Source organism: Schistocerca piceifrons, chromosome 8, assembly GCF_021461385.2.
Source record: "Schistocerca piceifrons isolate TAMUIC-IGC-003096 chromosome 8, iqSchPice1.1, whole genome shotgun sequence".
Classification (NCBI taxonomy): Eukaryota; Metazoa; Arthropoda; class Insecta; order Orthoptera; family Acrididae; genus Schistocerca; species Schistocerca piceifrons.
The window spans coordinates 266,956,492-268,109,924 of record NC_060145.1 but is presented as its reverse complement, the minus strand read 5'-3'; the positions used below and the strand labels follow the sequence as shown (position 1 = coordinate 268,109,924).

The following is a 1,153,433-nucleotide window of genomic DNA, read 5'->3' as shown; positions in this document are numbered from 1 at the left end:
ACTTGGTCACCGAGAATGATGAAATAAACTCCCTGGTTCATGTTCACGGTAATCTGAATAAGGGCGCCCATGTCATGATACGAAAACGTCGCTAAAGCATCAAGAGAACCAACTCCTATCTGAACTACAATCTCCGCACACAGCGGAATAAGGTATGTCAGTGCACACGACGACTTGTATCATTTGGAAAGAGGCAAAATCACAAGCCATTGGACCATAGTACATGCCTCCAGACAGCTACCATCGATTTACCGTCTTATTCGCCCCATTGGGAACTGTGAAGGTGCAGTAGTAACAGATCGTTATCAAAAATTCTGTCGTCGACTGCAGTTTCAGCTCACACAGCTGCTGGTTGTTAACCACAGATAAAGTCCAAAGCCGTCTTTAGGAGGAGTTATCTCCACTCTCTCTTTTTATTTCCGTGTAGTCCGATTTTCCGCTAACCCTAAAAACTAATTAGTGGGGAGACGGCGGCGTACGCAAAAAATAGAAGATTAAGATAATCGTCCCGTCGATGACGAGATCATTAGAGACTGAGCACAAGTTCACAATGATGGAGCATGGGGAACGAAATCTGTACTCGAAGCGTGAAATCTGTACTCGAAGCGCGGACCTTCCGAATGCGAGGCCATTGTTTTTATCTCTGGACCACTTAACTAAGGGACAACGTCTGTTTCCATCCAGCAGCGGTGCTGTAAACAGTCCACAGTGAGCACAGATCTCACTGAGAAACTGTACCACTTGCCGTGAAGGATTAGTGGTGCTATTCTGCGACATGAACATTTCACATTTCAAACAACTGTACAGGAGCGCTCAAGTAGAATTTGGGAAGCATGAAAGAAGTGGATTGTCAAGGCGAATGATAGTCATAGAATCCAAGAATATGTGTGGTTGCTATTGCAAATATGGGTTACAGAGGATATTCCAGGAGGAATATCCCATGCACCAGTCGGCATGGAAGGCCGTAAGCTAGAAGATATTAAAAAGTAAAGTGTTTAAGGGTGACTGTAGGACAATAGGGGGATAGACTCAATCAGGGACAGACGCAAGCCACAGCTGAAGCACAGACAGATGGCCTAAGCCACCTGCCTGATCTGGAGAAGAGCTACAGCACAAGAGAGCGGGCTCCACAAGCGTCTCTCTGTAGCTGGACACAGGAGGTAATCACGTAACTCCTCTGTTACGGTTCCTGATTGGGTATTCAGAGTATGGTGGACTATTCAGCAAAAACGTTCGTCAAACCAGGAACGTTTTGCACCCACCAAGCAGCGTGTGTAGCTGGTTGGAACGACCGGGTGCTGAGTGTAAAATCTTAGCAAGATGGAAGGCAATAAAAATTATTACAATAATTTCTTGGGGCCCACAGCGCGACTCACAACTACGGCAGTAGATACTGTAGCACCCCTTGAGTCAGAATTTTTAATGGGCGTGGAGGCTGAGCAGGAGAGGTTGTGACGCTACTGGTCCAGGAGGCCAAGCTCGGGAGTAAGCGAGGGTAGCAGTACAGACTGGCATGGTGGAAGGCGGTCTGAACCGCACACTCAGGTACGACAAGGAATATGGAGGTAAGCGCCTTTCCTGCTGCGGCTGTTGTGCAGGTCAGGACCCAGCAGCGTTGTGCAGTTAGCTGGAATAGGAGTCTGTAGACGAAAGCTTTACGTGGCTCACCATGAACTCGTACGGCCCGCCCCAGTGCTCTCAACGGCGGATGTGCGCTTAAGCAGGTGCCAACAGCACATCGTGGATGGAGAGGGCTGTGAAAGTGGAAGCCCAGGATCCAAATCAGCAACAGAACCTGTAACACCCCACCCGTTGCTTGTCCGATTTTTGTGTGTGTTCGCCCCTGACAATCGACTTACAGAGAAATTGGGAGCGGAACTGTACGCAAAAATGGATAACGCTAGATTTAAATGTGACTCTGTCACCCCTAATTAATCTGTGGTGGTAGTGTTGACGATAAATCACACCTATTTTTACTTCCAAACATGAACGATCACGAACACTTAGGGTGTTCAATGACATCAAACAAATACACAAAAATAAAATAAAGCAAAAGGGTGAATTCAGGATCAATTACTGAAAGTAAAGGCTCTACTGGATCACAATAATTTCATTATAACCTTCAGATCAATGCTGAATAAAACACAATGAACAATTTACAAATCATCCTCCTAACAGGCATTGGCAGTAACTGTGTTAAAATCGGTCCAAAACGCGATCTCTTATAACATATATACGAACAACCACTACACTCCAAAGTACTGTGAAAACAGCAATTGCAATTGATCCAACTACACTCCTGGAAATTGAAATAAGAACACCGTGAATTCATTGTCCCAGGAAGGGGAAACTTTATTGACACATTCCTGGGGTCAGATACATCACATGATCACACTGACAGAACCACAGGCACATAGACACAGGCAACAGAGCATGCACAATGTCGGCACTAGTACAGTGTATATCCACCTTTCGCAGCAATGCAGGCTGCTATTCTCCCATGGAGACGATCGTAGAGATGCTGGATGTAGTCCTGTGGAACGGCTTGCCACGCCATTTCCACCTGGCGCCTCAGTTGGACCAGCGTTCGTGCTGGACGTGCAGACCGCGTGAGACGACGCTTCATCCAGTCCCAAACATGCTCAATGGGGGACAGATCCGGAGATCTTGCTGGCCAGGGTAGTTGACTTACACCTTCTAGAGCACGTTGGGTGGCACGGGATACATGCGGACGTGCATTGTCCTGTTGGAACAGCAAGTTCCCTTGCCGGTCTAGGAATGGTAGAACGATGGGTTCGATGACGGTTTGGATGTACCGTGCACTATTCAGTGTCCCCTCGACGATCACCAGTGGTGTACGGCCAGTGTAGGAGATCGCTCCCCACACCATGATACCGGGTGTTGGCCCTGTGTGCCTCGGTCGTATGCAGTCCTGATTGTGGCGCTCACCTGCACGGCGCCAAACACGCATACGACCATCATTGGCACCAAGGCAGAAGCGACTCTCATCGCTGAAGACGACACGTCTCCATTCGTCCCTCCATTCACGCCTGTCGCGACACCACTGGAGGCGGGCTGCACGATGTTGGGGCGTGAGCGGAAGACGGCCTAACGGTGTGCGGGACCGTAGTCCAGCTTCATGGAGACGGTTGCGAATGGTCCTCGCCGATACCCCAGGAGCAACACTGTCCCTAATTTGCTGGGAATTGGCGGTGCGGTCCCCTACGGCACTGTGTAGGATCCTACGGTCTTGGCGTGCATCCGTGCGTCGCTGCGGTCCGGTCCCAGGCCGACGGGCACGTGCACCTTCCGCCGACCACTGGCGACAACATCGATGTACTGTGGAGACCTCACGCCCCACGTGTTGAGCAATTCGGCAGTACGTCCACCCGGCCTCCCGCATGCCCACTATACGCCCTCGCTCAAAGTCCGTCAACTGCACATACGGTTCACGTCCACGCTGTCGCGGCATGCTACCAGTGTTAAAGACTGCGATGGAGCTCCGTATGCCACGGCAAACTGGCTGACACTGACGGCGGCGGTGCACAAATGCTGTGCAGCTAGCGCCATTCGACGGCCAACACCGCGGTTCCTGGTGTGTCCGCTGTGCCGTGCGTGTGATCATTGCTTGTACAGCCCTCTCGCAGTGTCCGGAGCAAGTATGGTGGGTCTGACACACCGGTGTCAATGTGTTCTTTTTTCCATTTCCAGGAGTGTATTTAACGTTACTCCTAACACAGGCCGAAGCGGGAGCGATCTCACCGTAATATTCCAGTTGTAGCGGCGATCTCTGACGGGGACGGCGCGGCCGTGCGGTCGGCGTGGGGGGGGGGGGGGGGGGGGGGGTCTCGGAGAGTACAATCCTACAGTATTCGAACACCAGACTGCTGTCCGTAAACTTCCCTAATTGCGACAATGTTTCCGTCAGCAATGAGCTGGCGCGGCTAACGTCCTCTCAGAACGAAAGACCAAGAGGGGAGACGGCTAACGTCCTTTCAGTACGAGAACCCAGCATGTACGACCTCTACCGAGAGTCCAGCAAGATCGCTCTTCACCTTTGTTTTCTCAACTCAACTTTTACCGAGTGAATCACATCACTAGAAGCTCTCAAAATACCCAGTTTTCCAGTGCCGACCAATATACGACCTGGGAATAGAACTCTTTTCCACAATTCTTTTATTTCTACAAAATGTCACAAGTAAACTCCGCCCTCGCCGGCTGGGAAGAACCACAGCTGTTTGGCAATAACACGTTTACCGGAAGTTTTCTCCCAAGAGACCACTCGATATTTTCCCGGCAAGATTCCCCGTCGGAGCGAACACAGATTCTTGCATTGAAAGTTGGTTATTCGGAACTCCTGGGCTGCCCCACTTCAGTTACTCGAAGGCGTAAAATTAGTGGGACATAGCCAAGAGCACACACGGGAAAGCCCGTCCAGCTATCCACTGCTCTGTTTTGGTAAACACTTGAACACCTGCAGCCGCACGTCCCTCAGAAGTTGGCGGCCGCTGTGGCCTCTCTAAACGGATTACAGAAAACCCCCAGTTCACCATTCATACCGTCAGACTGTGGCCTTCAGCGACTAGGCGGGGACGTAGCCGAGCTCTGTCCCGCGCACTGCCTTTCCGTAAAGTCTTATAATTACAAAATCGCGGAATTCTCGCCTGCCGATGCGTTTCCACATAGATTTACTACACTGTAATTTAGAGTATTACTCCAACAAAATCTAAAGTGTCACGTTAAATGGACTCATGTAAGGTGCAAGGCCGTTGCCACCTTACAAACCTACAGCCAGGGAGGTGGTACTACTTACAGCCAAGCAGACAGAACCCAGGTGCTCTGCCCATCAGATTGTAGGCGGTAGTTAGCAGTCATTTGGTACAGCCCAGGGCTTAACAACTCGCAGTTTTTGAGCGTGTGCACTCCCATGTGCTCATGCCCTTACTCGCGAGCAGAGCAGCTACGGCCCGGTGGGAATCGAGTGAAATGCGCGCTCACTGTGCGGTCGCGACAGTACGAAGAAGCGCCAAATGTGAAATATGGGAGGGTCAGCTTTGAGAGCGGTGCCATCTAATAGCAGCATTGCCAAGTCGGCGTTGCATGACAGTGACAATGTCTTCGCACCTTAATCCACTGTGCGAGGAGTCTTACCTTTTCAGACAAAAGGTAGGAACGCAAAACGGCAGCTGGTAAAAGGAAACCCAGTTGCCCGTGCAAAATGCTATTATTCGCAAAAACCTTCAACGTTACTATATTTACATATTTTAGTATAACTTAAGGAGGAACCTGAGCATCGTTTTCGAGATCTGACGGCATTTGAAAGTGAGTTTTATCTGTTATCCCCATATTCAGCGAATATTCAAGAGATTCGCCTACCCGCCAGGTTAGCCTGGATGTGGTTTTTATGCGGGTTTCCACATTCCCTAGGTGAATACCAGGCTGGTACCCACGTCCCGCCTCAATTACATGAGTCGCAGACATTTGCAACACGTTCGCATTCTTTCATGATTTACACTAGACACAGACAGCTGGGGTACACTGATTCCGTCCTAGCCACCCCTTCAAATTCGCCTTGCCAAATCCGATTGTAACCGCGCCGACTCTGCGAAAACTGCGGCACAAAGGCGTAAGCAAAAGAAGAACAACTAAAGAGATTCGCCCTGAATTCAACTAGAAATTATTAACCAACACTGTGACAGAGAATGCAAAGACATATGTAAATACAATAAAATCACTTTGTAATTGTATAGATGCGTCCCTCAAGATACACTCCTGGAAACTGAAATAAGAACACCGTGAATTCATTGTCCCAGGAAGGGGAAACTTTATTGACACATTCCTGGGGTCAGATATATCACATGATCACACTGACAGAACCACAGGCACATAGACACAGGCAACAGAGCATGCACAATGTCGGCACTAGTACAGTGTATATCCACCTTTCGCAGCAATGCAGGCTGCTATTCTCCCATGGAGACGATCGTAGAGATGCTGGATGTAGTCCTGTGGAACGGCTTGCCATGCCATTTCCACCTGGCGCCTCAGTTGGACCAGCGTTCGTGCTGGACGTGCAGACCGCGTGAGACGACGCTTCATCCAGTCCCAAACATGCTCAATGGGGGACAGATCCGGAGATCTTGCTGGCCAGGGTAGTTGACTTACACCTTCTAGAGCACGTTGGGTGGCACGGGATACATGCGGACGTGCATTGTCCTGTTGGAACAGCAAGTTCCCTTGCCGGTCTAGGAATGGTAGAACGATGGGTTCGATGACGGTTTGGATGTACCGTGCACTATTCAGTGTCCCCTCGACGATCACCAGTGGTGTACGGCCAGTGTAGGAGATCGCTCCCCACACCATGATGCCGGGTGTTGGCCCTGTGTGCCTTGGTCATATGCAGTCCTGATTGTGGCGCTCACCTGCACGGCGCCAAACACGCATACGACCATCATTGGCACCAAGGCAGAAGCGACTCTCATCGCTGAAGACGACACGTCTCCATTCGTCCCTCCATTCACGCCTGTCGCGACACCACTGGAGGCGGGCTGCACGATGTTGGGGCGTGAGCGGAAGACGGCCTAACGGTGTGCGGGACCGTAGCCCAGCTTCATGGAGACGGTTGCGAATGGTCCTCGCCGATACCCCAGGAGCAAGTGTCCCTAATTTGCTGGGAAGTGGCGGTGCGGTCCCCTACGGCACTGTGTAGGATCCTACGGTCTTGGCGTGCATCCGTGCGTCGCTGCGGTCCGGTCCCAGGTCGACGGGCACGTGCACCTTCCGCCGACCACTGGCGACAACATCGATGTACTGTGGAGATCTCACGCCCCACGTGTTGAGCAATTCGGCGGTACGTCCACCCGGCCTCCCGCATGCCCACTATACGCCCTCGCTCAAAGTCCGTCAACTGCACATAAGGTTCACGTCCACACTGTCGCGGCATGCTACCAGTGTTAAAGACTGCGATGGAGCTCCGTATGCCACGGCAAACTGGCTGACACTGACGGCGGCGGTGCACAAATGCTGCGCAGCTAGCGCCATTCGACGGCCAACACCGCGGTTCCTGGTGTGTCCGCTGTGCCGTGTGTGTGATCATTGCTTGTACAGCCCTCTCGCAGTGCCCGGAGCAAGTATGGTGGGTCTGACACACCGGTGTCAATGTGTTCTTTTTTCCATTTCCAGGAGTGTAGATTTCCTCGCTACCGCAACCATGTGGCTACAATAATAACCAGTGTCCAGTTCCACGTATGCTTGTGAACAATTGCTCTCTGCAATGCAAAGTAAGAAGACGCGCCTGAGGAACTCGCTACCTGATCGCAATCTAAATTGCGCGCTGCGTCCACAGTGCACGGGATGCATTACTCCGGACACTCAAGCAATCGTTAAGGAAAAAAAAAAATGTGAGAGAAACAGGAATCTCACACTGTTATTACGTCTTTTTTTTATATCAGATCATAAACTAAATTAAGTAAAAAGTCGAATCAGCCACCACATTATGACCACCGACCTATCGATATAAACCCGTCCAGGTGATAGCAGCGTCACCTGGCGACGACTGATTGCTAGTCAGAAAAACGCACGGTGCATGTAGTATCAGCCAGAGTGTCCTTGTGTAAAATGGGGAGGGAGCGCATTCTATCTGAGTTTGGTCGAGGGCAGGTTGTGATGGCCCGGAGGTTCGGCCCGAGCATTTCGGAAACTGCACGACTTATCAGCTGTTCGAAGAGTGTTGTGGTGACTGTCTTCAACACGTGGCGAAACCGAGGTAAAGCACAACCAGACGACGTGGGGTTGAACAGCCACATCTCATTACAGACGTCCGACGTCGTAGGATGTTCAGGCTGGTAAAACAGGACAGGCGACGAATTGCTGCGGTACTAACATCGGACTTTTATGTTGGGCAGAGTACAAGTGTGTCTGAGCACACAATGCACCGAAAACGCCTAACAATGGACCTAACATCCGACGACCCATGCGTGTGGCGATGTTAACAGCACGACGACGGCAACTACGACTGAAATGGACACGCGACCTTTGGCACTAGAGGCAGGTGCAGTGGCAAAGCGCTGCATGGTCTGATTAATCCCGATACCTTCTTCATTATGCCGATGGGAGGGCGCGAATCCGTTCCAGGGGAACAGCTCCTTGACACTTGTACTGCGGGATGGAGACAAGCTGGTGGCGGCTCCATTATACTCTGGAGAACATTCACGTGGGCATTAATGGGGCCAGTGGAGTTCGTCCATCGCATTATGGTGGCCAAGGAGTATCGTACGCGGGTTTCAGACCACGTACACACTTTCTTGACGATCATATTTCCCGATGGCAGTTCCATTTTTCAACGAGATAATGCACCGTGCCAGAAGGCTAGGAGTGTGATGCAGTGGTTTAAGGAACACCGTATCGAGTTCCAAAATTGTGCTGGCCTCCTAACTAGCCAGATCTGAACCCGATCAGACACATAGGGCGTCGGAGCTCACTGTCCCCTCCACGGAATTTAGGGGAATTAGGTGAGTTGTGATTGCAGATGTGGCGTCAACTCCCTCCAGTGACTTACAATTGCTTCCACGCCATGACACGTGCCACTGTTACCTGTGCGAAATGTGGACATGCCGGCTGTTAGGTAGGTGGTCATAATGTTCTGGCTGATAAGTGTATACATTAATAGCATTGTGTTGCACGTGTGCATTTTTGTTTATTTGATTGATTTCTAGCAACAACATTTCATATTGTGATTTTCATGTAGCTGGTCGCGAATTTAAATTGAGTGACGAACATGCGACGGCAGCTGTTGTGTTCCCCCTCAACTCTCCATTTGGGTCCTCACTCTCCGCCCTGTTCCAGTGGTGGGGCTGGAGTGCTCGCCGTGCTTCGTGCTCGCTCCCTGCTGCTCACAGCTTTTTCTGCGACCACATTTCTTGTGAAGCTCTGGTACAGCCCTTTACCAGAAGCAAGCTCAGGCTCGTCTGCATCTTCTGTCAGTCACGGAGGTGACCCAACAGCCAGTTTGCATCATCTAACAAGGGGAGATCACGATGTTCGGATCACAGATTTGGGCCTATTTAAAACTCTGTACACCTTTAGTAGACCATTAAAAACAAAATAATGTGTAAATAGTAAAGTGCACTACTCGGCAATTCCGAGATAATCGCAAGAGAAATTTTATACATCTATTATGTAACTGATGTATCTGTGCAAAGGTGCCTGTCGTTAGAAGTCGTCGTGGTTAAGCGGTTAGCATCCGCACTTCGCACGAAAGTCGTGGACGAGGCGACAGTGTATATCCCGCTAACATTTACTTTTCAATCTATATTTTTTTCAGAATGGGATTTTCGCTCACTGTCAAGTGCTCTACCATCGAGCTACCCAAGCACTACTCACGGCACAGAGTCTCGGTCCGGCATACAGTTTTAATCTGCCAGGAAGTTTCATATCAGCGCACACTCCGCTGCAGAGTGAAAATCTCATCCTGGAAACATCCCCCAGGCTGTGGCAAACTCATGTCTCCGCTGTATCCTTTCTTTCAGGAGTGCTAGTTCTCCAAGTTTAGCAGGAGAGCTTCTATGAAGTTTGGAAGGTAGGAGAAGAGATACTGACAAAAGTAAAGCTGGAAGGACGTGGCCTGATTCGTGCTTGGGTAGCTCAGATGGTAGAGCACTTGCCCTCGAAAGCAACTGTCCGAAGTTCGAGTCTAGGTCCGACACACAGTTTTAATCTGCCAGGAAGTTTTATATTTTTTTCATGAGTGGTCACGTTATTTAATTTATTTGACATTTGAGACATAATATAATGAAAACATCCACATGTGTTTGCATGAAGTATTTGCAAGAAGTTTCAATTTATGTTTTCCATATTTGTATGACAAATACCATCCTGCAACGTGTGATGTCGTTAGCACATCCGATCAGTAATTTTACATTATCCTTGGGGTCTGTCACATGGTGATTGACTATATTACTGAAGTCATTCGCATCATTATTTATTGAGGTTTGACTTGGGCTTCCCAAGTCTGTCCCTCACCCTTGAAAATTTAATTAAATAGTCAAATAACACATAAAATTCACTACAAATTCATGAAAATACACATTTTTTCATTATATTACTTCTCAAATGTAATATAAATAAAACAATGTCACCAGTGATGAAAAACACTAGATTAAAATTTTTTTGTTCGGTATTGTTCATTGTGTTCTGATGTCACATGACGTCCGTTCAAGTTGATCTTTGCTTCCTTTAGTCAGTTTTTTTTTATCACAGAGCGCAACTAGCTCTCTGACAGAACACACTGAGCTACCGTGCTGGCACCGCCTTACCAATACATAACAGACGTGTAAAACTTCTCTTGCGATTTTCTCGGAATTGCTAGAGTTGTGGCACCTTAATACTCGCACACTAAGTTGTTTTAATTGCCTACTGAAGGTATACAAAGTTTGAAGTAAATCCGTGATCCCAACTTCGTGGCCTCCGCTCAGTTCACCTATAGCTGGCTGGCCGCACGCTCGGAATCTTCATTCAGGCACCGGACAGCGCATTACGATTCACCAACCGACTTACGCTGCAACAAGCAAGATGCATACGGTTGAGCAGACATTGAGACTGAGGCTTCCTAAACGTCATCACGGCCGGCGATGCGATCCTTCGCCTTCATTATCTGGAGGTGTAAGCAGATTTGTTCCCACCGTGGTGTCTGAGTTATTGTCAGTTTACTTTGCCTTTGAACTTGACGTTACTGATAGGACGCTGTGGAGCATCTGACCTCGGGTGTCACACGTTATGACTCCATATTCCTAGGCTCACGGAATGACATATTGGGTTCTGTCGTACTGCGCCATTTGCAGTCCTTGACGGCGGCTCGGCTCGATGTGGCAGTATTACCAGTGGTACTCCGCTTTCTGCAACATTGGCACTCTTTTTTACCCCAGATACTGGTTGTGAGACTTGGTATGAGCGCGGATCTGATTCTCTGACATCAGTGCCAAGTAATAATTTTAAAAATTTATATGCTCACCACGCAATTGGATCTGCTGTGCAACAATACAGTTACTGGATTGTTCACATTTTTGCCTGAATCACATAGATCTCAGACTGGTCATCGATTTTTTTACATTTTAACACGTAGTCTCAAACAGCACTAGAAACTTTATGCAAATAACGTGTTCCTTAAGATTCAAATAGTCATACTTCAAAACCAGTTTTCCTTTATACTGATCCATCGCTTCACTTGTTTACTTCTGCAAACTTTTTTTGTCTTTATTGCAGTTCTTGGTGGAGAGAGTATACAAAGTCATTCGAAAATTTATTACATGAGTATCCCATTCGAAAATAACGTTATATTGATTATTACTAATAGGACAATAACTGTGGAATTAGCATGAACCATTGTGTGTACTTCTGATTAAGCCAATTTCGTTATAACTGGACACTCCTTACACTACTATAGTGCGCATCATTTACGACGGCGGCCGAGTTTAGGTTCGTTCTGCGCATCTGACGTCACAAAACACAGTCAGCCAATGAACAGAGAACGATGTTGCCAGAGCTCGACTGCAGTGCAGAGCACAGACGAGTGTCTTCAGTTTTAGAAACGTTCAGTCATAAATAAAGTAATGGAACAAAAGCAATATCTTGATAGCAGACTTTCTTTTATAGAAAGTTTGGAAAAAGCATTCTTTATAACAATTGCTTCGTATTCTGTTAATTAATTAAACCAGACAAGCAATAAGCCTCCTAATTCAGGCAATAGCAAGGAAAGGTGTTTGTATCATTTTCACAAACCGCTTTTTCGCAATAAAGAACAGCGGTAATTGTTTATTTCCTATTGTATTTCGACGAAACGTGAGTAATTCATAGTCATACCAACAGTGTTTGTCGGTATTTTGCGTGAACTTTTAGATCGTTTAAAGTCCTCCAGGACTTCTGTTAAACGACGAGCTGCATTAACGTAATGGTTAAGGTGTTTGGCTGCAAAGCGAAAGGTTCTTAGTTCAAACCTTGTGCGGTGCTTAATTTCTTTATTTAAAAACAATATCAAAGTGTCTTACTTCATGAATTTTATTCATTTGAATGTAATTTTTTGAAATTTCTAGTGCTTTGTCTCTTCTTTATAATCATAATAAGTTTTCGGTTTTTCTAATTTTGTCCTCCAATATTTCTTTTCACAGCAATTAAAAACAATGAAAAGGTTCACATACAATATTCATGTAATCTGTTTTGTTTGTATATCTTCTCTTCCACAGTCGCTGTTTTACTATTCATATTGAGATATATTCTTTTGCGACAGTATTAAAAGTATTATTTAGAACAGAATTTCGGTTCGTACGTTGCCGAGCTACTTGATTGTTATGATGCAATTCTTTGCTTCGCTGCTTTGGCAACATCATCATATTCAATGTTTTCGTCGAGTGATCTATGTTTTGGCAAGTATTTTCTGTCCGTTGTGAGAAACACAAATTGTTTGCGCATTGCGCCTCACTGACAAGATATTTTAGTTTCTACGTTTTATTAAGTACACATTTCAGTTTTGTGTACTTCGCCAACTTTGTTTTAATCAGAACTTTTTAGAAAAAAGCGAAATGACTCTAGTATAAATAAAACTTTTATTACAGTCGCGAAAGACGGAATATTTCTCAATATTACATACGACACTTATCTGGTACTTAAATAAGATTGTTATACAGTAAATTTTATATGAAATTTAGGTATCTTGTCCACATTTCATTCTCAACATTGTGGCAACTAAAATCGACCATACGGAAATCTATACGCTATGGACTTTTACCTCTGCAAACTCTTCAAAATTTCATGCAATGGTTTACTACATTTAATGCTGCACAATAACTGCGTTGAAAAAATGGTTCAAATGGCTCTGAGCACTGTGGGACTTAACATCTATGGTCATCAGTCCCCTAGAACGCAGAACTACTTAAACCTAACTAACCTAAGGACATCACACAACACCCAGTCATCACGAGGCAGAGAAAATCCCTGACCCCGCCGGGAATCGAACCCGGGAAACCGGGCGCGGGAAGAGAGAACGCTACCGCACGACTACGAGCTACGGACAACTGCATTGAACATCGAAACAAAATTAAGTCACTTATGGGGGGGAAGGTATCAGTCAAGGTGTAAAAATCAAATTTTTGGGCAAAATGGTTTTTGTGAAATCGAATGATAAGTGTATCAAAGCAGTCGGAACACCAGTGTCTGCACAGGCGAGCAGTGCAGTGATAACAAAATCGTGCACAGTGCGGAATGCGGGGAGCACGTGTCTGCAGCAGCGAAAGGGTTAATGCGGCCTTGGTGGCTATACTTCATAAACTGCGCGCTCCCCCCTAAACGTAAGTCTGCGAACTATACTATACCAGGACGCTGCTTCTCTTGGCGCGTGCAACTGGCAACGCAGCAATCTCCCGCGTCTGGGAGGGCATCCGCGAGCCGCCAAGATAAAAGAATTGAACTTTTTTTTATAGCATCCAGTAAAATTACTTTTCTTTATTTGTTAGTTGGATTATCAGTCACAACAAAACAGCAGCGATAAATTGTTAAATACGTGCATTAATGATACGAAAGTTAAAATTTTGCGGCTATAGTAGTCAGAAATGTTTTGAACAATTGCCTTAACAATTAGTAGTATACCCACGGTTGTCACTTACAAACATTACAAAAAGTTATAAGAACAATAATTACTGTCAGTTATGTCACTTTACTAAACTGCGAATAATCTTTTACGTCACACTGCCAATCGAGACCTCATAAAAGCATATCTTTCACCGTAACCTTTTACTTTCACTTATAAAATTTTCAGTCATCAGTTGCAAGTAACACTTCGGTGCTTGTTGGGCGTCTGTGTTCTCTGTTCGTTGATACTTCAGCAGTTCATCTGTTTTTTCCAGCTGATGTTACAATCTATTCTTTCTTCTTCCTAGCGTTTATCCCGCATAGAACCGGCGTCTCTTTTTCAGGACTGGGAAAATTTATTATATTAATTGATTTTGTGGCCGTGTGCCCTGGCCAACACAGTCGTCAAGGTAATCTGTGAGTCAAAATAACCTGTGCGACAGTACTACCAAAATAAACAAAAATATAACTAAATTGAGGGTAATAATTGACTTACCCTCGTATAATTTTTACTTTTTGTGAAGATATCCCATGTAGATTTCTGCTTCTTAAACAAATTAATTACTACGAACACATTTGAGATTTTGTTAAAATATTATATGCTATATTCATGCCAATTTATGTGCAACATTCGGTCTGTTCTTTCATATAGGTAACAGACTAAAAGAAAATAGCAAATAATTAAATAAACCATTTCGAAGCCAGTGATCGGTTCAGTTGGACCAGAGGACCCAGTCAATTCCATGCCCACACAGCCCACACCACCAGCTCGCACAGTACCTTGTTGACGACTTGGGTCCTGGACATCGTGAGGTCTGCGCCACACTCCAACCCTACCATCAGCTCTTACTGCAGACCATGGTTTTCCAGTTGTCTAGAGTCAAACCAACACGGTCACGAGCCCAGGAGAGGCGTTGCAGGCGATGTCGTACTATTAACAAAGGCACTCGCGTCAATCACGTGCTGCCATAACCCATTAACGCCACATTTCGCCGCACTGTCCGAACGGATACGTTCTTCGTACGTCCCACATTGATTTCTGCGGTTATTTAACCCAGCGTTCCTTGTCTTTTAGCACTGACAACTCTACACAAACGCCGCTGTTCTAAGTGAAGGCAATCGACCACTGTGTTGTCCGTGATAGGAGGTAATGCCTGAAATGTGGTATTCTCGGCACACTCTTGATGCTGTCGTCCTCGGAATACTGAATTCCAGAACGACTTCCGAAATGAAATGTCCCATGCGTCTAGCTCCAACTACCGTTCGGCGTTGTCAGTTAAATCCCGTCGTGAGGCCATAATTATGTCGGGCAGCTTTTCACATGAATCACCTGACAACGTATGATGGTTCTGCCAATGCACTGCCCCTTTATATTTTGTGTACGCGACACTGTCACCACCTGTATATATACGTATCGCTATCCCACGACTTTTGTTACTTCACTGTATATGATCTGTGGATATGTGGTGATGCAGTGTATAGTTTCCCAGGCAGTATAAGATGACAGAATGTATCAGTTCTTCCAAGAGAGGTGCCACAATGGTTAAAATACTGGACTCTAATACACAGGACCTATGGTCAAATTCCATTCTCTCATAATGATATAGGTTTTACTTGATTTATTTTCAAAAATACCACCTCACTCAATCTCAATCAACAGTCCGTCTCCAATAACTAAGATACCGACGAGTCGTTAAATTCTGCCCTGTTGTTTGGTCCATGAGGCTGAAATTTTTTTCAGTGGCATCTCAGATACATCTGTGCTCCTTGGCGTTCTTTCCGGAGTCTAAACCCTGTTCACCTACCACCTTTAATTTTGGGCTGTCAGTGACTACCGAGATTAAATGTTGGCTCAGTACCATTGACATCCGACTGGAGGACTCGAAACACTTCTTCCACGATTAGGTGGAAGAACTTTGACGAGGTAGTATTTCCGTTCAGGAGACTTCTGTTAATTGGTATCCATATTTACCAGTTTTGACATGAAGATTAATTCACATATCTATATTACCAAGCACCTAACCCTAAATCGCTTACAGTTGCAGAATGCCTATGTAACACCTTCCAGGTGCAACAAATTTTCAATGTTTTGTTTAATTCTTGGCAGAATTCAAAAGTTTGAAATGCGTCATAATCTACTCATTAAGAGGTCTAATCTTATGTTAAAAGTTCATCACAATAAGACGAGCGCTACAGTTAGAAACTAGGAACTTACAGACTCCCAACAAACTTCACGCATAATTTCAAACCTCTACGAAACTTTTCTCGCTGACGCCCTCCACAAACTGCTGAAAGGAGAAAAGTATATCGCTTACTTCGCTGTTCATGGAGTCAAACTTTAGTATCAAGCATGCCGTTTTAATTTATTACTTCTTAGTACCAACTCCATTTGCAACGCAGTTTGCAGACAGTATCCACATATACCACTGAACGCACCTAGGAAATTATATCATTATATGACGTCGAGTTCGTAAAAAATTAGCTTCTGTTTCAAATGGCGCACAAATTACCCAGACTATATTCATCCACTGTTTCATAAACAGAGCACTTAGCTACTTCCAACACTCTTTGAGCACAATTTGAAATCTTTTCTAAACTTGTTTCTTGCTTACGTGCTTAACGTGGCCGCTCCTTTAGCAGGGTACGAGGAGGCATACAAGGTGAAGGGTTTACTGGGCGCACTTAGAAAAATAGCATCAGGGCTGGAAAGAATTCGAGTGTGGATTCGGTGTGTCTGCAGAGGGGGCGGGGAATAGGGGAGGGGCTTATCCGAGAAGTGGAGGAGAACCTGGCTGCTGCTACAAGTTATTGCTCGAATCAGTACCAATTACGTCTCTCGCTTCTGTTCAGAGACCACCCTCATTTCCTACAGACGGCTGGCGGAAGTGGTGAAGACTGCTGGCCTTGCTCGCGGGGTGCAAGCAGAGCTCACAATTTGCATCAGCGTACCCAGAGTCGATTGCGGTCCTTTGGTTTAGAGCCGAGTGGAGGGTCTCAACCAAAAGCTCCGCTTTTGTGATGGTCATAGCTGCAGATTTCTGGACCCGCGTTATAGGGAAGAGAGTCGTAGACCCTCCTTGATAGGTCAGGGGTGCACTACACGTAGGAAGGAGCTACTCGGCTAGCTGAGTACTTGTGGAGTGCACGTGGTTTTTTTTTAGGCTAGCTGGTAGTTTGAGGTCGTCTGGTGAACCCTCGCCAGTCGATATGTAGAGATCAAAATCAGATTGGTACAAAGTAGAGACACTTCGACTGTCAAAATTTTATCAGTAAATTGTCAAATTATTCGTAACAAAGTTCCTGCACTTACTGCCCTCCAAGAAAATTGTTGCCCTCGAATTATTAACAGAACCGAGACCTGGCTGAAACCTGAAGTAGAAAGCTCCGAAATGTTTTGTGAGGCACGGAACTCATATCGGAAAGACACCATAGGAGGGCGAGTGTTCATTGCTGTTGACTGAAATATTGTGTCTGTCGAGTTCGAAACTGAGTCTGACTGTGAAGTTATCTGGGCACGAGTAGCAGGCCTGGATGAACTCAATTTAACTATAGGATGTTTCTTCCGGCCAAACGATTCCGCCCTAACAATTGTAGGTTTATTCAAAGAAAGCCTATGGTCAGTAGCGTGGAAATACCCAGATCACCCAGTATTAGTTGGAAGCAACTTTAATCTACTGAGACATCTAAGAAATCACAGCAGGTGGTACAGACAGCAATCTCGTGAAGTACGTTCTCCGAAAACTGCCTTGAACAAGTGGTTAGATACCCCACACTCAATGGAACTATTGTAGACCTTATAGCTACAAACAGGCCTGATCTTATCGGCAGTGTCATTATAGAGACAGGGATTAGTGATGACGTCATCAAAGCGACCATGGTCACTAAAGCTAATAAATCCATCAAGAAGGCTAGGAGACTATTTATGCTAGAACAAGTAGATAATCAGTTGTCAGCATCCTACTTAGAAAATGAATGGACTTTATTTAGCTTCAGTATGACGTACGTATAGAAATTATGGGCAAATTTAAACTGATTATTAACCGTGCCCCGGAGACGTATGTGCCAAGTAAGTGGATTAAGGATTGAAACCATCCTCCCTGGTCTAATAGCCAAATTCGGGAAATGCATGGAAAAAGAGGTTGCTGCACTACTGGTTCAAAAAAGAACGCGCAGATGTCGACAGGCAAAACTTAGCAGAAATTCGTGCGTCCGAAAGACGATCATTGTGCGAAGCGTACAACTTCCACCGTCATACCTTAGCAAAAGATCTTGCCGAGAACCCGAGAAAATAGCGGTTACATGTAGAATCGCTAAGCGGTTTGGTGGCTTCTATCCAGTCACTTGTCGACCAGTCTGAGGCGCCAATAAAAGACATTCGCGCCAGAGGATCGTACAAACGTACCGTCGTGTGACTCCCGCATGGAGGACGTGGAAACTGGCACCCGTTGCATAGAGACGTAATTGAAAGAGTTGAAAATAAATAAGACGCCAGGTCCAGATGGAATCCCAATTAGGTTTTATAGAGAGGACTCTGCGGAGTTGGACCATTACTTAGCTTGCATTTATCGTGACTATCTCACCCAGTGCAAAGTCCTAAGTGACTGGAATAAAGCGCAGATGACTTTTTTATATAAAAGAGGCAAGAGAACGGATCCGCTTTATTACCGACCAATATCCTTAACATCGATTTGCTGTAGAATTCTTGAACATATTCTCAGTTAGAATAAAATATCCTTGAGACAGAAAATCTTGGTGTGACAGAGCGGTTCTAGGCGCTACAATCTGGAACCGCGCGACCGCTACGGTCACAGATTCGAATCCTGCCTCGGGCATGGATGTGTGTAATGTCCTTAGGTTAGTTAGGTTTAAGTAGCTCTAAGTTCTAGCGGACTGATGACCTCAGATGTTAAGACCTACAGTGCTCAAAGCCTTCGAACTATTTTTGAACAGAAAATCTTCTGTCCACAAGTCAGAAAGGTTTTAGAAAGCATCGCTCGTCCGAAACTCAGCTTGCACTTTTTTCGTATTACATCCTGCAAATCATGGGGGGAGGGCAAGAGGAAGATTCCATAATTCTAGATTTCCGGGAAGCGTTTGACACGATGCCGCACTGCAGACTGTTAACAAAAGTCCGAGCATATGCTTCGGATTCGCAGATATGAGTGCTTCGAAGACTTTCTAAGTTATATAACCCAGTACACTGGCCTCAACGGTGAGTGTTCGTCACAGATAAGGGTGTCGTTAGGTGTGTTCCAGGGAAATATACGAGGGCTGTCTAGAAAGTAAGTTACGATTGATCGCGAAATGAAAATCACAGTGAAAATCATAAATGTTTCATTTGTAACAGTTAGCTACACCTTTCAGCTACTTCTCTACGTAGTCGCCGTTCTGACTCAGACATTCGTCGTAGCGTTGTACCAACTTTCCAATACGCTCATCATAGAAGGCAGCCGCCAGTGCTTTCCGCCAATTCTCTACGCTGGCCTAAAGCTCGTTGTCTGTGCCAAAATGTTGTCATCATAGCCAGCGGTTCGTTTGAGCAGAGATGAAACTCAGTGGGAGACAATTATGACTGTATTGTGGGTAACCAAACATTTTCAATTGAAACGATGCAGGAACATCTTCATTGCCCCTGCAGAATGAGGCTGAGAATTGTCTTGAAGAAGAAACCGCAAGACAGTTGTGTAATGTTGGTTGCATAGCTTCAGGGGAAAATTCTCACCAGGCCCTCGTACTTGGCGGGAGACACTATTTTCTATAACATCTTTACGCGCTCACTAAGAGTTCAGGAATGAAAAGTGCGACATAATTCTACCTAGAGTCATACTAGAGACACTGCCCAACACATCTTTGCAAAGCTTTATCGGATTTTTCATAGTCGTTTCCATTTCGCGACCGATCTTAACTTACTTTCTGGACAGCTCCCGTAATAGGATCGCTCTTACTCTTTATATCCATAAACGATCTGATGGAAAGGGTAAGCAGCATTGTTCGTCTGTTTGCTGATGACGCTTTGGTGTACGGGGAGAGGTGATCGTTGAGTGACTATACGAGTATACAAGAAGACTTAGACAAAATTTCTAGATGGTGTGATGAATGACAGCTTGCCCTAAATGTACAAAAATGTACGATGATACTGATAATTAGGAAAAACAATACTGTAACTATGTAGCATAAACAGGCTGCTGCTTGACACAGTCACACTGATTAAATATCGAGGCTGAACTCTGCAAAGCGACATGAAATGGAATTACCACGTCAGGTTCGTAGCAAGGAAGACGAATGCTCGACCTCGTTTTACTGGGAGAATTTTGGGGAAGTTTGACTCATCTGTCCACGAGACAGCGTACGGAACTGTAGTGCGACCCATTCTTGAGTACTGTTCGAGTATTTGAGATACTCTCCAGATCGGATTAAAGGAAGACATCGAAGAAATTCAGAGGTATGCTGCTAGATTTGTTACCGGTATGATCGATCAGGACGCAAGTATTACGGAGATGGTTCATGAACTCAAATGGGAACTCCTGGAGGGAAGACAACGGTCTTTTTGCGATGCCTTGTTGCGGAAATTTATCGAACTGGCATCTGAAGTCGACCGCAGAATGAGTCTACTACCGTCAACTTACATTTCGCTTAATGACCACGAAGATAAGATGAGGGGAATTAGGACTCGTACAGAGGCTTTTAGGCAGCCGTTTTCCCTCGCTGTGTGTGCGAGTGGAACAGGATAGGAAATGACTAGCAGTGGTATATAGTACCCTCTGCCATGCACAGTGGGTGGCTTGCGAAGCCGCGCGGAGAGACAGCGTGGTTTGAGGCGCCGTGTTATGGATTGCGCAGCCCCTCCCACCGGAGGTTGGAGTCCTCCCTCGGGAGTGTGTGTGTGTGTGTGTGTGTGTGTGTGTGTGTGTGTGTGTGTGTGTGTGTGTCTGTGTGTGGTGTTCTTAGCGTAAGGTAGTTTAAGTAATGTGTGAGTCTAGCTACCGATGACCTCAGCAGTTTGGTTCCTTAGGAATTCACACACATTTGAAAATTTTTTGCCTTGCGGAATTTGTTTGCAGATTATAATGTCAAATGTTTGGAGCTGTTTTATACATGGGAGTTCGATTTTTTTAAGTAATCGGTGATGTACTGGTAAGATTCCAATGAGACTCATGCGCCAGGTACCGAGTTGGACATTTCTCATTGTTCATATTACGACTTTTTGTTAGTCGATTCGTGGTAGATACAATGAAGTAACGTTGTAGCGTGATCTTGACCGAGTGTTTGTGATGAACTTGTCGTGTGCTGTATCGTATCCTTCTCGAAAACTGGCCACGCTACAGCTTAGTATCAAATCGATTGGTAAGCGCACTGGTATCTAGTTTATGAGAGAGACAGAGACGGAGAGAGAGGCCACATATACGATGTGCCACCAGAAGATATTCTACAGCCGACGGGAAATCGATCTCTGTGCCTCTGAATTAGTAATGAGGTACGTGCGTAAGCAGCTGCTTTGCCCCAGAGTACGAAGACTTCCAGAGATTGATGAAATTATTCAGTTGCTATAATGACTTGTTGCTTACCCACAAGAAGTTACGTGTATGACAATATGCATGCATAACAACGAGCCGTGGTTTTTCATTAGAGGACCACTGATTCTCCTCTCCTTCGATCAGTATGGAAAAACCTCCTTGAAGACTAAAACTGTGCGCCGAACCGTGACTCGAACCAAGGATCTTGCCTTTCGGGGGACAATGCTGTTACCGCCTGAGCTATCTACATCTACATCTACATCTACATCTACATGGTTACTCTGCAATTCACACTTAAGTACCTGGCAGAGGGGTCATTGAACCATTTTCACACTACTTCTCTACGATTCCACTCTCGAATGGCGCGTGGGAAAAAGGAACACCTAAATCTTTCCGTTTGTGCTCTGATTTCTCTTATTTTATCATGATGATCATTTCTCCCAACGTAGGCGGATGTCAACAAATTATTTTCGCCTTCGGAAGAGAATGTTCGTGATTTAAATTTCGTAAATAGATCTCGCCGCAAAGAAAACCGCCTTTGTTTTAGCGACTGCCACCCCAACTCGCGTATCATATCAGTGACACTCCCACCCCTATTGCGCGATAACACGAAACGGGCTGCCCTTCTTTGCACTTTTTCGATGTCCTCCGTCAATCCTACCTGGTAAGGATCCCACACCGCGCAGCAATATTCTAGCAGAGGATGGACAAGTGTAATGTAGGCTGTCTCTTTAGTGGGTTTGTCGCATCTTCTAAGTGTTCTGCCAGCAAAGCGCAGTCTTTGTTTCGCCTTCCCCACAATATTATCTATGTGGTCTTTCAAATTTAAGTTGCTCGTAATTGTAATACCTAGGTATTTAGTCGAATTGACAGCCCTTAGATTAGTGCGATTTATCGCATACCAGAATTTATCGTATTTCTTTTAGTACCCATGTGGATGACCTCATACTTCTCTTTGTTTACTGCCAGTTGCCACTTTTCGCATTAACAACACGCCCCCACATTTTACAAGGCAAACTGGTAAACCAGAGTCATAAATACATAATTATGCCACTCGTGCAAAGAGGAACAACATATAATTGGCGGCGGGATTTCGAGGGAAGCGAAGGAATATGAACATATACAAGTGTAATGGACACCAGGACAACTGTACATCTGCATGTACATAGCCAGAGAAGCGAGGGAAATATGAACATAATACAAATGTACAGGACATCAGACCAGCTGTGTGATTACATTACATCTACGAGGGCTATTCGAAAAGTAAGTTTCGATCGGTTGCGAAATGGAAACCACTATGAAAATAAAAAACTTCTTATCTACAAGAGTTGGCTACACCTCCCAGCCACTTCTCTAGATAGTCATCGCTCCGACAGACATTTGTTGTAGCATTGAATTAACACGGCCAATTCTCCACGTGATCAACAGCTCGTTGCCTGTGCTAAAAGATTGTCTTCATAGCCAGCAGTTCATGTGAGCAAAGATGAAAATCAGTGGGAGCCAGTTACGGCCTGTATTGTGGATAATAAAACCCTTCCTATCGAATTGCCCCAGCAGAGTGCAGCCGAGAATTGCCACGAAGAAGGAAACGTATGACAGTAATGTCATGTGGGCTGCATTACATCTGTCGAAATCTCTCACCAGACCCTCATACTCAGCGGGAGACACTATTTTCTGGGCATCTTTACGTGCTCCCCGTGAGTTCACAACTGAAAAGAGCTACCTCACGCGATCCACTGGGATAGTAGAGGCACTACCCAACACATCTGAGCAAAGCTTCATCGCATTTTCACAGTGGTTTCTATTTCCTGACCGATGGAACTTACTTTCCTAATGCCCCTCGTACATACTCTGCAAGCCACGGTACGGTGCTTGTCGGAGGGTACCCTGTACCACTACTAGTCATTTCCTTTCCTATTCCACTCGTAAAAGGAATGAGGGAAAACCTACTGTATATAAATCTCCGTATTAGCCCTCATTTCGTGCATCCTATCTTCGTGGTCCTTACGGGAAATGGCAGAATAGAATCGTTCTGCAGTCAGCTTCAAATGTCAGTTCTCTAAATTTTCTCGAAACTATTCCTCGAAAACCTCGTAGTGTTCCCTCCGGGCATTCCAATTTGAGTTCTCGAACCATATCCGAAACATTTGCCTGATGTTCGTACCTACCGATAGCTAGTCCAGCAGCCCGCCTTTGAATCGCTTCGATGTCTTCCTTTAACCTGACATGGTACAGATCCCAAATACTCGTGCAGTTCGCAAGAATTGGTCGCACTGGCGTTCTATACGCTGTCTCCTTTACATATACGAATTGTAGCATGTAATATGGCAGTGTGTAACGTAAGTATGTCGGTACGTGAGAAATAGCATGCTGTAATCTAATTTCTAACAACAGGAAACGTGCCTCCGATTGAAAGTCATGGAAGAATGAAAGCTGTGTACGGTGATGATTTGCAGGAACAACATCTGCAAATCTGCAATGCCCTGTTCACAGTTTATAGAGATTGGTAAATGAGCTTTAATTGTTGCCGCGTGCTATGGAAAATTTGTACCAGCTGTTCTACTCACGTGATAGACGGAGTTACGGATTATTACATCTTTTTCTGATACGCGGAGTTCCAAAGACGCTCAGTTCCCGTTCACCAAACTCTTTTCTTGGTTTCTGTTAATAATCTGCATTTTATTTGAATAAGGAGGCTGAATTAGTTCTGTTTTCATATAATATAGGCGCTGTAGAGAAAGCGAGGAAAGAAGAATCAGCAGGAAAGTTGTAAATGATGTTTTTTGTGAAAGTTACTGACTGGTTTTGCATAAATTGGCTTTGAGGAAACACCGTACATCTAGGGTTGTATTGACAGAAATATCTTACCTCCTATTAAAAACACAAATGCAGTTAATAAACAGAGTAGAAAGTTCTAAATTCATAGGAGTGCGTATTGATGAAAGCTTAAATCGGAAAAACTATACAACAGACCCGCTGAGACGTTTAGTTTCCGCGGCTTGTACCATAAGACTAACAGCCAGCTTCGAGAATATAAATATTAGTAAGTTAGTATATTTCCCATATTTTCACTCGTTTATGTGTTTCGGGATAATATTCTGGGGTAATTTCTCAATTAAGCAAAAGGTATTCACTGCACAACAGAAAGTAATTACACTCCTGGAAATTGAAATAAGAACACCGTGAATTCATTGTCCCAGGAAGGGGAAACTTTATTGACACATTCCTGGGGTCAGATACATCACATGATCACACTGACAGAACCACAGGCACATAGACACAGGCAACAGAGCATGCACAATGTCGGCACTAGTACAGTGTATATCCACCTTTCGCAGCAATGCAGGCTGCTATTCTCCCATGGAGACGATCGTAGAGATGCTGGATGTAGTCCTGTGGAACGGCTTGCCATGCCATTTCCACCTGGCGCCTCAGTTGGACCAGCGTTCGTGCTGGACGTGCAGACCGCGTGAGACGACGCTTCATCCAGTCCCAAACATGCTCAATGGGGGACAGATCCGGAGATCTTGCTGGCCAGGGTAGTTGACTTACACCTTCTAGAGCACGTTGGGTGGCACGGGATACATGCGGACGTGCATTGTCCTGTTGGAACAGCAAGTTCCCTTGCCGGTCTAGGAATGGTAGAACGATGGGTTCGATGACGGTTTGGATGTACCGTGCACTATTCAGTGTCCCCTCGACGATCACCAGTGGTGTACGGCCAGTGTAGGAGATCGCTCCCCACACCATGATGCCGGGTGTTGGCCCTGTGTGCCTCGGTCGTATGCAGTCCTGATTGTGGCGCTCACCTGCACGGCGCCAAACACACATACGACCATCATTGGCACCAAGGCAGAAGCGACTCTCATCGCTGAAGACGACACGTCTCCATTCGTCCCTCCATTCACGCCTGTCGCGACACCACTGGAGGCGGGCTGCACGATGTTGGGGCGTGAGCGGAAGACGGCCTAACGGTGTGCGGGACCGTAGCCCAGCTTCATGGAGACGGTTGCGAATGGTCCCCGCCGATACCCCAGGAGCAACACTGTCCCTAATTTGCTGGGAAGTGGCGGTGCGGTCCCCTACGGCACTGCGTAGGATCCTACGGTCTTGGCGTGCATCCGTGCGTCGCTGCGGTCCGGTCCCAGGTCGACGGGCACGTGCACCTTCCGCCGACCACTGGCGACAACATCGATGTACTGTGGAGACCTCACGCCCCACGTGTTGAGCAATTCGGCGGTACGTCCACCCGGCCTCCCGCATGCCCACTATACGCCCTCGCTCAAAGTCCGTCAACTGCACATACGGTTCACGTCCACGCTGTCGCGGCATGCTACCAGTGTTAAAGACTGCGATGGAGCTCCGTATGCCACGGCAAACTGGCTGACACTGACGGCGGCGGTGCACAAATGCTGCGCAGCTAGCGCCATTCGACGGCCAACACCGCGGTTCCTGGTGTGTCCGCTGTGCCGTGTGTGTGATCATTGCTTGTACAGCCCTCTCGCAGTGTCCGTAGCAAGTATGGTGGGTCTGACACACCGGTGTCAATGTGTTCTTTTTTCCATTTCCAGGAGTGTAGATTAATGCATGGAGTTCACACACACAAATCTCTTTAAGTAACTGTGAATATTAGTCACAGCCTGACAGTACATTTTTTCACTTATGAAATTTGTTATCAATAAACAATCTGAGTCTGAAAGTAACAGATATTCACAAATACAAAACTGGGGGGAAAAATGATCTGCATTGCCTTTCAGTGTGGCAAACTTTAGCACATAAAAGGGTAAAACCACCGCCTCCGAATATTACTGTTGGCACTACACAAGATGGCAGATGACGTCCACCAGACATTCACCATACCCACAACTGCCATTGGCTCGCCGCATTGTGTACCGTGATTCGTCGCTCCACACAACGTTTTTCCACTGTTCAGTCGTCCAATGTTTAGGCTCCTTACACCCAGCGAGGCGTCGTTTGGCATTTACCGGCGTGCTGTGTGGCTTGTGAGCAGCCGCTCGACCATTAAATCCAAGTTTTCTCACCTCCCGCCTGTCATAGTACTTGCAGTGGATCCTGATAAAATCTGGAGCTCCTGCGTAATGGTCTGGATAGACGTCTGCCTATTACACATTACGACCCTCTTCAACTGTCGGCGGTCTCTGTCAGTCAACAGACGAGGTCGGCCTGTACATTTTTGTGTTGTAAGTGTCCCTTCACGTTTCCACTTCAGTATCATATTGGAAACAGTGGACTTAGGGATGTGTAGGAGTGTGGAAATCTCGCGTACAGACGTATGACACAAGTGACACCCAATTGCGTGACCACATCGCCGGCCTCGGTGGCCGTCCGGTTCTAGGCGCTGCAGTCCGGAACCGCGGGACTGCTACGGTCGCAGGTTCGAATCCTGCCTCGGGCATGGATGTGTGTGATGTCCTTAGGTTAGTTAGGTTTAAGTAGTTCTAAGTTCTAGGGGACTGATGACCTAAGATGTTAAGTCCCATAGTGCTCAAGGCCATTTGAACCATTTTTGAACCTGACCACATGCGAAGTCCGTGAGTTCCGCAGAGCGCCCCATTCTGCTCTCTCACGATGTCTAACGACTACTGAGGTCACTGATATGGAGTACCTGGCAGTAGGTGGCAGCACAATGCACCTAATATGAAAAACGTATATTTTGGGGGGTGTCCGGGTACTTTTGATCACATAGTGTACGAATTTCTTTCGGTGCTACTTTGACCCTGTTTCGTTATTATGAGAACTGCAGTGCCGGAGAAAACATGCAACAGACAACAGGATATAATATACACCCTAAGGGGTTGAAGTGTTAGTGATTTATTTGTCACTGTCATCGCCAATCAGATGGCGCTCAAGAGGCCTTTCTGTGCACCCTCTTTTTTGACTCTGCAGGCTGTAACTGCGCTTTGGGTAACAGTATTTACAATGAACAGCATTTGCAACATTCATTCTGGGGTACAACCACGCTCCACCGACGAGTCCGTACTCCTGTTTAACACCTTCAGCCATTTGAATGGGATCGCATTTTACCGGCAGTGTGTCCCTGCTTTCAGTAGTCATCTGTGGAACATTCCGTTGCCGGTAGACCTGGTTCGGTGACGTCCGCGTAAAAGAGACTCACGTCAAGACCGATGTATTGTGCGAGTAGCGGTGGCCAACTGAAAATCGTCCAGGGCTGAAATCCGGGCAAATGGCGCACCAGCTGTATCATCAGGATTAAGATCAAATGTGTCCCTGCCCAGTCTACCACTGATACAACGACACCGCCAATCATTGCTTCTATGCTGTTGTGAAAAGGCTGACTGGTGAGTGGAACGGTGCTCTTAGGTCTTGAGCCGTGAGAATGGGTTCTGTCTGAATGAGCGTGATGTACGTTCAAGTATACGGCGTAGTCCTGGTGAGCTGGCTATTCCAGAGTACATTCGACCGCAACACACAGGCCCCATCCCAGGCTTCACGGTGTTGGGAGCCATCTGTTACAACTCGCTGTCACATTTGGTGGTTCTGCAGAATACCAGTAAACTAACCAGTGCAAGCTACACTGCACACTCTGTTATTCGCGTGCTATTGCCATTTCTTCGAAAGGAAGGTGATGTGATTTTTCAGCAGGACAATTCGCTGTTGCGATACAACGTGCTCTTTATGGTGTACAGCAACTGCGCTGGCCAGTAAGGTCACCAGATATCTTGCCAATTGAACACGTATAGGACATGATGCAGGGGGAGCTTACTTATTCTTCACGGTCTACATGAAACATTGTCAAATTGCAACAAAAGGAGTGATATATTTAGAACAGTCTGTCGCAGGATGCCACATACTCCTACAATGGTGAACTACCTGTCACCTCCCTTGTCAATAAAATGAAATGCCCTTCAGGTTGTTGCATTTCTTATCCGGCAATGTATAACATAACTACTTACATGCACGCTTGCTCATTTATATAGACGATGATGGTATATAAAATTTCAAAACGCTGAAGTTTATGACAAATTTCTAAAATTTAATTCATCCGTATTCTGTACACTCTCATGTGTCAGCCAGTCACTTACCATTCATCTGCATTGATGCCCATGTCCAAAATGTTCTGGCGTCGAGAGGAGGTATGGTACATGAAAACATTGTTTGAAAGCAATTTAAAGTTTTTTAAGCAGATGGTTTGTCAGTGAGGTTTATCTACATCAAAATACACCTCTGCTGACTGAGGATGTTTCTAAACAAACTCCCTACCAGGACTCCAGTTTTGTGTTGTGTTGTTTTGTTTGTTTGTAAATTGCAAGTGTTTCATCTGGAGTTCACAGGCCATATATTTTCTATCTACGTTGATTATCTTAGAAATTACGGGATTGCAAATTTAGTGGGATATTGGGGTGATGAAGAATAATAAACTATGATGTATCTTTGTACGTATTTAGGAGCAATACACTAAATGCCTGAACAAAACGCCGACCCACTGCACAGCTTTCTAGATTTCGCTACAATTTCCCGGCATTGTGACTTAACTAGTACAACAGCATCATCCACGAACTCGCTCAAGGAGTCTCGGACGTTATCCAGCATGCCATTGATATCCACCAGATGTGTTCAACAAGTGAAGAAAAATATTGAAATGTCGTGTATTGTGTTAGGTTGGTGCATAAGTTCGTAGCGTTTTTCTTTTGCATCTTGCTATTCCAGTTCCTATGGGTTTATTTATTCACTGTCTTTTTATATATAGTTAACGGTTGCTATTTGAGTTTACATATTGCCGTTTTGTCATTTGGACATAGTGAGTGGTACTGTGGACGCTATAAAATAGTGCCAAGTGGCGGAATCTTAATGTTTTTGCATATTCTTCCGGGTTTTATAGAGGGGTGACAGCAGCGGAGGCAGCCAGAAACATTGGCGCCACGTATGGGGATAACGCCACTGGACACAGCGCGCTGAGGATCCTTCTGACGTTACTGACTCTCCGCGTTCAGGGATTCGGGATTGATGTTTCCCCGAGATGTATCCATCACTGCTGACAATTTATTTACAACAACTGAGACGCTTTGCAGAGGCAATCCGAGAACAACGACCATGAAGACAGAGTGAAGTGATGGTACGCTACGACAACGTCCGCCGCATTCTGCTAGGCTGACAAAAAACACTAAACGGCAGTCGGGTTGCGAATTCATTCCGCACCCACCTTATTCACCTGATCTTTCACCCTCAGATTCTCACCTTCTTCGCTCCCTCTCTAACCATCTTCCAACTACTTCCTTTCCGGGTGAAAATGCGTTACAAACATGGCTCGACGAGTTCTTACCTCAAAACCACGAGATTTCTATAGTCGTGAATCTAAAAGTTACCCCAGCGTTGGCGGACTGTTGTATGTAGTGATGGAGAATATATTATAGATGACGAAAATCTCTGTTATGTGTATCTGCTATGTTTATTAAATTTATGTAAAAATGCTACGTCGTTATGGACCAAGCCAATATTATTCCGATTCGCACGATTTTTTCGTTGTTCTGTTGGTAAGTGTTCCGAGAAACATCTGTACAGTGTTTGCAATGTAGGGTACTTAGCCTGTTGTTCAAATGGCTCTGAGCACTATGGGACTTAATTTTGTGGCGGTGTTCGTAGCGACAAACAATTCGCTGTAGAAACGGATTACGAAGTCACCGCCACACTTTTTATAGCGGGCCGACCGGTCCGCTGGAACAGTGAACAGAAAGATGAAAACCCAAACACTCTGATTAAATAAAAGTCGGTACTTATCTTTATTAAAGAAGATACAGAAACACAGTAGTGACTCCGTGCCTACAGAATCTGTCTAGTTCGAGTCAGAGCGGCTAGGTCAGCGTCGGCTGACGACAAACAACAACTCTGCTGCGATGAACACACAACTGACTAGCAAGTACACAATTCGGTGGCGAGTGTACAACTGAGCGACGAATACAGAACTCCTAGCGCTCGCGACTCCAGCGCTTAAGAAGCCAGAAGCCAGCGGTGGCGCGCGCAGACTTGCGGCGATTTGCTGTCTCGCTGGCGCTGCTTATGCGGACGGCGTCCGGACTTTGATGCTGCCAACCTTTTGGCAGCGGGCTCGGGTGACATTACTGGCTAGGACATAACACTCCTCCCCCCCCCCAAATCGCCGCACCGTCGTTGAATAATGACGGGGCGAGCGTCGACGGCGGGGGAGGGGTCTGGCCGCAGGCGTAGCAGAAGAGACCGGGGCGGAGACTGTTGTCGGTGGCAGTCCCCGGTCCGCACCCCAGCATTGGCTGCGCGGGGCCTCGGGAAACACCGACTGAAAACCGAGGTCAGGGTGCACGCCTGTGACCACGGGCGCAGCTTCTGGTACTGGACACGACGGGGCGTCGGGACCCACGAAGAGAGGCAGCGTCTCCTGACGCTGCGTCGACGGCTGCTGAGTGGGCGCCGGACAGGGCGATGTGGTGTCAGACTCCTTGGGGGTGCCCAAGGAAAGCGGCTGCAGGACAGGCTGCACAGCCACCGCTTGGGAAGGCGGCCCGGCTGAGGGGTCGACGTCCATCAGCTCCGAAGGCGGTGGCGACTGAAGAGGGACCGCAGGCGCCGGAGCGACCACCTGGGGCGCTCCCGGAGGAAGCTGCGCGGGAGGCATCAACGGGACGGGCTGTCGGCGTGGTAGCGGCGACGGCTGCTGCTGCTGCCCCGGGGGCGGCAGCGAAGTCGGAAGGCGCGGCTGGAACCCGCCGCGGACCAAATCTGTGGACAAAGAACCAGCGGCAGAATCCGGGCGGCCAGCGCGGCGCAACTGGTTCTGATGCCTCCTGTGCACCCCAGTAGCACCTTGAACAGTATAAAAACCGCGACCCTGGACACTTATCACGGTACCACATTCCCAACGACGGCGACCGTGATAAACTCTGAAAAAAACGGCGTCGTCGCGCTGAAAACGCGTGCGTTGCTCAGAAGCGGCGGGTCGATCCGGGGGGTGCAACAACCGTAGTAGGGTGCGATGACGACGGCCGTGGAGAAGCTCCGCAGGCGAAGGGCCGTCGCGTGGCGTGGTCCGGTACGACGACAGGAACGTGATGAGGGCCTGCTGACGAGAGAGCGTAGCACGAAGGCGGTCCATATGATCCTTGAATGTGCGTACAAAACGTTCCGCTGCACCATTCGATTGAGGGTGGAACGGCGGAGTAAGAACATGGCGAATGCCATTGGCAGAACAAAAACTTTCAAATTCAGCAGAGGTAAATTGTGGACCATTGTCAGACACTAAAACTTCTGGAAGACCCTCAATACAAAAAATTGAAGTCAACGCCTGTATAGTTTGTGTAGACGTTGTAGACTGCATGGGCACAACAAACGGAAAAGTACTAAATGCATCTATCACGATGAGCGAACGAGAATTCCAATATGGACCAGCGAAATCAATATGTACTCGCTGCCAGGGACCGGCAGGGCGTGCCCACTCAAAATAACGTTGAGGCGGAGCAGCTTGGTGTTCGGCACACGTCGAACAATCTGTAGACATCTGCGTAATGTGCTTATCAATGCCGATCCATGTACAATGACGGCGGGCAAGCTGCTTGGTGCGGACCACTCCCCAATGACCTTGATGCAACAAGGCGAGGACCTTGGATTGGAGCACTTGGGGAACCACGACACGAAGCTGGTCATTCTCGGTGCGTAACAGCAAAACACCGTGCGAAACAGACAACAGATGACGTTGCGGATAATAGCGACGAACCACAGGATCCGATATGTCCTTTGCCTTGGACGGCCAACCACGTTGAACAAAACGTAATAGTAAACTCAGATGAGGATCCGTAGCTGTCTCACGTGCCACCTGACGATAATCAATCGGAAAATCCCGGAGGGATTGATGCTCATCGGCGTCAATCTGATGGCAAGAGTCTTCAGAGGAATCGAAGACATCATCCGCAGCAATCGGCAATCTAGAAAGCGCGTCAGCGTTTGCATGCTGAGCTGTAGGGCGATACAGTATCTCATACTGGTATTGTGATAACAAAAGAGCCCAACGTTGCAGTCTCTGAGCTGTCCGCTGAGGAACTGGTTTAGACGGATGAAACAGTGACGTCAGGGGCTTGTGATCTGTTACTAAATAGAATGGTCTACCATAGAGGTAGTGATGGAATTTTGTGACACCGAACACAATAGCCAACGCTTCCTTGTCCAATTGGCTATAATTACACTGAGCTTTGTTGAGCAATTTAGATGCGAACGCAATAGGACGTTCGGTGTTACCGACTCGGTGAGACAACACAGCACCGAGGCCGAAAGAAGAGGCATCACAAGCTAACACCAGAGGCTTGTTAGGGTCGTAATGCACCAGACAACGATCATTCAATAAAGCCTCTTTAAGCTGCTGAAAGGCTGATTGGCATCAGCTGACCACACAAACGGAACATTCTTACGGCGGAGACGATGCAACGGTGCAGTAATCTGTGATGCATTAGGTATAAACCTAATATAATACGTCAATTTGCCAAGAACTGCTTGCAATTCACGCAGATTGCGAGGGGCGGGCAAATCACGAATAGCTGCTAAATGTGACTGGGAGGGATGAATGCCTTGAGCATTAATAACATGTCCCAGATACTCCATCTCCGTAAGGAAAAATGAATATTTATCGATGTTGCAACGTAGGCCTGCCTGAGACAACACTTTAAACAAACACTCCAAAATACGGAAATGTTCAGCAGGCGTCCGACCGGACACAACAATATCGTCTAAATAGTTGCAACACGATGGCACATTAGCCAGAAGTTGTGACAAAAAACGCTGAAAAACAGCTGGAGCTGACGCACAACCAAAAGGCAAACGCAGAAAACGGAACAACTCCAACGACGTGTTTATGACAAAATACTGTTGTGATTGCTCGTCGAGGGGCAATTGCAAATATGCTTCACGGAGATCAATTTTGGAAAAGAAACGAGCTTCCCCTAACTTATCCATCAGCTCGTCCGGTCTAGGCAAAGGAAAAGAATCAATGACAGTCTGAGGATTAACTGTCGACTTAAAATCAGCACACAAACGTAACTTGCCAGACGGTTTCTTTATAATAACTAAGGGAGAAGCCCACTGGCTCGCTGAAACGGGTTGAATAACACCGTTGTTTTGCCAACGACGAAGTTCATCTTCTACAGGTGCCCGGAGGGCGTGAGGCACTGGACGAGCACGACAAAATCGAGGCTGAGCATTATCTTTTAACGTAATATGAGCGGCAAAGTTCGCAGCACAACCTAGTTCGTCTTTAAATATGTCACTGTATCGTTTACACAAATCGGTTATGCTGTCCTGAGGAACAACAACAGCATTAATTTGCAACACATTGTCTTGGATAGACAGGCCAAACAAGTCAAAACAGTCTAATCCGAAAATGTTTACACTGTCTGTAGCGTGGAGCACTGTGAATGAAACTGTTTTTGTATTGCCACGGAATGTGGCTGGCACGCTACATACACCTAACACAGGAATTTGTTCGCCACTGTAAGTAGCCAAAGAATGTTTTGCCGCTGAAAGTTTAGGGCGGCCGATAGCCGCATACGTAGCACTATTTATGAGAGTCACAGACGCACCAGTGTCTAATTGAAAATTGGTCTTATCCTGGATGCGTAGCTTCACAAATAGTTTATTACACTGTCTCTGGATCGGTGCAGTGGAGGCGGAAGACACAAAATCAGCGCGATTAGCGCGTGTTCGCTGCTTACGACAACTCGTGGGTTGGGCGGGTGGAACAACAACTCCCGCTTCACTTGCAGTCTGTACATTACTTTTCACAGCGTTTGAATTACGCTTGGGTCGCATAGCAGAGGGCTGGGTGGATGGCTTATTGCGAACAAGTTTATTACCCACACGAACCGTGGAAGAGTCTTTAAACGCGACCTTCTGGGCGGGCTGGCTTTGAAGAACATGAATATCCATGGGCTGGGCAGCACTAGAATTGTTCTTGCGTTTACGCAAACAAACAGTCTGGATGTGTCCTTTCCTTTGACAAAAGTGACAAACCGCTTTTCTTAACGGGCAACGTTCACGAGGATGAGCAAGAACACACTTAGGGCAAGACTTAACTCTATCATTTTGCACACGCGGCTGACGAATGTGTTTAACATGACGCGGCCGGCTAGTGTTTACAGTCTGACTCTGCCGGTGGGGCCGCGGGCGTGACGTAACTTGCTTAGCACAGGCAATTTGAGAAATACATGGCTGAGCTAACTCACACTCAGCATAGTCAAAAGTATCTTGGGCTTCAATGATGTTCATCACAGTCTCTAATGACGGGTCAGGTAACTTTAAGATAGCAGCACGAATACGAGAATCTGCAATGTTTTGAGTAATAGCGTCTCGTAGCATGACATCACTGTAGGAAGCTCCACACACACAATTAAATCGGCACTGACGGGTGAGGCCCCGTAAATCTGTTAACCACTGCATATTAGATTGATGTGGCAGTTTCTTTAATCTGAAGAACTTGAATCTGGCTGCTGCCACATGAACTCGCGACTCGAAATACTCAGCAAGCTTGTTAACAACAACGTCATAGTCTAAAGCTTCTGGCTGGGATTCCGGGAACAACTTACAAAGTAGTCGATAGATTTCCACACTTGCAGTGGAAATTAAATAAAGCTGCCGCTCAGTACCTGTGATTTTGTAGACTGTCATGTGCGCCTGCAACTGCGCGAAATATTCTCGCCATTCTTCTCTGGATTCATCAAAAGCCCGGAACTGTGGTGCTGCCTGTGCTTGTTCCTTTTGTGTTGGAGGATTAGCCGCTTGTTTGGCGATTGCTTCCACCAGACTTTGTATTTGCTGACTCTGTAACAAGATCAACTGTTGTAATTCGGCAGACATAGTGAACACGAATTAAACCAGCCCCCAAAAGTTTATCGCTATAATTAGTATAACAAGAACAAGTTGAACCAGCCCTGCACACCAGTTCGGAAGACCTCGTCGCCAGTTTTGTGGCGGTGTTCGTAGCGACAAACAATTCGCTGTAGAAACGGCTTACGAAGTCACCGCCACACTTTTAATAGCGGGCCGACCGGTCCGCTGGAACAGTGAACAGAAAGATGAAAACCCAAACACTCTGATTAAATAAAAGTCGGTACTTATCTTTATTAAAGAAGATACAGAAACACAGTAGTGACTCCGTGCCTACAGAATCTGTCTAGTTCGAGTCAGAGCGGCTAGGTCAGCGTCGGCTGACGACAAACAACAACTCTGCTGCGATGAACACACAACTGACTAGCAAGTACACAATTCGGTGGCGAGTATACAATTGAGCGGCGAATACAGAACTCCTAGCGCTCGCGACTCCAGCGCTTAAGAAGCCAGAAGCCAGCGGTGGCGCGCGCAGACTTGCGGCGATTTGCTGTCTCGCTGGCGCTGCTTATGCGGACGGCGTCCGGACTTTGATGCTGCCAACCTTTTGGCAGCGGGCTCGGGTGGCATTACTGGCTAGGACATAACACTTAACATCTGAGGTCATCAGTCCCCTAGAACTTAGAACTACTTAGACCTAACTAACCTAAGGACATCACACACATCCATGCCAGAGGCAGGATTCGAACCTGCGACCGTAGCGGTCGCGCGGTTCCAGACTGAAACGTCTAGAACCGGCCCGTCACAACGGCCGGCACTTAGCCTGTTGTCAGCTTTCAGAAAGGTTATATGTGTTGTGGTAGTATCGGCAATTATTTATGTTGAGTAAAAACGAATCAGAGAATTTCTGTATAATTTTCCTATAAGAACGGAATAAATTGCAGCAAAGTTTCAAAATGTTAAATACTACTTTTAGAGAGTCTGCAACGAGTGAAACTTGGGTTTTAAATGGCATAAGCGTTTCGGAAAAGTCTGTTGTGACACGTTTTTTAGTGTTGATACTTGACAATAAGAGTAACACTTTGAAGCAGTTCACGCGAGAACTTTGGACCAGTGATGATTGTTTGTTCTTAGTGTGGTATAGGACCTCCTTGAAAGACTATTTAAGACGGAGTCCCCATTTTCATTTTGTCCGTTCTATTCTCGTATACTCTCCGAGTTTCGATCAGATATTCATGTTATCAGATTCAGAGACGCAGATATTCGGATTATCAGATTTCTAGATTACCAGTTTTATTACGTACTGTAATTGCTGGATTATTGGTAGGATGGTTCCGTTGCGTATGTGGAAGGCGGAGAATGTAATGCAGATGTTCACGTTTTTTACTAAATAATAATTAAGTTTCATTTAAATTCAGCGTACGTATTTCAGAAACCTTTTCTCTACCCTAGAGTCAGTAAACAATGCCAGTAGTTGTCCGCGCGTACACTTATGTGGTTTGCTGATTGTTTTTTAATTATTCAGAATTCCATTTTATGTTAAACAGCAACCCTTAATCTCTGAGCCAGCGAGAATTAATTTGTCTTTTACGAAGTCTGATAACAAAAATAATTCACGATCAAATTTTATCTTTGAATTATAGATTAATTTCGTACGTTAAAACCACATTAGCCGCAGCTCGGGTTAATACTGGCTTGAGCAATCCTGGATGTAATATCAAAAAGGATAAACAAAGTGATTTTTATTCTAAATTTACATCAGAATCTACATGAAATTAATTTCTGGTCGAAATAGGAAGGATTCAGTTTTCAGTGCTGTTAAGTTTAAAATACATGTTTGCTCTTTACGGTCAAAATAGAACATTTTTACGTAATTTCATGGGAACATAGAAGGTACCAACTTCATTTGCATAGCAATTGTTGGATTTTGTTAAGTTAAAATACTGGCTTTGATGAACATTATTAGGCTTCAGCTCACTAATTTGCAGAGATGTTTATCTTCCTTAGTCGTAGTGTTTAATCGAACGTCCGATGCAGTAGAAGTGTGTACCGTGACATGATTGAAGAGATTAGGGTTTTCATATATGTGTGTGTATATAAAACGTATATTTATGCAAAAATATGGTTCAAATGGCTCTGAGCACTATGGGACTTAACTTCTAAGGTCATCGGTCCCCTAGAACTTAGAACTACTTAAAGCCAACTAACCTAAGGACATCACACACATCCATGCCCGAGGCAGGATTCGAACCTGCGACCGTAGCGGTCGCGCGGTTCCAGACTGTAGCGCCTTTAACCGCTTGGCCACCACGGCCGGCTGGGACTTAACATCTGAGGTCATCAGTCCCCTAGAACTTAGAACTACTTAAACCTAACTAACCTAAGGATATCACATACATCCATGCCCGAGGCAGAACTCGAACCTGCGACCGTAGTGGTCGCGCGGTTTCAGACTGAAGCGCCTAGAACCGCTAGGCCACACCGGCCGGCTATATTTATGCAAACTGTTGATGACTGTTTCTTTTCATGTAAACTTGTGGAACGAGAGAATATAAAGTGAAACCCAAAATAAAACTGAAAACAAAAAACCATCGGACTTGACGCAGAATTCGACTTAAGATAAGGAGATCGGCGTTGAATTGTAGCACAAGATACCGTATTTGAGAAACTGTAGTGACTCACGATCCTTTTTTTCGTGGGAGTTTTGCTGAAAAAGTGTGTAAAGTACGGGATTTTTGCACTGAAATACGATGTATTCCAAGATGGTGGTGTGCGCCTATAGTTGTTTTCGGAAGTGCTTAGCGATGAATAAACAATTCGACTGCACGAATCATTTCCGTAATTTTTAGCTGTTAGCTTTAAGAGTGTTATTGTGGTTAGATTCAGAAAGAGTGCGTGATTTGACCGTGGTTGGGGTATGGGAAAAGTCGGCAAACGTCCGAAGATGGATGTGGCCGCACAAACCAGAGGACGTTAGCAATAATGAGAATTTAAGTACCTGGGAACAAGAAAGTTTGGATCATATTGAAATTACGCCAAATTTGCCTCCGCCTGATTTCGAAGCGCAGATACAGGCTAAGCCAGCGACTACCTTGCCTACAGATCCTTTCGAAAGGTTGTTCCAGAGAATTCATGAATACTCCAAAATTCGGGACGACAGTGTGAAATCTAGGTTACAAGCTTTTGCAAAGCATCAAGAAGAAGAAATAGAAAAAATATTGTAGGCTCAGGTGCAACAACAGAACGAGAAAATTAACGGTGAGTAAGCCACCTTTTCATACGCGCAAGCTTCGCTAACAGATGATACATTGAGGTCGTTCGCGAAGCAGCCATACAGCAGACGCTAAATCAGTTTTCATCGCAATGCAGAACTAAACTAGTTTACTAACCGAATTGGCTCGAATGAAAAGCGATTATGATAAAGTATCACAAAAAATTAACACGATCGGTAGAGGTCTGCGTAGTGTTCAGACGGCACAACTGAATCTTGACTTAGCCGTAAATAATATCTCAGAGAAAGAACAAAATTTATCGCTGCAAGCTAGCGAGCAGATTAAACCAGAATTTTAGAATCGTGAACAAAACGTCATCACTCAATTTAAGCAATGACTGACACAAAAAGTCGAGCAAACTGTTGCAAAATTAAGTCAAGATTTGTCTGTGGCAATACAGCACGCCGGAGCACAAATCACATCACGTGCAACAGTACGACTTGAAACTCTGGCTCTAGAGTTTCACAGATTACCGAACAAGTAAAGCAACTTAAAAAAGAAACATGGTGTCAAAGCGAAGCTGCCTCTTCAACACGGGAAAGACAGTGTGACAGGAAGGGGGATGCGAGAAATAAGCGGCAAGAAATCACTGGAAATTTTTTCGAGGAAATATAAAAATCCTGTGGTTATCCCATGAGAAGTGGAATTAGCTGACGTTAAAATGGATGTTCTAATGGAAGAGGTTCCCGTAATATTGCAACAGCTACGTGTAAACAACTATTACCTTTTGGATTTGGACGTAACGCAAGACTTTTGCCGAATTTTTAATAACATGGAGATGTGTGACAATTTCAGCATGGTAGGAGATCGTCAGGGGATCAGCAAGGTGATTGAAATTTTTATGTCAGATCACAAGTCCTGGAATGAACAGAGGTTTTGGTAACCACATTATAGATTTTATAAAATGTCCTGAGATGCGACTGCGAGAAACTTTTAGGTTCTCCATGGCTAAGTAGAGTGGCATTACCAGGCCGGAGACTACACTATATAACTACAGAATCGACCGTGAATTCGACCTTGTACGAGAGTGTTTACGTGTATTAGAAGCCAACAGACAGTCTTTCCAGCGTGCTGCACCTTACTCTGTGCCATTTGCTTGCATGTGGCGTCAGTAAACAGGTAACCTACAGAACACCTGGTGTGTTGTGTTTAATAACGTTCTGCAGTTTGTGTACTGGGGTAATAAGAATACCCGGAAATTAACAAGTGGACAAGTAAGTCTTCCAAATGCTCAAGACCGAGAAAAGCTCATCAGCTACGTTCTGTCTGAATACAATTTTAATTATCCACCTATAACCTACATGGAAATTCTTAACTCTGTCTCCAATAAAGACGATATAAGCACTCCCCACTGAGGGAATTACATCTTTGAGTACAATTAATGTGTTATGCACATGGAAAAGGAAACTAGGTATGAAGGACTTCGAAGTAAAGAAAAGAATACTGGAATATATGGAGGAGACAACTGCAGAAACGATGAATTTAAGCTGCAATTGGAAAAGGAAGCAGCTATTGCGGAAGTAAATGCCAGGTTTACATATGGCTTTAAACACACTATATGGAGAAACCTGGCTACGACTGGGGAATGCAAGATTATAGCATTTACTGTAAAGAGTAGTGGTAAGTGGCCATATGTAGGAGCACTGGTCGAAGACGGCGGATTGAAGCAAGTTTACTATGTTAAAGGACACACGAAAAATCTGTTTATCAAACTCCATTCCTCCTTGGATCTCCTTCAAAAGAATAGTTACATTATATCGAAATGTGGTAGGCTTGATTTTATACACTTAGCAACAGAACAGCCACTTGCAGAGCTTAAAACCAACGGAATAACAACCTTTAATGGCAATTCCTTTGCAAAAATTGTAAACTTAATATTCCATACCGAATTCCACAAGAATGTGCAGCAGAAGAACTGGCAGCCTACACTCACGAAGATGTGGAGTGTTATAACAACAGTGCAATGCAGGAAATAAGAAAAAAATTAAAATCCCCGAGCGCTCTCGTCTAGAAGAAATGCCAGAAGGAACAGAACTAACTGATAAAGCCATAAAAGAGGTAGTTTACAGAAAAAGATTAGATACATACTGGAATTCGAGAACACACCTTCTCTATATTTGACAAATTACTGGATGGAGAATGAAACATGATTCAGATGGGGATTTAAATTGTACGCTAAAAATTAAATTGGATATTATTAAAAGTATAGCTAACAAAAATAAGGAAAGATTCGTATTCTGTATGTAAATGTATATGCATAATAAACGTTTTGTACTAGAATATTTGCTTGTCTCATTCACTAACCTACCAAAAATCCTAATATATTTTCATATACAATGATCCATGTGCGTTTATTTCGAATGAGGAAAATGGATAGGCGGCTGACCTTGAAAAGTAGTTGAAACTAGGTAATTGAAAGTACGGTAACCCTCTTTTCTTATGCGAAGAAGAGCTCGGTCATTTCCTAGGACACCAGAATAGTGTAGAAGGAAGTAGTTTTATCATTTGCAAGTTTGTCACCGTAGTGATTGGGGTAGGAGACTTACAGGGTGATTGTATGTCTGACGTTAGATTAATATATCCTGGATTAGAGTATTAAGAGAGTTGCATTCCACATTACTATAATTCGGAAACCATATGGCTTTGACAATATAGCATTTTTAAGTGCATAAAATTGTAGCCATATGAGTGCGTGTTTATGCTCTATGATCATTTCTCTCGTGCTGGTTCCTTCTTGGTACTGACTCCAGACACTGGAATAGCCATTCAGAATTGATAGCCTAGTTGAATTACGTGAAATGAGTCAAACTCCACCCAACTGGAGCTCCATCATGTATAAACCATACATTTCTTCTTCTGTTGTATCACCGCAACTCTTTCATGTCTGGTATACACTGATAAGTGGTGCTACCCTCCTTGACAAGCATGCATCCGAAGAGATTGTGCACTTGTATGGGTGACGTGGGTGAGATTGGTACGGAACAGTCTTCACTGAACAACAGTTAAGGACACAGCTCGTTCTGTTCCTTTAAGAGGCGTGGGATATAGTGGATATAGTGCCCTCAAATTTCAGGTCAGTTGCAGGGAGGATTGGTCAAAGACAATGGGGGGGGGGGGGTGCGGCGGGGGGGGGGGGAGGGGGAGATGTCAATCTCTGACTTTATCCTATGAATGTGAGAATACTCTGAGAGTCCCATTCACACAGGGAAAGGTGACCAATAGTAATCGTAAATTCTGCATTATGATTGAATACTACAAATATGTTGATAACTTGGCAGCATCGGTACAGGGCACTGTCTGATATTCTTTGGCGTATATGACTCAATGGATGTACTGCACAGTCATATATCTGCATTCGCAATCTAGTACATGGTACTTGCAAAGTAGAGGGGGGGGGGGTGATTTAGCGATGATACAGAAACTGGGAAGCATTCTGCAGTGTCATTGGCTGACGTTGAAATTATGGAAGAATTAGTAAAATTGCTAAAATTGATCACACTGTCAATTGTGGTGCTTATTACTGTACGTTGTTCCATACTGATGGTGTCTTTCCCATCCCATCCATCCACGGGTATGCTGTTGATTACCACATAGTGATTGAGACCACTTGCTTTAGATGGAGAGAGCCTTGCTGGAATACCAGATATCTGCTACTTCTTACTATGGTGCATGGATGTAGAGGTCATCACTTTCAGGCAGTTGTTTGGAAGCATTCCTCAATGCTGCAGACTCGTCCTTTTTCAATATGCTGTGATGCCCTCCAAATTTTTTTCACCAATAAAATAACAGTACCTCTTCTTATTTCTGCTACACTGTGTGTGTTGTGACAGCACCATCCAGTGATGGTCAACACCGAAATAGTAATCACGTACATCACTCAAAATGAGGAAACAAGCTCTTCAACATGGAAGACTGAGACATCTGCTACCCCACCATGATGGAAGATGAGATTACCTGTAAAGCTCATCACCTTTGGATAGCTGTTTGGAAACGCTCTACAAAGCCACAAACTCTTCCAGTTTCCATATCTTGAGGTGTATTTCACAATTTATCAATGATAAACATCGGCTCCGTGTTTTATTTCTATTCTGTGTGTAGTGGGAGCTGCATTGTGTACACCACGTGATATTCGTCTTTCTGTGAGAGCAAGTGCACCAAATTGTGTTAATGTCAGCTTAGCAGCTGACATAGACGTTGAAGTCATGGTAGAAAAACAAAGTGTATGGCGGAGTACGAATCTGTAGTCATACACTGGTTGGATGTGTTGCATCTGAAAAACAATATATTAAACTACTTATGAAAGAACAACACAGGCACTCCCCTCTTGTGATTGATAGTCTGTTGGATATTGTCTTCCTCCAGTATAGGTGACAAAACTTTACACAGATCTGTGCAGGCGACTTCGACCACTGGCTACCTGCTCTAATGGAGGGATACGGGTATGTGTCATATGCTCGATGTCAAGACACATACAGTATTTGTTTTCCGACATATCGAAAGAGAGCGATCCATTAAAATCGTATAGGAGATTCTTTTACAAGGAGTGGTATGACTAGTTAAAGTTTGGATGCATATAGTTCGTAGTTTTTTACTTACTCTGGATGTTACAAAATAATGATGAGGAGTACCATTTGACGTACTAAATGGCTGTATAGATGATGATCTGTATCAATATTTCATATGTCTGAAATGAATGTAATGCCCTAGTGCATGGTAGTTTGCAATTTGAAGACACGGAATGCTCTCAGATTACACCAATTTTGCTCATAAAAGTAATACAAATCGACTGTATCTATTCTTACGGAATCATGACTGTTTTTATTATTATCGTCATGATTGCATCTTAAAGTAGAGTTTATCGCAATTCCTGTGTTATTTATTTCATACTTCATAGCCTATAATTATAAAATAGACACCACTTGAATTATAGCTCATTGTGGCACCTAGAAATGATAGTGTTTTTCCTGATATGTTCTGTAATAATATTGCTTATGAAACTATATCACAAGAATCTGGTGCTATTGCGAATGTTTGTCTGATGGATGATAGAGTGGAGTTATGGAACAAAAGTGTCAAATGTAAGCACGAGGAGAGTATTCGTTTTCGATGTAGCAGATAGGGTTTTCTACTAGGTATCGTTAGGAGGTTCTGTTACAAAACATTCTCTTACAATTTGATTTGCAATCGCCAGTGCGATATAGTGCCGCATCGTTAAAATGTGAACTGCCATAGTGTACAAAACAAAACACCCACTTGAATTATAGCTTGTTGTTGTCGAACATAAAATAATTGTGTTCTTTCTGACATGTGAGAAAATGGCTGTATTCTGTAATGTTATTTCAAGTGACTGAAATGTTTATGATACACACATGCTTGACAATTTATTTATAGATACTGATCTAAAAATGAGGGACGCTCTCAAGCCATTTACTTTCATCCATCAAACTGAAAGAAATCACTCCAACCACTGCAATTAGATCATCTGTAATTGGCGCAATGGTGTAGTTTTTTTCCACTTCATTGGATGTCGCAAAATAATGGAAGACTGGGGAAGACAGAGAGATAAAAATTGTACCCTGTAGTCAAACATAAAAACTGTACCGATTTTGCTCAAAAAACGGAAAGAAAATTGACTGCACCAATTTTTGTGAAAAGAGGACATTTATTATGGTCACGAACGTGTTTACTTTTTTTTTAAATCGATGCTCGCCTATAGGAGGTGTGTCGACGTTACATACAAATCTTCTCCATTGCAGAACAGCATGCAGTTGAGGGTGGAGGCCCACTGTGTATGTGGTCACCCGAGGCAGCTGTGGTCTCGCCAGAGCACAGCTACATTTTAGATGAACAAGCAAGTACCACTTGGGGGTGCCCGTCATTTATCTCACTTTGTTTAGGGGCATTACAGCCTTTTGTGCTAGCGCAGAGCGACCGCTTGGACCACTTAGACACTGGCTCCGCTGGTCAAAGACTCTGCTACCTTCTGCCCAACACCAGCATTTCGTAAGTTGAACACAATTCCCGCCAAAAAATAAAGACAGCACCTCCCGCTCCAGCCTCTTTCCTGTCAGCTTATAGGTGAGTGGTAGAGTTTAAGTACGTCTGACACTAGTATTGAGTGGTATTTTGAAATATTTTCGCTGCAGGATAACATCAGTTGTATGGCATGGTCAATTTTTGAGCTATACTGCGATTTTAGGTGCTCCTTGTGAAGCGATATGCATGTAGTAGTATAATTAGGACATGTCTTTATGATTACTTATGTAATTAGGATCAATCTTTACTTCACTTTCCCAACTAAAATACGAGGGTTGTCCAGAAAGAAAGTTCCAATCGGTCGCGAAATAGAAACCACAGTGAAAACCAGAAACTTTTTATTTGCAACAGTTAAGTACAGCTTGCTCCTACTTCTCTACATAGTCGCCATTGCAGCTTCGAGTTCTGTGATAGTGTTATATCAACTTCCCAATATCCTCGTCATAGAAAGCAGCCGCCTGCGCTTTCGGCTCGTTGTCTTCATAGCCAGCGGTTCTTGTGAGCGGAGATGAGTCTCAGGGGGAGCCAACTACGGACTATATTGTGGGTGATCAAACACTTCCAAGTGGAAACGCTGCAGGAGCGTCTTCATTGCCCCTGCAATGTGCGACCGAGAATTGGCATGAAGAAGGAACTGCTCGACAGTTGTGTTATGTGGGCTGCATGACACAGGCGAAATCTATAACCAGGCCTTCAGAATTGGCGGGAGACACTATTCTCTACGCATCTTTACGTGCTCACTGTTCACTCAAAACTGAAAAGAGCAACGCGACACGATCGACGGGCATACTAGAGACACTGCCCAACACATCTGTGCAAAACTTCACCGGATTTGCCAGTGGTTTCCATTTCGTGACCGTTCGGAACTTACTTTTTGGACAATCCTCGTAAATAAAATACACTAACCTAACCTTCCCCTCTGCATCTGGACAGTCTCCATGTCTTGGGGGGTGCACTTAGACTTTCTGTCGGGAAGAACCTGGGTCCAAGTCCCAGAAGGGGCACTGCCTTTATATATTTTCCTGCCAATTCATGGATTGGGGTGGGGTGTGATATCAGCACAGCCCCTGGACAATAACAATCCCTCCAAAATTCGAAATCATCGCCAATAGAATAGGTGGGGTAGAGCGAGGAATGTGGAGGGGGTGAGGACCTACACGTCGGCTGGGGAAAACACATGATGTCAAATGAGCGTGGGGGTGTGGGTGGAGGGGTGGGAGTAATTAATTGATCAATGCAATTACTCCACATATCAGTTTGATATCAAAATTTCCGTCATGCCGTCATCTCCCTACTACTGACATGAATAAAATTTACAGTACTGGTGCAGTTCCTTAACTCCTTCAGAGTGTTCAATAACAGCTGTTTCTGTTGGAAGGTAAGTTGATTTATTATTCACAGTTCTATAAAAAAGTTAAGGAGTAAAATAAAATTGCTTCAATGAGAGAACCGATATTTACAAAACAAAGCAGCTTCATTGTCACCTGAAACTAAAAGCAGTGGCAGTCGACACCTTGTACATATGAACAGTAATTAATTTAAAAGCTCATGTGATAAGTTTTTTAACTAAAGCTTTATTATGTCTAGTTTCATTAACGTTCCCTTTCGTAAAAGTATCCATTTAATCAGTTAGTTTATTTCCATTTTTAAGGACATCCATTTCGTGCCGTAGTAGTAAGCAGCAGTAATTTCGAGTTTCTTCGGTTGCGCTACGGTGTCCAGAACAACGTCTCGCCTTCATACTAATAAAAAGAGCCGTCCTGTATACTCTTATCTTTGTGTACAGGCCGTGGGGGCCAAAGGGGTGTCTACCTTGCGCCATCATGCGGATGCGCTACGGAGGTTGAAAAATGGCTCTGAGTACTATTGGACTTAACTTCTGAGGTCATCAGCCCCCTAGAACTTAGAACTACTTAAACCTAACTAACCTAAGGACATCACACACATCCATGCGCGAGGCAGGATTCGAACCTGCGACCGTAGCGGTCGCGCGGTTCCAGACTGTAGCGACTAGAACCGCTCGGCCACTCCGGCCGGCTCGCTATGGAGGCACAGGTGGTCAACACACCGCTCTCCGGTCGTTCTGCAGAATTTCCAGCGGTGGAGCAGCTACTACTCGGTCAAGCAGCTGCTCAGCTGTCATCACGAAGCTGAGCGCATCCCTTACCAGTCCTCCCACCAAGGAAAATTCCCAGGCAGTACTGGAAATCGAACCCCGATCCTCTGCGTAGCCGCCACCTACGCTGAGCACTCAGCTACAGAGGCGGACACGAAACAAGAATGAAATAACAAAAAACTGTAGTGTAGTAACATTTATATAACACATTTGTTATATATGTAAAACAAATATGCATTACAGCCCAGTGATGATGCTTTACAAGTAAAATGAAGCGAAATGGGTATAGCATAAAAGCAGACAGCCTTTTATTCAGTTGACTGTAATGAGATTACTTGTTCCACACACAGGTATCCAAATTTGTGATTTATTTACTCTAAAAACAACGCAATTTTCGGGAAGACATGATCCTATTATCAAGGATATAATAACGATAATAATAATAACAATAATAAAGATCTCACAGAAGACTCGATCACAAAAAAATGAAGAAATCTAATGGCAAGATGCGGTTCATATACAGAGTGGCCCACTTAAATGTTTCAACACAAATATTTTTGGAACAACAATCGATATTTAAAAACCACTTTCGCAAGTGTGAAAGTAAGGCAGGGCTCATGAAAGTAAATACTATGACACTTTCTAAAACGTAAGAAAATATTATTTACAACATAAACTTACTTTTTTCATAAATGGACACACGTATTATCTCTTATCCATTCAATAACATGAATGATTAAAAGAAGAATGGCGTTGGTTGCATCTGAATACGTGAATTACATCCTGAGAGCTGCAAAGCGTTGCTGACGCTTGCAAAGAACTAAATACCCTGCTTTTGCACATCCCGAGATACAAGCGTGAACCCCACGTTTCCCGTAATGACGATGTGATTGACGTACTTCGATGCGACAAACGCTGTATTTATTGCTATTTATTGGAAATAATAGAGATGCCCAGTCGCACACAATGAAAAATGAGGAAAGGTTTTTCTCGTTCGCGTTTTATTTGTCTTTACTACAGTACTAGAATGGACATAACTGTAACGAAATACCAAATATCACCAGCCAGAGTAACGATAATTAATGGATGATCAAGGATTTAACACAGGTGTAAATGCTAGTTGTAAGTAGCTGTCCATCAATTACATAATGGTATATGACACGTAAAGGTCATGTTACTGAACATTTTTAATAATTACGTTACATTTTAACTGTTGCACATGATTAATCGATTACATAAATGTACAATAGTACCTGCAAAATAAACATACGTCTTCTCAGAAACACACAAACTGTACGCTGGTATGCAATCACATTTCGCACAGCAGACACGCTACAACATATGTTCGAAAGATCGCCATTTACGTGCGAACACTGCTGTGCACGCTCCGATACCGATAGACTCCCTGCTGTCAGTGTTCCTGGTGTTATTACAGCTCATGCAGCGATAATAAAGCTTTCATGTTGCCCATTGTTGTTTGACACTTCTGATACACCACATTTTCACACGTCCTTAGACACAAAAGTTTAATGGGGATGAGGTCCGGCGACTGCGGTGGAAAGCTGTCAGCAGGACTGCCCAGTCCTAATTATCAATTTGGGAACTGAGGGTTTAGTACATTGATCCGTACCGTTCCGTAGTGTGTACGTAAATAAATAGCGCACGCAAGATGGAAACATTACGTTCATATCAATGTTTGAGGCAGGAAACCCTATTTTTACTTTCAGTAAAACACAGACAGTGAAAGTGAGATTACGAACATTAATCACATCGCGATTACGAGAACAATGCCGTTCATGCTCGCACCTCGGAATGTGCAATAGCGGCGCGTTTCATCTATTTCGAGCGTCAGCTTCGCTTTGTAATTTCTCGGGATGTAGCTGACATATTGGGATGCAACCAACTCCAATCTTTCGGTGATTTTTCATGTTATTGATTGCGTAAGAAATGGTGCGGGGTATCCATTTAAAAACATAAGTTTGTGTTGAAAATAATATTTGTTTTTTTTTTGTTTTAGAATGTTTCATAGTGTTTTCTTTCATGAGACCCTGCCTTACATTCATATCCTCGAAAGTCGTTCTTCAATATTTGTTGTTGTGTGAGAAATATCTGCGTTGAAACGTTTAAGTGGACCACCCTGTATAATAAGAAATGCATGTCCATTCACATAAAGTCACATAAGACAGTAATTAGTCTGAAATTCTGTATGCAAAGCATACACTCACATTCCATACGAAAAACGACGTAGAAAGTATACTGAAAAAAGAACACAAAATCGTGTGCAAAATACTCAGTCTTAAGTTGAGAGCAGAGGGATATAGATCACACTCAAGAAAAATCACAGAGAAGATGTCAGTCCTAGCAGCATATGTCAGAAAAAGGAGGTTAAAGTTCTAAGGGCGCATCAGTAGGTTACCACCAGCAAGACTGACGAAAAGAATTTTGACGTACATACAAGCAATTAAGTCAACCATATCACAGATCACACAAGTCAGACTTCGCCTGGAAAAAGCACAGCTCGACACAATAGCAACTCAAGGCAGAAACATATACAGAGAGAAGACGCACATATAAAATTTGAGGTCGGAAAACGAAATCCGGGACAAAATGGGCTGAAGATAGAAAGAGAAGAACATGTGAAAATCGTGGATGATCAGAAAGAATGCTCAAATGAGGCAGAATGCTTTGTGTGATCCTACAGGGTCTCGACGAAAAAATAATGCAGATAATAATAATAATAAATATATTGTCTTCAGTCAGTATTTTAATAACTAAAATCGCTGTTGAAGTTATAAGGAAATGGACTGCACTAGTAGAAAGGGGACGCGATAGACCATAAAAGGACCTGGCGCTTTGTCTACTTATAATAAATTTTATACATTTAACAATTTGCTGAAATCGTGCAAGCATGCAAATTTTTATTTTTGTTAACTGTAGGCAAACTATCCATCGCGCAACTTACTGCGGCATCTGAAATTAATCAACACGAAAGCTCGCATCCCCGCGATTACAGCAAGCATTATGGATACAGAAAATATAATTTTGTACTGGGGCAAATTCTGAGCCTGATAGCAGATAGTCGTGTGAAATCTACATCTACATGGTTACTCTGCAATTCACACTTAAGTGCCTGGCAGAGGGTTCATCGAAATATTTTCATACTACTTCTTTACCATTCCACACTCGAATGGCGCGTGGGTAAAAGGAACACCTAAACCTCTCCGTTCGAGCTCTGATTTCTCTTATTTTATTATGATGATCATTTCTCCCTACGTAGGTGGCCGTCAACAAAATATTTTCGCATTCGGAAGAGAAGTTGGTGATTGAAATTTCGTAAATAGATCTCGCCGCAAAGAAAACCGCCTTTGTTCCAGTGACTGCCATCCCAACTCGCGTATCATATCAGTGAACTCTCACCCCTATTGCGCCATAACACAAAGCGAGCTGTCCTTCTTTGTACTTTTTCGATGTCCTCCGTCAATCCTACCTGGTAAGAATCCCACATCGTGCAGCAATTCCAGCAGAGGACGAACAAGTGTAATGTAGGCTGTCTCTTTAGTGGGTTTGTCGCATCTTCTAAGTGTTCTGCCAACAAAGCGCAGTCTTTGTTTCGTCTTCCCCACAATATTATCTATGTGGCCAAGTTACTCGTAATTGCAATTTATAGGTATTTAGTCTAAGTGACAGCCCTTAGATTTGTGCGATTTATCGTATACCCAAAATTTATCGGATTTCTTTTAGTACCCATGTGGATGACCTCCCACTTTTCTTTGTTTAGTGCCAATTGCCACTTTTCGCACCATTCAGAAATTCTCTCTAGATAATTTTGTAATTGGAATCGATAGTCTGATGATTTTACTAGACGGTAAATTACGGCGTCATCTGCAAACAGTCTAAGGGGGCTGCTCAGATTATCAACTAGATCATTTATGTAAATCAGGAACAGCAGAGGGCCTATGACACTACGTTGCGCAACGCCAAATATCACCTCTAGTCGTACATTTTAGTTGGAAGTGTGGATACTGGTTTAGAGTTAGTGATTTCCACGAGTTAGTGGCGACGGGGATATTTATTTATTTGTGCCTTGAAAGTTGCTACTTGTAGTTATTTGCAGTTGTGGGACCAGTCGGAACTTTTATTTGTGTTAGCCACTGTTTGGGCATGTGTTTGTATCAAGGTACAACATAGTAGGGACTAGTATTTAATTCTTGGTATCCCGAACACTGATTTACTTGGAGCATCGGCACTCAAAATATATAAATATTAGAGCATATCGTACACCGTATAGCAGTTCACTAGCTAATATGCAGACTTCACAATTGGCGCGTGCACTGAAGTGTCATCATTCATGGGATAAGTCCTAATACCTTGTCGGACCTCCTTTTGCCCAGCGTAGTGCAGCAACTTGACATGGCATGGTCTGGACAAGTCGCTAGAAGTCCCCTCAGAAATACTGAGTCCGCCAGAAAAATGTATATACATTTAATAATTTATCACACATGTTGTACAGCCTTCAGTTTAGCACATGGTTACTTTAAATGTTCAAAACGTTCGCCGTTGGCGGCTATACACCTAACAGAACGACGAGCGGTCGCCGCCAACTACGTCAATCAATGTTACAGTGGAGATCGCTGAACATGTCACTGTAATCTCCAGGCGAAGTTCCTCCAGCTTGCGTGGCTTACGTCGATAGGCGTTATCTTTCACAGTTCCCCACATGTAAAAGTCTATAGGTGTTAGATCTGGCGACCGTGGAGGGAACTCAAAGGGCCGTCTTCGTCCAATCCAGTGGCCCGAAAATTGTCATCCAGGAAATCTCGTATGGCTAGGTGGTAGTGTGATAGCGCCCCATCCTGTTGGTTGAAGGCCTCTTCATCAGTTCCATAAAGCGCACCTGTACCTGGCAAAATTGATGTGCATAACATTTCCAGGTACACTTCTCCAGTGACAGTAGCATCAAAGAAAAAGGGTCCTACTAAGCCCCTAGATGATAGTCCACACCACACCTGAACACCTGGTAGACTGACCGCTTAATCATACCGATTTTCCGGTGCCCAGTACACACTGTTGTGCCGATTCACGGCTCCATTAAGTTGAAATTATGCCTCGTCACTCCACACTACCTTCGTCACAAATTGTTCGTCATCAGTTACCATTTGCTGATACATTTCGCAAAATTGCATTCGGCGATCAGGATCGTCATCATTAATCGTGTGCAGTAGTCGTGGCATGTAAACTTTCCACTTTGCAGCTTTCAGAATTCTTCGTACACTTATACTGCTAACCCCCAATTCACGTGCTCATTGCGTGGCAGATTTCTGTCGAGAATTAACAGACAACACGAGATCCGACGAAGCAGGACTTGCAGCTGTACGCTGTCTTCCTGATCCTTCTTTGTGAATATCACAAATCGTTCGATGCAATTCAAACTTGTCAATGATGCGGTTATTTGTTAGGCGGGTTGGCAGTTCTGTTCCAAACTCCCACCACCACTGGCGTTGTACTTCTACGGTATTATCAAACTTGAAAAACCACTTTACAATACATTTTCGTTGCTCGGATGTCGAGCCATCTTATTTTCTCAATACCGAGATGAAAGTACTAACATCGGTTGAGCCAAAGACCATACTACGATACACTCGTAACTCAAATCGAATGACAATATAGATATCTCGATAGAGTCTGACAAAGAGTGTATATATTTTTCTGGTGGACTCTGTATTGAGCCATGTTGCCTCTATAGCCGTCTATAATTGCGAAAGAGTTGCCGGTGCAGGATTTTGTGCACGTACTGATCTCTCGATCATGTCCCATAAATGTTCGATGTGATTCATCTCGGGTGATCAGGGTGGCCAAATAATTCGCTCCAATTCTTCAGAATTTTCCTTAAACCTATCGTGGACAATAGTGCTCGGGTGAAATGGCGCAATGTGATCCATAAAAATTCCATCGTTGTTTGAGAACATGAATGAACCTAAACACAGCCCACGTCATTGTGGAGCCACTACCATCTTGCTCAGTGTGTTGTTGAAAATTTCAGTCCACCGCTTCGTGAGGTCTATGCCACACCCGAACACGCTTACCAGCTGATCGTCTGACCAGTTGTCTAGAGTCCAACCGATATGGTGAGGAGCCGACCGGGATGGCCGAGCGGTTCTAGGCGCTTCAGTCTGGAACCACGCGACCGCTACGGTCGAAGGTTCGAATCCTGCCTCGGGCATATGGATGTGTGTGATGTCCTTAGGTTAGTTAGGTTTAAGTAGTTTCAAGTTCTAGGGGACTGATGACGTCCGATGTTCAGTCCTGTAGTGTTCAGAGCCATTTGAACCTTTTTTTTTTTTTATATGGTGAGGAGCCCAGGAGAGGCGCTGCCGGCGACGTCGTGCTGTTAACAAAGCCACTCGTGTCGGTCGTCTGCTCAAACAATGTGTGTGAAATCTTATGGGACTTAACTGCTAGGGTAATTAGTTCCTAAGCTTACACACTATTTAATCTAAATTATCCTAAGGACAAACGCACACCCATGCCCGAGGGAAGACTCGAAACTCCGCCGGGACCAGCTGCACAGTCCATGACTGCAGCGCCATAGACCGCTCGGCTAATGCCGCGTGGCGGTCGTCTGCTGCCATAGTCTGCTGGCACAGCCCAATAACGCCAAATTTCGCTGCACAGCCCTAATAGATAAGCTCGTCGTACGTCCCACATTGATTTCTACGGTTATTTCACGCAGTGTTGCTTGTCTGTTATCATTGACAACTCTGCTCAAACGTCGCTGCTCTGGGTCATGAAAAGAAGGCCGCTCGCCACTGCGTTTTTCGCGGTGAGAGGTAATGCATGAAACCTGGTATCCTCGATACACTCGACACTGTGGATATAGGAATATTGAATTCACTAATGATTTTCGAAATGGAATATTCTGTGCTTCTAGCTCCAGCTAACATTCCGCTTTCAAAGTCAGTTAATTCCCGTCGTGCGGTCACAATCACGTCGGAAACCTTTTCACGTGAGTAACCTGAGTACAACTGACAGCTCCGCTAATGCACTGGCCTTTTACACCTTGCGTACGCGATACTATCGCCATCTGTCTACGTGCGTATCACTATCCCACGATTTATGTCACCTCAGTGAATACATAAAATGTGATGGTATAAGAAGAAGAGGTTTTAACAAATTCGCATACACGTTTATTCCTATGGTGTATACTGTTGAAATGGTAAAGACAGCAACAGTTAATTTTCGAACTACTTGTTCTGTGTATACCTAGTGTGCATTCGTCTTTAAGAAGATATGTTCTATTTTACTGATAACCTGTCTGTTATGAGAACATAATCAATTAATACTCCGAAAGTCATGTTAGCCGAGTTACTTCTTCTCTTTTCCTTCACCTACGGTTAATCGCATAGACAGTCAGCCTGAAAAGCTGAGTGATCAGTGCGACTGATTACCATCCCGAGGACCCCAGCTCGATTCCCTGTACTGCCAGCAATTTTTTCTTGGTGAGAGTATTGATGTGGGACGTACTCAGCCTCGTGAGGCCAAATGAGGAGCAACTCGATCGATTCGTAGGTGTTCCAAGATAAGGAAACCGCACAACGATCAGGAGAGCGGTGTGCTGATAACGTGCCCTCACTCGCCCGCCCCCCCCCCCCCCACCATTTTACCGCCTCCAATGACGTCATTGTCAAAGTATGAAACGGCGGTCGGTCGGGCCCGATTGGGACGTCTAGGGCCAGAACGCGGAACCTTGCCTTTGCCTAGTCGTATCGACATCATCTTGGTGGCTAGAGGCGTACTTAGCATTAGCCCTCTACGACAAGTGTAGGGACTTAGACAAACATTTTCTGGTATATGTTTGCAGTTTCGGGGTGCACTCAGCCTCGTGGTGCCAGTTAAGGTCCTACTCGACCGAATAGTAGCGGCTCCGGTCAAATAAAACCATCATAACGACTGGGAGAGCTGTGTGCTGACCACACGCCCCTCCTCTCCGCATCCTCAGCCTAGGATGACACGGCGGTCGGATGATGCCGATGGGCCACTTGTGACCTGAAGACGGAGTGCTGCTTTTTTATATGTTTGCAGAGGAAACGAAAATGGGCCTGAATTGCAAAGAAAGAATTTGGAAGAGCATTAAATGATCTGAAAGAAAAGAAGGGTAGTGGTGCTGATGTTATTCCTGGTGAAATTCTTCAAGCGTTAGACCCAGAAACAAAGCATCTGGTATTTGTCTTAATCAATGAGATATATAAAACTAGTATTATCCGAAAAGAATTTAAGAAAAATATCATGATAATGATCCGAAAGAAGAACAAAGTGGCCACATGTGAAGAACACAAAACTTTGTGCTCATTCTTTCAAAATATTAACAACAATAATACACAGATGCATTGTGAACAAAATTTATGCCGATTTAGTTGAAGACCACATTGGCTTCTGAGAAGGTGGAAGCACAAAAGAAGCTATCCTATGCCTTCACGGTATAACTGAATAAATCTTTAGGGTCAACAGAAAAATTTACATACCTTTCGTAAACTTCAGGAAAGCATTCGACATTGTCAACTGGAAGAAACCAATGAAAATTCTAAAAATGAATAAATTAGCTTACAGCGACAGAAGAATAATCAAAGAAATACCCACAGAAAAGACAGCGGTAGTAAAGACAAGAAATTCACAAAAACGAGCTAGAATTCTCAAAAGTGTTAGACAAGGATGCAATCAGTCCCCATCCCCTATTTAACATCGCTGTAGAACACTCAATAAATGAGTGCAAATAATACTGTACAGGTATTGAATAAATGACCTAGCTCTAAATAAAAAAAGTCTGCAAGGAATCTTAGAAGTTATGGATACAGTACTAAGGAATGACTAGAAAATAGAAATTAACTCGAAAAAGACAAAAATACTCATGTGCTCTAAGCAACCTGAAGAAATAAACATCAAAATTAGAGGAATAAAATAAAACAAAAAATGTCATCCAAATATTTAGAAAGTAAGGTGGTAGAAGAAGCGGAGAAGGAAAAAAGCGGAGAATGAGTTGTATGACAACCACGTTAGTAGATAAAATGCTTTGTTGAAAGAACGTAAATACTGAAGCGAAGAAACAGGTGATCAAGAGCTTCAAATCAAAATTAGAGGAAATAAAATAAAACAAAAAATGTCGTACAAATATTTCGGAAGTAGAAGGAAGAAAAAGCGAAGGAGGAAAAAAATTAGATAAATGAAAGCCATGTTCATGAATAAAATGCTTTGTCCAAAAAACGTAAATACTGACGTTAGGAAAAGGGTGATTAAGAGCTGCATCTGAGCATAGTGAAACATGGACAACAGACAAAAACGATGGAGATACCTGTTCAAGTGAATAGATTAAACCATCAACTCGGAATGCCTGCAAAGAATTGGCGAAGAAGACACGAACAGATTGCTCACATACTACGATACAAACAGTTCTTTGTAAATGTTCCAGAAAGATCATTACACGGAAGAAAGCCCGAGGAAGGCCGTGTCGCGGCATTTATAAAAAAAATTATATAGAATGCAAGAGTCTCTAGTTGTACAGATACGAAAAAACTAGCTTAAAACACATGCAGCAGAAAAGCTGCCAATTAATCGAAAGATTGATGATCATGAAGATGTTTGTAATGATTTGGGAATGTTTGAAAACGAGTTAAATACACTGGCTGACAGGTATTTAAAATAGTTTCTTCTAGAATTCTAAGAATTCCTCGAAGCGGTGAGATAGTTCCCAAAGCGGGCCGTATCATTAGCTCGGTGTTCACGTGATAGAGGTTGTAATTGGACACCCTCCTCTGATATTACCGATACCTTTCTTTATAGAAATAGCCGATACTAGGGATACTTTCTAATCTCGTATAGGCGAACATTATGTCGGCTGTTTCACTGAAAGAATTTCATTTGATTTTGTATCCGATGTGCTATATTTCAGGCTAAAATTTATAAAAAGAAATTAATTTGTTACAATCGATATTTACTAGCTGTGTCTCTACAGCTAAAACTATTCTTCTTTTAGAAATATTTGAAATTACGAATTATCTGGCATATTTAAAGTTCATATTATTAATTGCACAATCTAACGCTAATTATTAAATTTATTTCTGGATTCCTTTACAAAATAATGATGTAACTTAGTGAAGATTCTTCTTTTGTCAAGAAAGTTTGTAAATTTTGTTTTGTAAACTCTTTGGAATATTGTTAGTACCGCAAAATCAGTTAGGAGTAGTGGGCATGCCTCTGATGGAAACGGACGTGTTTTTAATTTTGGCAATAATAATGTAATTTTTGGTTTTATGAGAATGGAGACTCTGAAGTCAGTGTGATACAGAAGAATGTGATAAAATTAAAAACATCATAGAAACAGAAAGTATTTCATCAGTTATTGTGTCATCTGGAACCCACAAAGTCAAAATTGAAGCCTCAAGACTCTACCACTAGACGTGCTGCAGCCAACAACGAGAAAATGAAGATAAGTAAAAAAAAATTGTTGTATCTAACGCCTCTCGAAGCTTTTGAAGTTAATGAAGAGACTGAAAATTCACTGGTGATATGTGGGAGGCTATGATTACAAGGTGTTGCTACAATCACCGCATGATGGGATAACTGAGTTCCTCGTACAGTTATCGATCAAAAATGAAATGAAGCATGAAACATGGAAGTGCATACAGCTGGTGGCGTGCGATGAGGGATGAGAATGGCGGTCAGCTGAGAGGTAATTTGCGGCCTGTCCCGGGCACAGGGAGGGGGCTATCGATCGCAGGGGTCAAGGACGCTGCGAGCAGTCTACGTGAAAGTTCACGGCGTCATCACACACAGACACCCCTGTGGGGTTAGACTCGCCGGCCACAGCTTGAGGTCACCGCCGCACATCTATACGGCGTTACGTACTACAGACACCTGCAAATTACCAGAATAATGAAGGCAAGATAGCAAGCATTGCATCACAGTTAATGTGGTTGGCGCCTAAATTTGCATAACGTTCAAGAAGATGCTTAAACAGCCGTAATCAGAGCGATTACTTAAATACAAGTTATTAATTTATTGAATATTCATTTTTACTTACAAATTTTCTCATTAAATGCTGAAAGTCTACCCTGTGTTGTTGAATATACTATTCAATTCGTCTAATAATGTTTCCAAATACAAGCTATAACATTTATTCTGTAACAGAAGCAGTGAAAGTACCGTGAACACCAGTACCGTGAACACCAGCAGGTGTTTATCAGCCAGGCTGGGGATGATGCGATTCTGTAACAAATCGGCGTACCTCTCACCCGTCACGGTAGCAATTTTGCTGTCCAGCGCCATCTGTCGGACATTTTTTGAACGTTTGTATTTTTCTTTTGTTCTGATAAAACCCCATGTCATTCCAAGCATGTGTGTCAATTTGCACCTCTCTATCTACATTTTCAAATTTATACTGACTTTTTGATCACCCTGCAGATATTGCAGTTTTCAATTCATCGATGGTTTTTGGACGGTTTTTATAGACAGTTGCTTTCGCTGCAGGTCAGAAGAAACAGTCAAGTGGTGTTAGGTAAGGCGATCGTGGAGGCCAAAGTCCCTGTGACATTATACGATCACCAAAAACATCAGCAAGCAGTTACATTGAAACGCGAGCTTTATGCGCGGTTGCACCATCTTGTTGAAAATAACCGTTCAGTATTTCACTTAACACAAGTTCTCCTATGAATGAGTACAGAATATCACTGCAGTATCGTTGTGCGTTCATTGTTTCGTTGAAAAATATGGGACCCACAATCCGACGTCCAGAAATTGCAATCCAAACTCGTATTTTCACAGAATGAAGTGGTTCCTCATGAATACACAATGGATTTACAGTACTCCACATACGTGAATTTTGTGAGTTCATGTACCCAGATAAATGAAACTACGCCTCATCAGTGAAAAACGTTTCATTAAAAATATCCCTTTCATTTTGTTGAACGAAATTTTTGAACCATTGTCAATAATGCAGTCTCTTGCCATGATCAATATTTTTCAGTTCTTGCACCACTGTAACTTTGTATGGGAAAAGTTCTAATTGTTTCCTTACAATTGTGTGGGCCGTTTAGACACTAACATCGATTCCAGGGCGAGTTTTCTTACTGACTTGTTCGGACAGATGGACATTTTATCGGAAATATCGAGTGGTTTGTCCTCGGACAAAACGCTAGGACGACCACCTCTCGGCGCATCTGTCACTGAACCCGTACTTCGAAATTTGTTAATCAAATCTCGCACAGTATCGCGATGTGGGAGTGTTGTCTCCGGGAAAACTGAATTAAATATTTGACAAACTGAAACTCTGCATTTACAGCCAGCTTTGAACACTTGCTCGACCAAAAACACACGTTCTTCAATGGTTAGTATTTTACCAGTGACAAAAACGAAATAAAGGAACTAAACTTACACGTTCACGTCAACACGTAACAACACACACCAACGATACTACTGACGCTGGCTGAGATTAACGAAACAGTGGAATGTTGGGAGAGCCCACTTGAAGGGAAGTAACCCAGGCAGGCGAACAATCATATGGCACGCGCGGCTAACAATCATACGGCATTCCGGAGAGACTTTTTGAACACCCCGTATTACTAAATTAAAGTTTGCCACTGCGTGTGTCTGTATGTGAAGGCTAATCTCAAGAACTACTATAGACATTTTGATACCTTTTTCAGTATTAGATTCAAGAGTAAGATTTCTGTGTATCATTTATAATTACAGAATGATGCGTGTGTCATATATAGGAAACAGCTACAGACACCTTCAAATTACCAGAATAATGAACGCAAGATAAGAAGCATTGCATTACAGTTAGCGTGGTTGGCACCGCAATTTGCGTAACGTTCAAGAAAACGTTTAAACAGCCTTAATCAGAGCGATTACTTTTATCTCATAAGCAGTCAAGGTTCGTAGGCTGTCTTCAGATCTTTTCTAAAGTATAGGAAGCTCTAGATTATCCGGTTTCCGGGTTACCTATGCATAACTAAGAGATTTTTGAGAATACTAAAAACTAAGCCCGAAGTTCAAATATCTAATCGTACGGGGTGTTCAGTAAGTCTCTCCGCAGTGCCGTATGATTGTTAGCTGCGCTTGCCCTTTGCCGCAGTGAATATACCGAAATTAAACTCAGTGAAATACAAGTTATTAATTTATTGAATATTCATTTTTACTTACAAATTTTCCCATTAAATGTTGAAAGTGTCCCCCCTGTTGTTGAATACGCAATTCAATTCGTCTAACCATGTTTTCAAACACAAGCTGTAACATTTCTTCTGTAACAGAAGCAATGAAAGTGGATATTGCAGTTTTCAATTCATCGATGATTTTTGGACGGTTTTTATTGACAGTTACTTTCGCTGCACCCCAGAAGAAAAAGTCAGGTGGTGTTAGGTCAGGTGATCGTGGAGGCCAAGGCGATCGTGGAGGCCAAAGTCCCTGTGAAATTAACCGATCACCAAAAACATCAGCAAGCAGTTACATTGAAACGCGAGTTGTATGCGCGGTTGCACCATCTTGTTGAAAATAACTTCAGTATTTCACTTAACACAATTGCAATCTAAACTCCTATTTTCACAGAATGAAGTGGTTCCTCATGAATACACAATGGATTTGCTGTAATCCACATACGAAAATTTTGCGAGTTCATGTACCCAGTTAAGTGAAACCACGCCTCATCAGTGAAAAACGTTTCATTAAGAATGTCCCTTTCATTTCGTTGAACGAAATTTTTGAACCGTTGACAATAATGCAGTCTCTTACCATGATCAGTATTTTTCAGTTCTTGCACGACTATCACTTTGTATGGGAAAAGTTCTAATTTTTTCCTTACAGCTGTGTAGGCCGTTCCGACACTAACATCGATATCCTGGGCGAGTTTTCTTACTGACTTGTTCCGACTCATGGACATTTAATTGGAAATATCGAGTAGTTTATCCTCAGACAAAACGCAAGGACGACCACTTCTCGGTGCATCTGTCACTGAACCCGTACTTCGAAATTTGTTAATCAAATCTCGCACAGTATCGCGATGTGGGAGTGTTTTCTCCGGCAAAACTGAATTAAATGTTTGCCAAATTGAAACTCTGTATTTACAGCCAGCTTTGAACACTTGCTCGACTAAAAACACACGTTCTTCAATGGTTAGTGTTTTAACAGTGACAAAAACGAAACAAACGAACAAAGGAACTAAACTTAAAACGTTCATGTCAACACGTAACGACACACACCAACGACACTGCTGGTGGAAGATAAACGAAACAGTGGAATGTTGGGAGAGTCCACTTGAGGGGAAGTTAACCCAGGCAGGCAAACAATCATACGGCACGTGCGGCTAACAATCATACGGCACTCCGGAGAGACTTTTTGAACACCCCGTAAAATAAATTAAAGTTTCCCACTGCGTGTTTCTGTCTGTATGTGAAGGCTAGTCTCAGGAACTACTACAGACATTTTGATACCTTTTTCAGTAATAGATTCAAGAGTAAGATTTCTGTATGTAATTTAAAATTTCAGAATGATGCATTTGTAATATACAGGGCGGTCCATTGATAGTGACTTGGCCAAATATCTCACGAAATAAGCATCAAACGAAAAAACTACAAAGAACGAAACGCGTCTAGCTTGAAGGGAGAAACCAGAAGGCGCTATGGTGGGCGCGCTAGATGGCGCTACCATAGGTCAAATGGATATAAACTGCGTTTTTTTTACATAGGAACCCCCATTTTTTATTACATATTCGTGTAGTACGTAAAGAAATATGAATGTTTTAGTTGGACCACTTCTTTCCGCTTTGTGATAGATGGCGCTGTAATAGTCAAAAACGTGTAAGTACGTTGTACCACGTAACATTCCGCCAGTGCGGACGGTATTTGCTTCGTAATACATTACCCGTGTTAAAATGGACCGTTTACCAATTGCGGAAAAGGTCGATATCCTGTTGATGTATGGCTATTGTGATCAAAATGCCCAAAGGGCATGTGCTATGTATGTTGCTCGGGATTCTGGACGACATCATGGAAGTGATGGATAGTTACGTTATTTAAGGAAACAGGAAGTGTTCAGCCACATGTGAAACTTCAACCACGACCTGCAACAAATGATGATGCCCAAGTGGGTGTTTTAGCTACTGTCGCGGCTAATCCGCACATCAGTAGCAGACAAATTGCGCTAGAATTGGGAATCTCAAAAACGTTGGTGTTGAGAATGCTACATCAACATCGATTGCACCCGTACCATATTTCTATGCACCAGGAATTGCATGGCGACGACTCTGAACGTCTGTGACTGGGCACAAGAGAAATTACGGGAGGATGACAGATTTTTTGCACGCGTCCTATTTAGCGACGAAGCGTCATTCACCAACAGCGGTAACGTAAACCGGCATAATATGCACTACTGGGCAACGGAAAATCCACGATGGCTGCGACAAGTGGAACATCAGCGACCTTCGCGGGTTAATGTATGGTGCGGCATTATGGGAGGAAGCATAATTGGCCCCCATTTTATCGATGGCAATCTAAATGGTGCAATGTATGCTGATTTCCTACGTAATGTTCTACCGATGTTACTACAAGATGTTTCACTGCATGACAGAATGGCGATGTACTTCCAACATGGTGGATGTCCGGCACATAGCTCGCATGCGGTTGAAACCGTATTGAACAGCATATTTCATGACAGGTGGATTGGTTGTCGAAGAACCATACCATGGCCCGCACATTCATCAGATCTGACGTCCCCGGATTTCTTTCTGTGGAGAAAGTTGAAGGAAATTTGCTATCGTGATCCACCGACAACGCCTGGCAATATGTGTCAGCGCATTCCAATGCATGTGCAAACATTACGGAAGGCGAATTTCTCGCTGTTGAGAGGAATGTCGTTACACGTATTGCCAAACGCATTGAGGTTGACGGACATAATTTTGGGTACTTATTGCATTAATGTGGTATTTACAGGTAATCACGCTATAACAGCATGCGTTCTCAGAAATGATAAGCTCACAAAGGTACATGTATCACATTGGAACAACCGAAATAAAATGTTCAAACGTACCTACGTTCTGTATTTTAATTTAAAAAACCTACCTGTTACCAACTGTTCGTCTAAAATTGTGAGCCATATGTTTGTGACTGTTACAGCGTCATCTATCACAAAGCGAAAAAAGTGGTGCAACTGAAACGTTCATATTTCTTTACGTACAACACGAATATGTAATAAAAATGGGGGTTCCTATTAAAAAAAAAAAAACGCAGTTGATATCAATTTGACCTATGGCAGCGCCATGTAGCGGGCCAACCAAAGCGCCATCTTTATGTTCCCCCTTCAAGATGGACAAGTTTCGTTCTTTGTAATTTTTTCATTTGGCGCTTATTTTGTGAGATATTTGGCCCGATCACGATCAATGGACCACCCTGTATAGGAGACACCGCGGTAAATGCATGTTTGAACATAAATGCAGATGCTAGCCAAGTCTGGAGATTGTGCTTGTTACATTTGATCAATAACGCCTTCTGTGCAATGTTATGGTCAGAATAGTGTTCTGTGTAGTAGTGAGTGCATCATGTCGGACCTAAGTGAACTCGAACGTTAGTGCTTGTATGATGATGGTTTCTGTAACAACAGTAGCCGAAGTGTTTGGCGTTTCAAGAGGTACGTTTTCGAAGATTTACACTACATGCAGGGAAAGTTCAAAAATATCTGCTAAGTCCCAAAACGGATGAAGACGTGTGTTAAGTGATCGTGGCAGATGGTCGTTGCAGAGGATTGTGACGAAAACTAAAGGGTCTACACTGAAAATGTCACTGCAGAACTGAATGTCCCACTAGCGAGCCCTGTTGGCACCAAAGCAACGCGAAGGGAGTCTCATTAGTAGGGAATTGTAGGGCGAGCTTGAATTCCGAAACCACTCGTCAGAGATGCAAATACTTGTGACAGGAAGACATGCTACCAAACCCATAAAACCTGGACTATGGAACAACGAAAGAAAGTAATTTGGTCGGATTAGTCCTGTTTGACACTGTTTCCAACTTCTGGCACAGTTTACGTCCCAAAGATGAATCATGACGGGGGTTCGGTGATGATTTGGGCAGCCATAACGTGCCATTCCATGGGCCCCATGGTTACTCTTGCTGGGTCGTGTTATTCCCAAGCATAATGTGAAAATTTTGGCTGATGAGGTGTATCCCATGGTACAATGTTTGATCTCCAGTAATGATGTTGTGTACCAAAACGTCAGGACCTCTGTGCACACACCTGGCGTCGTCAAGGACTGATTTTTTGAGCACGAGGATGATTTTGCGCATCTCTCCTAGCCACACTGTCACTAGGTCTCAATATTATTGAGCCTTTATGGTCTGCTTTGGAGAGAATGGTGATGGCTATCCACCTCTACGAGGCGTGTCAATAAAGTAATGAGACTGATGTGAAAAAAATGTTGCTTAGCGCTTTAGTCAAGTTTATTGTTGTCTCCTTCAAAGTAGTTCCCTTCTGATTGCACACACTTTTTCCAACGCTTCTGCCATTCTGGAACTCATCTTCCGTAATATTCTCCAAGACACTCGTCACAGCTTTTAGGACATCTTGTGTTGTTTGAAAATGGTGTCCCTTGACCGCCGTAGTGACTCTTTGAAATAGAAAAAAGTCGCATGGAGCGATATCTGGTGATAAAGATGGCTGTGGTAGTACTGAAATTTGTTTTGAGGTTAAAAATTGCTGTACTAACAGAGCAGTATGGGATGGCACATTATCCAATACCAAGATCTTCAGTTATTATTAGATGAACCGTTTCCCGATTGATGTTCAGTTCTTCTGCAATTATTTTCACGGATAATCTTTGGTCAGATTGCACGAGTTCACACATCCTGGCCAAGTTGACATCCATCTGTGAGGTTGATGGCCGTCCACTATTGTCTTCATCTTCAACATTCGTTCTGTCTTCACTAAACATTTTATGCCAATGACAAACTTGAGCTCTTGACATAACCTCCTCTCCAAAAGCCTTCTGAAGCTTACCGTAAGTTGTCATCGCGTTTTCACCCAATTTAACGCAAAATGAAATCGCATACAGTTGCGCAATATTATGCGGTTCCATTTCCGTGACGAGAGACACAAACACGTGTTAACTTATTACAGCACAACCCACGACTGAACAGTTGCATCGATGTGCCGCTTGGACTAGAAGCAGCTAATAGACCAAGGTCAAAGATATTGTGTCTATGTAAGCCTGCAGGGTTGCCACAGCGTTCAAAGAAAATCAGTTTCATTACTTTATTGTCGCACATCGTATTTTGCGGGAAGAATGGTGTAAGATGCTGAAAACTATAGAGGACCTGTATTTATCCATTCCGAGACGACAGGAAGCTGTTTTGAATGCCACCGGTTTTCCTATGCATGGTAATGTGCTAAGTTTTTGGTGTTTCCAAATTTTTGTCCACCCACTGTATCTATCGTTATCCGTTTCATATTTAAATGATGTGTGGGTTGACATCTTCTGACACTGATGAACTGGGCAGCTACTGAGAAGGCGGTATTTGGCGGGAAAAGCAGTAGACATCCACCACTACTCCAGAGAGTAGCGAAAAGTGACCGTACTATAAACCAGCTGTATCCGGCTACGCTTTGCTGCAGCTCAGTCTGCTTAAATGGAAAAGAAATAAAAGAGAAAGCACACGTTTCTAATATGTATGGGAATGGGATGTAAGGCCTAATCTCCATCTCTCCCCTGTCTCTGTCCATCTCCAATCGCCCTTTCTTTGTCCACCACGTTCTCCTCCTCCTCACTCTCTCTCCCTCTTCTGCCTCCTCTCTCTCCCCCTCTCTGCCCATCACTACCTTCCCCCTTTCTGTGCTCATCTTCTTCTCTCCCCCTCTCTCTCTCCATCTCGTGCTACACTTCTCCATCTCTTCCTTCCCGTTTTCTGTGCCCGTTTCCTCCCACCCCTCTGTCCATCTCTTCCTTCCATCCTCTGACCTTCAGACTTATTTATTGTTATTGCAAATTCAGATTCTGTAGTAGTATTCTAATCCTAAACCAATAAGCCATAATTACAGCTTTCCTGTTTGCTAACGTTTCACTATTGAATACGTTCACTGAAGCGCCAAAGAAACTGGTATAGGCATGCGTATTCAAATACAGACATATGTAAAGAGGTAGAATATGGTGATGCGGTCGGAAACGCCTATATAAGACAGCAAGTGCCTGGCGCGCAGTTGTTGGCTCGGTTACTGCTGCTACAATGGCAGGTTATCAAGATTTAAGTGAGTCTGAACGTGGTCTTATAGTCGGCGCACGACGATGGGACACATCATCTCCGAGGTAGCGATGAAGTGGGGATTTTCCCGTACAACTATATCACGAGTGTACCGTGAATATCAGGAATTCGGTAAAACATCAAATCTTCGACATCGCTGAGGCCGGAAAAAGATTATGCAAGAACGGGTTCAACGACGACTGAAGAGAATCGGTGAACATGAGTAAAGTGCAACCCTTCCGCAAATTGCTGCAGATTTCAGTTCTGGACCATCAAAAAGTGTTATCATGCGAACCATTCAACGAAACGTGATCGATATGGTCTTTCGAAGCCGAAGGCTCACTCGTGTACCCTTGATGACTGCACGACAAAAAGCTTCATACCTGGGGCCGTGAAAACTGAAATTGGACTGTTAATACTGAAAACGTTTTTTAGGGTCAATTGCCAATTTGCGCACCATAGAGATATCTTTACTAAATCGTTTGTAATTTTTTTGATCTTCTGATGATTTTAACTGTCGATAAACGACAGCATAACTGCAAACAAGCTAGGACGGCTGCTCAGATTGTCTCCTAAAGCGTTTATATAGATAATAAACGACAGAGCGCCTATAACACTACCTTGGGGAACGCCAGAAATCACTTGTGTTTTACTAGATGTCTTTCCGTCAATAACTACGAAATGTGTCCTCTCTCACAGGAAATCACGAATCCAGTCACATAACTGAGAAGATATTCCATAAACACGCAATTTCGCTTCAAGCCGCTTGCGAGGTACAGCGTCAAAAGCATTCTTGAAATTTAGAATTGCGGAATCCATCTGAAATTCCTTGTCAATAGCACTGAACACTTCGTGTGAGTTAAGAGCTAGTTGTGGTTCACAAGGATGATGTTTTCTAAATCCGGTTTGTCTGTGTATCAATAGACCGTTTTCTTCGAGGTAATTCGTAATGCTGGAACAAAAGTTCCAAAATCTTGCTGCATATCGACGTTAATGATACGGACATGTAATTGAGTGGATTACTCCTACTACCTTTCTTGAATATTGATGTGAGCTGTGCAACTTTCCAGTCTTTGGGAAGAAATCTCGTCGAGCGAACGGTTTCGTACCTTTTTCTTCTGATTGAACCTGCATAGAAAGATCAGTCAATGGTTTCACCGATTTCTTGAAAAGGTTTTCCTTTTCGTAACAACCTCGTATAGATTTTTCTCTTCTCTTGTTGTGTAGTTTCACGATGTTTTCTACTAGTACTACCTAAATGTCACTTGACGACCTTGAAAACGGAGAGGTAACCATCCACTACCGTGGATGAAACATAAGCCCATAAGGAAATGGTGAGGGGTGTGTGTCCGGGTGGTAACATATCTGGGATCTTGTTCCTATACCAGAACTTATTTGACATCTGCTGGGGCATGATTTTAAATAACTGCGATTTGTTCACAAATTAAGCAACATATGAACGCAAATTGCGTTTTTTCTAAATGTAGTTATTAACCGAAGGTAGGAAATACACCAAAGCGCTAAAGGAACTGTCATAGGCACGCGTATTCAAGTACAGAGATATGTAAACAGTCAGAATACGGCACTGCAACCGACAACGCCTATAAAAACAAGTGTCCCATAGTTGTTAGATCAGTTACTGCTGCTACAGTGGTAGGTTCATTTTTGGAACCCAACCTACGACCAGCTTACAGACAAAACTGATGACACTTTCTGCAGGACCTGACCATCATTTTGCAGGACAATGCTCAAGCACGTGCAGTGCAAGCTGTTACTGATTTGTTTGACTGAAGGGGCTGCTAAGTGCTATACCACATACTGCACTCCCCTGACTTAAGCCCTCGTGAGGTCAACTCGGTTTCTTAACTGAAGGAAACACTTCACGGCATTCGCTTCAGAACTGCTACAAATTCATCGGGCAGCAGACCGCGCCGCTCTGTCAACACAACTGGCACTGCCAAGAGCTTCCTACGACTTCGACATCGCTGGCAACAGGTTATACACAATGCTGGTGACTACTTTGAAGGTCAGTAAAACTTTGAATCACGTATCTATTTTGTACGAGCTGTAAATAAATAGTTGCCACTATAAAAGTTCTAATCCTCGTATTTACATGTACGAGAGAAATAGGTACCTAAAACACGCCCGTATTAGAATACGTTTTTAGGTAGATATTCCTTTCAAATATATACAGAAATTAAAGAGTCTCTCTGGTGATTTTATTTCTGGATGTGGAAGGTAATCTCAGAAACTACCATAGAGAATTTGATACGATATTCACAGACAAAGAAACTGATTCTCGAGGAAGGTTGTGTATATAATTTATTACGACTACGTAGGCAAGTTGTCCGACCGCAGATATTTACAAGGGGACCTCACCTATAGGTCATTACCGATGTCGTCCAAAGTATGGTATATGCAGGGCTTGACCAGAAGTTAAAGTGATAGAAGTGGGAACAATAATACAAATTTTCTCCCTCATTGGGAGAGAAAACATCTTTCCAATATCTTTTGACTTCATCAGACATTTTTGCACCAGATTTCGATGCTGTCACACGGAGACTTTGGGCTTAAGGAACAGATTCTCGAATTCTCCGTCCAAACTCAGCATTTTCCTTGAAAACTATGAAAATACGACTATGGAAAACAGTTTTCATACCCGAGGCCAAGGAACTAGTTCACCAGGTGATCCTCAAAAGCTCGACGGCACAGGAACAATCGTGAGGTATACATGGCTTTCATTGCTGGGGAAATTTACATTTTCACATCTAGTTTTGTTGAATGTTTATGACGTCAGTCTCAACTTGAGAAACAATGTAATCAAGCTACAGTTTCGATTACACAATCAGCTCTCTTTGCCAAGGCTTATCTTGTACTGAAATATACGTGATGTAAACCAGGATATTTCGAGGGTGAGCCTCAACAATTTGAAATCCTGCGGAATTTTGTTTTATATTGTGTTCTCTATTGCGTATACTATGTGAAGAAATTTCGTCCATTTTATGTGCGTGATGTGACGGTTCGTTATGTTTCACAATTTATTTACGGATTTTCATTGTTGTAATGATTTTGTGTCATAATAATGAGTAACTTATTATTTTCAGTTAAGAAAATATACGTATGTACAGCGGTGAAAGAAAGAATGTAAAACAACAATTTGAAACATAAAACAAAGTAAAATAAATAACTACACTAATAATGTTTAGATATTTTTATCAGGTATGTTGAAAATATTCTGTCAGCACATTATTTTCCAAAAATGGTATTTGAAAAACCAGCTTTATTACACATGGATGTGTGTAGCTAGGAAGCTTGTTTAATTTATGTTAGCGGGGTAGCTTGCAAAATTATGAATTATTCATATCCGCATCCGGTGACGCCTATGGGCTGAGGATGACACGGCGGCCGGTCGGTGCCATTGGGTCCGCCAGGGCCTGTGGACGGAGTTCACGTTTACGTTTTATATGAGAAAAACTTCTGCATATCACTGTTTCGAGGAATTCCCTCTAAAACTAAAATGCGAAATTACCTTAAGGATGTGTTTTACCCCTTAAAAGTGAAGCTGAGCACAAACGAAAAAATATTTATTGGAATATTTGCCCCTCTACACACCCGTCATGCTTCATGAAGATCGTTTATTGACACTTGGGAGTGTTCCCTTGTGAGTATAGTGTTACCCAGCTGAGAAAAAGATTATGTCGGTATTCCCGCGTAAAGTTAACAGTTTCCACCATGAAACTGCCACGTTAAAGGATCAGACATCATATAAGTAAGTACGTAGTAACCTTCAATATAATCAGGCAGAACAAGTTGACACTACCCCGCTAGGGCACAGTCTTGGTAGATTACGAAGTGCGAGAGAATTAGACGCAGAGCAACGCCCGCAAAACACATTTTTAACTGTAATGAACCGACACAAAATGTCCGACACGATGGTTTCGATTACAATCATTTCTTGTCAGTACGTAAGCTTGAAGTATTCCGCAATAACGAAACAGATCTCCATACCTTAGACTGGGTACAACAGTTTTTACTCTCGTTACTACGTAATTGGCCTATTACACATAAATTGGAATTCATTTGCAGGTTTTTGGACGGCGAGCCCGCCACCAGGATGCGCCCCATTGAAAGACAATGTTACTCATTAGAAGAATTTCAATATGCCTTTTTGTCAAATCGCTGGTCGGAAACAACGTAACGAGGAATTAAAGATCAGTTAATCAATTTGCTGTCCTTTGAAAATTGTAACTTCCCAAACATTACGCAATTTTTTGAACACATCGTTCAACAAAATCAGCACCTCACCGAGCCATATAGTCAATCGGCATTAATAAAGCTATGCGTCTCTAAATTACGAGTCTTCCCGTTAACGGAGAAACAAAATGAAAACATTCTTGCATTTCGCGATCTTTTACATCTTTTGAAAGTACAATATTGTGACTATTCCTTTGTCAATAAAAATTTCTCCCAAAACAGCAACAGTAATAACAAGTATGGATATCAAAACTCATAAGGAAATTTTAATAACTGAGGTTTAGGAATGGCAACAACTTTCAGAATAATTTTCACAGACAACGAATTTTTAATAATCAGTATTCACAAAACCAACAACAGTACCAACAGTTTGGTAGCAACAACCAGAATTTTCAACATCAATTTACCATCAAAACCAGCAAGTTGGAAATTCCGGACAACAATAATCTCAGCTAGATCAACCAAGTTTCAATGGTTCTTCGCAAACTTTCATGAAAATGCGACAGCATAACAATAACGCTGCACCACAAGGCAATAATTTCGTGTATAGACCCCAGACATCGCATTTCAACCCAAATGTTCCGTACCAGACTAATTACAGCAATAAACGAAGAGCTCATAATCAGAATTGTCAGCGTAATTACGGTAATTAGGACAATTTCAAAACAACCTCCACTTATTCTGAATGAACCTGACGTACATTAACACCCACCTCAAAACTCTAATGACCACAACAGCAGAGCTGTACAAATTATTGATATGCCACAAAAAGCTTCGACAAATAATCAAATTCTGAATACTACATGACTAGAGGACAACCCCGTAGCTTTAGCCTGCAACGACGATCAGCAATTAGAACCTCACGAAACAGTAACTGAAAATGTAATCACTATCGACGACATTAGAGAAACGCTTTAGGAGAAAAGAATCCGACAGCTTCTTCTTAAGTCATTCTGACTTCTTTAACATTTTCATATCTATGCTTAGAATAGTACTGTGATCACACATTTTTATTTTGCTGTATTTTGACCGACCAGTTTGGCGACTGTAGACGATAGTGATTTTCTTTTGCAGCAAAAGTGCAGTTTCCATTGCCTTATTCCCACTTTTCCCAGCACGTGCATTCCTTACGTCTGCTATTATTATTTCACTATCACTTCTCTGTATTAGATACATTATTTATGTATATATTTAGGTATATATTTACATTTGCAACAAATACCATTTTCAAATCTCATGTGATATAGAGATATTCTACTATTCTGATCTTTCTTATGAGCTCTGACAGCATACACACTGATTAATTATGAACTACGTATTTTCTCATTTATTACTGTCAATCTTCATGCCATAGTTTATAGAACTATTGCCTGTATACATTAAGTTTTCAAGCCTACTTACTGGCACAGCCACTGTTATTCTATATCTAACCACCTTTGTTCTGCGGACAATCACTACCAGTTAATGTATTTATCACTAGCTTACTACTAGACTAGCTCAACTATGAGTCTAAAACATACTCTACGTACCAAATTGTTACCTAACGAACTATGAACACAATTTCCCACTTATATATTGTTGGCGCTGCCATAAATAATGAGAGCTGTTACCTGCATAAGTTTAGGATTTTGTATTAATATCCGCTACTGTCATACATTACAATCTTAAAATGGTACAAATGGCTCTAAGTACTATGGGACTTAACATCTGAGGTCATCAGTCCCCTAGACTTAGAACTACTTAAACCTAACTAACATAAGGACATCACACACACCCATGCCCGAGGCAGGATTCGAAACTGCGACCGTCGCAGCAGCGCGGTTCCGGATTGAAGCGCTTAGAACCTCTCGGTCACAGCGGCCGGCTACAATCTTAAAAGCATTTAATGTTTCTTTAAGTCCTATTTTCTCTTTGTGCTATTGTCCTTCTCTACCTTATCCACTGAGAGGCTCATGAAACAGACAGTTGTTTACTTGTCTGCAACAACGTAAATGCAAGCTTACTGATGTCGACGATAATACACTACAAATGAGAGAGCTGTAATGACACCATTCATTGCACTCACCACTGTACTAGGCATCACTTAATATACAATTGGCTGAGTTTTCGTTGGGTACCATATCTAATACTGACACGAATGAGTCTTCTCAGTGCCAAATCTCACTACTTTGACATACCTAGTGATGTTCAAAAAGTATTCAAGATAATATGGCTTAAAAATGTAATCCTCTGATGAAGAAATATGAACCAATGTCTATGAATCCTCGATTTGCAGACCATCCAGACTGTAACTTTACCTCAACCATGACATTGTCCTTGCCTTTTTCACTCTTTACTTTATATTTTATACTCATGATATATCTACACTATTCTTTGTGTAACAATGTCTATGATTAGTCACAACTATGGAAAAGAGCTTTAAAATTGACACTTGATCTTACATACTAGTGCACATAAGCACTACATTTCTAAAAAAGTTTGTAAATACTTAGTAATGTCTTACTGTAACTCTGTATTGTATAACTCAGGTTGTTTTAATTCCCACGTACTTTGTAAAGATTGAGATACTACTATAATTGTGTTTTTCTTATATATTAGGCTACATTTTAAAGTTTCATGGTTCACATGAGCACTATCATATCTGACTATATGTACATTCATGATTCCTAACCAAAGATGTTAGATGGTTAAACAAAATGCTTCACAAATTAACCATGATACTTTTATACTATTCAAAGAGCCAGATGCTCACAAAGATTTGTATTTCCTTATTAATCATATGTTTTACGTTACGTTCCCAAATTTTTATCAGCCTATACTCATGTAATGGTAAGAATTTGTTGTCTTATTATGGCCAGTTGCCGTAATAACCCTGCCAAATTCTTCAGAAGGAGGCAGCAGGATTATGAAAGATATATACACAGGGTAAATTAATTCAAGTTTTGTAAGAAAATATTATATTGAATTAGAGATGGTCAATGTAGTATCGATTGTGTAGTAGCGTCGCTGCTCAACAGCGATCGCTGATTCGTGTTATAGGTAATGTGTTATAGTAACTTTAGATCTGGAGATGTGTGGAGAGCTCTGATGTGTATAGACGTATTGTACCTTATGTGTACTGGATATATACTTATCGCTACGGCCAGTAATGATTTTTTTATTTGCAAGATAGTACGAAGTTCGTTGACTGTAAAAGGAATCTCAACAGAAGATGGAAATAACTAAGGTTATGCGTGTATTCATAAGTGATGATTGAGACAATGTATAGCACTCACATCAAGTGATTTTGTAAAGCTAATTGTTAATGTATAATCAGTTTACTGAGTGTTAATTATGAGCATTATTAATTTTCAAAGCGTCAGAATACAAGTTTTAAAGTGAGTGTCATATTGTTACTTACCCCAAGTAAATACCAGTTCCCAGATGCGTGTCATTTTTGATTAACTGTTTTTCTCAAGAACTTATTGCCTCAGTCATACTCGATTTAATTAAAATGTATGCTAAGCAACAGCCTTGCACCATAGCTACTTGGTAACTATGCAGTTTAAAGTCTTAACAGAGAGAAATGCGAAGAGCGTTACCATTGCACAGATAAAAGTGATAAATTTTATTGTTTCATGGGTAGCATTCATTAAGCATAGAGACCATTATTTTCAAATTGATCAAGCTTTGTTTTATTATCAGCGTGAATTTGAAATCAATATTGTTGCATCAGATTCAGTTTTTGTGATACGTAAACTCATGCAGTTTTGGTTTGTTTTAAAGTTATTGACAGTCTACATTCTCGCAGCTAAATTAAATTTATATTCTCGCACTCACAAACGTTCAGTACATGGCAAGCGCGTAAGCAACGAGATAAAATACACGTTCACATACCATTCCCATTCTAACAGTTATGTTTCAGACCACTGTTAGTTACGCAATTTCAATCATATTTAAAACGTTCATGTTACAAAGTGTGCGCGTATTGTGTTTCATTTTACCTTTTGTTGTTACTGTTTTTAACTACCAGTGCATTAAGTTATCTATCGTATACCTAAAAATTTATATTTTATTTTTCATCTTTAAACTCAATGTAAATAACTCCGCAATCTGGTTCTTGTTTTCTCGTTTAATATCATTTTTTCCTGTCATCTGGCGGAAGAGCGGGCTGCCTGTACCGCTGCCCCCCCCCCCCCCGCCCCCCTCTATTAGGGCATGGGAGGATGAAATAGTCATCAAGAAAAAACAGTGGGTTCTCTTCTCTAAATACACTACAAAGAGCTTTCGAAAAGAAACGAGGAGAAAAGGGACACGATATGTTACATACGAATAAGAGGGCGTGTAAATGCTCAGTCAAGGGCGGACTTTAGAGCAGCAGTGAAGCCTGTGGCTGTAGTTTATGGGGCTGCAAGAGTCAAGTTGACGGTGCGCCCCGAGAAGAGGCGAGGGCTGACGTCAGGGTAATTACAGCGTCAACTGTGCGTCAGGCTCGCCGGCGCCCAGACTGCTACCCAGCTATGGGCTGCAGAACACTCTGATACACACCAGGCCGCGACGGACGAACAGCGACGTGACAGCGTGTCCCTGGCGCACCAAAGCGTGTTGTATTTTATTCCGTATCCACTGTACCTAGCAAAAATGTGGTCTAATCACTTCAGTCTGCAACAGGGTTGAACAAATTACACTGAAGAGCCAAAGAATCTGGTACACCTGCTAATATCTTGTAGGGCCCCCGCGTGCATGCAGAAGTGCTGCAACACGACGTGGCATGGACTCCACTAATGTCTGAAGTAGTGCTGGAGGGAACTGACACCACGAATCCTGCAGGGGTGTCCATAAATTCATAAGGGTACGAGGGGATGGAGATATCTTCTGAACGGTACGTTGTAAGGTATCCCAGATCTGCTCAATAATGTTCATATCTGCGGAGTTCGGTGACCAGCGGAACTATTCAAACTCAGAAGAGTGCTCCCGGAGCCGCTCTGTACCAATTCTGCTAGTGTGGGGTGTCGCATTGTCCTGCTGGAATTGCCCAAGTCCGTCGGAACGCACAACGGACATGAATGTATGCAGGTGATCAGACAGGATATGTCACCTGGCAGAGTCGTATCTAGACGTTTCAGGGGTCTCATATCACTCCAACTGCACACGCCCCACACCAGTACTGAGACTCCTCCAGCGTGAACAGTCCTCTGCTGACATACAGGGTCCATGGATTGATGAGGTTGTCTCAGTACCCGCACACGTGCATCCTCTCGAAACAATTTGAAACGAGACTCGTCCGACCAGGCAATATGTTTCCGGTCATCAACAGTCCAGTATCAGTGTTGACGGGCTCAAGAGAGGCGTAAACCTTTGTCTCGTGCAGTCATCAAGGGTACACGAGTGGGCTTTCGCCTCCAAAAGCCTATATCGATAATATTTCGTTGAATGGTTCGCACTCTGACAATTGTTGATGACCCAGCACTGAAATCTGCAGCAATTTGCGGAAGGGTTGCACTTCTCTTCTGTCGTCGTTGGTCTCGTTCTTCCAGAATCTTTTTCTGGCCGCAGCAATGTCGGAGACTTGGTATTTTACCGGATTCCTGATACGGTACATTCGTGAATTGGTCGTATGGGAAAATCCCCACTTCATAGCCACCTCGGAGATGCAGTGTCCCATCGCTCGTGAGCCGACTACAACACCATGCTCAAACTCACTTAAATATTGATAACTTGCCATTGTAGCAGCAGTAACTGCACCAGACACTTGTTGTCTTTCTACATCTACATCTATATACATACTCCGCAATCCATCATACGGTGCGTGGCGGAGGGTACCTCGTACCACATCTAGCATCTTCTCTCCCTGGTCCACTCCCAAACAGAACGAGAGAAAAATGGCTACCTATATGCCTCTGTACGAGCCCTAATCTCTCTTATCTTATCTTTGTGTTCTTTCCGCAAAATATAAGCTGGTGGCAGTAAAATTGTTCTGTAGTCAGCCTCAAATGCTGGTTCTCTAAATCTCCTCAGTAGCGATTCACGAAAAGAACGCCTCCTTTCCTCTAGAGACCCGCACCCGAGTTCCTGAAGCATTTCCGTAACACTCGCGTGATGATCAAATCTACCAGTAACAAATCTAGCAGCCCGCCTCTGAATGTCTTCCCTCAATCCGACCTGATAGGGATCCCAAACGCTCGAGCAGTACTCAAGAATAGGTCGTATTAGTGTTTTATAAGCGGTCTCCTTCACAGATGAACCACATCTTCCCAAAATTCTACCAATGAACCGAAGACGACTATCCGCCTTCCCCACCTTCCCCACAACCGCCATTACATGTTTGTCCCACTTCATATCGCTCTGCAATGTTACGCCCAAATATTTAACCGACGTGGCTGTGTCAAGCGCTACACTACTAATGGAGTATTCAAACATTACGGGATTCTTTTTCCTATTCATCTGCATTAATTTACATTTATCTATATTTAGAGTTAGCTGCCATTCTTTACACCAATCACAAATCCTGTCCAAGTCATCTTGTATCCTCCTACAGTCACTCAACGACGACACATTCCCGTACACCACAGCATCATCAGCAAACAGCAGCATATTGCTATCCACCCTATCCAAAAGATCATTTATGTAGATACAAAACAACAGTGGACCTGAAATCTCCCCTTAGAAAAATTTATGAATGACTGTGCTGATAAACCTCTTACATTATTTGCTTTTCAAACAGCTGAGAAAAACTGAACGTACTCTCTTTACTTATTCTGATCAACACTAATCTGACACACAATATTTTTAGCGCAACGCAATCTGACTTTTAATAATCCCTACAAAAGAATGGCCCTGACTAACAATAACCTATACCTTTCACAAATCACTTACCTCACAAAAATCTTCGTAACTCGAACTACTGCAATACAGCGAGCGCCACCACTGCCAGCTAAATAAAAGATTCTAACTACTGAAGGCACTAACTACTGATAGGCATAGTTAGCAAATGAAAGATTTTGATAGAGAACAAACAATGTATTTACCTTAATAGTGTTCAAAAGTCATAATATATAGAGCAGTTCATGACATCCAGTCTTACAAAAGTACTGTCCCTGAGGGACACACGTCCAGATCATCCGCTATCAAAACTCCGCCATCTCACTCCCCACATCCACCACTGCTGGCGGCTCACCTCCAACAGCACAACGTTACGCGCTGTTCACATTCAGCTGCCCAACACTACAATGGCAGACAACAACGCAAACTAGACACAGACTGCACACAGAACACCCAGTGATTTTCATACAGAGCGCTACGTGGCGTTACCAATAAGAAAACCTAAATAGCCTCCCCACAAAAAATTTTACAAATTGTTTTGGGCACTGGCCAATACATATTTGTTAACATTTTTTCACAATTACAATAACATAGAAATCAAATGCACACACTTATTGATACAATGTTGGACAAAAGCTAAAATTTTCTCACAGTCCATAAAGACAGTGCTGATCATTCATCACAGTAAAATTGCAGTGGTTTTTTTTTTCAAAGTCTGAGCAGTAAAAGAAAATGCACACGGAAGTAGTGGATTTCCATGCAGTCTTGAACAAGTAGTGTTGTCCTTCCAACGGAAAGACAGTGCTGACTCTTGACATGCAGACAGGTAATGGTCCACAACAGAGCAAACCCACCACAGAGTCAGTAGAAGTTTTGAAGAATATTGGTAGGTAGGTCGTCACAGAGCAGACCCACTGTAGTCCTGGTAAAGATTAGGGTAATGTTGGGCCACCAGAGGTGCAGACCCACTGCAGTCCTTGTAGAAATAATGGTATTGGTGGGTCATCAAAGATGCAGACCCACTATAGTCCTTGTAGAAATAATGGTATTGGTGGGCCATCAAAGATGCAGACCCACTGTAGTCCTTGTAGAGATGGCTAGCAGCCATTCGTTGCGACTGTGCAGGTGCAGAATCACCATAGAAGAGTCTTGTGGACAATCTAGCACGTCCATGAATCACCACTTGTGCACTCACAAAAATTTTTTTTTGAAATGTCCTTAGAACCAGCAATGCTGTTAACCAGTCCCTTGCTGAATTATCAACACACGTGCAAGCACTAACAGACCCTATTTCTCACATATTGTCCATATACTATGACCAACAGAAACATGTGCAGTGAAATGTAACTTACAAGTTACTTAATTTGATGAACTGGTGTCAATTACAATTTTATAACATAAGAATACAATAACAAAGGTACAAAATACATCATTAAAGAACATAACAGTACAGATAACATTTGTAGTAACACAGGCTTTACAAAAGAAGAGAAATAAACATATACATCAGTGTTACAGTAATTATGATGTAAGTATATACATAAAAGATCAGAATAGCTTTTGAAACATCAACTTCACACATGAGCATTAAAACAAAACAGAATAAATAATGTCTAAACATCTATACAAAGTAAATAACATATTACCAGAAAAATTCTACAATGTAACTCTCATCAGAGAAACACATAAAGACAGGAAGAACACAAATACCCAAGGGTACACAAATACATAGTGGGATAACAGAAGGAAAGGACAGGGTTTGTTTTACTACAGTATTTTGTAAACAAAATTTTCTTTACTTCTCGGGAGATCTCCCTTCGTTCTTCATTATTTCCAAAAAGTCCTATCTATACCTGCTTTCTGTACTTTTTTCGTATAACTTCTCAATGCATTTCTTCCAATTCATCGCAACTCATTCTCTTATATAGTCTACCCCCTCTTAAGCTAACTTAAATCTTCTGAGCTCACATGCATAAACTAAGGGACGAAACAATGCAACAGCACAAAACAATTAATACAAACAGCAATGACAAAAAAATGCAAATTGGCAAAGCAAGCAGTATGATAGAAATTAGCAAAGCAAATGCAACATTACAACTAATATGAGGCAATGAGCAGCAACAAGAAAAATTAATCAGTAGTAAAACTGGCTTAACAGAGTAATACAAAGTGAAATTTAATAGCACTATGCCTGGCAAGCAGCAGCAGCAAATGCAATAACTTATACTTAAACATGACAAAGCTCAAGCAGAAAAAATATTACAGTAAAAATGGCCATGTTTAATACCTATGTCACATCTTAACACTAGAGTGATGCATCACGAGAACTTACTATAGCAGATAAGTTACCAAATCGTAAAAAAATTATTTATGCAATTCCTGTGAAGGGAAATGTCTATTTATGTGCCGTCGTTTTCTTGGAAGTAGATCATAAAATTATTATTTACTGTATTTGTAGGCATAAAATAACTATATTAGTATAACTATTAAATTTTATTTTAACCAATGCTGCAGTGCAGCTAGAAACTAGATATTAAACAAAATGAGCAATCTCTCAACTAGAAAGACAAGAGATGTAAAATGTTTCTCATCATTTCATTAGGCATTTTAGTAAATATCATAAATTAAGAGCTCCACAGTGTAATCATATGTTTTCAAGTTTGAGCGTGTCGTATTTGCGATGCTTACTACAAAGAAATGTCAATAGCGGGATAATGGCCTCTTTCTTTTTTCTCCGCCTAATGGCTTTTTCTCCAGGCAGGTGGCACAGCTGGCCATCCACAACACATTACGTCAAGGTTACTTAGCTTTCTTACTGAAATATTTACGACAGCAGTTTGCGTTAGAGTGACAGTCTCATATAAAAGTTTTCACAGGTCGAAAATTTGCGTTACAAATGAGTAGAAACAAAATCCCATAAATATAACAGTCTCCAAAAGTTTTCACCGGCATTGTGATACATTCACGCATTTAGACACATTTCATGACTTTTAAAGTACGATTCTTGGTTTCCAAGATCCTTTTTCACAAATCAGAGTCCCTAACCCCTACTCATCATTCCTTACCTTATTACACATATACATATTCGTCGACATGTCAATCTTCTTCAATATTTCGTCATAATAAATACGTAGCATAATCAAATTCCTCATATAGCATGAGCTTATTGATGCTAAACATACCTCAACAGCATAATACATATTGTCATCGTAATAATAACATCATAACACCTCTGTCAAATCTCAAAATCGTCGTAGCTTCCTCCAATAATTTCAAAACCTAAAAAAAATTCTCTTCTCATTTCAATAGTGTCATCTACCTCAAATGTACTTTAAAAATCATGATCCCATACCAAATACATCATTCAGAGCCCTCATAGTATCACAATGGTTCCGAAAAAAATATGAACAGTTCACAAAGTACAGACAAAATACAATTTCATAAGTGTGAAGTTATCCAACTGTGTAATTGCGTAAACATGTGTCACTGACGTAGTAAAAAAAATGTTTGTTTCTCTGTTAAATAATCAGATAGCTGTGTAATTCTGTGTTAGAGAAATATGATAGCGATGTGTAATGTTGTATAAGCAAATACCATATTAGCTAGGGCTCCTTGTGCTTGCCAAACACATGGTACACAAAGTAGGCGTGTACCCCCCTGAGGATTAATGTAATTATACCCTCATTTGTTACAGATTACAGCAATGGAATGAAATATATCACGGAAAACCTTTGTATCCTTGTAATTCAAAAATCTTTAAAAATAAATGTTTTAAGTACAAAATTAATCACTCAAATACGTGCCCTTTAGCGCTAAATGTGCGTCTTGTTGTAACATAATCTCTGTCATTACTTGAGGGTAAAAAATGTGCCAAGTGTCGTAATTATCGTCGTCCATAATCAAAGTTCCGTAGAAGTCAATGTACTTACCTCGTAATAAACTAAGTGAATTGCTATGCGTATAGATATCGTAGTTGTTACGCTTATTGCCGCGATGAAGTAAGTACTGTACTGTAACGTATTGTTGTGCTACAGAAAAGGCTGTCTCATTGTAGCTATACCACAAAAGTTACTACTAAAACATGTTTTCCTTTCCAGAAGAATTCAGAAAAACTGTGCAGATATAAAACAGATACAGCGCAAAAGCAATAATATAAATTGTGTCACTCATTAGTAACGTCGTGATATAATCGTGTAGCTGTCAAATGAACTAACCACTGTGTCACCTGATACCTCTCAGAAAGTACTTCAAATCCAGAATGTATTTTCAAGTAAACCAAAATGTCGCATTAAAATCTCATTAGCAGTACCGGTACATGTTCTATGTGAGCCTTATCGTTGTTACGTAATCGTGCCACTAACAAGCAAGAAAGTACACACACAATAACACTTTGTTGTCTGTTCACTATAACAATGCATTCGTAATTTCTGTTTAAATAAGTTCTCTTGGTTCTTGACTGGATATTTAACTTCAAACATTGTTGCATGTTAACAGTTTTTAAGTCTGACAAAGCATACTAGTAACGTGAAGTGATAAGTTGTATGGCAAAGATAAAGTTAAAGAGCAGATTATCTCTCAATAAACGGTTTTACATGTGAAATGTGGTGCAATCCTTTACTCTTTCTAGTACGCAGAGTTTCAACTTCAACGCAATTATCATGTGGTATACGTAGGATTCTGTAAGGTCCATTGTAAATCAGAAAGAATTTGTGACTCAAGTGTTTCTTCTTATGTGACAATGAATGAGCTTTAATGAGAACTTTCTGACCAATATATAATTTCTTTGCATTTGCTTTACCGTGTAGTTTTCTCCTTTTGTCTGCTGCAGATTTTATATTTTTAATAGCCAAATCAATTATGTCTTTGTGTCGAAGTTTACGTGTATTCGGAAAAGCTAAAAGCTCTCTGATTCTGTTCGGTGGTTCTTTCAGTACAAGAATTGGTGGTAAAGCAGTGGAGTCATGAGGCATTTCATTCAGCACGTTTTGAAATAAGTGTAAATATCTGTCCCAATGCTGATGCTTTCTGTGACAATAAAGTCTGCAAAGCTTATTGATTTCTTTCATAATCCGTTCAGACGGGTTACAATGTGGTGAGTACAATGAAATAAAAACAGGTTTGATTTTATGGTTCCGAAACATGCGTGACCAAACAGCAGATCTGAATTGCGGTCCGTTATCTGAAATGACTTTACTAACGTGTCCAACTTCACGTAAGAAATTTATAGCAAAGGCGTTGGATACAGACCGTCCAGTGGCTTTACGTAACGGAGTGAAAGAAACAAATTTTGAAATAAGCTCAACAGCGACTAGAACGTACGAAAATCCATTAGATGTTCTGACAAGGGGTCCCAAGAGATCAACAGCACCAAATTCTTTTAATTTAGAAGGAATGATAGGAAACAACAGAGCACGATGTGGGATAGTAGATGGTTTCGCCTTTTGACAAAGTTTACAAATAGACAAGACTCTTAGAATTCTTTTTTCCATATTGTTAAAATAACAAGTCGTTCGAAGAATATGATAACATTTTCGTGGACCAAAATGTGAGTAGCTGAAATGAATGTACCAAATGAGCTTATTAACAAAATCGTCTGGAATGCAAAGTACACATAGCTTGTCATCAACAGTGCAGCGTTTGAAGAGTATGTTGTTTCTAACCAGATAATAATAACAACGAATCTGAGTGTGCGTCTTTTCATGCCATTTACTTTTGATGTCTTTCCAAATCGGATCTTTATCTTGTTCATGTGCAATGTCCTTTAAAGATGTGGTGATGAAGTTTTCAAAGGCGACTTCCTGAATGTAAAGAATACTGAAATTTTTTTTCGAGGTTGCCTTCTGTGTTACTCTTCTCAAGCCCAGACGGTGCGCGTGACAGTGCGTCCGCAACAATGTTCTCCTTGCCGGTAATGTAGACTGTTGTGAAGTAGAATTTTTGCAGAAACAATGCCCAACGTTTTAATCTGTCATGATTTAATTTTGAAGACATAAGAAATTGTAATGCACGATGGTCACTGTATACTTTTACGTGCTTGCCAGAAAGAAAGGAACGGAATTTGTTAAATGCCCAAACGATAGCTAAAGCTTCTAATTCAGTAACGGAATAATTTTTTTTTTCAGATTTTGTTAGCATTCGGCTAGCAAAAGCAATGGTTTTCTGAACAGTATTGTCATTTACTATGGCTTCTTGAAATAAATGGGCACCAAGACCAACTTTAGAAGAATCCGTGCTAGGGCAGAAATCTTGTGACAGATCTGGATGAGCTAGTATTGGCGCGTTAAGTAGCGATTCTTTCAAAGAATTGAATTCCAACTGTGCTTCTTCGTCCCAGTTCCAAATAGTATTTTTTCCAGTGAGAGCACAAAGTTTTGGTGTAACTAGAATTTGCATATTCAGAAAACGACGGTAAAAATTTACGAGACCTAGAAAACTGCGGACTTGTTTTTTTGTGGATGGAACTGGAATGGCTCTGATTGCTTCTAACTTTTCAGGATCCGGCTGATTGCCTTCAGAAGAAATAATATGTTCTAAAAACCTCACCTTTGACCTACCGAATTCAGACTTTTCCAAGTTAACTGTAATTCCAGATTCAGCAAAAATACGTAACAAACTGTTGAGGATGCGATTATGTTGTTCCCATGAGGCTTCTGCTATTAGAATATCATCCACATATAAGGTGATGTGACGTTTTAAGAAATCAGGAAATATGGAATTTAGCCCGCGAATGAACGCTGCCGAAGAAATGTTCAAACCAAAAGGAAGTTTCCGAAATTAATAACAAACACCGAAACAAAGAAAAGCTGTATATTTTCTACATTTTGGATGAAGTTCGATCTGACAAAAGCTAGATCTGAGATCAATAGAAGACAACATTTTCACACCATTAAAATTTTGAAGAAGTTCTTCCATCGTTTGCGGCCCGTCTGTTTCAGGAATAATGATAGTATTGATTTGTCTCGAATGTAAGACAAGTCTGATCGATCCATTTTTCTTCTCAAAAACATGTAATGGATTGTTGTATGAGCTTACCGTAGGCTCAATAATGCCCTCGTCAAGCATGGATTGTATTTCTGTTCTAACACGGTCCCTATAATGTGCTGGAATTACGTATGGTCTAACACAAAATTTAGTATGCTCACGAACACGAAATTGGTGTTGAAATCCCTTGATTGTTCCAGTTTTGTGAGTAAAAACTGTGGAATGTGCTTGTAAAATCTCAAAAAGCTCCTGCCTATCAGAGTCATTACAATTCTCAATTGTTTGAATTTTATTCTGAATTAACTCATTAGTTTCAAATATGCCGTCGATATCATCCCTGTCAGTACTTGCAGAGTGATTGTTAGTGTCTAGTTCCGTAGACAATTCCGAACTGTTGTCTAACAGAAGGTAAAGCCGATTAATTTCCTCGTCATAGTTTGAGAGCCAATCTTCAAATTTCAAAGCTATTGACTCACCTTCTTTCTCTAAACTTATTTCAGCATCGTGAAAGTTTAAGATTACTTTGTATTCATTCAAAAAGTCTACTCCCAATACAATTTCCGTCGACAATAATGGAACAATAAGAAAGTTCATAGAGAAGCTGTGGCTTTGACAAATGAATTCTAAGTTGGTTTGTTGACGTACATCTACACTTTTTCCAACGATTGCACCTTGTAATTTAATCTTACATAACGGAAGTGTGGGGCAATCGTTCGATTTGTTGCATTTGCTAAAGGCTGTTTGACTAATTACTGAAATGGGACTGCCAGAGTCAAGTACTGCCGTAAATTTTACGTCATTTTCTGTAATGTGAATCACAGGATATGCAATGTTGTTATGTTTTACGTCGTGTTCCTGGGGTAAGATGTCCCTAATGTCTTCCATTTTTACGTAATTACTAGCCACGGCAGCTGCGTCGCCAGTTTCATAAGTCCGTTTTGTGGCTGCCAGCGGTCTGAGTCATTGCCTATTGTCTCTTTGTTGGCGCGCGTCGTTATTGGGATTTGGAGACCTAACTTCTACAAATTTACCTTGTCGAGAGGGCACTACCCTGTTTGAATCCCGCCAGTTCTGATGCAATTCAGGTCTGTCGTTACGATCATATCGTCTGTCGTGATGTCGGTAGATTCCATAGTTTCTTTCTTGTTGGTCACGTGGTGGAGAATTTCTCCCTGAATTGTAACTGTGTGCTGGACCGTTGCGTCTGAAGTTATTCTGCCTCCCTTGATAATAATAATTTTGGTTCCCATATTGTCTGTTTCTCTGATTGTCTCTGTGATAGTCATTACCGTGGAGAGGTGATCTTTCCCTGTAATTATTACTACTCTGCCAACGGTTGTCATACGGGTGGTGTCTGTTTTGGTCACGATTTACGTTGTAAGAATAGCCTTGTAGTGTCCATTTATTATTTCTGTCATCGCAGAATTGTGACGGATGTGACCTGCAATTGTTGTGCTCCTGTTTCCGCATTCTGCGATTGTCAGTGTCAATTTCCAATTCTTGTAACAGTCCCTGAAAATCTTCAATGTCGTCTTTGCAACGTCCTGCCAAAATAATGTGTCGTAAATGTTCAGGCAATTTGATTACGCAAATGGGGATGAGTTCTGAGGGGCTGTAGGGGTTTGACAGGTACTGATTCTTGTGCAACATGTCTTCAAAATATTTCACAAGACTGGAAAATTCAGATAGTTCGAAATGTTTCATCATTATGATGCTATGTTTTACTCGGTCTTGTGTAGCTTGAGACCAATATGCTGAGAGGAAGACATGATAAAATTCTCCTTCACTGTGACAATCGTGAATGACCGATCGCATTCTTACAGCTGGTTCATTCTCTAAATAGCCACACACAAATTCTAACCTGTGCTCCAATGACCAGTTGGGAGGAAAACAATGAGAGAATTGATGGAGCCACGGTTGTGGATGAATGTCGTTGCCAGAATTCTTAAATGCTTTGAATTTACGTGTAGTAATGAACAACTTATAGTCAAAATCATCGTATCGGCGAGTCGCATGTCGGTCATTGTTCCGTCGTTTCGGCGGTTCCATTTCAAAATTCGGTGCACCTTACCAATTTCTTTCATAATTTCCGAAATGCGCTGTGTTATTATTTTGTGGCTGTTCCGTATTTCTATGTCCCTCTTCCTGTATTGGAGCGCGAGTGTCCTCTGAAATATGTAATTCTTGTATTACTTGTGCCAACTGATCTTGTACTTCCCGGATTTCTCTTTTGTGTTGCGTATTAATTTGATTCTGATTTTGTCTGAATTTCTTAATTTGTTCATACTCTTCTGTGTCAGTGAAGGCTACAGGTCTTGTGTCACTCAGACCCTCATCCACCTTTGTAGATAAGTTAGTGAACTGATCCGAAAGTTCGGCTACTTTCTCCGATAGTGAACTTATTTCCTCAGTGTGTTTTTCTGAACCAAGTTTCAGAGTGTCCAGTTGTGTTGAAATCGTATCTACTGTGTCCTTTAAGTTTTCCTGAGTTTTTGCAAGTTGCGTAACCGAATCGGTAGATGCAACTGAGTCAATTTTAGCTTGCAAGGTGTCGTGATTTTCATGAACAATAGTTTGCAGTTCCTTTATGGCTGCTTCGTGATTCTGTAATGCATTTTCATGACGCGAAAACATAGGTTGGAAATGCTCACAAATTTGTGTTTTTACGTCATTACAGACTTTTTGACATTTCGATTCGATTTAATGTAACTCAGTAGTTAAAGCTTTGCGTGTTTGTTCAAGCGTGGTGTCTAACTTTTGAAGATTTTGTTCCATTGCGTCTAACTGTTGCTGTGTTTGTCTCTGATTTTGTTTCATTTGTTGCATTAATTGCAGTAATAATGTATTAGTGTCTGGAATCTGTTCCTCAATGCTTTTCGGCAGTGCATTTGCACCGGCAACATTCAGATTTTGACGAGCAGAAAATGTGTCTTGACTTATTTGAGAAAACGGTGAAGACGCAAAACCTGAATCTACAGTATTTGCAAGATTGTGTCCTGTCATTGCGGATTCCTGAGGCGAACTGTTGCCGACCGATCGATCGATAATGCTTCCCTGTTCACTAATTGTTTCACTGTCTACACCATTATTTGCAGCCCGCTCCATTTCCCTATGCACAATTACCAAATTACTAGTTTGAACATTAGTTAATTCATTACACAGTGGCGCTAACACACTGCTTTCGTCTTCACTGTCATTTCTCAGTTTACTTTGGAGCCTAGTATTACGTTTTTCACACGCCATTATTGTCACAATATTTCACACGACAACACAGAAAAGCACAATTTGAAGAGCAAAATAAGCAAACACATAACATAGCACTGAAGATAATATCTAGTTAATTGCAAGCGCAGCTGCGAAATACTTGGTGCAAATCTACATGCATGCCACAACTCTTTTAATGTACAACAATGAAAAACTCCAACTACAAGGGAAATTCTCTCTACAATTACGCGCTAGCAATAAGCAATAGCTACACTAATTACACAAACTACAAGAAAAAATCAGAAGATTCCAGTGAGGTATCCTCGGCTAAGGGTCGACATATGAAACGTCCCCTTACAAAAATTTATGAATGACTGTGCTGATAAACCTCTTACATTATTTGCTTTTCAAACAGCTGAGCAAAACTGAACGTACTCAGAGATTACTCTCTTTACTTATTCTGATCAACACTAAACTGACACACAATAATTTTAGCGCAACGCAATCTGACTTTTAATAATCCCTACAAAAGAATGGCTCTGACTAAAAATAACCTATACCTTTCACAAATCACTTACCTCACAAAAATCTTCGTTACTCGAACTACTGCAATACAGCGAGCGCCACTACTGCCAGCTAAATAAAAGATTCTAACTACTGAAGGCACTAACTACTGATAGGCATAGTTAGCAAATAAAAGATTTTGATAGAGAACAAACAATGTATTTACCTTAATAGTGTTCAAAAGTCATAATATATATAGCAGTTCATGACTTCCAGTCTTACAAATGTACTGTCCCTCATGGACACACGTCCAGATCATCAGCTATCAAAACTCCGCCATCTCACTCCCCACATCCACCACTGCTGGCGGCTCACCTCCAACAGCACAACGCTACGCGCTGTTCACATCCAGCTACCCAACACTACAACGGCAGACAACAATGCAAACTAGCCACAGACTGCACACAGTACAGCCAGTGATTTTCATACAGAGCGCTACGTGGCGTTACCAATAATAAAACCTAAATAGCCTACTTACAGACCTACGACACTTCCCTGGGGCATTCCAGATGATACCCTCACCTCCGATGAACACTCACCATCGAGGACAACGTACTGGGTTCTATTAGTTAAGAAGTCTTCGAGCCACTCACATGTTTGGGAACCAATCCCAAAATGCTCGTACCTTAGGAGTCTGCAGTGGGGCACCGAGTCAAACGCTTTCCGGAAGTCAAGGAATATGGCATTCGTCTGATACCCTTCATCCATGGTTCGCAAGATATCATGTGAAAGAAGGGCGAGTTGCGTTTCGCAGGAGCGATGCTTTCTAAAGCCGTGCTGATGCCTGGACAGCAACTTCTCTGTCTCAAGGAAATTCATTATATTCGAACTGAGGATATGTTCGAGAATCCTGCAACAAACCGATGTTAAGGATATTGGTTTGAAATTTTGAGGATCTGTCCTTCTACCCTTCTTATATACGGCCGTCACCTGCGCTTTTTTTCAGTCGCTCGGGACTTTATGTTGGGCAAGAGATTCGCGGTAAATGCAAGGAGCCAATGCAGTAGAGTACTCTCTATAAAACCGAACTGGAATCCCATCAGGACCTGGCGATTTATCTATTATCAGTCCATTCAGCTGCTTCACAACCCCAGGGGTGTCTATCACTATGTCCTCCATACGGGAATCTGTACGAGGCTCGAACGGCGGTATGTTTGTACGATCCTCCTCCGTGTAAGATTTCTCAAATGCTAAATTTAAAATTTCAGCTTTCGTTTTGCTGTCTTCCGTTGCCAGGCCAGACTGATCAGTGAGTGACTGGATGGAAGTCCTCGATCCGCTTACCGATTTTACGTAATACCAGAATTTCCTTGGGTTTTCAGCAAGATCTTTTGCTAAGGTTTGACGATGGTAGTGGTTGTATGCTTCGCGCATCGCTCTTTTTACAGCAGCACGAATCTCTACTAACTTTTGCCTGTCCTCATTCTCCACATCTTTCTTGTGCCGCGAGTGCAACTGTCTTTGCTTCCTGAGCATTCTCCGAATTGCGCTGTTAAACCACGGTGGGTCTTTTCCGTCCGTTACCCACTTTTTCGGCACATACTTGTCCAATGCGTGATTTACAATGTGTTAAAAATTTGCCCATAGTTCTTCCACGTCCATCGTACCAGAAGTAAATGAAGTTGATTCATTTACTATGTGGGATGCTAACAACTGCTTATCTGCTCTTTCTAGTAAGAATACTCTCCTAGTCTTCTTGACCGACTTTTTAATTTTCGTAACCATAGTTGTAAGGACAACATCATGATCACCAGTCCCTGTCTCAACACTGACACCGTCGATGAGGTCTGGTCTGTTCGTGGCTACCAGATCTAAAATATTTCCATTACGCGTTGGCTGTCGATTTAGCTGCTCAAGACAGTTTTGGATAATGTGTTCAAAATTAATTCACACGACGGCTTGTCTGTACCACCTGTAATGAATCCATAGACATCCCAGTCTATACTAGGTAGGTTCAAGTCGCCTCCGACTAATATAGCATGATCCGGGTACTTCTGCGATACAGAGTGTAGACTACCTTTGAACGATTCTAGAACTGTCTCGGTGGAACCTGGTGGCCGGTAATAAGACCCAACAATTAACTTTATTTCTCCTAGCACTGTTAAACGTGTCCAGATAACTTCACAATCACACACTACTTCGAACTCAGTAGACACAATAATTTTGTCAACTGCAGTGAAGACACCACCTCCTACGGCGTCTAATCTGTCTTTCCGAAACACGTTCCAACCCTCACTAAATATTTCAGAACTTCCTATCTCAGGGTTCATCCAGGTCTCAGTCCCGAGAATAATTTGCGTGCCATACGCTTCCTGGAGGGCAGTAAACTCAGGAACTTTATTCCGAACATTCTGAAAATTTGCTGGTAATATATTGATAGCTGAAGTGTCTTTACACTGAGCGCGTCCTGATTTCCCTGCCTGCACGTCGACTGATGAGTGTTCATCAGGACACCTCGCACTACTGCCTAGCCTAAAAAAACCACATGTGCACGCCACAAGTACTCTGCTACCCGAGTAGCCGCTTCCTTTGTGTAGTGCACCCCTGACCTATCTAGGGGCGTCCTACAATTCCCCACCATAGCCCAAGTCTAGAAATCTGCAGCCAAGACCGTCACAGTGTCTTTGTGGGCGTTGCCGACCGCTGTGCCGTATTTTGCCTGTTTACATATCTCCGCATTTGAATACGCATGCCTATAGCAATTCCTTTAGCACTTCAGTATATTTCCTTCCTTTGGTTATTAACTAAATTTAGAAAAAAGGTTATTTGTGTTCATAGGTTCCTTAATTTGTGAACAAATGCAGGTCATTTAAAATCATGCCCCATCAGATATCAAATAAGTACTGGTATAGTAAACAAGATCCCAGATATGGTACCGCACTGAAACACACCCCTCTCGATTTCCTTATGGAGTTATGTTTCATCCACGGAAGCGGATGGTTACTTTTCTGTTTTCAAGCTCGTCAAGTGACATTTAGGTAATATTGGTTGAAAACATCGTGAAACTACACAGCAAGAGAAGAGAAAAATCTGTACTAGATTGATACGGAAAGGAAAATCTATTCAAGAAATCGGAGAAACCATTGACTGATCTATCTATACAACCTCAATCAGAAGAAAAAGGTACGAAACCGTTCGTTCGACGTAAGATTCCTTCCCGAAGACTGGAAAGTTGCACAGCTCACACCAATATTCAAGAAAGGTAGTAGGAGTAATCCACTCAGTTACAGGCTCGTATCATTAACGTCGATATGCAGCAGGATTTTGGAACATATATTGTGTTTCAGCATTATGAATTACCTCGAAGAAAGCGGACTATTGATACACAGAAATCGGATTTAGAAAACATCATTCTTGTGAACTACAAGTAGCTCTTAACTCACACGAAGTGTTCAGTGCTATTGACGAGGAATTTTAGATCGATTCCGTATTTCCAAATCTGCAGCAAGCACTGTACCTTGCAAGCGGCTTGAAGCGAAATTGCGTGTTTATGGAATATCGTCTCAGTTATGTGACTGGATTGGTGTTTCCCTGTCAGGGAGGTCACATTTCGTAGTTATTGGCGGAAAGTCATCTAGTAAAGCAGAAGTTATTTCTGGCGTTCCCTAGGTAATGTTATGGGCCCTTAGCTATTCTTCATCTATATAAACGCTTTAGGAGACAATCTGGGAAACCGCCTGTGGTTTTTTCAGATGATGCTGTTGTTTTTCGACTGGTAAAGTCATCAGAAGATGAAAACAAATTACAAAACGATTTAGAAAAGATATCTGATGGTACAAAAATTGGCAATGGTCCCTAAATAACGAAAAGTTTGATGTCATCCACATGAGAGCTAAAAGGAAACCGTTAAACTTCGATTACACGTTAAGTCAGTCAAATCCAAAGGCCCTAAATTCAATTAAATACCTAGTAATTACAATTACGAACAGCGTAAATTGGAAGGAACACATAGAATATGTTGTGAGGAAGGCTAATCATGGACTACGATTAATTGGTAGATCATTTAAAAGATGCAACATATCTACTAAATAGACTGCCTGCAGTACACTTGTCCGTCCTCTTTCAGTATACTGCTGCGCGGTGTGGCATCCTTACCAGATAGGATTGATGGAGTACATAGAGAAAGTTCAAAGAAGGGCAGCACATTTTGTATTATCATGAGATAGGTGTGAGAGGGTCACTGAAATGATACAGGATTTGGGGTGGACATCATTAAAACAAACGCGTTTTTTGTTGCGGAGGAATCTTCTCACGACAATCCAATCACCAACTTCCTCCTTCGACTGCGAAAAGATTTTGCTGACGCCATCTTACATAGAGAGAAACTGTCACCGTAATAAAACAAGAGAAATCAGATCTCTCACCGAAAGATATAGGTGTTCGTTTTTTCCACGCGCTGTACGAGATTGGAATAATGAGAGAGTTAGTGTGAAGGTGGTTCGACGAACCCTCTGTCAGCCACTTAAATGTGATTTGCAGAGTGAAACCTACCACTAAGTGGTCGTTCTACAGTTCTATCCGACAGCTACTTACACCCAGACCTCCAGAAGTCAATCGTATCGGTACCAAACGTTGTATATGGACAAAGTATCAACCAAAACACCAATATTATTTATGCTATGTGCTGTCGTCCGGGAGAACGTACGTAAACGGTAAGTAATAAGTACCACCTGACCTTTGGAGCACAGGAAAACCATAACTATGAATGTACGTCGTTTGGAGCCCCTGTCGAGAAATCGGAAGACCGTTAAATTGTCATACCGACGGTCCCTGATTCGAGTTTTTCTCATGCTACTTTTTGTAATGTAGTATGTGTGAAACTGTTATCTGAGAACATGCTCCTGACTCGTAAAAGCACTGATAGGAGTTTATAAATATACGACGGTGTTGGCATCTAGCATTCAATTATTATTCTTATTGTCACTATTATTATTATTGTTACTGTGATCACTATTACTATTAACACTTCCGCAAGTGTGATGCAATTGTTTCTTTATTCTTCTGTTCCGAATGATTGTGTTTATCCTGTGAAACTACCACGCGGCTGCTGCGTCGCAGGTTCGAATCCTGCCTCGGGCATGGATGAGTGTGATGTCCTTAGGTTAGTTAGGTTTACGTAGTTCTAAGTCTATGGGACTGATGACGTCAGATGTTTAGTCCCATAGTGCTTAGAGCCATTTGAACCATTTTGTGAAACTACAGATGTACTCTACAGGTTTGCTGCTTTCAAATAAACGAAACGAAAGCGGACTGCCAATAGAAGTTTGCTATAGACTTTAAGCATCCTCTTACATGGTAGGAACATGTCTCATACAACAGTTTCGCACGTACTACAGTACAAGAATTGGCACGACCAGTGCTCGAACGTAAGACACTTGGTACGACAAACTAAGGCAGGACCAACTTCCGCACGGGGGCTTTACACGACTATCCCTCACTGTTATTCTCTTCTTGTGCTATGTAGGTCATGTGCCATCTATTATTCAGCATTTACGCACGTTATCCTGGACGACAGCACATGGCACAAACTATGTCGGAGTTTTTGTTGATACTCTGTCGTTATACGACTTTGGTACCGATATGACTGTCTGACATCTCGAGGTTTGGATGTCAGAGGGGTCAAGAAAAGTCCAAGACAAACCGCTCCAAAACTTGCTTCTGCAATTCAGATGCATACAAAAAAGCTTCTGTAAGTAATGCGCCTTATGAGGCTGGGTATTGGGACCAAACAGCCCGTGGAAAATCATACAATATTAAAATGAACAAAAGGAAGCCAGCTGCGTTTACAAGAGAACATAAATCCGATGGGTCTGATTTCTGGAAGAAGGTTGTATTTATTGATGAGAGTAGATCTGTGCTGTCTAAGTCAAATGGGCGAGTGGCGGTGTGGAGAAAAAAGAATTGTGAACTTGAAACGAGAAATATATTTTAGTACTTGAGCTGCAAGAGTGTTAATGGCGCAGGGGGAATTGTGTTTTATTGGTGGAAATATGGATCACAATATTTACATAAACATCCCAAAAATACATCCGTCCAGAAGTGTGAATAATATGGATCTCTTTGGGGACTATATTTTCACACAAAATAATGATCCAGAAGATACAGCTCTAGATACAAGGTTGTAGCAGTCGTAAAGCACTCCCCACTGAATGCCGACACGATCTCAATCTCCAGTCGCTAATCCAATAAGGGAGTGTGCTCTACGAAAATGTAAGATCTCCTCAGATGTCCAATATAAATAATCTAAAGCAGGGGTCACCAAATTTTTTTCCTAGCGAGCAGGATAAATGACCAAACGTCTAGCGTGAGCCGCGTCATCATTCATTACAGTACCTGCAAGCCAGAACGACAGCTCTGGGAAAAAGACGAAAAACTAGCTTCAGTATTCAGTGTTAACCGTGGGTCAGTGGCACGTATTGCACAAAAAAACAACGACAATCAACAAGAAGGCAACATTAGTAAGATGATGGCTACATCAGACATAGTGAGCACATATCCGAATCTCACAAACTAAGTAGCAAAAAACCTTAGTGACGTTTGGCTTTCAAGATATAATCAATGTTTGGATTAGTGTTGCTGCATCCCTTCGAGAGAATTGCTTTCAAATGTTCATCAGTCAGTTTCGTTCGATATACTGACTTAACATTCAGCATTTCTGGAAATGTGTGCTCACAAACGTAGCTTATTCCAAACACTGATGCTATACCAGAGGCAGATGTGCTGACTTTCTGAAATTCCACTTCAGGTAAGCAAAGGTTTTCCTTCCCTGTGCTTCTCCTTCAACAATTCATTTTGAAACGTCCGCTTAGAAAAATTATGAATGATTGTGCTAGTAAACGTCTACGTTATTTGATACAAAGACAGCTGAGTAAAACTCAGACAGTTCTCCCTTTACTTATTCCGATCATCACTAAACTGACATACAATATTTTTTGGCGCAACGCAATCTGGCATTCAATAATGGCCCTGACTAACAATAATCTATATCTTTCATGAATCACTTACCTCATAAAAATCTTCGTTACTCGAACTACTGCAATACAGCGAGCGCCAATACTGCCAGCTAAATAAAAGATTCTAACTACTGAAGGCACTAACTACTGATAGGCATAGTTAGCAAATGAAAGATTTTGATAGAGAACAAACAATGTATTTACCTTAAAAATGTTCAAAATTCATCATATATATATATATATATATATATATATATATATATATATATATATATGACATACACCTCTACAAATTTCCTTTTTCTGACAGACACACGTCCAGATCGTCCGCTTATAGTAACCTCTCAAAATTCTGGCATCTTTCTCTTCACATCCACCACTGCTGGCGGCTCACCTCCAACTGCGCAACTCTGCGCGCTGTTAACAGCCAACTGCCCAACACGAATATTCCAACAATGAGTCCAACCAGCCACAGACTGCACACAGCACAGTCAGTGATTTTCATACAGAGCGCTACGTGGTGTTACCAACATAAAAACCTAAACAGCCTACTTACAATTTGCTAGCAATGCAGAGAGTTTCAACTGTAGTTCAACTGGCACATTATCAAGGTTACAATACAAAGGATTCTGGCATACAAGAATGTCACTCTCATTTCTGACAAGATCTGAAACATGTCCCCAGAAAATTCTTCTTCTAGCTATGAATGACTTTTTTTTCTCGGAAAATGATGGTTTACATATAATGGGATTGTAGCAAAAAACTCTTTGAAACAGTGAAAATGAGAAAAAGTTTTCTCCTTCCAGTTGTACTACATACAATGTCTGCTTTCTTCGAAAAGATTCTATAATGATTACATACGAGGTTAGCCTTTCCATGAAGTTTAAAGTTCTGTTCATTGATATGGATTGAAATGTCGACCAGTAAATGACAAGTTTGACAGCCAGGTAGGATCTGATCGATGGTTATCGGCTGTATCTTTTTCAGAGAAAAAAACATCTATTGCGTTTCGCAGCTTGTAAAAACCATCTCACTGCTCTGTAATAAGATAAGACACGACTCAGAATCAATTTCTTCAAGAAAATCGTGGAACTGACGGTAGTTGAGTGCCTGCCCCGAATGAAGTTCACAGCATAATAGACTGCCTTCAGTACACAAGAAACATTTAAAGCCTTTCCCACGGAGTGCTTGCTGATGTGTAAATGCAGTTTATGAACAGAGTGTCCGAAATCTGCAAATCTTTCAGCTGAGTCCTGATTACTGAACACAGTAAATTTAAGGCATTTAGTAGTCAAGGGGTGCCCACACGAGTGAAGATGTAATATCCTAAATGTAATATTTATGTTTGAAGTATATCGGATCGTATCGTGTTCCATACGTTTTATGAATCAAATTCAACTGAGGTCGGCGAACTGGATGAACAAACGTCGCGGGGCAGGTAGGGCCCGCAGGCTGTAGTTTGGACACTCCTGATCCAAGGAATGCTCTACTACAGCACTGGCGTAAAATTACAATGCAATCAAAAGAATCTCTGGTGAAATCCATGTCAAGGATAGTATAAGCGATTATAAAGAAGAAACGAGGGTCTAACTAAGTACTAACCATAACATTCTATGTTCAGAGTGTCACTCAGTATTGCAGGCGAATACTTACGTATCCTAAATTGACTATCCTTCCTTTTGAATGTTTAACTATGTTTATGTAAATAGAATTTTTTTCTTTATTGTAATCTCCTTTTCACAGATTAATAAAGGAGCCCATGACCCTGATGTGCCCCGTTTTGAAAATTTTCCACGATCTTTACGGACTTAAACATAAACTCATGTATTAAACGAGCACTTTTAGGAGTAAACGCAAATACCAAATTCGAGAGGACAGTAGTTTAAATCCTGCTACACGTGTGATATCCGCGAACTCACAGTACTGCGGATCACATTCAGAGAAAAGGAAGTGTTTCACAGTTCTTATAACCACTTTTAGTATCTTGAAGCGCTCGAAGTCGCTTTTGCTTGCAACGAAAACACAAAATACAATTAGCATAAGTTTTGCAACCCACGTCACAGTAGCTAATGTTGTCCAGCAAAGCAACAAAAATACGGCCTAATTGCAAATACATTGTCAACTTAGCCTGTAACTTCTTACGAAGCTCACACTACTTGAATGTCAGACACTATCTTCGCACAATATTCATGGCAATATTTGTGCATACAGTATTCGATATTAAAGCGTTCCACAATATTTGGCAAACACTTGGAAGTGGCAGGACACCGGCACAGTAGCGTGTTCGCATTCCAGCGAAGCTCACGCACACTTTCTCTCTTCGAATCTTCGTCTATCGATATATCATTCGCTCTCTCCTTCTCGTATAACAGTTCCATTTACTAGTTATGAAAATAAGTATATGAAACTGAAATATTGCACAGTCAAAATTAAACAAGTTAATAATAAATACGTTATACAACATCTGTATCTGAGTGGTTACCGCTCGTGACTGCCATGCGGATGTAGTGGTTCATAAAAAGGAAAAAAAAAGAAAAGAAAAGATTGAAAATGTGGGAAGAAATTGTGAATAAAAAGGGGTTTTTAAAACCGTTAATGACCGTGAAAAAGGGAAAGAATGAAATGCAAGTCGGACTTCGTATTACAGAAAAGTTGTCAGACTTCATGATTCGGAAAAGCTATTGTTGGGGTGGTCCTTGTGGCGTTTCTGAAGAAAGTCAAACCAATTTCCACTACCAAAATTATTTGAAAGAGAACAGAGAATAACAAAATGTGATTAAAAGGGGGAAATGGCGTAGATAAGAGTTCATTCTTTACCATGTTAACATGTCTTCTCACGTGTGGCGTCCAGCTCTTGTTCTCCAAAAACTTCCTGTTTCATTTCTACGTGAAAAGTCGTAGCTGCTCCGAAATTTTGCAGTCGTCCAGGAATCACTAATTTATACAAATCAAAACCATCTTGGTATTGAATGCAATTTATTTTACGTTGCTACTTCCATCCTCCGAATTTCATACCAACTTCCACAATACGTCTGCACATCAATGAGTTTTTTCGTCTTAATCCGACCACGACTAGCTAATAAGTTTTTACGTCTGGATTAAGCTTCGGCTCTCAAGAGACAAAAGACGGATAGAAAACAAAAAAAGAGTTACAATTTTAGTATTTTCTCTGCCGTCGAGCGCCCATACCGCTGCGACGGTATAATTTATATCTGAGGGAACGAGTGTAGCGCGGTGAAATTCAAAGTCCCGCTACACAGAGGACGCGGGTTCGGTTCCCGGTAATGCCAAGACATTTTTTTGGTGTGAGGACTTGAACGGGTTGCAGTCGCAAGAGGAAGGCGTCAGACACGACCTACCGATTCAGCTCAAATTTTGTAGGTGTATAACCTAAAATGAATGACTAAGATACGAGGGGGGTTCAATAAGTAATGGATCACATGTTTTTTATCGGCCAGTTTCGGTTAAAAAAATACGGAAGTTGTTATGGGATATCGTAGAAGATTTCCGCTTCAGACCATATAGTTTCATGAAGTTCCGATAGCTGGCGGCACTATACGTAGCATTCAAAATGGGTACTGTAACGGAGGTGCATTCCAGGCAGTGAGCTGTCATTGGATTCGTTTGGCTGGAAAACCAGAGCATCGCGGATATTCACAAGTGCTTGCAAACGGAGATCTGGCGCTGACAAAAGCACGGTGAGTCGTTGGGCGCGGCGTCTGCCATCACCGCAACAACGTCGCGCAAGCATTTCCGATTCCCGTGTGCCGGCCGGCCGTACACAGCTGCCAGCCCTGCAATGTTGGAACGTCCGGACACTCTCATTCAAGGTGGTCGATGGATCACAATCAAACACCTCGCGGGACAACTGGACGTCTGTGCTGGTAGTGCTGACACACCCGTCCAGCAACTGGGGTATTTAGACATCTTCTAGCCAAACTGCGTGCCTGTGGAGTATCGCATCAGTTGTGCGACTGGATTCGTGATTTCCTGTCAATAAGGTCACAGTTCGTAGTAATAGACGGAAAGTCATCGAGTAAAACAGAAGTAATATCCGGCGCTCCCCAAGGAACTGTTATAGGCCCTCTATTGTTCCTGATCTATATTGACGACATAGGAGACGATCTGAGTAGCCCTCTTAGATTGTTTGTCATTTACCGTCTTGTAAAGTCATCAGATGATCAAAACGAGTTGCAAAATGAGGTAGTTAAGATGTCTGTATGGTGCGAAAAGTGGCAATTGACCCTGAATAAAGAAAAGTGCGAAGTTATTCACGTGAGTACTAAAAAAAATCAGTTAAATTTCGATTACGCGATAAGTCACACAAATCTGAAGGCCATAAATTCAGCTAAAAACTTAGGTATTACAATTACAAACAACCTAAATGAACGATCACATAGATAACATTGTGGGTAGAGCAAACCAAAGACTGCGATTCATTGGCAGAACACTTAGAAGGTGCAACAGGTCTACTACAGAGACTGCTTACACCACGCTTGTCCGCCCTATTCCGCAGTATTGTTGTGCGGTGTGGGATCCGCATCAGGTGGGACTGACGGATGACATCGAAAAAGTACAAAGAAGGGCAGCTCGTTTTGTATTACAGCGAAATAGGGGAGATAGTGTCACAGGCATGATACGTGAATACGAGAGGCAATCATTAAAACAAAGGCGTTTTTCAATAGGTTCAAATGGCTCTGAGCACTATGGGACTTAACTTCTGAGGTCATCAGTCCCCTACTGTAGTGGGACGAAATTAAGCGTCACCCATCCACCAAAGTCAGCCCAGTTTGCAGGTGACTATAAGTTTAATTTAGTTTTGTTTATGTGTTTTCTTATTATTTGTAATAAATGTGAATTATCTAAAAGTTTTGTATTTTTTTTATGTGTTTCATGTACGGAGAGATCGGCGCAACGAACGGGGACAGCATCTTCGTTGCCGCGACCAGAGAGGAAATTGCTGGCCGCTATACGTCGCGGGTCGACAGCCAAGGAGCAACAGAAGATCCTGGAACCGAGTTGTTGCGTCGTGTTTCTAAAAAATTAAAAATGAATTTTTATACTCTTTTTGTACAACAATGACGTCATAATGATCTTAACCTTATTGAAAAGTTAGTCACTGTCTGTCAACGCTCAAGTTCACATCTGTATGTGTAGGAAGCTAATAAAATAGTGTATGCTACTAAAGTTGAAACACGTGTCTTGAAGATTTATTTATGAAGAGTTATGTGAACGGATTAATAATATATTTGACAAGATTATTGATTCAGACAGCGTTGGCCGAAACTTTGAATCTAAAAAGTTTATTTAATGTGTGATTCTGATATCGATTAGATCAAGATAACGTGTGTCGATATAATTTTCTGAGGAGAAACAAACGAAATTTAAATTCGAAAAAGTTACGAAAACCAATTGGCCCAAGTGATGTAATTCTCTGCACACGACTCAACTGATGTTTTACAGTTTCGTTCAAGAACCATTCTATGACAATTTAAAAAGAATATAAATCATTTTTGAAGTGAGTGTAACTGACGTGGGTGACGAAGTCTGCACATGGTCATACATATATCAAACGAAAAACCTAATACGTCGTTACACCGCACTACACTTAGAACTACTTAAACCTAACTAACCTAAGGACATCACACACATCCATGCCCGAGGCAGGATTCGAACCTGCGACCGTAGCGGCCGCTCGGCCGAACGATCACATAGATAACATTGTGGGTAGAGCAAACCGAAGACTGCGATTCATTGGCAGAACACTTAGAAGGTGCAACAGGTCTACTACAGAGACTGCTTACACCACGCTTGTCCGCCCTATTCCGGAGTGTTGCTGTGCGGTGTGGGATCCGCATCAGGTGGGACTGACGGATGACATCGAAAAAGTACAAAGAAGGGCAGCTCGTTTTGTATTACAGCGAAATAGGGGAGATAGTGTCACAGGCATGATACGTGAATACGAGAGGCAATCATTAAAACAAAGGCGTTTTTCAATACGTTCAAATGGCTCTGAACACTATGGGACTTAACTTCTGAGGTCATCAGTCCCCTACACTTAGAACTACTTAAACCTAACTAACCTAAGGACATCACACACATCCATGCCCGAGGCAGGATTCGAACCTGCGACCGTAGCGGCCGCTCGGCCGAACGATCACATAGATAACATTGTGGGTAGAGCAAACCGAAGACTGCGATTCATTGGCAGAACACTTAGAAGGTGCAACAGGTCTACTACAGAGACTGCTTACACCACGCTTGTCCGCCCTATTCCGGAGTATTGCTGTGCGGTGTGGGATCCGCATCAGGTGGGACTGACGGATGACATCGAAAAAGTACAAAGAAGGGCAGCTCGTTTTGTATTACAGCGAAATAGGGGAGATAGTGTCACAGGCATGATACGTGAATACGAGAGGCAATCATTAAAACAAAGGCGTTTTTCAATACGTTCAAATGGCTCTGAACACTATGGGACTTAACTTCTGAGGTCATCAGTCCCCTACACTTAGAACTACTTAAACCTAACTAACCTAAGGACATCACACACATCCATGCCCGAGGCAGGATTCGAACCTGCGACCGTAGCGGCCGCTCGGCCGAACGATCACATAGATAACATTGTGGGTAGAGCAAACCGAAGACTGCGATTCATTGGCAGAACACTTAGAAGGTGCAACAGGTCTACTACAGAGACTGCTTACACCACGCTTGTCCGCCCTATTCCGGAGTATTGCTGTGCGGTGTGGGATCCGCATCAGGTGGGACTGACGGATGACATCGAAAAAGTACAAAGAAGGGCAGCTCGTTTTGTATTACAGCGAAATAGGGGAGATAGTGTCACAGGCATGATACGTGAATACGAGAGGCAATCATTAAAACAAAGGCGTTTTTCAATAGGTTCAAATGGCTCTGAGCACTATGGGACTTAACTTCTGAGGTCATCAGTCCCCTACACTTAGAACTACTTAAACCTAACTAACCTAAGGACATCACACACATCCATGCCCGAGGCAGGATTCGAACCTGCGACCGTAGCGGCCGCTCGGCCGAACGATCACATAGATAACATTGTGGGTAGAGCAAACCGAAGACTGCGATTCATTGGCAGAACACTTAGAAGGTGCAACAGGTCTACTACAGAGACTGCTTACACCACGCTTGTCCGCCCTATTCCGGAGTATTGCTGTGCGGTGTGGGATCCGCATCAGGTGGGACTGACGGATGACATCGAAAAAGTACAAAGAAGGGCAGCTCGTTTTGTATTACAGCGAAATAGGGGAGATAGTGTCACAGGCATGATACGTGAATACGAGAGGCAATCATTAAAACAAAGGCGTTTTTCAATAGGTTCAAATGGCTCTGAGCACTATGGGACTTAACTTCTGAGGTCATCAGTCCCCTACACTTAGAACTACTTAAACCTAACTAACCTAAGGACATCACACACATCCATGCCCGAGGCAGGATTCGAACCTGCGACCGTAGCGGCCGCTCGGCCGAACGATCACATAGATAACATTGTGGGTAGAGCAAAAGCAAAGACTGCGATTCATTGGCAGAACACTCAGAAGGTGCAACAGGTCTACTACAGAGACTGCTTACACCACGCTTGTCCACCCTATTCCGGAGTATTGCTGTGCGGTGTGGGATCCGCATCAGGTGGGACTGACGGATGACATCGAAAAAGTACAAAGAAGGGCAGCTCGTTTTGTATTACAGCGAAATAGGGGAGATAGTGTCACAGGCATGATACGTGAATACGAGAGGCAATCATTAAAACAAAGGCGTTTTTCAAATGGTTCAAATGGCTCTGAGCACTATGGGACTCAACTTCTGAGGTCATCAGTCCCCTAAACTTAGAACTACTTAAACCTAACTAACCTATGGACATCACACACATCCATGCCCGAGGCAGGATTCGAACCTGCGACCGTAGCGGTCGCTCGGCTTCAGACAAAGGCGTTTTTCGCTGTGACGGTATCTTCTCATGAAATTTCAATCACGTTTTCTCCTCCGATAGCGAAAACATTCTGTTGCCACCCACTTACATAGGAAGAAATGATCATCACGACAAAATAAGAGAAATCAGAGCTCACACAGAAAAATTTAAGTGCTCGTTTTTCCTGCGTGCCGTTCTAGGGTGGAACGGTAGAGAGACAGCTTGAAGGTGGTTCATTGAAGCCTCTGCCAGCCACTTTATTGTGAATAGCAATCACGTAGATGTAGATGTAGATGTGTGCCCGCTGGGTTAGTCGCTGACTAGCAGAATACGATAGAGAGCAACGAAGGACCAACTCCGTTCAACTACTTGCGCGTTACGAGGCTGATAGTGAAAATTTTTTGTCACACATAATCACAGGCGATAAAACGTCGGTTCACCACTTCGAACAGTACACGAAACGACAATCCATGGAGTAGCGCCGCACCACTCCACCTCCGAAAAAAAGTTCAAACCCGCACCCTTAACCAGCAACGGTCTTCTAGGACTCTGGAGGGGTTATTTTGTTTGATTTCCTTCCTCAAAGATCAACGCGGAAGTGTATTGTACTATCTTCAAGAAATTGAAGAAATTACTTTAGCGTGTTCGTCGTCACAAATATGCAAACAAACTTCTAGTTCTCCTCCACGAAAAAAGGCCTCAAACAAGTCTATGCACCCGAGAGGAGCTCACAAAACTTCATTGGACTGTTATTCCCCATCCATCCTACAGCACGGATCTCGCACCTTCCCCTTCCATCTGTTTCGCCCAAGAAAGGACCTTACGGGAAACAGAACATGGATGATGAAGAGGTTACAGATGGAGCAAGACGGCTCCGATGTCGACCAGCAGAGTGGAACCATGCACGCATACCGGAGGTCCCAGTAAGGTGGCTTAAGGCCGTCGCATTGAACGGGGATTGCACTGAAAACTAGAGTTTTTTAGCCAAAAAAATATCGGGAAAGGTATGGTGTGTTGAAATCCTGAATGAAACCAACTAGTTTTCAGAAAAAAATATCTTGCATTACTTACTGAACGCCCCTCGTTTTTGGCTCAACGCACCGCCGCTTTTGAGAAAAGCACCCCCAGATTTGATGACGCTTAACCGTCTCAAAACTGAACACTGATAATTTTTCATCATCATATGTAGGCCGTCCAGAAGCGCATATTTTCCTAGAAATCAGGAAAAGAAACGATTACGACTGTCACTTACAAGTTCATAAGGTATAGGTTATTTGACGAAGGCGCTGCTAGCGTAGCGACGAAGTCATTCCGCTAGGGAGCCGAGAACCTATGCTGGGTTTCCAGATGCATTCACCAGATTTTGATTTTTTATTTTCATTTAGTTTTTTTCTTCTTTTATTCTTTCCACATCAAAGTCAGTAGTAATAGCAGGGTTACTAAAGTACAAAGGGCGCTCAAAAAGTTTTGCACAGTCGTCTCTAATTTATTTATTTTTTGAAGGAGGAGAAAGAAATTTTTTGTGAACATACTTGGAACATTTAGCTATACATAGAGCCTACTCATTGTAGCCACCATCAGCTGTGACTCATCTGGCCCAACGTTCTTTCCCTGATGTAAATGCACTTTGATAAAATTCTGGGGATCGACTTTTACACCATCGCTTGACACAGGAAATAAGGTCTTTCCCACTATCAAATGTTTTATCGTGCAGGTGGGCCTTCAGACGACCAAAGAGGTAAAAATCAGATGGAGCCAAGTCCGGAATGTAGGGAGGATGAAGAACAATTTTCCAATCCATTTTCATGATTTTCTCTTGCGTCATAAGGGTTGTATGGCGTTTGGCAATGTCGTGGTGTAGTCTGATGACCGGACCCTGAATCTGTGGTCTTTGGATCTTGATGGCACGTCGCAGCTTGCCCAATGACAAACAGTAACGGTCCCAGTTAATTGAGGAGCCAGGTTCCAGAAAATCAATGAAAATGACACCATACTGATCCCAGAAGAAGGAGCCCATCACCTTTCGACCTGCTGTTCGTTAACGTCTTGGTTTCTTCTTCCGAGGGCAACCCGGATGACGCCACTCCATGGAGTGGGTTTTGATCTCAGGTTCGGACAAAAACAACCATGTTTCATCCTGGATAATGATGCCGTCAAAACACTGTTTCCACTCTTCAGTAAAGTTCTTCTACATCTACGTCTACATCTACATCTACATCATCTACATATATACTCCGCTAGCCATCAACCGGTGTGTGGCGGAGAGCACAATTCGCACCAAAGTCATATTCCCTCCTCCCGTTACACTAGCGGATCGCACTAGGGAAAAACGACTGTCTGAACGCCTCAGTACGAGTTCTAATTTCCCTTATCTTTGAAAGGTGATCATTACGCGATTTGTAAGGTGGTGGTAATAATATATGCTCTACATCTTCAGCGAAGATCGGATTTCGGAATTTAGTGAGCAGCCCCTTCCGTTTAGCGCGTCGTCTATCTGCAAGTGATCCCACTTCAAGCTTTCTATGAAATTTGTAACGCTCTCGCGATTCCTAAATGTACCAGTCACGAATCTTGCCGCTCTTCTTTGGACCTTTCCAATCTCTTGAATGAGACCCAACTGGTAAGAGTCCCATACAGACGAACAATACTCTAAGATTGGACGAACTAACGTCTTGTAAGCAATTTCCTTTGTTGAAGGACTCTACCAACAAACCGCAATCTAGAGGTCGCCTTGCCCGTTACTTGTGTAATCTGATCATTCGATTTGCGATCATTTCGAATAGTCACACCCAAATACTTGACGGATGTTACCGCTTCCAAAGACTGGGTATTTATTTTGTACTCGTACGTTAATGGGGAGTTTCGCCTTGTTATACGCAGTGCGTTACACTTACTAATATTGAGAGATAACTGCCGCCATTACACCATGCATTTATTTTCTGCAACTCCTCATTGATTTGTTCACAATTTTCGTGTGATACTACTTTCCCATAGACTACAGCATCATCGGCAAACAGTCTAATGCCGCTGTTAATACCATCCCCCTCGCACACATTCTTCCTCATCGTTTTCATTTCTCTTGTCAATAATCTAGGCACCCAACGTGTACAGATTTTTCTGTATCCTAGTGACTGTACCAGTGATACCACACTACCCACTGACAAACGAGTTATTTCAGCAAGCTGTCGTGTCGTCACACATCTGTCATTTTGGATGATTTGATCAATGGTCTCCTTATTCACACCACTCACTGCCGTCGATTGTCTAAACCTCTGCAACCACCGGTGGATACTGCTGAGGTCCATTATGTCCTTCCCATAAACAGGGAGCAACTTCCTGTGAATCGATATTGCAGAGTCATTGCCGGTCTCGAAGAGGAACTCCATTACCGACTGTTGTCGCAACCTGACATCTACTTCACGGTCCATTATGGCTCACCTGTAAATAAAAGAAAATACTTTTGTATACCAACTTATAGCTAAATGTTCCAAGTATGTTCATAAAAAATTTCATTCTCCTCCTGCAAAATATAAACAAATTAGCGACGTCTGTGCAAAACTTTTTGAAAGCCCTTTGTAAGAGAAACCTATTAGGAATAATAAATTAGACAAGTAAGTTTCTGAAAATACTATGATTAGTACAGAACTAAAATTTTAAGCCTCGTTGTATGAAAACAGTTTCGATTAAGAATGCTGCGAAGACGAGCATTCTATGCACGTTATCGCATAAGGGAGAAAAGCGAACTCTCGTCGTTGTAGGTAGTAAGCATAAAACAATGCATTCTTACACGGATCAGTATTCCATGACAGAGCCTGGAAAATTGTTTTCTAAAATTTTCGTGTGCGCATAAGAAAGTAATGATTAATTTGAACCCATGCCCACAGAAGAGGTCAATCGTATAAGAGACTCATATTTACGTCACTTGCTGAAAACTAGGGCAACTGAAAAATTCAGTTTACAGGACGTGTCTTGAGAGCGTTGTAAACCCACACACTTTTCATAACAAGTCCTGTTACTGGATTCCTACAGTGGACAAACTAAAGCTGACATATGTGGTAGCATGTATGTGACGAGGGTCAAGGGACTTGCACGGTAGAAGTAACACCGGCAAACTGCACACTTGTGTGACAGCCACGTGATGTTTATTTTCATCAACAAATTAAACTCTTTATTCGGAGACTTCAAATTGGAAACTGCTTCTGAAAACCCAGCCGGAATTGCACAACCGCTCCAATACAATAACGATTCCACCCATATTTCATGATAAACTTTTAGCAGCGATGTTTCAGGCAATGTTATCGATTGCGTGTTACGCATCAAAACTAATTCACGGAAAAGAAATACTTTTAAATGCAAGCAAAATTTGTTTTCCGTCGAACCTTTGGAAGGAACGATGCAGTTACGGGAAGACTGCAGTCATTAGATGTCGTTGGTGCTGCGAGTGTGTTTGCTTCGAATGTTTGTGAGACAGACAGGGGGTGGTTACAATTAAAGTGCATTACACACGGAGGGCCAGTGTGGGTTGTAATTATCTCATGGCAGCGAAACTTGGTAGCTATGCTAATCCGCTAATACGGAACCGATGTACGATGGAAAAAAATTGGTTCCAATTTTGGCAATAAGGTGAAAATCTGGCGCATTTCGTCGACGTCTCCGTTGCTCAAACTCAACAAATTGCGTAAGCGGCAGCTAATAATGAAATCAACATTATTTCTTTCTTTGTTTGCCCTTTTCTGCCCACATCCCGTCCCTAGTCCATTTGATACGGAAACATTTCTGTATGTCTTTCTGACATTCACAGTGCCAGATTTGAATCTTATGACCAAAATTGGAACTAATTTTTGTCCAACGTAAATCAGTTACGCATTAACGCATTAGAATATCTACGAAGCTCCGCTGCCGTAGGATAATTACAAAATGGTTCAAATGGCTCTGAGCACTATGGGACTTCACATCTGTGGTCATCAGTCCCCTAGAACTTAGAACTACTTAAACCTAACTAACCTAAAGACATCACACACATCCATGCCCGAGGCAGGATTCGAACCTGCGACCGTAGCGGTCACGCGGTTCCAGACTGAAGCGCCTAGAACCGCACGGCCACACCGGCCGGCCGGATAATTACGACCCACACTGGACTTCTGTAAGCAGTTGCACTTTAATCATAACCAAACGGTGCCATCCACCTAGTTGTTCGGAGGAACCTGAGGACATGTAACAGAATGGGTGAAAGAGCCATTGTGAAGCTACCAAGATTAAATTTTTTATTTCTCTAATGCAAGTCGTTTGAGAATGTTTTGGTATACCTGGTTGTTACTCCTCGTTGCTTTACTTGCCTTATTAACCCTCCTTTTGGTACCAGTTAGGAAAAGAAAACAAATACAATAAAAAAACTGCGGAATGCATGTGTGAAACGAAAAGAGATTCTTTGCTCCCCAGCCATATGCCTTGGTCGCTTCGTCAGCGCTGCTCTTGTTGAATGGTGCTTACCTTATAGGTAAGCGGCAGTAGTAAAAGTACGAGATTCACCCAAAGTCAATGTGTTTTGTGCGATATCCCACCAACCTGTTTACGGCCTATTCTTCTTCGTTGGAAACACGGTTAACGGTCAGCAGTATCTTGCTATGTTATCAAACTGGTAGTTCCCGAGGCTGAACGAGGACAACTCCATTTTTCAACAAGACGGGGCACCCCCTCGCTGGAGTCACCAAGTGCGTAAATATCTGAATGAAACTCGGTTGAGCCGTTGGATTGGTCCGTCAAACAGCCGGCAACGTAGCACTTCCCACTTGGCCTTCACGGTCGCCGTATTTGACGCACTGTGACTCCTTCCTGTGGGATTTCATGAACGACAACGTTTATGCACGAACGCTACCACATTACCCGTACTATAATAACATCATTGACGATGGACTGCTTATCGTTGTATGGCAGGAATTCCAGTGTCGACGTGATATTGTTTGCGTCGCTGGTGGAGGACATATTGAACATCTGTAATCTAAACTTGAGAGATTCGTAAATATGTAACGCAAGTCTGATAGTTGTATCTCTTACAGTTTAAAAAATATGTGCGTTCGAAATATGTATATTCTTTTTTGAAACATCTTGTATTATGTTCCAGTTCGCAGTGATGTAAAAACAGGAAAGAAATGAAAATAAAGAATACCCCTCACACAAACGAAATATTTGAAATTTTAAAAAAACTGGAAGAGTTTCAGAAGTGCATCACATTTAGTTTTACAGACTGAGCCAACCCGCAGCAAATATCTGCTGGTGGCTAGAAAATCCATTCAGTATAAATAATGTCCTGAAATTTGCACATGCTTACACCATAGGCAGAAGCAGCTGAGCGGTGTTACTACACTACTGGCCATTAAAATTGCTACACCAAGAAGAAATGCTGATCACAAACGGGTATTCATTGGACAAATATATTACACTAGAACTGACATGTGATTACATTTTCACGCAATTTGGGTGCATAGATCCTGAGAAATCAGTACCCAGAACAGCCACCTCTGGCCGTAATAACGGCCTTGATACGCCTGGGCATTGAATCAAACAGACCTTGGATGGCGTGTACAGGTACAGCTGCCCATGCAGCTTCAACACGATACCACTGTTTATCAATAGTAGTGACTGGCGTATTGTGACGAGCCAGTTGCTCGGTCACCATTGACCAGACGTTTTCAGTTGGTGAGAGATCTGGAGAATGTGCTGGCCACGGCAGCAGTCGAACATTTTCTGTATCCAGAAAGGCCCGAACGGGACCTGCAACATGCGGTCGTGCATTATCCTGCTAAAATGTAGGGTTTCGCAGGGATCGAATGAAGGATAGAGCCACGGGTCGTAACACATCTGAAATGTAACGTCCACTGTTCAAAGTGCCGTCAATGCGAACAAGAGGTGACCGAGACGTGTAACCAATGGCACCCCATACCATCACTCCGGGTGATACGCCAGTGTGGCGATGACGAATACACGCTTCCAATGTGCGTTCACCGCGATGTCGCCAAACACGGATGCGACCATCATGATGCTGTAAACAGAACCTGGATTCATCCGAAAAATGACGTTTTGCCATTCGTGCACCCAGGTTCGCAGTTCAGAACACTATTGCAGGCGCTCCTGTCTGTGATGCAGCGTCAAGGGTAACCGCAGCCACGGTCTCCGAACTGATAGTCCATGCTGCTGCAAACGTCGTCGAACTGTTCGTGCAGATGGCTGTTGTCTTGCAAACGTCCCCATCTGTTGACTCACGGATCGAGACGTGGCTGCACGATCCGTTACAACCATGCGGATAAGATGCCTGTCATCTCGACTGCTAGTGATACGAGGCCGTTGGGATCCAGCACGGCGTTCCGTATTACCCTCCTGAACCCACCGATTCCATATTCTGCTAACAGTAATTGGATCTCGACCAAGGCGAGCAGCAATGTCGCGATATGATAAACGGCAATCGCGATAGGCTACAATCCGACGCTCATCAAAGTCAGAAACGTGATGGTACGCATATCTCCTCCTTACACTAGGCATCACAACAACGTTTCACCATGCAACGCCGGTCAACTGCTGTTTTGGTATGAGAAATCGGTTTGAAACTTTCTTCATGTCAGCACGTTGTAGGTGTCGCCACCGGCGCCAACCTTGTCTGAATGCTCTGAAAAGCTAGTGATTGTCATATCACAGCATCTTCTTCCCGTCGGTTAAATTTCGTGTCTGTAGCACGTCATCTTCATGGTGTAGCAATTTTAATGGCCAGTAGTGTGTTTTATGCCTTCCTGGCACCGCCTGCTCGAAACGTTACAAACTGATACTATCGGCTTGAAAGGAAAATTGTCATCATTCACATCACAGATTCCGGTGTTAAAACTGCTCCAAAAATAATTGGCAACACTATTCCGACAGGAAATTGACTGAACCACAGTAAAAAACTGAAACCGCGATTTCTATTTCATGGAAATGTAACTGTTGAGCTGATGGTAGTAAAGGGAGAACAAACTGGCCACCATCTTGGAAAGTCGTGCAGCAGTAGAGATAAAAAACTAAACAGGGACTCGATAAAACAGTAAAGAAGAGAGAAAAGAAAGTGTGGTGGGCGATTTGCTTAGATATATGGAACGGTCCCCTCGCACCTGGCAGCAGTTTTGGCATTTGTCGTGTGCCTGTGTCGGGACAGCAGTTGTTTCGTTTATTTGCCGTCGTAGCGGCTATAAAACCGATAGGCGGCCCATAACTCTGCCCGGCGTCGCTACCATCACCTGCTGGAGTCTCACGCCAGAGCAGGCGGCTGCAGCTACACGCGAACACTCTCATTCCTCTTGCAACTTTTGAAGTCATGTACAGTGACTGTTCGTTCATAAACTGAAGCAACCTTTTCTTGCTACTGTAACATTATTTACTTGTTATTTATGCGTTCCACCTTTGACACGGTAGATGTATTCAGTGTGTTTTCGAGCAATAGTGTAATAAACTATTCTTGTCTGTAATTGAAGTATTATGATGGGTAAAACGTATTTCTTTGTCCCATATACAGGGTGTAAATTTTAAGCTGACAAACCATAATAACTCTAAAAATAAGCTTCACACGAAAAAATGTGTAGAATCCAAAGTTGATTATTTTCGAGGGGGACTTCTGCCGGTGCTATTCAACTTAACCAATGTACTTCACTGTAGTATAAAAAGCCTCCAAACTCCTCACTCAGTTCCATAAAAAACCGTTGGAACTGGCAAAGTAATAACTCTAGCAACTTAAGAAAATTTACTATTCGCATCACCAATTGCCACCATGTGATGCATGTCTGCAAACTTAACACAAAGCGCTTCTTGATGTACAAACAAATCTGTCCCGTACGAATCGCCCTTTGACTGTTGTTTGGCTCTTTCATCGCCAACTAAATCTTTAAATTCTTTGTGCATGATATTGTAAATCTGTTCTGTAGCAATTTTGTGCTACTAAGCGATTAAGCTGCTGCGTAATAGACAGTGAGAATTCTCATCCTTTTCTTCGAAAGAGAACTGTGAAACCCATTACTTTTGAAAGACATGCGGCGACAGGTCTTTGGATTGTCTATTTTTTAGTGTGTTCCATTTCAACATCCAATGGACATTTGAACTTTCTTTATACCATGAGCGAATAGCGAATGATAAACAGCACTGCCATCACAATTCTGCCGACCGAAAAATACAGCACCAAATGCCAGAAGGAACAATATCGAATAATATCACTAAATTAAATGTCGCATCGTAACGAGTAGTTAAGAGAAGATCCGAAGATGCCGAGAAGTACCTAAGCCAGCCGAAATGTGTCGACTAGTGGCGAGACGTGGTGATCCACGGACAGCATCGATGCAGCACGTTCTGCACGTGTGAACTTTTGCACGCCGTGGCCGCCCCTGATTTCCAAATGCAGTTTAAAATACTATGAGATATAGATACCTGCAGTTTACGGGGTTATCTAAAGAAACTCAAAAAGTTTTCTATAAAAAAGTAATACACTTCCCCATGGGTTCATTTCGTAACCCGTGAAATGTCAAGACAATTATCTTAATGCATCTGTACACAAACATGCTTGGGGTAATGAAGGATATTGCATTCACAATTCTTCTGCGGAGATCGCCAAAGTCACTTGCAGGCGAGCCATACAACAGTGTCTTTCACGCAACGCCACAGGAATAGATCCAGAGGAGCTTCGTCTGGAGATCGTGGTGGTCACTTGGCTTGTGCACCATGTTCTTTCCATCACTTTGGAAATGTTCGAGCCAGTAAATCATGAACGTGTAAACTGTGTGTTGGGGCACCATCCTGCTGGAAGATCACATTCGGTTGAAGGGGAGGAAGCCGAGGGACAGGAAATTGTTGAAGCATCTCCATATAAACAGTTCCTTTTATTCTGTGAGCGAGGGAGAATAATAATTCAGCAATGCTGTCTTTCATCGTTGCACACCACACGTCCGCTTTTTCGCTGTCTCCAACAGGTTCACCAAAAATGTGGCGGTTTACCGAATCCCAGATGCTAATTTGTGCCGATTAATCTTCCCACAAGTGAGGAAGGTCGATTCGTCAGAGAAAACGATCTAACATCTCAATAACAATTTCGTAGCAAAGCTGCAAGTCGTTTCGCGTTAATGCTTGTACAGTTTGAACTTGGTAAACATGCAAGTGAAGTCGTTTATGCAGCATCTTGTGCACTCTTGTATATTCGGCTCTCGTGATATTTGCCGAACCGACGTTGATGGGACTCTTTGGAAGGTACCCTTGGTCTCCTCTACAATATTTACTCTCCCACTCCTAGTGCCTATGAGCTTGCCGTATCGAACCTTAATCATTTTAAAGTCTGATAGGTCCCTTTTAAATGCATGTCGGAAGTTGGACAGCAACGAGTAATTCTGTTTCCGCGTGTCACACCGCGCACTGCCCTGTCTCTTGAACTATAGTCATTTTTGGTAATTATTTAGCACCTGAAACAGACAAAAGAAAGTGCATAATGGACTGTAGGGAAACCGGAACAAAAGAGAACCGAAGTGTATGAGATGTGGTGACATAGAAGAACGCGGAAAATAGGGTGGACTGATTAAATAACAAATAAGGAGGTTCTCCGCAGAATGTCAACAGCGGAGGGCGTTTATCCTTCACAGATCGGAGTACTTGGCTGATTTTCTTTGTTGATCTAAAGACCGGTCTGATGTCATGTTTCTGTAAAATATTACCAATCTGATCCAATACTTTTTTAATAAAAGGGAGAGAAACTGTATTTTTCCGTCGTTGTGGTTCATCCTTGTCTTCGGTCTTCTGTTCCTTGGTCGCAAAATGCTGTTTACCTCTTTCCCTGAGTAGCCATTTTTCTCGAAGGCCTGCTTCAAATGTTTTATTTCAGCGTCCAGATGTTCCGATGTGCATATCCGTTCGGCTCTATCGACAAGACTTTTAATGACACCTCTCTTTCGTTGTAGATAGTGATTGGAGTTTTTATGCAAATACCTGTCGGTATATGTTACTTTCCGAAAAACTTTATGTTCCAAACTTCCATCGGACCGTCTCATAACTAAAACATTCAAGAAAGATATTCTATTATCATTTTCCATTTCCATGGTGAACTTGATTTTTGGATTAATTTTATTTAGATGATCAAATAATTCGTCTAAAGCCTTTCTACCATGGGGAAAAACCACAAATGTGTCATCTACAAACCGATACCAGCGAGATGGTTTCTCATTTACTTTGTCCAAAGCCGATTGTTCAAATTTCTCCATTTAGAAATTAGCGGTCGCAGGACCTAATGGCCTACCCATTGCTACACCGTCAGGTTGCCCATAAAATTCATCGTCCCACTGGAACTGACTCGAAGTAAGGCAATGTCTAAAACGAGCAGTCAAATCTCCTGGAAAAATATCCGTTATGAAAATCATAATTTCGTTAACTGGAATCATAGTGAATAAGGACACTATGTCAAAACTTACAAGAATATCTTCAGGAGCCAGAATTAGTCCTTTAAGTTTCTCAATAAAATGACGCGAGTCTTTTATATATGAGTCAGTTTTCCCAATATATGGTTGTAAACGAGTTGCTAGATATCTTGCTATTTCGTACGTGGGAGAATTTATGTCACTAACCATGGATCTCAAAGGAAAATCTATTTTATAAATTTTGGGTACACCACTCAGTCTGGGACACATAACTTCACTCTTCAACAAAGCTCTTTTATATTCTTTTTGAATAGAGGTAGGTGACTTAATCAGATTATTTGATTTCCTCAGTACACTGGCTGTAGGGTCCTTCGTAAGTTTTTTGTATTGTCCTGACGTTAAAAGGTTCAAAATTTTGCTTCGAAAATCCTCTGTATTCATAACAACAGTACCATTCCCTTTATCAGTAGGAAGAACCACTATCTTTTCATATGAATTTAAATCTCCGAGAACCTTCCTCTCGCCTTTCGTTAAATTACTTTCCTAAGGTTTACTGTGGCATAAAACCCTAGTAGTTTCGATTCGAATTGCATTTGCATTTTCCTTGGGGAGATTTCGTATACCTGCTTCTATATTCGCAATAATATCTTCAACTGGTACTCTGTTAGGTGTTATAGCGTAGTCTCCTCCTTTTTCCAAGGACGGAAATTTCGTCTTGTGATAACACTCCCTCCGACTTGTTAATAACAGTATCAGACATCACCGTATTGCTAGTAGCTACTACATTAGTTTGTAACTTTCAGGGATTTTCTCTGCCTCGTGATGACTGGGTGTTGTGTGATGTCCTTAGGTTAGTTAGGTTTAAGTAGTTCTAAGTTCTAGGGGACTGATGACCATAGATGTTAAGTCCCATAGTGCTCAGAGCCATTTGAACCATTTTTTTTGTAACTTTCCGAACTTATTTCTTATGTCTACTAGTAGTTGTTTCCATCATAGCTTCCAAAGATAATCTATTTTATTCCACAGATGTATCTGTACCTTACTATCAAGTAATAAATACAGTTTCAGTAACTTAAGGTCAACAGAATCCATTTCTCGTCTTGGTAATGTATCCTTCCTCGAAGTAGTGTTCTTTCCGTACAGTCATAAATCTGTTGCACCCGAGCTGTCCGGAACATCCTCTTCAGCTTTAAAAAGTTTGGTATAGACGACGAGTCTCTACAATGTAACAAGAAGGTTAAAGTACAAATTAAATGTGTTCTCTTCTTACGTAAAAATTCCAGAAGTCTGACTGATTTTGAGAAATCCTCCCCGTAGAGTCTTCTGGTCATAGAATGAAGGCTTTCACGACCGGATGACATAGCTGCTGGTAAACCTTTCGGTATGTGAGGTCGTAGCCCAAGAAATTCACGTTTTTTTTTCAAGCCAGGTCACCGGCCAAAACCGCTGCTCAAAACATGCATAGCACCACGGAATGCTGACTGGTGGGGCAGTTTTATGCTATGAGGTCTATTCACCTAGGCTTCCATGGCACTTATGGTTTTCATCGAATACACGATAACAGCTGTGGACTACATGAACATCATTGTATACCATTTACAGCCCTTCACGCTTGATGTCTTCCCCGATGGCGATGGCATCTTCCAGAAGGAAAACTGGCCATGTCACAAGGCCGAAATTGTGTTACAGTGGTTTCAAGGACTTCATAATGAACTTAGTTTTCATCTTGGCTGCCAAATTCACCAGAGGGGAACTTAATGGAACTCAGCTTGGACGCAGTCGGGAGTCAGCTCCTCATCTACAAACCATCGACCCGTAATTTACAAGAATTATATGAACTGTACCACATACCTCTGGAAAGCCACCATGGACTTTTCGAACCCATGACAAGCAGAATCGCTGTTTTATTTCGTTCCAGAAGTGGACCAACTCGATATTAAGCAGATGTTCATAATGATTTGGCTCATCAGTGCAGGTGTAAGTGTGTTGACTGTGACTACCTCCACGATGGGATGGGGTTACCAGACGTTTCGATATTAACGGATTCCTCTGGTTTTTTTAATAAAAGTTTCTTCCTTGTTTTACTTTTTCCCTGGACTGTTTTTGTACTTAAGTCTATTACATCTACCTCTACATCTGCATGAATACTCCGCAAATCACTATTAAGTGCCTGCCAGAGGGTTCATCGAAACACCTTCACAAAAAATCTCTTATATTCCAATCTCGTACAGCGTGCGGAAAAAGCGAACACCTATATCTTTCCGTGCGAGCTCTGATTTCCCTTATATCATTATGGTGATCGTTTCTCCCGATGTATGTCGGCGTGAACGAAATATTTTCTCATGCGGAGGGGAAAGTTGGTGATTGAAATTTCGTGAGAAGATTCCGCCGCAACAAAAAATGCCTTTGTTTTAATTGTATCCACCATTAATCCTGTATCATTTCAGTGAAACTCTCTCCCCTATTTTCCTATAAAACGAAATGTGCTGCTCTTCTTTGAACTTTCTCGATGTACTGCGTCAATCCTATCTGGTTCAAATGGCTCTGAGCACTATGGGACTTAACATCTGAGGTCATCAGTCCCCTAGAACTTAGAACTACTTAAAGCTAAATAACCTAAGGACATCACACACATCCATGACCGAGACAGGATTCGAAACTGCGACCGTAGCAGTCGGGCGGTCCTATCTGGTAAGGATCCCACACCGCACAACAGTATTCTAGAAGAGGACGGACAAGCGTAGTGTAGGCAGTCTCCTTAGTAGATCTGTTACATTTTCTAAGTGTCCTGCCAATAAAACGTTGTCTTTGGTTAGCCTTCCCCACAACATTTTCTATGTGTTCCCTCCAATTTAAGTTGCTCCTAATTGTAATTGCTAGGTATTTACGCCCTTTACGTTTGACTGATTTATCGTGTAACCGAAGTTTAACGAATTCCTTTTAGCACTAATGTGGATGACCTCACACTTTTCGTTATTTAGTGTCAATCGCCAATTTTCGCACCATACAGATATCTTATCTAAATCGTGTTGCAATTTGTTTTGATCTCCTTATGACTTTACTAGTCCATAAACGACAGCGTCATCTGCAAATAACGTAGGACGGCTGCTCAGATTGTCTCCTAAATCGTTCATATAGATAAGAAACGGCAGAAATGACTTCCGTTTTACTCGATGACTTTCCGTCAATTACTACGAACTGTGACCTCTATGTCAGGAAAGCACGAATCCAGTCACATAACTGAGACGGTATTCGATAGGCATGCAATTTCGTTACAAGCCGCTTGTGTGGTATAGTGCCAAAAGCCTTTTGGAAATCTAGAAAACTGAAATCAATTTGAAATCCCTTATCAACAGCACCATTTCGCGTGAGTAAAGAGCTATTTGTGTTTTACAAGAACGATGTTTTGTAAATCCGTGTTGACTGTGTGTCAATAGACAGTTTTCTTCGAGGTAATGCATAATGTTGGAACACAACATATTTTCCAAAATCCTGCTACATATAGACGTTAATGATGTGGACCTGTAATTTAGTGGATTATTCCTATTACCTTTCTTGAATATTGGTGTGAGCTGTACAACTTTCCAGTATGGGTCTTTCATCGAGAGAAGAGTTGTATATGATTGTTAAGCATGGGGCTATTGTATCAGCATACTCTGAAAGGAGCATAACTGGTACACATTCTGGACCGAAAGATTTGCTTTTGATGATGATGTTTGGTTTGTGGGGAGCTCAACTACGCGGTCGTTAGCGCCCGTAAAAAGTCTCATTTGTTACACAGTCCAATTTTTTTCACAGTCCAACCTAGCCACTATCACAAATAATGATGATGATGAAATGATGGCCGGCCGCTGTGGCCGAGCGGCTCTAGGCGCTTCAGTCTGGAACCGCGCAACCGCTACGGTCGCAGGTTTGAATTCTGCCTAGAGTATGGATGTGTGTGATGTCCTTAGGTTAGTTAGGTTTAAGTAGTTCTAAGTTCTAGGGGACTGATGACCTCAGATGTCAAGTCCCATAATGCTCAGAGCCATTTGAACCATGTTTTGATGAAATGTTGAGGACAATACAAACACCAAGTACCCGGGCAGAGAAAATCGCCAACCCGGTCTGGAATCGAACCCGGGATCACGTGATCCAGAGGCAGCAACGCTAGCCACTAGACCACGAGCTGCGGGCAGATGTGTTTTTGTTAAGTGATTTAAGTTGATTCTCTACTCCGAGGATATCTACTCCTACGTTACTCAAGTTGGCAGCTGTTCTTGATTAGAATTCTGGAATGTTTACTTCGTCTTCTTTGGGGAAGGAATTTCGGAAAGCTGTGTTTAGTAACTCTGCTTTGGCAGCACTGTCATCAATAGTATTTCCATTGCTATCGCCCAGAGAAGGCATTGATTGTGTCTTGCCGCTAGAATACTTCACATACGGCCAGAATCTCTTTAGATTTTCTGCCAAGTTTCGAGATAAAGTTTCGTTGTAGAAACTATTATAAGGATTTCGCATTGAACTCAATGCTAAATTTCGAGCTTCTGTAAAAGATCGCCAATCTTGGAGATTCTGCGCCCATTTAAATTCGGCATGTTTTTTTCGTTGTTTCTGCAACAGTATTCTGACCGAGGAGGACCAGCTCGGTCGTTTGTTAATTTATTTGATATAAATCTCTCAATTGCTGCCGATACTATTTCTTTGAATTCAAACCACATCTGGTCTACAGTTGTATTGTCAATTTGGAAGGAGTGGAGCTTGTCTCTCAGAAGGCGTCAAGAGAACTTTTATCTGCTTTTTTGAATAAGTATATTTTTCGTTTATTTTTGGAAGATGTGGGGGTTACAATATTCAATCTCGCTATGACAACCTTGTGTCCACTAATCCCTGTATCCGTTTTGATTCTTGTTATTAGCTCAGGATTATTGGTTGCTAAGAGCCCAAGTGAGTTTTCACAACAGTTTACTATTTCTGAATTATATGTTGTAGAATAAATGTAATCTTAATTCTTAACGTCTTGAAAAATAAGTGTATTATAGTTCGTTTGCCCATCTTGAATTTCGTGAATGGGGGTATGTCGCACGGTGGACAAACCGATGTGAGCCAACATGCACAATACCAGGGACATCAAATTACGGAGAAGTGTAATTCTGTAAGTTCAAATAAACTACCGAGCTATTTTGTTAAACAGTGAAGAGATGTACGAGAAAAGCGCTTTAGGTGAACTTAATTTAATGTACCATACAGTGAAACATATAGCAATTTATTCAAGTGTGCACTGTGGAAACAAACCTGGGTCCCAGATTTTTAGTGATTCTGCAAATTTCTTCCAAACATTCTTTGGATTCACTAAAGCGGAAATTATTGTGAAGAATGTTCTTGTTTTGGAAAATGGCATAAATTCTTTCCTTCAGTACATGAGCAAGGTGTACCAAATATTTCAAAAAGTGGTAGGACTTTTGTTCAGTATCCCTATCTCCAGTGCCTTTGTGGAGCGAGTATTTTCATCCATGAAGAGGAAGTGTTGAACTGGTTTAACCAAGACAGGACTCCTCGTAAGAGTGAACTATGAGATCATGTTTACATTTTTTTTAGTTTACGAAGAGTAACACTCAGTTTTTAAAAAGTGCAAAAATTTGAGTAGAATGCAACTAAAATTAAAGTGAATCTTATTGATTAGCTCTTGAAAATGATTAATATGCACTTTTGTGTCCTTAATGTATGTGCTTCCTCGCACTCTATTTAACAAATGGAAGGGCTATGTAATTTATGTGGGATATAAACTGTGTAATTTAATTTTGAAAATATTGTTGTAAACAAATAACCAGCCTTCACTATTTTTCAAATTTAAATAAATCTGGCAACCCAACTCCAGATGGCTCTGTCGCGGTCACCCCTGCCCGCAGTTGCCATGCTGAGCCGGTAATCAACGATGATTCGCGGGCGGCATACACCACAGGCGTTCCCACTTTGTGGCTCCGCAGTACTACAAGTGATACAACATTGTACTCGCAGTGTTTCAAGATTCGCGGCATTCCGCGCAGTATTGGGAAGAGAAAGTAATTTGAAGTAAAACAGATTCTCTTACACTGGCTTTTCTGATATAGCTATAACTCTAAACTATTATTGTAACACCTACAACTGTTTCGTAAAATACATTTATGTTAACTGGGCACATGCATCTAGAAAAATGCATGTATATTTGGAAGACTTCATATCAAATTAATCTTACTCATGTTGAGCACCACAGCTGACACCAACGTTAATGACTAACAAAAACTACCGCAGCTGCGTTACCTACACATTTCTTGTATTAAAACCGGTTTCGTTCATTGAACGTCTTCAGGTGCTATGCTAAAGGCATGGCACTGTTTGACACGACTTTAGCGCAACTCGACAGCCTGAAAACGTTCAACGAACAAAACCGATCGTAACGCAATAAATGGGTATTATTGCAACTGAGATAACTTTTAATAATCATTAACATCAAATTAAATTGCGTGCCTATGGAGTACCGTCTTAGTTATGTGACTATATTCGCGATTTCCTGTCACAGTTCGTGGTAATTGACGGGAAGTCGTCGAATAAAAGAGAATTGATATCTGGCGTTCCCCAAGCAAGTGTTACACGCACTTAGCTGTTGCTAATGCGTATAATTGATTTAGGGGACACTCAGTAGCCATCTTAGAGTGTCTGAAAATGATGCTGTCATTTACCGTCTACTAAACACACAGAAGAACAAAACCAAGTGCAGAATCATTTAGGCGAAATATCGGTGTGGTGCGACAAGTTCCAATTGACTCTAAATAAAGTGAAGTGTAAGGTTATCCAAAAATTCAACCAAATACCTGCGAATTACAATTACAAGCTACTTAAGTGGAACGATCGCATTGATAATGTTATGAGGAAGGCAAACCAAGGACTGCGTGTTATTGGCAGAACACTTAGAAGACGCAACACGTCTACTCAAGAGACTGCACGCACTACGCTTGTCTGTCTAGAGAATTGCTGGGCGATATGGGATCTTTACCAGATATGATTGACGGAGGACATCGAAAAAGTCGAAAGAAGGACTGCTCATGTTGTATTATCGCGAAATTGGCGAGAGAATGTTATGGATATGACAAGCCACTTGGGGAGGTTATCATTACAATAAAGACATTTTCGAAGTGGCGAGAACTTTTCACAAAATTTCAGTCATGAACTTTCTCCACTGAATGCAAAAATACACTGACGGAAGAAAAAGTCGCGACACAAAAAATAATTAATGTAGAGCAAAAAAATTTCAGGAATACATTTGTCGAGGTAATATACACTACTGGCCATTAAAATTGTTACACCGCGAAGATGACGTGCTACAGACGCGACATTTAACCGACAGGAAGAAGATGCTGTAATATGCAAATGATTAGCTTTTCAGAGCATTCACACGAGGTTGGCGCCGGTGGTGACAACTACAACTTGCTGACATGAGGAAAGTTTCAAACCGATTTCTCGTACACAATCAGCAGTTGACCGGCGTTGAATGGTGAAACGTTGTTGTGATGCCTCGTGTAAGGAGGAGAAATGCGTACCATCACGTTTCCGACTCTGATGAGCGTCGGATTGTAGCCTATCGCGATTGCCGTTTATCATGTCGCGACATTGCTGCTTGCCTTGGTCGAGATCCAATTACTGTTAGCAGAATATGGAATCGGTGGGTTCAGGAGGGTAATACGGAACGCCGTGCTGGATCACTAGCAGTCGAGATGACAGGCATCTTATCCGCATGGCTGTAACGGATCGTGCAGCCACGTCTCGATCCCTGAGTCAACAGATGGGGACGTTTGCAAGACAACAACCACCTGCACGAACAGTTCGACGACGTTTGCAGCAGCATGGACTATCAGCTCGGAGACCATGGCTGCGATTACCCTTGACGCTGCATCACAGACAGGAGCGCCTGTGATGGTGTACTCAACGACGAACCTGGGTGCACGAATGGCAAAACGTCATTTTTTCGGATGAATTCAGGTTCTGTTTACAGCATCATGATGGTCGCATCCGTGTTTGGCGACATCGCGATGAACGCACATTGGAAGCGTGTATTTGTCATCGCCATACTGGCGTATCACCCGGCGTGATGATATGGGATGCCATTGGTTACACGTTTCGGTCACCTCTTGTTCGCATTGACGGTACTTTGAACAGTGGACGTTACATTTCAGATGTGTTACGACCCGTGGCTCTACCCTTCATTCGATCCCTGCGAAACCCTACATTTCAGCAAGATAATGCACGACCGCATGTTGCAGGTCCTGTACGGACCTTTCTCGATACAGAAAATGTTCGACTGCTGCCGTGGCCAGCACATTCTCCAGATCTCTCACCAACTGAAAACGTCTGGTCAATGGTGGCCGAGCAACTGGCTCGTCACAATACGCCAGTCACTACCGTTGATGAACTGTGGTATCGTGTTGAAGCTGCATGGGCATCTGTACCTGTACACGCCGTCCAAGCTCTATTTGACTCAATGCCTAGGCGTATCAAGGCCGTTATCACGGCCAGATGTGGTTGTTCTGGGTACTGATTTATCAGGATCTACGCACCCAAATTGCGTGAAAATGTAATCACATGTCAGTTGTACTATAATATATTTGTCCAATGAATACCCGTTCATCATCTGCATTTGTTCTTGGTGTAGCACTTTTAATGCCCGGTAGTGTGTTTCACTAGTTAACATTGCAAGATCACAGATTAATGTAAGCGCGAGATAATCCATTGCAAATGTGAAATGTTGGTACATGAATAACCAGAGTAACCGCTAGAATGTTGAATACAAGCATGCAGACGTTCATGCATTGTGTTCTACGGGTGCCTGACGTCAGTTTGTGGGATGGAGTTGCACGCCTATGCCCCGGATCGGTCAAATCAGAGCCGGTTAATGCTGTGTATGGAGGACGCTGTAGGTGTGGTCCGATTATGTCCAACATGTGCTCGATTGGAGACAGATCTGATGATCGACCAGGCCAAGACAACATATCGACTATTCGTGAATGGCAGCACAACAGGTCGAATCACCAGAATAATGAACAATTTTGCATTCAGAGCATTTGGGATAACCACGAGAGTCCTCGTCCTATCATACGAGGTCGCACCCCAGACCATAACTCCAGGTGTAGATCTAGTGGATCTAACACGCAGACAAGTTGGTTGTAGGAACTCAACTGGTCCCCTTGTAAAGAAGGCAGAACCAGCTTTCATCAGAAAACACCTCCACCCTGCCCTCCATCGAGTTTTCGATTGACACCACTGAATTCGCAAATGGTGATGGTTTCGGGTTAGTAAAACTCGCGCTACAGGGCGTCTGGCTTAAGGCTGTCCTTGAAGTAACCGATTTATAAAAGTTCGTTGTGTCACTTTGGTGGCAAGTGCTGCTCATACTGCTGCTACAGACGCGGAACGATACGCCACAGCCAAAACCTTACACGTTGGTCTTTCATCTCGTGGCTGTTCGGAACCCGGTCTTCTCGCGATCGCACCTTCTCGTGAACTACTGCCGGCAATCATGTACAGTGACTACATTCCTGCCAACTCTTTCTGCAGTATCAAAGACTGAACATCCAACTCCTCGCAGGCCTATTACACGACCTCGTTCAAACTCAGCGTGGTGCTGATAATGGCGTTTTTTTCGACTGAGAGGCATTGTTGACTTACATCAGCTCACCATGTCCAATGTCAAAGATAGAAAACGCTCAGCACCGTTACAGCGTGCATTTAGAGCAAATGTGATTCGAATTCTCATAGTGGCGCTACTTATGCAACTGGCGCCAAATGTGAATACACGTCACCTTTCAGATGAAGTAACAAGGCTAACTTTTGTTTACGTTACGATTTCTTTTTTCGTCGGTATATTTTATTAATGCCAACTTACACAGGAAGGGATGATCAACGTAAGAAAATTAGAGAAATCAGAGCTCGTACAGTAACCTTTTTTCCCACGCGCTGGTCGAGAATGAAACGTTAGAGAAATAGCTTGAAGGTGGTTCCACGAAACCTCTGCCAGGCACTTAAATGTGAATTTCAGATCAGTCATGAAGATGCAGGTGAAGTACATAACAAACTTGTGACACATGGCTGTCAGAAGCTACATTTAGAAACAGTTGTCGACTCCACAGAGCTGCATCTACTGAAACTTCAGCGACCAACATGGGCACAGTTTGGCTCAAACGCCTCTTTCAATTTTAATGCCTCTCATTATGTTCTTAGTCGATTGTGGCTGTTTTCTCGACTACATGTCATCTGAATTTATATATTTTACCCACAAAATAATTACTGTGGAGATAGTCACCCCTACTCGCAGTACTATACAACTTCAGGGTATGCAACCGCGATTTAGACGCAGTAGGTTAATGTTCTCACAAAGCTGTTTCTTAGCTTTTTAGATGTACAAATTACTAGTATAATTTAAGGTCTCTCGCTTTGAGCACTATTGTCAAACACCATATGTCAGGCTCCCCTGTATTTAGTCATTTACACCAAATCACACGCCTGATCTAAATCTAAAACTCAGTTCACCACTTTCAAATAGGTTCTCTCGGATCATTCACAACAATATTAATGAGAATTGCACTGTTATTAGCTGCTTTAGTATAACTAATCTTTTCAATGTATTTTTACCCTAAGGCGCGCGCGCATGTGTGTGTGTGTGTGTGTGTGTGTGTGTGTGTGTAAACAAAAGGGAGGTGTAAGGATCAGAGATGTAGAGATAGGGAGTGGGAGACAAAGAAAGAAAGAGGAAAAACAGATCAGAGCTGGAAGACGCTTCAAATGTAATTTTTATTAAAGTGAGAAACATGACCACTGTCTCTGTAAACAGAGGCTTTGTACCCGATAGGCTACTTTTGGACGTTTTGAGTCACCAACTGTACCGCCATTACCAACAACGTGCGTAGGACACGCAACGAAAAACTTTATTATCTACACTGCGATGACGGTTTTCCGGGAAACCATTAATTAGCGTGCCGCAAGTATTAAAAACTGCGCAGTGAGGTACCATTAAGTAGATTACTCGGTCACTAGTTGCCATCACGATCAATAGGCTGATAAAGGCAGATGACCAGAAACGGTCATCCATCCAAGGTTAAATAGCTGTATCAGAGTTAAAATATAAGACTCTTTTAAGTGTTTTTAGGGTTCCGCGCCTCACTCGGTAAAAACGGAACCCTTATAGGACCACTGTGTTCTCCATCTTTCTGTCTGCCTGTCCGACTGTTCAAAAATTATTGAGGAACGCGTAGACGTGCCAATTTGAAATGTATGTCGCATATTAAAGTTCACGATGCCTTCGCGATATAAAACAGTGAAGCTTCTTAGTCAATACAATAAAAATATGCGGCCATTTATGTTCACATTTTGATATTCGCAAACTTAGTCATCAAAACCGACAGGGTACTTTCCGTTGACCTAGAATCATGAAATTTGCCAAAAAGCAAGGTGCCACTCTACAACCAAAAGGAAAACATCCGTAAATCGTTAATTTGTGATTATATCAAACGAAAAAATATTTTTTCATGTGTTATTAGACTGTCTGTTCCCATGTCTGTCAAGACCACTTTTTCTCAACTACAAGAAGACGTATCAACTTCAAATTTATGTCACATACTAAGGTCCACAGTCCCTTAATAGAACAATGAAAGTTTGTTTCTAAGTCAATGCGACCAAAAGATGCGGTGATTTATACGTAGAATTAAGTTGACTACACTGTTTTCAATGAAATCGAGAGTTCTGACGCGCTCCTTATAGTATAAATGTCGATAATAGGTAAAAACCGTCAGGATCCTCGATTCTCTGAATGAATGAACTGTCTGTATACACAATTAAGTTTGAACGGAACCCTCAGTGCAGAAGTCGTACTCGCACGTCGCCAATGTTTTTGAGTCCGACTTGTTTGGTGCGGTGCCCACGAATTGCTCTCTTCTGCGAAACTCTTCACATCAGAGTTGCACTTGTACATTCGAGAATCGGTTGGTTCCTTTGACGAATAGAATTGCTGAATTGCAGTAAGAAAATCAAGCACGATTTTCGAATAAAACTTTAACTTAAATTAATTCTTCGATCTTGGATGACATTCCCCATCTGCGAATTACTGTTCGGTGTTCTTCCGACACGCGACAGGAGTATTCAGTACACTTCTCGGCTACCATTCGACAATTCCTCCGACAAACTGTTCATGACCGACCACATCTGTAGACTCGATTTACACGTCTGTAGTGCTTGAGCGTGCTCAAAAACAACCAACCGTATAACTCAGAGTTGAGCACCGAGAACCTTAAGCGCGCATTGCCTCGCTTCGCAGAGGCTGTATTCGACGTCATGTCCATCGAGATGCAGCTATGGGGCCCTCACGATGGTAACAGGTTTTGTGTAGCCTAAAGACGATACATTGGACTTCTCGTAATCCTTCTACACGAGTTGCGGTTGAGGCCTACAAGGATGTCTTATGGGCTTGTGACTTTCCCACATTTATCTATATTTATAGTTAGCTGCCATTCTTTACACCAATCACAAATCTTGTCCAAGTCATCTTGTATCCTCCTTCAGTCACTCAACGACGACACCTTCCCGTAAACCACAGCATCATCAGCAAACAGTCTCACATTGCTATCCAGCCTATCCAAAAGATCATTTATGTAGATAGAAAACAACAGCGGACCTACCACACTTCCCTGGGGCACTCCAGATGATACCCTCACCTCCGATGAACACTCACCATCCAGGACAACGTACTGGGCTCTATTACTTAAGAAGTCTTCGCGCCAACCTCATATTTGGGAACCAATCCCATATGCTCGTACCTTAGTTAGGAGTCTGCAGTGGGGCGCCGAGTCAAACGCTTTCCGGAGGTCAAGGAATATGTTGAAATGAAACGCATTTTGGAGACAAACAAAGCAGTGGTTAATGGCATCGGAAAACGCCATTTAAAAAGAGAAGGGCGAGCTTCAGCGCACAAAGGGATAAGGCCAGAACAACACATTACTGCTTTTTATGTAAATAAGGCCGCGACCGAGGGTAAGTGGCTGCACAGCGTTAACAGGGCTAGGCTGCAACCCAGCAAGAAAAATAAAATTCACCTCTAGCAAGATGGTGATTGGCTGAAGCCATACTGGGCGACACACACACGACACGGTAGGGAGATCCCCATTACATAAAAGCATTTCGAGAACAAAAGCCGGCCGCGGTGGTCTAGCGGTTCTAGGCACTTCAGTCCGGAACCGCGCGACTGCTACGGTCGCAGGTTCGAATCCTGCCTCGGGCATGGATGTGTGTGATGTCCTTAGGTTAGTTAGGTTTAAGTAGTTCTAAGTTCTAGGGGACTGATGACCTCAGATGTTAAGTCCCATAGTGCTCAGAGCCATTTGAACCATTTGAGAACAAAAATGGCAAGCTCTCTCTCTCATCTCGCGGCGGACCGCAAAAGAGTGTGGAAAACAGCGAGGGAGTTGAGAGCTTTACTTTGTGCAAAGTGAGGGCGATACGCTTCACATATCGTGGCGACAGATAGCAAAGTGATAGTTAAATATTCCTGCAGGAAGTTTTGTGGGCAAAGAAATTGTGCATGTCGCTCCAATCCTTAGCAAGTGTGCAATAGTCATTATTTCGACTAGGGAAAGATCAACGTTCTACTGAATGCAGGGAAGTTGAGCCTGAGTGAATACAGTCAACGCCAGAGTAGGGAATTAGCGCTTCGGATCCAGTATGGAGACAACGCCATTGCAGATGCCGCTAGGTAAAGTACCATCGCACATTAGGCCACAGTAAATGTTGAGTCTAGAATTGCTCAATCCTACATGAATACGCTTTCACCATTGAATATTAAGTCAGGGTTCAGTGCCTTCAAAAGCAAAGTTTTGTCAACCAATCTGAGCAAAAATCCTAAGAGGTTTTAGTCTTACATAAAATCAGTAAGTGGTACGAAATCTTCTACTCGCTCACTCAATGACCATCGACACTGGAGATAACAGAGAGATGGCCGAAATACTGAATTCAGTCTTTCGAAATTGTTTCACCACACAAGATGATACCATGGTCGCTGCTTTCATTCACAGCGCGAACATCGAAATGGCAAACATCTAGGTAACTGCTCGCTGACTAGAAAATCAATTACAGTCTCTTTGTAATGGGAAGGCATCAGGAACAGATGAGATACTGTACCTGTAATATCCTACAAAGATTATGCGTAAGCGCTAACTCCCCTTCTAGCAGCAGTTTATCGTAGATCGCTGGAGCAGTCTTGGCGACTGGAAAATAGCGCAGGTCATTACCGTTTTCAAAAAGGTCGCAGAACACCTGCACTTAATTGTAGGCCTATATTGTTGATGTGAGTCTGTTGCAGCACTATGGAATATGTTTTATGCTCAAGAATTACGACGGTTTTGGAGAACGAAAATCTCGTCTATGAAATCAAACGGATTTCCCAAACACAGATCTTGCAAGACTCAGCTCGCCTTCTCCCTCCATGAGATCCACAACGCTCTATACAGCGGCGCTGTGGGTGATGCAGTGTTCCTTGACTTAAGGGAGGCATTTGAAACCGTTCTGCATTGCCGTTTAGTGAAAAAAATACAAGCTAAACGTGTATCGGACCAGATTGCGACTGGATTCAAGACTTCCTTGCAGAGTGAACTCAACACGTCGCTCTTAACGGAACAAAATCGTCACATGTAAAGGTAATTTCCGGAGCACCTGAAGGAAGTGTGACAGGACTGTTACTATTTGCGATGTATATACATGAGCTAGTAGAAAGCGTCGGAAGTTTCATAAGACTGTTCGCAGATGAGGCGGTTGTATATAAAAAGTAGCAGCCCCAGAAAACAGTATCGATATCCAGAACGACGTGCAGAGAATTGATGAATAGTGCAGGCTCTGGCAGTTGGCCATGAACGTAAATAAATGTAACATATTGAGCTTAGAAAGGGAAAGAAATCCACTACTGTACAACTATACTTTTTATGAAAAAATTGTTGGAAACAGCATCTACCATAAAATAAGTAGGGGTTACTATCCAGGGCGACCTAAAGTCGAATGAGCACACACTCCTAGTAGGAAAAGCAGATGCCAGACTGAGAATTATATGAAGAATCTTTAGGAACCATAACTCATCCACGAAGGAAGGGGCTTGCAAGGCGTTTCTTCGACCGATTCTTGAGTTTTGTTCATCAGTCTACGAATCTTACGAGATAGGACTGATAGAAGGGATAGAGAAGATCCAACTAAAAGAGGCACGTTTAGTCACGGGATCATTTAAACGGCCCGACAGCATTACAGAGATGCTCAGTAAACTCCAGTGGGAGCCATTACAAGAAAGGTGTTGTGAATCAGGGAGGGTTTACTATTGAAGTTTCGAGAGAGCACTTGGGGAATGTTGAATCCTGCCTAGTCGTCAAATGTGGGATGTCTAGGAAACGTGCTTTCTCGGATCGCTGGACAGCAATTCAAACAAATCGTATTAATTAAAGTAATTGACAATACCTAACTTTGTGTTACACAGATATGTCGCAAGCAAAGGGCGACAGAAAAAATGAGAAATCTCTTCAGTATAACAATTCCAAGATCGAGCTACATAGAATGTACGAGCAAGGTAATGAGCTTTGACAGTTCTATTCAGGTTGCTGGTCTTGAAACTTCTCGTAGAACTGGGCAGCGACCAGTTGGGTGTGGCGCTTATGACCTCTTCGCATAGAGGCCGCTGCCGTGGCGTTGTTGTCCTGGCGAGGGGTAGTTCAGCGTGCAATTGGATGACGTCTTCTTCACAGCCCTCTTCACTCTCTCGTTCCCGACTGGCGTGCCGGCGCTTCACTTTACGATGTAATACGGAAAGAGTCGGATAACATATTACTTCCTCCCATATAAATCTCGGGAAACGACCACAATAAGAAAATTCGAGAGATTAGAGACAATGCAGAGGCTTACCAAAAGTCATTCTTCCCACGCGCCATTCACGAGTGGAACAAGGAAGGGGGGGATTAGGTAATGGTACCAGAAGTAACCTCCACCAACACCGTTAGGTGGCTTGCGGAGTGTGATGTAGACATAGAAACATGTTTTCAGGGCTGCATTTGGCTGGCCCTGACTTCCTTTTTATGGATGACAATGCTCAACCACAACGAACAGCGCAGATGGAGAAGCTCTTGTAGCGAGAGGATATTCGGCGGATGCACTGTGTAAGGTGGCAGAATAAATGAAGGTCAATTTTCACCTTACATGAGAGCTGTATACGTCGCAATGGGAAGGTGAATATGGCATCTAAGTTAATACAGCGGTTAGGAGCAAATTTGCCTATTAGTATGTAATGCAAAAAGGGATGACACTCAATCGACAGTAATTAACACACTGTTCCTATATAATGCATGTCTATGAGCAGAAGGTGCAACAAGCAGCGAGAAGCATTTTAGTTTGGAATTCAGAGGGATGAGAGCAGAGGCAAGGCCACGCCATGGGAGATACAACGGAAATGACTTAAAGGGGCGTCCCAAGCCGGGTCAACGACCGACCAGGTGACTCAGAAGGGGAGAGCGAGGTAACGGGCCATCTAAGGGAGGACAGGAAAGAAGCTTTTAAAAAACAGCGTTTCAGAATTCCAAATGGATACTAACAACACCAGTGACGCATTTTTGATCACATGTCCAGTGAGTGGTACACACGTGAGAGACAATGTACGCATTTCGACGTCTGGTATGGGCACAAAACTTCCCATTGGCGGAAACGCACTAGGAAGCAGTAAAGAGCCAAAGTTTCGACGCAGTTTAATGGTAGGGCCATTGTGATTGGTAGAGAAAGTTTCCACAAAACAAGAGGAACACACCTATTGGGCGAAAAAAGCTGTGATGTGAAGAACGAAAGAACCCAGGTGGGGAGACAGGTCGGCTATGAGAAAGACAGGATGGAAATTTTGGTGGAGTCTTCTCTGAATTGGCGTCAAGCGCAGAATGGAGTGCATAACGCTCTGTACGACGCAGAGAAGAAATTTGGGTGAACACTGAGTTCACAATGGCTGACATCCAGCTAGAAATTAACTGTAGCATCGTTTATCTCCAACTGTGGAGAAACGAACCAGCCAACTACTTACCTGTTCTTGTGAGAACTGAGAGGGCATTATAATATGCAAGCTGCTCCGGCCATGCACGTGTATATAGCCATATTCTAAGACTAGGGATGAGTACATGTTTTCCCGCATAACGAGAAACATAGGGAGAGTTTCTGCTGGAAAATTCAGGAAAGGTTTTTAATAAGTTTTTATAGAAATTTCAGAGGGAGAGAGTGGCCTAGCAGAAGGCAGCTCATCGCGGCTTAAGGTAAATACCGCGTTGGTTCACCAGCTTGCGTCCATTGTAAACTCGAGCGACCTCGGGTAATCTTTCGCTCAATTTGTCACCTAACTAACCATCCACCATAGACTTGATTCTCATCCTAAAAATATTACCGAACTTTGAACCAGAATCGGATGATTTATCTTAGTACTGACCATCAGCATAACGAAATCGTAAGAATAATCTTGTAAAGAAACTTCTAGTTAAACTTTAATATTGTCATACTTAGTATAATTTAACTTTAATATTTAATATTGTTGTGTTTAGGGTTATGTCACTTTTGATATTGTCGAGATGCGTTATCCTGACAACTGTTTAAAAAAAAATGGTTCAAATGGCTCTGCGCACTATGGGACTTAACTTCTGAGGTCATCAGTCCCCTAGAAATCAGAACTACTTAAAGCTAACTAACCTTAAGGACATCACACACATCCATGCCCGAGGCAGGATTCGAAGCTGCAACCGTAGCGGTTGCTCGGTTCCAGACTGTAGCGCCTAGAACCGCTCGGCCACAGCGGCCGGTGACAACTGTTTTAACATTGCCACATTGTAAACTGTGTAAAAGAGTGTATTTCTATGCTAATATTGCGACATTAAACAAGTCAATACAACTCACACAGATGTGTTCAGTCCTAGAATAAGTAAACCAAATATATCACCTTACAATTGGTCTGTCATTTCCCCGGGCTTAACTCTCTACTGCAACGTATTGCCGTTTAGCAACAAAACATAAATTTACGTATAATGTAAAGGAAACAGCTCGCATATGCACGACGTTGCCGTCTGGCAAGACACGCAGTCTGGCTGCATCGAGTTAGACTGTATTTAGCGTCATTATGTTGGCAGGAACGGTTCAAAATCGATAATCGTCGGGAGTACGTCCGCAAACGTGAAAGCACCTGAAAGAGTGAATTTTTTTCTGCCATTTAGATCACATGTAACTGTGTTTTTAAGGTATGTAAAATGATAATGATAGCTCAGATTATTTTTCCATACCTCTGTAACGGAACGAGTAATAATTAATCAATAGTTTAGGTTTGTTGCCGTATTTCCATGTTCATCCTCTTACATAATATTTTACGTTTCAGGGCCTACTCCCAGCTGTTTTTCGACTAAAACTGGTTTCCTAAAAAGAAATCATACAGTAGAGCCTTAAATTCCATCGAGCACGTGTGGGATGCGTTGGGGTGACGTATTGCAACACGTCAACACACACTAAAGATCAGCAGTTAATCTCGCTGGTGGAGAAGTAGAATTCCCTACCACGAGACCTCCTTTCCAAGCTTGTGGCCAGCTTGGGAGCACGTTGCGTTTGCGTCCGTGGTCATCACACACCCTATTAAGAACCATGCCCCGCCTTTTATAACCTCGCGGGGGACCATCATAAACCGCGGTGACTTTATTGTTATTACTGTCTTTGGATAAATGTGTCATTTCTGTTAGTTTCATTGCCTATTTCGTACGGTGTCCTTCTAGGCTATACTGCACCAGTTCTTTCTATGTATGGCCCGAGGTTTCATCGAACTGTTACTTGAGAGAGAGAAATTATGTAAATATTTTCAACATTTACGGCCCTGTCAGCAGCTGTATAAATATTAATTTTAACTTTTAAAAACCAACAACCTCAGATTCAAAGTTTACCTAGATTTTTTTTATTTACTATTAAAAACAGTCTTGATCACGATTTATTTATCAGGTGACCGGTTTCGACCACTACTGTGGTCATCTTCAGACCATTGAGTAGAAACCTCTTTCTGTTCTCCAGCAGAAAGAGGTTCCTACTCAATGGTCTGAAGATGACCACAGTAGTGGTCTAAACCGGTCACCTGATAAATAAATCGTGATCGAGACTGTTTTTAATAGTAAATATTTGTAAGACATTGATCACTGCCTTTCCCATAATGTATAAAAAGTAATTTGCCTAGATTTACCTAGGTGTCAGTCGGGATAACCCAACCTTCTACAGAATAAAAGTAACTAGCGTTTGTCCATAGTGGACATAGTCAAGCTAAAACTACAAGTCCAAAATATATCATCAGACTGTTAGAACTTATCTGAAACTGCCTCGGCCCCACTTCGCGACCGAGCGAGGTGGCGCAGTGGTTAGCACTCTGGACTCGCATTCGGGAGGACGACGTTTCAATCCCGTCAATCCCCTGATTTAGGTTTTCCGTGATTTCCCTAAATCGTTTCAGGCAAATGCCGGGATGGTTCCTTTGAAAGGGCACGGCCGATTTCCTTCCCAATCCTTCCCTAACGCGAACTTGTGCTCCGTCTCTAATGACCTCGATGTCGACGGGACGTTAAACACTAACCACCACCACCACCACCACTTCGCGACCACTATGAAGTAGCCACGAGTGCTGTACTGGAACTGACCGTAGCGTCATGAGGCCCGCCTAGGCGGACACAATACCTTGCGCCTGTGCATAAACTGTGTGATGGGTACTTGTTGGGACAAGACGCGAACCTAACTCCTGACCTTGAATTTACTAGTAAAGTGAAATAAAGAAAGGTACAGCTGAGGAAAAGGGCGTATATGTTATCCTGAGCAGAACGTACTTACATCGACTGTTTTAACATTTATGAAGTATTCGTTGGTCATGATGTGAGGAAGACATCATGTGCTTACAGTGTATGGCCTGCTCACGAAAATTTTGTGCTTAAGCACGAAGTTTAATCACCTAAAAAGAACTTAGGAGTGGGAAGGATAATATAAAGCCAACATCGTCAATATTATGACTAGGTATAAAATATTTTTTTTTTGTTTTGAGACGTAAATGTTAAGCATTTGCTTAGCTATGGTTACAACGCATGAACATCTTATTGACTTAGCACACAAATGGTCATGAAAGAACTTATGAGCAAGTCTACATTTAATCTGCAAAATCAGGCAATACGGGCCATATAAAATAGATGGCAATTATTCAACATTAGTGTATTTGACCTGAAATGGTTTAGAATCAAGTCAAAATAAACTAATGCACGTGCCTGATTGAGATTCATGACGAAGTTATGGTTATGAGTTACAGAAAACACTAAAGTAGGGGATAATGTGTCGGCAGTGGGTTACTCAATTTGTCTTCATGGAGGTGATCCACGCACATACTGTAAAAACCGTATGTGGAACACTGCCGTCATAATTCGGGCCTGGTGACCATTGCCATTGAACTTAGGGAATGACAGACGAATTATGCTCAAATCTAAAGTGTGACTTGGTGAACATCGCTCCAGTCAACACACTTAAAATAATTGACCGACAAAGGTCAATATGTACTTTAAGAACTAGTATAAACTATGAGAGGATGACAGAAAAATGGTTAAATTATGATGTGATTTGGCGAACAATGCTCCAAAGGACACCTTTAAACGTCATTGAGTAGGATCAATTCAGACTATTCCAGCTAGTCTGAACCAAAACTTCGTCTCCAGTAGATTGTGACGTTACCCTCCCGTGATACTTATGTAGATATGACTGTCAGTAATTAAGTTAATAAAAAGTTGTGTATGCTATCATATACACATAGTATTGATCACTAAGACCGATTGTGGTCTATACTATGTGTATTGTGTCCGCCTAGGCGGGCCTCATGACGCTACGGTCAGTTCCAGTACAGCACTCGTGGCTACCGCATAGCGGTCGCGAAGTGTGGCCGAGGCAGTTTCAGATACGTTTTTATAGTCTGACGATAATTTATGGGTTGGGGTTGTTTTTGGGAAGGAGACCAGACAGCGAGGTCATCGGTCTCATCGTATTAGGGAAGGACGGGGAAGGAAGTCGGCCGTGCCCTTTGAGAGGTACCATCCCGGCATTTGCCTGGAGCGATTTAGGGAAATCACGGAAAACCTAAATCAGGATTGCCGGACGCGGGATTGAACCGTCGTCCTCCCGAATGCGAGTCCAGTGTTTAACCACTGCGTCACCTCGCTCGGTGGATAATTTATGGATTTGTAGTTTTAGCTTGACGATGTTCACTATGGACAAACGGTAGTTACTTTTATTCTGAAGAAGGTTAGGTTATCCCGACTGAAACCTAGGTAAATCTACGTGAACTTTGCAACTGAGGCTGTTGGTTTTTAAAAGTTAAAATTAAATTATGTAAAAGTTACTTTCGTCCTTAAGTTTTGCACACCAGTGTAATTGTCATTTTCGTAGTGGTGTGCGCTATTAATTTTTTTAAAGAAGTTCATAAATGTCAAGGGGTCGAGAGAAGGGGGACACCGACCGCTTTGTCGTAAGCTGTTTACAGTCAGCTGCGTCGTGTCGGATAACCGGCCGTTCTCCACCTGCCGTCAGCTGGCTGGCCGCTTCTCCCGTGTCAGGCAGGCCTACTTGTTGTCTCGAGGCGCGGCGCTGTGTGGCCGTATCGACCGCCGTGTCTGCCTCTATCGTGGCCGCAGGCACTGCCTCCCGCTCACGCTGAGCACACGATAAGCCGCGCCGACTCGGCCTGAATGAGGTGACGTCACCACGCGGCCATTGATCGCCGCCCGCTGGATCCCGCACTTCTCTCTCTCTCTCTCTCTCTCTCTCTCTCTTTCTCTCTTTCTTCCTTCCAGACAACCGAAAGTTTCCCTACTCGGCGAGACATCGCTACGACCCTGATAGCTCTGTTGTTTTTTATTTTCCGCCCTAATAAAGTAAACTCAGACCTCACAGGCTGTTGCCGTTGATAGTTTTATTAGATGGTTCAAATGGCTCTGAGCACTATGGGACTTAACATCTGAGGTCATCAGCCCCCTAGACTTAGAACTACTTAAACCTAACTAACCTAAGGACATCACACACATCCAAGCCCGAGGCAGGATTTCGAACATGTGACCGTAGCGGCCGCGCAGTTCCGGACTGAAGCGCCTAGGACCGCTCGGCCACACCAGCCGGCGAGAGTCAGTAATGAGAAACTTCTCCACGTGGTGTGTGAGATACACTCTAAGACGAAAAAACTAAACCAGAAGGAGTTATCAAATTGTTTGCAGATTGATATTCATACTGGTATCAACGGAAAATACAAAACTGTAGCTTTGACGGCTGATGGATGACTATATGACGCTGCAGCGCAATGTCACCACGCACCTGGCAAGGGTAGTGAACAGGGAAAATGTCAACAAAAGGGCATAAAGTTTTGAGAATTTCATTCCGTGTACTCAGCTGGACATTAAACATCAAAACTGTTCTAATGGCTCTAAGCACTACGGGACAACATCTGAGGTCATCAGTCCCTAGACTTAGAACTACTTAAACCTAACTAACCTAAGACATCACACGCATGCATGCCTGAGGCAGGATTCGAACCGGCGACCGTAGCAGCAGCGCGGTTCCGGACTAGAGCGCCTAGAAACGCTCGGCCCCAGCGGCCGGCTTTTTATTAGACCTGTAGTGTTTGACGGAGTACTGAACCGCCTAAGTAAGCTTCTGAGCTTACATTCTCCTTGATGTTGCCTATCTTGCGCATGGACCACTCAGTTTGTATATTTTGCTCATCCCGCATGGAAAAAGTTATCAGGGCTCATGATGGACCCTGTGCCTATTAGGCTACACGACACATGTTCAACCGAGGTGACTGAAATGCTAATCATCTTTGCAGAACATGTTAATATACAAGTCCTGTGAATATGAAAGTCCTACCTCTAGTTTTTCTGAACATGAGTGTAATTACACCTGATGTGCAATACGTATGAGACACGCGGAATACGCTCAGACTTCTAGAAGAATGTAATGACTCCAGTTCCAAAGAAAGGGGTGCTGTTAGGTGTGAATAGATCAATTAGTCACTTTAATAAGTCATTGTTGCACAATATTGACAAGAATTATTCACAAAAGAATGGAAAACTGGCAGAGGCCGACTTTGGAGAAGATTTGTTTGGGTTCCGAAGTGAAAGTGAAGAATAATTACAGGATCTGTTGAATGGAATGAACAGTTTAATGAATATAGAATACAGATTGAGAGTAAATCAAAGAAAGACGAAAGTAGTGAGAAATAGCAGACATGAGAACCGCGAGAAACTTAACAACAGAACTGAGGATCACGAAGTAAACGAAGTTAAGGAATTCTGCTCCAAAGGCAGCAAAATAACCCATGATGAACGGAGCAAAGAGGACGTAAAAAGCAGACTAGCACTGACAAAAAGGTCATTTTTGTCCAAGAGAAGTCTGCTAGCATCAAACATAGGCAGTAATTTGACGAGGATATTTCTGAGAATATACGTTTGGAGCACAGTATTGTATGGTAGCGAAATGTGGAGTATGGCAAAACCGGAACAGAAGGGACTCGAAGCATTTGAGATATGGTGCTACAGACGAAAGTTGAAAATTAGGTGAATTGATAAGGCACGGAATTAGGAGGTTCTGCGCATTATCGAGGAGGAAAAGAATATATGGGAAAAACGATAAGAATAAGGGCAGGATGATAGGATTTCTATTACGAAATCTGGGAATAACTTCCATGGTACTTGAGGGAGCTGTATACGGAAAGAACTTTAGAGGAAGACAGAGACTGGAATACTTCCAGCAAATAATTGAGGAGGGAGGTTGCAATTGCTGTTCTGGGATTAAAAGTTTGGCACAGGAGAAGAATTCGTGGCTAGCCGCATCAAACCAGCAAGAAGAGACTAATGAACTCAGAAAAAAAGAGGGGCAGAAATCTCAGCAATAACGAAATTTTGAGTTAGGCCTGGAGGTGTGTTCAGGCAGCTAAATGGTGCAGGCGACTTCCGCAGTAAGCAGGAAATACGGATTCGAATCCTAGGCTGGTACAGATTACCGATATTCACTAGGGGTCTGATAAAACTGTTAACATCAACATTTTGTCACATATCAGGCGAAAGTTTCAGTTTCAGTACTGTAATACAACAATATTTCACAATTTTAGTTAATTTAATTGTTTTGCACATTAATAAAGCTTGCTTCCACATCCTCTTTCCGGGATGCGTGGATTACGACTAATGCAACGGAGAAAAATATAATACTATGTACTACAAACACTACAGTACGCATTGCGCACGCAGTACCGCCGAAACAGTGTATTTATTCCATCAGTTGTAACCTCCCCACAAAAATTTACAAGACAGAAATATTATTTAAGAATGCTAATGGACATTGCTCTATGTGTAACCTCTCCACTGAAATTTTAAAGACAGAAATAATAAATGAATAGGAGCCAAACGTAACCTCCCTAGCAATTAAATTTAATGACAATGGGAACAAAAATGTGAAATTCGCAATCTGACTCAAATATAAGTTCTTCACAAAAATTAAAGTCCATTCAGTGATAAGAAAATTCAATTAAACCGAAATATCGGTCTTTGGCCCTGTCTAAAACAATCAGAATTAAATTCTTACCTCATTGTAACAGCTAGTCAAATTTCTGCTCTTATTCTTGCGCACGGCTTGGAGGAACTGCATTGCAAATAATAATATTCCTTTTTTCTGTGATTTTACTGAAAATTTTCTTTAAAAGAAGTGGAATGAAATGGGAAGTGCAACGAAATCTTTAGTTCAATAAAAAATAAAATTTTTGAAAAATGCTTTTGAAATAAAAATTATTATTGGGGCACTTGTTGGAGAATAATTACAATAAATAAATTTTTACATTATCTAATGATTATATTAATTAACAGTATACCTCATTCAGCATCTTGACCAGTGTTGCCGACCGCCTACATCACACAACCGCACTGGGCTGCTACTACTGACCGACCGCTCTGCATGACGACTATTAGCGTACTGCACTACATGACGACTAGTAGCGAACTGCTCGTAACTAAATCGAGCTTCAGACTGCCACGACTACAGACAGAGTACAGCTCTGCATAGCGACAACTAGCGAACTGCTTGCAACACTCGCGCGGTCAAGCGCATACTCTCTGGTCAGAGACGCTGCAATGCCTCGCCATCGCTGCTGCGTTACATACGTGTTTCACAGTCTAAAAAGATTGGATTAATACAAATATACAGAAAAGTTAAGATGGAGGGTTTAATGCTTCATTTGTTCTATATGTTCCGCCCCCACTTGAGTACAACGCACAGAAATATCATACACCCATGTACGACTGTCCGAAACGTCTTTCTTTGCGGTGTTATTCAACTCGTGTGCCACATCGGCTTGAGTGTCGGTCATGTCGTCAAAATGATGACCCTTTATTCGAATTTTATCCTTTTGTGCTAGGCTAATATTGACAACGCCAAGTTTCGTCACCCATGCTGATTTCTTCCTGCAAATAATTATCCGCGTTTTATATTGCAATGGAGTCTTGGCAAGGTCCATACGTCCTTGTTTTTGATCGGAAGTCAAGGTGCGCGCAGATATTTGAACACACTTTTCTCTTCTTGAAAATATTTTGGAGAATGTTTTAAACACTTGATTCATTCTGATTTGTGATACAACAAGCTGATACACAGTGACCGCACGTCCACTACTTAACACTGCTCACAACTCATTAGTCGAATGTACACCTGTTGTCTACATTCGTTAGTTCAAGTTTCCACCGTATTTACTGCGCTGACGTCGCTTACACACTAAGAATTGATGTTAGAATTTTCTCGACTAACGATTTACATCTTTCTGACGTTAATGACACGTGAATCAATACACTAGATTCGGGGCTAAATGGCTTCAAATTCGCCTCCAGTCCTCACAAACTGGTTTTATGAATAGGAAAACAATAACTCGATAAATTATGTGCCGAATATAAAGAAAGACAGCCAGAATGTAGAACGTATAGTATGATATAAATTAAATATGGAAAACATTCCTGACAAATAACTTGTGTTCGAAAATGAAACGTATTTCGAAAGTCGAAGATGCTATTTTTTCTCTTTCAACATATTGACACAGGAGCAGCAACCTTTTTAATATTTCATGAAGCGTTTATTAAAAATCTGTCACAGCTGCAGTACATACGATTCGCGTCTAGTTTCGAACTAGCTGGTTCATTCTCAAGCCTGGCCTAATGGGGCAGCACAAAAAGTACCTGATGTAACTTGGTTGTTTTCGTTTGGTAAGCACTAGTAAAGTCAGTATGGCGTGTGGTTACTCGAGAAATTAACATTGAAGCAGCGTGGCTCGAACGAGAAAACCTTCTTTCAGCAATAAAGTACTGCCTTAAAAGTGAAGGAAAAAGTTACGAAAGCGTTCGGTTAGTGTGTAATTCGTGGCCAGTGAAAAATTTGATAAGAAGCTGAAAGCATTTAAAATGAGTGACTTCGTGTTTCCGAGATATCCAACTAAATAAAATCTTGGAACTAACCCTCGATTTCTACGATATTGTCTTGCTGGATACTCGATAATCACACAGATATTTGAAATGCAGTGCTAAAGGGGGATCTCAATAATGAAACGGAGAGACGGAATATTATACGAAAAGGCAGGGGCGGTTATCTATACAGAACTCTTGCCAGTGGATGGATCACCTGCTATGGGATCCCGCAGTAGTTAGCTTGCCACCGGTAGGGGCACTAATGCAGACAAACTGGATGGACAGAAAAAGATTACAGTTTGTGCGTAAGATGATCATAGATCTGTGATGTAGAATGTACACAAACTTGGAAGTGTAAGTATAGAGCCGGCCGGTGTGGACGAGCGGTTCTACGCGCTTCAGTGTGGAACCACGCGACCGCTACGGTCGCAGGTTCGCATCCTGCCTCGGGCATGGATGTGTGTGATGTCCTTAGATTAGTTACGTTTAAGTAGTTCAAGTTCTGGGGGACTGATGACCACAGATGTTAAGTCCCATAGTGCTCAGAGCCATTTTGTAAGTATAGACTTCCACAGCCGTCGTTTACAGTCAGTAAAATTCTTCAGCTTATGTGACTGTATTCGTAAGATTCTGGGACGTTTTCGGCTACCACAAAATATGACACGAAATAGATCTTATGTCTCTTATTTCTTTTACAGCAGTAAAGCCTAGGTCTATTTATTCCGTGCGCTCTCAAGTAGTTTCAGATTTATAAATTAATCTGCTATATATACAGCTAAGCGCCAAAGAAACTGATATAGGCGTGCGTATTCAAATACAGAGATATGTAAACAGGCAGAATGCGGCTCTACGGTCGGAAACACCTATATGAGACAACGAGTGTCTGGCGCAGTTGTCAGATCGGTTACTGCTGCTACAATGGCAGGTTATCAAGATTAAGTGAGTCGACACACTAGCAGTGGGATACGATTTTCCCATAAGACACTTTCACGAGTGCACCGTGAATATCAGGAATCCGGTAAAACATCAAATCGTCGACATCGCTTCGACCGGATAAATATCCTGTAAGAACGGAACCAATGACGTCTGAAGAGAATCGTTCAACGTTACAGAAGTGCAACCATTCCGCAAATTACTCCAGATTTCAGTGCTGGGCCATATCAACTGTCAGAGTGGAAACCGATCAACGAAACATCATTCATATGGTCTTTCGGAGCCGACAGCCCACTCATGTACTCTTAATGACTGCACGACACGAAGATTTACTCCTCACCTGGGCCCGTCAACACCGACATTGGACTGTTGATGACTGGAAACATGTTGCCTGGTCGGACGAGTCTCTTTTCAAATTGTATCGAGTGGATGGACGTGTACGGGAGTGGAGACAACTTCATGAATTCATGGAAGCTACATGTCAGCAGAGGACTGTTCAAGCTGTGGAGGCTCTGTATTGGTGTGGGGCGTGTGTAGTTGGGGTGATAGCGGACCTCTGATACGTCTAGATACGACTCTGACAGGTGACACGTACGTAAGCATGCCGTCTGATCACCTGCATCCATTCATGTCCATTGTGCAATTCGACGGACTTGGGCAATTCCAGCAGGACAATGCGACACTGCACAAGTCCAGAATTGCTACAGAGTGGCTCCACGAACACTATTCTAAGTTTAAACACTTCCGCTGGCCACCACACTCCCCAGAGATGAACATTATTGAACATATCTGGGATGCCCTGCAACGTGCTGCTGAGAAGAGATCTCCACCCTCTCGTACCCTTACGGATTTACGGACAGCACTGCAGTACTACTTCAGATATTAGTCGAGTCCATGCCACGGCGTGTTGCGGTACTTCTGCGTTCTCGCGGGGGCCGTACACGATATGAGGAGGGTGTATCAGTTTCTTTGGCTCTTCAGTGTAAGATCTAATGTGTACTTACCGTATATGTGTATGGCCGGGATCTCATGTCAAATTCCTGGATCGATTTCGACCAAATTTGGAACATATACAGAGGGCCTCACAGGTATCAACATCGTGGTGTTTATAAGATCCTAGCTACAATGCTAGCGAGATGCCTTCTTTTTCGCATCTCCTATAATGTGATCACTAGGGAGGAAGGGGACGGTGGGGGATGGGGGTGAGGGTGCAACATTAAGATGTACGTGAATAGAACAGCAAACAAGACCGCCAATTCGGTAACATAGTCAGTGCCATTCAAGCACCTTCGTTGAGTACGTTACATATCTAACTGTCAGGAACTTCGACACACATTCAGCCTTCTGACCGCTCTAGCGCCTGAGGCATAGGCTACCCCTTCGGCACCCCTCAGGTTGTGTCCGCTTGCATCAAGCGCTAGAGCAGGCATGCGCGGTCCTGCCGAATTGGGGGGGGGGGGGGGGGGTTGGTCTTTGCCGTTTTATTCATGAACATCTTAATGTTGTGCCCTCCTCCTCTCCTCCCCCCCCCCCCTCCACACCTCACACCCCCCCCTCCCCCTATGATCACGCCACTGGAGGGTGCGAAAAAGGAGGGATGAGAAAGCATAAGAACTAAGAACTCTTTGCTTCTTCGAAACACATTCAGATTTCGTCAGAGACTAGTGATGCCAAGCTGTGCAGTAGAGCAAAAACTGCGATCTTCCTACACTTCAAAGGTCTCAGATCACGTTCAGTGGGGATGAAACCCCACGTTGTCCTTAGAGTAGGATTGAAACGCCCTAGGGTTGGCAAGAAAGTCGTCTTGTTGCTTACTGCACTGAGAACTACCGTTTTCGACTGCGAATTGTGTGGTAATCGACGCCCCAATGGATGGAGTGGTTTCATTGACGCCCTGCTACCCCTGATGCATTTTTGTGTCTATTTTGAGCGGTGGTATGTCTGAAACGTTTTCCTCGTGTGATTTCAACGCTGCATATCGCGATTCTGACCTCGATTGCAGAGGCGTTAAAAACGGGAGTGTACTGTATGTAAGAGGGGATGTGACGATCTTCCTATCATGTGACATGTGCATGGTGGCGTTGGGCAGAATTGACGTGGAATTTGGTGCCAATTTCACACCATTAACACACGTTTCACCTCTTCTGAGCTGTGGTTTTTTTTTATGTGTCGACACCTTACTTTTTGAAGCATCGCCAAAACCCGAGAATGACGCAGGACACAACGCGTTTGCATCGTTACGGAGGAAGGCTGTAGGCGTCTTGGAGCCAAATTTCAAACTTATATGTAGCAATGAGAGGTAGTTACGAGGTTTCGAAAAAGTGATCCTGTGGTTTTGTTGTGCAGTGTATACACAGGGTGACTCAGCTGCCCCTACCAATGGGTCTTTGCAACCCACAATGTATTCAAGTACCACATGTAAGATTTTCATATTATTTCACTCATTTCCTGCAAACTATTAGTACTACAGAAGAAAATGTACAGGACTTTTTTTATAAGAAATTTAATGTAGTTAAATTTTGTACAGGAATATGTTTTCTCTAGAGGCCGTAGTTATCGAATTATTTAAGAAAAACATATAAAAGTGATCTTCAAACGGGTTTTTCTTGAAAATGTTGTAAGTAGGCTGTTTAGGCTTTTATATTGTTAACGCCACGTAGCGCTCTGTATGAAAATCACTGACTGTGCTGTGTGCAGTCTGTGGCTGGTTTGCATTGTTGTTGTAGTGTTGGGCAGTTGGCTGTTAACAGCGCGTAGCGTTGCGCAGTTGGAGGTGAGCCGCCAGCAGTGGTGGATGACGGGAAGTGAGATGGCGGATTTTTGAGAATGGATAATCTGGAGGTGTGTCCATCAGAAACAGTACATTTGTAAGAATGGATGTCATGAACTGCTATATATATTATGACTATTAAGGTAAATACATTGTTTGTTCTGTATTAAAATCTTTCATTTGCTAACTATGCCTATCAGTAGTAAGTGCCTTCCGTAGTTTGCATCTTTTATTTAGCTGTCAGTAGTGGCGCTCGCTGTATTGCAGTAGTTCGAGTAACGAAGATTTTTGTGAGGTAAGTGATCTGTGAAAGGTATAGGTTAATGTTAGTCAGGGCCATTCTTTTGTAGGGATTATTGAAAGTCAGATAGCGTTGCGCTAAAAAAATGTTGTGTGTCAGTTTAAGCATAGTCATGTACAATTTTTCTAAGGGGACGTTTCAATGTCGAAAACGATGGCCTCCAATGAAAATGACTCCCAATATAAAATGTAGTTACATTAAATTTTCTACAGAAGAGGTCCTGTTCATTTTCTCTGTAAGACTAATACACTCCTGGAAATGGAAAAAAGAACACATTGACACCGGTGTGTCAGACCCACCATACTTGCTCCTGACACTGCGAGAGGGCTGTACAAGCAATGATCACACGCACGGCACAGCGGACACACCAGGAACCGCGGTGTTGGCCGTCGAATGGCGCTAGCTGCGCAGCATTTGTGCACCGCCGCCGTCAGTGTCAGCCAGTTTGCCGTGGCATACGGAGCTCCATCGCAGTCTTTAACACTGGTAGCATGCCGCGACAGCGTGGACGTGAACCGTATGTGCAGTTGACGGACTTTGAGTGAGGGCGTATAGTGGGCATGCGGGAGGCCGGGTGGACGTACCGCCGAATTGCTCAACACGTGGGGCGTGAGGTCTCCACAGTACATCGATGTTGTCGCCAGTGGTCCGCGGAAGGTGCACGTGCCCGTCGACCTGGGACCGGACCGCAGCGACGCACGGATGCACGCCAAGACCGTAGGATCCTACGCAGTGCCGTAGGGGACCGTACCGCCACTTCCCAGCAAATTAGGGACACTGTTGCTCCTGGGGTATCGGCGAGGACCATTCGCAACCGTCTCCATGAAGCTGGGCTAAGGTCCCGCACACCGTTAGGCCGTCTTCCGCTCACGCCCCAACATCGTGCAGCCCGCCTCCAGTGGTGTCGCGACAGGCGTGAATGGAGGGACGAATGGAGACGTGTCGTCTTCAGCGATGAGAGTCGCTTCTGCCTTGGTGCCAATGATGGTCGTATGCGTGTTTGGCGCCGTGCAGGTGAGCGCCACAATGAGGACTGCATTCGACCGAGGCACACAGGGCCAACACCCGGCATCATGGTGTGGGGAGCGATCTCCTACACTGGCCGTACACCACTGGTGATCGTCGAGGGGACACTGAATAGTGCACGGTACATCCAAACCGTCATCGAACCCATCGTTCTACCATTCCTAGACCGGCAAGGGAACTTGCTGTTCCAACAGGACAATGCACGTCCGCATGTATCCTGTGCCACCCAACGTGCTCTAGAAGGTGTAAGTCAACTACCCTGGCCAGCAAGATCTCCGGATCTGTCCCCCATTGAGCATGTTTGGGACTGGATGAAGCGTCGTCTCACGCGGTCTGCACGTCCAGCACGAACGCTGGTCCAACTGAGGCGCCAGGTGGAAATGGCATGGCAAGCCGTTCCACAGGACTACATCCAGCATCTCTACGATCGTCTCCATGGGAGAATAGCAGCCTGCATTGCTGCGAAAGGTGGATATACACTGTACTAGTGCCGACATTGTGCATGCTCTGTTGCCTGTATCTATGTGCCTGTGGTTCTGTCAGTGTGATCATGTGATGTATCTGACCCCAGGAATGTGTCAATAAAGTTTCCCCTTCCTGGGACAATGAATTCACGGTGTTCTTATTTCAATTTCCAGCAGTGTAGTTTGCACGTAACGAGTGTCATTTTTGAAGGCGTTACGGGTTGCATAAAACCCATCGGTAGGGAGAGCTGAATCACAATAGTATATTGTGGAAAGAAATGATCCCATAACGCTCCCTTCAAGTATCTCCATGTAACTGTAATGTCTAAAAAAATTTTTCCATTAAGAATGAGATGCTGTGTGTGTTCTGGTTGCTAAAAACTCCTCATTCCACAGTTAGTCCGATATTCTCTACTCTCGTATTTTGTTCATTAGGCGGCAGTGCGGGACTGCATCAAACGCCTTCCGGAAGCCAAGCAACACGGCATCAACGCGGGCGCCGGTGTCAATTGGTTTTTGAGTCTCTTGAACGAACAGAACAAGTTGAGTTTCATACTGTTGTTGCTTTCAGAAGCCGTGTAGGTTTCTGCAGAGGAGATTTTCGGTCTCCATAAATGTCATAATACTCGAGGGTAAAACACGTCCAAAAATTTTATAACAGACCAACGTCAGAAATGTAGGCATATAGTTCTGTGCTTCCGTACTACGACCATTCTTGAAACCATGAATGATCCGTGACTTTTTTCCAATCATTAGTAATGCTTCGCTGCTCTAGAAACCTACGGTACACTGCTTCTAGATTAGGGGGATGTTATTTGATGTTATTTCGCATACTCTGTGTGAAATCGCATTGGTACGCCGTCAGGTACAGTGGTCTTTTCTCTGTATAGCAATTTCAATTGCTTTCCTATTCCGTGGTCACTTATTTCGATATCTTATTTTGACGTTCGTGCGACGATTTAATGGAGAAGCTACGGTGGAATCTCCTTCAGTGAAACGGTTTTAGACGTTTTATTTTCGACCTCCTGTGTGTCATCCTCCGTTTCGATTCCATTACGATGACAGAGATTCTGAACAGATGGCTGCGATCCATTTACTGATTTAACAAGAGTCAAAACTTCTCACAGTTTTCTGTAATGGCGGTAGATAGAACTTCAGACTTCGTTGAGCGCTTCATTCACGGCTCTCTTTGCGCTAATTTTTCAGTTTTTGTTTGTCTGTGAGACTTTGCTTATGATTAAATTTGTACTGAATCTCTCATCTTTTGGGTAACAGTTTTCCAACATGGCTGTCGAACCGTGTCTTTCCCATCTATCACAACTTTTGTCGGTACACACCTGTCTAAGGCGCTGTTGAACTTAGTGCTTCCACGCAAAACACTAACAGTACTGGAGATGAAATTTTCGTGTTGACCGCTCACATAATATGAAAACTGTTTGTTGTCGTTCTTCAGAGTTGCTAACTGGCGAGAGTTCAGGAACGTGGATGGGTGTGATATGTAGCGAATGAGAGCTGAATGTGTGGGTTAGTCTTAGTGAAACCAAGCACGTATATCAATTACTATCTGGAAAAATAGTGGCAGTAAGGCGAGATAGTGGGTGTGGAAATGTGGTGACATCGAAAAATAATCTTGACTGATACAACGTTTACTAGATTGGTGCGAGCCATGGCGGTATTTCTCCCATAGCCATGAAGGTAACGTGCGAAAGGGGACATCCAAAATTAACCCAAAAATTTATTTATTCTTGCACTTTATTATGGTAACAGATCGATGACAGTGCCAAGTTCTTTGGGTAGACGAACATTCGCTGTGCAATGTCTTGACAGAGTGAGTCTTACAACTGAGTGCGCGCCCGCTTTCCACTAGTCAGCACGAGTTAGAAAACAGGAGCCAAGAATCTTAAGGGAAATAAATTATATTGAGGCAGGAACCCCCCCCCCCTCCCCCACTCTCCTCCCCCGCACTTACCGAGCGAGGTGGCGCAGTGGTTAGACACTGGACTCGCATTCGGGAGGACGACGGTTCAATCCCGCGTCCGGCCATCCTGATTTAGGTTTTCCGTGATTTCCCTAAATCGCTCCAGGCAAATGCCGGGATGGTTCCTTTCAAAGGGCACGGCCGACTTCCTTCCCCGTCCTTCCCTAATCCGATGAGACCGATGACCTCGCTGTATGGTCTCCTTCCCCGAAACAACCAACCATCCCTCGCACTTGAATCTTTGAATAATCAAACTTCCACACCTAAAACAGCTTCAAACGTCTGACACTTTACAAGTCAGTCAACGTGATAAATATTTGACGTTAAGCTTAAACTATTTTCATTTAATTATTTTGTGAGACTGTAAGGGACAAAAAATTTCGACAGGATTTGAAAATATGTGTTAAGTTAGTTGCAAGTCGTGAAGTGCTCTCTTTATCAAATACTGGACGGGAATAGTGTGAGTAATTGGTGCACCACGAGTAACACTGCCTCAAGAGACACGGTTACTAACATTTATACTTGACGTATTGTGTTAAAACTTGAACTTAAGATTGTAATTCTTATTGAGAAGATCATGACAGCATTTTAAATATTGTCAATAATGATATGAAATACTGAAATCAAATTTTTTTATCTTGGAGTTGCAGCCTGCAACTAAGATATGGTGAGTGGGTGATCGTTTCAGACGTCCAGTAATGTAGATATACTGTGATTATTGAAAATGAGGTAGATGTCGACGGTAGGTAAGGAGTGGAGGTGCGATAAAAGAAAACAGGTTGACTGAAGAGTTCTGGGAAAGTAATTCTAGGACAATTTAAAAACAAAATAAGTAGAAAGTGTAGTGGTGCATGTGTTTAAGATTAACAATCAGACGAGCACGAATAAAAGCGGCACTTGCGTGACAAGGTATTTTATTTAAGATGTAGAAAATTCTTGGGAAATATCCCATAGTGCATTAACCAGAGTGAGTCTACTGTTCTTAAAACAGTGGCGTGTGTGAGTGTAAAGTAAAGTTCAGTTACAGTCAAATCTTCGAAGGAAGCACTTGAGCTACGAATTCATGACATCCAGAAACATATGGCTCCTGTATGAAAATATCGGTTAGTTTCGATAAGTGCGTGTGGGGCCTGAAGATGACATAATGAATTGCCGAAACTTGTGGTGAGAATAAACATAAAATTAAAAAAAATATTAGAAAAAATAACATCTCATTTGCATGGCTGTTTGGAGGATTTCATTGTTAAATAAACGTTTCGTTAAGTTGAAATTGCTATCTTACAGAGATAATTTTAATTTCAAGTACTTTTTATTAAACACTAGCTATAAGCAAGGACACTACATTATATCATAAATTTCGATGTAAAATGTTGCCAACTACATGTGTAAGTAGGCTGTTTAGGTTTTTATGTTGGTAACGCCACGTAGCGCTCTGTATGAAAATCACTGACTGTGCTGTATGCAGTCTGTGGCTGGTTGGCATTGTTGGAATATTCGCTATTGTAGTGTTGGGCAGTTGGATGTGAACAGCGCGTAGCGTTGGGCAGTTGGAGGTGAGCCGCCAGCAATGGTCGATGTGGAGAGAGAGATGGCAGACTTTTGAGAGGTTGCTATAAGCGGACGACCTGGACGTGTGTCCGTCAGTAAAAGGAAATTTGTAAAGATGAATGTCAAAATTTTTCATTTGCTAACTTTGCCTATCAGTAGTTAATGCCTTCAGTAGTTAGAATCTGTTATTTAGGTGGCAGTATTGGCGCTCGCTGTATTGCAGTAGTTCGAGTAACGAAGATTTTTGTGAGGTAAGTGATTCATGAAAGGTATGGGTTATTGTTAGTCAGGGTCATTCTTTTGTAGGGATTATTGAAAATCAGACTGCATTGCACTAAAAAAAAATGTGTATCAGTTTAGTGATGAGCAGAATAAGTAAAGAGAGAACTGCCTGAGTACTTTCAGTTTTACTCAGCTGTCTCTGTATCAAATAACGTAGAAGTTTACTAACACAGTCATTCATAATTTTTCTAAGGGGACGTTTCACATGGAAAGACTGAACTGGATGCGTGGAATTGGCAAGATATACACGGCCACAGCTCTTAATCTTCCCTGGTCCACATGTATGTATTTAGTTTCGTCGCACTCAACTAAACAGTTCCCATTACTTGATGGAGAAATACATCTATGGTAGAAGCAGGCGACCATTCAGATTTGGCACATCTTACAAATATAGAAAGGTCTTGATCGCACAGTTCTTTATTAAGCGTTACGCATTTCAAAATTTCATCATCAGTCTGAAACTGTGGAATAAAGTGTACAACGATGGTAAGTAAGTACATAATTACATATGTATACATCTTAGTATTCCCTGTACAGAAATTTCGATTAGTATCTTACTTACTTTTAAATCAGACTTCCGAAGAAAAGCTCACGAATGTGAACACATAGAGTGAATCTGATCAGACCTCATCTCGTATAGGCATGTTTGACAGTGTCGCCTATTCGATGAGATACGATCTTTTTTAAAAATTACAAAAATACCTTTTATTCTAATAGTGGCTCCCCTTTTATTTCATGTTGTTGCCACTAATATAGGCTTACCAAAATGATTTGTGGTATTTCATTTATCACTACGTTAAGCGATACTTACGTAACACGTTATTTAGTGCTGGTTGTAAACTTATCAATTTATATTTTATTTCTAACGTATGTCGATTTTATGTTCGTTTTTTACTACACCAGTTATTGGTTGCAAATATGTCTTCCGTTGTGATTACTGATTAACTAATTTCTCTGAAAGTGAGGTGTTTACACCAGAGTCCATATAATTATTTCCCTCTCCTTCTGTAATTACAACAGGACAATGCATAGACAAGTAAAGTAGCATCTGGACAATAACGCATCTGTTCGCTCGTTAAAAAGAGTCATAGAAACTTCATCCCAAAAACCAGTAATGCAATACGACAGTGCCTTGATATGGATGGCTGCAGTGCTGATACGTGCTCTTCAGGCTGCTATCTGCTACTCGTATGATTCTGAAGTTTTTAAGCATGCCCCACTTCCCCTCTCCACCTTCCCATTTCGTCCCTCCCTCCCTCTCTCTCTCCTCCTTCCTCCCCCTCTCTCTCCCTCGCTGTCCCTCCCCTTCTCCCACTCTCCCCATTTCTCTCCCACTCTCACTCCCTCCCTGACACACATACACGCACACGCACACCGTCTATACTGCTGACGTGTCAGAGTAGCCCGGAGCATCTCCGCCGCTATTTGGACTTGTTACAACTTCATCGAAGCAGACGGTCACTGGCTCGTTGACCGCACCAAGTCCTCGATTTGCGGAGGTGCCAACTGAGGCGGGAGCGCTGTTTGTGTCCGCCTAGGCGTGCTCCTTGATTGAGTCAATAGCCGCCTGCGGACGTCAGCCGAGTTAAGCGGACGCTTCCAGAAGGTCGGTCCGCCCTTGCAGGCCGGTCCACAGTGGCCAGCTCGAGGTCAGCCCTTGCGCTGCGTCATGTATTTTGGGTATCGGGACACTTCTCACATAAACACATTCATTTGACGAAAATTACGTAATAACACTGGAGGAAATGAATGTTGAACATCACTGTGGACCTGGCGTGCGAACACCATACCCGCATCAAGCACTGACAGTGTTCAGTGAAGATGATTAAAAGTGCCACGCTGTTAGCGGTGCAGGGACCAAACACCGCTGAGCCTATCACCTTTGCATTTCAACATACTGCAACAGTGATCCGTTAGATTAAATCTGTGAACGAGACCGAAACTTGAACGAGGATCCCTGCCATTCGCTGGTACTCCATACCGATAAACGGCTAACCCGGTACACAATCCCACTTGCAGATTGCCTAACTCACGACCTCCAACGGCAACCATAAATTGATTTTCAATATTTCATATTATTATTGACCGAATTTAAAAACAAAAAACACTGTTACAATTTACTCATTAAGAGCTATAATCTTATGTTAAACATTTAACACTGTAAGACGAACATTATAGTTAGGAACTGTGTAATGTCTTGAGGCAGTCTATCTCACGGCGAGCAGATTACCCATATCATAATCATCCAGTGTTGGAGAATGAAAGCACTCAGCGACTTCCAGCAAAATTTATACATAAATTCAACCTTCACGAAAGTTCTTCCCGTTGACACACCCCATAAAGTGATGAAAGAAGAAAAGTTAATCGCTTGCTACATTTTCGCTGTTCATGCAGTAAAACATCGGCACCCGACATGATGTTCTAATTTGACACTTCTTTAATATTAACTTCTTCCTAATACATTTTACCGACGGTATAAACACACACCAGTGAATGAGCGGGCAAAATTACATCATTGTACGACTCAGTTCAGCAGATATGACGTCATCAAACATTCAGATGCGTGAAAAAATAGCTTTTGCTAAAAACGGAGCGAAAGGTATCCACACTTTATTCAGGTATTAATGAGAGCACTTAGCAACTTCCAACACACTTTTAAAACTTTCCTGTTGTGTTACGAACGTACATTTGAAGCAGATCATTGTACACTACTGGCCATTAAAAATGCTACACCAAGAAGAAATGCAGATGATAAACAGGCGCTACGGTCGCAGGTTCGAATCCTGCCTCGGGCATGGATGTTTGTGATGTCCTTAGGTTAGTTAGGTTTAAATAGTTCTAAGTTCTAGGGGACTAATGACCTCAGCAGTTGAGTCCCATAGTGCTCAGAGCCATTTTGATAAACAGGTATTCATTGGACAAATATATTATACTAGAACTGACATCTGATTACATTTTACGCAAGGCATCGAATGAAGGGTAGAGCCACGGGTCGTAACACATCTGAAATGTAACGTCCACTGTTCAAAGTGCAGTCAATGCGAACAAGAGGTGACCGAGACATGTAACCAATGGCACCCCATTCCATTACGCCGTGTGATACGCCAGTATGGTGATGACGAATACACGCTTCCAATGTGCGTTCAACGCGATGTCGCCAAACACGGATGCGACCATCATGATGCTGTAAACAGAACCTGGATTCATCCGCAAAAAATGACGTTTTGCCGTTCGTGCACCCAAGTTCGTCGTTGAGTACCCCATCGCAGGCGCTCCAGTCTGTGATGCAGCGTCAAGGGTAACCGCAGCCATAGTCTCCGAGCTGATAGTCCATGCTGCTGCAAACGCCGTCGAACTGTTCGTGCAGATGGCTGTTGTCTTGCAAACGTCCCCATCTGTTGATTCACGGATCGAGCCGTGGCTGCAGCCATGCGGATAAGATACCTGTCATCTCGACTGCTAGTGATACGAGGCCGTTGGGATCCAGCACGGCGTTCCGTATTACCCTCCTGAACCCACCGATTCCATATTCTGCTAACAGTCATTGGATCTCGACCAACACGAGCAGCAATGTCGCGATACGATAAACCGCAATCGCGATAGGCTACAATCCGACCTTTATCAAAGTCGGAAACGTCATGGTACACATTTCACCTTCTTGGACGAGGCATCACAACAACGTTTCACCAGGCAGCGCCGGTCGACTGCTGTTTGTGTATGAGAAATCGGTTGGAAACTTTCCTCATGTCAGCACGTTGTAGGTGTCGCCACCGGCGCCGACCTTGTGTGAATGCTCTGAAAAGCTAATCACTTGCATATCACAGCAACTTCTTCCTGTCGGTTAAATTTTGCGTCTGTAGCACGTGATCTTTGTGGTGTAGCCATTTTAACGGCCAGTAGTGTATGTTAGTGAAAAATGGACTGTGGGAAAACCGGAACAAAAGAGAATGGAAGCATCTGAGACGTTATGCTACAGACGAATGTTGAAAGTTAGGTGGACTGATAAGGTAAGGAATGAGGAGGATCTGTGGAAAAGCGGAGAGGAAAGGAATATGTGGAAAACACAGGCAAGGAGAAGGGACAGGATGATAGGACACCTCTTAAGACATCAGGGAATGACTCCCATGGTCTAGAAGGAGCTGTACAGGACAAAAACTGTAGAGGAAGAAAGACATTGGAATACCTCCAGAAAATGATAGAGGACGTAGGTTGCATGTGCTACTCAGATGAAGAGGTGGCCAACGGAGAGGAATTCGTGGCCCGTCCTATCAAACCAGTCAGAAGACTGATGATTTAAAAAAATCATTTGCAACTCAGATGTTTGAAGCTATTACATACATGGGAGTTCAGTTCTTAAAGGAATTGGGCTGGGGGTTTACTGGTGCTTTTCTACAAGATGCGTCTGGAACCTTCACTCTCAGAAAATAAAGGAAACAGGAGCTACAAACAAAATATTTTAATTACTATCCTCCAGAGTAAGCACCAAAAGCTACAACATATTTCTGAGGTCGGCTGTAAACCTGCTGGAAACTGTCAGTAAACACTTCTTGTGGAATCGCTCGAAGGACCATGGTCACGCGTTGTTGGATATCTGTAAGCTGGTTCAAATGGTTCTGAGCACCATGGGACTTAACTTCCGAGGTCATCAGTCCCCTAGAACTTAGATTTACTTAAACCTAACTAACCTAAGGACATCACACACATCCATGCCCGAGGCAGGATTCGAACCTGCGACCGTAGCGGTCGCGCGGTTCCAGCCTGTAGCGCCTAGAGCCGCTCGGCCACCCCGGCCGGCTATCCGTAAGCGTTTCAGGACTTATATAAGGCGAGAAAACAAAAATAAGACTGCTGGCGCGAAATATGAAGAATAAGAAGGGTGTTGAAGAACAGGCGCCTTGCGTCGAACGAGAAAGTTGAGCACGCAGATCGCAGTGTAAGGACGGGCGTCGTCGTGGAGAAAATTCCATTATCTACTACGGTATAGTTCTGGTCGAATCCGCCGGATGCGTTGCAGCAGCCCTTTGAAAACTCCCTCGTAAACTTGTTTGTTTGCTCTCTATGTCACGCAACAACGTCAGATCACACGGCGGAAACGGTGGCTGCGTCGGTCGTGCGAAACAAATCATTATGTACAGAAAGTGTGTATTATTGAACAAAGTTAACCACAGACTGGCAGTAATAGGAGTACATTTGGTCACGTGAATTGAGAGTAGTAAGGATCGTTACCTCGTGACGCAGGCTTGGAAAGTGATCGCGGAAAATAGTTCTGCAGTTAGCAGTGACGGATATGTGGGCTATTTGGAAAGTAAGGTCCGATAGGTCACGAAATGGAAACCACTGTGAAAATCAAAAATATTTTACTTGCAAGAGTCAGCTACGCCTTCCAGCTAATTCTCTACTTAGTCGACTCTGCGATTTAGACGTTTGTCGTAGCGTTGTATCAACTTTTCAATACCCTCGTCATAGTAGGACGCCGCCTGTGCTTTCTGCCAATTCTCTACGCTAGTCTACAGCTCGTTGTCTGAGCCAGAACATTGTCTTCATTGCTGGCTGTTCATGTGAGCAGAGATGAACTTCAGAGGGAGGTAAGTCCGGGGTGTATGGAGGGCGAGCGAAGACTTCCCATCGCAAACGCTGAAGCAATGTCTTCATTGCCCCTCCAGTGTGCTGCCCAGAATTGTCATGAAGAAGGAAGCGCGTGACAGTTATGTTACGTGGGCTGCATGACATCAGGCGAACTCTCTCACCAGGCCCTCATACTTGGCGGGCGACACTATTTTTCTCGGCATCTTTACGTGCTCGCTATGCCCTCAGAACTGAAAAGAGCGACGTAACGCGATCTGTGCAAACCTTCATCGGATTTTCGTCGTGATTTCCATTTCGCACCCCATCGGATCTCACTTTCCATATAGCCCTGGAAATTAAATTTCATCATTTTAGATAACTAATCTTTTGGGGGATATGCGAACATGTTTGACACTAATGAATTGCACTTACGAGAAGTGAAAGGTAAAGGAAAAAATATTAGCGTCCAAGACAAGTGTAATAAATAACTAACTTTATTGATGGTGAGAATGAAAAGGAGTGACAGTGCTGGAACAAAAGGTGACTGAACCCACCATTAAAATTTTAAGGTTGGGTAAGCTGGTAATGTGGAGGCACATGATGTTAACTGGTGAGGAATTGAAGCACCTAGCCAAAAGAAAAAAAGAACTGAAGTCTACGTAATAAAACTATATGAATCAGTGTCGTTCAGAAATTGCTGTGGTGTTATGACCAGTAAAAACAAGCAATTTTGCGTAAACTTCACAGCTTTGGCACCACAGAAAGTACGTCAAGACTAGCAAGGAACTTTCAAAAAGTGCAAGCTTCATTAGATTTCTACAGAGAAATGAAGCATCGGAATTAAAACTGTGAGTAGTTTACTCTGACACATTATACTGAATAAATGGCTCAGGTATATTATGCGAGGAGTATAGTCAAATAATAGCGCCAGTCAGTGTTTAATTGTTGTGCTATGTTTGACATTAGGTGAGTAGCATGTGAAAGCAGACCCATTGTAAGAATACCGGGATATACTCCGCCACTGCCTCCATTCCCTGTTCCCCGAACGTAAACACGGCAGTTCGCCTTGTCGGGTAACAAGCGCCCAAAGAGTGCGACCTGCTGACTGCCTATGACGTGTTCGGCTAGGAGCAAAAGTTTCAGCTTGCTACCGAGAAAGCTGTGCTGTTGGCTTAGTAGGTGCTTTTCTCCACTGAAGTTGAGCCGTTGTTTTGACAACGCACTGGCGTTGGTATACCCAAACACGAAGAACTTTCTGACCTCCAAACTTTCGCTATTTCCGGTAATCGATGCGTTTGGCGTCGATCCGTTGAGCTACTTCCACTACCTCAGCAGGCAATGAATGCAAGCAGACATCTACGAAGAGGGAACACATTCTTTGGTCTATTTACGTTATATACGCTTAATAATTGGTTAATATAACTTTGAATGCTATGGGTTCTTTTGCGATGCTGAGCTACATACAAATGAAAGTAATATTTACGGAATATTCCATCGGTCTTGGAGGAACACAGACATATTAACAACTTCTATACAAAGTATTAATTTTCCACAATAATGTTTATTTGTCCGTTATGAATCGGCTTTCGGATTCTTAGGCCATCATCAGATAACTTAATGCTAAACAGATCGTCCATACAACTTCAGCGAGAATTCTTAGCTGTGCAACGAATACTGTACAGAGAGATGTGATATTTTATGACTATATCGATACAAAACACAAGCATGATGTAAGACGCTGAACAAATGAATCTTGTATTACCGCGTATTCAAATATTAAAATTATGTGAGTATACAAAACAGAAATGTTCTACAAGTGAGTAATTCTGAAGAATTTCAAATTTTAAATAAGGGAATTAAATATGCTCCGAAAGCCAACATTTCCAAAAAACAGCTAGACACACTGACAGTGGATCTTGAATATTCTTTGTCAGATGATGCGTTTACAAAACATTTGGTAGCTCACGAACTAGAAACTGGAAAGACAGATACGTTTAACGCTAGTTGTAGGGAGCTAAAGGTGTTGTGCACATTGAAGAAAAAACTATCTTTTCAAGGTGTGATTGCCACCAAGGGTGACAAGGGGAACAGTCTAGCGTTACTTAATAAGTCAGAATATATCGAAAAAGTGTTTACGTCTCTCAACCGTGTAGAGTTCCCTGAGTTACCTAACGATCCCACAATGTAATATGCTATAGAATTGAAGAAACTTATTAGAACTTGCAAATCCATTTTCCTGATAGCAATGCCACATATCTCGCAAACATGAATCCAACAGCACCCAGGTTATATTGGTTATATAAGTTTCCCAAAGAAAGTGTTCCAGTAAGATTTGTAGTGCCTTCCGTTTCAGGCAACTTGGCATAAATTAGCGGAAGAGTTAGATTCATTAATTAGAACAAAAACAGAATTTCAACCAAAATATAGAGTACCTAATTCACTTGAATTAGTGAAAAAACTAAAGCATATATCCATTGCACCTAGTGAAAAACTAGCCCCATTTGATGTTAGCAGCCTGTTTTCTAATATTCTTGGTGCAGGGGCAATGGATATTTAAGAGAATGGTTACATAAAATCCGTAGACGGAAGATATAAGGATGGCATCTGAAACATGCTTAAAATTAATTTATTTCCAAATCCAACAATCTCTGTACAGTCAGTGAGATGGGTTAGCAATGGGTTCCCCACTGAGTCCTTTATTAGCCGAAATGTTTGTGGATAATTTTGAGCAAACATTTTTAGATGAAGAACCTCTAAGTTCTAAAGTACAACTTTGGACTAGGTATGTGGATGATGTACTGCGCTTGTGGACACCTCCAACTAGAGAATTAAATAAATTTTTTCAACATTTGAATTCACACCATAGTATAATCAAACTTACAGTGGATTTGAGAGGAGATCTCACCATTGACATCGGTAACCAACAGTATTTATTTAACATATACAGGAAAGTAACCTGAACACACACAGTACAACCAGTCAGTTCCCAACATGCCATAACAAATAAACATTCAGCCTTCACTCCGTGGTGCACCGCCTACTATCTGTACCCCAAATCAAACCAGATTTTGAAAATGAATTGAAAATAATTAAAGAAATAGCAAACAGTAATGATTATAGTCTTACACTGGTTCACAATATACTCTGCAGAAAGAAAAGACAGATCGTAACAGTTCTGCTTTATTCACCTCAGACAAAACAAAACTACACTAATAACAAATAGGCCCCCATGCTATATTTGGGTAGGACTTCACAGGTTACTGCCAGGAAACTAAAATCCAGGAAATATACTCCAGCCTTTTACATTAGGAATACTGTTGCAAACCTTCTCTTCAACAGTAAAAATAAGATTTGTAATGCGCCAAACCGTTTTCAGCCCGAAAACAGCGCATCACTGGCTTGTATCGCCTCAGCTTATTATCGATTTTTATGTGCTAGAAGAATGAAGAGATTGTCTATAAAGTTTTCGTAAACTGTGTTAAAATGTTGTAGATAAGTGACACTTGAGGGTCGAGAAAAGCTGTGTCCTGTCAAGTCAGCGAATTTGCAACGCCCAGCCGATTGCTGAATAGCGGCGTGCGGCAAAGGTAACAACTACGGTGCAGCTGGCCACTAGGAATGTTTGCCGGGGACTGCAAAGAAAAAACACTTATTGTTAAAGAGAGAATTAACGTGATATGTTTGTTCGCAGAGAATGGTTCTTGGCTTGTCCTTTGAGAATTCCAGTAGTATTACGCGAGTAGTATCCGAGTATCGTTCGAGTAGTGAGCCTCGAGAGAAATAATCTCAAGAGTGTGATGAGATCGGCTCATGCGTACGATACATGAACTAGTCTGCAATGGGGATGGAAGTAAAAGGACTTCAAAGCAGTTCTGAGTCATTCTTCAGGATTTCCCGGCGAGGCTTTGTCATGTCGATTAATCGGGTTTCTGCCTGTTATTCGAGTCTTTCCTGCACGATATTTCAACTGCGTGACTCGCAGTCTGCTTCAGGTGCTGTCTGATACTGATTCCAGTGCTGCTGCTCTAATCTGTTACTTTCCCCTCTTTGGGGAAGTGTGAGAGGGAGTTTGTAGCCTTTCGGCTTTTACTCCCCTGTGTACTTGTGTGTGTGATTATTTCTGTAGTTTTTTTTTGGTGTCTGTGAAATGTGATGATTGTTCTGTTTGTGTCTGGTACTTGCCTGAGGTTGGCGAGATGATTGGTGTTATATGGGAAGGAGCAGGATTAAGGGATTGGGTACTGGAATTTTCTCTTCGACTTAATCGTCGAAGATCGTCATGGGGCGCTTGTGCTTGTCGCGGGACGTGTCATACCGACCTAGGGAGTGGATGAGGGCATTTCCTGATCTGGAAGAACCTTCGTAGAAGGCCCTTGTCAGATCTTGGAAACGCTCTCTCAGGAGTGGGATTTCAGCTGCGGCGTGCAGATCGTCTATGGGGAATCCAACAGATAAATGCAATGCCCTCCTGAGGGCGCGGTTCTGCAGCCTCTGGAGTTTGTCCAGGTGCTGCTTCGCCGTGTATCCCCAGACAGGGCACCCATATTCCATTACTGGCCGGATCAGGGCCTGGTACACATTTACTGCTACTGGGTAGGGAAGGAAGCTGGTTGAGTTTAGGATTGGGTATAGGATGAACATTCTGGCGCAGACCTTCCTGTGGACCTCGTCTATGTGGGGTTTCCACGTAAGACGAGAGTCCAAGGTTACGCCAAGGTACTTGGCGCTTCTGCGCCAGGGGAGTTGGGTTCCATTTAGGTGAAGATGGAGGGGGAGACGCTGAGGAGGTTCGCGCCTTCTGAGCCTGCAGGTAATCAGCATAGACTGTGTTTTTTCAGAGTTGATGGTGATACGCCAGCGACGGGCCCAGGTTTCTGTGTCATCTAAAACCCTTTGCAGCCTACAGATGACCAGGTCCTTGTTCGCATTTCTCGTGTAGAAGGCTGTGTCGTCTACGTACTGTGCAGTGTGCACCAGGGGGGCCGTTGGTGTGTCCGCAGTGTACAGACTGTTCAAAACGGGCCCCAGGACCGATCCCTGTGGTACCCCAGCACGAATACGCCTTCTGGTGGAGGTGGCAGTTTCTACTTTGACGGAGAAAGTGCTATTCATGAGGTAGATTTTGATCAGCTAAACTATACTCCTGGGAAACCCTTGTGTATACAACTTGTAGAGTAGCCCTGTATGCCATACTGAGTCAAAGGCTTTGGCTGCGTCTAGTAGCACTCCCCCGCAGTAGCCTTTGTGGTTGAAGCCCTCTGTGGCTGCTTCAACCACTCTCATGACCTGTTGTGGGTCAGAGAGGTTCTGTCGGAACCCGAATTGGAAATCCGGCAGATGTTGCTCTCTGGTAATGCGTTCCTGTATGGGTCTTAGCAGGAGGCTCTCATAGATCTTGCTGAGAGTTGGCAAGTGGCTAATCGGCCTGTAGTGCTGCGGGAATAGAGGGTCTTTCCCTGGTTTGTGTATCGCGACCACTTCCGCATGTTTCCAGCAAGCTGGGAACTCGCGGTATCGAGTAATCTCGTTGAGGACGTTCGCGAGGTGTGTGATCGCCGTAGGTGGGAGATTTTTGACTAACTGATTGGTGACACTGTCGTGTCCTGGCGCCTTTTTCGTGGGGAGGGACCTAATTACTTTTGCCACGTCCTCAGGGGCGAAAAGTGTGGGTTCGTTCTCCGGGTCCTCCTCAGCATTGAAGAAGACAGCTAGTTGACGACCGACTACCTCTTCATGCTCTTCATCCTGGGGTTCTGCCGCTTGAAACTGCTTCTCGAAGGACTCGGCGAGGGCGTTGGCCTTCTTAGCATGGCTGTAGACCAGACCCCGCTCGCCGTGCAGTGGCGGCATCCTTGCGCGTCTTTTTCTGAACCGTTTGGTTGCTTGCCATAGTGTATGATCGTCTACTTTGAGAGCTGTGAGGTGGTTTTGCCATTGCTGGTTTCTGTGCTCATTGAGCGCTACCTTCAGTTCTCTCTGTAGACGATTGAGCAGCCTCCTGGTGGCCTCATTTCTGGTGATCTTCCACTCTTTTGCCACTCTGTTCTTATGTCGAATTTGAGCTAGCAAGTGTTCCGGGAGCTGTATTTGCGGCGGTGGGCCATCCCTTTGTGGAGAGGTGGCCTGCAAGATGGTGCCTGTTAAGTCTTGTAGCGCTTGTTCTACTGTTTCGGCAGTAGGTGGCGGAGCGCGAGCGATATCAGAGGCGACAGTTGCTCTATATCGCTCCCAGTCTATACGTTTGTAAGACGTCTGGTACCGTGGGAGTGCTACCCATTCTCCCACATCGACCTCAAGGATCACTGGGTTGCGGTCGGAGGACATTCTGTTGATTGTCCTTGCGTCCACAAACCCTGCGATCCTCCTAGTGAGAGCTATGTCGAACACGTCGGGCCTGCCTCCTTTTTTTGGAAAATGTGTGGGCTCGACCGGACCATATGTTTCGAAGTGGTGGGTGTGCTCTAGTTGTTGCAATTTGGCGCCTGCTCTGGAGGTTACTCTAGAATTCCAAACAGGGTGTTTGGCATTGAAGTCGCCCCCTATTATAAGTTTGCCTTCAATTTGCCCTAGAGCAGCTATGTGTCCCTCATCTATCTGGTCTTGTGGGGGTTGGTAGATTGCAACGATTGTTAGGGGTCCGGTGGCAGTGGTCACTTCCACCGCCACTGCTTCGATTTTGTTGGTAGCTGGTAAGAATACCTGGTGGTGGGGGATCCCTCTTTTACGTATATGGCCACTCCTCCGCCTTGTGTTGGCCTGTCTTTACGTTAGGTAACGTAGTTGGAAACTGTCGCCTTTATTCCCGGTTATAGGTGGGTTTCCCCCATCATGCATATGTCGACAGAGAACTCCTTCATGAGTTCTCTGAACTCGACCTCTTGATTGACAATGCCATCTGCGTTAAAGACGCACATTGTCAGGCCTTGGATATTTGGTCGTCTATTCATGATGGGATTTTGAAACTATTGAGGAAGTCACAGAGGGGAGCGACTGCTGGACTGCTGCCTGAAGGGCACCAAGGATCTTTGTGTTCTGCTTCTGGGCTTCCTTGAATTCCTTTATCTTTTGGATGATGAGGTTCATGGTCTGCACCATTACGCCTAACAACTGATCCACAGGTGAGTGGAGGGGGACTGTGTGTGGGGTTCCCTAGAGCTTTCTCTGTCATGGTGGACCCGATCATTGTTGCTGTGTGTTTCCTGGTGTTGTTCTTGTGATGGTGTCCGGTGCTGTGGTGATTGGGCCACGCTTTCATAGCTTCTCAGAGGAGAAACCACTTCCGCGTAAGTTGCCCTTGGTGTGTCCAGTCTTGGTTTTACCCAGGCCTTGTCCGTGTGTGTTATCGTGTTTTGTTTTCTTGTGTGGCTGGATGGGTTGGTGGTGTTTTGTTTGCGTATGTGGGGGGGGGGGGGGGCGGCCTTTGCGCCCTTTGCCTGCTGTGTGTGTCGCTTATGGACCTCACAACCTTGGTAACCCTCTGTGTGGTTTTTGCCACAAAGCGCACACCTTATTTGTGGGTCCGTGTGTTTGAGTATACATGTCCGTGTGTTGTGGGCATCGGCGCACTTTCTGCATCTTACTGGCATGGTGCAGTAGGTGGCGATGTGGCTTAGGCCCTGACACCTGAAGCACTGCACCGTCTTGTTTTTACGGCGCAGCGGTTCAGTGGTGACAGGCACAGCCAGGACCGTTTTTATCTCCCTTTTGTTTTGGAGGACGTCAGGGAGTGTGACCTGATATAGTGGCCACTTGCTGTTTATGTTGCCCATCTGCTGGACCGCCTTGACGACGTACCCCTGGGCAATCAAGTCTGTTTTGATTGCCTGGGGGGACAGTCGTCTTGGGAGGTCTCTTATTACTATGTTTTTGTTGTGGGGGAACGTGTAGTGGGGTATGTTTTTGTTGTTAAAAAGCGTCTTGACTGTGGTGTAGTTTTCTAGTGTGTGTACTGTAATTTTTATTTTGTCTGGAAGCTGCCTCCCCCAATTTCTGTTTTCAGCAACTTGAAGAGCTCTTCGTAGTTCTGAGAAAACTCAGCGACAATCGGGGGGGGGGGGGGGGAGAGGTGGTGGGTGACTTGTTTCTGTGTTTGTGCTTCTGTTGTGTTGTTTTGTGTTGTCTCTGCCTCATCAGCCACTGCCTGAAATCTGTTTGGCGTGGGTTCTACTCCCCGGGCCGCCGGAAGTCTCGACTGGCGAAAGGTTTTCCTCGCCAGTACGAAACCCTCCGAGTCCTGCCCGGTTACGCAATTCCCGTCCAGGACGATGGTTTCCTGGTTCCCTCCCAGGGCGACAACAGGTGCTGTCGGGGGCGCAGGCTCCTCAGAGGATGTGGGAGTGGTTGGGGTAGGGATGGTGGACGTTTTCTTACTCTTGGACTTGGAGTGCCTATCCTTCCGGTCTTTCCTTGCACGCTGCTGTTTGGAGGAAGTGGATTTGTGTGTGGGGGGGGGGGGGGGATTTTAGGAATTTGGATCGGGTTGAGGGCTGGGTTGAGGCGCTGGGTTTTGGGAGGATTCCGATCGGCAGACGGGACTTCTGCTTGCCTTTACTGAGGGACGCTATGAAATCTGGGAGTCTGTTTTGGGCGTTGGCAAGCAGGAGCGGAGTTAGCACAAGGAGAGGAGGGGCCGGATCGCAAGTACTGACGATGTATTTTGCTGTCGGCGTATTGTGTATTACTGCATTCGGTGTATTTCTCGCCATGTCGGGAGCGGAAAGGGGGGCTGCTGCCAAGGGGGTGCCAGTTACAGCCTTCGTTGACACCGTTAGGCAACTCCACACGTTTTAGGTACCTTGCTCAACTTACGTAGTATTCTTTCACAGATATTTGCACTTTCTAAAGTCTGATGCAGTGTCAGATTGGTTTTCACAGGATGACAAAATATACATGGTGATACACTACTGGCCATTAAAACTGCTACACCAAGAAGAAATGCAGATGATAAACGGGTATTCATTGGACAAATATATTATACTAGAACTGACATGTGATTACATTTTCACGCAATTTGAGTGCATAGATCATGAGAAATCAGTACCCAGAACAACCACCTCGGGTTGTAATAACGGCCTTGATACGCCTGGGCATTGACTCAAACAGAGCTTGGAAGGCGTGTACAGGTACAGCTGCCCATGCAGCTTCAACACCATACCACAGTTCATCACGAGTAGTGACTGGCGTATTGTGACGAGGCAGTTGCTCGGCCACCATTGACCAGACGTTTCCAATTGGTGAGAGATCTGGAGAATGTGCTGGCCAGGGCAGCAGTCGAACGTTTTTTGTATCCAGAAAGGCCCGTACAGGACCTGCAACATACGGTCGTGCATTATCCTGCTGAAATGTAGGGTTCCGCAGGGATCGAATGAACGGTAGAGCCACGGGTCATAAGGCATCTGAAATGTAACGTCCACTGTTCAAAGTGCCGTCAATGCGAACAAAAGTGACCGAGACGTGTAACCAATGGCACCCCATACCATCACGCCGGATGATACGCCAGTATGGCGATGACGAATACACGCTTCCGATGTGCGTTCACCGCGATATCGCCAAACACGGATGTGACCATCATGATGCTGTAAACAGAACCTGGATTCATCCGAAAAAATGACATTTTGCCATCGTGCACCCAGGTTCGTCATTGAGTACACCATCGCAGGCGCTCCTGTCTGTGATGCAGCGTCAAGGGTAACCGCAGCCACGGTCTCCGAGCTGATAGTCCATGCTGCTGCAAACGTCGTCGAACTGTTCGTGCAGATGGTTGTTGTCTTGCAAACGTCCCCATCTGTTGACTCAGGGATCGAGACGTGGCTGCACGATCCGTTACAGCCATGTGGATAAGATGCCTGTCATCTCGACTGCTAGTGATCCAGCACGGCGTTCCGTGTTACCCTCCTGAACCCACCGATTCCATATTCTGCTAACAGTCATTGCATCTCGACCAACGCGAGCAGCAATGTCCTGATACGATAAACCCCAATCGCGATAGGCTACAATCCGTGATGGTACGTATTTCTCCTCCTTACACGAGGCATCACAACAACGTTTCAGCAGGCAACGCCGGTCAACTGCTGTTTGTGTATGAGAAATCGGTTGGAAACTTTACCATGTCAGCACGTTGTAGGTGTCGCCACCGGCGCGAACGTTGTGTGAATGCTCTGAAAAGCTAATCATTTGCATATCACAGCATCTTCTTCCTGTCGGTTAAATTTCGCGTCTGTAGCACGTCATCTTCGTGGTGTAGCAATTTTAATGGCCAGTAGTGTATTTACAAAGACCTGAAACAAAAGTCATACAAGCACGGTTACAAGAAAATCTCATCTATATTCTTATGAAGTTCTTCATAATTAATTTTAGCTGAGACCTCTTTATCTCTTTCCTGAGTGAAGAATTAACTTCTCAAAATGTTTTCATCTCCTTTAACAACCAGAAAACTTATAACCAACGCAATAAAGAGCAGTTTAACAACTACACGAGGAAAGGAAAAGCATAGCAACTACATCAAGCTACTTCTGTATAAAATAAAAATCATGCATCTTCTTATACTAGTATTTGTTTTCACAAACAATGTATGCTACTTGCTACGAGGACAGGTGAAATACTGGTTGTAAATGCATGTTCTGCTCACAGCACAGTGTTTCTTATATTTCTGTTTACGCCCAAAATCCTTTGTTTAATATTTATATTTTTTCACTTTGCTAACCACAGTTATAACCGTGTTTTTGTACTACAAACCACTATGAATGCATAAATGTTTTCACTGCATTTTATGTTTAGGTATACTGGTAACTTCCTTTCCATAAATTCACACACAGTCACTGTTACACATAACTTATCAACTAATATGAGAGACTGGTTCTTTTATTTGGTATCTTCCATCTCCATTTCAGGCCTTCCACCAAGTGGAACGTACTACTTTGCATCATTCCCTACAAAATTCTTATTACCACATAACTTCTTAATTATCTATAACTGCCCGTAGGTCAGTCAACGAGATCATTCACATAGACGCATGCATGAAGTACAGTCGGTACATTTAATATTTTTGCTAATAACGTTTTGCCTTCATACTTCTTAGATATGTTTATCAATATTTCATACTTCCTCATGCGCTCTTTGACACTGAATTAGCTGCTGCAATGTGCTTGTGTAAATAACGTTTATTTGCCGTAATGAATCTTAACTTACCTTAAGGCTTGTAGTTGCTAGCTATCCAAAGCTTTTGCCATTGTAATCAAATGTGCCTAATTTCAATATCTTCTTAATTTTTTTTTAAATTCCTTCCTATACAGTACATTAGTTTTTCGCGTTCACTTTAATGTGGAAGTAGTTTTCAATAGAGTAGTTTAAAACAATGTAGATTCATCATAACTTAATCGGTTTTAGTTTTACATAAACAGATTGGGTCTTTCTTATTTTAAGTAGCTGTAGATAGTGTAATATAAATCGAATTTAATTTTAGTACCATCACTATATTTATTAGCCTGTTCCTCTTCGTAACTTACACGTTAACATTTGTTTTATTTATTACTTTAGTATAATCGTAACCTTTCTGTAAATAGTTCTTCCCTCGCGCATGACTGTAGCTCTTTCTGTATAAACGATTTCTTTTGTATATATATTTTTACTCTGATATATCCTTCTCCTTTTACATAATCCTACGTCTATGTACTGTCATATGATGAAGTTCGTTTTGAAGTTTGTCACGCAATGATATGGCAAAATGGACATATCATTAGATAAAATATTTCATGTTGTGTAGAAAATGCGAAATGTGTAGATGTAAAACTCATTATACATTCCTGTTCTTATGGTTAATGCATTGGCTAATGGCATGGGTAATGAAGTGTACTCTATGTTCCTATAACTAGTTATATAAGTAACATGGAAAAATTGCTACTTCAGTTGTTCAAATTCCCTTAATTTGCCCTTATGTATGTGTCACTGTTTACTTAATGCAGTTTTATGCGTAGTATTTCCTTTGCACAGTTGAGTCTTATTTGTGATTTTCACTATTATTGTCAGCTAATGCAAACACTACTTCCTGACGATGGAGAAGGCGAGATAGATGATCAGCCTAGGTTACGTGAAATGTTATGGGAAGACTATAGGAACAATAAACTTGTGTACCCCTTCGCACAAGACGAAATTAGGCATATAATTTTAAGACTGGAAAAGAAGAAAATCTCCAGGACCGGACAGGATCCCTGACGAACTAATACAAGCCTTATGTGATCAACTAGATAGTTACTTGTGCGATCTGTACAATGAGTGTCTTTTGAAGGAAGGGTCCCTGCACCGAGGAAAAACGTTGAAGTGGTGATAATTAGTAAAGGGCAACATAAAGATCCACTGATACCCAAACCCCTCAGACCAGTCTGTCTTCTGAAGTTCTCGGCAAGATATTTGAAAAACTATTATGCAAAAGATTACAAGATCACAGATTGCTACACGGGATGAGCCCTCATCAGTATGGTTTTAGAAGAGGAAAGTCAACTGAAGACGCAATTAACAAGGAGATTTCGCTAGCGATAGATACTCATTCTACATATGCTCTAGCGACGATGATTGATATTGCTGGCGCTTTTGATAACCTATGGTGGCCGTCTTTCTTTGGTCGCCTTAGGGATTTGGAGTGTCCAGAAGCGCTGTATAATTGCCTGAGAGGTTATTGTCACGGGCGACATGTTTCTTTAACATGCCCAGGATAGAAAATAACAACAATAACAATAGGCTGTCCGCAGAAATCAGTGTGTGGTGCAGAGTTTTGGGATGTAGCACTGGAACCTGTACTACAGAAGTTGCGAATACATTACTGCGGTAACATAAGCGGTAACATAAGCGGTCTGAAAAGGAACTTAATAAGAAACCCTAAAGTAAAATTAAATGATATAACGATTATAAGAAACGCAGTAACGAGATATCTAGGGGTATTTCTGGACGAATGTCGTAACTTTGCACATCGTGTACAGAAAGCAAAAAATGCTTCAAATGGCTCTGAGCACTATGGGACTTAACGTCTGAGGCCATCAGTCCCCTAGAACTAACTGCCAATTTTTATTAAGCTTTTTGTGTTTTGTAAATTGAGAACGTATGCGCAATAGTACATCCTGTCCAATGTGTAAAATTGTTATGCGACATACTGTTTTTTCCTAGTTTGAGCATTTATTTCCAACACTATTACGGCTTGTCTAACATTTCTTTCTAACGGTATCTCTTCCTCAGAAAGTTTAGGTAAGGGGTTAACCTAGTCGCCTAATTTATACTTCTCGTACATTAATTCGATTGATGTAAAGCCTGTACCCGAGTGTGGCAAATTATTTACTATTTGATGAAGTGTGGCGTATTCAATCCAATTAGTGTGTATGTATGGACTATGTGTTCTGATAAACATGTTAAACTCACTAAATACTCGTTTCCATTGGGCTGGCCTCGGGATGAAATTTGGTTCATAAATACGTTTTACGTTATGGGAGTTGACAAATGCTTTACACTTCGACTTGTGAAGATTTTCACTATTAGTCATAATAGCCTTTGGTTTGCCCACTCTCAGAAAATATTCTCTCACGATTCACTCGATTTAAGCATACATCTGCAGATATTTAGAAAACATATTATACAAAGCTGTTACTTATTTTGCTCCTCCTTTTGTTGTTGGAAAAGGTACTGTGGCATCGACTGATATGTGATCAAGGGACTTCGCTGGTATAATAGGATGTAATTCATTGAATCGTGATCTGTTTAAGTGTTTGGTCTTTTCACAGATTACACATTTTTGATGATCTGTTGTACTCGACGTCTAATGTTCGTGAAATACCAGTATGGCATTATTTTCTGAGTACTTTTGGCTGTACCATAATATCCCTATGAGTTCTGTGTGTACCTGATAAAACTATCCACATATGCTTTCGATAAACAAACAGATCAGTTACCAGGTTGAGGTGTTCGACGATAAAACTTCATTGTGTAACTTATAACGTGTTCTCAATTCTACATCGTCAATACTCGTTAGTTGCTGCCTTACCTTGTTCCATCGAGTAGCTTCCTCTTGAAGCTGGCTCATATTTTTACAAATTTTCACACAATAGAGCTTACATGTACCATCGTACCTGAGTATAATTCTAAAGTCAGATGTCCGTTCTCTTAATTCTGCTTATCCATTTAATCATTGAGGAAGGCTAGACGGGGCAGTTGCCAAAATATTCTGTTCACCTTTGACATAAATTAGCTCAAAACCGAATTCTTGAAGAAAAAGATACCATCTCGCCATCTCGCTAATCTTTTGTGCATTAGGTTACATGTCAGTAAGAATGAAGTACTTTGCTATGGTTCCCCCACAGGAAGTACTTGAATTTTCAGAATGCCCATACTGCTGTGAGCGCTTCAAGCTCGATCATGGAATAAGCACTTTCACATTCTGTCAACGATCAACTAACAAAACTGATTATATTTACTTTTTCATTTCCGTTAACGTGTTTAATCTGAAACAACATTGCCCGCAGACACTGGAAGGACGCATCAGTACTGAGGCAAAATTCGTGTCTCATATCAGGAGCCTGTTTTATGGCTACAGAGTCCTTCTGACAGTTTTCTGTCCATAGCCACTTGCGGTTTTTCCTCACAAGACAGAGCAGTGTGTCACTTTTCGTAGCTAGTGAGGCACATACTTACGGAAGAATGACGCTAAGCCCATGAATGCAACTGTTTTCTTTAGTTTGTGGGATAGGAAAGCATCTGATGGCATCTAGTTTGTGTGGATCAGACTGCATGCCTCTTGGTGAAATAATGTGACCTAAGAACTTAACCTCGTTTTTGGCAAATTTTGGCTTCTGTATGTTAACTGTGTCTTCTGAATACGTCAGATTGATACTCACTTTATCTGGTAGCTTATTATCCACTTTGTTTTCATTAAATCAACTGAGATTACGTTATCGCCTGAGTGAAGATAACATGAGCCATCGCATAGTTCAATTTTCACTTGATATTGCCTGAAAAAATCCTTTCCTAGGAGACAGTTAACTATTAGTTTTTCTACCACTAGGAATGTACAAGTGACAGTGGTTCCAGCGAAAGTTATTGGAATATAGATTTGTAACTCGATGCCTTTTGACTTATTTCCTACAGCTGTTAAAATATAGTAATTCTTCACAGGTAAAGCAAGTAGGTTTAGTTCCCTTTTTATTTTATTGAACAAGCTGTACGAAACAAGGTTAGTAGCCGCTCCTGTGTCTAGTATCTCTTGTTCCTATTTTGGCATTAACCATCGCCTATACTTCATCGTTTATTTCTATTATATCATTTGTCTTATCTTTATGTAGATTATTTCGCACATCGATTCTTTTGTTATACTTTAAGAGGTAATTATTTATTAGCGTTATGCCCCCACTTCCGGTAGCGGTCGGTGGCGGGGGTTCTAGGCCGACGAATCGCCGTTTACCATCTGGGGTGACGGCGTGCTGCCGCTCCCCGCCAATCACTTCTACAATTTTTACAACGTTCGGTATTTTGCCACGTTCTATTTTGCACATAATTGAGGGCAGTGTTTCGCTGATTTTGGTTTATGCCGCTCCCGCTTCATAATTTTTATTTATGCGTGGGTGTTCATTCTCATTCCAGTACTTCTATTGTCTACTATCGCCGCGACCGCGCCAATTATTCCAGCCAGTACAGTTATTTCTTGATGGTGAGCCACGGTACACTGAATTATAGTTTCTATTATTTCACTTTTGGAGACAGTTACTTTGAGGATATCCGAATCCTCCATTGCCGTAATATCCATGCGGCGGTGCACGTGGATGGCAATCGCACTGCGCATTGACGTACTGATTTCTGCTATTACTGCCGTTGTTGTTGTTGTTGTTGTTCATATGGTTCATATGGCTCTAAGTACTAAGGGACTTAACATCTGAGGTCATCAGTCCTCTAGAACTTAGAACTACTTAAACCTAACTAACCTAAGGATATCACACACATCCATGCCCGAGGCAGGATTCGAACCTGCGACCGTAGCGGTCGCGCGGTCCCAGACTGAAGCGCCTAGAACTGGATTCCTCGTAGAGAGGGGATGGATTGGGTCACGTTCCCGACCATAACCTCACCTGCAAGTCACACATGAAAAATAAATCGGTAGTACAGCAGATACAAGAGCATGACGGCAAACGTCTGGTGTCTGTTATAAAGGAAGATATTGAACTCCCTAAGGATGCGTTTAGACGGCTGGAACTGACAAAACTAACAAGGCAGTGAAGGATTTTGCGATGTCGCTGTTCGGGACTTCTCTTCTGTCCACGTAATTTACCCTAGAAGGAACACACATCAAGGATTTACTGAATGATTAATTTGGGTCTGGGAAATGATGATGAGGGACCTCAGGCTCCAGAAGAAGAAAATGTGCATGCTGAACTGCCACCTGTTGAAGGTGACAGTGAAGATGCTAAATGTGTGCTACTGCTAAAGACTGAATGATTCCTCATTCTTTGAATACTGTTATTTATGACTGCAATTATCTGTTACCTTATTTATGTCGTTTCATGTAAGCTAGCTATTTTTGTTACCGTCTTTACGGAATAATAATAATAATAATAATAAAGAACCTCTCGGCCACAACGGCCGGCTGTTGTTGTTGTTACCGTTACCACGATTATTAAATCCTTCATTTTTCGGTGAATCAGACTGGTTTCTGTTACACCCATTTGTATTTTGGCAGCGCTCGTAAATGAGGTCAATTGAATCCACAACCTAGAGAAAGAATTCTAGATCATAAATTGACACAGTTACCAGTTTCTCACGAATTTTATTCGGCAAACGACTCTGTACTATTCTCAAAATATGGACGTGAGATGTCGGATTTCTCAAGTATCTCGTCTTGAACATGTATCTTTTGAAATACCGGTGTAGTCCACCGAGTTTTACGTTAAATAGTTGCGGGTCAAAAATTTCCATACCTAGTCTTTCCAGTACTTCCCTAGGAAGGTCTGTTCGAATTCTTCGTATGTTCGACAATGATCTGATTCTTCAGCTGCCGATAACCGCCCGTCACCTTGAATGAAACCCACAACGAACTGAATCCTTTACATTTTGGACTAATGGAGAGGTGAAACATTTCTAAAGGCTCTCACAAAGACAACAGGATGCGTTTTCTCGGGTTCTTGTGAGAAGACTAGGAATTGTCAATGTTTTATTAGACCCTCTTTATGACTGAAGATAGGCCAGGCATTACGTCATCAGACTGCAACGCCATCCTACGCCTTTTCGTAGGCGGCAATTCTGCGTAAGGTGATATCAGCACACACGTTTGATTGTTTGCACACTGTTTTGCTTCGCTTTTGTCATAATCTCTCCTTGGCGAAACAATGGTCGCGTGACTACTGTCTAGTATTGCATTTCTGTTTTGATTAGCTGCGGAAGGCGATTTTGTCCGATCTATCTCCTTAACTGATGAGTTCGGAACGAATTTTACCTTCTATTGCTTTCAAATCACCATCCATTTTAGAGAGAATATTATGTTCTCTTTGGTTTATGGCCTCTTCAACCACGTCAGAATAAGTCTTTTTGTTCCCTGACGCACTTTTCAGCTAGGATAGAATCGCTGTTAAAGGTGCCTGCTTCAGCTTTCTCATTCAGTTCTTTTACATCCTTACTGATGCGGTCGTACTTGATTTTCCAAAAAGTTTGTCCTAAACTCAGACATTCTACATCTTGCGTGAGTTTTTTGCACATCATCCGGTAAATTTTCGCACACGGACCTCTGTTCAGATACGTGTCTTCGAACTGCTGTTACCATTTGAGCTAATCTTTCATATGGGATTTATAAACTACCGTGCGCCGTTGCAAGTTCCTCAAATTGACGTGCACTTCGACCTTGATCTCCACTCATGTTACAAAGTTTTTTATCTAACTGATTGTACATATTAGCAAATTTTGTATCTAATTTATTGCTTGCATTTGTCAACTGCGTGTTTAAGTTAGCACGTAAACTTTCGAAGACGTTTGAAAGTGTAATGACATTTATTATTGAAGCTTTGATCTAAACTGCCGAGACCAGTGGACACGTTTGTGATTTTCGTACTCAAGTCTGTACGTAACTCAATATTCATTTCTATAAATTTCTGTAAGTGCTGTTCTATGGTTGATACTTGCGAATGATGGTTGTCTAATGTGCGTATAGCCTGAGTATGTTTGTATCTGTTCAGTTCACTCAATATGGAGGTAGGAAAATCTCTTGCGTCTGTTGCATTTTTTCTACCCAAATTATTTTTAAAAGAGACATTTCCTATTGAGGGCTGTGAAGTAGCCTCATCGACTGTTAGCTATGCCACATCATTTGGTCTAACATTCTGTCCATTCATTGCAGCTGAGTTTGGTTATATACTGCTTTTGATTGTGAAATTGCCATACTGCTGTGATGCATTCTCATTTTCATTATCTACTACATTAGATTCCGAGTCAATATTTTCATGATCGATACCGTTAGTATTAATTTTCTCATTCATACCTGATTCCGTTTTTAATTATAATAAAATATACACGCTGAAACTGAATCATTGAAATATAACATGAACTCGATAGTTGTGAAGAATTTCACTCGTGATATACGTTCGCGACAAGGTGGCTTCTCATTAACTCACTGTTACGTATATAAAATGGTTTATTATTGCAATGAAAAATCAACTATACTCTGCTTGTAGAATGGTTTTAAGCAAGTCAAGGGTCAGGATATTGTGGTGAAATTCCTTCAGCGCGCTGAGATCAATGGAATATTCTTGATCCTACCTTTGGTTGACGTATTTCTGTTCACGCGTCGTTAAGTTTAATCACTTGTCTTTGGAGAAAATTTTCTTACGTTTTCACAGTTTTATTCCTTTTCTACTGGTAACATCCTCATTTTCTTTTTGTCGAATGTATGGAACAAAGAACACAATTAGTATTTGAACAACCACTGACATTACTTTCTACTTAGGATCCGAAGATTGCATGATCTTGTGTATCTCCGGTTGCCAGTGTATTACATTCTCTCTCTCTTTTTTCTTTTTTTTTTTTTTTTTTTTTTTTACTACTGGCTGGATAATGAATTACAGTTTTTGAATTGGATATGCTTCCTGACTTTTAACTGAGAAGTCGTAGATGAAGTTAATGAAATGCTTTTACTGCAGGCTGCCGAATAGACACCATCATATGAGAAATAAGCATTCTGAGAAATTTAATAGTAAATGTTCTGTTTGTATTGTCTTCACAGTGGGTAACTTAACCTCTTCTTTCTGCTGTGATAGTCGTCTCGAATTCAGACACGGTAGAAGTTGCTAGCTGTTGACTGTGTCGCCTAATGAAAGAAGCTCATATTTCGATGCGGTGAGATGAACTGTTTGCCAAATAAATAGACAGGCACTGTGACTCACTTCACGTTACTTATATTAACCCAAAAACCAATATTATTATTAACACAAATGTTACAATGGGAAGAGCGATAAAAATGTTCGCGTCTTCTCTTCATCAAGACACACCATAGACTTCTCTCTCTCTCTCTTTGCCGACTAACAAAATAGAGGACCGTCGCATCCAACAGCATTTTTACTGCAGTGCCTCGCTTCTCTTGTTATCTTACGTACACCTCTTTGGAAACATCTAGCAAATGTCATTACACATTCTACTGATATATCAGTCACCTGCTTTTTTCTCCGAATGCGAAAATATTTTGTTGGCACCGACATACAGAGGAAGAAATGAACACAGTACCAAAATAAGAGAAACCAGAGCACCCACGGAAGTGATAGTTTTCCCACGCGGTCATCGAGAGTGGAACGGTAGAGAAATAGCTCGAAGGTGGTTCGATGAACCCTCTGTCAGGCACTAAATTGTGAATTGCAGAGTGGTCATTTAGATGATGTGATGTTTGTTATTCACTGTAGTCTTCTGTACTAATGTTCATAAGCCTGCAGATGCACTAGATTTAGGGTGAGTTCTGAATTGCGGCCGTTTAAAAAGATGAGCCTGCTAGTCAGATTATCTAGCTGTGAGGTCATGTGGAGACGGTGTCCTCTAGCGGTGCGTATATGTGGCGCTGTCCTCCGGACAACGGTGAACGAGGAAAGCGATTTCGCCCCACGGGTGCTGACGGGAGGTCGAAAAGTGCCGTCTCTCATGTAGCTGTGTGTGACGCGCGGCGAGTCGGCTGCAGTCGACGGCGATGCTATCGATATAGCACTTGTCGTCACTAGGGTTCTGATAATTTCAGAGCCTCATGGCTAGAGTTGCTTTCTACCAAAACTACAGTTCAGTAGTTTTGGTATACTACATTTATGACGTAGTAAATGGCAGGATTACTGGTAGTACTGGTAGCTTTCGTAGGGAAAGATAGGTAAATGAATGTGTAACAGAGAAACTGGGAGCCAGCAACCTCTTAGATGACCGCGTAACGCCTTTATGCAAATACAGTTTACAAACACAAACATAAAAAAATACATTCATATAATTTTTGTTATTATGTATGCAGTAGAACGTGCTTCATCACGATCAAAGACAAGAGTTTCTTTATGTTATTAATAAATGCGAAAGTTGCTTATGAATGACACAAACCTGTTTTATATAAGTTTGACGAAGTATTGAAGTGATGTTTGATGTATTTTTGTTTTGTGTTTTCTTATTTTTTATTGTTGAGGAGTTTGCGTTTTCAAGTGCTATATGAGAAGATCTGTATTTTTTCTTTATTTTTACTACCACATCCCTTTGATACTGGCTGCACATCAACGATTTTCAAATAAAACATGAATTAAACATTGAAAGTTTCAATTTTGGAATAAATTCTGTTTCTTTTAAGCAACAAAGAGAAGGGCAATCACGCAGAACAAAAATGTGCCATAGGCTACCCAGCCCTTCACACATTCTCAATTGGTTTCTAGACAGCTTCCAATTTTAGACGTATCTAGTGAGACACTGATCGCATACATAAACAATGCGGTCGTTACGAGCCAACGCCTGATAGGCATGCAACACACGTAACATACAGATAACGGATGCGCGACCTTAACTGACCAAAGCTATTAGGAAAGCTTCCGAAGTCTACACTTACGTATGATAGTCTACGGTAGCCTATGGTAGTTGTACAACTCTACTCTTGGAGGATTTGTCTATCTGGTGCGTGCTGTTCTATAATGTCACGATTTATAATGAATCCATACTTGGCTGTAAGGAATGGCAAGGGACATACGAGAAACAGAGTTGTTGCATGCAGAACATGGTATGTGATGTGCTTTATTCTTATTAGTTGAGAGTTCCACGATAAACCGAGAAATGGCAATACTATTTCTAATTTCAGATTCTCACTAACGGCAATTTTGTCAGGATGTGTGCATGTAAGCCGCGGTAAGTGCCAAAAACATGGCTGTTAATAATACTAACGTGTGTAGTGTTAGTGAAGCTTTTCAGGGACGATTTGTACAAATCCGAGGATATTGACGGTAATTATGACCCAGATAAAAATCCTGAGTATGGCCCTGGACGCAACGGTGCGTCAAAAGTTGTTGCTAAACAGGTAAACTTGATTAATTCTTTAAGCAAGTGAACAATGTTAAGTACCGTGCCTTAGCAGTCTTTACATGAATTTACGTGACAGCGTAATGGTAAAAGCGCTAAGGGTCATCCTTATCATTGTTTACGTGCTGTGATAAAGCGAGAATAGAATTAATTTCGTATTGTGCTAAATCGTAGATTCATTTTTGAGGTTGTTATACTTCTTTGTTTCAAAATCTGGTAATGCAAATCTTAGTACCATAAACAGAAACAATTCGGATCTTCTAAATTTGTGTTTTTGAGATGTTTCACAGCAACATATCCTTAAGTTACCCAGCAAGTAAGCTCTGGTAATTCAATGATAAACATGTTAGATGCTCTCAGTTTGTAAGTAAATAATGTTAAGTACCCATCGACGTACTTTTAAGAATAAAAATTTGGATATAATTTACTTTCTATCAAGACTGATGTAAAAGCAACCTACGTGCAACCACTCAGCGAAACGGGGTGTGCTTACTCGATAGCTGAAAGTGTCTGGACTACCCAAACAGAAAAAAATGGTTTCTTGCAATTCATTTCGTTTCTGTTACATGCGGAAATGCGGCAGTGTACTGTTTGAAGTGAGGTTTCCAATCCTCATTCTTATCATTGAACGCTGGAAATGCAGGCAGCAAAACTGCATGCTGTTGACGTAAAAGTGTAATCTACTCGTGTGCGATCGAATGTGCTTTCTGTTGCACAATGCTTTTGCTATCGTTGTTGTTGATCTAATTGTTCCTGATGCTGCGTAAGTTACTGCCGTTGCCACTGAAACTGTTTTTCTTGAAAATTCATTTGTCGTTACCGAGCCCTTAGAAATTCGGAAGCCATTTCACTGGTAGCACGTTCAGATGGAGAGTTTGGCATACCTCCGTGACCATTTTTATGTTTGGTCACAGCAGTATTTTGTTCACTGCACCAAACTGGTTCGAAGCCAACAGTTGTCAATAACACAATTACCAATACTCTAAAGAGTCCGTGAGCGAAGTCCATTAAATTATAGTGAATCAAAGTTTATATTTGAAAGATAGTTTCAGACATTTGTGCTTTTTCAGTGGATATTTACCTTAGATCAATCTCAATAATTCAACAGTTTTAGCGAAAAAAACGGGACAAAACAGTGCCAATAGTAACTGCCACAACCATCTCTCTGTAAATTTTCAACACTGAGAACCATCTATTTGTAGTTAATTGTAATAAGACAGTACACCAGATGGAAGTTGATTCTTTCCGTAAATGTTAGTTTATGTTACATAGTTTTCCTGTGTTTATGTGTGTAAATGTTTCTCATTGCTTATGGATATCTGAATGTGCTAAATAATCGGTTTTTAACTCAAACTGTGTCACATAGCTTCCTAATACTTGTAGCACACTGATAAAACCTGAAAGAGCATATTATCGAACAATGCGTTATTGTATGTTCGTAGGCTTATACGGCCAGTGTCAATTTGAGTAAAAATCATTTTGAATACCGCGCCACGTCAGTTATGTATGTAGGCGGGCCGGATATGTATAAACAAGTTTTTCTCATTTTAGAGTGTTCTGAAGATTAGGCGTGGTCCAAAACGGATCCTGGGTCATGACCTTTGCGTCGATTTTTTCGAAAAAGGGAATGACCTTCGGAGGAATTACGCTATCTGATCAACAGTATCCGAACACGCTTATGTAATGCGAAATTGACTATTAGATGTCACGACAAGTGGATCCGCAAGTACAGGGTGCTTCAAAAAGAACGTACGCATTACAGAGTACTATGTTGTCAAAACTATCGATTCGTGCGTCACGGCTCAGTGACATGAGGAACGAAGACATTGTCTAGTTTATGTTCATTACCACTAGAAGTTAGTAGTCTTCTATTGGTTTGGTTACAGTTATATGTTCCAAAATTGCTACTCCGCCGTAAAAATCATTTTGTATTCTTGAGTTCACGAAGTGTAATTCCGTGATTACAGTGCAGAGACGTTTCAGGTTGAGGTAACAAACTGATTCTACCAATAGATGAAACGTTCACAGATGGTATCGACAGTTTCTGGGCACAGGATGTGTGTGTAAAGGAAAGAGTCTCAGCCGCCCTCTTGTTTCCGACGTAAATGTCACACGAATTGTAACCGCTTTCCAACGTAGTCTTACAAAATCAACTCGTCGTGCCAATAGGGAGTTGCGACTGCCTACAGCAACAATTTGGGGTGTTATGCTATTAACAGTGATAACGCTACCGGACAACGCATCGTAATCAGTGACGAAGCGACTTTGCACCTTAGTAGGAATGTACACAAACGCCTTGTTCGATTTTGGGGCCTACAGAATCTACGTATACACACGGAACATTCACGAGATTCATTCAAAGTCAATGTGTTTTTTGCGATATCACACTCATCTGTTTACTGCCCAGTCTTCTCTGATGGAAAACGCGATTAACGGTTAGCAGTATTTTGTTCTGTTACAAAACTAGTTGTCTCCGAAGCTGAGTGGTGACAACTTCATTTTCCAACTACAAAGGGCGTTCAAAAATTTCACACAGTCGTCTCTAATTTTTTTATTTTATGCAGGAGAAGAGTGACATTTTTTGTGAACATACTTGGAATATTTAGCTATAAGCTGGTGTATAAAAGTATTTTCTTTTATTTACAGGTGAGCCATAATGGAGCGTAAAGTAGTAGATGTCAGGTTGCGACAACGGTCGGTGATGGAGTTCCTTTTCAAGACCGGCGATGACACTGCCACATGGATTCACAGGAAGTTGCTCCCTGTTTATGGGGAGGACACAGTGGATCGCAGCAGCATCCAGCGGTGGTTGCAGAGGTTTAAAGAAGGTGATTACTCGCAACTGGACAATCCACGATGTGGCAGACCATCGACGGCAGTGAGTGATGTGAATCTAACATGACAGATGTGTGACGACACTACAGCTTGCTGAAATGACTCGTTTGTCATTGGGTAGTGTGGTATCACTGGTACAGTCACTAGGGTACAGAAACATCTGTGCGCGTTGGGTGCCTAGATTATTGACAAGAGAAATGAAAACGATGAGGAAGAATGTGTGCGAGGGGGATGGTATTAACAGCAGCATTAGACTGTTTGCCGATGATGCTGTAGTCTATAGGAAAGTAGTATCACACGAAAATTGTGAACAAATCAATGAGGAGTTGCAGAAAATAAAATGCATGGTGTAATGGCGGCAGTTATCTCCCAATATTAGTAAGTGTAACGTACTGCGTATAACAAGGCGAAACTCCCCATTAACTTACGAGTACAAAATAAATACCCAGTCTTTGGAAGCGGTAACATCCGTCAAGTATCTGGGTGTGACTATTCGAAATGATCGCAAATCGAATGATCAGATTACACAAGTAACGGGCAAGGCAACCTCTAGATTGCGGTTTGCGGTTTGTTGGTAGAGTCCTTCAACAAAGGAAATTGCTTACAAGACGTTAGTTCGTCCAATCTTAGAGTATTGTTCGTCTGTATGGGACCCTTACCAGTTGGGTCTCATTCAAGAGATTGGAAAGGTCCAAAGAAGAGCGGCAAGATTCGTGACTGGTACATTTAGGAATCGCGAGAGCGTTACAAATCTCATAGAAAGCTTGAAGTGGGATCACTTGCAGATAGACGACGCGCTAAACGGAAGGGGCTGCTCACTAAATTCCGAAATCCGATCTTCGCTGAGGATGTAGAGCATATATTATTACCACCACCTTACAAACAGACGTTCACGAACAGCAGGTCGAAAGGTGATGGGCTCCTTCTTCTGGGATCAGTATGGTGTCATTTTCATTGACTTTTTGTAACCTGGCTCCACAATTGACTGGGACCGTTACTGTTTGTCATTGGACAAGCTGCGACGTGCCATCAACACCCACAGACCACAGCTTCAGCGTCAGCTCATCAGACTACACAATGACAATGCCAAACCCCATACAGCCCTTATGACGCAGGGGAAAACCAGGAAAATGGGTTGGAAAATTGTTCCTCATCCCCCCTACAGTCCATACTTGGCTCCGTCTGATTTTTAGCTCTTCGGTCGTCTGAAGGCCCACCTGCGCGGTAAAACATTTGATAGGGAGAAAGACCTTATTTCCTGCGTCAAGCGATGGTGTAAAAGTCAATCCCCAGAATTTTACCAAAGTGCATTTACATCATGAAAAGAATGTTGTGCCAGATGCGTCACAGCTCATGGAGGCTACACTGAGTAGGCTCAATATATAGCTAAATGTTCCAAGTATGTTCACAAACTCCTCTGGCAAAAAAAAAAAAAAAAAAAAAAATAGATGCGACTGTGCAAAACTTTTTCAACGCCCTATGTAGACCGGCCATCCACTCACTGGATTCGCCAAGTGCGTGAATATCTGAATGAAACTCTACCGAGCCGTTGCACTGGTCGTCAAACAGCTGGCCTCCACGGTCTCCAGATTTGACGCCCTGTGACTTCCTCCATTAAGAACAATGTTTATGCACCAACACTAGCACAGTAACTAGACGAGATGAAGAACGGGATCCGTACTGCAGTGACGATGGACATGCTTACCCGAATATGGGAGGAGTTTGAGTATTGATGTGGTATTTTTCGTGTCGTTGGTGGAGAACGTATTGCATATCTGTAATCTAAACTTCAGAGATTCGTAAATGTGTGCCCTACGTTTCATAGTTGTATGTCTTACATTTCAACAAATGCATACATTCTAAATAGGTATATTCTTTTTGAAACATTCTGTATAAAAGGAAGAGGGGGTTTTGTGTTGTCGGTAGAGGAGAAGGAAGAGCGGAATGAACGTGGACAGATCATTCGATGTTACCTCAGTAACGAATTCATCATGGACATTTAAACGCTTATAAACGTGCCCACTGCTGGTGACGTCACTGTGAAGTGCAAACGAGAAGAGAGAACGACATCGAAAACAAGAACATGCATTGAAGAACTGGGGTCGGCGAGCGCTGCGGAGAGTGGTTGTAAAAAATCAGAGGAAGGAATCACTCGTGAATTCCAAAGTGCTACCAGCAGTCCAACTAGCCCAAGGATTGTGAGTAGGGAGTGCAAAATAACTGGGTTCAGTGGTTGAGCAATTCCGGATAAACTGTACACTTCTGTAGGCAAGGCCAAGCGACGTTTGAAGTTTTGTAAAGAGTGACACCACTGGACAGTGGATGACTGGAAACGAGTGTTTTGGAGTAATAACTAACCACTTGGAAATCCGATGGAAGAGTCTGCGATTGGCGAATGCCTGGAGGACGTTACCTGCCAACACCTGTAGTGCCTACGGTGAAGTATGGAGGAGATGGTGTTACAATATGGTGGCGTTTTTCGTGCGTGGTTAGGATGTGATCCCATTATTATTGCTCTTAAGAAAATGCTTAATGCGGAAAGATACGGATACATTTTACAGCACTGTGGACTGCGTGCAGTAGAGAAACAGTTAGGAAACAATGATTGTTTGTATCAGCATTACAGTGCACCCTGTGATAAAGCAGCATCGGTGAGGCAATGGTTTGTGGATAATAACATTCCTGATTCCCGACTTGAACCCAGTGGAACACCTTTGGGATGGGTTAGAACGTCGCTACCTTCTCTGATTTCAGATCTTGAAGTTGAACAGGCTGCCATTCCTCCACAGACAGCTCCTTGGAAGTGTCCCCAGCAGAGCTCAAGCCGTAATAAAGATGAAGAGTGGACACACGCCATGTTGATGTCTGGATACTTTTGATCAGATACTGTAGACCTGTACGATTTCTCGTTTTAACAGAAAGAAGCGACATGTGATTGTAGTCAAACAAGTGATTTGCGCCGATCGTGGAACAATTCCGCGGTATATCAAACGCACCCTTTCTCAAAACGGCCGCCTTTCAACCTATGCCGCTACCGGCTGCATGCAATCTGCAAAGGGATTAATACGAGAGTCACTCAGTAATTAAAGAGACAAGTTGCTCTGGAGAAAAAACTGTTAGTAGAGCAAGTTTAGTACTTTCATGGCTTTAAGTTGGCTTCACTGGGATGAGCCCTGATCAGCTTATGTATCAACATTGTTTTGTTTATAACCTCAAAAATACATTTAAAGATGGCGAGTCCGCTTGAAACGCCCACATTAGTTGATCAACGTTCTATTATTCGTTTTCCACTTGCTGCGGGCGAGAAACCAGTTAATATGTACTGCAGAATGTCCAGAGTTTATGATGAAGGTTGTATGAATCGTGTAAATTTTTAGAAGTGGGTAGAGCAGTTCAAAAATGGTCAGGACTCAGTGACTGACGAACATCGTTCTGGCCGACCAGCAGCAGTTTCAACTCCCTCACTTGAAAGTCGAATTGATGACATTATTCGTGCCGACCACCGTGTGACTGTGGAAATGATGGTTGATAAGGTTCAAGTTATTACTGGTACAGTTCATAACATTATCTGTAACAAGGTGAAGTACCGCAAAACATGTGCAAGATTGATTCCAAAGGAGTTGACGCGGCTACAGAAGGAAACAAGGTTGAGAGTGTGCACAGAGCTAAAGGAACGTTATGAAAGAGAAGGCGAGCACTTCTTCAACAAAATTTTAACTTGTGATGAAACTTGAGTTCATTTTATGATCCAGGATCAAAAAGACAAAGCATAGAGTGGAAGCACACCAACTCATCTGTCAAGAAAAAGTTCAAAACCCAATCATTAGCAGGAAAAATCATGTTGACAGTGTTTTGGGATGCTGAAAGTCCGTTTTTTGATATTATCTCGACGAGCAGCGTACAATGAATAGCCAATACTACTCTGATTTGGTTTTAAACAAGGTGAAGCCAGCCATGAGAGAGAGATGTCGTGGATCTCAGAGGAGAAGTGTGATTCTCCAGCAAGACAACGCACGTCCTCATATTGCTTAACTAACCGGTGAAACCATCGGCAGAATGGGCTGGGAAGTACTGCCTCATATCCCTTACAGTCCTCAAATTGCACATAGTGATTTCCATTTGTTTGGTGCACTGAAGGAGTCATTACATGGGAAGAGGTTCCAGGACAACGAGGACGTGAAAAAGTTTGTGGGAAATTGGTTCAAACATCAAGATAAAGAGTTCTTTGCAGCCGGAATAGAAAAGCTTTTAGACCTTCGGAACAAATGCATAAATGTTCAAGAGGATTATGTTGAAAAGTAGAAAAAGTGTTTTTTTGTAAAAACAAACGCTTTTCTCTCCAGACCAATTTGTCTATTTAATTACTGAATGACCCACTTACGTAATACTTATGTAACACAATATAGAGCGCCCTCTGTCTTCACAATGACTTGCAGAATATAGATTGGCTGCGGATTTCGTATCACTATCAGTCTTACGTACTGTCAGATCCATGCTCCTTATTTGCCGTCTTCGAGACGAAGCGCTTGTCTCCGCGCTGCAGTGTGGAACGTTACATAATCAGCTCGTGGATGGAGTTGCCGCTTGAAGCGGTCGACGCTTTTAGAAGACGACAGCGCAGACTGTAGGGCTTCAGTGCGCCGAGCCGGCCTTGAACAAGTGATGACCGAGTTATTAATTGCCAGGCACTGGATTACGTCATATCCGTGCTGCTCTGGAGGGCAAGCCAGCTGGAAATTTCCAGCGCTGATTCACTAATTGGGGTCCATGCGCCGCCGCTCATCTGGCGGAAGTCTATTCCCGGCGTGCGCTGCACACACAGCGGGTGCGCTGCCATCGACCGCTGGAAACGCGGCAAAGAGCCGGCCGAGATACCGTCCTAATCCATATACTGGAGTCGTGCTCAGGAAAGCAGGAGTCACATTCCCCCAAGGTTACACAGCAGCAACTTGCCACGACTGGCATTTGGTTTACTTCACAGAAGCCGGCCCGAGTGGCCGTGGGGTTCTAGGCGCTACAGTCTGGAGCCGAGCGACCGCTACGGTCGCAAGTTCGAATCCTGCCTCGGACATGGATGTGTGTGATGTCCTTAGGTTAGTTAGGTTTAATTAGTTCTAAGTCTAGGTGACTGATGACCTCAGAAGTCGCATAGTGCTCAGAGCCATTTGAACCATTTGAACTTCACAGAAAATACATCGTTACCTGTTTCGAATTTTTCACATTCAATTTTAGGCGCCTTGGAAGCTGTGAGCTCCTTTGACTGCTCACTTATCTGATAATTACTTCTCTTAATTTAAAGTACGCAGTGCTGCAGACTATGTGACAGAAATGAAGACAGTCAAATTTATTGTAGGTAACAGTGGCTACCGTGCATACGAAATAGTTTCACGTTCACGACGTATAACACAAAACAAAAGCAAACAAACTGACAAGGCCAACACCTGCAACATACAAAAACATATGTATATAATTATATCTTGTTTATGGATCATTTCAGAGAAAATACACTGGAGGTATGAATTTACAAACACGTATATGCAAATGTGCCTCTTTAATGAAGTGACATGTACGAAAACGATAGAGGAAAGAATGTTTGCTGGTGCTAAAACGTTAAAAACGCTGTTCTTGGATTATGCGGAATATGCATTTCACCTCTTTCAAGAGAAAAAATAAAGCATGTATTAAGGCAAATTACACCTGATGTTGGACCCACAGGGTCAGAAATGGATCGTATACTTAATAAAACACGAAAAGCTGTGACTGAAGGCGTTTTTTAATTTATACCTCCAATGTACTGAATACAGTCACGTTTGAAGCTGCGAAATAAGGCTAAAATTAAATTTTGAAAAATAGTCAAGCCGTTTACGAATACAGATATTAGAATCATTTTTGGCATCACTATCAATCTCATGACTACCTGAGAAACTGAGCAGACGTGGAATTTGTAAAGAGAGATGCGGTCTTTCCAGCAAATCCTGTACTGGCCGTATGGACAGTGATGTCAAAATTCGTTTTAAAAAATAAAATAAATAATCGCCTACAATAAAGCACAAAAATGAAACCGGACACACTATTACAATAATTGACAATGATCTCAAAAGTGCTGCATACTTGAGAGAAGAGCTGTAAAATGAGCATCTTAGAGAAAATGGAAATATTCATCCGCGACCAAAGGTAGAAAAAACAAGGTCCTAAATATGAAAAAAATGTTCAAATGTGTGTGAAATCTTAGGAGACTTAACTGCTAATGTCATCAGTCCCTAAGCTTACACACTACTTAACCTAAATTATCCTAAGGACAAACACACACACCCATGCCCGAGGGAGAACTCGAACCTCTGCCAGGACCAGCCGCACAGTCCATGACTGCGGCATCTAAGACCGCTCGGGTAATTCCGCGTAGCTCCTAAATATAATTACAGACTTCAGACACTCATATTTCTTCACCAACCTGAATTCAATACTGTTAAAACGGAAAACACCTAACGATAGCAATAACTTCGCAGTTCTTCAAAATAATTTTTATACACCGACGGAAAAAAATCCTAGTACCAATAATGAGTTGTGAGAGGCAAACGAAACTCGGTAGGCTTGTCTCTACATCTAAAAGATTATGCCTATTCAGATTTCTCGCTAGTCGCATTGAGCGGTTCCACGCTGTCTTTTGCATGTCGCCTCTCATTTTCATCAATTTTATTAATGTTTTATATCACTGAACGGTGGTAAAAGGCCGAATAAGGTTATTGTAATGAGAGTATTTGTACTCAGAGCTCAAAGTACTTTTCACTTGATTGCTATGCATGCTGAGAACTGTATGTGGTCTTGGTTTTAGTTTCCTCTGTTACTTCCCTAGGACGCGGCACACAGCGTTTCCAGGGTGTGTGTGTGTGGGGGGGGGGGGGGGCTGCACTTCCGCTAATACCGAGCGGGTCATACACCAATGGGCTTGAGCGCCTACTGGACGACTGACCTCGGCCGAGTTTCGCCTATTCGTGTCCAGGGCGAAACGACATGCGAGACGTCTGAGTGTCGCCGCAGTTTATGTGTTTACCGTTCCGGCGCGTCTGGAGCGATGACTGCTGGCACCGACTGACTGCACTGTCCTCACGATTCTGAGAATACTTGTGGACCGTGCCCTGCTGGGCGCGACTGTCTGGCGCCAGATGGCCGGTGGTCTAGGTATGTTGTTTTTGTAACCGGACAAACGTCAAGTTCAGTGTCCCGAGCTAAATAGCAGAGGCATGATTGGTCAACTTAAACTGAGGCCAGTTGACGTCTTAAAGCTTGCTCGAAATTGGAGGCAACGGTCGCTATTGGCGCGAACGATGTTCTGAGGTAGTGTGAGAGAATTTTGGAATCACCACTGCATGCTGATCTGCGGTTTTTCGAGAGTAGTGGAGAGTTGAGTAACGTTGGATTCGCTCTTGCGTTGCGCGGTCCAGGGCATTTGGGATCTCATTTTCGTCGCAGTCGGACGGTCTTGCGACTTAGTCGCATTTTTTCGGCAGAACTTATAATTCTCGGACAGCCTTCGAAGCCAGGAGTTGAAACAGAGTTGCTGCCCAGCAGACGTCAGCGCCTACATCATCAGAAAGCTGCCTACCGGAGACCTGCTGCAGGATTCAGGACTGGTAAAGTATTTTGTGGCTTCGGCATTGAACGACCCATGAATTTTATACTGAAGTCCTCAGCAGCACACGCTCTCGCTATGCTACAAGTCCACCTTGCTTGTTTCTCCATGTGATCGCATTTGAACTCTCACTACTAATCGTGATACTGCAGTGTAGTCGGGGGAAATGTGATTCATTAGAACCTCCAGTCATTATTTTTGTGGACTGGCAAGACAGCCAATCCACTAGGACGGGAGGCCGAAGGGCACGCGTTTAAGCTCACGCAGGCTGGCGTGAGGTCTGGAACAGTTAGAGGAATAGAGACTAGCAAAAAAGGTACGTAGCTTCTGGAATACTTAACTTTAATCCATAATTGGTGAACATCGGTCTGACAGTACATGCATCACAAGATAAATAGCAAATGATAATGGCGCCTTGCTAGGTCGTAGCAAATGACGTAGCTGAAGGCTATGCTAACTATCGTCTCGGCGAATGAGAGCGTAATTTGTCAGTGAACCATCGCTAGCAAAGTCGGCTGTACAACTGGGGCGAGTGCTAGGAAGTCTCTCTAGACCTGCCGTGTGGCGGCGCTCGGTCTGTAATCACTGATAGTGGCGACACGCTGGTCCGATATATACTAATGGACCGCGGCCGATTTAAAGGCTACCACCTAGCAAGTGTGGTGTCTGGCGGTGACACCACAATTATCATCAATCTATTGCATCACAGAGAGTAGGAGCCCCTTGTTCTCAATCCAACTCTTATTCTGATAATAGTTCACTATGACCTACCCTTTAGCCCACAGTTTGTGTTGACAATCAAATACCTTTGTGTTCTGATTTATCATAATTCACACTGTAATATTTAATCCGCATATCATTTGATAGATAGATGTAGAATCCCATTTCCCGTGGTTCATTATGATAAAATTCCCTTTTTCTTTACTGAGTAGATAATGATTTTTATTAAATTATTGTGAGTGTGTACTCCCTATTTTACCAACTAGCAGGATCCACCATCAATTGCGAATACATAGAAAGAAGGATCCTTTATTGTATGATTATATGATAGCGGAACAAACACTGGTAGCAGTTACTTCTGTAAAATATCTGGGAGTATGCGTGCGGAACGATTTGAAGTGGAATGATCATATAAAATTAATTGATGGTAAGGCGGGTACCAGGTTGAGATTCATTGGGAGAGTGCTTAGAAAATGTAGTCCATCAACAAAGGAGGTGGCTTACAAAACACTCGTTCGACCTATATTTGAGTATTGCTCATCAGTGTGGGATCCGTACCAGATCGGTCTGACGGAGGAGATAGAGAAGATCCAAAGAAGAGCGGCGCGTTTCGTCACAGGGTTATTTGGTAACCGTGATAGCGTTACGGAGATGTTTAATATACTCAAGTGGCAGACTCTGCAAGAGAGGCGCTCTGCATCGCGGTGTAGCTTGCTCGCCAGGTTTCGAGAGGGTGCGTTTTTGGATGAGGTATCGAATATATTGCTTCCCCCTACTTATACCTCCCGAGGAGATCACGAATGTAAAATAAGAGAGATTAGAGCGCGCACGGAGGCTTTCAGACAGTCGTTCTTTCCGCGAACCATACGCGACTGGAACAGGAAAGGGAGGTAATGACAGTGGCATGTGAAGTGCCCTCCGCCACACACCGTTGGGTGGCTTGCGGAGTATAAATGTAGATGTAGATGTAGAATTCCTTTCGTTACTGTTGCGCACATAACCAATTAGGTGGTAGGTGAGGAGGGGATCGAGTGCATGTCCAGTTCTCATGCAAAATTCGCCAAAATTAACGAGGTACAAACTCTTCTTTACCCCGGCACCACACAGCATAAGAGTGGCCCTAGTAGCACCATTAAGAGGATGCAACCCAGGTTTGTTTTAAAAACGTGCTGGAACGGTCGTGTGCATTAGTTGTCTTTGAGACTCGATGTAGTGAGTTGATGTTAGTTAAAATGCCTTTAACACGAAGAAGAAAGACTTGGGAGGAATGTAGCCACTGTGCATGACTGCTGGTTGTGGTGCCTACGAGAATGTACGTTCGCAAGAGACCGGGCTCCAGACGGTTACAGGATCTATCGAGAGGGAAGAGCATCGTATTGGGCATATAACTCTGGCGCATACTTCTGCATCTACATCAGCAATTTGAGCAGCAGTTGGGAGCACAGTGACACAGCGAACGGATACTAATCGATTACTTCAAGGACAGCTCCGATCCAGGCGCCCTGCAGCATGTATTCTATTGACGTTGACGCCACACACCGCCCTTTGCGTGTGTCAAGCGAAGGGTCATTGGAGAGCAGCGTGGAGGCCTGTTGGGTTTTCTGATGAAAGCTGGTTCTACGTCGGTGCCAATGATGGCTGCGTGTTGGTTAGGAGGACGACAGTTGAGGGCCTGCACCCAACCTATCTGCCTGCTAGGCACACAGGATCTGCACCTAATCTTATGGTTTCGGGTGCAATTTCGTATAACAGCAGGAACACTCTCGTGCTTATCCCAGGCACCCTGACCACAAATTTGTATGTCAGACTGCTGATTCGACCTGTTGTGCTGCAATTTAAGAACGGCGTTCCAGGGGGAGTTTTCCAGCAGGTTACCGCTCGCCCACATACCGCTGTTGTGGTCCAACATGCTCTACAGAATGCCAACATTTTGCCATGCCTGCTCGATAACCAAATCTGTCTCCAATCGAGCACATATCGGACAACATTGGATGACAGCTCCAGCGTCCAACACAATCGGCAATAACCGTCCCTGTATTGACCGACCATGTGCGACAGGCATGGATCTCCACTTCAAGGAGACATCTGGCACCTGTACAACACGGTGCGGCCTTAGATTCAACATTCCAGCCGTCACAACTGTTAATAATGTACCAGCATTTCACATTTGCAATGACTTATCTCGTGGTTACATTAGCCTGTGGTCTTGCAATGGTAATCACTGAAATATGTTACTTAGACTAATGCATTCCCGAAATTTAATTAATTTATTTTTTGGTGGTGTCATTTTCTCCATCAGTGTATTACATGTGCAAATGTAATTTATGCATGAGTAGAACCGTTAAATCACTAAGAAGGGCTTTCCCCCACCATTTGGCGTTACGAGTACAGTGCCTTGACAAAATGGAGACAAAAGAAAGACAATAATTATGGATGAAAAAGAATACATAGAGAAAACACTAAATTTCCTCAAAGACAATATCATCATAAAGCTGACCAGTGACCCAACCAGAAAAACATTCAACAGACACTGGAAAACATCAAAAATACATTCTCAAAAGGCCAGGTAAAGAGGATGACACAGAAAAATCCAAAAGCACCCACCCTAAATTCCTTACCATAGGTTCACAAGGATAATGTCCCATTCAGACCCGTAATTAACATCCGAAATGCTCCAGCTTACCACCTAGCCCAGCAAACGCACACAGTACTACAAAAATTGAACACTTTTGATGAGAACAGAAACCTGGAAAACTCAAAGGAGTTAATCGACAGAATCACGAACATACACATACCAGACAGCAACCCTCATATCATTTGACGTCACATCAATGTACACTTATAATCCAATAAATGAAACAATCAGCATCATCACACAAACATTAAAACAACAAGGAAACACACCAGACACACACATCAATAAAATAACAACCACACTCAAGACCATAACATCATAAAATTATTTTGTGTTCAACAAAGAATTTTATTCGCACCATGAAGGATTGCTAAAGGGATCACCAATTAGTGGCCTTCTAGGTAACATATTCATGAAAAACTTGGAGAACATGATCTTCAAACATATAATAAAACCAAAAAACTACAAAGTTATGTACTGGTACCACTATGTCCATGACATAATATGCCTGATTAATGAACCACATGGAACTGGTACACAATGAAACAAACAACTTACACCGAAAAATTAACTTCACATTAGAAACAGAAACTAACAACACACTACATTCTCTAGATCTCACCATACATAAAACAAACATCACACACAACTTCACAATATTCAGGAAACCGACAACCACAAGCACCACCATTCACAACTTATCGAACCACCCGTTGACACATCAGCAAGCAAACATCAGATTCATGCTCCATAGATTAAACGGAACACCCGTGAACAAACAGAACTAAACACAATAAAACAAATAGCAGAAGAAAATGGTTATGATACTCATATGATAGACAAGTTAAATCAAAAAATATGTAAACAGTACAAAAATGAACATACTGCACACACACAGATCCTCACCCAACACAGAACAACACAAAACACAAACAATGACTACACACAAGACAACAGAACAACAACACACACACAAAACGAAATGACACATACTCACCTACAATAATAAGATTGTTCACAGAATATGCAACATATTAAGGAAACAGGGATTCCAAATAGGATACAGGACAGAGAAAACAACACAGAAGAAGATCAAAACGCAAGAAACACCCACGGATAAATTTAACAAATCAGGAATATATGAACTCACATGCAACACTTGCCATTCAGTGTACATAGGACAAATACGCAGAAACTTCAAAACCAGATATTCAGAACATCTCAGAGCTTTAAAAAGCAACAGTTCCCTTAGCACATTTGCTGACCACCTTATACCCCACAATCACCACCAAACTACTATAGAAACAGACTTAAGAATACTAAAAACCAGCCACAGCCTATACATCAAACTGACTATTGAGGAAAAAATCCACATACTGAAGGCAACAGCAGAAGGAAAATAGGTCAGAAATGAATACACTATATTCTGCAAGGGCACAGTATTTAACACATTAAAGGAACTTTACAAAAAAGAAAATACAAACAGATAGAGTCTACCCACACACATAGACAAAGACACACACACATACACAACACACACGCGAAAAATGGATACACTACACTCTGCAAAGACTCATCATTTACACACAAAAGGAACACCATGTAAAGAGACTACACAAACAGCTAAGAAGCTTACAGAAAACACACACACACACACACACACACACACACACACACACACACACACACACACAAAGAAAAAATGTAAACAAAATTCAAATTTGGCGCCGAACTCTCTGGTGAACAAATGAACACTGACTGGGCTGGGACACACAGCAGCCACAATTACCCTGTGTTTTGGTGAAGTGCAAAGTGCTTTTACGACCTTATTTGTGAAAATACGTGTTATATTTACGTGTGCATCACGACGCCTCACCATGACGCTGAGAATAAAAGGGCTTGCCACACGAAAACGTAAGTAAAAACGAATATAGGCGCGAAACATCGTTTAGATGATAGTTTAACTCGCAACGAACTTTCTCATCAACATCGTTTGGTTGCAGATGACAACCTACCTGTAATAAATAACACACAAGGGTCCTGAAAAATCATGCACACCAGTTGTAAAGGTATTAACAAAAAGAAACGAACTATTGTTTGAACTAAATATCCACATAATTTTGTAATCCTTTAGTAAAAATGATCACATTACAGATTAAATAAAACGGAACCCACTGATGATGGCACAGTGCTGCTGCAACATGTTTGGGTGCAGAGAAAAAACGGTGTTTTGCATAACTGGCGGACCTCAAATCCCACAATTTTAACAGCAAACATGGGAAACACAAGGAACTGAAAATCCAAATGATGGATAACAAGAACAGTTTTTTTGTTTTCTGGGATATGCTGAGATGTTTACTGTTTTATTGTTGCAACAGTGAAGTGTGCGTCCAGAAAGAATTACGGAAGAGAACTGCCAAATAAACAGACCATTATGTGTTGTATCGAGAATTTAGGTACGCTCTTTGTAACAGAAAAATACCGGTCGACCAAGTGTGTCACAAGCAACCGTGGAGAGCGTGAGGGTATGTTTCGTACGCAGTCAAAAAAGTAAATAAATAAAAGTAAAAATAAATAAATTAATTAACGGTCCGCGCAAAACACGAGCTCCGAATACCGCAGCAAACAATGTGGAAGATTTTGCGACGGCAGTTACTTTTTAAGTCGTTTCTTCTGCAGCTAGTGCAAGAATTGAAACCGGAAGATTATGAACGGTGCCTTTAGTTTTACACTACAGTACAGGAAGCACTGGAGGACGACCATATCACCTACAAGCTGATTTTCAGCGACAAAGTAACCTTCCTTTTTTTTTTTTTTTTTTTTTTTTTTTTTTTTTTTTTTTTTTTTTTTTTTTTTTTTTGCAAGGTTAATCGGCACTGTGTGACGGCGCGGTCCACTGAAAATTCTTATGAAATTGTGGCGAAGCTGTATGTGCCATATTTCTTTTGTGGAAAGATGTGAGGGGTACGCCTTTCCTTGATATGTCGCAGCTGACGTTGTTACCACAACTGAGTTTGATGACGAGAATTTCACTCTCTCAACAAGACGGTGTACCCTCTCTTTGTCGCATCGATGTTCGTACCTAGCTAAAGGACGATGTTGTGGCTTTGTTCCATTAGACTCCCCAGGCCGCCTGACCTAACGTCTTGTGATTTTTTCCATTGGTGGTTGTGACCCCCACTGCTATGCAAGCTGAAACTGCTGAGGACCGCATCAATGCCGCTGTGATGGCCATTGGCAGGATGTTGCTACGTAAGGCATGGAACTAGCTTCACTACCGCTTAGAGGTATCTTGTTAGCAGAGGGGTAGTCATAGAAAATTTGTAAAGTGCAAAATGTAAACTGGATGAGTTTACGGTTCTATTCAAGCATAAATCATATTTGTGCATGTAATAGTTTGGAAAATATAGGGCTTTGAAAATGAATGAACCTTTTATAGTAGCCCTGTCTAATTACACCTTATTTAGAGATCGTTTCAGACGAAATAGTCAAAATGGTTCAAACGGCTCTGAGCAATATGGGACTTAACTTCTGAGGTCATCAGTCCCCTAGAACTTAGAACTACTTAAACCTAACTAACCTAAGAACATCACACACATCAATGCGCGAGGCAGGATTCGAACCTGCGACCGAAGCAGTCGCGCAGTTCTAGACTGTAGCGTCTAGAACCGTTCGGCCACCCCAGCCGGCACGAAATAGTCAAATTGCTTTAAAATTCAAACATCAGAATCACGTTTATCACCACTAATAACGTAAGGATGGAACTGATGTTGACATCAGCTGAGAAACTGAGCAAATTAGGAATTTATAGAGTGATATACAGTCATTGTAACAAATACTACATTGGCCAGACGAACAGAAATTTTAAAGTCCTTTTTAAAGAACATATGGATTCTTCCGGACTTGATGCAGCTAACAAATCAGCTTTTAGCGAAGTATGCAGACGAAACTGACAGTGCTGCCATAGATAATCATCTTAAAGTACTGCAGAAGCTAACCGGCCAAAAGAGTAATCACCCCTGTGCGCATGGAGAAATGAATCGTTACGCCTTTTATAGATGGCTCAGCGATCGAGACACGTGCTCAACCACTGGACAACTGCCTCTACGTGAGCATAAGGCAGTAGCGATCACTGAGACATTTAAGTTTCACGCGGACATTTCACGTAAAAATGGGTAACTGTAAGGACATGACACAGTGGCAAAAAGGGTCAATCGCGTTTGGATGTGCCAGTGATCATACGTGTTTGACGGCTGACTTTGTTGCTGTTTCGCAGCGGACTGTTAACATGTCTACAAGCAGCGGGAAAATACTCGTGGTCACAAAAGTCGACGTCAGAATTGCGGTTAGAAAAAGGTTCTGACTAATGGGGACGCGTTTCGTTGCTTTTGAAGCAAAATATCGTCCAGACGCGACAGGAATTGCTACAGGCAGCGTATGAAGGTCCATTCCAACCTGTTAACGAGAGAATATTGCGACGTAAACTGGATGCAATGAACATGAGTCGGTCACTTTGCAAGAGGCCATTGCTCCCATTGCTTACACAGCCACAGTAAGATAACAGCTTCATTGGGCGGAAACATTACCTAATTGGGTTTCTGAGCACTATCCCTCCTTATTACGTCCTGACTGGCATGCAAAATCACCTGACTAGTAGCCCATAGAAAATCTGTGGAACATGTTCGAACAGCGGGCAAAACGGCGCCATCAGCTTCTCCGCAATTTGGTGAAACTGCCACATCATATCCTCAGCTTGTGGCTTAATCTGGATGCGACGTACCTGCACAACCACTTTATAACCGAATGTATGCGGTTATCAAGTCGCGGACACGCGCGTTGTTAAACGACGCTTTATTTGCGGGAGACCAATTTTTTCTCCGATTAGCTTACTTTAGAGAAGTGCTAGAGAATGAACATCATGGAGGAAATGGAAATATTCATCCATGACCAAAAGTGGGAAAAATGAAATTTCCGATTTCAAGAAATCATATTTCTTCATCGACTTCAATTCAATACTGTTAAAACGGAAAATACGTAACGATTAAAGATATATTTGAATCTGCGTTCCAATGGCAATAAATTTGCAATCTTTTTAAAGATTTCGTGAGCTGCCATTCTCTTTATTTGATATGCGATTGTACAATTTTGGACTTAGGCCATTTTCAAATATTTTATGGACGTTTCTTTAATTGAATATTGTGCCATGTACGTCCTTGCTTCTACAATTGCATGTAATTATCACAAAATAAGTTAGAAATAATTTTTAGGTATTTTAGGAGCTGCAGACCCCATCGCAATGAAGATTATATAATTTGCAATTCTTTAAAATATTTTTTTACGGTTGTTATTAACATCAAAGTGTCACAGTCTCTCTTCCTGTGGTATGTTTCGTCGACCAACACCAGAGACGTGACAATAAGATGTGCGGAAGACACTGAAAATGACAGATAACAAGAGGATCGATACATCTATAGCTAAATCGTTCAAAAAACGTTCAAATGTGTGTGAAATCTTATGGGACTTAACTACTAAGGTCATCAGTCCCCAAGCTTACACACTACTTAACCTAAATTATCCTAAGGACAAACACACACACCCATGCCCGAGGGAGGACTCGAGCCTCCGCCGGGACCAGCCGCACAGTCCATGACTGCAGCGCCCGAGACCGGTCGGCTAATCCCGCGCGGCAGCTAAATCGTAACAGCTTTGTTTTGATTGCTGTCTTTTTTCTGCTACACAGCTGAGTTGAAGAGAGAAAAAGAAGATCAGCATCGTTTGTAATATCATTTGTACTTTATTGCATATCTAGATTTCAAGTAAGATCGCAGCTATCATCATTGCGTTAAACGTAGTCATGCAGACACAGCATAATTATAACGACGCATATTATGGTAAAACTTGGGCTTGTACAAGAATCAATCAAACTTGTCTGACTGATGCTGACTTTCTTTCGGTCCTGAATTACGTACATCGCGGTGGTGAGGTTCAGTTATTCCCCCGTAATCAAACCTGATAGTTGAGTTGATTGTGATGTAAGTAGCCATTACAGGTTTATGAACAGTGGTTAACAAGATCCAAGGAGCCGTAGTAGTGGAGGCAACTGCAGACACCACAACGAGACAGCCATATCATGAACAAAGCGAGTGATAATGTTTTTTTAATGTGAACAACAGACGTACAAATAAAGTGAATACTCCCTCATTTTAGGCTGACATTCTCTTTTTCCGTAGGAGTACATACCAAGACAGTAGCCGGCCGGGGTGGCCGAGCGGTTCTAGGCGCTACAGTCCGGAACCGCGCGACCGCTACGGTCGCAGGTTAGAATCCTGCCTCGGGAGTGGTTGTGTGTGACGTCCTTAGGTTAGTTAGGTTTAAGTAGTTCTAAGTTCTAGGGGAATGATGACCTCAGCAGTTAAGTCCCATATTTGAACCAACGAAGACAGTAAAGAACAACTTTAAGAACTATGTGTAACCTGAAGATAAGGTTTGTTCATCGAAACAGATTACTTGATTAAATGATTTCAGTACCCAAAAGTCAGTAAAATTTTGTGAAGTGCCGTTCTAAGAAAAATCTTTCCACATTGCTCTTCTTCTTGTCGAATATGGATTATTTCTTAGTTACCACAATTTGAGGATTGGTTGGATGAAATCAATTAAGTGCAAGGGATTGCGATGTTCTATATACTTTTGACAAAACTCGCCTCAAATTGTTTATTTCTAGTTGATTACCTAAGCGCACGACAAACTTGTTTCGGCAGAAGTGGCATTATGAAGTATTCCTTTGACATTACATTTGTACGTCATTTCATTTTACGCCAATGTAGTAACACTATGAGATTTCGTCTTATCTTATACTTACATCTAGATGGAGTGACGTCCATAAACCATCTTGGAATGTAATTTCTTATATGTAGTATGTTGTTAACATGGTTTAGCCTTACTTTCTATAAAAGATTAATAGTGAAATTTCGTATTATTATTTGACAGTTATACAATTATATGTTCATTCCAATGCTAATGTAATAAATAGGACCGTGAGATTTTATCTTAGACTCATACTTTTTACTGCAGTAAGAAACGAAATTACAATACTAAAATACGCGGCACAAAAAACAATTTTGACACAGATATAGTACTCAAACCTACAAAGACCATACTGAACCTAAAGCAGACAAAATACATAAAGACATAACACTGAAAAGAGATGACGAAACCAAAGCCAAATCGACATATGTACCAACACTATATACAGATAACATATCACGCAAAATAAACAAATTGTTAAAAAATACGAAAATATAACAAGCATTTCTGACTGCTAATATCTTAAAAAGAAAGCTGAGACCAGGGAAAAGCGGCGTTCCTATCTTTTCTATTCCAGATGTATTCAAAATTTCCCGCAGCGACTGCAACAGTTTTTAAATCGGACAAACAGCGCGACGTTTTAGCGTGAGAGTGCGAAAGCAACCAGTTAAGTTTTTACGTACTTGTAAAAAATGAGTGAACTCAATCGAAAATGCTTTGAAAATTCTACATGGGATACCAAAAGGTCAAACCATAATTATTCTGGAAGAACTAGAAATTTATGCACAAACTAACAGATATACGAGTGGCATCCTAAACGAACAGACGGACCTCGAACATAAAAGTTATCTGGAAAAATTATTGACATAATAGAAAAAGAAAAGGGTTGAGCACAATGTGATAAACAAAAAATAATATTCACATTAAGATCTCACATCTACATAGTGCACAATATACCTGGCAAAAAATGTCTCTGACTACTTAAGATATAATTTACTTGTAAACATAAAGCATCATGACGACGATAATCATTTTATACCTGTCAAAAAACAACACGAAATATCTACAGGAAAAACAGCATAATACAGCACAGTACCTTAAATAACTTAAGTTCTAAGATGTTATATGAACGTCTCTCCAGCTAGACGTAAGTGTAATATAAGATAAAATCTCATAGTAGGCCTACTATTAAATTAACATTGGAACGATCTATAATTTTATAACTGTCAAATAATAATACGAAATTACAATATTATTCTTGTACAGAAAGCAAATACGTGACCTATGTTAACAACATACTACATAAAAGAAATTACGTTCCAAGATGATAAATGACGTCACTCCATCTAGTATAATATAAAATCTCATAGTAGTATTACATAGACGCAGAATAAAACGATATATAAATGTTATATCAACAGAAATACTTGATAATGGCACATATGCCGAAACAAGCTTGTCGTGAGCTTCCGCAGTCAACTAGAAATAAACAAATTACAGCTAATTTTGTCAGAAGTATAGAGATGTCACATTATGACCTTATATAAGCTGCGTACCCAGCAGAGAAGAAGCGTTGTGATGTTACTATCACTTTATTATAACTTTTTCCAAAAGATATTATTGGGTTATAGTAACAAAACGATGCCATGAGATTCTAATAAAACTTTACTACTTTCATGGATACTGCAATCTTGAACGGTATTGCCTACATGGGCACTATTGTTCCGTTTTCTTATGACACGCGACCAGACTGTTCAGTATACGCTCGGTTACCTTCCGACTGCGTCGTCTGACCGAGTGTTCACGACCGACGACATCGAATACTGTAGACGCCACATAAACGACCGCTTCACTGGCGCTCGCTCAGAAACAAACAACCTTAAAACTCAATGATAAGTCCAGAGATACTTAACCATACATTGTCGCAGCTAAAGCAGGTTTTATCTATCCTTATATCGATCGATATGACGCTATGGTGACCTCAGAAACCTTTGATGTTGTACGGAACATTGATTTACAGGTGAGTTGCTGTGGTCTTTAGTATCCCTCCCTCTTCCTCCAACAAATAGCTTCAGCATTCACGTTGTTATTGACGCTTTCACATTCACTCGTTGCGATCTTCATTATTATTCACGTTCACGGGGTACCGATACGAAGTATCGAGTCTGTGAATTTGTTTTCATTTAATGTAAGTCGATCAAAACACGTAGTGCGTCTCGATAATTTGTAACAACAAAACGAGCTTTCAATGACAGAAGACAAGCTTAGTGGCCAAGTGGTTTAACTTAGAAAAGAAGGAAAAAATTTTCATCTCGAAATTCATGTAGAGTGTGGTTTTGTTTGGCTGTGAACGCTGGCGACTGTTGAATATATAAGCGCTTAAGAGCGATGGAAATGTTGGTTACGTGAAGCTAAGAGTCCCGACTGTTCACACTGAATCGCTTAAGTCTGATGCAACTGCACGAAAATTCTCCTAAGTTCAACGTGACATACCACACGCATAATTCAGACCACATGAATAATTCAGAGTTGTGCGTAACTGCACACTGGTTTTTAGTAAGCCTGAAGCTTGCGCTTCTGGACTGGATTGTACAAAGTTCAAAGCTGTGTGATTACAGCCTCCCAGAATCTATCTCAGTAATTTCCACTAAATTTTCCAACTGCGATAACACGCGAATCTCATTCAGCTAACTGCTGGTTCACACACGCTATCAGTCACTCTGTGGAGCCAGGATGTTGTTTACTTGCATCCTACACTATACCTCCAAATTCCATACATTCACTGCCTACATTGAGGAATACGGTGATAAAAACGACATCTAATAACGTATACAGGATGAGACAGCTGCCCCTACTGGAGTCGCATTTAGCATTTTCTAAAGTGCAATAAGGGGAGAACAAGTTAACGAGGAGGACTGGCACATTGTAACACATGCCTCCTTCGGAAACTGAATCGAGCCATCAGATTGCAATGGAGTATAGAATAATTTGTCACTTCAATCCAAAACCCTAGCTTCCAGTTGTCCACTATCCAGCGGATATTGCTCATTACATGAACTTCAGCATTGCTTAATATTAAGAACAGGAATGTCAGAAGACAAGAAGAATGTGCAGTATCCAGAAGCTGCTCAGGCATTGTAAGCAGGTGTGCTGAGAGTGAGGAGTGGCCATGGAGCGTGATACATGAGTGGACCCTAACTAGAAATATAGCATCCCAATTTTATTGACAATATAACGTACTTGGTCTGGCTCTGGAAGCTTGCATAAGTTAAAATCGATTTTCATTGTATTGTTATACTAACCCAGTTTTGTTGTTATTTTAAAGAAGGATTGACATGAAACATGACAGTTTGAGGAATATTGGAGATAAACAAAATATGCTCATTAAGATAAAATATAGAGTAAATGTAATTTCTTATTAAACACCAACCACATCTTTACAATTGCAATCGGTTTATGCATGACAGTGTGCAGTACCCGTATGTTCGAAAAAGCTGTGTGTAAAAATGCAATTTTTGTGGGTCATATCTCAGGTTATGTTGATCAAAGAACTAAGGGTCCTGAGTTTTGGATAGACCTCACTATAGTGACGATTTGTATACCTGTAGGAAGAATTGTGATACTGCAACTATCCTACAGTACAGGGTAAAAATGCAAATGTTATGCACTTTCTCAAAACCAGGAGATCAAATTGGTTGGTTTTTTTGTCTTAAGGTGTGGTATAGAGAGGACTTATGTTGCTTTCATATGCTATCTTTGGTCCATGTGTGATTCCTGAGAAGCTGCAAAATCCACGAAAATAACAAATTGTGGGGATGGCCACTTTTGCAGTTTCTTTTGATGGGAAATAACGGAAAATTTTACTGCATGTTCTAAAGATGATATTCTCAGGGAACATCAAAACTCATCGGTCATACACGACATTTTCATATTCCCTCACTCGCTATGCACAACCAATTAGACCTACAGAGAAAATTAATCGGATTTTTTTGGCACTAAATTAAACGTAGTGAAATTTTGTACCGGGATACGTTTGCAATAAAGACCATAGTTTTCGAGTTACTTAAGAAAAATGTACAAAAATGACCTTCAAACGCATCCCCACTCCCACTCTCAGCCCACACCAGTCAGGATTTCCAACACGCTGTTAATGGAACTCTGTCCTACCGCTGGACAAATATTTGCGACTTTACGAAGTATTTCTCCATTCGACCTTTTTTGGTCTTCATTGACTGTTATTACGTTACTGGCTTAGTCGATTACTTACAAACTGTGGATCTGACGTTCGTGTAAATTTTGCCTAACAATTTTGTCAGTCTTAAAAACATAAAAGAAAATTACATCGTTGCATTCGTTTAGGCCTTCGGACTAAGAAACTACTGTGCTCTTCGAGAGTGGAACGGTAGAGAAATAACTTGAAAGTGGTTTGATGAACCGTCTGCCAGGCACTTAATTGTAAATTGCAGAATAATCATGTAGATGGAGATGTAGAATATGAACAACATCCAGCGAAGGTTTGATGATGCGATCTGTGTTGATATGGCAAAGAACAAAGGAACAAGAACTATTAGACCTTCACCTTTCATCTACATCTACATCTACGTGGTTACTCAGCAATGCACACTTAAGTGCCTGGCAGAGGGTTCATCGAACCATTTTCATACTACTTCTCTACCATTCCACTCGCGAATTGAGCGTGGGAAAAAGGAACACCTAAAAGTTTCCGTTCGAGCTCTGATTTCTCTTATTTTATTATGATTATCATTTCTCTCTACATAGGTGGGTGTCAACAAAATATTTTGGCATTCGGAAGAGAAAGCTGGTGACTGAAATTTCGCAAATAGATCTCGCCGCCAACTAAACCGCCTTTGTTTCAATGACTGCCATCCCAACTCGCGTATCATATCAGTGACACCCTCACCCCTATTGCACGATAACAAGAAACGAGCTGCCCTTCTTTGCACTTTTTGGACGTCCTCCGTCAATCCAATCTGGTAAGGTTCAAAATGGCTCTGAGCACTATGGGACTTAACTGCTGTGGTCATCAGTCCCCTATAACTTAGAACTACTTAAACCTAACTAACCTAAGGACATCACACACATCCATGCCCGAAGCAGGATTCGAACCTGCGACCGTAGCGGTCGCACGGTACCAGACTGTAGCGCCTAGAACCGCTCGGCCACTTCGGCCGGCTACCTGGTAAGGATCCCAAACCTCGTAGCAATATTCCAACAGAGGACGGACATGTGTAATGTAGGCTGTCTCATTAGTGGGTTCGTCGCATCTTCTAAGTGAACTGCCAACAAAGCGCAGTCTTTGTTTCGCCTTCCCCATAATATTATCTGTGTGGTCTTTCCACTTTAAGTTGCTCGTAATTGTAATTCCTAGGTATTTAGTTGAATTGACGACCCTTAGATTTGTGCGATTTATCGTATACGCAAAATTTATCGGATTTCTTTTAGTACCCATGTGAATGACCTCGCACTTTTCTTTGTTTAGTGCCAATTGCCACTTGTAACGCCGGAAATGCATATCCTCCTATTTCCATCTATTGTACTATAATTTGTTTTCCTTTGTTTTGTTACCTCAAGATATGACATTTCTGTCTCTTTATATATTGTAATTGTTTTACTGTTTGTATATATATATTTATGCACTCATGTCGATGTATAATTGGTTTGTTTCGTAAATACTATTTGTATTTTTACGCTGGGTCTTGCCTAGGGAAAACTGCTATCAAACGATTACGTCGACAGGTCGTGTGAAGAATCAAAGTGTGTAGGATCTTTGGTAGTGTTAACTCAGCCGCGTGGAGCGCGGGCAGAACAGAGGGAGTCTGGCGGGAGTAGCGAGTGGAGCAGGTGTGTTGTGTGACGCTTCCGCGAGTTGCCGCGCTTTCGGGGTTTGGCAGCATGTAATTGCGCTCGACTCGCGATGATAGTTTCTGACATGGTGTCGCGGACGGGAAGCATTAGCTGGCGCACATCAAGAGCCCGTTTCGCCTGGTGACCGTGTCGAGAAGAAGGCGCGCCAACATCCAGCTTCTGCAACAGCGACGGCCGACAATGAGTGACTGTCGCCACCTCCTCGATCGACGGCTTCAAACCTTCAATCAACCAACAAGGAAGACTAAAAGCACGTAAAGTTTCAGAACTGTATGGCAGACCTCAGCTTTTCAAATTGTTCCATTTGCCTCGCAAAATTACAGCAACTTAGCATGAACCTTTGTTGCTCATTGTCCCAATTGCATTGCCAAGCAGGGTCCCTTCCTTTTCCGAAATGAGCCCGAGGGTCGTTGAAATTCAAATGCCAGCATCATTCGATTTCACTGCTTTAATTTCAAAGTTCAGCTGGCTACAATATTTAGATTGCACAGGCACAAATTAAGAGTGCGAGTTTTGTTACCGTATTTTAGTAACCTGTGACTGCAGCTCAGCTTGGTACGTACTAAATTTTACTATTGTTAATTGTTCAGAATCATTTAATTCAAGTTCAAAGTTAATTCTCTTATTTCTAAATGCGTAGATTCAAGTAGCTTTTGAAATGATTGTTGAGGTAGTCCAAGACTAACCTTATTTTACTGAATGTCGATGTGCTTCAGAAAGAAAGCTCACTATTAACTTCAGTCACTAAATTAACTTTCGATTTTCCAGTTTTATTAATTCTTTTGCTAAATTAAGTCAGAGTGTAGCGAAATTTATTACTTCTGACAAACTTTCAGTTTTCACACTACACGTGTCAACCTTCAGTTGCCACGCTTCTAGTGCTAATTATATGTGTAATTACCTTTCTTTTTCAGTTACTATAGTAATTGTCCTTAGGACTGGCGACCGTAATTTCCCCCAAATCTCAAATATCTAATTACCGCTAGTTAATTGTTAACGTAACGGCCGCACATTTACTTTCTTCATTAACTTTACCCCTTTTCAAAATTAATTTCCACCAGTTTCATTTGCATTTTTCCTTTCATTTAGATGTAACCCTTTCCTCCCTCTTTACCGACAGGTTAACTTCGGTGACGATTGCCTTTCCAAAATTCCCATTAGGTACACGCGGTTTCATTTTTCACTGTCATTAAGGTCGATAAGTGAGGGGGGAGGTTACACGTGGCGACCGTGACAGGACAATCTTCAGATTTGAGGTTGTTCTGGACACGAATTTTGTATGGTGCAAATCTCGTAACAAAGTATTGGTTACGAACAGGTCGTTACCTCAGCGAGATTAAGTAGTGGGAGGAATCCTAATGAGATTTGAGATTTGTCATTTATATTGAAAATTATTAAAATGAGTGAAGGCAACAATTACCAAAATTTGGTAGACTTGGATACGCAACAATCGGTCGAACAGTGGGAAACGCGCACCGCGGTACCCATTGTTCAGGGGCAGGCGGCTAGCGTGAAAGACGCGACCGCCGAAACGCAACAAAGAGCAGAAATGGAATTCCAAACTTTAGAAAATGTTTCGGAATCGGAAGTGAAAATCAAATCTGAACCCTTTGATGACGAATACGCGGGGACAATTAAAGAGGAAGCCGCTACGGAAGCAGAACCGGTAGTTTCCGGGAATTTAGCTGATTTATTGAATGTTTTGATTAACGAAATCAAGGCTCAGTCTAGCAAGATAGAAACTCAATCGGCAGAAATTAAAGCTCAGGCTGCCAAGCAAGAAGCTCAGTCTGAAAAAATTGACAGGAAGCTAGACAATCAGAACAAAGCTATTAATGTTGTTAACAACAATGTTGGAGTTGTTAACGCAAAAGTTGATAAAATCAAAGAAGATATTGTTGTGATTAATACCGAAATCGGTAATCTTAAACAGGAAATTGCGAGCATAAATACGCGTTTTAATTCCGAAATTAGCAGAATCGAAAAAAGTGTAGGAGAAGCAGTTGCTCCGATCATCGAGAATAAGGTGACGGAACAAATTCAATTAGTGAAAAAAGAGGATCAAAAGAAGGTGGAAACTTTAAAGGCTTTAGTATCCGAAGTAGATACCAAAGTGACGAAGCAGGCTAATACCTGCGAAGAACAAAAAAAGGAAGTAGAAACGCTTGCGACAACCACTTGCCAAGTAATTACGAGAGTGTCGGAATTAGAAAAGAAACTTGACGAAAAACAGAGCTATGTGCCAATCTGTGCACATAGTTCGGAGTTGTTGACGAAAGAGGAGCGGTTCGACCCCTTGAAAAAAGGCGGTATACACCCGACGGATTTCATTAAAAATTGTGAAAGAGTTTTACCCAGATCATGGACTAATGAGAGAAAAATTAATGCGGTTATTGATGTGTTGGCTGGTGATGCCAAGCGTTGGGGCTTAAACCTTAACATTACGAACCTGACTTTTGACGAGTTTAAAAATTTGTTTCTGGCTGAATACTGGTCAGAGCAAAAACAGCAAAGTGTCTGGCGCGAATTTGTCGTATCGAGGCCTTTCGATGCGAATTCGCGCGGCTCGATGAAGGAGTTTTGTGAGGGCTGGATCCGCAAGTTGGAATATTTGCGTGATCGCCGCTCGGAATCCGAAATAGTCTGGGAACTCTACAAGAAGCTTCCAGATGATACAAAACGATACGTAGGAAGCAATTACAGGACAATAAATGATTTCCTGGAAAGAGTGGAGGACGAAGACAATTGGCGCAATAATCGCGACAGTGGTAGAGGCCGTGGTAACAACAACGGGTACCACAGCAACCACACCAACGATAACCATGGGAATAATGCATACCGCAACCATGGCAGCAATAACAATAATGGTTCGGACCGTAATAACAATCGGTACAATGCAAATAATAACCGGAATGACGGAAACCAGTATCATACTAGCGTGATACGGGCTGCGCAGAATAGTAATAACGCCAGAGGGCGTGACCAGCCGCCTCAGCAGTATCCGGGGAGCGTAACTGCTGGGACGAGACAGGGAAACCATTAGCCGCGCCGGTGAGGGGCCGACCGGGCGTGGAGAAATTTTGGCGGCCCAGTAACAGGAGAAAACCCAGGTGTCGTCGTTATGAAAATTCCGTAGGGAATAATCAACGGCGGGAGAGTGTGCCAGTGTTAGGAGAAAGGAGTGCGCCCACAAGTAGTAGATCAGCTGTAGACACGGCAGTAGGAAGTACATTCACTGTCAGTGAGAACAATTTAAGTAGTGTTCCGGAAATCGATTATAAAGTGGCAGCTGTAATCCCCACAGCGGAACTGGAGATTGAGTTTAAGAATGATTCGCAAGTGTTGAAAGAAGATCAGATGTCGGATAAAACGTCCGTCATCGAGCGAGGAGATGCAGAGAGGGATGAGGTCTGGTTAAGGCAGTTCGGTCGCTTATACGACGAACTAAGAGATTATAGGGGCCTGTACGGGAGAAGTGTTTATGGGGAGCGCGGGCAGGATTTGCCGCGTCTCGTCCCGCAGGAAGATAGTGATTGTGAAGTGATAGAAAGTTCTGGCCCTAACCGGCAGACTTTACTAGAAATAGTTGATGTTAATGGGGAGCACGAGCAAGATGCGTCGTGTTTCGTCCCGCAGGAGTTGAATGTTGAAGTAGTAACGGAAAGTTCTGGCCCTAACCGGCAGACTTTACCGAAAGTTGTAATGGTAGAAATAGCCGACCCATCCGACGCGAACATCCAGTTTAACCATTGCGAGAGTATTAAGGAGAAAGATTACGAAAATTTTCGTGATAGCCGAACACGATTGGTAGAAAAGCACGTAGATTACAGCGTGTATGAGGTTAGAGCTGACATTATACGGTCAGAAGATAACAGTGTGGGTTGCGCAGATCTAGAGGAAGTAATTGCAGATACTACTGGGCACATGTCTCCAGGTAGATTGGCAGATGAGATCAATCTGATTAAAGAGGAATCAACGAAGGTGACAATTAGTAAATTGATAGCAAAGCAACACTCACTAGTTGACGAGTTACAGGAAAAGGTTTCGGTATTGGAGGCGACGCTACAGACTAAGCCTCAGGACAAACGTGTTGAAATTAAAACTGTATGTGAACAGAGGCTGAAAAAGCCGCCAGATAAACCGGATTTATGATCAAAGCCGGATGGTTTGTTCTGGAATGACCTGGATATAGAGGAGGATTTACTGTGGGAAAATAAAGAAACAGTCGAGGACAAGTGTAGACAGATAGTAGTGTCTGTTAATATGCACGACCTACAACTAAACGTGTTGATTGACACCGGTACAGAATTGAGTGCTGTATCTGGGAAAATATTTGAGTTACTGAAAGACAAACCTGGCATCGTAGTTATGCCAGTAACAGGAGTGAAAATTATCGGTGCTACTGGGAAGGCCAGTAAACCGGTCACAAAACAGATTTTTGTCAACTTCGAGATATGTGGGGCACGATTTGAACAAGAGTTTGTCGTCGTGCCAGACTTAACTACGGAAGTAATTATCGGGTTAGATTGGCTATTAAAGTACCGTGCAGTGATTAACTGCGAAAGCAAAACTTTGACATGTACGTCCCAAGATAAAACAATAGTAGTTAGTTTTGACGAGGCAGGAGACGGTGTGCATAGGCAATACCAACCTATACACATTGTTAACTGGCCGAATGGTATTGACGTAGGTATGAATTTGAACTACTGTAATGTGAGGAATCTCGGCATTGACAATAGTGTAGAAAGTGAATTGGAAAGTATTGTAGACGGTGTGTCAAACGTAACACACGAACAAAGACGAGGCCTGTATGAAGTAATAATGAGGAATAAGAGTGTGTTTTCAGACAAACCGGGTCTTGTGGAAGGATATAAATGCAAGTTGCATGTAATTCCGCACGAACCATTCTTCGTGAGACCGTATGCTATACCGCTGTCCAAAAAGGAAGCAGTGCAACGGGAGATAGATAAGATGATCGAATGGGGAGTGATTGAAAGAAGTACAAGTCCATACAATAACGGTTTGGTCATTGTAGCAAAACGGGATGGTAGTGTGCGTATTGTGATTGACGCACGCACGTTGAATAGGGTCGTTCAACGTGAAACAGACAGACCAGAGAGTATGGAGGAGATTTTGCAACGTTTTCATGACTTTAAGTTCATGACTAGCCTCGATCTGACAGCTAGTTACTGGCAAATAGAACTCGAAGAAGAATCTAGGCCATACACCGCCTTCTTGTTTGCGGGCAGGTGTTATCAGTATAGAGTACTGCCGTTTGGACTTAATATATCTGTGTCCGTATTCATCAGGGCCCTAGATAAAGTGCTAAGACCGGCTTTGAGTTCAAGATTAATTGTATATGTTGACGACCTATTGTTGGCCAATGCCACTTGGCATGACCATTGTGACCTGTTAGATGAAGTTTTTAGAGCATTGCGCCGTGGCGGAATGACTCTAAAGCTAAAGAAATGCGAATTTGTGAAGCAGGAACTGAAATTTTTAGGGCATGTAATTACCACTGCTGGTATTACGAAAGACCCAGAGAAACTAGAGGCAATAAGGAATTGTCCTCCACCCAAGTCTAGGAAACAGTTAAAAAGTTTTCTAGGGCTCACAGGATTTTACCGTAAATTTGTAAAAGGACAAGTGTTTAATGATGAAAATTTGAATAACCTCTTACGCAAAAATGTTCCCTTTGTGTGGACTGGCGGGTGTCAGACCGCTTTCGAGAGATTAAAAGACGAGTTGTTAAGATCTAACATACTATTTCATCCTGATTTATCGCTACCCTTCCATCTGGGAACGGATTCGTCGAATTACGGGGTGGGGGTAGAACTGTTCCAAGAAGTTGGTAAGGGAGAGGATAAGGAACACCGGACGATAGCGTTCGCGAGTCGAACTTTATCAAAAAGTGAGCGAAACTACACGATTTCTGAGAAAGAGTGTCTCGCTATCGTGTGGGGATTCAAGAAGTTCAAGGGTTACCTATGGGACCGTAAGGTGATTATTCATACGGACCATAAGGCGCTCACTTATCTGAAGGATTGTAAACTACTTCACGAAAGACTGACTAGGTGGTCGCTGTATTTACAGCAATTTAACTATGACATCTGTTACGTAAAAGGGACCGACAATTGCGTAGCGGATGCGCTGTCGCGGTTGCCCGAGTCTAATCAAGGTCTATTGAAAGATGAGGCAGATGGAGTGGTCAAATTGTACTATTTTAAAGAAGTTGAGGGACGTAAATTAATAATGAACATTTGTAAGAATCTACGTCGTCATCAGAACGAAGATGGTTGTTTAAATATGGTGAAAACCCGATATGATGAAAAGAGTCCAGAAGGAGAGAAATTAAGGAAGTATTACAAGATATACGATCATATCTTGTACATACGTAAGGGTGAAGAAAGTAATATTTGGCGGGTATGCTGGCCCAGCAAATACGTCACGGAAATAATAGACTACTACCATTTGGCGTATGGTCACTGTGGACCAAAGAAATGTACGGAAAAGCTGAGTGAAGTAGTGCATTTCAACAACATGTTAAAACGAGTTACTGACAGAGTGAAAACTTGCGATTTATGTCAGAAGGTGAAGGTTACCAACTGTACGAGTCGTGGTCCTATGCAAAGTATAAGGCCTAACGACACCTTTGAGTTACTGTGCGTGGACTTGTACGGACCTTTGCCCAAGTCATCAGGAAACTTTGCCTACATTTTAGTAGTGCTAGAAGCTTTTTCCAAGTTCATCAAACTATATCCGATTAGGAAAGCTACAGCCAAAGCGGTCTATAGCAAGCTTGTGAACGATTATTTTGTTCATATTGGCAAGCCCAAGGCGATTCTATCAGACAATGGGGCACAATTTACTTCTAAGTTGTGGAATGAAGGCATGGAAAGTAATGGGGTCGAGGTGATCCATATTTCAGCTTATTGTCCGGCTGGGAATCCCGCTGAGAGATATATGCGCGAGCTAGGCCGACTTTGCCGTACCTATTGCCATCACAACCATAGGGCATGGGGCAAATATGTAGCAGTATTTGAGAGAATTATGAACACCTTGAGACATGAATCTACGGGATTTTCTCCAGAGGAAATCCTGTTGGATGACAGAAGTAAAAGTTTAGTGGAAGAGGTAATCAAATTCCCTCCACGGATTGACAGTAGTATTGGTGTGAAAAAAGATCGTTTGCGAGAAGTAATGAAGCTAAAAGCTGATGCTCGCATACGTCGTCATGACGCTAAAGCGCGTTTTGCTAAGTTTGCAATCGGAGACTTGGTACTTGTAAAAGCTTATGAGAAATCGAGCGAGATAGACAATGAAATCTCTAAATTTAAGTTTGTTTATAATGGACCATATAAAGTCATTGGTATACCTCACACAAATGCTTATTGCTTAGAGTATCCAAGCTCTGGAAAACGATTAGGTATACGAAACATTGTAGACCTGAAATTGTACCAACCAAGGATTGATTAGTACCACACATAGGGTAATTTGTACAGTATGTAAATATAGAGTGTAAGATTTAAGGTTTGCTAGATTGCCATGCTTTTGCCTGACCAAGAGGACATTAAAGAAGTTGTAATTAATAAGTAATTTATGTTGATTAAATGATTTAAGAGTTACTGAATATTAATCAATTTAAAAATCCAAGCTGCTAGTTTAAGTTTTCAGCTGAGTCACGGTAGATTAAGCAATGTAAATATGATTTTGTAACTAGCTGTAAGATTCCATGAATATGTGTTTTACTAGTCATTGCCGATGTACTTAGACGCTGTTTTAAGTTTCAGGCTTGTACATGTGTGATGATGGACAGTGTTGAGTTATCCACTGTGATAGTGTTAATGGACTCCTTGAGATTACTCGGGAGTGAGTTTTTCCGAAAGAATTCAGTGAAACGGACGTTCTGGAAATGCCGTTACACAGGCGAGTGAGATCAAGAGTGCCGCACAGGCGGGCGCAACAATACTGGCGAGGCGGTGCCGCTGTCGGCTCTTGTGCCGCTGTCGGCATTCTTTGTACTTGCGAGTACGGAAGGCGGAATTGTTTTTCTTCCCGGACAGATGATGTGAAAGAATTCTGCTGTCAATACTTATGTTTTTTTCGATCTACTGAATATTATTTTTTTGTTTAGCATTAAATAGATTCTCGTGACGAGAATATTAATTATGAAAAGGTTATATAAAATGTGTATTCTATGTAATTAATAATTAATTTGCGTATTTTGATCTACCTGTTTTTATGACCATGTACTCTGATTAATTTTGTAAATAGTATTCCATTTCATGATAGTGTTATGGATTTTGACGATTTTGGAATAGCTAAACCATTTTCTATATTTTCTATGAATTTTAATATGTTGTCAACCTGTTTTATTTTGTGCAAGGTGACAGAGTGGAATAAGATTAGGAGTGTCTCCACTCATTTATTATGGTCTAAAAATTGATTTATGGTTAATTAGACGAATGCTAACTTTTGTTGATGTTTGGAGCATATGCATTTCCGCTGTTTCTTTTTTGGGACATTTTCTGAGTCTGTTTACGTTACACGAACATCCTCAGACAATGTGGGGCACGTGTAACGCCGGAAATGCATATCCTCCTATTTCCATCTATTGTACTATAATTTGTTTTCCTTTGTTTTGTTACCTCAAGATATGACATTTCTGTCTCTTTATATATTGTAATTGTTTTACTGTCTGTATATATATATTTATGCACTCATGTCGATGTATAATTGGTTTGTTTCGTAAATACTATTTGTATTTTTACGCTGGGTCTTGCCTAGGGAAAACTGCTATCAAACGATTACGTCGACAGGTCGTGTGAAGAATCAAAGTGTGTAGGATCTTTGGTAGTGTTAACTCTGCCGCGTGGAGCGCGGGCAGAACAGAGGGAGTCTGGCGGGAGTAGCGAGTGGAGCAGGTGTGTTGTGTGACGCTCCCGCGAGTTGCCGCGCTTTCGGGGTTTGGCAGCATGTAATTGCGCTCGACTCGCGATGATAGTTTCTGACATGGTGTCGCGGACGGGAAGCATTAGCTGGCGCACATCAAGAGCCCGTTTCGCCTGGTGACCGTGTCGAGAAGAAGGCGCGCCAACATCCAGCTTCTGCAACAGCGACGGCCGACAATGAGTGACTGTCGCCACCTCCTCGATCGACGGCTTCAAACCTTCAATCAACCAACAAGGAAGACTAAAAGCACGTAAAGTTTCAGAACTGTATGGCAGACCTCAGCTTTTCAAATTGTTCCATTTGCCTCGCAAAATTACAGCAACTTAGCATGAACCTTTGTTGCTCATTGTCCCAATTGCATTGCCAAGCAAGGTCCCTTCCTTTTCCGAAATGAGCCCGAGGGTCGTTGAAATTCAAACGTCAGCATCATTCGATTTCACTGCTTTAATTTCAAAGTTCAGCTGGCTACAATATTTAGATTGCACAGGCACAAATTAAGAGTGCGAGTTTTGTTACCGTATTTTAGTTACCTGTGACTGCAGCTCAGCTTGGTACGTACTAAATTTTACTATTGTTAATAGTTCAGAATCATTTAATTCAAGTTCAAAGTTAATTCTCTTATTTCTAAATTGCGTAGATTCAAGTAGCTTTTGAAATGATTGTTGAGGTAGTCCAAGACTAACCTTATTTTACTGAATGTCGATGTGCTTCAGAAAGAAAGCTCACTATTAACTTCAGTCACTAAATTAACTTTCGATTTTCCAGTTTTATTAATTCTTTTGCTAAATTAAGTCAGAGTGTAGCGAAATTTATTACTTTTGACAAACTTTCAGTTTTCACACTACACGTGTCAACCTTCAGTTGCCACGCTTCTAGTGCTAATTATATGTGTAATTACCTTTCTTTTTCAGTTACTATAGTAATTGTCCTTAGGACTGGCGACCGTAATTTCCCCCAAATCTCAAATATCTAATTACCGCTAGTTAATTGTTAACGTAACGGCCGCACATTTACTTTCTTCATTAACTTTACCCCTTTTCAAAATTAATTTCCACCAGTTTCATTTGCATTTTTCCTTTCATTTAGATGTAACCCTTTCCTCCCTCTTTACCGACAGGTTAACTTCGGTGACGATTGCCTTTCCAAAATTCCCATTAGGTACACGCGGTTTCATTTTTCACTGTCATTAAGGTCGATAAGTGAGGGGGGAGGTTACACACTTTTCGCACGATAAGAAATTCTCTCTAGATTATTTTGTAATTGGAACTGATCGTCTGATGATTTTACTAGACGGTAAACTACAGTCATCTGCAAACAATGTAAGGGGGCTGCTCAGATTATCACCTAGATCATTTATGTAAATCAGGAACAGCAGAAGGCCTATCACACTACGTTCCGGAAAACCAGATATCACTTCTGTTCTACTCGATAATTTGCCGTCTATCACTACGAACTGTGATCTCTCTCAGAGGAAATCACAAATCCAATCACACAACTGAGACGAAACTCCACATGCACGCAATTTGATTAGTAGTCGCTTGTGAGGAACGGTGTCAAAAGCCTTCTGGAAATCTAGGAATACGGAATCGATCTGAGATCCCTTGTCGACACCACTCATTACTTCCTGGAAATAAAGAGCTAGCTGCGTTGCACAAGAACGATATTTTCTGAATCCGTGTTGGTTATGTATCAATAAGTCATTTTCCTCAAGGTGATTCTTAATGTTCGAGCACAGTATATGCTCCAGAATCCTACTGCAAATTGAGGTCAGTGATATGGGTCTGTAATTCAATGGGTTACTCCTATTTCCTTTCTTGAATATTGGTGCGACCTGTGCTAGTTTCCAGTCTTTAGGAACAGACCTTTCGTCAAGTGAGCGGTTATATATGATTGCTAAAAAAAAAAGCGCTATTTTGTCTGCATATTCTGAAAGGAACCTGGTTGTTATACCATGTGGACCGGTAGACTTACCTTTCTTAAGTGATTTGAGTTGTTTCGCAACACCTAAGATATCTACTTTCATGTCACACGACATTTCCATTTTCCATGTCACTCATGCTAACAGCTGTTCTGGTTTCGAATTCTGGAATATTTACTTCGTCTTCTTTCGCGAAGGAATTACGCAGTAACTCCGCTTTAGTGGCCTCATCATCGGTAACATTTCCATCACTATCTCGCAGTGACGGTATTAACTGTTTGTGTACTTTACATACGACCAGCACCTCTTTGGGATTTCTACCATATTTTGAGACAATATTTCATTGTGGAAACTATTAAAAGCATCTCGCATTGACATCCACACTAAATTTCAAATGTGATGACCCTTCTGCGAACTAAAGCGGCCGTGCTGGCTCTACGTTCGCTTCTCTCTGCGCTGGCTGGATCGCTAAAGTCCCTGACCAGCGACACCGACGTCTGCAGTCCCCTCGCTGGGCACGTCAGAAACGCCATCTTCGCTCAGGCTTGCCTGCCGCTAATTCGGGAAGCACACCGTTATGTCGTAAACTGAGGCGACAAAAGTCGTGGGATAGCGATATGCACATATTCAGATAGCGGCAGTATAGCTTACACAATATGTAAAAGCTCACAAGCTGCGACATGTCGCGAAAAAAACAGTGACCCGTATATACAATAAGTTTCCTTTAGTTTACATCTATGGTCACAAACTTTTTGTTAACAAATTACCGGTTTCGGTCTATAATGACCATCATCAGATCTGTTTTATAAAAACAAAATCCTAATGTACTGCAGCCATAGTGGCATCGTAAAATGTTTAACATTTGACGATGCCACTATGGCTGATGATGGTCATTATAGACCGAAATCGGTAATCTGTTAACAAAAAGTTTGTGACCATAGATGTAAATTAAAGGAAACTTATATATAAACGGGCTGCGCATTGGCGGAGCTGTCATTTGTAATCAGGTGATTCATGTGAAAAGCTTTCCGACGTCATTATGGCCACACGACGGGACTTAATACACTTCGTGCGGGGAATAGTAGTTGGACCTAGACGCGTAGGAAATTTCATTTCGGAAATCGTTATGTAATTCAATTTTCCGAGATCCACAGTGTCAAGAACGTGCCGAGAATATCAAATTTCAAGCTTTATCTCTCGCCACAGACAACGCAGTGGCAAACCAATGTAGGACCCAAGACGAACGTATTCATTAGGGCAATGCGGCTAAATTTGGCGTTAATGGGCTATGTCAGCACACGACTGACGCAAGGACCTTTTCTAATAGCGCGACAGCGCCAGCAGTGCCTCTCCTTGGGTCGTGACCATGTCATTTCGACACTAGGCGACTGGAGAACCGTGGGCTGGTCAAATGAATCCCGAATTCATTTGGTGAGACCTGACGGCTGGGTCCGAAAGCTGGTGGTGGCTCCATACTGTTCGCTGCGTTTACGTGGAATGGAATGGTTCCTGTGGTCCAACGGAACCAATCATTGGCTGGAAACGGTAATGTCTGGCTATTTGGAGACCATTTGCAGCCATTCATGGTCTTCACGTTCCTAAACAACGTTATGCCATGTCACCGGGCAACAACTGTTCGTGATTGGTATGGTTTTGCTTCCCAGATCGCCTGACATGAATTCCACCGAACATTTATTGGACGTAATCGAATAGCCAGTTCGTGCACAAAATCGTGCACCAGCAACACTTTCGCAATTATGGGTGGCTATAGGGGCACTATGGATCAATGTTTCTACAGGGGACTTCCAAAGACTTGTCCAGTCGTTACACTGCGTCGGCCAAAAGGAGCTCCGACATCATAGTAGGAGGTATCCATTTTTGTCACCTCACTGTATCTCAAAGTCGGCCAAACTTTGGCGATGTTTCCTTTGTGACGATCAGAGACGTAACATAGCTTTCCTCAACACACTGCCTCTATCCCACCTGCTGAAAGACCTGTCCAGGGAGGGTAGACCTTCAACAAAGGCATTTATGCGCGACTCACATCTGCACTTCTTGTGTGGAAATTGTAATATTTCTGGCATTGTTAGCCATCATATTAGGCTCCAAGAAGCTGTTCCCAGAGCAGTGGAGATGCAAGAAGTATATAGATGACGAAATGTGGTGTGAGGTACCTGTGATATGTTAGATTCGGTACGATTCCCGTGAGAAAGACCGCCTGCATAACGCTACTGTTCTGTGATTGACTGCTCTGTTCGGAGCAAGGGCGCCAAAATGTTAAAGTATAGTTATTATTATTAGGTAAACTACTCATTGGAATGACTTCACTTTTTAATATAAATGTCTCACAACCGCTATCAGTTAGTCATTTTAGAATTATTAAAAACAATTTCAGTCAAAAGCAAAAGACTGATGAAATTGCAGACGAAGCACTTCGGAAGCGTTCGGGTCACGCCTTTTCTGGTATGGCGCGCGAACTATTTCGGGCTGTTCGTCACTCTGGATTAGGCAGTTGAAAAGAACAGACATGTTGTCTGTCGTAGGATGTGTTTCCAATGTTTATTTAACTTCCTGTTCGTCATTCTAGATTAGGCAATCGAGATGTACAGTCATGTTGTCTGTGGCAGGATGTGTTTGCCAGTATTCAGTATTAAAAGATTCACTCCGGTAGCCATGACGCACAGACACGTGCCACAAATAGTGTAAAGATACATTTTCGTAAACATTGTGTTTGATCATGTGCTTTGCTGTATCAGAAGGTGTTGTATTAAGATCATGTAGTCTTCTCGTGTGGCTATATTAAAATACGCGAGTGGCATCCCAAAGAAGTGATACATTATTTCAGAACAGAACCTCACTAAAAGTCAGTTTCAGCCTCAAGATACAGAACCTACGACCTGCGTGCTGTTTTCTGCGCTGGGGACATCAAAGTGAAGACAGCAGGTTAGTGAACTATAACAGAACCTTCGTATTCCACACAGTACAGTGGAAACAACTAGGCGCCTCACGTGTACTGCATGCATAGAACAAATGTGCTCAGTGACACGTCATCTGCAGTATTGCAGAGGAGGTAAAGGAGAATGATCATTATTAACACCAGCAATCAATTCATTCTTCCTTTCTTGCCGTAAAATTTGAACGCTTCGTCTCAGCCTCCACTGTCGGCGTGACACGCTGCTGCAACAGGTGGAGTTCCCCTGGGGCTGTCTCCAGCGGTGGCTGAGCCATTACTGAAGCCAGCTCTTGCATCATTACAAACTCTGTGTACTCAGTGGACGAGCTAGGAAATTCCAGTCTGTCTGTAAACACTTAACAGACAGCTATCACACACTGCGAGGAAAGGTGTCACAGTGTGAGCAGGAAGAAAATACTTTCCACTTAGGCGCTCTCTCAGCCTACAGTTCGACATGAAACTCTCCTTCTTGCTAACGTACCACGAAGCTAAATGTGATCCACGAATACGCAGTGACGGGTGTCGGTCCCTTCAAAACTGCGAGGCAGCGACACTACCCAGAGACGACGAAAGCCACCTGGCGTCCTCGTGACTACGCCACAGTATGACGAGAAGGCACAAAGTTTTTAATTGTGATGTATGAAAGTAGGCTCAAGCGACGAATGAAAATTTCTAGCAAGGCCGGGATTTGAACCCAGTGTCTCCTCGTCACTAAGCAGATGAGCTAACCACTACCCGAGCCTGCACGGACTATACTAGAGTACAAATTTTCATCCAGTCTGCATACATACATCACAGATGTTTGAGACTTGAAAAGGTCTATGGAACCATATAGTTTCGTTTCTACACTACTTGCCATTAAAATTGTTACACCACGAAGATGACATGCTACAGACGCAAAATTTAACCGACAGGAATAAGATGCTGTGATATGCAAATGATTAGCTTTTCAGAGCATTCACACAAGGTTGGCGCCGGTGGCGACACCTACAACGTGCTGACATGAGGAACGATTCCAACCGATTTCTCATACACAAATAGCAATTGACCAGTGTTGCCTGGTGAAACGTTGTTATGATGCCTCGTGAAAGGAGGAGAAATGCGTACCATCACGTTTCCGACTTTGATAAAGGTCGGATTTTAGCCTATCGCGATTGCAGTTTATCGTATCGCGACATTGCTGCTCCCGTTGGTCGAGATCCAATGACTGTTAGCAGAATATGGAATCGGTGGGTTCAGTAGGGTAATACGGAACGCCGTGCTGGATCCCAACGGCCTCGTATGACTAGCAGTCGAGATGACAGGCATCTTATCCGCATGGCTGTAAAGGTTCGTGCAGCCACGTCTCGATCCCTGAGTCAACAGATGGGGGCGTTTGCAAGACTACAACCAACTGCACAAACAGTTCGACGACATTTGCAGCAGCATGGACGTCTCTTGTTTGCATTGACGGCACTTTGAACAGTGGACGTTACATTTCAGTTGTGTTACGACCCGTGGCTCTACGCTTCATTCGATCCATACGAAACGCTGCATTTCAGCAGGATAATGCACGACTCCATGTTGCAGGTCCTGTACGGGCCTTTGTGGATACAGAAAATGTTCGACTGCTGCACTGGCCAGCACATTCTCCAGATTTCTCACCAATGGAAAACGTCTGGTCAATGGTGGACGAGCAACTGGCTCGTCACAATACGCCAGTCACTACTCTTGATGCACTGAGGTATCGTGTTGAAGCTGCAAACCTGTACACGCCATCCGAGCTCTATTTGACTCAATGCCCAAGCGTATCAAGGCCGTTATTACGGTCAAAGGTAGTTGTTCTGGGTACTGATTTCTCAGGATCTACGCACCCAAATTGCGCGAAAATGTAATCACATGTCAGTTCTAGTATAATATATTTGTCCAATGAATATCCGTTTATCATCTGCATTTCTTCTTTGTGTAGCAATTGTAATGACCGGTAGTGTAAATATCACCTCGAAGAAAACTACGCACTTATTTGTTTGTTTGTAGGTACATGTTTCCACTTGATGCACGCATTCAAATCTTCTAGCCTGAGAACCGTACCATAGCGCTAGTGGAGGCAAAATAAAATGCCGCAGACCGTAGAGAAAATGGAGTGTTGTGCTGTTGGCTGCATTTCAAGTGGAACAACGATGAGTTGCTGGAAGTGTGCATCAACAATATATCATCATATGAACATTGATTAGGTGGCGCATATGCTTGCAAATTGGTCAGACAAATCTGAACGACGAACAGCCAAGTGACACCTCATCTCACTATAGAGACGATAACGGCAAAAATGAAAATTAATGGACTAGTTTCCAATATGATGGCCGCCTTTGCAAACATGATGAAGATCTGGGTTCTACGACTGCACACCCTCGTTCAAAAAGAGCAGCGGACCGAGGCAGCAGGCGAAACGTGATGACTTAGTCATTTAATCAAAGCGGGCGAGTGCTGGCAGTGACCCGGAGACAAAAGGAGCAAAGCAAGTTGGTGCAGTAACAGACATTGCTTGTAAGAGGCACACAGTCATTAGAATTACTACCGAAAGATCCTGGCCAGGTTACGGGAGGCTGTCAAGAGCGAGCGTCACGGGAAGCTGACCAAGGATGTGTTTTTGATCCAGGACAACGTCCGAGTTAATTTCGCACAGGTCGCAGCCAAACATACTTACCCGCGCTATAAAAGTTTGCATCATCTCCGTATTCTGCTCAAGTCACCCAATGACCCCTCCCTCTTTCCTCGGATTAAGAAGCTAACGCGTGTAATACATTTCCACAATGACACCGGGGAGGTTTTCGAGATGGAACGTTCCCTGAACACTAAAAATGCAGATTTCGAAGTATCCACCAAGCCATACATCGCTGAGAAAAATGTGTCGTACTGAATGATGAATTTGCAGAGGAGGAGTAACCCTTGCGAAGTTTCACCGACTCCTTTAGACATTTTATACCTCGTATATGGGCGAACATTGCTTTAAGCCAACACAACATGTTGAATTTCATTATGAATGATCCATCGCAGTTCCATGATCGAAATGTTAGCGGGAAATTGCAGCCGAATCCTGAAACGACCCGTTCAAAACAATGTGCTGCCGTTCCAACGTTAGAATATTATAGAATAGTGGACACAGCCGACTCATATCATTAATATTATGTGCATGAAAGAATTGCGGACAGTATTAGTTCCATGTCGATCACTTAACAATAGGCATTAATTGTTTAAAGCAAACATGTGAAGCCGGCCGAAGTGGCCGTGCGGTTAAAGGCGCTGCAGTCTGGAACCGCAAGACCACTACGGTCGCAGGTTCGAATCCTGCCTCGGGCATGGATGTTTGTGATGTCCTTAGGTTAGTTAGGTTTAACTAGTTCTAAGTTCTAGGGGACTAATGACCTCAGCAGTTGAGTCCCATAGTGCTCAGAGCCATTTGAACCAAACATGTGTGCTGTACCACAGGGTTCTGTTTTAGGTCCTTGTTTCTCTATCACAAAATTTGAACGTTCTCCTCTCATGGCACCCAGTGACTTCTTTCTGTTTCCTCGGATAAAGAAACTATTGCGTGTCAGGTGTTTCAAGAATTACGAGGCGATATTGGAGGTAGAACCTTTCCTGAAGAGCTCAAATGCAAATTTCAACGAACATAATCTTTCGTAATCTCTCATAATCCTATTAGTTCCATGTCGATCACTTAACAATAGGCATTCATTGTTAAAAGCAAACATGTGTGCTGTACCACAGGGTTCTGTTTTAGGTCCTTGTTTCTCTATCACAAATTTTGTACGTTCTCCTCTCATGGCACCCAGTGACTTCTTTCTGTTTCCTCGGATAAATAAACTATTGCGTGTCAGGCGTTTGAAGAATTATGAGGCTATATTGGAGGTGGGACCTTTCCTGAAGGGCTCAAATGTAAATTTCAACGAACATAATCTCTGGCAAGTCATCTATCGTTGCGAAGGAAGTGTCACATTGAAGCTTGAACACGTAGACTAGGACTAACAGCTTCACCAAGTTTCATGGGCACAGCTTGATTTTTCTTTAGATGCTAATAAAGAACCTGGTGACTTCCCCCGTACAATACGTGCACCGTACTGTCCCGAGGCGGGCCCAGTCACGTGTTGGGCGCGTGCCTTGCTGCGGCCTTGTTCACGTCGTCCAATTTAGCGCCAGCTCGCTGTCTGGTGGGCCTTGGACTTCAGAGCTTTGAGCCGCCACGCCGCCAACGCTTGAAAGCAGCACTGCTTAGGCGCTCGCCAAATACACTGACGGAAAAAAAATCGCAACACCAAGAAGGAGTTGTGCGACACAAACGAAAGGTGGCAAGCGTGTTTCTACTTTGAAAGACGATATCGGTTCCAGCTGCGCCAGATGAATCAGAGTGGCGCTAGTAGCGCCACAATGAGGATGGAGGCTTGCTATAAACACACCCTGTAACGGTCGTGAGCGTTAGTTACCTTTGTGATTGGACGTGCTGAGTTGATGTTAGTCAAGAATGCCGTTAAGGCTACAAAGACGCCATGATCGGCACCTCACTGAGTTTGAACGAGGTCGTGGATAGGGACAAGAGAAGCTGGATGTTCCTTCTGCGATATTCCAGTAAAACTTTGTAAGGTGGCTATAATTTCGCACCTTAAAAGAACTCATCCACACACTTTGCCGTAATGAACAAACACAATTAGGTATCATGTGATAGGTTGTACATCGTATATATGAATATACAAAGGAGACAGACATTGTCATGTACGTCCTGTAAATGATTTTTAACGCTTATTCTATTGAGAGGCACCCACATGCCTTGCTCATACTGTGGCATCAAGCAGTCAGGCCTGCAAGATGAGTGGTCTGCCAAGCGAGTGGATTCATTCTTATTTATCGAGTAACATGAACTCTCGTACTCACAATAAAGTTACAAATTACCCTCCTGTATGAATATTACGCAACGGAAACGCATACCTGACTATCAGTAATTTACAGAACTCTGACTGTTCACTACGCACTGGCAATACCACATTTTCTTTCTTATTTAATGGCTTTGATCAACATGTGGCCATCGCACTGAATATGAATGGCGCACACATTATAAATTCTGGATATCATGACAACATACAACTCGAACGAAAAGGCCACCAATCTTTTTCTTTTCACTATTTTATTTATTCCGATAAATTCTATAACCTAAACACACAAATTCCATAACCTACAACAAAAACACATTAGAAATTCCGCCCAGTGGGCATGGCTTTACATTGGTGATTCTCTATCTTATGGTCTCGTAATTATTTAACGCTACAGTGCACTTTCTGGATAGGATGGTGGATCTTTTGCTATATCTCACACTTCGACTCTCACACCCATCATCACGAAAATTTCCTCCAGACCGAGCGGTACAAAAGGAACATGCATAACCCACTACCTCTGAAACTATCTTGCTACTCTCCCATGCAAACCACACATACTTTAATTACATGAAATACACCACACTGGCAACATACAATACAACACTAAGAATAGCCACAACATTATAATCACATCACTTTCAGTTTTCCCACTTCAATTAGTATTCATCCCAGTTTCACACGACACTGCCCCACTTCATAACTTTTCTTTCCTACTACGAACTCTGGACGATATATGCACGTCTTCCTGTGCAATGCAAGCCAAGTGGCGTTGCTGGATAGACGGCTGACTCACCTTGCTTCTCTCTCAGAGTATTATAGTTTGAATCAAGCGTCACACGGAAACATAACACACAAAGTAATATTAAGAACATATTCATCACACACGCGAGTCCTCAACTGATACCATGGACGAGTACTTCTCTTTACCCTTTGTCTCATACACAGATTGAGACTCACACAGTATTCACCACGTGGAAGTACTCGTCTCTAATTTCAAGTCCTGCGCACGCCATTTCTTAAATATTTCCAACTTATAGTACACACGCTAGTAATTCAGCTTAACTTAAGCACACAGAAGTATTTCAACTTATTGCTACACGTGGTTTCATTTTGACCATTGGTCACTTCCGAAGATTACTACGATCCCCTTAATATTACCTGCCTGACATTTACTTCTCCCCACAAAAGTTCCTGAAATAGAGAAATTACTATTCTAAACTACTCTTAAGTATTTCACATGCATACCATGTCTCCACTCTTTTGTCCTTACGGAGCACGCCTAAGACAGGTCTTACCAACACTAGATCCAGCGGCAGAGTGCTGAAACATGGCCGTTCTTCAGGTCCTCTCGCACCTCTGCTGAAGTGGGGGAGCACCTTGCTACCGTATTGGTCAGCCACATTTCAGGCGCTCAAAGCTCCGGTAAATTTCATCTCTTTGGTTCCACCAAAGGTGGCCAAAGGATCGTCTCAAAGATGATCATATATTCACATTCACTATCTACGGTTAGCAGACGACCATACATTCATTCATTTCACAGATCTCACCAAACTGGATGTAGGGATTTATTTTGTGGGAGTGCACATGTAATCAATTAAATAAATAGTCGTTCTTTCCCACACTGGTATCCGGCTTCGCTGTATTAATTGAAATTGAGTTATTATTAGAAAAAAATATGTTGTTCTGACAAGAATAACGAAGAATGTTGTACCTATTTTCAATGTTGGGCGGTACTGTACCCTTTCACTATGAAAGGTGACGGAGTGTCTTTATTATAAAAACGGCGTAGTGAATGATTGCCTATACTAGTAGAGGTTGGAGCGCCAGTGGAGATGAAACGGCAGGCAGAACTCAAGCTCTGGCTGGGAGGCCCGCACAGGTGTTGGTCCTGCTTAAACACAGGAAGTAGCTAGATGGACGTCGTGGCACCTGAGCTATGGAGCACGATAGGGTGACGGCCGGCCGCTATTGTAGTAGGGGCCGGAAGGATAACCGGATAATACTTCCGAACACTGAAAATCTTAGACACAGGTGAGAGGAACGAAGAAGCCGCACCTCCACGCAGGCTGGGTTATTTCCAGGGATTTTTACTCAAAAGCGTACCATTGTACGAGTATAGGTTTGTTTCCTCGCAAACTTTCCGCACCGGACGACAAAAGACTAAAATATGGTTGGTCAGCGTTCAGAAGAAGGGGAGAGAGAGAATATTTCGTAGTTTCGTGAATATGATTCGTTTTCGGAATTTCGATGGTGGAGAGCCGAGCCTTGCTGGGAAGCAAGGGCTGGAGCGACGTGGTCTTCCGTTGTGAGCACCCATGTGTGACGGTCGCTCGATATCAGCTTTGTTGGGACAGACGGACTTGGTGTCTTTGCTCTCAGGAGAGTTTACAGTTAGAACAGTCAGGCACTTTACTGTTGCGAACCTACACGATTCTGGACTTCACCTCCGGGTTGGAAGTCGTCGTTGAATACTCAGCGTTCAGTAATTGAGAGCACTTGCAGTGCCTATAATTACGTTGAGACGTTATCTGAACGCCCTTGTGGCTGGGAGTTCGCGTTTCTGGTCTGTAGAACACAGAGAGGAGAAGACAGTATTAGAGTATATTAGTCAGAGGTCCGCCTTCTGCCGTCCTAGTGTTTGAAAGAGTTTTATCTCTGTGGCTGGAGTTCTTCCATCGACGCAGACGTGTACGAGAACCAGCACGCCGATGCACCAGACGCAGAACATACGGTGATATTGCAAATTGCTTCGCCTTATTAGGGCTATAAAGCTAAACAGCTGTGATCACTTTAGTTTATTTCCACTGAGGTTCCACGCTACCGTAGATCATCTTTGAAAGTAGTGTCTTCTAGTGTTTGGTACATAGAATATGTCAGTCATTTCGCGTTATTGATATTAGATCGCGCAGTCATAATAAGGGGCAGAGTTGGGCAATTGATTAGTAATTTTACTTGGGAAATGTAAACTTCGTAATATAAGGTTTTTTTATCTATAATAAATATATAAGCAGGAACAACGTTTATCATTTACTAGGATTAGTTGCCTTCATCATTCATTTATGTTTAGATTGTACGTAATTTATAGAATTAAGAGATCCTAAGATCTGCTTCAGGGGGTAGTCAGACAGTGCCAAATCTTTATTTTAGCCTTTATTATTCTCAGTTGCGCACGTTCATTTTACACCCGCCTGGAGTAGCATCTTGGAACTTGGCAAAAATGTAGCCACTGTATATGATCGCTGGAAGCAGTGGGTACGAGAGTGTACAGTCACATGAAGACCGGGCTCCGGACGGCCACGTAGTACTACTGCGAGGGAAGACCACCGTGTTTCCGCGTATGGCTCTTTGGAAATTTGTTGTAAGTTCCTAGGGGACCAAAGTGCTGAGGCCATCGATCCCTAGGCTTACACACTACTTAAACTAACTTACGCTAAGGACAACACACACACACACACCCATGCCCGAGGGAGGACTCGAACCTCAGACGGGGGGAGCCGCGCGAACCGTGACAAGACTCCTGACCGCGCGGCTACCCTATGCGGCTCAACGCCAGAAGGCCTTGGTGAAATGCAGGAAGACCTGTAGAGGATTGATTATTGGTGCAGGAACTGGTCAGCTGACACAGAGCATCTAACGTGTTGTTGTTGTTGTGGTCTTCAGTCCTGAGACTGGTTTGATGCAGCTCTCCATGCTACTCTTTCCTGTGCAAGCTTCTTCATCTCCCAGTACTTACTGCAACCTACATCCTTCTGAATCTGCTTAGTGTATTCATCTCTTGGTCTCCCTCTACGATTTTTACCCTCCACACTGCCCTCCAATGTCCCCAATTCTATTCAATACCTCCTCATTAGTTATGTGATCTATCCATCTATCCTAACGCACTGTGCATAAATAGGCGAGGAAATTCACAACTATATGGTTACGCTATTACCGACAATCACTGGAAATAGTAACTGCCATAAGATACCTGGGAGTAGCCACTGTATGCGACATAAATGAGCACATAAAACAAATTGTAGAAAAGGCAGATGCCAGGCTGATATTCTTAAGGAAACGAAATTCATCCAGTAAATCAGTGGCTTGCGAAACATTTGTTCGACAGAATCTTGAGCATTACTCATCGGCCCGAATCCTTTCCCACGTTTCCTGTGTTTCATCGACTTTACTTCGTCTTGGTATTCTAGACAGATTGTGGTTCAGATTATGTGGTATTGACCCCATCAGTCTTCTGGCTGGTTTGGTTTGGCCAACCACAAATTCCTTTCCTGTGCCAACGTTTTTATCTCAGAAGAGGGGAAGCAGCCTTTTCAGTAGTAGCATCAGTCTGGATGATTGACTGATCTGGGCTTGTAACATTAACCGAAACGGTCTTGCTGTGCTGGTACTGCGAACGGCTGAAAGTAGGGGAAACTACAGCCCTAATTTTTCCCGAGGGCATGCAGCTTTTCTGTATGGTTAAATGATGATGGCGTCCTCTTGGGTAAAATATTCCGGAGGTAAAATAGTCCCCCATTCGGATCTCCGGGCGGGGACTACTCAGGAGGACGTCGTTATCAGTAGAAAGAAAACTGGCGTTCTACGGATCGGAGCGTGGAATGTCAGATCCCTTAATCGGGCAGGTAGGTTAGAAAATTTAAAAAGGGAAATGGATAGGTTAAAGTTAGATATAGTGGGAATTAGTGAAATCGGTGGCAGGAGGAACAACACTTTTGGTCAGACGAATACAGGGTTATAAATACAAAATCAAATAGGGGTAATGCAGGAGTAGGTTTAATAATGAATAAAAAATAGGAGTGCGGATAAGCTACCACAAAAAGCATAGTGAACGCATTATTGTGGCCACGATAGACACGAAGCCCACGCCTACCACATTAGTACAAGTTTATATGCCAACTAGCTCTGCAGATGACGAAGAAATTGAAGAAATGTATGATGAAATAAAAGAAATTATTCAGATAGCGAAGGGAGACGAAAATTTAATAGTCATGGGTGACTGGAATTCGAGAGTAGGAAAAGGGACAGAAGGAAACGTAGTAGGTGAATATGGATTGGGGGGAAGAAATGAAAGAGGAAGCCGCCTGGTAGAATTTTGCACAGAGCACAACTTAATCATAGCTAACACTTGGATCAAGAATCATACAAGAAGGTTGTATACATGGAAGAACCCTGGAGATACTAGAAGGTTTCAGATAGATTATATAATGGTAAGACAGAGATTTAGGAACCAGGTTTTAAATTGTAAGACATATCCAGGGGCAGATGTGGACTCTGACCACAATCTATTGGTTATGAACTGTAGATTAAAACTGATGAAACTGCAAAAAGGTGGGAATTTAAGGAGATGGGACCTGGATAAACTGAAAGAACCAGAGGTTGTACAGAGTTTCAAGGAGAGCATAAGGGAACAATTGACAGGAATGGGGGAAAGAAATACAGTAGAAGAAGAATGGGTAGCTTTGAGGGATGAAGTAGTGAAGACAGCAGACGATAAAGTAGGTAAAAAGACGAGGGCTGCTAGAAATCCTTTGGTAACAGAAGAAATATTGAACTTAATTGATGAAAGGAGAAAATATAAAAATGCAGTAAATGAAGCAGGCAAAAAGGAATACAAACGTCTCAAAAATGAGATCGACAGGAAGTGCAAAATGGCTAAGCAGGGATGGCTAGAGGACAAATGTAAGGATGTAGAGGCTTGTCTCACCAGTGGTAAGATAGATACTGCCTACAGGAAAATTAAAGAGATCTTTGGAGAAAAGAGAACCACTTGTATGAATATCAAGAGCTCAGATGGAAACCCAGTTCTAAGCAAAGAAGGGAAAGCAGAAAGGTGGAAGGAGCATATAGAGGGTCTATACAAGGGCGATGTACTTGAGGACAGTATTACGGAAATGGAAGAGGATGTAGATGAAGATGAAATGGGAGATAGGATACTGCGTGCAGAGTTTGACAGAGCACTAAAAGACCTGAGTCGAAACAAGGCCCCGGGAGTAGACAACATTCCATTAGAACTACTGCCAGCCTTGGGAGAGCCAGTCCTGACAAAACTCTACCATCTGGTGAGCAAGATGTATGAGACAGGCGAAATGCCCTCGGACTACAAGAAGAATATAATCATTCCAATCCCAAAGAAAGCAGGTGTTGACAGATGTGAAAATTACCGAACTATCAGTTTAATAAGTCACGGCTGCAAAATACTAACACGAATTCTTTACAGACGAATGGAAAAACTGGTAGAAGCCGACCTCGGGGAAGATCAGTTTGGATTCCGTAGAAATATTGGAACACGTGAGGCAATACTGACCCTACGACTTATCTTAGAAGAAAGATTAAGGAAAGGCAAAACTACGTTTCTAGCATTTGTAGACTTGGAGAAATCTTTTTATAATGTTGACTGGAATACTCTCTTTCAAATTCTGAAGGTGGGAGGGGTAAAATACAGGGAGCGAAAGGCTATTTACAATTTCTACAGAAACCAGATGGCAGTTATAAGAGTCGAGGGACACGAAAGGGAAGCAGTGGTTGGGAAGGGAGTGAGACAGGGTTGTAGCCTCTCCCCGATGTTATTCAATCTGTATATTGAGCAAGCAGTGAAGGAAACAAAAGAAAAATTCGGAGTAGGTATTAAAATCCATGGAGAAGAAATTAAAGCTGTAAGATTCACTTATGACATTGTAATTCTGTCAGAGACAGCAAAGGACTTGGAAGAGCAGTTGAACGGAATGGACAGTGTCTTGAAAGGAAGATATAAGATGAACGTCAACAAAAGCAAAACGAGGATAATGGAACGTAGTCGAATTAAGTCGGGCTATGCTGAGCGAATTAGATTAGGAAATGAGACACTTAAAGTAGTAAAGGAGTTTTGCTATTTGGGGAGCAAAATAACTGATGATGGTCGAAGTAGAGAGGATATAGACTGGCAATGTAAGGAAAGCGTTTTTGAAGAAGAGAAATTTGTTAACATCCAGTGCCGATCTCTGTTTCTGAAAGTATTTGTATGGAGTGTAGCCATGTATGGAAGTGAAACATGGACGATGAATAGTTTGGACAAGAAGAGAATAGAAGCTTTCGAAATGTGGTGCTGCAGAAGAATGCTGAAGATTAGATGGGTAGATCACATAACTAATGAGGAGGTATTGAATAGGATTGGGGAGAAGAGAAATTTGTGGCACAGCTTGACTAGAAGAACGGATCGGTTGGTAGGACGTGTTCTGAGGCATCAAGGGATCACCAATTTAGTATTGGAGGGCAGCGTGGAGGGTAAAAATCGTAGAGGGAGACTAAGAGATGAATACACTAAGCATATTCAGAAGGATGTAGGTTGCAGTAAGTACTGGGAGGTGAAGAAGCTTGCACAGGATAGAGTAGCATGCAGAGCTGCATCAAACCAGTCTCAGGACTGAAAACCACAACAACAACAATACCATTTGCGACCTACGTCCTCAGTTATTTGCTGGATGTATGCAGATCTCTGTTTTTTCACAGTTTTCACCCTCTACACCTCCCTCTAATACCATGGAAGTTACCCGGCCGGCTAGCTGCGATGTCTAATGAGCTGCTTTCCGAGCGGGAAGGCGTGCTGGCCCCCGGCACGAATCCGCCCGGCGGATTGGTGTCGAGGTCTGATGTGCCGGCCAGCCTGTGGATGGTTTTTAAGGCGGTTTTCCATCTGCCTCGGCGAATGCAGGCTGGCTCCCCTTATTCCGCCTCAGATACACTATGTCGGCGCTTGCTGCGCAAACGGTCACCACGCACGCGTATACTATAATTACTTTTACCACGCAAACATTTGGGGCTACACTCGTCTGGGGGCCGGAGCACACGATAACCGTGTGGGGCAGCGGTGGGGTGAGTGGTCTGCTGTGGCCTGTTGTGGGGTTGTGAACCACTAAGGGCTACGGCGGGACGAAACCTCTCTGTCGTTTCTAGGTTCCCGGTTCAATACACTATACACCATGGAAGTTATTCCCTGATGTCTTAACAGGTGCCCTATCATCTTGTCCCTCATTCTTTTCAGTGTTTTCCATATACGAGCATTTCTTTCCTCGCCGATTCTGCAGAGATATCCTCGCTCCTTACCTTATTAGTCAATCTAATTTTCAACATTTTTCTGATTTTTCTGTAGCACCACATCTCAAATGTTTCGATTCACTTCTGTTGCGTTTTTCTCACAGTCTATGTTTCACTACCATACATTGCTGTGCTCTAAACATACATTCTCGGAAATATCTTCCTCAAATTAAGGCCTATGTTTGATACTAGAAGACTTCTCTTGGCCAGGAATGGCCTTTTCGCAAATGCTAGTCCGCTTCTTATGTACTACTTGCTCCGTTCGTCATGGGTTATTTTCCTGCCTCGATAGCAGATTTCCATAACTTCATTTACTTCAACAATCCTGTTTTCTCGCTGTTCTCATTTCTGCTACTTCTTACTACTTTCGTCTTTCTTCGAGTTTCTCTCAAAATATATTCTGTTCTCATTAGACTGTCCATACCATCCAGACGTGGTCTAGGGGTAGCGTCTTTGATTCATAATCCGGGCCAGCCGGCAGGAAACGCAGATAAAAGGCAGATTAGCGACGCCAGCTCGGACGAGGCGGAGCAGCAAGGTCAGCCGATGACCGAGCGCGCGCCACAACAATAGGTGCAGGAGGAACTACGAGAGGAACAGGCCACCGAAAATATGCAAATCGACGCGACGACGCCCGCGGGCGGGAGCGCCGTCCCGACCGTGGAGCAGACGCGCGAGCAGTGGATAAAGGAGAAGAGTAACCACCTGAGAAAAATTTTAAAGCTCAACCAAAACGACGATGTCACCGCAAAGTCCTCCACCAGGGGAAGCAGTGACAAACCGAAAAAACAACACAATACAGACGACGAACAGACACAAAAGACGAAAACGGTAAACAAACCCGCAAAGAAAAACAAGAAAAGACGCAGCTCCAACTCGTCACAGGACCGAAGAGAAAACAGCCAGAGAGATGTCCGCATGGACACAGACTACAGCACCGACTGATAAACTAAATGAGCAGGCAGGCAAATACAATCTATAAAGTTGTCACAGTTAACATAAATAAAATGAGCACATCTTTAAAAATTCGAGCCCTCGCAGATTTCCTACGCCATAGAAGAACAGACGTTGCACTATTGCAAGACGTGGTTACGACTAAAATAAACCAGATACCAGGATATGCGGCAATCACAAATATAGACCCAGAATCCCAATGCGGTACGGCAATAATGGTACGGAACGGGATCGACTTTGGCGGGACTAAAATGTTGTCAAGCGGCCGAGGGATAGCGCTAAGCATAGAAAAGACGCTCTTTATCAACATATACGCACCTTCTGGCACAGACAACAAGCGAGCAAGAAGCACCTTCTATAATGAAGAAGTAGCCGAACTGCTGATGCAGAACAATAACAACATCATCATTGGAGGAGATTTTAACTGTGTCGCCGCAGCTGAAGACCAAATACCTGTAGCAAACATGTGCCCAGAACTGCAAGAACTGATCCGACGACTGAAAATAGAAGATTCGTGGCGCCTTCTCCATCCAACACACACTGAATTTACATACCACCACAAAAATGGTAAAAGCAGACTAGACCGTATATATATCAGCAGAGCAGCAACTAAAAATGTTGCGCACGTCGAAGTATATCCTGTCATCTTTTCGGACCACTGCAGCTACGAATGCAGCCTGCATCTCCAAAAAGGAAAGAACGTCAGCAAAAGAAGCACGTGGAAGCTAAATACGGAACACCTGCAGGACGCGGAACTGCGCAAGCAAATAGTGGAAATGTGGCAAGAATGCCTGGCACAGCGCGCACGCTACAGCAGCACGACCGAGTGGTAGCTGGCACGAGCGAAGCCGACAATGCGCAGCCTGTTGATAAGATACAGCGCGGAAAAGTCATTCTGGAGGCGAACCACGGCCGAGTTCTACCAGCAGTGCCTGAAAGACGCACTCGACGCACCAGCAGGCGACCAGCAATACCTGCCGCGAGTGAGGAGAATCAAGGCAAAACTCCTTCAAATAAAGAAACAGCAAATAAGAGGCGTCCTCACAAGAAGTAAAACATGTGGCGATGTGGATGAAGAGCCACTCACCATGCACCACCTAAATAGGGAAAGGGAGAGAGGCGCAGGAAAGTGCGTAAATGAGCTTCAGGACAAGCAAGGAAAGATGCTCACGACGAAAACGGAGTTAACAAAACACATCGAGGACTATTTCCGAGACATGTTCCGTCGAGAAGCGACAGACGACGCGGCAACTGCTGAAATCCTCCAGCGGACGAGGAGCGTGCTCACAGACGCAGACAGGGCGTTGCTGACAGAAAATGTCGACGTGGATGACATCAAAGAAACGATGAGGACCAGCGCAAGAGGAAGAGCGCCCGGCGCCGACGGCATCCCGCTCGAGTTCTACCTCGCATATTGGGACGTGCTAGGAGAGCAATTCACGGAAATGGTGAACGAGATACTCGATGGGGCGGAAATTCCACCTGGGCTGACCGAAGGGAACATAACACTCATCCCTAAGAAGAGAGCCGCCCGCCGCATTGAAGAGTTTCGTCCGATTACGCTCCTCAACGCCGACTATAAAATAATAGCGAAATGCATCGCAAACAACCTGAAATCGGCGATGAGGAAAGTCATCAGTCCGTGGCAAACATGTGCGGTACCAGGGAAAAATATATTTGATGCCACATGCACCTACAGGGACATAATAGCACAGGCAGCCACCACCAGAAGCGCAGGTGCCATAATTTCGGTGGACTTCAACAAAGCCTTCGACAGGATCGACCACAAATATCTCGTTGAGACACTAAATAGACTCTGGTTTGGGCAAAAATTCATCGCAATCATCCATAAGACACTAAGTACTGCGAGATCGACAGTAATAATCAATAGTTGGGAAACAAAACTGATAAAACTGGACAGATCCGTGAGGCAAGGCTGTCCATTGTCAATGGCTCTATTCGCTATAGCACTGGACCCACTGCTGCGGAAACTCACAAACGACATCAGAGGCTGCTCCGTAGGAGGCAAAGCAGTAGCATGTATAGCCTACGCTGACGACCTAGGCATCTTTATTGAAGACCAGGAAGATATTGGGAGAGTAGAAACCATCATGAATACATTCCAAAAAGCGTCAGGCGCCCAAACCAACCCCAGAAAAACAGTGCTACTGCCGATAGGGAATCAACGACTCAAACCAGACAGCCAATGGTATAAAATAGCAGAAAGCCATAAAGTTCTTGGAATATATATACAGTCTTGTCCACTTAGAATGGCCGCATACAACTGGAGGGACGTGCTACACACCATAAGAGGTCTCTCCAGACAGCACGCGAACCGGAAGCTAACAATCCACCACAAAACAGAACTGATAAACACGACGATCCTGTCGAAAGCTTGGTACCTGGCGCAAATCTTAAGCATCCCGACAGAAATTGCGGGAGCACTAAGGAGCGCAGTGTACTACCTGTTGTGGCGTCGAAATATATTCAAAGTGGCGCAAGCAACGTGCTCGCTGCCAACAAAAGAAGGGGGACTAGGTCTAGTTGATATAAAGACCAAATGTGCAGCCCTTCTACTGAAACGAACGCTCGCCATCCAGGACAAAAACCCTGACAGCGTCACAGCCAAGATAATTTGAAGATACAAGCCCGCATCACAAGAAGCGCCGGTCGACACGAGACACATTCCCTGCAGAATGCGACACGTCAGGCTGCACTACGCCAACAAAAGTTACGTTCTGGACACCGTGGCTAACCCCAGCCACAGAACAGCCAAGAGAATATAATGGGCCCTCAGGGGGAAGCCGGCAAAAAACAAAATTGAACAAAAACTCCCGCAATACAATTGGAAACAAATATGGGGGAACGTCTCAGAAAACGTGTTACCTAAACATGCGAAGGAGACATGGTACAAAATAATTAACAGAACGGTACCAACCAACCAAAGACTGGCGGAGATAAAACTCGTCGCAAGTGACAAGTGTGACGTATGTGGCATGACCGACACCCTCGAACACCGATTCACGTGCGGGAATGCCATCAACATCTGGGAAGCGTGCCAGCAGATGGTGGCCCACATCAACAGAACGGCGCCGGGAAGCATCACAGTGGAAGCAATCACCGCCCCAGACTGCAACCCATTTCCACGACCCAAGCGACTGGCGACCCTCTGGATCCTCGCCATGACGGCTCACGCCATCGTAGCGCGGAGGCAGACCGACCGGCTGGCCTTCCTGATGGACCTCTGGGAGGAGAACAAGACGGCCCAGCAGCACAGGCGATACCACGAGAACTTCAAAAACTTCCTGCAGATTCCACTGCAGACAGCAATCGCCAGAGTCCTCCCCAGCCTGTGACCCTCAGCACCGCCACCAGCCACCTCACCACACTCACCACAAGAATAACGTGTGCAGTGATAGTGAACAAGTGCAACACAAAAGATAAAGAGCTTTCTCTTCCTGCATCAAATAGTGAAGTATAGTAGTATAAAGTGTTTCTTCCTAGTGGAATCAGTGACACAAAGTGCTCCTTAGTGGAAAGTGCCAACTACTCATTATTATTAGATATTTTGATTTCCTTTACTTTGTGCCTATAAAATTCTATTGATTACTCACACTATCCTTTCTGCTTCTCTTATGTAATATGACAAAATTTTCTCTCTTCTTCAATTAGGTATATTCTGTAGTATATGCAAAAAAAAAAAAAAGTCTCTTCCACTTCTGCTCCACCTATCATGGTGACGTTCCTTCACACTGTCCCACTAAACAGTGTAACTAGAGGAAGAGATCAAACCAGAATACACAATGTGCCTGTGTCATCACAAGTGCATCACATACAGAAACATAAACTCAAATCAATGCAACGATGTCAAATATAAACTGTTATGCCTGTCCTGCAATGTCTACCCCCCTCAAAAAAAAGACGACAAATGGCCATGTAAAAGGGTTTAAGGAACAAACAATAAGAGAAAAACGAAAAAGGAAAATATAAAAACGAAAACATATAAAATGACAATAATATTAACCATCACTAGGATAATAGATTAATAGAATAAAATGTCTTTTTTTAAATGTATCGTTGTTAAAATATTTAAATAAATATATATGGTTACAAAAAAAAAATAATCAAAACGTCTTCGGTCCCGGGTTCGATCCCCGCCACTGCCTAAATTTTGATAAATAATCAGCATTGGCGGCCTTGTCAAAGAGGGCGGAGGAGCGGATAGAGGTTCAGGGCACTCTCTTGTCCTAGGGGTGGGAAATTGCCCCCAAAGGCGGAAGAATCATGAGGATGCAGAAGGCAATGGAAACCACTGCATTAAAGACACGTAACGTGTATCCATAGGACATGTGGCCTGTAATTGAAGAAGTGTCATTTTGATCTCCCCATTGGCAAAAGATTCCGGAATAGTCCCCCATTCGGATATCCGGGAGGGGACTACCAAGGGGGAGGTGTATCCATAGGACATGTGGCCTGTAATTGAAGAAGTGTCATTTTGATCTCCCCATTGGCAAAAGATTCCGGAATAGTCCCCCATTCGGATATCCGGGAGGGGACTACCAAGGGGGAGGTTACCATGAGAAAAAGATTGAATAATCAACGAAAGGATAACGTTCTACGAGTCGGGGCGTGGAATGTCAGAAGCTTGAACGTCGTAGGGAAACTAGAAAATCTGAAAAGGGAAATGCAAAGGCTCAATCTAGGTATAGTACGGGTCAGTGAAGTGAAGTGGAAGGAAGACAAGGATTTCTGGTCAGATGAGTATCGGGTAATATCAACAGCAGCAGAAAATGGTATAACAGGTGTAGGATTCGTTATAAACAGGAAGGTAGGGCAGAGGGTGTGTTACTTTGAGCAGTTCAGTGACCGGGTTGTTCTAATCAGAATCGACAGCAGACCAACACCGACAACGATAGTTCAGGTATACATGCCGACGTCGCAAGCTGAAGATGAACAGATAGAGAAAGTGTATGAGGATATTGAAAGGGTAATGCAGTATGTAAAGGGGGACGAAAATCTAATAGTCATGGGCGACTGGAATGCAGTTGTACGGGAAGGAGTAGAAGAAAAAGTTACAGGAGAATATGGGCTTGGGACAAGGAATGGAAGAGGAGAAAGACTACTTGAGTTCTGTAACAAGTTTCAGCTAGTAATAGCGAATACCCTGTTCAAGAATCACAAGAGGAGGAGGTATACTTGGAAAAGGCCGGGAGATACGGGAAGATTTCAATTAGATTACATCATGGTCAAACAGAGATTCCGAAATCAGATACTGGATTGTAAGGCGTGCCCAGGAGCAGATATAGACTCAGATCACAATATAGTAGTGATGAAGAGTAGGCTGAAGTTCAAGACATTGGTCAGGAAGAATCAATACGCAAAGAAGTGGGTTACGGAAGCACTAAGGAATGACGAGATACGTTTGAAGTTCTCTAACGCTATAGATACAGCAATAAGGAATAGCGCAGTAGGCAGTACAGTTGAAGAGGAATGAACATCTCTAAAAAGGGCCATCACAGAAGTTGGGAAGGAAAACATAGGTACAAAGAAGGTAGCTGCGAAGAAACCATGGGTAACAGAAGAAATACTTCAGTTGATTGATGAAAGGAGGAAGTACAAACATGTTCCGGGAAAATCAGGAATACAGAAATACAAGTCGCTGAGGAATGAAATAAATAGGAAGTGCAGGGAAGCTAAGACGAAATGGCTGCAGCAAAAATGTGAAGACATCGAAAAAGATATGATTGTCGGAAGGACAGGCTCAGCATACAGAAAGGTCAAAACAACCTTTGGTGACATTAAAAGCAACGGTGGTAACATTAAGAGTGCAACGGGAATTCCACTGTTAAATGCAGAGGAGAGAGTAGATAGGTGAAAAGAATACATTGAAAGCCTCTATGAGGGTGAAGATTTGTCTGATGTGATAGAAGAAATAGGAGTCGATTTAGATGAGATAGGGGATCCAGTACTAGAATCGGAATTTAAAAGAGCTTTGGAGGACTTGCGGTCAAATAAGGCAGAAGGGATAGATAACATTCCATCAGAATTTCTAAAATCATTGGGGGAAGTGGCAACAAAACGACTATTCACGTTGGTGTTTAGAATATATGAGTCTGGCGATATACCATCTGACTTTCGGAAAAGCATCATCCACACAATTCCGAAGACGACAAGAGCTGACAAGTGCGAGAATTATCGCACAATCAGCTTAACAGCTCATGCATCGAAGCTGCTTACAAGAATAATATACAGAAGAATGGAAAAGAAAATTGAGAATGCGCTAGGGGACGATTAGTTTGGCTTTAGGAAAAGTAAATGAACCAGAGAGGCAATTCTGACGTTACGGCTAATAATGGAAGCAAGGCTAAAGAAAAATTAAGACACTTTCATAGGATTTGTCGACCTGGAAAAATCGTTCGACAATATAAAATGGTGCAAGCTGTTCGAGATTCTGAAAAAAGTAGGGGTAAGCTATAGGGAGAGACGGGTCATATACAATATGTACAAAAACCAAGAGGGAATAATAAGAGTGGACGATCAAGAACGAAGTGCTCGTATTAAGAAGGGTGTAAGACAAGGATGTAGCCTTTCGCCCCTACTCTTCAATCTGTACATCGAGGAAGCAATGATGGAAATAAAAGAAAGGTTCAGGAGTGGAATAAAAATACAAGGTGAAAGGATATCAATGATACGATTCGCTGATGACATTGCTATCCTGAGTGAAAGTGAAGAAGAATTAAATGATCTGCTGAACGGAATGAACAGTCTAATGAGTACACAGTATGGTTTGAGAGTAAATCGGAGAAAGACGAAGGTAATGAGAAGTAGTAGAAATGAGAACAGCGAGAAACTTAACATCAGGATTGATGGTCACGAAGTCAATGAAGTTAAGGAATTCTGCTACCTAGGCAGTAAAATAACCAATGACGGACGGAGCAAGGAGGACATCAAAAGCAGACTCGCTATGGCAAAAAAGGCATTTCTGGCCAAGAGAAGTCTACTAATATCAAATACCGGCCTTAATTTGAGGAAGAAATTTCTGAGGATGTACGTCTGGAGTACAGCATTGTATGGTAGTGAAACATGGACTGTGGGAAAACCGGAACAGAAGAGAATCGAAGCATTTGAGATGTGTTGCTATAGACGAATGTTGAAAATTAGGTGGACTGATAAGGTAAGGAATGAGGAGGTTCTACGCAGAATCGGAGAGGAAAGGAATATGTGGAAAACACTGATAAGGAGAGGGGACAGGATGATAGGACATCTGCTAAGGGAGCTGTAGAGGGCAAAAACTGTAGAGGAAGACAGAGATTGGAATACGTCAAGCAAATAATTGAGGACGTAGGTTGCAAGTGCTACTCTGAGATGAAGAGGTTAGCACAGGAAAGGAATTCGTGGCGGGCCGCATCAAACCAGTCAGTAGACTGATGACAAAAAAAAAAAAATCCAGCAGATCCTGTAATTCTTCTTCACTTTCACTGAGGACAGCAACGTCGTCAGCGAATTCTATCACTGATGTGCTTTCACCTGAATTTTAACGCCGCACTTGAATCTTTCTTTTATTTCCCTCATTGCTTCTTCGATGTTTTGAATGAATAGTAGGGGCGAAAGACTACAGCCCTGTCTTACACCCTTTTTAATCCGAGCACTTCGTTCTTGGTCTTCCACTCTCATTATCCACTCTTGATTCTTGTATATGATGTATATTACACGTCTATCCCTATAACTTACCCCTATTTTCCTCAGTATTTCGAACATCTTGTACCATTTGACATTGTCGAACGCTTTTCCCAGGTTGACAAATCCTATTAATTTGTCTTGATTTTTCTTTATTCTTACTCCCATTATCAACCGCAATGTCAGAACTGCCTCTCTGGTTCATTTACTTTTCCTAAAGGCAAACTTATCGTCAGCTAACAGATCCTCAATTTTTCATTCTTCTGTATATTACTGTTGTCAGCAACTTGGATGTTTGAGCTGTTAAGCTGACTGTGTGACAATTCTGGCACTCGTCAGCTCTTGCTATCTTCGGAATTGTGCGGATGATGTCTTTCCTCAAGTCTGATGGTATATCGCTAGTCTCATACATTCTTCACACCAACGTGCATAGATGTTTTGTTGCCATTTCCCCCCAACGATTTTAGAAATTCCGATGGAGTGTTATCTTTTACCTGCCTTAAATGCAACAATGTCAGGCTTGTTGGCTGCAGCCGTTCTGTCGATACGCATTTCTTGATCGTGCATACTAACTTTAGGTGTGTGGTCGTACCATTTGTTGGAGATATGTGGAATTCCTACAGCTCTATATACGCTGGCCAAGAAAAAAATGAAGCACGCAGAGGACACTGTCGTGTGTGAGTGTGGCTTCACACACATATGTACCATCGGCGGGTAGATACGTATAAATGATTTGTATTACAATTCTCTGTTATGAGTATAAAGGTCAGCAGTGTACATTAGTGTTCTTTATGATTAGTGTAGTTACCTGGCCTAGCATGGTATATAAGTGGCACGAACAACGTCACTACGAGAGACACGAAGATGAAGCATACCCGTGTTAGACAGTGTTAATAGCATTCGGAAGAGTTTCAAAAGGGGCATTCTTGTGAGTATCTATTTGGTCGGCAGGGCGAATCGCACAATATCCAGATTGGTGGAGCTTTCGGATGTTACAGTGACCCAATGTTCGACTGAGCCATGCTGCGGCTCGCGTTGGTACTGTTTGTAGGTTTCCGTCCTCTGTTGGAGGCCAAACCGTTTCATTTAGCTGACATGGTTGCGGTTGTTTGTCTTCTTCTCGTGTAGACTGGCGCCACTTGGTTTCGCAAGTGTTGCCTGCCCGCTAGTAGCAGCAGTGGCGGTTATCGATATGTAGCAACTGTGGCCCTATCTTTGGAGCGACGTCGTGGTTCTTCTGGGTTGTGTCAGTGTGCAGTTCGGTTGGGGACTCAGGAGGAGACAGGTCCGCGCAGAGCCAGAAAACGCTGGGACCGCTGGCGACGCATAGACTGCCGGATCGAAGGCCTGTGGTCACGAGGGTGCACAACCTCGTGGTAAACCGAATCCTGCAAGCTTTAAGTTGAGTGCATTTGGATTCAAGTAGGGAAACCTCCACCATTGCGAGATCTTGCGATTTTCCAGTGACTTGGGTTCGTGTTGCTGCTCATAGTGTTGCCAAGGTGAAGGGCAGCAAGTGGAGGGCTTGGGGAAGGCGGATCTGATTAGCTTTCCTCGACTTGTAATTACTATTTATTGCGTTCAGTTTGTTACTATTTGTTAAGTTCAACCAGTGGTATTTTTCCTGCCTCGTGGCCGCTAACGCCCCAGTTACCTGCCCTGGGGGTTAGTGTATGTAACGGCAGTGTACGTTTCCTCGCCTTGCCGCTGCTGTCCGGTGAGGAGCGTAGGTTTGACAGCTTTCTTGATTGTAGGTTGGTTGGCGATTCTTCTACTCTGGTGGTAGTGATTCCTTTCTCGTTACAGGCGCTCTAACCACAGTATTCTGCGGGCGGAGTTCAGACCGCCGATTCCGGCTTTGGCGTATTTTTACATCATTGGATTTAATTTATTGGACGTCAGGTAGCCTCAGCAAGATTATCATTAGTCATTCGTTGGACTGCCACTAGTCTGAGTTACCATCTTGTGAAGTGAATGCCATTCTTGGCTGCCTATCTCATCGCTCGCAAAAGTGTTTTGTGCCGGACCTACTCAGAGGTCGATTCCTGGTGCACCGTCTGTGACTGGCCCTTGTGTTTTATTGTTGTATTTGTTGTTTTATTGTATGTTTCTAAATTTTTTAAATATAACCGCCATTCTTGGTGTTACAGCAGGTTTAAATGATTGTGCTACCAAGTTTACTATCATTTTGTCTCACCCGTTTGGTGATCAATTGCTTGTCCTTTTAAATTAACCTTTGCTGTTGTATTTGCTGTATTACTGTATGTTTTTTAAATTTTTTTATATAACTGCCATTCTTGGCGTTACAGGAGATTTAAATGGTTTTATACCAAGTTTATCATGATTTTGACTCACCCGTTTGGCGATCAGTTGACTGTCTTTTTAAATTAACCTTGCTGTTATATTGCTATTTTACAGTATGTTTGTTAAAATTTTTTATAATTGCCGTTCTTGGCATTAAGGGCCTTCAGCCGTGACTGTAGTTACTTGCCTTGTAATTTAACTGGGATCACATTGGCTTGTTTTAAAAACATTATTTGCTGTGTCTGTATTTTATGCTCATTTGGTAAATTGTAACGCACTGAAAGCACTATTAATTACACAGTTGTTATTCCTTCATTAATAACGTGTGATGTCTTGATTTATTGCTGAGTCTGGAATTACCGTTCTTAAAATAAATGTGTGTAATTGCAAAATGGAACCAATAGTAACTGATTACAGCCACGTCCACAATCGTAACCGAGTCCTGCCTTCCTTGACTAACAGGTTACACCGACCACACGGAAATGTGAGGGTAGGCATACCCGTCGTGCAGGTTCCGCAGGCCACGCCTAAGGGGAGATCGCCGTATTGTGGACCAAGCGTAGTCTGTCGTTAACACCGCAAGAAAAACTGCTACGGTCGGAGTGGTACTGTGCCCAGGAAGGATGGACTGCTGATGAACGGCGTCGCACTGTGTTTACAGGGTGAAAAGTATTTAAACCGACAAACTCTGGGAGGTTGCAGGGGACATCAAAACAAATATTTTTCCCTAATGTTATTTTTTCCTAGGAGGAATATTTAAACCGGTAGAGGAAGATTTCTCTGGTCGCAAATTAATTAAACCAATAAACACTTTTCCATTTTTTTATGACCAAGAGACAACACATTAGCACAACCCAATTTCAATTACAGTAGATTTTCAAAAATGCCTCCATTGACACGTAAACAAAGGTTACACCGTCGAATCATGTTCTGTCTGACACGGGAAAAAACCCCAGGAGTATCCTGAATTGTTCCTGCTGCTGCTGCTGCTACTAGCCGGGCAACCAGATCCTCTTCTGATGCAACAGGGGTTGCGTAGACAGGGTTGCGCATCTAGCCCCACACAAAAAAATCCAGAGGGGACTTATCTGGGGATCAAGCAGGCCATGGTACAGGACCACCTCTGCCAATCCACGTTTCTGGGAAACGTCGGTCCAGGAATCGACGCACACGACGACTGAAATGTGCCGGCGCCCCGTCATGTTGAAACCACATGCGTTGTCTTGTAGGGAGCGGGACGCCTTCCAGCAATTCTGGCAAAGGTCTGGCGAGAAAATCGTAATAGTGCCTGCCATTTAATGGCCTAGGTAGCAGATAGGGCCCAATTAAACAGTCCCCAACAACACTGACCCACACATTAACGAAGAACCGCACTGATTGAAGGATCCCACTCCACATGCTGCAAGACAGCTTCCTCAAATTGCAGCGTTCTTGCCGTGCGACGGCGTCCCTGTCCAGGTAATGTGCTAAATGACCCGGTCTCACGCAAACGTTGGTACACAGCAGCAAAGGTCGTATGATGCGGGATACGGCGATTAGGATATTGTTGTTGATAAACGTGCTGTGCAGCTCGTCCGTTGTGGTGCGCTACGTAGTTCGCACCAAGCATATCAGTGTACTCACTCCAGATGTATCGCTCCATTATTAAACAGAGACAATGCACAGCAGGTGCCCACAACTGAAGAGCGTAATACGGCCTCTAACAACTGACGAGCGTAGTACGCCCTCCACCGGTTTAAATACTCCTCATAGGAAAAAATTACATTAGGGAAAAATGTTTGTTTTGATGTCCCCTACAACCTCCCGGAGTTTGTCGGTTTAAATACTTTTTACTTTTCACCCTATAGAGATGAATCGCGGCTCTGCTAGTGCCGATGACCATCGTCGGCGGTTTAGGCGACATGGTGGTGACCCGGGGAGAGGCCCCATTCTTCCAGTGTTTTGGAGGGCCATATAGCGTTGTTACGGTTGGCGTCATGGAGTGGGGAGCCATATACTTCAGATCACATCTGGTAGTGATAGAGAAAACTCTTGACTGCACAATGATGCGCCACGGACATCTTGCATCCTCCAGTGTTCTCTCATGCGACGGTATATGGGGACGTTTTATAACAGGGCAGTGTTCGACCACATGTGACTCGTGCCTCTGTGAACTGTCTGCGTGATGTTGAGGTACTCCCGTGACCAGGAATATCCCTCGATCTGTCTGCAATACAACGTGTGAGGCACCAGCTCGGACGTCAGCTCCGTCCGAGAGCCACCATCCAGCATATAAAAGGACCATTTACAACAGCTGTTGGCCACCTTGCCTCAGGAGGGGGTACACTGCCTTTTGGCAACCTTCTCAACCGAATCAGTGTATGCATCCAGGCCAGCAGGAGTGCAACGTCTTACTGATCAGTGGGCTCATACTGCGAACTTCTTTGTAATTTTACTCACTTCGTAATCTCTAAAATGGAGGTATTAACACTCTTTATTATTCCTCTTGAGGTATTCATTCTTCGCCAAGATAGGACAGAACGGTATTACGTGAACCGTCATCTCAGAGTGTACTCGTCCGCAGCTCGTGGTCGTGCGGTAGCGTTCTCGCTTCCCGCGCCCGGGTTCCCGGGTTCGTTTCCCGGCGGGGTCAGGGATGACTGGGTGTTGTGTGATGTCGTTAGGTTAGTTAGGTTTAAGTAGTTCTAAGTAGTAGGGGACTGATGACCATAGATGTTAAGTCCCATAGTGCTCAGAGCCATTTGAACCAATCTGAGTGCACTCCGCGAAACCCACGTCTGGCATCTTGAATTGTTTTCGAAGTTTTCATAGTTTTTGTAGTTCTTCGTCCTTGAAGACCTGATTTTCAACAGCGACTACTCTCATCTTTTAGTAAGCCACACATACCTCTCGTCTCTGACAGTGTTTAAATTGTCCAGTAGCTTTTACTACTGAGCTTGCATAGAGTTCTCTCTGCAGGATTGTTTTAGTTTTACCAGAGTCTCAATTCTGATGTTTCATTGCAGAAGTGAGTCAGAATCAATACCTTCCGCACTCTGTTAGAAATTTATTGCAAACCATTTCAGCCTGGGCGGTAATTCTTCTGTTTACGTTTACCGTATGATTTGACACAGAAGTGGATATTTTATGAGCTGGGTCCCATACCTAATCATTGTTATTATTGTTAGTATTATTTGTTTTAGTTTTACCAGAGTCTCAATTTTGATGTTTCATTGCAGAAGTGAGAATCAATACCTTCCGCACAGTGTTAGAAATTTCTTGCAAAACATTTCAGCCTGGGTAGTAATTCTTCTGTTTACATTTAGCGTATGATTTGACACAGTAGTTGATATTTCATGAGCTGGGTCCCATACCTGCTCATTATTATTATTATTTTTATTAGCGAATTCTCCAAATAAATGGAAGACGTTAAGCAAATAATTCAGTCAACTTTTCGTTAGGTTCTTCTTGTTGTTCCAGTAGTCTTTCATTCTTTCCTAGAAGGCTTGTTTACGTTCTTCCGGTCTCTTTGGTCTGTACTGCTTTTGTTTTGGTTGCTCTGACGTAAGTTCCCCTGGTCTACTTTGTGTTTAAAGGTGTCTATTTCTAAAATGTCGGATAGTTTGATGTTTGCGTTTTTTAGATATTGTCGATTTTCGTTCATCCAAAGTGATGTTTTATTGTCTGCGAATTAGTTTCAGAACAAAAATTTGTTCTAGTAAGGATCTGTTTGATCTGAAGCTTGCTTGATATTCGCCAGTTCTGCGTTTAAGTTGTTGGTGTTCGAGGCACAGGAGACATTCATTTGTATGGGACAGAAAAAACGGAAGTACCTCTATAATTAGTAACATATCGGTCTCACTTCTTATGCAGTGGATGAATCAATGTTTTTTTTTCAGTCGTCCAGAATTTTCTCCGTTTACCATATCTTTCGAATGACCAACGTAGTTTCTTTTGAGGAGTTCTGCAACAATTCTGTGTTCACCAGATGTTTTGTCTAGCAATTTCCTCTTCATCTGGTGCTTGTGAATTTGGATTGCTTTTTTGGGTAATTAATGGTGGAATTTTCTCTATGAGCTTACAGCAATTTAAAAAATTATTATTACTAGTATTGTTGTTGTTGTTATTAATAGTAGAAGTAGTGGTAACAACGATATTATCATTAGTTACTATTCAGTACTGTTGCTCCATACAATGAAAATGTACGCTAATGTGGTTCAAATCATCCTTTATCTTCTGTTACCACCTTTGTTCATTAAGAACATTAAAATAACACTAGTCAACAGCCATTTTGCATCTGGGATTTGATATATCAACTAGTATGTATTTTGGTGAGTAGAATCCGAATATACGTTTCAAAATGTTCTAGCACGTACCAATTTTCAGTTTTTAAAGGTTTTTTATTTTTCGTATTCAGGAGAGCTAGAAGATCTACAAATCGTCAGTAAATGGTTGATGTGGTGATCCCGTGGTGTGAAAGAGATCCTCGGTGAGAGTTTCCTGTGAAAAATATTGCAAACTCTTTTTGTTTAAAACTTACACTAAGAAAAATGGCAACTAGTAAATCCCCTTGCTGTCCAAACCACCCTGACTACTTTTGTTATGTGTGTGGGAAATTCACTCCAAAAGCCCAAAGAAAACCAATCACTGATTTGGTTAAGAAGGCATATCAGTTGTACTTTGACTGGCCGGTTGGCTGTGAAGATAAAAATTTTACACATCATGTTGCCTGCATAGCCTGTACTACAACCTTTCCCGCGTGGTTGAAAGGAAAACGCCGAGCCATTCCATTCGCTGTTCCGATAGTGTGATGTGAGCCTAGCGACCATTATTCAGACTGTCACTTCTGTCTTACAAATATTTCAGGACATTCAAGCAAAACTAGACATAAATTAAAGTATCCAAATGTTTCTTCAGTCAATTTTCAGCGCCCCATGATGAGGAATTGCCTGTTCCTGTCTGTAACTTGAAAGCCACGGAACCAGACACCATGTCAAGTGAATCAGAAAGTATTAAACATATAGAAGAGTACTGCCCTCAATATCATGACACTTCGCCTCAGCTCTTTAATCAAAAGGAACTAAACGATTTGGTTCGCGATCTAAACCTTTCGAAACAGCAAGCTGAACTCTTGGGGTCGAGACTGCAACAACGGAACCTTCTAGCTCCAGGGACAAAAATTTCCTGTTTCAGATCAGAAGTGCTTCCTTCGCTCAATATTTCTATATGCAGAATTCAATTTGTGTATGTAGAGATGTCAATGGTCTGATGATGCAGCTAGGTGTGCAACATAATTCACAATAGTGGCGACTGTTTAGTGACTCCAGTAAAACCAGCTTGAAAGTAGTACTAGTGCATAATGGGAATGCATTTCCTTCGGTACCTTTGGCTTACGCAGTAGACATGAAAGAAACTTATGAAACCATTTCTTTGCTGCTAGAGGCAATCAAATATAAGTATAATGAATGGCAGCTTTCCTGTGATTTAAAAGTTGTTGCACTCCTTACACTGGCTGGGTTCACGAAATACTACTGCTTTTGTGCCTTTGGCACAGCCCTGACACCAATAACCACCATACAGTCAAGGAATGGCCTATAAGGAAGTCATTTTCTCCTGGAAATGTAAATGTGAACAATACCCCATTGGTTGAACCTGATAAAGTCATTTTGTCTCCCCTTCATATCAAGTTGTGCTTTATCAAGAACTTTTTAAAGCTCTGGATAAAGAAGGTGAGGCCTTCATTCACTTAAGAGTTTCTCAAATTAAGCGAGGCAAAGCTGAAAGAGGGTATATTTGTTGGACCACAAATAAGAAAATTGCTCAAAGATCCAACCTTTGATACCAAATTCATAGATATCCAATTAGCTACTTGGTCTTCTTTTAAAGCAATTGTGAAGGGCTTTTTGGGTAAAAGAAAAGACAAAAAACTATGTTACCATTGTGAATGATCTGTTGGACAACTATAGGAACATGGGGTGTAAAATGTCGCTTAAAATTCACTTTTTACATCCTCGCCTTTATTTCTTCCAGGAAAATTTGGGAGCCGTTAGCGATGAGCATGGTGAACGCTTTCGCCAAGACATTCTTAGCATGGAACATCGTTACCAAGGCCATTGGAACCCTTTGATGATGGGTGACTATTGCTGGGGTCTTGTTAGGGAGAGTGATAAAACGGCAAACAAAAGAAGAGATCCGTCGTCGCATTTTTCAAAAACCAAAGACGATTAAAGGTGAAAATATCTTCTGAACTATTTTATTGCCATCATGTCCGTATATACATACAAAATAGTATTTATTTCAAACGTTCTGAATGCGCATTTTTGTTTGAATTAATTGAGTCAGTATTCGCTATTACCATTTTTATTCTGCTGTGTATCTAGGAAATGTGACGTCATAGAGAAAAACTGATTTTACCGGTGTATTCAGCATCCCAAAATTAGGTAAATCCACCCATTTACAAACCAGATGCAGAAAAAAAGTTGAAATTTGTTAACTAGTGTAATTATAATCAATTAAAGGAAACTGTTATGTGATGTAAACCAAGAGTTGATGTAAAAGATGGTTTGAAGGACCTAATCTGTTCAGGTTAAGTCAGTGTGTATAATAAGTGTAGGCGTGGTCTGATGGTGCATACCGCTACTCTGCAAGTCGGCCATTGCGACCCATGGGGGTTGTATGGTATGCTAGCCCCCCATCCCCCATCCATGAGGAAGACTTCGGTTTGGAACTACAAGAATTGTGCTCGAAAATATGGTTGTCAAAAGAAGGCATCACACCAATGGATTTCTTATCGGAAGTCAGTGAAGCAACAGGGAATCAAGTACTGAACTGGCCGGCGCTGGCCAGAATTTTCGAGAATCTTAATGAATGTTGAAGTACGATCATTGTTAGTATTCACAAATGAGCGTTATAAATGTTTGGAAATTTGTTTCATCGGCGAGGAACAAACGGAAGTCGACCAGCGTCATGCAAATACACTACTGGCCATTAAAATTGCTACACCACGAAGATGACGTGCTACAGACGCGAAATTTAACCGACAGGAAGAAGATGTTGTGATATGCAAATGGTTAGCTTTTCAGAGCATTCACACAAGGTTCGCGCCGGTGGCGACACCTACAACGTGCTGACATGAGGAAAGTTTCCAACCGATTTCTCATACACAAACAGCAGTTGACCGGCGTTGCCTGATGAAACGTCGTTGTGATGCCTCGTGTAAGGAGGAGAAATGCGTACCATCACGTTTCCGACTTTATTAAAGTTCGGATTGTAGCCTATCGCAATTGCGGTTTATTGGATCGCGACATTGCTTCTCGCGTTGGTCGAGATCTGACTGTTAGCAGAATATGGAATCGGTGGGTTCAGGAGGGTAATACGGAACGCCTTGCTGGATCCCAACGGCCCCGTATCACTAGCAGTCCAGATGACAGGCATCTTATCCGCATGGCTGTAACGAATCGTGCAGCCAGGTCTCAATCCCTGAGTCAACAGATGGGAACGTTTGCAAGACAACAACCGTCTGCACGAACAGTTCGACGACGTTTTCAGCAGCATGGACTATCAGCTCGGAGACCATGGCTGCGGTTACCCTTGATGCTGCATCACAGACAGGAGCGCCTGTGATGGTGTACCCAACGACGAACCTGGGTGCACGAATGGCAAAACGCCATTTTTTCGGATGAATCCAGGTTCTGTTTACAGCATCATAATGGTCGCATCCGTGTTCGGCGACATCGCGGTGAACGCACATTGGAAGCGTGTATCCGTCATTGCCATACCGGCGTATCACCCGGCGTGATGGTATGGGGTCCCACAGGTTACGCTTCTCGGTCACCTCTTGTTCGCATTGATGACACTTTGAACAGTGGACGTTACATTTCAGATGTGTTACGACCCGTGGCTCTACCCTTCATTCGATCCCTGCGAAACCCTACATTTCAGCAGGATAATGCACGACCGCATGTTGCAGGTCCTGTGCTAGCCTATCTGGATACAGAAAACGTGCGACTGCTGCCCTGGCCAGCACATTCTCCAGATCTCTCACCAATTGAAAACATCTGGTCATTGGTGATCGAGCAACTGGCTCGTCACAATACGCGAGTCACTACTGTTGATGAACTGTGGTATCGTGTTGAAGCTGCACGGGCAGCTGTACCTGTACACGCCATCGAAGCTCTGTTTGACTCAATGCCCAGGCGTGTCAAGGCCGTTATTACGGCCAGAGGTGGTTGTTCTGGGTAGTGATTTCTCAGGATCTATGCACCCAAATGGCGTGAAAATGCAATCACATGTCAGTTCTAGTATAATGTATTTGTCCAATGAATACCCGTTTATCATATGCATTTCTTCTTGGTGTAGCAATTTTAATGGCCAGTAGTGTATAAGAGTACTAGCTTATTTCCCGCTACGCCCGCGTGGACTATTGTGTCTGCTCAGTTTTTTTCGTTTTTCTGTAATCGAATTTTTATGTTGCTCACAAATCGGGACATCATCTAATCTTTTTACGTTAATTCAGGCCATAGAAGCATGGTCTGTCCAGAAAGTACTTTTGACGAAAATGTCATTCTGGTAGCTTGATTTGGAGGACTTTGTTAATCCTGCCTTCTGAGTTCTTGTGGTGGTATTTCCACACAAACTTCCATCCCCTAATACTTATTTCTGTAGAAGCCAAATATCAATTTTCGTATATTTAGCTTTAAATATATTTTGCTATAATGAAATATTTTCATAAAAATTTTGATACCCTATTTCACCCCATTTAGGGCTGAATTTCCAAAAACATTGAAACACGTACTTTTCTATTTGTAATCGAGAAATCAAATGCCAGTTTTGATGGATGCAACCTTAAAAAATGCTGTAGTAGCTCTAATAATGACTCATTTAAAAAATCTTGTCAACTATTATTTCACCCCCATTAGGCTTAAATTTCGAAAAATGTTGAAACACATAGTCCTTTATTTTTGAACGATAAACCATATACCAATTTTCGTAGTTCTAGCTTCAAAATCGCCTTAATAGCAACATATTTTCAAAAAAATCTTTCATACCTTATTTCACCAGCTTAGGGGTGGAATTTCAAAAAATACCTTCTTAAACGGTTGTGGAAAGCTTTGTTTCCATGTTAAAACTCATGGTTATTTCCAAGAATGATTGCCTATCGAAGTCGCTGGGTCCAAACGATACATATCGAACGTGCGATCGGAAATCGATCATGCGACTCTGGTAGCGGGCGTTATGAGTATGTTTACGTTGGTCACTACAGCAACGAAAAAAGAAGAGCGTTACAAAAATATTTGTAATTGCAAAGGAGACGACTTACCTTACTCGTCGTCGGTGTTGTCGTCGTATGAAAGTCCATTACGGTGGTCTGGATGGATAATTTGGAAGAGTCGAAACATGTATTCTTCCTGATACTCGTTCGTTTTCCGCACGGTCCACAATGAAATTGTAACGGTATTTCAGCATCGAAACTTCTTACGAAGTGTTACACACTTCTCTCCACCACAATCTACACAGTCTCTTCTTTCCTCGTCCAGTAGTACTCCATATTTGCTACAAAAAGTCTATCAATTATCTACGCTGGATAAATATGGAATTAGAATCTTCCATGTGAGAGAATCCGCCGAAGAAACATTAAGAACACCAGACATCCCACTCACTAACGACATAAATCGTCTGTGTTTCCCTAGCAACTCACAAATACGCTCCTGGAAATGGAAAAAAAGAACACATTGACACCGGTGTGTCAGACCCACCATACTTGCTCCGGACACTGCGAGAGGGCTGTACAAGCAATGATCACACGCACGGCACAGCGGACACACCAGGAACCGCGGTGTTGGCCGTCGAATGGCGCTAGCTGCGCAGCATTTGTGCACCGCCGCCGTCAGTGTCAGCCAGTTTGCCGTGGCATACGGAGCTCCATCGCAGTCTTTAACACTGGTAGCATGCCGCGACAGCGTGGACGTGAACCGTGTGTGCAGTTGACGGACTTTGAGCGAGGGCGTATAGTGGGCATGCGGGAGGCCGGGTGGACGTACCGCCGAATTGCTCAACACGTGGGGCGTGAGGTCTCCACAGTACATCGATGTTGTCGCCAGTGGTCGGCGGAAGGTGCACGTGCCCGTCGACCTGGGACCGGACCGCAGCGACGCACGGATGCACGCCAAGACCGTAGGATCCTACGCAGTGCCGTAGGGGACCGCACCGCCACTTCCCAGCAAATTAGGGACATTGTTGCTCCTGGGGTATCGGCGAGGACCATTCGCAACCGTCTCCATGAAGCTGGGCTACGGTCCCGCACACCGTTAGGCCGTCTTCCGCTCACGCCCCAACATCGTGCAGCCCGCCTCCAGTGGTGTCGCGACAGGCGCGAATGGAGGGACGAATGGAGACGTGTCGTCTTCAGCGATGAGAGTCGCTTCTGCCTTGGTGCCAATGATGGTCGTATGCGTGTTTGGCGCCGTGCAGGTGAGCGCCACAATCAGGACTGCATACGACCGAGGCACACAGGGCCAACACCCGGCATCATGGTGTGGGGAGCGATCTCCTACACTGGCCGTACACCACTGGTGATCGTCGAGGGGACACTGAATAGTGCACGGTACATCCAAACCGTCATCGAACCCATCGTTCTACCATTCCTAGACCGGCAAGGGAACTTGCTGTTCCAACAGGACAATGCACGTCCGCATGTATCCCGTGCCACCCAACGTGCTCTAGAAGGTGTAAGTCAACTACCCTGGCCAGCAAGATCTCCGGATCTGTCCCCCATTGAGCATGTTTGGGACTGGATGAAGCGTCGTCTCACGCGGTCTGCACGTCCAGCACGAACGCTGGTCCAACTGAGGCGCCAGGTGAAAATGGCATGGCAAGCCGTTCCACAGGACTACATCCAGCATCTCTACGATCGTCTCCATGGGAGAATAGCAGCCTGCATTGCTGCGAAAGGTGGATATACACTGTACTAGTGCCGACATTGTGCATGCTCTGTTGCCTGTGTCTATGTGCCTGTGGTTCTGTCAGTGTGATCATGTGATGTATCTGACCCCAGGAATGTGTCAATAAAGTTTCCCCTTCCTGGGACAATGAATTCACGGTGTTCTTATTTCAATTTCCAGGAGTGTATTTGAAAGGTGGTGCTACAGAGGACAAAAAATGTTTAAATAAAAGACGAGGATTCGTAATATGGTTCTATCCCTCGTCCTCTCTGAACATTATGCGATACTCTTAAAATTCCGTGGCGTCTGTAATTAGGTTCACTTTTTTCAAGTTGAAATATTAACCGTATTCTCCAGTCATAAAATTAACGGTTTTTTATCGTGTGAATGATGTGAGCCGGCCGCTGTGGCCGAGCGGTTCTAGGCGCTTCAGTCCTGAACTGCGCAGCTGCTACGGTCGCAGGTTCGAATCCTGCCTCGGTCATGGATGTGTGGGATGTCCTTAGGTTAGTTAGGTTTAAGTAGTTCCAAGTCTAGGGGACTGATGACCTCAGATGTTAAGTCCCATAATGCTTAGAGCCATTTGAATGATGTGTTTCTGCGAAACGATATAATCCTTCTCCTCTTCGTTGAATTGCGCTGCAGCGTCTTACAGTCTTCCGTCAGCCGTCAAAGTTACAGTTTTGGATTTTCTGTCGATACCTGTATGAATATCAGTATGCAACCAATTTGCACAACTGCTTCTGGTGTGTCTTTTTTCGTCTTAGAGTGTATCTTACACACCAGCTGGAGAAGTTTCTCATGGCTGACTCTCGCCGTCCGCTGTGGTAGAGCGGTTCTAGGTGCTTCAGGCCGGAACCACGCTGCTGCTACTGTTGCAGTTTCGAATCCTGCCTCGGGCATGGATGTGTGTGATGTCCTTAGGTTAGTTAGGTTTAAGTAGTTCTCAGTCTAGGGGACTGATGACCTCAGGTGTTAAGTCCCATAGTGCTTAGAGCCATTGGAACCATTTAACTGACTCTCCCAAGGATCTTAATAAATCTGAGGGAATAGTTGAGCCATGTGCGGCTCGTGTTCATGCCGTTTATTGCTTGGCATCTTGTCCTTGCAGTTATGGCATCTCGTTTCTTATTATATTTACTGGCGTCACTAAGTTGCTGGCTTGCCTGCCCGTGAGTGGCAGCAGCAGCGCTTATCGATACGAGTACTGTGGTACCATCTTTGGAGCGACCGCTACTATTTCCGGGTCGCGTTGTGTGGAGTGGGAGGTTGCGAACGGACATCAGTTCAGTTGGGGCGCAGCAGCGAGCAGGTACGTCCAGTGCGGACGCAAGCTGGGGCCGCTGGCGGCGTGCTGCCACTGCCGGACTGAGGAGGGGTAGCTGCGAGAGCAACGACTTCGTTGCACACCAAACCCTGGACGTTTGAGTGAAGAGTAAATTGCTAATGCAGCCTCGACTATGCTGAGATCTCGCCTTTGGCCCGTGGGTTGTTGCCCCCAGGGCAGCTGAGACTGGCAGCAACGAGTGAAGTGTTTCGAGGCGGTGAAATATTGCAGCCGTCTTTCTCTATTTGTTATTCATCATTGAATTTAGTATTATTGTTATTAGTGAAGTGCAACCAGCAGTATTATCTGCCTTGTGGCTGCTAACGCCCCAGTTACCTGCCATGGAGGTTAGAGTACTTTTCCGGTAGTCTACCTTTCCTCGTCGTGTTGATGCTGTCTGACACGGCGTGCATTGTACTGTGCATTTTTTTTTGGGAGGTCCACCTTGGTTCTAGTGTTTCCTTCGGCCTTTTCTGAAGACGTAGTGGTGTCTGTGTCTCTGCCCTTCCCTAAAAATATTCCATCGTTGTACCTGTGATTGGACGTTACGCGGATTGGTTATCCGGTCGGTCGGCGCATAAGCTGCTCCTACTTAGAGTTGCCACCCTGTTGCTTGAGTACAACTCTTGGCTGCCTGTCTCACCTTACCTTATGTTTCGAGGCCGAGCCTTGGACCACTTGCTGAGAACCTCTTGTCCTGATTCCTTAGATTGTGTTATTTGTTTTAATGATATTTGTAATTTTCTAATTATTGTTGGTGTGGCCTTCAGCCGAGCAATAATTTTACTCCTTTCGTGATAAGGCCTTTAGCCGTGTTACAGTTTGTTTTAAAACGAAGTATTTATCTTAATATGTGCTATTTGGAATTGTTCTTCTTACTTTTAATTCAGGCCTTCAGCCGTCATACAGTCAATTGCGTGTTTTTTTAAGAGATTGTTTTAAAATTTTAATTTCTTTAAATAAAGTTTAAGTGTTTGTTGTGCAACCGAGAGTAACTAACTACGGCCCCGTCCACAATCGTAACCTTATCCTGCCCCATCCCGAGAAACCAGCTCTCAATAGTGTACAGAGCTAAAAAATAAATACAGTAAAAAGAGCCGGCCCGGTTGGCCGAGCGGTTCTAGGCGGTACAGTCTGGAACCGCGCGACAGCTACGGTAGCAGGTTCGAATCCTGCCTCGAGCATGGATGTGTGTGATGTCCTTAGGTTAGTTAGGTTTAAGTAGTTCTAAGTTCTAGGGGACTGATGACCTTAGAGGTTAAGTCCCATAGTGCTCAGAGCCATTTTGAACAGTAAAAAGAAAGAGCATTTTAACTCAATAAAAGGGCTTTCACTACCTTGCATTTCTTTATCTGCTGCATGTAAGTCATTTAGACTAGTATCTCACACGCCCTCGTGGCTAGTCCTCCACAAAACCCTTTTTTATATTTCGAACGTGCTATTCTTATTTTAATAACATTTATCTGTAAACTTCTGAAAGTTTCCCAGCGCCCGCGTACTAAAGTAAACGTAAGACCTCCGCTGCCCACGTTGCTAGCGCAGCGCTAGTGTAGCAGGGACCAGCCACGAGGTTCAGTGGCCTGAGGGGAGCTCGAACCGCGACCTGGGCCCGGCAGAGGCCGGAGCGACGGCTGCGTATTGATCCGCCGCTCTAGCGCGCTACGCAGCGCCCGTGGCACTCTACACCAGGCCCTCGACAGCTCGCCCCGGGCTCGTCAATACTCTTCGCGGCCTTTGTTCTACGTCATGTCACGCCAACGTTCTGTTCCAGATTGTTTAATAGCCATTACTCAAGCTATTCGAGTATCCAGAGCGACTTAATTACGCAGTACTAATTACAGCGGCTAATGAAGCCTCACATACTCCATGGTTACTGGTACACTACGTATCATAGAAGGATGAGACATGTGTTTGAAGCCTCCAGTAGCACGTGTTTTACAGACTCACAGAATTCCTCTAGACATACAGACTGGCTGTTCCTTTTGACTGTCAATTGTCTTAGCCAAAATTAACTCGTGAACACACAGTAAATCCATAACTGTAAAACACTTTCATACTTAAATACAGCTACTCTACCTGTAATTCAGTGCTGTGGGACAATACTCTTACAATGATGTGTCACTCTAGGTCATACGCACACCAACAAAAATTTTATCACTCCTATGAGATGTCAAGCTAATACCGTTGACACCGTCTCTAACCTTGATAACAGTTTCATTTCGGGGAGGAAGTAAGTCTAAAAGTTTCTTCAAGTGTACCATATCCAGCAGAAATCAGTCATTAATGATCAAATCCTCTACGGTCATCAGATTGTGGGGATGTAGATTCCTACGTTTCACCCGCTGTGCCGCATAGTAGCAGACATTTTCTGTAGAACTGAGATCGAGTCATTTAAAGAGCCTGTCGATATGAGACAGGGGCCCTGAGTGTTCGCCAAATTAAAAACATATCTACACAGATACTCCGCAAGCCACCTTACGGTGCATGGCGGATGGTATACCGTACCACTACTAGTCATATCCTTTACTGTTACACTCGCAGTGTAACCTTAATTTCGTTGTTGCCATCATTTCACTCGACACTACATTCAGTTCATATATCGAGGGCATTATACAGTGAATCTTTGTGTAATTTAGACGTTTTGCCGGCAAGAATTGTAGAGTCCCCAAAAGTATGGGAACATCAAAAACTCAACACATTACTGAGACGCCCTGCTAAACCCGCAGGACAGGAAAGGTAGTATGTGTGACGGGACCAAAATAAGCGGCTGTCAGTTACACTCGAACATACAACCTTTTATTTGATCAAATATTACAAGAGCCAAGAAAATTTATTTAAAAAAAAACACACACACAGCTTTAGTTTTGGAACTCAATTAGCGGCTGAATGCGATGTATAATATCATGCCTTAAGGGCAAGGCCACTTTAATTTAAAAACGGCTGAAAGCCAATAACTTAAAGCTCAACCAAAATTAGAAATTTCAAAGTCAAAGCCTCATCTTAAAACAGTTCCTTAATTAGGCTGAAGGCCCAAAGAATCTGACACTTTAAGGGCAAACAACTTAAATTCAAAATCGGCTGAAGGCCCAACACTTAAGATTCAATCACATTAATTTTAAAAATGCCAGAGGCTTTACGCAAAACAGTTCTTAAATGAGGCTGAAGGCTCAAACCATCTAACACCTTAAGAGCAGAAGAACTTTAATTGAAAATCGGCTGAAGTCCCCAAGAATATGACACTTTAAGAGCACAAGAACTTAAATCCAAAATCGGCTGAAGGCCCAGAACTTAAGACTCAATAACATTACTTTTAAAAATGCCAAAGGCTTTACGTAAAACAGTTCTTAAATTAGGCTGAAAGCCCAAACCATCTGACGCCTTAAGGGCAAAACAATCTTAATCTAAAAATCGGCTAGAAGTACAAACAACAAGAACAAACAAGAAAAGGTAGTACACCCAAGGGCGCTCAGAAGTTCCAAGGGTCGGCCTGGAATTCAAACACTAACGGTCGCTTAGGTGAGACAGACAGTCGGCCCAACCATTGTCAATCCGACGACAACCAAACCGACAGACAGTCAATGGAGCCACCGACAAGCTAACCTCCGCTTCACCCGACCAGCACACAATAGGGAGTTCAATGGAACAACATAGAAGGTATGGGCACCCACAACCAATTATACATTGAGATGTCAAACTACACACCGTGCTGGACAGCGACAACGCAATGAGGAAAATACACTGCCTGAATTTATATCAACGGGCAGGGCAGGTAACCAGAACGTTAACGGCCACAAGGCAAAAGGTACCGCTGGTGCACTTCAATTCAAATAACCAAGTACAGTTTAACTCCACCAGAGGGTGGCCAAAATTTGCCAACTTGGAAACACACATTGTTGCTATCCCAACAGCCAACAACGAACTCCTAACGACACAATGTGAACAGTCGTGACTTGCTGTTAGATTAAATCAAAACTCAACTTTCATGTCCAGGGTCGGTGAGCAACAAACCTCGTAGCAATGGGAACAGCACCACACATTCCAGCACCACATACATGCCGCCAGTGGGCCCGGCCATACTACGTGCCACGGAGATTTCCTCGCTGCTCCACGCCAACCGAACAACTCACCAGGCCCGGAAACAATGGAAGGCCCAAATATACGTCCTGCCCCAATCTCCCTCTGTCGTACAGTTCATGTGTGTCACAAGCGGTTGGCGAGCACTGGCTGTCGGCACCTCACCGACACTCCATCCCCGACTTCACTGCTGCTGCATCCTGACTCCACTGCTGGTCCGTCCCAAACTCGCTCCCACACACACGACGACCCGGAAATACTATCGGTCGCTCCAGAGATGGTATGACAGTGTACTTGACGATACGCACTCCTGCTGCCGCTCACGGGCAATTAAGGCAGGAAGTTAGTGACGCCAGTAAATGGAATAAGAAAACGAGGCAGCAGTACCGTAATAGAAGATGACAAACAATAAATGAGATAAACGGGAGCCATGCATGGTTCAATTAGCACGACTATTACAGTGTAGGGAAACCGTCATCATTCAAAACAGCTTCCAGTCATCTCGGAATCGATGAATACTGATTCTGTATGGTTTTCAAGGGATTCTTATACCATTCTTCCTGCAAAATAGTAACAAGTCCACCTAACGATTATGTAGGTGGACAGCGATCACGCACCCTTCTCCCAAAAGTAGACCACAAAGCCGAATAATATTGAGATATGGCGACAGTGGTGACCAGGGGAGGTGTGACAAATCATCCTCGTGCTCATGAAACAAGTCATGGGAGGTGTGACCTCTGTGAAGGGGGTTATGTCGTCTTGGAACACAGTAACACCATTGAGGAACAAATATTGTACCGCTGGATGGACCTCATCTGCCATAATGGCCAACACAGCATCACCGTTGGGGAACAAATATTGTACCGCTGAATGGACCTCATCAGTCATAATGGCCATCTTGGAACACAGCATCACCATTGGGGAACAAATATTGTACCATTGGATGGACCTCATCTGCCAAAATAGCCGTCTTGGAACACAGCATCACCATTGGGGACAAATATTGTACCACTGGATGGACCTCATCAGTCATAATGGCCGGCTTGGAACATAGCATTACCGTTGGGGAACAAATATTGTACCACTGGATGGACCTCATCTGCCATATTGGACGTCTTGGAACACAGCATCACCATTGGGGAACAAATATTGTACCACTGGATGATCTCATCTGCCAAAATAGCCGTCTTGGAACACAGCATCACAACTGGGGAACAAATATTGTACCACTGGATGGACCTCATCAGTCATAACCGCCACCTGCCACATAATCCTTTTGGGGTAATGCGACCTTGGAATGGGGCTCATGTGTCACTCTTGGGACGTAAACTCGAGCAGAAGTTGGAAACAGTGTGAAACAAGACTCATCCGACCAAATGACATTCTTCCACTGCCCCATAGACCAGGTTTTATGATTTCAGCACCTCGCTTTCTCGTCACGGGCATTTGCATCACTGATGAGTACTTCTGGAATTCCACTTCGCCTTGACATTCCCTGCTTCTGGAGCTGCCTTTGTTTAGTTTTGGTGGTGACAGGGTTCACGAGTGCGCATTCAGTTCTTCAGTAACTTTTGCAGCCGTCGTCCCCATATTTTTCATCACAATCCTCTTCAATGACCGTGCCTCACGAACACTCAGCCACACACACTTCCGCCCACATTGTGACTTAGTGTATTATGTTTTTCCGCTTTCCCTGCATGGTGTAAATTTTATACACGGTGCCTCTTGAAATACCACACATTTCAGCTATCTTGGTTACGGAAGCACCCGCCATATGAACACCAACAATTTGCCCTCGTTGAAATCCACTGAGCTCCGACATAATGTGCTCACAGTTACACAGAACACAGCCCCGACCACGAATGACACTTGCAACATATAGAGAACACTGCAGAGGCGTTCGTGGTGAAACACAACAGTTTAACCTCCAAGCTTGGCTAGCACCTGCATTTATGTTCGAGCAGGCATTTCGAGATGTTTCCATATTTTTGTGCAACACCTGTACTTTAGGCTACGTTCCTCAGTTTCCGCGACATCTCACTCGCACGCTCTAAGGCACCTGTCATACATACTACAGAATACAAGGAAAATCTACTCTTTTCTGATTGCGCCATTCTTGTTGCGTACTGGTCTTTGCGTTGGACGACGTGTGTAACTTACTACCTGATATCCCTAGATACACTACTGGCCATTAAAATTGCTAAACCAAGAAGAAACGCAGATGATAAACGGGTATTCGTTGGACAAATATATTATACTGGAACTGACATGTGATTACATTTTCACGCAATTTGGGTCCATAGATCCTGAGAAATCACTACCCAGAACAACCACCTCTGGCCGTAATAACGGCCTTGATACGCCTGGGCATTCAGTCAAACAGAGCTTGGATGGCGTGTACAGGTACAGCTGCCCATGCAGCTTCAACACGATACCACAGTTCATCGAGAGTAGTGACTGGCGTATTGTGACGAGCCAGTTGCTCGGCCACCATTGACCAGACGTTTTCAACTGGTGAGAGATCTGGAAAATGTGCTGGCCAGGGCAGCAGTCGAACATTCTTTGTATCGAGAAAGGCCCGTACAGGACCTGCAACATGCGGTCGTGCATTGCCCCGCTGAAATGTAGGGTTTCGCAGGGATCCAATGAAGGGTAGAGCCACGGGTCGTAACACATCTGAAATGCAACGTCCATCGTTCAAAGTGCCCTCAGTGCGAACAAGAGGTGACCGAGACGTTTAACCAATGGCACCCCATACCACCACGTCGGGTCTTACGCCGGTATGGCGATGACGAATACACGCTTCCAAAGTGCGTACACCGCGATGTCGCCAAACACGGATGCGACCATCATGATGCTGTAAACAAAACCTGGATTCATCCGAAAAATGACGATTTGCCATTCGTTCACTCAGGTTCGTCGTTGAGTACACCATCGCAGGCGCTCCTGTCTGTGACGTAGCGTCAAGGGTAACCGCAGCCATGGTCTCCGAGCTGATAGTTCATGCTGCTGCAAACGTCGTCGAACTGTTGGTACAGATGGTTGTTGTCTTGCAAACATCCCCATCTGTTGACTCACGGATCGAGACGTGGCTGCACGATTCGTTACAACCATGCGGATAAGATGCCTGTCATCTCGACTGCTAGTGATACGAGGCCGTTGGAATCCAGCACGGCGTTCCGCGTTACCCTCCTGAACCCACCGATTCCATATTCTGCCAACAATCATTGGATCTCGACCAACGCGAGCAGCAATATCACGATACGATAAACCGAAATCGCGATAGGCTACAATCCGACCTTTATCAAAGTCGGAAACGTGATGGTACGCATTTCTCCTCCTTACACGAGGCATCACAACAACGTTTTCCCAGGCAACGCCGGTCCACTGCTGTTTGTGTATGAGAAATCGGTTGGAAACTTTCCTCATGTCAGCACGTTGTAGGTGTCGCCACCGGCGCCAACCTTGTGTGGATGCTCTGAAAAGCTAATCATTTGCATATCACATCATCTTCTTCCTGTTGGTTTAATTTCGCGTCTGTAGCACGTCATCTTCGTGGTGTAGCAATTTTAATGGCCAGTAGTGTATGTTCGAAGTATTCACTTACCTTTCTCAAGCGTTCAATGTACCCTCCATCGGACATAGGACAAACATTCAGACGGTAGCCAAATTTGTGCAGTACTTTCGCTAACTTGTCTTGAGTTAAAGTGTTCACTAGTATTGCTATTCGTCGTCCTAGCTCACCGAAAGTTGTTAGAAGAGGAGGCACATGTACGGATCTTTCAAAAATACCCACAAAAAATCAGAGACCTAGAGATCAGGCGGACTTGGAGGCCAATGACGGAATACGAAATGTGTTCGTCCCTTAAGGCCGATCCGTCGCTGAAGACGCTCATTGTTAAGAAATGTTCTTACATGCACGTGCCAGTGTGCTGGTCCTCAATCCTGCTGGAAAATTTTCTCGTAACTGTGAAATAAGCCAACTCTCCAACATATCCAGGCACGTGATTCTTGTAACCATCTTTTCTACCAAAAAGAAGGGACCGCCAAATCTTTTCCCGGGAAACGAAGCAAAGCACGTGATTGCTTAGATAGTCTCTCTCGTGCTCTTGGTATGTGCCCGTTGTATTCTCGGCTTTCTTAGGTTGTAGTGGTTCACTTGTCAACTTAATGAAAAGCAACCCCATCAATGAATTTACAAAATTCTACACATCATTATTTATTACTATCATGAAGTGATTGTAGCAGCTGAAACCTGTATAATTTAAAACACGCCAAACATACAAATACATGATGACAACTATTGAACTATTTGAAAAAAAGGTAAATTACTAACAAACTACGGCGTGCACACGTTTATCCAACATGTAAGCGTCACCACAGATATTTGGATTTAGGTTATGACTTGTTCGAAACGCATGTCATTACTGGCGATGATGTGGCGAAGACGAATAGCGAAGTTCCGAACGACCCGCTGAAGTGCCGGAACATCGATGCTGTCGATGACCTCCTGAATCGATGTTTTCATCTCAGCAATGGTTTTGGGGTTGCTGTACGTCTTGTCTTTAACATAGCCCCATTAAAAGGAATCGCATGTGTTGGATCCGGAGAATATGATGACCAATCGAGGCCCATGCCACTGGCTTCTGGGTACCCCAGAGACAGAATGCGGTCCCCAAAGTGCTCCTCCAGGACATCAAACACTCTCCTGCTTCGATGGGGTCGACTCCGTCTTGCATGGACCACATCTTCTAGAAATCAGGGTCACTTTGGCTAATGGGGATGAAATCATCTTCCAAAACCTTCACGTACCGTTCTGTAATCACCACGTCATCGAGGAATGTCGCACCGATTATTCCGTGACTGGGCACTGCACATCACACAGTCACCCGTTTAGAGCGAAAAGACTTCTCGATGACGAAATGCGAATTCTGAGTCCTCCAAATGCACCAATTTTGCTTATTGACGAACCCATCCAAATGAAAGTGGGCTTCGTCGCTAAATCAAACCATACAGACGCATAGACGTCCACTATTTCCCATCACGTCCAGCGGCCCACCGTGCAGTTTGAACGTCTTAACGCAATCAGTTCAGAATTTATGACGATTTTAGTTCATATAGTTCAATTGTTGTCACATTGTATGACGAAAGGATAACTTTCCGTTGGCACAACGAGTGCACTTCTGTAGACAACGTGCAAAACTTGAATGAGCACACATGGGCAGCCCGTGGATTTTCCCTAACATAAAAATGTAGTGTCTACAACAGCTGTTGCCACCGTCATCTGCTTTCACTTATAAGAGTTGCAGTGCTGTACTCCCGAAGAAACTCACGCCGGCCAGTTGCAACAGAACTGCACCTGCTGACGGGGAGAACACAGAACGCCCTTTTTTTGCTGTGTTTTGGCCATCTTCACTTCACGCACATTCGGTTATGAACGAGCGAGCAAGTGGGCTAGCTCCAACAGGGAGACTCCTATGAATATCCACGTGAACCAATCAGGGATTTTCACCTGCCTCGAGATGACTGGGTGTTTGTGTTGTCCTCAACATTTCATCATCATTCATGAAAGTGTCGAGTTTGGACTGAGCAAAGGTTGGGAATTTGTTCGGGCGCTGATAACCGCACAGTTGAGCGCCCCACAGTCCAAACACCATCACCATCACCATCACCATCACCATCACCATCATCCACATGAACCAGCAACATCTGACTGGCTGGTGTCAACGTAAACTTTATATCTCCATTCATGTAGAAGGTATGGTCCTGGAAAATCGAATGAATCTTTTCGAAACATCGTGTATATCACTTCCATAACAATGCAACCACAGTAAACCAATATCGCCTGTAGGGCAAAATAATTAATATTGTTATGGAAAAGGCCAGTGATAAACTCCCATTGTCTAGTAAATAACCCGATACATACATTTAACTCACTTCGCGATCCAGCAACATTTTTTCCACAATTTCTTTTCTTTTTTTTTACCTTACATCCATGCAGATATCACTATATTATTTACTTATGTACTAACATGAAACGCATTTTAAAAAGTCACTTTCAATGAAATATCGTAATTCTAGAACTGTCATGCTTATTTCGTGCATCCGTGTAACTGAAAGCTATATTATTATTATTGTTCATTATTATCAGTGTTAATATTGAGGATTGAAATAATAATATCGAAAGTAAACTGTAAATGAAATATGTCTGTTATTATCGATACTAACGACACATGATGTCTTTGATCTTTTTCGGCCACTTGCTGGAACTTGTGGTGAGAGATAAATTGCTCTCGTTCATGTTTTGAAGTATTCTGCTGAAGTTTGACTTCGATCCGATTGACATACTTTTAGAAGAGCAATATTGCATCCCTGCAGCATTTAATATAATGACATACAGATACAAATTTAACTATGAAATTTTTTCCATGAGGTGGAGTATCATCCCCTCAGACTAATTGCGCCAACAACGAGAACAAGTAACTCAAAACGAAATAAAAGTTAAGTAGAAAGCAAAATTATAAACATTCAGATTTTAATTCAAAAATTTGTAATTTCCATCTCTCATTGCCTCTCAAGATGTTGGCCAATTTTCGTGCAAACGAGACCTCTGTGGCAGTGAGGTTCGCTGAACATTATTACTTTTATTTAGATTACATCAGTATTGTTCTAATGAGAGATTAAGTTAGAATCTACAGCCGTAACATGACCTGCTTTTTTCGTCTCTCTCATTGTTTGCCGACGGTAAACTCATCTGTGGAATTGAAGCAATAGAATATATTTTAAACCTATGCACACAAATCTTCGATACTTCAACAAAATTCATAATATAAAAAATACAAGTGCACTACCTGCAAAAACCGTTCGTACTCCGATATGTCGTATGATTTTAATTTGCCGTAAAAGGATGAAGTTATTGAGACTCCAAATGATCAGTAGTTATCTCCACATATATGTTTCTCATACCCAGCACCATATGGCGCCGTTATGGTGTGTTTTATTCATAGTCTAGGCAGAAAGAAACAAACACATATCACGGCAGAAGGTTACATCTCTCAGTGGTCTGAAAAGAGATGCGCTGCTGGTGGAATCAATCATTGGCATAGCAATGGCCTGTGTGATGAATGGCTGTCACACACGAACCTGCTGATCGAGACACTTTGTCGTCGTGCATGTATCTCGCTTGTGACTCATACTGCTGCGGAATTTCGAGGTCGCGTCGATACATCTCGGCTGTCAATAAAAGTGTCGTTCCTGCACAAGTAGCCGCGTATGGAATACAGAGAGAGACAAAGCCTTCAGTGTGTCGTCTAGGTCAACCAAACATGACAAATATATCACAGATTTTAATTTTTTTGTTTTATTTTTTCTAAAAGAAATTTTTTCTTGGAGACATAAGGAAAAATAACACGGTATGCTTAAATGAAACTTATCATAATATTAAAATTCGTCTTTTTTCATTATACTGTAATGATGCAACATGAAACTTTACGATCTGCCGATGAAACAGTAATTCTGTCATAGGCCAAGGACCAGACAGACAAATTTAATGCAGTGGATAGCACCTTAAAGAGTTTGTAACATCAATCTATTTAAAAGTTCGTAAAGTAAGAATCCGCTTCAGTTGTAATTAGAATCTTCATTACAATGAACCTGTGAAGGATAAAAAAGCGAATGAAGCATACTCGGACTAAATCAAGTGATGTTAGGGAAATTTGATTAGGAAAGTAGACACTGAAAACAGTCGATATATTTTGCTGTTTAAGTCGCAAAGTAACTGACTATGGCAGCAGAAGAGAGAATATAAAATGCAGACTGTCTATAGCAACAACATTATTTCTGAAACGTAGAATATTCCGCATGCCACCTGACGGTGTGTACTTCTGGTACCATTTACTGATCCCACCTCCCCGCCCCACTCGTGTATGGCGCTTGAGAAGAACGATTGTCGGTAACCCTCTGTATTAGCTCTAATTGCTCGAATGTTTCCGTAGCGGTCATTTCGCGAGGCGTATGTAAGAGGAAGCAATATGTTGTTCACCTCATCCACGAAAGTGCTTTCTCGATATTTCAGTAGTAAACCTCTTCATCTTGCACAATGCCTCTCAGTCTGGAACCGCGCGACCGCTACGGTCGCAGGTTCAAATCCTGCCTCGGGCATGGATGTGTGTGATGTCCTTAGGTTAGTTAGGTTTAAGTAGTTCTAAGTCTAGGGGACTGATGACCTCACAAGTTAAGTCCCATAGTGCTCAGAGCCACAATGCCTCTCTTAAAGCGTCTGCCACTGGAGTTTGTTGAGCATTTCTCTAACGCCGTCGCAATCAACGATCCCGTGATTCAACAGGCCTTGCTTCGTTGGATCTTCTCTGTCTCTTGTATCAGTCCTAACTAGTACGGTTCGCAGACTTGTTCAAAATTGCTCTGAGCACTATGGGACTTAACATCTGAGGTCATCAGTCCCCTAGAACTTAAAACTACTTAAGCCTAACTAACCTAAGGACGTCACACACATCCATGCCCGATGCAGGATTCGAACCTGCGACCGTAGCGGTCGCGCTCGCAGACTGGTGAACAATACTCAAGAATCGGTCGAACAAGCTCCTTCTAAGCCACTTCTTCCTTGGATGAGTTATATTTTCTTAAGATTCTTTCTTCGAATCTCAGTCTGGTGTCTGCTTTCCCTATTATTTGTTTTGTGTGGTCATTCTACTTATGGTGGCTCTGGATTGTTACTCGTAAGTAATTTACGGAAGATAGTGTTTCCACCAATTTTCCAACTACAGTGTAGTTGTACAGTAGTGGATTTCTTTTCCTATGTATACACAATGTTACATTTATTAACTTTCAGGGTCAACTGCCAGAGACTGCACCATTCATCAATCTTCTATAGATCACTTCGCAAATAGATACTGTCTTCGGGCGTTGCTACTTTCTTATAGACAACCGCATCATCTGCGAATAGTCTTAAAAGAGCTTTCGACGCTTTTTACTACATCATTTAGATTGAAGCGCCAAAGAAACCGGTAAACAAATGGTTCAAATGGCTCTGAGCACTATGGGACTCAACTGCTGAGGTCATTAGTCCCCTAGAACTTAGAACTAGTTAAACCTAACTAACGTAAGGACAGCACAAACATCCATGCCCGAGGCAGGATTCGAACCTGCGACCGTAGCGGTCTTGCGGTTCCAGACTGCAGCGCCTTTAACCGCACGGCCAATTCGGCTGGCAAACCGGTAAACACATGCGTACTTAAATACAGAGATATGTAAACAGGCAGCAAACGACGCTGCGGTAGACAACGTTTATATACGACAAGTGTCTGCCGCAGTTGTTACATCGGTTACTGCTGCTACAATTATAGTCGGCGCACGAGCGATGTAACACAGTATCTCCGAGGTTGCGATGAAATGGGGATTTGCCCGTACGAGCATTTCACGAGTGTACCGTGAATATCAGGAATCCCGTGAAACATCAAATCTCTGACATCGCTGCTGCCGGAATAAGATCCTGCAAGAACGGGACCAACGACGACTGAAGAGAATCGTTCAACGTGACAGAAGTGCAACCCTTCCGTAAAATTACTGCATATTTCAATGCTGGGTCATCAACAAGTGTCCGCGTGCGAATCATTCAATGAAACATCATCGATGTGGGCTTTCAGAGCCGAAGGCCCACTCGTGTACCCTTGACTACTGCACGACACAAAGCTTTACGCCTCGCCTGGGCCCGTTGACACCAACACTAGACTGTTGATGACAGGAAACATGTTGACTGGTCGGACGAGTCTCGTTTCGAATTGTATAGAGCGGATAGACGTGCCCGGGTGTAGAGACAACCTCATGAATCTATGGACGCATATCAGCAGGGGACTGTTCAAGCTGGTGGAGGCTCTGTAACGGTGTGGAGCCTGTGCAGCTGGAGAGATGCGGAACACCTGATACGCCTACATACGACTCTGACAAGTGACACGTACGTAAGAATCGTGTCTGATCACCTGCATCCATTCATGCCCATCGTGCATTCCGACTGATTTGGGCAACTCCAGCCGGGCAATGCGACGACCCACACGTCCAGAACTGCTGCAGAGTGGCTCCAGGAACACACTTCTGAGTTTAAACACTTCCACTGGGCACAAAACTCCCCAGACATGAACATTGTTGAGATACCTGGGAAGACTTGCAACGTGCTGTTCAGAAGGGATCTCCACCCCTTAGTACTCTTACGGGTTTATGGACAGCCCTGCAGGATTGATGGTGTTAGTTACCTCCAGCACTACTTCAGATATTAGTCGAGTCCATCCCATGTCGTGTTGCGGTACTTCTGCGAGTTCGTGGGGGTCCTACATGATATTAGTCAAGTGTACCTGTTTCTTTGGCTGTTCAGTATATGTTCTTACCACATGACTCATACTCTATAACCAATGTATAGTATGAGAATTGCGAAGACTACAGAAGGACAACAAACACTTGAATGACCGGACGGAAAATTAGTAATTTTTGTGAAAAAAAAAGAAAAGAATCACGAGGGTGAACTTGGACCTTTCACTGTTCCTATTTTGCTTCTTTTTTCATAGCTGAGTATTACTTCTTCCTGTTTTCATGCTTGGTGTGTGGTCAGTTTTGACGTGCTATCGGGGGCTGGGGGGGGGGGGGGGGGGGGAATGCGATGGGGAGTCCCTTGTTAGCAACGTCGAAGAAAGTGTATAAAGTATAGATTTGTCATGGGGTGTACAGTGGTCAAAATAAATGTTGCATACTGTTTATTGTCAATACTGGAGATAAGAGGAAGCGAAACTGATTTTGTTCTGTCAGGTACAGTGATAAGAAAACAAAAAGCAAAGACAAAACCTTACAAATGATTCCACTGCAAACATTAAGTTTCTTGTCACTATCATCTTGTGTAACACATTGTTTATGAACCAGGTGGTCCTCGTAACTGGAGACACTTTTGAATGCCGCTAAGCATACTGTTTACCAGACTGTCCAGATAAGTTTGTGGGGTATTGTTCCATTCCTCCGCTGCAGGCGGTGATGCCCTGTAAGGTGTCTGGTGAGACAGGACGAAGCAAACAACTGGTTTTACCATGATCCAAGCATTATCAATGCTGTGAGATTCCTCCATCCAACTGATTCTGCGCTCCACTAGGAAGGGGTTCACAAGATTGTGACAATGGGTCGTACCCTGTCGTCCATCAGCGTGAATCCAGCAGCAGTAAGTTCACCAAATGGAGTCATAATGCATACAAGGATGTCATCCCGAAACTTCACACCAATCTTCCTCCCATGTACTGGCACAAGGGGTATTCTGCTACCATGCATCATTCCATCCCAAAACATGACTGAACTACTTTCATAAGGTTGCCGGTCAATATCAGTACTGTCAGCGTGGATTGACTCATCAGAAAAGCGCACTGAGTTCCATAGCTGTCCAATGCAGAAAGAGTGGTTTCGTGCCCAAGTAACATGAGCCCCTCTGCGAACCCGATTAAGAGGAGGCCCCTTGATAGGTATTCCAACACGTAATCCCATCTCATGAAGCCAGTTTCGTGTATTTTGCGTTAACTTAACTGTACTCTTGTAGCTGTTTGGAACTGCCGCTGTAGACGTGTAGCATTGTGTTGAGTGTTTGTGCTTGCTGTTATGAGCAGATATCAGTCCTACACACATGTTTCCCTTCCATGGCCACTTCTCAGAGGATCCTCAACTGATCTTATCGCTATAAACTTGTTCCAGGTTTTGGAGACATCACTTTCACTCACAGCGACCTTCGCTGCGCGGCCCACCTGTCTCATTCCCTGGTGCATTAGAGTGACTATACGGAGCCTCTGAGTGTACGTTGTTGCTGTCCAAACCATACTGAAGCAACACAACTTTCGCAATGCCACACAGCACAAGTACTGAAAAGTTTGCAGTTGCCACAGACTGCACATACTGCCCTTACAGGGTAGAAACACGGAGTGTTTCCTCTAGAGTTACACCACAAATGAACCAGTCTATTGATATCATAACACATTTCTGGATCACAAGGTTCAGTATTAAAGTTTCACCAATATGCAGCATTTATTTTGACCACTGCATTAGTTAAGATGTCAATCATGTTGGGAAATAAATCAGAATTCGTACCACAAGAGAAAGAGAAAGCGAAAACGTTTTCAGTATCCGATATGCGCTGATGTGCAACGTGATGGGGAGTATAAATATACTCTACATTTCTCCGGGCCTTTTCCTCTGAATCTATGTCCTCGTTTCCACAAGTCTGCACACGTCTCCCCGCCCTATTCCCTGTGACGGTGGAGGGGGTACAGCACTTACTGCTTGCATGTTTGCACTCAGCGTATGCTCGCGGAGCACGTTTGGTAGGAAGTCCTACGTTACGTTCTGTCGCTGCGACAGCAGTCAGCTATCGTACATTTGAGAACGACACAACATGTCACTCCGTCTGCTTTGCAATCTTAGGATATGTTCTGCGCTCAAACCTAATGTAATATCCCGAACAGAGTGTCTTCCTCAGTGCTCAACGGCATGGATCCTGCAACGACCGATAATGCCAAATCCAACTTTGCATTTCTCACAATTTTTTTTTTTTTTGCAATGAACAGATAGTGCGTAGTGGAGCGATCACTCTGTTGTAGAAATAATTCAAAAGCCAATATCGCTTAAATACTGTTTACTGGATAACCTGTTTCAACACATTAAAGGTAAATAAATGTAAATATCGTGTGACTATGGCCTCCCGTCGGGTAGACCGCTCGCCGGGTGCAAGTCTTTCGAGTTGACGCCACTTCGGCGACTTGCGCGTCGATGGGGATGAAATGATGACGATTAGGGCAACAGAACATAACACCCAGTCCCAGAGGGGAGAAAATCTCCGACACCCAGCCGGGAATCGAACCCAGGCCCTTAGGATTAACATTCTGTGGCGTTGACCACTCAGATGCCGGGGACGGACACACTAAAGGTGCCATCATCGGATCTGAATGTAGATTAATAATGTTTATAAAAGTTAATCTACATTCAGATCCGATGATGGCACCTTCAGTGTGTTGAAACCGGTTATCCAGTAAACAGTATTTAAGCGATCTTCATATACCAATAGCAAGAAGGCAGCGAGATCTCGGTGCGATCCGCAGCGACGCATGGGAGTCGTTCCTGAAGACTGTGCCTTCCTGTCAGCACAGCAGCCAGCAGCATCCTCTCACGGGAGGTAAATACAGAGCCGAGCACCGGAACGCTCTCCCCCAATTCGTGACCTCATCTGAAGGAGTCAACATCATAGTGTAGGACCAACGAGTTGTTAAAGTTTCTGAGGAAATATACAGAGTGTCTCAAATAGAATCATCCGATTTTTAAAACACTATAACTATTACGTTATCTGAGATATGTGCGTGAATAACGTACTGTTGGAAAGAGTAAACTCTCGAATTTTACATGGTTTCCGCTAGATAGTAGAAGTTTGCGCCCACTTGAGTTATAGTAAAAATTTTGTCGTGACAACAGAAAGAACGTTTGCGCAGTGCCGGGCTGGGCTAGTAGCACTTGGGTGACCATCCGGTCTGCCGAGCGCTGTCGGCAAGCGGGGTGCACTCAGCCCTTGTAAGGCAAACTGAGGAGCTATTTGACTGAGAAGTAGCGGCTCCGGTCTCGTAAACTGTCATACGGCCGGGAGAGCGGTGCGCTGACCACATATCCCTCCATATCCGTATCCAGTGATGCCATTGGGCTGAGGATGACATGGCGGCCGGTAGGTACCCTTCGGCCCTCCAAGGCCTGTTCGGACGAAGCTTAGTTTCAGTGAGTTTCGTACTAGTTACGGTGTGGATCCTCCTACAGCGCAGAGCATTAGACGATCGCTTGAACACTTCCGAGAAACAAATCGCCGGGCCGTCCCCGAGTGTCTGACACAGACGTTGAACGCATCCTCCATAATTTCACAAAAAGTCCGCAGAAATTTGTTCGCCGTGCAGCTCAATAGCTCAGCATGCCCCCGATGTCCGTCTGGCGTGTGTTGCGTCGACGTTTATACATGGAACCATACAAAATTCAGCTACTGCAAGCTCTTCGTGAAAGTGACAAACAACGAAGTGTGGAGTTTTGTAATTTCGGTGTTGGCAAGATGGAAGATGACAGTTTTCTTCCACGCTCAATGTTTATTGACGAGGCAATATTCCATTTAAATGGAAAGGTGAACCGTCAATGTGAGAATATGGGGTACGAAACAACCACATGAAGTTGTACAACATGAGAGGGACTCTCCAAAATTTAATATATTTTGTGCAGTTTCACGGGAAAAGCTGCATGGTCCATTTTCCTTTGCCGAGAACACTGCTACAAAAAGCACGTATCTCGATATGCTTGAGAACTTTCTTTTCGCACAGTTGGAGACTGATTCGAACGACTTCATGTACCAACATGATGGGGCACCGCACACTGGCATCTGAAAGTGCGGGAATTTTTAAATCAAAGGATTACTGAAAGATGGATCGGTCGCACTGGACCAAATGATTCACCCTACATTATTGGCCTCCCACCGGACCGGACTGTATGTGATTATTTCTTGTAGGGGTTCATAAAAGACTGTTTATGTGCCTCCGTTACAAACAACAATGAATGAACCCAGATATCGCATAACAGCAGCTGTGGAAGCTGTTACTCAAGACATGCTCACTGCGGCGTGGGAACAATTTTAATACCGCACTGACATGTGCCTTGCACCTCAGCATGGGCATATTGAACACCTATGAAAAGTTTGGAAAAACTTTTGAGTTTCCCGTTCATCAAAAAACAATATTCGTTGTGTATTTTAATTTTATCAGTTTCTGAAATATAGACGTGCCAAATCGTATGATTCTTTTTGTTACACCATGCACTTTCGTAAATATTGCTTCTCGTACTGCAAGAGAATAATCTGTTAATAAGTGCATCAAGAGATGCTTTGCTAGTCAATGACAGTTGTAAATTAGACAACAGTCGTGTGGCAAAGAAGTTTGTCAAAATTAAGAATATCTTCTACTCATATGTGTAACAAAGTGAACTAATATTTCATGTGTTCTACTTTGATGAGCCTTCTCCCATAGCAATCAAAGAATCTACAGATACGGCCAGTCGAAAGGCGTTTCGTATGGTCACAGCAAAAGACATGTGTCAAGGCAGTGTTTCTTCACTTCCGAAGCGCGTTTGACTCACTAATGAAAATACTATTGTGTTGGATATCAAACGAAATTTGTGACTGAGTTGAGGTTTTGTTGGTAGGGACGGCGCAGAGTGTTGTATTGGATGTATGGTATCGACAAATTATAACGTAGCAAATTATGTTGAGTCTTAACACCTTGCAATGACGTAAGGAATTTTGTCGTGTGTCTCGTTGTTAAGCCGGAAGTAGAGCAGTTTTTATGGCGCTATGACTGCTGGGGCAGCTGATTAGTTACACACACTCACTATGAATCTAATGAACTAAAACCAAATTTTATTCACTCTTTTTCATACTTCGTATACATACTTGTATTGATGTTTAACACAACTGTAAAAATTTTAGTTCAGTATCTTCAATAGTTTAGGAGAAATGGAATTTTACCTAAAAAAACATACTAACTTTTCTCGTACTACTAAACATAGGTAAATCTTACAATGTGCTCGTTTATAATCTCATATGAAATCACAACCAAAAAGATCAGGTCATATAAATTGTTTTTTTCTAGAACTTTCTTTGCTTTCATTACAACGGCTTGCCTACACAAGAAGAACCGCATCAAAAATTTACTTCATTATGTTTCGTTATGTGAGTGTTGTGGAGAGAGTGAGTGAGCGTATGAAGGACATACGCACAGTGTCCATATTTTATTTTATTTAAAAAAAATTGTGTAAGTGTATCCGTGGGAAAGGTCTTGTGCAATCCTAAAAAAATATCACTAATGTGATGTGTGTCCTTTTGTATAAAGGAAGTCAGAATAAATTTTAGGTGTTAAATCAATTAGCATTTCAGTTCTCAAAAGGGGGGAGGGGGTTATTTCGTATTGTCTTTTATCTAAATTTGGATTCGTAAAGTCAGAGTTTCTTCTAGGAATTTACGTTCTATAACTGTGCAACGGTCTATGCCGCAGTGGCAACACCGGTTCTCATCAGACCACGGAAGTTAAGCGCTGTCGAGCTAGACTAGCATTGCATGGGCTCCGGTCACGAAAACGTGGCCCTCCATTCAGTGACACCTATGGACTGGGGATGACACGGCGGTAGGTCGGTACGGTTGGGCCTTCCGATGCCTGTTTGGGATGAGTTCAGTTTTTTCTGTAATTCCATTGGATGAGTTTGGAATTGCCACGAGTATGCGAGGACTCAAGCTCTTCCCATTGGCTGCCTAAATCATCAGCCAATAGGAATTTAAACATTTTACGCGCTTGTGAGGTGCTTTGTGATGCAGTTCCCAGTGGCTGTACGGAACATGTAAATTATTATGGTCGGCCTGGTAAACTTCTGGCTGCTTTCGTTTACAAACTGTAACTAACTTGCACCAGTAATAGTTTTGGAGTAAATACGGACTCAATAGCCGCTTACAACTTGTTTTGGAGGCAATAAAGCTTTAAATCTTGTTACGCTGCCAACGTAGAATCCTGAACGCCCCATATTTTAGGAACTTGCAAATGCTTGCTTCAAGCTTGAGTTATGAGGCCTTTGCTTCGTGGGTATTTAGTCGAATTTTGTTGAACGCAGCTTCTGCCGGCTGAATCAGTATGTACCAAAGCTGAGTGAAGGTGGACAGAACTGTTATAGGTGACGAAGAACGAACCTGCCCCGCCACAAGATGAAGTAACTTCAAGCAAGCGCTAGGAACAGTGTTGGAACGCTTGCTGTTCGTGTTGTATGTTAACGACGATACAGTTATCCACAGTGAAATATCCTCTGAAAAAATCTGCACAATCCGGATCTTGATAAGATTTCGAAGTGGTGCAATGATTGAAAACACGCATTAAACGTCCAGAAATGTAAGATTGTACAGTTCAGTACCTTATAACTAATATATCAATGAGTCACAGTTCAAATCACTCAGCATTTACAAATGCCTGTGTGTAAACGGTTTGTAGGGATACAAATCGGATCGATTCCATAGTCCCAGTCGAAGGTAAAGCTACTGATAGATCGGTTCTTAGTAGCATACTGGGAAAATGTGATGACTTTACAACGGAGATTACTTATAAGACTTTCGTGCGATTGCTTTAGTGTGTGGCCTCCATACCAGACTGGACAGAGAGTATATGGAACGAACAGAAAGGAGGAAAACACGAACACTCAAAAAAAAAAAAAAAATGGTTCAAATGGCTCTGAGCACTATGGGATTTAACACCTGAGGTCATTAGTCCCCTAGAACTCAGAACTACTTAAACCTAACTAACCTAAGGACATCGCACACATCCATGACCGAGGCCGGATTCGAACCTGCGATCGTAGCGGTCGCGCGGTTCCAGACTGAAGTGCCTAGAACCGCTCGGCCACACCGGCCGGCACGAACACTCCCAGGTTTCTTTGACTTTCGAGAGTGCGTCTCGAATTGCTGAAAAAGCTTAACTAGCAAACGCCAACGATCTTTCAGCATCCTACTAACAAAATTTGAAAAACCAGTATCATGCGAGGAATCTAGGAATATACTGTGTGAGTAAAAAAAATTACGTTTTCAAAAACTCGTTAAACTAAACGTGCAACTTACTTCAAAGATCAACCTGTTATTATATTTTTTCTTTAAAGGTTTTTTATGAACGGGAGCGATCTTTTTGCTTCAGGCTGCCGCCGCCAGAGACTGCTAGTGCAGGAAATGGCAACTGCACCACAAGAGAAAAGCTGGTGTGTCATTCAGTTAGCAAAAAGAGAGTCGGCAGCTACTGTCCAACGAGCATTTCGCACACACTAGCAAGAGAAGCCACGCAGCAGAGTGGATCTGCATTTATGCCTGATACAAACATCTCGCTGAACAGGACTACATTTGCAAAAGAAAACTTCCTGGTCGGCCTCCTGTGTCTATACAGAATGCTGTTCGCGTTCGAGCAGCATTCCAGCGAAGCCCACAGAAATCAACGCATCGAGCAGGTGATCTTCAGAATCCACAAACACCCATTCACAAAATCTTGCGTAAGCTTTTGTGCATGTGCCTGTACGGATTGCAGTTGGCCCGTGCATTCACTCCAGAAGATTATGCTACACGAACTGCGCTCTGCACCGAGATGTTGGGAAGAAAGGACAAGGACGACGACACGTCGAAGAGATTAATTTTCAGTGACGAAGCAACGTTTCACAGTAACTGTAAACTCAGTCGGCACAATCTGTTCTTGGGGAACAGGAAACGCTCTTTTTTCCATCGAACATCATCTCTATCTCCATCTACATGACTGTAAATAAGTGCCTGGCATAGCTTTCATCGAACCATCTTCATGCAATTTCTCTACCGTTCCACTCTGAAACAAACATCGCGTAGGAAACACGAACATTTAAATCTTCCCGTGCGAGCTTCGATTTCTCTTACTTCATGTTGTTGTTGTGGTCTTCAGTCCAGAGACTGGTTTGATGCAGCTCTCCATGCTACTCTATCCTCTGCAAGCTTCATCTCCCAGTATCTACTGCAACCTACATCCTTCTGAATCTGTTTAGTGTATCCATCTCTTGGGCTCCCTCTACGATTATTACCCTCCACGCTGCCCTCCAATACTAAATTGGTGATCCCTTGATGTCTCAGAATATGTCCTACCAACCGATCCCTTCTTCTAGTCAATTTGTGCCACAAATTTCTCTTCTCCCCAATTCTATTCAATACCTCCTCATTAGTTATGTGATCTACCCATCTAATATTCGCCGGCCGGAGTGGCCGTGCGGTTCTAGGCGCTACAGTCTGGAACCGCGTGACCGCTACGTTCGCAGGTTCGAATCCTGCCTCGGGCATGGATGTGTGAGGTCCTTAGGTTAGTTAGGTTTAAGTAGTTCTAAGTTCTAGGGGGCTGATGACCACAGCAGTTAAGTCCCATAGTGCTCAGAGCCATTTGAGCCATCTAATATTCAGCATTCTTCTGTAGCACATTTTGAAAGCTTCTATTCTCTTTTTGTCTAAACTATTTATCGTCCACGTTTCGATTCGATACATGGCTACACTCCATACAAATACTTTCAGAAACGACTTCCTGACGCTTAAATCTCTACTCGACGTTAACAAATTTCTCTTCTTCAGAAACGCTTTCCTTGCCATTCCCAGTCTACATTTTATATCCTCTCTATTTCGACCATCATCAATTATTTTTCTCCCCAAATAGCAAAACTCATTTACTGCTTTAAGTGTCTCATTTCCTAATCTAATATCCGCAGCATCACACCATTTAATTCGACTACATTCCATTATAATCGTTTTGTTGATGTTCATCGTATATCCTCCTTTCAAGACACTGTCCATTCCGTTCATCTGCTCTTCCAGGTTCTTTGCTGTCTCTGACAGAATTGCAATGTCATTGACGAACCTCAAAGTTTTTATTTCTTCTCCGTAGATTTTAATTCCTACTCCAGATTTTTCTTTTGTTTCCTTTACTGCTTGCTCAATATACAGATTGAATAAGATCGGGGAGAGGCTACAACCCCGTCTCACTCCCTTCCCAACCACTGATTCCCTTTCATGCCCCGGTAGCTGAGTGGTCAGCGTGACAGACTGTCAATCCTAAGGGCCCGGGTTCGATTCCCGGCTGGGTCGGAGATTTTCTCCGCTCAGGGACTGGGTGTTGTGTTGTCCTAATCATCATCATTTCATCCCCATCGACGCGCAGGTCGCCGAAGTGGCGTCAAATCGAAAGACCTGCACCAGGCGAACGGTCTACCCGACGGGAGGCCCTAGCCACACGACATTTCCATTTCCATGCCCCTCGACTCTTGTAACTGCCATCTAGTTTCTGTACAAATTGTAAACAGCCTTTCGCTCCCTGTATTTTACCCCTGCCACCTTCAGAATTTGAAAGAGAGTATTCCAGTCAACATTGTCAAAAGCTTTTTCTAACTCTACAAATGCTAGAAACGTAGGTTTGCCTTTCCTTAATCTATTTTCTAAGATAAGTCGTAGTGTCAGTATTGCCTCACGTGTTCCAGCATTTCTACGGAATCCAAACTGATCTTCCCCGAGGTCGGCTACTATCAGTTTTTCCATTCGTCTGTAAATAATTCGTGTTAGTATATTGCATCCGTGGCTTATTAAACTGATAGTGCGGTAATTTTCACATCTGCCAACTATGAAGTAAGATCCAATCCCTTTGGAATTGGATCTTACTTCATAGTTACTTCATAATGATGGTCATTTCTCCTTACATAGAAGGGTGCCACAAAAAAAGTATTTTCACACTTAGAGGAGAAAATAAATACACTGTTGTTTTAGCGATCACAGCCACAATTCGCTTATCATTTCGCGACAATACAAAACGACCTGCCCTTCTTTGGACTTTTTCGATGTGCTTCATCAATCCTATGCGACGCGTATCACACACTGCACATTACCACTCCAGAAGAGGGCGGACAAGGGTAGCATAAGCAGTTTCTTTAGTAGTCCTGTTGAATTTTCTAAGTGTTCTGCCAATAAATCGCAGTCTTTAGTTTGCTTTCCCCATAACATTATCTATGTAATCGTTCAAATTTAAGTCATTCGTAACAGTAATCCATAAGTATTTAGCTGAGCGGACATATTTTAGATTTGTGTGATCTATCGTGTAACCGAAATTTAGCATGTTCCTTTGAGTACATATGGAATGACTTCACACTTTTTATTATTTAGGATCAATTGTCGCTTTTCGCAACATACAGGTATCTTACCTAAATCATTTTGCAATTGGTTGTGATGATCTGACGATGTGATTACTTTACAAAATGGTAAATGACAGCATCATCTGCAAACAGTCTAAGAGGGCTGCTCAGACTGTCTCCTGAATCGTTGATGTATATCGGGGACAGAAGTAAGCTTATAACACTTCCTTGGGGAGCGCCAGATATTACTTCTGTTTCACTCGATGAGTTTCTCTCAGTTACTTGTGACCTTTCTGGCAAAAATTCACGAATCCAAATGCAAATAAGGCGATACTCCAGACGCACGGAATTTGGTTAGAAATCGCTCGTCAGAATGGCTTCAAAAGCACTCTGTAAATCTTAAAATACGGATCAGTTTGACATATCCTGCCGATAGCTCTCATTATTTCGTGAGGAAAAACAGTAATTGTGTTTCACAAGGACGATTTATTCTAAATCCGTGTTGCCTGTTGTCAATAAATAGTTTTTTTCGAGATAATTCATAATATTCTGACACAGTATATGTTCCAAAATCCTACTGCAAACCGACGTTAGCGTTGTGGGTCTGTAATTCAGCGGATTACTCCTATCTCATTACTCCTATCTCCTACCTTGAATAATGACGTGACCTGTACAACTTTCCAATCTTTACGTGCGGATCTTTCGACGAGCCAGCGGTTGTGTATCATTGCTAAGTTTGGAGCTATTGTATCAGCATATTCTGAAAGTAATCTGACTGGTATACAATCTGGACCAAAGATCTTTCCGTTATTAAATGACTGAAGGTGTTAAGATATGGTGGGCTCCATGTGGTTCCCAAGTCGTGCAGCGACCGTAAACCATAAAATTACCAAATATGCAGCAACCAGTTGCAAAATCATGTTTTATTTATTCACTTTTGAAAATCGATTTAAACTGATTAACAGCCATCATCGGTGCTACAAATACAAGAATAAAATAATTTAATAACACTAACCAAATGTACACTCTTTGATATAAAGCTCGACCGGCGGCCGGCCGCTTCAGAGGCTAACTCCGCGCCGGTCGCGACATGAGACAAAAAAACTGGCCAACTCGCTAATTCTCTAAGTCCGGTTATCTGCACAATCTGGCAACACTGTAGACTGTGGCACTTCCTGGAGGAAAACTTGTCCCATGATAGAGAAACCCTAAGCTTATTACGCCTGTGGTCTAGCGGTAGCGTGCGTTGTTTCTGTTCATAATGTCTGTGGATCGAGAGCAGCTGGCATAAAATATTTTTATAGCCTCTTCTGTCTGAATGCTGAAGACGTGAATGTAATGGTAGCGCAGATTCAATCTATTTCGCTTTCTGACACACCGATATCAAAATTTTATGCAGTAACGATTTTGCGGCAGATTTCCTGCAGACTGTCCTCCTCTGGACGCCGTATGCGGCAAAGCTCCGGGATCCATTTGCTGGCTACTGGCAGCGGCCGTGGCGACAGCAGCGGCGCTGCACTCCCCCGTTCTTTATCGAAAGCGCCTGCTACCGCTGATCGCTTTTGATGATTTAAAACGCTTTATTATTAAATGTTGCTCCACAGAAAATTTCTACAATTTCCATTCACGCTCAAAAGCAACGGAGACAGACGCCGTGATTAGTAGGCGGGTATTATATTACATTAATAGGCAAGAGCTGAGTATGGCCCGAAATTAATTTTATAGACTGGGACGAAATTAAACCATCTCACTACATTCGATGAATTTATAAATGCTTCATACCTCGTTTCTTTTCCTTTCAAACTCAATTATTTGTTAAACTTTTGGTCAATGTTTGGATGTTTTCGTCAAGCCAGAGTGAGCGTCTGTGGTGTAAAGTGCATTACAGTTCTTGTTTCATTCCTTATGGTAAGTCTATGCGATAAACTGTGTGAATACCTTGCAATGCATGCTCTGTAGCAGTGCAGGAACACTGCACATTTGGAGTTCCATGTATGGGTTCACGAAGTATTTATTGTTGATCGGAAGCGATAGCTAACGCCGGTGTTAGAAAACGTCTACAGTTAAATGCTATTGCAAAAATTTAGAAGAAGGGAACTATATTAATCAACATGTGCACTTCATAAACAACCTTCTCACATGTTAGACCTTTATGACGAACAAAAGCTCAAATTTATATCGTTGACAGTCGGTTTGAATCTTTTCAGGACCTATTTTACAGTGAAGCACCTTGGCATTTGCAAAGCAGACATCCATGATATTAACTTAATTTACTAAGTCGAAATCAGACGAAGATTGATGTTTAAAGGCATTCTTCAGATTTCGCATAAGGAATTTTTACTAGCAGTTTGCAACTCCATTAATTAAAATGGAAAATAAAAGGTTGTAGTCTGCGGCTTCTACCGTGATTCGAACTGCTATGTCATATAGTACGAGCACTGCAACGCACAAGGGAACCTCTGAGCTAACGGCACACTGGCGGTGAGAGGCGGACTATAGTCACTGCGATGTTGCCTGAGCCTCAAAACGCAACCTTAAACACACAAACAGAGGAGGAGGAGATTACTGTTTTAACGTCCCGTCGACAACGATGTCATTAGAGACGGAGCACAAGCTCGGATTAGGGAAGGATGGGGAAGGAAATCGGCCGTGCCCTTCCTAAGGGACCATCCCGGCATTTGCCTGAAGCGATTTAGGGAAATCATTGAAAACCTAAATCAGGATGGCCGGGCGCGGGATTGCACCGTCGTCCTCCCGAATGCACACACAAACAGGTGTTACTTATGTGAAGAACGCAGTTCTTGGAGCCCAGAAATTAAATATACTTTCTAATTGTGTCATCTTACAGTGGATTATATCGTACGAGTCTTCGATGTGGAAAACGAATGTCAAGTGAATTTAGCGAGGTAATGCCGGCCTACACCCGGAAGTAAATGCACTATCAGAGTGTTGACAAATACTTGCTACGACGCTGCCATTTCTCGGCTCTCTGACGAGGCAGCTCTTCAGCGAAATGTTTGCCGTGATTCTCCGATACGGTTCTTCAGAGTGGAGACGCGCGCGCACGTTTGGTTTTTATGCGGCGTTCTCCCCTGATGGTTTCTGACGTCGCCTTGTGGGCTATGTATACATTTGAGACATACAATTATCATTCATCCAGAATGATACAAGTTTCAGCTTCCGCCGTGGAAGAAGGCTGTTGACGCCGACATTATATCATTTCAACGTAGGGAAAGCAAAACGGATCATTCACTGTTTCTCATTCAACAAAGCATGTGAGATAATTTTCCGTAACGTTCATAATCATCTAAAAATACAAACGAAGTAAAAATACATCGGAAGCTTATTCGAATTGAATATAATGTAAGATACCAAACGCTTTGCACCTCGATGTCGAATTTGTCCACGTGCAATCTTTTGCAGCATACGCATAGAATGTAATGATTACCACGAGAATGAAGAAATATGTTGGTAAGGATGGAAGCAAGAAGAGACGCAGTCAACAAATATTCGATTCCTCATGGCATTCATTTCATTTGAGACGTAAGAAGAGGTAAAGCGGGAATTTACTTTCGTTAACACGAAAAATATGCCGCACATATTGATAACGAGGAAGTCTGCGTCTTCATACGTTTCCTCCTTGAAATCTGTATGCTCTATTATATACTAAGTAGCCCGATCATTGTTTCAGTAATGTTACCCTCTTGTTTGACCCCGTAACGATGAACAGATTCCAAATGCATGTCTCTGCATGAAAGTAGCTGTTCGAACCCTTCCTGGGTTTTTTTTGTGTTTTATTGCTTGGAATTCCTGAAGCAGACCACTGTGCCTTCCCCCCTCGTGGGTTAGGTCTCATAACTAAACCGCTTTTTATGGCATAATTTATTCAGACAGCATCAGAACAAGACTATCAAACAAAACCTTCCAGCACTGACCGAAGTGTAATCCACGGTCATGGTCCGAAATTAGCAGCTGTCTGCTACTGTGGCAAAGTCCGTACTACACTTTCGATTCTGCAGCACCATTTTATCTGGTGACACTGTGTAGTTGCAGAGTTGTGCCATCATGTCTGTCCTCACACTGTCAACTTTATGAATCTCACTTCTCCTGTAGCGTAGATCACGAGGAGCCGAAGTAAATGAGTGTAATCTGCATGACGTAACATTCAGTATTGCCTTACTTCATAGCCACTCTTCATGTGCATCGATACCAAATAGGAATGTGAAAACTCTTGCGTGTGAGAGAATGACAATAACAATCGTAATAAGAACAAGCAAATAATGAATGATGTTTATTCCAACGCAGAACGAGAATGGCTTTAAATATGAAAATCTATATCTATATCCATATCTATTGATCTTTGAGTTGGCACAATGCAAATATATTCTTAGCATTTAGTTACTGAATTTAGTTCTGGATGTTTGCAGAGAAAAGGAAAAGTCGGTACTTCTCGCTAGTGTAATATAATGTGAACCAGCAACTACCGTTTCCTTAGAACACGACTCAAGCAGGTCCTCAAGTAGGTACCAAGGCACTGCTGTATTCTGTTCCCTGACATTGCTCTGATGACGGTTAATGCAGATAGTTCCGATTATGAAATACAAAACGTATTGCAGGTTAGTTCCTAGGATCGTAACATTAAATTTGCGTTGTAGACGGCACATGAACGTGACGACTATCCATATTACTCATCAATATAAAAAGACAATATTATGGGAATTTAGCAGGATTACTCAACATGAATTCTGAAATTGGGTGACTGACCGCACAGGTGCTAAACGTCGTCAAGAGTATACGATGTCCTAATCGCATTAGGAATATGAAGATCGTCTTCGACAGCTCGCAACTTTCATATTGCTATCTCCACCCTACTCCAGACAGCCCTCGGTAGAGTTGCACTACGTTGCCGATGTTATGGAAGGCCTTCAAACCGACAACAGACCACATATTGAAAAATACAAGCGAATTCTCTTGCAGCGTAAGCTTATTGTAACTAATCTAAAAATTATTGGAGAGGAACATTGTCCTATTCAAAAAAAGTAAAATGTTACACACTGTGGGCGTCAAACGGACGTCATCTATGTCCTGTCTGCCGGCCGCGGTGGTCTAGCGGTTCTGGCGCTGCAGTCCGGAACCGCGGGACTGCTACGGTCGCAGGTTCGAATCCTGCCTCGGGCATGGGTGTGTGTGATGTCCTTAGGTTAGTTAGGTTTAAGTAGTTCTAAGATCTAGGGGACTTATGACCTGAGATGTTGAGTCCCATAGTGCTCAGAGCCATTTGATTTTTATGTCCTGTCTTGTGTCCTACTCATCTATAATATCAAGTGTACTATCAAAATTATTATATATAATGGATGATAATGTAATGCATTGATACCAGATGGTGGGGGCCGGCCGGTGTGGCCGTGCGGTTCTAGGCGCTTCAGTCTGGAACCGCGTGACCATTACGGTCGCAGGTTCGAATCCTGCCTCGGGCATGGTTAGGTTACGCTAGGTTAGGTTAGTGTTGTTTAACGTCCCGTCGACAACGAGGTCATTAGAGACGGAGCGCAAGCTCGGGTTATGGAAGAATGGGGAAGAAAATCTGCCGTGCCCTTTCAAAGGAACCATCCCGGCATTTGCCTGAAACGATTTAGGGAAATCACGGAAAACCTAAATCAGGATGGCTGGAGACGGGATTGAACCGTCGTCCTCCCGAATGCGAGTCCAGTGTGCTAACCACTGCGCCACCTCGCTCGGTCTCGGGCATGGATGTGGGTGATGTCCTTAGGTTAGTTAGGTTTAAGTAGTTCTAAGTTCTAGGGGACTGATGACCACAGATGTTAAGTCCCATAGTGCTCAGAGCCATTTTAACCATTTGAACCAGATGGTGGGTTCACAACAGTATTGATGCGAAAATAAAACAGAAGTTCGCAAAAGTGCAGTTGTACATTTTCGTACTTTTTCACCTCGATATGTACAGTCGTGCTCAAAAGTATCCGAACGACCTGAATTGCATTTCGCCTGATTCGCATGCAACCGGCATAACGCAGCTGTCTAGCAGGTCCTAATCGCTCCTTGGTACAGTCGTTTGACTATTGAAAATGGTTCCAATGAGTGACCACTAGAAAACACTGCTCTGTATCGCAATAACTCAAGATGTAAAGTAATACCATGATACTACAAATATCAGGGAACACCTTATCACAGATAAGACTGTCCTTAAGGCTTGTAAGCTCACATTTATTACAATAAATGACATACCTGAAATGTTACCACTCTCATTATTACGTCAGATTGGTAATGCACGTAGTAATTTCGTCGTATTCATGATTTCCTCTTCAAAGTAACATACCGTACTTATTATTTAACACAAAATGACAGTAAAAATTTAAGTTATTCACGAGCAGCTAGTTGAGAATATGTATGAACTTCAAATGACACGACAAACCGTCTTGTTCCGCATATGGATTCAAACCCAGCTCATGCAGACTAAGCAAAGATTTCGTGACTGACGGAAAGTAACAGTCATTCCTGATTAGGCATACAGAGAGTGATATACCTCGATTTTAGACAGTATAAGTTAGCAAATATCAACTTTAAATTGCATAACGCAAACATTTTTAACAGACGCGAATTCCTACCCAGCATCTGTTGTCCCTGTTAACGAACTACGAGGGATGTTAAAATATTGCTTCTTCACAAGTAACTTACTTGAGATGCCGTGAGGTAAAGCTTTGTGTTGGACACGGATTCGCACCCAGAACCTAATCGGATTGCTATCGAAGCACAGTCAAATGTGACATATCGCATTTTCGCGGCAGTAGCTAGATGTTTTAACTGAAATGACGAGACGAAACATTAATTTTTTCCTTCCCAGGACTCCAACCCGACACCTATCGCTGTTATATTCTAGAGAAAACGAACGTTAAATATGTTTTTTTTTGCACCAGCAGTGACACGTGAGCATGTTTGAACTAGAAATAACATGACGAAGAGTTCAGCGCTCACTGGGAATAGAACCCCACACATATCGTTGTTGGCTACACACAAAGAGACGTCAGCTACCGAATTTTTCTCCACCAGCTGCTCAGAATAGTATCTTGAACTTACAGTCATCTCGCAAATAGTTCTGTCTCACACTGGGAGTTAAAAACGTCAGATATTGTTAGTGCTGACAACGAATGAAAATACATTAAAAATAAAAATTATTATCCACCAGCAGATAGGTGTTCTCATGCTAGAGCTTGATAATTCATAATTAAATCTTTAGTGCCGGGCCAGGATTCGATCCCATTCACGCGTAATATGTGAAGGTGTTGAGTAATCTGCAGTTTTGAACAAACAACAAATTGTAGCCGAGCTGTATTGCCACGAAGGGATCAAATTCCGCGTTAAGGGCGGTCTGAGTTGCATTCCCAATTCAGAACCAATTTTATCGACATACAGAAGCACGGATAAAAGATGGAATAAGTGTCCTGTGGCAATACATAGCCCTTGTTCCGTCACTTGAAATAAATAACTAGTATAAGAAAGGTTACTGGTGATAGAGTTTCTACATGTCGCCACTCCAGACTTTATTGTGGTTCAACCTACCGTCTACTTGGTAGAGAAGGAAAAAAAAATGGCTCTGAGCACTATGGGACTTAACATCTGTGGTCATCAGTCCCCTAGAACTTAGAACTACTTAAACCTAACTAACCTAAGGACATCACACACATCCATGCCCGAGGCAGGATTCGAACCTGCGACCGTAGCAGTCGCGCGGTTCCGGACTGAGCGCCTTAACCGCGAGACCACCGCGGCCGGCCGGTAGAGAAGGAATATCATCTTTAATGTGAATTTTCAGACCACGCTGCCATTATATCTTCTTCACTTGGTGTAGCCAGGAGAGAATGGAATCTGTCTCTCCCTATCTAAAATCATTAACATAAGTAGGAATGGAACCCAGACCATAGGTATAACAACATACCATCCGTCCAACAGACCACGAAATCCTCTTCTCTGCGACTCATTTTTCTATCGTAACGCCGTTGCGCCACACTGGATGAGAATTTTGACACACAGGCTCCCTGTAGTAATTTGCAGCATGTTCAGTAAATTCATTTACTTGGTTGACCGAATCGCCATGAAGTAGCTGCCTCGGCTACCCAGTGCATACATTCGACTCTATTTTGTAATCACCGAAATAAAATCACGTAACTGCCACCTACACAGAACTGCCAACAGTGTAAGATGCAGAAGTTTAAATAGGAAGTGTTCCTTTCCACTTGAGCTATTCTATTGCGCTATCTGTTACTAGAAAACGTCGTTCAGTCCAAAAGAAAAGCTGTAACTGTTTGTCTCTCAGACGTCATATGCATAATCTCACAGTGCTGTGGAATCCAAAAGTTCTGGAGGAATAGTTGTCGAGCTCTGGAGCTCTGGAGCTGTTGTAGCTACGTGTCAGCTTGTAGCATAGATAAGATACATTCAGTGCTACATTTTTTAAAACGCAATTCTGCTGTCGTGTGAAGTTATCAATCTAATGGAGCTTTGAACATAATTCCCTTCACTTCTCAACCCAAAGTAGCCGCATGTGGAAAAAGGGCTAACTACTGTGACATTTTGTTCTATTCAGGTTTAATAGACAGCAGGCAGCAGATGCATCTCGAAGATGTGTAGGGAGAGCGCATCGTCGTGCCATAATATATCAGAAAAATATTTCCTACATTAGCTGTCGTGTGGTAGTGAGATTTTATTCTTCAAACTTCGTTTGACAGCTTTAACTCAGAACAAGTTTTCTACATGCATGTAATCAATAAACTGCATGTGCATTGTCAGACTGTCATAGGTAACATCAGAGAATTCGCATATATCGTTGATGATTAATTTCTCTCTCATGTTTACTATTGTCTTAACAACACTAAATGAAACCTTACGAAAATTGTGCACTGTATTATAAGAAATGAAATAAAACTAACCATGATAACCTTGCGACGAAAGTCTGTTTTAATAAAACCGAGTATCTGTACACAAGCATGCCTCTATCGACGCGAATTAGTAAAATACTACTCATATAGATTTTGATTGGGTCTGTGTTAATTGGTATGCTGTGTCATACTCAAGAGGTATGCAAATGTGGCATTTCATAAACATAGTTATGTATTCCTAGAAACCCAAAATTCGCTTGTCAGCAGCGGAAAGAGGCGTTACCTGTTGTGCAGCATTGTAAGTTTTTCAACACTGCACTATGAGCTGCAAGCATTTTCTTGCGATTTCCTTATTGATGTTTGATTTGACTGCTTGTAGCTCTTTCACAGAAGGGATAAAAACGTTGCAGTCAGTGAGACTGGAACTGCGAACCATAACAGACGCTTTTTCACAGGTCAGCACGTTACCACAGAGCTGGCGAGGAGGTATGGGTCTCAGATTCCTATTACGAAGGCAATAAAAACTGGAACTCGTAAATCGCTATTTAAAGGTCGAGATTAGTTGCGATTTCCACCTGCAACGACTTTCCTGGGCTGAAAACCGAAAATTTACAATCTTTTGTTACCCTTCAAGCGATAATAACTCAGATTATTCAATGGAAATGACAGGTAAAATCAAGTGAACTTTGAGGCTTAATTCCGTGCACACCAGGAAGTAACTCGTCGATCACAGAGTTGCCAAACATACGTTGCCTTGTTGCCAAATCTCAGTTACAGTGCCAGCAGGAAGAAGACGAACCGATGTGATCTTATAACGGGCTGGGAAGTGACCATAGCTGGTGTCTCCAAGTCGCGGCTGCTACGGCCTGGAATACATAATGCGTCTGATTCGCTTTCTGTAACTAGGTTTAGGGAATGGAGCGTAGTTACTAATAATACTCAGAACTGACTGCAAACTGAGCATCATAAATCAGTAACTTTCATTGTTGTTTTTATATCTCTTTCGTAAGTGTACTCAAAACTAAGAAACTCATTCACGGTCGTTTTCGTGCCTCGCCGATAGTCGAGCACAGCATACAAATAAAAAAAAAAGAATGTGTGTGTGTGTGTGTGTGTGTGTGTGTGTGTGTGAGCGCGAGCGCGAGCGCGACGGAGAGGGATAAAAAGCAATGAGAGAAAGTGTAAAAAATTGTTGTAAAGAAATTGAATCATGGTATTTAAAGAAATCTTTCATTAAAATGACACGTTCCACATCATTACGAAACGTCGTATTCATGATCTATGGAACAAGAGGTAATGTAATGTAATCTGATCTAATCACATCATAATGATGATTAGCCATGAAGAGTCATGAATTACTGAAATTTTTGCCAATACCAGTAACCAAATCTAAACTTGAAAATAAAAGACGACAATTTTTGTAATAGACCGTGACTCCTATCAACACGCTTTCGTCCCTGACCGAGCGAGGTGGCGCAGTGGGTAGCACACTGGACTCGCACTCGGGAGGACGACGGTTCAATCCCGTCTCCGGCGATCCTGATTTAGGTTTTCCGTGATTTCCCTAAATCGCTTCAGGCAAATGCCGGGACGGTTCCTTTGAAAGGGCTCGACCGATTTCCTTCCCCATCCTTCCCTCACCCGAGCTTGCGCTCCGTCTCTAATGACCTCGTTGTCGATGGGACGTTAAACACTAATCTCCTCCTCCTTTCGTCCCTGTTATCTATCCACGAAAGATGTCTGATATACCTCCATTCTGAAGTAACAAAGTGTGCATGCATTTAAAGATGAAGTGCATGATGTGAAGTTCTGTGACGGAGATACGAACCCAACACGTAATCGGATCGTTAACTAAGAAAAATCAAATGTTATGTATCGGTTTTTCTTACGAGCCGCTAGGTGCCTGAATCTAAAATAAAGATACAAACTTTTGTGCCTAAGCGACAATCGAACTGCACACCTACCGTGCATCCACGAATATTGCTTAAGTATCAGTTGCTTCCTCATGAACAGTAAGATGTGTGCGTGTTTGACCAGAAATAACGAAACCTGTTGCGATTGTTGGCAACACATGAACAGACATTGAAAATGCGTGTTAATTTAAACTAGCAGGTGAGTGTGCACTTGATAAATCTTGAAATGAAATTATGAATATTTTTGTATTGGATCAGGTTTCAGACCCACATACTTACCTTTGGAGGAGTCCTAGAGAAGATTGCAGTCTTGGAAAAGGAAAGAAATGACTGAACTATACTGTTCGAAGATATTCAGATCCTCGAAAGAGGTCATACGAATTCGAATCACAGTCCAGCACCAAATTTTTAAACGTCTCTAGTTCAATCAAGTACAAGTAAAATAAGAGCACTGTCCCTTTAAATGGCTATCGGTTCATCAAATAAAATAAAATTTTCTAATGTAAGTAAGCTTACTGGCGACTGTATTTCTGTTTACACATGACTTCCGCTATGTCATTTCCCAACGTAAACCGGCTCTGCCCAGTTGGTAATGAAGGAACGTGATGTTTGATGCAGATTCTGGATTATAACGTCTTTCTCTTGAGGTTACCAGAGGTAAAATAAATCTGTTTGTGCTCTTAAAAGTAAATGCCTCTACCCACGCATTGCACCTACGATAGTTCGTTCCACCAGACCATTGTGGCCACATTACCCAGCCCCAGGAGTGTGCTGAAACGGATGATGTGCTTAGCTTACAAAATTAGTCACGGTGGAAAAAATGCGAGTCTATTAAATGGTCAAGTAGAAGCAAGCTTCTGACGCAGAGATTATGCTATTCTCACGTCAGCGGGATGTAAAGACTCTTCTAGGCATCATAGGCTGGATGTGAAGCCATTTTGATTTTTCACAAATTCAGCAAATTTCTTAGTTCGAGAAATTCCAATGTGAAGTGTGAAGTTGCCGGCTGGCACAACTCTGCAACTACACAGTGTCACCAGATAAAATGGTGCTGCAGAATCGAAAGTGTAGTACGGACTTTGCCACAGTAGCAGACAGCTGCTAATTTCGGACCATGACCGTGGATTACACTTCGGTCAGTGCTGGAAGGTTTTGTTTGATAGTCTTGTTCTGATGCTGTCTGAATAAATTATGCCATAAAAAGCGGTTTAGTTATGAGACCTAACCCACGAGGGGGGAAGGCACAGTGGTCTGCTTCAGGAATTCCAAGCAATAAAACACAAAAAAAACCCAGGAAGGGTTCGAACAGCTACTTTCATGCAGAGACATGCATTTGGAATCTGTTCATCGTTACGGGGTCAAACAAGAGGGTAACATTACTGAAACAATGATCGGGCTACTTAGTATATAATAGAGCATACAGATTTCAAGGAGGAAACGTATGAAGACGCAGACTTCCTCGTTATCAATATGTGCGGCATATTTTTCGTGTTAACGAAAGTAAATTCCCGCTTTACCTCTTCTTACGTCTCAAATGAAATGAATGCCATGAGGAATCGAATATTTGTTGACTGCGTCTCTTCTTGCTTCCATCCTTACCAACATATTTCTTCATTCTCGTGGTAATCATTACATTCTATGCGTATGCTGCAAAAGATTGCACGTGGACAAATTCGACATCGAGGTGCAAAGCGTTTGGTATCTTACATTATATTCAATTCGAATAAGCTTCCGATGTATTTTTACTTCGTTTGTATTTTTAGATGATTATGAACGTTACGGAAAATTATCTCACATGCTTTGTTGAATGAGAAACAGTGAATGATCCGTTTTGCTTTCCCTACGTTGAAATGATATAATGTCGGCGTCAACAGCCTTCTTCCACGGCGGAAGCTGAAACTTGTATCATTCTGGATGAATGATAATTGTATGTCTCAAATGTATACATAGCCCACAAGGCGACGTCAGAAACCATCAGGGGAGAACGCCGCATAAAAACCAAACGTGCGCGCGCGTCTCCACTCTGAAGAACCGTATCGGAGAATCACGGCAAACATTTCGCTGAAGAGCTGCCTCGTCAGAGAGCCGAGAAATGGCAGCGTCGTAGCAAGTATTTGTCAACACTCTGATAGTGCATTTACTTCCGGGTGTAGGCCGGCATTACCTCGCTAAATTCACTTGACATTCGTTTTCCACATCGAAGACTCGTACGATATAATCCACTGTAAGATGACACAATTAGAAAGTATATTTAATTTCTGGGCTCCAAGAACTGCGTTCTTCACATAAGTAACACCTGTTTGTGTGTGCATTCGGGAGGACGACGGTGCAATCCCGCGCCCGGCCATCCTGATTTAGGTTTTCAATGATTTCCCTAAATCGCTTCAGGCAAATGCCGGGATGGTCCCTTAGGAAGGGCACGGCCGATTTCCTTCCCCATCCTTCCCTAATCCGAGCTTGTGCTCCGTCTCTAATGACATCGTTGTCGACGGGACGTTAAAACAGTAATCTCCTCCTCCTCTGTTTGTGTGTTTAAGGTTGCGTTTTGAGGCTCAGGCAACATCGCAGTGACTATAGTCCGCCTCTCACCGCCAGTGTGCCGTTAGCTCAGAGGTTCCCTTGTGCGTTGCAGTGCTCGTACTATATGACATAGCAGTTCGAATCACGGTAGAAGCCGCAGACTACAACCTTTTATTTTCCATTTTAATTAATGGAGTTGCAAACTGCTAGTAAAAATTCCTTATGCGAAATCTGAAGAATGCCTTTAAACATCAATCTTCGTCCGATTTCGACTTAGTAAATTAAGTTAATATCATGGATGTCTGCTTTGCAAATGCCAAGGTGCTTCACTGTAAAATAGGTCCTGAAAAGATTCAAACCGACTGTCAACGATATAAATTTGAGCTTTTGTTCGTCATAAAGGTCTAACATGTGAGAAGGTTGTTTATGAAGTGCACATGTTGATTAATATAGTTCCCTTCTTCTAAATTTTTGCAATAGCATTTAACTGTAGACGTTTTCTAACACCGGCGTTAGCTATCGCTTCCGATCAACAATAAATACTTCGTGAACCCATACATGGAACTCCAAATGTGCAGTGTTCCTGCACTGCTACAGAGCATGCATTGCAAGGTATTCACACAGTTTATCGCATAGACTTACCATAAGGAATGAAACAAGAACTGTAATGCACTTTACACCACAGACGCTCACTCTGGCTTGACGAAAACATCCAAACATTGACCAAAAGTTTAACAAATAATTGAGTTTGAAAGGAAAAGAAACGAGGTATGAAGCATTTATAAATTCATCGAATGTAGTGAGATGGTTTAATTTCGTCCCAGTCTATAAAATTTATTTCGGGCCATACTCAGCTCTTGCCTATTAATGTAATATAATACCCGCCTACTAATCACGGCGTCTGTCTCCGTTGCTTTTGAGCGTGAATAGAAATTGTAGAAATTTTCTGTGGAGCAACATTTAATAATAAAGCGTTTTAAATCATCAAAGCGATCAGCGGTAGCAGGCGCTTTCGATAAAGAACGGGGGAGTGCAGCGCCGCTGCTGTCGCCACGGCCGCTGCCAGTAGCCAGCAAATGGATCCCGGAGCTTTGCCGCATACGGCGTCCAGAGGACAGTCTGCAGGAAATCTGCCGCAAAATCGTTACTGCATAAAATTTTGATATCGGTGTGTCAGAAAGCGAAATAGATTGAATCTGCGCTACCATTACATTCACGTCTTCAGCATTCAGACAGAAGAGGCTATAAAAATATTTTATGCCAGCTGCTCTCGATCCACAGACATTATGAACAGAAACAACGCACGCTACCGCTAGACCACAGGCGTAATCAACCTAGTGTTTATCATGGGACAAGTTTTCCTCCAGGAAGTGCCGCAGTCTACAGTGTTGCCAGATTGTGCAGATAACCGGACTTAGAGAATTAGCGAGTTGGCCAGTTTTTTTGTCCCATGTCGCGATCGGCGCGGACGTAGCCTCTGAAGCGGCCGGCCGCCGGTCGAGTTTTATGTCAAAGAGTGTACATAAAGCAACGTAAACCAATTTAACGTATATAGACGCATTAAACAATTTAAAATGAACATACAAATTTACCTTCCAACCAATATGTGCCCTGAGTAGTAATACCGTCTTAAGCAGAGATCAAACAAAGTGATACATCGAGAATTGACTACGACAACGAGAAACCATAAGGGGGCGCTGCAAAGCAAACCCGCCCTCTATGCGAAAAGACACAGCTAAAATAAAAATGAGAAGAAGAAGGAGGTATGACATACAAAGTGTGGTGAGATATAATGATATAATAGTAAAATATTTACACGAAATGGATATATTGACAAAGATTTTGTCAACCACATAGTACAGTTATATACGACAAAAAGCGATTGCACAAATTAGTAAAAAGGAACAAACATAGATGAGAAGCACACCATCGAAAAAAATATTTTTTTAATTTTTCAAATTTTTTAAATTATTTATCATATTTTTATCCAATAGCAAAAGTTACTCATAATGCCAAAACGTAAAACGGTGTTTGCATCCATCTAGCGTACAGTTAATGACATTCAGGAAGATCGAACTTTTTCTTTTTCCGGCAGATGGCGCCAAATTGCTGAATGCGCATGTAATGTAAACTAAGTTGAGATAAGAAAATTACGGGCACGAACGAAACAATCGTATTATCGAAACAAAGGCCAAATGAAAAATCAAGTGCTAACACACTTCGTCATTAAATGTACGCTAGATGGATGCCAACACCGTTTTGCGTTTTAGCATTACGATTAACTTTTGGTCTTGGATAAAAATATGATAAATAATTAAAAATTTTAAAAAATTATTTTTCGATGGTGTGCTTCTCATCTATGTTTGTTCCTTTTTACTAATTGGTTGCCAGGCGCTCGTATTCCTGGCCAATCAATAGACAGTAAAATATTTAGAATGCCTATTGACATTAAGAAATAAAAGTAGGATGAAATAGAATGTCAGTGGTGTCTGTTGCAGGACTCTAGTACGAGCCGTTTACGAGATGTATTTTGAAAAGTTCCCACACCGACACTTGTACAATACCTGTGGTAGCACACACTAAAAAGGAACATAAATACACACACTAGTTATGTGGATTCTGACCAGTAATGAGATAGTTGACCATCAGAGGTTGTGTTCAAAATCTCCACTGTCAGCGGGAATACACGCTTCCAATCTGGTATAGAACGACCTGTAGCGGAGATGTCCTAGCAGGATGCAGTAATACGTCGTCGCAGATCATCGGGTGTAGTTGTTATTCCTTGTAGACAGCGTCTTTCAGCTTTCCCCACAGTAAAAAGTCTACAGGCATCGGATCTGGCGAACGGGAGGGCCAAGGTACAGGTCCCCCGCGCCCAATCCAGCGACTTGGAAACAATTCGTAAAGACATACTGGAATACTTCGTGCACCAGGGGCTGGACAGACATGTTGGTACCACAGTTACCTCCTAGTCTGCAGAAGAACGTCTTCTAGCATTAATGGAAGATGGTCAGTTAGTAGGCTGCAAAACTTGGGCGCGCTCGGTATTCCCTCTATGAAAAACGGGCCTATGAGCTGATGGTTCACTATTCCACACCACGCGTTTGCACCCTTGGACGCTGACATTCCATCTGACTAAACGAATGGGGATTGTCAACAGACTAATAGTGCTTGTTTCGGCGGTTTACCTGGCCATCATTGGTAATGTGGCTTCATCACCAAACGAAATATCTGATACATATGGATTATCTTGTCTTAATGCTCATGTGCAGAAGTTAGCGCGATTCTCGTCATCGTTTCAGTGGAGCTCTTGATGGAGAGAGATGTGATAGGGATGGAACCTACGTCGAGTCAGTTACCTGACTCGTGCCATTGTGCGGGAGCTAAGGTGCGGATGAACTGTAACAGCAGCAAGAACATTAATTTTCCCCTCTTATTTCGTTACTTGTTCTCTTTTGTTACGTTGTCTAGGTGTTACACTACCATTTTCACGTAACTGGTTGAAGAGGTTGATAAATAATTGCTGAGATATTTGAAGACTATTGGGATACCTTGCCGCCTACACAGAACGAGAACGAACTTCATTCTTCCTACGGTTTCCATACACCATGAGCACGTCGACTTTTTCTGCATTGGTAAATTCCATCGTCCACTCACGACCTACTATTTGGACTGTCACATAATAACTGACTAGCAAGTCCCAGTGCCCTCAAGGAACACACTAGCATACTGCAGGCAAACGTACCATCGTACTTTGCAACTGCGCCGCCTGAATGGCGCAAACAAGTGTCGTCTGGGATGTTTGCACGCTACGGTATATCCTAAGCGACTCGAGTTATACTCCTGCAACAAACACCACTGACATTCTAATTTACCCCAATTTTAGTTTGTTAATGTTAATAGCCATTGCTCCATTTAAAGAAGTATATGTTTGCACAAAAATACACTTCCTAATAATTATTATTACAATCTGTTTATTTGCTAACAGTACGAGCCCCTGACTACTTATCCATTCTGTGAAAACCGGACATCAATAGCACTTTCCCTTCCTTCAATATGTGCGGTTCAGCTAATATGCTCCTTCCCCTGTAATAAACTGTCGACATTGACCTACAACAGAGCGACATGCCAACTGTATTGTTCCTAATGGAGTAGCATCACAGGCTTGCTCAATTTGCTCTTTAAGATTATTCAGTGTTACCGCGTAAACTATGTTCTTGAGAGTTTCCGACAGATAGAAGCCTAGAGGAGTTAAATCAGATCTAGCTGGAAGCTCCACACTCCCTCTTCATCTTGTCCATATGGTAAGGAATGAGAACTGCCCTCACATCAATGTCGGAGTGAGGTGGCGCCCCATCCTGTTGAAAATAATAACCCTCATCTTCAAAAAAAGTCATTAAGATCAGAAGTTATCATATCCAACATTTCTAATTAAGAGTCACCGGTGAAAGTGTTTTCAAAGAAATTCCGCCCGATTAACCCTCTACAAGACAGACCACACCAGACTGATACTCCTGGTAGATTAACGTGCCTTTCCTCGGTTACGTATGGATTCGCACTGGCCCAGTACACGCAGCTATGGCGATTAATTGTTTCGTTAAGATTAAAGGTCGCTTCTCCGACCAAAGAATCAGATCTTGGAAACATTGCTCTTCTTCAAATCTGTTAATGAACTACTCACAAAAATCACTTCACCTATCCGGATCATCCTCGTTAAGAATCTGGAAAGGGCTTGGAAAGTAAGGCTTAAGCTTGAGTGCGAAAAATTCTATGAATACCGCATTTGCATTCGCAGATTTCTTCGGGCATTGTGTGTACGCCTGGATCGCTGCATTGTCTGTTGAATCTCTCTTTCTTGCGCTATGTCCCTTCTTCATATGTTGCACCGCTCCTTCGACGTGAAACTTCTCTCGCAATTTTGTAATTGTTATCCTTGTCGGTGGTGGTGTTCCAAATTCCACCCTTCAACGTCGTCGTACCTCACTCTCATTCTCTGTTTTCCAGTAACACTTCAGCACTCGTTTCCGTTGCTCCAACGACAACGTCATGTTTGTTTGCCATCATGAAACAAAAGAAAGCGTTGTTACGTGTTACACCGCCTTCTGTATTATTCTGCACAAAAATTTTATTTCTGTTTCCTTTAATTAAAAAGATATTCAGATCCGAAGAGTACATACATTTTGGGACATCCTTAGTTTTTTGACATAGATGTCCCTACAGTGATCACACTGCGACGACTAGCTGTTCAACACCGCCTACACTGACGTTTTATTTAGAGGAGTTTTCGATGCGAGATACTGTATCAGAGTAACCACATTTTGACGTCTTTATTGTTCTGTCGGCTAGCTGACGTCATTTGTGCTTCTCGACGTCTATAAGTGCAGAACACGTGACGTCGGCGATGACATTGCGTGGTACGGCCCAGAATAAGACTCGCATTACGTCATGATGTTTCTCCACGCGACCATTGCGCTCAATGGCAAGGTCGCGTGTCGGCACACCATTTCTGCAACGAGTCGAAGTACCCATGTACAATAGCTGCAATCGCAAATGTCGATCGCTTCTGTCTTTAGAATGTCAGTACGAGCTGCAACTGGCGAGTCACTACCTCACAGGGTCTCTATTATTTTGACAGTTTGTGGTGTTACATGAAAGTACCAGGTCCTTTATTTTCTCCACTCTGCCGCACAAGTTTGTAAATTACGGATTAAGTAAGGCCTTTTCTGCTAGTGGGCTGGTACTTCTGAAATGTGATTCACAAAATTAAATCTCTATGTATAAAAGGCTATGTCCTGACTGACTGGAAATTTGTGGTAAGGACTATGGGACGAAACTGCTGAGGTCATGGGTCCCTAGGCTTACACTCTACTTAATCTTACGCTAAGGACAAGTCAGACACCCATGCCCGAGGGAGGACTCGAGCCTCCGACGAGGGCAGAAGCGCGAACCGTGACAAGGCGCCAAGACCGCACGACCACCCCGCGCGGCACTGATTCATCATCGCCCAGCCCAAAGCGCTATGGATAGAATCTTGAAATTTGGAGAAGGTGTGGATCTTATACTATAGGCTTCGTTTCAGAGGGGATTTTTCGCAATTCCAGCTCCAAGGGTACGAAATAGGGATGAAGGGTTTTTTGAAAAACGTCGTTATTAGGGCAGTTTTGAAGCTAGGCCTACGAAAATTGTTATTTGGTTTCTGGGCAGAAATAAAGAAATATGTGTTCCAGCATTTGTGGAAATTTAACCCTATGGCGGTGAAATAGTGGGTGAAGGCTTTTTTTGAAAATATATCATTATTACAGAACAACTAAAGTATTTTTAAAGCTACATCTATGAACATTGGTATTTGACTTCTCGGTAACAAATACCAAAATATGTGCTTTAGTGTTTTTATAAGTTGATACATCGGTGGCTGAAATAGGGGATGAGATCTTCTCTGAAAATATTTCATAATGAAAGCATATTTAAAGCCAAGCGTATGAAAAATTAAATTTCGCTTCTCAGCTAGAAATACAACACCTGCAATTCGTTTCTCAGGTTTGCCGCCGGATCGCATCGTGTAACTCGCACAAAATTTCATAGAAGCAACTGCCCGCCTTGCAGCAGGGACAGCAGCAGCTACCACCACCTGATGATGTCGAGCAGTTGCATTGATGAAATTTTGTGCGAGTTACACAATACGATCCGGCGGCAAACCCGAGAAGCGTATTTGCAACAGATCCGTCGGGAAACCTTGAAAAGTCCCAAAAAAATACCTGTGTCACTGTTTTTGGAAATTCAATCCCTAAAGGGGTGGATCAGAGAGTGAAACGTTTTATGAAAATATTTCAATGCGAAAGCATTTTTTGAGCTAAAGCTTTGAAATTTGGTGTTTGGCTTCTCGGTTTGAGACAAAAACTGCGTGTTTCACTGTTTTTGGAAATTCAACCCCTAAGGAGGTGAAGTAGGTTGAGAGTGATTCACTGACTCGTCGCCCAACCCAAACCGCTAAGGATAGAAATGTGAAATTTTGGAGAGGTTGTGTTTCTTATACAGTAGGCGTCGTTTAAGGAATGATTTTCCGTTATTCCACTCCTAAGGGGGTAAAATATGGGGCGAAAAGATTTTTGAAAGTACGAGTATGTCGCTATTAAGGGAATTTTGAAGCTGGAACTACGAAAACTGGTATTTGGTTTCTCAGTCAAAAAACAAAAAATACGTGTTTCAGCATTTCTAGAAATTCAGTCACTAAGGGGGTACAATATTGGGTGAAAATTTTGTTGAAAATAAATAATTACTGAGGAACTCCTAAAGGATAGAAAGGTTACAGCTATGCTAACTGGTATTTGACCTCTCGGTAAGAAATTTAAGAAAAAAACTGTTTCAGCGCCTCTGGAAATTCAACCCCAAGGGAGTGCAATAGGGGCTGAAAATTTTTTACAGAATATTTCGTTACCTTAAAACAAATGTAAAGCTAAATTTATGAAAGATAAATTAGATATAAAGAAATATTTGTTACGAGATGAAAGTTGATATGGAAATATCTCCACAAGACTGCAAAAGGCTTGATTAACAAAATATTTGTACTCCAGCTACCAGGATCGCTTTTTGATCAGAAACACACTCGGATAAGACAATGCTTACATGGCCTTAAATAGTTCGAAAAGCTTTGGAGGCGTTGCAGTTTGTGAACAACATGAAAATTCGATTAAATAAAAACAAAAAATCTCTGCTGGCCATAGAGCCTGCGCGAGCGTAGCAGCGGGCGCTGAACTAGTATTGTATAAGAGAGTCGCACGACTAGGTTCTATCAGTTACAAAATAAGGTAGTAAGCTCTGCTATTCTTCATGACTAAGTCAAAGGAGCGAATCGGCCCTCGTAACAGCATTATCAACGGGGGGAAGTTCAGCACGGGAGAGTTTCGTAGCTTGGTTCGCTTTTCAGACTTCCGCCTCTAGCCTGCCCTGTAATAGAAGCTCAAAGGTGTATACAGGGTGAATCACCTGAAACTTGCACCGCAAATATTGCGAAAGTGGAAAGTACTATTGATGTGCGATTTTCACGGAATGCATTGGTAGTCAGGGACTCTAATTGTTCACTGGAGTCGGCCGAAGTGGCCGAGCGGCTCTAGGCGTTACAGCCTGGAACCGTGCGACGGGATGGCTATTTTGAAGACACAAGACTGGAAGATTTCCTTCCCAATCCTTGACACAGTCCGAGCTTATGCTCTAATGATATTGATGCCGATGCGACAATAAACGCTATCTTCCCATCTTCGTTTCGAATTGTTAGCCAATCAACGGATTGTAATAATTCTTAGAGCGAGTATTTCTTGTGCAAACATATACTTTTTTTAATGGAACAATGCCTATTGACATTAGCAAATAAAAGTAGGCTAAATCAGAATGTCGCCGGTGTTTGTTGAAGGATTCTTGTAAGTGTCGTTTACGGGATGTATTTTGAAAAGTTCGCACACAGACACTTGTACAATACCTGCAGAAGAAACTTCCTAGCAGATTAAAACCGTGAGCCGAACCGATACTCGAACTCGAGACCTTTCCCTTTCGCGGACAAGTGCTCTACCACCTGAGCTACCCAAGCACGACTCACGACCCGTCCTCACAGCTTCAATTCTGCCAGTACATCGTCTCCTACTTTCCAAACTTCACAGAAGCTCTTCTGCAAACCTTGCAGAACTAGCACTCCTGGAAGAAAGGATATTGCGGAGACATGGCTTAGCCACAGCCTGGGGGATGTTTCCAGAATGAGATTTTCACTCTGCAGCGGAGTGTGCGCTGATATGAAACTTCCTGGCAGATTAAAACTATGGTAGAGCACTTGCCCGCGAAACGGAAAGGTCCCGAGTTCGAGTCTCGGTCCGGCGCAAAGTTTTAATTTGCCAGGAAGTGTCATATCAGTGCACACTCCGCTACAGAGTGAAAATCTCATTCTGAATACCTGTAGAAGCACACACTAAAGAACAACACAAATGCTTCCACTAGTTATGTGGGTTCTGATCAGTAACGAGACAATTGACCATCAGAGGTTTTGTTCAAAATTATCATCGGCAGCGGTAACACAATCTTCCAGTCTGGTATGGAACGACTGCTGCACACGTGCTAACATTTCAGCGGAGATGTCTGAAAAAGCTGCACTAATACGTCATTACTAATACGTCATGGATGTAGCCGGTATGTCCTTGCAGATAGCGTCTTTCAGCTGTCCCCCAGTAAAAAGTCTACAGGCGTCTACAGCGTCCGGGGGACGGGCCGGCCACGGTACAGTCTCTCTGCGTCCAGTACAGCTATTTGGAGACAATTTGTGCAGACATGTTACAGTACTTATACTTCGTGCACTATGGGCTGGACAGCCATCATGCTGGTAAGACAGGCTTCTCCTAGCCTGTAGAGGAATGTCTTCTAACAATGGAAGATGGTCTGTTAGGAGACCGCAATACTTGTGCACGTTCACTGTTCCGTCTATGAAAATCCGGCCTATGAGCTGATGGTTCACTATCCCTCACCCCACCTATACACTACGTGGACGCTCACGTTCCTCCTGACGAAACCAATGCGGATTATCAACAGACTAATAGTGTACGTTTCGCCGGTTTAGCTGGCCATGATTGGTAAATGTGGCTTCATAACTAAACAAAATAATTGATACATACGGAGTATCTTGTCTTAAAGCTCATGTGAGTTTATGTAATCGCTCTAAGCTTGTTGATACCAGTGCCTACCAATTTTAATTGTATATTACAGCACTGAGGATGGTCATTAAGTGACCGAAAATCGATTTTGCGGATAATAAAAAAATACGACCAATGCTGATTCTCCTTCCCATTATATCATGTACAGAAATTAACACTATTCTCATGATTGTTTCAATAAAGCTCCTGATGGAGAGAGCTGGGGCAGGGGTGGAACTTATGTTGATTGTTGATGGAGAATGCGTCGCGAAGTTGCCTGAATCATGCCATTCCTCGTGCGATTGCGCGGGAGCTGCAATGGCAGCAAGAACATTAATTTCCCTTTCTTCTTTCGTCACTTGTTTCCATCTATTACGTTGTCTAGGTGTTACATTACCACTTTCACATAACTGCTTGAAGAAATTTATAAATAATTGTGGAGCTAGCTGAAATCTGTTGCAATGTCTTGCCACATACATCGTACAAGAACGAACTGCTTTCTCCCTACGGTCTCCATATACCATGAGCATGTCGACCTTTTCTGCATTGGTGAATTCCATCGTCCACTCACGATCTGTTGTTTGGACTGTCATACACTGACTCAAGTCTCAGTGCACTCAGGGAACACACAAACACACTGTAAGCAAACAACAACATCGTACATAGGAATTTTACAGTGGCACAAACAAGTGTAGATATTTCGTAAACGACTCACTCTAGAATCCTGCAACAAACGCCACTCACATTATAATTTACCCTACTTTTAGTTTTTTAGCGTCAATAGGCATTGTTCCATTGTAAAAAGTGTGTGTTTGCACAAAAATGCATTTTCTAAGAATTGTTACAATCTGTTTACCGACTAACAGTAGGCGTCCCTGACTGCCAATCCATTCTACGAAAACCGTACATCAATAGCACTTTCTATTTCCCCAATATTTGTGGTCCACGTTTTAGGTGATTCGCTCTGTATATTCAGAGAAATTGTTATTTAAGATGTATATATCATGAGAAACGTCCGTATGCTATGTATATTTGACAGTTTGTTCGGAATGTTTACCACTCTGAGCATCTTTGCATGCTGAATATTCTTTGGCTACGAGAGGTATTATCGAACAGTCGGAGTCGGCAGCAACTCTCGGCCAGAGAGCGAGAGAGGGCGTGTGTCACGGTGGAGCGAGAAGCTTAGATGGTGGATGTGTCGCAGTGTGATTTTTATTTCAAATGTTCCATGGTGCGTAACTGAGGACTGGGGATGATATGACTGTATAGAGAGACGGCTCATTTGAAAAAAGGTAATTTGCATTAATTTTCCATTTGCTGCGAGCGCTAGTTTAGGAATTATTGAAGCGGCCAACTTTACAAAACGTCATTGCTGGACATTTTCTGGATGTGAGTGGGGACTGAGGATAAGAGACTGAGTAGCTTTTGTACGTTCATCCTTTTAGCAGGAGGTCTCTGGGACGACGGCCGTTTACTATCGTGACAAGTAAATAAAAACACCTACAGCCGTCTTCATGATTTTATTTTGTAGCTACCAGTTTCAACGATACAGTGCGTCATCTTCAGGCTGTTTTTGATGCGATACAGGTTGATATGATCCCAATGCATGAAACATCTGTTGCCAGCATTACTGGATACACAGATGAAATGTCAGGATGCCAACCATTAACTGCCAACTCAAATTGATGGTTGGAGTGCTTCAAATTCGTCTTTACTTCCCGGACACCCGTTATTCATATCTCCTACATCAGACATCATTCGCATTACAAATGTAGATTTGTTAATCTCTTCTCCAATTCTGTGGTATGCCAAAGTAAGAATCTATTGTAGGGCTCAACGAACATTTGTTAAAATATTAAAAATTGTTTTCATTTACCAAACTTTCATGTAAATTCAATAGGTGCGTTTTTCTAATAGGGCACTGTTTTTGTTACGCAACGGTTAGTTGTTGTGTGTGGTTATTTCCCGAGAAAACCATTCTGAGTGTCGTTTATAATTATTCTATATACTGTATATTCATTTACCGATAGCCAGATGCAGTTTAGATTAATTGGTATCACATATATTAAAAATAATTTGCACAATTATGTTCGTGCTTAAAAGTAGGATGGCAAAGGCTGTTCTACATCTGTAATGGTAATTTTAGAAGTAACTGCTTTCACATTGACAGCACACACACACACACACACACACACACACACACACACACACACACAACACACACACACACACACACAGCATATTAGTTTCACCTGTTCCAGCTCAGGATACAATATTTTCGTAGTTTTTGATTCCGCAGTTAGATAAAAAGGCTCTGCTCTGCAAATGTATTTACAACGAAATAATACTGAGGCACTTTGACCTTCTGCTTATTTTTTCATATGTTTGTGCGCTGCGTAGGTTTGTATGATTTCTATAATTGTGTTTAGCAATTATTCACTGGTTTTATTTGGATATTACTGAGTTTTATTCGTTGTTGCCTACATTTGTATCAATATGTCAAGAACTACTAGATACAAATCAGTTGTCCGAGGCCTAGGAGAAGCTCCTTCAATGTGCGTGAATTCCTAAGGGACCAAACTGCTATGGCCATCGGTTCCCAGAAACAAACTAACATATGCTAAGAATAACACACACGCCTATGCCCGAGGGAGGACTCGAAACTTCGGCGGGAGGGGCCGCGCAATCCGTGATATGGCACCTCAAACCGCACGGCCACTCCGCGCGGCGAGAAGCTCCTTCTAATGAGTTATTAGATGTAAAAAAGATAAGTGACAGAGAGCTTCTGATGTTAGTGAATTAGGCGTGAAAGTGTCTGAGAGGACCAGAGTAGTAACCTTCCAGTGACTAGAGATAAACATGAGAATACAGCAGCATTTCGTACTTGAAAATAATTCTGTAGGATGTGACTTGTCAACATTCTAGCTCTGGTTGAAGATTCGTATCTTGCCACTATTACATCAATGAAAAATGACGCAGCTTTTCTATCTTTAAGTAGCAGTGAAGGATCTTTCGCAATGTACGCAGACTAATGTAACGCAATTCTCTTTAAACAGCAACCCCAAAACAGGGAACTGGGATGTTATGCACTTCATACTTCCAAGATTAGGAGAAATAGAGGAAAATAATAAAAAAAGGAATATTCTTAAGAATTTAGAAGAAAGCAGCAAAAGACAGGAACAGCTCATTGGCAGGACATTAGAAGAGAATAATAAAAAAGTTATATCTGAAATTTTGATTAACTTGAACGAGTTATCGAAAGAGATTACAGAAGAGGTGTGCGAAGATTTCAAGTCTGAGAAATAGAGCCCAGACTTGGACACATAGGTAATGTTGTAATTTCGCAGCAGTAAGAAGAAGGGAATCAGCACGAAATGCATATTAAACAATTAGAAACAGTCTGTAAAGATTAATCAGCAGTTTAACTCTGTTACAAAATAAGTTGAGGAGCTCATTACGAGTTTAGTACAAGTGTCTACCAGTTCTAACAAAAATCCTGATAATACTCAGTTGTCCCGTATTCAACAAGGTCAAATCACTATTAATCAGCAACGCGAACAATAAGTTAAGAAAATTCCTGGGAAGCTTCCTCGTATCGAGAACAAAACAGATCAGAACAGTAATGATAATAGGTGGGACAGTGTTCAGTTTGGAAATTCTAATGGGCTAGCGAATTCGTGGCAGTGAGAAAGCTTACTTGTGAACATAATACTTCTCGGAGACATGACAGCTGAGATACAGTTTGTGGCCCGAGAGAAAATTCATGCTCGCACAAGAATGATGGTAAAATGCCTGGCTAGCAGGACAGGGCGGATATGGTTGTGGAAAGGGGACAGAATAAGTTGCTGTCAGTTGCACTCAACATACCAACTTTATTTATCAACACACAATATTAGAACAAGGATGGAAAACACTCAAAACTTTAATCGACGTCCTTTGATTACCGTAACTTCAGATCGGCTGAAGGCGACACTCAAAATCCAAGACAAGGCCTAAGCAAGAAATTGAAATAAAAGTTTCTTCTGGAGGTTTCAACCAAAAATATTTTTTAAATCTTCAATCTAAACAAGCTAAAGGCCTTAGCAATTTAATTTCAATGGAAATTGGCTGGAGACCGCATATTAAGCGATAAGAAGAATTTGAGTCAAAAGGAAGAAGGCCTTATCTTAAAACATTTTATGCAAAATTCGGCTGAAGGCCTCCATACAACAGCATAACATATCTTATGCCTTTAGGGCAAGACCAGAACATTAATTTAAGAGATACTGATACACGGTTGAAGGCCACACATCAACCAAATAACTAAAACCCAAACAGGGAAATTACTAACAACACACAAGGAACAGCTCTCAGAAGTTTCCAAGGGTCGGCTTGGGATTGTAACACTAATGCCCGTTTAGGTGAGACAGGCAGCCTGTCCAACGACTTCTTAATCTGAAGGCAACCCAACCGACAGACAGCCGACCGACCAATCAACAAAATCAGTTCTGCTCCATGCAACCAGCAAAATGACCACAAGATTTCAATACAACGACATACAGAATATTAGCGCCCACAACGACCAACAACATCTCAGCTGTCAAACTAGCTGCCACGCTGGACAGCAACAACATGACGAGGAAAATACACTGCCGAAAACTACGTCAACGACCAGGGCAGGTAAACGGAACGTCAACGGCCCAAGAAGATACCGCTGGTCAAATGGTTCAAATGGCTCTGAGCACTATGGGACTCAACTTCTGAGGTCATCAGTCCCATAGAACTTAGAACTACTTAAACCTAACTAACCTAAGGACATCACACACACCCATGCCCGAAGCAGGATTTGAACCTGCGACCGTAACGGTCGCGCGGTTCTAGACTGTAGCGCCTGCCTAGAACCGCTCGGCCACGACGGCCGGCTATACCGCTGGTCAACTTCAATAACAGGGAATAAGTTAAGCTAAACTCCACAGGAAGATGGCTGGAATCTTGGCTGACTAGAATACACACATGTTGTTGCACGCGGGAATGTCCCAAAAGCGACAAACAGCATCAAACAAAGAAATGTAAACACTTGAGGCTCGATAGTAGGTTAAGAGAGGACTCTGAGTTCATGTTCAAGATCGGTGGGTGACGAACTTCGTAGCACTCGCAAGCAGCACCTCACACTCTAACCACGCATGCACACCACCAGCATCCCCGGCCAGAGAACGCGGGACGGAGCCTTCCTTGCTGCTCCACGCCAACCGACCGACTGCCCAGGCTCGGAAATGGTGAAAGGATTAAATATACGTCAGCCGATGAGACGACCAACCAACGGTCGTCCCACTCCAATCTCCCTCCGTCGGACAGTTCATGTGTGTCGCCAGCTCCGTCCCCGACTTCACTGCTGCTGTGTCCCGACTGCACTGCTTGTCCGTCCCGAACCAACTCCCAGACACACGACAACTCGGAAATACTATCGGTCGCTCCAGAGATGCTACGACAGTGCACTTATCGATACGCGCTGCCGCTCATGGGCAAGTAAGGCAGGAAGTTAGTGACGCTAGTAAATGGAATAAGAAAACGAGGCGACAGTGCCGTAAAAGAAGATGACAAACAATAAATGGCATGAACAAGAGCCATGCATGGCTCAGATGGTTTTGATTACAAACCTTTTCTCACAATTATGAAGTTTAAAATTTTGGGAAATATTGGTAACGAAATTCACCCACGGGAGTGGCTACAATTTGATTATTCTCTTCCATCTACATGGCCAATTGGTCACAAATTAGAATTCATGTGGAGTTATCTCGAGGGTGAACCAGCCACAAGAATGCGTTCATTAGCACGCGAATGTCAAACTTATCGACACATGTATCATACGTTTTTGTCGTTTTTTTGGTCAGAGACGACATAAGGTTACATTAAACACAGCATAATTACGCTCCAGAGCTTCGAGCAGTCTGATTTCTTAAATCCTGCAAGTTTTTCGGGAACATGGTGCGCTGGAATCAGTTTTCGACTAATCTTTACAGACCCTCCGAATTAACACGAATATGTTTGACTTAACTGCCAGTTTGATTAAGACACATAGTTCTGTCTGGCCTTTGTAACGACGATATAGAAGCATTTAAGTGCTTGTTGCAAGAGCTTGAATTCGATACCGATGAACAACCTCCGCATAACAATAATTACGATAGTCACAGATAAAATTACCTCCCACAGCATCATCAGTCACACCATTGGCATTCGAGAGGTCAGTTTAACAGCGACCGGGAAGATAATAGGCATTCAATGAGACGCCAACCATATCGAACAAACATTTGGCATTTCAGATATAATTTTCACAGTCGTAGAGTTTATCGAGGCAGAAACAGATATCGCGGCCCATGTAACCGAATAAGTTACGCTAATAATCCGAGACGAGACGGCGTCCATCGTAACAATGACATGCATCACAGCCGACAAACGATACGTTTGCCGGAACGGAAAACATTTCAACCAGCAGTATAAATATATTGTAGTACATTTGTAAGACTTTAGATATACTATGTTAGAGGATAATGACAATACTCAAAATACTTTAGCTCCTCCTATAGTCCCCATCTCGACTGGAAAAGTTTCGGAATCCACTGTTTTAGATTATCGGAGTCCCATTTAGCTTATCAGTGACACTCCATTTAGAAAATATGCGAAAGTAGCTGTCTGTCCGACATTACCACTATAGCGTACAAAGGTTAAAGGACCAAATAAAGGAAAAATCGTTCATGTGAGGAACCAAACTCGTTTAGATTTTGCGTGTCAAGGATATGAGTTTTCGCCAAAATAGTCCCCCTACTTACTACAAAAATAATTGTGTGTGTTGATATCTTGAGTGACCATAAAGCAATTTTAAACTTTAATGGTACAGAGGCAAAACTGGAAGTTAGTAGTATGATAGTGTGCTTGAAATATGAAAACTTGATTTCAAAGGAAGAGGATGACGTAAATTATTTAAGCTTTCTGTTTATTAAAATCACAAACTTTGCGCAAGCCGTTTTGTAGTAACACGGGCAGAAAAGCTTCTTATTATGAAAGTGAACGGTGTATTGACATACCAGAAATGATACGAGACAAATAAGACAAAGTTGAGTGTTCTTCTGATGCAGATAGGCAAAACATATCCGAAATTTCGCATTCTCACTCCAAAATTTTCACTAATAAACCATAACATATTAACTTTCGGTAAGATTTCGAAGTAAAACAACACATTTTTTCGAGCATTTTACACTAATGCTCTCTTATACAGAGGAAACGTAAAACAAGAAATCCAGTCGATGCTAGCTCAAGGAATTATTGGACCTGTTGTAAGCTCATAACAACAGTCAACTTCATATTGTTAACAAAAAAAGATGAATCTGTAAGCCTAATACTCGAGCCCAGACAGATCAATACTATCATTTTACCAGGAACTGACCACAAACCTTAGATGAGTCATTACAAATTTTTTTTCGTATGAACGTGTTATCTTCTCTTGACTTACGATCCAGCTTTTGGCAAACTGAACTGCATCCTGCTTGTAGGCACTTTTGCTTTTGGAAAGTGTTACCATTTTTTTAAGTTACCATTTGTCATAATATTTCGTCTGCTGCTTTTATCTGAGGATTCTACCTAACAATTTAAAGAAAAAGAATACATCTTACGTTGATGACGTACTGATTGCGGAAGAATCTTGGCCTGAAGCCTGTAGATTTGGTGATGAGTAGTTTTGCTGTTTGGTGACTTGCGTATATTCTTATGTTAATATTATTATAGAATTCTTAAGCTGCAATATTCTTCTTGTTTGACCATTTGTTAATTTTGTGTGACAGTATATGATGCATGTTCCAAAATAAGTTCCAAAACGCCGCGCATAAAACGAGTTTATTACGGGGCTCATATCTCGGTTTCTGTTGGTGACAGAAAGGTAGGCCAAAGTGTTTTGGATAGATCGTGGGCTAGGAACCATTTGCATGCCCAACAGAAGGATTGTCTTAGTGTCACTATCCTACAATACTGGGTCAAAGTATGACTATTGCACACTTCCCCCTGCTTACGCAAATGGAGCAAATCGACTGGTTCTTTTTGCATTTGATGTGATCTACGTGATCTACGGTGGCCCTTAAGGTGCTCACGAAGGCACCATTAGTTCATTGGCGGTTCCTTACAAACCCTCAAAAGAAGAAGTTTTGCCTTTTTTTTCGTACCAAAACCGGGCGGCAGATTCCAACACGGCTATGCACTGTAGATGGCTGAAAATTTAACGATTTGTTCTACATTTTTTTCATGTCTTTATCTGTTTCCGAGATACAGAGGTTCAAATTTGCCCTATTTCTAGACGTAAAATACATACGTGAAATCCTGTATGGGGCTAAATGTAAATAATAAATAACAGCAGCAATTTTTTTTTCAAATTTTAACAGTATATCCTCTAGAATTTATCTAGAATTGTCATTTTCCCATTTCCAAAAATCTTTAGCCGTTATCGAGAAACACCCCAAAAACATAATTTTTTGTAGCAAAACCGAGATACAGGTTCCAAGAGAGCTATGCACAGCAAATGGGTGTAAATTTTACGATATATTCCTAAGATCCCGGTCTCGAACAACCTCGAAAATTTTGTAGCTGTCTTTATCCGTTTCCGAGATAAAGAGGTTCAAACTCACCTTTGGTATATATATAAAATGCGCACGTAATATTCGGTGTGAAACGAAATCTAAATAATAAATAACCACATAAAATTGCTCAGATTTTAAAGGTATATTCTCTAGAAATTTCTCTAGAAGTACCATCCTCCTGTTTTCAAAAATCTTAATCCGTTATCGAGAATTTTGGGAACCAAACCGAGCCACATACTCCAAGCAGCCGGACAGCCTGTCACGGAAACGTTTCGTTAACCACATGTCCTATTCTCCCTACATTCGTGCCAACCCGGTAGTTTTCGTATTCCTCCTATTTCTGATTCTCAACGGAAGAAGTCGTTAGCGATAGCTAATTCTAAGTACAATAGTCCATTAATTTTCGGTCATGTAGCCGTGGACATAAAATTTCTTCCAATGATATTTCGGCCGCATATGGACCGGCCACCCTCAGAGGACGTTGCAAGACAGTCTTGCGACTTACTCTGAGGATGGCCGGACGATACACGGCCGAAATATCAGTGGAAGAAATCTTATTTGTGCGGATGCATGCCCGAAAATTAATGGACTATTCATTACGTAGCGTAAAGTTGGAAATGCACTGAGTGCAAAGTCGCTCGCATCGTTCCCTTTTCCCCCATGCAATTTGTGTTCGACTTGGACGCAGTCGGCAATATTCTCAGTTCTCCAATTTCTAATTTTCACGGGGTGCAGTTCCCGGCGTGCGGCAAATCGCCTACTTTTCGACAGTTTTCAGCGTTAAATGGGGGTTTCAATAGGGCTACGGCAAGTGGCCGACAGTCTCGGGCCCTGAATCACAGCTGCCGTCGTCGAGCGACGACACAGCGTGAACACTAAGACAACCGACAATCTGGAAGGGCGGATTCCTTACTGGAAATAGCGGAGAAAAGGTCCTGTGAACATGTGTCTGGAAACGGGCGATTTACGTGCAACAACAAGTCATCCCGGAACGCAAAAAAAAAAAAAAAAAAAAAAAAAAAAAAAAAAAAAAAAAAAAAAAAACAATTCAAATGTGTGTGAAATCTTATGGGACTTAACTACTAAGGTCATCAGTCCCTAAACACACTACTTAACCTAAATTATCCTAAGGACAAACACACTCACCCATGCCCGAGGGAGGACTCGAACCTCCGGCGGGACCAGCCGCACAGTCATGACTGCAGCGCCTTACACCGCTCGGCTAATCCTGTGCGGCGCCGGAACGCAGTACAAACCTGCATCGTATCCACGTCACAACAGATGTTCAAAGTGGTCTACTTGGGCTGCAGTGGATGTGTTCACACATCGCATCATGGATTGCCGCACTCTTTGGTACGTTGCGACCTCTCTCCAAACAGCGCCACAGGTGTCATTAACATGCTTTTGTAGGGTCTACACATCAGGAACTGGTTCAGCATGCACAAAGCTTTTCATATGCTCTCAGACGTATAAATGCAGGGCATTGAAGTCCGTTGACCTATCGGGCCATGCTACGGCGCCTCCACATCCTACCAACGTACGGGGAACATGTTGGTGCAATGTCGCCGAACTGTAATGCGGAAGTGGGATTGGCTCCGCTATACAGAAAAGAAGGTTGTATACATGAAAAAACCCAGGAGATACTAAAAGGTATCAGATGGATTATATAATGGTAAGACAGAGATTTAGGAACCAGGTTTTAAATTGTAAGACATTTCCAGGAGCAGATGTGGACTCTGATCACAATCGATTGATTATGACCTGTAGATTAAAACTGAAGAAACTGCAAAATGGTGGGAATTTAAGGAGATGGGACCTGGATAAACTGAAAGAACCAGAGGTTGTACAGAGTTTCAGGGAGAGCATAAGGGAACAATTGACAGGAATGGGGGAAATAAATACAGTAGAAGAAGAATGGGTAGCTTTGAGGGATGAAGTAGTGAAGGCAGCAGAGGATCAAGTAGGTAAAAAGACGAGGGCTAGTAGAAATCCTTGGGTAACAGAAGAAACACTGAATTTAATTGATGAAAGGAGAAAATATAAAAATGCAGTAAATGAAGCAGGCAAAAAGGAATATAAACGTCTCAAAAATGAGATCGACAGGAAGTGCAAAATGGCTAAGCAGGGATGGCTAGAGGATAAATGTAAGGATGTAGAGGCTTATCTCACTAGGGGTAAGATAGATACTGCCTACAGGAAAATTAAAGAGACCTTTGGAGATAAGAGAACGACTTGTATGAATATCAAGAGCTCAGATGGAAACCCAGTTCTAAGTAAAGAAGGGAAAGCAGAAAGGTGGAAGGAGTATATAGAGGGTCTATACAAGGGCGATGTACTTGAGGACAATATTATGGAAATGGAAGAGGATGTAGATGAAGATCAAATGGGAGATACGATACTGCGTGAAGAGTTTGACAGAGCACTGAAAGACCTGAGTCGAAACAAGGCCCCCAGAGTAGACAACATTCCATTGGAACTACTGACGGCCCTGGGAGAGCCAGTCCTGACAAAACTCTACCATCTGGTGAGCAAGATGTATGAAACAGGCGAAATACCCACAGACTTCAAGAAGAATATAATAATTCCAATACCAAAGAAAGCAGGTGTTGACAGATGTGAAAATTACCGAACTATCAGTTTAATAAGTCACAGCTGCAAAATTCTAACACGAATTCTTTACAGACAAATGGAAAAACTAGTAGAAGCCAACCTCGGGGAAGATCAGTTTGGATTCCGTAGAAACACTGGAACACGTGAGGCAATACTGACCTTACGACTTATCTTAGAAGAAAGATTAAGAAAAGGCAAACCTACGTTTCTAGCATTTGTAGACTTCGTGAAAGCTTTTGACAATGTTGACTGGAATACTCTCTTTCAAATTCTAAAGGTGGCAGGGGTAAAATACAGGGACCGAAAGGCTATTTACAATTTGTACAGAAACCAGATGGCAGTTATAAGAGTCGAGGGACATGAAAGGGAAGCAGTGGTTGGGAAGGGAGTAAGACAGGGTTGTAGCCTCTCCCCGATGTTATTCAATCTGTATATTGAGCAAGCAGCAAAGGAAACAAAAGAAAAATTCGGAGTAGGTATTGTAATCCATGAAGAAGAAATAAAAACTTTGAGGTTCGCCGATGACAGAGACAGCAAAGGACTTGGAAGAGCAGTTGAATGGAATGGACAGTGTCTTGAAAGGAGGATATAAGATGAACACCAACAAAAGCAAAACGAGGATAATGGAATGTAGTCGAATTAAGTCGGGTGATGCTGAGGGAATTAGATTAGGAAATGAGACACTTAAAGTAGTAAAGGAGTTTTGCTATTTGGGGAGCAAAATAACTTATGATGGTCGAAGTAGAGCGGGTATAAAATGTAGACTGGCAATGGCAAGGAAAGCGTTTCTGAAGAAGAGAAATGTGTTAACATCGAGTATTGATTTAAGTGTCAGGAAGTCATTTCTGAAAGTATTTGTATGGAGTGCAGCCATGTATGGAAGTGAAACATGGACGATAAATAGTTTGTACAAGAAGAGAATAGAAGCTTTCGAAATGTGGTGCTACAGAAGAATGCTGAAGATTAGATGGGTAGATCACATAACTAATGAGGAAGTATTGAATAGGATTGAGGAGAAGAGAAGTTTGTGGCACAACTTGACCAGAAGAAGGGATCGGTTGGTAGGACATGTTCTGAGGCATCAAGGGATCACCAATTTAGTATTGGAGGGCAGCGTGGAGGGTAAAAATGGTAGAGGGAGACCACTAGATGAATACACTAAGCAGATTCAGAAGGATGTAGGTTGCAGTAGGTACTGGGAGATGAAGAAGCTTGCACAGGATAGAGTAGCATGGAGAGCTGCATCAAACCAGTTCAAATGGTTCAAATGGCTCTGAGCACTATGGGACTTAACATCTATGGTCATCAGTCCCCTATAACTTAGAACTACTTAAACCTAACTAACCTAAGGACATCACACAACACCCAGCCATCACGAGGCAGAGAAAATCCCTGACCCCGCCGGGAATCGAACCCGGGAACCCGGGCGTGGGAAGCGAGAACGCTACCGCACGACCACGAGCTGCGAGCTGCATCAAACCAGTCTCAGGACTGAAGACCACAACAACAACAACAACATACAGAAACCACAAACTGTCGTATTGCCAAAACCACATTCTCAAGCAGCCACGACTGAGTGTTCCTCAGAAAGTCCAAGTACTTGCCTCCATCGAGGCGTTGTGGAATAATAACCGGTCCAAGTATGTGGTCGCCAAGCATCCCTGCCCACATATTCATGCTGAACCGATGCTAATGAGACGCCTCAGGCATTCCCCGAGGATTGCCTGTAGTCCACAGATGACGGTTATACGGATTTATTATTCCAGTTCTAGTAAAGGTTAGATCATCGGTAAAGAGGACTGATGACAGAAATCTCATAATTCTGATGTCCGGTGCAAAAACCATCGACAAAATTCTTCCCGCAGAGGTTAATCCACTGCTGATAATCCTAGCACTCGTTACAGGTGCTAATGATAGAAGCGGTTGTCATACAGGATACACATAATCGAATTTTAGCCTACACCATGTTGGCTGGAGCTTGTACTAGGGTTTGTCTCAATATCCTGTAGAAACTGGAGCTCCAAATCTAACGTAGACACGGCCCGCTGCCTCCCTGCTAGTTCGTCTGCCTGAAAGAATCCATGATCACACAGACGCCCAAGAAGGGCTTGAAGTGTTGTATGATGTAGTTGGCGTATGTGAGCGTACTTGTTTTGATATAGCAGTCGTTCCTCCCGATCGATTCCATCCGCTTGGCCGTATACAAACACCATCTCGGCTTGTTCCCGACATGAATACTCGACCATTCTGCAGCTTACAGTACGTTGCGTCAATCGCACAGCCTGCAACTCAAAAGGAACACACGGTACGTGGTGAGAAGAACATTCATTTGTCAGCGCTATCTACCGTGGCAACGATACATTTCCGGACACATGTTCACAGGATCTTTTTCTTCCGTTTCCAGTCAGGAATCCGCCCCTGCAGTTTGCCGATTTTATTAATGTTCACCTTGTATACACTGGTGTCCAAAACAACAATAGGAAATTTTGCTAAGTTGCGTTTATTTTGCCGCAAAACAGTATGAACAGGTGACAGTAAAGTAGAACTAATGTAATGAATACAGAACGCAACAACTGCAACATGCATAACAGTAGACAAAAATGTTCTTCGTTTTTTTCCAACTTAATGTATTTGCACGCACATTGCGACAAGTGATGAATGTGCTCTGTACGGGGTGTGACCATCTCTGACAGACATACAGTCTTGACAACGATGAAGCGGGGTTAGTGTGGCCAACATAATCCCTGCCCACACCATTAGGGATCCTCCTCGATCTCGGTCTCGGTCACTTTCCACAATTTTTGGGTCCAGAAATCGTGTTCCATGTGAATCCATCGAGAATCACTCTCCAGACTAAATCGAGACTCTTCTGTGAAAACAACATTGGCCCTCTGTTCGACCGACCAGGTGGCATGTTGATGACTCCACTCTAGACGTTGCCTTCTGTGAAGACGTGTCAGAGGTAGACAATAAAGGCCAATCTGTCGAAGCCTTATGCACACCTTTTGCCTCCATACACACGTCCAGCGGATGCTGCGAGCTCACATGCCAGTTGTCTAAGGCGGTACTGTCGTGCCCTTAGAGCCAAATAACGGTCCTCTCTTCTGAAGTCACACGGGGTCGCCCTGCCCTGATCTTCAGGATACAGTTTCAGTCTCTATAAACTGTCGCTACATCCGAGAAACAGCAGAATGATTCACATTAAGCCAAATCAGTTTGCAACTGTCCTGCTTCCTTTCTTTCTATGACCCTCCACAGCAGAGAGCATCTTCTCTGTGCCATACTGCACAGACTGTGACTGTGTAGACAGCTATTGTGGATGCGGGGCTACCCGGCAAACACTACCTCGTTTCATAGGTGCCTTGACGTCATCGTTGGCATGGTTATCCGTTGACCGGAATGCCATCTTTCGTGCAGAACACGACCGTACGGACATCTGGTTGACAAATGGCTCTGAGCACTATGGGACTCAACTGCTGAGGTCATTAGTCCCCTAGAACTTAGAAATAGTTAAACCTAACTAACCTAAGGACATCACAAACATCCATGCCCGAGGCAGGATTCGAACCTGCGACCGTAGCGGTCTTGCGGTTCCTGACTGCAGCGCCTTTAACCGCACGGCCACTTCGGCCGGCCATCTGGTTGAGAATAAGATTATACTGTGTATTAGACACAGGACGGGGAAATAGCGGTTTGTACCATGTGGCCGTGGAGCCTGGCCACCGTACGGCAGAACTGCCCTGTCCGTCTGGGCTGGCCAACTTGGTGCATTGGCGTGGTGATTCAGTTAGAAATTATTTTGATATGGCAACGAGTTCAACTCTCGCACCATCAGCTGCTACCATTAACACCAGTGCAGCCTCGATGACTGCTCATCAGTATATGGAATAGAAATATGTGTTTAGGAAAGAGTCCCACTCGAATGGTGCATTCACAAGTACGTTTATAACCACAACTAGATAGCAAATAAGCTTATGTAATAACTACGTCAGTAACGACGTTCAGTAATAAAAGAAACAAGTAACGAATACTTGGTAGCGAGTATTTGTATCGACAGTATCAAATAAAGGACTACAGAATTGAATCGCCAGTGTTACAGCTCTAGTCATCAGATATCTTGCAACACATTTACGTAGCATCATATTTAACATCCGTTCTGCTGTGCGTTATGTTGTGTACATAGTTCCGCGTAGTCAGCGCGTACACAACTTTCCCACTAGAACGCGCCCGCTAAGCACAACAGCGCAGGCGCAGCGCTCGTCCGTCTCCGCACTACGAGATGGCGCTGCCTTAGAGCCGGACCAAATTCTGCTTCCGCCGGTACGCGTATTAATATGTAACGCAGCCAATGAGATTGCTGCTAACGTAGAACCTTTTCTTCTCGCGGATCACGCTGGCGCAGTGATACCTGAACGCTCGAGGTATTATAACGAGTGTACAGACCTTCGATTAGTCAGTCTGCATTTATCTGCACCTGTCTGTACCAGTCTGCATTAGTCTGTACCAGTCTGTAGTCAAGTTTCAGTCTGCGCCTAATAAGATTATCGTATTCCTGTACATAGCCATGAAGAGAAATGTATAGACACTGTCAAGTATCAGAGATTTGTGAGAATAAGATTAAAGTACCAAGACCAAAGGAACTTCAGATTGTCAATTGTAAACAGCATCCAGAATCAAGTAACGTAATGTCTATGATTTTTATTATTTTAATAAATGTGTGTGAAAATTAATCAAGTTCAGTTTAAAGTTGGTCACCGTCAATCTGCTACTCTAAGCCTGCAAGTGGCATTTCTATCATCTGACCTAACGGCAGAAGATAAACACGCCACGATAAGACCACGAGACATATTGCTGACACTCGCCTACTTCGTTAGAGTGACAAGTCAAATAATCTGATGGCGTGTGTACCGAAGGTCTTACAGTACGCACACCACACGTTATGTTGCTGGAACTTTACAAATACTGCTGCGATTGCAATTGCAACAACATGAATATGGTATTGTTGAGTTCAGGAGGGTTACACTCAGTGCGATGTAGGATCTAATCAGTTCTTGGAGATGCCTTCAGTCTTATCCCCAACACGTGGGTTGGAAATTAGTTGTCTTTTATTTGCATAAGGAATCATTGTTACGCATAAATTGCTTGTAAAGCGTGACCCGTAGACGTAGTTCGTATATCTGGGGGCGCCATAATGCATTAATTTATTATGTGCCTTCTCTTTTTGATAGTGACTTTCTTGAGACTAGAAAACTTCGATTAAATGATAATGCGACAAATTATGTGAAAAGTATTTTAACGAGTATTGTGAAATTTGGCATTTTTGTGTCCACAAGTAAAAGCTTTATCTGTGGGCAGTGCATGCCTGTTATTCGGTTTAATCTGTAAGCGTATTGTCATTTTCGTTTTAGTAAAATTTATTGAATTTAGTTGATACGATACCTGAATAGCAAACAATCAGTCTCAACGGCAAACTTTAAACCTAGGCTTGATATCCGTTTGATTAAACTGTTAATGCTGGAAAATAGTTTGTCATCCCACAAATTATTGGATTTAGACCATTTAGAAATGACGTGGCATCTACCTTCAACTGCTGTAGTTCGAATAAAACAACTTGACGACTGATATACTGCAGCTAAGAGATGCTAAGAGGGGGATAGAAATGAGCGTTTGGCGTCATTGGCCGGGAGGCCCCTTACGGGGCAGGTCCGGCCGCCTTGGTGCAGGTCTTCTTACATTCGACGCCACGTTGGGCGACCTGCGCCCCAGATGGGAATGTAATGTTGATGAAGACAACAAAACACCCAGTCCCTGAGCGGAGAAAATCCCCGACCCACCCGGGAATCGAATCCGGGCCTGGACGGCAGTCCGGCACGCTTTCTTTTCTTTTTTCTTTTTGTTTTTCATTTTGTTCGATGTAGTTCGTTGCGTTTGGTCTGGGCGGACGTCACAAGACATCCGTTCAAGTTGATCGTTGATTCCTTGACTCAGTTTTTTTATTACAGAAAGCACGCCGCCCTGTGATCGAACACTCTGAGCTACCGTGCCGGCTACATTCAGCAGACAGAGGGGGGGGGGGGGGGGTAGAGTTGTGGGCGGACAACGAGCTGCGCTTGACAAGCGCACTTGAAGCTCGACGAAATAGTTCTGACATTTCGCGGTAGATGGCGTAGGGTACACACGCTACTAGCCAGTACCCATTGCATGTTTCGCCTGTCTTCACACCGACGCCCGACTAATAATCCCATCTGTTTGGCGGTGCAGAATGCGAGTTCGTCTTACAAACATTTTTTTTTTTTGTTACTGGCGTTCTTAGCAAGCGTTAACCACTAAGCTATTTTAATAGAAATATAACTGCGATAGATAACGAATCAACTTCAATAATGTTTCCTGCAGTTTAGTGGTTGCGACCACACTGACCGCCGGCGGAGTGGAACATCAAATTCAAAAGCGACGAGCTTTAGCGGCGAAAATGTTCTGTTGTGAACAGTGAGTGGAAGGTTCACATGATAACCGGCGGCTGCCGTGTGGCCGCCGTCCTGAAGCACTTGGCGAACGCGCTGTGTGTTGGTGTTCAAAATTTAGTTGGAAAGGAGTTTATTCATGCCACCAGGAAACGCTGAAATTTTGAAATATGCAGTTCGCTGTTACGACACCGAATGCAGCCTGCTCCATATTCCAATGCAGGCAGCGACTGTTTATTTTCCGAATACATTTGTAGTGCTGCGGTAATGACGTTGGATAACCACATGTCACAGATACAGTATAGTATACTTTCATTAACGAAAGGACAGTCACTTCATCCCAACTCATAAGGGAGACTCACAGCCGCCGACAATGTTTGCCGATGCAGTGTTCCCACGAAGCAACGTGTTGACAGACCAGCGGCAATTCTCCCAGCTGACAACTTACAAATTAATACCATGCAGTACGGCCAGTAAAGTTGATGAGCTACATGGCTTTAAATTTTGCAACAAGATTTTTTTTATTGTAATGTGGAACTGCTCCAGTTTCCACTGTTAAGCCAAAACATTACGAGCACTGCAGGTTGAATGTCAGAGTTGCGGGCACGTAATGCACCACATTGCCCAATGTAAGGCTCTGCAGCAGACGATCCGAACGTGTCCCCATGCTGACGCAATTAATGGTCAGTTTCAATTGCAGTGGGCACTAAATTATTGAGATTGGACCTGTATCTATTGAAACTACTCGCCTGGTCGGATAAACCTTTTCTTGTTACAACATATCGATGGTCGTGCCCAGATGCGTTGTCATCCAAATGAACAACTCGAAACATGCACCGCATCACAGATGTAGGCTGGGAGGGGGGGGGGGGGCGGGGTCAAGGGCCCTTTCCAGCACGATAACTGTCCTTATAGTAAAGCCAGAATGCTAGAGTGGTCTGAGAATTGTGGTAATGAAGTCCCGTTGTTGTCGTCACCTGAATAAATGTATTTATTTCAGTCTAAGATCACAAAATTGTTAGGACCTGCCGGTTTCGGTCAGCAGTGACGTCTTCAGATCTGCAGCAAACGTGCGGAAAAGCACAAATATAACTAGTGTATTGTTTACATCTTAAAACAATAAAATAGGCTATAATGAAAAGTATGACTGACATAAATGTGAAAAACATGCGCTTTAAATATGACGAGGCATAACTCTTTAAAAACATGTTCTAATATGATGAACTCATAGTGGCATCGTCAAAATATAACATCTTTTTTGGGCTATTTTATTATTTTAAGATGTAGACAATTCAGAAGTTAAATTTGCGCCTTTTCCCCATGTTTTTTTGCAGATTTGAAGATGGCCATTGCTGGCCGAAACCGATAGTCTAAGGGCCTAACAGTTTTGTCATCATAGACTGAAATAAAGAAATTTATGCTGTACTTTATGGATCACTATTCTATTCGCATCATGTCGCAGCTTGAAAAATTCACCTGATGGTACCCATCTGGGAAGCCATTGGGCGCGTTTCGCAACACAAAGCACCGGCCCACAATTTACAGCAATTGTATGATCTGTACGTAGAGATCTGATGTCACATCCCTACTAAAACTTACCAAGGACTTGTAGAACCATTTCACACAAAACCGCTGCTGTAATGCTTTCCGAAGGTGGACTAAAACGCTTTTAAAGGGCTCTGAGCACTATGGGACTTATCATCTGAGGTCATGAGTCCCCTAGAACTTAGAACTACTTAAACCTAGCTAACCTAAGGACATCACACACATCCATGCCCGAGGCAGGATTCGAACCTGCGACCGTATCGGTCGCGCGGTTCCAGACTGAAGCGCCTAGAACCGCTCGGCGACACCGTCCGGCCAAAAACGCTTTTAAGCAAAGGCTCGTCACAGTATGTTAGATGGTGCACTGTTACAGTTTGTATACCGTCATGAGTAAATGGTGGATCTGCTGTCATGATAAACATGTATTTGGGGCGATGAACTGAGTGCGAAACTGGCGTGAGGCGCGGGGAGAGGTCCGTGACCAGAAGGTGGATGCCGGAACCGTGACGTCAGCGGCAAGTGCCTTTCTGACGTCAGCAGAGCACGGCCTCTGCCGGGGTTCCATTACTGCGGCCTAGCCACACCCACGCGCTGCCTGCGTACCATCAAAGGGGAACGAGAAGGCGCCGCCTGATCCGTCTTCCTAACCGTTGGCCACCGGGGCACGGTGCAGTGACGTGGTCTCGGCGTCGTGTAAACAAGGCTCTGTTGAGCGTCTGCCTCATCTTGCACCATTGTGGAACGGACTTGCACTAGCACTTCTACAGAATATCTGCATCAGGTGGTGAAACTGGTCGCTTTTGTTTATGAAACGATGATGAATAACATTGTCCATATTGTTCAGAAAATGGCTCTGAGCACTATAGGACTTAACTTCTGAGGTCATCAGTCCCCTAGAACTACTTAAACCTAGCTAACCTAAGGACATCACACACATCCATGCCCGAAGCAGGATTCGAACCTGCGACCGTAGCGGTCGCGCGGTTCCAGACTGTAGCGCCTAGAACCGCTCGGCCACACCGGGCGGCGTTTATATTGTTCCGATATTGTGCTGTTCCGTCGCCGCCACAACTTCGCCTGATAATTGATACAGTTTAACCCTGTGTCGTTAATTTGGTCAACATCTGCACGTTCGCTTCATTTGAAGGAGAATGTGGTGAAGACAAGAAAATTGTTTTCTATGGTAACTTTCAGAAATTCAGTTATTGGTTTCATGCGTGCGTGGGACAACCCGCGATGGTAGGGACAACCCGCGAGAGGTATAATAAGCGGAGCAGTCATAACGCCACAAAGTTGAAGTCGACGTCCGCCACGTCAGTTAATCCAAGTATTAGCTTCTGGTGGTTGTATTCTGATCAAAAAAATGCCAGCTTGCCTCATTTACGGGTGTGCTAACCTGTCTTATCATAGTTTAAAATGTAAATGAATCACACTTCATTCTTAAGTGGATTCGTTCAAGCGATATTTGTTTTATATCCATGAATTTTGGTTTTGATGTTTATTTTTCCTCATTTGGTTTTATCCCTAGCATTCGACTTCAGATTTCCTGTCAGAAGAAGCTCGAAAGGCTCTCTGCTTGAACGCTGTGAGAAGGGAAGATTGGAAACCGACCAAACATAGCGAAATATGTACTCTGCATTAGTCGGTGGAGGTCACAGGCCGAAGACCAGTTTCGTAAGTTCGTATAAACGAAAATGCATCATTACGGAAGCAGCTTGTTGGCATCAAATACTTATCTTCTTGGTTATTGGAAACGTGAAAAAAATGAAAGTTACATTGACGAGGCGAAATGCGTCGTATTACTGGATCAAATTGATATTTAAAATGAGAGTAACTACTGAAAATGTCTTCGTGAAGCTGTGTCATTAAGAAAGCACTGTAATATTTTGTATTTAAAACAAATGTCGCGTGCTAAAGACAGAAATTAGTAACAAGGAGCAATCGTAAACAGTAGTGTGCTAATGTTCTGGGGCATCTAACGTAGCGGCGCTGACTCCAAATCGACGTGCAGCGTAAGTCTGTGGTATGGGGCACAAGAATTTGGCGAACTACTCTGTATATTGTGGTTTTAACCTTGCCTTGGCGACACATCGTTCATCTCTACCTCCAACATACCTGGCAATGTTTCAGAATGAGTACTTGTACCTTGGTATAGGAGACATGCATTAACCTTTTATTGAAATTTGAAGTTGCTAACCATGCTTACCGAAACCGGGAATTGGCAATAATCGTTGTTTACAAGCGATCTTGGCTAAGAAATTCACCTTCTCTCAAATATTCGTTCTTTTATTTCCGTATAAGATGATAATCGCAGCAGCACATGTGATACAGCTTCGTGCTACTTGCTGCGATGGACGGCTATGACCGCCTGCGTATTGTACCCAGAGACGTGATAAATTCGTGCAACGCGAAATGTAGTATTCAACGCTCGGCAGACTACCTCGACGTACGTGTAACAAGAAAAACAAACAGAACATTTTATACTTTACATGAAACAAAATGGCAAATTTCACCTTCAAGCACCCACAGAGGAAAGCTGAGGCGACAGGTGGCATCTGTGCGTGTGGTAAGTGGATTAGTACCAAAAACTGTTCACAATAAATATTTCGAGAACTGGGACAATTTCCGTGAAAACTGGTTGCCAGGCAGGAGGCGCAAGCTTCTGCCATTGAGACATCGTGACAGCCTTCTGGCGACCCTAAGGGTCTGCCAAGCTATCTAGACTCACTCCTCTTTGGCGAGGTATCTGCGACTTTCAGCATAAATGTTCCAGACTCACATAATTAATAAATAAATATGGCTTAAACGTGACAGAGCCAAAATAAAATCGCAAAACAATATCTAAAAGTCATATCACAGTATACCACGGGACTTTCTGTGTACAAAGGGCATTCTCAAGTCAAAAGTGGTAACATCTTACTAGCATGTGAAGTTCTGGGTAGGCTCTTATTACATATGTTTTGTGTTTCATTAAAATATTCTTTCATTGTAAGGTTACGCTGATTAATTGTAAATCGTTTGCATTAGGACAAGTGTATGTTTTTATGACGATTTTCTTTAGTCTACTGAGCATAAGCGATAAACACAAGAGGGATTTAGTCACCAGAAAAGTATTGTCTCGCAACAGTCTGACAAAGATTTTAGTTGTTTTTAGATTCCACGCGTGCAGAAATCTACTATCATTTTGGCGTTTCGAGGTTCCCGTGCTTGCAGAAAAAATGGAATGAATTAAGGAAGAGTCTGCCTTTTTGCAATTACACAAATTATTGTTTTGTTTTGTCACTCAAACACGTTTCAGCACAGCTGTGGCATCCTCAATGGGTTTTCTTTTATTTTCCTGTAATACATACACATAGATTATGTTTAGACTAGGGAATATGATACATTATAATTTTTTGTTATTTAAATTATATATGCAATTTACGTTTTGTTATCCATTGTTTGCCCCGTGGTTGCCAATGAAAATCAGCAAACAGGTCTAAAACAGAGGCATGTTATAAGATCGTCTCCTTTGAATTTTTTCTTTATTATCCTATTTTTGAAATGTATATCCTGATAAAATTCGTGGCTTATGCCAGTTTTTTTTTTTTTTTTTTTTTGTAATATTTGGTTGGTCCTGAGGTTTGACAGGTTTATTTTTAGGTACTAAACGTGTTTTAGTGTAGTTGAGCTGACCCTGTGGACATTGGTAAAAGTTTTGTGAAGCTTACATATCCAGATGTGCATCCAAGCCATAGCAGCACGAAGTATTTACAAATAACGAAGTGGAAACGTGGGTAAAAAGTGTCAAAAGGCGAAACATAATCCATGAATAACAAACTACAGGAAATATTTCGCCACACATAAGCTGCACAAAACTTTTGCTGATGTCCACAGTTTCAGCTAACTACACTAAAACACGTTTAATACGTAAAAAACTTGCCATAGTTCAGGAATAGCCAAACACTGTAGTGGTCAGGTCAAATACGGAAATATGTCAAAATTTTACCAGAACATTCATTTTAAAGATTGGATACTAGACAAAAATTCAGTGCAGACAATTTTCTAACATCTCTCATGTTTACAGAAGACGTGGTGCACTAATTTGAATCTGTGGCTGATTTTCATTGATAGCCACAGGACAAACACAATGTGAACTTAAAGGTTACGTGCATGTATAAATTAAATAACAAAAAAATCTGATGTATCATATTCCCTAACCTAAAAACAATCTCTACATACGTATTACAGGAAAATAAAAGAAAAAAACACTGAGGATGCCACAACTGTGGTCAAACAAGTTTAGGTGAAATAACAAAACAATAATTTGTGTATTTGCAAAAATGCAGACCCATCTTTAATCCATTATCAGAAGTCTAGTAGTTTTGAATTAAAAATTTCAAGCGAAGTTTGGATCGGATTCTCGTGTGAAAGGGAATTTCGTTGATGGTCATTCGAGAAGGAGCAAAAAAGGCAAATATCTCATATTGCAAAATCAGGAGATTAAGTGCAATGAGGAATAAACTCCTAAGCAAGTCGTTGTGTAGGTTCTTGTGACTTCCCTCTGCAGAGAGTGGCGTTTAGTGGGTTCTTGTGACTTCCCTCTGCAGAGAGTGGCGTTTACCACTCTCATTGTCCTCTTTCTTTGAATTTGTTCTTTCGTCGTTTTTTCGTCAGTGGTTCTGTGCAGATGTCATATGACATCTTTCAAATGTTATCGATGAGAATTTAGCTCAGTTTTTTCTTTATTTTATTTTCTTTATCGATGGCCAGACACCTGACTAAACATGCTGAGCCATTGTACCGCGAGAAGAAAAAAAGAAAAAAGAAAACTGGCGGTGAGCTCTGGTATGGCGACCCACAGCAGCTGCTGACCTCTATGTCGTACACCAAATACAGCACTGTAACACGTCGATCGGAAGTCAAAACTTCCTCTAGAAACTTTTGCATCCCACAGTGTGGCAAAAGCGTGCAGATGGCCGACCTGGAATCCTGCGCGCCGGTCGGCCCTATTGGCATTCTAAGCGAACGACTCGGACTCAGCGGCAGGAGGCCAGCGGTCATATTTTATGTCAAAGACTGTATGCGTCCGCAGGGCGTGTGAATGTTTAAGTGTGTGGGTGTCGTTGTTTCACTTACTCTGATCTGAACTTTCCATGTTTTGCGACATTACTCCAGACAGAGACTCGACCAAAAATACAGGGTGACAATTATTGAACTATGTGAAATAAAATAGACGTAACTTCTGAACGGTGTGCGTTAGGACATTCAAACTGCACGGTTGGCCGCGAAGCATGATGGGAACTAGTATTCGCATGCATGCTTTGGTTTAGCGACGAAGCCAAATATCATCTGGATGGGTTCTTCAGTAAGCAAAATTGGGGCTTTTGGGGGACTGAGAATCCATGTTTCGCGATGGAGAAGTCTCTTCACCCTCAACGGGTAACTGTGTGGTGTGCAATGCCCACTCACGGAATAATCAGTGCGATAATCCTTGATGGCACGGTGACTACCGAACGGTACGTGGTGGTTTTCGAAGATGATTTCATCTCCATTATCCAAAGTGACTCTGATTTCGACAAAATGTGGTTCATGCAAGACGGCGCTCGACCGCATCGGAGCAGTAGTGTGATGTCCTGGAGGAGCACTTTGGCTGCCGCATTCTGGCACTTTGGTACCCAGAGGCTACTGGCATGGACCTCGATTGGCCGCCATATTCTCCGGATCTGAACACATGTGATTCCTTTTTATGGGGCAGACATCAGCCTTTAAATGTAAGGCTATCATTTTCAGATTAAAGATTGACTTATTTTTTAAACGGCCGGCAGCTATGGCAGAGCGGTTCTAGGCGCTTCAGTCTGGAACCGCGCTACTGCTACGGTCGCAGGTTCGAATCCTGCATCGGGCATGGATGTGTGTGATGTCCTTAGGTTAGTTAGGTTGAAGTAGGGGACTGATGACCGCAGATGTTAAGTCCCATAGTGCGTAGAGCCATTTGAACCTCTTTTTGTGGGGCTATATTTAAGACAAGGTGTACAGCAATAACCCCAAAACAATTGCTGAGCTGAAAACAGCCAATGAGGCGGTCATCGACAGCATCGATGTTCTGACACTTCAGAGGGTCATGCAGAATTTCGCTATTATCTACGCCATATCATCGCCAATGATGGCAGGCATATCGAACATGTCATAACCAAGATAAGTTGGGTAAAAATTTAAAGGAGAATTAATTTGACTATAACAAGCTACATAAAAATGTGTCCGCATCATATTGACAACGTACTGAGGTTGCACAAAAAGAAAAAAAAAACACTGTAAGAAATGCATGCTTAAACACAAATGCAGATACTGGCCAAGCCTGTAGTTGGTGCTGTCGTATTCGAAAACGAATGGCACCTACGCAGTGCACTCAGTACATTCCAAGTGTCAGTCGTGACTGGAAATCTGACCTGTGTTTTCAAACATGGGGAAATGGTGATGTTCTTATGGTGGGTGCTTCTGTATCAAAGCTAGCTGAAGTGTTTGGTGTTTCAAGAGGCACCAAATCAAAAATTTATACCACACACAAGAAAATCGGAAAAACATCGTCCGGTCACAATACAGAAGAAAGTATGTTCTGAATGATGATGACAGCCGGTATTCGAAGAGTCCTGTGAAGAAAAAAATAAGATAATAGCTGCACAATAATACGCAGACTGCACACGATGCTACATTTTGCCAGCCGTAAGTTAGCCGAGTAGCTCGTCGCTGGCTCCAGAATCTCCGACATGGGTAGCGCTACTTATGCTCAAAGAGATGATGTGGGTGACCAGATAGGAATCTGATCCGCTGTCTTCCCGAATTTGAGTTTACCAATTTAATAAGTATGCTGCATGGTTCTGGTGACTTTTACTAAGGAATAATGATCTATTACTTTATATTTTTCGTTAATATGGCTAATCGCATCAAAAGATTATACAAACTACGCTGTCTATTGAAAGTATCCCATGTAATACGGAAATTCACCGCTAGATGTCACGAGAGGCGGACTGCAGAAACTGCAGGGTCACTGCTCCTGCAGGGCGAGTAGGATTTCCAAAGCTAGTCATCGGTGATGCAAATGCCAGTAACAGGAAAACGTAGTGCCGCCGCCAAAAAACCTGGACTATGGAGCAATAGAAGAAAGTCATTTGGTCAGATTAGTCTTGTTTCACACTGTTTCCAGCTTCTGGCCGCGATTACGTCCCAAGAGTGACATGGCAGGAGTTCGGTGCTGATTTTGGCAGCCATGTCGTGTATTCTACGGGCTCCATGGTTACTCTGCAAGGACGCATTACAGCCAAGGATTGTGTGAACAGTTTGGCTGATCACATCTATACAATGGTAGAATGTTTGTTCTCTAATATTGATGATGTGTCTCAAGAAGACAAGGCCTCTCTTCACACAGTTTGCATCGTGCAGGACATGCGGTGTTTTTTTTTTAAATATTTATTTTTTGATTAAATTATTATTCTCTTGTGAAGATTCAGAAATCTGTTGTGAGTTTTGGACCACTTCTTGGCGGGAAGAGCAAAGACTTTTCAGAAAAAGTTCTGTATGTGGTAGTTTATATGTTACCTGAAATCGTTTGCAGAAGGCATAGCGTTCTCAAGATTAAGAACAGCGTTAGCATTACCACTTAATTTATTTGTGTCGTGATCATGTTCGATCACGACCGGATATGAGACATAGCAACTACGAACTGAGAAACCTAAGGGACCAGACAGAGCTGGAAATTTTCTTTGCTATACTACACCACACGTTAAAAGAAATTGGATTTAAATCACAAACAAGGTAAATGGCAATGCGCCTTCTGCCTTAACTACGTTTGCCGACATGCAGTCAGTCCCTGGCAACTGTATGAAAACTGTAAAAACATCGTTATTTCTGTTGCCATTAATAAGAGATGGATAGAATAGGAATACTTTAAGTAATAAGCAGGCATTTCAGCTTTTGAGAGTACAATCAATTTAATTACCTTAGTCAGTATTGCTAACAATAGGCTCCAAACAATTTCAATTTTCTGTCTTGCTGGCTGTTTCTTTAAATAAAGTCCTTTAACATCTTCGATATTTCATTTTAGATGCACACATAAATTCTTGCATAGCACTGAATAAGAGTAATATTTTATAACAACTAATTAGTGATTGCAGACCACGCCACAGTCTTTAAAAAATATATCAGGACTGTGGTAACAGAAGAGGATTACAATTCCTCAGCTGTCAAAAAATAAGAAACACAAAATATCGCTATCGATACAATTTATGAACAATTCCTACTCTGCGCCGTGGTGCGTAAGATATTCTTTGAAATATCAGATGGTCGCTGCTGAGCGACGATCTAAGACATTTTTACACAGATTGTATGGATTTTATGAGTCTGCATGGTTAGATTATCGAATGTAAGTTTATTTAAGCTATCGAAACAGATACTAATATTACAGACTGGCTTTGTGAGCACGAAGATGAGCTGTCGCATGTGCCCCGGTCACCACTGTCACCAGATTCACTATTGTTAAGTCTTTGTGGTAAGCCTTGGAGAGAAGGGTGTATGATTTCTGTCCACCTTGATCATCGTTACCTAAACTTGCCCCTGCTTTGCATCAAGAAAGGTATAAGATTCTCTTGAAAGCCGCACAGGCCCTGTATTTAACAATTCTGAGATGACTAGAAGCTGTTTTGAATGCCAACGGCTTTCTTCATCGTATTACGCGCGCTAATGTATTTCTGCTATTTCTGCTGTTTCCACATTTTTATCTACTCCTTCTATTCAGTCGTGTCTGCTGTTTTAGGAGCTGGATATGAGACAGACCTTTATACACACATAAAGACATACAGGTGCGTTGGTAAAAATTCGGTAAATTATCAATAATTACATGTAGCCAAGCTGGTGAAGACAAATATTTAACTTCTTTTGTTGAATTTACAATTGTTCATTTAACTGAACACTGTCCTTTCTTCATGTAGTAGTCGATTCTAATAACTCACACATTGTGACGCAGGTGACAATGGCAAACTTCCAAGCTTCGGCGCGTCTTCTGCTTTCGACACCGTTCGTCACAATTGTCTTCTAACCAAACTGCGTGCCTACGAAATATCGCCTCAGTTGTGCGACTGGATTCGTGATTTCCTGTTAGAAAGATCACAGTTCGTAGTAATGGACGGAAAGACATCGAGTAAAACGGAAGTAATATCCGGCGTTCCCCAAGGAAGTGTTATATGCCCTCTTGTTCCTGTTCTACATTAACGACTTAGGAGACAATCTTAGTAGGCGTCTTAGACTGTTTGCAGATGATGCTATCATTTACTGTCTTGTAAAGTCGTCAGATGATCAAAACGGCTTGAAAAATGATTTAGATAAGATATCTGCATGGTGCGAAAAGTCGCAATTGACCCTGAATAAGGAAAAGTGTGAAGTTATTCACATGAGTACTAAAAGAAATCAGCTAAATTTCGATTACGCGATAAGTCACACAAATCTGAAAGCTGTAAATTTAGCTAAATACTTAGGGGTTACAATTACAAATAACCTAAATTGGAACGATCATATAGATAATATTGTGGGTAGATCAAACCAAAGACTGCGATTCATTGGCAGAACACTTAGAAGGTGCAACAGGTCTAATACAGAGACTGCTTACACCACGCTTGTCTGCCCTATTCTAGACTATTACTGTGCAGTATGGGATCCGTATCAGGTGGGACTGACGGATGACATCGAAAAAGTGCAAAGAAGGGCAGCTCGTTTTGTATTATCGTGAAATAGGGGAGATAGTGTCACAGACATGATACGTGAATTGGAGTGGCAGTCATTAAAACAGAGGCGTTTTTCGTTGCGACGGGATCTTCTCATGAAATTTCACCCGTTTTCTCCTTCGATTGCGAAAACATTCTGTTGGCACCCACCTAGATAGGGAGAAATGATCATCACGATAAAATAAGAGAAATCAGGGCTCGCACAGAAAAATTTAAGTGCTCGTTTTTCCCGCGTGCCGTTCGAGAGTGGAACGGTAGAGAAACAGCTTGAAGGTGGTTCATAGAACCTTCTGCCAGGCACTTTATTATGAATAGCAGAGTAATCACGTAGATGTAGATGCGGATGCGGATCTCTGCGTGCGCCCACTCAAACACGCGCACGAGGATACTGTTTACTCCGTCAAGGGCGTGGTCATTAGCGGCGATCTCTATCTGCATATGTAGCGCCACCCATGACGGAGATTGTGGAGCCAGCGACGACCTACTCGGCTAACTTAGGGCTGGCAAAATTGAGCATCGTGCGCGGTCTGCGTAAACACCGACAATTCCGCGATTGCAACTTTGTCATTCTATCGAAGTTCAAGGACAATTTAATACAGTTGCTTCCTTTAATAAACTGCATAGACATCTGTAATAAAAGTGCAACTTTGGATCGGAACTTTCTGCGCATTGTAACAGAATTTAGTTCCTGGATGCTGCAACTCGTAGAGTAAGGGGTAACGTGGAGTTCAGTACAACGAGAGAACAATTAGAGAGCGAGGTCGAACAATTTAAGCTACACAGACGGTGGCGTCATGATGAGTCAGACAGGAGCTCGTATAGTAAGCTGTCACTGACGTCTACTGAGGCTGCTCGTCTGAGTCACTTCAATTATTTCTCTTCCTTAAAATGTCACTGTCGTAAAACATCCGTGTGGCGTGTACGCTTACATTTCGAAACGCTTTTTCCATTCTGAACTATTTAGCAAATATTTGAATGACGTATTTAACGTTTGAGAAGTTGATTCTGTTAAAATGTAAACGCTGTTTGCTAAGAAACTCAGCCAGTACCAGTAGTAGTAAATACGAGGGTGAGTCAAATGAAAACCTTAAATATTTTTTTAAATATTACTTATTGTGCAGAAGTGGTACAAAGCTGTATCACTTTTCAACATAATCTCCCCCACGCTCAATGCAAGTCCTTCAGCGCTAACAAAGTGCATAAATTCCTTTAGAAAAAAATTCTTTTGGTAGTCGGCGCAACCATTCATGCACCGCGTGGCGTACCTCTGCATCAGAACGGAACTTCTTTCCTCCCATTGCGTCTTTTTTTAGTGGTCCAAACATATGGTGAGTATAGTGGATGAGGAAGACACTCAAAATGCAGGTGTGTGATTGTTGCAACTGTTGTACGGGCAGGGTGGGGTCTTGCATTGTTATGTTGCAAAAGGACACCTGCTGATAGCAATCCACGTCACTTTGATTTGATTGCAGGCCGCAGATGATTTTTTAGGAGATCTGTGTTTGATGCACTCGTGACAGTGGTCCCTCTAAGCGTATAATGCTCCAAAATGACGCTTTTTTCGTCCCAAAAGAGAATCAGCATAACCTTCCCTGCTGATGGTTCTGTTCGAAACTTCTTTGGTTTTGGTGATGAGAAATGGCGCCATTCCTTGCTCGCTCTCTTCGTTTTCGGCTGGTGGAAGTGAACCCAGGTTTCGTCCCCAGTAACGAAGCCATCACCTTCTCGTTCAGAGCGCCGAAGAAGTTCTTCACAAGCATCAACGCGTCGTTCTCTCATTTCAGGAGACAGCTGCCGTGGCACCCATCTTGCAGACACTTTGTGAAACTGGAGCACATCATGCACAATGTGGTGTGCTAACGCATGGCTGATCTGTAAACATGCTGCAATGTCATTCAGTGTCACTCGGCGGTTTTCCTTGACTATGGCTTCAACTGCTGCAATGTTCTGTTGAGTCACAACTCGTTGTGCCTGAACTGGACGAGGAGCATCTTCCATTGAAGTCGCACCATTTGCGAACTTCCTACTCCATTCGTAGACTTGCTGCTGTGACAAACATGCATCTCCGTACAGAACCTGCATTCGTCGATGAATTTCGACAGGTTTCACACCTTCACTACGCAAATACCGAATAACAGAACGCTGTTCTTCCCTGGTGCAAGTCGCAAGTGGGACTGCCATCTTTATACTGATACTGCGACGGCATGTGTGCATGTGCACTATGCTGGCACCTACAGGCCATTCTGCACGCTGTTTGTAGCACGCTTACCAACTTACAGGATAACGGCGTGAAATTTCGATTTGTTATTACAAATTAAAGGTTTTCATTTGACTCACCAACGTACTTGTTCCAGGATTAATGGTAATTAGTAATTGGCACTGCCTGACTGTTACTAAGGAAGAAAAGGAAGAAGAGAGATTAGATTTCAGCGTTCTGGGGTCGGTGAAGTCACTATACAGGAATTACAAGGTGAGACTGGAGAAGGAAATCAGCCGTGTACTTTTCAAAGGATCCGTTCCGGCAGTTGTAACCGGCAATGTGGGCAAAACTCGGTAAACCTAAATGTGGGTGGCCAGATAGGAATCTGATCCGCCGTCTTCCCGAATATGAGTTTACTAAATTAACAAGTATGCTGCATGGTTCTGGCGACTTTTACTAAGGAATAGTCATGTATTACGTTATATTTTTCGTTAATATGGCTAATCCCATCAAAAGTTCATCTAACCTACGCTGTCTATTAAAAGTATCCTATGTAATGAGGAAGTCACCACTAGATGTCACGAGAGGCCGACCCACCAGTGTAGAAGGAGGCGGGGAGTGTTGTATCGTCAGCAGAGAAGCACTAACAGCAGGATGAGTTCGTGAGGAGAGTTCAGTGACTTAGAATGTGGACTGGTCGCTGGATTTCACCCAAGGAAAAAAAATCGACTAGTGAAGTTTCAGCCCTTCTATATCTGCCCCAGTCGAGTGGCGGTGAGGTGACTGCGAAGTGGAAACGCGACGGAACAAACACAGCTAAGTCAAGTCCAGCAGACGTCATATGCTGACGGACCGCAACCGTCAAGCAATGCAAAGAGTGGTTGTATAAAATCTCGTGAAATCAACGGAAGGAATCAGTCGTGAGTTCCAAAGAGTTACCAGCCGTCCAGTTAGCACAACGACTGTAGGTAGGGATTTAAAGTGTATGGACGTGGAACCCCTTATAAGCAATACATATTAGTAGTCAACGCGGCGCATGAGGTGGCGTAAAAAGCGTCGGCACTGGATGAGTGGCAACTGTTGCGCAACAGTTTTTCCGAAAACCCTCAAGTTACTTATGCAAATTGATACTGAAAGACCCGTTCGATTGGAACATTTAGTTGATTCTGAGGAATATGATTAACAGCAGTACTACTGATTGACAATAACTGACTAATGCAGCCATTCTCTTTTTTTTCTCTCGATTCGAATTTGCGTGCGTTATAGAAGTCAGAGAAAGTTGAAATCATTCTGAGTGGTGGGAAAGCACGCAGAACAGCAGAGTTGGCTGCCACTCAGAGACAGTTCGCAGAACCTGTGAGGGAGAGGTAATCGTCAATATGCCACTTTCCATCGGTCTCGTCTTTGTAGGGCTGTGCCAGGACATACAGCTTTGTTCTGAACGAACACAGATAGGATTTCCCACGGTGAAAACTCCTGGTGAAAACTTTTGCAACCTGAGTGGACTAAGAACGTTCGCTTTTCATCAGAAACCACTATTGTGAGCAAATGAAGAGAATTGACTATTTCTCCAGAAAGCACCAGAAACCACAGATAGACATCCCTGAGACGGGTTAGGGTCCCGCATCTTAGACTCTTTGGAAACTTGAGACACCACTGAACATATTGGCTCCGCAAAAAACAAACGTTCACGCAATGTAAGAACTGCCAGCATTGTCTAATCTATATAAACTACAGGATGGAGAGAGAAATGTGACAGTGACGATTAAGACCACCTCACTGGTCACAGATGGAGACAGAGTGAAGCCTCTTTCTTCTGTGAGAGATTGTAAGGAGTCCAGATTTTATGGACCTTACATGAGCTCGGTCCATAACGAAAGTACTATACAGTATGAGGTCCTCAGAAAACAATATTATCAACAAAAATCAATTGCACCGAAAACTAACAAAACAATATCTACCAATATAAGGACAGGGGCATGCATAAATAAGTTAAAGTGAAACGCATTTTGGAGACGAACCGAGCATGTGGGTAATCGCATTGGAAAATCCCACTTAACAAAAGAACCGAACTTCAGCGCAGAAAGGGGCTTGAGAAGACAGTTCAGATGTTTTAGCCTTTTGCGCGTATACTTTACAGGATGGTAGGACGATCATTATTGGTTAACCAACTAGAGCATTCGTCCCCAACCACTCTGATACAAATACCTCAGGGTGCAGAGAGATATTACCTACTACCCCCCTCATCCCCTCCCCTCTCCATTCTCTACACTAGCCCCTAACTAAATTTTAGAGTGAAAAAGAATTGTCTTTGAATAAATTCATTCTTAAAATGACGGAAGGTGAAACGGTTTTCTTGAAGCACAAACTAATGAGTCAATGAGATAATTGGTACAACGTATTCTTAAAAAGTTGCTTTTTTAGAATGGTGAAGCATTTCTCTGTGCATCGTGGGCACTACATACAACCCTTTCTCAAAAAGGAAAGTTTATAATGCACATTGAGAGTAGACACTTGTTACTAAACATGCTTCATGTGCACCACTTCTCTGCACAGCGATACTTGCTTCGCACGGATCCTGCACCCCCATTTTAAAGTCAACCAAATTAAAATGTGTGCTACACAAACGCATACTTTTTGTAAGTCACTTGATTGCTGGACTCCTTACTTCTGAAATGACAGAGACCTTCACCTTCAGGCTGTCAATGCTTTCTGTTTGAATATTGCCAATTTATAACAATAACAATTATAATGATAAATAATGCGGTATAGGCCCTACAGCACGGTAGTAGTCGTTACTATTGTGTTGTGCTGTCAATTAGTTCATTTGTTGTTGAGGAGTGAATAATGAAGCAGTTATGGTCTATTATGGGAACCATAAGGGGCTGTCAAATGAAAACGAGATAGATGCAGAAAAGCTAGTAAACTGTTTATTATTTCAAAAGCTGTCGCCATAATACACTTATACCACAATTGATACATGTAGCCCCTGTGAGACAAGACGGTCAATGCTTTCATGGAAAAAGTTTTTTCAGTTTCCTTTGGAGCCATGCTTGTAGGCAGGCATGCACTTCTTCGTCCGAAGTAAACTAACAGCCGCGAGTGTCTTTCTTTCGGGCACCAAAAGTATGGGAGCCGCGTGGGCAGAGGTTAGGGCTGTACGGTGAACGTGTAAGAGATTCCCAGCGGAACCTCAGCAGCGGAGTCGAAACAACAGTCGCGCCAGCTCCGGGGAGGCCTGATGACGTCTTTCTTTGACCGCAAGGGCCCTCTGCGTCTCATTGAGTTAACGCACAGAGGTACTTGGGCACTTTGCAAAACTGAAACTTCTCATCAACTTAAAACTCTCAGGAATGTTGACGGACAGCATAATTCTGTTGCAGGATTATGCCCGCCCACATGCTGCCGAGATTGTTTCGACTACGCTGCAGAAGTTTCGCTGGGAAGTCGTTACACATCCTTCATACAGTCCCAGTCTCTCTCCATGCGATTGCCGCATTTTTGAAACACTGAAAAAAGACTTTCGTGGCCGTTGATTTGCTTCGAATGAAATGTGCGCGCCTGGGAACACGCGTCGTTCCGTAGACATCCGCGAACAGTTTACCATGGAGTCACTGATCGCCTTGTCTCACAGACGGATCATGTTTGAAATGATAAATACTTTACTTACTTTTTTGCTATATGTCTCATTTCAGTTCATTAATGTCGTGTGACTAGGGCCTCCCGTCGGAGAGACCGTTTGCCGGGCGCAAGTCTTTTGATTTGAAGCCACTTCGGCGACTTGCAAGTCGATGGGGATGAAATGATGATGATGATTAGGACAACACAACACCCAGACCCTGAGCGGAGAAAATCTCCGACCCAGCCGGGAATCGAAGCCGAGCCCTTAGGATTGATGTTCTGTCGTGCTAACTAGCTACCGGGGGCGGACCTCATTTCAGTTGACTGTCCGTTATACTTACAACAACACGAAGGTATTTTCGTGAGATATTTAAGCATATGTGATGCACCTGAATCTCAGAAGTATGTGTGTAGTAGATGGTCAACGTGTGGAAGATCGTACATTAGTATCCAAAGCTGTAATCTCCACCACATTGCCGGCCGGTGTGGCCGTGCGGTTAAAGGCGCTTCAGTCTGGAACCGCGTGACCGCTACGGTCGCAGGTTCGAATCCTGCTCCGGGCATGGATGTGTGTGATGTCTTTAGGTTAGTTAGGTTTAAGTAGTTCTAAGGTCTAGGGGACTGATGACCACAGAAGTTAAGTCCCATAGTGCTCAGAGCCATTTGAACCATTTTTTTCCACCACATTGTCCTGCGTTAATGCTAGCAGAATATAGTCTCGTTAATTCGATGTGAACGGGACCGGGACAACCTCGAACTGTTGAAAATCGGACTAGGAAATACACTCCTGGAAATTGAAATAAGAACACCGTGAATTCATTGTCCCAGGAAGGGGAAACTTTATTGACACATTTCTGGGGTCAGATACATCACATGATCACACTGACAGAACCACAGGCACATAGACACAGGCAACAGAGCAAGCACAATGTCGGCACTAGTACAGTGTATATCCACCTTTCGCAGCAATGCAGGCTGCTATTCTCCCATGTAGACGATCGTAGAGATGCTGGATGTAGTCCTGTGGAACGGCTTGCCATGCCATTTCCACCTGGCGCCTCAGTTGGACCAGCGTTAGTGCTGGACGTGCAGACCGCGTGAGACGACGCTTCATCCAGTCCCAAACATGCTCAATGGGGGACAGATCCGGAGATCTTGCTGGCCAGGGTAGTTGACTTACACCTTCTAGAGCACGTTGGGTGGCACGGGATACATGCGGACGTACATTGTCCTGTTGGAACAGCAAGTTCCCTTGCCGGTCTAGGAATGGTAGAACGATGGGTTCGATGACGGTTTGGATGTACCGTGCACTATTCAGTGTCCCCTCGACGATCACCAGTGGTGTACGGCCAGTGTAGGAGATCGCTCCCCACACCATGATGCCGGGTGTTGGCCCTGTGTGCCTCGGTCGTATGCAGTCCTGATTGTGGCGCTCACCTGCACGGCGCCAAACACGCATACGACCATCATTGGCGCCAAGGCAGAAGCGACTCTCATCGCTGAAGACGACACATCTCCATTCGTCCCTCCATTCACGCCTGTCGCGACACCACTGGAGGCGGGCTTCACGATGTTGGGGCGTGAGCGGAAGACGGCCTAACGGTGTGCGGGACCGTAGCCCAGCTTCATGGAGACGGTTGCGAGTGGTCCTCGCCGATACCCCAGGAGCAACAGTGTCCCTAATTTGCTGGGAAGTGGCGGTGCGGTCCCCTACGGCACTGCGTAGGATCCTACGGTCTTGGCGTGCATCCGTGCGTCGCTGCGGTCCGGTCCCAGGTCGACGGGCACGTGCACCTTCCGCCGACCACTGGCGACAACATCGATGTACTGTGGAGACCTCACGCCCCACGTGTTGAGCAATTCGGCGGTACGTCCACCCGGCCTCCCGCATGCCCACTATACGCCCTCGCTCAAAGTCCGTCAACTGCACATACGGTTCACGTCCACGCTGTCGCGGCATGCTACCAGTGTTAAAGACTGCGATGGAGCTCCGTATGCCACGGCAAACTGGCTGACACTGACGGCGGCGGTGCACAAATGCTGCGCAGCTAGCGCCATTCGACGGCCAACACCGCGGTTCCTGGTGTGACCGCTGTGCCGTGCGTGTGATCATTGCTTGTACAGTCGTCTCGCAGTGTCCGGAGCAAGTATGGTGGGTCTGACACACCGATGCCAATGTGTTCTTTTTTCCATTTCCAGGAGTGTACATCTTCTCCGTCTTCAGGCCACGAGTGGCCTACCGGGACCATCCGATCGCCGTGTCATCCTCAGTGGAGGATGCGGATAGGAGGGGCGTGGGGTCAGCACACCGCTCTCCCGGTCGTTACGATGGTATTCTTGACCGAAGCCGCTACTATTCGGTCGAGTAGCTCCTCTATTGGCATCACGAGGCTGAGTGCACCCCGAAAAATTGCAACAGCGCATGGCGACCTGGATGGTCACCCATCCAAGTACCGACGACGCCCGACAGCGCTTAACTTCGGTGATCTCACGGGAACCTGTGTATCCACTGCGGCAAGGAGGAAATTTACGTAGCAAAAGAAATAAAACGATGTTTATAAGAATAAATCACATGAACAACGCCTGACTTGTTTTTGTCGTTCAAACTCCGACTTCTTTATAATTTTTCGTATCAGAGATTCACCAGAGCATTTTTTTGAAGAACATTGTTCCAGTTTCAGTCTGTTCCTTGACCAGTCACCAAAAGAACGTCGTCGACGCCATATTAAAGAGCAATTTTTTAGGTGTTTCTCCTTTGTCTAGTCGTTTCCATGCTTCTAACTTAACATTCAAAGGCAGAAATTTGCATTTCTTTTTTGCAGCAACAATTTATAGGTGTACAAGCAAAACAGTCAACAAAGGAAACACAACTCTGTTCTCTACGGATAATGCCAAACCTGAAAGCACCACTTTCAAACAAATGTTACTTATGCAAATAATTAAAAACCGGGAGAAGCGTATGTGTGATGTCGTTAACGGGTGTTGTGCCATCAGCGCTGGGGTAAGCGGATTGAGGTTCAATACGCTTTACGGTAGTACTTAATTTTTTACGAAGCTCGGATCTATGGGACACTCGAAATTCCGGCAACCGAAATATCGAGACTCTACTGTACATGCAAAAAAACATTATTATCGGTAAATTATGTAATCAGTACTATAGTTTTACGAAGCACTGATGGTAGTAACGGTCTTTTAAAAAAATGTTTCGTTACTTGTTTTTACTCCTCATAAATCTGCATTTTATATATTTTGGGAGTAATTGCCCCCAGGTTGGGAATCACTGAGCTAGAGGAAGGGAACCCGTGTTTACTAAAGAGCACTTTTGTCGATCGACGCTCAGAAGATCTACAGCCTGACCAGTCTGAATTAGCAACAGACGCAATACACAGCAACGCAAGGTTTCCTTTTAATTAACACTCGGTCAGAAATCACTCGATTTTTGGGAGCCTCCGCCAGCAGACTTCCATGTTGAGAACTGCTGTCGACTCCGCTGGCCTTCCGCGTCGCCTGAGCTGATGTATTGGGAACTTAGAAAAATTTCGAGCTGACCTGCACTTAGCCACTGGCGAGGGTCGTTGGTCCTGTCAGTGATTGATTCTGCAGCGTCTTCAGACTCTACCTGCAATACTATGGTGCAATCGAGCCGCAGCCGTGAGACAACGAATAGGCACATTAAACTCATTTTATACTAACCCGACTGAGTCAAGTTCACTTTGAAGAATTATACTTTAACGGCATTGAAGAGTCTACTTTCAACTCGACGACAGGTGTGACATATACCCATCTGTAGTACTACTTGTTTTCAATTAACCTCAGACAATCACTGGTCACTTGATGACTACAGTTAATTAAGTCGCGCGATTATTAGAATCCTTCACCCCGGCCCCTATGTCAAATATGGTTCAAATTGCTCTGAGCACTATGGAACTTCTGAGGTCATCAGTCCCCTAGAACTTAGAACTACGTAAACCTAACTAACCTAAGGACATCACACACATCCATACCCGAGGCAGCATTCGAACCTGCGACCGTAGCGGTCGCGCGGTTCCAGACTGTAGCGCCTACAATCGCTCGGCCACTCCGGCCGGTTGTCAAATATGCCAAGGCTTTATTATTCACTGAAGCGCCAAAGAAACTAGTATAGACATGCGTATTCAAATACAGAGATATGTAAACAGGCAGAATACAGCGCTGCGGTCGGCAACGCCCATACAGGGTGAGTCACCTAACGTTACCGCTGGATATATTTCGTAAACCACATCAAATACTGACGAACCGATTCCACAGACGGAACGTGAGGAGAGGGGCTAGTGTAATTGTTTGATACAAACCATAAAAAAATGCACGGAAGTATGTTTTTTAACACAAACCTACGTTTTATTAAATGGAACCACGTTAGTTTTGTTAGCACATCTGAACATATAAACAAATACGTAATCAGTGCCGTTTGTTGCATTGTAAAATGTTAATTACATCCGGAGATATTGTAACCTAAAGTTGACGCTTGAAGCATTGTCCTCACTTCATTGCAGGGGCCCAAACAGCTGCAACATACATCGCGTTTCTACAGAATGATCTGCCAACGTTGCTCGAAAATGTCCCACTGGAAACGCGTCGACGTATGTGGTATCAGCATGATGGTGCACCTGCACATTCCGCAATTAACACTAGGCTGACCCTTGACAGGATGTTCGACGGGCGTTTCATAGGACGTGGAGGACGCGTAAATTGGCCAGCCCGTTCTCCTGATCTTACACCTCTGGACTTGTTACTGTGGGGTACGTTAAAGGAGAGCGTGTACCGCGATGTGCCTACAACCCCAGAGGATATGAAACAACGTATTGTGGCAGCCTGCGGCGACATTACACCAGATGTACTGTGGCGTGTACGACATTCATTACGCCAGAGATTGCAATTGAGTGCAGCAAATGATGGCCACCACATTGAACATCTATTGGCCTGACATGTCGGGACACACTCTATTCCACTCCGTAATTGAAAATGGAAACCACGTGTGTACGTGTACCTCACCCCTCATGGTAATGTACATGTGCGTCAGTGAAAAAGACCAATAAAAAGGTGTTAGCATGTGGACGTAATGTGCTGTTCCAGTCTCTTCTGTACCTAAGGACCATCACCGTTCCCTTTGGATCCCTACGTAATTCGGTGCTCTCCGATACAGACGATCGAACAGCGGAAGAGTGGTACTCAAGCGTCAACTTTAGGTTACAATAGCTCCGGATGTAATTAACATTTTACAATGCAACAAACGGCACTGATTACGTATTTGTTTATATGTTCAGATGTGCTAACAAAACTAACGGGGTTCCATTTAAAAAAACGTAGGTTTGTGTTAAAAAACATACTTCCGTGCATTTTTTTATGGTTTGTATTAACCATTTACACTAGCCCCTCTCCTCACGTTCGGTCTGTGGAATCGATTCGTCAGTATTTGATGTGGTTTACGAAATATATCCAGCGGTAATGTTAGGTGACTCACCCTGTATAAGACAATAAGTGTCTGGCTGAGTTGTTAGATCGGTTACTGCTGCTACAACGACAGGTTATAAAGATTTAAGTGGCTTTGAACGTGGCGTTATAGTCCGCGCACGAGCGATGGGACACAGCATCTCCGAGGTAGCGATGGAGTGGAGATTTTCCCGTACGATCATTTCACGAGTGTACCGTGAATATCAGTAATCCGGTAAAACATCAAATCTCCGTCATCGCTGCGGCCGGAAAAAGATGCTGCAAGAACGGGTCCAACAGTGATTGAAGAGAATCTTTCAACGTGACAGAAGTGCAACCCTTCCGCAAATTGCTGCAGATTTCAATGCTGGGCCGTCAACAAGTGTCAGCGTGCGAACCATTCAATGAAACATCATCGATATGGCCTTTCGGAGCCGAAGGCCCACTCGTGTACCCTTGATGAATGCACGATACAAATCTTTACACCTCGCCTGGACCCGTCAACACCGACATTGGACTTTTGGTGAATGGAAACATGTTGCCTGGTCGGACGATGTTCGTTTCAAACTGTATCGAGCGGATGGACGTGTACGGGTATGGAGACAATCTCATGAATCCATGGACCCTACATGTCAGTAGGGGACTTTTCAAACTGATGGAGGCTCTGCAATGGTGTGGGGCCTGTGCAGTTGGAGTGGTATGGGATTCCTGATACGTCAAATACGACTCTGACAGGTGATACGTACGTAAGAATCCTGTCTGATCACCTGCATCCTTTCATATCCATTGTGCATTCCGATGGATTTGGGCAATTCCAGCAGGACAATGCGACATCCCACACTTCCAGAATTGCTACTGAGTGGCTCCAGGAACACTCTACTGAGTTCAAACACTTTCGCTGGCCATCAAACTACCCAGACATGAACTTTATTTAGCGTATATGGGATGCCTTGCAACGTGCTGTTCAGAAGAGATCTGCACCCCCTCGTACTCTTAAGGATTTATGGACAGCGCTGCAGGATTCATGGAGTCAGTTCCCTCCAACACTACTTCAGACATTAGTGGAGTCCATGCCACTTCGTGTTGCGGCACATCTGCGTGCTCGCGGGGCCCTACACGATATTAGGCAGGTGTACCAGTTTCTTTGGCTCTGCAGTGTTGTCATACTGGCACTGTTTGTCGTTTGTCGTGTCACTAATTTTATCAGAGTAAAACAAAGTAATTGTGATTGATCTCTCGTGTATCAGTCCTAAGTTTTCCCCAGTCGTCGGCCGCTATGGCCTAGCGGTTCTAGGCGCTTCAGTCCGGATCTGCGCTGCTGCTACGGTCGCAGGTTCGAATCCTGCCTCGGACATGGATGTGTGTGATGTCCTTAGGTTAGTTAGGTTTAAGTAGTTCTAAGTCTAGGGGACTGCTGACCTCAGATGTTAAGTCGCATAGTGCCTAGAGACATTTGAACCATTTTTCCCCCAGTCTTTTTTTTGCATGGCACACTGATATTATTATGATTCCTGCTAGGGCTACCTTGCAGTTTTTAAAATCAAGCCACCTTGCAAAACGAGTGATTTGGAGTGAATCACGCTACATCCTGTGGCAATCAGATGGGAATATTTGGGTTTGGCTAGAGAAAGTTCCCTGAAGTCACGTGTAGTGCCAGTAGTGAAGTACGGAGAAGGTGGTGTCACAGGCCTTAAGAAAATGTTAAACGTCAAAGGATATGAACCCATTTTACAGCACGGTATGTTGCGTTCAATAAAGGAACAGTTCGGAGATGACGACTGCGTGTATCACCGTGACAATGCACCCTGTCATAAAACAGCATCTGTGAGGAAAAGATTTTTGGAGAATAACATTCTTGAAATGGGGTCACGACGTGAACGCAATGAAACACTTTTGAGGCGAGTTATAAGGCCGACTTCGCTCCAGACCCCAGTGTCCAAAATCACTATCCTTTGTGGTTTCGACTCCTGAGGAAGAATGGGACCTTAATCCCCACAGACACTGAACGCCATTGAAAGTGGCCCCAGCAGTGTTCACTCCGTCATAAAGGAGAATGGTGGACGCACTTTATATTAAGAGCCACCAATAGGTGTCCGGATACTTTTGGTAAGATAGTGTCTATATAGAGTTGTCTGCAGGTGGGGATCTACATTTCTAAGACAGAAACAGCTGATCAAACAAAAATTTAAAGTCGAGTACTATGACATGGGAGAGTGGGAAACATGTGGGGTGATGTTACCAACGTGACAGCAATTCTGGAAAACGCTGTGATGGACAGAACTCTTTTTCATTTTTTAAAAATTTAAGTGGGTTCACGTACCAGACAGAGAGAGAGAGAGACAGAGAGAGAGAGAGAGAGAGAGAGAGGGAGAGAGAGAGAGAGACAGACACACAGAGCAAGAGAGTTATTCGAAAAACAACGGTGCCTTTCACTTCAGCATAGCTCTATTCATTCTCGAGCTATGGCCGATGTTTCTCACTTACAGGCGTCGTTAAAGCTGGTGGTGTTAACAAAAGCCTAATGCACTGACATAATTGCGATAGTAGGTGTGAGGAGCAGCTGAGTTACCACAGAGAATTTCAGCCGACGCCTTCGCAGACAGACCACCCATTATCCGGAGTGTGGTTGTGAAACTTCTCAGTAAATTTCATGAACCAAAAGCTGCACGATCGAAAACCCCTACGGATGAGGCAAAGTCAATTGCTGCTCGCTCAGTGGGTGCCCTCCCTGTTGCCAATCTGTTACTCCCATTACTCTGTTACACCGAATATGTGTACCCCAACTGTCTGCGTGTAGTGTTATGAACGTGAAAGGCAATGAGAATTTTCTAAATGTTTGCGAATCGTGTAACTGACGCGAAACTTGGATACCTGCCGGGATTCACCTAGTGGGATGTGGGAAACCGCCTAAAAACATCCAGGCTGCCCAGCAAACTGACCCTTCTCGTTAGTCCTCCAGGCGGATTTGATGAAGGATCAGCGCATCTTCCCGTCACAGATGCGGCAATTTAACGTGCGTGGCTGTAAGGTGCAAGTTAATCAAACACAAGGAATAACACATGGGGATCCGCAGAAAATTATCCAGGGAAAGCTGGCTCTAAACTTGTCATTTTATACAACAACTACTACACCTACAGTATTGTCTGTCTCACTGTGCCTTTATAAAACGTCTTTTATAAAAGATATTTGACTGAGGTCTTTTACAGGCCTAAACGAGAGGTTCAGTCGAATCACAGGAAATCACTCATACAAGAGTATATGAATTTTGTAATGAAAAAAAAGTCTGTGTTCCAATTCCAAAAGCCATGTAGGAAGCTGCAGCCCTGATGAATATTATAAGATATTGCTTGTCGCAGTCACTTCCATAGTGTGTAACTAGCTTTCCACATTTAAATGTTTCATGTTTCTTCTCAGAAATTCGTATGGACAAATGAAGAAATGAAACTTCCTGGTAGATTAAAACTGTGTGTCGGACCGAGACTCGAACTCGGGACCTTTGCCTTTCTCGGGCACTTGCTCTACCATCTGAGCTAAACAAGCACAACTCATGCCACCTCCTCACAGCTTTACTTCTGCCAGAACCTCGTCTCCTACCTTCCAAACTTTCGCAGGAGAGCTTCTGTAAAGTTTGGAAGGTAGGAGACGAGGTACTAGCAGAGGTAAAGCTGTGAGGACGGGGCGTCAGTCGTGCTTGGGTAGCTCACATGGTAGAGCACTTGCCCGCAAAAGGCAAAGGTCCCGAGTTCGAGTCTCAGCCCGGCACACAGTTTTAATCTGCCAGGAAGTTTCATATCAGCGCACACAAGTCGAACGACTGCTTGCTTAAGGGTCAGAGGTGAATCAACGCGTTACTGACTTGCTCAATTTGTGAAGGTCTTTCTCTTGAATAAACCATCCAATTTTCCTGAAATTGTAATCATTTTTTGTGTGCTGCGTGTGTGCATCACAACTACCGATTCCGTTCCATTCGGATAATTCTTTTGTGATTCTCCCCCCCCCCCCCTTTAGAGTGTACGTTCCCCTTTAGAGTGTACGTTTGCTGTGGACAGATGCTGTAATCTGGTTATAACGCCAATGGTTTGTGATTCATCCGTATCGCTACTCACTGCCAGAGTTTGTACTCATGAGGCACAGAGGTCCTGTTTTCAGAACAAGAGGCAGCTTCTGGCGCTCGGGAGAAGTTAAGGGCCGGCGTGTGCGCCCAGAGAGACAGGGTGTGCTTTGACGGGCGAGGAGGAGGTGAACAGTTTGTCACGGGAAAAGGCGAGGGCAGTGCAGAGGGACAGTTGGATCAGCCGGTCGCTGTCCGTATGCTGGTAACGCTTGACAGCGAATTGGACGAAGGTTGTTGCACAGTGTGGTTCCTCGTGGGGTGCGAATAAGCCCGTGCTATGGAGACGGCCTGCATGCTTCCTGGCGCTCGTCGACTGGCCGACTATATCCGTATGGACCTCAGTTTGAGAATGACGAGCCTCCTTTTGCTGTGTTTGAGGTTCTTTGGTGATGTAACATCAGCTTGCTGACTGCATATCTTTGTGGTTGGTCATACTGACGAGCACTACATCAGTCCTCACTTGCCTAAAGTTCAAGCTGTAATTAGCAATGGCTAGTAGACTCCACTGCTAGGCTGTTATTCCGTCTCCCAAAGGCTGTTGTCGTTACGGCGTCTCTTGTTTAGCGCTTTTATCCTTAGAGAATTTAATCGTGCAGCTGCTCTCTCCTGCGCAATGAATGGCTGTTTCCTTTCCTTTATTAAAAGGCAAGGAGATTGCCGTCAGTACGTTCCCTTCATGTACTGAATAATTGTTTTCCCTAAAATTTTGATCATGTTATTAGAAAGGTGAGGTGTTTGCCACTAGTAAATTTAATTGTGCAGCATCTCTCACCGACGTATTGAATAGTTATGATCTAATCTCGTTTTGACCCAGTGTTCTGAAAAAATGTATATGGTTCTTGTGCTTTCTCAATATCATGAGCTTCAAGCTGATTGGTTTTTCTCTGTTGCAGACAGTTTGTATTTTGCTCTTGTTACGCAACCTGACCTGAGGTGCATCGTGCCGCCATACGTACAGTGAATGACCAGCACGTTCGTAAAGTGGAGCCACGTGGGTATATGTGTTATAAGTCGGTTGTGAGCTCTGCAACATCCATGTACTAATTTATATTTACGTGACAAACCCTATTTTTAGGACTATATTTTAATTTTGACAAATGGATCTATGCAGACATTTGTAAAAACGGCGATGATACATCAGTCCATACTAATGTAAAATTGCCACCTTCTGAAGAAGACAAATTTAAATTTGTTGAAACCTAGGTAAAGAATTCTTTATCCATTGCAACTGGTCGGCTGTTTATAATTTTATTACGTGGAACCGTTGCTGTTGTGCAGCTATGTTTCAAATACTGTTATATGATTTATGTATTTTCTGAAATTATTTAAATGGATTCACTTGCTTAAGAGCTCCCTTGCCCATGCAATACTGATTTGGTGATGACAACATTTGTTCTCGAATTTTATAAATTCTTGTAATTTAGGTGTTTTTGTAAAAGGATTACTAAAATGGTTTAAGCAGCTGAAATTTTCTTAAAGGCTCATTTTTTAAAGGGTTTCATAGAATTTCTTTGGGTTTTGAAATTTTGCTGATACTGTTTTTTTTTTTTGAAAAAGGGGTATTTTTAAATAATTATTTTAATTTTTGTGAACTGTACTTTATGTAAACAGAGTCTAAGAAAGAAGTCCGAAAACTATGAAGTTTGTGATTTTTTTTCTAAAAATTGTATTCTTGTAAAAGCGATGGCTGTAAAACATTTAATTTTTACTGACCTATTTCATATTTACGTATACTGTTTACCGGTGTTGTCATGTGTACTTAGTATTGGCGTGTACTGGCTAGATGTTGTGAGAAATAAAGGTTGTTAAATGTTGTTATCTTCTGTGGGCTCAGTGGTCCACTCCCCCTGATCCCCGTGTCCTGTTATCTCATTTCATTTTGCGTACTGTAGTTTTGTGTGGCATAGTTGCAGGAACAACAACTCACCTTCACATGAACAGAATTCGCAGTTACGAATACGGGCAACCTTCAGCTACATAATGGAATGATATTAAAAATTTGTCGTGATCAGGGACTCGAATCCGGATTTCGTGCATGTCGTGTGCACTTTCCTTAACCGTCCAGCTATGCGAGCATGCTTTATGCCTAGACCCAAACTTCTTCCATATGTCGTCATCCATGCGTCTATAAACCTACACTCGTTCATTCATTATGTACATTCTTGTACAGCGGAGGCTTCTAATTGAAAGTCGCTCGCCAAGTATCAACGGAACAGGCACCATGGCTACTATAGCTGTTATGACATACATGAAACGTATTCAAAGTTGTGAATATGGACAATCTTCAGCTGTATAATGGAGCTTCAGCATAGAAAATTTGTGCAGTAGCAGGACTCGAGCCCGGATTTGCCGCTTGTTGAGATCGGGCGTTTTAACCACTTCGGCTATCATGGGACACTTCACGGCCAGACCCAATCCTCCGTATGTCGCGTCCAAGTGTCTACGTGACCGAAGTGCTCAAGGCGACCATTCGCGGCCAGCGGGAAATCTGGGTTCGAGTCCCGTTCCGGCAGAAATTATCAGTGTCGTACTATTTTACAGTTGAAGATTGTGTATATTCGATAGTGCGAACACATTTTATGTGTTTCATAACAGCTGTAATCACTGCAGTGCCTGTTCCTCCCAGCATTCATGCACTGCAATATCGTATTCAATTTATACCAGTTTTTGCAGTTTTTCCCTACTTTATACGAACCAATGTACGTTTGGCTTCTGTGATCAGTGGGGAATACAGATTTTACACTACTGGCCATTAAAACTGCTACACCAAGAAGAAATGCAGATGATAAACGGGTATTCACTGGACAAATATATTATACTAGAACTGACGTGTGGTTACATTTTCACGCAATTTGGGAAATCAGTACCCAGAACAACCACCTCTGGCCGTAATAACGGCCTCGATACGACTAGGCATTGAGTCAAACAGAGCTTGGATGGCGTGCACAGGTACAGCTGCCCACACAGCTTCAACACGATACCACAGTTCATCAAGAGTAGTGACTGGCGTATTGCGACGAGCCAGTTGCTCGACCACCATTGACCAGACGCTTTCAGTTGGTGAGAGATTTTGAGAATGTGCTGGCCAGGGCGGCAGTCGAACATTTTCTACATCGAGAAAGGCCCGTACAGGACCTGCAACATGTGGCCGTGCATTATCCTGCTGGAATGTAGGGTTTCGCAGGGATCGAATGAAGGGTAGAGCCACGGGTCATAACACATCTGAAATGTAACGTCCACTGTTCAAAGTGTCGTCAATGCGAACAAGGGGTGACGAAGACGTGTAACCAACGGCACCCCATACCATCACGCCAGTATGGCGATGACGAATACATGATTCCTATGTGCGTTCACCGCGATGTCGCCAAATACGGATGAGACCATCATGATGCTGTAAACAGGACCTGGATACATCCGAAAAAAATGGCGTTATGCCATTCGTGCACCCAGGTTCGTCGTTGAGTACACCATCGCAGGCGCTCCTGTCTGTGGTTCTGAGCACTATGGGACTTAACTGCTGTGGTCATCAGTCCCCTAGAACTTAGAACTACTTAAATCTAACTAACCTAAGGACATCACACACATCCATGCCCGAGGCAGGATTCGAACCTGCGACCGTAGCGGTCACGCGGTTTCAGACTGTAGCGCCTAGAACCGCACGGCTACTCCGGCCGGCCTCCTCTCTGTGATGCAGCCTCAAGGGTAACCGCAGCTATGGTCTCCGAGCTGATAGTCCATGCTGCTGCAAACGTCGTCCAACTGTTCGTGCAGATGGTTGTTGTCTTGGAAATGTCCCCATCTGTTGACTCAGGGATCGAGACGTGGCTGCACGATCCATTACAGCCAGCGGATAAGATGCCTGTTATCTCGACTGCTAGTGATACGAGGCCGTTGGGATCCAGCACGGCGTTCCGTATTACCCTCCTGAACCCACCGTTTCCATATTCTGCTAACAGTCATTGGATCTCGACCAACGCGAGCAGCAATGTCGCGATACGATAAACCGCAATCGCGATAGGCTACAATCCGACCTTTATCAAAGTCGGACGCTTGATGGTACGGATTTCTCCTCCTTACACGAGACATCACAACAACGTTTCACCAGGCAACGCCGGTCAACAGCTGTTTGTGTATGAGAAATCGGTTGGAAACTTTCCTCATGTCAGCACGTTGTAGGTGTCGCCACCGGCGCCAACCTTGTGTGAATGCTCTGAAAAGCTAATCATTTGCATATCACAGCATCTTCTTCCTGTCGGTTAAATTTCGCGTCTGTAGCACGTCATCTTCGCAGTGTAGCAATTTTAATGGCCAGTAGTGTAATTACAAGGAACGACAACTTAGTCTGAGGAATATATTTTCCCTGGGGCAGTGAGCGCCTACGTTATGACTCCAGGAATAACACTGCTGGGTGGCGACCAAAGCGTGTTTGCGCTAGTAAATGTCGCGGACGACGCCAGGCGGTCCAGATATTCACCCGTAGAGCCGTTCCGTGGTTCTATTTCCGCACTCGTCGGATGGGCATATTTGGCAGGGGACCCGCCATTGTACGTGCGGACGCTTGCGTCAGCTACTGCCTACTGCGTACTATCTGGGAAGAGTTCAGCAGCCAGGAATAGACGCATTCCTTGCGTCCACTGCTTCTGTAGTCACGTTTCTTTTCTGCTCGTAGCAGAAGAACGATTCGCTTATTCTGTAGTGATCCATGTCGTTCATGGAAGGGCATGTATCACGTGCGTCAAATATAGAGCTCAGAGTAGAGATGTGTATGATCGTAATTAGTTTGCAAACATGAGCCACTTTCTGTGGGAAAGTATTACTCAACTGGTGCGGAAGCTACCTGCTACAGAGCATTTGTAATCTCCGTGGAGTAAAAAGGAACGAAGGAGCTCTGGTGCCATCGAAGACCTGTGGCGCCAAGGAAGACGAATATGATGTATATAAGCGATTGTTGTCGTGTACTATTCACAGACAAGTTAATGAGAGGCTCTTTGAGACATTAATATTAGTTGGTTCTGGGAGTAGTAACATCCCGTTTAACGTGTAACCGTTTATGAAAGTTTGTGACAATATACTGAGTTAATTGGAATCAGTCTACACTTTATTTAGGTAGAGAAGAAGTGTTTTGTTTTATAGTCACTTATAGAAATCTGCACGGAAGAAAGAAGTTCGATGCCGAGGAAGAGCAAAGCACAGCACAACTGCACCCTGTGATAAATAACAAGAGTTGCAAGATTGAATCTCTACACCAACATAATACGGGCGTTTTCAGGCTGCAGTGTTAGGTGTAGCTGCATGGAGTAATAGGCTAGACGTTTCTCAAGCAGTCAAAAAATCACACTAGCTAAATACAGGAGCCATCAGCCGCTAATAAGCACTCCAGTTCTACCACAACTCTGTAAGAGTTCAGACGTCGCAAAATGATCAATAATTGATAATCCTTGGTGCATAACAATAATTAAAGCTAATTTACAAACATAGTAACACTACTCTGATGTGGTGACTATTCTGTATACCAACAGTTGGCATCACTCTTCACGTTTACGGTTGTTATGGAGCTGAGCTGTTTAACAATGGTTGAAATGGCTCTGAGCACTATGGGACTTAACATCTGGGATCATCAGTTCCCTATAACTTAGAACTACTTAAACCTAACTAACCTAAGGACATCACACACACCCATGCCCGAGGCAGGATTCGAACCTGCGACCGTAGCGGTCGCGCGGTTCCAGACTGAAGCGTCTAGAACCGCTCGGCCACAACGGCCGGCTGAGTTGTTTAATATGACGACCTGTCTCTAATGAAAGCCTGCTTCTTGCAGTAAAATAAATAAGACCTTGGATATCTCGTAGATGACACACCACAATACATTCCTTTCTCCAGACCTGATTATTACAGATGGATAATTTAATGCTTAGAAGCGGTAATAACCAGCCAGCGACGTCACAAATAAACAAAAGAGACATAGGAAGAACAGCTAATAGAATGAAAAAAATGAGTATCTTCTTGAAAATCAACTACAGCATAAGCTCCGGAAAATAGGAAAAAGGTGATATAGGGTGCCCCACCTAACTTTGTACCTCGTATATTTCCGAAAAGAAACAAAATGTGAAATATGCAATTGGCTTGGGATGCACCGACGTCAGGGGCTCACACAATTGGCAGGAATGCACAGTTCCTACAAGTAAACAAACATCACTTTCAACACAAAGTTACGTTTTCATTAAATGGCATATGTTTTTTTTTTTACCGAAATGAAATCTAGAGGTACTGTTAACGATGGAAGACTTGGTTTCACTGCTCTAAACATTGTACCGTAATGAATATTTAAACTTTAAATAATGGAACCGGCGCCAAAGTTTCTGCCGTAATGCTGTAATTCCTTAATGCGTGTTGCCTGCACTGTCCTGAAGCCTGCTGTAGGCAACCCTTGCTTCGTGCGTTACGGCAGAAACTGTGGAGTTGGCATCATGTAAAACGTATTTTAGAACGTATGAGGTTTAGTGCAGTGAAAATAAGCCTGCCGTCACTAATTTTATCTCCAGTTTTCATTTCCGTACAAAACTATACATGTACCATTTCAAAAAAATAAAGGTAAATTCGTGTTGAAAGTGATATTTAAATTGTGGATTGCGCGTTGCTTCCCACTGTGTGAGCTCCTGACATATGCGTGTTCCTGGCCAGTTGCGAGATGGCATAGTTAGGCGGGACAACCTCCTGTGTCTCAGTAGCTATTTTCAATTTTGTTTCTGAAGTTAGCCCAGATAAATGCTGGTATTGCTTATGTTCTTTAGACGCCCTGTGTGAACGCAAAGCGTCGCTTTGTTCCCCGTTACAAACAAAATAGTTTTTAAAGTGGAAATTTATGTACCCATTCGACAGAGCGGCCCTAAAATAGACACGCAGGATATCCCTTTAACGACATGTATTAACAAGCGCAGTAAAACACATTGAATAACCATTACTCAAGCAGCGACTTTTGTGCCACGCTGGCCCGCGCTCTCTGCTGCAGCGATGCAGCTACTCAGTCACTGATGCAATGCTAGTCACTCTTCCTGTTTTCCCTGTCTCTTTTATACATGTCGATAAAACAAATATCGCACTAGACCCACCCCCCCCCCCCCCCCCGCTCCCCCAGTCCGAGATTGTTTTTCTGCTGACAGGGTTTCCAGGCTTACCTAGCATCTGCATTTATAAGCTCAAGCATACATTTCTCGCTGTGTTTCCATATTTTTGTCCAGTCCTAAAAAATGGTTCAAATGGCTCTGAGCAGTATGGGACTTAACATCTGACGTCATCAGTCCCCTAGAACTTAGAGCTGCTTAAACCTAACTAACCTAAGGACATCACACATATCCATGCCCGAGGCAGGATTGGAACCTGCGTGGTTCCGAACTGAAGCGCCTAGAACCGCTCGGCCACCGCGCCCGGCTATCCAATCCTAGAACGTCTAAAACTGTTTCTATCTGTTCTATCTGGGCTCCACAATTGCTGTGATCAGTGGGTCGGGGGGGGGGGGGGGGTAGCATTGACAGTGTACAATTCGGTAAGACATTTTAGCTGCAGGCGCTACGAAACCTTACAAGCCAAATATTCATCGCGGAACATTAGATAAAAGAAGAAGAAATAAGATTTTACTAAATTTCTTAATTTCAGTCTTAACCGTAGATTATCCTTAAAACAACAAACGTGTCATCTGGCGCCCTGTTAGCCTCTTGCTGTGCTTATTACAAAAATGCTACATGGAAAAATTGTAACATTTACTAATAGCGATTCTCATGTTCTCAACGACAGTTAGTGAATTCTTCGCACGACTCTTAACGCGTATTCTACTCTCCAATGACAGAAGCCAAGAACAATTTTATTGTAGTAGCGCATGTAGCTCTACAGTTCCTTTTCCTTTAAGCTGATCAAGTGATAAACATTAATAAAGAGTCACATTTGACAGGATACGTTCGTTCTGCTGCTGAGAGTAGTATGAGAGATGAAATTTTGCTCTGTGTGACCATGGCGAAAGCAACAATTTCAGAAAATCCTTTTGGTACCATCAGGACGGACCCATGCAATGTCTGGAGCCCGTGTTAGATTACAAGAGTAAGTCAAAGCTGTCACTCTAAAAGCTTACTTTACAATTTATTTTGAGGCACTGCGGCGAAACTACTCAATGAACCTCTGAAGAGTGAATGAAGTGCTGCAGAGTCTAACAAAAACCGTGAATTTAGTCAAAACCAGCCCTCTAGAATTTTTAAGGCTATTTGTGGGGGAATGGTAAACACATTGTGTCGCTATTTTATGCTGATGTTAATTTAAATTCAAGAGGTAAGGTACTATAATGTGTGTTTGACCTCAGGTATGTGGTGCTACCTGTCCTAGATGGTGAACACCACATACCAGCAGAAAATTTGGGAAGTGCTGATTTTTGTCGAAAATTACCCTTTTACAGCTATTATTCTTTCTAGTGAAATATTTCAGTAATATTTTCATTCAGTGTTTTAACTTCGCTTAGTGTTACCGTGGTCGTTTTAATATTTTGGTTTTAGCTAATAATTTTGTGAAGTTTTGCTGGTATTGGTACCGGCTGTGTTGTAGTAGTATTAATACAAGTAGCTGCTTTCTTAGTAGGCAGAGAATTTCGAGACCATTATTGTTAGTTCTTAAATAGTTCTACTGGTATAACTGAACTTTGGTAACGTAGACGTATAGTTTTTTTCCAGTAACTGTAAAATTTTACCATGGGTGAAAAGTGTGGGCTCTGTCGTAGGTTTGTGAGTAGTGGATTACGGTGTGGGATTTGTTCAAAGTATTTTCATTGGGTGGAATGCAGTGGGAAAGCCAGTGGTCATTTTAGGGAGATCCTCTCCTGGGAATGTAGAATCTGTAGTGGAAACACGTTAATAGATGAGCAGGAGTGTAAGATCTGTGCCCTTCAGGTGCAGTTACAATGCGCAAAGGAGAAACTAGATAAGTTGAGGAGGGTGAAGGGTGGTGGGGAACGGGAACTGGCAGTTGGCAAGAAGGTAGCTACGAAGAGGAGGTATTCAGACAGTTTTACTTTGCATACAAGCAATAGATACGACCAACTGTCAGGGTTGAGTGGAGAGGAGCCTCGTGTAGCTGTAGATGTAGGTAACTTGCAGCAGTCCTCAGCAATTAGGGGGCCTAGGTTAGTTGCAAAGTCTAGCAGAAAGAAGGTTCTGCTGCTGGGTAGTTCCCACGGTAGAGGTGTGGGCCAGCAGTTGCAGGAAGTGTTGGGGAGTGAGTACCAGGTCACCAGCATTGTGAAGCCTAGTGCAGGGTTGGTTCAGGTGACTTAAAGCATAGGGGAGTTATGTAAGAATTTTACGGAGGAGGATCAGGTAGTGGTAGTGGGTGGAGCAGGGAACAGTCTCGATAGCGTCGGGGAATATGTTGTCAGTGGTGACTTGGTTAAGATAGCTACTCAAACTGGTGGTACTAATGTGCATTTCGTGCAACTGTGTTCAGCGTCATGATCGGCCTCATCTTAATGCGGCTGTTAAGCGCGTTAATGTGGGGCTGGGGAGGGCACTGATGGCGGAGGGCATGGATCACATCTCAGTGGCGCCAGTTGGGTCTATCAGTAGATGGAGTTTCACTAGGCATGGCCTGCACCTCAATAGGTATGGGAAGGGGAGGCTGGCTAAGCTTATAGGTGACAGTGTAGTGGGTGGTGGTGGTGGTAGTGGTGTCACTCATGGAAAAATTCCTGTAGTAGTTGGTGTTAGAGCTGCACCTTTTTTAAACTGAAGTCAGCTGATAGGTATACCTGCTTAAAGGAAGTGCCTCTAACTAAGGACTCATCTCCAGAGGATGTAATGTTTCCAAGTAGAGAAGGAATTAGCATATTTCATCAAAATATAAGAGGTACTAGAGATAAAGTTAATGAACCGCTAATAGATGTTAACTCTGAAATTATTGGTATATCAGAGCACCACTTAAATAATTTGATAATTCAGAGGCTGCCTTTACCAGGCTACAGATTAGCTGGCTGTTTCTCAAGGAGTTCCTTGCGGGGTGGGGGAGTGGCTCTGTACGTAAAAAACAGTATTTCATTTGAGTCCACAGACGTATCACGACACTGCTCTGAACAGATATTTGAACGCTGTGCAGCATTAGTTGAATTTAGTGAAACTAAACTTCTAATTGCTGTTGTTTATAGGTCCCCTAAAAATTCATATGATCTGATGCAAACTGTGTTTTTTCCAACTAGGGTGCAGGGTAACAGTAGCACAGTAACAGACAATATTTTTATTCATCCTCCATTACTAGATGGGCATTCTGTTAGTAAAAGGGCGAATGGCCTTTCAGACCATGATGCACCAATTTTAACACTAAAAGGTTTTTGTACTCAAACCAATGTCATATTTAATTACAAACTACGTAGGAAAGTTAATCCAACAGCAACAGAGAGTTTTTTAAAACTTGTCAAGGAACAAGAGTGGCAACATGTTTATAGTGCCGATAATATAGATGATAAATACAATGCTTTCCATAACACATTTCTCATGCTCTCTGAGAGTTGCTTTCCATTAGAACATTCTAAACGGGGTACTAGCAGTAATGGACAGCCCGGTTGGCTGACTAGTGGGATAAGGATATCATGTAGAACAAAGCGGGAATTATATCAAAATGTTAGAAGTAGTCACAATCAAGCTACAGTAGCCCCTTACAAACAGTATTGCAAGGTGCTTAAAAATGTTATTAGCAAGTCAAAAAGTATGTGGTATGCAAATAGAAAAGCTAATTCATAGGATAAAATTAAAGCCATATGGTCAGTTGTGAAGGAAGTGTCTGGTCAGCAGCACAAGGTCTATGATATAAAGTCAGTTCGCAGTAATAATATTTCTGTTACTGATAAATCAGATATATGTACAGTATTTAACAATCATTTTCTGAGCATTGCTGGTGAATTAAATAAAAATTTAGTTTCTACAGGAAATCATATAAATTTCTTAGCAAATGCCTTTCCGAGATTGACGTCTAAAATACTCCTCTGTGATACAGACAAGAGGGAGATCGAGTCAATAATTAAATCACTGAAGACTGAGGACTCTCATGGTTATGATGGCGTGTCTAGCAGAATATTAAAGTACTGTGCTGCACATGTTAGCCCTGTATTTAGCCATATTTGTAATTTTTTCTTAGGAATAGTCGGTTTCCTGAGCGATTGAAGTACTCAGTAGTAAAGCTGCTTTATAAAAAGGGAGAAAGGGATAATGTAGATAATTTTAGACCTATTTCTATGCCATCAGTGTCTGCAAAAGTTATCAAATGTTTAGTTCGGCTTTAGAAGTCGTTTGACAACTGAAAATGCTATATTCTCTTTTCTCTGTGATGTACTGGATGGGCTAAACAAAAGGTTTCAAACGCTTGGCATATTTTTTGATTTAACTGAGGCATTTGATGGTGTTGATCACAAAATATTGCTCCAGAAGTTGGACCATTACAGAATAAGGGGAGTAGCTCACAATTGGCTCACCTCTTACTTTAGCAACAGGCAGCAAAAAGTCATTATTCACAATGTTGATAACGGCTGTGATGTGGAATCTGAGTGGGATACTGTCAAGTGGGGGATGCCCCAGGGATCAGTGTTGGGGCCACTCCTGTTCCTTATTTATATAAATGATATGCCCTCTAGTATTATGGGTAACTCTAAAATATTTCTGTTTGTTGATGACACTAGCTTGGTAGTAAAGGATGTTGTGTGCAACATTGACTCAGTTTCAAGTAGTGTACATGACCTCAGTTCATGGCTTGTAGAAAATTAACGTTAAATCACAGTAAGACTCAGTTTTTATAGTTTCTAACACACAACTCAACAAAATCTGACGTTTTAATCTCACAGAACGGGCATATGATTAGTGACACTGAACAGTTCAGATTTCTAGGTGTTCAGATCGATAGTAAGCTGTTGTGGAAAGCCCACGTTCAGGATCTTGTTCAAAGACTTAATACTACCATTTTCACTATTCGAACGGTATCAAAAGTGAGTGATACTTCGACATGTAAATTAGTCTACTTTGCTTATTTTCATTCACTTATGTCGTATGGTATTATGTTTTGGGGTAACTCTTCCCATTCTAGAAGGATATTTTTGGCTCAGAAACGGGCGGTTCGGGCAATAAGTGGTGTGAGTTCACGAATCTCTTGTCGACCTCTGTTCACGAGTCTGGGTATTTTGACATTGGCTTCTCAATATGTATATTCCTTATTGTCGTTTCTTGTTACCAATATCAGTTTATTTGCAAGAATAAGCAGGTTTCACTCGGTTAATACTCTGCAGAAATCAAACCTCCATTTGGATCGGACTTCCTTAACTCTTGTGCAAAAAGGTGTGCAGTATACTGCTGCATCCATTTTCAATAAGCTGCCACTCGAATTCAAAATCTTGGCAGTAACCCACGCGCTTTCATATCGAAACTGAAGAGTTTCCTCATGGGTCACTCCTATTCTGTTGAGGAGTTCCTTGAAAAAGTCAGCTGATTCTTATTGTATTGCTGATAGCGTTTACTTAAACTTATGGACTGACTTTTTTTCAGGTTCATGAACATTTATTTTTATCTGTTATTTTTATCTGTTATTACTTTTGAGAAAGAAAACCGGCGTTCTACGGATCGGAGCGTGGAATGTCAGATCCCTTAATCGGGCAGGTAGGTTAGAAAATTTAAAAAGGGAAATGGATAGGTTGAAGTTAGATATAGTGGGAATTAGTGAAGTTCGGTGGCAGGAGGAACAAGACTTCTGGTCAGGTGACTACAGGGTTATAAACACAAAATCAAATAGGGGTAATGCAGGAGTAGGTTTAATAATGAATAGGAAAATAGGAATGCGGGTAAGCTACTACAAACAGCATAGTGAACGCATTATTGTGGCCAAGATAGATACGAAGCCCACACCTACTACAGTAGTACAAGTTTATATGCCAACTAGCTCTGCAGATGACGAAGAAATTGAAGAAATGTATGATGAAATAAAAGAAATTATTCAGATTGTGAAGGGAGACGAAAATTTAATAGTCATGGGTGACTGGAATTCGAGTGTAGGAAAAGGGAGAGAAGGAAACATAGTAGGTGAATATGGATTGGGGGACAGAAATGAAAGAGGAAGCCGCCTGGTAGAATTTTGCACAGAGCACAACATAATCATAACTAACACTTGGTTTAAGAATCATGAAAGAAGGTTGTATACATGGAAGAACCCTGGAGATACTAAAAGGTATCAGATAGATTATATAATGGTAAGACAGAGATTTAGGAACCAGGTTTTAAATTGTAAGACATTTCCAGGGGCAGATGTGGACTCTGACCACAATCTATTGGTTATGACCTGTAGATTAAAACTGAAGAAACTGCAAAAAGGTGGGAATTTAAGGAGATGGGACCTGGATAAACTAAAAGAACCAGAGGTTGTACAGAGATTCAGGGAGAGCATAAGGGAGCAATTGACAGGAATGGGGGAAATAAATACAGTAGAAGAAGAATGGGTAGCTTTGAGGGATGAAGTAGTGAAGGCAGCAGAGGATCAAGTAGGTAAAAAGACGAGGGCTAGTAGAAATCCTTGGGTAACAGAAGAAATATTGAATTTAATTGATGAAAGGAGAAAATATAAAAATGCAGTAAGTGAAACAGGCAAAAAGGAATACAAACGTCTCAAAAATGAGATCGACAGGAAGTGCAAAATGGCTAAGCAGGGATGGCTAGAGGACAAATGTAAGGATGTAGAGGCGTATCTCACTAGGGGTAAGATAGATACTGCCTACAGGAAAATTAAAGAGACCTTTGGAGATAAGAGAACGACTTGTATGAATATCAAGAGCTCGGATGGAAACCCAGTTCTAAGCAAAGAAGGGAAAGCAGAAAGGTGGAAGGAGTATATAGAGGGTCTATACAAGGGCGATGTACTTGAGGACAATATTATGGAAATGGAAGAGGATGTAGATGAAGATGAAATGGGAGATACGATACTGCGTGAAGAGTTTGACAGAGCACTGAAAGACCTGAGTCGAAACAAGGCCCCCGGAGTAGACAATATTCCATTGGAACTACTGACGGCCGTGGGAGAGCCAGTCCTGACAAAACTCTACCAGCTGGTGAGCAAGATGTATGAAACAGGCGAAATACCCTCAGACTTCAAGAAGAATATAATAATTCCAATCCCAAAGAAAGCAGGTGTTGACAGATGTGAAAATTACCGAACTATCAGCTTAATAAGTCACAGCTGCAAAATACTAACACGAATTCTTTACAGACGAATGGAAAAACTAGTAGAAGCCAACCTCGGGGAAGATCAGTTTGGATTCCGTAGAAACACTGGAACACGTGAGGCAATACTGACCTTACGACTTATCTTAGAAGAAAGATTAAGGAAAGGCAAACCTACGTTTCTAGCATTTGTAGACTTAGAGAAAGCTTTTGACAATGTTGACTGGAATACTCTCTTTCAAATTCTAAAGGTGGCAGGGGTAAAATACAGGGAGCGAAAGGCTATTTACAATTTGTACAGAAACCAGATGGCAGTTATAAGAGTCGAGGGACATGAAAGGGAAGCAGTGGTTGGGAAGGGAGTAAGACAGGGTTGTAGCCTCTCCCCGATGTTGTTCAATCTGTATATTGAGCAAGCAGTAAAGGAAACAAAAGAAAAATTCGGAGTAGGTATTAAAATTCATGGAGAAGAAATAAAAACTTTGAGGTTCGCTGATGACATTGTAATTCTGTCAGAGACAGCAAAGAACTTGGAAGAGCAGTTGAATGGAATGGACAGTGTCTTGAAAGGAGGATATAAAATGAACGTCAACAAAAGCAAAACAAGGATAATGGAATGTAGTCTAATTAAGTCGGTTGATGCTGAGGGAATTAGATTAGGAAATGAGGCACTTAAAGTAGTTAAGGAGTTTTGCTATTTGGGGAGCAAAATAACTGATGATGGTCGAAGTAGAGAGGATATAAAATGTAGGCTGGCAATGGCAAGGAAAGCGTTCCTGAAGAAGAGAAATTTGTTAACATCCAGTATAGATTTAAGTGTCAGGAAGTCATTTCTGAAAGTATTCGTATGGAGTGTAGCCATGTATGGAAGTGAAACATGGACGATAAATAGTTTGGACAAGAAGAGAATAGAAGCTTTCGAAATGTGGTGCTATAGAAGAATGCTGAAGATTAGATGGGTAGATCACATAACTAATGAGGAAGTATTGAATAGGATTGGGGAGAAGAGAAGATTGTGGCACAACTTGACCAGAAGAAGGGATCGGTTGGTAGGACATGTTCTGAGGCATCAAGGGATCACCAATTTAGTATTGGAGGGCAGCGTGGAGGGTAAAAATCGTAGAGGGAGACCAAGAGATGAATACACTAAGCAGATTCAGAAGGATGTAGGTTGCAGTAGGTACTGGGAGATGAAAAAGCTTGCACAGGATAGAGTAGCATGGAGAGCTGCATCAAACCAGTCCCAGGACTGAAGACCACAACAACAACAACAACTTTTATGTTGTAAGTTCATGTACTGACACGTTCCATGACCTTGGAGATTTGCTCCTCAATTTGGTCCTACAGAACTTCACGTGTAAATAAAAAATACCTTCAGTAGGAAATTAGTCAAATTTACTTCTTTGTATTTACAAAACAGAGGCATTTATAAGAAAATTATAGTTACCGGTATCTAAAACAACGACTATAAATGTGGTCTCTCCTCTTGCCGCACTGGGATCGGATACTGACAAACCAGTGCTTTCAAGCGACATAAAAAGCCGGTGTTTTTATGCTGTTGAAGATTCATTTTGAAATCTACTTTAACGCAAGATTTTGATGAATTTCTTTCCTTTACAAATACATTTAACAATATTTGTATCTCTGACCAAAGAAGGTTAATAACAGCTATTCGTTTTAAGTAAGGACACTTCTGTGGATAGTAAATTTCAATGTATATCGCAAGAGATTTCTCGTTTTTTTTACCCAGTTGTGTTGATGATTCTAATTCCTTTTGCAACTTACTTGCTGCACGAAGTATTCTTCACAGCTATGAAACCAATGGCGGTCAAAATCAAACATTGTGAATCAACTACAGCAGCCGTTTCGAACACCACTCCGCATTTTGCTAAGTTTTATCCTGGAAAACAGACGTAGTCACCTCATTATGGCTTCAGTACGGTTAAACAATATTTACTCAGTGTAAGTGATTCGGTATCATTTCACGCTGCTATACTTTCTCACCCGAAGTCTGATTAAGACATTTGTCATACGTTTCGCTTGTTTTCTGATTCATGAATTCATAATTCCACCTAAAATAAATTAAGGAAACCGTAAGGTAACGATTTCAGAAAGAAATTTTGTAACTGATTATTGAAGGAAAGCAAGATTTTATATTTAAGTAGTCAGAAATAGTAATCTATACATCTGAAAATATCCCTGTATCGATTCTGTCGTCTCGAAGCCGTTGATTCCGATGTGCCTCTTTACCCGGCTTTTCGATGGGAAAGAGGGATTTCTGGATGTACTGGTGTGTGCTTCTCGGATGGTTACATTCATTGGCTAGCCTCTGCAGCTATCGACAAATTGTAGCAGATATATTTCCAAGGCAGTAGACTTTGATGATTTCATTTACTTCGCGATCACCAACTTCCTTGTTAAGTTTATCGCTAAGGTCATCTCTGCTACTCCTCACTACCTTCGTTTTTGTTCGATTACTCTCAGTCTCAGGTGTGTGCTCATTAGACTGTTCACTCTATTTAATAAGTACTGCAATTTTTTCTCACACCGGGGATTGCAATTACGTCGGTGAATCATATCACTGATACCCTTTCACCCTGAGCTTTAATCTCTCTCCAGAACCTATCTTTTATTTTTTTATTCCGCTGATTTATTTTATTGCTTCTGCTCTGTGTAGATTGAACAGTGATTGCGAAAGACTACGTCCCTGTTTTATATCCTTTCTAATCCGAGCACGTCTTTTTTTATGTTCCATTATCATTTTTCGCTCTCGGTTTTTGTCCGTATTGTACATTACTTGTCTTTTCCTACGGCTTAAACATTTTTTCTGGGAATTTCGAACATCTTGCACGATTTTACATTGTCAATGCTTTTTCTATGCTGAAAAATCCAATGAAAGTTTTTTGATCGTTCTTAAGTCTTACTTCCATTATCAGGGACAGTGTCTGGCCATTCTTTACCTCTCCTAATCCCAAACTGATTCCTCATCTAACATCCTCAACTTCATTTTGCATATTCCTGCATATATTGTCATCAACTTGAATGCATGATCCATGAAGCTGATTCGTATGGCTAATGGCTAACGTCGGGATTGTCTGTATGATATTTTTTCCGAAAGTCTGATAGTACACTTAAATATACAGGTCACATCTCATCTGCTCGAGAGCCATGAAGGTCATCCATAGCACCACAAAGTACGAATGCGTTTTTAGGAGTTTTGTCAGGACTTCGGTGGAAAACAGCTAATCAGCCGACTAAGTTCTCTTTCTTGGAACCATCAGTGTATTGTGCCATGCGTACTGAAGCGATTATTTGCATTGAGTCAGTCAACATATTTTTAAACGGTTGCTTTTGAAAGGAAAACCAAGTTTTCAGTAAATTACTCATGGTCCACTTGTCATATGAAGAGCCGTAGGGCAGAAGCGCCATCATTGTCAGGGATATCGGTTCAGTTGCTATTTGTTATTGTTGTTGTATTTTCTGTCTCGAGACTCATCCAACGCAGCTCTCCTCGCTGCTCTCTCACGTGCAAGTCATGTTCTTCTCTGTATAACTATGCCATGCTAATGCGATTTACACCTTCTTACTGTGATCAGAAGCCAACGGCCTTGCCGCAATGGTAAGACCGTTTCCCGTCAGATCACCGAAGTTAAGCGCTGCCCGGCTGGGATAGCACTTGGATGGGTGACCATTCGGTCAAGCTGGGTGCCTTGTGAGGCAAACTGAGGAGCTACTTAACTGAGACGTAGCCGCTCCGGTCTCGTAAACTGCCATACGGCTGTGAGAGTGAAGGCCTCTTCTGACGGAGTTTAGTTTAGTTTTACTGTGCTCAGACTTTGGTATCCCTCTATAATTTCCACCTCTTACATTTCCCTCCATTACCAATTCCTATCTTGAAGTCAATTTTTCGTAAAACTTTTCACAAATAATCCAATCAGTTCTTCTCCATTTGTTATTCGATCAAACCATCTTATCTTCAACACCGCTCTGTAACAGGACGAATGCTTGTATTCACTTCTCATACGTACCGCTTACAGTCGACGTTTGACTTCTATATCAATTAAAAACTTTTTCTCACATAATGTGTGAAAATTCTTCTGATAATTTTCATTAATTCAGTCATTGCAGTTTCAACACTTTGTAAAGACTTCATTGTAACCGTATTTATTTAAATGTTTTTTTTCACATTTGTATCGTCCACGTATTTTCTTCAACACCAGAGGGTAAGTGTGATATTGTTGCCACTTTACTCAGGGAATAATTTCTCAACGCGAATGTTATTGTCTCTGTTGCCGAAATATTTGTCAAGAGACTTTCCCCACCTGTGTTGGTATTTACACTATTGGCCATTAAAATTGCTACACCAAGAAGAAATGCAGATGATAAACTGGTATTCATTGGACAAATAAATTATAGTAGAACTGACATGTGATAACATTTTCACGCAATTTGGGTGCATAGATCCTGAGAAATCGATACCCAGAATAACCACCTCTGGCCATAATAACGGACTTGATACGCTTGGGCATTGAGTCAAACAGAGCTTGTATGGCGTGTACAGGTACAGCTGCCCATGCAGCTTCAACACGATACCACAGTTCGTCAAGAGTAGTGACTGGCGTATTGTTACGAGCCAGTTGCTCGGCCACCATTGACCAGACGTTTTCAGTTGGTGAGAGATCTGGAGAATGTGCTGGCCAAGGCAGTAGTCGAACATTTTCTGTATCCAGAAAGGCCCGTATAAGATCTGCAACATGCGGTCGTGCATTATCCTGCTCAAACGTAGGGTTTCGCAGGGACCGCATGAAGGGTACAGCCACGGGTCGTAACACATCTGAAATGTAACGTCCACTGTTCAAAGTGCCGTCAATGCGAACAAGAGGTGACCGAGAAGTGTAACCAATGGTACTCCATACCATCACGCCGGGCGATACGCCAGTATGGCGATGACGAATACACGCTTCCAATGTGCTATAATGAATTCTACTCTGTAAATGATGAAAGTCTGTGTGTGAATGCAGCTTGCCGCTAACTTGGTGTAATGTTTTGTCTGTACAGAAGTGTATCTGTCGCCTTTCTTACTCTTTCACCCTCACACATAAATCGGTACAATAAAGTCAGGGCTTCGTGTTTTCTTATTAGGCTGATCCGTGAAAAGACAGACAAACTATTATGCTAATGGAGGATTCTGAGTAATTTCTCGAATTTCATTCGCTCTCTCTCTCTCTCTCTGTCCTTTATCTGTGTACAGTTTAAATATATTAATTACGTGAAATCAGCCTAGTAGAATCTCTGGTGGAGCCCTTCGTCTTAATATTCAGCGGCTGGCTTGCTAGAAAAGATCTTTACATTTGTTATTATTATTAAGCGCTGCATTCAGTTGGGAAAATCGATCGTTTGAACAACTCGTTCAGTTTACGACAGATCTAAAATTTCAGATGTGGACGAAGCCTTTTTGTACGATTTATAAAAACTCAGAGATTGCAGGCTCTCTTCGTCACAGCTGAAACTTCCCAATTAATTACAGGGCCCAGACCATCATCAATGATTCAGACAGAGAACTCATTCGTCATTCACTCTAGAATAAAATGGTCACAAACCTTATTTCTGAGGAAAATTGTATATTGAATCCATTTCCGTACATGTTCCGTTTTGTGTTGGTTCCAAGTCTCAAGCAATTTGCTTTTACAGGTTTTTTGTCTTTCTCTTTACCTATCACGCTAGCGGCACAAACTTCCTAGCTCGCTTTAGCGCGAAGACGAGTAAATAAATCTCTTTTAGCAATCCGATAATCTTCCAACCGATACTTCCGAAGCTGTTCCTTTATCCCACTATAATAACCATGGAGCATACATATCTCTACCTCTGTTGTTCCAAAGAATAAACGTACTAGAAAAATACCTTGGCGTCGACGAGCTGTCGGCGCATATATTACTAGAAAATCTGATCAGATACTTTTCAAACGTAAATAAATGTGGATGATTTGATTGACCATTATTAATTATTGCGTGGTAGAGGGTAATTTTCCCTGGGGAGGTTACAATGCCCCTCGCAGCGAGCGAAGTTTGTGAGCTCAATTTTTATTTACCGAACACACTTCGCGAGCTATCTATTATCGTGGATAACCCGGAAGTGATGATTGTCAGTCCTCCGACTGGAAAAGAATATTATGTTTGCGACAGACGAAGAAAAGAAATGTTGAAGACAGAAGAAATGAAGAGACAGGTACCGCGGCTGTATTGCTTTTACGTGCATCTAGGTGTTATGTTTGCTGTGCACAACCAAGGAAGATTATCTTTCATGAAACTGTTATCAGGGTCTACCCATTCGGGAACTTTCTTAAGCAGGGAAACCTTGGAAAACCTCTTAAGCCTAGACCCCCAGCCTACGGTACATAGAAGATAGGAAAGCCTATAGAAGAACAAAAATAATTTTGAAATTCGTCTCTAAAGGAAAAACAGGGATCAATTTGTATCACGATTTGGAGAAGAGTAGTTTGTGCCTCTAGCAAAACAAAACGTTTTACAATGAATAACGTGAATTCTCGTTTTACAGTCTTGTTCCTAGTACAATATCTCGCGGTGGTAAACTCCCCCGGGTCTTGCATGTCCCCGACGTCCACATTTGTAGTCGGTCTTCTACGCGGCCCCCTTTGGAGTTGATCTTCTACGCGGCCCACAATGGGAAGAGTAGAAGGGACAGGGATACTCGAATTCACATGCAACATTCATTCCAAAAGAATTAGCAATGACCAAAAGGGAAACTCTTCCTGTAAGAGAACTGATTAGGCTGCACCGTCCAAGATTCTCCTTTTTGAAAGCAAAATCCTTATGGCTTCATGGATCCTTTTTGTTACGACGTACTTCAAGGAATTCAACCATTACTTAATGATGTCGCCAAAAGCATCATCCGATTTACTCCCGTTTGAATACACCTTTTGACTTTGCCTCCCCACTTGTGCTTATAAGTCCAAAAGTTCTAACACATTTTCTATCACTGATTTATTCTTCGTAATTTAAAGGATTCATGTAACTTACTATAGATTTTGGATTCAAATCATCGAATAATGGAAAGTGTAGTTCATTTTATACCAAGACATCATCCATATTTCCTTGATAAGTCATATAATTTAGCTATACTCAAAACTTTTTATTCTAAATACATATATTTTTACGCTTGAGTGCTGAAATGTAAAATTTATTAGCATTGAGGAATGCGGATTCACTTCTTTCATTTACTCTCTGATTCATACGGCGTTCATCCATGCTCATATATGGAAATGGATTTTTCACACAAAATTCCCAAACGAACACGAACCATTAAATTACTACTGAATCTATGAATATTACTTTCTTTAATCATTCGTTAATAAATTAAAAACTCTTAACTTCTAATTATAACACCTATTCCTTTTAAAGTTCAACATGAATCAGTTTATCCTCGCGTTTGGTGCGAGTCTCTTACAAAGCATATCTGTGTCGTCTATATCGATTTTAATTCTCGCGCCGACGTCAACTGTTTTGCGCGGGAAATTATCTTTGCGGCGTTAACCGTCACTCACAATTCACTGCCACAACACATCCCTTCACTCGTTTACACATCTCAGCGTTCACATGAGATTATATATGAATATTCACTCGGAACCTCTTTTGATTATTCAACGTCATTTACGGGAAACATTTCATTCTTCTTGACGGTCAGTTAGATCTTTAATCATTCTTAATGACATTAGCAATGCTAAAGTTCTATGTTCACCCAAACCACAGGTGAAGCCTATCTCCACTATCTTCTTTACAACACTTGATATTAATAGTTAGTCACTATTTCTATACTCTATGTCACTGATTAACTATTTCAATTTAAAGGTTTCTATCACTACACACACACAGTTTATTATTATGTTTTTTTACGAGCGTTCATTTCTGTCACTCGGAACACCATTCCTCACTATCTTCTAATCTTCATTATAATTTTTTAAGTCGTTATGAGAAAATAACCCTTTTATTTTATTCGATCCCGGGTATGCTAACAGATAAGCCCCCGGATTCGGAATTTGTAGGATAATGTATGGTCCAGTATATAGTAACTCCCATTTCTTGATACTTTTCTTTATTACGGATGATTTGGTATGTCGTTTAACTAGTACCTTCTCTCCGACATGGTATGTCTGTACCCTTTTGATTAATTTGTCATATCGTTGTTTTCTTTGATCAGCCTTTTTCGTCATATTTATAATAGCTTGTCTTATTTTTTCTTCCCAATGCATCTCAGTTTCCTGAGTTTTGGGGATATGGTCAGTCCAGAAGTTTTCCTCTTTTGTTTCGAACATCAATTCACGAGGTGTATATCCCGTTGAGGAGTGGGGCATGTTATTGTATATTTGCTCAAACTCTTCCACATAATTTGCCCACGCAGTTTGCTTATTATGGCAATACGTCCTCATAAATCGATTGAATTCTCTAAAAATCCTCTCAACCAAATTGCCTTGTGGGTGGTAAAATGATGTTAGTATGTGTTTCACACCGATTTGAGACAAAGTCTGCTTCCATCGGAGTCCCGTGAATATTTTAGCATTGTCTGTTATGATCGCCTTAGGTGTACCCACATGTGGAAGATAATCCCTTATCAATCTTAATACAATTACTTTGGCTGTAGCCGCCTTTATCGGGTACAGCTTCACATATTTCGTACACACATCGAGAAATGCCAACACATATTTAACACCACTTCTTGACGTCGGTAACGGTCCACACAGATCGCACAAAATTAATTCTTTTGGTTTTTGTACTAATATAGAGCATAATGGATGCTTAGTCCCTTTCGAATCCGGCTTTGTTTTTTGACAGATTATGCATCTCTTTAAGACCTCATGCACTCTGCGCTTCATGTTGGGAAAATAACAGTACCCACTTATCTTGTCCGCACATTTTGTCGCACCGAAATGTCCCCAGGTTAAATGAGTGAACCATACAAGTTTCTCTATTTGCGCCTCAGGTATACAAACACACCAACGGACTTTGTTTGGCCTTCCACAGCGGAAAAATAATACGCCATTTACCAGCTTGTAATAATTTGCCATCTGATCCGAAGGTTGCTGTTGTAACCTTTGAATGACACTTCCCCATTGAGCATCTTTTTTCTGTAACTGGGCCATATCCACACACAAATTGACGTAGTACGTCTTAAATGGATTTTCCTGCAGCAGCAATACAGGGAATTCTGAGGAATTATTTACTTCAATCTCTTTTGTTAAACCCTGCGGTGACCTTGATAGAGCGTCAGCAATAATGTTTTGCTGCCCTGAGACATGTACGATCTCAAACTGGTATTGTTGCAGAGCGAGCGTCCATCTAGCCAGCCTGGGGTGTAACAGTTCACACGTTTGTAAAAACGTTAATGATTGGTGATCGCAATATACGATAGTCTTCGACCCATATAAATAATAATGAAATTTTTTAAATCCCCAGACGACCGCAAGAGCCTCTAATTCTGTCGTCGTGTACGTTCGTTCACAGCTGGACAAAACACGACTAGCAAACGCAATAGGACAAAAGGTAAGCTGTCCATTTATCTTGCGTACTTGGAAAAGGCACGCTCCAAGACCCACATTTGACGAATCTGTTGACAAGTAAAATTCCTCTTGCATGTCCGGATGGTACAAAAGCGGTGCATTTACTAGTTGCTTCTTTATCTCTTCGAATGCTTCTTGACACTCTAATGTCCAGAGCCAGGGCACATCCTTCTCGAGCAAACTATTTAGAGCTGCTGCATTCATGGCCTGATTCGTTATAAATCTTCTAAAAAATGAGGCAAGACCCATAAACCCTTTTAATTGCCTCCTATTTCTCGGTGTTGGAAACTTACTAATCGCAATTAGCTTCTCCTTGGTCGGTAAAATTCCCTTTGCGTCAATTATATGCCCCAGGAACTTGATTCTGTTTAGTGCAAAATGGGATTTCTGTAGGTTAGCAGTTATTCCCATGGTTTTGAACACGTCCAACACCCGACTCAGTAAGGTAATATGCTCCTCCCAGGTCTTCGATGCAATAAGTATATCATCAACAAATACTGTTATCCTGCTTCTTGGTTCTGGGCCTAGAGCATAATCTAGAGCTGCTATAAAGATTCCAGCACTAATGTTGAGTCCGAAAGGAACTACAGTAAATTGGTAACTTCTTCCGGCATAAATGAAAGCTGTATATTTCCTTGATAACTCATCCAGCTTGACCTGCCAATAAGAACTCCGCAAATCGATGCTCGTCAAATATTGGACATCCTAGAACCGTTGTATCAGCTCGTCTATGTTTTCCGGATGTGTCCTCACTGGAATTATGATTTTATTTATTTCCCTGGCGTCGAGTACCAATCTCACAGTTCCATTTGCTTTTGGCACGACCAACAATGGGGAGCAGTATGGGCTTGTGGAGGGTTCGATCAACCCCATTTCAACATGCGATCTATTTCTTTTTGAACTTGAGCCTTTAACCTCCAGGGAACAGGATAGAAAGTTCTACAATACGTTTCGTGCGGCTTAACGTAGAGATGGCATATGTATCCCTTAATCACTCCTGGCCTTTCGTCAAACACGTTTTCATACGCTAATAATAATTCTTTGAGCTGCTGCTTCTGATCTTCAATAATGCAGTCGGATTCATTTAACTTCTCATACACTAATTGACCGAAATCTCCTTTTACTTGGAACTCATTCTTCACGAGCTGTTTAGAATTTTGTGCAGTCCTGATTACTTGCACACTGATCCCACTATTATATTTTCTGGTAAGGCTTTCTTTTTTCAACAAGTCCAACTCAATTTCTTGTTTATTTACATTTAACCAAATTTTTCCTGTTTTAAAATCTATTCTGCATCCGTATTGACGTAGGCTGTCGACTCCTATAATGCAGTCTACCACCAAATTTTTCACAACAAGGAATGTGCTTAATATTGCTACATTTCCGACTTTTACACTAAGTAGCGACTGCACTTTTACATTAGCCGATCCAGCCCCAACGACGCCTATTATTCTGCAATTTTGAACTGGAAAAATTGGTACTCGTCTTATATTTCTGATCTTGTTGAATAGAGCCTCCGAAATAACATTTGTGGTTGCAGCTGTGTCTAAAACCGCCACTATCGGTACAGTCTCTAAAATGACTTGCACTTCGGCTACTGCCACCTGTTCCTTATCCTCATCTTGGGGTTCTAAGTCCTCGGTCAATTCATCTGCCAGTAATCGTCCATCATTATACGTTAGCATTGGTACACATATCCTGTTGCCCCTCAACCAATTGTTGACCGCTCCTCCGGGGCACGAGTGGGTCCTTACAAGTTTGTTGGATTTTGATTCGCCTGGTGGTTGACATCGTCCGTCACTTCGGTAATTACCGGTTGATTCGTAGATGTCCGTCCCCACTGATGTTGGTTATTTGAGTTTATTCCCCCCGGTTGATTCCACTTTCTATTATCGTTATTGTTCCAGGCTTGCGGTCTGAAATTCCTTTCGTTCCCCCATACGGGATTGTATCTTTTCCCATTCCTGTTGTTCCTTGGATAGCCCCTCGCAAGACTATTGCCGGTATTATTGTTGAAATTTTGAGGGGTTTCTCCACTGTTTATCGATCTCTGTGCGTTCCCTTGCCTACCATTTGGCGGAGGTTCTATCTCCCTATATTGGAATCTGTTGTTACGGGCTTTCTGATTGCTCTCTTCTATAATGTCTATATGATCTAACGTCGTGAGGAACGACTCCAGGTCTTTATCATTCCCGTAAATTAATTGATTCCGGATGTTAGTTGGTAATCTTGCCTTAAGTATGTTTATTATGTCTGGCAAAGGCATAGGTCTGTCCCAATATCTAGTTTTATTTATATATTTTTCAAAATACTTCCTAAGGCTTCCTTTTGAAAAAGAGAAAGGCTCTGGGTAGAGCACCTCCTGCCTTAGGCGTTCCTGTACCCCTTCTGACCAGAACTTTGCTAAAAACGCTTTCTCAAAATCGTCATATGTCGAGCATACAGAAGTCATGTCCGAGGCCCAGATCGCCCCCGAACCTTGTATATACCACGTAACGAAACTGATCTTCTGCCACTCCGACCAATTTCTGGGTAGCACTCCTCTAAAACTTCGAATAAAAACAATCGGATGAACCCCCCTTTTGTCAGTGTTAAAAATCTGAAATTGCCGATGCTTTATCATTTTTTCTTCAGCATGGCAAAGACTTTCGTGATCTCCGTCAGATAAAACTTCACGCGAACAACTAGCTCGTGGCAATTTAATATTCGAGTTACTCACACAAGTCGGTATTGTGTGCGAATGTGCAGTAACTGGCTCTATCGTCGCTGCCGACTTCTGCTGCTGGCCTTTACTCATTTGTTCTGAGCCTTGTTGTGAAACGCGTATCGACTCTGATATCGTTTGTTTCCAATGCTCGAAATCAGCCCCTAACTGCTGTCGCACTTCCTCAAGTCCTTTCGCAAACAGATTCTCTTCCTGTTTGCCACATAGACTCTGGAATGCTGCTTTAACATTTTGCTCAACGTTTTCACACATTAGCCTTTTGTTTTCTAATGTGATTTCGGATAATTTACCCGTTAATACATTAATCTGGTGATCTATAACGTCTTGACGTTCTGTCAGATGTTCCACACTTTCCTTTAGGTTCGTCTGCGTACGTGCCAATTCAGGAAGTTGCGCAATTGCACATGACATGGCATCTTGCTTTGGTACTAACTGCGGAACCATTTCCATCTGTTCGCGTACGGTATCTATCTTAATCGCCACATACTCCTTCATTTCTACACGTACGCGGTGAGTAGATTCCTCACATTGAGCTTTCACCAATTCTATTTGTGCAGTTAATTTTCGTTCCGTCTCTTCGGCCTGATCTTTAAGTTCCTTTGTCTTCGCCTCTATCCGCTGCTCTAATTCGGAAAAACTGTCGTGTAACTGCTGCTTAATCTCAGCTTTCAGATTTTCCTGCCCCTCATTAACTGAGGCGAACTTCGCGTTAATGTCAATTTTTAGATTTTCTTGCCCCTCAGTAACTGAGGCTAATTTCGTATTCATATTATTTATGGTCTCAGTTAACATCTGCATCTGCCTCATGATAATGACCAATGGATCTAATCCATGTTGCGTACTTGCTGTTACATCTCCAGCCGTGTCTACAGGGCGTTCTATCGCGCTATCTGTAGCGATCGGTTCTACAACACTTCTTACTGCATCACTATTATCCGTGCTAACAGCTGAAGGTTGTTGCGTGTTGCTCTGCTCTGCTTGACTCATCTTAAACATTGCCCTAGTTAAAACCATATAAATGTTCTATCGTCAATATGTATATATCTCCATTCACACAAGAATACTTCTGTGGCTACTTTCTTATGGTATATACAGGTAAATGCAAATGGGGCAGGTCAATCAAACTACGTCTGGCATGAGCGCAATTAGTAAATGTACAAATCTGCGTCTACATTCTCAATACCAGCAAGCTTTAATAAAAAATTCTAGATATGGCCTGGTTTTCTGCGCCCAGCGTGCTGCTTTTATTTGTAGATGCACTTAATTTGGCTGCGAGTATTTCTTCTCTTTTCCTAGTTAAGTTGTCTCGTCGTAGTTCACATGAAACAGAGAACAAAATTATTTTAACAACGTCCAGAAACGTGTCCTGTCACGGATTGGCCATTATAATGAATTCTACTCTGTAAATGATGAAAGTCTGTGTGTGAATGCAGCTTGCCGCTAACTTGGTGTAATGTTTTGCCTGTACAGAAGTGTATCTGTCGCCTTTCTTACTCTTTCACCCTCACACATAAATCGGTACAATAAAGTCAGGGCTTCGTGTTTTCTTATTAGGCTGATCCGTGAAAAGACAGACAAACAATTATGCTAATGGAGGATTCTGAGTAATTTCTCGAATTTCATTCGCTCTCTCTCTCTCTCTCTCTCTGTCCTTTATCTGTGTACTGTTTAAATATATTAATTACGTGAAATCAGCCTAGTAGAATCTCTGGTGGAGCCCTTCGTCTTAATATTCAGCGGCTGGCTTGCTAGAAAAGATCTTTACATTTGTTATTATTATTAAGCGCTGCATTCAGTTGGGAAAATCGATCGTTTGAACAATTCGTTCAGTTTACGACAGATCTAAAATTTCAGATGTGGACGAAGCCTTTTTGTACGATTTATAAAAACTCAGAGATTGCAGGCTCTCTTCATCACAGCTGAAACTTCCCAATTAATTACAGGGCCCAGACCATCATCAATGATTCAGACAGAGAACTCATTCGTCATTCACTCTAGAATAAAATGGTCACAAACCTTATTTCTGAGGAAAATTGTATATTGAATCCATTTCCGTACATGTTCCGTTTTGTGTTGGTTCCAAGTCTCATGCAATTTGCTTTTACAGGTTTTTTTCTTTCTCTTTACCTATCACGCTAGCGGCACAAACTTCCTAGCTCGCTTTAGCGCGAAGACGAGTAAATAAATCTCTTTTAGCAATCCGATAATCTTCCAACCGATACTTCCGAAGCTGTTCCTTTATCCCACTATAATAACCATGGAGCATACATATCTCTACCTCTGTTGTTCCAAAGAATAAACGTACTAGAAAAATACCTTGGCGTCGACGAGCTGTCGGCGCATATATTACTAGAAAATCTGATCAGATACTTTTCAAACGTAAATAAATGTGGATGATTTGATTGACCATTATTAATTATTGCGTGGTAGAGGGTAATTTTCCGTGGGGAGGTTACAGTGCGTTAACCGCGATGTCGCCAAACACGGATGCGACCATGATAATGCTGTAAACAGAACCTGGATTCATCCGACAAAATGACGTTTTGCCATTCGTGCACCCTGGTTCGGCGTTGAGTATACCATCGCAGGCGCTTCTGTCTGTGATGCAGCGCCAAGGGTAACCGCAGCCATGGCCTCCGAGCTGATGGTCCATGCTGCTGCAAACGTCGTCGAACTGTTCGTGCAGATGGTTGTTCTCTTGCAAACGTCCCCATCTGTTGACTCAGGGACCGAGACGTGGCTGCACGATCCGTTACAGCCATGTGGTTAAGATGCCTGTCATTTCGGCTTTTAGTGATACGAGGCCGTTGGGATCCAGCACGGCGTTCCGTATTACCCTCCTGAACCCACCGATTCCATATTCTGCTAACAGTCATTGGATTTCGACCAACGCGAGCAGCAATGTCGCGATACGATAAACCGCAATCGCGATAGGCTACAATCCCACCTTTATCAAAGTCGGAAACGTGATGGTACGCATTTCTCCTCCTTACACGAGGCATCACAACAACATTTCACCAGGCAACGCAGTCAACTGCTGTTTGTGTATGAGAAACCGGTTGGAAACTTTCGTCATGTCAGCACGTTGTAGGTGTCGCCACCGGCACCAACCTTGTGTGAATGCTCTGAAAAGCTAATCATTTGCATATAACAGCATCTTCTTCCTGTCGGTTAAATTTCACGTCTGTAGCACCTCATCTTCGTGGTGTAGCAATTTTAATGGCCAGTAGTATAAAATTCATGATTTATTAGGCGATGTCAGTTTCAGATTTATTTTTGTGATATGATTAGGACTGATGAAAGTTCAACATCTTCAGATCTATGTAGATGCGTGAGTAACCTGGCGTATCTATACGGAACTATACAAGAGACACAAATAATGAATTTTTACCGAAATTACAATGCATGAGAGAAAGCGGAGGAGAAAACGAAGTGAAACTTGGAAGGTACAGTGAGCATGTGAATACAAAAACGAGTAACATTTACAAACAACTCTGCAGTACGAGCCCACACATCAGCATGATGTTGGAACCCCTCTTGCCTGGATGCATGCTCTGGTTCTGTTATCTCTTCTGAAGCAAGCTGACCAGCAACTGTTTAACTGGTACCTGGTAATGTCAACACTGACAGTGGGACGGACTTGACACAAGAGCTGGTCTCACACATGTTCTATTTGGGGCAGATCTGGGGATTTTCTTTGGCACAGGAGTACCTCAACACCATGCATATAGTTCGTGGAGACAGGTTGTGACGTTCGCCTTTTTTATTCTTTCGTTGATAGCCCTCGGTGTCGACGTTGTGCATTGTTATACTGGCTGAAAAATGGGGGGGGGGGGGGGGAGGGCGTAAGTTCAACATTGACTACTGCTAATGATGCAGCTCACAGTTGCACAGTTGCGTTTCACAGTTCTTTACTTTCATTGTTCACAACCCCACAATATTACACAGTTATATGGACAGTTCACTATTGGTAAACTTTAAGCCTCTTTTAATATGTTGGACACAAACATCAGCAAAATGCTAAAATAATTCGCTGTTGAACATCTGTGAGGAGTGAATACCTAATCACACATCACACAGTTCTTGCAAAATAATAAGGTACGTGTGACACTATTTCTCAAATAAATTGAGCGGAAACTGTCATTGTTTCAACAAAATGGTTCAAATGGCTCTGAGCACTATGGGACGTAACTTCTGAGGTCATCAGTCCCCTAGAACTTAGAACTACTTAAACCTAACTAACCTAAGGACATCACACACATCCATGCCCGAGGCAGGATTCTTGTTTCAACACACGACCTATTTGCGTTACACTAATTCCACTGTTCAGTTCCCACATTGTTGTTACTCTAACTGATGCAGACTTCCCGTCTGAAAATCAGCCGTGGACAGACCGTCTCGGGACCAAAAATCCATTCTTTATATATCCTCACAATAATAGGCACTGAAACTATACGTTGTTCGATGTTTAAATTACAGAAATCACAATTAAAACATAACTCATTCAATTAACTGAATACTTCGAAAAATTCCTTCTTTTTAACAGTTTCTTCTACCACCAATGTTACGCCGAATTATTTGTTTAAATAATGAAATTAACAGATATAGTTACGCAAAAAATGCTTTTGACACATCTGGTAATAATTTTGGAATTAAATAAAGGCAGACTTTGCTAACAAGTTTTCGAATAAAGCTGAGGCATGCGTACCTCCATCCAACATTTCAACAAAGGCTTAATCAGTCTTAAATCAAACAATTAAAGACTATATGCGGGGATAGGAAATCACGGGTACAACTGAAATAGCGCATCACTTAACTGTAATTTGCATTCATTGTAACATTTGATAACAGACCAAGAAAATGGCGCGTGCTACACTTGACAGATAATAGCACTGGAACAATAATAAACACCTGATTCAGTTTTCTGCACTTTAGTTAAAGTTCAACAGGCGAACACAATTTAAGTTCTCCCATAAATATAAATATGCGCGTAGGCGCGTTAAAGAACTGATTATGAAACAATCACTTACAACATCAAGGCAGGCACACTCCAATTAAAGGGAAAATAATTAGCAAGTTTACACATTGACTAGAACATCAAGATGAGTAACAGGAAAGGGCATCGTCCACAACACCTTATGGTGACAGTTAACCTCCAATAAGTTCCTTTATTTACAATGTTACATTAAGTAAAGCTCAATAGTAATTAAAAAAACGTTGAGATTCCACTAAGCACGATTAAAAACTGGTGAAAAAACACTAAATTGGAAATTGACAAATGTATACTCAAAAGAGCCACACTCCATCTAAACACCCTAAAAATGGCGACTTAATGGCTACCTAGAGAAACAAAATTAAGAATAGCATGCTTATCGATTGACTAGAATAAAGGAATAAATAACACACACACGGCTTCTGACGGGCGACAAACTATGTTGGGCTATTGAACAGTGATTAATTTAAGCTAGCCACAGCACACGCTAACCATGCTAGCGGCGTATATAAAGACGAGGGTGGAGCAAGAACCCTGGTCAGAAGGTAATGGAACCAGTACTAATTTACAACTAACTACAACACTGAAATCAATTGATGACAGGATGACTATTACCGATGTGGCGTACGATGGACAGTCAATAGACTGAACATTCAGCTGAAACCCAAATACAATGCTGAGGGGTGAAACGCCCAGCCCAAAGCATTTTTAGCCCGAACACCTAGTTTGAGAACAAAACAACCATGAAACAACAGGATGATATTGCAGCTTGCAGTACAAAATATGGAGCCCGAATATAGTCTTAACCCAAGGCAGGACTAAAGCACACTGGTTTCTGTCTCAATTCAAGTTTCGAAAACAATCAAAACTAGCAGGATTCCCTTACACGGTAGACGTGCCAACACTTCCGTCCATACCCCAGAATCAACTAGCGCAACATAAATCAGTGACAAATTTCAGATAATGTTTTAAAACAACATACTTAAATACCTTTGTTTACCACAAGCCTTAATTAGTTAACAGGTTAGGCTCTGTTATTGATGCCACGCAAATTAGGTAGCAAGTTAAGGTCTGCAATTATATTTTGCCATTTAACACGCGTCGTGACGAGGAAAGAATGAGTCCAGCTAATTAATTGAAAATCACTACTTGGGTTCAGTACTTGACGATGCGCTTAAAATCAACAGACAAAGGTGAGACTCAAGTTTACACTCGCAAGCAGCACACGCAGAACACGAGCATAAGGTGAGCATTAAATAAACTGCTCCTTGTTCAATCATTTACACACCGACGAAACAAATAATCTTCGCCGAATTACTACAAAAGCCGGAATCCCCAGTTGCTTGCAAATGACGCAAATAATGGTTAAAACGTCTTACTTTAAGTCCGATGACATCCGTAGGATAAGAGTTTCAATGGAGAACCATCCTCATCCCATCGGATCCACCTGCGACCAAGACAGTAACACTGGCTGCCATCACGGCTTTAACGATGCATCACACCTGACACGAGTCACGCCAAACCATCAACGGAACGGCGTGGCCTCCTGTACACTCCCAGACGCCCGCAATCAGAGTTCCTCCTCCAGACCGACGCTATCCCGCGGAACACGGCAGGCAGCCGGCCGCAGCATCGCCACAGCGCCCTCTGGCTAGCGTGAGGAAACAACAGAGTTCGAAGCGGGAATTTGAAAAGGAACGCGCTACAGGCAAGGAGGAAACGCAGAGAACTAACCGTGACATTTCGTCACAATTCAAAAGCCAAATAAATACTTTAAGAATCCTAGTTGTTCTTCTTCCAAATGTTTTTAATTAGCACATAATTTATAATTTGTTTATAAGTCAACAATAGGATTTAAGGAGGGTAGGACGTCAAACAGGTTTGGAGCAGGAGAGGCACCACAGGACATTTCATTTTCTACTGTCTATACTTTTACAAATAAATTCATAAAACTTTGTCAGCATGATCAGGAAGGATTCGGGATTCACATTCATAGCAGTGGAAGTTCAAAAACATAACAAAATAATTTTTTTTACATGTGAAATTTTATCATTTTTTCGCTTACTGTTGGCTGCATTTGTTGCTATAGGTACATTTTTCTTCACAAGTAAGAGAGATTCTTTGATGAATTTTGCACAGCATACAAACCATACTTACAGGTGTATGAAACTCTAGAATTTTCCAAATCTATTAAAAATTGTGGTAAAAATTGAGATTTTTACTACAAAATTTGATTTTTTTCTAAACGTTAAGTTTAAAACGTAACAGCTCATTCATTTTTTCATAAATTAAATAGATTCTAGAGCTTCAGACACCTGTATGGTTTGTATGCTGTGCAAAATTCATCGAACAGTCTCTCTTACTTATGGGAAAACTGTACCTATAGCAACAAATGCAGCAAATAGTAAGTGAAAAAACGATGAAATTTCACATGTAAAAAAACTTATTTTGTTATGTTTTTGAACTTCCACTGCTACGAGTGTAAACCCTGAATCCTTCCTGGTCACGTTGGCAAAGCTTTATGAATTTACTTGTAAAAGTATAGACAGTGGAAACTAAAATGTCCTGTGGTGCCTCTCCTGCTCCAAGTCGGCCCGTTTGACGTCCTAGCCCACCTTAAGTCACGTAAAAATTACTCATTTCACACTATAAAAAACATATTAAATAGGAATAGTCAAAACAAATTAGGAAATTAATTACATACACAAAATTAAGTACACAATTAGACTTGGTGTTATATTCTTAAAGACTGGGGGCCAACCTTTCTCTATTATGGAAACGCTGATTACACTCATGCATATTAAAGGTAATTGGGCAAAAATGAAAATAAAATGAATTAAAGGAGGCAGATAGCAAAACAAGAGAGGAAGTAAAAAGATCCCAGCTTCCTTCGTCACAAGGTGCCATGTGTGGATTAGCGTTTTCCGGTTGAAAAATTGAACCACAGTGCTGACGCATGAGAGGAAACACATAAGAACACAGGGTGATCGTGACTTACCGTTGAGCTGTTCGTTTCTCAATAACTGCCAGCCGTTACCTGAAGTCATGCCTGACTGCTCCCCTCACCATGACGTCAGGATAATACCAGCATTTAAAATATGGAAAGAATAGGCTTGCTCCTAAGGCCACCATCATACGCGCCAACGGTGGTCGTTCGGAGTAGTGCAGAACGACGATTCATCGCTACGCCATTCCTCTGCTTCCCAGTCATGGTACCACTCTACGCGCAGCCTCCGTTGTAGCTACGTGTGGGACGGTGAATCTCTAGTCCGGCTTGAAAGTCTTGGTCTTATGTCAGAGCGGTAGGTGGATCAAAACAAAATGTCCAGATACTCTGCGACCAAAATGGTACTGAAACAGAAGATGACACACTAAGGGCCGAAATACCAAGTGTCTTTTTCCAAAGCTGTTTCACAGAGGAAGACTGCACTGTAGTTCCTTCTCTAGAATGTAGCACAGATGACAAAATGGTAGATATCGAAATAGACGACAGAGGGATAGAGAAACAAAATCGCTCAAAAGAGGAAAGGCCGCTGGACCTTTTCGATTTTACACGGAGTACGCGAAGGAACTTGCCCCCCTTCTTTCAGTGGTCTCTAGCACAGCGTAGCGTTCCAAAGGATTGGCACAGGTTATCCCCGTTTTCAAGAAGGGACGTCGAACAGATGTGCAGAACTATAGACCTATATCTCTAACGTCTATCAGTTGTAGAATTTTGGAACACGTAATATATTCGAGTATAATGACTTTTCTGGAGACTAGAAATCTACTCTGTACGAATCATCATGGGTTTCGAAAAAGACGACGGTGTGAAACCCAGCCCGCGCTATTCGTCCACCAGACTCAGAGGGCCATAGACACGGGTTTCCAGGTAGATGCCGTGTTTCTTGACTTCCGCAAGGCGTTTGATACAGTTCCCCACAGTCGTTTAATGAACAAAGTAAGAGCATATGGACTATCAGACCAATTGTGTGATTGGATTGAAGAGTTCCTAGATAACAGAACGCAGCATGTCATTCTCAATGGAGAGAAGTCTTCCGAAGTAAGAGTGATTTCAGGTGTGCCGCAGGGGAGTGTCATAGGACCGTTGCTATTCACAATATACATAAATGACCTTGTGGATGAAATCTGAAGTTCACTGAGGCTTTTTGCGGATGATGCTGTGGTATATCGAGAGGTTCTAACAATGGAAAATTGTACTGAAATGCAGGAGGATCTGCAGCGAATTGACGCATGGTGCAGGGAATGGCAATTGAATCTCAATGTATACAAGTGTAATGTGCTGCGAATACATAGAAAGATAGATCCCTTATCATTTACCTACAAAATAGCAGGTCAGCAACTGGAAGCAGTTAATTCCATAAATTATCTGGGAGTACGCATTAGGAGTGATTTAAAATGGAATGATCATATAAAGTTGATCGTCGGTAAAGCAGATGCCAGACTGAGATTGATTGGAAGAATTCTAAGGAAATGCAATCCGAAAACAAAGGAAGTAGGTTACAGTACGCTTGTTCGCCCACAGCTTGAATACTGCTCAGCAGTGTGGGATCCGTACCCGATAGGGTTGATAGAAAAGATAGAGAAGATCCAACGGAGAGCAGCGCGCTTCGTTACAGGATCATTTAGTAATCGTGAAAGCGTTACAAGGATGATAGATAAACTCCAGTGGAAGACTCTGCAGGAGAGACGCTCAGTAGCTCGGTACGGGCTTTTGCTGAAGTTTCGAGAACATACCTTCACCGAGGAGTCAAGCAGTATATTGCTCCCTCTTACGTATATCTCGCGAAAAGACCATGAGGATAAAATCAGAGAGATTAGAGCCTACACAGAAGCATAACGACAATCCTTCTTTCCACGAACAATACGAGACTGGAACAGAAGGGAGAACCGATAGAGGTACTCAGGTACCCTCCGTCACATACCGTCAGGTGGCTTGCGGAGTATGGATGTAGATATAGATGTAGATGAAGTCCCAGATCAAAATGTTGCAGGGAGTCCGTTACTTGTTCTCGAACGGCAAGCGCAGAAGTGACGGGATTAGGGTGAGGTTGGTGCACAAGGTGCGGTCCTCCCTTCTGGTAATCAGGTGTGGACGATTGGAAACTTGACTATGCGTATGCCAGCCCTCACGGTCCCATGAAGTCTAACATAGATCCACTGCCACATCTGAATGCCCCACAAACCTGAATATTGCGCGATACGACCAATTGGCAAAATGGAGAAACGCAATGAGGTGCTTTTCAAAGTCTGTCAGCTGCTGATACCACTCTCTCACACAACTACACGGTATCTCTGTGTCCTTCACAGTGGTCGCTCATAATTTGATGTCCTTGACGCTTGTTATGGAGCCTACCAGATTTTGGTGGCCGTTCTACCACTCACATTGATTTACAACTAGTGTCGTAAAATTCCTGCGAATTTAAAATTGAAGAAATATTCCCAGGGAATATTGCCGGAAAAATTCCCAAAATTCATATAGTCCTGGGAATTTATGATTAATTACCAAGATAGCTCAGAAAACAGTTAATTAATAGGTAAAAGCAGTAATTACATGGTGAAATAAAATTTGCATGGTTCTGGACTTAACCTCCTTGTTAGAAGTAAACACATTTTTTGGTTTTCAATGTTTTGAATATCAGAGAATTAGCCCTTAGAACCGCCAAGCGTCGAAATTTACGACTCTTACGTTTCCTAGAACTGCCAACGCAGAAATAATCAACCTCTAGAAAAAAACGAGTTTATAATATTGATATACCATCTAGTGAGTAACTAAAGTTACTAAAATACACATGGAAGTTTGTTTATTCAATTTGTTAAGTTTTTTGTCCTTCTTGGAGATATTTTAGGCTATAAAGTTTATTTTAAACTCGTGCGAATTTTGTACACATTAGTCATTGAAAATGACGTTTCGGGGAAAAATAATGCGAATAAACCGGCCGAGATTTATTATTTACTTGAAAATATAAGTGATTTTATTGACATAGAACATGGTAAAATATTAATTAACGATTCTAAAACTGGCAGCGATAGCGATATTTCGGAAAACAAATTTATAAATCATAATTCTTCGCAGGAAATGAGGAGTCTTTGGACTCTGAAAGTGAAATACTTCTGTTCATTCGTATGGAAAAATTAAAAAATACTACAGATAACGGCCGATTGAGAATTACGCATCCAGAGAAATATATATAAGTTTAGGTTTCATTCAGAGAAATGTGGGGTTTCAACTTGCCTAAAAATAGTAGGCCTAGCAAATATGTTAAATTATTTTTTCCGCCAGACTTACGGTAAGCGATGTTTTGCTTGGAATTTGCAAGGAAATTAATGCATGGAATGATAAATCTTGGCTTAAAATGTATGAATTTACTTAGTTAACCTAGTTTTAAGGTTCTTTAACTGTTAATAAGTGTTAAAAAGTCAAAATCTAAAGATTTCATAAATTCCCAATTTTTGGGAATCTTTCCGGGCCAAAGAAATATTCCTGGCAATATACCCATTTTATAAGTTCCCTCCCACTGGGAATATACCCGGCCCACACCACTATTGACAACTCTAATCACTTACATGAATCCGTGATGCCTGTTCTTTCGGATATGTCCGAAAGAACAGACACCACGCTGAATCCACAGTTGTGATACATAATATCCAAATTGAAAGTTAGGGGGGGGGGGGATAAACGAAAGCAAAGGGAAGGACCTAATGATATTAGCTGCATCTGGACTTTACATGGAATCGGCAGCGACGAGTGAAAAAGTGTGTCGGAGAGGGACTCGAAAGCAACTGCCTAGTAAGCAAGAGTTCCCGAGTTCGAGTCTGGGTCCGGTAGTCGTTGATTCCGTATAAATTCCCAATGTAGCTGAATTCATTAATTCTTTTCCTTTCCTTTCCTTCGCCCCCCCCCCCTCCACGTTGTTCAATTTACATAATATGTAATATCTAGTCTACCCACCAATGATATATACATGTGTAAAGTTACACTGACATCCGACTATGTCCGCCGAGTGCTACACGTTTTTGGTCCGGAAATGTAATTAATTCAAAAAATGAACAACTGATAGGGTAAAATAAACGATACATTAAGCAAATATGATTTTGTGAACACTACGGAGAGGTAGAACGGATTCTCAATCGTATTTTCTTGCTGGCTACTAACATGTGTGGCCCGTTTGCTGGAGAAAATACTTTGGTAGCTGGTACTGCAGTCTTGTTTTCTCTTCTCCCCTCAAACTTGTAGGCCTCGCGATTCCTACCGGCTTCCCTTGTTTCTTCCGCTCGTAAAGAAAACACTTTGGCACGCCACGCGGAAAACTCCAGGGAGCAGAATTTAGTGGCTGGCGTCCCCGTGAGATGCGGCTCTCCTTGGCATTCGGCAGCACGTCTCTAAAGCAGGTGATGTCACCGTGGGAACGCTGAGCGCCCAAACAAACGTTGGCACATCTGCTACGACTCCTGCCTCCTCCCTCCTGGAGGAAGGAGACAGATGGCGCCACGCCATACTTAAACGCTGGAGCCAACGAGCTACAATCAGAGCAAAAAGTGACGACAAGTTTAGATTCTTTCACTTTGAAGCTTGGCCAAGTATCATTCTGATGTGACTCTTCAAGCTTTCCCGGCCGATATGTTGTAACTAATCTTCACGGGTTAGCCGCCAGATGGTGTTGTGCAAATTACACAGTATTTTCTCGGAGCAACATCTCTGCTTTGTGTGCTGTATAATTGGAATTAAGATTATAAATAGGATACCACAACTCCCAAGGATTAACACTATGTGCAAAACAAAATGACGCAAGAGTCTGACATTCACCAACGGTAAACTGAGAACAATATTATACGTTTTATTTACTGGGGCTAGTCAAGTTGAGGTGCTGGAAACCTGTCCTAAATAGCTCTCCAATGAACGACTGATGGTATCCGCACGTCGACACCCCTGTATATTGAACACGCGCGTAAAGAATGCACAGTCGCGGAAATCACGCATGCACAATGATTTGCAGATAAATGGCGCCACGCCATGCTCAAACTCCCTCTGCCTAAAATCGCAGAGCGGCCCTCCTGCGCGTGCGCTGTGCGCTATGTTTACTAACATTGCGGCCAGACCGCATTCACTAAAAAACCGTTCTAGACCAATGTTACGACGTATCTGTTATCAAAGAAATCTTGATTTTCCCGTCGTGATTTAATAGCATCCAATGCTGGATTCCAAACGGCGCTCAGTTGAAATCCCGCATCCCTGTTGATGAGGTTATCAGCTGTACGGATATGTCTTGCTTCCTTAATGACATAATCCCAGAAAAATGATTCCGGGGTTCCGTCTTTTCATAAATCATACAATGTCCTGTATTCAGACAGTATTCTGCAATTGCCGACTTTTCCGGTTGGCATAGGCGTGTATGACACTAATGTTCATCGCAGCGTTCTTGTACTGTGCGACATGTCTGGTCTCTATATGCCGCCCCACACTGATAAGGAATCTTGTACACACCACGTTTCCTCAGGACAAGATCATCCATAACAGAACCCAACAGGTTCCTCAGTTTGGCAGATGGTCGAAAAACGCACTTAATGTCATATCTTCCGAGGACTCTTCCGATTCTTGATGACATGGCACCAAAATACAGTAAAAAGACCAAAGCGGTGGGTGTCTTCTTCTGCTCCGTGGATTGAACTCGCTTGGACCTGAATGCATTTCGTATCTGTCTCTCAGAATAACGCCGGCCGGGGTGGCCGTGCGGTTCTAGGCGCTTCAGTCCGGAACCGCGCTGTTGCTACGGTCGCAGGTTCGAATCCTGCCTCGAGCATGGATGTGTGTGACGTCCTTAGGTTAGTTAGGTTTAAGTAGTTCTAAGTCTAGGGGGCTGATGATCTTAGATGTTAAGACCCATACTGCTGAGAGCCATTTGAACCACCTCTCAGAATAACCATTCTGTCGGAACACTGCCTTCAAATGTTGTATTTCACGTGACAGGCTTTCAGGATCAGATACTACATGCGTTCTATGAACTAACGTACGTAATGCACTACCGCATCGTGCGGGATGATGGCAGCTTGTGGCCTGCAAATATAGATCTGTATTCGTTGTCATGCGGTAGACGCGGTGTCCTGAGGTTCCATCTGCTTTCCTTCGCACCGGAACGGCAAGAAAAGGTAAAGTACAATCTTTTTCCACGTCCACTGTGAATTGATATTCGGGTGGAGCGAATTTAACTGTTGAAGAAATGTAGGTAGAGTATCAAGTCCATGTGGCCACACCTCAAATGTATCATCCACAAATCGCAGAAAACAAGAGGATTTGAGATTGGCTGACTGTAGTTGTTTTTCTAGGAAGTTCTCCATAAAATAATTGAGCACCACAGGGGACTGAATTCAAAAAAATTGGTAAACGGTTATACACTGGGTCAAACAAAGTAAAATCGCGAATGATTACCCATTATGTGTTTGCAGATGGTACGATGGCGTGCTTTTCCGCACATAGTTGGGGAAGCTGCGCATATGATGGTGAACCATGATCTAAGAGTCGAACGTAACAGATATATCGAACACAGGAATTCACAACCAGTTCCGGGCACCTTGGGTTTTACTAATAAGGACCTTGCTGGATAAGATGCTGTAATTAGTAATTGAAAGTACAAGCAGTTGTGCAAGTTGCTTTTTCAGGTCAAAACGCAAGAGCTTTTAATTTTTTGTAAGACATGGAGAGATGCTGATTCCTTGTTGCTCAAATGGTTGAAATGGCTCTGAGCACTATGGGACTTAACATCTGAGGTCATCAGTTCCCTAGAACTTAGAACTACTTAATCCTAACTAACCTAAGGACGTTACACACATCCATGCCCCAGGCAGGATTCGAACCTGCGACCGTAGTTTCATTGTTGCACATTGCAGCTGTGTCTTTAGTCCAATTAAGATTTTCGTCTGTTTTTACTATTAGCCTCTTTGGTGAGGGAGAGATGTTCATATGATTAAAGGTGGTAAGGATTCCCAACATTTTGGGTAATGAGCTATTCAGATTCTCAATAGCTGTGTTCAAGTTTATTGGCTTTGCGCTTGGATACAATTTGAGATCATCAGCATACATGTGGTAATATAGGAGGACGAAACTGACGACACATCATTGACATACAATGAAAACAATGTAGGATCTAGTACTGAACCTGGCCGAGCGGTTCTAGGCGCTTCAGTCTGGAACCACGCGACCGCTACGGTCGCAGGTTCGAATCCTGCCTCGGGCATGGATGTGTGTGATGTCCTTAGGTTAGTTAGGTTTAAGTAGTTCTAAGTTCTAGGGGACTGATGACTTCAGATGTTATGTCCCATAGTGCTCAGAGCCATTTGAACCTTAGTACTGAACCCCGGGGGACGCCGACCATTTTACAATGAATCAGTGACGCGTGTGGTTTGACAGCTGTCTCACCAGTGATCTAGAGCCTTTTTATGCATATAATACGTAATCATTCAAGTACAATGACTTTTATTAAACACAGTGTCTGGTCGAATAATATTGATACACAGTGTAGCTGTGTTGTTGAGTTGTTTTTTTTTGGGGGGGGGGGGGGGGGGGAGACCAAACAGCAAGGTCATCGGTCTCATCGGATTAGGGAAGGATGGGAAAGGATGTCGGCCCTGTCCTTTCGAAGGAACTATCCCGGCATTTGACTGGAGCTATTTAGGGAAATCACGGAAAACCTTAATCAGGATGGCCGGACGCGGGATTGAACCGTCGTCTTCCCAAATGCGAGTCCAGTGTGCTAACCACTGCGCCACCTCGCTCGGTAATGTAGCTGTAATAAAGCAGTTTTTCTTAGTGCGTTCGGCGTGCGACAACTATTACGTAATGCGGATACCCTCTGGGGATTTGACCGAGCGGGACAACACACACACACACACACACACACACACACGCACACACGCACACACATAAATACAGACACAGAGACAGAGAAGGAGAGACCCTGCGGCTATTACGAGACAGGTGCACCTGGCGCGCGGTTTCATAACCGTGCCTGACGCGTTTGTGTTAGGATCGAGTCGGCAATTCCGGCTGGCAGAGTTTGGCAACAGGCGCGTGTTTACACCGCGGCGGAGGTCGCGGCTTGGCGCTGCGGCTATCAATAGCCAGCCACGCCTGGCCGAGAGCGCCGCTCCACTCACGTGCCCGCGCAGCTGACCGCCTACCGCTTTCCCAGAACACGCGACGCGATTCGCACGAAAGTTTACTTCTCACCCTCCGTTCCCGTCCGGTTGTCACTGTTCCTATCTAGCTGAATCATTCTTTGAGGATAAGGAATGGATGATATTCAACATAACTAATAAAAGAACATGGTTACTGAGACGAACATACACTATGTGATCAAAAGTATCCGGATACCTGGCTGAAAATGACTTACAAGTTCGTGGTGCCCTATATCGGTAATGCTGGAATTCAATATGATGTTGGCCCATCCTTCATAACAACTTCCACTCCAGCAGGCATACTTTCAATCAGGTGCTGGAACGTTTCTTGGGGAATGGCAGCCCATTCTTCACGGAGTGCTGCACTCAGTAGAGGTCGGTGAGGCCTGGCACGAAGTCGGCTTTCCAAAACATCCCAATGGTATTCTACAGGATTCAGGTCAGGACTCTGTGCAGGCCACCCATTACAGGGATGTTATAGTCGTGTAACCTCTTCGCCACAGGCCGTGCATTATGAACAGGTGTTCGATCGTACTGAAAGATGAAATCGCCATCCCCGAATTGCTCTTCAACAGTGGGAAGCAAGAAGGTGCTTAAAATATCAATGTAGGCCTGTGCTATGTCAGTGCCACACAAAACAACAAGGAATGCAAGCCGCCACCATGAAAAACACGACCAAACGCCACAGCCTCCGAATTTTACTGTCGGCACTATATACGCTGGCAGATGACGATCACCGGCCATTCGCCATACCCGCACCCTTCCACCGAATCGCCACATTATGTGCATTGATTTGTCACTCCACAAAACGTTTTTCCACTGTTCAATCGTCCAGTGTTTACGCTTCTTACACCAAACGAGGCGTCGTTTGGCATTTACCGGCGTGATGTGTGGCTTATGAGCACCCGCTCGACCATGAAATCCAAGTTTTCTCACCTTCCGCGTAACTTTCATAGTACTTCTAGTAGATACTGATGCAGTTTTGAATTCCTGTGCGATGGTCTGGGTAGATGCCTGCCTATTACACATTACGACCTCTTCAACTATCGGCGGTCTCTGTCAGTCAACATACGAGATCGACCCTTACACTTTTGTGCTGTGCATGTACCTTCACGTTTCCACTTCATTGTCACATCGGAAACAGTAGCACTAGGGATGTTTAGGTGTGTGCAAATCTCGCGTACAGACGTATGACACAAGTGACACCCAATCACTTGACTACGTTCGAAGTCCGTGAGTTCCGCGGAGTGCCTCATTCTGCTCTCTCACGATTTCTAATGACTACTGAGGTCGCTGATATGGAGTACCTGGCAGCAGATTGCAGCACAATGTACCTAGTATGAAAAGCGATTGTTTTTGGGTTGTCCGGATACTTTTGATCACATAGTGTATTAGGCGATTGACAAGCACACTAGATAGACAATTTTTAATCCCAGGCGATATCACGCTAATATCTTCTGACATTGCGTCTAGTCTTCATAATGACCTCATTTTGGCGAAAAATAGAGTACAGCTATCCCATTATCAGCTGGAGCCACTCGTTGATTAGATCCTGTAGAGCAGGATCTGCCATGGCGTTCGAAACAGCAGGCGTGCACAATATGCTGCACGCATGCGGTCCGAGGCTCAGCGAAGCATATTGTTTAGCAGCGCGATGCGACGCTATTTCTTGCAGTATCTGACACGGGATTTTTCGGTCGGTACGAATTCCTGCAGTTCGGCCGAACAGTGGTATTAGTGATGTTTATCATTCGCCATTTGCTCGTGTTATAAAGGAAGTTCACAGGCCCAGTGGCTGTTTGCGCAAAAAGAGGCAGGCTAGCGATCTAATGTTTAATTTCCTCCTCCTTACTATTAAGCTCTTTTTTTTTTTTTTTGAGTCATCAGTATTGTGAATGGTTTGATGCGGCCAGCCACGAATTCCTACCCTGCGCTAACCTCTCCACCTCAGAACTGCAAAATGGTGCAAATGGCTCTGAGCACTATGGGACTTAACTTCTGAGGTCATCAGTCCCCTAGAACTTAGAACTACTTAAACCTGACTAACCTAAGGACATCACACACACCCATGACCGAGGCAGGATTCGAACCTGCGACCGTAGCGGTTGCGCGGTTCCTGACTGTAGCGCCTAGAACCGCTCGGCCACCTCGGCCGGCCTCAGAGAGCACTTGCACACTAATTCCTCAATTACACTGGTGTCCAAAATTAAAGCAAAAACCGTTATTTCCCCGTTTTTGTGTCTAATTCCCGATATAATCATATAAACTGTCAACAGATGTTCGTACGATCGTGTTCTGCACGGAAGGTGGCATTCCGGTCAACGGACAGCCACACCAACGATGACGTCAGGGCACCTATCAAACGGGGTAGTGTTTGCTGGGTAGTCTCTCATCCACAGTTATTGTGTACATAGCCACAAACGATCCAGTATGGCATAGATAGGACGCCTACCAGACTCTCTGCGCTGGAGGACCATAGGAAGAATGGAAGCAGGACAAACTCATGTGGCCCGATGGCATAATGTGAATCGTTCTGTTGTTTCTCGAATGTGACGACAGTTTGTAGAGACAGAAACTGTATCCCGAAGACCATGGAGGGCCGATCATTTGTGACATCAGATAGACAGGATCGTTATTTGGCTGTAAGAGTATGACGGAACCGCCTTAGTACTGCACGGCAACTGGCATTTGACCCCCTCAGCATCCACTGGACATGTATCGAGGCAAACGTTGTACAGAAGTCTTCGGCAGAGTGGCTTTTATTGTCGGAGACCTGCTGTTTGTGTACCTATGACGCGTCTTCACAGAAGGCAACATTTAAAGTGGAGTCGTCAGCTTGCCACATGGACGGTCGAACAGTGTGCCAATGTTCATTTCACCGATGAGTCCCGATTTGGTCTGGAGAGTGATTCTCGGAACATTCCCATCTGGAGGGAACGTGGAACTCGATTTCGGGACCCAAACACTGTGAAAAGAGACCGATACCGAAAAGTATACCTAATGGTGTGGGCAGGGATTATGTTAACCATACGAACACCTCTTCACGAATTTGTACAAGTGAATCGGCAAGATTTAATTGCAGTTAGGTATCGTGACGAGATCTTGGGACCTCATGTGCAGATGTTGTGAGGTACTTTGGTCCAAGCCTTTTTATTGTCACACGATAATGCTTGACCTCATAGAGCACAGGTGGTTCACGTTCTCCTGGAAACGGAAGATATTGCACCCATGACGTTGGTTGCTCCTCTCCCGATTTGAATGCCACAGAGAATATCTGAGATGCGACGGGAGACGGGTTGCATCACGTCAGCCTCCACCAACCACTCTGCAACACCTGCGAGCAGCTTTGCGGGAGGAACGGGCATCATTGCTTTAACATGAGATGGATGACGTTATTCACAGCATCCCCCGCCGTTGTCATGCCTATATTGCTGCCAGAGGTGGTCACACTCTGCTGAGCACATTAAGCAGTTGTCAGAATGTGTGTGCAAAAACCGTTAAGTAGGAAGAAACGAAGAACATTTTTGTCTACCGCTATGCATGTTGCAGTTGTTTACGTTCTGTTTTCTTTACAATGTTTCTACTTTACTGTCACCTGTTTAAACTGTTTTGTGGCAAAATAAACTCAACCTTGCAAAATTCCCGTTTGTTGCTTTAATTTTGGAGACCAGTGTATTTGTTGGACGTATTAAGACATTTGTTTTCCCGCACAGTTTTTACCCCCTACAGCTCCCTCTAGTACCATGGAAGTTATACCGTGATGTCTTAAGAGATGTCCTATCATCCTATTCCTTCTTGTCTGTGTTTTCCATATATTTCTTTACTCGCAGATTCTGCGGAGAGCTTTCTCATTCTTTAAATTCTTCATTTGTGTAGCCATATTGTCCGTAGTCACTTTACAATTCTTGAGTGTATTTTAGTTCTGTTGTTGCCACTAAAAAATATGCCTTTTTTCACCAGACGCGTTTCGCTTTATTGAGGTAATGCATCATCAGTGGACTGTAATTAAGTTATTTAAATTTTGATTTGCTTCAAGATCGAATTGCTTTCGATTTGAAAGCAAATCAAAATGTAAATAACTTAATTAGATACTACAGATGATGCTTTACCTCAATAAAGCGAAACACGTCTGGTGAAAAAAAAACACGCATTTTTGTAGTTGCAACGACAGAACTAAAATACTCTCGAGAAACCTCATTCCTTATTTTATCATTTCACCTAATTCTCAACATTCTTCTGTAGCACCACATCTCAAACGTATAGATTCTCTTCTGCTCCAATTTTCTCACTGTGCAATCCTGTGTTCTAAACGTACGTCCTCAGAAATTACTCAAATTAAGAAGTTGTTTGATACGAACAGACTTCTCTTGGCTAGGACTACCCTCTTTGCCTGTGGTAATCTGCTTTTTATGTCCTCCTTGCTCCGTCCGCCATGGGATATTTTGCTGCCTAAGTAACAGAATTACTTAACTTCGTCTACTTCTTAATCTCTAGTTTTCATGTTAAGATTCTCTCTGTTCTCATTCCTACTATTTCTCAATACTTTTGTCTTTGTTCGATGCACTCTCCATCCGTATTTTGTACTCATCAGACTGTTCATTCCATTCAGCAGATCCTGTAATTCTTCGGGCCGGCCGGTGTGGCCGAGCGGTTCTAGGCGCTTCAGTCTGGAACCGCGCGACTGGTACGGCCGCAGGTTCGAATCCTGCCTCGGGCATGGATGTGTGTGATGTCCTTAGGTTAGTTAGGTTTAAGTAGTTCTAAATTCTAGTGGACTGATGGCCTCAGATGTTAAGTCCCATGGTGCGCAGAGCCATTTGAACCATTTTTTGTAATTCTTCTTCACTTTCACTGGGGATAGCATTTTCATCAGTGAATCTTAACATTGATATCCTTTCACCCCGGATTTTAATCCCACTCTTGAACCTTTCTTTTACTTTCGTCATTGTTCCTTCGATACGTAGATTGAACAGTAGGGTTGAAAGACTACATCCCTGTCTTACACCCTTTTTAATCCGAGCACTTCGTTTTTGGTCTTCCATCCTTTTTGTCCCCTCTCGGTTCTTGTACATTCTGCATATTACTCGCCTTTCCTTGTGCTTACTGCAACTTTTTTCAGAATTTCGAACATCTTACACAATTTTGCACTGCCGAATGCTTTTGCTAGGTCGACGAATCCTATGAGTCTGTTTTGATTTTCCTTCGTCTTTGCTTCCGCTATGAATCGCAGCCTCAGAACTGTCTCTTGTGGTGCGCATACTGTAAGACCTTCGGTACACACACCATCAGATTATTTGACTTGTCGCTCTAACGAAGTAGGCGAGTGTCAGCAATATGTTTCATGGTCTTATCGTGGCGCCGGCCGGTGTGGCCGTGCGGTTCTAAGCGCTTCAGTTTGGAACTGCGTGACAGCTACGGTCGCAGGTTGGAATCCTGCCTCGGGCATGGATGTGTGTGATGTCCTTAGGTTAATTAAGTTTAAGTAGTTCTAAGTTCTAGGGGACTGATGACCTCAGTAGTTAAGTCCCATAGTACTCAGAGCCATTTGAACCATTTCTTATCGTGGCGTGTTTATCTTCTGCCATTATGTCAGACGATAGAAATGCCACTTGCCTGCTTAGAGTAGCAGATTGACGGTGACCAACTTTAAACAGAACTTGATTAATTTTCACACACATTTATTAAAATAGTATCAAGCATAAACCTTATGTAACTTGATTCTGGATGCTATTTACAATTGACAATCTGAAGTTCCTTTGGTCTTGGTACATTAATCTTATTCTCACATATCTCTGATACTTGACGAGGTGTCTGTCTATACATTTATCTTCATGGCTATGTACAGGAATATGATAATCTTGTTAGGCGCAGACTGAAACTTGACTATAGACTGGTACAGACTAATGCAGACTCGTACAGACTGATGTAGACAAATGCAGACTGACTAATCGCAGACTCGTTATAATACCTTGCGCATTCAGGTATCACTGCGCAAGTGTGATCCGCGAGGACAAAAGGTTCTACGTTAGCAGCAATCTCATTGGCTGCATTACATATTAATACGCGGATCGTCGGAAGCAGCATTTGGTCCGTCTCTAAGGCAGCGCCATCTCGTAGTGTGGAGACAGACAAGCGCAGTGCCTGCGCTGTTGTGCTTAGCAGGGCGCGCTCTGGTGGGAAAGTTGTGTACGCGCTGACTACGCGGAACTATGTACACAACACCTCTCTTATGCCTTTACCTTTCCTAAATCCAAACTGGTCATCAATCTAACATACCCTCGATTCTGTATGTTATTCTGCTCTTCAAATTGGATGAATGAGCCGATAAGCTGATCGCAAGATAATTCTCGCAAGTGTCATCTCTTTTAAGACTGATGGAACGTCTCCTAGATTCTCCATACCAACTTGAATGGTCGTTTGATTGCAACTGCTCCCAATGACTCTGGACATTCCAATGCACTGTCAACTATGCCTTCTGCCTTATTTGATCTCATGTCTTCCAGAACTCTTTTAAAGTCTGACTCTAATACTGGATCTCCTATCTCTTTCATATTAACTCCAATTTCTTCTTCTGTCACGTCATCAGACACGTCCTCACCCTCATGGAGGACTTCATGCACTCTCAATATTATCTCTGTTGCTTTTAATTTCATCGAAAGTTGGTGAGACTTTTCTATATCCTGAGTCAGTCTCCCCGACGATCATTTCTTTTTTGATATCTTCACAACTGTTCTGCAGCCATTTCGCTTTGGCTGCACTGCACTTGCTATTTCATCCTAAATGACTTGCATTGCTGTATTCCTGTCTTTCTCTGAACGTTTTTGTACTTCCTTCTTTCATCGATCTGTTGAAGTGTTTTATCTGTTACCCAAGGTTCCTTCGCAGTTACCTTCCTTGTGCCAACGTTTATCTCACCAACATCTATGTTTGCCCCTTCTAGAGATGTCCACTCCTGCTCAACTGAACTGCTTGTTCTGGTGTTCCTTACCGCAGTATCGACATCCTTAGCGAACTTCAAACGCGTCTCTTCATTCCTAAGTACTTCAGTATCCCACTCCCTTCCACAATGATTCTTCCAGACCATTCTCTTAAATTTCTGTCTGCTTTTCATCACTACTAAATTGTGATCTGAGTCTATACCCGCACCTGGGTAAGAGAAATGGCCACAATAACAGGAAAACATATACTAATTTATGCCTTATAAATCATATTCTAGTTAATATTAAATATACTCCATATTTTATTACGAAAGAGGGCGCGTAGGTACCGAAATACGATTGAGTTACAAAAAATGGTTCAAATGGCTCTGAGCACCATGGGACTTAACTTCTGAGGTCATCAGTCCCCTAGAACTTAGAACTACTTAAACCTAACTAACCTAAGGACATCACAAACATCCATGCCCGAGGCAGGATTCGAACCTGCGACCGTAGCGGCCGCGCGGTTCCAGACTGAAGCGCCTAGAACTGCTCGGCCACCGCGGCCGGCGATTGAGTTACAATTTGAATCTAGGTAAATCTTTTTTTTTCAAAATACGAATATCGTAAAATAAAAAAGGCTATTAAAAGTCAAAATTTCCTCTTATTGAGAACCCTAAAATATAACTTTAAGATATATAACCTGCAGCAAAGAAAAAAAGCAGGAAGTGTGAGTGATAATGAATGTGATCGTCTTTTGGGAATCTGCTTGAGCTATCAGTAATATGATTAGTGACGTAATTCAGTCTACAACTAAAGCTCTTGAAAATATATGTCAAAGAGCGAAAACCAAAAGTACGACATCAAACGTGAACATTACTTTCTCTGGAAGATACGAACTAAACAGCAAACAATCTTTACGTTAATGTCAAGTATGAAATTTAACATCTATCGGAGAGCATAAATCGTTTAATGTGGATCAGAGTTGAAACATCCTGACAGGTTAAAACTGTGTGCCGAGTCAAGACTCGAACTCGTGACCTCTGTCGTTCGCTGGCAAACGCTCTATCAACGGAGCTACCTCCGCACGACTCACAAACACTTCTCAGAGCTTTACTTCCGGCAGTATCTCATCTTCTACCTTCCAACCAGCGCCGTTCTCTCGTGAAACCTGCGGGACTAGCACTCTGGAAGAAAGGGCAGATTTGCTGTTCTGAGGACTTGTGCAAAAGCGTCATGTATTTATAACGTAGCGTAATATAGATTTCCTTATCTCTACATGGGCGCCAACTGACTGTATATGAGTCCTAACTGTTTCACATATAACACAACCTTAGGAAAAAAATGAGACAAAAATTTCTTGCCTAAAGTCACCGTACGCTTCCTATTTTCTCTTTTGTTCAAAGACTTTTTCTACTCTTTTAAGTGTTGTGTTTTAGAGGCATGATTAAAGATGCCGAAACATTGAATAATATATTACAGATGCAGTAATTTGAAATTAGAGTAAAAGTGGGGTTTAACGCCAAAATGTTACAGAACGGACTTCTCCTGAATATGACTTAATTCATTACATAATCTTATTTGTATAAAACAGTGCCTGCTTATTCAGTTTTACGATTCTGTGCTACGTAACGTAGCTGGCTAGTATGCTCTCGGTTAGCAGTGCATGCACCTAAATGATGAACTGATTCTTTTTTTCCGGTTATTGTCAGTATGCAATACGTAAATTTTAATACCGAAGTGCACTGGTGTGAAAAACATTCTGCAAAGAAATAGAGCCGGCCGGTGTGGCCGTGCGGTTCTAGGCGCTTCATTCTGGAACCGCGTGACCGCTACGGTCGCAGGTTCGAATCCTGCCTCGGGCATGGATGTGTGTGATGTCCTTAGGTTAGTTAGGCTTAAGTAGTTCTAAGTTCTAGGGCACTGATGACCACAAATGTTAAGTCCCATAGTGCTCAGAGCCATTTGAACCATTTTGAAAGAAATAGATAACAAAATAGACAGTACGGTAGGTTTTCTTTAAAAAAAAAGGGTAGAACTAAAATTTTCATGACGCTAGTACGATGAATATGACACCAATATTCTCTCTCTTGGCTTCACAGAGTAACGATTGCGCGTCGGCGGAACGTTACCACAACTATGAGGAATGCGGAGGTCGTTGTGCCAATCCTTATCTCCTAAGCTGCTGCTGTTTCTGAGCTATTTTGATAAAAGGCGAATGTTTACTGGATTAATCTCTAGTGCTTTCTTTTTTGGAAGGAATGCAAGAAAGTATCAGCATATTCATTGTATTAATTAGATCACTGGCGTCTTTCACATTTCCAGAGATATCTTGGACTACCCTTCAAGTGTCAGTAACTGGGTTATCTCCGTGACCGGCTGTACTCGGTGTAAAGGCTTCAGATATCATTTTCCGCTCTAGTGCTGAGCGATGATGTCAAACAAGCGCGGGCTACTACACTACACGGTACGTGCGCGCATTGGTGCAGCACGTTGCTGCCCGAGTCCCCACACAGGCGAGCATAGCTAGCGAGGAGGTAGCACGTGCAGCGGTAGTCTTGTCTACCGGCAGGTGATACACCAGCGTCTGCTATTGACGGAGTATGAGGGGCTCGAAGTAAGCTGGCTGTCATAAGGACAGCAGGTGCTCTAAAGTGTTACTACAGGAGTTGTGATACTACCGTAGCCTACCGTAGACTGTCATAAGGAAGCGTAGGCTACGGTAGTTTACCTAGTAGCCTCGGCCAGTTAAGCTCATAACCGCATTACCTGTATTTCAGACGTGTTGCCTCTCTACCAGGTGCTACCTCATTTTGATCCCTTTGTTTGTGCATGCAACCGGTGTCTTACTACGTAGATTTCCCTAGAAACCGGAAGCGATGAACCGCCTAGAAACTGAGTGGCGACGTATTCAGGGTCGCGTAACCTAAGAAACATTTTTGGTTCAAAAAATGGTTCAAATGGCTCTGAGCACTATGGGACTTAACATCTGAGGTCATCAGTCCCTTGGACGTTGAACTACTTAAACCTAACTAACCTAAGGACATCACACACATCCATGCCCGAGACAGGATTCGAACCTGCGACAGTAGCAGTAGCGCGGTTACGGACTGAAGCGCCAACCGCTCGGTCACAGCGACCGGCAAACATTTTTGTTCTACATACCTATCCTCATATCTGTTACTTAAAAAGAAACCGTATTTATAGCAAAACTGAAAATGTCAACGTTTAATTCAGGGTTTATTCGAAAATTGTTGATTTGTAACGTGAAATACAGGGCTGTAGCCAAAATAACTAAAAAAAAAAAAATTACAGATTTACCAGACAGTGTAAGAAAACGCAATTTCCTCGAAAAAGGGTAAAATTAAACAACGGCAAAACAAATACACATCAAACATCGCTTCAATACTTCGTTGAGCTTTTACAAAACATGTTTCTGTTATTCGTAAACAATTTTCGCACTTATCAATAAGAACAGGAAACTCTTGCCTTTGATGGAGAACGTTCCACTGAGTACAAAACAGCAACAAAAATTATTTAGATTTTTTATGGTTGAGCATGTAAACTGAACTTGCATGAAAAGCAATTCTTGTAGTTACGTAAAAGTGCATAATTTATACGATAAACTAATTTTTATTACTTGTAAAATGCATTTTATGTTTTGTGAGGATATACACTACACAATGGACTCACGCTGAAAGATGTGCAGTTCTAATTATGTGAAAAACAAACAAAGACGAAAAACAAAGAGAAGTTGTCGGCTCCCAGTTTCTTCTCACACATTCGTTTATGTTTCTTTCCCTACCAGTTATCAATACTACCCGTAATCCTACCATTTACTACATAATAGTTTTGGTAGGACATAATTCTAGTTATGGCGACAGGGACGGGCTAAACTGTGACTTCCTGACATCAATGATTTCCGTAAGTACTAGTTTTCGGAAACTGCAATTTTTGTTGTGCTTTGTCAAGTTAAAAATCGCAGTTCACGAAATCAGAGCGTGTATCGCTCGGCACTCTACTAACGTTAAAATGCAATTTCTGCGATTTGTCACCGTAGATGTTACACTGTGATTCGTCGTGAGTAGCAGCCAACAGGCACTGGCAAGTATATCTCTCCTAACACTGGCCAGGAGAATTGTGTCAGTCCAGAGGAAGTGATATGTTCTCGTTTGCAAGGAAAAATACATGTGAAATATACTGTGAGTGAATAATGAAAATTCCATTCTTCTCTTGTTAAAGCCGTTCCATAACCCTAAACTTTTATGCCAAGTTATTATTCATAAAGACTTGGTTGTGCGTTTTAAGGCTCATGACGAGGGGCCCTCCGAAACTTAAGCATTTTTGCAGTTTTAAATATGACAGTATTTGGAATTAGTGTAGTCGCTGGAACAACAGTAGTTTTGGGAGTGAAGAGAAAACATCCTTAAAAATGAGCAACATGAAATAATAATCATGAATTTATGATACACTATGTGATCAAAAGCCGGCCGTTGTGGTCGAGCGGTTCTGTCGCTTCAGTCCGGAATCACGCGGCTGTTACGGTCGCCGGTTCGAATCCTGCCTCGGGCATGGATGTGTGTGATGCCCTTAGGTTAGTTAGGTTTACGTAGTTCTACGTATAGGGGACTGATAACCTCAGATGCTAAGTCCCATAGTGCTTAGAGCCATTTCAACCATTTTTGTGATCAAAAGTATCCGAACACCTGGTTGAAAATGACTTACAAGTCCGTGGCGCCCTCCATCGGTAATGCTGGAATTCAATATGGTGCTGGTCCATCCTTTGCCTTGATGGCAGCTTCCACTCTCACAGGCATACGTTCAATCAAGTGCTGGAAGGTTTCTTTAGGAATGGCAGCCCATTCTTCTACATCTACATTTATACTCCGCAAGCCACCCAGCGGTGTGTGGCGGAGGGCACTTCACGGAGTGCTGCACTGAGGAGAGGTATCGATGTAGATTGGTGAGGCCTGACACGAAGTCGGCGTTCCAAAACATCCCAAAGGTGTTCTATAGGATGCAGGTCAGGACTCTGTGCAGGCCAGTCCATTACAGGGATCTTTTTGTCGTGTAACCACTCCGTCAAAGGCCGTGCATTATGAGCAGCCGCTCGACCATGAAATCCAAGTTTTCGGACCTCCCGCCTAACTGTCATAGTGCTTGCAGTGGATCCTGATGCAGTTGGGAATTCCTATGCGATGGTCTGGATAGATGTCTGCCTATTACACATTACGACCCTCCTCAACCGTCGGCGGTCTCTATCAGTCAACAGACGAGGTCGGCCTGTACGCCTTTGTGCTGTACGTGTCCCTTCACGTTTCCACTTCATCATCACATCGGAAACAGCGGCCCTAGGGATGTTTAAGAGTGTGGAAATCTCGCGTACAGACGTATGACACAAGTGCAAATGATTTTGAACAAAATAATTTACTGAACGCTACAATACCTCTGTGTAAACGATATTTGACGAACGATGTAATCTTCGTGTACTTTTTTTATTTTCTTTAAGTAATAAAAAATGTTACTTGATATAGTTACCCTTGAAAATGTTGCGTACAATTGTCCCTGAGTAAATATGGGATTTGGTAAATACAATCCTTCTCTTTGAAGCGTCTCTTTTATGTTAAAATTTTCCGCAAATAGTAAGTTGTAGCACAAAATCGGTATGTAATGTAGAAGCCGGCTAGAAAACCTTTCTAACGATACAACATTCATTCCTGTGTGTACTGAGAAAATGGGACGTTGAGTTGAGACTTGAGAAATAATGTTTATGACTTGCAAGTGAGAAGCGTAGGAACTGTAGATCTTCCAGTTAAAAGCCGACAGGGGGAATAATTTAAGTGTAATACCTGAAGATATCTTAGAATTGTAGTGTTGAAAAAATATCCGTAAGTTATGTAGTAGAATACCAACTTGCTTTTTTCGTAACTTGTAAACTACATATGCGTATAATTAAAATCAGATAACCCATCGGAACTTTGTCCATTATACATTTTCTGAATTTACCTTGCAGTTTTAGTTTTTATGAAGAAAACTGCGATGCCTGTTTTTAAATATGGCGCGTTCGTAAACATTAGGCTACACTATAGGTCCGCCTATTACAAGAAACTCTATTTGCCATTCACCGAGTCTGAACCGAATAATCACCTTCCAATCTAACCTGGACCTCTGGCTATGCTACTCTGTCACCATAATCAAGATATCCGGTGGGAACGGGCGTGCAATATCACATTCTAGCTAAATACATTAGAGCTGCTATCAGGTAAAACTCCAAGTTCGAAATTTTTCTCAGGGCAGATTAGCTTCTTGGATCATTTCTTTGACCATAGTTGATTATATATTCGTGAAACAAGAAGTTCTCGGAACGAGTACAGGCGTCAGTCAATTGATGGCCAAGGAATTGCTGTTTTTAGCTTCAACTTGCGACTTCTAGTTGAGATTTGTCACTGTTTCGCAGGCAGACTCGATAGCATGTCACAGAAAACATGGAGAAAGGAGGTGTTGCAGCATTTGTCAGAAACTATTTTACTTTCAACAATATGATATTAATGAATTTTGCTCAGGGCAGCACTTTCAAACTTGAACTTGTGCAACACTAGTAGTGTATCGTCAAAAGTCCTTTATAATAGTAAGCATATAACGCGCACCTTCAGCAAAATTTAACTTGTTCATCAAAAACTTGGAAGATCTCTTGTCCCATCTCACAGTCACAAAAAACAAGGAAATGGTGATTTCTGGTCATTTTAATGTGGACTTATTGAAAAGCTCTTTCAGTGAACAATTACTGAAATCCGTAACACTGTCAATCACTTTAGTTCCTCCTATGAACTTTGCAAATAGAGTATGTGAACGCTCTGAGACAGCTATTGATAATCTTTGTAGAAAAATCTAGGGGAAAAAGTCGTATCACTAAACTAATAGTAAATGGTCTATCTGAACATAACATGCAGTATCTTATGTTAAATGTTGCAACTTATTAGGATATAAAATATTTTAAACCAAAGTAGAGAAGGGTAATAAATCAGTAAAAAACTAAGAATTTTAAGAGATTGCTCATGGAAATGAAATGGACAGATGTTTACAATACTTCTGACTCAAATGGTAATTACAAAGCATTCATTAATAAAGTTACTTCCTCTTTTGAAATTGTTTTCCCCTAAAGGTAAGGCAAATTAAACAGCAGTCTAAAAGTAAAACATAGGTTACACAAGGAATAAAGTTAGAGATAGGACAAGTTACCTTCTCACCTATTTTTCACATGCAGAAAATTATTAAAGACTCACCTTGAGCGAGACTCTAGAAAGTTAACGGCATGAGCAGACATTGATGGAACCTCATAGGGCGCTAAAAGCATGAGGTATTTGTATGATTCTTAGCTCATAGAAACGTCATGTTGCGAGTTGAAAGCAATTGGCAGCGAGACCATCCCTTAGTAAATCTTGTCGCACAGGTCCACAGCTATACAGGGCAAACAGGGCAGCCCCTCGTTGAGACAGGTCTCCAGCAGAACAATGCCGCGCTATGGGCAGCGGCGCCAGCAGAAGCCTGGGCTGGGGCGACAGTCTGAAGGAATGCGTCTATACAGTGGAGTCGTAAACCAGGCATTGTGTGCAGAGCCACGCATAATAAAAATTCACCTGCTTTCGTGTTCGCCAATAGCGCAAATAGACCAGTGAACCACTTCCCCCAGCTGCCCCGGTTGTATAAGAAAAATCAAGTGTCTAAGAAACGTTTGGAGATAGAATATTTATTACTAGGACTAACAAGCTCCAAGGTACAGGCGATTTAAATAAAGATCTTTGAGATCGTATCTGTTCGCTTGTTGCCATGTGAAGAGACACGACTACGAAAAAATCATCTTCCCTCTGCGAAAACTCAGAAAAGCCAGAGATGCAAGTTTCTTAACTCTTGCCCAGGCTCCATATGAGTCTGTGCTGTCGTGTGGGAGGCGAGATTTAGCGCCTCTTGAGTCCTGTGATTGGCTCAAGATGGGGTGAAGGCGATGTCGTTCGTGAAATTTGCGGGAAAACGGATTCTTTTTCTGGAGAGGTGTGAAGCACTATGATGCGCGACTTTGGTCTGGTAAGCACTTCTGGCCGAAGCTCTGGCATGTGTGGTTGGTACTTGGGACAAGTCCTGAGACTCACTTCACTTGCGGGTAGTTTGGACTGGGGAGCCCGTAGTGAAGGTCTTACTGTACCGACAGTGTGGCTTCAAACGTCTCGGACTACTCGTTTGCCGACGGCACATTTATTCGTTTTTGGTTTACCAGTCTTGACATTTGGCGTCCTTGTGCGCTCCGTCGTATAAGTGAGGCAAATTGATTCTTGGTACGACCAGCGAACGGGTGCGTCACACACTGAAATCTACCGTGATTTCAGGGCTCTGGTAGAGAGTAAATTGCGATCCGTCTACCTGATCGCTAGACCGTGAGATTTTTGCATTTCTTTCACGGCCGCGATAGATTCACAGATGCCGCCTCCACATCTCACCTCCTGCGCCGCACACATCTCGCCAGCTGCAAGTCACGTGGTCCCCACGAAGCAAACAGGGTAACGTATGCCGCTCCAGCATTGTCAGGGTGTACAGATCTCAATCGCCACTTTCTCTCAGCTGCAGCTATGTACAGAAATGGTTCAAATGGCTCTGAGCACTATGGGACTTAACATCTATAGTCATCAGTCCCCTAGAACTTAGAACTACTTAAACCTAACTAACCTAAGGATATCACACGACACCCAGTCATCACGAGGCAGAGAAAATCCCTGACCCCGCCGGGAATCGAACCCGGGAACCCGGGCGCGGGAAACGAGAACGCTACCGCACGACCACGAGCTGCGGACATGTACAGAAACTTCAGTAGATTTGATTAATCAAAGTCTGCCCAGCATCAGATCAATTCAGCTTGCATTGTCCACATTTTTAGGGCCAGAGTACTTAACTCACTGATCACCTAGTTAAATTGTCTCTTCCACCCAGGATCCTTGTCCAGTGTAGTCTTAAATCGCCTGTTAGTTGTTTACAGTATTCAATCAATAACTTGTTTACCAAAATTTATGTCTATTTTGGGAAAAGAAATGTTGTTAGTGCACTAAATTTTGCCTACATTCTCAGTCATTTAAATAGTCCCACCAGGGTTAACTTTCATTGTGTCGTCCCATGCCAGGATCTCGGATTGATGGCATCTTCTGTGATCGTCAGATTGCCTTGCGCAGAGTAGTCATTCTGCTTGACGTCCCTTGCTCAAAATTTTGAATTGATGGCACCTTCTGTGACCGTCAGATCATAGATAGTGTAGCCTAGTGAAGTTTATGTTCCCCATGTTTAATGTGTTGCACTGGGTAGAGTAGATTCGCGTTGCTGGCGCCTAGACATGTTACTAACACTTAATTACTGTATGTGTGTGTTTTCATGTTGTGGTTGTGACTTCTGTATCACTTGATTTTTTCTGATGGTGAACGGCGTTGTGCTGATTTGTTATGATAGATTGAGATTTTCGTTTGTGAGCATAGACAAGCGTGCTATTATTTGAATTCGTGTGAGGAACTAGGAATCAGTAGCTCACGGGAGCATAGTTTAGAGTAGAATCAGTGTGGCATAGGAATGTGTAGTGTTTAAATTCGTTTGGGTCAGAATTAGAGTGCATGCTACAAGAATCAAGGCACGTTTTGCTACAGAGTAGCGGAAGCAATTGCGTTTTATTAACCATTGTTTCCACGTCAGATTATTAGCGGTGACCAGTCAGATATTAAGCGGAATTCTCAGATAAAACGCGGTTGCAGACCGGGCAGAAATGTCGAACGCAGAACCTGCAGAGTATGACGCTATGTCTCAGTCAGGTGACGAAAGTGAATGCAGGCGCCGCTGGTACGAGACGCACCATTAGTGAGACTAGCAGACCAGAATCACGAATGAAACGTCACAGAATGATGGAATCTCGTTCATCTAGTCCGGAAGGTGTTAGCGGTGGATCTCAGCTTGAGGCTCTCGTGCAATTCATGCAAGAGGCAGAAAGGAAGAGACAAGAGGCAGAAAAAAAAGAGATTGGAGGAAGAGGAGGAAAGACACACATTAGTCATAAGCCAGTCACAGGCGGTATAGATGGTGTCAAGAAGGAGATCGCAGGAATCCATGAAGAGCTAGAGAGTGTCAAGAAAACGGCAGCAGAAACGCGTGAAGTCGCGGACCAGGCGAAGCGCGATGCCAAAACAGCGCGATTGGTAGCGCAAGTAGCGCGAAAGGACGCATCAGTGGGCAAAAAACAATTTAAACTGGAAAGAACTGAGGTGTGTAAGACAAGAAAGGCACTTGCAACTCTCCAAAGCAAGGCAAAAAAAATAGTTCAAGAAACACAGGAAAAAATGAGAGAGGCTGCGAAGAGAATCGAACAAATAGAAGTCACACAGGCCGAAATCTCTGAAGTTAAAGATCAGGATACCCGAGTCGACTCACAATAAAACGAGTTGGCTAAAAACTTTCGGCTGGCACATGAGATGGGCGTGCAATTGCAAACACAATCTCGTCCGGTAGGCCATCGAGAGCATCACAAAAATCAAGAAAACGTTTTGCGACTCTCCAAACCGCTATAGGAGGACACACCCCCTGCACACGGGCGAATGCAGCAGGTACATGCTCCTGCCGCGGCGGAACGCGTAATAGAACACGCTTCGTTGGTAACACGCAGCATGTCAGAGACCGAGCCGGAAAACGATTGTACACGTCTACAGAGCTCAGAAACGTTATTACGTGAATCTGACACACTAGGGGATACCGTAACAGTGCACAAGGATCGATGGGGCAAGGATACATAGAATCACGCGTTGCAGACGAGAGGGAAAATTCGTACGGCGGATACGTCGAACCCTTCGACCACAAACTTTTCTTGACCATCAAGAATTTTCAAGTCTACAAGGAGGCAAACAACGCATTACATCCAAACACCTGGATGGCACAGTACGACCACGTGCTACCAGAATCAAGGCCACTGAAGTACAAGCTCCAGTTTATCTGCGGTTTCTTAGAAGGGTCGATAGCAGAACATATGCGCGGAGTTGCGGTGAGTTGCCGCTCCTACCAAGATTTTAAGGACGCATTCCTTAGCACATACTAGTCGCAAGACACACAGGAAAGGATGAAACAGGAGATCATGTTAGGAAAGGACTTAGAAGCGTCAGGATTCCGCAGTCCAGTCAAATTCTTCGAATCCCTGGTCAAGAAGAACCAATTCTTGGATCAACCGAGCAATCCCAAGGAAATTATAAGGCACTGCTACATTAAATTATCTTACGTTACCAGCAACTGCTCATCGGTAAATGTAGCGATTCAATCGAAGCTTTCAAGAGTGCGCTATGTGAACTCGATTACGTGAGTGAAATTCACAACTAGTGGGAAAGAAGTAGAAATAATGACCGTAGCTGGCCCGATTCGCCAGAGAGGAATGACGATGGACAAAATGGGGAAAACATCGATCGAATAGAAACCAACATTCGAACTTCAATGGCAATAACCATCCATCATGGGAAAAGAGTAGAAGACGAGGAAATTATAAACAACAACAACAAGTACCGACGAAACGGAAACTGGAGAGAGCAACAGAATACGAACCAGGGCCAACAGGATTCTAGGGACCAACAGCAAAGCAATAGCAGGACATCCAACGGTCAAATTTAATGGAATGCCCAACGTAGCGAATATGTGGAATTGAGGCCACCTGACCCATAGCAGGGGTCACGCAAAGAAAACTCAAACAGGAATGATACACAGCCGCTACGAGTTTCAAAAAGGCAATTATTTCACGGCTGAAGGCGTCCAAACAAGAAATCTTAAAGCAACAAGATAAATTTCAAGTGGTAAAAACATGCAGTTAAAACTGCAAATAAAATCATTAACATATGTATACAAAGCGAGGCTGAGAGCCTCAAGGCAAGAGCGAATAGACAAACATAAACAAGATGCAATACAAGCGGCTGAAGACCCACAATAACATTTGCAAGATTTTAAAGTAAATTACTATCGCCTTTCAAAGGCAGAAGGCCGCGATGTTTTTTTTTAATAGTAAGGATTTAAGTGGCTGAAGGCTTTTAAGTCATTGGCTATGATAGATTGTAAACAGGCAATTAAACACGGTGATAAGGACAATAAAGAAAACGGCACTCAGAAGCCTCCAGGGAGGTCGGTCTACCCTCGTTCACTTAGATGAGACAGGTGGCGAGCCCAACTACACTTGATCCGTCGGAACCCAACCAGGGGACAGCCACGGGCCGACCAACAAAACGACCTGCTCGCCACCAATCGGTACATGAGAACTCAAACACCAAAAGTTACGAACGTCATTTTCCAAAATGAAATATGTATTAGCTGTCAAAACTACACAACGTGTTGGACAGTGACAACAGGTGAGGGGACGCTGCCTGAAATTACGTTAGTGGCCGGGGCAGGTAACCGGAACACTAACGGCCACAAGGCAGAAAATTCCGCTGGTACACTTGAATTCGAATTACGGTAATAAAGTCAACCTCACCTAAAAGCAACAGTGCCTGAATTTAAGTCAGTGGCCAGGGCAGGTAACCAATACACTAAAGGCCACAAGGCAGAAAATTCCGCTGGTGCATTTGAATTGTAATCAACCAATATAGTTAATTGCACCGCATGGCAGCTAAATTTCAGCAATAGAAACACTCGGTGTTGCTCACAGGAAACTCCCCCCCCCCCCCCCACACACACAGCGAACAACCGAAATGAACTACACAACACGAATGGACGTGGTTTGGGTAGTTCAAACCACTACTCAACTTTGACGTCCTGGGTCGGTGAACCACGAAGCTCGTAGCGATCGGACAGCTCCACACACGCTTCGACTCTGCGCAGGGACCGCCAGCGGACCCAGCCGACTGCACCGCGCGGAGATAAATTCCCTGGTCCGCAGCAACCGACCGACTCACCACAGAAAATGTTCAAATGTGTGTGAAGTCTTGTGGGACTTAACTAAATGGTTCAAATGGCTCTGAGCACTATGGGACTTAACATCTTAGGTCATCAGTCCCCTAGAACTTAGAACTACTTAAACCTAACTAACCTAAGGACATCACACACATCCATGCCCGAGGCAGGATTCGAACCTGCGACCGTAGCAGTCCCGCGGGACTTAACTGCTAAGGTCATCAGTCCCTAAGCTTACACACTACTTAACCTAAATTATCCTAAGGACAAACACACACACCCATGCCCGAGGGAGGACTCGAACCTCCGCCGGGACCAGCCGCACAGTCCATGACTGCAGCGCCTGAGACCGCTCGGCTAATCCCGCGCGGCCTCAAAGCAGAATGCCGACAACATCTAAAATAGTCATCAGTAGAAATAACGTCAACTACACACACAACCTGACGAACACTTGCACGAAGACCTGAACGATACCCAACAGCTGTTAGATCAGCTTGAGTAAAAATGTCTGTTAAATTTCAGTTTTGACAGCACTTGGTCATAACAGTCAAGATCAGGCATTTTGTGTATGACAGATTTACTAAAAGTGCATAAATATGTTTCATTATGACTGTGTATTGATTCTGTAAATATCAGCAGCTCCAGTTCAATGTAATGTACTCACTTATTTTGAAAATCTCCTGATAAATGATTAGGGAAATGAGTATTATAATCAAATTTTGTGTGTTTTCTTATGTTATACTTTCTGACTTGTTCCATACCTACGAGAATGATCTCATTTTTGGGTCTATGGAACCAAAACTGAATCTACTCTGATCTGAACAAGAAGTACGAACTTCGACTAATAATTGGTACACGGCGTTGAATCTTAAATGCTACTTGCAGTTTTTACTTATGACTTCTACACTGAGCGCCAAAGAAACTGATACAGGCATGCGTATGCAAATACAGGCAGAATACGTTGCTGCGGTCGACAATGCCTATATAAGACAACCAGTATCTGGCGCAGTTGTTAGATCGGTTACTGCTGGTACAATGCCAGGTTATCAAGGTTTAAGTGAGTTTGAACGTGGTGGTGTAGTTGGCGCACGAGCGATGCGACACAGCATCCCGGAGGTAGCGATGAAGTAGGGACTTTCTCGTTCGACCATTTCATATGTGTACCGTGAATATCAGGAATCCGGTAAGATATCAAATCTCGGACATCGCTGCGGCCGGAAAAAGGTCCTGCAAGGACGGAACCAATGGCGATTGAAGAGATTCGTTCAATGTGACAGAAGTGCAACCCTTCCGCAAATTGCTTCAGATTTCAGTGCTGCGCCATCAACAAATATCAGCATGCGAACCGTTCAACGAAACATCATCGATATGGGCTTTCGGAGGCGAAGACCCACTCGTGTATCGTTGATGACTGCTGGACACAAAGCTTTACGCCTCGCCTGGGCCCGTCAACACCGACATTGGACTTCTGAGGACTGGAAACAAATTGCCGGGTCGGACGAGTCTCATTTCAGATTCTATCGAGCGGATGGACGCGTACGGGTATGGAGACAACCTCATGAATCAATGGACAGTGCCTGTCGGAAGAGGACTGTTCAGTCTGGTGGAGGCTCTGTAATAGAGTGGGGCGTGTGCAGTTGGAATGATATGGGACTCTTGATACCTCTAGATACGTCTCCAACATGTGACAAGTACGTATACACCCTGTCTGGTCACCTGCATCCATTCATGTCCATTGTGCATTCAGACGAACTAGGGCATTTTCAGCATGACAATGAGAAGCCACACACGTCCAGAATTGCTACAGAGTGGTCCTAGCAACGAGTTTAAACACTTCCGCTAGCCACCAAACTCCCAAGACATGAACATAATTGAGCATAATTGGAATGCCTTGCAACGTGCTGTTCAGAAGAGATCTCCACCCCGTCGTACTCTACAGGTTTATGGACAGCTCTGTAGGATGCATAGGATGCATGGTGTCAGTTCTATCTGGGACTACTTCAGACAATAGTCGAATCCATGCTACATCGTGTTGCGGCACTTCTACGTACTCGCGGTGGCCCTACCAAATATTAGGCATGTGTATCATTTTCTTTGGCTCTTCAGCATAGTTGTGACTGAAATTGCAGTAAGATACTACATAGCTGATATTGTGAAAACTCCGACTTTTTAATCACTGTGGTTTGTAGCAGACACACGATTTCTTGCCTACTCCTATACTGTGTGTTTTTTCTCCATGGCGAGTGGTCGCTACTGAGCCGCACGAGGTGTGGGGGTACCGCCATGGCGCAAACTTAGGGGCCGAAAATTATTTCCTGCCACGTCGTGAGTAAAATCTGTATTAATAAAGATACAGTACAGGCAGTGGCACCACATGAAAGAGGAACGAGGTGATAAAGCATGTCAAAACACTCTGCAGATATAGTAACAGGTTGGATAGTGACGATAAAAGATACGGATATACCCATTACCTTCAAAAATCGAAATCTTCTAACAGCCGTAAGGGACCTTGAAGAACAGAGTGTTAAGAAATAGCGATAGAATAACATTATCGGAAAACAGCGTCAGAAGCCTCGTTAAAGTAATACAATTTGAGTTACGACCCAGTGTGTTGATTCCGAGGGTTAAAAGAAGGTTTTAATGTAAAATAATTTGCAAAACAATCAATGTAGTGGCAGTTTTAGAAAACAGACTACGATGATTAGCTGTAGACATTTTATTCTCGCTAGTTTTCATGCAGATAATAGTCGTAATGCTAATGTGAACAATTTCCCTGAATAACAACCAAATAACCCAAAAAACCAAGGAGCTGATTGTCGCCACGGAAACGCTGGTGAAATTTTAGCCCTCATTCATCTCTAATCCTGACGGTAGCGACAATTTCAATGTGACTTCATTCGTTTTTAATTTATGTGCAACCAGAGAAAGAAATTAAGCAGGTTTTTCTGATAAAAAGACAATGAAACAGGTATTTTTAACAGCTCAAAGGAATCAGCGTGCCAGCACAAACCACAAAGAGTGTTTATATGTGTAACTTTTTGTAATAATACATACACTGTGTAATTTTGTGGGTTTTACAACGTTAAATCGAGTCTGTGTACGGGCACCTATCATGTTGACCTGGGGCAGTTCACTTTGAGAGGTTAGCGAGTATGGGCGTGTGCTGATAAGTGGGGTGTCAGTCGCATTTAAAGCGTTTAAAGTTTTTCGAGTGACAAGTCTGTTGACATGTACGGTTTCTGTCAGAGTTGGAGAACATAAAGAAGTTGTAGATAGTTGCACTCGTGCATTTTACTCTGGACAGCAGAGCAGCGTTAGACTTATGAAATTTCTGAATAGGTTCGTGGATTTTAACTCTGAATAGCAGCGTCGTGTAATATTATGACATAGGTTCATGGACTTTGAAAAGTTATCCGTAATCGATTTTCGAACTTTAACTTTGAAGAGCAACGTGGTGTGCTTCCCTTAGCGTATTCTTGATCGCGTTTGTAAATCAGTCCTTCGCTGCTCCCACGGTGTAAAGCAAAGATTGAACAAATATTTTCATTACTAAACGCTACCCAGCTTATGTTAAGGACATTTATTCATTTCACCAAACATAATCCTGACTTCGATTTAATCAAGTTATAAGAAGTTAATAGAACAATATCAGGATAATACAGATGATGTTTTCCCCTTCTCTAGACACATATCAAGCCAATGAACTTTAGGAATCAGTCACACAGTTAATGCCATCCACAAACAGTGATAAAACCCGCAGACAAGTTTTTTCCATGCTATATGTTATTGTTGTGTTCTTCAATCCCAAGACAGTTCTTCTCTATCACACCTCCTTCCATCACCAAACACACTCTTCCTCAATGCCTCAGGATACGTCCAAGTTATGCCATAAATTTCTGTCTTCCCCAGTTCGATTCACTACCTGCTCATTAGTTATTCGATCTATCCATCTAATCTTCAACCTTCTTCTGTAACACCACATTTGAAAAGTTCTTATTTACTTATTGCCTGGCTTAGTCATTGCTCATTTTGACTTGCATATAAGCCTATACTCCAGAGAGATGCCTTCAGAAAAGACTGCTAAAACTTACATTAATATTCTTTGTTAACTAATTTCTCTTTTTCAGAAATGCTTTTTTTACTTTACTAGAGTGCATTTCATATCCTCACTACTTCGGGCCATCGTCAGTTATTATGCTGCCAAAATTGTAGGCAACTTCTCGCAATTTGTGTTTTCTCCCTGTTACCTTTAGAATTTGAAAGAGTGTATTGCAGTCAACATTTACAAAAGCTGTCTCTATTTCTACAAATGATGGTTTGTCCTGCTTTAACATATTTTCCAAGATAAGTCGAATGGCCAGGATTGTCTCACGTCTTCCTGCAGGAAACGAAACTGGTCTTTCCCGACACTTGCCTCTACCAGTTTTTCTATAATTAATTCTAGTCCGTATACTGCAACCATAAGTTATTCAACTGATGGTTCGGCAGTATTCCCATGCGTCACCACTTGCCTTTTTTGTATTACTGTACAAGTAAATTACATTCCCTTTTAAGTACAATGTTGTTTCGCCTGTTTATTATATCATAAATACTAGATGAAGCAGTTTTGTCATGGCTGGCTCTCAATCAGCTCAATAATTCTGACTGAATTTCGTCTACTCCGCCGACGTTGCTTCTACTTACGGCTTTCAGAGCTCTGTCCAGTTCTTCTCACAGTATCATTTCTCGCGTCTCATCTTCACCTACTTTCTCTCCTCTTTCTATGACTTTAAATTTATTACCATTATACAGATCACCTTTCAGCCTTCCAGTCTTCACTCAGTATGGGTTTCCCAACTGAGATCTTAATATTCATGCAAGAGCTTGTCTTTCATTCAAATGTCTCTTTAACAGATGGCATCCATTTTTCCCCAGATCAAGCACACATACTTCTACAGCCTTGAATTTCTCAACTAGCCCTGTCTCCTTTGCCTGTCAATCTTAATTTCCAGTCGTTTGTACTCCCTTTTGCTTGCTTCAGTTGTTGCCTTTTTATGTTTTCTCCTTTCGTCATTTAAATTGAATATCCAAGGACTTCTACTGGGCCTCGTCTTTTTGGCTATCTGATCCTCTGCTGCCTTCACTATCTCTCACAGCTACCCATTCGTCTATTGTGTTGCGTATCTCCTTTCGTTCAGTCGTTGCCTAATGGTCTCTCGTAACTCTCAACAACTTGTGGTTGTTTACTCACACAGGTTCCATCCCGCCAATTTTCTACCTTTCTACAATTCCTTCAGTTGTAATTTGCAGTTCATTGCAAATAAAATATGTTTGGAGTTCACGTATTCCAATGTAAATATTTTGGAATTTAAAAACCTTCGAAATCTCTGTCTTATTATTACGTAATCTATTTAAAACCTCCCGACATATCCAGATCTCTTCCATGAACACAGTCTCGTTACGTGGCACTTAAAACAAGTACTAGCAAAGATTAAATTGTGCTCGGTACAAAATTCTACAAGCCGCTTCCATTTTAATTTCTCTCCCCCCCCCCCCCCCCCCCCCAGTCAATTTTCACCTACTATTTTTATTTCGTGTCGATTTCCTAATATAGACTTACTGTCCCCCATCAGAGTTAAATTTTCGCTCCCCGTAACTATTTGAATAGTATCTTTTGTCCATCATCCACTCTTTCAATCTCTTCATCACATGCGGAGCTAGCAGCCATATAAACTGTACTGCTGTATGGTGTGTTGGCTTCGGTAGAAATAAAACTGATGTTCTACGAGTTGGGGCGTAGCATGTTAGTAGCCTTATTGCAGTAGGTAGGTTAGAAGCTTTGAAAATGGATAGGCTGAATTTAGTTAGATATAGTATGGATTAGTGATGTGTGGTGGCAGGAAGAACGCAAATTTTGGTCTGGCTCATTTTAAATTTTGACTTCACGTCTGAGCTTATTATGGTTGCGCAGTTCTCTTATTAGGTACATCGCCGTATGTTTTGATTCTCTCTCCATGACAATGAACTCCGCGACAATATTTATCAATCCTTCCAACTACAACAATTTCCCGCATATCCAGTTCCACATCAGGGCTCCCTCTCCCCTCTCCTACTTTCTAATCCATTCTCTTCTTGATGTTAGGTTCCCGGCCACACAACAGACTCTCCTCAATTCCTGCCCTCCCACTGTCCGTCCCAACACGTATCTTTATCTCGATAGACACTGCTCAACGGACCTCTACGTCTACGTAGCTGCAGTTTATTTGATGTGTGTTAAAGTAGAAATCGCATCATGCCATCGCATTTGAGACGTGTCTTTCCCAAGCCAAAGCTATCTTCATGCGTTGCATACTTTTGACCAGATTTAAATATTTCTTGCATTTTTTACTCCGCCAGTAAGAAAGGACACGTTATTGGCCGTAGCTAGTTAGTTTCATGTTCTGTGGATCATTTTACACGGTAAATCGTAATGATGTGGAACGTTTCTTTTTACATTCACATAGCAAATTAATTTCTAAATATGACTACCTATTGGGCATGAGTAAGATCTTTATTTTTTAATACACAGATGTGAGTTAGTAAATCCTAACCATCACCTTTTTCACATTACAATAATCGAAATTATTTTACGGAATAGAAGAAAATTTTTCAGTTTGTTTTCAAATTTTGCTAACAGCGGACAGACTTGAAAACAAATCTTGCACTAGTTCTTGGGACGTGCTGTGTATAGCTCGAGCAGGAGACGGTGGCCGATGCGTCCAAAACGCTATTCGAGTTCATTCATGATTATTGTGATATTTACGTGGAAGTAGGACACTGCGCGAGTTCGGAAAAGTGTCCTATGAAAAATAGAGGTCGCTATGATTTTGCGTTTGGTGCATATTACATTATACGTTGTTGTGTATGAAATTAAGCTAACATACTGAATTTTTCTTTAGACCTAGGTAGGGGTCTCTATTTGTCACCAGTCTCGAGAAAACTGATCTGATGTAGCGCATTCATTTGCTGTCACGTCCACAACGTTCCTTATTTTTCATGAACTGTTGCAGATATCGAAGTGAGAATTTTGCAAATGATAGCAAGGAAAGAGGGGAGTATTTTACCGTATCATTATTACGTACAACTTCATTATCTACCCAGTTATTCCAGTAACTACAGACTTTTTCGGTGAAAGGATGTAATTTTTAAGGGCCATAGATAGCTGGTGAAACGAGAAATGCTATGGATTTTGGAACATGGGTTTGGAATATGTGAAGACATTACTTTTTCTCAGTTCCTCGCTTAATAAACTTAATAAACCACTGTTCCAGAGTTCTCTCGCAACTGTATCTGCACAACATGTTAGTTAGGTGAGACAGAGTAAACTCTGGTGTGTTTTGGCAAAAGAAGAAAATTTTGACATGGCAACCAGAGAAATGTGTAGGTGCCGGCCGCGGTGGTCTCGTGGTTCTAGGCGCGCAGTCCGGAACCGTGCGACTGCTACGGTCGCAGGTTCGAATCCTGCCTCGGGCATGGATGTGTGTGATGTCCTTAGGTTAGTTAGGTTTAAGTAGTTCTAAGTTCTAGGGGACTGATGACCACAGCAGTTGAGTCCCATAGTGCTCAGAGCCATTTTGAAATGTGTAGGTTTTATTGAAAATTCGCCACTCATGACGCTTCTCTGAAAGTTACATGCCAGGCGAAAATAAATCGCTGCATATTCAGCGGAATTCTTCTCAGATACTAACGAAAGGAGAGGTAACAGTAGATGTTTATGAATTATCACGATGCAAGTAAGGGCATGGAGGGGCCCCACTTAATATTTACAAAAAATGTGAGTGTAGACTTCAGTTTAGGATGGCATTTCCCCTCCAGCACTCAGCGTTTCCCCTACAGCGCTCTGAGCGACCCCCACCACTGCCGCTCTCCCCACACTTCCCCAGCCGCCTGCGCATGTAGCGGCCACCGCATTTTACGCGCTCTATACATGGATCACGGTACAAAGTGCCGTCACTGCCCGTATACACCAAGACAGCACCAGCCAACCCGTTCGACTTGCATTAGGGGCCGCTCTCTTTGTGTTGTCAGCCACCAGCCATTGATCGCCTTCCAATGTTAATGGTGACCATTTCGAACACCTACAGTGATATCTTTTAAGTTGGACTTTAAGCTACACTTTCACCAAAAATGAGACAACTACATCTATTACTTTGCAAGTTATGGACTTTTAAACAGTGGATACATTTTTCTGGACCCCTCTGTATTCAGGGTCGCGTAACCTACGAAACATTTTTGGTTCAAAAAATGGTCCAAATGGCTCTGACCACTATGAGACTTAAAATCTGAGGTCTCAGTCCCCTAGACTTAGAACAACTTAAACCTAATTAACCTAAGGACATCACACACATCCATGTGCGAGACAGGATTCGAATCTGCGACCGTAGCAGCAGCGCGGTTCGAGACTGAAGCGCGTAGAACCGCTCGGTCACAACGGCCGGCCCTACCGCATTTCACTGTGACAAGTTGTTATAAATCTGAATACCATTTCTGTCAAAAGCTGATCATATTCTCGTCAAGTTCTCCATTAAACACAAGAAAGTAGGAAAAACGGATTCGAACAAATGAAGGAGAAATGAGCAGTATGCTTGCAACACATTTAAATCAAACAGTCCGTACACGGAATAGCAGGAAGTAACAAATGTCCACAGAACACTATGCGAGGAAATCAGCTTATATTTCACATGAAACAAAAACAAATATGGAATAATTTAATCCACTCAAAGTAAGAGAGGTAAGCAAAAATCAAAAAGATTGAGAGCAACATACTTACAATGCAATTCAAAAGCTGCAATACATACAAGAAGTCGTAACCAGGAACAGAATGCGATAAAACCATCTTCTGTTCTTCTGTTTACTACGAGACGAAACCAAGAATGCAAGGCTATAAATCACCCAGTAAGAGATGATGGAACGTGCTATACGTGCCTCACCCCCCCCCCCCCCCCTGTTCGACGTGGTCGACACTGTCGCTCGCTTGTTGATTCAGGTAGTGCTGGCGTACGCACCGCCGTTGATCCACACGCCCTGCCGACGGAGTGAGAAAACTACTCCAGCCTCAGCACCATCTGCTAAATGGAGCGGGACTTCAACTCTCCCATGGAATCATGGCACAAGCTGACTGTTATGTAAACACAAATAACATGTTTTTATATCGTTCAGAAATATCTGTAAAATTTTTCACTTTTTTCATAACTTTGTTTCGTCTTTATATTGTTAAAGGTTTTGGATGGATAGCAGAATGCTTTGCTGTTGACAACACATCGCACACCCGTTAGGCCCGAGGGAAATGAAATAGGAATAAAGAAAAGAAAACACATGCTGCTTCCCCCACACTGATATGCGGAATATGTCATGCTATAATCATGACAGTCTTTATTAGTGTATTCCGATAATGACCAAGGGAACTAAATTAGCTGTTAAATAAAGGTGCACTCTAAGACAAAAACAAAATGACGCACAACAAGGGAATTATTCGAATGGGACGGAAATAGGTAGATGTGATTTACAAGTACAGACAAAAAAATTATTTCAAATTCAGAAAAACTGGATGAGTTATGCAAGTGAAAGAGCTTTGTAAACAGAGCAAGTCAATAAAGCGTTGGTACACCTCTGACCGTTAAGCAAGCAGTTATTCGGCTTGGTATTAATTGATAGAGTTATTGGGTGTCATCCTAAGGCATATCGTGCCAAATTCTGCCCAATTGGCGCATTAGATCGTCAAAATCCCGAGCTGCTTGAAGCGCCCTGCCCGTAATGCTCCATAAGTTCTCTTCGGCCTGGAATCTCATTGACTGGCGAAGAATTGCCTTCAGTGATGAGTCCCGCTTCTAACGCATCCCTGATGATTAGCGAAGACGTCTGGAGACGCCCCAGACAGCGGTTGGATACCAGTCTGAGTCTCGCCCGCCATATGGCCCGACAACCATGATTGATTCCTTTTCATAGCAGGACCCCCTTTGGTTTTCGTCCGTTGCAGCTTTACAGTTCATGGGTACGTTGAAGGCGTCCTACGCCCCATTTTGTTGCCATCCTGGGCTTAGAATTTTGGAAGACAATCCTCGGCCGCACACAGCAATAGTTTCTACTGCCTCTCTCCGTTCTCGTCAAACATTTTGACCACCGAGGTCGACTGATCTCTGCCCACTTGGGAATGTTTGGAGCGTTAAGGGCAGAGCCTTCCATCAAGCTCGTGATTATGACGATCTAACGCACCATTTGGTCAGAATTTGGCACGATATCCCTCAGGAAGACATCCAACAACTCCACGATCAAAGTCAATGCATACGGGCCAGAGGTGAACCAACGAGTTATAGTCCTGCTCAATTTGTGAAACTCTTTCTCGTGAATAAACAATCCAATTTTTGTGAAATTGTAATTATTTGTTTGTCCGTACATGTACATCACTTCTACCGATTTCCGTCTCAGTCGAATAAATCCTTTGTGACGAGTGTTTCTTTTTCAGTGTTTAAAGTGTTGATTTCAAAACTCTCTCCGTCTCAGTCAGTGATATCTGTACGTAGTGCACACTCTCCCGCCAAGCGCAGGAGCTCACGAGCCCACTCTAGAGTCGACACACCTGGCTCTCTGGACTGTGGAGGTTGGGCCACTTCGCTCCGCCGCTACACAGAAGTAGCGGCAGTATAACTCTCGTTCGGTGCCAGAGACGGCGCCTGCAACAGCTGCGGCGGGCGGGCAGACATCTGGCCTGCCTGCCCTCCGCCTCCCTAGTCTTTTTTTTTTTTTTTCCTCCATGTCTGTTCAAGGCTGCGCACACTGCAAGATTGCGACCAGCACCGGCTCGTAAAAACTCTACGTTACGTCCTGGGAAAAACCCAATGACCCAGGAATTCCCCGTCGACGCTCTACACTCTGCATTCCATTACAAACAGCTACTTTCGTCGCTATCGCTACTTTATTGACACCGCTTTAGAGGTCGAAAGAAAATGACTAATACTATCTCTCAGTTTATTATTTTACGCTTAACCCAACTACATTGATGTGGGAAACTTACGGACGATAGTAACTTTCGCATAATGCGTCATTGTCAAGTAACATACCTCCACCAAACTTGAGAAACTGCTACAGTATAGTACAGACGGTCAATGAAAGAAATATGCAAAGATACGAACAGAAGTGGCAGCTATGTCCGAAGACAATACCCTATGTGATCAAAAGTATCCGAACACCTGGCTAAAAATGACTTACAAGTTCGTGGCGCCCTCCATCGGTAATGCTGGAATTCAATATGGTGTTGGCCCACCCTTAGCCTTGATGGCAGCTTCCACTCTCGCAGGCCTACGTTCAGTCAGGTGCTGGAAGATTTCTTGGGAAATGGCTGGCCATTCTTTACGGAGTGCTGCACTGAGGAGACGTGTGGATGTCGGCCGGCGAGGCCTGGCACGAAGTCGGCGTTCCAAAACATCCCAAAACTGTTCTATAGGATTCAGGTCAGGTCTGTGTGCAGTTCAGTCCATTACAGCGATGTTATTGTCATTATGAACAGGTGTTCGATCGTGTTGAAATATGCAATCGCCATCCGGAATTGCTCTTCAACAGTGAGAAGCAAGAAGGTGCTTAAAACATCAATGTAGGCCTGTGCTGTGATAGTACCACGCAAAACAACAAGGGATGCAAGCCGCCTCCGTGAAAAAGACGACCACACCATAACACCACCGCCTCTGAATTTTACTGTTGGCACTACACACGCTGGCAGATGACGTTCACCGGGCATTCGCCATACCGAGACCCTGCCTTCGGATCGCCACATTGTGCACCGTGATTCGCCACTCCACACAACGTTTTTCGACTGTTCAGTCGTCCAATGTTTACGCCCCTTACACCAAGCGAGGCATTTACCGGCGTGATGTGTGGCTTCTGAGCAGCCGCTAGACCATGAAATCCAAGTTTTCTGACATCCCGCGTAATTGTCATAGTACTTGCAGTGGATCGTGAAGCAGTGTGGAATTCCTGTGTGACGGTTTGGATAGATGTCTGCCTGTTATATGTTACGACTCTCTTCAACTGTCGATGGTCTCTGTCAGTCAATGAACGAGGTCCGCCCGTAAGCTTTTGTACTGTGCGCGTCCATTCACGTTTCCACTTCACTATCACATCGGAAACAGTGGACCTAGGGCTGTTTAGGAGTGTGCAAATCTCGCATACAGTCTTATGACACAAGTGACACCCAATCACCTGACGACGTTCGAAGTCCGTGAGTTCCGCGGTGCGTCCCATTCTGCTCTCTCACGATGTCTAATGACTGCGGAGGTCGATGATATGGAGTACCTGGCATTAGGTGGCAGCACAATGCACCTAATATGAAAAAGGTATGTTTTTGGTGGTCCGGATACCTTTGATCGCATAGTGTACGACAAATTTCCAAAATTTTTCCAATAATTACACGGAACGATCGCGATTTATGGTGGCTCCCTAAACATTATAAATTACGGGACACGGTTCACGGCAGAGTGTGTGATCGCCAAGGACGGCAGTCGTTGCTCTACAACGTGTTGCCGTGCTGACCATAAGGATGATAAGAAGCTGAAGTGGTGGGACGTTCCATTCCTCAACCGGCGCGGTTGACAACTGCTGGATGAGTGTTGGTCCACATGGACGAACTGCATTACGTCTCCCCAACGCATGCTACACGTGATTGATTGGACACAAATCGGAGGAACGGGCAGGCCAGTCCATTCATCGAATGTCCTCTCGTTCCAAGAGCTTCTCGACCTGCGCAGTCGCACACTGTCATCCATAAAAATGAAACCAGGGCCGAAGGACCCTCTGAAAAGACGCACTATAGCGTTGACTTGTGAGTACGCAAACGCAACACTATGCCTCCCCACACCCGGGCCACCTGAACGATTGATTATGTTGGACAATGCCGGACGTATCCTCATCCAGCGAGAGTTGGGAACACGTAATCTGCACAGGAACGTTGTCGAGCATGATCATTTTGGTTGCATGGCCACACCAACCTCCAAATCTTTGAACACGGTGCGCTCACCAGTCAACGTCATTATGACATTATACTTTTTCCTGACGTGCGCCTTTTTATGAGTACGTTCAGCTCTGACTTTATATTTTATGGATGACAATGCACAACCTCATCGAGCAGCGCACAGACGATACTCGCCGAATGTACTGTTCAGCCCGTTCGCCCACCTTAAAACCCAGCGAGCACATGTGGGATGCGTTGAGCAGACGTACTACAGCGCAACCACATGTACCATCGACAGTCCAGGAGTTGTCGTTCCTGCTAGTGTAGGAATGGGACGCCTTGACACAAAAACTCCTAACCAACCTCGTGGGAGTGCGTTGTAGGCCACGCATTGCCTTCCGTGGTATTAAGAACTATTTCCCGCATTTTGTAATGTCAGAGAGACCATTACAAACGGCAGTGACTTCATTGTAGTTATTGTCTTTGAGTAAAAGTGTCATTTGTGTTCGTCTCATTGTGCAGTGCTTTCAGTTACCTTCTGCTCTACAGTGTATGTATGGTCCAAGTTGAATATATCAAGTTAGTTGCCAAGGAAACATCATACGGGAGTTACTTTCGTCCTTAAGTTTTGCTCAGAAGTGAATTTTAATTTCATTTTTACTGAGCCCACCGGATGTAATGAAAGAGAAGACTGGTCGCTTTGCAGCTCTGTACATGGAGTAGAGCTGATGACAATCTCACTCCCTACGTATGTCACGACAGTTAACGTTATATAGAATCATTGTAGTGAGATGGGTGAGCACATTGTGAATGATTTAGTCGATTTGTTGGTGTATTAGAGTGGGCTGCCCAATGACGTACCACTCTAGGCCACGTACCAGGCGTAAGGAAAGTGGTTGTAAAAAGGTCCTAATCCGCAGGGAGTGGAGTAAGTGTCACACTTTGCAGGAATTGTTGCAGTCAGTTTGAAGTCATTTTAAAAGTGCCTACAATGCAATGCTTTCCTAATCCGAAGGAAGAAACAGAAACCACCGGCACTATTCAGGGCTATACTGTAAATTAAGTGCCGCGGTCTGGCCCTAGATGGGCCACTCGAGCCCGACCGACCGCCGTGTCCTCCTCTGCTAATGGCATCGTTGGATGCAGTATGGAGAGGCATGCGAACAGCATATCATTCTCCTGGTCACTGTCGGCTTTCTTAACCTTGGAACCGCCACTATTCTGTCAAGTGACTCACCATTGACGTTGTTGAGTGCATCCGGTTCCAATCCCAAACCATGGAAAAATCCCTGGCACTACTCAGAATCGAACCGAGATCACTTACACGGCAGTCAGCCGTGCGGACCAGTCAGCTACGGAGGCGTACATGTGATGAGGCAAATTTTGATGCCCAAAGAAGCGGCATGTGTGACTGTGCCCTATGTAGATTACGCTGAAGCGTTGCAGAGCAGATCCTCGCTTAGCCACCTTCCAAGGACGCTTCGTCTTGACAGCCTCCCGTAATCTCCTTGGTAACGTGCTCCTGTGACGGTTCGCCCCTTACGAGCGAAATCTCTGAGCACCGCACCATGTCAGCCGAAAAAACTGCCACCACCTCTCCAGAATGAGATTTTCATTCTGCAGCAGAGTGTGCGCTGATATGAAACTTCCTGGCAGATTAAAACTGTGTGCCCGACCGAGACTCGAACTCGGGACCTTTGCCTTTCGCGGGCAAGTGCTCTACCATCTGAGCTACCGAAGCCGCGAAAGGCAAAGGTCCCGAGTTCGAGTCTCGGTCGGGCACACAGTTTTAATCTGCCAGAAAGTGCCACCACCTTGCCGGAGATTGGTTCTTGGTCTATTTGGGTGGTAGTCAGTCCATGTTTCCACAAACTACTTTGTTTTCAAGTCTTGGGGCCATAGTGATACAACCAACACTTGGCAGGCAGAGGAGACATCCGGATTGGTCTGACACAGCTGCAACATTTTTGTCTGCTGCCTCTGTCCAGAGTGAATCTTGCTCGTTTCCTTTGGTTTCTGAGGGATCGAAATGAAAGAAATGTATGAGTTCTACCACAGATGAGAAGAACCTCGCCTGATGATCTGCTGCTCTCTAGACCATGATGGCGTCGAATTCTTCTTCTTTACTTACTGTAGGGATTTCGAGTGCTGATTCAAACTAATTGGCTAATGAAGAGAACAGGGGCAGACTGCAGACCAGTGAAGACAGCTGACAGAAAAGTAAATATACTCTCATACACACGGCAATCAGCGGCAATCTCGATAGAAATAGGTGGTAATTAACCAGGAATACACAGGCGAAAGTACATGGAAAGTTATAAAATATGAACAAAGAGAACGACAACTATTCTAGACCCCAGAGAGTTTTGAGGCACCTTAATAACGACGAACCCCAGGATTCGAATCACAAATTAAAGCAAAGAGCCATGAGCGAAACACATTGGAAGCACACTTACAGGGAAAGCACGACAAAGACTGCCCACTTTTACATTGGTAAAACAGGAAGGCTAATCTCTCGCTTCTGCAAACCGAATATTCGCATCTTAAACACGGTTGGCTTCCCTATGAGCTTTCTGCCAGTAATGACTTCATAAAAACAAGTGGTAGCTGTGGATAGTTGCTTCCAAGGCCGCGGAAACGAATACGTGAGTCGCAAAACGGCGGATAGTATCGAGCGACTGATGGTCACGAAGTAAACTCCACCAAGTACTGCCTCGAACTGACCCTAACAAGTACTGCGAGGAACTGAGGCCGAAAGGGTATCTCTCAGTAGTTTTATAAAGTCGAGTACTCGCAAGCTGCATGCTTCCTCCGAGAGCAAAAGGTACCTGCTGCCAAGATGAATGGGGGTGGGAACGCCAATGATCGCTTAGATCGCTTAGACTTACAGCCGAGGAACTGTTCGTCCCACCCACGTGTAGGTTGACATTACTGCGGGGGCGCCAGTAGGGATGGTAGTTATTACTGGAAAAACCGGTCTTCGGTTATATCGTTTTTATTTTCATGCCATTTTAACCTGACTGTTAAAACCGCTGAAAATAACCGGTATCTGAGAGAACCGACTTTCCGATAAAAGCATATTATGTAGAAGCAGGCAGAAGATCAGCTGTGATAAATATAGAAATCGAACAAAAATTATAAAATTTTCTCTCACTCAGTTTCAAAATACATAGAATCAAAATATTAAATAAAATAAAAGAAAACTTAGTCCGTCCACCGCTCGCTGCTTTTCTCGAAAAGTGATAAATATTTGAACATAAAATCACCAGTATTCTGCTATTGATTCTAATTTTTCGGAAATCTTCTCAAAAATCGTATTGTAATCAGGGATCAGACCACTGTTTGGGCATTACGAATAGTCACTGCCAAGAGGTGAAAAGTGTGTTTGAAAAATGTTTTTCGTGTTAATTTGTTCGTTTTCAAGAGCTACAAACAGCTAAAAGCATATTATGTAGCACAGGAAGAATATCATCTACGTTATATTTTTATTGCGTATAATGAATGACTTGTTGTTAGGTTTTTTTATTTATTATTTTTGCCATAATTTCCTTTCTCGTTTCTTATGTCATTGAAATGGCAGATACACCTTTAATCTTTTAAAGCAAATGAAGCGTTGCACGTCATTGCTACGTCACTTCGTGAAAATGTTTCCAGGCTAGGGGTGGTGCAATTCAGCAATACAACGGATGTTCGGCGACGACGGCGAGGACCTACCGTGTAGAAGGGGAGGGGGGAGGGGGGGGGGAAGTCTTGAACACCGCACGTACACACGTACCTTAAGCCATGACTCAGGGCAGCAGGGACATAATTGTCTCGGCAATCCTGCACGAATTCTTATGCCATATGTCCGTTGCTCGTTTTTGTCGGCATTCTTATGAAAATAGCATTGGCCGCTTTCACCATTTTCCATAATAAGACAGTAATTCAAACTACACACAATTTGCTAATAAAAGTCTATTTTTAGAAAAACGTTTACTTAGAAACGAAAAATTTTAGCTCTGCTGCTATGGCTAATTGATATTTTTGTTTTTTGCTCGGTTATTCGTAAAAAATTTAAAAAAGCATATGTTGTAACTGAGACCAAACAGGTACCGAGAAATACCGGTTATTCAGAACCAAAAACCGTTATCGGTTTTAACTGGTAAGTTTTTCCCATCCCTAGGCACCAGGCGTGTGGCCAGCTTCCCTCCGCGTTTACCAGCAGCCACTGTAACTCCTGAAGCTTACGCGATTTTGAGAAATTTTGAATTAACTGATAGGCTAACCCAGAAACTTCTCCATCCCCACCGTTTCATAGCCCTGTGCTCAGAGGAAATCTGTGTTTACAGATGGCTTGAGAAAATCACTTTCAATGCGTAACTATGAGAATGAAATTCATTGCCGTTTTAATATAGGGTTGTGCAGTCCACTACTTACTACTTTTGAACTCTTAACTTTATAAGTAACTCGAATCTGTGGTTGGAACAGCAAGACAAGTTTAATTTTAATCTCTCTCTCTCTCTCTCTCTCTCTCTCTCTCTCTTTGTGCATGGGCTGGGGTGGCTCTAAACCTCTCTTGGAAGTTTCTGAGTTAGAGACGGACTTCTTGAATGAGTCTGAGCAGTCACAGAACCCAGAAGATGTTGAAAAATGATCCTTGATTGATTTGCATTTTTACACTATAGATCGCGATACACGGTCTTCCAACAGCAGGGCCTCCACTCATCTTGCTACTCTCTCTTGTTCATACACAGATGGTCTCCGTGATCCAGACTTCCATGGCTACGCTGGAAGCGTGTGCGCCAACTAACCTCTCTGTCATACGACGGTGCGTCATTACCGTACACTTCCACTAACGCAGCATCTACATCTACATCTATACTCCGCAAGCCACCTGTCGGTGTGTGGTGGAGGGTACCTTGAGTACCTTTATCGGTTCTCCCTTCTATTCCAGTCTCGTATTGTTCGTAGAAAGAAAGATTGTCGGTATGCCTCTGTGTGGGCTCTAATTTCTCTAATTTTATCCTCATGGTCTCTTCGCGAGATATACGTAGGAGGGAGCAATATACTGCTTGACTCCTCGGTGAAGGTATGTTCTCGAAACTTTAACAAACGCCCGCACCGAGCTACTGAGCATCTCTCTTTCAGAGTCTTCCACTGGAGTTTATCTATCATCTCCGTAACGCTTTCGCGATTACTAAATGATCCTGTAACGAAGCGCGCTGCTCTCCGTTGGATCTTCTCTATCTTTTCTATCAACCCTATCTGGTACGGATCCCAAACCGGTGAGCAGTATTCAAGCAGTGGGCGAACAAGTGTACTGTAACCTACTTCCTTTGTTTTCGGATTGCATTTCCTTAGGATTCTTCCAATGAATATCAGTCTGGCATCTGCTTTACCGACGATTAATTTTATGTGGTCATTTCATTTTAGATCACTCCTAATGCCTACTCGCACATAATTTATGGAATTAACTGCTTCCAGTTGCTGACCTGCTGTATTGTAGCTAAATGATAAAGGATCTTTCTTTCTATGTATTCACAGCACATCACATTTGTCTACATTGAGATTCAGTTGCCATTCCCTGCACCATGCGTCAATTCGTTGCAGATCCTCCTGCATTTCAGTACAATTGTCCTTTGTTACAACCTCTCGATATACTACAGCATCATCCGCAAAAAGCCTCAGTGAACTTCCGATGTTATGCACAAGGTCATTTATATATATTGTGAATAGCAACCTACGACACTCCCCTGCGGCACACCTGAAATTACTCTTACTTCGGAAGACTTCTCTCCATTGAGAATGACATGCTGCGATCTGTTATCTAGGAACTCTTCAATACGATCACACAATTGGTCTGATAGTCCATATGCTCTTACTTTGTTGATTAAACGACTGTGGGGAACTGTATTCAACGCCTTGCGGAAGGCAAGAAAAACGGCATCTACCTGGGAAGCCGTCTCTATGGCCCTCTGAGTCTCGTGGACGAACAGCGCAAGCTAGGTTTCACATGATCTTTTCGAAACCCATGCTGATTCCTACAGAGTAGATTTCTAGTCTCCAGAAAAGTCATTATACTCGAACATAATACGTGTTTCAAAACGGGTTATTGCTGCGATCTGACCCGCTTGAAGGTGGGCAGCAGCCTCTGAGGAACCGTGAGCGGGCCCTTTCGTGCCAGAAGCATCTCTCCTCGCCAACTACTGAGAAAAAGTTTGCCACCAAAGCGTAGCATGGCCGCTGGCCTCTCTTCTGCGGGGCCCTCGTTCCGCCTCATTAGAGCCTTTGATCGCACCCTGGGAGAGCCCCGCACAAACTGCAAGGCGACCCATCTGCCTTTGATAGCGAAGCTCTTCCCGAACCGTCCTAACAAGACGACGGGGCTACGCAGCGCGGGTGGCCTGTTAACAGGGGCACACGATTACGCCCGCAATACAAGCGCTCGCCGATAACAGGAATTTTCAAAATTAGTAGACGAATTACCTAAATGTTACCTAACAGCGTATCATTTAGTATCTTCTCCAATAAACTATTCAGAATTTTACCCAGCAGCGGAGAGGTGGAACACTAGGGCTACGCTGAAAGTATGCCTCCCTACTTCAGTAAACAGACAGGGAAATCAGTTACTGTAGATATTATTGGAAGAGGTACAACAGTTGTTGAGTTAGTTCCGACGCACATGGAACCGTAACTGAGACACCTGTCATGTAGTTACAGCTTTCTGGCTCTTCGATAAACATAGCATACTAATTTATTAATAGTGAGTTGAATGGATGGATTCAGAGGGTCTCCTTTTTCTGTATACTCAAACATGTTTCACACAGTTATGGTGCCGTCAGAAGCGGTTTATTTATTTTCCCTGAAAATATAACTTACAGAACATCTGTGTACTTGAAATAAACGTACACCTGTTGTTACTGCTTTTCTCACTCTATCGTACCTTTATATTACACTTTCTCTGTCAGCGCCTACCTCTGCCAGTCACAGATCTTCAAGGTGAATCACATAACTCTTCCACCCCTTTTATTTCGCCACATTACCTACTGTACTCCAATATTATGCTTACAATTAACATGTTGGTTTATGACATGATTCTCATTAATATTTATTGTGACATATGCTCTTGTGGACGAGCAGTTTATGACTGAAGTTGGTTGTTTAATCAAATTTAAACGAGGCCATCTGTTCCTTTCATGCAATTTCTTATTTTTGTCACCTTTTTGTCTTGTTTGGCCAGCCGGAGTGGCCGTGCGGTTCTAGGCGCTACAGTCTGGAACCGCTCGACCGCTACAGTCGCAGGTTCGAATCCTGCGTCGGGTATGGATGTGTGTGGTGTCCTTAGGTTAGTTAGGTTTAAGTAGTTCTAAGTTCTAGGAGACTGATAACCTCAGAAGTTAAGTCCCATAGTGCTCAGAGCCACTTGAATCATTTTTTGTCATGTTTGTTTGCCTTTTCGAGTCTTCCATGCTAGTTTTCTTTCATCCTGGCAAGGCAGTACTAAGCATCTTGAGAAATGGTGGACCAAGCTATGTGTTTTATTTCACTTCTCCCAGCAGCTTTTTTTCTTTTATTCCATTAATGAGCGTCGTCGGATGACTGCGTGGTGAAAACAAGAACATAGGTGTCAGAGAAGGTAATGCGTCCTGAAACGGATGGAATTGCTAGGGGTGAGGCGAGAGAGTTCGTTGGGCTTTGTGAGCTCAACCGATCACTCCCAACCACTTTTGAAACAGAGGAATCGTTCTCTATCTAGCATCATTTTACACAAAATAGAGAAGGGAACAGGCCCTGACAAGGATGAGAAGGATAGCACGGGGTGAGAAATTTGGCTGCATATTTCAATCTCAACGAAACTTTTTAAATCTGTGGACCATTCTGATAGTGGGGATGGTTTTTAGGCCCTTCTTGGCTGACTTGGTTAGTAGACAGATGCATTTTTCGGAGCATTCTTGTCTGGTCTTAGAAGGAAGGTATCAAAATGTGTTAATTTTCTCATTCATCGTTTTCAATTCCATCTACTTTAATTTTAATAGGGAAGTGTTTGGGGTTATTTATTCCTTTTTTGAAGGTATTTTCGTGTGCTCAGGAAGATGCAGTGGGGTGAATTTTGATCATCGCAGTAGTCAGTAACAAGTCGGTAACTCTCTTGTAGTTAATTATTCTCCGATATCCCTAACTGTTAAAATTGACCTGCACTGCGTGTGAAAAGGGTAATGCTGATCTCCTTTCAGTGGGTTTTGTGTTGTTATTTTAACGATTTCTGGGTTAGTGTCAGCAACCAGTGTTTGTTGGTAATTCTCATGCCACTACTGTCATCGTGCAGTGGATGGAGCTCAGGATATCGAACAAAATTAGTACCTATATATTGGGAGGATTTGGGCACAAAAGTGTTTTTCGGAATTTTTAAGAGTTACGTGCAGCTATAGTTACCCCCAAGACAGCATTTACTCCCCAGTCACCAGTGCATGGCCGTGTGTTTCCTTTATCTGAAAAAATTACCTCAATCTCTCGGCGATGAGCGTATTTCCTGTCTTTTAAATTACTGTCCCATTAAATCTAAACCATTGCGTGTTGCGGAACCGCTTGATATTTATTGTAAAAGTTTTGATATTCAATGTAAAGGTTTGCCGAACAATCAGTCCGTATTCTAAGAAAGGGAAATAAAAAGTTGTCACTGAAAATTACAGAGATTTTTACCGTTTACGTAAAACCATCACGAACGTTCCAGAGGTTTCTTCAATACCATAATTTGTATGATACTAAAGAGTGATAGAGGTACCTTATTTTTGTACCCCCTTTGTAATTTTATCTTTTCATGACTTACTACTGTTTTAGTTCATATTTCAATCAGGGTCATCTTTTCCGTCACATGTCGATGCTTGAACTACTTCTGTTTTGGATCTGACTTTACTTATCATTTAGTTTTTCCGATCAGTAGCCTCATTTCTTTTCATATACCAAGTCTCAGTGTAGTCACCTGCGTGTATGTGCAAGCCATTCAAAAGTAGATCATTATCCCAAGTGTATAAAGAGGCTTGTGTGCTGAATTACCAAGGAAACCGATGATATCACTCCTCCATAGCATTTACGTGAGGGACTAAAGTAATATAAGATTCTTTATCTTTTGCATATGATCTACCTGATTTTAAGCTCTGTAATGAACAGCCAAACTTCTGAACGCATTTTAATTGTTATTCAGGATATTCTAGCTCCCATTCCTTTAGAGGGTATTTATAAGTCAGTGATTGACTAAACAAGATGCACCCTGAATGAAAGTAAATAGGCTCGTCACTATTTGGTAATGCTGCATCTTTGCTTATCCGTTTCATTAGCTTGTTTTTCCTTGTCAGGTCTGCCAGAAAGTAATTGGGCCCAAACGTTTAATTTAACAAGTCAGTGGTCAGTAAAAACTCTCGCACGTGCAGTGAACGATCTGCCTGCCCACGAGACAGAACATGGCGAGTGAAATTTTTTCCTGTGAGTTAACTTAAATAGAATTCCGACCTGTTTTCGTGACAATAACGATCACGACTGACCACTTAATGATAGAATATGGTAGGGTTAGAATAAAAAGCTTTGCTTGCGGTGATGGCTTTCCGACTTAATTTTATTCTGCAAGATCCTTCTCAGGAAATCTCACGGCTGGAACTGGTTACGAATGCCTTTGTTCGTTATATCTGTGATGTTCGACTCTTTGATCATACCTCGCCATCATATGCACAGACAGCGCAGAGATTTCATACCCTCTGTCTTCTTTACTGACTTATTAATGAACACTATCCCACAGATCTCTCCTCAACCTTAACGCTCTTGTCTGAACAACATGGCAGAAACATCGCCTTCCTTCAGAGCAAAATACTTTCTGTCCCACTCCGCCGTTCAGCCACTTTTTCGAAGTCCTTTTCGGTAACAGGAACACGACTCTGAAATAGCCTCCCAACTTATATTAGAGAACTGAATAACATCTCCAGCTTCAGAACACAGTTAATGAATATCTACTGAAGCAACAATAAGGATTACCATTGTCCCTGTACACACTCGTTACTCCTGTACTTCCCTATTAGTGGCAGCTTCTGCAGTAGTACAGATACTGCCAGTATTAAGTTTACAAGCTCGTGGTCAATTTCACTTACTCACACTGACCCCTCAGACGCTCAAATCGTTTTAATACCATTTCCCGTATTAAAATTTTATTTCTTAGGTAACTATGATGTAAAAAATGTACCGAATGTACGAAATCCTCGTCCGACGCAAGAGAAGGCCTGATGTTCTTAAACAGGTCAGGACAGATAAATATTATCGATGGTAACTAAGGACAAAATTAAGATACCCTGTTTCATGTGGCTTTCCGGCTTAGGATTGCTCCATAGAATGTAGAGGCATACTATAGGTCAAATTAAGATACCACTTACATTTGGCGACCCTTGCCATGATCTCGATATCGTGGTACCCTTTCGACTTATGTAGTCAGGTCTAAATATAACTTGTAAACTATAAATATAATAATCAATTATTTTCGTTACAACATATCTCATGCAAATCTGCTCGCATAGTGAGTGCTCAGCATCATCTTACAGCGTTGTCTGATGTACAGCAATGCCTTGTTTATTGTTTTATAGAGGTGTGTGACTGGGTTGTATGGTTCTTTTTGGAGGGACTGTGATAGTTTTATGTTATAAATAACGAAATTTTGGCCCCAAGAAGTGTTCAGAACTTCACTGATGTCTTCAAAGATCGTGTAAATGAAGCAACTCTTCCTCTATTGTAACCGATGCCTCCAACAAAACAGGAAGATGTTTCCTCTGGCTGTAAGGTACGTTGATCATGGAAAGGGAATAAGAAATACGCTTCTGGACTTCATCGAACACCTTGATGAGACAGCTAATGCTATTCACAGTGTGATCATGCCTTCACTGAATTTACTTAATTTAAATGGGAAGAACCTGTCTGAATACTTTCCAGATAATGCAAATGTAAATTACAGGGTGAGTAATTCTGCGTTTAAAATGCTTCAAGAAGACTACAGGCAACTGGCGAAATCAAATGCTCGAATCACATGCTGCGTAATGCAACAAAATTTACATGTGGTGCATTAGATGTAGATATTGGAATAGTTGTCTTGAAAATATGCATGGTTATTCACCTGCCGCTACTGATGGATTTCATACAATCCACAACACCTTCAAACATCACATTCAAAATTTTCTTAATCTCTCGCTCGCTACTTGCAAACTATTAGTCCTACTGAAAATCGAACAGGACCTTTCTGCAGGAAATTAAATGTAGCTAATTTTCTACTGCAATACGCTTTCACTGGAGGCCACAGTTTTCGAATTATTCAAGAAAGACATGCAAAAGTGACATTCAAACGCGTTTTTCTTTAATATCTCGAAAACCGTGGCCTCAAGCAAAAACGTATCCCAGTACTAACTTTAACTACATTAAATTTCCTACAAAAATGTCCATTTCATTTTTCCTGCAGGACTAATAATTTACACGTAGCGAGATATGAAAATCTCATGCGTGATTTTTGAAAGTCTTGTGGGATGCATAAAACCAAGTGTTAGGGGCAGCTGAATCACCCTGTAATTCATCACACATTCCAAGAAAAAGTGACATAGTTGCGCAGTTGGAATTTATTGTGATTAAAACTCACTTTAAGTCATGATCAGATGTTGATCTTTTCCCTTAAAACCATGATCAAATGTCGGTCCTCTGACTGTCCCTGTTGTCATTGCAGCATCCACGCGGACTCACAGTGGCAGGGTATGTGGTGTGAACTCCCGCCCTGTTGCCACAGGCAGCCTATAACGTCATCGCAACATCTGTGTATTGCTGAACAATATGTTATATCCTAGGCAGTAATGCCAACCGAGCCCGCTGCCAAAAGGTTGTTGGCAGCATCAAAGTCCGGACGCCGTCCGCATAAGCAGCGCCAGCGAGACAGCAAATCGCCGCAAGTCTGCGCGCGCCACCGCTGGCTTTTGGCTTCTTAAGCGCTGGAGTCGCGAGCGCTAGGACAGTTCTGGATTAGCCGCTCAGTTGTATACTCGCCACCGAATTGTGTACTTGCTAGTCAGTTGTGTGTTCATCGCAGCAGAGTTGTTGTTTGTCGTCAGCCGACGCTGACCTAGCCGCTCCGACTCGAACTAGACAGATTTCTGTAGATACGGAGTTCACTACTGTGTTCGTGTATCTTCGTAAATAAAGATAAGTACCGACTTTTATTTAATCTGAGTGTTTGGGCTTTCATCTTTCTGTTCACTGTTCCAGCGGACCGGTCGGCCCGCTATTAAAAGTGTGGCGGTGACTTCGTAAGCCATTTCTACAGCCAAGTGTTCGTCGCTACGGACACCGCCACAAAACAATAAATGTTTGAGTCTTTAGCACTGTTATACTAACGCCTTCAGATGTTAGACAGGCATCCACTCACCTAGCTGCTACTCACCCACGTCCTGGAATGGTGGTCCACAACATCCTGATCTCGACCTCCCCTCAACCGCCACCCAACGGGACGTTCGACCTCTGGGCATTAAAATTACTTGCAGAATAATAGAAATGTTAATAACCTTCGTGGCAGGGTGTCTGATTTGAAGCTTCTTCTAGGCACCACGTTCAAATTTCAAGTCTCTAGAGAGTGTGTTTAAGATTCACAGAGTGGTAATTCGAAAGACAAAGAATGAAAAGCTACAGAGAACCTGAAGTTAGACAGTAATTCATTGTACAGAGTCAGCTGATACAGTGCTGCAGTAATACGAAGATAAAAATCTGTTGCTAGGGACGTGCGGGGCATGCAGTATTTAAACATCGTGTTGCAGCATTGCTTGATGTTTCAGAAGCAAAAGCTCCTTAATAGCTGCCTTACAGAAATAGAACAGTAGCTGCTATAAAGTCAAAGCTCGTTGCTGGCGAGAAGAGTGAACTACAAGCCAGCTTATTTCGGGGTCCGACCCCGACAGGAAGTGCAAAATGGCTAAGCAGGAATGGCTAGAGGACAAATGTACACCTTTGGAGAAAAGAGAGCCATTAGTATGAATATCAAGAGCTCAGATGGAAATCCTGTTCTAAGCAAAGAAGGGAAAGCAGAAAAATGGAAGGAATATATAGAGGGTCTATACAAGGGAGATGTACTTGAGGACAATATTATGGAAATGGAAGAGGATGTAGATGAAGATGAAATGGGAGACACGATACTGCGTGAAGAGTTTGACAGAGCACTGAAAGCGCTGAGACGAAACAAGGCCCCGGGAGTAGACAACATTCCATTGGAACTACTGGCCTTGGGAGAGCCAGTCCTGACAAAACTCTACCATTTGGTGAGCAAGATGTATGAGACAGGCGAAATACCCTCAGACTTCAAGAAGAATATAATAATTCCAATTCCAAAGAAAGCATGCGTTGACAGATGTGAAAATTACCGAACTATCAGTTTAATAAGTCACAGCTGCAAAATACTAACGCGAATTCTTTACAGACGAGTGGAAAAACTGGTAGAAGCCGACCTCGGTGAAGATCAGTTTGGATTCCGCAGAAATGTTGGAACACGTGAGGCAATACTGACACTACGACTTATCTTAGAAGAAAGATTAAGGAAAGGCAAACCTACGTTTCTAGCACTTGTAGACTTATAGAAAGCTTTTGACAATGTTGACTGGAATACTCTCTTTCAAATTCTAAAGGTGGCAGAGGTAAAATACAGGGAGCGAATGGCTATTTACAATTTGTACAGAAACCAGACAGCAGTTTAAGAGTCGAGGGGCATGAAAGGGAAGCAGTGGTTGGGAAGGGAGTGAGACAGGATTGTAGCCTCTCCCCGATGTTATTCAATCTGTATATTGAGGAAGCAGTAAAGGAAACAAAAGAAAAATTCGGAGTAGGTATTAAAGTCCATGGAGAAGAAATAAAATCGTTGAGGTTCGCCGATGACATTGTAATTCTATCAGGGACAGCAAAGGACTTGGAAGAGCAGTTGAACGGAATGAACAGTATCTTGAAAGGAGGATATTAATGAACATCAACAAAACCAAAAAGAGGATAATGGATAAGTCGGGTGATGCTGAGGGAATTAGATTAGGAAATGAGACACTTAAAGTACTAAAGGAGTTTTGCTATTTGGGGAGCAAAATAACTGATGATGGTCGAAGTAGAGAGGATATAAAACGTAGACTGGCAACGACAAGGAAAGCGTTTCTGAAGAAGAGAAATTTGTTAACATCGGGTATAGATTTAAGTGTCAGGAAGTCGTTTCTGAAAGTATTTGTATGGAGTGTACCCATGTATGGAAGTGAAACATGGACGATAAATAGTTTGGACAAGAAGAGAATAGAAGCTTTCGAAATGTGGTGCTAAAGAAGAATGCTGAAGATTAGATGGGTAGACCACATAACTAATGAGGAGGTATTGAACAGAATTGGGGAGATAGAGGAGTTTGTGACACAACTTGACAAGAAGAAGGGACCGGTTGGTAGGACATGTTCTGAGGCATCAAGGGATCACCAATTTAGCATTGGAGGGCAGCGTGGAGGGTATAAATCGTAGAGGAAGACCTAGAGATGAATACACTAAGCAGATTCAGAAGGATGTAGGCTGCAGTAAGCACTGGGAGATGAAGTAGCTTGCACAGGATAGGGTAGCATGTAGAGCTGCATCAAACCAGTCTCAGGACTGAAGACAACAACAACACCCCCCACTCAAGCAAATACATACTGAATAGAACGCTGCTGCCTGTGCAAAGTGGCGGCATAACTACATTCGTCTTATTACTGCCAGGAAGACAATTTTGCAATCAACACTTGTCATTTTTACTCAACACTTGTCATTGTTCTTCTTTGGCGGTACGCATATCAGGCCTATCGAGCTATTAAAGCTTCAGTTCCATCTTTCAACTGGGCATCATATCTCCCTCTTTCCTTTGGGTCTGTGTTGTAAGGAATCGTTTGTTTCTTCCATTCGTATAAGATATTCCCTTCCAGTTTTGTTTATGATTTTCTATTTTTCATTTACTGCAAACATACTCAATTCTTGTCTAATATTTTCATTACGACTGCTGTCGAACTTAGGATGATAGCATTTGAGAGCTTGTAAAAATTTCATTTCAGCTGCCTGAACATGGCTAGAATCTTTTCTCTTCTTAATCGTGTATTTTTTTATGTTCTGCTTATAGTACAACATACAGTCTGAAATTTCCGTAATTTAATATCTACATCCTTATCTTCATTGTAAGTAATACAGCTCCACACTAACTGAAGTACTGAATGGGTCGCAAAATCTGATCTTCAGCTATAATTCTGTTTCGTAATGGGAATTTGTCATGGAATTACATCGTCAGTTTAATTTATTGCTATCTCAAAATTACAATCATTTCTAATTAATTTTGAAAACGGGTTGATTTTTGCAGTTCGACTTCTGAATTTTCCATTAATTTAATGTCGCCATCATATAACAGTATGTCAATGTTTTTAGTTTTCTCTATATCGATCCTTTCTGGCACGGTTTCGGATGGCATCGTCTATACAAATATTAAAAAGAGCTGGCAATAAAGTACATTCTCGTCTCCCACCTACTTTTATTGACATCGACATCCCTTGTGTAACTGGTAACTTCAAGTACGAGTAATACAACTGCCATTATACAGTCAATTGATATTTATGAAGTACTTTGGGTATCCAGATTTTGACATAATTTCCCAAAAGCTCTCTATGTCCATCCTTCGATCGGGTGCATTTTCTCAGGTTCTTCGACAAATATTTGCAGTTTCCTTTTTGTATTGTGTAGCTGAAATCAACCTAAACAGATAGTGCTCATTGCATCTTTCATGTGACTCCTAGTGTTGACGGGAAACAATGGTTTGTTTCCCACGACAAGCAGAATGCTTTTTAAAGCGGGATTTTACGTGACCATTCGATAGAGCGGCCCCAGGTAAGTTTAAACGATATCTGTTTTATCGATATGTATTAAAGGCAACAGTAAAATATGAAGAATAGGCAGCAGTCCTAAGCAACTCAGCAGCCGTGCACGGCTGTAGCAGTCAACGCAGCTCAGAACTGTGCTGTCACTGCTGAAGTACTGGATATTCTTTGAGTTTTACTCTCGTTGTTAATACGTATCGATAAATCAAATATCGCACTAGACTAATCTGGGGATGCGCTACCGAACAGGCACGTACGACGGTTGACCAGAATGTAATGCACCGCATTTTTTTTCTTCAACAATTCAAATGTTCAAATGTGTGTGAATACCTAAGGGACCAAATTGCTGAGGTTATCGATCCCTGGACTTACACACTACTAACTTTACTAAGAACAAGACACATCGATGCCTGGGGGAAGACTCGAACCTCCGGCGAGAGGGGCCGCGCATTCCGTGACATGGCGCCCTAAACTTCACGGCCACTCCGCGCGGCCTTCAACAATTCTTTATGGAACCTAATTAAAATTGATGATGATGAACTCCCATACTCCGTGGTTGAGCGTAGGGGACCCGCACCGCCGTACTAGACAAGGTTCTAGTGGAGGCGGTCTGCCATTGCCTTCCTCCGACCGCAATGGGGATGAATGATGATGATGAAGACGAGACAGTCAACACCCAGGAAAAATCCCTGACCCCGCCCGGAATCGAACCCGGGACCCGGTACTCGGGAAGCGAGAACGCTACCGCGAGACCACGAGCAGCGGACAATGAAAATTACACACACGAAATAATGGTGTTTTATCTACACACCCTATTTTTCCACGTAATGTCCATCCCGTTCTATGGCCTTCCTCCAGCGCAAAACAAGGGCGTGTATGCCCTGTCGGTAGCAATCCTTGTCCTGGTGGCAGAGTCAGTGCTTCACTGTGTGAATCACCTCCTCATCGTCCTCAAAATGTCTTCGACGAACGGTATACTTTAATGGCCCAACAAGTGAAAGTCCTCTCAGGGCTGTACGGTGGATGGGGTAACACTGTCCAACCCTGTTTTGTGATGTGTTCAGCAGTCCTCAGACTTGGGTGTGACCAAGCGTTATCGTGCTGCAGCAAAATATCTTCTGGGTTCCTGTGGCGCCGGAAGAGCGTCTTGAGTTTTGTTAATGACTTGACATATACTTCTCAATTAATGGTACCGCCTCTTGGTATCACATCAATAGGAATCACACCTTCACTGTCCCAGAACGCGGCGATCATGACCTTGCCGGCGGAAGCAGTTGCTTTGAATTTTTTCTTCTGTGGGGAGTCGGAATGGCGCTATACCATCGACTATCGTTTTGCTTCGGGCTCAGAACCCAAGTTTCATCACCTGACACAATTCGGGACAAGGTCTTCCACTCAGATTCAAGACGTTGCAACAAATCAAGACAAATGTTTTTTCTGTGCGATTTGTAATCCAACGTTAGACACCGCGGGACCCATCTTGCACACAGTTTTGAATATCCAACAGTGCGGATAATTGCATCCACACTCCCTTTTCTGATTGACAGATGCAGCGCCAACTGCCAAGTCGTAATGCGTCTGTCCTCGCGAATGACAACATTAGCTCGCTGCAACATGTCAGGTGTGGATGGTCTCCCCGACCGCTGCAAATGGTGGAGCTCCGCCGAACCGCCTTCTGATGACCTCACCCTCCGTGCACAGCGAATAACTGTACGTCTGTCGACCGCAGATGCACCACAGACTATGCACAAGCTCTTGTGGATGTTCCTCACAGTTTCTTTCCCTGCAATGAGAAATTCAATAACGGCACGTTGCTTGTAACATACGTCACCTACAGACGGCATTTTGAAACTGTCCTGCAGGAACGCTGTCCGTCGTAAGTGACGCCGCGCTCACTCAGCAGACTTCAAATGATACGTACGTAAAGTTTCGCATTCGTAGCATTGTTTTCGCCTGAGAAAAAGAATGCGGTGCATTACTTTCTGGGAAAACCTAGTAATATTCCGCTTTAAAAATCTTTTTGTTTGTAACGGAAAACAAAGCGACGCTTTCCGTCGATATTGGGGGACACAGGAAGGACGTGATGAGCACTGTTCGTTTGGGCTGACTCCAATTTTTACAACACAAAAACTGCAAACGCTTGTCGTAACACCAGAGTAAATACGTCTGACGACTCTTACAAGGGAACCTCCCCATCGCACCCCCCTCAGATTTAGTTATAAGTTGGCACAGGGATAGGCCTTGAAAAACTGAACACGGATCAATCGAGAAAACAGGAAGAAGTTGTGTGGAACTATGAAAAAAATAAGCAAAATATACAAACTGAGTAGTCCATGCGCAAGGTATGCAACATCAAGGAGAGTGATAGCCTACGAACGCCGTGGTCCCGTGGTTAGCGTGAGCAGCTATGGAACGACAGGTCCTTGGTTCAAATCTTCTATCGGGTGAAAATTTTAATTTTTTATTTTCATATAATTATCAAAGTTCAGGCACTCACACATAATCAACTTCGCTCTCCAAAATTCCAGGACATGTTCAGATTTGCTTGGACATATATAGAATTTGACGGTCTACGCACGGAAACATTTGAAAACGTAAAAAAACATATGTTTTGACAGAGCACAGGGAAAACTGTGCGACTCTGAAACTGTTGCATTCATTTGATGCAGTTTATGTGACAAACTCTTATGTTTTCATCACTTTTTTGGAGTGATTATCACATCCACAAGAAAACCTAAATCGGGTAAGGTAGAAGAATCTTTTTACCCATTCGTCAAGTGAGCAAGTTAGGTGGGTCGACAACATATTCCTGTCATGTGACGCACATGCCGTCACCAGTGTCGTAAAGAATATATCAGACGTGTTTTCCTGTGGAGGAATCGGTTGACCTACGACCTTGCGATCAAATGTTTTCGTTCCTATTGGAGAGGCACGTCCTTTCGTCTACTAATCGCACGGTTTTGCGGTGCGGTCGCAAAACACAGACACTAAACTTATTACAGTGAACAGAGACGTCAATGAATGAACGGACAGATCGTAACTCTGCGAAAATAAAGAAAGTAAAATTTTCGCGCGAGGGATGACTCGAACCAAGGACCTTTCGTTCCGGAGTTGTTCACTCTAACCACGAGACCACGGCGCTCATAAGCTATCATTGTCCTTTATGTTGCATATCTTGCACATGGACTACTCAGTTTATATATTTTGTTTATTTTTTCATAGTTCCACACAACTTCTTCCTGTTTTCTCGATTGATCTGTGTTCAGTTTTTCAAGGCCTATCCACTGGGTCAATTTATAACTAAATCTGAGGGGGATGCGATGGGGAGGTTCCCTTGTTAGTTGACACACCCTGTACCTACCGCCAGACTGAGAAGCAACACTCTCAAGAGCCGTGCACACTGGCACCACGGTATAAAATGTGCACTGAGGGATTGTAGTGTAAGAGATTCACTTGTCACGGTCATTAGCGATCAGATGGTGCTCAGAAAGTCTGTCTGTGCAGCCTCTGTTTTGACTCTGCAAGCAGTAACTGTGCTGAGTTTAGACCTTAACAGTGTTTGCAACATTCATTCTAGGGTACAACCAGATATCACCGACGAGTACGTAATCCTGTCGCACAGCTTCAGCCATTTGGTCCTGATAGTAGATGGGTGTACGTATCGATGGCCTGCTGTCCATGTTGGGCACAATGTATCGGTTGTGTGTGGCTGTTTTGATCTGTTGCCTCTGGAACATACCACACCTGTGGACCAGATCTGGACGTTCGCATAATAAGACTCACGTCAAGATCGATGCAGTGAGCAAGCAGCAGTGACAAACAGAACATCATCCAGACACGAAATCAGGATCCACTGGGAACCGTCTCCTTGCAGCAGGACTAAGATCACCTGTGCCTCTGCCCAAGCTATCACTGACATCACGGCACCACCAAGCGTAGCGCCATTAAACAGTTCCCAGGTTCGATTCCCGGCCAGGTTGGGTATTTTCTCTCCCCGGGGACTGAGTGTTTGTGTTGTCCTCATCGTTTTATCATCATTATCATCATTCGTGACAGTGGCTAGATTGGACTGTGTAAAAATTGAACTGTGTAAAAACTGGGACTTTGTACAGGCGCTGATGAGCGTGCAGTTGGGCACCCCACAAACCAAACACCATCCTCATCATCGTGAAAGAGTTGACTGGAGAGTGGAATGGCGCTCCATTGTCTTCAGTGATGAGTTTGGGTTCTGTTTGTACGCGAGTCATGGACGTACACCTGTACGGCGTAGACCTGTTCCAGAGCACTTTTTCCCACGACACACAGGTCCCATCCCACACTTCATGGAGTGGAGGGTCATCAGTTTCAACTGGCGCTCACGTGGGGTGCCTCCGTAGGGTATGGAAACCAATGCCTGCTACGTTACATAAGACGTTATGGCTGCTGCTACACAATGTGCCCTTTGTGATGTACAACAGCTGCCCTGCTCAGAAAGATCACCATATCTCTCGCCAACTGAACACATAGGGTATGTGACATTATGAAGTGGGAGCTTACTCGTTCTCCAGCGCTATTGCAGATTTGCGACAAGTGCGAGATGCTTGGGACAATCTAACGCAGGATATCGTTCGGCACTTTTCTGAGGGTTTGCGTGTGAGACTACAAGCCTGCGTAGACCCCATTGGGGTACACTGTGCACTGATGTGACAGTTTCAGCACCCTTTAATGTGATGTCATATATATAAATGATAATTAATTGAAACCCTCAGCTGCCGACAGGTGTTGTTAATAACCTCGATGAGGACAGCTGAAAATGTATGCCCCGACCGAGACTCGAACCCGGGATCTCCTGCTTACGTGGCAGACGCTCTATCCATCTGAGCCTCCGAGGACACAGGTGAATAGTGCCACTGCAGGGACTTATCCCTTGAACGCTTCCCGTGAGACCCACATTCCCAACTGTCCACAATTCTACATATGTAATGTACCTAACAGATATTTGCCCATCCACTCATAGTTCGGGCAACCTGTGCTCATTCGCACAGACGAAGGTCAATGGCTGGGTAGCCTTCAACTGTCTGCCAAGTAAGCAGGAGATCCCGGGTTCGAGTCCCGATCGGGGCACACATTTTCAGCTGTCCCCATCGAGGTATATCAACAACACCTGTCGGCAGCTGAGGATTTCAATTAATATCATTATTGTAGAGAAGCTGCATGGTCATCAATTGTATCTGTTCTTTCGAGAACAGTTACTATCTTTATATATATATATATATATATATATATATATATATATATATATATATATATATATATATATATAAACAGGGTAAAATCACAGATTAATATAAGCGCAAGATATGCCAGTGCAACTGTAAAATGCTGGTACATTAATAAACGGTGTAACCGCCAAGATGTTGAATGCAAGCAAGCAGACTTGCCTACACTGTGTTGTACACAGACTTGCCTACATTGTGTTGTACAGGTGCCGGATGTCACTTTGTGGGATGAGTTCCATGCCTGTTGCACTTGCTCGGTCAATACGGGGACGGTTACTGCTTTTTTGTGAATGACGCTCAAGTAGGCGTTCGATGATGTCACATATGTGTTCGATCGAAAACAGGTATGATGATCGAGCAGGCCAATGCAAAATGTCGACACTGTAGAAAGTTTTAGGTTACAACAGTGATGTATGGACGGGCGTTATACTGTTGGAAAACACCTGGGATGCTGTTCTTGAATGAGAGCACAATAGGTTGAATCCCAGATTTACGTACAGATGTGTGGTCAGGACGCGTGAGATAGGCTGATCACGAGAGTGCTGCTGCTGTCGTAAAAAGCGTACCCCAGACCTTAACTCCAGGCATAGGTCCAGTGTGTCTAACACGGAGACACGTTGGTTGCAAGACCTCAACTGGCCACCTTCTAATCAACACACGGTCATCAATGGCACCGAGACAGAACCAGCATTCTTTAGAAAACACAACAAATGTCAATCCACGGAGCTCTCGCTTGCTACCACTGAAGTCACAAAAGGCGGTGGTTTGGGGTCAGTGGAATGCGTGCTACAGGGAGTGTGGTCGGAGTTGCCCTTAAAGTAATCGATTTGTAACAGTTCGTCGTATCACTGTGGTGCCAACTACTGCTCAAATTGCTGCTGTAGATGCAGTACGATGCACCAGAGCCATATGCCGAACACGATGGTCTTCCTTCTCGGTAGTGCCAGGTGGCCGTCCAGAACCCGGTCTTCTTGTGATCGTACGTTCTCGTGTCAACCTCAGCCAGCAATCATGTACAAAGATTATATTCCTGCCAAGTCTTTGTCCAGTACCGCAGAAGGAACATTCAGCTCCCCGTAGCCCTATTACACGACCTCGTTCAAACGCCGAGAAGTGTTGATAATGGCGTCTTGTCGCCTTAGAGGTGTTCTTGACTAACGTCAGCTCACTACGTCCAATCACAAAGGTAAATAACGCTCACGACCATTTTAGCGCTTATTTAAAGCAGACCTGATTTCCACCTTCATAGTGGCGATACTGGTGCCTTTCTTATGCGACTGGCGCGAAATTTGTACAAACATCATCTTTCGGATATAGAAACACGCCTACAAATTTTCGTTTATGTCGCACAACACCTTCTTGGTGTTTCGAAAGTCCCGTTGAACGCGAATGGAAACCACAGTAAAAAACAAAATTCTTTGTGTGCAACATTTAGGTACACCTTCCAGCTACTTCTCTAGATATCGCCACTCCGACTTAGACATTTTTCGTAGCGTGAAACCAACTTTTCAAAATCCTCGTCATAGAAGGTAGCCGCTTGGGCATTCCGGAAATTCCCTACACTGGTCTGCAGCTCGTTAGCCATGCCAAAATGGTTTCCTCACGGGCACCGGTCCATGTTAGATATAAGAAGAAAATGAGAGCGAGCCAAGTCTGGGCTATATGGTGGGGGATCAAACAGTTACCAGCGAAAACGCTGCAGAAGCGTCTTCGTCGCACCTGCAGTGTACGACTGAGCAGTGCCATGAACAAGGAAATACACGACAGACACGTCTTGTGGACAACTACTCTGTTTGGGCTACCTGAAATCACTCAGAACCTACCGGCTTGAAGAAATCGAATGTCAGAACTTAGCGGAAGATTGTATTGTTGTGGGCATCTTTGCGTGCTCAGTGTGTGCTCAGAAGTAAAATTTGCTTCGTGATGCTATCGACGGGCATACTAGAACACTGCGCAACACATCTGTGCAAAGCTTCATCGGTTTTTTTCAGTGTAGTTTAATATAACATCACATCCTCACGCACATCGTTCGTAAGAAATGCACAAAATGATTACTCTCTTCAGTGACATATGCAGGAAGTCATTTTAGTATGTTAGAGGCCACCTCGCGGAGTATTTTGACACTAATGTTGTCAATCTTCAATGTTAAGTTAATCTTTAATTCCGCCAGTGTGTGCAGCCTGTTTTTACAGGCCCTTCCTTCACCGTAGCTCCACAAGAAGAACTCTGTAGACATTAAATTAGGAGAACGAGGGGCCATTACTTTTTAGAGGTGATTCTATCACAAAAAAATTCGCTTAGACAAAGAGTAGTATCATTAGATGTGTGACAATTGTAACCTTCCTGTTGCAGCCAACAATAACGTTCACCTGTCTCAAGAAGCAAAATAAAATGTGTAACGATGTCTTGGAACACAATGTTTGCTATAGTTTCAAAGAAACAACAGTCTTCTATTCAAAGGCGCATTAAGGCATACAACACTCAAGTTTTCTGAAGTGTAAGGTGTTCGTAATTGCGATGTGCACCCAGGGTTTTTGGATCAGAGCGACTGATGGTTTTGCTGCCCATGTGACGCAATGAACTCGAACGTTTCTTTCTTCTGTATATTTAATAATGGATTAACCGCCTCCATAGTATAGTGGTAGCGCTACCGCCTACTGTGCAGGGGGCCCGGGTTCGATTCCCAGCAGGGGACTGGGTGTTGTGTGTCCTTCAGCATCTTTCATTCTCAAGTCGCCAAAGTGGCGTCAACGAAAAAGGACTTGCAATACGGCAGCCGAACTCTCCCTAAGGGGGCCTCGCGGCCAACAATGCCATACGCTCATTTCCATTTTTCAATGGATTAACATGGCGTATCCCAATGACGGTAGATAGGTTGCTCATAAGACAATTTTTATACAAGTGAGGGAGCATCTGTTAATGGAAACAGATGTCAAATGGGAACGTAACTGTAAAGAAGTATCGTGTAATATTTCCTATGAACAGTAACAGGCTTTCACAATGAACAGTGTGACTGAAGGTACACTACAAAGGTGAGTAAAAGGACACTAAATTCAGCTTGACTAGTTGAGTCATAACCAAAGATATGTTATTGCCATGCACACATACTCATCTATCTTGTTGGTAATGATCAATGCTGGAAATGAATGAAGGTTGTGGTCACAGAGTTCCAAACTTGACTTTCATGACAGTGGTCCGGTATTGTGGTAGTTAGTAGTGTGAGGACTGTGGAGCGGCGGGTGGAGATTTCTATTGTTGCCGTTCTTAACACAGACTCTCTAACTACACAGTTGGCACCCAGGAAGTGATTAGCAAAAATGTGATGCCTGTAACTAAAGTTCACTGTACCCACTCTGATGGAGAAATAAAGTTATTGATCACTGAAGTTCATTACGCTGAGAATTTAGAATGATGTCTGGGATTCATAGAAAATGCAGTTTACTATAACAATTTTCACTATATTATGAAAACGATAAAGCGTAAAGTTCCAGACAAACGTTCACCCAAGCAGTGCTACTATCAGCTCTTGTACTATCAGAGCTGTTCAGAGTCTACTCCGCGGATCCTGTTATCCCTAGGTAACGAAACTGTTCAATAATCGTTATCGATGCAAAAAATGGCTCTGAGCACTATGGGACTCAACATCTTAGGTCATAAGTCCCCTAGAACTTAGAACTACTTAAACCTAACTAGCCTAAGGACATCACACACACCCATGCCCGAGGCAGGATTCGAACCTGCGACCGTAGCAGTCCCGCGGTTCCGGACTGCAGCGCCAGAACCGCACGGCCACCGCGGCCGGCGTTATCGATGTAAATGTTCAAAGTGAATGCTCAGCAAAATTTGATGTTAATACTCATCAAACGCCACACTAGTAATGGTAGAAGGTCTGTCTTGCGGCGACATGTGAAAATACGACATACCCATACTGAGAATAAGTCACTGAGGTCATTCCGCAATTAACACTTTACCCCAGTGCGAACTCATTGTTACGTGCATACCGACTTCTGTAATACGGCATCCAAGACTGTTCCTTGCAACTGCACAGACGCGACGCAGCTTCCGACACGGAGTGCGCGCTGATATGAATCTAGGAGAGAACTGGAAACTGAATCCAGCTCGCAGCGCTCTTATTTACATAGCCGCGGTGCGGACCGCCGAAGGCGCAGCCAACAACATTTGCCTTCCTGACTAGCCGCTGGGGCTAGTAGAGCACCACTTGAAGTTACTAAATAATTAATTGCTTCATTCGTTGAAGGCCGATGAAGCTCTCAATTTTTTTCTGATGTGGCTAGGTAAATACTTTTGGTGAGAGAGTTATTTTAGTTGCACTGCACGCAATAGATGGGCTCTGAACTTGCCCTTTGGAGCGACGCTACAGCTATAGTTTTATATGGCTCTGAGCACTATGGGACTTCTGAGGTCATCAGTCCCCTAGAACTTAGAACTACTTAAACCTAACTAACCTAAGGACATCACACACATGCATGCCCGAGACAGGATTCGAACCTGCGACCGTAGCGGCCGCGAGGTTCCAGACTGTAGCGCCTAGAACCGCTCGGCCACCCCGGCCGGCTATAGTTTTATAGCTACCTTTTGGAAACTTCTCATATCTTTGTTATTGTAGCGTATCTCCATTCTGCCTAAATCTAAACATCCTAGCTTTATCGCCGGCCGCTGGTGGCCGAGCGGTTCTGGCGCTACAGTCTGGAACCGCGCGACCGCTACGGTCGCAGGTTCGAATCCTGCCTCGGGCATGGATGTGTGTGTTGTCCTTAGGTTAGTTAGGTTTAATTAGTTCTAAGTTCTAGGGGACTTATGACCTCAGCAGTTGAGTCCGATAGTGCTCAGAGCCATTTGAACCACCTAGCTTTATCTAAACACTTACTTAATCTATATTGCTTCTGCACTTTTAGGACACAAAAACAGAAAATCATCAATTTCAACCAAAATATTACTTTGTGAGATCCAGCATGCTGTTTCCAATAAATTACAATGAAAAAGTAATCCGAATATAAATTTTGAAGTTTCTAGCTCCTTCCTGTTGCGTCGATGATTTTTACGAAAGACGTCCAACTTTCGAAAACTGTTAAAGTTACTAAACTGAAACTTAACACATTATCATTTTAGCATCACTCCGGACATGCTATTAACTTTTCAGATTATTTACTTTACTTTCAAGGTATTGTGCAACATTTGTGACATTATAGCTAGTTACAGCGGACTAGGCTGGCACACAGTGGAAAGCATATGAATTCTATGTGGCGTGAATAGGCTGCTTCCCTACAGGACGATGTGTTAAAAAAGGAGATAGTGGTCTCCAATGGAAATAAACTTGGAAAACTTTGCACCGGACTAAATGTTATGAAGATCGTTTCGTCCCCAAGACGTTCTTCATCTACTGTCGGTGACATCCACCGCATCTCAAGTGAGCCCTAACTTTCTCATACAAACAAAGTGAATAATGATAAATATGGTTCATGTGATAAACTAAAAAGCTTCAAATACATGATTTATAGCATGTGACATATTTATTTTCAGGGATTGACTTTTAATTCATGATAACTGTTATTGATACTTATAAATGTAATTATTTACCTTATCAACTGAAGTTAATGGAACAGTTACCAGTGAAGTGAGACACTCTTTGTCACACTGTCATCGGTGTGATTTTAGATTCAATTTTTTTTTTCATTTTTGAGTAATTCGTGGAACAGATGTAATTTTTTGTAACTTTACTTTGTAGCTTATGAAATTCTTTAACACCCTGTGTATAGGATAGAGTCCATTTTTATGACTTTAAGACCTCATAAAGTAGTATTTCCAAATTGATAGCCGGCCGCGGTGGTCTAGCGGTTCTAGGCGCTCAGTCCGGAACCGCGCGACTGCTGTGGTCGCAGGTTCGAATCCTGCCTCGGGCATGGATGTGTGTGATGTCCTTAGGTTAGTTAGGTTTAAGTAGTTCTAAGTTCTAGGGGACTGATGACCACAGATGTTAAGTCCCACAGTGCTCAGAGCCATTTTTGAACCAAATTGCTATTTACTATTATGATTTAATTTACACGTATGTATTGCTGTTTGTTTTGTGTGTGCACTTAGAACAATGGCTAAGTACCTTGGACTACTGAAACACATCAATAGATTACTTGATTAAATTTATATTTATAAATTTATATTTTTGTATGAAGGCACTTCACTACATTTCTAGGTGACATTGCCTCTGCTTCATTTTTGTACACGTTATCTGTTTTTATAGAGCAAATGAGGCTCAAACCACTTTTCCTGATTTTTATAATGCGTCTATGCATTAAAGATTCTTGCTTTTTAATTGAACTTTTAGAGTTCTTTGTTTGAATAGATAGCTGTTTCATTTGTATTGTCATGTACTGCTAATAACCGTTCAAGTAAGGAGTGAATGTGATTAGACAACTGAGCCTTCATTAGAGTGAGAGTGAGAATGGCTGAGAGTTGGGAAAAAATGCAAAGTTTGTGAAAGAAAATCTCGGTATGAGTGAGTAATGTACTCAAAGAATAATCATTGTAAAATTTCATCAAAAGAATGAAAGAAATATGTTGTATAACGTACCCTGAAATGAACTTCTCAACATTTATGCCAACTCTTGGAATTAATGTATGTGATGACTTTAATAATGAGTGGATGGTGTGTTAACGAAAAAGAAAAGGTTCTCTTGGCAAAGTATCCTTTTTGCTGTCATCCCAGCCAACCCTTTCCATTGAGTTTGGGAGATCCTAATAAAAATTTTATTGGTACCATTACACAGTTATGTCTGAGTGCAACTACATCTGTTCAAATTTTTCCCTGGTGTTGGTGTCATGATAGGCGTCAGTTCTTTGCTGGACTGGCACGACTCACGTTTCATTCACAATTGACGTAAATTAATCAGAACATTTCTGTTTCTGTCAGTTAACAAATATTTATTGGTTTTAATAATAAACATCTGTGAATAGCAGGATTAATCTGTCTACTTTCATATTACTTTAATTCCTTCTCTTTTCTGGTGAGAGTTTCGCATGTGATATTTTCTGCCCCCCCCCCCCCTCCCCGCTCCCGCAACTTTCAGAGGAGAAAGTCAGGGAATTAAGGGATGAGGCAAAGTATCTGCTTGCGGCAGGCACAAAGCTATAACCCAAGCATTGTTTAAGGGGGGGTAGGACGTCAAACGGGCCGACTTGGAGCAGGAGAGTCACCACAGGACATTTTAATTTCCACTGTCTATACTTTTACAAATAAATTCATAAAACTTTTTCACCATGACCAGGAAGGACTGAGGACTCACACTCATCGCAGTGGAAGTTCAAAAACGTAGCAAAATACCTTTTTTTACATGTGAAATTCCATCATTTTTCACTTATTACTGGCTGCATTTGTTGCTATAGGTACACTTTTCTTCCTAAGTAAGAGAGATTTTTCGATGAATTTTTCATAGCATACAAACAGTAGTTACAGATGTATGAAACTCTAGAATTTTCGAAATCTATTAAAAAACTGTGGAAAAATTGAGATAATTAACTATAAAACTTGAGTCCTTTCTAAACATGAAGTTTAAAATGTAACAGTTCATTCATTTTTTCATAAATTAAATAACTTCTGGAGTTTCATACACCTGTAACTATGGTTTGTATGCTGTGCGAAAGTCATCGAAGAATCTCGCTTACTTAGGAAGAAAAGTGTACCTATAGCAACAAATGCAGCCAGTAGTAAGTGAAAAAATGATGAAATTTCACATGTCAGAAAAATGTGTTTTGTTACGTTTTTGAGCTTCCACTGCTATAAGTATGAATCCTGAATCCTTCCTGGTCATGCTGTTAAAGTTGTATGAATTTATTTGTGAAAGTATAAACAGTGGAAATTAAAATGTCCTGTGGTGCCTCTCCTGCTCCAAGTCGGCCCGTTTGAAGTCCTACCCCTCTTAAGCTGAGCGCCTGTGAATAGCGCTCTGACATAAACAACATGGGATCCAAGCTTCCATTCAAAGAAGTCGTATAAAATGCTATGACGAGCACCTGCACTAGTGCAGAATTTTAGTTATTACAGGCTATGCCACCAGACCAAAACCCATTTCAAAAGAACTTTGCTTTTTGCCGACAGGTCACTTCCCAGAAAGCTGTAGAGGAGAAAGTCAGCCACATATACAGAACCAGCACAGCTCTATCATGTTCAAGAATTCTTTCGGTCTTTTTAAAGCGATCGGCTGACTTTCTGGTCCCGGTTTATGCGGGGTGAACCCCCTCTTGAATATGTAAGAGTAATCCTCGTTGATTAATCTATTTTTTAAAAAAAAGAGCAGGGGAGGTCAGGACAAAAGTTTTCAAGAAATTCGGACTTGGAGACTAGTATATTGGTTGAAGCGAAAAACATAACCCAAGAGTGGGAGTGTTACATGAAACTGTTTAAGAACTGTGTACATAGGAGTTAGACAATTGGTTAACAATGCAAAACTTTTGCTAGGTGGCAAGGTAGTTATTTTATTAAGAACAGTATCGTTGCACAGCATTTTGCAGAGTCTTATTAAGTTGGCATACAGGAACTGCGCACACATGTAGAGAGGAGAGAGGAATCTGTCTTCGTAGAGAACACTTGGTCTGCAGTTTCTAAACAGAGCACGTTCCCTGGTGAGCCCGTACAGAAGGAGTCATCTCGAGATTTTGAGGAAGGCTCTGGCTATATTCATTGTTCGCGGATGCTGAGAAGGAATGTTCCCACAATTGGCAGCTGATGTTTGCGGACTGCAGCAGACCACGGCGCTCGCAACTTCCCACATTACTGGGTGAAGAATATGTTAAGAAACTGCAGCTTAGGAAAGCGAGTTATGACAGCGTTTGTAGGAGTTTTATTAGAATCACAGAGGAGGAGGACGTCAGTGTTTAGCGTCCTGTCAACAACGAGGTCATTAAAGACGAAGCAGAAGCTCGGATTAGGGAAGGAGGGGGAACGAAATCTGCCGTGTCCTTTCAAAGGAACCATTCCGACATTTGTCTGAAGAGGTCTAGGGAAACAACGAAAAGCCGCAGTTAGGATGGCCGGACGCAGGTTTGAACCGTCGTCCTCCCAAATGCGAGTCCAGTCCACTATGCCACCTCGTTCGATTATTAAGACTGTAACCTCCCCACACAAAAATTTAAAAAATGAAAATGAGCCAAGCGTAAACTCCCCACAAAAATAATAATTAAATGAATTTTTCTTAATATTGTGACCTCTGAACAAAATTGGCTCCCATTTATAGTCTGTGTGCAAAAATGCATTCACATTTAATGTTCCCACAAAATTCTTTCCTTATTTAATGTCAAGTTCGAAACAGAAAAATTCCTAAACACCAAAATAATAAAAAAGTTTAGTAACCTGATAAATTTTATGAGGACAGCAGCGCTGACCTTCGGCCCTGTATTCTGAATAAAAAAAGGAAAAATTCTTACCTCAATAAAAACTGCAATTATATCTGCTCTTAATTAGATATTTTTCGACACAGATTCGTGCAAGGCTGGTATATATATATATATATATATATATATATATATATATATATATATATATTTTTTTTTATTATTGGAAGGAATGATCATGCATTGGAAATATTCTTTAAATTGAAATGAATGCTTTTCTTTAAAGAAGTTACTTTATATTATAAAAATTATTATAGGGGCATCTTTTTGGAACAAATTAAATTACAATTAACATACATTATTAAATATGCGCAAGGCTGCTTCTTTACCTTCTACAACAATACTCATCCTCCAGAGTGCTGACCAGAGTCGCGAGCGGAGCACACAGCCGACACATGCCGACTCCACCAGACTACTCAGACTACTACAGCTTACTAGCACGGACTGAAGACTACTACTGTCGACTCGCGCAGACAAGCGCAGACTAGCGACAAGCAACAACTAACGATAAACTACTCTCTGGTCAGAGATTCTGTCATGCCTCGCCCATCGCCGGCGAAGCATACATCTTACAAGATCAATTAGGTTCTGCGAAACTTATACTTTTCCTTACAGAAGCCCCATTCATTTGCATATTGTAGTTTCTTCATTCTTCTGGCTCAGTAGGTAATCCCGTCGTTTCTACCGTTGTTTTGTCTTTCCATAATTCACTTACAAGATCCCCGTTTTGTCCCATTTAGCTAAACTTTCTGGTAGTTTCAAGGTCATTTAAGCGTTACATTGTAAGGTTTCTAGCTTAATTTCGGTACTGGGAGCTCCAACGTTAAGCACTTTATGGGGCCCCTTAGGGACTTGGCTGACAAGAAGGGTAAGAAAACCAATGTGCACTCCGTGTGCTTACCGGGTAGAGTCATTCCAGATGTGGAACGGGTCCTCCCGAATGCCATGAAGAGCACAGGGTGCAGCCTACTGTAGATGGTTGCTCACGTCGGTACCAATGATGTGTGTCACTTTAGATCAGAAGAGATTCTCTCTGGTTTCGAGCGGCTAACAGAAGTGGTAAAGGCTGCCAGTCTTGCTTGCAAGATGAAAGCAGAGCTGACCATTTGCAGCATAGTCGACAGGACCGATTGTGGACATCTGATATAGAGCCGAGTGGAGGGTCTGAATCAGAGGCTCAGACGGTTCTGCGACGGTGTAGGCTGCAGATTCCGGACTTGCGCCAGAGGGTGGTTGGGTTTCGGGTTCCGCTGAATAGGTCAGGTGTCCAGTATACGCAGGAGGCGGCTACACAGGTAGCAGGAGCTGTGTGACGTGGACTAGACGGTTTTTAGGTTGGAGAGTCTCGGGAATACACAAGAAGTGCTTCAGTCACAAAAGCTGCAGGCTGAACACAGGAAGGACGTAGACGGGAACCATTGATATAACGATTGTAAATTGTCGTAGCTGTGTTGGTAAAGTACCAGAGCTCCAAGCGCTAATAATAGAAAGCACTGACGCTCAAATCGTTATAGTCACTGAAAGCTAGCTAAAGCCGGATATAAGCTCAGCCGAAATTTTTGCGAAGAACCTAATGGTGTTCCGAAGGGATAGGCTAAACACCGTTGGCGGTGGCGTGCTTGTTGCTGTCAGAAGTAGTTTAACTTGTCGTGAAATTGAAATAGATTCTTCCTGTGAGTTACTGAAAGGTTCAAAGAAAACTTGAGTTTGATTTCAAATTCGTACCCGACTCATACGATAATAGTTGGAGGTGACTTTAATTGCCGGCCGGGGTGGCCGAGCGGTTCTAGGCGCTACAGTCTGGAACCGCCCGACCGCTACGGTCGCAGGTTCGTATCTTGCCTCGGGCATGGATGTGTGTGATGTCCTTAGGTTAGTTAGGTTTAAGTAGTTCTAAGTTCTAGGGGACTGATGACCTTAGAAGTTAAGTCCCATAGTGCTCAGAGCCATTTGAACTTTGACTTTAATTTATCCTCGATATGTTGGCGAAAATATATGTTCAATTCCGGAGGTACTCATAAAACATCATCCGAAATTGATCTAAACGCATTCTCTGAAAATTATTTCGGGCAGTTAGTTCATGAGCCCACGCGAATAGTAAACGGTTGTGAAAACACACTTGACCTCTCAGCAACAAATAATCCTGTGTTAATAACGAGCATCAAAACCAATACAGGGATTAGTGAAGACAGGGTTGTCGGAGCGAGACTGAATATTGTAATCCCTAAAATCTTCGAAAAATAAGCGAAAAATATACCTATTTACAAAAAAGCAGATAAAAATTCACTTGACGCCTTCCTCAGAGACAATCTCCACTCATTCTAAATACATAATATGATTGTAGACCTGATGTGGCTTAAATTCAATGAAATAGTATCGGCAGAAATTGAGAATTTTGTACCAAATAAATTAACTAACGACGGAGCTGATCATCATTGGTAAACAAAACGGGTTAGCCGGCCGCTGTGACCGAACGGTTCTAGACGTTTCAGCCTGGAACCGCTCTGCTGCTACGGTCTAAGGTTCGAATCCTGCCTCGGGCATGGATGTGTGTGATGTCCTTAGGTTAGTTAGATTTAAATAGGTCTACGTCTAGTGGACTGATGACCTAAGATGGTAAGTCCCATAGTGCTTAGGGCCATTTTTTTGAAAACAGATTAGAGCACTGTTGCAGAAACAACGAAACAAACATGCCAAATTTAAACAGAAGCAAAATCCCCAAGATTGGCGATCTTTTACAGAAGCTCGAAATTTAGCGCGCACTTCAATGCTAGATGCTTATAACAGTTTCCACAACGAAACTTCGTCTCTTTCGTCGTATGCTAAGTATGTTAGCGGCAAGAAACAATCAATGCTTTCTCTGCGCGATAGTAATGAAGATAGTATCGAAGACAGTGCTGCCAAAGCAGAGTTACTAAACATAGTCTTCCGAAATGCCTTCACAAAAGAAGACGAAGTAAATATTCCAGAATTCGAATCGAGAACAGCTGCCAACATGAGTAACGTAGAAGTAAATATCCTCGGAGTAGTGAAGCAACTTAAATCACTTAATAAAAGCAAGTCTTCTGGTCCAGACTGTATACCAATTAGATTCCTTTCCGAGTATGCTGATGTATTAGCTCCTTACTTAACTATCATATACAACGGTTCGCTCGACGAAAGATCCGTACCCAAAGACTGGATAGTTGCATACGTCACACCAATATTCAAGAAAGGTAGTAGGAGTAATCCACTAAATTACAAGCCCATATAGTTAACGTCGATGTGCAGCAGGATTTCGGGAGATATATTATGTTCGAACATTATGAATTACCTCGAAGAAAACATGGATTTAGAAAACATCGTTCCTGTGAAACACAACTTGCTCTTGTGTTGAGTGCTATTGACAAGGGATTTCAGATCGATTCCGTATTTCTGGAGTTCCAGAAGGCTTTTGACACTGTACCACACAAGCGGCTTATAGTGAAATTGCGTGCTTATGGAATATCGTCTCAGTTATGTGACTGGATTTGTGATTTCCTGTCAGAGAGGTCACAGTTCGTAGTAATTGACGGAAAGTCATCAAGTAAAACAGAAGTGATTTCTGGCGTTCCCCAAGGTAGTGTTATAGGCCCTTTGCTTTTCCTTATCTATATAAAAGATTTGGGAGACAGTCTGAGCAGCCGTCTTCGGTTGTTTGCAGATGACGCTGTCGTTTATCGACTAATAAAATCATCAGACGATCGAAACAAACTGCAAAACGATTTAGAAAAGATATCTGAATGATGCGAAAAGTGTGAGGTCATCCACGTGAGTGCTAAAAGAAACTCGTTAGACTTGGGTCACACGATAAATCAGTCTAATCTAAAAGCCGTAAATTCAACTGAATACCAAGGTATTACAATTACGAACAACTTAAATTGGAAGGAACACACAAATAATGTGGAGAAGGCTAACCAAAGACTGCGTTTTATTGGCAGGACACTTAGAAAATGTAACAAACCTACTAAGGAGACCGCCTACTCTACGCTTGTCTGTCCTCTTTTAGAATACTGTTGCAAGGTGTGGGATCTTTACCAGATAGGACTGACGGAGTACATCGAAAAAGTTCAAAGAAAGGCAGCACGTTTTGTATTATCGCGAAATATGGGAGAGAGTGTCACAAAAATGATACAGGATTTGGGCTGGACATCGTTAAAAGAAAGGCGCTTTTCGTTGCGACAGAATCTTCTCAGGAAATTCCAATCACCAACTTTCTCCTCCGAATGCGAAAATATTTTGTTGACACCGATCTACATAGGGAGGAACGATCACCACGATAAAATAAGGGAAATCAGAGCTCGTACGGAAGATACAGGTGTTCATTCTTTCCTCGCGCTATACGAGATTGAAGTAATAGAGAATTGTGAAGGTGGTTCGATGAACCCTCTGCCAGGCACTTAAATGTGATTTGTGCAGTATCCATGCAGATGTAGATGTAGATATAGATTCAAGGAAAGTGATGTGAGCTTTCTTTTCATTCGATTTTCCATACTTCATATTTGTACACCGGTTATTTTTAACAGAAGTCTTCAGTCACCGTTGTGTTAAGTCACATTGATACTGAGTACAAGCACTGTGATATTCGGTTGTCAGTAGCATTGTCATTGCCAGTAGCATTCTAAGAGAAGTGAGTTCAGGTGTTCGCCACGGTACTGAGCGGTCTGGAAGTAGCTAGCAGAGCAAAGAGATACAAATGCAGAGGATGTTGAAGTTTGAGAATACAATTTTGTGAAGAGTGATTTGAAAGGTGTGAAGATTTTCATGTAATGTTGTCGATGCGTTGCTTATCTGCGGGTAATTATGATGAGTTTGTGAAACGCAAATTATCTGTGGTTTTTCTTTATTGGTTGGGTAGTTAGTTTGACTGTCCAGACGCGATTAAACAAATTTATCTGTTCACATAGCTTGCACTCAGAGTTATAAATGCACTACTCCTTTATCAGTCAATTAACCCATTTCGTGATAGAATTATATTTTTTCATAAGAAGTGAGTTTTGTAAAGATGACTGTAATTGTTCGGAATGAGGTTCACAATTTAGTTTTGAAGGTTAGTCTTCTTTTCAATCATTTAATAAGTCGAGTTTCTACTACCGTCTCCTGACACAAATTTTGCTTAGTAATTGTGAGTCACTGCATTGCACTTCGCGAAACACAGTGACTAAAAGAAAAGCATGATGTGCTTAACATAGCTGCATGTCCTTGCAACTGCACTTGCGCAAGGCTTTCTTTTCTTTAGCTGGTTTGCTGCTGCGTTGCACATTTTACTTTCATGACTTGCGAGCAGTACAGAGTTCCCGTTGCCACATGTAATCCCCGAAAATTTGTCAGGGCTAGTTAACATTACAGTCAGGACATAATAATATCATTTACAGTTAAGCTTTGGATTTCAAAATTATTATCAGGTTCAGTTTAGGTAAAGTTCAGTTCAGATTTCATTTACTTTGTCACACACCCTTATTCTTACAGTGTAGTGCTACATTTGCGTGGATGTCGTTTAATGTTTGGAATTTTATTTCACCAGTTTGTGTACGTAAATTCACAGGGCATTTTGGTTGTTTTTCCTCCTAAATTATGTTTGTAATTTTATGCAGAATTTTTGCTCTGCCAGCTTTGTGTGCTGGAACTGTAAGCCATGCACAGTGGCGTCATGCTCTGGAGAATTGATCATTTTACTGCACGATATAGAATTTCACAGAATAGTTTACTTAGTTTACAGTTTTAGGTTTTTGATTATTCCGGAAAAAAGTTAAATTGCAGTACAATTATACAATTTCACTTGAATTTGGCGAATCTTTCTATGAGGTAGCGATTATGTAATCACACCCCTTGCATTGTTCAGGATCACTGCACAGACACATGCGAAATTAAGAATAATGCAATCCATTTCAATTTAGTTAGCAACAACATCAAACCGTAAAAACATTTATAAGATTATAACTATAACAGTCAAATACTGTGTTCACTGCATTTTTAAAGGTCGAACAGATACCGTGATTTCTTGTTCTTGTTTATATTCTCAGGAAAGTTATTATAAATAGGTGGTAATTAAGACCAGTGTTTCATTTGATAAAGAGATGATTCGCTGCTTATTAACTTTTGTGTGGTGCAACATACATTTCATGTTTCATAGGGGCATCCATGTCCTCTTAGTTACCTGCTGCGCTACTCTTGATTAAAAGGTACAGCGGGGTTGGCAAAATAATGTGAACAATGGTAGTAATGGGATGGTTGTGTTTGACGGTCAACAACCTAGGTAAGGCACGTGTCGCGGCGGACTGTGCGAGTTCAGTACGGACTAGGCGTCAGTGCAGATTGTTTACGAGTAACGCACACTTATTTTCATTCAGAGGCCGAGGTCGACGTGCAGTCAAAAACTTAACAGAGTTCCCAAGAGGGCAGGTTGTGGGGGACCTGTTAGCTGGAGAATCAGTAACCAAAACAGCCTACTTATTGAATGTTTCTAGGGCAACTGTTTCAACAGTCATGACAGCCTACACAAAACATGGAAACAGTCGTGGAAACGGAATAGTGGGCGCAAATCAAAACTAGATGACAGAGATCGTCGTCCGCTAACACGAATTGTGTCAGAACAACATGAAACTACGGCGGCTAAAGTGACTGCAGAGTTCAATCTTCGAGACCCCGTATCTATCGACAGTGTCCGCCGAGAACTCCACAAAGCGAATATTCATGGACGAGCTGCTATACCGAAACCATTAGTTACGACAACCAACGCAAAGAAGCGTAAAGCATGATGTCAGGAGCGTAAATCCTGGACAGCTGATCAGTGGAAACACGTCATATGGTTCGAGTCAACGTTTTCGTTATTTCCAACATCGGGCCGGGTTTACGTCTGGAGAACGGGAAAAGAAGCTTACAGCAGTGGTTCCAACGATTAAGCATGGAGGTAGAAGTGTGATGGTAAGCGCACCCATATCATGTTATTCTGCTGGTTGCGTTATTACTCCCAAAGGCCGTGTTAGAGCCAACATTTATGTGAACATTTTAGGTGATCAGGTGCACCTCATGATTCAAATGTTGTTCCCCAACAATGATGGCATATTTCAGGACAATAATGCTCCCATTCACACAGCCAGGACAGTACAATTGTGGTATTAGGAGCTTGCAGCTGAACTGCAGTGTCTTCCCTGGCCAGCACAGTCTCTGGACTTGAACATTATCGAATCCTCGTGGGCGGTACTGGAGCGCAGACTTAGGAGTAGATTTCAGCCTCCCACATCACTGTAGGAGTCAGAAGAAGTTCTGATCGAAGAGTGGCATAACGTTCCACTGGAGACTATACAGTCATTATATGCCAGTATTCCAAGAAGACTCGCAGCTGTATTACGGGAAAATGGGAGTCCAACCCCTTGTTGATAAAACATTCCCAAGTAAGTACAGGTGTTCACATTATTTTGCCTATCCCCTGTGTGAGCCCATGCGGAGCGATCTGAGTGTCGGCCAGTCCAGTTGGTGCAAATCATTCTGACGTCCACAGGAGTAGGTTAAAAGCTCAGTTCACTCCTCACAACTCTCTGATAATCTATGTTGTTGTTGTGGTCTTCAGTCCAAAGACTGGTTTGATGCAGCTCTCCATGCTGCTCTACCCCGTGCAAGCTTCTTCATCTCCCAGTACCTACTGCAACCTACATCCTTCTGAATCTGTGTAGTGTATTCATCTATTGCTCTCCCTCTACGATTTTTACCCTCCATGCTGCCCTCCAATACTAAATTGGTGATCCCTTGATGCCTCAGAATATCTCCTACCCAGCGATCCCTTCTTCTAGTCAAGTTGTGCCACAAACTCCTCTTCTCCCCAATTCTATTCAATACCTCCTCATGTGATATAGCCATCTAATCCTCAGTATTCTTCTGTAGCACCACATTTCGAAAGCTTCTATTCTCTTCTTGTCTAAACTATTTATCGTCCACGTTTCACTTTCATACATGGCTACACTCCATACAAATACTCTCAGAAACGACTTCCTGACATCTAAATCGATACTCGATGTCAACAAATTTTTCTTTTTCAGAAACGCTTTCCTTGCCATTGCCAGTCTACATTTTATATCCTCTCTACTTCGACCATCATCAGTTATTTTGCTCCGCAAATAGCGAAACTCCTTTACTACTTTAAGTGTCTCATTTCCTAATCTAATTCCCTCAGCATCACCCGACTTAATTCGACTATATTCCATTATCTTCGTTTTGCTTTTGATGATGTTCATCTTATACCCTCCTTTCAAGACAGTGTCCATTCCGTTCAACTGCTCTTCCAAGTCCTTTGCTGTCTCTGACAGAATTACAATGTCATCGGCGAACCTCAAAGTTTTTATTTCTTCTCCGTGGATTTTAATACGTACTCCGAACTTTTCTTTTTTTTCCTTTATTGCTTGCTCAGTATACAGATTGAATAACATTGGCGATAAGCTACAACCCTGTCTCACTCCCTTCCCATCCACTGCTGCCCTTTCATGCCCCTCGAATCTTAAACTGCTATCTGGTTTCTGTACAAATTGATAATGTATCCAGACACTTATTAATGGTCATTAAGGTGGTGTGTGTCCATCCTTCATCTTTATGATGGTCTTTTAACTCTTCAAGCGACATTTTCAGTGAAGTGTGTGAATGTCGGTGGAGAAATGGCAGCCCACTCTTCCACAAGAGCCAGAGAAGATAGTGGGTTGGACGCTACGGTCTGCAGCCAACTCGACGTTCTAGCTCATCTCAAAGGTGTTCTCCTGGGTTCTGGTGGTGAGGGTGAGCGGCTCAGCCTCATTCATAAATTTTATTGTCCACAGACCATTCCCTGACAGATGCTGCTTTATGACAGAGGGCACTGTGATGGCTGTACAAACAAATGTCGTCTCTGAACTGACCTGTATTGTACGCAGCACAGAATGCTGTAAAATATTTTTTAACGAACATCGTATTCGCCGTTGATTGTGACCAGGAGAAGTTAATTGGCTGTAAAATATGTTCATGTCCTTCGCATTTACCGTTTTCTTAAGCGTAATAAGGGGACGGCACCCTAAGTAAGAAAAACGCCCCCGTACCGTAACACCACCTCTTCCGTATTTCACTATTGGCACTATAAGTGATGGCAGGTAATGTTGTCCTTATATCTGACAAACCCAAATCCCTCCATTCGATTACCACACGGTACAGCGTAATCCATCACTCCATCTCACTCGTTTCCAGTGATCCACTGTCCAGTGTTGTTGCTCTTTACGTTGCCTCAAGCGTCGCTGAACACTGACTACAAAAATGTGTGGCTTATGAGAAGCTGTTGGAACATTGCTACCTACTCTTTTTAACTCCCTGTACACAGTCACAGTGCTAGCTGGACTGCTGGTGCCGTTTTGGAACTCACCGGTGATTCCTTGCGTTGATTTCACGCGATTATTTACAATCACACGTCGTAATGCTTGGCTATCCCTGGCCGTCAGGACACGAGGTCTGCCAGCTGTTGGTTTAGCTTTGCTTGATCCTTAACATTCCCACTTGACAATCACGTCACTATCAACCGACTTGGACAGCTTTAGAAAGGCTCAAGTGTCGCTGCACTGTAATTACTCAAGGAAGTGGTAGGACTAGGTTGAGCTGAGAGTGAGCATTATTCTTAAACATGTTTTATTTCACAAAAATTTCATGCGTGAAAAGAAAATGACCACCAAAGATAAAAGCTCAAGGCAATAACACTAACTTATTAGCCATGAATCATACGCAGAATTTCATGTTTGAGTGCTAAAGATTGGTATAACAACACCAAATATCCATAGCAATTTAAGTAAAACACCCTTAACCTTAATAGTGATCAGCTTACCAATAATAAAATAGAATAACTCAATATTTATTTGGTAAAAAATAAGATTTATGCACATCATGTTTGTAATGTGGAGTAACCGAAAACACCGAATAAAGAAGCACGTCTAGCGCACTGTACAGGGTTTTGTCATTTTTGGACATCCACGCAATCGCAGCACTGTACAATGTTTTCTTCGTCGATTGGGTGTGGTTTCACTTTAGTGCATACGGGAATGGTGAAAGGAATAGGTCAACCGAAAACCCACGATTTCGTCGTTACACAAATGTCTGCTATTTTGACTTGGTGATCTGGGTTGGGTTGGGCGTTGGGTTGTTTGGAGGAAGAGACCAAACTGCAAGGTCATCGGTCTCATCGGATTAGGGAAGGACGGGAAGGAAGTCGGCCGTGTCCTTTCAAAGGAACCATCCCGGCATTTGCCTGGAACGATTTAGGAAAATCACGGAAAACCTAATTCAGGATGGCCGGACGCGGGATCGAACCGTCGTCCTCTCGAATGCGAGCCCAATGTGCTAACCACTGCGCCACCTCGCTCGGTCTGGTGATCTGGAGACATTGCAAATAAGCATATAGGGTGTTCTGAGATTGACATTACAAACTTCTAGGACTTTTAGAAGGAAGTGAATACATAATACTTTGAATAGGAACCCTTGTCCGGAAATGTACCGTTTCTGTGCTACAGCCATTTGAAAACATGTTTGCTAGCTAAGTACGCAATAGGGTACTCATGGTGGTGGGGGTTACATCGGATCGGCTGATGTCATTTGACGTGTATCCTACTTCTCTGACCTCGTCCTAGCCTCATTCACGTGCTTGTGAGAGTCAGAGCAACATGGCTGAGTACACGTTTGCGGATTACGTCTACACGATCCTTCTGAATGGCGAAGGTCACGGTAATGGGAGATTGCTCGTCGTCTTTATCAAGATCGTTCTCCACAACGTCCGACTCCATTGCATACCCTCTTTTCTCCACAATTACGCAACGACTTGGAGAAAGGGTGCCTTCACAGTCAGCAGGGGTGACTGTGGCGCTCCAAGGAGACGCCGCACACCCGGACTGGAAAAGACCGTACTGCATCACGTTGAAGAGAACCCGTTAACGAGTACACGAGCAGTTCTTTTGGCTGTTAATGAGTAGAAATGTGAAACAAATGCTGTAATACATCAAGCCTGATCAATTACTTGTAAAAGCGGTCACATTACCAAAATGTTTTCATGTAGTTGTAGCACGGAAACAGTAGGTTTCCAGACATTGGCTCCAGTTCAAAATATTATTTACTCACTTCCCTCTAAAGTTCTAGAGCTTTGTAACAGGAGTTTAAGATCAGCCTGCACATGCATATCTCGGAACCAATCTTGTTTCTGTAGCAAGAATCCTGATATAAAGGGTGATGCAAAACGTTTGTTGATGTGTATATTCTGCACAAATTGGACGGGTTCCTGTACATCTACACTGCGATCGTAAACGAATTCTTGTAACAAACTCTGAAATGCTCTCACATCATGCCTGTTTCTTCTTGATATTGTAATTTCGTGCTGACTTCATGTGGGAATTTCGTAAGACAAATTCGTACAAGCTCTAGTGTATCCTATGGTACACCCAAAAATTGACTGCGACGGGTCATTTGTTTAAAACATTGCACAGGATTCTGATACCTGAAGTTGCTATATGTTTCCGCAACGAGTATCCATAATTTCACTTCATCTTGCTTCACTTTGGACCAATAGTCGTCCAGAAACGCATGGCAACATCCATGCTCCAACTATTAAACACATGCATCTTGTGACTGATCAGTCCAGATCTTCGAATATATATCGTCTGATGGGGCGGTGAAGACCGAATACTTTTGGACTGATACAAAATGTCTGCGACTCTCATCCTCATCGTAATAATTGTAATTTATGTCAGTCTATCAGTAAGGTAACGTAATACTTCCTTCGTAATTACAGCTGTTCCACAGCCATTGTTAACACTCCTACCTCAAACGTTTGATATTCCAGTCTTTGATCACAATATGAATTCTTTAGACGATCGCCGGTTTCAGTCCGTAATGACCATCCTCAGATATTTTTTACACCATGTCCTAAAGTGATAGGGCCATAATGGCACCGTCAAAACATATAAATATTATCAGCACAGCATCGTCATATAGATCTAAAATAAGGTGTAGAATAGGCCACATCACCCACACAGTTATTATTGCAACTGAGTTGCAATAATGACTGTGGACGATGTGGCCTATTCTACACCTCATTTTAGTTCTGTATGACGATGCTGTGCTCATTATATTGATATGTTTTGACGATGCCGTTATGGTTCAAAATGGCTCTGAGCACTATGGGACTTAACTTCTGAGGTCATCAGTCCCCTATAACTTAGAACTACTTAAACCTAACTAACCTAAGGACATCACACACATCCATGCCCGATGCAGGATTTGAACTTGCGACAGTAGCGGTCGGCGGCTCCAGATTGTAGCGCCTAGAACCGCTCGGCCACCTCGGCCGGCGATGCCATTATGGCCGTATCACTTTAGGACATGGTGTAAAAAAGATCTGAGGATGGTCATTACGGACTGAAAGCGGCCATCGTCTAAAGAATTCAGATTGTGATCAAAGACTGGAAAAAAAAGTTTGACAGTATTGGATCACTGTTTGTATACGCGACCACGTCGCAGTTGGTGAGATTCCTACCTCATCTACTACCTTACTAACCTCATGAGCACATATTGTAGCCCCTTCTTCTTATAAAGGCACTCGATAACCAAGACTTAAAGTAACTTGTCCATCATTAATCATTTTGATCTGTTCTGTAGCTTCGTCCTACCGCATACTAACTGATTCAAATGTTCTTAACAAATCTGCCATCTCTTTTGTAATTCCATCTTCAGTCCTCCTGGGCTCGTCGACAAATGTTTCGAAGCTCTTCGAATTTTCTGTGTTAAACTTTCCTGGATCCTTTTGCCTTGAGCATCAATTTTCTTATTTGTACACATGAACAGTTCTTCGCTACTACTGCTTAGATTTTGGAATCGTTAATCATTTTTGCTTAGATTTTCGAATTGTCCATCATTCTTTTTGCATTGCTCAGCATTCCTTCTACTTTGTGTATCAATTTTCTTGTCTATAATAATAGAAATGCTTGAAGAGCAGAAAAAGCAAATGCAGTGTGTATAGGAGGAGTCGACTCACGACTCACGACCCACGACACAGAGCGCCATTTTCTGGTGCACAATAGCGTAGGGTTCTGCCGTTTCTGGGAAGGCCTCGCCTTCGTTCTCATTAAGTGCTGAACCAGGGCCCAGGCTATCCCCAATGCTTCGCGTTCGTGACATACCAGCCTCTCACTGCCTGAGTTCCATAAGCTGGTTTCCTGTAATTCACTTATACTTCCCTGCTGAACAATCTCGTTTTGGCTTTCCACCTTGCCCCCACTACCTACGGACTCCAAATAACAACTATCCTGTAACACTGCCTCATTGCTAGCTACACTCTTTGCTGTTGCCTACACCAGTTAACGCACTGCCTGACAAGCCTAAAAATGTTAATATGTGAAACACATCCAATACTTAAACAAAAAAGTTTTAAAGACAAAATTACTTCAAATAGTGCACCACAGATAACATGGCCGTTCATAACATCCAGATGCACCAATACAAACCAGTATGGAAAAAGAAGAAAGCTGCAAGAGAAGTACATGGATTTATTACTTATGAATTTCTGCTGTTGGTAAAATTTATTACTGATGTTCATTTACATTTCGTATTGTAACCTCCCAACAGTTAAAAATAATTATAGCATTCACATTCAGTGTAACCTCCCTACAGTTTATTATTCCGTAACCTCGCAATAATAACGTGACTAACCTCTCAATAAAATTGTGACTCACTTATAACCTTTCAATAATTGACTGTGAATTTAAACTGGTAAATTTTGGGCGTCAGCAGTGCTGCGTCATGGCCCTGAAAGATCATTCTGAATAAATTGAAAATTCTTACCTCAAGGAAGTCGCCGGATAACGCGTATATATCTGCTCCTATAAGAATTTTTTCTGGCACAGCCTAGTGCAATGCTGGCCGCTAGATTTGTGATGTATAAAAAGAAAAACTGATTTTTCTTTACGATAATTGGGATGACCATGGATTGCAGAAATTAGTAAATTCTTTAAATTCAAATGAATGATTGTCAAAAAAGTTAATTTTATAAAAAAAGATTATTATTAAAAGATTTTTTGAAACATTTACATTGGACTTGATATAACAATAGTACAAATTTTGTTGTAACAAACAACGTATGTGCGCGGCTGCTTTTACCTTATATTACATCGCTCAGGCACCGCCATCGCTCCCCACGACCGGTCCAGCCAGCTCCATACACACGACTGACTGCTAGCTGGTACTTACTCCTGTTGACACTGTTCTTGCCGCAGCCAACACTGCTCTCTGGTCTGAGATTCTCTTATAGCTTACATATCGTAGGCAGCGCGTGAGCAATCCTTCGAAATTACATCTGCTCGAGTACGCTAGCAATAAACTCCTTAGTCATGGACCTCTTGCAATATCAACAGATCGTGAACAGGGATGCTAGATTCTTAATAATACCGCTTCAGTTGTAAAGTTCTTTCATTATAACACGACCGGTTTCGGCCTCTTATATGTCCATATTCAGGTGTCGTAACTTGGTGCTGTGGTCCCCGAGCGTCGCGATGGACGTGTACTAGGCGCTCGGGGGTCACAGCACAAACTTACACCTGAAGATGGGTTTATAAGAGCCAGAAACCGGTCGCGTGATAATGAAAGAACTTTACAACTGAAGCGGTATTTTTAACCTCTGGTATAATGCTCAGTTTCGGATGTTCCTCCAACAGGATCGTTTGTAGTAAACCTGTTTAGTTCAAAAAATGGTAGGTGCCGCCAATACATTACTGGCACAAAAAGGTCAACAAATGAGAAGTATTAACTATTCCTTATCGGGCAAATAGATAAATCAACGTCTAAATATAGATTACTGTTTGAATCTAATTTATTCACAGTTTATCCACTCAGAAACAATATTGAGTCATGTACAAAATTCGCACGTGAAGTTGTCAGTGTCCTCAACACATCAAGCTCAGAGTTCATGAGAGCTGCGTTTACTGCTCCGACGTCTTATCCGTCCTACATTTTCGTTAGATCGGCAAAACGCTTCCTTGTAGTAAAGGCAGACTGCGTCACTATCCTCATCAGTGGAGTTTTCTTCTTTCATTTCTTCTTGAAAAAGTTTCTTTTTAGCAAAAGCTCTCCTAGCATTTGGTCCTACTTCTAGCTTCTTACCTTTATTTTGTGTTGCCTTACATGGTAGAATATTGGCCTTATCTGTTTGTCTTTCTTCGGGCATCCTTTTTTTCATGAAAAGCTTTTTAGCTTTATTTCTTTTAACTTCACCCAACACATTTTTATAAGGGCTTGAAGTGATTATGGCAGTCTTCCCTTTTTTTACTCATAGTTTGAGTCACATTTTGTTTCTTAGGTAAAGGTTTTACATCCTTTGGGCTTAGGTGGAAGTCAGCTGGTGGGTACCCAGAGGGACGTTCTTCATTGGTCGGCTGCCGAGGGGAACCTTCTCTTGGAGAGGGCTTATCCGTTATAATCTGAAGGCAGCCTGCACTTGAAGACAGCTCATAAGCTGGTCCCGGAAATGAATCAGTAGGCCTATTTGAAGAAGATGGAGCGACCAGCAGTTGCAGAATATTCAGCACTTTCTTAATGAGCAGAACCAATATTTGAACAAGGCACAATATTTGTGTCCTTATGCGAAGGAACATCAATAACTCAGCTGCAGATAGTCTCCGTCGGTAAATACGTTAGGGTCTACAGCAAAATTGCCACATTTTCTAAAGCCATTGATTGCTGCCATTAAAACGACTGCACGAAGAACGCTTCACCCAAGAGTGCACTTATTTACAACTGTGTAATAGTTCTTCCTGGATTATTGCGAAGAAATTTTTCAAAAGCTTGTTGCAGAAGGTTTTAAAAGAAGACGTGAATGCCACAACCAAAGGTTGAAGCTTGTGGCTACAGTGTGGGGACATGCACACAACAGCTGAGTGACTTTCTCTGGCCTTATTTATGAAACCTATGTTCCTAGTACCATTTCAGATTGGTAGAGTAGGAACAGTTAGTTTTGCATGTTTTAAAAAGTGTTCAAACCGATCCAAAAAACTTTCTCTCTGTATTCACCCGCTGGGGGGGGGGGGGGGGGGGGGACGCAAATTCGGTTCCTCGCGGAGCCCCATTTTTAAGTTCAGCATTCATTCTTCGCCTAAGGAAGATTAGAAAAGAGGGAATGAAATTTCCTCCTGCAGACGTGCACACTATAAAAGTCGACAGCAAACCCCTGTCAGCTGAAGCAGCGTCTCCGTCTTCCCGTCTTCCATTAAGTGCAAACACTTCCCTGTTCTTGGACTGAACTGTCAGAAAACAGGTTTTATTTACATTATAAATACGATGAGCAGGGTGAAATCGTTTATCTTGCAATGTTTTAAGGATATTAAAAAACTCGTCTACGTTGATGTTGTCAAAAGCTTGCGCTCTGGCCATAGAGGTAGGTAGATTCAGGCTTCCTAAGACTAATGCAACGATGGCGTTCTCTAAAGCACGCTATCCAGACTTAACTTGCCATTTCACTCTTTGTTGCAACTATGTCATATTTTGTTGTATCTGCCAACTGGAAAGCTAACGCTGCAGGTCATTCACTGCAATTTCATAAAATTGTTTTTCCATTTCACAAATGTAATTAAGGATTTCTTGTTTTTGTTCTTCACTTAACTCTGCCGTTAAGCTGCCCATAACCTTTTTACTGCCAACAGCATCTCTATTTTTCCCTAGAACTCTTCGTTTTAACGTATTAGTGGAATACTGAATTGTTTTGCTGCTGCTGGAAAAAGATATGTTATCATTCTTTACTGCTTCAAATTTCTTTTGCATCGCAACAGTCATCTCATGTTTATTGCTTTGTTTCCCAGATGTACTTCTTTGTCATCTTGAAGCTCTTGCAAACCCTTGCAGAAGAGCAGAATAAGAGATATTAGATTTGTGTATAAAAATTGTAATATTATAATTTCAAATGTTATATTATGCATAAATTATGGGAACTGACTAGTTCTCATTGCGATAAACAGACTGAAAATAAACTGCCGGGCCGCACATCGAGAAACGTGAAGCGTGGCCAATTTTCCCGATCAGACGAAGTGCCTGTATCAGTGGTTCACACGCGAAACTTAAATTTGTGAGCCAAATGGCATTGCGTGAACCTTGATATCACAAAAACTAAATGCCCTACATAAAAGTAAAGCAATTAAAGTAAAATCATTGGTTTAACTTACTTCAAACGGTCGAGAAACATAAACGTTTTCATAGAAAAATAGCGGAGTAATCTTCCTTTGTCAACGTCACTGAAAACACTATTGGTGTCGACAACACATAACTTCTCGGTAGGAAGCAGCACTGTTGAAGACATCAAAGAAGCAGTGGCCACTTTTCCGAACCTGGTCACTTTACCCTTCTTTCCCCCTATCAGACAGATATTTCAATAATCTTCAGTACTGAAGGTTACCTGTTTGCCAACGTGCTTACGTCGTATTTCCCTGCTTCCCTTGCGGTCTTGTACTACCAAGGAAGTAACTGGCGTGTAACTGCTATACTGCGTGCCATCACCGGGCCTTAATACGAGGAAAACGGACTTGCACCAGTATTAACAGAGCGTCGCATAACCCCTTGGGCGTGCCCAACTTGGTGATGCCGTACTGCTCTTCCAAGAAGTGGCCGCTGAGGCGCTGCGCTCAGTGTCAGCAACACTGACTCAGCAGTTTTCGGGGCGCATTCCACCGCCGCTGCCTCCTGAGATATCACAGCTCACTCGTGAATTCAGTCGTGACTGGAACCTAACTAGACACAGCAACTAAGAGGTGGATCAATCTCCTGTGTCGACAAGTAAAAGCTGCCTTAGTAGAGCATCGCAGACAACGATGGCACGACGAACTCGTCACGACTGAACCTGGTACCCAGCCTTGGGAGGTGGTTCACCAAGTAGTGCACCAACTTCCCTCTTTAGATACGCCGCAGGGCGCTAATGCACTGGCGTATGTTTTCCAAAGCCATTTGCAACCCCTTGAGTAATCAACCAAACTTCATCACGTGCAGCTGGTTGAAGACAGGCTCCAGATCTTCTCTGATGACTACCCCGAAGATGCAATTAGGCTGACCACTCACAGGGAGGTGACGTCTTCCTTCTACAAAAGCTCTCAGGCATGATAACATCTGGGGCCAAGCTCTAAATACACTGCTTGCAGTGGCGGTTACCTACGGCGACGAGGGTGTTCAGCGTCATCCTCATCCAGAAGCATAACCTCACACTGGGAAACATGCAACTGTGGTGGGTATGACGAAGCCTGGGTAAGACAGGAAAGTTCCTACTAGTTATAAGGCCATAAGTCTCCTCCCGATCATCAGTAAGGTTTCCGAGCCTATCTTCCTTGTACTACTCACCATGCATAAAGAGCACAAAGGCATATTACCTAATGAGCAATTTCGCTTCCACCAGCAGCACTCGACCTCTCAGCAACTGTTAGCATTGTTGAGGAGGCCACCCTAGCTTTTAACAACAATGTCAGGGTGACCAATTTTTTTATGTATCAAAGCCGGTTGACGGCGTCTGACACTGTGACCTGCTTTAGAAGCTCCTCCCGCCAGCATTGTCAAATTTATAAACTGATCCGCAGCTATCTTGAACACGGCAGCTTCATTGCACATGCTAAAGGGGCGGGAGGGGGGGGGGGTATCTACCGAACAGGACATTAAGGGCGTGGTGCTGCAGAGCTCCATTTTAGGTTCAAAGCCATATATAAACAACACAGCAGAGCTCCTGAAGTCACCAAGAGTCATCAGTGCCATCTACGCTGATGTCACAGAGTGTGCCATGCGCAGTTCTTGCCACCAGCGTGAAGAATGGGCTCCGTACTGTAGGGTCGGTTTCAATGCCGCCAAAAGCCAAGGCATGATCCTGACCAAGCCTCTTCGACCAGCGGCCGGCAATGTTGTGCTTTTTGGGCATCCGAGTGAATGGACCAAATCTTCAAAATACCTGGAGGGCTTCTTAGATCAGGATATCACGTGGAAGGAGTACATTCTTCACGTGCATAAGCAAACAACGCAGTGGCTTGGCGCACCATCTCCAGCTGCTCAACGAGAGGTCTTCACTGTCAGTCAGTTGTAGTCTAAAGGTAGGTAGGAGACGAGATACTGGCAGAAGCAAAGCTGTGAGGACAGGGTGTGAGTCGTGCTTGGGTAGCTCAGGTGGTAGAGCACTTGCCCGCGAAAGGCAAAGGTCCCGAGTTCGAGTCTCGGTCCGGCACACAGTTTTAATCTGCCAGAATGTTTCATATCAGTGCACACTCCGCTGCAGAGTGAAAATCTCATACTAGTTGTAGTCTGCATCTACAGAATGTGTATTTAGCCATTCATGAATTACGCCATCAGGTATGGGGAAATGTAGCGACTAGCCACTCAAGCGACTACAGGCTATCCAGAACAAAATGCTGTGCCGAGTGTTCCCTGCGCTGTACGACTTCCTCGTCACTGCTACTGGCTGGCGAGGCCTCCGTCCATGACAGATATCAACGTGCGGCGAGAAGACCCTATACCAAGTCCCGACATTTCCAGAACCCCTTCATCCGCCATCTATGAAGGAGGAACGACAACCATAACCGCTACAAGCGGTCAGTGGCGCTACTCCATCGGCAGGCAGAGCCCTGTGGTGTTGAATGAAACTCAGATAAGATATGTGCCCAAGACGATACCAAACACACTAGAATCCAAATGCCCACGACATGCAGTTCCCTTCTCAGTTTCCATTGAGAAACAGGTTGAAATGGACCTTCATTCAGTGATAGTAGTAATTCCTGCCAAGTTTGAAACCAACCATCATCGACACACCGCGACGCTCGTCTCTCGTCCCTGTCGGTTCTTACACCATTTTGCATGGCTTCAAGTGGTACGCTACTCCGTGTAGACACGTTACACAGTCCGTCTTGGCACACCAGTAAATCGGACAACTTCATTCACAGTGTAATCACGGGTACATCCAACACGACAGATCCTTTGTGCCACTATGACACTTCTTCAGGTCGACTCGTCATACGGCACTGATTAGACAAGAACCGACTGGTACATGCACACAACTTCACTGGTGTGACCCTCCAGTGGTTGAGGGTGACATGTTCACCTGCTACCAGTTTTATACCGCTTGTTACGTTCTGAAGCGGGCATTGGGCTCTTTTAAGAGAGTAAATAATCCTTTGTCCGATGAGTTTCTGTACTACATCAGTGACAGTTAAAAAATCAAGAACCTTCTACCCTATGTGGGTAGGTGCTCAAATAACGATTTCTCTCTTCACTGGTGAGGTTGTGCTAGTTGTAACCAAGGTCACCCTCCTCCGGAATCACCAGCAATTGATAAAGGTCACCCCTGCCCCTCTTGTCCCCCTCTACGCTTCTGTCAGTCCTTCTGCCCCAAAAAGATTCAAGCACCAACTCCACATCCTGCTTTTATAACTAGACTTGAGTGCACTTGAGTGGGTGGCTTAATTCTGGAGCTTTGCATCATAGGGAGGTAATCTGGGTGTGGCTATTTCTTTAAAATAACGTTAAATCATGTCACTAGAGGTCAGTAATGTGGGAAGTTGTTAATAGCAAATTAAACATAACATTACGCGATTTTCGTCATTCGAGGCATCAGCAGATACCACATGAAGACTCTCATTTTGCCAGCCCGGTTAGCCTGCGGTCTAACGCCCTGGTTCCCGAGCGGGAAGGCGTGCCGGTCCCCGGCACGAATCCGCCCGGCGGATTAGTGTCGAGGTGCGAGGTGCGTTGTGCCGGCCAGTCTGTGGATGGTTTTTAAGGCGGTTTTCCATCTGCCTTGGCGCATGCGAGCTGGTTCCCCTTATTCCGCCTCAGTTACACTATGTCGGCGATTGCTGCACAAACACTTTCTCCACGTACGCGTACACCATAATTACTCTACTATGCAAACATTGGGGTTACACTGCGGGGGCCGAACCGCACAATAACCCTGGGTTCGGTGTGGGGCGGCGGTGGGGTGGGTGGACTGCTGCAGCCTGTTGTGGCGCTGTGAACCAGTGAGGATTATGGCGGGGACGAAGCCTCTCCGTCGTTTCTAGGTCCCCAGTTCAAACCAATACAATACAAAACAATACTCTCATTTTTCTGTATTTTTCCATATTTTTCACAATTTTATCCAGTTTTCCAGATTTTTTACAATTTTAAATATTTGCAGAAGTTTACGTATTTTATCCACTTATCTAAGCTGCGTCCCACTGCCCTCAACGTTATGCCAATGTCACAACACGTGACATTATGTCACATCAACATCATATTGCTCTCCCAATTATAATGCAGCATATGCCCAAATGTATCTCAAATATTTATCAATACTAAGCCATTCGCACATTATTAGTGTGTGTGTGTGTATGTGTGTATGTGTGTGTGTGTGTGTGGAAAATCTATAAGCACTGCAGATTACCGATTTCCAACCACTGTATGTATAAGCAAAACCACACCTTAATAGATAAAATCTTTCTAAGTCACCACCACATGGCCTGTGTGTCAGATCTTAGTTTGTAGGTTAAAACGAGTTCGTTTTTTTAGAAATAATGACACAACAGTAACATATAAAGTCATAGCAAAAGCCTGAGGTACACCAAGTTTCAAGACTGTCACTTCTTGTGTTCATAAGTATTACAACAGCACTACAAAATGTGCATCTAGAGAGGTAATCAGTATCTCCAACCACTGCAGGTCATTAGATGCAGACAGATCTAAGAAAAGCAAGGACAACAAAGGCGCCTGTTGCAGTAGATCACACCTCGAACACTGGCGCTTGCAGTATGGCCGCAATCGCGAACACTGTGCTAGCAATGGCCGAGAAATTTGCAGTACTTTAGGTCTAATTGTCGCCAACACGACCGACTTGATTGCAGGTGTAAAAACCACTGTCATGAAAGCAAGCATCGCAGGCAGAGCCATCCCCCACACGGCAAACAGATCCAGACGCGGCGGTGGAAGTATCTGAGTACCTAACGCAGACAAGCAACAAGAACTCACCTCCTCCTTTCTGGAGCAATCAGAATCAAGCTTCCCCGGCCATCCTGCTTTCAAAACTACCGTTTATACATGGGCGACCCCATTTTCAGTCAGACAATACTCCCAGGTAGAATTATGATACATAATTCCAAGTAGGTTGTCTAAACAACTGAATCCAATACTATTAGTATATGCAACATTACTACAAGACTCGTATATTAACTTCAGAAAAAAATCCGGCTATGGCCGTCGCTATTAACTTAAATTCGACAGACTCACAGAATTCCAAAGAAACTTACTAGACTGCAGTATTAAAAATAATAAAGTGCAAAGCCAATGCATGCTACTAACCTGCCGCAACACGATGTTTAGGCAAGTAAGCCCTCCAACATCATTAGTTTGTGACAATACTATATAACTCGTAAATAACTACGAAAAAAATCGGTGTATGTCCTTCCAAAACTCGTTGTTGTTGTGGTCTTCAGTCCTGAGACTGGTTTGATGCAGCTCTCCATGCTACTCTATCCTGTGCAAGCTTCTTCATCTCCCAGTCTCCCAGTACCTACTGCAGCCTACATCCTTCTGAATCTGCTTAGTGTACTAATCTCTTGGTCTCCCTCTACGATTTTTACCCTCCACGCTGCCCTCCAATACTAAATTGGTGATCCCTCGATGTCTCAGAACATGTCCTACCAACCGATCCCTTCTTCTAGTCAAGTTGTGCCACAAGCTCCTCTTCTCCCCAATTCTATTCAATACCTCCTCATTAGTTATGTGATCTACCCATCTAATCTTCAGCATTCTTCTGTAGCACCACATTTCGAAAGCTTCTATTCTCTTCTTGTCTAAGCTATTTATCGTCCACGTTTCACTTCCATACATGGCTACACTCCATACACATACTCTCAGAAACGACTTCCTGACACTTAAATATATACTCGATGTTAACAAATTTTTCTTCTTCATAAACGCTTTCCTTGCCATTGCCAGCCTACATTTTATATCCTCTCTACTTCGACCATCATCAGTTATTTTGCTCCCCAAATAGCGAAACTCCTTTACTACTTTAAGTGTCTCATTTCCTAATCTAATTCCCTCAGCATCACCCGACTTAATTCGACTACATTCCATTATCCTCGTTTTGCTTTTGTTGATGTTCATCTTATACCCTCCTTTCAAGACACTGTCCATTCCGTTCAACTGCTCTTCCAAGTCCTTTGCTGTCTCTGACAGAATTACAATGTCATCGGCGAACCTCAAAGTTTTTATTTCTTCTCCGTGGATTTTAATACCTACTACGAACTTTTCTTTTGTTTCCTTTATTGCTTGCTCAATATACAGATTGAATAACATCGGGGATAGGCTACAACCCTGTCTCACTCCCTTCCCAACCACTACTTCCCTTTCATACCCCTCGACTCTTATAACTGCCATCTGGTTTCTGTACAAAATGTAAATAGCCTTTCGCTCTCTGTATTTTACCCCTGCTACCTTCAGAATGTGAATGAGAGTATTTCAGTCAACATTGTCAAAAGCTCTCTCTAAGTCTACAAATGCTAGAAATGTAGGTTTGCCTTTCCTTAATCTTTCTTCTAAGATAAGTCGTAGGGTCAGTATTGCCTCACGTGTTCCAACATTTCTACAGAATTCAAACTGATCTTCCTCGAGGTCGGCTTCTATCAGTTTTTCCATTCGTCTGTAAAGAATTTGCGCTAGTATTTAGCAGCTGTGACTTATTAAACTGATAGTTCGGTAATTTTCACATCTGTCAACACTTGCTTTCTTTGGGATTGGAATTATTATATTCTTCTTGAAGTCTGAGGGTATTTCGCCTGTCTCATACATCTTGCTCACCAGATGGTAGAGTTTTGTCAGGACTGGCTCACCCAAGGTTGTCAGTAGTTCTAATGGAATGTTGTCTACTCCGGGGGCCTTGTTTCGACTCAGGTCTTTCAGTGCTCTGTCAAACTCTTCACGCAATATCATATCTCCCATTTCGTCTTCATCTACATCCTCTTCCACTTCCATAATACTGTCCTCAAGTACATCGCCCTTGTATAGGCCCTCTATATACTCCTTCCACCTTTCTGCTTTCCCTTCTTTGCTTAGAACTGGATTTCCCTCATGCAAGTGGTTCTCCTTTCTCCAGAGGTCTCTTTAATTTTCCTTTAGGCAGTATCTATTTTACCCCTTGTGAGATAAGCCTCTACATCCTTACATTTGACCTCTAGCCATCCCTGCTTAGCCATTTTGCACTTCCTGTCGATATCATTTTTGAGACGTTTGTATTTCTTTTTGCCTGCTTTATTTACTGCATTTTTATATGTTCTCCTTTCATCAATTAAATTCAATATTTCTTCTGTTACCCAAGGGTTTCTACTAGCCCTCATCTTTTTACCTATTTGGTCCTCCGCTGCCTTCACTATTTCATCCCTCAAAGCTACCCATTCTTCTCCTACTGTATTTGTTTCCCTCATTCCTGTCAATTGTTCCACAACTCATCGCTCTATATAATAACAGTGGCTCAATATTACAACAAAATACGACGAATTTCAGCAGTACATTTCTTAAAAAGAAAATGTTTCCGTATCTACCTTCGGTAAACACAGTGACGAAGATCTCATTTATCCATTGTTAATAGAATTTAGATGATTCTCTAAAGATGCACTAGTAACTACAATTAACCAGCCACCAACGGAATTCAGTCTATGACCAACACAAGAAAATTGACTACTGGAAGAAACGAAGTGCGTATACCTGATAAACAATCTCTTCTCGATTCCCGCGAGCGTCTCTGGTGTAGCCACCTTCGATGTTCCACAGCCGCGACCCCTCGTACGTAGTGCTACCCTCTGTCTGAGAACACGCAACGCATCCGTACTTTGAATATATGTGAGCCGTTTAGCCGAGGAAGTACAACCACGAGTAAAAAGCCGCGTTCTTTGGTTCCCACGCATCAGACATTCCCTGTTCAGTCTGCCTAGTGGTAACGGCCGAATTCCTTCGCAATGCCCAGGACAGAGAGGTCACACTGCGAACAGTAAAAGACGATGCAGCTGAGTATTGCCCAAGCACCAATGTCGCTTGATAAGGCAGAAAGGGTACCTTCTGGGCACTCTGCACGTAGAGGACATTGAAGGCAGGCAGCCATTAAACGTTCAACAACAAAAATTTCTTATTATCCGTTTCCGTAAGTACCAAGAATAATAACAGTTGTGACATAGCACTAATGGTAGCAGATCTCTCTCCTGCAGCAGGAATTTATTAAGTTGATTGCACTGTAAGAAAAAACAGTCTGAGACATTAGCGATGACAAATTTTGCAATAAGTTGTCACGTTGACAGTCTGAGCACTGTGATGCGTTCATTAAATACAAGTTTTGCTCAACTTGCAGTGGTGAACTACGATCGATGCGTTGGAAGACAGGTCAACACACTGCTTCCTACGAAGAAGGAAAACGAAGATAGAAACAAAAAAGTTTTGATCAACTCATGTGGGCCGGCCGCGGTGGTCTAGCGGTTCTGGCGCTGCAGTCCGGAACCGCGGGACTGCTACGGTCGCAGGTTCGAATCCTGACTCGGGCATGGGTGTGTGTGATGTCCTTAGGCCAGTTAGGTTTAAGTACTTCTAAGTTCTAGGGGGCTTATGACCTACGATGTTGGGTCCCATAGTGCTCAGAGCCATTTGAACCATTTTGAACTCATGTGGCTTATAACCTTTCTGACCGCACTCCATGGTAGTGAATCGTTTCTTGCTTGCGGAAATGCTGTAACACATTCTTACTAACTTAGTAGAAGACGTTTCTCAAAACCAAAATTGTAATGTTGGACACGTTATTGGTATGTTCGATCAACACGTTAGTACACACATAAAAAAAAGTTTTGCATCACTTCGGTTCCGAGTGTTTCGGAACCTGTACCGAAAATTGGAATAGAGATCAACATAAACATTATTTCCGCCCTTTTTATTGCTCATGAAAACCATACATTGCATGTTGTACCACCATACAGCGAGACCTTCAGAGGTGGTGGTCCAGATTGCTGTACGTAACAGTACCTTTAACACCCAGTAGCATCTCTTCTTGCATTCATGCATGCCTGCATTCGTCGTGGCTTTCTATCCCCCTCATGATGACACGCCAAAACATCAGCGAACGTCCATCTTGCTGCACTCGCTGGACAGTGTGTCTAAGGCGTTTAGCCTGACCGGGTTGCCTCCAAACACGTCTCCGACGTTTGTCTGGATGAAGGCATATGAGACACTCAAGGGTGAAGAGAACGTGATGCCAATACTGAGCGCTCCATTCGGCATGTTCTTGGGCCGATCCTTACCGTGCTGTATGGTCGCGGTTACAAAGATGGGCCTCGCCGTGGACGTCGAGAGTGAAGTTGCGCATCATGCAGCCAGTTCCTGTTCTCTGTATCTCCTCCATGTCCGAACAACATCGCTTTGGTTCACTCCGAGACGCATGAACACTTCCTTTGTTGAGAGCCCTTCCTGGTACAAAGTAACAATGCGAACGCGATCGAACCGCGGTAATGATCGTCTAGGCATGGTTGAACTACAGGCAACACGAGCCGTATACCTCCTTCCTGGTGGAATGACTGGAACTGATTGGCTGGCAGACACCCTCCGTGTAAATGGCGCTGCTCATGAATGGTTGTTTACATCTTTGGGCGGGTGTAGTGACATCTCTGAACAGTCAAAGGGACTGTGTCTGCCATACAATATCCACAGTCAACGTTTATCTTGAGGAGTTGTGGGATCCGGGGTGATGTAAAACTTTTTTTGATGTGTGTATTACGCGAACTCAAATTGGGCAAACAACGCTCTTTCCGTGAAAACACTATTGAGAACTGACTTCCGTGCAAGATAGTGGGAAGATCAGGGCTCGTACAGAGACATACAAATAGTCGTTTTTATCCATCGATCTGTATTTGAGCGAGTGGCGCAAGGTACCCACTACCGCGCAGTATGCATGCATTCTGCAGAAATGTCAAGAGAGACATCATGATCACATGACCAACTTATAAGCATACAGCTATCTAAAGTTTGGACTAGCTTTAAATAACGAATGAATCTGCAACAAGTGTGGTGAGCGTTTGTCTGATATTTGTGTAGCCATATGCCTATCTAACCACTAACCACTAAACACTGAACACTGAACTGGCTGCCCATGTCCACAGTAACTCTCTCTCCCTCTCTCTCTCTCTCTCTCTCTCTCTCTCTCTCTCTCTCTCTCTCTCTTTCTTCTTCTTCTTTTTTTTCGAATGAGACAAGCTGCCCTCTGCTGCTGTAAAAAATTTATGTAGAGACGTCATGATAATGTGACCATATACGTAGTAGAACCTGGTGAGAGGCTCAGGGTGACGAACAAATCATGTAATCTGACATTGTTACTTAACGCACTTGAAAATTCGAATCATTTCCTGAAATGTGGTATGTAAGTGATAAATAATTATAATTAGATTGATCATGACAGCGTATTGATATTAGAGCAGAGTGATGGCTCTATGGCACACACAAACCGAAAACATCACGAGTCAAACAATCGTGTTTCTCGATTTTTGTCTTTAGTGTCAATACACATTCCATTTTCTTAGAAGCCATTATCAGAAGTGACGTCATGATCACGTGAACAACTTCTAATACACAGTGGTTTGCAAGGCGAAACATGAGGTTGCGTGTATTAGTCTTTAATCTTGCAACTCAATCTCCATGTCATCCTTAAACTTCTTGAGCTTTGCTCTCCCAATGAAATTTTCTTCCACAGTACGATGAGAATCACGAAATCCTTCACATCCACTTTTGACACTTATTACGTTTCTGATTGGTAAATTGTTGTTTGTTGTAAATTCTTGACCAAGCATCTGAAAACCCGAATCAATCCCCGAAACTTGGTATGCTAATGATAAACAATAGTAGATTAACGCAGACGGGTAAACATCGGGCGTTGATCCCATAAGAACTTACCACAAATTTCCAAAAAATTTTTCACTGCAATAACACTTTAAATTAAGCTAAACTCTAGTCCGTATAAACAGGCCCCGGAAGACCTAGCCGTCAGGCTTCACTGGATGCTGATATGGCGGGTGTGTTGAAGGGCGAGGGGTGGGTGGGTGGGGGGGGGGGGGGGGAGGGGTGGATGTGGTCAGCACTGCTCTCCCAGCCGATGCCAGCTTCCATGAGCAGAGCCGCTACTTTTTTTTTACTCTCAGCACTATGCGACTTAACTTCTGACGTCATCAGTCGCCTAGAACTTAGAACTAATTAAACCTAACTAACCTAAGGACATTACACACATCCATGCCCGAGGCATGATTCGAACCTGCGACCGTAGCGGTCACGCGGTTCCAGACTGAAGCGCCTAGAACCGCACGGCCACACCGACAGAGCCGCTACTTCTCAGTCAAGTAGCTCCTCATTTGGCCTCACAAGGGCTGAGTGTACGTGGCATCCCGCTTGCCAACAGCGCTCGGCTGCCCTGGACGGTCACCCATCCAAGTGCTAGCCAAGCTCAACAACGCTTAACTTCAGTAATTTGACGGCAACCGGTGTTACCACTGCGGCAAGCCGATTGTAGCAATAACACTCATCAAGTAGAAGTATTACAAGAAGTACACTGTAAACAAATGGTATAGGGAAGGAAACCATAAAGAAATACACATTATTTATTTAAAAATAAATGCACCTACAGTCATTTCTACACACTTCTCCGACTTCGCTGTCGAGAACCTAATACCAGTGGCACACTGAATATTACTACTACACTTGCTCACTCACACATACGGTAGATAACGCAGACAGCGGGAAGTAGCCACCAGCGAATATGGGCACACCCTTGATAAACACCTGTGAAGATTCTTGAGTACTGCTCGAGTGTCTGAGATCCGCATCAGGTTGGACTGAAAGAAGACATCGAAGCAATTCAGAGGCGAGCTGCTAGATTTGTTACGCATATGCGTCAGGAGTTCAAGTTGGAATCCCTGAAAGGAAGAAGACATTCACCTCGAAGAACATTGCTGTGAAAGTTTAAAGAACCGGCATTTGAAGCTGGTTGTAGAACGATCCTACATACATTTGGCGTAGGGACCGCGAAGATGAGTCAGAAGAAATTAGGGGTCATACGGAGGTATATAGACAGTCGTTTTTCCCTCGCTCTATCTGCGAGTGGAACACGAGAGGAAACGACTAGTTGTGGTACAGGGTACCCTCCGCCACGCACCATACCGTGCCTTGCGGAGTATGTATGTAGGTGTAGATGCACCAAGCCTGGTAACAAAACTAACCAATAACAACACCAATACATTCTGGTGGCCGTTCTACGTGTCGCAGAGGACAAACTCTTTTAATCATTCACATACCTGCCGACGATGGGTAAGTGTACGAAGCTACATCGATATTTAACTATGTCTCCTGGGTGCTTCTTTTTTTCAGGCAGTGTTTATTTACACTGCAGGATAAAAAATTGCAACTCCCTGAAGGACAAGGTCATTTTATTGACAAGTGAGGCGAGGGAAGTTGAACTTTGTAAGAGTATATGATAACAAATTATAACAAATTCAGAGCAAATGATAGCAATGTCACAGTAAAGGGTGCCCAAACAGTCTCACCAATACGCTGTATTTCTTTCTGACAGCGTGCACTCTCACATGCAAAGGACGATAAGGTTGCCGAATGACATCCTGCAATAGACTGTCCCGAGATCTAGCGTCTTTTGTTGCAACTCGGTAATGGCTCGTGTGGGCCATGGAGAACCAGTACGCTCTGGCTTCATCATGCCCGATACGTTTTCTATTGGCGAGAGATCTGGTGCTCTTGCTGGCCATAGCATCTGTTGTACACCACGAACACTTACGTGGTCGTGCGTTATCCTGATGAAAACACACGTTACATTCATGTCGTAGAAGTGACAGTAGCATGGGCATAAGGGCCTGTGCAATATAGCAGTAACTGGTTACTATACCGTGCACAACCATCAAATGTGACCACTAGTTATAACTGATCCCCCTACACATCACGAAGCGTAGGATGGAACCTTTGTGACGTGGGCGAATGCAGTCTGGAATAGACAATTCATCAGGTCTATGCCGTACACACGTACGTCCGTAATTCGCGTACAGACAGAACCTACAATACTCACTGTAGTCAATGAAGCGCCATTCCACACTCCAGTCAACTATTTCACGACACCAGATTAGTCATGCTTGGTGGAGTCAAAATGGTTCAAATGGCTCTGAGCACTATGGGACTTAACATCTGAGGTCATCAATCCCGTAGAACTTAGAACTACTTAACCTAACTTAGCTAAGGACATCACACACATCCATGCCCGAGGCGGGATTCGAACCTGCGACCGTAGCGGTCACGCGGTTCCGGACTTAAACGCCTAGAACCGCTCGGCCACGGCGTCCGGCTGGTGGCGTGATGAAGTCACTTGTAGCCAGATCAGAAGCACACATGACAATCCTGCTGCAAGCAGATGGTTCCCAATGGTCCCTGACTACACAGCAGGTGCAACATACGCCCGGATTTCGTCCACGGATGATATTCTTTTGGCCGCCGCTGCTCGCACAATACGTCAATCTATACCGCACGGACATTCAGAATCTGGTCTACTGATGTGGAAATACTCCAAAGAGTACCGTTGAAAGCAGTGACACATCACCAATACATTGTGCCCAATATGTGCAGCAATCCTTCGATACGTCCACCCAGCTACCCGCAGGCGCCCAATGCGACCGCATTCAAAAGGCTGAAGCTGTTCAGCAGGAGAATGTGGTCAGTAGGGCATGGCTGTACCCTAGAATGATTGTAGCAAGCACTGTTCATATCTAAACCCAGCACAGTTACTGACTCCAGAATCGAAACAGCCGGCGCACAGGCAAACCTTCTGAGCGCTATCTGATCGCTGATGACTGTGACAAATGAATCACTAACGTTGCAACCCCTCAATGTGTACATATTATATACCCTGTTGTCACTGAACAGTCCTCAAAGGGCGGTGCATATTTTCTTTTTTTTTTCTGGCAGCGCTTGTCGTTCTCTTCTCGGAACCAATGCTCTCGAATTTTAAACAATAAACCTCTGGATGTACTAATCATACATCTGTACACCACATGACGTCCCGCGGAGTATACAATAATTTCCCCTGTTGCCTGCGTCTGGGAAGACCGACTGTCAGTACCACCTCTGTATGTGCTCTCGTTCCTCGACCTTTCTGGTCGTGGTAATTTCGTGAGACATATGCAGCAGGCGGAATACGTTGTCCAACTCTTCTTGGGCGTATGCTCTTGGCATTTTACGATAAAACCTCCGTGATCTTGCAGCGTGTGCCATAGGGGTCTTTTGAGCATTTTCGCAACGCTCTCGCGCTTACTAAACGATCCCGTAACGGAACTAATTGCTCTTTGTTGGATCTTCTCTATCTCTCCTATTAATTCATATTGATAAGCGTTCCAGACTGATATTCAATATTCGAGCATAGATCGAACGAGTATTTTGTAAGTCACTTCTTTCATGAATGAATTCCAGTCCCTCCAATTAATCTCAGCCTGGCATCTGCTTTTCCTACAACCAGCTTCATTTAGTTATTTCACTTCAGGTCGCTCCAGAATGTTACTCCTAGATACAAATAAAACAGTTTCTGCAACAGACACTTGATTATATATGAAGATAGTAACTGTTCTCGCAAGAATAGATACCATTGATGACCGTGCTGCTTCTCTATAATAAATGATAATTAATTGAAACCCTCAGCTGCCGACGGGTGTTGTTGACATACCTTGATGAGGACAGCTGAAAATGTGTGTCTCGACCGGGACCCGAACCCGGGATCTCCTGCTTACATGACAGTCGCTCTGTCCATCTATTTTTTGTTGTTGTTGATCTCATTTTTGTTCTACACTCCTGGAAATTGAAATAAGAACACCGTGAATTCATTGTCCCAGGAAGGGGAAACTTCATTGACACATTCCTGGGGTCAGATACATCACATGATCACACTGACAGAACCACAGGCACATAGACACAGGCAACAGAGCATGCACAATGTCGGCACTAGTACAGTGTATATCCACCTTTCGCAGCAATGCAGGCTGCTATTCTCCCATGGAGACGATCGTAGAGATGCTGGATGTAGTCCTGTGGAACGGCTTGCCATGCCATTTCCACCTGGCGCCTCAGTTGGACCAGCGTTCGTGCTGGACGTGCAGACCGCGTGAGACGACGCTTCATCCAGTCCCAAACATGCTCAATGGGGGACAGATCCGGAGATCTTGCTGGCCAGGGTAGTTGACTTACACCTTCTAGAGCACGTTGGGTGGCACGGGATACATGCGGACGTGCATTGTCCTGTTGGAACAGCAAGTTCCCTTGCCGGTCTAGGAATGGTAGAACGATGGGTTCGATGACGGTTTGGATGTACCGTGCACTATTCAGTGACCCCTCGACGATCACCAGTGGTGTACGGCCAGTGTAGGAGATCGCTCCCCACACCATGATGCCGGGTGTTGGCCCTGTGTGCCTCGGTCGTATGCAGTCCTGATTGTGGCGCTCACCTGCACGGCGCCAGACACACATACGACCATCATTGGCACCAAGGCAGAAGCGACTCTCATCGCTGAAGACGACACGTCTCCATTCGTCTCTCCATTCACGCCTGTCGCGACACCACTGGAGGCGGGCTGCACGATGTTGGGGCGTGAGCGGAAGACGGCCTAACGGTGTGCGGGACCGTAGCCCAGCTTCATGGAGACGGTTGCGAATGGTCCCCGCCGATACCCCAGGAGCAACAGTGTCCCTAATTTGCTGGGAAGTGGCGGTGCGGTCCCCTACGGCACTGCGTAGGATCCTACGATCTTGGCGTGCATCCGTGCGTCGCTGCGGTCCGGTCCCAGATCGACGGGCACGTGCACCTTCCGCCGACCACTGGCGACAACATCCATGTACTGTGGAGACCTCACGCCCCACGTGTTGAGCAATTCGGCGGTACGTTGACCTGGCCTCCCGCATGCCCACTATACGCCCTCGCTCAAAGTCCGTCAACTGCACATACGGTTCACGTCCACGCTGTCGCGGCATGCTACCAGTGTTAAAGACTGCGATGGAGCTCCGTATGCCACGGCACACTGGCTGACACTGACGGCGGCGGTGCACAAATGCTGCGCAGCTAGCGCCATTCGACGGCCAACACCGCGGTTCCTGGTGTGTCCGCTGTGCCGTGCGTGTGATCATTGCTTGTACAGCCCTCTCGCAATGTCCGGAGCAAGTATGGTGGGTTTGACACACCGGTGTCAATGTGTTCTTTTTTCCATTTCCAGGAGTGTATATTGTTCGTTGAATTTGTTCGTGGCGGACGTCCGATGACACCCATTCGGGTTGTTCGTTGATCCGTTCACTCAGTTTCTTTTATTACAGACGGTAGCTAAACCCGCTGACGGAACACGCTGTGCTACTGTGCCGGCGCACCCCATCTGAGCCACCGAGGACACAGATACCCTGTGTTCTTTCGAGAACAGTTACTATCTTCATACATAGTTAAATGGCTACCCGGCCATTGATCTTCGTCTGTGCGAGTGCGCACAGGTTGCCCGAACTCTTACGGGAATCGTCAACTTAAGTGGGCCCGAGAAACGAGTGGATGGGCAAAGTATTTATTAGGAACATTACGTATGTAGATTGTGGACAGTTGGGAATGTGGGTCTCACGGGAAGCTTGCAAGAGATAAGCCCCTGCAGTCGCCCTATTCATCTGTGTCCTCGGTGACTCAGATGGATAGAGCGTCTGCCATCTAAGCAGGAGATCCCGAGTTTGGATCCCGGTCGGGGCACACATTTTCAGCTGTCCCCATCAAGGTATGTCAACAACACCTGTCAGCAGCTGAGGGTTTCTATTAATTATCATTTAGTCACTTAATTGTTTTCGCTACGCATTTTAATGGTTCACACCATTATCTTCGGGTGGAGAATTGTTTATTTACATGGCTGGTGCTCTTGAAGAGTACAGACGTCTTTTCGCAGTGCAGACCAAGGGCAGTGTAGGTTATTTTGCTTCTTTTGCTAATGATAAAAATTGTTTATTTAGAAAAGGCGGTTTAGAGGTTAAAAAACATGAATTTCTGACAGTAAACTATACTTACAGAGACGGTAGAGTTGTAAAAATTCTGCATACTGTTGCCCGATGTATGCAGTGAAGGTGACACAGATGAGACAGCAGCATACAGACTTTTTACAACTCTTCCATCCCTGTAACTATAATTTACTGTCAGAAATCCGTCTTTTTTTTAACCTCTTAAATGCCCTTTCTAAATGAACAATTTTTTGCATTAGCAAAAGACGTAAAATAACCTACACAGCTCTTGGTCTGAAACTGTGAAAAGACGTCTGCACCCCTCACCAACACCAGCAGTGTACATAAACAGTACTCTACCTGAAGACGATGGTCTGAACCTTGGAAACGCTTGGTGGCGAAATAAACAAGTGACAGACGCAGAAAACGTTTTATTTGCGTTCATCAACACTCGCAGCCCTCATAATGCCGTCCTTTATGGTCGTCCACGGTATTTTGCTGCTTTACTGTTTCCAGTCAGAGACAGCAACGGAATTGGAAGAGCAGTTGGCCGGAATGGACTGTGTCTGCAAGGAGGTTGTAAAATAGAAGATGGACATCGACAGAAGCAAAACAAGGGTAATGGAATGTAGCGGAATTAAATCAGGTGAAGTTGATGGAATTAGATTAGGAAACGAAACACTTAAAGAAGTAGACGGGTTTTTCTATATGGGCAGCAAAGTAACTGATGATGGCCGAAGTAGAGAGGATATAAAATGTAGACTGGCAATGCGTTAGAAAAGCATTTCCGAAGAAGAGAAATTGTTAACAGCGAGTATAGGTTTAAGCGTAAGGAAGTCTTTCTGAAAGTATTTGTATCTAGTGTAGCCATGTGTGGAAGCGAAACACAGACGATAAACGGTTCAGACAAGAAGAGAATAGAAGCTTTCGAAATGTGTTGCTACAGAAGAATCCTGAGGATTAGATGGATACAACGCGTCACTAATGAGGAGGTACTGGATAGAACTGGAGAGAAATCACATTTGTGGCGTAACTGGTCTAGAAGAAGGGATCTGTTGATAGGACACATTCTGAGGCACCACGGGACCCCTAATTTCCTAACTGTGGAGAGGTAAAAATCGTAGAGGGAGACTAACAGATGAATACGGTAAGCAGGATGTAGGTTGCAGCAGTTCTTCGTAGATGAAGGGACTTGTACAGCATAGAGTAGCATTGCATAATGAACTGCATCAAACCAGTTTTTGGACTGAAAACCACAACAACAACAACGGCGTAATCGAACAGTGATGTGTTGCTTCATGTGTTCATGTGCAGTAAGTTAGGTTGATGCCTCGGTGACTCACTGGTTAAGTGCTAGAATACTGCTCCAAAGGTCTGGAGTTAAGTTCCGGTCAATCCTACGATTGTTATCTGTGACGTATCACTTCTTTCATCATTGGTAATGTTTTTGTGTAAAAAAAATGCAGTGTAAGGCCGTTATTCGGGGTCCAACTTAAACTTGAGGCCGTCTTAAAACTGTGTGGCTAAGTCAGTTGTATGTTGGTCCTCCATTTATTTAAGCTAATTCGCGTATTTTGGTTATCTAAATTTTAATAGGCAATCGGACTTGAGGGTTAGATTCGAGAAGAAGAGCATGGTGGAATAATTACCAAGGTATATGCGCAAGTTCGAGAAACTTCTTACCGTTTACCTGCTGAAATGTGCCCTACTTACAGTTGTCATAATTTTAATCAAAACTCCCATCAACGTACTATTATCAATACGGCCAGCTAGAATGAGCCTCATACTGATTTGACAGCGCTCGGTTTATACTATAATCACAGACAAGATTATCACTACGTTCCTAATCACACTCACTCTACAACCGCATTCATACATTTAACACTCTCCTAATCTAATTTGCCATTGCTAGTACGTTCCTTACGGTCGCCATAATTTAAAATCTTCCCCCGACTATCAAAATAATTTCAGTTTCACAAATTAAAGCCTTTTATTCCCGATCGCGCATCTCTCCCACATTCGCGACTTTCTCCTTCAGAAAACTCCAACGGGACTGACCGCGACCACCTCTAGATGGTAGTGGACCGACTCGCTCACGTGCCAAAGCAAAAGGCGGGCGCCAAGCAGCACCCTTCTAGTAAAATGGGGCTTCCCCGTCAGCGACCCTAACTCACTGGATCAAAGTAGCTTAAGGCGAGATTCGATCTGTCTGGGACAGGATCGGTAACTATAACCATACACAATTCAAGTTATCCTACTTCCTAGAAAGACACTGTGCTATTCAAACCAACCTCCGGAGTGACGACATATTTATTCTCGTTCAGGTCAACTGCCAGTCCGTGCACTAATCTCTGATTCTCTGCGGATCTTCAGTACTACAACAATAGTCGTAGCCCGTACCCTCTCCATGAATGTAGCCCTTTGTTCGCCATCTTCTCTGACTATAGTCCAACCTTCACACAGTCCTGTTTCAATTTCCCGCCTCGCACTCACAAAGTTCTCCACATAGGCGACATAGTGGCACATCCATAATAACCGCTCATATATGTATATGTACTCCCTTCTCAACCTTTCAGAACCAGCCTGCACCACAACAGCAATATCCTACTCGCCACAAAAATCATCGCCTCCTACGTCATAGTGCCAGTCAAATCAACATCATCTGCGTTTCATGTACGAACTAGCTGACAAACTCCACGTCGCCTGGCTTTCCATTTTGTCAATTTTGTATTAAAAGCGAAATTAAAAAATTAACTGTGTTTGCAGTGAAGTATTGTGAAAACTTCTTTCCATGTATTCGAGAAAACACATTTCAGATTATGAAACAGTCGTGCAAAGAAATATAAATAATGTACAGATGTACAAGTACAGTATCCAAATTGAGAAATTTGATTCCGTGCAGTTTCTGTGCACTGGACGCAGCTGCTTCGCTTGTCTGCACCGCGATTTTGTAAACGTCTCTATCGCAACGCCTTTCCGTAGCCCTATAGACGGCTATCGTTGTCGCCTGAGTCGTCTACGCTTCGTAATTGGAAGCTGTCAAAAGAGCTGCCAGGTGACAGGAGGGATTTCCTTAAGTTGACTGGACTGTAGGAGTGTCTTAATTGTATAGAATAAATGTTTTAAAACTTCATGCATGATGCGGCAGTTTTTCAACCATCTCAGTGTGTATGACGTCATATCTCCTGAACTGTGTGTCGTACAATATTGGAATATGGTATGTACATACAGTGGCATATGTGGATACTGTCTGCAAAATGTATTTCGAACAGAAATAATAGGGTAGTAAACTTAAACTTCATGCATAATGCGGCAGTTTTTCAGGCATCTCATTGTTTATGACGTCATATATCCCGAAGTAGAGAGGCAGGTAGTTCTTACCCCCCCTCCTCCCCCCCCCCCTCACAGCGATTGTTGCCCCTGACAGTAAGGTGATTTGCGTTCCAATTTTGGTTGAAATAGCCCATTGGTTCGGGAGGAGATGTACAAACACACACATACACTACTGGCGATTAAAATTGCTACACCAAGAAGAAATGCAGATGATAAACGGGTATTCATTCGACAAATATATTATACTAGAATTGACATGTGATTACATTTTCACGCAATTTGGGTGCATAGATCCTGAGAAGTCAGTACCGAGAACAACCACCTCTGGCCGTAATAATAGCCTTGATGCACCTGGGCATTGCGTCAGACAGCACTTGGATGGCGTGTACAGGTACAGCTGCCCACGCAGCTTCAACACGATACCACAGTTCATCAAGAGTAGTGACTGGCGTATTGTGATGAGCCAGTTGCTCGGCTACTATTGACCAGACGTTTTCAATTGGTGAGAGATCTGGAGAATGTGCTGGCCACGGCAGCAGTCGAACATTTTCTGTATCCAGAAAGGCCCGTACAGGACCTGCAACATGCAGTCGTGCATTATCCTGCTGAAATGTAGGGTTTCGCAGGGATCGAATGAAGGGTAGAGCCACGGGTCGTAATATCTGAAATGTAACGTCCAGTGTTCAGAGTGCCGTCAATGCGAACAAGAGGTGACCGAGACGTGTAACCAATGGCACACCATACCATCACGCCGGGTGATATGCCAGTATGGCGATGACGAATACACGCTTCCAATGTGCGTTCACCGCGATATCGCCAAACACGGATGCGACCATCATGATGCTGTAAACAGAACCTGGATTCATCCGAAAAAATGACGTTTTGCCATTCGTGCACCCAGGTTCGTTGTTGAGTACACCATCGCAGGCGCTCCTGTCCGTGATGCAGCGTCAAGGGTAACCGCAGCTATGGTCTCAGAGCTGATAGTCCATGCTGCTGCCAACGTCGTCGAACTGTTCGTGCAGATGGTTGTTGTCTTGCAAACTTCGCCATCTGTTGACTCAGGGATCGAGACGTGGCTGCACGACCCGTTACAGCCATGCGGATAAGATACCTATCATCTCGGCTGCTAGTGATACGAGGCCGTTGGGATCCAGCACGGCGTTCCGTATTACCCTCCTGAAATCAGCGATTCCATATTCTGCTAACAGTCATTGGATCTCGACCAACGCGAGCAGCAATGTCGCGATACGATAAACCGCAATCGCAATAGACTACAATCCGACCTTTATCAAAGTCGGAAACGTGATGGTACGCATTTCTCCTCCTTACACGAGGCATCACAACGACGTTTCACCAGGCAACGCCGGTGAACTGCTGTTTATGTATGAGAAATCGGTTGGAAACTTTCCTCATGTCAGCAGGTTGTAGGTGTCGCCACCGGCGCCAGCCTTGTGTGAATACTCTGAAAAGCTATCATTTGCATATCACAGCATCTTATTCCTGTTGGTTAAATTTCGCGTCTGTAGCACGTCATCTTCGTGGTGTAGAAGTTTTAATGGCCAGTAGTATATATATATATATATATATATATATATATATATATATATATATATATATATATATATATATATATATATGCTCAACAAGTACAAGTTCATTTCGTAGTCGTATGTCCATCTAAAGAACACAAGAGACGTGAATAGCTCAAGCCGAAAATAGGTGCTTCGAATTGCATAGTAGAAAATAGGGTAATAAAACGTGCTTGGCATCTGAAGTTTGGAAGTTCGCGGTAAGGTCTTATGGGACTAAACTGCTGAGGTCATCGATCCCTAAGCTTACGCACTAAGGACCACACACACACACACACACACACACACACACACACACACACACACACACACACACACACACACACACACACACACCCATGCCCGCGGGAGGACTCTAAACTCCGACGGGGCGTCCCAGACCGCGCGGCTACCCCGCACGGCGTTTGGTATCTGATTATACACATTTGTTTATATTGGTGCTTCATATACACATTTATTGTTTACAAGTAGAATAACATAGTTTCAGTCTTCCAGTTCTTACTAAGGTTTGCCGGACATTCCTAACAGTAAACATCCCATCTCACAGGTTCTTAAATGGAATCACTAGGGTAGGCTGAAAAGAACTGGTAGGTCACAATGCTTCAGCCTACCCAGTTAGGCAGGAAATGATTTGTACGAGTTGAAACGTTATCTGAGTAGCAGAATTGAAACCTTCCCGTCTCCTCTACGCAACCTTCCCTTGGGATTTCTATCGCTTGCTTAATAGTAACAAATGAAATCTTCCCTTTGAAATTAATTCTCTTTCTCAATAATAATAATAAGTGCTATATTCGCTTACAAATTTAAATGCTGCTTATTAAAAGTGATTTGCTGATTATTTCGAAGAAACATAGATTGTGTCGTGTGTCGTCGTCGTGGCCCTCAGTCGTTACCTGTAGTAACCCAAAACTGTTCCCTACCTTTTTTTACTGTTACTGGATCGCCATCTGACTGCTACATTGAACTGCGACATGTACTTACTCTGTTTTACTAAACTCTATTAGCTGCTGGTGGGCTGTCATAATAAGTGACTGTATTTATTACCAAAGCTGAAGTTATTCTTTAATAGCAAAGCTGACGTTATTCTTTATTTAATTTTACTGAAGTTACGTAATTCATAGTTAAACTTTTTCTTATGATAATAGTTTCTGATGATAATAGTTAGCTGATCTCTCTGTAAATCCGTTTATAACCTCTTGTAAATCATAGCTGGTGGCTGGCAGGCACCCCGCTCCTCTCAACCTCTCGCTTCAGACCTGCTACCGACTCGCTTCACATCTCGCTTACTACTGACTTTCTACAAACGCTAAAGTGCGGTCTCTCCCGCCAACAATACTTTGGTGCAGACATTCCCTGCTACCATTATTTCCAAAATGACAAACATTAATTATTCCTACTTAAAACCTTAATAAAATATAAACATCTTTCATAAAATGTGGTTTGACAATAGACAATAGAAATATACATAGGGTGACCATATTTTCTTTGGACAAAAGTGGGACTTTCATACATTTTCTTGGCCAAAAAGCGGGACAATTTTTTTTCTCGTTAAATATCACTTTTAATGCTAACATTTCGTCTTCTTCTGCAAATATAGCCTTCACAGATATTTGTGTGTGTGCGTGTGCGCGTGTCTGTGTGTGTACAAAACCAAACAAAGAATGGAAAGACTGGAAAGAAGTACATTTCAAGTTTTCAGAAATTTACTTATTAAGAAATGTAACATTTATAACATAGAATGTAGAAAGACATACAGTAACAATCACTACAAAAAAGGTTCTTAGTGAACACAAGGAATTTATGGTTCTGTGGATTCCACACTGCAATCATATTTCTTCAAAGATGAAATTTCATCCAGAAACAATCATTCAGCAGTTTTTTTTACACTTAGTGGTACAAAATGTTCATGTTTCCTTGAATTTATACTTCTCAAAGGTTTAATTAAGACTGCTAATACTTCACATATGGAATTATTCTGTTTCTCAATGCTCAGAATGGATTGTTGGAAAACACTCATTTGAGAATGTACAAAAAGTAAATAACATTCATTTATAGGATCACTGAAAAAACTGTAAGATTGCGGGGCACTTTGAGTTAGACTGTGACAAAAAGTAAGATTTCAAAGGTTCATACATTTTCAAGATCCTTTCTATGGCTGGCAATAATGAAAGCCAACTTGTTTTGGAAAAGGAAAGTAAATTTTTGTTAGTGACACAAACAAACTCACAGAATTCAGTGAGTTCTGCAACACGAACAGAAAAAAATATGAAAATGGTTGTACAACTTCATTACAATGCAGTCAATGTCAACAGGTAAAACATCACAAGCACTTTGAAGTGTGTTATGAACAACATGTGCTGGACAACCTATGCCAACAATGTTAGAGTTTTTAAATTTTTCTTTCTGATGTGTGAAAACATTATTACCCTCTTTCTTCGTTGACCCCCCAAAATTACAGTTAGTATTGTCTGCACCAAATGCAACACACTTTGAGATGATACTGAATGACTGTATAACATGAGAAAGACAATTGGAAATTGTTTCGGACTTTTAGTTCTGCAATTCATCAAGATCTAGCAATTTCGTCTGCAGTCCACCATCACTTACAGAAAAATACTTAACTATCACAGGAAAAATTTTCTGATGCCCATGGTTGCTAGCATCAGTAGATATTGAAAAGTATTTTGCACTGTTTACAGCAGCTATTACCTGTTTCTGGGAATTCTGAGCTATAACATTGTTGATAATTGCTTCACACTTTGTTCTTCCACACGAAACATTTTCTGCAATCTTAGAATCAGGGAATTTTTTTTTTTTGTTTAGTTGAACACTGCAGTCATTAGAACGATAGCTTTGGTGGTGTTTAACATGGAATGACAGGGTTCCTTCTGCTGCAGCTACGTTTTGCTGTTCCTGTGTATTTGAAGTTACAAAATATCTCGTCACTGTGTTTCTCTGATTCCATATGATGCTTGAGATCTGCAGCACCACCATGAGACACGGATACAGCACAGTTACATGCGTTACATTTTGCTGAACACTCATTGTCTGTAGCAGTGAAGCAAGGAAATTTCCTCTGAAGCTCTTCTGAAAATGATTTTCGTTTCGGCATCGCCACGACGTGCTAGCACTTCACGAAACTGCTACTGAGTGCTGACAACAATGGCAAGCAAAAGCAAAGAAAATAGGAGTACGCGACAATTACAGTGCTTAAGCTGTACATTATCAGGGGGTACCAACGTACGGAATGTCAGTTTTAATTGATAGTTTATAAAATCGACACTCAGAAAATATTTTAACCACTTTGTAAATGCCTGAAAATAATCCTTGAAAATCGGGACAAATTGCTTGTTTTTTTAAAAAACGGCGGGACAAATTTTTGAGCCTCAAAAAACGGGGCAATCCCGATTAACCGGGACGTATGGTCACCCTAAATATACACGTCTTACAGAATTAAATATAGGGGGCAGTCAGATGAAAACAAAACAGATGCAAAAAAGCGAGAATGCTGTTCATTATCTCAAAAGTCATCGCAGTAACTGTTAATTCATTTATCTCACTGTGAGACAAGACGATCAATGTCTTCATAGAAAAATGTTTGCAATAACCTACGGAACCATGATTGTACCACCTCTTCGCCCGAAGCAAATCAAGGGGCCGACCACATGTTGCCAAGGTTGTTTCGAGTACGTTAAACAAATTTCGCTGGGAAGCCCTTGCACATCCTCTATACCGCCCTGATCCCTCCCCATGCTATTTCCTTATTTTTGAAGCCCTGAAGCAAAACATTTGTGGCCGTGGGATTTGCCTCAGACGACGACTGGGTACCACCATGGCTCCTTAGACAACAACAAACATCTTTCCACCAAGGCATCAAATGTCTTGTCTCCCAGTGGGATAAATGTATTAACACTTATGGCGATTAATTTTGAAATCTTAGACAGTTTGCTTAATGTTTTCCATCTGTGTCGGTTTCAATTGACTGCCCCTTAGAAATAACCGTCCCTGTTATCACAGCGAAGTTCCCACAGAATATTCCCGCAGCAGACCGTCCAAGGCACGCCGCCAACGCACCTACAGGCTTGCTTAGTCGCTCTCAAGATTACTTACAGCGCCTATCAGCACGTCAATTACCAGTTATAAACAGTAAAAATATCTGCAAAGAGTGAGGATGTAATTAATACTATACAATTAATTAGGAAGATTTGTAGGGCGCTGACCCAAGAGTAGTTCGGTCATTGACTTTGGCTTACAAATGTTTGACAGATGCCACAACAAAATGATCAGATGCTGCTTGGGTAATCTACGGTCGACTCCTACGAATGCTCCTCTTGCCGAAGCTAATGAACCTCCACTCGAAGTCAGACAACAGTACACTGGCTCTTCCTCATGCATGCATCGCTTGGGCAAGACACTTCCTTTTCAAGGATTCGCCTGCTATCCAAGAAATGCTTCACTAGTAGATTCTGATTTATAAAGAAATTTACATTACCGCATACTGTACATCTGTTAAGATATTTCAGTGCTGTGTCACCGAACTACAACAGTTGCGTATCGTCATTAGTCATGATACACAATCGAAATACAAAAAATTTAGAAGGACTTCTGCAGGAATCTTGAAGTAGTAACGTTGCTATGGTAAAACATACGTGGAACCCAGTATGAGCATACATCCGTTAACGGACATTTTAAGTGGATGGGAAGAAGCGCACGGTCACTACACAGATGGATCATATACCTCAGATTGCATTGGTATCGTGTATTACGACTAGCAGTCATGTCATAGTTGCCGATTCCAGTTTTCTCCGGAAGCCTCGGTTCTTACAGCGATGTTCACTGTAATGCTAAAGGGACTTAAATATGCTGACGGCTTAGATAAAGATGTAATCATCATTCTGGTAGACTGACGAACAGCGTTGCTGCTCATACAGAGTCTGTTGTCCGTAATACCAGTAAAGCACCATAAAGAGGAAATCACCACGCTACGTGTAAAGAGACGCCATGATACCAGTGTCAATGAAACAGTCGACGTTCTCGCCATGAGTGTCATCCACCATGGGACAAATACATATGAACATGTCCCATACACAAACCTTCCCCAAGACGTACGGCAGAAGACCAGAATCTTGTGGAACAATGATGCCTATCGTATCCACATGGGGGAAGAGATTATGCATCTATACTGCCAAGTACCCTTGCACGGCCATGGTACTCTCTTGCCACGTGCCACAGATTAAAGAAACTTTGACAATCTGAATTGGGAAGAAAGACATCGAGCATTATCGGAAATTTCAAGAACTAGTTACCAGTAAGGAATTCAAAAGTATTTAGTTGGTCCCTTGATATTGTCATCTATGAAACTCGAAACATCTGTACTCACAAGTTAGCATATTGTGTGCCAGAATTTATAACACTATTGTCTAATGTCCATCATGTAAGACAAATGGCGGCAATTAAGTGAGTCCGTATCGACCAGTAATATAATAATGTGTTAACGTTTAAGTGTGCAATGTCATTACACAGAAAACAGCGACAAAGTGCAGTACTGCCTATGTGAGTCTGATGAATAACGCCACTGATTATGCTTTATAGTAACTGGAACTGAACGGTTATTGTTCGAAACTAAATATTATCACAAGCTGCTCATGAGACAGCCTTGAAAAACCAGGTCTTATTATTACCAGATAGCACGAAATCACAAGCCGCGTACCGGAAAAAAATAGACAGTATGTTGGTTAAGATATTTTTGCAACGGTAATCGATTTAATTTCTGCAATTGTATTAGAAAACTCACAGAAATTTACTTTACAGACTTCAAACAAGTCGCGCGTTTGTCTCTGTGGTCAATGTTATTTGCATTTGCGCCTGTTGTGTAGCGTCGTCGCCGAATGACCTCTCTTTGCCTTCGAACATCTTTGGTTCGGAAGGCGGCACCCATACGCGGCCATCTTGCTTCCTGCCAGCAGCTGTAGTGGGAGAGCGTTTGTTCCGTTGTTGTGTGTTATGTATGTGGGTATAGCGTGTGTGTGTGTTTACGGGTGTTGACTTGTGCAACCGGTAGTCACTACTAATCCACCTGCATTAATTTCTACATTGTGCCGGGACGTCCTTCTCGCCAATAGATATGCAAGCAGCCGTCGATTGACAGTTACAGCGAGGTAAGCGGAGCCTGCCGGCTGTAAGAGCTTTCAGGTTGCTGGCCTCTTCTCCCCGTAAGCATAGAACTGGGATCCCTAGAAAGTTGAACTAGTTTCCTGTTCTGCTCTTCGACGATAGCGGGCGACGAGGATGACCCATATCTGCATGTTTCAAAAATATTTTATCAGTTTATGTAAACGAACCCTTGCTTCGAAACTGACTTACGAAAGATATGCAGGAGCTATGATAACAGGCACTGTTTATGTGCGATGATTTCCTTCGTGATGTAGCGCCAAGCATTACTAATTAATAGCTTCTATTTTTCACTTACACTTGTTTGTTTTTGGACAAGCAGTGTATTTACATTCGTCGTTGTTCGTTACTTTTTAAGAGTAATGACACATGAGGATGAAGACACTACACGTCTACAAAAGACTTGTGGTATGTTCTTAGTGCTTAAATTCTCGATGCGCAGTTCAAATTATAATTGTTTGCCAGCAGTCGTCGTCTTGATAGTAAACACGTAAAAACATTTTCAAACTCCAAATAATAATAAAACATTTAGGCGGTCGCCGTCTTACGCGATATAGGCCTCAAAAACGTAAATAGAAGAGGATGGTGCCAAATGGAAGTTAGCCAACAGTGTTACTATATAGTCAGTCTTTAAGACTATTCTGTAAAATATCGTGTATAGTGATGTTGAGATTGATTTCCTAAGTAAAAAACAGACTAATAGAACAAACTGGCGGTAGTATAGCAGGTTTCAGTAAACGAATGAGGGATATTGTGCAACGTCTTTAGCCTGTGCTTTTTGACCATTTCACGATAAGCAAAACGGTAATGCAACAAACAGAATAGCGGTTATAAAAAGTAAAAGTTGTTTTGTTTTATCTTGGCGTATCTACCAGCAGACAACACTTTACCTATGGTGTAAGTAGCTGTGAATATAATCGACCAGAACTTAAAATAATAAATATTTAACCTGCTTTTTGAAATAAACTATTCGTGTCTAAATCCTGTGGATGTATTTCGCTAATTTAGTTTTAACAAGAGCGTATTTATGCGCAGTTTTGTTTTGTACACATCACTTATTGAAACTGATTTTCAAAATACTTCTCACTGCAGTTTTTTCTTTCCTTGTAAAATATATAAATCGTATTCTTGCGATGTAGACAGGAAACAATTTAAGTGCAAGGTCACAGACTTGTAGCCGTACTTGAAGTGTGTTTCATTTACTAGCAAAAGTAAATTGTTTATGGATGATCCCTGCGATGCTTGGTAAAACACTTCCATGTTGTTACTGAAGAATATGTAACATATTAGGATCTAGCCTTATTGCTTCCAGCTTAAGGACTTCGAATGATATTTCCGCAATAAAATTTTTAACGTTAGCGCTCAGAGTTAGCTTGGATTTGCAACGACAGCGTTGCTCGAAGTGTGGCTTTGGTTGGTTTTGAAGGTGATAGATTGGTTGAGAGTTTGCGAACACAACGAATATGAGTGCAAAGTATGTTTCTGTCAGGTTTAGATATCTGTAGATACGTTAGACCTAATTGTAGAGGGGATTCGTAGACATCGCGATACCGCCCTGATAGACCAATGACATTGTGGAAATTTGAGCGTCAAAAACTACCAATGGATGATGTCACTAACAGTAAACAAAATCCGACATACTTATGAGACCTCCACGAGCGTAGGGTAGTTTGGAAAGGGGTCCATTCTTATTATTATTAAAGCCTTGAGACACGTTAAAAACTTGTAAAACTGCAGTGGAATAATGCAGTTATAGTTGCGTATGTTCGTTGGCCTCGCCAACTCACCATCACATTCCAGCTTAGCCTAGACTTCCAGTTACATTTACGTCAATGTTATACATCGGTCTACTGTAGGTCTCATGGATCCAGAACGGCATTATCGCGATTTTCTCCGCAGGCACCATCACCATTACGCATGAGTCCAGCAAACAAAGTGGGATTACCGAAAGTTTGGATACCACCAGTCGGCTTTGACCCATAACGTCATCAAATTACACACACAAAACCTATAGCAGCTCAAGCGGACACCTCTCAAGCGTATTCATTAAGGCGAACGCAACCTCACTCATTACGTACACCAGCGAACTAACACCAATAAGACGCGAAATATTTAACTCCAGCAATAGAAGGAAACTAACGGGATAACTACGGATAGCACGGCGTTTCGGGCAGTGTCAAAAATATGTCAGTAACAATCGAAGCACCATTTCAGACAAATATTAACCCTGAAATGACGTACACGAAATCATCAATAATCAACCCGACCACCAAAACTGAAAAAAAAAATAAAATTACACTATTGGTATCTTACATTTCGATTGATCTCTCTAGCGCAAACGAAAACAGCGATACCAGGAACCCACACACAACTCGAAAATCCGGTACAGCAAATTTCGCTTGGCTTATGTACCTGAAACGAAGTCCACAATACCAACAATCCACAACAAGCAATGTTTGTGAAAACCTAACGAAATGAAAATAGCTACCACACACTCCACAGTACCAACCGCTATAACCTATGATGTCCTAAATATGAACGTCAGCTACCTACACAAATAACAAACTTATAAACTACTACAACATATATTTCAGTACCCACACCTCAAAGCAAATTACGAACACACACAAACTCACCGCACTTACTGTAATCAACATCAATCAGAAATACATAAAAACGTATCCAAAACAATCCCACAGATTTAAGCTGCCGAACGAGTGCGAACACCCCCCCCCCCCCCCTCCACACGCACACACTAGGAAAACCAAAATATACAGAAACGCTCTAAAAACACCGCCACATACACTCGTCCGTGGTTTGAGAAGCAGACTTCGCTCAATTTCACAAATTCTGCTAACTGCTGACGCAACATATTCCTCCTGCAGAAATTTAATTGTTGCAAGCTTAGCAGCAACCAACGAAAGACTATTAGATTTTGTCGTAAGATATATGCCTAGTACCAGACGAAAACCCAAAATTTCTATCCAAACCATGAACAACACGAAGGACTAATTTCAAAACGGAAAACAAATTAGTAACCAGTATACTAACGACATTAAAATAAGTCACTGACAAGACAACAAAAACTAACTCCAAAAGAACCGAATAACATACAGTACAAATCAAATGTCGCACTAACATCACTCACAAACAGTTTAGAAACATAAAACCCAGCACTAATGTGTGGCTTGTCCAACATTCCCACAGCAAATACAGTCACTCTTCAACCTTGCCGTGCTGCAATGAAGTCACATAACACGGTTACGTCATGGGCCAAAGCCGACGTGTTGACCCAACGACACTATCCAAGCCATATCCCATAATACCTAAATGACTTATCGTAAACAGAACTGGTGATAGTTGCGTAGTGGATCCCCCCTGGAAGTTTTTGCCTTTCAGGTTGTATGATAAGTGCGTTAAATGTGGCTCAAACTTAAGCGACAGGCAACGCCACAGTTCAGTTCGTTACCATGTTCTTTGTTGTCGCGTCACATTCGTTCACTTGGCCAATTCACCAACAGATTATCACCTTTTAGCCCAACGTTGTGTGTGTTTGGGGAGAGAGAGAGAGCGATCGATCGAGTGCATTGCAAAATACATCAGTGTCAAACTGATACTTGCTCTAAGTCGAGTCGGTGTAATAATATTCGTGCAAATTAAGTTGACACTCGGCACGGTGGCCGTTGGTAGCGACTGTAAATGGGAAATGCCAATACTGCCACTCCCATCAGCCACCGACCCGAGTGTCAACGTAGTTTGAGCCGGGGTTATACATAGTAAGTAGATCACTGCCAGTTTTAAACTGTGGCGCGCAAATGGCTGCAAGTAATAGCTGTGATAACAATGAGGCTCTCAGCGCACTACGTCACATACCAATTTATGTCGACTCAGCTATAGTAGCATCATTGACAGTTTGCAGCCATGAATCAAAAGCTAGCATGTTGCATCAGTGTGAAAGCCGACCTAGGATTGAATCGCACTTTTCTGATCTGTACAAGGGCGCTTATCCTGATGAATATTTCGAGTACAAACAATATATGCAAACTGGTTATGCGTTACTTCAAACTAAGTAACTGAGTTACTTTCCACGATAGCATAAAAAGTCTCTGACCTGACCTTCCACCACTTTGTTTCAAAAAATTATTAAACTGCGAATCAAGACCTTCAGCTTGACGAAGTAATTGCATGGCTTTATTTTGAAGAGAAATGCTCCTTCGTGTTCGAGAGTGCTTCCTGCCCTGTTTTCAGAGTGAAAATTTCTATGTTATTGTGCATCTCATGGTTGTCTGAAAAATAAAATTTTATCAGAAACTCAAGGCAGTAACACGACACTTTTAAAATATGTGGGCGTTTATTTTGTCGAAAATGAGCAAACATAGCACAAAGTATTGTGCATAATGAGTGACAGCCTAAGACATGATACAGTTGCTTCTTTAAAAATTCTTGTTTCCTGATTCGCGTGAGAAACTTTACTAATTAATTGTAGACCTCCACAGGAAAAACCAATAACGCAATTTTTTGTGAATAAAAATATGCTCTTTCAAATGGTAGTTATGCTAATAAGGACCAGTCGTACTTTCTGAGATACAAGGTTTAAAAAATCTATCACTTTGGCAAAAAAACTGTTTTGGGCAAATTCAGTCCTGTCTATCCAAAAAACCAACAGGTTTTATAAAAAAATTATCAGCAACTAAGGTCACAGAATGAGAGGTTTCTAAACGAACTATACAGAGAGATCAAGCTACATCAACTTCGGATAAATTTGGCAGCAGAATTTATTTGCATTTTTAGATGCCTGTGGGAGCAGAAATAGTGAACCAAATGACATAAAACTTAGAGAATGTGCACAACATGACCGCTTTAAATATATTACCAAGTCTTACAGCTTCACCAAAATTGTGCACTGAATTATAGCACTTAGAACATGGCTAAAATTTTTTAATTCTGCACTCACCATTTGAGGCCCATGCTCGCAAACTAGTAAAATTTTGGAGCTAGGGCTTTGTAAATCTTTTGGTCGTTCAGAAAAATCGGCACGCCAAATTTGAACAATACGTGAAACAGGCGGGCGGGGGATTGTCTCTAAAACTAGACGACTTGACATGTAATCACCTCAGATACAGTGTGTCCTAGGAGGTATAGTTAGTATTCAGCGATATGACAGGGAAGATCATTCAAAGCATATAAGTCTTCGAACCATAGAAGTCTTGTAGACATTAGCTCTAAAATGCATATCTTACGAGCTATGAGCGCTTGCTCATCTTCGCTACAGTGGAAGACAGATCTTCCATTATACAGGTGATCATAGTTTTTTTAGGTACGCGTTTTAGAGTCCATGCTTAGACTATTTTGCTTCGAATAATCGTTCCTGTCATATCCCTGAATATTTGTAACTTCTCTCGGGACGTTGTATATTGTGCTCTGACTTACCTCTGTTCTCTATATCTGACTCTAAGACACTTAAGAGGTACTTTTTATTGTACAATTTATCCCGTACCATTGGTGAAAAGAGTGACTGAGGAACGGATTTAAAATATTGCATCTGTACGGTCTGTAATTTGTGTAATTTTATTCTTGTGATCATTGCAGAAGCAGTATGGAAAAGGAGTTGCCATATTTCTACGGTTCTTAAAATTTTAGAAGTAGATTAACTGTAAAACATTCTTTTGCGTGACTAAATTATTGTAATTTATCTGTGCAGTTCTCCACTGGATTACGTTCACTGCATCATGTTGATGCAACTGGGTCCGCGTCTCAAACATCCTACTAAAGGAAAAATCTGTGGCGCAAACCCATGGCCAGGCTGTGGACCTGGTGGCAACTAGCCAGCGGCCTTCCTTCGCAGCGGCACTGTGGTATCAGGGGGAGGCTGGCAGGCCCATCACCTGGCCGCCTTTTACCTCCGGCAGAGATCTGCGGTACCCTTTCAATAGTAGGTTGCGCGGACGTGGGGCCATCCTGGATGAACTGGAACGAGGAAAATCCTTGCCCCTATCAGGGACTGAACCAGGAACTTCAGGGCCGAAGCCCAGTGTTGTACCACGACCGCCAACATTCGTCTTTTCCTTTTTCGAATCAGTACACGGCATTAAGATCTATTAAGCACAGTCTACATCTACATTTATACTCCGCAAGCCACCCAACGGGGTGTGGCGGAGGGCACTTAACGTGCCACTGTCATTACCTCCCTTTCCTCTTCCAGTCGCGTAAGGTTCGCGGGAAGAACGACTGCTGGAAAGCCTCCGTGCGCGCTCGAATTTCTCTATTTTACATTCGTGATCTCCTCGGGAGGTATAAGTAGGGGGAAGCAATATATTCGATACCTCATCCAGAAACGCCCCCTCTCGAAACCTGGACACCAAGCTACACCGCGATGCAGAGCGCCTCTCTTGCAGAGTCTGCCACTTGAGTTTGTTAAACATCTCCGTAACGCTATCACGCTTACCAAATAACCCTGTGACGACACGCGCCGCTCTTCTTTGGATCTTCTCTATCTCCTCCGTCAGACCGATCTGGTACGGATCCCACACTGATGATCAATACTCAAGTATAGGTCGAACTAGTGTTTTGTAAGCCACCTCCTTTGTTGATGGACTACATTTTCTAAGGACTCTACCAATGAATCTCAACATGGCACCTGCCTTACCAGCAATTAATTTTATATGATCATTCCGCTTCAAATCGTTCCGCACGCATACTCCCAGGTATTTTACAGAAGTAACTGCTACCAGTGTTTGTTCCGCTATCGTATAATCATACAATAAAGGATCGTTCTTTCTATGTATTCGCAATACATTACATTTGTCTATGTTAAGGGTCAGTTGCCACTCCCTGCACCAAGTGCCTATCCGCTGCAGATCTTCCTGCATTTCGCTGCAATTTTCTAATGCTGCAACTTCTCTGTATACTACAGCATCACCCGCGAAAAGCCGCATGGAACTTCCGACACTATCTACTAGGTCATTTATATATATTGTGAAAAGCAATGGTCCCATAACACTCCCCTGTGGCACGCCAGAGGTTACTTTAACGTCTGTAGACGTCTCTCCATTGAGAACAACATGCTGTGTTCTGTTTGCTAAAAACTCTTCAATCCAGCCACACAACTGGTCTGATATTCCGTAGGCTCTTACTTTGTTTATCAGGCGACAGTGCGGAACTGTATCGAACGCCTTCCGGAAGTCAAGGAAAATGGCATCGACCTGGGAGCCTTCATCTAATATTTTCTGGGTCTAATGAACAAATAAAGCGAGTTGGGTCTCACACGATCGCTGTTTCCGGAATCCGTGTTGATTCCTACTGAGTAGATTCTGGGTTTCCAGAAATGACATGATACGCTAGCAAAAAACATGTTCTAAAATTCTACAACACATCGATGTCAGAGATATAGGTCTATAGTTTTGCGTATCTGCTCGACGACCCTTCTTGAAGACTGGGACTACCTTTGCTCTTTTCCAATCATTTGGACTTGCGGTACACGGCTGTTAGAAGGGGGGCAAGTTCTTTCGCGTACTCTGTGTAGAATCGAATTGGTATCCCGTCAGGTCCAGTGGACTTTCCTCTGTTGTGTGTTTTCCGTTGCTTTTCTATTCCTTGGACACTTATTTCAATGTCAGCCATTTTTTCGTTTGTGCGAGGATTTAGAGAAGGAGCTGCAGTGCGGTCTTCCTCTGTGAAACAGCTTTAGAAAAAGGTGTCTAGTATTTCAGCTTTACGCGTGTCATCCTTTGTTTCAATGCCATCATCATCCCAGAGTGTCTGGATATGCTGTTTCGAGCCACTTACTGATTTAACGTAAGACCAGAACTTCCTAGGATTTTCTGTCAAGTCGGTACATAGAACTTTACTTTCGAATTCACTGAACGCTTCACGCATAGCCCTCCTTACGCTAACTTGGACATCGTTTAGCATCTGTTTGTCTGAGAGGTTTTGGCTGCGTTTAAACTTGCAGTGAAGCTCTCTTTGCTTTCGCAGTAGTTTCCTAACTTTGTTGTTGAACCATGGTGGGTTTTTCCCGTCCCTCACAGTATTACTCGGCACGTACCTGTCTAAAACGCATTTTACGATTGCCTTGAACTTTTTCCATAAACACTCAACATTGTCAGTGTCGGAACAGAAATTTTCGTTTTGATCTGTTAGGTAGTCTGAAATGTGCCTTCTATTACTCTTGCTAAACAGATAACCTTCCTCCCTTTTTTTATATTCCTATTTACTTCCACATTCAGGGATGCTGCAACGGCCTTATGATCACTGAATGCAATCACGCAATGCCAGACGATCAGAAATCATTCCGCAGCAACAATCAGAAGAAAATTACTTTTTCAGCAGGTAGCGGACGTTCGGTGGTAGGAAAAGGAAAGTCAGTTTTCTCTGAACTTATCAAGGACAACAAATACGGTAACAATCCGCTAATCCATCCATACATATAAAAATGGGCGATATGACTTCATAAACAATGAGATGCATGAAAACTGCCGCGCTGTGCATGACGTTTAGATGTATTACTCCTTTGCTGTTAACTCACAGCTCACCCGGAGATATGTCGTCGTGGACACTGAGATGCGTGAAAAACCGTCACATCACGTATAACGGCTAAATTAATCACCCCTTTAGTACTAACTATATTCACAACATATATCGCAGACATGTCCACTTATGCCGCTGAATGTACCTACACTAAAACATCATTGTACGAAAGATGGTTCAAGAGATATGATATCGTAAACACTGAGATCCGTGAAAAAATGCCGCATAATGGGGGAACTTTGTGATGCATTTATTCTTGACTACTGAGACACTCAACTCGGGAAATCTTTGACACCTGGCAGCGCTTTTGACACTTTTCAAATGTGAAACGCAAAGGGCTATACGTGAAAATAATAGCCGTCTTTAGAGTTATGAAGATGCGTTGCCATTGAGATGTTTACTAAATCTCGTAGTAGACACGGGTAGGAGTTGTATTTATATATTTGTTTGTGCATATTTCTTTGTACGAGTGTTTCATAATTAGAAGGGGGTTTTCACGAATCCATGGAAATGAAAGATTTGCGCTATTACAGTACAAACACAGTCCATTTTTTGTTTGTTTGTCAGCTACTTGTTATGACATGAACAAAGGCCTTATCACACTTCCCTGGGTCAAAGTAGAAATTGGGTGTTCTTTTTTTTAAGACACTAACTGCTGTGTTCTGCTTTTCAAAAAGGTCTGTCGCGAATCTGGCAATATAGTACCGTAATTCCTGTTATAGGAGACTGCGTGATAATAAAGCTAGAAACACGGATTCCACCTGGTCATCTGCATTTATGTCTCTTTTTGACTGTCGTGCGTGGAAAGCGCCAGTTAGGTACCAAGCTTATCGCACGGGAGAAGGATTGACGCTACCTACAAAGGGTGAGCTATATATATTCCGAGGTAGTCTGTCTCGCTATGTATGAACTCAGCCTTTGTTGGCAGCGTGAAGCTGCTGCACAGCCGGCTTAAATCGTGTCCGTAGAGGTGTTTTCATTCTCTGTTAGTTTATAGTAGCTGAGCGAGTTGGCACAAGGATTAGTCTCTGGACTTGCAACCGAGTGCATCAGGTTTCAGATTCCCATCCAGTCATACCTATTTAGGTTTCTCCTAGTTTTCGTAAATCGATTTAAATGAATTCCTCTATGGTCCTTTTGAAAAGGACACGGACGATATGCTTCTACAACTGTAGTTTGTGCTTCATCTCTTATGACCCCGCCGTAGACGGTACATTAACCTCAGCCTTCCTTCCACGCCAATTTTGGAGACAATACGGTGAGAATTGAAAGCTAAGTCCTCTTTAAAGCTTGATACGCGAATCCAGATGAATGTAAAAGGGCATCGCTGTCGAAATTTTAAAGATTTGTTGCTATTTAATAAATCTGAAAGCGGTGGTCCGAAACTGACGGCGGTACTTCAACTTGGGAATTGAAATAACTCGCAAAAACCGTAAGCAGTCATCCTTGCATAAAAATGCCATGCCGAAGTAAGAGATGTTACCTAAAACGATTAAATCAAATGCTGGGATGGTTCCGTGTAATAGGATCTGGTCGATTTCCTTCACAATCCCAGACATTTTTTTTTATTTGGCCTTCAGCGTGAGCACAATAAAAAAAAATGACTCTGAGCACTATGGGACTTAAGTTCTGAGGTCATCAGTCCCCTAGAACTTAGAACTACTTAAACCTAACCAACCTAAGGACATCACACACATCCATGTCCGAGGCAGGATTCGAACCTGCGACCTGCAACCTTTCCGTAAATTGCTGCAGATTTCAGTGCTCGACCACCAACAAACGTCAGTGTGCGAACCATTCAACGAAATATCAACGATATGGGTATTAGGAGCCGAATGCCCACTCGTGTACTTTTGATGACTGCACGAAACAAAGATGCCCGAGGCAGGGTTCGAACCTGCGACCGTAGCAGTCGCGCGGTTCCAGACTAGCGCCTAGAACCGCACGGCCACTCCGGCCGGCTGAGCACAATATTAAATCGTCAACAATTATAGTATTTAGTCTTCAACAATTACACTATTTAGTACTTTCAGCATTGCAGCCCAGTCAGCAATCGTGATAATCTAATGTATAAGAAGCTATCAGCCTCGATTGCGGTAACGAAACCAACCTTTACCTCGGTTTCAGCCCAAATAATTGAGCCTTCTTCAGAAGATATAACTGAATCTATAATTTGTCTAAGAGGGCATGGTCTAGAAATAAAACTAAAACAGCCTGAATAGCCTACTCAGGCTGTTTTAGTTTTATTTCTAGACCATGCCCTCTTAGACAAATTATAGATTCAGTTATATCTTCTGGAGAAGGCTCAATTATTTGGGCTGAAACCGAGGTAAAGGTTGGTTTCATTACCGCAATCGAGGCTGATAGTTTCTTAGATACTATACTATTTAGCTTTCAGCAATTACAGTATTGAGACATAGGCAAGTAAAAAAAATATTTTTTAGCATAGAAATGAAAATATTACTTTACATTACGTAAACTATATATTTCCTGACTTAGCAAAGAAGGAAAAGCTTCTTAATGACTAAACTCGTAAGTAATATTTAATTTTTTCTGTACGGAATGATGTTTACAAGTCGGTTTGTGTAGTCACTACTCTCTGAACCACCAACAACTTTATAGTTAACCAGTAAAGTTCTGATTATACCCTCTCCATACGTTTGTGATAAGATTTTAAAATTCCCAACTGAACAACTAACTCTTTTCAGACATCTAAGAACCGTCCCATCATTCCGTGTTAGAAGACAACTAATGCTTTTAGGGAATGGACAACCCTTGTTTTAATCGAGCTTGTGCTTCGCAACTAATGACTTATTCGACGACGAAAGATTAAACCCAAATCTTCCTTCGTTGTGCCTTAGGACCAGCAGCAGTAGTTTCAGTAGACTAATGTTAGTTGTACGCGGTCATTCCTCCCGTCAGGCAGGAAGAGCACGGACTGGGAGAGAGCCGCTTGTCACACTTTCTCGGCACGGACCGCTTCGTAAGGTCACGCCTGTCCCTGCTGTCACTGGCCAGGGCCAACTCTGCTACACCTGTTGCTGTGCTCTTGGGGGCGTTCCTGTCGAGTCACCTTTTCACTGGAGCGTGGTAGGGCATTGGCGCGTTAAAGCGGGGAAGAAACTAGCAGTAGTATTTGGCCGGTAAGGGAAGAGTTAGTTGTGAGGTTGGCAGCCACTGATCACAATACTTCAGGCAGTGTTTTGGGAGAAATACCATACTTCGCGTGGAGCCTTCCGCCGTGATGGCATGTCGCGTTATTGACGGTTATTCGTCTGTCAAATACGATTGATAAGCTCGACGCCCTCTTTGGTGTTGTTGGTGACGGGTACCACGTGCTCCCTCTATTTCAATCTAGACTTGGCAATACTATAGCAATACGAACCTTATACTTAATTATCGCGATTTGGAATTTGCCTAACAAGTGGTGCATAGTTTCTGAAATTTTGTTTCTCCTGTGTATGGGATCAAATGCTAACTCTTTGAAGAAAGCCTATTTCGAAACCATCAAGAGCTGCTGATAAAAAGGAGGCCACTGTCAACTACTGGTTTTGACCATCCTATCATCTGCTGTTGTCATAAAATTACATGGTCCAGTCACGCTAATGTGACCACCGCCTATGTTCGACGTTGTCGTGAAACCACCACCCACACATGGCAGGTGGCAGTACAAGGAGTGGCAGGTATATATAGCGCGTTTAAGGGGGGGGACCAAAGATGGTGCAGTCATCGTCGGAATGCGGAAATGGAGCGATGTACCTGACGTCCAGTACATGATCAGTGGCTTTCGGGCCAAGGGTGGAAGAATTTCGGGAACACCCAAGTTTGTAAACAGTTCGCGTGCTGTCGTGGTTAAAACATACCACACATGGCAAATGGCGCTATCCAAAACTGGCGCCGAGGCAATTGTGTTGCACCAGGTGCCATGGATGACAGGTGCGAACGACGACGGCTACGGAGATGTGTATGGACGAATAGACGATGAACCAAGTGGTTACCCACAGTGCCTTATCAACGAACGTTGGTACGTATGGGCCTGCGCAGCAGGCGTCTGCTTCGTACACCCATGCTGACTGCTGTCGTTAATCGGCAACGAAAGCTTTAATTTGCACACCGGTACCGCAGCTGGACGCCCATTGAGAGACGATAGGTGGCCTTCTCAAGTGAATCATTGTTATGCTCCATTGGACAGATGGGCGTTAGCGCGTTCAGCGTGAAACGTCTGAAAGCAGACACCCTGCAACAGTTGTCGGAATTGTCCAGCCTGGAGAATGAAGCATTATGCTCCGAAGAATTTTTTCGTGGCATTCCCTGGGCGATCTTGTATTCTGGAAGACTCAGTGGATCAACATAGGTGTGCATCTAACCTGAGTGGACCATGTCCAACCGTACATGCAGTTTGTTTTTGTGCATCACGATGGCATCTACTGTCCCATACGGGTTGCAGTGAACGTGCGTGGTTCGAAGAGCATCAGGATGAACTTACCGTGATTTCCGGCGGGCAAAGTTCGCGGATTTAAACCAGATCGTGAATGTATAGGACAATCTGATCGGGTTGTTCGCGCCAGTACCTTCTGGAACCTCACTGCCTATCTTCCTGGATGTCTCGCATCAGTCTGCGCTGCAAAAGATGGCTTTTCAGTTTTTGGCGGGTGGTCACATTAATGTGGCTGGTTAGCGTATTTACAGCAGCTTGTATGGTGGCCTTCTTACAACGCACGACTATTGACGGCAATGACGCCACGGCCGGATTCACTCGTACCTGCGCTTGAGTGTCGGGAGACCTCGATGGACATTTGTATTTTCGATAACTTGGCCTCAACAAAAATTGCTTGTTAATATGAAAACCGGAAACACTGCCGCATGGTACTGAAAACACCCGCAGGACATGTTTAGGCTTGGACTACACCTTCCCACACTCTTGGGGGAAGACGCCTTATTGCGCAGTCAGTGCACTCGACGCCTTGCATCAGTTGGAGAGAGTCCGCAGCTCGTGGTCTAGTGGCTAGCGTTGGTGCCTCTGAATCACGGGGTTCCCGGTTCGATTCTCGGCCAGGTTGGGGATTTTTCTCTGCCCAGGACTGGGTGTTTGTGTTGCCCTCATCATTTCATCATCATTCGTGAAAGTGGCTAGATTGAACTGTGTAAAGATTGGGACTTTGTACGGGCGCTGATGACTGCGCAGTTGAGCGCCCCACAAATCCAACATCATGATCATTATTTGAAGAGAGGCAAAACCGCGACTAGTCTTACCACACCAGACGGCTCCAGCCAGCTAATTACCAGTTTCTATGTTGTTTGGTCTAATGAACACATGCCTTTTGCGAGATACCTAAATCCTAATATCCACTGCATACAGCTCCTTTTGATGTGAACCTGCAGTGCTTTGACAGCAGCAGTTCATGTCGAATTTTAAACAGACTGTCACTGACAACACTCGTCTCCGCCCCTGTAAGTCAGGATCTTTCTACGACCACTGTTGTTATGACGTGTTGCTGCTAGTTCACCATTCCTTGTAGATACGTTGGACAGTTGGCGTCGATACACTAACAGAACGGACATCAACATTCAGTGTACGGTTATCGGCACATCCAAACACGACAGATTTTTGGCCACGTGTCCAATTTAACTCCTCTTATTGCGCTGATTACCAGCAGCCGACTGGCATACACACGCCGCTTCGCTGCCATGGCCTACGTCAGCGGTGGAGGGTCACATCGTCGTCTGATAACCAGTTCTACACCATCCACAGCGCACCAAACTGACCACTGTGGTGTTTTAAATGGGTGGCTAATATTTTGTATAGCGAGATTATCATATCGTGTAAACGTAACCCAAGTGGTAATATCTCCACCATCTGTCTGTACGGAACCCTACTCCTGTAATCGAGATTCATCCTCCCTTGTGATTTTCATTCTTGTAACTTGTCGTCGACTTGTACCAACATGTACTGCAATTCATAAATCCAGGCGATCCTTTCCGATACTTCGAGCTTCCATGTCGGTGTTCTGCACCCATGCTCAGGGGCCGGTGGCCAGATAGGACTCCACTATGGGCGCAGGCACAGAGGGGGCAAAAAAAGGAAGAAAAACAGTTAAAGAATTATCTGGGAGGGATTCTGAGTTCTCCTTCCTCTCGTGTTTCTATCTTCTGTCTATCATGAGAGGCCTTTCCCTGGGCCCGAACGCTGTAGACCAGTGGTTCCCAACCGTTCTGAGGTCTTTATCCCTGAGAGACCAGTCAGATATTAGCTAATACCTCCCACCCCCGTCATCAATATTAGCACCTAACTACAGCTTAGAATGATGAAGAATATTTCTTAGATATAGTTTTATTTTTAAAATAACGAAAGATAAATATTTCGTTTTTGTAGGATTTTTTATAAAACAATGAACTAATGAGTCAATGAGAAAACTGGTACTGCTTATTTTTCACAACCTTTTATATATATATATATATATATATATATATATATATATATATATATATATATATATATATATATATATATATATAGAACGTGAGGCAATTCTCAGTGCGTCGCGATTGCTACCTACAGCTCTCTCATAGAAAATAAAGCTTACTAACCACATTGTGGGTAGGCACTTGTTACAAAACAATCGCCTATGCACCACTCCTCTCCATAGTGACTATTTCTTCGGCCACACCTTGTATCCATGCCCCGCCCCCTTCCTTCCCCCTCCTAACATCACTTATAATCAACCAAGTAAAAATGCGTGCACTACACGTACTGTTTACAAATCATTTTATTGTTGGGCTCGTTACTTCTGAACCGACAGAAACTGGAAGGTTTTAGCCTACCAGTGCAGTGTGTCTGAGTACTGCTCTGCAGCTGCTACTTAATAATAATAGAAACTGGAAGGTCTTAGCCTACCAGTGCAGTGTGTCTGAGTACTGCTCTGCAGCTGCTACTTAATAATAATAATAGTAGTAGTAGTAGTAGTAGAAGAAGAGGTTAGGCCCTATAACAGTTCATAGCCATTACATGGTTCCTTTTGTTCTGTGCTGTCAATTAATTCCATTGTCGTTGCGAAGTAAATAATTAGCACACTCTGATCCATTGTGGGAACTACCTACATTTTGGAGAAGCGTTTTCATGAGTTATTTAAGTACGTGTGATGCACATGTCTCAGTTTTACTGTCATAGATGCATCATACATAATGTGTATAGTAGGTGGATTGTGTGAGAAAGATGATGATCATATTGGGTTAGTGCAGAAGTTCGTAGCATTTTCCATAAGTTTAATAAACACAACAGATACACAGATCAGAGACTTTAGTTATCAGTAATATATTCTCCATCACTATTTACAAGTCTGCCAACGCTGGGGTAACTTCTCGATTGCGCGACTGTAGCAATCACGTGGTTTTGAGACAAAGAACTCGTCTAACCATGTTCGGAGGGCATATTCATCCGGAAAGGAAGTTCCTTGAACGTTGTTCGATAGAGAACAGAGAAGGTGAAAATCTGAGGGTGCAGGATCAGCTGAATAAGATGGGTTCGGAATGACTTCCCAACCCAACTCCCGTATAGCGTTTTATGTCAGTATGGCGGAATGCGGACGGCCGTTATCGTGGAATAGCATCACTTCACTCAGTCCTCGTGGTCATTGTTCTTGGATGGCGACTGCGAGACATGTCCGTTGTTGACAGTAAATATCAGCAATGATGGTTACATCTCGGGGAATCAATTCGTAGTTCACCAAACGGTCACTGTTCCACCAGACGCATAACATTATCTTTTGTGGATGCGCGCAAGTCTCTGTACGGGTGGTTGGTGCTGTGTTTGCGCTCAAACATTCCTTCCTTTTCCTGATGTTAGCATAAAGATACCATTTCTCGTCACCAGTAACGACGCAAGGTAGGATTGGCCGGTGTTGTTCACGAGCCAATTGATGAGAAAGCAGACATGCACATATGGGAACCCGCTGAATCATTCTTACTCCTCGCTTTTGTGTAATTAGCACTTTCTTTCTCAGTGATGGCCGATGAGTTACTTCATAAAATTATTGCATAAAACATTATTTAATGGAAGTATGTAAACCAAAACGAACAGTTACACGAAGAGCAAACTCTAATGACCTCGCTGTCGACGGGACGTTGAAACACTAACGAAGAGCAAAAGTAGCTGATCGTAATTGTTTGAGCAGGTCAATATATGCAAACCCAAAAATTTGGAACATTCTACCCTGTTTATTGCCCCCGTTCATGTGTTGCATCAGTTGTTTGTATGACTATTTGTTGTACAGAACTGAGTATACAGCGTTTTCCAAAATTAAGGGAGGGTCAAGTTTCAGAGAACCGCTTAATAATTCCTTGGAAAACATCATTAAAAATATCTTCAATTGTTTTCCCTATAAGGGGATTTGTTGTAACACTAGTATCGTCAGCAAAAAATGAATTTTAAGTGGAAATTCAGATCGCATATACGAAGGACAGGAGTGAATCCGAGGTTGAACCCTCTGGTCTTTACGATTTCTCCCCAGTCACCAAAATTTTCTCAGCTTGCAATATTGTTTGAATCATGCATCGCAACTTTTTGCTTTCTATACATGAAATGTATTCGTAAACTGCGAATACGATTGTACCTCAGCTATACCATTTACTAGAAACACGTGAAAATTTTTGCCGGACGGGGAATCGAACCCTGATTTCCCATGTATCGCGAGCGGTCTCCTTAATAACTTTCGCTATCCGAGCACTTGCGTATATCCTAGTGTTTCTCCCCATACTGCATGTACATTATTTGTTTACCGCTCTGTGAGAGACATGTTTTGCTTGTCAGTTTCCCTATGCTGTGGCATGAAATGTCTGAATGACATTTGCATCGAACTACACAGACACTGTAAAACACATACACTGCAAGAACTGTATTTTTGCTTCCTGTTTGTTAAGTTTGATTTTTGTGTTGGGTCAGCAGTCTTCTGACTGGTTTGATGCGGCCCCCTCCTGTGCCAACCTCTTCATCTCAGAGTAGTACTTGCAACCTACGTCCTCAGTTATTTGCTGGATGTATTCCAATCTCTGTCTTCCTCTACAGTTTTTTCCCTCTACAGCTCCTCCTAGTACCATGAAAGTCATTCCCTCATGTCTTAACAGATATTCTATCGTCCTGTCCCTTCTCCTTATCGGGGTTTACACATATTCCTTTCCTCTCTGATTCTGCGCAGAACCTCCTCATTCCTTACCTTATGATACAAAGTACGTATCTGTGAAGCCATCCACCAATAAAACTTAGTTTTTCTAGAAGAGTAAAACGACCTACATAATCAAATACCTTTGGAAGATATCAGAAAGTACCAACTGACGTTGCTGGTAAAAGCAATATGACTTTGAGTTTGTGGTGTTCTCTTTTTGAATTATACTAAAAGAGTTATTTAAATGTGTACCTCTTGCTTCATTGTGAAGTCGTGATAATCTCAATGAAAATGTTAAGTAGCTACGGGGGTTAAACAAAAACCGTGGAGATATTAGTGGAGCGGGCCAAAGTCGAAGTTTACCCGGGCGCCAGGTACCCTAGTAATCGCACACTATGTGACCCTTTTACGGAGGATGCTAGGAGCAAAAGCTTGCAATCGACTAGTAGCACACTGGCTGATGGGACAAGCTCCGCCTCCTTTCCCCGGACAGCCAACGTGTAGCTTGTAAAGAAAACGAAAAGGTAATGGGTTAATGCGTCGCAAAAGTGACACCAAAGTTGGTGGCGCGCAAGTAGAAGGACGAGATACAGACCCTGACATAGAACAAAGCAAGCAAGGTAGCCTGACGGAAAACTTAAATCTGGATGGTTGGACGGACGTTCGGACTTCTCATCCCGAATCCGAGAACTCGACTCCACATCTCATGCCAGAAAGACAGTTGACCAGACGACACACCTAAGAAAAATGTCCAGGGAGACGCGGAGATTTAAGGAGGGACAGGCCCAGATATTCCTATTTGTTTGCCGGAGCAACGTTTAGTAAGCTGTGTTCGCGCACATAACTCTGAAATGTGAAGGGCGCTATTTTACATTATGTACATCCATCGATGGAAATTATCAGGCGATAAGTAACCGAAGAAACATCCGAGAAGCAATTGAAACGCACATTCAGCTGAGACGGTAGATATAATTGACTGTGTTACAACTCTGGCACTGAACATTTTTAAACTGATGTCGATGTATGGATTTCGTATTTTTATATGAGGAATCCCACCCTCGCGAAATTTATTGTGTGCGGTGCGCATTAACTGCACGAAGAAAGGAATATAAAGGGCATAATTCTTGTCTAAGCTAATTTAAGACGAAGTCTACAGATGTCCGTTATTTGGTATGGTTAAGACAGACGATAATGTACAGTTTACTGTTTCTCTGTCTTTATATGTCGTGCGCAATCGTAGCTGAGTGAATGACTGTTATTGCGGGGTGGTGGGTACCTGGTACCGAAGTAATTTGGTCGTTTTTTGTTCCGTTCACTGGCGGGGGAAGGAGAATCGGCGCCATAACTTCCTTGCTTTCAAGTGATACTCGAAATACGGTTCAGACATCGTATTCGCCTCACTTACATAAAGTAAAAGTCCACGTTCACCTCGTTGGCGTTGACAGATGATAAGCCTGTTGGTAAATTTGTCTGCTAACTGGCAACACGCGATCACACACAGCAGCAGAAACCACAGTGTCAGTTTTCTAGCAGAGGTGCTTCTGTTTTCTTCGACCACATTAAAATTAAAGCACGTAGCTTTTCTCTCTAACTTCCAACAAGTGTTTTGCAAATGTCGATTATCCCAAAATGAATAGTAGAAATCCCTGGGAAATGGTAATATGTCAGGGAGGCTGGGGGCGAAGCGGCTGCCTGATCATTCATCCTTATGAGGAAACCTTATAGAGAGACCACACTACAGTTTGCGGCTCCGAAATGGAGATAGTTGCGGTACACAGGTTGGAATCTGCGGTGCACGCAATCCTTTGTTTGGCGCAGCGTGTAGCCATTGCGAGATTACGTTATCTGCGCTTGCGTGCAAGCAGTATTTGTTAGGAGACTAGCAGAGTCAGCTGGGATAACAGAGCGGTCTGTGCGAGTGTATATATATACACTGTGTGCATCCTCCGCTTATCTGCACCAGTGACTCATCTCAACTCAGAGCGCCTCCTCGCTAATTGTTTGCTTTGGCCGCGCCTTCCTGTCGTAGCCGCGGCGCGGTATACAACTTGATGCGTCCGCTCTTCGTCACTTTTTCGCGTGCAACAACCATACGTTACCCGTAGAGTCTGACATTATTTCAGGTCAGTTAGCAATAGCGGCAACTACTGTTGTCATAAGCAGCGTTGTATAACCACGGAGGACAGAAACTTATCTTTAATATCTACATCTACAAGGATACTCTGAAATCACATTTAAGTGCCTGGCAGAGGGTTCATCGAACCACCTTCACGATTTTCTATTATTCCAATCCTGTATAGCGCGCGGAAAGAACGAACACCTATATCTTTCCGTACGAGCTCCGATCTCCTTATTTTATCGTGGTGATCGTTTCTTCCTAGGTCGGTGTCAACAAAATAGTTTTTCATTCGGAGGAGAAAGTTGGTGATTGGAATTTCGTGAGAAGATTCCGTCGCAATGAAAAACGCCTTTCTTTTAATGATGTCCAGCCCAAATCCTGTATCATTTCAGTGACACTCCCTCTCATATTTCGTGATAATACAAAACGTGCTGTCCTTCTTTGAACTTTTTCGATGTACTCCGTCAGTCCTGTCTGTCTAGAATCCCACACCGCGCAGCAGTATTCTAAAAGAGGACGGACAAGCGTAGTGTAGGCAATCTCCCTAGTAGATCTGTTACATTTTCTAAGTATCTTGCCAGTAAAACGCACTCTTTGGTTAGCCTTCCTCACAATATTTTCTGTGTGTTCCTTCCAATGTAAGTTGTTCGTAATTGTAATTCCTAGGTATTTAGTTGAATTTACGGCCTTTAGATTTGACTGATTTATCGTGTGACCGAAGTTTAACGAATTCCTTTTAGCACTCATCTGGATGACCTCACACTTCTCGTTATTTAGCGTCGTCTACCAATTTTCTCACCATTCAGGTATCTTTCCTAAATCGTTTTGCAATTTGTTTTGATCTTCTGATGGCTTTATTAGTCGATAAACGGCAGCGTCATCTGCAAACAATCTAAGACGGCTCCTCGGATTGTCTCCCAAATCGTTTATATAGATAAGGAACAGCAAAGGGCCTATAACACTACCTTGGGGAATGCCAGAAATCACTTCTGTTTTATTCGATGACTTTTAGTCAATTACTACGAACTGCGTCCTCTCTGACAGGAAGTCACAAATCCAGTCACATAACTGAGACGATATTCCATAAGCACGCAATTTCACTACAAGGTGTTTCTGCGGTACAGTGTCAAAAGCCTTTCGGAAATCCAGAAATACGGAATCGATCTGAAATCCCTTGTCAATAGCACTCAACACTTCATGCGAATAAAGAGCTAGTTGTGTTTCACAAGAACGATGTTTTCTAAACCCATGTTGCCTGTGTGTCAATAGACCGTTTTATTCGAGGTAATTCATAATGTTCGAACAGAATATACATTCCAGAATCCTGCTGCATATCTGCGTCAATGATTTGGGCCTTTAATTAAGTGGATTACTCCCACTATCTTTCTTGAATATTGGTGTGACCTGTGCAACTTTCCACTCTTTGGGGCTACGTTACTCATGTTGGCAGCTATTCTTGATTCGAATTCCGGAATATTTACTTCGTCTTCTTTTGTGAAGGCATTTCGGAAGGCTGTGTTTAGTAACAATGCTTTGGCAGCACTTTCTTCGATGTATCTCCATTGCTATCGCGCAGTGAAGGCATTTATTGTTTCTTGCCGCTAACATATTTCACATACGACCAGAATCTCTTTGGATTTTCTGCCAGGTTTCGAGACAAAGTTTCGTTGTTGAAACTGTTACAAGCATCTCGCATTGAATTCCGCGCTAAATTTCTAGCTTCTGTAAAAGATCGCCAATCTTGGGGATTTTGCGTCTGTTTGTATTTGGCATATTGTTTCTGCAACAGTGTTCTGACCCGTTTTGTGTACCGAGGAGGATCAGCTCCATCGTTGGTTAATTTGTTTGGTATAAATCTCTCAAAGAGGTCAAGTGTTTTTTCACAACCGTTTACTATTCGCGTGGGCTCATGAGCTATAATTTTCAGAGAATGCGTTTAGCACAATTTCGGATGATATTTTATGCGTACCTCCGGAATTAATCATGTATTTTCGCCAACATATCGAGGGTAAATTAAAGTCAACAGCAACTATTATCGTATGAGTCGGGTACGTGTGTGAAATCAAACGCAAATTTTCTTTGAACCTTTCAGCAACTGTATCATCTCAATTGGGATATCGGTAAAAGGATCGAATTACTACTTTATTCCGGTTGCTATCAATGACCTCTGCCCATACTAACTCACAGGAACCATCTTCTCCAATTTCGCGACAAGATATACTACTTCTAACCCCAACAAACACACCGAGCGAGGTGGCGCAGTGGTTAGACACTGGACTCGCATTCAGGAGGACGACGGTTCAATCCCGCGTCCGGCCATCCTGGTTTAGGTTTTCCGTGATTTCCCTAAATCGCTCCAGGCAAATGCCGGGATGGTTCCTTTCAAAGGACACGGCCGACTTCCTTCCCCGTCCTTCCCTAATCCGATGAGACCGATGACCTCGCTGTCTGATCTCCTTCCCCAAAACAAACCAAACCAACCCAACAAACACGCCACCGCGAACCGCGTTTAGCCTACACTTTCGAAACACCGTTACGTTCTTCGCAAACATTTCGGCTGAGCTTATCTCCGGCTTTAGCCAGCTATCAGTGCCTATAACGATTTGAGCATCAGTGCTTCCTATTAGCGGTTGGAGCTCTGGTACTTTCCCAAGACAGCTACGATAATTTACAACTGTTATACCGATGGTTCCTGTATCTACGTTCTTACTGTGTTCGGCCAGCACCCTTTGTGACTGAAGCCCTTCTTGTGTTTTCCCGAGACCCTCTAACCTAAAAAACCGCCCAGTCGACGTCACACAGCTCCTACTACCCGTGTAGCCGCCTCCTGCGTATAGTGGACACCTGACCTATTCAGCGGAACCCGAAACCCAACCACCCTTTGATGCAAGTCGAGGAATCTGTAGCCTACACCGTCGCAGAACCGTCTGAGCCTCTGATTCAGACCCTCCACTCGGCTCTGTACCAGAGGTCTGCAATCGGTCCTGTCGACTATGCTGCAAATGGTCAGCTCTGCTTTCATCTTGCAAGCAAGACTGGCAGCCTTTACCACTTCCGTTAGCCGCTCAAACCAGAGAGAATCTCTTCTGATCCTAAGTGACACACATCATTGGTACCGACGTGAGCAACCACCTGCAGTTGGCTGCACGCTGTGCTCTTTATGGCATCCGGGAGGACCCGTTCCACATCTGGAACGACTCCACCCGGTATGCACACGGAGTGCACATTGGTTTTCTTCGTGTAACTCAGTCTCTAGCCTTCATACGAGGGCGTGCTGAGAAGTAGTGTTCGAATTATTAATACGGGAATCTTTTTAAATAAAACTTAGTCGGCATCGTCATTTTCATGTCTACACATACTCGGAGGCAAAAAAAGACGTACCAAGAAGGAGTTATGCAAATTGATCACAAATTGATATTCATATAGGTATCTGTGAAAATGCATAATTGTAACCTTTGGCGACTGTGAAACGTGCGAGGCTGCAGCGCAATTTCAGCGAGCAGTCGTCAAGGATTATGAAATAAGCTAAAACCGCGCGGGATTAGCCGAGCGGTCTGGGGCGCTGCATTCATGGACTGTGCGGCTGGTCCCGGCGGAGGTTCGACTCCTCCCTCGGGCATGGGTGTGTGTGTGTGTTGTTCTTAGCATAAGTTAAGTAGTGTGTAAGTCTAGGGACTGATGACCTCATCAGTTTAGTCCATTAGGACTTTTTTTTTTTTCGTGCAAGATGATGTACAGTCGCTCAGTTGAGATGCCTACAGTCTTAGCAGTTTTTATTCGGCGGCCTTGCACTACCATATCATGGATTTAATCATTGGTTTCCTTTTTGTTGACCTTAGTTGGAGGCAAGCGCGCTTCCTCTTCGGTACTTGTCCCATCACGTCTAAATTTGTTAATCCAAAGGTAAACGGTCTTCAGTGATGGTGCAGAGCCAGAGTTAACTTCATCCAATTCTGTTTTGATTTATGCGGCAGTGCAACCCTTCAAATGATAATGTTTACTAACAGCACGAAACTCGGTTTTGTCTATTTTCAGTCGCTGTCGACACACTGACCAATTCAGACGGCTGTCAACAATGAACAGTACGCTGTACATCGTTGAAATTCTTTGTGCTATGCTTCGAATAATCAATCCTACCAACCATGAAGGCGCAACAAAAATGTACCATTTCATGGAAATTTACCAGACTGATCAAATCATCTCCGTAATTAGGGAAACTGTAGTGCTAACAAAAAAATCTATGCTAGTCCGGGACTCTAACCTTGCTTGTCGCGAGCAGTCACCTTTATGATATAGATCCGGAAATCACCCGAGGTTTTTTCTAGTCGCTTGGTACTCTCCGCTGGGCGAGAGATTCACGACAAATGCAAGCTAAGTGTGGGGCCAATACCGAAGACGACTCTCTGTGAAGTCAAATTGGGATTTCTCCTTAATTTTTTAATTTTAATGAGTTACAATCACCGTGTCACATTTAAGTTGAACTATTCTTAAATGAGTAATACGGACTGATACTCTAACCACCGAATCCATGCGTTTCGCAAGGCGATACTCTTCCCAATAAGCTATTTAGGAAAGGCGCAGGTACCATCTTTACTGCTTCAATTATGGTCTCTTTTCAAACTTTATAGAAGAGATCAATTAAAAGCATATTCCTTGCGACTCTATCACAAAATATTAGCCGGGGAAGACAATGGCTTATGTTTATTATCAGATTAACACTCATTTCAGTAGCCTAACTGTCCTACACTAGCTAATGCCGAACAGGTGGTTAGAATCTTACTGATGGAAGAAATTTTCATTGCCATACTTCAGTAAGTAAAGAGAGTTACTGGCGGACAGTTTCTGATTACCACAACGTCCGTATGCTTCGATGGTATCCAAAACGGCGCTAACTCATTTCATAGTAGTTCCTATTGCACCAGTCAACAGAACGTTTGCAGTCAGCGGATGATTGCAGTGAACTGTGTTTTTATGTCACAAAGATGCTTCCACGTTTTTGATAATCACGTTTACTAAGGTAGCGGCTTAAGATTTAGCGATGTTACGAAAGCAGTACCACGGCAACATAAAACTAGCTTGTTCGTGGATGTTTCTTGTCCGCTGTTCTCACTATGTGAGAATCTACCCACACTCTCTGGGACAAGCCACACCGACTTCCCAGGAACATTTCCTGTCGCTGGTTGCGTTTGTCTGAATACACACATAATGGTATAAAACAGACGTCCATTAGCGGAAAGTCAACTGTCCTTTTCGGACGAACTCTCCTGAAATCAATAATGAATGCCTCCCATACGTGCAGCAGCGGATTCGACTGCTTACACAATACTAGCTCAGTATGTCTTATATGTTTTATATTATAACTGTTTAAGCAAAGAAAAAATAGTGTTTAAATTATGAAAAAAATGTCACCCTACTTTGCTGTGCAAATAGTTTACTTATATACTCAAATAAATCCGTTCTGACCTTTATATGTCCATATAGTTCCAGTAGACTCATAACGAGTTTATAGAGAGTTTTCCAAAGTCTTGGGACACTCACCCCGTTTATTGTTCGTTTTCTTTAATCTCTTTACAAGGCATTTTTTCTGTTGACCTTCTTGTCTCAATTATTGTAATACGGCAACGCTGTTTATTTCACTTGTGTGAGAAAAGTAGGTATGTCTACATTGTAAAATGAGAGATGTCCGGTCCGATGTAAAAGTAGACTAAAGGCAAAATGTGTAATCAAAAAGACGAAATAATGCGCTCTAGATACGTATATTGACAGAACTATGTCAAACGTTGGGAAACACTTGCTCCGAGTTTGGCTGTGTGAGAAACTTACGTTTTTCATCTTAGATCATCGTATATGCGTTCTAAACTACTTTGTTAACTGCCAGAGAAGAGCAATTAGTCAGTACTTTACAAATTTAATGGTTTTTATCGGTGCATAATACAAGCAATGAAACAGTTCTCTTGAAGACATGATGGAGCAGTATCTTATCTTTTTTTCCGAAGACTGCTTAGATGTAGCTCTCGACACTAGTGTATCCTGTGAAAGCTTCTTCATCTCTGCAACCGAACATACCTGCTTACTGTATTCAAGCTTTAGTCTCCGACAGTTTTTACCCTCCACAGTTCCGTCCATTACCACATTGACGCCCTCCTGCGGTATCGGGAAGTGGAATAGACTCGCGCTTTTTGTTTGCCTGCTGTAAGGGGGGGGGGGGGGGGAACTAAAATGAGTCTTAAACCTATTGAAGCTTTTGCATTGACAACTCGGTTATTATTAGGACACCATTCTGTTTTAGCTTATTTCATAACCTTTTCGGCCTAATTACGAATACTTATTCTCCCGCAATAGGGTTTGACTCCATTTCTCGAAGTTTCACAGAAGTGCGGGCCGTTTGGGGAAGGCTACCTTACGTGGAGTGTAGTCTATCCACCGTGCGCCGTTATCCTCTTCACCTGCTACTAGTGTATTTATGCTCGCATTCGAAATCCAACGCTATCGCCAATCCGTCACATGGGGTTGTAATGTATCCTTACGGTTGTAACTCCCTAACAACTCATGGATCGTACAGCTAAAGACTGACCAACCTCCTCATGTATGCTGTGTAGTAGTTTGCCTATCCAATCTGGGGCACCGGGACCCCGGGCAATGTTACTATGCCAGGGAGCCTTTGCTTGGCAGCTTTGCTTGGCAGGGTGGCGTCAAAGGGGGAGAGCCTCCGATCAGAGTGAGTGGTATCAGGACGGATGATACGCAGTGAAATGGTTCATACTTACATATACTGGTGCCGTATCGAACACGGCTGTCTAAGCGGATACAAACCGCATTTTAATGCAGAGACTTAAAGCTCCAAAGCGTTTCCGTCTTTTTCTACGCCATGGGATGGGAATTGTGCAAAGAGAAATGGAGGCTGATAGTTCGCACAGTTCTTGATATGATCCAGAACTGACGGAGAATCTTTGGTAATAACGATACCATTTTCTTAGAGAAACGTTTAGGATTGCTGCAATGAAGAAGATGAGAAATGGATATTTTTTGATCAAAACATTGAATGCTAATCAATCAGTCACTTCAGGCCTGCGACAAGCTCGGGGATGTACCAGTTGCCATCCCTCCTCATAACAAACTCAACAGGACTCAAGGTGTCACCTTTCATCAGATCTATCGCTGACAGATGAAGTACGTGCTAACCTAGAGCGGCGTGGAGTTCATTTTATTCGTCATGCCCAGAGAGGACATAAGGATAGTAGGGTAGTCATTGGAGCTTTCAACATAGATTTCGATGTAAATGTTTTACCTCAGAAAGTTAAGGTTATTATTTAGCACTTCTCAGCAGCAAAGTAATTCGTACTCCCATTTCCCCTTCACTGCTTTCTCAGACCCCAATTTGATATTTCTTCAGTGGCACTGTATCTGTTACCATCGCCTCACCTGACCGAACTCACCCAATTAATGGCTAATTACACTACACTTGGCGTGGCACTTCGGGAGACACGGGTCTCAGAAACTCAACGCCCTATTCTTAAAATCTGTAAATACTTCGGTCGCAAGTCGCCCAATGTGTGGCGCCGAATGAAATAAGACTTGCACTTGGCGGCCGAACGCGAATGGGACAGCCTGGCCAACAATGTTACACGATCATTTCATTTCACTGTTGAAGTCGAGAGGACATATGGAGACGTCTGCACGCTCATTCGATCTGACACTCAGTGAACAGTTGAGGGACTATCCTTCACGAGAATTCGTTCAATGATTATCAGTCTGGCATTTGCCTTTAGTAAGATTAGATACTTTTCTATGTCGTCGCATCGGACGAGGAGCCACTGCTGATCAGTGCGCGAGTGTACCAGGCAGAGACATAAAGGACTACCTTCGAACACTATGGTGCAGGTATTTTTAGTGTTTGTTAGGTGAACCTTGAACAGTGCAGGATATTCCCAAGTCATGATGTAGTTAATTGTGTTGCCTTCTAAGCGACGTTTGATAGGTGCTCTCTTCCAGCATAACATTGCCACGTGACAATACGCTCTCCGAACGTTTCATAATCGTGGCCGTCATGATCACCAGATACTCCTCCAGTGACACTGTGTGGACGCTGTTGTCGAGTTCTTGTCTGGACTGTGCTACCATTAACATTCCTTGTCCCACTGCGGAAATATGTGGAAGCAGCTCTTCCAAGATAACACACGGTACGCCGGCCGGAGTGTCCATGCGGTTCTAGGCGCTACAGTCTGGAGCCGCGTGGTCGCTACGGTCGCAGGTTCGAATCCTGCCTCGGGCATGGATGTGTGTGATGTCCTTAGGTTAGTTAGGTTTAAGTAGTTCTAAGTTCTAGGGGACTGATGACAACAGCAGTTAAGTCCCATAGTGCTCAGAGCCATTTGAACCATTTAACACACGGTACCTATAGCATCATTTGCTTGTACGAGCGCAAGTCTGAATTGTAGCTAGATAGGGCGACACAAATTACTAAAATTGTTGAAGGCACCCTTCTTGAAGGAATGTCGTATTGTGAATAACAACTCATTCATGTGAGATCGTTGTTTATAGATTTTTATTCTTAATTTTCCTCGGTGTAACTAAAATGCCAAGATGCCCGGTGCCTGATTTTAACCATTGTTGTTGTCTTCAGTCTGTAGATTAGTTTGATGTATTTCTCATTGCTAGTCTAGCCTGTGCAAACCTCTTCTACTCTGAGTAACTCCCCCTGCAGGTCCGGGGGCTGGAATAGACCCGAGGTATACATGCCTGTCATAAGAGGCGACTAAAAGGAGTCTCACACTTTTCGCCCCTATAAGTTCAGGTCCCGTTTTATGGTTTGAAGTGCCACTTTCCAAATTCTACAGAGGTGCAGGCCTTATGGAGGAAGGCGCCTTAAGTGGTGCATGAGTTATCCATAGTGCCCTCAGATTCTATCTCCTGAACCTCTTGTCATGGCATTGAATCTCCACCTGCAATTCAACTATTTGGGCGAGGACACTTTCCGTGGTATGTGATCTACTTCCGTTGTCTCATGTCCTCTTTCGCCCCCGTGACAGTATTGGATTTCTCTGCGCCCCTATATCCAACACGGTAGCCAGTCCGTTGTGGTGGGACTGTCATGTACCCATTTGGTTGTAGCCCCCTGACAACACAGGGATTGCGCTGCTGATGCCTGACCTGTACTCCCCACTTGTGCCAAGGAGTAGATGGCTGTCTTCCTGGGGCATCTGGACTCCCGACAATGGCCATCATGCCAGGTGGCCTTTGCTGTAGCTGGGTGGCGCCAGTGGGGTTAGCCCCTGATCGGAGTGGGTGGCATCAGGGCAGATGACCCACAATGAAGCGGACTAAGTCATCTCTTGCTAGTGATCGTTCGGCGCCAGCAGTCTCTAAGAAGGACAAGATCGAGTACAATGCTGACAGATATGACCCTAAATCGTTTCCCTGCCTCGCTACACCATGGGAGGAACTTAGAGCAACAGAAAGAAGAGCCATATTCGCCTTGGTATTTAGTCTGTAGCAGTTTTTGTTGAACATTTTGAGGATAAGTTTGGGGAAGTGACAGCGCTGTCCAAGATGAGAAGCGGTGCAGTCTTGATTCAGACAGCATCCCCAGCCCAGTCCCAAGCGTTTCTCGCTTGTGACTGGCTGGGTGATACTCCTGTTTCCGTCGCTCCCCATTAAAGCCTCAACATGGTCCAGGTGATTATTTTCGATCGCGACCTCCTCTTACAGCCTGACGAGCTCCGCGCCAATCTAGAATGGCGGGCGTGTTCATTTCATCTGGTGCGTTTACAGGGGACCCAAAGATAACAGGGTTGCTACTGGTGCCTTTATCTTGGCCTTTGAGGGTGATTCATTGCCTGAATAGGTCAAGGTGATGGTATACCGCTGTGACGATAAACTATACGTCCCGCCCCCTGTGCGGTGCTTTAAGTGCTGGAAATTCGGGCACATGTCTTCCGGCTGCAATTACAATGCCACATGTCGAGACTGCGGATGTCCACTGCATTCAGATACTCCCTGTGCGCCTCCTCCCACTTGTATCAACTGCAGAGAGCAGCACTCCCCCTGCTCGCGAGACTGTACAGGACTCCAAAAGGAGCCAAAAAGCATGGAGTACAAGGCCCGGGACCGGTTGACTTATCAAGAGGCTAAACGGAAATTTGAACGATTACACCCCGTTCGGTTGACATCCACATACGCTGTAGCTACATTACCATCGCCATCACAAGTACCAGTCGCACCACACTCTGTGCCACGAACAGTGGGCCGTCTGGGTCTCCAGAATACATCTGCCCCTTGGTGGTAGGGAGAAAATCTCCTTCCGTTGCTCCCAAAGTACCTATTTCAGGGACATCGATCCCCTCCCCTCAGCCGGAGAAGCAGCAGCCTCTTCCGGCTCCTCTCGTGCGGAAGGGTTCCCTTGGAACCCTCTCTCCCAAGGTCTCCACTAATGCCACAGCAGACACTCGCCAGTGGCTATAGGAGCCAAAAGCTGCTGGACGAAGAGCTTCACGATGTTCCTCCGTGCCTGAAGCTACTTCAGAGAAGTCCTCCCAGCAAGCCCCTAAATAGAAGTGAGAGAACAAGCAAACAAAGAAGTCTGCTAACAAAAAGGACCCTCCAGTGGCCCCAGCACCACCACTTCCTACCAATTCTGCACCTGCAGATGAGGTGGAGATCTCAGCGTCTCCTGAGGACCTGGATCTGACTGATGCCTCATCCACAATAGAAATGGATACAAATACTCAATCGGTGGCAGCAAGTGACTCTGAGGCATAACCTGCCTACTTGCATGCTTCATGCCTTCCCAGCCTCAGGATAACGTCATTCTCCAGTGGAATTGCTGCGGGTTTTTCCACAACCTGGCTGAGCTACGGCAACTGTTAAGCTAAACCTGCTTTCTGCATTGCCCTCCAGGAAACCTGGTTCCCGGCTATACAGACCCCTGCCCTTCGTGGCTATAGGTGATATTACAAGAGCCATAGCGACTGTAATAGTGTGTCAGGTGGAGTTTGTGTCTATGTCCTGAACTAGGTATGCAGTGAACCTGTGCACCTTCAAACCCCCTTGAAGCTGTGGCTGTCAGGGTAAGGACGACATAGGAAATAACTGTCTGCAACGTATATCTTCCTCCAGATGGTGCAGTACACCTGAACGCATTGGCTGCACTGATTCATCGTCTCCCTAAACCTTTCCTACTTTTGGGAGATTTTTAACGCCCATAACCCCTTGGGACCCCCCCCCCCCCCCCCCATGAACCATGGACCTTGCCGTTGGTGGGGAGGCTTGCGTGCCTCAGCGATACAGATAGCCGTACCGTAGGTGCAACCACAACGGAGGGGTATCTGTTGAGAGGCCAGACAAACGTGTGGTTCCTGAAGAGGGGCAGCAGCCTTTTCAGTAGTTGCAAGGGCAACAGTCTGGATGATTGACTGATCTGGCCTTGTAACAATAACCAAAACGGCCTTGCTGTGCTGGTACTGCGAACGGCTGAAAGCAAGGGGAAACTACAGCCGTAATTTTTCCCGAGGGCATGCAGCTTTACTGTATGATTACATGATGATGGCGTCCTCTTGGGTAAAATACTCCGGAGGTAAAATAGTCCCCCATTCGGATCTCCGGGCGGGGACTACTCAAGAGGATGTCGTTATCAGGAGAAAGAAAACTGGCGTTCTACGGATCGGAGCGTGGAATGTCAGATCCCTTAATCGGGCAGGTAGGTTAGAAAATTTAAAAAGGGAAATGGATAGGTTGAAGTTAGATATAGTGGGAATTAGTGAAGTTCGGTGGCAGGAGGAACAAGACTTCTGGTCAGGTGACTACAGGGTTATAAACACAAAATCAAATAGGGGTAATGCAGGAGTAGGTTTAATAATGAATAGGAAAATAGGAATGCGGGTAAGCTACTACAAACAGCATAGTGAACGCATTATTGTGGCCAAGATAGATACGAAGCCCACGCCTACTACAGTAATACAAGTTTATATGCCAACTAGCTCTGCAGATGACGAAGAAATTGAAGAAATGTATGATGAAATAAAAGAAATTATTCAGATTGTGAAGGGAGACGAAACTTTAATAGTCAAGGGTGACTGGAATTCGAGTGTAGGAAAAGGGAGAGAGGGAAACATAGTAGGTGAATATGGATTGGGGGACAGAAATGAAAGAGGAAGCCGCCTGGTCGAATTTTGCACAGAGCACAACATAATCATAACTAACACTTGGTTTAAGAATCATGAAAGAAGGTTGTATACATGGAAGAACCCTGGAGATACTAAAAGGTATCAGATAGATTATATAATGGTAAGACAGAGATTTAGGAACCAGGTTTTAAATTGTAAGACATTTCCAGGGGCAGATGTGGACTCTGACCACAATCTATTGGTTATGACCTGTAGATTAAAACTGAAGAAACTGCAAAAAGGTGGGAATTTAAGGAGATGGGACCTGGATAAACTAAAAGAACCAGAGGTTGTACAGAGATTCAGGGAGAGCATAAGGGAGCAATTGACAGGAATGGGGGAAATAAATACAGTAGAAGAAGAATGGGTAGCTTTGAGGGATGAAGTAGTGAAGGCAGCAGAGGATCAAGTAGGTAAAAAGACGAGGGCTAGTAGAAATCCTTGGGTAACAGAAGAAATATTGAATTTAATTGATGAAAGGAGAAAATATAAAAATGCAGTAAGTGAAACAGGCAAAAAGGAATACAAACGTCTCAAAAATGAGATCGTCAGGAAGTGCAAAATGGCTAAGCAAGGATGGCTAGAGGACAAATGTAAGGATGTAGAGGCCTATCTCACTAGGGGTAAGATAGATACCGCCTACAGGAAAATTAAAGAGACCTTTGGAGATAAGAGAACGACTTGTATGAATATCAAGAGCTCAGATGGAAACCCAGTTCTAAGCAAAGAAGGGAAAGCAGAAAGGTGGAAGGAGTATATAGAGGGTCTATACAAGGGCGATGTACTTGAGGACAATATTATGGAAATGGAAGAGGATGTAGATGAAGATGAAATGGGAGGTATGATACTGCGTGAAGAGTTTGACAGAGCACTGAAAGACCTGAGTCGAAACAAGGCCCCCGGAGTAGACAATATTCCATTGGAACTACTGACGGCCGTGGGAGAGCCAGTCCTGACAAAACTCTACCATCTGGTGAGCAAGATGTATGAAACAGGCGAAATACCCTCAGACTTCAAGAAGAATATAATAATTCCAATCCCAAAGAAAGCAGGTGTTGACAGATGTGAAAATTACCGAACTATCAGCTTAATAAGTCACAGCTGCAAAATACTAACACGAATTCTTTACAGACGAATGGAAAAACTAATAGAAGCCAACCTCGGGGAAGATCAGTTTGGATTCCGTAGAAACACTGGAACACGTGAGGCAATACTGACCTTACGACTTATCTTAGAAGGAAGATTAAGGAAAGGCAAACCTACGTTTCTAGCATTTGTAGACTTGGAGAAAGCTTTTGACAATGTTGACTGGAATACTCTCTTTCAAATTCTAAAGATGGCAGGGGTAAAATACAGGGAGCGAAAAGCTATTTACAATTTGTACAGAAACCAGATGGCAGTTATAAGAGTCGAGGGACATGAAAGGGAAGCAGTGGTTGGGAAGGGAGTAAGACAGGGTTGTAGCCTCTCCCCGATGTTGTTCAATCTGTATATTGAGCAAGCAGTAAAGGAAACAAAAGAAAAATTCGGAGTAGGTATTAAAATTCATGGAGAAGAAATAAAAACTTTGAGGTTCGCCGATGACATTGTAATTCTGTCAGAGACGGCAAAGGACTTGGAAGAGCAGGTGAATGGAATGGACAGTGTCTTGAAAGGAGGATATAAGATGAACATCAACAAAAGCAAAACAAGGATAATGGAATGTAGTCTAATTAAGTCGGGTGATGCTGAGGGAATTAGATTAGGAAATGAGGCACTTAAAGTAGTAAAGGAGTTTTGCTATTTGGGGAGCAAAATAACTGATGATGGTCGAAGTAGAGAGGATATAAAATGTAGGCTGGCAATGGCAAGGAAAGCGTTTCTGAAGAAGAGAAATTTATTAACATCCAGTATTGATTTAAGTGTCAGGAAGTCATTTCTGAAAGTATTCGTATGGAGTGTAGCCATGTATGGAAGTGAAACATGGACGATTAATAGTTTGGACAAGAAGAGAATAGAAGCTTTCGAAATGTGGTGCTACAGAAGAATGCTGGAGATTAGATGGGTAGATCACGTAACTAATGAGGAAGTATTGAATAGGATTGGGGAGAAGAGAAGTTTGTGGCACAACTTGACCAGAAGAAGGGATCGGTTGGTAGGACATGTTCTGAGGCATCAAGGGATCACCAATTTAGTATTGGAGGGCAGCGTGGAGGGTAAAAATCGTAGAGGGAGACCAAGAGATGAATACACTAAGCAGATTCAGAAGGATGTAGGTTGCAGTAGGTACTGGGAGATGAAAAAGCTTGCACAGGATAGAGTAGCATGGAGAGCTGCATCAAACCAGTCTCAGGACTGAAGACCACAACAACAACAACAACAACAACAACAACAACAACCCCTTGGGGGGTGGCACTGTTCTTACTGGTCGAGGTAGAGATGTCAAAATTTTCCTGTCTCAGCTCGACCTCGGCCTCTTAAATATTGGGGCCCACACATATTTCAGGATGGCTCATGTTACTTACCATTGATTTATCCCTCTGCAGACCAGGACATCTCCCATCTGTCCACTGCAGAGCCCACGATGACTTGCGTAGTAGTGACCAATTTCCCATCTTCCTGTCACTCCTCCAGCGCTATTCCCCCGGACGTCTACCAAGATGGACTTTAAACAAGGCAGACTGGGAAGCTTTCACCTCTGCTGTCACTGCTGGATCTCCCCCACATGGTACCATCAATGTAGTAGTTGAGCAGGTCGCTAGAACGATCGTTTCTGCGGCGGAAAACACGGTTCCCTGTTCTTTAGGGTGCCCCCGGCGAAAGTCAGTATCTTGGTGGTCACCGGAAATCGCTGAGGCCATTAAAGAGCGTCGGCGAGTTGTACAGCGACATATGGCACCCTTCCCTAGAGCACCTAATAGCTTTTAAACGGCTCCATGCCCACGTTCGCCAGCTTCTAAAAAGAGTGTTGTAGAGTGGCTGGCTCATCTCTTTTATTATTTCAGCCAGCCCAGACCATATGCTCTATGGTTTTAATAACTTCTTCCACTTTTCCTTGTGGTGTACGTTTTCCCTTTTTTTTTTTAGGTGTGGTGTTGGGTGGTTTTGTAACTTGAGCCTAGCTTGCGTCGGGAAAAGGGACAGATGACCCTGTAGTTTGGTCCCTTTATACCCCAACCCAACCAACCAATCAACCGAATAACTACTGCAGTCTGTATCCATTTTAACTGGATTACTGTATTCTGTCCCTTGGCCTCCGTCTACAATTTTATCTACAGTTTAACCGCCCCCCCCCCCTCCTCTTCCCACCACCCCTCACGCACACCAGTTCCTTCCATTAGCAAACTGATGATTCCTTGATGCTGCAGGATGTGTTCTATCAACCGATCCCTTCTTTTAGTCAAGTTCTGCCATAAATTTCATTTTTTTACCAATTCGGTTGATTAGTTACTCGATGTACCCATTTAATCTTCAGCATTCTTCTCTAGCATCCATTTCATAAGCTTTCATCCTCTTCTCGTGTGAGCTGCTTATCGCCCACGTTTCACTTCCGGACAAGTCTACAGCCCAGACTAATAACTTCAGAGAAGACCTAAGATGTATGTGCAATCCTAAGAAATTCCTCTTTTTCAGATACTCTTTTCTTCCTGTTGCCAGTCTGTACTGTATCTCTTCCTTAGACAATCATCAGTTATTTTGCTGCCCAAATAGTAAAATCCGTGTACTTCTTGTAGTGTCTTGTTTCCTAATCTAATTCCCTCGGCATCGCCTGATGTAATTCCCATATTCTTATCAAAATGAACTCCTGTTGAAACTGTAAAGGCACTAATGTCGAAAGGACGTTAACTCTAACCACTGTCCTCATATCCAATAAAATGTACCACATGAAGTTTAACATTGCATATGAAAACGCTGTTATGCTTAATACATTTTAATAAAGTTCTGATTTTATGTTAAAAATTGAGAAAATTACATCCTGGTTGGCAGTTACGATCCTAAGTTTGGTCGTAAAGCCACAACATTTCCCCGTTAAAATATAATGTCTAATGGATAATGTCATTCCTCTTTTATCCAGGCACTAGGGTACCCGCTGTTAGCGAAGAAGCAGTATAGGTTATAAATAATATGAAATCACGTTTTTATTTCATATTGGTGTTGTTGGCGACAAATCATATGAAATTGCTCAACGTCTCTGCAACGTAAAGGAAGGCGATTGGTATTTCATGGCTTGTTTGGTGAAGTAATAATTACGAAATAGTCATAAAATAACGTTAAATTTTATATTAATATACAGTTGACTGAAGACAAGTTATCATTTTCAGACATTGTCTGTTGTGCGATAATTTTAAATGTGCCAAAGTTATTCGGACGCCTTACAAATGAAAAAAATATTTTAAGACTTCCTATGTAACCACGCAAGACTTGTGGTCAGAAGGAACAAGGCTCATATTCTGATGCGATTATCCTATTTTAAATTTTCCTTATACGGTATTTCCTGCGTCAGTTCAGGAGAATACGGAGATGACTCCATTAACAAGCTCGCAGTTATCCCTTCTGCAGTCCTTGTTCAACCGATGTATTGCTCCACCTCGGTGACGGAGCTACACTGGAGAAATTGGTAAACCTGCCTAATATCGTGTAGGGTCCCCGCGAGTACGCATAATGCCGCAACACGACGTGACTTGGTATCGACTAATATCTGAAGTAGTGCTGGAGGGAAATGACACCATGAACTTGCAGGGCTGTCCATAAATTCGTAAGAGCTCAGAGCAGTGGAGATCTCTTCTGAAGAGCAAGTTGCAAGGCATCCCAAAAATTCTCAATAATGTTCATGTCTGGTGAATTTGATTGCCAGCGGAAGCGTTTAAACTTAGAATCCCGCTAGCAATTCTGGACGTGTGGGGTGTCGCATTGGCCTGCTGGAATTTCCCCAGTCCGTCGCAATGCACAATGGACATTAATGGATGCGGGTGATCCTACAGGATGCTTACGTACGTGTCACCTGTCATAGTCGTCTTCAGACGTATTAGGGATCCCACATCACTCCAACTGCATACGCCCCACACAATTACAGAGCCTCCAAAGCGTGAACAGTCCTCTGCCGACATGCAGGGACCAAGGATTCATGAGGTTGTCTCCATGCCCGTACATGTCCACCCGCTCAATACAATTTGAAACGAGACTCGTCCGACCAGGTATCATGTTTCGTCAACAACAGTCCAATGCCGGTGATGAGGGCCCAGACGAGGCGTAAAGCTTTGTGTCGTGCAGCCATCAAGGGTACATGAAAGCCCGTATCGATGACGTTTCGTTGAATGGTTCTCACACTGACACTTTTTGATGGCCCAGCATTGAAATCTGCAGCAACTTGCGTAAGGGTTGCACGTTGAACGATTCTCTTCAGTCGTCGTTGGTCCTGCTCTTGCAGGATCTTTTTCCGGCGGCAGCGATGGCGGAGATTTGATGTTTTACCGGTTTCCTGATATTCACGGTACACTCGTGAAATGGTCGTACGGGAAAATCCCCACCACCTCGGAGATGCTGTGTCCCATCGCCCGTGCGCCGACTATAACACCGCGTTCAAACGTACTTAAATCTTGATAACCTGCCATTGTAGCAGCAGTAACCGATCTAACAACTGCTCCAGACACTTGTTTTACGCCGCCCGCGATGGCCAAGCGGTTCTAGGTGCTTCAGTCCGGAACCGCGCGACTGCTACCGTCACAGGTTCGAATCCTGCCTCGAGCATGGATGTGTGTGATGTCCTTAGGTTAGTTAGGTTTAAGTAGTTCTAAGTTCTAGGGGACTGATGACCTCAGATGTTAAGTCCCATAGTGCTCAGAGCCATTTGAACCATTTTTTTTTGAACCTGTTTTATACAGGTGTTGCCGACCGCAGCGCCGTGTTCTGCCTATTTACATATCACTGTGTTTGAATACGAATACCTACACCAGTTCCTTTGTCGCTTCAGTGCAGCTGGTGTAAATCACGATCCCGTCATCCAGATTTTAGTTTTCCATCCTCTTCGTCCTTAGCGTTTGTCCCACGTGCTGGCGGGGCCCGTTGTTTTGGCTTGTTGTCGCCACTTGTTGCGATCTTGTACCTGATCAGGGTGAAGGCCTGAGATCTTGAGGTCTTCATGCAGGTTGTCAAGCCATCGCTGCCTTGGTCGTCCTGCTGGCCGTTTCTCATTTACACTTCTGTTGAAACTAGTCTTTGTCACTGTTGTCTCGTCTGCTCTAAGGACGTGCTCGTGCCAACGTAGGCGGCTTTCTCCCATTTTGTCTACTATTGGTGCAACACCGTATAGCTTGCGAACTTCATTATTTGTGACGTGCTCATGCAGTGTTAATCCCGATGTCCACCTAAGCATTTTCGTGTCCATGACAGAAAGCCTTTGCTCTACTGCCTTTTTTGAAGGCCAGCATCCAGCCACATACAGTTGGCATAATTTTTATTTGAGCCTGTTTGGAATTTTCTTGTCGCATAGTGCACCAGTAATGGAACGTCGTTTGAGCCACACGCTGCTGAGGCGGTTGGAGATTTCTGCACTGAGATTTCCATTGTCGAGCCCAGGTACTTTAAAGTGCTTGCTGTTGGGAGGTCAACACCATTGATTCCGATGGTTGCAGAGTCATTTAAATCTGCGGAAAGGTAATATGTTTTCAACACATTGAGCCGTAGTAATTGCAGGCTTGGACTTGAAGTTGTAGATCATTCTTATCTTCACTGGCCATTAGCACACCATCAGTATACAGTAACGTCCAGGGCGAGGTTTTCTGCAGGTTTCTTGTGACGGTATCCATGACTGATAAATAGGAGCGGTGAGAGAGCTGATCCCTGATGAACTCCCATAGAAATAGGGAAGTCGTCAGATAGTCCGGCAGCTGACTGTATCCGGCTCTTCAGGTTCTGATACAGCAGTCTGACCCACCTAACGAGCTCTTCAGGTACTCCATGCTTTCGCAGGGCAACTCGTGTGGCACTCTGTCAAAGGGCTTTTCGAGGTCGAGAAAGGCAAAGTGTAGGTGTTTTGACTTCTGCATGGATAGCATCTGTCGTCCCACAGCCCTTCACGAATCCGCATTGATTGATTGAGAGACAGATACTTTGTCGAATCCTTTTATCGATGATGCGCTCTAATACTTTCATGGTGTGTGATAGAAGGCGTATTGGGCGGCAGTTTTCCTGTTGGTCCGCGGTAGGTATTTCATTTTCCTCCTTTTTTTTTGGTCATCAGTCTACTGAGTGGTTTGATGCGGCCCGCCACGAATTCCTTTCCTGTGCTAACCTTTTCATCTCAGAGTAGCACTTGCATCCTACGTCCTCAATTATTTGCTTGACGTATTCCAATCTCTGTCTTCCTCTACAGTTTTTGCCCTCTACAGCTCCCTCTAGTACCATGGAAGTCATTCCCTCATGTCTTAGCAGATGTCCTATCATCCTGTCCCTTCTCCTTATCAGTGTTTTCCACATATTCCTTTCCTCTCCGATTCTGCGTAGAACCTCCTCATTCCTTACCTTATCAATCCACCTAATTTTCAACATTCGTCTATAGCACCACATCTCCAATGCTTCGATTCTCTTCTGTTTCGGTTTCCCCACAGTCCATGTTTCACTACCATACAATGCTGTACTCCAGACGTACATCCTCAGAAATTTCTTCCTCAAATTAAGGCCGGTATTTGAAATTAGTAGACTTCTCTTGGCCAGAAATGCCTTTTTTGCCATAGCGAGTCTGCTTTTGATGTCCTCCTTGCTCCGACCGTCATTGGTTATTTTACTGCCTAGGTAGCAGAATTCCTTAACTTCATTGACTTCGTGACCATCAATCCTGATGTTAAGTTTCTCGCTGTTCTCATTTCTACTACTTCTCATTACCTTCGTCTTTCTCCGATTTACTCTCAAACCATACTGTGTACTCATTAGACTGTTCATTCCGTTCAGCAGATCATTTAATTCTTGTTCACTTTCACTCAGGATAGCAATGTCATCAGCGAATCGTATCATTAATATCCTTTCACCTTGTATTTTAATTCCACTCCTGAACCTTTCTTTTATTTCCATCATTGCTTCCTCGATGTACAGATTGAAGAGTAGGGGCGAAAGGCTACAGCCTTGTCTTACACCCTTCTTAATACGAGCACTTCGTTCTTGATCGTCCACTCTTATTATTCCCTCTTGGTTGTTGTACATATTGTATATGACCCGTCTCTCCCTGTAGCTTACCCCTACTTTTTTCAGAATCTCGAACAGCTTGCACCATTTTATATTGTCGAACGCTTTTTCCAGGTCCACAAATCCTATGAAAGTGTCTTGATTTTTCTTTAGCCTTGCTTCCATTATTAGCCGTAACGTCAGAATTGCCTCTCTCGTCCCTTTACTTTTCCTAAAGCCAAACTGATCGTCACCTAGCGCATTCTCAATTTTCTTTTCCATTCTTCTGTATATTATTCTTGTAAGCAGCTTCGATGCACGAGCTGTTAAGCTGATTGTGCGCTAATTCTCGCACTTGTCAGTTCTTGTCGTCTTCGGAATTGTGTGGATGATGCTTTTCCGAAAGTCAGATGGTATATCGCCAGACTCATATATTCAACACACCAACGTGAATAGTCGTTTTGTTGCCACTTCCCCCAATGATTTTAGAAATTTTGATGGAATGTTATCTATCCCTTCTGCCTTACTTGACCGTAAGTCCTCCAAAGCTCTTTTAAATTCCGATTCTAATACTGGATCCCCTATCTCTTCTAAATCGACTCCTGTTTCTTCTTCTATCACATCCGCCAAATCTTCACCCCCATAGAGGCTTTCAATGTATTCTTTCCACCTATCTGCTCTCTCCTCTGCATTTAACAGTGGAATTCCCGTTGCACTCTTAATGTTACCAACGTTGCTTTTAATGTCACCAAAGGTTGTTTTGACTTTCCTGTATGCTGAGTCTGTCCTTCCGACAATCATACCTTTTTCGATGTCTTCACATTTTTCCTGCAGCCGTTTCGTCTTAGCTTCTCTGCACTTCCTATTTATTTCATTCCTCAGCGACTTGTATTTCTGTATTCCTGATTTTCCCGGAACATGTTTGTACTTCCTCCTTTCATCAGTCAACTGAAGTATTTCTTCTGTTACCCATGGTTTCTTCGCAGCTACCTTCTTTGTACCTATGTTTTCCTTACCAACTTCTGTGATGGCCCTTTTTAGAGATGTCCATTCCTCTTCAACTGTACTGCCTATTGCACTATTCCTTATTGCTGTATCTATAGCGTTAGAGAACTTCAAACGTATCTCGTCATTCCTTAGTACTTCCGTATCCCACTTCTTTGCGTATTATTCTTCCTGACTAATGTCTTGAACTTCAGCCTACTCTTCATCACTACTATATTGTGATCTGAGTATATATCTGCCCCTGGGTACGCCTTACAATCCAGTATCTGATTTCGGAATCTCTGTCTGACCATGATGTAATCTAATTGAAATCTTCCCGTATCTCCCGGCCTTTTCCAAGCATACCTCCTCCTCTTGTGATTCTTTAACAGGGTATTCGCTATTACTAGCTGTTACAGAACTCAATTAGTCTTTCTCCTCTTTCATTCCTTGTCCCAAGCCCATATTCTCCTGTAACCTTTTATTCTACTCCTTCCCCTACAACCGCATTCCAGTCGCCCATGACTATTACATTTTCGTCCCCCTTTACATACTGCATTACCCTTTCAATATCCTCATACACTTTCTCTATCTGTTCATCTTCAGTTTGCGACGTCGGCATGTATACCTGAACTATCGTTGTCGGTGTTGGTCTGCTGTCGATTCTGATCAGAACAACCCGGTCACTGAACTGTTCACAGTAACACACCCTCTGTCCTACCTTCCTATTCATAACGAATCCTACACCTGTTATACCATTTTCTGCTGCTGTTGATATTACCCGATACTCATCTGACCAGAAATCCTTGTCTTCCTTCCACTTCACTGACCCCTACTATATCTAGATTGAGCCTTTGCATTTCCCTTTTCAGATTTTCTAGTTTCCCTACCACGTTCAAGCTTCTGACATTCCACGCCCCGACTCGTAGAACGTTATCCTTTCGTTGATTATTCAATCTTTTTCTCATGGTAACCTCCCCCTTGGCAGTCCCCTCCCGGAGATCCGAATGGTGACTATTCCGGAATCTTTTGCCAATGGAGAGATCATCATGACACTTCTTCAATTACAGGCCACATGTCCTGCGGATACACGTTACGTATCTTTAATGCAGTGGTTTCCATTGCCTTCTGCATCCTCATGTCGTTGATCATTGCTGATTCTTCCGCCTTTAGGGGCAATTTCCCACCCGTAGGACAAGAGAGAGCCCTGAACCTCTATCCGCTCCTCCGCCCTCTTTGACAAGGCCGTTGGCAGAATGAGGCTGACTTCTTATGCCGGAAGTCTTCGGCCGCCAATGCTGATTATTTATCAAAATTTAGGCAGTGGCGGGGATCGAACCCGGGACCGAAGACGTTTTGATTATGAATCAAAGACGCTACCCCTAGACCACGGGTACCCACCCTATTTCCCTCCTACCACCCATATCTGGGAAGCATTCCCCTACCCGTCAGTTGGGGACGCCCCCTCTCTAGGGGTTACAGGCTCCCCCGAGGGAGATTTTAGTTTTTCATGGTTTCCTTAAATCGCTTAAGACGACTGCCGGGGTAGTTCCTCCAAAACAGACAATGCAATTCGTATTCCATCTCTAATGTCATCGTCATCGAGGGCACATTAAACCCTAATGTACCTTCCATCCATTCATCCGTCTTAATCATCCCGCTAGTGACCGGTATTAAACAGATAGAAAAACAGTAACCGGAAGTAGGCTTAAAGAGCTCCCAGTGCTCCTGTACAAGAGCTTTTCTTGCACAGGCGAGAATGTTTGAAGACACAAAACCGAGAATTGAAATCAAAGTCGATTAAGGGTCTGCACTGATAAACGTGATCCAGTTCAAGGCAAAGCCACCGCTATCGCGAGATTAAGGATTTAATGCTGCTTAATAAATTGGAAAGTGATGGCAATACTTCAACTTGACATTTAAAACACCGCTCGAGAGGATGTAACTGACAGATGCCGAGCGACGTAATGTATCATTCGTAGAGGTATGTACCGTCTATGGAACTAAATGAAGGCAGTTTGTTTGTTGCCATACGCGTTTCGCTTCATTTATTTGGGAAGCATCATCAATGGCGATTTCCAGCGCGGTTAACAAAAAATGGTTCAAATGGCTCTGAGCACTATGGGACTTAACTTCTGAGGTCATCAGTCCCCTAGAACTTAGAACTACTTAAACCTATCTAACCTAAGGACATCACACACATCCATGCCCGAGGCAGGATTCGAACCTGCAACCGTAGCGATCGCGCGGTTCCAGACTGTAGCGCCTAGAACCGCTCGGCCACTCCGGCCTGCCGCTGTTAACACATGTATGTGTTCCTGGAGATGTGTTTGTTGGTCTTCATACTCCAGCTGCCCGACTTCAGGCGTTGTTTACATACATTTGTCACATCGCATGTTTCACTTTCACTTCCGTTTGGTGATCAACATGTGTGTGTTGATATGTTGATCACCAAATGGAAGTGAAAGTGAAATATGCGATGTGACAAATGTGTATAAACAACGCCAGAAATCGGCCAACCAATATATCGCTACCACCCACGGCTGTCTCGCGAAGAGACCGTTCTGGTGAAATTGAAGGACTCGTGCTCAAACGGAGGCCTACCAACAGTCGTTATTACTGCGGACCTTCCGCGGCTAAAACAGGAAAGGGAGGGGGACGACTGGGAGTGGTACACAAAGTACCCTCCGCCACAACGATTAGGCGGCTTGCCTCGTACAGATGTAGATGTACAAAAATTTTTTGGATTCTCTTCCTCGCCGAATTGAGCCAGTTATTTATCAAAGCTAGAGGCGGTGTTAAGCAGCATGTTAATGATCTCGTCTCTGAGCGACTAATGTTTCCGTGCGGTGGTTGCCTCTGAACCCAAAAATATGGAAACCGACGATCATTAAGAGAAGACGAAGATTAGTGTTTTGTAGTAGATTGTATGAAACTAATCCTCAGAAACCGAGGGTGGCAAAGGATGCAGAGGTATCTCATATTCCACTGCGTATTGCGTCGAATCTGCAAAACAAAGAGGTAAGATGCTCAGAAAGATGCGAAAAGACTTTCGTGTAGAGAAGAGAGTAAACGGCACTTGGAGCCACATATTTTGTGATGTATTTTGGAATGTTCTTTGCAAACTCCAGGACGAACTTGGGATGCCGGGTAAGAATTTGAATAGAATGTATCATCACAAATAAACCGTTTCACTGTTACAGGATCAGACATGTAAAATTACGCATTCCACTTTCCTCCGTCTGGTTGATGAAAGAGCAATATCGTAGCTCTGAACCGAGCGAGGTGGCGCAGTGGTTAGCACACTGGACTCGCATTCGGGAGGACGACGGTTCAAACCCACGTCCGGCCATCCTGATTTAGGATTTCCGTGATTTCCCTAAATCGCTTCAGGAAAATGTCGGAATGGTTCCTTTGATAGGGCACAGCCGACTTCTTTTCCCATCCTTCCCTAACCCGATGATACCGATAACCTCGCTGTTTGGTCTCTTCCTCCAAATCAACCAACTACCTGTACTGGATGGTTATAGTTAAATTGGAGCTACTCCCAGAGGTCCAGTAAGGGCTGTAACTATCGTATGGCAGCGAACTATGTAGGTATCCTAATGCATTGCGGCACCGATTTACGCAGAAAAGAGTTCCAGTTTCGGCCACCAAGAGGAAATCTGGCGCTGTGAAGGCAAGAAAGACGTACAGAAATGTTTCCATTTGTGATGGGTTAGGAACGGGACGTGAGCAGAAAAGATTGAACAAGTGAGAAAGGCATATGTTGATGTTCTTATTAACCGCCACTTACACAATTTCTTCAATACGAGGTGCGGCTAGAAAAAAACCGGACTGATGCTGGAAAAAACATTTATCTACAATTATTTACAATTTCATGTTATCTCCTTCAATGTACTCTCCTCCTCGGTCTCTACACCGCTCCATACGAATTTTCCACTGTTCGTAGCAATGCTGCAGATCATTTTCGGTAAGTCCATACATTACTTCCGTCGCTTTTTCTTTTACTGCTTCAACAGTCTCAAATTTAGTTCCTTTCAAAGCTGACTTGACTTTAGAGAAAAGAAAAAAGTCACAGGGGGCCAAATCAGGTGAGTAGGGTGGATGATCTAAGATGGGAATGTTGTGTTTTGCCAAAAACGTCTTCACTGACAACACACTGTGAGCTGGGGCATTGTCTTGGTGAAGGATCCATGACTTTTTTCTCCACAAATCGTTCCGTTTTCTCCGTACTCGCTCACGTAGGGTAGCCAGGACGCTAATGTAGTAATGCTGATTCACTGTGTGTCCCTCTGGTACCCAATCAATGTGCACAATCCCTTTGATGTCAAAAAAAAAAAAACAATCATCATTGCCTTGAATTTCGATTTTGACATTCGTGCTTTTTTTTGTCGTGGAGAACCAGGAGTTTTCCAATGCATCGATTGGCGTTTAGTTTCGGGATCGTAAGTAAAAAACCACGATTCATCGCAAGTAATAACATTTTGTAAGAAGGTGGGATCACTTTCAATGTTTTCCAGGATGTCAGAACAAATCATTCTTCGGCGTTCCTTCTGTTCAATTGTGAGACACTTTGGAACCATTTTTGAACACACTTTGTTCATGTTGAATCTTTCATGAAGAATCTGCCTAACACTTTCCTTGTCAACTCCTGTTAACTCAGACACTGCTCTGGTTGTTAAACGGCGATCTTGTCGAACAAGTTTACCGATTTTTTCAATGTTTGCATCAGTTTTTGCTGACAATGGTCTGCCAGTGCGAGTGTCATCACTGGTGTCTTCGCGGCCATCTTTAAATCGTTTAAACCACTAAAACACTTGTGTTCGCGATAAACAATCATCGCCGTAAACTTGTTGTAACATTACAAACGTTTCACTTGCAGATTTTCCTAGTTTGAAACAAAATTTGATGTTAACACGCTGTTCTTTCTGTACACTCAACATTTTCCGACGCACAGACAAAACGTCAACTACTTAAAACAGACGCCACGGGCAGACTGAGTGCAGGAGGCAGATGAAACTCGAGCAGTAGGCGGAGCGAGAGTCACGTGACAGTCCACGCGATTTTCAGCCTTATTGCATTCGTTTTATTGTTTCACCAGTACTAGTCCGGTTTTTTTCTAGGCACACCTCGTATGAGAACAGGAGAAGTCGATGAGATGCTGTTCAGCGCCAGATATTTGCAACTGGTGGGGCAAATTGGAACTAACTTTTTCTAGCGTTAATCGGTTCCGCAATAACACAATAGAACGTCTACTGAGTTTCGCTGCCGTATGCTAATTACGGCCCTCACTGGACTTCTATGAGTAAGTGCACTTCAGTTACAGCCACCCTGTAGTTTACTGTGGCAGGTAGTTATCAGATTAGTAACGATGTAATTAATGTGATAACTGTGATCATTCTAACAGGTTTTATAGTTCCTGGACAGGTTTGGGCATCAAAGGAATAAAACTTGAAGGATATAATATGCCACTGCACCAAGTTGCAGCTTTGAGTTGGTTGGTGAGCAGTGCTCGGATAGGGCAACTGTCAGCAAACCGACTTTGAAAGGGAGGTATTCGGTAGTAATCTCTTGTTGGCACACTGGTTCAACTTTTCACATATAATAAGTTTATTTCTTCTTCTTCTTCTTCTTCCAAAACTTCTGCTTGTTTTCCTTCATTTTCCCATTCAATCTCTGCCGTGGGAAATACACTCATTAGCCAGGATATTATGACCACCTACCTAATAGCCGGAATGTCCACCTCTGGCACGGATAAAAGTGGCGACGCTTCGTGGCATGGAAGCATAGTGAAGCCTTAGAAGATAGCTGGAGGGAGCTGGCACCATATCTGCACACACAAGCCACTTAATTCCCGAAAATTCCGGGGAGGAGGCGATGAACTCTGACGACATGTTCAGTCACTTCGCAGATGTATTCGATCGTGTTCAGATCTGACCAGTTGGGGAGGCCAGCACACCAATTGGAACTCGCCACTGTGTTGCTCAAACCACTCCAATTACACTCCAGGGCTTATGACATTGTGCATTATCTTGTTGAAAAATACCACGGGCATCGGGAAATATGGTCGTCATGAAGGGGTATGCGTGGTCTGTATCCAGTGTACCATAGTCGTCGTCATGGTGCCTTGCATGAACTCCACTGGACCCCTCGGTGTCCTCGTGAGTGTTCCCCAGAGCATAATGGAGCCGCCACCAGCATGTCTCTGTCGCGCCGTAGAGGGGTCAAGGAGCTGCTCCCCTGGAAGTCGACTGATTCGTGCCCTCCCATCGGCATGTTGAAGGTATCGCGAGTCATCAGCACATGCGACGCTCTGCCATTGCCCTAACGTCCAGTCACGATGGGCACGTGCCCATTTCAGTCGAAGTTGCCCATGTCGTGGTGTTCACATTGGCACATGCATGGATCGTCAGCTGCGGAGGCCCATCATTAGGAGTGTTAGGTGCACTGTGTGTTAGGAGAGACGTTTACTCTGCCTACCATGAAAGTCTGATGTTGATTCCGCCACAGTTCACCGCCTTTCCTGTTTTACCAGTCTACCCAGCCTACGACATGTGACATCTGTAATGAGGGGTGGCCACCCAACCCCACGACGTCTGGACGTGGTTTCAACTTGGTTTCGCCACGTGTTAAAGACAGTCGCCACAACACTCCTGGAACACCTGACAAGTCGTGCAGTTTCCGAAATGTTCGTGCCGAGTCTCCGGGCCTTCACAGTCTGTCGTCTGTTCGACTCAGATAAAACGCACACCTTCCCCATTCTAAGACGGACAGCACGCTCAGTGCAGTCATTCCTCGCCAGGTGACGCTGCTGTCGCCTGGACGGTAGGTCGGTGGTCGTAATGTTTTGGCTGATCAGTGAATAACAGTACTTGGTTTTGTATCACTATGGTTTTGTGTAGTTCAAACTTGAGGACACGCCAGCAGGCAAAGCTTGAGTCAATATGCGAAAGAAACTCGAAAGTTGGTTTTCTACCTCTTTGAGAGTTCCGTATCTTAGTCGGTAAAAATGGAACCCTTATAGGATCACTTTGTTGTCTGTCTGTCTGTCTGCCTGCCTGCCTGTCAAGGCTCTTTTTTTGTCAGGAACGGTTACGTACTGAAGTCTATGGTCCCTTGGATGTGTAAAAAACTTAAGCTTCTAAGTCAACGCAAGTAAAAGATACGTCCATATGTGTCACATGTTTGATACTCGCAAACTCACTCATCAAAACCGAGAGGGCACGTCTCGTTGACCTAGAATTGTAAAATTTGGCAAGAAGCAAAGTTTCAGAATAAAAGTAATAGGAAAAATCCGAAAATTGTTAATTTGTAAGTATATCACACGACAAAAATATATCTTTTATCATTTGTTATCCGACTTCAAACTTAAAACAGTCTCGAAAGTCTTGGAATTTCCCGGACCGATATCGTGCCAGTGTCGATATCGATAACAGACATAAATCGTAGAGATTCTCGATTCCAGGGATGGATGAACTGTCTGTATACATAATTAAGTTTTTACGGAACCTTGGAGCGCGAGCGCTACTAGCTCCAGGCCAGTTTCTTTATCTTCATACTGACCAACTACGATCACGTAATAAGTACAATCCCACTTCTTCATTTGTTGTTTCGTATTTTCCCGGGGAGGACGACGGTTCAATCTCGTCTCCGGCCATCCTGATTTAGGCTTACCGTGATTTCCCTAAATCGCTTCAGGCAAATCCCGGGATGGTTCCTTTGAAAGGGCACGGCCGATTTCCTTCCCCATTCTTCCCTCACCCGAGCTTGCGCTCCGTCTCTAATGACCTCGTTGTCGACGGGACGTTAAACACTAATCTCCTCCTCCCTCCTCCTCGTATTTTCCCAGTACTCCATCTTCTCTCTACACTGGTAATACCTTTTTTTCTTATCAGGTTGTTCCTGATTTCGTATTTATTCTGCCCTGTAAAGCCTTCTAAATGTGGAGCATTATTCTAAAATAATTTTCGATACTTTGTTTTTTCGGCTGCGTCTCTTCTTATTTCTGTAATGCATGCTATTATTGACTTCTTTTTCTAGAAATATAGGAATATTTGTTTCGTTTATTCATGAATTAGAAGTGGCAAAGAAGATCAAATTTCAGCTTGTTATTACGTCTGATGTTTTTTGAGTATTTGAAGTATCTCTTCTTTATTTCTCAGCTTCCAACCACCTTCAGTTCGTTTTTGCCCCATTATTGTTCCAATAATCAGTCTTTCAGATGTCTATTTTGCCCAGATTATAGTTAATCATTTGGCATTCACATGTATATAGACAATCTTGTCGTACCTCTGCGACATAGTGTTTTAGTTTCGTATTTGTAGAAATGCATTTCCTGTTTTGGGTATTTATAGTGAAACCATATCTCTTCAGGGTTTTATTAACTCATACATTTAAGCAAATTTGTTTTTACGTTCTGCAGTATGGCTTGTCCATTATAATTAAACGTACTAACTCGCTCTCTCATACCTATTTCGTTTTTAGTGTACTTTTCGTCAGCTTTATTTTTATATTTGTCCTACATTTGAATTTTTAGTAGAAATTGTGAGACCAGTTGTATTGGCTATTCTTTCCGGAAGATTCTGAGTAAATGCTTCTGTCAGATTTTCTGAAAGTATTCTAAAACGTTGGCAAAAGCTAGGTAATTCATCTTCATGCCATGTGATTTCCTTTATAGGATTATTAATTCAGTTTTGTGATTGTTTAGCGCCTTATTACATCCTTACAATTCTTTCTACCCTTTATTTTTCTCAAATAATCGTTGAGGAGTTAATAGATGAAAGGATATAAATTATCGGTATTTATTTTCTCGGCCTTTCTTAGCGTGCACTGTTTAGCCTATGAACTAAAACTCGCATGCTGCACAGATCAGCGCTGTGACGCGTGGCAATGATCCTAGCATGGCTCTTGGATTGGACAGGAACACGTGCGGCCAGACAGGCCGTGATTTATATAGCCGGCTACAGTCGTAAACAGATTCTCTGGTACCACGTGTGGGCGCCTCATCTCGTATGTACATTCGTGCCCTCCCTTCCCCCCTCCCTCCCCCTCCCCCCCTCACCCATTCGCTCCAGCAGTCAACGCCTGCACAGACGGACTAGCGCGTGTCCAAAGCTTTCTCGGCTCTCGTGCCTCCATGCACCACTCACGACACTGCTTACGTCTTTGGGTTCACTCATTTGAGTAGCAAGTGATTCAATAAACACAGCATTAAGTTGGTTCATTCCCGATTTATTCATTTTTTATGTTTGTAATTTAATTTTCATGATTGGAAACGTAGGCTGTGGTCACCTGTAGGTATCCAAAATCCATGTTACGTAAGGGTCATCAAATGTCTGCGTAGTAATGAAACTGTCAAATAGTAATTTTTCGTCGCCATCCCCCCCCCCTCTCCCTCTGACACACTCACTCACACACACACACACACACACACACACACACACACACACACACACACACACACACACACTCCTCTCCTCTCCTCTCCTCTCCTCTCTCTCTCCTCAGTCGGCTGTAAAGTGACAAAACAGCTAGTCTTAAGAAACTGTAAATACAGACAGTCCAAGAAGCAGTAGTTTGTTTGCTAATTAGTACGTTAACTTCTGCAATGTTGTTCAGATTTAATCGTTGCAATAAGATTTAAACATCCAGAGTAGCGCATTTATGGTTGTAAGACTACCATAAGTAAGCGGTGACTACGGTTGCTTTCCTAGTAGCATTGGTCAGTTAAGATTGTAAACGCATTACATGTACGTTAGACACATTGCATAGCTATCGGCCATTACGTCATTTCGATAGCTTTGTTTGCGTATAAGATCAGTGTCTTACTAGATTCCCCTACAAACCGGAAGCGGTGAACCGTCTAGAAACTAAGTGAGGGTACGTAACGTGCGGAACATTTTTCTACATGGTTATCTTCCTGTCTGTTACTTAAAAATAAAAAATATTTATAGAAAATTCAGGTTTTATTCTAGAGTTGTTGATTTGTAACTTGAAACAGAGGGCCATTGTTGTAAAAATAAAAAAAATTATGGATTATCATATAGCACTAGGATAAGCAGTTTCCTGAAGAAAGGTAAAATTATTTAAAAAAAACCACACAAAACAAAAACGTATCAAACATCGCTTCAATATTTCATTGAGCTTGTATAAAACATGCTTCGGTTATTCATAAACAACTTTCGCACTTGCCAGTAATAACATGAAACTCTTGTTTTTAATCATGAGCGTTCTGTTGAGAAAAAAAGGCCACTGTGCGTGTAAACTGTACTTGCATCAAAGGTAATTGCTTTGGTTACATCAAAGCGCAGACATAACGCCATCAGTAAATGTTTATTGCTCATGAAATGCAATTTACATTTTGTATGGATATAGAATACACCGTGGACTAACGCTGAACGATGTGCGGTGCTAATTAGGTGCGTGAAAAACAGAAAACAAAGAGAAGTCGTCGGCTTCCAGTTCATTTACGTTTCTTCTCCTACCCGTACTGCCGGTAATCGTATCATCTACTATACGTCATTTATGTACTGTACCAAAGCCACCGAACGGGTTTTACTAGAGCACGACTATAAGCGCATTCTGTAAATAACAATACTTTGCATGTGGGCTATTGTTAAATGTTCAAAGCACAATTACGGCTATTGCGCTGTTCTCTACCACAGAGCAGATAAACAAAGCTTTTAGCGGATGAAAGTGTATACTCGTACAACAAGAGCTGGTCGCTAACATTATTACATTGCACTTTGTACCCACAACCACCACAAACATAAAAAAATACATAGTAGCTCCATAAAATTACGGGAATTCAATAGTAACTTTACTGCTGCTAATAATTCGGCTGCAAATTGTCCAGACAACTTTGGAGCGAATCGGACGGAGTGATATTACAGCGCTCCCATCCACATTACATACCGTCAGAGCGACAGAGGCTGCAGAGAGATATGCTACTGTGAGCCCTATGTGATGGATGTTGCTTAACAAATTCTGGTCAGCAGGGTGACACCACCGTTGCATATGTTAGTCAACTACTGCCAATACCAGAGTCCACATTGTGACAACGTTAAAACCATCATCAAAATTAGTTAAATAATTAGTCGGCTGTGTTTCAGCGGCTTCATTGGGTACCGACTCTCAGAAGGATGAAACGGATGTTGGCCTGAACTTTTCATAGTCCATAACATACCTTGCCGTATTGAGAGTGGCATATACACTGTCCAGTCGTATTAATGTGACCACCTGTCAGAAGAACCCTAAATAACCACCGTTTGGAGGTCGGACCACTGCAAGGCGTGCAGGTAGAGTGCCAGTGAGATTGTGGAAGATACTAACAGGGATGTGGAACCATGCCGAGTCCAGTGCGCAAGGATTCTCGGTTGAGGATCCATGGCGCGCATTGCCCGATCGAGGTGGTGCCGGGGAAGTATGGTAGACTCTTCCTGTCGCCCTTTAAACCACGAGCTGTGTGATGCAATGCATTGTCCTGCTGGTAAATGTGCCGAAGAAAATCAAACTACATATAGGGGTAGACATGGTCCCCAAGGATAGATGCACACCTGTGTTGGTCCATTGTTCGTTCCAGAATGACGAAATCACCTAGGGAATGTTACGAAAGCATTCCCCAGACAATAACGCTCCCTCTTCCGGCCTGCACCCTTCCTACGATTGTTGCAGGGTGTCTGCTTTCACGCCATACAGGCCAACGGAGCGGCCACCTATCCGACGGAGCATAAATCGTGATTCATCTGAAAAGGCCGCTTGTCGCCACTGGCTGGACGTCCATATGCGATTTTGGCGTGCAAATTCCAGCCTTCGTTGCCGATGAAGAGCAGTCACCGTGGATGCATAAAACAGGCGCCTACCGCGGAGGCCCATACCAGCAACATTCGCTTTGGAGACACAGTTGGTAACCCCTTGGCTCGTCTGCGCTGTCAATTGCTCAACAGTTGCACGTCTATTTGACCGTACACGTCTCCATAGCTGTCGTTCACCCTGTCATGGTGCATTATAGTTGCCTCGGCGCCGGTTCTTGTTCAAATGTCCGTGCGTTCCTAAGGAACCAAACTGCTGAGGTCATCGGTCACTAGACTTACACACTACTTAACCTAACTGTGGTGTGCGTACTGTAATACCTTCGGTATATACACCATCAGATTATTTGACTTGTCGCTCTAACGAAGTAGGCGAGTATCAGCAATATGTCTCGTGGTCTTATCGTGGCGTGTTTATCTTCTGCCGTTAGGTCAGACGATAGAAATGCCACTTGCATACTTAGAGTAGCAGATTGACAGTGACTAACTTTAAATGGAACTTGATTAATTTTCACACACATTTATTAAAATAATAACATGCATAAACATTACGTAACTTGATTCTGGAGGCTATTTACAATTGGCAATCTGAAGTTCCTTTGGTCTTGGTACGTTAATCTTATTCTCACATATCTCTGATTCTTGACAAAGTGTCTATACATTTCTCTTCATGGCTATGTACAGGAATACAATAATCTTCTTAGGTGCAGACTGAAACTTGACTATAGACTGGTACAGACTAATGCAGACTGGTACAGACAGGTGCAGATAAATGCAGACTGACTAATCGGCGGTCTGTGCACTCGTTATAATACCTCGCGCGTACAGGTATCACTGCGCGAGTGTGATCCGCGAGGAGAAAAGGTTGTACGTTAGCAGCAATCTCATTGGGTGCGTTACATATTAATACGCGAATCGGCGGAAGCAGAATTTGGTCCGGCTCTAAGGCAGCGCCATCTCGTAGTGCGGAGACGGACGAGCGCTGCGCCTGCGCTGTTGTGCTTAGCGGGGCGCGCTCTAGTGGGAAAGTTGTGTACGCGCTGACTACGCGGAACTATGTACACAACACTAACTAATGCTAAGAACAAAACAAAACACACACACACACACACACACACACACACACACACACACACACACACGCCCGCCCCTTGGGAGGACTCCAGCGTCCGGCGTGAGGGGTAGCACAATCCGTGACATGGCGTCTCAAACCGCGCAGCGGCGCCGGTTCTGGAGAGCGCTACTTTTCCATGCAGGGTATAATTTAACCAAGGTGGCATGCAGACAGTTTACAGATTTAGCCGTTTCAAAAAAGCCTCCACCTTTGGCCCGAAATCCAATGATCATGTCCTTCTGGACGTCAGATAAATCGTTATGTTTACGCATTACAACGACTGCACTGTTTTCCTGCGTCTCTCCGACACATTTTATGTACTCTCCACCTCTAGTGCTGCACGTACCGTCTATGAATGGTTTATTGCACGTTGTCATCGAACATAGGCGGTGGTCAGATTAATGTGACTGCACCGTTTATAAGCCCTTCAGGAAGTTCCTTCCAAGTTAATAGCGCAGATTAGATAAACATTCGGAGAGTCCCCTTCAATCTACATAGTCATGATGGGTATACTGTCTCTCCCATCTTCCAAGATAACAGTCCTGTTGACAGGGCTGCAATTCAACGTTCCTAGTTTGACAGACATCCAGGCACGCAAAGCACCTTGACTGACCCTCTACACCACCCGATCTGGGAACTATTTGGAACAGCGTGTGAAACGTAGCAGGCTAGCTACTGTGACCGAGCGGTTCTAGGCGCTTCATTCTGGAAGCGCGCTGCTGCTACGGTCGCAGGTTCGAATCCTGCCTCGGGCATGAATGTGTGTGATGTCCTTAGGTTAGTTAGGTTTAAGTAGTTCTAAGTCCTAGGGGACTGATGACCTCAGATGTTATGTCCCATAGTGCTTAGAGCCATTTGAACCATTTTTGAAACGTAGCAATCGACATCCCCGCAGTCTGTTAGCTCCACAGTATCTAGTCATCAGTGAGTGGCGTGAATAAACTTGTGGACACTCTACTATGCTGAATACAGGCGATTATAAAGGCGAGATTCAGAGATACACGGATTAGAGTAATGTCTCATGGGACTAATAATCTTTTTCCATTGTTCTTACTATTAAATACCTGTAAGGCTTATAATAAAGAGGTAAAACTTTGGTTGTTGGTAGGGCAGTATGAAGCGTGCGACTTGCACGCACTAGTGGTGTTGGCAGTGTTGCGGCATTGTAACATTCCCGACTGCTACAAGTGGTGCTATGGCAGCAACAGATAAGCAAACTCCGCCCGCCTACTCGCTCCTGCGCCCGCCTCCCGTTCTTGGCGGTGAGACTATGCACAGTCGGGAAAGCGCGCCATTCTTAATGGCATCGCACTCACCACCGTTCATGGAAATCATTTCGACACTCTCCTTGTTTGCTTCGACTGTGACGCACGCATCCTGTGAGAACATGCAGGGATAGAACACGCCCCAGTCGTGCTTGTGACATACGTACACCACATTTTGTAAGGTACTCACAGCTTTATCTGTTATTTTGGGATTAAGCGTGAACTAAATTTTCATTTATCTTGTCACCTTCGACGCATTGTGTTGGGAAGACACTGCTTAGTCATCAATCCAGTTTTAATCAGCCTTCCCTTCCAGTTGTGAAGGTAGTTAGTCTGTTCTTTTCACGCTTTTGTGCACTACTATTTTCAGAATTTTCAGTGACGCCCTATTTCCGGTCTTATGTTTGCGCAGAGCGAAAACAAGACTCCCCTTAGCTACACTATGGGTTTTTGTTCGAATTTTCAGACTCAGGCGAAGAGCCCGGACAAATGGGATATAGGATTGACCAAGTGCCAAAAAATTCATCTCTTCAAGGCCTAGCCTTTTCACGCATGAATGATTTGCTTTGGTGTGATATTTAACTGTCAAAATGGCTTCTTTCGAATCACGTACTAAATTTGGAACATCTTGAGGAAATAAGACGCTAGGAAAGCAAATGACGTGACAGGAAGCTTATGCTTTCAAAACAAAACTTGGAAAAAAATGGGAAAAATTCAAATGTTTTGTGAAATGAGTTGTATAAAAGTAAGATGTAAAGTGCATTAGACGAACATTTGACGCGTCTGTGACTGATGCTCGAAAATGTGTACAGCAAATGAGGTGTCAACTGAGCGTTTAAAGTTCCATATTTACACTTAGAATTTTAAACAATACCAAATGATATTTGTTTGGTGGATCATGTGGACCGTGCAGTACACTGTTGTGTGGCCTTGTCATATTTCTATCATCTATGCCCGAAGGTATATAAAAGTTACGTTTTTTCAGGCTCAATGATTTTTCAGTACAGAACATTCAAATATCAGAAAAGAGAAAAGGTGCATTCTCAGTCGGCACTTCCACCATTATTCAAAGGCGCGCAAATGTTTCTCTAATGTATTTTATTCCATACTTTTAGACACAATTTCACAAAATACGGTCGTTCTTTTTTTTCCAAATTTTGTTGTTACTGTTTTTATCTACAGCTTCGACAGTGCTCCGCAAGACTTTCTGAAATTTACGCTCTCTGAAATTCAACGGTAAACATCTCCGTGTTTAACAACACTTCCCTTGCATCTTCTGCGTTTGTTGAAAATTCGTATGCTCTCGCACGTGCTGGGTAAACGATTCAGTGGCGAAACGCGTCGCTCTTCGTCGGTTCTTCTCTATCTTTTCTATTAATGCCTCTTGATAGGGATTACAGACTGATGAACGATACTCAAGAATCAGTTGAAAGATATGAGGCCTTTCCACTTTAGGTAGCTCCTGATGATTATTAGTATATTTTTACGGTAGATGCTGTTTCCAATGGCTTCACACCGACAGTATATTTTTTTTGTAATCCCTTGTCGCCAGTTTTGTTAAGGCCTCGTCGCTACTGCTGTGGAGGCCGAGCTGCCACTGTTGTTACGGTAAGCCGAGTTTGTGAGTTCGTGAAGCGGCTTCTGGTTCATTACGCCGCTAAGACCATTTCTCCCTGCCACTTTTACGCAGCTGTGCCCAGGGTCAGGAATGAGATAGGAGAACGAAGGTTCTAAAACACTCCAACAAATTATTAACAAACTCTTGCTTGTCGAATAATGAAGTCTGGAACACTATTTGTAATATAACACAAAAAGGCCCTCAACTGCTAAGTGCAAATTATCGTAAGTAAACTTCATAGTACATAGCAAATGCAATTTACAACAACTGTCTGTTCACTCCTAAGAGTTCACTAAACGACATTCCCTGTCTTATGTCAGCCCTGGACGATGATATATAACCAGGTGGACGGGAGCTGTTCTTCTGTCTTTCGACTAGGCTTCTGTCCGTTGTAGTCCGGTCGTTGGCGGATTGTACTCGGCCGGCTATTGGCCGAGGCGAAGTCGATATCTTCATCCTCAGCGCTGCCCGTGGCGCTGTTGGAACTCGCGCAAATGGTAAGTCTCTATGGCACTGACACTAGCTTGCACCTTTGCGCCTGTGGTACTTACGCCCTAGCTGTATCTTGTTGGGACAACACGGCAAATTGTACAAGTAGGTGTTATCTTCGCCTCTTAAGCTCAGTACGTTACGTTTATTTACGTTGAGGAGAAACTGCCCGACCGATCATCAGTAGTATTAGATTATGAAATGTACCCAGCTTCCACAGCCTTGTTATAGAGAACAGTCAGTTAATGAAGGCATTTTAGAACAGACAGCTTCTATTTTGCACTTCTAATTAATCTGGAGAGGAGTTCGTTAGATTAATGATGCAATATTTAACTTCGGCAGCTTTGTCTCGATCTATTCTGTTGACCTTTTGTTAATAATGGCCCGGCTTTTTATCAGTTGCTTGAATAAAACGTAAACTTCCTTTTTCGGTTTCTGTTCAATGCAAGAAAAAAATCTGTTCGTGTACTTTTGACATAAACGATACATTCCATTCTCAACACAATAACGGTGAAATCAAACCTTCTGCTGTGTAATCCAAATAACCAGGAACAGTTCACAGTTGATGATAACTGGCCCCAATTTACAAGCACGCTAACACAGTTCCCTCCTCACACCTCGTTACATATTTGCCGGCTCGACCACATTTCCAAAACCAGCGATATACATGTGCCCAAGACAGGCTTCCAAGAAGTTAAATTGGTATGAAAATATAAACAGCGACATAATTTTTTGTCTATCAGAAGGTGGAAAACTGTGTGTTATTTCAAAATATGATTTGTGTTAATTATTCAGTTATTGTTTTTATTCAAATCGGTTTTGAATCAAATGTAAAGTACGTGTATGACTGGTCACAGGGAATCGTTATAATATCCTTGCACTTCACAGCTGCAGTTGCAACCTTCTTATAGATAATAGTATCGCTTGCAAGTAGCCTCACTTAGCCTACAACATTATCCATTTCATCATTAATATACAGGATGGTCAGAATCAGTTTGAAAAGCTTGTAGGAATGTTGTAAGGTAGGTTGTGCTGAGAAATAATTGTTATGAGAAAATTCGATACGTTGCGCCGCTCCGAGTTATTTGGCATTGAAATTAGCCAGTCAGGCCCTTGCGCGCTCGAATTCAAGCGGTCCGCTAGAGACGGTATCGAAAACCGAACAAGAGAGCGATACAAAAATTGGACATGGGAAGGCGGTGAGGATCGAACCCGAACCAAAGACTGGACAGTGTCGTGCGCTATCGTGTATGTTGTGAAAACAATTGGCACTAACTATATGTGGCGGGCCGCTTCAATTTGCGCGCGCAGCGGCTTGATTGGCTAACTGCAATGCCAATTAACTTGAAAACGGCATAACCTATCGAATTGTTTTCTTAGCAATTATGTCAGGCTACGCGAGGTACTATTCTCGTCAAAAGTCAATTACAGGATGAAGCCATCCTTCCATCTCTCGCGTGACTAAGAACTGCTATCTTGCGGGATTTGCACTCTGAAGCTACTGCCATTCAGCAGCTATGAAGCAGCTTCGCTGTACAAAATAGCAACATTAAAAGTCCTCTATATATGAGTATTTCTCGACAGTTTGAACTGTTGTCTTAGCAGATGAGTAATAACAAAGTTAATCTACATCTGCATAACAACTCTGCAATTCACAATTAAGTGCCTGGCAGAGGGTTCATCGAATTACCTTTTAAGTTACTGCTCTACCGTTCCACTGTCGAACAGCGCGTGGGAAAAACGAACACTTAAAACTTTCCGCGCGAGCTCTGATTTCTCACACTTTATGTATCATTTCTCTCTAGGTAGTTTGGCGCCAACAAAATATTTTCACTTTCATAAGAGAAAGTTGGCGGTTGAAATTTCATGAGAAGGTTCTACCGCAGCTATAAACGCCTTTGTTGTAATGACTGCTACCCAATTTCATGTGTCATATCCGTGGCGCACTCTGCCCTCATCCATGATACTAAAGAACGAGCTGCCCTTCTTTGAACTTTTTCGATGTCCGCCGTCAATCCTATCTGATGCGGATCCCACACTGCACAGCAGTACTTCAGAAGAGGGCTGACAAGCGTAGTTTAAGCGATCTGTTTAATAGTCATGTTACATGTTCTAACTGTTGTGCCAGCAAATCGCAGTCTTTGGTTTGCTTTCCACACAACATTATTTATTCATAACTTGTAGTGATGCATTGCTTCGGAAAGATAATGAAGATGAAAATTGTCGAACATGTCCATCAACACAACACTCTTATACGCCCAATGACGCAAGATTATTAGCGACGTTGAAAACTGTCGTAATTTCTGGTCCGTTACCAATGCGCCACACTGCCAGTGCTAAATTGGTTAAACATTTGCGTGCACAGTTACTGTGAAATTTGTGTGTCAATAACTTCACAAATTACTAGATAACAAAGCGAGGACTTAGGAAACGAAATGGGATGGTAGGTAGCTTGTCAGAAAACCACCAAAGGCGTGTATGATTCGTTGTTGAGAGTGTACAATATTCTTTATTTTAGCATTTATTATCTCATATTTTATTGGTTGGGCTTAAGTTAAAACATGTGTGAAGTGCGATGATAATATATTTTCGTATTATAATACAAATGTAACATTTGTATATATGGGAAGCAAATGACTGGAGCTTAATGTAAGTCTTTGTTACAGGAATCGCTGACAGCGTGAGCCAGCATCCGTCGCCGGTGAGTTTCGCAGTCTCTCTCTCTCTCTCTCTCTCTCTCTCTCTCTCTGCGCTTCTGTGTGTCCATTGTGCTAGCTCTGCACCTGGCGTTGGCGATACGGCAGGCGGTAAACGAGGCTGCCTCTTCATCGTCGAGGTCGTCACAGAATGCCTGAACTCGAAACACTGGAGAACTTGGTGATGGCTTTGTTCTGTATCACTTGCTGGCGCTGTCCAAACACTGTAGTGGGAAAACAAAGGTTTAGCATCAAAACTTCGGTTCCACTACCTTTTGGTGGCTATTATCAACGTGACCTATATTTGTGTTATCTGCTCTAAATAAATGAGCGCGACGCTAGTAGCACGCACCGAAATAAGACGTCCATTGACTTCAGGGATGGCTGCAAGCGAGAGAGGAGACTACCATTGGACTGAGTAAGAACGGGAAGCGAAGCAAGTACCACACTGGCTCACGGAGTACGAAAGTGGAAATAAGTCTAGAAGCGCGAATGTTGAAGTTTTCGTTTGGACACGCCAAGTACTATGATTAAATGCACGGTGGTTCTCGTTACGCATCCAGCGTTCCACAGCAATGCGAACAAGTTGAGAAATTTCAGGTAGTCTCTGCTATGAACTTTCCTTTTGTTAATGCAGATTATTTTCACATTTTATTTCACAGCCTAGTCTCTTTCGGTGACTACACCATGATTCCAGTTCTGTCATCCCATCTGAGGGTAGGTTTTACCGCGTGAAACACAGTTGATTTATACCTTATCTGATACAAAAATGTCTTTCCTTGGAGCCGAATTTCTAATTTCCGAAATCGGAAGAAAGCAGGACGAAAATAGAGACAGTAAAGGGTATGAGGAGCCAATGCGAATCCAAACAGATGCACCTTCGACATTGTACATGATGCTGTGTTGGTTGGAGTGTTGCCCCAATGAAACAAGTCTTGCTTTTCTGTCACTGTTGGCTCTTTCTAAGTCGGATCCTGTTTCAAAACAAACGGTAATGAAACACTGTCGAAGACATTTATGCTTGTACCTTTGCCCAAGTCATCTGTCAAGCTTACAACTAGAGAATAAAATTGAGGAAAAAAAAACACATTTGCTCATTTTACCCGACAGAACGACCATGGCCTTCTTCGACTAGCTCTCACACACGTGACTGTTCCCGTCGTTGTGATTGTTGCTTGGTCTCGAGAGCATGCTCATGGATCCAAGTTTAGTCCATGGTCACTGCAATGTGCGAAACTTTCTGCTAATTAGCGCGAAATATCTTTTCTTCCGTTAAACTTTCTTCTCGATCTTTTCTTGTCGGCCGGCCGGTGTGGCCGAGCGGTTCTAGGAGCTACAATCTGGAACCGCGCGACCGCTACGGTCACAGGTTCGAATCCTGCCTCGGGCATGGATGTGTGTGATGTCCTTAGGTTAGTTAGGTTTAAGTAGTTCTAAGTTCTAGGAGACTGATGACCTCAGAAGGTGAGTCCCATAGTGCTCAGAGCCATTTGAATCACTTTTTCTTGTAAAACCCAGCATTTCTCCCTTGCTAGTTGCATTGTACACAGTTTTGAAAGATTTTCGTACTGGTCTCATTGCCTTGAAAGAAAAAATAACTGCTAATGCACACGCGTTGCAACCATTTCTTTTCAAACGCATCGAAAGTTTAATTTAGAAAACAAAACCCCGGTTCAGTTTACCAGAAGCACTGCAGCAAAGTTTACATGACGTGAAGGGAAACTTCGGGAATATGTTCACATTAAGTGGTAGCAATGAACTACAGCGAAATTTTCGCCGTGCATTGAAATCTTTCCTTAGTGCCGCGCCGCGATGGGCAAATTCCAGCCCCATCACAATTCGAAACATTTTCCCTTCTACAAAAGTTTTGTGTGTGAGGGGGTAACGTCCGCCATAGGACCCGCGTTGGTTGCTGTGGATATGGTAGATATACATGGGTTGGGCACAAATATGGAATCGCCGCGAGGAATGCATGCTGGAACATAAATGCAGGTGGTGGCCAAGCGAGTAGGTCCTCAGTACGCTGCAAGACTAATTCATGGTCGGAACAGTGTCCTCTGTACTTGTGAGTGCATTATCTGATTGAAATCGAACGTCAGAAAACTGTTGATGCTCGTATGGTGTGTGTTTCCGTAATCAGGGTAGTCAAAAGTGGCACCCTACCGAAGATTTATACGACATCCAGGGTAAGCGGAAAAACACCATCAGCTAAGTCACAACGCGGACGAAAGTGTGTCTCGAGTGTTAGTGACAGACTGTCATTGAAGAGGATCGTGACGAAAATTAAAAACACGACAGCTGCAAAATTCATTGCAGAACTGTCACACACGCGAACGCTACCAGCGCCGAAGCAACGTGAAGCAATTTCCTTAAGCAGAGTGTTGCAGGGTGAGCTATAATTCCAAAATCACTCACAGGTGATGCAAATACCACTAACAGGACAGCGTCATGCCGAAGCCGTAAAATCTGGGCTATGGGGCAGTGGGAGATAGTCGTTTGGTGGTATGCGTCCTTTGCACACTTTTTCCAACTTCGGCCCCAGTTTACGTCCCAAGAGCGAATTATGGCCAGCATTCGGTGATGATTCGGGTGAGCATATCGCTGTATTCCGTGGGTCCCATTGGTTACGCCGCAAGGCCGCATTACTTCCAACGATGATGAGGTCCATCCCATGGTAACTGTTTGCTTCCCACTGACGATGTTGTATTCGAAGACGGCGGGGTCCCTGTTCATACAGCTCGCATCGTCCCGAACTGGTTTCGTGAGCACGAGGATGATCTTTACAACTCCTGTTGCCGCCACAGTCACGAGACCTCATTCTGTTCTAGCCTTTGTGGTCTACTTTGGAGAGGATGCGCTATCGCTATCCATCTCCATCATTATCTGAACATGCCACGATTTTCGTGCTGGAAAGGTACTGTATAAGAGTCCCTTGTACATACGGAACCTCTGTTTATCGATCACGAGACGACTGGAAGCTGTTCTGTCCGCAGCTCGTGGTCTCGCGGTCGCGTTCTCGCGTCCCTGGCACGGGGTCCCGGGTTCGATTCCCGGTGGGGTCAGGGATTTTCACTTGCCTCGAGATGACTGGGTATTTGTGTTGTCCTCATCATCCAAAAATGTGTGTGAAATTTTATGGGACTTAACTGCTAAGATCATCAGTCCCTAAGCTTACACACTACTTAACCTAAATTATCCTAAGGACAAACACACACACACACACACACACACCCATGCCCGAGGAAGGACTCGAACCTCCGCCGGGACAAGCCGCACAGTCCATGACTGCAGCGCCCCAGACCGCTCGGCTAATCCCGCGCGGCTGTTCTCATCATTACATCATAATTCATGCAAGTGGCGGAATTGGACTGAGCAAAGGTTGGGAATTTGTACGGGCGCTGATAACCGAGCAGTTGAGTGCCCTATAAACCAAACATCATCATCGACATCATCATCATGGAAGCTGTTCTGAATGCCAACAGGTTTCGTACACCGTATTAGGCACGGTAATGCGTTTTGATTTTGGTGTTTCCATCTTTTTGTCCAAGCCGTTTGATATAAGGCACTGGAGTGGGTGGTCTGAAGGCGCTCAGCATTTGGAACATGTAGAAGTTTGCCACGCAATCGGCACGCTCCGAGTACACGGTACGTAGTAGCGGGCAGTGCTGCGTCGGCCGAACGGGACATAAAGACGCGCCGTGCTGACTTGGCGCGCGTGCCTTATCTGAAGGAATGCGTGGTGAGCCGGCCTGGGAACGGAGATAGCGGCCGGCCCTCCCAGGAAGCCAGCCAGGCGCCTGCACTGCCTACGCTTCCGGCGCCAGAACTGACGCACTTCCGCTCACCGCGAGGCCAACCATCTCGGCGACGTCGCTCGTACTCTTTAAAACCTGCTGACTAGCCGTCGCGTATTTGACTTTGTTAGTATGGAGCAGCCTTATCTGTTTACGCGCTTTAAGTCTTTCGTACGTCCACATTCATACTTTCAAACCACTCAAATAGCATAAAAATAAGCGGACAGTTCTGCGATATAATTATTCTACAAAGTATATCAGTCTTAAAGCACCATTGTAATACTGAATACAGAAGTATACAGTGAGCCATAAGAAGAGCTCCTTAAATCCTCTTGACAAAATAGCAAATACGTTAGGCAACGGGCCTATTCATGGCCCAGCTAGCCGCGCGGTCTAACGCGCTGCTTCCAGATCGGGAAGGCGTGTCTGTCCCCGGCACGAATCCACCTGGCGGATTAGTGTCGAGGTCCGGTGTACCGGCCAGCGCGTGGATGGCTTTTAAGGGGGGTAGGACGTCAAACGAGCCGACTCGCAGCAGGAGAGGCACCACAGGACATTTTAATTTCCACTGTCTATACTTTTACAAATAAATTCATAAAACTTTGTCAGCATGACCAGGAAGGATTCAGAATTCACACTCATAGCAGTGGAAGTTCGAAAACATAACGAAGTAATTTTTTTTACATGAGAAATTTCATCATTTTTCTTTCACTTACTAATGGCAGCATTTGTTGCTCTAGGTACATTTTTCTTCATAAGTAAGAGAGATGCTTCGATGAATTTTGCACAGCATACAAACCATACTTAAAGGTGTATGAAACACTAGAATTTTCCAAATTTATTAAAAACTGTGGTAAAAATTGAGGTAATTAGCTATAAAATTTGTGTTTTTTCTAAACATGAAGTTTAAAATGTAACAGCTCATTCGTTTTTTCATAAATTAAATAAATTCTAGAGTTTCATACACCTGTAAGTATGGTACGTATGCTGTGCGAAATTCATCGAAGAATCTCTCTAACTTATGAAGAAAAGTGTACCTATAGCAACAAATGCAGCCATTAGTAAGTGAAAAAATGATGAAATTTCACACTTAAAAAAAAATTACTTCGTTATCTTTTCTAACTTCCACTGCAATGAGTGTGAATCCTGAATCCTGCCTGGTGATGCTGACAGTTTTATTAATTTATTTGTAAAAGTATAGGCACTGGCAATTAAAATATCCTGTGATGGCTCTCCTGCTCCAAGTCGGCCCGTTTGACGTACTACCTCCCTTAAGGGGCTCCGGAAACGCTCAAAATCATGAAAAGTTCAATTTTTACTTTTTTGCGTTTTCTGAATCTGCAGACTATTACCTTTTAATAGATATATAATTTATTCAATTCCGAAGACTACAACTATTTTTAATTTTTTTTAAATGTGTTCTACATGGGCGTGACCCACTGTGGCGCTGTTAAACTGCTGTCAAATGGTGTTATTATTAACGTCCGTGTTCATCAGGTACATTTTAGTGATGTGAGATAAAGTATGTGTTGTGGCTAACCTGTGATGGTTCAATATATATCGCTGGTGTGATTGTCGATTGTTTCATGTTTATTTACTCTGTCGTTATCTCGAAAATATTCGTAATTAATTCTGTTTCTTGAGTCTCTGTTTTGTTGAAGTATAATAATGAGTAAAAGTAAAGTTATTAGAAATTCTCTGAAGGCTATTAAGAAAAGGAGAAATGTTGGAAAGCCAAAGGTATGTGTTATTACTGTAAACAATAAAGACGATAGCCAAGTGAGTGAACCTAACCTCTCAAGTACACCTGCCTATAGCAGTCAAAGTGGGAAAGAAAATACTTCACAGAAGAAGCTTGGTTCAATGAGTGAAAACTATGAATGTTTTATGGGCGAATCGGATGTGCCTGCCCATAGCAGTCAAAGTGGGAAAGAAAATACTTCACAGAAGAAGCTTGGTTCAATGAGTGAAAACTATGAATGTTTTATGGGCGAATCGGATGTGAATGAAATATTTGATATGTCGGTTCTCAAAGGAATTTTTTCAAACGGTGTAAGATGTATTCATTGTAGTGAAGTTGGTCTGGAACTCTCCATAATAAAGCACGTAGGACTTGCTAGTGAAATACAACTGAAATGTGATAAGTGTTCATACATGACCACCTTTTGGAACAGTGTTGCAGTAACTGCAACTGAAGAAAATGGTAGCAAAATCTACGAACACAACAACGAGCGATGCTTGCTTTAGACAAGGAATGCCTTCGGGCTGCAGACAGGGCTGTAAAGAGTCTAGAAATACAAGCAAGAGTAAACAGGAGGAGGAACAAGAGGAAGCTGGAGGAGGAGTTTGCAGAGGATGAAGATAATCCAAATCCATCCTATGGGCCTGGAATGCACTAAAAAGTTAATCCAATCTTTGTCGCTCGATTCTCAAAACTTTTATTTTCTCATACTAATTACATGTTTTCTAAGGATCTTCCAAACATATTTGTTTCAAACTTTCAGTAAATGTTACACAGTACCTTCTGCATAATTCAACACAGCCTTTTTCCAAAAAACTGTATATTTTTAATATATAAATAAAAAATTGCAAAAAAACGTTGTGAATTTTCATTACAATTGAAAAAAATCATCTTTAATAACTGAACTAAAATTTTGTAAAATCCCTGTGTTAAAATGGTTCAAATGGCTCTGAGCACTATGGGACTTAACATCTATGGTCATCAGTCCCCTAGAACTTAGAACTACTTAAACCTAACTAACCTAAGGACATCACACAACACCCAGCCATCACGAGGCAGAGAAAATCCCTGACCCCGCCGGGAATCGAACCCGGGAACCCGGGCGTGGGAAGCGAGAACGCTACCGCACGACCACGAGATGCGGGCCCCTGTGTTAAGTTGTAGCCCATATTCCAATAAATAATCTGTAAAAAGTTCAACTTCCTACCTCAAATACATTGTGAGGGAAGATGTAATTTATAAGCGTTATTTTAACATTGCAAGTATAGGGCGTTCCGGAGCCCCTTAAGGCAGTTTTCCATCTGCCTCGGCGAATGCGGGCTCGTTCCCCTTCTGCCGCCTCACCGCCTCAGTTACACCATGTCAGCGATTGCTGCGCAAACAATGTCTCCACGTACGCGTACACCATAATTACTGCACCACGCAAACATTTCGGGTACACTCGTCTAGTATGAGACGTTCCCGGAGGGTCCACGGGGAGCCGCACCACACACACACACACACACACACACACACACACACACACACACACACACACACATATATATATATATATATATATATATATATATATATATATTAGGATGATTGTATTTATTACGTTCTGTTGATAAACAAGGTGAAGAAAAAATGCCGCACTTGGAGATTGGCATGCAATTCCACGTCCAGATTCAAGATAACGTTTATCTCGCACAATCAGATGGGTGGCATTTTGAAAACATATGTATCAAAACGAGGAGCTGGCTACACTGTCACATCGTGCAGCGCATCGCAATGCACTGGGGGTTGTGTGTACCGTACCAGCCGTCGTAGCTCATTGAAAAGACTACTGTACACGAAGCCCGCATCTAGAATGGAACTATGGTTCGAATCCTCGTACGGGTCCATTTTTATTTATTTGGCGTCCGTTTCCCACTTCTCGTCGTTTATAAGTAGGACATCAGTTTTTCACATGACAGTGGTATCCATTAAATTGTACGCATGTGTGTACCAACCGCGCAGTTTACAACCTGTCAAATTCATGTAGGGCGGCTTACCGGAGTTCACAAACAATGAATACGTCGATATGCTCTTGGTGCTGGGTGCATTAGATAACCAAGCTGCTGCTGCACATGCGTAAGCCGGCCGGAGTGGCCGAGCGGTTCTAGGCGCTACAGTCTGGAACTGCGCGACCGCTGCGGTCGCAGGTTCGAATCCTGCCTCGGGCATGTGTGTTTGTGATGTCCTTAGGTTAGTTAGGATTAAGTAGTTCTAAGTTCTAGGGGACTGATGACCACAGCAGTTGAGTCCCATAGTGTTCAGAGCAATTTGAACCATTTTTTTGCACATGCGTATCCTGCATGGTGCTCTAAAAGGCGTCATCCCGATAAGAATGTTTTTCGTCGCTTGAAGCAACACCTGACGAAAAGCTATTTTCAACGGCGACGTGGGCTGGGATCGTGTTGGGGGGAGTGCTTTTGGGTCTTACCTGTTGCTGGACGATTTGAATGCGTACGTTTCTTTGAAATACTTTGTCTGACGCATAAGAAAACGTTCCACTTTGTGTTCGGCGACAGCTGTAGTCTCAGCATTTATGGTGCACCGCCACACTTACGAATGAATGTGCGTAACTATTTAAATGAAGCGTTTCCAGGGAAATGGATTGGTCGTGGAAGTTGAATGTAGTGGCTTCCATGTTTCCCGGACCTAACTCCACTAGATTTTAATTTGAGGGGACACTTACAGGAACAAGTTTATAGTACTGCACCCATGGATGCACGCGACCTGTAGGCAATGGTGGAGGCAGGTAAGCAGCGACCAGCGAGTGGCGAAGTGTTTGCAAATGCAAGGTCGTCGCTTTGAACGTTTTCTCTAAAGTGAACTTCTTTCATACGTGTACGTACCGGCTCTCTGAAGATAAACCTGGAGTTCCAATGTACAGAACGAAATTATTGAGAGTAGCTTATGTGCAATCTAGTGTAACTTACCTATAGCGTTTTTGTATCTCATTGAATACAGACGATGTTACTGTATTCACTGTTATTTTCTGTTGGCTATATTTGCGTCTTGCACGAAACAAAGTGGTCGTTTAGATCTGTAGAAAGTTCATGTTATGTCTTAATGTTTAAATAAAGACAACAGTAACAGAAAATTACACATGATACCACGTTTTGAAGGTGTAAATTGGATGGAGTTTGATGTTTTAACTGAAGAAAAAAGAAGTTTAACGCGAATGGTACTCGAACATCGGCGAGTTTGCATATAGTTTCCCAAGGCACTGTCTCGTCTCAGTTAACTGATGTGACAGCTCTGGCACAAAGCAGATTTCGTGGTTACCTGTTCTTGGCCACGCTGCACTCTGTTCGAATGTTGTCAGAACTTCGCTTTGTAAAACGCCTGTCTATTAAACCTGTCGATGATTCTAGGCTTTGCTAGATACACTTTTATCTTGAATTGAGGTGGGGAATCGCAAGCTGTCCGCCAGATGCGGCATTTTTTCTTCGCCATGTATATGTAGAGTGTCCTCTTCAATGAAGCAGGAATTAGCTTGGAGAGGGTATTAATTTGAACAAACGTCTTATTTTGTTAATATTTATGTGACCTGTTGTTAGAGTGTTAATAGTGACAATTTCCTTTCTCGTGAGTGCCGAGTTGAGAAACTACGGGCGGCGTGGAATCTGTTGCTGAACTGATCAATAGCAACAAGTGCCATTGATGTTATGGTCCATGTCCACTGATATTGCCCATTCCGCTTTTGCTTGGTTGGCGATCGTACTGTGAATATCACTGTTAGCTAGGGGTAGGTCGGTGACATTTTGGTTCTGCGAACTTTAGGCTTTAGGGGTTGGCTTGTATCTTAAAGTGCCTACGTGTGCAGCTTTTTCAGCACTGCCGCTACAGTCTACCGTTAGCCTAATAAACCTGTGACTTTTTGTGCTGCCCATCTTTGTATACGTTCATTAACCCATGTTAGACCAATTTGGTGTGGGTAATAAATATTGAAGCAATATTCTGCGACTGATCGTACGGGAGTTTCGTAAACAGTGTCTGTAGACTAACTGCATTTCCCACTATCCCACCGTTGAATCGTAGTCTGCCACCTTCTTCACGTACGATTGAGCTTCTGCGTGAGTTCCATTTCATACGTGCCATAAATTATTACAACCAAGTGTTAGTAGATACGAGTTGACTAATTCTAGTTTTGACTGTTTGGTATTGTAGTCATAGAACACAACTTGCCTACGTTTTGTGAAATGGACACTAACATTTCTGGGCATTTATAACAAATTCCTAATCTTTGAACTAATTTACAATATTATCAAGACCCAATTGAATGTTAGTGAAGCTTTTTTCGGATGATACTACGTTATAGATAAGTGCGCAACAGCAAGGGTCCCAACACACTTCTCTGAGGGAAGCCCAAAGCTACTGCTACATCTATCTGCCTGACTCTCCATCCGATACCATATGCTGTGTTCTTCCAACCTAGGAAGCCTCAGTTCAGTCACAATTGTGTTTGATGCTTCATAAAATTGTGTTTTTGTTAACAAACGTTGGTGTGATACAATATCAAATGCTTTTCGGTAGTCAATCATTATTGCATATACGTGATTGCCTTGATGCTTGGTTTTCAGGATGTCAACCGAGAAAAGCGCGTGGTTTGCTTTGCATGACTGATCTCATATACTGAACGGTTTTAATTTCACCTATGTCATGTACTTTTTCAATTAATATCAATTCACTATGTTATCAAAAGTATCTGGACACACCCCAAAACATACATTTTTGATATTAGGTGCATCGTGTTGCCACCTACTGCGAGGTACTCCACATCAGCGATCTCAGTAGTCATTAGACTTCGTGAGAGAGCAGAATGGGGCCCTTCGCGGAACTCACGGACTTCGAACGTATGCATTGATTGGGTGTCATTTGTGTCATACGTCTGTACGCGAAATTTTCGCACTCCTTAACATACCTAGGTCCACTGTTTCTGATGTGTTAGTGAAGTGCAAACGTGAAGGGACATGTACAGCACAAAAGCGTACATGCCAACCTCGTCTGTTGACTGACAGTTGAAGAGGGTCGTAATGTGCAATAGGCAAACATCTATCCTGGCCATCACACAAGAATTCCAAACTGCATCATAATCCACTACAAGTACTATGACAGTTATGCAGGAGGTGAGAAAACTTGGATTTCATGGTCGAGCGGCTGCTCATAAACCACACTAAACGCCGGTAAATGCCAGACGACGCCTCGCTTGGTGTAAGGAGCGTAAACATTGGACGATTGAGCTATGGAAAAACGTGTGGAGTGACGAATCACGGTACACAATGTGTCGATCTGATGGAAGGGTGTGGATATGGCGAATGCCCGGTGAACTTCATCTGCCAGTGTGTATAGTGCCAACAGTAAAATTCGGAGGCCCAGGTGTTTTAGTGTGGTCGTGTTTTTCATGGAGGGGGCTTGCACCCCTTGTTGTTCGGCGTGGCACTATCACAGCACAGTCCTACATTGATGTTTTAAGCATTTTCTTGCTTCCCACTGTTGAAGAGCAATTCAGGGATGCCAATTGCATCTTTCAGCAAGATCGAGCACTGTTCATAATGCACGTCCAGTGACGGAGTGGTTACACAACAATAACATCCCTGTAATGGACTGGTCTGCACAGAGTCCTGACCTGAATCCTATAGAACGCCTTTGGGATGTTGTGGAACGCAGACTTCGTGCCAGTCCTCACCGACCGACATCGACACCTCTCCACAGTGCAGCACTCCGCGAAAAATGGGCTGCCATTCCCCAAGAAACCATCCAGTACCTGATTGAACGTATGCCTGCGAGAGTGGAAGCTGTCATAAAGGCTAAGGGTGGGCCAACACTGTATTGAATTCCAGCATTACCGATGGAGGGCGCTACGAACTTGTAAGTCATTTTCAGCCAGGTGTCTGGATAGTTTTGATCACTTAGTATATTAATGCATTCAGAATTTGAGACTGATGAAAAACAGGCCTGGAAGCTTTTCAGTGATGAAACTTGAAAGTTTCCCGATCTAAAGACTTTATTTGCAGTGTAATGAGATGAATGTAGATATTACACAAATATTTTGAGGTGTTCTCAACTGTTCATAAACCCATTCATTCATTATTTCCACACTCTTGAAATATGGATTGCAATGTTATTGGCAGTTGGTTGGCATCTTCTATTAGGGACAGCTGTGTCCCAACAGTGAGCACTCTTACTGGGAACAACTGTATTTTCTTCATCGCTGTCTCAAGATTTGGCAGACTCATCAGTATCGCCACTACCCATAACTAATGCAGGAGTATCAGCTTCAGGATCACACTCAACAGCAAAGTCGCTTACGTCACTTTCAGGACAGAGTTCTTCCAACAGTGCTTCCCGTATAGGATCTCCCATTAGTAAAATGTCATTTCTACCTGTCATTTTCACATAAATGAACTTAACACTCAGTGTGAGAACAGTTACACGATGTGTGGTCCAGGGTCACAGTGACCCTTCGGATAATATTCCTGTCAAATTAATTGAACAACAGTGACTCACAACTTCGAAAATCCGTCCTCTGCTAGGTCTCACTCAATGCTGAATTTACATTGGTGGCAGCGGGCTGCGTACGTGCGTTGGAGAATGCACTGTAGCAAACAAAAAACTCCAGGGTCAGACTGACCCAGGTGTACACTTGTGGGGTTAAAAGGGGGGTAAAAGCCGCAAATTCTGTATAGAATCTGTTAGGGATTGCATTGGTCTCTCGAGCTTCGTTCAGTTTTAGCGATGTTGGCTGGTTTTCAACGTCACTGACCTTAATCTCTGTATCACTAATATTTTAAGCGGTGCGAGACCTAAATTGAGTCAATATTTTTGGAACCTCCTTGTTAAAAGAACCGTTGAATGCGGAGTTAAGCGCTTTTTTTTTATTTTTGCTGCAGTCTGTTTCCGTTCCTTTGTCATCCACTAGTGTCTTTATACTAACTTTTGTGCCACTGACAGCTTTTACATGAGACCAGAATTTCTTTGGGTTTTGTGTGAGATCTTCGCATAACATTCTGTTACGGTAGTCGTTGAAGCCTTCATACATTGCACTGTTGACAGCCAAATGCGTTGCATTTAACATCGTTCTGTCCATCGCCCCATGCTTTGTTTTACTTCTGTTGTGCAGTAGTTGCAATTTTTTAGCAGTTTCATTACAAGTATTATAATGAAGCAATCAAGAAAAAGTTTCCACGAATCCACCACAAATTTAACAGTTGTTTATTCATCTGCGTTACTCTTCTGTCTGGAGTCGGCAATTAACTCTAGCACAGACTGGTCGATGGTAGTCAACATGAACGCGATGACCGGATATTGTACTCCGTAAGCATCTTGCTTAATAGAAGGAGATTTTCACTCTGCAGCAGAATGTGCGCTGATATGAAACTTCCTGGCAGGTTAAAATTGTGTGCTCACCGAGACTCGTCCGCAGCTCGTGGTCGTGCGGTAGCGTTCTCGATTCCCACGCCCGGGTTCCCGGGTTCGATTCCCGGCGGGGTTCAGGGATTTTTTGTGTGCTGTCCTTAGGTTAGTTAGGTTTAAGTAGTTGTAGGGGACTGATGACTATAGATGTGATGTCCCATAGTGTTCAGAGCCATTTGAACCATTTTTGAACCGAGACTCGAACTCTGGACCTTTGCCTTTCGCGGGCAAGTGCTCAAGTGGTAGAGCACTTGCCCGCGAAAGGGGCAGGAAGTTTCATCTAGCTTTATATTTTATTAATGGACATAACAGCTTCCAAGTTGGAAAGAGATGGAAGGAAATCTGAAACTGAATCACGTATGTGCTTACCAACAAATAATTTGCTCCGAATCCAGCGCTGCTTCCAGTAGGGAGCGAAACTTCCATACCTCCAATTTTCACTTTTTTCTTCTTCACAGCAAAATTTATTTTATTTAACTAAAAATGACTGTACATGAATATCGATACAGGTTACGTTCTCTAACCAAACAGTAAAAAATATAGTAAGAAATGCCATTCGAACTCTTTATCAACGATTTTCATTTTAATTTATGGCTGGAAAGGATCGGAATCACTAAGTCTTCGTTTTTTCGAAGACTTGGTTCAAATGGCTCTGAGCACTATACGACTTAACTTCTGAGGTTATCAGTCGGCTAGAACTAATTAAACCTAACTAACCTAAGGATACCACACGCATCCATGCCCGAGGCAGGATTCGAACCTGCGACCGTAGCGGTCGCTCGGTTCCAGACTGAAGCGCCTAGAACCGCATGGCCACTCCGACCGGCTTTCTCGAAGACTGTTAGGCTGCTGGCCTGATATGTAGAAATACAGTGTGTGTTTTTGATGATTCCAACGAACAGGTACATCCGGAACAGATCCTACGTTGTGATCTGTATAATTGGTTTATTCGGAAACGGATGCTTTCTACCAAACCGTCAGGGAGTTTGTGTCTATTAACTAATTTTCCAGGTCCTTCGCTGTCTCTGGCAGAACTACCAGGTTGACGTCATACATGTTTTGACTTGTTCTTCGTGGTGTTTTCTTTTCAAATGCCTACTTTGTTTCCTTCATTGCTTACTTAATGTACAAACTGAATAATGTAAGGGAAAGACACATCCCTGCCTCACTGCCATCTCAGCTACTCTAGAGGCATGCAGGCAGCCACGCTTCCCACGGCTTGGCATACATCTGCAAATAGACGACATTGTGAGCACATGGAACTCGGGAATGCTCTAAGATTGGCAGGCGGCTGGCCGCAACCTTCAGCTCGCTGAAACTTCACGCCCAAAGTCACTTTAATCGAAGCAGAATGCGTTGAGCATTCAGATGTAAATAGATGTTGCATCTGGCCTGTGGAAAGTGACCAGACCACTCAGTCGATTTAAACCAGTTGAGTGCCCGCACACTACAGAAGAGGGCCCCGTACCGTTACGAAGGGTTCCCTCGCGTCCGGCTGCAGGTGGCAAGGTGAGCGGGTGGACATCGTACCGGTGAATGGCGGTCGTAGTACGCTGCGAGCCAAAGCCACGTGACTGGTGGAGGCGAGGGGGGGGGGGGGGGGGCGAGGCGTGGCCTTGGCTTGGCTGCGGTCACGCGGCGTGCTGCAGCCTAGCGTGGCCCCACCCGACGGGCGCAGCACGCTGCGCCTCTCCCGAAAGGCGCTGAACGAGGCGCAGGACACTGGATCCAAACTTCTGCATCTATTAAATGCGGTTGGTTTCAGCGTCAACTCTGTGCTAGGGCGAAAACTTTTTTTTTTTAAATTGGCTTTCGGGAAGTCCCCATAGAACCATCCCAATAGTTGAATGTCAGTTGCGACGATACGAGCGGAAGATCTCCGACCCGGCCGGGAATCGAGCCCAGGCTCCTTCGGGTAGTAATCCGCCGCGGTGAGCGCGTTTCTATTGAGATGGAAGAGAAATGTTCTTCCTGCAATATTACGGATTATTCCCGGATGTCGGATGAGGCGAACGATTGGTTGTTTACGTCTTGGATGTTACTAGCCTATTTTCGCCTTCACGATATCCACGGGAAGCTTTTTTAAAACGAGATGTGGTTCCCTGTTAAGTTCTGTTCATCAAGGACTGAGTTCTGTTCCTAACAGAGCTTTATGCTGCATGTGTATTCTGCGCAGTTGTATTCGCTGTGTAATTTGCTATAAGATCCATCCCTGCCAGAATTAAATGTTTTGTAACTTATGACGTTTGCGCCGCAGGCAAAGCAATTCAATAAGGAGCGCATCTGATGAAAACAATTCGACCACAGAATAGGAACAGGATCTGGAAACACAACTTTGATCCTAGAACACTAAAAGGGGAAGACGTTACTTTGTTACCAAAGCATCGTATATTTTATTACCCCTTATTTTATTCAAATGACGCCATAATTTATAGTTTATGCACTAGTTAATTACAATTATATGGTCTCCAGTGATACGTCACATACAAAATAAGTACAAAATGCCCTATTTCACATCCGTACTGACAGTACCAGATTGGTGGGAACCACGAATTGGTACCAACTGCAATCCTAAATTTTACGAGAGTTTACTAATCTATGGTTAAATAAGACTACTGCCATTTGTAAAATAAAATAATAATAATAATAAAAGAATAAAGGATTGGTGCGTTGTGCACAGAAACGCGTAAGACGAAACAGTTACCACTAGCTTTCGAGCTCTTGATCTTTTGCTAGGTAAGTGGTTGTATTTCCCTTATTTTACGTATTTTTCCAGCCAAGAATTTCCATATTTGTTACAAAACGTTTTAAATACTTTTTTGTTTTTGTTGTTCTCAGAGAACCGCATTACTAAGTAATTTGTTTAATAATTTACAAATCCAGTTCGTCTCATAATCAGTTTAATCGCTCGTAATGAATTTCAAATAGGTCAGCTTAATTGTGCAGTTAGATACAATGGCAACTCTAGACCATTTGTTTGTTTTTCTCTCTAATAGCGGAATCGAACTAGCAACAAAAAAGTGGATAAAACGTGCTCTTCTACTGAAGGAAAAACATGAGAAGTTAGGCAGAGATGTGATCCTTATCTGTGACTCTGCGTAAAGTCAATTTGAGTTTACTCACTAGATTATTACTCAATATTTTATTAAAAACTTATTATATAATTTCTGCGCTGGTGGAAAGCGAAAAATAAACGAGATACTATCTGGTACATTCACAAGTAATGCGATTCGTTTCAGATTAAATTAAGTGTCATGTAATATTTTGTGTAATGTAATGTCTTGCATAGACACCTTTTATTAACCTGACACGTTCCACACCGTTACGAAGTGTCCTATTCATGATCTATGGAACAAGTACTAATCTAATCTAACGACCGAAGTCGTAGGCTACCTTTTCCGCCGCCTGCCCTAGAAGGTGCCGCACTTTTTACAGGCGATCGACGATGAGTTCTGCACTTCACTTGGTCAGCACTCGACGATTCGTACGGAAGCTGAGCCTACGTAAGGCTTGAAAACTTTTTTGTTCTTTTACTTCGAACTTGTAACTACCTCGTGCAGCAGCTAGCTGTTGCCCACGTAAACGGGACCGGGGGCCATTTAAATAGTTCTGAGGCAGTCATTACGGGATTTAAATGCCCTCCGCTGCAGCCACTGCCTATACAAGGACAAGGACTGCGTCTCACTGGCGCTGCGCCAGTAGGTAGGAGGGCGGGAATGTGCGCTTTGTCGACCTCGGTGCTCTAGGGACAGTGTTGTTGCTCCGGAAGGTGGAGATCAAATGGTTCAAATGGCTCTGAGCACTATGGGACTTAACATCTGAGGTCATCAGTCCCATAGAACTTAGAGCTACTTAAACCTAACTAACCTAAAGACCTCACACACATCCATGCCCGAGGCAGGATTCGAACCTGCGACCGTAGCGGTCGCGCGGTTCCAGACTGAAGCACCTAGAACCGCTCGGTCACATTGGCCGGCAGGTGGAGATCGTGCGTTCAAGTCGTCCTTCTCCAGTTGCGAGTGTAGGTCATAATGTTCCGTTATTATGTGTGTCAGTACATATTACAGCGAGACAGAATTAAAAATTATCTATGGGTATCTAAATATTGGTGGGCAACGGCGTACAGCCAGAAACTAATTTAAAAAATTATAAAAAGATCTACTTTTCGAAACGTGGATACATTAAGGATTGACGTTTTTATAATTCCGAGAATATTTCATTCTGTACAAAAAAAAAAAAATATGCTGTAACTCACTGGTAAATGTATGATAAATGAGAAAATAAAAATTTTGTGTTGACTTTTATGAACCTTAGGACCGCCAACCACGTTCGTTTCCCCCTCCCTCCCCATACACCGCAGTGGGAGACATAGGAGTTGCTTGATCTTCAGCACTGTCAATTCTGAGCAGAAACATTCGATCTTTCTGGCGTTGTTAAATTGTTATTGTTGACTTAATTTTTGTCATCTATCTTCACTATCATTTTCGTTACGATATTTGTTTTTTTTACTGAGAGGGCAGTATGTAGTTTTTCGTCCACGTTTATGAATAGGTGTTTACTTAATAGTGAATTTCGTGTCTGGCTCAAAATGCCGAAACTCACGGTGGCGTGGAAATGGAAGAAATAATATGAGTGTATAAAAAGTGACCTCAAAATAAAGTCAATGCAGTATACCATATCTGCAGAAATGATTATTAACTAATAATGATAAATACTTCTTGGGCAAGAAAAGTACGACGAGTGACAGTATAAGCTTAAACGCTTAAAAACAAGTGATGAAGTCACCAAACAGTTGAAAAATTAATCGTATTTGATTACTGATCATGGCACCTGAGCCCTTTACGGCAAGAAAATTATCGGTGATGGATGTACACCAGCGGGAAGAAAGCGACAGCCTTTCAATAAATGTAAATAAAGTATTTGTTCATTTATTGGAACATAAATTTATAATGTAGCGCGAGTTATTACCCTTTTAAAACCAACCAAAAGTATATATTTAATGCTGTCAGTGCGAAAAAAATCTTGTTCAAGTAAATAAATACAGTTATGTAAGGTTTGAAGACATCTAATTTCTGGAAATACACTTTTTATTCCCCACTGCTTGAAATAAGATACAGTGTCTCTGAAAAAAGTTGTCAGCCCTAGTCAAGACTCAAGTATAATCGAAAAAGACAAAAAAGTCTGCATCTACATCCATATCCTCCAAACCGCCGTGAAGTGCATGGCAGAGGGTACGTCCCATTTGGTCAGTTATTAGGACATTTCTCATTCCATTCCCGTGTGGAGCGTGAGAAGAATGGCTGTTTGGATGCCAATGTGCGTGCTGTAATTAATCTAGTCTGGCGTACTGGAAACTACGCCCATTGAAACTTGCACCCTGTGAAATTTCCGCCCAGAAAGGGTCTAGGAAGGGTCCGCTAATTGCCGTGCCCGGCAAGTACAAGAGCTACGGACGCCACCTAGAGGTTTATGAGCTCGCATTTTTAAGCCGTACTATACAGCACGCTGCGAACTGAGAAGGACATTGTTAAGGGTGCATCGACAGCTTTCTCCACGAAATCCATACACGCCACTCAACCATGGAACAACTTCAGAAACGAAATTTCCCACGATTATACAAAAATCGATTGACAATTATTCCCGATTCCGTACGCAACTTTATTTTGGCGTTAAGATTTTTCTTAACTTCGTGTTTTTTCAATAGCTTTATGCAAGGGAATTATTTTTGTTTTCAAAAGCCAAATTAATTAAGAATTATCTTGGGTGTATTATGAGTCAAGCACGGCTGTCTAATTGAGCAGCTACACAATAAAAATGGGCTAGCCAAAGATATTGACTTTGATGAGGCAACTTCAAAATTTGCAGCTGAAAAAGAAGGAAGAAATTCTGAGCTACGTGCTAGTCACGTGTCACTAAGGGGATCTTCGGTTACCTGTCTGGCTTTTTTAATAATCAGTTAAACTGTGGTTTGTTTTAAAGCCTTTAACTTATTCACTTTCATTCATAAAAAAAACTGTTTGCGAAGTAGTTAACATTATACTTTGATTATTTAATCACGAATATGAGGAAACTACTAAGCACAGATGTTGTACTTAATGCTTTTGTGACGCTGGAAAGTTTTGTGTGTGTGTGGGGGGGGGGGGGGGGGTGACAAATCAAAACTCTACATCGAGTAACAAACTACCTAACTACGCCACTGTGTGGACGTCAGTCTGATCAGAAAAAATATTGGATGTGTAGGTAACCAAGTAGGGTATTCCCGGTACAGTTCTGTAGAAATTCGAAATTGATCACAGCAAATATCGCCAAGACATTCAATAACATTTAAACAGCTCGTGAGTCGTATCCTCACGTCATTAGAATATGTGTATGTGTCTAGAAATTCTATAAAGTGAATGTCAAGTTCACTCACAGAAACAAAGTTTACATTCCACTGATGTGTTTCATTTTAGCTCATTATCCATTCATCGTCATTAACAAACTTGCGAAAACATATTTTGCGTTTGATGTTTTACGTCACACTGACTGTTGTTATCATTAGAGATATACATTCATCAGCCTGTACATTTTGACCACCTACCTAATAGCCGGTATGTCCACCTGTGGCACGGATAACAGCTGGAGGTCGCTGGAGGGAGTTGGCACCTACATCTGCACACACGTCACCTAATTCCCGTAAATTCCGAGGAAGGGAGCGATGAGTTCTGACGCCACGCCCAGTCACATCCCAGATTTGTTCGATTGGGTTCAGATCTGGCGAGTTGAGGAGCCAGCACACCAACTGGAGCTCGCCACTGTGTTTCTGGGACCACTCCATCACACTGCTGGTCTTGTGACATGGCCCATTATCTTGTTGAAAAAGGCAAACATGCTCGTCATGGAAGGGTGTGCGTGGTCTGCATGCAGTGTGCGATACTCCTTGGCCGTCATGGTGCCTTGCGCGAGTTCCACTAGACCTTATGGGTGCCCACGTGAATCTTCCCCGGAGCATAATGGCGCCTCCGACGTTTGTCTCCGTCCCGCAGTATGTGTCAAGGCGCTGTTCCCCTGTAAGACGACGGATTCACGCCCTCCCATCGGCATAATGAAGGAAACATCTGGATTCATGAGACAATGCGACGCTCCGCCACAGCGCCAACGTCCAGTGACCATGGTCACGTGCCCATTCTGAGTCGAAGTTGCCCATGTTGTGGTGTTAACATAGGCACATGCATGGGTCGTCAGCTGCGGAGGCCCATCGTTAGGAGTTTTCGGTGCACTGTGTGTTCAGACACACTTGTACTGTATCCGCAGCTCGCGTTCTAGTGGCAAGCGTAGCTGCCTTTGGATCACGGGGACCCGTGTTCGATTCCCAGCTGGGTTGAGGATTTTCTCTGGCTGGGGACTGGGTGTTTGTGTTGTCCTCTTCATTTCATCACCATCATCATTCGTGAAAGTGACTAAAATTGGACTGTGTAAAGATTGGGACTTTGTACGAGCGCTGATGACCGCGCAGTTGAGCGCCACACAAACCAAACATCAACACTTGTTCTCTGCCCGGCATTAAAGTCTGATGTTAGTTCCGCCACAGTTCACCGTCGTTCCTGTTTTACCAGTCTACGCAGCCTACGACGTCTGACATCTGTAATAAGCGGTGGCCGCTGAACCCCATGACGTCTGGACGTTGTTTCACCTTGCTCTCGCCACAAGTAGAAGACATTCACGACTACACCAGACGGGTTGTGCAGTGTCTGAAATGCTCGTGTTCAGCGTGCAGGTCCTCGGTCAAACTGAGATAGATCGCGCGCCTTCCCCATTCAACATCGGGCATCACGGTCACTGATACTGCAGGCACCTTGCGTGTATCTGACTAGCAGTCATTACGCGCCAGGTGACGCTGCTATCGCCAGGACGGTTTTATATCGATAATAGGTCGGTGGTCATAATGTTTGGCTGAGCAGTGTAGCTTCCGCTCAGATTTGTGGTTGTAGGAGGGGGAGAAGGCAACCGTAGCCTCCTTAGGGAACCATCCCAGCATTTGCCTGGAATGATCGAGAAATTGTGGAAAACCGAATTCGATATGGCCGGCCATAGAATTGAGCCAGATTTTTGAAAATAATCAGTTTTTCAATACACTTTATCCAGGCTTAGGCCTGTTAAAATCAGCTTATAAGCATCATCAGTGTATCTTTCCTGATTTTTTTAAGTTGCTGTGTATGTTTTGTACATGTTCCTGTCTATATACAAAAAATGGTTCAAATGGCTCTAAGCACTATGTGACTTAAGATCTGAGGTCATCAGTCTCCTGGAGTTAGAACAACTTAAGCCTAACTAACCTAAGGACATTTTACACATCCATGCCCGAGGCAGGATTCGAACCTGCGACCGTAGCAGCAGCACGGTTCCGGACTGAAGCGCCTAGAACCGCTCGGCCACAGCGGTCGGCTGTCTGTATACACCTCCTGATAAACTTAGTCAAGTTTCGTAGGTAGGAGACAGCTTTCAAACAAGCCCTGAGCCCACTATCGTCTTCGTACTATTCTACTATTGTTTCCTACCTTTCATCCCGTTTCATGTAGACCGTATTTTTTATTATGAATCTCACCTGCAATGAAGCATTGGCAGAAACAGCAACACAGCAAGGCTCCACAACAGCTAGAAAAATACTGCTAAAAACTAACTACAGTTGGTCCACGGAAAGTAGGTTCATAATCTTGATACAGAATGCCAATGAAACACGTGACTCAACCTTTAAGTACTGAAGTTTCAGTTAGAAAGGAACCTATCAAAGAAAACAATTATAAGCTCTAATATGAAAATTGATGTAATACAATAACTTTCATGGTACAGTAAATTAACTCAGAAAAGTAATCAATGGAATAATTATCAAAAAGCCCACTGTGACGAGGGTGAAGTGGACCAACAGTACAAGTCTACAGAAATAAAGATAATCTTTTTACCTAATCGAGTAATAGCTTGCTTGTTCTTCATTTCAAAACCTTTTCTATGTCCGTATGATATCCAACCACTGTCCTGAGGCGTCATTCCTCGTCGTAATAAATCTGCAACTCACATGACTCCGTAAAGTGCGTCTATGCATTACACTGTACAGTCAACGAATCCCCGCCTGCTGCACCCCGCAGGTATCCACTACTGACTGTCAAGAATTCTACGACTCCACAGTGCTAACAACAATTCTTCAAATATATGATTTTCCTCTACAAATATTAACACATCCAATAACATAAAAAATAGCCATCTTATAGGTGTGGTGACTGAAACTCAGAAAATATTCACGTAAATGCGGAAACCCTCACGGACTTATATATCGCTTGTCTCGCAATAGTGAAACTACGCAAAACCGAAGAGTGGTTGAAAAAGAGTCTTATAGCTGACGTGGCCGCAGACACTAGTTACATTCGGTTGCTTCATTCGACTGAAAAAAAAAAAAAAAACAACGGAACGAAAAACAATCGCCTGGCCAATGTTGTTGAAAACCAGTCACTTGCCCCACCACTATGGGACAGAATTTTGCGGAGCTGTTACATTATAAATGCTTGATCAAGGTTCACACATGTTACGTCGTTGAAGTCCTCTTCGGTTGCTCTTTCCAATGCCATAGAAAAAAAAGTATGTAGTTTCGTTCTTTAAAACAATTCTGGTGTCATTACTCGGTAGCTGTAAATGGTACTAATTACTTCCTAGGTCAGCGCGACAGGTTACCCAAAAGCTACCACAAACATTACGTCCATGCCTTATTTAATGACATGAAATCCAGTTGATGATGGACGTATGATGCTCCAAACATCTTAGTGGGAAATATTGTCTGATTAGTGTGACTGGTTAGGGCATTTTTGTATTTTCAACTGAGAATGCAGTTAGTAGACCTCGCAGTGTGACTCACGCCACGTTCTCTTGGCGGGGCAGCTGCTTTTTGCCGGCCTTGACACGTCGGCGCGCTCGCTACTGCGCAGATGCCGGGCGACCCCGGGGCGGGAACACGCTGCTCGCGCATGCTGCTTCCCTCGTCTGCATACATACTTGTGTGGGACACGTGCGTAAACAGATACAGAGCACTCAACCCGAGGGCTATTGGCTTCTCAAGGCTACGGCGCAGTTCATGGCGCTTCGCATCCACCTGCCGGCCGCTCCTTCAACTCGCATAAAGATGTGCTTCTCTGGCACTTAACACTGCCCAGTCACAGTACTACTTACTACTACTACTACTACTACTACTACTACTTCTAGTAGTAGTAGAAGAATTATTCGTCCGTTGATTCACTGTTACAAGGATATTGGACATGTCCAACATAGTTAATGTATACTATGGGATCAAAGGTATACGGATATCTATTAGTGGACATTAATATGGCGTGTGTCTACGTTCGTCTGTATGTCGCCTTGGACTGCTGGGGAAACAATGAATGAGGTGTCTGAATGTCTGTGGAGGCATGGCACCCCTTTATTCCTCATGAGCCGAAACCAAAGAAAGTAGAGATATAGGACGCTGTGGTCTGGAGCGGAGTCGACGTTCTAACAATCTAACCTGTCTTAGAGGTGACCCACTGGGCTCATATCATTAGTCTCAGCAGGCTAGTCCATCTCAGAAATGTTATTGTTCACAAATTATTGCCTCATAGGTGCCGCTTTATGACAGGGTGCGTTGTCATCCTGATACAGTCATCGACTCCGAACAATTCCTCTAATGAATCCTGTACACAAAGCTGTAAAATTTGTTAATATCCTTATGCGTTCTGCGTTTTCCTACGCGCAATGAGGGGATCACATCCTAACCGCGAAGAACAACCCCATCTCCTCCATATTTCACGGAAGGTAACGTTCTACAGTCATTTACCAATCCAAAACGCGTCCATCGTACTGTCACAATATATTACGTGATTCATCACTCCAAATCACTCGTTTCCAGTCATCCAATGTCCATTTGCGTTCCTCTTTACACCACATCAAGCGTTGTGTAGCATTGACAACAGAAATGAATGTCGTTATGAGAAGCTGCTGAACCATTGTATTCCATTAACACCCTACGCACAGTCATTGTACCATCTGGACCGTACTTTGAAACTCAAGAGTGATCCCTTCCGTTGATTTAGTGCGATTTTTACAACCACCTGCCACAGTGCTAGACAGTCCCTGTCCGTCAGTACATGAGATCCAACTGGTCTTGGTTTGGCTGTGGTTGTTCCTTCACAATCGCATCACCAGTAGTCGAGTTGGGCATCTTTAGAAGGGTTGAAATTAGGCTTGTTGATAAAATATCGATTACTGATACTTTTTCCAAAATATGTCGATATATATCGGCGACATTCTTTTGTAACCGATATGTCGATATCAAAATGACAATATCGAATGCCGATATTTTTATTTTATATTTTTTAACAATATTTGATATTTGAAATTGCTCTTTTGCAGTTGTAGTAGAACATAATTTTATTTTCACTGTGTGAAGAAATCTTACTGCGTTTTGAACATTCGTTACGTCCAACCTTTCTCTTTGACTTTGTGAAGCAAATATATGTGGCACAAAGTAGTAGTCCGATTGCACTGCGGGGGTGGCGATGCGAATGGAATAACAAGATTTCCGCTGTGAAGAAATAGCATGACAGTAGCGTTAAAAAACAAATTTAACGCAATTACTGTGCTGTTTTTTGACATCGTCACTCTTCAAAAACAGTTACTGAAAATGATGAACAAAAATCTAAATGACAAGAATGGTCTTCGCAGTGAGCGGAGACGTGTTAGTGGAAATGCGTACATATTCTGCGCTCGGCCCTACCAATGGAAACTGCAACCATTTAGCTTCACCACGCAATTTTGACACTACAGCTGCTAGACCGTTGGCGTGCCGGAAATGCAGTTACCATTTTTAGCAAAGTGGTTGTCGCCAAGCGCAAACGTGCATAGTTTTCCTGTCGATTCTTGCTCTAAGGGGGATAGGCAGGCCGCAAGTTTGTTGATGTACAGAGTATGTAATAATAAATCAACACTTAAATATAAAGATCTATAACTAGCAGTATATCTCCAATGTGCAGTCGATTTTTTATAGGCAGGTACGTCGATACGTTTCACGTCTATATATCGATACTTACCTTCGATAAATCTCCGATCAGAAATAATATTTTTTAAATGTCGATATACACGATTCCAGACTTTTAAAAATATCAATAGTCGTAGTTAAAATGCCCTTCACAGATTTCTTACGCAGGTTACACCCGATGTCTAGCGCTATTTCGATATCAATGAGGTCTCCTAACGGATCGATCTTGTTGCTGCTGCTTCGCTACTGACTGCAAAATATTCCCCGCCGCCTTTTGTACTGACGGGTCCGCCTCCCGTGATATCCAGTAGTGAGTTTTGCCTTACGTGGCGCTGGCCGGATGAATCAGGTCCGATAGTGTTTACAGACATTTAAACATTGACAGGCCTAGTTTGACAAGGGAGGGACAGTTAATCTGCCGCGGCGTTAGAATAGGAAGCAGAAGTAGAATACCAGCAGTAATTTAGGCGAACCTTGGAAAACATGAACCAGCATTGCCGGTTGAAGATTATAACGCATCCTCCCGAATGCAAGGCCACTCTGTTTAAAACGGTGCAACCCCGTTCTTTTTATCCCTAGTGTAGAATACTGTTTTGCAAAGTAGTTATTTAGTAATGTAAAATGCTAGTGCTGCACTGTTAATTTATTTCGTGATGTAATGCTACACACACTATCAGCAGACATCAAGATCATAGCGACAATTTTTCGTTTCCATTTTGTGTACCGAAATCTCCCATTGACTTGCCTCCTGAAAAACTGCATGAGTCAGCATCCCTCTGCAGCAGGGGTTCCCAAATTTTTCCTCTAGCGGAACATTTCTAGAAGCCTGGTAATTTGATGGAACACCGTGTTTAATTTGAAGGTTAATAAAATTGTAAAAACTGATAAAAACTTATTTATTCAGTGATTACTTCAATTTTAATTCATGACTAATAACACAGAAATTATAATCTTTTTTAAAAAAATAAAGTGCCGAAAAACCGCCCAGTTATTTACAGTTTTTTGCGGGGCACTTACGTCGCGCAGAACGCACTTTGAGAAACCCTGCTCTGCAGTGAGTTAGTTTTGTACCCAGAAAGACAATGAAACGTTCATTTTATACGTTGCAATGCTTTAAGATTGAAGTTTTCGAGAAAAGGGCGATTGTAGTGCGAAAGTGTTGTGTGAAGTGCCAGAGATGTTTTATTACTATTCCTTGCGTAATTTTTTTTTTTTTTACCAAACCCCTATTTACGTAATCTTCACTGTGTAGAATACCATTACCTGCTATATCCGCTGTAATCGCCGCTCCCACACAGTAGCTAGACGGGTTAAAAGTGAGCCAGTCAACGTGCTCTGAAATCTCTACGGACATTTAGGGCCGCGCTGTCTTCGATGTTTCCCGCAGCCGTTAAAAGATGGCGGCTTGGAGGACTGAGCGAAAATCACTGACGAAGTAAGTATACACCTAAACATCGCACCGATTTTGCTTACCTTTCGTACGATTATAGTACGCACCTAGATGTAACAAATGATGTTGTAGTACGAAGCGTTTCTGAAGCATTTTCTGGAAAATTGTGTTTCGAAGTCTTGCGAGCCTGGTGAATATCATAGGAAACCGCCAGCCGTCGAGCAATGGCGTTACGCGGCCGACCATTACAGTGGCGTTAGGAAACTCCTGGTTGGGGGGTTGTTTGGGGAAGGAGACCAGACAGCGAGGTCATCGCTCTCATCGGATTAGGGAAGGATGGCGAAGGAAGTCGGCCGTGCCCTTTCAAAGGAACCATCCCGGCATTTGCCTGGAGCGATTTAGGGAAATCACGGAAAACCTAAATCAGGATGGCCGGACGAGGGATTGAACCGTCGCCCTCCCGAATGCGAGTCCAGTGTCTAACCACTGCGCCACCTCACTCGGTAAACTCCTGGGGACGCGTCTCTTGTTTTTGATTGTTCGTCACCATTTATCCCCGTTTGTGCGACATAGGACTTGCGTCGAAAAAATCAGATATCGTTTTAGTCGGTCTGTTTCCCCCCAAAATAATGCTTGTTGGATTTTTTAAGAAACAAGTTTTGTAATTTAACCCCACAATTCCTCCACTTATTTTGCGCTCTTTCTTATTTATTGTTTTGCCCGATCATAGCTTTAATCCCACAACGCTCGAAATGTCATGCTTAAATGGTTCAAATGGCTCTGAGCACTATGGGACTTAACGTCTGAGGTCATCAGTCCCCTAGAACTTAGAACTACTTAAACCTAACCAACCTAAGGACAGCGCACACATCCATGCCCGAGGCAGGATTCGAACCTGCGACCGTAGCGGTCGCGCGGTTCCAGACTGTAGCGCCTAGAACCGCTCGGCCACCCTGGCCGGCTGTCATGTTTAACATTAAGTTATTGTAGATATCTGATCTGTTAGACATTGTGTTACAAATATGCAGATCCTGTTGTGGCAGCAAACTGATAATTGTTTATTATCTATCGTACCTTGGAGTTTAAGAGTTAAGTTCCACAATTAAAGAAGATGGAGAAGATGGTTTATGATGTGATGTGTGAGGAATGAGGATGGCAGCTACAGTAGTTAGTTCAGCAAGTAAGCGAACAGTACGCAGGGTAGGGGACCTCGTATCGACCAAAAATTTCCATTATGGGGCTGCGGCAGAAGTTTCTCTGGTATTGACGATTTATTTGGCTATAAATATGCAAGCAATCGCTTTTTTTATTTTTGATACGATTTATTTTCTGTGCCTTTGACTAGTTTTTGAACCACTGCGAGCTCGTTGTTCGATGAAGAACTTCATGTGGACCATTTGCAACTAGAAGCTGTGGTCGTGGTGCTGGGGGAAATGACGGAAATTTATTGGTGCCGAGAGATTTATGAAATGAAAAGATTGTTAACGTTTTGGTTACAGGGCACTGCGTTGTGGTATCCTCGTCAAATACTTCCTCATAATATACATATTCAGGTTATACATGGACATACACAATATTTAGCTGCACATACAGTAAGTAAACACTGAATGTAGTACAGAGACTATGAATAGGTTAGATATCGCACTGATACATCGGAAATTTGTCTGGTAAGCGAATATGTTTGGGCGTGACTGGCGATGCTGTTTTGTCCGACTAACGTACTATTGTAGTTGTTCTGTTACACTGAGCCATTCATTTCTTCAATGATGTCAACTCCATAGCAATGTTTGAGGCAACAACTTTGTGTATTTGCTGTAAAGAAAAAAAAAGTTATTTGAGAAGAAATTAGGTTTAAAATTTAACTTTTTTTCTATTCAGCATTTCCTTATTCCATACTTACTGACATGTGGTACCTGTTAGTATAAAAGTTCATTCAACCTCAATGTACACAAGCAAAAATTATAACATGATGCCTGTAGACTCAATTATTACTAATATTATACCTCAAGATACCACATGCCGACTGTCTCACTGCAGAGCTGTTTCTGCAGTGTAATTTACTATAGTAATGGCATTACGATACTTCCAGTGTAATTGATTTAATAGTCTAGCTTTACCCAGTAAACCTGAGAGAAAATCCGTGTCTTACACAACCAGCCATGGATGGGAAATTAAAGCGTGCTTACCTTCGGCTGTTCAAATAATTAGCCCGCATCTCGTGGTCGTACGGTAGCGTTCTCGCTTCCCACGCCCGGGTTCCCGGGTTCGATTCCCGGCGGAGTCAGGGATTTTCTCTGCCTCGTGATGGCTGGGTGTTGTGTGCTGTCCTTAGGTTAGTTAGGTTTAAGTAGTTCTAAGTTCTAGGGGACTGATGACCATAGATGTTAAGTCCCATAGTGCTCAGAGCCATTTGAACCATTTTTTTTTTGTTCAAATAATTAACTCCACCCAATTTAATTACTAGCAGCACCCTTTGGTATAATGTGTGTGAGCTGGAACGAATCAGTTTAAATACATACACTTGTTGCAGATTGGCTGTCGTTTTATGGCCGTAGCTCCAAATATGCTCATTTTCGAGATATCGTTATCTGGAAAATTTTGATCTAATCAGTGACTAGTACCCTCCCTGCCATTACCTGTGTCAGCTGTTGTTTGCAGACGCATTATATCATTACTGGAAAAACTGTTACGAAGTGGAGCCTCCGTCCTCTGGTGCAAGTGTCCTGCTCGGCCCTGCCTACCACACGGCTTCACAAGGACTCTGGGGTCCAGCCTCTAAAGATAGAAATCTGCAGCACGCCTGCTGCCGTCGGCTCTTTCTCTTTGACGACCTGTACCAAATTCAGGAGAGCGCTCTCTGCTTGAAGAATTTTATGGTGGAATAGGCCTGCCCGAAAAACAGTTTTGCATTCGTTCGCAGATAGCGTTCGCCGCTTACGCGATGCAGATGTATGTGGACTAGTGCTTTCCGTTCGCGCTGCCTTTTTTGTGGCTGAGGAACATCTCCTTGGTCTCATGTAGCACGATTTTTTATTTTCAGTACTAAGTTAATCACATTTTCCTTCAAACCTAGGCCGGCCGAAGTGGCCGTGCGGTTAAAGGCGCTGCAGTCTGGAACCGCAAGACCGCTACGGTCGCAGGTTCGAATCCTGCCTCGGGCATGGATGTATGTGATGTCCTTAGGTTAGTTAGGTTTAACTAGTTCTAGGGGACTAATGACCTCAGCAGTTGAGTCCCATAGTGCTCAGAGCCAGAGCCTTCAAACCTACAAAACATGTAATCCAATAAAGTTCCTATCATTGCAAATAATAAATGGTGAACTAAATTCCAACATTATACTTTAAAGTGTATATGTATACAAGGACCTAATACCATGTACAATAACAAGTAGTCAAACCTTATTTTTTTATTTGATCGTTAATTTCCATTTACTGCCACGGGATTGCAGCGTTACCCTCCTACACCACCAGCTACGCTCTGCACAAGCAACTTGAAAAGTTTGGCGTCAGACAATAGCGCGTCTGTTATGCTAAGGCGTATGGCGATCCTAAGATTTAAATTAAAATTTAGATAGAGCCGTGCAACTTACATGGGTCAAAACACACACCCACGGAGAGTGATATGCAGATAAACTTTCGCTGCATGAGAAAGCCCTCGCTCTCCCCCACCCCCCCTGCTCCCCTCATGAAAAAGGACTGATCGTACGACAACGACACTTTCTGGACATGCGGAAGAGAAAAAAAAGGAATTCACCATTGAAAGAAACACATTTTAAATTTCATATCAGGGGGTAACAATTATTAACAGCTTGAAAGACATCATGTTTACGCCAGTGACTGTTAAACTTGTTATTTCCACTGCTGTAATTTCGGCCTTAGGCCATTATCAAGTGCAGATGTTTTGGCTTTAAGCCATGTCTACTTTATACAAGGTGACACATTTATACGTCGTTGTCATTTGCTGTTATATACATTCATAACGGTGCTAAGTAGTGCGAGCACACGTGTCCATATATCGTAAAACAGCACAGTCTGTTTCACTATATATGGACATGTGTGCTCGCACTACTTAGCAGTCTGCCGACCAATGACGGCACGCTCAACGGGTTTAGCCTGCGCGCACGCGTCCGTTTTGTAATTCCAATCGCGCACATGTAAAATACTGCTTTGGATATCGGTAATGTTTGATTTTATTTGCATACTTCCTTCGCGGCGTCGCAGTTTTTACTTAGAGAGATGTATACAACGTTAAGGGTTGGGACATAGTGAACACGTTCTCTTTATTTGAATATCTAATAGTCCGTTCAAAATAGACAACGCATAGTGCTTTTTAGTGACGCAGAAACCGTCTTGTATTTTTGTTTTTATTATGCATTGCAGCCTCAGTCGCTCAAATGGAATCATTACTGGTTTAGTCCGATTACCAAGTCGTAATCACTTGATTTGAATACGTTACATGGGAAACTAGTCAACTGGAGCGTTGAATTGGTAATAAGTCTAAACCGGCAATTATCGCATTTGAGTGACCTGAGGCTGAAATGTATGATTTTTTAAAAGAAGGCTGTGCACTCTGTTTGCAGGTATTGCTACCACCGATACGAAAGTTCAAGGAAGTTTTTGAAGAACACAATTCAAATTTATTCGAATTGATGATAAAGTCATTGTGTGCTTTTTTTCCCTTTGGTAGTTTTCTCTTCCACTATAATGTCTTTCGAATGAAAACGTAAGTTTGCTTCCTTCGAATTTGACATAATGCGTACCATTTATGACAAATCATATCCACAGTTTAGAAAAACTTTTTCGCAATACGGGTTATTTACATGACATTTTTCTTTACGTTTTCAGATCTGAATATATCAACAGTGCATACGTTGAAATGCAGTAAACATTCAAATTTCTGTCTCTTACCACATAACTAAAGGTAACCTGAGTTGGTTCAAATGGTTCAAATGGCTCTGAGCACTATGGGACTTAACTTCTAAGGTCATCAGTCCCCTAGAACTGAGAAATACTTAAACATAACTAACCTAAGGACATCACACACATCCATGCCAGAGGCAGGATTCGAACCTGCGACCGTAGCAGTACTGGACTGCGCGCCTAGAACCGCTAAACCACCGCGGCCGGCGTCCCAAAAGTGTCTCATCTACTCCAGACTAGGCGAATTTGGTGGACAAGGCATCAACGTGAGTTTACTATGGTGCTCTTCTGACCTTGTGACACAGGTAGTTATGCGGCTGGAAGATGCCATTTCCCTCGGGGAACACAGCGAAGACGAAGGGATGCAGGGCGTCCACAGTAATGTTTACGTACTCTATAGCTATCGTTCTGTCTTAGATTACTACTACAGGTTCAATGGAAGAGCAGGAATAATCTTCCATAGCTTGTAATGCCTACACCTGTCTGCGGCCGTGGCGCAGTGAATGTTTCGAACATCCGTTCATCTGAGTAACGGCCGCGTGGGGTTAGCCGAGCGGTCTAAGGCGCTGCAGTCATGGACTATGCGGATGGTCCCGGAGGAGGTTCGAGTCCTCCCTGGGGCATGGGTGTGTATGTTTGCCCTTAGGATAATTTAGGTTAAGTAGTGTGTAAGCTTAGGGACTAATGACCTTAGCAGTTAAGTCCCATAAGACTTCACACACACACACACACACACACACACACACACACACACACACACACACACCTGAGTAACGGCGTATCGGTACACGACCATCGACTAGGCGTAACATGTAGTGTGATTCATTCGAAGAGATAACACGTTTTCAATGATCTACAGACCAGTCTTTATGATCCTGTGCCCGTTGCAATCGTGTGTGATGACGTCGTAGGTTAACATGAGAACACGTATGGGGACGTCAACCGCGGAACCCCTTGTCCAACAGTGTGCGCTGAATGGTGTGCTCCGAAACACTTGAGCCTACACCAGCCTTGTAGACTGTCGTCAGATCTGCCACAGATCGCTTGCCGCCTATCCTGCTTCACAGAGCGGACGAGCCACTGTCCAACTTCCACGTTCTGTGAAGTGACGTGGACGTTCAACACCTTGTTCAACTGTTGGTTTCTCCGTTCTTCAACCACTTTTCGTAGACGCTCATGACAGTAGCGCGCGGACAGCCTACCAGCTTCGCCGTTTCCAATATTCTTGTTACCAGGCGTCGGGCCATAACAATCTGCCTGCATTGTCGCTAGAATGATTCACCATTCGTCTCTGCTCCGCGTATGTACCACAGGGCTTGGGGTCCGGTACTCAGTATATTAAGCTCTCGCCGACCATCACATCCACCAGAGCAGGGAAGTGCCGAGAGAATGTACATTTCGCAGAGTTTCAGTGCGGACGCTGAAAAACATATGAGCACCATCAAAGGGTTCAGAGGGCGGCGGGAGTCGAACACACAATCAGCAATAAATAACTGCGCGAGGCCATCACAATTTAAGTCTTGCTGGAGTCCAGGCAGCGGGTACGTACAACACTACCTGTCGCACCACCCGATGAATACGGCTAGGTCGGTCGTCGAAATGTTGTGCATAATATGGCAACAACAACTCTACTGGACACCCGGAACAACACTGGCGGATAAGAATCGCAACAGCTAGAAGGAGTTTCGCGACATAGCGACAGTTCGTAGCCGTGTTTCTGCATCTGAAAGATTTCGCGGCAGTCGCGTTTGAGTGGCGCTAGTAGGGCCCCTATGAAGATGAAAATCAGGTTTGTTTTAAACAGACGATGTAACAGCCGTGAGCTTTAGTTACGTAAAAGACTGGACGTACTGAGTTGGTGTTAGTCAAGAATGCCTTTACGGCGACAAAGGACGCCAATATCGACACATCACTGAGTTTGAACGAGGTGTTGTAGCAGGCCTACGAGAAGCTACGATATTGCAGAAAGATTTGGCAGGAATGTAGTCACTGCACATGGTTGCTGACAGCGGTGGTCACGAGAATGTACTGTCGCAAGAAGACCAGGCTTCGGAGGACCACGTGGCAGTATCGAGATGGAAGACCATCGTGTTCGGCGTATGGCTCTGTCGCATCGTATTGTAACTGCAGCAGAAATTTGAGAAGCAATTAGCACCACAGTGACGCTACAAATCGGTTATTTCAAGGACAGTTTAGAGGCAGACGCCCTGTAGCGTGCATTCCACTGACCCCAAACCACCACCATTTGCGACATCACTGGTGTCAAACGAGACCTCATTGGAGGGAAAGGTGGAAGTCTGTTGTATTTCCTGATGAAAGCTAGTTCTGCCCCGGTGCCAGTAATGGCCGCGTGTTGGTTAGGAGGAGTCAGTTGAAGACCTGCACGCAACCTGTCTGCGTATGACACACACTGGACGTGCACCGGGAGTAATGGTCTGGGTTGCAATTTCGTATGACAGCTGGAGCGCTATGGCGGTTATCCTTACTGCAAATTTTTACGTCAGCCTGCTTATTCGAAATATTGTGCTGCCATTCATGAACAGCAAAAAAAATGGCTCTGAGCACTATGGGACTCAACTGCTGAGGTCATTAGTCCCCTAGAACTTAGAACTAGTTAAACCTAACTAACCTAAGGACAGCACAAACATCCATGCCCGAGGCAGGATTCGAACCTGCGACCGTAGCGGTCTTGCGGTTCCAGACTGCAGCGCCTTTAACCGCACGGCCACTTCGGCCGGCCCATGAACAGCATTCCAGGTATATTTTCCAACAGGTTAACACTCTCCACATACCGCCGTTGTAACCCAACATGCTTTGCAGAATGTCGACGAGTTGCGTTTGCCTACTCCATAACCAGATCCGTCTCCGGTAGAGAACTTACGGGACATCATCGGACTAAGACTCGTGCATCATCCACTACCAGTAATAACTGCCTCTGTATTGACCGAGCAAGTGCAACAGGCGTGGAACTCCATCCCACAGACTGACATTGGGCACCTGTAGAACGCAATACATGCTCGTTTGCATGCTTGCATTCAACATTCTGGCTGTTATACCGGTTATTAATGTACCAGCATTTAACATTTGCGATGGCTTATTTCACACTTTCAGTAACCAGTAATCTTGCAATGTTAATCACATAAATATATTCCCGAAATTTCAGTACCTACATTGATTACGTTTTGGTGTTGCAATTTTTTTGCGTCGGTGTATGTCATTGATCAGTTGCGTCGAGGAAACCTGAGAGATTTTTCGCAAATTTTGTATTTCCTTGTATTGTCATATCACAGATTTATACCTAATAAAACATTTATACATATCGTCAATGAAATATTACTGTGTGGACATCATTTCTGGGTACTTGAATCCCACTCCGCTCATCATCCACTTTCTCAACTTTAACATTTGATCTGAACGTTCCATCCCATTTTTCCGTAGCATTGTAATTCCGTTCTCCTCCTTATCGTCAAAACGTTAACAGGAGGCAGTTGCCAATACCTACAAAGACATTTCCTGCAGTAACTTTCCATGCTTGCACTAAGAGGTAACAATGCTTACTACGTTGAAGTGGAAAGTGGGTGAACCTACTCACTTGACCAATTAAGACTCCACTGCGTCAGTTTCTACAGTTCTCTCTATTGAGAATACCTCATGCTTCGTCCACAGGTCTGTCAGTCGGTTTAGTATCGTATAAAATATTAAGATTATATGGATGCGCAACTTGTGTGGTAATGTTCACACAGCTGACTCTTAGGTAAGAGGTCGACTGCCCTTTTATGAGGGTAAGCGAGTTTAAAATGTTGTCTGGTTCACAAACGAAAAAAATCAGTCTCATTTTTCTGGCCCATTATCACTAAGTGTTCACTCTACTGAATGGGAGACCTGCCTGGGGGGAGATAAGTTGGAGCAGACGTCTCCCGCGGGAATAGCTTTCCAAGGCCTGCGCGTTAACAGCCCGGCATTTCGCAGCCGCCAATTCGCAAATAATTGTGTTTACTTCTCGAGTTTCAGGGGGCGCTAAATTGCCCTGAAAGCGAGCAGGCTTCTGTGCGACGAGGGCGGTAATTGAGTTAACGGCTAGTGCGGGCCTGGGAGGCGGCTATCCTATTACAGCAGGGGGAGGCGGGCCTGCTGTAATCTCCCGCCGGGAAGTGAGAAGCCACACGTGAGTAGTCTGCAGGCAACACGCGTGGCGTGCGGCCCGCTGTACGCAAGAGCACAGCCGGCCGATGACTACTTACACATAAAGAACCGAAAGTGGGAAATGAATATCTGGTTTTTAGATAAATAACATAGATTTTATAGAATGCAGTTGAGGTCATAGAAACTGTTCCAACTTCTGGCTGTCTCAGTTGAAGCATTCGTTTCGTCTGCCCGCGGAGCTTCCGTAGCGTTAAGCGAAGTCCTGCTGGCGACCGCGGTAAAACTACGAGTGCCTCCTACTTACTATTCTTTCATTTATTTATTATTATTATTCGTCAAGAATTTCAAATACAACTACATAGGTTGAAAAACCACAATGTTAACGATTATCTCATCAATTTTCAGTATAACCGCCGTTCATTTTCACAATTTGGATCCACCTTTTAACAAGATTTACAATTATGGTAAAACGCATGGTCCTGCTTCCGAAGCCATTGACGCAAGGACGTGTACACGGCCCCCTTGTCTTTGAAGTCAATCCTATGATGAGTTTTTCTTAGCGGCCCGAACATATGGAAGTGGTGTTACGACTGGCGTGTGATCTTGCATTGCCTCGCAAAAGAACTTCCACCATAGCTTTTGTTTCGCGAACTCGCCGAAGACGTGCCTTAAGGGTTCCGACGTATTGTATAGAATTTATTGTGCATCCCTGTTCCAAAACCGTACTCACACCCTCTGCTTCCCAGAATATTGTAACCGTATCTTTCCCAGCCAGTCGCACAGTTTTGCCATTCCATTGACTTGTTCGAAAAAAATTTAAATCCATGTTTCGTCTCCTGTCACAGTTGTTTCCTGAAACTCTTCTCCCTCCAAACAGAAGCGCCCCAAGAGTTGGGAGGCAATTGTTTTCCTTGTCTCTATTGTGTTCGCTTAACATTCGCCGTACCCAACTCGCACATAGCTTTGAGTATCTTACTTGTTGAATAATCGTCATCAGACTGCCTTCACTGAGGGAAGTAGTGCGACGCAAATCGTCTGCAGTTTGCCAGCGGAATGATGTCATCGACTCGCTGAATGTTGTGCGGCGTCAGTGTATTCAGTGGCCTATTTCTCCCGTTTCGTTCAGCCAACAGTGTTTCGTTACAGCGACGAACCCATCGTTTAAAAGTTCTGATATCCACTGTTGCATCATCGTGTGCACGTTTTTCAGTTTTTCATGAATGCGAATGGGCGTTTCACCTTCTGTATTCAAGAATTATATCACAGAACGCTGTCTAACACGAATATCGATGTCTACCAGTTTGCAGGCAACCGCGGTTCTGGCGTCTGTTGATGCACAGAGATTCTTCTGCAGTGGATTGGAGAAGCAGTCTGTGGAATAGCGCCAGGTTCAAATTTTTCACTTGATAAACTTTATTTAAGGAGAAAAGAATAGGGCATTACTTCTTGTCTGATCCTCGCAATAAACAAGCGTAAGAGCGCAATAAAACGGCTCACGGTTCTGAGCAGCGCTCGAGGCCCGAATTCTCCGCCCTGATTCACTTACAAAGTCTGGTGTATCTCGGATGGTCACAATAATAATTCATAGACTAGGAAGCAGGAGACAGCCCAGGGCAATGGCACACACTAAAGAATATCGATAGACAGTGCTATAATTGAGTAATCAAGAAAATTTACTTATTTTTTGAGAATCAGCCATATAGAACATAACAAGTATTTCCACTCTCTAAATAAAGTCTTTTGTCAACTCAACAGCAAACTGTCTTTTTAACTGCGCTGGTTCTCGTAGTCTTAAGTAACTGTGGCGTCGGCAGCCGGTGTCCCATGGAGCTAATCTGTAGGACTGAGAAGACGACCTGCGCTGACGAAGTGGCCCCCGAGCGCCGTCGTCGGCGTCCTTTATGCCAGCACGGGGGAGGGCGCCGGTGTCGTAAGGTCTTCGCTGAGAGGGGAGATGCGGCGCCTGATTTGCGTGTACCGCCACGTTGGCGCCACCCCTCGGGATCCTCAGATACTGAAGTTCGCGCTGGCCGGCTTTTGACGGCATGACACCCGAAAGCCATACTAAATAATTGTCGACGGCCTCGCATTAACCCGCGAGACAGGTTTATACAAAGGGCGTTCAAAAAGTTTTGCACAGTTGTTTCAATTTTTTTTATTTTCTACAAAAAGTAGAATCAAATTTTTTGCGAACGTACTTGGAACATTTAGCTATACATTGAGCATACTCAATGTAGCCTCCATCAGCTGTGACCCATCTGGCCCAACGTTCTTTCTATGATGTAAATGCGCTTTGATAAAATTCTGGGGATTGACTTTTACACCATCGCTTGACACAGGAAATAAGGTCTTTCTCACTATCAAATGTTTTACCGTGCAGGTGGGCCATTTGTCTGATTTTCTCCTGCGTAATAAGGGACGCCTTTTATATCTGAGGGAGAGTGAATTTATTACCGTCCTGTGGGTATCAACATCAGGAATTAAGTTACCACAACGTGAAGACGACGGTTCAAAATCCTGTTTGGTCATCCAACTTTAGATTTTCCGTGGTTTTCCGAAATCGCTTAAGGCAGATGCCGGGAGGGTCCTCTGAAAAGGACACTGCCTGTCTTCTTTCCCAAACTTCTTTTTCTTTTTTTGCGTAAGAACAGTTAGAATAAATAATAACTGAAATTCTGAGCTGAAGTTACAGTACCGTCTTCGTAAGCTTCTCGTACAGACTAGGGCACCTTATATAACGTTTAGGAAAGGTGAGATGGCACATACACAGGTAATGAAGCTGTATGGTATAGGTGACGGGGAGTGCTCTTAATGTCAGGCGCCGAAAACTGCAAGGTTACCTACATTCGCACTTTGTTGAGCATCTTTCCTTTGCGGACTGTGTACTGTCGTGAATACGACCATCTCATGTTGGTATCTGTGATGATTTGAGCGGATGGTGTGGTAGTACGTGTTCGCCTTGTTGTTGTTAATGATTAAGTTGTTGTTGTTGATGATGATGATGATGATGATGATGATGATGGCAGAGGAGGAGGAGGATGAAACGCGGTGCTGGGACATAAAACGTTCTCCTCCAGACCAAGAGAACTATTTTTTTCAACACCAGTTTGACATGATGTTTAAAGCTGCTCAAAATGATCGTTTCTGAATTAAACGATTTTCGCCTTTTATTCCTCAGTTTGAAGAGACACAGAATCAAAACGTTATATTAAACAGACAAATAAAAGAAAACGTAGTCCACCGTTCGCTTCCTTTCCCGAAAACTGATAAATGATTGAATACTACAAAAAATCAGTAGTGATCTCCTACTGATTCTAATTTTCTGAAACTCCGGTGGAGATAGAAGAACTCTATTTTTCGTGTTAATTTAACCTTTTTCAAGGGATACGAGCAGATAGACCTATATTATGTAGACACAGGCAGTAGATCAGCTAATTTCTGTGTTTATCGTAAACTATGAATGAACTGTTAAGTTTAAAGTTTTCTCCTCATATGATACGGCAAGTTTGTTGTGGCTCCCTCGTTTTGGTTCAAATGGCTCTGAGGACTATGGGACTCATCTGAGGTCATCAGTCCCTAAGAACTTAGAACTACTTAAACCTAACTAACCTAAGGACATCACACAGATCCATGCCCTAGGCAGGATTCGAACCTGCGACCGTAGCGGTCGCGCGGTTCCAGACTGTAGCGCCTAGAACTGTTCGGCCACTCCGGCCGGCTCCTTCGTTTTAAAACTTTTTAAAGCAAATGAAGCATTGTACATCACTGATAGCGCACTTCTTAAAATATTTCCAGACTAGGGATAGTACCATACTGTAATACAGCTGTGTTCGGCTACGACAGTAAGAAACCATCATACATACAAGGTGGGGCAAGTTTTACACACGTACCATCATATGACGACATGGTAATAGGTATATAATTATCTGGCAGCGCTGTACCAGGTCTAGGGTGATTGTTGCTTGTTTCTGTCGGCATTGTTACTAAAATAACGCTGATCGGTTTCCTCATTTTCTATTATAAAGCAATATTTCAAAGCAAAGCACGAATAAAAATCACTCGTTCATGAAAAATATTTATTTTAATACAAAAAAATTAGATCTAACGCTGTGGCTGACTGATATTTCCCTTTTTACCCGTTTATTGGTAAGAAATAAATAACTGTTGCAACCGAGACCAAACAAACACTGAAAAAAACCGGTTAATCAGAACTAAAATACCGGTATCGGCTTTTAACAGATTGTTTATCTCATTCCTATGCGACGGTTGGTTCTCCATCCCTGTCCTCTCGTATGTTTTTGCTCCGTAAGACGCTGCATAATCATCTGGAATTTGGTGTATGGTATGGATGCACCACTTTTTTGTTTAAGCTGGTTATAACAGTCATGCAGAACTATTTAAATGACAATATAATCTGTTCCAGTTTAGGTCTAACACATTTTCAAATGGTCACTTGCTACATCAGTCCCCTAGAACTTAGAACTACTTAAACCTAATTAACCTAAGGACATCACCCACATCCATGCCCGAGGCAGGATTCGAATCTGCGACCGTAGCGGTCGCGCGGTTCCAGACTGCAGCGCCTAGAACCGCTCGGCCACCCCGGCCGGTGGTACAATCATTATCAAACATTACTTCGTGAGAAGTGGTACTGATAAAATGCATTCTTTGACTCATTGACACATGAGAACACCTTGCACTTAGAATGAGGTCCTGATTCTGTAACATAAATAGCACAGTTTTCACATCTCCCACGACTAGCAGTAAAATTACTCAATGAGTTCCAAGACATATGTGTTTCAGTATCATCTAGAAACGAAAAATCTGTCCTGTCTCCTTTTGTTCTGAAAATAATTGCGAAATGTTTCTTGTTATCACTGCTATCTTCGAAATGAATATCTTCAGCTTCTGTAAAGTGAAGGAATTCTGTTGCTGACTGGTGTATGGTGTGCTGTAATTTTTCGTTTGTTTGGCCTATAAATTGTTGAGTTCCAATACTTTATAAAAGTGTTTTGCTTCGGAATCACCACTCCCCTCATTTGGTTTACCAACATCAAATGGAAAATCGTACTGGAGTAATTACAGTATCTCCGACGTTTCAAATTTCTTCTTATCTCGTCAGGCAAAAAACATGAGGCTGTTGACCCGAGGGGCTTGAAAGCAGAGGTTTTTTTTACACGAAAATGTTCTAGAATCTTCAACAGTTTGTTCTTCTAAACAATGAGAATAAAATGATTTATCAAGGAACGGGGAAAATGTGAAGACTGGATTATTACACTAAATACTCAAAATTAAGCACAGAATGACCCCACTTCCAATTACGCGCAACCAAATAGCACGAGGGTTGCGCGTGCTCAGATTCAAACTGCTCTGGAGCCACAGATAACATCTGTGAAAGATCTGTGATGTCTTAATAATGTGCCAAACTGCAGGCTTGTCAGGCCTCAGACGAATAGAGAAAATAATACTTTTTTTTACGTCTGTTTCACAAGTCCCGCCAGACCACAAAGGGTATAGAACATATTCGTCAAAACGGCTCTCACTTTTTGTTCCATTATTGGTCCAATGTCGGCATTATGCTCATTTCATAGAGGTCACTACTCGTACTTAGCTGCGATGCGTTTGACATGTATTGTACGTTATTGATTCCATTAGATTTCGAATGTATCTGAAACGTTTGTAATCCAAACATTAGAAATCTAAAAGAATCAACGCCGTACAATATTTATTGAAGACAAATCTACTAAGTCGGTTTTCAGCCCGCTACAATGACGTACAAAAATTGAGAACTGTCAAAGAAATTAAATTCAGGCCATAATGGGCTAACCCAGTAAACAAGATTTGCCCGACGCCTTGCCACCACCTCCTCCTGCAGATCACATGATGGCGATGAAATTTTTTCACCGCCATGATTCGGAGCACCTTCATTTCTAGCGCATCCCACTACAGCGCACGTTAGTGATCTCTCAGTCTGCTACTACAGAGGTGGGAGGAGACGACTCGCAGAAGTCGTGACAGAAGTACGCTAAGCCAGGTCGGTGGTAAGCAGGCAGTACGCAAGCAGAGCAGGTACGACGCCGGCGAGTGTGATAAAGTAAATCGGGAGCGGTCGCGATAAGACGCAGTTGCGAGAGCTGGCGCCGGAAGGGCAATCCACCCTCTCGTGACCTAGTTCCCGCTCGCTGAGAGGGCCCCGGCTACGTAATCCGATAAGCAGCGGCTGTGAGGGGTCGTCCTCCCGTTGTCTGCCAGGGGCTTAACGTCGTCTGCAGGCCTGTGGTTTGGGGTGCTTGTCGCCACCCACCAGTTGCCGTTCTTTCTCTCTCTCCGTCTGCATCTCAGCTTAGCAGGCCACCCTACCATGTGTGGGGGACGTGGATGCACGCTTGGCGGAACGGAACGGAGCGTCAAAAAATTCCACATTGCACTTTAAATGGCCCCCAAATAGACAGTGGAACTGAACATGACGGGATGTCAAGTTTAAGGTTTCTCTGTAAGAAAAAATTGACGTTGATGTTGTTGTTGTTGTTGTTGTTCAAAAAATGGTTCAAATGGCTCTGAGCACTATGGCACTTAACATCTGAGGTCATCAGTCCCCTAGAACTTAGAACTACTTAAACCTAACTAACCTAAGGACATCACACACATCCTTGCCCGAGGCAGGATTCGAACCTGCGACCGTAGCGGTCGCGCGATTCCAGACTGAAGCGCCTAGAACCGCACGGCCACTCCGGCCGGCGTTGTTGTTGTTGTTGGCGGCTTTTGGGGGGAGGGGGGGGGGGGGAAATTCGTCTTCTGCTGACTTCGGTGACCAACAGATTCTCGCCACGCTCACTCGTGTTGTAGCTGTGGATAGTGTTAGGTTTCACAATAACTTAGAGCGAGCTTACACTGCGTATAATGAGATACAGTTCTCTTTGGCGCTAATTGGTGAACAGAGTCCATATGTTGCCTTACAGCAATTGTTCAGTGTTTCTGTATGATTACGCTAGCCAATTAATTTCATTTCTCAGCAATTCAGCCACACATACTTCATCAAGAACATATGTTACGAAGTTGTTTTGACCATTACTAAACTTTATCAGTGATGGTTCCTCAATTCTATTACTATATTCTGACTTTTTGTATCTCGTATTAAATATTGTAACATCATTTTAACTGTTCTGCTGTTCCGTTCCCTTCCAAGCGTGAATCGGCCTTAATGCACCGTTACTCTTTATCCTAATATCTGTATCATGGGATGGTAAGCATGGAATAATGCTTGGCATTAACAACCTGTACATAACGGACTTAATTTCTGTCTACATACAGGATGATAATTATGAACCTGTACATAACTGACTTCATCCCTATCTACATACAGGGTAACAATTATTGAACTATATGAAAAAAAAACATAAATTATTTAGAACTACGGCTTGCATACAGTTTACTCAACATGTAAACGTCACTACAGATATGAATTTAGGTTATAACATGAACGATATGCCTGCCTTCTTTGGCGATGATGTGGCGTAAACGAATAGTGAAACTGTGCATGACCCGCTGAAGTGTCGGAACATCGATGCTGTCGATGACGTCGTGGATGGCTGGTTTCAGTTCAGCAATGGTTTTGGGGTTATTGCTGTACACCTTGTCTTTAATGTATCCTCACAGGAAGGAGTCGGATGTGTTCAGACCCGGAGAATCCGCGGTCCATCGAGGCCCATGCCAATGACCTCTCGGTACTCCAGGACCAGAATACGATCGATCCCCAAAGTGCTCCCCCAGGACATCAAACACTCTCCTGCTTCGATGGGTTCGAGCTCCGTCTTTCATGAGCCATATAATGCCGAAATCAGGGCCGCTTTGGACAATGGGGATAAAATCATCTTCTAAAACTGTCACGTATCGTTCGGTAGCCAGCGTGCCGTCAAGGAATATGCACCGATTGTTCCGTGAGTTGACATTGCGCACCATACAATCACCCATTGAGGGTAAAGAGACTTCTCGATCGCAAAATGCGAATACTCAGTCCCCCAGATTCACCAGTTTTGCTTATTATCCATCCGAATGAAAGTGTGCTTTGCCGCTAAACTAAAGCATAATGCGCAAACTAATTGCTGTCATGCCCCGCGATCAACCGTACAGTTTGAACGTCCTAACGCAAACCGTTCAGAAGTTATGACGATTTTATTTCATATAGCTCAATAATTGTCGCCCTGTATTTTGGCTATAGTGGCAATGTTTGAAACCGTGATTGATTTCTATTCGTAAAATACACAATGAAGCAGCTGAGACAGTCCTTTCCCCAAGGCATTGCTGGGCGGAAAAAAAAGTGTAGCTCCCAGAAGACATTGTCGGATGTCAGTGTAACTTCGTATATATACATACCGCTGGCAGGTATGTGAATGTTGCAATACTCGCTGACAGGTAGGATGGCCACTAGAGTGCCTTAATGTTGTTCGTGTTTAGTGTTGTTACCAGAAGTGGTAGGGTATACAACGGGCGTTAACATTGTCAGATATTGAGTGATCACTGAAGGAGAGGGAGATGCCGTATATTCGGACGAGACTGCATTATCAGTACCTGGCATAATTTGAAAGGTACGTCATTGTGGGTCTCCATTTGGCCTGCTGGCCGAATCGTGCGCTATTCGTATTTTTGGAGCATTCGGATGTGACAGTATCCAGATGTTGGACTGCACGGAAACGTGAGGGCACGCATACTAGAAAAGGTTCCAGGTGACAGCGTCTGATCATCGCAAGGGACGATCGCCGCGTTGTGCACCAAGCACATTATAACCCCTCCACACCTGCGCCTGCCACCCGAGGACAAGGAATGGACTCGCGGCAACATTTTGTACCGTCCCATGCGTGTGCTGCCGTTAACAACAGAAGTGGCTGCGTTTGGAGTAGCCCCGTGATTGTGAAACATTGACTGCAGACGAATACTAGTTCTACACTGCTCTGGATGACCATCGTCAGCGAATACGGCGGCAACCTGGCGAGAGATCACGTTCTTCCAATGTTTTGTAGAAGAATAGCGGTCTTAGTCTTTGCGCCATGGTATCTACAGCCATCAGATATGACTTCAGGTCACGAGTGGTAGTGGCTGAGAGAACTCTGTCGACACAACAGAAAGTTAGGGGCATATCTCCACGTATGTTAACTCTCTTCTGACAGTATCGTGGTGCTGTTTTTGAAAAGGATGATGCTCGTCCACACGTGGTACATGTGTCTGTGAACTGTCTGCGTGAGGCTGACGCACGCTCATGGCCAGCCAGATCCGTAGATAGGTCGTCTATAGAACAAATGTGGGACCAGCTCGGACGTCAACTCCTCCCCAGTGATAGTATTCAGAACATCAAGGACCATCCACAACCGTTTTGGGCCAGCTTGCCCAAGGAGAGGATACAACGGCTTATTGGCGCGACTTCATACTGATAGGTTGGCTCTCTGCCAAGTTCTCGCAAAATTGACTCAATTTTGTAATCGCTGAAATGACGTCACATACCTTCTGTACCCGTGAAATTTCATTTCGTTTCCTCATCCCCTTCACGGGGCTTTGCTGTTTTTGTCAGGCTAGGCATATTGAGGAGCTGTTTTCGCTAAGTTGTTGCAGAAACTGTGCTAAGTATTTTTTAATATTTTGTAGCTGGTGACGTATGACACCAACTATCTCTCTCTCTCTCTCTCTCTCTCTCTCTCTCTCTCTCTCTCTCTCTCTCTCCACCAACTATCTCTCTCTCTCTCTCTCTCTCTCTCTCTCTCTCTCTCTCTCTCCCCTTTTTTTTATCCATATAATTTGTTCTGTGGCAGTGGAAACAGTCTTCGAAAGAGACTTCGCAACGTAACTCTTCAGCGACGTGATCAAATAGTAACAAGCTTACAACTTCGCGAACCACTGTCCCGTCCTCACAAGAGGAGATCCCACAAACATCTGCCCTAGTATAACAAATACAAGAAAAACCATAACTCAGGTACGTTTGTGACTTACCTGTGAGCTTGAAGCCCATGTCTGTGACCTTCTGTTGTAGCGATCAGACAATTTGCTCACGAAGATTTTCAGACTGCCAAAATGTGCGAGGGCTCCCTTTTTTCATTTTTTATTTTAATTAAAATCACAGTGAAAATACTATGAAGCTTTGGGCAGATGTGTTGCGCAGTGGCTCCAGAGTGCCCTTCGAATCTGCCTCGTCGCACTTCGCAGATCTGATCGCACTGTGAGCACGTAAAGATGCTTAGAGTACAGTCTCCTACCAAACGTGCAGTGCGTGCTGTCATTTGAGTCCCTTACATTCAGGTGTTCCAGCTGATTTCGTGCACATCACGTAACGTAACTGCCATGCGTGGCAGCAAAGTGCAGCTATGATGCAGCGACTTTGAAGCAGCATGTAAAGACGTTCATGGTACAGGCGGTAAGGAAACGAAGCGAATGTCGCCCGATTATCTTGTTCAGCGAGTGGATCAGGCAATTCGAGAAAATTGTCTTCGAAGGGCAATTCAGAACAAGCGAGCAATACTCGGCCGCATATTATGGCTTCAACAAAGACGCTCCTACAGGTTTTTCCATGGGAAATGTTTGATTAGCCACCATACAGCCCGCAGTTCGCTCTCTCTGATTTTCATCTCTTTGCTCACATAAAACGCTGGCTATGACTGCAGCATTTTGTCACAGAGAATGAGCAGCAGACCAACGTAGAGAATTGGCGGAAAGCAGACGCGGCTGGCGTTTATAACGAGGGTATTTGAAGGTGGTGCAGCGCTACGATAAACGTAACGGGCGGCGATTACATATGAAGTGGCTGGAAGTTGTAGCTAAGTCTGGCAAATAAAACTTTTTTGATTTTCAGTGCAGTATACGTTTCGTGACCGATCGGGCTTATGTCCTCACTATCTGTTTCTGCAAACATTATATAAAAAAAATTCGAGTTACTGGAGGTGTGCGGAATAAAATAGGCCATAGAAAAATAATAGCAACAGAAAATAAAAAAATCAATAAGTATTTTAAAATCGGTAAAACGCAGTACACCTGTGGCTACGAGAATGGTTTAGTGTGCTAAAGAGAACAACCAGAGGAGTGGTTTACTAATACACTGAAGCGCCAAAGAAACTGATACAGGCATGCGTATTCAAATAAAGCGATATGTAAACAGGTGAACACAGCGCTGCGGTTGGCAACGTAGCAAGTGTCTGGCGCAGTTTAGATCGGTTACTGCTACTACAATGGCAGGTTATCAAGATTTAAGTGAATTCGAACGTGGTGTTATAGCCGGCGCACGAGCGATGGGACACAGCATTTTCCGAGGTAGCGTGAATATCAGGAATACGGTAAAGCATCATATCTTTGACATCGCTGCGGCCGAAAAAGGATCCTGCAAGAACGGGACCAATGACGTCTGAAGAGAATCGTTCAGCGTGACAGAAGTGCAACCCTTCCGCAGATTGCTGCAGATTTCAATGTTGGGCCATCAACAAGTGTCAGCGTGCGATCCATTCAACGAAACATCATTGGAATGAGATTTCGAGGCGACGGCCCACCCGTGTACCCTTGATGACTGCACGACACAAAGCTTTACGCCTCACCGGAGCCCGTCAACAGCGACACGGGCCTCTTTATCATTGGAAACATGTTGCCTGGTCGGACGAGTCTCGTCTCAAATTGTGTCGAGGGGATGGACGTGTACGGGTGTGGAGACAACCTCATAAATCCGTGGACCCTGCATGTCGGCGGGGGACTTTTCACGCTAGTGGAGGCTCTGTAATGGTGTGGGGCGTGTGCAATTGGAGTGATATGGGACCCCTGAAGCATCTAGATACGACTCTGACATGTGACACATTCTTAAGCACCCCATCTGATCGCCTGCATCCATTCATGTCCATTGTGCATTCCGACGGACTTGGGCAATTCCAGCAGGACAATACGACACCCCACACGTCCAGAATTGCTACACGGTTGCTTCTGAGTGTAAACACTTCTGCTGGCCACCAAACTCCCCAGACATGAACATTATTGAGCATATCTGGGATGCCTTGCGACGTGCTGTTCAGAAGAGATTTCCACCGCCTCTTACTATGACGTATTTATGGACAACCCTGCAGGATTCATGGTGTCACTTCCCTCCAGCACCACTTCAGACATTAGTGGAGTCCATGTCACGTCGTGTTGCGGCATTTCTGCGTGCTCGCGGTTGCCCTACACCATGTTAGGCAGGTGTACCAGTTTCTTTGGCTCTTCAGCGTATAACAGCATGTGAGTAATATACGGACTTATTATTGATGTATTCTGAAATTTTACCTATTATGGAAATTATAGGCAATATTCAGTAACAATTTTATTTTGTCTCCTGTCTTTATTTGGCAAGAAAATAACTATAAAAATATTATTGTACGTAGCGAAATGACAGTACCTTAATGTAAGTTATACAAATCTTGACAGATAGAAGTATCAGTGAGATATGAAGAAAACGCAGTGAAAACGCATTCAACATTATCTCTACGAAGAGTGAGTGAGATAGCATAGTGAGTAATACCCTCAGTTGAAAGACGCGGGTTCAGTTCTCAGGTTACCGGTTTTCTGCAGTCACTCACATCATGTAGATGACGGCATATTATTATAGTTGTGGTCGGCACTTAAAACAACAACCTTCCTTCCTTTCTTGATGTTTTCTGGAAGTTAAATGAGAGAATTCAAGCGAGTCGATCTTGTAAACTATTTCTTCTTAGGAAGCACCAATTCGACAAGTTACGATCGCGTTGTGCGTACACTATTAGCAGCCAGTCAAGGACACGCACCAGCCCTGTAGTATATACTCAGACGCCTGGTGGCACAGAATATTGTTAATTTTCAACCCTTAAAAAAACCTGGTGGTCCGTATTAGCAGCTTCTTTTTGTGTATTCTTTCTGTGCAAGAAAGGAAACACAGCAGGTTTCGGCATGACAAAATAGACCATTCACTTGTAAGAGCTATAGGATAGCAATGGCGTAATTCAAGTCTCATTTCATTCTGTACTCAATAACCTTGAAGAGTGATGACTGAAGTCTCGATCACTTTTATCTTGTCTTCGACTCTCGACCAGCGTTGACGGCTAAGTGCCACGCTGCCGCAACCCTCAAGTGGGCCGGGACCCATGGATTGGGAACGGCTGAAGTAAGTTATTTACTGAAGTAGAGGACATAAAAAAAGACCGTGGCGTCGACCAATGCAAAGTAGATAGATGACATCGGAAAACACTTATGAGCAAGACGGATGCTCATAGTTGAGAACCACTGTACGTAGAAAGATTTGTCAAAAAATGGTTCAAATGGCTCTGAGCACTATGGGACTTGACATCTGAAGTCATCATTCCCCTAGAACAGAACTACGTAAACCTAACTAACCTAAGGACATAAAACACATTCATGCCCGAGGCAGGATTCGAATCTGCGACCGTAGCAGTCGCGCGGTTCCGGACTGAAGCGCCAAGAACTGCTCGGCCACCGCGGCCGGCAAAGATTTGTCAAATTGCCTATGAAAATGGTGTTTAAATAATATAGTCTGAGGAAATAACGATAGTACATATTATTTTTCTTAAAGTAATTTAAAGTGGTAGCGAATTCGTTGTGGAGTCCTTGTTTTTACCCTTCAGGAAATTTTATTTTAGCCGTGGAGTTGCGAGGCACTGCCATAGAGGCTAGCACCGTCTCCTGTACACATTTGTGACGGGCGCAGGACTATAATTGGTACAGCTGGGCGGCTTTTTATATATCGAGGGGGAACGAACTGGTGTGCACCTGACTCATTGCGTAACGCTTGCGTCACGCCGAGTTGAGGCCGCGCTCTGCTGATGATGGAGAGTCTCTCAACGTGATGTGTCCGGCTGGGGTGGGACCTCGGCTCCGGATCCTCCAAATAAACGCTTTGAACAGCTCTAGGCTCCAGACCTGTGCTTCACTGCGCTTCGAACTGCTTCTGTGTTTCTTTATTATTCATGTCAATAACATCAGATTAGATATTACATGTGGAAGCGGGAGTACAAGTTACGGGTATGCAACAGACGAGTACACTTAAAACACTTATTACACAAATTGGAAACATGCACGGAACTGTCACTGATTTTGCTTATCCTGCACGCGATTATAGTCATCATCATCATCTTCTTCTTCTTCAGTTACTGGACTAGTAGGCTGTGCATCCTATTCCGGAACCTATCTTGTCCTCGGATGTTCGGTCATCCACATGTAAACGATTACTCTGCGCCGGCCGGAGTGGCCGAGCGGTTCTCGGCGCTACAGTCTGGAGCCGCGCGACCGCTACGGTCGCAGGTTCGAATCCTGCCTCGGGCATGGATGTGTGTGATATCCCTAGGTTAGTTAGGTTTAAGTAGTTCTAAGTTCTAGGGGACTGATGACCTCTGAAGTTAAGTCCCATAGTGCTGAGAACCATTTGAATCATTTGATTACTCTGCAATTCACAATTAAGTGCCTGGCAGATGCTTTCTTCGAACCACCTTCAAGCTGCTTCTTTACTCTTCCACTCTCGAACAGAGTACGCGGAAAACGAACACTTAAATCTTTCAGTGTGAGCTGTGATTTCTCGTATTTTATTATGATCATCATTTCTCTCTATATAGGTGGTGCCAAAAAAAGGAGAGTGTTAGTGATTGATATCTCATGAGAAGCTCCTTTTTTAATGGCCGCCACCGCAATTCGTGTGTCACATCCGTGACACACTTTCCCTTATTTCGCGATAATACAAAACGAGCTTCCCCTCTTTGAACTTTTTCTATGTCCGTCAATCCTACCCGGTGCGCATCTCACACCGCACATCAACACTCCAGAAGAGTGCGGACAAGCGTGGTGTAAGCTGTCTCTTTAGTAAACCTGTTACATTTTTGTGTTCTGCTAATTAATCACAAGTCTTTCTTTTGCTTTCCCCACAACATTATCTATGTGATCGTTCCAATCTAAGTTATTCGTAGTTGTAATCTTTATTTACTTAGTTGAGTTTACAGCGATTACATTTGTGTGATTTATCGCGTAACTGAAATTTAGCTGATTTCTTTTACTACTCATGTGGACGCCTTTACACTTTTCGTTATTTAGAGTTAATTGCCACTTTTTGCATCACACAGATATCTAGTCTAAATCATTTTGCAATTCGTTTTGATCAGCTGATGACTTCTCAAGACTGAATTGACAGCACCATCTACAAATAATCTAAGAAGGCTGCTCAGATTGTCTCCTAAATCGTTTATGTAGATCAGGAACAGGAGGGTCCTGTAACACTTCCGTGGAGAATTCCAGATATTACTTCTGTTTTACTCTGAATTTCCGTCAGTTACTAGAAACTGTGACCTTTGTGACAGCAAATCACGAATCCAGTCACACAACTGAGACGTCAGTCGGTAGACACGCAATTTAATTAGTAGTCGCCTTGTGAGGAACGCCGTGAATTGCCTTCTGGAAATCTAAAAATATGGAATCGGTTTTGCTGTCCAATGGGCTTGAAGTTCGTGAAGATTCTGATAGACGATCTTGCTGTATTCTTTCTAAATGGTTACACTAGTTGGCTTAATATTTTTTAATTTTTGTTGTGAGGTCGAAGCTCTGCATCTCTTTTCTCATTTTTGTCTTTTTTTCGTTAGTACTCACGCCTCGCTTGTGTATAATATAGGATCTTACATTGAGACGTGGAACACACGCTCAAGGATACTTTAACTCAACAAATACAAGGCAATAATTACCAATCAAACACAAACTCTGGCTTGTACCTTCCAACAGATTTTATTTAAGAATTGCATGACAACAACAAATTGCTGTTACCCCAGAATAATATACGTAATTGCCCTAGAATTAAGAATTACTAAACAGACAAAATATCTACGGGCGACAAAGCCCACCCCAAACAAATTTTAAAACCCTCTTTATATAAATCTTAAGAATGATACAAAACAATAAATGGTTTACCGAGAAAGCTCCCACAGAAGCAGGACGCCTTTTAAGACATAACAGCAGAAACAGCTCACAATTTATCTCTGAGAATCAGATATTAAAAACCCAGGCATCTTTCAGGTATTACAAAATGTAAGTGACAAGTAATGGTACATCAAGAGGTGCGCGGAAACTAAAACTCAGATCGAGCCTGAATGAAAGCTGAAAGGAACGGCAAAGAAGGAAAGATGGACGCCCCGGCTTCACCAGGAACAAATAATAAAATAATCGACTTAAATTCGCCGAAGATCTGGAGTCTGCTGATAAAGACAGCGACCGCGCTATCGGTTACAACTCAAACTGGCCGCCACCAAGGCGTCGTCCGGAAGTTAAACGACCAGCTACAACGGACGACTCGCACCGCTGATTATACCACTGAAACAACAATATAAAATCTAACAGCAACTGGGCAGTATCCAGAGTAACGCAATCCATAAAACGTTAGAAAAATTTCAAAAGAGGTATGCGGCCACAATGGACCCACAAGCCATTCACTTTCGGAATTAACCACTTTAAATGTCTGCACTACTTTGTCATTAGTAGTAGTAGTAGTAGTAGTAGTAGTAGTATGTGCAGACAGGCTTATTATTGCCAGAGCAGTAAGTGATAATATACTCAAGTACATAAGAAGCTGGTCATAGTGCTAAATCACGCACTCGTAACTTAACTCATAACACAATCCAAGAGCCGATTTTATATTATATATATTCCACAAACACACACTCATTAATTACAATACGACAGGACTCTAGCACTAATTAATTTTTCATCATTTACCTCTGAACACGTTGCCTTAATACCAGCAGACAGTCAGAAAATCGAATCTGTGGTTATTTCGGAGTGCACAGACACGCACTTAAATATACACTCCTTGCCAGTATCTCAAGTGCGTCCAAAACAGGCGAACCTCATTCGCACAGGTAACCACTGTTCAATAAGTTGTGCACCAGTGGTCAATACGAGTTTCGATAACATGGGCGTCCAAACATTGGGAGAGCCGTTAACTGCAAACAGCGCAAAATTCATTATACGTATACATAGCAGGATTTTAAGAACCTGAATAATTTCCACCGTTTGATTCTGGAGCGTATACGGTTGCAGGCTGATGCATTCCAAAGCCACTTTCACATGTACACATCGTTCAGTGGCACAGACGAAACCATCGTCCTCTCACTAGACCCAGTACACACCCTCCGACCGCACGCACATCTCCGTCCGCAGCCCCACTGCCCACGTGTCAGAAAGAGGCAGAGCATGCGCAAAGAGCGACCGCCGACAACCAGACTGCACACCAGCGCCGACCAGCCGACCAAAACCAGCCCTCTCCCAACAGCGTCGTGCGCTTAAATAACCGAAAAGCGACCAAAGAGGGAAACCGAGCCACGCGATACAGAGTCGATCGCTGAGATCTTAACTGAATACAGAGAAACGACTGGCGCCAATGGCGCTCCGTATCAACAGTGATACTAGTTAAAATTACGTATCAACGGTGATACTTGTTAAAATTTGAAAACAAAGGTCATTTGACATATCAAAGTAGATTGCGCTTTCTTCTGAAGCTTAGACATTGCAGTTATATTCGGAACAAAATATCGTTCAAATGCCCACCACGGGTTTAAGCACAATGACACACACGATGGGTCCGGTTGTTAATCACTCTGTCCAACATTAGTGGGCGTTACGTCTGCGATAGTCTGACAAATGTTCGTCTCCAAATGTTCCGAAGTTTGTGGCTTGTCAACGTAGACCTGGGCTTTGATGTAGCCCCAGAGATATAAAATCCATGGCTAATGACCATGGCGGCCAGATGATCCGGTCACCAAACTTAACCCACAGCAGATTGAGCGGATCAAATGTGTGTGAAATCTTATGGGACTTAACTGCTAAGGTCATCAGTCCCAAAGCTTACACACTATTTAACCTAAATTATCCTAAGGACAAACACACACACCCATACCCGAGGGAGGACTCGAATCTCCGCCGGGACCAGCCGCACAGTCCATGACTGCAGCGCCTTAGACCATTCGGCTTTGTGGCATGTAGCGTCATCCTCTTGGAACCATATGTTTCCAATATCTATGATCTCAAGTTCTGATGTGTAGCTGTTGCCATTGACGGTAACGGTTCTTCTCATTATCGTCTCGAATTAAATAAAGTCTAATGATGCCGTCACGCCATAAACCGTTCAACACAGTGAGTTTTCCTGAATGCAGTGACACCTCAAGGACCACTTGTGGGTAGTTCTCGCTCCAGTAAAGCCACTAAGACAAAAATGCGCCTCGTCTGAGGTGATGATTTTTCCTCTGAAATTAGGATCAGCTTGCAACTACTGTAAGGACAAATTTGCGAACTCACGGCGCAATCTGTGTTAGTTTGGCTTCAACTCTTGAGTGAATACAACTTCGTATGGATACAGACCCAAATCGTTCCGCTAGATTTGCCACGTTGATGTCTCCGCTGCAATCGTTGAGGTCGTCTTGAAACTGACACATTTGGCTCTTCCTCGATACGATATTGTGCTCACGTCGGGCATTACGTTGTCCTCTTGATGGATTTTGTTAGTGTAGAGTGAACTCCCGGTCAAAGTTGGCCACAGTGTTGGCGCATAGCCGGAAAAGATAAATAGTGATGGCGAACAAACGATGAACATTCACAACTGAGATACCACTTCGGTAAATTTTTTAATGATTTCTAAACGTTCGGGAAACCTGAGCCGCTGCATCGCGAAACTACAAATTTTACTTGATCTTTTCACCCCTGGAAGCACACAAAAAATTATTAGAAACTGGAAATAACAATTTTAAAAGGCATCACTCTTAATGAAAGACCTTTTACTACCTAAACCGCCATTGTTTTATAAAACTACAGTATAGAATCTTTTCTGGTTTTCTGTTTCAGAGTTCTGTGTATTGTTGCACATTACGTTTAAATTCGTAAAGCTTTTTTTTCCTCTGTCACCTCCTCTTGTTAGGGATATTTCACATCCAAGCTAGTGATAGGTCGATAACTGCTCCAATATTTTGCCATTTGTCTCAGTTTTGGATTTTATCATGTTTTTCCTCGGGAATGCCATTACTTCTGGAGATATTATCAATCGATATTCATCTGCTGTTTGCATTTGTAAAATATCTCCTGTTTGTTGCAAAATTACATCATTGATTGCATATAAAATACTAATAAGACTATTCTGCGACAAGGGCATTATACCATACTTGAATAGTTGTTTGTAGTACAGCCTGGTGAAAATCACAGGAGAGCGCCAGTTGTCGAGTACCGGCCTTCGCACCAACTGGCTAAGGCTCCAGACTAGAAGTCTGCCGATACAGCGTTAGAGTCTCGTCATTCTCTCCCGTAATCTTCCACCAGACACTTGTATCGCTACGAGAAACACGTTTCTTAGGAAAGTAGCTTCAACAATAATAAAAATAGTAGTCATAGTTACATTCGTGACAGTGGGTAAATGGAATCGTAATAACAGATCATGATGAAGTGCCATTCATTTATCGACACACTAGCTGACAAACCCGGCATTGCCCAAGTATCCATTTTGACAATTTTCTATCAGCAAAGAACACAAAAGATAAACTGTAATTGATGCGGCAATTTTTCACGCGTCACAGTTGTTTATGGTGTATATATCCTGAACGCCGTGTCGTACCATGATATGAGGAAAGTTTCCAACCGATTTCTCATACACAAACAGCAGTTGATCGGCGTTGCCTGGTGAAACGTTGTTGTGATGCCTCATGTAAGGAGGAGAAATGCGTACCATCACGTTTCCGAATTTGATAAAGGTCGGCTTGTAGCCTATCGCGATTGCGGTTTATCGTATCGCGACAGTGCTGCTCGCGTTGGTCGAGATCCAATGACTGTTCGCAGAATATGGAATCGGTGGGTTCAGGAGGGTAATACGGAATGCAGTGCTGGATCCCAACGGCCTCGCATCACTAGCAGTCGAGATGACAGGCATCTTATCCGCATGGCTGTAACGGATCGTGCAGCCACATCTCGATCCCTGAGTCAACAGATGAGGACGTTTGCAAGACAACAACCATCTGCACGAACAGTTCGACGACGTTTGCAGCAGCATGGACTATCAGCTCCGAGACCATGGCTGCGGTTACCCTTGACGCTGCATCACAGACAGGAGCGCCTGCGATGGTGTACTCAACGACGAACCTGGGTGCACGAATGGTAAAACGTCATTTTTTCGGATGAATCCAGGTTCTGTTTACAGCATCATGATGGTCGCATCCGTGTTTGGCGACATCGCGGTGAACGCACATTGGAAGTGTGTATTCGTCGTCGCCATACTGGCGTGTATCATCCGTCGTGATAGTATGAGGTGCCATTGGTTACACGTCTCGGTCACCTCTTGTTCGCATTGGCGGCACTTTGAACAGTGGACGTTACATTTCAGATGTGTTACGACCCGTGGCTCCACCCTTCATTCGATCCCTGCGGAACCCTACATTTCAGCAGGATAATGCACGACCGCATGTTGCAGGTCCTGTACGGGCCTTTCTGGATACAGAAAATGTTCGACTGCTGCCCTGGCCAGCACATTCTCCAGATCTCTCACCAATTGAAAACGTGTGGTCAGTGGTGGCCTAGCAACTGGCTCGTCACAATACGCCAGTCACTAATCTTGATGAACTGTGGTATCGTGTTGAAGCTGCATGGGCAGCTGTACCTGTAGACGCCATCCAAGCTCTGTTTGACTCAATGCCCAGGCGTATCAAGGCCGTTATTACGGCCAGAGGTGATTGTTCTGGGTACTGATTTCTCAGGATCTGTACACCCAAATTGCATGAAAATGTAATCACATGTCAGTTCTAGTATAATACACTCCTGGAAATGGAAAAAAGAACACATTGACACCGGTGTGTCAGACCCACCATACTTGCTCCGGACACTGCGAGAGGGCTGTACAAGCAATGATCACACGCACGGCACAGCGGACACACCAGGAACCGCGGTGTTGGCCGTCGAATGGCGCTAGCTGCGCAGCATTTGTGCACCGCCGCCGTCAGTGTCAGCCAGTTTGCCGTGGCATACGGAGCTCCATCGCAGTCTTTAACACTGGTAGCATGCCGCGACAGCGTGGACGTGAACCGTATGTGCAGTTGACGGACTTTGAGCGAGGGCGTATAGTGGGCATGCGGGAGGCCGGGTGGACGTACCGCCGAATTGCTCAACACGTGGGGCGTGAGGTCTCCACAGTACATCGATGTTGCCGCCAGTGGTCGGCAGAAGGTGCACGTGCCCGTCGACCTGGGACCGGACCGCAGCGACGCACGGATGCACGCCAGGACCGTAGGATCCTACGCAGTGCCGTAGGGGACCGCACCGCCACTTCCCAGCAAATTAGGGACACTGTTGCTCCTGGGGTATCGGCGAGGACCATTCGCAACCGTCTCCATGAAGCTGGGCTACGGTCCCGCACACCGTTAGGCCGTCTTCCGCTCACGCCCCAACATCGTGCAGCCCGCCTCCAGTGGTGTCGCGACAGGCGTGAATGGAGGGACGAATGGAGACGTGTCGTCTTCAGCGATGAGAGTCGCTTCTGCCTTGGTGCCAATGATGGTCGTATGCGTGTTTGGCGCCGTGCAGGTGAGCGCCACAATCAGGACTGCATACGACCGAGGCACACTGGGCCAACACCCGGCATCATGGTGTGGGGAGCGATCTCCTACACTGGCCGTACACCACTGGTGATCGTCGAGGGGACACTGAATAGTGCAGGGTACATCCAAACCGTCATCGAACCCATCGTTCTACCATTCCTAGACCGGCAAGGGAACTTGCTGTTCCAACAGGACAATGCACGTCCGCATGCATCCCGTGCCACCCAACGTGCTCTAGAAGGTGTAAGTCAACTACCCTGGCCAGCAAGATCTCCGGATCTGTCCCCCATTGAGCATGTTTGGGACTGGATGAAGCGTCGTCTCACGCGGTCTGCACGTCCAGCACGAACGCTGGTCCAACTGAGGCGCCAGGTGGAAATGGCATGGCAAGCCTTTCCACAGGACTACATCCAGCATCTCTACGATCGTCTCCATGGGAGAATAGCAGCCTGCATTGCTGCGAAAGGTGGATATACACTGTACTAGTGCCGACATTTGGCATGCTCTGTTGCCTGTGTCTATGTGCCTGTGGTTCTGCCAATGTGATCATGTGATGTATCTGACCCCAGGAATGTGTCAATAAAGTTTCCCCTTCCTGGGACAATGAATTCACGGTGTTCTTATTTCAATTTCCAGGAGTGTACATTTGTCCAATGAATACCCGTTTATCATCTGCATTCCTTCTTGGTGTAGCAATTTTAATGGCCATAGTGTACTTTTGTAGGTGTATATAGCTGCATATGTGGATCCTGTCTGCGAAATTTATTGTAAATGCAGTTAGTAGCACAGTAGTAAGACATATAAAACTCGTGTAGGATGCTGCAGTTGTTCACAGCACTGACTGTTTATGACGCGCCGGCCGGAGTGGCCGAGCGGTTCTAGGCGCTACAGTCTGGAACCGCGCGACCGCTACGGTCGCAGGTTCGAATCCTGCCTCGGGCAAGGATGTGTGTGATGTCCTTAGGTTAGTTAGGTTTAAGTAGTTCTAAGTCTAGGGGACTGATGATCTCAGAAGTTAAGTGCCATAGTGCTCAGAGCCATTTGAACTATTTGTTTATGACGCCATATTTCCTGAACCATGTTCACACACACACACACACACACACACACACACACACACACACACACACACACACACACTCTTTTTATAATATGTAAGGATTCTTGCGCTTACGACAAGGCAACGGATGATTACGACATAATATAATGTGTCGTAGTATTTGACGAAAAGTCTTTAAGACCAAATAATTTTAGATAAAAGTGCCATCCAATATAAAAGTAGTAATAACTAACTTATAACAACTATGTCGTAAAGAAAAGCAAAAGAAGTTACGCTAGTATGCGTGCCTTTCTGCATCTCGTCACATAAGGCTATGCGTGTCTGTTAGGCCTACTAGTTTATCCAGCGTTTTCGTATGTTTGTTAGTGAGTGAATTACAAGTTTTTACTTTTTTCCTTTGTACGACCAGCTCGTACTTCATGTTCTTCTACCTTTTGAGCGTGAATGTTTCGGTTCAGCTTCGTTCAAAAGGTCCGCACATTCAGAGCAGGCGATGGAAACGTGTCTGTCCGTCTGCCGTTTGACAGCCGCACAACAGCGAGAAAGAAACAAATAAAGAATAATCGAATCACTGCGTAATGCCGTAATGACTGCTGCAGCGCCTTAAAGTAATAAAGCACCGCAAAAGTGACAGCAGTTACAAGCAGTACGAAACGTCCCGGATTCTGACGTTCATTTCAGCAGAGAGAGGGGGGTTGGTTAGGGGACGGTATACAGGGATAAAGAAAAAGAGAATAAAATACCACTCTCATCGACTTAATTTTCTCTTGTAAATAGAACACAGACGTAAAGTAGTAAGCAGAGAACACATGCTGTTTGTTTATTAAAAATGTATTAATGTAATCTGCCTGCGTAGTGTTAAGTTCAGAAGTGGCCTACTAACAAAAAAGAAATGAAAATCTGTTTTCGTCACTCTACTATTGTCTAATTAATTGTCAAATAAATTGTCAAATAACTTATTGCTCGCCATATAAACTTCAGTAAGACTACGCTCAAGATTAGATTTTGTCAGTTTCGTTGCTGGGAAAAAAAAGTTTCACATTCACACACATGTTGTCCCAAATATACTGCAGACCGTAGCAGCTATTCGAAACAAATGCAGATACTGTTCTCGAGGGAAGTTCCTGTAAAACATTTCAATATTTTCTGCAGTCTGAAGCCTCTCCGTGAGCACACGACTACACTGAAAGAGTACTAGGTCCAGCTGAATTTTAGGAAGCGCACTTTCAAAGTACACTGCAAAAAGAGTTGCTGAAACACTAAAATCAAGTTCCAATAGATTTAAGTCACTGAATTTACTATCAAAATGTTAGCTCAGTGTGTCCTTTTCAATATTTCATTTATAACTAGTGCAACGTTCGAAAAGTGCGCAAGTGACCTTTCTGAAAGTTGCTTTCTCCGCATCAGCAATTTTCTTTTAAAACCCAAAGCCGGTATGAAAAGCATCGCTAATTAGTTCATGTCGACCGTGCAAAGTTGTAGCGAAGACGTTCTGCTGATTTGTAGGATCAACCAAAAACGCAAGATACCGATTCTTTTACTGGCGTCCCTTTCATTTCCATGAATAATGCTATGTTTCTACGCAAGTTGAAAAAACGTTGTAAAAGAACACTTCGACAAAACCAGCTTACTTCACAAGAATAGGACAGATTGCTATAATCACACCTCAGCTCTGCCAGGAAGGATTTAAAATCCGATTTCTCAAATCGTGCGATCTCAATTTATTAACTGTTTTTACAACAAAGTGCATGACTTTTTTTTTGGTACTTTTTGTCATTAGATTAACGTGATGTAGAACGATGTGTATCGCTTGTATTTCCTGCTGGATACCGACTTGTTTCACGCGGTTCCTTATCAAAGCAACGACACCAGGCTTTTGATCAGTCATTGCAGCAGCTACATCTGATGCAAAAACGAAAGTTTCTCAACGTTTCCTACGCAAGGAAATATGTCATCAGCCGTATTTGTATAGTGAATTGGCTCCAAATCAAGTTCCTCCATCAAGTTGACCTCAGCTTCAGCATTTGTCACAGATACTGAGCAACATCAGTTACATCCATGCCTCCATGAAAAGAATTTTTACTAAAATAGTACCCTTATCTTTCAGTTGCGTTTCCACGTCGTTTGCCATTTCTTCGATGCGTCTGCAAACTCTTCCCCGTGAAGGCGGAATTGTTTCGGAAACCGGAACCGTTGCATGACACAACACTGTTCCGACAGCAACAAAACTCTCTTCAACAAATTTCTATTTCTGAAGGGACTCGATATTTTGACTATTTTAAGAGCTCACCCTCAGTGCACCACCATTGTGGATGGCGTGGTTCTCTTCTTGTAAATATGTTACAAGGGATAGGTAAAAGCGAGGGCAAAACCAAATAACGGTTTATAAATAATAGTAACATTTTGAAGAAATTACATGTAGATATATGAATTTTCTTCTTTTTTTCTTTACTGTTTTAGCTCGAGAAACTTGGCCTTCCTCCCCGCTACAGCGCATTTGGCCATCCCTCATGTAGGCTGTATTTGTATTGTTTTTGGTGCATCAATAGAATTTTTTGCTCGATTCATGGAATGAGCCACAGTTGCCAGCCTTCCTGTGTTGCAGGCGCTTCATTTCTATACAGGAAGTGATCGAGCTGTTAGTCGACAGTCCGTAAGCCATCAGGACGCTTGTTCATTAGTGTGCGCTGAAAGGATACGTTTAGTGTGCTGTGTAAAATAAAACTGTTACCAGGACCTTCAACGGTGATTCATGAAATGTAGAAAAAAGAATAATGACGGGACTGGCACTCAATACAGGCAAGCATGCTGGCATTATCGCCTTTACGGCTGGCACTCTCTTATTGTATACAACAGGCTCATAAAACTTTGAATCTCTATTTCTCGAAAACGAGAGTCAACCGACGTTTACCGATTCAGAAGAAGAGAGTACATCGATTTAGTAAAATTACACATTTCGTATACATGTTCTCTATTTCAATTCGAAGTACCTTTCTACTCCATAATTCTAGTATGTACTTCTTTTACTGTTTTATAAGTACCATGCTGATGGTACACAAGCATATTATCTCAAAGCCGCTACTTGGATGTGAAATCTGGCCATCGTACCGCCATGATATCAGCCTGACTGCTTTCACCGGAAGTAGTTCCGGTCAGCTAGGAACCTGAAATGGGAGTGCGTAACCGTCATTATTAGCGTTAGGCTCTGATCAGTCACGTGGACGGAGCGACTGATGAAACATAGTTTATGAATTCTCAGTGGGGAGCTTCGAGCCGACACCCGCCCCCCTCTCTCCCGTCTCCATATGACGCAACAGTTATGCTTAATCTGTTACACGAGATTGCTGAAAAGACTGGGCTAAAAATATCCTATGAAAAAACCGAGTATATAGAACACAAACATAGTACAGAAAAGTTTATGAAAATAAAGTATGGAAAAATGAAAAGAGTTGATATGTGAAATACCTGGGGGAGTGGATCCAAGCCAATGGACTGGATAACACAACAAATAAAGAAAGAATAAAAAGTTAGAATTTGCATATAATTTAACACAAAACTACTACAATAAGAAATCAATATCCATACAAGCGAAGATTAAACATTATAATTCAGTTATTAGGACACAAGCAACGTATGGATCAGAGTGCCTAACATTGAATAAGAAAGGTGAATTAAGAGAACTAGAAAAAAGAGAGAGAAAAATACTAAGAAAAATTCTAGGTCCTGAGAAAAACAAGGAAAATAGGTGGATTAAAAGGAGAAATGAAGACCTATACATAAATACAGAAAAAATCACAGATACAGTGAGGAAGAGACGGCTAAAATTTTATGGACATTTAAAAAGGATGGAAGAAACACGGATTACAAAGAAAATTTTTAATTACGTTAGTAAGCTGGAAAAAACTGTAGGATGGATAGAAGCAGTAAAGAAAGACGCCAACAAAATAGGTGTTACAGAAGAAATAATACGCGGCAGGAATCACTATAGGCTACTTACAGAAAACGCGAACTATGAAGAAGATGAGCCAAAACCTCGACCCAAGAGAGTGTGGACAGATGAGCAGAGACGAGCAGTTGGCGATAAAATGAAGTAATACTGGGAAGAACGGAAGGAAAAGAAACACCATAAGTTTTAAGTTGTATGCGGTCCATAGCTGGCCAAATTCAGATATATATATATATATATATATATATATATATATATATATATATATATATATATATATATATATATATATATATATAGAGAGAGAGAGAGAGAGAGAGAGAGAGAGAGAGAGAGCTCTGGCACTTAACAGCTTTATGATTGGTTAGTTGGAGTGTACTTGTTGAATACAACCGTTTTTTTTCTGTTAATGTCGTATCCAAAGTAATTCACAGTGAACGGGACCATGTAACATCGTAGAAACTTTTTATCGTGGATTAATGCATCACAAGTGACTACAGATCTCGCCCCAGCACAGCGAAACAGTACGCTGAACGAGCAGTAGTCATTGCAGACGTCAGCTATGTGCCATCGTCTATGCTCGGACGGGTGGATATTTTAGGGTCTTCAGCTACGGCAACAGAATATAGTTATTTTCAGAACGATGACAGGGCCGCTCACCGTAAGAATAGAAACAAGCTTAGCGGAACCGCTGACTCAGCCATTTGGCAAGGCGAACGCAGGGTGTTACGCCTGCCCACGTGACTTACGTCAGCAACACCTGTTTCCTGCTTTGTCTCCCGGCGCACTTCTTTTCCTAATTTCGCGCGTTTTTTTGTGAACGTTTTTGCTTTCCTCAGCGTGCCTATTTTGTTTGCTAAAGTAGAAAAGACGTCTGCTAGTGAATTAACTTAACTGCGACTTCTGTGCACAAATTCCTACATGTTGAAAGTGCAAAAGATTGATATAATAGTTGGACCAGGCAACGAACACGTGAAAGTAGAGAAAGGAGACGGATGTACATGATGTGGAGGAGTTTAAGAGTAGATGGCAGTGTCCACAGACCACTAGGCTTTCTTCGAAAGAAAATTTACCACTGTAACCAAGAAATGGTACTCGTTTCAGGGCGTTTATATGGGTTGACTCGTAGATACGTACGATAAACTCTATGACGTGCAGAAAATGTGGAAAGTAATCGGGAAGTTACGTACCATTTCTGACGCAAACCACACTTACGGAGCTATCACTACATCCCTGTATCTCACAAATTACGGATCGGAAGAACACAGCACTAAGTCATGACTAAAATGATCACATCATGAAGACATCACGGAGCTGCTTCGTTAGTGGTAAAATGCACGAAAATTTGAATATTGAACCGTGTGAAAGTGGTTCGTGACGTAGTAAACCCTGTATTTCATCCCTCTGGGCCAGGCTGACACAGGTACTTGGCGTATGCCCACACCTGCGCACATACTCTGCACGCCACCATACGGTGCGTTGCAGACGGCACCTTGTACTACTGCTAGTCATTTCCTTTCCTGTTCAGGTGTCAAATGGAGCGAGGGAAAACGACTGTCCCTACGTTTCCTTGCGAGTCCTGATTTCTCTAACTCCGCAGTTTTGTGTGTGGATTCTAAGCTTTGCATCCGACATGGTTATCTGTAAAGAAATATTTTCTGGTTCAAAATTGTAGCAATTTTTAATAAGATGTGGACAACAGTGTTGTGGAATGTTGGTAACTAGCTTTTAATACAGAGAAGTACACCTTTGTTTGCGTCCCGAAACTTTTGACTGCGTTACAATGCATAGAGATGTTAATTTGAACCGTTGCACGAATTGAGTATAAGAGAATAGAAATAGCAAGCTCCGATTTATTGACAGAACAAAGGGGAACTGCAGTTTGGCTACGAAAGGTATTGCCTGTGAAACAGTACTTCTTCTTACAGCGTAATACTATATTCAGCTGCGAACATGCAAGGACCCATGATTGGTTAATTATAGAGAGAGTGCAGTATCTGAAACGGCAGACACACGCCTGATACATTGTTACAACCAACTTTAAAAGGCTCCGAGATCTGGTACTATCCAACACAACGAGCGCTGCCGAGGCAGGCGATACGAAATGTTTTCGGCACTGAAGACTAAAGAGGAGCCGGCCGATGTGGCCGAGCGGTTCTAGGCGCTTCAGTCTGGAACCGCGCGACCGCTACGGTCGCAGGTTCGAATCCTGCCTCGGGCATGGATGTGTGTGATGTCCTTAGCTTGGTTAGGTTTAAGTACTTCTAAGTTCTAGGTGACTGATGACCTCAGATGTTACGTCCCACAGTGCTCAGAGCCATTTGAACCATTTTGAGTGCTGTGAAACCCATTTCTGCTACTGGACGAATGCCCAGAGCTCTTAAGGTTTGCATTTTAGAACCCATTTGCACTGGGCACTTTTTTTCTTATTTTGGTCTATACTCCCTAAGCTTGCTTTGCCTGACTGATCAGTATATAGGGTCTACAGGGTTATTCAAAAAGAAAGAATAGATGTCAATTGTTTATTACAGACAGACTATACAAGATAAACACATTCATCATGTCACTGGATAGAGGAAGGTTCAAGCCGCGCGGAGTGGCCGCGCGGTTAGAGGCGCTATATCACGGATTGCGCGGCCCTTCCCGCCGGAGGTTCGAGTCCTTCCTTGTGTGTGTGTGTTCTTAGCATAAGTTAGTTTAAGTAGTGTGTAAGTCCATGGATCAATGACAGCAGATTGGTCCCTTAGGAATAATTCAGACAGTTTTTTTTTACAAAGCTGCGCTGTTGTTTGTAGCAACTTGGCGACTACACCACAAAAGAAATTATTTGTGTGTTGGAATTTCCGCGAAGTCAGTTCCTTGTTCAAGTGCAACGTGCATTCCGCCGTCAATTCAGCCTGAAGCCAATTCTACACAAGCACATTTATGACTGACATAAAAAATTCTTGGAGGTTGGTTGCATATCCAAATGGAAGAACACCGGTACGGCGTTATCTTAACACCACCAACCCACAACGTTGGATTGCAAAAGCTGGACAGCAAAATCTTGTACGTTGTTTTTCGCATCGAAGATCACCTCACAGAAAAGACGGAGTCGTTGTCCCATCCATGGCAGCAGACCTGAGAAATCGAATTGTTGAAGCTGTCGATTCAGTGAACAGGTACCAGTTGATTGACTGATGACCTCAGTCCCATAGTGCTTAGAGTCATTTGAACCATTTCATGTTGGGTGTGTGGGATAGCGTTCGTACAAACAATGAGCTTTGAACCTTCCTATATCCAGTGACATGTGTAATGTGTTTCTTTCTTTCAAAGTTAACAAAGTAATAAACAACTGAAATCTGTTTTTTTCTTTTGAATCAATCTATAATTCTGCATAGTGCTTGCTTGTGCTTTTGTACACCCCACTATGTGGCAGAGGTTGCAGGTTGTCTTTGCTCTTGAATGAAAATTTTTATATTCTTTTGATATTATAGAATGCACGACTTTGATTTTTTGCCAAGTAATCAGAAATTTTTAAACAAATAAAATGCTGACTGGCCCTATTGGCCAGTGCACAGAAGTGATGTAATTTTCTTTTGTCACTTAAAGTATTGTCACAGCTGTAGCCGTTAGTGGAAGAGGGAATTTTGAGGTTTTATAGTTCTGTTTGAAAGGCAGATTCAGTTAATGGAACAGATAAAAGATGATGCTCCATCGAATGGAAAGCTGCATGTTTGTGACTGTTAGGGTGCTGGGAGCTTGTGGGGATTACGTATCTGAAGCTGAGATTTCCCTGTAAATGCTAAGTAAGTGGCTGTGTAAATGTCTGTTCTAATGTCCAAAAAATTTATAGAAGGTCCTCCTGGTTCCATTACGAAATGAATTTACGAAGGCTATTCGGAAAGTAAGGTCTGATCGGTCGTGAAATGGAAACCATGGTGAAAATCAGAAAGGTTTTATTTGCAACAGTCATCTAGACCGTCCAGCTACTTCTCAACATACTCGTTGCTCCAACTTAGATATTATCGTAGCGTTGGACCAACTTTCAATACCCTTCTCACAGAAGGCAGCCGCCTGTGCTTTCCGCCAATCATCTACGCTGGTCCACAGCTCGTTGTCTGAGCTAAAATATTGTCTACATAGCCAACGGTTCGTAAGAGTAGAGATGGATCTCAGTGGGAGCCAATTACGGGGTGTGTGGTGGGTGATCAAACTCTTCCCATCGAAAACGCTGTGGACCATCTTCATTGCCCCTTCAGTGTGCGGTCGAAAGTTGTGATGAAAACGAAACACATGACAGTTATGTTACGTGGGTTGCATATCACCAGGCGAAACCCTCACCAGGCCCTCATGTTTGGCGAGAAACACTATTCTCTAGGCGTCTTTACGCTCAGAACTGAAAAGGACGTCGTGACGCGATCGTCGGGCATACTGGAGACATTGCCCGACACATCTGTGCAAAGCTTCATCGGATTTTCCTTTTTGCTTCCATTTCGCACCCGATAGGACCATGGTTTTCGAATAGCGCTCGTACTTGGGCTGAGAGTTTAAATATTGTAGAAATGCATCTAATTGGCTAGTTGTACCAGTCCGTAAACACAGGATATGTAAATACAGGATGAAATACCAACAGTATAATGAAAAGAATAGATAGCTGCTCACCGTACAAGTAACACGTTCAGTTGCAGACAGATGTAACGGAGAAATTGTGTGTGTCTGTCGCTGAAAGCTAAATTTGAAACAATCTTTTCGTTGGGCCTGTCTGCAACTTAGTGTGTCATTTTACGATGAGCAGCAGTCTACCCTTTTCATTATATTATTGATATTCCAACGTGAAGTTTCCATTGTTTACACACGGGCTGCTGCAGATAAGTAAGGTGATCGCAAAGGTGTCCACAGCAAGTAAAGATATTGCCTTGCCGTTCCCGCCCATTTGTGGCGGACAACGTGGCGAATTTTCTGACGTACGTTCATAGCTGCCGAATTATGACACCCGACTCGGGTTCGGTTCGGGTGTTGACCTTTACGCTTGAAGTCAGTCGCTCTGTGCTCCGCTGCTGCAGCCATCAGACAATTTGGCCGTGGAGCTGTTCAGCCTTTCACAATGAACCATATAGTCGAAAAAGTGGATACGGCTTTCACTTACGGCGAATGTCGCGGGACTGATAGAACAACGATGGTGCTTTACGCTGAAAAGTGCCCTGTTTTTTCAAGGCTTCGCGCTGTTTTTTTGCAAACCCTCTAAATATTGAAAAACCTGGAGGTATTAAGAATAATGTACGCCAACGAAAAAGCTGCTTCGCCATTTAAATGGGCTCTTTCTTGCAAGGTTATTCACATCAAATGTTTTGCATTCATGAAAATACGTTTCCGTAATGGTCGATGGCTTGGAGAGTCTCCTCACAGCCGTGCACTTCAAAAAATACTTAATAATGCATAATTATTTGACTATTTCGACATAGTAATACATTTTTACAAACTCGCAGAGTTACCAATGGAGGTGGTGGAATACGTCGCCTTCCAAACCAAAATTGTCAATTACATTCGATGGGCCATCACAGAAAAAACCAATGAGCGGTTGCACAGTAGCTGCACGCGGTATTCAGTTCTACGCCTTGGTCATTTCGGATGTTGCCTAGGAGCGAGCTGAGAGCACTCCCTGTGGGGCCAACACATCTTTGAATACGTGAAAAATGGGTAATTTTTTCAAGTAAAATAAAAAGTAATGCTAAATCTGATGATATAGTTTCATTCCTTACACTTTTATCTTTAAGAGATCATTTTTGTGTCCACGTCGGACGCTCTTTGTAACTGTTGTACTAGGCGGAACGACCCTTCGCAGCGCTGGAGTGGCCGAGCGGTTCTAGGTGCCACAGTCTGGAACCGCGCGACCGCTGCGGTCGCAGGTTCGGATCCTGCCTCGGGCATGGATGTGTGTGATGTCCTTAGGTTTAAGTAGTTCTAAGTTCTAGGGGACTGATGACCTCAGATGTTTAGTCCCATAGTGCTCAGAGCCATTTGAACCATTTGACCCTTCGCAGCCGGAACATCGGGCATCGGCGGGAATTGCCGAAGTCCACCTTATTGGTCCTGTAACAAAATAATTTAGCTTAAGACATTTGCAATTTATTTTCTATTGCAATATATATAGGATAATTGAAAAACAATAAGTTGTACCAAGATGGTGACGTGTTGAAACAAATATAATTTTCTTCGCCCAAAAAATCGAGACAAAAGCTTGCACCGAGAATAGACTTTTGAGAAATCATAAAATGGATACGTACTCTGATAGACAGTTCAGTTAATGCTGGCATCAAATTCCGATTAATATCGTATGTAACAATTTCAAATTACGTTTCCCGCCACTTTGAAAAGTGCTGTTTCGAGAAAAACTCTTTTAAAATGTTGGGTTACAATTTTTGTAGTTAAGTGAAATATATCTCCCTGGACTATGCAGCAACCCTTGCAGATCCAAAAGAAAGTCCTCTTGCATCTTCTTCGTGGCCATGGTCCTGCGGGCTTCTTTGGCACCTCCTGTCACGCTCTGCCGTACTCGCTTGATACGCTTTTCGTCCGCTTTTGTGCAGAAGTTGTAACAGGCTGGTCCGATCTCAAATTCTAGCACGTCTATAATTTTCATAAAGCCTCCTAGGCCATCGATGAAATTACATGTTGCCATAATGGCCGCGATGTCGACCATTTTTTTCCCGCCGTGAATGGTTTTCGGAGACAATTTTTCATAAATCGCCTTTTAACTCGATAAAAAGGCGTTTCTGGCGGTCACTAGAATAAAGTAGACATCGCAGAGAGCATTTTGAGCAAAAAAAAATGTTTTTTGAAATTTTCAGAGGACTATTACCGTCATGAAGGCAACAATTGTGTCCGCACAACGAGTGCCTTACGTGTGCCGCACTTGTCGCCAGCAACTCGACGTAACGCGCCGCCTCTGTCTGTTACGTCACGGGAGCCGTTCATCGAATCAGAGACGGGCGGGAATCCCGAAATGGAGGGGTGCGAATCGAGGTCAAGTGACCGCGGCCGGCCGTCACGGGCACCACGGCGTGACTTGCGCTCTCACCAAATTCTGACGCTCCGTCAATTGGGCGCGTGCCCTCAGCTAACTGCGTGCTGTGAGAAAGGAGGCGCAAATCCGAGCCTCGCCGTCACTGTTGGGAACATCAGTTTGAATACACAAATAACTGCGAACAATCACTACTCATTTTGGAGGATTGTAGCTAGTTAGAACTACGCGCGGATGCGAAAAAAATGTGTTGTCCTATAGCTACAATATCAGTGCCTCACAGTTGGAACTACTCAATTCATACAAATACTTGAGTGTAGTAATTTGTAGGGATGTGAAATGAAACGATTACCGTAGCCTAGTCGTAGGTAAAGTAGGTGTCAGAGGTCCGATCACTGGTGGGATACCAAGAAAATTCAACCAGTCTGCGAAACAGATTCCTTAAACAAAACACTCGTGCGACCCATTCTAGAAAATTGCTCAAGTCTGTTGAGCCCGTACCAAATACGACTAACGGCAAATATTGAACTTACATAAAGAATGGCAACACAAATGGTCACTGGCTTGTTTGACCGATGGGAAAGCGTATACATATTTCTTACCATTTTCTATAGAATTGAGACTGGACTTGGACTGAGACGACAGGGCAAAAGACTTGAGGCGTTTGTGATTTGAAAGTTTATGAGAATGCTAAGAGTGCCATGGACAGATAAAATTACTGATAACAGCATTCTAATTAATAAAGAAGACCTTACAATTAAATTTTCCCCGAGACATTTAAATCCCATCTTTATCTACGATAATGATAGAAGCAAATGGCTCTGAGCACCTAACTTAAGGACATCACACACATCAATGCCCGTGGCAGGATTCGAACCTGCGACCGTAGCGGTCGTGGGGTTCCAGCCTGTAGGGCCTAGAACCGCTTGGCCACTCAGGCCGGCAATGATGGAAGCAGAAGAAATGAATTAAAATTTGTGACAAGGCCGGGACTCGAACCCGGCTTCTTGCTTACTAGGCAGAAATGCTAACCATTACACCACCGCAGCAGTATGGTTAGCATTGCTGTCGAACTACCCAAGTCAAATGCCCTCCCCAGCACAATCTTCACGTTATATCTTCTGCTTATTTTCTCCCTACATTGTCATTATTGCCAGGGCTCTCCGGCATTGTAATAGCACTCCAGCGTTGGGCGTAATGGGAAGTCCTGTACCATCTATAAGATCACCTATGGTACAGGACTTCTCATTACTCCAACGCAGGGGTCTGTTCCAATGCCAGAGAGCCCTGGCAATAGTGACAATGTAGGGGGAAAATAAGCTGGAGATAACGAATTAAAGTTTGTGTTGGGGAGGGCACTCGACTTGAGCAGTTCGTGCAACAATGTTAACGATAGTGCTGCCGTGGTGTAATGGTTAGCATTTCTGCCTAGTAAGCAAGAACCCGGGTTCGAGTCCCAGCCGTGGCAACTCCCATCATTATCATAAAGAAAAAGACGTTCTAAACACAATAAAATGCAGAAAATTACAGTATCTCGGCGAAGTGTTTTAAACAGGTATAAACTGCTAGAGAGCAGAGGGATAGACACATACGTCAGTAAAACGGGAAATGGTCCCTCTAAGACGACCCAGTTCGACAACACTCTCCGGGACAGCCGTCCACCTTTGTTAAGTACCTTAAAAACATACATGTACAGACAGAACCGGTGACGAGAGTTCTAGGCAGCTGTAGGCAGGTTACGCAGCTGCTGTTGCGCCTGCTCCTAGGCTCTCCGACTTTAGGGGATTTCGAAGTCGCTTGCCTGTCAGCGAGCACCTAGATCTTCGTCACAGGTTATGTTTGTTCAAGCGCATGTCCGAAGTGTTTAAGAAAGATGGATGGGCGGCACCGAAGGTGTTGCCGTATTGGAGGGTCTTAGAGGGACCCTTTGCCGTTTTATTTACGTATGTGCCATTGCCGCACCACTCTGGTCACTCCACAGGAGGGCGCAAAACACCCTTCGCTGCTTCGGACATGCTCCAATTCCGTCGAATGATTTTGAACGATCCCTAGTGGTTCCAGCCTATAAATTAGAGCAAAAATTGCAGTCCGCAGGGGGGCGCGAACACGTTCATTGGGGTTGTTGACTTGGTAAGGGGGTGTCAGCAGTGTCAAATGTTTCAAGAATGTCATCCTGTTGCTCATCAGACTATGTACCATCGTTTTCAATGGCGAAATTGTGGGAAGCTACACTCCAAGAGAAGTGGTGGTTTCATTGGCGTCCTTCACGCCACCTCCTGATGCCTTCTAGTATCGATTCTGAGCGGCGGTGTGTGTGAAATGTTTTCCTCGGCAACCCATAAGAAAATCGCGTGATTTCAGCTCTGGGCGTCGCTGTATCGATCTCCATCGCAGAAGCGTCAGAGAAGGGGTGAAATATGGAGAAGAGGGGGGGGGGGTGACGGCCTTCCCATCGTGTGACAGTCCCCGGTGGCGTCGGCCACAATTCTGGTGAAATTTGGTGTCAGTGTCACATCAGACATAACCGTCTGAGCTGTGGCCTTTTTTTTCGCATGTATCGACTGCTTGCGATTAGAAACATCGTCAAACCCGAGAGTGTCGTCGGAGGGCGCCACGCCTTTGCACTATTACTGAGGAAGGTTGTAGCCACCTTTGAGCTAAATTTCACACTTGTCCGTCGCAGTGAGAGACAGTTACGGTGTTTCGAAGAAGTGATCTTTTAATTGTGTTGCGCAATGTAAATTATGAGGTCAGACTTCATTAGAGAAAATTCACGCCAAGCTCAAGACCACCAACTGAGCCCTTGCGAACCGAATGGTTTAAAGTGATTTACAAAACGTGAGTGCCGCGAATGCAGATGAAAGACAAGCGGGTGTGGATAAGGAATTTCCGAATGCAGTACGGTAGCATTTCGCTTAACCACACATAGCCCTAATTATAGCGCCTTCTCTCGGTGGGTTTGTGTTAAGTTAAGGAGGCAGAGGCGATTTGTACATACGATTTTTCTGGACAACCTACGACACCGTCGTTGAGTGGTCACATGCAGCTTTTCTGAATCGTATTACATTACACAGACTTTCTATACACAGAAATACACAACGATTTCAGTGTATAAAAAGCGTGTGTAATGTAGTATGGCAGTCATCCTGATTTCGATTTCTTTATGGTTTCTCAAAAATCCACAGGGCAAATGCCGGGAAGTTTCCTTCGAAGTGTCCACCGCAAATTTCCTCCCCAAATCCAAGCTTGAGCTTCGTCTCTGACGACCTCGTGGCTGACGGGACGTTAAATCCTGATCCTCCTTCCTGGTATTCCCGGGATCATGTGCTCTTTCGATTATCTGCTTATCAACCTTAACATTTTGCAGGCACGTTTCGCCTGGCACTATCACCCTTTACTTCTTACCACCATTAGGGTGACCAGCTTTCGGGTGAATGCTAAATTCCAGTAGCTGAATATCTCTCTTGCTTGGTGCTGCACTCCGTACTTCGCTTTGACAACCAGTGGCGAAGGTCATTCTGATACGCTATTCTGAGTTTTGTGGCGGTGCTCTCAACGTTTCGTTCTCCACATGTATTTTTACATTGTGGTCAATATCATTTTCAGTTGGATGCTTTTTATCAACCCAGGTAAGACGCATTTTCAGATTATTTCATATGGGACAGTATTTTTAAATCAGCTCACCTCATCTGCTTCTGTCATTAAACCCAACTCCAAGAGCAGGTAAAGCAGCTCTGTTGACTTCATTTCCTTTTACAAAAGGCTTTGGAAGAGTCGCTGGCTAAAAGGAAAAAGAAAGCAAGTACCAGTACTACAGGAAAGACCACATTCAATGAAACCTACTCTGGGACCTTCATGTGAGGCATCTCATATACCTTCAACATCTGGTGCTACCAAAAAGGAAGGAGTGTAACGGAAGACTTCGATTCAAGTGTTGATGAAACCATGCTGGAAGATTTATCATCTGAATATGAAGAGGACGAGGAGTGTATTTGCTATGACCAACTGTTTTAAAGTGGTATTTCCGACCTGCATTAAATGTGTCTGTTCCTTTCGCTGGTGTTATGAACTTTGTGCTGAATTCCACAGTGATACTTTGAAAATTTTTGAATATGGCGTCTGTATCAAAAGCTACAAAAACTAAACATTTTTCTTTTTATGCCTGAAACGTCTGCAGAGTAATCGAAATTATGCAGCATTTTTTTACTTGTGAAACAAACATCTGGTATGTTACTAATTCATTTTATTTTTGTGTTTATTTACAACCCGTAATTAGGAAACATTTTTCGGAGGTAAAAATTACACGGTTTAATTAATTGTCCACATATTGAAAAAGTAGCATGATGATTTGTGGAAGGGTAGTATTAAAATATTCCCTAGTAATGGTATAATACATTTTCCATAATTTAAGGACACCTAATTTACTACTTACCTTAAATTTAAAAACGGTACCCGATAATAGGGCACTTTCCCTCAATAAATTTAAGAGACTAACATTAGTAACAAGCTGTCCTATACATCCTAGTCTTCTCCATTCTCTTCTAATGCCGATTTTCATCTTCTTCTCTCAGTCTACTCCTATAGGGATTCCTCTTGTGTTACCTCCATAACCCTGGCATTTCTCGTTTTTTTCCATTTTTGTTACACTCATAAGACCTCCCGTAAACTTCATCCCACTTACTTCCACATTACCTTTTGCCCATTCGTTCATGATGAAGGTTCTTGCAGCGTACAACAGAATTGGAATATAATACGTCTGGTATTAGTATGTTACCTTATTAGTTTTCTGACAGATTTCTTTGTTCCATATAGTTCCTCTCACACTTCACATAAAGTTGTCAGTTTGCCTGTTCACTCACCTCTTGGTCATGTCTTCCATTTTCCTGTACTATAATCTGCAGATACTTTTAACTTTCCACTATTTTCAGCTGCTCTTTTGCCAATTGCCACGTTTCCTAGAGGTTTATCATTTTTTTCCCGTTGTGATCACCATCGTACATTTCTATTGCTGAGATGAAGATAGGATGGACAGAGGAAAGGTCAAGGCGTGGAAGAGAGAAGAAGACTGGGTCAGGATAGGGACAGAGGAGTGATGCGAAAATGTACAAGATGATAATGAGTAGCAAACTATTGAAGCTGTCCGCGAGGACTTGTACCGCGACAACTTCCTATGTTTGCAATGCGACGTTAACGACCCAGATTACTTTGATCTAATACCTTGGAGAACATATTGACGCCAGCAAGATAGTTTCCGCTAAGCGGGAGCAGCAGCTGGCTTTGCCTGGTAATTAATTGGTTCGATGTAGTTTCCGCGGCTGTTAAGGCGTCGTGTGTGTCTCTGTCGTGTGTATTGCATCTCTGCATCTTAACAACACCATTTATCTTCACAAGATGCAGAGTCGCTCTATTGTAGAGGCCGTTCGCACAGGAAATCGCGTCTTGTACAGCCACCTTAAAATAGCCCCACTCGCGATAAATGAGCCAACACGGGAAGCTGCAGTGGAACACTCGCTTCCGCCGACAGTCTAGTGCAGGTCTCTTTATACGTCTATTTCGAGAAGCTCCATTCACTCGCAAAGACCCTGCACCTTCATCGTTACCTCAGGTAATAAACACAGTGTAGCAACGTTTCAGCTGAACAGTTATTCCCGTGAACTGTGTTGTGTGGCGGCCCAAAAGAGAGAAATCAGTCAACTTATGTGGCAAGTAAAAGAGCACTAGTAATTCTTATCAATTGCCGTACACACTGGTGGCCGAAACGGCAACGGCACGGTTGATACAAAGTCCGAATGACGCTGTGCGTCACGTTGCAATAATTGGCAGAAATCAAGAAAAGATTGGTTTAAGTTCTGACAAGATCACCCGTCGTAAAAAATCCATCTTGCTGAAAATAGCCCCAGTCACGATATACCAGCCAACACGGGAAGCTGCAGTGGTGCACTCGCTTCCGCCGACAGTCTGTTCGAGCAGCAGGCGCTGACGTTCGTTCACACATCAGACACCACGTCTTGCAAACATGAGACACGGAGTGGCAAAATACTGCATATTAACAATGAACTACGAATGATCAAAGAAAAGACTGCTAAAGAGTGGCGAACTTCACTCTAAGCCTCTCGCAAAGTAGCAGTCGTCTTACAAGTGTAGAACATGACCACGACCTCTCATAAGGCTTTCACGCGATATGTATCATACATAACTATCTCTTGCAACCAGAAGATACCCCGCCCCAGTATGCAATTGGAACACATAAATAGTACTTCATGTGCGACTTAAAAAATGCGCGTTCCTAACTGACGGACGAAGTAAACTGGCATTGGACGTACCACTATTTCAAATGTTAACCGACTGCCTTCACGTTTGTGAAAAGAGAGCGGATACTACAGTAAAACCATCATCACTCATCGTTTCGCCATAGGGAGCGTCTAACTCCTTTCCCTTTTATATATCACACCATGTTATGCGCATCTACCGGGTGATCAAAAAGTCAGTATACATTTGAAAACTTAATAAACCATGGAATAATGTAGATAGAGAGGTACAAATTGACACACATGCTTGGAATGACTTGGGGTTTTATTAGAACAAAAAAAAAAAAATCCCCATATTGCTAGACGCGTGAAAGATCTCTTGCGTGCGTCGTTTGGTGGTGATCGTGTGCTCAGCCGCCACTTTCGTCATGCTTGGCCTCCCAGGTCCCCAGACCTCAGTCCGTGCGATTATTGGCTTTGGCGTTACCTGAAGTCGCAAGTGTATCCTGATCGACCGACATCTCTAGGGATGCTGAAAGACAACATCCGACGCCAATGCCTCACCATAACTCCGGACATGCTTTACAGTGCTGTTCACAACATTATTCCTTGACTACAGCTATTGTTGAGGAATGGTGGTGGACATACTGAGCATTTCCTGTAAAGAACATCATCTTTGCTTTGTTTTACTTTGTTAAGCTAATTATTGCTATTCTGATCAGATGAAGCGCCATCTGTCGGACATTTTTTTAATGTTTGTATTTTTTGGTTATAATAAAACCCCATGTCATTCCAAGCATGCGTGTCAATTTTTATCTCTCTATCTACATTATTACGTGATTTATTCAGTTTTCAAATTTATACTGACTTTTTGATCACCTGGTATGTCAGAAGAGACTAGTATGTAAGGGAAACGCTTCTCACCAAAGGTAGTACACCCCACTGAGGGGCGTCCATCTTCACACTGACACACAAACACGAACTCATTCTGCTTCCTCTGGCTTCCCTCCTCCCCCTTTTCTTCTGGATCTAACAAGCTCACTACTAATGATGAGCGTATTGCTTCTTCTCCTAATCCAGCACGTGAAAGCGAAACATGACATATATTAGTCAAGATGAGAAGACTAATTAATATTGGAAATACGACAGTTGTGACCTTTCAAAGAAGTCAAATGTATAGAGGGACTGATAGCCCGTAGTTTAATCCACTTCAATCACATCATGATCATCAGTATCAGTTTAGACCTTTGTGACCTTTCCATATCTATGAACCGCTCTGGACTGCCTGCTGTCCTGCATGCGATTCAAACTACAATTGTATGTGGCGCTTACGCTGATGAGCAATGATTTCAGTGATAGCTGCCATGTTGACAAAGGACCGCTGCTGTCCCTTGCTGATAGGGGTATCTCGGCTTTTGAGGTGACCGTGATGTATGTCTGGGACATACTCTCATGCTAGTTCAACAGCACACAAGAACTCTGCACGTTTTGCGACATGAATCCCAGGTGCGTGGGACGAGCATGTCTAGTACAGTTTCCCAAAGTTCACCACGAGTGAATAATTCTGGGAACTCCCAGGAAAGCACGTAATTGCTTTTGTTTACCTAACCCTTCTAGTTCAACTTCATTCGTATTTTGGAGTACCGATGCTCAGTTTCTCCACACGAGCATCAGTATTTTGGTTTACCATCATTTCCCGTAAATCACTCCCGGCGAATGCTGGAATGGTTTCTCTGAAGAGGATATTGACGCTAACTTCTAGTCTTGCTCCTTCCGTTGTGACGTTTGCAACAGAAATGAGACGCCCATTTCCAAGCATTTGTATAAAAGTAACTGCACTTACTCAAGTCACCTCTAGTGCAAGCAGTTACGTCATTTGGAAGTCGTGCGCAAGACGAACTGCTGGTGCCAATGTAGTGATAGGCGGCAGCTGCTATCGTATGGTCCGCGCGGACATGTACGTTGAGAGAAGCAAGCGCTGACGTTAGTAATTTAGAAACCTAAAACTCTCTGAAAGTCTCCTCATAAGAAGAGGCCACAGTGATATATAAATCCATTATTAAAACAATTTACTAATAATAGGGGTGGAGCGTGTTGTGAAATCCATCAACCACGAGAGTTTCCGAATATCCACGAAGTTCAGTTCAAAGTTACAACGATATCACGTCTCTGAAAAGACAAGTGGAGAGTTGGTCTCGAGTGATATAGGACGTAGAATACAAGGTGATCGTATTGTGCACTCCACAAGTAGTGAAAGCATGAATTAAATTGTTAAACTTTAGACAGTTCGACCTGCAGTACGAGACGCAAGGGTATAGTCATGCCAAGACGCATGTATGTCATTTTGGTGGTGTGATGAGGCTTATTCCGTTTTTTTTTTTGCGGTTGTTCATCGGTATTGGATAGTCTCTTGCACCACAATAGACCCAAGACCGAACGAAAATGTGATACAGAAAAAGTGTTCTGTACTGAGTGTAATAGAATACCCGCCTGTCCAAACGAAGACATTCTCGTGTATAGAGTGAAAGTTGCACCACCATATATACCTCGCAAGGTAGGTAACAAGAAACAGTGCAACACGAACATGTCGACAGATACTTGAAATAATGCAGACTGCCCCTTCGATCCACATGTAGGTCGGCGGAGAGCAAGTAAATCAGTGTCGTCAATGGGAAATATTTAGAGAGAAATAGGAGCAGTGTGTAATATTGTAACGTATTAGCAACGTCAAATATGGCATCCAACAAAGAGGGACAGAATGGTCCCATTAATGTTACACCATTATTATGTGAAACTTTTAGAGCATAACGTTACATTGCATGGCACCCATGTTGTATCCGAGTCGTTCTATGAATGCTTCGCGGATCTGAGGGTGTTTGCCTGGCCCTCGAGGTCAACTGGTGTCAGTCCTCTTGAGACATCTGGGACGTTGTTTGAAAGAGATGGGCACGGCCTGGACCTTGCTCTCAACAATTGTCGTGAATGACGGCCGTCAGTAGTGTTCCCGGTGTTGATTCTCATGTGCACAACGAATAGTTGCCGCCATCATTTCAGCCAGGCGAGTAGCTTACACGTTGGATTAGAGATGTATCTAATTTAATTGCACTTTAGTGTAACTGGCAGATTAATTTCTCTTGATGGGAATGGATTCACAGCCGTTACGGCAACATTTACTGCCAGTACTTGAAATACACAGGAAGAGTTAGGGTTGGTGACAAAGACCCGCGTTTTTTAAATAGAACGTTTGACGATAATAACTACATGCCAGTCCACGTTTTCCTGGGCCACACACTATCGAATGCCATAAAACACCCTTAATGCAGTAACTACTTAGAAGTTCTGCAGCCTGAGCTGCTCATGCGCCCCAAAATCTTTTATGACTACTGAAGGTATTTTATATCCATCTATTTAATTACAAGAAAGTTCATATTTTTGTCTTGTCTCCAAACACGTTTCGTTTTATTGATATTGGACATCGTCAGTGGTCTGTAACGAATCATATTTATAATTTGGGTGATTTTGTAGCAAAATATACTAAGGTGTGAATTTACTTATGGTATTTTGTATCTGATTTTCACTTACATCAGGAAGCGTCGTTTGCTTGCGTATTTTCCAGACATTTCCTCGTTTGGCACTACTGTTTTCTTTTTCTAACGAGACTTCCTGACGTGAGCGGATATCGGACATAAAACACCGTAAGTAAAATCACGTCCCAGTATCTCTCGTAACGCATTGATATTTGGAACTAGGAAGCAATATTTTATATCAATAAACCAGAATGCGCTTGGTGACGATAATAAGCACTTTCTTGTTATTGGACAACGGATTTAAAATATCTTCACTAAAAGTAAAGCGACTACAGACACTATGGTGACACAAATGCAGCTTCTGATATGATATATTATTGCATTGGTGAACTTAATTTTGCACTCAAAAGGTTTTCATATTTATTAAAAAGATATTAGCGCATTGGTGAGAACAAGTGTAAAATGAAAAGTTACTGTCCTGACACTGAAACCGTGTTATTTAGGTCCATTTTTTTCTGCAAGGTTTATCTCCTTTTAGGTCAATACACGTTTTCCCGAAGAATAGATTCTGTGCCTGGGGAAGAGCTGCAGACCTAATCAGCAGACTGAAAACGTTTACTATCGACAAATTCACTTACATGTGGGACAGATGTCACATCTGTCAAAGGTAATTATAAAGAGAAATCCCTTTCGCAAGTTACAAAAGAATGACCGTAATATTCCCAGCAGATGAAACTTACATCCTCTTATGTGATGCTGGGCCATGTTCTTGAACCTGATCAACATACAGCAAGTATAGTACTCGTTTACTCTGAGTAAAATATAACGCGCTCCTTCTTCTCATGTGATATACCAAGGGCGCCAAATGTTTTATTAAACACGATTGTTTAATACCATTTTATGTACTTTCTTTATAGTCTCATATTTGGTTGCAGTTTTGAAACATTCTTAGAAGTTATTGAATTTGCATCGGAGAGAATTAGTGACTGTAACTAGCTGATTGGTTAGAGGTGCCGCATCTTCAAATGGTTCAAATGGCTCTGAGCACTGTGGGACTTAACTTCTGAGGTCATCAGTCCCCTAGAACTTAGAACTACTTAAACCTAACTGACCTAAGAACATCACACACATCCATGCCCAAGGCAGGATTCGAACCTGCGCCCGTAGCGGTCGCGTGGTTCCAGACTGAAACGCCTAGAACCGCTCGGCGTGCCGCATCTCCGAAATTCAGTGACATGTGACAGTTACCCAGTGGGTAGACAAAAATCTCGTGTTGTACTCACACACTGGCTTTCGTTTGCCCGTGCCTAGTTTGTAATGAAGAAGAAATTTGAAGTGCTACAGTTTAATAGCATAGAAATACGTAGACAAAAACGAATAGAACTAATCACTGCAACAAAATAATAATTCTACGTTTTTTTTATTCTACATAAGATCAGTGAGTAAAAATTTTCGCGGAATTTTACAGTGAAACATGTAAAATGTTGTAAGACTCTCAAGTAAAGAGAAAAGTATATTATTAGGCTTGTCTATTCGTTTTTTAAGTTAGGCGTCAGCGGAGTTAAGGAACAGATCGACTGTGGCCTTCTTAAGTGAAGCAGATCATCATTCGGCTCGAGTAATTAAGTAAAGCTGTGGCGATTGAGATCAGGCTGACTAAACAATCTTATTTGATATCAAGGATTCAAAAGTATGCAGAATAAATAAGTTTCATTACTAACAGTGTTGCTGGTTGTGGATAATTTTTCTAACGAATCGTAAAGGGGGAGGGGATCATACGTTGGTTCGTTGCTGATGTATCGCCCACGGTATTTAGGGTGGTATCAACGTGTAGGAACGTTTCACTGTTTGAATTTTGTTGAAGGATGACACAATCTTAGATGGCCAAAACAAGCCCCTGAACAATTTTCCATTAGATGTATCCTAAAAAGAAGACAAAAATTTTTTTCATTAAAAATATGAACCTTTCGGCACTCTGGTACAGTATTGTTGACAGTTTAATTTTTCATCCAGTATTACACCAAAAACTGCGATACTAAACTATTTAAATTATTTAAAAAGATATTGGGAAGGGATTCACGAAGTTCTGAACTGATAAATGTTTCGTGAACTGTGAGTATCACTCACGATAGAATGGATTTCAACCTAAATTTAATTTTGTTGATCCAGTAATAAACAGTTTCGAGACTTTCGTTAACAGAGTTAACAGCTGCCGCTGATCTTCTAACCTGACTCTGAGGTCTATACAGTATACAAATGGTAGCGTGAGACAATCGAATATACCTAGTTTATACACCGCTGATCATTAAAATTGTGACACCAGGAAAGATAGAAAATAAATAAATTTTATTTGTTGTGTGTTTACAGTATAGTTGCAAAAAATATGATTTAATTTATGAATACAGGAATGCGAAATTTAGTGTTCAAAGTTGTCACCTCTGACAGCAACAGTGGCTCTAACTTGACTGTGTCTCAAGTCGAACTGAGCTCTGATGACCGACAGGTTTACGCCTGATTCTCATCAGTCTTAGTAGATGGTGAGCGGTTGTGTGCCAGTCTCTTTCAACCCATGGACAGAGTTTTTCAGTGTGGGAGATGCCTGAAGAACTTGCCGGTCAACGCAAATCTCGAGCACCCTCGTATCAAAGTAGGTTAGGAAAGGACCGGTAATAGGCGGTATTGTATTATCGTGTTGCAAGATAACGTCACAGAAGCGTGGGAGATAGTGCACAGCTATGGGCCTTTGCACAATAGAAATCGAAACATACCATTATGCCACCTACCGGGCCCGTATTGTGCCTAACGCAATGTAGCAATGTTCGTTCTCCTCGGAACCTCCACACGCGGATACGCCCTTCGTGATTCAGTACGCAGAAGTGAATCTCGTCTGAAAAGACGACGTGGCGCCTCTTCTGTGTGCAGTGTCGTCGTTGGCTGCACAGCTGTCGGCGCATCTCTCTCTTCTGCTGCCACTTCGAGGGAAGCCATAACTGGTCGCCATGCTGACAGCCCATGGAGCTCCAGATGTCGTCGCATTGTCCTTGTGGATATTTCACATTTTGTGACTCGAGGTATGTGACAGGGACCCTGCACGGCCCAGTGAAAAGGAGTCTTTCCCTTGTGGTGCTAGTAGCATAAGGCAGTTGAGCTCCTGCACTGCGTTGACAAGAATCCTCCAAAACCCATCGTTTCCATATTATCATGATATGATATTCATGGGATCTGACGAGCGAGAACAGCAACATTACAACACGATCGTGCCGTGTACCCGTCGTTCGCCGAAAGGTGTAGGCAACCCCTCAGTCACTGAAGCATCATGGGTTTCCACATGTACAAGGCGTTGCCTTCCCGGACTGCGTCGATCACAAGGACGACAGAGGGCAGGACAAACGCCACCAGAGGTCCTCCGTGCAAGGAACTTATTTCCTCTGCCGTGTCACCTGTGCGGATTTGGGTAGGCACGAATTCCACCGCGCCCCGCTATATAGGGTGGTGCAAGCCAACATGTCAGCAGTTCGCCCCATCGAAACTCTGGGTTCTTAGAAGCTCATCAGTCAGCAGAGCTTGTCCGGAAGCCATCGCAGCGGGACGTACCTGTCGGCCAGCTACGCCGAACGCTCACCCTCTGTCAGGGATTGTTGTTGTTGTCTTCAGTCCTGAGACTGGTTTGATGCAGCTCTCCATTCTACTCTATCCTGTGCAAGCTTCTTCATCTCCCAGTACCTACTGCAACCTACATCCTTCCGAATCTGCTTAGTGTATTCATCTCTTGGTCTCCCTCTACGGTTTTTACACACCACGCTGCCCTCCAACGCTAAATTTTTGATCCCTTGATGCCTCAGAACATGTCCTACCAACCGGTCTCTTCTTCTTGTCAAGCTGTGCCACAAACTCCTCTTCTCCCCAATTCTATTCAATACCTCCTCATTAGTTATGTGATCTACCCATCTAATCTTCAGCATTCTTCTGTAGCACCACATTTCGAAAGCTTCTATTCTCTTCTTGTTCAAACTATTTATCGTCCATGTTTCACTTCCATACATGGCTACACTCCATACAAATACTTTCAGAAACGACTTCCTGACAGATCTATACTCGATGTTAACAAATTTCTCTTCTTCAGAAACGCATTTCTTGCCATTGCCAGTCTACATTTTATATCCTCTCTACTTCGACCATCATCAGTTATTTTGCTCCCCAAATAGCAAAACTCCTTTACTACTTTGAGTGTCTCATTTCCTAATGTAATTCCCTCAGCATCACCGGACTTTATTTGACTACATTCCATTATCCTCGTTTTGCTTTTGTTGATGTTCATCTTATATCCTCCTTTCAAGACACTGTCCATTCCATTCAACTGCTCTTCCAAGTCCTTTGCTGTCTCTGACAGAATTACAATGTCATCGGCAAACCTCAACGTTTTTATTTCTCCTCCATGGGTTTTAATACCTACTCCGAATTGTTCTTTTTTTTCCTTTACTGCTTGCTCAATATACAGATTGAATAACATCGGGGAGAGGCTACAACCCTTTCTCACTCCCTTCCCAACCGCTGCTTCCCTTTCATGCCCCTCGACCCTTATAACTGCCGTCTGGTTTCTGTGCAAATTGTAAATAGCCTTTCGCTCCCTGTATTTTACCCCTGCCACCTTCAGAATTGTCAAAAGCTGTCACTAAGTCTACAAATGCTAGAAATGTAGTTTTGCCTTTCCTTAATCTATTTTCTAAGATAAGTCGTAGGGTCAGTATTGCCTCACGTGTTTCAACATTTCTGCGGAATCCAAAGTGATCTTCCCCGAGGTCGGCTTCTACCAGTTTTCCATTCGTCTGTAAAGAATTCGCGTTAGTATTTTGCAGCTGTGACTTATTAAACCGATAGTTCGGTAATTTTCACATCTGTCAACACCTGCTTTCTTTGGGATTGGAATTATTATATTCTTCTTGAAGTCTGCTGATATTTTACCTGTCTCATACATTTTGCTCACGAGATGGTAGGGTTTTGTCAGGGCTGGCTCTCCCAAGGCTATCAGTAGTTCCAATGGAATGTTGTCTACTCCCGGAGCCTTCTTTCGACTAAGGTCTTTCAGTACTCTGTCAAACTCTTCACGCAGTATCGTGTGTCCCTTTTCATCTTCATCTACATCCTCTTTCATTTCCATAATATTGTCCTCAAGTACATCGCCCTTGTGTAGACCCTCTATATACTCCTTCCACCTTTCTGCTTTCCCTTCTTTGCTTAGAATTGGGTTTCCATCTGAGCTCTTGATATTCATACTAGTGGCTCTTTTTTCTGCAAAGGTCTCTTTAATTTTCCTGTAGGCAGTATCTATCTTACCCCTAGTGAGATAAGCCTCTACATCCTTACATTTATCCTCTAACCATTCCTGCTTAGCCATTTTGCACTTCCTGTCGATCTCATTTTTGAGACGTTTGTATTCCTTTTTGCCTACTGCATTTACTGCATTTTTATATTTTCTCCTTTCATCAATTAAATTCAATATTTCTTCTGTTACCCAAGGATTTCTACTAGCCCTCGTCTTTTTACCTACTTGATCCTCTGCTGCCTTCACTACTTCATCCCTCAGAGCTATCCATTCTTCTTCTACTGTATTTCTTTCCCCCATTCCTGTCAATTGTTCCCTTATGCTCTCTCGTCTTATCTCTTACCAAGCATCTCCCAGTGGTAGATATAACAAATTAACTGCAGTCTTGATAGGCCATCATCTTGCTGTCGAATCTCGAAATGCGTTGGTAGACGTTTCTTCTTACACTAGGAGTAATACTATCGTCTGACAAGCTATCAACATTCAGATGCGAAATCGCACAACGGTTGCCGAATCAACATTCTCTTATTTTATACGCGACCTGTTTTGGGACACTTAAAGTTCCATAATCTGGTATAAACTGTAGTAATAAAAATGTGTTGCAGAATAATGGGAGGGGATCCATAGTTTTGAAATGTCAACCAAGGAACTACGCGGCTGAAGCTCCTAAAATGATTAAAATAAATTAAGAAAGAGAACAGGACGTTCCTAACAAATAAAATCACTTTACCATCTGAGGTCATCCTCACCCCAATGTTGTCACAGAACAGAAGTTCCAAATCAAAAGGATACAAGCGGAGACTTGGAAAAATTCGCCGGCCGGGGTGGCCGAGCGGTTCTAGGCGCTACAGTCTGGAACCGCTAGACCACTATCGTCGCAGGTTCGAATCCTGCCTCGGGCATGGACGTGTGTGATGTCCTTAGTTTAGTTAGGTTTAAGTAGTTCTATGTTCTAGGGGACTGATGACCTTAGATATTAAGTCCCATAGTGCTCAGAGCCATTTGAACCAACTTAGAAAAATTCGGAATCACGATCGGATACCGAAAGTCACCAAAACCTTAAAACATGTAAAATGCAATAATACGATAACCTTGGGACGCGTGCGAAACTTACGAAGTTTTATAGTTTTAAATTATGACAGTGTTTGGAATAAATGTTTCTGAGGAGTTGTTTGAGCTGCAGCTGTTTTGTAGCGACAATTATCTTTGACAGCTTCTAATATTCTTTTCCTTGGCGTCGTAAACTTATTATTTTTTTATTTATGACAGTGGTATCTACACCACCCTGTTGGTGGCAAAAGTTAATTATTAAGGAGCAAATACAAACACAAAATGAAAGAAGGAAAGTAATTTACTGCTCATGACAATGTATGACTGCAATCAGTTGCTTGTAATTTCTAACTTTGGACCGTAATATTTACATTTACTTGTTGCTGAAGAGAAATGTAATGAGAAATACTAATATGAAATACAAAGAAGTAAATATATGTGAAATGTGTAGGTTAGAAAATAGTGTTCACTTCTTGCCTGGTATATCACTAGGCCCATAGTAAGCTCTAACTGTGTTTTGAGGTTTAATTGCAATTCATACTTTATGTAAACACGCTAGGCTGTCGTAGCAATAAGTAAATCGCAACTCAAAGCGACAATGACAAATATGCTTGTCATTTCGGAAAGCATATTCGTGTAGAAAAATCAGCTTGTACGACGTGCAGAGATAATGAACTACCGAAGTGGTCACGGTTATTATATGTGACAATGCAGTAAAAATAAGTTAATAAGTACTTTAAAACAAATAAAATGGCTTTTGTAATTACATAATATGAAAAGGGAATCTCGTATTCGTGAGTAATAAATTAACGTCGTTAAACATAGGTGTGAAGCTGGGCATCCATGATGACCTTTTCGCCTCCAGAAGCTGGTTAATAAAGAATTTCCAACGGTACCTCATTTACACCTGTGCGATTAGTTTGGCTTGAGAAAAAGGGATGTTGACTTGATAAATAATGTATACGATAAACAGTTCCTTATCTGACATTTCAAACTTTGAGTATCCTCTCCCATTGCCTTTTAACACAATATTTTCATTATTACCGTTTACTCCAAATGATGGAAGTTCATGTGTTTCGGAACCGGCAGTGTGTACAATAAACGAAGAGCGACGCGTTTCGTCACGGGATCGTTTAGCTGGCGAGTGAGCGTTACGGAGATGCTAAACAATCTCCACTGGCACATGTCACAAGAGAGGCGTTGTGCATCACGGAGAGATTTACTACTGAAATTTCGGGACAGCACTTTTCAGGAGGAGTTGGAGAACATATTACTTCCCCCCACGTTCATCTCGCGTATTAACCACGAGGAGAAAATTCGAGAAATTAGAGCCAGTACAGAGGCTTACCGACAATCATTCTTCCCACGCACTATTCGCGAGTGAAACAGGGTTGGAGGGATCAGATAGTGGTACAGAAAGTACCCTCCGCCACACACACCATTACCTGGCTTGCGGAGTATGATGTAGATGTAAAAGATTGTTGATTCAGCAACTTCTGTGCGCTTTCTTCAATTTCCAAAATGGACTTAACATAATTGCGGGTGCCCCGTAAGAAGAATTCTGTATTCATAAGCGATTTATGAGTAAAAATCCGCTGTGTAACGTTTCTTTATGTACAGAATTTAGATGGCAGTATTTCCATCTTCGTGTGGTTGCGTTGAAATGATAATCATTTGTATATCGAAGCATGTTGTACATTTCATGGCAATTATATTTTTGTGGCATGCGGTCTTGTTTGTGGTTCAAATGGCTCTGAGCACTATGGGACTTAACATCTGTGGTCATCAGTCCCCTAGAACTTAGAACTACTTAAACCTAACTAACCTAAGGACATCACACACATGCATGCCCGAGGCAGGATTCGAACCTGCGACCGTAGCAGTCGTCTTGTTTGTGTTTAAATTTTATTGCCAGCAGTGTGTGTAAGGAAAATAACTGGTCACAAAACGGATCCCCGAGCATCGTTTCGTGTTGCATGCATCTTTTGCACCCTGCAAAGTCTGATTCACATCCTTTTTAATCAGTGAAGAGAATCGTAAGGTTTAACCTTTACTATTGTTATATTGCAATGCAGAGGGTCGAAAGATGTGCTGAAATTGGACTTACACAGTTGTCGTTTACGTAAGTTTGAAGATGTGTCCACAGCCTTCGTGAAATTTTTAAATGTAATCATTCGGCATCTGGCTGTTATTTTTTGAAAGTATGCAGAGTCTCGCGGCGGTAACATTGAATAAAAAGTTCTCGGGTTTTCAGCAGCGTCAACTGGTTAAAATTACTCGAGATTTCGGCCAAGCACTCCTTGGCGATTATCGGGTCGTTTGACTGCCAGTGTGCTATCGGTACGCCCTTATATACACCAGCTGTCGGCTGTGACGTCACTGGTGCCCGCGGCATCGCCGTATAGGGGCATTCGTTGACTCGGCGTTCGATGTGGCCGCATCAGTCGCGCAATTTGCTGGATGCCACGTCATGCTGAACTGCAGGGCTCCATCTCTATTTAGGATGTTATCAGTAGTAATGGCTTCTTAAATGGCCGCCTGGTTTGAGGCGGCATGTCACGGATTGCACGGCCCCTCCAGCCGGAGGTTCGAGTCCTCCCTCGTGTGTGTTTTGTTCTTATCATAAGTTAGTTAAAATAGTGTGTTAGTCTAGGGACCGATGACCTCAGCAGTTTGGCCACTTAGGAATTCACACGCATTTGAACAGGTGTTTTTTATTTATTTATTATTTTTTTTTAAAGTTACACAATCTCAAAAGCCGTTTGTGCGAGTCGCGACGGATGTTCCGTCCAAGTCTAAAAAACGGACACCGTGTAAAATTTGGCGAAACATCCGTCATGGCTCGCACAAACGGCTTTTGGGATTGTGTAATTTAAGTAGCCATTCAAATAAAAATCACTGATCACACCCTAACTAGGGACGGCGGCCTACAGCGATCGCGCGATTGAAGTGAGCGCATCGAACGACGAGTCAACAAATGTCCGTATACGGCGATGCTGTAGGCACCAGTGCTGGCCGGGGTGGCCGAGCGATTCTAGGCGCTACAGTCTGGAACCGCGCTACCGCTAAGGTCGCAGGTTCAAATCCTGCCTCGGGCATGGTTGTGTGTGATGTCCTTAGGTTAGATAGGTTTAAGCAGTTCTAAGTTATAGGGGACTAATGACCTCAGAAGTTAAGTCCCTTAGTGCTCAGAGCCATTTTTGCAGGCACCAGTGACGTCACAGCCGACAGCTGGTCTATATAAGGGCGTACCAACAGCAAACTGTCATACCAATTGACAATTACCAAGTAGTGCATGGCGGAAAGCTCGTGTAATTTTAATCACTTGAAAATCCTAGACTTTTAATTCATTGTTTATTGCGATTTCAGTTTCCACATTTGGTCATTTTCAAGGAACCACTCAATAATGTAAAGCTGTGACATGATGTGTAAGAGCAGTTGCATGTGTTGTAAGTCTGTTACATATTCCATACACGTTAGAAAGCTAGTGAAATAATATGATATAAACACATTTAAAACGCTGCCGTTCGTCGGCGTGTAGCCAGTCTGAGGTAGCCTGAAAACATCGGTAAGTGCAGTTACGCTGTCTACAGAAACACTGAAGATAAGTCGTTAAAGTGGATAAGGAAACGAACGATCCTGGTATGGATTCCTGAAGGGCATTCCCAGTTACACTGCCCCATTTGGAAACCAGATCGTTTCCTGTTGTGTTGCAGTACTGGTTAGATAATCAGAGAGCTATCACGGCAGTGTGACGCCCACGTTTCCGCGGCGGACGGCTGCGCTCGCTCCTAGACACGGGCCGTCATGCGCCGTCACCGTGCGGCCTCGAGCGGCCCTCGAGGCTACGCGCGGGGTCGACGTCCGCGCGCCTCTGGCCGCCAACTGGGTCACTTTCACTAGCGCCACGCCAGGGCGTTCACCCCACGCTAGCGCTCACCTCCCAGCCCAAAAATGCCGTTTCGAAATCGTTCCGGCTCGCTATCAGCGTCTCCGGCCTGCCATCTTGAGCACTCTGCATTTCGCAACTGGTCCAGATGACTACCTTCCACTCGACCGTACTTCAGCGCCGCTTAAGCAACAGAGCTAACGCGAGTCTCCATTCAAGGGCAAAGAACCATAAAATTAGCACGGAGATGATGGTGCTGAAGTTGTACAAATGTCTGCTTTATTTAATACAACGTGTTTAGGGACGACATTATCCTATTATCAAGTTTTTAGAATGCCTATGCTGTTAGGCGCAGTCAAAAATTCCGTTCCAAACTTTGTGACCGAGTGAGGTGGCGCAGTGGTTACGACAGTGGACTCGCATTCCGGTGGTCGACGGTTCAGATCCCCGTTCGCCATCCAGATATAGGATTTCCCTAAATCGCTCGCGCCAGTGCCGGGAAGGGCACGGTCGATTTCCTTCCCCATCCTTCCGTAATCCGAGCTTCTGCCCCGTCTCTGGTGACCTCGCTGTCGACGGGACGTTAAACTCTAAATCTCCGTCCTCCCGAAATACGTCGCGTTCAGTTAATAACACGGTTGCACAACTGGTGCTTCATAAACACCGAGCCGACCGCGGTGGCCACGCGGTTCTAGGCGCTGCAGTCCGGAACCGCGCGACTTCTACGGTCGCAGGTTCGAATCCTGCCTCGGGCGTGGATGTGTGTGATGTCCCTAGGTTAGTTAGGTTTAAGTAGTTCTAAGTTCTAGAGGACTGATGACCTCAGAAGTTAAGTCTCATAGTGCTCAGAGCCATTTCATAAACACCGTGATACAGTGATAACAGTTGTCCATGTGGTTTCACAGCATAGTTGTACGGAAGTTATCGACTTCTTTTAACTTTTTGTCACTGTAGCCGATACTGTGCTGTTGAACTTTTTTTCCTGTATTGTAACACAGTATTAAAGCTGTCCGGTTGTTAGCTTAGATATGAACCGGAGAGAGATAAAGCGGACGCGCGCTCCGACCAAACTTTCCTACCATTCAGGTTGACTCGGGGCCACGGCAGAGAAACAATAACATAAAAGGTAAAGTTCAGTTGCAGGTGTAGAAGCATGAAACCGCAATTTCTCTGTAGATGGTACTAGCCGTTAGTGTAGGGCCCGTGAGACCGCATCTGGAGCACCATCTGCTTCCTGTAACAGCTGACGACGAATGTCAACACACAGTAACCCATGTTCGATACATCGCATCGGGGAAATGGCTGTGTTTTGAATGGTTCGAAAAATTCAAAAGTGGTGATTTTGACGTGAGAAACGACGAGCGCGGGAAACCACCGAAAAAGTTCGAAGACAACGAATTGCAGACCTTATTGGATGAAGATGATACTCAAACTCAACAGGAGCTCGCGGAACAATTGAATGTGATGCAGAAAGCCATTTCTCTTCGGTTGAAAGCTATGGGAAAGGTGCAGAAAGTGGTAAATGGGTTCAACAAGAACTGAATGAAAGAGAGCAAGCAAATCGAAAGACCACTTGTGAAATGCTGCTCGCCAGATACAAAAGAAAGTAGTTTCTCCATTAAATAGTGACATGTGATGAAAAATGGATATATTTTGAGAATCCTAAGCGTCGTAAATCGTGGGTGAATCCAGGCAAACGATCGACATCCACTGCAAGACTAAATCGCTTTGGAAAGTAGACAATGCTCTGTATTTGGTGGAATCAGAAGGGTCCCATCTATTATGAGCTGCCAAAACCTGGTGCAACGGTAAACACAGATCGCTATCAATTGGGCGCTAATGACCGTAGCAGTTTTGCGCCCTAAAACCATAACAAAAAAAAAGATCGCTATCAACAGCAAATGATCGATTTAAATCGAGCGCTGCGTGAAAAAGACCGAAATATGGAAAAAGGCAACACAGAGTCATATTGCTCCATGATAACGCCCCATCACACACACCAAAACGGGTCAGGGAAGCGATCAAGGCGTTCAGTTGGGAAACTCGGGGGCACGCAGCTTATTCTCCAGACTTGGCTCCGTCCGATTATCATCTGTTTGCACCACTGGCACACGCTCTCGCTGAACAACGCTTCAGTTGGTATGAAAATGTACGAAAATGGCTCGCTGAATGGTTCGCTTCAAAAGAACCGTTTTCTTGGCGTGGCATTCATAGCCTGCCGGAGAGGTGGGAGAAATGTACACTACTGGCCATTAAAATTGCCACTCCAAGAAGAAATGCAGATGATAAACGGGTATTCATTGGACAAATATATTATACTAGAACTGACTTGTGATTACATTTTCACGCAGTTTGGTTGCATAGATCCTGAGACATCAGTACCCAGAACTACCACCTCAGGCCGTAATAACGGCCTTGATACGCCTGGGCATCGAGTCAAACAGAGCTTGGATGCCGTGTACAGGTACAGCAGCCCATGCAGCTTCAACACGATGCCACAGTTCATCAAGAGTCGTGACTGGTGTACTGTGACGAGGCACTTTCTCGGCCTCCATTGACCAGACGTTTTCAGTTGGTGAGAGATCTGGAGAATGTGCTGGCCAGGGCAGCAGTCGAACATTTTCTGTATCCAGAAAGGCCCGTACAGGACCTGCAACATGCGGCCGTGCATTATCCTGCTGAAATGTAGGGTTTCGCAGGGATCGAATGAAGGGTAGAGCCACGGGTCGTAACACATCTGAAATGCAACGTCCACTGTTCAAAGTGCCGTCAATGCGAACAAGAGGTGACAGGGACGTGTAACCAATGGCACACCATACCATGTCGAATACAAGCTTCCAACGTGCGTTCACCGCGATGTCGCCAAACACTGATGCGACCATCATGATGCTGTAAACAGAACCTGGATTCATCCGAAAAAATGACGTCTGCCATTCGTGCACCAAGGTTCGTCGTTGAGTACACCATCGCAGGCGCTCCTGTCTGTGATGCAGCGTCAAGGGTAACCGCAGCCATGGTCTCCGAGCAGATAGTCGATGCTGCTGCAAACGTCGCCGATCTGTACGTGCGAATGGTTGTTGTCTTGCAAACGTCCCCGTTGACTCGGGGATCGAGACGTGGCTGCACGATCCGTTACAGCCATGCGGATAAGATCTTGTTATCTCGACTGCAAGTGATACGAGGCCGTTGGGATCCAGCACGGCGTTCCGTATTGCCTTCCTGAACCCACCGATTCTATATTCTGCTAACAGTCATTGGATCTCGACCAACGCGAGCAGCAGTGTCGCGATACGATAAACTGCAATCGCGATAGGGTACAATCCGACCTTTATCAAAGTCGGAAACGTGATAGTACGCATTCCTCCTCCTTAACGAAGCATCACAACGACGTTTCACCAGGCAACGCCGGTCAACTGCTGTTTGTGTATAAGAAATCGGTTGGAAACTTCCTCATGTCAGCACGTTGTAGGTGTTGCCACCGGCGCAAACCTTGTGTGAATGCTTTGAAAAGCTAAGCATTTGCATATCACAGCATCTTCTTCCTGTCGGTTGAATTTCGCGTCTGTAGCACGTCATCTTCGTGGCGTAGCAATTTTAATGGCCAGTAGTGTATAAATAGCAATGGAGATTATCTTGAGTAAAATATTGTTTATTAGTTTCAAACAACAGATGTGTAATTATTGCAATCAAATTCTAGTTTCATGTTTCTACACCTGATAATTAGTCCACCAGAATAACACGCAGCACAAATAACAAAATGGCAGAAGTAACGGCGTTGTATCCCACTGAATACTATGCTGACGAGCTAAAATGCGAAGTTGACTCTTACTAATGCACTTAAAAGTCCCGAAATGCATCGTAACCAATATATAGGAACTTCATTGACAGGTTACGGAATGTTTAATAAGGTACAAAAATTACTGTCTTTTGTGTCAAACAACTCATTTTAGATATCGGAAGCGTTACTAGTAGAGCAATGCACTTTGCTTACAATATGTTAATATTTAGAGTATGTAACCAAGAGACGGCTATAACATTCTGCTTTCAAATTGTGCGATATTCCCGTGGCTATGAAAATTGAGCTTTATAATCGTATAATCTCCATAATCATAATATCTCGATGAATACAAGATTCTTTTAAGCTTATGATGTCGATAAGAACGTTGACTTTCCCACAGCTGTGCTATCCTGAATTACAGAAGTGCATTTGTACTGACCAGATGTCAAAGAAAGGTCAGTGGAAAAAGATAGTACTGCCTTCGGATGCCATGATGTTAATTACGCAAGTTAAATTCTCACAGTTATGTGCAGCAGTAGTAGAGTCACTGGAAGGAGGAAACCGCCCTGAGTTATCTGTCAGTGCCTTAATAAACTCGTTGGCACCTTACCTTCCTTTGACCAAATTTCAGTTCGCGTTTTTTATAGTGGTTGGTGCGCAGACTGACCTGGTATTCGAGAGGTGCTGAGAAAAATTTGAGGTCCGGTCATCCTAATCAGGTTTACTATTTTGTTCAACATGCAGTCACAGACATAGGGCATCGCCAGCTGGTATCAATTTAAATGGACACTCCATCTGCGCACAAGAACGTATTTATTGTGAGGATTGATTTCGGCACCCAGCCAACCCTTTGATTACGACCTAGTGGCCTGAGCCGGTTGTAGGTGTGAATAGGTTTCCATGCAACTGGAACTGCAATTTTATCAATATGAATAGGGATGTCTACGATGTAACTAAATCAAAGCAGATGAACGGCTGGTCGTTTGGGTTCGGAAGACCATTACCGAATTCTTCCTTCACATGTATCCATTCTAGCTGCTATCCTATCAGAAAAATTAAATTCATTTTGTGGAATACTGTCCGTTTACCGACCGCTGACTAGTCGTGGGTAAGTTTAAAACTCGGCTACGGAAGTCCTTCGATGGAGAAAATGCAAGTATGAGGAGTACTGCATATAGACGGTTCTCAAATTTCTCTTTTGGACTAGGCAGTTACCAGCGTAAGGTGGTAGAGGCGATCGCGTCTGATAATACGTAAGACTGCCCGAAAAAGATAGTTCAAAGAGAGGACAAATTTGAAAGAGTTCTTGTACTATGTGAACATTTATTTATTTGAAATCGTTGAATAGGTATTTACGAAATAAAAAGTTACAGTGTTCTGTGGTATCCTATTAGAGACCATCATAATGAGTACTGGGCTGTCAGATACTTGTACAGTGGTTACGAAAATAAGATCTTACGTAATGGTGGTTAGATAAAAAAGAATTCCTTATATTAAGTTGCTGCCTAGCGGATTTTGTTAATTTCATCATAAAACAGAAAATTTAGGAAATTTACGTACGTAATTCTGCGCTATTCTCGGAATTCAAGAAAATTGCAGAAAGCATGAATTTTACAGAAAACCAGTACAAAGCAGTTTCTCTCCCTCAAGTCGTAGACTCAGTAGCTGCGACAGGCCTCCAGCTGTTTGCTTGATGTTGCAGGGTGTGCTAGCCCCATCTTGCAGAGGGTATGGTACGGTAGGTTGCGGAGACGTGATAGATCTGATTGATTTCTCTCACCGACTCCCGGCTTCGTCCACCGTTCTTTCTGTCGCGGATTGGGCTTCGCTGCTTTCGTATCCTTTCCTGTTTTCTGCACTATCAGAACAAAAGTATCTGGACACACACATTAGTGTGTATTAATATGCCTTTATGACGGCTTGACCTCTGCTAGAAACACTTTCAGAGAGATGACTGACTGTGTAGAAATGGTAGTCCATTCTTTCTCAAGAGCCGAAACCGGACAAAATAATGATATTGTGCGCTGGGTTCTGGAGCGAAGTCGATGTTGTAACTCATCCCATAGTTGCTCCGCTCGCTTCAGGTTGGGACTCTTGGCAGCCCAGTCTATTTCAGGAACGTTATTGTAAAACGTGGTTTTTCACAAACCAGTGCCTCAAAGGTGCAGCTATATGACACGGTGCCTTTTCATGCTGATATACTTAGTCATCATCTCCGATTCGTTCCTCTGCTGTACGCAGTACACAGTGCTGTCTAAAGTGTTCATATTCTTCTGCATTTAGCGTTTTGCTTAGCGCAACAAGGGGACCATATCCTAACCACGAAAATTACCCCCTTACTGTAACACCGCCTCCTCCGTACTTGACTGTCGGTACTACAGATAATGGTAGCTAACCTCCAGCCATCTGTCAAACCCAAACGCTTCCATCGGATTGCCGCAGCGTATATAGCGTGATTCGTCACACCAAGTCACTCATTTCCAGTGTCCAGTAGAGTCGCTGTCTACACCACCTGTGTCGCTTAGCATTGACTTCAGAAATGAGTCTTGCGTCAGTTGTTCGGCTATTGTATCTCATGGTTTTTAACTTCCTACACACAGTCATGGCGCGAGCAGGAATGCTAGTAACACTTCGGAACTCAACAGTGATTATTTCCGTTGATTTCACGAGGTTTCTTTTTTACAGCAAATCTCCGCAGTGCTCGACGGCCTCTCTCCGTCAGTACACGAGGTCTCTCAGGTCTTGGTGTAACTGCGGTTGTTTCTTTACTTTTCCGCTTCAGCCATATCACCAATAGTCAACGTGGCAGCTTTCAGTATGGCTGAAATTCCCCTGACGGATTTCTTTCTCGGGTGGAGTCACTGAGCTCCTGACCGACCATTCTTTTGTTACTTCTTCTCTTTTGACAACATGATGCCGTTTGTACTTTTTCTTCTGTACTGGCACTACCGAAGGTGGAATCGGAATGACGATCTTGAATGCAAGCTTGCTTGTTATTAGGGAATGCCACGGAAAAAGCAATGAGAGAGACAGAGGGAGATGAAGGAATCTTTCATATACTGTGATTGAAATCTCTTCACGCCTGCCCTTTGTTAAGCAGTCGCGCCTCCGTGGCTATGAGTAAAGTAGCACTAACGCCCTTCCAGTGACCTCGCTGTTGGCAGGACGTTGAACTCTTGAGAGGCAAAAGCTAACAGTGCAACAAATGCCAGCTGGTGAGAGAGTCGTGGAGGACCGGTTCAGGCGTGTTGCGAGGTGCGTGTCACTAAGCTGTCATAGTTAAACCCAGTTTTGCTGTAGAATGCTCGTTTCAAAATTTTCATGTCCTTGTGAATGGCAATTGCAATCGCTCTACGTTCGTTATATGTACTCGCTGTGTTTCATTCTAGTTCGCGTGCTGCAGAGCAGCAGAGATTAAAGAATTTTTGCAGAATACGAGGCGCAGTAATTAAAAATAGCTGCATTTGTACGTGCTATTCATTTTTGTCTGATAAATGATTTAGTAACGCCGATATTCTTGCCAACACATACTATTTCTGTAGGAGAAGCTGGCTTCCGAAGGGATCGATGCAGAAGCTGAACGACAGCCTTCCAGTCAAGCTGTTACAAGGAATTAATCTCGCCGCAGTTGTTCATAACTCTACTGCTTGGTGTTAAAAGTTAGAGCCACCCCGATATTTTATTGTGTGAATCAGTCATGAGGATCAGCTTGCAATTCTCGTTGAATTTGGAGAGTGCAGACGACACCAGAAAGAGATTGGACGGGACTGTCTAATGGGTGTTGGATGTGCTTAATGTTTTGTGATCCTGTTCATTGGAGACCTAGCTATGAACTAGACATGGCGTACCCGTTCATGCATTTTTGTTTGTGTAATGGTTCATTCTCCTCGTCAATATGCAAATTGCCCAGAATTAGAATCCAAGTGTATCATCTTGCTATATCTGGGCGCTCATGTCGCGATACTTGAGCACATGGGCTGTCTGTTTGTGTTCATCCGTCTTAACAAGCAGAGCTGGTCACAAATTTTGAATGCATTACAACGTGTTCTTGCTTTTTTGCTAGTAACTGTCCAGGGGTAAATCAAAAGGGTTGAATACCGTTGCCCTTGGACACAATTTTCAGTTTGTTTAGTCCTCCTGAGGGAGCTGACAGTGTTTGGACCTCGTTAAAATTACAGACAAAACTTTCTGTTTGCAGTTACGTATCTCTTAGTGCAGAGCGTTAAATTTTCACTCATTCTTACCTGACCATGAGAAGTGGCGTAGTGGTTCAATCATTAGACTTGCATTCAGAAGAAACGGGATTCAAATCCACATTTGGTTTTTGCTTAAGTTGTATGCTGCGATGATTCTCTTTGAAAAGGACACGGCCGATTTCTTTCCCCATCCTTCTCTAGTCGCAGCTTGCCCTCCGCCTTTAATGACGTCGACGCGACGTTACATCCTAATCTTCCGCGCTTCTTACTCCGAACACTGGTTGGTAACAATGATTTGCTTGACTGTTTTAATGCGACGTGTTGCAGATGATCTCATTACCATTCATGTACTGTGTGTCTACGAGCACTCGCATTAGCACAGTAGGCGACTTATCAGATCTTCAGACATCTAGAACGTCCTCAACTTTATTAAAAAAGTATTCTAGATGTTTTGCGGGACACGGGCTTGTAACCTCCCCCTCACTTATCGCCCTTAATGAAAGTGAAAAATTAAACCGCGTGTACCTAATGGAAATTTGGGAAAAGCAATCGTCACCGAAGTTAATCTGTCGGTAAAGAGGGAGGAAAGGGTTACATTTAAATGAAAGGAAAATTGCAAATGAAATTGGTGGAAATTAATTTTGAGTAAAGGGTAAAATTAATAAAGAAAGTAATTGTGCGATCGTTACATTAACAATTAATTGGCGTTAATTAGATGTTTGAGATTTGGGGAAAATTACGGTCGCCAGTCCTATGGACAACTACTATAATAACTGAAAAAGAAAGGTTATTGCACATATATTTAGCACTAAAAGCGTGGCAACTGAAGGTTGACACGTGTTGTGTGAAAGCTGAATGTTTGTCAGAAGTAATAAATTTCGCTACACTCTGACTTAGCAAATTAATAAAACCGGAAAATTGAAAGTTAATTTAGTGACTGAAATTAATAGTGAGCTTTGTTTCTGAAGCACTACGAAATTCAATAAAATAAGGTTAGTCTTGGGCTACCTCAACAATCATTTCAAAAGCTACTTGAATCTACGCAATTTAGAAATAAGAGATTTAACTTTGAACTTGAGTTAAATGATTCTGAACAATTAACACTAGTAAAATTTAGTACGTACCAAGCTGAGCTGCAGTCACAGGTAAGCTAAAATATGGTAACAAAACTCGCACTCTTAATTTGTGCTTGTGTAATCTAAATATTGTAGTCAGCTATGAATACCTTAACTGAACTTTGAAATTAAAGCAGTGAAATGGAATGATATTACTTTAATGCTGGCGTTTGAATTTCAACGACACTCGAGTTCATTTCGGAAAAGGAAGGGACCCTGCTTGGTAATGCAATTGGGACAATGAGCAACAAAGGTTCATGCTAAGTTGCTGTATTTTGTTAATGGAATAGTTTGAAAAGCTGAGGTCTGCCATACAGTTCTAAAACTTTACGTGCTTTTAGTTTTCCTTGTTGGTTGATTGAAGGCTTGAAGTCGTTGATCGAGGAGGTAGTGACAATCACTCATTGTCGGCCGTAGCTGTTGCAGAAGCTGGATGTTGGCGCGCCTTCTTCTCGACACGGTCACCAGGCGAAACGGGCTCTTGATGTGTGCCAGCTAATGCTTCTCGCCCACGACACCGTGTCAGAAACTATCATGGCAAGTCGAGCGCAATTACATGCTGCGAAACCCCGAAAGCGCGGCAACTCGCGGGAGCGTCACACAACACACCTGCTCCACCGCCCTACTCTAGCCAGACTCAGCTCTGCCCGCACTCCACGCGGCAGAGTTAACACTACCAAAGATCCTAAACACTTTGGTTCTCCACACGACCTATCGATGTAATCGTTCGATAGCATAGTTTTCCGTAGGCAAGACCCAGCGTAAAAATACAAATAATATTTACAAAACAAACCAATTATACATCGACATAAATATATATATATATATATATATATATATATACAAATAGTAAAACAATTACAATATATAGAGACACAGAAATGTCATATATTCAGGTAACAAAATAATGAAAAAATTTGTAGTACAATAGATGGAAATAGGAGGATATGCATTTCCGGCGTTACAGGCTGATGCCGTAATACAGTAGTTCATTGATTTAGAGCAGTGATTCTATGCGAACTATTTCCGTAATCACAATTGAAAAAAGGAAAAATTTTTGTATCTGACAACAAAATTTTCTACACCCAAAACATTTTTTGAAGTCATTAAAATTAAATTTTTCAAACTGTACTTCTTAAAACTGAATCACAGATTTTATTAGCTGAACATGTTTTTACAAAACTGCTTTTATTGTGAAAATAACCAAAGGTATATTTCAGTCAATTTCAGTATTTATTCAGAGAGGCACAGCTAAAATCGTAACAGGTAGGTATAGCTCGTACTGAAGTGTATCAGTAATGCACAGGAAGTTAAACGGGAGTCCTTGGAAGAGAGCCTGAGCACGGGGTACCGGGTTCGATTCCCGGCGGGGTCAGGGATTTTCACCTGCCTCGAGATGACTGGGTGTTTGTGCTGTCCCCACCATTTCATCATCATTCATGAAAGTGGCGAGATTCGGCTGAGCAAGGATTGGGGATTTGTATGGGCGCTGATAACCGCGCAGTTGAGCGCCCCGCAAACCAATCATCATCATCATCATCATCATCATCATCATTGGAAGAGAGTCCACGCACTTCTCGCAACATCTAATTGGACAAATTAAGGGGACCTGCATTCGCGGAATGTTGTGCAACCGTTCTGCTATCACCACTGTATATTTCGCGTAGAGCCAATGTGAATAACAGAAAAGAGATTAGGATGCGGGCACAGGTATATAGATAGCCATGTTTCCGTCGCTCAGTACGCGACGGAATGGGCCAGAAGATTGACTGTATTGCTGTTAAGTACCTTCTGCCATGATCTTTGCGGTGACATGCAGGTACATATATAGAAGTAAATTGCAGTCCAGCTTAGTTCCAAAAATGACCCGAACTGCATCTGTCTACGTCTTGTAAAAACCACTGTTTACATGAAAGTTATTAGCACTTCACACCGGTATCAGGTATCCGAAACGAACTCGTTTCGCTGTGTCGTGATCCTAGGCGAAGTGGTTTCTTTCCAGGCAATAGTATTCTGCGCTCGTTACTTTTATATTTGGCAGCGAACAAAATGGGTAAGGCCAGTAAAAGTTGACGGCCTGCGCAGCAGCGATAAGAGCAGGTAGTAAAAATGTTTACGTTCAGCTGACACAAGGCGCTTCTGAATCACGGGAGGGGATGTTTCCAGAACGCCTTTCATAACGAGTACGTCTCGTGCGATGAGTCATCGACCGCCCTGAGGGAGCTCTTAATCTCTCAGCTGGAGCAGAACCAAGACCAGTGTGTGTCTCGCGGGACAGCGCTCGAAATACAGCGGTGGTGTAGTTCATTACACTGTCTGAGATGACAATGGTGCCCGCCTGTTTCTGCCAAGATGTTGATAGCAACAATTTGACGGCCCATCTGCGTCGCGGCCGTTGCAACCAGAGCGTAGGATGAGGCTAGTTAATGTGAAAGGCTCAGGTGTAGTAATCCGACTACCAGTAGAAGGCCATTGGTTACCCGGCCGCTATGACCGAGCGATTCTAGGCGCTTCAGTCTGGAACCGCGCTGATAATACGGTCGCACGTTCGAATCCTGCCTCGGGCATGGATGTGTGTGGTGTCCTTAGGTTAGTTAGGTTTAAGTAGTTCTAAGTCTAGGGGACTGATGACCTCAGATGTTAAGTCCCATAGTGCTCAGAGCCATTTGAACCAGTGTAAGGCCATTGGTGAGTCGGTGACACCTGATACATAGAAGCTGCAACCACCGTGGTGGCCAGTAACGCTAAGTTTGAGCGTCGCACGTACTGGAAAGATACAGAGGAACGTAAACAGTAGCATCTCGATCTTGGTCTAAGTGTTCCAGATTTCATTTTTTCGAACATGTCTTGATTGACCTTCACCATGACACAATTTCGTTTGGTGCCCCCACACAATAAATCAAGTACACAGTTACCGTTTCACAAACAGAACAACGGAAAATAATCCCAACAGCTGTGGAAGGACAGGAAATCTACCAGATGTGCGTCACTTTATAGATTAAATCTTATGCGACTATAAATACGCGTAGTAAGATATTAAGTTGATAATGGAAGTTAATTTCCCTCATTTGTGTTAATTAGTGATGTTTCAAGCACTACATCAGAAGCTGCGTAGTATTGTTAAGCACATAGTGTGCAGAATTCTTTTACAGTGTGAACTTCATCCGTCCATCTGAGCAAAAAATATACCCTTATTTATAGTTAGCTCAGCCTTGCGATTGTGAGTGCAGTTGTCTGCTGTACGGGAATGCGGCGAAGTTCTTTCGCCTCCGACTATCGAGTGCTGTTCCTTTCTCTTCCCTCGAAGTGTAACACTGCACAGCTATAACGTATCTCTTCATTTCACGTTCGGACAAAGCCTGCAAGTAACAATTTTTAACGGCAGTCTGGCACCATTTCCTTCGCGGTATATTGACGATTATCTTTCTTCGCAAAGCATTTCCAAAATTCGCGAGAGAGTATTAGGTTGCGCTGATTACAGATATGCCACGTATGACGATGATGCTTCGGCGGCTTACTTTATAGTGCGTAAAGCGTGGTTAACCCACTTGTTTCGTGGGTGCGTACTATGAAAGGCAATAACTTTTTCATTTATTATCTACATAGTAAGACTTACGTTTTATATTGTTTCCATATTCGTAGACATTATACTCCTAACGTTACTCGATAACAAATTGGGACATGTACAAAACACGCGGGTACTGCAAAAGTAACAGTTTCATGTTGACGTGTTGACGGAAAGCTTTTGAGGGCAAACGTTTGACAAACTGTAAATCCACAGAAATAGATTAATGACAACACAAGGTATACCATATTTTAGTTTCAACACTCTATAAAAAATATTTGAACCTCAGAAATCTAAGGACTACACAACATACAGGGCGATTGAAAAGTAATGTTCGAAAGAAGAAATGGGATGAACCTGGACTCCTGACGAACTTCTGTGTAGATGGTAGTGTGGAGGAAAATAAGAAAAAATGTCCAGTAACCATGGGCTGTAAATGCTTACCTAAGGGGCTATGAGCTCTTGTTCATATTCGCTACTGTGAAACACCTCGTCTACTGCACATAGGCTTGTAGCTCTTAAGGTACGTATTGTAGAGCCCATGTTTATTCGACATTCGTTTCTTATTTTGAACCATACTTCTGAAAGTTTGTCGGTGGACGTCTGGTTCACCTTACATGTTGTGTGGGACATGACATTTGACTAACCTTATATACTTTTTTTTTTAGTTGAATGCTATATAAGGAAACAAGAGAAAAATTCGGAGTAGGTATTAAAATCCATGGAGAAGAAATAAATACTTTGAGGTTCGTCGATGACATTGTAATTCTCTCAGAGACAGCAAAGGACTTGGAAGAGCAGTTGAACGGAATGGATAGTGTCTTGAAAGGCGGATATAAGATGAACATCAACAAAAGCAAAACGAGGATATTGGAATGTAGTCAAATTAAATCGGGTGATGCTGAGGGAATTAGATTAGGAAATGAGACACTTAAAGTAGTAAAGGAGTTTTGCTATTTGGGGAGCAAAATAACTGATGATGGTCGAAGTAGAGAGGATATAAAATGTAGACTGGCAATGGCAAGGAAAGCGTTTCTGAAGAAGAGAAATTTGCTAACATCGAGTACAGATTTAAGTGTCAGGAAGGCGTTTCTGAAAGTATTTGTATGGAGAGTAGCCATGTATGGAAGTGAAACATGGACGATAAATAGTTTGGACAAGAAGAGAATAGAAGCTTTCGAAGTGTGGTGCTACAGAAGAATGCTGAAGATTAGATGGGTAGATCACATAACTAATGAGGAGGTATTGAATAGAATTGGGGAGAAAAAGAGTTTGTGGCACAACTTGGCTAGATGAAGGGATCGGTTGGTAGGACATGTGCTGAGGCATCAAGGGATCACCAATTTAGTATTGGAGGGCAGCGTGGAGGGTAAAAATCGTAGAGGGAAACCAAGAGATGAATACACTAAATAGATATAGAAGGATGTAGGTTGCAGTAGGTACTGGGAGATGAAGAAGCTTGCACAGGATAGAGTAGCATGGAGAGCTGCATCAAACCAATCTCAGGACTGAAGACCACAACAACAACATGCTATATAATAGTTTAGATAGGTAAAAATAGTGCGTTTCTACGATAGAGCGGGCAGTGTAGTCAATTGGCAAACATATTTGCGAACGTCATACTTGCAACAGGTTTGTTGCAATTTTCATAAGGATGCCACGCACAGTGTTGTTTCTTGATACTATAGAAAGCTCATGTCGCCTGTCTCTGCCGTGGTGGGCTCTGAAAGCACCATCGTAGCAACGTGACTGGTGGAATAAGGCAGAGTCCCTGTAATTACGCGTTGTGCGAAGTCGAGCTGACAGTCATATTTTTATTCATTTGTGCGTGAAATCGAGTGTTGCTTTTACAACTGAGCGGCTTATTGTATTAGATTAGCTTATCCAGTGTAGATACTCTCTAACGCTTGATTGTTAATTGAGTATAAATACGGAAAATTGCCAATACTCACTTTAGAAATATTTTTTTATTCACATGAACTAATTTTCGAGCCTTTTCAGTCTCATCTTCAAGTTATATCTTCATTTCATAGTTTGAATTAGAGTACTGTCTCTGTAACAAGAAGACAGCAAACACTTCAGTGCATCGTTACGCGTGAAAGTTACGTGACACGTAGTGTCAAAAAACGAATTGATTTAATTACTGCAGTGTTATATGCACCTAGTACTTTCCATTTTTATTGCCTGTTGGTCACAGATTAGGTCGTTTTCCTCTATTTCTGTATTTTTAGTGAAAAGTGACAATTGTGACCAATAGACAATTAAAATGGAAGCTGTCTGGATACCAACGGGTAATACTGACTTCATGTCGCCCTCCCCCTACCAATCTGTCATTCATCGAGATTTGAATGTCTGGAGCAACTTAAAATCCAGTATTCATCTCATGTAACACAAGAAAAATTCTGTGCTAGCATGTTTATACAGGGTCCTTTTCGTAATCGAGATTGTTGCTCGAGTTTTTTATGATATACACCAAGCTTCAGGTAATATTACTTTCAGACGTAATGGAACTATCCTTTTAAGCTTTAGATGATTTGTGCTTAACACGTTTCTTTGGAATCTACATCTACATGGATACTCTGCAAATCACATTTAAGTGCCTGGCAGAGGTTTCTTCGAACCATCTTCACAATTCTGTATTATTCCAATCTCGTATAACGCGCGGAGAGAACGAACACTTACATCTTTCCGTATGAGCTCTGATTTGCCTTAATTTATCATGGTGATAGTTTTCTCCCATGTAGGTCGGCGTCAACAAAATATTTTCGCATTGGAAGGGGAAAGTTGGTGACAGGAATTTCGTGGGAAGATTCCTCCGCAACGAATAACTCTGTTTTAATGTTGTCCTTTGCAAATCCTGTATCATTTCAGTGACACTCGATAATACAAAACCTGCTGCCCTTCTTTGAACTTTCATATCAATACAGGTAACTGTATCTTTCATTTACAGGTAAACACGTCTTTCCATTTCAGTGCTCACTGAAAGTGACACTCCTTGAATAGTCTTGGAAACCGTGGCTTTCTCATTCTTTAGCTGCTAAATGCAGAAGAAAATTAAAAATTAGTGGCGCAGCCTGTGGCTCATGTTTTCTTTGGACTGCAGGGTCTACGTGTGGAAAGTAGTATTCAGCCCCTTCATGCATTTTTCTTGCAACCAAACGCTACACGAGACATCACCGTTATAATAAACAAATTGACTGAGAAAATGGAGAAAAATTAGCGGTTACTCCATGAGCCGTCTCAAGAGATATTCGCCTGGCAACTGATCGAAATTTCCCCATAATGACGCCGTACAGTTTGTCATCAGTGGCTTCAGGATTATTAGCAGGTAACATTTTTATTTCTATAAACCTTGGAGTGAGAATACGATCTGAGGTGGGGAATTCATGGCAGTTGTTACTGAGAAATGACTTCACAAAGTTCATGTAAGAAGCCTACTATCCCAAAAGCCTCACGAATATGTATGCGGCTGCCTTTCGTCACCCCGCCATAATCGGACAAATTATATCCCGAATAAGGGTGTGCATGTGAAGATGTATTCGTCGCTTACCGATTCCAGGCCAAAAAACACTCGACAAAGGTCTCTGTGGTTGGACACGTTGAAGTATCATCCGGAGGAGTTCTGACAATGTTACGTCACTGAAGACGAAAGGTGGATCCGCCATTACATCCCGGAGACAAAATCACGATCAAAGTAATGCAAGGCTGATGAAGATGAAAAAGCACCGCAGCAAAAGCGAAGACTATTCCGTTTTTAAACTCTATAGTTTCGGGGCAGTTTGTCGTTGACTAAGATTAAACAGTGACTTTCTTATTATGTAAGGTTATTATACATTTGGTTAGTGAGTTGAAGCAGGAGCAACGGAGATAATCTCATCGTCATTCCTCAGGACACAGTTACTGCCTACACACAGTGTGTTGCGATAGCAACGAGGGCCGGACATCGAAACAGTTGCCCAACTAATCTGTCGCTCGTATGCCCGTTTTCTGTTTCCTAGCCTGAAAAGTTTCGTTGAACAATGAAGTAATTTATGGTGCAACCTATAACACCTTTCTTTTCTGAGGACACGAAAAATGGAACGTCACTGGATTAAATACATTAAGCTCAGAGGAATTTACGCAGGGAAACAAATTTTTCTTACCAACGTCGTCAGTCCAAATCTACCTAGTTGCGCCAGTTTCTCTTGATATCGTGCGGTGCCGGCCTGAGTCACCAGAGACGAGAGGCTGAAAACTTCTGTTCTTATTTCCCACGAAGTTTCATCATAGCTCTTTGTGACCTGGTCGTAACACCCGATTCGAAATGTGCATAGGAGGGTGCCTCGCATTTGCCAATTCTCGTTTCCTTTCTGTTCCTTTCCTCTCATTTCGTGACCCCGCGCCGGGCTGTTGGCGGCAAGTCCTTTGTGTGTGTCGCTGCCTTATTTGTAGCAGAGGGAAATCTTCCTTTGGCCTGCGAAATTGGAGTGCGGCACCCTTTTGTCGACGCTGGAAATATCTGCTCACGGCTGGTGCGTTTATTTTGCTAATTCCACGTTCCTCTTTCTGGCTACAGGCGGAGCCTGCCATTTTGTCAAATTCTTTTTATTAAGATGTGGCCCTGGGAAAAGAGTTTGCAGGGTGCGGGAGGGGGAACATCAGATCACAGACATCTAATAAAACATCAAAGATCCGCAAAAAAGACAGTTTTTACGATCGGCTAACAACTGATTATCACTCATTTCTGTACCGTGATTTATTAGCTGGTAACATGTTCAGGTTAACTGTGGAGTTACAGAAACTAGTTATACTATTTGGTATTTGAAGCCTCTTCCGAAATGGCGCAGTCATTTAGTGTAATGTTATACAATGTAATTAAGAGCTCTGAAATTGCTTGCTTCCGCTGCGTGCACCGGGCCCAGTCACTGTGCAAAATAATATTACTTTGTAATATACGTGTACTGCACGAAAGTATGATAAAATGTACTGTCTCGTTAATGTGCTCATCGCCTAAGTTCGACGTCAATGTGCAATAAACACTTAGAGGCAGGAAGTGGCAGCACTATCAGTGGAGGATATATACATTATTGACCATTAAAATTGCTACAACAAGAAGAAATGCAGATTATAAACGGATATTCATTGAACAAATATATTATACTAGAACTGACATGTGATTACATTTTCATGCAATTTGGGTGCATAGATATTGGGAAATCAGTACCCAGAACAAACACCTGTGGCCGTAATAACGGCCTTGATACGCCTGGGCTTTGAGTCAAACAGAGCTTGGATGGCGTGTACACGTACATCTGCCCATGCAGCTTCAACACGATACCACAGTTCATCAAGAGTAGTGACTGGCGTATTGTGATGAGCCAGTTGCTCGGCCACCATCGACCAGGCGTTTTCAGTTGGTGAGAGATCTGGAGAATGTGCTGGCCAGGGCAGCAGTCGAACATTTTCTGTATCCAGAAAGGCCCGTACAGGACCTGCAACATGCGGTCGTGCATTATCCTGCTGACATGTAGGGTTTCGCAGGGATTGAATGAAGGGTAGAGCCACGGGTCGTAACACATCTGAAATTTACCGTTCACTGTTCAAAGTGCCGTCAAGGCGAACAAGAGGTGACCGAGACGTGTAACCAATGACACTCCATACCATCACGCCGGGTGATACGCCAGTATGGCGATGACAAATACACGCTTGTAATGTGCGTTCACCGCGATGTCGCCAAACACGGATGCTACCATCATGATGCTATAAACAGAACTGGATTCATCCGAAAAAACGACGTTTTCCCATTCGTGCCCCCAGGTTCGTCGTTGAGTGCACCATCACAGTCGCCCCTGTCTGTGATGCAGCGTCAAGGATAACTGCAGTCACGGTCTCTGAGCTGATTGTCCGTGCTGCTGCAAACGTCGTCGAACTGTTCGTGCAGATGGTTGTTGTCTTGCAAACGTCCCCATCTGTTGACTCAGGGATCGAGACGTGGCTGCACGATCCGTTACAGTCATGCGGATAAGATGCCTGTCATCTCAACTGCTAGTGATACGAGGCCGTTGGTATCCAACACGGCGTTCCGTATTACCCTCCTGAACCCAGCGATTCCATATTCTGCTAACAGTCATTGGATCTCGACCAACGCGAGCAGCAATGTCGCCATAAGATAAACCACAGTCGCGATAGGCTACAATCCGACCTTTATCAAAGTCGGAAACGTGATGGTACACATTTCTTCTCCTTACACGAGGCATCACATCAACGTTTGACCAGGCAACGCCGGTCAACTGCTGTTTGTGTGTGAGAAATCGGTTGGAAACTTTCCTCATGTCAGCACGTTGTAGGTGTCGCCACCGGCGGCAACCTTGTGTGAATGCTCTGAAAAGCTAATGATTTGCATATCACAGTATCTTCTTCCTGTCGTTTAAATTTCGCGTATGTCTCACGTCATCTTCTTGGTGTAGCAATTTTATTGGCCAGTAGTGTGTAAAGCGTGTCAAGGGACACGGATAACAGTGTAGTCTCTGCCGCAATCCTGGAAAGCAGCGATGTGCCTTACGCCTAAAGTGGCATGAACATTGGCTTTCGGGGCTAGGATGGAAGCATTTCCGGAACGGCAAAGTTTGAAAACTGTCCCCATTCCGCTGTGGTTGTGCATGGCAAAATGAAGTTTTACAAAACCGGCGCCGAGGCAGCTGTGGTGCACCACGGGTCATAGATTGACGGATGGTTGCGGGTATTCTCACGGACGAATAGACGTGTATCTGTTGAGCAACGGTCCGTCCAGATGAACCATGGGGTAAGCAACAGTGTCTCCCCTCTCCAGCGAGCGTATGCGAACGTTGCTCCTGAGAAAGCGCTTGGTTCAATGCAGGTGGCATTTTCAAATGACTCTCGTTTTATGCTCCGTGAGACAGACGCTCGTTGGCGTGTACGGCGCGAAAAGTCTGAAAGCAAACACCCTGCAGCAATCATCGGAAGGGTCCAGGTCGCAAGAGGGTGAGTTATGGTCTGGGAGAATGTTTCGTGACACTTGCTGGGTGATCTCGTCAATCTGAAAGGCACAATGGGTCTGTGCATCTATCCTTGATGACCAGCCCATCGCTATATGCAGTTTGTTTTTCCACAGCATGGTGGCCTCTACCAGCAGGAGAATGCAACGTGTCGTCCAGTTCGCAGTGTACATGCGGGGTGCGAAGAGCAGCATGATGAGTTTACCGTACTCCCATGGCCACCAAAATCCCCAGATTTAAACCCAGTCAAGAATCTGTGAGACGACCTTGATCGAGCTGTTCGGGCCATGGAACCTCAGTTTATCTGTGTTTGCGACATTCGGTTATCGCCTGAAATTGGCCTACGAAGCTGAAAAGCCGGTTCGTGACCAAATAAATATAATTTTGCAGAACATTAGCAAGTATTTCCCCATTTAATATCATCACATTTGAGTTGGGGCGGAAGGCAAATACTTGCAAATTAAATATGTAATATTTTCGGTTTGCGTAGATTTGTGTGTATCAAAAAACAGCTGTGGAAGACAACAGCAAATGTTCATATTGATCCGTATCACCATCAGGCGAGCTGCGGGAATCTACCGGGTGATCAAAAAGTCAGTATAAATTTGAAAACTGAATAAATCATGCTTGGAATGACATGGGGTTTTATTGGAACCAAAAACATACATAAGTTCAAAATATGTCCGACAGACGGCGCTTCATCTGATCAGAATAGCAATAATTAGCATAAAAAAGTAAGATAAAGCAAAGATGATGTTCTTTAAACGAAATGCTCAGTATATCCACGATCATTCCTCAACAATAGCTGTAGTCTAGGAATAATGTTGTGGACAGCACTGTAAAGCATGTCCGGAGTTAGAGGCATTGGCGTCGGATGTTGTCTTTCAGCATCCCTAGAGATGTCGGTCGATCACGATACGCTTGCGACTTCAGGTAACCCCAAAGCCAATAATCGCACGGACTGAGGTCTGGGGACCTGGGAGGCCAAGCATGACGAAAGTGGCGGCTGAGAACACGATCACCACCAAACGACGCGCGCAAGAGATCTTTCACGTGTCTTGCAATATGGGGTGGAGCGCCATCCTGCATAAACATCGTACGTTCCAGCAGGTGTTTATCAGCCAGGCTGGGGATGATGCAATTCTGTAACATATCGGCGTACCTCTCACCCGTCACGGTAGCAGTCACTGACGGTTTGCTGTCCAGCGCCATCTGTCGGACATGTTGTGAACTTTTTTTTGTTCTAATAAAACCCCATGTCATTCCAAGCATGTGTTTCAATCAAATTTATACTGACTTTCTGATCACCCGGTACATCCTCTATTATTAGGATGAAATGACTAATCGGAAAGAAACGAAAGATATCCTGTAATAGCAGATTGGTCGTCTTTTTAAATTGTGCAAAGGAAATTTTTCTCCTACCTACAGTCTGAATTCTATGACGCCTCAGACTTGGCACTCGTCAAAAAAGTGCTCGAAAAGGCAGGTTTCCTCTTACGTTATTGGTATGTGGGCAACATTTTAACTAAACTGCGACATTCATACACTAAATAAAAGTAGAAATTTCGACAATTCTGGATGGTACAACGTATCGATGTTCGTTATTCGATGTAAACAGAATATGAGCTCAAAGTCTTTACGTTGAATGTCACTGAATTCTCCAGAAAGAACCTTTCTGCTGTTACTTTTTCTACACTGACTACACAGTGCTGCCTGTTTCGTTTCGTGATGGCGGATCCGCCTCCCGTGACAGCGGATTGCCAATTCTGCATTATGCAAGGCGTCCGGATACTTTTGATCTGTGTAATTTCGTGGCTTTGCATTTACATTAATCTCATTCCACTGATTGAGTCGTTCATTCGATTTCAGTGCATTTATTTCAGTACAAAAAATGATAGACGTGTCTGTTGCCGGTGGTGCGGGGGGGGGGGGGGGGGGTCAGGGATTTTCTCTACCTCGTGATGACTGGGTGTTGTGTGATGTCCTTAGGCTAGTTAGGTTTAAGTAGTTCTAAGTTCTAGGGGACTGATGACCATAGATGTTAAGTCCCATAGTGCTCAGAGCCATTTTTTTGTGTCTGTTGGTGACTGGCGCACCACCTAGTGAAGGAAGGTGTGTGGAATGAAAGTTCTGCTGTGGTGCGTTATGTGCAGTGCCTTCCCGTATGTCGGGTCGTGTTGTGCAGACTAACTCGAGAGCTGGCAGCAGCGTGCCTTCTGGCTCTAGAGACGGTGCTTTGCTATTTCCAGCTCGCACGGCGTAAACAGCGCCTGTGTAAATACACCAGTGGCAGACTTGCTGGCGCGATGTGACGCGGTGCCGACTCTAGCGTTCGTTAGCGCCAAATGTTCTCACAGTGGCAGAGAAGACATTCACTACCGCTTAAAAATACACAAGTCTAAAAAATAATAAATTACAGGCGGCGCACTCCCTCATTGCACTACTGTTTTTGAGAAGACTGTCACACAGACGGACTAGGGGAGGTATTTTACTAGAGGAGCAATTTTGGGTCCGTGTGGGACGTGCAACATTGTATCAACTGCGGAAAATTGTTAGGGAAATCACATTGGTCTTCAACGATAGAGACGATTGGTAGAAGGATCCTATGAGATGTTACTCGGGACTTTGACAGCGTCCTGTTGCTTGGGCTTCTTTATAACAGTGGGCGTACATTCGCAGTACAAATCGAAAATATCGAATTCCTTCATAGAGTGATCCATGCATGATGGCCCTAGTGATCGGTGAGAACCTCTGTCTTGTACTATGCGCCTACTTCGCCAACTTTGCAAGATACAAGACTCCTATTCCAGAAGACGATGATTCAGATCCCCGTCCGGATATCCATATCACGGTTTTAGTCATTTCCGTAAACAGCTTTAGGCAAATAATGCGTAATTTATCTGAAAAGAGCCCAGTGTAGTACTTCTCAATGCGATCCAATGATCTGTCTCTAATGATCACGTCGTCGACAGGACGTTAAAACTCAAAACTTCGCCACGCATCAGCAAGTACATCTACGAAAATGACATCACTAGAAATCCCAGAATCTTATCCCCAGCTATAATTCAGGTCCGACTACAAGATGTTAAGCGTGATCTGGAGAGGTGGACACGGCCTAGCGACTGGGACTTACTGGGGCCAAAATCAGGCACTCCTCCGGACCAAGAACCACCGTCGAGTAATTGAAGATGTACGACTGTTTGTCGTTCCATTTCAGTAGACCATGACAACAAAGTATCTATGACACTTGATTGGCGCTTACGTAGGAGGTCTTTACTCATACTTGGTTTACATGATGCTTCTAAATCAATGATGCAATGTGTTTTCTCATTAATCTGGGCCGTAAGAACGAAGGACTCATTGTAGACTGCCTGGGTTTTCCAGATGACATGGCACTGATTGCTGATTCTCTTGAAATGGCAACAATGTAGGTAAACTTCCTAAGAAGACCTTCAGCCAAAGTGGGTCTTCAAGTGTCGCTGGAGAAAACAGTTCTTCACCAACATCAAAGAAGCTAACAGAGAGATGTTACTAGACCAGGGAAACATCAAAAGGACTGAGAAGTTTAAGGATCTCGGCGAATGGATTGAAGCCAACTTATCTCAAAAAACGTCATTATCCATGAGAGTCAACGAGTTGTAGCTAGCCTATCGACTGACTATGAACACCTACGACAAAAAATGCCCGTCACGTAACCTGAAACTTAAGCACTACCCATGTCATACGACCAGAAGCCCTGTATGCTATGGAATATCTTTCCACGAACCGGAGAGGTCTGATGAAGATATAGGAAGTCAGAGAGAGGAGAATCCTGAGGAAGAGCTTAAGCTCGGTAGAAGGAGGTGGGTAATTCAGAAGGCGACATAACTCGGAGTTATACGAGCATATCGAGAGGCTCTCTGATTGCGCAAGAAAAAGAAGGGTAGCTTTCTATAGCCATGTTGCAAGATTGCCCTCAAACAGAATGACCAACCGTCTGTTCACCTCATGCCAAAACAAGAAGATTCGCACCGCTTTGCTGACAGGAACTGAAACGGACTTTAAAGAACTGAGTATAACTGATCTCCAGAGCAGACAGTCTATGAGACGTACCCTGAAGGAAGCCCGAGAATTTCAGGAAAAGCCCCGAAGGAAAGGTACCCCGTGGACAGAAGAAAGGAAGAAGTTACTTCGGCAGCGGATGCTACAGTACTGGGCAAAAATCAAAGCCCAACAGTTGAACAAGCGTGGTACAAAGTAGGCCCATTCGAAACAAGAAGAAAAAGAAAGGTCATCACTGTCCGTTTAGTGCCAGTTGCAATTTTGCAGGCCCTGGATCTGGTCTGTGCCACAGCACCGAAGTTCACATCAAGAAACTACAACAACTTTAAAACAAGGTAATAGAGTGCATATGCCACGTACAAAGAAATTTTACAGCCCGCTTTCTCTACGATTAGGTAAGGAAGAGCAAGTATTAGACGATTCCAAAATACGCCCGGAAACTTGACAGTAAAGCCAGGACGTCCCATAATTCCATAATACACCCATCAAAAAAAGTTTTCATCGCTTCGGTTCCGATAATTCCGGAACCTGAACAGAAAATTGGAATAGAGATAATATATGTGAACATCATTTCCGCCCTTCTTTTTTTCCTCATGAAAACCAAACATTGCATATTGTACCACCATGCAGCGAGACCTTCAGAAGTGGTGGTCCAGATTGCTGTACATACGGATAACTATAGGACCCAGTAGCACGTCCTCTTGCATTGATGCACGCCTCTATTTGTCATGGCATACTATCCATAAGCTCATCAAGGCACTGGTGGTCCAGATTGTCCCACTCCTCAACGGCGATTCGGCGCAGATCCCTCAGAGTGGTTGGTGGGTCACGTCATCCATAAACAGCCCTTTCCAATCCATCCCAGTCATGTTAGATAGGGTTCATGTCTGGAGAATATGCTGGCCACTCGTGTCGAGCAGCGATATCGTTGTCCTGAATGAAGCCATTCACAAGATGTCCATGATGGGGCCGCGAATTGTCGTCCATGAAGACGAATGCCTCGCCAATACGCTGCCGATATGGTTGCAGTATCGGTCGGAGGATGGCATTCACGTATCGTACAGCCGTTACGGCGCCTTCCATGACCACCAGCGGCGTACGTCGGCCCCCCTCATATTGCCACCCCAAAACAGCAGCGAACCTCCACCTTGCTGCACTCGCTGCACAGTATGTCTAAGGCGTTCAGCCTGACCGGATTGCCTCCAAACACGTCTCCGACGATTGTCTGGTTGAGGGCATATGCGACACTCATCGATGAAGAGAACGCGATGCCAATCCTGAGCAGTCCATTCGGCATGTTTTTAGACCCATCTGTACCGTGCTGTATGGTGTCGTGGTTGCAAAGATGGACCTCGCCATGGACGTCGGGAGTGAAGTTGCGCATCATCCAGCCTCTTGTGCACCTTTTGAGTCGTAACAACGTCGTGTGGCTGCACGAAAAGCATTACTCAACATGGTGGCTGTGCCGTCAGGGTTCTTCCGACCCATAATCCGCAGTAGCCATAGTAGCTGTTGGGCGGCCTGAGCGAGTCATGCCATCAACAGTTCCTGTCTCTCTGTATCTTCTCCATTTCCGAACAACATCGCTTTGGTACACTCCCAGACGCCTGGGCACTTCCCTTGTTGAGAGCCCTTCCCGGCACAAAGTAACAATGCGGACGCGATCGAACAGCGGTATTGACCGTCTAGGCATGGTTGAACTACAGACAACACGAGCCGTGTACCTCCTTTCTGGAGGAATGACGAACTGATTGTCTGTCGGACTCCCTCCGTCTAATAAGCGCTGCTCGTGCATGGTTGTTTACATCTTTGGGCGAGTTTAGTGACATCTTTGAACTAACAAAGGGACTGTGTCATCAAGGCTAAGGGTGGGCCAACACCATACTGAATTCCAGCATTACCGATAGAGGGCGCGACGAACTTTTAAGTCTTTCTAGCCAGGTGTCAAATAAAAGGACACGAGAGATCTCTCTTGTGCTTATAGATATCATTTATTATGAAACGAAGTGAATTATCAGCTACGAAAACTAAAACTATGATTGATTTTAACGCTCATAATAAATCTGTAAGAAATTGTTAAATGGTGATCCATGACCTTGTTGGTACATGTTGATCACAAATGCAACTTGGAAAAAAAACTATGTGTGCCTCATCTTATATTTACTATGGCGTGTCGTGTAGACAAAAAGTGCCCGCTTAGTTAAAATAATTAGAAAGGAATTTTAGATTAAAATATGTATAGCTTTAGATGGATAGCAACAATGGTTCTGTAACTAGTGAAATTTTCTCTGCTGAATTTTCATATCCGCATTCTGTACCACTTCGAGATTAATGGAAAGTTTACAATTATAGCTCTTGAAATGCAATTATTCGTGTGTGTGTATGTGAAATTCGTCGAGTGTGAACACGTAGGTTTAGTAAACATGTAACATTAGGAATACCAACATAGGTCTAATTCGTACAGAAATGACATCATCTACATCATGAAAGTACGCGTTTGTGTAATATTGCAAAATTTAGTTAGAGAACGAACTATTTTTGTCTCTTGCTTTCGTTGCAGGTTTTTTCTAAAAAAGAACGCGTATAAAGCTAAAACAGCACTTAATGAAACTGGTGCACAGTTAATGAGACAGTGAACGGGCACCCCCGCCCCCACCCCTCTTATTTTAGAGACTGTTTAACTTTTCTGTCCTTTCGCATTCGACAAAAGCCAATGTTTTATGTACCAGAACAGATTCTGGTAAAAGAGATTCAGGCATAAGTATCTCAATTGCGCTCATACCTATTCTCATGTAGATTCATAGGATTTTGTACCTTGTTACACGATGGTTTTGGCAAGCGGGCAGCTAGAGGTTACCGCATTTCACACTCCTGAGATGAAATGCCATGGTATGGGTTTTTAATTAAAATAAGTTCTTCGGTTAACTGATGTAAATAAAATATGCATATACTATTTCGCTTTTAAATAGTGTATTTTTTACGTTGTTTCAGTTCCCTGCGACCGAACTGCACGTTGGAGGAACAAGACATATTAGCACGAGTTGTATGAGATAGCTTCGTCCGTAAAGGATTTGACAGTGTATGGAAGGAAGGTAAGAGAGAGATATATATACACATATTTTGCTCGCATAAACTAACATACACCAAACTTTGAGAAACTAACTCCATTCCTGGAGAGCCATGCGATGGACTGTATGCCGTAGTAACTACAGACAGTTTCGTCATAGTAAAAGATTTATTATCAGTACTGCAAAAATACAATACTTCCCATTTTGCCAAATACTATCACGTACGCCTCCATAAAGTCTTCGAGTGAGCAATGGCACCTCTTTCCAACTTAGACGATACTATAAATAGTCCTTCATATCATTGAGACATGTCTGGTGCTTCAGCACCAGTCTACGACAGCATACAGGAAATGATCATCATCCGTAAAACGTTTAGCAAGCAGATATTGAAAAAATAAAATAGTCTGAAAGCTCCAGGCCGACATTGCACGGAACATAGTAACATGTCTCTCCGTTAAATTACGTATGACTATCTGTTCACCCATTTCCTACAGACAACGACAATAATGTCCTGAAACGCCCGGGACGTGTTATTTTCCTACTGCAAAAACAGGGTACACCGCCTGTGACGTCGCTTCCACTATTGCAGTGTTTTACTCCTTCCACAGTCGGATCAGAGGTGCTGATTGCGTTAGTCAAGCCCTTCTAATTACTGAACACAGAAAGCGAAAGGCTGTCAGCCTCAAAACAGCTGCGTATGTTCTGTGCACAAACTTACCTTACTTCACGAATGACACATGAACAAATGATGCTAAATTACTTATCAAACTCTGTATTCAGAGTATTGATGAAAAAGAAGCATTTCCATCGTAGTAGACTTTTTAAACAATTATTTGTGAATGAATGACGAGGCAAAGTTAATTGACGTAATGATGTGATACGTACTCTTTTTGCAGTATTCTGTATTGCAGTCGAAAAGAATTTTCTCAGATTGACAACCGCGTTTCATATTTTCATTAAAAGTTGCCTGCGATCAAAAATTTCCCTGTTGAACTTCCAATCGAAGCAGGTCAATTTCGACTTTTTCTCGTCACTTCCATCAGCGGAGAACTCCAACCAGAAATAAAAAATTTTACGGATGTGTGTATCTTGTTTAGAATTTTGTTGTGCATTCTGCAGTGCTGAAACTTTAGTACAGAGCTTTATTATAAAAACCGCAAACATCAACGATTAAGCTTACTCTCAAATGCCTGCATGTCATTAGAATTTGATCAAGAGAAGTGAGTATCGGATATATTACGAGGGTAATCCCAAAAGTAAGGTCTCCTATTTTTTTGTAAGTACAGAACTCTATTTGTGTGGCAGTTGGTCACAATGTTATGAAGAGTGCTTCACGCTCTGTGTGTAAACATGCGCACGCCGCGCTGAGGCGCTCAGTCTTGGCTTGGCAGCCGTTGAGAATGGAGCTCCAGTTGGATGTTACTGCCAAGTGCGAATTGCGCGCAGTTATTCGTTGGTTGAACACAAAGGGCACTGCGCCGATTGAAAACCATCGCCAATTGACGGAAGTGAATGGTGAGTCGTGCATGGATGTCAAAAATGTTTGTAAGTGGTGTAGAGAGTTTGCAGCTGGTCGGACCGAAATTCACGACGAACAAAGGAGCGGGAGAACGTCAATTTCTAAGGAGACAGTGTTGAAGGTTGAGCAAAGCGTGCGTGAAGATCGGCGGATCACCCTGGATGATCTCTACATGTTGGTTCCTCAGGTTTCCCGAAGCACCGCCCACAGAATTTTAACGGAAACACTGAACTACCGGAAGGTGTGCGCAAGATGAGTGCCCTGCATGCTGACTGAGGACCACATGCGGCAACGCGCTGATGCTTCCCGCGCATTCCTTCACAGCCGAACAGGACAACTTTCTGGACTCACTTGTCACGGGTGACGAAACCTGAGACCAAGTAACAATCACGCCCAGTGGCGGCATCCTCCTTCGCCAAAGCCGCGGGAATTCAAACACAGTCTGCCGGTAAAGTCATGACAACCGTTTTTTGGGATCGGAAAGGGGTATTATTGGTCGACTTTATGCCCACTGGGACCACAATTAACGCTGACACGTACTGTGAGACTCTGAAAAAACTCAAACGGACAATTCAGAACCGGAGAAGAGGAATGTTGATCGAGGGCGTACACATTTTCCATGACAACGCTCGCCCACACATCGCTCGGCAGACTGTTGCTCTCCTGCAACAGTTTCAGTGGAACATAATCACCTGCCCACCCTATAGTCCTGACTTTGCGCCCAGTGACTCTCACGTTTCCTAAGTTAAAAGAACATTTGGCCGGAAGCGATTCAGCTCCGACGACGAGTTGAAAGAATAGGTTCAAAACTTTCTGAACAGCATGGCGGCGAGCTGGTATGACATGGGCATAAAAAACTGCCAAAGCGTCTACAAAAATGCATCGACAGAAATGGTGATTATGACGAAAAATAGCTAAATGTTCAAGCTGTAAACTAATGTAAACCATTGTAGAAATAAACAGGTCTATGTACTTAAAAAAAAATAGGAGACCTTACTTTTGGGATTGCCCTCGTATGTAACGCTCGGTCTGAGTATCTACGGAAGCCGTGGACGTTTCTGAAACAAATATGATTATTTTTTGTGTGGTACGAAAACCATGTAATTACGTAGCTAGAGTATTTGTGGTGAGAAAGATTGTTGGCGTGACGTATATTCTAGAATTAATGCAACCTTTACCCATTATATGAAACGTATATTCGAGGAAGTAGAGTACTGGCCATAAAAATTGCTACATCACAAAGATGACGTGCTACAGACGCGAAATTTCGCGAAGTTTAACTTACGGGAAGAAGATACTGTGGTATGCAAATGATTAGCTTTTCAGAGCATTCACACAAGGTTGGCGCCGGTGGCGACACCTACAACGTACTGACATGAGGAAAGTTTCCAACCAATTTCTCATACACAAACAGCAGTTGACCGGCGTTGCCTGATGAAACGTTGTTGTGATGCCTCGTGTAAGGAGGAGAAATGTGTACCATCACGTTTCCGACTTTGATAAAGGTCGAATTGTAGCCTATCGCGATTGCGGCTTATCGTACCGCGACATTGCTGCTCGCGTTGGTCGAGATCCAATGACTGTTAGCAGAATATGGAATCGGTAATACGGAACGCCGTGCTGGATCCCAACGGCCTTATATCACGAGCAGTCGAAATGACAGGCATCTTATCCACATGGCTGTAACGGATCGTGCAGCCACGTCTCGATCCCTGAGTCAACAGATGGGGACGTTTGAAAGACAACAACCATCTGCACGAACAGTTCGACGACGTTTGCAGCAGCATGGACAATCAGCTCGGAGACCATGGCTACGGTTACCCCTGACGCTGCATCACAGACAGGAGCGCCTGCGATGGTGTACTCAACGACGAACCTGGTGCACGAATGGCAAAACGTCATTTTTTCAGATGAATCCAGTTCTGTTTATAGCATCATGATGGTCGCATCCGTGTTTGGCGACATCGCGGTGAACGCACATTGGAAGCGTGTATTTGTCATCGCCATGCCGGCGTATCACCCGGCGTGATGGTATGGAGTGCCATTGGTTACACGTCTCGGTCACCTCTTGTTCGCATTGACGGCACTTAGAACAGTGAACGGTACATTTCAGATGTGTTACGACCCGTGGCTCTACCCTTCATTCGATCCCTGCGGAACCCTACATGTCAGCAGGATAATGCACGACCGCGTGTTGCAGGTCCTGTACGGGCCATTCAGGATACAGAAAATGTTCGACTGCTGCCCTGGCCAGCACATTCTCCAGATCTCTCACCAATTGAAAACGTCTGGCCAATAGTAGCCGAGCAACTGGCTCGTCACAATACGCCAGTCACTACTCTTGATGAATGGTGGTATCGTGTTGAAGCTGCATGGGCAGCTGTACCTGTACGCGCCATCCAAGCTCTGTTTGACTCAATGCCCAGGCGTATCAATGCCGTTATTACGGCCAGAGGTAGTTGTTCTGGGTACTGATTTCTCAGGATCTATGCACCCAAATTTCGTGAAAATGTAATCACATGTCAGTTCTAGTATAATATATTTGTGCAATGAATATCCGCTTATCATCTGGATTTCTTCTTGGTGTAGCAATTTTAATGGTCAGTAGTGTATATCCTTTGGCTTTTACTGGATCGTCGCCTATCAGTGTTTTGCGAGAGCTTCTTCCCGATGAGTAGCTTTAGTCTAAATTTTACTCTCCATTCTTCCAGACATACGTGTGCACTTAGACGCTTTTGAACCACTTAGTGAGCTCTTCGTTGTTGCCTACATTGCCTTCGTTTACAGCTGCTGCGTAAACAGCAGTGACGTTTTTCATTCCACGAACACCTGCGTTCAGGTAGCTTTTCTTGTATTTCGGGTACCATAAAAATGTCACTCTAATACAAGTGTAGAGAAAACTCTGGGACTCACATCGTTAAATTTCGACTGTTATATTGTTGCGGCACTTAAATGTTGTAGGCATACAAAAAAGTTTTGCTTTTAAGATGCTAGTTCCTAAGTGCCCTTACTTAACGGGAAACAAGTTTGTGTGTAGTACGCTATTTCTCCGTCCGCTGTTTGTCAGGTGTATCTGTTGGGCTGTTTCTGTAATGTTTCTAAGCTCCGTGTTTTTTTTAGGGTGTGGGAGGGAGGGATGGGGGAGGTTCAAGTTTTATGTCTAGTCGACATCATTAGAGATGGTGCAGTAGCTCAGTTGAAATGCATGGGTGGGGGGAACCTCGTAACATTCGCCCAGAACAGACTTTTATAGTATATCTAATTCGGAATATGATATGAAACTCAGCGAAAAACATATTTACAGATGTTAACGATCTTTTCAGTCGTTATGTAGGTGACCTGGACATTTTATTTAATCTTTCACAAACAGGCTAGATGCCCCGAGAGACATTGCTGTTTGGACGCGCTGGGAAGTAGTCCATTGTCAAGTGGTGCCTGACCCCTCTCAAAATTCACAATGCTGATTTTCGAAGGTAACTTTTCGAGTAGCTGTATTCCCCAAAAGCTCAAAACCATGCTCTGCGATCAAAAGACATTTTTGTAAGTCATAAAATCGTCAAGTTACCAAAATTCTGCCTCGACGGCACTGATGAACACCTTTTGAACCGCAGCCTGCGCCTACCGGCTTAGCTCAAAACGAGCACCCCAACTATCGAAGTACATAGTCCAAACAGTTGCTTGGAACACCAGGTTCTCCGACTGCTTCAAGCTTGATTCACCTTGCGTTACGCTTAATCTCAGCGACGGTGTCAAAGCGTGAGTACAGTCAGGGAACGAACCACAACGCTATTTAAAATAAGAGTCATCTACAAATTCAACATACATTTTGCTTCATAGAGACTTTTACGAGAGACTTACGCATGCAATTAATATGAAAGCACCGAAATGAGCGGCAAAAGTGCTGTTACTATAGAGAAACATTAGTTAAGGATCTGCCTGTTAATGCTTGCCGACAAGGGAAAAAAAAGAAAAAAAGAATACATGAAACATACATGAATGTAGAAATCAGGCATTAAACTGAGGATTCTGCACAGTTATAAAACACGGTCTGTAGAACTTTTTGAGATTACCTTAGAGGCAGGTTAGAGGCGCCTGTACTCTGGAAACTGTAGTAATTGCTAGTTACCGTCGTGATTCTGATGTGACTAATTGTCGCTACCAGAGAAGCAACAAGATTCTAAGCGGTTTTTCTTGACTGAACCGGTAGCCTTCCATGAACTTCTGAGGCCTTAGGCACTCAGGTAATCTGTGGCAACATGGCGCCTAAGCTGTAGGTCCATGTGGCCTGGAGGCTGACTGTACTTACGGCGGAAGACACTTGTTGTCTCAACAAGATTAATCAGTAAAATGAGAGCGACCGCTAATGTTGGATGCTATTTAAAACCTTTGGCAGTAAGCAAAGGTGTCCTTAGGCATGGGCCGAAGTGGCCTTGCGGTTCAAGGCGCTGCAGTCTGGAACCGCGAGACCGCTACGGTCGCAGGTTCGAATCCTGCCTGGATGTGTGTGCTGTCCTTAGGTTAGTTAGGTGTAACTAGTTCTAAGTTCTAGGGGACTAATGACCTCAGAAGTTGAGTCCCATAGTGCTCAGAGCCATTTGAACCATTTGAACCTTAGGCATGGCCAAGGGTACGTTGGTAGGACCCTCTTGATCTCGATATATTACGATGGTGCACAAGTTCATAAAGGTTTTGTTTTGCATGTTGGTATTCCGTTTGCTATGAGTTTATTTGTCGATTGCCATTTTTTATTTGTAGTGCCCTGTTGCTATTTGAATTAACACATTTTAATTTGGAGATAGTGAGTGGAGCTGTGGACGCTAGAAAATGAAATGCCAAGTGGAGAAATCGGAGTATTTCCGACGTATTCTTCTGTTTGAGTTCAGTAGAGGGGTGACAGCAGCGGCAGCAGCCTGAAACATTTGCGATGTGTATGGGGATAACGCCGTTGGACAGAGCACGGCAAGAAAATAGTTTTCTCTGTGTAAGGAGGATCTTGTTAACATTAGTGTCTCTCCATGTTAAGGAAGACCTTCGGGGTTTGGTGAAGATCGTTTAAGCGCATAAATCCACAATGATGGACGTCACTGTACTTGAGAACTGGTAAATGTGATGAACTTTTATCATTCCTCCATCGTACGACATTTGCTTGCAACGGGGAAGGTTTAAAAATCGGGTCTAAGGGTACCTTATGCTCTAAGTTAAAATTAACAAAACTCAGTAGGTAACCATATGTGCATCTCTGCTTGCCCGTCACCAATTGGCTCATGAACAACGCCGATCATTCCTATGCTGTTTCATTACTAGTGGCTAGAAATTGTCTCTTCATGCTACCATAACGAAAAGAAAGGGATGGTTGCGTACGAAGACCTGCACGCATCGACAAAAGATAATGTTATGCATCTGATGGAACAGCGACGGTGTGATATACTACGAATTACTTCCCCCAGGTGTAACGTCACTGCTGACATTATTTTAATTGTCCAAAACAAAGACGTCATGCAGATGCAGTCCAAGAACAACGACCAGGAAGACTGCGTGAAGTGACGCTACTCCACGATAACGCCCGCCTGCATTCTGCTAGACTGACGAAAAACACTGTAGGCGTTGAGTTGGAACCGCACGGGTCTATACAGGTCAGTGGCTGCTAAATGTAATTTATCTGAAATGATGGGAAACAGCTGAACAACACCCACCTTATCACCTGCTCATGCGACCTCAGATTTTCATCTTTTTCGCTTTCTATCGAACAACCTTAACGGTACTTCCTTTACAGATGAAACTGCGCCTCGATCATGGCTCACCGAGTTCTTCGCTTCAGAACACTGTGATTTTTACAGTTACGGAATCGAAAAGTTACGGCAGCGTTGGCAGACTGTTGTAAGTGATAAGGAGAATATACAGGGCGAATCAAAAATCCTTGGACACCTTCATAAGTTGGAAGATTAAAGGGAAAATTGAAATGTGATGATGGGAACATAGGTTTGATGTGGGGCCGCAACTTTTGGAGTGAATGTCATTCACAGCCGCCATCTTGAAATCCGCCATTTTGGATTCAAGTCATTTTTTTTTTTAAATGGGAAGGGGGGGGGGGGGGTGTATGACACATCAAATGGCACTCGCTTGAGCTCTGGAATTTAGTGGTGTAATTTGTTTTTGTCTATCTTGTACAGTTTAGAGGTTATTAATGTTCAAAGTTGGGAAATTACGCTCATACCGACTGCTACAAGTTGTACATGTTGTCCATCCCGTGCAATACACAACTGTAGTCGATGCAACTACTCTCACTGTACATGGAGGAGAGTGTCTCCTGCAATTTGGTCACAGGCGTGTTGTATGCGTTCCTCCAGGTGACTCAAATCACGGATGCTCTCAGCATACACTGTCTGCTTAAGATGTCCCCATAGATAAAGAAAAGGGGCGTTAAGTCAGGGGATCTGAACGGCCACTCCATGGGATCACGGCGACCAATCCACTTCCCTGGCAGTTATTCCTCCAACAATTCACGGACACGAGTGCCACAGTGTGGAGGGGCTCCATCGTGCTGAAAATACGATGAGAAAATGCCGTCAACGTTCAATGTGGAAGGGAACACCGTTCAGTGTGGAAGGGAACACAAGGTCCAGCAGCAGCATCAGGTACTGTGGTGCAGTTAAGGTGTTGTAAATGAAAAATGGCCCATTGATGCGGGTGTCCCATCTCCCACACCACACCATCACCTTCGCTGTACTATGTTCTCGAATTGGGGCAACCCAGTTCGGATTTACGCCACTCAAGTATCGACAATTATGTCGATTAACCTCCCCGCTCAAAGTGAAATGCGCCTCGTCGCTGAACAGTATGCCCTTGGCAAGCGAAGGATCCAGTTCGTGTTGTTCAGTAGCCCACAGGCAGAACTCCAACCAGCGATCAGAGTCATCCTCGTTAAGTCGATGTTGCATCTGCGGCTAGTAAGGATGCCACTAATTGGTGTGCAATATCCGGACAACGGAGGTTTGTCTTGTTCCACATGCTAGGGCCCTACGACGGGTACTTCGTTTAGGACTTTTCACAAACGACGCAACAACCGCAGTTGCGGTTTCCTCATTGGTGGCAGTCCTTGGTCGCCCACTACGTGCCCTATCGTGAACAGAGCCCGTCTCTCGGAATTTGGTGATCACGTGAGCCACCGTGCTGGTTCAAAATGGTTCAGATGGCTCTGAGCACTATGGGACTTAACTTCTGAGGTCATCAGTCCCATAGAACTTAGAACTACTAACTAACCTATGGACATCACACACATCCGTGCCCGAGGCAGGATTCGAACCTGCGACCGTAGCAGCAGCGCGGTTCCGGACTGAAGCGCCTAGAACCGCTCGGCCACCGGGGCCGGCCCACCGTGCTGTGCTTATACCGGTTCTCTGTCTGGGTGCTGTCTGTTGTAGTCAGCTGCTATTGTTCGGTAGCTGCGTTCCCCTGATATAAGAATGATTTCGATCTTCTGTTCACGTGTCAGACCCATTTTAGATCACCTGGAACAAAGAGAGACATGAATCGGTATCAAGGTAACTTTGAACATTAATAACTTCTAAACTGTACAAGATAGTCAGCAACAATTTACACCACTAAATTCCAGAGCTCAAGGAAGCGTTATTTGACGTGTCATACACCCCCCCTTCCCATTAAAAAAAAAGAATCAAAAATGGCGGATTTCAAGATGGCGGCCGTGAATGGCATCCACTCCAAAAGTTGCGGCCCCACGTCAAACCTATGTTTCCATCATCACATTTCAATTTTCCCTTTAATCTTCCAACTTATGAAGGTGTCCAAGGACTTCTGACCTGCCCTGTGTTATTGATGGCTATAAACTATCTTTTGTGTGTATCTATCGTGTTTATTAAACTTTTGGAAAGACGCTATGAACATGTGCACCAACCCGCTACAAAAACGTTTGACGGGCAGGATGAGCAGTGGTCTGTAACTCTTTGATGATGACGCTGTAATGAACGGGGCACTGATGTCTTTAAGCAATTGCAGGATGATACAGGATAATTTGGAGAGAAATTCTTTTTAGTGTGATGAATGACTATTCGCCCTAAATGTGGAAAAATGTGAATTAATTTGGATTATTAGCGAAAACAAAGCTTTAATATTCGAATACAGCATTAGTGGTGTTTAGCTTGACAGTGTGACGTCGATTAAATATCTGGGTGGAAATATCTAAGCGATACGAAATGGAACGAGCACATACGACGGGCAATAGGGAAGATGAATGGTCAACTCGGTTAGTTGGAAGAACTCTAAGAAAATGTAGCTCATCTATAAAGGAGGAATCGTACGGAACACTTGCGCAGTCCATTGTTGAGTACTACTCGAGTGATTGGCATCCCCATCAGATGGAATAAAGGAAGACAACTAAGTAGTTCAGAGGCGTATTGCTAAATTTGTTACCGGTAGGTTGTGTGAACTCCACTGGAAATCTCAGGAAAGAAGACGATGTTGTGATTCTTGAGTTTCTCCCGGTGTATTTGATAATCAAAATATCCACGGGTGTACTGCCGGTCTACAGTGTCCAACGGGCACAATATTTCGGCGATCATACATGTCGCCATCATCAGGTGAACTGACGGATTGAGTTCCTGTGAACGTGCCGGCACGGAGATCCGTACGCTATGGCTGCTCAGGGGGAACCCAGTTCTTCCAACTAACCCAGTTCCCCCTGAGCAGCCATAGCGTATGGATCTCCGTGCCGGCACGTTCACAGGAACTCAATCCGTCAGTTCACCTGATGATGGCGACATGTATGATCGCCGAAATATTGTGCCCGTTGGACACTGTAGACCGGCAGTACACCCGTGGATATTTCGATTAAGACGATGTTAGTTTCGCGAAAGTCTATTGAGAAAGTTCAGAGCAACACGTTTTACCTCACACTGCAGAACGCATTAAATATATTCGCATTTGCGAATATGGACAGCCATCAGCTGTATATTGTATTGACGACAATGAAAATTTGCACCGGACCTGGACTCGAACTCCGACTTCCTACTTGTCGCGTGGTGTTACCTTACTATTAGGCTATCTGAGAACGACTCGGGACCAGACCCAAACATTCATATGTCGTCAAACATGTGTCTACAACCTGCACTCGTACATTCATTATGTATATTCCGTACAGGGGAGACATTTTTTCATTAATTAATTGAAATTATCTTGCCCGATGTCGGCGGATAAATACGGTGTTGCAGTGCCTGTGTAATTTGTGCGTGCATCTCCGAGTGAACTTATCATCGTACTTCTGAAGAACACAGGCATTGCAATATCATAAATATCGTATACTGCAGAACGATCCATTGCCACCAACACATATTTCGCGAAGACGAGACATATCAGGGCCCTTACGGATGTATATAGTCAGATGTTTTACCCTCGTTCCATTTGCCAGTAGAAGAGGAAAGGCAGAAATAAGCAATAGTACAACGCACCCTCTATCGTTCATCTGTAGTGGGTTGTGGACTATGTACCGGGTGATCAAAAAGGCAGTATAAATTTGAAAACTGAATAAATCACGGAATAATGTAGATAGAGAGGTAAAAATTGACACGCTTGCTTGAAATGACATGGGGTTTTATTAGAATAAAAAAAATACAAAAGTTCAAAAAATGTCCGACAGATGGCGCCTCATATGATCAGAATAGCAATAATTAGCATAACAAAGTAAAACAAAGCAAAGATGATGTTCTTTACGGGAAATGCTCAATATGTCCACCATCATTCCTCAACAATAGCTGTAGTCAAGGAATAATGTTGTGAACAGCACTATAAAGCATGTCCGGAGTTACGGTGAGGCATTGGCGTCGGATGTTGTCTTTCAGCATCCCTAGAGACGTCGGTCGATCACAATACGCTTGCGACTTCAGTTAACCCCAAAGCCAATAATCGCACGGACTGAGGTCTGGGCAACTGGGAGGCCAAGCATGACGAAAGTGGCGGCTGAGCACACGATCACCACCAAACGACGCGCGCAAGAGATCTTTCACGCGTCTGGCAATATGGGGCGGTTCTAATAAAACCCCATGTCATTCCAAGCATGTGTGTCAGTTTTTACGTCTCTATCTACATTATTCCGTGGTTTATTAAGTTTTCAAATTAATACTGACTTTTTGATCACCCGGTATGTTGATATAGACGTAGTCTAATCTATCCAGTGAGACGTTGCTTTTTACAGCCAACCTAACTTAGTTCATTTTGAGAAGTTTGGAAGGACTGCTCGAATATATTAACTTGTCAGTCCCATCTTTTAACTCGTGAAGCCGGCTCTCTCGGGCATCCTCGCGTTAGGCAAAACGGAAAACTGTATCTTTATGACACCCAGAAACATCCTCATCAAATGGTGTAACGACCCGCAAAAGATACGGAAAAGTGCCTCGATACGTACGTTTCATCACAGCTGTTCAGTATCTCTTCTCTGCCCTTGCATCACACATAAAATTAACGATAAAAATTAAGCGCTTCAAATCTAGTTTTTTGTGCTATTTCTGACCTCCGCTTCCCAAACTCTAATTACTCCACTTATTAAATTCCACCACACCTGCATAATAATGCATGACAATAGTACTTGATTATTCCATAGCAAATTATCTTAACTTTGAAGGCTCCACCTCGCCCATGAATTTGAATGAACTAGAAGCGACCAACTGATCAATCCAAGAACTTCGACGCATCTGACATTACGAAGCAAGTATGAATTTGTAGACCCTTCGTTTCGTTGGTTGCACTGGTCGGGCCGGCCGGAATGGCCGTGCGGTTCTAGGCGCTACAGTCTGGAGCCGAGCGACCTCTACGGTCGCAAGTTCGAATCCTGCCTCGGGCATGGATGTGTGTGATGTCCTTAGGTTTGTTAGGTTTAAGTAGTTCTAAGTTCTAGGCGACTGATGACCGCAGAAGTTAAGTCGCATAATGTTCGGAGCCAATTTTGCACTGGTCGTGCCCAAGCTTTGCAAGCTGGTTGAGTCTATTCCTGGGTCGACACTCGTTAAAGGCAGGATTGGGACCCGTGACGCACAGGCTGGCTATCAATAGGCCACCGAGGCGGTCGCGACGTCGATTCCCAACGCTGCTACATGCTGCGTGACGAAGTTAAAACGGTCAGCCTTTGCGCTGAATATTAACTCCTGCTCACAGCTCCCGTGCGTCACCTGCGCCGCCAGAGTATTTGCGGGCTGAAAGCTGCAGTCGCGACTATATCAAGACAGCCTACTGACGTATCACAGAGGTCCGCGCGGATACGGATACTCGCAGTAGCTATTACTTACCGGATAGAAGCCTGCCCTGATGCTGATATCCGTGGGAATGTCTGCGGATATCCACAGTAATAATTACTTTCCGGTTAAACGTTAATGGACTGGGTCAGTGCAACTGGACCTTAGCCTTTTACCGACTGAACTATCCAAGCAGGACTCACGACTCGCCCTCACACCTTCAATTTCGCCCACATTTCCTATCCAACCCTCCAGACTATACAAAAATTCTGCGTATATTGCAGGACTACCATTCCTAGAAGAAAGGCTATTGTGGAGGAATGGCTAGGGGATTGTTTCAGAAGAAATTTTCACTATACAGCGGAATATGCGCTGATTTAAAACTTTCTGGCAGACTGAAATTGTTTTTCCTACTTGGGACCTACGCCTTTCGCGGACAAGTGCTCTACCAACCGACCTACCCAAGCACGAGTCACGACGCATTCTCACAGTACATTTCCTGCATTTCAAACATAACAGAAGTCCTCTTGCTTATCGCGGGACTAGCATTCATGGAAGACAGTGTATTCGGAGAAACGGCTTAACAACAGCCTACGGAATTGTTTGTAGAAAGTATTATGGAAGGGGCCCGGAGTTAGGAGCTTTGTCTTTCACCGGCCAATGCTGTTCCGACTCTATCGAAGGTGACTCACGAACCGCCCTAAAGGTTAAGGTTCTACTACCGTCACTAACTTTTCTCACACCTTTCCGAATTCTTCCTGGAAACAATCCCTATGGCTGTTGCTAAGCTGTTTCTGCGCAGTGCACCTTCTCTCAGGAATGCTAGTCCCGCGAGCTAAGCAGGAGAACTTCCGTGAAGTCTGGAACGTAGGAGAAGTGGTGCTGACGGAAATGAAGCTGAGTGGGCGGATCGTGATCGTGCTTGGATAACTCTGTTGATAGAGTATTTGCTCGCGGAAGAAAAAGGTCGTCTCCAAATATCGAATCAGTGAGTCTTTTCCCGTTTATTCTAATTCTCATTTTTTTTCATATAATTGTGGATGCAGCCATCTCAAGGATTGGTATAAATAGTTTGGGGGATATAGGGAGTCACCCTGCTTTTTCATCTTCCAACGAAAAATTTCTTTGTGTGTTTTCCTATGGTGATAGAAATCATCGAGGTATCACAGATGTTACGTAATGCGTTTATGTGCCTTGTTCGGCCAGTGGCAGTATAACAGCAGTGTGTCGGACATGATCAAAAGCATTTTGAAAATCTATAAAAGCTATGCATATTGCCATTTCATATTCATCAGCTCGACTATTAATTACTTCATGTAGAGTGTGTATATGGCCTAGAAAGTCTTTTCGGGTTTGCTGTCGGATCCTAAAATCAACTTGACTCGATATTTCGGTAATCCAACTGGTCGCCATCTTCAGGAAAATGCTGCTTCTGCTGATGAGTCCCGCTGAGAACTGACGCCAGGCTGCAAATAGACGTCCTATATTGGCCATCGTTCAGTACACGGCGCATGCGCCGCCCATCACGGTTGCTGCCCTCCATGACTGGGAGGTGGCGCCGCCCTTAGTGGAACACTACTAGCAACGATACACCGCACTCAGGGCCGCACCGAAGAACGTTCAATTTTGATGCGAGACAATACAGGATTCCACGTCTTGCTAAGAGGAAACCCATTGTCTGTTGATTATATTATCCGCCAACCTAATTTCAATGGCCTCTTTATATACACTGTTCCAAAAACCGGAAATGTTGGCAACTACCACAGTTTCATTAAATTTCATACGGGCACTCATTTAAGCAGTGTTCTGCTATTGCCGATTTTTCCGTCTGTTGTAGGCTCGTATGACGGCGATGTTCCACACAACACCTGTCATGAACTGTGTGAATCGAACGGCCAATTTAAGCCTTCCCACATTGACACTGAATTTTGCACACACCGGGTTTCCTAAGCCCCAAATCATCTTTCACAGAGACTAGTAGTGCCCTAATGTTAGAAGGCGGATGGAACACACTCTTAATGTTAAAATTTCTTAAACTTCCTTAAACGATATGCCTCCGGTATAAGGAAGAGAGGCCACCGATATATGTTCCTCTTCATGCACCTCCTTAGGTGGTCCAAACTCCAAAGCCCGACGAATCTGCTTCTCGGAGTATTCATTTTCCGTAAAAACAGCCATCAAATGCACAAGTTCTTGGGTTAAGCTGTCCGCGTCGGAAATGGCATGTGCTCTCCATACCAAAGTCCTGAGGACACCACTGCACTGATGAGGTGGATGACAAATCTTGGAATGCAGACACCGATCTGTGTGCATCGGCTTTCGGTGAAAACTGTATCCCAAAGCACCATCTGGTTCTTTATAAACCATAACGTCTAAAAATGGAAGCGTCCCATCACTTTCAACCTCCGTAGTAAATTTGATGCGGGGATGAAGACAGTTGAAGTGTTCCAAAAATCTATTAAGAGCATCACGTCCATGTGGCCAGACGAAAAAGGTATCATCCACATATCTCCAGAAGCACGTTGGTGCAAAGCTGAAGTCATCAGTGGCATATCCTCGAAGTCCTCTATAAATAAACTGGTGACTATGGGTGATAAAGGACTACACATAGCCACTCCGTCATTCTGTTCAAAAATGTTACCGTTAAATAAAAAATACGTGGATGTCAGCACATGACGACAAAGCTTCACCAGCTCTTCATCCAGTTTTTCACTGTTCAAACTAAGGGACTCTTCCAGAGGAACTCGCGTAAAAAGGGATCCCACATCAAAACTCACTAATAGATCTTGAGGACTCAACTTCAAAGATCTCAATCGTCGAATAAAATGTATATGGTTAGTTGTACTGTAACTCTATTCTGTGATATTGGCGTTCCATCCACAAGATAAGTGCGATATTTGATGAAAGTTTGTAGTAGTACCGACTTAGTCTTAAGTAGTCTAGCGATTAAGGTTTAACGTCGCGTCGATGGCGTGGTCATTAGAACTCAGATAGGGCAGGAAATTGTCAGCGTCCTTTTAATAGGAAGTGGCACTCGTCTGATACTGAGGAAACCACGGAAATATAAATGTGAACTGTGAGACAGTGATTTGAACCCCACTCTTCCCGCATGTAAGTCCGGTGCCTACACTACCGTGCGGCCTAGCTCGGATGCTTTAGTATTACTCAGCGTGGCGTTCAGCGCGGTCAACTCTGAGCGCTTCTGCTGAGCACTGCGGCGAATGTGGCTCGCTGGTAGCCAACTTCCGTTACAGCATCCCCCAGGAGAGCGTCTGTCGGCTGCCAGACCTGCTGTTCCCGCATTGCGTAACGTATACGTGAGCGGAGTCACCATCCAGTCTCGTTAATGAAGCTAAGTCACGGCAGGCTCCGCACTCCGTAGCATGAAAGCAGCCCTGCACTGTAATGGACTGCTGCCTGTAGCTGTTGCGTAGCCGGTAGTGGCTTCTGTACACGATACTTGTGCGGTTACAGTTATCCTACTAAAATTGGGGCCTCCCGCACTTGAAACCAAACATTCGTCACAATTTATCAGTGCATGTTTGTAAACTAACTGTAAAGATTTTAACTGCTCCCTGCGTGTGCTTGTGAAGAGGAGAGTTAAAGGCTATTACTCGGAGAGGTAGATGACTGTTGTGACTGCAATGCGAGTGAGATCAAATGGCATTGCGGAACTGTGGAATACATGTAAAGAAGAGAAAAAAGAAACGGGATCGGATGTTTGACCGAACAAAGGAAGGAAAAAGGAGGAGAACTGTAGCAAGAAGTGAAGATTTCCTTCCTCTGTTGGACAGTGAGAAGTAGCTTATATGTTAAGTGTTTATGGAGAAGTTTCTAGAATGACAAAACTAACTGCTTCGGCTTAATCGTAAAAGCAGCTGGTAGATAGAGTGCAAGCACAGTGACAGATATGGTTAACCCGACAGTAATATTTAGATTCTCAGTGTAACCTTCATTAAATGTGAAAGCTGCTGAGGGAGAGGGGCTTAGTGATTCATTATTACATTTTTTAGGATGACTGTGTTTATAATGTGATTTCTGTTTCAGAGATCTGCGTCGTAAATTTGACAGATATTTTACTTCTTTTTCAAGACTGAAAAGAAAACAAATGTGAATCAGAAAGCGGTTTGTTACATGAAATTGTTTTACCAAGAAATAACTGAATCAATCAATCCATATGTTATTTGTGTTGCTGGGAGCCGTTCCTATTGTGACATCGTCATTTACGAAGATGGGAAGAAATGTAGTCAACGCCGTGTGCGAGTCATGTTAATTTTGTTAGCACACTGGACTCGCATTCGGGAGGACGACGGTTCAATCCCGCGTCCGGACATCTTGATTTAGATTTTCCGTGATTTCCCTAAATCGCTCAAGGCAATTGCCAGGATGGTTCCTTTGAAAGGACACGGCCGACTTCCTTCCCCGTCCTTCCCTGATCCGATGAGACCGATGACCTCGCTGTTTGGTCTCTTTCCCCCAAACAACCCAACCCTCAAATGGTTCAAATGGCTCTGAGCACTATGGGACTTAACATCTGAGGTCGTCAGTCCCCTAGAACTTAGAACTACTTAAACCTAACTAACCTAAGGAAACCACACACATCCATGCCCGAGGCAGGATTTGAACCTGCGACCGTAGCAGTCGCTCGGTTCCGGACTGCAGCGCATAGAACCGCACGGCCACCACGGTCGGCCCCAACCCTCATGTGAATTTGTTTTGCGTGGTTGGTGCTTCGTGGTTTTTTATTACGCAGCACTTCAACAGTCTACATGGATATGGAAAACTACTGTGAGTATAGGCTTTCCACCAGAACAGCAGACGTTAATCTAACGCGCGGATTGGAATCTGTATCGGGCGCGCCTCCCTGTGTTAGATTTTCGCGCTGAGCGTGTAGCCAAAGACGGAAGTTCCATAAGCCACAACAACTGGACGACAAAATAAATAACAGGACAGCAGTGAATGTTCCTATGACAAAGAAGACAAATGGCTTGCAACCTTTCTATCTGTACTTGCTGCTTCAGAGTGCGAGGGAATGCCGGAAGCGATGCCGACTTTGTTTTATGTGAGGCCTCTTAAAGCTTTTTAAATAAAACCAACGTCATCAACATCTTTATTCATGTCTACGTATTTGCAGCCCTCTGCCGCCAAAGGTCTCCCAATTTTAGCCTGTAACATGGTGGTGTGTAACGTAACTATGGTTTCTGGAATACTGTTTCGATTTCGAAGAGTTCGTCGACACATCGTGCGCACCCTATCCTTCACCAGAACAATGCCAGACCACATAACGAGCCTTGGGTTCATTGCCATCGCTCATCCTCCATACAGTCCCGACTTTTCCCCATTAGCTTTTTCTGTTTTCCAAAAATTAATGAACGCTATTTAGAACTTCACTTTGACAGTGATGAAGCAGTGCAAGCAGAATTAGGTTGTAGCTCCGTCAAAGTCAAACATAGTAGAGTGACGATATCAACGAACTGCCCTCTCGTTGGGAGAGAGGTTCGTCGCCAGGGTGGTTATGTTGAGAGACAGGAAGAATAAAAGATTCAAAATGTTAATAACGTTTGTTTTATTTAAAAAGCGTTAAAGGTTTTCGCATAAAAAATTCGGTGGCACTATTTCTCTGTACGCCCTCGCTACATCTACATCTACATTTATACTCCGCAAGCCACCCAACGGTGTGTGGCGGAGGGCACTTTACGTGCCACTGTCAATTACCTCCCTTTCCTGTTCCAGTCGCGTATGGTTCGTGGGAAGAACGACTGTCTGAAAGCCTCTGTGCGCGCTCTAATCTCTCTAAAAATTCGTGATCTCCTCGGGAGGTATAAGTAGGGGGAAGCAATATATTCGATACCTCATCCAGAAACGCACCCTCTCGAAACCTGGCGAGCAAGCTACACCGCGATGCAGAGCGCCTCTCTTGCAGAGTCTCCCATTTGAGTTTGTTAAACATCTCCGTAACGCTATCACGGTTACCAAATAACCCTGTGACGAAACGCGCCGCTCTTCTTTGGATCTTCTCTATCTCCTCCGTCAACCCGATCTGGTACGGATCCCACACTGATGAGCAATACTCAAGTATAGGTCGAACGAGTGTTTTGTAAGCCACCTCCTTTGTTGATGGACTACATTTTCTAAGGACTCTCCCAATGAATCTCAACCTGGTACCCGCCTTACCAACAATTAATTTTATATGATCATTCCACTTCAAATCGTTCCGCACGCATACTCCCAGATATTTTACAGAAGTAACTGCTACCAGTGTTTGTTCCGCTATCATATAATCATACAATAAAGGATCCTTCTTTCTATGTATTCGCAATACATTACATTTGTCTATGTTAAGGTTCAGTTGCCACTCCCTGCACCAAGTGCCTATCCGCTGCAGATCTTCCTGCATTTCGCTACAATTTTCTAATGCTGCAACTTCTGTGTATACTACAGCATCATCCGCGAAAAGCCGCATGGAACTTCCGACACTATCTACTAGGTCATTTATATATATTGTGAAAAGCAATGGTCCCATAACACTCCCCTGTGGCACGCCAGAGGATACTTTAACGTCTGTAGACGTCTCTCGCTCAGGGACAATTATTGACAGGGACAATTATTGAAGTACATGAAAAGAAAACGTAAATTAGTTACAAACTATGACGGGCACACACTTTATTCAGCATTTAAACGCCACAACACATTTTCAGATTTAGGTTATGACATGTTCGATGTGCCGTCACTGGCGATGATGTGGCGCAGTGGAACAGCGAAATTCTTCATGACCCGTTGAAATGTCGGAAAATCGATGCTGTCGATGACCTCCTGCAGGGCTGTTTTCAGCTCATCAGTGTTTTTGGAGTTACTGCTGTACACCTTATCTTTATTATAGTCCCGTACAAAGGAGTCGTATGTGTTCAGATCTGGGGAACATGTCGGCCAATCGAGGCCAGAGCCAAAAAGTACTCCTCCAGGACATGAAACACACTCCTGCATCGATGGGGTCGAGCTCCGTCTTGCATGAACCACATCTTGTCGAAATCTGGGTCACTTTGGATAATAGGGATGAAATAATCTTCCAAAACATTCATTTACCGTTCGGTAGTCACCGTGCCATCAAGGAATATCGCACCGATTATTCCGTGATTGGACATCGCAAACCACAGAGTCGCCCGTTGAGGGTAAAGAGACTTCTCGATCGCGAAATGCGGATTCTCAGTCCCCCAAACGCGCCAGTTTTGCTTATTGACGAACCCATCCAAATGAAAGTGGGCTTTGTCGCGAAACGAAACCATGCATGTGCATACTAATTCCTATCATGCCCCGCAACCAACCGTGCAGTTCGAACGTCCTAACGCAAACCGTTCAGAGGTTTTCACGATTTTATTTCATATAGCTCAATAACTGTCGCCCTGTATGTGTAAAGAATTCTAACAGTTTCTGCATTGTCAGTCCAGTCATTGGATCTCTTTTATTAGCGTGGGTAGTTGCTGATTAGTGTCCTCCTGTTGATAGAGATTACTTAATACCGCGAACGTTTACAAAACCCCATTAAGAGGTTGGTTCAGAACACTGGGACCACAGTCATTGCTCTCCTTCGGCCTTGGTCGGTCTGCGCAAAGACTACGTATATAAAGATCTTGCCGAACACAGAAATGAGACAGCTATATGAACAAACTGATTGCTGATTTCATCATACCTCCAATAAAGTGATCAGATACTGGGGGTGGCTTCTGGCTTCACGTGACCTACGCTCTCTATCGCGCAGTGACGCCCGCTTATTGATTTGTCGAACACGGGGTAAGTGTCACGCGAGGTGTATTGTTCCCTGTCCATTAGCCGAGCAGACGGCCGACACGATTAGAACGTACTGCTAATTAGAGGGCCTCGATTATCAGGCTTTGTAATTAGGACGAACAGGAGTGTCCGCGAGACTCACACTAGTGGAGAATCCTGCTGTCTCGTACCTTTAGTGAAATTGCGTGAAGAGATTGATGCGGACGGGTTAACTTTAACTCAACTGCGAATAACCGTTCGTCTCTCATCGTATAGTTCAGTTGAAGACTTCAGCAGAAGTGATAGCGTTTATTTGTCAGTAACCTCATTTATTCAGTAATTAGTGTAATCTCGTTAGTAGTCTTAACAATATCACTACATACACTGATCAATGTGAACGTTACGAATTCTCTTCCTCCAATGGATTGAAGTCGCAAATTGTCACAAGGTGTGTATCTTAGGTACCAAGTGTATCTTAGGAACCAAAGATGCTGCTAAACGTTTTGAACCGCTTTGTGCACAAATAATGCCAGATGAACTGATTTAACCGTACTGAAAAAAATATTTGTAAGCTTAGTGGACAGAATATTAAAAAAAGTATTCTAGTTGATTTGGAGCGCTGTGTGTTGGCACATTTGACCGCTGACGCAAGTCGTAGTAGTGAAATGCTGTGTGTCAGTTGGTTGTTTGGAATCATCACAGTAAATGGGTCTACGTGGTAGCATGACAATGACAGAAAGATAATATCGATTTGGACGTTCCCATTACCACGCTATGAACGAAGTTGCCCGATTTTTTGGTGTTGTTGTTGTTGTTGTTGTTGATGATGATGATGATGATGATGATGATGATGATTGTTTTGTTGGGCACTCAACTGCGCGGTCATCAGCCCCCTTGCACTTTCCCAATCTGAACACAGTCCAATCTCGCCACCTTTGATGAATGATGGAATGATGAGGACAACACAAACACCCAGTCTCCGGGCAGAGAAAATCCCCAACCCGGCTTGGAATCGAACCGGGAACCCCTTGAACCAGAGGTAGCAACGCTAGCCACTAGACCACGAGCTGTGGACGATTTTTTTTTTTTTGGTATGTCAGCACCGACTTTCCAACGTGTCTAAAAGGAAAATTGTACCATTCGTAGCCATGTGACATGGCGTAAGAACAGTGGTCGAAAACTATGCGCAACCTGTAAGGACAGTAAGCGAATGTCACGCATTATGGGCGGCAGCCAGTTTCAGAGAGACAGGTATTGTTCCGTATGTGACTTCAGATTCAGTTCAGCAAGTTTCTGGGCGGACATTATAAAGGAAACAGTATACATAGTACAATTTAAGTCGGATACTCCCAAAAGGCCATTTCCCACAGCGTAATATAAGGCTGCACGTTTTCAAAGGGCAAAAATAAATAAATAAATAAATAAAAATAAAAACACTGGACAATATGGTCAATAGCTGTCGGTAGGCGTGTGTAGTAGCCCGATGTGTCTATTTTTTGCCTCTTTTTCAAATGATGCAACACATCAAGTGCACCCACCACCTTATGAGGCTTTCAATCCGCAATGTGTGGAGAGTGTATAGTTCAGGGCGGAGGTAGATATCTAATGTATTAGGATGGTGAATGTTTTTCGTACAGTGACTTGGACTCATTCATTCAGGCTGCAGTGACGATAAACTAAGATGTTTATTTCAACATTTTCGGTAACCAAGTGTGGCTCTTCTCCATCTTCATGACGAGTGTGCTGTGGACACACCCGTCTTCCAAGTCGACAACAGCCTTGCGTCGAAACTGTTGGTAAAAAATGAAGGCGTAGGTGTCCTTATCTCGACGAAGAGCTTGCCCGTCAGCTAGTACGAAAGGCGAGAGTTGAACATGACTTTAGTAGAACTTTTAAGTGCTACTACCACTTCGCGACTCGACCCTAGTCGTGTTCAAGGAAATCCTGATATTCAAATGAAGATCACCGATGTTCTAGACGGTGTTGCTTAGGTTTACTTCAGGGAAGTTTGGAAGGAATCAGCTGTAGTAAATCAACAAGGGAAACTCCCCCCAGGGGATCCACAACTCTTTTGTGGATACGTGCGTAGCGAGCACGGGGCCCCGAGCTAATGTGGCCTTCCTTCCTTTCCGGGCTGCATACCTTCCCTTTCCGCATCCTTCCCCATCCCCTGTCTTCACCCCCCCCCCCTCACCTCTGGCTCTTTCCTTCACTTTCTCCCCCTCTGGGAGTATGGTTTGCGCCTACGTCCGGAGACGGACGCTTGTAAATGTACCGCATTCTTCTTCTTCCTTGCTTGTATGTCTTCTTCCTTCCTTTGTCCTTCTCCTTTCCTTACCTCTTCTCTTTACCCTTTTCTCCGCTGCGGCGTTTGAGACCCCCTCTTCTTTCCTTTCCCTTTCTCTTTCTTCCTCCCTGTGCGTGTCTGAAGGCCGACCCACGCACTTCCATGCGTAGCCGGTGACGGGGTAACGCGTAATTCCCCGCCCCGGGTAGACAGGTAGGACACGTACCTACCCCCTGGTAAAGGCCAGGCCCAGGGAGGGGTGATTACCCGAGCTGATACCTTCCGAAAGTGCCGATTGGTCCCTCCGTCCGTTTGTCGGGAGGTGTGACCTGAGGTGTGAACAATCACCTAAGGCGGGTGTGCCCTCGGTGAGGGCCCCCACAAGGGAGGAGCGCGCCATCGGAGACGCCGGTAATCATGGGGGATTCTTCCGCAATGGTTTCCTCACCTTCCACTATGTCTGCTCACAAACGTAAGTTCACTGAGTCTCAGCCACAGACGGTTCTTCCATCGTTGCCACAGTTCCTTGTTGTTTCTCGGTCTGACGAAGGTCACGACTTTTCCACGGTCAACCCTTTCATTATTCAGAAAGGTGTCGATGCAATTGCGGGTCCTGTAAAGTCTTGTTCCAGATTACGGAATGGTGCCCTGTTGTTAGAAACACACAGTGCCCTCCAGGCTCAAAAATTACTGCGTACTTCTCTGCTCCACACCTTCCCTGTCCGGGTGGAACCGCACCGTACCTTAAATTCCTCGCGTGGAGTCGTTTATACACGCTCCCTCGATGGATTGTCTGACGAAGAAATTCAGCACTACCTGTCTGACCAGGGCGTCACCGCTGTTCGTCGGGTTATGAAAAGGGTTGACTCGAACATCATTCCAACCCGCACTGTCTTCTTGACATTTGACAAAGTTCAACTCCCATCAAAAATCAAAGCAGGCTATGAGATAATTTCCGTTCGCCCTTATGTCCCAAACCCTACGCGTTGCTATCGATGTCAGCGGTTCAATCACACCAGCCAGTCCTGTTCCAATCCGGCCAAATGTGTTACGTGTGGCAAGGATGCCCATGAGGGTGCTTGTCCACCTCCATCCCCACACTGCATCAACTGTATGGGTGACCACGCTGCTTCCTCTCGAGATTGCCCCGTTTTTAAGGATGAAAAGCTCATCCAAGAAATAAGAGTGAAGGAAAAGGTGTCGACTTTTGCTGCTCGAAAGTTACTCGCCAGTCGACAGCCCACCGTGCCTCAGAAAGGAAAATACAGCACTGTCCTTGCTTCTCCTCGGCCAACAAAGGAGGCGGCCACGCAGACTTGCGACCTCACATTTAGTACCACGGTCGTCAGATCGGCCAGCGCAAAGATCGCCCGTTCAACCTCACCACTTTCGCCTGCCCACTCTATGGCTCACCCTTCGTCGGGTTCTGCTAAATCTCGAGCCCAAAAGTCAGACGCCAAGTCTTCGAAAAAAGAGCATTCTCGTGAAGAGTTTTTACGTACTGCAACTTCACAACCATCGGTTCCTCCTTCATCTAAACATCATACCTCCAAGAAGGCTACGAAGAAACACAGTTCCTCTCCTTCTCCGCCAAGGCGTGTCCCAACTACAGCACCACCTGGCGGAAATCGCCCTCGGCCATCTTCCGTGTCGCCGAGGCGCACTGCTGGTGGCCGGCCAACTGGCCGATCGTTGGTGGCAGGAGCTGCTCCTGACCAACCTATGGATCAGGATCTTCTGCCTTCGACTGAATTGCCATTCCATGCTGTCGGTCGCAAGCTCTGAGCAGTCGTTGAGTTGACAGCACCCTTGGTCACGTTTCTCCATTTTCTGTTCACCCTATGTCCATTATCCACTGGAATATCCGCGGCATTCGCGCCAATCGGGATGAATTGTCGATCCTCTTACGATCCTACTCGCCGGTCATCTTCTGTCTTCAGGAAACAAAGCTGCGTCCCCATGACCGCTTTGTTCTCCCTCATTTTGAGTCCGTCCGATATGACCTCCCCTCTGTTGAAGGCACTCCAGCCCATGGAGGACTCATGATTCTGCTCCATGATACTCTCCATTATCACCCAATCCCCTTAAACAGTTCCTTCCAAGCTGTCGCCGCCCGTCTTTCCCTTTCTGGATACACGTTCTCTCTATGTACGGTATACATTCCATCGTCTACACCACTGGCACGAGCTGATCTCCTTCATCTTCTTGATCAGCTTCCACCCCCCTATTTGCTGGTTGGGGACTTCAATGCCCACCACCCGCTTTGGGGATCTCCACATCCTTGTCCACGTGGCTCACTATTGCTAGACGTCTTCCACCAAGCGGATCTAGTCTGCCTCAACACTGGGGTCCCCACGTTTTTGTCTGCCTCCACGGCAAATTTATCTCATTTGGACCTTGCGGTCGGTACTGTTCCGCTAGCCCGGCGCTTCGAATGGTTCGCCCTTGATGATACACACTCGAGTGACCACTTTCCATGTGTCCTTAGACTGCAGCCTCAACTGCCATATATGCGCTCGCGACGCTGGAAGTTTGCCCAAGCCGATTGGACACTTTTTTCGTCTCTAGCGACATTCGATGACCGTCGCTTTCCCAGCGTCGACGATGAGGTCACACATTTTACCGACGTTATTGTCACAGCTGCGGAACGATCAATACCACGCACCTCCGAATTGCCCCGGCGCCCCCCAGTTCCTTGGTGGAACGAGGCATGCCGTGACGCAATACGTGAGCGGCGACGTGCTCTTCGCATTTTCCGTCACCATCCAACTTTGGCCAACTGTATCCGATATAAGCAGCTCCGTGCGCGATGCCGTCGCGTCATCCGCGATAGCAAGAAGGCAAGCTGGCAATTCTTTATTAGCTCATTTAACACCTTCACTCCCTCCTCGGCAGTTCGGAGTCGGCTTCGACGGTTCTCAGGCGCGCCTAGTTTCTCCCCGGTCTCTGGGCTCACTGTCGCGCATGATACCTTAGTGGACCCCGTCGCAATTTCTAACTCATTGGGTCAGCACTTTGCTGCGATTTCGAGCTCTTCAAATTACCCGCCAGCGTTTCTCCCGAAGAAACGTGCAGCGGAAGTGCGACATCTTGCTTTCTCCTCTCAAAATCGCGAAAGCTACAATACTGTTTTCTCCATGCGCGAACTCCAACATGCACTCTCTTCTTCTCGCTCCTCCGCCCCAGGACCGGATGGTATCCATGTCCAAATGTTGCTGCATTTATCAACCCATAGCCTGCGCTACCTCCTTCGCCTTTATAATCGAATTTGGACCGACAGTACCTTTCCCAGGCGATGGCGGGAAGCTATTGTCGTTCCCGTTCCGAAACCTGGAAAGGACAAACATCTCCCCTCTAGCTATCGCCCCATTTCTCTCACGAGTAGTGTCTGTAAGGTTTTGGAGCGTATGGTGAATTACCGTTTAGCTTGGTGGCTGGAATCCCGCAGTCTTTTAACACCAGCCCAATGCGGATTCCGACAACATCGTTCTGCCGTTGATCATCTTGTTGCTCTCTCCACTTATATCATGAACAATTTCCTCCGGAAACGCCAAACGGTAGCAATATTTTTTGATCTGGAGAGAGCATACGATACCTGTTGGAGGACAGGCATCCTCCACACACTGTTCTCTTGGGGCTTTCGAGGCCGGCTGCCCCTTTTTCTTCGCGAATTTATGGCAGAGCGCACATTTAGGGTGCGGGTGAACACTACTCTATCCCGTATTTTCTCCCAAGAAAACGGGGTACCCCAGGGCTCCGTGCTGAGTGTTGTACTGTTTGCCATTGCCATTAATCCAATTATGGATTGTCTCCTTCCTGATGTCTCGGGCTCCCTCTTTGTGGACGATTTTGCGATCTACTACAGCTCTCAACGGACCAGCCTTCTTGAAAGACGTCTTCAAGGATGTCTCGATCGCCTCCACTCGTGGAGCATCGAAACCGGCTTCCGTTTCTCACCCAGTAAGACCGTTTGTGTTAATTTTTGGCGACGTAAGGAGTTTCTTCCGCCCTCCTTACATCTAGGTCCTGTCAACCTTCCGTTCTCCGACGTCGCTAAATTCTTGGGTCTTATGTTTGACAGAAAACTGTGCTGGTCCTCCCACGTTTCCTATCTTTCGGCTCGCTGTCTGCGTTCCCTTAACACCCTCCGTGTCCTGAATGGCACCTCTTGGGGAGCGGACCGAGTGGTCCTTCTCCGCCTCTATCGCGCCTTAGTGCGCTCGAAATTGGATTATGGAAGCATAGTCTACTCCTCTGCTCGGCCGTCTATTCTTCGGCGTCTCGACTCTATCCACCACCGTGGATTACGTTTAGTGTCTGGAGCTTTTTACACCAGCCCTGTGGAAAGCCTTTATGCTGAGACTGCTGAACCTCCGCTATCCAATCGGCGGGCAGTCCTTCTGAGTCGTTATGCTAGCCATTTGTCTTCCATGCCTGCTAATCCAGCCCATGACCTTTTTTTCGACGCCTCCCTTGATGTCGGGTATGCAGGCCGCTCCTCCTCCCTACTACCCCCGGGAGTCCGCTTCCGTCAACTGCTCCATTCTCTTTCCTTCCGCTTTCCTAAAACCTTCTTGACAACTTGGGGTACAGCACCGCCTTGGCTCCGTCCCCGGATCGACTTGCTCAGAGACCTATGTCAATTTCCCAAGGATGGTACCCCTACACTTGTTTACCGTCGGGCATTTGCTGCTCTATGTGCACAAATGACGGAAGCCACATTTATTTACACCGATGGCTCGAAAACATCGTTAGGTGTAGGGAGTGCCTATATTGTTGGCGACACCCCAAATCACTTTCGGCTTCCCGACCAGTGTTCGGTTTATACTGCGGAGCTTTACGCTATTCTCCAGGCTGTCCACTACATCCGCCGCCATCAGCGGATACAGTACGTAATCTGCTCAGATTCTCTCAGCTCTCTCCTAAGTCTCCAAGCTCTTTACCCTGTGCACCCTCTGGTCCACCGGATTCAGGACTGTCTGCGCTTGCTCCACCTGGGGGGCGTCTCAGTGGCGTCCCTCTGGCTCCCAGGACACGCTGGTATCTGTGGAAATGAGGCGGCCGATATAGCGGCCAAGGCTGCAGTCTCTCTTCCTCGGCCAGCTATTCAGTCTCTTCCGTTTACCGATCTACGGAGCGGTTTGTGTCGCCAAGTTGCTCATTTATGGCATGCGCATTGGTCAACACTTCCCCACAATAAATTGCGGGAAGTGAAAGCCCTTCCTTGCGCATGGACCTCTTCCTCCCGATCGTGTCGTCGGGAGGAGGTAATTTTAGCTAGACTCCGGATAGGGCACTGTCTTTTTAGTCATCGACATCTTTTAAGCGGTGATCCTCCCCCACTCTGTCCCCACTGCTCTCAGCCGTGGACGGTCAGACACCTTTTAATTGAATGCCCCTATTTTAATCCGTTACGCTCCCGTCTACAGCTATCGCCTGATCTATCGTCGATTTTAGCAGATGACACGCGCTCAGCTGACCGCGTTCTACAGTTTATTAGTGATAGTGAAATGACGTCAGTCATTTGAAGCCTTTTTTTTGGGGGACAACCAACCCCTTTCTATAGTGGATTTTTAAGCATTCCTTCTGCCTTTAGTTTCTCAAATTTTGTGACTTTGTTCCCATTGCTGCTGATTTTAAATTTCGTTTTTTTCCTGTTTTCTACGTCACGGGCTGGGCGCTAATGACCATAGAAGTTTTGCGCCCTAAAACCACAAACAAAAAAAAAAAACAAAAAAAAAACAAGGGAAACTAGTTACAAATATAAAGCCCCCTTGACCTGTGTCATATGCAGTTGAAATATAGAACTTTACCTCAGGGGGTTACAGGCAAGAAAACAACGGCAGTAGCCGATCTAATATAGTAGCTGAGCCCTGCGGGCTTAAATCACAGTGTAATTATTACATGGGTGGATACTTCGGCAATCAGCTTAGAACAAGTAATGCCGATGTACTAGAATCAGCTGGTCAGCTGTCTTACCAAAATGAATACGTTCGCCACAGATTTATTAGGAATTTACATTACCAAAAATCGGTGTGATGAAAGCCATAAGACCGACTAAAACCTACAGTGAGGCCCCCTTTCCGGGTTCGTCCTTGAATTCTATAAGCAAGGTGTTAAATACGGGCTTATCTGTCCTGTAACAGCAAAATTAAACACTATTCTACTAAAATATAAAACACCAATAAAGAAAATAAGTCAGGCAAGCACTGAACAGGTAATACGCCAGACAAGCAGCTTACAGAAAAAGTTTAACAGTAAGGGCAGGCTTGCGTACACAATCAACCCAGTAACGTGGTAAGACGGAATCAAAATCCAAATTACAATCCACGTTCGGGTCGGATGCGAATATGTATCAAGAAGATCGTGTAAACACAGCTTGGTAGAAAAACAAAAACGAGCGCCATCGCTCACGAATAGCGGCGGAACGACCACAGATACCTGTTAGATCCTAAAGGAAATAGGATGCAGTGCTTCACACATGAGATTACTGTCCTTTACAGAAAGGGCTCACCATATAGGCACGCAGTGGTTCCACCAGCAACCTCGTTTCCTCCAACGGTCGAGTAGGTGACGCCCGCGTGATGGGGCCAGTAACAGTCTGCCTTCCAGCTACTAGTATGTTCGCCGCAGCGGGGCGCTCACACGTCCTAGGTAGAACCGTGCCTCCAACTCTCCGCACTGCTGCGCACGCCCCTATATACCCGTACACTCCAGCTCTCGCGCTCTTTAATGTTCCGGCGTCCTCCAGTTTCCGCAGCAACGAGGCAGAAACGTTCACAGCTCAGATACTGTGGATAACAGCCAAGGATGGCCCACATGCACGGCACAGTTTGGTTTTAGAAGAGGCTTGACAACAGAAACAGCATATTCTCTTTTCTCGGCGAGGCACTAGAAAGGTTAAACAGAAAGTTGGTGCTCACGAACGTTTCCGAGATGCTCGTTCGTCGGAGCTGGCCCATAGTCATCCTTCCTTTGTCAGAGTCGCTTATATCAGTGGATTTCCCCAGTTGTGCCCCGTACCTTTGCGACAAAATGATATTCAGTTCCTGTGTTATTCTGGTTACGATGCAAAGTTCCTTTGGACATGCACCAGCGCATTTCATTGGCGATATCGGGCAAGCGACTTTCAAGTACAACACCTGACTTGTACGGGAATATACATAGTGGATGTAAGGGTATAGGCCGTAGACGCATGGTTGACGCCATAGGGAGGTTTGGGTCTGGCCGTGAGTCATGCACGGATAGCCAAATGGTCGCCGGAACGGTAGCTCAGCGTGTTTGGTCAGAGAGCTGGCTGGCCTCTGTAATAAAAAAATGAGTGCACGGATCAACAACGAACTTCTATGGATGTCATGTGACGTCCGCTACGACCAAATCCAACGAACAAAATGAAAAAAAAGAAGAAAAAAGCTAAGGCGACCGCTCGCGATAAGCGGGGAAATGCGGGTTCAAGTCCCGCTCCGGGACATGTTTTCGCTGTCGTTATTCCATTCTACAGCTGATGGTTGTCCTTATTTGCAATCGCGAATACATTTAATGTAGTAAGGTACCATCATTCTCCATCTTCAGCAAAACAGTGAAACCTACCATCATTTTCCAGTCTCTAAGAACCTTATCGTCAACGATACGTTAAGCGATAATGTTTTTTCTCGTCAAGCTACAATTGTGAGAGAACGACTATATTGGACACGTCTTGGACACTGTGTTACACAGCTAGTGCAAACGACTTCTGTCTCAGTCTTCGTGACTGAAGTCCATGTCAGTAAAACTCTTCTGCACGCGTTTCCGCGTCGTGATATGAAAAAACTACCATCGTTTCGGCTACTGTTGCATACTGCGTTCATCAGAGTAATCATGGAAGGTGCCTGCAATAACATCCGAAACATCAGTGCTTTTGTCATACCATAAGGCGATCAAAAAACGTAAAGTTTCGTGTTGAAACAAGTGTGTCATGATTTCGAGATGAATTAGCTCTACTTTTTCTGCAGCCTCCATTTAGAGGTAAAGTGAGTGTGCGCGACTGTTGAGTAGGCATGGATCTTCATCCCCAACCACCTCCTCCGACGCTTCCATATGTTTTGTCAAACGTGTGTCTGAACGAATTGCCACCATCGATAGAGTAGAGGGGTGGTTGTACTGAGCACTAGGAAAGTCCGTCTGATTCGGTTCCTTCTCAGTATAATTAACGAATCTGAATTCATACTATTGAAAGGACGATGTATTTTAGAGCTGAAGAGTCGCCAGACCGAGTTGATGAATACTACTTCTAGTGTGCGGTGATCCTGGAAGAAACGTAGATAATAATGATAATAATGATAATGTGATGGATCGAAGAACGTCACAGTGGTATGGACATGTAACAAGAATGGGAGAAACAAGGATCCTAAAACTGATACTGCGGTTGGAAATTGAGGGAAAAAGACGACTACTACTACTACTACTACTACTACTGCTGCTACTGCTACTACTACTACTACCTAGCTCCAAAATGTACAGATGACGATGGCATGATTTGCTGTAGAAAAAGAGAACACACAAGATCGAACGAAGTACCTGGACGGACATCTTGAAAGGACAATGTTGGATACTTCTATAAGACCCATTATAGTAAGTTCCAAGTGTGTTTTTATGTTGTAGAGAAACCTCTGCTTTGAGGAAAGTAGTAATAATAATAATAATAATAATACCGGGAAAAGAATAGGCCTCCGGTATGTACTGCCAGTCGTAAAAGGCGACGAAAAGAACAAACCACTAATAGGGCTAACCCCCCTTTTAGTGTGATTAGTTGGTTCAAGACAGAACTAATGAAGCCTCGGACAAGGGCCGTCATGGTCGGGGACGACGCTTCAACCCTATGCCCGCCCACAATGGTAACGACACTGCTAGCCAACTGGAAAATGATTCAAATCCAAATAGAGGTGTTTTGCAGGATATGCTTCCTGCAACCACCCTAGAAGGAAAACAAAGACAGAGGATGAGATGGTCAGATGAAGTTAATCAACACCTCATGTTCTGTTATTACCAAGCAACAAACCTAGGAACCAACACAACTGGATACAGATCACAAGTATACACAACATTTATTACCAGATACCCAGAATTAAAATTTTTAACAGAACAACGACTAGCTGATCAGATCCGTGTAATAATCAAAAATAACAGGATAGCCCAGTCAGAATTAGAAAACATCAAACAACAAGTACAACAAATCCTGGAACAAAATAATGTGCAATCAGAAGAAGAAGAAGAAAATACAGTAATGGACTCAAACATCCCAGAGCAAACAAACAAAGAACAACACGCATCAATTAAACAGTCAGAGGAAAACGAAATCTTAAGACAGCCACCAGAACAAGCACAAATAGAACACGAAGTGACACACATGTTAGATATAGAAGAAAAAGTTCAGCTGCCATATATAGAATACAAAGACACAAATACAGACATTAGACCGTTCTTGCATAGACCGCCAAATAACCCACAAGTCGAAACAACAATAAAAACTATCAACACAATAATACACAACAAAATAAATGAAAACACAACTGTGGAAGAGTTACAACTACTGGTTTATATAGGAGCACTCACTACACTAAATACAGACACTAGGCAGAGATCAGAGCCAACCAATACACAGAAGAAACCCACAAAACCAGCATGGCAACACAGGCTACAGATCAGAATAGAAAAACTGAGAAAAGACATCGGACAGCTAACACAATTTATAAGAAATGAAATGTCAGAAAAAAAACGAAAAAGGTTAGGTAAAATCTCACAACAAGAAGTGATAGAGCAATTAGATGAAAAGAAGCAGAAATTACAAGCATTGGCCAAACGACTTAGAAGATACAAAAAAGTGGAAATAGAAGGAAACAAAACCAAACATTCAACACAAACCAAAAGAAATTTTACCAGACAATAGATAACACACACATTAAAATAGACAATCCACCAAACATAACAGACATGGAACACTTCTGGAGCAACATATGGTCAAACCTGGTACAACATAACAGGCACGCACGGTGGATACAAGCAGAAACAAATACATAAAAGATGATACCACAAATGCCTGAAGTGATAATTTTGCAACATGAAGTCACCCGAGAAATTGGAAAGCCCCTGGAAAAGATAAAATAGCAAATTTCTGGCTAAAGAAATTCACCTCAACACATTCACATCTAACTAAATTATTTAACAGTTACATTGCTGACCCATACACATTCCCTGATACACTTACACATGGAATAACTTATCTGAAACCTAAAGATCAAGCAGACACAGCAAACCCAGCTAAATATCGCCCCATAACATGCCTACCAACAATATACAAATATTAACTTCAGTCATTACACAGAAATTAATGACACATACAACACAGAACAAAATTATAAATGAAGAACAAAAAGGCTGTTGCAAAGGAGCACGAGGCTGTAAAGAGCAACTGATAATAGATGCAGAGGTGACATACCAAGCTAAAACTAAACAAAGGTCGCTACACTATGCATACATTGATTACCAAAAAGCTTTTGATAGTGTACCCCACTCATGGTTACTACAAATACTGGAAATATACAAAGTAGATCCTAAATTGATACAGTTCCTAAACATAGTAATGAAAAATTGGAAAACCACACTTAATATCCAAACAAATTCAAATAATATCACATCACAGCCAATACAGATTAAGCATGGAATATACCAAGGAGACTCATTAAGTCCTTTCTGGTTCTGCCTTGCTCTGAACCCACTATCCAACATGCTAAATAATACAAATTATGGATACAATATTACTGGAACATACCCACACAAAATCACACATCTGCTATACATGGATGATCTAAAACTACTGGCAGCAACAAATCAACATCTCAACCAATTACTAAAGATAACAGAAGTATTCAGCAATGATATAAATATGGCTTTTGGAACAGACAAATGTAAGAAAAATAGCATAGTCAAGGGAAAACACACTAAACAAGAAGATTACATATTGGATAACCACAACGACTGCATAGAAGCGATGGAAAAAACAGATGCCTATAAATATCTAGGATACAGACAAAAAATAGGAATAGATAATACAAATATTAAAGGAGAACTAAAAGAAGAATATAGACAAAGACTAACAAAAATACTGAAAACAGAATTGACAGCAAGAAACAAGACAAAAGCTATAAATACTTATGCTATACCAATATTGACCTACTCATTTGGAGTAGTGAAATGGAGTAACACAGACCTAGAAGCACTCAATACACTTACACGATCACAATGCCACAAATATAGAATACATCACATACATTCAGCAACAGAAAGATTCACATTAAGCAGAAAGGAAGGAGGAAGGGGATTTATCGACATAAAAAACCTACATTATGGACAGGTAGACAATTTAAGAAAATTCTTTATAGAAGAAGCAGAAACTAGCAAAATACACAAAGCAATCACTCATATAAATACATCGGCTACACCACTGCAATTTCATAACCACTTCTACAACCCTTTAGATCACATAACATCAACAGATACGAAGAAAGTAAATTGGAAAAAGAAAACACTACATGGCAAGCACCCGTATCATCTAACACAGCCACACATCGATCAAGACGCATCCAACACATGGCTAAGAAAAGGCAATATATACAGTGAGACGGAAGGATTCATGATTGCAATACAGGATCAAACAATAAACACCAGATATTACAGCAAGCATATTATTAAAGATCCCAATACCACAACAGATAAATGCAGACTTTGCAAACCACAAATAGAAACAGTAAATCACAAGTGGATGTACAATACTAGCAAATACAGAATACCCCAGAAGACATGACAATGTAGCAAAAATAATACATCAACAGCTTGCCTTACAACATAAGCTTATAAAACAACATGTTCCCACATACAAGTATGCACCACAAAATGTACTGGAGAATGATGAATACAAATTATACTGGAACAGAACTATTATGACAGATAAAACAACACCACATAACAAATCTGACATCATACTCACCAATAAAAAGAAGAAATTAACACAACTAATCGAAACATCCGTACTCAATACAATAAATATACAAAAGAAAACAGGAGAAAAAATTGAAAAATACATCCAACTGGCTGAGGAAGTCAAGGACTTGTGGCATTAGGATAAAGTTGACATTATACCAATTATACTATCAACTACAGGAGTCATACCACACAATATCCACCAGTACATCAGTGCAATACAGCTACATCCAAACTTATATATACAACTACAGAAATCTGTAATTGTTGACACGTGTTCAATTACCCGAAAGTTCCTAAATGCAATATAACATATACCGTACAGTTAAAAGGAAGTCACGCTTGATCAAGGTCCGCGTCACCTTCCATTTTTAACCAGACAAGAAAGAAATAATAATGATAATAATGTGTTTCAGATGTAGCCCGACAGTGTACCTGAGGCAAGAAATGTCTTCCTCTGCGTAAATAAACCGCTATACAAGCTTCAGCAGCGACGTAACAAAATGCATGTGAGTGAAGTATTGACTGACGTTATTGTAATGCCACTCAGTATATCTACTGTAACTATGTTACTTAAACAGGGGCCGGCGCACAATAATCACTTTTCCCGCGCTGTGTCAGAGAGTATCTCTTGAATGGCGATGACAGTAATGAGTGTCCGCATAGTGTGATGTCATGCTTGTGTTGTATGATAACAACAGATGGGAGAAGGTGAAACCCAGTGCCTGCTCCTCTTGAATACTTCAATAGGTGCCATCGGGCTTAACGCTGGCTTTCGACTAGCGGATCCCCATCCACAGAACCGCATGCCCTCACTGCATGAGAGACTGAGGAGAAATTTGCAATTTAATGCAGAATATTGGCGCTAAGTCTGGTCATCAGAAACTTTACACTATCGCCTCACCTCTCATTGCCGGACAAATACTGGTGGTGAAAATTACTTCCGCCACCAGAATTCTAACTGGCTTGGAAAGAGCTGGACGCCGTCTCACAGGCGTGCATTAACGACCACGTCTACAGAGGTGTGTTGGAGCGGTACAGACGTCTGCCGAAAGAGTATTGTCATTGACCAGAGCCACAGGATGTTGACATAACAACGCTGCCGTTTATATAATTGCCGCCATTAGTTTCTCATTACACTTCACCTGTCTGACTGCCGTATCTGTACGTTGAATTTGCATAATGCCGTACGGCTGTTTTCTCGGTTTCCATTCAGACAAGGAGGTGTAATGAATCGTAGATTTCCGTTCGTGGAACTCGTAATAGGCGTTTCCCAATTAAGGGAAAGGGGAACGTCTAATATGGTCTGTGTTAAAGCGTCTGTTAGGTTGCGCAATAGTCTGCTTGCAAGATGAGCATTAGCCCCCATTAAGAATACGGGCGAGATGGAAATGCTGTGTTGCGCACTTGCCGTGCGTTGACCTCACTAATGACAATAACGTGCCCAAGTGCCGTAACTGAGTAAATACGAGGGAAAGAATGCTTTACTAGAAATTCTTGGCCGGTAAATCTTCTGACTTGTATTGTCGTGTTCCATGAAACTTATTTGTTCCTGACGTTTCGCCCAGATCTACATTAGACATCTTCAGAGTTGCTCCTGGTTTCGCTGAGTCTTGTGTACTTTTTCTTCTGGAGTGGCAAGGTGTGAGAAATAGTTTCACTTCATTATTTATTCGCTAGCACAGGGACTTGGGCTCTCTGTGGATCCTTGAGTCCTTTGAGGGTGTTGGTTAAGTAGTCGTACGAGTGATTGACAGTAATTATTTACATGTAAAATACCGAATAACTGAACATTGCTTCATCTTTGATGGGCCTGTGGAGGTGCAATAATGGCTCGAGGCACCGGGTCTTGTCTACATTCCCAAGTTGGCGGACATTTCCCCGATACTGTAATTTGTGAAAAAGATGAATTGCCTAGTCTTTTATTTTCTCAGCGACGTATTTTTCTGCAGTCAGCTCGTTATTTCTCTCGTCCTGGCCCACCTTGAGGCGCCCAGGCTCCACTTCAAACACCTGTTCTGTAGTGGTTGCAAACTGCGTATATTAGAGTCACTTGTTCCCCAAGACGTCGAGCCGTACAGCAGGGACTGGGTTGTACCGTTGCTCTACAACGTTTCAATTTCGTTGATAGGTTCAGTTTCCTGCTCGTGAAAAACGGCGTGAGCGCTCGGATCATTTTCATAGTATTCAGTTTTCTGTCTTGTATGTGTGGAGTAAAAGTCATCCTTTTATCCAGTATCACTCCCAGATATTTCGCCGTCGTAGTCCAAGCTATTGGCTGTCCATTGACGATAAGTCGCATCCTCAGTTCCGGCTGTTTCTTCGTAAACAGTATGGCTGCAGTTTTCGTAGGGTTTAGGGTGATTTTATTGCTCTTTTCCCACTGTTCAGTGACGGCAAGTTGTCACTGCGTCCTGTTGACAAGTTGTTCGATATTCCTTCCAGAGGTTAGGAAGGCCGTGTCAACGGCGTAGAGACTGGCTGTGACATTTTGAATGGTGTGTATGCCATTAATATACAAATTAAACAGGCATGGCGATATCACCGTTCCCTGTGGGATGCCAGCTGAGAAACTTTTCAGTGATGACTTCTCCCCTTTCTTGTTCAAACAGACGTCTGTCCTGCAGAAAGCTATCAATCAGCTAGATGTAGCAGTTGGGGAGACGGGTTTGATCGACTAGTTTGACTATACGTTTGTCACGCCACATCCGACCAAATGCCTTTTCGATATCTAGGAAAGCTCCAACTGTGAAGTTTCCTCTATTCAGGTTGAGTTGTATGGATTCTGTTATCCGAAGCAGCTGAAGCTCCGCCGTTAACCGTGGCTAGAAGCCAAACTGTTCGTGGCGGATGATGTTATTTTCTTCCAGATAGTCTTTGAGAGGCGTTAGCAGCACCCGTTCCAAAATTTTGCCGAGTGTGGGCATCAGATTAATCGAGCGGTAGCTGTCTGGAAACCTTGGGGTTTTCCTCTTTTGGTAATAGGGATCTTCCTCACAGTCTTCCAGTCTGCAGGAAAGTAGCCGTTGAGTAAGCAGCTGTTGATAGTTCGAGTTAAGAGAACGATGGCCTTTCTCGGCGTTGGTTACAGAGCTCGTCCGAGGCGCATCATGAGTTTTCTAACTTCAGAGGGAGTGCCAATAACAGACATCTGTTGGGGTTGGGGAATTTGCGGGAGTCGGCGGCGATTCGCTGCCGTATACGGTCCCCTTCCCTTGCGTCCTACCGAGCGAGGTGGCGCAGTGGTTAGCACACTGAACTCGCATTCGGGAGGACGACGGTTCAATCCCGTCTCCGGCCATCCTGATTTAGGTTTTCCGTGATTTCCCTAAATCGCTTCAGGCAAATGCCGGGATGGTTCCTTTGAAAGGGCACGGCCGATTTCCTTCCCCATCCTTCCCTCACCCGAGCTTGCGCTCCGTCTCTAATGACCTCGTTGTCGACGGGACGTTAAACACTAATCTCCTCCTCCTTGCGTCCTCTGCATCCTGTGGGGGCGGAGCTGTCACGTGGTGTTTTTATACGTCGGCGTACAATTCAGCTCGGACAAGCGAGTTGTATATGAGGTCTTCGGGGCCGCGTATGCTCTCTTTGGTGGTCTCGGTTGCCACTCTTCCTAAGTCTGGAGGAGCATTTCGTCCATCTTTGTTTCCCAGATGTCTTGCCACCATTCTTCATCTCGGCGGCGTGGCGCACGGAACAAACGACGCATCAGCCGTCTATCTTCTGGATGTCTGTATCGTTGCCATCGTTTTCTGTATTCTGGCGATACTTGATTTCGTTGAGATGACGAAAGATATCAGTTGCTGCACGTCTTGTTGCCCGTTGGATTTTAGCCGCCAAAGTTGCCACAGCGATGTCAATTTTCGGAAGTGTAGAGACTGCTTGGGTCGGTCGGACGTCATTGTTAAGTTACGTCGCAAAGAGATCCCAATTAACAGCTCTTGAGTTTGGAGGTGATGTAGGGGGGCCGCCACCCACGAAAAGTCAAAGTACTGGTAGGTAATCAGATTACAGGACCTGGATGGTCTGGAGCTGTAGATTTGCAGCGGTATTTTTAACAATCGCTATGTCGAAAACATTAGTCTCCTGAACGGCGAACTCAGGGGCGCTTGTCGGCTCCCGTGGTCCATAGATGGTGACTTGAAGATCGTTCTCTATATCGTAGAGTAGCTGCCTCATTCGGTTGGCCTTCCTTGAATGCCAAGCCCCAAGTGTGGAGTTAAGATCTCCTCCCATAATCGGTCGAAGACAGCATGAAGATCTCTGGCCACCAACTGTTTCTTGGGGCTAAGATACGCCGCCACCATAGTTGGGTTGCTTATTGCCGTGAAGATTGTAACCGCTGTGGATTCCAGTGATTCCAGCCGCTGTGGATTCCAGTGATTCCAGGGGCAGTGAATCCTCCTGATGATATCGTATGGTGTTTTTGACGAACACTGCAGTTCCGCCACCTCGTTGTCCAACCCGGACCGTCCTATAACCATGTATGTTCGGTAATGTGAAACTAGCCATCTCCGTCAGGTGCGTTTCCGAGATCAGAACTGTGTTCAACCTGTGCCGACTAACAAATTCGTTCATTTCAGTTTACTTACGTCTTGCCCCATTAGCATTCCAGTTGCAGAGTCGGAGGTGTTTTTTCTGCGGCCGTCATCCATTCCTTAAGGAGCGGTAAACGCCTTGATTATTCTCACCACCAGCGTGAGGATTCCTGTCAGTTTTTGTTGAAGTTGTACAATTAGGGCTGCAGTGTCCGATGTGGCTGGTGTCAACGTGCATAGGGTGGCTGTAGTGGAAACAGATATTGTAGGTTGGTTTCTCCTAGGCGACAGTGTGTCTGCATAGCATAGTGAAATTCGTCGTCTTGGAGTCCTCTGTAGGGTAGCTGATATTTGGGGGCTGTCCGGATGGCTGTTGTTCTGGTGCCTGACAGTCCGTCTTGCTGGTCGTCGCTTTCGTTGTCGATGATTGACGATCTTCACCGTGTGTTTCTTGGCCTGATGTTGCGGCTGGACTTTATACAGGGTGTCCCAAAAAGAATGACCCGATTTTAACTTGTAATAATATTGAGACAAATGTCACTAGGTAACTGGAAACAGTGCTAGATGTAATCGGCATGGTCTAGAGCAGGCTCGTCCAAACTGTGCCCCTGGGGCGCTAGCGCCCACGATCGCCCGCGGCCAGTGCCCAGGGCGAATTCGTTTGCTGTCGCAGTGGCCGAGCCGTGTCGCTTATCTGGCCGTGCCGACCACCCGCCGAGCCCCGCCATGCCGCTGTACACGCGCTTCGTACGTAATTGTCTTCTTTAACAGTGTTGATTGTAAGAATTAAAGAGCTTTATAACCTTATTTCTAATTTTAATAAGTATTCAAACTTGGTCGGTTAAAATTATTACGTACAAAACAGCAAACTAAGGATCCGATTTCTAAACTCTGAAAAGGGATAAAAAAGATGTAGCCCGAATTACAACACAGAATATGTACTTTTAACTACTAACAGTAAGAATAAGACTCTATATCGCTTACACAAAATTATTTCTAAAATAGAATTTTTATGACTTTAGTTCATTTAAGAAACTGATATATTTTTCAGAAGACGCCTATTGTACATAATGACGAGTGTGCATGTGCAGTACTAATAGAATGAACCTGTGGGTCACAAAGCAACTAAGATGTTCTTGTTTTGGATATTGTTTTCTAAAGCTTTACGTAGTAATTCTGCCACACGAACACTAGTTGGTACCTAAACAGTAAATTTTGCTTGTTTTATCGCTCATCGACCTCTTTTTACAGAGCTGCGCTTCCTCTGTTATATTGTTTTCGTAGGCTCTGACCGCGGGACAGTCCAGCATAGAGCAGTGCTGTGAGGTCTCACTCGCCCCTCAGCTCCTATGCCGACACTAGCGACACACGGTCGCGGACGGGGCGCTGAACTACACTGCCTTGCGCCCGCGCCCCGCGGGCGCAATTCTTGGATGAGCGTGGTCTAGAGTTTCAGAAAAAATCCTCTGCATGTCGCTACGAGCGCAGACCTGGAGCGTGGACATGGAAGATGACACTTCTATGTCAAGGTTGATATTCAGCGATGAGACAACTTTCTATATCAGCGGTAAGGTTCACCTTCATAATGTGCGTATATGGGGGCTCGAAAATCCTCATGAAACAATTGAACACAAACTGAGTCACCAAAAGTGAATGTTTTTTGTGCTGTTCGCAAAGCATGGTGTATGGACCCTACTTCTTTGAGGAAGAAACCGTAACAGGACAATCATGTCTTGCAATGCTACGGAACTGGTTATTCCCAAAACCTGACTCTGACAATTTCATCTATCAACAAGATGGAGCACCACCGCACTGGCACAACAACGTACGCAGTTTCCTCAATGCCAACGTGCCTCAACTTTGGATAGGGCGTATATGACCGCGAGACCAGGCTTTACACTCTTGGCCTCCCTGGTCCCCTGACTCAACACCATGTAATTTCTTCCTGTGGGGATATGTTAAACAATGTGTTTGCGTTCCTCCCTTACCTCGTGACATCGATGAACTAAAAACCAGAATATCAGCTGCTGTAGCTTCAGTGACAGAAGACACCTTACGCGCAGTTCCGGGTGAATTCGGCTATCGGCTAGATGTCGTCCGTGCAGCCAACGAAGGGCGTATTGAATATTTATGATGGATTTTTATAAACTTCTGTCTTTTCTGAGCAATTTTGTATGTAATTTTCTGGTGTTAAGTCGTTCTTCCTTATAAGTAATTCTATTTAAAACCGGGGCATTCTTCTAGGGACACCCTGTATTTCCGGAAGAGTGCCTGGTATTTTTCGCAGCCGCGCCATGGGACGCGGTGGTCTTTGTCACAGTTAGCACATTTTGCTGTGGAGGTGCTAGGAAGGCTGTAGTCCTTGGTTCGATGGTCTCCAACTCACTTCACGCAGCGGGGTGGCATCCGCCAATAATTTGCTTTATGTTCGAAGCGTTGACAGTTTTTGCACTGTGTCGGCTCATCCTTGGACAGATAATCTTCAATGCGCACCCTCATGTAGAGAAGGTAACGAATGTCGTACATTTAATGGTTGTCTTTTGCGTTAGGAAGGCTGGCACAATAGGTGGGCAAACCTAAGTCGCCACTGACTCGATCTGCTTCTCTCCTTTTGTACTGATGTATCCTAGTGTGGGGGAATCCTTTTCCAGCGAATGTTTCTTGGTGTTGACGTTCTGTTATGCGTGCAAGCAGTCGTTTGAACGCCGCCTCCATTCCTTTTCCTCCGGTAGTTGGTGTGTGAAGGGTGGGAAATCGTAGGTCTCAAAAAATTTAAGAGCCTTTCTTTGAACCTCAAACGACTCGAAATGGTATTTAATCCTGTCCTTCTGGAAGATGGCCTTCAGGGTTCCGGAGAGTTGTTGTAGCGCATTATTCAGTTCCACATACTGGCCAGTACAATAAATCGTCTCGGTGGAACATGTTTTTGTTTTGCTGCGTCAGATGCAGCAGCGGCTTTTTGTTCCGACTTTCCTAGTTCGAGGTTGCGTTTCTGGGTGGACTCGTCCTTGGTGTCATCGCTGGGGTAATAGGTGTGAACCTATTGGTAGTCTCAGGTCGTCGTTTCTGAGGCTTCGCGTCTTCTTTCGAGTTTCTCCGAAGGTGCCGTTTGTGACGCAGTAGAACGAAATCATCAGTTTCCGCAACGCTGTTGTCTCTTTCCAGTGGTTCTTAGTCCGTCAATTCGATGTTCTCGCCGAATTGCAGCGGTTATGTCCTATCCTGTTCAACATCAGGTCCGTCGTGAAGGACGCTACCGCGCGGAGGGTACGAGTTTTCTTCGTCCGTGAAGGTTTCAATTTTGCACGGCGCTGACGGTTTCCGCGAACGATCTTGGTTACCAGTAGAAGCGGCTATTGTCAGGTGTGTCAGTTGTTCTCTCGTCGCTGCGGAGCCAGGCGGTTGCACAGCTCCGCCCGAGTTAAACGTTGAACTCTCATAAACCATTTCTGTGCTCTCGTCTCCTTCCAATGTCCACCTGCCGGTGCCGAAGTCTCGTAAGTGGAGTGGCCGACGGCGGGGCAAACCCCGCCGACCGGCGATCGTCCCCCTCCTGCGCGCACGCTGCGTGGTTTGCTCGCGTTGACATAGCACTTTCGACTCCCTGCGACGGGCCGCTCGTTGCAGACCGACATAAATAGTGTGCAGAAAAAAAAAGGGTTTGTGGTAGACGTTTACACGTGATAGCCAGAGATAATCCTTTTCGAAGATGAAGTTTAATTCTGTCGATCACGTGTAAACTTCTACCATGAGCCCTCTTCACAGTCCGACCCGTCTGTCGACAAGGCGCAGAGCAAGCACTAGGAGCACCGCTGAAGATGTCCAACGCAGCTCTGGATGAAACTCAGGAGAAAAAAAAAAGTTTCATGGACCGCGAACATACAACCCTGAGAATTCACCGGAAAGAAAAACAGCTCGTCGCGAAAGCCTTCAGTGTATCATTACTAGAACGTGTTTTTGTAAAAGAAATTACGCTGTTACCCACTGCCGGCCTTGGTGGCCGAGCGGTTCTAGGCCCTACAGTCTGGAACCACGCGAACGCTACGGTCGCAGGTTCGAATCCTGCCTCGGGCATGGATGTGTGTGATGTCTTTAGGTTAGTTAGATTTAAGTAGTTCTAAGTTCTAGGGGTCTGATGACCACAGAAGTTAAGTCCCGTAGTGCTCAGAGCCATTTGAACCATTTGTTACCCAACTTCTGTCACTTTAATATTTTTCTTTCACGTTATAAATAACTGAAAAAACGAGAAGGTTAAATTTTTTAATTTGTTTGGAGATTTTTTCTATTAACGTGATTATTAAGAAACTACACCAGTGTTATAAATGGACAATTTCCAATTAGAATGATTAAAGCAACTCCTTCAATACAAATAATACACCCAATATTAAATTTTTACAGCATGTGCATTATAGTCTGCATTGTCTGATACAGTTTAACCACGATACGAGTGGTCAACTGGTAGGATGAAAGATCTCACGGACAGCATGTCTCTTAGTGTCCGTGCCGTAATGCCCCTGCCTTCAAGATCAGCTTTACATTTACCAGTTATTACTTCGTTTCTTCCCAACACTAGCTGTAGCATTTTCTTCCAGTTTGTATTCACATGTTAATCAACTCCAAGCGCGCTAATGTTTGAATATTCTACTTTTCATTAAGATTATTAATTATGGAGTTACATTAGTTTCACATTATATGACTCTAAAACAATATTGAGGTCAAGGAAGTGTTACATAGTGTCTACATTTTGGCATGGCGGAATAGGAAATATTCGTAAGTAATTTTAAATGTCGGGTTGTTCTCCTCGAAGAAGTTTGCTGTTGTATCTCTACAGACATTGGATAATCCTACGTGGCATTTAGAGTTCTATCTACGTAAAATGATTCGCTGTGTGTATATATTGCGGTAGGTGACAGATTTAATAGAGCTTTGGACTGTAAGGATTATTCGAACTCTCCAAAAACTCACTGCGTCCAGGTGTGTGGGATAGCTCCCTCTGGCATGAGTCAGTTGACACGCACATTAAAAATTCTCTACACGTGCCGAAAAATCGATGGCACATTTCGAATCGGTATTAATCTTCACGAAGACGACTTGATGGGTATTTCCTGGGTTCTGTGGACAGACGGTGAATTTAAGTCGAAAGGAATGAACAGCAAATGTAAGGCGAAAGTAAAATTTTAAATTGTGATTAATTAGTAAAAAAATGGATTTGAAAAAATAATGGTAGCAGGACTGATAGACCCTGTAGTTAGGAGGAATTGAGTATTGGAATCTTTCGCAAATGGAAAATTATGTAACATATGATCGCCGCGGGGAGAGCACTTGGCTGGAAAAATCGGCGAAAGGTTATCGGATTCTGGTGATCCGCAGATAAACAGAATTCATTGAGCCAAAAAATTAAAACGATTTATTCTAATGAAACCAAATATTGATTTTTCAACTATCGTGACTGTCTACCGTTTCGCCCGCAATTCCGTTCCGCCCGCAAGCGCCTGTTTCAACAAATAAAATAGTTGTATGTATTTTGACTGGCACTCTAACAATATTCAGTCAATACACACAGACGAGCCAAATTTTAAGCCTCTTATTATTATTATTGTTATTATTTCCATTTCGATTGGCTCTTTAAAGAGCACATTATTTTTCTCGTTCTTGTCTTCACAAAACATCATCGTGTCCATGTGGGTGTATCGTCTTTCTAACATTCCTGCGTTTCTTATTTTCAGACGCGTTTTTGTTATTTTCTTTGACATTAGGATGTGATAGTCCATTTTCTATCTGTAGTGAGTCTGTGTAATTGACAGTGTATGAACAGCGACTTCTTTCAGGATCTTTTGGGTGTCGCCATCCATTTTACGTGCGTTTTTTATGATATGGAAGGCTTTCGTAGATAATAACGAGTCACCCAATCGTGCTGTACACCTATCCGTAAATTTACAGATGTCTTCTCCTGTAAGTGAAACGAATTCTTTCCGTCCGGGGATACAATACTTCCGAGCTTTTGTTCATCTAGTTACTGCCCAGGATCTCGGGCCAGTTTAATTTTCCCTGTATTGTCTTTCCATTTTTTCCGATGACATTGTCATTTATTGTTAATGATGTCGCATTTACGTAGAATGATTCTGGGAGAACTAGTGTTTGTTAGTGGCACGGTTTGGCTTTGATGGAAAGGATTTCTTGTTGTAAATATCCAAGATGATTTCCACTTCTTTTCTATACCAAGTTTGTTGGTTACTTTGTCACTGCCAATGTTTCGATAGCTCCACCTAACTACTTGAAGTGTTGTTGGTGACTGCTGCTCTTGAGGGATCCCCAGATCTGCTTGCTTGATGGCCATGTACTATACCTCTTCATAAGAAATTAGCAGGCTAGCTTTGACCACAGTGTCAAAAATGCTTCTTGGGGCATGGTAGACGTGATAATTATTGCTAGCTCATCTACTCTTTGTTCCCATTTCATTCTATTTCTTTCTTCCATATTGTGAGAGGTAACTCATCGCCATATCTTGCTCAGTTTTATTTTTAAAAAATTCGGAGATCTCTGGCATGAATTTTACTTGCTTGTTTTCGTTAAAGTCTATTGAATTAAGTTAGTTGCACTGTATTCATATAGTACATTAAAAAGGGTGGCGTGATCAGCCTTCTTTTCAAAATCTACAAACGTGAGCACTGTTTGAGTTTACTGGTGGTGCTGTTGAATTGCCGTCAGATTCAAGATCTGTGCCGGCCGGGGTGGCCGAGCAGCTCTAGGCGCTACAGTCTGGAACCGCGCGACCGCTACGGTCGCAGGTGCGAATCCTGCCTTGGGCATGGATGTGTGTGATGTCCTCAGGTTAGTTAGGTTTAAGTAGTTCTAAGTTCTAGATGACTGATGACCTCAGAAGTTAAGTCCCATAGTGCTCAGAGCCATTTAAACCATTTTTCAAGATCTGTTGTGCACGGTATCGGCCTATTTCGAAAGCCCACCTGTCTTTACATTAAGCAACTGCGTTCTTTCGACTTCATATAATAATGATAATAATAATAATAATAATAATAATAATAATAATAATTTTCTATTTGTTGCAGACTTTGCAAACAAAAAATAGAAACAGTAGATCACATCACAAGCGGATGTACAATACTAGCAAATACATAATACCCCAGAGGACATGACAATGTAGCAAAAATAACATAAACATAAACTAATAAAACAACACGTTCCTACATACAAGTATGCACCACAAAATGTACTGGAGAATGATGAATACAAATTATACTGGAACAGAACCATTATAACAGATAAAACAACACCACATAACAAACCTGGCATCATACTCACCAACAAAAAGAAGAAATTAACACAACTAATCGAAATATCCATACCCAATACAACAAATATACTGAAGAAAACAGGAGAACAAATTGAAAAATACATCCAACTGGATGAGGAAGTCAAGGACATGTGGCATCAGGATAAAGTTGACATCATACCAATTATACTATCAACTACAGGAGTCATACCACACAATATCCACCAGTACATCAACGCAATACAGCTAAATCCAAACCTATATATACACTCCTGGAAATTGAAATAAGAACACCGTGAATTCATTGTCCCAGGAAGGGGAAACTTTATTGACACATTCCTGGGGTCAAATACATCACATGATCACACTGACAGAACCACAGGCACATAGACACAGGCAACAGAGCATGCACAATGTCGGCACTAGTACAGTGTATATCCACCTTTCGCAGCAATGCAGGCTGCTATTCTCCCATGGAGACGATCGTAGAGATGCTGGATGTAGTCCTGTGGAACGGCTTGCCATGCCATTTCCACCTGGCGCCTCAGTTGGACCAGCGTTCGTGCTGAACGTGCAGACCGCGTGAGACGACGCTTCATCCAGTCCCAAACATGCTCAATGGGGGACAGATCCGGAGATCTTGCTGGCCAGGGTAGTTGACTTACACCTTCTAGAGCACGTTGGGTGGCACGGGATACATGCGGACGTGCATTGTCCTGTTGGAACAGCAAGTTCCCTTGCCGGTCTAGGAATGGTAGAACGATGGGTTCGATGACGGTTTGGATGTACCCTGCACTATTCAGTGTCCCCTCGACGATCACCAGTGGTGTACGGCCAGTGTAGGAGATCGCTCCCCACACCATGATGCCGGGTGTTGGCCCTGTGTGCCTCGGTCGTATGCAGTCCTGATTGTGGCGCTCACCTGCACGGCGCCAAACACGCATACAACCATCATTGGCACCAAGGCAGAAGCGACTCTCATCGCTGAAGACGACCCGTCTCCATTCGTCCCTCGATTCACGCCTGTCGCGACACCACTGGAGGCGGGCTGCACGATGTTGGGGCGTGAGCGGAAGACGGCCTAACGGTGTGCGGGACCGTAGCCCAGCTTCATGGAGACGGTTGCGAATGGTCCTCGCCGATACCCCAGGAGCAACAGTGTCCCTAATTTGCTGGGAAGTGGCGGTGCGGTCCCCTACGGCACTGCGTAGGATCCTACGGTCTTGGCGTGCATCCGTGCGTCGCTGCGGTCCGGTCCCAGGTCGACGGGCACGTGCACCTTCCGCCGACCACTGGCGACAACATCGATGTACTGTGGAGACCTCACGCCCCACGTGTTGAGCAATTCGGCGGTACGTCCACCCGGCCTCCCGCATATCCACTATACGCCCTCGCTCAAAGTCCGTCAACTGCACATACGGCTCACGTCCACGCTGTCGCGGCATGCTACCAGTGTTAAAGACTGCGATGGAGCTCCGTATGCCACGGCAAACTGGCTGACACTGACGGCGGCGGTGCACAAATGCTGCGCAGCTAGCGCCATTCGACGGCCAACACCGCGGTTCCTGGTGTGTCCGCTGTGCCGTGCGTGTGATCATTGCTTGTACAGCCCTCTCGCAGTGTCCGGAGCAAGTATGGTGGGTCTGACACACCGGTGTCAATGTGTTCTTTTTTCCATTTCCAGGAGTGTACAACTACAGAAATCTGTAATTATTGATACATGTTCAATTACCTGAAAGTTCCTAAATGCAATGTAACATATACCGTACAGTTAAAAGGAAGTCACGCTGGATCAAGGTCCGCGTCACTTTCCATTTTTACCAGAAATAACGTCTGAGAAAAGGATGATAATAATAATAATAATAATAATAATAATAATAATAATAATAATTTATTATTATTATTATTACTATTATTACGAGGTGTATTTTTAAGATACCTTTTATAATAACTCAAAAAAAGCCGTATTACAACTTTATTTTTACATGAAAGCTTGGATCTTAATCTACTTTTAAACATAAGTACCATCCTTCATTAAGGAACTTAGCGTCTCGTATTACCAGCTTTTGAATCCATCCTCATAGAAATCTGCCGCCTGATTTTTTTAACTAGTCCTGTGCAGTCGCTTTGAATCATATTCCTAGTGAGTGTCGCGTACCCATTTAACTGAGAACTCAGTTGGGTCAGTTGTCGGGCACAAGTGCTATATACAAGCGCATAAGGAAGAGCGAGTGCACGAGTTTGCAAGTAAACAGAGCATTCTCGGCACGTGCACTCAACTTCCGTGCTAAGCGTCCGACTAGCCTTATTCGATTTCGTCCAGATTTGTGGTATACACAGTGCTCGGCCAGAAATGAGAGTGACTAGGAGCTCCAGATGACCGTCCGTTTAGAAGAAACAGCATTTTTGGTGCGGGTCGGGCGTGTCATGAGCCTTTTGTGTTACCGTAGCTTCAAAAATGGCTCGAAGCGCTATGGGACTTAACATCTGAGGTCATCAGTCCCCTAGACTTAGAACTACGTAAACCTAACTAACCTAAGGACAGCAGACACGTCCATGCCCGAGGCAGGATTCGAACCTGCGACCGTAGTAGCCGCGTGGTTCCGGCTGAAGCGCTTAGAATTGCTCGGCCACAGCGGCCGGCTAGCGTAGCTTCCACGCACGGCTGGCGCAGCGGAAAGTGTAAAGAACGCTAATTGAATGGTTGTGAGATCGAGCATCTCAGCGGAATTTTTTTCTTTTCAATTTTTACGTTTGTTACATTCAAAATAAACGGATATAATGCTCAGTATATTGTGTTTCTTAATTTCATAAAATACATGAAAAGAAGATGCAAAACAATAATTGGGATTGCAAATAAATTTTGCTAGAAAGGATTATAATAAAGTTTACAGGACCTCGTACTCCGTCAGTTTCATTTTGAACTTCGAGTAGCCCTCGGCAGCTGCACGCGAAGAATGGCTTCCTGGTGCAAGTAAAACCGACCCATCGGACGTAGGGCGTAACGCTATGGATCCGATTCTATGCCTGCAGAAGAGTGCAGGCTCTTTTAAACCAGGGATTCAAGAAACGGTGAACTACTAGGCGGCAAAGTACAGAAATGTCGTCGTTACTTCATAAAAGTCTGGAAAATTACAACAGCTGTATACAAAAAAATTTGAGTGATGTTATGAAAGATCTACGCGCAGGAGACCTAATTTCTTCTGTTAATTGACTATTGGGACGAATAGACAAATCAACAATCATACGTAGAGGTTTTTCAAGAGGAAGAAAGTTTACCATTGTGCAGTATTTAAGGCTAATCCCCCAAATCGCTAGTGCATCCCTGCGATGTCTGCTTCTATTGTCATGTAAATAATTTGACCAGAAAGCTCCAAAACTACTCTTATCTCGTCGTGGCTGACAAAGAAATCACATCCGTAGAAGACTGATCAAAACACATTCCATTGTACATAACCAGGTGTCTTCTCCAGCATTTGGCTAACTGATTCGATGCACGCCGTTTACTGTCAAACTGTACGATGTGAGAGAATCTTTCATGAATGTAAATACAGTTTGTTTTGGTGTACAATAAAGCAATCATGTAATTGTTAAATTACGACGCTTATGACGTATGCAAGATGCCGAGAAAATTACTGCTGCCCTGTTTTACGGTGAATATCACCCCACCACGTATAACTCACCAACTGTATAATAATGAAGGTATCTTAATTTGATATACGAAGTTGTCTTATACTCCTTACAGTCCCTTTTTGGAAATGTATGTGCAATCGAAGATTTCCTTTGCTATTTCTTTTCATAACATATTAATAATTAAAATATTTTGAATGTTATTCCGGTTTATTTTGCAGTGAAAGTATCATAAAAACTGAAGTAAAAAAAAAGAAGGAAAAATTTCGGTAGAGAGACTCCACCTAAAGGTTATCCAGGATGTATACGCACCGGGACAATCAGAAATACGAAAAATACCTGGGAATTTTTTCATCTAGGAGAAATCCGGGAAAAAACTTGGTAATTTTTTAGAATTCCCGGAATTAGGTTTCAGTTAATTTTGTTGTAATTTTGACTGGTAAGAACTGATACTATAACAAAGAATTTTACTTCAGCCCGCTACTGCAGATTAATACTGCAGCAATAAAACATAGACGAGAGAGTAACACGAAAATAAAACTTCAGTTGCAAAGAAAATGTGCCATTTACAACAACAAAACGCAGTGTACACACAAGTGTCTGCCGACGTCAGAATGTGTCAAAGACTATGCAATACTTCGTAACAACAAACTGCTTCGATGCGTCTTTTAGTGAGCTCCGTTTTGATGATGAGCGTGACGTCATAACTTTCATTTCTAACAACTCGATGGAAAATATTGCGAATGGTGGCTTGAGAAGCGGTATTTTCAAAGTAAATTTCCTTTTATGCAAGATAAATTACGTTATGCGTGAGAATGTGCGACGAATTTCTTAAATAACAAAGCGTTAATCTCACTCAATACTTAACACTGAGGACGAGCCGGAAGACAAGCCATTTATGATTATTTAGAATTTTAGTGGCAGATTTGTGCTAGGTATAGTTACCTTAAAGGGTAACACACGCTAGAAAAGACCACGTTTCAAGGTTAGTTTTTCATATTTATCTCAGTTTTTTCATTGACTACAAATTATGCAGTAACGATGGCAAAAAATATAAGTATCCTTAAAAAAAAATGCGAAATGAGTTCTTCAGCAATTTAAGACGTAATTGACCTTTCTGTGGATAAATCGAATTGTTCGACGGAACATGTATTCAGGCAAGTAACCGACGAAATATGCGGTGCAAAAAAAAATGGTTCAAATGGCTCTGAGCACTAAGGGACTTAACTACTGTGGTCATCAGTCCCCTAGAACTTAGAACTACTTAAACCTAACTAACCTAAGGACATCACACACATCCATGCCCGAGGCAGGATTCACACCTGCGACCGTAGCTGTCGCGCGGTTCCAGACTGTAGCGCCTAGAACCGCTCGGCCACCCCGGCCTTCCTATTCGGTGCACAGCAGTGAAATGTGAAATCGTGCATGTCAGAAATATTCAGCTGCTGCAATTTAAGCTTTGCTCTTAGGATCCTGGCTAACAACACTCTCGGAAAAAAACAACAAAAGATTTTTGACGATCAGTGTTATGTGTGAAAGTTAAGCTTTCCTTGAAGCTATACTGTGCTGCTTAATAGTGATGTTGCTGTTGGTTGACTTCGTCATGTGTACTGTTGTTATTGGCCGTCGAGATCACGTGACTAGAGCAATGATTGGCTGACAAAAGCGCATCGCAGTCTGGATTTCAGTGCTTGGGAAGCTAACATGCTGTATTTGGTGGAACTCGTGTTTATACTTTCGTAATACGTAAATATGCAGTGCAAATGTTACCATGCATGCGCGTTGTTTTTTGCTGGGTTTCGTTTCCTAAAGTTCCGAGTAGCTCTATGCTCGTGTGTGAAACCTTCACCATGCAAAGGACTGATACATTTGCAGCTCCGAGGAAAAGTATATTGTCACTTAACATGGAAAAATGGACTTTTACCCAGGAAAAAGTTCATTTTTTACCGGGAAATCCGGGAATTTTTTTTCTTGTACATAAGCATTGATGATCCGAAACATTATGACCACTGTGTACCATGAGGTTGGATGCTGCCTGGTGGCGCTGAAGGCACGTAACGTGGCAAGAGAAGTTTACGAACGGAGCAGAGACGAATGGGGAATCATTCTAGCGACGATAAGTGGCGCAGATGCGGAAATCCGCCGACTTCAGCGACTTTGACAAAAGCCAGATTGTTGTGGCCCAATGCCTGGGAACAGCATCTCGGAAACGGCGAAAGTGCTCTGCTGTTTGCGTGTTACTGTCGTATTTGCGGAAGGTGTTTGTAGAGTGCTGAAACCACGAGTAGGTGACAAGAAGTTGGACGTCCATACCTCATCACAGCCTATAGGAATCGGAGGCTTGCCCGCTTTCTAAAGTAGGATAGGCGGCGATCTGTGGCAGATATGACGACAGAGTACAGCGCTCGCGCAGGCACAAGCGTTTTGGAGCGCACATTGTTGAATGTGGCGTTCTGCAGCAGAGGACCCCTACGTGATCCCATGTTAACCCAACAGCATAGTCGTCAGTTATGAGTATAGAGGGTACGCGATCATCGAGATTGGACAGCGGATCAATGGAGCCGTGTCGCCTAGTCGGATAACTCCCATTTGTTGTTAAACTAGGTCGATGGTCGTGTCCCGATACACCGTCATCCAGGCGAACGGCTGTTTGAAACAAGCAGTGTGCCACGGACGAAGGCTGGTGGTAGCAGTATTATGTTATGGGCGACGGTCACCTGGGCTTACATGAGCCTGCGGTAATAATCGAAGGCACCATGACAGCTGTGGACTACGTGAACCACCTGTAACCCTGTATGCTTGATGTCTTCCTCAACAGCGACGGCATTTACCAGCAGGATAACTGTACGTGTGACAAGGCCAGAATCATGTTGCAATGATTTAAGTAGCGTGTTGGTGAACTCACGTTGGTGTCTTGGTTATCAAATGCGGCTTATCTGAATCCGATGGTCGGCCGCTGTGGCCGAGCGGTTCTAGGCGATTCAGTCTGGAACCACGCTGCTGCTACGGTCGCAGGTTCGAATTCTGCCTCGGGCATCGATGTGTGTGATGTCCTTAGTTTAGTTAGGTTTAAGTAGTTCTAAATAGGGGACTGATGACCTCAGATATTAAGACCCATAGTGCTTAGAGCCATTTGAACCATTTGAATCCGATGGAACCCAGCTGGGACGCCATCGAGCCAGCTCACAAACCAACAGCCCGTGTATTAGGGGACGTGTGTGACATATGCGTAGACATCTTGTGCCACAAACCTCTAGAAATATGTTAAATGGTTCAAATGGCTCTGAGCACTATGGGACTTAACATCTGAGGTCATAAGTCCTCTAGAACTTAGAACTACTTAAACCTAACTAACCTAAGGACATCACACAACACCCAGTCATCACGAGGCAGAGAAAATCCCTGACCCCGCCGGGAATCGAACCCGGGAACCCGGGCGCGGGAAGCGAGAACGCTACCGCACGACCACGAGCTGCGGACAGAAATATGTTAAATACTTCCTGAATCCATGGCATGCAGAATCACTGCTGAATTGCATTCCAGAGGTGGACCAACACGCTTTCAAGTAGATGGTCATAATGTTTTGGTTCATCAGTGTATACATTCTGTTACCGTTCTTTTTCCGCTGCGCCAAGCTGTGCCTGGAAACCATGGTACCATAAATGGCTCATGCCTCGACCAATCCGCGCCCAAATTGTTTTTTTTTTCCTAAACTCTGGATCTCTCGCTGCTGACCCTTTCATTTCTGACCAAGACCTACATATATTTGGACGAAATCTGTAATAACAAGTAGATCCCTGGTAAGAGAAATCGAGTACATGAGCAGGAAGAAACCGCATCACCCCTGTTCTCCCAGTTGTCGTATTCCTGAAACTGGAGCGGGAAGGAAGGCGTCTCGATTTCTAATGTATGCAACCCCCAAAATTTGAGCTCTGTCTGTTCTTGATCTCTAATAACGATGCTTCCAAGGCAGCTCCTCGCATTGAATACGAAACAAACCAGTCGACAGTATTAGATAGGTGTTCGTGTCGCTTTTGTGGCAGCTTTGCCTGGGTCTTTCATCGAGTAACGGACTGGTAGTTAATATGCACAGAGAGCAGCAGAGGTTAGGGAGCATTGGCCGGAGGGGGAGAGAGTCCTTGGGATCGGAGGCCAGGCAGGAGCCGTGGCCCAGTGCGCTATCGACACGGTTGGCGTGCGGCGAGCAGCGTGTAGCCGGCGGGTGGCGGCGCGCGCAGCCGTATTGATCGCGGGCGCAGCTATTGACTTAGGTCAGCCGCCGCTGCGAGCAGGGGGCTCGCCCCGAGACCGGCCAGTCCCGGCTACCAGGCCCGCCCAGCGTCATCTCCTGCCAGCAGCGCCGGCGCGACCGCAACCAGCCGAGCACAGGCGAGCCGCGCGCTGCAGCCATGAGCGGCCCACAGGCGGCGTAGCCCCCGGTCAGTAGCGCCTGCTCGCCGCTGCTCCGACGCTTACCACACGATATGGTAACTACCGACCGCCACCAGTTGCACCCACTTCTCACTATTCCTATCTACCTGCCGTTCGCTGCGGCCCGTCTAGTAAACACTGGCTTCCAAGTACAAGCTATTGCAAACGACGCCTCTCGCGGCGTGGCAAACCAAGTAGAAGCGTTTCGAGTTTCTTACTGCGTCATTCCCGGTGTACTCGCGTCGTTCCATGTTCTCTCGTCCCATCTTGTGGCAAAGTGCCCGAGTGTCGTAATCTGCCTATTAATATATTCATCGCTGGCGGTGTAGATTACATCCCCGCAACAGCCGTTCCGTAATCATTAAACCGTCTCCCGGCCTTGTGTTTACACTGATGGCAGCTCGCACCGTTGCCCCAAGAAATGCAGTGCGTTCTCTCTTATTGGGAGCAGTAACAGTCTGCATTCGTGAGACAACTATTAAGGGGGGTACGAGCTGCCGGCCACGTAAACATGGGGCGGGCGCCTGTTAAATTATTATTGAGCTGTCATTTCTGGTATTTAATCTGCGCGGCCGCCGATGACTATATAACCAGACGGACTAAGAGACTTCGCCACAAGATAGGAGGAGAGAACGTGCCGTCTGAAACGACGCGGATTCACTGGGGATTAATCGCGTTATGTGGAAGACTTTATTGTTCTGGAAAACTTCGCTACTGTACGTTTGGAATCATAGCCTAATCACCGGGGATCCACTTAGCAAAGAACCATCAGTGCGACGTCGACAATAGAAAAACGCCAACCTGTGGCAACTACTTTTCATTCGTAATGCAAATTTGCGGAGTGGGACATAATCGGAATAGCAGAAGATTATATATGTATTATTTTTTTAACTTGTAGTATCTTGTAAATTTTGAGGATTTCTTTTCTATATGACGTCACAGTGAAGTAACTTCCTCACAAATAAAACAGGATGATTCTCTCACTCTGCAGTGGAGATTTTACTGTTTTCAAGCTTCTTTACAGGTTAAGACTGTGTGACAGACCGGCACTCGACCACAGATCCTTTCAGTTTGCAGGCAATGCTTTTATCGACTAAACTATCCACGCAAGACTCACGACCCTGGCTTTCACCACTGCCTCTCTCGCAGCTTGCAAATTTCACAGAAACTCGCCATCATACCTTAAGGGACTAGCACTCCTGGGACAAGCGGTACTGCGGATAAATGGTTTAGCCACATCCTGCAGAATTGTTTCCAGAATTAATTTTCACTCCGTAGCGGAGTTTACGCTATTTTCAAACTTCTGACAATTCACTGTAGGCGAGGGGGGTGGAGGAAGAGGCTCCAACACAGAACTTCGCAAGGATCCCGGCTGGAGACCCTCTCAGGCACGCGGTTTTAATCTAACAGGAACTTTCATATACAACAGGAGCCAGAAACTACAGAAAGTACACTGTAAGTTAAAAAAAAAAAAAATTCTACACACACTCTTCCGTCTTTCTTCCTTCTTCGTGACCCTTATCCGTATCCCATATCTTCACAAGGGTCGGCCCGGATACCCATCCCGTCGCCACCCCGGTTCTTTCCGGGACGCAGTTTGTGTATCCTACTTGTTTGCGTCTAGTGTTATTAAATGTGAAACTGCGTGAACATTTTCGAAATGTTTGCGAATCGTGTAACTGAGGCGGGACGTGGGTACCAGCTCCGTATTCACCAAGTCGGATGTGGGAAACCGCCTAAAAACCACATCCAGACTGGCCGACGTATAGCTAACCCGCCGGGCGGATTCGTTCCGAGGCCTCTCGTCTCCCCGACTTCCAGAAACGACAGGCTTACTTGCTAGGTTATCCGGGCAGGTTATACATATTCTTCTATTACACTAAATGTCTTCCAACACAACATCGCAATTCTCGACTAAAATCTGTTGTAATTCCCACAGATACTGTAGTATTGATGTCGCACTGAAGGTGCTTCGACAACATGATGAAACTTCAATGTTTACATTGGTAAGGGAGAAACGCTACTGAAAAGACAGTACAATGACTTCATTATTGATTTTCTTATTAATTTTACTGTCTCTGTTTTCCCAAGAATAGCTACATTGTCTACCATGAAAAGAGGTATTCCTGTCTTGAGGATGATACGGACTGTTGATCCCCAGTCTGCGAATGTGGTCTGGGCTGAGGAGACACAGTTGTTTAAGGCACCGGAATAGAATTCTGGAGGTTTCAGCTTCAAACACCCGTCCGGCTACCCAGCTTTAGAATCTCAGCAATGTTCCAAAACTACTTGAGGTGAATATTGGGATGCTGGTTTCGAAAAGGATACAGCTGATTCATTTCCCATCCGTGTCCGATCCTAGCTAGTGGTCTGTCACTTACGGCCTCGTCCGTGACTGGTCACTGAAACATGATGTACCATTTTTTTTGCTTTCGAATTAGTCGCTTACCCTGTAAACGTGTGGACCATTATTACTTGATACCAGGCGGTCGGTCAAAAATTATAGTGAGTAAATAAGTCATATGCAACTGTTGTTGATTAGAGTTTGTTTACATGAGTAAAATCACTACTAAACTCGATGTCATGAAGGACAAAAGTCGTGATGTACAAAATAATACCATTATTACCTTGGTGTGGAACCTTCCAGAATTCAGGGTCATCATCCTCGGCCATTTTTTCAGGCATCTAAAATTATATTAAAAAATCTTCTTACGTTATATTGGAAACTCACTGTGGTGGTTGTCCTTTCTTATTTGCTTTCCTGGGTTTACGAGGCAATTCGAGTGCAAGAATCATCTGTTCCGGTATATAACTGTGTGTCAGAGTAGATCGTCAATATAAAAATAGTGATACTTTCTCCATTCTTTTCGGATTCCTGTTCTTATTGACCATAGCCGGGAGCGTAGCTTTGAAATTATCAGAGCTAGACTTGGCACTTGGGTGAAAATAAAAAATGGATCGATCACTGAGCACTGTTTAACAAAGTCACCTTTATAACAAGTAAATGACAACAGATGTGCCTGTTTGCAGGTAACGTAGCTTTCACTAGTATTTAACGTCTGCCTGGTATAGAAAAACTACTTTTATGAACTTCTGCGGACGATGTCTATAGCCGCAGATATAATTTGCAAGCCAGTGTTTATTGCATGGTAGAGAGCACTTAATGTACAGGTTGGCTTCCAAGCGCCGATAGTAGAGAGGGGGGGGGGGGGGGAGTGACTCTATAAACCTTCGTTCGCTCCGTAATCACTCTGGCGTTAATCGTATGGTCCCTGTGCTGGATATGCAATTGTGACGTGCTGCTGGTCCTACCTAATAATGGTTTATGTATATTTGAGAACATAAGCGGTTGCGTCACATATCTGATATCTGATGTACTTTAATTTCGCCGTTCAGCAAGATGTGCTGGGTTCAGTCAGTCATTCATTCACGTAGTCCATAGTATGTTTGAGAAGGTAATCCGAAGGATCATGTCGTGATTATGAGCCGACATTGCGCTAGTGCGACTAACGCTTTTCAAAAATCATCAAGCGTTTGATGTTTTTCTCCGTCATATTTAAATTAAAACTCTAATAAATCACGTATGATTAAAAGGCAATACAAATGTCAATCATTTGTCCGCGTATACAACTATTAAGTAGTTTCGCCTCTTGCAATGTAAAACTTCCACAATACCGTTAATTTCCGGACGCCTTTCTTTTTGGATGTTCATGGCTAGGGACAGTAATGTACCACGTTCATTGGTGGTGCTATTTTCCGCAGCAGTATTTTGTGAATAGTCTAGATCGCTTAATATATTTCTTTATTTGTAACGTCGTTGCTGCCACTGGCCATCATCGATTTAAAACTTAAAACTTCTAAAACAATACCCCGCCTAGATGTAGGTTTTATTGAGACCCTAAATGTTGGTTTACTAGTTTTAAGTTTTGATCTGATGATGGTGGTAACCGAAATGTTATAAATAAAGAAATATACTACGCGATCTAGACTGTTTCTTCTTAAAATATTTATCTCTGTACTTATTAGTCCTGTAAGCAACCCTCAGCCCAGATATCAAATGTATCCTTCCCACACACACTGAAAAACATATAAATGTGTTTAATGTACAGTCTGGTTGTTGGGACATCTAAGTATGATCGCAGAGAAGTGTGTACCATAAACGTTCAGTTTTATTATTTATACAGTTTTCCGTTTAGACAGTGATGTGAGGAAGCGGTACATTGGTAGCAACATATGCGTCATCGACGTAACTGCTGGTAGTTCTGGGCTCTTTAAAGTTCAGTTTAGGCCGATGGCGAAATTTGTCTTCCGTGCCGCTACTTAATTCGCATTCAATGCCTATGTCGTACTGAAAGTGCTGGGAAACGCAACACCGTGCTGTTATTAACCCTTTGCTTGCATTCTACGTTTTCAGCGTAGAAACGCGAATTACTTCTCTTTATCACGTGGTCTATTTCTGGTAAATATATAAAAAGGTTCCGCTATACGTTGTGGCTCAGGGAGATCTCTCTCTCTCTCTCTCTCTCTCTCTCTCTCTCTGCAGCTTCCTCCCTCCCCCCTCCCCCCTTTTCCTGTCGCCCCACTTCGTATTCGCCTTCCCCCCTTCCTTCTCAGTATCTGCGTCTCACCACCCATCCCGCATGCCTCCTCTCCCCCCACCTATCCGTTCCTCACCCCTACCTGTCACTTCTCTTGCCCTCCCTTATACACCCTCCCTCCCCGCTCTTTCACCATTTTCATTTGCTAAAAGTGCATCATTCTGCTAGCAAAAGTTTTACTTAAAAAATTCTTAGAGGCGGTCAAAAAGTTTCCGTTCGAAGGCCGCTCAGTCCAGAATCTGTATCCGAATAATGCAAAATCGCTCTGAGCATTGAGGCAATCATCCTAACGACGGACTAGGTTGGAACTATCCGTTTGGTAAAACATCGTGTCCTGCTAAGTGAAGAAATACGTAACTTCGTACTGCACGTCCTCGTCTAACAGGAATTGTCGATCCTTCAATGCCTGTTCTGAGGACAGAAGGCGTGAGAATCGCTTAGGGAGAGATTAGAACCATAGGGTGGATGCTCGAGTGCGTCCCACTTGAGTTAGCGTTAACTCTGCGTTACAACGGGAACGCGCATTATCATAAAGCAGACATGCTGCCCCATACACATTCTTCGTTCTCTGATGGGTGCCTGCCAGTGTTTGTCCTTCGGCAGCCAAAGAAAGAATATCAGCCCGTTGGTCGTGTCTGGAAGCATTTGGAAACAACGTCGCCATAATTCCACATTTACTGCAAGTACGACGGAAAGACACGAATGCCACTCTAACCGCATGCCTACACGTCGGTGCTTATGTATCCGTACCAGAGTCGCGCTATGTTGCATATAGGCTGCAGCAACTCCCTGAAACGGAAACTTTTTGACCGCCCTTTATAATTAAGGCTTCATGAGTTGAAAAAATACTCCTGATGAAAGGTCCATGTAAGTACACCGATCAAAAAATTTGTCATTCAAGTAGACGACATGCTAATACGTGTTAACACCTCCTCCAGCCTTGGCTCAGTTCAGTGAGGAAGAGAAATCCAAGTTTCTTCCGGCGTGTCTTCTCCAGATGAAATCATTCATTGACGTCCAGACCCCGTAGGGGTACGAACTTGCGGAGATATTAATCGATACGTTTCACTCGCTGTTCCAAATAGTCGCAGACGTCTTCTGTTCCATTAAGATCGGGTGATTTAGCAGGCTAGTCGAGGAACAATGCGTCGAACCAGGAATGTAAGCGTGCAGTCGTGTGAAAGCTGGTCTTGTCATCTTGCATGTGTGGAATGTGCAGAGCATACTCATGACGAGGGTTTAGGTACTCATGACGAGGGTTTAGGACAAAGGGCAACACTTGTTTACCGAGAATGTTGAAATGAAGATCCTGGTTCATGTTCTCGGTAACCCGAATGATTAGACCCAAGCCATGAAACTAAAAACGCCCTTAAAACATAACAGAACAGCCTTCGACCTGAAATCAATCCTGTACACTGTTGGTTAAAGGCGTTGTTATGTCGTCGGTGCCCTCCACACCAGTGGTTCCCACCCTGGGGATAATTACCCTCGAGGGGTAAAATATAATTTTCTGAGAGGTGAAAAAAAAACAATAATGTCCAACAATATTTGTCATCAAATTAAATCATTTCTGGTAGCTCATTACTACTATCAGTGTTTAATAAGACTGTAATGCTGGTTATACAAGTTACCAATAATTACTTTTTTGTTTCAAATGCTGCCACTGACGTGTGACACAATGTTATGAGGGTTTACGGTTTGTGTAACAAATATATGAACATCATCATCTTCACATAGTACATTCTCCACGCACATACGTTGTATCATGCATCTGTAACAGTAAAACGGAGACATATACATCACACCTGCTTAAATACCTTCCCCAGGTTGTACGTAGTTCCCGCAGTTGATCACCTATTGCTTCAGTATTCGTTTCGCAACAATAAATGAACAAACTGATATCACAAAACAACAGTAACTTTGTAATAGGTACTACATTACTGCAGGACCTGCACAGATTTATTATTATTGTTGTTGTTATCATCACAAAGCATTGGCTGCCAGAAGCGTTCCAGTTACTGCCAGTTAAGGAGTCCAACAATCAAGTGGTTTACAGATAGGAGGCCTAATTATTGCGCACACATTGTTATTTGGTTGATTTGAAATGGCATGCAGCTTGTAGGTGGAACAAACTGGTTTTGGGAGGGGGGAAGAAGTTGTGTGGGTAGCCTTCTTTTCTTGAAGGAGAGTTGGAGGTAGCTTCCGTGATGCAAAGAGAATTGCGTCAGCATTCCATAAAAAAAAGTTGTTAGAAATGAACAGTACGAATTGTCTCATTGAAGGCATTAGCTCGTGTTTTAGTAAGATAGATACAAAAACTAAACACTGTTTCATTCTAAAGATAAATTATGTTGGAGATCAGAAAAGGGGGGGGGGGTTGGATAGGTACAAACTAACATCCGATTACAGTCATGGGTAATGACTGCATTGCGTCTTTCCAAAAGGGACAGAATCCCGTAAAATGGTTCAAATGGCTCTGAGCACTATGGGACTTAACATCTCAGGTCATCAGTCCCCTAGAACTTAGAACTACTTAAACCTAACTAACCTAAGGACAGCACACCCATCCATGCCCGAGGCAGGATTCGAACCTGCGATAGTAGCGGTCGCGCGGTTCCAGACTGAAGCGCCTAGAACCGCTCGGGCACCAACGGCCGGCAGAAAATATCAGGGACGCCAGTTATTATTGGACGCTCCTGGCATAAACTATGGTGTGTTCAATAAAGGCTGCTTCATCGTGATCGGATAATCACCCCTCTTGGATTCCAGAGCTTCCCTGTTCCCGTTATTGTGTATAAATAGTTGTAATGCTCATTCTGAAACTGCTTCAGATGGGCCTACATTCACTGACAGAAGCAATTCTCATCGGCTTTGAAACTGATGGTCGTCGAGAAGGCGTGACACTTATCTCTGGTCCCTGTCCGGTAGAATTTCCTTACAGCCATGTCGGCGATAACGGTCACATGATCACCTAGTACCAATTCTACACCTTCTACAGCCAACAATGTGCTCTCTGATGAAGAATGAAGAAATTATTTTCTCCAGCGAGGTTAATACCTATCGTGTCATTTAAGAAATAGATATCGAAAAGAACTATTAAAAGTGAGCGGTAATAAGTTCTGAAAGTATAAACTTCATTTACGGCGTTTCATCGTAGACGACTTCTTTCTGTTGGCAGATATTTGGTAGTATTGTACCATGAGTCGGTAAGTCATTGCAACTTTTTGGTTTTTCGTAGACAGAACAGACATTTTGTATTACACGTATTTGCTCTGGTAATTCTCAATGCAGTGATATTTGGGGTAACAAAAAAAGGCTGCTGGAGACCAAGAGTTCTTTATATCGTAATGCTCAGTACACAACTCTGAACGACCTTTGAAAGTCTATAGACTTCGCATCCGCCTTGTATATTTCTCAGTATGCGTTTGTGAATGACGTGGTCTCTCAGGTATGCCCGTGCTTCTCAGTCGTCAGTACAGTGGACCCTACCCGTTAGCGTTGTGCTGAAGACAGTGGACAATCTTGATGTATTCCAAATATGGAAAAGGCACTTGCGCTAAGCAGGAACGAAGTTGCAGTGAGTTACAAATCGTAGATGATCTCTCTCTCTCTCTCTCTCTCTCTCTCTCTCTCTCTCTCTCTCTCTCTCTCTCTCTCTCTCTGCCGATGCTTCCACATAGGTGATTCAATCTCAGTTAGTAAAAGAAAGGCATTTTTCGTTGCGGTGAGACCTCTTCACGAAATCTTAATTACCAACCTCCGCCGCCTCCTTCTCCTCTTCCTACTCCTCATGCCAAAATATTTTGTTGACCTCGCCCTTCGTTATAAAATAAGAGAAATCAGAACACGCCCGGAAAGATGAAAGATGGAGGTGTTCATTTTTCCCACGCGCTATTCGAGAACAAAACACGGGAGAAATGGTGTGAAAATGGCTCTGTGGACCCTCCGGCAAAAAGTTAACTGTGAATAGCAAAGTAATTATGTAGATGAAGTTTTCATCGTTTCTTTTTTAATATCTATGTGAAGAAATTCGCATCACATAAAGTTACTTATACAATCATAATTGTTGTGTCACCGCCAGACAGACCTTTAAATCGGCCGCGGTGCGTTAGTATACGTCGGACCCGCGTGTCGCCACTATCAGTGATTGCAGACCGAGCGCCGCCACACGGCAGTTCTAGTCTAGAGAGACACCACTAGCACTCGTCCCGGTTGTACAGCCGACTTTGCTAGCGATGGTTCACTGACTACATACGCTCTCATTTGCAGAGACGACAGTTTAGCATAACCTTCAGCTACGTCATTTGCTACGACCTAGCAAGGCGCCATATTCAGTTACTATGTCTTCTGAACAGATACTTTGTGAATCATGTACCGTCAAGAGCGACGTTCATAATGAATGGATTAAACTTAAGTATCAAACTAAGTACGTCCGCTTTCTGAATTCTAATTCCTTGTCATGTTCCAGGCCTCACGTCAGTATAGTCCTTCCCTCCTCACGCCAGCCTGCGTGAGCTAAAACGCGTGCATTTCGGCCTCCAGTTGTAACACGGTGTTGGCTCTTCTGCCAACACAACAATAATCTCCCTCAACTTTAAATTTCATAAGGATAAACTTTCAGATGAATTTGGTTGGTTATTCTGGATCGTGCTACCGTGTTTTCCATTCGACATGGAAACGAAAGTTCCTGCCAATTATGCAAAGCGATCCATGAGCAAATCGATTTTTTTTAAAAAAGGGAGGAGTCGCTCAAGCTCACACCTACGTGGTGACCACTACAAAACATCTTATGTCACCTCCGTATTTCTTAGTTACTAATCGAGGACTTCACGGGAGGGGGGCCGTGATGTTATCCCTGCTTCTGGGTACGATTACCCACTAACGAGGTCGCATCGAGGAGATAGATAGCGGACGAAAAGCGAACGAAGAGTGGCGGTTTCAGGGGCAGAGGAGGGAAAAAGTGCTAAGGCGAGCGCCAATGGGAAAGAAACCTCTTCGATGGTCTGTTCGGGTGGTGAAAACAATAGCGGTTTCTAGCTATCTGCGACAGATCATGCAAGAGTAAGGCGATTGTTAGTTTTGGGTGTCGATATCATCGCTTAGGTCGTTATAAAAAGTGTCAGTCCTTTCGAGGAGGAGTACTACTGGGCTGCGATGTCTCTTGGACCAGCTGCTGCGTCTGAACCTGTGGCATGCCAAGATTGTTATACAAGTGGTCGATTGTTCAAAAGGATTTCAGACTTGCAGCCGGTCGTCGTAAACTTCATTGCACGATATTATTTCGGCTGGACAACTGCCAGTCATCTTCAAGTGTTTTGTTAGATACACCAGACCAATAACAACAAAAAAAGTGGAAATTGTGCTTTACTTTAACCTAGTACAGTTTTGCGATGACTTCATATTAGCGAAGTTGCCAAATTTCAGGCAAATTATTTTATTAGCCGTATAAACATTTGCGGGCCTATGTTTATATGAACTTTTTTCTTTAGTTTTTCTTGTAGAATAACATATTAAAATGTTTGCGTAACTTCGTGAATCACCCTGTATAACACCGGTCTTAAATTCAGTTTATTAATTTATTTATTACAAGCCATCAATTGTATTGGTATAAATATGTTCACAGTAGTTTTTCTGATAATTATGTGTACAGTTTTTGTGTGTCTAATTCTATAGGCTTGAGATACCCGCGAACAAGTGAGTAATGGTACGAAAAATTAGCGATGGCCGTTGATGCTTCCGTCTTCAGAGGTGGTTTTATATAAGTTAGCATATGTCACCTGTGAATTTATGCTTTTTCCGTCTTCTGTTGCAACGGCGGTTAAATTCTGTTCAAAGAAACATCTCCTACGTTAGAATGTATAAAATCAATACGAGAGTCGTGCGTAAGTAAATTTTCAGTTAATTTTCTTCCATGCTGTTCATGCAAGCAAATAGATCGTCGTGGATTCAGTTCCTATTTACATCCACTTTTGGTTATTACACTCTTTGAGATGCTTCTTGTAATGAGGAATCAACATTGCAGTTAATATTGTTTCACAAATTACTTCGAAAATGTTAGTTGCTGAGATGATAACATTGCCAGTGACTGTAACGCCTTAGGACGATTACTGAAAGTATGCAACTTGACGAAAACAGTTTACTGACACACTTACTGTCATGGAGCATATTATTTACTCGCCTTTAGTTGATTTTTTGTAGTACTGACATTCGTGAATGTTTCTTTTAGATCTTTAAAAATGGCTTCATTTTGGGTCCAAATTTTCCGTGGCAGATTAAGTGCTGGTCGACGTTGTAATAAACTGCTAACGAGAGGTTTCAGAAGAGTACGCAGAAGAGTCAGAATCTGGAGGAGACTGATGCAGATAATGTAGCTACTATTTTTACCACCGTAAATGATGTTAGAATACACACAGCAACATACGGAACCGTGTGTTCAAAAATGGTTCAAATGGCTCTGAGCACTATGGGACTCAACTGCTGAGGTCATTAGTCCCCTAGAACTTAGAACTAGTTAAACCTAACTAACCTAAGGACATCACAAACATCCATGCCCGAGGCAGGATTCGAACCTGCGACCGCAGCGGTCTTGCGGTTCCAGACTGCAGCGCCTTTAACCGCACGGCCACTTCGGCCGGCTGGAACCGTGTATGAAACGTCTTGTACAGACGCAGCAGATAGGGTAGTCTGTTTGCCTGTGCTTCAAGACGTGCAGTGAAACTGGCTCTGATGCTGAAGTAGCTGCCAATGTAGATTTATAAGTACGATCTTAAGTTGGTTGTGAACCCCAAAAATTTGGGAACTGACTTCCTCCTGAAGCTTACTACAGAACTTGTCACTGCTGAGTTCCTGCATATTTTTTCAAACGTTTTGAGCACAGATTTTGTGCTCCGGATTCATCCGTATGAATATTTATCTCCACCATGACTCATAATAAATTGAGCGGTTTTGTTAATTACTATTCCAAAAGAGTGAATGCTGACATATATTTCATTGTTATGCTGTATAAAACTTTTTACAGGATTAAATGGCCCGGAAATCGGTGCACATTGCCTTGTCGTCGTCGTTCTTTCTTTCACACGTGACTCAAGTGAGTGTAATAATACGAGGGTTGGAACTTCAGCAGTGGCAACTATTTATTTACAGCTCGTACAAAATAGGTACGTGTTTTAAAGTTTTACTGACCTTCAAACTAGTCGCCAGCATTGTGTACAGCCCGTTGCCAGGCATGTGGAAGTCGTACGATACTCTTAGCAGTGCCAGTTGTGTTGACAGTTCGAGCTGCACGGTCTATTGCCTGGCGAATTTGTAGCATTTCTGAAGCGAATGCCGTGAAGTGTTTCCTTTGGTTTAGAAATCGAATTGAACTAACGAGGGCTTAAGTCAGGGGAGTGCAGTAGGTGGTATAGCACTTAGCAGCCCCATCAGTCAAACAAATCAGCAACAGCTTACACTGTACGTGCGTGACTATTGTCCTGCAAAATAATGGCCAGGTCCTGTAGAAAGTGTCATCGCCTCTGTATCTAAGCGGGTCGTAGGTTGTGTTCAAAAAATGAACAGCATAGAGACAGAAGTGATGACATTTTCTGCAGGACCTGATCATCATTTTGCAGGACAATGTTCAAGCACGTACAGTGCAAGCTGTTACTGATTTGTTTGACTGATGGGGCTGCTAAGTGCTATACCACCTACTGCACTCCCCTGACTTAAGCCCTCGTTAGTTCAATTCGATTTCTGAACCGAAGGAAACACTTCACGGCAATCGCTTCAGAACTGCTACAAATTCGTCGGGCATAGACCGCGCTGCTCGATCTGTCAACACGACTGGCAATGCTAAGAGTATCCTACGACTTCTTCATCGCTGGCAACGGGTTATACACAATGTACTGGTGACTACTTTGAAGGTCAGTAAAACTTTGAAATACATACCTATTTTGTACGAGCTGCCACTAATAAAGTTCCAACCCTCGTACATAAAGTCTTTGTTAGATTTGCCGTTTCCTGTAAAAATCTCATTATGTCCTTAATTAGTGTGCTCATACTGACCATAGTTGATTTACAGTTATAGCAGGTATTTAAACCCCCAGCTAAACATGCCCCGTAAACAAACATTAATGGTGCAATATTTAGTCGCTTAACGTCAAGAAATACGTAGAGCTGCAAATAACCGTGACATGAGGCCGGAAACTTCAACACCAAACGCAGGAATACCTGGAAAATGTGTAAGCAGATGACATTTCCAGATTTAAGAGGAAATCAAAGAAAATTCTCTCACTGACGATGTTTTAAATCAATAAAAAGAAACGCTTATGGTTATATGAATAGGCATACGGTAGTAGTTCCAAAGAAGGAGTTTAAGTAAAAGTAGTGCGTGTCATACAAAAAATTTACCGCTGTCGCCCCATGACGAAATGGCTACTGGGGAATATTCAGTTATCCTGAAGGAAACATTCTCTGACTTTAGTCGTTTCGCCTTATATACTTTATTTTTATCTCCATACCTGTCGGTAGCGCATACGCTGCGATATTTGCCACCCAACTGCCTGACGTCACCGCTTATCTTGCTCTTTATCGTCGCCAGCGCATATAATTTTCTGTCCATGCGTAAGAGCCGTATGCCGCAGATTTATTATCGCTGATACTTCACAAAGCATTGGGCGTGAACATCCATGCTGCTGTCGTAGCTGTTGCGTTAAAATGACTGCTCCGGGAACTTGAAGAAGCAGTCCGTACTTGTTATAAAACGCGTATCTCTGAGAAACCACTCTCCCACGACGTTTTCCCGCTTCTCGCAGCTAGATACTGTTTAAAGAGCAACCAAACTTAATGGGAGAGTGGTTATCTAATATGTGTAAAGCCATGCGCCGGAAACTGTTAGTCGCTCCGTGCTTACACTGTATTGCCACACATCGTCCCAGGCAGTTGCAGGAACAGTAGAGTTTAACTCTCCCGGATATCGCGATAATGTTTTTCTCTGGAGTGAGAACTGCTGGCGATGGTGCAGCGAATAAAACGGATGGTAACGGCTTCGAGTATTCCAGCAAAAACATCTGCAGCTATTCGTGAAGACTTCATATATGAAATTCGCCAAGAAAGCCTGCACTCGCAGCTATTGGCGAAGTTGTGTCTGGGTTTTCTATGTTACGACTAAAAGCTGCGTTTTCTTTCGGCAGACCAAGATAGAAATTCGAAAAGAATAACACTAATAAGTAAAGATTTAACTCGTGAAAGCCGAGAAGTAAGAGAATCCGATCCGTTTGAGGCCTGATGCTGCATAAGGATGCTGAAAAATAAGTGATCTAATGAGGTCACAAAAGAGTTTCTCTACAGAATTGGCGAGGAGAGGACTGCGTGGAAAACACTAACCAAAGGTTATGGAATAACGTCCGTGGTTCGAGGGAGGTGTTAGAGGACAAAAACTGAATGAGAACCGAGAGATGTATATTACTAAACTCATGCCCGATTTATGCTTCATTGTCCCAGTTACAGGTCACGTCTCGAACTACTTCTAGAGGCAACAAGAATTTCATTTTCACTGTGTCGCCAAATCATTTTTGACAGAATTTTACTATGTAAAAAGCTGTAATAATGTGCTCAGTAAGAGATATAACCTTATGTTAAAGATTTCACACAATGACAGAAGTATTACACCTAAAACTGTGTATACGTCATTAGGCAGCGTAACTCACTGCGCGCAAATACGCATATAATCATCTAGCATTTGAGACTGAAAGCACTTAGCGACTTCCAACGAACTGTAAACATAATTTCACTTATTTACAAACTTAATATTTAGCATATTAACTCATTTTTATAGGGATCAGACGTTTGAAGCTGTTTTGCATATGCGATTTGAATTCCTTAAAGAGTCGGGGATTTATTGTTACGCAACTAATAATTGAGAAATGTAGTGCTTTCGGATGCTCATCCGAGTTGTTGATTCCAATTGTATGCACACGACTCACCCAGCTGTCGACTTCAGGGTGATGCGAGCAGAGGTTTGCGCGTACTCTCTCAATGGACTGCGAAGTATTATTGGTGTTGCGCCACATTATGTAGCAGCGTTCGAGTCGCTGTCCACGCTACGCCCCTTGATGCTCGTTTGTTTTTCAGAGCCCACTCTGGTACTCCGTGGAACGCATATTTTCTCAGAGTTTTCCACCTGTGATGCGATAGATGGCCGGCAGTATCTTAACAAATTGAGAGTCACACTGCAAGCCTCCGTCCAGGTCTGCTACGATTTCCGACATTTTGATTTCGAAACTCGTTAATTACGCTGTCCCAGAAACTTGGCGTTCGCATCAAAGCACTGGTCCTGCCCTTAAACTGTCAACCCGAAAAATTTGAGAGGCCACAATAACTGAGAATGTTGGGTGTACGTGTGCTACTCTGAGATGGAGATATTGGCACAGAAAAGGTAATCGTTTGTAGCCATGTCAAATCAGTCAGGAGAATCTAAAAATCTCGTGAGCAGCGATGTTCACGCAAATAATCTGGAATTGGAAGTTGGAGCAAGAGAAATGGATGTTTTTTTCTTTTTTTTTTTGTTTTTCTTCGTTCTTGACTTATCAAATGTTGATGCGCGTCTTTCTACATTACTGGTGTGGCACTTATCACAAGTTTTGAAGCTCTTCGAATCGTTTTTGCCGTATTTTATAATATAAATATTCTTGGTATATCTGTGCCTTCTGCAAGCCACAAAATGATTTCATTGTCTGTTTTCCAGTTGTGTTTTCCATTTTGATTCGGCACCTACATGCATCTCCAGAGGGTTTCACTTTATCGCTATACAGGGTGATTTTTTTCCCTCGTGTACAAACTCTAGGGATTGATCGACGAGAGGATACAGAACAAGCAAGCTCTAATGAACTTACGTCCAGAAATGCATGGTTTCCATCCTAGAGACTATTTAATCAATCATACTTTGTTACAGAGACTGCAGTCTAAAACGCGCTGTACCATGCAGCCACAGTTACAGTGTGTATGGTTTCCTCCAGAGGGTGAAACTGTTCCTCATACGTCATGCCCTAGCGCTCTCTCCTGCCACAGTAATTGGTAACGTTGTGTCTGATTCACATCTGTTGCTGACATGTAGTGGATGTGATACATCGCTGTACGCAGTGGTTCCGTATTCAAATCGAGAGCTTGTCGACGGAAAGGAAAATGGCATCGGGCGGCGGTCAGCAAGGCTGTGTCAGGACATTTATCCCCGCCGACAACCAACACAGCATTCAATTTTTGCAACAGTGTTTCGCCGTTTGTCTGAGACAAGGTCGTTTCAGGAAGTAGAAAGTCATGAAGGACGTACTCCAAATGTTCGGAGACCAAGCTTGTGGAAGGCAGTCGCCGTGTGAGTACCAGGCAGTTGGCCCACCAGTACAGGGTAAGCCATACGACCGTGTGAAACATTCTCCATGGCTGTTAGTACCCTTGTCACTTACAGCGTGTGCAAGGCTTACTAGCGACAGGCTTTTCACATCGGGAGCAGATTTGTCACTTGTTTCTTCATCAGGCAACCACGATTCCGGGATTTCTGTCATCCATCCTATTCATAGATGAGGCCACCATTACGCGGAGTAGTATCTTCAAACTTCTTAACCGTCATCTGTGGGATGGTGCGCAGAACCCCCATGGTATGGTGACAGCGAATAATCAGCATCGGTGCAGCCGGAATGTGTGGGCCGGGATAGCTGGCGACCGTATTTTGGGACCAGTCTTCCTTCCACGTCGCCTCACAGGCTGGAACTTTCAGCGTTTCTTGCGGGTAACTTTGCCTCCCCTGCTGGAGGAAGTGCCATTGATGATTCGAAGAGTTATGTGGCTGCAACATTATGATGCTCCAACCCATTTCGCGGTTAATGTCCGGACGCCTCTCAATCGTGTCTTCCCTGGTCGATGGATCGGACGGGGAGGTCCAGTTGCATGGCCTGCTCGTTCACCGAATCTCAACCGATGCGATTTCTGGTTATGGGACCATCTCAAAAGTACCGTATATGCAGAGCCCATTTCAGATGTGGAGACACTGAAGCAGCGTATTCATGCTGCATTTGACATTTATCGGATGCAGCATGGCCGATGTGGACGTGTGAAACAGAACATGCTATAGCCCGTACACGCATGTTTTACGGCACATGAAACCCATTTTCAACACTAACTGTAACTGTGGTTGCATGGTATAGTCCATATTAGACCGCAATCTCTGTAAAGTGCGTATTACACTGCAGTCTCTGTAACAAAGTACAGGATGACAGTTATTGAACTATATGTATTAAAATTGTCATAACGTCTGAACAGTTTGCGTTAGGACCTTCAAACTGCACTGTTAGCCGCAGGGCGTGATGGGAATTAATATGCGCATGCATGGTTTGGTTTAGCGAGCATTTGGGTGGGTTCGTCAATATGCAAGATTGGCGAATTTGGGGGAATGAGAATCCGCATTTCGTGATCGAGAAGCCTCTTCAACCTCAGAGGGTGACTGCGTGGTGTGCAATGTCCAGTCACAGAATCATCCGTGCGATATTCCTTGATGGCACGGTGGCTACTAAACTACACATGAAGGTTTCGGAAAATTATTTGATCACCTTTATCTAAAGTGACCCTGATTTCGATTTGCAAAACGGAGCTCGACCCTATCGAAGCAGGAGAGTGTTTGATGTCCTGGAGGAGCACTTAGGGGATCGGATCCTGGCTCTGGGGTACCCAGAGGTCCGTGACATGGGCCTCCATTGGCCGCTATATTCTCCGGATCTGAACACATGGGACTCCTTTAGTTGGGCTATATTAAAGACAAGGTGTACAGCAATAACCTCAAAACCATTGCTGAGCTGAAAACAACCATTAACGAGATCATTGACAGCATCGATGTGGCCGAGCGGTTCTAGGCGCTTCAGTCCGGAACCGCGGTGCTGCTACGGTCGCAGGTTCGAATCCTGCCTCGGCAATGGATGTGTGTTATGTCCTTAGGTTAGTTAGGTTTAAGTAGTGCTAAGTCTAGGGGACTGATGACGTCAGATGTTAAGTCCCATAGTGCTTAGAGCCATTTGAACCATTTAGTCTTTTGTTGACTGTGGAAATATAAGCACCGCCAAACATCGATCGGAGATCGAAGAATGTATATGGGACAGCATGTCTGTCGAAATCCAGTGTTGTGGGATGGTGCACCAAGGGCTGCTGCTGCTTCATGATAACGCACGTTCCCTCCCACATCGCAAATGTAGTAACGCAGAGTTAACGCCAACTCAGTGGGAGACACTCGAGCACCAGCCCTATAGTTCAAAAAATGGTTCAAATGGCTCTGAGCACTATGCGTCTTAACTTCTGAGGTCATCATTCGCCTAGAACTTAGAACTAATTAAACCTAACTAACCTAAGGACATCACACACACCCATGCCCGAGGCAGGATTCGAACCTGCGACCGTAGCGGTCGCTCGGTTCCAGACTAAAGCGCCTAGAACCGCACGGCCCCCTATAGTTCGAATCTCTCCCTAAGCGATTATAATGCCCTCGGTCCCTTAAAGAAGGCCTTGAGGGGACGACGATTCCTGTTGGACGAGGACGTGCAGCAGGCAGTTACGGATTTCTTCGCGCAGCAATACACGATGTCTTACAAAGCACATATTTTCAGGAGGACGACGATTCAGTCTCGCATCCGACCATCCTGATTTAGGTTTTCCGCGATTTCCCTAAATCATTCCAGACAAATGCCGGGATGGTTCCTCTGAAAGGGCACGGCCGACTTCCTTCCCCAACCTTCCCTAATCCGATAACACCGATGACCACGCTGTCTGGTCTCCTCCTCCAAAACAACCAACCAACCACATATTTTCAACCTGATGCTTTGGTGAGATGATTCCCTCAATGCTCACGGTAATTTTACCTGGCTGGCATACCTATTCTGGATCATACGGACTTAGAACTGAAACTTTTTGATCGTTCCTTATAGCGAACAAGAGCGGTCTTGTCACACTTCCATGGGGCAGTCCTGATGACAGCGTTGTCTCTGAACAGCGCTCGCCATCGAGAACAGCGTACCAGGTTCTGTTGCTTAAGAGGTCGTGGAGTGACTCACATGTCTGGGAACCTATTCCGTATGCTCGTTGCTCATTAACAGTCTGCAGTGGGGCACCGTATCGTGTGCCACTCATTCAGGTTACCTGAACATGAACCAGTGTGTTCATTTCCGTAGCAAAATTGCCCTTTCTGCTAAATCATTCGATGAGTATGGTGTGCAAACGCTTGTCTTCAAAGATGATAACAGACATGTCACTGAAATGTAGGCATTCGTTCCAGATGTGACGAACACTCAGGCAGACAATCGCGGCCTATACTGGCCCACTAAACCACCAGAACGTAATCCCAGGGAAAACTTTCGTGGCTGTTTGGACCAGCGGTTGAAACATAGCAGTTTATATCCCCGCAGATGTTGATTCCACGGGATCTGACCATCAGTGAGTGGCTTCAGTTAGAGATGACGTATCTGTGAAATCTTGGGAGCCTCTTCCTCGCCGAATTACCCGTTTCAAGACTAGAGGCGGTTTTACGAGGTATTAGCCTGATGCCACTTACTAATTTTTTATTCAATGTGCTTAGCTACAAAATAGGCAAGATGGCGAGCACGTTGAGCCCGAGGAAGATTTGTCGTAAATGTTTTTTATTCCAGTCTTTGATCACAATGTAAGGTCCTTCGACGATGACCGGTTTCAGTCAGTTCAAATGGTTCAAATGGCTCTGAGCACTATGGGACTTAACATCTGAGGTCATCAGTCCCCTAGAACTTAGAACTACTTAAACCTAACTAACCTATGGACATCACACACATCCATGCCCGAGGCAGGATTCGAACCTGCGACCGTAGCAGTCGCGCGGTTCCGGACTGAAGCGCCTAGTACCGCTCGGCCACAGCGGCCGGCTTTCAGTCAGTAATGACCATCTTCAGATCTGTTCTACACCATGACCTAATGTGATAAAGGCGTAATGGTATCGTCAAAACATATAAATGCACCCAGCAAAGCATCGTCACATAGAACTAATATATGGTGTAAAATGAGCCAAATCGTACACACAGTCGTTTTGCAACTGGCGTTACTGTAAAAAACATTGTGAAGTCATGTTTTGTACAGTAACGCCAGTTGCAAAATGACTGTTTGGATGATGTGGTTCATTTTACACCATATTTTAGTTACACGTGACGATGCTTTGCTGAGTGTATTTATATGTTTTTACGATGCCATTACGACTTTATCACATTAGGACATGGCGTAGAACAGATCTGAAGATGGTCATTACTGACTGAAACCGGTCATCGTCGAAGGACCTCATATTATGATCAAAGACTGGAATAAAAAACATTTGAGAGTACCTGGACCACTGTTTGTATTCGCGACTGTGTCGCAGCTTGTGAGATTTATCGTTGACTGTTGGCTGACCCCCACCACTTGACTCGCTGCAACGTCAATCAAAATGTTATTTTAATGTGATTGTGGCGCAGCGGCGCATCCGGCCCCTGCCGCACGTGACGGTGTGTTGGAGCGACCAGTAATTGCAGAGGCTCGCCTGGTTGCCTGGCTCGCGTCCCGGCCGTATTGATCGCCACAGCCGCCTGACACGGTGGCGTCCAGAGCCCTGAGCCCAGCGCCCGATACAGCACACCCCCACCCCCACCCCCTCTTTCCCCCACCCCACGTCCCCCCTACCCTCCCTCACCCTTTCAGCGCGCTCGTTCCGGCGGGAATTCCGCTGCTAAAATAAAGTTGCGATCAAAAGAGAGAGAGAGAGACATGTACTGCTGCAGAGAGTGAAAGGGGTTCGGTCTCGTGTTACCGCATATCCTATCTGTTTCTGCCAGTGCGCTGCACAGCCGAATAGTTACATCATGAATTGCAGTTTGCACTGTTGAAACTTCGTAGGTCCACCTCGGTAGCTGCCCTAGTCGCGCAGCCCGAAGTGGTCCGGGTTCGACTTCCTGCCGGTTCGGAGATTGTCTTCGCTCGGGAGCGGGGCTTCGTGCAGTCCTGACGTTCGCATCGTTGTCATTGCCATTCCAGTGTTGAGATGGCTGTATGCTAACGTCCCTAAAGCCAATAAAAAAACTTCGCAGAATTAAAGTAATAAAAGGTTTGTTATCAGTTAAACATAAAAGTTGCTGTAACCAGCCAAACTTACGAGGGTCACTCCAAAAGAAACGCGCAGTATTTTTTTTTAATCCATCTTTTATTCTACATGTTTGAAAGTTTTACATTGTGTAGATACCTCCTTTAGGAACAATATTTTCATTTCTCCACATAATTTCCATCCCTCTCAACTGCCTTACGCCATCTTTGAACCAGCGCCTGTATACCCGCACGGTAAAATTCTGGACCAACCTGTTGGAGCCACTGTTTGGCAGCGTGCACAAGGGACTCATCATCTTCAAATCTTGTTCCACGAAGAGAGTCTTTCAGTTTTCCAAAGAGATGATAGTCAGACGGAGCCAGGTCTGGACTGTAAAGCGGGTGTTTCAGTGTTGTCCATCCGAGTTTTGTGATCGCTTCCATGGCTTTTTGACTGACATGTGGCCCTGCATTGTCGTGCAACAGCAAAACATCCTGCTTTTGCCGATGTGGTCGAACACGACTCAGTCGAGCTTGAAGTTTCTTCAGTGTCGTCACATATGCATCAGAATTTATGGTGGTTCCACTTGGCATCATGTCCACAAGCAAGAGTCCTTCGCAATCGAAAAACACCGTAGCAATCTTTTCCAGCAGAAGGTGTGGTTTTGAATTTTTTTTTCCTTGGGTGAATTTGCATGATGCCACTCCATTGATTGCCTCTTCGTCTCTGGTAAAAAAAATGGAGCCATGTTTCATCACCTGTCACAATTCTTCCAAGAAATTCATCTCCACCATTCTCGCACTGTTCCAAAAGTTCGCTGCATACCGTTTTTCTTGTCTCTTTGTGAGCCACTGTCGACATCCTGGTAACCCACCTGGCACAAACCTTTTTTAACGCCAACACTTTCAGTATTCTGTAAACACTTCCTTCCCCTATCCCAACGTAGCGTGACAATTCTTTCACTGTGATGCGTCTGTCGGCAGTCACCAATTCGTTAACTCTCTGCACGTTGTCTGGAGAGTGTGCAGTACGAGGCCTGCCGCTGCGAGGACAATCCTCAATATTGCCGTGCCCGCTTTTATCATGAAACCTGCTTGCCCGCCGACTAACTGTACTGCGATCGACAGCAGCATCTCCATACACCTTTTTCAACCTCTTATGGATGTTTCCCACTGTCTCGTTTTCACAGCACGGGAATTCTATGACAGCAAGTTGCTTCTGACGAACGTCAAGTGTAGCAGCTATCTTGAAGACATGCTGTGACTCACGGGAACAGGTTGAACTAAGTTTGAAAACAAGCGGGAAGGACATATCTACACACAGTACAACTTTCACACATGCAGAATACAAACTGTATTTTTACAAAAATAGTGTGCATTTCTTTTGGAGAGACCCTCGTGTTATATAATTAACTTCCACGCCACGTTTCGGAGGATTATGCTTTCAGTCTCAGGTGGAATTATATCAGTTAACAATATCACTAGTAGAGCTATCCGGACACCCGTCTCTTACGTGGAGTCGACCTGTAGATGACACGAGAGGAGGATCCGCCAGTGTAAAAGGAGGTGGGAAAGTATTCTGTTAATAGTAGAAAAAAGTAACACCCGAGTAAGTTGGCCAGGAGAACTCAAGTGACCTCGAACGTGGACATTGGATGTCACCTGTTTAACAGATCCATCAGGGACGTTTCAACCCGTCTAAAAGTGCCCGAGCCGACTGGTAGTGTGTTCCCAAATGCTACCAGGAGTCAAGCTGGCACAGTGACTTGTGCGTAGGGAGTTAAGGGGGGTAGGACGTCAAACGGGCCGACTTGGAGCAGGAGAGGCACCACAGGACATTTTAATTTCCACTGTCTATACTTTTACAAATAAATTCATAAAACTTTGTCAGCATGACCAGGAAGGATTCAGAATTCAGTGGAAGTTCGAAAACATAACGAAGTAATTTTTTTACATGTGAAATTTCATTTTTTTTTTTACTTACTAATGGCAGCATTTGTTGCTATAGGTACACTTTTCTTCATAATTAAGAGAGATGGTTCGATGAATTTTGCACAGCATACAAACCATACTTAAAGGTGTATGAAAATCTAGAATTTTCCAAATCTATTAAAAACTGTGGTAAAAATTCAGGTAATTAACTACAAATTTTTTTCTAAACATGAAGTTGAAAATATAACAGAGCATTCGTTTTTTCATAAATTAAATAAGTTCTAGAGTTTCATACACTTGTAAGTATGGTATGTATGCTGTGCAAAATTCCTCGAAGGATCTCTCTAACTTATGAAGAAAAGTGTACCTATAGCAACAAATGCAGCCATTAGTAAGTGAAAAAATTATGAAATTTCACACGTAAAAAAAAAAATTATTTTGCTATGTTTTCGAACTTCCACTGCAATGAGTGTGAATCCTGAATCCTTCCTGGTGATGCTGACAAAGTTTTATGAATTTATTTGTAAAAGTATAGACAGTGGAAATTAAAATGTCCTGTGATGCCTCTCCTGCTCCAAGTCGGCCCGTTTGACGTCCTACCCGCCTTAGAAAGAGGGGGCACCTCATAAGCCACACATTCATCAGTGCTCTGTGACGCTTTAGGTAGTGTAAACGACGACGCCACTGGGCAGTGGGTGACTCGAAAAGAGTGCTTTGGTTTGATGAAGCGCGCTGTGCCACCTTGTAGTGCGATGGAAGGTCGACAATACGTTCAGAACTTTACCTGCCAGCGTGTGTAACGCTAACAGTGAAGTTGTGAAGAGTTGGTGTTGCGGTATGGACATGTTTCTCGTTGTTAATGTGGCCCCCTTATTAAGCTTAAGAAAATGCGGAGGGATGTGAACACACTATACAGCATTGTGTACTGCGTACAATAGAGGAACAAATCGGACACGATAATTGTTCGTAGCAGCGCGACAATGCATCCTTTCATGACGCAGCATCTGCGAGGCAATGATTTGTGCATGATAACATTCTTAAAATGGACTCAACTGCCCAAAGCCCGACCTGAACCCAATAGAACACCTTTGGGATGAGTTAGAGCGTCGGCTTCGCTTCAACCCGCTACGTCCAACATCATTACCTCTCTTGCATCGGCCGGTGAGAAAGAATGGGATGCCTCTCCTACATGACATTAAGATACCTCACTGGAAGTGTCCTCAGCAGATTGAAGACATCATGAAGGGTGGAAGCACCACATATTAATGTCTACTAATAGGTGTCCGGATACTTTTGATCATATAGTTTACAATATTCCATGCGTTATTGAGTGACTTAATAAATCAACTTGATGATGGATGTATAATCCCCGGAAGCGCGTGTGATATAGTACTTGTGACTGGTAACGGCAAGTTGTGTTTTCAGTAGATATTCATAACGATCATGGTCAAACGTAACCAAAAATTTCACTTTTTTCCAAGCAAATTACCTACCATAAACTGAGCACTGAAAACAACTTTATGTAAGTGCAGTTGCCATGGTGCTCTCCGTGGTCTCACGAGACGAGCGCCACTGCCTCTGAAATTGGAGATAACCGGTTCAACTCCCGTCTTTGCTGTATATGCGAATTTTAAATGTGCACATGCTTTGTATTTGTGTGTGGTCACACAGAGGTTTCATATAAACAGTAAATTTAATATCCAGTTCAATTTCCGTATTGAAATAGCTGATACAGTAGTAACATATTTCAGTTGTACTCGTACATCTACATCGGTATCGCTCAAGTCACCATAGAGTGCACATCAGAGGATTCATCGTTTGCTCAGCTTTACATTGACACACTCATACCGGCTAGACATACCCGTGACGGATCGCGCAGGTCTTCTTTGAATCTTTTCTATTTCTACCGCTAATGCTAAGCTTCTGAAGCCAATGGACAGTAGGCCTACTCGAGACTTGGTCAGACAAAAAGTTTCGTAAGCGGCCTCATTCGCCTTGCTGCGTCTCTCTCTCTCTCTCTCTCTCTCTCTCTCTCTCTCTCTCTCTCACACACACACACACACACACACACACACACAGACACACACAAACAGACACACACGCTCGTTCGCTCCATTCGTTCAGACTGTGGCGATTGTTTTCGTCTTTATGAAATCCCGCCGCACCTGAAATGATGAGCTCCCATCCGTCGAGGGAGGTTTGCCGAATATTCGAGGGATATGTAGCAGCACGCCGCGAATACAAAGCACCTCCGTGTCACAAAAGCTAGTTCAGGTGCGGAGTTCACAGAATAACGCCGACGGTAAAATGAAACTCGGCCCCAGTACCTGGGTTACCAGCATTCCGAAAATTCCTCTCTTCAGTACTCAATTCACGACGATGTAATGGTATGCGAAAGTAGCCTCCATACAACAAAGCATTGTCAGCTTCAAAAGAAGTCCTGCCGAATTGAAGCCGCATATTACCGTTGCCTGCCGCTGCACACATTTAGCGGCCGGATTTGCGAGGGGGGCGGGGGGGGGGGGGGGAGAGACATATGACTGACCAGTACAGCTGTTACGAGCCAAAAATTTCAAGGCAAGTTACGCCTTCAGAATTTATATGCATCGTTGCAGCTCAAAACAAGAACGCATAGCCCGGACGAAAATTAGAGGGGCAGGAAGCAGGGATAACAGTATAACAGAAGTCACGAGTGGCGGAAAAATCATATACGTCCTTCCAACACAGACTCGGTGCCACAAAGAGTATATGGAAAGGAGGAAGCAGAGTTACTGAAAGCCTCTGCTCTTGGAGGAGAGAGGTCATAATACGCGTGCCGTGACATTTGTCGGGTTACAGTCTGACGCTGGTGAAGTATGAAGCTGCCGATGTTGCTGCCTCGCATCGAGTATGTAAAATTCCCCTCCACGGATTATTTCGCTTACTTGCCAACATAGAGTAATACAATCAATGTATTCACAGGGTATTGTCTTGAATAAGAAAACTAATACAGTAGTTGCTCCTCACACGAGAACTGCATTATTATTGTTTACCTTTCAGCTATGCAGTCGTAAACATGTATATTAACAGTTAACTCTTAGTTTCCTGTAATATATGCATCACATTTGACGTGCGTAACAGAAAATATAAGTTACTTACATGTCGAGGGGGAGAGGGGGGGGGGGGGGAAGGGGGGCAGGGGATATTGTACAATGAGATGGATATATATTAAAATAGCTGACACCTTAACATTGATCGATGCGGTGGTTATTTTATCGCCATATTAAAAAAAAATAAAAAAGAAGCTATGACGGAAATCTTTGTATGTCGCCGAACGGTATGTAGGTTTGAAAGTGCTGGAACACGTAGGGGCACGGTAAGGAAAGAGGTTCTCGTTTGCTCCGATCCACTCACTAGTCCACAAGGGAAGTGACACACATACCCAGCACGCTTTATTATGAATAGAGGCTGTTTCTAGACTTCCCAAACGTTTTAGTTTCAGTACCGCTAAATAAACACGTTCACCCAGCAAGTTTTAACCAAAATCAGGGAAATGCGGTTTCATATTGCCGAGTACCAAGGCTCACTGTCTTGTATAGGAACTTTGCAGCTGATGTATAAGTGAGGGAGGCCTCAAACTATGCTGTGCGGCTTGCCCCCGCGTGCTGTTAGCTACATGACGAGTTGCAATATTATGCATTAAGGTCGAAAAGAAGAGTGAGGGTGGTAAAAAGTCAACAGACTGACATGGGCGGACAACTTCTCACCGTTTGAACAGCAGGTGTTCAGTGCTGAGACCCTTCGGTTCTCCGGCTGACGTGGTTTTAATTTTAGTTCCCACAAGGTCCAGTGTGACGCGTATTTTAAAATGTTGTCTCAATTTCCTTCCGAAAATAGTAATTGGGGATTTTTAACCTTCGGACGACTGGGTACACTTTTATACTCTTAATAATCTAACCACATACAGCTGATGATTTATTTTAGATCATCATTTCATCACGTAGGTTCTGGTGTAACATTTTTATCGCATAATTAAGATTTTATAAGAATGTAAATATATGAGTGTATGAGTTACCTTTAAGCCGACAGAATCCTTTCTGTTGCTTATTCTTTTGATTTGAAGTAGAATCCATTATGGCAAAGGCGCACATTAGTCTACATGGATACTCTGCAAATCACATTTAAATGCGTAGCAGCTATTAATTTATTACTTCTATAATATCGATTCCATAACACTCCTTTAGCCAACAGAACTTTGCATCTGTATCTGTTCATGACTCTCCGTTTGTGATATGAAGCCGATTCAGCCTTCCAGGAAATCGTGAGTCAGTCCCTGGATCCTGTTGGATGTGTAGCGTGAACGTGTTTTACTTAACAGTACTGAAACTAAAACTTTTCGGAAGTCAAGAAATCGCCTCGATTCGTAATTTGTAGTGTATTGTAGATCAAGAACCATAGTAGGGTCTTGCGTTATTGACGTACTGAAAGCAAATCTTGGCTGCCATTTGCGAATGTTATTTGAATCACCGTCAATGCTTTAATTAGGTGGGACAGCGTCCCCAGAAATATTTACCCCAAATCACCCCAATATAAATTTTATAGCAATCAGCAGTCCTGGATTTCGTTGAGTGCAAGAAAAGTCTATTTTCCCGCGAATACAGTCTGCAGCTATATTAGAGCTACACTGGCGGCACAAGTCTATTTCCATTGGAAGTGTAAAGATGGCACTGATAGATGGCAAAGAATCTAGTTCAAAGAGAGGTCTTCCAGAAAAATTGTAACTGGTTGATTCGCCTGTTGGTAATAGTACCGCCTGGAAACGGTATTAGTACCTAAATTTGCGTATTCTATGTAAACTAGTACTTTAAAGGTGAGTTCTAGTGAATATTTTATTCCAGCTAAAGCACTGGTCATTGGACAAAAACTATTTTGATGCAGCTCTCCACGCTAGTGTAAGCGCTGTGCAGACCTCTTGAGCCCTGCAGCGAGCGTAGTTGAGCACATTCGGGAGGATGCGAAAATATTTTGTTGACACCGACCTACATAGGGAGGAACGATCACCACGTTAAAATAAGGGAAATCAGAGCTCGTACGGAAAGATGTAGGTGTTCATTCTTTCCGCGCGCTATACCAGATTGGAATAATAGAGAGTTGTGAAGATGGTTCGGTGAACCCTCTGCCAGGCACTTGAATGCGATTTGCAGAGTATCCATGTAGATGTAGATGTAAATGACGGTTCAAGTCTCTGTCAGGCCATCCAATTTATGTTCCCCGTAAGTCCTTAAATCTCTGCAGGCAAATTCCGGGATGGTGCCATCCTTAGCACAAAAAAAAAAAAAAAAAAAAACCGAGCTCTTCGTCCGTCTCCAGTGACATAGTTGTCGACGAGACGTTAAACCTTCATTCCAACCTGTTTACTGTACTCAGGACCTGACCTTCCTCTACATGTTTTGCCCCCCACACCTCCATCCATCGCCAAAGTAATGATTCCTCAGCATGTGCTCTCTTAGCAAGTTGTGCCATCAAGATCGTTTCATTCCAATTCGATACAAGAGTAGTCGATTAACTAGTTATCCGATCTAACCATCTAATTGGAAATTTGTGGTAAGTACTATGGGACAAAACTGCTGAGGTCATCGGTCCCTAAGCTTACACCCTACTTAATCTAACTTAAACTAACTCACACAAAAGACAAGACACACACACATGCCCGAGGAGGACACGGCTACCCCGCGCGGCACCTATCTAATCCTCAGCATTCTTGTAGTAGTGTAGTACCCACGGGAAACGGCCAAGTCCTATTAGTTCGACACAAAACAAAGGGAAACTTATGAGACAAGAGATACTGGTCGCCTTTGTGCGACAACAGCCAGACACTGAAGGAAAGTTCCTTAAAATTTCAGAAGCTTCTAAATGTATCGTGGAAAAAATACGTACCAGAGGCACCAGGGTGCCGACGGTCCCATATAGCGATAACTACATAAGCTGTAAAAACAAGAATGGTATAATGGCAAACAAGGAGCTATGGTAAAAGAGGTCTAAATGGAGCGATTCGTTGTGAGGCGTACCTACACATCATGAAGAGCCTATAGGAGGCCTAAGACATGATTTAACGATAGACGCCTCCCTCCCCACACTCTGTCTCCGAAGAATAGTGCACAATTACAATAATGAGAAGGTGAGGGCCCTAGGACAACATGCCATGTCAGAGACAGAGACAGGACGCTCGAGGGGTCTGTTGCAGTCAGGAAGTTCGTAGTTGTATCACAAGAGGCAGCCGAAATAGTATCCAGCCAGGTCCAAGGGGAGGTATCTGCAGTAGTTACGGCGCAACTGGTGGAATCCTAGTCGTTCAGCGGCTATTAAGTGTTGTGTCGCGGGTGCGGGCTCTGATAGTACTTGCAGCTCCATTTTAAGCAGATAGAGTCGTGCAGGACTTGATCTTTCCGTGGGTACAATTGCTTTAGAGCAAGTACACTGAACGCCAAAGAAACTGGTACAGGCATGCGTATTCAAATAGAGATATGTTGTTGTTGTTGTTGTTGTTGTTGTTGTGGTCTTCAGTCTTGAGACTGGTTTGATACAGCTCTCCATGCTACTCTATCGTGTGCAAGTTTCTGTATCTCCCAGTACCTACTGCAACCTACATCCTCCTGAATGTAGTGTAATCATCTCTTGGTCACCCTCTACGATTTTTGCCCTCCAATACTAAATTGGTGATCCCTTGATGCCTCAGAATGTGTCCTACCAACCGATCCCTTCTTCTAGTCAAGTTGTGCCACAAACTCCTCTTCTCCCCAATTCTATTAAATACCTCCTCATTAGTGATGTGATCTACCCATCTAATCTTCAGCATTCTTCTGTAGCACCACAATTCGAAATATTCCATTCTCTTCTTGTCCAAACTATTTATCGTCCATGTTTCACTTCCATACATGGCTGCACTCCATACAAATACTTTCAGAAACGACTTCCTGACATTTAAATCTAAACTTGATGTTACAAATTTCCCTTCTTCAGAAACGCTTTCCTTACATTGCCAGTCTACATTTTATATCCTCTCTACTTCGACTATCATCAGTTATTTCCTAATCTAATTCCCTCAGCATCACCCGACTTAATTCGACTACATTCCATTATCCTCGTTTTGCTTTTGTTGAGGTTCATGTATATGTAAACAAACAGAATACGGCAATGCGGTCGGCAACGCCTATATGAGCAAGTGTCTGGCGTAGTTGTTGGATCGGTTACTGCTGGTGCTATGGCAGGTTATCAAGTATCAAGATTTAAGTGGGTTTGAACGTGGTGTTATAGTCGCCGCACGAGCGATGGGACACAGCTTCTCCGAGGTAGCGATGAAGTACGGATTTTTACGTACGGTCATTTCACAAGTGTACCGTAAATATCAGGAATCCGGTTAAGCTCCAAATTTCCGACATCGCTGCGGCCGGCAAAAGGTCCTGCAAGAACGGGACCAACGACGGCCGAAGAGAATCGTTCAACGTGACAGAAGTGCAACCCTTTCGCAAATTGCTGCAGATTTCAGTGGTGGGCCATCAGCAAGTGTCACCGTGCGAACCATTCAACGAAACATCATCGATATGGGTTTCGGAGATGAAGGCCCACTTGTGTGCCCTTGATGACTGCACGACACAAAGCTTTAAGCCTCGCATGGGTCCGTCAACATGGACATTGGGCTGTTGACTGGAAACATGTTGCGTGGGCGGACGTGTCTCGTTTCGAATTGTATCAAGAGGTTGGACGTGTAGGGGTATGGAGAGAACCTCATGAATCTATCTACCCTGTATGTCAACTGGGTACTGTTCAAACTGGTGAAGGCTCTGTAATGGTGCGGGGCGTGTGCAGTTGGAGTGATATGTGACTCCTGATACGTCTCTGACAGGTGTTCCAACAGGACAATGCGACATCCCACACCTCCAGAATTGCTACAGAGTTGCTCCAGAAACACTCTTCTGAGCTTATACGCTTCCGATGGCCAACTAACTCCGCAGACATGAACATTATTGCGAATTAACTTCTCATGGTTGGAATTCACAGTGATATAATATTTCGTGAAAGACATCATAGTCGCCGTTGACTGTATGAAATATTTATTGTTACTATTGCAATTTCGGCCTTATGGCCATTTTCAAGTAACACTGCAAAGTTACCTAAACACAAAAATACAAAAGTGAAGCACAGGGTGTATATACATAATTAAGCAAACATTTCATTAAGAAAGTAGCTCAATTATAAAAATTGGAGATAAATGTATATTACTTACATTCTGTCAGAATATAAAACCATCTGACATGAGTCCATGTCGTCGTCAAAATGCAGCCTTTTGACTGTGAGAGTCCCACAAGATCCGATGAGTACGACACTTAATACATCGTAATATGTTGTTAAATATGTACTGAACAGTCGATATTACCATCATTCTAATAATCTATCACACATACAAGTTCAAGTGCACTGACAACATGTTGAACTAAGTCGGTTGGCGCGAAAATACATTTACTAAAGATACTGCCTGTGCACGTAGCAAAGATAGTGCTCACCAAGGATACAACTTATAAGCTTTATATCGTAAAGTCTTTTCATCTGTCGACATCATAGAGCTTACTGAATAGTGCCATGATTGTAATGGGCAGTAGGATAGGATGGGAATATTTATTTATAACGTAATAGGGGATAATACATGAGTTATCTGTTAATTAATGGTAATATCGACTGTTCAGTACATATTTAACAACATATTACGATGTATTAAGTGTCGTACTCATCGGATCTTGTGGGACTCTCACAGTCAAAAGGCTGCATTTTGACGACGACATGGACTCATGTCAGATGGTTTTATATTCTGACAGAATGTAATATACATTTATCTCCAATTTTTATAATTGAGCTACTTTCTTAATGAAATGTTTGCTTAATTATGTATATACACCCTGTGCTTCACTTTTGTATTTTTGTGTTTAGGTAACTTTGCAGTGTTACTTGAAAATGGCCATAAGGCCGAAATTGCAATAGTAACAATAAATATTTCATACAGTCAACGGCGACTATGATGTCTTTTAAGGAATTATTGCGAATGTTATTGAGAATATCCGGGATGTCTTGCCACGTGCTGTTCAGAAGAGATCTCCACCCAGTCTTACTCTTACGGATTTATGGACAGCCCTGCAGGATTGATGGTGTCAATTCCCTCCAGCATTACTTCAGACATTAGTTGAATGCATGCCACGTCGTGTTACGCGTGCGTGCTCGCGGATGCCCTACACCATATTAGGCAAGTGTACCAGTTTCTCTGGGTTTCAGTGTTTATCAGGACTTGATACTATTTCCTGAATGAAGTCAGGAGTTGTGAAACACTCGTAGTGTTTGTCGTTTCAGTACTTATTCCAAAACTTACCTTTTGTGATAAGGTAATTTAACAGCATACGTCAGGACTCCCTCTCTCTTAGGCCAGCCGACTATTTCTCTTCTTCCCGGAACCTCACCTTTGGGACGCGACAGTAGTAGGCACCACTTTGGTGACACTGACGTTGAGTATTTCAACAGTTATAGCGGTGCACGTTATTCTGTTTCCGACGATTTACTCGATACAATATCGCGTACGAATCAGTGTCCTTCTACCCCCACGACATCACCAGGACGAAAAACGTTGTCACGTAGAACGTCTCTCCGGGGAGGGGGGGAGGGGGGGGGGGGAGAGACTGGAATCGGCCGCGCAGACTGAAGGAGTGTTGGTGTTGGAGGTACCAGGTGGTCCCGAGGCGGTGCCAGCCGGCAGATGCGTTATGGGAAATCGATGGCAGTTCCCGCGCTCGCTGCCGAGACCGCAATGTCCTCTCTAGCCGCAATAGCAGGTGTGGAATCCGCGGTGAGGCACGCCCACGGCGGCGTGGCAAATGGAAAATCACATCGTATGGAAGACAGTCGTTGATAGATAGCAGTATGGCGATGCCCAGCTGCCAAAAAAAGGAAAACGTGTTATCCATCGTCGGCAAACAGTTTCTGGCAGAGCGTGCTACGAATGATGTGTTGCTCTAGACTTATGTATTTGTTTCCTTTCGAGCGAGTAACATCGCTAGTTCTTTTTTGAATGTGTTTCCATTCCGCCAGAAATAATTTCATTTTGCTATTAGTCTCATTTGACTCTAATTTAGTGATCTCTCCGTGTATCATGCTGTCACCCTATCTGTACTATTGCACAAAAACTTAGTTTCAAAATGATTTAGAAAAGATATTTTATAGTGTTAAAAGTTCCCTTTGACTCTGAACAATAAAAAGTGCAAGCTCCTCCGTACGAGTCCTAAAAACAATCCTTTAAGTATCGGTTACACTGTAAATCACACGAACTTGTCGTTTCACCTAAATATTTTGAGGTTATAATTACCATCAACTTAATTGGAACCACAAAACAGAAAATCCGGCGGGGAAGGCGAAACAATGACTGTCAGCTCCAGTACTCGAGTGCGGTGTGGGAGCCTTTAAAATGATTATTAACCGAAGACAGTAATAAGTTGCAATAGCAGCAGCTCGTTTTGCGCATCACCAACTTTATCCCCCGAACGCCAAAATATTTTGTTGCCTCCATCTATGTAGGCAGAAATGACTATTGTCACAAAATAAGAGGAATTAGAGCCCGCATAGAAAGATTCAGGTAATCATTTTTCCCGCGTGCTATTAGAGAGGCGAACGGTCCGGAAATAGACTGAAAAAGTTTCTATGAATCTACTGCCAAGCAGTTGAGTGGGAATTGCAGTGTGCTCATGTACATGTAGTTTGCTTATCGATATCTATACTTCGATATTATTATATAAGGACAAGTAGTTGTTTACAGTTTTTATTAAAAACCTCGAAAAGTAGTTGTCCAATTTACTTCAGATTTTTACACGATACTCTAATAAACGTTCGGACGGACATAGCCTAAATATGTTTTAAATATATATGGTGTAAATATAAAGTAGTAACTGACGGAATGTCGTCGAGTAAAACAGAAGTGATTTCTGGCGTTCCCGAGGTAGTGTTATAGGCCCTTTGCTGTCCCCTATCTATATAAACGATTTTGGAGACAATCTGAGCAGCCGTCTTAGGTTGTTTGCAGATGACCGTGTCGTTTATCGACTAGTAAAGTTATCAGAAGGTCAAAATAAATTTCAAAACGATTTAGAAAAGATATCTGTATGGTGCGAAATATGGCAGTTGACCCTAAATAATGAGAAGTGTGAGGTCATCCACATGAGTACTAAAAGGAATCCGTTAAACTTCGGTTACACGATATATCACTCAAATCTAAAGGCTGTGAATTCAACTAAATACCCAGGAATTAGACTCACGAAGAACTTAAATTGGAAGGAAGACATAGAAAATGTTGTGGGGAAAGTTAACCAAAGACCGCGTTTTATTGGCAGGTCACTTAGAAATGTAACAGATCTTCTAGACTGCCTACTGTACCCTTGTCCGTCCATTTTCAGAATACTGCTGTGCGGTGCGGGATTCTTACCTATTATCGCGGAACAGGGGGGGAGTGTCACTGACATGATACAGGATTTGGGGTGGACACCATTAAAACAAAGGTGTTTTTCGTTGCGGAGGAATCTTCTCACGAAATTTCAATCTCCAGCTTTCTCTCCGAATGTGAAAATATTTTTTCAACGTTGACCTACATAGGGAGAAACGATCACCGTGATAAAATAAGGGAAATGTTGGTTTGCACTGAAATCGAAAGTTCTGAAGTGATTTACATTAAAATTGTACAGATTCTGTAATAAATATTTACAGATTTTCGGTTAAAACTCATTGCGCGAAAGAAAATACTGTGCTGTGAAAAGTGTAGTTTCGTTTTTCTTCTTGCACTCTGTTTTAACTAAAATAGTGGGGCATTTTAACCATATTTGTTTTGTTTTTATTTAATCGAATTTTTATTTTGATCACAAATTGCAACGCCTTCTAACCTTTTCACGCTAATTAAGGCCATATAAGCATAGTCTTTTCCGAATGTATTACTGACCAATATAACGATTCTGGTAGCTAGAGTCGGATGTTTGTGTTAATCATGCTTTTTGCATTCTTGTGGAAATATTTCCATAGCAACTTTGTTCCCCTAACAAATATTTCTTTATATCTAACAGAGACGTGAAATACCAGTTTTCGTAAATTTAGCAGTAAGATCTTTTTAATGTAACGAAAATTTTTTTAGAAAATTTCATCCGTTATGACTTGAATTTACAGAAGCACTGAAACGTGGATATTTTTAATAGCTAACCGAGAAGTCAGGTACTAGTTGCTATAGAAGTAACCTGTAAAATCCTTTAATAGTACTTTAGTAATTATTTATTTTCAATAAAACGTTCGCTCCAATTTTACTCCCGTAGTGGTTGATTTTCCAAAAATTCTGAGAAACGTGTTTTTTAATTTCTGACTGAGAAACCAAATACTAGTTTTCGTAGTTTTAGTTTCAAGCCGCGCGGGATAAGCCGAGCGGTTTTAGGCGCTGCAGTCATTGATTGTGCGGCTGGTCCCGGCGGAGGTTCGAGTCCTCCCTCGGGCATAGGTGTGTGTGTTTGTCCTTAGGATAATTTAGGTTAAGTAGTGTGTAAGCTTAGGGACTGATGACCTTAGCAGTTAAGTCCCATAAGATTTCACACACATTTGAACATTTTTTTTTCTAGTTTCAAAATTTCCTTAATAGCGACATACTTTCAATAAGCCTATCATTCCCTATTTCACCCCTTTAAAAATGGAATTGCCTACGATATGAGATCCACACCCTCTCCAAATTACAAGTTTTTATCGTTAGCGGTTTGGGCTGAGCGATTATGATTCAGTGAATCAGTCTTAGAGGGTGGAGTTCCAAAAACAGCGAAACACGTATTTTTTCATCTCTAACCTAGAAACCAAATACCAGTTTTCAAATATGTAGCCTTAGAAATGCTTCCGCAATGAAATATTTTCATAAAATGTTTCACACCCATAGCGGTTGAATTTACAAATATAATGACATGCGTATGTTTTATTTCTAACAGACAAGCCAAATAAAACCCTTTAACCCCTATTTCATCCCCTTAGGGTTGGAATTTTAAAACATCCTTTCTTAAAAGACGCCCATAGTTCAAGATCCACACGTTCTTCAGATTTTAAGTTTCTGTCCGTAGCGGTTTGGACGGGCGATTATGAGTCAGTCAGTTAGTCAGGACATGCCTTCTATATATTGAAGACTTTAAACAAAAATTTGTACACCACAATGTGCTGTTTTGTTTTGTTCCTCGTAGTAGTTTTTCACAGAAAACAAACGAATCGGATTATGGTTAGAATACTACTACGGAATTCCGAATCGTCCGAAACTTCGCAATCCTACACGAAACTATGGAAATACGCCAATAAAGATACTATCCTCAGACATCCAGCAGCAGGAGAGGTCTCTGATACACAGTATACTAATGACCCCGATCAATTAACCCATTAATCTTAAATGACTTCAATTCACAACCAATGAGTCGTTGGCAATAACAACACAGAAGGCACAAGATCAACTACAGGGGAAAGAGGAGAGAGACAAAGAGGGGAGAGGAAATTGGTGTAGAGAAGGGGGCGATGGACAGAGAGAGGCGGGATGAAGCAGTGGAGAGAGGAAGAGGAGGAGGAGATAGACAAAAACGGGGGGACAGAAGAGGAGGAGGACAGAGAGAGGGGAAGAAAGAGATTAGGACATACAGTATATACAATTCCCATAGATATTTAGCAGTTGCAAAGCATTGCCATGTCCGCTAGTTTATTTGTTAAGGCAGAAGGAAACAAACGCATATAAACACAAAATAACGATGTTACAAATTTTAAATGGTTGGTGATCCGCAATTGCCAACGTGAGGTGCACTGGTTGTACCCTCGTTAAGTCGTCCGTGGTAAGAGAGACTGGGCATCGGCGACACTGCAAGAATGGACTGAGATGTGATCCGCTCCACATTCACAGGACACACAGTCCATATTGACACATCATTCTGTGGCGATTACTTTTGCCTCTTGCGACACACCGGAAGCTATTCGGTTGAGTGATTTCCAGGGAAACTTTCTTCAGATATTATTCATCTTTCCAGACGCTGTGTCCTAGAGCCCTCGTTTGTAGTCTCTTTTTCTTTCTAGGCACTGTGGGTACCTAAGATGGAAACATTTCCTTGGCCTACTGTTGTCAACATGCTTGGTGGTAATTAAGTAGAGGATGAACTTCTGATATTGTTGCCTTGGTTTTATACCAACGTTTGGTGATCCGCGGACATCATTCACATACTTTCTTAATGTCGCGGACCGCCCCGTCACGTGACGCGGCAGCAGCGCTATTATCACATAAAGTCAAAATTAATAACGTTCGTGACATTCATGTTTATCGGGTGATGCACCAACAGGAATGCCGGCCGGAGTGGCCGAGCGGTTCTAGGCGCTACAGTCTGGAACCGCGCGACCGCTACGGTCGCAGGTTCGAATCCTGCCTCGGGCATGGATGTGTGTGATGTCCTTAGGTTAGTTAGGTTTAAGTAGTTCTAAGTTCTAGTGGACTGATGACCACAGCAGTTAAGTCCCATAGTGCTCAGAGCCATTTGAACCAACAGGAATGGCAGCCCTTTCCAGACAAGCCACGCCAACAATATTCATATACTTATACAATGAGATGTCAAAAATCACGGAATAGCGATATGCACGTATACACATGGGGATAGTATCGCGTGCTCAACATATAAAAGAACTATGCATTGGCAGAGCCGTCATTTGTACCCCAAGAGTCGTGTGAAAAAGTTTCCGACGTGATTATGGCCGCATGACGTGAATTAACAGATTTTGAACCCAGAATGGTGGTTGGAGAAAGACGAATGCGACATTCCATTTCAGAAATCTACAGGGAATTCAGTATTCCGAGATCCAAAGTGACAAGAGTGCCCCGAGAATACCAAATTTCAGGCATTAGCTCTTACCATGGACAACGCAATGTCCGACACCCTTCAGTTAACGTCAGATAGCAGCGGCATTTACGTAAGGTTGTTAGTGCTAACAGACAAAAAGCAATGCATGAAATAACCACAGAACTCAATATGGAACATACGACGAAAGTATCCGTTGGGATAGTGCGCCGAAATTTATTGTTAATGGGCTACAGCAGCAGAAGATCGACACGAGTGCCTTTGCTAACAGCCACGACATTGCCTGCAGCGACTGTATGGGCTAGTCATCATATTTGTTGGACCCTAGACCGTGGTTTGATCAGATGAGTCCCGATTTCAAGTGGTAAGAGCTGCTGGTAGGATTCGAGTGTGGCGCAAACCCCACGAAGCCATGGACCCCCAAGTTGTCAGCAAGGCACTGTGCAATCTGTTGGTGGCTCCATAATGGCGTGGCTCTGTTTATGTGGAATGGACTGGGTCTTCTGGTCCATCTGAACCGATTATTGACTGGAGATGGTTGTGTTTGGCTACTTAGAGACCATTTGTGCCATTCAGCGATGAAATTTTTATGGATTGCAATGCGTCATGTCGCCGAGGCACAGTTGTTTGCGATTGGTTTGAAGAACACTTTGGGCTACTGGAGCAAATGATGTGGCCTCCCAGGTCGCCCGGCATGAATCCCATCGAACATACGTGGCGCATAACCGGCAATACTTTCGCAATTATGAACGGCTATAGAGGCTTGCACGCTTCCCTCCTCAATCCAGATTTCCGTTCGGCCTCAGCCCACTATGTGAGTGAGGCGGTGTTAGGGTAAATTGTGCAGTTGCTTAAAGCCGTGTATTCGCGTTACCCAAATAGAGGAGTGTATCAAATTTTCGCATTTTGTTCGTGTCTGGAGGATAGTTAGGTATGTCGGATTTCACTAAAAGGCACACTTGAAATATTTGGATACTTGGTCTGGTAGTAACATTCGCTTAGGTTAGCGACAAGATCTAGGCAGCGTTTGCACACATCTTCCCAATATATAAGGCGACGGTGTGACATACTGACTGGTTACCTCCATTCAACAATTTCATATTTTTTCTGTTGGTCGATATTTAGCATTCCTCCAATCCAGATAAAAATGTAATTTTGGTTGGAATTGTCTGGCTCCGTTTCGCACCATCGACAAATCCGTGAAGGGGTAATGGCCGGCCGATTTGATGGCGAGTTGAAAGGAGTTACGGGGCGCGAGAGAGAATCAGAGGGGCAAGGGTAGGGTGAGTGGGAGAATTGAGAGCGGTCCCGGTTTGGCGAGGGTGCGTCGGCCATCTTAGTGGGCGTCATCGACCGGTGGCGTTCCGGTCGAAACGACACGCAGCCGCGTGACAGCGCGCAGTGGAAAATTCCGTCGCCGGCATCGGGCCAAGGCCATTCCCGGGCGCCGGGGGAGTCCCGCTCACACCTCCCAGCAGCGGGGGTCGTAATTGCAGCCAGCCTTGACCTCCCTTCTGCTGGTATCGGAGGGCGACCCTTGTTTCATGGGCTGCGACAGGTCACGTGTGTTGCTCTCCAACGTAGAGAGCCGCTATAAATGATTCACCCGTTATCAGTACTCTGTTTTTTTCCAAAATGTTGTTGTCTTCAGTCCGACGACGTGTTTGATGCAGCTCTCCAAACTATACTATCCTGTGCAAGCCTCTTCATCTGCAATAACTATTGCAACCTGCAGCCTTCTGAATATGCTTTCTCTACAATTCCTCCCCCCCCCCCCCCCCCCACCCACACTCACTAACTCTTCCCTCCAGTACTAAATTGGTGATCCCTTGATGTCTCAGAATGCCCCCTACCAACCTATCCCTTCTTCTAGTCAGGCTGTACCAAAGATTTCTCTTCTGCTCAATTCTATTTAGTACCGCCTCATTAGCTACGTGATCTACCCATCTAAACTTCAGCATTTTTCCGTAGCACCACATTTCAAAAGCTTCTATTCGGTTCCTGTGTAAACTAATTGTCGTCCATGTTTCACTTCCATACATGGCCACACTCCATACAAACAGTTTCTCAAAAAGACTTCTTAACCTATTCAAAGTTAACAACTTTATCTTCTTCAGAAACGCTTTTCTTGCAATTGCCAGTCGACAATTTAAATCGTCTCTGCTTCGGCCATCATCAGTTATTTTGCTGTTCAAATAACGAAACTCATCTGGCATTTCAAGTACCTCGCTTCTTATCTAATATTTCAGCATCACCTGATTTAATTCGACTACATACCATTATTCTTGTTTTGCTTTTGTTTATCTTCTATCCTCCTTTCAAGACATTGTCCTTCCCGTTCAACTGCTCACTCAACTTTAATTCTTACTCCAAATTTTCCCTTTGTTTTCTTTGCTGCTTGCTCAATGTAGAGACTGAATAACATCAGGGAATATATACAACCCTGTCTCACTCCCTCCTCCACCAACCTTTTAAGATAAGTTATATGATCAATATTGCCTCTTGTGTGCTCACATTGCTCCGGAATGTAAACTGATCTTCCCTAAGGTCGGCTTCTACCAGCTTTTCCATTCTTTTGCAAAGAATTCTTGTTAATATTTTAGAACCATGATTTATTAAACAGTTACTTCGGCAATATTCATACCTATCAGCACCTCCTTTCCTTGGAATTGGAATTGTTACATTCTTCATGTCTGAGGGTATTTCGCCTCTCTCGTACATCTTGCAGACCACGTTGAATAGTTTTGTCATTGCTGGCTTTCCCAAGGCTGTCAGTAGTTCTGTACTTGTGCGGGCTTTTTTCGTTCCAACTTAGGTCTTTCAGTGCACTATCACATTATTCTCGCACTATCATATCTGACATCTCATTTTCATCTAAGTCCTCTTCTATTACTACAATATTGTTTTGGGCGGCCGCTGTGGCCGAGCGGTTCTAGGCGCTTCAGTCTGGAACCGCGTAACCACTACGGTCGCAAGTTCGAATCCTGCCTCGGGCATGGATGTGTGTGATGTCTTTAGGTTAGTTAGGTTTAAGTAGTTCTAAGTTCTAGGGTACTGATGACCTCTACATCTACATCCATACTCCGCAAGCCACCTGACGGTGTGAACCTCTATCGGCCCTTCCTTCTATTCCAGTCTCGTATTGTTCGTGGAAAGAAGGATTGTCGGTATGCTTCTGTGTGGGCTCTAATCTCTCTGATTTTATCCTCATGGTCTCTTCGCGAGATATACGTAGGAGGGAGCAATATACTGCTTGACTCTTCGCTGAAGGTATGTTCTCGAAACTTTAACAAAAGCCCGCACCGAGCTACTGAGCGTCTCTCCTGCAGAGTCTTCCACTGGAGTTTATCTATCATCTCCGTAACGCTTTCGCGATTACTAAATGATCCTGTAACGAAGCGCGCTGCTCTCCGTTGGATCTTTTCTATCTCTTCTATCAACCCTATCTGGTACGGATCCCACACTGCTGAGCAGTATTCAAGCAGTGGGCGAACAAGCGTACTTAACCTACTTCCTTTGTTTTCGGATTGCATTTCCTTAGGATTCTTCCAATGAATCTCAGTCTGGCATCTGCTTTACCGACTATCAACTTTATATGATCATTCCATTTTAAATCACTCCTAATGCGTACTACCAGATAATTTATGGAATTAACTGCTTCCAGTTGCTGACCTGCTATTTTGTAGGTAAATTATAAGGGATCTATCTTTCTATGTATTCGCAGCACATTACACTTGTCTACATTGAGATTCAATTGCCATTCCCTGCACCATACGCCAATTCGCTGCAGATCCTCCTGCATTTCAGTACAATTTTCCATTGTTACAACCTCTCGATACACCACAGCATCATCTGCAAAAAGCCTCGGTGAACTTCCGATGTCATCCACGAGGTCATTTATGTATATTGTGAATAGAAACGGTCCTATGACACTCACCTGCTGCGGCACACCTGAAATCACTCTTACTTCGGAAGACTTCTCTCCATTGAGAATGACATGCTGCGTTCTGTTATCTAGGAACTCTTCAGTCCAATCACACAATTGGTCTGATAGTCCATATGCTCTTACTTTGTTCATTAAACGACTGTGGGGAACTGTATCGAACGCCTTGCGGAAGTCAAGAAACACGGCATCTACCTGTGAACCCCTGTCTATGGCCCTCTGAGTCTCGTGGATGAATAGCGCGAGCTGGGTTTCACACGACCGTCTTTTTTGAAACCCATGCTGATTCCTACAGAGTAGATTTCTAGTCTCCAGAAAAGTCATTATACTCGAACCTAATACGTGTTCCAAAATTCTACAACTGATCGACGTTAGAGATATAGGTCTATAGTTCTGCACATCTGTTTGACGCCCTTTCTTGAAAACGGGGATTACCTGTGCCCTTTTCCAATCCTTTGGAACGCTACGCTCTTCTAGAGACCTACGTTACACCGCTGCAAGAAGGGGGCAAATTCCTTCGCGTACTCTGTGTAAAATCGAACTGGTATCCCATCAGGTCCAGCGGCCTTTCCTCTTTTGAGCAATTTTAATTGTTTCTCTATCCCTCTGTCGTCTATTTCGATATCTACCATTTTGTCATCTGTGCGATAATCTAGAGAAAGAACTACAGTGCAGTCTTCCTCTGTGAAACAGCTTTGGAAAAAGACATTTAGTATTTCGGCTTTTAGTCTGTCATCCTCTGTTTCAGTACCATTTTGGTCACAGAGTGTCTGGACATTTTGTTTTGATCCACCTACCGCTTTGACATAAGACCAAAATTTCTTAGGATTTTCTGCCAAGTCAGTACATAGAACTTTACTTTCGAATTCATTGAACGCCTCTCGCATAGCCCTCCTCACAGTACATTTCGCTTCACGTAATTTTTGTTTGTCTGCAAGGCTTTGGCTATGTTTATGTTTGCTGTGAAGTTCCTTTTGCTTCCGCAGCAGTTTTCTAACGCGGTTGTTGTACCACGGTGGCTCTTATCCATCTCTCACGATCTTGCTTGGCACATACTCATCTAACGCATATTGGACGATAGTTTTTGAACTTTGTCCACTGATCCTCAACACTATCCGTATTTGAGACAAAACTTCTGTGTTGAGCCGTCAGGTACTCTGTAATCTGCTTTTTGTCACTTTTGCTAAACAGAAAAATCTTCCTACCTTTTTTAATATTTCTATTTACGGCTGAAATCATCGATGCAGTAACCGCTTTATGATCGCTGATTCCCTGTTCTGCGTTAACTGTTTCAAATATTTCGGGTCTGTTTGTCACCAGAAGGTGTAATATGTTATCGCCACGAGTCGGTTCTCTGTTTAACCGCTCAAGGTAGTATTCAGAAAAGCACTTAAAAAAATTGCACGGGATTCTTGGTCCTTGCCACCCGTTATGAACATTTGAGTCTCCCAGTCTATATCCGGCAAATTAAAATCTTCACCCAGAACTATAACATGGTGGGGAAATCTACTCGAAATATTTTCCAAATTATCCTTCAGGTGCTCAGCCACAACAGCTGCTGAGCCTGGGGGCCAATAGAGACATCCAATTACGATGTCTGAGGCTGCTTTAACCGTGACCTTCACCCAAATTATTTCGCATTTCGGATCTCCTCAAATGTTACGTCCCATAGTGCTCAGAGCCATTTGAACCATTTGAATTTGAATATTGTTTTGAAGTTCATCTCCCTTCTATAGAGCCTTTATACACTCCTTTCAGCTTTCCGTTTTTGCTTAGGACTGGTTTTCCATCTGAGCTCTTGGTATTCATACAGCGCTTCTCTTTCTTACAAAGGCCTCTTGAATCTTCCTGTAGGCGGCATCTATCTTTCCCCTAGTGATACATGCTTCTGAATTCCTACATTCGTCGTCCATCCATTTTGCACTTCTTGCCTGCCTCATTTTTTAGGCATTTGTATTTCCTTTCGCCTGCTTCCTTGGGTGCATTTATATATTTTCTCCTGTCAGCAGTTAAATTCAACATCTCCTGTGTTAGCCCAAGATTTCCACAGTATTATATGTACAAATGTGATTGACACATGAATAAACCGTAAACTCACCAAGTTTGCGCTTTACAGTGTTCAAATTTTCTCTGATCACGCGATTCACGTGCAAGTGGTAGCTAAGTTCGTTCCATACCTTAAGAAACAACTTCCTGTGAACGAATGGTCAACACAGCAGCATTGATGTATTCTCTGGGCCGTTCCAGTCTTCCTGACAGTGAGTGTGCGTAAACACGGTTTTCGCCGTAACCCAAAGGAAAAATTCCAAGGCGTTACGTTAGGTGACCTATGTGTGGGGGGGAGGTGGGAAGACCAGAGCCACATCGTCTTCACCACAGCGGCAATCCATCTATTCGGAAGTTCTTCGTTTAAGTAAGGGCGAATATCGATACTCCAATGAAAAGGTGCCCCATCGTGTTGTAAGATGAACTTCGTGTAATCACCATTATTTATGAAAACAACTGAAACTTATCAAGGTAAGCGATACTCGACGTAGCGTTTTCGCAGAAGAAAAACGGCCCATACGTCGTCTATGACATTGCACAGAAAATAGTGACCTTCGGCCAATCTCGCTCATGCGCCACAATGTCGTGAGCATTTTCAGTACCCCACTCCCTGGCGAAAAACCTTTTTAGGTAAATGGAAGGCTTCTTCGTAGCTGAATATTAGCTTGGATGTGAAATGCTCATCTCTCGTGCTTCCTGCTTTGTGATGCAAAATTCATTACTGCGGCCATAATTTTCCGGTTTAAATTGTTGCGCTAGGCGCGGACGGTACGGTTCGAAACGGAATTACCGTCGTAAAATCTGCCATACAGGTTACTCCGGTGCTCCAAGTTCGTGGCTTGCGCGGCCCGTTGACTTTTTGGACTGCGTACGAAACTTTCTCTCGCCCTGTCCGCGGTTGCATCTGGCACACTTGATCGACCGCTACTTTCCTATTTACAAAAACAACCATTGTCCCTAAATGGTCAATAACGACGCACGATACTCTGTTCACACGGCTGTTCTTGTCCAAAATTCGTTCTAAACGCACGCCGCACTACGCAACAGATGAACATCTTGCACACAAAAACTCTTGTGTACTTGTAACGCCAACTGGTGGGCACAATGCAAACTCGGTGATTTCATGGTTCTGTTCATACATTAATCATATTTTTAGACGTAATAATTGGGAAAAAACTATAGAACTTTGAAAACTAATGAGTCATTTGTAGTGGTCATGCAGTTTGTAGGATCTCTTCTTCGGTAAAATTCATTGAATAAAGGTTTGTTGAGGGAGAACACAGTCAGTTTCAGATACTTTTAGAAGGATATATTTTACTGACATGGCCGGTTTCGGGCTGCGATGTCCATCTTGAGATGGTTGTTGTTGTTTTTGTCTTCATTGCGAAGACTGGTTTAATGCAACCCTCCACGCTGTTGTATCCCATACAAGGATCTTCATCTCCGAGCATGTCATCTGCTCTTCTACTGCATAAGAATGTCTGAGTAGTTGGTGCTGCATTTGATGCCTTATTATAATATAGAAAAATACGTTAATGTGCAGGCAATTAGTGACACATGGGGTGTGTGACTTACATGCTCCTACATTTGTTCTACTGAGCTGCGTTTAGTCTCCTTTTGTTCCTTACGAGCCGGCCCCGATGGCCGAGCGGTTCTAGGCGCTTCAGTCCGGAACAGCGTGACTGCTACGGTCGCAGGTTCGAATCCTGCCTCGGGCATGGATGTGTGTGATGTCCTTAGGTTAGTTAGGTTTAAGTAGTTCTAAGTTCTAGGGGACTGATGACCTCAGATGTTAAGTCCCATAGTGCTCAGAGCCATTTGAACCATTTGTTCCTTTCGCATTTCTGGGACCCGAAACGAACGCACAGCACTGCGGGCTATACGCGTAGCTACACCGCGGTGGGACACCAGTTAAAAGAAGAAGAAGAATAAGGGGGGAGGGGCAGCGGTCGACACTGCACACCAAAAGTATCTAGATATATCCGGATTCTGATACTACTAGGCTATGGTCAATAAGTGTAATTAGTAAATGAAGTTAACAGCTCTAATTTGCAAATGAATTAAACAATCTAAAATTTTTTTTATAGTTTACATGATTTCAATACATGCTCGTAGTTTTTACCGAAAACAGTATAGATTGTTATTTTCAGGGAAAGCGACAGTGTTAGACATGATCAGTATAAGATCCTGTGTGTATGCGATCTGGTAACGCATTGCTTTGCCAGTGAACATATCACCATCCGCAGATGTGTAACTCGGTGGTCTCAACAGTGAATTCTTGGGATCATAAATCTTCAGCGTGCGAGCTCGTTGGTTTCATTGGCCATTCACTTGATCCGTCTAGTAATGTGTCCGCTGTCGTCCAGGGAAGCACGACCACAGTACCTATGCGTATGAATGAGGTCGGTCGCCGTACGGAAACCTGTACGCAGATGCCCGAGAGGCGATGGCACGCGGCCTGATGACGTCCGTTATTGACTTGTGATTCGTCACGCTGGCTGCCGATTGCGTATTCATGCCCTGTCCGTACGTCAGGGATCGTCTAGTCAATAAAAGACCAATTGTTTGGTAATTCATTCTTTGTTGCAAGTTCTGCGCCGAGTTTCGTACGTATAGATTATTCCCTTTCTTGTGGCAAGTATGTTGATCATTGACCTGCTGCGTGAGTGTGCAGCTCGGTGAATGCACCGTGTCAGTATTAAAGCAGTGTTGAAAAGGATATATCTGCGCCTGTGACAAAGGTGATGTACAGCTCCATTGACGCATATATTCTTTGTTTCGGCATCGTTGGGTTGGCGTTACTGTTCATTTAGAATGAAATCGTATTGTTTTATCCGTTAAAATTGAATGCCGCTAATTCGTAGCAGAAATACATTGTTTTAAGCCGACTGAACTTTAGTCCCGAATCTATCCACATGTCTCTCCTAGCTCAAAGCACTTTCACGCTACACGCACAAACACACACACACGCACACACACGAAGTTTTTTGTCTGGGAGAATGGAAATGGAGAAATTTCAATGGTGCCAGTCCCCTGATTCCGAAATTTTTTTTCGGGAGGCTGTAACTACATATTCCCACTCAATTATTTCCATTTAGGAACACCTCTACGTCGCTCCCAATCGACTTACGTACTCCACTGAAAATTCGACATCAGACTGCCCAGCTCTCGTGAGTAGGGAACGGAATATCTAAAACAAAGGTAAGTTACAAAAGTGTTCTTTGAATTGTTATATTTTCATGCATCATGTGCGAGGGCCGTCCAGTAAATAATCCAACACATTTTTTCCTTGGCCATTTTCGATTGAAAAATTTCGGAATTCCTTGTGGGACATCGAGGAATATTCCCGTTCCAGCCCATATACACTAGTGGCAATTAAAATTGCTACACCAAGAAGAAATGCAGATGATAAACGGGTATTCATTCGACAAATATATTATACTAGAACTGACATGTCATTACATTTTCACGCAATTTTGGTGCATAGATCCTGAGAAATCAGTATCCAGAACAACCAACTCTGGCCGTAATAACGGCCTTGATACGCCTGGGCATGGAGTCAAACACCAATTGAAAACGTCTGGTCAATGGTGGCCGAGCAACTGGCTCGTCACAATACGCCAGTCACTACTCGTGATGAACTGTGGTATCGTGTTGAAGCTGCATGGGCAGCTGTACCTGTGCACGCCATCCAAGCTCTGTTTGACTCATTGTCCAGGCGTATCAAGGCCGTTATTACGGCCAGAGGTGGTTGTTCTGGGTACTGATTTCTCAGGATCGACACCCAAATTGCGTGAAAATGTAATCACATGTCAGTTCTAGTATAATATATTTGTCCAGTGAATACCCGTTTATCATCTGCATTTCTTGTTGGTGTAGCAATTTTAATGGCCAGTAGTGTAGTTCATCACTTCGAACAGCAAAAAGCAGCTGTCCATGGAGGCCGCGTCTTCTAAAACTTTGAAGGGGTTGTTCTTTTTGATGTTACCGCATGGTGCAACGATCAACTGAAGTGTTTTATGCGACTCTCAGGTAATTGGAGAATCGACCTAGCGTGTTCGTCGCCACAAGAATGCAAGCGAACTTCTCCATGACAGCGCGAGCCCTGGCACAAGTCTGCCCACCCGAGAAGAGATACAAAACTTTATTGGACTGTTCTCCTTTGTCGACACTACAACTCGGATTTCGCACCTTTCATCTGTTTGGTCCAATTAAGGATGCAGTTCGCGAGAGGCAGTACGTGTATGGTGGGGAGCTTACTGACGCAGGGAGACGGCTCCGACGTTGACCAGTAGAGTTGTACCATGGGGACATGTAGGCGTTCGCAGTAAGTTGGCGTAAGGCGATCGCAGTGAACAGAGATTACGTTGAAAAACAGGATTTTGTAGCCAAAAGAGGTGGAATAATTTTGTATATTGAAATCATGAATAAAACCATCCCGCTTTCGGGAAAAATAGTGTAGCATTATTATTGAACGCACCTCGTATGATAGCGTGTAGCATCCAAATGAGAAGTGCAGAGACCAAATTGAAGCCTGCAAAAAATGCATAGAACGAAACTGAGCGAATTTTGCCGTGAGGATGTGCACTGCATCACGGCCGAAAGGTGTGTCATTGCAGGTAGTGCTTCATCATTTCAAATATTTTATAAGACGACGCTGTACTACACCCAGAAGTATTTTAATGAGAATGACACCCGCCACGGAAATATATTTATGGACGAGTTTCATTTATTTCTGTATCTTCTTTTATACGCGTGTTTTAGTTTTGATATTCTATATATTAAAACTCGCAATTTTTTTTACCTTTCGTAGGTCACCTTAGACTGTCCAAAGTTGTGGTTAGTACTATTAATCAGATATCTGTCGTTATAGTGTGCTTGCAGCATATTTGACGTGGTGACTATAGAAATATAAGATTACATAATGAATATATCCCTGCCAACCAAGTACCAAATGACAACAGTTGCGTATGTACTACAAAATGATGTAACTGAATACCTGGATAAATTCCTCTATTCTGTTGTGTGTCTCGTCGTCTGTTGTGGACTATATAGCAACTTTACAGTTCATCGTTTATACCTTGCTTAACACTACTGTTCTTGTAGTAAAATAACTTGGGTGCATGGGCTTCCGCACTTACAGCATATACTGATCTGGGAGAATATCATGACTCCTCTACTTTGGTAACCACGCGGTCTTGTTCACGTAGAAGGGCGTATATCATTTGCACAATGCTCCAAGCCTCTTCTAACCTAGTTCTCATTGTTTGTGGCATAATGTGTGGGAGGAAAGGATTCAAAACCCGATCTGCTATCCATCTTTAGATTATCCGTATTTTCCTTAAAGTGCTTTAAATGCCGCAATAGTTCCTTTGATATTAACATGACAATTTCCTTGGCTACATTTGTCCAAAGCTAGTTTCCGCTTCTTCTCTACAGGAGAGTCTACACGGTGTTTTCCTGTTTCAGTATTTCTCTTAATGTACGGGGTGTTCAAAAAAGTCTCCGCAGTGCCGTGTGATAGTTAGCCGCGCGTGCCGTATGCTGCTGTGAATATACCGAAATGAAACTCAGTGAAATACAAGTTATTAATTTATTCAATATTCATTTTTACGTACAAATTTTCACATTAAATGTTGTAAGTGTCCCCCCTGTTGTTCAATACCCAATTCAATTCGTCTAATCATGTTCCCAAACACAAGCTGTAACATTTCTTCTGTAACAGAAGCAGTGAAAGTGGATATTGCAGTTTTCAGTTCATCGATGGATTTTGGACGGTTTTTACAGACAGTTGCTTTCTCTGCAACCCCGAAGAAAAATTCAGGTGATGTTAGGTCAGGCGATCGTGGAGGCGAAAGTCTCTATGAAACCATGCAATCACCAAAACCATCAACATGCAGTGACATTGAAACGCGAGCTGTATGAGCGGTTGCACCATAGCCGTTCAATATTTCACTTAACCCAAGTTCTCCTATGAATGGGTACAGAATATCACTGCAGTATCGTTGTGCGTTTATTGCTTCGTTGAAAAACCCAGACAGGCGAACAATCATACAGCACTGCGGAGAGACTTTTTGAACACCCCCTATTAAGTTTTGGTAAGGAACACAAGTACGGAAATGTTCCGTTGGATGGAAAATACGTTTCAAGATCTCATTACTTTCAAATCACTCGCTTCATGGTACGCACACAAACTGAGAAGAGGGCGTCATCGTATAAGCAAAGCCTTTCCCAGACTATTTTGCACAAATGTTGCTAGTTCCACGTAGCCCGTTGGAGAACATTTGCTGGTAGTATTCGGAAATTGTAGGTGGAAACATCGGTGCAGGTGGAAACATCAGTGACAATGGAAGTTTGAGTCAGGCTTAGAGGCGTCGTCAGATAGCCGGATGCTGGCTGCTCGCGAAAAGCAGGAAATGATGTGCGAATACTGGCATGACTCAAATTTTCAATAATCACTACATTTTTATTGCCATATTCGCTCTCTGAATACACCAAAAGCGCTGCCTCAAATGGACAGCGCTAACACACATTTCCATTCTTAGTCATCTGTTCTTTCACCCCGTGACTACACAGTACGAGTTTTTCCGTCGCTCTGCACAAGACCACTTCTGCATACTCATCCTGCTGCCGTCATCGCGCAGTGACTTGCACCTTGCATTGCGGTCACTGGGATCTGGACTGGCGCGTTTGTAACCTGTGAGAATACACGGCCAACACTTCAGTTGCATAGCTTTTATCAAGTGGCCAAATATTCGACGTCAGTCTTTGGGTAGCAAGGTGGGGTTGCGTACCGGTGGTGGTGGTGATTATATTGTGTGAATACATCGCGGATAAAACCCCAGCCATTCTGCGACGTATGCAATAATGAAGACGTGGCACTGTGCAGACTGATTAATCTGTCAAAAGCTAGTTAAGTCGACGGGCGCTTTGAAATTATTCGAGAGGCATGGGCGATGCGTCGAGTGAGCGTTTCACCCTCTCCGTTGCTACGATTCACATAATTTCCCGTAATAATACAATAACAAACCTACACTACATAAGCACACATTGCAGACACCTACACGGCACAAATACGCACTTGACACGCAACACTAAGGATTAAAGGTAAATGACAACGTCTCAGGAATTTAGTATTTCCCATTAACACCCGGGAAAGCATTGTTCATCTATATTTTGACTGGAACTTCGAATGTAGGCACAGAGTTAAAATTCGGGGAGTAGTTCAGGGAGAGCGTCGGATTGCTACATTATCGGCGGCAGTTTTTTTTTTTGTGAGATGAATTTATGCCAGAAGATAGTACTAGCATATTCAACGTGTATATATTTATACCAAATGAGCTGTTGAGAACTAAAAAATGTGGACTTCAGTGGGTAATGTAAGTTAAAGAAAGAACTGCAATAAATAAATGTGTTCCAGCAAACATCGTGCGATTCGTCTGCCCATTACGTTGCCATATCACAGCCATGATTCAGACACTCGCTGCTAAATGAACGGGAATGGAGGTTGTCAGCTATTTCGTGAAAACAAATTGGACAAAAAGTACTCAACAGTAACGGTAATGCTGATGGGCATGGTGCAAATGAAGAGGTAATGTGGCCGACAGTTGGCGTAGCTAAACTTGTTAATGTGGCTCCTATCGGACCATTAGTCCTCTAAAACAATTACGCGCACATTTCAGTGGCGCGCGCAGCGAGGAGAGTATGCGAGCTTGCGGCCGTACACGTAACGCCCATTGCCGTCAGCTATTTTCGTGCTACAGCCCATGTCTGCGTCGCGGTTAGTTACGTGCGTTCATATCACAGGCGGCCCGGTCGGCGCAAGTGACAGCTGCGTGCACGGATAGCGGAGAGGGAGGGCGTTAATCTAGAAGAGTTAAATCAAATACTCGCCAGATCCGAATAAAATCCCAATTCGGTTTTACAGAGAGTACTGATCGCGTTGGCTCCTTATTCAGCTTGCGTTTACCGCGAATCTGCCCCCAAGCGTATAGCTTTAAGCGACTGGAAAAAAAAGTCAGGTGGCTCCTGTATATAAAAAGGGTGAAAGGACGTACTCGCAAAATTAGAGACGAAAGTCCGTAAGATACCTGTGCTGCAGAAATCTTAAGCATATTCCAAGTTCGTATGTACGAGGTTTGGAACTTAAATAGTGGCAACTATTTATTCACAACCGATACAAAAGAGTTACATGTTTGCACGTGTTATTGTTGTTCAAAGCAGTCACCAGCGTTGTGTAGAATCCGTTGTAAGCGATGTGGAAGGCGTAGTATACCGTTAGCAGAGCCTGTTCTGTAGATGGTGCGAATGGAGCTCTCTACTGCCTGTCGAATCTCTGGAACAATTCTGAAGCGAATTCCACGAAGTGGTTCCTTCATCTTCGGAATCAAATCAAAGTCACAAGGACTTGTATCTCCAATTTGAAGCGAATGAGATGCAATGGGAAGAAAGAGTATTGAAAATATGGCCTGCACTAAAATCTCATTTTCTGGAATTCCGCAATGAATCCCCGCGTCTATCAGAAAATATAATCACAAGTGAAGAAGAAGAGAAAAAACTTCGACATATTTGTTGGTTCTGCATGACATAATTTTTTCGGTAGAAACAACAATGAAGAAGAGTGAATCATTTTCTCTTGTCAGTTATCGAGATGCATGCTGAAATGCACGGAATTCGCGAAAAGACTGAGCAAAGACTAAAAGACAACTTTTTCGAGAGTAAGACAATATAAATATAATTAATGGGTGAATTAAGCACTAACGGAAAAAAAACTATTTGGAACGATTTTCTACAGTTCTACAACAATTTTGTGGGATATTTGTTACCACGATATGATTTCTCAGAAAACAACATCCTTTCCAAGATGCTGTTTTGAAACATAAACTCACCAATAAATTAGACCATTTTTAAAAAGCTGCGGAATATTTAAAGATCTTCAACTGAACATGGGTCGCGAAAACGAAGAATTTCAAATAATTCAAAGAAACCTAGACAAGGGTCAGTCTTTTGATGACAAAACTAAGGGTGTGATTGAGATATGGAAGAAATTCGTGCAAGGATTTTCCAAGAAAGAAATCCCTAGTAGTATTCACGTCGTATCGTTCATTTTTATTATCCCTAGTTCCAACTGCTTAGTAGAAAGGGTTCTTCCACAGAAGGCATTGAAGTGAACTATTGTAGGAAATAAATGCACCTCGAATTTGATAAAAAGTGAATAAATGACAATTATCAACTATGATTATAATTGTATTGATTTTTAAATAGGTAAAATGAAACGAAACATGTTAAAACTTACATATTCGTCATTAAAATATGAGTAAATAATAAAAATTAGTTTTTTCATGTGTCCCGAAAAAATGTGGCAACACTAGCCTGTATACTTTTGACCAGATAGTGTGTGGACGTGCTGATGGTACATTTTCAGTTCTCTCTTATCATAACCGAGAGCAGACTGCACTAATACCGTACCTTGTCAGTTACGGTGGAAGTATTGTAGTGCGCAACAATTTAAATTAGCTCGTTTTGTGCAACGATAAGGAGATAGCTGTAAAATGAAGTTGTTGTCTGTTTAGCTGATAACCAAACGAGTGTGGGCTATAAACTTTTTAAATTCTCATATTCTGATGTTTCATTTTCATATCAGTTCTTATATTCATTCTTATATTTTATTCATATGTTTATTCTTCAGGAATATTTGGTGAATTCCCTTGGATGATACCGATCGTAGAAACATTCGAAACACAACGACTCGAGCATCGCGCGGAGACGGGTTCAAAAGGCTCTGAGCACTATGGGACTTAACATGTGGGGTCATCAGTCCCCTAGACTTAGAACTACTTAAACCTAACTAACCTAAGGACATCACACACACACACACACACACACACACACACACACACACACACACACACACACACACACACACATGTCCGGGGCAGGATTCGAACCTGCGACCATAGCAGCAGTGTGGCTCCGAACTGAAGCGCCTAGAACCGCTCGTCCACAACGACCGGCCGACAGGTTCACCGCTGTAACATTTTTCTCATATGAATCTCACGCCGAAAAGAAACGTCATTAACATTAGTGAAGATTTCGAGCGTTGGCAATAATTTCTCAGTAAACCATGCATAATGGATCACTTTCCCTAGAAGTGGCTCTTACAATTGATTATGATTCAAGATAACACTATAGGAATTTTACCGAAAACAATTTTATATAATTTTCTCGTTCCTTTTCTTTCCATTCATCTGACATGCAATTAGCAGACGAATAAGGACAACATTATATCTATATACAGTGAAAACATTCGTGTAGTAATCTTCTACAGGCACGGATTTATAAATGAAAAACAAAAGTAATGATCGGGTTTCGAACACCGAGCGCAAAATTAAGAAGCCACGACGCTAACCACTGTGCCATCATTTTGTCTGGAAGTACGCACGGTAAAAGGCACATGAAGTACCTCGAAAACTTTGACCATGGTTTTTTTTTCGAAACGGTCGAGTATCTACGGATAGAGCGAGACGCGTGTACGCGTATTTTGACGCCTCTTTCACTGAGCAAAGTTTCTGGGAAATCGGGCGACGGCACTTGCCATGTTCTCCTCGTTCGTGATAAACCCCTACTAGTCGTAATCAATGGCTGGTGACAGGTAATTTGTTGAAAAGCTTAATATTTCTGTAGGACAAAACACACAATAAGAATATTAATGAGATGTTTTTATATTTTAGGGGAAATGTGTTTAACATTTTTGACCTTTTGTCATTTTATTCGTCAAGAGTCTCTATGTATTTGTGTTTGAGTGCTAAAGCCCAAGATGTCGATCGCCATATCATAATAATTACATTTAATTTGTCTTGAATTGGCGCAGTGTGTGCTGCCTGTTGAGCGTTTAACATAGCTGAAGAAACAGAGGGAAATGAATGAGAGATCGTAAATAAACGCCGGCAGTGACAGGACTTGGACACTATCAGATAGATGGCAGACTGCGCAAGTCGTGGTAGGACAATGAAGTGATATGCAGGCTCGGGGCATTCATCAATCACGTGCTCTAGTTGCACCACTCGCAGTCAGCAGGAAAGAGGAAAGCGCTAAGAGTCGTGTGCTGTCGCATGATGACTGACCCTGCAGAAAGGGGAAAAGTGTATTTCGCTTCAGATCCATTTTCCCATACCAGTGCTCCTCTGGCCACCGTGCTAGTGTCAGCATCACGCATTCCGCCTTTCTTTTCGTTAAAACAAGCGTCTATTTCATTCACTTTGAATCCAGTATCTTGTTACGTACTTTCTGGGATATTACATCGGTTTTGGGACATCTCACTTTCATAATCTCAAAGGACAAGTACAGCACATCTGAATTCAGTCGCCCGTTTCTGAACGGTCGAAAATAAGAGATTAGACGTCTGACATATAGTCATCAACTACGTACGCAGTGCCGGCCGTTGGTGGCCGAGCGGTTCTAGGCGCTTCAGTCTGGAACCGCGCAACCGCTACGGTCGCAGGTTCGAATCCTGCCTCGGGCATGGATGTGTGTGATGTCCTTAGGTTAGTTAGGTTTAAGTAGTTCTAAGTTCTAGGGGACTGATGACCTCAGAAGTTAAGTCCCATAGTGCTCAGAGCCATTTGAACCACGTTCGCAGTACCGTTGATGTAAAACCACCCAAACAGAAAATTAATCCGTATTCCAGTTAACCATTTGTACGAAACACACACGAGACGATAGTTGAACACGTCTTATGAACCAAACTATTTCGCGTTCAAGATAATACTCGTACAACACGTATGTACGACGTTTACACCCATCACTGTCTGTTTTTCTGTGAACACGTTCCTAAAGCATTGTCGACAAAAAAACTGCTCTCAAAACAATGTAAATTTTTAAATACAACATCAAATTGTCGTTGGAAAAAAGTATTGCAGGACATACCAAGTTGTGAGTTACGGCAGTGATATGAACTTTTTTACATTTACTGCCGTTGTATTTTCACAAATAAGGATATATATTCTAAAAATGTATTGAGATATTAGTCACATTAAAAAATTACAATAAAAACCTTGGAATAACTGTTCTGCTATATTTGTTTGATGATGCATATTCCTTCCCATGTATGCGCTTTGGACAGACATTATGTTTCTTTTTAGTTTGGTGGACTGATTGCTACTCTTTGTAGTAACCACTGGTCGGTCTACCTCTTCTTCGAAAATTGGTTGTTGATGTTTGTTGTTTTATGTTCTTACCCTCGGCTGCCTTCTTTGGAATTGTTTTCACACATCGTGTGACTGGCGATGGGGGAGTCATGTCGAATAAAAGGCTTGGTAGTGGGACGAAACGTGTAGCGTAAGTTAATTGTTATCGACGTGGCTGCTTCTATTGTTTCAGCCGTTGGGGCAGATGGTGGAGCAGGGCATAATCTAAATTGTATTAATTTTTGTGCGAAACGTTCGATTTTCTCTACGTGGTAAGCAAAAAAATTTAAGGCAGTTATCAGTCAGTCTGTCATTATCTGTCTATGTATGCCATTGTATTTTGTTTGGATGCACACTATACCATGCGCTGCTGCTGTAACATCAAAATGGTTGGTAGAATTCAAAGTACGTACGGTTACTGATTTTGTACCTTTCAAACATCAACTGCTATGCTATTGGACTCCGTAAACCAAGTAACAGTAGGAAAATGCGGTACACAAATAACGCACTTTCAAGGCATCCCTCTTCTATTTGTTCGTTAATATACGCTTCTAAGCGACACAGTTTGCATGTGTCTGTACTAATTGTACTATTCATTCAGGATAAACCGTAAAGGTTGAGGTACAATAAAAAAGAAAAATCATTAGTTAACATCCGATTTTATTTTTAAGTGCAGTAGAACCTCTGTAATTCGAGGTTATTGGAACCAAGTAGAGCTATAATTTGGGAAAACTCTAATTACACGAAGAGTTTCAATTTTAGATATCTTTTTACTTACAAATAAATTCAGAACTTGCTGTTCACAGTACTCCAAACGTAATGTTTAACTCTATGAAGTTTCACGCTTGTAGCACTGTCTATCGACCCTTTATGAAACTAATTCAGTGTTGGTTTGATATAGTAATCGTTTGCCAGTCGGTGAGAGCAGATCGCAGTGGCCGAGACAATCGAAGATCCCATCACGTTCGATATGCGTGGTGTGATTAGATTTTTAGTAGGATCAGGATCTTCAGCTGTTGAAATCAGGCGTAAGTTATGCCGAATGTATGGACCTGAAATAATTAGTATCGAACTAGTCCGAAAATGATGTCGAGAGTTTTGAAATAGCAGCGGAGTTGCTGGCCAAGTATTCGGACCGATGACGGAAGTTGATCATGTGAAATAAAAACTTCGAAGTAATCGACGATTGACGATTAGTGGTCTGGCTAATGAATTCCAAAATGTTGCTCGAAACTCAATTTACAGGATTGTCACTGAACAGCTTCGATATCAAAACCCCAAGTTTATACCATTTCCAGCATCGCACTTCGTCACCCAGCATGTTTTGTTGGCTTTTAATTCACAAAGTAACGTTAGTCGTCCGTAATTACTTCGTCGAATCTTTCTATGTTGCGTACTTGTAGGGGCAGTACGTGGACCAACCCTATAAGTGTCAGGTTGAATGTTAAACATTGATTGCGTGCATGCATACCCGTATAAATACACGTCGATGTATGAGGTGAACTTCGACACCAAATTTTTCCTCTTGAATAACGGTTTCAGTGTCAGAATGTTATCAAAACGGAACATCCAAGTCGGCCATTTTGTAAACATAGCCTCTGATCGTATGATAGAAGTTAATGTCGTCACAGTGTGTCAGCACATAGTGTTAAGCTAATACATTACGATAATATAGTCGTTTTTATCTCTTGTTGGAATTTTGGTTATGACAAAGCGTTGGTCATGTGCTTCAGTGTGACCCAAGTGTCATCACAGTGCCAGACGATAGTGACACTTGTTGGTTGGTTGATTGGGAGTAGGGAACCAAACAACGAGGTCATCGGTCCCATCAGATTAGGGAAAGATGGGGAAAGACGTCGGCCGTGCCGTTTCCAAGGAACCATCTCGTCATTTGCCTGAAGCGATGTAGGTAAATCACGGGGAACCTAAATCAGGATGGCCGGACGCAGATTTGAACCGTCGTCCTCACGAATGGGAGTCCAATATGCTAACCACTGCACCACCTCGCTCGGTAGTGATACTTGTCAGTAGGATACTGACTTAGTCTTATAACGAGGTCTTTCGGACTGCCCCACTTGGATTTTCTTCCTATTTTGAAGAATTTGAATGCCAGAGCCCGGGCATCAATTTCCTAAGGCAGTTCGAAGCACTTCTCAGAAACACTGAAAAAATCGACTCTGAAGATTTGAACACTTAAAATTTCGAGAAATACTTTAATGGAAGAAACTGCAGCTGCATGCGTAGCGTGCAGTCTTATGATCCTGAGACAGCTGGTTCTGTTCTCGCTAAATGCATTTTACTACTTTTATTTGAATTGTATATTTATTAGCAAATTGAAATATAAACCAAATATGTTGAACCATAATATTTTAGTAAAAATGAAGTTTTTACTTTTAATTAATAATGACCTAAAATGCGGGTATTGATAATAAACTCAAATATTGTTAAAAAATGTGAGGTATTTCTGTGTTAAAATATGTAATTATTCGTAATCTGTAAAATAAAAAGGGATTTTATTTTCTGTTTGATGTTTCGCATTTAATTATCAAACTTCAATTTATTATGACTATTCTTCTTTTCACGCAGTAATCAAAAAGAAAAATGTATTTTTAGGAAGTTTTGACTGAATATTTTCTAATTAACATTTAAAATTGGTAATAAATATAGAATTCAGATAAAAGTTAAAAAGACGCATCTAACGAGAATCGAACCAACACGCTCTCAATTACAAAGCTAGAAACTACACATGCACAAAGATTTTTAAGTAAAATTTGTCAATGTGCTGAAGTACAATGATATAGAACGTTTGCAATTGTTTTCACTAAGCAAGGGATGCATATATTATTATTATTATTATTATTATTATTTGTAGTAGATATCAGGGTACATTATGTATGCACAAGATCTTTTGCTATTTAAAAACGTGAATTGATTCTAGTTCTTGCAGAACATTTTCTTTGTTCTAGGTTGATATGTTGTTTGAACTGATTTTAGATGTCAAGCATTGTCATAAGTGGAAGCTCGAATTTGTGTATAGTTTTCAGCGTGTAGATCTTGAAGGTAGTTTTTTTTTAATAAATTTTCGAGTGTCTTTGAGATGTGCACTGTAGTGCTTAAGGAATGCGATGCCCTGGCTCTGATCGTCAAACGCTGTAAGCATGAAGTAAATGGGAAAGGGCCAGTCCGCAATTCGAGCTGGCCAGTCGCATTGTCTGGTGGCCAGTGCTCCGACTGGACTGGCGGCGCTGAGCCGTGTGGCCATGCTTTACGAGCTATCCGCTAATTGCTTGTGGAGGACCGGACGGTTGCCTGGCTGTCCCGAGCGGAAAATTGCGCTCGCCCGGCGGCCGGCGGCTTTGTGAGTCAGGCGCGGGCAGTCTCCTGGCTGCCGCTCTCACTACCGGGCGTTGTGCACCACTAACTTACCCTCTGTCTCTGCTCCCGCACGTTACCCTCTGTTTCTGCTCTCACACATGCCTGTGTACCGTCTGTACAGCTTACCAGTGCCGCGTATGGTTCTAACACAGCACTGGCGACCGTTTTCAAGTTGGCTGTTTGGCATATAATCTCCACCCTGCACTTCTCACCGTTGTTTCCACGGCACTTGTTCCATTTTTATTGAAACTGCAGTCAGTGTGTGGGTCGCAGTTTGATCTTAACTCTTCGGAAAAATTCGCAGAGTTCTGTAAATTATAGTGACGTGGCGTCTTCACTGCAAGTAACTGTTACGACGCACTGATAGGCGAGGCATTGAATCGTGATCACGTACTATTGGCTTGAAGGAATGAAGATTAGGGTTAACGTCCCGTCGAGGACCAGATCAATAGAGACGCATATTGGCTTGATTGGGTTGCTGCTACACGTCATTCGGGTATTCAGACTTCGACAGACTACAAAATGACATAGATGAAATTTCACCTATTTTGTTATTCACAACGTTAGCGTTCGTTAAAATATACGATACAGTCCCGTTAATGTGACCGTCAGGCAAACCCTGAATAACCATATTTTCAGAGCGGACGTGCAAGAACAGAGTCAGTGGGGTAGATATCGACAGGGATGTGAAGTCATGTCGATCCCAGTGCCATGTCAAGCAGTTCTAGGTTCTTCGGTTGCGCATCCAGTGCGCGAACATCCAGATCGAGGTGGTCCCACAGATTGATTGGGCATGAATCCGGGCAGTTTGGTGGCCAGTGGAGTACAGTAAACTCATCGTGATGTTCTTCGAACCACACACATGTACTTCGAGCTGCGTGACACGTTGCAGTGTCCTGCTGGTAGAGAAACAAACTGCATGTCGGGGTGGACATCGTCCCCAAAGATAGATGCATCCATTGTGTGTGCCAGAGTGGTGAGGTCGCCCAGGGAATTCCGTTCTCTCCTCCGGATCGAGCGAGGTGGCGCAGTGGTTAGCACACAGGACTCGCATTCGTGAGGACGACGGTTCAATCCCACGTCCGGCCATCCTGATTTAGGTTTTCCGTGATTTCCATAAATCTCTCCAGGCAAATGCCGGGATGGTTCCTTTGAAAGGGCACGGCCGACTTCCTTCCACGTTCTTCCATAATCCGATGAGACCCCAACCCTCCTCCGGCCTGGATCCTTGCGACGATTGTTGTACGCGCCAACGGGCATCTCTCTGATACAGGGTAAAATGTGATTCATCTGAAAAGGCCACCCGTAGCCACTCAGGATGTCCAGTTGCAGTATCGGCGTGCAAATTCCAACCTTCGTCGCCGATGAACGACAGTCAGCATTAATGCATGAACCAGGCGCCTACTACCGAGGCCCCTACGTAGCAATGTTCGCTGAACGGTGTTTGAGGAGAAACTGTTGGTAGCCGCTCGGTTCATGCGTGCGGTCAGATGCTCAGTTACTCATCTATTCACTTTCACACATCTCCGCAGCCGACGCTCACCCCTGTCATGTATTGCCCCTGGTGCACCATAGTTCCTGGCCGCTGTGACCGAGCGGTTCTAGGCGCTTCCGTCCGGAACCGCGCGCCTGCTACGATCGCAGGTTCGAATCCTGCCTCGGGCATGGATGTGCGTGATGTCCTTAGGTTAGTTAGGTTTAAGTAGTTATAACTCTAGGGGACTTATGACCTCAGATGTTAAGTCCCATAGTGCTTCGAGCCATTTGGTTTGCACCATAGTTGCGTCGGCGCCGGTTTTGTAGAGCGCCATTTTGCCATGCACAGTATACTTTAACTACTGCAGCACGCGAACAGTTTACAAACTTGGCCATTTCTTAAATGCTTCCACATGTGATCAAAAAGTCATTGATCACGCCCTTTTGGACGTCGGATAGATCATTTTCGTGTTAGGACAACGCTTGCACTTTTATCCGCGTCCTCTGTACTCGTTTTATATACCCTCCACTGCTAATGTTGCCACCTACCGTGTCTGAGTGGTTATTTCACGTTGACGTCGAACATAGGGGGTGTGACCACATTAATGTGACTCCACCGTGTAACAAAACCGTCATAATATCGTGTGCTCTCATCTATAGCCGATCTACTAATCCACACGCAAGGTAATTCACACATGTAATTAATATACTTCTCACACAAACATGAACACTAGATGAAACTGTCCTAATATAGAATTAATGTGCGTTGCTTGCAGATTCGCGGCACGAATAACATCTTTGTTGGCTGCTGGGAAGTTGTGACTCAAGCCGTCTAGCGCTAGCCTAGGGTAAACGACTTCAATTGCCGCTGGCCAGACTAGTTCCTCACTGCCAGCGCGGATCACTCTTGTGGACATAGTTCGGCACAACACACGGAGTAATTCGGGTTGTTCATAAGTTTGCTTATGTTTCAGATATTATTGTCAAATTATTTTCGTTTGTATTCCTGAATGACAACATTGATATATTCATTCTTTACATTTATGCAGTGAACATCAACAAAAGCAAAGCGAGGATAATGAAATGTAGTCGAATTCAGTCAGGTGATGCCGAGGGAATTAGATTAGGAAACGAGACACTTAAATTAGAAGATGACTTTTGTTACTCGGGAAGCAAAATAATTTATAATTGCGAAATAGAGAGAATATGAAACGTAGACTGCCAACGCCTAGAAAAGCTGTACTGAAGAAGAGATATTGGTTAACAACGAATATAGATTTAAGTGTTAGGAAGTGTTTTATGAAGGTATTTGTCTGGAGTGTAGCCATGTATGGAAGTGAAACATCGACGATAAACGGTTTAGACAAAAAGAACCTTTCGAAATGTGATGCTACAGAAAAATGTTGAAGATTAGATGGGTCGATCACCTAACTAATCAGGAAGTACTGAATTCGGGAGACAAGAAATTTGTGTCACAATTTGACGAAAAGAAGAGATCGGTTGATAGGACACGTTCTGAGACATCAATGGATCACCAATTTAGTATTAGAGGAAGGGTGGGGGAGTAAAAATCTTAGAGGGAGACCAAGGGATGAATACAGTAAGCAGATTCAGAAAGATATAGGCTGCAGAAGTTATCCGGAGATGAAGAGGCTCGCACAGGATAGAATAGCATCGAGAGCTGCATCAAACAAGTCATCTCACTTTAGACCACAACAGCAACAACAACTTGTATGCAAATTCTTATCGGACGTCTTATTTGATAAATTATGGGTAGTGAAGTTTTAAGTTTTGGCGCGCATGCAGCACTCCAGCATACCGTCGACCCGTAGAATTGCTCCGCATTTTCCACGTCAGTTGAAGAAGCCCACGGAGCTGTGGTGCCATGTGCAAAACCACACCTTGGCGGAACACACACACACACACACAAACAAATATATATATATATATATATATATATATATATATATATATATATATAATCAGTACTTACGACGTCAGCTGCTTTTTATAGTACATAGAAATTGAAGCGAGGATTCAGGAGAGCAAATATTTTTTTGAGATCAGTAACACCTGGTTCGAAAACGAAAAAGTCGACAGTTAGAAAGCCATGCTTATTGTGGGATAATTTCACGAGATCATTATAAAAAAATGTGGATAATGTGAAAAGGAATTCTTACTCTGAGCTTAACTACATGGTAAGCAGATGATTTCCCGATACTGCCAGGGTTTCTTCGTTGGTTGGAGGGCTGGAAGGGTATGGGATGCACTCAGTTTCGTGGTGCCAATTGAGGAGCTACGTGACCGAGTAGTAGCGGCACCTAGACCTGCTAAACCGACAACGGGCGGCAGTGAAATGTGCCGGCTGCCACTCCTCCACGCCACATTTTGACATTGGAGACGCGGAGTTCAAAATGGTTCAAATGGCTCTGAGCACTATGGGACTTAACATCTGAAGTCATCAGTCCCCTAGAACGTAGAACTACTTAAGCCTAACGAACCTAAGGACATCACACACATCCATGCCCGAGGCAGGATTCGAACCTGTGACCGCAGCAGTCGCGTGGTTCCAGACTGAAGTGCGTAGAACCGCTCGGTCACAATGGCCGGCGGAAACGTGGAGTAATTGGTGACTGGCACGCCGAGTCACTTGGAACGTGAGGAGCCGTAAACGGCATTCCATTGAATCACACTGGAAGTAACTCTCAAGCGACCCGATGCCACCTCGTATCGTAAACCATCAGAGTAGCTCAGAGTGCGGTCGCGCCAAGAGAAGTACGTTGTCAGAAGCGAGTGGCACGCCAGCGGGAAACTGCCTTGTGAGCATGCGTAACACCAGTAGCAAAGTCCTAGCGTCAGCCGTCTTATTGCTAGCGCGTGCCATTGGCGCTGAGGCAGCTCACATGCTGAAAAAGCTGCAGCGATTTCTCCTGACGCGGGAAAAATAATTGCAATATAGGCAACGTGTCGCCTTGTTGTGCGGGGCAGTCTAGAGACAACAACAAGGCATCTGTCTGTTGATCATCATAGCCGCAGTAAGGAGGTCGAATATCGCTCCTGGCCTCATCCTAACGAAGTAGTTATACAGTTTGCGATCTGACATTGTTTTAGTAACGTTGGTATACCTTAACGTGTGGATGTACAATGTCGAAACACCATTGAAACAGCTATCGTTCAGTGGTAACACCTCGTGCAGCTATTTGTTGTTCGCGATCTATCAGCGTCAGATCTTTCTAACATTCTCCTTCTTTCTCTAGATCATTCTTTCCAAGCCCAGAAAGAAATTAACTTTCTGTTAGTACTGATTTTAGCATTGTCGTTCGTCAAAAAATTTGTTCTCCCATTCTTTTAGCGTGTTTCACTAGCAGTGGATTTCTAATGTATCCAGTTTTTTACTTCCCACTATCAGTCCCCCTGCCCACAAATATTAGTACCTTACACCGTTCTGATTTCAGAAATATCTACAGCTCGTAGTCTAGTGGTTAGCGTCGCTGCTTCTTGATCGGAGGATTCCGGTTCGATTCCCGGCTGGGTCGGAGATTTTCTTCGCTTGTGGACTAGTTGTTTGTGTAGTCCTGATCATTTCGTTTCACATTCATCACCAATACGCGCAAGTAACAGAAGTGGCGTCAGATAGAAAGACTTGCACCTGGCGAGAAACAATTCCTGAAGGTGCGTCATGGCCAGAAATGCTATCCAATCATTTCGTGTCCAGACCCAAAGAGATGTGGCCGAGCGGTTCTAGGCGCTTCATTCCGGAACCGCGCTGCTGCTACGGTCGCAGGTTCAAATCCTGTCTCGGGCAAGGATGTGTGTGGTGTCCTTAGGTTAGTTAGGTGTAAGTAGTCCTAAGTCTAGGGGACTGATGATCTCAGATGTTAAGTCCCATAGTTCTTAGAGCCATTTAAACCATCCTAAAACAATATTTGGCCCATGTTTCTTATTTCTCTTTTTTCTTTAGGGAAGCTACTTTCCTTCCATATTGATTTGGTTTTAAACGTTGCTTCTCCATAACCAACTACAGTTTCGACACAGAGAAAATACTCCCATTTACGCACTGCATGGTATCATTGGTCAGTGTCTTTCATTCATATCGCACCTGCTGGGCACCCTGAAGGCATAAGGTCAGTAGAAATTACGCGCAGTTGCACTTCTCACCTCAAAATATGTCGTCGCCTGCAAAGCATCCTAGTGTTATCCTTTCGTCCCCCCTTTCCCCACCCTCCCACGCCCGGCACTTGCCTTCCCCCCTCTTCGTTTCGTTTTTTTTTTTTTTTATCTGTTGTCCTCTTCTTTTTCTTCTTTGCGAAATTAACGTTAGGTTTCTTCGTTGTTTCTTCAGAACTTCAACACCCACGTTCCATTATTTAGTCTACGTTTTCCTGATAATTAGTTGTTGTTCTTCAGGCTTCCGAAAGAAAAAAAAAAAAAAAACTCTGCCAGTTACTGAGACCAGTTAAGAAGACAGGAGGCGTCAGGGTACTTTGGGTCTATATGGTACGTTGTTAATGTGGCCATTCTTATGTAGCACAAACAGTACGTACTGTGGAACAGCGCATGAAGGAATGTGAGAACTTTTATCGCCTGCGCTACCCCTAAAATCCGCTCCAGCTGAGCAGATTGTAGAAAACGGTCACCGGATAAAATCTGATGGACTCGCATTCGGGAGGACGAAGGTCCAAATCCGTGTCCGGCCGTTCTGATCTAGATTTACCGTTGTTTCCCTAAATCGCTTCAGGCAAATGCCGGGATGATTCCTTTGAAAGGGCACGGCCGACTTCCTTCGCCATCCTACCTAATTCCGATGGGACGTATGGCCTCGCTGTTGTGTCGCCTCCCCCAAAACAACCGAGCAACCTAAAATCTTATGAAACCTCTGTCGTGGGTCGCACCGGTGGCTTCTGGGACTGTGTAATTAAAGGAGTCACTGAAATAAAAATCATCGGTAATCTCATAATAGAGACGGTGACCTGCAGATCAGCGCGGCGTGGGATCTACAGATCGCGCGGTTGAAGCGAGCGCATCGAACGCCGAATCAACGTATGCCCGTATACGGCGATGCCGCGAGCACTAGTGACGTCACAGCCTGCAGCTAGTGTGTATATAGGGCCGTGCCAGCAGTCCACTGGAATTCATTCCACGTGACAGTGCCCAAGGAGTGCTTGGCCGATAGCTCGTGTAATTTTAATTGCTTTACGCGGCAGGAAACTCGACACCTTTTATTTGTCTGTCTTAATTTTTTTGTTTTCATCCTGGGATAGGCCGTAGGTTAATTTTCACCTTAAAATTGTTATAATAAATTGCCATTACTCTTACTTATAGTATGAGCCATTGTAACTTCTAAAATTTAATTTTGCCTTTTATTTCATTTTGTCTCAGTAATTACTGAGGTAAGGAGTTTTCAGAAATTAATCATTTATTTGGTTTTGAATGTTTATTTCCTGAATGCTATGGGTCTTTGCGTGTGTCTACAGCTTAAATTAAAACAATAAAAGTTTCTGAAATATTATGTGCGTAAATCTTGTGAAGCAGATGACATACAGATGCTTCTTCTGCACATAAACTCCGTGTCACTCTGGTAGATATCCACTGATTTGCAGGTAATACTTGTGTGAGGTTAATTATGTTCTGTGTCGAGCCAACAGACCGTCGTTTTAAGTTGAACAAATCCACTCACAACAAAAATGGAAGTAACTTTATATAATTTCATTGTGAAATACAAATTTTTGTTTATGCTTCGTTTGTAAACAGTAATGGATTAAACAGAATTATTGATACAGAAGCGGGCTGCTAATAATGTAGGTATGACCGTTTCAGATTCAGATAATCAGCAAGGAAATCTTTAGTACCAGCTATGTGTGTGTGTGTGTCACTGTTGTCAAGACTAAAATATCGATCTGAGCTAACTGGTGAACATTTAAGCGAACTTGTGCGAACTGCGCTCACCACTTATAAGCCAGATTTCAAACAGCTCGCAGCAAAAATAAAAATTCCAGAAAGCACATCACAAAAGTAAGTTCTTGTTGTGTAATGAAATGTTCAATGATGTTAGTTCCAAAGAAAGAAAATAAATGCTCATTTAGCAGTAAAAATGTGTCATCTTTGAGGTTGAGGTTGGTCTATAAAAGTCTATAAAAGTCTTCGGGTGAGAGCCATAAGTCTGCATCTCTCAAAGGTAATGTTAGTGGAGACCGACTGATAAATAGTCTCATGATTTGGTATCAACAAAAAGAAAAGTTTGCCCTTGAATTATCTCTTTGCAATCTTGGTAATATAAAATATAAATAGTCATGCAGAAGAAAAAAAATATAAATAACATGTAGAATGTTTGTACTTTATGAGAGCTTTAATGAATGTGATCGTATGCGAGATTTGTTTTCTGTATGTGTAAAATTATAAACACTTCTGCACAGTGGCGTCTCTAGACGTTAATGCCGTTGTATTTCATCTTTGATTGCGTTTTTAACAGTCTCTGTTACCATCACGATTAAAAAGAAAGCAGTGTTACCCGTTCATTATAAAACCGCGTACAACTGTGTTTGTCGCGTCGGGAGTGGGAATTTTGTCTGGCTCGTGGAATTGCACGTGGCGGCCAGCGAGAGTTCAGCAACGCGGACAAGGTCGACGACCCTCCTTAGTGGGTAAGGGGTGGGAGAAAGTGGTGGCGAGTGGGGGGGGGGGAGGGGGAGTCTGTGGCTAAGGAGGCCCTCTGCAAGACGAGCGCCTCTCGCGGCCGTTGCGCGCCTGCCTACGTCATCCGCGCAGCGCCGGAAAATTCGGCACACCCACTTGCTTCGCTCGAGACCCTTCCTCGTGGTTTAAGACTCGCCCTGTCTCCTTAATTTTTGCCTACGGTGTATGCTGAAGATTTCGCTGATAAAAGCCTGACGGATAGGAGCCTTACACTACACAGTTCTGCTTGATATACAGCTATCAAAAAGCTTCCGTTATGCGGCCGCATAGTCCAGAATTGGTGTGTCATCCAACCAGCGAACCAAGTTGTAGATACCAGTTTGGTAAAACACCGTGTCCTGGTGCGTGAACAAATCCGTAACTGCCTGCGATAGGAATCCTTGGCCTTTCAAGATCTTTTACGAGGAACCGAAGACGTGATCATCGCGCGGTAGGAGATCGGGAAAGAAGGGCGGGTGATCCAATGTCTCCCAGTTGAGTTGGCCTAACTTCTGCGTTACGTTTGCGATATGAGGTCTTGAGTTATCGTGGGATTTTTCGACAGACATGCTGCCTCATACACATTGTTCATTCTCTCCCTTAACGGATTCGCTTTCCGTTGCATATACGCTGTAGTAACGTCCTCGGATGGAAGCTCTTTGATCGCCCGCTTGTATATATTGTTGTTCAACTGTTGACAGGTACAAACAGAAGGGACGAGTAGAGGACAATAAACCAAGCAAATAGTCGTAATTAACATAGATTTGGAAAATAATCGCAAGCACAAGTATGATATGAAGTACGCACAACTGCAGCCGTGCAATGTCAAAACATTTTTAATTCTAAATCTAAACACCGGGTGATTATCCTTATGGTGAAAGGATGCGTATGTGATTGTAAACATGGTAGTGCACCGGCACACTCCCATTTGACTGTTGGACAATATTTAGCACGTATAGTGTACCTACCTATTGTTGCTGTTCGCACTCAGCACTGCATTTCATATAACAGCCGAGGTCTCCAGTTAGATCTTTGATGAAACTGCATGTGGCATAAGTCCTAGACAGCAAATGTATCGGTCGTGAGTCGCCAAAACCATGGGCTCCCAGGTTCCCCGACTTGAACATTTGGATGTTTTTGTGTGGAGGTATTTTTAAACCTTGGGGTATTTCAACCCTTTTGATAGTGTAGGGAACATACTGTGGTTTGCTCTCCGTGTTTTGGTAACACTCGTGCCATTGTTGGACGCTGACAGGCATCGATGATACGCAGGTGCGTATCTGCGGTTTGGATCCTTCGATCCTCGGGAATCTATTATAAGTCGTTCATGTAACCAGTCGTAATATTAGCGAAATTGCTTAGTTCTATACGAACGTCAACCAAATCTAGCCGATCAGGAAACGAGTATATCATTAACAGAAGCTGTTATTAAATAGTGCATTAAATAAGATATTTGCTATAGTGAAGTTGCAAATATGTGTCTACATTCAAGTGATTGGCTTGTTGGCTTGAAAAAAAATTGCTTCTGTAGTTCCTTGCAGCTAAATGCAAGCGAATTCTGTCTTATGAAAGACGTTTACAACAACAAAAAAGCTTCTAAAAATACACAGGACTGGTACTCTTACAATAGGTCGTCAAGATACAATGGTTTTATGGGATTAGTACATTCATTTGAAACACAAATATTATGGATGTTGATGAAGTCGCAAGACGACTACGAAAAGTAATCTGGAAAATTTTGTGATCTAAAATATTCTGTAGAAGGAAAATAGTGAAAGAGTATATAAATGAAAGTCAGAAGTGTACCAAATTTTGACTTGTAAAAAATACAGGTTAAAATATTATTGCTACATCAAAAGAATGGAGCCAATCAGATCAACTTGGCAAGTTGGAAAGACCTACCAAAGTTGTAGTAAACCGAAAATTGAGGAAAGAGGTACCGCAGCATTATGAGTTTAGCTGAAACAAAAAGGAGCAAAACAATAGTACATAAAAGATGAAGGTATTAAGCAGTCCAGACAGTTCACGTTTGACTTCTGTTAGAAAAAAACCTAGAAGACAAGAGCGCTTGGTCTTACGAGAAAAAAAGTTCCCAGAGAATGGAAGAAATGTGAGCACAAAGAAGGATTTTAGGAAAATTTTTTTGGTTAATTGCGTAGGCCCCTTAGTTTCAAACCGAGATTTTTCATTATGTTAAATAAATGTGATCACATAAAATGAAGACTTAATCGAAGAGTTTACCAATTACGTTTATCCCTTTAGTGACCAAATTATTTCCATAAGTTGTAGACTTTCTATGAACACTTTATTGGGCCAGGGAACCATTTATAAAATCATAGTTTAAATCTTAAAAGTGAGAGTTTAGCCTAAGAGTATAAAAAAATTAGTGGGAACTATTGTTCCCACCGAACTCTGGAGTAACTTCTCTTGTTAATTAAAAAAAAGTATATCCTTTTTTTTAGTACAAAAAGCATGTTAAACATTACATTTATATTAGTATTTGTTCATATTGTCCTTAGAGTTCACTAAGGTGATGTACTATGGAACTTAGAGAAGCATGGTGCTACACACAAAGGTACCCGACAGTTGCTGCACATTAGTTTTGTACTTTTCTTTGCTCTTGGTGCAACATTGGCTGCATCTTGTGTTTGTTGTACCTTTTGTAGGCAAATGAGTTCCAACTTTCTCCAGACGAACTTCATCTGGCACTCCAGACCTGTCCCCTTTCTGGCGTTTGAAAATGAACAGGCCTTCCTCTTCGCTTATGACATGAGATTCCAGAGATAAGCTGCCTCGCCAAGTACAATCTAATTGTTAGCTGGTCTGCTTCTGTCTTCTGTAGCTTCCACATAATGTAGGAATTGACAGCTGACAAATCTACAAGAAAGAAAAACAGTCTGTGCCACCACTTCCATGAACGATAGCCTACAGCATACTGTCCACGCAGGTGATCAAATCTATCCACTCCTCCCATTATTTTATTATACTCTGCCACAGCCAATGGGCAGAATGCTTACTTCACTTCTGCTTCCATCTTTGTTTCTTCTCAAAACAGTTGTAATGTGTTTGGATTGTGGTAATTGATAGCATACAAACAGGTTTGCTATCCTGCCACTTCACTACAGCAACACATGACCTGACAGAAAATTCGAATTCTCTCCTGCTAAGTCTAGAATTTTTTTTCAGCATATCTGTGAAGTATTTGGTGACTCAAAATCATCATCAGTCAGCATCGATATCTGAATCTTCTACATCTTCTGGTAAAGCATACAAAATTCTGAAAACATCTTCTGCCATCAATCCAGGGATTCTAAACAATAAGAAACAAACAATAACTACGATGCCAATTGCGCAGCCATATGCATTGCACTTCACCCAAGTTCAGTGGGAAAAATAATTCCCACTAACTTACCTTGTAATATTTACGTAATTTTCAGTCAAATCCAGCAAATATACACGAATACTATCTCCCTCACAAATGTAAAAGTAGATAAATACGACACAAGTCACTTCACACGCAAAAGGAAAGCACACTGTACAAAAAACGCTGTGACGGTTGAAACAGTGGCTCGTTTTCACGCGGAAACTGCGCTTCTGCATTGATTGACTAACAAGGTGGAAATACAACCGCTTTCGCACACCCGTTGACAATTTACGTGTAGTTAGCACACTGTAACAGAGCTGACAGCACAAGTTAGAAGTGGGAACACGGGTTACCACTGAACTTACAGCAAAAACAAATAAGTGGGAACTATAGTTCCCACTGGTCACTAAAGGGTTATACGAACTAGGACAGAACTCCATACTGACGTCAATGGCGACTTGTAAACTCACGTTTGTAATTATTTCGCAAACGACTAGTTTGCGGTCTCATATTTACTGAGTCGTTTTTCCTTCTGTTATCGCATATTTGCATCCATGTCATTTTTTACTATTAATTGTGATACATTCTGTTGATCCGTCCTTATAAAAATATTATCAGGAGTTGACTCGGAATACGGTGATGAACGGTCCCTGAAATGCAGTTCTCTGACAAGATCATGTGTGCGGCCTACCAGTCACGCATTTTTCCACTTGCTGTTTATGTCGCCCTCGTATTGCCACCTGCTGGCCTCGTCGATTTATCGACGTGCCCAGTTCACATGCCGGCTGCTGCGTGGGGGTGGAGGGGGGTCGGGTGGGACTTTGACCGGAAACTGGGTCGTTGCCGCGAGCGCCCCTGGCGGCCGCACCCCGCACTGAGGCGCCGCGTATGCGAAGCGCGTGCGTGTGCGGCAGCAGCGGCGCTGGCCAGCATCGATCCCGGGACGGCCGACCACGGGACACTGCGATCCCAGCAGGTTTGTGGCATGCCGTTGCTTGCGTAGTACACGCACCTCTGTGTTACGGAGCAAAGCCCTGTGACGTCATCACACAGTGCACAATTTACAGTGACACCAGAATGAAGTTTCACTCTGCAGCGGAATGTGCGCTGATTTGAAACTTCCTGGCATATTAAAACTGTGTGTCGGACCGGCGCTGGAATGTGGAACCTGCACCATTCACGGACAAGTGCTCTACCGACTGACAGGGAAAGGAGCTGACGCGTGGGTAACCGATTTTGATCCAGTTTTGCAAGGACATTATGTCTTGAAAATCCAGAGACTGGTGTTTCGGCTGTTAGACAAAACTTTTTGAAAAAATCTAGGTCAACGTTGATGACGAAAAGTCGTATTATCAACGGTATATGTCGAAAGCGCGTATGAAACAAACATTTTCATCAATATAAATATGATGCTCGAGTTTTAACGTTTTCATGCTGTAGTTTCGTTATCCGTCATTCAGTGCGGCTAGCAGAGCGAGGTCGGCGGTCGGAGGTCAAGGCATTAGACTGCCAAACTGCTGGTCCGTTTTCAGTTTCTTGGCCCCGCAATTTTTTTCATTCGATACTTTTTTCGGTAAGTCTGATAGTATTCTGGTAATCGCAATACTTTTCTTTGCCATTTTGAACTAAAACATGGAGAGATGTGGCTAAAATTATATAAACACATGCAGAAGTGTCCGGAAAAATGAAGACACTCTTTCATAGCCAATATTAGTGGATCAAAATGACATACCGTTACAATTCTTGCACCGGAGACTGTCATTTTATTTGATCAAAGTCACTCCTATTAGCAGCCAAAAACGTTGATACCGCTGAATTATTGATCGAACTACTGCTGTCAGTGTTGCCCGTGTGTTAGCCGCACTGGACGCCACAATGGTTTCTCGTAACTCGTTCAGTGTAGATGGCTTCTGTTGATGAATTTCATTTTTCAAGGCCCCCGTAAGCAGAAGTCGAGATGTGTAAGGTCTGGCGGAGACCGTAGTGGATAGTCAAAAGCTCCTCTTTGACCTATCCATCATCCAGGTAGATCTTAATCCAAACAGGCTCCGACACCTCTGTGGTGGTGAGGCGGAGCGCCATCTTGTTGCAGGGAAAAATCTTTCTTTCCCAAACGCCTCTCGGGTGGCAGGTAAAATCAACGATTGCCACATATGATATTCACCTCACCAGTTACGGAACCTTCAAAGAAGAAAGGGCCAACGAAACTTCGTGATGACAGACCACACTAAACGTTAATAACCGGTAGATTAAAACGTTTGTCCATGTGAATGTGAAGATTTTCATGAGCCGAGGACACGTAGTTGGGGCGGTTAGGTTTGAATTGCGCCTCGTCAGACCACATAACCGTCCTTGCAAACGGTTCATCCTCGCGAATCATGCCTTCACACCATTGTCAGTACTCCATACTTCGATCCGGGTCGTCCTTGTTCAGAGCGTGCAACAATCTTGAAATGTACACTTTCCTCTTTGCAGTCTTCAGAAAATTCGCTGTGCGCTTGCTCGGCCTACCCTGCTTTCACGAGCACCTGGTAGAAGTTTGCAACACAGCAGCGCTCGAAACTGGACTGGTTGACGTTTTTGGTCGACCAGGCCTTTCCTTATGCACATCCTGAACAGTACTGTCGGCTTCAAATTTATCCTGAATACGATTAATTGTTATGTGTGTTGGTGGCTGAGTTCTGCACACATTACGCCATTGCTGTTGTACCTCCATCATGTTTTCGTACTTCCAGTACCACTCCAATACGGCCTTGCGTTGCCCAAACGACAAAATGCGCACCAAGGTCTGTTGAGCAAACAGTGGACTACGCTATCGCGCAAAATCGCAAAGATCTGTCATTTTGTTCCAAAGATATTAACTATCAAAGAGAGTCTTCATTTTTCTGGACAGCTCTGTATAATTACGACAGTTATTGCCGTCGTGATTCACGGTACACAACATACCTAAAGTATATTATTGAATAATCCCAACCGATCATCTATTCGCCAGCGTTCTCGCCATCAGTGGTGTGAAACGTATCATAAAAACAGGCGGAACATAAATATTTCTCGCACCATGTGCAACGCACGAACGAAATCTCGCTGCATTGACATGTTTTCTGCTACGTTCTTCGTGGAAAACACATCTAATTTAGTTTGCTAAAAACAGATCTATGAGATACCAATTTGGATGCGTACCAAGCGTATAAATGCATATCCTGAGAGACCAACGTGGACAAGTGGTTATGGACTAACGCATGAATTTTGATAACATTGGCCTTATCTTATAATTATTTACTTGGCTGTTATGTAGCATGATTTTGAAGTAGAGCGATGAAATTCTTTAGTGTGGGAGAAAATAAACGTCACAAAAAGAGAGAAGGTATATATATATATATAAAACGGAATAATGTTATTCGCCGGCCGAAGTGGCCGCGCGGTTCTGGCGCTGCAGTCTGGAACCGCGAGACCGCTACGGTCGCAGGTTCGAATCCTGCCTCGGGCATGGATGTGTGTGATGTCCTTAGGTTAGTTAGGTTTAACTAGTTCTAAGTTCTAGGGGACTAATGACCTCAGCAGTTGAGTCCCATAGTGCTCAGAGCCAATAATGTTATTCCGTTATTTATTCAGTTTTCAAATTTATACTGACTTTTTGATCGATTATTAATCGCACCTCTCAGTGCTTTACTTCAGAAAGAGGAGATAAACATATCCACAGTCTCAGAATATTATCAGGAACACCAAAGAAAAACGAAGAAAAGACGCCAGACCAAGAATCGAACACGAACCAGTGGTTTGACATTTAATGCCTTGACCGATCGACAGCCGACATCGCTCTTCTAGACAGATGGAATGACGGGTATCCAAGCTACAGCATGAGAATACGAAAACGTTAATAACTCGAACGTTATTGACGTTGGATCCCAAGTTATATTGATAGGAAATGCTTGGTTCTAGACGATCTTTCGCTGTATGGCACTGAAAATACAGTTTTCCGTCATCAACTTTGACTTCGATTTTTTCAAAAACAAGGAAGTGTCTAGCAAAAATCCGAAACTTGTCTACTTATTTTCAGTATAGAATTCCTTGCGAAACTCGATGAAAATCAGTGACCCACATGTCAGAGCATCCCCTCGTGAGCTAGCCAAGCAGGACTCACGACCCTGCATCACGCTTGCACCTCTCTCCTACCTTCCAAACTTCACAGTTCTCCTGCAACCTTGTGGAACTAGCACTCAAAGAAAATTGCGGAGAAAGGTACCGGGAGAAGTAAAGCTGTGTGGTCGAGTCGTGATTCGTGTTTGGCTATCTCGATCTGTAGAGCACTTGTCTGCGGTTCAACGAAACACAGTTTTTATCTGCTGTTTGCTGATAGACGGACCTGTGATTCCCATAATTTAATTCTATGTCCTATGACTCAAACTGACATCATTTATCAATTCGTAAATCGTTCCGTAGCGAATGTCTTAGAACGACTGCCCAGTGGTGTCGGAAAAGCACCTGGCTGGATTAGACAGATCAGATTTACTGCTGGGTGGCCGTCTTGATAGTGCACTGTACTAGTTCTCCTTGTTGACCATAAGTGTCCAGTTTGACAGAGTGAGTCACCGCCAGCGCAGTGGCACAATTGGTGAAGTTCAGTGACCATATCGATGTCGGTACTGGCTGTATCGGAGGCGGTCACAACGACATGCATGTACTGACTTTTTCCAGCTCACTGTGGTGGTTTGAAACATTTGTCCTAATGGTTAGTACCGCTTTTCCGATGTTTTGCCGGCTGTCCATCTAGGATCTCTGCAGCAGTCCGGCTGTTGCATAACCGCTAAGCGCCAGGACTGGAGTCGTAATCTGTCTATACTGGCCAAGGTTGCGCTGCTCCGCTGGGTGACGCATACTCGCTGCGCTGCTCATGTTGGCTACAAGGCCATTAAAGAGCAGTCAACCCAATGTAGAAGCGCCGCGGGGCCCGACACGAATAAGTAATATGTATCAGGTCTCCCGTCAGATTTCATTTCTCCAATGCCCCTAAAAATATATTCAGGTTTGTTTTTCAGACACTCAGTTGGATTCATAACGAAGATTGCTATCGTGCCTCACTATTAACAAAATGAGTACGTACTTTAGTGACTTCGCTTTCCCATCACTCTGCTGTGTGATTCGACAGAGCAAATAACGTGGCGTCGTACAGCAATCGTACTCAGTCTCTGCTTACCGAAAATCGTCATTTGTCGAGATACTGGGTCTGTATAACGAATGCATATTTGTTGGAAATAAGAAAGCGTCTGAAGATGGTTTTCAGTTCCAAAGTGGTTGAGGTGTATGTTGAAATATATTTTTTTGTGACTTGCAGTAGTCTGGAATTTTATATGCAAATATGTGTAGAAGACAAATTTTTCGACACGTTTTTCGTGTCGTTTTTAAATCACAAAGCAGATGATTACGATTTCAAATTCTTACTGATCTTCCAAGCATAAATCTGTTTCTTAACTTCTTTTTTCTTTTCGCGATGTCAATTCTGTATATTGACTTTGAAAGTTCTCCAAGCCCTCTTTCGAAGAACAGGAAGAAATAATCGATTCTCTACATCTTGTTACGCCAAATGCCTTCTGCAAATTTCGTCGTATCTATGAAGCTATTACATGCGATATTTGATTCCTCCCGATACTCTCGTCTGTGGAACTACAGTGGATCGAGCTTCTGCCAGCTGTGAACTGTTATGTCTCATTGGAGACCTGATAGAAGTACGAGGCTTTTAATTTTGAAAAGAATGGAGAGAGAGAGAGAAACGGCGGAAGGAAGGACGAAGAAGTATTAAGACGACGCCCGGTGACATGGTGGCCATTATAGACGAGGGGACGGTGAAGAAGAGGGGAAGAAGGATGTGAGGGATGAAGAGGAGAGTGACAGATAGGAAGGGGGAGTGACAGAAGAAAAAGTCGGGCATTTAAGACAATCTTGCTCTGCTCCTCGTATCTTGCAGCGGTTACGTACGGGTGACAGAATACGAAGTGCAGAAAGCCCTGCGAATGAAGGCTTTGTTGAAACTTGGTTAGACAAACATATATGCGATATTGCGTACCCTCACACGTCTGCCTTTCGCCAACTTTTCGAAAACCTGTAGTCGATTTTCGAGCAGAGAATCCGATGACAATGTTCTTGCGCCAAATGTTAAATGTTGCTCTCGAAACAATTCGTGTCGTGCCTTCATCCATTCTGAAATGTATCGTACCTTTGCAACAGATTAAAATTCGACCAGCAGTTTATGAATTAAGTTGATTCTCGTATGTCCAGTATCCCGAGTATTTCTGAGCTATTAGAATACAGAAACTCGTCACCGATAGGTAAAGTAAAAGTTTTCAGCAGTGATTGTTCACATTATGCAGGAAAATGTAATAAGGCGTCTCATATGATTCAAATGCTTTGCTGAGTGATCTGTCGCGTTGCAACGATAAAGTACCTGGTTACCATCATGTCGTCATTATGTTAGTGTTCCAGTTCTTTTCAGTTTCTTAAGATCATACAACAGCTTGTTCGATTTTGTGTAACCTACGGTAATAAATAAACACTTCTACAGTGGTAGTATTTACTGACCATCAAATATCTGTACAACTTCAGTCCCCAGATGCATGTATCTGAGAGAAACTGAACTCCACAAGAAAATAAACTAAGTAGAAGGGTAGAAGGAACTCACACTTCGAGTTTTCGGAAGTTCAGTATCTACCACAGGAAACAGTGAGTAGCACTTGATAATGATGTGAAGAAATTCTAAATGTCCCCACAACATATACCGCATCAGCACAGATGTCCAGAGGAAATATTTCTTGATCTATTACGTGTAGTCGACCACTACTGACAGTCAAGTCTCGTGACGTTAACAGCACGGCAGAATGACTAATTCGCCGAGTCCAGCAGAGCGAAGCAGGGTAACGAAAGCCACCAACAGTGAATTCGACGTGTCAGTGGCTTGGCTTAGCTGGCGATGTTCTGCTAGAGGTGTCTGCCCGAAGAGAAAATGATTGTCTGCTTTTCTTCATACACTGAAGAGCCAAAGAAACGGGTACACTTGCCTAATATCGCATAGGGCCCCCGCGGACACGCAGAAGTGCCGCAACACGACTTGGCATGGACTCGACTAATGTCTGAAGTAATGCTGGAGGGAACTGACACCATGAATCCTACAGGGCTGTCCGTAAATCCGTAAGAGTACGAAGGGGTGGAGATCTCTTCTGCAAAGCACTTAGCAAGGCATCTCAGATATGCTCGGTGACCAGCGAAAGTGTTTAAACTCAGAAGTGGGTTGCTGGAGCCACTCTGTAGCAATTCTGGACGTGTGGGGTGTCGCGTTGTCCTGCTGGAATTGTCCAAGTCCGTCGGGATGCACAATGCACATCAATGGATGCAGTGCCGGCCGGTGTGGCCGTGCGGTTCTAAGCGCTTCAGTTTGGAACCGCGTGACCGCTACGGTCGCAGGTTCGAATCCTTCCTCGGGCATGGATGTGTGTGATGTCCTTAGGTTAGTTAGGTTTAAGTAGTTCTAAGTTCTAGGGGACTGATGACCTCAGAAGTTAAGTCCCATAGTGCTCAGAGCCATTTTTTAAATGGATGTAGTGATCAGACAGTATGTTTACGTACGGGTAACCTGTTAGTCTTATCTAGACGTATCAGGTGTCCCGAATTAATCCAACTGCACGTGCCCCACACCATTACAGCGTCTTCACCAGCGTGAACAGTCCCCTGGCGACATGCAGGGTCTCTGGATTCATTAGGTTGTCTCGATACCCGTACTCGTCCATCCTCTTGATACAATTTGAAACGAGACTCGTCTGACCAGCCAATATGTTTCCCGTCATCAACAGCCCAATGTTGATGTTGATGGTCCCAGACGAGGCGTAAAGCTTTTGTGCCGTGCAGTCATGAAATGTACACGAGTGGGCTTGAGCTCCGAAACCCATATCGACGATATTTCGTTCAATGGTTCGCGCGCTGACACTTACTGATGGCCCAGCATTGAAATCTGCAGCAATTTGCGGAAGAGTTGCACATCTGTCACGTCGAAAGATTCTTTTCTTTTGTCGTTGGTCCCGTTCTTGCAGGATCTTTTGCTGGCCGCAGCGATGTCGGAGATTTGATGTTTTACCGGATTCCTGATATTCACGGTACACTCGTGAAATGGTCGTACATAAAAATCCGTACTTCATCGCTACCTCGGAGATGCTGTGTCCCATCGTTCATGCGCCGACTATAACACCAAACTCACTTAAATCTTGATAACCTGCCATTGTAGCGGCAGTAACCTGTCTAACAACTGCGGCAGAGACTTGTCTTAGATAGGCGTTGCCGACCGCAGCGCCGTATTCTGCTGTTTACATATCTCTGTATTTAAATACGCATGCCTATACCAATTTCTTTGGCACTTCATTGTAGTTCCCGGGCGATAGACTTGGGTAGGCGGTCGGCACGTGACGTAGTTACCACTTCGGGGGCCGCTAATCCTGAGATGTTCGTGGTACCTGTCATCGAAGCGTCTTCGCCTATCGGTGGGCAAATACGTAAGAGAGGGATATTTTTCCGTAAGATTGTGTACAGGACGTGAACAAAACATGAGTCGGGTGAGAGATTGATGGATGTATAGATGGACCGCCACAGTTCGACGCGCGATTGGTAATTGATCATACAGTTTCAGTGGCCAGTGCTGCATTCTACGTACGTCCGTACTGTATTTAGTCACAGGCGTGCCGGCAGCTGTGTCACGAAACCGCAGACTAGGCATGCGTGCAGTGTGCTCACGCTTCCGCAGCCATGGCCCACACGCTTCCGCCTGCAGTTCGTCGCAATGCGCGGCTTTGTCGTGTTTCGGGCGTCCTCACGCGGCGCCGATAAACGCGTGTCCGCCTGGGAGCGATGACCCATCCCACACCACGCTCCCGACCCCCACCCTACGCTCCCGACCACCGCCCCCTGCTCGTCCCACTCCCGATATACTCACACCACAGAAGGTTCGATCGCCGGCCCACCTTTTGTGTGTGCTGTGATGTGTGGCCGCTACCGTGGCCAAAGATAATCGCCGGATCACGCGGGCTTGACTGCGCAAAACGCAAAGTCGCCTCGTTCTCGCTCAACACTGACTACGTTTGTCACACCGGTGTGAAGCAGCTATAACCAGAGAGCTAGATCGATAATGGCAATGGGTGCTCGTGTTGGAGGTTGTTTGCCCTGCCTTGGATTCCATTCTCTTCACCAGTGGACGGTTGCATCAGTTCGGTTTAGACAGATGAGCTGCAGAGCCATCAGCTTCCATTTCTAATGTAATCAGATGAGTTTAGTTAAAAAGTGACATGTGTGGTTGTATCATAAACCATACTTACTTTCAGTTGAAACACACACATTTAAAAGTGTTACAAATGCAGTTTTAAAACTAACGCAGGGAACGGTAGCTTTCCTAGTTGGTTTCACCAGTTACGGTCGTACCCGCGTTGCCTTTAAGTATTGCATACCTTTCTGGCGTTATATCGATCGCTTTCTTAGGTATGCGATCAGTGTCCTACTAGATTCCCCTAAAAACCGTCAAGAAACTGAGTGAGGATATATAAAGGGCCGTGTAACCTACGGAACATTGTTGTTCTACATAGTTATCCGTCTGTCCGTTACTTGAAAATAAACTGTTTATGGGAAAACTCAAATTGTCACTGTTTAATTTAGATTTTATTCGAAAATTGTTGATTTGTAATTTGATATAGAGGCATATTGAGTAACAAAAAAAGAAACAATACAGATTTACCATTCAGCGCTAGAAAACGCTGTGGTTGTCTAGAAAACGCTGTGGTTGTGAGTCGACATGTTATTGTTGGTTCCCGTGTACCGAAAGCCAGAAGTCAGAAATGTATTGACGTTTCAAAGAGTACTTGCCAGCATTATATGGTAGTTGCTGCTTACTTCGGATCAGAAATATGAAAAAAAACGCAAAGCAAGAATATATCAAACATCGCTTCAATACTATTTGAAACTCTTGCCTTCGAGCATGATGAATAAAGTTCGATTGAGAACAAAGAAACAACAGTAATTACATAGATTTTTTATGTTCGTGCGTGTAAACTGTATTTGCGTCAGAAGTAATCGCTTTGGTTAGATAAAAACGTGGAAGTGACGCGATAAACTAATTTGTTATTACTTATAAAATTTGTGTTCTGTAAGGACTAAGACTAAATGGTGTGCGGTTCTAATATGAGAAAAACAACCAACCACGCATATAAAAACACAAAGAGAATTCGTTGGTTCCCAATTTACCCCATACAAATTCATTTATATTTGTATCCGTACCAGTGCTACCACTAATCCTGTACTATTTACTACGTCATTTATTTATGAACCGAGGTTTTTGTAGAGCGCAACCGGACAGAATATTAGTCACAGCCTCAAAGGAGAAGACTGGTTTCTACGGAGCTCTGTAAATACAGAACTGGTACCAGGCGCTCACGTGACTCTCCACAGCAAGTCTCTGCCCCGACGTAGTGTGTGCGCGTGCGCGTGCCAGTCGGTTGAACGAAATCACAGCAGTAAGACGACTCAACGTGCAGATGTGACGGAATGTCAGAAAGGAGCTTCCGAGTCGTTTTTTGAAGTGTTCATGACTACTCTGTGGATGAAGTTGTCTTACTTGTTGTATCAACGCGGACGGTCCAGTGTTTCTACAGAGAACGGTCAAGCACTCGCAGTCATGTAACGCGGCGTAAAAAAAATAATAACGACACCGACCTGAGACGAGTGCCACCATTTGTCATTGACAATCGGTTTCAAACGCCACAGGAATTGCTGCTGTCAGGGATTGTGGATTTATCTCAATCATTTTCCGAGCAACCTTTGCGAACGAAACCGTATGCAGCTGAAATTTGAAGTCGATTACGTCGCAGAATGGCATTGCCCGTAGTGGCACATGAAGCTTCATGCCTCCAGTGGCCCGAACAACATACAAGCTAAACAGTAGCTGACTGGAGTCGCTTAGTGTGGGCCGAAAATTCGCAACTTTGCTTATTTTCAAATGACGCTGGACTTGGACGACCCCATGGAGTGTTTAAAACCTCAGTGTGTGAAGGGTGTAGTTGAGTGGGCTTGTGATGTGTTGGGGGCGCATTTCGTACGATGGCGTGGGCCCACTCATTCCCATTACCGTAAACATGAAACAGAATGTTTATTTCACCACTCTCGGTGACCTATTCTTCTGCATCCTCGTGATGAAACCTAGTCCCAGCAGGGAATCATAAAGCGCTCTTAGAAAAAAGTGTTCCGAGACTGTTACGTGAAATGCTCCTCCATGATACAGACAAGAGGGAGATTGAGTTAATAATTAAATCACAAAAGACTTAGAACTCTCATGGATATGACGGGGTATCTAGCAGAATACTGAAGTATTGTTCTATGTATGTTAGCCCAGTACTTAGCCATATCTGTAACTTTTCCTTTAGGAGTGGTCGATTTCCTAACCGATTGAAGTACTCAGTAGTGAAGCCACTTTATAAAAAGGGAGACAGGAAGGTTGTATATACAAGGTTACTGGAGCATTTAAATTCACATAATTTGCTGTCAAATGTACAGTTTGGTTTTAGGAATGCTTTAACAACTGAAAATTCTATATTCTCTTTTCTCTGTGATGTTTTGGACGGATTAAATAAAAGGTTGCGAACGCTAGGTGTTTCCTTTGATTTAACGAAGGCTTTTGACTGTGTTGACGACAAAATATTACTGCAGAAGTTGGACCGTTATGGAGTAAGGGGAGTACCTTACAATTGGTTTGCCTCTTACTTTAAGAACAGAAAGCAGAAGGTAATTCTCCGCAATATTGAGAGTGGTAGTGATGTTCAGTCCCAATGGGGCACTGTTAAGTGGGGCGTTCCCCAAGGGTCGGTGCTGGGGCCCACAGCTGTTTCTTATTTATATAAATGATATGGCTTCTAGTATTACAGGTGATTCAAAAATATTTCTGTTTGCTGATGACACCAGCTTGGTAGTGAAGGATCTTGTGTGTAATATTGAAACAGTATCAAATAATGTACTTCATGTAATAAGTTCGTGGCTTGTGGAAAGTAATTTGATGCTAAATCACAGTAAGACTCAGTTTTTACAGTTTCTGACTCACAATTCAACAAGAACCGATATTTTGATCAGACAGAAGGAGCATTTTATAAGCGAGACGGAACAGTTCAAGTTCCTAGGCGTTCGGATAGATAGTAAGCTGTTGTGGAAAGCCCATGTTCAGGATCTTGTTCAGAAACTAAATGCTGCTTTATTCACCATTAGAACAGCATCTGAAATAAGTGACATTTCAACACGAAAAGTAGTCTATTTCGCATATTTTCATACGCTAATGTCGTATGGTATTATTTTTGGGGGTAATTCTTCTGATTCAAAGAGGGTATTTTTGGCTCAAAAACGGGCTGTTCGAGCTATATATGGCGCAAGTTCGAGAACCTCTTGTCGACCCCTATTCAATAGTCTGGGAATTTTGACATTGCCCTCACAGTATATGTTTTCTTTAATGTCGTTTGTTGTTAGCAATATTAGCTTATTCCCAAGTTAGCAGCTTTCACTCAGTTAATACTAGGTAGAAATCAAATGTGCATGTGGAATGCACTTCCTTGACTCTTGTGCAGAAAGGAGTGCAGTATTCTGCTGCATCCATTTTCAATAAGCTACCACAAGAACTCAAAAATCTTAGCAGTATCCCAAACACTTTTAAGTCTAAACTGAAGAGTTTCCTCATGGCTCACTCCTCCTATTCTGTCGAAGAGCTCCTGGAAGAGCTGAAAAATTAAGCAAATTCCAGTGTTACATTGTTGATCTTCTTTATTTAAACTTACGACTTGTCGCCTGAATATGTTTCTTATATTTCATTTTATCTGTTTTTACTATCGTGTTGTAATTTCATGTATTGACTCGTTCCATGACCATGGAGACTTCTCCTTAATTTGGTCCCACGGAACAATAAATAAATAATAGACTATGCTGTGAGTTTTCCTGTCTTCCAAGATGACAACAGCCCTGTTCGGAGGGCTGCACGCGTAAGTTCCTGGTTTGACGAATATTCAGCCACCATATCGCACATCGACTGTCCATTAAATCACCCGATCTCAATCCCATAGAAAATGTCTGGGATATCTGGGTCAAGGGGTGAAACGTAGCAGTTAACATATCTGCAATTTGCTAACTCTACGGAAACTAATCATCAATGAGTGGCTTCAGCTGGACATACTTGCCCACTCTCTTCCACGCAAAATGTCGGCAAGAATCAACACTAGAAACGGTGTTGCTCGGTATTGACGAGAGGTCTCCTAGGGCGACTAATTTGTTGCCCTGCGTGCTTAGTTTTAGTGTGTTATAATTGGATAAGTATCAGACTACAAACCCAAATGTCGGTTTTAGGATTTTTTTATCGCCTGAGATTTGTGTCACCTTCTTCAATGATTTGGTCATGTGCAAAATTCCAGGTGTGACTGTGATTGTGAGTCGACAGGTTGTTATTGGTTCCCGTATACTGAAAGCCAGAAGTCAGAAATGTACTGAGGTTTCAAAGATTACTTGTTACCATTATATAAGTGATAGTTGCTGATTACTTCGGATCAGAAATCAAGCTATTCTTATAAACAGTTCAGAATAAGCTATAGTGAACGTAGGAACTGTGTGTTTTAGTTATTTCCTCACATCAGTTCGCGTCGCACAGCCAAAGAATAAATATTTGAAGCAGTTCATTTCATGTCTACGCAGATCCCGAACTACTGACCTTGTGTGTATTTAGCTCTAATGCAATTTGTCGAAGACGAGTCGCGTGTGTCGACGGGTGAAGTGAAAGTCAGCGTTGCTGTAGATTGGCGTCAAAAGTTGACCTGTGGACCAACTTTATGGGCACCTTGAAGTTTATTGTGGCTCTAAATCACTTGGGTTGCGTGCCGTGCTCACGTCTGAGATAAGGTCTCTCCTTGCAGACAGAGGGAAGTGCCGTCGTTTCTCCACAATTACGTACCTTTGCAGTTGCTGGCTTTGTCAGCAGGTCGATACGAGAGAGGGCAGCCGTCAGACGCCGAATTACAAGTAGCTGCCCGGATTTGCGGAACCATTACCTGGTAGACATCGGCGCTATAAAGCCGACAACTCGAAGGCTTCAGACACGACCGACCGATTCGGCTTTTGTTGTGCCTAAAATTAATGATGGAGGAATTAAAGATAGTTTAGCGCAGTACACCCCCTGCACCCATTTTCTAGAAAACCTCCCCTAACGTTAATGACGCACAATTGACATAAGATTGACTGGAACGATAGATAATTGAAAATTGAGATTTTTCTTCTTCGTATATGCGATCTGCAAAGGCGTATTGTCCGAGAAACTCTTGTGACTGCGGCTAGTAGTTGTTGCCGCTGTTGTTGTTATGGTCTTCAGTCCTAAGACTAGTTTGATGGAAAAGTCCACGATACTCCATCCTGTGCAAGCCTCTTCAGCTCCGAATAGCTACTACAACCTACTTCCCTCCAGTAATGAATTAATGATCCCTTAACGTGTCAGAAAGTGTAGCAGCAACTGATTTCTTCTTTTATTCAAGTTGTCAGACAAATTTCTTTTCTTCTTAGTTGTATTTAGTACCTCCACATTGGTTACGTCATGTACTCCCATAATATTCAGCATTCTTCTAGAGTACCACATTTCAGTAGCTTCCATTCTCTTTTTGTCTAAACAATTAATAGTCCACATTTTACTCCCATACAAGATCACACTCCAGTAAATATCTTCAGAAAAAATTACCAGACACTTAAATCTATATGTTTTGTTAACGAATTTTTCTTCTTCAGAAAAGATTTTCGTGCTGTTGTCAGTCTACATTCTATATGCGCTCTACTCCAAAAATGGTTCAAATGGCTCTGAGCACTATGGGACTCAACTGCTGTGGTCATTAGTCCCCTAGAACTTAGAACTAGTTAAACCTAACTAACCTAAGGACATCACACACATCCATGCCCGAGGCAGGATTCGAACCTGCGACCGTAGCGGTCTCGCGGTTCCAGACTGCAGCGCCAGAACCGCGCGGCCACTTCGGCCGGCCGCTCTACTTCAGCCCTCAATAGTTACTGTACTGCCGAAATGGAAAAACGTATCTACTACTTTTGGTTTGTTATTGTCAGTAGGCATTGTTCAATTTAAAAAGTGTATGTTTGCACAAAAAATATGCTTTCTAAGTAGTATTACAATCTGTTTATTGGCTAACAATACGAGCCTTGTGAAAACGAATTTTGTGAAAACTGCACGTCTATAGCACTTTCCATTTTCGTAATATTTGCGGTGCAAATTTTAGGTGATTCACCCTGTATATATGCCAAGAAAGAAGACAGACTGGAGTCAACGGTTCGTTACTGTCTAGATATATTAGGGCTACCCAGCTAGTTGATACAGAATTCATTACAGACACAGCTGAAACACTGTCGTGAAAAATTGCGGGCTTGTTCGCGAGCGTCTTGAGGAACCCTTTCAACATTCACCCGAAGTGACAGAAAGAAACCACGACTCACCTATCGCTGGACGGCCATTCGAACCTCGTCCAGTGCTGCTCGATTGGTCTACGGTTACAGAAGTAGATTGTGGCGGTAACTGAGTTCTGACGTCGCTCAGCAGTATCACCGCTGCTGTTATCTGTGACAGTCTTCCTCACAGTGTGGTGCCTCGACTGGTGACGATTGGATCACAGTTATATTTCGATGAGATCTGACCTTGCCTTTTGTACGTCATCATACCTCGAGCGCATTGCTGTCAGTGTCTCTGGCACATCGTCAGTTTTCAGTGGATGTGCTCTAACTAGTCGCACTCCAGTAATTTACCCCTCGTTGAAAAGCGAAGAGAACTCGCATTTGACCTGTTAGCTGAGTGTGCAATTGCAGTAAAGGGTAGATAGAATGCTGGCGTGGAGTTGCCTCGTAATGGTCTGTTTGGTCGATATCGCGGGCAGAGCACCGACTTGCACCGCCGATAAGCCCTTCCCTGTTCCTGTCTCTGTGTCCCTGACAAACGTTCTGTGCTCGCGGGCACCAGTCTCCACTCGTCCTTCGGCGAACGCTGCAATGACGAGCACGGTAGCTCTCATTTAAATTGCTCTCGAAGCAGTCACGTTGCTCACAAAATACTACTTTTCACTGTCAAGTAAGTTGGCTGTCCCCCAAATGTCGGACTGAGCTAGAGTGGCGTGTTGCTAATGCAGTGGACTCACATTCTAGTGGTATGAGGTTCAGATCCCCGTCGAGCTAACCAGCAGCGGGGGATGGGCCTCGAAACACCTACACTGATGAACTGAAACGTTATGATCACCTGTTTAATAGCGTGTTCGTATATCTTTTGAAAACACCTAGATAGGTTTCCGAATGTGTATGGTAACAGATACATACGTACAGTTAAGGCAATTCGCGCAAATTTCTGGCCGGTCGTTTGTTGAAGCGAAGCTGGCGCCCTATAGCGTCCCGTGTGTGTTCCATTGGGTCGCATCAGGTGAATTTGGTAATCAAAACAACGCCACTTCACTTTCACACGGAAGGGGTCGTCTGCCGCGCAGTCCCTTGTTCAGCAGTGTGAACTGATAATCACTGACGCATGCATCATAACTGTACTCTGTCGTCACATCTGCGGCAGATCAGCGCCTACCCTTATTTACAAATCGGGCAAGCCTGCGACCTTCACGTTATCTGGCGTGGCGTGGACACTTTATTGCCTACTCGTGGTTCCGCCGTCCTTTAAACACTTTCCGTAGATGCTCACGACAGCACCGAGTGAGCGAGCGTTCGTTTCCGGGACGGGCGCGCTCCTTGGTGCTGGTCCATAGCAGTGTGCCGTTTATCAAAATCGCTTACGTCACTGGATTTCCCTATTTGCGGCCCAAATCGCCGGTAGAGTTATTACCCATTCGTCTCTGCTCTATTTATACAGGGTGGTCCATTGATAGAGACCGGCCCAAATATCTCACGAAATAAGCATCAAACGAAAAAACTACAAAGAACGAAACTCGTCTAGCTTGAAGGGGGAAACCAGATGGCGCTACGGTTGGCCCGCTAGATAGCGCTGCCATAGGTCAAACGGATATCAACTACGTTTTTTTTAAAAATAGGAACCCCCATTTTTATTACATATTCCTGTAGTACGTAAAGAAATATGAATGTTTTAGTTGGACCACTTCTTTCGCTTTGTGACCGATGGCGCTGTAATAGCCACAAACGTATAAGTACGTGGTATCATGTAACATTCCGCCAGTGCGGACGGTATTTGCTTCGTGATACATTACCCGTGTTAAAATGGACCGGCTGTTGTGATCAAAATGCCCAACGGGCGTGTGCTATGTATGCTGCTGGGTATCCTGCACATCATCCAAGTGTCCGGACCGTTCGCCGGATAGTTACGTCATTTAAGGAAACAGGAAGTGTTCAGCCACATGTTAAACGTCAACTACGACCTGCAACAAATGATGATGCCCAGGTAGGTGTTTCAGCTGCTGTCGTGGCTAATCAGCACATTAGTAGCAGACAAATTGCGCGAGAATCGGGAATCACAAAATCGTCGATGTTGAGAATGCTACATCAACATCGATTGCACCCGTACCATATTTCTATGCACCAGGAATTGCATGGCGACGACTTTGAACGTCGTGTACAGTTCTGCCACTAGGCACAAGAGAAATTACGGGACGATGACATATTTTTTTGCACGCGTTCTACTTAGCGATGAAGCGTCACTCACCAACAGCGGTAACGTAAACCGGCATGATATGTACTATTGGGCAACGGAAAATCCACGATGGCTGCGACAAGTGAAACATCAGCGATCTTGGCGGGTAAATGTATGGTGCGCGTTATGTGGAGAACGATAATTGGCCCCCATTTTATCGAAGGCAATCTAAATGGTGCAGTGTATGCTGATTTCCTACGTAATGTTCTACCGATGTTACTACAAGATGTTTCACTGCATGACAGAATGGCGATGTACTTCCAACATGATGGATGTGTGGCACATAGGTCGCGTGCGGTTGAAGTGGTATTGAGTAGCATATTTCATGACAGGTGGATTGGTCGTCGAAGCATCATACCATGGCCCGCACGTTCACCGGATCTGACGTCCCCGGATTTCTTTCTGTGGGGACAGTTGAAGGATATTTGCTATCGTAATCAACCGACAGCGCCTGAGAACATGCGTCAACGCATTGTCAATACATGTGCGAACATTGCGGAAGGCGAACTACTCGGTGTTGAGAGGAATGTCGTTACACGTATTGTCAAATACATTGAGGTTGACGGACATCATTTGGAGCATTTATTGCATTAATGTGGTATTTCCAGGTAACCACGCTGTAACAGCATGCGTTCTCAAAAATGACAAGTTCACAAAGGTACATGTATCACATTGGAACAACCGAAATAAAATGTTCAAATTCCTAAGCCAAAACTTTGACAGCTGGTAATATGTGTATCTAAGTTTAATTGTATCACTGGTCATGTTAGTAGTATTAGGGGCTAATATGTTCATTCACATTAAATTTAGGTCAGTGTGGTATTTCGTATGCGGCCAACTTGAACTCACACGCACTAAAAATTATGTACCAGGATTGATCAAAAAGTAACGAGAATTTTTCAGTTTCGCGGTTGTATACATTCGCTTCTCAGATTTTTTATCTTGTTGACACACATGTCCCTGATGTATATTTGCATTTTCAGTTGTTTTGAATATATAGCTTACTGTTAACGGTGGAAAAGGTTATACGTGTTCTCGAGTGCTCGGCGAACTTCTAGTTTCGAAAAAGATCCATCAAAGAATTTGCATTAAATTTTGCGTGAAAAATGGAATAGTGCAACATCGCACTCGAAAAGGTATCTGTGGCTTTTAGCGAATCTGCTGTTCGTATGGCAAGAGTTTACAAGTAGTATAAATGTTACAAAAGGATCGAGAAGACATTGAAGACGACGACCGACCTGGACGCCGTAGCACGTAAGTGTCTGACAACAATGTGGTTCAAATGGCTCTGAGCATTATGGGACTTAACTTCTGAGTTCATCAGTCCCCTAGCGCTTAGAACTACTTACACCTAACTAACCTAAGGACACCACACACACATCCATGCCCGAGGCAGGATTCGAACCTGCGACCGTAGCGGTCGCGCGGTTCCAGAGTGTAGCACCTAGAACCGCTCGGCCACTCAGGTAGGAAACAATGAGGAAGAAGTACAGAAAACGGTTCTGGAAAACAGCCGAAACGCCATCAGAGATGTTGCTGATGATATCGGCATATCCATTGGCTTAGGCCAAGCAATTATTACGGATATTTTGGGTATAAAACGTGTAACAGCAAAGTTTGTTCCTAAATTGTTGAATTTCGACCAAAAGCGATGTCGCAAGGAAATTTCTCAGTAATTGCTATATGAAGTCAACGACGATCCAGAACTTCGAAAGGAGGTTATAAAAGGTGACGAAACGTAGGCATATGGGTATGACGTTGAAACCACGGCTCAATCGTCCCTGTGGTAACTGCCTGAATAGCCAAGGCAGAAAAAAAAAATCGATAAGTTGGATCACATGAGAAGGTTCTTCTTACTGTTTTCTTCGATTACAATGGGTTAGTGTATCATGAGTTCCTGCCTTATGGTCGTACGGTTAGTAGGGAATACCACCTGGAAGATAGGCGCTGTTTGCGTGAAGCAGTCTTGGGGGCAAAAAAAAGCAGTTTGTTACAAAACCACGCGTGGAAATTGCTTCATGATTATGCTCCCGTTCATACCTCAATGCTTGTTCGTGATTTTTCGGTAAAAAACAAAGCCTAGATGTCTCAGCCACCGTATTCACCGAACATGGATCCCTGCGACTTCTTTCAGTTCCCGAGGCTGAGGAGAACCGCTAGAGATGGTCGTTTTGCCATCATTTTATGAGATTAAAAAAATCGTTGAAAGAGATGAACTCCATAACAAAAAGTGAGTTCCAGAAGTGATTCCAAGATCGGAAAATCTCTGCCACAAATCTATTAAGTTTGAGGGGGGATTACTCTGAAGGGGTCAGAATTAACATTGATGGATGGATAAAGATTCTTTAAGAAAACTAAAAATTCCCGGTACTTTTCAATCATACTCGTATACGAAGTCCTTAAACAGACTTTTCCCACGGTATTTCGTTAAGAATTGCAGTACTGAACTACGTAACCATATTGAGGTTTAAGCTTTTTCTGTCAATGTTTGCGTTCAAATAAATGTATTTTTGGAGGGGGGCCAAACACATTTTTGTTCTATTTCCAGGCATGCTTCGCTGAAGCCTCAGCATAGTCAGCGGACTGTCATTTTCTTTCTTGTTACCACATGCTGTGGTATTGCTGTTTCTTTGTTGTGCGTTATATTTGCTTTCCTCTCGTAGTTTGGCATTTTTTTCTGGTGCCCCGATTATCTTCACTGTGGAAAACTTGCACTATATAACTTCCACTGTTGCTGTTTACAAACTAAGAAAAAACAGATTACGAAAATATATTCTGGAAAAACAAACAACAAAAATCTTATTTTTCGTAGTTTGTAAACAGTGACAGCGGATGCTACAAAGTGTAGGTTTTTCCTGGGAAGATAATGATAAACTAGAAAAAAGACAAATTATGAAAGGAAAGTAAATATAACGCAAAACCAAAAAGACCAGGAAAACCACAGAATGTGGTAACAAGAAGGAAAATAAAAGCCCACTAAGAATGCTAAAAAAAAAAAAAAAAAAAAAAAAAGGTTCAAGTGGCTCTGAGCACTATGGGACTTAACATCTGAGGTCATCAGTCCCCTAGAACTTAGAACTACTTAAATCTAACTAACCGAAGGACATCACACACATCCATGCCCGAGGCAGGATTCGAACCTGCGACCGTAGCGGTCGCGCGGTTCCGGACTGAAGCGCCTAGAACCGCTTGGCCACAGCGACCGGCCGCTAAAATTCAGCGAAAAATGTCTGGGTAATAGAGAAAGAAAAAGAAAGTTGTTTGTCTGGGTCATACCCTTCCAAATACAAATTTAGAACTACTTAATATTTATCAAAGTAACTTAAGGCAAGTGTTGGGATGGTCTCTTTCAGAACAACACCTCCGATTTCCTCCATCCTTGTCCTGGCCGTGCTCGTGCTATGTCCGTAATGACTTCGTCGTCGATGGAACGTTAAACCTTTATCTAATGCCGACAAAACACCACAAGCATTCTATAATGCTGTACGGTGATTAAGCGTGGTACTGTATGTGTTGTGTGTGCCTGGTAGTCTGGTAGTATATTCGTAAGAAGCTAAACGGGCACTCATAGTGTGTCATTTTCAAAATCATGTCGATTATTCTCAGTATTGCTTGTACGTTTCCATTTGCGGCTAATAAAGCAAGTTTGTAAGGGAGATTACTCGGTTCTTTAAAATTTTAAGATAAAGTAAAACACACGACGGACTGTTCATTTACTTTTACATGTATATGTTTAGAGATAAATGAATATAATCCCTCACATACTGTGGCAGAAACATTTAGCGTTGAGTGTAAAACTAAATATGCGTTCTTTGAGAGTCAGTGTGACAGTTCTTGTAATGAACTCCTGTTTGGTCAGAGTTAGAACATTACTTGGCAGGAGCATTAAAATGCAAGAAAACGAGAAACATTCGAGTACTGTGTGCTTTAGCGAATCCTCGCAAAATCTAAAATTCAGCATTCGCCACTCGTAAGCTTGTCTGCTACCTCTCTACACATTTTCTCCAGTCTGGCTGTAATTTAGTTCTACTCACAGACATTTGAATGCTGCTGGGCTCCATGCTCGTTCCTTTGTAACAGGATTAGTCTCAATAGGGCAGCTACGAATCCAGCATAGTGGACTAACAAAGGAAACCTCTCCTCCCCCCCCCCCCCCGGGATAGTGGCAAGACGGTCCGGTGGATAGCCCTTCCAAAACTGAACACAGATCAAGCATGAAGACAGGAAGAAGGTGTACTGAAAAAAAAACAGTGAACGGTCCAAGAGAAGCAAGTGTAACATGGTGTTGGACTGCTAAGCGGGCGAGCCGTGTTCAAAACTCCGTCGAGCCATTTATTTATTTCTCAACATTATGAACTGCCCGTCCGGTTATTGAAATGTTTGTTCTCTTTCTAAAGTCTTCGCAGCTGTCATACCACACACTGGTTGTAGAATATGAGTCATTTGGTAATAATACGTTACCGTCGCAATTTGATTAGTGAGAGCAGGCGAGATACCAGATAGACGTCTCACGGAAATGAAAACAACAAATAAACTCTTGTGAACTATATCACAACAAAGGAATTCAAGAGTCAATTTACGAAACGGAATGCAACTGCAAAAACGTTAAAAACGTATATTTTGACAGAGCACAAAGAAACTGTGTGATTGTGAAACTAACGCGTTCATTTGTTGCAGCCTATGTGACAAACTTGCAGCCTATGTGACAAACTACACTGGACCACCAGAGAAGCTGGTATAGGCATGCGTATTCAAATACAGATATATGTAAACAGGAATAATACGGCGCTGCAGTCGGCAACGCCTGTGTAGGACAAGTGTCTGGCGCGGTCGTTAGACCGGTTACTGCGCTACATTGGCAGGTTACCAAGATTTGAGTTCGAACGTGGTGTTATAATTGGCGCACGAGCGATAGCACACAGCATCTCCGAGGTAGCGATGAAGTACGGATTTTTACGTACGATCATTTCACAAGTGCACCGTGAATATCAGGAATCCGGTAAAACATCAAATTTCTGCTATCGCTGCGGCCGGAAAGAGATCCTGAAAGAGCGGGACCAGCGACGACTGAAGAGTATCGTACAACGTGACAGAAGTGCAACCTTCCACAAATTGTTGCAGATTTCACTGCTGGGCCATCAGGAAGTGTCAGCGTGTGAACAACTCAACGAAACATCATCGATATGGGTTTCGGAGCGGAAGCTCCACTCGTGTACCCTTGATGATTACACGACACAAAGCTTTACGCCTCGCGTGAGCCCGTCAACACCGACTATAGACTGTTGATGACGAAACATGTTGCTTGGTCGGACGAGTCTCGTTTCAAATTCTATCGAGCGGATGGACGTGTACAGGTATGGAGACAACCTCATGAATCCATGGACTGTGCATGTCAGCAAGGAACTGTTTAAGCTGGTGGAGGCTCTGTGATGGTCTGGGGCGTGTGCAGTTGGAGTACTGTGGGACCCCTGACACGTCTAAGTACGGCTCTGACAGGTGACACGTACGTAAGCATCCTGTCTGATCACCTGCATCCGTTCATGTCCATTGTGCATCCGGACGGACTTGGGCTATTCCAGCAGGACAATGCGACACCCCATGCGTCCAGAATTGCTACAGAGTGGCTCTAGGAACACTCTTCTGAGTATAAACACTTCAGTTGGCCACCAAACTCCCCAGACATGAGCATTATTGAGCATATCTGCGATGTCTTACAACATGCTTTTCAGAAGAGATCTCCACCCATTGGTACTCTTACGGGTTTATGGACAGCCCTGCAGGATTCATGATGTCAGTTCCCTCCAGCACTACTTCAGACGTTAGTCGAGTACATACCACGTCGTGTTGTGGCACTTCTGCGTGGTCTCGGGGACTGAAGACTATATTAGCCAGGTATACCAGTTTCTTCGGATGTTCAGTGTATTATGTTTTTTTCTTTTTCATTTCCTCGGGAGTGATCACATTCACGTATATACGAACACCTATATCGGGCAAGGAGGCATATCGCACTTACTTACCAGTCGTACAAATAGTGTGCGTCGGTAAGAGATTGCTATCAGACGACACGTATTGTCGGTAAGGCCGTGTATGACACACCAGACGCGTTTTCTGGTGGAGGATTCGGTTGATTTGCCGCCTTGTCATCAAATCTTTGTGGTTCCCATTCGAAAGCCACTTTCTCTCGGTTCCTAATACAGTACTTGTGCAGAATCAGCTGTCATTATAGGTCCCTACCTTACACCTCGCTGTTGCAGATGGACGTTACGCCAAGGCACAGACACAAATTTGTATTTAGCGAACCGCGGCAAAAAGAAGTTAGCACGACGGAGGTTTGAACACGGCTCGCCCGCTCGGCAGTCCAACACCGTAACGACTATTGTGTGTGTGTGTTTTCGTTGTTGTTTTCTTTTTCGGAAGTATAAAGGTGACTCAAAAATAAGGAAGGAAAATTGCCACCACGACTTTTACGCTAAATACAAACCAACATACCACCACTTTAGGCTTTGGCCCCTATTTAATCCTACTCCCAGTAAGATTAACCTAGGGCTATGAGGGGGCGAGAAAGGATAAAGGAAAGGAAACCACAGGGGAACCATGAAAATTTAACGTAATTTTGTTTTATTTTTTAATTTATTGTTTTGTGTTTGTTATCTAACAAAAATTATATATATATAATTTTTTGTTGCATAAATTGAGCGCCTTGAGTAGCGAGTCCATTAACCGCGAAACGATTTCTCTTCCCAGCTACTCTGTATTGCAGTGCTTGTTATTGGACTGTTCACTGTGTCTTTCTGATTAGTGTGGGGGATAGGGAGTTTCTCTTGTAAGTGTAACATGAGACGCATGAGAAGTGCTTGATAGTTCGTTCGGGATAAGAGCTGTAAGGCGCGTGCTGCTGAAAGACAGCTGCACAACTTTTATTTGTGTAATTTCTGTGGCAGTTGCATAAATGTTGCAGACGGCAGCTGCGCAACAAGCATATGCTTCCCAGTGGCAATTGCGTGATTGGCTGTCTGGGACATAACAGCCTTTTAAAAGGGGATGTCCTGTCACCGAAGTATACTCGGCACGCTTTCCGTCGCTGCACTTCCGGATCAGTTGCGGTGCAAGCCCGGAAACGGCCCTGAAGCTGTGTGGTCGTACTTCCCCCTCCCGTCCCCTCCCATTGTAAGATCTCATTCCACTGCGACTGGCAACACAATAGAGGGATTCCCGGCCGTGGAACAGTGCCCGCTCTCCCCACCACTACTACTCTCTTGCGCGCCCCTCCACGCCTTACTCCACTTCATCAAGGCAGCATACAGTTGCCGTTTTCCCCTCCCTCTAACTTTCCTGCACACCTCTGCCATCCCCCACCACATCCCCACCACACCCCTCCCCACTTCCGCAGTAGGATTCGATCAACTTCCAGCGATCCTCACGACTTAATTCTGATGCAGAACACGACAGGCAGAGCGCCAGCTGCGGTGTTTACAGGACATGTTTGGTACCGAACGACTGACATCAATTTTATCTGAACGCTGTCAGAAATGGTCGTCGAAGATGAAGGTTTAGGGCAGGTTATTGATTTGTCTCGCCTCGTTGAAATAGCTTCGTACCGTTCCTGCGCATTGCGCTATATGCGGAAAGGGATTATCCTTCGATTTATGCAAGCTCCTAGCATCACACTTGGCGGGACCATTATGATAAATAAATACATTTCATATGGTTGCCTTCACGGTTTACATAAAGTTCTGACGAGAAACGCAACTACTCCCATTAATCCGAAACTAAGCTGAACTGCCGGCCGCGGTGGTCTCGCGGTTCTAGGCGCGCAGTCCGGAACCGCGCGACTGCTACGGTCGCAGGTTCGAATTCTGCCTCGGGCATGGATGTGTGTGATGTCCTTAGGTTAGTTAGGTTTAAGTAGTTCTAAGTTCTAGGGGACTGATGACCACAGCTGTTAAGTCCCGTAGTGCTCAAAGCCATTTGAACCATTTTAAGCTGAACTGCCTCCTTAAGCTGTGATTCCTTGCGTCAAAATCCGTGATCTCAGTGGACGAGTAGTGTACTACAGGTGTAGTGTCGCACTCGGTCGAAACGGAGAAACATTTACAGCTGTGCGGTACATATGTAGAAATCGTTTGACCTGTGGAAGGGACGAGTGTAGATGTATATGGACTCAAACGCATCCAACTTTCTTGGACAACCATCACTAATTAAATACATTTGGTAACTAAGAAACTTTACAGCGCCAGTTTGGATTCTGTTGTGTAGGAGATGGTAAACAGGTGTTAGCGCGGAACGCAAGAACGTGTAGTAGCGGACCGCCCCCTAACACTGATGAGAATTGTGATGCTATTTGGCAGACCATAAGGTCACAGCTCAAATCCGAGAAGCAGTCATTTAATAATACACTACGACAAATAGCTCCTTGGTAATGCGAGTATTTTTTCTCCCTCATTATTTTATAAGCCTATAGAGAGCGCCGGCTTCGATCAGGGACGCAAGCGCAACCACGTAAGGTGCCAGACTAGAAGTCTTCCCTTACTGCGTCTCGTCATTTTCTTAATTGTTGTACGAAACACTTGTTTCGCTACAGGAGATCATGTTTCTTCGAAAATTAAAATTAATATTAATTATAATCGTCATGGTTCTGCAAAAGTACGGGTCGGGATATTGACTAGAGATATGAAAAGGGGCCCGTTAATAATTAATCGTTGCCCTCTAAAATAATGAATAAGGAAATCGTTATTTACGAAATTAAACAAGAATCACTATTAATTTAGCTTATTACATTAAAGTGCATACTAAATCTTCTGAAAACATTGAGATTGTTAAACTACTTCCTTGAGAAGTCTGGTTAAAGAATCTGCTGTCTGCTGAAATGAAAAAGGCAGATAGCGTTGGTGTTAGAGCTGAAGTTACTGTATAGCAAGTTGGAAGCCATATGCCCACCAAAGGTGGAAGAAAAATGAGATTTTATAAATGTAGCACACGAATGAAGTTAAAGTGTGTAACCTCCCCACAAAAATTTAAAAGAAAATGAATGACAATACTTAATACAAATGGGAGCCGAGTGTAACCTCTCTAGCAATTAAATTTAATGACAATAAAACTGATAATCGCAATCTGACTCAAATATAAGTTCTTCACAAAAATTAAAGTCAATTCAGTGACAACAAAATCTCACCGATAATGTTAATTCAATTACACCGAAATATCGGTCTTGGGCCCTGTATAAAACAATCAGAATTAAGTTCTTACCTCAGTATAACTGGATGTCAAATTTCTGCTCTTATCTTTGCGCACGCCTTGGAGGAACTGCATTGCAAATAATAATATTCCTTTTTTCTGTAATTTTACTGAAAATTTTCTTTAAAAGAAGTGGAATGAAATGGGAAGTGCAACGAAATCTTTAGTTCAATAAAAAATAAAATTTTTGAAAAAAATGCTTTTGAAATAAAAATTATTATTGGGGCACTTGTTGGAGAATAATTACAATAAATAAATTTTTACATTATCTAATGATTATATTAATTAACAGTATACCTCATTCAGCATCTTGACCAGTGTTGCCGACCGCCTACATCACACAACCGCACTGGGCTGCTACTACTGACCGACCGCGACCGCTCGCAACTAAACCGAGCTACAGACTGCTACGACTACAGACAGAGTACTGCTCTGCATAGCGACAACTAGCGAACTGCTCGCAACACTCGCGCGGTCAAGCGCATACCCTCTGGTCAGAGACGCTGCAATGTCTCGCCATCGCTGCTGCGTTACATACGTGTTTCAAGTGTAGTAGCTATCTAGTATCGTTACGTATTACATTGTGCTCCGCAAACTTCCATGGCACTTCGCCTTAGGGAATAATGTTATACAGAAAATGTGTAAACTCAAAATATGTAAATATACGTAGTAGGCACTTCGCCTTAGGGAATAATGTTATACAGAAAATGTGTAAACTCAAAATATGTAAATATACGTAGTAGGTAAGAACGCTTTGTTTTTGAAATAATAATTTTCAATAAACTGTGTTGAGGTACTTCAGCGTTAATAAGAACAATAAGTTCCTCTAATTATTTAGTGCCTATATGCTGAGCTCATACTTTCGAGATTTTAACCATGGTTTTATGCATGATTACTTAGAACATAAAAGAACACACAAGTTCTCATAAAAAAAAATATCCAAACTTCTGTTACTGGACAGTAGTAAGGGTATCCCCGCCCTCGCCTTTATAATGGCGTGAACTCTGCTGAGGACACTTGCAGTGCAGTGACTGAAGTGTTTAAGGGAACAGTAACCACCCATTCGTCCTCAAGAGCCGAAATTAGAGAAGGTAGTTAAGCTGGACGCTGGGATGTCGTTCAAAGGCATCCCAAAGGTACTGCATTGGTGTCTGTTCGGGATTCTGAGCAGGGCAGTCCATTTCAGGAATAATTTGTCCACAGACCATTGCCTTCGGATGCTGCATGATGGAAGGGTGCATTGGCATGCTGATGCCATCGTCATCCTGTCGGAACTGTTCCTCTGCCAGACACAATGCTGTAAAATGTTTTCTTATCGTTCCGCTATAAGGGGATCACACTTCAACCACGTAATACACCCTCACATCGTAACACTACCTTCTCCGTGTTGCACTGTTAGTACTACACATAATTCTAGACAATGTTCCCCAAACATTCGGCAAAACCCAAACACTTCCAGCGGATTGCCACAGGGTACAGACTCACTCGTTTCCAGTCATGAACTGTCCAGTGGTGTAGCTCTTTACATCAGCTGAAATGGCGCGTAGCATTGACTACAAAGATATGTGCCTTATGACCAGCTGCTCGGCCATTCTTTCTAAGTCTCTACGCACAGTCACTGTTCAAAAGGGTTCAAATGGCTCTGAGCACTATGGGACTCAACTTCTGAGGTCATCAGTCCCCTAGAACTTAGAACTACTTAAAGCTAACTAACCTAAGGACATCACACACATCCATGCCCGAGGCAGGATTCGAACCTGCGACCGTAGCGGTCTCGCGGTTCCAGACTGTAGCGCCTAGAACCGTACGGCGTCTCCGGCCGGCACAGTCACTGTGCTAGTTCGACTGCTGTAGCACTTTGCAACTCACGAGTGATCGCTTCCATTGATTCCAAGCGATTTTTTACAAACTGCCTTCCACAACGCTCGACGTTCCCTGTCCGTCTGTACAAGATCTTGGTTTATCTGCGGTTCTTCTTCACGTTTCCGTTTGACAATCGTATCAGCAACAGTCAGCTTGGGAAGCCTTATGAGGGTTGAAATTTCCCTGATGTATTCGTTACTCAAATGACATGCAATGACCAGTTCACGTTCGAAGTCACTGAGCTGTCCTGAATGACCCTTTCTGCTGTTACTGCTTCTCCGCTGACAAATGCAATACTCCCCGCCTCCATTTATACTGGCGGGTGCCCGTCTCGTAACACACAATAGTCAATCCCGCATTACATATGGATCTCCAGATAATTTGGATCAGATTGTAATTTGGTCAGGAAATGAGGGCAAGGTATCGCGGGTCCCGGAAGATGATGAAAAGTGCGATACGTAATAATAATTTTCGTTTCGTGTGTCTCACTGGTCTGGTACAAAAGTCAATTGGACGCCACTTCGGCGGCTTGCTTGTCCCTAACCTACCCCAGTTATCCAACTGGGGAAAGGGGACTTAACAGTTTGTCGTGGAATCCGAACCACGTGACGTTTTTGGCGACTCCTCACATCGACGAGAGGTGGAGGCTAGGTAAAGCGCAGACTGAAAAATCCGAGGTCCGACCGGGTTTCCGCGACCCCTCGGTTTCCAGTCAAGCGCAAGGCCACCAGTGCGGTACGTAAGGGGGTACCATCTGGTGGCGAGCCCGGCGACTGAAGAGCGTAGCGGCTGGTGGCGCAGCCTGTTGGCGGGCAGGCGCCCTACAAGGCAGAGGGCACGCGCGGCGCACGTGGCCCGCTCTTCCGAGGCCAGGGCGGAACTGCACGGTCGCGTGCCACCAGCGGACACGCCCCTCTGCCTTGCGTAACGCGGCGTGGCGTTGCGTAGCCTAGCACCGTTACTCCTGTCGAGCCTGGGGTCATGTCCGCTCTGCTCGCACCCACTGAACCTTGTGTCGTAATTTAGTGCTTCGTAACTGAAAATGTAACGTTAATTCTACGTAGCTCATCCTCCGACTAGACGAGACAAGGATGTTATCATTTCGATATTGGCTTTAACTGACTTGACAGCGTCCGAACAGGCCTTGGAAAGCCCAACGATACCGACCGACTGCCTTGTTAATCCTCAGCGGATTGGGCGTCATCGGACGCGTGTATGGTGGGACATGGGGACAGTACACAGCTCTCTCGACCGTTGTGATTTTTTTTGATCTGGAGCCGCAACAACCCGGTCAAGTAGCTCTCGAGTTGTCATCACGAGGCCGAGTACACCTTGGTAGGTCAACAGCGCACGGCGGCCGGGATGGTCACCATCCAAGTGCCAATCACGCCCGACGGTGCCTAAATTCGGTAACGTGACGGGAACCGGTGTGTCCACCGCAGCACGGCCGTTGACTTTTAACCGATTTAAGGGCCTTTAAAAATTGCTATAGGCTTTGATTTTTACAATCATACAACCATCTCTAATCTTTTGAATGTTGGGCTCCATAAGGTTCCCTTTCTGTGCAGCGACCGTGGAATATAAAATTATAAAGAATGTAGCAACCAGTCGCGGAACCGTAATTTATTTATCTTGTTGCAAATCGATTTGCTCCAAAATGTTCAAATGTGTGTGAAATCTTATGGGACTTAACTGCTAAGGTCATCAGTCCCTAAGCTTACACACTATTTAACCTAAATCATCCTAAGGACAACCACACACGCACCCTTGCCCGAGGGAGGACTCGAACCTCCGCCTGGACCAGCCGCACAGTCCATGACTGCAGCTCCTCAGACCGCTCGGATAACCCCGCGCGGCGCAAATCGTTTTCGACTGATATCAGTCATCATCGGTGCGTTTTTCTAACTGATACATGCCATAAATATAGAACAGCAAACGTGTACTCAATTCTCGTGGCGTTCCCTCGACTGTTTGGGGAGCGAGGGAGGGAGAGAGGAAGGGAGGGGAGGGAGGGAGCACAAGTTCAAATGGTTCAAATGGCTCTGAGTACTATGGGACTTAACTTCTGAGGTCATCAGTCCCCTAGAACTTAGAACTACTTAAACCTAACTAACCTCAGGACATCACACACATCCATGCCCGAGGCAGGATTCGAACCTGCGACCGTAGCGGTCACGCGGTTCCAGACTGAAGCGCCTAGAACCGCACGGCCACATCGGCCGGCGGGAGCACAAATAAGCACCGCTTGGCGGAAGTTAGGGTCTGGGACGTTACCGTGCATAATGACACATTAGCTTGAATTGATCGAATAGCCACGCGGAAATCACGGGAATGCGCATCGGCCACGGAGTTGCAGTGTGCACAGGCTGGATGCTCTTCCATAGCCCTCGCGCTGCTTTGCGACGTAGCTAACTGCCACGTTTCTTTAGCATCTTTTACGGCATGTAGCCACTATCAACTAACTTTCGCAAGCACTTGCTGAGCTGCTTAATTGACAGCAATAACTTGAGCAAGTGTACTTCTGCAAGTTGTGTCGGCAAGTTAATTTCGGGAACTTCTTGCAAGTACTTCCAGAAGTGGCCGGCCGGTGTGGCCGTGCGGTTAAAGGCGCTTCAGTCTGGAACCGCGTGACCGCTACGGTCGCAGGTTCGAATCCTGCCTCGAGCATGGATGTGTGTGATGTCCTTAGGTTAGTTAGGTTTAATTAGTTCTAAGTTCTAGGCGACTGATGACCTCAGAAGTTAAGTCGCATAGTGCTCAGAGCCATTTGAACCATTTGAACTTCCAGAAGTGTTTCCACCAGAGCCGCGTCGTGAGAGGTGAAAGCGAAAGTTCACAGTATCATGCCTAAAAACCAGAGGAGCCGCCATCGTTATTGCATCATTATTATTGAAGAAAAGTCGTGACGAAAAACAAAATTTTAAGAAAATAAGAAATGTTTAGATGAAGGAATGAATGTGGAGGAGCACGTATTTAAGTTATGAAGAAATACTGTTAAATGAACTAAATTCTGGTGAAAAGCTTTTTATAGCAAAGTTCGCTTAAATACTTATTATCGACAACCGATTTCGATAGACTTCACTGTCATCTGCTGGTATGTAACACAGTGCTTGTACATGGACTATATCTCTTATCAGGATACACGACGTAAAATTTGAGAAAGAAGATAATAATTTTTTTTTGACATTACAAGAAACGGAAATGGAAACTGTACATTCACACGCATTCGACAATTCTTGCAATGTCAAACGGAGAACATTTTTTGCTCAAATGTAACACCATGAATAATGAAAAGAGAGATACTCCTTGTACGTGCACTATGTTACAGACCGTAAGATGAAAGCAAAGTCTGTCGAAAACGATTGTCGATAGTAAAGATCTATTTATGCGAGTTTGACTACATAAAGCTTTTCACCAAGTAAAACAGATCGCTCCGTCTCCTTCCTCAATATGAGGAAATTCAATGAAATCAGATGACTTCGCCGTTAAACATTTTCTGACAATGTTGTATGCTAGTTCCGAGTCAGTCGCTCACATCTATTCTAGGTCTACAATGAAATACTCGAAAACAGGATACGAAAATGTGGCACGCTACGTCACTATGAGTTCGCCTTTTAATTAGTTCAAATGTGTGTGAAATCTTACGGGACTTAACTACTAAGGTCATCAGTCCGTAAGTTTACACACTACTTAACCTAAATTATCCTAAGGACAAACACACACACACACATACACACACACACACATACACACACACACACACACACACACACACACACATTCCCGAGGGAGGACTCGAACCTCCGCCGGGACCAGCCGCACAGTCCATGACTGGAGCGCCTCAGACCGCTCGGCAAATCCCGCGCGGCTTTTTAATTAGTCTTTGATTTTTGCAAACAGTGTTGTTTTTATTACAAATGTAACGTTTACACTGACATTAAAAAATCACTTTAAATTTAAAGACGTCTGTACTGCCGTTGTAGTTTCCTATCTCATGAAACAAAGTAATCGGTGAATTCCTTTCGTAGGTCCTTGGCTGTTGGTGGCCGGTTACGTATGTTTAGGAGTTCGAAAGGTACATTTCTTTCGGCTCGTGTGTCTTCGCGCCCTTCTTCTTTTCGATACTGACATTTTGGTACCGGCATTAAACACACAATATTTCTGCAAGTTACAGAACGCCTACCAGCAACTGGAAAGTTCAGAAAGCACTTCGCAACAAGGTCCAAGAAACTGTTTCCGCCCACTTGCCGAAACTATTTCTGGAAGTTAACGAGACCAGCGGAAGTCGACTCGCTGTGCGTTGTTTACCTCATAGATCACGCAGAAGTAGCTTGTGCAGGCGAGTTGGGGTCGTTTGCCTGCTAGTGAGTAGACGCCTTTAGGTCACACTAGGAGAGTGCTCCCCGCGTGAAAGCGAATCGAGACCAAACCGTGTGGATAGCAAACGACGGGGAACCACTGTCGCTCATTCGGCTTTACCACGTGGATACAGTACTTTACCCGCTAGTGGTCCGCTTCCAGCGCTGAAGGAAACTGAAAATCTTGATGATGCCCACTCTTGCCAAGTGTATTTACGCAAGGAAAGGTAATTTCTTACGTAAAAAACAAAATAAATAAATAAATAATTCGGAATAGGAAAAAGTGATAACGGACAGGAAAGAAATATTGTACAGACTATCACATCCTGGACCTTTGGATTTGTAATCCGACGATCCTTTCAGCATTAATGACGACTGCTACGAGAATGGTCTTTTGTATGTACGGGTGTACAGCTGCCGTGAATTTTTTGAGAGAAGTCAGTTTCATGAGTAGATGAGTGCAACAATCTCAGACGCGACGTCGTTTTTAGAACTGAAGGCAACTCTTACGCGGTCTTTTCCATTTTACAAATCGACATCACGTCTGAGGTAGTAGTGCCCGTAACTACTATGGTCCTGCGAAACCATTATTAGGGACGTAACCACATGTTACTACCTCCGTCCGGCTGAGCGGAATATGTCGTGCTGTATGCATTACAGTTTTTACTTTGATGTAGCTTGATAGAGTTCAAAGGGGTGGAATTAGCTATTTTATGAAATAAAGTGCTTATTTAAACAACAGCTTACGCAGGAAAGTGACTTCCATCAAGAGTGCTTCGAAATTGGGCTTGAAAAAAGTCGTTTTGACTTCATGGAATCCTTCTCCTGGTAGTGAAAGAATGTATGTTAAGTCGCCGATCCTGTACACAATAAACTTCCTAAGTGATTAATACTGCGTGGTGGACTGAGATTCGAGAACCAACCGTTGAATATCACATCTCCAACTTTCCAAACTTAAGAGATATCCATTGAATTAGATTTACCTACGTTAAATGAATGAATGAGTGCGTGAAATCAACGAAGATGCATTGACATGTAATGATATAAACTAAACCCAGTCAGGAATGCAGAATCTGCTCTGTAAAGAATATATCAACAGCTACTCATAGCTTCTCGGGTATACATTTTAGATCCATGTTTACTAGACATTTCTTCTTGACATGGTCCGTTATACAGTACCACCTCTGAAAGTTGTATACCCTACATTCTTAGCAACAACAGTACCAGTACATGTATTCCACTATAACTTTCGACTCGTTCGTCTTCGGTACATGGATCCATACCTCGCCGGCCGCTGTGGCCGAGCCGATCTAGGCGCTTCAGTCTGGAACCGCGCTGCTGCTACGGTCGCAAGTTCGAATCCTACCTCGCGCATGGATGTATGTAATGTCCTTAGGTTAGTTAGATTTAGGTAGTTCTAAGTCTAGGGGACTGATGTTAAGTCCCATAGTGCTTAGAGCCATTTTTGATCCATACCTCAGACTGACACATGCATCCTCCTCCATCATACTAGAAAGTTTGTAACATCATTATGGTGTCACCCTGTGTTTGCGTACATTTAGAGGCGCCGTGACCTATAACTTAGACGCTCTGTTGAATGATATTTCCGAACATGGGTTCTATGTAAAATGTAATCTACAAAGTCCGTTCTACAACGTCTAGAAGTGTGTAAAGTGATTTATGTTAAACCCTGTATGTGAAACACGGTGATGAGCAATGTATCTGTTTCATCGTCCTGTATGAAGGATAGTAATGAAGGTTTTTTTTTATTAAGTCCAAAACATAACGTTTCGTATATAACTTTTTTTTGTATAAGATACATGTCCGCAGTCATGGTACACATTGAAATCCACGCGCAGTACAGCACTATAGCATGCCTCTAGGAGAAGCAAAAATGAACGGTGATAAAGTAGAGTACGTACGAGGGTACTCATAACGTTTTAATTAAGAACTCGAAAAAATTAAGTTATGTGTTACGTATGTGTAGCCTGGTATACATGAAATCCCCAAACCACAATAGCGTATCACGCCGCTGGACGAGCCAAAACAAAATAGCACAATCCACCAACACTGTCAGTGGAGTGCGCTATCTTTACGCTCCTCTAGCAGCCTGCTACGCTATTGTGACGCGTCTGTACTAGGATTGCAGACATGTACCTGCAAACAAACAAAAGACTAATTACGCAATTTTATTTTCCAAGGTGATAATTAGAAACTTCATGGCTTCGCCCAATAGAGGCCTTACAAGAACCTCTCCGTCTAGTGGAAAGCTGGTAGTGACTTCAGTAGTGACGTATTTCTCCGGTTTGTGTGCTGGCTATTGTGTGCGAGCTGTGGTGATTGGCAGCGTGTTTGTACCGGAAGGAGGCGCCCAGTGTGCCAAGGTCGCGACCTCGGCGACTATTCTAATGGCGGACAAATGCCACGGGCGCGATACACACAGGCGGAAGTCGCCCGCGGCTCCTGCGGAAGTCAGCGGCCATTGTGGCGCAATACCTTCTCACGTAATGTCCCAGGCCGGCCGTTAGCGAGGGCCTGACTCAGCTTATGCCCTTGGTACTGTGCCGGTCAACGCAGTTTCTTTAATTTCTTTACCCTATGAGAATTATCAACTGATGGTATCGGATCCGTCGCTGCACTACACAGGGTGGTCAGGAACAGTCTGAAAAGTATGAAATAGTGTTGTAGGGTAGGTCGTGCTGAGAAATAATTGTTAAGAAAAAAATTCGAAAAAAATAGATGCCTTGCGCCGTTTCCATAGGAATTAACATTAACGTTAGCCAATCAGGCCGATGCACGCGCAAATTCAAGGAGCCCGCCAGAGGCGCTATCACCAAACGTGTTCGTTTGGCTTCCTAAACCGGAACGAGAGCGATACAAAAATTGGGCGTGGACCGGGTAGTAAGGATCGAACCCGAGCCAAAGGCTGGGCAGTCCGTGCTCTTATCATCTACGGCTGTAAGCTATGAGAACAACTGACAGTAATAAGTAACTGGCGGCTCTCTTGAATTTGCGCGCGCAAAGGCCAAAGTGGCTAACTTATGCTAACTCGGAAACGGCGCAACGTATCGAATTCGCGCGGATAGCTTTGTGTGGTACAGCGCCCGTTTCTGGGACTGGGAGGCGGATTGACAGAGAGGGCCGGTGTACCGGCCAGCCTGGATGGGGTTTTTAGGCGGTTTCCCACACCCCACTAGGTAAATACCACACCACAGAGACACGCTACGCAAACATTTAGAAAACTTAGTCACATGTGCACAAAGAATTTACTGCAGGGGTTGACAGTTGAGAAACATTTTTGATGAACGATTCTACAGTGACAGTCATTTTGTGAAATTTTTCGTATTTTATTACAAGCAATCACAGTCGTCAGCAATGTTAAAATTCAAAATTCTTTTGTTGTGACATTTAGCCTTTTTGTTGTCTCTATTTTGGTCAATGTTTAACAACTGGCGTATGCGGAAATCGCGTGACCTTCCGGAAGTATTTTCAGCTGGAACTGAAAAATAAATAATGAAATAAACAATGATTAGATTTGATTGAGAAAATTTTCGTCATTTCAATGGAAAATGTGTAACATCACTTGATAAAATCTCAGGATGATTTTTCGGAACTGTCCCGCGGCTCCGGCCGCTGTGACCTTGCGATTCTAGGTGCTTCAGTCCGGAACCGCGCTGCTGCTACGGTCGCAGGTTCGAATCCTGCCTCGGACATGGATGTGTGTGATGTCCTTAAGTTAGTTAGGTTTGAGTAGTTCTAAGTCTAGGGGACTGATGACCTCAGAGGTTAAGTCCCATACTGTTTAGAGCCTTTTTTTTTTTTCAGTGGGTCAAATCACCAACTTGATTTTTCAAAATAAAACTTAACACTTTTTCTTTTGATGTTTATGCAGAATCCCCAGCGCTGTCTGATTTAGCGGTGACAGTTCCTCTGCCATTTGAAACCAATGATTTACGAATTGTCTTTTCCAACAGTAGTGGCATTAAGTGAAAATATTAAGGGACGCTTGGAATTACTGCGTCAGAATAAGCACTCGCATCCATTCTATTATAAGTAAACTTTTAGTTTTCCAGACGTCATTGTATCGTGCTTTGTTATACTCATAAGTCATATGATAAATTAACTAGTAGTGTATTTTTTAAATTTTACTCACTTGTTCAATCATAGCTCTTTGCGGTAAATCTATCTAGTGCAAGTAATTTTGTCAAATATTGTTCGCGCTTAAGAATTTATTGGCTCAGAGTTTCAGCAAAGATGATGCATGGGATGGAGTTCAGGTAGAAAAATATGCATGGAAAGTTACAAAATGGTTCAAATGGCTCTGAGCACTATGGGACTCAACTGCTGAGGTCATTAATCCCCTAGAACTTAGAACTAGTTAAACCTAGCTAACCTAAGGACATCACATACATCCATGCCCGAGGCAGGATTCGAACCTGCGACCGTAGCGGCCTGGAAAGTTACATATCGGCTGTTGGTACATGCAGTTAGTATTAATTACATTTATAACAGAAAGCGGGAATAGCGAAGAAACGTGTCTCTACGAAAGGAGTCTGCTCTAGACTGTATTCATCGTATCGCTCGTCGTGTAAATACTCAGAGACGGATAACACTGCAGGAAAATGCTTGTGGCCTTCAGGATTTTATTCACTGGAATGTAGCTCACGAACGGCGCAGAATATCTCCACACGTTCTTCAGACAGTGTGACGTCCACATCTTCTGAAGATATTTTAGCCACTGTCGACTGCTTGTCAGCGTGATTTTTATCGTTTTATTGGCTATCATTGGTCACTCCTCGAATTACAAACAAAAAAATTGTGAAATCAACCATTTCCCACTAGAACCAAATGGACAAAAACTCCAAAGACCCCAGGGGTATTTTGGGACAAAATGAGAGTAAAATTAAAATTGTTACACTACCATAACTTCGACTAGTATATGCCCACAGAAGACGCTTCTGACTTCCGTAAATCCAAACATTGTTTTGAATATTTCTGATATTAACAATCTTCCTGACTATACACTATGTGATCAAAAATATCCGAGCCCCTGGCTGGAAATGACTTGCAAGTTCGTAGCGCCCACCATCGGTAATGTTGGAATTCAATATGGTGTTGTATCACCCTTAGCCTTGATGACAGCTTCCACTCTAGCAGGCGTACGTTGAATCTGGTGCTGGAAGGTTTCTTGGGGAATGCAGCCCATTCTTCACGGAGCGCTGGACTGAGGAGAGGTATCGATGTCGGTCGGCGAGGCCTGGCACGAAGTCGGCGTTCCAAAGCATCCCAAAGGTATTCTATAGGATTCAGGTCAGGACTCGGTGCAAGCCAGTCCATTACAGGGATGTAATTGTCGTGTAACCACCACAGGCCGTGCATTATGAATAGGTGCTCGATCTTGTTGAAAGATGCAATCGCCATCCCCGAATTTCTCTTCAACAGCGGGAAGCAAAAATGTGCTTAAAACATCAATGTAGGCCTGTGCTGTGATAGTGCGACGCAAAACAACAAGGGGTGCAAGCCCGATCCATGAAAAACACCGGGCATTCGCCACACCCACACCCTACCATCGAATCGCCACATTACGTACCGTGATTCGTCACTCCGCACAACGTTTTTCCACTGTTCAGTCGTCCAATATTCACGCTCCTTACACCGAGCGATGCGTCATTTGGCATTTACCGGTGTGATGCTTGGCTTACGAGCAGCCGCTCGACCATAAAATCCAAGTTTTCTCATCTCCCGCCTAACTTTCATAGTCTTTGCAGTGGATCCTGGTGCAGTTTGGAATTGCTGTGTGATCGTCTGGATAGATGTTTGCCTAATACACATTACGACCCTCTTCAACTGTCGGCGGTCTCTGTCAGTCAACAGGCGAGGTCGGCCTATACGCTTTTGTGCTGTACGTGTCCCTTCACGTTTTCACTTCACTATCACATCGGAAACAGTGGACCTACGGATGTTTAGAGTGTGTAAATCTCGGGTACAGAAATCTCTGGTACAGACGTACGACACAAGTGACACCCAGTCACCTGACCACGTTCGAAGTCCGTGTATTCCGTGGAGCGCCCCATTCTGCTCTCTCACGATGTTATTGACTACTGAGGTCGCTGATATGGAGTACGTGGCACTAGGTGGCAGCACAATGCACCGAATTTGAAAATCGTATGTTTTTGGCGGTGTCCGGATTCTTTGGATCACGTAGTGTATCTTTATGTCGTGACATTCAGCTAAATCTCCTATGGTACTAGGAGATCTGCAGTATGCGCCACCCTCTTTATTTTTCTCATGATATTATTTAGGTTTTCTTTGTCAAAGGCAGGACTCGGTTTCATGCATTTTAATATTTTTTGAGGAATTTCCGAATATAATTATACTTCCTGATAACAAAAAGAAGCATGTGTACATAGTGAAACTGATAAAGTAATGAACAGCGTAAAGGCAACTGATTGGAATTTTCCAAATTTATATTGTTAGAGAATACCGTTGAACTTCCGAGATGTCCACAGGAAAAGTGGCTCACAAAAGAGTTAGTGGCAATAATAATAATAATAATAATAATAATAATAATAATTGTGAAACTCAGCCTGTAGGGCTCCTAGGGTGCAGGTCACATTAGGAAACAGCGGTTAACAAATATTGTACTTTATCCTGCGAACCATGCATTTTCCGCGCAATATCGTCTTATTTTTGCCTAGTTCTTTGTCATCCTTGTCTGTTTTTCTTACTGTGCAAATCGTGGGTTCATTGGGAAGCCACTAAGCGTTAAAAGTTATTGAAGTCGTATCATACTTCTATTGTGAGCAGCATGAGTTGTACACAGCGTATTAGCACAGTGTCTGATGTGAGACAGTGTTTTCAATCTTATGTAGCGAACACACATACTTCGTGATACAGGTATATACGGGTATAACGTGCGTGCGTGTTTAACGTACGTATGACAACAATACTCTTTTGCACTTGAGGTCACCGTTGGCTATTGAATTAACTGAGGTTACGTGCCCCTGCTGTCGCCTCACAAACGGCGGTGTAAGTAAACAGAGTATATATAGTAGCTCGTTTACATAATTACAAGGACTTCCATCGCAGAATGAGTTATTGCACGACCTGCACGAGAGATATTAACCGCGGTATTCAGCTTTTACAACGGCTTGAAAATACCTTTCTCCAGCGTGAAAAACTTTACTGCAAACAGGAAATGCACAGTAATACAATAAAAAGCGTTGTTATTAAAAGAAAAACTAAGATGGCGGTAGCGAGAATCTTGCAAGTCGAGTACACATTGCTGTAGTGTTCTCAGATGTGGAAAGCGCACATAGCAGAGCGAGGTATCTCATTGGTTAAGATAGTAGACTTATGTTCTGCATCTGCAAACCGCTGTGAATTGCACGACAAGGGATACTTAGCACTGTGCCAAATGTTAGGGTTTCTTCCTGTTCCAGCCGGCCGAAGTGGCCGTGCGGTTAACGGCGCTGCAGTCTGGAACCGCAAGACCGCTACGGTCGCAGGTTCGAATCCTGCCTCGGGCATGGATGTTTGTGATGTCCTTAGGTTAGTTAGGTTTAACTAGTTCTAAGTTGTAGGGGACTGATGACCTCAGCAGTTGAGTCCCATAGTGCTCAGAGCCATTTGAACCATCTTCCTGTTCCAAATGCATATGGAACGTTGGAAGAAGGATTTCTCGAATGTCTCTGAGTGCTGTAATTAGTCTAATCTTTGTCTTTGCTGCTTCTAGTGGAGCATTACGTAGAAGGCTGAAGTACAGTTCGAGATTTTTCACTTAATACTGGTGCTTGAAACACTCTGTATGTGGGTTTTGTGGGAATAGTTGACGTCCATCTTTAAGAGTATTCAAGTTCAGGGTTCTCAACATTTCTGTTGACATTCTCCCGGGAGTCAAAGTAATGTCACCGTAATGAGGAAGAGGAGGAGGAGTGGATTTAATTATGTTTGAACGAACTTAAGGTGTAGCTCGTCCTTTGTTTTCTGCATTGACAATACGAAATGCTTCTGAAGTCAACACTGGACGAATACGGTTGAAACGTCTCGCCTCATTCAAGATGTGAAGTTTCACAGTGTTCTAAATGTGTACGCATCATTGTAGAATCATAATGAGAATTTGATCCGTAACAGTTCGCTGCAGGGAGTACAACTTCGTAGTACTACTATATACGATTAATATTTTGATAGTGCTGTCCGCTATAGGCATCGAGCATGTAGCTGTGATCTTGGTTCAAATGGCTCTGAGCACTATGGGACTTAACATCTGTGGTCATCAGTCCCCTAGAACTTTGAACTACTTAAACCTAACTAACCTAAGGACATCACACACATCTATGCCCGAGGCAGGATTCGAACCTGCGACCGTAGCGGTCTCGCGGTTCCAGACTGTAGCGCCTAGAACCGCACGGCCACTCCGGCCGGCAGCTGTGATCTCTTTTGATATCTAGTGATTTGGTGCAGTAGTTAAATTCATGTCTCTAAATCTGCTGGAGAACGGTTATTATTTCAATATGATCCACTTGTTTACGTTTTGTTTGGTTACCCTAAATGACTTCAACAAAATCGGAACGATTTCTGCGCGTATCCCCAGTTAATACTTTGTCTCTGATAAGCGTAATGTTGACGCATCGCTAATCTATGGTTTACTTCCCTTCCAAAGCCGATCATCAGCCGCTTTATTTTTAGCTTAAGCTTTCTGCGTCCACAAAATGCCCCTTTTCTCGTGTGCTACTGCAGATGCGCTGGGACAAAAGGCCACGTCAAATTTTGCTGGACGCTTTCAGTGGTATTCTAGTGCAATAAGATCCTTTTATATTTCTGTCAAGTAACAGGTAAACTTTGCATCGTAGTACATACAGTTTGGGAATTTTGTCTATCATGTTAATAACAAATGGCATTGGGGTATATATTTTGTTAAAATGTTATGAATGTAATGACTACAACCACATAACTATATGTGTTACACTGTACCTTTTTTCTTGTTACTCGACAGAAAACTGAGAGGAATACACAGATGATGTAGAAACATACTGAAAATGTATGGGCGCAAAAAGAAGAAAACTGTGTTTGATCAAAGAAAAATACAAGCCAAAGCATATTTATCTTATTCAGACCGTGGATTAAGGATTGTGGAATGTCCGCACAGGTATGGAATGGAATATCCCACGGTACAGGGCTCGACAGCTGTGCTCCGTTCAGGTTCTACAAGGTTACGCGTCGTCTTACTTTTCCTATCTTCGCCGGATGTAAACAGATAATTCTACAGTGTTGTGTTGCTCTTCTCCGCGTGGTTGAAGAATGCTAGTGGCCGTTGCGTAATGCATGCGACCCACGATCGGAAAAGAAAACATTTATTAAGCTATCGATTATTAAATTGCTTTCTTATTGGCCGTCAGCTACGCTTTCTCACGAAACAAGGTGAGTTAGTCAAAAGTTGTCCATCGCTGATTTCAGCCCTGCTGCTGTCAGATTGCACTCGGAAAACGCTAAGATTGGATCACTCCATCGAGTGCTAGACGACCCTCCTAGTTCCCACTTAACCGCCTGCAGGTACAAAAAAGACTATCTTAAATGTCTAGGGAGAAAAGTGTGTCAAGTAATGACGAGTGCATATCCATTCAAGTGTGAAGACATTAGTTTCTACACATACTATACAGTTTACTCACTATAATCAATCCTAGCCAAGTCCCGTCCTTCTGCCGTAGCCTTTCTTAATTAGCTGTTATAAATGTATAATCCCTCACGTCTGCCGTCATTAAGTTTGCATTAGACCAGAGATCGTCTCCAGAAGCCCTCCACATTAGGTGCTCACGAAAAGAAACGTAAATACCTCATCCCGCTCACTCTACGAACTTGACACGTTAGCTCGCCGGTCCCCATGGATCACAACACTGAAAATAATCGTAACTGCCGAAATAACGATCGCCGCCAACCCGCGTACCGCAGGGAGCTACAAAACATTTTCCTATGCACCACAGAACCCTGACTCTCACTCGTAGATTTCTGAAGATTATAGCACCACACAAAGATCGTTTGAACTAACGCCACTTTGCCAGTCAGGGCTTCTGTTAACTGCATGATGGGCTTTGTGGATGTCTGTCTGTCAGGAAGTGAATATTGAATGTTCTTGCACTCTCTGACTGGAGTTTCATACTCCCGATTCTGGACGCTCAAAGAATAATAACCACGGTCCAGGTGGGATCACCCGCAATAGGGGCCTAACATAAATCACTAGTGAATGCGATATGGTTAATTAAAAACTGGCTCTGTATAAGTACATTGGCCAGTCACGTTAATGTGACTGTATGTCAAAAACCTGAATAACTATCTTTTCCGGCGTGGACTTCTACGAGAAGTGAGAAAGAGTCAACGACGTTCTGGAAGGTATTGTATTGTATTGTACTGTGTTGTATGGAACTGGGGATATAGAAACGACGGAGAGGCTTCGTCCCCACCGTAGCTACAGTGGTACACAACCCCATAACAGGCTACAGCAGTCCGCTCACCCCTCCGCCACCCCACACCGAGCCTAGGGTTACTGTGCTGTTCGGCTCCCAGTTGCACCCCCCCCCCCCCCCCCTCCCCGGTCCACTTAAGGGGGTAGGACGTGAAACGGGCCGAATTGGAACAGGAGAGGCACCACAGAACATTTAAGTTCAAAAACATAGCAAAACAAATTTTTTTTACATGTGAAATTTCATCATTTTTTCACTTGGTATTGGCTGCATTTGTTGCTGTAGGTGCACTTCTCTTTATAAGTAACAGAGATTCTTCGATGAATTTTGCAGAGCATACAAACCATTCTTACAGTTGTATGAAACTTTAGAATTTCCCAAATCTGTTAAAAACTGTGGTAAACATTGAGATAATTAACTATAAAATTCGAGTTTTCTTTAAACACAAAGTTTAAAACGTAACAGCCCATTCATTTTTCCATAGATTAAATAAATTCTAGAGTTTCATACACCTGCAAGTATGGTTTGTAAGCTGTGCAAAATTCATCGAAGAATCTCTCTACTTATGAAGAAAAGTGTAGCTATAGCAACAAATGTAGCCAACAGTAAGTGAAATAAAATCATGAAATTTCACATTTAAAAACATTATTTTTTCGTATTTTTGGAATTCCACTGCTATGAGTGTGAATCCTGAATCATTCCTGGTCGTGCTGACAAAGTTTTATGAATTTATTTGTAAAAGTATAGACAGTGCAAATTAAAATGTCCTGTGGTGCCTCTCCTCGAAGTCGGCCCGTTTGACGTCCTACCTCCCTTAAGCGCACGGCTAACACCGGGCGGGTTCCTAGAAGGTACCGACGGGGATGTGGAACCATGCCGACTCCAGTGCTGTGACCAGCTGCGCTAGGTTTCACGGTTGAGGATCTGTAACGCGTACTGCCCAGTCGAGGTGGCCCCCATAGATTCTCGATTCTGTTTAAATCCGGGGAGTCTGGTGGCCAGGGGAATGGAGTAAACTCATCGCGGTACTCCTCGAACGCCGAATGTACGCTGCGAGCTATGTGACATGTTGCATAGTCCTACTGTTAATGCAATTGTGCTGAGGAACGGGCCTGGAGGTAGACATGGTCGCCAAGGTTAGATGTGTACTTTTGTTGATCCATTTTGCCTTCCAGGATGACGAGATCACCCACGGAATGCCAAGAAAAGATTTCCAGACCTTCAACACTTCCTCGTCAAGCCCGGGTGATTCCAGCGGTAATTGCAGGGGTACCAGACTGCAGTGTCTTTGTCAAGAATAACGATGCAATGTTCTTTCGTGCGTGCATATCCGAAGGAACAGGCAGTGCGGCGACTACAGCCCTTATGAAATACATGAAATACTGTCTGGCTATCCAAATTTAGGTTTTCTGTGGTTTCTGTAAATCCCTTGAGGCTTCTTTAAATCGCTTGGAGCAAATGCCGGGATGGTGCATTTGAAACGGACACAACATGTTTCTTTCTCCGGCCTTCCCTATTCCGAGCTTCTGTTCTGTTTCTAATAACCTCGTCGTCGGTTAGAATACCTTCTCAGTAAGTACTGACAACTAGAAATGTTCCCATGACGCCATGGGAAGCCCTCTAACCCCCCTTTGTCTTCCCAAATACTCTCGCGTGAACACTCAGCACAGCTTACTAGGACAACCTCTCTTACTCATTAAGGTTCCCATCGTTCTAATCTACTCTTAAGTCGTTTTTCCCACACACTGCCAGCTGTGGATCCAGTGACAAAAAAAATGTCGCTTATGCTACATCGTATTCACGCAACACATTTAACAGGTATAAAATCACTCGCTGAGTTACACGTGAAACCCGGACCTTACAATACGCTTATGTGGAAGTGGTAATGGAAACAGGCGCGTGCTTTGCTGGACTCTGTGTGGTATGTGTAATTGAGGGTGCCCACTATCCGCTGCCTCTTTGCTGTCACATTTGTATTCTGCTTTTAACTACTTCATCCAGCTGTCATACTTCAAAGATGCTGTTACGCATATTAGCAGCCTCTGGATCATGTATAACATCGTTTCACAGTCCATGAAGCAGAGCTGAAACCATAAAACCTCGACGTCGATGTGTTCGGCAATTACATGACCGCAGACAGCTATTCTACCGCAAGTCGCAAGATTGCAGCACTCACCATTAAAGATTTTCCTTTTCCGCAGCGCACAATGCTAACTAGTTATAAGCCTTAATTCGTCGAGTGAAATGAAGGAAATGCTAACGTATTGAAAAGAGAAAGTCTTTGTGTTGAAGGCAAGGAGTGTTGCAGAAAGCGGTTTGGGTACTAACACGAGTGGTACACAGATTTATATAGTTGGGTGACTTACTATTGTTGTTGTTGTTATTACGTTTGAAAAATGATATTCCACCAGGCTGAGTTTAATAACAGGTGTCGACACATCGTCGTCATTTCGTTAAAAAAAATAGTGTGCCATTTGGTTTCGTGAGCAGCACGGTCGTCAACGATCATCTTCTAAAATATAAGGTGAGTCACATGCAAAGTTCTTTTGAGAAAGGTAACATTACAGCCTTGTTAAAATGTCACATCTAGCCAGAAGCACCAAGGAAACTAACTATACAATATTTACTACAAATCACACTATATGGACTTGTTCAAATGGCTGTCACATGTGCGTAGAAAAAAAATTGTCCATTCACGTTATATAAAAATTTTATTCTAGGCTCTTATGATGGATTACTGGGGTTTCATTATTACTACCACTCACTAAAGGCAACGTCCTCTTGATGTATCCTACCTTCTCTGTCCCTCGCCCTCTTCACCATACTTTGTTGTCACTGCAACTCATTCCACTGATAACACTATGGATGTTCCGGACCTGCCTCTTGATTTTTCCCAAAATTTTTCCTTTTAAGATGTTTTTATGTCGCTGTTATGTCGAACTAGGTGTCCAGTTTGCTTAGTTCTTCCCCTTTGAATATTGTTAATCAGAGATATATCAATGTCTTTTTCTCTTCAGTTTTTTACTTAGATTTTCTTTCAGGGCAGAAAGTTTTCGTCCATTTCGTCATATCCACATCGTGATTGTTCAAGTAATCTTAAAATGCTCATAATAAGTGTCTTGATGAATTTTTTTGTCTCTGTATTAAGGTGCTTGTTTGTTAGTATATTACTCTTATTTCTGAAGGCTATATATATATATATATATATATATATATATATATATATATATATATATATATATAATACGTCTGTTGTCACTTGTTTATTTAACTTCCCAACTATCAAAATTCATTTTCCTGCATTAGTATTTTATTTCCTATCACAATGTTCTGGGGATTGTTCCACAACAATATTTATGAATCTGTCCGGATTTGATCTCATTACAAGGCCAGTCCGGATTATTCTATCGTGTGACAATAGTCAGAGTCTTCATTTGTTTGCTGTCGGTATGTGTGTTTTGCGTCCGGCTTGCCGGCTGCTGTGGCCGAGCGGTTCTAGGCGCTTCAGTATGGAACCGCGCGACCGCTACGGTCGAAGGTTCGAATCTTGCCTCGGGCATGGATGTGTGTGTTGTCCTTAGGTTGGTTAGGTTTAAGTAGTTCTGGGACTGATGACCTCAGATGTTAAGTCCCATAGTGCTCAGAGCCATTTGAACCATTTTTCGCGTTCGGCTACATTGTTTGGCAATCATTTGCATTTCTCTTAATATCCCACGTTGGACTGATTGACCCCATGTGAGACCCCCCAGCGTGGAAGACCAGGTGGTTTTTGTTAAGTTTTTCTTCCTAAAGCTTTACCCGCGCGGTCTGGGGCGTCTTGCCACGCTTCGCGCGGCTCTCCCCGTCGGAGGTTCGAGTCCTCCCTCGGGCAAGGGTGTGTGTGTTGTCAGCGTAAGTTAAAGTTAGATTAAGTAGTGTGTAATCCTAGGGACCGATGACCTCACCAGTTTGGTTTCATAGAAACTTACCACAAAAAAAGGTTCAAATGGCTCTGAACACTATGGGACTTAACATCTGAGGTCATCAGTCCCCTACAACTTAGAACTACTTACACCTAACTAACCGAAGGACATCACACACATCCATGCCCGAGGCAGGATTCGAACCTGCGACCGCAGCAGCAACGCGGTTCCAGAGTGAAGCGCCTAGAACCGTTCGGCCACAGCGGCCCGCAAACTTATCACAAATTTCCAAATTCCTTCCTAAAGCGTTTGATAATTATCTGACTATAAAGCAACAGTGGCAAGTTGCTTTACACCCTGGTATTTTATTTCACTAGTACCCACCACATATGGTGAATATTCCTTTATCCACCGCCTGAGGAAGCACCTGTTTGGGAAGTTAGAATAATTTGTTGTGGGTTCGATATTAGTCGGACATGTAATTGTAAAAATGTGCGAAATTCTATTTTTATGATATGTCGAGGAATTTTGTACAGCAAAAGGGCTGTACCTAGTGATGATCAAGTAAGTTGCCGCGACGTGTACCATACGGTAATGAGGTCAAGTTTCTTGCTTGCTACGTAAACGAGCCCCTTTCACGCACAGTATTTATTGCAAAATAATAATGTTTCTGTGTATTGCGAGAAAGTGCGAGGGCGACAACTCCATAGTATTATTGCGTAATAATTATCCCCGAGACGCTTCAGTTAGAACTCTGCCTCCATATAGAATATATTGGCCCTCGGCGATGTGGAACTCGCATGTATTCCGGTTGGCTTGTTTGCCACAAATTAAATAAGTGGACTGAGTAATGTGCTGTTCCCTGTTTATTTCTCTACCGTAACTACCGCTGCAAATAAAATAATTAGGTACTGTTTACTTATTGGAAGCATACGTGATCTTACGTCCGTGGTGTGCACACCGTTGCAAGGGGGGAAAATGTATGCTGATCTGATCTTACCAGTTCTGAAAAATGCTGCAAATAAAATCAAGATTTCTGCATGTTGTCACGACACCAGGTTGTTCAATTTCCTTTGCTATTGTGGACAACAACGTATTGGGTGTTTCCTAAACAGTCAGGAATTTCATTTCTCAAAGTACGCATGATGCTTTAATATTCATCCTCCAGCACACTCCCCGATCTTTTGTCATTTACTTTTTTCAGTTCTTTGCGGAAATTCATTCGCTGCAGATTAATTTCTCTCCGTCTTGACAGGAACCGCCGCTTATTGCTCAATACTATCCTTACACCATATAATACATTGCACAATATATTGAGCGAGCGTCAGTGTTTCAAAACTCTGCAGTCGCCCTAAGTATATTGCTCAAACAGTCCATACTGCTCTTAGACTGTCAATATTCCTACGCCGTACTAAGCATTGCGCTCCTTAATTTTCCCGCGTGAGGTGCGTGAGGAGCTGTTCCGTTGACTTCCATTCTTTCTCTCTGTAGGGAACACACAATGGATTGATGTCGGATGGGATTATGACTAGCAGAGCTTGAAATGAAAGTTCAATACAAACAAGGTAATAAAAAGTAAAAGCTTACCTGCTGGAGTGATAACTGTAGTTTGCCTTTCTCATGGCTAATGAGTTGTTGGAATGGCAAGGTTTTTCTAACCAGTGGACCATTTTTTGTAGCTATGACTTCGCTTCGGAAGAGAAAAGAAAATCATTCGCAATGGTACATCTGCCGCGTAGCACGTAGTCAAATGCTGGTGATGTAGACTGAGGTAGTTAAACCATTAAGTCATTCAGGATGATAGCTAAAATTTCCTCTATATTCCAGCTATGGTTGGCGAAATCATAGTTGCAAATCAGCTTAAGATTTCCAGAGCTTTGATTACATCAGTTATTGTTCATAGAATTTAGGCCCTGTCAAAGGATCGCGCTGTGAGAGGGGAAATCGTTAGGACAAAAGTCCTCATGAAAGGGGAAGGTGTGAGAAATACTTGAAAAAACTGGTCCGTGTAACTGGAAATTTGCTCCACTCTGGAATAACTTAAAAACAAAAAACTGTTTAACATGTGACTGTCTTAACGTCATATTTGATCTAATAGGAATTCAAAGAATTTTAATCGTAGATTCATGTAAAGTAAGTGACATATAACACCCTGTTAACTTAATTTCTCCAGGTTGGTGTATCGTGGTGTTACGGGTTCTCTTGAAAATATCATCGTTTCCTGTTAATTTGCAGTTGAGATGGGGTTTCACTACGACCTGTCGTGAAATTGAGTTTGGCATAAAGGTGGAGTGGGAGGGGAGAATATGTTTAGAGTGTGGGAAGGACGAAATTTAATGAGTGCGATTAAGTCATCTTTATGTAGCAACATGTAGCCTGTAACACAAAATTAATGTGCATATCAAATTTTACAGATGTTAGGAGAGGAGAAAAATGCGTGTCGTTAAAGGCATCAGAAAAAGGTGACCTGACGCAGCTGGTGTATAGGATTATCATATATTAAGGATTCATGAAGCGCAGATAAATAGGCAACGTGTGATATTCACGCTGTATCTGATTACAGCTGGTACTTTTTTTAAATGTTTAAGTGATACAAGAAAGGAACTTAAAGTTGTTCTCACAGTACATTTCCTGTTTTGTGGATCAGAAATAAGTCAAGAGCTCGCTGACGACGTGTGCGCGAGGAAACTGTAGCGGCCAAGTGCTAGAGATACCATATAAACGAAACGATAAGAAAACGTAGACTACTTCTCTTTGTAGGTTCAATAAATAGTTCTTCATAGGACGGCCTGCTTCGTCATTTTCCTATTTATAGTGATTGTTAAATCGTGCTTAGTCATGGATAAGCTGTGTGTCTAACTTGAAAATGACTTTGCGTTTCGTGAGAAACGCCATAATCAGTTACAGTTGGGATGCTTTGTCACTACATGTTTCGTAAAATAATCTATATCCTCAAGTTGTGCAACTAGACGAGCACCTTCGTTTAAAAGATTAGTCGGATTAGACAAACATGGGGTGCTGGCCTTATTGAAGGAGCCACTCACTATTGGACTGTAGTTAGGCAGACGATTGAAAACCCAAATTTGGATGAGTATTGGATCTGAAATGTGATTCTCCCAAATAAACGCTTTGATCAGTCAAAAGAACGAAACGTGACTGTCTACAGTACGTTTTTCTTCCTGTGCATTAAAAAACTTATATAACCTACAACTTGCTGAAGTTGCTAACACCGTGCCTTGTAATGAATACAAGACGGTCTTTTTTGTTACATACTATTACTGATTCAGCTTCAGACGCTGATCTACATATGTGCTCCACAAGCTGCAGTACATCGGACAGTATTATCGATTTCCTGTCCTATTCCGTTTGCGTACTGAGTGAGGGGAAAAAAAACCTTTGTACTTCTCATTTTACTCTCATGATCCGTGAGCCAGATATACTTCGGTGGCAGCATTGTAGTCGGACAGGCTTCTCTGAAAAAAGGTTGGATAAATTTGACCAACTGTGTTTCGCGACAACTACTTTGTCCTTCCTGCAAGGTTTCCCCGTTTAAGTTCCATGGCGTTTTTTGTTACCACTTTCGTAAGGACATTACTTACCTTTTAGGATTCTAGCTCTGCGTCTTTGAATTCATTCGATGCCTGTCGTCATGTGTACATAATGGAGACTCGAAATACTGAAACAGTACTTCATAATTGGTCACAATAGGGTCTTGTGTTATTTCCTTAACGGATGCACCCAACAAATATAATTGATAAGTCTACCATGCACCTACCCCAATATTGATGTTACGTGATCGTTCCATTTCATATTTCTTCTCAGTGTTACCACTAAATTGCTATGTAAAAGGACGTGTTAAAAATGTTCACTATTAATCTTGTAAACAGATACTGCCGGGTTCTCTGTCTTTGTTATAGGTATTGTCTTTCATTTATTCACATTTAAAGAGAGCCGCCGTTCATTACACCAAGTGAAACTTTTTTGCAGGTCGTTCTGCATTTCGTTACGACCGTCCAACAAAGATACTTCCCTGTACACAGCTACGTTGCCAGCGAATAATCCTATAGTGCAGTTGATTCTATCTGATGATATTCGTAATGCTTTTTATCTAATTATAAGCGCTCTTTCTTGTACTTTACAGGTGTTTTTGTTTTGCGGAGGCATCTCTCGCTATATACCTGTTGCTCGGTTGAAAGAGTCAACAGAAGAAGATGGCTTGTTTAGCTTTTCCTGTCCAGCGTGGAGGTTGTTTGTACAGCGATAAAGATAAGGTTATCTGCAAGTCGGGGAGACCTGTGCACAGTCCTTCATGCATCGCGAGCACCCAGCCTTACTGTCTACCTCTACTGAACTCTTGTAAACGGAAGTAATCGATGTTTGCTCTAAAATTGCTGCCTTCGCTTCCACGATAAAATCTAAGATTCCAGCCTCTCCTTTATGAAACGGCTTTTCAGCTGAAGTTTTTTTACTTGTTTACTGTAGATGGTTCTATTGCTCAAGTTCTTTCTTGGACGTGTTCATGCGACAAGGTCAGAATACCAACACAAAAGCCAACCATCACTTTTAGTAATATGTGGTGTGCGTTTATTGTACTACGAGGGGCAGGCGCATCAAGACAGAACACCGGTCACAACAGGACCATACAATGGTTTCGCTCGAATGTCAACACTACAAACATTGCAGCGTTTATCCTACTGGCAGAGGGAACGGTCAATTCTTGTTTCATAGGACGAGGTTGGCCGCTGATGGATCCACAACCGCGTCCACGCATGTCTTTCTTCAGGTCGCCAAAGATGTGAAAATCACACAATGAAAGATCCGGGCTGTACGGAGGATGTTGAAGTTTTTCCCAACCAAATCGTGGAAGAGTAGCCTTCGTCCGATTGGCAATGTGGGGGTGGGCTTTATCGTGCACCAGGATGATTCCTTCCTACAGCTTTCCGACAGCAAACGGTAAAGGCAACAGTGGAAACGTCCCACATCTCCCCTGCCAAAGAAACCCAAAGCGGTTCTCAAAGGTTCCGGTAAGGTCATGATGACCTCCACCTTCGACTGCAGATCCTCAACTCGTCGAGATCCTCGAGCGTTGAACCACAATCAGTGGACAGTGCAGTGAAGACACTGTGCAGGAACTGCGACGCGTCGTAATGTCAAAATGCCCAGGAATGTTGTCGAGCGGGAATCATCCTGTTCCGTGATAACGCCCGCCCGCACACTTGCATTTGGACGAAAGTCACGCTTCGGCGTTTCAGTTGGGAACATTGCAACATCCTCCTTACAAACTGCGCGATTTTCACATATGTGGCGATCTGAAGAAATGTATCCGTGGACGTCGGTTTCAGTTGGACGAAGAAGTGCAAGAGTGGGTGTCGTTATGGATCTATCAGCTGCCGACTGCTTTCTATGAAACAGAAATTGATCATCTTATCTCCCAGTGGGATAAATGTATTGACGTGTGTGGTGCTTACTTTGGAATGGAACCATTCCATGGTCTCGTTGCGGCGGGTGTTCAGTTTTCATTTGACTCCCCTTATATATACCGCTCAGAAGATACTGATTACTGTGTAGGATAGCCGGCCGGTGTGACCGTGCGGTTCTAGGCGCTTCAGTCTGGAATCGCGTGACCGCTACGGTCGCAGGTTCGAATGCTGCCTCGGGCATGGATGTGTGTGAGTCCTTAGGTTAGTTAGGTTTAAGTAGTTCTAAGTTCTAGGGGACTGATGACCACATATGTTAAGTCCCATAGTGCTCAGAGCCACTGTGTAGGATATTGGATAAGAAAGGGAACCCTTCTTCATTACTCTGCGTACTATTCAAGCCGCATATACATTTCCTTTATTAGTCACGAAGGTTATCAAGATCCTTCACTGCACCCGCAGTAAACTTTGTCGTCGTCTCCGACGAACTGTATGAGCTACATGCCACTGCCTTATCAATAGAAAATTCTGGGTTGATCTGTAGTTAGTTAACAACTCCGTATGGCCGGCCGGTGTGGCGGAGCGGTTCTAGGCGCTTCAGTCCGGAACCGCGCTTCAGTCTGGAACCGCGTGACCGCTACGGTCGCAGGTTCGAATCCTGCTTCGGGCATAGATGTGTGTGATGTCCTTAGATTAGTTAGGTTTAAGTAGTTCTCAGTTCTAGGGGACTGATGAGCTCAGGTGTTGAGTCCCATTGTGCTCAGAGCCATTTTTGAACTCTGTATGTCCCCTCGGAAGGCACTCGTAACTTCAGAAGCAATTGCAGTAAAAGACACATGGTAGCTGTTGAGAGGGCCACATGAATGTAACGCCTTTCGCATGTTATTCGTCTGCTCATTGTTGGCTTGCACACATACATCATATAAACAATTGGACACAAGCAGCTCGGGTCTGTTTCTTTGCCGCAACCTGTTCGTGTACTAAATCAGCGCTAAACTTTACGTCGCTTTTGTGAGGCAGAGTGAAGTGTCGCACTGGTAAGATGCTTGACGTGTTTTCAGGACGACGTCGGTTCAAATCCCTGGCCGGCCATACAGGTTTAAGTTTTTCGTGTTGGCATTAAATCGCTAAGGGTGAATACTGGGACGATAAACCGTCGTCTCTCTTTCTTCGTTTCGTAAAAGTCAGCCTGCTGCACGGCTTTCGCTGCTCTCTTCCTCAAGCTGTTGCTCAGTTGGTCTCTTCAGACTGAGTGGTTCCCCTTGCAGACGTCTCTATAGCATAGTAATCTTTGATTGTCAGCGACAGTAGAGCACATTACTCAGCAGCCAGTGACTGTAAGAACTTGGCCCCTGCTGCGACCAAATTGGTGATGAGAAAAAATTTGAACGTATTCTTTAAGATATTAGAATTCTACAGTAGTTGTGATGGATCAAGGATATCCTTCAAAATGTGAAAGTGAACAACTATAGGACACAAATTAATTAAAAAACTTAGCAGCAAGTCCCACAATTGACCAAGACACCTATTGATCAGAGAACGTCAAAATATAGGCAATCAGAGGTTTTACACAGTCCAAGTTAATACCTGTTAAATATGAGAGGAAACAAACTAGAGTTCAGTGTTGAGGCTACTTACATGAAAAAAATGTAAAAAATGCTTTACTACCTTATTTGAGCGAGAAAAAGAGGGAATTTTGTTGAAGAAACATACCTAACATTGAACCGAAGAAATTTAAAGGAGCAGACGAACGCGTAATTCAAGGCAGCCCGACTTGGCTTGGAAGCTCTTTGCTCCCACATACTAGTCCAGTGTTTTTGCCACAGAAGTCTCACGCGGTGCCTGATATACGAGGGCGTATTTGCAAGTTACCAAATCTGTTCACCTTTGAAACCTAGACAGTGAGGGTTAGGACACCAAGACAAGATAAGGCCGCAAAAAATGGGGCATGTAGCGAGCTTGGCTGACAGAACAAGATTTTCTTTTATTCCGAATATAGATGTGAGGCAGTATGAACAGTCTGCAACATAACCAACATCGCGAATACTGAAAGAGTTATCTCATGAGGAAATAGAGATTCGACAGTCTGAAGTAAGAAGACCATAATTGAAGGTACCGAAACAAGTGGAACGGTAAACGTCTGTTAAAGGCATTAGACACTTCTTCGAAGGAGCAATATAGTTATTTGAAATATCGTGTAACATTCATCACAGATCCAAGCGCTCACCGCTTTGCAGACTGTTAATTATGAGCGTGGTCGGCACTTTATACAGATGGTAAAAGATATCGCCTTAGTTCTTTTAGAGCCCAGTGAAGGGGACCTTTGTCCTCCATGCAATGTTTTCTTGACTGAGATACACAAGAGACATGATTGCAGCTTAAGCGTCGCGTTTTGAGGCTATGGTTTTTCTGTAGCCACACCAAAGGTCCGATAATGAGTCACGCCGCGGGCGTCTAAATATATGAGGAACTCAAAGCCACTTCTACAGAACTGGGCAAGACGCTATAAATTGGGTAGAAACATGGCTCACTTTGAAGAACGTGGTTCAGTTGGTAAAGTTACTCCAAAAGTGGAGAAAGTTATTATTAAATTCTTTTCGGGAAACCCATTCTTAATATTGCCTCAAGTGCAAGCAAAATTCACTTTGAAATAGCTGTCAATGTAAATTCGGCGCATTTGGAACCCTGTTTCTCGTGAATACGCGGAAAACTTTTGTTTCAATCAAGCTCTGAGAGATGCTAAGCAATTGTCGATGCGGCGGGTGACTGGACGTTTTCTTCTTCTTTTTTCACATGGGCCAGCTAAGGACCACGATATTCAACTTTTCAGGCTGGAGAGGGACTTGATGTTTGCCCAGTAATCTCGCATTTTCTGGCTATGTTTCTCCTTTTTCTCCTTTGTCCAAAGGGCACCGGTCTTTTTCTTTCAGTATCCTTCTAAGAAGTGCTCGGTTTCTAATATCACTTTCAGTTCCTGGATGTCTTTCTTGACTTCCATAATGTCACGGTCTTCCTGCTCTTCCGGTGTCCATAGAAAGCGAGACGTCTCTTTCTGGCTACATCTGTGATTTTTCTCAGTATGATTGTATAGTTCCAGGTTTGACTGTCTTCTGTACTCACCATTTGTTTTGATCGGTCCCAGAATTTTTCTCGGGATCTTCTCCTGAAACTCTAGTTTATGCGCCAAGCCTATCCTGTTTAGATTCAAGCATTCTGAGGCATATAGGGCTTCAGGGCGGATAACTGTTTGGTAGTGTTTTAGTTTGGAATTGCGAGATAGGCGTTTCTTATTATATATGTTCTTGGTTAATCGATATGCTAATTGTAACTTATTAATCCGAGTTGTTATTACTGCTCCTTCCGATAGATCAGGTTCCATTCATTCTCCTAGATACTTGAATCTGTCAACTTTCTCAATTTGCCCTTCTCCCAGCTGTAGATCACTAGGAGTATCACTGATGTTGGTGAGATATTTTGTCTTCTGTAGTGACAATTGAAGTCCTACCTTGTCAGCCTGGAGTTTGAGCATATTGAGCTGCTTTACTGCAACTTCCACTGAGCTGAGTGCCAGATCATCTACGAAAGCTAAATAGTCTACTACTAGTCCCATTTGTGTCCCAGGTAAATACCGCTCGGAATATTTTGTACTTCCATTTCTTTTCGCCACACTCTGATCACCTTGTCCAGTGCACAGTTAAAGAGAAGAGGTGAAAGTCCATCTCCCTGTCTAACTCCTGTATTTATCTCAAAGCTTTCTGAAAGTGGTCCCCTGAACTTCACTCGTAATCTAGTGTTACTCAAGGTATTTTGGATAAGGCTGTGGGTTTTCTGGTCCAGGCCCATTTCCTGCAAGTTCTCATAAGAGTATGTCTGTCTATTGAGTCGTATGCTTTCTTGAAGTACACGAAAGTAACTACGTACTGTTTATTCGCTAGTTTAGTTTGATTTGCCACTGACCAGTTAAGGATCTGCTCAGCACAAGAACGTCCTTTTCTAAAACCACCCTGATAATTTCCTAGTTTTGGGCCCAATTGAGGTTCGGCTCTGTTCAGTAATGCCTTAGATAATATCGGTGAATGGTATGAATGAGAGCCTTCTATAATTTTTGATGCCTGTCAAATCACCCTTCTTATGTAAGGGGTGGATCAGAACAGATGTCCAATCATCTGGCAACTTCTCAATGTCCCAAATGTTCTGTAGGATCTCGGTCAACTTGCTGACTGCTTTGTCTCCAGCCTGCTTCCACAGCTCTGCATCTATAGCGTCTTCTCCTGATGCCTTGTTATTCTTCAGGGACTGAATGATATTTTCACTTCTTCTTCTGTTAGAGGGTGAGAGTTTGGTTGTCTGAGACTGTCTTGATAGATAAAGGAGGATTTAGGGGACACACAGTTGAGCAGATTCTTAAAATATTTGGCCAATATGCGGCAACTGTCTTTGTCATTGTAGGCTATGTTTCCATCTGGTCCTCTGAAGCGTAAGCTGGGTGGGGCAAACTTTTAAGGTTTCGCTTGAAAGTTTGGTAAAAGTGTCTTGTGTTATTCTTCTTGAGATCTTAATCTAATTGAGTCAAGGTCCTGAGTGTACTGACGTTTAACCTGCCTGATGATTTTGGCCGTTAGCCGACGCTGTTCTATGAACGTCTCCTTATTTGTTTCTGACTTTTTATTAATTATAATTTCATTTTTCTTTTAAGTGTTTCTTTTGTTCATGGGTGTTATATGTATATGTTCTGCTTTACTCATTAATCCGACCACGCTCATACTTATCAGGCTGTATGTTTAATCATTTGTTGAAAACCTCGTTTCAGTCCTTAATAACCACCCTGCCGATGGGGCCTAAACTGTAATCTTATTTCCTTTCTTTCGTTTTGCCTTCTTCCTTCCTCGAGGTCACCGTCTCAGACAAACATGACAGCATCCGACTGTGGCAAAAGGCCGCGGCTGTGAGGGCGGAAATAGGCAGTGTTTGTGTGGCGCCGCTCTGCTGGCTGCTGGTGGAGTGCCAGCTACTGGTGGTACGTGCTTGCGGGCACGCGGAGCCACAAACCGGGGCAAGGACAGAGGACAGAGCTGCCTATCTGTGTACAGGCAGCTGCGGAAAACACGACGCGGCAGCAGGCTCCTCCCTGCCGGCGGTTTCCCACCTGCTACGCCAAGATTGGACATCGCGAAGCAAAGGCAACCTGCGTACAGTGACCTAGTGAAAAGGCGAAACTGTGTCCCCAGCTGTGTGGCGTGGAAACGAGCATCCACTAGCCAGTTCATTGCCCTGACCGCGTCTAAAGCGTCGAATTCGTCTCATACGAGTACTACAGGCGTGATTCGACCTTCTCTTCACACTCACAGTGAAGTTGATACGGCATTATGATAGATTGAGGACAGAAGGTTATTTCGTTGATTTAGTTTGGGCCAAATCACAATGTGGCATCACTTGGCAATGCAGCTGTCCACCGCTTAGCGAAAGAAGCTGCTGTTACAGGGCGTACGACCTCGATTGCAATCCCAAGTACGGATTACCGTTACATCCTGCACAGAGGCATGATAGAATACTCGAAACAACAAGACACAAAGGCAAGAAAAACTCAACCCGTTGGTCCTCTGTTCCAGGTTATGTCACACAAATTCAGTGCCTAGGCACCTCGCCTCTCTAATAGCCAGATTCAAATTTAACCACGTATGTTTCCACAGCCGGCCGCTGTGGGCGAGCGGTTCTAGACGCTTCAGTCCAGAACCACGCGACCGTTACGGTCGCAGGTTCGAATCCTGCCTCGGGCATGGATGTGTGTGTTGTCCTTAGGTTAGTTAGGCTTAAGTAATTCTAACTTCTAGGGGACTGTTGACCTCAGATGTTAAGTCCCATAGTGCTCAGAGCCATTTGAACCATATGCTTCCACAAACATTTTTAGTCTCTAAGCCGTAGAGGAACCTTTCAGACCTTGTGGAGAAGAGGAGGAGACAGATCGCTTTTTCTTTGGAGTACTACAATCCTTTTACAAGAACTTGTGAAGCTTCGTCGTCCGTTGCCAACCTGGGTGACGGCTTTGTTAGCGACACAGGATCACAGGCTTTTGCACGCGTTGTACAGATTGTTGTCGCAATTATCCACATCTGAGAGTAACATGTCACTGTCATTGGAGTGCATTTGCCATTTTAATACTGATTTTCGCAACTACGGAGCAAGAAGATCATTAACTGTTTCTCCCAGTAACGGGCAGTTTTAGTTAAGGGGGGTAGGACGTCAAACGGGACGACTTGGAGCAGGAGAGGCACCACAGGAGTTTTTAATTTCCACTGTCTATACTTTGAAAAATAAATTCATAAAACGTTGTCAGAATGACCCGAAAGAATTCAGGATTTACACTTACCATTGGCTGCATTTGTTGCTATAGGTACACTTTTCTTCATAAGTAAGGGAGATTCATCGATGAATTTTGCACAGCGTACAAACCATACGTACAGGTGTATGAAACGCTAGAATTTTCCAAATCTATTAAAAACTGTGGTAAAAATTGAGATAATTAACTATAAAATTTGAGTTTTTTCTAAACATGAAGTTTAAAATGTAACAGCACATTCATTTTTTCATAAATTAAATAATTTCTAGAGTTTCATACACCTATAAGTATGGTTTGCATGCTGTACAAAATTCATAGAAGAATCTCTCTTACTTATGAAGAAACATGTACCTATAGAAACAAACGCAGGCAATAGAAGTGAAAAAATGATAAACTTTCACATATAAAAAAAATTTTTTTTTATAACTTCCACTGCTATGATTGTGAATCCTTAATAATTCCTGGTCATGCTGACAAAGTTTTATGAAGTTATTCGTAAAAGTTTAGACAGTGGAAATCAAAATGTCCTGTGGTGTCTCTCCTGCTCCAAGACGGCCCGTTTGACGTCCTACCCCCCTTAAACTGTCTCGAGGTGGCGCTTAAACAGTACGATAATGTGGTCTGGTGGAGGATTCTACCATTCCCGGGAACCCGTCTTGACGGCGGAAGAATTTCGGCTTCAGTGACGCACAGCTCTGCGAGTGTTTCTTCTTTTTTACCGAATAAACCGGCCGACTGTGCGGAGGGCTGTGCTTTTCGTAGCCAACCTGGCTGTGCTCATTTACTCAGTTCTGCTCAGGCTGCTGAGTTACGATAGGTTGCCAGGCACTGGCGTCTCCTAGCGGCCAGAACCGCTTCCCTGGCGCCTCTGATGTATTCGTGCGTGGAGCACTGTTCAAACTCGACAGAAAGGGCTCCCTTAGAACGGAAAAGGCCACCTTGGCGAAAATTACTGACTTCTGGATTAATTGCAATTACGACCAGCAAATATTATGGACAATACATATATACCGTGGCATCATTACTGCCTATTTGAAATCTCTTGCGTATCCTCGCAAGACTTACAAAATCACGGACCAAATTAAAGTAAAAATTAATTATTGCATATAGGACTGTCATTGCCAGCCTCAAAGACGTGTTGATTTCTAAACTAATTGTGGTGTGGCGATAATAGTATGCCACCACTCGGGAATGTGGCATTACTATCGCCCTTCCACACGGCTCATAATTATATACTCCGTCCAGTCAAATCTTTTGTAACCAGTTGTCCGGAATACAGAATAAACGCACTTTACATCGACATTGTATGTAACTCATCTGAAAGTGATTTTATCAGGCGCTGGTAAATCTTCAAGGACATCTGCTTCAATAGTGTCTCCGGTGCTTTCCATACTCGCCGGAGACTGCATAACAGAGAATGCACGCAGCAGAGGCTGTGATGGCGGTGGTGCACTGATATTAAATTGAATAAGACCGCAGGAAGAGTTATACCGGTGCAGATCCATGTTCTTGAACTGATAGATGCAAAGTACCGAACTGTTCCCACTACCAGAGTGAGCGACAGACCGAGAGACTCCTCTGCCACTCGTGCGGCGAGGTACGTTATCCAGCGACGTCATATGTTCAGCATTTCTCTTTCACTTTCGGAGTATTGTGGTTAAGTTAGTTGTCTCAGCGTCATTTACATCGCTTCGGGGGTTATAAACTTGAAAAAGAATCATTCTGTATAAGAGAAAATGTCCTGACTGACTCATCGTCACCCAGCACTGAGGGTAGAAAATTGGAGAAATTTGGAAAGGGTGTTGACCGTACACTGTAGGCATGGTTTAAGAAGGCATTTTTCGAAATTCCACTCTTAAGATGGTGGAATAGCGGTTTATAAGGTTTTTTGAAAATCCGTCACTATTGAGGCAGTTTTGAAGCTAGAACTAGGAAAAATGGTTATTTGTTTTCTATGTCATAAATAAAAAAATAGGTGAAACTTTGGAAAGACAACCACTGAACGGGTATAGGATCGTGGGTGAAAGTTATTTGGAAAATACTACTAATAAAGCGTTTTTATAACTACATCTACGAAAATTAATATTTGGCTTCTTAGTTAAAAATAAAAAAATACCTGTTTTGAGGTTCTTGGAAATTCAACCCCTAAAGGGGTGAAATAGGGGATGAAAATTTTTATGAAAAACTAAATCTATGAAAATTGTTATGGGACTTCCAAGAAAATATTAAATATTTGTTAGGCAATGAAAGTTTCTTTAGAAATGTCACACCAAGAACTCAAAAGGCAGGATTAGCAAAGACCTCTGACGCCAGCTACCAGAACCACTTTTTGGTCGGAAGTTTATTCTGAAAAGACCATGCTTCTATGGCCTTTGTTATTTTGTTGCCTTTAGTCGTAAGTCTAATTTGCTGCAGCTCCACACTCTAGGCTATCTTGTGCAAGCCTCTTGATCCCTGCTACAACCCACATTACTGTCCACACACACACACACACACACACACACACACACACACACACACACAATCTGAGCACACATATTGTGATGGGCTTTTTCCCCTGTTGTTGAGTGAAAAATCCCTCCCAACAGTGTATAGAGGTGTTTCTGTTCCACAGGGTTTATAACTGAGTAGAATTTTCAAAGTAGTAGTTGTGAACTGTGTTGCGAGTGCTCACGTAGCAACATGAGTGGAGCGAAGCGCCGCGTGAGTTTAAAAGCAGGAAGGAAGGGAGGAAGACTGAGCGTGATCGTAGTGACGTAAGTGTTAGGCGAGCGGCGGTGACGAGGGGGCAGTGACCGGCACGAGGGGCGGTAATGGGGGCACCGGCAGCAGCGGCCTTGGGGGCAGTGCCTCCGCATGGCGATGGAGGCCAAGGAGAGCAGAACGACGCGTCGCCGGCGGGCGACCTCGTGGCAGGCGTCGAAGTGCTGTCCACCTGTCGTGGCCTGTGTCGGGTGTTGGTAGTGACGAAGATGTAAGAAGGAAAAGCCAGAGCGAGATGCAGCCGCAAATGTTCTGTTGCTGAGTTGTGAGACTGTCGCAGTACGTCAGCTGGCGTAACTGCTTTCTATACACGTCGTATTTGACGGTGGCTCACCGCAGTGCAGGCGACTGCACAGCGAGTTTCGAGCACGCTCTAATACACCTGGCGTTGGTCAGTAAGAAAAGTAATATACTGCCCGGCACCATCGCACTAATTTCTTTCGAAATGGCTGGCTTCCGCCAGCATTAGCCATCGTCAGGTCTACAACAAAAATAAGTTAAAAAATTCGAAGAGCTTAAGTTGGTCACATTACGTCAAAATTAAAATATAGTAGAATGAAGTGATGTCATGCCATCAAATACAGCCCATGATTCAATCCAACCACTGCGGAAACAACATTGTCAATGAATGAGGAGGGTCGTATATGTAAAAACTAATTCGCTGGTGGGCTATTGCCACTGACACAGCTCATAAAAAAGTTTTTCAAAAAAAAATTGTAAAAGAGCATACATATCTATTACAATCAATAAAATTTCGTATCGAATAAGATGTATCTTATACATCGAAGAGCCAAAGAAACTGGTACACCTGCCTGACATCTGCGTGCTCGCGGGATCCCTACACGAAATGCCGCATCACGACGTGGCATGGACTCTAATAATGTCTGAAGTAGTGCTGGCGGGAATTGACACTATGAATCCTGCAGGGCTGTCCATTACTCAGTAAGAGCACGACGGGGCGGAGATGTTTTCTGAACAGCGCTTTGCAAGGCATCCCAGATACGCTCAATAATGTTCATGTCTGGGGAGTCTGCTGACCAGCGGTAGTGTTTAAAGCCAGAAGAGTATTCCTGTAGCAATTCTGGACGGACAGCCGCTGTGGACGAGCGATTCCAGGCGCTTCAGTCCGGAACCGCGCTGCTGCTACGGTCACAGGTTCGAATCCTGCATCGAGCATGGATGTGTGTGATGTCCTTAGGTTAGTTAGGTTTAAATAGTTCTAAGTTCTAGGGGACTGATGACCTCAGATGTTAAGTCCCATAGTGGTTAGAGCCATTTTTTTGAATTCTGGACGTGTGGGGTATAGCATTGCCCTGCTGGAATTGCCCAAGTCCGTCGGAATGCACAATGCTTATGAATGGATGCAGGTGATCATACAGGATGCTTACGTACGTGTCACCTATCAGAGTCGCATCTAGATGTATCAGGGTCCCCATATCACTCTAACTGCACACGCCCCCACACCATTACAGAGCCTCCGCCAGCTTCAGCAGTCCCCTGCTGACAAGCAGGGTCCATGGATTCATGAGGTTGTCTCCATACCCGTACACGTCCATCCTCTCGATACAATTTGAAACGAGACTCGTCCGACCAGACAACATGTTTCCACTCATGAACACTCCAGTGTTGCTGTTGACGGTCGCAGGCGGGACGTAAAACTTTGTGTCGTGCAGTCATCAAGGGTACAGGAGTGGGTCTTCAGCTCCGAAAGCCCATATCGATGGTGTTTCATTGAATGGTTTGCACGCTGACACTTGTTGATGGTCCAGCGTTGAAATCTGCAGCAGTTTGCGGAAGTATTGCGCTTCTGTCACGTGGTCGTTGGTCCCGTTCTTGCAGCATCTTTTCCGGCCGCAATGATGTCCGAGATTTCAAGCTTTACTAGTGATACGGCCGTACGGGAAAATCCTCACTTCATCGTTACCTCGGATATGATGTGTCCCATCGCTCGTGCGCCGACTACAATACCACGCTCAAACTCACTTAAATTTTGATAACCTGCCATTGTAGCAACAGTAACCGGTCTCACAACTGCGCCAGACACTTGTTTCCTTATAAAGGCGTTGCCGAACGCAGCACCATATATTGGCTGCTTACTAATCTGTGTGTTTCAGTGCGGATGCCTACATCGGTTTCTTTGGCGCTTCGGTGTATGTAACGTTATTTCAGCTTTTGTATATTTTAAAACAAACGCGCAAACACACACACACACACACACACACACACACACACACACACACACACACATATTCTATAACTACTCATCTCAAAACTTTGATCATCTCAACCATCAAGGACAGTATGAAATCGCGCGCCACTTCTTACGAAAACTTGAAACTAAACGTATGAATATCACATAGCTGTAACAACACGTGAAATGACGGCAGAATTGGTGTTTTTTTTGTGAAAAACTATGTCAAATGCATTTGTAACAGCGAGAAATGACAACAGCAACAGAAATACGTGCTTACTCAGGTCGCAAACAACGGAAGCGAGACCTCAAAATCAACAAAAGCGTAAGTAAATGCCAAATAACGCGATATATAGCGATTCTCTGTCAGTGGTGAACGAAAAAAAATAAAAATAGAAAAAGTTTCATTGTTTACAGGTGACAAACTGTAGACTGAAATGTAGATGTAAGGCTACCAGCATACACAACTAATAACGTCACGTTAGATATGCGGACGAATAAATATTTTTCGAGGATGTGGTTATACAGGAATCTTAACAGCGCAGCCTAAATTGTTTACGAACCGAAACAAATAAAGAACAGAATCTCACTGGCTATCTGCATCTAACTCGTGATTGGCCTTCTTCACTTCCCACGATTTATCGTACTGTTGCCACAATTTACACAGCGCTTAAAAACCGCCTACACTGTAAGTGCACTTTTACCCATATCACTGTTTTCTTTTTATTTAGATACTTCGTTAGCTTTTGCGTCTTAACATTTTTGCTTTTACGAAATATATGGTAATGTCTGTTTGTTGTTGTTGTTGTTGTTGTTGTTGTGGTCTTCAGTCCTGAGACTGGTTCGATGTAGCTCTCCATGCTAATCTATCCTGTGCAAGCTCCTTCATCTCCCAGTACCTACTGCAACCTACATCCTTCTGAATCTGCTTAGTGTTTTCATCTCTTGGTCTCCCTCTACGATATTTACCCTCCACGCTGCCCTCCAATGCTAAATTAGTGATCTCTTGGTGCCTCAGGACATGTCCTACCAGCCGATCCCTTCTTCTAGTCAAGTTGTGCCACAAACTTCTCCCCAATCCTATTCAATACCTCCTCATTAGTTACGTGATCTACCCACCTAATCTTCAACATTCTTCTGTAGCACCACATTTCGAAAGCTTCTATTCTCTTCTTGTCCAAACTATTTATCGTCCATGTTTCGCTTCCATACATGGCTACACTCCATACAAATACTTTCAGAAATAACTTCCTGACACTTAAATCTATACTCGATGTTAACAAATTTCTCTTCTTCAAAAACGCTTTCCTTGCCATTGCCAGCCTACGTTTTATATCCTCTCTACTTCGACCATCATCAGTTATTTTGCTCCCCAAATAGCAAAACTCCTTTACTACTTTTAGTGTCTCATTTCCTAATCTAATTTCCTCGGCATCACCTGATTTAATTCGTTTACATTCCATTATCGTCGTTTTCATTCAATTGCTCTTCCAAGTCCTTTGCTGTCTCTGACAGAATTACAATGTCATCGGCGAACCTCAAAGTTTTTATTTCTTCTCCCTGGATTTTAATACCTACTCCGAATTTTTATTTTGTTTCCTTTACTGCTTGCTCAATATACAGATTGAATAACATCGTGGAGAGGCTACAACCCTGTCTCACTCCCTTCCCAACCACTGCTTCCCTTTCATGTCCCTCGACTCTTATAACTGCCATCTGCTTTCTCTACAAATTGTAAATAGCCTTTCGCTCCCTGTATTTTACCCCTGCCACCTATAGAATTTGAAAGAGAGTATTCCAGTCAACATTGTCAAAAGCTTTCTCTAAGTCTACAAATGCTAGAAACGTAGGTTTGCCTTTCCTTAATCTTTCTTCTAAGATAAGTCCTAAGGTCAGTATTGCCTCACGTGTTCCAACATTTCTACGGAATCCAAACTGATCTTCCCCGAGGTCGGCTTCTATCAGTTTTTCCATTCGCCTATAAATAATTCGTGTTAGTATTTTGCAGCTGTGACTTATTAAACTGATAGTTCGGTAATTTTCACATCTGTCAACACCTGCTTTCTTTGGGATTGGAATTATTATATTCTTCTTGAAGTCTGAGAGTATTTCGCCTGTCTCGTACATCTTGCTCACCAGATGATAGAGTTTTGTCAGGACTGGCTCTCCCAAGGCCGTCAGTAGTTCTAATGGAATGTTGTCTACTCCCGGGGCCTTGTTTCGACTCAGGTCTTTCAGTGCTCTGTCAAACTCTTCACGCAGTATCATATCTCCGATATCATCTTCATCTACATCCTCTTCCATTTCCATAATATTGTCCGCCCTTGTATAGACCCTCTATATACTCCTTCCACCTTTCTGCTTTCCCCTGTTTGCTTAGAACTGGGTTTCCATCCGAGCTCTTGATATTCATACATGTGGCTCTCTTTTCTCCAAAGGTCTCTCTAATTTTCCTGTAGGCTGTATCTGTCTTACCCCCAGTCAGATAAGCCTCCACATCCTTACATTTGTCCTCTAGCCATCCCTGCTTAGCCATTTTGCACTTCCTGTTGATCTCATTTTTGAGACGTTTGTATTCCTTTTTGCCTGCTTCATTTACTGCATTTTTATATTTCTCCTTTCATCAATTAAATTCAATATTTCTTCTGTTACCCAAGGATTTCTACTAGCCCCCGTCGTTTTACCTACTTGATCCTCTGCTGCCTTCACTACTTCATCCCTCAGAGCTACCCATTCGTCTTCTTCTGTATTTCTTTCCCCCGTTCCTGTCAAATGTTCCTTTATGCTCTCCCTGAAACTCTGTACAACCTCTGGTTTGGAACCGCGGGACTGCTACGGTCGCAGGTTCGAATCCTGCTTCGGGCATGGGTGTGTGTGATGTCTTTAGGTTAGTTAGGTTTAAGTAGTTCTAAGTTCTAGGGGACTTATGACCTAAGATGTTGAGTCCCATAGTGCTCAGAGCCATTTGAACTATTTTTTAGTCAGTTTATCCAGGTCCCATCTCCTTAAATTCCCACCTTTTTGCAATTTCTTCAGTTTTAATTTACAGTTCATAACCAATAGATTGTGGTCAGAGTCCACATCTGCCCCTGAAAATGTCCTACAATTTAAAACCAGGTTCCTAAATCTCTGTCTTACCATTATATAATCTATCTGATACCTTTTAGTATCTCCAGGATTCTTCCATGTATAAAACCTTCTTTTATGATTCTTGAACGAAGTGTTACCTATGATTAAGTTATACTCTGTGCAAAATTCTAACAGACGGCTTCCTCTTTCATTTCTTAGTTCAATCCATATTCACCTACTATGTTTCCTTCTCTCCCTTTTCCTATTGTCGAATTCCAGTCACCCATGACTATTAAATTTTCGTCTCCCTTCACTACCTGAATAATTTCTGTAATGTCTGTATACTGAATATTTCACGACTTTTACTCTGTATTTAACTTGCATGAATATGACTATCAGTAGATACGTGATAGTTATAATTGCGCTAGACTTTCTTTCATTTTGAGGATCGTAAATATTTCCAAGATCGAGCCACAATAACTCCCTATTCTGTTTCGTAGCCTATTAAGAGCGAAACTTGGAATCGTGTCATACAAATAATTCATGAAGTACTTTCGAAACATGGACGAGGTTAAGATTCTTCGGTTTCATCATTTTTTGCTTTTTTGTGTCATGCTCATACACAGGAGTACATTCTCAGCGTCACGGGACCACGGGGAACCTTCTTGAAGCACGTAAAGACGCTGTCAACGACGCGTTATCTTGCCTCACACAGCCCTGCAAACACTGCTAGGATGCTGCGCAAACAGTTCTTTTCTCAGACTCGTGATAAAGTCACCAGGTCCAGACACACCTACTGTGAGATTCACTATGATTCAGATGTGTGTGACATACATACGTGACAGGATCTCCAAGCTCAAAGTTGTCGACAATATTCTGCAGTCCATATCGCGAAAATTTATGACTGAAAGGTCTCCTCTTGTCCTGTCCGCATTGTACACACACACACACACACACACACACACACACACACACACACACACAGAGAGAGAGAGAGAGAGAGAGAGAGAGAGAGAGAGAGAGGAGTACCAATCTGAATGTGTCTCTCTCTAAAGTACAGGCCGTAGAACTATTTTCCATTAATTTCAAGCGTGCATTATGTTGGAGGCTGAAAGGTACTCCTGGAGCCTTCAGTGGATCTAGACTTGCTGCCTGACAAAAAAAGTATATGAAGCAGCAAGAAGATAGGGTCGAATGTCACTGTAACTTCGTCCGTGTACACACCATTTGCGAGTACATAAATGATCAGATTTCAGCGTCAGATGAGTGATCACTGTCTTGGGCTTCTTTTGGTCAGCTGGTTTAATCGTGCAATATCCAAATTTGTGGGACATTCCAATGTGATAGTGGTCCGATACCGGACTGCTTGGGAACATGGGGGCAGTCATACAAGTCGTTAAGGTTCCATTCGACCATCAGAAAGGAGTATCACCATATTGTGCACTAAGCACATCGTAATCCCTTTGATGAAGCTCTGATGGTACACCGCTAAATCACAGACGTTCTGTGCCCTCGCGTGTTACTTCACGTGGTGCCATTTTTTCAACCGGACTCTCCACATCCTCACATGGAAAGTGTCTTTCGGAGAACTGTCTACGTGATGTTGAGGTACTCTCGTGGCCAGCAAGATCCTCATATCTCTCCCCAATAAAACTTATTAGGACCATCTTGGATGTCAACTTCTTCCCAGTACTAGTATCCAGGAATCAAGGATCAATTAAACAGTTGTACCGAGCGAGGTAGCGCGGTGGTTAGACCACTCGACTCACATTGGGGAGGACGACTATTCAAACCTGCGTCCAGCCGTCCTGTGTTAGATTTCCTGTGATTTCCCTGAATCGTTGTAGGCAAATGCCAGGATGGTTCCTTTGAAAGGGCACGGCTGATTTCCTTCTCCATTCTCCCCTAATCCGAGCTTCGATGTGATAGGAGCCCTACATTTCCGATCAATATCTAATGATACGCCATGAGATCATTTCTGTGCGTTCTCTTTGGTGCATGAATGGTTGTTTCCCAATATACTGCTGCGACTGACTATTAACTCTTCTTTCACCTACGAACGAAGCTGGTCCCGGCGGAGGTTCGAGTCCTTCCTCGGGCATGTGTGTGTGTGTGTGTGTGTCTGTGTGTGTGTGTGTCTGTGTGTGTGTGTGTGTGTGTGTGTGTGTGTGTGTGCGCGCGCGCGTTTGTCCTTAGGATAGTGTAGGTTAAGTAGTGTGTAAGCTTAGGGACTGATGACCTTAGCAGTTAAGTCCCACAAGATTTCACACACGCAACCTACGGACGAACTTATGTAATAGATCCACGTACTGCTCACACAGATACTAACTAGTCCCATGCAGTGTCTGTACGATACAAGTAAACTACCAATCCCGGTGCAACAGAAAATATTATCAAGGCCTTGACGGGTACTGCGTAAAGCTTTCTTCGGATAATTCAATATTATCGATAACTAAATTACCTACAAAAATTATCAAACTGGGAACTGCTATTATCTTCCAAATCATTAGTATGGAGAGTGACTAGTAGTCCCGCGTCGTAGTTTCCTAGGAGACACCAGCATCTCTATTGTCTATTGACCCAGAATAACGTGTTCAGTTTTTCCCGTTACGATGTCCTTAGTCCCCATAAACATGACTCCGGTGTTAAATATGATGTAGTTGTTTATTTATCTTTTTATGTAGAAATCGGCTCGATTTTAAACCGATTTTTCTTTCAGAACTTACGAAACACACAATCCACGTTATTACTTCGTTTCTGGCTTGTAGGAATTTACGTACAAAGAGCTCGAGTGGTTTGACGTTTCAGAATCCGAGCTAATTGCTTACATACGATAATTTTAGTGGAGATCTGTATGTCTGGTGGTGTACCGGTACATCGCTTGACTGGAAACCAAGAGGTGGCGGGATCGAATCCCGGTCGGACTACGAATTTTTCAGACTACGTTTTATCCTAGCCTTCACTTCTAAACGATGTGAGGAATCTCCAGAAACGACACGTTCGGATTCTACACGTTAAACTGTGGGTCCCTTTTCCCCGGTTGGACAACCGGGGTAGGTTAGGAACGCGCGGATCGGCGATTGGCGTGCAATAGGACAGGACGACTTGCGCTAGGCCAGTCGTCCGCCCCCGGTAGCTGAATGGATTGCCGGCACGGTAGCTCATCGTGTTCTGTCAGAGAGCTGGCTGCTCTCTGTAATTAAAAAACCAGAGTAAAAGGATCAACAACGAACTTCAACGAATGTCATGTGACGCCCGCTACAAGCAAATGCAACGATCCTTAACGAACAAAATGGAAAAAAAAATCAGCGCGACGGATTGTCAACCCTCTAGGTCCGGGTTCGATTCCCGGCTGGGCCGAGGAATTTTTTCCGCCCAGGGACTGAGTGTTGTGTCATCATCATCATCATCATCCTGTCGTCCTCATATCCTCATCGGCTGCAGGTGGCGTCAAATTGAAAGACCGGCACCCGGCGAACGGTCTGCCCGACGGGGGCCCTAACCAAACGGTTCAAATGGCTCTGAGCACAATGGGACTTAACATCTGAGGTCATCAGTCCCCTAGAACTTAGAACTACTTAAACCTAACTAACCTAAGGACAGCAGACACATCCATGCCCGAGGCAGGATTCGAACCTGCGACCGTAGCAGTCGCGCGGTTCCGGACTACAGCGCCTAGAACAGCATGGCCACCGCGGCCGGCTCAGGGGGGCCCTAACCATACGATTATATAAAACCAGGCCATTAAGGCTGACGAAATTATTATTATTATCATTATTTTATTCTTTTGGACCGAGGGGATCGGGGCTGTTGTTCCGACAGTAGACTAGCTGAATGCAAATCCATATCTGGTCATCGAGATTCGGTTAATGTGGTATCCTGGGGTGGTTCCTTTTCGTACGCCAAGGCTGATTTCATTGCTCACCTATGGAATCCTTCCGTGTTCTCTTTAGACCAGCCCGTGTCTGTGCTAAGTTTTTACTGACCTCACATGCTACTCTCTATTATCTACCTCCCTTGGACCTCAAGAGTTGTGCCTCAATGACAGGCTTCAGTTACTGTTTACATTACAGTTAACATCGAGGCGCTAATCTTTATTAATACTATCTAATTCAGGTTTACTTCAATACTGCTGATACCCATGTCGTCCTTGTACACGCTGATTAAAATGGGAGAGGGGGGAGGGAGGGGCGCATTATGCACTCTGTACTCACTTTTAAGCAATACACGAAAACTGAGTTTAACCTTTCAATTTTCATTTTTTCGCTCTCTGCATGAATTTTTGTTTTATCTGTGACTGGTTGGCTGTAGGAGTCCGCTATGACAGTCTCCCTGAGGGCTTCGTTCGTTATTGACGGATGACGTAATCCGTTCGGGTCATTGGCGTCGATAGAAACATGTTTTACGAAATGCTGATGGGTGTCTAATGAATGATGGGTGTCTAATGCGGAAAGTAGCGACATCTGATCCGAAATACACTTAAGGAATAGCTGTAGCGATAGTAGTAGCTTCATTCACTCGTGCGTGACTATAAAGCTAATTGGATGTAGCATTTATATACAGACATTGACATATTGACAGGTGTGTTTTGATTGGGATGGGGCAGGTAGTCGCCATTATCCGTATAGAAGGAATCATTCCAGCATTTTCCTGAAATAATTCAGGGAAATTACGGAAAACCTACATCAAGATGGCCAGATACAGAGTAAGGGCCTCAGTCCTCCTGAATATGATGCCAGTCTATTTAAAACAATGTTACCTCTTTCGTATTATCCTTGGTGCACAGTTCTGTTTTGTTTATACACTCCTGTAAAAGCCTTAATAATACAAAAATTAGTGTTTCACTGTTAAGTCACTTCTCAATACTGATCACTGCTTAGAGGTAGGTGATAGTATGGACAAAAACAATTTAAAAAGTTCCAGTAAACATGGGTCCTAAGATGCATACTTCACGAACTATGAGCACTTTCCTGTCTTCTGTACTGTGAAACACATCTTGTCTTCTGAACAAGTGCTCATGGAGGCTATGGTAAGCATTTTACAGCCTATGTTTACTTTACAATTTTTTGATGTTTTGGTTCGTACTACCACCTCCCAAAATATGAAAGGTAAAGACCTTGCCGTAATAGTGGTGTATTTGACAATATTGAAGATGAACAAGTACTCGTAGCTCTTAAGGTATGCATTTTACAGCCCATTTTTTCTTCCTTCCGCCATTCACCGTACTATGGTTTGAGGAGTGTCTTGTAAATCTTTCTTGACAGCCAAGAGTTTTCAGGTAATAGCTTCCTAACTGCAGCTCTCGGCGTACAGTTCATTTTTTAGCGTTGTACAAAGCACTGTGTCCCGTGATTTTTGGCCGACCTGTTATGTGCACATCGATTCGATAAAGTTTTGCGCAACATTTTTCTTTTTTCTCTTGGTAGTGGATTTTCGCATCACTTTAATATAAATATCAGTATATAACGGGAAAGTCGCCTTTTGCATTCTGCACATGTGAATATGCAACATGCAAACGGCCCTTTTCATGTAAACTATTACAGTTTTGCATAATGCTGTCCTACAATGCTTCATCGTCATAGCGTTTAAGTTTCCATAGCCGCCAGCTTAAATGAAGTGACTACTGTTGTCGCGGACGGAGATTATGTCCACACGAAGATGGAATGTCACACAAATGTAAACACACCGAAGGGTTAATAAGGAGCAACAGAGGTTGAACATCACAATGGCATCATCGCAGACTTCATTCGTAGTAATTCCTCATCCTTTTTTAAAGTTCGGATATATGAAACAGAACGCTGGTAGTCAACATCAGGCGAATTCTGACTCTGACTTGCATCCCTCACATAGTTGTCAGGTAGTAATCGTTTCGCGTGCTGGTTACACGGTAAGGTTTGCCTTGTAATCTCCACGTCTTCACACTGCCTTCCATAAACACTGCAGCGTAATTACAAGTTAGTAGCTTGCGGCAGCTGCCGAGTTTTATGGACTAACAAGGAGACTGCGCGTAATCGTTGTCAGCTGTTTCCTCCAAATTTATTGCGTATGCAGTGCTTGATCAGATGTTGAGGTGACACAAGTGGGGGCTCTACGGGGCCATGAAAATGACTTACAAGTTCATGTCCCCCTCAATCGGTAATTCTGGAATTCAGTATGGTGTTAGCCCGTCGTTAGCCATGATGACAGCTTCCATTCTTGCAGGCGTACGTTCAATCACGTGCTGGAAGGTTTCTTGGGGAATGGCAGCCCATCCTTCACGGATTGCTGCACTGAGGAGAGGTTTCGATGTCGGTCGGTGAGGTCTGGCTCGAAATCGACGTTCCAAAACAACCCAAAGGTGTTCTGTAGGATTCAGGTCAGGGCTCTGTCCAGGCCAGTCCATTATAGGGATGTTATGGTCGTGTAACCATTCCGCCACAGGCCGTGCATTATGAACAGGTGCTCGATAGTGTTGAAAGATGCAGTCGCCATCCCAGAATTGCTATTCAACAGTGGTAAGCAAGAAGGTGCTTAAAACATCAATGTAGGCCAGTGATGTGATAGTACCACGCAAAACAACTATGTGTGCAAGCCCCCTCCATGAAAAACACGACCGCACCATAACGCCACCCCCTCCGAATTTTACTGTTGGCACGACACACGCTGGCAGATGACGTTTACCGGGCATTCGCCATACCCACACACTGCTATCGAATCGCCTCATTGTATACCGTGATTTGTCATTCTACACAACGTTCTTTCACTGTTCATTCATCCAATATTTACGCTCCTTCCACCAAGTGATGCGTCGTTTGGCATTTACCGGCATGATGTTGCGTGGCTTATGAGCAGCCGCTCGACCGTGAAATCCAAGTTTTCTCACCTCCCGCCCAACTGTCATGCAGTTTGGAATTCCTGTGTGACGGTCTGGACAGATATCTGCGTATTACACATTACGACCCTCTTCAACTGTCAGTGGCCTCTTGTCAGTCAACAGACGAGGTAGGCCTGTACGCTTTTTTGCTGTACATGCCCCTTCACGTGTCAGCTTCACTATCACATCGGAAACAGCGGACCTAGGGATCTCGGGTACAGACGTATGACACAAGTGACACCCAATCACCTGACCACGTTCGAAGTCCTTGAGTTTCGTGGAGCGCCCCATTCTGCTCTCTGACGATGTCTAATGACTACTGAGGTCGCTGATATGGAGTATCTGGCAGTAGATGGCAGCACAATGTACCTAGTATGAAAAAGAATGTTTTTGGGGGTGTTCGGATACTTTTGATAACATAGGGTACGTTAGCATACTTCCCAGGCAGCGGTTGGCGCAGCGGAAAGAGTACAGGACGGTAATGTGAGCGTCGTGGAGTGCCCATTCGATAGAGCAGTTCCATATTAGTTTAGTGCTTTATTCGTTTGATCCTCGTGTATTAACAGTGACAGTAAAATACGAAGAATAACGGCAGCACCGTCGTGGCCGGTGGTGACTGCTACCGCCATGCAGCAGCGCAACTGGAGTACTGACTATTCTTCGTGTTTTAATGTTTCTGTTATACATATCGATGAAATGAATATCGGGCTAGACTAATTTTGAACCGCTCTATCGAACGGACACGCGAAATTCCATTTTAAAAATAATTTCGTTTCTGATAGGAAACAAATCGGCGCTTTCCGTCGACACTGGGTGTCGCATGAAAGACGTAATGAGCAGTTTTTGGTTGCGCTGACTCCAGTTACATATTGCAAAGCCTCAAACTACACATTGCTGAAACGAAATTGTAAATATCTTCTGAAACACCAGAGAAAATACACCTAATGACTCTTACGTGGGACACTCAGTGTGTACACGAAAAAAAAATCAGTAGCCTCCAGGAATGTGTTCAGTAGTATCAGGGTAAAAGATGTGCATACTGAGCAATTTTAGTGTAAGTGATTCATTTGTCACCCTCATTGGCGACCGGATGGCGCTCAGGAGACTTCCTGTGCACCCATTGTCTTGAATCTGCATGCAGTAACTGTGCTAAGGTGAAAGGATCCCACTAAGTTTAAAGGCTGTCACTTTCATTCTAGAGTACAACCGTACCCCACCTACGACTACGTATTCTTGTTGAGCACCTTCAGCCATTTGAACCGGATCGCATTTTGGGCCTGTGGCAAACTGGATGGACGTATCGACGGATTGCTGCACAAGCTGGCGACAGTGTACCGGTAGTATGTCACTGCCTTCAGCGCTGGCCTGTGGAACACTCCCGCACCTCTAGACCAGGTTCTGGGCGTCCGCGGAGTACATACACACCCAGTGTCGACGCATTGTGCGAGCAGCTGTTGCCGACCGATTATGATTCTAGGTCGGAATCCGGGCACATGTTGCACCTGTTGGATCATCAGGATTTACATAACGTGTGTCTCCGGCCAGGGTACCACTGACACGTCGACACTACTAGGCATGGCTACTCTGGTGTCGTGAGAGAGCTGACTTGAGAGTGAAATGCCGCTTTGCTTTCTTCACTGATGAGAGTGGGTTCTGTCTGTATGCGAATGATGGACGTATACGTCTACGGTGTAGACCTGGTCCAGAGTGCATTCCCCAGGCTTTATAGTGTGTGTGCGGGGACGCGGGGGGCAAAAGTTACAACTAGTGCTCACATTGGGTGTTTCTGTAGGGTAAAATAACCAGTATCGGCTATATTGGACAGGCTATTATCCCCGTGCTACTGCTATTTCTTCGATAGGAAGGTGAGGCGCTTTTTCAAGAGGACAATGCACGTACACATACGGCTGCTACAACGCAGCGTGCTCCTCATAGAGTACCATAACTGACTGGTGTACCATAACTGACCTGACAGCATCATCGCCAGCTCTCTCGCCAGTTGAAAAAGTATGGGACATACAGATAAATGGCATGCAAGCATCACTGCCGAATTGCAACAAAAGACGCAAGATGCGTGGGACTGTCTATTGCAGAACGCCATTTGGCATCTTTGTAATCCATTACATACGAGGATACACGCCTGCGTCAGAGGGGATACGCAGTGTACTCAATTGACTGTTTGGAGGCCGTTTACTGTGATGTGTTCGTTTAATTTGGTCTGAAGTTTTTATCATATACTCCTACAATGAAGAACTAATTCTCACCTCACTTGTCAGTAAAATGATCTTGTCCAAGAGGGCGTTGCATGTTTTCCCTAAGTGTATATGTAAATAATTACCCCTCCGACACATGCACCCTCCCTCCACAGCCCCGAATCCGTGCCTTCTCATACGCTCGTACCGAGCGAGACGGCGCAGTAGTGACCACACTGGACTCGTGTTCAGGACGACGACGATTAAAGTCCCAATCCCGCTATCCAGATTTGGTTTTTCGTGATTTGCTTAGCTCTCTCCAAGCGAATGCTGCTTGCTTTCTTTGAAAGGGCTCGGTGTATTTCTTTCCCATTTTTCCTTAATTTGCGCTTTTGATTCGCCTCTAATGACCTTTTCGACGACAGGACGCTAAACTCGGCTCTTCCCTTTCTTCCTTCCGTACGCTTTTAGTCCTATAGGTTTGGATGTTTTGTCAAAACGATCGCGAAGCCATACCGCTCAGCTTATTCGTTGGAGAGGTGGTCGTAATTCAGTGGGCGCTCAGTGCAGCGGTTCCAAAGTGCTCGCGCCGTCGTCAGTTCGATCAAGGCCGACAAGAATCTTCCGTAAACAGACCCTGCCTTCGTGTTGTCACTGCGAACCCAGTGGCAGTCATGCAAGGTTACGTAACGGCCTCCGGCCCTCTGATAAAGCGAGGCACCCGCTTGTTTGTTTGCTGCGTTCTCTGCGCTCACCGCTGACCATGGAGACACACGACACCTCGCTTGCACTCTAAAAAACCTTCACAGTCCTCTTCTTTTTTGTTTTTTGTTGGTATTTAATACCCTCAGCAGGGTTAGAAATACAATCACAACAGTAGATTATGTTTAAGGAGAGATGTAGGGCAATACAGCGAAAACATCGTAGTTTTTGCTTAATTTATTAGATTGGTCCTAAATTAATGACATCTCAAAAGTTTCACAATCGAAATCTGCCAAGAAACATGTTTTCCATGCTGTGATCCACACCATCTCTGCCTAGAAATTTCTTTTTGTTAATTGTTCGGTTATACAATCGAAACAGATGTATCTAGAACACTGTGTAAGGAATGAAGGTCAAGAAATTAGAAAATGAGAAACACTAACAGATTGACACGGAAAGAAATCCACATTACAAATAGATTTTGGAAAAGCCATCAGGGCCAGTGTGCATACTGTGAAAACAATTTCATCAAGCAGTATTCTTCCACAAACTATCGACGGATGAAAATCCTCAGCACTTCTTCTATGACATGTCGTGGTACAAGTATCTTCAGACAGAAGCCACTGGAAAGCCCTACTCCCATAAGCATGGTTCGTCACTTGCTGTTTTAAATGTTATAAAGCCAACTTTCAAATACCTAGCCAATCTGTAACTGCTGAAAAAATGCTTACATGGAAAAACACAACGTACGAATGAGAGCTGCAATCTCCTAATATGGACGCGTTGTACAAAAACAGTATTTTTATTCTCAAATGTTATGAAGATGCATGTGATGCTTGTCTGGTGTTTAACAGCGGGAATGCAAGTAGGGTTAAGTGCTCGCAGAATGAGGGTGCTATCCAGGTGCATTCACACTGGTCGTACTCAGAAGCACCGGTGAAACGCGACAGAGCCCAGGCAGCAGAAGAAAGTATGAAAAAGTAGACCAGGCAAAGGAGGCATGGGAAGAAAATACTCCAGGAAAACAAGGAAGAGAATGAAGGTTATGGAAATGGACAGCGTTAGACTAGAGGTGCGGCAATATTGTTAAAAATTGAAATAAAAACTTTAAATCAGATTTGCCGTCGAGTGATTCTTTTGTTATGCAACTCTTCTCAGGAAATACAAAAGTAACTAACCTGAAATCACTCACTGAATAATCCTGTGGAGCACGTTATCTTGTGTCTGAGAAAAGTTCTCATTTACTGCATGTGGAAAATAGAGCAGCCTCGGTTAACATAAAACTGAAAAATTAATGTGAAAGTCAGTATAAGTTTAAACAAAACTGTATTGCACACGTTTTATTAGCTTTTTATGCAAATGTAAGCTGTAAAGTTTCAGCTTTAATGCTTGATTAGTTTATGAGAATGGACTATAAATAGTTTGGACAAGAAGAGAATAGAAGCTTTCGAAATGTGGTGCTACTGAAGAATGCTGAAGATTATATGGGTTGATCACATAACTAATGAAGAGGTATTGAATAGAATTGGGGAGAAGAGAAATTTGTGGCACAACTTGACTAGAAGAAGGGATCGGTTGGTAGGGCATATTCTGAGGCATCAAGGGATCACAAATTTAGCATTGGAGGGCAGCGTGGAGGGTAAAAATCGTAGAGGGAGACCAAGAGATGAATACACTACTCAGATTCAGAAGGATGTGGGTTGCAGTAAGTACTGGGTAATGAAGAAGCTTGCACAGGGTAGAGTATCATGGAGAGCGGCATCAAACCAGTCCCAGGACTGAAGACAACAACAACAAAACAACAATTTATGAGAAAAGGTACACTAAATATCCACTGGTAATTAAAAATTCAAATATAAAATGAATGTTCATGAAAATTATCGAACAAAAGCTGCTCAGAATATTTTGTGCTATGTTCTACATGAATGTCTCAAGTTTTAGCATGAGAACGTTCAGCAAACCTAATTGCAGATAGCTGGGGATTTGAAATTCGCTCTTCTTGGGTACAAATCCAGTATTTGTATCACTGTTGCACCTATGCAACTGTGAACTCAACTGTAAGTGAATAAAATTTGTTTGAAGTACTGTTCTGGCTAATATACCACATATTCCCTAAGCCAGCCCGGAAAAACGCGTACTGCTTCTACAGATGACGTAACATAGGCATCGCTAATGTTTCACAAATGGTCAATGATATGATACGCGAATTGAGGTGGCGTTCATTAAAACAAACGCGTTTATCGTTGCGACACAATCTTCCCATAATATTTAATTTACGTACTTTCTCCTCATTGTGTGAAATTTCTTTGTTGGCGCCTACCTACATAGAGAGAAATGAGCATCATGATAAAATAAATCAGAAGTCGCACGGGAAGATTTAAGTGTAGTTTTTCCCGCGCGTTGTTCGAGAGCGGAATGATAAAGAAATAGCTTGTAGGTGGTTCGATGAACCCTTTGCCAGGGACTTAATTGTGAATTGAAGAATAATCATGTAGAGGGAGACAGAAATTGAAACTAGATTTTTGAGGTGGCACGCAAAGGGGCAACTGTTTTGTTGTATCGTTGATGCTCGCAACCATTCAACCCGCTGGAAAGATAGTATGACTTTTTTTTCGGGCTATGCATATTTACCATTAATTGAGAGCTCTTGAAAGAAGGGTGTAGTGTTTGCTCTGGTAAGACACTTGATTCCTATTCGTGATGTCCCTGCCCAGTCATCCAGATTTAGACTTTACTTGGTTCCTTACATCGATACGAGAAATGGCGGCAGGACAGGTCATTTGGGCAGGACACGGACTACCTGCTCCTCTGTTCTTCACCAATCTGAGATGTGCTCGATCTGTAATAATCTCTTCGTCGATTGGATGTTACAACATAATGTTGTTTTCCTTCTTGCCTGTACTCCACTTCTCATGAACTCTCAAATGGATCTAAAATGTAAATAATTTCAGGAGACGAAACAGTAGTCACCCTCGAAAAAAGATCGCTCTGGAAGATGTAGAAATGATACTAGATTTTTATGAGATTTTCCACCAGTGACAGAGGTTACGGCAGTGAAATGTATGTTCCATTCATTTGTGTGAAATTAGCGTAGTAAGATGGGTCGACGTGAGATAATGCCAGAAAGAAGCTGTCGCATTTGTACGTGTTCATGACCATGTCGTGCATGAAGCTGCCCGATTTGTCGGTGTATCGACGCGACCTGTCCAACATGTCTGCAACGAGTTGTGTACCATTCGCAGTCGTGTCTAAGAACAGTGGTCCTGAAAAGATGCACACCGACGTATGCACACATTGTCATTGACACTCTGTTTCCAACACGACAGGAATTGTAGATTTATTATGGGTCCATATCAACCAGTTTCTTAGCGAACATTGTGAGGATAACTGCGTGCAATGGCCATTTGAAGTCCGGTACCTCACAAAAGGCCATTGCTCACAGTTGCACATACAGCTGCACATCTTGAAGGGTCCAAACAACACAGAAATTGGACAGGAGCTTAATCAGTGCGTGTAGCGTGGTCCGACAAGTCGCGATTTAGCCTCTTTTTTTCAATGATGCAAGGCGTCAAGTGTCCCAGGGGCCCAGTGAAGCGATCAACCCGCATTGGAGGTGGTTCTGTGATTTTTCGTTTGGGGGGGTGGAGAGAGCTTTGGGGGATGGTTTCGTACATGACTTGGCTCCACTCGTTATCGTCAACGTGAACTTGAACTAGGACGTTTATACCAAAATTCTTGGTGCGCAAGTGTTGTCTTTCCTTCTACATTTCGTAATGAGTTTACGGTACGTCTTCCAGATGATAACTATGTTGTCCGGGCCGCACGTTCCTTGTTTGACGAACACCCGGGCATACCATCGTACCTAGACTTCCCCGCTAAATCACCCGATATTAATGCCACAGCAAAAGTCTGGGACTACAATGAAATTTTCGGTCCGCAGCGGTTGTGTTTTGATGTGAAACTTCCTGGTTGATGAAAACTGTGTGCCGAACCAAGACTCGAAATCGGGACTTTTGCCTCCGCGGGCAAGTACTCTACGAGCTGCGCTACCCAAGCAAGACTCAAGACCCGTCCTGGGAAGTTTGGAAGGTAGGAAACGAGATACTGGCGGAAGTAAGGCTGTGAAAGCTGGTCGTGAGTCATGCTTGGGTAGCTCGGTTGGTAGAGCACTTGCTCGCGAAAGGCGAAGGTCCCGTGTTTGAGTCTCGGTCTGGCACACAGTTGCAATTTGCCAGAAAGTTTCAGTGTCTGAGACTGCTTTAAACAGTAGGCGAAACATTGCCATGACGTACACGCTTTTTTGTAGCTCTATAGGGTCGAATCATCAGTGAGTGTTTTCAACTGAATATGAAAGACTTGACTAAACCTATGCTATTCTCTAGGCTAGAGGCAGTGTTACACGATCTAGCGGTTCGTCTACTGTGGGAGCCAAAAGAATTAGTCGTTTGTGGTAGTTCCATTAATCAGTATCACTTGAAGGCGACATTTAATACTTCGTACCGTTCGTGAAATATCGGAGGTGTTCACATTAGTGGGACACAATGCGTTGTAAACTTCGCACCTAACGAGATGGTGGTCTGGTTAAGAAATAGAACCTGCGTTAGCGAGGAGATGTTTGTTATCTCTGTGGGTAATCTAAATGAAGAGTTTCGCTGATTTATCCAAAATCAGTCAAGGTGAATGCTGGCATGGTTACTCAAAAAGGCCACTGCCGATTTGAAGTCGCGCAGTTCCCGCAGCTATTCAGTCATGTACACTCATCTTTTACTTTATACCTTTTAAAATATGTGGGTAACAATACAGTAAAATTATATTTCACTAATTTAAGCACTAGCTTGTCTATTACAAAACTAAAATACAACCTTTAGACCACTACCTATTGAGGTCGTGGACAGAGTGGAACAGACAGTGTTGCAAATGTATTCTTGCCCATGTGTTCACTAAATGGGACTTGTACGGCAACCACGGGTCTACTTTTTAATTTTTTTTGTGCTATCGATCGACTTACCACCCAGCCAGCAGATCTGGCATTTGCGTACCGTTTTAGGCTCTGACTTGTAGAGACTGTCTCGAAATTGAATGTAGCTCATGTTGGGAAGTTGAATGCGCCACATGATAGACTTAGAATGTACAAGCCCCTGTGTGGAAAAAAATTTTGCCACACAGTTTATACGACAGTGCTAGAGAGTATTACGTTGAAAATTACAGAGTGGGATAGGGTGATCCATGTTTTACTTAGCAGTGTAATTTGTAAACCTGTCATTGCGACGTTCTGCTTGACAAGATGGACTCACTGTCATATTTGAGTTAAAATTAAAGAGCAAATGCAAACTTTATTTTTAAACACTTTATAGACAAACCTACTGTTAAGGCTGACAGGCGAAATTGAAATTTGTGAAAGGAATGTAAAGTACAATCGCAAAAACAGCAACAAATGAGCTAAATTGTCACTAAAAAATTCTTATCACCGGGCAGTTCTGGCTAGCAATCTATGTCATTTGGTGCAAGGCCACGCAAATCATTTATTTGGGAAAATTTGGTAACAAAAATTGTGGTGCAAATTCGTAATATGTAAAACTATTGTTTCAATTCGTAATACATAAAATGTGCTTTAATACAGTAAAATTACGATCAGTGTGTCCGTCAGACGTTCGAAAATACTGTCGGGGCGGCCTTGTGTCTATGGCCGTCCGAACAAATTACTGCGTCCGTAATATTAGCCGCTGATATATCGAACGAAACTCTTCACGTCAGAATCAGTAACACTTTATTGAAATACCCAGGAAGTTGGTTAAAACGACGCGTTTTATATGGAAGTAGGATCGGCCCGACAGCTAGAACATTCAGCAGTCATAAGCAACTCGTAATTAAGTAACAATGGGATGAAAAAACTGTTCTAAGAGTGAGCGCACAAGCGTCATAGAATACAACGCCTCTAGCGGCTGGCGCGGAAGCACTTTAACAGTGTTGCAAAATTACACGCCAAAACCACACTACTTGCACCGCACTGTAGCGTCACTTCTGTTTGCTACAATACGGCAGACCAGCTGTGGGGTTTGTGGCAGCACGCAGCTGTATTACATGAGCTATATGGATAAACCGCGTCTAAACTACCGTGTTCGTAACGATTTGGACGCCTGTGGGACGTTGAAATTTTACCCATGCTCTCTCTATACACAATTAGCTGTTTATTACTTCCAAACAAAGGTATACCGATGGTAATGCTTTCCGGTGAGCAGTGTCACCTTTTATATGGATTTTGCTGCTCTCCGGAAGCGATCGTCTTCCTGCGCTGCCAGCCAGGAGGAACGGCAGGACGACGTCACTCATGCACTGCAGCGCCTCTGGCAGCGATATCGGGGACAAGGTCGTAGACGGCGGCCCCCAGTAAACAGCGAGTCCGCGGGGGCGTCCACTAGGAGACGCGTAGGCCTGACAGCCGTTGTGGGGGAGCCACGTTCTGCCTCTGCGCGAATGTTCGCGCTCCTAAGTGATGTGTTTACCGGCTTTTGCTATCTCGTCGGCCTTCTCCTGGCAGTCGTCTAATACAACATCGTTGACAATGTTGACCATCTCTTCTTCTGCAACCTCCACTGGACATCGGGGGCCGTGTCGTGATTACGAGCACAATGAGTTGCAATCAATCTCTTGCATACCGTAAGATACCCAGAGCCAAAAACTTCTTTCGGCTTTTCTTCTGTCCCCTCACGTCATTATCCATCCAAGAATTTATTCTACGGGAAACGATGTGGGTCTCAAGGATTTTTGAGAACAATAGACAGCATCAACTTCGGTATAGCTTGACACGTGACTCAGTGCACGGTCTCAGACGAAGTCAAATACGGTGAAGTAACCATCAGGTCATTGCTTAATTCAACACCACGCAACCTTAGCTCGAGTAGTGTGGAAGAAGTGATGCTATTTTTGTCTTGCATCGCAAGGACAGCAGATAGCAAACTGACGTGCAGTAAGGTCGACGGCGCACCCTTACGTACTCGTACAATCCCAGCTAAGATATCAGAATACATTTTTACACATTCCAGTGTTGTAGGTGGACATGTTAGTCTAGTGCAGCGATTGTCAACCTGAGGGCCCCCTCCCCCTCCAAGGGCTGTGTGATAACACTAAATAGGGGTACGAGTTAATTCAAAAGAAAAAAAAAACCATGAATTCAAATGCTGATTAATTCACTGAAAAGAAAGTAAAGCAAAATATATTCTGATATAATAAAAAATTGGAATTCACATTTACACTGATGTAATGCACTTATGGAGGACTGTATCAGTGCTCCACAATGCATTTAATTATAAACTGTTCAATACTTAACTAAAACAATATTAGTAATTATTGTTAGTGACTCCTTTGCGCCTGGGTTCCAAAGCATTTTCCAAGGAGGTAATCCATCAACTATTCGCGAACTATGTGGATTACAGAAAGCGAGCTATGTGGATTACAGAAAGCAATAGAGGGCCACCGATTCTGTTTTTGTTAATGTAGCGAATAGGTGTTGCGAAGTAGCAGTAAATTTAATTACTGTTAGTGATGTGTAAGGCATTGTAACTTCGTATCTGTAGTGTCTATACAGGGGAGGGGGACGGCAAAAATTACGATTGAAAATCGGTTAGCGCATACTGCAAGGTTCAGAAAAGCTGGTCTAGAGCAGCACTACACTCCGGCGCTGGTAGTCCCTGGCTCAAGGCCGCATAGGGGCGACGGTTTTTTCTTATTAAAGTTCCACCAGGGCGGCCCCAGGTCCATCCAGCATGCTATCTAGCAAACACCGGAGAGATTGCACAGGTGGGAGTGGAGGGGGAACACTCGCACACTCCTAGTGCCACAGCTGAAAAAGGCTGCACTTCACCTGCTTGTCAGGCCAACAGTCCGGCCACGGGCTGCACGTCACAGACCTTACCTTTTTTACCAACTATTGTCGGAGCTGAGCGTTAGTGTACGGACCTGAAAAAATTTGGACTCAGTCACGTTACTACAATAGTTATTACACCTACTATCCCACTACGTACGAAAAATGGGCACAGGAACTTCAGTAGTATGTGATCGAAGCATGGCGAAACATCTCCTGTACTGGTGATCGAGATTACGTGTCTATTCTCATGAGTAGCAGTGAGGAAAGCATAACCCAGTGGATTCCACATGCTAGCTGCTTAACAGATGTTGAGTGAGGTCAGTTGTTGTATCAGTGTCATAAGTAACAGCAGCCGTCGGGGCGAAAGGCGATGCTAAGTAAAATAATTAATCGTTAGTGTGAAACTTCCTGGCTGATTAAAACTGTGTGCCGGTCCGAGACTCGAACCTGGATCCTTGGCTTTGGTAGTCAGTGGTCTTACAGTGGTTACAAAATGGCTCTGAGCACTATGGGACTCAACATCTTAGGTCATAAGTCCCCTAGAACTTAGAACTACTTAAACCTAACTAACCTAAGGACATCACACACACCCATGCCCGAGGCAGGATTCGAACCTACGACCGTAGCAGTCCCGCGGTTCCGGACTGCAGCGCCAGAACCGCACGGCCACCGCGGCCGGCCTGTGGCCGGTGCTCGAATCCTAGTCCAACTGTTTCAATGTTTCAACAAGTTTCAGTACAGCTCACAGTGCACTGAAGAGTGAAAGATATATTCTGCAAATTCATCGAGTGTGTAGACAGTTACAGGGGAAACACTCTGGCAGACTGAAAATGTGTGCTGGGCCGGGTTAGAGGGGTTATTGCTTTTGCACGTATTATAAGGGACGTACGTGTATAATTCCGCAGGGCTAATGTTTGCCCTCCGTGTTGACAGTGGAATGTGCTGTGCTGTGGTGGTAAAGAGGGTGCGCGATGGGGTAGGTCAGCCCCACGGCCGCTCACAGTAATGGGTGAGTCATACTGTAGCCCGTGTGTCCCCGCTGGCCACTTGGCTGGCTGCATTATCGACCTTGCCTGTCAGGTGGAGGGGATCCCCCACCCGTATTCATACACTATTGACTGCCGGCTGACCGCGAGGCATCAGAGTTGCGTCACGTTTACACACAGCTGGAAATTTTGTGGCACCTCATTTGACACCACCTACAACCTGCAGTGCGTCACTTCATTACACTCTACAGCGGAAAAATTAAAAACACAAGTGAACAATGTTGCCTGTCTCACATTAAGACTCGCAATGAAATTCATCCGCCAGTGTACTGAGCGTAGAAACATCAGTGTATTATTTCTCAGTTCAAAACTCTTGTTTCCAAGTGGAGCAACAGAAATGTATTTAGGAACGTTCTCCTTTAATCTTACGTCATCCATGTTCGACTGTGGTTGCAAAATGGCTCTGAGCACTATGGGACTCAACATCTTAGATCATAAGTCCCCTAGAACTTAGAACTACTTAAACCTAACTAACCTAAGGACATCACACACACCCATGCCCGAGGCAGGATTCGAACCTACGACCGTAGCAGTCCCGCGGTTCCGGACTGCAGCGCCAGAACCGCACGACCACCGCGTGGTTACAAAACTGCGACTATTTTTTACAATAAAAGATAAAACAATTCCCCGTGTTAGTCACTTTTTATTTATTTGTGGGATTAAATAAAAAGTGAGTGACACAGATAATTGTTTTAATTTATCTTTTATTGCAAACATTCTTGTGCCTTTCATTCACGCTGCACACAGATTATTGCAACTTTTTGTTTCCCCTCGCTCTGCATGTACATGAGGCGCCGTTGGGAGAACAATAGTCAAACTGGTTTAAAGCCAGGTATGTGCTGCCACTATTACTGGAGATAACATACTCAGCTATTCTGAATGTGAGCTGTGTTTGATTCAACAGCAGTTCCTGTATGCACGTTGATCTGAAGCGTTTCTGTCGTTACCTTCATACTTTCACTTGTTTGTTCTACATAATTTGTTTTACTTTATTTTTCCGCAATCCTCTCTGTCAGGCTTCAATTACACAATTTAGCTGTAAGCGTTTGTAGCATCGTGTCTCATATGTAAGGCCATAGCGCGTAGGAAAGACAAAAAAAGTAACTTTTTTGATACCACGCTAACGTTGAAGTCGGTAGAAAGAAACGCAAGCTCCGTTGAAAAAAAGACGTGGATGGGAAACTTCCCTGTGTTTTCGATGATAAGTTACCGGCATTCACCTAATGCAGTGGTTCGTAACCCTTCTGAAACTCATACCCCTGAGTGCAACCAGTAGGATGAAAAAGCGCTACAAAACAATCTTTCTCTGTGGCAGCCGGCCGGTGTGGCCGACCGGTTCTAGGCGCTTCAGTCTGGAACCGCGTGACCTCTACGGTCGCAGGTTCGAATCCTGCCTCGGGCATAGATGTGTGTGATGTCCTTATAGGTTAGTTAGGTTTAAGTAGTTCTAAATTCTAGGGGACTGATGACCACAGATGTTGAGTCCCATAGTGCTCAGAGCCATTTGAACATTTTTTTCTCTGTGGCATTCCTCTCACTTGTGACAGTTGCTTTACTCGCAGTCTCTGCCCCAATGTCAAATCAACGAAGTTAAAATTTGTGCATCATACATACTGTTTGTAAATCACTTAACTACTGGCTTCCTTACGCCTGAAATGACAGAAACTGGAAGGTTTCAGGCTGCCAATGGTCTGAGTCTGACAACAACAACAACAACAACAACTACTACTACTACTACTACTACTACTACTAATAATAATAATAATAATAATAATAATAATAATGTAGTAATACTATTGCGCAAGCGCTACAGCAGTGTAGTAGCCGTTGTGTTGTGCTGTCAATTAGTTTATTTAGCTGTTGCGAAGTGGATAATGAAGCGGTTTCTGGCCTATTGGGGGAACTACCTACAGTTCGGAGAATGCATTTTTAAGGGATACTTAAGCATATGTGACATTTACGTCTCAATCGAAGTCTTGTAATGGATGGCACAAAAGTAGAAGTGGGTGGACTATGCGAGGAAGATGTTATTGATACATTCGTTTTTCAAGCTGTAACCTCAACCGTATTGTGTCACATGTTAATGCTGGTACTGAAAATGGATGTACTTACCAGTAACTTAAGTAATCAGTATTATAGTCGTGCGAAATACTGATAATAACTGAGATTATTGACCGAAACACAATCGAACCCATTTGTTTTTACCCCTCAGAAAATTACATTTCGCCACTCGGGCCTCCCGTCGGGAGAACCGGTCGCCTGATGCAAGTCTTTTGAGTTGACGCAACTTCGGCGACTTGCGCGTCGCTTGGGATGAGATGATGATGATGATGATGATGATGATTGAGGCAAAACAACGCCCAGTCCCCGGATCCCTTGGCATGACAGTCCGTCGCACTGACCACTCAGCTATCGGGGCGGACTCGGGAGCCATTGGCCTAGAGTGATTTAGGCAAACGTAAGTATGGATAGTTTGACGGAGCTACGAGCACTGCCCTAATGTTCCTTCACGTTAAACTGGTATCTCGTCTTGAATATTTAATTACTGGTAAAAATAAGTCACCCGAAGGTAATATGCGCACGCTGCGTAGTACCACCTGCAGCCTTGATAGTTGGCTTAATTTAGCGAGAGAATCCACTACTTTGTTGATTTACGCAATGTCCAGCCGCAGCCACTCGCTGATTATTGGATCCCTTGGATCTACAGGATTGCAGGGCTGTTGACTGGTAAGTTTCATCTGCTCTGGTTGCTTGTCATCTTGGAAAAAAGGAGTGTCCATAGTATTCTCACGAAAATGTGAAGGAAAGGGCTACATTTGGTCTCTGACAATATTGAAATAAACGTGCTGCCTCTTATTCATGGGAACCTGATGAGTGGACACAAGTCATGGGACGAAAAACGCCCTAAAAATATCACAGAATCACCTCTGGTCTGATCTGCATTCTCCACACACTGTACGATGAAAACCACATTGGGCCGTTGATGCACTCGACGTCTTGCCTTATATGAAAAGTGGCAAAACCGCCAATTGTCGCACCGTATTGCACTCGTCTAGTTAGCTACTACAGCATTCAGTTTGTGTTAGCTGGCCAATTGAAGACTTGCAGCTTGTCCACCTCGGTAGCTGCGCGATAAGCGCGGCGCATTGCTAAGCGAAGGAGCCCGAGTTCAGTTCCCGGTCGGGTTGGAGATTTTCTCCACTCGTGGACTGAGTGTTCTGTTGTCCTTATGTTCACATCGCCATACTTGACATTCCTCTGTTGAGATCACTGAGTGGGCACGAACCGAAAGCCAATAAATTAAAGGAAAAAACAGACTTGTAAGCTTTGAGTGGTGCTTTAAGCAATGGGATTTTGCGAAGTACCCGAGTCCGAATGTTCGTTACATGCAGTTCCCTTCGCAGTGTTTCCTCGAAAACTGATTACGGTGGGTCTGAACTCGCTGACTGCAACAGTTCTTTCCAGGTTTTATTTTTATCATTGGCAAGGCGTGAGAATCGTCTCCGGCCGCTGTTTTACGACCACTGTTCGTCGTGTTTTACATTGCTTGTAGACACTATCAGTCTGCGTTGATACACTAACAAATCGATCAGTCTGCGTTGATACACCAACAAATCGGGATTCTCCATTAAACGCATGGTCATGGACTCGCATTCGGGAGGACGACGGTTCAATCCCGCGTCCGACCATCCTGATTTAGGTTTTCCGTGATTTCCCTAAATCGCTCTAGGCAAATGCTGGGATGGTTCCTTTGAAAGGGCACGGCCGGCTTCCTTCCCTAATCCGACGAGACCGATGACCTCGCTGTTTGGTCTCTTCATCCAAACAACCCAAACCCCCCCCCCCCCACCCCCCCCTCCCCGAATGGTCATCGACACTTCCAAACACAATACCTCATTTTTCCCATCCTGTCACGTCTCCACATCGACGCATCTTACTTCACCGACTCCGTGCAACCGAATGAAAGGTACCACGACTTCAGTGCCATGACATGGACCACATGGCCAGCTGATAGTACTACTTCGCCACGTACAGCGCTTAAAAGCGACCAGTGGGACTAACATTTTGTCCAGTGAACTTATTTCTGTCTTTTTCGTTACTTCCGTACCGGTAGTCAAAGGATCAAAGTACAATATTGGCCATTTTACGTGGCCCCATTGACTGATTTTACATATTACCAAAATATTTTTCACATGTTCCTAGGTAATCAGCGGTTGTTGCACAAGGCCGCAGTGGTATTTGTTACTCTGAATTAGATTGATTTGTTCAAAGGAGAAAGTGATCGTGCCCATGATCGTGATAGTCTCTCCTTCTGAGTGAATGAGCGCACTGCCAGCAACCTCTTGTGGCAGATCATGTTCACTGTCCAAGAATGAGCCCTTAGTGCGTACCAGCCGTTACAGCGAGCTGCACGTGCAACGTGCAACCAGCAGCGCACCGCCAGACGAGAAGGTGACGGCGGAGGACAGCGGTCATTGGAAGGCTGCTCTTCCGGTGTGCCTCTTGTTCTGGGAAGCAGGCCTTGTCTGCCAGCTGAATTCACAGCCGCCTGAGTCACAGGCTCGCCACGAGGTCGGCCTTGCCGCCTGTTTCTTTGCACAACAGCGCTGCGGCAAAATAGCTGGGGGCGCGGAAAACACATCAGAAGTGTCAGCACAAGTTATTCATCGTGCTACCGATTGTTCTGGGCTGGCTGACTAGTTACACCATTTTTACACAATGTAGCTGTTTGGCTGTCACTTGGTCACAACAGAGAGGTCTTAAGTAGCCTTGGTGACTTCGATTATCAATCGCTTTTGTTTAGACACATAAAAAAAGGCGTTCATCAATAGTTTCACCGTTACTATAAACTTCTATCGTCCCCGAAACGTAAAAACTGCCTGGGGGGGGGGGGGGGGGGGGGAGGGAGAAGGTTCAAATGGCTCTGAGCACTATGGGACTTACTTCTGAGGTCATCAGTCCCCTAGAACTTAGAACTACTTAAACCGAACTAACCTAAGGACATCACACACATCCATGCCCGAGGCAGGATTCGAACCTGCGACCGTAGCGGTCGCGCGGTTTCAGACTGTAGCGCCTAGAACCGGCCGGCCCTGTGAGACAACGTTCGGTACGCCAGTGCTACCATACCCAAGATACCGTTCGATATCTAGTGCCCGAAAATTATTTTACTATCTCAGTTTTGACGACATGGCGAAAGTTGAAATCCTGACGTTTCCTGTGTCTCACTTGGTGCCATAACGTAGTACATCGTTCGTGATGATCATCTGCCCCTGAAACTTGGCGGTTTCAAGAAGACGACACTCGATAGTCTTCCGATGTACAGCGCGAATCCGAACTCCGACGACAACATAGATAATTTTTGAATATGAAAAATTCTTCTCGTAGTTCGGATCTGCATGTGTAACCACCTGGAATCATCTGTCAAAACTGGAGTTTGAAACATCTTGTCTGATTATGTGTTGGACGGCATTCGGTGTACGATGCTTGCTCGAGTGACTCATTTTTAAGGTTCTGAACGTACGGATAGACGTTCAAATTTGGCACATAGTAAGATACGATCCCTTTCCGGTGAAAAAATTTCAAGCTACTAAGTGAGTGCAATGAAAAAGTACGACCGTTTATGTCGGATATTTTTATACTAGCAAACTAACTCGGCAAAACCTACAGGGCACTTCCCATTGTCCTAGAGTAAAGATATTTGTCAAGAAACAAGGTTTAACAGCCCAAGTAAAGGAAAGCATCCAATAAGTGTTAATTTGTAATTATATACCACGAAAAAAATATTTGTTTTGTCATTTGTTATCAGACCTCAAACTTAAAATTAAAACATTCTCGAAAGTCTTGGAATTCCCAGAACCGATATCTTGCCAGTACCAATGTCGATAACAGGCGGACACCGCCGGGCTTTTCGATTCCCGGGGTGGATGAACTGTCTATATACATAATTAACATTGTTCGGAACTCCCAGAACTTGAGTGCTACTCGCACCTGGCCAGTTTTAGTTAGAGCATTTTTTGTGTAAGGCAGGTATTTAAGTTCGACAAACAAGGCTTAATTTATCACTTCTGCCATCAACGTAGCATGTATTCCATCAAGAGGAAAAGAAATTTCCTCTATGATTTTCTTTACAAAAGGCAAAATAGTGTTTTATCCAAAGTGATCTCCTCTCGACGGGTCGTTAACCTGAAATGTATGAAAGAAAGAAAGGGGTGGCGGAAGGGGTGGGGGGTGGGGAGGAGCCGAACAAGAAACAGTTTATACGAGTGTAGTCAGAACTAATAAACTAGACGTCTTAAAAGGAAGAAATTGGTAGTATCAATAATAGAAACGTGCAACGGCTGGGCTGGAACCAGGAAAAATTGAACACACGTGCGTGGTCAGCAGAGCCGTGGACAAAGCCCGGCTATCTGGTGTCCAGCGCTCAAGGACACAAAGGGCTGCAGCTGTTTGCTTGCAGATAACGCCCTGATTCAGCGCCCCTATGCTCCCTATTGTCTACCTGTGAGTTGCTCATCTGGTCACTAGGTTCTGCCTGTTACAGTGGCTGCCACGGCCAAGGTAGACATTCGAACTTAAATAAGCACTTCTCTGTGGTAACGTGTAGCGGCACCTTTCGCCTGGTGACGCCGTGGCTGTGGGTTCCTAAGACAATAGTAAGCACTGCAAGCCCATATTGATCCATGTGGGCTCAACTACCAACCCCTACCGCACGGACATGGGTCGAAGCAGAGTCAAAGAGCGAACATCCCTCCCCATACCGTACCAAAGTGCCCTCATGACTGCGGTTAGTTTATTGGAGCACTATGGCACAGTTTGGGAGTGAGTAGTTGGTGCATTGTCTTGCTGAATTTGTGACAATGACAGGCATACCAGTTGTCGTATTTCATCCCATGTATGTATTTGCCAAGATACGCTGTTGGACTGAAGTAGCTACATGAACTCGCTTTTCTTATGGGCTTTCCCCTGTGATTGTAGCTTGCAATGTCTTGAGTCACCGGTCTGTGATGCAGTCCTTCAGTAAAGAAATTTCTCTCATCTTGATAACTTTGCACCTTAACACTGAAAAACACTGAATGGCGTGCGTCACGTTGGTTCATCTGTCTGCTGTTACAGTCAAATTATCAGTAGGCAGTACTTGATGTCCAAACCTTGTCCCTGGGGGCAGAGAGTTCACTGCTGCCGCATTACACGCAAGGGAAACAATCTTGTTTCTTGTTGATGCAAGAGGGGGGGGGGGGGGGCGCTAACAACCGCATCTCATTCGTGCCCGCTTATCTTCAACAGTAATCTCAGTTTGATTATCAGCTGACTATAGCTACGTTGATTTGTTTATTGTTACCGCATGGATATCCTCGATGTATGGTTCATTTAGCATACCATATTGAATATACTGTACGGGTAGGAAAAAGATGGCGATATTTTACGCTTAAAATGACTTAGACGCTGTTCGCCAGAACTTATTTGTTGTGAACAAATACTTTCAGTATATTGACACTTTTTCCTATGCACTTTGCTTGACAGCAGATCAGGCAAGCCGTCGCTCCGGTATCGTTACTGACTAATATAGATATCGAAGTGATATATTCATTCTGATTCTTTCAAGCGACGTCATTGAAACCACGGAACGTAGCACAATCCATCTGCAAACATAAGCTTACACTGGTGCAGTGTATCTGGTCACTGTTGTTGTTGCTGCTTCAGGTTTCCATATGATCCCACACAGTCCTGGTTTGATTTGCGCATGGGACTACGAAATGTTGCGTCACATTACTGCAGTGCTTATTATTAATGAAAAAATTATAAAATGACAGTCCTCATTTTGGCGTGGTTGCTTTATTCAACAATGGTTCAGTTTTTTGAGCATGGATTGAAGATGTTATTTTATTACACAGTAGTTCAGGATGAGATTGAAACATAGTGAGATTAACTTTACATATTTTTGGTTATTGAGCAGAACTTCGTCAGATGGCCGCCTATCACAGAACACCTCGCCTTTATGTGTTACACTCTAAAATTCTGATTTTTTATTTTATTTATTATTATTATTTTTTTATAGATTGAGTGTACGCTAGTTTGTTTTATTAGTATCGCACTTGTAGGTGGCGAATAGACACTGAACTGGTCATTTGTTTTATTCCATAATTTAACTTCTTTATTTAGTTCAGGCACGGTAGGGATTTTGTAACTGCTACTGTAAAATGTGACGTTTCATAGTCCGTTTACTGCCTGCGACCTCTTGACAGGTCATTTCCCAACTCGTAACTCTCGTAGAGGTAGGTGAGTTCCATTTCCCGAGCGGCCTAAAGCGCTGCAGTCCTGGACTGCGCGGCCGGTCCCGGCGGAGGTTTGAGTCCTCTCTCGGGCATGGGTTTGTGTGTTTGTCAAGTTCCATTTCCGATTTTTGTACACAACTTGCTGCTTTACACATGGAAGAAGGAAGGAAGAAAGACTGGGTTTAACGTCCCGTCGACATCGAGGTCATTAGATAATGAGCACAAGCTCGCTGCACATGGCATTTATCTCATGGGTTATACAGGGTGTTCCAGGAGGAATGGTCAGTATTCAAGTATACGACAGGAACGATCACTCGAAGCAAAAAAGTTTAGAAAACATGGACTCTACAATACTTACATTAAAAGCTAAGAGCACTTCTTCATCTTAGATACTGTGAAACAAATATCTTCTACCGCAAGTTCTTTGCGTTCCATGTTTTGGGAGAGGTAGAGTGGTCAAAAATAGGAAAAAATTCTCTAGTAAACATGGGCTCTAAAATGCTGCCTTAAGAGTTATGAGCACTCGTTTAGTAGAAGAGATCCGTTTCATATTAGCTAGGAGGAATAAGATCTCATACCTCCTTAAGTACGCATTTAGTGTTTATTCCGAATGATCGTTCCTGTCATATCACTGAATATTTACCATTCCTCCAGGGGCACCCTGTATATGAGTTTCCTAGTCCAGTTTCGTTAATGACGGACGCAGTCTCACTTCAATGTAAAGTTGAAAAAGAGACGCCGGCCGCTGTGGCCGAGCGGTTCTAGGCGCTTCAGTCCGGATCCGCGCTGCTGCTATGGTCGCAGGTTCGAATCCTGCCTCGGGCATGGATGTGTGTGATGTCGTTAGGTTAGTTAGGTTTAAGTAGTCCTAAGTCTAGACTGATGACCTAAGATGTTAAGTTCCATTTTGCTTAGAGCCATTTTGAAAAAGAGACAGTGACAGCGGTAAAGCTATATCATGTAGGATCAAAAACGGAAGCTAATATATATTTATGTGATGTGAAAGTGGCTGTGTCATTTTTGACAAGGAAAAGTGATGACTTACTGTGTGCTATCTCGAGGGCCATTTGTCTCACTCGCAATAGGGACATACTTAATCAGATAGGAGTAATATCAGATAGCACTGAATCTCTGATTCATATCTGTGCTCTCACTGATATGACAGTAGTCACCTGCTGTTTTGTGAAACATTGGCCAGTCTATCAACAGAGATGGAGCGATAACTTGGATTCCGGATTGTTAGGAATAATTTAACGAGAATATCAAAGTAAGTACACACGATGGGCGGTAACACGCCAAGATCTTAAAAGAAAACTTCAAAGGGGTTTACAATGAAACCTTTAAACATAGGTCATCGAGGTGCATTACAATAAGTTTAGTATCAGATAGATTGGGTTTTGAGGCTTTGACATATGCGATTGCACGTTTACATGATTTGTTTCATCATTACCGTTGTAACCACGCTGTAGTTTCTCTGCGTTAACACATTTTGACAGCCCCACAACGTGATGCTGGTGGGCGAGACAAGTAGGAAAAGAAAAATACACAGCAGGGCATCTGCATTAGACGATTGTTCTCGCTGCCTTTGGTGTCAGCTTTTATCCTCAGAAGTTCGACATTGGTGTAACTGTTTAAATTGCTTGTTTTTATCCTGTTGTTAACAGAATCGATGTGCTGTTGCAGAGAGAAAGTGACACCGCATAGGAACGGTACATGGTTAATGCTGTCGTTTTTATTAATATTTATAAATTTGGCGTATTGTCGTCTTTTCTTCTTGAATTGCGGTATTAACGTTATAACGATCTCCTCCTCCGCGTCTATAGTGCCTTAAAGCGGAGCCACTTATTAGATCTTCACATAAAAATTACAATGTTCTGGTGCAGAGTAAGGATCATAAAAATCAGATTAGCAATAGCGCTATTGAACTGCATACAAACTTCCAAGATCTCACAAACACTATCCCAGCTGTGTCAAATGTAAAATTGTAGCCCTCATATCATGCGTGGAACGTCAGAGGAACACACGGTCACTGGAAGAGATGCCTCCGTCCAGATAGTCCAGACGATAAGTGAAATATTTGAGTCTGCTACACTGTCATTACGTCTGTTACTAAAGATAAATTTTGTAGGCTGTTGCTAATCCACATTGTGTACTACCGTTTATATGAAATAGTCATAACAATCGTCACCAGCCTCTCTCTATGCAACAGGGCAAGGTTAACTAATTTCAGCCGCTACCCCGTTAATTGAGCCTTGTTGCTATATGACTGCACTAAGAGCAACCCAGGATAGAGCGGTGGAACGGGTAGCTATAAACAGTTAGTGGGCATCGTAAACTCCATGGTGGTTTCTTGCACTGTCCTCGGGCCTCAGATAAGATTTCTCGAGTCCAAAGCAGCTCCCACACAGTTTAAACATTAATCACTTTAAGCCCAGCATTGCGGTGTTGGGTTGTACGAGGGACAGTCGGCAATTAAATAAACAAATTGGGTGAGAAATGAAACTGTTTGTAGGAGTAGTTTCATACTTTGCTGACTTCAGGTCGGCAACATCTGGATCAGCTGAGAACACCTGACGGATAAGAATGTTTTGTTTATCACCTCACTATCGTATGTACACTCCTGGAAATGGAAAAAAAGAACACATTGACACCGGTGTGTCAGACCCACCATACTTGCTCCGGACACTGCGAGAGGGCTGTACAAGCAATGATCACACGCACGGCACAGCGGACACACCAGGAACCGCGGTGTTGGCCGTCGAATGGCGCTAGCTGCGCAGCATTTGTGCACCGCCGCCGTCAGTGTCAGCCAGTTTGCCGTGGCATACGGAGCTCCATCGCAGTCTTTAACACTGGTAGCATGCCGCGACAGCGTGGACGTGAACCGTATGTGCAGTTGACGGACTTTGAGCGAGGGCGTATAGTGGGCATGCGGGAGGCCGGGTGGACGTACCGCCGAATTGCTCAACACGTGGGGCGTGAGGTCTCCACAGTACATCGATGTTGTCGCCAGTGGTCGGCGGAAGGTGCACGTGTCCGTCGACCTGGGACCGGACCGCAGCGACGCACGGATGCACGCCAAGACCGTAGGATCCTACGCAGTGCCGTAGGGGACCGCACCGCCACTTCCCAGCAAATTAGGGACACTGTTGCTCCTGGGGTATCGGCGAGGACCATTCGCAACCGTCTCCATGAAGCTAGGCTACGGTCCCGCACACCGTTAGGCCGTCTTCCGCTCACGCCCCAACATCGTGCAGCCCGCCTCCAGTGGTGTCGCGACAGGCGTGAATGGAGGGACGAATGGAGACGTGTCGTCTTCAGCGACGAGAGTCGCTTCTGCCTTGGTGCCAATGATGGTCGTATGCGTGTTTGGCGCCGTGCAGGTGAGCGCCACAATCAGGACTGCATACGACCGAGGCACACAGGGCCAACACCCGGCATCATGGTATGGGGAGCGATCTCCTACACTGGCCGTACACCACTGGTGATCGTCGAGGGGACACTGAATAGTGCACGGTACATCCAAACCGTCATCGAACCCATCGTTCTACCATTCCTAGACCGGCAAGGGAACTTGCTGTTCCAACAGGACAATGCACGTCCGCATGTATCCCGTGCCACCCAACGTGCTCTAGAAGGTGTAAGTCAACTACCCTGGCCAGCAAGATCTCCGGATCTGTCCCCCATTGAGCGTGTTTGGGACTGGATGAAGCGTCGTCTCACGCGGTCTGCACGTCCAGCACGAACGCTGGTCCAACTGAGGCGCCAGGTGGAAATGGCATGGCAAGCCGTTCCACAGGACTACATCCAGCATCTCTACGATCGTCTCCATGGGAGAATAGCAGCCTGCATTGCTGCGAAAGGTGGATATACACTGTACTAGTGCCGATTGTGCATGCTCTGTTGCCTGTGTCTATGTGCCTGTGGTTCTGTCAGTGTGATCATGTGATGTATCTGACCCCAGGAATGTGTCAATAAAGTTTCCCCTTCCTGGGACAATGAATTCACGGTGTTTTTATTTCAATTTCCAGGAGTGAATTTTCGGCGCGTCCTCCTGAAGTTTCCACATTGATCCATTTGTTTGGTCTATGAAGATGAAAACCTGGCTAGGATCGTTTCTCTAATGATTTTACAATATATTGAAGGTTGTATGCCGGCCGTTGTGGCCGAGCGGTTCTAGGCGCTTCAGTCTGGAACCGCGCGAGCGCTACGGTCGCAGGTTCGAATCCTGCCTCAGGCATGGATGTGTGTGATGTCCTTAGGTTAGTTAGGTTTGTTTTAAGTTCTAGGGGACCGATGACCTCAGATGTTAAGTCCTATAGTGCTCAGAGCCATTTTGAAGGTTGTGTGAACCGCAGGAATTTTTATATGTGCGTAGAACAGTTCAAAAACGGTCGCACATTTGTGACGTCCTGTCCGGTCCGTTGAATTGTCAACTCCTTCGCTTGGAGCCGGCATTGATGCCATTGTTCGCGAAGACCGACCGACGTATGACAGTTGAACTCATAGCAAAAACATTTGTAGTAAGTGTGGGTATAGTTCCTAACGTCATCAGCAACAAGCTCATGTACAGAAAAACAACTGCAGTTTGGGCCCCAAAAGAGTTAACCTTTCATTTTTCTCCTTTGCAGATTTGCAAAGCAAAGTTAGAACTTTCTTTTCATCGTTGTCCTTGAAGTTCAACACTGGGGACTGTCTTGCATATCGGCAGTGTTGCTTTATGAAGGTAATTGAAGAGAATCTGCCATTAGGATGCACTACTGAGCTCATGACGCGACAATGCGTGTTGGTCTGTGGTGCATAGTTAGTCTGGCACACATTGCTCTCTTTTAACGATTATTGTTAGTTGCAAGGAAGAGTACAGTAACGTAAGAAAATTTCTTTACTACAGGTTATAAAACTTAATTCATCGTTGGGTCAGTATATTAAATTGGTGGCTAATATGTCGAGAGGTAGCAAAAGTCTTATTTTGTAAAAATGCACAGGTTTTTCCTGCATCAGTTTGTCTCTACTTATTGAATGTTGTCTCAGTAACTGGCATTTCCAGTGGCTGTAATATTTTTTCATTACACTTAAGCTACGTTTTCCTAGCTGCCGGAATGTCCCGCAGCGTGCTGTGTATAATGCTGACACAGTGCAAACATACCGGACTGGTTTCCTAGGGTACGGGCAACGCAGTACCGCTGCGGGCGCTACCTGCGGGAAACGCTTGCGTGCTTCGGGAGGACTCTGGCCCACGCGTCGCAGCGATTTGCTTGGTTGGAGGAGTGGAGGAAGTCGAACTGAGCAGCAGCAAATTACTAGCCGACAGCTGCAGTATTTGTTTCTCTCGCACGGGCAGTAACGCTTTTCGGGTTCTGCTTTTCCGCCGTTAGCTATTTACTTGACAACTTTATCTAGATAGAGCATCCCTTCAGTGTGTGGTAACCACTTCTTGCTTTTTCATTCTGGCCCAAAATAGGTTTTCTTCTTACCAGTAGATCACTATGGTACGATTTGTTTTGGATCCATCCACTATATCGGAATCTGGCGGTTTTCAACCCATGTCTTTTAGCGGTGTTTTGTTTTTGACGGACAACGAATATTGAGAAAATGATTCCGAGCTTTTCCGCTCTAATGCTGTGATAATGTGAGCAATAACATTTTGATATTCTCTTGTAAAGTTTTTAATATTTTTTAAAATTTTAAAACAATTTACCATGCCAGTGTATTTCTCAGGATTGTTATTCCTTCTGGATTTATTGTTAAAAACAGATATCATCTGAAGATGTGGCTTTTGCGCCACGAAACCAGTAGCAGTACAATAATAAAGAACAAATACAGCTGAAGCGGTTATTAACACCGAAGATGAATAACGGAAAAGTTAATTCTTTCGAGGAGGAGGAAGAAGAGACTAGTGTTTAAAGTTTCGTTGAGAATGAGGTCATTAGAGACGGAGTACAAGCTGTGATTAGAGAAAGATGGAGAAGGAAAGCGGCCCACCCTTGCAAAGAAACCATCCCGGCATTTGCCTTACGCGATTTAGGGAAATCACGGAAAAACCTAAATCAGGATGGTCGGAGGCGGGTTTGAATCGTCGTCTCGACTGCGAGTCCAGTGTGCCAACCACTGCGCCACCTCGCTCGTCATATTCCTCTGATCTAATAATTGACACATTCACCATAAACATCGGATGACCGCTTCTCTGCCTCAAAGGATGAGCAGCTTATTGGGCTGATAACCGCGCCGGTCAGCCGTGCAGGCGATTGCGCCTTGCCACGGTTCGCGCAACCCCCCCCCCCCCCCCCCCCCCCCCCCCCCCCCCCCGCGCCGGAGGTTCGAGGAGTCCTCCCTCGGGCATGGGTGTGTGTGTTGTCCTTAGCGTAAGTTAAAGTTAGTTTAAGTTAGATTACGTAGTGTGTGAGCTTAGGGACCGGTGACCTCAGCAGTTTGGTCCCATAGAACGTACCACTACCACCATACCCATGCAGCATATTTTGTGGAACATGGCTAACGCAGAGTTGATGAACCAAATGCAAAAGGAGTTAATTTAGTCAGAAACTTAAGAAAAATGAATGAAACATGTAAGAAGAAATGTCTTTGGTTATGTCCAATGTAACACGTTTGTAAATATATTTTTACTGAACTTTTAACCCTAGTTATAATGAATTGGATGGTTGTTATTGTGATCACTTCAGCAGATGACGATTAAAATTCGGCCCCGTTGAAGAAATCAGTGAATCCGTTCTTTACACTGAATCCTTTGGCGTTACCGCCGGCACCAACCAGGGTACCATGTTGTCCTTGAGCAGTTTTTTAATTTCTGGTACGTCTGCGTTGTAAGGCAGTGGTAATAGGCATTCTACAGCATCGTCGAACAACGGTTTTGTTACTAAAATGCTATACGCTCGTTCTTCTTCACGATAAGAAAACATTTGTGTGACTGCTTCCTGAGTTTTCGTCCCAATAATAGACAGTCTTCCTCCTCTCCCCTAACTTCCATGTACTTTCAGAGTGCCAAAATTAACAGGTTTTTAGATCGATCACTGCGCTGCTACTGTCGCGCCATACTGCACCGCCCACCCCTGAACTCGCGTCTCGCCAGTGAACCCCACAATAGTGCTCTTGTCATTTTTTACGTCCCGCGCTCAGGAAAACGTTTCAAGCAGTGTCCAGCGGCTCGCACTGAACAGCGAAAGAAGCAGACGTAGTCCGCAGTACGCTGCTATAAACTTCTGCATCTACAATTCTATGGTATAAATGGAATAGCATATGAGTGGTTTAAGCCATACCTACAGAACAGGAAGCAAAAAGTTCCCTTCTATGGGTCAAGTGATTTAAATGAGCTTGACACTTCATCTAAATGGGGTGAATTTACTTTAGCTGTTCCACAGGGTTCAATCATGGTCCCCTTCTGTTCTTGATATATGTGAACGACCTCCCTTCCTATCTGAAACAGGAAGCTGAACTGACACTGTTTGCTGATGATACAAGCATCATTATTAATCCAGTAAAAGAAAGTCCAGTTGAAAATGATACAAATAAGGTCTTTGGGAAAGTCATTAATTGGTTTTCTGCAAATGGGCTTGCTCTAAACTTTGGGGAAAAAAAGAACCACACTGTACATCCAGTTTTCTGCTGGGAAAAGTACAGTTCCTTCAATAAATATAACACATCAACAGAAGTCGGTAGACGAGTAGAGCAACTAAGTTTTTGGGTGTACATATAGATGAGAATATTAATTGGAAAATTCATATCATGGATCTCCTGAAGCGACTAGGTTCAGCAACTCTTACGATCAGAATAATTGCCAATTTTGAGGATATAGAAATTAGTATGCTAACATACTTTCACTCTCTGATGTCATACGGAATAATATTGTGGGGTAACTCAACATTTAGACAAAAAGTATTCGTTGCTCAAAAGAAAGTGGTTAGAATAATGTGTGGGGTTCATATTCGCACATCTTGTAGGCATCTTTTTAAGAGATTGGGAATTCTTACAACAACCTCACAATACATCTACTCACTAATGAAATTTGTTCTCAACAACATGGACCATTTTAAAAACAACAGTGACACTCATGATTATAATACCATAAAAAAGAAAGACTTACATTATCCCTTGCTCAACCTACCTTTCGCACAGAAAGGGGTAAAATATGCTCCTATAAAAATTTTCGACAAATTACCAGATGAAATAAGGTGTCTGACAGACAGCAGTAATAGCTTCAAAAATAAATGGAAATCTTATCTCCTTGACAACTCCTTCTATACCATAGATGAATTTATGAATAGGAATAAACAAAACTGTAAATATAGTATATGCATTTTGTGCCATTTAAGGGAATGGGGTAAATAATAGAAATATTAATCTTGAACTATATATATATATATATATATATATATATATATATATATATATATATATATATATACCGGGTGATCAAAAAGTCAGTATAAATTTGAAAACTGAATAAATCACGGAATAATGTAAATATAGAGGTACAAATTGACACACATGCTTGGAATGACATGGGATTTTATTAGAACCAAAAAAATACAAAGGTTCAAAAAATGTCCTACAGATGGCGCTTCATCTGATCAGAATAGCAATAATTGGCATAACAAAGTAAGACAAAACAAAGATGGTCTTGACAGGAAATGCTCAATATGTCCACCATCATTCCTCAACAATAGCTGTAGTCAAGGAATAATGTTGTGAACAGCACTGTAAAGCATGTCCGGAGTTATGGTGAGGCATTGGCGTCGGATGTTGTCTTTCAGCATCCCTAGAGATGTCGGTCGATCAGGATACACTTGCGTCTTCAGGTAACCCCAAAGCCAATAATCGCACGGACTGAGGTCTGGGGACCTGGGAGGCCAAGCATGACGAAAGTGGCGGCTGAGCACACGATCATCACCAAACGACGCGCACAAGAGATCGTTCACGCGTCTGGCAATACTTTGTTTTTATTTTTCGTTCTAATAAAACCCCATGTCATTCCAAGCATGTGTGTCAATTTTTACCTCTCTATCTACATTATTCCGTAGTTTATCAAGTTTTCAAATTTATGCTGACTTTTTTATCACCCGGTATATATTAAAAATTTTTGTTTCATATGTGCTGTTCTTGTGCATTTGACACGTTCCGCATCATAACAGCTACCGTACCGTGGGATTGATCTATGGAACACGCAACCAACTAACTAACTAGGAAAGCGTAACTTTAGTGCTTAGTGCTGTATTGCAGTAGAGCTCCACGCAAGGGAACCTCCCCATCGCACCCCCCCCCCCCCCCCCAAATTTAGTTATAATTTGGCACAGTGGATAGGCCTTGAAAAACTGAACCCAGATCAATCGAGAAAACAGGAATAAGTTGTGTGGAACTATGAAAAAATAAGCAAAATATAGAAACTGAGTAGTCCATGCGCAAGATAGGCAACATCAAGGATAGCGTGAGCACAGGGGCGCCGTGGTCCCGTGCTTAGCGTGAGCAGCTGCGGAACGAGAGGTCCTTGGCTCAAGTCTTCCCTCGAGTGAAAAGTTTTTATTTTCGCAAAGTTATGATCTGTCCGTTCGTTCATTGACGTCTCTGTTCACTGTAATAAGTTTAGTGTCTGTGTTTTGCGACCGCACCGCAAAACTGTGCGATTAGTAGACAAAAGTACTTGCCTCTCCAATGGGAACCTAAAACATTTGACGGACGGACGGACAGATAATAATTGTCTGAAAATAAAAAATTAAACTTTTCACTCGAGAGAAGACTTGAACCAAGGCCCTCTCGTTCTGCAGCTGCTCACGCTATCCACGGGACCACGGCGCTCCTGATCTTACACTATCCTTGATGTTACCTATCTTGCACATGGAATACTCAGTTTGTATATTTTGATTATTTTTTTCATAGTTCCACACAACTTCTTCTTGTTTTCTCGATTGATCTGTGTTCAGTTTTTCAAGGCCTATCCACTGTGCCAAACTAAATCTGAGGGGGGTGCGATGGGGAGGTTCCCTTGTGAGAAATATTCTGTGACCCCCATCAAAAATGGCATTCTGTTCAGGTCAGCCCAGAAACCTCTTCCAGAAAGCCTAATATGCTTGCCTAACAGTAATTTCAAGGTGGCTCCAACTCCGACACCTCGATAGAGAACCCATGTTGTTGTTTATGTGTTTGCTAATGAATTGTTATTGTTGTTGGCGATGAGCATCAGGTTAGCAGGTGCGCGGCTGTTGTATTCACAGGTGGCGGTGGCCAACAGGTGGCGATGGCACCGTAGCAGGTACACACCGGAGGCGAGGGAGGTCCCACGCTCACACTACACAGCATTACACAGACCACGTTCAGTTTGCTGACGGTATGTTGTTGTTGTTTGTGTTGACAGGTGGCGGTGAGCGGCAGGTAGCGACGGCCGCGTAGCAGGTGCGCGGCAGAGGCGGCGGAGAGGGCGGGGCCCCCCCATGCTCACGCTACGCCTCGTCTCGACGCACTTCCTGAAGCAGCCGTAGGCGGCCGCCCGGCCACGTCAGCATGTGCCGCGACCGGGACATGAACCCGTGACGCTCCCAGTCTGTCTGTCTCTCTCTCGCGCTCACGACTAACCGAACCCATCCGACCCATCCGAAAAGGACTGAACCTCGCGAGGACAGTAACCAAGTACACACGCCATCGAGAGCATCGCTACACGCATTCTTCTGTTCTTTACGACTACCGTACTGTGATCTGTGAGAAAGAAAACGAAAAGAATCAAGAAAGGAAAAAAAAGAAAGAACGCCTCAGACACCAGCCGACACCTCCAATCTGTGGAACATCGCAAGGATCTGTATCGTAAGTACTGATTTATCCCCGACCATTTGTTCTTTCGTAATGGCTGTATATTGATATATGCTGTAGAGCAAGGGTTCCCAACAAAATTTTCTCGATGACCCCCTCATCGAGCATGATTGGTACCTTGTCACGTCACAGTATCAAGTACCTAAAAAACCCAAATTAAGAGTCTTTTTATTCGTTTTCTATTTTTGGTACTTAGAAAAAAACATTGACATATTCATTATTGTTTTGTAAATAGTTCCGCGTAGTCAGCGCGTACACAACTTTCCTACTAAAGCGCGCCCCGCTAAGCACAACAGCGCAGGCGCAGCGCTCGTTCGTCTCCGCACTACGAGATGGCGCTGCCTTAGAGACGGACAAAATTCTGCTTCCGCCGATCCGCGTATTAATATGTAACGCAGCCAATGAGATTGCTGCTAACGTACAACCTCTTCTCCTCGCGGATCACACTCGCGCAGTGATACCTGAACGCGCGAGGTAATATAACGAGTGTACAGACCTCCGATTAGTCAGTCAGCATTAGTCTGCATTTGTCTGCACCAGTCTGTACCAGTCTATAGTCAAGTTTCAGTCTGCGCCTAATAAGATTATCATATTCCTGTACATAGCCATGAAGAGAAATGAATAGACACTTTGTGAAGTATCAGAGATATGTGAAAATCAGATTAACGTACCAAGACCAAAGGAACTTCAGATTGTCAATTGTAAACAGCATCCAGAATCAAGTTACGTAATGTCTATGCTTTTTATTATTTTAATAAATGTGTGTGAAAATTAATCAAGTTCTGTTTAAAGTTGGTCACCGTCAATCTGCTACTCTAAGCATGCAAGTGGCATTTCTATCGTCTGACCTAACGGCAGATGATAAACACGCCACGATAAGACCATGAGACATATTGCTGACACTCGCCTACTTCGTTAGAGCGACAAGTCAAATAATCTGATGGTGTGTGTACCGAAGGTCTTACAGTATGCACACCACAATTATTGAAAAAGAATTGAGCTTAGAACTTTTTCAATTTAGGCATCATTGTGATTGTTAAATTTTTGATTATTGCTCAAAATCTGCTAGACGCAGAAATTAGCGTTCGCTAAAGCTCTGCTCATGCAAGAAGCGGACAAAAAATCTGTTATCATACGAAATATGTTTAATATATTTTTTATTCTAATAGCATCTTGCAGACCCCTCTGGCATAGCTCGCGGACTCCTGGGGATCCGCGGACCACTTGTTGGGAACCATTGCTGTAGAGGAGCTGTGTGATACCACGTTTTTAATTTTGTGATTTTCTGACCAACAACCGTAGTCGCGGGTGCTAAATTGCGGTTGTTTGGTGTTGTTTGCCTCATAGTCTATAATTAAAATACCAGTGTCGAAAATACGTTCTTGAGTGGGATCGGCTCCAAAAGAAAAGAAAATGTAGTGCTGTGCATATCATGATCGGTCAGATGTGCGTAAGTGCCCTGGTTGGTACAAAGGGTTATGTTGTGCGACCACAAGACTCCGGGACCCATCTTCTGGATGGAACAGGTGTCTTTATTGGCAAGATTAAATGTATACATAGGCTGGCTTCAATTCAGGGGCTAACAAGCAAAAACAATACGATCACTGCTTGAATGCTAGATGAACCATGGAATCAATTGTGTTACCGAAAGAAAGTGTGGGCAACAGGCGACTAGCGCCACGGATCCGTTCCTCGGTAGCGTGAGCGAGGCTCTCGCGTTGTTTTTATTTAAAGTAACAGGAACGTCCCAGGCCTGTGCAATCAGTCACCGTAAGTATTTTTGGACAAATATTTAAAAAATGTTCGCTAATATTGTTTGTGGATATTAACATACTAAATTTCAAACATTCGAATGAGTTTCCTCGTAGCCAAAATTGTTGAGTTACTCCCAGTTGCCTCTCGACTGGAACTGCCTATCTCATTGTCGTATTTCATTTTTCTATCCTTTCTCGTATTAACATTAATTAATAATTCTTGTCCGTGTGGACGCATTAGAACATTGCAGCAGTTGAAATTGAATTCATTTATAATGAATGAGGTGCAACCACGTGCTTTTATAGGCGTCTATTTTTCCATTACGACGTTTCAAGATGCCTGGCATCCCGTCTTCACATGTGCATGTTGTGAACATCGTTTCTCTACTAACGCCGTTGCAGAATTTTGTAACGGAAATTTTTAAGACAGCTTTCCTGAAATGTCGTAAGTAAGAAACAATTTTCAGACATGTAAATAAACGGAAACAATTTAAGATGAGATGAACATAAATTGAGTGTACTCTCATAAAAGCGTCTTTTAAGGCATAATTTGTTGGCGTAGGGTGTGGCGAGAAAGGCGTGCTTTTCATATCAGTGCGTTACGGTATGTACATAACGTCACGGATGGTGTAGTTTCGATCTTTTGCGTTATGAGCGCTGTTGTCGCATCACGTGACGAGCCGGCCTGCATGCTTAAGGGGCTCCGGAAAGGCTCAAAATCATGAAAAGTTCAATTTTTACCTTTTTGCGTTTTCTGAATCTGCAGACTATTACCTTTTAATAGATATATAATTTATTCAATTCCGAAGACTACAACTATTTTTAAATTTTTTTTGAAATGTGTTCTACATGGGCGTGACCCACTGTGGCGCTGTTAAACTGCTGTCAAATGGTGTTATTATTAACGTCCGTGTTCATCAGGTACATTTTAGTGATGTGAGATAAAGTATGTGTTGTGGCTAACCTGTGATGGTTCAATATATATCGCTGGTGTGATTGTAGATTGTTTCATGTTTATTTACTCTGTCGTTATCTCGAAAATATTCGTAATTAATTCTGTTTCTTGAGTCTCTGTTTTGTTGAAGTATAATAATGAGTAAAAGTAAAGTTATTAGAAATCCTCTGAAGGCTTTTAAGAAAAGGAGAAATGTTGGAAAGCCAAAGGTATGTGTTATTACTGTAAACAATAAAGACGATAACCAAGTGAGTGAACCTAACCTCTCAAGTACACGTGCCCATAGCAATCAAAGTGGGAAAGAAAATACTTCACAAAAGAAGCTTGGTTCAATGAGTGAAAACTATGAATGTTTTATGGGCGAATCGGATGTGAATGAAATATTTGATATGTCGGTTCTCAAAGGAATTTTTTCAAACTGTGTAAGATGTATTCATTGTAGTGAAGTTGGTCTGGAACTCTCCATAATAAAGCACGTAGGACTTGCTAGTGAAATACAACTGAAATGTGATAAGTGTTCATACATGACCACCTTTTGGAACAGTGTTGCAGTAACTGCAACTGAAGAAAATGGTAGCAAAATCTACGAACACAACAACGAGCGATGCTTGCTTTAGACAAGGAACGCCTTCGGGCTGCAGACAGGGCTGTAAAGAGTCTATAAATACAAGCAAGAGTAAACAGGAGGAGGAAAAAGAGGAAGCTGGAGGAGGAGATTGCAGAGGATGAAGATAGTCCATCCTATGGACCTGGAATGCACTAAAAAGTTAATCCAATCTTTGTCGCTCGATTCCCAAAACTTTTATTTTCTCATACTAATTACATGTTTTCTAAGGATCTTCCAAACATATTTGTTTCAAACTTTCAGTAAATGTTGCACAGTACCTTCTGCATAATTTAACACAGCCTTTTTCCAAAAAACTGTATATTTTTGAATATATAAATAAAAAATTGCAAAAAAATGTTGTGAATTTTCATTACAATTGAAAAAAATCATCTTTAATAAGTGAACTAAAATTTTGTAAAATCCCTGTGTTAAGTTGTAGCACATATTCCAATAAATAATCTGTAAAAAGTTCAACTTCCTACCTCAAATACTTTGTGAGGAAAGATGTAATTTATAAGCGTTATTTTAACATTGCAAGTATAGGGCGTTCCGGAGCCCCTTAAGAATGTATATGAATCAGGTTCGCGGGTCACGAAAGGTTACCAATGTCGATCTAAAGAGTAAACACCCATATCAAACAAAATCTTCAAAATTAGTATAAAGAACACAGTGATGGAAACAATGTTCAACATAATAGAAATTTGCTTCAAGTGAGGCACTGGAACACCACCATCAGGAAACACGAATAACTGAACAAAATAACAGCATCCTGCAATAGAATAAATAATCGTGAAATTCAAAGATCGCTGACACACACACACACACACACACACACACACACACACACACACACACACACAAAAACCACTGAGATATGAGAAAACATTAAAGAAGTGGATAAAACTACAAAAAACGCCAAGAGTACAGTTGGGGGATTTGCAGATGCCACAACGTAGTAAATCCACAAGCTCAACCAGTAAGCTTGAAGTCAGCTAGCAAGCTTCAGCGCCTGTTCCAGGCTGTACTCTAGATCTTAATTGTACCCGTACCTTTTGTCACTAAGTGTTTCCGCGTGGATTCGACTGGAGAGCTGCGACACATTAAAAAAGAATCTCCAAATGCTCGATGACGGTAACATAGTCACATAAAATAGTGCTGGTAGATCCTACTCGTACAATCATGTGTAGATCCTACTCGTACAATCATGTATGACATCACTAGGAGTGAGAAATAATATCTATCATATGTAAAGGCAAACCAGTGGATGTATATATACCATGCGAACGGCACTATAGCATTATTTACAAATGTATAATTGTCCCCACTAAAACAACTGATGAAACTGAGGTTTCATGGAGTCATGTTTTTCTAGATTTGTTTGTGGTACACTGGCTTTACCTCCTTGAGCCAATTAGTATTTCCCACGACGTGGCGGTAGAATGAAACTGAACCTCATCATTTTCTGCGTAATGGTGCCTATGGACAAACAGGTAGGTTTTGAAGGAATGGAAACGCCGGAAATCGAAGGAAGGAAAGTTCGCATTTGTGTTAACTTAACCTACATTTACGCAATAGCTCTGTACGTAATGAGGATGTACTCAGTTAAAAGATAGCGATATGATGTAAAACATTATACTGTTGCAAATAATTCGCTAAATTTCTTAACTGATGTAATTTTCTCCGTACAGTTGATGCTAAAAGAACAATTGCGATTCCGACTCGGAGAAAACATGAAAAAGAGTATTTCGGTTGGACTGACTAAGATCGCAGTGCAGTGGGTGTTTCTCATTATTACGGAAAGCTGAAATAAAACAGGGACCCGACTGTAACTGCGAGTTTGATGTTGCAAACTTATAAATTCCTGTTCCAAACTTTCCGCCAAACTTTACCTGTCACTGAGTTCTTTTGTGTTTTCATCCTTCAGGTGCCACGAAAATGCAAAGCGTGTAAGGTTTCAGTCTAACGTCCTGTTTACTTACAACACTGCTTCTGATGAGTAAAACACGAGACTATTATAAAGAGCAACGGCGCCTAGACAAAAATAAAATCTTTGTATTGCAAATGTTTTGAAAAGCGTGATTCACAAGCTAAAAGTGGGTTCGTCGCCCGGGGCCCAGGCTGAGACAAATATTTACACCGCGTTTGATCGCTCAAGGCGTCGTTGCTTCCGTTGATGAAACACTCAAATATTTTTGCGAGGCCAATGTGGAAGGTTGCTGTTTACATTCCGTTTTTTGGCCACTCGCCCGGACCTGACTGCATCCTGGCTACTGGCGCTGAGTAAATATTGACGAACCAAGCACGTATGAGGGATTGACAGGACAGTCCGTTGTTTTCTGTTGTGACGAGTGTGGCAGTACAATTCGCCACTTCCTGTACCAAAGGAAACTAAGAAGGTGATGGCGCATGGTGGGACGCCTGGGAAGCGTCCATTTCGATCCTAGTTACTGGCATGGATCAATCTGTAGATTCCACATCGATTAATCAAAGCTGATCATGGGGATGAAGGTGAACAGGAAGGGTGGAATCACAGTTGTGACGATGGGAAGAGCCCAAATTTTCCTCATTAATCGAAATGCATTCTGCGTTTAAGATTTACAAACAAATCTAAAACGAATATTAAGCATTCAGATCGGCAAGAAAGAGTGCACTAATATTGAATATCCGATTATACATGTGATCAAGTATCATTTAAAATAAAAGTTGTGGAACTGTACCAATGAAGCCACTATAGAGTTGAGGCGAGCCAGAAAGAGTGAAAAATCAGCAATAAGTAGCAATAGTGGAACGTGATGGTATGTCACCTGTGCTGTGGTCCGCAGCATCTCGCCGCGTTACGCAGACGACGGCCGGCAGTTGTCTTATGATCACATAAACCACTTGCATCACTTACGTCGCCGCATGGGATAGCCGCGCGGTCTGGGGCGTCTTGTAACGGTCCGCGCGGCTCCCCACGTCGCGGGTTCGAGTCTTCCCTCGAGCATGGGTGTGTGTGTCGTCCTTAGCGTAAGTTAGTTCAAGTTAGATTAAGTAGTGCTTAAGCGTAGGGATCGATGACCTCAGCAGTTTTGTCCCGTAAGACCTTACCATAAATTTCCAAATTTTTTAATTACGTCGCGCGAAAAAAATAGTAATTGTCATACAGTAGAACCTCGATTAGCCGTTAGGGACAAGGGGAACGCTGAGGAGGTCGGATAAGCAGAGGAGAATGAAACAAGTCATTTGTAGAGCTTAAAACAATGTAATAACGAAATTAACTTAAAAACGCATTTATTATAAAGAAAATGGGAAATAAAGTTTTAGACCCTGAAAATCTATTTGAAAACTTAAAATGGTCTTTATTTCTATTTATTAAACGTTTGCTTTGCGGCTGCATCATTCCACTTCTTTGCCCACAATATGTACATAGCTGTAGCGGTTGTCTGTTGTTCCAAATGTTGGAGGACAGTTCCGAAAGCTGCAGAGTTGCTGATCTTTTCCTAGTTTTCCTTCTCCAGTAGCTCAACGCTGTACCGTTGCAAAACAAGATCGATGATCTGATCATCAAATTCTTCATTGGCAGTAGCAACATGGTCATCCGCTAACCATTCCTCTACAACAGCAGACTGGATATCAGTCGGAAGAGTTTGCTACGACAAAATTTTTCTCTTATGATAGGGGCTAAGAGGATTCCCCTTGACAGCTTTCCTGACAAAAACAAACCCTCACAGCGTCATCCAAGAGCTCAACTTTCGATTCCGTCAACGATTTTCTAGTTTTTAAAGGATTTTCACCACCTACAGTGAACAAAAAGCTTACAGATCCTTTCGGTTATTTTTCCAATCTTTTAATCGTTGCCGGCCAGAGTGGCCGAGCGGTTCTAGGTGCTTCAGTTTGGAACCGCGCGACCGCTACGGTCGCAAGTTCGAATCCTGCCTCGGGCATGGATGTGTGTGATGTCCGTAGGTTAGTTAGGTTTAAGTAGTTCTAAGTGCTCAGAGCCATTTGAACCATTTTTTAGAAGCGTTGTCACAAATGTGTGTGAGTTCCTAAGGAGCCAAACTGCTAAGGTCATCGGTCTCTAGACTTGCACACTACTTAAACTACCTTATTCTAAGAACAATACACACACCCATGCCCGAGGGAGGACTCGAACCTCCGGGGGGAAGGGCAGCGCAATCCGTGCATGGCGCCTCAAACCGCACGGCCACTCATCGTGGCATCGTTGTGACTGAAACGCACATTTCAGAGACTATTTTAGTAGCTGGCTCACCTTTGTCAAGACTTTGCGGAACACTTAGTTTCCGTACGATTGTGCTCACGAGTTTCCTTTGACGATTTTAGCCATATTTAGAATCGCCAACAGTTCTTGATCAGTTTTTAATAAACTGTATAAAACCACACTGCAACTTTAAAATTAAAAGGAATACAGCGATAAAGTTACAGAGCGCACAGATAAAACAGCAGATTAAAGAGTACAGTAAAGCGAACAGTCCGACCATACAGCAGTGTGTCAACGGGCATGCGTGAGGAGCGTGACTCGGGACGGACACCTGTTGTGACAGAGGAGTGAAATCCATTGATGATGCTGGCACATCGTCAGGTGCAGACCGCATACGCATGGTCGGACACAGGGTCGAACAATCAGAGGACTCACTTAATGGAAGGCCGGATAACCGAGGTTCTACTTTTCTTGATTTTCGAAGGCTCTTGGGTTCAAATGGCTCTGAACACTACGGGACGTAACATCTACGGTCATCAGTGCCCTAGAACTTAGAACTACTTAAACCTAACTAACCTAAGGACATCACACAACACCCAGTCAAAGGCTCTCACTACTGCCATAAACGCGTGAGGCCTCAGACTGGACCCGGACTTTCACCAACATGGCGCTTACAGCGAGGTCCTCTGTGATGGACACTGGCTACACGGACGCTACGTGTTGACTGCTCCAGGGCACCGACGGAAGGTGAGGCTGAGTGACCATGCTGGGTCCTATTTAAAAAATTCGTTAGACTTTCAGGATGGCCACTGTTTCATATCGCCACCTTAACGGTTGTTCGTACAAAAAGCTTTATTTTAAGCTAGTTCTGATAGGTAACGGCAATCTGTTTAGATTGCCGTTACCTATCCGATCCTAACCACCAACTACCTCCCAGGAAGGTGTCCCCGCGCTCCTGGCGTTCTTCTACAAACCAAGGAGCCCCTATGTCCCCACCGTCTTGATAACCACAAATAATTACAGTTTGAAAGTCGTCACATTAAAAATAATCTCGGCCAAAATTACCCCTTTACGGAGGTAATGATGATATGTAATTTCCGTCTCTCTCTCGTCTGCTTGACTCACAACACCGCGAGGCACGGTTTTTATAACTTAATTCCGTAACAAAATAATTTCCATGACTCGTGGAGATGTAAGTTGTTATTCCCACTGCACCCAGACTGTAAACGACAGGATTCACAATCAACTGCCACATGACATCGATTAGTGGATAAAGACCATCTGCAGATCATATCGTCCGCTATTCGCTATCCTGTTGCTACAGCATGTTTCCTAATTACATCCGCCCACCTTCCATTAGATAACGCTCCTGTCTTTTCTACATGTACATTTGTTCTCAGCAAGCCACCTTACTGTTTGGCGGAGGGTACTTGTGTGCCAGTGTCACTTTTCCAGTCCGAATGGTTGCGGGAAGAACGTTTGTTGGTAAGCCTCCATGTCAACTGTAATAACTATAATTTTAGCTTCATGGTCTTGTTGTGAGGAAGGAATACAAGATATTTCAGGAGCTCACCGACAGACTTTCAGGGATGGTAAATCATACAAAAACATTTGTATGCTGTATGTTGTCAAGGAAGATTTTATACGTTTCTGTCCGCCGTTTATGACTTAACGCGCACCGCCACCTAGAGACCTGCTGCGCAGCTCCCAATTAGGTTAACAACTTTGTGAAGCCAACATCGCATAAAAATTTCTTCATTTATAAACAACCTGATCCGACAGAGTTTGCCGTCATCATCAGGTCTCTAACGTCGTGGATATGCATGACGACGACGACGACGACGACGACGATGATGATGATTGGTTTATGGGGCGCTCAACTACGCGAATATCAGCGACCGTACAAAGTCCAGTTTTTCACAGTCCAATTTTTTTCACAGTTCAATCTAGCCACTGTCACGCATGATGAGGATGGTGATAAAATGATGAGGACAACACAAACATCCAGTTCCCAGGCAGAGAAAATCCCCAACCCGGCCGGGAATCGAACCCGGGACCCCGTGATCCAGAGGTAGCAACGCTAGCCACTAGACCACGAGCTGCTGAAGTGTATATACATGGAATATATCTCATATCATGAGTAACGACGTAATGTTTGAGATAGAAGCTTTGGTTTGGCATTACAATAAACGGATATGGTACTTCACATGTAAAGACCTTCAAAATTTGTATTATAAAATGTGTTCATTTTGAGTTGGACCTCACATTTTATAACAAAAATTTTTGGACGTTTGTAAATGCTCAGTTCCATTTCCGCCAAACTAAAACTTCTATTATATGAGATATATTCCATATATATCCACTGTGCTACAGACCTGAAGATGACAGCAAAGTCTGTCGAACCCGGTTGCTTGTAAATAAAGAAATTTCTGTGCGATCTTAGCTTTAGAAAATTTTTACCGAGTAAAACAGACCACCCATTCTGATTTCTCGACGTGAGAAAATTCAACACTAACAAGGTTGGTCTGTGGATTCGTTCCAGTCCTGTCACTCAGCCTCACATGCAATACTGTAACTTCAGTGTCGGGCATCTTACTAGTCGTGAATTCAGGTTTTCATGCCGTTGCAGTTCAATGATACGTGGAAGTACGTATTTGACGAGCTAACTGACGTCATTGTGTGTGACTGTGATACCAGGGGAAAGCGAAGAGCAGCTCTTCGTATCTGTGCAAATCAGTTCCCTAACAGAAGACGGCCGCAGCACAATATCTTTGCTGCAACTCAGGGACGCATGCGGAAACGGAATTTGCGCCCTCAGCATGTTAGTGATAGTAGGCGTGACGTGAGACCACCAGATTTTGAGGATGAAGTGATCCGTACATTTAGCAACCTACATTTAAGCAGCTTCCTCGCCACAGCGCCTGCTAAGGGAACAGGTCACCGTATGTGTTTGGAGAGTACTGCAAGTGTACAACCTACATGCGTACCATATTCAAAGGGTGAAGTTTGTAGGACAAACTGAACACCAATATAGTATGCAGTTCGTGCTGTGGTTCGTACACCTACGAGTAGAGGGATAGTACAAAGTCATCAGCAAAGGAGGATGGTGCAGATATTTTCCATGAACCATTATTGTTTTTTTTTTATTTTCCTAGTTTATAGATTAGAGAAGCTCCTAGCCGGACACACACCTTAAATTTTGAACATAAACTGTCACTACATTTACGAAGTCTGATGATGGACGCTGTATATTCCTCAGTGCGTTAATATATTTTGAATAAATAGCAGCTATGCCAGGTCGGGACTCAAATCAGGACCTCCAAATTATCTCAAGTTGTCACTTGTTATCTCATGTAATCACATGTTTCTTATTTCAGTCTCAGAGGCAGGGAAAAAAAGCTAGACAGTTCGTCCCATTTAGCCGTCACTTTCGGTGCGAAATAGACTCAAATACTATTAAAATTTCACCTTGCCTGTCCGCTTACGATAAGATATGAGTTTCTAGCGTTGCTATTTTACTTCGATGTTTCTCCTTTTTAAGTTTCTGCAACTTTTAATATTGTACCTTGGTGTTCACATGGCAGGTTATTCTCAAAAAATATGTACAGGGTCTCTTTTTACAACTTTTTTAAGCTTTTCTTTTCAATCTTGCTTTACATTGGGACCTGTCACACACACATACACTGCAATATGTTTTGAAAGAGATCCAAGTATTTCGTCACAAAAAATTCGAACAACTGCGAGAGGCAGACTGAAGTACAGTGCTGTCCGTGACTAATTGCTAACAACTGGGGAAAAAAACCGTAAGGGTAACATTGTGTTGCAGATGTGTAAAACACCTCACAGCATTCTTGAAAGAGGATTTCCCACCCACTTCCTTTATGGCGTGATAATATAAAGCAGGCTCCCTTCCAAGCAACATGTCCCAATACAATGAATTTAATGATTAGGAATAGTGTTGAAATGCGAAAGGATAGCATAAAACAAAACAAAAATACGAAAGCAAGAAGCCAAAAATAAACGGTGAAATGAAATAATCATAGCAGTTCGGAATGGGCAGATTTTATATGACGTCCTTTTGTTGGATCTTGATTAATTTTAGTATTTTACTATTACTGATATTTCCGTAATGATTTACGAGAAACTATCTACAAATCGTGTATTTCAGCTGAAAAACTACATTATGTTGACAGGAAACCACCTAAAATCCTCTGTGCTGAACAGTAGGTGATCTCGGCTGATTGTCTCAACATTACCAACAATAATTTTGATTTGATCTACAGTAGCGTGTACTCTTCACTAAACATTTCGTAAAGAATAAGGTAGCGCAGTGTTTAAGAGGTTGGACTCGCTCTCCGGCTGCTCAGAATATGATTTTCTTTCTTTTTCCGTAATCGGTTAATGTGAGTGCCAAGATGTTCTCCTGGCAAGACCACAGCCATCATTGACCAACTGTAACTTATGCTACGTCTGTAGAGACTTCATTATTGATATTCGGTATTATTCAGCCTTCTTCCATTTAAATGGTCGGTAATGATACTTGGTGAATATGCGCCACTTTTACTGGCGTGACAAAGATTCCACCAACTTGCTCATAAAATCGAAACCATCCAACTCTGATCTGGCCCTGAAGACCTCGAAATGCTGGCAGACAATCGTGTCGTCCTGTGCCTACGGCGCCAGTGGATGCGGTACAGAACAGTATGTGGCCAGTAGACTACTGCCCAACCATTGTTTGACGACCCTTGAAGCTGCTACTTCGCACTCAAGTAACTCCTCAGTTTCAGAAGAATAACTGACCAAACATTCAGTAGATATGTATCCTATTGGGGAAAAGGGAACTGTAACTCAGTGTAGAATCAGAGCTATGGGTCGTTTCTCACGAATCTTCACTTCATTGATACCTGGAGGCGAGGCTAAAGGCAGAGTGGAATGTTCCGTAAACCGCCCGGGACTCGGTCCCGCGACCTATCATTTCCTTTATGACTAGGCCGCGAGGCTAGACATCATAGTTATTGTCCAGACACTCGAGGATGAAAACGAAGTGAAATTGAAGCTGTCAAAACAAAAGCAAGGAATGTTGGACCCTGTTTCCAAATGTTCCATTAAAAACGAAACGCCAGTAGTACTGTTTAACATTAAAGTCCGCGCCACAGCAAAAATGAGTGATTTAAGCACTAGCGTCAGTGAGCCTGAGAAACCGATGGAATTGCTAAGATTGAACAAAATTCCAGGCCAGATGGAATCCCTACCAAATTGTATACAAAATTTGCTTCTCAGTTAGTCCCTCTTTTAACCAAAATATATCATGCATCGCTGGGACTAAAAACTGACTCCAGTAGTTGGAAAAGAGCACAGGTCACACCCTTCTACAAGAAAGATGGTGAGAATGATCGACCGAAATACCATCCACTATCTTGGACACCCATCTGTTGTAAATATAGATAAGTCCTTTAATCATCACTGGGAATCGAACCTATGACTTCTGCATGGTCTTAAGCTGGCCATTAAACTAGCTCTTGCGATGTTCCAGCCCCACTACCACTAGAACCATTACTATCACCGTCACCGTCAACTTTGCCAAACTGTTTATACGGATCCTATATTCGTGCTCAGAGGAAGCCTTTTTTCCAAACTTCGATATTTTTTTTCCGATTTAAGCGTGTAAGATATGACAAGAAATTTTGTCAAACTGCGTTGTTCCTGCTAATTTTCGCTCCAGGTAATTTTCGCTGATAATTGTTTATTTGGAAAATGTCGTGTGGTTTACAGCATAGTGGACCCATGTGATGTGTTAATAGGTATTTTACGTTAAAAGCTGTCAATCAACTTTGGACGTACTACATGCGTCACATGAAGTAACAACCGTCAGCGTTCTCGTGCTGTTAGGGTTGTAATACGCTGAGGTCTTCTTCCTAATCGACCAGCTGCTAGATGCTACTCGGTGTGGAGAGAGGACGCCTGTATAAGGAACCCCCGCACAGGCCCCCAGATGGAGCTGTTTAAGATTAGCCTCACTGTCATCCGCCGCCCGCCCACGGGCCTTGCGGCTTGATCCTCCTCGCTGGCTGCCCGCTGATTACCGTCCATCCCACCGAGCGCGTGACCTGATTCGACGTACGTGATGTGACTTGCATCGTTGGCAGTAGGCGCGCTCTATATTTGGCAGTGACGCGGTTCCCTTATAACAGTGCTTTTATCTCGCTACACAGCCACCGCAGGTTATTTCTAGTATCTGTCGCGGTATTTATAACCCTGTATGCACAATGGCATCGGGTTATTTATGCGATCGTTCACCTTCGCAAAACCATACATACCTTTCACGAAGCACAAAATTATTCGTTAAAAGGAAAACTCTCTCACTCTACACGACTGCACTAGCTTCCTTTTGTCAGTCCGGCGATAAACATGGGAAACTGTCAAAGTCTTCCATATCACCAATTAGTTCATACGCGGTACGTTGCACTCCACTAGTGTTCCTTGGAAGGAAGAAAGGAAGGAAGGAAGATTGGGGTTTAACGTTCAGTCAACGACTTCATTGGAGACTGAGCACAAGCTCAGTCTGTGGAAGGGTAGAGAAGGAAAATATGTGTGGAGGATTTGATAGACCACTGAAAGGTCTATGTGAAAGCAAGACCGCTGGAGTAAACGACAGTCCCTCAGAATTACAGAAATCCTCGGAAGAGCCAGCCATGACAACAGTATAGCACCTGGTACGCAAGATACATGAGACAGGCGATATACTCTCAGATTTCAAGACGAGTGTAGTGAGTCTTGTTCCAAAGATGCCATGTACTAACATGTGGGAAGGTTATCGAACTGTGTCTTTATTATTTCATGGTTGCAAAATACTGGCGCGAATTGCTTGCAGAATGAAGCTGACCTCAGGGAAGTTAATTTTGGGTTCCGGAGAAATGTAGGGACACGGGTGGCAGTAATGACCCTTCGACTTGAGTTAGAGGTGGGGCTGAACACACTATTCGAAATTTTGAAGGTATCAGGGTTAAAACGCAGGGAGAGGAAGGTTATTTACAATTCTTGGTGAAGCAAGACTGCAGTTCGAAGAATCGAAAGACATGAAAGGAAAGCAGTAGCTGAGAAGGCAGTGAGACAAGAGTCGTAGCCTGTCCATAATGTTTTCCTTCCTATAACTGAACATTCACCCCAAGTACCGTTGTTACTGCTGTAGAATACAGTTGCTCAATATTCCGTTACTTTATAGAATAATGCCAGGTTCATGATCCTTAAGGCTTCTGTATCACAGTCCTGTGATTTACCAGCCAGTTTTCCGAAATAGAATCAAGGATCCCCAATGTACGCTTGTGTTGGAAAGGGGGGGAGGGGGAGGAGTGGCATATACGAGGGTTATTCCAAAAGTAAGGTCCGATTGATTGCCAAATTGAAACCACAGTGAACATCAGAAATGTTTTACTTGTAACAATTAGCTACACCTTTCAGCTACTTCTCTACGTAGTCGCCGTTCTGACTTAGACTTTTGTCATAGCGTTGTACCAACTTTTCAATAGCCTCATCATAGAAGGCAGCCGCCAGTGCTCTCCGCCAATTCTCCACGCTGGCCTACACCTCGTTGTCTGTGTCAAAATGTTGTCGTCAAAGACAGCGGTTCATGTGACCAGAGATGAAACTCAGGGGGAGACAATTGCGGACTGTATTGTGGGTAATCTAACATTTCCATTTGAAAACGATGCAGGAGCATCTTCATTGCCCCTGCAGAATGCGGCTGAGAATTGTCGTGAAGACGAAACAGCACGACAGTTATGTAATGTTGGCTGCATAGCTTCAGGCGAAATTTCTCACCAGGCCCTCGTACTTGGCGGCAGACACTATTTTCTAGACATCTTTACGCACTCACTGCGAGCTCAGAAATGAGAAGAGCGACGTGAAGCTAACTGGGGTTATACTAGAGACACTACCCAACACATCTGTGCAAAGCTTTATCGGATTTTCATAGTCGTTTCCATTTCGCGACCGATCGGACCTTACTTTTGGAATAACCCTCGTACCTTACAGTCTTTGCCTCCACCTAATAAGCACACCGGACAAAAAATTATTCACCCCCAAGATACACACTCTTAATACTGCGCGAAAGCGCCTTTAGCTTTGTTAATCGCATCAGTTCGACGAGCAAGAGAATTTAGAAGTTTCTTCATGTGTACCATATCCAGTTGACGCTACTCATGAAGGCTTAGACTCTGTAGAGCTACTAATTTGCAGGCATGCTAACTACTACGTTTTGCTCGCTGTTCCAAATAGTTCCACACATTTTTGATGGGATTAATATCGATAATTTAACTGGCTACTCAAGCTACGATAGGGGCCTGAGTGTTCGTCAAACGTATGCGTATGTGGCCACGCCATTCTGTTTTTCTGGAAGACGGGGGCCTCCACAGCGTACTCGTCATAAAGATGCAGAGGGAAGCATGTAGATTCATGAGTACATCATTTGACAGCAGTGTAACAGCGCCACAGTGGGTCACGCATCTGCAGAACATGTTTCAAAAACATTTTAAAAATAGTTGTAGTCTTGTGAACTGAATAAATTAAAATCAGTTGGAAGGGGAAAGTCTGTAGAATTTTAAAATGAAAAATAGTAAAACTTGAAGATTTCGGGATATTGAACCTTTCCAGAGCCCCTTAAATTGCAATGCGGTGGCACTGCGTACGACTTTGTTCTGTATTTCACATTTCCCAACAACACAGATCAAAAACAAAGCAAACTTTCAGTATTGTTGAATTATTTTTGGCGCGCTGAAGACAACGTAATCTGATACAAACTCTCGGTATACGGAAAGACGAAGAAAATTTCGCCGATTTTCGCAATCGGGTTGCTGCGTAATTGTGACTTATTTAGTTTCAGAATCGAAAAAAATTCTTTTCACACACACATGTTGGTTGAACTTCTGTAGCACTTTTACATCCTAATTATGGAGACGGGGAAACTATCTGAGGAAACCAATGTAGACGTCCTGGACAGTTTTAACGTTAAAAGAATTTTTCTTTAAATCGGGATTTACCTTGCAGTTCAGTTGCATCTCCACATCTGTAGAGGCACTTTCAACTGATACGAAAAACAGCCTCGAAAACAGATGCAAGATTGGCAGTGCCCTCAAAACGTTTAGGAAACGATCCTTGTAATTCTTCCAAGACCACAGTGAATTCTTCAAACCAGACTCTTTCTTATCGCCAGTGAGCTTAGGAAACTGGACTTTTTGTGAGAATCTGTCCCTTCTACAACGCAATGCATCCCCACCAAATCAGAAAGAAGCTGCTTTCAACTTGCATTATCTTACAGAGGGCAGCTTGCAGTCAAGTCCATTTAAAATGCGAGCTCTGCATTCCATTCCAGATGTCCTAATTTTCATTCCCGCACTCCTTTTTTTTCATAAATTCAACAATTACAAGTTTCAATCCGAAAAATCGTCCCACGCGTGCCCCTTGACTTAACCAACGTAGTTTCCAGTGGTATATAAAGTCTCCATACTCTCAGTTCAGTTCTGTCGAGCTGTTGCAACTGACACCCTGCGTACGTCTTTAGAAATTTTGCTGTTTGTGCCCTCAGTTTCTTCACGTGCCCCGCTCTACAAATGAAGCACCTCTCTCTCTCTCTCTCTCTCTCTCTCTCTCTTTCTTCTTCATATCCATTAATCTTTAAAGGCTTGTGACGATAGATCCCTAGCTGCCTATTTTTTGTGCAAACAGCCACTGGACCTGTGAACGTCCTTCTGTAGCGAAGGGTAACCAGCGCTGACATCACTATTCCACCAAACTGAAAGAAGGTGTGCCGAACGAAAAATGCCACACCGTAATATTCAGTGATATGTCGCTCTGTACCGAGCACTTCCGAGAAGGAACGAGCAAAGCCGAGTGAGAGGCCGGGTCAAGAGCCGATGCGCCATATCTCTCGATAAAAGGCCGACGTGAAGGGCTGACGACATTCAGAATCAATACCATTAGCAGTCTGTACGTCGTTCTGAAGCGCAATACGTATACCATAAAACCTCAAACTTGAGACGCCATTAGCAACGTTAGACCCTCTTTCAACTGCGATATGCTGTAGTTTCCTCGACAAAAGAAAAAAACCCAACCGTAGTTCCTTCGGGCAAAAAACTGTACTCCATAGTTGGAAGAAAGCACGTCAGTCCGGCTACAAGAAGATAGACGAAGCGATCCGTGAAACTATCTGTTGTTGTGTCTTAGAAAATATTCTGAAGTTAAACGTGATGATATATGCCAACCACAGGAAATTTCGAAAACATTCATCATGCGACGCCTATTTTGTGCCTTTCTCTCACGCGATACAGTCCAAGACAGCCAGATTGGTTCAAATGGCTCTGAGCACTATGGGACTCAACTTCTGAGGTCATTAGTCCCCTAGAACTTAGAACTAGTTAAACCTAACTAACCTAAGGACATCACAGTCTGGAACCGCGCGCCCGTACGGTCGCAGGTTCGAATCCTGCCTTGGGCATGGATGTGTGTGATGTCCTTAGGTTAGTTAGGTTTAAGTAGTTCTAAGTTCTAGGGGACTGATGACCCCAGATGTTAAGTCCCATAGTGCTCAGAGCCATTTGAACCATTTTGTAATTTGTATCAACAGTGTAACCTGTTGTTGCTACTGTTTCGTAGCTCTAATTATGGCAGACGTCAAATGATGTTATTTATCTTCTTGTTATTGTATTATTACAACTTTTATGGTTTTGCGTAATGGCATGCCATGGTCATTGACTGCAAATTTTCTCCCTTGTTTTCCTTGTCTAGTGCTTACTTCATGACTTGACATTCTTCTTTTCTTAAACTACCCTATAACTAGATTAATTGTCTTTAACAGACGTAAGCCCTTTCGGAACTCCCTTTAATGAGAGTTGTGCAAATGAGTGATACGTAACTTGCTTACGTTCCTTTATCATCTTAAAGCCAGGTTTCTGTATTTTTATTCCTGTGCTTCAGTGATCTCAGATCTGATGAGGCTTCAAAAACAAAATATTGACCAATTCAGCCAATGTCGTTAACGGTTGCAAAGAATAGCGAGATGATGTGGGAAGGGCAGTTTCGTTGAGTAGTTGTGTTGGTAGGTAAAGAATGTTGGCAACTACCACATTTCTCCTCCTGTAAATGCTCGATTTGTTAAATGTCGGCCGAACACTGAATCTTGACCACTTTTCGTATTTTTCAAAAAAGCTTGTGAAACCAAGTTTATGTATTAACACAATAGGGAGTTCAGTGTACTACAAGAATGTAACGACTTCCTTTTGGTGAGAGAAGGGAAGGCTCTCACTTCACCTTTCACGTCGGTGGAAGAAGGGAACTCGACATGTTCCCATGGTGAGAGAACGGACCCATCAGGACAATTTTATGTTGAAACGAGCAGCGATCATCTCGTATCGTCAGACCGATATTCCGGTCGAACCGTCAGCTGGAAGCTTTCGGTATCGTGCTTCACCAGACCCAGACACGAGTTTGCAATTATCCATGACCGAGCGGAAAGGTTTTATGATCATGTGTGTGGCGTCGTATGGAGCTAATAAACATCTTGCTTCATTGTCGGATACGCCTTTAGTAGCCCCTGCATTAATTTTTGACGTAAAGTGAGCCAGAATGACTTGCCGATTCTTTTAGTGATTTCCCTACCTCACTCTAGGCAAATGCCGGGGTGGTTCCTTTGAAAGGGCACGGCCTATATCTTTCTCCATCCGTGATACAACCCGAGCTTGTGCTCCGTTTCTAATGACTTTAATGTCAACGAGACGTTAAACTCAACCTTCCTTCCTTCCTTCCGATTCGTTCAGACGATTCTCGCTAATCGACTCTGTTGCTACGGCAGATAATTGCGTCGGTAATACCTTCAAACTACTATTCTCGGTTTCCCCAAAACGAGTGGACAGCTGAAGTTGAATACCCGCTCAGCACTGGACATGAATCATGCTGTCCGCCTGGAAAACGCTGTAACGCTACCCTCAGTCCCAATAGGGCATTCTCTAAACATACTAGTCTGTCTTCTTTGAATGTCAATAATTTCATAAGGTGCGAGCATCTGTCAGTCGTTGTGTGAGACAACCGCATGGAAGTGCTATTTAACTGTCGCTATTCCAGTAAGTTTCTTTTGCCGGGAACAATATCATCAGGTGCGACATTCAATTTCGCGACTGAGAACACCAGAGCATGCACTGCAACAAGTACATGGTATGGCAACGAACTATCTTCGTTATCACTCTTCTTTTTCCGCTATAGGCCAGCCAACGCCACGTTGAAGCCAGAAGTTAACTTTTTAAGCTTTTTCCAATATTTTTTAAACTGTTCATTTTTCTCGCTTTTGCTGTCCATTTTCTTCCTTGTCGATTGGGACTGTTTTGTTTTGGAAACCATCCTCTCCGTTAATTTTGTTTCTGCATCTTGTTCTCTCATCAGTTTCTTGCTCATTTTTCTTGTAGGTCTTCATGCACATTCCTAAGTCAGTTGGGTCTGCCATGTAATTTTTTAAATACTGTAGAACTTTTTTGTCAGTCTGCTAAGGCTCCTTGAATGTGCCCACGGAGCGTTAAATACGTCTCCTAATTTCATCTGCAGATGATTCTTCTACATAATTGTATACTTCGGCGGTACTTCTTAATTTTAATGTTTCTACTGGTGTTCTGTTTCCCTGGTTGCTTCATTTTCTTTTATTGATCCCAAAATATGCGTTTCCGATGCTTTTGTACATTCTGGCCAAATTACTGTCTTGTAATGAGTTTATGCATTTCTAATGAATGATTATTTACTATAAATATTTTTAAATGAAATGCTAAGTCCATCTTTCGCAGTCTTGCTCTGATGTCTTCTTTTTCCCCTATGCAATTAGGCTGTATTACTTCCATAGATACTAAATTGGGTTTTTTGGTTTTTTTCTGACATTTCCACTATTTGTGATTAAATTTGATGGTATTATCTCGTTGTTTTTCACTACCCCTGTTTTTTGCGAAGAATATTTGTACTAATAGCTCTTCCTGCTGTTTCTATCTGATACTTGGATATTTCCTGAATTCCGAGTAATTTTTTATTTACTTTTCCAAAAATTCAGGAATATTTGTTTAAATGGTCTTAGTGGGTCTTTTATGGAGTGAAAAATGGATTTGCATTCGCTTTGACATCTCCTCCGATATTCTGTTCATACTTCAACAAATTTTCCTACTGTCTCGTTTTATAGTATTCTTTACACTCTGTTGTATTATCAGATTACTTAGTCATCTGCGACTAGTGTAGGTAACATTCTACTTCATACGAAACTGCACGGCATGTGATTTACGGCTCACTAGGATAATTTTGCTTCATACCAGAAGCGGGACACACATCTCCGCTTTTAGCTGCTAGAGTCCTACCAAATGAACCATGGCAGCCAGCCACATCAGATTTCTCCAAGGCTTGTTCTTGTCCGAGTTATTTCTATTATTTTTAGGTACGCTCTAAAACTATCTTCTTTTGTTGTTATTTTTCTTCGCTGTTTGTTTATTCGTGTGTCTTTAAGGTTGATTATACATTGTTTCATTATAAGTGATTATACATGTTTTCATTATAAGAGAGACAAAGAACACGAAACTGGCACTGCTGTTTGCTACAGTTCAGCAGTTAGCTTGATGCCATCGAGCCAGAGAGTAGATTGAAATTACAATGAAATCCAGACCATTAGCTGTTTACAGGCGTTGATAAATATCAACGGGGACAGTTGAAAATGTGTGCCCCGACCGGGACTCGAACCCTGGATCTCCTGCTTACATGGCAGACGCTCTGTCCGACTGAACCAGCGAGGACACAGAGGATAGTACGACTGCAGGAACTTGTCTCTTGCACGCTCCCCGTGAGACCCACATTTCCAACTTACCGTCCACACGCTACATTTGTAGTGGCCCCCGCCCACTATACTCATTACTCGCGGTGGTCAATCTACCGATTCCCGTAAGAGTTTCAGCAATGTGAGTGCATCCGCACTGAAGAAGATCTTTGGCCGGTAAGCCTTATCTATATGAAGATGGTATCTGTTCTTTCGGACAGTTCAGAAAGCTTCCTGTAGGAAAACATGCAACTTTGACTTTGCTCTCGTCTCAGGTTGAACTAAGGGAAACATTTTCTTCTCCCCTCCCGTGCTCGTCGGGAATTAACGATTCAAGTTATTTTCATTTTTTTCGGTCTAGTTAGTGTTGTCACCACGACTTTTATTAGCTTCGTAAAAGACATAAAGCAGGCTTTTATTCTTGCTTGTCGAGCCCCGAGCAGTAGTCTATTGGCGCCTAGCGTCTGTTTTTCATAGATGTTTATATGCAGCAGTTTTTACTGGTCTTGTTAGACGTACTGTCGTTATTTGGAAGACTGTGTAATGACGAATTATTCACTGCTTTTGTTAGTGATTGCACAACAATTTGGTACATAACAAACATTTTGGCATTTCTGTGGTCCGCTTACACATTTTAACATCTCTTACTTTGTTTATGTGCACAGTCTTTAAGAAGTCTTGTTTTGCAAAATATTTATAATTCCGTTTTGTGCCGCCTGTTACTTCAACAAATAGGTGTGCTTTGTATGAAAGCTATTTTTATAGCCTTGAAACTAATTGTCGCCTTTGTAATAGAAATACTGGATGCTACTACATACAAATCTCATTGAGATACAGCAGTTAAGCGTCTGGAGCTAATGCCCAGAATTGCAGAAGCATCGTGTAAATCATAATTGTATATCTAGTTATATTGTAATACCGAAATTGAACGGGGTTCTCTGATGAAATGATCTCGTCTGCAATATGAACTTGCAAAAAGAGTTGGCTGCCAGGAATATGCAGGAAGGCGGCGATTCTATTTCCCTGCTCCTTGTAGTAGTAGTAGTAGTAGTAGTAGTAGTAGTAGTAGTAATAGTAGCAGCAGCAGTAGTTTGTGGCCATCAGTCCGTAGACATAACAACATCCGTAGCCTACATGCATTTGAATCTGTTCGTTGTCTTCGACTCTAGGTCACCTATACTTTTTACCCGATACTCTTCCCTCCTTTGCCAAACTGACTATTCCTTGATGCATCAGAATGTGTCCTTCCAACTGATCTCTTCTCTTAGTCAAGTTGTGTCATAAATTTTTCTCCTCATATATCTCCAGTAATTCCTCATTAGTTATCCGATTTACCCATAGATTCTCTAGCATCCTAATGAACACCACATTTCAAAAGCTTCTATTCTCTTCTTGTCTTACGTGCTTATCGTCCACGTTTCACATCCGTACAAGGCTACACTCCATACTGATACCATTGGAAAATTTGTCCTAACACTTAAATCTTTATTCAGTGTTAACAAAAGTCTCTTCTTCAGAATCGCTTTTCTTACCATTACCAGTCTGAGTTTATACATTCTATTTCGGCCATCAACAGTTACTTTACTGCTCGAACATCAAGGCTCATCTGCTACTTTCACTTTCTCATTTCATAACCAATTTCCTTTAGCATCGCCTGATTTAATTCGGCTGAATTCAGTGGCGCATGTTTTTTTACATCTTCTCAACGCGCTGTCAATTCCTGTCAGCTGATCTTCCAAGGCCTTTGCTGTCTCTAACAGAATTACAATGTTCCCGGGTTGGATTCCAGGCGGGGTCAGGGATTTTCTCTGCCTTGCGATGACTGGGTGTTGTGTGATGTCCTTAGGTTAGTTAGGTTTAAGTAGTTCTAAGTTCTAGGGGACTGATAACCATAGGTGTTAAGTCCCATAATGCTCAGAGCCATTTGAACCATTTGAAGAATTACAATGTCATCGACAAATCTGTAACTTTTCATTTGACCTTTTAGCACAATAAAAGCTTCTCGAAAATTTAAACCACTGCCTTTCATGCACTTCGATTCTTATAATCTATTGCCTGGTTCCTGTACAAGTTGTAAATAGCTTTTCGCTCCCTATATTTTACTCTTGCTATCCTGTTCCTTACAGGATAGAAGTGCATTGGGTGACTTGCAACCAAAACTTTGTGTAAAGGTGGAACATTGCTTTGTGCGCATGTGCAAATACTTAATGAGATTCATTTAATTAATTCGAGATGGCGCAGTGATATAGTCTTACAGGCACTCCTTTTCTGAAAAACAGCCCAGATGCCAGAACTCGATGATTTCGTAAAAACTTAATTATATAGGTAGATTGTTGATCAATTCTGGGAATCGAGAATCTCGCCGATTTTTGCCTGTTATCGACATCGATACTGGCAAAGTATTGGTCCCAGGAATTGCAAGGCTTCCGAGAATGTTTTAATATAAAATTTGAAGTCGGATAACAAATTACAAAATAAATTTGTTTGTCGTGTGATATAATTACGAATTTTTTAATTTATTTATTTATTTTTTACTTGATCTGTGGAACCTTGCTTCTCGCCAAATTTCATAGATCTAGGCGAGCGGAAAGTACTCTACAGGTTTCTATGAGTGAGTTTGCGAGCATCAAAATATGTGACCTAAATGGCCGTATATTTTGATCGTATTGACTTCGAAGCTAGAGATTTTTACATAGAAGGGACCGTATATCTTAGTTTGTGCCGTAAATTTCAGCTTGATGCGTCTACTCGGTCCTGAGGAGAAGGATTTGAACAGTCGGACGGACAGACAGACAGATACACGGAGAACAAAGTAAACCCGTAAGTGTTCTGTTTTTTGCCGATTTAGATATAGAACTTTAAAAATGATAACAGAAAAAAATTACCACACGTTGCAGGAATGCAATAGTGTGTGATACTAATGGCATTAAAACGCTACGTACTCAATTTGACACATCCTACGGTTGTCTAGCGGGCAAAAAGTGCAGTTCAGATGTAGACACCACTTTTTTGCTCGTTAGCTGCTATAAGACGCCAGTGGCGTTCATGGACGACAGTGTGAAACCACATACTAGTAGTTGCTCGCCATTTGCTGTCGCCAGCGGCTTTAACGTTGTAGCAGCAATTTTGTACGACGACGTCGTTGATGTGAAGGCATCACGCCGACAGAGTGGAACAAGACGCTGACGCCAGCACGAACAACCAGAGTCACCTTCCGCAAAAAAAGAGAGGGATGCCGGCGGATGCTTTGTAAGATGAGTTCCGCCAGCTTGTTATAACTGCGGCTCGGGTGTCAGGTGCTACGGTTGGAAACGCGCGCGCGCCCGTCTGCGTGTGTGTGTGTGTGTGTGTGTGTGTGTGTGTGTGTGTGTGTCGCAGGCTTTGGTGAATGCATACTTTGTTTCGCGATTTGCGTCGCCTCGTTCCTTCATCATATGGCCCTTTCGTCTTTAAAGTGACCTTGCGTGCCTCTCCCCACTTATCGAATGGATGTTACGTAATTAAGTTGGACCTCTTCCACCTCTTCGCAGAGTACGTTCTGTTGTTTTCATGTGGCAAGTTAAAACTGCGTCGCGGATCGAGATTAGACACTGGTATCTGCTTTCGCGATCAGTGGAAATGGATAACGTTCGGGGTGACGTTGTTTCACAAAATGTGTTTTACGTGCTGTTGTGTTCTCGGTACTCTGCTACATGTCCCCAGACTTAATCGAGGTGCCACCCCAAGGAGAAAATCTTTCCAGTATGCGTTAGTAGATAGCATGTGGTCTTTCTGCAAACCCGTGTTTCCTTCGGGGGGTCCAGAATTTGAAAAATATGGCTCTGAGCACTATGGGACTTAACATCTGAGGTCATCAGTCCCCTAGAGTTAGAACTACTTAAACCTAACTAACCTAAGGACATCACACACATCCATGCCAGAGGCAGGATTCGAACATGCGACCGTAGTAGCGACTGAAGCGCCTAGAACCGCTCGGCCACAGCGGACGGCTGAAAAATACACTCCTGGAAATGGAAAAAAGAACACATTGACACCGGTGTGTCAGACCCATCATACTTGCTCCGGACACTGCGAGAGGGCTGTACAAGCAATGATCACACGCACGGCACAGCGGACACACCAGGAACCGCGGTGTTGGCCGTCGAATGGCGCTAGCTGCGCAGCATTTGTGCACCGCCGCCGTCAGTGTCAGCCAGTTTGCCGTGGCATACGGAGCTCCATCGCAGTCTTTAACACTGGTAGCATGCCGCGACAGCGTGGACGTGAACCGTATGTGCAGTTGACGGACTTTGAGCGAGGGCGTATAGTGGGCATGCGGGAGGCAGGGTGGACGTACCGCCGAATTGCTCAACACGTGGGGCGTGAGGTCTCCACAGTACATCGATGTTGTCGCCAGTGGTCGGCGGAAGGTGCACGTGCCCGTCGACCTGGGACCGGACCGCAGCGACGCACGGATCCTACGCAGTGCCGTAGGGGACCGCACCACCACTTCCCAGCAAATTAGGGACACTGTTGCTCCTGGGGTATCGGCGAGGACCATTCGCAACCGTCTCCATGAAGCTGGGCTACGGTCCCGCACACCGTTAGGCCGTCTTCCGCTCACGCCCCAACATCGTGCAGCCCGCCTAGAGTGGTGTCGCGACAGGCATGAATGGAGGGACGAATGGAGACGTGTCGTCTTCAGCGATGAGAGTCGCTTCTGCCTGGGTGCCAATGATGGTCGTATGCGTGTTTGGCGCCATGCAGGTGAGCGCCACAATCAGGACTGCATACGACCGAGGCACACAGGGCCAACACCCGGCATCATGGTGTGGGGAGCGATCTCCTACACTGGCCGTACACCACTGGTGATCGTCGAGGGGACACTGAATAGTGCACGGTACATCAAAACCGTCATCGAACCCATCGTTCTACCATTCCTAGACCGGCAAGGGAACTTGCTGTTCCAACAGGACAATGCACGTCCGCATGTATCCCGTGCCAGCCAACGTGCTCTAGAAGGTGTAAGTCAACTACACTGGCCAGCAAGATCTCCGGATCTGTCCCCCATTGAGCATGTTTGGGACTGGATGAAGCGTCGTCTCACGCGGTCTGCACGTCCAGCACGAACGCTGGTCCAACTGAGGCGCCAGGTGGAAATGGCATGGCAAGCCGTTCCACAGGACTACATCCAGCATCTCTACGATCGTCTCCATGGGAGAATAGCAGCCTGCATTGCTGCGAAAGGTGGATATACACTGTACTAATGCCGACATTGTGCATGCTCTGTTGCCTGTGTCTATGTGCCTGTGGTTCTGTCAGTGTGATCATGTGATGTATCTGACCCCAGGAATGTGTCAAAAAAGTTTCCCCTTCCTGGGACAATGAATTCATGGTGTTCTTATTTCAATTTCCAGGAGTGTATGAGACGTGGTATTGTTATGTATAGTTCTACTAGTTAAAAACGTAATACTGCATTTCTGTACTTATATTAGCACAAATAAAATGTAGTACCGCAGTATTAATGGCACTTTGAACAAAAAGTTTCCGGAAAATTGACATTTTTCATACCGTGGTTATGTACAGAATACAAGCTAATACTTGAAGGAAGAAAAACAGACGCTTTTTAATAATGCTATTTATTTACACAAATAGAGCAGTTACCGGTTTCGAACCAATAGTTTCGTCTGTTTTTCCAACAACTAATGTAAATAACTATGAATGTAATATGAACGTGAACTGCCGTCCGAAGACGTAAGTGTTGCTTCGATACAGATAACAGCGCTATCGTACAAATAAATAGCGTTATTAACAGTGATTGCTGTCTTCTTCTTTAGAAGAATCAATTCCTCTTATTGGCACATAAAACCACTCACATTCCTAATACGGCACTTAGACAGTTTTTAATGAAAGTATTTATTTTCTAATTTATTCTGTTGCTTCTTACGGTGATGCTGTGAGCAGGATAATTCTGTTGTATCAGAATACCTTTTGAATTTTTTGGACAAAAATCAGTTACGTGCAACAGACACACATTGTTTTTTCATTCTCCTGACGATTTCAGATTGCGCACTTCAGACGTTTTCCATTTCTACCCTTCAGTTGACGTTGACTCAGCACATCTCATGGACCGTACCGAAGCCTCAACTTTTCACGAGCTTCTCCTAAATCCTTTCTTCGCTGCTGTGAAACTACGCATCTGGCCATTTTAATTGCAGCACTGTGAAGACGGCATGCAGCAAACGTCAAACGGACGTACTGCGTGCTTGAATCTCTAACGATCTACGCGACTAGCGCTCGAGAGGGCAGAGATATTACTCACTCGGCCGTGCAGGGTCATATAGCTTCGCCACTTACACTGAGGCATGGAACGAACTTGTTCACTCAAGGCAGTTATCCACACAGACAGCATAGCGACAAATGGAGCACCACGGACTGCTATGCGGCGACCATTGTTGCGACTGCAGTTGAAGCGACAGCGGACAGAAGCGACCAAACAGTGGTGCTCCCTACTACAACCCGGGAACAGGTTTGCACCACGTCTCTTTATCACGCGATTATCGGTTCTGCGTACACTCTCACAATACACGTATTTGTTTGTGGAGGCTCCGAGGATTATTATCGTTGCCACACTGGATCCGTCAGCTTCACACGGCCCGGCAGCTTCCATGATATTGAAAATGAACACACTACGTACGCCGCGATCGCAGTTTTATTGTTCCAAGATTACCGGCTTCAACATTCTTATGCTGCCTCATCTGATCTTATGGAACTCGTTACAAAAATGCCATGTTACATTACATGGTTACAAAACTGCCATGTTGCGTTACATGAAGTCAAAGCATGATGCTATAGTGTGTCAAGGGATGCAGGCCGGTGGCTGTTCCCTGTCTTCGAGGTATTCGTGACGATAAAAGGCAGTCTTTATTTCTATCAGTGGTGTTAGCTAAATTTACTAAAATTCGTACCGTCTTTCTTTCTTGCTCGGGGCCTTTGTCCCGCTCCAACGCGGGGTCGGCTTTGTTACTATAGTCAAACCTGTTAACGCCACTGCTTCCTGGACGGAAATGTATGTCGGGACCGGATTAACGAGGAAGGGTCCATGTGCCAGGCAGCCTGGATGTGGTTTTCAGGCGGTTTATGACATCCTACTAGATGAATACCGGACTAGTTCACGTGTTCAGATACACTCCACGCAAACATTTAGAACACTTTCTTAGACTTGGACACTGAATTTATTTTATACACAGACAAAGTGTATACACTGCTGCTGTCCAGGGAGTCAATAGGAGACTGATGACGTTAATTGTTTGGTCTCGTTAAACGCTTACTCAGCAGCAACTTTATCTACTAAAATCCATATCCTGTGTACCCATAAATCCGTCAGTGGATTAAATTGGTGGCGTCTGACGAATCGGTCATTACCGACAATCGTATTTTCCGCGCACCGTTGCCGAATGGAAGAGGAAGGGGAGAATCGACAGTAGTAAACGAAGTAAAATCGAAAAGTCCATTAACATTTCAAAATGCACTAATTCACGGAATAACGTTAGGTGGAGAGGTAAAAATTGACACATACCTGAAATGACATGGGATTTTATTGAAACAAAAAATGAGTACTTATCTCAAGTTGCAAGCCTGCCGCGATGGTCTGGTTCAATGGTTCAATGGCTCTGAGCACTATGGGACTTATCATCGGAAATCATCAGTCCCCTAGAACTTAGAACTACTTAAACCTAACTAACCTAAGGACATCACACACATCCATGCCCGAGGCAGGATTCGAACCTGCGACCGTAGCGGTCGCGATCGCGGTGGTCTGACCTCATTAGGGATGTTAAAAGACTTCATCCGCGAGGAATTTCCCACCATATCTACTGACAGGCTGTTATAATGCTGTTCTCGGCATTGTATTGTTCATGAATGACGGCCGAAATGTCGCGCATTTGTTACAAAACATCGTCTTTGAAATCAGTTATTATGCTACTGATTGCTTTTGTATGATATAAAGCGCCGTCTGTCAGTAATCTTGTGCTTCAATAAAACCCCATGTCATTTCAAGCATGAGTGTCAATTTTTACCTCTCTAGCTACATAATTCCATGAGGTATTGAATTTTCACATGTTAACGGATTTTTGGTCATCCTGTACACTTTGCCGACGCCATAAGGAGGCTCAAAAAGTATAAATGTGAAGGTTGGCTTCTCCTAAACATAAGGGATCTTACTGAAATGGAATCCTTATTACTCTTGGTACTGTATACGCTGCACTGATTCCCAAAGATGCTAGTACTGCAAGGTCTTGTCTTCGCGGTAACTATAGGTGCGGTATTTGCGAGGCTGTAGTATTTTCCCAGTTTCTTCGCTTCATACACAAAGTTCTTCAAAATGTGTATGTAGCCTTTCGCGGCATAGTTGATGTCTATCATCAAGCGCCAGCAGTTTATATTTTTTGTATCGCTTTCCAGTGCGTCGAGCAAACCCGTAAGCACTCGCAGTCCTTTTTTGAATATGTTCGGTATCCTTTTTTAGTAATATTTAGCTTGGATCCTACACAGTTGAGCAATTTTCTAGGATGGTTCAAATGAGTGTTTTGTAAGCAATCTCTCTTTCATACTGACTGTATCGTACGAGTAACCTAGCATTGAATTGAAGTTTGCGACCTGTATTACCTACGATTGAGCTTATACGGTCAGTCCATTTCATGTCCACGCAAACCGATACTCCCAGCTACTTGTATGAGTTGACTGATTCCGGTTGTGATTCATTCATATTGTAACCATAGAGTACGACTTTTCTATGTTTTGTGAAGAGCGTATTTTTATTTTTCTTAGCATTTAAAACAATTTGCTAATCTTTGCACAACTTTAAAATCTTCCCAAAATACCGTCATCAGAAAATTGTCCGAAATTACTGTTTGTTGTCATCTGGTCATTAATATACGATATGAACATTAAGGGTTCCAACACGCTTTCCAGAGGCACGCTTGAAGCTACTTTCATGTCCACTAATCATCATCATCTGCTGTCCATTAACAGATTGGAGTGTAAGAATAAGTTCTATCAGAGATATTCTGTGTGTAAAGACAAAGAACGAAAAATACTCATTTCCGCTCTGTTGAGTACAAAACCCGTCGTTTCAGTCATGGTTTGCTTTATCCGTACTAGGGACCGCAGGGGTTGCGACAGTGGATTTATGTCCGGAACGAAGAAAATTCAAGATCCCCGTCCAGCCACAGTAATTTAATTCTTATTTACCGAAAATCATTACAGGTGAGATGTGGAGTGGACCCTTCAACGTGACGACGGCAGAGCCTACCATCTTTGTCCCATCAGAATTCGTGCTGAAATCCAAATGACTCTCCATATTCCTAGGTATTTAAGTTTTCGCATTTCCAACGAATCTGAATATTTTCTGGCGTGCGTATACTATTCGTAAATACTAACCTTCAAACATCCGCTAGGGACAGTAGTTTGTACTACCTTATCCAGCTGCCGCATAGAACTAATATAACATAAGGTGTGGCAAGAAATATTCTTCCAAGAAAACATACACACACACACACACACTCTCTCTCTCTCTCTCTCTCTCTCTCTCTCTCTCTCTCTCTCTGTTCATAAGACTAACAAAAGAAATAAACCGGATTCCCCGCGTGGCAAGCAGCCGTCAACAGCCTGGGCGCCAAAACCCAGTAGTTCCCCGAACGGCCGGAAGCAGGTCTCGTGACAGGACATTGCACGTCCACAGCGCACTGCGTTATTATCTAAGGTTTATTACCAATTTCGAAAAAGGGAGACACGTCAGCTTACCAGAATGATGATGACCATGACCATACTCACTGCCCATTCCTCGTTCCCACCCTTCTGCCTCGCTCATCGTATAGGCTACTGCCAATTGTTTCGCGTTTTCATCTCCATTATTTTATTAAATCAAGTCGCAGAGCTCAACGGTGCTGTGAAATTAGTTTACGTACCGGCGCCAGGGAACGTCGATAGGGACTGACTCACTTTACTGTGTCGTTCGTAGACCATCGTTGCCCGTAATCCATGTTTTGTTCGTGCGCTATGAATTGTAAAAGAGCCGCGGATGTGGAGAACAGTAACCTCGGACGATCTAAACCCACCAGCCGCGCGCGTAATTGCCAGTTCAACGACGTTTATCAGCACGCAGCAAGTGGGTGAATTAACTAGCCGCTCCGACGTAATTACGAGCTTATTCCCTCGATCTGACCAAGGTACCGCAGCCACGGAGGACACAATTCGCGGAAGTTTTCAATGTACCGCTTCCTGAACTGCTGAAGGCTAGCTAAAACTTGCATAATGGTGCTAGTCGCTGGTCAGTCCGCTGAAAATGCTCTGCCAGGCTACGCTCGTTGACAGTGCATGGCGGAAGGGCGCATCTTACCAGTATTATACGTTGTCTGTCTTATTGAATTCCCGTACTTCCCAAAGGAAAAATTATGCTCTACACTCCGCCTGCTTAGCTGGGTGGTAACGTGCTCGCCCCCCTAGGCAAGTGGGCCCGGGTTCGATTCCCGTCCGGGTTGGAGATTTTTCTCCACTCGAGGACTGGGTGCTGTGCTGTCCTCATCCTCATTTCATCGTGCTCACCGACGCGCAAATCGCCCAATGTGGCGTTCACTGAAATAAGACTTGCACTTGGCGGCCGAGTTTCCCCGAATGGGCCCTCCCGGCCATCGATGCCATACACTCATTTTTTTTATGCTCTACATGTTTCTAAGTGCTCTAATCCCCGTTATATTACTCTTATCATCGCTTCGCGATGTATAATAATCGCACAATCTTCGTATAATACATGTCCTCTAAATTTATCCAAGAGGATTTCACGAAATCTATATCCGCTTTCTTCCAAGCATTCTCATTTAAGTTTACTTTCTGTTACACTATCGTACCGGCTACACCGACCTGTTACGATCCTAGCAGCGCGTCTCTGAATTCGTTCGATTTCGTTGTCATGTCAAATTGATACGAACCCTATAGTTTGTGACATTAACGTCCTGTACGAGATCTTTTGTAAGGAGCAGTCAGTTGAAAACAAAGACAGATGGAAGAAATAAATAAACTATTTATTATTTCAAAAATAAGCTCCCTAACTGTTAATAGATTTACCCCACTGTGAGCCAAGAGAGTCAATGCCTTCACGGAAAATTTTTTGTGGTGGATACGGACCCATGATTGTATTCATTCGTCCGAAGCAAATTGATGGCAACCAGTGTTTCATCAGGGCTTCAAAAATATAGAAATCGCGTGGGGAGAGATCGGGACTGTATGCAAAAAGAATGTTAACAGAAGGAGACCAGTGCTGGTACGAGGAAAGGTAAACACGGGCGACTCATCATTTCCGGTGCGTCGGTTCGCGTTCGTTGAGCACCTTTTGCGGCTGACATCGAGAAAAGTTTTCATCCTACTCTTAACATGCCTGGAAAGATTTTAAAGTTAGTGCCAAAAATTATGTAAAACTTGAAAGACTGCTAGTTTTTTTTTTTGTAAATCTTATATTATGCACACCTATTTTCTGTTGATACGTGTCAGAGTCTTTAAATGTGTCGAAGTGTGTAAAAAATCAAAACTGTACTGTCCTGGAGAGTTCGTTTCACAGAAGCCGGCAAACCATGGTGTAGCATGAAAAAGCAGCGAACTAGCAGAAAAAATTCTTGTCTGAGAACAATAGAGGCGAATATGTTGTTATTTTGAAGAGGAAAAATAATTTGGAACCTCCAGAATTTTTGAGCTTCCAAGGTATTGTGGAGACAGTGGCAGGGATAGGGGGACAAGTATGAAGGCTCAACTACAAAGCGAGACTAGGTAAAATGAATTGGAATTTACTGTGTTAAAAGAGCACGAATATGTTCACATGCTAAAATTTTTGGCGAAGACGACAGAATGATGATTGAGGCAGCTGTTCCCTTCTTTTCTGTCCGAATCTATTAAAGAGGAACATAGTCGCCTTTTTCTTTACAGGAGCATTTTCCCGCTGGTTTTGGTGTTCCGTTTTTACCTGTAAAAATTTGTCCATCCACTCTTCCCCGAACTCGAATATTCTGTCCCATTGTATCACTAATACAAGAGTTTAATTGGCCAGAAGTTTTACATGCTTAACCTCTAGGCGCGTATTGACTCAGAGAGATGGCGTAGCGAAGTGAGAATTGCCAAGATCGGAACGTATTGCCAGCTTTAAAATAGTGAAATTCAAACTTGGAGCAGAAAGTGAATTCATTAATGTCGTAATCCTACTTTCATAATGCCCGTGCGACAAATTTTGGGACGGTTGCATCATACGAATTTACCTTCCTAGAGAGGGAAAGTTGGAAGAAAGATTCGGTTTAACGTCCCGTCGACCTCGATGTCATGAGAGAGGGGCACGCGCTCGGATTGTGTCAAGGATGGGGAAGCAGATCGGCCGTGCCCCTTCAAATGAACCATCCCGGCATTTGCTTGGAACGACGTAGGGAAATCATGGAAAACTAAATCTGGATGGCCGAACGCAGGTTGGAATAGTCGTTCTCCCGAATGCGAGTCCACTGTGCTAACCACTGCGCCACCTCGTTCGGTACCTTCCTAGAAAACAGATATCTTCAGTGCGATTTACTTATATTTACGTCAATAATTTAACGTCTTTTAAAATGATAAAATGTTAGCCTACTTTCGTCGTTATTACTGAAACTGTTTCTTGCTTTAGTTCGTCTTGTAATGCTATTCTGGCGTCGTTACTGTACGATGCCAACCTTTATTGACTGAAACGATGAACACTTGTTTGTGATAGTCCACGGCCTAAATGTAATGAACGATACCAGACGTGATGGATGGCGTGTGTTCAGACCATCTGTTTCTGTGCCCGTAGCAACGTAGTACGACCCTGAAATCGTAACTTCTAAAAAACAACGTATTCTGGCTCGTTGATGCGGAGGTACGAGAAATCCATAGTGGCATTGGTACTGCCGTAAATTATGTTTGACCTGAGGAAATAATCGGAAAATATAATTTTTTACGCTAATGTAAGTACATTTTTGTTAAATGCCACATTATACCAGAAAATGAAATAAAAATGGCCTTATATTCTGACTTGCAGAGGTTCGTTGCAAAGAGGCAGAAACTACAGTTTTTTCTTTTACGAGGGTTGGAACTTTAATAGTGGCAACTATTTATTTACGGCTCGTACAAAATACATATGTGTTTCAAAGTTTTACCGACCTTCAAAGTAGTCACAAGCATTGTGTAGAACCCGTTGCCAGCGATGTGGAAGTCGTAGGATACCCTTTGCAGTGCCAGTTCTGTTGACAGTTCGAGCGGCGCGGTCTATTGCCCAACGAATTTGTAGCAGATCTGAAGCGAATGCCGTGAAGTGATTCCTTCAGTTTAGAAATCGATTTGAACTTCCGAGGGCTAAAGTCAGTGGAGTGCAGTAGGTGGTATAGCACTTAGCGGCCCCATCAGTCAAACAAATCAGTGAAAGCTTTCACTGTAAGTGCTTGAGCATTTTTCTGCAAAATGATGGTCAGGTCCTGCAGAAAGTGTCATCACTTCGGTCTCTGTGCTCTTCATTTTTGGAACACAACCTACGACCAGCTTAGAGACAGAAGTGATGACACTTTCTGCAGGACCTGGTCATTATTTTGCAGGACAATGCTCAAGCACTTACAGTGCAAGCTATAACTGATTTGTTTGTCTGATGGGGCTGCTAAGTGCTATACCACCTACTGCACTCCCCTGACTTAAGCCCTCGTAAATTCAACTCTATTTCTAAACTGAAGGAATCACTTCACGGCATTCGCCTCACCATTGCTACAAATTCGTCGGGCAATAGATCGCGCCGCTCGAAATGTCAACACAACTGGCGCTGCTAAGAGTATCCTACGACTTCCACATCGCTGGCAACGGGTTATACACAATGCTGGTGACTACTTTGAAGGTCAGTAAAACTTTGAAACACACATCTATTTTGTACGAGCTGTAAATAAATAGTTGCCACTATCAAAATTCCAACCCTCGTATTTAGTTTGTCATAAATTGGCATTTACTAAAAAAAATTATATAGGTTAGCCCACCACGGGAGCCAGTGAACTTTAGGTTGTCATTTTTGTTGTAATATTTGATACGGTATCAACGATATTAGAAAAACACGGCACATGTTGCGCGAAGAAAGCGGAGGGAAGGTCGCTCTTGTTGAATGTTGTCGAAAAGCAAATGTTAAAACCTTTTTGTATGTAAGCAATTTTAAAAGGAATACAACTGATTTTGTGTATTGATTTGTTACTGTCGGTGATACAAACGAGCCAACGGCCTTATCGTAGTGGCAACGCCGATTTCCGTCAGATCACCACAATTAACCGTTGTCGACTTAGATGAGTGACCATCCGGTTCTGCCGAGCGCTGTTGCCCAGCAGGGTGCACTCAGCTCTTGTGTGGCCAATTGAGGAGCTACTTGACTGAAAAGTAGCGACTCTGGTCATGGCAACCGGCAACGGCCGGGAAAGTGGTGTACTGACCACATGCCCGCATCCATTGACACCTATCGACTGAGGATGACACGGCGGTCGGTCGGTGCCGTTAGGTCTTACGAGACCTGTTAGGACGCAGTAATATATAACAGGGCCTTTTGAAAGGTACTACCTCCGGAATTTCTTATATTAAAACTCGTAAAAGGTTTTTAAATAAAACAGACTTTACTAACATCCGACAATCTACATGTTTATTCTTCATGTCAGCATATTGGAAGCCCTATGCCGCTAGAGGGCTCAGAATTGTAGCGTGTAACATGAGGGTGTGTAACGTAGCTATGTCATTTTGTGAGAAACAATGTGCGGTATTCGAGTTGCAAATTCGAAGAGTTGTTCTACACATGGAGCACCCTCCCCTTCAGCATGCCAGTGCGCAATCGCACACGAGCATTGCGACATCTGCAAATATCCGACACCTTGGGTTCACTGTTGTCAATCATCCTCGATACAATCCCAACTTGGCCGTTCAATTTTAATCTGTTTTGAAAACTTAAACACTTTCGAGGACCTTACCTCCATAGTGATGAAGCGGTACAAAAAGAAGTGAGGTTGTGACTCCGTCAGCTGATTCCAATCTTCTACAATAATGGTATCAACAAACTAGTGCCTCGTTGGGAGAAAGACATCGTTTCCAGGGTGACTGTGTTGAGAAATAATTATGTGGATTAGAAGAATAGAGATGTAGAATGTTAATACTGTTTGTTTTCTTTAAAGAGCTTTAAGAGCTCTCACATAAAAAAAAAGAGGAATTAATTTTCAGCAAAAATCTCGTATTAGCTCAGTCGGAAAGGACAATATTTCATACTGAAGCCAGTGGCGGCTCCTAACCATAAATTCGCTGCTATCTCACGAACTATAGTTTGCGACACATGTTTACTGAAATACTTTTCTTTCTATTATCGTATATTTTCATCCGTGGCTGTTTTCGCTGTTAATAAAGTGGTATGGCTCATTGGCCTGTTGTATGTCTGTCAACTGGACGCCACTTAGGCGAGTTGTGTTTCTCTTATATACCCCAGATATCTAACTTGGAAAAGGGACATACAGTTTTAATGTGGAGTTCGAATCACTTGTCGTAGCTGGCGGCGCACATAGTTGAGAGGTGAAGGCTGGAGTAATGGCAGGTTGAAAATTTCCGTGGTCCTACCGTAACGCACTTCGCCACTAAATCAAACGCACTTTGCCACTAGATCACCAGTTCGTTATTTATGATACTGTCAGTAGATGGATACTGAAGCTTAAAATTACTACTGGTTCACCAAAGGTTATTAATCTCAATCAATGCACAAAGTGTAAAGTGGAAGTAGGTGCCAAGGAATAACTGGTGAAATTATACACAATTTTATGTAACACTCTTTATTCAAATTTGGTGCAAGACTTTACGATATTTTTCTTAAAAAAATTAACAAATAAGTCACAATTTACGATAGGAAAGGACTTTTAAATTATTATAAAAAAATTTAACGCCAGTAAAAGGCAAGCAATTTAACGTATACAACGCGACGCTGTATAATATTTCAAGCTCAGCTAAATTACAGGTGAATTTCACTCCATTCATTAAATGGCGCAGAATCTAACTTGTCTGCAACATATAAAGACAATCCTGTTTACAAAAGTTCTCAAAATAGAAAAACCATAACGCGTGAGTCATGCACACGAGGGGAAATTCACAGTTAATAACATTAACGTTTCCAAAATATATTAAAAAAAAGTTATACCAATTTCTGCCAGTTACTTGCGGCGAACACACACGCTGGCCACGTAGGACTTGCGAACTGTTACATTCTCCTTTCAAGGCAACAATTTCTACCCGTAATGAAATGGCAAACTTTTGCATGGCACGGAAACACACTAATAACCAACTACCCGTGTAAAACACATAAGCACGTTGAGAAAAAGCCTTAAAAGGTATTGAATTGGAAAACACACAACAGTTTTTGCTGACTAGAAACAATATAAAAAATCCACTAGGGCGTACATTAACCTTGCTAGATTATAACCAAATTTACATAAACACAAATTTACGTAAGTTGCAGCTTCCAGATAAGCAGGAATTCGTTATGTAATTGACTAGTTCTTACCACGAGGCAAAAGAAATTTTTTATTCTTTCTTAGAGTACCTTTTACACGTGAGTCTAGTAATACTAGTTATGGCAGGCGAGAGAATGGATCAGGTCTTAAAGTGCCTTGCATTTTAAACAGTACAGCCATTGGTGCCTTAGACTTTCACAGACATGGCAGAGGCTAACAGTCGAATAAACCCGTAGGTAAGCAGGGATTGGAAAGCAGCAATCCGAACCACAGATTTACTCTGACTCCCCCCCCCCCCCCTTTCTTTCGTCCTCAAAAGGGGACAAACGGACCACTCTTTCTAATATTACCACCTTCCCGCGGCTGGTATAATTAACAAGAACAATTAAATTGAATTCAATTGAACTTCATAACTCTGTTGAAATCAATACTCAACTTTTGGTGCGTTACGACTTCCAGGACTGAACCAACGCAGCACCTCCAAATGCTCTGCCGAGCCGCCCGCTGCTAGCCGTTTCAACGGACGTAGAAAGGCGCACCGATTTTCAGAACCTCCTCGCCGCTCGACAGCATACGGCCGAGCTGCAGATTAGGCCCCTTGCGGACCCAAGCTCAGGAAGATTGCTTTTGCGACGAGCAGTTGACGCCCCTTACCACGGAGCCGCTGCTCGCGTCGCTTGCGCTGATGCCGCGGTCTGCGTGCTGTCCCTCTAGCACCGGCAGAGAAGTCGCTTCTTGATGCCCCGACTGCCAACTCTCCACGAGAGCCCTTCTTAAACCCACGCGAACAGCCCACTTTTCCCCTTTCCCGCTAGATGGATACACCGAAGCCTTCAATTGCGACAACGGCGCCACCGCCAGAAAACGGAGGGCGACTGCTTCACGCTTCGCTCTGCGGCGCGCTTTTCAAAGCTAACTTTACTACGGCTCAGATACTTTGCTGATCTTCCAAATTCACTTTTCGAGGATGGACTTTACTCACCGGAAGCACCTTAGACAAGGTGATTTGACATGGAGGAGACTTCGTTATAAATGTTTGTACTCACATTTATTTTTTAAAGATGCTTATTTACGGGTAGGATGCATTTACACCTTGACCTCACTTTTAAACTGACTTTGCTTAAGAACATTTAGTCCATTGCCAGTGGGAACATAACTAAAATAACAAGAAGTACAGACTATCAAAGAAAGGCTGAATTCTTATATATTGGGTTGATGCATGACTTCGTAGCGTTTTTCCATCACTTCACGCTGTCTTCGTGGTCGTCGTTCTTAGCTTGTCTGTAAGAAGTCTCAGTTGTTGACAATAAATGTCAACAGTGATGGTCACACCTCGGTGAAGCAATTCTTAATACACCACAACATCGCTGTTCCACGAGATGTATAACATCTTTTGTGGACGTACGCAAGTCTTTGTACCGGGATATTTGTTTTATGCCGGGAGTTGCTGCTTTGTTTCGGCTCAACCATTCCTTTCTTTTCCTTATGTTAGCATAAAGACACCATTTCTCGTCACTAGTAACGATACAGGATAGAAATGGTCGGTGTTGTTCACAAGCCAATTGATGAGGAGCAAACAGAGATGCAATTACGACCACCCGCTGGTTTTTGTGATTTTTGGCTTAGACCACGCGGTACCCATACACCTGATTTCTGAACCATCCTCTTAACATGAAAATGTCGCACGATAGTGGAATGATCACAGTTCATCAAATCTGCCCGTTCTCGAGTGCACTGACTTGGATCATTGTGGATTAATGTGTTTAAACGATCTATATCAAACCCCGAAGATCTTCCTCGGCATGGGAAGTTTCTACCGTCAAAACGATGCTCCTTAAAACGAGAAAACCATTCTTTTGCTGTGTTTTGTCCAGTGGCATTATCTGCATACGCGGTGCAAATGTTTCTGGCTGCCTCCGCTGCTGTCACCTCTGTACTGAACTCAAACAGAAGAATACGTCGGAAATGTTTCGATTCATCGACTTCGCATTCCGTTTTTTAGTGCCCACAGGTCCACTCACTGTCACCAAATGACAAAACGACAATATCAACAGTGAACTACAAAGTACCCGGAATATTAACATGCAAAACAAAAACCCTACGAAAACTTATGAACCAATCTAATAGTTCGTTTTTCAGTCACATTCTGCTTGTTGCATTAGGCAATTTCACCAACAGATTTGCCACTTGATCTACTGAGGTAAACTTTCTCTTGATCAGTTCGTCATTAGTTACTGACGGAATAGTAAATGCCTTCAGCTGCCCTCCTAACGATGGCGTGCATAGTCGTCCGTAAATCTAGCATATTGGTGCGATGTACCTGTGTGTGTGTGTGTGTGTGTGTGTGTGTGTGTGTGTGTGTGTGTACATATGGTGGCTATTTCCGTGCGCAGACTGTTAATGGCTGTTAGCACACCTCCTGTGTGACATCGTTGCAGTGTGTGAGCAGTTGCTGCGCGTTGCGCCACGCTCAGAGAATAGCACACATTCAGTTCTGTCACGCACCTTGTTTGTGTTAACCCTTCGCACTTGGGATGACACAGGGGAATGTCGTTCAGTTGATAGGATTAGCTAGGTGTGTGTCGATCTGGAAGGGGACTCCTTACAAAACACTCGTACGACCCATGCTAGAATATTGCTCAAGAATGAGAGACCTGTATGTAGGTTGAATGTCTACCTCTAAGGGCAGCACGAATGGTAAAGTTTTGTTTGACTCGTGGGACAGCGTGCTGAAAAACTTGAATTGGCAGACTCTTGAGGACAGACACCACCTATCATGCGGAGGCCTAGTCCCAAAGAGTCAAAAATCATTATTTAGCAAGGAATCGAGAAATGTATTACAACCCCTCTACGTACATATCGGTTCCTTTAGGGACCGCGAAAAAGTACGGCGTACAGAGAGGCACTGAAGTAGTCATTCTTCTCGCGAGTCATCCGTCTTCTGACTAGTTTCATGCGGTCCGACACGAATCCGCCTCATGCTCTAACTTCTTCATTTCAGAGTAGCCTTAACACACGTCCTATCATCCTGTCCCTTCCTCTTGTCACTGTTCCCCGTATGTTCCTGTCTTCGCCGATTCTGTGGAGAGGCTACTTATCAGCCCACTTAATTTTCAACATTCTTCTATAGCACCATATCTCAAACTCTTCAATTCTCTTTTGTTCTGGTTTGCCCACTGTCCATGATTCACTACCGTACAATGCTGTGCTCTAAAAGTACATTCTGAGATATTTCTTTCTCAAATTAAGGCCTCTTTTGATGCCAGTAGACTTCTCTTGCCCAGTAATGCCCTGTTTGACTGTGCTAGCCTCCTTGCTTCATTGCTTGGTTATTTTGCTCTCTAGGTACCAAAGCAGGAAGAGTGTCAGTGATGTTCTAGAAGTTGCTGATAATGATATGGAGCCGACTTTTCTCGACTGAGAATCCATAGCCGAAACGCCATATACACTCCTGGAAATTGAAATAAGAACACCGTGAATTCATTGTCCCAGGAAGGGGAAACTTTATTGACACATTCCTGGGGTCAGATACATCACATGATCACACTGACAGAACCACAGGCACATAGACATAGGCAACAGAGCATGCACAATGTCGGCACTAGTACAGTGTATATCCACCTTTCGCAGCAATGCAGGCTGCTATTCTCCCATGGAGACGATCGTAGAGATGCTGGATGTAGTCCTGTGGAACGGCTTGCCATGCCATTTCCACCTGGCGCCTCAGTTGGACCAGCGTTCGTGCTGGACGTGCAGACCGCGTGAGACGACGCTTCATCCAGTCCCAAACATGCTCAATGGGGGACAGATCCGGAGATCTTGCTGGCCAGGGTAGTTGACTTACACCTTCTAGAGCACGTTGGGTGGCACGGGATACATGCGGACGTGCATTGTCCTGTTGGAACAGCAAGTTCCCTTGCCGGTCTAGGAATGGTAGAACTATGGGTTCGATGACGGTTTGGATGTACCGTGCACTATTCAGTGTCCCCTCGACGATCACCTGTGGTGTACGGCCAGTGTAGGAGATCGCTCCCCACACCATGATGCCGGGTGTTGGCCCTGTGTGCCTCGGTCGTATGCAGTCCTGATTGTGGCGCTCACCTGCACGGCGCCAAACACGCATACGACCATCATTGGCACCAAGGCAGAAGCGACTCTCATCGCTGAAGACGACACGTCTCCATTCGTCCCTCCATTCACGCCTGTCGCGACACCACTGGAGGCGGGCTGCACGATGTTGGGGCGTGAGCGGAAGACGGCCTAACGGTGTGCGGGACCGTAGCCCAGCTTCATGGAGACGGTTGCGAATGGTCCTCGCCGATACCCCAGGAGCAACAGTGTCCCTAATTTGCTGGGAAGTGGCGGTGCGGTCCCCTACGGCACTGCGTAGGATCCTACGGTCTTGGCGTGCATCCGTGCGTCGCTGCGGTCCGGTCCCAGGTCGACGGGCACGTGCACCTTCCGCCGACCGCTGGCGACAACATCGATGTACTGTGGAGACCTCACGCCCCACGTGTTGAGCAATTCGGCGGTACGTCCACCCGGCCTCCCGCATGCCCACTATACGCCCTCGCTCATAGTCCGTCAACTGCACATACGGTTCACGTACACGCTGTCGCGGCATGCTACCAGTGTTAAAGACTGCGATGGAGCCCCGTATGCCACGGCAAACTGGCTGACACTGACCGCGGCGGTGCACAAATGCTGCGCAGCTAGCGCCATTCGACGGCCAATACCGCGGTTCCTGGTGTGTCCGCTGTGCCGTGCGTGTGATCATTGCTTGTACAGCCCTCTCGCTGTGTCCGGAGCAAGTATGGTGGGTCTGACACACCGGTGTCAATGTGTTCTTTTTTCCATTTCCAGGAGTGTAGTTGTTATTCCACAGATTCAGGATTGGATTAAAAACCGGGGAGTTTAGAGACCAGGAGAGCACGGTAAATTCATTCTGGTGCTCTTCAAACCACTTACGTGCACAGTGAGCTGCGTGATAGGCTGCGATGTCCTGCTGGTAGATGCCATCGTGCTGAGGAATAACAAATTGCGTGGAGGGGTGGACATGTCCCCCAAGGATGTAACCTGTTATACCCTCCAGAATGACGAGATAATCCAGGAAATGCCACGAAAACGGGAGACCATAACGCTTGCAGGGTGTTCGCAGTTAAACGTTTCACGCAGTACAGAACATTGGCTACTGTCCGATAGAGCATAAAACGTTATTCATATGAAAAGGGCACATTTCGGCATCGAGTGGACGTCTGCTTGCAGTATTGTCGGGCAAATCCCAGCAGTGAGCACGGATGGATGAACGATGCGCCTGTTGCAGGGGTCCATAAGCAGCAACGTTGAGGAGACACTGTTGTTAGTCTCTTGGTTCACCTGGGCGGTCCGTTGCTCAACAGTTGCCCGTCTATTCGCCCGTACGCATCTCCGCAGCCGTCGCTCATCCTTGTCATCTATGGCCCCTAGTGCACCACCGTCGCATCCGCGCCGGTTTTCGATAGCGCCATTTTCCTATGAACGGTGTACTTCAACGACGGCATCATGCTAACAATTTACAAACTTAATTATAAACCATTACGAAACTCTCACTACAGAATAAAATGGTGAAATAAAAGTTTCTCCTTGCTACATCTTCATGGAATAATACTTCGACACCAGGCATGACGTTTTAATTTATTACTTCCGTACTAATAACTCTATTCGCAACACATTTTGTAGACGCTATCGACATAAGCCACTGAATGTATCTAGAAATTACACTGATGAGCCAGAACATTATGACTACCTAGCCAATTGCCAGTAAGCCTACTTTGACGGACAACAGCAGCGACGCGTCGTGGCATGGGAGCAGTGAGGCTTTGGTAGGTCGCTGGAGGGAGTGCGGGGAGGGAGGTGATGAACTCTGACGTCACGTCCCAGATGTGACCGATTGGGTTCAGATCTGGAGAGTTGAGGGGCCAGCAGATTAATCAGAACTCGTCACTGTGTTCCTCGAACCACTCCATCAGACTCCTGGCCTTGTGTCATGGAGAATTATCTTGTTGAAAAATGCCACTGCCGTCGGGAAATGTGGTACGATACTCCTTGGCCGTCTTGGTGCTTTGCACGAGCTCTATTGGACCCATGGATGCCCATGTGAATGTTCCCCAGAGCATAATGGAGCGACCGACGGCTTGTCACCGCCCCGCAGTACATGTGTCAAAAGAAGCTATTCCTCTGGAAGACAACGGATTCGCGCCGTCCCATGGGCATGATGAAGGTGGTTTCGGGATTCATCACACCATGCAACGCTCTGCCACTGTGCGAACGTATAGTGCCGATGGTAACTTGCTCATTTCAGTCGTAGTTGCTGATGCGGTGTTAACATTGGCACATGCATGGGTCGTCGGCTGCAGAGGCCCATCTCTTGGAGTGTTCGGTGCACTGTGTGTTCAGACACACTTGTACTCTGCCCATCATTAAAGTCTGATGTCAGTACTGCCACAGTTCGCCACCTGTCCTCTACCAGTCTTCTCCAGCTTACGACGTCCGACATCTGTAATGAGGGGTGATCGCCCAACCCCACGACGCCTGGCCGTGGTTTCGCCTCCTCGAACACCTGACAGGTTGTGCAGTTTCTGAAATACTCGTGTCGATCCTCCGGGCCGTCACAGTGTGCCCACGGTCAAACTCACATAGATCGCCTTCCCAATTCTACACACGGACAGCACGATCACTGATACTACGTGCACCGTGCGTGTGTCTGACTAGCAGTCATTCGTCGCCAGGTGACGCTGCTATCGCCTAGCAGGTTTTATCGATAGTAGGTCGGTGGTCATAATGTTTTGGCTGATGAGTATGTATCACCGTACGATACACAATTGAGCAGATCTGCCGTCATAAACATAAAGATGCGTTAAAAATTATGTTTGCTGAATACTTTGATATAATTTCAAACTTAAACTCGTCCATGTTTGATAATGAGACTTTCAACAAACTTTAATATAATTTCAAACTTTTTCTAATCTTTTCCTCGCTTATATGCTTAACGTCAAATATTTAAGTCGTAACTCATTTTAAAGTAATCAGACGTACGAATATGAAGCTGTTTTACGCATGGCGGTTCGATTCTGTGCAGAATTGGACTTTCAGTGATTTTCTCTAGTCGCGACCTCGCTGTACTGTGCTGCTTAATTCGTGTCTATTTCAGTTATTTTTGTTGTTCGTGATACTTCTCCAGCTGTTCGTCCACCTTTTAGTAGCCGTTTCCTTGGTTAAATTCCAAGACACACCCCCAGTATCTCGTAGAGTTGACGGCATTTGGTGTGGTGATGGAGATACATCTGTCGGATCGTAGCTATTGAAAGGCACCGTCGAAGACCGCGCTAAGACAACTGTGGTACACCATGGGCCATGGGTGTCAGTGATGAATGACGGCTGTGGAGACGTGTACGGACGAATAGAACTGCAGCTGTTGAGCAACTGACCGCCTAGATGAACCAAGGGCCTACCAACAGTATCTCCTCAACGAACGTTGCTACGTATGGGCCTCTTCAGCAGAAGCCTGGTTTGTGTACATATACTGACTGTTGTTGATCGCCAACGAAGCGTAGAATTTGCACGACAGTATTGCAAGTGGACGTCCTCTGAGTGGCGACAGGTCATCTTTCTGATGAATCACATTTTATGCTCCAGCCGACACGTGGTCGTTGGGTCGTCGGGAAGGTCCAGGTCGGAGGAGGGAGCATTGTGGTCTGGTCTGGGGAATGTTTTTGTGGTATTCCCCGGGTGATCTCCTCTTTCTGGAAGGTACAGTGGTAAACAGGCGTATGCATCTTTCCTTTGGGCATGTCCCCCTTCCCCCCTCCCCCGCCGCCCCCCTCCCCCCCGTACATGCAGTTTGCTCTTGTTCGGCACAATGGCATCTACCAGCAGAACAATGTAACTTGTCACACAGCTCGCAGCTTATGTGCGTGGTTTAAAGACCACCAGCATGAGTTTACTGCACTCCCCTGGCCACCATACTCCCCGCATTAAAACCCAATCGCGAATGTGTGAGACCACCTCTATTGGCTGCTCCTCCTTCCAGCACCCTAATTGATGCTCTTCCTGCGCGTCTCGCAACAGTCCGCGCAGCAAAAAATTGTTATTCAGGTTTTTGACAGATGGTCACGTTAACGTGACTGGACAATGTACAGTCAGCGCAACATCATGCTGTGTATAGAGTTTTAAAATAGGTCACATGTAGTTGACCAGTTTCAGTTAGACGATCCCTTGGTGTTCATTAAGGCGAACATGTCGTGGCGGATCCTTGTCCGTCCCGATCTTGTGCTAGGACAGTGTGAGAATTCATAGTATGCATTTCACACCTAAACCAGTTCCTGAAATTGACACGACGCTAAAATATTGACTGTTTGTCCTTAACTTTTGCATGTAAAGATATTAATTTCCCGTTGATTTTGAGCCTTCATTGTGTTGTGTGTATTTTGCAGACATGTCAGATGACATCGCTGTTCGTGTTGGGTGAAATTCCTACTTTGTGGGTAACTGATGTATCATGCGCGCCGGTATCAGACGACGTCATTAGACGGGGTTGCTAATTGCGCTAATTTCGTGGTTGCAGCGACCTCGCCAAGTCCGCGGTCACGGCTCCCAATCCCCCCCCCCCCCTCCCCTTCTCTTGTATTTACCTGTTTCTGCTACACATCGGGAACGACCAGCTCACTTTGACAGTTTGTTTCACGGAGTCTACTTGCGCCCGTCTCTCCCATGAGGTTCCCGGAGGAATTGCAGCTGCCCAGCCAGGTTATGTAAACTAGTCGTAACGCTCTGTCAGACTATTGAGGAGAGTGTTCTAAGCTCGGCCAAGTGTTGATGTCTCATTGCATATTTTAGTCGCTGAAAGCAATTTTATCTGCGTGGAGCTCGTGTAATCTTCTTGTTATTTGATTGTTATTGTCTTCAGGAGGTTGTGAGTTGACGTTGAGGATTGCTTTTACGCCACTAGTACTCAGCTGTTTCCGCTTTTCACCGGTTGATATCCGTGTTGGCGCTTTTCATAGTGCTGTCGCGCGTGTGTTAGATTGTCCGTGTTGCTCACTAGTAATAAGAGAAGTGCTGCGTTACAACTTACATACGACAGTCTAATGGCGTGCCTTTTATCACGAAATTATGAGAATAGTCTCTCTAATTTGGCATCGCTAAGGTATGCAAAAGTATAACATAGCATATATCCGTTCTTAGAAATGCATAATATACGTAAATTTTTGAACTGCTGCGCAGAATACACACATTAAACTCCTTACTTTGCTTGGTGTGCAAATCTGGCCTATCACTGTTCAAGCCAAATTGCAGTTCGAAAGATGTCCATGATTTGCACCGGTTCACAGTCGACTGAGCATCACCTTGTAGGCATCATTCGGTCATCTTCCTGAATGAGCTCACTCCCGTCGTCATTCAGTCCAACTTCAACCACAGGTTATCAGAGAGTCCAATTTCCTTGCTTGGGTCTATGACTAGATTCTGCGTCCTGTGTCTAAAGGTGTGAGAAACGTTTCATTCGCATATGTCTCTCTCCAGCAGATAATTGGATTTTAAGAGCTGGCCTCCGTAGGCGGGTACGTAGAGCATCTGGCGGTCATAGGGAACACCCGGGATTTTTCCTTGGGAGAGGACTGTGGCGGGATCCACTCAGCGTCGTGATGCCAATTGAGGCGCTACTTGAATGAGAAGTAGCTGCTTCAAGGTCTGGAAAGCCGGCAACGGCCTGTGGAGAGGTGTGCTTGACCCCGTCCCCCTCCAGACCGCATTCGTATGAAGTTATACGGCAGAGGGTGAGACGGCGACCATTCTCTGCACTTCATTGTGCAGGTGTCTTTAGTGTCTACAAGATTTGGATGTATTGTAAGGTCGTATGATTTATGTTATTGCACTATTTTGTTGTCTAGCTGTCTCATCTCAAAGTCTAGAGATACACTGCCTAACAAGACGTAAAACTAGGACCATTCATGGTAGAATTCTTATTTCATACCATTCTTAAACTACCATTCTAATCGTGTTATCATTGTTATATAAAACGGGCTAACATTATTTCGCTGCTCTATACAATAAAACTAACGCCGACGACCTTAATATGTCTGCACCATAGACCCATGTCGTCATTGTCATTCTGACTACCGGGCAATTTAATATAAAAAATGAAACACTTCCCTGATGTTTTGCAACTATTATGTATTCTGCCAGGAAGTAGTTTTCGGCTCGTTATGCCATGGTTCTCATACCATAGTGTTTTAAAGAGATTGAAAGAATCAGCCAAACAAGCCCTTGACATAAGTTTCAATATTTATAAAAACATCATCTTCAGAAGGAGTGGGCCTTTTTACATCCGATGGTGGTAAATTACATTAGCTGAAGCCGAGCGGCTCTTGTCATGTACACTGAAGAGCCAAAGAAACTGGTACACCTGCCTAATATCGTGTAGGGCCCCCGCGGATACGCAGAAGTGGCGCAACACGACGTGGCATCGACTCGACTAATGCCTGAGGTAGTGTTGGAGGGAATTGACAACATGAACCCTGCAAGGCTGTCCATAAATCCACAAGAGAGTACGAGGGGGTGGAGATCTCTTCTGAACAGCACGTTGCAAGGCATCCCAGATATGCTCAATAATGTTCATGTTGGGGAGTTTGGTGGGCACCGGAAGTGTTTAAACTCAGAAGAGTGTTACCGGAGCCACTCTGTAGCAATTCTGGACGTGTAGGGTGTCGCATTGTCCTGCTGGAATTGTCCAAGTCCGTCGGAATGTACAGTGGACATGAATGGATGCAGGCGATCAGACAGGGTGCTTACGTACGTGTCACCTGTCAGAGTCGCATCTAGACGTATCAGGGGTCCCATATCACTCCAACTGCACACGGCCCACACCATTACAGAACCTCCACCAGCACGAACAGTCCCCTTCTGACATACAGGGTCCATGTATTCTTGAGGTTGTCTCCATACCTCTACACGTCCATCCGCTCGACACAATTTGAAACGAGACACGTCGGACTAGGCAACATGTTTCCAGTCATTAACAGTCCAGTGTTGGTGTTGACGGTCCCAGGCTTTGTGTCGTGCAGTCATCAAGGGTACACGAGTGGACCTTCGGCTCCGAAACCCATATCGATGATGATTCGTTGAATGTTTCGCAAGCTGACACTTGTTTATGGCCCAGCGTTGGAATTTGCAACAATTTGCAGAAGGTTGCACTTCTGTCACGTTGAATGATTCTCCTCAGTCGTCGTTGGTTCCGTTCTTGCAGGATCTATTTCCGGTCGCAGTGGTGTCGGAGATTTGATGTTTCAGCAGATTCCTGATACAGTTGAAATGGTCGTACGGTAAAATCCCCGCTTCATCGCTTCCTTCGAGGTAACTGTGTCCCATCGCACTTGCGCCGACTGTAACAGCACGTTCAAAGTCACTCAAATATTGATAACTTGCCATCGTGGCAGCAGTAACCTATCTAGCAACTGCGCCAGGCACTTGTCTCACATAGGCGTTACCGGCCGCAGCGCCGTATTCTGTCTGTTTGCATATATCTGTATTTGAATCCGTATGCCTGTACCAGTTTCTTTGGCGCTGCAGTGCATAAAATTGACATAAAACCCAGAAACATCACATTCTATAGCTGAAGACAGCAGACGGATTACATTCAGCGTACGTCAGAATAAATGCCCATATGTATTCGTCGACTGTTAAAGGTTCTTGTGTACATAAAATTATAAAAGGAGTCCAAAGAATAAAAAATTTTCTTTTCATAAGTATTCACCATGGGCTACTCTGATTCATAAACTCGTTTTGGTGATTTGGTTTCTTCTTGGCCCTAGCACCTTCTACAAATTAAACGATAGGCGGAGCTATTTTCACTCTGACATTTCAGTGTGAATAAATACCTCTTCAGATTTATGCAGTTGGTGAATTGCAGCACTGTTTAAGAGTTTGACATAGTGTTTTACTTTCTGGCGTTATTCTCATGTCATGTCCTGTCAAGCACCGATGAAGAATTGAGTTAACTTTAGAATATAGTTACGGCGGATATGTGGATTCGTGGACTGTATTATTTTTATTGTAGGGTCGTGTCCACATACCCCGTGCATAATAAAGCATTTTCTCACAATGAATCGTCGGAGTGAAAATAGCCCTGCCTATCATTTAATTTGTAGGAAGTGTGAGGTCTAAGAAGAAATCAAATTAACAAAATGAGTTTGAGTCAGACTTCTTGCTCCTTATCGTTAAAATGAGAATACTATTCTTTGATGAAAGAGCATTTACGTTATATTCGTCTTCATGCCATGCACGCGCGGGGTAGCCCCGTGGTCAAAGGCGGATTGTCACGGTCCGCGCGGCTCCCTTCGTCGGAGGTTCGAGTCCTCCCTCGGGCATGGGTGTGTGTGTTGTCATTAGCGTAAGTTATTTTAAATTAGATTAAGTAGTGTGTAAGCTTAGGGACCGATGACCTCAGCAGTTTGGTCCAATAAGCCCTTACCACAAATGTCCATTTTTTCATGCCATACAGGCCTTTTAAAACCGATGGAAGTCCAACTAGGCAAGTACTGCTGTTAGTTTCCTTCGTCTGTGATACTTTAAACATGAGGATGAACTTAAATATTTCGCTCAGACATCCCACTGAAATAATGAACATTTCCTGCTAGTTTGTGAGCATGGAACTCTGTGCTGGTTTGCCGGCCGGAATGGCCGAGCGGCTCTAGGCGCTACAGTCTGGAACCGCGCAACCGCTACGGTCGCAGGTTCGAATCCTGCCTCGGGCGTGGATGTGTGTGATGTCCTTAGGTTAGTTAGGTTTAAGTAGTTCTGAGTCCAGGGGACTGATGACCTCAGAAGTCCCATAGTGCTCAGAGCCATTTTTCTGTGCTGGTTTCCCTGTGACTCTGCTAAATGCTGTACGGTATCATGAACGGTTTCACTAGGAGGCAATTCACCCATTTTTTGCATCCATTGCGCAACATGCCGAAAGTGTTGCGGCACCACATGATTCATGCAGATACTGGTGCGCTTCTATTCTTCTGATTGTTATCACTACCTTTGGCCTCGATCAGATTATCTTACTTGTCACCAGCGGTGTTATCGTATGCTTTCTGCTGCCTGTTCCTGGTGATACAATTTTTTAGAAAAGGTCTGATCCTGTAAGATTTTTGCACGTAACATCCTTAGTGAACGGTTTTATATTTTATTTTTAATTTATTCGGAAAGTATAGTGGAATGTTGTGGAAGAATATGTGAGTGGCTTTCAGTAAATAAATCAATAGAATTTTTCTTAAAACTAGTTGGTTTTATTCAGGATTCCAATATGCCATATCATTCCCCAGTCTTTTGGCTGCAAAATCATATTTGCAACATAATCTCTGTTCAATGCAACGGTCTTATTCTGCCTGCCTGGGAGGACCCTTCTAACAGCATGGTGCCACTCTAGTTCAAAAATGGTTCAAATGGCTCTGAGCACTATGGGACTTAACTGCTGTGGTCATCAGTCCCCTAGAACTTAGAACTACTTCAACCTAACTAACCTAAGGACATCACACACATCCATGCCCGAGGCAGGATTCGAACCTACGACCGTAGCGGTCGCGCGGTTCCAGACTGAGGCGCCTAGAACCGCTCGGCCACAACGGCTGGCGCCACTCTAGTGAACGACGTTGGAGCCAACGTCGTGTTGCATCAGTAACCTCCGTATCATCCACGTACTGTTTCCTGCGGCGAGTGCATCCTTCATTAGGCCAAATGGAAGTCGGAAGCTGCGAATTCCGGACATAAGCTTGAATGAAGAAGAACAGTCGACTGAAGTTTCGTCAGTTCATCTTGGGTGCGCAGACTTGTGTGAGGCCTTGCGTTCTCATGGAGAAGAACACAAGACCGTCGTCCATGACTTCACCGACTGAGGTTGTGGCTTCGAACTTTTTCTTCGGATGAGAGGTGGTGTTACGCCGCTCCGTGGATTGCCGTTTTGTTGGCGGTTCGAAGTGATGAGCCCATGACTCATCCCCTGTGACGAAGTTCGACAAAAGCTTGTCACAGTCAGCCTCGAAAGGCGCAAGCAATTTTGCACAGATGATCCTCCGTTGCTCTTTGTGCTCTTCTCTTAGACGTGCGAGGAATCCAACGGGCACACATCTTTGAGTACCCCCAACTGGTGGACGAGTGTGCCAGCACTACCACCAGAGACGTCCAGCAGTTGTCCAGCGAGGTGTTTGAGTGTGATCCATTGATCACCTCGTAAGAGAGTGTAGGCACGTTCCAACAGTGCAGGAGTCACAGCTGTGTACGGTCGGCTAGAACACGAGAGATCGGTCAGGTTTGCGTGACCTTGTTGCGATGACAGGCGCCTAGTCCAAGTACTCGCCGTGCTTTTGTTTAGTGCCAAGTCTCTGCAGCCATTGTACAAACACCTATGAATATCTGCGATGTTCTAGTTTTCTGCCAAAAGAAACTCAGTGACAGCGCTGTGCTTGGAACGTATTGCGCCGCCATCTGTCAGAACTTCTTGAAGCCGGCCTGCGGTGGCCGTGCGGTTCTAGGCACTTCAGTCCGGAACCGCGTGACTGCTACGGCCGCAGGTTCAAATCCTGCCTGGGGCATGGATGTGCGTGATGTCCTTAGGTTAGTTAGGTTTAAGTAGTTCTAAGTTCTAGGGGACTGATGACCTCAGATGTTAAGTCCCATAGTGCTCAGAGCCATTTGAACCATTTTTTTGAACTTCTTGAAATTTTAGGGGCTGAAATAAAAATATTCCACGGTGTTACACAACAAATTCCGCATTTTTTCAATCGAAATCGGCGGAGAAAAAGTATGAGGCATTACGGATTGAACGCCCCTCGTATTATGTCGGCTTTGTTCCATTATAGCAGACTACTTCAGCTAAAATCGTACACCGAAATTTCGAAACAAAAAATCTTTTGGACAAGCTGTACAAAAGAGCAACAACTCCATGAGAAACTTACTAGTACATTAAGAAATTCTAGCAGCAGAGCGTTGCAGAAAGGTATGTCATCTACGGAGCTCAGGCCACACTCTGTACAAATTTCACGTCATGAATTAGCTAAGATCCTTCTATCTGGTACTCCACTTAAAGAGAATGAGCTTAACTGGTATTAAAGTTACATGGAAGAACTGAAGAATACACATTAAACTCGAAGTGATTGGGCGCTAGTAAGACCAACCTAGCAAGATGGGCCCCGAAGGATTGGAACGACACTCTTTGCGATTGCGGTCAGATCCTATATATGAAGCATATTTTGGACTGTCGTGCTTCTCCGTTCCTGTGTGCTCTTGAAAATGTGTGGGAAACAAATGTCCCACTGGTGTAGCTCAGTGTGGAGTCGAAAAACTAAAGATCATATTGTTACCAATGTACGAGGTGTGTGTGAAAAGTAGAGAGACTGACAATACTGCGATCGATATGGAAAATCTGTGTTTTCTACTTGGATAAGTGGTGAGTTCATCTCTTCCAATGCTCAACCGAGTTTCAGCTCCGTACAAAATGGAACAACGGAATTTAGAGCTATGTTTTGCCATCAAGTTTTGGGCTAAACTTGGGGAATCAGCGAGTGTGATCATTGAAAAGCTGAAACAGGGCTTTGGGGAACATTCCTTATAAAAAGCTCAGCGTATCCAATGGCGCAAATCATTTTTGGGAAACCGAGAGCACGTTGAAGAAGACTGCCGCTTGGGGAGACCTTCAACGTAAAAACACTGACGTAAACTTCGAACTTGCGCATAGTCTTGTGAGACTGTTGCAGGACAAAGATGTCCTTGAAAGGCTCAGTAAAAGGATGAATCGAGTGATAACAGACATGGCGGACAAGTGATACTGCGTCATGACAACGCCCCATGTGACACGGCCACTTCCATAACACTTTCTTTTTTTTTTTTACTTCAAAATACGTTCCTGTTGTTCCACATCCCCCTTGTTAACCAGACCTGAGCCCTTCTCATTCTTTTTCTTTTCCCGAAACTGAAAAAATGTCTTGAAAGGACACCATTTTGGGACTCTGGAGAACATTCAAAAGAATGTGACTGATGTGTTACAAGTCCTGCCAGTTGAAGTCCTTCAGCGCTACTACCACGACGGGGAACAAAGACTTCGCCAGTGTATAGCTGCCGAAGGAAACTACACTATGTGATCAAAAGTATCCGGAGAACCCCAAAAACCTACGTTTTGCATATTCATTTTGCTGCCACCTACCGCCAGGTACTCCATGTCAGCGACCTCAGTAGTCATTAGACATCGTGAGAGAGCAAAACGGGGCGCTCCGCGGAACTCACGGACTTCGAACGCGGTGAGGTGGCTGGGGTCACTTGTGTCATACGTCTGTACGCGAAATTTCCACACTCCTAATCATTCCTAGGTCCACTGTTCCCGATGTGATAGTGAAGTGAAAACGTGAAGAGAGACATGCAGTACAAAAGCGTACAGATCGATCTCATCTGTTGACTGACAGAGACTCCCGACTATTCCAGAGTATTGTAATATGCAATAGTCAGACATCTATTCAGACCATCACACAGGAATTCCAAGCATCAGGATCCACTGCCAGTACTGTGACAGCTAGGCGGGAAGTGAGAAAACTCGGATTTCATGGTCGAGCGGCTGCTCATAAGCCACACATCACGCCGGAAACGCCAAACGACACCTCTCTTGGTGTAAGGAGCGTAAGCATTTTACAATTGAACAGTGCAAAAACGTTGTCTGGAGTGACGAATCTCGGTACACAATGTGGCAATCCGATGGGATAGTGTATGGCGGATGCCCGGTGAACGTCCTCTGTCATCGTGTGTAGTGCCAACAGTAAAATTCGGAGGCGGTGATGTTATGGTATAGTCGTGTTTTTCATGGAGGGGGCTTGCACCCCCTGCTGTTTTGCGTGGCACTATCACAGCACAAGCCTTCATTGATGTTTTAAGCACCTTCTTGCTTCCCATTGTTGAAGAGCAATTCGGGGATTGCGATTGCATCTTTCAACACGATCGAGCACCTGTTCATAATGCACGGCCTGTGGCAGAGTGGTTACACGACAGTAACATCCCAGTAATGGACTGGACTGCACACAGTCCTGACCTGAATCCTAAGGAACACCTTTGGAATGTTTTTTAACGCTGACTTTGCGCCAGGCCTCACCGACCGACATCGATACCCCTCCTCAGCACAGCACTCCGTGAAGAATGGGCTGCCATTCCCCAAGACACCTTCCAGCACTTGATTGAACGTATGCCTGCGAGAGTGGAAACTGTCATTAAGGTTGAGGGTGGACCAACACCATATTGAATTCCAGCATTACCGATGGAGGGCGCCACGTACTTGTAAGTCATTTTCAGCCAGGTGTCCGGATACTTTTGATGACAGTGTATTTCAAGGGGACAGTATTATTGTTGGAAAAAAATAAAAAAATGATAAATAAAAATTCAATCTCACTACTTATCTCGGACACCAAGAATGAATGGTAAGCTCTTCAGCGAGCACCTCGGCCCAATGAAAGTACTGTACAATAACCACTAACGTCAAGGGCAAAAATTTCTTTATTGAAAGTTACAAGGCTAAACGGAAGGACTTATTTTCCAGTCAGGGCCGCTCAGAGATAAAGGAAGCGCTTTTGTATTTAAAAGGCCAACGTTTCTTGTTACTTTCTTGACAAAACTGAAGACAATATCTTTTTCTTGCGCTGTCAAATGGCAGAAGGACGATGAAATTAACTTTCGAGGTGCTTGTATTAAATTGAAGAAACATTTGCTTCGTCAATAGCTTTTCGGCGGCACACTTTTTGAAGTCAGCTTATGAGTACCATAAGCTCCTATTCTTAAACTACGTTGATTACTTTGTAAACCGCTTGCCTACCGAAACAGTTGAACACAGGTTGTCAGATGGCTTGAGTGACATGTAGCAGCACATCGACTGACTCCCTGTAATTTGTGTTATCCCAACGCACATCTTATTGCTCTACAGAGAGATTCTGTAAATCGCTTCAGTAGGCATTGATTTATCGTTCCTTATGCGCGCAGAGACTTAGTTTGTGAGGCAGATTTCCACATTCAAATAGCTGTTACCTTATAAGGAAGCACCAAGATAGCTGACGCAACAGGCGCTTGCACAGAACAAAGGAATTCAGCAGGGTGTTGAACATAACAGATAACGTTCCTCACGAGTAGATAGCTGAGGCAGCCGAAAACAACCAGTCGTATCTGGCATAATATTTTAATATCTAATCTTTGAAACGTTTTCTTCTTGAGAGGAGTTATCAGGTCGTTGAGACTTAACATTCGATTGCATTGTCTGGCACATTTTAATGGTCACGTATACTTATTTATGGTGACAGATTTCTAACACTTTTCTTTCGTTCACGTCGGAAACTTTTATAGTGTACCGCCAGTAATCCTATTTCGGATATATGAATAACAACCGTACAGCAGGCAGAACGGAACGTTCCCCAAGCAGGAGCGATTCTAGAAGTCGGCGAAGGGGGGGGGGGGGCTAATGGGGTGAGGGGGGGGGTGAATGGAATATCGCTTAACGAAAGGAGAGTTTGGGTCCTCCACCGACATATTGGTAACATTTGGTTTTGCTTAGAGTACAGGGTGTCCGAAAAGTCTTTCCCTGATTACATAAATTGATAACTCAGGCTAGAAGTAAGATACAAATATGAAACTGGTGTCTAATTGTTTACAAAACTATCAAAGTTTTTTCACGCATCAGTAAACTTCCACATGAGCACCCTTGATAGCACGTAAGTACATCTAGGCGCTATTCAATTTCCGTCCACACATTAGCCAACATCACTGGAGGGATCGATTCAACGACTGTGGTTATCCGTTGCCGCAGGGTTTCAAGATCTGGTACACGTGTTCGGTAGACCTCGTCCTTGACATAACCCCATAAAAAGAAGTCTAATGGGGTTATGTCAGGAGAGCGTGGAGGCCAAACCGTTGGCCCATCACGACCAATCCATCGGCCAAGAAAGGTCATATCAAGATAGGCACGGACGTCCAAACCCCAATGAGACCGTGCACCGTCTTGCTGAAACAAGACATCGGGGTGATACTGAAGCAACTGAGGAACAGCATACAGTTGCAACATGTCCAGATACGCTGCAGATGTGATGGTAGCCTCAGTGAAGAAGAATGGCCCGATAATTCGATCGTGCAATAGCGCGCACCAAACATTCACCTTTGGACTGCCTCTGGTGCACTCAAAGACCTCGCCAGGGGGTTCTGAACCCCAAATGCGCACATTATGGCGATTCACCACTCCACTGACAAAAAAGGTCGCTTCGTCGGAAAAGGCAATTCGTCTGAGATAACCATCATCGTCCTCAATACGTGATAGCATTTCGACCGCAAAGTCATATCGACGTGTGCTGTCATTGGGCAACAAGGCCTGAACGATTTGCGCTTTGTATGCACGAAACAATAAACGTTTGTGTAAAATGTCATGGAGAGAGCTTTTTGGCATCTGTAATTCACGTGAGGCCCTGCGCACCGATTTCTTCGGACTTGGCAGAAAAGACTGCCTTACAGCTTCCACCCTGTCTGCTGAGGTTCTTGGTCGACCAGACCTCGGAAGGTCAGCAACCGATCCTGAGTTCTTGTCTGGAAGTGTCTCTGCACTGTGGTTGGTGATCGTGTCTCATTGTACCACAGGACACACTGTGCCTTCTCCTGATTGGTTAACCTGGCTTCTTGGGCACTGCACTTCATCCACTATTTACGTACTGTGAACCTAAAACAGAAAAAAACTTTGATAGTTGTAAGCAATTCGACACAAGTTACATATTTGTATCTTCCTTCTAGCCTGAGTTATCAGTTTATGTAATCAGGGAAAGACTTTTCGGACACCCTGTAGTTTTTGGTAACCGTTTTGGAGCTCACGGTAAAAAATGTGTATTGAAAAATAATAAGACGCCCAATCTAAGTTAAATGATATTTATTGGTTTAGATAGTAAGCCATTTGCTGCTCTTATTCTTTTGTTAAAATGTGTTTGAAATACATGGCAACCTATATTCCTACTTAATTATAAAAAAAATGATTCAATGCCACCACACCTGTTCTTTATTAGGAAGAGATCTCACCAGTGGCTGTCGTGGTTTGAGAATGTTTTTAGGTGATGAGGCTGATCTGTTGCACCCACCCTGTTGCAACACTTAACGTAGCTACACAAGTGCATCTGCATACGTACCCCATTTGATCAAAAGTATCCGGACACCCCTATGTTATGCGGTATTTGCCAGGAGATGTCTGGAGAGACGGACCCGCCAGGAAAAAGAGGCCGGTAGTATTGAGTCGTCAGTAGGGAAGCAGTAACAGCGGAATGGATCGATCAAGGAGACTCTTACTAATCATTTGATGTCACCTGAGTGAGAAATCCACCAGGGACAATTCAAGCTTTCTAAAGGTGTCCAAGTCGACCGTTTGGGATCAGATTGTGAAGAGGAACGTGAAGGAAGGAAGGAGAGCAGGTAAATCAGGACAAGACTGTCCTCTTGTACTGACGGACAGGACCGTCAAGCATTTTGGAGGGAGGTACAGTTCGAATACAATGAATTTCCTTGAGACATAAGTTGCTGTCCATGCATCAGCACGGCTTTAGAAAGCATCGCTCCTGCGAAATGCAACTCGCCATTTTTTCACATGATATCTTGCGAACCATGGATGAAGGGTATCAGACGGATGCCATATTCGTTGACTTCCGGAAAGCGTTTGACTCGGTGCCCCATTGCAGACTCCTAACTAAGGTACGAACATATGGGATTGGATCCCAAGTATGTGAGTGGCTCGAAGATTTCTTAAGTAATTGGACCCAGTACGTTATCCTCGATGGTGAGTGTTCATCGGAGGTGAGGGTATCATCTGGAGTGCCCCAGAGAAGTGTGGTAGGTCCGCTGTTGTTTGCTATCTACATAAATTATCTTTTGGATAGGGTGGATAGCAATGTGCGGCTGTTTGCTGATGATGCTGTGGTGTACGGGAAGGTGTCGTCGTTGAGTGACTGTAGGAGGATACAAGATGACTTGGACAGGATTTGTGATAGGTGTAAAGAATGGCAGCTAACTCTAAATGTAGATAAATGTAAATTAATGCAGATGAATAGGAAAAAGAATCCCGTAATATTTGAATACTCTATTAGTAGTGTAGCGCTTGACACAGTCACGTCGATTAAATATTTGGGCGTAACATTGCAGAGCGATATGAAGTGGGACAAGCATATAATGGCAGTTGTGGGGAAGGCGGATAGTCGTCTTCGGTTCATTGGTAGAATTTTGGGAAGATGTGGTTCATCTGTAAAGGAGACCGCTTATAAAACACTAATACGACCTATTATTGAGTACTGCTCGAGCGTTTGGGACCCCTATCAGGTCAGATTGAGGGAGGACATAGAGGCAATTCAGAGGCGGGCTGCTAGATTTGTTACTGGTAGGTTTGATCATCACGCGAATGTTACGGAAATGCTTCAGGAACTCGGGTGGGAGTCTCTGAAGGAAAGGAGGCGTTCTTTTCGCGAGTCGCTACTGAGGAAATTTTTAGAGAACCAGCATTTGAGGCTGACTGCAGTACAATTTTACTGCCGCCAACTTATATTTCGTGGAAAGACCACAAATACAAGATAAGAGAGATTAGGGCTCGTACAGAGGCATATAGAGTCATTTTTCCCTCGTTCTGTTTGGGAGTGGAGCAGGGAGAGAAGATGATAGTTGTGGTACGAGGTAACCTCCGGCACCGGTGGAGTATGTATGTAGATGTAGATGTAAAAAAGCGCATGAAAGAAGCGGAAGAAGTCACTCCTTAGTCCCAAAGTACAACCAGCAGTCCAGCTAGCATAATCACCGTGCGTAGGCAGTTAAAAAGCATGCGCGATGTAAAAAGTAACGACATTCGACAGTGGATGACTGGAAACGAGTGATTTGGATTGATTAATCACGCTACAGGCTGCGGCAATCCTATGGAACGGTTAGCCTTTTGTGAACGCCTGGAGAACATTACCTGCATCGTGTGTAGTGTCAAGGTGGTGATTTTAGGGCTTGGGGATATTATTCGTGGTTACTGTGTGGTTCCCTTAAAGCGTTTAAGAAGACCGTAAATGTGGAAGAATATGAGCACATTATTGTTTGCATACGACCGAGGAACAGTTCGGAGACGATGACTGCTTGTGTCAGCATGACAACGCACTCTGTCATAAGGCAGCGTCTGTGAGGCGATTGTTTGTGGAAAATTACGTTCATGAAATGGACTGGACTGCCCAGAGTCCCGAACGGAACGCAGTGGAACACCTTTGGGATGAGATTCAACATTAGCTTCGCTCAAGACCCCAGCGTCCAACTACCTTCTCAGATTTCTGCTGTTGGGGATGAATGGGCTGTCATTCGGCCGCAGACAGACATTGAGACACCCCATTGAAACCCCAAACAACTCAAAAACAAAGAAAGTTTACTAAAAAATAACGGAACAAACTTTCTTTGTCAGTCTCACTGACAACAATGGCGATGTACGAGGTTTGCCCAGACAGTGATGCACCGCATTTTTTTCTGAGCCTAAAACAACGCTACGAATGCGACACGTTACGTACGTATTATTTGAAGCCTCCTGAGTGAGCGTGCCACGTTTCCGTCACTTTCGACAGATAGCGTAGTTACAGGACAGTTTCAAAACGGCCTCTGTAGGTAATGTACGTTACAAGCAACGTGCCGTCATTGAATTTCTTACTGCAGAGAAAGAAACTGGAGAATATTCACAAAAGCTTGTGCAAAATCTATGGAGCATCTGCTGGCTGCAGAAGTACAGTTAGTCGCTGGGCATAAGGGATGAGCTCATCAGAAGGCGGTTCGGCGGAGCTCCATGATTTGCAGCTGTTGGGTGGACCATACACGCTGTTACACCTGACATGTTGCAGCGTGCTGATGTCATTCGCGAGAACAGACACGGCGGTTGGCGCTGCGTCTGCCAGTGATCAGATGATTCACACAGTGAAGCACTGGCTCCGCCACCAGGACTAGGATTGGTACCGACAGGGCATACACGCGCTTTTTTCGCGCTGGGGGGGAGGCCATAGGCAGGGATGGAGATTACGTGAACAAATAAGGTGTGTTGATAAAATACCATTCTTTCGTGTGTGTAATTATAATTATGTTCAGTGAAGAATTGTTGCAGAAAAAAACGCGGTGCAACACTTTCTGGGCAATCCTCGTATTTTAGAAATTGTCTGACCACTTCTCGGCGTGCAGCAGCGCTGTTAGGGGCAAAACATCTGCAATAGGCACTTCTCTCGTCGTGGCCACTTTACCACACCTTCTCCTATCGATCTTACTATTAACTGGTAACCTATATAAATTACTATGTTATATCAATAAATAACAGTAACTGCAATATGAAACACAATAGCAAATGTTTTGAATGTCATTTTTCTTTTACTCGTAGCATTGTATTCAAACAATAAAATATTTTTCCTCTTACTTCTATTAAGACCACGTGGCCGTGCTAAATACCACTCTGCCCCCTGACGTAAGCGGCAAACTTTTCTTAACTCACGGCCGAATTTACCAGCGTCAATTAAAATGAACCAAATCTTAACATACCGTCTCTCTAAGTATTTTTGGTTGTTAGTGAGCAAGAAAGATACATTATTAACGAGCTCTTAATGTTACTTGACTTTTGGACTCTGCTGTTAGTTGCTACTAACAAATTATTATGAAATACGCCTGAGAACCGCGGGCCGCACGAACGCTTGATTCGGGCCGTCTGCAGTTCGGTTACCACTCTAACTTTTCTACGAGGAATGATGTGCCACCCGGAGACATCAAACACAGCCTAATAACATCCTAACCGAGAGGAGCCGTAGATGAAGGTCAAGCCTTGTCAACGACACTCGGGTTCAAATACAACAGGCGTTGCGGGTCCATCCCAAACAGTTTCCGAGCGAACACTGATAATAAATAAATATAGTTACTAGGTAATCATGTGAGCAAGAGAGATCTTCAAATAATGATACAACGTCAGTTGAACATTTAATGCTACCGGCGCGGTGGCTAAGATGACTTCGTGGCTCAGTGACGATCATAATTCTTAGCTACCATCGCCATTTTATCGAAACGAGCTGTCACGACTAGCGAGCACGAAGATGATTAAAATGGTTGCTCGTTGAAAATCGGTACTCTTCTTTAAATTTCTGAAGCTTCGCCACTGTGGTAAACTTTTACAGACATGTCCCCAATTTGCAAGTCTGTGTGGTTCAGAGGCTGACTGCACCGATCGTGGGATCGTGCATCGAATACCAGCTAAAGAGTAAGAGCGACCGATTTTTCTCGAGTCGTGTTCCAGACGTGTTCCTCCGAGCAATACAGTAGACTGGACGAAGTGGCACTAGCTACAGTGACCAACCTAACTGCGTTATTGTACCAAGTTCTGGAAGGGGTGTTCTGGAGTGCTGGGTTATCAGTCTCCGGCGACTTTTAAGCGTCAACGTCGTCTTGCAGGTATAAAAGTCACGGGATGCCTCCTAATAACCTATCAGGCCTCCTATTCCCCGGCGTAGTGCAGCGGCGCGACGTAGCACGCACCTAAAAAGCCATTGGAAGTCCTCTGCAGAAATATTGAGCCATGCTGCCCGTATAGCCGTCCATAATTGCAAAACTGTTGCCTGCGCAGGCTTGTTTGCTCCAACTGACTCCTCGATTATGTCCCTTCAATGTTCGATGGAATTCATGTCGGGCGATCTGGGTGGCCAAATTATTCGCTCGCAACTGCCCAGGATGTTCTTAAAACCATTAGCAAAAAATTGTGACCCGATGACATGGCTCATCGCCATGTAAAAATTCCATAGTAGTTTGGGAACATGAATCTCATGAAAGGCCGCAAATGTTCTCCAAGTAGCCGAACATAACCATTTCCAGTGAATGATGCGTTCAGTTCTACGATAGGGCCAAGCCCACACGATTATGAACTCACTACCAGCTTGCCCAATGCTTTGCTGGAAACTTGGGTACAGGGCTTCGTGGGGTCTGTGCCACATACAAAGCCTACCATCACCTCTTACCGACTGAAATCGGGACTCATCTGCACAGGCCACGGTTCTCCAGTCGTCTTGGGTCCAACCCATATGGTCGCGAGCCCAGGAAAGGCGCGCCAGGCGATGTCCTGCTGTTAGCAAAGGCACTCGCGTCGACTGCCATGGCCCATTAACATCAAATTTCGTCGCACTGTTCTAAGAGGTACGTTCGTCGTACGTCCCACATTGATTTCTGCGGTCATTTCACGCAGTGTTGTTTCTCTGTTAGGACTGAAAACTCAACGTAATAAATGTCGCTGCTCATGGTCGCTAAAGTGGAGGCCACCCGACACTGCGTTGTCCGTGGTGAGATGTAATGCCTGAAACTTGATATTCTCGGCATACTCTTAAGACTGTTTATCTCGGAATATTGAATTGCCCAACGATTTCCGAAATCGAATGTCCTATGCCTCTAGCTCCAACTACTGTTCCGTGTTTAAAATCTGTTAATTCCCGTCGTGCGACCGTAATGACGTCGTAAACATTGTTTCATGAATCACCTGAGTATAAATGACAGCTCCGGCGACGCACTGCCCTTTCATACCTACCGCCATCTGTATGTGTGCACATCGCTATCCTAAGACTTTTGTCACCTGAATGTATCTCTGCACTTGAAGGCAGATTTTTGTCCTACAAAGTCTTCGTTTTAACGGAAATCGCCATATTGGCGTTAATTTACAACTTACAACCACCATTGTACTTGCAAGTGTGAAACAAATACTGTTATAGCCCATCAACATCAGTATTTATCATCATCTCTCGGGCTCCCTTGAAACACTCATGAAATTATTATTTCATTTTTTCGTACTCACAAGGGAACCTCCCCATCGCACCCCCCTCAGATTTAGTTATAAGTTGGCACAGTGGATAGGCCTCGAAAAACTGAACACAGATCAATTGAGAAAACAGGAAGAAGTTTTGTGGAACTGTGAAAAAATAAGCAAAATATACAAACTGAGTAGTTCATGGGAAGATATGCAATATCAAGGACATTATGAACGCAGGAGCGCTGTGGTCTCGTGGTAACGTGAGCAGCTGCGGAATGAAAGGTCCTTGGTTCAAATCTTCCATCGAGTGAAAATTTTAATTTTTTATTTTCAGTTTATGTGACAAACTCTTATGTTTTCATTACTTTTTTGGGAGTGATTATCACATCCACAAGAAAACCTAAATCGGGCAAGGTAGAAGAATCTTTTTAACCATTCGCCAAGTGTACAAGTTAGGTGGGTCGACAACATATTCTACATCTACATCTACATCTACATTGATACTCCGCAAGCCACCCAACGGTGTGTGGCGGAGGGCACTTTACGTGCCACTGTCATTACCTCCCTTTCCTGTTCCAGTCGCGTATGGTTCGCGGGAAGAACGACTGTCTGAAAGCCTCCGTGCGCGCTCTAATCTCTCTAATTTTACATTCGTGATCTCCTCGGGAAGTATAAGTAGGGGGAAGCAATATATTCGATACCTCATCCAGAAACGCACCCTCTCGAAACCTGGCGAGCAAGCTACACCGCGATGCAGAGCGCCTCTCTTGCAGAGTCTGCCACTTGAGTTTATTAAACATCTCCGTAACGCTATCACGGTTACCAAATAACCCAGTGACGAAACGCGCCGCTCTTCTTTGGATCTTCTCTATCTCCTCCGTCAACCCGACCTGGTACGGATCCCACACTGATGAGCAATACTCAAGTATAGGTCGAACGAGTGTTTTGTAATCCACCTCCTTTGTTGATGGACTACATTTTCTAAGCACTCTCCCAATGAATCTCAACCTGGTACCCGCCTTACCAACAATTAGTTTTATATGATCATTCCACTTCAAATCGTTCCGTACGCATACTCCCAGATATTTTACAGAAGTAACTGCTACCAGTGTTTGTTCCGCTATCATATAATCACACAATAAAGGATCCTTCTTTCTATGTATTCGCAATACATTACATTTGTCTATGTTAAGGGTCAGTTGCCACTCCCTGCACCAAGTGCCTATCCGCTGCAGATCTTCCTGTATTTCGCTACAATTTTCTAATGCAGCAACTTCTCTGTATACTACAGCATCATCCGCGAAAAGCCGCATGGAACTTCCGACACTATCTACTAAGTCATTTATATATATTGTGAAAAGCAATGGTCCCATAACACTCCCCTGTGGCACGCCAGAGGTTATTTTAACGTCTGTAGACGTCTCTCCATTGATAACAACATGCTGTGTTCTGTTTGCTAAAAACTCTTCAATCCAGCCACACAGCTGGTCTGATATTCCGTAGGCTCTTACTTTGTTTATCAGGCGACAGTGCGGAACTGTATCGAACGCCTTCCGGAAGTCAAGAAAAATAGCATCTACCTGGGAGCCTGTATCTAATATTTTCTGGGTCTCATGAACAAATAAGGCGAGTTGGGTCTCACACGATCGCTGTTTCCGGAATCCATGTTGATTCCTACATAGTAGATTCTGGGTTTCCAGAAATGACATGATACGCGAGCAAAAAACATGTTCTAAAATTCTACAAGAGATCGACGTAAGAGATATAGGTCTATAGTTTTGCGCATCTGCTCGACGACCCTTCTTGAAGACTGGGACTATCTGTGCTCTTTTCCAATCATTTGGAACCCTCCGTTCCTCTAGAGACTTGCGGTACACGGCTGTTAGAAGGGGGACAAGTTCTTTCGCGTACTCTGTGTAGAATCGAATTGGTATCCCGTCAGGTCCAGTGGACTTTCCTCTATTGAGTGATTCCAGTTGCTTTTCTATTCCTTGGACACTTATTTCGATGTCAGCCATTTTTTCGTTTGTGCGAGGATTTAGAGAAGGAACTGCAGTGCGGTCTTCCTCTGTGAAACAGCTTTGGAAAAAGGTGTTTAGTATTTCAGCTTTACGCGCGTCATCCTCTGTTTCAATGCCATCATCATCCCGTAGTGTCTGGATATGCTGTTTCGAGCCACTTACTGATTTAACGTAAGACCAGAACTTCCTAGGATTTTCTGTCAAGTCGGTACATAGAATTTTACTTTCGAATTCAATGAACGCTTCACGCATAGCCCTCCTTACGCTAACTTTGACATCGTTTAGCTTCAGTTTGTCTGAGAGGTTTTGGCTGCGTTTAAACTTGGAGTGGAGCTCTCTTTGCTTTCGCAGTAGTTTCCTAACTTTGTTGTTGTACCACGGTGGGTTTTTCCCGTCCCTCACAGTTTTACTCGGCACGTACCTGTCTAAAACGCATTTTACGATTGCCTTGAACTTTTTCCATAAACACTCAACATTGTCAGTGTCGGAACAGAAATTTTCGTTTTGATCTGTTAGGTAGTCTGAAATCTGCCTTCTATTACTCTTGCTAAACAGATAAACCTTCCTCCCTTTTTTTGTATTCCTATTAACTTCCATATTCAGGGATGCTGCAACGGCCTTATGATCACTGATTCCCTGTTCTGTACATACAGATTCGAAAAGTTCGGGTCTGTTTGTTATCAGTAGGTCCAAGATGTTATCTCCACGAGTCGGTTCTCTGTTTAATTGCTCGAGGTAATTTTCGGATAGTGCACTCAGTATAATGTCACTCGATGCTCTGTCCCTACCACCCGTCCTAAACATCTGAGTGTCCCAGTCTATATCTGGTAAATTGAAATCTCCACCTAAAACTATAACATGCTGAGAAAATTTATGTGAAATGTATTCCAAATTTTCTCTCAGTTGTTCTGCCACTAATGCTGCTGAGTCGGGAGGTCGGTAAAAGGAGCCAATTATTAACCTAGTTCGGTTGTTTAGTGTAACCTCCACCCATAATAATTCACAGGAACTATCCACTTCTACTTCACTACAGGATAAACTACTACTAACAGCGATGAACACTCCACCACCGGTTGCATGCAATCTATCCTTTCTAAACACCGTGTGTACCTTTGTAAAAATTTCGGCAGAATTTATCTCTGGCTTAAGCCAGCTTTCTGTACCTATAACGATTTCAGCTTCGGTGCTTTCTATCAGCGCTTGAAGTTCCGGTACTTTACCAACGCAGCTTCGACAGTTGACAATTACAATACCGATTGCTGCTTGGTCCCCGCATGTCCTGACTTTGCCCCGCACCCGTTGAGGCTGTTGCCCTTTCTGTACTTGCCCAAGGCCATCTAACCTATAAAACCGCCCAGCCCACGCCACACAACCCCTGCTACCCGTGTAGCCGCTTGTTGCGTGTAGTGGACTCCTGACCTATCCAGCGGAACCCGAAACCCCACCACCCTATGGCGCAAGTCGAGGAATCTGCAGCCCACACGGTCGCAGAACCGTCTCAGCCTCTGATTCAGACCCTCCACTCGGCTCTGTACCAAAGGTCCGCAGTCAGTCCTGTCGACGATGCTGCAGTTGGTGAGCTCTGCTTTCATCCCGCTAGCGAGACTGGCAGTCTTCACCAAATCAGATAGCCGCCGGAAGCCAGAGAGGATTTCCTCCGATCCATAGCGACACACATCATTGGTGCCGACATGAGCGACCACCTGCAGATGGGTGCACCCTGTACCCTTCATGGCATCCGGAAGGACCCTTTCCACATCTGGAATGACTCCCCCCGGTATGCACACGGAGTGCACATTGGTTTTCTTCCCCTCTCTTGCTGCCATTTCCCTAAGGGGCCCCATTACGCGCCTGACGTTGGAGCTCCCAACTACCAGTAAGCCCACCCTCTGCGACTGCCCGGATCTTGCAGACTGAGGGGCAACCTCTGGAACAGGACAAGCAGCCATGTCAGGCCGAAGATCAGTATCAGCCTGAGACAGAGCCTGAAACCGGTTCGTCAGACAAACTGGAGAGGCTTTCCGTTCAGCCCTCCGGAATGTCTTTCGCCCCCTGCCACACCTTGAAACGACCTCCCACTCTACCACAGGTGAGGGATCAGCCTCAATGCGGGCAGTATCCCGGGCAACCACAGTCGTAGTCCGATCAGGGGATGCGTGGGACGAGCTGGCCGTCCCCGACAAACCCCCATCCGGACCCCCACAGTGATGCCCATTGGCAACAGCCTCAAGCTGTGTGACCGAAGCCAACACTGCCTGAAGCTGGGAGCGAAGGGATGCCAACTCAGCCTGCATCCGAACACAGCAGTTGCAGTTCCTATCCATGCTAAAAACTGTTTTGCTAAGAACGTCTGAACTAATCTACAGAGAGCGCAAACAAATCGACAAAATTTAAACGGTTATTAAAATACAAGATTGCCTAGTAAATGCAGTAATGCTGCTACTTGCGCACTGCTGACACTGCTCGGCGGCGGAAGGAGACTAAGCGAAATTACGCTATTCAGGTACTAAGACACGATGCTACACTCTCAAATACTATAATACGCCCGAAATTTATGAATTACACAATGCAAGTACCAAAAACACGCAAAGAAATTAAGAAGTAAACTATGTAACAAATGAGTGAGCTAGGAGTATACGACTTGCTGCTGCAGCTGCTTATCCAACGGCGGCAGGGAGCACACTAACTGCGACCAACCGACACTGGCCGTTCAAAACAAAACAGTAGACAAACGACTACGCGAATTTACACTATTCAGGTACTAAAACGCGATGCTACAACTCTCAAATACTATAATACGCCCGAAATTTATGAATTACACAATGCAAGTACCAAAAACACGCAAAGAAATTAAGAATTAAACTATGTAACAAATGAGTGAGCTAGGAGTATACGACTTGCTGCTGCGTCCTGTCATGTGACGCACATGCCGTCACCAGTGTCGTATAGAATATATCAGACATGTTTTCCTGTGGAGGAATCGGTTGACCTATGACCTTGCGATCAAATGTTTTCCGTTCCCATTGGAGAGCCACGTCCTTTCGTCTACTAATCGCACGGTTTTGCGATGCGGTCGCAAAACAAAGACACTAAACTTATTACAGTGAACAGAGACGTCAGTGAACGAACGGACAGATAATAACTATGCAAAAATAAAGAAAGTAAAATTTTCACTCGAGGGAAGACTTGAACCCAGGACCTCTCTTTCTGCAGCTGCTCACGCTACCACTGGACCACACCGTTCCTTAGCTCACACTGTCATGATGTTGACTATGTGTTCCATGGACTACTCAGTTTGTATATTTTGCTTATTTTTTCGCAGTTCCACACAACTTCTTCCTGTTTTCTCAATTGATCTGTGTTCAGTTTATCAAGGCCTATCCACTGCGCCAACTTATAACTAAATCTGAGGGGAGTGCGATGGGGAGGTTCCCTTGTCAGTAATTACTAAAGATTTTTCGTTTTGTTAGGTGCAGTGGCGTCTGTTACTTAATTCTGCGTAATTATGGAATATAACATTGATGTCGCCTTTCCTTCATCCTATGGTATCAGAATATTTTCCGACGTCGGTGACGAGCGCAACTGTTAAACGTAGTTATCCAAATATACATGTCGGGTGAGATTGTTCTGACTTCTTCTCAGTTTTGGAGGCACTCAAAAGTCCTCCTTGCTGGTTCGAAAACGTGACACTGGGCGCAGAATCTTAGCAAGACCGCAAAGAAGAGGAATGTGCTTTGTTCAGGATACACGCAGCTGTCGGCGCTGTTTGATGAGACCCCCTGTTTACGCAGCGTCTTACATGGCTATCGACATTCGTTTCAGCGGTAGGGAATGTGATCCCTGCCATCAATCCAATAGCAGCTGACATCCACAGAGACAGTGCTGAGACGGGGAAGCAGGGCAGACGCTCATCAGCAGCCACGTGCACAGTCATTTCCTGCCCTGCTTCACAGTCGCCGTTTGTTGATTCTCGTCGGCGTTTTCCCCAAAACTCGCCCTGTCAGCGCTAGGATCGAGACACAGGCGTCAGGTAGCACTCGCGTGTCATGTTCCTGTGTATTTGGAGTCCTTACCTTGCTTTTTGCAGCCTACTCGAAAACAATCGCATTACGGAAGTACGTGTAACCCTTGCCCGTCTAAATGGCACCCTCCGGAATTCCCTCATAAGACTCCCTTTGTTACACGTAGAGTGGTAGAGTGGTATTCTGTAATGAGCTGTGGGTAATGCTAACCCAGAATCTGCAGATGTTTTCCGCAGGTCAACGTACAGTGCAAGGCGATGGAATTTTGTGATCTACATCTAAATCCATAATCCGCAAGCCACCTGACGGTGTGTGGCGGAGGGCACTTTCAGTACCTCTATCGGTTCTCCCTTCTATTCCAGTCTCATATTGTTCGTGGAAAGAAATATTGTCGGTATGCCTCTGTGTGGGCTCTAATCTCTCAGATTTTATCCTCATGGTCTCTTCGCGAGATATACGTAGGAAGGAAGCAATATACTGCTTGACTCCTCGGTGAAGATATGTTCTCGAAACTTCAACAAAAGCCCGTACCGAGCTACTGAGCGTCTCTCTTGCAGAGTCTCAGAAACGCTTTCGCGATTACTTAATGATCCTGTAAGGAAGCGCGCTGCTCTCCGTTTGATCTTCTCCAACAACCCTATCTCTTCTATCAACCCTATCTGGTACGGGTCCCACACCAGTGTGCAGTATTCAGGCAGTGGGCGAACAAGTGTACTGTAACCTACTTCCTTTTTTTCGGATTGCATTTCCTTGGGTTTCTTCCAGTGAATCTCAGTCTGGCATCTGCTTTACCGATGTTTAATTCTATATGGTCATTCCATTTTAAATCACTCCTAATGCCTACTCCCAGATAATTTATTTAATTAACTGCTTCCAGTTGCTGACCTGCTATATTGTAGCTAAATGATAAAAAAAATGGTTCAAATGTCTCTGAGCACTATGGGACTTAACAGCTGTGGTCATCAGTCACCTAGAACTTAGAACTACTTAAACCTAACTAACCTAAGGACATCACACACATCGACGCCCGAGGCAGGATTCGAACCTGCGACCGTAGCAGTCGCGCGGTTCCGGACTGCGCGCCTAGAACCGCGAGACCACCGCGGCCGGCTAAATGATAAAGGATCTTTCTTTCTATGTATTCGCAGCACATTACACTTCTCTACATTGAGATTCAATTTCCATTCCCTGTACCATGCGTCAATTCGTTTCAGATCCTCCTGCATTTCGGTACAATTTTCCATTGTTACAACCTCTCGATATACCATAGCATCATCCGCAAAAAGCCTCAGTGAACTTCCGATGTTATCCACAAGGTCATTTATGTATATTGTGAATAGCAACGGTCCTACGACACTCCCCTGCTGCACACCTGAAATCACTCTTACTTCGGAAGACTTCTCTCCATTGGGAATGACATGCTGCGTTCTGTTATCTAGGAACTCTTCAATCCAATCACACAATTGGTCTGATAGTCCATAGGCTCTTAACTTGGTCATTAAACGATTGTGGGGAACTGTATCGAACGCCTTGCGGAAGTCAAGAAACACGGCATCCACTGGGAACCCATGTCTATGGCCCTCTGAGTCTCGTGGACGAATAGCGCGAGCTGGGTTTCACACGATCACGGAGCATAAACAAGGCTATCTCTATTATATTTTCACGGCCTGTGCGCGAGATATGCACTGACTTTTATTTCGGCGTCCCATATCACACATGCATATTGTTTGTTTAAAATTCTCATTCCTACAATAACTAGCTACTGCGTACATATGTGTGATTTCAGTTTACTGACGCTACAAATCATAACAAATCCACTTGTCCTTGCTCACTAATATGGCATACGAGATTAATTGTTTCACCGAAACATGCAATCGTCAGACACAACAGTTACGCTCCAGTACTGATTTTAGCTTGTTGTCAGTACATTTATACAACTCGTTACAGGTCACCTGGGAAATTTCTGTAATTTACTTTAATCGTCTTGTTTTTGTCATTATGTCTGCGGGTTAAGTGTCACTGGTGTATATTTGTGGTTTAATGTTTAGGTATGAAGTCCAGTACCGCCATAAACTGTTCACGCATAGTACTAAGTCCGAAGGCGCACAGAGCGATCTAACGTTGACAAATTGTACACTGATTTCCTCCCTCTCTCTCCTCCCTCTCTCTCCTCCCTCCCTCCACTGTTCGACACAAATAATGGTGAAGAAAATTACTATTCAGCATTCCAGACGCATATTCCGCCAATACATTTCATTTTGAAGTAGTTTTGATAGCAGTAAGAGTTTAACTACAAATAATTCCGCCCTCCATTGCAGCTACTTGAGCAACTTCCAGATCACTCATATTTATTGTACTGATTAATGGGTCTCTCAACGAGGTATTGTATAATAACCACTACAACAAACTTGTAGTGGCGCAAAACGGAATTTAAATTTCATTATCTGTATTTAAAACACCACACCTTTTGATAAAAAAGAGAAGAAAGATAAGAGTTTTAATGTATCGAATGCACCCGTGGTCTAGGGGTAGCGTCTTTGACTCATAATCAAAACGTCAAAGAGGGCGGAGGAGCGAACAGGGTTTCAGGGCACACACTTGTCGTATAGGTGGGAAACTGCCCCTAAAGGCGGAAGAATCAGCAATGATCAACGTCATGAGCATGCAGAAGCAATGGAAACCACTGAATTAAAGACACGTAACGTCTATTCATAGGACATGTGCCTTGTAATTGAAGAAGTGTCATGATGATCTCTCCATTGACAAAAGATTCCGGAATAGTTCCCCATTCGGATCTCCGGGAGGGGACTGCCAATGGGGAGGTTACCATGAGAAAAAGATTGAATAATCAACGAAAGGATAACGTTCTACGAGTCGTTGTGTGGAATGTCAGAAGCTTGAACGTGGTAGGGAAACTAGAGAATCTGAAAAGGGAAATGCAAAGGCTCAATCTAGATGTAGTAGGGGTCAGTGAAGTGAAGTGGAAAGAAGACAAGGATTTCTAGTCAGATGAATATAGGGTAATATCAACAGAAGCAGAAAATGGTATAACGGGAGTAGGATTCGTTACGAATACGAAGGTAGGGCAGAGATTGTGTTACTGTGAACAGTTCAGTGACAGGGTTCAGGCATACATGCCGACGTCGCAAGCTGAAGATGAAGAGATAGAGAAAGTGTGTGATGATTTTGAAAGGGAATACAGTATGTAAAGGGATATGAAAATCTAATAGTCATGGGAGACTGGAATGCAGTTTTCGGGGAAGAAGTAGAAGAAAAGGTTACAGGAGAATATGGGCTTGGTACAAAGAATCAGAGAGGAAAAAGACTAATTGAGTTCTGTCGCAAGTTTCAGCTAGTAACAGCGAATACCCTGTTCAAGAATCACAAGAGGAGGAGGTATACTTGTAAATAGCCGGGTGATATGAGAAGGTCCGCAGCTCGTGGTCGTGCGGTAGCGTTCTCGCTTCCCACGCCCGGGTTCTCGGGTTCGATTCCCGGCGGGGTCAGGGATTTTCTCTGCCTCGTGATGGCTGGGTGTTGTGTGATGTCCTTAGGTTAGTTAGGTTTAAGTAGTTCTAAGTTCTAGGGGACTGATGACCATAGATGTTCAGTCCCATAGTTCTCAGAGCCATTTGAACCATTTTTGAAAACATATGTAGAAAGAAGACAACTGCGAAGAAACCATGGGTAACAGAAGAAATACTTCAGTTGATTGATGAAACTAGGGAATACGGAAATACAAGTCGCCTAGGAATGAAATAAATAGGAAGTGCAGGGAAGCTAAGACGAAATGGCTGCAGAAAGAAATGTGAAGACATCGAAAAGAAATGATTGTCGGAAGGACAGGAAAGTCAAAACAGCCTTCGGTGACATTAAAAGAAAGGGAGTTAACATTAAGAGTGCAACGAGAATTCCACTGTTAAATGCAACGGAGAGAGCGGATAGGTGGAATGAGTACATTGGAAGCCTCTATAAAGAGGAATATTTGTCTGATGTGATACAAGAAGAAACAAGAGTCGATTTAGAAGAAATAGGGGATCCAGTACTAGAATCAGAATTTAAGAGAGCTTTAGAGGACTTCAGATCAAATAAGGCAGAAGGGGTAGACAATACACCATCAGAATTTCTAACATCATTGCGAGAAGTGTCAACAATCCGACTATTCACGTTGGTGCGTAGAATGTGTGTGTCTGGCGCCACGCCATCTGACTTCCGGAAAGACGGCAAGAGCTGACAAGTGAGAGAATTATCACACAATCAGCTTAACAGATCATGAATCCAAGTTGCTTACAAGAATAATGTACAGAAGAATGGAAAAGAAAATTGAGGATGCACGAGAGAGGCAATTCTGACGTTGCGGTTAATAATGGAAGCAAGACTAAAGAAAAATCAAGACAAGTTCATAGGATTTGTCGACCTGGAAAAGCGTTCGACAATGTAAAATGGTGCAAGATGTCCGAAATTCGTATGCAATATGTACAACAGCCAAGAGGGAATAATAGGAGTGGACGACCAAGAACGAAGTGTTCGTATTAAAAAGGATGTAATACAAGGATGTAGACTTTCGCCCCTGCTGTTCAATCTGTACATCGAGGAATCATTGATGGAAATAAAAAAAGATTCAGGAGTGGAATTAAAATTCAAGGTGAAAGGATATCAGTGATACGATTCGCTGATGACATTGCTATCTTGAGAGAAAGTGAAGAATTACATGATCTCCTGAACGGAATGAATAGTCTAATGAATACAGAGTATGGATTAGAGTAAATCGAAGAAAGACGAAGGTAATGAAAAGTAGTAGAAATGAGAACGGCGAGAAATTTAACATCAGGATTGACGGTGACGAAGTAGATGAAGTTAAGGAATTCTGCTTTGTAGGCAGTAAAATAACCAATGACGGACGGAGCAAGGAGGACGTCAAAAGCAGGTTAGCTATGGCAAAAAGGGCATTCCTGGCCAAGAGAAGTCTAGTAATATCGAATATATGCCTTAATTTGAGGAAGAAATTTCTGAGATCGTGCGTCTAGAATACGGCATTGTATGGTAATGGAACATGGACTGTGAGAAAACCGGAACAGAAGGGAATAGAAGGATTTGAGATGTGCTACAGAAGAATGTTGAAAATTTGGTGGACTGATAAGGTAAGAAATGAGGAGGTTCTGCGCAGAATCGGAGAGCAAAGGAACATGTGGAAAACACTGATAAGGAGAAGGGATAGGATGATAGGACATCTGTTAAGACATGAGGGAATGACTTCCATGGTACTAGAGGGAACTGTGGAGAGCAAAAACTGAGAGGAAGACAAAGGTTGGAATACATCCAGCAAATAATTGAGGAGGACGTTGGTTGCAATTGCTACTCTGAGATGAAGTGGTTAGCACGGTAGAGAAATTCATGGCGGACTGCATCGAACCAGTCAGAAGACTGATGCCCCCCCTCCCCCCCCCCCAAAAAAATAAATAAATAAAATAAATGTAACGAGGTCATTAAAGGTGAAGCACAGACTCTGTTTGAGAAAGGAAATCTCCCTTCCTCTTTTCAAAATAACGCTCTCTGCATTTTTCTCTGCGGGTTTTGGGAAAACCACTGGAGGCCGAAATTTGCGTCCCTGGACCGAAATTTAAACTGCCATCCTCTCGAATACAAATCCAGTGTCCGTATTTTACTACCTCGTTCGGTCGTCTTGCTACAGTAGTCATTGATTTTCGTATGACTGAACGATGGATACACTTGAAGCACATAGAACTGGACCTGAAACAACCCTTTTACTTCAGCGTATATGTGGTGCACTTGCAAGCGTATCGAAGTGTATATACCAATGAACCAAAACATCATGACCACCTGTTTAATAGCGTGTTGGTCCATGTACAAACACTAAACAGAAGCGATTCTGTTTGGTGTGGATTCTAAAAGCCCTTGACAGGATTCCAGAAGTATGTTGCACCATGTCTACGCACAGGTCAAGCAATTACCACAAATTACGGGATGGTGGTTTACAAGCATTCGACAGATGACACGTTTCTATTGATCCACGGTGCAAACACAGCGATACTGTGACCACTGCCATCATAACTGACGATGTCATTGGGTCAACGCAGGAACACGTAGGGATCGTGTTAGGTGGAGCTCCTTGTTCAATAGTGGCCTTTGAACTCTGTGCTCCGAAACACATGTGCCTGCTTCAGCATTATACTCTGTAGCCAGATAGAAAGACCAGATAGGAAGACCGCACTGCAGTTCCTTCTCTAAATCCTCACATGAACGAAAAAATGGCTGACACCGAAATAAGTGTCCAAGGAATAGAAAAGCAACTGAAACCACTCAACAGAGGAAAGTCCACTGGACCTGACGGGATACCAATTCGATTCTGCACAGAGTACGCGAAAGAACTTGTCCCCCTTCTAACAGCCGTGCACCGCTAGTGTCTAGAGGTACGGAAGTTTCCAAGTGATTGGAAAAGAGCACAGGTAGTTCCAGTTTTCAAGAAGGGTCGTCGAGCAGATGCGCGAAACTATAGGCCTATATCTCTGACATCGATCTGTTGTAGAATTTTAGAACATGTTTTTTGCTCGCGTATCATGTCATTGCTGGAAACCCAGAATCTACTCTGTAGAAATCAACATGGATTCCAGAAACAGCGATCGTGTGAGACCCAACTCGCGTTATTTGTTCATGAGACCCAGAAAATATTAGATACAGGCTCCCAGATAGATGCTATTTTCCTTGACTTCCGGAAGGCGTTCGATACAGTTCCGCACTGTCGCCTGATAAACAAAGTAAGAGCCTACGGAATATCAGACCAGCTGTGTGGCTGGATTAAAGAGTTTTTAGCAAACAGAACACAGCATGTTGTTATCAATGGAGAGACGTCTACAGACGTTAAAGTAACCTCTGGCGTGCCACAGGGGAGTGTTATGGGACCATTGCTTTTCACAATATATATAAATGACCTAGTAGATAGTATCGGAAGTTCCATGCGGCTGTTTTCCGCGGATGGTGCTGCAGTATACAGAGAAGTTGCAGCATTAGGAAATTTCAGCGAAATGTAGGAAGATCTGCAGCGGATAGGCACTTTGTGCAGGGAGTGGCAACTGACCCTTAACATAGACAAATGTAATGTATTGCGAATACATAGAAAGAAGGATCCTTTGTTGTGTGATCATATGATAGCGTTACAGTTACTTCTGTAAAATATCTGGAAGTATGCGTGTGGAACGATTTGAAGTGGGATGATCATATAAAATTAATTGTTGGTAAGGCGGGTGGCAGATTGAGATTCATTGGGAGGGTCCTTAGAAAATGTAGTCCATCAACAAAGGAGGTGGCTTACAAAGCACTCGTTCGAACTATACTTGAGTATTGGTCATCAGTGTGGGATCCGTACCAGGTCGGGTTGACGGAGGTGATAGAGAAGATCCAAAGAAGAGCGGCGCGTTTCGTCACAGGGTTATCTGGTAAGCGTGTTAGCATTACGGAGATATTTAACAAACTCAAGTGGCAGACTCTGCAAGAGAGGTGTTCTGCATCGCGGTGTAGCTTGCTGTCCAGGTTTTGAGAGGGTGCATTTCTGGGTGAGGTATCAAATTTATTGCTTCCCCCTACTTATACCTCCCGAGGAGATCACGAATGTAAAATTAGAGAGATTCGAGCACACAATGAGACTTTCCAGCAGTCGTTCTTCCCGTGAACCATACGTGACTGGAACAGGAAAGGGAGATAATGACAGTGGCACGTAAAGTGCCCTCCGCCACACACCGTTGGATGGTTTGCGGAGTATGAATGTAGATGTAGATAGCTGCCTGTCGTGGATTACACGTTGGGGGATCCCCCGACTTCTAAGTTTTGTGGTGGGACGTGGTCGTCCAATACCAAACGGCCCACTCGTTATTTCACCGTCCTTCAATCCATTTTCCACAGATGATCACAACAGTTGTACGTCAACAGCCGCCCAGCTTCGCGGTTTCAGAGATCCTCGTTTCCAGCTGCAGCGCGACAGCTATGCACCCTTTGTCCACATCAGTGGATTTCGTCCCGTATCTCCGCTATAATTACTGGCCATTCGTCTCTCTTCCGCTTACATTCTTTCCTCAATGCGTCACTTGCCCGCAACACCACCCGGAGGCATTCCGCATTTCGGCGGGCAGCGATCATCATGTTTTGGCTCATCGGTGTATGTGGTGCATTTGCAGGCATATCGCAGATACTGCTGCCTGGTGTTACCAGATATCCAGCTAACTGTGTAGTGCCGGCAGCGAACTTGCCACATTGGCGGTTATCTGTCCAGGGACACAGTGCGTGCACACTTGAAATACTGAACAACACAACACTTAACCTGATCTCGTATCTCATGTTTCTTATCAGTATTGACAATCTAATTATTCAGGGATTCTCAGGGCCACCGTGTATCGCGCTTGTCGATTCTGTTGGACATATTGGGTCCGGTTATAACCGCTAACACATAAATGCAGTGTAATTCTAAAGTCATTCGCGTGACATAATTTGTACTCCTAAATCAAGAATTATTACAGTTCCGAGTAGTCTAATGGACTGTTTTGTATTTGCATATTGCAACATTGAGTGATGGGTATTTTTTCTCCCTATTATTACACTATTGGCCATTAAAATTGCTACACCAAAAATAAATGCAGATGATAAACGGGTATTCATTGGACAAATATATTATGCTACAACTGACATGTGATTACATTTTCACGCAATTTGGGTGAATAGATCGTGAGAAATCAGTACCTAGAACAACCACCTCTGGCCGTAATAAAGGCCTTGATAATAAAGGCCTTGATACGCCTGGGCATTGAGTCAAACAGAGCGTGGATGGCGTGTACAGGTACAGCTGCCCATGCAGCTTCGACACGATACCACAGTTCATCAAGAGTAGTGACTGGCGTATTGTGACGAGCCAGTTGCTCGTTCACCATTGACCAGACGTTCTCAACTGGTGAGAGATCTGGAGAATGTGCTGGCCAGGGCAGCAGTCGAACATTTTCTGTATCAAGAAAGGCTCGTACAGGACCTGCAACTTTCGGTCGTGCATTATCCCGCCTAATTGTAGGGTTTCGCAGCGATCGAATGAAGGGTAGAGCCACGGGTCGTAACACGTCTGAAATGTAACGTCCATTGTTCAAAGTACCGTCAATGCGAACAAGAGGTGACCGAGACGTGTAACCAATGGCACCCTATACCATCACGCCGGGTGATACGCCAGTATGGCTATGACGGATACACGCTTCCAATGTGCATTCACCGCGATGTCGCCAAACACGGATGTGACCATCATGATGCTGTAAACAGAACCTGGATTCAGTCGAAAAAATGACGTTTTGCCATTCGTGCACCCAGGTTCGTCGTTGAGTACACCATCGCAGGCGCTCATGTCTGTGATGCAGCGCCAAGGGTAACCGCAGCCATGGTCTCCGAGCTGATAGTCCATGCTGCTGCAAACGTCGTCGAACTGTTCGTGCAGATGGTTGTTGTCTTGTAAACGTCCCCATCTGTTGACTCACGGATCGAGACGTGGCTGCACGATCCGTTACAGCCATGCGGATAAGATGCCTGTCATCTCGACTGTTAGTGATACGAGGCCGCTGGGATCCAGCACGGCGTTCCGTATTACCCTCTTGAACCCACCGTTTCCATCTTCTGCTGACAGTCATTGGATCTCGACCAACGCGAGCAGCAATGTCGCGATACGATAAACCGCAATCGCGAAAGGCTACAATCCGACCTTTATCAAAGTCGGAAACGTGATGGTACGCATTTCTCCTCCTTACACGAGGCATCACAACAACGTTTCGCCAGGCAACGCCGGTCAACTGCTGTTTGTGTATGAGAAATCGGTTGGAAACTTTCCTCATGTCAGCACGATGTAGGTGTCGCCCCCGGCGCCAACCTTGTGTGAATGCTCTGAAAAGCTACTCATTTGCATATCACAGCATTTTCTTCCTGTCGGCTAAATTTCGCGTCTGTAGCACGTCGTCTTCGTTTAATGGCCAGTAGTGTACGCCGTTCCAGAATTTTTTTCCTACAACCCCTCTAGTGTTGGACAAGCTTTTGACATGTAGATGCAGTAAGGATTTCAATTTGCCTGCACTCACAACAGAAACGGACTTACCGAGAAATACAATGTTGCACAATCGTTCTCTGCAAGTAGTTCACGTGACACAGCTTCCGTTTCAAATGGCTAAAATCGAGTGGAAATTGCTTTGTAGTTTATTTACACCCTTATCAAGAGAATACCGTCCGTAGTTTTCTTACGTGGTTAATTTGCCGTCTTCTGGCTCGTAGACAGTGAGCCGGTAGCTCAAAAGTTGCCATTCTTTCGTTCTTGAGCACGCTTAATCAGAGATGATACGCAGTAATTTCAATTACAGTAGCTACTCACGTACAAAAACGTTAAGCGACATTTTAAACCCAGAGCCGTACCCGATGGCGAATCGAACGTTTTCCCTCTGTTTTACGAGGCTGCAGCACTACCCAACGGCGTATTGTGGCTCGGTGGTTGAGACACATTTTGGTCGCAATGAGCTGTCCTGATAATCACTTCGCACGCGCCTTTACGGCAAGTAAGTTACACAACAGTATAATATAGTCTGAGACAAAAAATAATAAATCAAAAATAAAAATACGACGCACCACGAAGGAATTATGCAAGTTGGTCACAAATTTATATTCATACATGCCGCTGGATGAATGAGCGACGCTGCAGCGCAATTTCACCGCGCGGCTGGCAGGGGTAGTAAACAGGGAACATGTCGATACCAGGGCGGGAAAGTCTTTGCTAGTCTCATTCCGTGTACTCTATCCCTCGCAAACAGGCGCGTGAACAATATACGGAGATGTCAACATCTGAGAAAGGACGTATAGGAGCTCAAATCCGCCGGTTGGAGTAATCGACGATTTGCTCGACATTTTAATAGGAATGATGCCACTATTATCGATTTTAGCAGGAATGGGTTAACAGCGGCCGAACACAACGTGGCCTGGAGAGGCGACAGAACATAAGGACCTAGCTGTCGTCAGAGAGGCACGCAGAGCTCCGTATTCATCATTATCGTCGTTCCGACATACAACTGGTGCTTTAGTGACCACAAGGACCACTGATAGACGGCTTGCAGAAAGGGAGCTGGACTCACGGCGCTGCTTGTGCCGACTACCATTGACCTCTGTACACTATCAAGCCCGTTTGCAGTGGTATCGGGCAACTGGCTGGAGTAGAAATGTCTTCAGTGATGAGTCCCGCATCGTAGTGAGCATCGATGGTCAGGAAAGACTGTCTAGAGACCCTCCGGACAGCGGTAGGGTACCAGCCTGACTGTGGCCCGCTATTCGGCCCGACAGCGACGAATGATGGTCTGAGATGCCATGTCATTACGTATCAGGACCCCTCTGGTTGTCATCTGCGCCACCCTTACAGCGTAGTGGTACGTCGACGATATTCTACGCCACGTTTTGTTGCCCATCATGGCAAACCATCCTGGGATTACGTTTCAGCAAGATAACGCCCGCCCACACACACTGCTTCTGTCTCGCGTGTGCCAAACGCTGTCTTGGCCAGCAAGGTCGCCGGATCTCTCCCCAATTGAGAACATTTAGAGCATTGTGAGCAGGGCCTTACAACCAGCTCGGGATTATGGCGATCTAAAGCGTCAGTTGGATAGAATTTACCACGATGCCACTCTGGAGGACACCCAACTCGTCAGTCACTGCCTAGCGAATAACTTCTTGCTTAAGGGCGAGAGGTCGACCTGCTCGTTATTGACTTGCTCAGTTTGTGAAGCTCTTTTTCTTGAATAAATCACGCAATTTTCTGAAATTGTAACCATTTGTTTGTCTTTACATGTACATCACATGTATTGATTTACGCGGGTAAATTCAAATTTTCTAGGTGATTACAACAGAAATAGGTTCGATAATGTTTTAGTCATGAAACTCTTGTTTCGTAAAAATTACTTCATTATTGTTTTGGTAGACTACTATTTGTTAGCGACCAGTAATTACCTGAACTGTCCAACTACGGCCATTACGGGGTGATATAATGCAGCAGAAATGGCTCTGAGCACTATGGGACTCAACTTCTGAGGTCATTAGTCCCCTGGAACGTAGAACTACTTACACCTAACTAACCTAAGGACATCACATACATCCATGCCCGAGGCAGGATTCGAACCTGCGACCGTAGCAGTCGCGCGGTTCCGGACTGAGCGCCTAGAACCGCTAGACCACCACGGCCGGCAATGCAGCAGAAACAACAGCTTGTGAAATGAATGTATTCGTGACGTTATCTAAAAACCGCAGACAATCAGTAAAGACTACACTTTTCTCCAACCGTCCGATTCCTTGGCGCGGGCCGGCCGTTGTGGCCGAGCGGTTCTAGGGGCTTCAGTCTGGAACCGCGCGATCGCTACGGTCGCAGGTTCGAATTCCTCCTCGGGCATGGATGTGTGTGCTGTTCTTAGGTTGGTTAGGTTTAAGTAGTTCTAAGTTCTAGGGGACTGATGACCTAAGATGTTAAGTCCCATAGTGCTCAGAGCCATTTGAACCTTGGCGCGGAGCGTCCAGTAATTCGACCTCATTACTGACTGTCTTGTCCCGCAATATCCCACGAGTCGTTAGCTCTTTCACTGATCGAGCCAAAATAAACGTTAGGTATTTATATTCGGACGGACATATCTCGTGGATTTGTTTCGAAAAATAAATAAGCTTAAACTCGACTTGCAAGGAAATCTTGCGAATTCTTAATACAAAATAAGGTTGCTGCTAAAACAGCGCTGAAGTTCCAGTGTTCCCATAACTTACAATGATGAGCCGAGTGAACAATTAAAAATGCTTATTTACGGATGAAAAAATGCGTGTATTTGTTATAAGTAATTATTACCGTTAGCATCTTTTTTCCTGATTTAGAAAACTAGCCCGCTCGGGGTCGCAACACATTTTAATTACGCGCTTTTTTCTTTTTCTGTATACACTTCCTTTTGCATGCTGATACAAGTCCATTGGGAACCGAATTTAAGTTAACCCTTTTACTGGAACTGTTATGTCGCCAGTCATACGACCACACCGCCGCCTGAGAGATCGATCAGCCGGATGCGACTCTCTCGAGAAACGGAACAGAAGAACGGCTGTGCTAGCCAAAGAGTACACAGCCAGTCGCAGTACTCAAGCTCCCCGCTGGGCCACTTCATGTGCAGCAGGAGAGTAGTGCAGTTGTGCCAGTCTACAGTTTGTAGCCGCGCTCAGTGGTCAGCCAACGCCGATGTTAGGCATCGTCTGCAGCTCAGTCATTGCTGCCATCAAGCCTTTGTAGCACCGTTCCAATTTAGTCTTCAAATTCACCGGATTCGACATTCAATATTACGAGATATTAATTCGTCACTTCAAGATTTGTGACTTGTAAATTATGACATTCTGCAGACGCTTAGTCCAGTCGCGTCTTCTTTAATTGCCAACCAACTGATCATGGACTACAGCAAAGTTAAGTAATAAATACTTTCTTATTTTGTACTCCTGCTAATTAATTGTGTTTTCCTGTTGTAGCTACCAAGCAGTCTTGGCATAGTAGAACCCACGTTTCCATTTCCTTGGCTACCTCATATTTAGCACCTTATGTTGAGGAACTCGATTATGGTGGAAGATCGAGAGCCATCAGAAACAACCACCGTCAGTAACTATGTGGTATAATATTGTGGGACTTTTTGTAAAAGTACATTAAAGCTCAGTTTATTTTTTTCTAAATAATGGTATTTACCAAATTTACACTTTCGGCTATATTTGTTGCCACTTCCGACGTCCACAGATACTCTTGCAGTACTACTATTTTTCAGGTAGGTAGTTTTAGTAAACTTGCTACGCAGTTGGTTTTACGTCCGGTGTCGCTAAGAACTGTACAGCTCAGGCAGCTGCTCCTATAAAGTGGTCAATCAAACTAGCTTATCTAGTTTTCGAAGTGCTTTCTTTTCTCCTGGCAGTATACACATCTTAACACAGAGATAAAAATTTCATTACCTACAAATATACCTTAACAAGAAGGCAGCGGTTGTTTTTGCATGCCTATAGTTAATCTCAGAGTGGGAATTGAAAATCTGATTGACGGGAATATCATTTCAAGTTGGCTGATAATTAAGATATGAAGACTGTCCTTTTATGTTTCTGTCACAATTTAGATTGTGTACGTGCAAATAAATTATCTACAGGGATAACCCAATGAGTGTATCGACTGAGTAGAACTACTGTACTTGATGCACAAGACATCATGTCATATCAGAGAAGTCGATTTTTCGAATCAAGAAGCTGTGAAACTGTTACAGTACAAGATCAGAAATCACAGCCGATATCGAGCAAGTCTTCAAATATAAATTAATGTTGACGGACGGCACTCCACATGTATAACGTAATTGATGCAAGCGTATTGGAAAACGCCCCGGCTGCCGTTGTGTGAACCGCTTTCTTGTGCTGCCAATTTCGATAATCAGCAGCATCATGGCACGTCGTATTATCTTAGCGTATGTAAGGTCACCGGACTAGATGTGTGTCTCCCCATCGCCACTCCTACCGTTAAAAGATCGTACTGGTCGCTTTGGAGCGGTGTAGATCGTTTAGAACTAATTACGAAGTGGTCGTGTACTCTACCACTGCTGAACTAAGGCGGATGTGTGAACGTGACATTCAGTTGTATAGGATCAGCACACCAAGTTGGGTCGATGTGGAGAAGTGGCAGAACGGCAGAAAGATGCTATCGTGTTTGAATGCTTCCATCACCACACCATGAACGAGTTTGCCCGATTTGTTGGTGAGGGACAGCTGAAAGGTTCTTGTCCCTGCAGGGAAAGAATGCAGAATACAGTCAGAGGTTTGCCACTACCTTCATTCTACATAGTGCCCCCAACCCCGGTGTGGCGGAGGAGGGGGGGCGGGGCAGATCAGATAAATGAAGACGATAGTCCGACAATTGGAAACGCTGGAACTTAAGTTTGGCAAGTCTATTGTACTGCAACATAGGGGGACCACTTCGGTCAGCTTCTCGCGGCGTTTGTTTTTAACTTCCAGTCCAGCTGACTGAAAAAGCTGTCTTAACACTGTCTGATTGTACTGCTGGACGGAAGGAGGTAGGCCACCACCACAATATCGTCATTTTTCTGAGAAAACGGACGCCAGTACTATTTTCACCGATTCGAAACTTCTCGGTCGCGGAAATTCCGAACTGCGAATGCTTGAAGACACACGTCAATTATCCCGCGAAAGCCCATGTACAAAGTCTTAAGGACAAGTATAAGTGAGGACTCTAGCAATATGCACAATCCCCTAGGTTTCGCTCACGTAGGGACCGCGAAGAGATCGGAGTAATAACACGCACAGAGACGTTTTAAGTAATCGTTCCCCCTGCGCTCGATATTCCAGTAGGACGGGAAGAAGCCTCAATAGGTGGCACGATGGGAAGTATCGTCTGCCTTGCACTACTGCGTATGTACTCTGCAAGCCACTGTACAGTGAATGGCAGAGTGTGCATCATAACTACGAGTATATTGTCCATTTTCTAGCCTATTTAATTGGCTTATTGAGGGAGGAAGAAATAACTGCCTGTATGCCTCTGTCCGCTTCCAGTCTCTCTCATTCTCATCCTCTTCCCTTGATCCCTACTTGAGATATACGATGGAGGCAGCGTAGTGGTTGCACAGTCTTCTTCGACTACAGGATCTCTAAATTTACTTAACAGAGTTCAGTGATAACTAAGACGTCTTCCTTTCAAAAATTCCTATTGATGTTCCCCGAGAATCTCCGTTACACTTTCGTATTGACTATACCGATCTGTTGCGGTTGTAGCAGCTCGTCTCAATTCGTTCGATGTCTATCATGCCTTCGCGAGGACGACTCCAAACACTGGAACACTAGCGTAGAATTGGTCGCAAAAATGGTTCAAATGGCTCTGAGCACTATGGGACTGAACTGCTGTGGTTATCAGTCCCCTAGAACTTAGAACTACTTAAACCTAACTAACCTAAGGACATCACACACATTCATGCCCGAGGCAGGATTCGAACCTGCGACCGTAGTGGTCACGCGGTTCCAGACTGTAGCGCCTAGAACCGCACGGCCACTCCGGCCGGCTAATTGGTCGCACAGGCGTTTTCTATACGGCTTCCTTTACAGATGGAGAGCACTTTTTCAAAACTTTCCAACAAAACCAAGTCGTCGATTCGTCTTCCCTATTAATTTTACGTGACGGTCCCATTTCATATCGCTCTTAGTATTATTCAAAAATACTTGAATGATATAATGTTCTCAAGATACCCAACACTAATGTCGTGACTGATTGTGTTTGGTTCTTTCGCTTTGCTATAGACAGTATCTTACATATCTCCAAATTGTCGAAATATCTCTGCAATTTCGTGCGATTGTCCGCCGACGATACTTACTTGTACACATCAGCATTATCACCGAACACTTTCCCACGGAGATGACGAAAGTCGTGGGGTAGTTTTATGCACGTTAACAGATCGCGGCGGTATCTCATACACAAGGTATAAAAGGACATTGTATTGGCAGAGCTGTTTTTTGTACTCTGGTAATAGTTTCCGACGCGATTATGGCTGCCTGAAGGGAACTGACACACTTTGAACGCTGAATGGTGGTTTGAGCTAGGCGCATGTGACATTCTATTTTTGAAAATCGTCAGGGAATTCAATATTCCGAGATCTCTAGTGCTAAGAGTGTGCCGAGAATATCCAATTTCAGGCATAACCTCTCACCACGGACAGAGCAGTGGCCGACGGCCTTCACTGTAACGACCGTGAGTAGCGGCGTTTGAGTAGTCAGTCCTAACAGTCAAACAACACTGCTTGAAATACCCGCAGAAATTAATGTGGGACGTACCACGAACGTACCCTTAGGACAGTGCGGCGAAATTTGATGTTAATGGGCTATGGCAGCCGACGACCGACGCGAGTTCCTTTGCTAACAGCACGACATCGCCTGCAGCGCCTCTTCTGGGCTCTTGACCATATCGGTTGGACCGTAGACAATGGAAAACTCGGGCCCGGTCGGATGAATCCCGATTTCTATTGGTAAGACTTGATGGTAGGCATCAAGTATGAAGCTGACCCCACGAAGCCATGGACCCAAGTTGTCAATAATACTGTGCAAACTAGTGGTGGCTCCACAACGGTGTGGGCTGTGTTTACATGTAATGGACTGGGTGCTGTGGTCCAGCTGAGTGGAAATCGTTACGTTTGGCTACGTGGAGATGTCATGTCACCGGCCACAATTGTTCGCTATTGGTTTGAAGAACATTCTGGACAGTTAGAGCGTATGGTTGGGGCACCCATATCTCCCAACGTGAATACCATCGAACATTCATGGGACGTAAACGGTAGGTCATTTCATGCACAAAGTCCTGCCCCGGCAACACTTTCGCAATTATGGACGACTGTAGGGGGAAGGTGACTCGGCACAGTACTTTTGAGGGGACTTCCAGCGACTTGTTGAAGTCCGTGCCACGTAGAGTTGTTGCACTATCGGGAAAAAGAAGTTCCTATACGATATAAGGAGGTATCCTGTGACTTCCGTTGCTTCTATGTGTAGTGCTGCTGATCGCCCTATCTGGTAGTATGTCAGACGCCTTTCGAAACCCTAGGAAGATGGAATCTACCTTTCAGCTTTCTTTATTGTTTGAAAGATGACGTATGTCAACAAAAGAGTCTGTGTCTCGCACGAGCGAATTTTCTTTGAATCCGTGCCGATTGTGGAGAGAAACTTGTTTTCCTCCAGGAACGTCATAATCTTTTACTGTGCAATATGCTCTCGGACCCTGCAACATGTGAACGTCAGAGATAGGTATATTGACCTGAAATTACGTGCAGACTGTCTGTTACTTTGTTTGTAAACACAAGCAGTGTGCGAAGTTTCTCAATAACGGGGGACGCTTCGCTGTGGAGACGATTCTCCATAAAATATTAGCTAGGAAAGGAGCTAATGCCGCGGCGTATTGAATGTGAAAGCTCAGTGGAATTCTGTCGGGGCATACTACCTTATTCGCTTTTAGTATTCTTAATTGTTTCTCAGTACCTGATGATGTGCTAATCTCGATGTATCTCACTTCTGATTATTATCGACTGTCAAACATTTTGAGTGAAAACGTTATTGTAGGAGTACGGAATGTAATATTTTAGCGTTCTGTCTGCTGTATCTACAGATGCTACTCTAGGTGAATCTACGAGAGACTGTATGGAAGCTTTGGATGCATTTTTTTGACTTCACTTACTACCAGAATGTGTGTGTGAATTCCTAAGGGAGCAAACTGATGAGGTCATCGGTCCCTAGACGGGCACACTACTTAAACTAACTTATGCTAAGGACAACACACACACCCATGCCCGAGGGAGGGCACGAACCTCCGGTGGGAGCGGCCGCGCAGTTCATAACAGCGCAGTCCGGAACCGCGCGACTGCTACGGTCGCAGGTTCGAATCCTGCCTCGGGCATGGCTGTGTGTGATGTCCTTAGGTTAGTTAGGTTTAAGTAGTTCTAAGTTCTAGGGGACTGATGACCACAGTAGTTAAGTCCCATAGTGCTCAGAGCCATTTGAACCATTTTTTGAGTTCATAACACGGCGCCTCAGATCGCGCGGCGTCTCCGCGCGGCACTTACGACCAGAACTCAACAGAAGTTTTTGACAAATATTTAGCCAGGGTCTGACTGTGAGAACTGTTGTAGGCTTCACGCATGACAATTTTACGGATGCACGAACTGCTAATAACTTTCTGTTATTAGTTTTCTTTCAGTCTGTTTTCGCAACATTGTACGAATGGTACCATTAAACTGGGGTATGGATTTGACGTGTTTTATTACTTCGCTTGGAGTGTACCTATTCATTCCGAAGTTCTTAACGCCTTAAGTCATAATTGTTCCTCATTTTCCACATATGAAATAAATGTTCTGTTTTCGCCCTTTAAATACAACTTGATAAAGGCTCTCAGTTTTTTCGAACAGAAATACTGCTCCCATCTTGGTTGAAGACTTCTCTACCTTTGGTGACCATGTTCTTGGACTAGCGTAATGGTCGCTCAACCGTCCGTCGGACTGCGTTTTCGTGGGGCTCTCAAAACCAAATGCCATTTCCCAATGCGTCTTCTGACTGGCCATCTATTCCGGAAATGCGGTTCTAGCTGTCGGATTTCCTCTTCGTCAATCGATTTTCGCTCACGTATCCGCCAGGGTAGCCGAGAGCGCTAACGCGCTGCTTCCCGCACTCGGGTAGGCGCGCCGGCCCTGGATCGAATCTGCCCAGCGGATTAACGACGAGGGCCGATGTGCCTTCCAGCCTGAATGTGGGTTTTAGGCGGTTTTCCACATCCCGATAGGTGAATACCGGGCTGGTCCCCTTGTTCCGCCTCAGTTACACGGCTCGCACACATCTGAACACTTTCGCACTATTCCTTGGATTACACTGGTCTCAGACAGTTGGGGTACACTAATTCCGTCGGGGTGGCGGCAGGAAGGGCATCCGGCCACCCCTTAACCATTAACATGCCAAATCCGATTAACGATGGCAGACCCTGCGTAATGTGGGACAAGGCTCTAGCGATAGATAGAAATCTATTTTCGCTCACATGTAAACGCACAACCGTTTAATGAAACCTGCTTAGGTTGTAAGATACGTCTCCTTTCCTTAGGTTGTCAAGATAAGTCTCCTTTTCAAAAATGCTCGCCCCCACTTGTGGAGTGGAGGAGAAGTATAAATGCAACAATGAACACGAAGTTGTCTCTCACCGATATTTAACTGTAGAGAAACAGTGTTTGTGGTCACTAAATGAGAAACAGGAACTGCCGATCTCGAAAGGACCCAATCGAATATGCGCGCATGCTAGAACGCTGCTTCCGATATTCGAATCCGACAGGCGGAATAACGACGAGGTCCGATATGGCGGCCAGCCTGGGTGTGGTTTTTGGACCGGCTTTTCACGTCCGACTCATAACACGCTGGTACTTATGTCTTAGTTATACGATTCGAAAAAAATTTCTAAAACGTTGACATTGGATCACAATAGAAGCAGATCGAATACACACTGTCCTTATGGGAGAGGAGGGGACAGTATGGGGGAGGGGGTACAGGAAAGGGATCCGGCCCTTTGAAGACACCGGATAAGGATAAGAAAAATAGGGAAAGAGAAGGTTCCTCTTCCCGAAGTTCTCTCTCACGAAAACGTAGAATAATTTATGGTACCATAGAAAAGATGGGGTCCGTCTGCTGTGATGGACGTACGTTGTGCGACGTGCTGAGGATACGGTGTGTGCGTGTGTTGCAGTGCGGCGGCAACGACAGCTGTTGCGACAAGCAGAGCGCGGCGATGCGTCGACCGGCGACGCTGTGCGGCTGCGACGCGCCGGGCGAGGAGTGCTGCTACGCGACGGAGGCGCCGTGCGGCGGCGCGGGCTCCGGCGGCGGCGCGGCCGCGGCCGCGACCGCGGGGGGCCGGCTGTCGCGCGTCAAGAGGCTGCTGGCCGGCACGGGCACGCTGCTGCTGGGCCGGCGCGCAGAGCCCGCGCCGCGCGTCTTCGGCGTGCCGCTCGACCAGATGGTGCTGGAGCCGGCTGCGGGCGCGCCCGCCGTGCTCGCCAGGCTCGTCTCCTACATTGAAAACCACGGTCAGTCTCTGCCGACACCGACTAAGTCCGCACCCCCTTCCGGTTTTATTATTACTACTGGTCATTTTCCGCTGCTTCGCCTGTAAGTGCGTTTGACAAATATATCTTGCACACATCTCTTCCCCAGCCTCCACATTTTCACCGAGCGGCGTGGCGCAGTGGCTAGGACACTCGACTCGCATTCGGGAGGACGACGGTTCAATCCCACGTCCGGTCATCCTGATTTAGGTTTTTCGTGATTTCCCTAAATCGCTCCAGGCAAATGTCGGGATGGTTCCTCTGAAAGGGCACGGCCGACTTCCTTCCCCGTCCTTCCCTAATCCGATGAGACCGATGACCTCGCTGTCTGGTCTCCTTCCCCCAAAAAACCCAACCCAACCCTCCACATTTTCCTCCTCCTCCACCTTCTCTCTCTCTCTCTCTCTCTCTCTCTCTCTCTCTCTCTCTCTCTGCCCCTCCCCCTCCCTCCCTCCATCCCTCTCCTCCCCTCCACCCTACTTTTCATCTCCTCCTCACCCCATCTCCTCACCTCTCCCTAACCATCTCCTCTTTCCCCCATCTATCTGTCCATCCCCTTCTCATGTTTCTCCCCATCTCCACTTTGCCCACCCTCTGCCCATCCGACTGTGCCCATTGTCTCCTCACACTCCTATCTGCCAATTTTCTCCTCACCTCCTCTCTGCCCATCCTTTGGTTCCCACCTCTCTGATGATTTCCCCCTCCCACTCCCAGCCCATCTCCTCCTCTCACCCCATCCTCTCCTGCCTCCTTTGTCTCCATCTCCTCCTCCTCCTCACTCTCTCTGTCCATATCCCTTTCCTTCCAATTTCCTCATTCCCATCCTCTCCCCATTTCTCCCTGTTCATCTCCCCAGCCATATCTCCCTGCCCATCTTGTCCTACCCCATCTCTACCTGTTCATCTTCTCCTCTGCCTTCATCAGCTGCCCATCTTCTGCCCTCACTCTCTACCCCCACTCTCTGCCCCCATTCTCTGTCAATCTCCTCCTCTGCCCATCTCTTCCTATGCCCTCTCTCTCTGTCCACCTTCACCTTTGCCCTCACACCTTGTCCATCTCCTTGTCCCCCCTCAATTTGTGTTGATTTCCTCCTGTCCCAATCTTTCTACCTTGTCTCCTGGCCACCTTCCTCTCCTATCCCATCTCCTTCTGTCACTCTCACTTTTCCTTTTCCCCTTTTCCAGCTCCTCCTCTTGGCTCCTTTCCCTATCCATTTACTTCTCCCCCCTTGTCTATATTCATATCCTTCTCCCCTTCTTCCATAACCATCTTCTGCCCCCTCTATCTCTCTGTCCCTCCTCCTCTATCCCAGTCGTTCCTCCTTCTTGCTACATTGATCTTCCCACCTCTTCTCTCTGTATGACCCCCTCCCGACCAACTCTCAGTGCCCCTTTCTTGTACACTTTCTCTGTCCCCCCATGTAGCCCCACTCTCTCCCTATTCCTTCCCTCCTCTCTGTCTATCCTCAGCAATAACCATCTCAACCTTCTCCTAGCCATCACCATTAGCATGTGTAGCCCCTGCACAACAGGTTGATGAAATAGGCTGACACTACTCCAGCATGCCTGTCCTGCATGGCAACCTACACGTTAGGAGCTTGAAAATTGTCTGCCCCTGACGTTTAGGCTTTTGAAAATTGTCTGCCCCTGACGTTTAGGCTTTCGAAAATTATCTGCCCCTGACTTTTAGGCTGCTTTGTGAAGCAGATCGATAAAGCCGGCCGATACTATTCCCAACTGACCTGCCTTTCATGCAGGGTGCTTATACGGCAGCGTTTGAAAAAACACTTTTTTGCCCATACCTGTACTTTTATTGGATATAGAAAGTTATAAATCCCACAGTGCTGATTCTCTTTAAGTTTGTTGTTTGTGTACCAAATTTAGTTCAGATCGGTTAGAGGGTTTTGGAGGAGACACCAGACATACTTGCTTACACTCAATGATTACATAAATTAATATAAGAACATAGTAATGTAAATAAGGTCTATGAACAGCACTGTGAACACACTATCTTAGCCAAAGTAGACATGAAACAAACACCCACAACAGTAGTACAGATTTAAATTATATGTGAACTATTGCTGCCGATGATGACGAGATTCAAAGAATGTATGGTAACTTAAAAGAAACTAAAGTTTGTGATGGGTGACTCAAAGAACAGAAGGAAAAGTAGTAGGAGGACATGGACTGTTGTGAAGGAATTTAAGATGAATCCACCTGGTTGAATTTTGCACAAAGCATGATTTAATCATTGCAGACACTTAGTCTAGTAATAATGTAAGAAATTTATGTAAGTACGAAAGAGTTGGAGGCACAGGAAGGTTTTAGATTGATTATGTAATGGTAAGGCAGAGATTTTGTATTCAATTTTTAAACTTTAAGATGTTCCCATGACAGTTGTCAACTCAGAACATAATTTATTGATTATGAGAGCTACGTATGCATAATTACATGAGAGAAGATGTACTTCTTAGCCAAGATTGCTTGCAAACAACTGTTATTATCAGTTACCGGTTTCGGTAAGTATGGTTATGATATTCGGATCTGTGAACATATTTATGCAATGTGAAATTATACAGTGGTAAAATTAAGTGTAGTAGCAGGTGCACTGTAATAACCAAGCCGTGTTACAACATACCTCAATAAAAGATTATGACGTGTCTCCTATACCAGCTGTACAAGTACTCTTTCTCAAATATTGCCAGGTGTGTGATGGATGAGGTGAACCATCGGCAAGTCAAGGTTAAAACTACGATATACAGACTAATTTTGCAATTGCTGTACACTTCGTTAAAATCAGGGCACTGCAACACTGGCAGATCGTGGCCGGAAAGTTGGCTGTTGGCACCGACAGGTGTCGCTGGTGCATTCGCGTACTTCTTACTTAAAATTATTTATGTATTTTAATTACAGCACGGTTCCTGTTACGCGTCGATAAAATATTCCAAGCACCTTCTTCTAAAATTATTGTAAAATACAGGGTGCGGCAGAACCGATGTATACAGAAAAAAATTTGTTTTCTAAATTAGTACAATATACCATTTTACATTCATTTAGTTTTGAAAATTATGTCCTCAAGATGGTGGCAGTTAGCATCAGTACATTGTTGTAGACGATCCCTGAAGCTTCGAGCAGCTCTTGCACACACATATCGCGGGGTTTGGCATTCACCTCTTCAATAATCTGCTCTTTTAACTCTGGTAGGGTGTGACGGCGGCTTTTGAAAACCTTTTCCTTCAGATATCCCCAAAGAAAGTAGTCACAAATGTTCAAATCTGGTGACCGCGCAGGCCACCCGACATCACCCCTCAATGGCGCGAGGCGTCCCGGAAATATTTCTTTCTAAACATCAAGTGAAATTCGAGATGTGTGAGCAGTAGCTTCATCCTGTTCGAACCACGAGTCCCTCAGTCCATGTTCTTGAACAGTCTCGTCCATTCTGGGTTGCAAAAAAGTTTCCAACATTGAAACACAACGTGTCACGTTCACTCCTTCCTCCTCAAAAAAGTAGCGACCACGGATCTGTTGTTTTCATAATGAGCGCGAACGGCAAAACCGCGATGTACACCGTTCCAGACCACGTTGGCTACTGAAATGGGGTCAACGATGAAACAAAGGCAGACCACGTGCAACTGCCCACACCCACCACAGCCCCAGCGGTAATCAACAGAAACTGCTTAGTCGGTTCTGCCGCACCCTTTAGTTATTAAAAAAGAAACTAAAAATTATGTTCACTAGCACAAGTGCCCCTGTGTCGAAGCTACTTTACAGCTTGGTGCAATTTCCACGAGCCCGCATCTCGTGGTCGTGCGGTAGCGTTCTCGCTTCCCACGCCCGGGTTCCCGGGTTCGATTCCCGGCGGGGTCAGGGATTTTCTCTGCCTCGTGATGGCTGGGTGTTGTGTGATGTCCTTAGGTTAGTTAGGTTTAAGTAGTTCTAAGTTCTAGGGGACTGATGACCACAGATGTTAAGTCCCATAGTCCTCAGAGCCATTTGAACCATTTGAACCAGCCAATTTCCAAGAAATGATGTACAATAGACTGCTGTGTGACAACACAGGTTACAAGGTGGACTTCGGCGTGTCATTTGGATAGCAGTCAGTGGTGTGGACGCCAGACGAAGTAATTACCACGTATGCATTTTTTTTTAACAGCTGAGGTCATCAGTCCCCCAGAACTTAGAACTACTTAAACCTAACTAACCTAAGGACATCACACACATCCATACCCGAGGCAGGATTCGAACCTGCGACCGTAGCAGTCGCGCGGTTCCAGACTGAAGCGCCTAGAACCGCTCGGCCACAACGGCCGGATATGCATATAATAAAATAATTACAGTGATAATGGATAACACATTTAATTCACGTAGTAACAACAGTTACACAATGTGACTGTCCAGTGTGACTGTAGCCACGATCTGTGGCTACATTGTGTTCCAGGTGTCTACTACTTAAAAAAATGTATACTCACCACGATGATACAATTGGATAGGCTAAAGTCAATGAGTTAACAGAACCTTAAACAAATCTGAAAAATATAAAAAACGCCAAGTGATGAACAAATTAAATTTGCGCATAAAACCTCCACAAAATGCTCGTTCATTATATTCTGTTAAGGGTATTTTGCCGTGAGCCGTATTTATTTTCATTGCCTGCAATTCCTATCATTATTTGGTGGTACAACGTGAATTTAATTTGTTCACCACCTAACTCTCTTTGATTTTCATGTTTGTTTAACGTGTTGTTAACTCATATAAATATAAATATAAATATCTTCCGACTTCCGCTATTCTGTACAGTTACACCGCAGACATACCATCTGATGGTGTTCAGACGATCAATTCCAATTACAAAATTATCTAAAGAGAATTTCTGTATGGTGCGAAAAGTGGCGATTGGCACTAAGCAAAGAAAAGTGCGAGATCATCCACATGGGCACGAAAAGAAATCCGATAAATTTTGGGTGTACGATATATCACACAAATCTAAGGGCTGTCAATTCGACTAAATACCTAGGAATTACAATTAAGAGCAACTTAAATTGGAAAGACCACATAGATAATATTGTGGGGAAAGCGAAACAGAGACTGCGCTTTGTTAGCAGAACACTTAGAAGATGCGACAAACCCACTAAAGAGACATCCTACATTACACTTGTCTGTCCTCTGCTGGAATATTTGCTGCACGATATGGGATCCTTGCAAGGTAGGATTGATGGAGGAAATCGAAAAAGTGCAAAGAAGGGCAGCTCGTTCCGTGTTAGCGCGCAAGAGTGGTGGTTCAAATGGCTCTGAGCACTATGGGACTTAACATCTTAGTTCATCAGTCCCCTAGAACTTAGAACTACTTAAACCTAACTAACCTAAGGACATCACACACATCCATGCTCGAGGCAGGATTGTAACCTGCGACCGTAGCAGTCCTGCGGTTCCGGACTGCAGCGCCTAGAACCGCACAGCCACCGCGGCCGGCCAAGAGGGGTGAGAGTGTCACTGATATACGCGAGTTGGGGTGGCAGTCACTAAAACAAAGGCGATTTTCTTTGCGGCGAGATCTAATTACGAAATTTCAATCACCAACTTTCTCTTCCGAATGCGAAAATATTTTGTTAACATCCACCTACGTAGGGCGAAATGATCATCATAATAAAATAAGAGAAGTCAGAGCTGGAACGGAAGGTTTAGGTGTTCCTTTTTCCCACGCGTCATTCGAGAATGGAATGGTAGAGAAGTAGTATGAAGCCTCTGCCAGGCACTTAACTGTGAAATGCAGAGTAACCATGTACGTGTAGAAACTGTTACAACTTTTCGGTTCTCGATTTGGAAGCAGAATGTGTAGCGATTTCACCACATCTCTCCGCCCCTGCCCCCCCCCCCCCCTCACCTCCCACCCTCCCCGCGTTATGGCACATAGATAAAACCTTCAAGATGAATAACTTCCACTGCGTGCAACAGTGCTCATAACTCAGTGCTCACTCAGAGTATCTAATTTAGGTGTCATTCATTGCATAGCCTGGAGTGTTTCTGAGGACCCATTTGGAAATTAAAACAAGTTTTTGAAAGCGAATATCTTCGTAAATTGTTATCTGACGCAGTCGTTATTGTCATTTAGATAATGGGTGCATAATACTGGGAGCATTGTTATTACATAAACCTCTAATGAGTGGACGACGGTTTCCATTCAAAGCTGAGTAGTGCAGACTACCTACTGCTCAACAAGTCTTCTTGCCAATCGTATACGAAAGTCTACAGGGAAACTGAATATTCCACGTGTTTCCTTATATCTGAGACCTTAGTAAAGCCCCTACTATCGGGCTATTTGTCATGTAGTCGAAAAAACAAAAACAGATATCTGGCTAGTTTAACGAGTACGAGGACGGAGTACAAGCTGAAGGCGTTATCGGATGATAATACCGTGCAGGCAGGCCGGTTTTCTAGCGGAGCTGTTAGTTATTCTTCCAAAGTTCTTCTCGCTCCAGTCCATCATCCTGAAACAGAACATGAATCTAAAGTCTTTTTACACTTGAACAAACGTGAGGTACTAGTTTCCTGCACCCTGATCTCTTTTCAGTGCGTAATGCGTAACTCGACTTGCCAGTTTAATTGATAAAATATGTGTATCGTTATACTGACAGTATCCCTCTGTTGAGCCCGAATTTCTATGGTTTTGGCGTCTTTATCGTTACGCGATGTATATGTTAGAAAATACAGTATGTTTGTCGACTCAAGCTGTAGATCATTGACTCTTACAATTTTGTAAGGCTCTCCGCGTTGCACATGTGTCTTGTAACGCCTGCCACTGAAGTTCATTGCTGCGAGACACCCTTTGTAACTAAACACGCTCGTCGCGAATCTTGCCACGCTTCTTTGAATCCCTTTAATCCAACGTGATAAGGGCCCCAGACCGACGAACATCATACAAGAATTGGTCGGACGAGTCTTTTGTGAGCCATCTCTAACATGCGTAGATTACACATTGTTAGAATTCTTCCAAAAAATTGAGTCTTTTATTTACTTCATACACAGTTAGCTGTGTATGGTTATTCCGTCTTAAATCATTCGTAGATACTTGATGGTTGTGTCTGACTCCAGTGACTGATCGTTGATCGCGTAGTCGAACAATATCGAATCTTTCATCTTTTCACACACTTTACATTACATTTATTTTGTGCATCAGGCACTGACCATCTGCAAATCTCTCTGCATTTGGAGAACGTTACTTCTTGAACATCCTGTATGTTGACCGATGGGCGAGTACAGTATAAATGAGCGCGCCGCGAACGCCGTTATGTGTAACCAGGAATTCCCGAACTCATAGAAAATTTGAACCTTGCGGCCCTCTACCACAAATATCGCCCCATTTTTTGTTTAATTTCCGTTCCTGCTCAGCATGTTCATTTGGTTACTGAGATCAATATGACTTTCCACTGAAATGAAATGCACACCTTTCAGTAATTCCGTTTTGTGTCATACAAGTCAAAGCATGGAACAGCACACAGTCAAAAGTCGGATTAGGTGCAACAGTAATGGAACCCCTTTTCATTGTTTCATCTAGTAGTCGGAAAAAGATTTTAATGTCTGCACCAGACAAAGGCTGGTCTTACGGAACTGTCGCTCAATATACACACTACTACGAATCTCCTTATGATTTCCCTACATACAGCGTCGCCAGCATTTCAGTCCATTCCCGTATAGTACACTAAGTGGCCATTAAAATTGCTACACCAAGAAGAAATGCAGATAATAAACGGGTATTCATTGGACAAATATATTATACTAGAACTGACATGTGATGACATTTTCACGCAATTTGGGTGCATAGATCCTGAGAAATCAGTACCCAGAACAACCACATCTGGCCGTAATAACGGCCTTGATACGCCAGGGCATTGAGCAAAACAGAGCTTGGATGGCGTGTATAGGTACAGCTGCCCATGCAGCTTCAACACGATACCACAGTTCATCAAGAGTAGTGACTGGCGTATTGTGACGAGCCAGTTGCTCGGCCACCATTGACCAGACGTTCTCAACTGGTGAGAGATCTGGAGAATGTGCTGACCAGAGCAGCAGTCGAACATTTTCTGTGTCCAGAAAGGCCCGTACAAGACCTGCAACATGCGGTCGTGCATTATACCGCTAAAATGTAGGGTTTCGCAGGGATCGAATGAAGGGTAGAGCCACGGGTCGTAACCCATCTGAAATGTAACGTCTACTGTTCAAAGAGCCGTCAATGCTAACAAGAGGTAAACGAGACGAGAAACCAATGGCACCCCATACCATCACGCCGGGTGATACGCCAGTATGGCGATGACGAATACACACTTCCAATGTGCGTTCACCGCGATGTCGCCAAACACAGATGCGACCATCCTGGTGCTATAAACAGAACCTGGATTCATCCGAAAAAATGATGTTTTGCCATCCGTGCACCCAAGTTCGTCGTTGAATACACCATCGCAGGCGCTCCTGTCTGTTATACAGCGTCAAGCGTAACAGCAGCCATGGTCTCCTAGCTGATAGTCCATGCTGCTGCAAACGTCGTCGAACTGTTCGTGCAGACAAACGTCCCTATCTGTTGACTCAGGGATCGAGACGTGGCTGCACGATCCGTTACAGCCATGCGGATAAGATGCCTGTCATCTCGACTGCTAGTGGTACGAGGCCGTTGGGATCCAGCACGGCTTTCCGTATTACCCTCCTGAACCCACCGATTCCATATTCTGCTAACAGTCATTGGATCTCGACCAACGCGAGCCGCAATGTCGTGAACGATAACCGCAATCGCGATAGGCTAGGATCCGACCTTTATCAAAGTCGGAAACGTGATGGTACGCATTTCTCCTCCTTACACGAGGCATCACAAAAACGTTTCACCAGGCAACGCCGGTCAACTGCTGTTTGTGTATGAGAAATCGGTTGGAAACTTTTCTTATGTCAGCACGTTGTAGGTGTCGCCACCGGCGCCTACTTTGTGTGAATGCTCTGAAAAGCTAATCATTTGCATATCACAGCATCTTCTTCCTGTCGGTTAAATTTCGCGTCTGTAGCACGTCATCTTCGTGGTGTAGCAATTTTAATAGCCATAGTGTGTTACAGTGCTTTGAAAATTCTACTCAGCTATAAACCCTGTGAAACAGAAACACGTCTATAAACTGTTGGGAGGGATCGTGACAATAGTACCACATGGGGTTGGCTCCGCAAAACGACAAAGTTGAAGGACCAGCTAGCCGTTACGGCGCGCTATGGTGTTACACATTACAATGTGACCTGGAAACATATGGATTAGCTCTCACGGGGAGAATCACAGGGAAACTGTAAGGAGGACGAAGTGTGATGAGTTTAGCCCAGGAGTTTGGTGTTGCTCACAGCTCTGTTTCACTTGCTTGGGCAGTGTTCTGAACCGTAGGCACGGCTGCCCGAAGGACAGAAGGTGATCAACCACGGTCGACTACAGCAGCCCACGACTACTATACCTGTGCTACGGGCAAGAAGGAACCCTCTTCGAAAAGCGGGTGCAACTGCGACCACATTCAAAAAGACACAGGGCCTCCACACTCCAAAATGGCACGGCGACTTCGTGAGAGTAGTCTCTTTGTCCGGCGACCAGCATATTGTGATGTGTTCACACCCGCACATCGGCGGCACCGTTTGCTATGCTGCCAGGACCACAGGTACTAGACGAATGTGGACTGCGGTCACGTGGTGTTCTCGGATGAGAGGAGGTTCCGTCAGAGTAATGATTCCTTACCAACCCTCATACGGCGATAGGTGGATATACATAATGCAGGCAGGAACATAGCCTAACATGGTCGTCTTTTGCATGGGCGTACTGACCTCCAAATCTTCGAGCGTGGTACAGTCACTCGTCAACGTTATTGTGACACTGTACTGCTTGGTCATAATGCGTCTTTCAAGGGTTACATTAGGCACTGACTTCATTTTAATGGATGACAACGCGCGACCGTATCGATCTGCGCAAGTGGAGCAGCTGTTGGGACGAGATTATATTTGGCGAATGAACTGGCCTGCCCGTTCCCCCGACGTAAATCCCGTCGGACAAGTATGGGGCGCGTTGGGGAGACATATTGCAACGTGTCGACATGCACCAACGGCCACCCAGCAGTTGTTAGCCGAAGTGGTAGAGGAGAGGAACGTCCCAGCACAAGAACTCCTGAGAAATCTTACGCCCAGCATAGGAGAACCTAGCAGAGAATGCATTGGCGCCAGTGCTGGTCAAACGTCCTATTAAGAACTATGTATGCCGTTTTATAATGTCCAAGGGCTCGTCATAAACCAAAACGTGTCGTTTCTGTCCGTCTCGTCGCATATTTCTTTCATTTTCCGTCTGTATTTTATTGTAGCAATTTCTGTATGTATGGCCCAAATTTCAACGAGCTGTGTTATTTGACAGTGACACATCACGCGGAAGTTACTTTGTGCATAAGTTTTTCGTATCAGTATATTTCTGCCACGTTCTTCCCCTTTTCTTTTTGCCCTTCCCCATATCTCTCGTCTATCATAAAGCTGCGCCCGCAACGTAAATTCTATCTGCATTTACGCCTACATCTTCTGTACTCCGCAAACCACTGTGAAGCGCATGGCGTAGGGTACGTCCCATTGTACCAGTTATTAGGGATCTTCCTGTTCCATCACGCACGGAGCGCGGGAAGAGTGACGGTTGAAATGTCCCAGTGCATGCTATAATCACTTGAATTTTCCTCACGATCCCTATGGAAGCGATAAGTAGGAGGTTGTAGTATATTCCTTGAGTAATCATTTAGAGCAGGTTCTTGAAACTTAGTAAGCTGGCTCTCTCGGGATAGTGTACCTCTATCATCAAGAGAGTGGCAGTCCACATGATTTTTTTTTTTTCTGGAGACATATTAAGCCTCAACCTTTGCTATGGTAATGAATACAAGCCAGAGCAATTAATTAAAATAAATACCAATGCCAGGATTCGAACCTGGGTATTGTGCTCAATTGGTAGATGCACTAACAACTGCTTCACCCGGGCACTACAGTTAACCCAGCTGTATGTATTGCTCTAGTATGTCGCCCTCCTCCAGTACTGATATAAGTTAAAGAAACGGGACATAAAAGTGGGCTGAGGTGTGTATTGGGGTTGTATATTATTATTATTATTATTATTATTATTATAACTATTATTATTTTTTAAGGCAGGGAGACGTACTAGGGTAATCCGTGTAGGTGGGTTAGCCGCAGTGATTAACGCACCTGCCTAGTGAGCAGGAGATACAAGCTCAAATCCTGGCTTTGGTACAAATGCTAATTCATTGCATTGCCTGTATTTACAGGGTGATTCAAAAAGAATACCACAACTATAAAAATGTGTATTTAATGAAAGAAATATAATATAACCTTCTGTTATACATCATTACAAAGAGTATTTAAAAAGGTTTTTTTTTCACTCAAAAACAAGTTCAGAGATGTTCAATATGGCCCCCTCCAGACACTCGAGCAATATCAACCCGATACTCCAACTCGTTCGACACTCTCCGTAGCATATCAGGCGTAACAGTTTGGGTATCTGCTGTTATTTCTCGTTTCAAATCATCAATGGTGGCTGGGAGAGGTGGCCGAAACACCATATCCTTAACATACCCCCATAAGAAAAAACCGCAGGGGGTAAGATCAGGGCTTCTTGGAGGCCAGTGATGAAGTGCTCTGTCACGGGCTGCCTGGCGGCCGATCCATCGCCTCGGGTAGTTGACGTTCAGGTAGTTACGGACAGATAAGTGCCAATGTGGTGGCGCTCCATCCTGCTGAAATATGAATTGTTGTGCTTCTTGTTCGAGCTGAGGGAACAGCCAATTCTCTAACATCTCCAGATACTGTAGTCCAGTTCTCTCCCTTTGCACAAACACCCATTCTCTGTAAACTGTTTATACCAATGTTTAATACACCACCTATCAGGAGGTTTAACACCATACTTCGTTCGAAATGCACGCTGAACAACTGTCGTAGATTCACTTCTGCCGTACTCAATAACACAAAAAGCTTTCTGTTGAGCGGTCGCCATCTTAGCATCAACTGACGCTGACGCCTAGTCAACAGCGCCTCAAGCGAACAAATGTACAACTAAATGAAACTTTATAGCTCCCTTAATTCGCCGACAGATAGTGCTTAGCTCTGCCTTTTGTCGTTGCAGAGTTTTAAATTCCTAAAGTTGTGGTATTCTTTTTGAATCACCCTGTATTATCTGCCAGTTCAGTTTCTTCAGCATATCTGTGACACTCTCCCAGAGGTGAAACAAACTTGCGACCATTCGCGCTGCCCTTCGCTGTATGCACTCAATATCCCTATTTGGTACGGATCAGACACACTTGAGCAGTATTCCAGAATGGGTTGCACGAATAATTTTTGGCAATCTCCTTTGCAGACTGCCTGCATTTTCCCGGTATTCAAGAAATCAACCAAATCTAGCACGTGCCGTACCCACGATCGAGCCTGTGTCATCATTCCATTAACGAAGCGAAGGGCACACACCTCACCTGCCGTACCACTCCTCGAGCGTTTGAGTAGTTGTGATTGTGGGGAGAGCGTTTGACTGGTAGATGAGTGACTGTGGACACTGGGAAATTATAGCAGCTTTAATGATGGACGCAAGTGACGTCAGTGCATTTGGACGCAGGCCCACTGTGCGGCGTACTTTTCCGGCCGTGCGCGGGCAACCCGAAGCTGGCGGAGCGACTTCGGGCGCAGCTGGAGGCGGCGGGCGACGCCGACTTGGAGGCCGCGGGGGACCCGGCGACGGCGGCGCAGCTGCTGCGCGCCTGGCTGCGAGAGCTGCCGCAGCCGCTGCTGCCGCCGGCGGCCGTCGCGGCGCTGCTGCGCGCCCACGACTGTGAGTACCCGCCTCTGCCCTTCCCGCTTCTCGCTGCTGCGAGGGCTGCCCAGAAAGTAACAGAAGTTTTGTTTTGGTCTAATGCGGCGATGGGCGGGGCCACAGCCGCAGTCGCCCGTCTCTGGCGCAGTAACGTTACTCCTCACAGTACGCATCCAGCGGTGGTAGCGTGTGGGCTGCCTCTGCTGCTTTGCTTTTTGTCACGTGTTGAAATGTGCGCTGCAGTAGAAAATCGAGCCACGTGTGAGGTGCGTTCGGTTATTAGGTTTTTGTTGGCAAAAAAAAAAAAAAAAATCTGCAAACCAACTGAAATTTATCGCGACCTATGTGACGTGTACTGAAAAGGAATAATGAGTGAAAGCCGAGTGACACAGTGGTGTATTGATCTCAAAAATCGCCGTATGCAGTGAGGACCTCAACGGTAGGGCCTAGCCTTCTGACTAACGAACTATTGATGAAAATCAACAACAAAATTCGTGGACAGACTGCGTATTGGCTTCTGTCTCGGGTTCTTCGACTGACGTTCATCTAATGATTTTACTGACGTTTCGCCAGCACGAGTGGCTGGCATTGTCAAAGGTTCACCCTCCATTGCCGGTGGTGAACTGGAGCCGAGCGCCGCAGACTATATGTACCTGGCGCGCCAACGTCCGAGGGCTTCTCCGCGGTCATTTCCAGTGCTTTCTCTTGCTACCTGCGACGGTCGTTCGCTGCAGTACGAGAAGCCAGGATCCGTTTACCTTAAGGCTTTCCTCTTTCTAGTTGAAACAGTTCGCTTGTTTTTGTATTTCTACAGCTTCTCTGAACAAACGCGTATGATAGTGCTTCTCTACAGCCAGAACTTCTGTCAATGAGCATAAGCGACAATGCAGATTGGGGCAGGTGACAGAGCATGCAGTGAGTGAGACCGACCACGTAATAAAATTGGCCGACGCGGAAGTTCTGGCTATAGAGAAGCACTGTCACACGCGCTTGTCCAAACAAGCTGTAGAAATACAAAAACACGCGAACAGTTTCAACAAGAAAGAGGCGAGCCTTAAGGTAAACGGATCCAGGCTACGGATCTACAGCCAGAACTTCCGTCAAAGACCATAAGTGACATTGCAGGTTGGGGCAGGTGGAGAAATCGGCAGTAGCAGAGCACGCGCTGAGTGAGACCGATCACGTAATAAAATTCGCCGACACGGAAGTTCTGGCTGTAGAGAAGCACTATCATACGGGCTTGTTCAGAGAAACTGTAGAAATACAAAAACACGCGAACAGTTTCAACTAGAAAGAGGAAAGCCTTAAGGTAAACGGATCCTGGCTTCCCGTACTGCAGCGAACGACCGTCGCAGGTAGCAAGAGAAACGCACTGGAAATGACCGCGGAGAAGCCCTCGGACGTTGGCGCGCCAGGTACATATAGTCTGCGGCGTTCGGCTCCAGTTCACCACCGGCAGTGGAGTGTGAAGCTTTGACAATGCCAGCCACTCGTGCTGGCGAAACGTCAGTAAAATCATCAGATGAACGTCGGCGGAAGAACCCGAGACAGAAGCCAAGAGGCAGTTTGTCAACAAGTGGCCACGAAAGCCTTAACAAGTTTGTAAAATTCGTGGAAATTGCTGTTTCACGATGACAGACTTTCACTACATTTTCCCCAAATTTAATGGAGTTTCGTGCATGAAATTACGGTGGAGGAGCTTAGTTACCACAAATTTTATACTTGGAGGGTTCCTAAAGTTCTAACGGAAGACCGCTAATACACTCTGTCTGCAGCACTGACCTTCCTCGAACATCACCAGAAAAGTGGTAACACCGTTATCTATCGTATTGTTAACAGGGGACGAGACATGGGTGAAGCGTGTCAACTGTAGAACAAGGCAGTCGATGGAATGGGGCCACGAAAAACCAAGACAGTGTTTGCAAATGCTGTCAGCAAGAAAAATCATGGCTACTGTGTTTTGAGACAATTTAAGAGTCTGATTCTCGTTGATTTCCTTGAACGCAGCACAACAATTAACTCAGAGAGGTATTGTCAAACACTGACCAAGGTAACGCGGACGATACAAAACAAGCATCGGGGAAAACTTTGTGCAAAGTCTTCTTCTTCTTCTTCTTCTTCTTTTTCCGACATCGCTCGTCCACAGGCGGCCAGTTGTGACCGAGAGCTGCTACTGGTTTTGGATGGGAGGGTTGATTATCTACCATACAGCCCGGATTTGACGCCTAGCGACTTCCACCTCTTCTCAGAAGCGAACACATGTCTCGTTGCACAGTGCTTTGATACTGACACCGAACTGGATGCCGGTATAAACCAGTGGTTCCAATCGCAAGTGTTGAAAAACTTGTGCCACAGCGTAACTGTCTTAATTTGAAGGGCAGTTGTATAGAAACCTAGCTTAAAAGCGTGCCTTTGAAATGTTCACAGTAAAATTTATTTTTTCCGTGTTGTTAATTTCCTTATTTTAAAACTTCTGTTACTCTTCTGGGAAGCCCTCGTATTCACGCACTTCAACAAGATGCCAGTAACACAAGAGTCGTGCTTATTCCACCTAAAAAAAAAAAAAAGCTTGCCAATGTAAACCTTAATATCCACTTGAGTGGAGCACAATTAAATCACAGTCCGCATCCAAAACATAGCTACACACCAGACAAAGCCAGGAGACATTACCATAATCTCCTATAACGCCACCTGTAGCCCAATAATGGCCTCAGTTCGACGAGGAAGAGTTTTCACACGTTCTTTCAGCTGTCACACAGCGAGCTGAATCCACTCGTTTAGGATTAGATTCCGTACACCTATCCACGTCTATACTCCACAAGTCACCACAGGGTGTGTGGCGCAAGGTACTGTGTGTGCCACTGTCGTTTATTACTTTTCCTGTTAAGAGTCGCGAATGAACAGCAGGAAGAACGATCGTCGGTAAGCTTCCGTGGTGGTGGTGGTGGTGGTGGTGGTGGTGTATGAATAGGGCGCTCAACAGCGAGGTCTTCAGTGCCTTTACTAATCTGCTGGGTGGCGATTGTGGTTTTATTTTGTGAAAAGTATGTAACAGATTGTAAGTCATACAATGTAATCTTTAGACACCACTCCCTGGGACACTATCGCTCATACACAATCACTTTCACACAGGACACCAAAAGATGTATGCATGAAGGAGGGTTCGGTTTAAAATACGCAGAACGTAACAGCACAACATGTAAGATAGTGTAACAGGAACTGTGCCTGGTTGCTCAGTGGAAAATAAAAGATGAAGCAACCACCCTGGAAAAACGTTAAACTCTGTTTGGGCTCGAATGCGTCTAATTTTACCTCCATGGTATTTTTCTCGAGGTACAAGGTGGGATCAAAAAGCAACAAGAATTTTTTTTAAACTTTGTTGGCTTTATACATCCGATTTTCAATTATTTATTTATCTTCTTGGTACACGTGGTCGTGATAAATATTTCCATTTTCATCTGTTCTGAATATTTTGTTTATTGTTTACAGTCAGAAAGGTTACACATGTTTTTCAGTGCTTGGCGAATTTTTACTTTCGAAAAATATGAATTTAAGAATCTGCATCAAATTTTGCTAGAAAAAATGGAATAATGTGCGGCACCGTATTTGAAATGTTGACTGTAGCTTTTGGCGAATCCACCACGAGAAAGACCAGAGCTACGAGTAGTATAAACGTTTCGAACAGGTCGAGAAGACGTTGAAGACGACAGCCGATCTGGAGGCCCTAGCACATCAGTTATTGACGACAGTGCGCAAGGAGTAAAGAAAATGCTTCTGGAAAATCGCCGACTCACCATCAGAGAGGTTGCTAATAATGTCGGCATATCCTTTGGCTCTCGGCAAGCAAGTTTTTCGGGTGTTTTGCGCATGGAACGTTTGGCAGCAAAATTTGTTCCGAAATTGTTGAATTTCGCGTGGATATCGCTCAGGAATTGCTGAACGAAGCCTACAACAATCCAGAACTTTTCAAGAAGGTTAGGCTTAGAACAGATCACGAAAAATATGTATACGGGGTATGATGTCAGAAAGCAAAGCCCAATCGTCCCTCTGGAAACTGCCTGAAGAGTCAAGACCGGAAAAAATATTCGACAAGTTCGACCACATGTGAAGGCACTTCTCTCACCGTTTTCTTGATCACAATAGGATATGGAATCATGAGTTCCTTGCTTAAGGTCGTACGATCAGTAACGAATACTACCTGGAAGTTGTGGTCCGTTTGCGTGAAGCAATACGAAAAAAAAAAAAAACGGCCAGAATTGTGGCAAAACCACTCGTGATAATGCTCCCGTTTACACATCAATGTTTGTTCGTAATTCACCGCACCGGACATGGCCCCCTGCGACTTCTTTCTGTTCCCGATGCTGAAGAGAACCCGTAACGGACGTCGTTTTGCCACAATTGATGAGATACAACCGGACCACTGGAGGAGGTGGGCACCATAATGAAAAGCGAGTTCCAGAATTGCTTCCAAGATTGGAAAAAGCGCTGACACCAGTGTGTTATATTTGAGGGGGATTACTTTGAAGGGAACAAAGATGATTTTGAAGAATAAAGAAACGTTCTTTAAGAAAACAAAAATTACCGTTACTTTTTGATCACACCTCATATACACCAACCGTCTCGAAAGTTCAGAGACTGATTTTACTCCTGGCCTATGAGCGACGTTGGAGCAGTAACATAAACAGCAGATGTGTATTCGACCAGGCAGTTGTGAACAGGTAGTGTTGTTAAGTGCAGGAAGTGCGGCCCTAGTACATCAACGTTATTGTGTCACAAGTCGCTATGGAGAAACGAACTGAACATCCCTAAATAAAGTATTCAAAATGTTTTCCAGAATCTTTTGCAGAAGGGAAAAAACTTCGTGCGTTGTTTGTACCGCGCACCGTGTCTCCCGAACAAAAACAATAATGCGGGTATTTCATTTCCGGAACGAAAGTCACGAGTCCGCATACGTGCTGATTTCAATAATAATCTACCACCAATCGACGAATTCACAAATTCACGTAAAGCATCAATTCTGGGATGGCATAACCGACATTCAAGCCAGTGCAATACGCGAGTTTAAAAACAGCCGAAAGGTAGTTTTCTGACATTTCACATGTATGTATGAACGTTTTGTGCGTTGTACTCGAGTGGAAGAAGGGGTAGGGTGTGGAGAGACTATATAGAACACCTGAAGCATTAAAACCATCGTCTTAATTTTCCTCTATTTTGTATTAATTCTTTATCGAAATCTTTTGGAATGCCTAGAAACGTAGGAGGAAGCAATATATTTCTTGAAATCTTGCAGGAAAATATATCCCCGGAATTTTGACATTAAAGTATACCCTGATACAGAACGCCTCTGTGGTAGGGTCTCCCATTGGAGTTGTTTGAGCATCTCCGTGGCGCTTTCCCGCTTACTAAATGAACCTGTAACCAAATGCAACTTTCTTCTGTGGCCTTCTCTCTTTCCTGTATCAACCCTATGTGGTGCGGCTTACAGACTGATGAGCAATATTAGAGTATTGACGGAACGGTGCGACATATTTTTCACAACGATGGATGACTTCACGGGTACCACGTTTGAAGAAGACATTATGGTTATTCAAGAAAGGTTCCCTGCAGGAAGTAACCTCGCTGTCACTCTGTAAGTGGCTGCCACACTATGGCTTCTTCATCCGAGAACAGAGAAAGAAGCCATTGTGTACCATATCACACGATCGCGGAGAGTGAGTCAAAACTTTATAGCCCATAGTAACAACAATTGTAACTGTGTCCTTGTATAGAACGAGCAGGGCCGCTGGTGTGGAGAAAAACTCCGCTTGGACAGCTTCCCTCGACACTTCCACATGATAGCCTTCCGTAACCCCATCAAGAGGTTTCGGTGGTGCGCACCTCTTACGGTTTGCTCCTTGCGAACATAATCTGTTACCACCACAACATGGCAGTCTCAAAGAACGCTCAGCATCGCCTTGCCCGGTGATTGTTGGGTCTTTGCCCGTTTCGGCGGTGATAATTACCATGTTCCCTTTGATTCTCTTGGTCTTTTATCCTGGGGTCATAGTGATAAACTCAGACAGTACTCGTCCGTGGTGACGGGGTGGCAAAAGAAGCCATCTTGATTTGCTTCACACAGCTGAAATATTTTCGCTGCTGCCGAAAACGAATTACCGTAAAGTACTCCACTTAATCCACGGGCTATGTCAGTTCGTTTCGTGTCGCCTGTCGTCACACTACGTCAATTTAGGCTGGAATTACAATGTATACAAGGGGTACAGACATAACCTGCAAACAAACAAATACGTAACTTTATACCTTTAGAGATGATAATTAAAACTGTGTTACTATTCTTCGTGGCATAGAATTCATACGGTACCTGGAGTGCCTCTTCTTGGCATTTTGTTCGTGGAACTTGACGGTTACAACATGTTTCCCATACCACAACAATTTTGGTGGCTGCTAATATCATTATGAAAAAACGCAAAATACGGGGAAAGAAAGAATTCGTGTCCCCAGTAACAAAATTTCGATTGAGTTTAGGAGATTCCCATTACCTTCACGAGACACGTCGAATAGGCCTAGAGCATCAGATCTTTTTTCGGTTTGAATCGCATATTTTTAACGTCATTTAACGAACTCTGCACAACACTGATACTACATACCGCACAAAAAATTAGTCACCTGCGGCTCACATTAGGCAGACACCGCGTAACACCGTTTCTTGCCTTGATAACGGCCTCCCGGGAGGAAGACAGTTCGGCAGTTTTTTCAAGTATGCCATGTCCAGCAGAAGCAATTCATTGACGGTTAGAGCCGGTAGAGCTACCAAATTGAGGTGGTGTTGATTCCTACGTTTCACGCGCTGTTAGAAATTGTCTCAGACGCTTCCTATAGGATTAAGAAAAGGCGATTTAGAGAGATAAGCGAGGTGCGGTAGAATGCCTGTGTTAATCAAACCTAGAACGTATGCTTGCAGCCCTGTGGACACGGCTATTGTCATTTTGGAATGTGTGGTTGATGTATGAATGGTCCCAAGTCCACCTATAAACGTCCTTCCCCTTCCTGTCCACCTCACCGTCCTACCTCTCCAAACCACACACGCGCCCACCTGAAATAAACTCTTGACACATTGCGGTTAAAAGGCATCATTGGTCAGTCGGTGCACCATTTGAAAACAGGCAAAATGGTGACTCATCGGACAATACTACACTTCCCCAATCAGCAAATGTCCAGTTTCTGTTGTTGGGCCCACTGAAGCCCCGCAGCTTTATGCATCGCCGCGAGCAATGGCGATCTGCATGGTACACGACTCAGAATGTGAGTTCCATAAAGTTGCTGTCATAATGTCAATCGTAATGTGGTTAAAATGGCCCTATGTTCACTGACAGCAACAATTCCTACGAGGTGTGTGAGGAAAATAATGAGACAATTATTGTTTACCTACCTCAGCTTTCTGTCCTTTTCCCCCCAAACAACAGTATTCTCCCCTTCAGCTTAGTACCCTTCGGCAGCTACACACCGGCGGAGTCGTTCCCAGTTTTGGTTCCAGCGCTGAAAGGCTTCAACTGGTAGGGCTTTCAACATGTTGCTCACACTCTTTCAAATATTCTCCTGAATTCCAAAATGATGTCCCTTTAATACTTTTTCAGTTTCGGGAAAAGAAAAAAGTTAGGACAGATAAGGTGAACAGGGGAGGGGGGGGGGGGGGGGGCGATGGCTGTGGAACAATAGGAATGTAGTTTGAGGAAATGTCCGTATGACCTGGGGCATTATTATGATGCAGCGTCCACTTGTGTGCAATGTCCAGTAGGACATCTTTGTAATACTTGCATTGACTTTTGTCCTGGAGGAATAAATTCTTTATGCAATGGACCCCTAGTGTCAAAAAAGCGAATCAGCATTGTTTTGATATTTGATTTGCTCTTTCGAGCATTTTTCGAACGAGGGGACGTCTCAGCGTACCACCCCCCACCTTGTCTCAGGTTCGTACACGAAAATCTAGTGATCACATGACTGAACCATTCGTGGTCGTTGGCAGTCCGAGCAAAAAGATGAACGCACAAGTTTCTTTGATCGCCCTTTTGCTCAGTAGTGAGGTTTTTCAGCACCATTTTGGTACAAACCCTTCACACGTACAAAACTGCGGTCAAAATTTGATATACGGTGAAAGTGTTGAACAGGTGATCTATCATTCTTATTGTTCAAAAGTCGGTCTATATGAGCTAGGTTCATTCCCAACATGTTGTTCCGCCATCCAAAAATGATTTGTGCTAGCGAAGGCCTGTTTCAACTTTTCAGAGGTCACACGCGCGGACTCCCGAGGTTTAACACAAAACTTGATGACATACCTTTGCTCTAAATTCCACTATTCCATTTTCGTAACACTTCGTATTTTCAGATGGAAACTCCTCCCACCCCCACCCACCCATTTTTATTGCGTATTAGTCTTCTACACCACAAAAATATGTACGGCTCACTCAAACCACTGTTTCCCATTCGTGGTAGAGAGCGCTGTAATCAACAAAAATAAAATGTGCCTGTTTTTGCAATTAAGAACCGACGCACTTGATTCTTCATTTCATTTACAGTGTAAATGTAAACATTTGTGTTCTAACGGTTGATATTTATGTTCGCACTTTACTTTAGTGTTGCAAATGTGTTTGTGCAGTACAAATAATATGGCTAGGCATTGACATGTCAGGCAAATAAGCGACTAGTGTGGTAGTCTTCTGTTCCGTACTGATTTGACTGTTGCGAGCCCCCAAATCATCGGAATGCTTGATTTCGGTGGCCCCCTCGAACCCCGCCATCAGGGTGACTAACTTAGACGTGTGTTTTCATCCAACCTCCGTAGCTCTCGCGATGGCTGCTACGCAGCTACCGTCGGAATATAAACCAGAACCGCTGTAATAAGGTAAAATGTTCATTGAGCGATAGTTACAGGCGCACCTGCCATGGACGCTTGTCGAAAGCAAGCACCTCAATGGTGATGGATAAGGGAGTCAACGATTTTAAGCATTCTGATGGGAGCACAATAATATTACATCCGAGTTGTTGTTCCTGGATGACGCTGAAGGTAGTTAATAACCAGACATCGAAAGGCTAACCATTTTTATACAATCAAATTTGCAACAAATTTCAATCTCAAGTTAAATTTCGAACATTAATAACACCCTTTAGAAAACAAAGATTTACATTTACATCGTAAATGAAATGTAGAATCAAATGCATCAATTATTAATTGCAAAAAGAGACAGACTTTATTTTTGTAGATTGCAGCTTCATCACGAATGGAAAACAATGGTTCGAGTCGTTGAATCCAAATATGCAGTAAAAATATGGGTTTCCATTATAAAATGGGAAGCTGACCCCGCCCACGCAGGAGGGATGGTTAGGAGGTGGGCACTTGTGACACAGAGACACGTCCCCCTTTACTAATAGTAACTTTTGACCTATAACATTTTTTTCGTACGTTGCCTGGTTTTCGAGATATTTAGTTGTCTCAAGTTAAAATGTACACGCTGTATATAAGCAGCTTTCGAATGGAAATAAAAGGTCTAATTTTGATTACCTATTCCTCTACAGTGAACACCGGAGGATACGTAGTGTTCCAACATAAAATCCCCACCCATGCGTGTTTTGTTTTCCCCATACGTGGTGTACGAGAAGAACCAATGTCTTCACTCTTCCACACCGACGGGAAAGTCTTTAATTTTACCGTTACAGCAATAGATCAGATCTATGTACAAGAGAGAGATGTTACTAATCATCGTGGAAAGTGTACTCTCTTCATGCACACTGCTTTTTTGCAGTGCGTTTCACTGGAAGTCACGAAGCCTTTCTATGACCCCTTCAAGAGTGGTGAGTGGATCTGCAGAGGAACCAATTGTAAAACTTACTCATCCCGGTCAACAGTTTGATGAAATTACCCCCAAAAGTGATTTAAGTACACTGTATACAGAGATTTTTTTATGCTGTTAATCTCTTCTCATTTAAGTCTTGTAGGACGATCGTTGAATATAGTGTCTAGCAGATGAACGGGGTCGTACCATGTCTCATAAATCAAGAAATCTTTCCCCAGGAGGGAGCATTGGAACAATACTCGAACTGTTTAACTGTCATGTATTTTTTCTTTCTGTAATCGAAATTAAAAAAGTATCGTCATCGTGCAGTCAATCTGCGCATCATCGTGATAAGACATTATTAGTACTATTATTTACAGAATGCAGCTTCATTACACCATAGTAACATACAAATAATGGAAATGTTAAGATATTACATGGATAACACCTAGTAAAATATTATAGGGACTTTCATTCCAAGATTAAGATTCTTAATTTCCATGAAAGTGTCTTGGCGAGGAAATTGGTGCACCACTCAGACACGGAAGCGGACTTTTTCGATATATTTTACCATCATATAATTCGTCTAGAAATTATCGTTTTTTATCCTAATATCGAAAGTCATTTATTTGGCGTACAGACAACATCTTGGATTTAGTCTCCATGTGCGTCATTGGTATTTGGCGGTAGGTAGACGCCAAGGTTTTCCATATCCGGATGAAACCGGGCAGCGCGCTGGTGTCACCTTGCTGGGATTTGTGGCATTCTCTTCACGTCTACTGAACTCCTACCACATTGTCGTTGGGCTCAGACACCTCGAAACCTTATCTCGAGCAACAAAAGATGTCCGCTTTGAACTTCAAACACGAGCAGTAGCTGACAGTCTCTTGCCGGACCGAACTGGTTAGAACGTGTTCCATCCGCTTTTAAATTTACGGTCGTGTTTTGCATGAGAGTACAGAGGCAATTCAAACAATTCTCTTGGATTGTCTGCCATTACCGTCTCCATTTCGTGACTACACATTCTCTGATTATTGTTCGATCTTTGAGCGTGAACGCGTGCTCATCTTCGATAAAAATTCTGTCAGTCACTCTGAAATAGTTCAGGACATCGTCGTGTTCTGCAAAACGATGGCATATTTCTGGGTAGATAACTCGTTCCGTTATTAATGGACCCCAATACACTCACAGCCAATACGGATGCAGAGAGTCGGACAAATGAACGCTAGAGCTAAGCGCCTTGTAAGGATTGAGATTATTACACATACAACGCTAATTGAGCGAGACAAAGATGGTGGAGCAAATCTGACGTAGTGCTGTTGGAGGCCAGTTCTGGTATTCGTGTGGATGGGCTTGCGAAAACTATGGAAAACGATAGAGATGTGGGTCGTCGGACGGTAATTGTCACATTAATTCTCCCCAGTTGCTTAACGACGGCACCAGCTCATCGGTTTGTAACCGGATTGAAGTGCTGAGAATGGCAAGACAGGGAATGACATTTAGGATAAATTGAACTGTACGGTCAACATATAAAACTGTATTCAACCGGAAAAGCGTTTTGACGCATGTTTCTACTGCCATGGTAGTAGTGAAATTCGTATACGTTTGTCTTCCTTCGAGTTAAGTACCAGTTTATTCAGCCGTTACGAATATATATATATATATATATATATATATATATATATATATATATATATATATATATATATAAATTAAAGTCGAATCTGAATAATGGTCTCACTTTTCAATATTCTTCATAGATTGTTAGGATAAGTTTCATTACGAAACTTACAACCAAACGGGAAGCAGTTACCTAAACTACAGATTACAATACGGACAGCTAATCAGTTGAGCTACCGCTGTCTGAAAGTCGCGCGGGCTTGCAGTTATGCAGAAGGGTTCTCTGTTTCCTGACTTGACGGTCGATGCCTTCCCGACTGTTAATCTTCTCTATCGACGACATTGAACTCTTACTAAACATTATTGCCAACTCAGCTGATAAATTCGCGTAGCATGTGCTGATCGAATGGTTGCTAACGCAGATCTACCCAAAATGGAAAGGGCTCTGTAAAATTAAATTTTGTATTGTGTATGTCCCATCCTGATACAAGCCTTTAGATTAGACGCCACTTCCCCAGCTTGCCTGTTAAGTTGCTTCTGACTTATTCAAGTATATTCTCAATTGGCTCCATCAGATTGATTTGACCCCATTATAACCGTCATAAGTGTTTATTGGTAATCTGTCCTCCTGTATAGCTGAGGTCGCAACTCCGCTCTTGTGCGGTGGCGCTAGGCTCTGTGGTAGACAGTTCTAATCTTGGTGGAGGAAGAAATATTGATCGCTAGTGTTTGGTCGGCAAGAGCAAGAGAAGTAGCGGCATATTCATCTGTAGTATTTGGCCGGCAAGGGGGAAGAGATTGCATTATGCAGTTCGTAATCACCAGCCTTTGCGCCTGTGTCCTACGCTAAATTGCAAATCTCTCTACACTATCTTAAGCACGGAGGGTACGTGACACTTGATGATTCCCCGCCTGAGGATGTGGACGTTAATCTCGGAAGTCTCCTGTGTGCTACTGGAGAGGGTTAGGTTGCAAGCCAGCACCAGGTTCACCCTCTCACTTTTTTTCCTTACAAACGCCACGCTACGCTAAGCATGCGTCCGTGAGTCTCCTGCACTCAAAAAGCACGAAAGAAACAACTGTCACATTCCGCGAAAGAATGCCATTGTACGAAAAGGAAGAAAAATACCTTTCCAGTTAGGCTACTGATTATAACTATCGAGCCAGCCACATCGTGTGACGTACGTTACTTATTGGGTATCAAAATCCTGGAACCCTCAATCAGCAGCCGGCAACACTCGCCACAAGACCACAGGGACGGGCAGTGGGACACCACAAAACTGACATTAAGGTTATTGTGATTTACATTTGGCCAACACGTCGCTTCCTTTCAGTGGCTTCCAATATACATTTTTGTGCTTCTATTCCATTTCCTCGTGAGTGCAAATGAACACAATTCCAGATCTCACAGCCCATGCTTAATCCCATGAATTGGTTGGAAGTAATCTCGGCCCGCGTATGTCGTAAAGAAATGATCTCAAGGGGCATTTGAATTGATATTTATGGATTGTGTAGGAACTGAAAGAAACTCCTTTTAGATCAGTTACGGATATCAAGTCAGTTTGATTTATATTTTAAAAAAAGCAATAACGTGCGTTACTTTTTTCCTAATGTTGCTGAATGTGGAACATCTTTGCAGTTAATGGGGTTATGAAAATAAGATGATTTCCGCAATACCTTTGACTTCAAGAAAAATAAAAATTAAAGCAAAATCTGACGATACGGTTTTATTCGTTGCACTTTTGCCTTGAAGAAATCAGTTTTGCATCCACATAGGACGCTCCCTGTAGCCGCTGCGCCAGGGGAAGAACCACTTGCAGCTGGAGCATTAGTCATCGGAGGGAACTCTCGTAGCCCTCCTAATGTACATGTAACAAATTAATTTTATATAAGACATTTTAAGTATATTTTCTAGCAGCATACATAATTGAAAAATATTAAGTTCTAACAAAATGGTGATGTGTTCAAACAATGTCATTTTCTTCACCCTCCGGGTCGAGACAAAAGCATAAATCGAAAAGAAACTTGTGAAGACATCACTAAACGGCTATGTACACTGATAAGAGTAAACAATGAAAAATACCTGCATCAAATTAGATTAAAATCATATGTATCATTCTCTAATTATGTTTCCCACCGGTCTGAAAAGTATAGTTCCTAAAAATACGGGTTTAAAGTTTTGGGTAACGTTTTTTGCAGTTAAGTTAAATACACCTACAGTCAGCGATTCCTGGACTATACAGCAATCCTTCCAGATCCAAAAGGAGGTCTTCCCCGATGTTTGTAGCTATGGCAGTCTTTCGGTCTGCTTAGCAGCTTCAGTCATCTGCTTTTCTTTTCACTCGACACGCTTTTAATCTGCTTTTGTGTGGAGGTTATAACAGGCTGGTCCAATTTCAAGTTTAAGCTCGTTCATAATTTCCATAATGCCTGTTAGGCCATATGGGCAAAAATGTGTTTACCCAGCCCCTGGCATATAGTCTGTCCTGCACACCAGACATGTTATGTGGGAACAGCATTGGCCTGATATATCGACCTACAGGCCAGGGACAAATAAATGATTTTCAAGCCTCTCATGTGTAGCCTCCCCTTCATGACAGCTGTGTTGTGAGAGTAGTATTGGCCTGCTTTATTGAAATTTATTGCAATAAGCACAGCTGGGGATGGGTTGAGATGATAGAGGTGGGGATGGCAGAGCGAGGAAGAGGAGGAAATGGGCAGAAAGAAGGAAGGACAGGCAGATGCTTGGAGCAGGTGGAAGGAGAGGGGGAAGGCAGAGATGGAAAGAAAGAGAGGGAGGAGGATCTGGTCAAAGGGAGCAGGAGGAGGATATGGTGAGGAGGACGTAATGGAGAGATGGAGGCAGTGGGGAAGAGGAGATAGACAAGCAGAGATGGGAGGATAGGGTGTGTTCATATGGTTCAAATGGCTCTGAGCACTATGGGACTTAATTTCTGAGGCCATCAGTCCCCTAGAACTTAGAACCACTTAAACCTAACTAACCTAGGGACATCACACACACCCATGCCCGAGGCAGGATTCGAACCTGCGACCGTAGCGGTCGCGAGGTTCCAGACTGTAGCACCTAGAACAGCTCGGCCACCGCGGCCGGCGGTGTGTTCAATATCAGTGTGGAATGCATATATGGGCAACGCCACTGCGAAGAGGCTAGTAATCCTTAAACAGACCGACTAAAGACATGAATAATCCAGAGTCTCACTACAGATAAGTTCATTGCTATTAACTGTAACTAAATTATGAATGACTCTTGCAGTATTTCCTTAACTAGGCAGGTTTAGGCCACATGTAAGTGTCGTGAAAGTCTCCTGGAAACTTAACAGGTAGTGTTATCGAAATGGCAACGTTCCTCTTGTAAAACGCTGTTGGGTACAGTTAGAGGATCAGTATTTCACGCAAGGACAAAAAGGTCGATTACGTAACAGTAGTTCTTGAACCGACCCGTTGAGACAGTTGTTCCTGCATTGCTGCACACATCAGTGGAACAAGAAAGAGTGCAAATAGTAATTGTACAGTGCACAGTGGCTTACATAGTAAACTTCGAAAACCGAACCTGCTACAAAGCTGGTTGACACAGTGTCTCAGACGTAGATCTGACGTCATGGAGAACTGAGCATCAAATCGTCAGTTACAAGTGCCGACAGTGTTCTTTCGTAGAGGCTCATCCACCCATTTCCAGCTGACATGGCGCATTTTCACTAATAACCTCCATACCGACACAATGTTATCCTTATCTTTGTTTTCTTGAACGTGGTGGCATTCTGTAAACTATAAAATTATTACTTATCCATGTAATTGGGTTGATTATATGTTTGTCTCCTCCTCTTTTCCGTGATGAGATACACCTGCATAACTGGATGACCGTGACTAGTTTTCAGAAACAGTCAAAAGCGTCTCAGCAGGCGGGGGGCAGCAAGGACTGGAAGGTCGTTCAAAGATGTGGCAGGCGGCGAGAGCCGCCATCAACTGCCGATCAAAAGGCCTCCCCGTTTCGTCTGACGTCTGACAAACAGGCTTCAGGCCGACAAAGATCCTGAGCCAAATGTAGTCGCTTGTCGTGTTTCAGAAGTAGTCTCTCCGGGCAGTCACAGGGGATGGGATAACTGGGAACCCCAACGTTAGGCACACAGTGGGGCTCCATAAAGATATGGCTGCCAAGTAACGGAAAATGTCGTGTGTGCACTCTTGTTTGAGCCGCGCGGAGTGGCCGTGCGGTTTGAGGCGCCATGTCACGGATTGCGCGGCCCCTCCCGCCGGAGGTTTGAGTCCTCCCTCGGGTATGGGAGTTTGTGTTGTTCTTAGCATAACTTAGTTTAAGCAGTGTGTAAGTCTAGGGACCGATGACTTCCGCAGTTTGGTCCCTTAGGAATACACACACACACACGCACACACACACACACACACACACACACACCTCTGTTTGCATACAGGGTAGGGTGCTGTGAACTACAGGTGGCGGCTCATGTCGGTACTGATGATGGTGCCGCTGTGGATCGGAAGAGTGTCTCTCTTGTTTCGGGCGGCTATCTGCAGTAGTAATGACAGCTAGTCTTGCTTGTGAAATGAAGGCAGAGCTCACGATCTGTAGCATCGTCGGCACGACCGACTGCGGGCCATTGGTACACAGCCGAGTGGAGGGTCTGAATCAGAATCTCAGACGGTTCTGCAACTGTATAGGCTCCACATTCCTCGACTTGAGCCATTCATGCATGTCCAAAGGAACAGGCTCCGCGGCGACCACAGCCGTTACGAAACACATCAAATGAATTCGTCATTTCGATTAAGGACTAACATGAGCTGTAGAACAGAATGACGACAGCGAAAATTTGTGCCGGACCCGGATTCGAACCCGGATTTCCCGCTTATCGCGAGCGGTCGCCTTATCATTTGGCTATCTGTGCACGACTCAGGGCCACACCCAAATCTCCATATGTCGTCGACGCATGTTTGACGACATATGAAGGTGTACACTGGGGTCGTTCACTGTTTCTATTTTGCAGTTTTTTTGTTTCACAGTTCAGTACACCTTCTTCCTGTTTTCATGCTAGGTCAGTGTTCAGTTTTGGATGGGCTGTCCACTGGGCCCTCTTAGCACTAAATCTGAGGGGGATGCGATTGGGAGTTCCCTTGTTAGTGAGGGGACCCCTACACACGAGAGGCGGATACCGCGGCAGTGTGGGGTGGACTGGGCGGATTTTTGAGTTAGAGGATGTCGCGAAAGTACACAAAGGGCTTCAGTCTCAATGGGTGCAGGGCAAACACGGGACGAGGGTAGACAATTTGTATTGAAAATTATAGTAGCTTTGTTGGGAAAGAACGAGAACTCCAAGCGCTGATAGAAAGCACTGAAGTGCAAGTCATTATAGGTACTGAAGTCTGTCTAAAGCTGGAAATAAGAAATAAGGTCAGCTGAAATTTCTAGAAAAGACTTAACGGTGTTAAGAAAGGCTAGATTAAATATAGTTAGTAACGGAGTGGTTATTGCTTTTATAAGATCTCCGGGCGGGGACTACTCGAGAGGATGTCGTTATCAAGAGAAAGAAAACTGGAGTTCTACGGATCGGAGCGTGGAACGTCAGATCCCTTAATCGGGCAGGTAGGTTAGAAAATTTAAAAAGCGAAATAGATAGGTTAAAATTAGATATAGTGGGAATTAGTGAAGTTCGGTGGCAGGAGGAACAACAAGACTTCTGGTCAGGTGACTACAGGGTTATAAACACAAAATCAAATAGGGGTAATTCAGGAGTAGCTTTAATAATGAATAGGGAAATAGGAATCCGGGTAAGCTACTACAAACAGCATAGTGAACGCATTATTGTGGCCAAGATAGATACAAAGCCCACGCCTACCACAGTAGTACAAGTTTATATGCCAACTAGCTCTGCAGATGACGAAGATATTGAAGAAATGTATGATGAAATAAAAGAAATTATTCAGATAGGGAAGGGAGATGAAAATTTAATAGTCATGGGTGACTGGAATTCGTCAGTAGCAAAAGGGAGAGAAGGAAACGTAGCAGGTGAATATGGATTGGGGGTAAGGAACGAAAGATGAAGCCGCCTGGTAGAATTTTGGACAGAGCACAACCTAATCATAGCTAACACTTGGTTCAAGAATCATGAAAGAAGATTGTATACATGGAAGAAGCCTGGAGACTGACAGGTTTCAGATAGATTATATAATGGTAAGACAGAGATTTAGGAACCAGGTTTTAAATTGTAAGACATTTCCAGGGGCAGATGTGGACTCTGACCACAATCTATTGGTTATGAACAGCAGATTAAAACTGAAGAAACTGCAAAAAGGTGGGAATTTAAGGAGATGGGACCTGGATAAACTGACTAAAACAGAGGTTGTACAGAGTTTCAGGGAGAGCATAAGGGAACAATTGACAAGAATGGGGGAAAGAAATACAGTAGAAGAAGAATGGGTAGCTTTGAGGGATGAAGTGGTGAAGGCAGCAGAGGTTCAAGTAGGTAAAAAGACGAGGGCTAGTAGAAATCCTTGGGTAACAGAAGAAATACTGAATTTAACTGATGAAAGGAGAAAATATAAAAATGCAGTAAATGAAGCAGGCAAAAAGGAATACAAACGTCTCAAAAATGAGATCGACAGGAAGTGCAAAATGGCTAAGCAGGGATGGCTAGAGGACAAATGTAAGGATGTAGAGGCTTATCTCACTAGGGGTAAGATAGATAGTGCCTACAGGAAAATTAAAGAGACCTTTGGAGAAAAGAGAACCACTTGTATGAATATCAAGAGCTCAGATGGGAACCCAGTTCTAAGCAAAGAAGGGAAAGCAGAATGGTGGAAGGAGTATATAGAGGGTCTATACAAGAGCGATGTTCTTGGAAGAGGATGTAGATGAAGATGAAATGGGAGATACAATATTACGTGAAGAGTTTGACAGAGCACTGAAAGACGTGAGTCGCAACAAAGCTCCGGGAGTAGACAACATTCCATTAGAACTACTGACAGCCTTGGGAGAGCCAGGCCTAACAAAATTCTACCATCTAGTGAGCACAATGTATGAGACAGGCGAAATACCTTCAGACTTCAAGAAGAATATAATAATTCCAATCCCGAAGAAAGCAGGTGTTGACAGATATGAAAATTACCGAACTATCAGTTTAATAAGTCACAGCTGCAAAATACTAACACGAATTCTTTACAGACGAATGGAAAAACTGGTAGAAGCCGACCTCGGGGAAGATCAGTTTGGATTCCGTAGAAATGTTGGAACACGTGAGGCAATACTGCCCCTACGACTTATCTTAGAAGCTAGATTAAGGAAAGGCAAACCTACGTTCCTAGCATTTGTAGACTTAGAGAAAGCTTTTGACAATGTTGACTGGAATACTCTCTTTCAAATTCTGAAGGTGACAGGGGTAAAATACAGGGAGTGAAAAGCTATTTACAATTAGTACAGGAACCAGATGGCAGTTATAAGAGTCGAGGGGTATGAAAGGGAAGCAGTGGTTGGGAAGGGAGTGAGACAGGGTTGTAGGCTATCCCCGATGTTGTTCAATCTGTATATTGAGCAAGCAGTAAAGGAAACAAAAGAAAAATTCAGAATAGGTATTAAAATCCATGGAGAAGAAATAAAAACATTGAGGTTCGCCGATGACATTGTAATTCTGTCAGAGACAGCAAAGGACTTAGAAGAGCAGTTGAACGGAATGGACAGTGTCTTGAAAGGAGGATATAAGGTGAACATAAACAAAAGCAAAACAAGGATAATGGAATGTAGTCGAATTAAGTCGGGTGATGATGAGGGAATTAGATTAGGAAATGAGACACTTAAAGTAGTAAAGGAGTTTTGGTATTTGGGGAGCAAAATAACTGATGATGGTCGAAGTAGAGAGGATATAAAATGTAGACTGGCAATGGCAAGGAAAGTGTTTCTGAAGAAGAGAAATTTGTTAACATTGAGTATAGATTTAAGTGTCAGGAAGTCGTTTCTGAAAGTATTTGTGTGGAGTGTAGCCATGTATGGAAGTGAAACATGGACGATAAATAGTTTGGACAAGAAGAGAATAGAAGCATTCGAAATGTGGTGCTACAGAAGAATGCTGAAGATAAGGTGGGTAGATCACGTAACTAATGAGGATGTATTGAATAGGATTGGGGAGAAGAGAAGTTTGTGGCACAACTTGACTAGAAGAAGGGATCGGTTGGTAGGACATGTTCTGAGGCATCAAGGGATCACCAGTTTAGTATTGGAGGGTAAAAAACGTAGAGGGAGACCAAGAGATGAATACACGAAGCAGATTCAGAAGGATGTAGGTTGCAGTAGGTACTGGGAGATGAAGAAGCCTGCACAGGATAGAGTAGCATGGAGAGCTGCATCAAACCAGTCTCAGGACTGAAGACCACGACAACAACAACAACAACAACAACAAGTTGTTTCAAGCAGATACCCCACTCGTACAATTATAGTTGGTAGTGACTTCAGTCTACCTTCCATATATTGTCGAAAATAGATGTTCAAAGCCGGGAGTGGGCATAAAACATTGTTCGAAGTCGTACTAAATGCTTTTTCCGAAAATTATTTCGAACTAATAGTTCAGGAGCTCATTCGAAGTGTAAACGGTTGCGAGAACATACTTGACTTCTTAGCAACAAATAATCCTGAACAGATAGGGAGCATCATATGAGAGACAGGGATTAGTAACAACTAGTTTGTTGTAGCGAGATTGAATACCGCAACATCCGAAGCCACCAAAAATAGACGCATTATATAGACTTAAAAAATCAGATAAAAATACGCTTGACGTCTTCCTAAGAGACAGCTTTGACTCATTCCAAACTAACTATGTAAGCGTAGACAAGATGTGCCTTAAATTCAAAGAAATAGTATAGACGGCAGTTGAAAGACGTACACTTAAAAAATTAATAGGAGATGGTTTTGATCCTTCGTGGTACACAAAACAGATCAGACACTGTTGCAGAAGCAACGAAAAAAGCGCGCCAAATTTAAAAGAGCGCAAATTTTCTAAGATTGGCGATGTTTTAATGAAGCTCGAAATTTACTGCGGCGTTCAACGCGAGACGCTTTTAATAGTTTCCACAAGGAAAGTCTGTCTTTAAATCTGACAGAATATCCAAAGAGATTGTGCTCTTACGTAAAGTACATCAGAGGCCAGACACAATCAGTACTTTCAATGTGCGATAGCAATGGTAAGGTTGTCGATGACAGTGTCTCTAAGGAGGAGTTAGTAAACATGTTTTTTCCGAAATTTCTTCACCAAAGAAGCCGAAATATTTCAGATTTCGAATTAATAACAACTGCCAGCAAAAATAACTGAGAAATAGGTATCCTCGGTGCAGTGAAGCAGCTTAAATCACTTAATAAAGGCAAGTCTTCCGGCCCATAAAGTATACCAATTAGGTTCATGCCAGAGTATGCTGATATGGTAGCCCCATACTTAGCAATCATATACAACTGTGTGCTCGACGAAAGATCCGTACCAAAAGACTGGAAATTGCATAGGTCACTCCATTACTCAAGAAGTGGAGGAGGAGTAATCTGGTGAATTACAGCCCCATATCACGGACGTCGATTTGCAGCAGGTTTTTTTTCACGTATACTGTGCTCTAACATTATGAGTTATTTTATTGACAAGTGGTCAGAATACAGAAAATATCGTTCTTAACTTGCTCTTTATTCGCACGAAGTAATGAATGCTGTCGACAGAGAATCTCAGATTGATTCCACATTTCTATATTTCCAGAATATTTTTCACACCGTTTAATCAGACTGCGTGCCTATGGAGTATGTTTCAGTTGTACGACTGGATTCTTGATTTCCTGTCAGAAAGCTCGCAGTACGTAGTAATCGAGGGAAAATGGTCGAGTAAAAGGGAAGTGATATGTGGCGTTCCCCAAGGAAGTGTTATATAGACCCTCTGCTGTTATTAATCTATATAAATTACACTCCTGGAAATGGAAAAAAGAACACATTGACACCGGTGTGTCAGACCCACCATACTTGCTCCGGACACTGCGAGAGGGCTGTACAAGCAATGGTCACACGCACGGCACAGCGGACACACCAGGAACCGCGGTGTTGGCCGTCGAATGGCGCTAGCTACGCAGCATTTGTGCACCGCCGCCGTCAGTGTCAGCCAGTTTGCCGTGGCATACGGAGCTCCATCGCAGTCTTTAACACTGGTAGCATGCCGCGACAGCGTGGACGTGAACCGTATGTGCAGTTGACGGACTTTGAGCGAGGGCGTATAGTGGGCATGCGGGAGGCCGGGTGGACGTACCGCCGAATTGCTCAACACGTGGGGCGTGAGGTCTCCACAGTACATCGATGTTGTCGCCAGTGGTCGGCGGAAGGTGCACGTGCCCGTCGACCTGGGACCGGACCGCAGCGACGCACGGATGCACGCCAAGACCGTAGGATCCTACGCAGTGCCGTAGGGGACCGCACCGCCACTTCCCAGCAAATTAGGGACACTGTTGCTCCTGGGGTATCGGCGAGGACCATTCGCAACCGTCTCCATGAAGCTGGGCTACGGTCCCGCACACCGTTAGGCCGTCTTCCGCTCACGCCCCAACATTGTGCAGCCCGCCTCCAGTGGTGTCGCGACAGGCGTGAATGGAGGGACGAATGGAGACGTGTCGTCTTCAGCGATGAGAGTCGCTTCTGCCTTGGTGCCAATGATGGTCGTATGCGTGTTTGGCGCCGTGCAGGTGAGCGCCACAATCAGGACTGCATACGACCGAGGCACACAGGGCCAACACCGGCATCATGGTGTGGGGAGCGATCTCCTACACTGGCCGTACACCACTGGTGATCGTCGAGGGGACACTGAATAGTGCACGGTACATCCAAACCGTCATCGAACCCATCGTTCTACCATTCCTAGACCGGCAAGGGAACTTGCTGTTCCAACAGGACAATGCACGTCCGCATGTATCCCGTGCCACCCAACGTGCTCTAGAAGGTGTAAGTCAACTACCCTGGCCAGCAAGATCTCCGGATCTGTCCTCCATTGAGCATGTTTGGGACTGGATGAAGCGTCGTCTCACGCGGTCTGCACGTCCAGCACGAACGCTGGTCCAACTGAGGCGCCAGGTGGAAATGGCATGGCAAGCCGTTCCACAGGACTACATCCAGCACCTCTACGATCGTCTCCATGGGAGAATAGCAGCCTGCATTGCTGCGAAAGGTGGATATACACTGTACTAATGCCGACATTGTGCATGCTCTGTTGCCTGTGTCTATGTGCCTGTGGTTCTGTCAGTGTGATCATGTGATGTATCTGACCCCAGGAATGTGTCAATAAAGTTTCCCCTTCCTGGGACAATGAATTCACGGTGTTCTTATTTCAATTTCCAGGAGTGTATTTAGGAGACAGTCTGAACTACCATCTTCGATTTTTTTGCAGAAGATGCTTTCATTTACCGTCTAGGGTTATGAGGAGATCAAAACCAATTGCAAAATGATTTAGATGATTTAAAGAAGATACGTGTGCTGCGAAAAGTGGCAATTGAATCTAAATAATGAAAAGCACATCCACAGGAGGACCAAAAGGAATCCGCTAAATTTCGTTTACGCGACAAATAACATAAATATAAAGGCTGTTATTTCACCTAAATAGTTAGAGATTACAAATAAGTCAAATGGGAACGATCACAGATAATGTTATGGGGAAAGCGAACCAAAGACTACATTTTATTTGCAGACCGCTTATAAGATGCATCAGATCTACTAGAGAGACTGCCTGCACTACGGTAATTCGTCCTCTGCTAGAGTATTGCTGTACTGTATGGTATCCTTACCAAATAGTATTGACGACGGCTATCGAAAAGTACATAAAAGGGGAGGTCGTTTGGTATTATCACGAAACAGGGGAGAGTGTCACGGACGTGACACGCGAGGCGAGCGTGCGTGCTTAGTTGTTCGGTCGCTGGCGTCGGTCATGTTTGGTGCTGGCCTGTGCAGTGTTGAAGTTCTTTGTTCCCCTGTAGACAGACTCGCACGTCAGAATTATTCTCCCTCCCGGGGCTCCCCGGCGTTTTAATCCAGCCGACGTCGACTGGCATAGTTACAGCTGTGCCGACAGCGGCGGTTCGCAGCGCTGTCTCATCCTGTACAGATTCAAAGCTACTAATTGTCATGGCAGTACTGTTTCAGTAACTGCGGCGTATGTCAGGGCAACAATCACGTAGATGGCGCTGCGTTAGCATTCGGACCGGTATGTACTGCAGGCTGTTCCACATCATATGTATTTGCTGTATGTTACATAAGCCGATAAAGATATCAAACACAGTTTTTCCGTGGTTTGTTAATGCAGATTACCGAGAGAAAAGATGTACTTTTTAATATGATGACAGCATTTGTGTTGAAACATTTCGAAAGAAAGGGTAGGAATGCGTTAAATATGAAGGATCTGGCTACCATGAACTAACAGTTTCACCTCCACTAACAGTAAGACTTGACCCCAGAATAATGGAGCGATAACTTAGTTGGCACTTTGGTCATCACATGTTGTACATTTGCTGCTCCGTTTTGAGGAAGGTTCCTCTGCAAACATTACCGAAAGTTATGACATTGATCTTTTGGATAGGGTGGATAGCAATGTGCGGCTGTTTGCTGATGATGCTGTGGTGTACGGGAAGGTGTCGTCGTTGAGTGACTGTAGGAGGCTACAAGATGACTTGGACAAGATTTGTGATTGGTGTAAAGAATGGCAGCTAACTCTAAATATAGATAAATGTAAATTAATGCAGATGAATAGGAAAAAGAATCCCGTAATGTTTGAATACTCCATTAGTACTGTAGCGCTTGACACAGTCACGTCGATTAAATATTTGGGCGTAACATAGCAGAGCTATATGAAGTGGGACAAGCATGTAATGACAGTTGTGGGGAAGGCGGATAGTCGTCTTCGGTTCATTGGTAGAATTTTGGGAAGATATGGTTCATCTGTAAAGGAGACCGCTTATAAAACACTAATACGACCCATTCTTGAGTATTGCTCGAGCGTTGGGGATCCCTATCAGTCCGATTGAGGGAGGACATAAAAGCAATTTAGAGGCGGGCTGCTAGATTTGTTAGTGGTAGGTTCGATCATCACGCGAGTGTTACGGAAATGCTTCAGGAACTCGGGTGGGAGTCTCTAGAGGAAAGGAGGCGTTCTTTTCGTGAATCGCTACTGACGAAATTTAGAGAACCAACATTTGAGGCTGACTGCAGTACATTTTTACTGCCGCCAACTTACATTTCGCGGAAAGACCACAAAGATAAGATAAGATAAGAGAGATTAGGGCTCGTACAGAGGCATGTAGACAGTCATTTTTCCCTCGTTCTGTTTGGGAGTGGAAGAGGGAGAAAAGATGCTAGTTGTGGTGCGAGGTACCATCCGGCACCCATCGTGTGGTGGATTGCGGAGTACATACCGTTCCGGCTCTTCCACTTGCTACGTTTGTCTCGACGCTTTTACGAAACGTACGGGGTAGATGGCATGCGGGGGGTGGTGGTATTTGTGGGGATGTAATCTTGTGCTGTGGGACACTGTGTGCACTGGTGTGCAACACTTAAGGACGAAAGTAACTTTCCCATGGTGTTTCACTGTCTAGTAATATAGTTCGACGAAACTTGCTCCATACATAGTAAGAACTGCTACAGTATTGTACAGAAAGTTTCTGAAAGAAAAACACAACAACCAGACGGACAGAAGTGACATTTTAATTCAAGGGCAATAATTACTCTGAGATCATCACAATTCACGATGGTTCCACGGACATTAGAAGCGGCAGGACGTGATTCTTAATAGGATTGTGATCCCAAGGACGGCAGTCAATGCTCTGCTACGTGCTCTCATGCAGGCTTCAAGGCTGATAAGGACTTCTTGTGGTAGGAGATCCCATTCCTCCGCCAGGACGGTTGAGAATTGCTGGAAAACCGTTGGCGCATATGAATGTGCAGCAGTGCATTTCCCCAATGCATCCCACACGTTCTCGTTAGCGTTAAAGTCAGGGAACTGGGCAAGCCAGTCCATTCGGCGAATATCCTTTTGTGCCAAGAGCTCCAGCACCTGCTCTGTTCGATGCGTTTGCATGTCGTCACCCATAAAAATGAAGTGAGAGCCGAATGCACCACTGGAAAGACGCACATGGGACAGGAGTGTTATGTAACAGTAACGTTGACCTGATAAGTGTACAATGTCAGGACGCCCATGCAAGATTATACCTCCCCACACCATCACACCTGGACCACCAAAATGATCATTGTCGATTCCTCGGATCATTAGGCGTGCCGACCTTTCACCGTGTAAGGATACATCCAGAATCACTAGTCAGACTGAGTTTGCTCTCATCCAAGTAGAGCACGCGATCCCACTCGTCGCTGGCTCAAACCCTATGCTCTGGCAACCATAGCGAACGGCGCCACGATGTACAGGTCGTCGGGCCAGGACACAACCTCCAAACAGTAGCCTTGCCGCTGTGGAACGTGAGATTGCATGCCCTGCAGTCCTGTTTAATGTGCTCTCAGTTGCACCCATTGTTCGACGTGGGTCTCTTCTTGCCTATTGCACAATGCAGCGGTCGTGTGCTGCTGTAGCTGAACGTGATTGACCACCTCCTGTCCTTCGGGCAGCAGCGCCTTCGGTTCTGAACGCTCCCCATGCACTGCACGTGAAACAAACATGTGAGCAGTACCAAACTCCTGGGCTACACTCGTCATCCTTCGTCCTTCTTCCAGTTTCCCGATGATTCTGCCCCGTCTGAGCTAATCCACATGTTGTTAACAGGTCATGTTGTAATGTAGAACACCACAGTGCTTCAACTGCCTCATCTTGACGCTATAAACACGCTGACCTCACTGCAGTGACGTCTAACTTTTTTGTGCACGACTGGGAGACCTCTGGCAACATGCTCCCACACTTTATTTCCACTGAGTAGTTAATATCTCATTTTATTTTATCTGTCTCGTCCTCAAGTTTTGTAGAGCTAGCTGCATTGTCATTCAAAGCACTCCAGCGTAGCACCAGGTATCCTCTTGTAGACTACCTCCATATCCTTTGTAAGACATTTTGTTGAATATCGTTAAAGTGTTCTTTGTTATTAGAATGTAGCCTGGGATTGTCTGCAGCCATCGGCAAGATCTCAGCACGGCGTCCACAGATGTTCTCCAGTGATTGCGGACCTCAGATGTGAGACTGAAATTGTCTGTATCGATCTTCTGTACATTATTTCTCATAGCATGTTTCTTTCGTTCTACTTTTGGCACACAATAAATAAATAAATAAATAAATAAGTGCCCCTGGAGAGGTTGAAACAATAAATAAATAAAAAATGTTCGTCGGCGGGTTGACAGTAAGTAAATAAATAAGTGTTATTGGGCACCTGGAAGTAGTTGATTTGGTAATTAGAAGACTGTTTGCGAGTGTATTTAAAAGTTAAGAGTTTATATGAGCCTGACACCTAACGTTTTATATGGGATGAGGAGTGAAGAAGAATGGACCTAGTTTCCAGAAAAATTACAAATACCACTGTTCATGGATTACTTGGAAACTATTGTGTGCCTCCAGGTTCTCCTCGTGTATAACTACAAGGAGAAATAGGGTCAGAGTATCCATGGTAGCACGTGAGTCAATATTGTTCCCCATTTCTCATATGAGAAGAAAGCTCGAAGTTGGAGAGTAGAGTGTCAAGGCCCCTCCACCATTTCCCTATAGTACTTTAGATACTTTCGTCACGTTCTTCACAGACCGATTTCTGATTTTGGTGTAAAAGTAGTACATATTTGTCAAAGACAGCTGTGTGTAAAGGGTCACCAGGTGAATGTCTTGGAGTTTGGCAAACATGAGACGTTTCGTTTTCAAAACCAATTTATTTACAGAACCTAATCCATGAAGTATCTGGGAAGTCGGCTTGCCGTTCACATTGAGATCATTAGAGTGGGGCGTATTTTTCTGGTGAGCAAGGGTGGTAGAAGGAAGCGGCACAGTGTTATTCTGAAGGGGTTTACGGAAACCATGGAACACCTCTATCGGGATAGGTGCACGTAGAGACAAACACTGTTCTTCCGCATAAAAATCAAATGTCATAAAAACCCTACACCACCTCGCATCATGCGTCAGAGGTTGCTTGCAGAGACCATCAGACAGAATGTCTTCCATTGACCCCACATTCTTAAAGAGTAACTAAATTTAGGACTTCATTTTCAGTGACTGAAATTTTAACTCTCCTCAACTAACGCAGTAACGAACATCGGAAGGTTACATCGTAATACTTGCTCTTTGCCTGTTTAAACTATAGATACAGCCAATTTCACGTACGTCAAACTGTACCATATATGTGGTTTCCTTGTTGAGAAGAGTCCCTACTATTTACCTTTTTTTCCTAGTATTAACATTTTTTGACAAAGCTACTACTGAGGAACTGTTTGAATTCCCGTAGTAGTCAACTCCCACCGAGAGAAATGTTTCCTTTGTGAAAATCAGATTGCTGTCACTATAGTTTAATGAATGCGCGTTGCATGTTACTGAACTGTGTACAGTTTTGATTACTTTAATTCATTAAATGTTGGGATGACTCGCGCCACAATCTACAAATCGTTAATTAATCCTTCGAACTCTGTTATCATCCTACGGTAGACTATTGATCTGTCCATGCGAATATTTTACTTATTAAATTATATATTTTATAGTGTGTTTCTTGTAATAGCTTCATGCAAGTGAGTTTAACATCAGACGCGGGCTGATCTCTTGCGAATTTCACTTACGGGGGAAGAACGTAAGTTCGATGTGCTAAAGCCGAATAAAAGTGATTTTAAGATACAGAGACGTGCTCGTAGAACATCGTTGGGTTAGAAAGTAAAGAGTCAGCTGTGCAACCTAATATTTTCCCATTTGACGTAATTACGGTTGCGAAACATGTACCATGAAAAGGAAAGATATCAGCAAAATTCAAGCATTTAAGATGAAGTTTGTTCGTAGCTTAGTCGGAAAAACACTGAGGGATAGAATACAAAATGTGGAAATGCGAAAACAGGCTCAAGTTGTCAGACATCTAGACAAAAGAACCCTACAGCATGTGATATGTTACGGACATGTGACACTGACACATTAATTCCAACAGGCCAGCAAGAGTAGTGGACGATTTAAAAGACCATGAGGAAGACTAAGCCTCAGTGGATGCTGACATCGAGCAGAGGGCATACCTGGGACACGATCGAAGATTGAGAGCAGTTTAAGAATCGTAATTGGTGAAGAAGTGTAGTTTGCTGACCCATCCAATAAGATGGACCAACTGTCATGATGATGGTGACGACGACGACAGTGATGGTGGTGGTGGTGGTGGTGGTGGTGGTACAGGTCTTTTTTCCTCACTGTTCGGTATATGGTCCTATTAACGTAACGGTGTTTTAAGCACTTCATTGAAATTCCAGTGAAATTCAATGAGAAATTAGGGAAGAAAGTAAAACAATGATACTTGATTTTTTTTTTTTCGAAATATCTGGGACATATGACTCATATGCTTTCCGTCACATATTTGTTTCAAGCAAATATTTAGCATCTCTCCAAATAACTTATTCATAACACTTTCAGTCTGCTATTCATAATTGTCTGTTACGCGGCTTCGTTTCTTTAGTTGTTTGTCTTTCCATAATTAACATCGTTAACCTTCGAACATCGATTGTATGCAAAAGCACGATAACACGTATGATCTCAGTAAATTTCGCAGAATCTCATCCGAGGCAGGTTCCTCAGGTCAGACTGGCTTTTCGCCACAGTGACCCGCGGGGTACTCCAGTAGAATTGGCACGTGATGTCGCCTTTTCGCTCTGACCGTGCCTCAAGTTGTGGAAGAGATAGTGCTTTTGTTTCACAACTGAACGATTGGCCAGTTGCTGTTCAAACCGTACGGAACGAGTTCCACGCTCAGCGCTTTTTCTGCTTTACTGTTTTCCGCCATCTTGTCGCAAACGAGCCTGACGTACCACGATGTAACTGCCTGTTGTCGAGTACAGTAGCTGATAACGGAAGTAGTAGTTTCAGCTTGAAGTTCACTTTTCACGTTGTACGCCCGTGGTGATACGTGAAGCATAACTTTCTCAAGTTCACTTCATCTACATCTATATGACTGCTCTGCACTTCGCACTTAAGTGCCTGGCAGAGGGTTCTTCGAAACACGTGCAGTCTATTTCTCTACCGTTCCACTCTAACAGCGCTTGGGAAGAATGAACACTTAAAGTTTCCTGTATGAGCTCTGATTTCAGTTATTTTATTATGATGATCATTTTTCCCTGTGTAGGTTGCCGACAATAAAATATTTTCACATTATCATATCCGTGACACACTCTGCCCCATTTCGCTGTAATACTAAACGAGCCGGCATGCTTTGAATTTTTTCGATGTCCTCCGTCAGTTCTATCTGGTAAGGGTACCATACAGCGTAGCATCACTCAAGCAAAGGATAGACAAGCGCAGTATAGGCACTCTCTCTAGTAGACCTGTTGCATCCTCTAAGCGTTCTGTCAATAAAACGAAGTCTTTGGTTTGCCTACCCCACAACACTATTTATGTGGTCGTTTCAACTGCAGTTGTTCGTAATTCGTAATACTAGTATTTAGTCGAACTAACAGCCTTTACATTTGTGTGATTCATCACTTAACCGAAATTTAACGGTTTCCTTTTAGTACTCATGTGGATGACCTCACGCTTTTGCTTAGTGAGAGACGACTGCTACTTTTCGTACCATACACATAGAGTTTAAGTCATTTTGCAATTAGTTTTGATCTTCTGATGACATTCACTAGACTGTAAATGATATCATCATCTGCAAACAGTCTAAAAGGGCTGCTCAGATTGTCCTCTACATCGTTAATGCAGATTAGGAACAACAGAGGGCCTATAACACATCCCTAGGGAACGCCGAATATCACTTCAGTTTTACTAGATGATTTTCCGTAAATTACTGCCTGCCTTTCTGTTAATTCTTGCCATGCCAAAACAGTAGATGTCGCTCTCAATGATACTTGTCGTATCATCACAGGGTGCCTGAAGCCTACTCCTCTGGATAAACTGTACAGCCTCGTGGGAATTGCACCCCCCCCCCCCCCCCCCATATGGCTATCAACCAGCAAATCCACGACTAAAATCCAGAAAGTGCTTCCTCAGATCTACCGAGGCTGTAGTTGGGGCACCACAGCAATGCCGAACCGAACTGTAGCGTGCAAGGTTTACCAGTACTGTAGGATGGATTACACCAAGCGAAAGACTACCAACCGGCTATACAGAGAATTGGAGTACGTGGAGATCCCTCAACAGATTACGCTCGGGTGTCACGAAATGTAAGAGCAATCTGACTAAATCGGGTTTCCTAGAGGAGCCGTCTCTCTGTGAGTGTGGAGCAACGCAGGAGACCTTCCGCCTGCTCCAGTGTACCCAATGTCCAGCAACATGCGCAACAGAAGACCTGCTACATGCAACGCCAGATGCAAAAGAGGTCACTAATTTCTGGGCGACAAAAGTGTAAATAATTGTCTTGTAAATATATATACACACACGACACGTAAATATTGTACATTATTTTATACACTGTAAATGCTCCTGACACGAATAAATAAAATAAAATGTTAAGAGTTTGTTCCAATTATTGAGTTTTAAATAACGTGTATTGCAGACAGGCCCCCAACTGCCTGAAACTTTTTATATTCGCAAAACTCTTGAAAATTTTAGCTATGCAGAATTCCCCTATGACACTTTGAGATTTTGGATCTTTTGATTTTAACTATTCAGACGCAAGTTAGAAGTAATGAGAGAAAAATATATCGAGGAGTATTTCTTCGAAGTTCTTCGCGAAAGCATTCTACTCAAGTCATCTGCAACACAATTCTTGCAAGGGCACCCTACGTTCTGGGAAACTCCCTTCTGGATGAGACTTCTTAGTTCTACGCGCAGCTCATATAACGGTCAGTTTATACGTTGTAGCAGTACAGGAAATGGCTTTGCCTTCAGTGTGCTCGCTTGCCACACGGGCGGTCCAGGTTCGATCCTACCTTCGGGTAACTTTTTGTTTTGTTTTCTTTTTTTATTGTTAGTCGGCGGAAGCCAGTTCTCTGCACATCTGTATTGGCTAAGTTGTTTTGATGAGGGGTCCCTGTCTCATATCGCGAATCAAGGCTTACAAATCACAACTCCGTCAGGACTGACGACGGCAGCAGTCTGGTTGCATTCAGATAAATTCTAAGATTCGACTACTGGACTTAATGTACAGATAACAGTCCCATGAAAAGTTAAACTAGATGCCTGCAACGTATCTGACGTTAACTAGCGAAGAGAAAAGCATCAAGATAGATGGTCAAGGATAAGTGTATAACGCCAAACTCGGTCTCTTAATCTTCAAAGGAAACAGTATTGTTTATTCCTACTTGAATGACTCTCGATAAATCTTTTTATTCGAACAGCTCACCCCTGTTAACTTTTAGCTCCCTTGTGTAACGTAAAACATCTGCAAAGTCAGCGTACAATCTACTGTGAAAGTCACAGTTAACCATTAGCTATTAATGCAGTAAAAGTACCGCCGTCAAGTCACCCATGACTACACCAAAAAGATGAAAAGTTGTTTTGTGAAAGTCGGAATTGGCGATAACACTCAGTGTTCTAATCCCGCTGGACCTGATTTCTTCTCTGCTCGAGAGACCACGACCGACTTATCGATATCGCGAATTTAGAGGAATTTACATTTTTGAAAATATATAGGCTTCGCAGTCAATCAATTATGTCTTTGAAGAATGGTTGGCATGTTCCTCGATAACAACACGCAAACACTCTGAGAAATCTGCAGATATTTGTCCAACGGTTGACGGTTGTGAAACGCCAGTTTCGTGTGTTCAATGTACCCGTTAATTGTTGTGTATTGACAGTCAGTCACTTCTGCCATGGCTATGAGTATTCGTCCGTCCACCCTTGTACGGCAGTACTGACACACAAACCTTTCACTCAGTACACTGTCCATACACAGCAGTACTTTCACGGTTGAGGTAGACGGTTAGGTGGTTCCTTGCCACAAAGCGGGTTTTACTTTCGGCGGGCTTTTCAGTTGCAGCTTAATTCTGATTGGCTGTTAACAGACGAACATGAAGCTTCTCACTGTCGCAGCTCTAAGCACACTGCTGTACTCAGTGAATCTGTATGCAGTAGTCAGCCGAGAAGTATGCTTGCAGCTGCTCGTGTTCTGTGTCAGAGACCGACCGAAAATTATAGCTTTACTAGCAAACTTCATTGTCAGCCTCGTTGTGCATCATTGTCTGCCGTTTACTGTCTCTCAGTTTGTCTAAATTGTTTGTTTTATAGCATTAGCGTCAAAGCGGAAAAGTGAAGTGAAACTTGGGAGCAAACATCTTATTTACATTGTACACAAGAAATGAACGGCAAAACTCTAACATGGCAGTGTTTTAAATCAATAAAATGAAACGTGTATCGTGACGAGAAAACGCATTCGAATAGTTCTATGCATAGAACCAGTATTAAAAAATTAATACTGTAGATAATAATGACATGTTCACACAAATGGAGAGTTATCGTAGTGCACTGAATAGGTGAAGCGCTTTAATATTTTTACATCGCTCGAGCCCCTTCAAGTCAGTACTCATGAAAATGTTTTTAGAACGGCATCTTCTGTCACAGTGCACGCCCAATTCTCTGCCGCATTCTAGTCGCTTGAATTCTGTCAAACTTGCCTCCCACGCTACATTGAAACGGAAGCTACTTTCCAGAACCCCTCGTGTACTACGAAAAGTACCTATACTCCGATTTCAATTACACTGCCTCACAAAAAGAGTGAAGCATTCACAAGATTTGGTCGGATGTCAGCTTTAACTTCGCACACGTACACACTATGGGCAGGTATGTAGATGATGAGGGTTGCAATTCTTTGAGGAAGGTTGTATGACACCCGGAGTGCATTAGTATTGCTCATGTTCAGCGATGTTACCAGGCACTAGTACGTTATGTAAGTGGCGTGAATAGTGTCATATGTAAAGCTATCATAGTAAAAGAGACGTAGATGTGGACACTTGTGATACAGCATTATCAGCATGTGACAAGAGTTTTGGAGGCTCTCATCGCGGGTCCCCATTTGGCCCGATGGTTGAATAGTGCAATATCCAGATTTGTGGGGCATTCGGATGTAACAGTGACCCGATGTCATACTTCATGGGAACATAAGGACAGGCGTATTCGTCGTAAAGGTTCCGCACGACCACGTCTCACCACGAGAGGGAGTGATAGCCGTATTGTGCACCAGGCACACCGCAACCCTGCCATTTGAAAACAAGTAATGGGCTCCCTGCAACATCGTTTGTGATCCCAGACTGCTGATCGAGGACTGGTAGCAGCCGTATTAGGAAACTGCTGCCCGCCTGCATAGGCTGCCGTTAACATCACATCCCAAACGTCCGCGTTTGAAGTGGTGCCGTACATCACATCCCAAACGTCCGCGTTTGAAGTGGTGCCGTAACTGGGAAACGTGGCCTTCTGATGAATGGTGCACCATCGTGTTCAGTGATGCATTGCGGTTCTGTACTACCCCGGAAAACGATCGACGGCAGGTATGCCGGCGACTTCGGGTGAGATCTCATTCTTCCAGTGTTTTGGACAAACACAGCGGTGGTACTCGTGGCATCATTTTGTGAGGGCGATCCGGTATAACATCAGGTCACGGAACGGTACGTCATGGACATCTTGGCGTCCTCGTGTGTTACCTCTCTTGCGATGGTATCACGGTGTCATTTTTCTTCACGTCAGAGTTCTTCCACACATGGCATGAGTCTCTGTGAACTGTCTGCATGACGTTCAAGTCCTCCCGTTGTCACAAAGATCCTCAGGTCTGTCCCCAATAAAATATCTATGAGACCAACTGGACGCCAACTCCATCTCAGTGACTGTATTCTGGATACGAGGTCTGCTTAAAAAATTCCGGAACTTTGCCCACAACATTTTTCAACGCTTACCTTTTACTTATTGTGCATGGTCTCCTTCAAAATATTCTCCTCCACACAGCTCCCAACGCCATTTCCACGCCCGGAAGCAGTCTTTGTACGTCTCCTTTGTTAAACTGCGCGAAGCGCCGTCTGCGAATTTTCTTTTATTTCATTTATCGTTACAAGGTTTTCGACTTTGGAAATAAAAAAAAAAGTCCGCAGGGGCCAGGTCTGGAAAGTACGGAGGATGAGGCAACACAATTATTCCTTTTTTGTGTAATAGTCACGCACCAGCAAGGGTGAATGTGCGAGTGCGTTGTCGTGATGCAAGAGCCACAAATTGTCTCGCCACAGCTCAGACGGTTTCCTTCTCATATTTTCTCACAGGCGTCGCAACACGTCCCGATAGTACCATCGATTTACTGTTTGTCTCTGTGGCACGAATTCATGACGAACTAACCCTTCAAAGTCAAAGAAAACTGTCAGCATGACTTTGACAACTGACCTGACCTGACGAGCTTCTTTGGACTTAGAGAACCTTTCCCGACACATTGTGAAGACTAAACCATGGTCTTATCATAACCGTACACTCCTGTCTCACCACCAGTTACGATTCTCTTAAGGAACATCACGTTCTGATTTGCGCGATCAAAAAGCTCTTCACAGATTGCGAGGCGAAGGCCTTTCTGGTCTTGATTCACGAGCCGTGGGACGAACTTGGCGGCAAAACGATGCATTCCAAGATGCTATGCCAGGATTTCATGACATGATCTAACTGAAATGATACATTCTTCTGAAATCTCTTGGACACTCTTGTCTTCGATTGGCATGCACAATTTAGTTGACGTTCCTCACTTTTGCGTCGTCGCGTAGACGTCGACGGGCGTCCTGGACGAAGGTCGTCTTTAAATTCCATCCGGCCAATTTTAAACCGTGTGAACCATTCGTAAGACCGAGTAGGGCTGAAGCTCTCATCACCTTAGGCTTCCTGCATCATTTGACATCTCTGTAAAGTTTTACTAGAGTTTCGCTCAAAATTTAATGCAGATGCGTTGCTCCTGTAACTCTGCCATCTCGAAATTCGCAAACTGTGCGACACGACGTTCTACTCAATACAGCACTGAACAATAACTAACAGACCTACAACAATGAAACTTCCGCAGTTACACAATAAACACAGGCGCGTGCAGGGATGCTAACCACATTTCGCTCCAACACACCATTGCCGCAAAATTACGAATGTTCCGGAATTTTGAACAGATCTCGTATCAAGAGTCATTTACAACAGTGGAAGTTTGCTTCAGAGAGTTTCTCCTCGTCTGGGCGCTTAACTTTTTTGTCACGCAGTGTAGTTTCCATTTGACAGCAAGGAGGACGAAATGCGCCCCACCACCAATAGACCAATGAGAGACTAAAAATGTCATGTACCAAATTATGCAATAAACTGCAAATAGCCGTCGCAGTTGCAGTACTAATTTTCTTCATTCATGATTAGTTTCGAACACTAAGCTCTTTATCAAATCATCCACTAAGCTATGCAATACCATCCGTTACCACAACCACTTCACTGTTCGTTTTCGTTAAGCACACCATTGTAAAGTAGTGCAGGACTGAACTTCATTCGCTTAATTAGTGTCAGTTAACTGTTGTGATACGACTGTGAACAAAGCAGTTTGGTTGTCAGTTCTCAGGGATGTAGCTCTTCCTGACGCGAGAATTACACCTTCTTTTCACTAAAAAAGTTTCTCCGGCCCAAATTAAAATTAAAAAAAAGATACTGGAAGAGAATAAAGGCACTACGAGGGTATATACCAAGGGGAATTAAACATTTTTCTTACTTTATTTTTGTAGGCTATATAGAGATTCTTCGACGAATTTTGCACAGCATACAAACCATACTTACAGATGTATGAAACTCTAGAATTTATTTAATTTATGAAAAAGTGAATGAGCTGTTACAGTTTAAACTTCATGTTTAGAAAAAACTCAAATTTTATAATTAATTATCTCAATTTTTACCACAGTTTTTAATAGATATGGAAAATTATAGAGTTTTGCGTCAAGGAGTTTGTGTTTGATAAGCAGTGCAAAATTCATCGAAGAATCTCTCTTCGTTATGAAGAAAAGTGTACCTAGAGCAACAAATGCAGCCTATAGTAAGTGAGAAAAATGATGAAATTTCACTTGGGAAAAAATTATTTTGTTGTGTTTTTGAACTTTCACTGCTGTTAGTGTGAATTCTGAATCCTTGGTGGTCATGTTGACAAAGTTTTATGAATTTATTTGTAAAAGTATAGATAGTAGAAATTCAAATGTCCTGTGGTGCCTTCCTGCTCCAAGTCATTCCATTTGACGTCCTACCCCTGCACTTAACATTCTGAAAGTCATAGATAGATGCTGTTAGGTAAAGGCAGTATTTCTTGACGTGCGAAGAGAATGTGACTCAGTACCACACGTACAATTATCATCGAAAGTCTGCTCATATGGGGTATGAAGCGAAATTTTTGCAGGAAGCACAGCATCGTGGTTGGAGAGTCATTGACAGAAGTGGAGGTAACTTCTGGTGTGATCCAGGGAAATGTGTTTGAATCCCTACTGTACATGCTGTATATTAATGACCTGACGGATAATGTTAGTAATAACCACAGACTTTTTGTAGATGATGCACTTGTGCATAATGAAGTACTGTCCGGAAATCAGTACACGAATGTCCAGTAACATGTTAATAAGAATTCGAAGTGGAGCAAGGACGGGCAGATTCGTTTCAGTGTTTAGTAAAGTAAAATATTATACTTTGCAAAATTACATCATCCGTGAATCACGGTTGGTACCTGACAACTCACACAAATACCTTGGTGCAACAGTTTGTGCATACGGAATGTAACGACTACAGTCCTAAGTAAAACGGATGGCGGACTTCGGCTCATTGATAGAATGCTGCAGAAATGCAATCTGTCATTTTAATAATCATTCATGTGAGCCAACATGGAATACCGTCTATTTGTGGGATGTTTACCAAATAGGATTTACAGAGGATAGTGAACGTGTACTATAAAGAACAGCAGGAACAGTCAGGTGTTGGTACGGCCAACAGAAGGGCATCACAGAGGTGCTGAAGGAACTCAACTGGCAGACGCTAGATGATAGGCGCAAATTATCCTGTGAATCTTCAGGGAATACACTACAACCCCCTACATGTAACTTCCGTAGGATTTGCGAGAAGGATATTAGATTAAGTTCAGAGCGCACAGAGGAGTCTAAACAGTCATTCTTCCCGTGATTCATATGTGGATGAAACGGGAAGTGGTAGTAATTTGTTCAGTGGGACGTGCCTTCTGCCATGCACTTCACAGTGGTTTGCATAGTAGGAATGTAGATGTACAGGAAGTACAAAGTACACTGCCCAGTTACATTAATGTACCCATCTATCAGAAACATGAATAATCAGGAAGAGTGTCGTTGAGGTTCTGGAAGATACCGACAAAGATGTGGAAGCACGCCGGCTCCAGTGCCGTAGTCAGCTGTGCTGGGTTTCTCGGTTGACGATCCACGGCACATACAGCCCAGTCAAGGTGGTCCCACAGATTCTCCATTGGTTGTAAATCCGGTAAGTTTGATGATCAGGGGAGTACAGTAACGTCATCGCCCTGCTCTTCAACCCCGCATGAAAACTTTGATCTGTATGACACGTTGATTTGTCGTGCCGGTAGATGCTATCGTGCTGAAGAAAAAGCAAATTGTGTGTTGGGGTGGATGGTCCCCAAGAATAAATGCTCACTTGTCCATTGTGCATCCTGTATCGACGAAATCACTGAGGGAATGCCACAAAACATTCCCTAGACCATAAGGCGCACAGAGGTCCCTTTCGACAAATGTTGCATGCTGTTTGCTTCCAGACGTTTCACGCTATACACGCCAACGACCATGTGTCATCTGAAAAGACCACCTGTCGCCATTCACAGGACGTCCAGTTGCGGTATTGGCGTACAAATTGCAGCCTTCGTTGCCAGTGAACAACAGTCAACACGGGTGCATGAGCCAGGGTGCCTATTCCGTATCTTTCCGCCATTGTGCCGATCGTTTCGGTACTCAATAGCACCGAACGGTCTAGTACTCGAATTAGAGTCCTTGAGTTATTCAGTATGCATTTCGGTAGCGATAACGTTCGGGTCTAAAGAACCGAAGCGCTGTTGTCGGTTCGTGTCGCGTAAGCCAATCAAAAGCAAGCGGCCGCAGATCCGCGCATGCGCACTGCAGCGCGCACAGCGCCACGAACACAAAGCGGCTAGCAGGCGACACAGGCGCGCTATTCTTTCAAGTACCGAAAATTGGGTTTACGTTGCCATAATGCATGACGCCGCATTCCATCCAGCTGACGTGCCCGCCTTCATCGCCCTTGCCTCCTCCTTAACAGGCGCAGTATATCCGTTTTCATGATTCTCAGCTGAAATGCATAAAAATTTTTACAGTTTCTCTGACCGCATGTTTGCATGCATGCATAATAACGATAGCGTATTTGACTGTATTCTGCAGATTGTCGTAAATGCCGCATGTCATCTTATTTTCATTCACACTGACATCATGTTTTGAAGTTTACGTTTCGGAAAATGAGTTAGAAATAGCGTGTAGTACCACATTGTACTAATACATGTATAAAAACATCCGAAAAACTGATTCCGAGAGGTTCAAAGAATATGAAGATAAACAGAATGTGGTTATAACACGCTCCTAGAGATCCAAATGATTAAGTAGCCCACATCCCTATATGATGCGTCAACGATGTGGGTCTTAAAAACAAAATTGAAAAAAAAACGCAGTTCGCCGAAGTTTGTAACACGCATCTCATGAATGAAAATATTTCGTATATGGTACTACAGTCTAAAAATATTACGGCAGAGATCTTTCATCTCTGTCTACTGTGGTTGAGGATTCGATCGCGGATAAATACTTGTGGCAAGCAAGATTATGAAGATGACTTCTGCTAGTTACATTCCCAGTAATTTAAGTTGTGCTCTTAGATTCCTGTCTAACCGCATACTCGGAAATCGCTACATATTCGGAAAAAATGGTGAATTATTTCTGACAAGAAAAAAATATAAAGGTCATTGTCGGTTGTTTCACTCACAGCAATTCCATCTCCAACAATTTCGTATTTTAAACACATAGAAATCGCGAAATCATTACTGAAGAAGTGCGCTCTTACATGTAAGTAAGAACGAATGTTGCAGAAAAATCTTAACTTACGCGAGCAACAATGTCTCAGAACGTGTTGCATATATGAAGAGCAAAAAAAAATTTTTTTTACGTCCACTCATGCACGAACCCGTCTTTGGTATCGCCCGCGCGCTAACCACTTGGGCACGCCAAACAGACACGCAGTGTTCATTTGTTATGGTATTATGTAGAGGAACGTAGGCTGACTCCGTTGCCAAACGGTGCTCTGTAAGTCATAAATGCGTGATAGTTTGGAAGGTTTCCAGTATCAGGCTTCACATAATTGCTTTCCATTGTTACTTGAAAGTTGTAAACACGTTTCGATAATTACTAACTAACCTATTTATGGGAAAATGCACACAAAGTCACTAGCAACGTCAGTTCACACTCATGTAATATACGTCAGCAGAGCCGATGTCTTGATGTTTAATGATCCTTAAACTCTTATTTGCATAAAAATAACACGTATTTTGAGAGAATATTGACCGAAAACGGTTTTTTTATGTAATCATTCACAGTAACAACCTAACCTAACCATATTTCTAACAAAGGAAAATAGTCTATTACGAACTCACCTTCCAACTGGATGCATCATCTGGTGATTCTTTAGTAACAGAGTCACTAAATCCAAAGCTAAAATCGCTAAATATGTTTAAAATAACAAATTATAGCTCACCGATCGACAGGGCCAGATCGGAATCCAAAACCTCTCGGTACAATTGTCGTAAAATCGGTGGCAGGGCCGTTCCGTAACAAGTCTCAGAAGCTTACTGAATAGGATATTTCGATAAAGAACCGAAAATGACGTCACTACCGAGACTAACCTACTACACCGATCGGTATGAACGATACAGAATAGGGCCCCAGGCGTCTGTTGCGTAGGCCCAGATGCAGCAACGTTCACTGAATGCTCGTTGAGGAGACGCTATTGGTAGGCGCTTGGTTCACCGGGGTGGTCAGTTGCTGAACAGTTGCACTTCTGTCCGTCCGTACACATGTCCACAACCGTCTTTCACCTCTGTCATTTATGGCCTGTGGTGCAGCACAGTTACCTCAGTACCAGTTTTGGATAGTGCCATTTTTACATGCGCTGTGTACTTTAGCCACAGCGGCACGCGAACGGTTTAGAAATGCAGCCGTTTCGAAATGCGTGCGGATGATGATGATGATGTTGATGTTGGTTTGCGTGGCGCCCGTACAAGTTCCAATCTCGACATTTCCCGGATGACGACGAGGACAACACAAACACTCAAGCCCCAGCCAGAGAAAATCCGGCTGGGAATCGAAACGGGGACCCCGTGATCCAGAGATGGCAACGCTAGCCATTAGACCACGAGCTGAATGCTTGTCACCTTAACCCGAAAGCCATTGGTCGTGCGCTGTTGGACGTCATATAAATCTCTCCGTATTAGAACAATTGATAATTTTTCTTATGGACCATCTGACAGCAACTGAAAAAAAAACACAATTTTAGTGCCATACGCGTTTCGCCTTTATTTTCTGCAAGGCATCATCAGTGGCAGGTTGCGTGAACGATTTCCTACATATTACGCTCCTGTTGCATTCCTGGAGTTGTTCTGCTTCTTATGAATGGCAATTTGCGGTTTTTTCGCACATTCCACAGCACTATGAACTGAACACTTGTTTCGATGCAATGTTTTGGTTTCAGACCGTCCATAGGTAAAAATTATCCATATACCGTAATATTACACGGAAGTGATGAAGACAGGACTACAAATGTTGAAGATGTTACTTCACTGTTTTCCGCGTCCTACCGACACGCTTTACATATGCTCCACCGTTGGTGCTGCCACCTACCGTTTGTGAGTTGTTGCACGTTGTCGAACCTAAGCGGTTGCTGTGTTAGTGAGACTAGGCCGCGTAAAACTAGCCCGAAAAATATTTCGTACCCCTTGAGACAGGCAACCTAAAGTATTCCATCCGCACCATGTTAATGTAAGAAGGGTTGCCTATCTTAAGATGCATTAAATATTTTCTGGGCCAGTTTTATTTTGCAAACTGTGTAGAAAGCGATGAGGCGAATGCCTTCGGTCAGTACTTGTCGCAGCAACAGTGCAGCTTTGGACCTTGTCAATTAATTTAAATGAGATTATAACTGGATTGTTGTACAGTGCAGAAGGTGTGAGCTGAGCCGTGGTGTGTGTTGCAGTGGTGCAGGGCGAGGGCGCGGCGTGGCGCGAGGCGGCCGCCGGCGCGCTGGTGGCGCTGCCCGGCGTGCAGGCGCGCTCGCTGGCGCTGGTGCTGCGGCTGTGCGCGCCGCCCGGCTCGGGCCCCGCGCGCCAGCACGCCGCCTCCTGCCGCCACCTGCCGCCCGCCGCCGCGCTCGCGCCGCTGCTCATCCGCGGCGAGCCGGGCCACGAGCCGGCCGCCGCCGCGCTGCTCGCCGCGCTCGCCAGGGACCTCACCGACAACAGGTCAGTCGGCGGCGCGCCTCGCAGCCCCGCCTGCGCCACAAGCGTGCTACTGGTGCAACTGCGCGTCTGCCTTCTCTTCCGCAGCGCAGACGTAGTACGTCATCTCATTCCGTATGCCTGCGCAGATCTTGACCGTTCGGGCAGATCGACGTATGTGCTCAAGAAGGCGACGCCTGAACACTCAACCCATCTATTCGGATAGTTTTTGGCAGTTCGCTTGCCTACATACGAGGGTTGCCCAGAAAGTAACGCACCGCATTTTTTTTTCCTCAGCCGAAAACAATGCTACGAATGCGAAACGTTTAGTACGTATTACACACATCAAAAAAAGTTTTGCATCACCCCGGTTCCCAGATCTCCTAAAGAAAGACGTTGACTGTGGATATTGTACCACACACACAGTCCCTTTGACTGTTCAGAGATGTCACTAAACCCGCCCAAAGATGTAAACAACCATGCATGAGCAGCGCCGACAGCCGATCAGTCCCAGTCATTCCACCAGGAAGGAGGTACACGCCTCGTGTTTTCTGTAGTTAACCAGGCCTAGACGGTTAATACCGCGCTTAGATCGCGTCCGCATTGTCAGTTTGCGTCAGGACGGGCTCTCAACAAGGGAAGTGTCCAGGCGTCTAGGAGTGTACCAAAGGGATGTTGTTCAGACATTGAGGAGATACAGAGAGACACGAACTGTCGATGACATGCGTCGCTCAGGCCGCCCAAGGCCTACTACTGCAGTGGATCACCGCTACCTAAGGATTATGGCTCAGAGGAACCCTGACAGCAGCGCCACCATGTTGAGTAATGCTTTTTGTGCAGCCACAGGACGTCGTGTTACGACTCAAACTGTGGGCAAAAGGCTGCATGATGCCCACCTTCACTCCCGACGTCCATGATGAGGTCTATCTTTGTAACCACAACACCATGCAGCGCGGTACAGATGGGCCCAACAACATGCCGAGTGGACCGTTCAGGATTGGCATCACGTTCTCTTCACTGGTGGGTGTCGCACATGCCTTCAACCAGACAATCGTCGGAGACGTCTTTGGAGACAACCCGGTCAGGCTGAACGCCTTAGACACACTGCCCAGCGAGTGCAGCAAGGTGGAAGTTCCCCGCTGTTTTGGACTGGCATTATGTGGGGCCGACGTACGCCACTGGTGGTCATGGAAGGCGCCGAAACGGCTGTACGATACCTGAATGCCATCCTCCGACCGATAGTGCAACCATATCGGCAGCATATTGACAAGGCATTCGTCTTCATGGACGGCAATTCGCGCCCCCATCGTGCACATCTTGTGAATGACTTCCTTGAGGATAACGACATCGCTCGACTATAGCGGCCAGCATGTTCTCCAGACATGAACCCTATCGAACATGCCTGGGATGGATTGAAAAGGGCTGTTTATGAACGACGTGACCCATAAACCACTCTGAGGGATCTACGGCGAATCGCCGTTGAGGAGTGGGACAATCTACAACCAACAGTGCCTTAATGAACTTGTGGATAGTATACCATGACGAATACAGGCGTGCATCAATGCAATAGGACGTGCTACTGGGTATTAGAGATACCGGTGTGTACAACAATCTGGACCACCACCTCTGAGGGTCTCGCTGTATGGTGGTACAACATGCAACGTGTGGTTTTCATGAGCAATAAAAAGGGCAGAAGTCATGTTTATGTTAATCTCTATTCCAATTTTCTATACAGCTTCCGCAACTCTCGGAACTGAGCTCAAGCAAAACTTTTTTTTGATGTGTGTATTTGAACCCTCCGACAGATAGCGTAGCTCCAGGACAGTTTCAAAATGGCGTCTGTAAGTGATACACGTTACAAGCAAAGTCCCGCCATTGAATTTCTCACTGCAGAGGAAGAAACTGTGGGGAATATTCACAAACGCTTGTGCAAAGCCTGTCGAGCATTTGCTATCGACAGAAGTACAGTTATTCGCTGGGCACGGAGGGTGAGGTTATGAGAAGGCGGTTTGGCGGAGCTGCACGATTTGCAGCGGTCGGAGAGACCATCGGCGGCTGTCACACCTGACAGTCGCAGCGAGCTGATGTTGTCAGCTCTTCTGGCGACTTCGGTGCCACATCAAGCCAGGAAATGTTTTGCTGCACAACCATAATGCTCGGCGCCACTCAAGCCTGAGGACTGTTGAACACATTACAAACCAGGATTGTATAGTGTTACTCCAGCCACCCTACAGCCCTGACCTAGCCTCCTCGCACTTTTACTTGTATGGGCCATTAAAGGATGCCATTTATGGAAGACATTTTGATGACGATGAGGAAGTGATTCACACAGTGAAGCACTGGCTCCGCCACCATGACAAGGATTGCTACCGACAGGGCATACACGTCTTTTTTTCGCATTGGAGGAAAGCCATACAACTGGATGGACATTACTTGGAAAAGTAGGTTGTGTCGATAAAAAGCCATTCTTTTGTGTGAGTAGTTCTCATTATGTTCAATAAATAATTGTTGAAGGAAAAATGTGGTGCATTGCTTTCTGAGCAGCCCTCGTAAAACGACCTCTTAAAGGGATCCGTACACACACACACACACACACACACACACACACACACACACACTTCTGTTGTCGGGCAGTCGCTTGGGTATGACCGCTGTATAGCCGATACTCCCTTCCTCATTTCATCTGCCCTCACCGCCACTTCACCTGACCCCCACCATCACTTCACTCAACGCCGGCCTGAGTGGCCAAGCGGTTCTAGGCGCTACAGTCGGGAACCACGCGACTGCTACGGTCGCAGGTTCGAATCCTGCCTCGGGCATGGATGTGTGTGATGTCCTTAGGTTAGTTAGGTTTAAGTAGTTCTAAGCTCTAGGGGACTGATGACCTCAGAAGTTAAGTCCCATAGTGCTCAGAGCCATTTGAACTTCACTCAACAAACTGCACCACTTACGGCACTGTCGTCCAACGCAATCGTCCAACAAAAATTTGTCGTTCGCTACTGAGGCGCTGTAATCGCTGTATAAAGTCGATCGGGACGTGTGTAGGATGCACAAGAAATTGATCAGACGGGTGGTTGGTACATTTATATGTTCGTTCAGGTATTTTAGCTCACTTTTAGAAAACCATCCCTAAAACCTTGTGATGCGCGACCTATTCAAAAATGATGGAACCGAGAGATACTTTAAAACTGAGCATTTTTCATCGTCATGTATAGCGTCCGAAACGCATATTTCCCGATAAATCGAGAATACAGACTTTTTACGAATGTTCCACAGTTTTATTTTGTTATGTGCTTTTCTTTTTATCTAAATGTGTGGAAATAGGTTGATTGATACGATGAATAAATCACTAAGGAATAATAAAAGAAGGACATAAATAAAATGTGTGAAACTATTTGGATTAGTAGAAAAACTGAACCCCACTAGGCAACGGCGGCCATACTTGGGTTAGTAAGGTAAGGTAAGGTGAAGTTCCGCGCTCTGGCCCTGGTGGGACAACCGGACCCAACAGACAGCTATGTCATGCTCAGCCAGTGGCGTCATTCCTTCATTTTCGGTGGTGCATAAGCGATACACACGAGTCGAAATGGTTTGCCGTGTCTGAGGCCTTTCCCTTGTTACCTACCGATGGTTGCCAGGTAAGTGAAGTAAGCACTGGGTTACCGCCATGAAGTCAAAAAATGTGCATCGAAGACTTCATTGAAAGATACTGCGGTGAAACGATCTTCCAGGTTTTCTCGGAGTGAATGTTTACTGCATGTTTTCTATTCCTCAAACGGGTCGTTGATCCAGTTCTTGGGACGATATTTCTACGAGAGACACATTCGCTTCTCCAGGTGCTACGAGCCGGGTTCAGGCAGCGAGCACTCCGCTTAACACCTGCTTTTTTCCTGTACGGTGTGATTGAAAGAACGAACTTGATCCTCATTGGATCATCTGAATGCTAGAAAAAAAGGAAGAGTTACCATATTTTTATCAGACAGTCCTGAAGTTGATAATACAGCAACTGGACAGGCTTACCATAGCAGGGGACCATTCTTGTACCACTTACTAAGCCAGTCGTCGATGAAACTGACAGGACGTATGGATACAGTAAAAAAGGGTGGGACCACACTGTGAAAATTAAATAACACATGTCTCTCTATGCTATTCCATAATCAGTTTTATTATTGCCAAGGTTACAAGCGTTAGAAAAACACACATCATCTGCTGCGAGAAACGTTCAGCAAGTAATCGTAAACATTTTTTTCTTCTCCAGTTTTGGTTAAAAAAAAATGGACTTTGTCAATTATTTCCGCTTCAGCCCATATATTGTCATTAAGTAGGTGGCAGTGCTAAAAGTAGCCTTCTAAATAGCGTCTGTAGCGGAGGTGCGAGATGCTATTGGAAAAAAACCAGAGCATCGCAGATATCCATAGACGGTTGCCGAATGTCTACGGATACCTGGCAGTGAAGAAAAGCACGGTCAGTCGTTGGGCGATGCATCTGTCATGTTCACAACAAAGTCGTGCAAATCTGTCCGATCTTCCGCGTGCCGGGCGGTCTCACACAGCTGTGACTCCTGCAATGTTGGAACATGCGGACACTCTTTCGAGGTGATCGATGGACTACAATCAAACACATCGTCGCACGACTGGACATCTCTGTTGATAGTGCTGAGACACTCGTCCACCACTTGGCGTGCTCAAAGGTGTGCGCCCGCTGGTTTCCTCGCCGCCTAACAGAAGACCATAAAGAGCAACGAAGGACCTTGTGTGCGGAATTGCTTGCGCGCTACGAGGCTGATAGCGAAATTTTTTTGTCGAACATCGCCATAGGCGATGAAACATGGACTCGTCACTATGAATCGGAAACAAAACGAAAATCCATTGAGTGACGCCACTCCACTTCTCCTCCGAGGAAAAAGTTCAAAACTGCATAGGACTTTTCCACCCTACCGCAAGGATCTCACACCTTCCGACTTCCATCTGTTTAAACTAACGAAGGATGCCCTTTGCGTGAAGCACTACGTGGGTGATGGCGAGGTTGTTTATGCAACATGTTGGCTCCAGTGTTGACCAGTAGACTGGTACCATGTGGGCATACAGGCCCTCCCAGTAGGGTGGCGTAATGCCGTCGCACTGAACGGTGATTATGTCCAAAAATAGGATTTTGCAGCCAAAAGAGAGCCGAATAGTATTTTATACTGGAATCCTAAATAAAACCAACCTACGAGGGGCGTTTGAAAAGTCGGTGCAAAAATAAAAACTACTTACGTGTTGGGGTAAAACTTTTTTATTTTTCGACATAGTCTCCTTGTAGACTTACACACTTCGTCCAACGCTGTTCTAATTTGTTGATCCCTTCCGAATAATAGGAATTGTCCAAGACTGCAAAATAGCTGTTAGTTGTTGCGATCACCTCCACGTTTGAATAAAATCTTTGTCCCGCCAGCAATTTCTTCAAATTGGGGAGCAAATAGTAGTCCGAGGGAGCCAAGTCTGGAGAATAGGGGGGATGTGAAACGAGTTGGAATCCTATTTCCATTAATTTTGCGATCGCAGCTGCTGAGGTGTGTGCTGGTGCATTGTCGTGATGGAAGACTTTTTTGCGGTCCAATCGTCGCCGTTTTTCTTGCAGCTCGGTTTTCAAACGGTCCAATAACGATGAACAATATGCACCTGTAATAGTTTTACCCATACACAGTGACGAAACGACGTTTAAAGTCCTGCGGATTCTTCCTGAACAGCTGCCAACCATCCTTGCAACACTTCACACGATTCCTTTTTGGTCAACCGTGAGCAATCGTAGAACCCATCTTGCGGATAGCTTTCTCATGTCCAAATGTTTATGAAAAATATTATGTACCCATTCACTCGAGATGCCCACAGCACTAGCAATCTCACACACCTTAACTCTTCTGTCATCCATGTTGTGGGTTGGCAGGAGAGCCAACACCGTATTATTAGAGGAAGCCGAAAGGCACGCGTTTTAGCTCACGCAGGCTGGCGTGAGGTCTGGAACAGGACAAGGAAATTAGACTTTAGAAAAAACTGACGTAGCTGGTGGAATACTTAACTTCAATCCATAAATGGTGAACGTCGCTCTTGACGGTACATTATTCATAATGTCAATAGTAACTGGTAATGGCGCCTTGCTAGGTCGTAGCAAATGACATAGCTGAAGGCTATGCTAACTATCGTCTCGGCAAATGAGAGCGTATTTTGTCAGTGAACCATCGCCAGCAGAGTCGGTTGTACAGCTGGGTGAGTGCTAGGAAGTCTCTCCAGACCTGCCGTGTGGCGGTGCTAGGTCTACAATCACTGATAGTAGCGGGTCCGACGTATACTAACGGACCGCGGCCGATTTAAAGGCTACCACCTAGCAAGTGTGGTGTCTGGTGGTGACACCAAAATCCATCACCATGATTTCTGGAGTCGTAACCTCCACAGGGCGTCCAGAAAGTGCAGCATCACTTGTGCCCATATGGCCATTCCGAAAATTTTTAAACCATTTATAAACTGTTCTAATCGAAGGTGCTGATTCACCGTAATGTTTATGAAGCTTCTCTTTAGTCTCCTGAGGCGTTTTGCCTTTCATAAAGTAAGGTTTAATCACTACACGAAATTCTTTTTCGTCCATTTTTAGACAGTCACTCGACTTCCTTGATTCATACAAATGCCAAACACAAAGAAATAGACCAGTATGGCTGAAACTTGGTGTGCGTTCTTTACAAAGATGCTACTAACTAGACATGACCTCGATACGCGCCGGACTGGCTCTCGGGCTTGGCACGGACTTTTCAAACGCCCCTCATACTTCCAGAAAAAAAGTGTTGCATTACTTACTGGAATCCGAGGTATTTGCGGATTAATAAGTGTATTTAACAATTAAGTATATAGTACAGTATATCCATTACTGAACCAGGGGTAAGGTACGTACGCTGAGCAGTTCTAACATGTACAGGAAAATCAAACGACTGCTCTTACAGCAGGAAGATACTCATCGTTTCTTTTCGAGGGAAAAGTAAGCTGGTACCGCGGCAGTGTTATCTTACCCAGATCCCGTTGGTAGGGCTTTGGACATGGTGTCCTAAACTTGGGGTGCACTCTCTGGAGAAGAGCCTAGCGGAGCACTTGCGAGATAATCGGAAACTATTTCGATATAATCTCACAGATCAATTTTAGCTGCTACTATTGTTTCGGAAAACCAAGGGCTGATATCCAGTAACGCGCTAACGAGGACTTACATAAGTGATCGGCGCTGTGAGAAACTAATGAGAAATCTAGCGAGATGAGTCAAATGAACGAACAGAAAGGAGCGAGAAGGAATCAAAATAGATTTGACCTTTTATTAACCGGTACTGGAGGAGGGACATAAGCGGGAGCGGATCAGCGCTTCAAGGTTGATAGAGACTAAAAAAATAGATCGGGCTACCGCGGAGGCCTATTTATTATGGGTCAGAATCGCTCAAAAAGTTAGCGTTTCCGTGCCTACCCTGTCGTGTCCAAGTAGAGCAAACGTTTTGAAATCAGTTTACCTCCATTCTCGATTTTAGATAATTTCTTAAATAACAAAATGTGAGATGACGATAACTGTTGACAAACCGGGAAAGCGGGCCTCTAGATGCTCAGGATCATCATGATATGGCTAGTCAGATTCTAAGGCTTTCAGTTTACTGCACAATTACTTTTAGTGATATATATAAATTCTACACTAAACAGTTTATGAAAATGTTAATAGAGGAAGTCCGGGAAGTAGGGACGAATGTTTAAGTGCTATAGAACATACAAGATTGATTGAAAATGTTCAGTTTCTTTTACAAATACATGAAGAATTATATGCTCCATATGACCAACCAAGCCCGCGCGGCAACGAGCAATACGTTGAAGTTCTCGATGACGCGTTCACAAACTTCTGGTGGAATGCCGTTAATAACCCTTTTAATTTCATCCTTCAATTCGTGTATTGTTTGTGGTTTGTTCACATACACTTTTGATTTCACAAATCCCAACAAAAGAATTCACAAGGCGTATGATCGATGATCAGGTTGCCACGCAAAGAGGTAATTTTTTGAGGAAGCTTTTAATTCAGCAAAGCAAACGTCTCACGGGATGTGTGACACGTCACAACATCTTGTTGAAGCCAAATATCGTCATTTTCATCAATAAGAGGGCAAAACCAATCAGAAAGCAGGTTTCGGTAACGGTTGCCCTTCACAGTGACGGCAGCTCCCTCAACATTTTCAAAAAAGTACGGGCCGATCACTCCTCCTGCCCAGAACCCACACCACACAGTCGTTCGTTGTGGATGCTCCTCATCTTCCACAGTCACTCGCGGATTTTCGTTGCCCCAAATTCTGCAGTTCTGCTTATTGACGTACCCACTGAGGTGGTAGTGCGCTTTATCTCAGAAAATTATTCTTTTTGTGAAGTTCTCGTTCTCCGCTTATCGAGTCAAGACCCATTGAGCAAATCGATGTCTCTTTCCATGATCTACAGGCTTCAACTCTTGTGTAAGTTGCATCTTGTAAGCATACGTTTTCAGATCATTTTAAAGGCCTTCATGCAGTAAACTTGATGATAAATTCAGTTGTTGAGCTCGTCGGCGAACCGATTTTTTGCAGCGTATGGTCACATTGTCAAGCACGACAGCAAGATTTCCCTGTGTTCGAACAGAACGCGCGCCGGCCGGAGTGACCGAGCGGTTCTAGGCGCTACAGTCTGTGACCGCGCGACCGCTACGGTCGCAGGCTCCAATTCTGCCACGGGCATGGGTGTGTGTGACGTCCTTAGGTTAGTTAGGGTTAAGTAGTTCTAAATTCTAGGGGACTGATGACCTCAGAAGTTAAATCCCATAGTGCTCAGAGCCATTTTTCAACAGAGCGCGGTCGTCCTGTCTTCTTAAAGTTTGAAACAGAACACGTGGTCTCAACCTTCCAGATAAATCTCCGAATTAATGGTACGGTTGGAACAGCATTACGTCATAGTGTCACTCGCAATTCACGAACGATTGCCGTAGGACTTCCACAGTTTTTTTAATAACTTTTTATCACTTGGGTACGTTGCTCAGTTGTCATCCGCTCCATAAATATACTTCAAACAACAATGCTCACCACACAAAAGCTATCACGTCGCAGATAGCAAAAATGAAAAAAACCAAGGCTGCCAACCGTCATATGACAAAATGGCGCAAAATTCAAATTCGTCCTTACTTCCCGGACAGCAGTTATAAGTTGTTAATTCAGCATCCATTCCTCGGTCACACTTTACAACAATTGTCATTAGCCATTCCTACTCCGTTCTCCACATGTTTCAAAGAAATGAAGCTGCTCAACCTGAAGAAGGCAACTAGGTCGATAACTGCATCGATGTATTCAAGGAATTGAGCTGATCATTTCGAAATATGAACGACGAAGTGAAATAATGGATAAGATAAGTTATTTAATCAGTTAAAGATGATTTATTGTTTCATTTTCAAAAATGTTTACATTTAATAGAATAATAAGTTTAAAAAAAATTGTTAGTTTACATGGCCAGTTAGTCAAAAAATGATCCAACAGTTTATTCCTCATTGTACTGGTTCAACTCCAGTTGTCGATAGCGCGTATTCAGTTTCGCAACCGTCTGCGTCATGTCAAAGTTAATGCTAAACGAGACAGGCTCTTACAATATTTATAAACAAAAAAAAGTCAAGTTCAAAGAGGTTCCAAAATTTCTCCGTTTGTTTCTCAGCATTCCGAAGGCGCATTGTATATACCTTCGGGTTCTGGAAAGACGGAAACTGAAAATTCTCCTTGCAACTATAGATATATTCCCTCCATAATGTTGAAAGAAGTGTGTGCAGTCCAAAAACCAAACTCCCTCAAAAAACTAGGGTATCTTGGGTTATCCTTCAGTGGTAGTTCTTCTAATGTTGGTATAACTCGTTTGAAGCTAATTGAAGGGTAGTGGTAGGTCTTCTAATGTTTGAATCTAATGGAAGGATATCTCGGGGTCGCTACTGAGCTCTGGAGTTTTTCACGTTTCATTTCGCCGAGATTATGCTGAGAGAATATACTGTGAAGGAATAAGTGAAGGGCACTACCTTACCGTGGCGTGAGCAACAGCAGCCGGACAAAAGTGAAACCTCCCGCTGCGGCGTGCGATGTACACGGTTCCGTTTTGACTGCTGTCTGAAAAGTGTGAAATGGGGCTTAATACCGCCTGCGAACAGCTTTCGGGTAGCGCCAACTATGCCGGCGCGGTAGTTCAGCGTGTTTGGTCAGAGGGTTAGCTGCCCACTGTAATAAAAAAACTGAGTTAATCGATCAACAACGAACTTAACGGATGTCTTACGACGTCCGCCCCGAGCAGATGCAACGAGCAAAAGCGAACAAGATGAGATTAAAAGCCGGCCGCGGTGGTCTCGCGGTTCGAGGCGCGCAGTCGGGAACCGCGCGACTGCTACGGTCGCAGGTTCGAATCCTGCCTCGGGCATGGATGTGTGTGATGTCCTTAGGTTAGTTAGGTTTAAGTAGTTCTAAGTTCGAGGAGACTGATGACCACAGCTGTTAAGTCCCATAGTCCTCAGAGCCAGCCATTTGAGATTAAAAAAACCAAGTGACAGGTACTCAAGCCGAAAACCGGTATAGACACAGTTTAAGAGCAGTAGTAAAAATGAGAATACTGTCCATTGCGAGTCGTGTTTAAGAAACTAAACTGCCGGTGCTATGACAGTTCATTTCGTTACAACTGACTCGTAGCTGCTACTGCTTTTAAATTGTTTTACGTATGACTACTTGTCACAAATTTCATGCTTGACTGATGGCTGGGCAGCTTGGTGGCCCGTTCGTATGCACGTATCGCTTGACAGTGCTATAAAAGCCGCAATTGGTGAGCAGTGGTAAAGTAATCATGATTACAGACAGTGGCGGAAATGTTGTCATTTCAGAACTTTTGTACGACTCTGGCACCTGCCGGAAAGAGTGTAATCATGCAGTGAGGTTTTCAAATGATCATAAGATTCCTTGGAGGATAACTATCTGGAGGGGGAAAAATCTCGTGTATAGTTGCTGCGAAACGTAATCTTTAAACACAAGATAACTGTAACTCGCTTGTGTGGACTTGTCACATTGTGCCACATGTTAAACGCCTTGAAGTGAAGTCACATTCAGAATGCGTATAGGCGCTGTTGATACGGTCTATGCAGCAGGGAAGCGCATCCCTCGTTGATGGTAGCTATCTGTCGCCGTCTGTCTGCATCAGCGGTGCCTACCCTCCATGCATATATGCCTCTCTGCATGAATAACTGTAAAAGGATCACAGCAGTTCCCTGAAGAGCGCGGTCAATATGAATAAGCACCACGCTCAACTTCCGGCATCTAACATGCGTCCAGATAACATCGATGCGTCGGCAAACATCGCTTGTCGACGGCACCTGCGGGAAAACTGCGTCTGTTCATCGGCCTGACAGACACTGGATTTATCTTTTGCTGTAGTGAGTCTTAAAGTGTGCTGCTCGAGAAGCGGCCGACTGGTCCTATACGCTGAAGAAGCTGAAGTGTGTTCCGGATGCATGACTGTCGGTCATGACGTGAAGCGCAACAGCCAACGCCTTGGCCGCTAACAGAGATAACTTTCATCTAAGGGAATCCTTTTAGTGTTTCGTTGCAGCTGTACGAAGAGCGTTTGAAAAGTCCGTGCAAAGTCCGAGAGATGGCACCACCGGCGCGTATCGAGATCATATTTAGTTAGTAGCATCTTTGGAAAAAACGCACACCAAGTTTCAGCCATAGTGGTCTATTTCCTTGTGTTTGGCATTCGTGTGAATCAAGGAAGTCGAGTAATTGTCAAAAAAATGGACGAAAAAGAATTTCGTGTAATGATTAAACATTGCTTTATGAAAGGCAAAACGCCACAGGAGACTAAAGAGAAACTTGATTAACAGTACGGTGACTCTGCACCTTCGATTAGAACAGTTTATAAGTGGTTTCAAAATTTTCGGAGTGGCCATATGGACACAAGTGATGCTGAACGTTCTGGACGCCTTGTGGAGATTACAACTCCAGAAATCATTGATAAAGTCCATGACATGGTGATGGATGACAGAAGAGTTAAGGTGCGTGAGACTGCTAGTGCTGTCCGGCATCTCGAATGACGCGTACATAATATTTTGCATAAACATTTGGACATGAGAAAGCTGCCTGAAAGATGGGTTCCGCGATTGCTCACGCTTGACCAAAAACGGAATCGTGTGACGTGTTGGAAGGATGGTTTGCAGCTGTTCAGGAAGAATTCGCAGGACTTTAAGCGTCGTTTCGTCACTGTGGATGAAACATGGATACATTACTATACTCCTGAGACCAAACAACAATCTAAACAATGGGTTGCCAATGGAGAACCTGCACAAAAAAAAGGCGAAGACCATTCCTTCGGCCGGAAAGGTTATGGCGACTGTCTTTTGGGATTCGCAAGGGATAATCCTCATCGACTATCTGGAAAAGGGTAAAACTATTACAGGTGCATATTATTCATCGTTATTGGACCGTTTGAATACCGAGCTGCAAGAAAAACACCGGCGATTGGACTGCAATAAAGTCATTTTCCATGCACAATGCACCAGCGCACATCTCAGCAGTTGTGGTCGCAAAATTAATGGAAATAGGATTCCAACTCGTTTCACGTCCCCCCTATTCTCCAGACTTGGCTCCCTCGGACTACTGTTTGCTCCCCAATTTGAAGAAATGGCTGGCGGAACAAAGTTTTTTTCAAACGAGGAGGTGATTGCAGCAACTAATAGCTATTTTCCAGACTTGGAAAATTCCTATTATTCGGAAGGGATCAACAAATTAGAACAGCGTTGGACGAAGTGTATAAGTCTAAAAGGAGACTATGTCGAAAAATAAAAAAGGTTTACCCCAAACCCGTAAGTAGTCTTTATTTTTGCACGGACTTTTCAAACGCCCCTCGTATTTAAGCTTTTGTGTGCCTATCCACGTAGTTGTCACGTAACGGGTTCTTGTCGTCCTATCGATTGCGTGGTTGTGATTTTAATATTTATTAATCGTCAATGACCCGTAGGGAGAAGAGGTTTCTAGTAACTGCACTTCACATACGTTTCCGTCTGTGCATCTGCAAGACTACTTAGTAGTTCATCCTCCAGTGGCTTGGCAGAGGGTTCATAGAACCACTTCCAGACTACTGGTATTTTTCGACCGTTATTTCCCTTAACAAGCTCTGCTTAAACAGATTCAAATTCCGGTTCGGCCACTTTGTTTTTATATTGCCTTGCTTTCGATAAATTACATTAGGTGAATACCGGGTTGATATATAACACACACACACACACACACACACACACACACACACACATTTCAGTTAGGCCACAATCGGTCATTCTCACACATATCTCCAACTGAGCGATTGCTGTGTCAGTGATTGCAGTGTGGTCGGTACAATATTTAAGTCCAGCCCTTAGTTCTTTCTTCACTGCCTTACAAACGTAGATTACACCAGAATCAATTTTTGTTCATTCAATTTTGTATACCAAATTGCAGTGTCATACTGTTTCACAGATATCATGGCCTGGGCAAACTACTGTAGATCTCAACACTTTCTACCAGAACCCACGTACCCAGTTATGGGCTTCACTAATGACCAGTTATAACATTAAATAATTATTGAACTCATCAGGCATGATAATACGCGATAGCAACGATCGTCATTTGCTTTCAGCGCGAAAGGCGTCAGTAGAACGCGACATAGAAATGTGTATAGTCTGTATGCCTCTTTCGCAATCGTTGACAGCTTTCCGAATGCTGGAATCGTTATTTCTTGTCAAAATAACTGTTCAGTTAGCCTGACGAGACAAAGAGCACCCTTTCCCAGGTCTTCTCTCTGCCAGCACCTTGTATTAAACCCGCCTTCTTCACGTGGTAGTCAGACACGCTGCCTATTCAGGCACGAAATTGGCAAACGGCATTAATGAGGAACTGAATTTTCATTTGTCCTACGACCAAGCTATGGCAGTAATAATGAGTGGACGAGGGATTGTCTTTTTTTTTCTTTGGTGTATCTGTATCAACTGAACACTGCGCACCTGTGTATCTTTCTTCATGTGCTGATACCTTCGCCCTTTTTTTGATTTCATCCAGCTTTACAACTTCTCCCCCCCCCCCTCCTCCTCCTCCCTATCTTCCCTGCAATCTTTCTTTCCCTGACTCTTCGCTGTAGGCAGTTCCTTCACAGTATACTGTATGTGCTTGTCATTTCCATTAGTTTTTCTTTCATCTTCTGTTCATAGACGTACTTCTTCATTCATGATTTTGTCTCTGTATTTGAGTTTTAGCATTTCTCTCCACAATCATATTTCAAAATACCCAAAGTGTTTTTCCTATTTTTATGACTGCGTGATTCGGTACTGTCTTCATCACACTGCAGACAAAACTATTCACGAATCTCGTAACTTTAATTTACCACCACTAAACTTCCTAAGTACTTTAAATATTACTCCTGTTTAAAGGTAATTCCTTCCAGAGATATTTTGACAGAACCTTCACGTTTGCTGCTTCTCATTACTTTGGTCTTCCCTGTATTTATTCTCATTCCATATACTTTTTCTCACTTCAACGATCATCTATATCATCTGCATGCGTAATTGTATTTATACTTTCTCCTACTATTATGCCTCCTATTTTCTCTCATGCCTTGTGTATTACTTTCTCAGCGTAAATGTTAGAGAGAAAGAGAGAGAGGGAGGGAGACAGTTGCAGACCTGCTGCACAGTCTTTGTAAGTGACCGAAATTAACAAAGCAATTCGTGTAATTATCGCCAGCATACCGGTATGTTAATAGTCTGGATTAATTAATAGTGTGGATGATGAAGTGTGCTCTCTGACAGTATCTGTGATTTAGCCGAAACAACTGGATTAAGTCTGGAGTGCAGTATTTATCTCTTTTCGGAGACAGACAGCTGATGCCTCCTGTCCCGTTCGGAAACCTCAGCTTAATTGCGCAACCGGCTATCTGTCCCGCTGAGCCTGGCGCCAGTTTTCCTACGTGCGGTTTTGACGTCCTGTTTCCGTTGTGTTAGTAAGATAGGAACGAGAGAGAAAAAAATAGTCGTCCCGTGACTCGTAAACAGAAGGCAGGTACTGAGTAGCCGAGGCTCACATCCGCTGCATTCGGTCGTCGTCGTCGTCGTCGTCGTCGTCATCATCATCATCATCATCATCATCATCATCATCATAATCATCAATGAGGCTACATCATGTTACTGCTGTACACTGCTCGGGATCCGACATTTCATTGGTTGCTCATGGTATACATCTATTGCGTGCGGCTAATGTCTTCGAGCCAGTTGATGGAGGGGTCGAACCGAGGCAATTGACAGAGGAGTCGGAACTCTCACTTCGGGTAGACAAAGCGAACTGCCAGGCCTCTAGCTCTACTTCAAAGGCTACGCTATCAGAAACGAGTGACGACATTGAAAAACAGACATTCCTAACACTTTATCTTCAATAACAAGCACAACCGGCTCTCTACAAAACAAGAAGCGTTAGCAGTATGCCTACATAAAACAAACTGGATTACGTGGTCAGCTGTGGGGAAAGACAGGTGTGCAGTTTCCATTTTTCCCATTGTACATTGGTCGCTTCCGTAGTCTTGGAGGTGCGGTCAGTGAAATGATACTGAACTCTTTTTGATGTATATATGCAGACTGAAGCGACGAATGCAGGGTGTCGTTGTGGACAGTGAGCAAGAGACCCACTTTCGATTCCCAACCTCGGCAAAAATTTCCCCGAGAAGGGTTCAGTGATAAGGCAATATACTAATTAGTTAACATGCTGAAGTACGAAATGGAAGCTGCAGCAGTTGTGAATTAGTAGCTATTACTAAACATATTGTTGAAACTGAGTCTTCAAAACCTATGATTCCGATTCGAAGTATTAATTCCTACGCACAGTTTAGTTCTGTAATTCTTTCATGACTTGGAAATGATCCGTTTTGTCGTATCAACTTCTAAAAAGCCAACCTGTTCGTTTGTTTGATTAGCATTTACTTTTTTTGGGAAGGGGGGGGGGAGGGGTCTTGTCCCTCGCCTTGTTGAACAGATCATTTATCAACAGAATTGTTCCAGTTTTGGGGAATTTTATTCCCGTTCAGACATCTTGTAAATAATCTCTTGTTTTATCCATTTACATTGAAACGCTGACCTATTCAGTCGCCTTTGATTCTTTCATACCTCAGTTGGCTTGAACACCTCACCTGACAGTACTTGGGGAACGTCTTTCATTTCATATTTTCCTTGGGGCACAACCTACGTTTCAATTTTTTGTAATCAACTCGAACCGACTAAGGTGGCGTTTTTGTTTGTGTCCACCATTAATTCTTTGATGCATTACAGAGTTTGCCAATCTGTTATTATCAACCGTGATTGTCCCATTATATGGAACATCTATTGTATACCTTGGTGGGCAAAATCGAACTGTGTCAGTAAATTCCTATGCATCATCTTTGAAGAGAGTCATTAATGCTCGTACGAAAGTTTCTCTGTTACAAGTAACTTTGTTGGATCGTTGCTATGAAACAAGACGCCCCACCGAAAGAGTGGGCACACGATTTGAAGATGGGCGATGCACGGGATTGATAACGAAGAAGATGGCGGGTAAGCGAGCTGTTGATTATTTTCTGAGCTGAGCAAGTGGAAGGGAACTTGGTCTTGTACTAGTGATTATGAAGACCGTAATATTAAGTGCGTTTGCTCATTTACAAGCAAATGATTCGGTAGAGAATTTTCGAGAGCTGCTTTCGAGCAGAGTGATGTATACAAATGCAAAGATCTCAGTGTAAGGGACCATGGGTAACGTTAGTAAAAATAACTGGTATCAGAAGTCACAGGGTTATTTGGTAAGCGTGATAGCGTTACGGAGATGTTTAGCAAGCTCAAGTGGCAGACTCTGCAAGAGAGGCGCTCTGCATCGCGGTGTAGCTTGTTGTCCAGGTTTCGAGAGGGTGCGTTTCTGAATGAGGTATCGAATATATTGCTTCCCCCTACTTATACCTTCCGAGGAGATCACGAATGTAAAATTAGAGAGATTCGAGCGCGCACAGAGGTTTTCCGGCAGTCGTTCTTCCCGCGAACCATACGCGACTGGAACAAGAAAGGGAGGTAATTACAGTGGCACGTAAAGTGCCCTCTGCCACACACCGTTGGGTGGCTTGCGGAGTATAAATGTAGATGTAAAGGTAGAAGTCACTGAGCAACCGGAAGCAACTCTTTCGGATACCGCAGTCCGACTCGAACTTTACAAATTTAAACGCCCCTCGTCACATTGCTATCAAGAAACTCTATTGCTGCTGTAAATACTTTTGCTCAATGCAAATAGCCTATAATCTTGAAATAGTGTATGTTTCGATATTCTAGACTATCGATGATTGAAAGAGTACAGTATTAACTGTATACCATCTTGCACTTTGTTTTCAACAACAGAAGCACTTCGTGTGTAGCACGCAGGACGCTAGAAGAAACGTTTAAATTTTAGACTCTGTTTATACCATTAAACTTGGAGATGACTGTGAATGGATTTGGTGTCATTCGCGTTGTTCCATTATGACCATTTACGGGTAAGTATTGTGTAAACATTCTGGATGGACAAGTTTATGTAAAACGTATAAGATTATTGTTGTTTTCAGTTTGAAGGCTGGTTTGATGCAGATCTCCACGTTAGTTTCTCTTGTGCAACGCTTATTATGTCTGCAGCCTGCAACAGTTTGAACGTCTCTAGAGTCTTTACCCCCAAAACTTGCCTCCATTACGAACTGCACGATTCCTGGATGCCCCAGGTTCAAATGTTTCTAAGCACTATGAGACTTCACATCTGAGGTCATCAGTCCCCTAGACTTAGAACTACTTAAACCTAACTAACCTAAGGACATCACACACGTCCATGTCCGAGGCAGGATTCGAACCTGCGACCGTAGCAGCAGCGCGGTTCCGGACTGAAGCGCCTAGAACCGCTCGGCCACAGCGGTCGGTCGATGCCCCAGGAAGTGTCGTATCAATCGATCCCATCTTTCAATCACTTAATATCTTCTTTTAGCCAATTTGTGCACACATTTCCTTTTTCCCCACTTCAGTTCAGTACATCTCCGTTAGTTGCCCCTAATCTCCAGCATTCTACTGTACGACCAAATTTCAAAAGCTTCAGTTCTCCCCATGTCTGAATCACTTATCGTCTACTTATCACTTCCGTACAAGGTTACCTCTCAGACAAAAACCTTTGTAAAAGATTCTCTGACACTTCGGTTTATATTCTATTTTAACAAATCTTATACACACACAGAAGCCTTTCGTGCTATTGCTAGTCTGCATTTTACATCGTCAGTAATTTTCCTACCGAGATAACAAAACACATGGGCTACTTGTTGTGTCTGTTTTCCTATGGTAGTTCTGTCGACATCACCTGATAGGGCACTTGCCTGCGATAGGCAAAGGTCTCAGGCTGGACTCAGGATCCAGCACACAGTATCAATCTGCTAGGAAGTTTCATGTCAGCGCACACTCCGCTGCAGGAGCAGATTCATTCTGGAAACCGTATCCCAGGCTAATCCTTGGGCGCAATATCTTTTCTCCCAGGAATGTTAGTCCAGCAAGTTACGCAGGAGAATTGGTGTGGATGAGTCTAGTTTGGGTAGCTCAGTCGGTAGAGCACTTGCCCCCGAAAATCAAAAGTCCAAGTTTCGAGTACTGGTCCGGCACACAGTTTTAATCTACGAGGAAGTTTCAGCTCATGATGTGAGTTCAAGAACGCTGTTCATTCCTCTCAACTACTGTTCCAAGTCGTTTGCTGTCTCTGACGGAACTGAAAGCATTGGTAAACCTAAAAGCCTTTATTTCTTTTCCCTGAGCTTTAATTCCCCTTGCCTATTCATTATTGACTGGGCAATAATTTTTCCTAATAAATTTTTTCCGGCGAAAAGAATTCCCGTGAAGCTTGCAAGCGAATCAGAAAACTGCAGCTGGCCACACTGAACACCGCCATGCCCTAAAAACCCGTGCGTTCCTCGTTGTGATTCACGGTATAAATTACGTGGAAAGCGTGACGCAACAAAGCTGAGCGCCGAGGCTGGAGCGTGGCCTTCCGTGTATGGCACTACTTGAGTCTTATGTGGCGTTACGTCAGGCAGCGGCAGCGGCCACGGCCGTGGCAATGGTCGGGACGGCCGACTGTGTGGGTGTGATCAGTCCAGCCGGCTGCTGCAGACGTGTGCCGCCGTTGTATCAGTTCATCTCGCACGCAGTGTACACTACCCGATCAAAAACATCCGGAAACGTGTCAGTGGACATCAATATGGGGTGCGTCCACGCTTCGGCTTTACCGTCCACCAATCACCGTGATGACGGCTAGGGACAATTTCAAAGAGGTGTCTGAATGTGGAGGAATGGCTGCCCATTCTTCCTCAAGAGCCCAAATCAGACAAACTAATGATTTAGGAAGTTTGGGTCTGGAGCAAAGTTGACGTTCTGACTGATCTGAAACGTATTCCATTGGACTTGGGTCGGGACTTGGGGCAGGTCAATCCATTTTAGGAACGTTACTACACACAAACCGTATATCTTCAGAAATGTTACTTCACGAGAGGGTGCATTGTTATCGGAACTGTTTATCTGTGTAGTAAAGTGTGTGCATTTTCTTCCACATTAAGCGCTTTTTTATGCTCATTGTGAGAACCACACACTAACCACGAAAAATGCCCCCTTACAGTACCACCACCTCCTTTGTACTTCAGCGTTGGCGCTACACATGACGGCACTAACGTTCTCCAGTTATTCGCCAAACCGAAACACTTGCATCCGATTGCTGCAATGTATAGCGTGATAGATCACTCCCTATCACACGTTTCCAGTCGTCCACTGTCCATTGCCCTTACACTGCCTCAAGCATCACTTAGGACTGATTACAGAAATGTGTGGCTTATGATGAGCTACCTCACGTGTTCCAATCCAAACTGATCTTCTCCGAGGTCAGCTTCTACCAGTTTTTCCATTCGTCTGTGAACTGATAGTTCGTAATTTTCACATCTGTCAACACCTGCTTTCTTTGGGATTGGAATTATTATATTCTTCTTGAAGTCTGAGGGAATTTCGCCTGTCTCATACATCTTGCTCACCAGATGGTAGAGTTTTCTCAGGACTGGCTCTCCCAAGGCTGTCAGTAGTTCTACATCTACATCTACATCTACATTGATACTCCGCAAGCCACCCAACGGTGTGTGGCGGAGGGCACTTTACGTGCCACTGTCATTACCTCCCTTTCCTGTTCCAGTCGCGTATGGTTCGCGGGAAAAACGACTGTCTGAAAGCCTCCGTGCGTGCTCTAATCTCTCTAATTTTACATTCGTGATCTCCTCGGGAGGTACAAGTAGGGGGAAGCAATATATTCGATACCTCATCCAGAAACGCATCCTTTCGAAACCTGGCGAGCAAGCTACACCGCGATGCAGAGCGCCTCTCTTGCAGAGTCTGCCACTTGAGTTTATTAAACATCTCCGTAACGCTATCACGGTTACCAAATAACCCTGTGACGAAACGCGCCGCTCTTCTTTGGATCTTCTCTATCTCCTCCGTCAGACCGATCTGGTACGGATCCCACACTGATGAGCAATACTCAAGTATAGGTCGAACGAGTGTTTTGTAAGCCACCTCCTTTGTTGATGGACTACATTTTCTAAGCACTCTCCCAATGAATCTCAACCTGGTACCCGCCTTACCAACAATTAATTTTATATGATCATTCCACTTCAAATCGTTCCGCACGCATACTCCCAGATATTTTACAGAAGTAACTGCTACCAGTGTTTGTTCCGCTATCATATAATCATACAATAAAGGATCCTTCTTTCTATGTATTCGCAATACATTACATTTGTCTATGTTAAGGGTCAGTTGCCACTCCCTGCACCAAGTGCCTATCCGCTGCAGATCTTCCTGCATTTCGCTACAATTTTCTAATGCTGCAACTTCTGTGTATACTACAGCATCATCCGCGAAAAGCCGCATGGAACTTCCGACACTATCTACTAAGTCATTTACATGGAATGTTGTCTACTCCCGGGGCCTTGTTTCGACTTAGGTCTTTCAGTGCTCTGTCAAACTCTTCACGCAGTATGATATCTCCCATTTCATCTTCATCTGCATCCTATTTCCATAAGGAAAGGCAATACTGACCCTAGACTTATCTTAGAAAACAGATTAAGGAAAGGCAAACCTACGTTTGTCGCATTTGTAGACTTAGAGAAAGCTTTTGACAATGTTGACTGGAATACTCTGTTTCAAATTCTGATGGTGGCAGGGAACGAAAGACTATATTATAATATCTACAGAAACTAGATGGCAGTTATAAGAGGCGAGGGACATGAAAGGGAAGCAGTGGTTGGGAAGGAAGTGAGACAGGGCTGTAGCTTCTCCCCGATGTTATTCAATCTATATATTGAGCAAGAAGTAAAGGAAACAAAAGAAAAATTCGGAGTAGTTATTAAAATCCATGAAGAAGAAATAAAAACTTTGAGGTTCGCCGATGACATTGTAATTCTGTCGGAAACAGCAAAGGACTTGGAAGAGTAGTTGAACGGAATGGACAGTGTCTTGAAAGGAGGATATCTATCAACATCAAAAAAGCAAAACGAGGATAATGGAATGTAGTCAAATTAAGTCGGGTGATGCTGAGGGAATTAGATTAGGAAATGAGACACTTAAAGTAGTAAAGGAGTTTTGCTATTTGGGGAGCAAAATAACTGATGATGGTCGAAGTAGAGAGGATATAAAATGTAGACTGACAATGGCAAGGAAAACGTTTCTGAAAAAGAGAAATTTAACATCGAGTATAGATTTGAGTGTCAGGAAGTCATTTCTGAAAGTATTTGTATGGAGTGTAGCCATGTATGGAAGTGAAACGTGGACAATAAATAGTTTAGACAAGAAGAGAATAGAAACTTTCGAAATGTGGTGCTACAGAAGAATGCTGAAGATTATATGGGTAGATCACATAACTAATGAGGTGGTATTGAATAGAATTGGAGAGGAGTTTGTGGCACAACTTGACTAGAAGAAGGGATTGGTTGGCAAGACATGTTCTGAGGCATCAAGGGATCACCAATTTCGTATTGGAGGGCACAGTGGAGGGTAAAAATCGTAGAGGAAGACCAAGAGATGAATACACTAAGCAGATTCAGAAGGATGTAGGTTGCAGTAGGTACTGGGAGATGAAGAAGCTTGCACAGGATAGAGTAGCATGGAGAGCTGCATCAAACTAGTCTCAGGGCAGAAGACGACGACAACAACAACAACAACAACAACAACATGAACAGCTGCTCGATCATTGTGTACCCCATTCTATTTAATTCCCTACGCTCAGTCATTGCGCTAGCTGGACTGCTGGTAGCAGTGTGGAACTCTCGAGTGATTCCTTCCCTGATTTTTTGCTACCCTCCGCAGCACTCGAAGGTCCTTATCCATCATTATAAGAGTTCTGCCCGGTTTTGATCTAGCTGTGGCTGCTCCTTCGCATTCCCTTTTCACAGTCACACCACGAACAGGCGACTTGGGCAGCTTTAGAAGGGCTGAAATGCTCCTCATGGATCTGTTCCTTAGGTGACTTTCAATCCCTATTCCACGGTCGAAGCCATGGAGCTCTCGTGATCGGCGCCCTCTACTGTTACACCTTTTTTACTGACTATACAGTAATTTCTGCCTGCTTTTGTACTGACTCCGATTCCGCATTACATAGGAGTGTCCAGATACTTTTTATCAGACTGTATTGCAAGAGGCGGTAACAGTTTGCCAGGTTCTTCGTCCATAACCAGCAAATATCCCTGCTCGTAAATGAAAATGTAATGGTCTGCCCAGAACTGTTGGACCATCCAGATAATAGTGGCAGTCGCATACTACATCTTCGGTTTGTCGTGCGAGGATCCGACGTCATTGATCGCGGGGGCATCAGACGTCTTCTAATCGCACATTTCATGTAGCATGTGTGGTCGTTTGTACTACTTCTTTCCTAAAACATGTGCTAGAGGATGCATCTGCCCTCCTGTCTTTAAAAAGACATGTCGTAAATATGTAGATGAAGACGACATTTCCAGTTGAGGTAATGAATGAGTGGCGTATAACGAATCTGTTCAAGAGAAATAATTATTTAAAAACATGTTATTTGTGGAGTATCAAACTTAATCGACCAATGAAACGCAATAATTGTAAATCACTGAAACAGCTAGTCACCGCACGACTTTTACTTACTCCCATTAAGTGGTACATCGACGGCACATTTATTCGACAGTTACCTTGCAAAAATATGCTGGAAAGCAGCTTCGATAGTCTTGGCGTGGTAAAAAAAGGGCACCACTTTTGGCCGTGAAACTCAAGGATACGAAATTTTCCGACAGCCCGGCGCCAGGGTACAACACGTTAGGCGTGTCCGCTGCTTTCGGCATGCTAATTGTATGGATATTCTCGCCCGTGCCTTGTGCAAGATTTGGTGTGATTGCTTCAGGTTACCCGTGTTTGTGTTGATGCTGAGCTAGGTGGTATGGGAGCCGCTCAGTGGAAAAATCTCTCTCTCTCTCTCTCTCTCTCTCTCTGTCTCTCTCTCTCTCTGTGTCTGTTTGTGCGTGGGGGAGGGGGTAAAGGGGGGGGGCGCTCCAGCTTGTTTGTTCATTTAATTTCAATGCACCCTTTGCCCATAGCTGGGTGCTAGGTTCAATAATAATGAAATCGTTGTGGTAAACCAATTTTAACTATGGTCGCACTGCTTGAGGCATCAATAAACTCTCTTTATTTATTTTTTTCTGATCCAGTTATGACTTTTTATTGTGTCAAGTAACGGCCGCAGGAAAGAGTACCCGGATAACTCGCAAGTCACGTTAAATAGGAAATGCACCATTGTCAAAATTACAGGTTACGAACCTCTCCTGCAAGTAGGAAAAGTAGTCCGTCACATAACTCACATATATTTGCCACTTGGCTTTATTAGTTCATTTCAACATAGCTTGTGGAAGACGCCTTCTTCCCAATGGTCGACAGTTTATTCAAGAACGTGAGCGGGACAGTGCTTCAGAGGTATTCACCTCGCTCGTTCCCATATGTGAGAAGTTCAGTGTTAGTCGGCCATCTCCAAGCTGACAGTGGACTAAAAAAAATGGCTCTGAGCACTATGGGACTTAACATCTGAGGTCATCAGTCCCCTAGAACTTAGAACTAATTAAACCTAACTAACCTAAGGACATCACAACCATCCATGCCCGAGGCAGGATTCGAACCTGCGACCGTAGCGGTCGCGCGGTTCCAGACTGCAGCGCCTAGAACCGCATGGCCACTGCGGCCGGCTGACAGTGGACTAAGATGCCGCTAAAACGTGAAGACGAGCGCTAATGCAGGCAGCTATAACAGTAAAAGGTTAAAGGGATAGATTGCAAGGGAATTGTGTTATTGAGAATGCCACATTGATTTGCGAACGTAATTATGTTAATGTTCAATTAAAACAGCAGACACTTGTGTGGTGAAACGATTATTTCTCCACATACACAGAAGTGTGAGAACTGTAACAGTGACCCCTCGAATCAGGATTTTTAATGGGGTTGAAAGTTAAGCAGCTGAGATGGTGACGCTAGTGGTGCAGGAAGCCGAGCCCGGAAGCTGATGTGAATAGCTGTAACGTGTCCTGAGGCATCAGTGAAACAACGTTGTCTCGAATCACGTTTATTACTTGTAACGTACAATACGGATTGTCTCCCCCGGGCTGGTGGAAGGCGCGCTGATTCACACACTCGTATGCGACAAGGAATGCGGACACAGCGCTTCGTCGGCTGTGGTCGTTGTGTGGGTCGCGACCCGGCGGCGGTGTCGTGCAGTTCAAGCCCAGCGCGGTTCACCGGCTGCTAGTGCTGCCAACCCCACTGCTCTCGAAGAGGAAAGTACCCTAAGAGAGTGCCAACAGCACATCACGAACAGTAGGAGTCCTGGAGGCGAAAGCTCAGGAGCCAAATCAGCAACACCCCTGTAGCCAGGAAGCGGTGCTATGTACAACCGAAGAGGCGGTACTCAGGTGTCTCATTTGCAGTCATTTGGTACGGCCCTTCAAGTAAAAAGGCCCAGGATGGCCCGCATCAGCTTTGAACACGACAGTGACCAAACAGCAGTGTTAACTTGCAGCATCTAAGTCCCACTACAGGCGGCTGGCTGTCGTCTCGGAGGCGAAGTCTTCTGTCGGCAGCAGGCAGCACAGTCTTCTCTCGGCAGCAGGCAGCACATCACGTTTAACCAGTCAATTTATCCTGTAACTAGCGAGACCGTCATTCCGTTGGAATCAGGGATCCAGGCGGGATGACTGGACAGTGAGACCGAAGCTTCAGTTTCCCTTACCTGTGCGTTTTCCATCAGCGCTAGGACGCCATGGAGCGGCCTAAGTCGAAGGTTACATGTTGCGGCTGTGTAGTGCAAGGCTCGCAGGAAGCGCATTAGGTGCTGGCACACTTCGCTGTTTGCAGGTGTTGACTACGGCTCGGCTCGGTGTGGCGGCGTATTAGGGGTGGCACCCTGCCTGCCACAGCCGCACTCTTTTCGTGTCCCAGATATCAGTTGTGACACACGGTAGGGGCCGGCTCTGATTCTCAGCTGTCTGCGCCAAGTAATAACTTCTTAAAAATTTGTATACGCACCCGGGACTGAATTTGTTGTGCAACAGAACTGTTGGTTCACAGTTTGGAGTGCACACTAGGTTAACACAAGCGAACAATCATGCTCTGACATGATCTTGCCAACACATTCTACGTAGACTTGTACAGGGTGTTTCAAAAATGACCGGTATATTTGAAACGGCAATATAAACTAAACGAGCAGCGATAGAAATACACCGTTTGTTGCAATATGCTTGGGACAACAGTACATTTTCAGGCAGACAAACTTTCGAAATTACAGTAGTTACAATTTTCAACAACAGATGGCGCTGCGGTCTGGGAAACTCTATAGTACGATATTTTCCACATATCCACCATGCGTAGCAATAATATGGCGTAGTCTCTTAATGAAATTACCCGAAACCTTTGACAACGTGTCTGGCGGAATGGCTTCACATGCAGATGAGATATACTGCTTCAGCTGTTCAATTGTTTCTGGATTCTGGCGGTACACCTGGTCTTTCAAGTGTCCCCACAGAAAGAAGTCACAGGGGTTCATGTCTGGCGAATAGGGAGGCCAATCCACGCCGCCTCCTGTATGTTTCGGATAGCCCAAAGCAATCACACGATCATCGAAATATTCATTCAGGAAATTAAAGACGTCGGCCGTGCGATGTGGCCGGGCACCATCTTGCATAAACCACGAGGTGTTCGCAGTTTCGTCTAAGGCAGTTTGTACCGCCACAAATTCACGAAGAATGTCCAGATAGCATGATGCAGTAATCGTTTCGGATCTGAAAAATGGGCCAATGATTCCTTTGGAAGAAATGGCGGCCCAGACCAGTACTTTTTGAGGATGCAGGGACGATGGGACTGCAACATGGGGCTTTTCGGTTCCCCATATGCGCCAGTTCTGTTTATTGACGAAGCCGTCCAGGTAAAAATAAGCTTCGTCAGTAAACCAAATGCTGCCCACATGCATATCGCCGTCATCAATCCTGTGCACTATATCGTTAGCGAATGTCTCTCGTGCAGCAATGGTAGCGGCGCTGAGGGGTTGCCGCGTTTGAATTTTGTATCGATAGAGGTGTAAACTCTGGCGCATGAGACGATACGTGGACGTTGGCGTCGTTTGGACCGCAGCTGCAACACGGCGAACGGAAACCCGAGGCCACTGTTGGATCACCTGCTGCACTAGCTGCGCATTGCCCTCTGTGGTTGCCGTACGCGGTCGCCCTACCTTTCCAGCACGTTCATCCGTCACGTTCCCAGTCCGTTGAAATTTTTCAAACAGATCCTTTATTGTATCGCTTTTCGGTCCTTTGGTTACATTAAACCTCCGTTGAAAACTTCGTCTTGTTGCAACAACACTGTGTTCTAGGCGGTGGAATTCCAACACCAGAAAAATCCTCTGTTCTAAGGAATAAACCATGTTGTCTACAGCACACTTGGACGTTGTGAACAGCACACGCTTACAGCAGAAAGACGACGTACAGAATGGCGCACCCACAGACTGCGTTGTCTTCTATATCTTTCACATCACTTGCAGCACCATCTGTTGTTGAAAATTGTAACTACTGTAATTTCGAAAGTTTGTCCGCCTGAAAATGTACTGTTGTCCCAAGCATATTGCAACAAACGGTGTATTTCTATCGCTGCTCGTTTAGTTTTTATTGCCGTTTCAAATATACCGGTCATTTTTGAAACACCCTGTATAACGCTTCAGTAAATTCATTGTGATTAGAAAAGTTACATTTTTCTATGGAGAATGTTGCTAGTAGTGTTTGAATTTTTCACGGACACACACACACACACATATATATATATATATATATATATATATATATATATATATATATATATATGATGCGGTACCGAATAAATGTTATTTTCTAAAGCCTGCTTACGTCATGTGTACAAAATTCATACCCTCGTGAAAGCCACATTTATGTATGTTTGAATGAGCGATGGAGTTGACACCGAGCGATAATTGGCTAGAAACTGCGTGCGACAGTGACTAAGGTAACACCAGTTGATTCTCTCTTTAACTGCAACTCCCGCAGTGGCACTAGTTTGCCCGTCGTAGTTCGTACGTCGTAGTTGATGCAGAAAAGTTGTTACTTCGATAATAGATTATATGAATAAGAAGACTGCAGTTATCCTGCTAGAAAATGTCATGTCCTTGGTGGCAGAATGCTGTCATGCAAGGGTACTCATCATCGGCAATAATATTGATGTAGAACAAAACATCAGTGTTACTCTTTTGTAGCCCTTCGGAGCGTAATTGTGGCAATAGTGATCTGCCTCAGGAGGGGGTCAGTGATGAACTTAACACAACAGAATCTTATTCTGTCTGCAATAGTGGGCTTAAATTTCCAGTCCACCCAGCCAGATTTATAATTTTCCTTGTCGCTCGTAATATCTTCATGCAGTTCGTACGATACTTTTTGAAATTATTAGACGCAGTTGTTTCTTTCCAAATGGATCTAGTGCTTGGAATTAACATCCTCAACAAAGGCTAGATGTTAAACTCTGAACCGCCTTCCTTCCGGCTAGTGTATGTCCCGCGGGGGTGGAAGATGACGTTTCGATTGTTCCATGACCCATTCGTGATGTTTCAGGGTCCTTTGCACTTGTAACCTACTTTATCGGCTCAACACCGCTCTGTGCACGGGCATAGGCTGCGTAATACGAATGAGGCAACATAGTTGAACATTATGCTCTGCAAGTTATCTTCTTTAATAATTTGTCTCCTGACAGTTATGCCATAGTTTTCTATCTATCCATTGTACCGAACTGACGAATATCAACGTTCTCTTCCATGAACGGGACATGGATGTGCAGCGCTTTGTTTTCTAATAACTTTCACCGCGACTCACCCAGTTTTGAGGCGTTCAAAAATTGTTGGCACTACAATTTTTTTGTGGTCGCGAGAACCATTTACTGCGCAAACGAATACAGGTTATAATACAGATCATATTACAAAGTCTATGCTCTTCTGCCATCGTTCTTGGCAGCTTCCATATTTGCATGACAAACTGTTCTTGGGGGGGGGGGGGTGGGGGGTGGGAGGTGGTATTCTGGCGCCAGTGATGGTGAAGTTCGTCATTGGTGGTGAAGTTCTTACCCCGCTTGACCTCTTTCATTGCGTCGAATAAGGCTTTAAAACCTAGTTAACGCGTTGTGGCAGTGGTCTGGGTATTGGCATACAGCCGCACATTGTCATGTTGGAGCAGACACCACGGCCCAATTTTCGATAGTGGCATTACTAAATTAGTAAATTCGTCGGCGGAGCTGTGCAGTGACCTGCACTATAGATCACAGCTGAGATCGTATTGGGAGGGAGCCAATCCACCATCAGTATCCCTTTCTGATCCCAGAACGCAGTCGCCATTTCTTTCTGCTCTGATAGTCCCGACGGTGGCTTCTTGGTACGAGGGTTCCCTTTATGCTTCCAATACGTTCACTGATGTTTCTTTCTGGGAATCTCGTAGGAGAACTATGGCTCACCGAGGTGAACAGACGCTCAAAGAGCTCAGCTGGATCTGAATTGTACTGTTGCACCAGTTGTCGGTATATCTCCACATGCTTCTGTTTCTGCGCAGTTGTGAGGCTGTGCACGCACCTTCATCATCATCTTCAAATTCTCATGGATGATGGTGTTGAGGGTTGCTTTCTGTAGTTCATCAAACGTGATTCGCCTATGCCCCATTATCTGGTCATTGGCACGCTGGACATTGCTTGGCCTGCTTGGCAATAGTTGGACGCCAGGTGATTTTGCGCAGTCTCTGAACTCCGTTATCCGACGAAACACGGATCTGTGAATTGGTGCTTTTTCCCCACATGGCTACAATCTTGTTGTGGATGTATGAAGCAGTCATACCGTCCAGAGGAACAATGCTACCTGTGGTGTCACCGCCAGACACCACACTTGCTAGGTGGTAGCTTTAAATCGGCCGCGGTCCATTAGTACATGTCGGACCCGCGTGTCGCCACTGTCAGTGATCGCAGACCGAGCGCCACCACACGGCAGGTCTCGAGAGACTGACTAGCACTCGCCCCAGTTGTACGGACGACTTTGCTAGCGACTACACTGACGAAGCCTCGCTCCTTTGCCGAGCAGATAGTTAGAATAGCCTTCAGCTAAGTCCATGGCTACGACCTAGCAAGGCGCCATTAGTAACATTGCATGTATCTATGGAGTCTCACTTATATCGTCAATAGCGATGTACCAAGGATGGATTAAAATTAAGTATTCCAGGAGCTACGTACTTTTCTTTATAGCATTCATTACGTATCCTGTTTCAGACTTATCTCTAGCCTGCGTGGGTTAACGCGTGCATATCGGCTTCCTCAAACCGCACTGTGTCGGCACTTCTGTCGACACATCACTACCCACTGTTGCCCGTGCGTGTTTGCTTTCTTGTTGTTGTTTTTTCGATGTCCACCAGCGTACTCGCAAGCCGGAATAACTGTTACTGAAATTCACCACGTATAGAAATTAGCGACTGTATCTAGTGTGGTAGACAGTACTATAATCTATCTTCACGCACAAACTTCAAACTGCTACTTTGCAGGAGTCATTAAATAATAATGACGGCAGGACGCGAGCATCTGATGATCCTTACTGTTTGATAGTGGGACAATGGCAGAGTCACCATTTTTCATAGTCGCATTTCTCCGTTCTCCGCACACATCTGATTATTATTTCTTCCCCTCTCTGTACGTCAGGCATGCCTTTCATACCGCGCATATGCACTCCAGGTTTACAAGCTCGCTTTGAATTGTAAAGCAACCTGAGTAATCAGCGTACGTTGAACACTATAGAGGCAACCAATCAGATAGTGCAAGTATGTTTCAAAACTACTTATTTCTCTCTAATGAGTTTAAATAATACTTCACAGATAGACACAACTAGGCATACCAACAGAGCATTGAGATTTGGTATTGTTAATTATTCATCCATTCAGCGATGTTTTGAAGAGTTCCTTCAGAATGAACATTTAGAGCTAGCTGCCATTCATCGCACCGACTAGAAATTTTGTCTATGTCATTCTGTATGCTACAGTCGCTCAACGACATCTTCTCGGACAATGTAGCGTAATCAGCAAACAACTGCAAATTATTGCTCACCCTGCCCGTCAGTACATATGTGTGTAGGGAACAACAGCGGCCCTATTCCGCCTCCTTGGGGCACCCGTGACGATATCGTTGTCTCTGATGAGTACCCGCCGTCGCTGACAACGTAAAGGCTTCAGTTGCATAAGAAGCCTTCGACCCACTCATCAGGGAAGCTTGATGAAGTCAAGGACTCCTACCTGCCCCTAGTCTAACTGTTGGCGTGGTGCACCGGTCAGATAACCAGTCCACCGCCAAGCCACTCAATGTTCGCTCGCAGGCGCTAACTAATACTCTGTCCATATTCTCGGACATTCGTAAAGTCAGTAGTACGTTACCGTGTTAAACGTTTTTCTGAAATCTAGGAATTTACTCTTCATTCATGGCTCGCTGGACATCGTGCGAGAGAAGGGCAAGCAGCGTTTCGCACGAGAGATGTTTTCTAAATCCTTGCTCAACTGCAAGCAGAAGTTTCTCTGTGTCAACGAAGTTTATTACACTGGAACCTCGCGGTTGGCGTACATGCCCTTCAGCTCTTTGCAGTGAATCTCAGTGTAGAATCTCGTATGTCCTGAAAATGTCTGATCGTTCAAATTTAAATCGCTACAGACGCAAATTCGTGTGGATTTTACAGATACGGTTGCTTGAAACTGTCTCTCGACACGCACAACGTTGCAATTTTTCATCTTGAAGAGCAGCTGCTAGTCTCTGCACGAAACGTGTTCTTGGTACATACTCTAATACAATTCTCTGTTGTTGCGCGTTTCCTATATTCGTTCACGAACAACGTCATAGAACTTCTGACTTAGTACATAAATCTCGATTACCAGGAGCTGCGGTACTTATATTAATGACATAAATTACTGTGGGTGCAGTTTAGCACGACTGGACGCTGAAAGTGTTCCCAAAATATTGTTTCAGCTATTTCTTCCTTCATTCCTTCCTTCCAACAGTCAACTTAAAGAGTCGTGACTCAAATCTCGTGGAGGTGAGATGACAGCAGAAGAATGAAGGAAATTGCCTTACTGTCTACCTGGCAATAGCGCCACACGACTCTGCATTTTCCAGCCGAAAGTAAACAAAACACATTGATTGGTCACTGGTGCGACCAGACCCAGTGGCACTTCGCTGAGCCTCCTAATATAGATCACAATATTCAAGAGATGAAAATCTGCTTGCAAGTTTGACGCCTACAGCGCTAACTTGCGAGACGGCTCAAGACTATTGGTCAGTGTCGAGTAGTGATCTGGTACGTGTTGCAGTCAAGAGTGTCATATCTGGGCAGTTCCCGCACATTCGTCTGGGCAGGTCCGCATCTCAACATCAAAAAACACAACACCAGTTGAAACACGAACACGCATTAATAATAATAATAATAATAATAATAACAGTAATACCGTCGATTATCCAACAAGTGCCATGAAGAAGTCTCCATCTTGCCTTGGGTTCCATTCATAGCGCGGCGAAAATGAAGACTGTATTATACCTAACAGAAGAAGATGAGTCAGCGATCCAGGAAATAGAGCGATTTGAGGAAGCTTCGAACACTACCAGGCATAAAGTAGCTCAAATATGGGACAGTCAGAAGGGAATAGAGCCAGTAAATTAAGGTTTAACATATGTCGACGACGTGGTCACAAGCTCATATTGGAGAAAGATGGGGAATGAATTCTACGGTGCCCTTTCAGAGGAAATATACCTGCTTCGTAAGCTGTTCAGGAAAATCTCAGGAAACCCAAATGTGAATAGCCAGATGGGGGTATGAACCGCGCCCGTCCAGAACACGAGTCCAATGTCTTAACCACTTCATCACCTCACTCAGTGCCAGTAAATAGGTTGGAGAGCTTATTTCCGTAGCACATGAAACATTAACTTTCATGATCCTGCACGTTTGTTGTCAGAGGAATTTTATGCTCAAGGATGCTCTAGTCCAGATGTCATGTGGAAGCGATTCGGGCGAAAACCTCGCCGGACCTTGGCGGCTGTGGGCTAGGATGGCACGCGGATGTTTGTCGCGTGGGAAACGTGGTGGGAGGGAAGGAGGGAGGCGTGGCGTGACGAGGAGCGTCTATTTCTGAACGGCGTGACCGCAGCACAGCGGCTAGTGACGCCGTGTGTGTGTGTGTGTGTGTGTGTGTGTGTCCGGAATAAACACGCCCTGCTTACCTGGCGAACTGGCAGAGGCACGAGCATACGCACGTGCTTTCGCTGAGCACGGCTTCTCGCTTCCATGTAAGGCAACGCTGGTGTGCAATATGTCCGGCCGTGTTCACACTTCCGGTAGTCAAATGACGTGTCGCGGCAGGAATGCGTGGATAATTGAACGCTGGGGGAATATTGGGAACGATTCAGGCGATTCCCACCGTTTACGCGGACAAATGTGTGCTAAAGAGTAACTGAATTGTTAATTCCTTCCTGTTTGCCCTTAGAACTTTCTTCTTCCCTGAGAAAGGCAGAGTCTCAGTAGCATGTCTTCAGCAGGACACTGGAGGCGTTGAGAGTCATGATAAGCGGCGACTGCTTGACAGTCGCCTACAACGCATGCGCATTGTTCGGATCGGGATCCCCTTCGACATCGCCCGAGTGTGTTCAGTCGACTGAGCTCAGATCAAGCATGGTTGGTTGCTTAATTTGGTGGAAGCGACCAAACAGCGAGGTCATCGATCCCATCGGATTAGGGAAGGATGGGGAAGGAAGTCGGCCGTGCCCTTTCAAAGGGACCACCCAGGCATTTGCCTAAAGCGATTTAAGGAAATCACGGAAAACTTAAAACAGGATGGCCGGACACGGGTTTGAAACGTCGTTCCGAATGCGAGTCCATTGTGCGAGTCAAGCATGAAAGGAGTATCTCAGTGCGCATTAGAAAGGCTGCCATGCCTCAGACGAGGGTTTGTACGAGGGCAGACTGAACCAGTTCAGCGTCGGGAAGGGAGAGAGTGAAAATGCCTACCGCCATAATCAAACCTCTAAGAAGACAGTCTTCACCAACAAAAGTACCACCAGAAGTAAAAATCACAAACCAGAAAAAGACATAGCAATCCTTTACTATTTGCGGTCCTGCTGGTATTCCTCATGTTTTTAGCCTTTTCTCTCGTGCTGTTACGGACCTCCTCTCCGCCCAACTAGAAGGCATTACTCATTACGTTACTATCTTACCTCTGCGTCGGGTCGGCGGAGGATTAGACGTGGGATAGGTGCCTGTCACTGCAGATGAACCAGCCTTCTTTGCATGCAGATCTGCACGACTCATATTGTCTCATGCAATTATTTCTCATCTCTTGCATCAGTGTTGCTTTCGATGACTTGCGTCTACCTGTACTACAAACTATAACATTTCGACAAGATTCACCGCTAATGTCACTAATTTCGAATGGATTATTCCATGAATGAGGGACTGGCGACTTCGCTGTTTAGTCGCTTAAACACCAACCAACCAAACAGTTACCAAACAGCGTTCGAACGTGAATCCATCGAATTGCTTATCAGATATTTTACCAACTACACTGCAGTTCACCACCGACGACATACTTAATATCCACTTATAACGAAATGCTTGAACTATAAAAACGCCTGCAACGGTCATAACCTTAAAACATATACACGTTTCAAAACGCAATACACAGTTTAGGTAGCCTTTCGCTAAACGTACAGTAACTAAAGTCAGTATGAGCAGGTGGTGTAATCAAAGCAGATGATCAGTACACTGCACGCAGATGGCCGTGAAGCAAGCTTCCCCTGCTTTCGTTGAGACAAACTGTTGTCTTCACCGGGACCAGATGGGCATAGTAACAGCTTGCTCCACCGGTCGGTTGCAACAGAAATAAATTGGCCGGCGAGACTACAGAGGCGGTGACGCGCGCGCGTGTTACATTTGGCAATCTGTGCGTCTGTCAACTTCCCCAGCTGTACTGCGGGCTTGCGGACCAGTGCACTGGCAACTGTACTGCGGGACAGAGATGCTTGCGTGTCACGTCTTGTAAGTAGTCACAGTACTCTATAGACCTTCCAGAAGTGCATGACGTAGTATGAGGGATGTACCTCCCGTTTTATTTGCAGCTGGATTCTTGGGTGGATGAGATCTACATGCCTGTCTGCAAATTAGTGCCGGTTCAATTTCATATTCACTATCCCTGCCGAAGTGGCAGGTGGCGGGTTTGCAGTTTCCTTCAGATTCCATCAAAGAAACTAATTCTGAAAGAGATGTAAACAGTCATACGCAAGATAGCCTGTAATGAATGTAGCACAGAAAGGGGAGAAACCTACAACTATTTAACTCTTTGACAGTCTACCCGTCGAAATAAAATGTTTGATAGATACCAGAAATGTTTTCAGATGAAGATTAAAGAAGCTTCCTCCTTAACATCTCCTTCTGTACTATTTAGTAATTGCTGAGTAGCGTTAATTAGTCATTTAAGACAACCTTGTAAATGACCTGCGTGCAGCCGTAGAAATTATGTTTTCGTAGTTATATGCAAGTGTTCTGTGTTTGTTCTGTTGGCACGTTCCGCATCCCGCCAGTTCTGTTTAAAGACTTTTGTTGTTTTTTCGTGATCCAACACTATGTCGGCACGCCTCACTGTACCTCATTTATACGTGGTTTTTACACCATAAATGTTGTTTCCTTCATCCAGCTCGACACTTTCGACCAGTATTACAGTACAGGTCCTATAGTTCTGTTATAAGCATTATCTTGCCAATCAAGCTAAATGTGGCCATGATCGTACCCAAGCATTCTTACGTCCAGATATTTGTAAGAAATATGTGACCCCAGCTGTGACTCTTTGCAATATCACGCGTTTTTTATTTGTTTAATTAAGTGTAACACTAATCTTTTTTACCGTGAAAGCGTGCTAAGAATTCTCGAGTCGGCATGAAACCACCTCATGTCTGGCTATAGATTCGTGTGGTTCTCATCGATAAAAGCTTTGTCGTAGGTAACTGTCTCCGCGTGCTCTGTGAGATCGATACTGCATATCGACCCCATTATTTTAAAATTTGATACGAAAAACGATTCTACGTTGTACAGATATATATTCCCGTGAGACACTGCTTTTATTATTCCGTTTACTTGGTTATTTCTTTAAGCATCTACTTTCGGTATTGATTGCATTTAGATTGATAAAACTTACCTTTTATTTGGTCGACTTAGCAAACCAGCAAACGGGAAGAACCAACCCACCAGGTTCAAATGTTCAAATGTGTGTGAAATCTTATGGGACTTAACTGCTAAGGTCATCAGTCCCTAAGCTTACACACTACTTAACCTAAATTATCCTAAGGACAAAAACACACACCCATGCCCGAGGGAGGACTCGAACCTCCGCCGGGATCAGCCGCACAGTCCATGACTGCAGCGCCTAAGACCGCTCGGCAAATCCTGCGCAGCTAACAACCCACCAGGTAACTGGGCACCCGCCTGTTACGTGATAGGCCGCTTACTAAATTTTTACCTTGTAGAATAATTCTCGCGTTTTACTGCAGTTGAGCTGCTTCAGCAGAACTCACGAACTAGTTCGTGGTAGAAATACAGCCTAGAGGCCGATTCGTTTTGTGAGTCAGTTACAGATTTATTTCAGCGAGCATTCCTGGTGTTACCATATGGTTGCTTCCAGAAATAGTAATCTTTATCTCGCCGTAACTGCTGAGTACGTCTGCGGAGTTTCAAACTCCATGAGCAATGTAAAGGTTGTGGCTGGGCAGGTTTTGGCGTGCCCGTGAGGCACTCGGATAGTCACTAAAACACTGATCTCAAACTGCAGAAACCCAAATTTGACGCTTGTTCCAGTAGGCTTTCTGTAATCTATCATGAAGGTCTCTCGCCGTCAACTTAATTTGCATTCTCACAGTGACACAGCAGTAGTAATCGCGAAGGCAACCGGCGCTTTGTGTTGTGAGACGAATTATAACTCTTAAGTTATCGATAACTCTTAAGTTATCGATTTTGATGCAACGCGCGCACGTACACACACACACACACACACACACACACACACTGAGCTGCCGGCTCCTCACAAGATGACCTGCCCCGGTACAGGCGAGGCCGGCCTCTGGTTGTGAAATCACCTCACGTGCTGCAGTACCTGTAGTTGTCTGAATAGCGGCAGGTCACATGAAACAGACTGCCGCGCCGTCCATGCGACCCGTTCGCGTACTTCGCAGTCCACACATTTCATTATTCCGTCGGCTAACCGAGATCGGTTCTAACAGGGAGGAGACTTTTATTTAGTATTATGATACAATACTAAGACACGGAAGAAAAACACACCACGAAGGAATTATCTGAATGGAACGGAAAGTGGTGGATGTGATATACATGTGCGAACAAACAAGTGCTTACAATTTCAGAAAAATCGGATGATGTATTCAAGAGAGAGATCTGCACAAGTTCAGCACGTTAATAACGAGTTGGTCCACGTCCCTTATACAAGCAGTTACTCGGCTTTGTATTGATTGAGAGAGGTGTTGGATGCCCTCCTGATTTTTGTTGGATGTCCCGAATGATATCGTGCCAAATTCCGTTCAATCGGCACGTTAGATCTTCAAAATCCCGAGCTTGTTAGAGGGACCTGCCCATAATGCTCTAGATGTTCTCAATTGGGGAGAGATGTGGCGACTTTGTTAGCCAAGGTGGGGCTTGGCAAGCACGAAGACAAGCAGCAGAGACTCGCCGTGTGCGGGCGGGCATTACCTTGCTGAAATGCAAGCGCAGGATAGCTTACCATGACGGGCAACAAAATGAGGCGTAGAATATCGTCGATGTACCGTTGTGCTGCCTCGTATAACAAGCAAAGGGCTCCTGCTACGGATTGAAATGGCATTCTGACCATCGCTATCGGTTGTCGGGCAATATGGTGGACGAGATTCAGGGTGGTACCCCACCGCTGTCCAGGACGTCTCCAGACACGTCCTCGCTGGTCATCGAGACTCAGTTCGAAGCGGGACTCATCACTGAATCCACTGTACTCCAGTGAGTGGGATTCCAAGAGAATGTCGCCGACACCACTGCAAACTGGCTTGGTGGTGTACATAGGTCGATGGTAGTCGGCGTAAGGGGCACCGTAATCTCAGCCGTATGTGAGCCACCTATTGACGGGCCTTGTCGGGTTACTGAAGCACCAGTTGCACGACGGATCGATGGTAATGATGAATTCGGGACGATGAGCAGCTCTCTGACAACTGTACGGGCCTCACGTTCTGTCTTCTCTCTATGTCGGAAGCTTCCTACTTGAGACAGTCGTCGGCCATGGTTTATCTATTCCTGCAAACATCGTCTGATACTAACATCGCTATATTCAAATGTCGAGGTATGCATCGGGTACTCCAAGCAGCCTCTTTGAACCCAGTATTGTTCACGCACCTGTCTGAAAGGCACAGTACTGCCCAACTGAGTATGCGGAAAGAAATTCGCAAAAATTTTATGCCCTGGTATCGACATGTCCACTGTTTACTATACTTGCCAGCTGCGCTTTGAAATTGCGCTGCAGCTCCTTTTTATGTCTGTGTATTTACGCACGTTCTAACTTAGTTGAGGTGCTCTGACTGTCTCATTGGAGCGTAAACGTCGGCAAATTGCAATTGAACTTGAAAGTAATAATAATAATTTAATTTTGAGGCACTGACTGTACCATTTATCATGCACGTGGTGTAGCATGGGGAAACCACCAACTAGTACGATTGATGTCACAAACGCTGTCTTAGCTACATCTATACTCCGCAGGGTGTACACCTGATATTGCTGCTCGATTCCCTCCTTTCTGTTACATTCTCGAATGGCGTGTAGAAAGAGTGATTGTAGCAGAACCTTTGCATTAGTTCTAAGTTATCGGATTTTTTCGTTGTGGTCACTTCGCGAAACACAAAGAAGTAATAAATTCCCCGATTTTTCCCAGAAAGTACCATTTCGGAATGTTAATAGTAAATATGTCCTGATATACGACGCGTATCATGTATCGCCTGCCACAGTAGTTTGTCGAGCATCTCTTCTTTTAATCCTACCTGGTAAGGAATCGAAACTTATGAGTAATACTCAAGAATCGGCCGATCAGATGTTTTGTAAGCCACTTCTTTCTTCGGTGAATTAATTTTCCATAATATTCTCCCAATGAATCTCTGGCATCTGCTTTTCGTAGAACCTCACTTTAAGTAGCTATAGGTGATTATTTCATTATTTCTAGGTATTTTACGATAGTTACTGTTTCCAGCAATTTGTAATCAATGATGTAGTTGCACAGTTCTACTTACATTCACGGTCATCTTTCAGGCTCGGCACCTACATCTGCCCTCTGCACATCTTAATGAAATTCGCTAGTCTTGTGGCGTTGCTACGTTCTTATAGAGAGGCACACAATCTGAGGAAAGCCTCATGGAGCTTCCTCTGTTAGCCAGTAGATCGTTCGTACAGGGTGAACCAGAACACCACCGCCCAACTTTCAGAGATCGTTCTATGGATCAAAAGAAGAAAAAATGGTCTGTTGGCACTTATTCATCTTCGATACCATGAAACCCATTTCTTTTGTTGCAGGCTCTCTGTTTTCCATGTTTTGAGGGGCGGTAGTATAGACCAAAACAAAATAAAAGTACAGTAAATACGGGCTCTAAAAGGGTTTTCTGGTTTACCCTGTATGTATCTTGGTATCCTCCTGAAATTACCTTTACAGACTCAGAAGTGAACATACGCCATGAGGTGTATGAAAAATCGTTTGTGTCCTCTTTACATCCGATTGCTTATACGTAGTCATTGTGTCTGCCTCAGGCTTAGCAGTGGATACCATGACACTGTTCAGTGGAACAAACAAAAAGTAATGCAGGGAAACGTAACGAACACTAGTCTTCACTGTTTAAGAAACCGTTCGGGGCGTTAACAGCTGCCTGTGTACAGCAACGTCGGAAAATTTTCCATAATGTCATTTCTTTTCCATCTTATTGTCACTGTATACTCCTGAAGACAAAAGAATCCGTCGTATCGTCATCACAAAGAAGGTCCTTCAGTGGCCTCCTTAAAATCTTAAGAGAATCCACGTTTCCTAATGTTCATTGGCTAATAAGATAATTCATTATAAAACAGTCGGACTATATCATTTAATTTTATGTCAGTTCATCGTCTTGGTATGGAAAGAGAAGTCGCTATAGCTGATATAAACAGTAGTCGTACTAAATCCCAGCCTAGCTGCTCCAGCTTGATTACAAATAGAGACAAATTGATATGTTTGCCAACAGCTAAGCAGAAAGATATTTTTTGTCGTAGTTTTCCTACGGTTTCAAAATTAATTGCTGTAGCTAGAACAATGACATCGTATAAAGAAATGTAGAACTTTAGAAACCAGTGTACCACCACTTTCTTGGATTTTTCATTGATTGAATTTGGCGTCGCTTTCCAGGCAAAGCTCGTCATATCGCTGGTATAGAATAAAGCATTTACTTCCTCAGGTGTGGCCAAGAACTAACGCCACAGATAGGATTTCAAGCTTACAGTGTTGAAGGAAATTTCCTCGTGTCTCATCGATGGGTTGTAAAATGTTCATATTTCTGCAGTTATTTAATGAAATCGTACCTCCATATGGCGGGTCGTGTCAAGTTGTCGTGGGCCCACACCTTGTAGGCAGCTAACATGTACTTACTCACTGGAATAGCACTGCTAGATATCTACAGAGAAGTTACGGCAGACGTGGAATATACAAAACGGGAAAAAACCAGCTGGTCAGCGACTTCACCAACACGCACAAAGCAGTAAGAAGGCAAACATGGGGTGTGCGCTTCGACGACGCCTGGATATGGATCCAGCTTCTAGAAAAAATACGAGGAGGCGCAGAGGAGGAATGGAAGATATGGAGATCTATCAACCATATCGTATCAGGAGTCGCGGAAATTAAAGACAGCGGAACAAAATAGGGATTCTTTGCTATGTGTAGTAGGTAATGTGTGTGACTGCAGCCATCTTTTATAACGTCCCTTAGGCGTGGGATGCGCAACCTATTTCTTCGGAGGAGAGTTGTTGTGTAGCCGCTCCATGGAAACCCTTACTTGACACACTTCTGTGTAGTGACATGTTTGACGCACTTTGGTGAATCGCATTCCAACACGATAGGCATGACAGAGATCCTAGATGTACAGTCATTCACTGTCCCCGCTCCCCAATCCTTTAAGTTGGATTTGATGTAAATCTTGGTGATTAATAATCACTAGTTTGGTCTATTTCATGTTTATGGCAAATTACGTAACTAAGAGTACTTTTCGGTCAGGAAGTAGTCATAGTAAATGCACTGTAAGGAGTCGTTAACATCAACGCTACAGGCAAGCTAACTTGATGAGCGAACAGGGCACCTCACACAGCACACGCGTGCTTGGGATTCAAGGATTAAACTGTACACCGTTGCAGGTGTATAGACACTAAAAAGAGACACCCAGTGTGTACTCTGTGCTAGCCACGTGGGGCGGCTATCAGGTGGCGTTATCGAGCAAGGCGCGCCCTTGGAGATAAGTCCGGCGTGTTGTTAAGCAGGGCAGCTTGGCCGTAACGCGAGCTGCCGCGCGCACCTGCTGAGTCAGTTCTTCCCCCTGCCTGTCGCACGGCGACGGAAATTTCCAGAAGCATCCCCCCTCTGTGGGAGCTCGCGCCACGCCTTCGGGAAGTTTCCAGCTCCCAGCTCGACAGCAGCCACCGGCCGCCCTTCGAGCAATTTACATCACACACAGGACTTATATTTTATACTCGGAAAGACTCAAGTGTTGTTGCTTTTAAATACTCCTCAGTAAATTTATTTTGTGCTGAACAAAATTTAAATACACCACCTTCAAAAGTGAGGAACAGTCTACCCTCTTGAAGGAACAGTCACGCAGTTCAGTAGCAGCCATTAAGATGGTTGAAACTTAAGAGTTCAAAATGGCTCTGAGCACTATGGGACTCAACTGCTGTGGTCATAAGTCCCCTAGCACTTAGAACTACTTAAACCTAAGTACCTAAGGACAGCACACAACACCCAGCCATCACGAGGCAGAGAAAATCCCTGACCCCGCCGGGAATCGAACCCGGGAACCCGGGCGGTCTCAGAGCCTGTTCTGATGATGGTGCGAATGGAGCGGTCTGCTGCATGTCGAATCTCTGGAACAGTTCTGAAGCGAATGCCACGAAGTGGTTCCCTCATATTCCGAATCAAATCAGAGTCACAAGGACAAATCCGGGGAGTATGGTGGATGGTACAGTACTTCCCAGTCCCATCGACCGAACAGAGCAGCCACAGCTTGTGCTGTATGCGCCCGTGCATTGTCGTGCAAAATGTTGGGTGGATTGCGCAGAAAGTGTCGCCGCTTCTTTCGCAAAGCTGGTGGCAGGTGATGCTCCAAAAACGAACAGTAATACTGTGCATTGCTGGTCTGCCGTGGAGGAACGTAATGCGTTTGGATTACACCATCACAGTCGTACAAGGGAATCACCATAACTTTAGACTGCTCCATTCGTACCATCAACAGAACAGGCTCTGCTAACGATATGCTACGCCTTCCACATCGCTGGCAACGGGTGCTACACAACGCTGGTGACTACTTTGAAGGATAGTAACAGGTGCAAACGTGAAACTCTTTATCGGTTGTGAATAAGTAGTTGCCATTTAAGTTCCAACCCTCATACAATGTCTTGTTTTTCTCTCTTTTCACCCAGACGTGTTTCGAGAGTGTTACACCATCATGTGGATTCCTTGTCGAACATTTAGGTAATAGGACACTTCGACTGATCATGTACGGGTGATAGTTGAACACAGTTTGTCAACAGCAGTTGCTGTGTTGGTGCGAATATAAGCTGTGCTGTTAATTTTGATAAATTTATTTTTACGCACTTCGGATGCTTTCATGTACAAAGACAGAGAGAAGGGTAGTCGAATAAAAGCCGAACACCCGCCGCAACAGGACTCTGTAATTGTTCCAGTCAAAAGTGATCACTACACGCGTTAAGACTTTTAACCCACTGGGAGACAGACGATCAACTCCAATTTCGTAGAACGCGATAGTCTGCTGACGGGCTGGCCGGAGTGGCCATGCGGTTCTAGGCGCTACAGTCTGGAACCGAGCGTCCGCTACGGTGGCAGGTTCGAATCCTGCCTCGGGCATGGATGTGTGTGATGTCCTTAGGTTAGTTAGGTTTAATTAGTTTTAAGTTCTAGGCGAGTGATGACCTCAGAAGTTCATAGTGCTCAGAGCCATTTGAACCATCTGCTGACGGATCCACAATCTCACCCATTCGTCCTACAGAAACCAACGTCCACGAATGTCTTACTTCAGGTCACCAGAAATGTGAAAATCACACAGTGAGAGGTCTGGGCTGTACGGGGGATGTTGTAGTGTTTCCCAACAAAACCACTGAAGCGTAGTCTTCGCCCGATTGGCAATGTAGGGGTGGGCGTTATCGCGCAACAGGATGATTCCGTCCGACAGTATTCCAGCCGTTTTCACTTTGCAGAAACTGCGAAGTACCTCAAAGTACTTTAATAGCGATGCGCAATGATTATGGTTCCACACTCGAGGAACTCGACGAGCCAAGGGGTCCCTATAGTCGGAGGAGGAGGAGGTCATCCTGACCTTACCGGAAAACTTGCGTGAACAGCATTGGATTTCTTTGGCGGGAGAGATGTGGAAAGTTCCCGCAGTTGGCTTTGCCGTTTGCCGGCGGGTTGTCGTGATGCTGTCGGACAGAATCGTCCTGTTGCGCGATAACATCCGCCCCCACTCTGCCAATCGGACGAAGGATACGCTTCACCGGTTTGGTCGGGAAACACTGCAGAAGCCTCCGTACAGCCCGGTTCCTCACCCTACTATTTTCCCATTTTCGGCGACCTGAAGCAACACACCATGGACATCGGTCTCAGTATTACGAGGAAGTGCAAGAGGAAGTGGATCCGTCGGCGGCCAACCGCGTTTAACGAAACAAGAATTGATCATGTCGCCTCCCAGTGGGGTAAATGTCTTAACGCGTATGGTGATTACGTTTAAATGGAGCCATTCCAAGGTCCCGATGTGGCGAGTGCTCGGTTTTTTATTTGACTGCCTCGTTGTAGATTCGCTTCTCTGGCTTCGCATGTCAAAAAGCACTCGTTGTAGGTAAAAATAAATTTATGTCAAACCCGAAGCAATGACTCGTCGTTAAAACACTTAAAATATATTGAGAAGTCATTATCATCATCATCATCATTATTATTAGCATGAATTACGCTCTTATCCTCTTCAAAGTGAGTGCCGAGTTTTGATGCGCTGGTCTCCACGAATAAAGGTAGCCCCCGCTATTCTCATCATTTCGAGAACAGTGGCCGTGGCTGGACATCCTGCGAGTGGCCGGACGCTTTTGCTCTCATTATTTCACCCAACAGTACTCCTATCAACACCAACCTTACGATAGACTGCACAAAACCGTCAATGGATGTTCACCAAGGTATCTTTCTTCGTAACCAAGAATCAACTGCAGCACGTTGCATGTAGTTGTACACCAAGAACTTTTTTGTGATAGATGTAACTATTATACCGCTACAGGAAAATTTCCTTTTTTAACTTTATTGTTTTCTGTTCTACAAAAGGAACATTCTAGCCCCTACATGGAAACAACAGCAGTTTCTGTTTCAGTCACTTCAAGTGAAACCGATAGGGGTAGCGCAGTGGTTAACACACTGGACTCGCTTTGGGAAGGACGACGCTTCAAACCCGCGTCCGGTCATCGTGATTTAGGTTTCTCTAATTTCTCTAAATCGCTTAAGGCAAATGCCGGGATGGTTCCTTCGAAAGGGCACGACCGCTTTCCTTCTCCATCTTTCCCTAATCCGAGCTTGTGCTCCGCCTGTAATGACCCCGTCGTCGACGGAATGTTGCACATTAACTCCTCCCACCCCCGCCCCCTCCTCCTCCTCCTCCTCTTCCTCCTCCTCATCCCTCCCTCCTCTTCCTACAAGTGAACTATCATTACGCGTTTCGGCGCTGAGGTGGTTTACTCATATGCCTGCTTAACTTTATTGCATCATATTGAATATTTACGAGGCGTAGACATCTACGAAAATTCGTATTGTGATGTTTTTGCAACCTCTTGGCAAAAGGGTGAGATATTTTATCATAGAGGGATACCAAAATTCGACCGAAGTAAGCAAGTTGTCGTGGGAGTGTAGGTTTCAGTAGTCTTTCAGAGACGAAGAGACTTGCACGGGATAGATTAACGTGAATTTGCATCAAATCAGCCTCCAGCGTGGACGTGTATCAGCAACATTGGTGGTCTTACAAGTTACGCAAGAGGCTTCTGTGAAGTTTGAAAGGTTGAAGACGAGGTGCTGGCGGAATTAAAGCAATGAGGACGGGTCGCGAGCTGTGCTTGGGCAGCTCAGTCGATAGAGCACTTGTCCACGAAAGGCAAAGATCCCCTGAATAATGAGGTTTGGCCACAGGTTTTCTGTTCCACAGGCAGCACGAAAGGTACCGATCAGAATACAGCTACCAAGGCACTTCAAGTTTAGCAGATCCACGATATTAGCTTATATACAGATGAGAGGTTGATGGAGTTCATTGACTTACGACGGGCGAAACGTTTGCTATTTCCTCATGCGAGTGTTAACAGCTTCGGGCGTTGCAAACACGTGTATAGCTGTTGACAGTCGCTGTAATGCGGTGCGGAGCAGCAGCTGCTTGCAGGGACGCTGTGATGTAAGCGTGCTGAGAATAGTACTTGGTGTGTTGCAACAGGCTCTATTTTCACCTTTATAAGGCGCTGCGACGGCAGCCGCTCTCTGGAAGTTGATGAAGCACTGGGACTAACAGAAGTCAAGATTTGCACTATCATTCCTCTCTGTGAGAAGCGACTGACAGAGACACGAATGAAATTATTATTGTTGCAGACGGCTGCGATAATTTTGTAGTCACTACACTTTCGGAGCTTAGACCAAATAGTCTTTGAACAGCTGACAGCATAGAAGAATGAGTGCCTGTGGATGGGAAGGGAAACTTTCTTCCCCCTTATTCCCTTCTTCGTCGCAGGTACCTATTGGTCTGTGTTACTGAGCGTCGGAAAAGTATTGCCTTAACAGTAGACTTCGTTATCAGTCTTGTGTGTCATTGTTCACCTGTTATGATCTTAAGAGTTTCTTTCATTTTCTATTTACAGCTCCACTGCTAAAGGAAAACATTCTTGTAAAAAGTGAAGGCACATCCATATTACAATCAAGAATAGGGCGAGAAAATTCCGTCATTGGTGATGTTGTAGTTGGATGAAGGGGCGCGCACACGCTATCCCAACGCAAGCCAACAAACTACAGCCAATCACTTCGTTGGGCGATAGTGTGTAAGGGCGACAAGTCGGAGCCAACGAAATGGTTGGCCGTGGCTGTTACCGGTAACATAAATGCATTGGCAGTTGGTTAGCGTTGGGTCCCCTCTCCTAGTGCAGACGTTGGATCGAATAGTCCTTGGTTCCGTAGTGATCTGATATGTCCCTATAACTGGTGTGTATTTAAATTTTTCAGCCCAGTTAGAAGTCGCTCTCAGTATGTTTAATTTAACAAGAGTACTTTCTGAAACTCTGGAATTTACAGTTTAAAGTACAGTAATTGGCTGTAAAATTAAAGAGCGAAACCGGTCATTAAACGTACTGAGTAAGACCTGTGGCTGTCCTGAAAAACATTTCAACAGTCGCTGTTTCCCCAGCAGCAATACCTGCTCTCGCTAAGAGTGTGTATTTGTTGTGTCTAAAAAGATTGGAGTATGGAGTGGAATATGGAGAGACCATTAAAACTCATAGTTTTATCGTGAACCGGAATGTATATTTGCCCCTACGAACTGCGACTATAACAACAAATTGAAAAAATTAGACGCTTGGATGGAAACATGTGAGCCGTTAGTAAGAAATGTGCAAGATATGAAAAACAAAATGAATTATCTGTTGACAGCCCTTAGCCGTGAACGATAAAGTGAAAAAAATTGAGAGTGGCCATTAATATTTCTACGGCAGATACAGCTCTTCTGTCCTCTTCGGAAATTTTAGTGCCCACACAATTCAATAACAATTCGAAATCCGTAGCTTTCATTCGCTAAGAAATTGTGAAATAGCCCATTCTCCAATTCAGCCTTAACGTAAACGTCAGTTTTGTCCCACCACCCTGCTCCCAACTTTTTTAGAAAGAGATCGCCCACCAGTGTCGTTTCTTTGTCTTCTTTTTCTCAGCAGTTTCTTGCAGTAAAATAAACCTTGCACATGCAGCGACTCTTAAATCCTCTTTCCCTCCATTATACCTGCTGGTAAAATGGTAATTAAAACACTGTTTTATAACAATAACAAACCGGGAGCAACGACGGCAAGTTATCAGAGCTAGCTGAGGCCGAATCGTTTCGCCCCAAGCCCTTCGTTAGGTGAGGATGAGAAGCCGAACGCCAGTCCACAGACGACCAACTTTCATTTGGAGGAGACCTAATGTGTACTCGCATTAAAACGAAACTTGTTTGGAAAAAATACTCTTCAGTACTACACACTCTTGGTACCAGTATTGGTAAGTAATTGATACGGTAGTTACTGATACTATACGGAGACTTTTTCCGACGTTATTTCGGAAGCATCAGTGTACGGAAGACGTGAGACGGTTTAATATATTTGCATCGGTCAAATCTTCTCACATTAGTAGTAGGTACAATTTTCACGTACAAAAAATCCAGAATGAAATTTTCACTCTGCAGTCGAGTGTGAATGAAAAAAACGTTTTAGAGTACGGGTCATGGTGTTTGCGGACCAGGCGGATAACGGTGCCAAATGTCGCGTCCACACTGTGTACTGGTCGTGCGCAGGCCCATCACATGCTCCATAATGTTTTGGGTTACCGAAAAATTTCTGCAGGATAGGTGTTGAGAAACCTGACTCTGGATCAAAAGTGTGCAGGAATGGGAATCTGCCTCAATCACTTCATGTGGTATACGCGACAGGCAAATGTATTTCTGTTCAGAATCATCACGGGCGATGAGACACAGGTGCACGACTTTATCTCAGAACCCAAGGCCGCCTCAATGGCGTAGAAGTATCTTAGTTTACCAGCGAGGAAAAAATTCAAAGTGTCACCCCCCGCAGGAAAGGTTATATCTACAGTGTCTAGGACGATTCTCCTTGATTTCCTCCAGCAAGGGCCCATCAATGCGGTACACTACTTTTGACACCCGCACCAGACTCAGGTCCGCCATTCGGCGAGAGAGACCAAGGCTCTCGAGTGAAGGTGGTGTGTTCTTGGGCGACAGCACAAAATCACACACAGCAAGGCTCACACTGGATCAAATTCGTCGCTTCGGATGGGATAGATTGGATCGCCCGGCCTACAGCCCCAGACTTTCACCTTTTAAAAGCCGCACTCTAGACACATCACTTCCAAACCAATGCTGAAGTGGAGCAGGCTGTGCCACAGTTCCCTGAATCGCAGGACACCGAGTTTTACCAGAGTGGTTTCTTCAAGCTGACAATTGTGTCAATGCCGGTGGCGACTATGTCGAATAATAGTTCGCGATGCCATGGTTTATTTGTTTTTGGCAGTAAAGTTTCCGTACGAAAAAAACAGGACGAAACTTACTTTTGGAACCTTCCTCGCAACTACTACAAGTATTTCTCTCTGCGTTGCATTTCACAGTAGTTTGCAGGGTGTAACTGTAGATGTCTCGCACGCGACTACCTATTGTAAGATGGTGTGACATGAGTTGACGGGAAAATTAGGTGGTGCAGCTTCTTATCGCCAGATGGTGCTTCAGCGGCCGGAATGAAATACTCGTCGGGCAAGAAGTACCTAACAGACTTCCATGGTGATGGCGACATGAAACATACCTCCTAACCCCGTGTATTTCTGCACATGTGAGGGAACCACGTGCCACCCTCATCTTACAAATGTATCGTCCTCCGCTCTATAACTAGAATGCACCGTGTAGTTAGGCGTAAGACATAATTTTATGTCACACTAGAAAACAGCTGGCAGCTACCTGAAGGTGGACCCATTTCAGGGCACGCAGTTACCCTGTTACCCTGTATTCTCCCCCAAATTCTCCCCAGTCGTTCTTGGAACAGTGTTGTACGGTTAACTAAATTGCATTTTGTATTCAGAATCAACGTTCACCCCAGAACTATTAGAACGTCGTGAAGAAATGTAAAAGTATATTTCTCTTTTTTTCGTAATTTGGATCTCTTCGGAATGAATCTCGTTGTATCTCAAACCTAGATAGCAAACAGGATTTGTAGCGAGGTTAAAAGCAAACCACAGTTAAGACTGAATTTAACGTCGAGATCATTAGAGACTGGAAAGGCTGTAACCAGAGAGGGACGGAAAAGGGCAATTGTCCGCTCCTCCCCACTCCCTTCTCCCCCCCCCCCCCCCCCGCCCCCCCCAGCAAAAAGAATCCTCGCAGACACGTTTCAGGCGATCTCATCGTCAACCGGACGATAAACCCTAATCTTCGTTTCTCCTTTTGCGAATATAGATCCACATCTTATTTCGCGCGTCGTGCGAATGGATTGTAAGCTTTTGTGTATTGACATTCGTGAATTCATTCGTTCTGAGTTCATGCACATTGTTCTGATAGCCGGTTGCGTGTACTGCACTGTGGTCAATAAAGAAAGCGATTGCACATTTCGTTTAGTGTTTATTAACGATACCACTGGTGGGTTGCAGAGACGAATAGCTGTCGTTACAAAATCCTTGTGACCAACTGATAGCAGACACGTCAGTGAAGTGCGAATTTGTAGCTTTAGGAAAAGTTTCCGTAACGAGCTTTGCTCGTGTCTTTATGGGGAGAGCTCCGCCATGACCGAGCTTATCGCCAAAAGCGGTTAATAGTCGTCCTATTGCCTCACTGGTAGATAAAAGACCCGTCTGAAAAAGTTCTAGCGGATACCAATATTTCAACATACTGCTTCTAGTAAGGTACACGTCACTCATTCCAGGATGTTTACTACGGCAGAACAAATATTTCAACGAAATGGTAATAAAATTACCAATCTCCAGTGCGTGTCTACTGTCGTGAAGTACCTGAAAGATGTAAAGAAAATAACGAATTTCTTCAAAAAATTACATCACTAGATGTAAAGAATCTCATTCTCTGCAGGACCACGGTAGCCCATAAATTGCCTGCATTTTTTTTTCTCCTCCCATATCCACTTCATTTTTTGTCTTCTTCTCGTACTTGATTCTCTAATTTTGTTTGCCATCCACCTTGATCTCTAGTTGCAACCAGTCTTTTCTGATTTTAACAACCCACTCGATTCCTGTCTTTCCTCTTGGCCTGACTATTTTCTCATGCTCCTTTAGTCACTCTATCCATATTTGTCCTGATCACGTGTCCCACGATTGCTGCCCTTTCTCTTTTCTTCTGACAGTGTGCTCATGGTGCTTTACATTTCTCCCCTAGATCTTTGTATCCATCTATCAACACCTGTTTGCGTCCTAGTATTTTTCTCTGCACTTTGTCTTCCTAGCCTTAGCGTGATAGCCGCATATAGTACAACATTCCTCGCCATTGCCTCGTAGTGTCATGTTTATGTGCCACAAGTTTCTAACCGTCGGTTCTCTTTTCAGGGAATCTAAAAGGTGATTCCGTTACGATAATAAAACGCTTTCACGGGTGATGGAGAAGGGTAAATGTATAAAGTCTAGGTAAGGGACCCTGAGCAGAAAACGGCCGAGTCGAAATTTATAAGCGAAAATTGATGATACCTCGACAGCGGAATACATGTGCCGGTACTGTTGTTACAATATTGTGGGGTATGCAAATTTCAGAGGTGGTAGTATAGATCAAAACAAGAAAAAATGCCTAGAAAACATGGGCTGTAAAATGCGTTCCTTAAGAGCTGTGATGGCTTCTTCATCTTCGCTACTGTGAAACATCTCTTCTACAGAACAAGACAGTGCTCACTGAACAAGACAGTGCTTCCGAAATTATAGGTTAAGCGGAGAAAGAACTCTCTTCCTCTACATAAATCAATCGATTAAACAACCTTTAAGCAGCAAATAATTCAAATACCAGTCACTGAGTTCTAAAGTTATTAATTTGTAACTTTAGAATTCAGTTGTTTGGTGCTTACTGGCTCTTTGAAGGGACATTGTATGTCCTATGCCGCCCATGTTAAATTGTCGAATTTTGTGACCCATTATCTTGGAAACTTTTTAAGGCAACACCTTACAATTTTCCATAATTATTGAATGCACCTTTCTAGATACACTGAACTAGAATTATTACTATTACTTCTTTTTTCAAACACTCAATTTTTTGACAATTTTGTAAATAAATGAACATAAAACAACTCAGGATATTTTAATTATTCTTGTTCCATATGTGTCGAACCTCACACTTGGAATGCTGTGAAAATTTCATGTTTCCACCATCAGTACTTTTTTAGAAAATGGGTCATTTATTGCAAAACACGTAGTTCAAAGATATTGAGGCTTAAAACTTTTTTTGTTACACATTCTTATACAGACTTACATTTTTGCGTCTTTTATGCACCCGAATTGCCCTGGCCCATAGTCTGTGTCTTCGTCAGTGTCAGGATAGCCCAGTGCTTGCCTCCTCCTTTTCTTTCTTGCTTCTTTTTCATTTGCTGAGCAGCTAACTCTGCTTCACGTACACGAAGCCCATCCAGTTCCCGCAGTTCTTTAACAGTGTTCTGACCAAATCTTATTCGATAAAAGAAACTGCTCCACACAGCTCTTTTCATCTTCTCTAAATTGTCACAGTTATCTCTAATGGCCTTCCCATTATATTCCTGTAATTCATCAATTATTTTGTCAGTCTTCCAGCACGTTTTATTGTCTTGCCATCAGACAGTTTTGTATTACCCAGCTTGGTATTTAGGTTACACAGATGTGTCCCTATCCTTTTCTTGACATGTCCTACACAATCAAGTTTTTGTATAGGATCATCATATGGCTTACTGTTTTGTACTGCAATGAAAGCCGTGCTGTCTCCATCACCTAAGTAATTCACATATCTGACACCTCTCTCCTTCTGCAAACGCTGGAAAATGTTAACTGCTTCTTTTACCTCCATTCTTGTGCCATCATAATTTTTTATACACTACTGCTTATTAACTAATCTGTTCTTCTGGTTCGCTATACAACTTGGCAGTACTCACTGAGAACTTCAAAATCCAAAACTTTTCCAGTGTCAATACTTATTGCAGATGTAAAACCATTTTTAGAATTAAACTCAAGCTTTTGCCAGGATCCATCCACAGCTTCTGATGTAGAAGCAACCATTGAATTTTCAGCCACAGCATTTACAGAGTCCCCAATTCCTGTTACATATTTCGTATACGTAGAAGGTGGTTTTGGCAAATTCAACACAGTGCAGAGAACACTACCAGCCCTTGCATCTTTACCAATGCATCTAAGGCCATAGAACAGTCTCACATTAGTTTGATATAGTTCATTACCTGAACACTTTGATGAAGTATGAAATGCTTTTTCGCTTTTGCACTTCTGACATTTAATAATTAATTTAGACACAACACATATTCTAGTTCCAATATCCTCATAAAGTTTAACTTCACCATCACAAAGACAGGAAGAGACAGTTTCAGAAACAACATGTGCAAAGATTTGCAGATCTGTAGTGACGTTGTCCATAATATCATTACCTTTACCACTGTCACCCGTTTCTAAAGTTACTTTTCTTTTCAATGCGCTAGGGGGCGTGGTCACTTCAGAAACATTGTCGTGGTTTTCTTCACCGCTAGCACACGTATTTTCAAGTACTTCAGAAGAAAATGCAGGTCTCACATATCTGTTACCCGCAAATTTGCGTTTCTTGAAGTTACTTTTACGCTTAGTCATTTTATTTACGTATAAAAAGCAATAGAAGTTAGCTTACGGCAAAAATAGCCGATTGTCACACTACTTTTAACGAAAACTAGTATCAGAAACAAAGGACTGATTTGTTTATTCTTAATGTCAACTTCGGAGACCTAGCAGTAGGCACAAATCAAAGCAATTCACAGCCTTGTAGACTGTGTAGTTCCCAAGATACGACTGCTCAGATGTGGCAGTATATGTGTATCCGCGAAATTTGACAGTCACACGTCAACATTCAAAATATTATTTTACGGTCTCACAATTGTCTGATTTTAATGTTTGTACACCAAAATGTTCAGGAAAGCCCAAAGTACATTATGGAGTAGAAAACAGAAAATGTCAAATTTCAATGAATTTCACGTGCAATGTCCCCTTAATGGAGTCACAGACGTAGGCAGACGAAGTGGCCCCCTCCCTGTTCATCTCACGGTGTGTGTGTGTGTGTGTGTGTGTGTGTGTGTGTGTGTGTGTTGTGTGTTTTTTTTTTTTTTGTTTCTCTACTCCTTTAATGTTGCGAAACTAGTGAGTCGGACAATAGTTCACATCCCTGTGGTTTTGAGTTGTATTTGTAAACTGGTGCTATTGTTAAGCGACAATGTGCGTCTGTATGGATGTAGGGAACAAAAATAGAATGCGTCCAAACATTTCCACTGACAACGCAATAGTTAATGAGTTACTCTAGATTTCGACACTTGCTTTGCCTGCGTCTCCTCCACCCCCCCCCCCCCCCCTTGCCATCCCTACCCTACCCTCCCAGCGGTAGTTTTCCTCCGGTGTTAAGTTCAGTGACTGTGAAAATAGTGTTTACAGGTGTAAGCAGAAATCAAGCGTTTCGCAAGGCGCGGCGGCTACTGTCTACACAGGCGTACGGCACCTGCATACCAGCTGGCCGTTACGTAAGCTCTCTTCCGCCACACACTTCATTGCCACCGTCCGCCCACTTCCTCCTCTCTGCTGCGCTGTGATAACGAGAGATTCACTGAAACTCGTCACGTCTAGCCACCAACAGTAACTATAATAATTGTGCACATGGCGCAGCGCTGTTCAATTCCTCCTGTCGTCCGAAGTAGTCTGCGAGAGAGGGAGGCGCACGTAAGTGGGAACGGCCTACGAGCATGCGCAATTAAGTAGCCACGTCCTAGCGACAGACAGGAACCATATCATTTTTGCGTGACGTGGTAAGTGGGCTAATGGTGCTGGTACAGACGGTAGGTAGTGTGGCTTAAGCTGACGAGCTAATAAACTGCTGCAGCTTAACTTGGCACGGGAATAATACTCTCCTGTAGCCGCTTGATTTGCGTTCTAAATATTTACATCCATTTTCCCTAACACAGCAGCTTTGTGAGCCAATAATGCACTGGGACTGTCGTTAGCTTCCAGTACTCAAGGCTTCTGTATTATCTATTTGCCAGCGAAACCAGTCACAGGTATGCGAGAAGTAGTTGGCGAATTATGATTTTTCAACCAGGGGAGGTTGTTACCCGCAATTGGGGGAAGCGTATCGAAAATTTGATTGTGTTGGTAGTAATCTAAATATACGGTACCATATATGATTCGTGGCGAAGGAAGAAGGTAGTGGATAATATAATCGACACTGAATGGCGGAATGAATAGGTTGTGTTCTTGTTGAAGGAACCATTCACGCTACTGCGTGAATGATGTAGGGCAACCGCTGGAAAACTCTGGAGATTTGAACCACGTTCCTCGTAAATACGAATCCATTGTCGTGTAAATTACGCCACTTCGGCGGATACCCATGAAATGATCAGCTAATAGTAATTGTAGACGACACTCTCTCAACTACCGATATCGACAAACAATGATAATCATTGTCACAAACAACTGTGAGTTAATTTCAACACAAGTCGTCACACAGTCCATTGACATCTCGAACAACTTGTTTTGTAACCGCAGGTCAAATGGAAGTACATAAATTGACCGTTAATTACCGGCTAGCAGTCTGCAATATTGTAATCGCGAGTAGCAGCGTTGCCAAGACTGTACAGTATGCAGCACGTGGGTAAAAACGCCACCCAAAAAATGGGTCACATCCAGGAAACAAAACACTAATACCTTGAACTGCTTCGGGCCTTGATAATCGCCTCACTTCGACAAGGAAGAGAGAACATAGGTTTTTGGTATGCGTAATGCATCCGAAGCCACTCATTGGTGATTAACATCCTGTAGAGGTGTAGAGCTACCAAGTTGCGATGTTGATTGCTACGTTTCACCACCTGTTTCAAATAGTCCCAGACATTATCAGTGGGGTCAAATTTGAGATGATTTAACAAGGCAATCCAGGTGCGGTAGGATGCCTGAGTGTTCGTCGAACCAAGATCGTATGTTCGTAGATCTCTGAACAAGGCTTTTGTCAGCTTGGAAGATGGGAGTATTCACAGTATAATCATCATGAAGATTTTGGAAGAAGGTGCAACAGTTTGTCTCCGACAGCGTTGACAAGAACATCCTTGCTGGTGTTCACAGCAATCTAAACCACGGGGCCCAAATGACTGTACGAAGAAAAAGAAAAATATCATCACAAAACCACCCCACTGTGAACTATACCCTCCACACACTGTGCGTTAAATGCGTCATTGAGCAATCGGTACACTCCATGCCGGGCATCTTTTGAGAAGAGGAAGAATCGCGACTTTTCGGACCACACTACATATCTCCAGACAGCCCGTGTCGAATTTCTGTGTCGTTTCCTCCATTGAGGACGAGCAGCTACGACTAGTGGAATTTTGCGAGGTTTCTGCTCCAGATGTCCATTGCATGCAGTTCCCGGTGTTAGCTTGGAAACTGGTTGAGAGGGACAGCAGCAGTTTATTTCGTGTTTGAAACTGATTATCATTCAGAAGTTGTCAAATGCCTGCGTTTCCAATTTGTTAAAAGAATTTGCGATCACTTTATTGTGACAAGTTCAACGGCTGCGAGTGGTGCACCACTCGTTGTAAACACAGTGGACAGGCTGGGGTGATACACCATCGCATCAGAGAACTTCACGGTGTGCTGGTTTACTGTTCCGATTTCATACAAAAGAATACCCTCCTCCCCACCCCCAAAATACACACAGAGAGGGAGAGGAGGAGGGAGGGAAGGAGGGGAGAGAGAGAGAGAGAGAGAGAGAGAGAGAGAGAGAGAGAGAGAGGGGGAGGGGTTCACTTCCATGATTTTCAAGCTGCTGACAATGATTTTGTTCCTTGAGTTTGCGTTATGCTTCATCTGGGTTTCAAGCAAATAGTCCACATCTCGTTATTTCACATGTGTACTTTCTTCTACATATTGTTTGACGGACATGCTCCGGCTTAAGTCTTGGTCTATACAATCACCCTACTGGAATGTAACTGAACATCAGCGGTCTGTTTTAGAACAGCGAATTTCCTTCCATGGCATCCTAAGTGCAGAACTTTGATAGCGATATATAATATATTTGGAAACAACGTACGAGTGCCGTTCAGCGATTATAAACCTGTTCGTTCAGTGGTTCCCTTGTTATTACTCTGAGACTGGTCTACATCGGACTTCGTCTTATGGAGATTTGAATCTCTCAGAGATCTTTTACTGTGGAAGTCTGAGGCTCTCGGTTTTATTTTGTATAAGCAGCCAAACAGCATTCAGAGATAAAGATAAAAGTTTGTTGTTGTTGTGGTCTTCAGTCCTGAGACTGGTTTGATGCAGCTCTCCATGCTACTCTATCCTGTGCAAGCTTCTTCATCTCCCAGTACCTACTGCAATCTACATCCTTCTGAATCTGCTTAGTGTATTCATCTCTTGGTCTCCGTCTACGATTTTTACCCTCCACGCTGCCCTCCAATACTAAATTGGTGATCCCTTGATGCCTCAGAACATGTCCTACCAACCGATCCCGTCTTCTGGTCAAGTTGTGCCACAAACTTCTCTTCTCCCCAATCCTGTTCAATACTTCCTCATTAGTTATGTGATCTACCCATCTAATCTTCAGCATTCTTCTGTAGCACCACATTTCGAATGCTTCTATTCTCTTCTTGTCCAAACTAGTTATCGTCCATGTTTCACTTCCATACATGGCTACACTCCATACAAATACTTTCAGAAATGATTTCCTGACACTTAGGGTGCCATATAATGCTGCGAACAACTATTATAGAACGGCCAGATCAATTACAGAAATAGCTAGGTATTAAAGCTCCTGCCAGTATAGGAGCTGCAAGTGATACACTTGTCAGTTCATTCGTGTTCGGGACTTTTTCATGCAGTGTGCACCTATGTCGCTGGCGGCTAAAATATTCGTTATGGATGGCTCCAGGAACTTCTTCAACAGTACGTAAAACTTGCCGCCTCTGAAAACACTATTTTTCTGACGGATACTCGATGCATGGCTTCAGTAATGATTGTGGTTCTTTCCTAACACAATCTATCCTTCCCAAATGTGTTAATGTAAAGCACATTTGCTGTTCGTATGTGTTTAAAATAACCATGGTAAACTACCGCGAACTAAATCTTAGCTGTTCCGACCCACCATTACTACATGTCTATCCATAATCCAGCTGCCGCTTTACACTTGACGAAAAGAGCTCGTGAGAGAAGTTGCTGACTCATTCTCTTAGAGGCACGTCCTGGTATATTCTCAGCCTTCTTGTGTTGTTTGATGAAAGAAAGATTGCAGGGAAGCGATTTTCAAGTTGCAAAGTTAAACCTACGCTGCGCGTATAGAAATCTCACGCCTCAGATGGAAACGTGTTCCACTAGTCCTTTCTGATTGGTTTCCGAAGGGCAGGATGATACATAGCAATTAAGAGGAGCTGAGAGGACGCAAAGGCCAGTGTTTCGCTGCACGGAAAGCGTTCTCCTGATGTAACAACTTTCTTCCTTCTAAACGTCCTTCGTGTATGGGGAGGCACGGTCACAGTTCGACTTTAGCGACGCAAGACGACGCTGCATTGCGCAACCTGGCTTGCCACTCCCAGCGACGCGGCGTCCTTGCGTTTTACCGCCGTCCTCACTGACTCACGGGTCACCTTCTCCTCTCCCCTACTGCCGCAGACAGCTTTATTGATGTAGCTTTCACAGCAGTGTAAACAACCTGTAGCGACCGCGCACGAACATGTATTACAAATCAGTTTGCGTGAATCCGTGAAGTGATGTACGATGAGGAATCGACCAGTATCCTGCTTCTTCCCAAATGCTGCTTCGTTTAACGACTGTGACGTTGGGATTACGGCTATCACATTTTACTCAGAGGAATATCAGCATCCATTCCTCCTCTCAGCATTCATCAAAGACACAGAAAGAACCTTAATATGTTAACTGAATTAAATATACTGAAATATAGTGAATGAATCGTTGGGAATGAAGTCAGTGAAGCTGCATTGACATGAAATATTAGTTCCGGTAACGTACATGTCACGACGGTTGAAAATCTTTGTAATCGTGTAACTCGAATCAGGTTTGTGGTGCTTTTTGCAGACGATTTGCTGGTAAAAATTGCATGTCGTCAAGTTCCGTGATCGTTCATTGATGTCTTACTTTTGCCCCACGTGTCTTCTGGCTGGTGCTGCTCACCACGAATTTCTCTCCGTCTCGAGAGTAGCACTTACACCCAATTTACTCAGTTATTTTTTGGATATATTCCAGTCTCTCTCTTCCCCGGCAATTTTTATTCTGTACAGCCCTCTCAGATACCATGTATGCTATTCCTTGAAATCTCAAAATATGTCCCCTCGCCCTGTCCCTTCTTCTTGTCAGTATTTTCCAGACACCGGCCGTTGTGGCCGAGCGGTTCTAGGCGCTACAGTCTGGAACCGCGCGACCGCTGCGGTCGCAGGTTCGAATCCTGCCTCGGGCATGGATGTGTGTGATGTCCTTAGGTTAGTTAGGTTTACGTAGTTCTAAGTTCTAGGGGACTGATGACCTCAGCAGTTAAGTCCCATAGTACTCAAGAGCCATTTGAACCATTTTCCAGACGTTCCTCTCCCCGCCGAATAGTTCTATGGGAAACTAACACTACATGTTCTCGAAATGTTAACTTCTTATTTTCTTGTTATTGTGTTCACGCTATATGTGTCTGGAAAATGAGTACTATACAGTACGAAATCTACAAATTTGCTCCGAGTTTAAGCACTGTTACACGACTATACGACGAAAGCTAAAACTGCATCAAGCATACGACAAACTGTTGTCATTTTTCTCCTGGTGTTTGGTTCTCAGAGTACAACGCTGGCCTATCAAATCTGATGTGCACAATTTTATCCGCCCGACTAGTTCTGTATCAGCGGTATTGATGTGATATCCGAGTGAAATGACGTTTTGGGCAGAGAGGCAATATCTTTTTTGTCCTCGAGGAGCCGGTCACGTATCAAGTGTCGTGGGAACCGATATTACCTAGGCAGTACGGCACGGTGCAATACCACTGAAACTTGCTCTTCCGCCCGTTACATAGAGTCAAATACAGATCAGTCAACTGTGTAGCTTAATCGTTTTTTCCCTGCTTCCTATACGTTTGGCGTAGCAAACACATTACGTAACAGTCGTGGAACTGATGCCCCTCATCTATTTCGGTCTGCACTCTAGACCGGCGTAAACATTCACCGCGAAGCCATCTTATATATAGCAGGCACATCCAACTTCACAATGCTCAAGTATGAACATCCTGCCAACGAAACGAAAAAAAGAAAATGCCCAAGTCCCGAGGAATGTAGTCCTAAGTTTCCCATACCTTGAAAAATAAATGTCAATATCTTACACCCCCCCCCCCCCTCCTTTTTCCCTCTCGCTTTCTCCCCACAAAACTGATCCCCCTTTGAGGAGGAGGAACGATAGCTAACAGCTTAACACTTGAATTGATTTATAGTAACTGATTAGAAAAGTAGAAGGGAGGAAACTGCCTAATTGTAATCGCTGTGATAAATCATTAAGGAGGAGACTAGTAAACGAATGCGTTGAAGGTGTGTAAGATGCTGCAGAGGGTACAGCCATATGCAACCCAAAAGGAGTTACTGCATATAACGACGAATTCTTGTCCGACTGTCCTAACATAGGATGTCCACAGGTCACCAGAGTGACTTGGGAAAATACCTGGATGGCTATTTAAAAATGGCCAATTTCCTTCACTATCTTGGTCCAGTTGGACTTGTGCGCTAATGACGATGCTGGCGGTAGTTGCTTATTGCACACATGACCTCCCACACTGTATTGCAGTCACTTTTTAAATTCATTGTAAACCGTAGGCAGAAAATACTTCACACTCGATGCATTGAGGCGAGTTAAGCGAGAAATAGTGAGATACTGTATTCCTAACTTTCTGAAAAAGAGAAACCTATTAACATCGGGAGGAAGTCTTTTTCAGAAGGTATTGCTCTGGGGAGTACCCTTTTATGGAAGCGAAACATGAACGACAAGCAGATCAGACATGAAGAGAAAAGAAGCTTTTAAAATGTGGTGCTACAGAAGAATGCTGAAGGAAAAAAAAAATTTTTTTTTCAAATGTGTGTGAATTCCTAAAGGGACTAAACTGCTGAGGTCATCGGTCCCTAGACTTACACACTACTCAACTAACTTATGCTAAGAACAACACAGACACCCATGCCTAAGAGAGGACTCGATCCTCCGGCGGGTGGGGCCGCACAACCCGTGACATGGCGCCCTAGCGCGGCTGTCCTCAAGGTTAGATGGGTCAAACAGATGTAGTGTGGAGTAGCTCCGTAGACAGTTGAGCAGAATAGACTAGATGTATCAAAGCAGCCTTCAGACTGAAGGTCTCAACAACAACAGCTACTACTACTACTACTACTACTACTACTACTACAGCAGCAACAGCTACAACAACTACTACTACTACTACTACTACTACTACAACGGCGGCGGTGAGCATAAGAGCGTCGTCCCAATGCATTATTAACGGCAGGTTTACTTGTTGAATGCAATTGTGAAGTCACCAGTTACACGTAACAATAACAACACTCAACACCCATTCAAATTATCATAAAAATTACAGCAATTAAAATTGTAGAGTGATGAGATGTTTCCAGAGAAGCCACGTAGCTTTATGAAGATGCTTTATTCGCAACAACCGGTTTCGCATGAGTATAGACGCATCTCCACGTTTATCTGTCAAAAATACAAATCATTATCTGAAATTTTTGAAATGGTAGAAGTACGGAAACGCAGTGTTGACATTCAACAAAGAATAATGACGAGTACTCACAGTGGTTATATTTTTATTATGTAGATTTACAGTTATGGAGTCCCAGTTTTCGGAAAGTTATCCGCGTTAAAATTCGAGCCACAATAGTGGGTTGTCATAATAAAACTGAGATGCTTGCAGAAATGTACAAAACATGGCAGTTGACTGAGCCAGACCTAGAAAAAAGCGGGAGGAAAAATCTAATAATGAATGGTACACTACTGTGAACTGAGATAAAATTCCTAAAATAAGTAGGGAAAGCACTATAAGTACACGGAAACATGTCCCAAAAATAATAGTCTAATACGGGACCAAAACGTCGAGAATGGAAGAAATGTGAAAAATAGCGTACTGGGTAACACAATGTAGGATACATAATAAGATCCCATAGATGCCAACTGTATAAAACCAATGAAGTAAATCTTCAAATCCCCCAAAGTGAAAATCATCCTAATAGCTACCAGGAACAATTTAGACAGTCAAAATCCAGTTGTTAACTGTTGTTAACTGTTCTCTCGACAAAACCTGAGAATAAGCCTATATTTTTCCGTTTTGTGCTCATTCAGCCATGTCAAAGAACAGCACAACACCAGCCCCCGAGCGGAAAAAATGTCCTATCCGGCCGGGAATCGAACTCGGTTAGCAATCTGCCGCGCTACTCCGCAGCTCTCGCGGCGAATAAGTCTGTTGCCTGTACTTTACATGTACTCTGGGGAGAGTCACAGTGGAAGGGGCGGGGAGGGAGGTAGCAAGAATAGGCTATGTATAGAAAGCGAGCGCGGCCGCCAAGGAGGGCTTTGCTGGAGCAAGGTTGCGCAACTCTTCGCTTCGCGTCCTACGTTGTCCCGCTGCTCCGCGCCAAGGTCAAGGTCAAGGTCAGGGAGGAGCGTAGTGGGCGCTGGCGCTCGTACAAGTACACGCACCGCGGCGAACTGCGCAGCAGCCGCAATTATGCAACCTTGTGCTCTCTCACATGGTGGCCGCTGCATAATCCAGCGCTATGCCACTTTCTCCGTTCCAGCCGCGAATGGTCTACGGAGAGATCCGTGTGAGCTCGAACTTACCTTCGTGGCCTTTTCGCGAGATACGTGTACTCTTCTAGGAATATACTCCCTCGGAATTTTAACAGTAAGCTACACCGTGACGCAGAACACCTGCCTTGGAGCATAAATCATTGGATGTGGATGAGCATCTCTGTCACGCATTCACACTTACGAAATGAACCTGTAAAGAAATACGCTATTCTTCTTTGGATCTACTTTATTTCCTCTATCAGTCCTATGTGGTATGCATCCCAGACCGACGAGCATTATTTAACGAGGGCTGTGTAACTCTTTTTGTGTGCGGGCAACATTTCCTGAGGATTCTTCCAATGAATCTGTTTGCCATCTGCCGTCCCTCGATTAGTTTCATCTGATCGTTCCAATTTATAACTTCTAGATATTTAACGGACGTGACTGCTCCCTGTGGTTCATCTGCAGTCGTAGAATAATTCTGCACCGTACACTATATTAGTTTATGTTGAGGCCCAGTTGCCACTACTCACAGAGCTGGCGTGATACCCACAAGCTCGTATTTTGTTCATTAGGCAGCAATGCGGAACAGTATCGAATGCCTCCCGGAAGCCGAGCACGACATCGACTAGGGCGCCCATATTTACTGCTTCCTGGTTCTCGTAGACGAACAGAGCGAGCCGAGTTTCACACATCGTTGTTTTCAGAGACCATGTTTATTTGTGGACAGGAAATTTTTGGTCTTTATAAATTTCGTAATAAGCGAGTATAAAACGTGTACCAGAATTCTAAGACAGCTTTATTCGGCGTGATGGTACATTTGATGCGATGATACAAAATATTGTCTGTTTCTTTTGCCGTTGGTAATGAATCTGATGGACGATATCTAGTTGTATTAGTCAGAAGCGTTAGCCGTTAGTTGTATCCCTATACTGCGCGACGTTCACTATTTCGTACTGATTCTTTCGTGCATTCACACACATGAATTGGACAACTAGTCATCCTACGTATGTAACGCAGAGAACACTGTAGAAAGACTGCTCTGACATTACATTGTTCCGTCGGTTGCGAATATTTCTTCAGCTCGGGCCGGGAGGGAAGAGAAGAATTAGAGCGTCAAGTCTTGTTCATAGTCAGTTCAGTAAATACGTAGGATAGCGAAGGATTTCAGCGTAACGTTATTTTAGAGATAATCTATCAACACTGCTATCAAGTGTTTGAGAGAAACCAGGGGCCACTTCAGTCAAAATGTCAGGACAGAATTTTCTCTCCGCTCCACACTAACCCGAGACCTGCGCCTTAATCACAGCAGCACCTCTCTGAGAACTAGAGGAAAAGTGCATGCTTATTTGGCATAAGTGATTCCTTTGCGGTTGTAACATTTGAACCAACGCATCTTGTATGTAACGATTGCACACCGACTTTAAACGGACGTTTGTGCATGCCATAGTTGAAAGGCACACGGAATGTTGACGACTTTTGCGTTACGAGTTGCATTCAAGTTCTAAGGCCTCCGATTTTTTCTCTCCGGACTGGAAAGAGATAGAAACATGCGCATTGTTTTAAAATGAGGCCGCGTTCATTGTCAATACGTCCCAGAGATGGCAGCACCGTACGGCAGATGGAATTTTACCGCCAGCGGCGAGAATGAGAACTGTTTTAAATACTTAAAATGGCGACGTTTTCCTTACTTGAACAGCGTGCAATCATTCGTTTTCTGAATTTGCGTGATGTGAAACCAATTGAAATTCATCGACAGTTGAAGGAGACATGCGATGATGGAGTTATGGATGTGTCGAAAGTGCATTCATGGATGCAACAGTTTAATGAAGGCAGAACATCGTGTGACAACAAACCGAAACAACCTCGGGCTCGCACAAGCCGGTCTGACGACGTGATCGAGAAAGTGGAGAGAATTGTTTTGGGGGATCGCCGAATGACTGTTGAGCAGATCGCCTCCAGAGTTGGCATTTCTGTGGGTTCTGTGCAGACAATCCTGCATGACGACCTGAAAATGCGAAAAGTGTCATCCAGGTGGGTGCTACGAATGGTGACGGACGACCACATGGCTGCCCGTGTGGCATGTTGCCAAGCAATGTTGATGCGCAACGACAGCACGAATGGAACTTTCTTTTCGTCGGTTGTGACAATGGATGAGACGTGGATGCCATTTTTCAATCCAGAAACAAAGCGCCAGTCAGCTCAATGGAAGCACACAGATTCACCGCCACCAAAAAAATTTCGGGTAACCGCCAGTGCTGAAAAAATGATGGTGTCCATGTTCTGGGACAGCGAGGGCGTAATCCTTACCCATTGCGTTCCAAAGGGCACTACGGTAACAGGTGCATCCTACGAAAATGTTTTGAAGAACAAATTCCTTCCTACACTGCAACAAAAACGTCCGGGAAGGGCTGCGCGTGTGCTGTTTCACCAAGACAACGCACCCGCACATCGAGCTAACATTACGCAACAGTTTCTTCGTGATAACAACTTTGAAGTGATTCCTCATGCTCCCTACTCACCTGACCTGGCTCCTAGTGACTTTTGCCTTTTTCCAACAATGAAAGACACTCTCCGTGGCCGCACATTCACCAGGCGTGCTGTTATTGCCTCAGCGATTTTCCAGTGGTCAAAACAGACTCCTAAAGAAGCCTTCGCCGCTGCCACGGAATCATGGCGTCAGCGTTGTGAAAAATGTGTACGTCTGCAGGGCGGTTACGTCGAGAAGTAACGCCAGTTTCATCGATTTCGGGTGAGTAGTTAATTAGAAAAAAAATCGGAGGCCTTAGAACTTGAATGCACCTCGTATTTTCGCTTGAAGAATGCAATGTTTTATGACCATGGTTGCCTTTAAAACGAGCGAAGGGAAACATGCGAAGTTAAGAAAGCGCTCCCCAACTTCGGCTTTAATAATTCCGTAAGCGCGTATTGTCATCTCAAAACCTCTTCCCGCCCTCCACTTTTATTTTTATTTTTGTTGGTGCCTACAATCGTCGACTGTAAACTATTAAAATCATTTGCTGCAACATTTCGTGGCGTGTTCTTACAAAGGTCATCCAACGATCGTGGCCACCTCTTCAAGCATTTCATAAGTTTCTGGAAACAAAGTTTTCAGCAGTTGATAGTAACCAAACGTGTGAATATTTTTCCGTGTGGGCAAAGCTCTGAACTAATATATCTAGACATTGAAGCAATCATATTTTTGTTTTAAATGTACAATTTTAACGGCATGCGAGATCTTTTGAAGAATGGATTTTCAGCGTAACAGTTTCATGGGTGCCGGCACATTACCAGCTAGCTCCTCTCGAAACGTCCCATAATGGCCGATGAATGGAACGTCTCTCTCCAACGGACGCATCGCCATCAAGACAGTGAAGTGTCACGTGACCCCAATCCATGACAGACTGCGGCGAAGATTGGAATTTAACATTTGAGTTCTGACGTACAATAATGATCTCGGAGCTCGGCACCTTCTCTCTTCATCTTGCCGGTAAATCCTACCGATGAAAAGTTTTGGTCACCTAAGTTTTGAACCAGCTTCCACCGAATCGAGCGCCACGGCACAAGGCATGAAGTCGCCATATGACGGTTGGCGCGTCATCATCGTGTACTTATGTTATGAAGGCAATCATCGAGTGATTTAATGCACGCTCTGAATTATTATTTTATCCAAAGGTGGCTACATAACTACCAGTGTCAGTTTTACCAAAATTCAAACTTGTATTCAAGTCATAGTTTATACGGTTGATCTCGTGAAGATAAGATAGAAAGACACTAAGTCCGAATTTAAGAGTGATTTAAATAATCACTTAGACGCAAAGCCCAAAGACCAACACTGGACGTTCGCTCGATGGCTTACCGATGCTGCTGAGGGTTGCTCGCTGAAATTGTTTTTCACATCCACGTGATTACTCTGCTATTCAAAATAAAGTGCATTGTAGAGGGTTCAATGAACCACCTTAAAGCTGTCTCTCTACCGTTCCACTCTCGAACGGCACGCGGGAAAAACGAGCACTTAAATTATTCTGTGCGAGCCCCGATTTCTCTTATTTTATCGTGATGAACATTTCTCCCTAAGTAGGTGGGTGTCAACAGAACGTTTTCGCAATCGGAGGAGAAAACTGATGATTGAAATTCCATGAGAAGATCCCGTGATGAACATTTCTCCCTAAGTAGGTGGGTGTCAACAGAACGTTTTCGCAATCGGAGGAGAAAACTGATGATTGAAATTCCATGAGAAGATCCCGTTGCAACGAAAAACGCCTATGTTTTAATGATTGCCACTCCAATTCACGTATCATGTCTGTGACACTACCTCCCCTATGTCGCCATAATACGAAACGAGCTGCCCTCCTTTGTACTTTTTCGATGTCATCCGTTAGTCACACCTGATGCAGATCCCACACCGCACAGCAATACTCCAGAATAGGGCGGACAAGCGTGGTGTAAGCAGTCCCTTTAGTAGATCTGTTGCACCTTCTAAATGTTTGCCAATGAATCGCAGTCTTTGGTTTGCTCTACCCTCAATATTATCTATGTGATCATTCCAATTTAGGTTATTTTAAGCCGGATGTAACCGGAGCTGGCTCCACAATCGGAACTACTCGGTTGGAGTCGTTCTGTCCCGCTGGTGGAGCGGAACACTATATGTCCCTCTCACTTGCGGATACGTCCTCGGCGTCGGAAAAATAGTGCGGCGATTTTGGTGTCGCTGGTCTTTGTGGAGTCTTCTTCAGACCAGCCCGTAAACATACTGTTGTTTACACGCCGTTGGCTTCTGCCGGGTTATGTAACGCAACGTTCCTGGGTGTGCTACAGTAGGGTCCGCAAGCTCTAGCATACAACATGTTATGTGCCATCTGCTTCATTTTGAACGGCAAAGACATACTGAATCATCTGTTCAGAATGACGTCCAGTTCCATTCTGTTACTATTCCCTTAATGTCAAGGAGATATGGTCTTCTCGCAGGACCAAGTCGTGAACGTACTTTCTATCCTAACCACAATATTCGCCAGCTGCTATGGACCCCTGGCATCTATTATCATCAGACCTGCTCTCCATTTGCTACGTTTGAGACTTGATGGGGCGGAATCTGTTGGTATGATTACTGCCACCATTCTGTGATTAGCAGCGACAAAAGATGGACCAGTCTGTACCTTCGTCTCTGCGCTTGCAGAACAGCGTCTTAATCAGGAGAGGCTACACAAACTGCGATTTTGTTGCTCGAAACTATCTGTCCATCGATATCTGTGGATAAAATTTATCCGTGAGAGACTTGCTTCGGAGTGTCCTTGTCCCACTACGGTAGTTAGCACAGTCAAGGAAATGCATACTACCAGCAGAGGACGTAGTACACACTAACACTCCTTTGCAACATTACACTTTATATGTTTCCAGTTTAGAATTGTTATAGATCTAGGTACACTGCTATTCTGCGATCAGGGCCAGAGGAGGAAGCGAGGCCGAGCGGCCTCCGCGCCATCCGCTGGCATGTGACGTTATTTGGATTCTGTACCGAGGGGCATGGGGCTAGCACACTGCTCTCATAGCCGTTGTCTGTACTACAGATCAAAGAGCCGCTTCTTACTAAAGTACTTCCTCAGCTGGTCTAACGAGACTAAGGCACCTCGTTCCATATCTCCCACAAAGGGAAAAACACAGGCAGTGCCGTGAATTGAACCCGGGTCCTCGTGATGGCAGTCACATACGCTGACTGCTCAGCTGCCGAGGCAGTCACTGTGCTAAATGTGGTATTAGAAATCACATCCTGAAAGAACCACATAATCGGACTGAACTTTCCATTTGGCCTTTAGAAGTCGACCGAATGGAAGACTGGTGGTACGAGTGGTGTTAATATTCTTGAATACTTAGTAATACGTATTAATATTATTGAATACGTGAAGATAAGCCCTGTGGTAATATGGAAGCAGACATGACAGATTCATCTTCGTGTCTGAGTCATACCATACCACAGGACAACTATCTCCTGGCCTTTAACTGATAATTCACAGTACCTTTAACTGTCCGTGAATCTGCAAACAGTAGTTTGTTTCTGTCTCAAGTACTACCCTGTTGGCGAGTGTTTCGAACAACGCCCGTGCGAGTTTGTATTCGTGCGGAATCACCTGTACCCCCTCGAGATGTTCCATCACTTTACGAAGTACGCTGCTTTGCGTGCCCGTTGGCCTTGCACTTAAACTAGACAGGGCTTAACGAAAATTTCTCCTCCAGTAGGTCAAATGAATCAGACGCTCGAAGTTAAGTGTAACGGAACCGAGTAATAATATTAAAATCGTCGTCTGGTAATCACCGGCGGGAATAAAAGAATGCCGGCCGGAGTGGCTGAGCGGTTCTACGCGCTACAGTCTGGAACCGTGCGACCGCTACCGTCGCAGGTTCGAATCCTGCCTCGGGCATGGATGTGTGTGATGTCCTTAGGTTAGTTAGATTTAAGTAGTTCTAAGTTCAAGGGGACTGATGACCTCAGAAGTTAAGTCCCATAGTGCTCAGAGCCATTTTTAGAATAGGCGTGCTGTATCTTGGACGAGTCTGCTTTCCTACGGGCTAGTTTACATCTAGCTGTAATACTTCAATGCGATCTAGACGATCGCAGTCTTATTCATTCGTCATGTGAAGCCCGTCCCAGACGTCGCGCTTAAGAATGGACGCTAGTCAAGGTCGCATTTCTTAAGCTGGCCTTTAAGCCAACAATGCTGTGCGCACTTATTTATGAGCAACTTGAATACCAGGCGCTCTACACGAGTGCGACCTTGACTATCGGTCGCCATATCGTGCGCCGGTTAACGCGCTCTTAATACGTACAGGCTGCCGAGTATGCTTTGCAGCCGGCGTTGCCTATGGTTACACGAACAGGCGGATGACATTTCGTGTCGCCGCGCGGGTAAACCTGTTTGCGAAACTGGCCGCCGCGAAGCCTTTTTCTGCCACACTGCTACTAATTACGTTCAGGAAGCTGCACAAACCGGTTATGCAAATGCGCTGCTAAAAACTGAACTGGCTGCAGTGAGCTGGCAAAACTCGTTTTAGACGGTGTACAAGAAAAGCAAAAGGGGACTGTTGCACTGGATGCAAGCGAGGCGTATACCGGCTGCAGAAGGCGTAGAGCAAGGGGGAATCGTAACTGCCAATTCCCCTATCTCTCATTATCTACGTCTGCATACATAATCCGCAAGCCAACATGCGATACATGGTGGAGGGTACCTAGTACCACTGCTTGTCATTTTCTTTTCTGCTCCACTCACAAATGGAGGGAGGGAAAGGAACTGTCTATATGGTTCCGTATGAGACCTGAGTTCTCTTCATCTTGTTTTCTCGTTTCCTAACGCGAGATGTGTATTGATGCCAGGGGGATCGTTCTGCAGTCTGTCACAAATCTCGGTTCTCTAAATTTTCTCAATTATGTTTCGCGAAAAGAACGTCTTCTTCCATCCAGTGTTAGCCATTTGAGTTCACAGAACATTTCCGGAATACTCACGTGTTGATCGAACCTAACGTAACGTATGTGGCGGTATCCCTCAGAATTGCTTCGCTGTCTTCATTTAATCCGCCGTGGTGGGAATCCCGAACACTCTAGCAGTACTCAAGAATAGGTCGCACAAGTATAATGTACGCAATCTCCTGTATAGACAAGCTACACTTTCCTATGATTCTTACAATAAATCGAAATCGACCATTCTTCTCTACAACCGACCTTACCTGTTCGTTCAAATTCATTTGATTTGTTGCGTTACTCGTCCGTATTTAATGGGCACGACTGTGTCAAGCAGCGCACGACCAATACAGTAATAGAACATGACAAGATTGTTATGACGTGTGTCAGTCAACCTGCAAGTCCAAAAGTTTAGACTTCAATCCCATATAAATCCTAGAATTTATGCCATATATGTTAATAGACTCTATATCATTTCTGACAGCGCTTTTCGTATATGAAAAGGGTGCACCCTAATAAATGTCGTTCGTTAAACCCTTACCCCCCCTCCCCCCCCTCGCCCGATCAGTAGTAGTCGGGTAAACAGAGACAGATAAGAACACACCAGATTTAATAGTATCATACCTTGTAAACCCGCCACGGTTTTCCAGTTTGATGAAAAAGAAAAGAGACGTATATGGACTCCTACACCTATATCTGAACGCCATTTGAGCAATGCAGTCTTTATAGAGACGTTTAATTGATAGCGAGTTTGCCATGCTACTAATCCAGATTTCACGAAAAGTAATACACTCGCAAGGATATTGATCCACAATTTTCGCCATTGTACTGTAATAAGTTTATGAGACTGTGCGGATGGGTATGGCAATAATAGTTAGATGCATGATTGTTGATTATGTGCAATGAATGAGAGTACCAATAAATCATAATTAATTTTTATTGTTGAAGTTTTCATTGCAGTTAACAGAACTATTAGCACACCACAGTTGCTCCATAGAAAGTGCCATGATCGTTTCCGTAAAATTCTTACAATGATTAAAGCGATCAGTTCCAACTCTAGCTGCACACTTGCAGTGTTTTTCGAATTTCTTTGACCTTTTCTTTTGCATCTACTTGGTGAAAAGTTCTCACGCAGGAACAGCTCTCAACAGTAGCAAGTTAAGCCGGTTCTTGAGTTGTTAACGGTGTAGAGCAACAAACTGCCGAGAAAGGGGTAGTGTACGTAAAGCTGAAAGGAAGGAAGGAAGGAAGGTTGGTTGGGGTGTAACATTCCAACGTCGATGAGATCCTTGGAGACGGAGCACAAGGTCGGATGGTGACGCAAACCTGCAGACACCTAGCAGTCAGTGCAATGCGACTTTAATTTGGCCGCGGCATTTTTGTACGATACTATTGAACTTGCGTTCTGGACAAGTAGGTTTCAGCAATCCAAGTTTAGGTTTTTCGTGCATAGATGGTTCCTTTGAAAAGGACTCGAGTTCTGTATAAGTACACAGTGGATAGAAGTAGTTTTACTTGTTTCAATCCATTTACTTTACCTCTCTAAGTTTACAATCATGTGCGCGCGCGTTTAAGCAGGTGTACCATAGTTTTGTACAACCATTAAGGAAACTCGGAAGACCGATGTGGGGTCTGGGTGTGTAACTCGCAGAAGTCATTAGAGGCTTAGCAACAAGCCTCAGTGAGACAAAGATGGGACAGGTAATCCATGTCATTGTCAAAGGAAACATACCAGAATTTGACTGTAGTGGTTTAAGGGAGAGACCGGAAACAAGGGTTGGAGATTTAAACAACGCCTCTCCTGAATACGAGCCCAGTGCTTTAACCACAGCAGAACCTCGAGACCGCGAACTCATGGTACTAGGCTGCAGCCGGCATTCCGCGCCGCCCACGCAAGTTCCTCCCGCACCACAAATAGCCCGCGGGCGATAACACGCCGCCAAATCCTCTGCACAGAGAACACTACATTCTCACGATGCACACTCGCAGATATTTTTCAATACACGTCAGAGCAAGTTTACAGGGTGTGACTCTGTGGGTTAATGGATGTCATACAACATATTGAAAGATCCAACATTCAGGCGGTCCTAGAATACTTTTGTCCAGCAGACAAAATGGGACGGGGCTATACCAGCTGAGCCGAATAAACCTGAACGGCTGAACGTCAGTTGCTGTTTGTTTATGTGGTTGTTTGGGTGTGCGAATGATCAGTTATTAGCGAAATTCATAGATTCAAACTACCAGAGTGGAAATAAACAGCTAACAGGAATAACGGGTAAGAAAGAGTACATATTATCTTCTCGGTGTATCCAAGAAAATGAAATTTCAACAGAAAATTGTTTGCTAGATCGCTACACTACCAGTTGTACAGTTCTGGGTTAACAGTCGCTCAAGTTCAATTCTCGGAATAGCGCGGAAAACGCGTTGTACCAACATGTAATGACGCCTTACCGGAGAATAAACGCGTATAGCTAAACCCGTGATTCTGGAAGAGTTAGCGAAGTTAACCGGAGAACAAGTTTTGACAGTGGCAGGAGTAGTCTAGTAGTCTTTGTATGTCCATCCTCTTGACAGGAGGTCTTTGGAACGACGGTTCAAGCAGCCGTTTGTGTCACATTGCCCTCAAACCGGCCCTGAGGATCATCAAAATGGGAAGTAATTCGGATGAATATCCGTTGAAAGAAAGCAGTTTTATGAAAAGCACCGTATTTCGGTCCACAGTTGACTTGCTTTCTTGCGCAACGTAACCAATAATCAGCACAATGAGAAGAAAACTTCATTCGCATGAATATCTCTACCAGCCTAATGGTTTCCACTCAGCTGCTTGCTGAAAAACAAACTGCATACAGTCACTAGATGCTGATCACTTTTTTTTCAGTTACCAACGCGTTTCGAAGTCTAAACTACATTTTCAGAATCTAAAATGAAATTTTCACTCTACAGCGGAGTGTGCGCTGATATGAAACTTCCTGGCAGATTAAAATGTGTGCCGGACCGAGACTCGAACTCGGGACCTTTGCCTTTCGCGGGCAAGTGCTCTACCACAGAGCTACCCGTGCACGACTCACGCCCCACCCTCACAGCTGTAATTCCACCAGTATCTCGTCTCCTACCTTCCAAACTTCACAGAAGCTCTCCTGCTACATTTTCAGAGTTTGTATCTGCACTGTAGCCCATGTGAATGGAATTTTGATTCAGAAACTCGCTGAACATAGAAAAAAATTGTAAATGTATAAATACAATGGACGATTTGTTATTCTTAAATACATAATCCACTGCAAACCACATGCAGGAGCTCCTGCTTCAGTTCAGAAGCTTGTGTATGTGAAGGAACGATAAGGAAGCGCAGGATTACATTCTGCGCACATCGCGCGTTCTCAAAAGATTCGCATTAGGCTCCGCTGCAGATGCAAGGGCTAATTGAGGGGCGTGGTAGGCTCCTTTGCCAGCGAGAGGAAGGTTATTTTCCTACCGCTGTCGGCCCGAGTCGAGCAGTGCCGACTCCCCTACCCGCGACTTCCGATACCCCCACCACCCACCGGCGAGCCGGCAACGCGCCTGCCCCCACCACCGGCCGGCAGCGCCCGGCAGAACCGCGCCGCGCGCCTGGTGGTCAGTGATCACGCGAAGCCGCCGGCAGTAGCCGTTCTATATATCGGATGCCGCTGCGAACCGGTCGCTACCATTCCGCGCCAGGACTTGTCTTATACAGGAGCGTAAGAAGCTTGTCGCCCGGTGGACCGTCCGGATAGTGAGTGTGATAGTGAACAGCAGCACACGGTACTGTGTGCGCCGACACCGCTTCGAAACTGGAAGGCCTAACCGCAGACGTTTTCCTCCGGTTTTTGGAGAAGAGGACCTTTCTCAGGCCGCCCGACATTAATGCGCTGCTGAGCGGAGCCTTTGGTATCGCAGCCACGCAACAACCACTGCAGGCACTCATGGTGTGCCGACTGACAAGGTAAAGATCTCGGCTGCGCCAGTGCTGCTTACTGTTGTGCTGTTCTCCAAACGACTGCTAGAATGTGAATCAGTTGGAATAGGCGAGTTGTGCTTGTAGCCTTCTCCTGCAGAAGCATCAGTCAATGTCGGTTGCAGATACGTCCCCAACGGCTGGTTGCTCATTTAGTAGACTTTTAAATTTTGCCAGAACATACGAAATTAATGTTAGATATCGTCAAGGGCCTTGCTGCGAGTTCCGTAGCCGGCACCGTATTGTCCACGTAGACATTTTCGGTGGTGTCATAAACATTTATGGAATTGTTTCATTCATGTCCCAGTCGTTAGGTTTACTGTACCTCGTCCTCGCCGTGCTTTGTACCAGTTAACTTTAACCCTATCGATTTTCTAGCCAGCAGCGAATTCATGACTTTCGTGACTTCTGAAACGTGGAGCTCTTTACCATTTACCCTCAAACTGGGGAAACCTACAGGAGGGCGGCGTTTTGAGGTATGTTCGTGTTTGTTCTGCATTGCATATTTCGCTGGCATCCAGCTTCAGCTCGTTTAACTCTTGCTGATATTCATTTCACGACACCGCTACACAGTTGCGTATGTAGTGGTTTTGCGGCAACAGCGATTGCGTGTGCATCTGACAGCGTTCCGTAGTTTAAATATTTTCCGCCTTTCGTAAAGCTGCTCAGCTACGCTAATTCTGTAAATTGCGTCCCCCCCCCACTCCCCCGTAATATATTATATTTATTTTGTTATACATGATTTCACTCACGCAATTAATTTTACGTTGATTGGCACAAGATTAGTATGCGAACATATCTGGCAGTTAATTCAGAGAATGATTAGTGTGAGATGATGTGATCAACCTGAAAACATATGTGGTGACGAACTGGTGTGTAGTGTAGCGTAGCCTGGGATCTAGGGTAAGTTCGAAGGCAACCATTTGAGTATGGAAAGCCACCAAATGTGAATACGAAATAAAGCTGGTTGTAGCAGATTAATCTTTAGTGTACCCACAGGTCTGTGTTCACAATATATTTAACTCGCTTTTATGTATAAATTGCTTGGGTAAGTCATATTACGTAATACATATATCTGACAATTTTGGTTCGTATCAGATACCGGTACTGCAAACTATGAAAGAAGTGTGGAGGACGATGGCAGTACGTAACTCTTGCCCAAAGAATATTGTATTCTGAAAATGCAAATGGATTACCTGTTTACAAGTCTTAATACTGCAGATATGTTGATAGGTCGTGTTGTTGACACAGGTTACTAGATTTTCCGAAGAAGGAGCAACAAAGGCGCCTAGGTAAATTCCTGATAGACTTTGTCATTTTTCTCTATATATTGTGATTATCTGTTAACTACGAATGAGTCACGCGATATATTACCACATCGTCAGTATCGTTTCAACAAACTACCGAACTGTAGAATTCCTAATCACTTATCTCACGGTCATCAGATCTCCCAAGGAATCGTTTGATAGTATAAAGAGACAGTAGTTAAGGGTGCTATGCTTTATGTGCACACTGTGCAACAACAATTTCGCCGAAAGATTACAACCACTCACTACGGAGCAGAACGAGAACTCGGCAACAAGCGTTTAGCATACACCGCGATGTATGCCCAGCATCTACCGGTGCCGTTTGGCGTCAGTACTTCCTGGCGCTTCAACAGATGGCAGGCTAGGCTAGATAAGCCCACTGTTAGGAATGATCACGGCTGTGATTGATTCCTAACCTCTAGGGTCTTTGGTAGCAATTGTTTCTTAAAACTATCGCAGGCGTTAAGTCTTTCATCCCTTATAAAGTATTATTGCTGGGCAGTTTCGTTACAGTCCTACTGACCACTGACCTAATATGGGGTGCTTTACTTTAAACTGTATGATATGCAACATCAATAAATGAAACGTTGGAGGGCACTTTTCATACGCCATCGATCTTCGGCATTTACCCTCAGTGTACACACACACACACACACACACACACACACACACACACACACACACACTCACTCACTTTTAATATTTTGTTAAATTCTATTAGTTATTTCCCAAACCCTGTCCTGACAAAGATTTTCGGACACTATAATTGTCCCAAGGACAAATTTAGAAAATTATTGTACTAAAAGAATTCCAACTGTAACATTCATCCGGGAACATATAATACAATTATACACGAAGTTGTTTGTAAACAAATTCCGGAACTAGAAGTCCCCTCCCGAACATTCCCAGCTGGAACTCCATCTGCCCCTCTACCATCTCGCCCAACCCTCTGGGCTAGAGAATGGACAGTATCATTTTAAAGAAAATGAAGTGAAAAAAGTCGCTGAAATCACAGTCTCACATTTTACCGATCGTTGTTGAGATGTTTGCTTCAGTGCTCAGATTGTCAAAGGATAAGAATAGGAACAGTTTTCTCAGAAGTCGTGAAATTGTACTCTACCTTTGTGTGGACTGCATTTAAAATGCAAACACTCCTGTCAACACTGATGTCAGGCATATGACATTGTCATTATTATATCTGCAGTTACATGCATAGAACTGGTTTGTCAGTTACAAGTAAATCCTGGCTTCAGAAACATTGTAAAATATGCTTCATCTCTGTAGTTTTAATTTATCACACATTAAGATTAACTAGAACGAACTTTCATACACAGGCCTAGCTTCAGGAGCAGCTACAGGTTCTTCATGTTAGTTTTGGGATAAATTCAACATGATGCCATACCCTCCCCAGGGAGAGGGGGAGAGAGCGCACTATAATTGTTGCACGGACAAATTTAGAAAATTATTGTACTAAAAGAATTTCAACTGTAACATTCTTCTGGGAACATATAATAAATTTATACACTAAGTTGTTTGAACACATTCTCTGTAGGCTCAAATTTAATGTATGGGTATCAGGCATGTTTTTAATTCATCAAGTGGTTAAAATCAATGCAGCAATATGAAATAATTTTATGGAAGCATAGGAAATAAAGTAGTTAGTAGCATTTAGTGTAAATTTTGGATGTCAAATGTAGTACAGCTTCAAAGTTTGTTACATATTCCTATCAGAGTGCTGATTTGTAAGTAGTAGCATATGCTGTAAAGTATGTAGTCAATACTGAGAAATCTTTTTTTTTACGATTATTCAGTTACAAAAAGTGTTGTATGTGGTGTTTCTGGATGAAGGTGTTTGTGTTCATATATTCTTTACAAAAGGAACTTGCAAAATGTGGAATTATGATATTGTAATTTATCAGATTATTGGAGTAAGTTGTCACTATGCTAAATTTGTTGTTTAGGTTGCTGGATCATGCCATCCAAGCGACCGTAGGCAGTCCAGACATCCACATTTATTCTGGAAGCATACAACGGAAGCGCAAGGAACGCCATGACAGTTTCGGCCAAGAGTGCAAAGTAATTAGGTGAGTTGATTAACAGTTCACATCATCATGAATAACTGAAATTTGATCAATGCAAAGGAGATTGCCAGTCAAAGTTATCTGGACACTCAAGTTCTGACCAATTTGTAGGTCCAACTCTGAGGAACGCCCTCTTGAAAATGACACCAACCACTGCAAAGACGGAAATGCAATTCGCCGTGTCAGCAGTCATGAGGATTTCTCCCTGGTCCATGCTGGACACAAAGCAGACATCACAAACCAAGCCAATTGCATTGCTGTAAGTATAAGTTAGTTTTTTTAAAAATCTCATATGTACTTTGAGAAAGCACAGAATAAATGCTACAAGAAAAAATATATGGTGGAATAGAAGGGTGCAAAATGGTAGCATTACGTATGGAATAAGGGGTGTTGTTTTTTCATGTTAATGACTGAACTTAGATAAGTAGCCTCCAAAGTTGCAGAAATCTTTACTCATCTTCTTATAATTTATTGTAAATTAACCCATTTTTTTGGTTACGCTGTAGGATAATTTCATTCACCTAGTATTTTTTATTAGAATCAGGTCTACAGTCCTGATAAATTTATTGAATTGGATCAGTATGCAGCTCTTGAACCATCCTTTCAATTCACTTTTGGATATTGCGTAATTTTGACTGTAAACCATTCTCAAGTGACACATATGTATGTGGATTATGTAGTGGTAGGCTGGACTTTTACAGATGTGGTACCAACTCATATGAAAGCATTAGTTAGACAGCATAAGCACAAGTGTAACGGAGTAATTAACTGCTTGCATCTACAAGCATACCCGCAAGCCACTGTACAGCGTGTGACAGAGGGTACCCTGTAACACTATTACAGCAATATCACTTGGCTAATTTGTCACAGATCAGTTGTTTTCACCTTTACTCTGCTGATCACAAAATCATCATCATGGTTCTTGTAATCAGTAAATACTGTATTTCTTTGCCATCCGCACATTATGACCCAGCTCAGACTACTGATATGAAGATTGGAACTTACATGGTGGAAAAACTAATTGCAAACAACTTAGACAAAATAGATCACAGTTTTAATGTCCTTCAAAATGGGCACCAGCACTGTGTATAATCCATTGCCAGCACTGTGGAAGTTGTAGGACACCCTTAGTAGTACCAGTTTTGTTGATAGTTAAAGTGGAGCAATCTGTTGCATGATGAATCTCTTAACAGTTCTGAAGTGAACACCATGAAGAGAATCTTTCACATTAGGAATCAGATTCAAGTCACAAGCACGTAAGTGTGGCGAATGTGGTAGGTGGTATAGCACTTCCCAGCCCCACCAATTGAACAGTTCATTACAACTTGTGCCATATGCATCTGATCATTTCATTCAAAATGATAGATTGACTGAGCAGAAAGTGTCACCGTTTCTTTCTCTAAGCTGTGGTCCAAACTGTGATCCAAATGGACAGCTTAGAGAAAGAAGCAGCAACACTTTCTGCAGGATTTGCAAAATTTTTTTCAACACAATGCTCAAGTGCATAGGGCGCAAATTGTGACCGATTTGTTCAGTTGGTGGGGCTGGGAAGTGTACCACTCACCACTCTCCTCGGATCTCGGCCCTTGTGATTTCAGTTCAATTCTTAAGACGAAGGAAGCACTTGATGGCATTTGCCTCAGAAGTGTTACAGAGATTTGTTAGGCAATAGGCTGCTCCACCCAAACAGTCAACAAAGCTGCCACTGCCAAGGCTATCCTATGACTTGCACATCGCTGGCCGTGGGTGACACACAATCCCGGTGACTATTTTGAAGGACAGTAAAGGCTTGAAACATGTATTAGTTTTGTACAGAAATAGTTGCCACTGTTGAAGTTACAAACCTTGTACATCTTTTACAAGGCCTGAAATTACTAATTTGTTTTCCTGAGTATCTGTCACATATTAACGTTTTGACTCACATTTTATTCCACATTTTAACATAATGTAATATCATGTAATTAATGTGTTTCAGCGTATTTCTAGTTTGCCGCTACATGAGCGTAACCCAGTTGCTGTGGTTGGTGGTGCAAATGTGCACCAAAAAGGTGGCCACCACCAGGCACCTCCTGCTTCTGCCCCGGCAACAGTCGTGAGTGACGTGTCCGGTAGTGGCAGCACTACTGTTGGTGAGGCAGATCTGTCCGATGACAATGAACACGAGAGGCAACGCTGCAGTGAACGCTTCTCACGCTCTGCCGTGCCGAGGCCGGCAAGGGGCCGTCGCAATCCCGCTCGCCGCCAGCGCCGCCCGGGTCACCATCGCCGTACTCGCCATTCTCCTGATACTGACACTGACAGCTCCTCAAAGGTGGGTGTGCTCAGATAGATTCATTCATTGTTGCTGCACTCCAGTGGATGTAATTGTGCTTTTACCGCATCATTGATGCCACAGCAGTCAACAGGTGCCCTTCGTAATATTTGCTTAGGTGAATTTGGACAGTCCATTGATAGAATAAGAATTTGATTAGGTTATTGCAAACTTATGGTCGAGAGCATTTCAGATCGCCTGTAAAATATTATTAATAGTGTTTTCTATTCTTCGAGAATGCGTACTGCTTTATTCCACTTGTTTCATATCTGAGTTTTGCTTTTTATATTCTACATTAGCTCATGTACATAGTTTTCGTCAAGATTTTCTTACTTCGTGATCCGTGTACACATCACGGAAGTTGTAAATTATGCCAAAATCATTATACACTTCATTAGGCTCCATTGGGCTACCATAGAAAACTCTTGAGCCTTTTCCTGAAATTCCAGTACTGCAGCATTATTTATTTCTTTTGTAATGTAGCATTGGCTTTGGGTAAACGTTCGAGTCGTGTGTTACTTTTCTTCCTTATGTTGGTCATTGTGTCCATTGAACCAGTTGGCCTCACCAAAAAATCAATCAATCATTGCAGTGTATGGGGTTGGTGTTACGACACATTCAGTATGGTTGAGAACTACTTTAGAGCCTGAGGTTGCATCAATCTGCTGATTTCTGACTCGGCTATCCTGGAATCTCGATCTCATCTTGAATGGGTATCTCTTTCAAGGTGGGCACTTGTATGATTAATAGTCATATTTTTCATGTAATGAAGGTTCAATAATTACTATGGAAATATCAGCACTCTTAGATTTTGTACTTACAAAGGGAGTCTCTCAGCTCGAACTGCAATTTGGTGTTCCAGTTGTATGTTAGAAGAATTATATACCACTGTAATAAGGAGGGTGAAAGCGTTTGATTGTTTTTCTCTTAGTTTGCCCACTATTGGTCTTCAAATATGTATTTGAGGTTCCTCAACAGGATGTATGAGACAAACGCAGAATCGCAATAGACACAGTTGGTGAAAGCAACGCCTGGACAATCCTCAGAATCACATTCTTGAATTGCAAAATTAAATGCCACTTGAATTGTATTCTTGAATTCAGCAACTTGTATGGGAGTATTATACATAGCCCCTTGCAGGAATGTTGAAGCAAAGACCGATACACTGGATCAGACAGCTGGTTATGAATAACAAAAGGCATTTTTGTTACGAAAATTTTATTTCCTAATTTCGTGTTGAAGTCACTACAGAGAGCTCTTATGGAATGTTACCCTTCTTGCATACCACATCTCGAGAAAGACTGTAGAATGTGCCGTAGAAACAAGATTGCTTTGACAGCCAGAGCTGTTACAGAAGACCAACATATTCACCAGTCTGGAGCGCATTTTGTTGAAGTAAGCTGGAAAACTGCAAGTTTCCAGATACGGCTACAATGCATTTAGGACACTGATCAAAGTGGATTTAATTATTTAGAAATGTTAAATGGGTCTCTGAAAAAATGTTTAAATATAAATTCCAGTATGAGCTGAAGGAAGCCCCACATTAGAGTTGTTGCTTGTGAATCTCCAGGTAGAATGTGCAGTTCATGTAATCCCCATTTACTGATTTATAATTGCAGGAAAACGAGGATGAGGAAAGAGGGAACTCACGGTCCCCTCATTTACATCCTGCTGGCAGCACCATACACTATAACTCATCTGAGGATGAGGCAGAGATCACCAGCTCTCATTCCTTCTTACAGCTTCATTCACCCTCTCAGGTAAGAAGAGTTCATACATTATTAAGAATTCAGTGTTAGAAAACAGTATCATTTGTAATTGCTGAAATATGGTGTAACTATTGTTACACTCTAATTTCTGATCCAGTTAACTTCACTCTCAGAATATTGTTTCTTTTTTGATTAGTATAGCACATTATCTTTGTGTGTCTCTTAACTACCAATGCCATGAGACAAGTGAGGTTTGCTCCCCAACATTAAGTTAATTGGCATCACACTTAAGCTTGGTTACTGTTTAATCAACCAATCTATTGAATCAAAATTACAGGAATTAATAGAATCAGGGGTGAAGAAATTGGTGAAAAGCAGTGACAAGTAATAATGTTGGGGGAAAATGTTGAGAAATCCGAAACTTCAGTGCAGTCAGTATGATCTGACACAAAAGTTGTCAGACAAAGATTCAAGCCCGGCTCTTGTGCTTATTGTGATCAGTCACCTTAACTATTTAGTCCATTCATTTAATTTCAGTGAATTCAATTCATCTGAAGTATATGCATGTACCAGGGTATTACGTGGTCCTCCACCAAATGTGTTGCCCAGTGATGCTGTTTCCACATATCGTGTGTGAGGACCCCTTGTGTTCAGAAGTAATGTGAGGAGACAGTGACTTAGAAATATGAGTTGCTCTCAGATATCCTAATAGGTAAAGATGAGTTATCTGAAAAAAGAGTTGTGTGTTTGGATTCCAGTCTGGCTCATGTTTTTGTACGTCTCAATGTACTTATCGGCCAAGTTGCACAACTACTTTTTTTACACTACATACAGTGCAGTTTGTTGTTTGTTAGATGATGATGCTGTTATCACAGAAGAAAGGTACTTTCGTTTTGCAGTTGTATAAAAAAACTCTCTTATTGTATTGCCAATTATTTTCCCAGTAGCAAGCTACAGATACGAAACAGTGAAAGATGCTAATTTATTTTACAATTCCTTTCACTCCAGTGTGTCTTCTGCGTGTAACTAAGCAGTTCAATTGTCGCAGGAACGTGAACGGTCACCCTCACCTGTGCCATCGGCATCGCCTCCTGTAGCTCCTCCACTAGACCTGAAGACTTTGCACCAGCAGGTTGGTGAGAGTGAACCACAACCCTCACGACGTGGTAGCGGTGGTGCAGGAAGTTTGACTATGCACCATTTGGACCCTAGTGTGCCACCATCACCACCTCATGAGCACGCAGGTCCGGGACGCTCACCGCTAATATCGCCGGAACAGAGGCTTAAAGCATTGAACAAACAAGCGCATAGGTGAGCATTTAGTTTAGTGCTGACAGAATATACCCTGCCAGATGATATAGTCTAGTCATTGTAAAATCCAGTCACTATTTTTGAAATTTGCATACAATGATTTATTACTTGCAGCTTGAAAAAGAAGGTGAAACAGTTTGAGGAGGATTTCCAAAAGGAATATGGGTACCGGCCTTCACACAGTGATAAAATGTATGATAGGGAAATGAAGAAAGTTTGCGCTGAGTTGAACAAAATACGTAAGGAAATTAAACGTAAGTGTCTGTTTCGTACTTAAAATGAGTTACAGGAAGAAATTTGCACATTACATGTTAGATAATGCAACTCACATTTCATTATTAATCTTCTCAATCTTCAGAACTAAAAGAGGATCCCACAAGTATTGACTTACTGATGGACACATCAGATACCAGGAGCTCAACTGATATGTCCCATCACCGTCACAAACCTAGGACAATGGAGGAAATGGTGCTGGAAGTGGAGAAGGTAACTGCACATTGGATTATTTTTAACTATGACTTCACAGAATGAGAGGCTGAAAACTGCAAAAATTTGTTTGGTTTTTGTTGTATTGGTACATGTTAATGCAGTGACAGAAGTAAAGTTACAAAGTGAACTGTGGAATAATTTTGTTTACATTCCTTATTCAAGTGGTAGCGGGTTATTCAAAGGAATGAACTGGGAAATTGTGCCATAATAGTTTTTTTATTTGTGTAACTTACAGCCAACAGAGATTCATCCAAAGTTGGTGTAGGAATGAGTGTCTGCCCTTTCATTTTGAATTGCTCATAAATGTGTGTGTCTATTAAAACATGGTTGTAATTCCAGTGAATATGGTTCACATGAAGAACAACCAAAAACTGCAACCCCAAATGAAAATATTTTGAAAGTGCACAATGGGACTATGGTGGATTGAAAACAGAGGGAATTGAAGTAATTGGAAAATTCACTATGTCCTCCAGATTTGACACTTTCGTGATTCCTACCTTTTGCCACATCTGAAGATATTTGTAGCTGGGAAACCTGTAGCATGTTGAGGTGGTTACGACAGCCATAAATGAATATCATTGGGGAAATGATGAAGTGAGTTGACACAGAAAAATAAGTGCTTTCTGGTCTTAAAGCCCAATCTTTCACTGCCATATTGAAAAAAAAATTTCCACCTTTACCTCATTTGAGAGTACTTTGACAGTGAAGTATTGCATCCATTGAACTAATTTGTATTTGAAGGAATGAGCTGGATATTGACACACACTTCTATTTAACTAAAAATAAAATTCACTGACATTTTTACTTAAGGTAAAACTTTTCAGTGGATGCCTTGAAGTCAGCAACATCACTAGTGAAAAACCGCATAATAATTACAGATGAACATGATGTTTCAGTAATAGTTTATATTTTGAAGTAATTTACCATAGAACCTTATTTGCAGCACTTGGCTGAAAAACGGCACCAAGCAGGCCGTCCAGACAAGGTGGACGAGCTGTCCCCAGAGCAGGCTCTGGATGAGAAATTGGCGGTACAGAAAGTGTTGCTGCATATGGAGGAGATGTTTGGGAGGCCCACTTCAAGAGGAGACCGTGATCTTGTACGCCCTCTGTATGACCGTTATCGTGCTCTCAAGAGGCTTATCATCCGTGCAGGATCAGTGAGTTTTTTGTTCATACAACTTCCTTTGTTTTGTGACTGTATTTAGTAGTTAGTTTGCTTCAGTAATGATGTCACATAGCACTTAAATGTTAGAGAAGGCTTGAAGAAGTCCCCATTGTTCTACATTCCACAGTGGGAAATATATACACCGCAACACTCTATGTAGTAGACCATTCCATCCTGACTGCTGATGCTTCGTGGCAGTTTCACATTTCCACACATTAGTCTTGCATGTCATGTTACAGAGTTATATGTTAGGAAATTAAACTGTCGTCTTATATGCACCAGAAATCAGGCAAGGCAAGTAAAAAAGTGTTTAACCATTGCAGTACCAAAGTATTTTCAATAACAGTTATTACCAGGGGGTGGCAGTACTTTATGCCCATTAAGAATATGCTTTTTAAAGAGGAACTTTTGTGGAATTTGGGTCCAGAACATTGAAAATATATGTTAGCACATGGTTAGCAATACCAACATATTTTCAGCAATGTATACTACCAAGATCAGGATAGTTTGTGTCCACTGCATAAAGAGGTACTTTTTAAAGAGATGTACAGTCATGAACCTGAAAATATTGATAAATCAGATTCATTGTGGCTTCTACTGAGACTTCTGGACTTCGTTAAAACAGTTAATCATTTTCTTTCAAATTTTTTAACTATAAACTACCTGAATAAATGACCTTTTTTTTTTCAAAAGGTGAGCACAAAGTTAACACCTTTCCCCCATCCTTACTGTCCATTGGTATTGTGAGAATTCGATATTGACACTTTCCCATCAACTCCTACTGCTCAATTTTTGTGCAGATTTAAGTAGGAAAAAATAAAAGGGAGAAAGTGTAGAGATTTCTGGTGTTCATTTAATTTACTATGCTTAGCCATTTGAGACTACTACAAAAACAATTTATGAATTATGTGCAGTGGCACTGAAGGCCTGCATTTAACACCAATAGGGATTTTATGGGGAAATGAAACAGATCATTTGGTTGATGAGTATCATGTAACAAAATTCTCATATGCTACTGGGAAACAGCTTTCTCTGTCCAATAAAATGATAAATTCTATGCACACTTGGTTTACAGCAACAAATTGTAAGTCAACATGGTAATTTTCCGCAAGTTGTAACGTCTTGAAGATTCAAAAGTTCAAAACAGAACTACACTTCTGCATTTTTGTCTACTTCCTTCTGCTTCTATTATGCCTCTTTTTTTACAATCATTAGCCCTTTACAAAATGACACCTAATGCTCATTGTTCTTCCACAGACAAAGCTGAAGGATAGTGTATCAGAGCTGGCGACAATTCATGAACATGAAGCAATGGAATTTACAAGTTCTCCACTGCCACCATCATTGACAACGACTTATGAGGCTGACACTGCTGAATCAATACGGCCAAGCTTGCCGTCAACTTCAGAAACACTTTCAACCAACCTCCATTCTCTCCCACTGTAAGTAGCATATAATTGTTTTTCAAAGGCAAACTAAGCATGTGACTGGTTTATGAGCACATTAGGACATTTTAAATTATTTGTATTACTATGTTGTAGACCTAGATCTGCAGCTTTCTGGAAACTGGAAGTTTTGTGGTTAGGCATATCTTTTCTTCTCTTTGATAAAAAATTTTGTTTGGCAGCAAGTGGGAGGTGATAATGATTATATTATCCTCTTTGGCAACATAGATAAGTCTGTCTGGAATGTGTTTAGCAAAGACATTCCATTCCAATGTGAAATGATGCAAAATTTGTGTGTCCTCACAGTGACTAGCTCTTTTTCTGTTTGTACCAGTCACCAGCCAGTCATACCATGTGAGGAGTAATGTTTAGTTCTTTTTCAGCTAATTCTCATTTTATTTAGTATTTTTATACCATGACTATATTACAGTTTTATTTAAGTGTGAAGAAAAGGCATGAACATGCATGCTCCAAACATTTTTATGAGCCATTTTATTTATTGATTAGCAATGACAACATGTACTGTGACTGCTTGACGGTCATTAAAGTCTGTTAAATTATGTCCATGGGCATTGTCCCAAGATGATGGCTTACGAGCAAAGAATTTATCCTACTAGGCATTCCACAAAGCCACTAATAAATCTGTTGAGTACCCTAAAATCAATACTATCACCTACTGAAGTGATAAGTATCCCACTCATGATTGTGAAAGAAAGTGACAGGCTAGACAGACTTCTCCAGTAAGATAAATAATTTCTTGTGGCCACTGTACACAGTAGTGTGACTTTATCATGGGTGTGGGAATAAGGTGTAATACAGATCAGGAAACCTTTGTTGAATTGTAGCTGTTTCCTTGAGAAGATATTAATTGTTGCATACCAAACCATTAGATCAGGTATGAATGTTGGAAAAGTGACCCAGAAGCTTAACATTTCGGTATCATGAAATTGTTGGTCTGAAGTTTTAAAAATCCAATATTTTCATTAAACATTCATTGCAACCAGTTTACATTGCTGAGTTGAAAAGCAGGGTTAAAGGGTCAAAAATTTTTTGTATCATTCGGCTAATTAAGTGGGTGCCTATGAAAAATGTGTTAACAGAGTTAAACAACATGTTGCAGGTCGGAGTTGCTGAACCAGCAACGAGCAGCACGTGAGGATAAGAAACGGTTGCGACGATCACTGAGGGAATTTGAGGAGGAGTTCCAGCAGCGCACTGGCAGAAAACTGCAGAAAGAGGACCGCACTGCTATTGAGAGCATATATACAGCATACAAGCACACAAAAGCCAAACTGCGACTACTTGAAGCTCTTGTTTCCAAGCATATCTAAGCAGTAGCTATGCTCCTGCGAAACGCACCTCTATTTATATGATGAACACTTCTTAACTTCATGTTTGTTTGGATATCTGGACACAAGTGTTCCTCATGTGTTTGGTGATCTCTTGGTGAACACCTTTACTGGTGAAGCAAGAACTGTGAAAAAAATTAAATTTGATGTTAATTTCTTTCTATTACTCAGATTAATATACACCAGTAGGAATCTTTGATGTTATTGGGGCAATAACTATGTGGAAGAATGCCATCCAATCCCCAATTATTCTCCAGGCTTACACTGTATTCCATGTCATTATATTAATAACAGGTACATAGTGACATTTGACTCATAAGAGGACTTCACAGGTTTGAAGTGTGACATGCAGTGTGTGACACTTATTTTGTCAATGAGTTGTTGTGCTTTTGACTTCTTTCAGTGAATATAAAAATGTGGTTGAGAAGTGAGTTATGCAGTTAGAAACATTCCCTTGCTTGATTTCTTGAAGGTTCTATTCATTCATCCTAATCAAACAGAAGTAGATGATAGTGGTATTTCAATGGCATAGACATTATTGTGGAATTGTGAAGCATCTTGGTGTATTAGTGTAGCTGTAATATGTTGCATGGGTGTAAAAGTATTTCTTTGTGTACAAGATTACTTAAATTATGGGGGATCTTGATACATGAATGCAACTTCGCTGTTCTACAATGAATGTGAGTGACTAAGGTATCTCAAATTTTTTATGTGCCAGTTATATCCACCCTTGTGGTAGACATAAGGTTCAGTAACTGAAGTTACTTTAGAACTAGGTGTAAGATACCATTCATTAGGTTCAATGTTTCAAGCATTATCAAGAAAGGTAGACCTTATGTAACCCAGAATTAAGGCAAATAATTTTGCTGCTGTGTGATTTAATGCATGTTCATCATTACTCCATACACATTTTTAGACATACAATCTTACCACTGAAGGAAGGAATAAAAGTAATTTGCAATAGGAAAAGCTTGAAAGTACTGGTTTTGAGTACTGAAATTTTATGAAGCAGAAACACAAGACCAGAACTATCAGTAATTTGAGCATTTCTATTAAGCAGGTGACATTGTTACAAAACCAAGAGACTGGGAAAACAATACACATGTAAGTTAATGTTTAAAATAATTCTTCTCTCCTATACAATACCTATATAAATTTGTCATAGCGAGACAGAGACTGACTATTGTTTTAGTATTTGCAGTACAATGTGTTTGACTAAGTGGAAAATAATGTTATGGAGAGTTGCTTTTTTGTTAATTTTATTATTGTTGGAAATATATCGCCTTATGGTCCCTTAATACAATGTTGGAAATAGTGTTTTATATGTTAATGTGATCTGTGGAATTTTCTTCTAACATTATGCTGACCTCTATTACACCTCTCATACAGTTTAACTGTCTTCTAAATACTTACTTTCTTTCATTTATAATTTGAAACATTATACTACATTTTGAAACACAGTTTTCACAATACTAAGCAGGAATTCAGTTATTATTGTTGGTTTATTGCTTATGATATTTAACACAGCAACTTTGTGTAACATCCATTTGATAAAACACGATCCTCTTGTAAACTATATTTGGATTAGTTATACATGCTGGTTTCCAGTATCAGATTGTAGAAGCTGTGGGTAAAATGCTTAAATAAGGTGGTACCAAATACGTGCGAGTTCAAGTTGTATCTCCATGTATTGTGGTTGGTTACCTTTTGTTAAAAGTGGATCTTTCAGTTGCTTTAATTAGCTTTATTTATGTATATGTGTTTTGGTATTTTTAGATTGTTGATTGTGATTGATAAATTTTTGTTTAAAAGAGCTGAAAGACTTATTTGTCAAATAAATACATATTTCAACTGATTCTTATGACAGTTGTAGCTTTTTTCCTTCCTGTACCTCACATTATCTGCTTTGTTAATTGTAATTCTTGAGTTTTGTTGTTCATGGTTATTAAGTATACATGAATTTTGTTATAATTATGTAAGAGTTTTCAAGGCTGGAGCCCTGTAAACTCAGGTTGAATTGTACCACAGTGTTATTTGGAAGCCTACTAAAGTAAGAGCAAAAGAAAATACGCATGCAAATTTGTCCAAATGCTGTTACCGAAGAGGTGCAGCAAAGCTTTGCTTCCAGAATTTGTATAATCTTGTCATCTTCCATTTGCAAATATAAGTAGCTACCAATAGCCTGGAAGACAGTGGGCAATGACTTCGATGAAAATTTCACTAGACACTTTTTTAACCAAATGAGAAGTGTACTACTGACATGATTTATTTGTTGTGATGTGTCTCATTACTACTGCAGAAATGAAAAACTGGTGACAGTAATGACCAGTACTGTACCTTCCATTCTTATCTGCAAAGCAATATCATTGCAACATATAGATTTCTCCAGTAAACAAATTACTTGCATAGATCAGTACAGGTGGTGTATGTATGTAAAAATGCTGTTTAACCAGAATGATGCAATACATTGCAGAAACTGTGGTCCCAGTAAGCAGGGGAATAATTAATATCAAATGATTAATTTATTTCCTTTACTAATATGCAGTTCATTTCTGATATGTTTAATTAAACACTAGATTTTAAAACTTTTGTTAAATATGTAGTATTGTAAGGAACTCTCTTCTTAGTGCTGTGGAATCATTGATTTACACACTTAAATGTGTTTCGCTGATGACTGAACATGGCTTTGCTTTTTCACCTGGAGCAGCAGATCAAATTTAATATTTGATATTGTGCAATTATGTATTGATTTTCTGCCTTAAATGAAAATGAAACTTTTTAGAATGATAACTCAGAAAATTCTCGACAGCATAAACTTAACTGTTGGAAAACTGTTACATTTGAACACTGATAACTTGTTTCTTGTTTGGAGGCTCATAAACAGTTGAGTTTTACTTGACCCATGAGATGTTTCGATTTATTGTTCAGAAAATTTCTAGGCAGAAACAATTACTTTTTGTGTTTTAGGATACACTGTAAAATTACGGTTTATGGTTCACATGCCATGGATATGAGCCCAAATAAGGGCAGCACAGAATACATGTACTTACATGAACACAATACAATGTAAACTGAGAGATGGTAAGTGGGATGTTGTGAGATAAACAGTAAGAAATAAGGTTGAATAAGATGCAAAGGAGCATCTTTTGTCACCTGTTCAAGGTTTTCCTTTATTTTGTGATTCTGATAGCAGTTTTAGCTCTGTAACTTTACTGGTCCCTTCCTATTTGATTGTTCTTAGGTGGTGTATCTTAATTTCTAGCCTTTTCTTCTGTGCTTTCTCACTTTCATTTTTTTCCCTTTCAGATGATGCCATGTGTATCACCTGTGCTTTTGTTATTCCAGTGTTGAGCATATATGTGGAAGTTTCTTCTCCTTATCTTCATCTGACCTTTTAAATAACTTTTTCAGTTCACTTACGCGGTCACTGTTTTCTTCCCTCCTCCCTGTCTCCCTCCCCCCTTCCCCCAACCCTTCTCACATAAATATGTCCCTCATTTTGATTACATTGATAAAGTATTTCACTCTTTGATTATGATTGTTACTTCAACATTTCAGCCTAATATGCTGCATTACTTACTATTAGTCAATAACTCTTTATTTTTCATACCTGCTGTTTATCAACTTATCCAGTATTTCTTCCCAGTTTGTTTCATTGCTTCAAATGTCAATTATGTTCTGGAGTTTAAATGATTTTCATTGTCTGGAGCCCTTACATTCATGTGCTATGCATATGACAGTAGTTAGCAACCCATCTCAGTGTGTGATGAATAAATCACAATTTGCAAGTGCTGTGAAATCCGATATCATTGCACTTTAGAAGACTTGAAATACATGAAGGGGCTCGAGCTGTTTCAACAGCAGTGCCACTTGTTCTTCCTGTTCCAGTTATGAAGGAAATGAGAGGAATAATATTTCTCAAATTTTGATGTACACTGCTGGTAATAATACATTTATGTGATTAGTACACCGTCAGTTGATTGGCTGCTCCAGGAGGAGGAATAAAAAAACATGGGAGTAAGACAGGCATAGGAACAAATATTTGTTGCTGCTGTTTGTGTGTTCTTTACACTTTTAACTAATTCAGCTGCTAATCAACAATTCAGTGCATACTCCCAACAAGAAACATTATACAAGGTATCATTTGATTTCAGAATTTGAAAGTTTGCATTCTTTGACACACAAGTAATAAGTTGGTTACTTACATATTTAAGCCTCTAACATTACTAATCCTACTTTAACATCAAAACTTCCTGATAAAGAATGTTCCTTGTACTGAACACATCATGCAGCGGCAGACTAAAACTGCCTTCAACAGACAAATCTTGAGGCAAAATGAGGTAAATAGACCTCTCGTACAAGTTGTGATGGCTGTTACTATTGTTAAGCAGCCCATTTCGTACAAGGATTTAAATCTAAGCTCTATTACATCTTTGAATCCTTAATATTCTTCACTGCTTTCCTATTTCAAGTAACCTCTGCCATTTTTGATTACAAAATACATGTCTTGTTATTTCTATTAGCCTGGCAACTACATCATGCCTGAGTGATATTGAATTGTAGTCATGCTGCCTGAAACATATTGTGTGTTCTGATGATGTTACTGATATCATTGACACGGGACTGGATGCTTAACAGTTTCTATGTAAAAAGTTTTCAGGGAATTAGCCTTCTAGACTAACAGTCTTTATGTATTTGACTCATATTTTCCGCCGTACTTCCTTTATTAAAAATACATGTATTTCATAGATCAAAATTTGGTTATATGCCTTCATTAAAGTTGTTCAGTGAATAATTTTGTGTTTTACGAAAATAGTCATTGAATATATCACATGACTGTGAGAACAGTACTGTGATGTTGCAGAAGAGTGTACTGCAGTGAAAGCTATATATGCCAGGCACCTGTGCAATGCTGAGAGGAATTGTGATACTGTTTCATTTATGAAACACAGGCATTAAAAGGTTCAATGTGCACTTGCGTAGTTAATGAATTTATTCGAACTTCATTTACATGATCAGCAAATGTCCAGTTACTGGTAACTACCAGATAAATTGAAACAACTTATACTGTGCAAAAAGCAATTGCACATTATTCATATCATCACAGTTCCAGATTCTGGAAACTGAATGAAAAGAGAGATCCTAAAGTGATATTAAATCAGTAAAGATCTTCGCAGGTCTAAGATCCTGCTGAAACCTGAGAAGAGCGAATATTTAGTTGAATTCTAGAGAACTTTTAATGTTATATTACTATAATTGTTATTAACAATCATTGACATTATTGTCGTTAGCAGCACTGCTCTTCTTGATGATGTTTATAGTGAGATTTTTGTCTGTGATAAAGTAATAAGTTAAACAGTAAAAGTTTAAAATTTATGATTTAGAGTGCCAGAAAACTGGAGCACCACAGACTTTGTTTTGATGCAACACAAAAATCTACCATGAACAACATACATGTAAATAGTTTGAATTTTACACTGAAAAGTATGCACACTTGTGCTCCTTGATGTAACAGAACTGCACTGATCTTATTACAAAGCTGTGGTATTCCAGATTGCTAAGGCTTTTATTTTAAAATCAATTTTTGAATTGGGTATGCAATATCTTTGGTGCAGATAAAATTGTTGGAACAACAAAACCAATTTATTTGGACATGGGTTAGGGAAATGAATTGTTATTTAGCAGCTATAAAAAGTAAATGGAGACAATTTCACATTAACTACTACTCTTGAAAATTTGTGATCGGTGTTTTATTTCCTACTGTGTGGTGATAGTATCTGTACTGGCAAAATGAAACAAATTATTCTTTGTTATATTATTTTTACCAGAATGATAAGTTACATTGAAAGGGAGAATGAACTCAAACATAATGTATTTACACAAATTTCCAAACGTGAATTCTAGGAAGATGTAATATATTACTAGTTGTGCTTGTTGTGTGCACCTTGGTATTGTAGCATCAAGTTTAATTTGTGGGCATTGTTGGAAATATTTTGAATACTTTTTCCTTCATTTCGGAAATAATAGTAAGTTTGTGTGCTATCTGTAGAAGCATCAAGCTATTATGAGTATAATGCGGTTTAATACTTCTGATGTGATACATGTTTATATGCATACATAATTTAGTCCATATGTGAAACTCCTGTGTCATTTCCTGGATTAACAGATCTGTAGTGCAATTAAAAGAAAACAAAATCTTATTCACAGTAGAACCTTGGTCATATATTCAGCCCCAAATATAAATACAGATGTAAAAACTCGGGAATGAGTGAAATGTTTTGTAAGTTTTTATGTTATAAACTGAATTGATTGTCTTGTGTTGAAAGCTGAGAGAAGAGAAGACAGATGACAATAGCACAGAAATGTTTTTCATGTTGTCTTGTGTGGATGTTTCTGTGCCCTTCATGTAGTAATGTCATCTCTTGTACTGTTAATTGTCTTTTTAAGAGTTCCTCTACATCTTAATAAAGCAGTACCTGATTAGAGTGACAATGCTGTCCAACATTTTTGTATACTAGTATGCAGAAATGAAGGAAGTGTTGGAGTGTTTGGTTTCTCAAGTACAAAGAATGCAGCTAGAACACAATAAGTGATTGGTATTTTTATGGCCTATATACACAGAATTGATTAAAACTTTTTTTCAGTTAACCATACAAATGCTTTAACATATTATTGTGTATTAATTACGTACACAATGATATTTGCCTGTTCCCTTGTTTGAATAATAACGAAGTTTTAATACTTCTTCTACTTTGTGCAAAACATTGTGCATTCAGATAATTATATTTGTATGAATTAACATATTGTATAACCAGTTAAACAATACATAAAATTATTGTCTCTAACAAATATATATACTATATTATTTTTATTTGTCCCTTCACTACCAGAACAATATTTTATAACAGAATATAATGTCGAGTGACGAGGGCTTCCCTTCGGGTAGAGCGCTCGCGTGGTGCAAGTCTTTCGATTTGACGCCACTTCGGCGGTTTGCACATCGATGGGGATGAAATGATGATGATTAGGACAACACAACACCCAGTCTCTGAGCGGAGAAAATCTCCAACCCAGCCGGGAATTGAACCCGGTCCCTTAGGATTGATAGTCTGTTGCGCTGACCACTCAGCTACCGGGGGCGGGCTTATAATAGAATTCAGTGCATTGACATGAAAAGAATGGATCCATAGGGGTGAACTCAGTGAAGATGCAATGACATGAAATGATATTAGTGCAAGCTGTAATGTGTTATTTTTCCTCCAGTACAGATGCTTGTTATTTCAGATTTATTTGTGGCAGTAAAATAGGTTCATCACATTGCCAGTAAGAAAAGAGAACATGTAATCATAAAAACTGGTAAGATATTAGAGGCATTCTTGCAACTACTCTTATGATACAGAATGATTCTAGCTTCAGGCCTAGCAGTCATCACTGGGAAGCAGTGAGCTTGTTGACATGAAACCATGCATTGTTACTTGTCAATGCAAAAGTTAGTTTTGTTTCATGATAATAATAATAATAAATAATAATAATAATAAGTCAGATTTTGTTAATCACATAGTCTGCAGTTCAACTTGCAAATATTGAAATGAGATAAATGATAGCATGTTTATGGGTTGCAATTGTTGAGTCGCCAAACTGACTGTTTCAAACAAATTTACAGGGCAAGAATTAAACAAATTATACTTCATTAACTCCGGAACATAAGGTTTCGTACTATGCAACTAAAATGAAAAAAAGGTTTAAATTCTATTGTTATTTAACATAAGCACAGGTTGTAGGAATGATACGACCTTCTAGTAACAAGGCTTCGAGGAGGAGGAGGAGGAGAAGAAGAAATAAAGAATATCTGTTCAATTGGTTTAACAAAAAAGATCAAAAATATCCTTCCTAGATAGTGAATATGCCTTGATAAGATTACATCTCAGAAAATCAACTTTATCTCTAATATTGAAATATCAGTTTCAGTCATGCTGGCTGCTGAAAATAAAGTATTTCACTACACATCCTAGTTCAATGGTATAAACAAAGTCTTTCATAGTATATAATGCACCATCCAACATTACTTCAGTCAGGAGCTTGAACTTTTGATGTACAAGGACATAATTACATAGTCATTGTCAAGTTTTGTTGAAACAATTCTCTCATTATAGAATAATAATAATTTTTTCTTGAAAACTGTTCAGGAGTACTATTTCAAAATCATATTCCTGTAAGAATAAGGCCCAACATGCTAGGTGTGACGGTTCTGTAATTTAACATTCTAACATCTTATTTTTTTGGTAACCACCTCTTGTTTTGTACATGGGATGGAGTAAGAGTTTTGGCTGTAAATTTTGTGTGTAATTACGTCCATATGAAGTTTATAAGTACGTATGATACATGGCTTCTTATTGAAATGTATACTATTTCAACAAGAATTATTTTAGTTCAGCCTGCTGTAGTGGGTCAAGAGTTGGAGTCTTATCACTTTGTCACTTATGCGATCCTCCTCATTCTCCACAGTGAGAGAGTTCAGTACCAATTTGTGAAGCTTTCATCTCAATAAACTTGAATGTTATACCTTGGCAGTATTTACCATATTTGCCTTTCAGTTTCATCAAATCTGCAACAATGTGTTCAGCACTGATAATAGCACTTGCCCAAGGAGAAGGCAATTTTTGCATCCTTAACCCTCAGAAATTCTATGCCATAAATGGTTTCAGTTAGTAATCCACTTACAACTAGGCCAGGCAAACTATGACCCCATTCCTTATAACTACCTCAACCTATACCAGCCCTTCTGCGTGTTGCAAGATGACTCTGACTGCTCCAATAATTTTCAGTTTTGTACTTACTAAGTAGGTACCATCGTAACCTCACTTACCTTATTAAATAGTCTTGCTGACATCACATTTATAGTAGTGCCTGTGTCAATTAAAACTGTAACTGAGTTTTTTCCCCACAATAACATTAATAGTGGCCTGAACGATATTTTTACGTGGATCGTGGCGTTTGTAACGGTCACTATTTAGCTCATGTGTAATGCCTCTGATTTTGTTATATCTTAATAGGTTCATTGAATTGTGTTTACTGCCCCCTCTCCATCCCATGACCATCAATGGAGGGTGTAATGTGATCAGTTCTAGTTTGTTCAAGGAGTCATAGTCAGACAGTCAGGAATCTTACTCACCTCACTAGCATTTACTGTTGGATTTTGTGCTTGCCAGCTCATATCAACAGCACAGTTTGGTACTGGACCACCTGGCTGGTAAGTACCTTTTATGTTTAACTGACTTTGGTTTCTAGTGTTGAATTCAATTTGTTATTATTTTTTTGATACCAATCACCTACTCCATTACTACAGAATCGAGGTTGGTACCTATTCACCCCAATATTTAGTTGTATTTAAATACTTTTCAAAAAATTTTCAAAGGCTTTCTTGCTTACCGTGGAATGGCTAAGTGTTGAACACTTCTTTGTGGACACTTTGACATGAATGCTTTCTCAAACTACTTACAGGTTTGGCAGTTTTAGTTTTCAGTCTTTCTCTTAATAAAGCCTATAGGAAAGGTATTATCTGTTGTTCTGACCAAGATCTAGGTAATGCTCCCTAAAAAGATTTTATAAACAGAACAGGATGGATATTTTTCATATCTGGTATGAAAATCTGAAACTGTGATTATTTCAAACAAAAATGTGTTCTGTCAAAATAGATAATAAAGAAGGAGCTGCCCTACACCATATGGTATATGGTTAGGTGGCAGATCACCATGATTCCAGTCATCTCTGTGCACTCTGTCGTTTGAAGCTGCACTATTGTAGTCAACACTTGACCTAACAATAGAGGGTGGTGTGTCATTTACAATTTGTTTAACAGCAGACAATTCCTGCTGCATACTGTTAATCTGAGAACTGACATTTTTATGCCAGTCAGGCAAATCTTTACTTATAGCAGTTTTGTTTTGATTTAACTCTGATATAATAGATACCTCTGAAGTACCTCTTTCACATAACATTGCAGTGACAAAGTGCTGTCTAACAAGTTGCAACTCTGAATACAATTCATTCATATGGTTGTCTGTAGCTGAAATCCATTTTGAAACGTACTAGGAAAACCTTCTCCCTACACATCAAACTGTTCCTGTAACTTAACTTCATGGTTAATAGTAAAATTATCTACCTTTTCATGTATCTTACGAATAGACTCTTTTGTACAAGTTTGTTCATCTGTTGTTATTGGTATTTTCTCAAGGATGCCCTGATACATAGTTTTCAATTACCAAGTTTTGATTCTTGGGGCATCCTGTTGCAATGACAAATCTGTTACATTTGTTGACAATTTTGTCGGATTATGTGACATTTTATATTGCTGTGATGATAAGTGATTCCCCCCCCCCCCTCCCCCCATGTTTTCTACATTGTCTCTAAACTTAAATGTATTACTGTAAATAGGTCTCAGTGAGAACTAGCTGTTTGAATAATTTCTTCCCTCGCAGCCTGTGACTGCATTTCACATGCTGAAGCATTAATATTATTGATCTCTGTATCAGTGAGTTTGCTGGCTTAGGCATGTGATTGTACTTCATTATGTGCCTCAGATTCCATTTTTACAGATTTTTGTATCTTTACTGTAACACAGAGAAGGTTGAAATTATTTGAGTAAAATAACATATTTTAGTTTAATAACAGCACACAAATAACTATGTAGAAAATGAACCTTTGAGCAAGAACATGTTAATCTGTTGAAAGAATGTAACAACACTATGCCATGTTGCATGCACATGGTGCAACTTAACTTCATATTGCAATTAATAAAAAAATGAGCTGTGAACGGATTATTCAAGCGGCAACAATTACAATTTGTTCAGGCCAGGGAAATAAGATATGTTGTCCTTACTTTATACAATGAGGAATAATGAAGGTCATTAATATTAATTTCCAAAAAAATTATTTGAGTTTCTTTTTCCGTTTTCCTTTTTATGTTGTTGTTGTGGTCTTCAGTCCTGAGACTGGTTTGATGCAGCTCTCCATGCTACTCTATCCTGTGCAAGCTTCTTCATCTCCCAGTACCTACTGCAACCTACATCCTTCTGAATCTACTTAGTGTATTCTTTCCCCCATTCCTGTCAATTGTTCCCTTATGCTGTCCCTGAAACTCTGTACAACCTCTGGTTTAGTCAGTTTATCCAGGTCCCATCTCCTTAAATTCCCACCTTTTTGCAGTTTCTTCAGTTTTAATCTACAGGTCATAACCAATAGATTGTGGTCAGAGTCCGCATCTGCCCCTGGAAATGTCTTACAATTTAAAACCTGGTTCCTAAATCTCTGTCTTACCATTATATAATCTATCTGTTACCTTTTAGTATCTCCAGGATTCTTCCATGTATGCAACCTTCTTTCATGATTCTTAAACCAAGTGTTAGCTATCTCCTTTTTATATTGTTTGAATTGCTTATAGCTAATGTTGTTTCCTTTAAATTAAATATATTTTGTTTGACTTCAGTTTGTTTTTGTCAATATTTCACAGTTTCCATTAAGTACATGAAACAGAGAAAAACAATTTGTAACATCATAACGACAATAAAATTTCATGTACAAATATTTATAAAATAGTCTTAAAAGATGTTTGACAGAATAATGCAGCCTCTTTCTTCTGGTATGGGTTTTTATTTATGATAGCAAAATGTCAAAAAAAGGATACATCACATTGCCCCTAATAAAAGAAAACATGTAATCACAAAATTGGTAAGATATTTTAGGCATTCTTGAAACTCTCTCACAATATAAAGTGACTCTAACTTCAGACCCAGCAGTCATCGTCAGAAAGCAGTGAGCTTGGTTACATGGAACCATGTTATTGTTATTGAGAAACGCAAAAGTTGGTTTTGCATGATATCAATAATCACCATTAGACTGCATTAGTGACATAGACTGTAGGTTTGCCCTACAAATACTGAAATGGAAAAAAATAGCATGCTGTGCAATTGTTGTCATCTAACTAATTACTCACAACTAATTTATGGGCCATGAATTAAACGAAACAAGCTGCAGAACACAAGGCTTTGTACTATGCTACTAAAATAAAGAAAAAAGGTTTAAATTCAATTATTATTTAACATGGAGCAAAAGTTACAGGAATGAAGGCACCTCCTAGGAGCAGGGCTTGAAGCAGGAGAAGGAGAAAGGGGTGTCTGTCCAGTCTGTTTAACAAACAAGCATTGAAAATGTCTTTCAAAGATAGTGAAGATAACAAAGATGAAGTTGATTTCCTGAGATGTACCGGTAATCTTACCTGTATTGTCAAAATGTCTATTTCAGTCAAGGTAGCTGTTTGAAATAATATGTTTTGTTACAAAGCTATCCAGAAATACTGAGCCTCCAGTATAATGAACCTGTAATGACAACTGAAAATGTGTGCCTGAACAGGGCACAAAGCAGAGTTTCCTGCTTTTCATGAGCTGTTGTCTTAACCATTAGACTGTCAGAGCAAATCTCCAGGCCTGACTCAGACTTTTGTTGTCAGTGATGATTTCCACCTATTATTTCTGAATGCTGCTACCAGAAGCTGTCCCATAGGATATGTGAGGAACAGCACCAAGGGTAAATACTGGTGACAAAGTTGGAGTGGAATCTGGTGACACGATCAGATAAACTTAATGCAATTTTGTCATATGATGACATGGTTGGAGACCGTGGCTGTTATTTGAAGACAAATGTTGATGGTGTTAGGACAGCTCTTTGTATGTATCAAAACATGTGGTGCATGGTAGAAATCTTTTCAGTGACAAATCTAAAGTGTTCAGTGTGAAAAATTGACATGTGCAACAATAAGAATGCAGTGGGAATGTATTCTCATCTGTTGGACAAATGTTATGAAAACAAACACTCCAAACCGAAATTTCACGTAAGTCACATCCAATGAAAATCTTTAACGCAACCATCTGTGTGTGGCTTGCTTATAATTATGTATTATCTATATTTTAGGACAATTAGTCTGTAGAAAATGCAGCACATGTTATAAGGAAAGCGTGTAAACAGTATGAAGATGAATCATAATGATTCAAAACCAGTAACGGTACCCTTTGAATAAAGGAACTGAAAATAAATTTGTGGCTGGTTGCTGCCCCAACACCATCAATAGATAAACTTAAGTTGAAGGTGACTGCTTGCAGAAGAAGGGAAAGTAGGTCTGTGTCCTGATCTGCCACAGATTTTTGTCATGACACATTCATAATATTTTAAATACTTTCAAACCTTCGTAGTGAAACTGATATTCTTCAGTGTCTCAAGTCTGCAACTGAGTTTATGTTCTCATTTTACGTGCTATTTTGACAGTTTTCCTAACTCTTTGACTGATTGGAGTCTAGACAACAAACATATGGAAATGAATATGATATTACAGTGCCTGTGTTATTCTGAAATATGATGCAAAGTTCCTTTGGATGTGTATGCATTGTAATTCGGAATAACACATGCACTGCAATATCGTATTTAGCTGTCGACACTGGGGAAGCGACTATCAAGCAAAATGTCTCCCCTGTATGGGAATATACATAATGGACGTACAGGTACAGGTTGTTGATGACATATGGAAGTTTGTGTCTGAGCATGAGTCATGCTCGGGCAGCCAAATGGTAAGGCTACCACTCAGAATAGGCAGGAAATAGGGGTTCGAGTCCCGGGATGGCACAAATTTTTGTTATTGTTATTCCATTATACAATTGATGGATATCCATATTCACATTTGTGAATACATATTATGTATTCTGCAAATGAAAGTCATTGTGGATCTGCCACAAACTGGAAAATGATAAAGCATCACCTCAGTCAGTCTTCAAGAGGTAGGCATTTATCCTTATACACTCTTTTTCAGCGCCCCTATTGTCTCTGGTTGGTTAGTATTTGATCTCTCTGCTTCTCTCTTGGTGTATCTATTGATATTTTCCCTATTGGTTAAGAATTCATCACTGTTTTAATCAAATGATTTTCATTCGTTCTTATGACATGATCTTTCCATTTATTTATATACTCCTTGATGTGTTCATTTATGTTTAAGTCCTACTTCTTAACTGATTATTTTACTCATTATTGTATCAGACAGTCTAAAGCAGGTGTTCTTAAAAATCTCATTTCTGCAGCTTGTTTTCTTTGTTCATTTCCACACTGCCATAAAATAGAGGTGATTTTGCAATGGCTTTATCATAAAGACTTCTTTCTTTGCCTTTTTATTTATTGTTCTGTATATTAATATAATGAGTCTTTCAATTTTTTTGGCATGTCTTCGTAATTTGTGAAGTTCATGGTATCTCTCAAGAATTCATTTACTTTCTCTGTTTTCAGACTGTTTATTATGGTTCTACTTGAACTGAGTCTTGGCCTTTAAAAGCAATGACTTTTCTTTTTTGGGTCAAGACTGTTAAAAGTTGTGGCTTGTGTTTAATTTATAAATGGCTTTTTGAAGTGTCTCCTTCCTTTCCCCATCAAAGAGTGTTGTCATTAGATAATTTCTTTGTTTAAAGTTATGGATTTAAATGCTATTTTTTTAGCCTTTGTCTCAACATATCATCAACATAAATATTAAAAACTATCAGAGACAAACTGCAGCCTTGTCATAAGCTTAAATTTGTTGTTACCACATTCTATTTTCTGGCAAATGACAATTTTGGTTTATTTTCAGTAATTGGGAAGATGTGCATTTTCTGTCTAGAACATCTGAAAATATTCTCCTGTCTACTTTCGTTGTGTTTATATTCTCACTTCCTGGTTTTTCCTATTTTTCATCTTTCACAGCACATCCTCTAATTCTGTCATTTATGCTTTTGATCATTTATTTAGATACAACATATTAACAAGTAACTTTGAAGAAGTTGTCTTGAGTAATAAAAATGAGGCAGATGCTATAGCAAAAAGTAAGGGAAGATATTTACAAGCACAGATTTTGCCTGCAAGCAAGTGATGTCATTTGCGCATACGACATAGACCTGGTGAGAACTGCCATGTAGAGTGCATTCATCCAAGACAAACTGTCCCCACCCCAGACCTTATAGTCTGTGGAGCAATAAGCTACAACTCTCATTCACCTTTGATGTTTCTGAAAGGGTTGGCAACCAGCACTTGGTACTTCCAGACTGTTGTTAGACCTGTTCTTTTGCCGTTCTTGCAACAGGAAAGTGATGTGTTGTTCCAACATGATAATGCTCGGCCAAACACTGTCCATGAAACTCAATGTGCTGTGCAAGATGTGCAGCAACTTCCCTGGTGAGCACGATCTCCAGACTTTTCTCCAGTCAAGCATATGACGGACAAGAAGTGATTCATGTGACCCGGCAACCAACAACTCTTACAGAAGTATGTGAACAGGTCAAGCAGGTATGACATAATGTATCCCAGAACAGTATCTGCCATCTGTATGAATGACTAGACACCATAGTCAGCATCTGCATTGCCGTACATGGAGGCTACATGACGTACTAATATGGGTGTCTCAGCATGGATCGATGCCTGGTACCTCAAAACTGCTTCTGTTTGTGCTATTGATCTGTAAATGTAATCATTTCATGTATTCCACATGCACTGCTGCAACAGTAAATCTTGTGTGAATTGGGAACCTCCAACAGAGTGTACCAATTTTTTTCTGGCAGTATATTATCATCTCCTGAGAGTTCACTATTGCATGAATTAGGCATTACCGTACCATGATTTTGCCAAATAACTATTCCACAGAATTTGAAATATAAATGAAAAATGCAATTATGAGCCAAAACATTATACCCACACTTGTGTTTCTCTGCCTTTGAAACATAATTCAGGAGTGATTCTGTATGGTATAGACCGAACAAGTCCCTGGTAGATTTCTGAAGGTATATGGCACCAGGCGTCTACACAGATCAAGCAGTTCACATGAGTTACAGTCTGTTAGTGTGTCAATACAGAGCTGGTGCCTGATAGTGCCCCAGATGTGATCCTGAGGTTCAGGTCAGGCAACATCGTTGATAGTGACATCAATGTGAATTGCTCCTGAAACCACTGTAGCACGTTTATGGCCTTGTGACAAGGAAAGAGGATACATTTTAGGAAGACTCTGACCTCCATGTTCTGTGATTGAGGCATGGGAATCCTACTCATAATAATCTATTTATGATTTCACCATCCTCCAACCACTTTCAACAGATGCTCAAGACAACAAAATGCAAATAATCGATCGGCTTCATTATTACAGAATGCTCAATCCAGTGCACCAGGTTATTAACATCTGCTTCTTGCCAAAGTCACTTATGTCAATGATTCCTCATTTACAGACAGTGTCATTGGTAGAATGAATCCCCATTTGTCTCTGATCTACATAAGTACTTTACTTCTCGCATCACCAGTGGTTACAAGAAACAGAACAGTAGTTTTTTTAGGGTAAGGAGGGCAGAAACAAAAGATGTTCAGAGACAGGTTGTAAATGACATTCACACTGTTACAATAGGCAGCCAGAGAGCAAATTTGACTGTACACAATTCATGCAGACAGCCTCTGATTGAAACTGGTGATATTCAAAAACTGACAGAAAAATTAGATTCATCCAGCTGTAATTCAGCCAATGCACAAAATACTTATCAATGTCGCTTTAGAATATCTGAGGAATAAGGGGTAAGCTTAATGAGTTGCTTATTTGTGTTGAAGAATAAGATTTGAGTAAACCAGTCAATATAATCTGCCTCTCTAAATACCATGTGACTGTTGGTATAGATACATTAAATATCGCAGGATTTGAGTTAGCTTCTTACTTCTGTAGAGAAAATATGGAAAATGGGGATGTTGCCACATTTGTCAGAAACCATTTTGATTTCATGTTATAACGTCAAGTTGAACAAATATATTTCTAGGATGACACAATACATGTAAGGCACAGAGCAAGTAAACAAAGTAAGATGTGTGTATACTGTAACAGTCAAATCAACACTGAGTCCAAGTCTAGCGGCCACTGGCTGGCTGGCCGCTTAGATGGCGCGGCTGCTGCATGGCTGGCAGAAAGCGCCGCATGTAGAGGACACGCATAACTGCGCGGCACCACTTTGAAAGATCGGCGAGTCATAACACTTTTTTCCCCCTTTGAATTTTTTGCACTGGTCTTGATGGAAGTGGCCTGTAGATTGCTAACGTCCATAGGTGTTGAGGTGTTGTTTGACTGGCCGTAAAGTCTCGAGGAGGAGGCTTCCCGTACGGATGGGAGTGTCCCCGATGATAACGGGTGGAGATGACAGGAGACATGGGGGTCTAATCTGCTGGGGCCCCGTGCCCCAGTCTGCCCATTGTGGCAAGTCCGGTTGTTATAACAGGAGACATGGGCGATGTGTCGGCGTCCATAGGAGAAGGAGGCGAGTAGAGTTGCTCTGACAGATGATGGTCATCTGGTTCCTGCATGGGCACGTCTCCTGGTGGCGTCAGTTCTTGTGCTGGCACCGAGATGATGGTGAGAGGTCTGCATTATGACTAATGAGAGATTCCAGGATCCCGAGTGTCAGGTAGAGCCGAAGGCGGCATTCGGAACAGGCATTGCCGGCACACGAGGCCGAAGCTGGTCTGAATGACGCACTGCAACACCCGTGTCTATTTGGGTTTCATACAGGCGTCGGCCACGGTGTCGTAAGATGTGGCCAGGACTCCATTTTGGCCACCTGCCATATCCCTGTACTCATACAAGGTCGCCAGCAGTGAACTGGCCAAGCAAAGGCACCCGCGGCCGTGAGGTGGAAGGCCACAGAAGATGAAGTAGCGTGCGGTGCTGTCAGCCATGTAGGAGCTCAGCCAGGTTGTGGTCGCCCATGGGGGTAAAACGGTAAGAAGCCAGAAATTGGAGAAGCACATAATCAGCAGCAGAAGAAGTCAGGAGTTTCCTCGTCTGAGCCTTAAATGTGCGGACCAGTTGTTCAGCCTCACCGTTTGACTGTGGATGGAACGGAGGGGCCAGGACATGCATGACGCCGTGACGGGCACTAAAATCTGCAAAATCGGAAGAGGCAAATTGCGGACCCTTATCAGTAACAAGAGTAGAGGGAAGGCCTTCCAAAGAGAAAATGCGACCTAGAGCATTGGTGGTTGCCGCGTTGGTAGGCGACGTGCAACGGACAATGAAAGGAAAGTTAGAGTAGGTGTCAATAACGAGAAGCCAATAAGTACCTAAAAAAGGTCCTGCAAAGTCAGCATGAATACGCTCCCAGAGCTTCTCAGGCGAAGGCCACAGTGACAAAGATGACTTCGGGGCAGTGGACTATGATGCACAAGAGCTGCAGGCAGTGACCAAGTGTGCGATTTCAGAGTCGATGCCGGGCCAGTACACATGACGGCCCACCAGAAATTTTGTGCAAGAGACACCCCAGTGCCCTTGGTGAAGGAAGCGCAAGACCAAAGCACGCAAAGACGCAAGTATCATAACACGCAGTGAAGCATAGTCAGTGGAAAGGAGGATAATACCATCCCTAGCCGTGAGGCGGGAACGCAAAACGTAGTAGTTCTGCAACAGATCAAAAGTCTTAGCGAACGGACAAACTGGCCAACCCTTCTGAATACAGTATAAAACCTGGGAGAGGGTAGGATCAGAACCCATAGCAGCCGCTGGCCGGTCCCCGGTGATGGGGAACCCATCCACAACCTGCTGCTCGGCAATATCCAGGTGGAAACACAAAAGTTCGTCCCTATCAAATGCCAGATCAGGACCTATGGGAAGGCGAGACAGTGCATCAGCATTCGCATGTTGAGCTGTCGGCCAGAAATGAATCTCATAACTGAAACAAGACAAGTAAAGAGCCCAAAGCTGGAGGCGGTGTGCAGCCTTGTCGGGAAGCGACGTTGATGGATGAAACAAGGAAACAAGTGGTTTGTGGTCCGTAACAAGATGAAATTTGGATCCATAGAGAAAAACACCAAACTTATGAAGAGCATAAGTAATGAAACTTCCTGGCAGATTAAAACTGTGTGCCCGACCGAGACTCAAGTTCGAGTCTCGGTCGGGCACACAGTTTTAATCTGCCAGGAAGTTTCAT

The 1,153,433-nt window shown here is 43.4% G+C and overlaps 1 protein-coding gene and 1 long non-coding RNA gene across 2 annotated transcripts; both read left to right on the top strand.

Annotated features, from left to right (window-relative positions):
* The first annotated feature begins 496,305 nt into the window (after window positions 1-496,305).
* LOC124711713 lies at window positions 496,306-992,967 on the top strand. The gene is made up of 5 exons (XR_007005502.1): window positions 496,306-496,510; window positions 556,573-556,607; window positions 672,378-672,478; window positions 902,350-902,792; window positions 992,849-992,967. It is a non-coding gene; the product is annotated as an uncharacterized LOC124711713 (long non-coding RNA).
* A 53,852-nt stretch (window positions 992,968-1,046,819) lies between these two features.
* Window positions 1,046,820-1,136,278, top strand: LOC124712259 (protein FAM13A). The gene is made up of 12 exons (XM_047242554.1): window positions 1,046,820-1,046,853; window positions 1,047,844-1,048,108; window positions 1,124,523-1,124,645; window positions 1,124,754-1,124,901; window positions 1,126,618-1,126,953; window positions 1,128,573-1,128,713; window positions 1,129,711-1,129,973; window positions 1,130,088-1,130,227; window positions 1,130,332-1,130,459; window positions 1,131,406-1,131,621; window positions 1,132,887-1,133,071; window positions 1,134,195-1,136,278. Exons 1-12 carry the CDS (start codon window positions 1,046,820-1,046,822, stop codon window positions 1,134,403-1,134,405), a joined length of 2,190 nt encoding a protein of 729 aa, XP_047098510.1. The 3' UTR covers window positions 1,134,406-1,136,278.
* The last annotated feature ends 17,155 nt before the right edge of the window (window positions 1,136,279-1,153,433 follow it).

Excerpts from the sequence above, each read along its gene's own strand:
- LOC124712259 (XM_047242554.1), top strand. The coding sequence starts at position 1,046,820 with ATGCGTGCGGATGATGATGATGATGTTGATGTTG. Across the intron at positions 1,130,460-1,131,405 it reads TGGTGCTGGAAGTGGAGAAG|CACTTGGCTGAAAAACGGCA; the intron begins GTAACTGCACAT and ends CCTTATTTGCAG. Across the intron at positions 1,131,622-1,132,886 it reads TTATCATCCGTGCAGGATCA|ACAAAGCTGAAGGATAGTGT; the intron begins GTGAGTTTTTTG and ends GTTCTTCCACAG.